Source organism: Mauremys reevesii, linkage group 12 (genome assembly GCF_016161935.1).
Source record: "Mauremys reevesii isolate NIE-2019 linkage group 12, ASM1616193v1, whole genome shotgun sequence".
Taxonomy (NCBI): domain Eukaryota; kingdom Metazoa; phylum Chordata; order Testudines; family Geoemydidae; genus Mauremys; species Mauremys reevesii.
In genome coordinates, this window is record NC_052634.1 from 17,563,646 (window position 1) to 18,717,078 (window position 1,153,433).

Consider the following 1,153,433-nt stretch of genomic DNA (forward strand, 5'->3'; position numbering starts at 1 on the left):
CACGGCGGAGGAGAGGAGGGAGCAGAGGAGGATAGAGGCAGGAGGGGAGGGGCAGGGGGCGCACGGCGCAGGAGAGGGGAAGGAAGGGGCGGGAGGGGAGGGGCAGGGGGCGCACGGGGAGGAGAGGAGGGAGCACGGAGGGAGCACGGAGGGGGATAGCGGCGGGAGGGGAGGGGCAGCGGGCGGGCGCACGGCGGATGGGGGCGGGGAGGAGCGCGGAGCCCCGGCCCCCGCACAGCGCCAGGCGGGCGCAGGATGGGAGTCGGGACGCAGGAGGCGGGTCCGATCCAGCCCCGGCGCGGCCGCAGCATGTGACCGGCGGGGCGGGGAACGGGGCTGACCCAGCGGCATGTGCCCGGCTGCCGGGCTCCAGCGGGGCATTTAAATGGCAGCGCCCGCCGGGGCTGCAGCAGAGCTCGCTCCTCTCCGCGCCCGGCAGTATGAGATCCTCGCTGGCTCCCGGGATCCGCCTCATCCGGGCTCTGCCCCGGGACAGCTGGTAAGCTCGGGGACCGGCCCGCTGCAGGGGCACCAGCGGCGCTGCGATGCCGACAGGCCCGTGGGGGCTCCGCCGGGCGAGCGAGGCTGGTCCTTCCGCCGAGGCCTCGTAGCTAGGAGCCCGGAGCCACGGGGATGGACCGCTTCATCCCTGCCCCCAAACCCCAAGTGGTGGCACTGGCTGTTCCAGGAAGACTGGACTGGGGTGGACTAGCGGGGCGCCACGGAGGGGGCACTGCAGAGCCGGGGGGAGCCCCAGGCTGGACTGGGCGTGGGGGGGGCACTGCAGAGCCGGGGGGAGCCCCGGGCTGGAACGGGCGCGGGGTGGCACTGCAGAGCTGGGGGGAGCCCCAGGCTGGACTGGGCGTGGGGGGGGCACTGCAGAGCCGGGGGGAGCCCCGGGCTGGAACGGGCGCGGGGTGGCACTGCAGAGCTGGGGGGAGCCCCGGGCTGGAACGGGCGCGGGGTGGCACTGCAGAGCTGGGGGGAGCCCCGGGCTGGATCGGGCGCGGGGTGGCACTGCAGAGCTGGGGGGAGCCCCGGGCTGGATCGGGCGCGGGGTGGCACTGCAGAGCTGGGGGGAGCCCCGGGCTGGATCGGGCGCGGGGTGGCACTGCAGAGCCGGGGGGAGCACCGGCTGGAACGGGCGCGGGTGGCACTGCAGAGCTGGGAGCCCCGGCTGGATCGGGCGCGGGTGGCACTGCAGAGCTGGGAGCCCCGGCTGGATCGGGCGCGGGTGGCACTGCAGAGCTGGGGAGCCCGGCTGGATCGGGCGCGGGGTGGCACTGCAGAGCTGGGGGGAGCCCCGGGCTGGAACGGGCGCGGGGTGGCACTGCAGAGCTGGGGGGAGCCCCGGGCTGGAACGGGCGCGGGGTGGCACTGCAGAGCTGGGGGGAGCTCAGGGCTGGAATGGGCGTGGGGTAACACTGCAGAGCTGGGGGGAGCCTAGGGCTGGAATGGGTGCGGGGTAACACTGCAGAGCTGGGGGGAGCCTAGGGCTGGAATGGGTGCAGGGTGGCACTACAGAGCTGAGAGGACCCCAGGGCTGGAATGGGTGCAGGGTGGCACTGGAGAGTTGGGGGTGCGGGGCTGAGCTGGTAGTCATGGTTGGTTTGTTTGGTTTGGTTTTTTTGCGGGCAGATGTGCGGGTGAAGGAGCGCTCCCGGCTCTTGAGTTTATTGCATCTGTCACAAACTCCAGGCCCTGTCCCATGCACCAGCTTTCTGGCATCTGATACTTTGTCACTGAAACAAGGAGCTCACCCAGATCAATCTGTAGCTAGAAAGTGCCTAGGGTGGTTATTTTGTCATTTGTGGACTTTCTCCTCCTACTCAGTTGGCACCTGCTCTATTTCATGCTGAGCAATGCATTTCCCCAACTCTATGCCAGTTCCTGCTGCAAGTTGCTGTGCAACTTGCTGGTGCATCTCTGTGGACCAACAGTAAGTTTATTTAGGGCATGTCTACATTCAGGAGAGTTAATCCAAATTAACATAGGCCCGGTGTACACTAAAAAGTTAGGTCAACCCACGTATGTCGCTTAGGGGTGTGAAAAATGCACCCCCCTCAGAGATGTAGCTATACTCAATGGAAGAATTCGTCCATCAACCTAGCTGTTACCTCTCGTGGAGGTGGATTATCTACACTGATGGGAGAAGCTCTCCCGTTGACATAGGTGGTGTCTATACTGAAGTGCTACAGAAGTGCAGCTGCACTGCTGTAGTGTTTTAAGTGTAGACATATCCTAAAACTGCATTTGAAGTGGTTTAGTTAAACTGCATTAAACTCCTGAGGACACTCATTCAGAATTGATTGACCTGGTCACAGTTTTAATTAATTTGGATTAACTTTTCTGAGGTTGGCTCTACGCTACAAACCTATACTGGTATAACTATGTCCTTCAGGGGTGTGAAAAATCCCACCAATTTAGGCTGCATCTACACTGCCACTTTCAGCATTAAAACTTTTGTCGTTCAGGGGTGTGAACACCCGCCCGAGCGATACAAGTTTAAGGGCTGCAAAGCACCAGTATAGACAACTCTTTATCACCGGACTCCCGGCGATAAAGCTACCATCACTTGGTAGGGGTGGGTTGTGGGTTTTTTTTTTTTTTTTTTTAAATCTCTGGGAGAGCTCTCCCCCCGGCGATAAAGCATGTCTACACTACCCATAGCTACTGCCTCTCAAGGAGGTGGATTAACTATGCCAATGGGAGAGCCAGCTCCTGTCGGCATAGAGCATCTTCGTTAAAGTGCTACAGTGGCGCAGCTGCAGCATTTCAAGTGTAGACTTGCACTGGGTGTCACTGTGTCGATAGGAAACCCCAACATAATGCTCGTGGCCAGCAATGAAACAAACATTTTTAAGATTATTTTTGTGGCTCTTTAAAATCTGCAAATCCAGTAAAAATAAATGTGAAATAACACTTTTCATAAAATGTTTGCTTTGTTCAACTTCAGGGGTTTATATATCAGCAGAACCTTAGAACAGAGTGTAGTATGCATGGGCTCTTACTACTTCACGCTTCCTATTTAATCCAAGGATCACAATTTATTGCATAATTAATAAATCTTGCAGCATCCCTGTGAAATACTCATTTTACAAATGGGGAAACTGAGGCACAACTAGTGAGGGACTTGACAATGTCACAAATGTGACAGAGCTGATCTTAGAAACTGTCAGCGCCAGTTTTCTCTCATTTGCTTTAGCTGGACCATATGTCCTTTGCATGCAATAATTTTCACCGCTTGCTGTCCATCTTAATGTATCTATCGTCCAGATGTTACCCTGTTAAGATAAAACAGTCAACTTTGCGGACTTCTGTTGGGGTGGTTTGCTGCAGATATCCTATTCTACTTTAAAAGTATTTCACTTACTCCATACGTTTGGCTTTTAAGTGATATTACTATCCATGGTCATATTGTGACATTTCCTATAATGCTATATTGTATCACTGCAATTCATGGCAGTGCTTTGTAAAAGCCTGTCACTTGATATACCCTTATAAAGTGCCAGGATTATAGGAGATAAAGTGAACGTGTTTTACCTGTATCAGCTAAACCATGAGAGTGAAGCTTATCTGGCTTTTCCAGGTCACTGAAAGGAAAATACAACTTATCTGTAGCTGTTCCCCTCATAGCTGATTCTCCGCTGCCCAGGCCACTCGTCTTCGGCTACAAGAAAGGTTCTTCCCCTGTGTTGTATGGGAAGATGCAGCCCATGTGTCAGGGGGGCTGCCTTGTTAATCTGCTGAGTTGCATTCCAATCCCTGAAGAATTCTCAGGGCTTTGTTGGCCTAAGCTTCAGGCTCTGTAGGGGGCCTCAGTCTGCCCTGCTGTGAACATGAGAAGATTAGTGGGGCTACAGAGATAGAAATGGATGTCTGCAACGTTCATTTCCCTTCATAACTGGGCAGGGCTGGGAGTGGGAAAAGCTCTTGAGCCAGACAGGCGAAGATCTCCTGGAGGGAGACTTGCTCCCCACAAACAGAATGTTTACAGGGCTTCTGGCTTCTCTTTTTACATTCCGTTTGTGATCATCCATCTACATTTCAAAAAAAGAGAGAGAGGGGCCCCATAGAAGCCTTGTAATTTTTGATGAACTCTCAAAGCAGCACATGGAGTGGCAGTGCAGTTCCCATGAGGTTTAGTGTAGTTATATAACCCTCTCCTTACACCCCGTTTTTCAAACCTGACTGTCTTAGAATCTGTGTGACTTTTTCTACGTAATGAGGGCTCGAAACCTTTCAGTTCCTGTTATGACTATGAGTATAAATACTGAGTCATCACTTCCAGGGGGGCTAGTGGCTTGTGCCTCTTCGACATGTAATCTGGCATTGTCACATGATAGACACGAGATCGCTGAAGAATCGTGGAAAGTATTGCTTTCTTCTAGCACGGCGCAAGGCGCCCTTCTGCAATAAAGAGAAGCACTCTTCCTAAAGCAACTTTGTCTTGCGCTGCTTTAGTTTAAAGCTTCTACTGACAGCTCACTCATCTCACCTGACCTAGCCTGACTTCTTGCTGCAATTTCAAAGAAACAGGAGACCTTCTCATTGTGCCCATCACCATGGTATCTGGATGGTCGTGAAATCTGGTGTATGGTAATGTACTGAAAGCAAGGATAGAGGCACACATCCATTCTAGTGGTTAGAATCTATCAAATACATACGTATTGTACGTAATTACATGGTGTGTTAACGGTTCAGTGTGTAGGTAGGAAGCTATGGAGCCTTTCATGCTTGCATCACCATACCAAACGTGTGGTCTGTGGCGGCTGGCTGGTTGCCTGTACAGAACGAGTTGGTTGTCTTGGTTCAACTCCTGATGAACTGGGACCCAGTAGTGACTACTCTCAATCCTCCCCTGGGCAAAATCTTTTGGCAAATAGTAAATTAGCAGGAAAAAAATCACTTTTTCAGGGCAACCCAACTATTTGTGTATTTGGGTTGAATTCGACTAGCAGTTTTGGGGAAAAAACCCAGAAATGTCAAAATAAAGCATTTTGACATTTTTGAAAGAAATTGTTTCACTATTCCATTTCAAAATGTTGTTGTTTGGTTTTGGTTGCCAAAATCAAAAACCAAAACCAAACGACGAGTATCAATTATTCATTCAACTCTACTGGGCCCTCTGCTGCTAGTGAGTGACTGGGCCATGGAGACAGCGCACTCCTCTCGGCTATAGAGGTGATTTCCTCCGCCCCGTCCCCAGCTCAGAGCCAAGGCACACTGGCAGTCTGGAAGGCTGCATTATTGTCACATTAATAAATATGAGGAGCTCTGACACTATGGGGATGAGCACCATAGAAATACCTAGAAATAAATGCATCTAATGAGTGTAACTGATCTTGGTTACTCTCTGATTGCTAGTAAGGCCTATGGGACATGGGTGTGCCACAGGCTTTCATAACAAAGCAGCACAAATGTTAATAACTTACTCAGCTCTGTTGCCAAGGAGTATCCTCCACAACAGTCACTCAAATACTGTGTGTGGGTGGGCCTTCAAGAGCTCACTAACCATAATGCAGTCTGGATGATGCAAGTATTACCTGGGGAGTAGCGACAAGCTTTTGGGCAACTTAATTCTTGCTTTTCAAAAAATTCGTGTTGGCCTTTAAACGGCAGAGGTGTAAGAAGAAAGGACACACCTCTGGATTTGCCATTGGTGTGACCATTACTGGAAAACTATGTCCAGATCCAGTGTCAACAGTTCAAGAAGGATGTTGATAAATTGGAGAGGGTTCAGAGAAGAGCCAGGAGAATAATTAAAGGATTAGAAAACCTGCCTTAGAGTGATAACCTAAATAGACTGAAGGAGCTCACTCTAACAAAGAGAAAGTTAATGGGTGACTTGATCAGTCTGTAAGTATGGATATGAGGAATAAATATTTTTCATAATGGGCTCCTCAGTCTAGCAGAGAAGTCGAATTTAGGGGTCGGCAACCTTTCAGAAGTGCTGTGCCAAGTCTTCGTTTATTCACTCTAATTTAAGGTTTCATGTGCCAGTCATACATTTTAACGTTTTTAGAAGGTCACTTTCGATAAGACTATAATATATAACTAAACTATTGTATGTAAAGTAAATAAAGTTTTTAAAATGTTTAAGAAGCTTCATTTAACATTAAATTTAAAATGCAGAGTCCCCCAGATTGGTGGCCAGGGCAGCATGAGTGCCACTGAAAATCAGCTCGTGTGCCACCTTTGGCACGCATGCCATAGTTCCCTACCCCGGTCTAATGTGATTTAGTGGCTGGAAGTTGAAGCTAGACAAATTCCGACTGGAAATAAGGTGCAGATTTTTAACGTTATGGGTAATTAAGTTGTTCCAGTGGTTTCTAGGAGTTGGGGTGGACACTGGCAATTTATAAATCAAGTCTGGATGCATTTTTAAGATCTGCCCTAATTCAAAAGGAATTATTGTTCTATGGCCTGTGTTAAACAGCTCACACGGGATGATCACAGTGGTCCCTTCTGGCCTCACAGTCTGTGAATCTCCTCACATGTGTTGGGCTTTTGTACTGGGTTTCAATCCAGTGTTCAATTGATTTTTATGCATTAAGCATAATAAACTCTTGGAAATGGGTCAGCACTGCAGCTAGATCGAGTGTGATATGTGCCATACAGTTCAGCTTGTATTGGGCGGGGGGGGCCGGAAGAACGGCAGAGGAAGCTTAGAGCACATACCTCATTTAGTGAAACCGGCTTTTGTACATCATGGGATTAGGGTTTGTTCTTCACCTGGCTGCAGATTTGACATTTCTGCACCACAGAGTCATGTGTGTGGGGCAGGTGAACCAGACTGAAATGAAGAAAATAATAGTGGTCACTCTGAATGCATCTCTGGTGCTTCCTGTGTACCTGGTACATTCCCTTGAAGGGTCAATGGGTGTGGGAAGTAACCCAGAAGGGGCAGCCTAGCTGGATGGATCCCAACAAGACACTTACAATATTGCAATTATTTGTCCAAATGATGCCAGTTTACAAGGATTGTGTGTTTGGATGAGCAAACAATGGGAGCGAGGGTGGGGCGAGGTGTTTAACTAGGACCCTCAGAAGTGATCAGGAGTGACCCTGCCCCTACTGCCCCAGGGCTACTATTGCCAGCCCTTGTGTTCCATTGCTCAGCCGGGGAGTCACAGTGCTTGGTGTTTAGTGCCGCCTATCAGCCTCTCCCACCCCCATGCCTCGAAACGAGAGAGCGAGCGAGGGTTCAGCTGCCAGGGGACTCCGTTTCTCTGGTTCTAGAGGCCTCCTGTACACTGGCATTTTTCTTAGCCTCTCCCACTGTTGCTGTAGCCCTGGTGCAGCCCCGCCGGTGATGGCATATGGTAGGTAGCTGCCGTGTTTGTGTCTCATCCTGTTGCAGAAGGCACCAGCCAGGAGGCAGCACACAGGAGAAAGCTGAAGCCCTCCTTCTCTTGCATCCACATTAGGGGGCAAATGAAAGAATGGGGGTGGAGCTAGCATAGAGGAACACTGGGTCTAGAAAGGTGCGGTTATGTATGTAGAAAGGGGTATGCAGGTTAGAGGGAGGGGAATGAAAATCATCTGTCCAGAAGAAAAAGTGAACCCACCTGCTAGGGGCAGGTGAGCAGGACAGTTGCTCTGCGTGCCAGCTTCCAAGGGGAACTGTATTGCTACCCCACTTGAATTTTTGTTCCACTCTGATTGACCAGCTGGTTTTGTACTGCTGACTGACTGGCTTTTTCCCCCTTCAGCTGCGTGTGCTGGATGCCCACACATGTCCCCAGGCGCGATGGCTAGCTCGAGTCCCCACTCGTGTCGCTGCAGCCACGTTGCTATTTTTAGCATGCTGGCTTGAGCAGAGTTGAGTGCATCTGTCTACCCGGGCTGGGAAGCACCCTCCCAGCTGCAGTGTGGACGTGCCCTTTGGGAATGCTAGAGGCATGAAAAAACTACTCGGAGCAAGGGTGCCTAAATCTGGCCTTAAATGATTCTGAGTGTTTGTGGTGGACACTCCACAGCTTTGTGAGTCTAGAGCACTGTTTCTCAAATGTGGCCACCGGGGGGTTTCCCTGCGGCCATGGCAGTTTCCTGTGTAGCATGTTCTTTGAAGATTTTTTTTTTTTTTGCTTTCCTCTCTACAGCACGGGATGTGGTTTGCCTGCTGGGAGCATTTGGGCTTATCTCACCTAATCAAGTCCTTGCCCTGCAGGGGTCTCTGGCATTATAAGTACCTTGATTTTTCTGTTCTGTCCCTGTAGCACATGGTTTAAACTAAAGCGTTTCAGTCCTCGGAAGACTAAAATCTCTGGGCTTAACATAAGGGTATCTAGGTGGAAATTAATGGCCTGTGAAATATAGAACAGGCTAGATGATCCAATGGTCCCGTCTGTCCTTAAATTCTAAAACTATGAATTTTAAAGTGGCTGCCATTCCTGACTCGGGAGCCCACTAATATTCTAGATGTTTAAAAATGTAAATTGAAAAAATAAATCCCATCATGACTTATGTGGTTGGTGTATCAGCAGGGTTGGAACCTTTAGCTCCATCAAACAGACCTCTGCCCCTTAAACTAGTGGAGTAATTGAAAGCAATATTAAATTCTCTATGTGGATTAACACTGGTGGCGGGATGAGACACACACTTTGTGGAAGGGTTTCACAGATATTTGCTGACTGCAGAGGAGTGGTGACTCAAGAATCTTGGATTCCATTCCTGGCTCTGGAGGGGGAGTGTGCTTTGTGGTCATAGACTCTTCTGTCCTATCCACTCCAACTTGTCCTTATCCCAATCCCGTGTCTTCCCCACCACTGGCTTCTCATCCAGGTTCCATTCTCCTTGCCTATCCTGTCCCACTCCTCAGGCTTCTCATCCAAGTCCTAGTGTCGTTGACTGGCCAGCCAGCCCTAGTCTCCCTCTCTGGGATCCCCATCGGAGTCCCAATCTCCCCCCACTCCCAGTATCCTTGTTCAGTTAGTCCCAGTTGCCCCGGGAAAGGCACTGGGAGTTGAAGCAACTTTGCTTGGAGATGACAAATGCATGGAACTCTTTGTCCAGGTTCACAAGACATTTTTGGAAACTAATGCTACCTGGTCACTTAACATTAGTGAGGATTCAAACAGGACCCCAAGACTTCCCGCCACTTTGAGAAATGGGAGCTGTGCGCTTTCTATGGAAGATAGCAACGACATTTTGGCTAGCTTTTCAAAGTGTTTCCTCTTTCCAGTCAGCATTGCTTCAGTTTTGTCTCGGTTCAACATGGGCCAGCTGCTCTTCATAGGAGAGCTAATTTCCTGTTGGAATTCTGACACTTGAGTGTTGGTGGTGGTTCCGTCAGTTGAGGTAGGTAGTAGAGTGTCATTGGCATTCTGGGGCATCTGAGCCCATGGCGTCTCTCTGTGCTCTCGTGTAGCTATTGAAGGGGAGTGGGATAGTATGGATCCTTGTGGAATCCCACCTTTGGGGAGGAGGAGCAGTTACCCATCACCATTCTCTGAGTTCTGGTGGAGAGAAATGGTTGGAACCAATTAATTGTAATTGAAGGGTGTCCCATAATGCAGACATAAAGGGGGACCAAATTAAGATTGCATCAGGAACCTTAATTCTGACATTTCCTAACTTTTGAGTGCTTGATTTAGCAACCTTAATGTCCTTTGAATGGTGTGTATGTGTGTGCGCGCATCCGTGCGAATAAATATTCTGGAAATGGGGGGGATGAGGAAGCAAAGTTTGCAGATAGCACAAGATTATCAATTCCAAAGAGAACTGGGGGGGAATATAGGGGAACTTAACTAGCCATGATGTCCATTCCCTTGATAAATGCAAAGTAATGCATGCTGGAAGGAAAACAAAATATTTGTACACCTTATTTTACGTAGCTGTATTGACTCAGAAAAAGGATGTGGGTGTCATTTAGGACAGCTTAATGGAGACTTCTGCTCAGTGAGAAGCTGCAATCAATAAAGCAAACAAGATGTTAGGATGCATAAGAAATAGGCTGGAGAATAATAGCAAAACTATTGCAATGCCCATCTGTAAATCAGTGATGCAGCACCATCTGGGTATTTTTCTCAAAATGGATATTGCAGAATTAGAGGGGGTTTAGAGAAGGCAACAAAAATGATCAAGGGCCAGGAAAAACTCTAATAGGAAGAGAGATTGAAATGACTGTGACTGTTACCTTTTACAAAGGAGGCAAGAGAGGACAAGATAAAAGTCAATAAAATAAGCAGTGACCTAGAGAAGGTAGACTGGGAGTCTTTGTTCACCCTGTCTTGTAACACAAGAACAAGGAGACGTTCAATGAAATTAATAGATAGCAAATTCAAAACTGATAAAAGGAAATACACTGTCACACAATGCACAACTAAACAGTGGGACTCCATTGCCAGCTGCTCTTCATAGGAGAGCTAATTTCCTGTTGGAATTCTGACACTTGAGTGTTGGTGATGATTCCGTCAGTTGAGGTAGGTAGTAGAGCCATAGGCTATCACTGAGGCCAGAAACTCAGTGAGATTCGAAAAGATCCCAAAGAGATCTCTTCAAACAAAATACTAAACTCATGAGGTGCTACTTTTTTGATCTTGTTAAAACTGTTGGAAGAGTGTAGGCTGGTCAGCTAAAATAGCAGGTTTAGTTATGCTGAGTGACTTGTGCATCTAAGTTGAACTTGTTAGCATTAGGAGTTATGTAAGACAGGAAAACATTGCAAAGCCTCCTATGCACTGGGAACCTTAGGCTGCTAATACTTGTCTTTTGGAGTCTCACTCCTTCTCCAACTCCAACCGCACACTTTAATGCAGTAGAACAGTAGAACCTCAGAGTTGTGAACACCAGAGTTACGAACTGACCAGTCAACCACATATCTCATTTGGACTCGGAAGTAAACAATCAGGCAGCAGAGACAACCTCTCTCCTCCCCCCCCCCCCAAAAAAAACCCCAAACCCAGTACAGCACTGTGTTTAAATGTAAACTGCTTTTTAAAAAAAAAAAAATCAGCATTTTTCTTCTGCATAGTAAAGTTTCAAAGCTGTATTAAGTCATCTGGTTTCTGTGCTGAGGAAAGAAATTAGGGATTTCCAACTCTGGAGATGAGCCGTTGTCTAGCTCTCCTCTGTGGAGTCTGCACTGCATGCTTACAATGCACTTGTAATGATTGATAAAATCGGTTGGGCTCACTGCTGTGGAGGCCTGATCCAAAGCCAAATGGAATAAGTGCTAAGTTTTCTATTGGGCTTTGGATCAGCTCCTACCCAAACCACAGCGTGGCTTCTTCTGATGACTCCCTGCCACTGGAAGTCTTTGCGGCAATCTGTACTTGACTCCAGAGTGACTTGGATGCAGTGTGGTGGGGGAGTAGGGGTTTTTTTGTGTGGCACATACTAATTTGTTTGCACACAGGCTTTATAGAGCTCCAGCATCGCCTTAATTTGTGGATCTGGCTCCTCATCCAGTCAGAAATGGGGGTTGGTGTTAGTCCCAAAGCCTGCTGGTTCCAGTTCCCTCTTCCCAGCAAATACAGGACCTGCATATGCTTTGCCTTGGTCAGGTTTTTCTTGGTCTCTCTTGTATTGGGAGATCCTTGATTGACAGGCCTGAGAGATCGTAACTCCTGTTGCTCACCACATCGTGGGCCAGCAGTTTCCTCTCAGAACTTTTCAGTCCTCTCTGCTGTCCACTCTTTCCTCTAAAATAGCTGAATTCTAGATTGAGCAGGGGCAGCAGGTTCCAGGAAAGGGCACTGTGCATCCTCCATTAGGAGCTGCCTTGGCCCCCTCCCCCAAAGGGTCTTTACTTTCTCTTTGCAGGATTTTCTTGAACTGTTTTATGTCTAAGTCAGTTCTCTCTTAAGCAGAAGTGAAACCAGTTTGGGGGCAAGAACAGAAGCTGCTCAGTTCAGAAGATTAATTCTCTGGGGGAAGGAAACCAAAGGCTACAATGGCATATAAGTAGTTCCTTGGCTAGGCTGAGCTCTGAGGCACTCGTGTACGAGTCACTAGTGACACATCTGTAGCTGATCTTACACAGTCCTGTGTTGTATGTTCTTAATCGTTCATATAGACTCGTCAGTTCCATGTACTGTAGCACTGATCCTCCTCAGTGTCTGATCAGCGCTAAGAAGCACAGCTGTGTGGCATTGCTTTGGCAGCTCTAACGCTTATTCCTGACTTCTTGCTCCCTTTCCTCTCCCTGGCTCCTCTTAAACAGAAATGAGAGGAGGACATGGCTTTTAACTGTCTCATGCTGCCTAAAAAGGTCCCCATGAGATGAAATTTCCCTGTTCAGTACAGAGCACAAGATCCTTGGCACGCTCTGGCCCAGCACAGCCCCTGAAAGGTATGAGGATGTGATGCTGTTTGTTCAGAACTCACCTGCCTAGGGAGTCCCTTATCCATTACTAATAGCCCACTGAGTTGAGCTACTCCGTGTGCCTTGTGAAATCTGCTAGATGGGTTTACACGACTAGTCATCTTGACACTTTGGGACCAAAGGGAGCTGCAGACTAAACAGCTGTCAGCTTGTGTCTTGAAGAGCAGATGTCCCTGGATGTGTCCATTTTCCCCCTCTCTCAACACACCTGTGGTGCTGCCCTTGGTTTGGGATAAAAGTACCTGGGGCTTGTAAATTGCTGAACAGGCTCCTGCTGTGTTGGGGCTGAAGCTCCCCCCCCCCCCCAAGTCAGTGTGATTGTTTTCACTGAGATCTCTATGCTCATGAGGGAATAGATAATCCCTGCCTGAGACACTGACCCTTGAGGAGCCGCTTGGACCCAGCATCTTCTCTCCCTTCTCCCCGCAATACAATCGTCTTCAAGCCAATTTTGTCTCGAGCCGTTCTGTGCGGGGCAGCTCTTCCAGAGGCAGCGCTGTGGGACATAAATGCTGAATCAGATGCTGAGAGGATGTTGGGGGCGGGGAGCTAGGGTGACAGTCCTCAGCTGTTTAAAGCTGAAGTCGTGTCTGTGAGTGGCTAGAGCAGGCCCTTAGTTTCCTATCTCTTTCCACCTCCATTGTCCCCACATAAAGGCCTTATCTTCATCTATGCTAAGCACCCACAAATCCCACCAAAGTCAATGGGAGCTGCTGGTGCTCAGGACCTCTGAAAACTGAGTCATCAGTACTCACCTGCCTGCACCACAGAGCAGTATCTGAGATGCTCAGCCTCTGCATAAGTGGGGTATCAAGGGGAATATACTGAGAACTGTGGGCAAATGTTCACTTTTTTTATGGGGACTGCTACCCTTACCAGACTCTCAGGTGGGCCAAGACTCCATTAAGTAAGGATCTTACACCAGCATCACCCCTAAAAGGCAGCCGAAGACCCGCTTGTCTTCTAGCATGTCTGATCTTTTTCACTCTCCCAGTGCCTTCAGGGTTGTGAAAAAACAGACTTTTCCTAGGAGACAAAATGCCAGCGTGGTGGGTTTTGCTTGTTTTGTCAGATCTTTGTTTTATTTTTTCACTTTTGGAATTTCTTGTGTCACTTTGAATGATTTTATAGGCATATAACATACCTGAAAGTGTCTTTGGATGCTAGAAACACTCTCGCTTCAATGTGTGAATGTAAACTTTGTTTGGAAGTTACAAGGGAAGTGATGAGACTAGCTAGGCTCTTATGCCCATCAGGAATGTGTAAAGCTGGCTAAGTCATTGCATTTTTTTTTTTGTCTTCAGATTGTTTAATGCACTAATGGTGGCTTCTCCTTCCTGTAGTAAATGTGAAAGCTCTGGTCCGTACTGGTCACCAGTAATCACAGATATCTCAGTCTGAATTGCTGACTCTTGAGGCCTGAAGTGGAAGACACAGCGACCAGCATTTGAATAGACCAAAGTAACCAAACCAAAGAATTCTTTTGAATGAAGATAAAGCTCTTCTCAAGGTTGAGTGGGTGGATGGGAAGGACTCGTGCCCATCTCAGAGCAGAGATGACATGTAATTGAATGAAATCTTGTCTAGTGAAGTGGAAAAGCAGAAAATGGAATTCGGCGATTCTGCAGATGAAGTATTTTCCATGCCATTGTTTTGGGGATGAAGCTACAATGACCACGTATGTCATTGATCTAGACCTCCCTGCACTCTCCCCTCCCACCCCCATTTTTTCGTTCAGGTTAAGGAAATTCCCTTATTCTGTGTGCAGAATTGTGGTCTGGGCATGGGCTGGCCTGCCTGAGTGTGATCCCTATGGACTAGGGTGCTGATTCTTGATCATCCTTCCTGCATCATGCTTAAATGCTTGGTCCTGGGAGAGAGAAATAGTCTCTGAATCTTTCCTTCCCTGTTCTGCCTGTTTCTCTGCATACAGTGCACACAGCAGGGCTTGAGTGGAACTTGGTCACAGGGAGGCAGTAATTCCACTGCTTCTCCCTTGTGACACTGGAAACATATTAGTCATTCTGTGGTTCAGTTGCTTGTCTGAGGGAAATATTGAAATGGAAATATTCTCATTTCAATGGAATCTGCTCCAGATAAACAGCTGACACATGAACCACCATCAAAGCCTAGGATTCTGTTGCAGATTTCTGCTGCCTTTACACATATGTCAGTAGCTCCCTAAATTTCTAAACTGTGCTTCCTGATAGTTCATAGATTTAAGGCCAGAAGTGATCAGTGTTGAGCATCTAGTCTGACCTTCATAACACAGGCCACCAAACTTCCCTGAATTAATTCCTGTTAGGAGTCCAATAGCTGTGGCTGAACAAAGCACATCTTTTAGAAAAATGTTCCTACTTGATTTTTTTTTTTTTTTTTTTAACTGCTAGTGGTGGAGAATCCACCACAGCCCTTGGTTGGTTGTTCCAGCCATTAATTACTCTCCCTGTTTAAAAAAATAAATACAAACTTTAACAATTGCTTCTTATTCCTATGGTCTGCATTTGCCCAGCTTCCACTTCCAGACATTAGATTATGTTAAGTTTTATACCATCCTCTGCTAGACTGAAGAGCCCTCTATCTAATCTGTAACATATTCTAAAAAGATGAATTAGCTGCTTGGCCCTCTCCACAGAAATCTTGAGCTGCTTTATTTAGGCATTTATTGGAACCATTAAAAGCTTATAGAAAAGGCTGAGAGTACCTCTTAAAAACGACCTTTTTAAGCTAATTTTTCTTATGAACTGAGAACATAGGAGGAATTTTCCTGTTGATCAGTGTTGTGGCTATTCATTGAAAGCTTCTTTTAATGTACAATGTAATATATTGTCAAAATGCGGTAGGGAGTGATCCTGCACGTGTGGGAGCTGGACAGGTTGAGCTAATTGTGCTTTTCCATCTCTGATTTCTGTGACTGCCCTTCAATGATCAGTCCAGAGTAATGGAATGACTAGGAACTGCTCTGTTCTCTCGAATTTTAAACAAACGTTTCCCATGCCGTGAGGTTCTCTGTTCCATCCAATCTTTGGATATATATAAATAATCTTTTGGTAAAGAAGGAAGATCCTGCCAAAATAACTTGTTTCCTAAACGTCTGCTCTTAATCTTGGTCATAGAGGCCATACAGGTCATCAGATGACCTGAATTACATGAGTCTTAGTGTGCGAGGGAACTAACTAATGAACTCACTGAATCAGTGATAATTATAGCTTGTAAAAAATCACATGGGAAAACTAGGGAGGTATTAGAAGTGTGGAGGACAGCAAACTCTGTACCGCCTTTCCAGTAAGGAAAGAGCTGCCAGGATCACGTAATGTTCTGTATCCCCGAAGTCCTAACCCCTGTCCACAGTAGTGCATTTTTTCTTAAAGAGGCTAATGGTGCCATGAACGATAGGCATCGGGAATTTGGAAAGTACAACTCTTTCTGGACACACTTGATTGCTTTTTTTTGTTTGCTAGGACTTGATGAATGAGAATCCAGTAGGTGAACTGCCTCTTCATCATTCACTATGAAGCCTAAAGATGGGTTTTAAAGTCAGCTTTTGACTACGTAATGATTGATGATTTTTAGAAAGGAATCCATACCTGCTCTGGGGTTATGAATGGCATTGGAGTAGAACTTGTCCACTTCCCTGCATTCTAACCCTGGGGGGAGTTCTGTAGTGTGGTAAATGTGGTGTGTATCAGGAAAATCTCCCTGACTGCCAGATGTATTGTGCTGTAGAATAGTCTCCTCAGGAAGTGGTGAACATCTTCTTGCTTGGGACTTCTAAAACTAGACTGAGGACCGTGCGAGTACACATGCCATAGGGAATATTTCTGCGCTGGGAGAGGGACTAGATGATCCAGCAGGTCTTCATCCCTAACTCTTGAGTGTCTGAATCATCTAATAAACAGCTGCTGGAGGAACCAGAATTCCAGCTGCTGTACTAGAATTTCCAAACTGGGCCAGGTGCAGAGAAGGGCTGCTAGGATGCTCATGGGGAATGGTGAGGCTATATTACAAGAGAAGACTGAAAGAGCTTGGTTTGTTTAACCTAGCAAACCACAGGCTGAGAAGGGCCATGGTTGTGCTTGATAAATACATCAGGGGCTACACTAAGAAGAGTTATTGAAGTTGAAGGACAATTTGGTACAAGAACAAATGGGGAATAAACTGGCCAGAAATAAATTGAAGCTGGAAATGAGAAGCAGGTTTCTAGCCAGTTCTGGAACAGCATCCCACTAGAAGCAGTGGGGACAAGAAACCTAATTTGATTTTAAGATGGAGCTTGATCAGTTTATGAACAAGATTTACATGTCAGGTTTGCCTGCCATAACAGGGACTGGACCTGGTGGCCCAGGAAATCCTTTTAGTCCCACATCATGTTCTAAAAATAACATTGCACTAAGCCATCAGCCACTGAACCTGATCATGTTGGCTTTAAATGGCACCAGCTGGCCTGTCGCTCATGTGTGATAAATCCAGCCCGTGTTCCCTCTGGTCTTCTAGTCTCTACCCTAGACCCGAAGAAGAGCTCTGTCTAAGCTCAAAAGCTTGTCTCTTGCCAACAGAAGTTGGTCCAATAAAAGATATTGCCCTCACCCACCTTGTCTCTTTAATATCCTGGGACCAATATGGCTACAAGACCACAGCAAAAAATCTCCACCCAAAACAGGGCAAGAGATGGCATTTTCTTGAAAATGCCAAGATCATAGAAGACTAGGGTTGGAAGAGACCTCAGGAGGTCATCTAGTCCAATCCCCTGCTCAAAGCAGGACCAACACCAACTAAATCATCCCAGCCAGGGCTTTGTTAAGCCAGGCCTTAATCTCTAAGGATGGAGATTCCACCACCACCACCTTAGATAACGCATTCCAGTGCTTCACCACCCTTCTAGTGAAATAGTGTTTCCTAATATCCAACCTAAACCTCCCACACTGCAACTTGAGACCATTGCTTCTTGTTCTATCATCTGCCACCACTGAGAACAGCCTAGCTCCATCCTCTTTGGAACCCCGCTTCAGGTAGTTGAAGGCTGCTATCAAATCCCCCCTCACTCTCTTCTCTTCTGCAGACTAAATAACCCCAGTTCCCTCAGCCTCTCCTCATAAGTCATGTGCCCCAGCCCCCTTATCATTTTTGTTGCCCTCCACTAGACTCTCTCCAATTTGTCCACGTCCCTTCTGTAGTGGGGGGGACCAAAACTGGATGCAGTACTCCAGGTGTGGCCTCACCAGTGCCAGACAGAGGGGAATAATCACGTCCCTCAATCTGCTGGCAATGCTCCTACTAATAGAGCCCAATATGCCATTGGCCTTCTTGGCAACAAGGGCATACTGCTGACTCATATCCAGCTTCCCATCCACTGTAATCCCCAGGTCCTTTTCTGCAGAACTGCTGCTTAGCCAGTCAGTCTCCAGCCTGTAGCGGTGCATGGGATTCTTCCATCCTAAGGGCAGGACTCTGTACTTGTCCTTGTTGAACTTCATCAGATTTCTTTTGGCCCAATCCTCCAATTTGTCTAGGTCACTCTGGACCCTATCCCTACCCTCCAATGTATCTACCTCTCCCCCCAGCTTAGTGTTGTAAGAACGACTGTACTGGATCAGACCAAAAGTCCATCAAGCCCAGTATCCTGTCCTCTGACAGTGGCCAATGGCAGATGCATCAAGGAGATTGAACAGACAGGTTATCATCAAGTGATCCATGCCCTGTCACCTAATCCCAGGTTCTGACAAACAGAGACTAGGGACACCATTCCTGCCCATCCTGGCTAATAGGTCCATCAATGGACCTATCTTCCATGAATCTATCTAGCTCCCTTTTGAACCCCGTTATAGTATTGACCTTCACAACACCCTCTGGCAAGGAGTTCCAGCGGTTGACAGTGTATTACGTGAAAAAATACTTTGTGTTTGTTTTAAACCTGCTACCTATTAATTTCATTTGGTGGCCCCTTGTTCTTGTATTATGAGAGGAAATAAGGAAGTGTTATTTTACTCCTTTTCTCTATACCACTCATGATTTTATAGACCTCTATCATATCCCCCCTTAGTTGCCTCTTTTCCAAGCTAAAAAGTCTTCTCATATGGAAGCCGTTCTATACCCTTAATTATTTTTGTTGCCTTTTTCTGAAAGTTTTCCAATTCATCTTTTTTGAGATGGGGCGACCACATCTGCATGCAGTATTCAAGGTGTGGGTGTACCATGGATTTATATAGAGGCAATATGATATTTTCTGTCCTATTATCTATCCCTTTCTTGATTCCCAACATTCAGGTCACTTTTTTTGACTGCCGCTGCACATTGAGTGGATGATTGCAGGGAACTATCCACAATGACTCCAAGATCTTTCTTGAGTGGTAACAGCTAATTTAGACTCCATCGTTGTATGTCTAGTTAGGATTATGTTTCCCAGTGTGCATTACTTTCCTAGAATACCAGGGTTGGAAGGGACCTCAGGAGGTCATCTAGTCCAACCCCCTGCTCAAAGCAGGACCAGTCCCCGGACAGGTTTTTGCCCTAGATCCCTAAATGGCCCCCTTAAGGATTGAACTCACAACCCTGGGTTTAGCAGACCAATGCACAAACCACTGAGCTATCCCTCCCCCACTCTGTGCAATAAATTACTTTGCAGTTATCAACATTAAATTTCATCTGCCATTTTGTTTCCCAGTCACCCAGTTTTGTGAGATCCTTTTGTAGCTCTTTGCAGTCTGCCTGGGACTTAAGTATCTTGAGTAGTTTAGTATCATCTGCAAATTTTGCCACCTCACTGTTTATCCCTTTTTCCAGAACATTTATGAATATGTTGAATAGGACATGGCCCAGTACAGATCTCTGGGGGACACCACTATTTACCTCTCTCCGTTCTGAAAACTGACCATTTATTCCTACCCTTTGTTTCCTATCTTTTAACCAGTTACCAATCCATGAGAGAACCTTCCCTCTTATCCTATGACTGCTTATTTTGCTTAAGAGCCTTTGGTGAGGGACCTCATCAAAGGCTTTCTGAAAATTTAAATACACCTATGTCCACTGGATCTCCTTTGTCCACATGCTTGTTGACCCCTTCAAAGAATTCTAGTAGACTGGTGAGGCATAATTTGTTGGGAAATAGTCAACACGGTTTTTGTAAAGGGAAATTATGTTCATCTATGAGTTTGACAATTTTGTTCTTTACGATAGTTTTAACCAATTTGCCTGGTACTGAAGTGAGGCTTACTGGCCTGTAGTTGCCAGGGTAACCTCTGGAGCCCTTTTTAAAAAATTGGCGTCACAGTAGCTATCCTCCAGTCATTTGGTACAGAAGCTGATTTAAATGATAGGTTACAGATGACAGTTAGTAGTCCTGCAATTTCACATTTTGAGTTCCTTCAGAACTCTTGGGTGAATACCATCAGGTCCTGGAGACTTATTACTATTTAGTTTATCAATTTGTTCCAAAACTTCCTCTGACACCTTAATTTGGGACAATTTCTCAGATCTGTCACCCAAAAAGAATGGCTCAGGTTTGGGAATCTCCCTCACATCCTCAACAGTGAAGACCAATGCAAAGAATTCATTTAGTTTCTCCGCAATGGCCTTATCGTCTTTGAGTGCTCCTTTAGCACCTCGATCGTCCAGTGGCCCGACTGGTTGTTTAAATACATCAGAAGTGGAAAGGCTGCTAATTTTTTTGCACGTCCTGTGAACTTGCTGAGGGTGCAATTCATCCCATCATCTAGATCATTAATAAAGATGTTGAACAAAACCGACCTCTGGGGCACTCTGCTTGATACCGGCTGCCAACTAGACATCGAGCCATTGATCGCTACCCGTTGAGCCTGACAGCTTTCTATCCACCTTGTAGTCCATTCATCCAATCCATAATTCTTTAACTTGCTGGCAAGAATACTGTGGGAGACCATATCCAAAGTCGTCCTCTTCCCAAGTGGTTGGGCCTCTGTGCACGTAGGAAGTGGGTGCTTCTGTAGCATGTCCCCCTGCCCATTAACTGCCCTGGTGGAACCAATATTCCACCTGTCACACCATGTCTTAGTAAGTGTGTCATCCGGTGATCACATCTTTGCCTATCAGGTTCCGTGCTAAATGCATTCAATCTACAAATTCAAAGCAGGCTCTTCTAACTGCCAGCTCTGCAAATTCAACCTGGCATCCAGGAGTCAAAGTGGGTACTGATTGCTTTGTGCATTAGCTGCAATAAAGGTTCCATAGGCTGAGTTCTGCACTCAGAGACTCCTGGGCAACCTTCCGGGGCTTGCGTAGGTGTGACGCTGGAATTCCACAAACAATCGCATGGATGCACAAGAGGAAATAGATTTTCCCCCCTCTCTCCTCTATTGCTCTGTTGGCTTTGTGGAGCAATAGGAAGTAAAAAGCAATAAATAATTGTATTTTGTCACTCAGAATGGATTTGATTCTGTTGCACACAGGGAGCAGATATGAGGATAGAGGGTGCCGTTTTACATTAGGCCTTTGTGAACTGCATCCACACCTGGGAAAACATGCTTTGCGGTCAGGGCAAAGCTCAGGCTTGAGGTGCCAAACTTCTGTTAGTACAGACAGTCTGATTCCATTCCACTGGCTCCCCAGATTCCCTTGTGTTAAGGAAACTCTCTGCTTCTTATCTGGTAAGTATTGCAGGATGCTTGGGTACTTGGACCAGAGCCAGACCCTCACATCCTCAGCCGTGAAGACAGATGCAAATAATTCGTTTAGTTTCTCCACAATGGCCTTATTGTCCTTGAGTGCTCTTTTAGCAACTTGATCGTCCAGTGGCCCCATTAGTTGTTTAGCAGGCTTCTGACGTACTTAAAATTTTTTTTTTGCTATTACTTTTTGAGTCTTTGGCAAGCTGTTTTTCAAATTCTTTTTTGGCCTAATTATATTTTTACATTTCGTTGGCCAGAGTTTATGCGCCTTTCTATTTTTCTCACTAGGATTTAACTTCTACTTTTTAAAGGATGCCTTTTTGCCTCTCACTGTTTTTGTTTTGTTTTTTTACTTCATTGTTTAGCCACGGTGGCATTTTTGGTTCTCATACTGTGTCTTTTAATTTAGGGTATACATTTAAGTTGAGCCTCTATTATGGTGTCTTTCAAAAGTTACCATGCAGCTTGCAGGGATTTCACTTTTGGTGCTGTATCTTTTAATTTCTGTTTTAACTAACCTCCTCATGTTTGTGTTGATTTTTAAATCTGCCTCTCTGCTGCTGCGCTTTCTCCCTCTATCCAGTCCAGTATCTCATAGCTTGTTCACACTTGCAGTGCTGTAGCACTTAGTGAAAACACTACCTACACTGATGGAAGAGCTTCTCCTGTCAGCGTAGGTAACTGCACCTCCCCACGAAGCTTATCTTTGAAAACTCATGGTGATCGGGGAAGGTCCTGGATGATTGGAAAAAGGCTAATGTAGTGCCCATTTTTAAAAAGGGAAGGAGGATGATCCAGGGAACTACAGGCCAGTCAGTCTCACCTCAGTCCCTGGAAAAATCATGGCACAGGTCCTCAAGGAATCAATTCTGAAGCACTTAGAGGAGAGGAAAGTGATTGAGGACTGGAGCACATGACTTATGAGGAGATGCTGAGGGAACTGGGATTGTTTAGTCTGCAGAAGAGAAGCATGAGGTGGGATTTGATAGCTGCTTTGAACTACCTGAAAGGGGGTTCCAAAGAGGGTGGAGCTAAACTGTTCTCAGTGGTAGCAGATGACATAACAAGGAGTAATGGTCTCAAGTTGTATTGCGGATTGGGGGTTAGCCTGGATATTAGGAAAAACTTTTTTCACTAGGAGGGTGGTGAAGCACTGGAATGGGTTCCCTAGGGAGGTGGTGGAATCTCCATCCTTAGAGGTTTTTATGGTCAGGCTTGACAAAGCCCTGAATGGGATGATTTAGTTGGGGATTGGTCCTGCTTTGAGCAGGGGATTGGACTAGATGACCTCCTGAGGTCCCTTCCAACCCTGATATACTATGAAGCTCTCCTGTCAATACAGAGCTGTCTGCACCAGAGGCTAGGGCAGTAGAATGACGTTCTACTGAGGACGTTTGTAGTGTGGGCCAAGCCTCAGCTGGCCTTCCTGATGCCTCTTTGGGTGCCCAGTCATCACCTTTTAGACTCCATCTCCTCCTCCTCCTCCTCCTTTCTCAGCACTATGGGCAAACTACTGTCCTCTCAGTGGTGCACTTCCTTATACAACATCTCTGAAATCCAGCCTTTCCTCTCTGCCCACCCACCTAGCCAGATGCCTGTTGAGGCCTCAGTGTGTCCCACTATGGCTGCTCCACTCCTGCTCCCCTTATGTCTGTATGTGCTGTTGGTGCTGAAATCACCACCTTGGCTTGTTGCTTGGACCCTGTCAGCCTCCTCTGCATCCCTCCGCTGCCACCCATTTACCTACACAAGCTCCTTGCCTTCACCTTTCTTAAGGCCCTTCATCACTTAACCCCATCCTGCTTAGCTGGTCTAATAACTTAACACATCATGGATCCCCACCTTCCTTCTGCCAGTGTTCCCAGGCTTCATTGCCCACCAGTCAGCTTCTCTCTTACCCACCTCTGGGCTGTTTCCCGTTGGAAGGGTGGGGGGGAATCTCCCAGGTAAAATCTAAGCAGCCTCTATCAAAACCTTCTCAGATTGCTTCAGACTAACCCTTGCCCTGATGGTAATCAAAGCTAGGCAGGTGACAAGCTGCAACTATTTCTCTCCCCTTTCTTCCTGTACTCCCTTCCTCCCTAGCTTTATCCTCCCCTGAAATACCACCCATCTGATGGGATGGCTTGTTCACCAGGTTCTTTTGCTTGCTTGCCTCCTCAATTCTGCCCCCTCCCCATCCTGTCACTTCTCTTGTTGTGGCTTTATGTTGTGAACCTTCAGGGCCGAGATTGTCTGTCTGTCTGTCTGTCTGTCTGTCTGTCTGTCTGTCTGTCTGTCTGTCTTTGGACAGCACAATGGGGCCCCGATCCTGATCGCCTTTGTGTGCTACTGAAATAGAGAGATTTATTTTTACAGGCAAAAGCCAAAGACAAACAGACAAAACCTGTTCAAAGCTATTTAGGTTACTACATCAAGCACTCAAAAGTTAGGAAACGCCTGATTTACAGTTGTCCACATAACTTTAATTTCATTCTCTTGTGCATATATCACAATGAGGCAAGGTCCTGTGGGGGGAAAAAATAGCGTGTAATCATGGAACTAAAGACTGTATCATAGTGCCTATGCGCAAGGGCACCGAACAAAGGTTGCTTGGGCAGCAGTAAATCTTGCATTTCCTAATTTTTGGGCGCCTTTACTCTGTAACAGAAATGTTCTTTAAATGCAGGTTTTTTTATTTAACATGTATGCGCACACGCATGTGTGGTTTTTTTGTTTTAAAGTTGGAGAGGGAAAAAATAGAAGCATATTTATATAGATATGACTATAACAGTCTCTCATGATTCATCATGAGTGGGCTTTGAACCTTGGGCCTTCTGCAGTCCAGACTTCTATCACCTGAATTACTGGACTAGCTTTATTAGCTGGCAGCAGGAGAAGGCTGTTTTCTCTCAGAAGGGTGGACTGCTGGCTCTGGGGAGGTGCAGGAGAATGGGGTACTCCTCTCTCTCCCCACCCTTGGAAGTTGGGGGGCGCACCAGCTGTATGTAGTGTCCCCAAGGGAGGGAGAAATGGGTCACTGGGGCCATATGCTGAATCCAGGCAGCTCTGCTCTCTTTTCCCTCCCTTCCACATGTGTGTTCCCCACCCCCACATCACCAACTGTCAATTTTACAGCTGCTCTTGCAGCTCCAGGCCCTCTCAGCATGTTTGCTGCCACCCTGGCATTGTGAGTCGGGTGTTGTCATCAGTTATCATCTAGGAAGGCTGCCAACACTTCCCTGAGGAGTGCGGGAAGGGGAATGGAGAATGAATGGTTTATAGCTCATGAAATGCTGAATTTAAATTTATGGGAGAAGGAAAAAAGCATTTGTGTCGTGGAAGGAATTTCTACTGCTAAAATATCAAAGGCTTTCTGCAAACAGGTGTGAGAACATCTCAAACAGAGTCAGAAGAATCCCTTAGAATGGGACCAGTTAGGGAATTTAAATATAGAGATTGCTGGAACTAACTCGTTCCACCTAGCATCATAGGTGGGTGGATTGACTAGAAACCCATCTGTGTCTTTTCACCTGTGTAACTTCTGTGGCCCAATCCCACCAATATCCTGCCTCTGTAGCCCCAGGGGTATGATGAAAGAAGTGGTGCACCAGTCAGCTGAGGGTTTCTGGAATGGGGTGGAAGCTTGTTTCAGACCCACTTAAGGTGGAGCCAGTGCCATGTCCAGGTTACGGGAAGTGGAGTTCTTCCAGCTTGTGGATCAGGGTTGTGGGTAGGATCCTGCCCATGTGTCCATAGAGTCTCCTTGCTCTAGGATGGTGGGGAAAGGGGTCAGGCTTGTCCCCAGCTCTTATGTGGCAGAGCAGTGACTAGCACAGACTGTGACTGTGCTATCCCTGACCCTGGTGCTAATGAGGGGGGAGGGATAGCTCAGTGGTTTGAGCATTGGCCTGCTAAACCCAGGGTTATGAGTTCAAGCCTTGAGGGGGCAATTTAGGGAACTGGGGTAAAAATCTGTCTGGGGATTGGTCCTGCTTTGAGCAGGGGGTTGGACTAGATGATCTCCTGAGGTCCCTTCCAACCTTGATATTCTATGAATCTATATGGCTCCTGCAGCAGGAGCCAAAGAGGGCATTTCCTCTCCATTTTAATGCCTTGTCTCTCTCACCTGTGCTGTTTCTTGTTCTTCCCCCACTCAGGTATCGGGGGCTAACGCTTGTGCTGACATTCCTGTTTTATGTCAGTTTCCATCTCTCTCGCAAACCCATTAGCATTGTGAAGGTAAGTGCTGTACCTGGAGCGTAACACGTAGTGTAGCCCTATGCTCATGAGATGAGATTTCTGCTTCTGGAGTCTTGTTCTGGCCAGCTCCCCAACCCACTGCTAGTGCATGAGTCTGATGGTATTGCAGCCCCGCCCGCCGTGCCAGTACCTGCACCCTGCCCATGGCCTGGTCTCACCATCACCTCCACAACCAGCAGTGAGCTGCTTGCAGCCATTGGCCTGGCGCACTAGTGTCTCATCCTAGTGCGCTTTATTAAGCGATGTTTGGGCGAGGGTCAGGAGGAAGAGTTCTCCGGATTCTCTCTTCGGGCGGCTTCTCAGATCCTCAGTTCTGGCAAGACTTTTCCCTTGAGGAGGATCTGTGTCATGTAGGTTCAAACCTTCATGCAGGGGTGTTAAATACCATTCCTGGTGTCTGAAACATGGCCAAGCAGCATCAGGGAGACTTCAGTCAAGACATCCTAGGTACCAAGGGCGCTTAAAAGGCACTAGCTGGTGGGGACAAGGTAGGCAGAGAGCACATGGGGGTGGGGTGGGGGGATGTCTGGGAGGTGCTGGGTTGGGGACAAGCTGTGTGTGTGTGTGTGTGTGTGTGTGTGTGTGTGTGTGTGTGTGTGTGCAGGAGGGAAACAAGAAGCGGGAGCTGCCTCATGTTCTTGTGTGAAGATGCCTTTTGAAGGAGACCTGGACTCTTCAGCCTTTTCTTTCCTTGTTCGGTCCACAGAGTGAGCTGCACACCAACTGCTCTTCTCGGATTTCCCCCAATGGCACCAACAGCACCACGTGGTGTGACTGGGCTCCCTTTGGTAAGAGCTTCCTGACTGAGTGCCGTGGGCCTCCCACCCAGCTCCTCTGGATGGCTGCGCACTGAGCCGCAAAGAGTGTAGGAGAGTGCAGCTCCCTTCCCTCAGGAGAGCTTCACCTCTGAGCTCAGTGACCAGAACTAGCTGCAAGTCACTTGGTCCAAGGTCTCCAGGGAGGTGTTTGGGTGGGAGGCTCTAATGGCTGGGCAGAAATTAGACTGCTCAGGCTGCCTGGGTTGGGAGCCCTCATTATCTCCCCCTAGCCTGTCCACGTCCCTCTGTCACACTCCCCATGCTGCTGCTATGACCCTGGCTTTGCTGCTTGGGTAGCCCTTGGGGCCAGCAATTTCCAGTGCCTCTGCATTGCCTGTTGGGGCCCCAGCCCCTTCTCCAAGAGCAAGCCATGACTGAGCCTGTGTGCCTCCGCCCTAGACTGTGACCCCAGGAAGTCCAATCAAATATTAAGAATTGGCAGTGCTCTGGCAAATAGACTCGTAACGTGATTAATGACCTTACTCAGGAGCCTTAATGTGTTTACAACGTACTTATGAGTCTCATTAGTGCATTAGCCGAGGGCCAGGTTCCCAGAACACCTGGGTTTGGCAGTTGCTAATCAGAGCCAATTGGAGGCCATTAACCAGCTGAGCAGTGCCCTGGGTGCTTTTGCCTCAGGGCCCACGTACAAAGGGCAGATGCCTACTGGAAAACAGGCATGTAACAGAAGCCACCAGAGCTGGCCTCATAGTGGGATGTACTGGCATTCGGCAAAGGCATCGTTTCTGAAAGCAGTGCGGCTTAGCATGGCCTAGAACCATGCTCCTCGACCTTTTCAGGCTGGCACCCCTTACTCAAAGTAACGTTTTTGAAACTCTTACATGTACTGTAAAAGAGTGTAAAAAGCATTGCCATGCATACAGTGCCAAGCCAATGGAATGGAGCGGTCAGTGCATGCTGAGCGGTTGACAGAGAACATTTCCCATCGAAGGGTCAGGAGGTGTGGGAGTGAGAGCCTCTGTGCTTTAGACTGTAAGAACATAGTCAATGCCTCATTCCTTTCATGTCGCATTGGTTGAGAATCACCGGCCTGGAGGAATGAGCTCAGGAGGCAAAGTCCTGAGTTTGAATCCCAGTTCTGCTGCATTGTTCCATCCCCTTTTTCGTACCTTCAGCCCCCTTTGGTAGATGGGGATAATTATACTTTGTTTTCGGGGGTGTGGGGTGAAGAGCAGTGAGTTAATGTTTAAATACACAAGGTTCTGCTCTACTCTTAAAAAATCTGATCCCCGAAGCAGTGAGTGAGGCACTCAGCAATTCAGCTCTGAGGGTCTCTGGGCCTTGCTGGGAGCACAGAGCGGTAACCTGCATTGTGGAGGGAGTGGGAGAGAGCAATATCCCCCGTGGATGTGAATGAGATGCAGGGCTTCTCTAAAATATAGGCTTAAACCCAGAAAATATCGCTAGCAGCAAGCCCACCTTCCAGGTCTTGAAGCATCCCTGCGGTGCTGGGGTGGGGAGAGTGGGCAGACACTGCAGTTGGGAGTCCTGCTATTCCAGCCTGTTGCTCTTTATAACATGCTGGCTTCTGCCTGCATTGTCACCTGTCTTCCAGATCAGGATAACTACAATGAGCTTTTTGGAGCCCTGGACAACGCCTTCTTGGTTGCCTATGCCATTGGAATGTTTATCAGGTATGGACTTCCGAGCACCACCAGCATGTAGGGAGGAGACGGTTACATCTCAAATCCTCCCCCAGGTGCCTCACTGCTTCCCGTCGGGATCACCTCCATTCCACAGACCCCATGAGCGCTTTCCGACTGCATAGCTGCCAACAGGTGTACTGGCTCTTGCGTCAGGGTGGTATCTTTGCCTGGCTCAATGACACGTGGTGTCGTTGGACAAAAGCTGGGCCAGACAGTCTGATTCTGGCTTCCTACATGCCCCTGGTAGCCTCAAAAGCACAGGACATGTAGTATAGCCAAAGGCTGCTACCTTGCACCCCAGAAGTGGCTGCATTTCAGTGGTGCATGAAGCTGTTGTAAGCCATTCTGGAACGTGTTGGGTGAATGGTGCTGTATAATGCCAATGACTGGCTAAGAAGTGGAACACCCCTTAGGGAGCTAGACCCTGGCAGAAAGCTGCAGCACCAGTGCTCTTTGGTCACATCTCTTGTCAAGCAAGATGAAGGGAAGACAAACTTTGAACTGGCCTCCCGGCACTGAGAATAAATTGATCCCCCTTTCTCTTGCCTGCTTCAGCCCAGTGATTCCAAGCGCCCTAGCTGACTGGTCTGTACAGACCTTTCCCTTAAACTCTGGCTATCGCTGCCAGTGGAATCGGCGTAGCCTCAGCTTGGAATTTCAGCCACCTTGTTCTGTTCCTAGAATGCAGACTTCCCTCTATTGGAGCTTGGGTTGTTATGATGATTTTGGGTGGCGTTTGCCCTTCCCCTATCCTGGAAAATAACCCCGTGGGGATAAGAAATGACTTGCACTCCAGCTTGGTAAATAACATCCATCATGCATGCTACCGGCTGTGGACACTTTAGTAGGTTTCTTATCAGTTTGCTGTTCGTGACGGCAGCTTCAGGGGTTTGTATCTGAAATGTGTCGGGCCTGTTTGAGAGGTCAGGTTGGTTTCTGTGTTGATCTGGGCTGAGTGGGATGGCGGGGTGGTCTCCGGTCTGGGTGCAGCTGGGAGGAGACCCCATACTAGGTCTGTCCTGGGGATGCTGCATTGGGTTGGTGACTTATGGCACCTGGCCTCAGCCAGCACGGCACATAAATGATAATGCCCAGTGCCTGTGAGATATGACTTCAGCACTCCACACCGATACAACCAGAGCCATTGAGAGGGGAGGGGGACTCAAAGAGTTGAACATTAGGAAGGTGCCATCTAAGGCTCATTCTGCTCGGGGGGTGAGAGGATCAGGATGGCATTTGGGGTTTGGTTCTGGGTTTTGTTCCTGTTTGGGAGGAAAGTAGCTCTGTCTGTCTCTCTGGAGTTCAGACCGCCCCCTCAGCCTCGCTGCATGCAGGGATAGGCCTCGCATTTCACAGAGCTGGGAAGGCTGTAGCTTTCCATAAGCATGTCCCAGCCCCTGGTTCCCAGAGGTAAGACCCCAGCCCTTGTGTAAAGTATTGCTGAGCTGGCAGAGTGCATGTGGGTGGCTGTTAATGCTCTTTCCCCTCCTCTGTGCAGCGGCATCTTTGGTGAGCGCCTCCCACTGCGCTATTACCTGTCGGGAGGGATGGTGCTGAGCGGAATGTTCACTGCCCTGTTTGGCCTGGCCTACTTCTGGGAAATCCACGTTCTCTGGTACTACATCATCATCCAGGTAAGGAGTCCCTGGCCTTCACCTACTGTCTGTTCTGAAATGCTTAACTGACCACAACGTTGTGGTCAATCTGTTGGCTGGATTTTCACTCTGTGGAAATCCCTTGTGCAGAGCAGGGAGTTCAGGACCTCTGAAGACTCTGCGTGCAATCAACAGGCCAAGAGTTTCTTTGGAACACCTCTCTGCAGGTACATGGTGCTTCTCCACCACTTGGAATCTTTAAACCATATCGGACTTCCTGCTAAAAGCTATGCGCTAGCTCAGCCACAAGGGATGGGGCTCAGTGCAGGAGTTACTGGAGGGAAGCTCTGGCCTGCCTTGTGTAAGAGGGCGGAATAGTTTATCATAATGTTCTTAAATCTGTGCATTGGCAAAGCTGTAATTTAATGTACTGGTTTGATGGGAGCAGCCTAATGTGTGATCATTTAAAAAAGACTGAGTTTCCCGAGGGGAATCCTCAGCATCCTTTGGAGTAAAGGCTGTCATGTGAGTTTCCCAGTAACTTCGGGAGTTTCTTTGTCCTGCCTGATGGTTTTTGTTTTTTTTCAGTACTTGCTTCTGCAGCCTTTGATGTGATCATAGGACTGGTAGGAACCTTGAGAGGTCATCTAGTCTAGTCCCCTGCACTCATGGCAGGACTAAGTATAATCTAAACCATTCCTTAAAGTAATAATTGGAGATATACCACTCTCCTAGAACTGGAAGGGACCTCGAAAGGTCATAGAGTCCAGCCCCCTGCCTTCACTAGCAGGACCAATTTTTGCCCCAGATCCCTAAGTGGCCTCCTCAAGGATTGAACTCACAACCCTGGGTTTAGCAGGCCAATGCTCAAACCACTGAGCTATCCCTCCCCTTCCTGACAGGTGTTTGTCTAACCTGCTCTTAAACCAGCTTGGGGTTCAGTTCCTCTGGCCAGCCCAGAGAGCCAGGAATGCAAAGCCAAACCACAAACCTGTTCTGATTCTCTTCCTCCACTCCCCATGAAAGAGCAAGCAAGGTAATAGATACACTTGGCATGGCCAGGCATCCGCCTAAGTGTGCAGAAATTTTCCATGGTGTCCTGAGTCGGTGTGAGGTTTGCAGTGGATTCTCCAGGAGCTCTCTCAAATGTGGTTGTTCCAAAGTGCTAGCAAGAACAGGGCACTTCCATTTCTTAAAATGTCCTAGGGAGGCTTGAAATGCTCCCAAACTTACAGCAGCCAGGCTGGCGCAGAATGACCAGTATGGAAAAACTAGCAAGTGACTAGAACGGGCAGACTGTGTTACCTGAGGGAGACCCAGGCTACAGAGCAGTGCCAAGGCTGCTTCTCCTTCAGGATCAGAGAGATGTTCATCTCCTCCACTCTGATTTCATCCAGAGTAGGCCGCGCAGATATTCTCTGCAAGCTGATAGGACCTGGAGTTAAAAATAGTCGTCCCTATTCTTGAGATTCCCTCCTCACACCGTCTTGCTATGAACCACTGGAAGAAACCAAAAGCTAAATAATTCTGTTCAGAAGAACGTTGCTATCTCAGGCATTTCATCTGGGGTCCAGATGGTGCACCCCAGACCCCGCTGTGCCAAGTACTCTCATTCCTGCTCAGGTATGAACAGGAAACGGAGGGGCCTATTAACAGAAAACAACCTGTAAAAGTTCCCTAGATGTGCTACGTTACAGGAGTGTCGGGAAATCTGACTGGCCCTGTCTATTGCCAATGGAGAGCAAGTAGCAGGAACTGTGGATATTTCTGAACATTGATGTCCCAGATGCAGCACGGCAAATCTCTGCTTCACCAGACACCCTGTACCAGAGGCAAATTGGCACAAGTGCTGATGAAATGTAACCTACTGGCAATAGCCACGTTTCCTGAACCAGTTTCCTGTTCCAGTTTCTCTGATAAGAAATATGCCGTCAAACCTGCCACGTTGACGTGGGGTGCAGCAAAACTTGACTCCCAAAAATATCCCAGCTGCAGACTGAGGCGCCATCCCTCACAATGGAAAAACCTTGACTTCCAGGGCTGCGGTGAAGCTGCTCAGGTTTCTGCAAAGCTGCTGCTGGCAGGGATTCTGTTCTCTCAAGCAATGCCAGGGAAGCGTTTCACAATGAGCTGGCTATTGGTGGGGCCCTGGGTGGGGCCCTGGCTGTTCCTTCCTATTAAAGGATGAACTCCCAACCAGCAGTGCAGACCTTAATTGCAGCTTTGGAATCCAGAGGACAGCTGCCTGGGTTAAAGGCCTCAATTGTGTACTGCTCCCATTTTGTGTTTTGACATGCCAGTGCTTCCTAAGTGGATGTTTGGGCTGGGTCATGGGTCAGGATTTTGCGCTTCAAACATAGGCCTCCTTCTAAGTGCAGAGACACCTCCCTCCTCCCCCCCAACCATCTCCTACTCCCAGTGCTTTCAGACACCTATTTTCATATCTTAGGGTGGTTCTGGCTTTATTTACAGGAGTGACTGAGATGCTGAGCATGACTTGATGCACCTTCTACACTTTAACGAGTTTAGCCTCACAGCCTCCCTGTGAAGTGGGTCAGGTCAGGTTAACCCCATTTTACAAATGGAAAACTAGGGAGCAGAGAGAAGTGATTTGTCCAAGGTTACACAGCGAGTTAGTGGCAGACTGAGAATCTTCTCAATAATATTGTGCCTTAGATCCAAGGCTCTCCTCACTCCCTAGGTGGTGGGGGCAGTTGGAAAATGCTGTGGTTTTGAAAGTTCCTGGAATGACTTTCAGACAGAAATATCACCGAACGCCCAAGGAAAGCATTGCTAAGCACTGCAGGGATTCCCAGCCTCCAGGTGGGGGACAGCAATAGTTTCCGTTCCTGATGCATGTAAAATGGTCCAGCAGGGAAAACTTACTGGCTACTCGCTGAAAAGGGTGGGTGCTTTCAGCATCCCAGACATACTGGAGCAGTCAGCCCTGGGCACAAGGGAGGCGATATTGGGCTGATCTTGGAGCCAGGGATTAGGAGTTCTAATCCCAGCTCTCTCTTGACTCGCTGCATGACCTTGGGCAAGTGACAAGCTCCCTGCTTCTGCACGCCTCCAGCCTACTGCATGGGGTGAGGGGTTCTGAGGATTAAGGCCACAATTTTCAAAAGCAGGAACCTAAAGTTAATCTGCCAAATCTGACAAGCCAGGACATTTATTCCAGAACCTAAATACAGAAGTGCTGAATTACCAGGGGGCTGTTGGGTGCTCAGCATGTTTGAAAATCAGCCACTTTGTTTAGGAGTCAAAATATGTACTTGGGATCTGAACTTTAGGCTTCTGGTTTTGGCCTGTCTGTTTTGGCGTCAGGGACTGGTGTTTTCCAAAGAGCACTGCAGTTTTTCCCGTTAGTGAAAAAAACAGCCTCTTCCACTACAAGCAGAGATCTGTGGAGACAACAGGAGCTAGTGGATGTCATGTCCCTTGCAGTGCATGCCTGCAGCTCCATCCAGATGGAGGCCTACTTCCTATGGCAGCTCTACGAATGTCCTTGTAGCGCTTCTGAAACCTGCCCTGCATAGTTCCCTTTACTGGATGGGTTAAAGTGTACCTGCACTACTCATTGGCCTTCCCTGCCACTGCATGGAGAGGGTGGGACTGGCATGTCTTTAACTTGGGCACCAGCCCTTCAGAACGACTGCATACTTGACTCCCCGAGCGGCCAGGGTTTTGGAGGAATTAGACTATTGGGCCATGGAAAATGCACTGCCTTTCCCCAGGAAGTGTAAGGATACTTTGGCAGTGTGGCACCAATAACCCCATAGGATGTAGGCACTGTCTTGGATGGGTGACTGTCTACTAGACAGCATCTGCACTGATGAGTCTCACCTCTGGCTCACCTCTGGCTCCTTTGCAGGGAGAGGGATTTCTTTCTTTCCTATGTTTCACCAGAATTGCCTGCTACTGAGGTATGATTTCAAACTGTTCAGTTTGCCTCCCTGCTCCTCTACTGAGTTAGGTCTGCATTTACCTCAGTAGCCAGTGGCACCCCTGAAATCCAGAAGAAATGGCCAGATAGCAATATCTTGAGATGCCTCAGACAGAGTTTCTCCTTCTCCTTTGGTGGGGAAGCTGGCTGGAGTGAATGGCCTGAGGTGTAAGGCACTACTTTCTTTCTGATTCAGGTGGCGGATATGTGTGGTGGGCTAATGAGAACACTTCTGTCCTAGAGGAGGACTGAATTTTCCAGGGACGGGGACAGGGGATAGCACAGTCTGACATTGTGACTCTATTGCATGGCTTCTTGACACACCTGCTCTCTCCCCACTAGATCTGCAATGGTTTGGTGCAGACGACTGGCTGGCCATCCGTGGTGACGTGCGTTGGGAACTGGTTTGGAAAGGGGAAGTGAGTCTGTTTCTTCATCTCTTAAGATTTTTGTTGTGGCTTCTCTCAAGTGTTTTGTTGCTTAATCCCCGCCCTGAGGAAGTGCCTGATTCACACCCTGGTAGTGGCAGGAAACGACACCCGACACAGAAACCTGTAGACTAACTTTGGTTTATGGTCATGGTGGCACTGTCGAGGCCTGGCCTGAAACTCACACAAGGTCCTACAATACAGCTCTTTTGCGTGGCAGGGGAGACCCTAAAATGCTGAGGCTTCCCAGCGAGGATAGTAGCACCATTAAAGAGGCAGCTATGCTGAGCCATTTGCCAATGTAAGCTCTGTGCACACTGCATGTCTCCCTATGTTCCTTCCACTCCACATAGCTGCCCGTCAGTGCTTTGAGGCAGAGATTCCTGAGGTGTTCCAGCACTCAGGGCCTGTCTTGGTAAGTCATCAGCTCTGAGAAGAATGCTTGTTTACCCAGCAATGGCTCGATAAGCCATGGCCACCTTGTTTTATATGTCAGCAACTAGTGATCATGTGTTGCACCTGCTGGGCCCTCTGTCATGATCAAATAGGGTGATGAGCACCCGCCTCGCAAACTGGTCAGGCAGGAGCCCATCTCTGCCTTTGCTCCCCATGGTGCCAGCCCCCCACTTGTCCTCACTGGCCATAACTTTGGATTTGGAGAATTTTCTTCCTTCCCTGTTTCTGTGGCTGTAAATCTGCATATCCTCCCGCCCTGCTTGTGTTCGCTGCTGCCAGGAGCCCCTCTGCTGCAGTCCTCATCCAGGCCTTCACTTTCTCTCCCTTGACTGCTGCAGCTCCCTTCCTTAACATGCCAGTTTCCAGCCGCGGCGGAATACAACATCCCCTTCTGCGCATACGGAGCAGGAGCCCATCCTTAAACACTTACTCATTTGTGTGGGAGCCAGTTCTGTGGTATCCCTCCATGGACTCAAAGCAGCCCAGCTCTCCTCTGATCATGGGCCTCTTATGTTGCTTCAGTCACACCACATTGTTCATGCTTCTCCTTTGCTGATACTGCCACCTGTAGCAGCCTTCCTGGCTCTTTGCCTCGCCCTGATTTTACAGCTGAAAGACTGTAGCTGTGACCATCTCTTCTGGCTTGCGCGTGTCCCCTAGTTTTGGCTTTTCCTGGATTACCGCTTTACCTGTATCTCTATTGCTAAGCTCTGATGTGGTTTGGGCCCTCGCGGTATATAGGAATGGTGCTACCCAGAGTGAAATTGCTGGTTATGAACTATTGGCCCATTATTGTCCATTTCAAGCAATAGTGGGGGCTGCACACAGTCACCTCCCTAGTGCATGCCCTTACCTTTGAAAAACATGAGCAATGCTCAGTTCCCAAATGTGTGGGCCCTTCCTCCTAGGGAGGAGGATATACAGCAACGGCGTTCTCATGTTCCCTCTTGGGTTAGGTTGGCCCAGTCTTTGGTGCAGGGTGCTTCTTACTGGAGTCTGCCATGTTCACGCCCACTGGCCAAATCCCCTCTGCTTCTCCCCCACAGCCCAAATTGTCATTGCTGTTTGGAACAGGAGAGAATGTGCCCTGGTCCCTCCATGCCCATGTGCCCACATCAGCTGAGCTGGGAATCCTGTTGAGCCTTTCTTAGCTGCTGGGGTATAGGGCCTGGGTGTGGAGGAAATGGCAGGACATTGAGGGCCTGCAGGGAAGACTCTCAGACTCGTCTAGTGGATATATCTCAATAAATTGTCATAACTGGCAAGCACTGTAGAAATGCTGTACTAATTGTTTCTCTCGTATCCTTCATCAGGAGAGGTCTGATCATGGGCATCTGGAATTCCCATACCTCTGTAGGAAACATCCTGGGGTCCCTGATCGCTGGAGTGTGGGTTTCGTCAGCCTGGGGCCTGTCTTTCATCGTGCCTGGGATCATCATTGCAATCATGGGAATCGTCTGCTTCTTGTTCCTCGTTGAATGTGAGTGTGAGCTGGGCCTAGATGCTTCATCACAACCTCCTGCTGGAAGACTAGCTGTGCTGCAGCATTCTGCTGGCCTGGGGATGGGGAAGGTGGATACAGACTGTGGCAGAGAGGGAGGCAGCTTCTCAGGGCTGGTCTACACTGGGGGTGGGAATCGATCTAAGATACGCAACTTCAGCTACGTGAATAGTGTAGCTGAAGTCGAAGTATCTTAGATCGAGTTACCTACCATCCTCACGGTGCGGGATCAATGTCTGCGGCTCCCCCTGTTGACTCTACTACCGCCGTTCGGGTTGGCGGAGTTCCGGAGTCGACAGGAGTGCGTTCGGGGATTGATATATCGCGTCTAGATGAGATGCGATATATCGATCCCCGAGAAATCGATTGCTACCCGCCAATACGGCCGGTAGTGAAGACGTACCCCCAGTAGCCTCTGCCGGGAGAACAGTACCTGGTGCAGCATCGCTGACACCATGCCAGCCCTCCATAGTGATGAGGAGAGAACTGGCTGTATTCAATATTTAGGTTTGGCATCTAAAGCCTTTCAGCTCTAGGACCCTGGCGTAGCTGGTGAATGGTGCTGAAACCTCTCTTCAGTATTGGCTTAACCTCTGGCAGGGCGCTGTCCCCTTTGTGCTGGTGTCTGAGAACCCTCCAGCAAGCAGGTTCCCTGGCAAGAGCATTGGTGGAAGTGGCAGATGGAACCAGTCGGTGCTGGTGCATATCCATGGGCTGTGGATTCAGGCTGTCAGAGTACTCTTCCCCAGGAAGAGGGGGGTTTTACGAAGAGGGTTTTCTCATCGGTGTTTGAGATCAGTGTTAATCAGAGCTAGCTGGCAGAGCTCTAACTGTGAAGAGCAGACTCTTGATGGACCAAAAACTGATTATTCTGCAATATCTCGTTGAGCTGATGAATTCTGAGTGAGGATAACCTGGGCACAGGCAATCTATGGAAAGAGTCAAGACTGGAACCAGGGTCTTTAGCTCAGTAACAAAAGTCCTTATCTGATGGCCTGTGTGGAAACAGTAGGTGGTGTCAGAGCGGTTCTCATGCACAGAAGTCAGTGTTCTCCTCTCTTTAGAGCTTGAAAGGCTTGTCTACCTTTGGGGTCCATATGGAACTGTCCTCTGTAGTACCGTGCTGCGTGGCCATGTGGAGACTTTCTGGGGGAAACACTAGAAAATGATGGGCCGGCCGATAACAAGAATGAAAACCTTGGAAAGGGGTTTGGCTCTCCAGGGAACATGAAGTCCTAGAAGAGCGATGCCCGAGGGGAGTGACTGCAAAAATCTCTTATCCCTCTCAGCATGTGCACCTTGGGCCCTGGCAGCCTCTCTCTGTGGTGGCACACACTGAGGTGCTGAGCGTCTTTCCGACTGCCACGCAGAGCAGTAAATCGGCAGCATGGGAGCTAGCCATGGGGAAAGCTGCACTAAGCTGGGGCCCACTTCCAAGCTCAGTATGTCGCAGCTGCAGCTGCTGTGGGGGGGCTTTTGCAGCCACATGACGCCAGGAAGCTGTCTGCTGCAGGGCTGAACTCTTACAATGGAAGGCGTGCAGAGGGGCATCTTGACATCCAGAGAAGTGAAGCAGGGACAGCAGTGAAGAGAGGGCCGGTCCTGGGAGTTCATATGCCCCCTTGCCTCCAGCAGAGATCTTTGTGGCTGCATGGTACCGTACAGTGTGGACAGCTTTCAAAGCTCTTTGGGGTACATGGCTCACCTAAGGGGAAAAGCCTCCCGGTCAGATGCCATGAGAATCCTCACGTGGTGCGCTGCTGTGCTTGCTAGCCACTGACGTCTGGGGACCCCAAAGCTAAAGGGAACGTTGGGCCAGACCCTGACTTACAAAGGGATTGAGGCACCTGAAGATGCAGAGAGGTGCCTAGTGGGATGTACAAAAGTGTCCAAGTTAGGCCCCGGGAAACTCCTTGTCAGGGGATGTTGTGAAGGCCAAAAGTATCACTGGGTTCAAAGAAGAATTAACTAAGTTCATGGAGGATAGGTCCATCAACAGCTGTTAGCCAAGATAGGCAGGGAGGCAACCCCATGCTCTGGGAGTCCCTCGCCTGTGACTGCCAGAAGCTGGGACTGTACAACAGGGGATGGGTCACTCGATAAATTGCCCTGTTCTGTTCACTCCCTCTGAAGCACCTGGCACTAGTCACTGTTGGAAGACAGGATACTGGGCTAGATGGACCTTTCGTCTGACCCAGTCTGGCCATTCTTATGTTCTTAGGTACCTCTCTGCATCTTTAGATGCTTGATTCCTTTGTGTCTCTTGCCCCACGGGACTCAGCTCAGAGCACCTTTTAAACTTCAGACTAGGAGCACTTTGAATGGAAACAACAAATAGCTATTGCCATCTAGTGGCAAGTGATGATACAACTGCTTCCCTATCCTGGCCATGCTATTGCTCTGCATGGCTGCCCTGAATTGTCCACTCAGCTCTTACCGCCAGTGCTCTGGTCTCTGAGCTCCCCTAGAGGTGTGTAGATCTGCTGCCTGCCAGGCATGCTCCCTATAAAAGCCAAGGCCCTCTCCCACTCATCTCTGCAGCTGGAAAATGGAGGGGAAATGAGCCCCTTGGGAACACTTGGGGTCTTCCAGTTCACTTCACTTCAGGAAATAGTCACTGGTCTCTAAAGTCGTCACCTTTACTGTGAGCTGCAGCCGAGCCTTGGCTTTGCCGTCGCTGATGAATCTTGGACCTGCTTTTCAGATTGCCATAACTGGGGCCTTTTATTCTTCAGGCCTTGTAGTATGAAATGTTGTTTACACGCTCCTTTTCCTAGTTGTGGGGCTCCTGAGTTAGTGCACCAGAAAGCTCTCGCCCTGTGGGGCGGGCTGCACACATGCTACAGACTAGGGACTGCTAGATTAGTTTCCCACACTGGCTGTTGTACGTGTGCTGAGGTAACGGGAGGATGCAATGAGGTTGTTGTGTGTGGCAGTCGCATGGAATCTCTCTCTCTCTCTCTCTTTCAGATCCTGAAGACGTTGATTGTAGCCCACCTCTACACCATGTAAGTTAACTTCCTTTCCAAGCTCTCCGAGGAATCCGGGGCTAGGCAGAGTTTCCTCTTCCCCTCTCAGCAAGGGCAGTGCCATTTCCGGGGATCACAGTTCCAAACCCCAGCTTCCAGAAGGTTTCCCATTTCCCTGGTGTGGGGCTAGCAAGGGATATCCCAGCAATTCACTCTGCTGTGGTGCAGCAAAAGCTCTGATGTGCAGCCATAGCCGCGGGAATGGCACAACTTAACCAGAGGTGCAGAATCGCTCAAGGAGGGTGTTCCTGATGCTTTGGCTGTTGAAATCTGGCTTGTGTGCTGTTGGGCAGTTCACTGGCTGAAATCTATAAATAACCTGTAACAACATAATTCCCCCCGGACACCTGTGTGGAGATGCAGTCTAATGTTCTTGGCCTGTCCCCTGTGCAGATGCCTCGATGGAGGCACATTGATCCCATGACACATATGGGGCTCTGAGCTTTCCTACTTTAATTAGCCATGTGGCCTCCCTCGCTAAGAGCACTTTGCAGGCTAGAGACACATCACGTAGCTGCTGTGTGTGAGTGCACTGACCAGGCAGCTCTTCGGCAGAACCTAAGAATGGCTGCCGACAGCTGCTTGACATTATTATTATTTATTATTTAATGAACTTTTTTCTAAAATGAAACTTCATGGGGGAAAAGTGTTTTTTTTAAATCCACCTTCTCCCTCCTCCCAGCCTCATACAGCCTTGATAGAAACTGAATCTTTCAGGTTTCCCCCTTTTCTCTCCCGCCGCCCCTGGAACAAATAGAAAAGCTGGGGAGGGAAGGAGAGGAAAAATGGAGTTTGTACTGTTGGCAAGTTTTTTCCCTTGAAACTCGGACACTAGATATGTGTCCAGCACTCAGGCAGCGGGATTAGCAGCACCGGCCGTAGGCAGGTGTAACTGTCAATGCACAAGCTCATTCCTGACCTGAATACCCCCACGTTTGCAGTGGTGGACTCCAGTGCACCTTGGTACATGTTTTAGCCATGGCCTGTCACACTCCTGCTCTATTAGGGCTGGTCTACCCAGAGAAATGTACTGGTATAATGATACTGCTGTATTCAGTATAACTTCCTGTGTGGACATTCTTATTCCACTACGGCAATAGAATTATACCAGTATACTTCTGCTGGTAAACGTCCCCAGGTAGACAAGCCCTTAGTCCTGTCAATCTCTTAAACCCAGAGCCAGGTTACATCATAACAGCCACACTGGGTCAGACCAAAGGTCCATCCAGCCCAGTATCCTGTCTACCGACAGTGGCCAATGCCAGGTGTCTCAGAGGGAGTGAACCTAACAGGTAATGATCAAGTGATCTCTCTCCTGCCATCCATCTCCACCCTCTGACAAACAGAGGCTAGGGACACCATTGCTTACCCATCCTGCCTAATAGACATTAATTGACTTAACCTCCATGAATTTAAGGCAGCTTGGAGTCCTTGGCACAGCCTCAGCCTGGCATTGGGACCTTGCCCTGCCTGGGGCAGTGTTGGCAGGGGCTGCCCATGTGAGCTGGTTGGAGTCAGGCAGGCCTAACACCCTCCTTTCTGGGAAAACTGAAAATCACTGTTCCATCTTCCGGGGACCTGGGGCTGCCCGAGCAGCGAGGACTCTGCTTCTACGACCCTGACAGAGAACTTCAGGGAATGGGCTCTTCTGACATCACCCCACAAGAACTGATGATGGGGTGGCAGCAGTGAGGGCCCCTGTTCTGGTGGTGATGGCAGGGCCCCTCCCCCCAGCCCCCAGCAGTGGCTTCCACTGTTAACGAATCCATGGAGATGCATGGCATAGCTCATTTGTCAGCTATTGTTTCAGGCTGTCTGCAACCTCAGGCAGGTGTCACTGCCTTGGTTCAGCTTGGAAACATGACCCAAGTGTTTGCAGCCATAAGGGCTAGAAGCAGCTTTTGGTGTGTGTTTGTGGTTTTTTTGTTTCTTTTTAAATGACAACTGAGATTTGTGACCCCAGGAGTGAGGGCCCTACACATGGGCCTATAATGCCTGGCCTTGAAACAGCAGGCTTGTTGTGCAGTTGTGTGACACTGCAATACTTCATCCCATTATACTGATGGGCCTGAGCATGAGAATAAGCTGTACCTGCAACCCAGGGGAGGGCTGGGCTCGGCAGGTGTGCCAGGCCAGGGTATGGGGACACTCTGCTCCAGCTGCCTGAGTGTAAACTGCTGGGCTAATCTGGTTTCAGACGGAATCAGAGGAATCAGAGGAGAAAGACCCTGAAGTGACGCTCTCCACTGATGATGGGAGCTGTAGCCGAGAGAACACTATCGATTCTTCAGAGTATCCCAAAGAACCAGCTGAGCAGCCAGAAGCCATCAGCTTCTTAGGAGCCCTCAGGATACCTGTGAGTAGAAGAACCAGGCTGCTAGTGGGTCCAGAGTATTCTGAACAGGGGGCTAATGTCCTGTGGGATTTGGGGTGCCACTTGCTATACACCAGCACAGACATAGGTGAAGTCCAAGGTGTGTAGCTGAACATGAGAATGGCCATATTGGGTCAGACCAAGGGCCATCTAGCCCGGTATCCAGACTTCCCACAGTGGCAAGTGTCAGCGAGGAATGAACAGAACAGGGCAATTTTATCTAGTAATCCATCCCCTGTCATTCAGTCCCAGCTTTTAGCAGTCAGAGGTTTAGGACATCCAGAGCATGGCTAATGGCCATTAATGAACCTGTCCTCCATGAACTTATCTACTTCTGTTTTGAACCCCATTATAGTTTTGGCCTTCACAACATCCCCTGGCAACAAGTTCCACAGAGTGACTTTGCGTTGTGTGAAGAAATACTTCCTTTTGCTTGCTTTAAACCTGCTGCCTATTAATTTCATTGGGTGACCCTGGTTCTAGTGTTTATGTGAAGGGGTAAATAACACTTTTTTTCTCCATACCAGTCAAGAATTTGTAGACCTGTTTCATATCTCCCCTTAGTTGTCTCTTTTCCAAGCTGAACAGTCCCAGTCTTTTTAATCTCTCCCCATATGGAAGCTGTTCCATACCCCCAATCATTTTTTGTTGCCCTGCTCTGTACCTTTTTCCAATTCTTGAGATATCCTTTTTGAGATGGGATGACCAGAACTGCACACAGTATTCAAGGTATGGACATACTGTAGATTTATATAGTGGCATTATATTTTTTTGTTTTATTATCTATCCCTGTCCTAATGGTTCCTAACATTAGCTTTTTTGACTGTCGCTGCACATTGAGCAGATGTTTTCAGAGAACATCCACAACTTCAAGATCTCTTTCTTGAGCGGTTACAGCTAATTTAGACCCCATCATTTTGTATGGATAGTTGGGATTATGTCTTCCATTGTGTGTTACTCTGCATTTATCAACACAGAATTTCATCTGCCATTTTCTTGCCTAGTCACCCAGTTTTGTGAGCTGCCTTTGTAGCTCTTCCCAGTATGATTTGGACTTAACTATCTTAAGTCATTTTGTATCATCTGCAAACTTTGCTACCTCACTCTTTTTCCAAATCATTTATGAATATGTTGAACAGCACTGGTCCCAATACAGATCCTTGCCTCTCTCCACTGTGAAAACTGACCGTTTATCCCTACCCTTTCTTTCCTGTCTTTCTAACAGTTACTGATCCAAGAGAGGGACCTTCCCTCTTAACCCATGACAGCTTACTTTGCTTATGAGCCTCTGGTGAGGGACCTTGTCGAAGGCTTTCTGAACATCCAAGTATACTATATACACTGGATCACTCTTGTCCATACGTGCGTTTGACCCCCTCAAAGAATTCTAATAGATTGGTGAGGCATGAATTCACTTTACAAAAGCCATGTTGACTCTTTCCCAACAAACCGTGTTCATCTGTGTCTCTGATCATTCTGTTCTTTAGTGTAGTTTAAACCAATTTGCCTGGTGCTGAATAGGCTTACTGGCCTGTAATTGCCAGGATCACCTCTAGATCCTTTTAAAAAAAATTGATGTCACATTAGCTGTCATCTGGTGCAGAGGCTGATTTTAAGCAATAGGTTACATATCACAGTTAGTAGTTCTGCAGTTTCATATACGAGTTCCCTTAGAACTCTGGGGTGGATCCCATCTGGTCCTGGTGACTATTACTGTTTAATTTAACAATTTGTTCCAAAACCTCCTCCCCTGACCCTTCAGTCAGAGACAGCTCCTCAGATTTGTCACCTTAAGGGAATGGCTCAGGTCTGGGAATCACCCTCATCATCTGCAGTGACGACCAGTGCAAAGAATTCATTTAGCCTCTTTCCAACAGACATGCTGTGCTAAGCTTAGCATCTCGATCATCCAGTGACCCCACTGATTGTTTGTTTGGCAGGCTTCCTGCTTCTAATGTTGTTGTTGTTGTTGGATTTTCTGTTAGGTTTTGTCTTTTGCTAGTTGCTCTTCAGATTCTTCTGTGGCCCGCCTACTTGTACTTCTATCTTTGATTTGCCTGAGGGCAATTCTACACTGCAAAATTAAGTCAGCCTAAGGTATGTCATTGTACAGCCACCCAAGTAACTAAATTGCTTTTGCACGTCCATGCTACTCTTCTTGTGTTGGCGGTGTGTGCTCTCACCAGGAGTATTCGCACCAATTTAACTGTTAGTGTGGGCATTGTGGGATGGCTTCTGAAAGGCCGCACCAGTCAATGTAAACAACACCGTGTCTATACTGGCACTGCGTCAACCTAACTACATTGACCTCAGCACTACGCCTCTCACCAAGGTGGAGTTATTAAATTGGTGTAGTGGATGAGTTAAACTGGTGGGAGCTACATTTTAGTGTAGACGCTTAGAGTTAGATCAATGTAAGCTGCCTTACGTAGAATTCTGTAGTGTAGACAAGGCCTGAGTTTATGCTCCTTTCTATTTTCCTGAGTAGGGTTTGACTTCCAATTTTTAAAGGGTGTCTTTTTGCCTCCAGCCACCTCCTTTTTTTAAATTTTGGGGTATGAATTTAATTTGTGCCTCTATTATGGTGTTTATAAAAGTTTCCATGTAGCTTGCAGATATTTCACTCTTGTCACTGTTCCTTTTAATTTCTGGTTAATTAGCTTCCTCGTTTTTCTGTCGTTCCCCTTTTTGAAGCTAAGTGCTACTGCGGTGGGCTTGTTTGGTACGACTCCCCTCACTTCCCCAATGATGTTAAATTGAATTACGTTATGGTCGCTTTTACGAAGTGGTTCAGCTATATTCAAGTCTTGGGCCATCCTGCACTCCCCTGAGGACTAAATCAAGAATTGCCTCTCCCCTTGTGGGTTCCAGGATTAGCTGCTTCAAGAAGCAGTCATTTAAAGTCTCTAGAAATTTCATCTCTGCATCCCATCCTGAGGTAACATTTACCCAGTCGATATCGGCATAGTTGAAATCCACCATTATTACTGTTTTCTATTTTTGTAGCCTCTCTAATCTCCCTGAGCATTTCATAGTAACTCTCACCATCTTGGTTAGGTGGTTGATATATACTCTATACTCTTCTTATTATTCAAGATTCTATGGTACAGTTTGATTCGTTTAATATTTTTACTATATTTGACTTGGTGCTTTTTTCCCCATGTATAGTGCCACTTCCCCACCAGCAAGACCTACTCTGCCATTCCTGTATATTTTGTACCATGGTATTACTGTGTCCCATTGATTGATTGTCATCTTTCAACCAACTTTATGTGATACCTATTATATCAGTTTCCTAATTTAATACCAGGCACTCAAGTTCTTATTATTTAGACTTCTAGCATTTGTATGTAAGCACTTATAAAATGTGTCAGTATTTAGTTGTCTGCCTTCATGTGATTGTATGTATTAAGTGGGACTCTTCTTCATATGACTGTTTCTCTCCGCTTCCTACCTGTATTTTATCTATTCCTATCATCTCTCCTTTACTAGGCTATAGGGAATCCCCATTAATAGATCCTCCACTATAGGATGTCTGTTCAAACCATGTGGTCCTCTGAACCTGTCAGCTTTGGCCCAGCTCTTAATTTAAAAAAATCCTCTACAAACTCTTTAATGTTGCATGCCAGCAATCTGGTTCTGATTTGGTTTAGATGGAGCTCATTCTTCCTGTATAGGCTCCTCCTTTCCTACAAGCTTCCCCAGCTCCTAATAAACCTAAATCCCTCCTCTGAACACCATCATCTCATCCATACTCTGAGACTCTGCAGTTCTGCCTGTCTGTCTGGCCCTGTGTGTGGAACTATCCTACCATGGAGGTCCTGGACTTTAATCTCTTATCTAGTTTGATTTCCAGGACCTCTCTCCTACCTTTCCCTATGTCACTGGTACCCACATGTACCACAACCACCATCTCCTTCCCAGCCCCGCCCATAAGTCTGTCTAGATGCCTCAAGAGGCCCACAACCTTCACACCCGGCAGGCAATTCACCATGTGGTTCTCCTGGTCATCACAAACCCAGCTAGCAATATTTCTAATGATCGAATCTCGGAGGGGCCTTGGTGCCTTCCCTGACCCATCTGTGTTCCATGTGGCCTCCATTACTGCAGTAACTGAGCACCTCACAATCTCCAGTGTATCTTCTCAACCGCCTGTGAGGCCACTGTCCCCATTGTACAGAAGGGAAAGGGAGGCATGGAGACACCCCTAGGGTTGCTACCTTTAGTTGGATGTATTCCTGGAGGTTTGATCACATAACATAATCTTTATTTAATGATTAATCTTTGGTCCCTGGAGACTCCAGGACAATCCTGGAGGTTGGCAACTGTAGACATAGCAGAGCAACAGATTAAAAATCAACTATCGTGCTTAAAAAAATGTATTTCAATACATTTATATTTTTTTAAAATAAACCTATTGAAAATTAAATTTTGAAATTGACACCCTATACCAAGGCCTAAAAATGGTACAAGCTGTTAAAATTTCAATTTAAATAAAATTCAAGCAGGCCATGTTCATTGCTGAACTTCTAAAGGAAGTCAAAGCACTGACTTGGGGGAAGTCACTGGCGAAGCACCTGGAAGCAGAGTTTGTTGAAGTGCTAAACCAACTTTTGACAGCAGTAGCCTCTTCTGCACATGCAGAGAGAATTCTTTACTTTCTTCACTTCAGTTTATTCAACAAGTTCAGTTCCATGACTTTTTTTTTCCTTCAAAGTTGAGAAACCAATGTGGGACTTGAAAAAGTAGGAAAACTTGTTTTTCCTCCTCCAGTCTATGAATAAAAGTGAGGTGTGAGTGGATGAGGCCTCCTGTTCGAAAATTCAGAAGGACAATGCTCAGCTGCTCTTCCTGATCTTTATTTTAAGAAAGGTGGCTAGTGTGCAGTGGGCATGCCTGGGGCGTCAGAGAAATCCAAATGGATGCTGTTTCCCTGGGAGCTTGTAACTCCTTGTCTGATTGTGCTTCGGATAACATTCCCTCAGTGTCGGCAGCGTTCCCTATTGGCCTATGCTTCCCGAACACCTAGAACTCTGCAGATACTGTGGTGAAGCTGTTTAATTGTCCAAGGTAATGAATGAGTTTTAAGATGATCATTAGCACCACTGATGCACCCGACATAGGGGATTGGGTTGAAAGCAAATGGGGAGAGAGAAGAGGATGGAAGAGGGAGGATAGGGGTCCCCTCTGTGCCTTGGGGTTTTCAGACACTAACCCTTCTCCCCTCCATCTCCTCCCCAGGGTGTGGTGGAGTTCTCCTTATGCCTGCTGTTTGCAAAGCTGGTCAGTTACACTTTCCTCTACTGGCTGCCTCTCTACATTGTGAATGTTGGTGAGTCACAGGAAGCTACTAATGCCCATTTAACTACTTCACCGGGTGTGCTCTGGATGGAGGGTTCTCATTTGCCTGCCTCCTGGCAGGAGTGCACAGGCTTCCCGCAGAGAATCTTGCTAATTTGCCCTTAGGAGCAAGAAAGTGTTCTCTGCTTCCTCATAAGTGTTCAGTCTCCTGGGAAAACCTGGCAGTGGTTCAGGAGTGTGGGGACCTCAGCTGAGGGACACAGACGTCCACCACAATGGCAGCTCAGCTGTTGTGGCCACCTGTTCTCAGCGATGCCCATCATGGTGCTGGGCAGGTCCATGGGGTTTAGATGCTCCAAACTGAGCAAATGACAGTGCATCCTGTGCCTGCAGTCTAGGGTGCAAGTCCTGCCAATGGGCTCCTAGTGAACAAGGTGTCTTCCTGGGCATCCACCAGAGCTGCTTCTGGCTCCCAGGAGATCCATACCCAGCACCAGTGGATGCCTGTCTCTCGGCCCCAAGAGCTCTGGCTCCTGATGCCAGGAGAATAACCACACAGCCGGAGCTCAGGCTTGCTCTGAACTTCTGACAAGTGAATGTCTCTGATGTATCTCATTTCATTGCAGCTCACTTCGGCGCTAAGGAGGCTGGGGACCTGTCCACGCTCTTTGATGTTGGCGGCATCCTAGGTCTGGCATTCTTCATTCTTGCTTGCTGTGTTGCCGTCGTGGACAGGGAGGGATGATGGCTTGTGGCTAAAGCACAGGCCTGGGAGACAGAGAGGAGTTGTATCCCTGGCTCTGATCGGGGTTCCTGGGGGGACCTTGGCCAATTCAGTTATACCTACACTGTCAAATGTGTGTCCTGATTTGGGTGCCTACCTTGAGATGAGGCGTGACTCCCAGAGGTGTTCAGTACCCACCACTCCCATTGCTAGCTGGAATCGTGGGTGCTCAGTGCCTCTGACCACAAGTGTCCCAAATTGGCTGTATGCAATGCGTAGGGCTCCCTGTTCTCTGCCTGGGCTTTATCTGAAAAATGGGAGTAACGCTTGCCCTTCTCACTGGGGCAGGGGATGTAAGGATTGACTCCTGTTTGTAAAGCATGTTAAGAGCTGCTAATAGAAGTACCAATTATTATCACACATTTTTTTTTTATTCTGCTCACCGATTGGCTTGTAGTGACAGCTCTTTAGAATCCAGGCCCTCACTGCATATGTCTGTTTTCCAGCTCACTGAGTGAGTCTCCTGGAATTCTCTCCTCTGCCTGGGTCTAACCGGTCACAAGACAGTAACATCTGTCTGCAGGCCACAAGCACCTTTCTGAAATCATGTGGGAAGGCAGCAATGGGACAAACCCCTGCTCTGGCAGAATACAAAGGAACTGGGGTAAAAATCTCTCTGGGGATTGGTCCTGCTTTGAGCACGGGGTGGGACTAGATGACCTCCTAAGGTCCCTTCCAACCCCGAGATTCTATGTGACTTTCTCATGCAGGAGGCATTCTGGCTGGTATCATATCGGACTACACTGGCGGCAGTGCCACCACATGCTGTGTGATGCTGATAGTGGCGGCTCCTATGGTGCGTATTGTGATGGAAAATGTTCACTTGTCCTTGGTCATGAGGGCTTGACGTGAGCCTCTGCAATGAGTGGCCAGATGGAACCTTGTGCAGGGAAGTCTGGAACCTGGGGCGGGATCGGCATGAGTCACAGTTTTCATGTCTAGCTCTTGTTCCTGGACGAGGCTGTTCACTCTGGAGCTCTGTAATGCTCTCCAGTAAGAGACGGGTGCTGTAGAGCAATTCTCTCAGGACGGCTGGTCCTCTGCCTAGTCAATGTGGGTCTGAAACAGAACAGCTGTACTCCACTATTAATGTTCAAAACTCCTAATGCGTCGTTCCAAGTAAGGCTGGAATCAATCACTGAATAGGGACCCATCTACTCCCTTTAGCTGGGATAGAAAGGCACCTTCAGGGTCTTGGTTTCTCCAAGAGGAATGGAGGTTGGGAGCAAAAATGAACGAATCAGGGAATAGCCATCCCTTTTGTCCTAAGGCTCTGGAGTTCTCTGCAGCACAGAGGAGCTCTTGGTGCAGCTGTGAATCAGTGAGGTGCGGATGGCAGTCCTGCTGCTATGCAAATCTGGCAGGAGGCTGGCATCGGACTGCTCCCTGCTGGAGCTTCTCCTCTGTTCGAATGCATGGTGGCTCAGGCAGGGAAAATGGGGAGCCTTCCTGTCTACTTTGCGCGGCACCCAGTAACAGCCAAGAGGCTGTTCTTAAACTCTGGCTGCTCATCCAGGCATCCAGGACTGTCAGACCCTGCTGCACAGTGCTGGGAAGATGGGCCTGTTGGCAGGTATTGTCTGGGCTGGTGGCAGGTTATGGTACCTCACCAGATCAAAGGAGCCAACGCTGATAGTTGCTGAAAATAATCCAACTCCCCCATCACAATGGATAGAGCCCTGCAAATCTGCGGATATCCACGAGCTATGTTTGCAGATCGGATGCAGATACTAATTATGTATCTGCGCAGTGCTCTAATAATGGGACTCCTTCTGCCAGCCCAGAAGTGTCCTGTGGGTTCTGGAGTAAAGGAGGAGTTAAAGTTAAAATGTTTGTGGTTTTTCCCCCTATGGGTAGTATACCCCCCATGTCTGTGCTGAACTCCACTTCGGTTTGACTTCACTGTTCACCCCTAAAAGCAGCTAATTGGACCAAGTTGCAATGTGAACGCACTCTGACTCTTAGCTGCAATTCTCTTCCCAGCCCAAATGCCTCTGATGCTGCAGTCTATATCATTAGTGCGAAGCTGTGACAGTGAGACTATGTCTAGGAGGTCAGAATGCAGGCTCTTGGTCCTTATGCCATGCTAGAGCAGTGATAGCACTACAGAGACAAATTATTTTGTATTGCTGGATTTCACCTTCTTCCAGACTCAGCATTCACATAGCCCACCAAATGAAACTGAATCTCAAAGACAGCTATGTTTGGCTAGCTGTCCAGTTACCAGCTGCTGCTATTTTATCTGGCAGTCAAACTACAGAGCTGAAGGCCAAATGAGAGATTCTGGCTCTGTTATTCCCCTTCAGTCCTGCCCTCCCACAAATAGTTGCCAACATCTGCTCTGGCTGACTTACTCAAGTCACACTTTCTAGAAAGACTAAACATTTTTCTAACCAAGAAATAATTGAGTGCAAGCAGTAAAACTTAACCTCCTGTTAAAAGCACATCGCTGAGTGACCAGCAGGTGTCTCTAGAACGCTTCCCATAACCCTTGGCTTCAGATGTGATTGGCTGGGATGAACACTGGCAGGATTGACACTGACTCATGTTCTTCTGCCATGTGGCCATGACCCCCCCTTCCCTCAGCAAGCAAGGATGGAAATAACTCTCTCCTTAACATGCCACAGTGGGCCTCTTTTCCCACACTCAACTCCACAACTCCTAAAAAGATCTCCATTCAGGATAATGGCTCTTAACCAATCTAATGCTGCCTTGGAATGAACAGTGCCCTCTGATCGCTGAATGACCCCCCACCCAGCTCATATGTCTAATTGGCTCTCCTCACCCTCTCTGTTCTACTCTTGTCTGGGAGAAGCGACAAGAGACCGGTACAGAATCAATACTGCTGCGTCCTCCACCCTGACGCATCTGGTTCCAGGAGTTTAGCATGGAAAGCATGAGAACTTAAGTGCTGGAGTGCAGGTTAGGTTTGCCCAAGAGCCTTCTTGAGCCGAGGCCAAATTCTGTGAGCATTTCCTTTTGTGCTGAGAGGGAGCTGGGCACATGTACTGCCCTCAAAATGCCTCAGCCACAAACTAGATCTAAAATAAGGACCTCTGTGTATTTAGGCAGCTAAGTAAGTGGGCTAACATTCAAAGGGAATGAGCACCCCAACTGCTGGCTTCAGTGAGAGCTGCAAGTACGTACTTGGACTCTCAGAGAATGGATTTAGCACCTGACATTAGGCCCCCAAGATAGACAGTGGTGGTCCCTCCTTTGTCTGAACGGATCCAGATGTGGACTCAGGGGTCTTGCATACCACTGCAAGCTAAAATGCTCTTCGCTGGGAAAGGGGACAGAACCAGAATCCAGGCAGGACTAGCTCACTGCACCTTGCAACTCATCTGGGACCCAGGGATGCTCTGCTTGATCTCGAGAGGAAGGCGAGTTCCTTCTTGACTAGGGGGTGGGGGAGGAACTTGTGACAAATCGCTGTCTGTGGTCCAGGATTGTCCATGGGGGGGTTTCCATGGAAATAACCCTGATACTTGTGCCCACTTGTTATAGCTGCAGCTAGGCCATGACATTCCACCCAGCTGAGGTCTATGGAGGAGAGCAGAAATTAGCTAAGGGGCTTGGTAATTCTAACCTGCTGACATAATCAGTTTCTCCGCTTTGCTTCCAGCTATTCCTGTACAATCACATTGGCCAGAATGGAATAGCCAGTTCAACAGGTAAGTAGAACTTCAGACCCTTGGGAACAAACCAGTGAGTGATTTCACAAGTTTCTGAGTTTCTAGATGTGCCTCTCTAGAGGCAAATAAACCCTCTAGACTCGTTCTCCCGTCTCCTCCAGAATTATCTGCCCTAGGGAAAATCTTAACTAGTAGACCATGGACTGTAGTTATGTACACTGGGAGAAGATGTCTGATGCTAGAGGGCTCTTTAATCTAGCATCCAAAGGCAGAAGTAGCTTCTAGTACCTTAAGTTGGTGAAGCTCAAACTGGAATAAGATGGCTTTTTTAACAGGGAGATTGGTTGACCATTGGAAGAATTCATCTAGGGATGTGGTGAAATCTCCATCATCTGGACATCTTCTTATAAATCAAATCATGGCCCCAACAGTTATTGGGCTCATGCAGGAATTGCTGGATGAAATTCAGTGGCCTGCAGGAAATCAGACTCAGTGATCACAGTGCGCCCCTCTGGCCTTAAAATCACAACTAGTCACTGGTGCCACACAGTTGCTATTGCTGTTATTTTAAAAATCCTCCCTCTCCACCCCCCGGCAACACCCCATTTCTGCCTTCAAAACCTGTTTGTATCAAGGTCCCCAGCAAACCTTCCTTTGATCCAGGCAGTTCTGGGCTGAGCCTCACTCACTCACTGTCACCCTTGTCAAAGCACCCAACTATGGCTGAGAGCTTCAGAATAAAGTGATGCGGTCACCGCCCAGAATGTTCTCTTCCCATCAGCACTCAGCCTTCCCCAAGCCTCAGCTTATTCTTTTGTCACCACTGTAGTCACCTTCTAGGCCTTAGAATAGCAAGGGGGAGTGCAGATGCAGTGGGCCCCAACTAGTCTTATTTCATCTCCTGGCCCTCTCCCCAAGACTCAGGCTCCAATCACTTATCAGCTAGGTGACTGAAATGAAGGTCACAGCATCATTGAAGTCATGTTGTAAGAGTTTGTTCCTGCCTGCAGGCACTAGGGGAGCAGAGGAGGGAAGACGTGACCTTCTGAAAAGGAAGAGTAAATGTGTGACATAGAACTTGTCCTGCAGTGACCTCCAGAATAGTGTGTTGGAGATGAAGAGTCCCCTCTTCACCTAACAGGGCCTTCCTGGGCTGCCAGTAACTCCAAATGGCTCTTGCGTCCAATTCCCTTGCTCCCATGGTGACCCCGTTGTCCCACTATGAACTCAGTGGCAGAACTGAGAGTTCATAGAAGTTAGAAGCACCCGGTAGATCCTACCAGTACAGGGTTGTTCCCTACAGTAGAGTGTAGCAAATACACAAATCTCTGACTGGATCGCTGTAGGATCTTGGCATACAGCAGGGCCAGCTGTGCTGTAGTATTGATACTCTTTCTCTTTTTGCAGCTATGCTAATTGTATGTGGTGCCCTGGTGAATGGGCCTTATTCTCTCATTACGACAGCCGTTTCAGCTGACTTGGTAAGAATTACACTGTTTGTTTTGTTTGTTTTGTTTGTTCTTGGGGCAGGTCTATACTTAAAACACTGCCGCACTTTAGTGACGACACTACCTATGCTGATGGGAGAACCCCTCCCGTTGGTGTGCGTACTCCACCCCCACCCCACCGACAGGCGGTAGCTGTGTCGGCGGGAGCAGCCCTCCCGTCGGTGTGGGTACTCCACCCCACTGACAAGCGGTAGCTGTGTTGGTGGGAGCAGCCCTCCCATTGGTGTGAGTACTCCACCTCCCTGACAGGTGGGAGTTATGTCGGCGGGAGCAGCCCTCCCGTCAACATAGCACTGTCTACACCAGGGGTTAGGTTGCTTTAACTGCATTGCACAGGGGTGTGGATTTCTCACACCCCTACATGATGTAGTTATGTGTACCTTATTTCCTAGTGTAGACCTGGCCCCTCTCGTCTCACTTGAGCCTTTTTTCTTATTTTTTGCCTGGCTCAAAGTTTGAGGCCTTCCATTCCAACTGCAGCTTTTTGTGCACCGCCTTCCACACAAAGGCTGTTCTGTCCCTTCTGAGCTTTGCCATAGAGGGTTGTTACTGTGGATCACGTGCAAATACCCCATCTTGGGCCTCTCATTAGTGCAAATCCCTCCTCCCCTCCCTGGGCTAGGATTGCACACAGCACAAGTGCAGGAAAGTCTTCTCATCACTGACACCTGGGTTGAGCACTCCTGGTGGCAGGGGGACAAGGGCTGGGATGCTGCATTAGAAACCTGGAGGGATTTAAGTGATGTGGTACGGAGTGCTCGGACATCACCGAGGCAGTTCAGAAGGATTTGTGGTTTTATGCAATCCGCTGGCTGTAAGAGTCCCTGAGGTAAATTCCGCAGAGCAGCCAAGCATAATAAGATATTTGCTAGCATCTGTTTCAAAAGATTTAGTCCAGTCCAGTCAGTTGTGCAAGGATATTTTCTGTTGCTGCTGCTTTTAAGACTAGAACCTCTTCTTCCCAGTTCTGGCACATGCTTGGACTGACACTCTTCAGATCAAATGTAAGGCTAGTTGGTAAACAGCTCTATGGTCTGACAGCACAGAGTCCCATCCCTTGCCATGGCCCCACTGTCAGCAACTGCCCAAAAGTTCCTCTAACGAACTGGAAGGCCTTCTGAGGGACAAGGGAGCTGTCCACACGCTGCTCGCTTTCTCCTCTAAATAACCTTCTCCTTAGGAGCTTCCTATTGAGACTCTATTAGAGGGGGGAGGGATAGCTCAGTGGTTTGAGCATTGGCCTGCTAAACCCAGGGTTGTGAGTTCAATCCTTGAAGAGGCTACTTAGAGATCTGGGGCAAAAATTGATCCTGCTAGTGAAGGCAGGGGGCTGGACTCAATGACCTTTCAAGGTCCCTTCCAGTTCTAGGAGATTGGTATATCTCCAATTATTACCTTACCACTATACTTAGTGTTTTTACAGCCTGCAGTTGGGCTTGCATCAAGCTAACTTCTATGCACAATACACTTTTGAAAATTCCATCCTTCATTCCCTATGAATTAACTTTTGGGTTGGTTTTTTAAAGATGACACTTTCAGCTTGTTCAAATTTGAAGACATTTCTACCCGCTTTCGTAACTGGCTTCAAGTTAGGATTTTGGGGGTGGAGGGGAAGGGAAAGAAGGGACTTAAAATCTAACTCCAGTTGAATTTCAGTGATATTTGGGCACCTGGCTCTGAAACCTCTTTGAAATCCCTGGCCTTAAAAACTTTACAAGCAGAGTTAATAAAATCAGATGGGATTAAAATCATTGGATTTTTAGCTCTCGCAGGAAAGGTCTGTTTTATGTTTGTGCCGTGCCTAGTACAATGGAACCTTGCACCTGATTGGGGTCATTGGGCACTACAGCAATGGAAGTCCTCAGTAACAATCCTATTATCCATTCATCAATCTTACTATCAACTCAGGCAAACTACGGAGGTGCCACCCCCACCCCTCCTCCTCCAAAGATTCAGTACAAATGTAGCTGAAACACTGTAAGAAACAGCAGAGAACCTGACCCAGTTTTGGGCAGCCAGATGCAGTAAATCTGCGAAGAGGCCAGCAAAAAATCAATTTGCCCCCAACCTTCAGTCTTCAAAAATCCCTCCATTCCAACCAGCACAAGCCAGGACTCCCGAGAGGCCAAAGCAGTTTCTCCTTCAGGCAGAGCAAAGGACTTCAGCCATTGTGAGCTCTCGTGCTCCTCGCCTGCCTTTGGAAGGTGGCTGTAGGAGGCACATGAAATGTGCAGAAAATCAGACTATTGGAATGCTGCCCCTGCTTGGTACATGGAAGGGAGCAAGCTCCCAAAGATGTCGCTTACTGGTCTAAGAATCTCCCTCCCCAGGGCAAGTATTCAGGAAAAGGATTTCCCCTCTTCAAAGAACTGTCTCTCTAGAGGGTGTGTTCCTAAATCTGCCTGTCACAGAAGAAACCTCTCTGGCATTTTGATACCAGCATTCCTTGCTGGAAGCTGGAGACAGGTCCTGGACTAACCCAGTAACCAGAATGAGTCAGGGTTAGGGTGACCAGACAGCAAATGTGAAAAATCAGGACAAGGGCGGGGGGGTAATAGGAGCCTGTATAAGAAAAAGACCCAAAAATCGGGACTGTCCCGATAAAATCGGGACATCTGGTCACCCTAGTCAGGGTTCAGGATGCACTGAATGGATCACAAATTTGTACCCCTCATTTTTACTCCAGTATTTTGATTTTATTTATTTATTTATTACTTCCCGCTCCTGCACAGGGAACTCACGAGTGTCTCAAGGGAAATGCAAAAGCCCTGTCCACTGTTACAGCCATAATTGATGGGACTGGATCTATAGGTGAGTAGGGTTGGCTGTACTAACCAAGGAGGGAAAACTGTTCCCAGAACTCCATACAACAGCAGGAGAACCTAATTCAACCCCCCAGCTCTCCTGCCCCCAGTAGGGTCTATGTTCCTCTTGCCCCCTGGGTCCAGCACCCTTTGCCCTAAGGGAACACAGGCTGCAGGTGAGCTGGGAATGGTCCGGGGCCAGCCTGCTTTACTCAAGAGAATGGAAAGGGAGAGAGACTCTACTTCCCTCTGCAGGGATGGTGATTGGGTCCCGTAAGCTTACAGGACCCATTCTCGGGCAGGCAGAGAGACGGGAAGGGAGGGGATAAGACCCAGGGGAACGGTTGGGTTCCCGCGGCCCTGGGGGTCGGAGCTAATGGTGCAGGTGCTGCAAGGAGCTTTTCAAACTACCAAGTAGACTCAAACTCCACTGCCCAGAGGGCCCTGGCGATTAAACAGTCCCCAGTGCCCAATAAATAACCCTGTTGTGCGACTGAGCTGTGCAGTGAGGCACCCCCAGGCTGGGGCAGGAGGAAAGCTACTGCCGGCTGCTCCAGCTCTGCCTGTGGCAGGAGCCAGGGGGGTTCAGGCACACTGGCTTCCGGAGCAGGGCTGTGGGGCTAGTGCTAGCCATGTGTGGAGACTGCTCAGAGGGGAGACCTGGAGCAAGCTCTTCCGCTCTCTTCTGGCCCTCGGGAAGCGGGAGCTGGATCTGCAGGCCCAGCTGCGGCATCCGGCGAGTCTGGCCAGTGCCTGATAGCAGGGGCAGTGGGAGAACCCAAGGGGGCATTGCTGAGCAGCAGCGGCTGCCAAGGTGGGAGTGGGAGCAAGGGGGGAGATGACCGAGAGAGCAGGCGGAGGAGCTGGAGCCTGCGGCTCTGAGCGTGCGACCTTCAAGCACTCACTCCAGCATGTGTGCCAGAACTGGCGTGGGGGCTGGGTATGGGTTTTCTGCCCTGCATATGCCAGTGCCCAAAGGCTGGCTGCCCGGGATGGTTCATTGCTGCTAGTGATATGCTGTGTTTGACCTTTGCAGGTGCTGCTCTGGGCCCCCTGCTGGCAGGGCTGATCTCTCCCACTGGCTGGAACAATGTCTTCTACATGCTAATAACAGCGGATATCTTGGCTTGCCTGGTGGGTTTCTCTTGAGCCTGCTGTGGCTTCTTGATTCAGATTAGGGGATTGGTGTGCAGCTGGGCCAGGGGTTGTGTCTCATTTCACAAGCTAAGTGTCTGGCCTGGCCTGCATTTGGATGGGTAGCTGCTAAGGAAAGGCCAGGAGCTGTCACATGTAGTGCTGGTGCCTGAGTATTTGGTGCTCTTCTCTCTGAGGCAGCATTGAATTTCGGGTCCCAGCATCCTGAGGGATTAACATCATGTTTGACGGACAGCACTCAAAGCCCTTGGCATGCTTGTCAAGGCTAGAGGGAGGAACCAAATGCCAGTGGGGTTAATTGCATATGTCTCCCAGTGTTACTCCTGGAGTATCAGCTGGATACAGGATTCTTCATTTTCTGCCCTAAACTCTCTCGTGTAGTGCTGCCGTGCACATGTCAAAACAGCAACTGGTTCCGCTGTCAAGGAGGCTCCATTTCAGTGCGGGGAGCATTTCCATAGCTTAGAACAGGCTCTGGGAGCCTTCAAGATAAAAGGCAAAAGGGCTGCGTAAATAAGACTGTCGCATGCATGGTGAAAGCGGTGGGCTCTGCATAAAGCCAGGCACAATGAACAGCCTCTTCCATCTGTAGTGCTGCTTTCATGCACCGCGGGTTCTCTTAGCCATTGTGAAGTGGTTCCTAGATTTGTGTAACAGCCTCGGCTCACAACCGCTTTGCTCTTCCTAATTCCTTTGTGCTGCGCTGGGGCATCGAAAGAGAATCTGCACTCTTTTCTCCCCCTTCTTCTCTGACAGCCAGTGCTGCTGTTAACTGCCCAGGGGTCGCTGAAAGGGACAAAGGGATCGGTGGGCAAGGCGTTGGACTGGAAGTGGGGCTACCTCGGTTCTATTCCTGGCTCTGTCGCTGACCTGTGCACAGCACCTAGCACCACCGTAGGGCCCCAGTCTGGGTTGGGATCTGTGCTCTTGCAGTATTCCTCCTCCCCACCCCCAACGACATCACTGTGCTGCCTTTTTGCTGGCTTTCCACTTCCATAAGGAGGTAACTCTGCTGGAAGGGAGCCAGGCTCACTGTGACTTGCATCCTGCCCCTTTCCATGTCATTGCTGGACATCCTGCTCTACATCAGGAGCTTTTCCACTCCTCTTTTGTCGGATTTTTGATTGCAGGGGTGCGTGTTTTTTGCTTTGCATGAACACGCTAGAAAACAAGACTTTGCAGGAATAGTCATGGAGATGGCAAATGATGTAAATGTTTCAGAGCATTTGCAGAAAGCAAAGCCTGTATTTAACCAAGTGTTGTCCTTGGAAACCTGATGTTAGGAATATGCTCATCCAATCAGGGGTTAGATATAGACCCTGTGATTCCTTTGTCCTATCAGAATTTTGACTCTTGAATACTCACAATGAAAATGCTCTCAATTGACAAACAAGTATTCCCTGGAACTGTGGTGAATAAATAATACATTTATAGACAATACATGGCCTGACAAACTAAATTCAGACTAAAACATTCATCCAGTTGTTTGCATCCTTCTCATTCACTCCAGGGACAGGGAAGGTGGTGGTGGGGACTGTATCTTCAATACTTTCCCAGAGGCTAGAATCATAAGTCAGAGATTCATCTTGAGTGTCTTTTTCCCTTCCAGTTCCTTTCCCGGGTGGTGTATAAAGAGATTAAAGGATGGTGTGGCTGCTACACAAGAAAAAGAGGGTACGTGCTTCTAAAATCCCAAGTTTGTCGTGTATTTCTATGACTGTTCTCAGATCTCCTGTAACACTGGCAGAGAAGCCTTCATTTCCAGCAAAATATGCAGGTATGGCACATGCTGAGTGCACATAGGAGTTTTAGATCTAAAGTAGGTGCCATTGAAAAGGGAAAAATACTGTACTTGGGTAATTTACCTCTACTGCTGCATTCCCTGCATTTAGAATGGGAAGCACCCCAAATGCTGCTATAAATGTTTTGTCTTTGTCCAGTCTTTGATGGAACCCCCTGTACAATGAATGCCTCCCCACCCCCTCTCCTATCCCCCACGCATGCCCAAAGGGACACCTAGCGCCTGGGCCACAGAAGAACCCAGGGAGAGTTATGACTGTTCTAATGACCCAAGAGTTCTACCTCCAGCCCTGCAAAACCCTATTAATGTGTTCTAAATGAATTGTCCTTGTGTGTCTTCTTAGCTCTTCTGTGGCACTAACACATGCAGTAGTGTTGGATGGGAAATAGTTTGTATTGTGAGTATCTTTGCTATTTTGCTGCTGCAGCTAATTCCATCTGCGATTTATCCTGATTTTTCTTTCTTGGCATTTGTGGGGTAAACTTGAAGGTGTCTGTTCCGTGGCTAACTAAAGAAGAGCAGAGACCCAAGGCACAGTAGTCATACAACAGACTTCTAAGGGAACAGCTTCCAAAGAAAGAATCCAATATGTCCATCTCCAGTGCCTGACTGTGACAGCGGCACATGCTGTGCTCTGGGTCATATTGCAGAGTAGTGGGGCTAACTGACCAGAATACTGTCTTGAAATGTCCAAACACACACTGATCTGGACACCAAATTTTTAGTCCTAAGGCCAGAAAGGACCATCAGATCATCTTGTCTGACCACCAACTAGTGTGTGAAACTAACAATTACAAGCGGCAAAGTACATAGCCCCACTGCTCCTCTAATCTTGCCAGTGAATCTAATGATAAAAATAGAAATGTAATGATGGACCAATCAAAGTAATTTCCAAGCCTGTGTAAAATGAAGGTAATAATCATGTGTCTTGTCCTGGAGTCAAAATAAATTAATGAGATTGTAGACCACATTTCTCAGAGGCCATCTTTGCTCTTTAACTGACAATCCCAGGGCAGCTCGTGGTGGTATAGGGCTGCGCTTTGCCAAGCTGTGTTCCCGCCATGCTCTCAGGAGCCTGGTACGCTATATCTTGGTTACGTTTACAGGTAAACAGCTTTTTTGGTAGCCATGTTCTGGGCCCCTGTGTTGTTACGGTAAGTCTGGCCCAAGTCTCCTCCTCAGCCCTGGTGCAGGGTAATAAGACTCCTGCTTTCATGTCTCGGCTACCTTGTCACAAAGGGCCCGGTTCTAGCTTCTCCAACCTGAAGGAGCTCCCTTTGGAGTGATGGGAGTGACGTGTGCCCATCTGCTGGCAGAAATGGGCCCCAGGGAGAATGTGCTGTGAGCAGCTCTGGCTTTGGGAATGTGCCACTCTGCGCTTGCTGGGTCCACCAAAGGGTGGCAAACCTGCTTCCTTTATGTGGGTCAGTCAGGGTGATGCGTCAGGCTCTGTTTAGAGCCCTTTGGTGTCCGAGGCTCCAGTCTGATCCCTTGGGAAGGGAATATGGTAGGCTCAGCCAGCTAATGGCAGCTGGACCTCAATTTATATCTGGCTGGTTCTGCCTTCTTGAGAGTCACCTCAATAGCAGCCTGGAAAAGTAGGGCTATAGCCAGGGTGCCTCTTGTTGCATTTTATGAGACAAGGTTCCCTTTTTGGGGGGCTTGTGAGCCTGGCACAGCTGGGAGAACTGGGCCAGAAAGCTGTGGGTTTGAGTCTCTGCAGTGTGATTCTGGCTCATCCTCAGCGATAGCTGTGCAGAAGCAAGGAGAGGGAGGAATGCTGCAGTGCAAGAGCTGCAACCTTCAACTAAGACAAAGGCCCAGATCCCCACAGGGACGTGGGCATTGCAACACCTAACCATTAGGCACCTAGAAATCCCTCGAACAAAAACAGGATCCACAAAGCCTGAGTTAGGTGCTAGTTTCCCTATGCAATGAATGGGGTGTGGGGAAGGCGCTTAAGAATGGGACCAACAAAAGCCAGCCTCTCCTCCTGTGGATCTGGCCCGACAGTAATATCCTGTCTGCTAGCCTTTGGGGTCTGGGCTAAGAAGTTGGAACAGTCAGCTCGGTCTCCAAATTCCCTCTCAGCAGAAGGTTCTGATGTCTAAAGCTGAGGCCCATGTGCTCACTGAGGTCTGCCTCACTGTCTGCATAGTCACTACAGTGCTGGTGTCTCCTTATGTTGGGACTCGCAGCCTCTGGAAGGTGCTGCAGCCACCTCAGCCCCTGGGTGGTCCTTGCATGTCCCTCTTGGGTGGTTTCTCAGACTCTCACCATTTAGTTCCCCACTGGAATCAAATTAACAGCTGTGAGCTGCTTTCTCCTCTCTGGGACACCCACTAGGCTCTTGCGTTAGCAGGAACCAAAATGGGGGTGGAATCTCTGCTGCCTTCTCTCCCTGCTTGCTCCTGTTTCTCCTTCGGCTCTTTCCCTTGCACAAGGACTCCGTGGCACTAAAACTCGGCAGGTGAGGTGAGCTGGGTGAGGGCCATGCAAAGGGACAGGATGTAAGTACTAGTGACTTGGCTTTGGATTCTCGCACACTGCAGTTCTTGAACAATCTCCATAGGAGCAAAGTTCCATCTATCCCTGACTGTATCTGAGCACCTGGGAAGCGGTGGCTATTAAGGCTTAAAAGTGCTACGGAAGCATATTGAATGTAATTTAAACTCCTGAAAATAAACTGTTCCTTGGCAGGCACCTGCCTGGCCACACTCCGTGGGCTGTGCTTCTAATCGCGGTTCTTGTTCTCGCAGATTTAAAGAATTTTGACCTGACTCCCTGTGACCAGAAGCAGCGGAGTGCAGCAGTGACGGGCTTTGCTGGCAGAACCCACCTTTGATGCTCTCAGTTTAAAGTGAGAGGAATTATGGAGGCAAAATGAACTGGGAAGATGAGTAGTGCTCTAAAACCCAACCACCACGGACTCTAATCATTGGCAGCAGCTTTATCCAGGGCGAGGGTGCAGAGAAGATGGTATATTCTGGCCCATGACTGTTTTTTGTGAGGTATAATTGGGGCCTCTGTCTCTTATCCACTGCCTCTGCTCCTCTTCCATTATTCCTTTTATTATTAAAATGGTGCTAAACCTGTGTTGTAGTGGAGCTCCTCTTTGTCCCGGGAGTGGAGGGAAATGTTCCCAAGGCCGCTGGGCCCCAGGAGCTGCAAGGCTGGCTTCCTTCTGTGCGATGTGCTACAGCTGGCCCTTGCTCTGTCAAGATCAGCAGTTCTGTCTGAGCACCAGCTGGTTCTCAAACGACAATCCTCAGATTTGAGCCCCACTTCTGGCTTTTCAGATGCCTCTGTCGTCATTTGTTTGCAACATTGATTAATGTGCTCAGCAACTGAGACGAAAACTTACCAGTTTCTGTGGCTGGATTCTTTCTCATTCTGGACAGATTAACACAGTAGGTACTAATAAATGGATAGTGTCTAGCTATCAACCAGGTATTGCGAGCAAGAAATTTGTTTTTGGGAACAAGACAAAGAGTTGTGTCAATGCTCTTGGCTCTCCAAGGTCATAGTACAGAGTAGTGCTAGACAGTAGAACGCTGCCACTTGGACTGAAAAAAAGACTCATTAGTTTAGTCCAGGAATCCCACTTCTAGCTTTGCTGATAAGCACAAACTCAGGTTTATTATGTGCTTTTTCTGTTTCCAGAACCACTCTTTACACTGGAAGGAAGCAGCATCTTTCATAATGGTACTGGCTTGTAATTTTAAAACACGGTATGATGGTTTGTAGCTCAGAAACTTTGAGTGAGATTATAATCTCATCCGGCCTCTGTGCAAAGTGAACTAGATTCCTGTCATTTGAAATGTCTTAATCTGCATCTGCAGGCCACTGACTGTTTTAAGAGTAACTTGGATCATGCTTGTAAGGACACTCTGGGTTCTCACACCATGCTTATCACTGTTCTAGTCAACTGCCAAACACCCCTGTGAGCTAAACTGTGAGGAGGACTGTTTGTCCAGATGCAACTGACTAATGTATTCCTCCTCTTTCTTAGTGTCTTTAGGAGCATAGGTGGAGATTGACTTTTATATATCTGGGGGGTCAATTCCAGCCAGGCCAATGGGGCCAGTCATGGGGGGGTAAATTCCGCACCTGCCCCAAGCTTGCAGTTTGGGGTGCAACACTCCCATGTCCCCCCAAACTATGCCCATGTCTAGAGGACATTGTGCTAGAAAGAGAGATGCAAGGGGAAGAGGAGAATGGTGGTAGGGGAGGGAAGAGCCCCGTTTAAATCCAATATGCCAGTCTGTGCGGCTAAGTACTTAAGAACAGGGCTTCTGTATCTTAACAATTTAACACCCATCTCATTCTCAGCCTTCCAAAAAAGAATGAAAAGCTGGTAAATTGTCTTCATGACCAATAATAGGCCTATCAAATCGTCTTTTATCAATCCCCCCACCATCTCCAGTAGTGCTGGGTGCATCACTCGCTCTGAAGAGACAGATCCTTGCTGCCAATGTCTTAGTCTAACCAGCTGGGCGTAACATTCGTTCTTAATGAGTAAGGCAGAGCAAGACAAGCTCCTTGTTGGTTCTGATTCTCTTCCCCCCCCCCCCGCACCTCACCCTAGTAGTTTCATAAGAGCAAAGCAATAGCTCCTTATCCCTTTTCTTTACGCAATCAAGGAACAAAGTCCTCTCCAGAAGCCCTCAGTGCTGCTCCAGGAGAATTAGTCTCTCAAGAAGCCACCCACTTGCAGCTCCATCCCTACTCCTGTGCTGGGAAAGCAAGAGAGGCTCCTGTTAGGTACATCTACACTGTAAAGAACGATCCGCGGCATAGAGTGGCAGGGCCTGGGTCAACTGACTTGGGTTTGTAGGGTTAAAAATAACAGTGCAGCCATTCCCACTCTGGCTCTGAAACGTGGCAAGGGAAGGTGGTCTCGTAGCCCAGGCTCCAATTCAACTGGCACCCACTTACACTGCTGTTTTAGCCCCACATTCCGAGCACCGCGAACCCAATTCAATTGACCCAGGCTCTGGGACTCTGAGCGGGGGTGTTTCTTTGCAGTGTAGATGTACACTTAGCATAGCAAAAGGGTGACACATGGAAGTGCAGGCAGAAATCCAGTCATTCAGGAACCAAACATAAATCACAGTGCAAACATGGACCTGCCTTCAGCAGAAGAACTAGCTGAGCATGCTGGAAAGAGAGGGAAGTTTATCATCTGGCAGTTGCCTCCCATGTGTCAGGGTTAGATCCACAGAGGGACTTTGCTGCTTAATGAGGTAGCAGGGCACCCTGGCACTGACCTAACCTCTGCTCAGCTGCTGCCAGCCCCTGTAGGCACTTATGTTTCTGCTGGGGGAGCTTGCACAAAACTGCTCAAATTTTGATGCCACTGAGCTACTTAGGTCCTAGTTCAGGCCTAAGCCGTGGTGGGATTCTCAGACTAGGCATTCCCCTGCCTATCCCAGCTGTAGGGTCCAATCCATGAAGCATTGTCAGCACACCTAACCTGCACAACAGGCACTTTGGGGCTCTGTGACCGTCTGTCCAATCATACCCACTAACCCTATGGTCAGGGCACTCATCTGGACTGTGGGAGAACCAAATCCCTGCTCTATCTGATAGGGATCAGGGACTGGAACGCAGGTCTCCCATATTGCAGAAGTGCTCCAACCACTGGCCTACAGGATATTCTGCGCTGGGGGGTCTCAACTCCGCAAATGATCCTCACATTCAGCAATCGACCTGGACTCCTCAGCACTGCTCAGGGGCTGACAATCCCTGCTGGCAGGCATCCTTTTCCTGCAGGAGTCAGGCTACTTCTGATGCCAGGATCTCCCCGTTCCACAAAGGGGTGCAGGGCTCAGGTGCAGATTATAACAACTCTACTAAAAACCCAACTCCTGATCTCCTGCCACAGCGCTCAGCCACACTCCCAGCAGGCGGGCAGCCCTGAGTGAGCAGTAAAGCAGCACTGGCCACGTGGAACTGTAGGGCTCACGCCGCCCGCCTGGGGAGGGAATTTTCCCACAAAACCCTGTACACTGGGCGCTCTCCTGAGGAGTGAAAGCACCAAGCTGAGGGATGTTGCTGCCAGGCACCTGGAGGCCAGTTCTCAGGAGGACCCTGCATGCAGGCCTGGGACTCACCAGCTCCCCCACACCAGTCCTGTCCCTTCAGTGGCTGGCTCCAGCTCCTCCAAAATGGCGTCTCCCCTCTCCCAGCGCTCCTGGGGGTGGCATCTCACATCCTGCTGGTCACTCTAGCTCTTCTTCCTGGGCTTTGACTTGTCAATCATATGACTGTACCCCCCACCACCCCAGACATGGCCCCTTCACTGAAAAGGCAGCTAGTGGCTGTCCAGACACGCTGCCATATCCTCGAGCTCGAGGGGTCTTCGCTCGAAATTGTGACTCTCCTCGCTCCCTCGGGTCTGCCCTTGCCCTCCTTCTTCCCAGGGACAGTGTGCGTCTCCCGTGCAACCAGTGCACAGAGCCAGGGACCAAGCTGAGCTCCCCTGGGGGTACGGATATATAATTGATATCAATTGGACCAGGGACTCCCTGCATCCCAGGCAAGTGCCCTTCTCGGTCTGGCCACATTGGTATTGTATTATACGCGGGGGGACAGTGTCAAGCCTCTCAAATCTACTGGAAACCAGATGGGTTTCCGAGGGAAAGCAGAGTGGGGAGCTGCCTAAACTAGCCAACAGGAAATGCCAAGATGAGGGGTGATTTAGGCACCCCGCCCTGCCTGGGATTCACAGCTGGGAACCCTGCTGCTCCTTCAGAGAGGAGCCTCAGCCAGGTCAGAAAACTAGAGCATGCCCCCTGTCCCACGTTCCACCCGTAGCCTGGTGGTCAGGACACTCACCTGGGCTGATGTGGAGCAGGGCCTTGGGTCTCCCATATCCCCGCAGAGCGCCCTGCTCAGCAGGCAATCCTCCCCTTCCCTAGCACACTGAGTGGAACCACTTCAACAAGAGCCCTCCCCCCGTGACAGCCTGGGGAGCAGGGCCCTCAGCTGGGATACAGGGGACCCAGGCTCCTGTCCCTGCTCCACATCAAGCAGAGCAGGGATTCAAACCTGGGTTTCCTGCCCCACCCTGACTCTGGGATGTTAGGCCCTGGAGACCTACATTCCCGACTGTCTTTTGTGCAGTGCCAATGCAGTAAACGTGCTCTGAACATACCTACCAGCCCAGGCCCTGTAGGAGAGCGAGGCTGGGGAAGGCCTGGTTTGAAAGCCCACTGGTGGTGAACTGGGGTTCTGAGCAGCTTGGTGGCTCTGCATATGCCCATGATGAAAATGTGGGCACCTCATACCCCTTGTCAGCTTAAATGGGGGCACCCCCAGGCTAGGCAGCAGCTGTGCAAGGATTCGGAGGTTCTCAGTGGTGTCTAAATCTCCAGTTTAGGCGCCGAGAGTGGCAGTTAGACATCTGAGGGCATGCGTGGCGCTAGCCCTAAGACTTTCACAAGCAATCCTTCAGAAAGGTCTGGTGCTCAGAGGTGGGTGCTGGACCCTTTCTGGCCACTGGGCCCTCTAAGTTGGGGCCTGCACAGGGATGGTAAAAGGCACCTCTCTCCCCCGGACCTACCTCCTTGCCAAATTCCAGGGTCCTGCTGGAAAAAGAAAAAGGAAAAAAAAGCTGGAAAAATGTGTCAATAGGAAATGTTAGGCAACCTTAATATAGAGGCCACTGCTGCTTCTTCCTTTGTGCAGAATCTTAGACTCATAGGACTGGAAGGGCCCTCGAGAGGTCATCTAGCCCAGTCCCCTGCTCTCATGGCAGGAGTAAGTAGTATCTAGACCATCCCTGGCAGGTATTGGTCTAACCCGCTCTTAAATATCTCCAGGATGGAGATTCCACAATCTCCTTAGGCCAGCGGTTCTCAAACTGTGGGTCAGGACCCCAAAGTGGGTCATAGCCCCATTTTACTGGAGTTACTAGGGCTGGCGTTAGACTTGCTGTGGCTCGGAGCCGAAGCCCGAGCCCCACCACCCAGTGCCAAAGCCCAAGGGTTTCAGCCCTTGGTGGCGGAGCTTAGCTTTGGCATCAGCTCTGTGTGGCGGGGCTCAGGTTACAGGCCCCCTGCTCAGGGCTGAAGCCCTTGGGCTTCGGCTTTGGCACAGAGCCCCCTGCCCGGCACAGCAGGGCTCAGGTGGCCTCAGGCTTCAGTCCCCACTCCTGGGGTCATATAGCAATTTTTGTTGTCAGAAGGGGGGTTGCAGTGCAATGAAGTTTGAAAATCCCTGTTCTAGGCAGTTTATTCCAGTGCTTAACCACCTTGACAGTTAGGAAGTTTTTCCTAATGTCCAACCTAAACTGTACATTGCTTCTTGTTCTATCCTCAGAGGTTAAGGAGAGCAATTTTTTGCCGTCCTTCTTGTAAAAATATTTTATGTACTTGAAAACTGTTATTATGTCCCCTCTGTCATCTCTTCTCCAGACTAAACAACCAAGTCTTTCAGACTTCCCTCATATGTCATGTTTTCTACATCATTTTTGTTGCTCTTCTCTGAACTTTTCCCAATTTGTCCACATCTTTCCTGAATTGTGGCACCCCAGAACTAGACACAATACTCCAGCTGAGGCCTAATCAGCCAGGAGTAGAGCAGAAGAATTACTTCTTGTGTCTTGCTAATTCCCCACTCTGGCACTTCAAGTGCAGAAGGTGGGGGCCTGCAAGGATTTTAAAAATTTAATACTGGCCACTGCAGGCTTGTAATTAAACTCCCAAGGTACAGCTTCTCTCTGACCTTGGATGGGTAGATGCTGCCACCACCCAAATGCAAACCCCTTGAAACCCAGGAAGGTGCACTTGAGAATTCCTTTCTTTGGGGTTCCCTCAAGCCCTTTCACCCTGTTACACTGTTCGCTCATATTAAGTTTGTGATCCACTGTGACCCCCAGATCCCTTTCCACAGGACTCCTTCCTAGGCAGTCATTTCCCATTTTGTACGTGTACAACTGATTGTTCCTTCCTAAGTGGAGAATTTTGCATTTCTTCTTGTTGAGTTTCATCCTATTTACTTCAGAGCATGTCTCCAGTTTGTCCAGATCATTTTGAATTTTAATCTTATCCTCCAAAATACTTGCAACCCCTCCCTGCTTGGTATCATCCGCAGACTTTACAAGCGTACTCTCTATGACATCATCTAAATCATTGATGAAGCTTCTGAACAGAACCAGACCCATAACTGACCCCCGCAAGACCCGTTCATTCTGCCCTTCCAGCTTGACTGTGAACCACTGATAATTACTCTCTGGGAATGGTTTTCCAACCAGTTATGCATCCAATTTATTTCCCTAGTTTATAAGAAGGTCATGCAAGACAGTATCAAGAGCCTTACTAAAGTCAAGATCTACCACATCTACCACTGTGAGTATTCATGGGGAGTGCCCATAGGCGCCGACTCCGTGGGTGCTCCAGTGCTGGAATTAGTGGGTGCTTAGCACCTGCTGGCAGCTGCCCTCCCCCAGTGCCTCCTGCCTGCCATGATAAGCTGTTCCAAGGCACGCAGGAGGCATGGGGAGGAGCAGGGACAGGGCACACTCGGGAGAGGGAGCAAAACTGGGGGGAAGAAGTAGGGCGGAGCTGGGGTGGGAAGAGATGGGGGCTTGGGTAAGGGGGTTGGTGGGGCTGGGGGAGGAGCGGGAGGTTGAGCACCCTCGGGGCTCAGAAGAAGTTTCCCAGACACATGGGGCAGCCAGGGAGAAAGCACAAAGGTGAGCAATGGAGGCTGCGCTGAGGGTCGATTGGAGAGGAGCATTGACAGCTCGATAGGGAATGAAAGATGATAGGTGAGTAGGGACTGACTGTGAAGGGCTTCGAAAGTGAATAGAGGAAGCTCATGTTTGGTGTGGGAGAAGGCGGGAGCCAGTAGGGGGTTGCAAAGAGAAGCGTGACAAAGCAATGGGCTGGGAGAAGGATCTTTGCCGCAGCATTCTGGATGGAGATGAGTGGGTCAAGATTCAGGGCTAACCTGAGAGCTGGCTGATCAGCGTCCACACTTGGGGCACCACATAACTTGGCTGGTCTGGCCTGCCAGTGTTTTTGTTTGGTTTGCTCTGCTGGCCTGATCAGGGAAAGGCACCGAAAATATATTCTGCCCTGGGTTGCAAAATACCTAGGCCTGGCCCTGATTGCATTGGTTAAGGCCAGAGAGCAGGATGTTGCAGTAATTGAGGTGCAAGCTGATGAGAGCCTGGAGGAGAGTTTTAGCTGGTGGATGGATAGGAATGTCCGTATCTTTGGACACATTTGTTGTCCACAGTGACTGAGACAGGAGGTAACCGGGAGGGCTTGGGGGAAGATTAAGAGCTCTCTTTTAGCCATCTTGAGCTTGGGGTGATGGCTAGACATTCCCAAGGCAACAGCAGAGAGACAGGCAGAGATTTTCATTTGGACAGAAGAATCCAGGTCTGGAGCAGAGACAGATCTGTGAGCTGTCCACATAATGATGGGAGTTGAATTGTTTGCAGATGAGATTACCCAGCAATCAGGTCAGTCTGGCCACAGACTTTCCTGCACTTGAGCTCAGAGCCTCCACTCAGACAGCTGCAGCGTCAGCCCTAGGCTAAGGAGTTCTAGTCAAAGCTCTCCGGACTGCTTTAGCTCCCCACCTGTAGAACACCCACGTTGGTCCGTAGGTCCTGGAGCCTAGAGCCGGTGCTCTCCTGTCCATGGCACAGCTGCCCTGGGGCAGAAAGGGCACAGGTTTGGATCTCACCGCAGCCAAACTAAGACAGTTAATGAGCGTGTACATTGTGTCCAGACGTGAAACAGCAACCAGTTGCACAGATGTGAAATGTCTGAGTAGCAGCTTTAATGTGCTGAAAACAAAACTGCAGCTTGGAGCAAAAAATTCTGATGTGTTCTGTCTGCTGAGCCACGAGTGTCCCGGCCTGTTCTCCATCCAGCAAGCACATCAATGAGACGGTCAGGCTAATTATCCAGGGGATTGTTCCATTGGTATTAAGGCTGCCCGTGCCATGCACTGTGTTTATGTACAGTATAAATCTGAACTCCAATTGACTTCACCTCCTTGGAACGTAAGGCAAGAAGTAACATCTGTGCCTGATGTTATTTTATGAAGTGCTGATTCCATCAGTTAAGAAACAAAATACATGTAGTAAAAGCAAATCCCTGTAAATCCCAGCAGGGCTGCGTTCAGGCCCCACTGAATGGAGCACTGGCAGAGGAGGCAATCAAGCGCTGACTTCAGGAACTAGCCTGGTGACTACGTGGCTTCTTGCATGAAGTTGAGATGTCCAAATGAAGAGAATCTCTGTGAGGTTAACATGATTTGAGCCTTAACCAAAGAAAGCTCTGAAGGAAGCCTCTCTTGCCATAGAATGTGATTGACTGGAAGAGAGAGCTAGAGTCCCCTTCATCCCCAGCCCCCACAACCAAGTCCAGGCAGGGAGTGGGCCACTGCTGCCTCCCAGCCAGGCTCTCTCAGGCAGTTGCGGATCTGTCCTGCTCCCTGCCCAGCTGCCAGGGAGAGCAGCCAATTTAGCCAAAAAGGTACCCGGGGTGAGGAGTGGGGGTGCAGGGAGAGAAAGTATAGCCCCTCTCCCTCCCTGCCACCCGCAGGCCAATCGGGTGGGGGGGCACTTGACTCCCTATGCCCCCCACGCATTGCCTCTGCGTGGGTCCTAGAGAAACACAGCTGTCAGCTGAAAAAGCCTTGGCAGCACATGCCTCCATGAACTGGGAAAAGCCTGATGGAACCAGAAGCAGTACAGAGGTTTAGGTCCTTTTCGGAGGGGAGGTCCCAGCTGCCAGGTGGGGCTTCAAGGGGAACTGTTGACAATGCCATTGGAGGAAGACAAACCACCGTCTCCCTCCTTGCCCAATAGACTGATTTGGGAAGAGCTCCCTGAGGCAATCCTCCCTGGGCCTTCCTCACCCCTGACCACCTTGGGCTGGCACTTCTACAGCAGGGAGCGGTGAAGGGCAAGGAAGAGGTCCCTAACCATTTATGATAGGACATGTCCAGCTGCTTGTTACTGTATGTAGCGGGGTGGTTATCCACTCTGGCCCTGACAGGGTTAAGGCCAGCCCTGGGAGCAAAAGCCCGAGCTGCTTAGGAAAGCAGGTACAGCTGGGGCCACACCCCAAACAGAGCACAGCAGGTCCTTATAAAAGGGCTGCTATCTTGGAGCTAGACAGTCTTTCTCTCCAGTCTTGGAGGGAGCAGGGCCTGGCTGTCTATAGAAAGGATACTGGGAGTGAAGCAGGGCTGGGGAAGGGGCAGGGGAGCTCCAGGCTGGTGGTAGGACCTGCTGTCTTCCTCTACCACCCAGTACCTCAGGGGTGGGCCTAGGACCAGGCCCTGCAGCCTGGACTCCCCAGGCTGCAGGGCCTGGTCCTAGGCCCACCCCTGAGGTACTGGGTGGTAGAGGAAGACAGCAGGTCCTACCCCCTTGCCTGTGATGACTGGCATATACTACAGTCTGACCCAGGGAGCGGAGGGCTAGTTAGTGACTGGCAGTAGCCTATGACTGAGGTCAGGATAGTGGGTGGGGGTTCCCCAGGAAGGGAGACCCTGAGACTGAGGGGTGTACGGCCAGGGAGCAGCACCCCAGATAACGGGGCACCAGGGTCTGGGAGGGACACGGGGACCCAGCGGCAGGAAGACGTCAGCCTGCAGAGGGCGCTCCAAGGCTTGGAAAAAGAGTTAATTCCCAGGATGCCAGCAAGAGGCGCCGCAGGGCTGAGTCTTGCACCATTACACTGTGTTACTTACTAATGACTCCAAGGTGTTAAATGAGGCCTGGGTTAGGTGGCACAAGCGGAGACACACTTCTGATACCTCTCCATTTACCAGTGATTAAAGGACAACACGGGGAACCCTCACCCCCGGTGGCCTACATTAACCGGTTTGGGTTGGTTCAAAAGTCAGGGAGATAAAGAACTTTGAGGTGGATAAAAGAGAACTTGTGAGGAACAGGGGATGAGAGCCACAGGGCTGCAGGCTGCCCCCTCAGGGCCAGCGGGTGGGTGCCTGGGATAAGCAGAGACTGTCTAAGCTCTGGGTGAGACAGAGCTGCCGATAGACTTTTTGTTGTGTTAAAAGCTCTTTGCGTATTATGCTGCGTTCACACTGCTAAGACTGAACAATACTTTGGTTTGAAAAGGCTGCCGGTGGCACTGAATTCATTACTAGTCCCAGCTCCCAGAGGGAAGAGCTGCAGGGACTGAATCCACTTGGATCTGCTGAGCAATTCTGGCTGGTACATGGGGGCTGCAGCCCAGCACCCTGTCTGGAGAAGTGCAGGTTTCTTCCTGTGGGAAGTAAAGGCTTGAGGCCTAAACCCTGAAGAGGGGGAGCTCTGAGAGAGGACTGGCAGAGGGGCTGGAGGCGCAGCAAGCTCTGAAGTGGGATCAGATTCTCAGCTGTAGTGCATGTAGAGCAGTTCTCAACCTATTTACCATTGTGGGCCGCATCCAGTACTATTAGTATGGCCCTGAGGATGTCACATGGGCCTCAGCTCTGTGCTGATTGGTCCACAAGTGGCCCACAGGCCACAGGTTGAGAACCACTGAGTAGCCTTAGCATAGTTTCCTGTTACTGCCAATGTGTAAAATTAAAAAGAGTGTGTGAGAGCGAGAGCTGGTGCCCTATAGACTGTGGTGGTCATGCCAGACTGGTGTACATTTGTTAGCATTACACGGTTCGCTTTCTCCAGGGGGAGGTGTAATGACAAGCAGAACACAAAGCAGCATCCTCTCAGAAGCCATGCCAAAGCTCCCCTAGGGGTGGCACTGTTACCTCACTTGTGGATTCACGTGCTGGCTATGAAAAGAGGACCCAAATCTGGCAGCCTCACCAACACAACCAGGCCATTGAGCATTCACTGGACAGGGTGTTCCAGTCCAAGTCCCACAGCATCCCCTCTTGTACGAAGTCTCTACAATAGCATCTGAGGCCTGAAGTTGCTTCCAACCCAGCATTTCTTTTATAGAGGATACACTGTAGTCCTGTGCAATAACTGCCCAGAAATCAAGGAGGGTGCGAAAAAAGAAAAAAAATGTTAAATTCTTTGGTCGCTAGATGGTGCTGCTGCTGTGTGACATGGAGCTTCAGAAAGGTCCCAGTGTGGCTCACTGGGAAGGGCACCATTTGTTTATGGCTTTTGCACTGACATTTTAATTGCAGGACTGGGAAAGCTTGTCTGTAAAAAAGCTCAGTGCTTTTCTGTTTTCTGTTTTGATTCATTCCTCTCCAGTGCCAGATCTTCAAAACACCATGTATCTCTCACAGTCACACACACACTCACACAGCCTCATGGCAATAGTCAGCATTGCAAAACCTCCCTATAAATGTCTAATCATGATGGGGGGCTGCTAAGGAGCAGTGAGAGTCTTAATGCTCCAGATCTGAAAAGGCTTGAGGTGTGTATTTACTGATAAAGAGAACTGCCTGCCTTTTGAGTCAAATCACCCTCCAGCTCACGTTCACATTTAACATTAATTTTATTATTTATACCAACTGAATACTCTGCATTGAGGCAGAAGGAAAAGATGCAAACATTAGACATCAATCAGGCATATCTGAAATATTATCCATATGTCCAAGAAAGAATTCCTGAATAGATCGGCCTTGCCAGCAATGACAAACCCTCTCTTGCAGGCTCTGACAGATGTATTATGGCTCAGCAGCATGTTTTCAGGCTCAGATAATGTCCCTCACAGAACTATTGGCAAATGCTGCTGCTGGAAAATACAGCAGTGAATTGTAACCATGAGTTGTACACTAAGGCCTGGTCTACTCTAAGGTGGGGGGTCGAACTAACGTACGCGACTTCAGCTACGCGAATAGCGTAGCTGAAGTCGAAGTACCTTAGTTCAGGGTACTCACCCATCCAGACGCCGCGGGATCGAAGTCCACGGCTCCAAGGTCGACTCCGCCACCGCCGTTTGCGGTGGTGGAGTTCCGGAGTCGACGGGAACGCATTCGGAGTTCGAACTATTGCGTCTAGATTAGACACGATAGTTCGAACTCCGAGAAGTTGAAAACTCTGCGTTGACCCGCACGGTAAGTATAGACCTACCCTGAGTGATAATGATGCCATGTGCCAGATTTCACTGGGGTTACACTGGTGTAAATGAGAACAGAATTGGCCCAATGTCTCCTAATCAGCTCATAGCATAACTTCATAGCAATGGCTTTGGGGCCATCATGACCCAAGAACTCCTCAATGCCAACTGACAAGAGGGTTAAAGGAATTTCCTGATTCTGGTCCGTACAGTGTAGTTCAGCAAAGAATGTCCTGTGAGGGGTTAACTGGAAGCCAGGGTCACTCAGGCCATTGTTACTATTGAGCAAGGGATGTACAGATACTGTGCAGGGAGCTGCGTGCACACGGGAAATGTATCCTTGGAGTCTGTATCACAGCAGAAGTGAAGAAACAGGTTTCCTGTCACACAAAAGGTGTTTATTCACCTGTCTCTCTGTTGAGATGTAAATTAAGTGTCTCATTCACAATGGGTCTCCCATCACCCATCCAAACTGAATGCAGAGGAAGGATTGTAAGAATTTCAGCAAGGTATTAACAGGTATAGAGACACAGTGGGGGAAGAGAACATTATCTTGAGATGCACATCAAAGGTTTGCTAGACTATATTTGGGGAACAAAGAAGACACCCTGCACCTAGGAAGTAAGCAGGCAGTGTGTTTACATTAATGAAAACAGGATCACAACCAGCCTTGGCTGAAAACACTGCAAAAGGCTTTGCACGAGATAACCTTCATTAGACAGGAGGTTAACCTAATAGTTAAGTTTAGGTATGTCTTCACTACCAACGTGGCTGTGTAGTCGGAGCAGCAGCTGTAAAAAACCCATCCGCTCGAGGGGAGTAGCTACCAGCACTGGGAGCACGGCTCCCAGCACTGGTGAACTGTCTACACTGCCACTTTACAGCGCTGAATCTTGCATCGCTCAGGGGTGTGTTTTTTCACACCCCCGAGTGAGAAAGTTTCAGCGCTGTAAAGTGGCAGTGTAGACAAGGCCTTAGTCTCTAGAAAGCATGTTATGTAACCCTTAGGTTTCCATGATCCTTACTTACTATCTCTTGAATTGTGACTCTTTGATAATAAATGTATTGTTGTTTTTACTATAACTATATCTCAGTGCTGTGACATTAAGCAATGTGCTGATCCTGAATTGAATCAGGCAAGCTGGTCAGGGGCGCAATTTCAGATTTTGGTGAAAGGGGGCATCTTTAACCGTGAAAACACCTTAGGCACCTGAAAACGCTATTTGGAACACTTCAGCAGTGTCCTTTTGATATGTGAGAACATACACTAGTTTTTGCAAGTTTTCCATATTAAAGGAAAACAAGACAGAAAATATGGTTGAAGACTTGATTGAATAGCTGTATGTCTAACTAGGCCTATTTATCCACATCTTCAGCCAGACTGTTTGTTTTAAAATACATACCAGATAATCAGTAAACAAGCCCAGTGATAAAGCATACCCATTTAAGCCCACTCCTCCAGACTGATGGATGCAGGCAAGTCTCTACACATGTGTAGTGCACCCCATCCACCTGTAGTAGCTTGTATCATTAGGGCCTTATAGCCGTGCTTGAATTAGCATCTGTTGTGCCACTGGCACTGAGGAGAGTATGGTCGAGTGTTGGAACACTTGGCTGGGAACTCTTGGGTCCATTTCTGGCTCCATAACTCACTCACTAAGTGAACCTGGGGAACTAATTTAGCCTTCTATATTTTGATGTCCCCCTCTGCAAAATGGGAATAAACAATAAATCCCTCTCTCTCAGATTAATAAAGACTAAATTAGGACAATGAAACTTCATTAATTATTGTGCTTTGAGCTCTTCTTATGATGCTATGGAAGTGCCTCATATCTAGAACTGGCCGGGCATTTTTCAACGAAACACTGTTGTCAGAACATGCCGATGGCTGAAGCCAAAACTTTTCACAGGAACTTGCCAGTTTCAACAAACGTTCATCAGCAAGGGTTCCTCAGGCCCAGGATGGAATTTCTGGGCAAGAAGAGAGACCCAGCCCATCAATAGGCTGGAGACTAGAGTAGTGATTCAGCCTAGGGGCTTGAGCCTGAGTCTCCCACAAGTGCTCTAACCATGGGACTATTAGCTATTCTGGGGTGGGTGCCTCCCTCCCCCAACCCCACTTGGGTTTTGCAAATGCCTGTTGGTCCCAAGAGGAAATGCTCTGAAATCTTGACGTTTTGCAAGATGGGAAAACCACTTCCCACCCAGCCCTACCTATAACTTCCAGAGTAATTCCTGTCTGTGGTGCATACATGAAGCTTTACTCAAGCAGAGTGGGTTCACTGAATAATGCGCTAGCCCCAAAGCCCCCCTCCCAGGGGGTTGTTGGCAGGGCTTACACCACACCGGGGTAGAACACACCAAGAAAACCAAACCCAGCCAGTATTTGAACACAGCCCCTGCCATTCAAGCGTGCAGCAAACCCCAGTGTCCTGTAGATGACAGACGCAGGGAGGGAACACTCCAGAGCTGGTTATTTCTGGAGTGGAGAAGGCACAGAGCTCTTCCAAGAAAGGCTTGTCTCTAGGAGCAGCACACCTGCACTGGTGACTCATGGGAGAGTCCCACCCCCCTTCATCAGCCTCCTACCCACTGTCCTGGGCACAAGCAACAGTCAAACTGACCCCCTTCTGCATGGGGAGAGGAAAGGGGTAGTTATTCGGAACTCCCCTCCCCAGGCAGCTACCCCAGGAAGTGGGACTGAGGCCACTAATCTCCCTTAGCTGTCAGCATGGTGTGGGTGGGTAGGGAGAATCTGCTGGAAGGTCAGGGCATGGTGAACGGGTCACTCACCCAACAAGCAGCGGCAGCAAAGAGACAGTGGTCAGAGAAAGAGCAGTAGAGGGGAGCCAGTTGCAGAGGCAGCAGCGGAGGTGTTGCTTGGTACCCTGCCCCCCCTTGGTGAGAGGTGAATCCCGTGAATGCCCCTCTGAACGCTGACCAAGGACAGCCAATTGTGAGTGGGTGCAGCTGGGAGAGCAGGAGTGATGTGTTAAAGGGACATTCACTCATTGGACTTTCCCACTGCCAGGTGGGAAACTGAGGCAAAGGACACTGTGGAGTCTACTTTGCTTATGGTAACATGCTTTTGAATGTGGTTGTGGTGTTTTCCCAAATTAATGCTGGGTTCTCTCTCCCTTCTAATAAAAGTTTTCTATTGCTATACACAGACTTTGTGCTTGTGGTTCTGACGGGTGCTCAGGAGCAGTGTTACTTTTTCCCAGGTTACTGGGTGGGGGCTCAAGTCGGTTCTGTGTTGTATTGTTAAGAGGAACTGCTGGATATTGAACCTGGCCCTTGTTGCTGCCAACTCTACCTGCCAGAAGGGTTATACTTATAACCAGCCAATAGCATTCTCCTATAGTATTATTACAAAATCATGACTGGGTCATAGGCCCACACAGTGCACTGCCTGAGTAGCCATCTTTCTCCAGTAGCTGGGGCATGAAGAGTGATGGTGCCTTAAAACAAGGGGCTTATTCTGGAGGCTAACCGAGGGCTCGTTTGGCCTGTGGAGTCTCCGCTACTGGTGATAATGTGACAGAAGGGACCAGCTCCGCTTGGCTGTCAGACTCAGGCTGACAGTTATAACAGCAAATGGATCCCGTTCCAGGGAATGCACAGTCCAGGGCTTGGTTTCACCCATTCTCTAGCAACAAAAGCCAGGCCAGTCGGCTCAGGCCGGGTCATAGCTCTGAATATGGCAGGAGAGCGTTCAAGCACCAGGGCAGTAGACAGGAAGTCTGGGAAGGCGGAGAGGCTGGGGGAATTCGGAGGGGTTTGGTGGCAGGTGTGGAGACTGTGTGCAGCAAGAACAGGAATCCCAAGCTAGTTCTTCCCTGCGTTGCCTGCCTTTCTGCTCGGAGCCCTAGAGCACCTCTCACAGGCCACTGGGGGAAGGCCAAGCCAAGGTGGGACTCAAGGCAGGGATTCTCCAGTGCAGTTCCTGATCACGGCTCTCAGCTCTATGGAGGATGAGGAGTCTGTTGGCAATGACCATTGCACTTGGTCCCTAATGGGTTTTGCTGTTTAATCACCAACTACTTTCCCTAGGCCATGGCTGGAACCAGTATTGTTATGTTGCCCACATGCTTTTCAACAACTTTTAATTTAGTTGAGTAAACACGGCAGCCCTGTAAGCTGCATGGGGCCAGGCCTTGTCTCTATTGCACTGTTTTCAAACAGATGTTTAGAAATAGCCAAACATCTGGCTTTGGTTTCAGTCCCAATTCAGTAGTGTTTGAGCCATACCTGTGCCCTTGGCCAAGTGTCCCACTGCCAAGGTGAGCGAAAGCCCCCCCCTGCCCCTCCCCCCGGCGATAATTATTCACTGGAGCACATACATTATGAGATCATGTATCAGACATTCTCATCAAATGGGAACAAATCCATGCAATTCCCATGAAACTTCTCTCTATTTGAATATGTAATAAAGTGCTGGGAGATTAACCTAAAAGCAGATTAACAGACAACTCACCTAATCTGGGATGAAATGAGTGCAAATAATACCCCTTCTCTGTGTTTGTGCAACTGGAATTTTTCATATGATCCTGCTTGTGTTTTCAATACCTTACTGCATGGAATTCTTGTGCCATGACCCTGGGCCAAGGGCAGGAACTGAACACGAGCCTCTTCACTCCCAGACACTGACTAAGGATTACAATGTGTAGGGAGAGCAGAAGCCTTGGGGCCAGGGCAGAAACTGCAGCACTATAGTGTCTAAAGTGGAGCTGCCTGGAGAGGGAAGGGACGGGCAAGCGTAAAGATCCTGCACCTAGGCTATCACCTTCAGTTATGGGCCCTTCCATACACAAATGGTGCAATCTCAGGGGAACTCAAAGGTGGGAAACAAAAATGATTAATAATTCCAAGAGACTGATTGATGAGGAGAGATTAAACATCCACAGCAGCTCTGCTAATGCCTTTATTTCCTGACCCCCTGCTGCTCCATCCAGCCCTCCCCACCCAACTCCTCCCTTTCTCCACTCCTCCAGGACACTCCTTGTCCTGCTTTGAGCAGGGAGTTGGACTAGATGACCTCCTGAGGTCCCTTCCAACCTGATATTCTCTGATTCTCTGACTGGAGCATGGAGCTGGTCTGTGGAATTTTGTAGTAAGGGTCTATTTTGGCTGGAAAGACTTCTATGGCAGCATTTAAAAATATTATCTGATATAATTAATCTAGGAATGCAATACCAAGGATGTTACTGGGCTGCCCGGGGCCCTGATTCCTGGACCTTCAGAGCCCAGGGCCAAATGGGCAGCTGTTCCATGGACCCTCAAAGCCATGTGGGGTGCTGGTCTCTTGAACCTCAGAGCTCAGAGTTGTGTGGGGTGATTCCAGAGGGCCACAGAGTCTAGGGCTGTATGGGGTGCTTCTCAGACCACCAGAGCCCAGGGCTGCACGGAATCCTCCCAGGCCCTCAGAATCTGATTTTGTGATATGCTGCGGAGTAGAAACGGGGAGTGAATGGCAGGTGAGAAAACGAGGGGGTGAGCTCCCCCTGAGGTTCCAGGTCATTGCAACCCTGAGGAATAAAATGAGTGATCTGGGGTTTCCATGTGAAAACACAGAGCCCAGACTCTCTCACTCACTCTCCCCACTCATTACACACACATACACACACACACTCACATGCCAATGTCACTCATTTTACACACACACACACGCGCGGCCAGGCAGCTGCACACATATCACAATTCTCTTTGGAAGCTACGAACAAGAGCCTGTGATTGTAGCTTAGTCATCGCTATGCAGCATAGAAACCATCCACCCGCCATCCCCTCCCCCCCAACCCCCCGCCATTCCTGACCCCCCCCCCTCCAAGCGCCGCGTGCAGTACTACAGTAGAACCTCAGAGTTACATACACCTTGGGAATGGAGCGTGCTCATAATTCTGAAATATTCGTTACTCTGAACAAAACGTTATGGTTGTTCTTTCCTAAGTTTACAAGTGAACATTGACTTAATACAGCTTTGAGACTTTAACTATGCAGAATTAAAAAGCTGCTTTTAACCATCTTAATTTAAATGAAACAACCACAGAAACCATTTCCTTACCTTGTCAAATCTGTTTTTAAACTTTCCCCCTTTTTTTTTTAGCAGTTTACGTTTAACACAATACTGTACTGTATTTGCTTTTGTTTGTCTCTGCTGCCTGGTTGTGTACTTCCGGTTCCAAATGAGGGGTGTGGTTGACCGGTCAGTGCGTAACTCTGGGGTTCATAACGCTGAGGCTCTACTGCACATCTCACTGTGCGTGGTTCCCAGCCATAGGGTCCGTAGCAGGGCCCATGGTTTTTCATGGGCAGTTGACAATCCCTCCTGCACAGCGCTCTCTGTAGGGAGCGTAGTCACTCAGTAAACGCTAGGCTCTGTGAGCACGTTGGAGTCAGAAGCAGTGTGTCTACATCAGAATCAAAGACCCGCAGCATGGCTGCGGCTGGTCTGGGTCAGCTGACTCAGGTGCAGGGGGCTCGGCTGGTGGGGCTACAACTTGCTGTGTAGACATTCAGCCTCGGGCTGGAGCCCAGGCCCTGGGACCCTTCCCCGTCCCGGGGTCCCAGAACTCGGGCGCCAGCCTGAGCCTGAACATCAGCAGTTTACTGACCCACAGCCCGAGCCCTGCGAGCCTGGATCAGCTGACCCAGGCCAGCCATGGGTGTTTGCTTGCTGTGTAGATGTCCTCTAAGAGACCCTAACTGGGCTGGAGCTTGGGCTCGGAACCCTGGACTTGGGCTCGGAACCTCTGAAGCCAGAGCTCCGCCCGAGCCACACCGTCATAGCACTGTCTACACAGCTGTTTTGAGAGCACTGGCGTAAGCCCGAGTCAGCTGACCGGGGCTGGGAGGGTTGGTGCCATGGGCTGTGTAGACATGCATCCCTTAGCCATCAGCCCATACTCCCACCAGACACGTTCTGGAGGGTCACTTGGTTTCACTTTTTGGTGTTTGTGCTGCTGCTGTATTTCCAGGTGCCATGGGGAGCAGAGTGGAATTGCAGGGATACAGGAGAGTGGCTATTGCTTGAGGCATTTCTGGCTGGACCAAAGAAGGAAATACCAGGAGTCTCCCAAGACAGCCTCCAGTCATGAGATTTCCAGCCCCTGAGCCCCATGCTGGAGAGACAAAAGGTGCAGAGACACTTCTGGGGGCTTATCCAACCCAACTCTGAGAGATTCACCCCTACTGATAAAGAACCCACAGCTCCCAATTCCGCCCCCCCCCCGGTGGGGTTCTCTCACGAGTGGCAACACCTTCTGTTGTTCTGGGTGCTGATGCAGTCGGTTCATTCAGCTTGCTCACAGCGGAGGCATCTGCCGCTCTGGAGCCAGCCCTTGCTGTGGAAACTGTGAAATTAATTCAGTAGCTGCATGCACATCTGGCAGAGGGGGCTGGGGCAGCGTGGCTGTGGGGTGCCAGTGGGGCACTATATCAGCCCCTAGGACAGGATGGATCATCTGGTGGCTGTAAATCTGCTTGAAAAGGCCTGTGGAGCTGTACGCACTGATATATGTTAGGCTGCACAGCTCTGGTATGCTATAGCAGAGGCCCCCTCTCCCACCTCCCCTCTGCTCCCCACTCCTCACCGACCAGCTCCTCATAGCCTTGCTCCTTAATTGAAACCGCACTTTAATTCTGCGCCTATAAATATTAATGGGGTTCTTTAGAGCCCCCAAGCTGGGATCACGTGGTGTGTGGTACCCAGCGCAATCACGTTTTATTGGTCTTTCCATATGGACCAGGAAACGTGCACAAAGGGGGAAACTCCACGGATGGGAGGAAATTTACTCTAGACTCAAGTCTGCAGAAGAATGACTGGGAACTTGCAGCCTGAACTGCCAGCCGCAGGGGTGACATTCTTGACCCTCCGGCACTCACACAGCACTTATTTTTCAAGTGCAAATTGTGGCAGTTGCTGGTGCTGCTTTTCTTACTCCTATGCCAGAGAAGCATCTACCGTTATCTGCAGAGACGTCCACTTTTTACAGAGGCCTTACAACAGCTAAGGCAGTTGCCTTCATATTTCCTCATTCTTCCCATCCCTGGGGGATTAATACACAGACAGCAGAGACAGTTCAAAAAACTCTCTACACAGCTTCACTGAACTGTCACTCACTGAAACAGAAGGTTGGACCGAGACTCATGAGATGGCCAGCACACTTTGGCCAGCACAGCAGCAGAGATCTGTCCTAAATTCTTCCCCCCTTTTTCAGTGACTCATAATTTTCCCCAGATAAATTTCTTTGGGGCTGAAATGATTCACACTTGGCTTAAGCCCAAGAGGAACTGTTTCTAGAAAATCTGTGTAGAATCAGTTGAATAGTTTTGTCCTTTCTTTTTCAACAGGGGGAAAAAAGCACTACATTTCCCTCTCGGTTCTGGTCAGACTTGTTCTCACAAACCGAGTTCACAAAAATGACTCAAGCAGCCCTAGAAACAAATCTGGCTCTCACTGACACTTAAAAGGTGAGTGGCAAAGGAGTGGGGGATTAGTTCACACCCTTTCCCCCCTTTTGCTTCTCTAGGACAGAGAAGGGCAGGAAGGTTTGTCTTTAACAAAACCCAGAGAGAAGGAAAGAGGGGCAGGGAAGAGGTTCTGCTCTTTTCTACAATAGAAATTCAGGTCTCATCCACTTTGGAGCACTCGGTGGATTATGGCATTGCAAGAGCCAAAAGGCTGTAACAAAACTCTCTTTTGTTGTCTTTGTTAACACCAATCTAACCAAAGAACGGTTTGGAGAAAGGATGTCTTTGTTAAAGAGTCAAACACACATCCATGCAGTGTGAGGTGGGGCTCCCAATACACGTTCCGCAACCTCCCCTAGGGCCGCCAAAAACTCCAAGATCCAGCAAGGCTCACATTCAGAGGTAAATAGGCAGCAGGTTTAAAACAAACGAAAGGAAGTATTTCTTCACACAAGTCAACCTGTGGAACTCTTTGCCAGAGGATGTTGTGAAGGCCAAGACTATAACAGGGTTAAAAACAAAAAACTAGATAAGTTCATGGAGGATACGTCCATCAGTGGCTATTAGCCAATAGCCAGGATGGGCAGGGATGGTGTCTCTAGCCTCTGTATGCCTGAAGCTGGGAATGGGCGACAGGGGATGGATCACTTGATGATTACACCTTCTATTCATTCCCACTGTTGGAAGACAGGATACTGGGCTAGATGGACCTTTGATCTGACCCAGTCTGGCCGTTCTTATGTTCTTATAAAACCAGGGGAACCCACCTGGACAAAGCCCACATTTCAGGCTTTCTTTAGCCTTCATAAAGTAACAGAAACAGAAAAAAGGGCCTCGTCTCAGGTCACCTTTAAATGAGCTAGGTGGGAAGCCAGCTATTTCAGGGGTTGCTCGTTCTGTGAGCTAGGGGCAGCAGTTTGTCACATACACAGTATGACTTTGCCACTTGATTAACTCAGTCATTTGTCTTAATGTCTTGTCACGGAGTGTGGGGGAGTCCGGGCCCTGCACCCCCCACTTCCTGCGATTCACATGACTCTCAGCCAGCCAGTAAAACAGAAGGTTTATTAGATGACAGGAACACAGTCCCAAGCAGGGCTTGTAGGTACAACCTGGACCCCTCAGCCAGGTCCCTCTGGGGGGCAAGGATCTTAGACCCCAGACTTGGGATTCCCTGCCTCTTCCCAGCCTGCCCAAAACTGAAACTAAAAACCACTCCACACTTCTCTTCCCCTCTCCCTTTGTCCAGTTTCCCGGGTCCCACCCCACTTCCTGGCTCAGGTACCGTCCCTCACCTAAAGTCATCCCCTGCTCTCCCATCCCCCATGCAGACCGTCCCAGTAAAACTAAACGACATTCCCAGGTCAATCCACTCCACTCCCTACTGCGTCACATGGCTCTATTCCAAAATTAACATGGAAAATAAAGGTGAAAATAAAGGCAAAATGCAATATTATGTTTGAAATTTGGAGCAGGCAAAAGGCAGGACATTTTACAGCAAAATCCAGTTACTCTGACACAAGCCCTGGGGAGGGGGCAGCGTGGGGGGGATTGTGGGGCCATGATCCTGACTATTGATTTTGCCCAGCAAATTACATGGAGCAAGTAAGTGCTACTGAATGCTGACCCTGTGCAACCAAACAAGGTGCGCTGGCAACCTATGAACTCCCACGCCTGAATGGCTGCCACACATAGGCAGTACAAAGTCTACCCTCAGTGCATTCTTGTTTAATCTCCCTCACAGCAGAGTGCAAAGCTTTAATTACAACTTCAGCAAATATTTGTTGCAAGAGAGTTCTACCAAGAGCTATCTGTATCCATGTAGACCATTGAGCTAAAAGCTGGGGCTTCTCCAAGTGGCAGGAAATGTAATGATCTGCAAAGTGTATGCCTCTAATAAAGGGAGAAACAAACAATCAAGATGGAGATTTATTTGTAAAGGCCTCAGATGCCTTCTGGAGAACATCACACGGAAATCAACCCTGAGGTGAAACAACTACAACAAGCCGCACAGAGCAGCTGCTCCTTTGAAGAAGGAGCTTATACAGATTGACAAACATGTGGAGATGGGAATCTTAACGAAAGTTACATGACTGACCAACTTTCAGCACTATGGTAGCTATAAAAATCCAGGCAAACTGCTCACACCTCACTAAAGCTCTAAAATGATTCTGTTATCCTTTACTTATAACTGAGGAGATCCAACCCAAACTCCTGAAGGCACAGGTTGCAATCCATCTTCAAAAACCCATTGTTATCAGCTCATGAACATCTTCAAAGAGTGTTGATGACAATTCACAGTTATCGCTGGGACATTCAATATCGAGAGGGCCTCTGATATTCATTGCAGAATTTTAGTCCAGAGCAGCAGTGCCACAAAAGACTGTGAATACTGGGACCCTTGAAATCTTCAGCGTACACCCAAGATGGAATGAAGCTAGACAAACTCAGACTGGAAATAAGGCATACATTTTTAACTGTGCAAGTCATCAACCATTAGAACAATTTACCAACTGTCATGGTGGATTCTTCATCATGACAATGTTTAAATCAAGATGGGATGTTTTTCTAAAAGATCTACTCAAGGAATTATTTTGGAGCAGGTCTCTGCCCTGTGTTATCCAGAAGCCAGACGAAAGGATCACAATGGTCTCTTCTGGCCTTGGAATCTATGAACCAGGAACTTGAACACATCAATCAGACAGAATTCTTTCAGGTGATTTAGAGAAATGGCTTCTGCAAATAGACTTGCCCAAACAGACACTTCACCTCAGGTACTCAGAGCAGTCATTATACTGGGAATGCACATGCAGGAGGTAAAGAGAGCCACTTAGCATCCATAGTGCCTACAGACACACATCCCAAAATGCTAATCCACATACTGGGGCTGAAGTGAGTCTATGTGAGGCCTGAGATGTCCTGAATTGGCCTTACATGAGCAGTGAGGTCAGAGATTCCATAAGCCAGTGCAATATCTGCAGTGAAATCCTCTTACGAGTTAGGCATGCATCAGTCTTCCCTCCCTAGCATAACAAATATGTTAACTGAGAAATTGCATAAGGTTGCCTCTGGCAGACCTAAGAATAGAAATTAGGTCTCTAATATGGCTGAGCCAATATAGCCACTGGTCTTGGAGTTCAACCATATGTATGGACGTGTGTGTCCCACATTAAGAGGGAATGAGTCCTTGTCCCCTCTAGTGGCTGGTCCACAAGGTATATTTGAGTCTGGTTCTGTTTCCAGCTGGAGGATTGATTCATTTAATTCAGATTGTAGAAATCTGAGCCAGGACTCTGAAGGTCCAGTGGCAAGTCCTGTTAATGAACCATGTGGGTCTTATAGTTGCACATGAGAGAATTTCTGTATTTCCACCTTTCTTTTGGGGGGAAAAACTGGTTTATTTAATTCACACAGTAAGAAAACATCCTTTCAAAGCGGTTTATGTTGAGGAACCATTAGAATCCGTCAGTTATGGTGTGATGTGTAACAACCCAGCTGTTCCACTCTGTGGTCATTTGTCACTAATATCAGTTACTTGACCCACACATTGGGAAGCATAAAGGTTTGAGAGGAATGATGGCAAAGACTTTAGTGAAATGGCAGCCATCTTCCCAGGGGATAGCTTGTGGCACCCGCTCCCCTGAAAACAGCAGCCATCTTTGCTAGGAGCAGCCTCATTTCATATGGCAAAACTTTAGTGAAATGGTGGCCAGCTTCCCTGAGGGTAATCTGTGGCTTTGCAGACAGTGGCCATCTTAACTAGTGGCATCACTGCCCCCCACTAGCAAGACTCTGGCCATCTTTCCTGAGCGCATGAGTAGCTTCAGTTCCACTACGGAACTTCACTTCCATTGTAAGTTAGGGGAAATAGTGGCTGTTTAGACTAAGGGAACATTGGGAAATATAGGAACATGAACTTTGCTTGATTCCAACCTAATTTCTTTAAACAAGTATACATCCATAAGGTAATAAAAAGGTAATAATTGGAGATATACCAATCTCCTAGAACTGGAAGGGACCTTGAAAAGTCATTGAGTCCAGCCCCCTGCCTTCACTAGCAGGACCAATTTTTGCCCCAGATCCCTAAGTAGCCTCCTCAAGGATTGAACTCACAACCGTGGGCTTAGCAGGCCAATGCTCAAACCACTGAGCTATCCCTTCCTCCTGAAAGCCATCATCTCCTTGCAATGAGAGTTAAGTATGGAAAGTGTGAATGAAAACAAACCGTCTATGTGTGAGCAAAAGGCATCCAAAAAAAGGGATCAACAGATAAAAAAAGTCCTTTTTATTACAAATGAATGCAAGCTGGGATCTTTAACCCACACTAAAGAAAAGAAATGCATTTCCTTCAAAGTCCCTAGAAAACTCAATCCTCATCACAGACTATGTGCTGCTCATTTGGGAATTCCACATTTCAGGGGAGAGAATGCAAAATCTCTCTGTCACCTGCATGTAATATAGCCTAGTCAAACTCATGCTGATAAAGCCTTTATACTACTCCACAACAACATGAATTCCCTCTATATAATCTTAGAGTATAAACCCCTAGTCCAGGAATGTGCCTGCAGGTACAGAACCCAGTACCCCATTGGCGCTGCCGAAATGCTAGACAGTATGAATTATAAGATGACAGACACAGAGGTTAGATCATATATCTAGCGCTGCCAAACCCTGGACCCCACTCAGAAGTTTCTTGGGCTGTTGAATCATTTTAGCTACCTCTGATTTACATGGTTTCCTGGTAAGTCTTCACGCTCTGCACCAATTGGAATGCTTTCATCCTCAGCGGGGTTGGATTTTTCTGACTAACAGAAATGTGAGTGTCTGGTTAAAACATTGAAATCCCCTCTGTGCTTCCCTTTTACGGGCAATTTTATAGCTTCTGTATAATCCATTAGGTTACGAGTGGCCCTTTGATCCATGTTTGCCCCTCACCTTCTGTTTCTGGTTGATTTTGTCCCTTGCCGGCCACCTCATCTCTATGCCGCTCACACCATTCACCTCACTTAGAGATGTTTCCTTTGGGCTCCCTGGACTGGATCTTCAGCACTGCTAACAGCTACTTCCATCACTCCAGCTAATGCCATTGCTGTGCCAGGGGCCTATGATGCCATGTGCCCCATTAAACACACTCCCCCATCCAGGAGCCCGCAGAGCTGGCTGGGAGGGAATCCCATGCGACCAGCCTAGCCTGGAACATCCTCAGAGCCTGGGTGGATGGAAAGAAACCACTTGGAATGTGGGGTGCAGCCTCCCTCCTGCAGCTGCAGGTGGATCTATGGAGACACCAGCTGGCGGATGCCCGGATAAGACTCAGTTGTGATAGGCCTCCTGGTGCCCAGGCACACTGGCAGAAGAAGGCAGTGCTGGAAACTATCCACCTCAACATCCTTGAGCAAGAGCCAGCCATGTGCTGGTGTGGGGGGTGCGGGAAGGGTGAGGGTGATGACACTGAGATGGCTGCACTAATGGGAGCAGCATCTGTATCTACTGCACAGGACTAGCAGGGGAAGGAGTGCTTCCCAGCAGCCAGGAGGCATTATGAAACTTCCCAATTCCGAAAACGATTCCCAATGCCTCACGTTCGATTTGAGCATAGTTAGTTTATGCTTTGCTTAAAGTGCGTGAAGCAAAAGCAATAAGTCTCTCTTCTCCCAAAGGCATAATGTGTGACACGACTGCTCCCACTCCATAAGGGGAGGCATCGCAGGCTAACTGTAGGGGTAAGGATGGATCAAAGTGCGTCAGAACTTCAGAATTTAACAATGCATTCTTAGCTTTGTTAAATGCAACATCACAGGCTTCAGTCCACCTCCAGGCCTTGTTCTGCCCAAGAAGTTTGTGAAGTGGTTTTAGCAATGTGGCTAATTATGAGATGAACTTTCCATAATAGTTCAATAGTCCTAGAAACAAGCAAAGCTGGCTAACATTTTGAGGAGTGGGAGCCTCCATAATAGCCTTAACTTTTGCAGGGGCCTTACGAAGCCCTGTAGCATCAATGATGCATCCCAAATATTCAACAGAGGGCTGGAAGAATTCACACTTGTCTTTGCGGACTCCTAGGCCATACTCTTCCGGTCTTTGTAGGGTAGCCTCTAATTTCTTTATGTAATCCTCCTCATTCCTTCCAGTGACCAGGATGTCATCCATGTAGCACTGGACCCTGGCAAGCCACACACGATCTGGTCCATAGCCCTCTAGAACAGGACGGGAGGAGATGTTATTCCGAAGGGTAGGCGACAGTATCGATAAAGCCCCTTATGTGTCACAATAGTCAACAGCTCTTGGGACTTTTCATCGACGTGCATCTGTAAATACGCTTGACTCAGATCAATCTTACTGAACTTTTGGCCCCCAGCCAGGCCTGCGAAGCGGTCATCGATGCGGGGAAGCGGGTATTACTCTGCACACAGCACTGGGTTGACAGTGACTTTAAAATCACCGCAAATCCGGAGAGAGCCATCTTTCTTCAACTATTGGAACAATAGGAGTTGCCCATGGGCTATGGGTAACTGGTATTAAGACTCCATTTGTGACCAGGCGCTCCAGGTCCGCTTCAACCTTTGGCCTGATGGCATATGGCACAGTTCTGGCTCTCAGATATTTTGGTTGACTGTCAGGTTTAATGTTCAATGTCACAGTGATTCCCTTCATACTTCCCACATCCTCTCCAAAAACAGCAGCATGTTTCCTTAGTATAGCGGGCAGACTAGTTTCTTTTTTAGTCATTCGGCGCACTTCTGCCCAGTTCAGCTGAATCTTCCTAAGCCAAGACCTACACATTAAGGCTGGGTATTTACCTCTCACCACAAACAGTGGCAATTTAGCCACCTGTCCATTGAGCTCCACCTTAACATCAATAGTGCCCAGCATGGGCACAGCTTCTCCCGTATATGTCTTCAGAACTGTTTTTGTTGCTTTAAGCGGAAGATGCTGTAGCTTTTCTTTATATACAGTCTCAGAGATCAGCGAGACGGCTGCACCGGTGTCCAGTTCCATGCATATAGGTTTGCCGTCCAACAACGGGGTTACCCAGTATTCATGTGAGCCCGCTGCCAAAGACAAAACGTGGAGTGGCACTTCCTCTTGCGATGAGGTGTCACCTTGATCATCCTGGGTCTGCTCTAGGGTATGCAGATTTCCCTTTTTGGTCGGCCTGACCACAGGCCTCTTTTCCTTTTGTTTACAGACACACTCAGTGTGTCCCTTTTTGCCAGAGTGTCGACACACCAGGTCCTTACATCAGCATTCTGACGCCTGGTGACCCAACTTACCACAGTGGTAACATTCCTGACTCCCCACAGTTTTGTAGGTAGGTTCTTGTGACACCTTATGCACCCTAGGGGATGCACCAATGGATTGCACCTCCTTTGTAGCCAGTTCCATGGAGATCACAATATCAACAGCCTTCTGTAAGGTAAGCTGAGCCTCTGTCAATAGGCGCTTCCGTATAGCTTCACTGTGCAGGACACACACTAACCTGTCACGTAGGGTGTCATTTAACATCTCCTTAAATTCACAGTGTTCTGCAAGCTTTCTCAAAGTTGCTACAAATTGTACAACTGTTTTGTCTTCTTTCTGGTCTCTTTTGTGGAACCTGTCAGGGCCGCCCAGAGGATTCCGGGGGCCCGGGGTCTTGGGCGGCGGGGGACCCCCGCTTTGGCAGTAAGTCAGCGGTGGGGGGGTCCTTCCGTTCCGGGACCCGCCGCCAAAGTGCCCCAAAGACCCACGGCGGGGACCCCCCACCGCCGAATTACCGCCGAAGCGGGACCCGCCGCCGAAGTGCAGCCCCCACCGCGGGCACTTCGGGGCACTTCGGCGGTGGGTCCCAAAACAGAAGGACACATCCCCCCCACCGCCGAATTACCGCCGAAGACCCGGCTGCACTCCGGCGGCGGGTCCCGCTTCGGCGGTAATTCAGCGGCGGGGGGTCCTTCTGTCCCGGAGAGGAAGGACCTCCGGCCAGCGAAGACCGGGAGCGAAGAAGCTCCGGGGGCCCGGGCCCTGCAAGAGTTTTCCAGGGCCCCCGGAGCGAGTGAAGGACCCTGCTCCAGGGGCCCCGAAAAACTCTCGTGGGGGCCCCTGCTGGGCCCGGGGCCTGGGGCAAATTGCCCCACTTGCCCCCCCCCTCTGGGCGGCCCTGGAACCTGTATCTTTTAGCAATTAGACAGTGGTTTTGGAGAAAAATGAGACCCCAGGATTTCCACAATGTCACTGTAAGATTTGGTCTCTGGCTTAACAGGGTGTAGTAAGCTGCGTAGCAGGGAGTAGATCTTAGCCCCTACAACACTGAAGAATATTGGCAACTTCTTCTCTTCTGTAATGTCATTTGCAATGACAAAAAGCTCAAAATGCTCAGTATATATGTGCCATTGCACTATAGTCTCCTCAAAGGTTCCAGTGGCCCTGTAAGTGTAGCCATGGTTTTAGTTTCAGTTTGCAAAGTCAGTGCCAACAAGCCAGTTCTCACCCCATTCCAGCAGCAAAAAGGGTTTGTTTGTTTTTTGGTACCTTAACTTCTGTTTCCTTCTGTTGCTGGGGCAGCACAGAGATCCCATCCTCGTCGCCACGTTGTGATATCCTTGGAGGCAACAGTTTTAGGAAGAAATCACTGGAGACCCAGAGAGCTGTAAAACTTGAAAGCAGCCATCTATTGACACTCACTGAACTAACCAAAAACCAGCCCAAACTGGCTGGGCTATCCCCTAATAATCTAACTCAGTTGCCATAGCAATGCAAGTTTCTATTACCACAACAAACCAAATACACATCATAATGGCCTGTCCTGGCCTTGATCTATAAAACCCCCACTATTCTTGCACCTGCCTTCAGACAGAGGGAAGATGGGAACGGTCCCACAATGTCCCTGGTGAAACCCACTCCACTCCCTTGGCAGGTGTTCTATGGAGAAGGCGGCCCAATGGTTCAGGCCATAGTGCCCTATGCTGTTATTTCACGGGGTCCTCAGGGATCCCACTGGCACTGGAGAGCCTGTCAATTTCCCATCGTCTCCCACTGCTCTGGCTCTTTACACACCCAGAGATTACAAATTCCCTGATCTCACATGACCCTCCCTCCTCTCATCCCAAGGGAGCAGCATGAAACTCTGGGACTGTCTCAGCAGAGCTGTGGCTGGGCTGCCTGGGAATTCCTGACAAGAATTAAATAAAGCAAAGCTAATCCCCAGTGGCCTGTGAGGGGTTTTGGCTGAAGAGCCACCACTAAGCATCTGACACTCAGGGGTCTGATCCAAGAATGGTACAGCCAATGGAAGGACACCTATTCACTGCAATGGGCTTTGGATCAGGTCCTAAGTCCTCATCCCTCCTGGCATTCCAGTGCCGGAGCACAGCAGGGACCTGGTTGAACCATAGTCTGAGTTAGAGGAAGGCAATGCTGGCTGACGAGGGGAGCTGTGCCCAGCTCTTGGGGTGAAAGTGGTGTGCAGTGTATTCATCTCTGCCCCTGCACCCTCAGAAACTGAATCCATCCCCTGGGACATGCAACTCACTCTCTCTGGGACTGAGCATGGCCACACAGCAACCCCAGCCAGGGTCGGCTCCAGGCACCAGTGCAGCAAGCAGGTGCTTGGGGCGGCCAACAGAAAGGGGCGGCATGTCGGGCTCTTCAGCGGCAATTCGGTGGCGAGTCCCTCAGTCCCTCTCGGAGGAAAGGACCTCCCACCGAATTGCTGCCAAAGAATGAAGCGGCGTGATAGAGCTGCCGCCAAAGTGCCGCCGATCGCAGCTTTTTTTTTTTTTCTCGCCACTTGGGGTGGCGGATACGCTGGAGCCAGGCCTGACCCCAGCCAATTCAGAACCTTTCAGACAGAGCAGGCAGGTATGCACTCCTCATGCAAGCGTGCTACCTTTGGCTCTGGTAACCAGACCAACCTCAGATGCTATTCAAGGTCCTAAGGCCCCGAATGGACCTAGCTATCAGTGACCACCTCGCACCACACATGCCACTGTAACGCTTAAGTGTGGCAGATTCACTTCAGCAGATGGTCCATCGGGTCAAAGTCGTGGGGCTCAGGCAGCTCTTTTCAGGTGAAGGCACATGGCTGTGGACTTCATTCCCCCTCCCTCCCACCCCCAAAATCTGGCCTTGTCACCATCGGGGCACTAGGCAAGAGCCAGCTCTTTGTGTGGGGCTTTGCCTAGCAGAGCTTCGCAGGCTCCCCATCAATATCCTCAGGATGGCCATTGTTTGGCTGCTCCCTGTCTAAGTGATGAAGATGGAGCTGCAGGAGAAGAGCAGAGAACAAGGCTCTGGCTACAGGGGTTTGGTGTAAGGTGTGCAGGTACCAACAATGCTTTAACTATAATAATAAAAGCAGTCACAGCCAGCGACTGCGGGGTCAGGACTTATGGATTCAATGCCTACCTCTGTAAAGCACTTAAAGTTCCTCAGCTGAAAGTCATCCATTAGTATCAGATCTATGGAAATACCAGCAGTGACATTTGAAATTCTGGAGAGCTGAGGCTGTTACATTTTCATGAAAGTGGGTCGATTTAGTGACAAGCGTGAAAAAGTTGTGACCAAAAAAATCACACCTCACATTCATTATTGTTACATGGGTGTGATGCATAAACCTCATCCAGTCATGCTCAGTCACAAACATGGGCATAGGATTAATAAATTAAATAGGGACAAATATTTAAAAAAACCCTAAAAACTGCACGTGCGCGCGCGCGCACACACACACACACACACACACACACGAAAGCCTCAATATCAGGTATATCCATCAGGGGCCTGTGGAAATCAGTCATGTGCACAGGGGGCATATATACATGGAAACATGTCTTTCAGGTCTGCAAGTCATCTGCCAGGTTTTTATTGTTTGGCAGCAAGTTGTCTGTGATCCCAGTGGAGACACTGTAGAGATACATCAGGAGCAGAGCATATATCAGTGGAGACTAGATACCCCAGAAACTTTCCTAGTCCTTTTCCTTACAGATTGGTGACATCTACAATGTAAGTCAGAAAATCAGACAGCCCCTTCTAAGACAGACACTCAGATAAGTTTGGTATTTTGGGAGATACTGATGGGTCGCTGAATTGAAGAAAAATCAAACTGCCTTGTGACCTACACAGACCACTTCTCCTTGGCACCATTGTTTTAGCTGTTAAGAACATAAGAATGGCCATACTAGGTCAGTATCCTGTCTTCCGACACTGGCCAGTGCCAGATGCTTCAGAGGGAATAAACAGAACAGGGAAATTTATTGAATGACCCATTCCCTTTTGTCTAGTCCCAGTTTCTGGCAGCCAGAGGTTTAGGGAGATCCAGTGCATGGTTTTTGATCCTGACCATCTTGGCTAATAGTCATTGGTAGACATATCCTCCATGAACTTAGCTAACTCTTTTTTGAACCCAGTTATACTTTTGGCTTTCACAACATTCTCTGGCAACGAGTTCCACAGGTTGACTGGGTGTTGTGTGAAGAATTACTTCCGTATGTTTGTTTTAAATCTGCTGTCTATTATTTTCATCGGGTGGCCCCTGGTTCATGTGTTATCTGCAGGGGAAAACAACACTGAATTACTCACTTTTGCCACACCATGTGTGATTTTATAGACCTCTATCATATTCCCCCTTGGTCATCTCTTTTCCAAGCTGAACAGTCCCAATCTTTTAAATCTCTCATCATATGGAAGCTGTTCCATACCCCAATCATTTTTGTTGCCCTTCGCTGTACATTTTCCCAGTTCTAAAATATCTTTTTTGAGATGGGGCAACCACATCTGCACACAGTATTCAAGATGTGGGCATACCATGGATTTATATAGTGGAATTATGATATTTTCTGTCTCCTTATCTATCCCTATCCTAATGGTTCCTAACACTGTTCGCTTTTTTGACTGCTGCTGCACACTGAGCAGATATTTTCAGAGAACTATCCATGATGATATCACAATTTCTTTTCTGAGTGGTAACAGCTAATTCAGACCTCATCATTTTGTATGCATAGTAGGGATTATGTTTTCCAAAGTGCATCACTTTGCAGATTTTTCATACTGGATGTCAGAAGGGCATCCCTGTGTTCAGGCAGTTCTTGAAATCCAAGGGATCTAGATAGCCCCACCCATCAAGAACTGACCTTAGCACGATCAACAACAGATTTTGTCAACCAGTTTTTGAAGTAAGGAGCCCATATTAGGTGGAAGGGCTGCAGAGTCAAGGACTTGCAGGCTTTACAGCTTGTGACGATGTCTTCACTACAAGCTAATCTTCATAAGGGAGTTTCTTTCTCTTTGAGAGTTGACAGTGGAGTGGTTTCTACTTTGAAATAAAGAGTAAAATCTTCCATAGTCTTTTTTCCAGATGCCCTGCTTTCCTTTCTTCTCCAGGAGAATTACGGTAGCAATCCTTTCCACAGTTCCCAGCACGATTTCCATGTCACCTAGATGATGTATGGGATGATGATTCAGCTCTGCAGTCTGCGAGTACCATACCCCAGAGACCTTACCTTCCTTTGCTCTGATCCTTAATGCTCTGCACACCAAGCCTGGTTTCCTAAGCAGGATTTAGTGCTGCTTTCTGTGGTAACAAGCCGCGCACGGTTCACATTACTGGGCCTGCTGACAAGGAAAAGTTCTTACCCCAGCACAGCTGGGTGCCTCTACTGCAAAGCACTCAAACAACCAGGGGTGGTCGGGGCTCTTGCTGCTGCCGAAGCGGGAGCCATACAAGATGGAGCTAAGATTCTCACCCACCTTCTCATGAGCTATGTTTACAAACTAAGGTTGAGATGTGCAAAGCATTCTAGGGAATTTAGGGCCAACTTTTCAGACTGGCTCAGGGTCAAACTTTCCAGATCTCAGCACCACACCCAGGGCCAGATAGTCAAAAGAATTCAGCACCCAACGTGCAGAGCTCCTTGAAAATCTAGTCTTAGTGCCTAAATCCCCTAGACCTCTGTGAAAAACCCAAACTGACCTCTGAAACTTGATAAAGGGACAGTTGCTTTGCTAAATCTGAGGCCTGATCTACATTAGAAAGTTGACTCACCTATTTAGGCACAGCCTGACATGCATCCATATGTAATTTTGTCTCCTACCAATAAAACTCTCTGATTTTTCCAGCATAGTTATTCCCCTTTTTTATGTACCCATGCTGATATAAGCAAACCTCCAGCTGCAATCCCACAATGCAACATTCCCTTCCCAAACAATCCGTCTGGAAGCCCTTTTGAACTTCACTTCCCAGGCGTCACCGTGACCGGAAGTCCACCTTGCTTTTAAATGCCTAGCTTGGTATTCACAGCCACGTCCATTCCAAATACCTGCTACCTTTTTGTTGAAAGAGAGACTCCTAGCTCCTGGCTTGTGCTGTGGCTTGGTCCCGATGGTTGGTGCTCATTGCCCTTACACTGCAGGAAGAGGGATGTGTGCAGGCCCAACAACTGCTCTCCTGCAGGACCAAGGCTCTCTGCAGTGACTTGGTGAGGCTAGGGCGCGCAGAGAGACGTCCCCGTGCCATGCAAGGGAAAGGAGCTGAGGAAGAGACACCAGAAGGTGAAGCAGAACAATATGCATGCTAGGGTTCCCCTGGGTCAGTGCGCCGGCAGCCAGCCCAGGGGTTCCCCTGGGTCAGCGCACCGCCGCGGGCTGGCAGCCAACCCAGAGGTTCGGGCTGCCGGCGGCGTGCTGACCCAGGGGAACCCCTGAGCTGCCTGCTGGCGGGGCGCAAGGTGGCAGTTTCGCCTAGGGCGTGAAACTTCCTTGCACCGGCCCTGGATACATAAGCCCCTGGGCTCTGGAATGCTATAACTCCAGCGCAGTCTTTCCCCTTCACAAAACTCAAGCTGGCTGGAGCCATAGGCTCTCTCCTGCATTAACAGCCCCTTTGTGTTGCTCTGGTGGCACAAAGGAGCTGGAAGCTCGCTGGATGTGGCCAGCTGAGAATTCCTGCAGCATGTACCCAGCCCCTGCATGACTCCCCCATGGCATAGGGGGCAGGGAGGGAGTGGGGAGGAGCAGGGAGCAGGTATGGCCAGAGGATGGTATTCTTCAGCGAACCTCAGGTGGCCTGCAGTCCCTTGCTGGTAGGGTCGCCAACAGTCCTGTATTACAAGGGACATCCCTTATTTTTCATCTCAGTATAACAAAATCAGGAGTTGCTGAGTGCTGCAAAAACGAGCAAGAAATACCCTGGAAAATGTCAGTGAGTACTGTATCATTATTGTTATTATTAATAATAATGATGATAATTTTGAGAGGAGGGGTTGGGTGAGGGGCTAAGAAAACAACCCCGTATTTTTGAAATACAGTCTTGGAAGCCCTAGGTGCTGGCAAAGGTTTTAGGATGCCACTTTTGGGGAAAAGACTGAGGACACTTGCTGTTGCATAAACATTTATGCAAATTAGTTCATTTGTATATTTGCAAATCATTTGGTGAGCTTGTCTGGCTTCGGACTCACAATCTATAGGAGACAGGCTTAGTAGCCCATTAGCAATGCCCTGACACCACTAAGATCCAGTGAGTTATAACCAGGGATCCTAGAAATCTGTTTGCCATGGAAAAATACAGAAAAACATAGAATTGGCGTTTTTACAGAGAATTTTTAGTTTTTGCATTTTGTGAAAAAATAAAAACATATATTAACTATTAAATACATGTTACTGAAAGTACCAGTGTCACGTATTCAATGCACACAACCTTCCCATCTTGGCGCTGATTTTTGAATGCACTTTAAATTTACAGTGGAACCCCGTTTATCTGATCTTATCCAGATCAGATAATCAAAAATTGGGATAATCAGGAGAATTGGCAAAGAGCTTTCTATCCCTTATTTTAAGATGTGGGGGGGCCTCCAGCTGCCAGCCCCAGGCAGCCGGTCGTTTGGTTAATACAGACAGCCAGATAATGGAGGTGCGGATAATTGGGGTTCTACTGTCTATCAATAAAACGTGTTTGACTGACACCTATATATATTGTGGCAAGGAAAACGAAAGTTCAGCATTTCATTTTCATCAAGGAAAAACATAGATTTTTATGTTTTTCTCTAGGAGCATTTTGGTTATTTTTAATCACGGAAAACTAGGATCCCTGGTGATAACTTAAGATGGAGTCTCCAAGACAGACAGATATTACATACACCTCCCCTCACAAACGCTGAAAAAAAAGTGTTCCAAAAATATTAAGGTTGCAAAGTCAAGTGCTCAAAAGTTAGGAAATGCCAGAATGAAGGTTGCCCATGTAACCTCCGTTCAGTCCCTCTGGGCATAGGCATTATGATGCACTCTTTTATGATACCATCACATACTATTTTTTGTCCTACAGGGTGTGGACTTAGGATCTTAACATCCATACCACCACCTTCAACTCCTCCAACAAAAGGAGAAACTGGGAGATGAGCTAGGCTGTCATCATCGGTGTGAACTAATCCTTAGTGGGGATCCAACATACAATTCCTCAGCTGGTTATACACCTGCTTGTGAGATGCGGTGGAATATTGGCTATCAGCATTCCGGGGTTCTTGCCCTGTTTTTGGCAGTGGGCTGTGGTCAAGTGGTAGGAACAAAGAAATTAAGAGCTAAGCAATAGTCACTGTGGCATAGAGGTTAGAATTCAATGCTCCTGAAAAATTATTGTAATGAGTCCCACAATGGGGGTCGTTTTTTATCAGCCAGAACAGAATAAACATGAGCCCAGTGCTGATGTGACAAATGTGACATCTGGAGGAGTTTGGAACAAACACAGAAACCTTAAATAAGCTTTCCAATTGAGTGCATTATGAGGACATTTGTTAAACACTGAGCCGCCCCTTTTTACTATGTCAAAGAGCTCTTAGAATATTCACACTGCAAACCCATACTTTACAGAGCAAGGGCTCCATTTCACATGCTAATTGCTGGTTCACATTAGCCAATTGTTTCTAAGATAACATTTATGGGACATGCACAGCGTGTTTGGAATATTTATCATGCCTCATAATATTCCTCCCTCCTGAGTTCCTATTTTAGTGGAGTTTAATATATATTTTCTATGTGTAATACAAAACACTGGCCTTGACAACCAGCCTTTTTATAACTTGTATGTCTTCCCAATAGTCCTATTTGCCTGGTGGAGACAAGGGAGAAAGTGTCACACATTTTTGCAGGCGTCCTAGTGCAAGAAAGGGTATCAATATAATTTCAGCAAATTGTTCCTGGAGTCCTTGAAAGGCTTCACATTCTGCAGCATCTCTATCGCCTAAGGCCCTGCTCCTGCAAAGGGGCATGCCCCCACGGAGTCCTGGGGAGTTCGGTGAGGCTCCTCAGGGGCATGAGGATCAGTGCTGGCAGATCTCTGCAGGCCTGCTGCCTAACCCTGGATCTGCTACTTGAGTTTGAGTGGCAATCTCCAACTGCCTGCTGCCTCGGCACCCACAAGAGAAAGCAACTCCATGAACAGAAGAACTCAAGGCCAGTCCTGGGCTGTGTCTGAGTGGTGTTCTGTGAAGCTTTGTGGTGGAGAAGGGCAACAGCAGCCTCAAGAATCTTTTGTGCCCCCCCAGTCCCGGTGCAGATGGGCTGCAGGGCTGGCCCCCTGGCATAGGCTGCTAACAGCCCTGAAGGGATGTTATGGCATCTGGGATTGTTAGAGCACAAGGATGCCATGACCTCACATCCTTCCCCATTCCCGTGCCCCCCATGCTAGGGGCAGGGAAGAAGCAGGCCTAAGCCACTGGAGGATTTCTCCTACCCAGGATGGGGAACTCCGGTAGGCCTAGGTTGCCAAAGAAATGGCTTTTGGTTCAGCCCTTTACTTGTCCTCGGGGCTGTGGTGTTCTTTGTTTGAGGAAATGAATGGAGGGAAAATTTCTCATCCAAACCTATATTGTTTGCGCATGTGCCCTCAGGACCATTTGTTACCTGAGAGTCACAGCGTGGTTGGAACAAGCCAGAGAAACATCTCAGAAGCCCGTACACTATGGGAGTCTTGGATCACAGGACTATCCTTGCACAGCTGTAATGTTTTAGTCCCTGGTCCTGCACTGAGAACTGTGAATGAACCTTTTGGCTACAACAGATCTCTGTGCAGTTCTGCTGCCCTCGGGGTTCTCAGGGCAGAATCGAGGCCCCATCCATTTCTTCGTTAGCTGAATTTCTAACATAAGGACAAGCAGGGGAAGCCCTGTTTCTGTTGGGAGAAGAGGGAGGTCTTCGCACCTTCCAGGCATTCTTTATAGTGTATAAAGAAACAAAGAAGAACAAAACCCCAGTGTTTCCCCCGTGCAGGTCACGGTCCGCACACTCTGTGTGAAGGCTTTCCCTTGGAATGGATACCAAGTCCCAGGTTACTTCAAAGAGCTGAGTGCTTATTGCTTAAAGGCCCAGCTGTCCTCCATAGCACCCCTGCAGATAGCATCTTTATTTCTCCCAGTATGGACACAATTTCAATTACAATGCAGCATCCTTTTAGCCTGGTTTTCCTGTGTGTGCTGAATTGTTGATTTTTGGTGTTGTGATCCTTTCCCCTACTTGCTTTACCTGTAAAAAGTTTTAAAGTCCCCCAGGTAAAGGGGAAAAAAAGTGGGCACCTGACCAAAAGAACCAATGGGAAGGCTAGAACTTTTTTAAATGGGAAAAGAAACTTTCCCTTTGTCTGTGGCTCTTGGGAGAGAGGGGAACAGAGGGCAGCAGGAATGCTGTGTAAAGCTAAAGCCAGATATGATCGTAAATCATCAGATCATGCCTAGAACTACTTATCTGAACTTCAAATGTGTAAGTAGGTCAAAATGTGTAGCTGGACGTGATCAGTTTTATTTCTTATTTTGGCTTGGATCTCCTCTGTGCTAGCCCCAGATGCTTTCGTTGCTTGTAACCTTTAAGCTGAACCACCAAGAAAGCTGTTTTGGGTGCTTAATTTTTGTAATTGTTTCTTTTAAGATCTAGCAAAAAGCCTAAGTTCCAGATGTATTTTTTCCTTTTTGTTTTTAATAAAATTTACCTTTTTAAATAACAGGATTGGATTTTTGATGTCCTAAGAGGTTTGTGCATGTTGGTTGATTAGCTGATTTCCTTTGTTTTCTTTCTCAGCTCTTCCCTGGAGGGGGGTGGGGGTGAAAGGGCTTGAGGGTACCCCACAGGGAGGAATTCCCAAGTGCTCCATCCTGGATTCAAAGAGTTTGGGTTTTTTTTTGCATTTGGGTGGTGGCAGCATTTACCAAGCCAAGATCAGAGAGACGCTGTAACCTTGGGGGCTCAATACAAGCCTGGAGTGGCCAGTATTAATTTTTAAAATCCTTGCGGGTTCCTACTTCCTGCACTCGGAGTGACAGAGTAGGGATTCAGCCTTGACATATACAGTGTGATAGACCCAGGCCAGCTGGGAACAGCAGAGTAGTCCTGTTAGTATCCAGGTATTATAACTGCTAAAGGACCTCCCCCCGGCCTAAGGGGAGGATCCACAGGTCTGGGATACTAACTAATTACGTGGGACAACCAATGAAAAAAACCAGGATTGGGAGTGAGGTCATAGGGCTAAACGAAGGGAACCTGATGGGGGACACCGAGCAGAGAACCCCAGACAACGCCCACTGCTCCTCGAAGGCGTCAAGGGAGCCAGTGGACGCCGCCCAGAGGAACTCTGCCCGGATGCGTGAACGGACGGAGAAGCGGAAATAGGCCCCACAGTCGCAGGAAATCCCGTTGGCCAACCTCCTCTCCCTGGTTTTATAGATGGCTAGTTTGGCCAGGGCCAAGAGGAGGTTGATAAGGAGATCCCGCGACTTTGTGGGGCCATGGATGGGGAGTGCATAGATAAATAGGTGAGGAGAAAAGTGCAACCAAAAACGCAATAGGAGATCCAAGAGGAGCCATTTATGAGAACCCACCAGGTCTAAGGACCTAGCAGGTGAGGCCCCAGCTGCCCTTACCTCTGGAGCGGGCGTTACACCACCATTTCTATGGTTTACATCCTGATTACAGCAGCTTGTCTGAGACCCTACAGCTTGCTCCTGGCTTTAGCCACTAGATGGTGCCAGAGTCAGGATTTTCACTAAAGGGCTAAAGCTCCCATTTGTCCCTCTGGTGCTCGTGTGCCCAGTGCATTGGACTCAGGCCTCTCCAAGAGGAGCCGGAACAGGGGCTGCAACCTGGTGCACTCTAAATAAACGTGCGCCAGGGTCTCCTTCACGCCGCAAAAGGGGCAGGTGTTGGGGACAGGGGTAAACCGCGCCAAGTACACGCCCGTGCTCACGGCCCCGTGAAGGAGCCGCCAACTGACATCCCCGGCGGGCCTCGGGACCAGGGCAGAATACAAGCTGGCCCACCGGGGCTCCTCACCCTCGAGAGGTGGCAGGAGGTCCCGCTATTTGGTATCGGGGCGGAACGCGAGGGTGAGGTAGTGAAGAGTGTGGAGCACAAGCGTGTACAGATGTTTTCTTGGCACGGTCTGGAACAGAACCGGCTGCAGATTGGGCAGCCGGCTCGCAGCGAAAGGGCGAGGGGGCCGATTGGGTCCACGGGGCAGGGGCCCGATAAAAAGGTCCATGGGGCCCGGGGTGGAAGGATTGCTGTACCTAACTGTACAGAGGACTAGTGTTTGCTTACTAATTCCTAATTGTTCCTGATCATGTGTTAGCTTTATTATTTTAAATACACATTGTCTGACGTGGTGCAGTGATAGCAATACACTTTCCTGTAGACATACAAATCTTTATTTACATACGTGTTATAAAAGTACAACAGTTGCCCATTCTGAGGTGGTGAGCCACCATTACCACACCAAAATGCCAGTAACAACAGAACCTTACAGGGGAAAAAACACAAAAACCACTGGAAGAACAAGTGTGAACAGTGGAACCAAGTACAAGACAGAACCCCCTGCCGTGGCATGTCCCCTGGGCCCCCATTCTCCTTTCCCTTTGTTCTCCATTTGCTGAGCACTTGATGCCAGGGCAGGGGCTGGAGGCATCAACAGGGGAGGAGGTCAAGACAAAGGGCTGCATGGGGCTAAGTTGCCCTGCCCAGCTGCTCATGGGGCCTGACTGCATGGGCCACCCAGGCCTGGAGTTTCTGGACTGCATCCCAGGGTACCGTGCAGGTATCTCAGGCCGTGGAGTGGATAATGGAGCAACAGCTGGTACTCTTGTAGCTATTACTGACAACAGCTGCTCAGCTCTGTTGGTGGCTCTCTGCAGAACTTCAACCATCAGTTCATCAAAGAAACATTTCCGCTTAGAATGGTCCATGTTGGTACATTGGGCCAGCCTTGTACTGCACTGTGGGCGAACTGTGGAGGTTCTGCAGCCAATAGAGGGTGAGGGGCCTAGAACAGGACAGGACACAGAGGGGTATTGTCTCAAAGACCCCCATGCAGGAGCACAGAAAAATCCTTGTGGAATTTCAAGGACATAAAATGCTACTTTTCGAAACTGAACGTCAATATATTGCAAGAAGGATGCACAGAAGCCCCTTGACACAGCCTGGTTAATCACAGCGAAAGAAGTGCAGAGACAATGATAGGCTATTTTTTTTGTCTCTAAAAAATTGCAGAATTACTTGGGTTGGCTGGGGGAGGGTGTGGGGGTGGGCAGCGTGCCATCAGTGGCAACGCTACAAAAGCTTTTTCTATCATTTCAGGCCTTCCATATTTTGGAGGGCAGAACAGTTCTTGTGCTGCTCGGCTGGCAGAGGGAGTTGTTATTCCAAGCTGCTGGTGGGAAACCCGCAGTGAGTGCAGGTGAAGTATTCGAACGTATAGAGACTGACCAGGACATTAATTAGTGGAGTGGGCTGGTCAGCTACCAAGCTGGCCCTGGGAAATACACCCTCCCCTGCAATGTGACTGCCTAGCTGGGGTTCCTGCTCCAGGAAAAGTTTCGATCAGCACCTGGGATTGGTTCAAAATTCATGAGGGAATCAACAGGCTGCTCCATTAGCTTCCACATGGCTTAGCCTGTTATGGCTGCATGCAAACACACACAACTCCACAGTCATCTCTCTGATACCCCATCCTCCAGGGCACCTTTCAGGATACCTTTTCAAACCCCGGTCAAATTAGGGATAACTGCTTTTGTCAACTGCATGGACTATCTTTACCTGAAATGGACTAGATTTGTGGCTGGAACTCATTTCCACCTCTCCCCTCTCCGACAGTTCATTTTCCAGTGGCTCTTTATGCCACTGAGTGGTTACAGAACGGCGTACTAACAGGCATGGCAATGTAAAGTTATTATTTTTAGGGAACAGGAATGGCCGGACCAAAAATCTGTGCCTTTCCAGTAAAGGCATTTTTACTATTTGCATTTCAAGGTCACCATTTGAACTCCATGTGATTGGGAAGCCGCGGCACTGGGATACAATCCGCCATTGGTGGATATATGCTGCTAGCTGGGGTGTCTCATAACTTTTGCATTGGTTAATAGAGCAGAAATCTCTGCCATGCCTATATTAATAATAATAAACATTAAAACAGGGTCAGAAGCCTACCAGGCTCAGGGGCAGCTTCTGTCCTGTCTGTATCTGCTGCAGTCTCCACAGCAAGCTGTTCCTCACAGGGGAGGATGGGACATTAAAGAGCTCTTTCAAGTGTAGCCCCAGGATGTGCTGCTGCTGTGTGGGATCGGTTTCAGTAACAGTTTCTTCACTGCCCTCACTCGGCACCTGCTCCTGGCTCCCATCAGTCCCCGTGCTGGATTCTGGGGCCAGCAGGGCACCATCCTGGCTAACCAGGTAGTCATGCACCATCGCTGGCTCTGTGTTCAGTGCAATACCCAGCACCCAGTCAAACTCCTCAGAAAACAGGCACAATGTCGGTGAGTAGCCCAAGGTGGGGTTCTGGTCTCTGGTTTTCCAGTACTCACTCTTGAGATGCTTAATCCAGTCCCTGCACTGCAGTCAGGTCAGACCCTAGAGGCTGTTTTATTGACACACCTCTCATGTTATTGACAAGCCTCCATTCATAAATGCAACACGCAATTCTAAGCTACATTACTACCACCCAATGAACCTTTCTGCCCAGGGGAGGAGGTGACAATTCAGGAGGAGTTGGCGGCTGAGGAATTTAGCACATAGATTCACATAATCAGCCTTTTGTATTTCAAGGCCAGCTTGCAATGTGTGTGGTAACAATATATTTCATTCAATTAATTAGCTTGGAACCCATTCAGGAATCCAGCTCTTTGCATGCAGGCAATAATGTGAGCTAATAGAGATGAGTCCAGCAAACACATCAGTATCATATTCTGAAAAGAGACTACTGTACACGCGGGCTGTTTCTCAGCTCTGTCAGATGTTTTGCTCCCTCCATTGTCCTCTAGCTCCCAAGGGAGCCCAAAGTTTGACTCTTGCTGTCAGCCGGAGCACACACAGAAACAGGAGCTGCTCTTGCATCAGCGACGGTCGCTGTGAAACCTCCCCTACAGGGCCAGTGAGCCCCAGCTGGAGACCAAGATCCTAGGTGAGATAGCAGTCATCTCATTAGACTGGGGTGATTCCTGTAACATGGCTGCTGGCTCCTTTCCTCCGTGCAGCTCTCACCACAATACTGATGTAGGCCCCGGTCCTGTAAACATGTATGAAATCAACAGGCCTGCTCACATGGTTGAAATTAAACATCTGAGGAAGAGTTTGCAGAAGCAGGGCCTGGCTGATCGTGGCTAACTGAGCAGGAGCGTCATAGCTCTGCACATAGTGCCCAGAGCACATGATGCTCTTATTACAGGAGCTGGTTTGGGTTTGGTGGGGGGGAGGGGAGAGGGAAGGTACAGCATATTTAGGGTGCTCTACACCAGGGTTCCTTCCAAAGAGGCTGGAGTAGGCTGGCACAGGCACCTCTCTCTTTTTGCAGCCCTTCCGTTTCTGTCTCTGCTGATCATCCTTGGTACAAAGTTCAGCTTCTCAGCAGAAGCCTAAAAACAAAGTATAGGCAGGAGTGCCAGGGGACCAAATCAAGATGAATTTAATCCTTCCTCCATGGCAGAGTAATGCTTCCCCTGGCCTCCCCACCCCCTGGGGGATTTACTTCCATCCCACTAAAAGACAATGAAGAATTCATCAACTTCTAACTGAATAAATAACCATCATTTAAACTACAGGAGGACGTGCCACTTGCCAGCAACATCACCTGGGGCAAGGAAGAATTGGTACCAGAGATCCAGGCAAAGTGGGGTAAGGAAAACCCAGCAACTGTTGTTCGTACCCAGCCTGCTGGTAAATTATGAGATGGGCATGGAAAAGGGTCCTCGTTCCAGCAGAAGGTTTCTAGCAGAAGACTAGCAATCCAGTGATCCATCCCTGCCTTTGTCTGTAGTATTATAATTCCCTTTCCCAGTGAATTTGGATTTTTCTAGCACTGAACAGGTAAAAACCTCTCTCTTAATCCAGTGCACAGGTCTGCGGGGCCTTGGCTATGGACACCCCTCCTCTTTTAGGGCCTGAATCTCCACCCGTTGGAAAGATGACTTCTCTTACTGAGCGCAGCATGAGTTAGATCAGGCTCTTGGAGCACAATGGAGACAGCTCTTTAGAGGTGTCCCCCAATCTCGATAGCCACTGAATGGCCAGTGAGTTTTCACCCTCAAAATACCTACCTGGGACCTCAATCCCTCATGGAAGAGGGAACATGAAAATGCTCCATTCGCAGACAGTGATTTGTTTTTCATGTTTGTTCCTTTACTAAGGTGATGGGTGCAAATGATAGATGATATGTGTATCTTTTGATACAAGCAGAAGGAAATATAGCAGCTGAAAAAAAAAGAGTCACTTTAATTAGGACAATCAACACAGTGTAAATAATAAAATAAACGGACTAGTTAATACTGATCCACCACTTCACATCTTCAAAATACAATAATTCAATAATTGTGACACTGCTACATTAGCTAGTATTACCAGAGCATCGGGGCCAGGGCCCTTCCACACTGGCCCTATGGCAGGTGCCCTTGCCTCATTCACTGTGCAATAGGTGGTGTGGTAAGTGAGGCAAGAGCCCACCAGACATTGACAGTGGCTCTCCCAAGATCTCTTCAGCAAACACGAAGATGTCACACATCTGCATCTTGGGCGGTAGGACTAACAGGCCATAGAACGTTATACGGGATTACTTGACAAAGTCTGTGATGATGGATCCCAATGGGGCCAGAGAGAAGACTGTGAGGACGGCTTTATCACTGACTCAGCATAGCAGGTTCTGCTTCACTTGAGCCATCCCCCTGGCCAGGTTTGTGTGCACCCTATCAAACTGCCTCCTCGGTGCACACAAACTGCTACGTGGGGTGTGACATTACACCCCATATTCTTTCTGGAAATATGCTTATAATATGGATATGGCATAACTGAGATATAGTTTATGCAAGATGGGTCTTATCATCGGAAAGGTTATAATTTACTGAATGTGATCACCCAATTTGTATGCATGTATCATTTCTGTATCTAAAGTTAGGCATATTGACTATGTAACAATTACAACTGTGTGTGTATTTGGCAGACACCCACCAGACAACAGGCCACCAGCCTTGATGGGCCATTAGGAAGAAGCAATAAGACTCTGAAGATACTAATCTCTCTTCTTCCTGAGAGGTGTCCTGGGACATAGCTGTGACACTATTAGGTCAGGTGTCCTGTCACCTGGTAATAAACACCATCTTGGACTTCTAGTAATTTTCCACTAAAAGGAGGGGGAGGTCAAGACTGGGAAACAAAAGATTCCCACCTTATTTAAGGCTGGGAGTAAGGCAAACAGGACTCTTCTTTGCCTTTCTGCCCAAGAAGAAAGACTGCTGAAAGTATTTGAAGAGACAAAGGAACGGCGCGGTGGGAAAGGCAAGGGCTGAGTCCAGACTAAGACAGGAGTCTAGTCTGTAAAGAGAAATAACTGGAACTCTAAGCTACAGAAACTCTGCAAATTGCCTAAAATAACATTTAGGGTGAGAAATTACTTCATGAAACCAGTCTCTTTAAGATCTTAGCTTAGTATGCGTGTTTGGTTTTATTTGTTTGGTAGTCCGCTTTGTTCTGTTTCCTGTCCCTTATAATCACTTAAAATCTGCCTTGTATAGTTAATAAACTTGTTTTTGTTTATTATTAAACCAAATTTGTGCAATATCTAACTGGGGGAGGCAAGAAGTTGTGCATATCTTCCTCCGCATTGAGGGAGGGGGCAAATTTATGAGCGTAGGTTGTATAGATTTCTCTACAGTGCAAGACAATATTATTTTGGGTGTACTTTCCAGAGGGGAGCTGCACGTGAGTGCTGGGCAATTTCCTAGCTGAGTCTTCTCATAGAGAGCTGTTTGCAGACTCTGTGTGATTCTACAGCTGGTGCGTCCCTATCTGTGTGTGTGTGCTGCCAGAGGCCGGAGAGCCTGTCATAAACAGATAGTTAAGGGTTAAGGTCTCTTTTACCTGTAAAGGGTTAACAAGCAGTAACCTGATGAACACCTGACCAGAGGACCAATTAAGGGACAAGATAATTTCAAATCTCTGTGGAGGGAAGTCTTTGTCTGTGTCCTTTGTTTGGGTTGCCGTTCTCTTTTTGGATCTAAGAGAGGCCAGACATATTTCCAGACCCTCCAGGTTTCCTGAAGTATTTTCTTCTATTCAGTATAGTAAGTATTAGAAAGGCGGACTAGTCTTATAATTAATTTTCTGCATTTGCAATTGTGTGTTTGCTGAAAAAATATCTTTATTTCTGTTTGCTATTACTTTGATTATTCTGAGAAAGGAGGGGGGGAAGTCTCTCCAGTTTTATAAGTTAGACCCTGTAAATTTTTCCATCCTGGTGTTACAGAGATAGAGTACTTTCTTTCTTTCTTTTAATAAAATCTTTTCTTTTTAGAACTTGATTGATTTCTTCCCTTGTTTGGATTTTCAGGGGAAGGGGAGGGGGGAAAAGTGAATCCCTCTTTGTTTGATTCAATAAGCTTGAATCAAGGTATCTCTCCCAAGGACGAGGGGAGGGGAGGGGAAGGGAAGGGGGATAGGGAATCCCTCTTTGTGTTAAGATTCAAGGAGTTTGAATCTGTGTTCCCCAGGGAAAGTTTGGGGGAACAGGGAGTGTGCCAGACACTAAAAACTTGGCTGGTGGCAGCTTTACCAGATCTAAACTAGGATTTTAGTTTAGAGGAGTCCATGCAGGTCCCCATCTTGTGGACGCTAAAGTTCAAAGTGGGGAATAAACCTATGACAGAGCCTAATTCAGCAAAACAGGCTAGTGGGACGGGCAGGCTCAGTGAAATCCCAGTACATCAGGTAACATCCCGGATGTGGGGGTCCAACCCATCACACAGGGGTTTCCCTCCCTGCTGCCTCCTGGCTTGCTGCTCCTTCTGCTATTTTAAAAGCAACAATTCCCCCTCAGAGCAGTCATATAATGGTTTATGTAACTGTCTGCACGATCCATGATCTGTACTGGGAAGCTGCTGGTCAAAGTCTTTGGCATCACCATCCAAAAACACTGTGCTGCTTTCGCATCAGACCACTCGTTCACTGAGATCAACAGCTCAAAGGCTCTTTAAGTAGTTAGATTCCAGTCCAATTTGCATGACCAGCACATCTCTTCTCGGGCAAAAGTACTTTTGCCATCTTGAAGCCACTGCTACCAGTTTTATTACTTGCCATAGAAATCCAAGGATTTATTGAATCCTGCAAGTAACAACTCCAGCACACACTGGCAGGATTTGACTTCCTACTACACCCTCCAAGTCAGATACCACACAACATACAAGACAGCAGCTTAACCCTAACTACTGGCAGAGGTGCTGTATACACTCATCATTACACATCTCCTGACCTGAGTCCTTAAAGGGACACTAGTGTCACAAGTGATGCCTACAATCCCTGAAAGAGTTTAGAGGAAGAAAATCACTCTCTCTGTTTTTTCAGTGTGTTTTCATTGTGCATCTTACAGTACTGAGTGTCTGAGCAGAGTCCCGGTTCACTGGTCTGGGCAGTGAGGCCTGGAATCTGCAGCCATTTACACAATGGGCATTGAAACCAGTTGAAGCCTTTCCCTTGATTGCAGTAGGCTCTGGATCAGACTCTGAGTAACTTGCCACTGCCATAATAGGCAAAGCACTTTCTGCTCCAAAGATGGACGACTCCTGGGCCATGTGAGCTGCAGTGCTTCTTTTCAGGCACAATGAAATGGTTTGTTTTTGAGGAACTTATTCACAGAATGAAAGATCATTTAAACATTGTCTGATTAATGAGGAAAAAAATCAACTGGATCATGTGGAAATGAAAAGTTCCTAAAGAAATAGCAAAACCTTGGCTTTAAATTTTTCAGGCACACTTTACCAGCTGCTGCCCAGTTTGCCACAATCAGACCTTGACTGAGCCACTCCTCCCATTTGAATGGACATGCTCCAACCCACCTGGGAACTTGGGAAGCTCCCAACCTCAGCCTCACCTTTGTGAGGAGTCACCCAAACACATTGGCAGGTGATACAGGACTAGTCCGGGCACTCCTGGTTGGGAACCATGGCACTAAACTCTGGAGAGTTTCTGTGTAAATGTACATCCCAAACCAGACCTTCCTTAGAACATAAGAACATAAGAACATAAGAAAGGCCGTACCGGGTCAGACCAAAGGTCCATCTAGCCCAGTATCTGTCTACCGACAGTGGCCAATGCCAGGTGCCCCTGAGGGAGTGAACCTAACAGGCAATGATCAAGTGATCTCTCTCCTGCCATCCATCTCCATCCTCTGACGAACAGAGGCTAGGGACACCATTCTTACCCATCCTGGCTAATAGCCATTTATGGACTTAGCCACCATGAATTTATCCAGTCCCCTTTTAAACATTGTTATAGTCCTAGCCTTCACAACCTCCTCAGGTAAGGAGTTCCACAAGTTGACTGTGCACTGCGTGAAGAAGAACTTCCTTTTATTTGTTTTAAACCTGCTGCCTATTAATTTCATTTGGTGACCCCTAGTTCTTGTATTATGGGAATAAGTAAATAACTTTTCCTTATCCACTTTCTCAACATCACTCATGATTTTATATACCTCCATCATGTCCCCCCTTAGTCTTCTCTTTTCCAAGCTGAAGAGTCCTAGCCTCTTTAATCTTTCCTCGTATGGGACCCTCTCTAAACCCCTAATCATTTTAGTTGCTCTTTTCTGAACCTTTTCTAGTGCTAGAATATCTTTTTTGAGGTGAGGAGACCACATCTGTACACAGTATTCGAGATGTGGGCGTACCATGGATTTATATAAGGGCAATAATATATTCTCAGTCTTAATCTCTATCCCCTTTTTAATGATTCCTAACATCCTGTTTGCTTTTTTGACCGCCTCTGCACACTGCGTGGACATCTTCAGAGAACTATCCACGATAACTCCAAGATCTTTTTCCTGACTCGTTGTACCTAAATTAGCCCCCATCATGTTGTATGTATAGTTGGGGTTATTTTTTCCAAAGTGCATTACTTTACATTTATCCACATTAAATTTTATTTGCCATTTTGTTGCCCAATCACTTAGTTTTGTGAGATCTTTTTGAAGTTCTTCACAATCTGCTTTGGTCTTAACTATCTTGAGTAGTTTAGTATCATCTGCAAACTTTGCCACCTCACTGTTTACCTCTTTCTCCAGATCATTTATGAATAAATTGAATAGGATTGGTCCTAGGACTGACCCTTGGGGAACACCGCTAGTTACCCCTCTCCATTCTGAGAATTTACCATTAATTCCTACCCTTTGTTCCCTGTCCTTTAACCAGTTCTCAATCCATGAAAGGACCTTTCCTTTTATCCCATGACAGCTTAATTTACGTAAGAGCCTTTGGTGAGGGACCTTGTCAAAGGCTTTCTGGAAATCTAAGTACACTATGTCCACCGGATCCCCCTTGTCCACATGTTTGTTGACCTCCTCAAAGAACTCTAATAGATTAGTAAGACACGATTTCCCTTTACAGAAACCATGTTGACTATTGCTCCAGAGTTTATGTTTTTCTATGTGTCTGACAATTTTATTCTTTACTATTGTTTCAACTAATTTGCCCGGTACTTGTTGGCTGTGAGACATGTACACATGCATAAATATTATTAAGAGGATAATCTAAATATGAATTTTGTTTCAGGAATCAATTCAAAGTCACCACGACATTCAAGGGACTCATGTTGCATAAATGATCAGCATGTTCCTTAACATCACTGATGCCACTGAAATCCCTTTGATCCCAGCTTTAGGGTATGCACAGGATTAGTATTTATGTAGTTGGAGTAGTTTCGATTCTCCTTTTAGCATCTACAAGGAATCCATGCAACTGGAGTTTTATCTAGACAGCGTTAAGATTCCTACATCCTTTTGCGCTTCCGCGGCGCTCTGGCTGCCTTTTTTTTGTTGTTTTTTTTGGCGCTTCGGCGGCGCTCTGGCCATTTTTTTCTTTTTTTTTCTTTTTTGCGCTTCCGTGGCGCTCCAGCTGCTTTTTTTTTTTTGTGCTTCCACGGCGCTCTGGCCGCTTTTTTTTTTTGCTTGCTTGGGGTAGCCGGAGCCACCTTATGATCGCCTTATATCCGAATTCACGTTATTGCGGGGCGCGTTATAGCGGGGTTTTCCTGTATTGTTACGGACTGAGCCATCTACACCATCAAAAGCCTGCCTGTTATGAACCAACTCGACAATGAACCAACTGTCGAGGAGCTTACCCTTGCCATAGATTACCTCCCCAATGGAAAAGCCCCCAGAAAAGACTGCATACTGACAGAGGTCATAAAATGCGGAAAACCTAATCTATTGCAACACCTTCATGAGTTGCTCTGCCTGTTCCGGAAAGAAGGCGCAGTACCACAAGAAATGAGAGATGCAAACATCATCACTCTTTATAAAAACAAGGCTGACAGGAGCAACTGTAACAACTATCGTGGCATTTCCCTTCTTAGTATCATGGGGGAAAAAACTTTGCCTGAGTCAACCAGAACAGACATCAGACAGCTGAGACAACTACAAGAGAAATGGAGAGAACAAAAAAAGCCCCTTTACATAGCCTTCATCAATCTCACAAAGACTTTTGACCTTGTCAGTAGAAGTGGACTACTTGCACTTCTAGAAAAGATTGGATGTCCCCCCAGGCTCTTAAGCATGATTCAGTCCTTCCATTAAAACACGTACAGCACAGTCCAATTCGATGGCTGTCTCTGAGGGGCTTTCCAGATTCATAGCGGGATCAAGCAGGGCTGTGTACTTGCATCAAATCTGGGATCTTCTTTTCCTTGCTACTGAAACAAGGTTTTGGTTCCTCAACTGAGGGAATCTACTTGCACACAAGATCTGATGGGGAGCTGTTCTATCTTGCAAGACTCAGATTTAAAACCAAGACTCGAGAAGCCCTCATGCAACACCTTCTCTTTGCTGATGATGCAGCAGTGTCAACCCACACAGAAGCCCATCTCCAAAACCTCATGGACAGTTTTTCCAATGCCTGCCAAGACTTTGGGCTTACTATAAGCCTAAAAAGGACTGGCATAATGTGCCAAGGAGTTGAGGAAGCACCCTCCATCAAGATCTGCAACTATGAACTTGAAGTGGTGAACGAGTTCACATACCTCGCGTCCACTATCACAGTCAACCTCTCACTTGAAACGGAACTCAACATCTGCATTGAAAAAGCCGTCACAACAATATCAAGACTGAGCAAGAGGGTATGGCCAAACAACAAACTGACAGAACACACAAAGATCTGTGTGTATCGTGCATATGTTATCAGCACACTTTTGTATGGGAGCAAGACATGGACTTTATACTCTCATCAGGAAGAGAGGCTCAACAGCTTTCATATACGTTACCTCGTCAAATCTTTGGAATCTCCTGGAGGGGACAGTCACCAACACTGAGGTGATCAAGTGGGCCAGTATACTCAGTATGCAAACAGTCCTCAAACAGAGACAACTCCACTGGCTTGGGCATGTGTGTGCCGAATGAATGATGGGTGCATCCCAAAGGACATCGTCTATGGTAAATTGGCATCTGGAAAAAGCCCCAAAGGATGCCCCAAATTCTATTTCAAGGATGTGGGCAAGCAAGACTGCAAAGAAATGGATATAGATGTGGACAACTGGGCAGATCACACTCAGGACCACAGCCTTTGGAAACAAGAGCTTAACAAAGAGGAAGGCATCCATTTTAGAGGAGAAAGGAGCTAGCAGATGGCAGAGCCAAAGGGTCGAAACATCACCTTTAAATGTGACCTATGCAACAGATTGTCTCTCTCGAATGGGTCTCTTCATCCACAGCCACAGCTGCACTAAAACCAACTGAGTAAATTCTTTACCTCTCAGGAGTGCATACCTATGGTCCCTCAAGACTGAAGGATGCCTACTACTATATTTAACATTCAGCATGGATCAGTCTGTTAAGTGTCTCTGAATCATACTGGTTTTCTAACTACACTACCCGAACATGCAACCACTTGGTCATCTGGCTGTCCATTAGTTCCAGTGACTGTCTGTGGTCAGTTTGGAATCTTTGAGTCTTCTTATTCTGCATCCACTATCTGTAGAGTTTGCTTTATTGATTGTTCTTTCTGAGGAAAGAAACGGAAGTTGTCAACTGTTTCTGCTAAACTCTCCACTCAATCATAAGAAAGGCCATACTGGGTCAGACCAAAGGTCCATCTAACTCAGTATTCTGTCTTCTGACAGTGGCCAATGCCCGGTGCCCCAGAGGGAATGAACAGAACAGGTAATCATCAAGTGATCCAACCGCTGTTGCCCATTCCCAGCTTCTGTCAAACAGAGGCTAGGGATACCATCCCTGCCCATCCTGGCTAATAGCCATTGATGGACGGACCTCTCTTCTATTTCTTTTTTGAGCCTTCAAACATCCTCTGGCATAGAGTTCCACAGGTCGACTGTGTTGTGTGAAGAAATATTTCCTTTTGTTTATTTTTAACTTGCTGCCTATTAATTTCATTGGGTGACCCCTAGTTCTTATGTTATGAGAAGAAGTAAATAACACTTCCTTATTTACTTTCTCCACACCAGTCATGATTGTATAGACCTCCTTCCCCTTAGTCATCTCTTTTCCAAGCTGAAAAGTCACAGTCTTATTGTGGAAACTGTTCCATACCCCTAATCATATTTGTTGCCCTTTGCTGTACAATTTCCAAGGGGCGACCACATCTGCCCACAGTATTCAAGATGTGGGCGTACCATGGATTTATAAAGAGGCAATATATTTTCTGTGTTATTATCTGTCCCTTCTTAATGATTCTTAACATTGTTTGCTTTTTTCACTGCTGCTGCACATTGAATGGATGTTTTCAGAGAACTATCCACTACGACACCAAGATCTCTTTCTTGCATGGTAACAGCTAATTTAGATCCCATCATTTTATATATATAGTTGGGATTATGTTTTCCAATGTGCATTGTGACATTCTGTATCTTGGGGGAGCACCCTGTAAACCCCCTCCCCCATTCCTCATCTGTATATAATTATTATATATAAAACATGCCTTGTAAGATAGCGAGGGAAAGGTTATGATCTGCTGAAAGTAATTTCTCTATCCATATATGTATCTATATGATATTCCAATCCTCTTGTGCTGACGAGGAATCCAACTTTGTCACCAGCAAATTCCATTAACACACTCTTGCTTTTTGTGCCTCCATCATGTACTCTCCCTGCACCTCAAGAGTGAACTTAAACTCAGATTCAGACTGACTTCTGTGACAGACCCAGATCAGTGGGGTATAGGAGTCTGCTAGAAGGCAAATATACCGGCGACTGGATGAACAATTTTCTGTTCCCTGAGTGACCAGAGCAGGGGCTGCTCTAGACCAATCAGGAACCTGCTGGAACCAATTAAGACAGGCAAGCGAATCAAGACATCTGGAGCCAATTAAGAACTTTCTAGAATCAATTATGGCAGGCAGGCTAATCAGGACACCTGGTTTTAAAAGGACCTCCCATCAGTTAGTAGGGGTGTGTGCAAGGAGTGACAAGGGGTGCTGCTGGAGGTGTGAAGAGTTCAAGCGTGATCAGGCTTCAGGAGGAAGATCCTGCAGTGAGAATAAAGAAGGTGCTGGGGAAGGCCATGGGGAAGTAGCCCAGGGAGTTGTAGCTGTCATACAGCTGATACAAGGAACATTGTAGACAGCTGCTATCCACAGGGCCCTGGGCTGGAACCTGGTGTAGAGGGTGGGCCTGGGTCTCCCTATTCCCCCAACTCCTGATCGGACACAGGAGGAGTTGACCTGGTCTGTGAGAAACACCAGAAGGGGAGGTCTTAATTTGAAAGGGAACTGACCTGTCCCTGACCCACTAGGTGGGACACAAAGACTCTGGGGATTGTTCTCCGTTTCCCACATGCTGGCCAGTGATGAGGTTAGCTGAGTGGATGGCAGGTTTGAGCCACCAGCAAAAGTGGCCAAACTGAGGGCTGCCGTGAATTTCTGAGGCAAGCAAATCTGCCTATAACTGCAGGACCCACCAAGGCAGAGGAGGAACTTTGTCACACTTCCCACCACCTCTATCTATTGTTGTTAAACAACAGTCCTTGGGTCAGTTTTCAATCCACATGGTGAAGCTGAGATTGAAGCCCATCTGAGGTGAGATTCCATGAGACAAATGCTTTACTACAGTCCAGCTAGATCAGTGGTCTCCAACCTTTTTATGCACAAGATCACTTTTTGAATTAAGATCAACCCAGGATCTACTCAGCCTCTTCCCTGAGGCCCCACCCTGCCCACTCCATTCCACTCTCCCTCCGTCACTTGCTCTCCCCTACCCTCACTCACTTTCACTGGGCTGGGGCAGGTGGTTGGAGTGCTGAAGGGGGTGCAGGCTCTAGGCTGGGGCTGAGAGGTTCAGTGTGGGAGGGGGCTCCGGGCTGAGCCTGGGGTGCAGGAGTAAGGGGTGCAAGCTCTGGGAGGGAGTTTGGGTGCAGGAGGGGGCTCCAGGCTGGTGCAGGGGATTGGAGTGTGGGAGGGAGCTGCAAGCTCTGGCTGGGAGGTGCTTACCACAGGCAGCTCCCGGCCGGCAGTGCAAGGGAGCTCAGGCAGGCTGCCTGCCTGCCGTGGCCCCATGCCGCTCATGGAAGCAGCTGGCTGCTGGCATATCTCTGTGGCCCCTCCAGGGAAGGGAGCAGCAGGTCTCCATGCCCTACCCGTGCCTACAAGCTCTGCCCCTGCAGCTCCCATTGGCCAGTTGCTGGCCAATGGTAGCTGCGGGGACAGTGCTGGGGGTTGGGGAAGTGTGTGGAGACCCATTGCCTCCCTCCCCCCACAGGCCACAGAGATGTGCCAGCAGCCAGCCATTTCTGGGAGCGGCGTGGGGCCACGGCAGGGAGGCAGCCTGCCTGAGCTCCTGTGTGCCACTAGATGTTTAGCAGCCTGGAGATTGCAACTGACTTGCAAAGGCTCCAGGATTGACCAGTCAATCACGATCGATGGGTTGGTGACCACTGAGTTAGACTGAAGCTGTAGCATTCCTTTCATTATCATTTAAGCACCAACAATATAGAATACAGACAGCCCTGCTCCCAAGAGCTTGCAGGCTGAGCTATGCAGACAAAGACTCAGAGCAGTGAATGAGCTTGCCACTGACTGACTTTTTGGCTTCATCTGTTACACCCTTGCTAACACTTTTTCAGCTGCGTGTGGTAGCTGTGTGTGTTCAATGCCATACTGCAGAGGAGCTGCTGGATGCCATTAGTATTTTCAGCATTCTGACATCTTTTCCAACTTCTCCTGCTGACAGTAGGTCCAACCAGCATCTGGTTAAAATGCTGACAGCAGACAACAACCCATCTGCACTAGGGTTCTCAATGCTGCTACCCCCAATGAGACTGAACGGAGATAATAAAGTTTTGCAAAATGTCCTTAGTGTACACAGACCCTTGTGGGCATCACAGAAGTGAAGAGAACAGACGGAGGGTGGTGGCTTGTTAGACTTCACAAAGCTATGTTGCCTAGTGGGGATTGTTCCACACACCCCCATTGCTTACAGACTTTGGTCGTATTGACTTACTCTAGGCTGAAGCTAGGCTTACCAGATGGTAACTGCCAGGAACACTTTTTTCCCCTTTTCTCCCCTTTGTACTTTCCAATCTGCTGCTACAGCCCCAGCTTTCCATGGTGTCAGCCAATGAATTTAAAATATTGAAGTACTATCAGGATTTTTTCCAGGCTATTTGCAAGGCTTTTAGTACTTCAGGATTGTTCACACCCTTTCCCCCATATTCTTCTTGTTAGAGATGAAGTTGCAGCTTAGCATCACTTTGATTTTTGTCCCCTCCTCATTCAATGCTGGGCCAAGTACTTTTCAATGAAGTTATACAAGCTAGTTAGACATTTATTCGCCAGAGCCCCCTCCATCTGATTTTGTGCTTTCATCAGAAGAAAAGGATTGCTTCCCCACTTCAGTTTTCTGACCAAACAAATTACAAGCTTTCTGCAGCCAATGCCAGCAAAAGGAGATCTTTCCATCCACAGGAACTAGGAATAGTTCAGGCAGGATAGACTGTGAAAATTGCAAGAAGTGATGGAGGAACTATGGTGCAAGTAAAACCAGCAAGGCTATTTCATGGCCTGAAAGTAGTAGTTAGGTACAGTCAGTGGAAAGGGGTGGCATTTAGTATTGTATTAGTAAGAACAGGCAGATATGATGCAAGTATATAACTAAACAATAAGCAACAGAGCGTACACTGCTTGGGTGGTGGCACACCATACCTTAGAGCAGGGGTCGGCAACCTCTGGCATGCAGCTCGCTAGGGAGCCAGGCCAGTTTGTTTACCTGCCGCGTCCGCAGGTTCGGCCGATCGCGGCTCCCACTGGCCGCGGTTTGCCACTCCAGGCCAATGATAGTACTTACGCCCTGATAGTACTGTCAGAGGTTGCCGACCCCTGCCTTAGAAGCAACACAAAGACTAGTCTCACCTACCTGTGTGGTGCCCCTATAGCTGAACATAGGACATATGCAAAACATTTGCATTAGAAGTTTGCCCTTCGTGAGTGTGTTGTGCTTCTGAGAACATAAAATGTTCCCTGGGCCATTCTGCTGTGGTTTGATCTGGGCATCCCAGAAAGCTGAGTGGAACTGGCTGACTTTCCATACATGGCTGGAGTCAGAGGCTTCAGGTGTTTGTTTATATAAACAATGTATTTTTTTCTCATGATCTATCCTACCCCATCTCCTCCCCACAAAGGAGAAGATAAAACCAACTCCTACCCTATTGGCTATGCTGCCTGAATTATGAGCAGGTATCTCACTGGAAAGGCCCGCTTTGTACTTCTGAGTCAGTGTTCGAAAGACACACACATCTACATTGCCCCCAAAATGCCGCAAGAGCAATATGCCCTAACTTACATGACAAAATTCTTACTTTCACTCATTTCTAATTTTGTAAAGAACGGTTTGTTACTTTCCCTTCTGGAACAATGGGGATGGCAAGAAGTTCCCCAAAGCACCACAGAGGGAGTTTATCCTACTGGAACTTTTCAGTCACATCCCCTTTCAATACTGAGCAGTCAAGTGTGTCCCAATAAGAGCATGTACGTGGCTACGACATCACTGGAAAGGCCCCCGTGGCCAATACCAAGATGCCTTTGGAGAGTCCAGGCCTAAAGTTGCACACCAATCACCAGCTGGTGCACAAACAGGAGAATTTCCAAAAGAGCATGAGTGGCACCAGAACTCCAGCCTTCAGCTTGGCTCATAAGTGAAGGCCCCTCTGCAGTTATAGGGACCGGCACAGTCATCAAATTGCTAAAAAAACCCACAAACTTTATTTTGTCTTTAGGAACTAGTCAGCCAGTGGCTTCTCAGAGGGACTCATTAGTTTCCCACTTGCATGAAGAAGGAAGGGAGGGCAACAAATAATCCCTTGGGGATCCATTAAATACAATTCACTAAATAAAACATAGTGCAAAGCAATACCTGGAGGAAAAGAAAAGAGCTGATGACAAAGCCAAGCCCTGGAATGAACGTGTGATTTCTTTATTAAAATGCTCTAGCTACACAACCGCTGTTTTTGCCAAGTGCCATGGGTGTTAGGGAAGTGTCTAAAGTGACACATACATTATACAGGGCTTTGAATGCATCTGAGAAAAAATACCATCTGGGCTACAATTTCTCAGGCCCAATTCCCAGCCCAAAGATGGTTTTTATTGCAGTAAAAGTTTGGTGCCAGGTAGCCTAGTCATGCATGGAAAGTGGCGTGCCCTACAGTTTCCTCCACTGCCTCCTCCTGCAGCATTTTTCAAATGTTATGTTTTTATGCAAGCTGCTTTTCAAAACTTCACTCTTGCACTGGGCTCAGGGCCAGATCGCCTCAGCCCCCAGAAGAGCATGTGGGAGAGGTTCCCCCCATCTGTTCCAACCATTCTGTCCCTAGGTGCCATCTCCATCCTCCCTTCAAATCCCTTCAGTGGCTCCACCTTCTGCATCAGGTTTCCCCCCCTGAAATGCTGGTGGGAATATCTAGTGACATGTACATTCAGCTCCCTACACAGTGGAGCTCACAATCCCCTCCAAGGGAACAAGGAGGAGGCAAAGTAAACCCTGGTTCACAGCGAGCTCAAGAATGGCAACATGGATGCATTTGCTTGTGCCAGAGTGTCGCTGAAAGAGCCCCTGGATTCAGAGCTGGGCATAAGCAACATATTTGAATTGCCACGTCAGTGCTTTCTAAGCCAGAGAAACTGAGAAACATTATTTGGTTGTTCCTGTTCCTGCTTCTTTATTGCCATAAAAATAGGATCTCACTTTCCCATGAGTTTACCCTCTACAGTTGCTTCCGCCTCTGAAATCACTTCTCAGGTGTTTCAAGAATGATTACAATGACAAAAACGGCAGGGACAGGTAAACCAACACAAAGTAAACCAACCCAAACTTCTGACACCCACAGTTCAAACTGAACTGGGCTAAAGCCTCCAAGTTCAGTTCCTCTTTTTATTTATGTATTTGCATACATCCCACTTTCAGCCAAAAGCACCAGCACTGGCCTCCATCATGGCATTCTGCACCACCTCCTATGTTGGGAAAATGTCCAGCCTGACTTTTAGACACCAGTGGTTCGGGTAAGGATCAGATCTTTTAGGAAGTTTCAGACAGAACTGTAACTGTAGATGAGGCATAGGAGAAGCAAGAGCAGCTGAATTTCCATAGAACAGAGATCATAGATATACCCCTGGAAACAAATACTGGAGACACATGATGAAGTCTGTAAGCATGCCTGTCTCTGCCAGGAAAGAGTTCTCAGCTTCAAAAAACACAGAAGCAGCTCTTGGTAATTATCCAGTCCAAAGCATACACATTCTACAACTTCATTCTGGAGATGCCAGGGCCTCAGAAAGCAGATGCTGATTCTGGAAGTCAGTGTAGGTATCATAACATCACTTGAAGAAAGGCTTCTGGAGAGATTTGGAGAGCATATTTTCTTTACCCAACTGGTGACTTGTCTGCTTTGGAGCATGGGGAATTCCCTTCTTCATAATAGCTAATTAACTCGGAGTGGTTTAGCATACACTGGCTCCAAGACATGGTGAACCAGAACCAGGAACAGGCTTCCTAGAAATGTCACACTGAGAAGAGAGACCAGGACGTAGCGACCAATAAAGAAGGTGTCCACGATCTGAGGAGAGTGGAAAGGTCACAAATTACACAACAGCATTTCCTTCTTTATCACTGTTAACAAAAGCCCTACTGCAGGTACCATGGCAATTTGACCACAGTTTGCTGTAGAAGATGGTGTGCCAGGCAGTAGAAAATAGAACAGAACTTTTGACCTTCTGAAAAGGAAAAGCCAGCCAAGATAAAGGTGGCAGCTCCATGCAGGCAGGCAGGGGTGGAGCTACACCCCTTCCCTAATGTGCCACGTCTCAGCAGGATTTCTCCGATAAACACAGGCTGCTCTGCCTAACCCGCTGCCAGAGGTCACTGCTGAGTAACAAAGGGGATGTCTTCTCCCTCTGGGGCTGTGTGCGCCAATTCCAAAGCAGCCTCAGACAGAATAAAATTCTAACCCTGTTCTGCTAAATACCAACTCACAGTTCTAGCATTTGACCCACAGAGCTGCCATCCTCTTATTTTAAATTTAACAGGTTCACATGAAACACATTCATGGTAGTACTCACACTGAATTTCTCTGTTGGTTCTGATTATTGGGTAGTGGTTCTAATGCTATCACTTGCGAGTGGGTTTATATAATAGGTTCCTGTTCCCTTCCTGTCTCAAACTTAGTTCTAAGGGGAGAGTTAAGCTGAGCCATGAAGCAGCAGGTACCCACTATTTAGATGAATGAGATAAAGTTTTTAATCACTGAATGGAGCCCAATTCTGCATTCCTTGGACACAAACTTCCATAGAATTCAGTGGGACTCTTAGGTGAATGAGGAGTGCAGAATTTGACCCATGAGGTTCAAAATAGCCCTAAGCCAACCATGCTCAGCTCACTAGAATCACATGTGGCCACAGATCACGACAGTGAGACAAGAGCTGAAATCTGGTCCAGCAATTATTTCCCTGAAGTCAACCAGTTGTTTTATGAACTCCAAGTCTCACAGCTGCGTCTCCCAGAATATTAGTCACTGATCTTTATATTTATGGGCATTGATATCAGGCACCACTGTACTTACAGAGGATATGTGGCAGGAAAAGAATATCTCATTATTTAGCGAAGATGCAGACACAGACGGTAGACAAAGTGATAGTGAGAAACACCAAACAGAAAGCCCAGGATTATGAAATCATCCTCCGAGCTTCTGGGATTGCTTATAACAAAGGTGAATATTATGAAACAGTGTTAACACAAGCTTGACCTTGGCTCTGCTACAGAACAAGTCTCTTGAGAGTGACATGTTTGCTCGTTCAACACTTTCACTTTTTAATTAGCCAATTAGCAGGCTTTGAGCATAGAAAGCCCAGGTCATGTATTATTGATATCGTATCGAGCCAGGCTGCTTCAGGGGCTAGTCCTGGAGATCTTGTAAATGAGCATTTTGATTCTGCTAGCTTGTCTGACATGTACACTACGTCCTATTTTGACCATGGCCCTTGATCTCAGCTCCAAGATTTACTTGGAGCAAAGCAATTTACATGCAGGACAGAGGGAAAAAAAAAAAAGAACCTCTCATACCACACTGACACTCTATACCTTGAGGAAACACCCTGCACCCCCATGTTCATCCTTATAATATGACTGTGTGGTATCCAATGCAAAGTTTGTCATGTCGAGTGTCTGGAAGGCTCATGATGCACTAAGCATTGTTGTTTAGTAATATTATAGGTTATAATTTCATGTATATAGTTGAGGCTGAAAATGTGTCCTCATGGCTTCAAATAAACCCATGCAAAAACAAAAGTTACTAGATCACAGGTCCTGGTTCTCGTGGGAGACTTCAATCACCTGGATATCTGCTGGGAGACCAATACAGAGGTGCACAGACAATCCAGGAAGTTTTTGGAAAGTATAGGGGACAATTTCCTGGTGCAAGTGCTGGAGGAACCAACTAGGGGCAGAGCTCTTCTTGACCTGCTGCTCACAAACAAGGAAGAATTAGTAGGGGAAGCAAAAGTGGATGGGAACCTGCAAGACAGTGACCATGAGATGGTCGAGTTCAGGATCCTGACACAAGGAAGAAAGGAAAGCAGCAGAATACGAACCCTGGACTTCAGAAAAGCAGACTGACTCCCTCAGGGAACTGATGGGCAGGATCCCCTGGGAGAACAACATGAGGGGGAAAGAAGTCCAGGAGAGCTGGCTGTATTTTAAAGAAGCCTTATTGTGGTTGCAGGAACAAACCATCCCAATGTGTAGAAAGAATAGTAAATACGGCAGGCGATCAGCTTGGCTTAACAGTGAAATTTTGCTGATCTTAAAACACAAAAAAGAAGCTTACAAGAAGTGGAAGATTGGACAAATGACCAGGGAGGAGTATAAAAATATTGCTCAGGCATGCAGGAGTGAAATGAGGAAGGTCAAATCACACTTGGAGTGCAGCTAGCAAGAAATGTTAAGAGTAACAAGAAAGGTTTCTTCAGGTATGGTAGCAACAAGAAGAAAGTCAAGGAAAGTACAGGCCCCTTACTGAATGAGGGAGGCAACCTAGGACAGAGGATGTGGAAAAAGCTAATGTAATCAATACTTTTTTTCCCCTCTGTCTTTACAAACAAGGTCAGCTCCCAGACTACTGCACTGGGTGGCACAGCATGGGAAAGAGGGGACCAGCTCTATGTGGAGAAAGAAGTGGTTCAGGACTATTTAGAAAAGCTGGATGAGCACAATTCCATGGGATTGGATGCACTGCATCAGAGGGTGCTAAAGGAGTTGGCGGATGTGATTGCAGAGCCATTGGCCATTATCTCTGAAAACTCATGACAATCGGGGGAGGTCCCAGATGACTGGAAAAAGGCTAATGTAGTGCCCATCTTTAAAAAAAAGGAAGGAGGAAGATCCAGGGAACTACAGGCCAGTCAGCCTCACCTCAGTCCCTGGAAAAATTGTGGAGCAGGTCCTCAAGGAATCAATTCTGAAGCACTTAGAGGAGCGGAAAGCGATCAGGAACAGTCAGTCCTGCTAGTGAAGGCAGGGGGCTGGACTCGATGACCTTTCAAGGTCCCTTCCAGTTCTAGGAGATTGGTATATCTCCAATTATTACCTTTAAGTCATGCCTGACTAACCTAATTGCCTTCTATGAGGAGATAACTGGCTCTGTGGATGAGGGGAAAGCAGTGGACGTGTTATTCCTTGACTTTAGCAAAGCTTTTGATATGGTCTCCCACAGTATTCTTGCTGGCAAGTTAAAGAAGTATGGGCTGGATGAATGGACAGTAAGGTGGACAGAAAGCTGGCTAGATCGTCGGATTCAATGGGTAGTGATCAATGGCTCCATGTCCAGTTGGCAGCGGGTATCAAGCGGAGTGCCCCAAGGGTCGGTCCTGTGGCCGGTTTTGTTCAATATCTTCATTAATGATCTGGAGCACATGATTTATGAGGAGAGGCTGAGGGAACTGGGATTATTTAATCTGCAGAAGAGAAGAATCAGGGGGGATTTGATAGCTGCTTTCAACTACCTGAAAGGGGGTTCCAAAGAGGATTGATTTAGACTGTTCTCAGTGATAGCAGATGACAGAACAGGGAATAATGGTCTCAAGTTGCAGTGGGGGAGGTTTAGGTTGGATATTAGGAAAAACTTTTTCACTAGGAGGGTGGTGGAGCACTGGAATGGGTTACCGAGGGAGGTGGTGGAATCTCCTTCCCACTTGCATCTGAAGAAGTGGGTATTCACCCACGAAAGCTCATGCTGCAGAACGTCTGTTAGTCTATAAGGTGCCACAGGATTCTTTTACAGATTCCAGACTCTACCCTACTGATACCTCCTCTCTCCTTCCTTAGAGGTTTTTAAGGTCAGGCTTGACAAAGCCCTGGCTGGGATGATTTAGTTGGGGATTAGAATCATAGACTTTAAGGTCAGAAGGGACCATCATGATCATCTAGTCTGATCTCCTGCACAATGCAGGACACAGAATCTCACCCACCCACTCCTGTATCAAACCTGTGTCTGAGCCACTGAAGTCCTTAAATCGTGGTTTAAAGACTTTAAAGTGCAGAGAACCTTCCAGCAAATGACCCGTGCCCCACGCTACAGAGAAAGGAGAAAACACCCCAGGTTTTAGGATTAGTCCTGCTTTGAGGAGGGGGTTGGACTAGATGACCTCCTGGAGGTCCCTTCCAACCCTGATATTCTATGATTCTATAATTCTCCAGGAGCAGAGGGGCAGTTCACACCTCATCAGGGCATGTATGCGACAAACCCAGCCCAGCCTCACAGGAAAAAAGGACACTGGCCTAGGCAGCAACAAAGGATCTGTTGGACTCTCAAGTGAGTCACCCCCCTTCCCTTGGTCAGTTTGGGACGACAATGACTTACTCCTCACCTGACTCTGAAGGTGGGGGGCAAAGCCAAGAGGGAAGAAAGGACACGATAAAAGGGAGAGACGTTTGCCATGCTGGCTCTCTCTTCCAACTCCATCTACAGACATCACCACCAAGTGACTGAAGCGCTGATCAAAGGGGAGAGCCTGGCTGAAGAGCAACCAGCCTGTGATGAGAATCATCTAAGTCTCCCCTTAAATTAGGGCTCTGAAAAAGTGTTAAGATCAGCTTAGAATGCATTTTGCTTTTATTTCATTTGACCAAATCTAACTTCTTGTGCTTTGACTTATAATCACTTAAAATCTATCTTTTGTAGTTAATAAATTTGTTTGTTCTACCTGAAGCTGTGTGTTTGGTTTGAAGCATGTCAGAACCCTCCCCGGGATAACAAGCCTGGTACATATCAATTTCTTTGTTAAATTGACTAACTTTTATAAGCTTGCAGCATCCACCAGACATAACTGGACACGGCAAGACGGAGATTCCTAGGGTTGTGTCTGGGACCAGAGATATTGGTGAGTGTCATTCGGTTGCACAATCCAAGCAGCAGCTGGCCAAAAGTGCTCACTCACGTAGCTGGGAGCCAATTACATGCTAGAGGCTGTATGTGAGCAGCCCGGGAGTGGGGGTTTTCACAGTGGAGCAGAGTAAGGCTGCCTCCCAAAGTCGAAGATTGGCGTGACCCAGCAGATCACCGGTCCAGAGAACACCAGGGGAACACCACACAACTCAGTATTTAGAAAGCGAGTAATGTTCCTCTGCATGCAAATAATGGAATACGGGAAAGAGCACTTTGGGTATTCAAAACCCCAAACACCTACTGAAGGGCTGGGAGATGTAGAGCAGGAATAAGAAACACAGAAAGCAGCATGGTGTGAGCAGGAGTCAAGAGAATCCAACATCTAAACTATGGCCAACAGAGACTAAGCTCTCAAGGAAGGTGAAAGGACAGCAATCTGGCTCTGAGCCAGAAGGCAAGTGGAATTAAGGGTAAATGATTGAGAAGGGCAGTGGAGGGTTAGGCAGGGTGCTGAATGCAGGACTACTTGCCAAGTGATTATTACTCTATAATGCTCACAAGCATGCTGGGTGCTGCAAGGAAGGCAAAGAAAGGTATGGGCTCTGAACCAAAGCATTTGTAGTCTCATTTAGAAATGTGAGCAAGAAGTGATGAAGGCAGCTTGAGCTCCCAGAAACCAAGCAAAATGATTTGTGGGCAGGCAAGCTGCACTGTGCAACAAGCAAGAGACAGAGGGGTTTTGAGACAAGCCACCTTGGAGTGCAGCACAGCAGGCTCACCACAGAACTGCCTGCCTGCATCCTCCAGTCAAACAGCCAGTGTTCTGCCAGAGGAAAACCAAGGATGAACAGGAAATTTCCCTTCGAAGGTACCTATCTTCCAACTGCAGAAGAACAGGGTGAACATTCCTCAAGCTCTGAGAGTTCCTCAAGGACACAGGGAATCAGAGTGCTAAAAAAAGGGCTTTTTATCACTGGGACACAATCAGCTGTGTGATGACAAAGGAATCATAGGATCATTTGCCTACTAAAAGTCCAGCCCACAAGCCTTTCGGTGAAAACTAGGCCTGGTCTACACTACACGTTTATACCAAATTTAGCAGCGTTAAACCAATTTTACGCTGCACCCGTCCACACAACGAAGCCCTTTATAGCGATATAAAGGGCTCTTAATACCAATATTTGTACTCCTCCCCGACGAGGGGAGTAGCACTCAAATAGGTATTGCCATGTCGGTTTAGGGTTAGTGTGGCCGCAATTCGACAGTATTGGCCACTGGGAGCTATCCCACAGTGCACCATTGTGACCGCTCTGGAAAGCCATCTGAACTCGGATGCACTGGCCAGTTAGACAGGAAAAGCCCCGCAAACTTTTTAATTTCATTTCCTGTTTGGCCAGCGTGGAGAGCTCACCAGCACAGGTGACCACGCAGAGCTCATCAGTGCAGGTAACAATGCAGTCTCCTGAGAATCGAAAAAGAGCTCCACCCATAGAGAAGCCCTTGGCATCATGGAACAGACCACCCCACTCTACTTGTGCCTCTTGCTCTGGCTCCAAAGGACTTAAAATATGTGCAGCCAGCCAAGTATCTGGGGCAGGGCAGCAGAGGGGAGAGCTGGCAGTGAGTCACCAGTGGTCAAAGAAGAGAGGAAAGAGAAAGCAGCAAGTTGCTGCCGAGGCTGGGCTGAGCTTCCATCCCCCGTATCTGAATGCAAGGGACTCCCTGCACACTCTCTCCATTCTATCCTGCCCTGTCCTGGACACCTGGTCAGCCACAGCCCCACATCCCCTGACAACCTCATTTTACTCCCACCCCATTTGAAAGCCAATGGCCTAGATTAAACAAGGTGCAACAGCCAGGACAGAGAGACTGAAATGGGGAAAATAAATCATGAGTTTACCTTCATTTCTGTAGCTGGTGCTGGGAACTCACTGGCACGAGGGAAAAGTAACAGAACCAACATAATGATCACAGCAGAAAAGAAAACCATAATGACAGAGAATCTGGGGAAGAATCAGACAGGAAGAATCCCACTGTTAAGTCTCCCAGCCACACAGCTCCTTTTATAAATGAGACATTAACACTGCTCACATTTTGTCCATACCACATTAAACAAACCAATATCCCCATATCCCACTTCTCAGCCTAACCCCAGCCCAGGTATTTAGTGCAGTCACAGGTCTCCAAAAAAAGCAGCCATCACAAATTCAAAGGAATTCTACTCTTCTTTTGTCTTTCCCATTAAGATATAAAGGAAAGTGCCAACATCCTGAAATGAAAGACAGTCATTCCCCATAAATCAGAGACAGTGGTAGTGAAGCAGTACACAGAAAATCTGATTTTCAAAACCGCTAAGCGCAACAGGTCACACAATTTCCACTTTATCCCCTAGGTAGCATTGAAAATCTCAGCTTGCAGAGTAAGGTCTGAATTGGATGTTTTGCTGGAGCCTGATATTGGATAGTCTGTGTACTGCCTACCCATAAGAGCACAGGGCAATAGTTACATTTGCTTGAATCAATAATTTTAATTATTTACTCAACTTTCATTGGGTGAACCTTGGCTCAGTGAGCAAAGACTTAAAAAACAGATGAGTCTCTTAGTCAATCAGCATCCTGTCCCAGAACCACACAAGAGCTTTTAGAGTGACAATCTCCTGAAGTGATTTAATCTTTACTGCTGCAGCAAAAAGACATGTGGGAAAGGCCAAGTCCTGGAAAAGTGCCTTTAGGAATGAAATACGACAGTTCACACCCCAAATCCGCCAATAATCCTTCCCACCCTACTTGGTATGTACAGGTACTCTACACACTGTAGCATTCTACAGAGAGAGGACAGACTGCAAATGAGCTGGCTAGTGTTTATGGACTCATTCTAACCCCCACTGAAGTTAATGAGAGTCTGCTATTAACAGGAGATTAAAATGGATCCTAGTCAAACTGTGAGGAATTAAAGAAACAGTGCCCTAAAATCCAGATGTATGAGGACAGTCAGGCATTTCACCCCTAATAACTTTAGCTTTCTTTATCCAGAAGTCTACATCTCCTTACCTTGCAAGACCCGAGGTCCTGGATAACAGCATGCAGAGCAGCAACATCAAGACACAGAGCAGCGCTAAGATAAATACTCCTGGCCCCACCCCAAGCACAGTGCCAGCCATTCTGGAGAAGAGAGAAAGCATCAGCAAACCTGCTTCAGCTGGCCTCCTCTATCACAGAGGATAGATTTTCTCTGCAGGTTCCATTTTTCCTTCCTTTAAAACAGGTAATTATTCAAAAATAAAAACAAATACTTTAACATTAACAATCTAAGTGCAAAGAACAACCTGGAAAACTAACACCATCTCCTCTAGCAAGTAATTTCATCTGGCAATTATTCTTCAGGTAATGCTATGTCATGACACTGGAAGTGTAAGAACAAGGAGATTTTTGTTTTAGGACTAGTTGTTAACTATATTCTATTTACCCAAATTCCAGATTCATACGGACTTTTTAAAAAATAAAATTCCTATTCTAAACTGTTACGTAGTGTTGTGTGTACTATTAAATGCATTCCACCCAAGAGGAGTGTATCTTAATGAAATGATCCTAGTGTATAGCTTGTGTACCATTTGCTAAATATGTAGAACACTTTTGGAGCCAGCTAGATGAAAGGTGCTACATAAATAAAGGTTATTATTACAAAAGAATCAATGCTCATTACATCAGCCAAATACACTAAAAGAATTTAGCATACTGTGTATCTTATGACAGATTTCAGAATGGTAGCCGTGTTAATCTGTATCAGCAAAAATAACATTTTGGGTTTTAGCCCACGAAAGCTTATGCCCAAATAAATGTGTTAGTCTCTAAGGTGCCATTAGGACTCCTCTTTTTGTGTATTTTATGTATGCTTTCAAATGTATGTGAATTTCCTTTCACTGATGACATCTGGCATTTGGAATGAATGTTTAAATACCTATTAACCTCTTCTACTACAAGCTGGGACAATATATTTTTCACTCACCAATGAAAGCTACTAATGGGCTACATTCACCCACAGTCCATCTGCATGGTAGGAAAACAGTTCTGGTCATTTCCCCCTGCACGGAAATAATCTGGAGTTTCCAGGCAATTCATCACCTAGAAGTGGTCCAGCTGGCACCCCCACAGGCCAGATCTAGGCCTTGGGGCAGCATTTTGCTCTACACAATGGGGTCCTCCACATGGGTGTGACTTTGCAGGTACTGCAAGGTCCCACCACCTGGCCAACACCATTTTGTTTCTGTGTTGCCTAACGCAGTGCCACACAACTAGGTGTGAGGCCCAGGTCCCTGAGGGATAGGAGCACCCCACTGTCTGCTGTTGTGCCACTGGAACCCATCTGAGAGGGGGGATGGCCATGCTGGGAGGCTCTAGCTGACCCATAGGAACCAGACCGGCAGATTTCCTGGGTAGGAGCACAGGCCCAGACAGGGCCCAGGAACAGTCTTTACAGTGCGGGAGCTGAGAGCCGTGGCACCAAACTGTAACCCCTGGATACGCTGGAAACCACTTCAAGCCGGGGGCGGGGCTGCAGCACCCCTAGTTCCAGCACCTACGGGCCCCGATCCCCACAGGTGTTGAGGCTCCCAACTTCCGCTGACCTCCACGCTCGGGGGAGGGGCGCGCCCCACAGCGGCCAGGCGCAGCCTCAGCCGCCCTGGGGGCCGTTATGCGCTGACCGCGCCAGGGACCCAGGGCGAGCCTGCCGAGCTCGGGAAGCGACAGCCACCCGCGGCCGGCCCTGCCGCAGCCAGCGCCTCAGAGCCGGCCGCGCGCGGGGACCCGGGCCGGCGGGAGGCCCCGGCCTGGCCCGGGGGTCGGTCTCGCGGATAGGGCGGCACCAGCCGGACCCGGGCCAAAGGCGTCAGCTCCTACCTGCGCCCGGGCCGAGCCCCGACACGCGCGGGCTTCGCTGAGCGCTTTCCTCCGGCGGCTCGAGCTCAAGCGACGGGGCGCCGAAGAGAGCCAATCGCAGCTAAGCTTCTATTCCGGGCTGTGGATATGCACCAGTCAGCATTCCCCTCTCATCAGCACCTCTTTCTCCTCTCGTCGACGCTCTGCGGCCGGTTTCCCCGGGCAACCAGCAGGCCCGCGCGTGTTGAAATTTGCCATCCGATTGGTTAGGGCGCACCGTTGAACGCCAATCAATGAGGCCCGCACCGCTATTGGTTAAAGCTCCCCGCCACGTGACAGGCGGGCTGCGACTGAGGGAGGAAAACAGCCGCTTGGCTCGCGGCGATCCCGGCCGCGCCTCCTCGCTCCGGGAGGGAGACCCCAGCGCGGCCCCGCCCCCAGGCGCGGCGGCGCAGGGCCTCACCGCGCAGCGATTGGCCCCCTTGCGGGCGAGGCTGGTGTAACAGCCCATCGGCCGCCCAGGCGGAGCAGCCCGCGCCGCCAGGAATCCCCTGGTGCTGGGGCCGTGTTCTGCGAAGCTTCCCTCTGCCTCAGGCTGCAGTGACTCTCCTGGGGAGCCCTGCAGGGTCTGGGGCTGGAGGGGCACGTGGGCAACGTGTCTCGCCCTGCCCCCCTCCTGTGCATGGATCCCCTCTCCTCTGAGATCTGGCCCTTTGCCTGAGTCTCATGCTAACCCCAACGCTAGTTCAGCCGGGTCCCTTTGCTTTCACGGATAATAAACTCCCTAGGTCCCAGCCAATTCACTTACTGCCCCTGGACTCCTGCACCACAGGTCTCTGTTGTGTTTGGGTTTAGCCAGATCTCATATCAAACAGGCAGAGGGATCAGCTTGTCCTCTGTGCCTCGGTGAGGCTGAAGAAGCCCCACCAGTCCCTGTGTTGTCCTCAGACAGCTCCACAAAATGTGGGTGACCACCCCACTAGAGACAACCCTTCACATGTCTGACTCTCCTTCATGTTTGTGACCCCCCCCCCCGACTGAAGGAACACCCTCCAACCGCTAGCCCCCTCCATGTGTGTGAATCCCCCAAATGAGGGAGCCCCCTTGCTTGTCTGATACCATATAGACTGAGGAATCTTCTCCCCCTGACCCCTATACCAGCAGCCTGTTTGGAAAACTCTCCTGAGCAACAATTTTGATGTTAAATCCCCATCCCAATCCCACTCACCTCTCCTCCTCCTCCATTAGGCTCCACCTCTACATGCTCCCAAATTCTTCTTTTTGTAGAATATCAGGGTGGGAAGGGACCTCAGGAGGTCATCTAGTCCAACCCCTTGCTCAAGGCAGGACCACTTCCCCAGACAGATTTTTTACTCCAGTTCCCTAAATGGCCCCCTCAAGGATTGAAAACTCAACCTGGGTTTAGCAAGACAATGCTCAAGCCACTGAGCTATCTCCCCACCCCTTGTTCTTAAAGAGCTACTCCTACTAACCAAATTACAAACACTAAAAATATAATAAAATAGTTACAAACACATCAAAACTCATTTATAAATGTTTTACAATAAAGATATTTGAACAATTCCTTTTTAATCTTTATATTTAGTGTTCTACAACTATTTTCGTAGAGATTATTATCAGGGGCTGAACTTGAATTGTCAAAGCTATAATAGTGGGCTCAACCACCACAGCCATAGGAACAACCAGTAAAGAGAAGGTATTGTGTAGTCTGCTTGGTGGAGGCCCTGGGGTGGTGACTGGAGATGTCTGCGGGGTTGAGAATTTGTTGAAGTTGTTGGATCTCCACTGATTGGGGGGGGGGGGGAATCTTGAACATGTCTCTTCCTTGACATCAACTCTGTCACTTTCATAAGGTAAAGGAAAGTTTAATCAGTATAAATATTAACTGGAGGCAAAAAGGTGATCAAAGGACGTTCTGATTAATAGAAACTGGATTTGACAAAAATAGCAAATTGCATTGTTTCTGTCTGTTGGGCAAGCAGATTTTGAAGCCAAACAGGAAGATACAAACAATTCTACTGTGTGATATTGGAGGCTCCATTCTTGTTCCTTGTCATTTAATAAATGTCTTTCCATAGTAAATTATTAAGTCAGGATTTTCTCTGGTCTGGGTCTGACGAAGTGAGATGAGAGGACAGGAAATCAAACAAACAAGCCTTCCATTGGCATCACTGTCTCATTGTGTTTAATGAAAGGTGCCACTCTTCACAATTTTTTTTAAAGTGGGGTCTCTTTGATAGCTGTGCTCAGCAACTCTCAAACAAGGGCTCTCTGCTGTTATTCACAGACATGATTAATTTGCTGTTTCCATCAATCAGAAGATCCATGCACTGACAGAATGCAACTGGGTATTTGAATAGATTCCTGCCTTAGGTTTTCTATGGTCAGATTAAGGATGGGCCTGAACCAGCCCAGCCCATTCAACTTTAGGGAAATTTGGATCACACTCTGAACTCTGTGGCTCAGGCCTCTCCCTGGTTACATTCAGGGATAAAACTTGGTTCTTTTAGTATCTGTAACATTTTCTGAAAAGGCAATAGAGAAATTTGCTCTGAAAAATCACTCTGTACAAATGGTTGCATGCAGCCCCATGTTTAGGATCGCTCAAATAGGGAAAACATGTTCAGTTTAAGTAACAGATGTTTTTGGAACTGCCAGCCTCGCAGATTCCACCTGGGATCTGAGAACCAGGCTGGGCTCTTCACCATTACTCATTAATAAAGATCCTGCAGAACCAGATTATGCCCAGAGTGATACCTGTGAAATCCCCATTGCCTACAAAGAATCTGCACAGGTGTAACTGACTGAAACTGGTTAAACAATTCTGTTGCTCATGCACAAGGAGTAGACTTCTGCTCCTTCATCTATAGCTGTGTTGGCTCTAATAGGAGGAAAGAGCAAAAAAATGTATCCCTGTCACTAAAGTTAGCAAGCAGGTCTGTGTCTGCATATACACAGGAAGTAGGTTTAATAAGTAAGATGTTATTTTCACTTGGTCACTTTTTAGAGCAGAACTGCAATTTAAGCTTCCAAATCCTCCAACACCTTCTCTGTGCATGCTCTGCTCAGGTCACACCTGGGTAACAGCCTGTGTAATGGGGCCTACAAAACCCATACTGAGCTTAAACAGAGGAGGGAAGAAAACCTCTCTTATTTATAAGCAAGCAACTTGGTTACACCCCCGTGCAGCTGTCAGAGCTACCAATCATGGAGACAGGTATCCACAGCTGCAACCAATGGGGAATCAAGGCCTTCTACAAAGGAGGGAGTGTAGAGATGGAAGGCGAAGTGGTGTAGGACAACAAAGGGATGACAGCCATGCACCAGGAGGGAAAGACTTGGAGATTTCTGAGCAAGGAAACTGCCTGCTGTTTGTTTCCACTGTGTTCAGGAAAACTACGTTGTGGGGAGAGGTAGATACACTGGAGGGTAGGGATAGGGCCCAGAGTGACCTAGAAAAATTGGAGGATTGGGCTAAAAGAAATCTGATGAGGTTCAACAAGGACAAGTGCAGAGTCCTGCACTTAGGATGGAAGAATCCCAGGCACTGCTACGAGCTGGGGACTGACTGGCTAAGCAGCAGTTCTGCAGAAAAGGACCTGGGGATTACAGTGAACAAGAACCTGGATATGAACCAACAGTGTTGCCAAGAAGGCTAACGGCATATTGGGCTGCATTAGTAAGAGCATTGCCAGCAGACTGAGGGAAGTGATTATTCCCCTCTATTCGGCACTGCTGAGGCCACATCTGGAGTATTGCATCCAGTTTTGTGCCCCTCCCACTACAGAAAGGATGTGGACAAATTGGAGAGAGTCCAGTAGAGGGCAATGAAAATTATTAGGGGGCTGGAGTACATGACTTATGAGGAGCGGCTGAGGGAACTGGTTTTATTTAGTCTGCAGAAGAGAAGAGTGAGGGGGGATTTGATAGCAGTCTTCAACTACCTGAAGAGGGCTTCCAGAGAAGACGGAGTTCGGCTGTTCTCAGTGGTGGCAGATGATAGAACAAGGAGCAATGGTCTCAAGTTGCAGTGGGGGAGGTCTAGGTTGGATATTAGGAAAAACTTTTTCACTAGGAGGGTGGTGAAGCACTGGAATGGGTTACCTAGGGAAGTGGTGGAATCTCCTTCCTTAGAGGTTTTTAAGGCCCGGCTTGACAAAGCCCTGGCTGGGATGATTTACTTGGGGTTGGTCCTGCTTTGAGCAGGGGGTTGGACGAATTGATCTCCTTATGTTCTTATGTTCTCCTGAGAACTCTTCCAACCCTAATTTTCTCTGATCTGAGGCCCTCCAAAGGGGAGAGAAGCAGCATCCAGGAGGACTTTGGAACAAACCTTGCCAAAGCTTTCCACGGCGGGCTGGGTTTGGCAATTTTGTATTTAAAGGTGCAGTGCTTGGGTGGGAAATTTGTTCTCTCCTATTAATTAATATTTATTTGTATTACAGTAGTACCTAGGAGTCCCCATTATGGACCTCATTGTGCTAGGTGCTGTACAAACACAGAACAAAAAGACAGCCTCTGTATCAAAGAGTTTACCCTGCTCTTAAAACAATGTTCTCTCTTAGCAGTATTAACTATTGTGTTAATCAGATACCCTCCATGCAGCTGTTGTTTTTGACCGATGAAAGCTCTGGGCTGGCAGTTGCTTTCTCCATCTTCACTCATTTCTTTTTGCTGTACCCACTGGAAGCCAAGTCTCAGTCCTTCACTGAATGTACGGTAGTTTAATATCAGCTGACATTTCTTTGACGATGATAATCTAAAGATGTGTATGCTATTAAAGTTTGCCAATTGTCTGTGCCAGCCATCTGATTCCACTTATGTTCATAGATTCCAAGGACAGAAGAGACCACAGTGATCATCTAGTCTGCCCTCCTGTGTAACACAAACCATCCTACAGAACTTGCCCAACCCTTCTGCAGAGGCTCGCCCTTCCTGAGAAATTTCTTCAGTACCTAATAAGCATAAACCCCTCCTCTTTACATCATCTTCTCATCCACATGTGGAGATCCTGAAGTTCCCCCTGTCCACCTGATCCTGTATCCCCTGTATTAGGAGCAAAGGCATCTTTAGGCCTGACAGAAGCCTGCTGTGGATGTTAAGAGTCTGTTCTGATAATGTTTAACAGCAGAAGTAGAACTGTGTATGTGTAACAAATTGCAGAGTAATCATATTTAATGTTGCACATGTGTAAGAAACTGTAATCGGGTTGTGTTGCTCATGTGAAAGAAATTGCAGAGCACTCATGTTTGTGAGAAGATGATGAAGTAGCTAAAATGCTAGAAAGGACCATTTTGAACTAACACTAAATCTATACTGATGGAGGAGGAAAGTGAACATGGAAATGAGAGACAAATATACATGTATAGGAGAAGATAACAGTTATAAATAAGTCTGTGTAACAACAGGAGGTTGAAGCTGTATAGTCTAATACTGGACACGGCTGTGATGAGATGGTCCTGATTGGCTTCCCACTTGTGAGTAATTGATCACTACTCGCTGAGTGTTTTGCCTTAGTTGGATTAAGGTTCATTTACTCAGCAAATATATCTAACACCCCTGTGGACTAGAAGATTTCAAAGAAAACTGAGATCCTGGACCTAAGCTTACTTTCTAGCAATCTAAATTCTGATTCCAGGATGGCTCTCTTATGCCATTGGAACCAATATGTCCCTTGACCGCAGTCTCCCTCCGGTACTCACTGTCCTGATGCTGCTAGACAAGTCACTGCCCAGTTTCCATGGTCAGTGCAAGCCCAGCTATCCATACTTCTAATGATCAAACACCACACTAGATCAAAAATATAGAAAACAGAGAAAGAATCAATGGTAATGAGAGAATCATCAACCTTTCTAGCACATTCTAAGGTCACCGTAAATCTCGCTGTGGGAGGGTGTGGAAAGTTCTTTAGCATTACGGGTGAATTTTAAATGGAAACATAATCCTTTTCCTTGTTTGACCCCCTAGCCTAACTTTCCCAATTCACTTAAGCCTTATCTACACGGGAAAGTTTTTTTTGGTATATGTTTTTTCAGTATAACTTTACAACTTAAGCTCCTTCCCTTGTAAGTCATGCTGTGTCCACACAGCTCTGTGCTTTTCTGAAATAACTGCACAGCATTGTGGACAGATATCCCATGGTGCAATGCACTATCACTTGGTTCTATGCATTTGGGGATTTTTCTCGTGGCACATTGCTGGATACTTGATGGACCCTACTGGAACTCTGAGACTTGGGGTCAAACTAAAACTCCCATGATTCCTTTCATGGTATCCCAGGTTTCAGCTGGTTTTAGCAATCTAGTGCCATTTTCAAACTGCTGTCAGGGAGCAGGAGGAAACACTGCTGAGTGCTGCAATCCTGACAGGCATGGATATGAACAGCTGCACTAGATGTACTGGCAGCCAGGCTGCCGGATGGTTTGGATGAGTTGGTGGAGCCACCAGTATAGCCACTGTGCTGCTGTGCGGATCCTGCTAGAGGAAGATGAAATTGAGCAAGTACTTCTGCAGGGAATTCTCCTGGATTAGCTTCATTCAGCAGAAAGTCGCTTCTGGACTTGGCCACCCAGCAGTGCCCAGCTAACAGAACAATGCTGCAGAACTGGGATGCTGAGCAGTGGAGGCAGAACTTCAGGATGTGCAAGGCTGCTTCCCTGGAAATCTGTGCAAAGCCCATCCTGGAGCTGCAGCAGGAGAACAGGAAAGTTCCATCAGGAGAGTTCCCCTTAGCATGGAGAAGCATGTGGCTATCGCCATCTGGCAGCTCATTGGCCCCGTTTGTTACTGGTCAGCATGTAATCCCCCTTTCTTCTTCTTATTTCCTGGTGTTTAGCCAAACACACTGACTGCTGAGATTCTAGCTGCTGTTTCTACTTGTTCTGAGTTGATATGGAAACATTGCCAGACAAGGGGGCAGTGACTACAAAGAAGTAGTAGCTGTTTCTGCACACTGGAGGGAGAGCAGAACGTTGTTAACCATGCTCAGTAGCTGTTTTTAAGCTGGTGTAGAAGGCTTTGTTAAGGGCAGTCATTGCTGCATGTACACACATAGCCCCTTAGTGAGAGGCTGGAAGCACCTGGCCAATCAGCAGTGAGTGCTATCAGGGGTACAAAACTGGCAACCAAATAGAGCCCCAGTCAGATCCAGCCCTGCCCTGCAGGAGGGAGATAGAGCTGCCAGCGATAACCTAGGCTGAGCACTGAGGTAGATCTCAATGCAGTTTCCCAGTGGGATTGAGACTGGGAAAAAGCATAGAGAAGGAATCGCAGGTAGGAGGCCAAATGTCTCCGGGAGATGCACTGTATCATGGAAACAGACACTGTGTGAGCCTCACAGCTACAGTCATTGCCAAGTTGTTTTCTTTCTTATTTGAAGTTGTGTATGTGCTCAATAGTGTGGATGCTGAAACACCCAGTTATGTAAGACAGCTAAATGTTTTATTTCACTGTTAGTGCATTACCAAGGGTGAGCTTACATGAAAGCAGAAGATCTCTGATTGTCAGAAGTCCCAAGCCCTGTATTGATTTTGCAAGGCATGATATATATATTGGGTCTAGGCCCTGTGTTATATTCTTCATTTTAAAGGCATGATGAGGTGTCCATCCACACAAGGCATGATGGGGGTCCAGGTGGCCAAGTGGGCCTATTAACTGCCTGGCTGCATCTGAAGGAGAAGCAAGGGAGTATGGATTAGAGTTGAGGCTCGAGGCTTAGCTGGACAGGAACAGGAGAGGCCTAGAGGCCAGGAGCTGCAAGCAGCAAGGGACTCTGCAGGAAGGAGTCTGCAGTCACTCCCTGGGAGAAGGGAGGCATTTTGGGGGCTATAGAAGCAAGTAACCTACAATTACTCCCTGGGAGCAGGGAGCTGTGGGGCTGGCAAACCCAGAGAAGGGGGCAGAGCCGGAAGGTAAGGAAAGGGCTCAGGGAAAGGCAGCAAGGTCCAGGAGGGAACAGACCTTGGTTGCTGACTAGAGGGTCCCTGAGATGAAACTCTGAGTAGAGGGCCATTCTGGGTTCCCCTGCCAGTCACTGGGGAAGTTGTGCAGAGCCGGCAGTGGAAAGCGGACTGCCTGGAACAGTTTGCCCCCAAAGACTTTGATACCCCGGAAGGGGAGGGCTACAATGACTTCTCTGGAGAGCCAAGTCAAAGAGGAAGCTGCAGTGTGAAAGAGCATGATGGTTGGAGAGGCCACCAGAAGAAGGTGCAGCACTTGGAAGGAGCAAATCCCCACAGCAAGCAGGAAGAGGCACCCTAGCAATGAGTGGACCCCATGACAAAAAGGGAAATAAATCTCTAGTTAGAAATGTCAGTCTAGCTACACTGCATTGCAACTGCTTGGCTGTAACAGGTGGGAATTTTTATTAGAGTATTATTCATAAAAAGGAATTTGACATTATTAACTGGGTGTGTGCAGAACTGTCTTATGGTGAAGACTGGTACTGGATTCCTGAGGAGAGAAAGAAAGTGAATCCTATTATTTCCACTTTTAATATTTAGAGGGTTCCTATAGAAAATCCAGCTGTAGTCCCTTGCAAGAACAAGGATTCATGGTCTTTGCAAATACTTTGTCAGAGGAATTCTGTAGCACAGAATTGGTAAGTGAATTGACTTACCTCCCCTCTACATAGGTTACAAGCAGCTAACCACTTTGGATCAACTGTCAGGGCTGCTGTCATGGAGGTTAGAGCTGCTAGTGAAACAGTGTTGCCCTCACCTCCCATTTAGCCACCAGACCCACTGGGGCTTCACTCTTCATAATTCCCTGGAGCAAACACATCAATCTTCTCTGCTAGTGTCTGCCCATAGATTTTTAATTGCCAAGAGACCTGTTTGCCAGGAGGTGTCAGTGGCTTGTGCTGTGACAGGAGCCTGAGTCTCTCTTGCCACATGTAAGAGAAGATACTGCATGTGACCTGCTCCCTACAGCTTCATGCTCGGTGGATGCACCCCTGCCTGATTGTAGGCACACTCCATAATCTCTGCTGTCCAATATTCTCTGGTGATTTTTGCTCCCTTGAAAGCATCTGTCCAGTGGGTTGGGAATCTGCATAGATAACCCAGGCAACTCTGAGAAAGAATGTTCTGAAGCTTCCCTAACATACAGTGATGTTTGAAAGAAAGAAGACATAAATCAGATAAGGCATGTGGCACCTGAAACTCCTGCACAGCAATGCGGCAACCGTAAGTACTGAAAAACCTCATGAGAAAGTGCAGCACTTACCACCCAGAAGGCATGCTGTGGCTGCTTTCTTAGTCACTTTTTTTTTTTGGTGGGGGGGGGCAGGAAGGGTAGAAAACAGGAGCATTAACTAAGTGCTCAACAAGCTAGGATCCAAAAAACTTATAAAGCACAAGTGAGAAAGCAATTAAAGTGTACATCCCCTAATGAAGGCATCCTAAAGACAAGCCCATCATCACCCTGCCTCTTCTGAAGCACCAAACCCAGCCTCCACATGTCCTCAGTTTCAGCCTGTTTGCTGGAAAAGCTTACTGAGGAGCACCTAGCAGGCATTACTTGAACTCTCCTGTGTCCAATAGTGCAGATCTCTAGGATTCCTTTCACAAATCCTGGCCTGTGTTATAACTTGCCACATGGAGCGGATGCAATTTAAGTTTCTGTCTCTTTAAACCTCATTATCACTAGTGCTGTACATTATAAAATATCACCCAGGTTCTCAGCTGCTGTTGACTTTGTGGAGTTAGCTAGTGTAAATCAGCGTAAGGAGCTGGTCCTGTATACCTGTCCCAGATGCATATTAAACAACATCACTGAGTAGTGCCCTGCCCAATTTCCTGTTTTAAATCTAAACAGTGACAGGAAAGTAAACATTCATTAAGAAGCACTCTTTCTCTTCTGACACAACTGTGCTTCCGAAACAGCCACACAAGGCTTTGTAAAAACAAAACTATTTACACTTGGGGTGAGACATTACAAACTGAGCTTCACATTTGACCTGAAAACAGCATTCCCAGTAATTTCAAACAAACCAACCCCTGCAGACCTCCTTAATTAAAAGGATTGTAAGACAATGGGCACCGCTAGGTGTACACACAGTCAGTGTAGATTAATGTATCGCAGGCCCTGGTCAGTGTGTTTATTATTTGTAGAATACCAGGGTTGGAAGGGACCTCAGTAGGTCATCTAGTCCAACCTTGTGCTCAAAGCAGGGCTAGTCCCCAGACAGATTTTTGCCCTAGATGGACCTCTCAAAGATTGAGTTTATAACCCTGGGTTTAGGGGGCCAGTGCTCAAACCACTGAGCTATCCCCCTTCCCACTTTGTATTGCATCCCCTGTATTCTACCCACTAACTCATCTCCTAGGAACTTCCAGAATGGCTCAGACCCATGGCCTACCTAGCCCAGGATCCAGTCTCTGACAGTGGCCAGTACCAGATGTTTCAGAGGGAGGAGCAAGAAGCCCTGCAAAAGGCAGTTATGGGACAACTTTCCCCCAGGGAAGTTTCCTCCTAACCCCATCCCACTAAACCTTGGATCTCGGGTACTGCGAAGGGGCACATTCTCACTCTCATGGAGAGGAGACTTAGGAGCTCTTCTGGGCTCCTTCAGCACAAATGAGGAGCACCTGGAAGGCTTGTGCTGCCTGGGGAGAGAGGAAGCTTATAAGGGAAAATTCCCCCAGGAAGGGGTGGTGAACAGGAAGAAGAATACTACACCACAGAGACTGCTGACTACAAAGACTGATCAGCCAAGAGAGACACAGTTGCAGGCCTTGCTGTCCCTGAAACTGTGTGGACCAACTGCCAACAGGGTCAGTGCCAGGTTACAGTGGCTCCATGGAGCTGGGCCTATGCTCAGAAGGAGCCCCGGCCTGCTCCACTTGCACTGTGCCCTGAGACCCTGCTGGCTCCACCCACCACCACTTTACTCCTCTCGGCCTGCCTGCTGGCTGGCCGAGGGCTCCTCTCAGCCCCCTGGCAGGACCCCAGTGCACCTCCAGCTCTGGGCAGTCTCTGCTTCCCACCACCTGTGGGGCCCTGCCTGTTTCCCTGGAGCTGAGCCACCTGAGACTAGTGCAGAAGCCTAGTCAGTCTCAGCCTGGTGTGTGGGGGGGAAACCAGTGTGGATGGCTTGGCTGGGCCCCTCCAGGCAAATGCGTCTTGAGGGACCCCAGCTGGGGCAGGTCCTGGCCTGGCTGATCATGCCACTCCCAAGGGGCCAGAGTGATTCCCGGCCCCTGGACCAGCCCTGGCTGTGCTGCCAGCTCAGCCTGGCAGACACAGTCGCCTCCCAGAAAGGCCGGTGAGTGCAGCCGGGAGACAGGGCTTGGGAGAGTGGGTCTGTGGGGAGCCTGGGGGGGTGCTGGACTGTGAAGATCTCTGTGTGTGTGTGTGTGTGTGTGTGTGTGTGTGTGTGTGTTGGAGCACTAGGGAGTGGGGGTTCTCTGTGCACTTGTGAGTGGGAGCTGGGAATAGTGGGTCTGGGGGGGCCTCTGGCCATAGGCAGCTGGGGGTGTTGGGTGGGGGGGGCGGTGTGGCATGGCATGGGCCCACCCCCGAGGGAAGGGGCATGCTGGCAGCACAGGGCCGGGCAGGCCACTGTGCATCTGGCAACTGCCGATTTGTAAATAGTACCCTCGCATTGGGCAGAGCGGGCTTCCCCTGCCATGCCATGCCCCATTGTCTCTGGCTGGCCCGTCGGTCTGGGGACTGACCTTAGGGTGACCAGATGTCCTGATTTTATAGGGACAGTCCCAATTTTGCAGGCTTTTTCTTATATAGGCACCTATTACCCCACCCTCACCCCTATCATGATTTTTCACACTTGCCCTCTGGTCACCCTAACTGACCACCCTGCAGCATGCTCCATTGCCTCCACAGGGGCCCACAAATATTGGTGCCAGGCCCACAAAAGGTTAATCTGGCCCTGAACAGGGTGCCCCAAGAGCAGGGGCTGGAGGTGGACCCTAAGTAAAGGCAGTAGGGGCCAGCTGATAAACCAAGCCCCAGAGGGGCATCAGAGGTGCTTGGACAGGTTTATTGTTGACAAAACATGGATAGAAAGCTGGCTAGTTCATTGGACTCAACAGGTAGTGATCAATGGCTCCATGTCTAGTTGGCAGCCAGTATCAAGTGGAGTGCCCCAAGGGTCAGTCCTGGGGCTGGTTTTGTTCAATAGCTTCATTAATGATCTGGAGAATGGCATGGACTGCACCCTCAGCAAGTTTGTAGATGACACTAAACTGGGAGGAGTGGTAGATACACTGGAGGGTAGGGATAGGATACAGAGGGACCTAGACTAATTAGAGGACTGGGCCAAAAGAAACCTGATGAGGTTCAACAAGGACAAGTACAGAGTCCTGCACTTAGGACGGAAGAATCCCATGCACTGTTACAGACTAGGGACAGAGTGGCTAGGCAGCAGTTCTGCAGAAAAGGACCTAGGAGTTACAGTGGACGAGAAGCTGGATATGAGTCAACAGTGTGCCCTTGTTGCCAAGAAAGCTAACAGCATTTTGGGCTGTATAAGTAGGGGCATTGCCAGTAGATCAAGGGATATGATCATTCCCCTCTATTCGGCATTAGTGAGGCCTCATCTGGAGTACTGTGTCCAGTTTTGGGCCCCACACTACAAGAAGAACGTGGAAAAATTAGAAAGAGTCCAGCAGAGGGCAACAAAAATGATTAGGGGCATATGATTTATGAGGAGAGTCTGAGGGAACTGGGATTATTTAGTCTGCAGAAGAGAAGAGTGAGGGGGGATTTGAAAGCTGCTTTCAACTACCTGAAAGGGGGTTCCAAAGAGGATGGATCTAGACCGTTTTCAGTGGTACCAGATGACAGAACAAGATGTAATCGTCTCAAGTCGCAGTGGGGGAGGTTTAGGTTGGATATTAGGAAAAACTTTTTCACTAGGAGGGTGGTGAAGCACTGGAATGGGTTACCTAGGGAGGTGGTGGAATCTCCTTCCTTAGAGGTTTTTAAGATCAGGCTTGACAAAGCCCTGGCTGGGATGATTTAGTTGGGTTGGTCCTGCTTTGAGCAGGGGATTAGACTAGATCACCTCATGAGGTCCCTTCCAACCCTGATATTCTGTGATTCACAACTGGCTTAGGATGCAAATAGGCCTAAAGTATGAATGGCCAGACAGGGAGATAAGTGTTTGTCACCTTGTGCCTGAAAGGAACGTTTCTGAAATGTCACTTTCTGGGGGCCTGTCTGAACTCTGAGATCTTCAGAGCCGAACTTTCAGTAGAGATACAGAACTCCTCAGATATGACCCAGACATACATTTTGCAGTGGTTACAACAACCAATAGTTTATTGCCTTTTGGTAGAAACCTCATATGCTACCCTCTGATGAACTCTTATGCATATATCCTGGGCTGGGGATCTCTGTAAAACCCTATGTATCCCTGTGACCTCTGCCTGTGGGCACCAAAGGGTCCCTAGGTCATACACATCCAACAAGACAGCTTCAAGATTACCTTTCACCTGTCATTTTGAGGCATCTTCTCTCCCATAAACATGGCCGAAGGTAGAGATAAGATTCAGACTCAGCATTCTCATACAAGAGGGGAATAAAGAAAGAGAAGAAAAATGCTGCCAGAAAAAAGAGCAGAGCAACTTCGAGCTGCTGTGGCCAGTTGGAGACCCAGTGAGGGAGCTGCCAGGAATGCCATGAGCTCCTCTGATCCTATCACCTCCTCCCAAAAACAGCTGCCCAATCTTCCACAGGTCTAGGTTCAAGCCGAAATGGGTTAATAATACAGGAGCTTAAATATAATGCTCCTTAGCCACCCGGCTCTGAGGTGATTTGCTGACATTTATGAATATTATAAATAGGCTACAATATCTGGATCTGAAATGCATCGCCAGGATCTGCTGTGGAGTCAGAAGGACTTGGGGATCAATTCAAAACTCTTTGCACAGTCATAAAAACTTGCTGAGCTAAAGCTGTAAAAATTCTAGCTTGATTATCAAGTATTAAAATTGGAAGAAACAAGCATTGATGCAAGTAAAAATATTCTGCTACTGATTTAAAGACTAGTGAATTGCTAAATATTTTTATTAGCAGCAAATTTGCTGCTTGCTGGAACTAATTTCACGCCCTGTAGATATGGTGCTTAAGCTGGAAATAGCGTTAAATTACTCTCTTGTAAAGGCAGTTAAGCCTTCTGATAAAAACACCACTAGGTGGCATAAAACTGTCTGACATACACAGCAGGTATGAAGAGCTGAAAGCCAAGGGAGGAGCATGGCAAAGGATGGAGTAAGCACAATTCTCGTTCTACTACAGCTTCTCCATATGCTGACATGAAACAGTTCCAGAATTTTCAGCCTTACCAGCACGCCTGTTTCTCGCCTCTATCCTGGTTGCCTCCTTTCACAGACCTCACAGCTGGCAACACTGCTGAACATTTTGGAATGGAGTTGACAAACAAGCTTATATCAGGAAAGTAGCTGAGGGAGCTCCAGAAAGAGAGAAGCAAAATCTGCATTAGTCCCGTGAGAGGATTGGAAATGTGCTGCTAACCTCTAACCAGAGACTGTTTGCCTCACCGTGTCAGGTGCAATGTGCCAATAACACCCAGCACATCATCCGATCAGGTCCTTTATTCCCAGAGGCCTTGTTCTGGTTGTTTAGATGGAGACTGGTAGGCAAGGAGAGAGAGGGAACCCACAGAGTCAGTTACTTAACCACAAGTTTTGGAGCAGGGGAAGTGAGTCTCATTTCTTACAGGCCTGGTTGTCTGTGGCCCGGAACCTTGAGTCATTACTTACACCAGTTCACATGAGTGTAAAATGCTATCAGATCACAATGGCAGCGTGTTCACCCCTTGGGTGCTTTGTCTGAAGTGGAACATCAGGCCCAGGGTCTGTAACCCACCAGTGACTGGGGCTCGGAGGCTTTGGGGCCGAGTCCAGGTGCTATACCCCACCCCAGTGATTAACAGCAGCTGAAGGTTAGATTAACAATTCTGGTACTCCCAGTGGGAGAGTGGGGGATGGGGAGCACCTGAGGGGAGTAGTGGATGTGCCATGCTGGCCGGTGGAGCAGTACTGCCAACCTCACGAGTTCCAAGCTCTTGGAAAGGCCCGTAAATGATGGGAACTGCCCCACCCATCTCATTGCAGCTTGGGCATGATCTTTGAGCTTGGAGGGGGAAAATTGCCCCTTTGTGTGTGAGGGATTCAGGAAACACCCAAAAACAATACAACACACCCACCATGGAACCAGATCCTATGGCACACACACAATGCACCTGCAATGGGGAGGCCTCCCCACTTGCACTGTGGATTAAAGGTGGGACTCCTCCCCAACTCCACTCTCCCCAGGCACCAATATCCACCCCCCCCAACACACACCACCCCTCTGCTTCCCTCTGGCCACTCCTGGATCCAGTTCCCTGTCCTGCTCCCTCCCTGCCCAGCACAATGCAGCATGCATACTCTGGGATCTGCTTTGAACCCTGTTGCTGGGTGGAGCTGCCCTGAGTAGGGTGACCAGATAGTAAGTGTGAAAAATCAGGACACTTTTTTCCAGGGGGAGTGGTGGCTGTATAGTTGCCTATATAAGACAAAGCCCCTAATATCGGGATGTCTTCTCACTCTAGCTCTGATGCTGGACACAGGTGGCACAAGGTGGGAAAACCATGAGTCACTTGCTTTTCAGGATGCAGCAAGCAGAGCAGCAGCCTTTTCTGGTGGCAGCTGGATCTACAGTATCAACATAGCTCAGGCCAAAACCCTGGGCTGCCAGGATTCTCTCACCAGCTCAGCACTGCTCCCACACCAGGCCCCTCCCGCATGCATCCCCCCACAGCCAATTTCTTTGTCCTTCCCATACCAGGCCCCTCAGCACTGCTCCCAGCCTCCCACACCCAGTGACAATCCACACTCCTCTCTCACCAGCACCCTAGATTCCCGTCCCCATCCCACACCCAGCCCCTGAGCGCTGATCCTCACACACCAGTCCCCATAGTGCTAATCTTCATGCCCCTCCCACACTGGTCCCCCCAGTGCTGATGCCAACATCCCTCCAATACCAGGACCCTCCAGGCTGCTCCTCACACCTTGCCTCAGGCTCACAACCCCACATCCACCAGCACATAGATGTGGCATCAAGTATTTTCCTGAAGGTTCGATATCCAATTTTTAAACATGCAATACTTGGAAATCCATCCATCCAGAAAATCTTATGACACAGCTGAGGTTGCCTTCCCCACATTTCTCTCCCCAACAGACCTGACACAGAAATGACATGTTAACCCACTTACCAGCATGTCACCTCCACATTTCCACCCAGACACACGCTCTGCTAGTGCTAGAGCTCCTGTACCACACCCCTAACTTGGCTCTAAAACCCCCAAATTATGCAGTAAGTCTAGCATACAGAGACCCCTGTCTGTCAGCGCAGGGTGAAGTGAAGTCTGAAAGTGGCCCAGCATCTCAGCACCTGTGTGCGTAAGGGTTCATTTTAATCCACCTAACACCTAAACTGGTACTAGAATCTGCTGGAAATATACTCAATGCGAGTCACCCGCCCAGCCCCCTGAACAAGGAGCTGATGGAACCAATAGGGAGAATGTGAGTGCTACCAAGAGGGATGACAATGGCAGGGGTGTTCATCAGAATTATTGTTACAGACAAATATTGTCCAGTATACATATGACAGGAGAGCACTGGAGGCTGGTTTTGCGCAAGCAGAGTTAATATTGCGATGTATGGTCAGCGGTGCACTCTAGCTGTTATAGGCTGTGGGTCCAGGGATGAGGGGAGGGGGAGCCACCCAGGCCATGGCCTGACCATTTTTTGGCTACCTGGCTGGGCCAAACCTGAGTGGTGCTGCAACCCCATGTGCCAGGTTATAGACCATAGATTCCAAGACCAGAAGGAACCATTGTCAGTGGTAGATTAATACACAGGCCCATAGGGCCCATGCCCAGGGGCCCTGGCCAATTTGGAGGCCTCGCAGGAGCACCAGAAGCTGTGTAGAAGCCTCCTGCCCCTACTCTTCCCCTCAAGGCTCCACCCCCGGCCAGGCTGGAAGATCGAGCCGGGCCATAGTAAGAGCTGCCCAGGGAGCCCTGGCCACTGTGGGGAGCTCCAGACCCTCCACCTGCCCTGGATGGCATACTCTGGTGGCGAGTCACAGGCCGGGGGCTACTCTGAGGTACTCGAGCCCCCTGCCTCCACTGCTCCACGCCTGCCCCAGGCTACTACACCCATGGTTAAAAGTGGGTAGGCATGGCCCCCCTGACCCTGATTCCGGTGCCTCTGGAGTGTGGGGGGCCCCAAACGTCCTTTGTGCCCAGGGCCCCAATAAATCTTAATCTACCTCTGACCACTGTGATCACTAGCTTGACCTTCTTTATAGCACAGGCAATAGAACTTCCCTAAAATAATTTCTAGAGAGATTTTAGAAAAAATCCCATCTTGATTTAAAAATTGCAGTGCAGTGCTGGAGAATTCACCACAACCCTTAGTAATTAACCATTGGAACAATTTACCTTCACTGTTAAAAATGTAAATGTTAGTTCCAGTCTGAATTTGTCCCGCTTCAATTGCCAGCCATTGGATAGCGTTATCTTTCTTTGCTACATTCAAGAACCCGTTGTTAAATATTTTTTCCCCATGCAGGTACATATAGACCCTAATCAAGTCACCCCTTAACCTCTTTGTTAAGCTAAATATTTTGAGCTCCTTGGCTCTATCACTATAAGGCAGGTTTTTCTAATCCTTTAATCATTCTCGTGGCTTTTTCTGACCCCTTTCCAATTTATAAACATCCTTCTTGAACTGTGGACACCAGAACTGGACACAGTATTCCAGCAGCAGTCGCACAAACGCCAAATACAAAGACAAAATAACCTCTCTACTCCTACTCAGGATTCCCTTGTTTATGCATCCAATGATCCTCTTACCCCTTTTGGCCACAGCATCGCATTGGTAGCTCATGTTCAGCTGATTATCCACCACGACCCCCTGAGTCACTGCTTCCCTGGATAAAGTCTTTCTTTGTGCCTAGATGTATACATTTAGCCACACTAAAATGAATATTGTTTGTGATCTAGATTGCTCTATATCAGTGACCTGTTCTCTTCATTTTTTACCACTTCCCCAATTTCTGGGTCATTAACATAAAATCACCACTGAAAGTTAGTCTTCTTCCAGAGCATTAATAAAAATGTTAAATATTGTAGGGCCACAAATGATCCCTGTGGGATCCCACTAGAAACACCCATTCAATAATTCTTTTTTACAATTACATTTTGAGATCTACTAGTTAGCCAGTTTTAATCCATTTAATGTGTTATGTTAATTTGATATCTTGCTACTTTTTTTAATCAAAATGTCGTTCAGTACCAAGTAAAAAGCCTTATGGAAGTCCAAATATATTATATTAACACTATTACCTTTTATTAACCAAACTTATAATATCATAACAAAAAATCTCAACTTAGTTTGACAGGATCTATTTTCCCCATGTTGATTTGCACTAATTACATCAACTCTCTTTAATACTTTATTAATCGAGTCTCATATCAGCCTCTTCATTATCTTACCCAGGACTGACAGACCTATAATTACTCAGGTCACCCTCTTTACCGTTTAAATACTGGCATAACATTAGCTTCCTTCCAGTCTTCTGGAACATAACAGCTGTTCCCAGACTTACTGAATGTCTACATTAACAGTCCAGGGAGCTCCTCATCCAACTCTTTTAAAGCTCTTTGGTGCAAATTATCTGGAACTGCTGATTCAAAGATGTCTAACTTTGGTAGCTGCTGTTTAACATCCTCCTGAGACGGCGGAATGGAAAGAATGTTATGATATGACTACATCATCTGGTTTTTCTCAAATACAGAACAGATTTGCCTTTTCTGCATTGTTATTAATTCTACCATTTCCATCTAACAATAGACCAAGAGGTCAGGCAGCTAGTTGGCAGGGGGGAGCCTGAGAAAAGAAGAATAAGGTGATGTGGGGGGGCAGGAAATCTATATCCCCCCACAGTTTAAATGGCACTCCGAAGCCCCTGGCTGTGGAATTGGTGAGGCGAGTGATTAGGAGTATTTCTCCGCAGTCAATTCAAGTATGTTTGTAGTGTGTGCAGGCAGACCTGCATTAGCTTTAATCTAGCTAGTGCTGGTAACAATATTAGAGAAGACACGGCAGCATGGGATTCAGTGCACACTAGCTGCCCCAGTCTAAGCAAGCCCCCGGTAAACCTGGGTATGTACTTGGGTTGCTGGCCTACACTGAAGTCTGTGACACCATGTCTTCACTACTATTGTTACCCGTGCTAGCTAAATTGAGGCCAGCCTGGGTATGCCTGTCTGCGCTACAATCACACTTTCATAGATGTGCCCTATGAGTGGAAGCAAAGAGGGGATGTGTGGTTAGATGGCTTCACTTTTCATTTGCTCACTTTTATGGCTTGCTGTCAGGAATGTTAGATGTGTGGAACTTGGTTTCACAACAAAGGACTTGTTTTTTTAACATGGAAAGAGATCCTGATTGACAAAACAGAGGCCAAGAGTTCCCCAAACCTCTCAAATAAGCCCTGACACAGAGTCAGTTAAATATCTGTGTCAACATGCAGTTACTTTGTGTGAATAGTATGGAACAAATTTACATTTTAACTCAGCACTCAGCCAATTAATCTTATAGTTGCCAAGTGATATGTTGCAAATGTTTTAATAAAAAGCTCATGGAAAAACTATTCTTTTAGCCTGGTGAAAAACCCCTGTCCAGGAGTGATGGAGATGGTAGAAATAGGATGGTAGGAGGCAACCGAGATGCTGGCAGAAAGGAAGGGCAAGGATTGCGGTAGCTGTTTAGCATTGCTCCCAAGCCTCTCATTCTAATCATAAGGCAGTAAGTAAGTGAAGAAAAGTTCCACCAGGTGAAAATGTTTATCCTTTGGATTCTTGAAAATTATACTGAGTCCATTGGTGATATCACCTGGTTACATTTTGTGAGATGTGCCAGAGGACCTTGCAGGAGGGTTGGGTGGGAAGAGGAAGAGTTGTTGAAAATATGACAGTTGGTGTAATCTGACATGTCCCAAAAACAAACAACTCCTCTCCTGCAAGGGTGACTTAGCAGTGTCCAGAGAGGGGTGACTCCATCGGAGGCTAAGAGGTCATAGGCCTTTCAGAGTGGTGGTAGTATTTTAACAAGGGACAGCCAGGAGATCTGTACCTGGTATTTTCAGAAATAACGTCTCAGGCAAGCCTTGTGCAGCCTAGAATGGAGACGGTCTACCATGCTCTAATCTTCCCTAGCCTTGCTGATCGGCTCCCTCCCCCTGAGGGGTTCAAAGCACCAAGGGAAAATTAGAAATTACATGTATCCAATCAGGAAATAAAAACAGTATCATGTGATCAGCTGGCCAACACATGATCTTAAGCAAACAAAAGAGGACCGAACTCTGAAGGACAAAGGTCATGCCATATTTCTACAATGGAAACATAATCGGTTAAATGGACCTCAACAACGTCCTTGGATAACATGTCCTGTAATTGACCAAATGATAAGTTGCTCTTTTCCAAAGAGAATCACTAATAAAAGAAAGTTAAAATAATATAAGAGAGTTTGTAATGGCTCCTCTGGGGATAAGTCTCTCTCTCACAGGAACCCATTTTGTATTATCTTTCTCTTGCTCATGGCGGAAATCAATTTTAATAGTACTGACAGGAAATGAGGATGTAAGACTTCAAATAGCACAAATCCTGCAAACTTCACAAATCATAAAGTGGGATATGAAGTCATTTTAAAAATAAAAGTCTGTTACCAGCAAGTGAAAACCTTTATATTGAGGACCCAAACATTTCTGGCTTATGTGACAGTGATTAGGCAAAGTATTTCCAACAATTAAACACAAATTAGATGAACAGTGTACCATTCGCACATGGAGATGTGCACTTCAGGCTATTAACATAGACATAAGAGGCACCTTTGTAATCATGGATTATGATTTTATAGGCACCAGAGTTGAAGGAATTTGTTTTTTTTTTCCTGTGTCTGTAAATAGAACTATAACTCAGGGCAGTAAACTGCCTTTTCAAACTTACTTTACCACAAAAAAACATTTCATGGCATCCCAGTCTCAGAGGCTAATCAAGCTGTCATCAATGTAGCACAAGTAGAGGAGGGTCGCTAGGGGACGAGAGCTGAGGAAGCATTGTTCTAAGTCAACCATAAAAATGTTGGCATACTGTGGGGCCATGTGGGTACCCAGAGCAGTGCCGCTGACTTGAAGGTATAAGTTGTCTCTAAATCTGAAATGGTTGTGGGTGAGGACAAACTCACAAAGCTCAGCCACCAGGCATGCTGTGGCCTACAATGCATTGGTGATCCTCCTGAAAAAAACATCCTGGCCACCATGGATATAGAAGCGCTTTACACCAATATTCCACATGAAGCTGTCAGGAATAGTATCCCTGATGAGGCCACGGCATGCCTGGGACACCGGCCTGGAGTGGGTGCTCTGGCAGTTGGAAGAGCTAATTCCCAGAGATGACCAGCAGGAGGCACTGCAGGGGTGAGTCCCACACATTTACAAGTGGTGGAGAATACAGGCATAGACAGTGTGCCCCTGATACAAGGGGCCCGGGCCTGGACTGTTGGATGATTGCCCAGATTCAAGACTGAAGATATGCGGTACTATTATTGGAACTGCTTCAGCTGCTGTGGGGGAGGGCACATGGACCTCAACGGGGGCCAGGCACCAAGGGCTGGAGGCTGGTGCCAAGGCCTAAAACCTGTTTCGCTTGTGGGTGAGTGGGACACTTGAGAAGGGAGTACCCTTACCAGACTGGAGCAGGGAGGCTTCACCTGGGACACTATGGAACTGTGAGAGAACCCCCTGTGAAGTTAACAGGGGGGCTCCAAACTTTTTGGGCCTGTGGGGAGCCTGGGCACAGGAAGAGGGAGTGCCCTTATAGGACTCGCAGGACCCAGGCTAGCCCTGAGGTGATCAAGGGTGTGCACGTTTACAAGGCCCTTGAAGAATTCCACCAGAATTTCAACAATTTGCACCCCACCATCAACCTCAGCCTGGACTAGTCCACACAAGGGATCCATTTCCTGGAGACTACAGTGCAAATAAGTGATGGTCACATAAACACCACCCTATACTGGAAACCTACTGATCACTATACTTACCTACATGCTTCCAGCTTCCATCCAGGACACATCACATGATCCATTGTCTACAGCCAAGCCCTAAGATACAACCTAATTTGCTCCAATCCCTCAGAGACAAACACCTACAAGATCTTTATCAAGCATTCTTAAAACTACAATACCCACCTGGGGAAGTGAGGACAGAGCAAGATGGGTACCCAGAAATCACCTACTACAGGACAGGCCCAGCAAAGAAAATAACAGAACACCACCAGCCATCACGTACAGTCCCCAGCTAAAACCTCTCCAGCGCATTATCAACGATCTACAACCTATCCTGGAAAATGATCCCTCACTCTCACAGACCTTGGGAGGCAGGCCAGTCCTCGCTTACAGACAACCCCCCAACCTGAAGCAAATACTCACCAGCAACTACACACCACACCACAGAAACACCAACCCTGGAACCAATCCCTGTAGCAAACCTCATTGCCTACTCTGTCCCCATATCTACTCTAGCGACACCATCAGAGGACCCAGCCACATCAGCCATACCATCAAGGGCTCATTCACCTGCATGTCTACTAATAAAAAGTGACAAAGAGTCCTGTGGCACCTTATAGACTCAGGGTATGGCTACACTTATGAGTTGCAGCGCTGGTAGTTTGCAGCGCTGGTCATCCAGCTGTGTAGGAACAGCGCTGGTGTGTGGCCACACTCACAGCTACCAGCGCTGGTGTGTGGCCACATTTGCAGCATTTGCAGCGCTGTTGGGAGTGATGCATTATGGGCAGCTATACCAGCATTCAAGTGGCAGCAACGTGCTTTTCAAAAGAGGGGGGGTGGGGCATAAGCTTTTGTGGGTGAATACCCACTTCGTCAGACCCCGAAAGCTTATGCTGCAATACGTCCGTTAGTCTATAAGGCGCCACAGGACTCTTTGTCACTTTTTACAGATCCAGACTAACACGGCTACCCCTCTGATACATCTACTAATGTTATATATGCCATAATGTGCCAGCAATGCCTCTCTGCCATGTACATTGGCCAAACCGGACAGTCCCTACGTAAAAGAATAAATGGACACAAATCGGACATCAGGAATAGTAACATACAAAAGCCAATAGGTGAACACTTCAACCTCCCTGGACATTCTATAACAGATTTAAAAGTAACTATTCTTGAACAAAAAAACTTCAGAAACAGACTTCAAAAGAGAAACAGCAGAACTAAAATTAATTTGCAAATTTAACACCATTAATTTGGGCTTGAATAGGGACTGGGAGTGGGTGGCTCATTACAAAAGCAGCTTTGCCTCCCCTGGAATTGACAGCTCCTTATCTATTATTGGGAGTGGACTACATTTACCCTGATTGAATTGACCCTGTCAACACTGGTTCTCCACTTGTGAGGTAGCTCCCTTCTCTTCATGTGTCATTATATAATGCCTGCATCTGTAACTTCCACTCCATGCATCTGAAGAAGTGAGGTTTTTTACCCATGAAAGCTTATGCCCAAATAAATCTGTTAGTCTTTAAGGTGCCACCAGACTCCTTGTTGTTTTTGTCACTACTTAATATGCAGAATTGGGCCTTTTACATCATAGAATCAAGAATATTAGGGTTGGAAGAGACCTCAGGAGGTCATCTAGTCCAGGACCAACACCAACAAAATACGCTGTTTTTCTTCACCAGAGCCCATTGGCTTCCTCATGTCAAGAGTTCTGAGCTGCACGTCTCGGCTCAGAGTATAGGCAAGGATTCCCCTGGTGGAAGGAAAGAGTTCCCATGCCCTTGCTGTATCATTCAGGGGTATGGGGTCGCTCTAAATGCTTCCTTCCAGTGGCACAATGTGATATGGGCTTTCAACCTAGTGGCTGCAAACAGGTGTCAGGGGTCACAGCCATCCTGCCCATCCCATATTGCTAACTGGGACCAGGTTCCTGGATATGGGGGTGGGAGGGAGACAGGGGAAGAGACAGTCCTAGGGCACTGCCAATCTGGAAAAGGTTGAGAACCAGTGCCCTAAGCAACTTCTCAGCAGGGACAGATGAAGGGAGTTTGGAGCCCTAGAAAACACTTACATGGGGTGATATGGATAGAGTGGGATGGATTTCTCATCTCAAGTGGTGCTGACGTGTGTTTGTGGATAGACAAGAGGGAGGTGATGTTGAAAGTGTGAGGTCAGGTGGCTACGTGGCAATGAATTAATTCATATCACAGGGATGGGGCGAGTTGGGTATGTGGCAATAGAGGAGGGATTCCTAATGCCGAATGTTGAAGGGTGTAGTAGGGACTAAGCCTTTAAATGCACTGAAGTACTATAAATAATCATTCTTCTGGAGTAAAATGTCAAGAGTTATTAAGTAGCCAGGGAGAAAGGATTTTTGCCTCTCTCCAAGAGGGCAGGAAATCTTTTCTTCTGATTCTCCAAGATCAGATGTGCCATTGAATGAAGCTTTGTCTATTGAGGTGGAAGAGCAGAACACTAATGAGACTGATGATCCTACAATACAGACATTTCTAAACCCATCATCAGCAATGAGAATTTAAATGCCTGTTCCAGGCCTTCCTGCAGCTCCTCACATCGCCTACAGTCAGGAGAAATCTCTGTTCATCTTTGACAGTCAAAAAAATGGCAATGCTCAATCTGTGATTATGTCACAGGAGCAGTAGAAAGGCAAAGATAAGATTTGAATTTGATAAGAAAACTGCAACTTTCTTTTATGCTAGCAGCATCGCCTTAAATGTAGGACAAAACGAGTAATTTAAAGAAATGACTGAAGTGCTCTCCCTGGATCTACTCCTCTACTAGATGCTCCAAGTGAAAGAAACAGAGGAAAAATTATAGGAATCAACATTGACATTAATGCAAGGAAGTTGAACATGAGTAATGACCTGGTAATAGCTATGAGTGTTCGTATAACAAAAGATGCATCCCTACTTAATGCTGCTGATTCTACTTGAAAGGAAACCATATGCTACAGATTATGTGTCCAAGTTGCAGAAGACGCCATTCAAGAATTCAGGGAGATGATGATGATGGAAAAGAGAGACCTTCTCAAGTGTGTTGTCTTTAGCTTCTGAGGCATTGGTGTTCAGCATGCTAATTAAACTTCATTGAGAAAGAAGTAACAGTAAACACAGTCCTGGAAGTTCTTTGTACACAGATTTCTAGTCTCACAAATTACTAGACTGTGGTGTTCTTATATTTGCCTTACAGAACTGGAAGCAGTCAATTTGGACAATATGTGGCTATGGTGTTTGAGGATTTAATGTGGTTATGAAGTGAATCACATGATGTATGTCTTGTGTTTCATTTCATAAATACTTTCTGTGGTCCCCTCCTCCCCCCGTTTCTTTTTTTCTCCAAAAAGGAAATAATGGACATTTTGAGATTGAGGAAAATTACAACCAGCAATTAAGTGACAATCATAATAAAGTGACATTTCCAAAGTAGCTAAAACATTATGAGACATTTTCTGAGCAGTGCTGTTGCTTATTCGTAGTATTATTCCTAGTATTATTTTCTCTTTAAAAGGGCAAAATTATATATTCTATCACCTTCCATTTTAGCATCCTGGTGGAACTGGTCATCTTCAGCAGCTTGTTTCCCAATCCTTTCTCTCTCCTTCTTCATGTGCTCTGACAAAGTATTTTCCAGTTATCATCAAACTTCAGCGCAGACATTGATAATGAAACTCTTAACACTTAACTGTAAGTGGCTAATCGTAATTAGTTCCTTTGGTACTCCTCATAATGACATTAATCATAAACTATTCATTAGACTTTAATATGCCTGTAATATTTTAATCCATATTAATTCAATTGTAATTTAGCATTAAATAATGTCCACTTATTGGAAAGTGTTAGTGATGTAACTTAAATCCATTTTGTAATAAAGCTGATGAACAGACCTGGGTAGAGAGTGAAGTCAGGGCATAGGAGAAGTGTTAGTCTTTTGCAAAACTCATGTCATTGATGTATTATGCAATAGCAGAGATGAATCATAGAATCATAGAATTCAAGATCAGAAGGGACCATTATGATCATCTAGTCTGACCTCCTGCAAGATGCAGGCCACATAAGCCGATCCACCCACTCCTGAAGTAATTCTCTCCCTTGACTCTGCTGTTGAATGCTCCAAATCATGATTTAAAGACTTCAAGTAGCAGATAATCCACCAGCAAGCGACCCCTGCCCCATGCTTCGGAGGAAGGCGAAAAACCTCCAGGGCCACTGCCAATCTACCCTGGAGGAAAATTCTTTCCCAACCCCAAATATGGCGATCAGCTGAACCCCGAGCATGTGGGCAAGACTCTCCAGCCAGACCCTCTGGAAAAGGCTAACAATATCCCAACATTGACCCTTTGTACTAATTACCAGTGTGGCACGTTATTGACCTATTGACTAAATCCGTTATCCTATACCATCCCCTCCATAAACTTATCCAGCTTAATCTTAAAGTCATGGAGGTCCTTTGCCCCCACTGTTTCCCTCGGTAGGCTGTTCCAGAATTGCACTCCTCTGATGGTTAGAAACCTTCGTCTAATTTCAAGCCTAAATTTCCTGACTGACAATTTATATCCATTTGTCCTCGTGTCCACATTAGCACTGAGCTGAAATAATTCCTCTCCTTCCCTGCTATTTATCCCTCTGATATATTTAAAGAGTGCAATCATATCTCCTCTTATCCTTCTTTTGGTTAAGGAAAACAAACCGAGCTCCTCAAGTCTCCTTTCATACGACAGGCTTTCCATTCCTCGGATCATTCTAGTGGCCCTTCTTTGTACACAAATGCAGACACATGTACAATCAGCTGTCTGCTGGCCTCCAGGCTTCTCAGCAGCACCATGGGGGATGCAGAAATCATGTCTGGCTTCCCAGGGACAATGGACCTTGGAAAGCTGCAGGTCTGTGTAGCACTTGGCACCTGTCACAAATGGAAAAGATGTATTTTGCTTTCTGGGCGTGTTTGAAAGTATAAGGAGTCATAAAATCCCCGAATGGCACTCCAGGGACGCTGAAATAACTGCTGGCAGTGACTGGAGAGAACCTGACCTTCCTAAGCATCAGACTAGCATGGTCAGCCTCTATTTTTAGCTGTTTATGGATCCTATTCAGCTTTGATGGTTTGCTATCACCACTGAATGTTCCATTCTTCTACCACTTTCAAAGAGACACCGACTACATAGTCTCACTGTGTCATTGTTCTTCTCATCATGTATTTCTGTACATTTTCACTAGCTCAAAGGCTCAGGGGCTAGTGCACTATAGTACACCTGCACCATTAGCTGTGAAGAAAAGAAATGTCTTTAATACATGTCTGACAAATTGTCATGACCGGCCACTGAGGTTGCCTGCCATCCCACAGCCAGAGTGTAACCTTGCCATGGGAAAGGAGCATTTAAAAGATTAGATTTCTGCAGTAAAGAGTTGGGAAAGACTGGATGGGAATTTGTGAGAATCTTCTTACCTCCAAACAGCCTTGCCACTGCTCTTCCTCCTTGGTGCTTCTGCATCTCTATGCTACACATTAGATGTATTTACTTCTTTAAAAAGAAAGGAATGTAGAACCCAATGTACAAAGCCCAAGAGACATAAAGAAATGGATACACTCTGGAGAATGTCATTTTGGTGCACAAAAAGCTTGGAACACTTCTGCTCAGTGACCATGGTGGGTCCGGAAGCCCATCTTGAGCAAGAGTCATGGGAGGGAAGCACTAAGGATTGTACCACAGATCAAAGGCAGGGGTTCATCTGTGACTCTCCATATGCACACAATACACAATGCACACTTTTGAGAAGCAGAAGGAAGAGCAGCTACAGTGCGCATTCTTGGCTCCTGGTGTGAATTCATGTATCTTCTGGAAACGTGCCACCAGCCAGAAAGGTAAATTAGATACTAATATTGGTCCTGATCCAAAGTCCACTGAAGGAAATGGAAAGGCTCAGGGACTTTGGATCAGGCCCCTTGTTCCCTAATCCAGATAGCTGCAGCACTGCTGATGGCTGTAAAGCAGAGAGTTCTTCATATTTAGGGGATTTCATGTAAATGCATGGGGCTGGTTTTGATCTTGAACATCCAGTCTGGGTTAGGCCCTGGCTAACTTTACATTTTCCTTACAGCTGAGGTGCTCTCACTGACAGTTCCTAACTCTGGAAGTGTACCTCTGCTGTCCCCCATGCAGCCTTGTGTCCCTACGTATTTTATAACACCCCACCCCCCACCCCCTGTGGTACTACCATATCTGAACTCCCCCACAAGTATTTATGGATTTTTCCGTACAACACCCCTCTGAGGCAGGAAAGTAGCATTAACCCTATTTTACAGATGAGGAAACTGAGGGACACAAGTAATTGGGGTCATATTTTGGAAAGATCTCAGTTCCCATTTAGCACCTAAATAAAGTGGCCAGATTTCCAGATATGTCTTGTCCCTGGCATCTTTGGCCAGGCCATTTAGTTCCCTAAACGGGTGCTGACATTTTTTTTTTAAATAAGTGACTCATCCAAGGTCTCACAGAGATTCTGTGGCAGAGCCAGAAACTGAGCCCAGATTCCCTGGGCAGCAGTCAAGTGTAGCAGCCACAAGACCATCGTTCTCCCCTCACAGTTGCTTGCTATGGGCCTGATCCAATTCCCATTGCTGTCAATGGGGGGTCTGTGATGGGGGTACATAGACCCCACATAGACAAGGGAGGTGCCAGAGAGGCCCAGGCAGTAGAGCTAGCCCTGCCCCTCTGACCCTGTCAATCTTGTATGAGAGGGAGGAGGCCTTTAAAAGGGGGGAAGCTGCAGTAAGTGGGTGGGGAAAAGTAGGGTTGCCCTAAGCAGCAGACTGCAGGGGTGACTCCTGAAGCTGCAGAGGGAACCCCTAGCCAGAAGACCTTCACCCTGCCCCTGAGAGGAGTACAGTGGACTACTAGGGTAAGATGCACACACTGAGCCTGACTCAAAGGCCCAGCCAGAGTGATCTCCTCACCCATCCCTACATTGGTGCTGGATTGTTGGCAGCACTGTAGACCAATCAACCCCTCTTCTGGGGTCTCAGGGAGGGAGTATTCCTGAATACACTGGGGTTTGTGATGTTCATTTTGATTCCCACAATCAGAAACTTAAGAAGGCCCACAAAGGGGAACCCCCCACACCACACAAATAGTAAGGAAGTGGGGTCTGTGCTGGGAGCAGCCAATGTAGATAATGGGGTGTGATCAGGTCCTCCCAGCCACTGAGGGAGGAAAGGCTGAAGACTCTATTACAGGGTCCTTCAGGCCTTAACATAGTAGAGAAGACTGCTGGCAGGAGCAGGTTCCAGACTACCCAAACACTAGCCTCAACGCGTCTCTTTATTCCCCCACTGCTGTGTGGTTGTGACCCTAAGAACACCCAGTGCCAGCTGGCACACTGTCGTTATGATATTTACCAAAGGGTAACATGTAATGTATAATTGGAAAACTCATAACTCACTGCCCATTAATACTATTGTGTGGTGCATGTACGGGTAACATATGCAAAGTTACAAATGTGCTGAAATTATGGTTTAGGACCAGGCAAGATGTAAGGTACCTCACTCTAAGCAAAGGAATGTGGTTCTGCCAGATTGAATGTTTTCTTGAGAGACATTGGAAATGCATTTACATAAACGATAAACAAAGGCATCAAGCTAGAAAGCGGAGAAGACAACTACTCAACAGCTGGGGGGGAACCAACCAGAAGTCTTCACCAGACTACATGGTGTCTCTTCCCAGCAGGAGAAAAACTGTTCTCTGAGAATACATTTCAGAGTTTACTAGTCTATAGAGAGGTATCCTTTTATCTGATGAGACAAAGAAACTGACCATTTTGGACTCTGTAAAGGATCTGGGTCCAAAAGGTTGGTCACGCACTGCTGGAAAAGAGACTTGGCAAGAAACACTCCTCTTTTGAACAAGAGACTCCAGTTTGTTAAATCAGGCAAAATCTTAGGAACATATTTTTGCTTTTATTTGCTTGTAACCCTTTCTATCTATAGGACAGGGTCAAAGGTCACTATTTTCAGGTTGGGAAACAAGCATGTCAGAGTAACCACTGGAGCTAAGAATCCTGTGGCACCTTATAGACTAACAGACGTTTTGGAGCATGAGCTTTCGTGGGTGAATACCCACTTTGTCGGATGCATGTAGTGGAAATTTCCAGGGGCAGGTATATATATGCAAGCAAGAAGCAAGCTAGAGATAACGAGGTTAGTTCAATCAGGAAGGATGAGGCCCTGTTCTAGCAGTTGAGATGTGAAAACAAAGGGAGGAGAAACTGGTTTTGTAGTTGGCAAGCCATTCACAGTCTTTGTTTAATCCTGAGCTGATGGTGTCAAATTTGCAGATGAACTGAAGCTCAGCAGTTTCTCTCTGAAGTCTGGTCCTGAAGTTTTTTTGCTGCAGGATGGCCACCTTAAGATCTGCTATTGTTTGGCTAGGGAGGTTGAAGTGTTCTCCTACAGGTTTTTGTATATTGCCATTCCTAATATCTGATTTGTGTCCATTTATCCTTTTCCGTAGAGACTGTCCAGTTTGGCCGATGTACATAGCAGAGGGGCATTGCTGGCATATGATGGCGTATATTACATTGGTGGACCTGTACTGTCTTCAAGCAGCTGGCTGGGTGGAGCACTTATTTGTGACAAATTAGGGTTGAGCTTGATTAGACATGTTAACATGCCCATGAATCTCAGCAAGGCTTCCTTGTTTTGAGGTCTTTGGGCTTATATAATTAGCTTCCCTTTGCTTGGGTTCAGCTACGCTCCTTTGTCACTGAGCATGTGTCCCACAGAACTCGTCTTATTCAGCTGGACCTGGCATTTGGTCTTGCTCAGTTTGTGTTTTTTTTCCTTCGGTGACAAGTGGGATGTTATGCCATCTCTCAGTGTTGCTCATTTCCACCCCAAAATAGCAGGCCATCAACAGCTATTTCCACTTTACCCACATCTGCAAACATGCAGGACATGATGCTTTGGTTACCTCAGGAGCTGAGGCAATCCTGAAAAATGAGTCATTTAAACATACATCTGCCAAACAGGGAGTTGAAGGGGCAGAGTTTTTGTTATAGTCACGTTACACACACACAAGTTAGATAAAAGAAGATCAAATATTCTTGCCGGATGGTTGCAGTGTAACACTACTTTATTTCTTAGAATCCAGAACTTTAACACAAGAACCAAAAAGAGAGAAAGAAAGCAGAGTGCTCGCTTCCACACCCACCTTGCAGTAGACTGACTCTTTGCAGACTCACTGCTGCTAGACACAGATCACAGGCTACTCCTCACAGCCCCCTGACTTGCAAGCAAGACTAGGAAAACCTCTGAGGATTTAAAGTGACAACTTATCATTTTAATACAGTTTTCAATACGCCACAGTTTTATACTTTCTCTATTGAGTCAGACCTGCCAAACCCCTTGACTTGCATAAAGAACTGAAAATATCTTTGCACTTTGAAGTATGGACATGACCTCCTCATTGTGGCCTTGGACCTTTACTTCTCTAGGGTTTCCTACTGGTATAATTATTAATTTGTGGCTATAAGTTCTTAAAAAAACGACTTCAAGTTTTTGGAATAAAGATAAAGAGAGGAAGTTTCACTTTCCCACTGGCCTCTGACCTGAAATTAATCTATTTGTTGCTGTTGGGAGAACAGAATTTCTGACAGTCAGAAAATTAAAAATTGCTCCAGCTGCACCCCCAAAGACTTTTCTCCTATTCTTTCCTAGAATTCTGATGCGTGTGCTGTGTTTATAGTGTTAATTACGGTTTTATTCTCCACTGTTTGCAACACCCTGATTTCATCCTTTTTCATTTGGCAAACATTGATTTCCCCCCCGGAGGCAACCTGAAATTGATGCGGCTGTTGTTGTTGTTTAATTTAATTTCCTTTGTTGTGTGTGCATAACATCATCTAAATAAGTGATAGAAAAGACCAGTTAGACTTCCGATAATGTGGACTGGGAGCACCCTCCAACTCCATGGAACTTCCTCTGAGTGCCACAAAGTGCCCATGTGCTCTACACAATATTGGGATTATTCGCATTTGACAGACAATCTGTGACTTTTCTTTCGAAAGAATTAAATAAATACTTTGTACTACTCTGAACAACCCTTGCCCTCCTTGGTATATAAGCCCATTCAGTATCCAGCCTCAGGCAGAGCTCAGTTGGGCTGTAAGTATTTTGTTCTTTTCCCCAACTTAGTCCTTTCAGCTTTTTCATGCTTTCTGTCACACTTTAGAAACCACCCTTCAATTTGTCAATGTCTTTCTAGTATCGAGGCTCCCAGACCTATGCACAGCATTCCACATGCAGCCTCACCAATGTCATATCAATAGTAACCGTCACCTCCTTTGTCTGTCATGTGATGGCTCTACATACACACCCCAGAGCCACATTTCCTTCTTTACTGCTGTATCAATCTCATCTAGCAGAGACATTTCCAATCCTTTTGTTATCATGGCATCAAAGCTCAGAATACACAAACGAAAGTAACTCTGTCCATTGGAATCACAACTATCTGCCCTTCCAAGATTTACCAGCTTTTGCATGAGATTCCTCTTTCTTCACTTTACTGCCTGTGCCTCTTACACCTCCTTTATCAATAACTTGCATCTGACAGTTAACTTATGCAGAATTTGTCCCTCTGTCACCGAAGTCTCAGTAGATGCTATTCCGAGGCCCAGCTTAGTTCTGCCCTCATGTACACCTGTGTGATCCCACTGATTTCAGTGAGGCTGAGCCCAGCCATCTGAGGGCAGCATCTGCCTCTAATGATTGCAGCGGATTAGTTTAGTCTTCAGAGTCTAAGAGAGGCTCTAAATCTTCTATTTGTTTCCTTCCAGCACCTGTAAGAAAATCAAGCTTGCCCACAAAGAGTTCTCCAACTGCCCAAAAGAGACAGACAATCCTTGTTGGGAATTCAATACTCAAAAGAAGAGTCTGTCAGGGACAGGTGATCAACCGGATGGTGGGCTGCCCTCGCAGAGGCAAGGCATGAGATGGGATAGCTCAGTGGTTTGAGCATTGGCCTACTAAACCCAGGTGTAGAAGAGCGAACTCACCCCTGCGGCGCCTCCTGCTGGTCTGTTCCGGGAATTAGCTCGATTCAGCTCTGGAGGCCGATGATCCACCTTACCGCTGGCCTCCACATCTCTCCCAGATCCTGTGCCCTATTATCTGGGGCCCTGCCCCCTGGCAGTAACCCCTCAGTCTTAGGATCTCCCCTCCCCAGGGAATCCCCACCCACTATCCCCACCTCACCTCAGTATCAGGCTACTGCCAGTCATTGTCTAGCCCCACACCCTGGGGCAGACTGCAGTATCAGCCTACTCATCACAAGGGTGGTTGGGACCCCTGCCTGCCTGCTTACCCCTCTCTGCCTTTCCCCAGCCCTGTTTCACTCAGGGTACCTTATGTGCAGCTCCCTGCAGCCAGGCCCTTCTCCCTCTACAAACAGAGACAGACTTCTGAGCTTCTGGCTCCCAGCCTCTTTAAACAGGCCAGCTGTGGCCTGACTGGGGCGTGGCCCAGCTGCAGCCACTTCCCAATCAGCCCAGCTTAGCCGCCCCAGCGCTGCTACACCAGGGTTGTGAGTTCAATCTTGAGGGGGCCATTTAGGGATTGGGGCAAAAATCTCTCCGGGGATTGGTCCTGCTTTGAGCAGGGGGTTGAACTAGATGACCTCCTGATTGGATAGACTTCCAATGTCAATAAGAAAGGATCCATCAGTGATGGTTCATAGTGGCACTAATGACACTGTATTGCTGGATATCTCACAGATAATAGATGGCTTCAAGGAACTCAGAAGTGTGTTGAAGAAGAATGTCCAAGCAGAGAGAACACATAACTGTTAATCAGAGGTGAGGGGAGCACATATTTTGAACCCATGCCCCCCACACAGGGTGACTGCCTCCTTTCACATCTATTGATAATGTGCAGGCAGAAAAGCACTATGTGATCATGGGAGTCTACAACCTGAGTGACCTATGCTGGAGATCTCATGCTGCCAGGACTAAAACATCCTGGGAATTTCTAAATATTATAGATGACCATTTCCTAACCCAAAAAGTGTTGCCTCCAACACTACAGTGGACTTTGTCTTGACAAATAAAGAAGAACTGATCACAGAACTAAAAGTCAATGGTAACTTAGGCTTTGTCTACACTGGCACTTTTGTCGCTAAAGCTTTTGTCACTCAGGGGTGTGAAAAAACACACCCCTGAGCGACAAGTTTTAGCGAGGAAAAGCACCAGTGTGGACAGTGCTATGTCAGCAGGAGATGCTCTCCCGTCAATGAAGATACAGACTCTCATTGGGGGTGGTTTTATTTTGTTGCTGGGAGAGCTCTCTCCCAGCAACAAAGAGCGGCCGCACACAGCACACCTTACAACAGTGCAGCTGCAGCAGCACAGCCACGCCGTTGTAAGGTGCACTGTGTAGACATAGCCTTAGAGTAGGCACCCTTTACTAGAGGGGCCTCTGAACTTAATTGGGACCACTCGGGAAGATCCTGAATGCTGCAATCCAGCCTGGGAGACTATAACTCCCATGATGCCTTGAGGTAGGGAAAGACTACCACTTCGAGAGGAGGCAGGGAGAGCATGTGGTGGGCTCCATCTTGGCAGGGAGCTGAGCTCCTGGTCAGGGAAGCTGAGGTTGCTTAGTGGAGCTCTGTCCGAGCCAGGAGCTGCCGCTAAGCTCCTGATAGAGAGCCAGAAGCTGCTAGTGAGAAACCGCTGGGGCTTTGACTAAGCAGGATGCCATGGGGTCTATTGCTAGGCTTCCTTGGAGCCAGGGCAGAGATTGTTGCTGTGCCCAGAGCTGACTGAGGTTGGTCTGCAGTCCAGGCAGCGTGCATCAGCACCCCCTTTGTTGTTTGGAAAAGTGCTACAAAGGACAGGGGACAGCAAAGAAACTCTAAGGGGTTGCCTGAGTCTGAGATGAGACAATGGTCTTATTGTCTAACCAGAATCCAGGGTTACTAACCTCTAGTTATAACAACTCCCATCTTCAGAGGGGCTCTGCAGCTTGGAATGATCCCAAGTAGAATTACACACACCCACGCAAGCATCTAGATCTCTGACATTCAGAGGAGTGCCCGTGCAGGGGTGGTTCAATGGTGACGGTGGAAATGTAAATTGATTACATTTCATTTACTACTGGAAACTGCATTTAATTGATTTATTGGAGTACCTCCTGGTTTTTTTAATTGGTTGTGACATTTTAATTATCTCAATCTGTTATATCATGTTTTTCAAAATTGTTAGATTAGAGTTAAGACACCTTTACTTAAGATTATACTGTTTATAATTGGTACTTTTGAGTTAGACCCATTACACAGATTAGCTCAGATTTATTCCTGGAAATTCCCAAGGCATTTCAGTGAGTATGCGTTGAGCCCAGCCAAGTGGAGGCACAGTCAGCACTAATTTCCTTTATAGGTAAAAGGACTGCAGCAGATGCGGGGACAGAAGATTCGCACCTATCCAGCATCACCACTGGGATTTTTAGGGTTGCCGTTATTGTTAATAACATCAGGCTGTGGTGGAGCGTACAGGCCCCATACTGGTGAGGCAAGAGTTAAGGAGTTGCTCTGGACACAGGAGACCCTCCTCTGCTGCCCCTGCTGGGCATGCTGACAGTGGAGGCAGAGGTCAAGAGGGAGCAGCTCAGGGGGAAGGCCACTGAAGCGCCACAGACAGAGGGAGACCCTCTAGAGAGTGGCCAGAGATCTCCAAGGGGGATTCCAAGACAGACCAGTGGCACCAGCAGAGGATCCGAAACTGGGGTAGGAAGTGGCCCAGGGAGCAGCCATAGAGGTGCCCGTCCCCTAGGCCACACATTTTGAATGATTGTTTCTTTGGGCCCTGGTTTGGAACCTGGTGGAGCAGCCGGGAGGGCCTGGGTTCCCCTACCCGGGCCACTAACTCTCACCATTGGGCAACACAGCTGCTGAATCCAGCATCTAGGCCACCGCTGGGCAACATGGCCACTGACTCCAGCCACTGGGTGACACGGCCGCTGACTACCGCTGCTGGGCAATGTGGCCACCGACACCTGCCACCGGGTGACGCAGCTGCTGACACCTGCCTCTGGGCAACATAGCCGCTAATGCCCACTGCTGGAAGTCACAATGAGCTCGGTGAACTATTGGTCTGAGCTAGTATGGCCATTCTTATGTTTTTATGTTCTTATGTCATTCTAATGTAAAGGCGTATAGTCACACTGGAGACTATAAAAAAAGAAAAAACCAAAAAACCAAATTCAGTCATTGTAAACTTTCATAGATAATTTAAGTAAAGATAAAAAAATTACACTAACCTAGTAACTAAAGCTACTAAAAATTCAAAGTTTATAGTCCATCTGTCTCTTTGCTTCAGGGAGCCCGTATTAAATTTATTGCTAAATAAAACAAATAAGCCTAGCAAAAGTCAGTGCCGAAATCTGCATACTCATAAGAGAATTAACAGAACTCTCTTGTTATGATGGCTGATTCTCAATTTGCATCTTTAAAGAGTTGTGACCATTTCTTCGTTTGTTCCTTCCTAGTTACACCAGTGGTAGGGCCAGTTTTATGCTTTGTGGAGTGCTGCAAGGTAAGTTTTTAAAGAAGTGCTGTGTATGATGGCAATTTTGCACCCTGGGCTGAACTGAAGCAAAGTAGGGGACATAAAAAATAACCAGAGACTGAATATTGTCTCAGGGGGCTGTTGACTGAAAGTTAAAGGCAGCTCCAAGGGTGATTCACCTTTGGAATTCATCAGGTCTCTGTTGCCTACATTTTAGTTTTTCTGTGTGTTTGGATTTCTGAATATCTTACATACAATTATTCCAGTGGAAGCCATGAAAAACAGATTTCCTATGGGAAACTAATGAGATATATGATTTGACGTCACAGCAGGGGGTCATGAATTAATCCCAAGATACTTTAAGGTCTTTGCTGTTATAGGAAGCTCAGGATGTCAATTAATGATTTTTATTAGGGTTTTATTTAGCTTCTCTTTTGCTTTGTTAAAATACTAATAGCTACTTGAAAGTATAAATATATTTTTAAAGGCCCCATATCTCTTTCCAATGAGGCCAATATTGTCTCAGCAAAACAGATTCTTCTGTCTAAGGATGTGAGCATATCACTGCTATGTGCTTGCCTGCGTAGTGCCTGCACTGCTATTGTTTGATGCTGGATTTAGTCAAGTGGTGGAGACCTTGCATATGAAAGTCCCTGCATACGTGCAGGGTTTTTCAGTTCTATAAGCTGTGTAGGAAGGATCAGTAAAGACAAGAGCGAGAGCAGCTTTGCATTTAAAGGAAGGTTTGGAAGTGCAGTAACTCAGATTCAGGCCCTGAAGGAGAAGCGAGAGCAAGCAACAGACTTATTATGGCTTGAAATTAAACATTAAAAGGAAGTAAACTGACAGTAGGGATTTTCTAATAAAAATGATATAACCTTCAATTTATAGAGCCCTGTCATCCTGAAGGATCCCGCCGTGCTTTGCAGACTCCATGACATACCATTAACCCAAGTGTAGCCATCTCAGAAATGGAGCATGGCAGCTGTTTAACAACACAGCGCTGCACTGTGCTCTGCTCAGGGGGGCAAGATTACAGTGAAAATGTGTGCAACCATAGCTCTTTCCTAACTTTGGGGTGCTCAGATATGCACCATTCATGTTTCTCTAACAAATGTTGGGATGGAATGTTATCCTGGCAGATGCTGCACAAACCAATGGCCCTCTGCCCCCCAATCGAGCCCCACCCCCCACAGGAGGGCTGTGTAGGGCCCCAGAATAGATAGGGATGACCCTGTAGGTAGCCAGTGTATACTGCTCTTGTGCACATATTTTTAGATAGGGTGGCTATCTGTCAGCCTACAGCACTTGTGTGCCAGCACTGTGCCCTCAGGTTCATTGTTTGCCTGCTTGAGCTTTGAGTCTGTTGTTTTCCCAACAGGCAGATCAATGGACTCATCTGGCTAATGCCAGTGTCATCCCCACTGACAACCCTGATGGTAGCACTACAAGCACAGGCACCGACTTTCCAAAGTGCCAGGGGAGGGCATTGTTTGACCCCTGGCTCCTGCCCCAGGCCCTGCCCCTACTCCAAGCTTCCCCCCAAACCCTGCACCTGTCCAACCTCTTCCTGCCCCTGCTCCACCCCACCCCACCTCTTGCTGCCCAGTTCCGCCCTCTCCCTTGAGCATGCCGCATCCTCACTCCTCCCCCACAGCCTCCTGCACACCACAAAACACCTCATTGTGGTGGGTGGGAGGTGCAGGGAGGGAGCAGGAGGCACTGATCTGTGGGGCCCACTGGTGGGCAGGAAGCGCTGGGGGGAGGGGGGGCTGATGGGGGAGCTACCCACCATTTTTCCCCCGTGGGTGCTCCAGCCCCGGAGCATCCACGGAGTCGGCGCCTATGACTACAAGGACTCAGTGTCACACAGAGCTCTCATGCTCTGTGGCCACTTTGCCAGGTCCAGGTTCAGGCAGCTGCTTTCTGGCAGTGTGAGGCCAAGTGCACCAAGAAATTCCGGAGGGCTATGGCATCTCATAAAGCCAGTCGATCATGCTACTCTAATGTGTTTGCACCACAGTATCTGAGCACCTGGATGACTCCTCAGGAGTTGCTCATCATCTTTTGTTCAACATCTTTATTAATGATCTGGATGATGGGATGGATTGCACCCTCAGCAAGTTCACAGATGACACTAAGCTGGGGGGAGAGGTACATACGATGAAGCATAGGGATAGGGTCCAGAGTGACTTAGACAAACTGGAGGATTGGGCCAAAAGAAATCTGATGAGGTTCAACAAGGACAAGAGCAGAGTCCTGCACTTAGGACGGAAGAATCCCATGCACTGCTACAGGCTGGGGACCAACTGGCTAAGCAGCAGTTCTGCAGAAAAGGACCTGGGGATTACAGCGGATGAGAAGATGGATATGAGTCAGCAATATGTGCTTGTTGCCAAGAAGGCTAATGGCATATTGGGCTGCATTAGTAGGAGCATTGCCAGCAGATCAAGGGAAGTGATTATTCCCCTCCATTAGGTACTGGTGAGGCCACGCCCGGAGTATTGCGTCCAGTTTTGGGCCCCCCACTACAGAAAGGATGTGGACAAATTGGAAAGAGTCCAGCGAAGGGCAACAAAAATGATCAGGGAGCTCGGGCACATGTCTTACATGGAGAGGCTGAGGGAACTGGTCTTGTTTAGTCTGCAGAAAAGAAGAGTGAGGGGGGATTTGATAGCAGCCTTCAACTACTCGATGCGGGGTTCCAAAGAGGCTGGAGCTAGGCTGTTCTCAGTGGTGGCAGATGACAGAACAAGGAGCATTGGTCTCAAGTTGCAATGGGGGAGATTTAGGTTGGATATTAGGAAAAACTTTTTCACTAGTAGGGTGGTGAAGCATTGGAATGGTTTACCTAGGGAGGTGGTGGAATCTCCATCCTTAGAGGTTTTTAAGGTCAGGCTTGACAAAGACCTGGCTGGGATGATTTAGTTGGGGATTGATCCTGCTTTGAGCAGGGGGTTGGGCTAGAGGACCTCCTGAGGTCTCTTCCAACCCTGAGATTCTATGATTTGGATTCTATGACACTACTTACCATGAATACAGCATGGGGACTGACTTCGTCCACAGTCCGTAGCACACTGGCTGGTACAGAGATCTGACTGGTTACAGCCAGGATTTCAGATGCAATAAGAACATTGTTTATCACAGGGACTATGGTGAGTGCTGATGAACCACAGAAACCTGAAGACCAGGAAATTCAGTAAATACCCATAGCACGAAATACTGTGGTATATAAACGGAGGCAAGGTGCTCATTGCCAGAAGGGGATAGTGCTCCGCTAGCCCCAAGCCAGCTCTGTGGATGACTGAGTAGTGTTCACCAAGTAATTCTTGGCAATAGTTTTCTGACAGTTGTCAGATAAGTTATCTATAAAGAATTTGATTCATAATTCAGCCACCTCTGCTCTTACTGAAGTTCTGGACGTCCTTGTCCCATGATTAAATGTGCTCACGCTCAGTATGTTGGGAACGTAAGGGCCAGGGGCACTGCTCAGAGTGTAAGTTCTTCTGGGCAGGGCCCATACTTTTGTTATGTGTTTGTACAGCACTTAGTACAGTGGGGGCCTGATCCCTGCTTAGGGCCCCAAGTCACTGCCAAAATGAATACAAAATAATAATAATCACTAATTATATAGGTTAGAAGCTGAGCACTATAAAGATGCCGTGAGCCCGAGGAGTTATCACTGTGTCTGATCCTGAAATATTTATAGATTAATAGATTTTAAATTCAGAAGGGAGCATAATGATCATCTAGCCTGTCTGACCTTCTATATAAACCAAGACATAAATTTCACCTAGCGATTCCTGCATCCTAGGGTAGAACTAGAGCAGCTCTTTTGGAATGACATCCGATCTTGATTTAGAGACACCATGTGCTGGAGGCACCAGGCACCCTTTGGTAAACTGTGACACTCATTAATTGCTCTTATTGTTAAGAATCTTATTACCAGTTTGAATTTTGCAGACTCCAACTTCTAACTATTAGATTTGGTTACACCCGTCTCTCCTGAATTAAAGAGCCCTCTATTATCAGGTAACTTCTCCCTCTGGAGGTATTTATGGATAGTGACCAAGTCACATTTTAACCTTCTCTTTGATAAGCTAGAATAGAATCATAGAATATCAGGGTTGGAAGGGGTCTCAGGAGGTCATCTAGTCCAACCCCCTGCTCAAAGCAGGACCAATCCCCAACTAAATCATCCCAGCCAGGGCTTTGTCAAGCCTGACCTTAAAAACCCCTAAGGAAGGAAATTCCACCACCTCCCTAGGTAATCCATTCCAATGCTTCACCGCCCTCCTAGTGAAAAAGTTTTTCCTAATATCCAACCTAAATCTCCCCCATTGCAACTTGAGACCATTACTCCTTGTTCTGTCATCTGGTACCACTGAGAACAGTCTAGATCCATCCTCTTTGGAACCTCCTTTTAGGTAGTTGAAAGCAGCTATCAAATCCCCCCTCATTCTTCTCTTCTGCAGACTAAACAATCCCAGTTCCCTCAGCCTCTCCTCATAAGTCATGTGCTCCAGCCCCTAATCATTTTTGTTGCCCTCTGCTGGACTCTTTCCAATTTTTCCACATCCTTCTTGTAGTCTTCTTGGCAACAAGGACACACTGTTGACTCATATCCAGCTTCTCATCCACTGGAACCCCTAGGCCCTTTTCTGCAGAACTGCTGCCTAGCCAGTCAGGCCCCAGCCTGTAGCAGTACATGGGATTCTTCCGTCCTAAGTGCAGGACTCTGCACTTGTCCTTGTTGAACCTCATCAGATTTCTTTTGGCGCAATCCTCTAATTTGTCTAGGTCCCTCTGTATCCTAACCCTACCCTCCAGCATATCTACCATTCCTCCCAGTTTAGTGTCATCTGCAAACTTGCTGAGGGTGCAGTCCATGCCATTCTCCAGATCATTAATGAAGATATTGAACAAAATTGGTCCCAGGACCGACCCTTGGGGCACTCCGCTTGATACTGGCTGCCAACTAGACATGGAGCCATTGATCGCTACCCGTTGAGCCTGACGATCTAGCCAGCTTTCTATCCACCTTATAGTCCATTCATCCAGCCCATACTTCTTTAACTTGCTGGCAAGAATACTGTGGGAGACCGTGTCAAAAGCTTTGCTAAAGTCAAGGAATACAACGTCCATGGCTTTCCACTCATCCACAGACCCAGTTATCTCCATAGAAGGCAATTTGGTTAGTCAGGCATGACTTGCCCTTGGTGATAAATAGACTGAGCTCCTTGAGTCTCTAACTGTAAGGCAGGTTTTCCAGACCTCAAATCATTCTTGTAGCTCTTCTCTAACCTCTCTCTTATTTTTCAACATCTTTTTTTTTAATAGTGCAGACACCAGAATTGGACATCAGTTCCATATGATGAGGTTGCTACTGCTTTGAGAATTTTCTCTTTTTAGGAAACAGTTTTAAAGGCATGTTTCCATTTATTAATCATTATTCACTGACACCATGAAGCTGTTTGGTTTCAGCTGAGGAACAACTGTTTTGACTCTTCCCGAACCACAGATCATTTCAGAAACATTTACCAAGAATTGCCCACTTTCAAAATAGCTGCCATCTCCCATTGCTCTCAATAGGACTGAGGCTACAGATTACACGTAGCAACTGGCCACTTCCTCAGTGGTTCCCATTGTTCTCAATAGGACTGAGCCAAGCTGCTCTCATGGAAGATAGAGACAGAAAGGAGAGCTGAGACACAGGTCAATGGAGGCAGTGGCCATCTCTGCTGAGCACAGCCTATGCCTGTCCTCCCATAGAGAACACTAGAAGATGGAAGCCATTTAAAATAGGTCAATTCTTTGTGAATTTCTCTGAAGAACAGCGTTATTCTTCAGCCTCTGCTGACAGAGAAACTTTCAGTTATAAAGAACAATAGAGAGAGATACAAGTAAACTTTAAAAAACTATTTAAAAAATTACCCATTGCATCAGATCTACTCAAGGCTCATCTCAGCCAGTGTTTATGTAAACACAATGTCTGAACTGAGACCACCTGGGACAAAACTGGCTCTAGCACGGGGGGCACAGTTTCTTAAAGGATCCATTTTAAAATTAATTTGAACTCATATATTAAATACTGGATTTACTTGAAAACTCCCAGGAAATTAATTCAGTATGCAGCAAATAAGTGTTGCAGTTTTGGGGAGGATGCAGTGTGTGTCAGGGACCCACAGCTGAACCCAGACCCAGCTCATTGCCCTCGGCTGATTCAACTAATGAACCTGACCTCCTGATTGATTGAAGACTCCAGTGGGCACATTCTTAAACTCTGGAGCAGGCCTGGGTCCCTGGCTGCTCAATAGTTTCCTTGCCTACAGCTGTCCTGCTTCCTGTTCCTGCTCTCAGCTCCATCCTTGCTTCTGACCCTCACTCCTAACCCCTGCTTCTGCCTCCTGGTCCTTGTTCTTGGCTGCCACCACTGGTTCCCTCCCCGTGGCCCCCAGTTCCTGGTTTCCGCTCATGCTCTGCTTCACCTGATGCTTCTGGCTCTGACCCTTGGCTCCTGATTCCTGGTTCTCAGCTCTGGCTCGCTCCTTGGACTTGGTAACTTGGCTCCTGATTTGGGCTGTGGCCATTAGGCCTGGTCACCTCTGCTCCAGCCACTAGGCCAGCCGCCCTCCCTGACCATTAGGAAACACTTCCCCATGGCCTGATCTTTAACAGCATTCTTCATATATAGCAAAGAGCTTGAATCCCAGCTTGAAGTGCAAAACTTAACTTAACCTCAGCTATGGAGCCATGACTGCTTCTCCATGATACATTTTTGTGTTGTTTTTAACATATATTGTTTAATTATTTATTCAGCTTCCTATCTTATGTATACTTAACAAGATTTCTTTTTGCATACACATAAAGCTGGAAACATTAATTTCTCATTGTATCCTGTCAGTTTTCTTAGAGAAAGTCTATACTAGCGATAATGTAATGTTGTAAAGAGAATTGAATTATTCATGGCGATGGAGTGAAATGACTTACAGTAAAACTTTATATTTTATGTAATTTGTTTTTCCCTAAGCCTGTTGTGTAAACATAACAAATTATGCATGTCACTTCCTTTGCTAAGTGTTTAATATTTTAGCAAACTTGCTCTGTGTATTTTTGTCACTTAATAAAAAGAACCAGTAGATTTCTTTAATAAGCAGTGATTAGTGCACGGTACCTATACGTCCAAGCAAATCAAACAGTTGGGGTTTATCTATGTGGGGAAATAGGCCAGAATAGCTATTCCATAATAGCTCCCTGGATGGACACTCTTATTCTATACTAGTCTACTTTTGGATTAAGTTAAACTATACAAAGACACTCTAGTGTGGAATAAGAGTGTACACATGAGGAGCTAGTGCAGAATAGCTTATTTTGCAATAGCTTTCCTGTGCAGACAAATCCTTCTACAGCTGCTAACCGAGCCATTACGTTCATGGAGTCTAAATCCAGAAGAGAAAACTCTGATCATCTAGTGGGAGCTCCTGCATATCGCAGGCCATAGAGTTTACCTGAAATAATTCCAATTTGAACTACAGCAGATCTTTTAGAAAAACATCCCCTCTTGTCTTAAACATTGCCCATGATGGAGAATCCACCGCAGCCCTGGGCACATTGTCCCAATGGTTCTGTGCTAATAATAGGCTAAGCTATGGCACTGCAATAAAATACCTGCAGGTGGCCTGTGTCAGCTGACTTGGGCTCTGGGGGGCTCAGGTGCGGGGCTATAAAACTGCAGTGTAGACATTCAGGCTGAAGGGGGGAGGATCCCAAAATAGGACCCCAACCAGAGCCCAAACGTCTACACTGCAATTTTATAACCCCACAAGCACAAGTCAGGGGATGTGGGCCAGCCATGGGTGTTTTATTGTAGTCACGGCGGGTGCAAGGATGTTTCACGCTCTAGGCAAAACTTCCACCTTGCGCTCCCCCGCCGCTGAGCCCTGTGGCAGCCCTCTGCCCTAAGGCGCCCCCGCAGGGGCAGCTCCCTCCCTCCGCCGTAAGATGCCCCTCTGCGGATGCTCCCCTCCCCCCCTCCACCCTGAGGCGCTCCCCCCCGCAGCAGCTCCCCCTCTTTGCCCTGAGGTGCCCACCCCATGGCAGCTCCCCCTCTTTGCCCTGAGGTTCCCCCCCATGGCAGCTCCCCCGAGCCTGGGGAGCCGTGTGGCAGCTCCCCGCCCCAGCTCACCTCTGCTCTGCCTCCTCCCCGAGCATGCCATCGCCGCTCCACTTCTCCCGCTGTTTGGCGCCGCAAGCCTGGGAGGGAGAGAAGCAGAGCGGGGCAGCGTGCTCAGGGGAGGAGGCAGAGCAGAGGTGAGCTGGGGCGGGGAGCAGTTCCCCTGCATGCTGTGCCCCCCCTTACTTGCTGCAGGCGGCCCTCCCCGTGCCCCCCTTCCCCAGCTCCCTCCGCCTAAATGCCGCTGCGGCCGAAGACCTGGCTGCCGGGGTCGCCGCTGAAGGACCCGAAATGCCTCCCCCCAAATGCTAGCGCCCTAGGAGACCGCCTAGGTCACCTAATAGGTTGCACCGGCCCTGATTGTAGTGTAGACATACCCATCGTCACAGAGACATTTGAAGATGCATCCCTGAAGAGGAGACAGAGAGAACTGCTGAGGCGCTGGTAGGCTCAGCTCTTCTTGTGTTTTTCTGGTCTAGAGTGAAATGTGCAAAGCAGGGTCTGTGAGGAAGCAGAGGACAGTGGTTAGGAAGCTTTGGCTCCAAGGCACTTGTTAGCATTAAGGCATGAGAGGGAGACAGGAAGGGCATGGACCAGGCGAGGAGACTGATGTATTGCTAAGACCGGAAGGAGAATGCTCTCTTGGGAGCTCAGGCTGAGAAGGGAAATATTTGCAAGGAGGTTCCATTCCTCTTTCCCGCATCAGAGCCCAGGGTCCTGGAGGTGAAAGCAGTAGTTAAAGGTACACTGGTGTCGGGTTGGTGCCAGCTCAGAAAAGAAGATGGCCAAACCTTTGCCCATTCTCACTTATCTAAACATACTCCACCTTCTACAGACCTGATTTCACCTGACCTCACCCCTGCACCTGACTCATAGAACTTATAGCCAGTAAGGACCATCATGACCATCTAGTCTGCACATCACAGGCCACAGAACCTCACTCATCCACTCCTGTAACAGACCCCGAACCTCTGGCTGAGTTACTGAAGTCCTCAAATCATGGTTTAAATTCTTCAAATTACAGAGAATCCATCATTTACTGTAGTTCAAGCCAGAAAGTGACCCGTGCCCCATGCTGCAGAGCAGGGTTCGGCAACCTTTCAGAAGTGGTGTGCCGAGTCTTCATTTATTCACGCTAATTTAAGGTTTCGCGTGCCAGTCATACATTTTAATATTTTTAGAAGGTCTCTTTCTATAAGTCTATAATATATAACTAAACTATTGTTGTATGTAAAGTAAATAAAGTTGTTAAAATGTTTAAGAAGCTTCATTTAAAATTAAATTAAAATGCAGAGCCCCCCAGACTGGTGGCCAGGACCCGAGTGCTGCTGAAAATCAGCTCGTGTGCCGCCTTCGGCACGTGTGCCATAGGTTGCCCACCCCTGCTGCAGAGGAAGGCAAAAAAACTCCCAAGGTCTCTGCCAATCTAGCCTGAGGAAAATTCCTTTTCAACCCCAAATATGGTGATCATTTAGACCTTGAGCATGTAGGCAAAACCTGCCAGGCAGATACCTCAGAAAGAATTCTCTGTAATAACTAAGAACCCTCCCCAATTAGTGTCCCATTTCTGGCTGTTGGATATATTTGCTGTTAGTAGTTGCAGATTGGCTACATGCCGTTGTAGGCAGTCCCAGTATACCATCCCCTCCATAAACCTATCAAGCTCAGTCTTGAAGCCAGTAGATTTTTTGCCTCCACTGCTCCCCTTGGAAGACTGCTCCAGAACTTCACTCCTCTGATGGTTAGAAACCTTTGTCTAATTTCAAGCCTAATCTTGTTGATGGTCAGTTTATAGCTATTTGGTCTTGTGTCCACATTGGCACTTTACTTAAATAACTCCTCTCCCTCCCTGGTATTTTATTCTTCTGATGTATTTATAGAAAGTGATCATAGCACCCTTCAGCCTTCTTTTGATTAGGCTAAGCAAGCCAAGTTCCTTAAGGGTATGTTTACGCTGCAGTGTAAGCCCAGAGTTAGTGGAACTAGGGTCAGCTGATCCTGAGTTAGAGAACCCAGGGCACAAGTGGCTACACTGATTGTTAAACCTACGTTAAGGTTTTTCTAACCTGGGGCTCTGGCATCCACACGGCAGCACGAAGACCTGAGTCAAACCAACAATATCCCAGACTCCATGGTGCCCTCCCAAAATGTAGCCACTCCAGCCCTTTGACCCTGGTGCACTGTGGGGAAACTTGGATGTCCACCCTGCACATTGCAGGAAGTTTGAATAGCCCGTCAATGCAGCCTGCCGAGGAGTGATTTTGGTCTGTGTGCTTCCAGCTACCAGAGCCAGCAACATGGAGGAGGAGGCGGCGCCTTTTGGAGAACTTCTCTTGCTTGCGCCTTCACTCCTGTGTCAGGAAACAGGCAGAGCTTCTGTGAGATGCTGGTGGATGTTTTGGAGATGTTTTCTGACCTGACAGAGTTTAAGATGGAGCAGGAGGAGAAGTACATAGAAAAACTAGATGAGCACAAGTCCATGGGGCCAGATGCGCTGCATCCGACGGTGCTAAAGGATTTGGCGGATGTGATTGCAGAGCCATTGGCCATTATCTTTGAAAACTCATGGTGATCGGGGGAGGTCCTGGATGAATGGAAAAAGGCTAATGGGGGGCTCAACCAGTAGTGATCAATGGCTCCATGTCTAGTTGGCAGCCGGTTTCAAGCGGAGTGCCCCTAGGGCTGGTCCTGGGGACGGTTTTATTCAATATCTTTATTAATGATCTGGAGGATGGCGTGGACTGCACTCTCAGCAAGTCTGCAGATGACACTAAACTAGGATGAGTGGTAGATACGCTGGAGGGTAGGGATAGGATACAGAGGGACCTAGACAAATTAGAAGATTGGGCCAAAAGAAACCTGATGAGGTTCAACAAGGACAGGTGCAGAGCCCTGCACTTAGGACGGATAATCCCATTCACTTTTACAGACGAGGGACTGAGTGGCTAGGAAGCAGTTCTGCAGAAAAGGACCTAGGGGTTCCAGTGGACGAGAAGCTGGATATGAGTCAACAGTGTGCTCTTGTTGCCAAAAAGGCTAACTGCATTTTGGAGTGTATAAGTAGGGGCATTGCCAGCAGATCGAGGGACGTGATCATTCCCCTCTATTCGGCATTGGTGAGGCCTCATCTGGAGTACTGTGTCCAGTTTTGGGCCCCACACTACGAGGAGGATGTGGAAAAATTGGAAAGAGTCCAGCGGAGGGCAACAAAAATGATTAGGGGGCTGAAGCACATGACTTATGAGGAGAGGCTGAGGGAACTGGGATTGTTTAGTCTGCAGAAGAGAAGAATGAGGGGGGATTTGATAGCTGCTTTCAACTACCTGAAAGGGGTTCCAAAGAGGATGGATCTAGACTGTTCTCAGATGACAGAACAAGGAGTAATGGTCTCAAGTTGCAGTGGGGGAGGTTTAGGTTGGATATTAGGAAAAACTTTTTCACTAGGAGGGTGGTGATGAAGCACTGGAATGGGTTACCTAGGGAGGTGGTGGAATCTCCTTCCTTAGAGGTTTTTAAGGTCAGGCTTGACAAAGCTGGGATGATTTAGTTGGGGATTGGCCCTGCTTTGAGCGGGGGATTGGACTAGATGACTTCCTGAGGTCCCTTCCAGCCCTGATGTTCGATGATTCATGTGCTGAACCCTGTCTTCAAGCTGTGCAGCCAGCATCAGCCTTTCCTCTGGCCTCCCACCAGGCCTTTCCTCTAGCTGCAAGTCTCTCTGTTTGTGGTACTGGACCTGCTTGTTGGCCCTGTCCACAACTTCAACCATCGGTTCATCATGGAAACGCTTCCTTTTGAAACAGTCTGTGAAGGTACAGTGGGCCAGCCTTGCACTGCCCTTTGGGCAAGCTGTGGAGGTTCTGCAGCCAGTAGAGGATGAGGGGCCTGGAACAGGACAAGACACAGAGGGTTATTGTCGCAAATACCCAGAGAGCCACGCTGAAGTTACTCAATTAGGGTGAACTGGAAAGAATGGAGCAGACAATCCCCAAAGTTGGTAGATATTCCAATACTTATATTTACCAAACCAGTGCAAAACAGCTTCTATAATACCTCACTAGTTACCCAGAAGCCAACATCACAGTTCCCTTAAAGCAACCCAGCCTCAGGTCTCTACCCAGAAACCCAAGTTAAATATGATGAGGATTACTAAAAATCTTATTCATCATAGAAAAAAGTTCTACCAATTCCAAAGGACACATTACCTCCCAGGTTAATGAATATTCCAGATCTTACTCAATACAGGCTTACAGCCAATTCTTATTAACTAAACTACAATTTATTAAAAAAGAAAAGAGAGTATTGGTTAAAATATCAGACACAAGTACAGTTCTGAGATCAGATTCATAGTAGAGATGGTAACCTTTGTAGTTCCAAAGAGTTCTTTCAGAATTAGTCCATAGGTTATAATCCAATGTCCATATTCAGAGAGAGCTCAGTTTTATGACTTAAGCTTCCTCTGCATGAAGCATCAAACAGATCTGAGATAAAAAGGATCAGGACCCAAGACATCTTTATGCAGTTCCAGGCCTTCTTTGACAGCTCGGAGTCCTTAGGCGAACAATAGGCAATCATCGAGACTTTGAAGTAGACCTATTTCCTAAGCATCACCGGTAATTAGCTACATGGATTAACATAAGGCAATTGCTTGTTTTCCACTATTCGTGAATGATTTGCTATACATTTCAAAGAGATGAATACAGTGATATCCTATATTTACTTTTTATCTCTGAATTAACAGAATACAGCATAGACAGGGACTGTTTGATTACACTGTTCACCTCAAACAATATATATGTAAACAGACAAAAACACAAACATTATATACTAAAATGTCTCTAAGGGTAGAATTTGGGTCATCTATCCTGCAGGATGCTTAAACCTTTCTGGCCATGTGTCACACCCCCGTGCAGGAGAACAGAAAAAATCCTTGTGGAATTTCAAGGACATAAAATGTCACTTTTCCAAACTGAACTCCAGTATATTGTGAGAGGGTTACACAGAAGTTCCTTGCACAGCCTGGTTAATCACAGCAAAAGGAGTGCAGAGACAATGATAAGTTACAAATGCGAAGCTGCTTTTTTATTTTAGAAAATTGCAGAATTACTTGGGTTGGCTGGGGGAGGGTGTGGGGTTGGGCAGGGTGCCATCAGTGGCAATGCTACAAGAGCTTTTTCTATCATTTCAGGCCTTCCATATTTTGGAGGGCAGAACAGTTCTTGTGCTGCTCGGCTGGCAGAGGGAGTTGTTATTCCAAGCTGCTGGTGGAAAACCCGCAGTGCATGCAGGTGAAGTATTTGAACGTATAGAGACCGACCAGGACATTGATTAGTGGAGTGGGCTGGTCAGCTACCTGGGAAATACACCCTCCCCTGCAATGTGACTGCCTAGCTGGGGTTCCTGCTTCAGGAAAAGTTTCTATCAGCACCTGGGATTGGTTCAAAATTCATGAGGGAATCAACAGGATGCGCCATTAGCTTCCACATGGCTTAGCCTGTTATGGCTGCATGCAAACACACACAACTCCACAATCTTCCTCCACCCTGCCCCAACTGTAATTGGGACAAATGATTTTGTCACCTGTGGACAGCATGGATGTGAATGGAACACATTTCCACCTCCCCCATTTCACTATTTCCAGGGAGCTCAACAGACCATTGAGTGGTTACAGAGCAGCATACTTACAGGCATGGCAATGTAAGGTCATTGTTTTTAAGACACAATAATTGCTTTAGCACAAATTTGTGCCTTTCCTGTAAGAATACACTTTCAAGGTGTTCTTTACTGTTTGCATTTCCCAGTTGCCATTTTTAACTCCACTTGCTGGGTGGGAGATGAAAGGGGGACACCAAGGTTCTGGCATACAATCCGCCATTAGCAGATACATGCTGCTAGCCGGGGCATCCTGTAACTTTTGCATTGGTTCATAAAATGGAAATCCCTCCCATTACTGTATTAATAAACATTACAATGGAGCCAGAAACTTACTGGGTTCAGGAGCAGCTTCTGTCCCGTCTGTGTCTGCTGCAGACTCCACAGTGGGCTGTTCCTCAGGGAGGTACAGGGACTCATAGTGTGCTGCTCCTCTCCAAAGCCTATTCTGGGATCGGTTCAGCAATTGAGTGACTTCATTGTCCTCCCTCGGCGCCTGCTGCTAGCTCCCATCAGTCCCCATGCTGGATTCCGGGGCCAGCAGGATATCATCCCTGTGGACCAAGTCATCATGCACCAGTACTGGCTTCATGCTGGGAACAGTGCCAAGCACCCAGTCAAACTCCTTATAAAACGGGCATGAGGTTGGCAAGTTGCCCAAGGTGTGGGTCTAGAACATACGAACAGCCGTACTGGGTCAGACCAAAGGTCCATTAGCCCAGGATCCTGTCTTCCAGCTGTGGCCAATGCCAGGTGCCCCCGAGGGAATGAACAGAACAGGTAATCATGAAGTGATCCACCCCCTGTCACCCATTCCCAGCTTCTGGTCCCTGTTTTTCTGGTACTCAGTCTTGAGCCACTTAATCTGCTCCCTGGACTGGTCTCCAATCTGATATATTTGCAAAATGCTGGTAGCTTCTTCACTATTTGCTGGTATGCCTGATCATTCCAGGTACTCTTACGGAAGTCCACTGTTTTGCTGGCCTCACACTACAGATTCACCAAAATCTGGCTGTGCTCCCATGAACATGAAGCAGCGCACTTGCAAAAGGCTTCTTCTGGTCAATCTGCATTGCAAACGCAAAAGGCTCTCTGATGGTGTGTTTGTAGCTTAGTGGTCAGAAGACAATGGAAGGGTTAACGCTGACTCACTGAGCTGCTGCAGTACACCAAGGAGGCTGCTTCTGTTTTCAGTGGATTGGAGATTCTTAGGATAGAGAAGACAAAGGACATTGCCCCATGGGATTGTGGGATACTTTTGGTCAAGGGGGTGCTATGTCTACACTGCAAAGCAACAAGGCTTGAACCTCGGGTCACTACTTGACTTGGGCTCAGACCCCGTAGAGTCCTAGGACCCTAGGTCTGATCCCAAGTCTGAGAGAACTGTGTTTAGACAAAAGGGAGGTCTGGGCTCAAGCCTGAGTCTGAGCCCAGGCTTACAGGGCAGTGTAGACAAACCCTAAGTTTCCTCTTTTCAGGTAGGTTCTTTATTCCTCAGATCATCCTAGTCGCCCTTCTCTGCACCTGTTCCAATTTGAATTCAAATGTCTTAAACATGGGAGACCAGAACGGTACACACTATGCCAGATGAGGGCTCACAAGTGCCTTGTATAATGTAAGAACACCTTCCTATCTCTACTGGAAGTACCTCACCTGATGACTCCTCGGCTTGCATTAGCCTTTTTTCACAGCTGCATCACATTGGCAGCTCATTGTCATCCTATGACCGACTAGTACACCTAGATCTTTCTCCTCCTCTGTTGCTTCCAACAGACATGTCCCCAGGTCATAGCAAAAATTCTTGTTGTTAGTCCCTAGGTGTGGGACCTTGCACTCTGCACTATTAAATTTAATCCTATTTCTACTACTACAGTTTTCAAGGTGCCCCAGATCTTCTTATATGATACTCCAGTCCTCCTCTGTATTGACAATACTTCCTGTGGTGGATAGGGGTCCTCTTGAGTCCCCACCAGACCACAATTTGGGCTACTTACAGAGTCCTTCCCCTGGTTGTGGCAAACAAGGGCTTCTCCAAACAACCAAAGGTTCTTTTCCCTCTCCCTCCCCTGGGAGAGGGAGAATCAGAGTAAAAGAAAAAGACAAAGGTGGTCAGCCTCTTAGACAATCTTTTGGGTCACCCTTTTGGGGTTCCTGTTACCTACAGGTTCTAATATCCTTGCTCAGGATTAAGGTCTGCCCCCAGCCCATCTTTGTGATAACCCCCAGTTTGCACCAGGTCCATATGGTCTCAGGGGTGGCAAAGTCTGCAACTGTCTTCCTGTTTGCTGATCTGTCACTGTAGCCAGCAGTCTGTGAGGCACAACTGTCTTCTCCTAGTCACTGCCCCTCCCTGTGGGGAATTTTCCCGTTTTAAGCTTCCTCTCGCCGGGCAGAACAAGCCTTACAGGTATGTCTGGTTAGTGTTGGCTGAGCCCAGAAGAGCTCGTTAGCATCCTCTCTACTGGAGTGAGGGTGTGCCCCTCTCATCTCCCAATTTTGTGTCGTCCACAGATGGTGTTAGCACACTCCCACTTTTGATGCCAAGGTCATTAATGAAAATGCTAAATAAGATTGGCTCCAACTTCTCCAAATCTTCCTTGGCTGAAACAGAATTATCCAACAGAACCTCAGTTTTCAACCAGCCCCTCCCTAGTCCCCAGATCCTTGCTCTGTAGCACTGTATGCTGAGGAACCTGTATCAGAAGTAGAGAGAATCTTCTGTCTTCGGAAATTAGCCTAGGATAGGATAGAAATATAATCAGAAAAGGTGAGAACTTAATCTTCTATGAAGTGGTGGTTCTAGTGAGCACAAGTTGTGTCCCCCAGAATATTCTCACCATTTGCCAGAACTACCACATCGGGTGATGAAGATCATCAGTGTCAACTAGCTCCACCAATGGTAGGTCCCGGATATGTACGTATCCCTGTCTAGCCTATATCTTCAGCAGCATATTGAGACTTTCCCATCCCAAATGGCCTCCTTTGAAAGTGGTTCCACTTTTAAGCCCATAACTCTGAAAGTCCATCCACTTACTGTTTCTGATTGTTGGGTGCCAGGAGTAACTTTCGGGGGACAGGTGATGTTCTGTGAAATGTGCCGCCATTAAAGTCATGCACACAAGCTGTAAGAGAGCACATTGTTTTATCTAACCAGTCTCTGGACACACAGAGGAGGGGTTTGCCCTATCAGCCTGGCAGTATCCTTGCCTCTTGTGTCAGCCTACAGATATAAAACAGCAAGTAAGAACCTTGGCCAACCTAGTGGCATTCAGCTGAAGCGGTGGTTTTATTTAATTTCAGGATTGCATGTTACCATAGCCAACACCCAAAGGCTAGAGTGATGATGATGCCATGGGACTGGTAAAGTGAAAAAGGCAAATGCTGGTGCTAAATTATAAAATACAGTATTCGCTGCATGAACCAACGGACTGGTTCTTTGAGATGAGCAGAGTTGTTCTTTTCTGTGCACTTGGTAAGCTGGATGTGTGAATGACTTTTCTTTCTTCTAGTCCCAACTGTAGTTGGAAGAGAGCCTAAGACATAAGCCCTTTTATCAGAGGCCTGCTATAAGGCAGAACCTGTTCACAGAGTAACACTTTGAGGGTACTAAATTTTTATGCCACTGTTGTGTTTGGGAGCCAAAAGTGGAAACCTGCTGAAAAAGTGGAAACCTGTTGAAATTGTTTAGTTAGCTTTATGCATAAATTATTATTTTAAAACATTTGTGCTATGACATTTTTATAACTATATTTAAAAGTGCAAGGAAGTAAAAACCCAAACAAGAAATTGACATTTTGTTAATATTACATTGTATGTATAATATATTGTATTTGGGCTGTACCTGAACCCCTAGCTACGCCACGGTGTTGGGAGCAGCTGATGCAGGAGCCAGCTCACCAGCTCTGTGCTAGCAAGCTTTCCCCTCTGCCAGGAGACTTCTCCATCAGCAAGTTATAGCCAGAATCCAGCCTGTTAAATGTAAAAGTGAATTGACTTTGGCTTGCTTATACTGCTTTGGTGATGGCTTCCTACAAACATCCAGGAAATAAGGTTTTAGTCACAAAGTGAATTTTAAACTAGCTCAATTGTGTATTAACACTGGAAGCCGTTAGAAAAGTTACATTCTTCCAATAAGAGGAAAGAAAGAATACCATGTGGCCAGTCACAACTCACAGCTCATATTTTACATACTGAGCAGATTGTTCATATAGAAACATATTTCACAAAAATCATTTGGTAATTTAAAAACACAAATAAATCTGAGGAAAGCATGACATCCCACAAGCAGAAAGAGGCTGCAGCTGTTAATGAAGTTATTCTCTATAAATTATTTGCTCAGCTGTTTGCTCCCCCAGGTATTAATCACTTACTCTGGGTTTACTAATAAACAAAAGTGATTTTATTAAGGATAAAACATAGGATTTAACTGGTTTCAAGTAATAACAGACAGAACAAAGTAAGTTACCAAGCAAAATGAAACAAAACACGCAAGTCTAAGCCTAATACATTAAGAACTGAATACAGGTAAATCTCACCCTCAGAGATGTTCCAATAAGCTTCTTTCACAGACTAGACTCCTTCTTTGTCTGGCCCCAATCCTTTCCCTTGTACAATTCTTGTTAGTTCCAGCTCAGGTGGTAACTTGGGGATTTCTCATGACTGGCAATCCCCTTTGTTCTGTTCCACTCCCTTTTATAGCTTTGGCCTAAGGCAGGAATCTTTTGTCTCTCTGGGTCCACACCCCTCCTTCTAAATGGAAAAGCACCAGGTTTAAGATGGATTCCAGTATCATGTGTCATGGTCACATGTCATGTAAGACCTCATTTTTCATTACCCAGGTCACAGGTACACTGGAAGGCTTGCAGGTAAATAAACCCATTCACAACCAGTTGTCCTAGTTAATGGAAGCCATCAAGATCCTAAGCCACCATTAATGGCCCACACTTTGCATAATTACATCAGTTATTATAGGACCTCAGAGTAATACTTCATATTTCTAGTTTCAGATACAAGAATGATACATACATACAAATAGGATGACCACCCTCAGTAGATTATAAGTTTTGAAATGATACCTCACAAGAGACCTTTTGCATAAGCATATTCCAGTTACATCATATTTACACTCATAAAACATATGGAGTGCAAGTCACAAAGTGAATAATACTTTGGAGATGAAATGCAAAGATGGGATGCAGTTGTCCTGTCCACAGTGGCACTTGCTCAGAAGACCAGATCTAGGGGTCATCTTTGCAAAAAAAACGCCTTTGGCATTTTTATCAATTTTTACCAAAAGTGGTACCTTCAACAGCACAGTGCCCCTTAGTGCCATGCTTGGTCATTGGTTCCATACTTAAACTCCCCGGATTTGCTTTGCAAATCTCCTATCCAAGTTCTGAGCAGGACTAACCTATTGTGAGATTTGATACTGACACTATATACTGCTGCCTAAACCAGTACTGGATTTACCATGGCGCCAGGCCCACGCTCCAAAGGGGCCCCAGCTCGGCCCGCTCTTCTCCACCCCCAATCCACCGCTCTCTCCTGAGGGGGCAGCTGGCAGAAGCTTGGTCCTGCTACCTCCTGCTGCAGCAGGGCAGGGTCCCCCGGCAGCCAAGCTCCCCCTCCCCTGCCTCTTCCACCAAGTGTGCTGCGTTCCTGCCCCTCCACCTCCCAACACTTCCCCTGCTGCTGAACAGCTGTTTGCCCATGCGAGGGAGCGGAGTAGTGGAGCTGCAGCACACTCGCCGCTCGGGGGAGGAGGTGGAGAAGAGGTGGGGGTGGGGCCTTGGGGAAGGGGATGGAATCAGGGCATACCCCCTCCAGTCCCCTGCCATGAGCCACTCAGGGCAAGGAGCACCCCCATGACCCCAGCCCACACCCCCAGCCCTCTGCCCTGACTCCTGCACTGCCCTCTTACACTCCAACCCCTTCCCCTGACTCCTTCACCCCCCCACACACCCTCCCTCACCCTGAGCACCAAATGGGAGCTCTTGCACCCCCTCCCCCACATTCCCACCTGCACCCCTTGCACCAATTGGGAGCTGCCCCAGGGAAGAGCTCCACACCCCAACCTCCTGTCCCAACCCTGAGCCCCCTCCCTCACCCTAACTCCTGGCCAGACCCTGAACCCCAATCCCCAGCCTCCTCCTGCACCCTAACTCCCTCCCAGACCCTTCACCCCCAGCCCTGTGCTCAGTGCACCCCCACCCTCAGCTCAGTGCAGAGAGAGACAAAGAGAATGGGCTAGAACCAGGGAGAAAGTAGGTACCTGCTCTATGTGGGCAGGGGCAGGGCTGATCCCGTTTACCCCTTCCCAGCCCTGCTGCACTTGCAGTTTACCCCCAGCCCCTCCCTTGCTCCAGGGACAACCCTAGCTCCCGCCCCACTGTGCTTTTTTCCCAGGCCCCTGCCTTGCTCCAGTCAGCAGGGACTAATCCTCCCACCATGCCCCATTGTGCTCATCTTGCCCCTGGCCCCTGCCTCGCTCCAGCTGGGGACCAATCCTTCCCCCCCCACCATACTCACTGTCAGGATGGATAAAAATCAATGACTTTAAAAAAAAATCAGATTTTTTAAATTTAAATAATTTTTTGAGGAAAAATCCTATCTAAACATAGTTTTAATTAAGATACATTATATGTCACCATGGAATAGGGATTATAAATTCTAATTTTACAGTATGAGACAATATATTCATGTAATGTTTAAGAAAAGTTTTGTAAATGAGTTCTAATAGTTCATGGATTAGGGACCCAAATTTATAGGGTTCCACAGGCTTCTGTATAGATTATTTAGGTTAATCTTCCTATCTACCCAATGGGACTCAGTGCTCAGTCTAGAAGATTCCATCAGAGATGCTTAGTTTTGCAGTTCTCAAACTGTGGATTTGTGTCTCAGGAGGCAACGTGCTTGTTAACAGCAAAAATGTTTTAAAATAAATAAATAATATATAGAGGTGAAAAATAACAGACCTGAACCATATTGTCCCTCTGCGAATTTGTGTACACAGAGTCAATCCCTCACCTCTCTCTAAAAGTGCCAAGTTTCAAAAAGTTCAATGACTAGATCGTTGCGGGTGGAATAGATCTGGACAAGGAGAAGTCTGGAGATAAATGTGAGAAGCGAGGGACATATGCTTGTTTTGTTAAAATATTATATGTTTGCTGTTGACGAAAAAAATCCAGAATACATAACGTTGTTGTTTTAGTTAAATAAAACAATTTAAATGTCTGTCTGGTGATGTTCTCCTCCTAATACAGCCTGGCAAGAAAATCCTCCACATATTAATGATTAACCTGTTGAACTGGAGATAGTTCACCTCTCAATGACTTCATAAATATCTGCTTCGATTATCGTGGCAAATGAAATAACCAAACAATCATTCATTTTCTGATACAGCTGTAAAACTCATCTGAAAAGTTTTCAAAATAAATCACTGTTTAAAAATGTATAGTGTGTACCTTCTAAAAATGAAACCTGCATCTATCTCTCAGTTGTGAAGAATATGTATTAAGGTTATAACAACCAACAAAAATGCACTTTTATGTAGAAAACCATGATTAAATCAAGTCTTACTGACTAGTGATATAAATCAAATCTACCCTGCCCGCTGTGCTCTTGCCCCTGGCCCCTTCATTCCCCAGGGGGGCACACAAATTTGTTTGGTGCTGGGCCCACAAAAAATTAATCCAGCCCAGTCCTAAACATGGAGATAGCTGAAATATTTGGTACTCAAACATTTCCATAAATGCCTATTAGAGCTGCCATATTGAGATACCATACTGGGGGATGGGGATGGCACAGATGGATCGGAATGGTAGAACCTGGTAAAGCCATGAAGAAGACAGGACTCATTGAACAAGTGTGTTGTTAGTGGAGTCCCACCAGGATTGCTTCTTGGCCCTACACTATTTAATAGTTTTATTAATGAAAACATAAAATCTTCACTGATAAAGTTTGCAGCTGACACAAAAATTGGGGGAGTGTAAATAATGAAGAGGAAATGTCACCGATAGAGAGTGATTTGGATCACTTGATAAGCTAGACGCAAACAATATGTGTTTTAATATGGCTAAATGTACATGTATACATCTAGGAACAAAGACGGTAGGCCATACTTACAGGATGAGGGACTCTGTCCCGGGAAGCAGTAACTCTGAAAAAGATTTGGGGGTCCTGGTGGATAATCAGCTGAACGTGAGCTCCCAATGTGACACTGGCTAAGAGTGCTAACGAGATCCTGAAATGCATAAAAAGGGAAATCTTGAGTAGAAATAAAGAGAGGGTTTTTTACCTCTGTATTTGGCACTGGTTGGACCACTGATGGAATACTGTGTCCAGTTCTGGTGTCCACTGTTTAAGAAGGACGTTGATAAATTGGAGAGGGATCAGAGAAGAGCCATGAGAATGATTAAAGCATTAGAAAACCTGCCTTACAGTGACAGACTCAAGGGGCTCAATCTATGTAGCTCAGGGGTCGTCAACCTATGGCACGCGAGCTGATTTTCAGTGGCACTGGCCACCAGTCCGGGGGGGCTCTGCATTTTAATTTAATTTTAAATGAAGCTTCTTAAACATTTTGAAAACCTTATTTACTTTACATACAACAATAGTTTTGTTATATATTATAGACTTATGAAAGAGACCTTCTAAAAATGTTAAAATCTGTTACTGGCACACGAAACCTTAAATTAGAGTGAATAAATGAAGACTCAGCACACCACTTCTGAAAGGTTGCCGACCCCAATCTAGCTTAAGAAAGAGAAGCTTCAGGAGTGACTTGATTACTGTATATAAGTATCTACATGGGGTAAAAATATTTAATAATGGGTTCTTCAGTCTAGCAGAGAAAGGTATAATACGATCCAATGGCTGGAAGTTGAAGCTAGAAACATTCAGGCTGAAAATAAGGCATACATTTTTAACAGTGAGAGTAAGTAACAATTTATGAAAGTTTTAGTGGGTTCTCCAGCACTGACAATTTTGAAATCCAGACTGGATATTTTTTCCAAAAGATCTGCTCTGGGAATTATTGTGGGGCAGGTCTCTGCCTTGTGTTACATAGGAGGTCAGACTAAATTATCACAATGATCCCTTCTGGTTTTGTAATCTACAAATCTATGAATTATGTCTGCTTTATGCTGACAATACTATTCAATCTCATCTCAGTGTTTAAAAGGGGCTGCTTAGCTTCTGTCTTTTGCTCACTTTTCTTTTCATTCCATCCATATTTTAGAGGATGAAAGGCCAACTTGGTGCTCTTGTAATTGTAATATCTTTGATATTGAGTTCAATGTGTTACGTCTACCCCTACTTATCTATCCTATTTAAATTATACAGTCTCTGAAGACCTAAATATTTTTCACCTGGCACCAAATCTGGCTGAAACAACTTAGTACTGAAGACACTTTTATGGCTCCTTGTCTTACATTGCTCTTGTAGAATAATAATGAGGGTGTAAAAACCATCCCGTTTTCTGATTTATAAGGCACTCTGAGGTCTCCATTGTATTTTAAGTCCTGAACAGCAAGAAATGATCATAAATCATTGCCCAAAAAAATCTCCAAATACTTATTGACAATGAGGGAGAAAAGGAGCTGCTTCCAGTTACTTCTGGAATGATGTCTGTCATGCTGACGTGCTGTTCTAATAGAAATCCAGCTATGTCTCATGAAGAAATCTCCATCTGTCTCACAGGTTGTGTAATATCCCATTGGTTTACAGTAGACACACATGGTGCAATAGCAAGGAGGCGGTGTCATATTTGCAAACCCAGGACTCAGACCCCAGCAACAATTGCAGTTGGTTAGTTTGCAAGCCTACTTTTCCCCACGGGATCTTTAACATGCTGACTTGGCTCTACAGCATTCAGCAACACTCTTCGAAAATATGTGTTGATATTTGGGGAGAATGTGGCTGGACTCCATGTGAAGTCTCCTTTGTCTCACCATGTGAACTATATGTATACATCTTAATGCACACAGAACATCTGATACGTAGGTACCACTGCCCTCTGCTGGGTGGAATATGCTAGGGCTGCTCACATGCACAAATTTGCCTTCTGGCTGAGCTCACCTACAGCTTAGAAGTGTGTTATCTTTGAGTTGTTAAACTGAAGGCTATGGGTTCTAGTTCTGATGTTACATCCATTTAGCTGGCTGGTAATGCTCTAAGTCAGTAGTGTAGAGGAAATGGCTGCCAGCGTTCAGAGCACTGGGCCGGATTGTTTATTGATGTGTCAGCATTGAAGATACTCAGGAGGGAAAGTTCCACATTGCTACTTCTGGTATTTGTCTAGAGGACACAAAGAACAGCCTTTGCTGGGCACAGGCCTCCCAGAACATCAGTCTAAGAGGATGTATCTTTACATCTTCAGCCATTTACCTTGCAAAGCCTAAGTGTTCTATAGTGATACATTTTACAAAGTTGGAGTCACCAATTTCATGTCCATTCTTTCAGGAGATTGGTCAGACCTGTATCAGCTCAGGGCTAGTTCTGTTAATAGACTGGTGTTAAGGAGAAGAGGAAGTGGGACATGGGGATTTCCCAGTGAATCAGAATGAAACCCTTGCTCCAAAGTGATAGCATTTGCAGTGTGCTGTTTGGTGTGTTTCAAACAGAGAAGAGCCGAACTACGTGCTGCAAATCTAAAGGGGATAATAAAGACAGGACATTTGTTAATCCCTCTCTTTAGTAACTGCGAACAAGAGTGGCCAACAGGGGAGTTTTGTGAGGGAGTTCTCCAGGTGGAGCGATGTGACCCTTGGGGTAAGTTTGTCATCTGTAGTGTGTGTGTTTGTGGTGTGCTTGCTGTTTGACTGAAATAACCGGTGTGGTCTGTTTGTTTGGGGGACCATGTGCTGAGCCTAGTGGTCTGCTAGGCAAGGCTGAGAGCTTCTTAATGAGGTTTTGATCCCCAAGACTTTTAGCACCGATCTACCCATAACCAGGGGGAAAGGGGGGCTACTCAGGAAGACCAGAGCTTTAAAAAGCCCGCTCCTAAGTGACCAGAGGAGCTAGCGAACAGGAGCAGCTAACAGGATAGTTTTGTTAACGAATGTGTGTGTGTGTTTGGGGGGTGGCTAGATACATTTTAACATTCTTTAAAATCAGGACTGGCTCTAGGCACCAGCAAAGCAAGCACGTGCTTGGGGCAGCACAATTCTAGGGGCGGCATTCCGGCCATTCTTTTTTTTTGTTTTTTTGGCTTGGGCAGTTGCGCGGGCCGAGGGATGTGCTGGCTGCCCGTCCTGCAGCCCCCATTGGCCTGGAGCGGCGAACCATGGCCAGTGGGAGCTGTGATTGGCCGAACCTGTGGATATGGCAGGTAAACAAACTAGCCCGGCCCGCCGGGGCTTTCCCTCAACAAGCGGTGGCTCTAGTATGAGAAACACTGATCTAGACCATCCCTCACAGGTGTTTGTCCAAATTGCTCTTAAAAATCCCCACTGATGGAGATTCCACAACCGCCCTAGGCAATTTATTCCAGTGCTTAACCACTCTGACAGTTAGGAAGTTTTTCCTAATGTCCAACCTAAACCTCCCTTGCTGCAATTGAAGCCCATTGCTGCTTGTCCTATCCTCAGAGGTTAAGAACATCATTTTTTCCTCCCTCCTTCTTGAAACAACCTTTTATATATTTGAAAACTGTTATGTCCCCTCACAGTCTTCTCCAGACTAAACAAACCCAATTTTTTCAGTCTTCCCTCATAGGTCATGTTTTCTAGACCTTTAGTCATTTTTGTTGCTCTTCTCTGGACTTTCTCCAATTTGTCCACATCTTTCCTGAAATGTGGCACCCAGAAATGGACACAATACTCCAGTTGAGGCTTAATCAGCGCGGAGTAGACCAGAAGAATGGCTTCTCGTGTCTTGCTTACAATATTCCTGCTTATACATCCCAGAATGATGTTTGTTTTTTTGGCAACAGTATTGCTCTGTTGACTCATATTTTGCTTGTGATCCACTATGACCTCCAGATCCCTTTCTGCAGTACTCCTTCTTAGGCAGTCATTTCCCATTTTGTATGTGTGCAACTGATTGTTCCTTCCTAAGTGGAGTACTTTGCATTTGTCCTTATTGAATTTCATCCTATTTACTTCAGACCATTTCTCCAGTTTGTCCAGATCATTTTGAATTTTAATCCTATCCACCAAAGCACTTGCAACCCCTCCCAGTTTGGTATCATCCACAAACTTTATACGTGTACTCTGCATGCCATTTTCTAAATCATTGATGAAGATATTGAACAGAACCGGACCCAGAACCGATCCCTGCAGGACCCCATTTGTTATGCCCTTCCAGCATGACTGTGAACCACTGAAACTTTCATGAAATAGCATGAAACTTTCAGGATTCCCCAACACATTAATCTGATTGGACAAATACTCACAAACAACAACTACTGTGATGCTGCAAGAAGTGAAGTCAGCTCCTTTGCCCAGGAATATATTCTACAATCTGTTGTTTCATTATTTGGGCAGCTTGAACTGAAATACAGAGAGCTAGCTCCATAAAGGGCACGTAGGCTCAGAGTTACAACTCTATAACTTCAGGTGTCCTGCCACCTAGTGGAATCCTCACCCCTGAGTTAAGTGGCCAGGCTCTATACAATGCATGGGGACAGTTCGGTGCCCAAGAATGAGACTCACACAAACCAGCACACTGCACCACCTAAGCTAGCCAGATGAGATAGATGGGGGCACACCTAGTTTGAGGATCCCACCAGGGCTTAGGTCCCGAGCAGGTTGGCATTGTCGGGACTTACATGACCGTGCTCATGCCCAATGGCAGAAATTTAGGCACCTAGGGGACTTTACCAGCAGAAACTTAGGTGGCTAGAGAATTTAGGCTCCTACAGGATTAGGTGGCAGATGAGTGGGGGTTTTGAGGTCTCACTGTTGGATTTAGGTGCTACATCTCGTTGTGGATCTAGCCTAAACACTTTTTTTCCCCCATGGGCAGTAAGCTCATATGTCCAGAGGCACAGTCACCCAAGTAATATAGATTGGTAGGTATTTTTATAACAGAGACTGTCCAGATAAATGTCATGACAAATTGGAAAGACACATCAGAATGATCATTTATTGAAAGGTTAAATAGGTTGATGTTTGACTCAGTCCTGCAATAGAAAAGCCCCATGGCCCCAATCCAAAGGAACACTTAGGCATGTGCTTATTTTTAAGTATGTGACTGCTCTTATGCTTAAAGTTAAGCCTGTGCTTACAAGCTCTCCTGAACTGGAACCTGGGTGCAGAGGTCTGAGAATGCAGCAGCAGGAAAATGTGACAAGTTGGCTTCAATGGCTGTAAGCCAGGGGTGGGTGCACCTCAGTGGCAGAAAGTCTGACACAAATTGCCTCTGAGCGGCCTGCAGCAAGGTAAAGTTGCCCCAAAAGTGAGTGGCAGAAACCAAGGAGGGAGCATGGCTAGTATGCTCAGGAGATAAGCTAATCAGTGCATTGCATCCACCAGGCAGCCTCTGCTGGAGAATACTCAGAAACCAGCAAGGCAAACACTTCCTGCATTCCCCCTCCTGCTGATTTGGTGCAAACTGCACTTGGGGGGGAATGTCACCTCTAATCTTTCCAACTGCAACCTGCAAACCTGTCAGACACCATACAGCTAGTTGGAGAGCATGCAGTGAGTGGCTTCCCAAATGGCTTGCACTTTCTCCCTCTTGATTTGCCCTTTCCCCTCTTCTTTCCTATCACTTGTGCAGTGGTTGTGTCACCTTGGGCCATATAGTAGGGTTGCCAGCCATCCAGTTTTTGACTGGAATGCCCAGTTGAAAGGGACCCTGGGGCTCTGGTCAGCACTGATGACCAGGCCATTAAAGGTCTGGTTGGCATGGGACTGGCAGGTTCCCTGCCTGGCTCTGCATAACTCCCGGGAAGCTCCCAGCATTTCTCTCCAGCTCCTAGGCGGAGAGGAGGCCACGGGAGCCCTCCACGCTGCCCCTGGACTGAGTGCCAGCTCTGCAGCTCTCATTGGCTGGGAACCATGGTAGGCAGGGGAAGCACGCGGAGTTGTCTGGCTACCAGGGGCGGCTCTAGGCACCAGCAAACCAAGCTGTTGCCTAGGGCGGCCAAATCTAGGGGGCGGCAGGCTGGGCCGGTGGATCTGCCGCAGTCATGCCTGCGGGAGGTCCACCGGAGCCGCGGACGACCGGACCTGCCGCAGGCATGACAGCGGAGGGGGCGCTCGTCCCGCGGCTCGGCGGGACCACCCGCAGGCATGACTGCGCAGCTCAAGCCGAGCCGCTGACCCGCGAACCGCCCGCAGCCGTGCCCGCGGCAGGTCCGCTGTCCCGGGCTCCGGTGGACCTGCCGCGGGAGCTCAACCGGAGCCGCGGTGGACCTGCCGCGGGAGCTCAACCGGAGCCGCGGGAAGAGGGGACCCGCCGCGGGACCGAGGAAGGGCGGCGCAGCGCACCGCGCTGCCTGGGGCAGCCTATTTTCTAGAGCCGCCCCTGCTGGCTACACCTCTGCCTCGAAGCCAGAGGGAGATGTCGCTGCCTCTGGGAGCCACCTGAGGTGAGCACCGCCCGGAGTCCCCACCCTGCACCCCAACCCCCTGACCCGGCCCTGAGTCTCCTCCCATACACAAACTCCCTCTTGGAGCCTGCACCCTGCAACCTCTCCCGCACCCAACCCCCCTGCCCCAGCCCAAAGCTCCCTCCCACACCGTGAACCCCTCATTTCTGGCCCCACTCCAAAGCCCATACCTGCTCCCGCACTCCAACCTCCTGCCCCAGCTCTGAGCCCCCTGCTGCACCTAGGGTTGCCAACTTTCTAATTGCACAAAAATGAACACCCTTACCCCGCCCCTGCCTGGAGGTCTTGCCCTGCCCTGCCCTGCCCCTTCTCTGAGGCCCCACCCCACTCACTCCATCCCCTCTCCCTCCATCGCTCACTATCCCACACCCTCACTCACTTTCGCTGGGCTATGACAGGGGGCTGGGGTGCAGGAGGGGGTGAGGGCTCCGGCTGGGGGTGGAAGCTCTGGTGTGGAACTGGGGATGAGGGGTTTGGAGTGCACAAGGGGGCTAAGGGCTGGATCCATGTGGTTTAAAACAAATAAAAGGAAGTTCTTCACGCAGCGCACAGTCAACTTGTGGAACTCCTTACCTGAGGAGGTTGTGAAGGCTAGGACTATAACAGCGTTTAAAAGGGAACTGGATAAATTCATGGTGGTTAAGTCCATAAATGGCTATTAGCCAGGATGGGTAAGGAATGGTGTCCCTAGCCTCTGTTTGTCAGAGGGTGGAGATGGATGGCAGGAGAGAGATCACTTGATCATTGCCTGTTAGATTCACTCCCTCTGGGGCACCTGGCATTGGCCACTGTCAGTTAGCAGATACTGGGCTAGATGGACCTTTGGTCTGACCCCGTAAGGCCATTCTTATGTTCGGTATGCAGGAATGGGCTCAGGGTGGAGGCAGAGGGTTGGGGTGTGGAAGGTTGTGCAGGCTCTGGCTGGGGGTGTGGTCTCTGGGGTGGGGCAGGGGATGAGGGGTTTGGGGTGCAGGAGGGGGCTCAGGGCTGGGGCAGGGGGTTGGGGTGCAGGAAGGTCTCAGGGCTGGGGTTGGGGTGTGGGGTCCAGGCTTCTGGAAGGAGCTTGGCTGTGGGAGGGGACTCAGGGGCTCCATGTGCTGCCCCCGCCCAAAATGGCCAGGAACCTCGGCCAGTGGGAGATGCGGGGGCAGCACCTGCAGGCGCAGAGCCACCTGGCCACCCCTGTGCCTAGGAGCCAGACCAGACATGCCAGCCACTTTCAGGAGCTGCACAGAATAAGGGCAGGCAGGGAACCCGCCTTAGCTCCACTGTGCCACTGACTGGGAGCCGCATGAGATAAACGCCGCCTGGCTGGAGCTCGCACCCCAAATCCCCTTCTGCACCCCAACCCCTTGCCCCAGCACTGAGCCCCCTCCCACATCCCAGTTCCCTCCTGGGGCCTAGAATCCCTCCCATACCCCAACCCTGAGTCCCTTCCCGCACCCAAACTCCCTCCTAGAGACCGCATCCCCTCCCATACACCAACCCCCTGCCCCACCCTGGAGCCTCCTCCCACACTCCGAATCCCTTGGCCCCAGCCACCGGCCCAGAGTCCACACCCTGCACCCCAAACCCCTCATCTCTGGCCCCACCCCAGAGCCAAACCCCCAGCCGGAGCCCTCACTCCCTTTCGCATCCCAACCACCTGCCCCAGCCCGGTGAAAATGAGGGAGTGAGCAATGGTAGGGGAGAGCAAGCTACAGAGGGAGGGGGGATGGAGTGGGAGAGGCCTCAGAGAGGGGGTAGGGCAGGGGCAGGGACAGGGCCTCAGGGAAGGAACGGTGCACGGGTGGAGCAAGGGTGTTTGGTTTTCTGCAGATAGAAAGTTGGCAATCCTACCGTATGGGTCTGTCGTCGTTTAAGCAGATCTCCCTGTTGAACATGTTGGGCAGTTCTGATTTAAACCACTACATTCTAAGGCCTGTTATTTATTATCATGAATGGACTTTAAGAAAATCAAGACACTTTTGTTTGTAACCAGCCCTCAACTCTGGCCTCCTTCCCCTCCCCACCCCAGTACAGATTTCAGAAGGAGGCTTTAGATTTGGGGATTATTTAACTAGTTTAGGGCCAAAATTGAATTTATGTCAAAAAAATGCTTTTGATCTGAGTTGCAGTATCAGTAAGGTTAAGATTCTGTCATAGGTATTTTTAGTAAAAGTCAGGGACAGGTCACGGGCAATAAAGAAAAATTCATGGAAGCCTGAAACCTGTCCCTGACTTTTGCTAAAAATACCCAGGAGGTGGGGGGGGGGGATAAACAGAGTGCTGTGGGGGCTTGTAGCTGCTTCTGCCAAAAGGGCTGATCGCTGCTGCTCCAGAACCAAAGAGGCCCCAGACAACTTCCTCCACCCTGCTTCTTATCCTTCGCCCCTGCTCCACCCCCGGCCCACCCCCATTCCACCTCTTCCCTCAGTGACCCCGCACTCACCGGCAGTGGCGGGAAGCGGAGCAACCCGGCCCCAGCCCGCTCGACTCCGCCAGATCCCAGCTGTGGCACTCCACTTCCTGCCGCCGGTGTGTGTGGGGAAAGGCTCGCCCCCCACACTCACTGCCAGTGGGAAGCGGAGAGACGTGGCCCCAGCCCGCTCTGCTTCCCTTGCCCTGGCCCCAGCCATGTCGCTCGGGTCGGGGCAAGGAGCTGGTGGGGTAGAGCAGGCTAGGGCCTGGCTGCTCCGCTGTCCCCCACTGCTGGTGAATGGGGGGGGAGGGGATCACTTCCCCCAAACCCCCTCCCCTGAGCGACACAGCTGGGGTGAGGGAAGCAGAGAGAGCTGCTCCTGGCCCCCCGCTAATCCCCCAGGCCTCCCTGGGCCTGTGGGGCCCCCAAAAGTGGCCCCCCACATCTCCTGCCTCCCAGATGCTGATGGGAGGAGGCCTGGGGCCCCACAAAGCCCCCCCCCCATGGGGAGGCTGCGTAGGGCACCCAAATGGCTAGGGACAACCCTATCCGGCAGTCCTGGGGCTGGCCGCCGATCAGCTGCTTCAGCCCTGCCACAGAGCAAGTCATGGAGGTCCCGGAAAGTCCTGGAATCCCTGGGCTCTGTGACCTCCATAACAGAATTGTATCCTTAATGATCAGCATTCCCCAAGCATTGTGCTGTGGTGATGGGGCATGAGAACATGAGTTATACTCACTAGAAACAAGAGGGGAAACATTTTTCATCTTCCATGCTGGGAAAAGTGCAAAAATCTTCCAGTTTGACTAACTTGGGCCCTGATTCAGAGAGGCACTTACGCCCATGTGTAAAGTGGCCTCATATACCAAGGTGCTTAATCTCGACGCACCAAATTCAATTGATTTCAGTGGGACCACTCACATGCTTATAGCTAGGCATATGCTTTGGTGCTTGCTGAATTCAGGCTTTAGGACTAGGGTAGCTGGTCCCAGTGACAGATCTAAGCCCAGAGCAGGTGAGTCCAAGCCAGCCAATTCAAGTAGGCTGGCCTACACCTGGGCCTACGAAGGGCTGCTAGAGGAGATGGACTGAGACAGGTTGTGCCCTGGGAAGGGAAAGCCACACTGGAGTGGTGTGAGTGTCTGTGGTGGTCCCCAGAGCAAGGGGCCAAGGGCTCAGAGAAGCAGCCCTGGGGCTGCCAATCCAGAAAGGCAGCCGTGCTGACAAACGGAGTGGCTGCTAAGCGCAGGAGTGTCAGAGATCCTGGGGAGGGGTGGCCGTGAGGCTAAGGAAGAAGTTAAGAGTGTTTTTCTATTTGTTTGCCAACCTTGGCAAGGTGTAAGAAAAGAAACCTGGGCATGGCAGCACATGGCTTGGGGCTGGGAAAAAGCATGGCCACAGACACCCTAATTCTGCTGGTCAGGGCCATGGAACGGGGCCCTTCCACTGTAAGTCAGGTAAGGATTTTTGTATTACTGCAGCATCCCTCTCACCATCCACCGCAGACAAGAGCTAGAACAATAGGCTCCTTTTGTCAAACGGGGACAGCTGTAAAAGTTAACCCTGAAATCTAGAGTCCGATAAACACCCTAGTGACAAGTAAACTGGGTTTTGTTGTCTGTCTTTTTGTCGTGCTGCTGAAGCAATAATCTCTAATGATGTGAACACTGCCATCTCTCTGCTGCCAACCGCCTCGCAGCAGTGGGATGTTAGCTGACCTGAGGAGAAGCCAAGGGTAGCTAATGGGCCATTAGCAGGCATTATCAAATTAGGATTATAATCCATTTTGACGTAAGAAGTAAAATGTTTCAAATTGTCTGCTTACTTAATTGCATCTTCAGAATTTAGCAGGAAATTAACATGAGCGATAATGTCTTGGAATTGACTGATCACATTGCTGTGCATTTCTGTTTAGTGAGCTATTACAGATCCCTCCCTCAATGGCCCACTCCTGGAGAAGTCCAGGCTCTGTCTGTTTGCCAATGTTTGTAAACTGCATTGAAATCCTGGAGCAAAAGGGGCCTGATCTTGAGATGCCATGTCACCTTATTTCCTGCTGATCTCACTGGGGCCATGTCTACATGGCAACAACACACACTCACAGCTGGCCCAAGCCCCAAAATCTACACTGCTATTTTATAGTCCTGCAGCCTGAGACCCGGGAGCCCACATCAGCTGACCTGGGCCAGCCATGGATGTTTTATTGCAGTGTAGACATACCCCGAATGCTGAGGATGCACAGAACTTGCAGGATCAGACCCTGAGAGAAAAGTGAGAGAGAGATGTCACCTCCTTTATGGATACCTAGGGCTTTTATGACCTCATCACCACAGTGTCTGAGCACCTACCACATATCGAAAAATAGAAACTGCAATTACAATCTCCCTCTTCTTTCCCCGGTTGTTGGAGAAACATGCTGATTCATTTATAGTGTTTTGTTTTTATGGGGTTGCATGGGAATGGATATGGGGAACAGATGCTTAATCTCTGATGGCAGACTAAGTAAAACATACAAATAATAACATAGATGCTGTAGTAGGAAGAGAGCCTGAGACATAAGCCCTTGTATCAGAGGCCTCGCTGGGCTAAAGTAGTGGGCGTAACTTTGCTGATATAAAGCAAAATCAGGCTGGCCCTGCTCAGAGAATCTGGCAAGAACAGAGCTGATATTGCAAAAAACACATTCCTAAGAGGTGCTAGGCACAGAGCACTCACGCAAACACATTCCAGAAGGGTGGTACCAGAACACCTTGATACCAACACATCCCTAAAGAGAAAAGGAACATGCTGACCCATCCCAAAAATAAGGTCAGGAAGACAGTGTGATGGATAAAGATGTACAAGGTGATGGGTGGTAACTGGCTACTTCAGAGGATGTCAACTAATTATGTCAGAGGGGCAGTACGTAACTTGTTTGTATTGTTGTATAAAATGGAGTCTCAGAGTGAGTCTCTCTGTCTGGCTGAGGGGAGAATGGAAAGTCCCACCATTCACCGAGCCAGTCCATTGTTATGGGCATACATGTATTAGTGGTCCAGTAAAGTCTGCGGGATATTAGTACTGTGCTTCGTCAACAATAAACTTGTCTGGGTGCCTTCATCCCTTAACAGATCTTGTGGTCATTGGGCGGTTCACTCAAGGTTTGCTGTGCCAGCTGTCTGTGCAGGGCTGGGACAGCACTCAGGGAGAACACACACATGCAGCCAAACCTCTAACCACACTGGTAACCCACAACCACTGATCTAGTAAGTGATCTGTCCCCTGTAGGAATCACAATCTAATATGACAGAAAACCACCAGCTAAGGAACTCCATTATCCCCTCCCTGCAAATCCTCACATAGTTTGATTAAATTTGGACCCGCTGGATTGCCAGCAAGGGGGGCCTATATGCCTTAAAAAATATAGCGGGGAAGAAACATGGAATGAAATCTGTAAAGCTAGGGCAGAGAGACTTTAGCCTTGAAATGTACAATATTGCAAACTATAACCATAGCTGTTAAATTATTAAGACAATACACCACAAACAGAAACAAAGAAAGTGTTAAAAGAAGCAGGAGAAGCTATGGAGCCTTGGAATGCTCCCATTCTCCTAGCAGGGCAGCAAGCCAGTCCAGAGACAGCAAGCACAAAAACAGAATAAAACATTGGAAACAGCTGTAAAAAAAAAAACTACAAAAAAAAAGTGCTGTCCCCTGTTATAAATACTTGTGGTCAACAGTAGGCTTCAGGTAGCTACCCTGTGCCTGAAAAATGAGGACAGAAATGAAAAAAAGGCGGCCCTAGCAAAATTAAGAGATGAAATGGGGTCCACTGCAGCGCAACCCCCACCTTACTATAAAAGCCAGGTTCCGGTTTGTCAAGGTTCCTCCCCCACTCTGAACTTTAGGGTACAGATGTGGGGACCTACATGGACACTTCTAAGCTTAATTACTAGCTTAGATCTGGTAACACTGCCACCATCCAGAAATTTCAGTGTCTGGATCACTTTCTGTCCCTCCAAAACCTTCCCCTCCCTGGGCAACCTTGAGAGGCTTTTTCACCAAGTTCCTGGTGAACACCGATCCATCCCCTTGGATCTTAACACAAGAATTTAACCATTCCCCCCTCCCTTCCCCCACCAATTCCTGGTGAGTCCAGATCCAATCCCCTTGGGTCTTAACACAAGGAAAAAATCAATCAGGTTCTTAAAAAGAAAGCTTTTAATTAAAGAAAGAAAGGTAAAAATTATCTCTGTAAAATCAGGATGGAAAATCAGGGTAATCAAATTTATATAGCCCAGAGGAACCCCCTCTAACTTTAGGTTCAAAGTTACAGCAAACAGAGGTAAAATCCTCTCAGCAAAAAGGAACATTTACAAGTTGAGAAAACAAAAATAAGACTAACACGCCTTGCCTGGCTATTACTTACAAGTTTGAAACATGAGAGACTGATTCAGAAAGATTTGGAGAGCCTGGATTGATGTCTGGTCCCTCTTAGTCCCAAGAGCGAACAACCCCCAAACAAAGAGCACAAACAAAAGACTTCCCTCCACCAAGATTTGAAAGTATCTTTTCCCCTTATTGGTCCTCTGGTCAGGTGTCAGCCAGGTTTACTGGGCTTCTTAACCCTTTACAGGTAAAAGAGACATTAACCCTTAACGATCTGTTTATGACATGGTTAAACGTAAACCAATACCTAGACAGGTCAGTAGCGTAGCTAGTGGGGTGCAGGGGAAGCAGCTGCTTCCCTTCAGCACATTTTCGAAAAACCTGTGCCTTAGATGGGGTTACCATGGCGCCAGGGGCTGGGCCCATGCTCCGCTCTGAAGCTGGGCCTGCTCGGCTCCCCGCAAGTTTCTGCATACCCCGCCCTGCTGATCAGCTGACTGGTGCCTGTCAAAATAGCAAAAATAAGTACACAGAAGGCAGAAGTAGCAAACAGTACTTTCACTGAATTGATCATTCAGATGAAAGCAAAAATGGAACAGTTCACAGAGTACATTAGGGGACCGGAGCTGTGACTCAGTCACAGAGGAGTGAAATATTCTAAAATATTTTTACATAACAGTTAAGTTTTCCTCTATATCCTTTCTCAGTTTGCTAAATTCACTGCTGCTGCCTGTACCTTAAGATACCTTGATAGAGTTAATCTTTCTTGGCTCAGATCTCCCTACCTTCCTAGGTTGCTCTTCACACACCCCTGTGTCCTCCCCCCGCCCCCAACTCACTTCTGCTCTCTCTTTGTTTTAAAAATTGAAAGTTATAGTTTTTACAGAAACCTCCAAAAGAAAGCAATTGAAAAACAGAACAAAACAACAAACAAGGAGAAAAGATAAAAACTTTACTTTACATAAGCCCACCATATTAATTATTTTAACCCTTCAGAAATGCAACAGCTGAAATTACGCCTAACTTTCTTGAAGATATGGTTGCCAAGCAACAGAAATGCAGACTCTGCTTCTAATCCTAACCACTGAGTAATATTTGAAACATGGGCTTTTCTTATTTCCATATAGCAGAGTTTTAAAATAAAGTTTAATATAAAGTAATGGAAAATGCCTTAAGTTACTACATTGATACAACAAATTTGGAAAATGTTCATATGGATTTTTATCAATTTTTATTAAAAAGTTTTAAATAAAAGGTAATAACTTGCTTTTTAAAATATTTAACCCTTTTTGATTTTATTTATTGCCTTGTTTTATATAGTTATAAATAGAATTCTAGCACCATTTGTTCTTAATTGTAAGTTTGTCCTGTATGTCGTGTATGTTGCCTGTGTTGTATGACATCATTATTTTAATTTTATTGCAACCAAAGCAAATTTCTGTTTTACTTCTCATATACATAGCACGGTGGGACACACTGTAATGTCTATCCCAGTATTTCAGAACACTCAGCCTACCACCAGTAATAATACAGGTTGTAACTGTAATTGCCCTAATAGCAATGTGTTGCTATCTGCAGTACCACAAGTGCCAAACTACAGTACCCAGACTGGAAAAGGATTGTTAAGCTTGGACATAAAGTGCTGTCATATATACACATACATAGTATGTATATATACCCATATGTAACATACAAATATATACACCATATCCATACATATTAATTATGTAGGAGTGCCCCAAAGAATCATAGATTATCAGGGTTGGAAGGGACCTCAGGTGGTCATCTAGTCCAACCCCCTATTCAAAGCAGGGCCAATTCCCAGCTAAATCATCCCAGCCAGGGCTTTGTCAAGCCTGACCTTAAAAACCTCTAAGGAAGGAGATTCCACCACCTCCCTAGGTAACCCATTCCAGTGCTTCACCACCCTGCTAGTGAAAGGGTTTTTCCTAATATCCAACCTAGACCTGCCCCACTGTAACTTGAGACCCTTACTCCTTGTTCTGTCATCTGCCACCACTGAGAACACCATCCTTCCTCCCCAGGGAACCCCCACCCACTATCCCCACCTTGCCTCAGTATATGGTTACTGCCAGTCATCATCTAGCCCCCTGTGCCCTGGGGCAGACTGCAGTATCAGCCAACCCATCACTGGCAAGGTTGGGTTTGGACCTGCTGCCTTGGCCTACCCCTGGCCTGCCCTCTGCAACCCCCAGTACCTTTTAGCCCAATGCTAGGCCACAGCCTGGGTCTTTACAGGCTGGAGCTCCCCAGCACTGCTTCACTCAGGTACCTTGTGTCTAGCTCCCTGCAGCCAGGCCCTTCTCCCTCTACAAACAGAAAGAAACTCCTGAGTGCCTGGCTCCCAGCCTCTTTATACAGGTCAGCTGTGGCCTGATTGGGGCGTGGCCCAGCTGCAGCCACTTCCCAATCAGCCCAGCTTAGCCGCTCCCAGCCACAACCCTCCTCCTGGGCTGTTTTAAGCCCTTTCAAGCTGGAGCAGGTGGTCACCCCGCTATACCACCTAATACGGGGTTCTCTGCTCGGTGTCCCCATCAGGCTCCCTTCTTATGAACCTTTGACCACACTCCTGTCCCTGTTCTTTTATTAGTTGTCCCCCGCAATTAGTGGGTTTCTGAGGCCCTGTGGAACCTCCCCTTAGGCTGGGGGGGTTCCGTTAGCATGGGGTGGGCTTCGCTCGCCCCGTTTCCCGGAAACCCAATAGATATACCACCTAATACGGGGTTATCTGCTCAGTGTCCCCGTCAGGCTCCCTTCTTATGAACCTTTGACCGCACTCCTGTCCCTGTTCTTTTATTAGTTGTCCCCCGCAATTAGTGGGTTTCTGAGGCCCTGTGGTACCTCCCCTTAGGCTGGGTGGGGGGTTCCGTTAGCATGGGGTGGGCTCCGCCTGCCCCGTTTCCCAGAAACCCAATAGATATACCACCTAATACGGGGTCCACTGCTCGGTGTCCCCGTCAGGCTCCCTTTTTATGACCCTTTGACTGCACTCCTGTCCCTGTTCTTTTATTAGTTGTCCCCTGCAATTAGTGGGTTTCTGAGGCCCTGTGGAAGCTCCCCTTAGGCTGGGGTTCGGCGGGCTTTGCCCAGAAACCCAATAGATAGATATACCACCTAATAGTCCATTCATCCAATCCATACTTCTTTAACTTGCTGGCAAGAATACTGTGGGAGATAGTATCAAAAGCATTGCTAAGGTCAAGTTATATCATGTGCACCGCTTTCCCCATATCCACAGAGCCAGTTATCTCATCATAGAAGGCAATCAGGTTGGTCAGGCATGACTTGCCCTTGGTGAATCCATGTTAACTGTCCTGATCACCTTCCTCTTCTCCAAGTGCTTCAAAATGGATTCCTTGAGGACCTGCTCCATGATTGTTCTGGGGACTGAGGTGAGGCTGATCGATCTGTAGTTCCCTGGATTCTCCTTCTTCCCTTTTTTAAAGTTGGGCATTATATTTGCCTTTTTCCAATTGCCCGGGACCTCCCCCGATTGCCACAAGTTTTCAAATATCATGGCCAATGGCTCTGCAATCACATCAGCCAACTCTCTCAGCACCCTCCAATGCATTGCATCCAGCCCCATGGACTTGAGCATGTTCAGCTTTTCTAATTAGTCCTTAACCTGTTCTTTCACCACTGAGGGCTGCTCACCTCCTCCCCATACTGTGCTGCCCAGTACAGCAGTCTGGGAGTTGAACTTGTCTGTGAAGATTGAGGCAAAAAAAGCATTGAGTACTTCAGCTTTTTCCACATCCTCTGTCACTAGGTTGCCTTCCCCAGTCAGTAAGGGGCCCGCACTTTCCCTGACCTTCTTCTTGTTGCTAACATACCTGTAGGAACCCTTCTTATTACCCTTCACATCCCTTGCTAGCTGCAACTCCAATTGTGCTTTGGCCTTCCTGATTACACCCCTGCATGCTCAAGCAATATTTTTATACTCATTCCTAGTCATCTGTCCAAGTTTCCACTTCTTGTAAGCTTCCTTTTTCTGTTTAAGCTCACCGAAGATTTCTCTGTTATGCCAAGCTGGTTGTCTGCCATATCTGCTATTCTTTCCACACATCAGGATGGTTTGTTACTGCGCCCTCAATAAGGCTTTAAAATACAGCCAACTCTCCTGGACTCCTTTCCCCCTCATCTTAGCCTCCCAAGGGATCCTGCCCATCACTTCCTTGAGGGAGTCAAAGTCTGCTTTTCTGAAACCTAGGGTCCACATTCTGCTTCTCTCCTTTCTTCCTTTTGTCAGGATCCTGAACTTGACCATCTCATGGTCACTGCTGCCCAGATTGCCACCCACTTCTACTTCCCCTATCAATTCTTCCCTGTGTGTGAGCAGCAGGTCAAGAGGAGCATGGCCCCTAGTTGGTTCCTCCAGCGCTTGCACCAAGAAGATGTCCCCAACACTCTCCAAAAACTTTCTGGATTGTCTTTGCACTGCTGTATTGTTCTCTCAGCAGATGTCAGGGTGATTGAAATCCCCCATGAAAACCAGGGCCTGTGATCTGGAAACTTCTGTTAGTTGTCCAAAGAAAGCCTTGTCTACCTCATCCTCCTGGTCTGGTGGCCTATAGAAGACATCCACCATGACACCACCCTTGTTGCTCTTGCCTCTAAACTTAACTCAAAGACTCTCAACAGGCTTTTCTCCAATTTCATACTGGAGCTCTGAGCAATCATACTGCTCTTTGAAACAGTGCAACTCCTCCACCTTTTCTCCCCCGCCTGCCCTTCCTGAACACTTTATACCCACCCATGACTGTGCTCTAGTCATGTGAGCTACCTCACCAAGTCTCTGTTATTCCAATCAGATCATAGTTCTTTGACTGTGCCAGGACTTCCAATTCTTCCTGCTTGTTTCCCAGGCTTCTTGCGTCCATATATAGGCACCTAAAATAACTAGCCGATTGCCCTACTTTATCAGAATGAATCAGGAGGTCTCCCCTGTTGCACCCCATTCCTTGTGTTTCCTCCCGGTATCCCACTCACCCCCTTATCTCAGAGCTTAGGTCTCCATCCCCCGGCAAACCTAGTTTAAAGCCCTCCTCACTAGGTTTGCAATCCTGCCTGAAAAGATGCTCTTCCCTCTCTTCATTAGGTGAATCCCATCTCTTCCTAGCAATCCTTCCTGGAACAACATCTCATGGTTGAAGGATCAAAAGCCCTCTCTCTGACACCACCTGCATAACCACACATTTACTTCCACAATTCGATGGTCCCTACCTGGGCCTTTTCCTTCAACAGGGAGGATGGATGAGAACATGACTTGTGCCTCAAACTCCTTTATCCTTCTTCCCAGAGCCACATAGTCTGCAGTGATCCGCTCAAGGTCATTCCTGGCAGTATCATTGGTACCCACATGGAGAAGTAGGAAGGGGTAGCGGTCTAGGGATGGATCAGTCTTGGCAGACACTCTGTCACATCCTGCATTCTAGCTCCAGGCAAGCAGCACACTTCTCAAGTTTCCCGGTCTGGACGGCAGATGGATGACTTCATCCCCATAGGAGGGAGTCCCCGATCATCACCACCCATCTCCTCCTTTTGGGAGTGGTGATCGTGGAACCCCCATCCCTAGGACAATGCATCCCAGTCAATGGGGTCTCCTTCTGATCCCTTCCCTCAGATGACTCTTCCAAACTATTCTCCACCATAGTACCTGTGCAGAGAGCCTGAAAATGGTTTCTTACCTCTAGCTGTATTGGGAATACATGGGTTCTCCTCCTTCTTCTTCTGGAGGTCACATCCTGCCAATTTTCTTCCCTGTTCTGCACTGCCCTCTCGGATTCTTCAGCATGCTGTGCCTGCAGTACCAAAAACACACATAGAATCATAGAATATTAGGGTTGGAAAAGACTTCAGGAGGTCATCTAGTCCAATCCCCTGGTCAAAGCAGGACCAACACCCACTAAATCATCCCAGCCAGGGCTTTGTCAAGCTGGGCCTTAAAAACCTCTAAGGATGGAGATTCCACCACTTCCCTAGGTAACCCATTCCAGCGCTTCACCACCCTCTTAGTGAAATAGTGTTTCCTAATATCCAACCTAGATCTCCCCCACTGCAACTTGAGACCATTGCTCCTTGTTCAGTCATCTGCCCCCACTGAGAGCAGCCTAGCTCCATCCTTTTTGGAACCTCCCTTCAGGTAATTGAAGGCTTCTATTAAATCTCCCCTCACTCTTCTCCTCTGTAGACTAAATAACCCCAGTTCCCTCAGCCTCTCCTTGTAAGTAATGTGCCCCAGCCCCCTAATCATTTTTGTTGCCCTCCGCTGGAGTCTCCAATTTGTACACATCCCTTCTGTAGTGGGCAGGGCCGGCTCCAGACCCCAGCGCGGCAAGCACGCGCGTGGGGCGGCCCTTTCCCGGGAGGGCGGCAGATTGGGCCGGCGGACCTGCCGCAGTCATGCCTGCGGGAGGTCCACCGGAGCCCCGGGAGGACCGGACCTGCTGCAGGCATGACTGCGGACGGTTCGCTGGTCCCGCAGCTCGGCTGGACCTCCCGCAGGCATGACTGCGGCAGCTCAACCGCAGCCGCCGGACCAGCGAACCGTCCGCAGCTGCGGGAGGTCCAGCCGAGCCGCGCGACCAGCGGACCCTCTGCAGTCATGCCCGCGGGAGGTTCGCTGCTCCCGCGGCTCCGGGGCGCCTCCCGCGCATGACTGCTTGGGGCGGCCAAAAAGGTAGAGCCGCCCCTGGTAGTGGGGGGACCAAAACTGGATGCAATACTCCAGATGGGGCCTTACCAGTGCCGAGTAGAAGGGAATAATCACTTCCCTCGATTTGCTGGCAATGCTCCTACTAATGCAGACCAATATGCCATTGGCCTTCTTGGTATCAAGGGCACACTGCTGACTCATATCCAGTTTCTCATCCACTGTAATCCCCAGGTCCTTTTCTGCAGAACTGCTGCTTAGCCAGTCGGTCCCCAGTTTGTAGAGGTGCATGGGATTCTTCCTTCCTAAGTGCAGGACTCTGCATTTGTCCTTGTTGAACGTCATCTGATTTCTTTTGGCTCAATCCTCTAATTTGTCTAGGTCACTCTGGACCCTATCCCTACCCTCCAGCATATCTACCTTTCTCCCCAGTTTAGTGTCATCTGTTAACTTGCTGAGGGTGCAATTAATCCCACCATCCAGATCATTAATAAAGATGTTGAACAAAACCATCCCCAGGACCAATCCCTGGGACACTCCACTTGATACCAGCTGCCAACTAGACATTGAGCCATTGATCATTCCTAAGAGGTGCTAGGCACAGAGCACTCAAGCAAATACATTCAAGAAGGGTGGTACCAGAATACCTCAATACCAACACATTCCCTAAAGAGAACAGGAACACGCTGACCCATCCTAAAGATAAGGTCAGGATGTCAGTGTGATGGATAGAGATGTACAAGGTGATGGGTAGTAACTGGCTACATCAGGGGGTGTCAACTAACTACGTCAGAGGGGCAGTACATAACTTTATACCCCGATATAAATAAGTTATATCTCAGAGGGAGTGTCTTTGTCTAGCCTAGAGAAGAACGGAAAGTCCTGCCATTCACTGAGCTGGTCCACTGTTACGGGCATACATGTATTAGTAGTTTGGTAGAGTCTGTGGGATACTAGTACTGTGCTTCATCAACAATAAACCTGGCTGGGTGCCTTCCTTCCTTAACAGATCCTGTGGTCATTGGGCAGTTCGCTCAAGATCTGCTGTGCCAGCTGTCTGCACAGAGCTGGGACAATACACAGGAAGAACACACACGCAACCAAACATCTTACCACAGATGCTGCTCCTGAATCAATCAGAGGGGTTGCTGTAGAGCCATAAATCAAGCTGCCACTAGAGGGGGCTGGTGTGCACTACTTCCAGCCATACTCCTCTTTTAGGAGAGTTGTCTTGGTGGCTTTGTGGGAGGGACAATTAAGCAAATCTCTCTTCTCGTTCTCTCAGTGTAAATGAGAGGTCCTATAACTGAAGGAAGCAGTGTTTATTTCTCAACATTTGAAGTGTGACAGCTCAGCTACTTGAAATAAAAATACCGACATTTGTTAGGATTAAAGGCAAGTTTTTTGTAACATTGTCCTCATTAATCCTGTCAGCCATGCATTTTCATTCTGCTCTTCAACACTTGCTAAAGATACACCACTTTTTTTGGCTCAGTCAAACTGGCTGTGAAACTTCCCTGCCACTGCCAATAGGCACAAGATAAACACTGGAAAGTCATTCCAATACCCTCATTATTCCCTCTGACCAGGGTGAGCTCTTCTAAAGCAAACCACTCTCCAGCACCTAAGGGATGTCTACACTTAAAACGATACAACAGCAGAGTTGCTCCACTGCAGCTGCACTGCTGTAGCTCTTCAGTGTAGACACTACCAGTGCAGATGGGAGGGATTCTCCCATTGGTGTAGGTCAGCGGTTCTCAAACTGGGGGACGGGACCCCACAGTGGCCAGGGCTGGCTTAGACTTGCTGGGGCCCAAGGCTGAAGCCCAAGCCCCACTGCCTGGGGCCGAAGCCAAAGCCTGAGGGCTTCAGTCCTGGGCAGTGGGGCTTAGGTTACAGGCCCTCTGCCTGGGACTGAATCCCTTAGGCTTCAGCTTTGGCTCTCCCACCCAGAGCAGTGGGACTTGGGCTTCGATCCCCCCTGTCCTGGGGTCATGTCGTAATTTTTGTTGTCAGAAGGGGGTCGCGGTGCAATGAAGTTTGAGAACCCCTGGTGTAGGTAATCCACCTCCCCAAGAGGCGGTAGCTAGGTAAACTTCCCACTGTCTACACTGGGGATTAAATCAGCTTAACTACATCACTGAGGGCTGTGGATTTTTCACACCATGAGCAACATAGTTAAACTGACTTAATTTTCTAGTGCAAGCCAGGCCTTAATGTGGCTAAGATTCAGGCACTGACCAGCAGCAGAACTCCTAGACAAACAGAGTGAAATTCCAGAGTTTCCTGAGCAACTTTCAGACACTTCCTTATTTCCAATAGTAGGAACAACAAAGCGACATTGAGGGTCATGTTGGACTGTATGAACAGGAATCCTGGCTTGGTGTTATGGTGTGACAGAGGAAATAGCCCTTTTTGTGAGGCAGCAGTGTCATACTGTATAATTCCAGTTCCTTTTGTGATCCCTCGGGAGGCAGAATTAAGGCTGGGCCTATATGTCCTCCGTGGAGCAGCACCTTAACTATACATTTGCTGGGTTTGTAAGTTGGGTGGGTTGGTTTGTTTTTTCTTCTCACATGAACATTTCTTCCAGGGAGATGTGGAGAGGTTGTAACTGATCATTTCCTGGATTCCTAATGTTTGAGTTTGGGGGTTTGAAGTCCCATACTAGTCCTGGCCGGGCATAGGGCACTATTGTAAGGCACCAAGCATAGATTCAGCATAATGAAGGCTTTTGTAAATGAATTTCCTTTTTTAAAAACACGTGACTGAACCAGGCTACAGGAGGCTCTGACATCTCTGTCAATGGAATGGTTTAACCTCTGGGATGCCCAGACTTTGCAGACAATACTGGAGGTGTCTTTAAGTCTCAGAAAGTTTAATTCTGGGGTCATCCCTGACAGTGCTCCAGAAGCAGCCCCCGTTGGAGGGAACGGCATACACAACAGCTCCTTAAGAGTCGCCATTTCATCAAAGGAAAGCGACTAATCACACTGACAGGCTAAAATACCCATTACACTGAAACAAAACTAGCCTCACGCTTGTACCAGGCCAGGTTCTCTATACAAACGTTGTAACACCTGACCCAGCCTTGTGCCCTGGCTTCCCAGCCCAATTTTCCATATTCCCTGGGTCTTTCTGATCCTTGCACTCCCTTCAGCCCCTGCCCAGCAGAGATCCAGCCCCCTCCCCTTACACCCCAAGGACAGTGCCAACTTTACTGCCATGCCCAGACCCCTCCTGCAGCTCTAGGTCTCCTGCACTTCTCCTCCACATCCAAGGAAGCTTCAGCCCACTCACTGCTCCCTGGACAGCTCTGGCCTTTTTCATGTCCCAAACCCTTCTGGGTTTATTAACACATCCCCTTGTGAGATGCAGGCATTTGGATATCCCCATTTACTGACAGGAACTGAGGCACAGAGACAGAAGCCACCTCACGACTTGCACCTCCAAGAACTGTGCTTGATACAATTTGCTCCATGTCACTCAGTGTGTGGCAGACCAGCCCTAGAACCCACTTCTTGTGGTCCTAGTGTGTGTCCCTTAACCACAGGTCCATCTTCTCATTCACTACACACCCATTTCAACATGTTCAAGTATTGCTAGGCAAAACTGTCTGTGCTTAACATAGAGCAGCATGGAGGTGGTCATGAAGAACACAGCTAAGCACATAAATTCGGCTTACCCTTTCAGAGAGGCAGGGTGGGTAAGAATTGGTGCTGCTACGTGAGGGTGTGACGTTCCCCTCTGGTGTGATCTGGACCGGTGATCTGCGAGGTCTTGGAGCCAGCCTTACCCTGCTCTGCTGTAAGAACCCCCACTCCTGGGCTGTTCACGCACAGCCTCTAGCATGTAAACTGCTCCTTGGATTGTGCAACTGAATGACACTAGCCAATATCTCCAGTCCCAGACACAACCTTAGGAACCTCTGTCTTGCAGTGTCCAGTCATGCCAGCTGGATGCTGCAAGTTTATATGAGTTCATCAATTTAACAAAGAAATTGATATGTACCAGGCTTGTTATCCTAAGGACATACTTCAAACCAAACGCACTGCTTCAGGCTGCATAGCCATTTAATGACCAAGGATGGTGGGAAATCAGAATTCTTGGGTTCTGTTCCTGGATCTGGATCACATTTCTAGTGATTTCAGCAGCGGCTAGAAAACATATACAGTGAACAACTTTGTGGCAAAAGACTGTGTGTTAGCATTCAAGTGACTTGGGTCTATACTATTGGAGAGTTGAGTTCTAATCCCAGTTCTACCTGACGTGACCTTGTGTAATCTCAGTTATCGTAAATGTAGAACTGGAGAAATGATAATTGTCTGCTCCTAACATAATGAACCTTTGGCAAAATAAGTGTTGTAAAACATGCAGCTATATTAATAGCGGTCAGCAGCAGAAGAGACTTGGGCCATGTGTACACTACAAAATTAGGTAGACCTAAATTATGCTGGCACGAAGCTGCTGCAGTTATTACATTGCTTCTGTGTGTCCACATTATGCTCCTTGTGTCGGCGGTGCGCAATCTCACTAGAAGCGCTTGTATCGATGCAGAAAGCAGTGAACTGTGGGTAGCTGTCCCATTGTGCAACTTGCCACCATGTAGCACAGGGTGTTTGGAAAGTGTAGGCGTGCGGACTCACCCCTGCGGCGCCTCCTGCTGGCGACTTCTAGGAATTAGCACTTTCCAGCTCTGGAGCGCCCTCTGCAGGTCGGTGATCCACCTGTCCTCTGGCCCCCGTGTCCCTCTCTGGACTCCGGTGCCCTGTTAGCGGGGGTGCTGCCCCCTGGCAGTAACCCCTTTCTCTCAGGGTCTCCCCTCCCCAGGAAACCCCCACTCACTAGCCCCACCTCGCCTCAGTATCAGGCTACTGCCAGTCATCATCTAGCCCCCACGCCCTGGGGCAGACTGCAGTATCAGCCTACTCATCACTGGCAAGGTTGGGTTTGGACCTGCTGCCTTGGCCTACCCCTGGCCTGTCCTCTGCAACCCCCAGTACCTGTTGGCCTTGTGCTAGGCCACAGCCTGGGGCTTTCCAGGATGGAGCTCCCCAGCTCCTCTGCCTTTCCACAGCCCTGCTCCACTCAGGTGCCCTGTCTCTAGCTCCCCACAGCCAGGTGCTTCTCCCTCTAGACTACAGGCAGAGGAAGACTGATCCTTCTGGCTTCTTTCGCCTTCTTATACAGCTCTGTTGCTCAGTTTGGGGCATGGCCCCAGCTGCAGCCACTTCCCCCAATCAGCCAGGGTTTTACCTTGCCCAGCCCCAGCCCTCTACAGGGCTTTTCCAACCCCTTCCAGGCTGGAGCGGGTGGTTACCCCGCTACAGGAAGGTTTTGCAATGCTTCATGGGTCTGAAACGAATTGCACAGGGTGTCTGGTAGCATGGGTTCAACTTCCTACAATGCATTGTTCTCTATCTCATAATTTCATCTGCATCCCATGATGAGTGTTGCATGCACGGGCCATCTGATCTTCCAGTATTTGCAGAGCCGCGGGAGGAGCCACGGGGAACGTGATGATTCTCTGGAGGCTAGCTTGCTGTGGGACATAAAAAGAAACAAATCAAAGTTGTTGGTGGCATTCACAGAGCAGCTTCAGACAGTAGAGTGCCAGCTTTGAGCCCAAGAAACAAGCACTGACTGGTAGGATCACATTGTCATGCAGGTTTGTGATGATGAGCAGTGGCTGCAAAACTTTCAGATGAACAAGGCCACATTCCTGGATCTGTGCACCAGACCCGCCCCAGCCCTCCAGCGCAGGGACACCAGACTAAGAGCTGCACTGACAGTGAAGAAACACGTGGTGATCACACAGTGGAAACTTGCAACACCAGATTATTACTGATCTGTTGGGAGTCAATTAGAGTTGGGAAATCCACCGCAGGGGCTGTTGTTATGCAAGTGTGCAGGGCTATTAATCGCCTCCTGCTATGAAGGACTGAAACTCTGGGCAGTGTGCAGGACATAATGGATGGTTTGCAGCAATGAGGTTCCCGAACTGTGGCGGGGCGATAGATGCCATGCACATCCCAATTTTCACACTAGACCATCTTGCCGCTGAGTACATCAACAGAAAGGGCTACTTTTCTATGGTAATGCAAGTGCTGGTGGATTTCCAGGGATGCTTTACTGACATCAATGTAGGCCAGTCAGGGAAGGTGCATGACACACGCATCTTTAAGAACACAGGACCGTTTAGAAAGCTGCAGGCAGGGACTTTCTTTCCCGACTTTCTTTCCCGATATTGAAATGCCAGTAGTTATCGTGGGAGACTCAGCCTACCCCTTGCTCTCATGGCTTATGAAGCCGCACACCAGCCATCTCAACAGCACCAAAATGCACTTCAACTACAGGCTGAGCAGGTGCAGAATGACAGTTGAATGTGCCTTTGGTCATTTGACTGGTCGTGGTGCTTTCTACTCATGAGACTGGACCTCAGTGGAAAAAAAATTCCAATGGCTATAGCTACCTGCTGTGTCCTCCATAATATCTGTGAAGCAAAGCGGGGAAACTTCCACGGTGGAGGTGGAATGGCAGTCTGCTAATTTTGAGCAGTCAGATAAGCAGCACTATAGGAAGAGCTCAGTGGAGAGCTATACAACTCAGCGAGGCTTTGAAAGACCATTTTAATTGTGAGTCAGAGTAGAGTGTATTGCCGTAGTGTATTCAACCTGTCCTTGCTCTTTTGAAGCCCTGTATGAACCCTTCGGTGAGTGCTGTGTGTGGTAATATAACATTACCAATGCACGTATTAAAATTGTCTGTGAATGATGCCAGCACCACCCAGCATATGTTGTGAACTAATAAAGAAGAATTATATTTCTAAAACCAGACTTTTATTGCATAACAATGCAAATAGAAAAACATTTATAACTTAATAAATTAGAGGGGGGAAAAACTTATGAAGGGGAAAGAACAATTATTTCCATTTCAGATACGTATACATGCACCTGTGAAAGACATGTGAAGCTGTGACTGTCTTTAATGTCCCAGAAGTGGAGGGGTAGGGGTAGTTCAGCAACCCCTGATGCCATGGGGAATGTTGCAGGGGTGTTGGGAGGTCCTGATATGCAGGTCTCTATGGGCTGGAGAGAGAGGTTAGCATGGGATTGTTGAACCTGCAGGTCCACCAGAGTCTGCATCACGTCTGTCTGCTGCCTGAGATGAGCAAGCATCTCCTGCTGCACATCCCTCTCCTTTTCCTACGCCTTTCTCCTCTCCGCTCTGTCCCTGTCCATGCTGTCTGCAAGGGTGATCCTCCAAGTCCTGTGCTCATTATCTGAAGCAGTGGAAGCTTGCAGGATTTGTTGGGACATATCATCCCGAGTCCTCTTCCTCCCTCCTTTTCTGGCTCAGCCATTCCACTGGTGTGGATGGAGAGTCCCTCACGGCCACATTTACAGCTGCTGAAGATACAATACACCGAGTTCAGTGTATTCAAGATAAATCTAAACTTAGGATACTGAACTCACTCCCCTTGATCCACACAAGTTGTAAGCACTACAGTCTCATTTCATCTTGGGATCTATACTGCACAGGAGCACTCATAACACCAGCCATGGTGAATACAGCCCTGGGGCGGGGGGTGAATGGGGGAAATGATGGGGGTAGATCATGGGCATGAGTATGAATAGGGCAACTGAACTGAATATTGGCACCATTATCCACAGGCGGTGGTGATTTTAGCTGATACCTTCACAAGTGAGATAACGGCGGCTGAAAGGGAACAGCTCCCGCAGGCGACTGGCTGCCATCCGGGACTGTATGTGACTAGCTTGTGTGCTGCAATGGTTCCCACTGAAGTAATTGCTGAGTGGCATGGAAAATTGTCCCCCCAGCCTCACCCCTTCTGCCTGAGGCCCTCCCTGCGACAGTAGCCCGCCCTCCCAGAGAAGTCCTGAGCCCCCCCTTCAGCTGGAGCCCTGAACTCCCCTCCCCCCCATGGTCAGAGGACCCCGAGGCCAGCTGGAGCCTCGAGCCTCCCCACCCCCTGCAGCCAGAGGAGCCCCGGGCCGGCCAGAGGCCCCCCAGCCATGCCATGCCTCTCCTCCTGTGACCCCAAGCCACCCCACAGGAAAAGCTCATTTCTTCCCAAAGAACCTGAGCTTTTTATATGCCCTGGAGTCCAGGGAGATTACTGATGAACCCAGGAAGCTGAGTAGCTTGTACCACCTCCTTAGCCACCCCAGAACCTGCATGGGACATAATAACAAGAAAAACTTCCCGTGCAAACTCCACAAACAGCATCCGGCGTCTGCAGCTATGCTAGGGGAGGCTTAGCCTGCCCTGGCTGATTATACCCACCGCCTATGCTGCTAGCATAAGTAAAAAAGACTAAATCAACAGAGGTGTCCTGCTACTTTGGGGGTTCCATCCCTGTAATTTCAAAGCAAACAGCATATATACCAGTGGTTCCTTCCCCTGTATAATGCTGGACTGTAGGGACTGGCTGGACTGAGATGGAGTCAAAAACATGTCCTGGCTCACCGCACATCTGGATCCCCTGGATGCCTGTCCCCCATACTCCTCCTCCAGGGGTGCCATTTAGGGAGGTCTGTAGGGGCACCTGCCCCCTGAGTTTCATACCACAAGGACTGGCCCTGCAGGTGGACACTGTGGTCAGGGGGTGTTGTGCGCAGCATGGAGGAGCATGCTGCCACAGGGCAGGGGAGCGCCCAGAGCAGTGAGTGACAGCAGGGAGCATGGCACTCGCTCTGCTCTGCAGAGGCATCCAAAGGGGCGTGTGGGGGGCCAGGAGTGGCCAGAGGGCTGCAGGATGGCTGTGAGCTCCAGCAAGATACAGCTCCCATGTGACAGCATGGAGCCCACCTTCAGCCGCAGGCCAAGTGACATGCATCATGAGCCACAGCAGCAGCAAATGCAGCTGTGGCAGAAGCTGAGGGAGCTGCCGGTGCTTCTGAAGAGCAGGCGCACGCTGTGGAGGAAGAATTCCACCCGCTGACCCTGTCCTGCCCTTATAGCAGATGCCCCTCACCTATCCCCACCATGCTGATACCTAAGGGAGACTAGTGGCCTCAGTCCCACTTCCTGGGGTAGCTCCCTGGGGAGGGGAGTTCCGAATAACTACCCCTTTCATAGAATCATAGTATAGAATCAGAGAATATTAGGTTGGAAGAGACCTCAGGAGGTCATCTAGTCCAACCCCCTGCTCAAAACAGGACCAGCACCAACTAAATCATCCCAACTAAGGCTTTGTCAAACCGGGCTTTAAAAATCTCTAAGGAAGGAGATTCCACCACCTCCCTAGGTAACCCATTCCAGTGCTTCACCACCCTCTTAGTGAAATAGTGTTTCCTAATATCCAACCTAGACCTCCCCCACTGCAACCTGAGAGCATTGCTTCTTGTTCTGTCATCTGCCACCACTGGGAACAGCCTAGCTCCATCCTCTTTGGAACCATCCTTTAGGTAATTGAAGGCTGCTATCAAATCCCGCCTCATTCTTCTCTTCAGCAGACTAAATAACCACAGTTCCCTCAGCCTTTCCTCATAAGTCACATGCCCCAGCCCCCTAATCATTTTCGTTGCCCTCTGCTGGACTCTCTCCAATTTGTCCACATCCTTTCTGTAGTGGGGGGACCAAAACTGGACACAATACTCCTCTTTTCCAAACTGAAAAGTCCTAGCCTCTATAATCTCTCCTCATATGGGACCCGTTCCAAACCCCTAATCATTTTAGTTGCCCTTTTCTAAACTTTTTCTAATGATAGTATATCTTTTTTGAGATGAGGAGACCACATTGGTACGCACTATTCAAGATGTGGGTGTACCATGGATTTATATAAGGGCAATAGGATATTCTCCGTCTTATTCTCTATCCCTTTTTTAATGATTCCTAACATCCTGTTTGTTTTTTTGACTGCCACTGCACACTGCATAGACGTCTTCAGAGAACTATCCACGATGACTCCAAGATCTTTTTCTTGATTAGTTGTAGGTAAATTAGTCCCCATCATATTGTATGTATAGTTGGGGTTATTTTTCCCAATGTGCATTACTTTACATTTATCCACATTAAATTTCATTTGCCATTTTGTTGCCCAATCACTTAGTTTTGTGAGTTCTTCACAGTCTGCTTTGGTCTTAACTGTCTTGAGCAGTTTAGTATGATCTGCAAACTTTGCCATCTCACTGTTTACCCCTTTCTCCAGATCATTTATGAATAAGTTGAATAGGATTGGTCCTAGGACTGACCCTTGGGGAACACCACTAGTTACCCCTCTCCATTCTGAAAATTTACCATTTATTCCTACCCTTTGTTTCCTGTCTTTTAACCAGTTCTCAATCCATGAAAGGATCTTCCTTCTTATCCCATGCCAACTTAATTTACGTAAGAGCCTTTGGTGAGGGACCTTGTCAAAGGCTTTCTGGAAATCTAAGTACACTATGTCCACTGGATCCCCCTTGTCCACATGTTTGTTGACCCCTTCAAAGAACTCTAATAGATTAGTAAGACATGATTTCCCTTTACAGAAACCATGTTGACTTTTGCCCAACAAGTCATGTTTTTCTATGTGTCTGACAATTTTATTCTTTACTATTGTTTCAACTAATTTGCCCGGTACTGACATTAGACTTACCGGTCTGTAATTGCCAGGATCACCTCTAGAGCCCTTTCTAAATACTGACATTACATTAGGTATCTTCCAGTCATTGCGTACAGAAGCTGATTTAAAGGATATGTTACAAACCATAGTTAATAGTTCCACAATTTCACATTTGCTGGCAAGAATACTGTGGGAGACTGTATCAAAAGCTTTGCTAAAGTCATGATATATCACATCCACTGCTTTCCCCATATCCACAGAGCCAGTTATCTCATCATAGAAGGCAATCAGGTTGGTCAGGCATGACTTGCCCTTGGTGAATCCATGTTGACTGTTCCTGATCATCTTCCTCTCCTCCAAGTGCTTCAAAATTGATTCCTTGAGGATCTGTTCCATGATTTTGTCAGGGACTGAAGTGCAGAATGGGGTTGGTTTGACTCCGTCGCTTGTGCCCAGGACAGTGGGTAGGAGGCTGATGAAGGGAGGTGGGGCTCTTTCATAAGTCACCAGTGCAGGTGTACTGCTCCTAGAGACAAGCCTTTCTTGGAAGAGCTCTGTGCCTTCTCCACTCCAGAAATAACCAGCTCTGGAGTGTTCCCTCCCTGCGTCTGTCATCTACAGGACACTGGGGTTTGCTGCGCAGGGGCGGCTCTCGGAATTGCGCCGCCCCAAGCAGGGCGGCACGCCGCGGGGGGCGCTCTGGCGGTTGCCAGTCCCACGGCTCCGGAGGACCTCCCGCAGGCGTGCCTGCGGGAGGTCCACCCGAGCCGCGGGACCAGCGGACCCTCCACAGGCACGCCTGCGGGAGGTCTACCGGAGCCACCTGCCGCCCTCCCGCGGCACGCCGCCCCAAGCACGCGCTTGGCACGCTGGGGTCTGGAGCCGGCCCTGTTGCTGCGTGCTTGAATGGCAGGGGCTGTGTTCAAATGCTGGCTGGGTTTGGTTTTCTTGGTGTGTTCTATTCCGGTGTGGTGTAAGCCCTGCCAACAACCCCCTGGGAGGGGGACTTTGAGGCTAGCGCATAACTCAGTGAACCCACTCTGCTTGAGTAATGTATGCACCACAGACAGGAATTACTCTGGAAGTTATAGGCAAGACTGGGTGGGAAGTGGTTTTCCCATCCTGCAAAACTTCAAGATTGCAGAGCATTTCCTCTTGGGACCAACAGGCATTTTGAAATTTCTTGCAAAACCAAAGTGGGGTTGGGGGAGGGAGGCACCCACCCCAGAATAGCTAATAGTCCCGTGGTTAGAGCACTTGTGGGAGACTCAGGCTCAAGCCCCTGGGCTGAATCACTACTCTAGTCTCCAGCCTATTGATGGGCTGGGTCTCTCTTCTTGCCCAGAAATTCCATCCTGGGCCTGAGGAACCCTTGCTGATGAATGTTTGTTGAAACTGGCAAGTTCCTGTGAAAAGCTTTGGCTTCAACCATCAGCATGTTCTGACAACAGTGTTTCGTTGAAAAATGTCTGGCCAGTTCTAGATATGAGGCACTTCCATAGCAGCATAAGAAGAGCTCAAAGCACAATAATTAATTAATTCTCACTGTCCTAATTTAGTCTTTATTAATCTGAGAGAGAGGGATTTATTGTTTATTCCCATTTTGCAGAGGGGGACATCAGAGCATAGAAAGGCTACATTATTTTCCCAGGTTCACTTAGTGCGTGAGTTATGGAGCCAGAAATAGAACCAAGAATTCCCAGTCAAGTGTTCCAACTCTCGACCATACTCTTCTCAGTGCCAGTGGCACAACAGATGCTAATTCAAGTTTGGTTATAAGGCCCTAATGATACAAGCTAATACAGGTAGATGGGGTGCGCCACACATGTGCATAGGTTTGCCTACATCATCAGTCTGGAGGAGTGGGCTTAAATCGGTATGTTTTATCACTGGGTTTGTTTACTGATTATCTGGTATGTATTTTAAAACAAACAATATGGCTGAAGACGTGGATAAATAGGACTAGTTAGACATACAGCTATTCAGTCAAGTCTTCAACCATATTTTCTGTCTTGTTTTCCTTTAATATGAAAATCTTGCAAAAACCAGTGTATGTTCTCACGTATCAAAAGGATACTGCTGAAGTGTTCCAAATAGCGTTTTCAGGTGCCTAAATAGCCCCTGGAATTACATTAAAGTTGCCACCCCCACCAAAATCAGAAATGGCACTCCTGACCTTGTCTTCCTTGTCTGTGCTCATGGCAGGGACCTCCAAGTGTCCATGGGGCTCTTGGTGGGTGTGTGTGTGTGGGGGGAGTTTGAGGATGGCATGCAGCTCTTTGTAAAAGCAGCAGATCTGTAGCTATGCACCAGAGCAACTGTTAGCCTTCCTTGCCTTCTGGTAAGCCTTAAGCAGCCCCTTGGCTTTCTTACAGCACTGCTGCATCCCTCCTATGGCCCTTGTACTTCTATGCCCCAAGCGATCTGCTTGTAGATGTTGATGTTTCTATGGCTGGATTGGAGCTGTGCCTTGCAGACCCAGAAGATCCACCATGTCCTGTGTACTCCAGGCAGGAGTGCATCTGCAGCGTGTAGCCAGCATGATTAGCTGGGCAGCTGCCAGGCATGCTCTAGAGTTGCTAAGTGTGCTCTCCAAGCTGGGCAACCAGGAAATAGAATTTCAAAAATTTGCAGGGCTTTAAAGGGGAGGGGCAGTTCCCTGGCCACTGGGCAATGGAGTTCACAATGGTGACCAGAGCACTCAGGGTGGGGACACCTCCTGGAGACCACTAACAGTTGATGTAAGTCTACACTGACACTGCATTGACTTAACTATGTTGACCTTGACTCTACACCACTCGGGGATGTATTGTTAACCCCCCCCCACACACACACAACTCTGACCAGGGTCTCTGCACAATGCTGGTGTTCCGTGAAGGGATCACAGTGGTCCAGCACACCAGGAATACAACTTTTCCAGCTGTCAGTGTTGTTCTTTCTCTCTCTCTCCCTCTCTGTATAGTTAGGGCTGTAAATAAATCACAGTTAACACAACCAAATAATGAAAAACAAATTAACTAGATTTTAAAAATAGTTGCGATTAATCGCAGGTTTATGTGTTTATGTGTCCGTGCAGCAGCGATCAGGTGTGCTGTGACTCCAGGATAGCTGTGATGGCTCATGGATGTCCAGTGATCACCGGTCAAAGCAACAGCTAGTGCATTTTTCAGAAGCTCCAACTTTGTAGTCTTCTTGTTGTAATCTAGGTCCTGATGCAATGCTCCTCCAGAGAGCAAAGTATATGACTGATTGGAAGATGCAGTTTGAATAACATCTCTTAGCCCTCTGTCGTTTACAATGTTGAGTGGTCTGCAGTGATAGCTATCCACTTTGCAATGGCATTGGTTAACCTGTTGTACTTTGTTTGATCCATTGGCTTGAAGCGATCCTGAAACTCTGTAAGCGTACTTTGCGCAGCTTGTGGGATTCATTTGCTGCTGGTGGGTTACCTGTAGCACATACACTGGAGGTGAAAGCATGTTTAGTGCATAGGTGGTACTGCAGACATGAACTACATCGATGGTACTGGAGCTCAACCTTGCAATAGCTACCAGGGGTCTGTGCACAATGCTGGTTTTATCTTTTTATCCAGAGAACCATCCATAAGTTTTTTAAAAATAGACTTCCCATTCAAAAGACCTGAACTTTTGCTGCTTTGCTCCATTAACTTTTTCTGATATTTAATCACTCCAGATCATGAGAACACAGTAGAACTGTTCCAATGTCAGCCAAGCGACGAAGTACAGTAAGTTAAGAGGCTCAAAACAGAAGCGTGAAATTAACACTTGTTGAAAAATAATGCATTCATTTGTTTTGCGTCAATCATTTGCATTAACTGCTATTAATTGGCAGCCCCCGCCCCCCAAAAAAATAATTCTACATTTGTAAGTTGTACTTTCACAATAAAGATTGCACTACAGTACTCATATCAGGTGAATTGAAAAATACTATCTTTTCTTTAGCTTTTTTACAGTACAAATATTTGTAATAAAAATAATAATATAAAGTGCGCACTGTACACTTTGTATTCTGTTTGTAATTGAAATCAATATATTTGAAAATGTAGAAAAACATCCAAAAATATTTATAATAAATTTAAATTGGTATTGTATTATTGTTTAATGGTGTGGTTAAAACTGCAATTAATTGCAACAATTTTTTAAATCTTGTGATTAATAATGATTTTTTAAAAACCATTTGACAGCCCTGAGATATAATATGGTGTTTTCAAGCAAATAGGGAATGTTTTATTGAGCCCAAATCATTAATATTGTTACTTGATCCTGGGGCAGGGAGGGCCCCTAGTTTATATAGAAGTATGCACAAAAATCTATGGTAAAAGAATGCTGAGGTTTCCAAAGTCAAACACTCAAAAGTTAGCAAATACCAGAATTCAGTTTGCCTGTGCAACCTTAATTTGGTCCCCCTGTGCATATGCATTATGGTACAGTCTTTCATTATAGAATCACATAATGTTTTTCCTACAGGACGCCTGCCTCATTCAATGCACAGGATGGACAGTGCTCACCAAATGAGTAGTTATTCAGTCATTTTTATCCTCATCTTTCAATCTGTGGCCCCAGGACTTACTTACTGCACACCAATCAAACCCTGCACTGATTGCAAAATTAATATCCTCCTGGGATTTTTATGAGGTTTATCACTGATTTGAGTGCTTCACAAACATTAATAAATTATCTTCTCAACCCCCTTGTGAAGAAAGGTGATAGTACCCCATTTTACAGATGGGTAACTGAGTCACAGAGAGATTGAGACCAAAATTGTGAAAAATATCCAGTAATTTTAGGTGCCCTACTTGAGACTCCTACGACCTGATTCTTCAGAGTACTTAGCACTTTATATGTTCAAAGCCCAGCTCCCATTGACTTCTCTTGTAGCCGGGGTAGGGGCATGGAGGAAGGGGTGGAGTGGGGGCGAGGCCTGGGGTGGAGCGGGGGTGGAGTAGCCCCCGGCCACTTGGTAAGTCAGCACCTTTGGGCAGAGGTCCTATAAACAACAGCCTCCTTGACTATCCAACCCTGATTTGCTCCCAGAGCACTGCCCATCTTGTACACTGACTGAGGTAGGGGTCATTTGGAAAAAATACTCTGAGATCATGTAATTAAAGACTGTATCATAATGCATGTGTGCAAGGGAGCTGAATTAAAGTTGCACAGGCAACTTTAATTTTGCATTTCCTACATTCTGAGTGACTTTGCATCCTTAGTGTCCTTTTAATGTAATTTCCTATGTTTATTTTTTAAAAGGAATTCTCTCATGTGGCATCTAAATGGCTTTAAGACTTTGTAACATGGACAAAACACTGTATTCTTCCCTCACATCATTCCTGCAAACAGTTGAACCATTTTAGCTAAAACTTTTTTCTACATGAGGAATATTGCAGCCTGAATGGTTAAAATTTGGCACAGTTAAAAGCAACTGAAAAAGGTTCTTACAATGGAAGGTGTTAGGCAACCTTAATTTATAGGCAACTTCTAGCTCTGCCTGCAATCTTTCTGAACTATTTGAGAATACAGTAACTACTCGCTTAACATTGTAATTATGTTCCTGAAAAATGCGACTTTAAATGAAACAATGCTAAGTGAATCCAATTTCCCCATAAGAATTAATGTAAATGGTTGGGTTCCAGGGAAATTTTTTTCACCAGACAAAAAATGACAAAGTATAAGTTTTAAACAAACAATTTAATACTGTACACAGCAATGATGATTGTGAAGCTTGGTTGAGGTGGTGAAGTTAGAGGGTGGAAGAGGGTGGGATATTTCCCAGGAATGCCTTACTGCTAAATGATGAACTAGCATTCGGCTGAGCCCTCAAGGGTTAACACATTGTTTTTAATGTAGCCTCACACTCAACAAGGCATCACGAATGGAGGGAGGGGAGACAGCATGGCAGACAGAGACACAGTCTGTGTGTGGGAGAGACGGAGTGATGCGCATTGCCCCTTTAAGTACGTTGACATCATTCTAAGTACATTGTCTTTAAAAAGATCAGGAAGTTGAGACAGCAGCTGCGGCCAGCAAGCTCTCTCGGTCCTGAGCCCTGTTCTGTCCCCACCCTGCTCTATAGGGAGAAGGGATAATCGGGGGGCAGGAGTAAGGGGAAGGGGGACACCCTGACATTAGCCCTCCTCTTTCCCCCTCCCTTGCACAGCAAGCAGGAGGCTCCTGGGAGCAGCTCCAAGGCAGAGATCAGGAGCAGCACATGGCAATGGGGGAGGAACAGCTGAACTGCCGGCAATTGGTAGCCTGCTGGGTGGCTGCTGCACAGGGAACTTAGGGGAGCGGGGAGCTGCCAGTCCACCCTGGTTCCAAGCCCCCACCAGCTAGCTGTAATGGGCTGCAAGCAGTGGACAAAGCAGGCGGCTGACAAACAATGTTATAAGGGAGCATTGCACAACTTTAAACGAGCATGTTCCCTAATTGATCAGCAACGTAACAACAAAACAATGTTAACCAGGATGACTTTAAGTGAGGAGTTACTGTATATAATTCATGTTGTCTGATACTATACACACTGAAAACAAATGAGGAAAAAACAGTTCTGTGATCAAACCTGCTTTTTGACAATTTCCCATACAAATAAATACTTTGTTCATCTGTCATCTCTGACTCACCTTAATTGTGGCTTGATCTTTCATTTCTTGTATCCAAAACTCACATTGATTTTAATGGGAGCTTTTCATGTACAAAATGCTGGAGCCATCACAAAAAGGGGATCATATTCCTAATGTTTCAAGCTGGAGAAGAAAAGTGCACTGAAAGCGTGAGCATCAGAACAAAGCATTTTGTACATGAAAAACTCCCATTAAAATCAATGTGAGTTTTGGGTACAAGAAATGAAAGATCAAACCATAATTAAGGTGAGCCAGACAAAAATACAAAGTGTGGATTTGTGTGAGGAGAAGACGTTGTGAGAGGAAAGGCCTAGAGCTCGCATTCATGCTGTCTACACTGCAATCTTATAACCCCACAGCAGAAGCCTGAGTCAGTTGACAGGCCAGCAAGGGGTGTTTAACTGCAGTGTAGTCGTACCCTGTGTATACCCTGTGTATACTGTACCTTTCTTTGGATGCTGGTTTTATCATTTTCTTCTTTGACTGCTGGTTTAGAAAAAAATAGCACCCAAAATTAATTTAGAACTATATTCCTCAGGTAGACAAAGTAGTTCAGTTTTACATTAATGAAAAGAGGACTCAATGCTTTACTTTTCAGAGGATCTCAAATCTCTGGTTCTATATTGGCATATCACAGAAAATCCTGAGAGAAACATTTACATTTTCTAAGAAGAGCTGGGGGGAAGTGGAATCAAAATAATCTTTTGCAGTCTGTCCAAATTCAAGATATGCTAACAATCCTTCAATGCCACATAAAAATATAGAAAAAGCTACCTAAGCCCTGACTTCTTGCCTGGAATCTTGTGCAGTCACTTGCACCTGTACAAAACAACCAACCAAATCAGAATCTTCCGCAGACACTTGTTGGTGGCAGAAGAAGCATAAATGACTACCCCAAGTGTAAGGCACTCATGCCCTCTGTAGATACAGGGGTCAAATTCTATGGACATGCAATCCACACTGAAGTCTAAGAAGTTCATGCATTTGTAACCAAGAGCAGTATTTCTTCTTTGATATTTACCAGGCCTGGGTAAATAGTGGGAAACAAATATTTGTTAAATAATTTAATTAAAAAGCTGCAAAATCATTCAAATAAATAATGCGATAGATATTATTATTCAGTCAGCACTACTAGTGGGGAGTGAGGGGATTTTGTATTTATTTAAAAACATGCCTATTGCAACCTCCGCATCACTTTACACTGGATTTGTGTCAGTTTTGTTATTGTTTTAAAAATAACTCACAGATGCCTCTCTCTATTTCATAGACTTCACAAACAATCAGGAACACTTCTGAAATTAACACCTTTGACCTGTGAATAAAACTCTCTAGTTTATCTATTTTTGTTGCTTCTTGGAGGAGCAAATCCTGGAATAATTTTGTTTAAAGGAAGGGCAGAAGAGAGAATTTAGCATCTCCCTTCTGTAGTTTTTAAATGGACTGATCTCTCTTTTACAATTCCAATATATGATTTTGCACGCAGCAGAGTGTAAAATAATGCACTTCCTGTCAGTAAAGCGACGGGGGGCGGAGGGTCAAACCTGAAATCTAGGGTGAGGGAGGGGAAGCATTTACAACAACTACGGGTGCAGCTGCACAGCCTTGCTTAAAGTGGTTTCCATCAGGGGCTGTGCCTTGGAACAGTGTATAGTGAGGGTGCTGAGAGCCTTGGAACCAAACTGTAACCCCTGGATATGCTGGAAACCACTTCAAGCCATGGGGTGCTGGACCCATAGTTCCAGCGCCTATGGTTTTCCATTATATCCAGGGTTTACAGTTCGGTTCCCCGGCTCTCAGTACCCCCACTGTACACATGGTTCCCGCTTACCCACATCTAGGGCTCGGGATGAGATTTTAAAAATCCCCTTTGAAAGGCGTTAATAGGAAACCAAACAAAAGGCGTGGGGGGAGCTTGAGCCCCTAGCACCGCACTGCCCTGCTGCTACCGTGTTTTCCAGTCCCACCCCTGGGGGGTCTCCCAACGCGGCCGCTGTTTGGCGGGTACGGGGAGTGCGGGAGCTGAGCCCCGGGCTCAGCCCAGTGTCCCTGCAATGGGCTGGCTGGGGATGGGGCCGACCGGGCGCGGCGGGGGACAGAAGCCGCCGCCGCCGAGCGGCTCAGCGCAAGCCGGTAGCGGCGGCCCAGGCCGGCCCGCTAGAGGGAGCCAGGCGGGAGCCGGCGCGGGGCGGGGGCCGGGCCGGGCGGGGCCGTGACGCGCGGCGGCGGGCGGTGAGTATAGGCTGCGCGGCCCGGCCGGTGTCAGTGTGATGAAGATTGGCGTGCAGGTAAGCTGTCATTCAGCGCGGCCAGCGCGCACCCAGGGGCGGGCGGAGCCGGGCAGGGACCCGGCTGCGGGCAGGGGATGCTGGCGAGGGAGCCGGCCGCGCTGCGAGGCTGGGCAGAGGCGCTGCAGGGCAGGCACGGGCGGGGGGCGCGGGGCAAGGGCAGGCGGCGATGGGTAACCCCGCATGGGGGGCTGGCGGGGGCAGAAGACGGGTGCGGTCGGGGAGGGGGCAGGGAGTGCGAGGTCGGCCCGGGCTCGAGGGGCAGGAGGTGCGGCGGGGTGGGTGAGCGGTGCGGGGTAGGGGGTCCGGGATCGGAGGGGGCTGGAGAGGCAGGGGTTGTGGAGTCGGTGGAGGGCAGGGGTGCGGGGTCGGAGGGGCAGGGGTGCAGGAGGGGCAGGGGTGCAGGGACGGTGAGCGGTGGAGGGCAGGGGGTGCGGGGTCGGAGTGGCAGGGGTGCGGGGTCGGTGGAGGACAGGGGGTGCGGGATCGAAGGGGGCTGGAGTGGCAGGGGGTGCGGGATCGAAGGGGCTGGAGTGGCAGGGGGTGCGGAGGGGCAGGGGGTGCGGGGTCGGTGAGCGGTGGAGGGCAGGGGGTGCGGGGTCGGAGGGGGCTGGAGTGGCTGGGGGTGCGGGGTCGGAGGGGCAGGGGGTGCGGGGCGGGCGAGGCGCGGGGCAGGAGCGGTCGCTGGCTGAGGGGCAGAGGGCAGGACCGGCTGTTTCTGCGCTTGACTCCCTCCCCCTGGCTGCAGGAAGCTCCGGGCCGGGTTTCGCTGCCGGCAGCTGGGCAGGCTGCGGCTTGGGGCCCGGCTCCCTTCGCGGGCCAGGCTGGGGAGTAGCGGCGGGGCAGTGCCTGGCGGAGCGGCGGGCATGGGGGCCGGCTGGGCATGCGGAGAGCAGGCTGCGGGAGGCGCAGCTCCGGACCCTGGCCTGGGAACCGGGCCATGGAGGATGGGCTGCCCGGAGCCGCAGCTCTGAGCCCGGGGTTGCGGAGTTTGTGCGGGATGCGGGAGCGGGCTGAGGGGAGGGTTTCGGGGCAGCCTCGCCGCGCGGCGCTCCCAGTATTACCCCACTGCGATGGGCTGCGGACCCGGAGCTCCTGCGCCGGCGGCCTCCCAGGGTTAGTGCGGTCTGGGAGGGGAGAGCCCGGGGACCGGACAGGAACTGGGCTGAGTCCGCTGTTCTCCCCGGGCTGCTCAGCCGCTGCTCGCTGCGGACTGGGCAGCCCCCAGGCTGGCGCGTCTCGGCTGCCCGCGGCTCCGCTCCCCTGCCCTAGTCACCCGCGCCCCGGGGCCGGCCCCGATGCCTCCAGTAGCCCCGCTCACTCACCGGAGGGAAGGGGACCGGGTGCTGCCCAGAGCTGGGCCGGGAGCCGAGGATAATCGCTGCGGCCGAAGCCCGCTGCTCCTCGGGGACTGGCGGGGCTCAGCAGCGCGGCGGGCAGGCAGATGCGGACTCGCCCGCACGGCGGCTGCTCCGGGCTCGCTGCAAGCCAAAGCCCGCGGCAGCCGGGCTGGTGAGCGCCGCGTGTCCGGGCTGGCCGGGGAGCTCCGGCGCTCCACTGCGATGGTCTCCCTTGGCGAGCCTCCGGCGAGCTGCCTCTGGCACCGCGGGGCCGATCCCGCCGGCGGGCGCTGTGCGGAGCCCCGGGCGGGGGGCTGGCGGTGCTTGGGGCGCCGTGTGAGCGGGGCAGGCGGGGAGCTGGGTGCTCGGCGGCCCAGGCGGGGGGCCCGGGCCGTGCCCTGCGGGCACGCTGGTCTCTGTGCGGGCGAGAGGAGGAAGCTCCGCCAGGCGCGTCTCGCAGTCCGGCCCGTGTCGCTTGGGGCTCTCGGCTCGAGCGGTGCTGAGCTGAGCCAGGCTGGCGCTACGCGCTGCGGACCGGCGGGAGCAGCCCGCTCGGCAGCGGCTGTGGCTGCCCGCGGTGCCCTCCCCGGACCCCGCTGTACCCGCCGCGCCGGCTCGGTGGGGAGGGACTCGGAGCCCTTGGCTTGGAGCTGGTAGCTTTGTCCCGGCCGCTGTCTGGCTTGGCCCGGGGTGCGCGCAGCAAAACCGAAGGGTGAGTGAAATCCTGGGGCAGCAGCCACGTTAGTGCGGGAAGGGCGAGCGCCCTGGGCCCGATCACAGTCTCCCGGGTGAGTGAGGGCAAAGCTCGGCCTAGGGTCCGCGCCCACTCCCGGCTCCCCCAGAATCGCGCCAGTCAGGGGGTTATTCGGAGCCTGCTCTTCGTACCGGAGCGCTCGGCTGCACGGATGGGACCGTCCCCTGGCACGGGAGCGGCTGCTGCCCTGCGCGGGCCTTGCCCGCCTGTCACACCCGCCCCAGCCGGTTACTCGGTGAGTGCGAGGCCTGCCCACGCGGGGTTTGGCTGTAACTGACCCGCCTGCGGCTCCCAGCACATCAGGTGTGAGCCAGTGATGGGATCGGGAGAACCTCTGTCCTGGGAGCAGCAGATCCGACAGGCATGATAACTTCCGCGGCCGTCAGGAGAGGGTGGGACTGTGCCGGCTTTGGCACGGAGTGTGTCCCGTCTGGTGCTGTGCCCGGTCCGGGCCAATACGCGCTGGAGCCTACGCGTTGGGTTTGAAAGTGCTTAGGACCAAAGTGGAGAGAGGGCAGTTCGGTTGTGGTGTGCGACTAGGGAACGCCAAGAGCGAGCAAACAACGTGAATATGGGGGGGAATACATTAAACTTTAATCATGGCTTCGGTTTTACTAGTCTGTATGGGCTGAGAAGAAGAATCTTCCTCAAACGGGCTAAGGCGAGAAGATGAGATCAAGTGTCCTTCTACTAAACACACCTTTGCCTTTTCAAAACAGCTTTCTGCTTCTCAGAAGCTTTGTCTCCCCCATATTTCAGCCTTGCCTGGGTTTTTGAATGACCCTCTCGGGCTGTATCTCAAGTGAAAGGGGCCGAGCAGCAGTGCAGTAGCGGTTTCTTTTCCACGCTGTGATGCACGGGGCTGCTGAGAGATGTTTAAGTGAGCGATGCAGTTGCTGGAGGTTCAGAGCCAGAAGGGATGTGCCTGGGACAGGACGGAAAGTGTGTGGATTAAATTAAATGCAGAGCAGGTTCCAGGAAGAAGGAAGAGGGACTGGAGGAAGACAGGAAAAGGGATATGGAAAGTCCGCAAAATCAAACCCACTGATAGACTTGCCCTTTGCCTGGCTTGCTCAAGCGCTTTTTGGTGGCTTCCTGCAGATTGAACCGTGTGAGGGGCTGCAGTGCTTTGCTGAGAGCAAAGTTGTCAAAATATGTCACCTTGTGTACAGGAGAGAGCGTGAGTGTGAGACAGGGCCAGCGAGGGGATACAGGACAACTCTTTGTTTGAGTGCTGGTGCCCTGTTTCCATTGTTCCGGCAGTGCTGGGGCTAAGGACCTCCGCTCCAGACTCTCTGGATTCCGTTTTGAAATGAACCTTTTAAAATCGATTTGACAATTCTGTGCACACAGGGCCCTTGGCAGGTAATTACGAATGATGGTTGGTTTAGGTGCTAGCCCTGGATTCACAACTGTGTTGATCATGGGGCTTATTCGGTATGTTACGTGCCAGTTGAATTGACCTAGAATATTATAATGATGCAATATTCAAAATCTTGCCCTTTCGCCTGCAAGCCTGTGTTAGCCAGTGTGAATGGGAAGCATTTGTGGAAATCTCTGGAAGAACTGGATTTACTGATCTGGTGCTGTCTCTGAGGTCTCACTTCAGACCTTCTTCAATCTTGAGTTTTCACAAGTGGTGCAGAGGAGCCCCCTGCATTTTGCTTTCTTTATCCCCTTGTGTTCTGTTTCATATGGAGGACTGAGAGTCCTTTCTTACTAAGTGTGTCATTGCATTAGGTTATCTAGCTGAAGGCCTAGAAAACACAGGCTTCAGGTATTAGCACACCAGCCAGAGTCTGGTCCCCTTTCCACCAGGGCAAATCCAAAGTAACTAGAAGGTTTTTTTTTTAAGTATTTTAGATTATACCAGAGAGACTCTGGAGTAGCTGAGATCCAGGTTTGGTGCAGAGTTTAAATTAAACAAAACCCCAGTGGCATTAACACCAACGGTTGTAAAAGTTCAACTTCAGTGCAGTTTGCTTAAAGCTATGTCTCCTGGAGGCTTTTGTTTAGGTTGCAGCAGAGTTGGCCTTCCATGGTTTCTAGTTACATGAAGCTTCTATGAAGGGCCTTTCAGCTAAGATCTATCTCACTAAAAACACATCCCTCCATGTAACAAGAAACCCTAAACCAAGCAGGATATTTTAAAACTGAAGCAATGAAGATTAGATTAAGTCTCCTCCAAACAGCTCTGTTCTGTTATTATTTTTGGCTGGAATGTGGGGGAAGGCAGCTGTCTCTGACAAGTCTTGTGAGAGTCAGAATATATTTTAAATGTGGGGTGGAACAGCTTTGCTGTTGTAAATAATAAAATTGATTTTAAAAGTACTACAATAGCAAGTTCTGAAATGGCTGGTGCCAGTATAAAGCACATTTCAGTAGGACTTTTTGTGATTTTGTTTTTAATTAGAGGGGGTTGTGACCCCAGAACTAGCTTTAACCTATGAATCAGAGACCTTTAAATTGTTTATCTATTTGCACATAGTCACATATTCAGTTTCACTTTCTGGCCTTATTGAACATGCTTTATTCTCTAGTCATTAGTTTGAACTGCCTCCTTACATTTATCTGACCAGTAGGTTTTACTTTTTACTATTTTTACAGTTGACTTTAAAAGGGGATTCCCTGCATTAAATAACACTAGTAAGTGTGTGAGAGTCATTGTGGGGTGACTGCGGGCATTGCACAGTTAAGGTTGCAGTTCAATTTCCATTATGAGCCAGAGTCTGACTCCTTTTTTCCCCCATTCTCTTAAAAATCACAATGTCAAATTGGCCTCAGAATTAGTACGCTGACGCACAAAACAGTTGCGTACATTGAGGTGATTTGGACAAAGGGTTTCTGGATAATGACATGCTAAAGGGAGATTCACCTGGTTTTAAAAAGTCTTATGGTGACTTTTCCTCTTCATAGCATAAAATCAGGAAGAAGGAGTAGGAAATGACCCATTTCACTGAACTCCCAAGGCTGAGATCCAGCGCTCAGGATTAAAGTTTAGTTGATTAAAGTCTCGTTTTAAAAGATATTCATTGTGGAACTGGTAGCATCAGTATGGGCAGCTTTAGCACGCGGTGTCAAGGAGCTCCAGGAGCCCCAGGCCAAGATAGTCCAATAATCAGCAATTCTGGGCCCCTGACTTGGGTTGCGTTAAAGGTGCTGGAGTTTCAGAAAGGGCAGAGTTACCTGCCCTCTGAAAATTGAGCTCTTTAAAGCAGAAGGCTGTCTGGCTTCCATGAGCTGGAAGCCTCTTCATATGAGTTTTTGGTAGCAGGAGGGTGTCATGGGGCAAGTACACCCTGTCCCCGTTTGAGGGAGGAAAAGGGCATTGAAACCCTGTGGCCTGAGTCCACCTGACCACCCTTAGCCTCAGGGCAGTTGTCCTAGTGGCCAGAATCAATACAGTTGCCCTCCCTTACAAGGCTGTGTGGCTCAACGGCCAGAGTCCATATGGCTGCCCTCTCTCATAGGGTGATGCAGCCTGATGGCCAGTGAGGGGATGGGCCACCACCTGGTAGGGAAGGGGGGAGAGTAGCTAGGGTAGGCAGACAGAGGCCCTCGCTACTCCACCAGGTCCCAGCCCAGGGCCCTGTCAGCAGTGAGTGTACTCACTTCTGTGTCAGCAGGGATCCGACCAAAACACACTGACTTAGTTCCCAGTCCTCCAACTGAATCCTTGTCTAGTCTCCCAGGCTACTTCCTACCATGTCTTCCAGTGGCCTGGTCTCCTGGGGCTCTGGCCTGTGAAGCTCCCAGCAGTTCCAATGTCCCCTGGGTGTCCACCAGTAGCCAAATGTCTGTCCAGACCCTGGCAGGCTTGGCCTCCATGGTCTCGGGCTCCAGCAGCTCCCAGATAGGCATCTGCAACGGGCGTCCTCCCACCTCAATGGTCAGCCCAGACTGAGCTGGGCTACTCCCTTTTACAATGCTGCTCAAGTTGGAGCATGCCCGGCAGGAGCGAGGGGGTGTGGCTTCCTCTGCCCAGAGTGTGGGTTTATCCCCTTTGTCTCCAGTGTGGGGCACGTACACCCCCATCACAGAGGGGCAAGGGATGTTTTTCCCTGGCTTCCGCTGCACCCAGATCTTCCACCTGTCTTACCCTTTTCTGCAGTTTTGAGCACAGGTGCTGACTTTCCAAAGTGCTCCCCACAGAGCACACGAGCAGCCTGCAGGGATTGCCCTGGAGTGAGTTTTGGCCCCAGTGGGTGAAATGTGTTGATCACTAAAATGAATTCCCATTGGCATCACTGAGCTGAAAAGTGAGGACTGGGAGCTTGTTAGAACTCACATGATTTTTCACTCAGGTAGCCAAGCAGAAGCTTCTAACTTGCTTTAATATTGATTACACAGTCAGACGCTCTTTTATAAATAGCAGATTTTAGACCCTGTTGTTCTTTTTTATTATCATTTTATTTTATTAGCTGATCCAGGTTAGCGGTTTTCCTTTTTAGTCTCTTGTTGGGCTGCTCTACTGGCCTCTCACTTAGCAATGCGGTCACCAGCAAAAGTCGTGAGAAATTACAGTTGTCATTAACTGACCCCCACATTACAGATTCTTAAACCTTGGTGTCACTTACCTGGTTAAGGGTGTGGCAGCAACATCCACAGCACATTCAGCTCTGCTGGTGCAGTGTGTCCAGGTTTGTGGTGGGAGAGTGCCAAAACAGAGATGGGGATTGATCAGAAGTGGGTGGGACCATAAAATATAACACTGTGAGGCATTATACCATCAGGAAAAGTAGAATCAGAAACTCTGAGCAGAAATTAATGCTAACTTTGGCTGGAGCAGCAGCTGCACACGGGCAGGCAGGAAGAAGCAGTCTGGCTAAATGCACTTCACATTTACCAGCTCATTTAGAAGTCCAACTACAACGTGCAGCTCTCAAGAGCATCCTGCAGGTTTGTGACCCTCTCCAGAGTGCTGCACATCCCTACAGCAATGATCAGGGATAAACAGGGCTCAGTGCTGCTTGTGATCCTGTAGCCACTCTGCACAGGGATCTACAGAAAGTTTTTTCCTTGCCCTGCAATGTGATGTCCTCGCTCTGCTGGGCAGATTATAAGAAGCTTGTTGGTCAGTGGTCTGCCTGAGCTCACAGGACCCATTTTCCCTCCCCCCAGCTCTGCCAGAGTGAGCTAAGGCATTAGCAGTGGGTGCAGAGTGCTGACCTCACCATTGCTCCTCATTCAGTCACATTTTGAGACAACTGACCTGTGGGAGGAATTAGGAAGTCACAGCAGAGGATGGGGGAAGCCCTGGGGAGAAAGATCCACAGGGACTCCTACCCTGCCAGAGGGAGAGAATGAGTGGCTAGGAGTCAGCACATCACTACTGTCCTCCATAGCCAGTGGGGAGGAGAGGAAAGGCTCCTTTCTCATTGACAGCCCCTCCCCTATGGACAACAGCCTTGATCATTCAAGGTGCCGAACTCCCTGGTAGGAAGAAAGCTTCCTCCTAGTGGCTACATAAATCCTTCCCTAAGTGCTGCAACCCTGACTTCTGCCACAAACTGAGCTCTCAGTGATGAAATAAAAGAAATGGCTTAGCATTACCAGCTGGCCATGGCACTGAATTAAATAGCAAATAGTACAGCAGACCGCCATGCGTGTTAGACATTGAAGTCTAATTCAGTGGTTTAGAAAGCTTGCCCGCTTTGTGCAGCTGCAGAACTTTCAGTTAGCCGCAGAGTTCAGCACCAGACCCTGCAGGCAGCAGAGTGCAAATCAATACTATTGCTGGCTCTGCGTGGCCTTGTGTGATGGGGTGGACTAGGTCTGGAGGCCCCCTGCTGGGGGCCTTGAGGCCCTGCCACACCCTTCCCCAGAAAAGGGCAGTAGAGAGGTCCTCCAAGCAGCCTAGAGTGGCTGTGTGGGACGCAGCCAATCAGAGCCTAGGAGGCTAATAGAAGAGGAGCTGCAGGGGCCAGACTGTATTCAGTTCCTTGTTAGAGCTGGAGGAGGGTGGATGGTGTCTCTGGCTGGCTGCTGGCACTCCAGCAGGACAGGGCCCAGAGGGAAGGGTGACGAATGTGCTGGAGCCATGGGGAAGTGGCCCAGGGAATTGTAGTAACAATACAGTTTATTTAGAGGGACATGGTGGATGGCTGCTATGTATAGAGTCCCTGGGCTGGGACCTGGAGTAGAGGGAAAGCCACTGGGAAAGTGGCCTAGACTTTGATATACCCCAGAAGAGGAACTGAACTCTTTTAGTGGCCCAGCTGAAGAGCTGGCGCCAGAAAGGCCCAGTGTGGTGAAGAGTCTCCCAGGAGGGAGCTCTGGGGGATGTGAACACACACAAGGGCTGGGCCTGCATAAATAGCAGGGACAACTTGAAAGAGCTCAGAAGAGAGTGAAAGACAGTTTGAACCAGGGTACTGTGATAGGCCCTGCTGGACTGACTGAGGAGAAAGCCCACAGATAGGGCTGCAGATCAATGGACCTTACTAAAGGTGCTGAGAGAGGCCACCTGTTGGACGTATATCCTGGAAGGGGTTTGATTTTATCACACATACAGACTGAGTGACTCGGCTAGAGGCCTGAGTCACCGAAGATCCACCAGAAACAGAGAGTACAGGTACAAGCACTCGGCCAGGGGGTGCTTGTGAGAGGTGAATGCACCCCATTATACCTTGACTATAGTACTTTCATTTGTAACATGCAGGCAGAATCTTCCTTCGCTATTGCTCATGTACAGGAAAATTGTATCCAGTTATGTCAGCTCAGCCCTATGAAATTTCCAGAGAAACAAAGCATGAATAGACTGAGAAATACGCAGTCATCTCTCAAGCCTTCACCCCCGTTGGATAAACAAACTGATTCCAGTTTTCTTTTAACTCTCTAAAACTGGTATGCAAGTGAGCTGCAGGAGGGAAACTGCCTGTCCAAAACTCGGGGTAGGGTTGCAGTACTGTGTGGCATGTGTCATCCTTTTTCATAGAATCATAGAACTGGAAGGGACCTTGAGAGGTCATCTAGTCCAGTCCCCTGCACTCATGGCAGGACTAAGTGCCTCAGAGGGAATGAACAGAACAGGTAATCATTCAAGTGATCCATCCCCTGTCGCCCATTCCCAGCTGCTGGTAAACAGGCTAGGGACACCCAGGGGCGGCTCTAGAAATTACGCCACCCCAAGCAGGGCGGCGCGCTCGCCGCCCTTCCCCGGTCCCGCGGCCGGGGCAGAAGTGTCTGCGGCGGGTGCGCTGGTTCTGCGGCTCCGGTGGAGCATCCGCAGGCGTGCCTGCGGGAGCTCCGTCCGAGCTGCGGGACCAGCACACCCGCCGCAGTCATGCCTGCGGGAGCTCAAGCGGAGCCGCGGGAAGAGGGGACCCTCCGCAGTCATGCCTGCGGCAGGTCCGCTCATCCCGGGGCTCCGGTGGACCTCCCGCAGGCATGACTGCGGAAGGTCCGCCGGAGCCAAATGCCGCCCTGCCGGGACAATGCTGCCCCACGCGCCTGCTTGGCGCGCTGGGGTCTGGAGCCGGCCCTGGGGACACCCTCCCTGCCCATCCTGGTGAATAGTCATTGGCGGACCTATCCTCCATGAACTTATCTAGTTCATTTTTGAACCCTGTTATAGTCTTGGCCTTCACAACATCCTCTGGCAAGGAGTTTCACAGGTTGACTGTGCGTTATATGGGAAAAAAACTTCCTTTTGTTTGTTTTAAACCTGCTGCCTATTCATATCATTTAGTGACTCCTAGTTTTGGATTGTTATGACACTTACCTTGTTTCATGCCATACACTGGGGTGTGACCTCTTATGTGAGTGAACATAGATAGCAAGTTTGAGATGCTTCTCACTCTGACATCCCTCATATGTGCCACCAACTCCTACCACTCTTACTGCATAATGGTGCAATATAGAAGTCTAAAATTCCATATTTGGAAGAAATTAAATTCCTGATTGCTTGGAAGCAATAATTCTAATTATTGAATTTAAAAACGTTTATGGGGCAGTACACTGCTTAAGTGTCTCTCTGTGCAAGATCTGCCAATCCTAGGTATACAAACCGCTGCCCCCATTACATACACCGGTATAGGTCACCATATCAGTGAACAGTATTGGCCAGTAGTGGACATTTTTTGCAAAGAATTTCAGGGATAATCCATTATGGGATGGTCTATAAGGTTATCTAGACACAGCAGTCTCTGAGCACAAACATAAATATGCTTCAGATAATGCATTTCCTTATTAAGTAACAATCTCTGTAAGGAAGTCTCAGAGATAAGAAAATCATTTTTGTAGGCCAGTGTGTGTTCTGAGAGCAGAGAAAAGTACCCTGAATTAACAAAAGCCACTTAAATTTAGTTCCAAATGTAGGGCTGGCTTTTGGCTGAACAATGACCTTGTAATTCTGGAGTGCGGCTCTACTGGGTGAGATTGGCCTTTGTGAAAGGCTGTCATCTGGAAGGAGTTTAGCAGCCCTTAGGGCAAGCAGAGGCATGACATGGCCCTTTATTATCAAGCACATTCCACAGATCTGCAATACTAAGCAAGGTTGAGTCTGATTTGTACTTGGATGGGAAATTGAGGGACAGCTAGTGATTCAGTATATAAGAATGGCCATACTGAGTCAGACAAAGGTCCATCTAGCCCAGTATCCTGTCTTCCGACAGTGGCCAATGCCAGGTGCCCAGAGGGAATGAACAGAGCAGGTAATCATCAAGTGATCCATCCTCGGTCACCCATTCCCAGCTTCTGGTAAACAGAGGCTAGGGACACCATCCCTGACCATCCTGGTGAATAGTCATTGGTGGACCTATCCTCCATGAACTTATCTAGTTCTTTTTTGAACCCTGTTATAGTCTTGGCCTTCACAACATCCTCTGGCAAGGAGTTCCAAAGGTTGACTGTGCATTGTGTAGAAAAAAAACCCTTCCTTTTGTTTGTTTTAAACCTGCTGCCTATTAATTTCATTTGGTGACCCCTAGTTCTTGTGTTATGAGAATGAGTAAATAACACTTCCTTATTTACTTTCTCCCACCAGTCATGATTTTATAGACCTCTCTCATAGCCCACCTTAGTCATCTCTTTTCCAAGCTAAAAAGTCCCAGTCTTATCAATTGCTCCCATCTCCCCTAATCATTTTTTGTTGCCCTTTTCTGAACCTTTTCTAATTCCAATATATCTTTTTTGATATGGGGCGACCACATCTGCATGCAGTATTCAAGATGTGGGCGAACCATGGATTTATATAGAGGCAATATGATATTTTCTGTCTTATTATTTATCCCTTTCTTAATGATTCCCTACATTATTTACTGTTTTGACTGCTGCTGCACACTGAGTGGATATTTTTGGAGAACTGTCTACAATGACTCCAAGATCTCTTTCTTAAGTGGTAACAGCCAATTTAGACCCCATCATTTTATATGTATAGTTGGGATTATGTTTTCCAGTGTGCATTACTTTTCATTTATTAACATTGAATTTCATCTGATTGGCACCGCAAGCCTGGGAGGCGGGAGAAGCGAAGCAGTGACTGCGCGGTGGAACCCCTGAGCTGCCGGCGGCGCGCTGACCCAGGGCAGCTCAGACTCCCTCTCCCTTCCAGTGCAGCGGCCGCTGAAACGGCTTTAAAAAATTGGGGGGGGGGCGCTTTTTGGCACCCCAAAATCTTGGCGCCCTAGGCAACCACCTAGTTGGCCTAAATGGTAGCACCGGCCCTGTCTGTTTGGTTCAGTTTGTGTTAGGAGAAGTTCACTCACCATTAATAGCTCTGAGTGAGTTACAAGCCCAAACACCCAAGTGTATTGGCACCTCCACACTCCTGTGCTTTCCTTGCCTTTCCAGTGAACTTTCTGATTGCTCAGTGGTTTCTAGGTGCAATGGTGGGATGACTGGCAGCAAGAGAGCTGTATTTTGCCCTTTCCATCCTGTGCAGATTTGGAGGAACTTTCTTTAAATAGGAGTTCATATAAGTCTCTGAAATGGAGCCGTTTCTTTTTGTCTGATGGGGCAGAGGAGTTCTCTTTTTCTCTTGGAATGTCACGAAACATGAAGTGAAATTGTGGTGATATCCCACCAGTTACCATTCCATGGGAAATACAAGCTGTTGTGTGTGGCTCTCTTAGATTTACCTACGGCTGATAATTGGGGATACAACTTGATTGCTTTATTTCAATGCACTCTGCTCCATGGCAAAACTCAAGCTGAAGGCACCTGTAGGAAAACAGGCAGTGATGACCAGGTAATTTGATTGAGTTAGTTGTTAGCTTTGTTCTTACTTCTGTCCTAAACCCTTGGTGGCAATTGGTGGCAATTGTGCACTGCAATATAAGTTGTCAGGTGCTAAACCTTTATTCCAACTTGGTGGCATCTGGTTCTCCTGTTCCCAGTGTTCCATGTGCCCTCTCACCAGTTTCTAATGTTGTTACAGTTTTACTGAACAATAGAGTAGGCTGGATACAATTATGAAGGACCTGATTACACCCTTCCTCTGTTATAGGCCCATTGCAATCGAGCGGAGTACTTGGGGCTGAAGATACAATGCTGCTCCATGTGAGTAAGGATGGCAGGAATGGACTCTAAAGAATTGTTACACACGGTGATTTTTGTCCTAAAAAGATAACAGCAGCATTTTAGATTTTAGAGAGTAGGGGCCTAGCAGCCTTTTATTTGAACTTTGGGTAGTGGAGCACTAACACCTATCCAAAGGGGACTGGCTTCAGGGCTGGCTCTGTACCTGGGAAGTCAGTGAAAATATTGCCATGGACCCTTGTGGGAGAAGGAGCAGTGCCATAAGGTACAGACTGAGTCTCTGGTGATTTTTTCCTTGCGTGATTGCATTTACCATTGGTCTTTTCTGGATGTTTGCTGCTCCTAATAGTTAATGTATTATTTTCATGTAGACAGAGTTCAGGGTGTATGTGGTAAGTTTCAGAATGGTGTGAACTAGTGCCTATGCAGTTGGGACTGCTTTTCAGCTGAACAAAGATTGGGTTTTATTTTTACATTGATGCACAATACCGATAATGGTCTAATTCTACATTGCCCCAGCTGGTCATAAAACCAGACTGTGACACTTACCCCTGCCATGCTGTAATATCTAGAAAAATATACAACAACAACAACAACAATACACTTAGACCAGGAAGGTCGGCAGTGCCGAAAGTCCATGACCACATTGCATGGCTTTATTCCAGGCATCTAAAAGAGCCGTAGGATTATTGCTGTTCTGATGCAGTGTGGTTAATTGCAGATGCCCACATGGCCGCTGCCAGTCGATGGGCAGACAATGTCCATTTCTGACCCCAACTGTGGTCCTCAGGACTCAGTGTGCCAGGCTATATTGCTGAAGTGGGCTATCTGACCAACGGTGCTAGTTGATTTTATCCCTATGACTGATAAAATCAAACGATCTTATGCCCAACGATCGCTTCTGGCAATGCACATGAAATGCCTCCAGCCTCCTGATGTCTTGTTTAAACAACTTTCATGTTTCAGATTTGTAAGAGGATGGGAAATGCACAGGTTAGATAAAGCCGTACTTTTGTGTGTAATTTCACCACCTTTTGACTCCAAACTCTGTCCTGAGCCTTTATGGCTGAGGCTGCTAAACCCATTCTCCTTAGGGTGTCTGGCAGGCTGTGCCCATGTGATGGCAATTTCCTGCCTAGACAGGTGAATTGATAATACAGTATCTAACAACTTTGGAATTGCTTTCTTTTTTCATAGAAGGAGCAAAAGTTCAGATGAACAGAAATACCCTGAAAGGTTGCTCTTGGGAGTAAGAACATCTAGGAGCACAAAGAAATAAGCTGGGACTCTAATTTTTTCCTGAGTCTTTTCTTGTCTTTTATACAATGCCAGACTCCAATAGCTCCTTCCACTTACAGTAAATAAATAAAATATAAAACGAGTGCATCGTTACTATGGTGACAGCATTTCCTGGTCAGAGTTGATGGGGAGGCGACAAAAGTTCTATAAGCCAGTTAGGAGCCTAGAACGAGCATATTGGGATCCTAACTCTATCCACAAAGACTCAGCTGAAATTAAAATAAATAAAATTCAATGATTAATTGAAAAATAAAATAATTGAAAAATAAATAAATCCCTTCTTTTTCTTTCTGCTGAATTGCCTTCCCCATTTTTCCTGCCACCAGGAAAGAGACTATTTTTTTTCTCTTTTTTCATATGCACAAGGGTAAAGTGAAAATCAGCAAACCCATTTCCTTGTGCATTTGATTGAGATATGGGTGTCAAACTGTCTTGGAGAGGCTCATGAACGTGGATGCCAACCTCAGGGAAGACTATCACAAAGTAGGGCACAAATCCCAAAAGGTTGTATGTTCTGTAATTAGATTTCAGCAACCACGTGACTAGAGTGAACTTCCAAAGCATGATACAGCCTTAGCCTGGAGTCAGACAGTCCCATTGGGCACTCCGATCTATTTTGCCACCCGAGCAAGCCTGTCTTGATGATAGATGGACCCTTAAACCAAAAATCACAATACCCAAGTTAATCCCAGTCCCAAAGGATCAGTCACTTACCCCAGGTCAGATCTCAAACCCAAGACAACTCTTGTAGCCAATCCTATACTACTAGCTCAAGATTTATTGACTGAAGCCAGTCTACACTACAGACTTATATTGGGATAACTATGTCACTCAGGTATGAAAAATTCACACCTTTGAGCGACGTAATTATACCCACCTAACCCCCCAGTGTAGACAGCGCTATGTCTGTTGAAGATCTTTTCCCATCAACATAGCTACTGCTTCTCGTGGAGGTGGATTAACTATGCCAACAGAAGAATCTCTCCCATCATCTTAGGAGCACCTTCACTTAACTCTAATTTATATTTTATCAATACTAACAGACGTGTGAGTAGGATTGGTTTCCAGCTACGCACTTTTCAGTGTTCAGTGATGCCTACTGACCTTGGCATAAGCTGGCACCTGGTCTGAGAGCCTCACAGTGAGTAATAAACAAGGGGCCTTGAAGCCCTAACTCATCTGCCAAAAGCCAGGGGAGATTAAAGTTCATCTCACAAATAAAACTCAAGAGAACTTAATTGTTTATCAAGAGCAGCAGGATGTCGATAAATGGTCTGAGACCATCCTCTGTGGTGTTTTGATGTTGCTGGTAACTAGAACTTGAAAAATGGTCTGGTTTTTCCCAACTGCATTTGAAATTAGATCCAGTCCTAATAGGGCTTTGGGACTGGGATCCTGACATACAACAAGTAAAGGGGCTCTTGTACCATCTGGTCGCAGGATGACTGTTCAGACTGAACTATACTGTCTGCTTATTTTGCTCCAGGACATGAAAGGCTGTGATTGCAACTGGATGTGGATTATATATAGTGTAGGATGCTGACTGCTCAATGATCCTCATTCTTTCTATTTGTGTAGTCACTAAGAAGATGATCCTTGTTGACACTTTTGACAGCCACAGCCTGCTATCATAGAGCAGCAGGGTTTGTTTAATCTGTGGCTCTCTGCTTTGGATGGACATCCCTAGGAAGCTAATAGTGCTGCTGCAGGTTTGCCACCATATATTTTTCAACCAAAATGAAACCGGCAAGAATTGCTTGTAAATTGAGGTAACAATGACCCTCATGTGAGCTTTCTAAATAGTGAGACTGAACAGCATTCTCCAGATTAATCTCCAGGGGGGAGTCTTTGTGTTGAGGTTCTGGAGACCAAAGATCATTAGATCATTAGATCTGTGATAAATCATATACCTAAATGGCCTAAATGGCCACTGAAGATGTTCCAGAGTATGCTGGTCCTTGGCTCTCTGCCCTGCTGGTGGCTTATGCTTTATGGCCCACTGGTGACACTAGCAGGGCAGGAGCTGGAGTGTCAAAGCACATGCTACACTTGTGCATGCTTGAAAATAGAAGAGAGGAATGACTTCTTCTGGAGCCGTAGGCTGAGTGGGACAAAATAGCTGATTGGGCCAGATCACGTCCATCTGCAGAACAAAGTCTAAAAGCACTCGGAAGTCTCTCTGGACATGGGTGCAGAGTTCCTTTGGGGTGACTGGGGTACCATGATCTTCCTCGGCTGATGTCTCAAGATCAACAGAGATTGCACAGATCTTGGAGATCTGCAGAGGCCTGGAGTTTTTGGTGGGGCTGGCTCCTCTGCACTGTTTCTTAAACCCCCTGCCATTGGTATCCTTCTGCCAGTGGCTTCCCCGCCCAAACCTCTGTGGTCCCGTGTGGATTGCAGAAAGATTTACATTAGCAAAAGTGCATCTGCAGGACTGGGCAAGGGACAGTGGAGCAGGAGGGGGGCGAAGGGGCTACTGCTTAGGCTTGGTTCCTTGGCATCCAACAGTTTTTTGAGCTACTGAAATGGGTTTTCTATTTCTTTCATCTGTCAGAGGGAGAAGTCAGAGGGGTGATATGGTCCATTATCTGAAAACATCTTGTATGGTGTTGGGATCTAAGCAACCAGCACAGAGGCATTTCTGGCCTTCATACTACCCCCCAGTAGGTTTATGTGAGCATAAGTCAGGAGCATCTTTAATTGTTTGGGGCTAGGCTCTCTAGGTTCAAGCTAATTTCACATGTGTGATTGAATAATTCAATTCTCAAGTAATTTAGCAACCACCCTCCACCAAACTGAGGGTCGTAATGATCATTAGACTGATCCTGGAGAGCTTTTACGGAGCTGTAGAAGAGACTAAATATGTGATTAGTATACACAGAGCAGATTTCCCCCTAATGAGAATTGGAATTGGAATCCCGTTAAGAACAAATGCCCTCTAATTAGAAAAAAATTATTTCATGGCATCATTAGTCAGACTGTTAAGATTCCAACTCAAAATAACAGTAAGAAGGAGAGAAAGTAATTGTGGTCCCTGAGAATAACTGACAGCTTTTTCCCTGAAGAAGAGCTCTGGGTAGAGCAAAAGCTTGTCTTTCACCAACAGAAGTTGGTCTAATAAAAGATATTGCCTCACCCACCTCCTCTCGCTAATATCCTGGGACCAGCACGGCTACAACAACCCTGCAAACAGCTTTTCCCCCTAGTCAGAGGAGGAATTAATGTGTCCCTGTCACAGCTCAGATGATGTTTAAAGCCACTTTTTGTCACTAAGGGCTGCACTGTAGTTTTTCTTTGTGGTAATTGCAAGGAACTGACAGATTTTCACACCAACATTTGGAGATGGGGCAGCACCAGAAAAGCAGGTAGTTTGATGAGGTCTCCATTGAGCTGTTTCTCAAGTCAATCCCCAGCAGAAATCGCTGGTAGGAAACAGCTGCTGTTGGTCAGAGCATACACGTGTCTGCCTCTGAACAGCCCTGTCAGAACCTCACCTTTCTTGCAGCAAAACACGCAGCCTGGTAGAAAATGGCACGTGCTGAACTCATTACAGTACTATAAAACTGGAGAAACGCCAGTGACTCCAATGGAGTTACTCTGGATTTACAGCCATGTAAATGGTATCAGAATGTTTTCTTGGCTCCCTCGCTGATTTCATTGGTTTGTGCTTTGGAACTCTTCATGCTCCCATGTCTCCCAGACAGAGCTGACACTGTACAAAGTAAAGTTGGTGAATTAAATTAAGCATTTGTCAGCTATCTTGTCAGGATCTAACATTTGTGAATGTTTGAATTAGCACTTGTTAAATATTTGCAGGCATGTAGATGTACAGCCCTTGGAAAGAACTGTGCAATTATTTTTTTTAAAAAGGCTTGCCAGGGTGATAGTGTCTTTTGGTCAGAGTTGCTCTTCCGTAATGCCCTTTCTGATTGACAAGATACTTAAGCTCTATTCTAAGAATTCTTTCCCTCTGATTGGAGGGAGTCTAATGTTTGGTATGCAGAACTAACGCTGATGGACTGGAGTCCTTTCTTAACAACATTAGGAGTAATGAGATGAAATTAAGAAGGCAAAAGTCAGGCTGAACACACTATTGTCAACCCCAAGTGTTCAAAAATCATGAGTCAGCCCCCTCCCCCCAAATCATGAGATTGGCTTAAAAATCAGGAGATTTTTAAAAAAAAAATAAAGCTTGGGTTTTTGTTTTCTTTACTTTCTGATGTCTGAGCCATTATGGGTCACATTTTCAAGCTTTTGTTTCTGTACACTCACAAGGGCTTCTCATGTGGTCACCTGGCTCTGGGATCTGGGGCTTTAAGAAAAACACCACCAAGAGTGCTGGCAACACTGTGAATGTCAAGAAGTACTTTCTGACAGTGAGGTGGGTCAGGCTGGGGCTTCATCTCCTAGAGGAAATGGCAAAAATCTCCTTGCTTGGGATCTGTAGAACTACAATGGAGGGTGCATTAGAGACAGGTCATAGAATCTCAGGGTTGGAAGGGACCTCAGGAGGTCATCTAGTCCAACCCCCTGCTCAAAGCAGGACCAAACCCAACTAAATCATCCCAGCCAGGGCTTTGTCAAGCCTGACCTTAAAAACCTCTAAGGAAGGAGATTCCACCACCTCCCTAGGTAACCCATTCCAGTTCTTCACCACCCTACTAGTGAAAAAGTTTTTCCTAATATCCAACCTAAACCTCCCCCTCTGCAACTTGAGACCATTACTCCTTGTTCTGTCATCTTCTACCACTGAGAACAGTCTAGATCCATCCTCTTTGGAACCCCCTTTCAGGTAGTTGAAAGCAGCTATCAAATCCCCCCAATAAAAATAATAATTGGAGATATACCAATCTCCTAGAACTGGAAGGGACCTTGGAAGGTCATTGAGTCCAGCCCCCTGCCTTCACTAGCAGGACCAATTTTTGCCCCAGATCCCTAAGTGGCCTCCTCAAGGATTGAACTCACAACCCTGGGTTTAACAGGACAATGCTCAAACCGTGGTTTGAGCATGACCCCATGGGATGGGATGGATGCACGCGTGTCTTTCACCTCAAACTTCTGTGACTCTAGTTCCTTGTAGTCTGAGCACCCTGTTGCCCAGATGCTCTAGTCTAGACTGTGTTGTTCTTACCCGACTCTGATGACTGGCCATCATTCATGCTGCTGCTTCACACAAATCAAGACTTTGAAAGTCTGCAGATGGAAGAAATTCTGGGAAATGCAAGAAGAGTCACCATCAAAATTCTCTCTCTCTCCACCCCATGGCAGTCTCCAAGCAACTGTTGTGACTTTAAAAACAATTTTTTTTTTGCTGTTGTCTGATGCAGGGTGTCTCTCCTCACATAACTATAGGTATCTGCATTGGTGCCCCCTCCACTTCTAAAAGAGGATTCTAGTTAAGTGTGTTAAAGATGATGGACCAAATCCAAACTCTGTATAAGTGCAGCTCTAAAGCCAGTGATGTTTCACCCATGTAATTGCATCAGATCTGAATCTGGCTCTGCGACAACCGTATTAATGTTCTTCCCTTTGTCATGGATTATGGTTCTGGCACAATTTCTACAAGTATTCTTTGACTGGGATGTCAGTGACTAAAAGAAGAGATGCTCTTGGTATGGCCACCAGGCTTATTAGATCTTTGTGTAAATGCCAGAGCTGTGCTGCTGAAAGGAAATCTGTCCTTCATTCCTACACATGTTAACTAACAGCCTCTTTGGTGAAAGCTGCATTTTGTTGCAATTTACTATCCAAGGCTGGTTAAAATGTCCAGAATATGTGCGGTCTAGAGGTGAATAAATGTTCTTTAAATTACAGGCATTTCACAGCCCAGAGCAGAGAAGAGGGCATGGTGAAAATGCATGATCATATGCACTGGTTTGCATTACTATGTCTGTGAGGCGCTGTAGTGAAATACAACTGCAGTGGATTAGAAAGGTGCCATCATATGTAGCTTTCAACTGTAATAAGGTGTTGCAAGAACTATGAAAATACGTATAATTAAAACCACATTTTTCTGCAAGCACAGGCTGTGCTCCTACTTTCCACTGCTACAATGGTGCTGCTTTGTACTATCAATAAAATAATTAAATCTAATTGCTCAGTTACCAGTTTTCAATCTATTGCTTTGGTTTTTCACCTGTGAAATATTGAGATCTGAAAATCCCAGCTTTACTTTAAACATGTCTATAAAATGATGTGTTATTTCACGACAACTCTAAACTTGTAAAGAGTGTGTCTCAAAACAGGATTTTGGCCATTAAAGTCACATCACCCAAAGTCAGGAAACTGATCTATAATTGCTTCCTGTAGTAGCAGTGTCAGAATTAACATAAGCGATGCTGCTGCACCATTAGAATTAATGGTTTAAAATTGTTTGAGTTTAAACTTCCTTGAATTTTACCTGGTATCAGAAAAGCTGGGTTTTCGTGAGATGACCAAGAGGGGGATATGACAGAGGTTTATAAAATCATGAATGGTGTGGAGAAAGTGAATAAAGAAGTATTATTTACTCCTTCTCATAACAGAAGAACCAGGGGTCATAACATAAGAACGGCTGTACTGGGTCAGACCAAAGGTCCGTCTAGCCCAGTATCCTGTCTACCGACAGTGGCCAATGCCAGGTGCCCCAGAGGGAATGAACCTAACAGGCAATGATCAAGTGATCTCTCTCCTGCCATCCATCTCCATCCTCTGACGAACAGAGGCTAGGGACACCATTCTTTACCCATCCTGGCTAATAGCCATTTATGGACTTAACCACCATGAATTTATCCAGTTCTCTTTTAAACACTGTTATAGTCCTATCCTTCACAACCTCCTCAGGCAAGGAGTTCCACAAGTTGACTGCGCTGCATGAAGAAGAACTTCCTTTTATTTGTTTTAAACCTGCTGCCTATTAAATTTCACCCAATGAAATTAATAGGCAGCAGGTTTAAAACAAACACAAGGAAGTACTTCTTCACACAGTGCTCAGTGAACCTCTGTAACTCATTGCTAGAAGATGTTGTGAAGGCCAAAACTATAACCGGGTTCAAAAAAGAATTAGATATGTTCATGGAGGATAGGTCCATCAATGGCTCTTAGCCAGGATGGGCAGAGATGCAACCCCATGCGCTGAGTGTCCCTAGTCTGTTTGCCAGAAACTGGGAATGGATGACAGAGGGTGGATCACTCAGTGATTGCCTGTTCTGTTCCTTCCCTCTGAAGCACCTGTTGCTGGCTGCTGTTGGAAGAAAGAATGCTGGGCTAGATGGACCATTTGTCTGACCCAGTCTGGCCGGTTTTATCACTCGCCTTGGATTTCATTCAAGCGCCACAAGTAGGGTTGTCAAGCAATTAAAATAATGTATTGTGATTAATTACGCTGTTAAACAATAATAAAATACCATCTATTTGAATATTTTTGGATGTTTTCTATATTTTTAAACATATTGATTTCAATTACAACACAGAATACAAAGTGTACAGTGCTCACTTTATATTTATTTTTGATGAGCATTTGTGCTGTAAAAAAACAAAAGAAATAGTATTTTTCATGCTGCAAAACGTCTGTTAGTCTATAAGGTGCCACAGGATTCTTTGCTGCTTTTACAGATCCAGACTAACACGGCTACCCCTCTGATACTTGACAGTATTTTTCAATTCACTTCATACAAGTACTGTAGTGCAATCTCTTTATCATGAAAGTTGAACTTACAAATGTAGAATTATGTACAAAAAAACCTGCATTCAAAAATAAAACTGTGTAAAACTTTAGAGCCTACAAGTCCTCTCAGTCCTACTTCTTTTTCAGCTGTCACTCAGACAAACAAGTTTGTTTACATTTGAAGGTGATAATGCTGCCTGCTTCTTGTTTACAATGTCACCTGAAAGTGAGAACAGGCATTCGCATGGCACGGTTGTATCCGGCATTGCAAGATATTTATGTGCCAGATGCGCTAAAGATTCATATGTCCCTTCATGCTTCAACCACCATTCCAGGGGACATGCGTCCAAGCTGATGATGGGTTCTGCTCGATAACAATCCAAAGCAGTGCAGACCGACACGTGTTCACTTTCATCATCTGAGTCAGATGCCACCAGCAGAAGGTTAATTTTCTTTTCTGGTGGTTTGGGTTCTGTAGTTTCTGCATCAGAGTGTTGCTCTTTTAAGACTTCTGAAAGCATGCGCCACATCTCATCCTCTCAGATTTTGGAAGGCACTTCAGATTCTTAAACCTTGGGTTGAGTGCTGTAGCTATCTTTAGAAATCTCACATTGGTACCTTCTTTGCGTTTTGTCAAATCTGCAGTGAAAATGTTCCTAAAACGAACAACGTGTGCTATGTCATCGTCAGAGACTGCTATAATATGAAATACTTGGCAGAATGCAGGTAAAACGGAGAAGGAGACATATTATTCTCCCCCAAGGAGTTCAGTCACAAATTTAATCAATGTTTTTTGTTTTTGTTTTTTTAAACGAGCATCATATCTGCCATGTAAATACCTTGTAATGCCGGCTACAAAAGTGCCCTGTGAATGCCTGTTCTTAATTTCAGGTGACATTGTAAATAAGAAGCCAGTAGCGTTATCTCCCGTAAATGTAAATTAACTTGTTTGTCTTAGCGATTGGCTGAACAAGAAGTAGGACCAAGGTACTAAAGTTTTACATTGTTTTGTATTTGAATGCAGTTCTGTAACAAAAAAATCTACATTTGTAAGTTGCACTTTTACAATAAAGAGATTGCATTATGATACTTGTATGAGGTGAATTGAAAAATGCTATTTCTTTTATCATTTTTACAGTGCAAATATTTTTAATAAAAATAATAATATAAAGTAAGCATTGTACACTGTGTATTCTGTGTTGTAATTGAAGTCAATATATTTGAAAATGTAGAAAAACATTCAAAATATTAAATAATTTCAGTTGGTATTCTATTGTTTAACTGTGCGATTAAAACTGATTAATTTTTTTGAGTTAGCACAAGAGTTAACTGCACTTAATCGACAGCCCTAGCCACAAGCAATTAAAAACGGTGGCAATGGGAAGAATGAGCTAGCACTGCGTCTCCCCGCCCCCTTAGGGACCAGAATTCTCAACCTGCCGAGGCCCAGACCTGAGGGGAAGGACACAAGAGTATCATTAGAACTAGTGAGAAGGAACGTCTGTGTATATAGCAGTATCTTTAAGATGGATTCCAAAGGCTTTATGGACTTTACTGCCTGAATGATCAAACTCTAGGGTTGAATCTGGAGACCTTACCTCCAGAACATTCCCAAGTGGCTTCAAATTATGGATGGTTGGGAGCTACAGACAAACACAGGCATCGCTTCTATATACTTCTGTTTAAAAATCTGCCCCCGCAAACGCTTCCTACCTAATGTGGGTCTGAGGGGATTGTCTACACTGGAGATGGAGCTCTGACCCTCGCAATGCAGCCAAGGCTGCCCCAAGTACATTGCTGTCTGAAACCCTACCTGTGCCCTTGGGGGCTAGCTTGTCACATCGCCCAACCAGCCACAGCTGTGCTGCTATTTTTAAGTGCACTGGCTTGATCAGAGCTACTGCAGGGATGTTTATCCGAACTGGGAATTACACCTCCAGCTCCAGTTTGTTAAGTGCTAGTGCTTGGAGGATCCAGCCCTGGAAATGCACAGCAACACAGCACAACAGTTCAGGATGGTCAGTAGAGAACACCGTGCCCAACTTGCAGCGTTAACTGTGGCCAGACAGAATGTGAATGGGAATTTGGCCAGGTTTCCAGGGTGCAATATAATTCTGTAGCATAAAAACCATTTTCTTGTACCCCAGTTTCATGATTCCAGATTTCTGATGTAAACAGAGTAACATACAACAATAAAATAAACAAAAGCAAGGTCTGTGTGGTCCGGAGGGGACTTTGGGCGTGAGACTCTGTGGAGAGCATGTTCCTGAAATGAAGTTTGTGGCTCCTTGCAGGCACCTGATTGTGGAAGTCATTCTCATTGTTACAATTGTGCTGCTTGACAAAATAGCACCAGGAATCAAGCAGCAAGTCAAAACTCTTCAAAATAATTCCCTTAATCCCTTCAAAAATATGTTTCATTTCAACAGCATTATCTACAAGAACCTTGCATTATCTGATCAGCAGTGTATTGCTGCATGGCTGCTATCTGTTGGAAGCAAGACTAGTCTTTTTAGATATATCATTTTTAGGTTTGTTGGAAGGCATTTTATAGCTTTATAAAACCCTTAAAATGTTTTTTAAACACTCCTCCAAGCTTATGCAGCTAGTTTTAGAATAGCAATTACAAGCTCCCTTATCCCCCAGCAAATTCCCACCATGATGGGGTGTGTAAATGGTTTTAGACATTTTTAAAGCTCCTTAGCAATAAATCAGAAAGGGAACGCAAGCCCCTCAGCCTGTACAAGTGGAAGAGAGTGTTCTAATTAATGTGGCATATAAGACTGTGAAGTCATTTTGCGTCTTTCTGTAGCAATGTTTATTTTTGTACTGTTCCAAGGTGTAGATTTTTTCCATCTGAATGTTGCCGTACAGTGACCGCGCAAGGATTGTTAGAGGGGCATGTGTGTATCTGTCTGCTTTCGGTGTGCTGGCGATGTTTGAGGTGCGCTCAGATGACAGGGGTTTGCCATGTTCAGGTTGTTAGTGCCAGTCTCTGATCTTTCCTTTTAGAGCCGACGTTGGCTTTTGGCTCCCAGAGGGTGGCACAATGAGTGTTTTAGCCAAAGGGCAGCCTGGGATGGGTTTGGGGGGGGGGGGATGGGATGAACAGCCCCCTGCTGCTATAGGCTAGTGGAAGTGGCTGTCCTGGTCTCATGTCTTGTTCTTTCATTAGAATTTTCTCTCTCCTCCTCTCAGCTCAGTTTTCACCCTGCTTTCTGTCTGCCCCTTCTCTGTTGTTGCCCAAAGTCTCTCCTGAGTGAAATGCAAAGGCAGCACCACTCACATTGGAGTTGAATCTTGGAACCCACCGTGTCTGAGAGGCTTTAAAATCAGGTCCAGCTGCTGAGTTCCTGGGTAGGTCCATACCATAGTTCTTCCAAGTCTCACTCAGCACTAGCCCCTAGGTCAGCCTGTAACAGAAAATGGCCCAGATCATTTCTGGAGATGCCTGCATGGAAGGCCCTCTGTCTATAGGTCTCTCCCCTTCCCATGTGGAAGAGCATTCATTTGCCTTTACAGCACTGTACCTTGTCTCTTCTAGATCGTTCTTCACGGATCCAGGGTCCCCATGCCCTGGGCATAGAGATTGGGCAGACGAGGGTGAGGAGAGTGCAGAGGGACCAGGGCTGGCATTACAGGAGGGCTCATTTGGAGCAGCTTGCACAGTTCTGATCACCCATGTTCAAGAAGGTGAATTCAAACTGCAACAAGTGCAGAGAAGAGCTACTGGGATGATGCGGGGAATGGAGGACCTGTTTTATGAGAGGAGACTACAAGAGCTTGGCTTCTTGCAAAAAGCTGAGAGGGTATATGATTGCTCTCTGTAAATACATTGGGGGGTTGATACCAGAGACGGTGAAGAGCTAGTTAAGTTAAAGAACAATGTTGACACAGGAACAAATGGATATAAACTGGCCATGGTTGTGGAATCTCCATCTCTGGAGATATTTAAGAGTAGGTTAGATAAATGTCTATCAGGGATGGTCTAGACAGTATTTGGTCCTGCCATGAGGGCAGGGGACTGGACTCGATGACCTCTCGAGGTCCCTTCCAGTCCTAGAGTCTATGAATCTATGAGTCTATGAACAAATTCAGGCTGGAAACTAGATGATTTCTAATCATTAGAGGGGGTGAGGTTCTTGGACAGCCTCTGTATAGGACTTGTGGGGACAAACAACTTAAAACTTAAAACTAATTAAGAGAAGACTGGACAAATTTATGAGTGTGATAGTATGACAGGGTTGCTTATGATTGTAGGGGTCAACACTCAGCAGCCATAGGGCTCACTTCCAGTATATGTCTTAAGATACTACAAGCTCATGCTTCAGGGTTTCAGCTGGCCATCTGCAGGGGTCAGGAGGGGACTCCCCCTCTCCCCCTGTGTGTGTATGCATGTGTGTGTGTATTTTAATCTGCCTCTGAAGCACCAGCTCATTGCTGGAGATGAGACATTGGGTGGGGTGGGCCAGGGCTCCGAGGTGGGACTGTGGATTCTCTCTTGGGTGCTTGGCTGGCTGGTTCTTGCTCACATGCTCAGAGTCTAACTGATCACCACATGTGGGGTCGGGAAGGAATCTTCCCCCAGGCCAGTGACCTTGGGGTTTTGACCTTCCTCTGCAGTGACTGGGTGCAGGATACTGACCAGGGTTGTCTGGGTGTATCTCACTTTATCATTTCCCTGCCATTGTAGGGCCTCAGGCACTGATGCCCCTCGGTCCCTTCAGTTCTCTGCCTGTGGCACAGAACAGTCCACTCTCCTGTGGGATGTGATACTTCAGTCTCACGTTGGTTGTTGAGTTTTCTATGTGGGGGCTGAGTGGTGCTGGTGGCTGGTGATAGCTCAGGAGGTCAGACTGGATGATCTGGTGGTCCCTTCCGGCCATAGGTGGTGGGTATAATAAACCAAGGGAGGCTAAGCCTCCCTGGCGCAGCTGCCGCCGACCCGTTGCTGGACGCCTGGGCTGTGGTGGCCCTGCTCTGCCCTTTCCCCAAGGCCCCCACTGCCTACCGCTGCCTGGCGAGTCCCTCCTCTTCTCCACTCCACCTCCCCTCTCCAGACGTCCCCGCTGCTCGCTGCACCCCTTCTCTCTTCCACCCTCCTCCCCTGCAAGGACCCCCCTGCTCGCCGTGTCCCTGCGGGCGGTGGGGGCCTCACGGGAGAAGGGGGAGGAGAGGAGGGATGCAGCGAGCAGTGGGGAGGGATGCAGCAGGTGGGAGGGGGCTCATGGTGATTGGGTGGAGCCTGGGACAGAGCAGGGATGGAATGTGGGCGGGGCCATGGATGGCAGAGGCGGGGCCGTGGGCGGAAGAGGTGGGACAGGGAGCTAGTCACCCCTAGAGGAAGCTTCACCTGCTGCCCATGCTTCTGGTCTTGAACTGTGTGACTCCGTGTACAAGAGGGATCAGATGGTTACCTACAGATTACCATCAGTAGGTAATAGATCAGGTGCCAGTAGATCATACTCAAGAACACACAGCAGAGTTCTCAGGATTTGTAGGACCAGTAAATCCTGTGACTGTTTTGCAATGCCGATGGCTTCCATTGGCTGCTCTCTACCTGCACGGAGCCATAAGCATGGGTAGGTGGCTGGCAGTTTACAGCCACCCTGACCCTGCTCCTCTGTGTCGAGTGAAAGACCCTGGCACACCAACTGGCAGCACGCCAGGTTGCCGCCCCTTTTCTGGCTCCTCCAGATCCTCCTGCTGAGGTTCTGTCTGCACTTCTCCTCCCATCCTCCATCTCACGAGCTCGCTGTCCGTGACTCCCCCAAATCACAGGTTTTGCTCACCAACCTCTTCCTGGTGCTGGCCACGATGGCTGTCCCGCAGTATGGGAGGAGTTGGAGCTCTGAAGCTACGGGACCCACTTCCATTCCCTCATTGTCTCACGCCTCTGGCAGAGCTCTCTGGGCAGCGTCCAGTTAAGCCTCGGACTCCTTTGTGGAGTGGTGGGCGGGCACTGCCCTGGGCATTATTCTGTATCCCCTCCTGCTCGCTCATTTTAAACATTTCCCTGCCCCATATTCCTGGGCCTTTATGTTTTGTCCCATGGGACTTGTGGTTTTCTGGGTCTCTATCTTTCCTTCAGTTGTGGGGTCTGATGTAACACCTAACTGTCCTGGCTGGAGTAATCATCATTATTACTTTTATTACCATATTGTGCTTTGTCATTCATTACTGAGAGTGGTACCATCCAATAATAGCATCCTTCTAGAATGTAAATTTAGCTTGTACTCACCTTAGCAGTGCCAGTTTCAAAAAACAAACATTAGCTAAACACAGAGCTTTAGACACTGGGCAGACAAAGGTCGCTTATTTTCAAACTGTATTTTTAGCTAGATCTGTAAAATAACATAAAATTCGCATGAAAATAAATGTGGTTCCAAGTCTGATACTAATAGTAATGATGGAGACAAGTGTTAGTGAGTCATGTTTATGATTGTGATCGGTAAACATAAATGCCCAAATAATTAGAAAAATAAATTCCCTTTCTTAATAAAAGAAAAAAAAAACGTAATCACGTATGTTAAAATTAAATAAATATGTTTTTAGTGGAGTGAAAAACAACTGACTAAGATAGAGTAGATAATGGCAGTAACACGGAGTGTGTCTGTTGGAGAAAATAAGCAGATTCTAAGCACATTTTATTTATTTTTATTTATCTCTACTAAAAATAGTGTGAAAAGTATCAAACTTGTGTTTCTGATATCCGTGTTAAGGCTCCAGAATTGATACCTCAAGGCTTGGGATTATCTTGCTGTATTATCTCCCGATTGTTCTAAATTTACATATAAACTTAAAATATGGCTTTAATTGGTGTTTGCATGTTTTTTTTTCTTTATAGAGGAATAAGATACAGTGCTCCTGACAGCTACTTTCTAAATTATTATCTGCAAAAAAAACCTAGAGTTTTCAGGTGCCTAAGTAGCCCCTGGAATCACAGTTAAAGTTCGCCCCCCCACCAGCCCCTCAAAAAATCTGAAATGGCACCCTGAGTGGGTCATGGCAAACAGAAGGCTGGTAGTTTTTACTGTTTCTGATTTAGCATGGGTCAGTGTTTGCCTTTCTGGTTTATTTATTATTTACTTACTGATCCCATCTGTGAGAGAGCCAGTTGCAGATCCAGGGCTGTGTAGCCCTTCTGGCCTCGTCTAGACTAGAATTGAAGGGTTTAATGTTAGCACATTAGCTGGGGGCAGGCTAGAGTTTAACTTGGCCAGTTTAGGATGCACTACAGGCAGGATGGCTGGTCCAGAGTAGACTTTTAGCATCTTGGTTAGCTAACACCTGCTAACATCACATCTTAAAACCCAGTCTAGACAAGGTCTCTCTGCTTTTTGGAGAGCACTGAAGGGAGATTTCTGTAGGTGTTTTTCTCTTTGTTCCCATTGAGTCACCTGCTTCAGACAAAGAAAAATCAGGTCTGGATTTTAAATACATTAACTTTCTTTTTCTTTAAAATATATTACTCTCAGTCCCAGCGAGCTCCCATTTGTGCAGAGTGCCCAGAAATGCATTTGTGCAGCAATTGGTTTCCTTATATTTTAGTCACAGATCCAACATATCTAACTACAGCAATTAATTTAGCAACATAAAAAATTAAGTGGAACATTTTATCAGCTGAGCAGTTTGCGGGCCCTGTTTATGCATGGCACGGAAGCATTCTGTTGGTTTGGGAGTGCATTTAAACATTAAAAATAGCATTCAAAACCCATTTGAAGTTGTGCACTAGATGAAAATGGTACTTCTGGCAAATATTTAGCACAGAATATGAATTCAGAAGCTTATTTGGCCCTAAAAAAATGTGCTGTACATTGGAGTGCTTTGTCAGATTCACAGCAAAGAGCAAACTTAATGAACAGTAGTGGTGGGTTATTTTCCTGTAAGAATATGAGCTGTCATTACATAACAGGAAGGGTAAAATAACCAGAAATGGGAGACAAATTGGCAGGTGTAATCTTAATTGAATTAATCTGTCAAAAATTTACTCCAGAAATTGTGCATTTATTTAGCGTCACTCTGCGTCAAACTTAAATGATGGCATTAGATCTCTGCTCCTGAGAAGGCCCTAATGCTGTAATTTTTCCTAGTATTTGAATAGCTCGATTGACTTTTAAATATGCTGGATAATAACAGGACTAGGAGCCTGTGGAGGGTGACATACCATCAAACATCTTTATTTATACTGTTAAGTAAATAACATTAAGGAAAGGGACAGGAGTTCTTTATCCTTTTTCCAGGAGAGGAAAGGATTCCCCCTACTAGCATTACCTTCACCCTGTGCTCCCTTTTGATGGTGACTGGGAGGGTGAATAACTTCCCACTTGTGGCTATTATTATAATTAGTTAGTGTTTGACTGGGGGAGGAAATAGCTAATCTTTCTGTCCTCAGCTGGGCCAGTCAAATCTTTCATTCCACTGTGGTGACAAAGACTGAAGTGCTTCTGATGCTGTGAGAACACCAGGCAAGGTGTACATTGGAGATTTAAATGGTCTTCCTTTCATTCTGAAAAAGAACAGGAGTACTTGTGGCACCTTAGAGACTAACAAATTTCATTCTGCGTTTCCCTCTCCGGCTAAGGCGTGAGAATTCCTGCTTGCTTGCTACCAGCAGTTACTTTTGATTCTTACCTTCTGGGAAGGACTGAGGAGCAGTTCTCAAATCTGTCAGTGAATAAAGGTTAACCTCATATCTGTAATTATCTTATTTACCCAATAAAATATCTATTAGTGATTATTGTCTAATCCAAGTGTGGGCCTCCCCATACTACCTACTGGGCCCCACTCATTCCAGGTTGGAGCTGTGTCACTCCAGTGGAGTTGTTCTTGCTTTACACCAATGTGATTAAGACCAGAATTGAGTCCCCAGTGGAATACTTCTGCTTACATTCCTTTAGTTTTCTGGCAGATTTCAGGAAGAGTGTGGAATATTAACTAAGTCATAGAAGCCTCCATAGTAGCCATGAAAAGTCCGATTACCATCCCCTGAGAGGACCAGGGCAAGTCTGGGTGCAAAGACCATGCCTAATCTTTCCTTGCCATGTATGTTCTAATCTGGTTTTCAATTTCTTAAGTAGTGGGGCTTCTCTCACTTCTCTTTGGAGTTAATTCCCCAGTCTAATAGATCTAACCATTAGGAAATATTTCCTTGTATTTAACATATTTTCTGTTCTTAGTGCCATCCTGTTGCCCTGAGCAATCTCCCTTTGTGCCATGGTAAATCATTCCTCTCCATTCACATATTTCTGGACAGGAAGCATTCAAGGCACAGATTTCCCTTCCTTTGGTTTTAGAAGTCTAATATCCCAGTGCTTGGATGGAGAACCCTGTGGGAATGCGTATGCTAAAAGCACCAAGTAAAGCTATTTCACTAGGGGGTAGTCAAATGAACAATCTGGTTTAGTAGCCTAGCTGTTAGAACACCTGGAAGGTAGCCAAGGTCATCTCAAGGTAGGTCATCTTATTGTTTCCCTGTAACAATTTATGTTTGGATTTTGTTATACAGTGACAGAATTTTCAGACTGATATTACTGGGGAAATCTGCTGTTATCTCTGTGTGAATTACAGAAGTTTTTTCTCTCAGAATTAATTGTACCCTTAGAGGGGTTTAGTGCATAATCTCTGGTCTACAATCTCTTTCACTTGTCAAGTGGAGGTCCCTTTGTGGAATGAGTTTGGAAGGCTCAGCTCAAGGGGGAGTTTCTGTTGCAAAGTCAGTTGTATTGTTACAAAATTTGGCACACGCCATATCTCTTTAGAGGGCAAGTCTATTACTGAAATGGATTGGAGATTAATACTCTCCACATGCTGCCTCCTGCAGCTGGGGGCCTTTCATTTTAAGATTAAATCCATTGCCAGGATTTGGTGTATCTCTTTGGGGTCAGGAGTGCAGAGATGCTCGCTGGTGTGAGTTTGTGAGAAGAAAGAGACGCCCAGCTTTTCAAAGCTGTCAGCCCTTGATTTTCAGAGGTGAAAATAAAATTCACTCAGAGTGTTGCTGAGAAGTGGCACCTGCAGTGTGGGATGCTCAGTTGTCTTGTTTTCATAATTTTTTCTCCTTTTTCCTTTTGCTACAAACGCCTTAGCAACACAGGAATTCGTTGCACAAGCAGTGGCTGACAAGATTCTAGGAAAGCATTAGAAGAACTGCTAGGTTGCTGTTTCCCCTCCTATCCGCATACAACAGCAACTTTGCACATACTGATAATTCTTTGCTTGAGAGTATTTTCCAGTTTATTGTGTTGGAGATTGATGTATCACTGGCTGCTGGTGCTGTGGCTGCTGCCACAGTGGCTTGATAATGCGGTCTCTCAGTTTTACCCCCTTCTGTGCTAGGCTCCAGCCAAGCCCTCATGCAGCTAGCTGGGTTATTCCTCTGTTCTTGTTATTTAGCAGGGAATTTTCAGTCCTCATTCATGCTAGCAACTGCTTTTAGGAGAGAGGAAAACATTTTGGTATGTAGGATTCCCAAATGCCCTGGGAGTTCATTCCCCATTGATTTTGTTCCTCTCCACCTTCCCTACAGTTTGCATCAATGAACATATTCCTAAAAGCAGAGGAGGAAGTGGGAGAGTAAGGATGAGTTTTCGCAAGTTGTGCCTCAAACTGCTAAAATAAATTTGCAAACTCTTGTTTAAATTGTTAATCATTTTTTAAAAGGACACTGGTCGAATTTGCCCCCAAATTTAGGATCCACTCCTGCAGCTTTTACTCATTTGAGAAGCCCCCTGGAAGTCCATAGGATTACTCATGTGAGTAAATGCTGTGGCAACAGTTAGATTCTGGATATATATATATATATATATATATATATATATACACACACACCTCTACCTTGATATAACGCTGTCCTCGGGAGCCAAAAAATCTTACCGCGTTATAGGTGAAACCATGTTATATCGAACTTGCTTTGATCCACCGGAGTGCGCAGCCCTGCCCCCCGGAGCGCTGCTTTACCGCGTTATATCCGAATTCGTGTTATATCGGGTTCCGTTATATCGAGGTAGAGGTGTATAAATATATGTATATTTGGGAAGAAATTTTCTTAAGTGCCAAAGGGATGAGGGAGCATAAATCTCACTGACAATCATTGGGATAGAGCACAAGGCCCATTGAAAATCACTGGGAAAGTCCCAGAGGCCCTTTGAAAACTCTCTCCCAATGGTTGTATTTATTGTATTAATGTACATTTCCCCAGCCTTTCTAAGGCAGTCTCACCATAGGAGGTGAGAGCCCACTTCTGACTAAACCAACAGAGCAGCAGAAACGTCCCTTGATTTTTAATTCCAAAGGAAACATTTCTTAAAATGAATCAGCGTCCCCCGTAGGATTTGCACCTTGTTGCAGCTAATTCCTGAGAACCTAGACCTGCACCAGAAGAGAAACTGACATCTGTTTTCACTTTCTAAGCTGAGAGAAATACAGGACCTGATCCGCAGCCCATTGAAATCAGTTGCAGTCTTGTCTCTGGGCATTGGATCAAGGCCCCGGTGTGTAAATAGCGAAAAACAAATGAGATTTGAACATTCCAGCTGACTAATCTAAGGGTATTTGTAACCTGGAAGGGGATTTGCATGCTTCATTTTGTAAAATGTGGCTCTAAAGGCAAGACTTTGGGTGACCATGTGAGCAGCAGAGCGTTCTGATCTTGCTTTGTGTTTTCTCTCCACGCACCAGTTAATAGGGCTGGATTTTCATTCTCCCCATCCCCAAGGGTCTGTTTGTTTGTTTGTGTTTGAAAGGCATCTGATATCCTCTCCTTGGCTCTGCCAGTTCCCTGCTGTGCTGGGATGCTGAGCTGCTTCACATACTGCCTGCTCTTGCTGATGGTATGTGTGCATGACCCCCGTGTGGGGGAGAGGGCGTGCCAGCCCAAGGAGCTGGCCACGCTCCAGCGCCTGGCCATGACATACAGGACCCTTCATGAAACCAGACAGAATTAAACCCTTTGTTTCCTGTTTGCCGGGCAGGCTTAGAAAAAAGTCAGTGAGGATGAAGCGCCCAACAAGACAGTCTTTGTATTAATTTAATTAATCGGTTTAGCTGAGGGGCAGTGAGGATGGGAGGTCATACTATAAATACCTGCATTTCTTGGAGTTTTGAGATGGTTCTGGTGCAGGGGCCTTATAACCCACCTGGGCTTCCCTGTTGCCAGTGGGCACAGTGTGTCTTGCGATCAGGCTCAAAAGGAATTCCCATGAGGAGCTTCCTTCCCTGTCCACTGTACTGCTGCCAACCTGCAGCTGTTGATGTCCTTTGGAATTTTTTTTCTACCCACACCGGTTCTTGTTGCAGCATTTCTCTCCCCAGTGATTCAGAACTGAGGAGATAGTTGCTAAACACCTGTGACCAAGACACTTAGCTCAGTCTGCCTGGTCTAGGAAGGTCATGCATTCATGTCTGGGGATGGAGATAGCACTTACGTTACAAACCACACTTCCATGTCATTAGAATGGGTCCATCAGCATTTGTTGGGGATGAATCTTGGCACAGAGGCTCAGCCTAGGAGGAGGCGATTTTTTTAAACAGAAATAATCGGTGTGGTTGTTTTTAAACAGTGACAATATGTGTGAAATATCACAGATTTGGGGTTAATTTTCATCAGTTTAAAATGAAACCAGCTCAGTTAAATAGCACTCTCTGCCTTGGCTTTGAAGGCATGGCTGCCACACAGGGACGTTAGCAGTATGGCAGGGAAGTTTTGGCAAAATCTAAATTAAAGAGCCCCTTATGGCTGATGGTATTCTCTGGTTACAAACTCCATGGCCTCTTGAGTCATGGATCTAGTACAGGAAGGAGGGAGGGAGAGTGACCTGGGTGGTCAGGAGCGGTGTGTTGCGTTGTCACAGTCCTTGTGTCCAAGACATTTCATCATGGTAGCCTTGTTTCACAATGGCTGGTTGCAATAGCTATTCTTCCCAGTGGCCCGCATAGTGCTTGGAGTTAGAAATCATCCCCTTATCAGTGTACAGGCTGCTGGGAATAAAGTGAGCAAGCAACCCCAGAACCATTCGAACAATTTACCCAGGGTCATGGTGGATTCTCCATCACTGACAGTGTTTAAATCAAGACTGGGTGTTTTTCTAAAAGCTCTGCTCTAGGAATCATTGTGGGGCAAATCTCTGGCCTGTGCTGTACAGGAGGCCAGGCGAGATGATCAGAATGGTCCCTTCTGGCCTTGGAATCTATGAATGTTTCTTGCCCTTCTGTCATTGTTCTATGTCGAGCAGTGATCCTAGCACATAGTCCAGACCTCCTCCTCTCACAGCCCAGTGTGATACCTGGGACAGGAAAACTGTGTGGTGCTGCCTGGAAGATGAGGGCAGGATACTCTTAGTAGAAGGAATTTTCAGCACAGGTGTTTTCTGCCCTCCCGGACTGAGATGAGCATTCATCAGAGAGTCTGTTCCTGAGCAAAGCTTGGTTGCAAACTTTGGCGTATAGCAAGACAAGTACATCTCAGATCACTACAGATTAATTACATCTTAGAGTGCTTTCAGGATGGCCTGATGGGTTCCAAACTGCCTCCAGTGCATGTGATGGCTTTACCCAGGCCTTACCCACTGTACTAGATGTTGGTAAACAAGGATTCGTTTCATATCATCTCCGCAGGGAGCAGTTACTGAACTTGCCACAAGTTTCTGAGCTGGAAGCTAGATTTAGGACTGCAGGCTGTGTGATTGGTTGGGAAGTGTGATGAGGTGTATCAGCCCCACACTGGTACAGCAGGGGTTAACCCTTCTCTCTTAGCTGAGGAGGCCACACTCCCCTCTCCCCCCAGCTCTGCTTGGCATGCTCCAGTTGGAGCTAGGATATAAAAGGCAGCAGAGCAGCTCCATCTGGGCTGACTGCCAGTGGAGAAGGAGGTGTGTCGCTAGCTCCTGAGGGAGGACTGTCTGCACTCCAAGATGTGGAGGCAAGCCAGTTGGAGATGGACCCTGATGCACTGGCTCGGGATGTCACAGAGAGTGGAGAATCCCAGAGATGGAGAACCCCAGAGACTTGGGTAGGAAGTAACCCAGGGAAGCGTTGCGGGGAAACGGTTACAGAACTGGACCAAGGTTCAGCATGGTTTGGTAGGAGCCCCACTGAGCTGTTGGTGGGCAACCCCACCACCAATAGGGCCCTGGGTTGGGGCCCGGTGGAGAAGCTGGCCCAGTTCCGCCGTTCCTGGCCACTACCCACCCTGGGATGGTAGCCCCGCTCACCAGTATTATGGACTTTGGCTGCTAGGCTGCACTGCCCTGAGAACAAGGGTCATATTAAGGGCTAAGACCTCAAAGCCACGCAGCCCCAAGACATGGGGCAGCCCTTCAGACTCGATCATGGGGCTGTGACGCACCTTTCCCCTGCCTTCACAGGGTGACAGGGTGTATCAGCCCCGTGACAACTGGTGGAGAATGGGGGCATCAGTCGGGACCTGCTAGATGGAGACAGAAAAGCTTATGAAATGGCTGCTAGAGAGCCAGCAGCAACAGGCTGCACAGCAGCAGCAAGTGCAGCTGCTCCAGCAGCTCGCCTCACAGCAACAGCTTCAGTGGCACAGCAGCAACTTTGGGAGTTGGCCACCCAGCAACAGGTGCAGCAGGAACGACTAGCCCAACGGATGGCATCATTGTTGTGACCCCCTAAAAACCCTTCCCCTACTCTGGCCGGGTCCGAGGCTGGGGATGGCCTGACGGGTATTCTGGTACGCCAGACAAAGATGGGACCCAGTGACAACCTGGAGGCGTTCCTTGTGACATTTGAGCTGGTCGCCACTGCCGCCCTGTGGCCACCCGAATAATGGGCCACACTCCTAGCCCCTTACTTAACTGACCTGGCACAGATGGCATACCGGAACCTCGACCCTCACAAGGCGCGAGAATATTCTAAGGTAAAGGCAGCCATCCTGGACCAAAGGGGCATCAACCCCGAAACATACCGACAGCGACGCTGCTGTGAGTGGTACCTGCCAGGGCCAGACCCAGAGCTGTGGCACAGCGAATCCAGGATTAGTGTTGGTGGTGGCTGGAACCAGAACATCGGACCGGGGTTCAAGTGGCTGAAGCTGTGTCCATGGAACAATTCACTCAGATCCTGCCTGCTGGGGGGGAAGGAGTGGGTGCAATGGCATCGCTCAGCAACCCTTGCCGAAGTGGTCTCCCTGACAGAGGACTACATGGCTGCTGAGGGAGCGGAGTGATCGGGACATAAATCGGGGGCCCTGGGAGATGGAGACTGACGGCCAGGTCAGTGGCCTTGCAAGACCGAAGGGGGGAGTCCCCACCTCTGTGCCAGGCTGCCAGCACCCACAACAGGGCCCAGTGCAAGCGACCCAATCGAGGCAACGTCTACCCAGGGCAAAGATGACTCATGGGGTGGATGGAGCACACCCCAGGCCACTCCTCTCACAAGGGGAAATTGTGACCGATGTTATGAGAGTGGACAGGAAGGGCACTTCCAGAGAGAATGCCCTTACATGCACTGCAGTTACAGGCAGGTTTGGTTGGCCGGTCACCACGCCTGGAAGAGGGAGCGAGGTAAGATCTTGGTTCCTGTTCGGGTGGATGGGATGCCAACAACGGGTCTGGTAGACTCAGGATGCAGCCAAACAATCATCTGTGCTCGCCTGGTCGAGACCACCGGCCTGGCCGGGGCATCCATAGATCTGCAATGCATTCATGGGGATGTGAAACTGTACCCAACCATCTGGGTGCAACTCGAGACTGCCCATCAGGAAGGACTGTGTCTAGTTTGGGTGGCCCAAAGCTAGCCTACCTGGTGATCTTGGGGCGCAACTGGCAGGGTTTCGCTGGTCTCCTTCAGGAGTGGCGCGCACACCCCTCGGGAGCTAAGGAGACCCCCCCCCCCGAGGAGAGGGTTGCTGGCCTTCCAAGGCCAAACAACCCCATAGAAGGACCCTCTGGAAATCCTGGGACACCAGCGGCAGGCCATCCCCCAGTTGAAGCCTTGACAAGGAAAATGCAAGGATGGCTGGACATTGACGGGAACTTCCTAGAAGAGCAAAGGGGAGACCCAATCATCAGCCGGGCCTGGCAGCAGGTGGCGGGTCCTACCTGGAACGAGGATCAACCTCTGCACCTTCTCCAAGGACCTCAGATTGAGCTCTGCAATGATCTTCTCTACTGGTTAGTCCAGGACCTGCAGACAAATGAAGACCTGCACTAACTGCTGGTCCCACGGTGGTTCTGGCAAGGCTTGCTCTGCCTGGCCCTCTCGGTACCCTAGGCTGGGCCTCCCAGGTGGGAGGGAGAAAATGCTGCAGTGGGTGGCCTAAAGATTCTTTTGGCCTGGTATACACCAAGAAGTGCGAGACTACTGCACCTCTTGCCCTGAGTGTTCGGAGGCCAGCCCGAAGGGGGTACCAAGGGCCCCTCTTGTGCCCTTACCCATGGTTGGGATCCCCTTCGAGCATATTGGCCTGGACTTTGTGGGGCTCCTGGAGAAGAGCAGCATGGGCCACAAGTATATCCTCATCGTGGACGACTACGTGACATGATACCCTGAGGCTGTACCTTTGTGGGCCACCACTGACCCCGTTATCGCTAACAAACTTCTGCAGATCTTCACTAGAGTTGGACTACCGCATGAGATACTAACAGACCAGGGAACTAATGTAACATCCAGGCTGATGGTGGAGCTATGCTGCATGCTAAATATCCACACCCTCAAAACCTCCATCTACCACCCCCAGACGGATGGGTTAGTGGAGCAATTTAATGGGACCCTGAAGCTGATGCTGAGGAAGTTCATGGAGGATAATCCCTGGCACTGGGATAAGTTGCTGCCCATACTACTCTTCTCCATATGAGAGGTTCCACAGGCATCCACTGGGTTCTCCCCATTTGAATTCCTCTATGGGAGGCAGCCCCGGGAAATCCTGGACCTCCTGAGAGAGACTTGGGAAGAACAGGAGACCCGGATCAGGGGTTCTGTCCAGTACATGCTGTGGGAAGGGTACCAGGAGCTGTGTACCATGGCGCGGGAGAACCTGTTGTGGGCCCAAAGTGCTCAAGAGAACCAGTACAACAGGGGGACAAAGATGAGGACCTTCAAGCCCAGAGACCAGGTCCTGTTGTTACTACCCTCCTCGGAGTCTAAGCTACTGACCAAGTGGCAGGGCTCCTTTGAGGTAACCAGATGGGTAGGCCCTGTCGACTACGAAATACGGCTACTGGGGTGTCGGAGAGATGCACAGATTTATCACGTGACCCTCCTCAAGGTCTGGAAGGAATGGGAGGGCTGATGATCGTCCCGTACCACCCGGAGCCCGAGTTGGGGCCTCTGGTGGACAAACCCGCTGAGCCAGGGCTGGTGGCAATTGGCCAGGAGCTCGATACTGAACAGCAGGAGCAGGTATGACAACTAGTATCTTCCTTCTCCACCGTCTTGTCTGCCCAGCCAGGGAAAACGAATGTGACAAGCCATCGCATTGACAACATCCCCAGCCAGAAAGTGAGAGAGAACCACCACCCGCTCCCCAAGAAGATGGGGGAGGGGGGGAGTGTGCAGAAAGAACTAGAGATGATGCTGGTCCTGGGAGTGGTTGAGGAGCCCATAGTACTGGTCCCTAAGGCCGATGGAGCGGTCAGGTTCTGCATTGACTTCAGGAAGGTGAATGGTATCTCGGTTCGACGCCTACCCCGTGCCCCAGGTGGACAAACTGCTTGAGCAGCTGGGCGATGCATAATTTATCTCCACCTTAGGTCTGACTAAGGGATATTGGCAGATCCCTCTGACGCCAGCCTCCAGAGAGAAGACGGCCTTTTCTACACAATTTGGCCTCTACCAGTTCACCAGGATGCCTTTTGGTTTGCATGGGGCCGCCGCCACTTTCCAGCAGCTCATGAACCAAATATCGAGTCTCCACAATTCATACGCTGCCACGTACATCAACGATATTGTCATCTATAGCGCCGGCTGGGAGGAACATCTCCAGCACCTTGCGAGCGTGCTGCGAGCCCTGGGAGATGCAGGCCTCACCATGAGCTTGGCCAAGTGTCACATGGGACAGCGGGAGGTGATGTATGTGGACCACACCATGGGTAGGGGAAAGCTACGCCCCTTAATAGACAAGGTGCAGGCCTTGTGGGACTACCACTCCCCCACGACAAAGAAGCAAGTACAGCAATTCTTAGGACTGGCGGGGTGTTGCTGCCAGTTTGTACCCAACTTCGCCATGCTTCCCACCCCACTGACGGACTTGATGAAGAACTCCCAGCCACAGAAGGTTCAGTGGTCAAAAGACTGTGAGGCTGCCTTCCTGGTGCCGCTGCTGTCCCAGCCCGACTTCACAAAGCCTTTCACCCTCCAGACGGACGCTTCGGAGATAAGGGTGGGAGCAGTGCTGGCGCAAGAGCTAGAGGGGGAGGAGCACCCCATCCTGTATCTCAGCCCCAGGCTGTTCCCCCGGGAGATCCGCTATTCACAATAGAGCGGGAGGCCTTCGCTGTTAAGTGGGCGGTCGACGCCTTAAGATATTACCTTTCAGGGAACCCTTTTTCCTTGGTAACTCCTTCCGTGTGCTGCCGGGGAAGGCCCATGTGAACACAGACTTCTTCTCCTGGGCGGGGGGAGGAAAGGGGAAGGGAGCGGGGAAACCATGTCATCCTTCATCTCCCAACAGCACTCGGAGGAGGTGTTTAAAGCACTGGATGGTGAAGATGCTTTGCAAACCTAGAGAGATGGAGTGGCTCAAACAGGAATTGCAGGGAGCATTTAAAATGTACTTATAGGGCACAATAAAGCTACAGAAAGTCAAGGCCCCTTTTTGAACCCTACTGCCAAAGCATTGGAGGGAAGGCAGCTCCTAATCTTCATTGTGCAGGTGGATAAAACATACAGTTCAGAAGCTCAAAAGGCAAGACCCTGGTATCAATCGATTAATAGCAATATCATGGATGGAAAGACTGCATGCTCCTTCTCCATCCTGATTATTAGGGTAGTGCCTAAGTACCAGCCAAGAAGGGGGCTCCCTTGTGCTGGTCAGTGCATAAACAGAGCTGTAGAGGGTGTCTGCCCTCAAGAGCTGACAATCTAATTAGACCAGACAAACGCAGGGTGGGGGGACGGGGGTGGGGGGGAACACCCCAGCCGATTGAACAACGGGATGGCAGCAAGTTAGTGCCATGAGCTTGTTTGGTTTTAGGTGAGTTTAGTTAGGAGGGGATCAGCTAAGTGGGGAGAAGAGTGAAGAGATGGGGGAGGGGAAAAGAGAGCAAAGGGGGAGTGGATGTGGGGTGAAGCTGAAGTGAAGAGACTGTGAAGAGGGAGGTCTCTGCTTTTGGCTGCTTCTGCTGACCAGAATGGATCTTCTCTGCGGACTTTTCCTAAGGCCACATGGCAGGGGGAGGGGAGGCTCCACCTGGTTCCAGTGTCCCCAGAGCGCTGCGGGGGCGGGGTGTCTCCCCTGCACATTTCTAGCTTGGTAGGGAGGGGTGACCCTTCTGGACTCTATTTTATCCCCTCCCCCTGGTGCTGCAGTGTCTGCTTTGGCTGCTTCTGCAGCGGCTGCTACTGGATCAAGATCACCAAGGTGATGACCTGGTCCAGCCACGACAAGATAGATGCCCTTTTCTCTGCAGATGCAGCAGCTGGGAGATAGGGACAGCAGTCAGGAATCTAATCATCTCTCCACTTACTTTTGTTTCTGAAACACACATAAATGTTTGCCCTACCTGGATAGTGCTGTTACACGGACCTCCCAGCAGGACTGTCAGACATAGGAAAGCAGGAGAAAGAAGAAGGTTGTCTTGCCAATTCATTTTTATTTTTACTGGTATTTGTGTCTGGCAGTTCATCCAATGGAGCTGAGAGTAGATGTACACGCTGTAAAATCTCTATTGTGAGTATGTGCGCACGAGCACAAACACACCTGCTTTGGCGCTCTTGTTTTCTGCAAGTGTCCAAGTGCTTGAGCTTTGCTAGTGTGCAGGCTCAAGAAAAGCAAATGTTTAGTTTGAATGCTCAAATATTTGCCAAAAGCAAATTCTGAATTGTATATTCAATTATAAAATTATTTGGTGCAGTGTTTGGATAGTTACATAAATCATGTGATATATTATTTCTGTTCCCTGATTGGATGAGTTGTGTAATTTACCAACCCAGTGCAAATTTTGAACTACAGATATCACAATTGTGTATGCTATTAGAAATTTGCACTGTGTTAAGTTAGTTACAGTGTGAATTTCAAATTACGTGTATGTTCCGATTGCAAATAATGCAATCAATCTGAAGACCAAGAATTATTTGCTGAAAAAATTGCAAGTAACTGTGAAATTCTTAAATCACTTATTATTCCAAATCTGTCCCTGGACAATTCCTACCTGACAAAAAGGTGAAATGTATCGAATAAATTACAAGTTATAAATGACTTGTTCAGCTGTACTATACAGATAAATAGTTTAAATCAAAAATCCCTTATGACATATTGTAGTGAAACTGATTCAATATTTAACAATCTAATTAGTATTGTTACAGCTTTGGGAGTGTCCATAAGGCAGCGCCAGTGGGTGGGGGAAAGAGACTGACTGCTGAGCCCTGGAGCAATTCGGCTGTCTATCCCTGCTCTGTAGACAACAAAAATCCTCCATAGAATTGTCAGTTATGGAAATTGGGGGAAAATAATGTGACAAATCAAATTTATTTAAATAAACTTTTCACTGTTAATGGATGAGAGCCTGCACTATTGAGAATTGTATGTACATGGTGCACAATATCTTTGTGCTATGTTAAACAACCCTGGCTGTATTCTAGTTGGTTTGGTTAGGCCTAGCCAGATTGTGTAGGCAAATAGTGAAGGTACCTTAAACACCCAAGCCCCCTGCCACTCTCCCCTCCTCCCAAAATCCCACAACACTGTAGAATTCTACACGGGAAGCAGTATTTTGAGAACATTAAGGTTGCAAAGTAAATCACTCCGAAGTCACAAAAGCCAAAGTTACAGTAGCCTTCAGCTATGTGGTAACATGTACTGTTATTTCTGCAGGACCTAGCCTCATTCTCCAGACTGTCTCCTGCTGTTCTCCAGATATTACACTGGCCTAAGGCTCAGGATCGGCAGCTTTCACTGCTCAACCAGTAACAAGGTTAAGGGCCAGGATCTCATGGGGAACGAATATTTGATAAAGGGGCTCTTCAGTGTAGCAGACAAAGATATAACCACCTTGCAGCCATTGGATTTTGAAGATAGACAAATTCAGACTGGCTGTAATGTGCAAATTTTAAACAGTGAGGGTAATTAGTCACTGGATCAGTTTACCAGAGACTGTGGTGGAATCTCCATCACTGACCATTTTTAGGTCAAAATTGGATGTTTTTCTAAAATGTATGCTTGTCATATGTGAGACTGCCCTGTAGCACCACCTGCTTAGTTAGTGTGGCATTGCAGGTACTCACTGCCTCAGTTTCCCTTTTGAGAAAACCAGTAACTCCACTCTAGGCCCTCTTGACACATGACTGAATGATACCATTCTGGGGGCTGGTTTATTATAAAACTTCCTACCGAACAGTCTGTAACAAAAAGTCCCAAATGAACAGAAGGCGGTTTGTTCCCAGTGCCCTCAGGGTTATCTCTGTCTCTCTGGGTGCGCCTGCACTGCAGTTAGACACCTGCAGCTGGCCCGTGCCAGGGGCTTTCATTGCAATGCAGATGTTTGGGCTTGGGGCGCAGCCACAGCTCAGGGACCCTCCCACCTTGCCGGGTCCCAGAGCTCAGGCTGCAGCTGAAGCCTGAACATTTACACTGCAAAATGAAACAGCTCTGAACCCTGAGCCCCACGAGCCTGAGTCAGCCAGCACAGGCCAGTTGTGGGACTCTAATTGCAGTGTAGGCATACCCTATGTCTCTCCTTTTGGCAGGAGCCCCCGCCCTCCTCCAGGAGCTGGATAGTTCAAATAGTCATTGTCCCTCTCCTTACCAGAAGTCCCCAGCTCTTCTCTTGGAGCTGGGTTGCAATTCAGCTCACTGCAGGACCTTAGCTAGCTTCTCCTTGAGCTGGCCCCACTTAGGCCTCAGGTCAAAGGGTCTGGCAGCAGCAGAGCCACCTCCTCCTGGTGTGAGGAGAGAGGCAGCATTTATGCTAGTTCCCTTTTCTTAGCTCAGCCCCAGTTGGCTGAGGACAGGGGGAGCTTGCCCCACCCTCCCTGCAAGGCTCTGGATCCTTACAGAATCAGTATCAGGATTTCCTCCTGAACACTCCTTACTCCCAGGACCACATCCCCTCTCCCAGGATCTCTCAGGTCCTTGTATCTATGATAGGACCTTTCAACTCTTAAAGAGCCATGCCAGCTTGTAAGGTGGGCTGACCATTAGGTAGTACTATCCTTAAGGGGCAGAGTATGCATCACAATTCTATACTTCAAACAGGAATTCTTTCAGGGACATTCTCTGGCCTGTGCTATAAGAAGGTCAGACTAGCTGATCATAGTGGTCCCTTCTGGCCTTGCGGTCTAGGAATTATCCAGGAAGGCAAGAAATGGGAGCGTCATAGCATTGGAAGGGGGTATTCCCCAGCTCTCCAAAGGGGAAATCACTTGCTTCTAGCTCCATTAAAGACCCTACAACAGTGATGTTAATATGTACAGAAAAGCTAGTGTACCTTATTTGTAGAGGTTCCTAAAGTCAGTTATTGATAGAAGGGCCCATCGTGATTGGAGATCAGACTAAACAGAACATCCCCAAAATAATTCCTAGAGCAGATCTGTTGAAAAAAAATCTATTCTTGATTTAAAAATTGCCACTGATGGAGAATCCACCACAACTTTTCCTCTAAGTCCTGTGAAGCTTCCCAGGACCCGGCAGGCATTAGCCCCAGTCTGTGGTAGGAACTGCAGACACTCAGCATCACACATTATCTGAGGAAGTCAGTGGCAGCACAGAAAGGGAGAGGGCTGGATACCATACATGTGATGAAATGTTTTGCATACAGCAATCTACACATAAGTCTCTGTGCTGAAAGCTTTTCACTGTATAATATGTTAAGTGTAGACAACTGCATCTGCTCTCAAGTTACATTTAGTGCATAAATACTTGTGAATAGCACTGCGGTGCAATGAGAAGTGCTTAATGACATGCACACCCAAATGTTCATGAGCTTGAAGGATTTCTGCTGCTCCCACTAAGCCACCCCAACCAAAAGTCAGCCCAAGAGGCTGGGACCACATGCCCTCTAACCTGCTATACAGGATGCAGTGCCTCCAAGGCAGAGGTGGGCCAACTACGGCCCACAGGCCACATCTGGCCCACAGGACCATCCTGCCTGGCCCCTCAGCTGCTGGCCGGGGAAGCTAGCCCCCAGCCCCTCCCCCGCTGTCCCCCCTCTCCTGCAGCCACCCTGCTGAATTGGCAGCGCTCTGAGCGGCGGGGTTGCGCGCTCCTGCAGGGCAGTGCGGCAGCATGTCTGGCTGTGGCCGGGCGACGCAGCTGCCAGACATGCTGCTCTGAGTGGCATGGTAAGGGGTCTGGGGGTTGGATAAGGGGCAGGGAGTTCCGGGGAGCCGTCAGGGGACAGGGAACGGGGTGGTTGGATGGGGTGGAGGTTCTGGGGGGGGACAGGGGATGGGGCATGGGGGGGTTGGATAAGCATGGGAGTCCCGGGGGCCTGTCAGGGGGTGGGGCAGTCAGGGAGCGGGGGGGGGTTGGATAGGGGGTGGTTAGGGGTCAGGGGGTCCTGGGAGGGGGCGGTCAGGGGACAAGAAGCAGAGGTGTTAGATGGGTTGGTGCTTCCAAGGGGACAGTCAGGGGGTGGGAAGTGGGAGGGGTGGATAGGGGGTAGTGGCCAGGCTGTTTGGGGAGGCACAGCCTTCCCTACCCAGCCCTCCATACAGTTTTGCAACCCCGATGTGGCCCTCGGGCCAAAACGTTTGCCCATCCCTGCTCCAAGGTTAGCATGGGCCAACGCTGGCCTTAGAATTGCTGCCATATGCAGGGTTCTCTGAACTTCTTCGATTGGAATTACCCTGGAGAGTCTGAGAAGTGCGTTGTGGATGGAATCAGTGCGTAGGGAATAGCTGGGACCCGGTGGGCAGAGTGGAGTACCTCTTGTCTCTGTTCAGGACAACTACACCTGCATTTCCCCTCTGTGATCCCTCGAGGGCACCCACTCTAGGCACCAGACTCCTGAGTTGTCCTATGGGGAGACCTATGTCTCTCACGCTGCTGACCAGAGTTTTTCCAGATGCACAGTTTCTTGCATACACCTAGATATCCCCAGCAAGCCAGACAGCCTTAACAGGCCAGCATTTGCACTTGGCTTTCCCTTCAAAGGCTATGAACAATGTGATTGCCTGCAGTTATAAGGGCTGTTCAGCCCTTTCTAAGCAAGCACATTTATTCTTAAGGTGAAGGCATGACACAGAAAACACATTAAAAACAACAAAAGCACCTACACGCATGCTAATAAGTTACCAGAGATCACCTTCCAACTCCAGCAAGGGCTCTGGTAGGGGTCAGTCCTTCAAAAACCCACCCAGGGGTTTTTCTGTAGTTATAAGTTCATAACTATCTCAGCTCAGAACTCTCACATCCCCATGAGTTATTCAGTCTCTCCTTTCAACAGCTTTCGCTTTTGCTTTCCAGTCTCAAGGAACAGGCAATCAGCAGACAAAGACCCTCTCCACAGCATGTAGCTGCAAAAGGCTTGGGTTTTGCGTAACTGGAGGTGGGGAATTTGCATTCATCTCCCCCTAGAGATTCCCAGGACAAACCATTTGACACAGTTTGTTCCGAAAGTCCATCCTTGTCTAGCACATTGTTCAATACAGTCCTTTGAAGTTCCTAACACTTCCCTGGGTTTGCATCACATCTCCCCCTAGCGAGGTTACATGCAATCCTGGCCACAATAATGCACAGCCTTTGCATTGAATACAATTGACTCCGAAGACACTTCAACATAATTCAGTTTGTTTTTTCAAGATTGTTTCAAGAGATTGCCACCTCTGTCACACTTCTCTTGGGTGCCTTCTTCTGCGCGTCAGCATTTTCAGCAGTCAGCTCAGCTAGAATGTTTTCCATGCTTATACCCAATGGCCTGTCCAGAGGCCATGAGCAGAAAGTGTTCCCATCAAAAGGGCTCACGGGTGAAGCTTTCTGTGTTGGCTTTTGATCATGAAAATTTGCACTGTCAGCATTCCCCACCCCACCCCCGCCCCCACACTAGCTGTAGTAGCCACTCTTGCACTAGAGAGGAATAGTGCTTACTAAAGCTGGGCGATTAATGGATTTTTTTGATTCATTAGAAGGTTTGAAAAATTGAAAAAATCATTTTGGGTCAAACTAAAAACAACTTTTTTGAGGTTTTTTGGTGAATTTGAAAAATGTTTTGAATTGAAATTGTCTGGGAATGTCAATGAAATATTTCCCTTTGACCCACCATGTTTCAGTTCAACTTTCAGCCATTTTGACAAAAGCAAGCAAAGGATCCCCAAAACTGTCCGCAGGAGGAGGAGGGACAGAAAGTGGTGGTGCCACTGTTTTAAGCTTTAAGTCAGTGGTTAGGGCCCTCACCTGGGATGTGGGAGACCCCTGTTCAGTTCAATGGCTGCTCATTGTCATTACAAGTGACCTGCCATGGATCAGCCAGCCAGGGATTTTCTGCCACTTGAGGGGGAAAGCCTGCTTTCAGGAAACCCAGGGTCTATTCCGTTCATTTAAGGAGAAATTGATAAAAAGATACTGGTGCCTGAGGCATCTCTTGGGCTCAGCTGTGGAAAATATAAGGCCTGCAGATCTTCATCCCTTTATCTTAGTAGGTATTGGCTATCTCCTCGCAATCCATCGAAAAAACATTTCCCACTCTCCTCCACTAACTGCAGGGCTGTGACATGGCTGCCACAGTGCACTCAGCTGATGAGGTGAGGTATTTAGCCACATGTTTCCAGTACAAGAGGTAAATCTGAGTGCAGCTGTTTTTATCAGCTGTTTTTCTGTGCTGCTGACCCTCCTTAGTGGATAGAATGTGACACCAGTGAATTGGACTGGGGTAGAATTACAGATTAAAGAGTTAGAGATGAGGTGAGGCCCTTCTCCAGAGGCAGTTGGAATCAGTGTGCAGTGTACCCAGAGTTCCATTTTTTACATGGCTGACTTTTTTAATGCTTTTCTTAAGATAAAAGAGGCCCTTATTTGGAATGTGTGCTAAAAGATTTATGAGTGTTACACATCTTGAATAATTCTACCTGTAGAAGCCCCTTCATTGTACTTTCCTTTCATGTTATAGAGAACATTTGAGGACTACAAGGTTGACAAAAGGAAAGTCTCTGAAGTGATGTTTGAAATCATTTCACAAGAACTAATTGACAAGCTTCCCAGGCTGGGGTTATGGAGAGGGTTGAGGGATTATAATGGGGAAATAGGTTGTTTTGTAAGTAGGAAGCATTGCTTGTGTGGGGGTGGGGGTGGGGGTGGGGGAAGGGAAAGTGGGAAATTAATTTGATTTTTTGAAAGTGATTCAGAAGCAGTACTTCAAAAAGCCGGTTTGAAGACTCTGATTTCAGGATTCGTTGTGCTGTGCTTGTGGCCACCACTAAATATGTCACAATCCTGAGATCATTGCTGTGTTACAGTAAAACCAAGTATGAAGCTTTTGCAGATACTTGAGTATATGGCATCTTTTAAGGGCCATTTGGCTAGGAAAAGGCATCTGTCAGTTGGAAACATCCATGGGGCTGCTTGAACAGAAGCAGACGGTGGGGTCGGAACGGAATGTCTGCAAATTTGGGACTAGCAGTTACACAAATACTATTCTGAAGTCAGGAAATGGTATTTAACAAATAAAAATGTAGGTAAAACCAAATGTTTCTTAACTAGGAATGGCTCTTAGTATTGCCCTGGCTACATGGTAATTTAGGAAAGCAGTGGATAGAGGAGGTCTCCCTAATGGAGTTGACATTCAATATAGAATGGATGGACGAACAGCTCTTTAATCTTCAACATCTCTGCTCAAAGTCTAAAATGTTCAGGGCGTCCACTACTGATCTTCAGTATGCTGATGATTGTGTCGTCCTTGTGCACACTGAGAATGACCTTCAGTCCATCCTGGATTTTTTTGCACAAGCTTACCAAAGCTTAGGTCTCTCATTCAATATTGAGAAGACTAAAGTGCTTTATCAACCTGCTTCAGGCCTTGCACATGACCCACCACAAATCACCATCGAGGGTCAGACTTTGGAGACAGTTGAGCAATTTTGCTACCTCAGTAGCCAACTTTCTCAGAATGCAAAAATCGAGAGTGAGATCCAGCACCGGATCCAGTGTGCAAGTGTTTCCTTTGAGAAATTGCTCCAACACGTTTTCACAGACCGTGACCTATGGCAGGACACCAAGATCCAGGTCTACAAGACAATTGTTGTTCCTACACTCCTCTATGGATGTGAAACCTGGGTGACCTATTGACAGCACCTCAAGAGTCTGGAGAGGTATCATGAACAATGCCTCCGGAAAATCCTTCACATCAAGTGGCAAGATCGCAGCACTAATGCCAGCATCCTCGCTGAAGCCAATGTCACCAGCATTGAAGCAATGATCCTCATGCACCAACTTCACTGGGCTGGACACTGTGTGCAGATGCCAGACTCTCGCCTCTCAAAACAAGCCCTCTACTTTCAGCTCACCCATAGTCAGAGATCCCGTGGTGATCAGAGGACACACTGAAAGCGTATTTTAAGAAAATTGATGTGGACATCGCAAGCTGGGAGGAGCAAGCCACCAACCGACCCCAATGGCGCCATATCCTCCATCAGGCAGTGGCTCGCCTCGAGGAGAAGCGCTTTGCCCTCAAAGCTGAAAAGAGAAAGAAAAGGAAGGAAAAAGAATGCACTTTCTCCCAGCAGGCCGCTGGGCTGCCATGAAATGTCTGTACCTACTGCAGGCGGATTTGTGGTTCCAGGGTCTGACTCATGAGTCATCTCTGGACCCATATGTAAATCCATGGTAGAATTTGTCTTCAAATTGAGGGATCGCCAATCAATCAATCAATCAATCAATCAATCAATCAGTCAGCTAAAGGAGAGTGGTGGTTGTAGTCTAGCCCACCGACTTGTCACTGCCACATCATATGCAAACTCGGGGCTAATTTGCTTTCCACTTGCATTCCTAAGCTTCCATAGGCCATTTTCCTTTCAGGCAAAACAGGGTCTCTTGCCTCCCAAGTGCAAGTGGGTATTCTCTAGTGGGACTCTGTGGTCAGTTTAAAAATTCCTAGCCAGCTCTAAACCTCACGCCTTTCCATCCTCCCACCCAGACTCCTCAGCCAAGCTCCATTCTTTTCTCATTTCCCCAGGCAGACGTCTACCAGCCAGATCTAAGCTTATTTTACTAGGAGTCTATGAATACTTAAGGCAAGCCTACCAAGGCCTAAAATGTGTACAAAGAGGAGACATGTACATGTGGTCCTTCAGCCGTCAGCTTTTTAAGACATGAACCAGTGAAGTTTGGGAGACTCTAGGTTTGAGCATCCCCTTCCATGGAGGAGGGGGAGAAAGCTGGGCTTAGGGAATTTGGTCAAGTCTCTGGAAAGGAGAGAGTATGTGGGGAAAAGCCAGTGACTCAGTTCTGTTTATGTGTGCACTGTCTGCTCTGCCTCTCTTTCTCTCTTGCTATTTTAAGATTTTATACTGCTGCCCATCACCATAGTGTCTGTAAAATCAATAGCACTAAGAAAGTCCCTAGTGGACTCCTGCAGTCTTTGGAACATCTCCCTTTACTGGGCCAGAGCTCTGCTTTGGATAGGTTTTTATTAGGGCCGTCAATTAATTGCAGTTAATTCATGCAATTAACTTAAAAAATTAATCACGATTAACAAAAATAATTGTGATTAATCGCACTTATAACAATAGAATCCCAATTGAAATTTATTAAATATTTTTGGAATTTTTTTTTACATTTTCAGTATTGATTTCAATTACAACACAGAATACAAAGTGCACAGTGCTCACTTTATATTATTCTTTTTGATTACAAATATATGCACTGTAAAAATTATTTTAAAAAATAGAATTTTTCAATTCACCTCATACAAGTATTGAAGTGCAATCTCTTTATCATGAAAGTGAAACTTACAAATGCAGATTTTTTTTTGGTTACATACCTGAACTCAAAACCAAAACAGTATAAAACTTCCAAGCCTACAAGTCCACCCAGTCCTACTTCTTATTCTGCCAATTGCTAAGACAAACACGTTTGTTTATATTGAGGGGAGACAGGCATTCACATGGCATCTTTGTAGCTGGCATTGCAAGGTATTTACATGATATGCTATACATTTGTATGCCCCTTAATGTTTTGGCCACCATTCCAGAGGACATACGTCCATGCTGATGATGCTTGTTAAAAAAATAACGTGTCAACTAAATTTGTGACTGTACTCCTTGGGGGGGAGAAATATATGTCTCCTGCTCTGTTTTACCCACATTCTGCTTATATTTCATGTTATAGCAGTCTCAGATAATGACCCAACATGTGTTCATTTTAAGAACACTTTCACAGCAGATTTAACAAAACACAAAGAAGATACCAATGTGCGATTTCTGAAAATAGCTAGAGCACTCGACCCAAGATTTAAGAATATGAATTGCCGTCCAAAATCTGAGAGATATGAGGTGTGGAGCATGCTTTTAGGAGTCTTAAAAGAGCAACACTCTGATGCAGAAACTACAGAACCCAAACTACCAAAAAAGAAAATCAACCTTCTGCTGGTGGCATCTGACTCAGATGATGAAAGTGAACATGTGTCTGTCCGCACTGCTTTGGATTGTTATCAAACAGAACCCATCATCAGCCTGAAAACATGTCCTCTGGAATGGTGGTTGAAGCATGAAGGAACGTATGAATCTTTAGTGCATCTGGCCAGTAAATATCTTGTGATGCTGGCTACAACAGTGCCATGTGAGTGCCTGTTCTCACTTTCAGGTGACATTGTAAACAAGAAACAGACAGCATTATCTCCTGCAAATTGTAACCAACCTTGTTTGTTTGAGTGATTGGCTGACCAAAAAGTAGGAATGAGTGGACTTGTAGGCTCTAAAGTTTTACATAGTTTTATTTTTGAATGCAGTTTTTTTGGTACATAATTCTACATTTGTAAATTCAACTTTCATGATAAAGTGATTGCACTACAGTACTTGTATGAGGTGAATTGAAAAATAATTTTTTTTCCAGTGCAAATATTTGTAATAAAAATGAATATAAAGTGAGAACTGTACACTTTGTATTCTGTGTTGTAACTTAAACTAATCTATTTGAAAATGTAGTAAACATCCAAAAATATTTTAAATAAATGGTAGTCTGTTGTTGGTTAACAGTGCGATTAATCGTGATTAATTTTTTAATCGCTTGACAGCCCTAGTTTTTATTGCTTTTTTTTCTTTGGGGGTGGTGGCTGTAGTGGGTTGGGTCTAGAAGGGGTTTCTGAATTGTGAATGTCACTGATAGGAGCCTGTTTTCCCCTCTCCTTTTCCCCTCTCTTTCGTTGTCAGCAAGAGGCATTTCTCATTCCTGTGATTCCTTTCTCCTAGGAGCTGTTAAACACAAGCCAGGGGTAAAACTCTCCCTTTTCGTTTTGCCTGTTGAACACACTGAGGGGGTGGGGGGGATGAAGTCCCAGCAGGGCACCTGGGGCAGCCATTGCCATATACCATGGAGTGCTCCTGTAGCTCCCGTAGCTATGCCCTGACAGAGCCAGGAATGCTGTGTACTCCTGTCAGAGAGACGCCTACAGCATGTCTTGGTTTTGGCATTGTGTGTCAGGGAATTCCACAGGGCTCCTGGAGGGCTGGGAAAACTTGCTAAGACACTTTTTGTCTTTCAGCTACTTAGCTGGGTCGTTTTGTGCTGCACTCCAGTCTTCAATTTCACTCTGCCCAGAAGGTGGAAGAACCAAAGCCTTATTCCAAGTCTGTTTGCAAAACCCTCCGTCAGCTCAAACGTCCACATTTCTGAAACTTGGTACAGAAACCCCAAGGCTGCCACAATGGGTGATGCTAACTTGAGGAGAGACTGCGGGTGAGAATAAAGCAGTGCATGATAGGCACAGGCCCCACACTAGCTCTTTGGTTCCACTCCAGAAGTGGGACAGGATCTGTATTGTATCTGTACACCCCAAAGCCCCACATCTTGCTTGGGCTGGGGTGGAGATGCCGGCACATCTCATGGAGTAAGGGGCTGAAATAGCAGCAGGCAGTGGCTCAGGAGAGAGCAGCAGCCTCCTGTTGCCTGGAAGACTGGGAGTGGCCCTGAGGCACCAGCTGCTCAGTGAGAGACACTGACCAAGCTCGCTGCTGTGTGACCTGGAGCCATTGTCCTGCAGGCGATCCAAGGGGACAGAAGCAGGCGGTGTGGGCCTTTGCTCTGTAGCGGGCTTCTCCCCCAGCCCATCACTGGCACCAAGGCCTTAAACTGGCATCAGAAGCTTTAGGAAATGCTGCAAAACCTTCCACTTTGAGAAAGCCTTTCGTCCATAGGTGACTAGTCCTGCCACGGCAGATCTCCATCTTCCCCTCTCAGTGGGTTTGCAGCATGCTCCCAAGGCGGAGCTAGAGAGTTTATGCTGGAATCCTGGGGACCTGCAGTGAGGAAAATGAGGTGGAGGTTCAGGGCATTATGGTTAGTGTTGCTTGGCATTCTGGTGAGGCTGTGCCACCAATCAGCCAATCTGTTTGCTACCAGGACCCCACCATGTTCCTAGACCACTGCCAGTCCTTATCTGCTGTACACTCTATGCCAAATTCAGCCCTGCCATAGTCAGATACAGCTCCCATTGACTTAAAAGGCAGCTCTACACATGTACATGTAAATTTGGTTTATTATCTACAAGAAGAATAAAATGGAGACAGACAAGTCCTGCTCCCCAATTACAGCAGCTGCAAGGTTGCCAACTCTTGCAATACTTGGTGTTTTTCTTAAAGCCCTGGTTCCTGGAGTCTTCTGCTTTATATCATGATCCTAGCAATGTAGGGCTGGCAGGGACCTCGAGAAGTCATCAAATCCAGCCCCCTGCGCTGTGGCAGGACCAAGTAAACCTAGACCATCCCTGACAGTTGGTTTGTCCAACTTGTTTTCAAAAGCTTCAGATGATGGGGACTCCACAACCTCCCTTGGAAGCCTGCTCCGTAGCTCAGCTACCCTTAGAGTTAGAAAGTTTTTCCTCAAAAAGAACAGGAGTACTTGTGGCACCTTAGAGACTAACAAATTTATTGTAGCATAAGCTTTCATGGGCTACAGCTCACTTCATCGGATGCATGTAGTGGAAAATACAGAAGGAAGATATATATATATACACAGGGAACATGAAACAATGGGTGTTACCATACACATTATAAGGAGAGTTAAGGTGAGCTGTTGTCAGCAGGAGAGAAAAATAACTGTTTGTAGTGGTGATGAAAATGGCCCATTTCCAGCACTTGACAAGGAGATATAAAGAACCGGGGGGGAGGAGATAAGCATGGGGAAATAGTTTTACTTTGTGTAATGGCCCATCCACTCCCAGTCTTTATTCAAACCTAATTTAATGGTGTCCAATTTGCAAATTAATTCCAATTCAGCAGTATCTCATTGGAGTCTGTTTTTGAAGTTCTTTTGTTGTAATATTGCGACTTTTAGGTCTGTAATCAAGTGGCCAGGGAGGTTGAAGTGTTCTCCAACTGGGTTTTGAATGTTATAATTCTTGACGTCTGATTTGTGTCCATTTATTCTTTTACGTAGCGACTGTCCGGTTTGGCCAATGTGCATGGCAGAGGGGCATTGCTGGCACATGATGGCATATATCACATTGGTAGATATGCAGGTGAACAAGCCTCTGATAGTGTGGGTGATGTGATTAGGTCCTATGATGGTATCCTCTGAATAGATATGTGGACAGAGTTGGCATCGAGCTTTGTTGCAAGGATAGGTTCCTGGGTTAGTGTTTTTGTTGTGTGGTGTGTGGTTGCTGGTGAGTATTTGCTTCAGGTTTGGGGGCTGTCTGTAAGCAAGGACTTGCCTGTCTCCCCTGATATCTAACCTAGATCTGCCTTGCTGTGGATTATGCCCATTACCTATTGTCCTGCCTTCAGTGGACCGGGAGAACAGTTGATCACCGTGCTCTTGGTAACAGCTCTTGTTATCAGGTCATCCCCAGTCTTCTTTTCTCAAGACAAAACTTAGGGTTTTTAAACCTTTCCTCCTAGGTCAGGTTTTCAAAACCTTTTATTATTTTTGTTGCTCTCCTCTGGACTCTCTCCAATTTGTCCACATCTTTCCTAAAGTGTGGCACCCAGAACTGGACACAGTACTGCAGCTAGAGGCCTCATCAGTGCCAAATAGAGTGGGACAGGTACCTCCTGTGTCTTACTTACAACATGCCTGTTAATACTCCAGAGTCATATTAGCCTTTTTTGCAGCTGCATCACATTGGTGACTCATGGTTAGGAAGAAAAGCTTGAAAATGTGACCCCTAAAGGCTCAGATGCCAGCAGAAAAATACTCACCCCCAAGTTGTTACTTTTTAAAAATCTCATGAGTTTTGGGCCCGGCTCCTGGCTTTTGGACACAGAGGCTGGTGGAGACAGAAGCAGATGACACTGTTGCAACCAAGAGATGTTTTTCTGACTGGCTCAGACAGCAGATAAAGTGCAGTCGCTCACTCACATGGCAATGTAGAAATCAGAACCCAATTATCTCATGTGACTTTTCTGACCAATCACAGCCAATCAACCCAGACTGACATTCAGAAAAGTAACACAAAAATCTTCTAACGATTTTCAATCAATCTAAAACAAGAAAAGCTACCTTTGGTTGAAACTTTGTAAACTGCAAATATTTAGTGACCCTAAAAGCAGGAAAATGTGAGCAACAAAAAATTGTGACAAATATTTCTCTCCGCGAGCTGCCTGCTCAATATTTTCAGCTGTTTTCCAAATGAGGCCTCTTGCCATGCTGGGTACTATCACCATGACTGCATCCCAGGCTCTGGAGCCATCCACTGCCCCAGAGTTTATCATTGGATGAGGCAATCCTGCAATAGCTGCAGTAAGAACAGGATTTAAAAATATCAAAATAAAATCCACCCTTCTCAGGGAAGTGGTGAGCCTGGCTGATGGTTCGTAGATCTTAAGGCCAGAAGAGGCCATTCTGATCATCTAGTCTGACCTGCACAAGGCAGGCCAACAGTTTCACCCAGAAGAACAGGCATAGAGATGAATGATTTGCCTGAGGCTACACATCAGAACACAGAATCCTGGCTCCCAGTCCAGCATGCTGACCACTAAACCGCACTGCCTCCCTAGTTTGGCCCCTGCTCAGCCTAACAATCATAAGAGAGACCTGACTCTACAAAGCAATCATAAACTTACCACCCAATTCTGTCAGCCTTACCTACAGCAAGTAGAACCTTGGACCTGTCATTTCAGTGGGACTACTCACAGAGTAATGTGTAGTAAGGCTCAACATTAATGTGAACTAAACATAGCAGCAGTGTTCTCAATCTAAGCATCCCCAAATCACAAGATTGGCTTAAAATCATGAGATTTCAAAATGATGATAAATGTTGGGTTCTCTTTATTTCCTGTCTGTTGTTTTGAACCTTTAGGTCACACATGTGCCATGTTTTGACTCTGTTATCCACAACCAGGAGGGCCAGAAACTTACTCTTTAAAAAAAAGGAAGCTGAGATTCTCACCAAATTACCGGTCTCCAGGGTTGGGGCTTTAATATCACAAGAGCCAGCGACACTGTAGAGAGTCCCAAGCTGGCTTCCCTGCTACAAGTTTTAGCGAGAGTGGCTCTACTGGTAATGTGCCGTCACGAGATCTGAGCCACTCCCGCAACTGCTGAATTCATTTTCAGTCACTGGCATTTAATTTAATTACCTGCATTTGTAAAACACTTAGAAGTAAAATGCCCTGTATGTACTGGGTGCTGTATTATTATTTCTTTAAATACATAACTGACACTAAGATAAATAGATAAAATGGTAATAGAAATTCCTCCGTTATCTGAATTATGCATATCATGTGCATTATGTTTCGACTGTGTTAAAACAGGAGAGTTTTTATTTATTTATATGATGGGTAAATTTAAATAGAGATCTGGGTGATGTCATCTGAAACCAGGAGGAATAGTTTGTGAAACAATATCCCATACAAACCTTAGCTGGCTGTCTTAAAATAGCTATTTTATAGCGTGGAAATGTAATATCTCTTTGAAAATGAGCACCTGGCTGGATCCTGTAAAATTAACTTCAACTGCAGCATGTCTTGGTGAATCATTCCATATGAGTTAGGCCTCACCCTCCTCTTGGTTATAGCTTATATTAATTTTGCAGTAACTGCCTGTCTCTAGCCATTTGCAAGTCATTTCTGTGGAGCTGCAGGCCAGAATTAAAATTGACCGAATCATTAACGGCAGCCACGCTGGTTGGTATTGGAGAAGTTATGATACAGCAGATGAAATATGTCTGCACTCTTGGTTCCAGTATAGCTGGGAAGGATTAGAAGACAATTAATAAATCATTTAGTGCTGTGAGTTTAAGTAACTTCTTATTATAGGTTGCAGAGATTTATTGTGCACTGGCACATTTCTTCCATGTTGCATCCAGTTTGTTTCAGTGATTTTTAATAAATATATAAAAAATATGAAGAGTGTGTGTGTGTGTATAAATGATTAATTTGTAGTCTGTGTGCCAAATGAATCACAGGATTCTTTCCTAAGATGATAAAGGCGTCTGTACAAAAGACAGTGTAGATTATTAGCATGTAGCTGACTGAGGGTGTTGGGTCATATTCTGAGGAAGAGAGGAAAGAGAGTCACTGTTAATGTGCCTCGGCACCCACAGCCATAACTGCAAAAGATTGTAATGTTCCACTAATCTTAAAATGTGTCTTGTAATTAAGCTCCGATAGAAATATGTGCCTCACGGCTCAAGTGAGGTAGCCTCAGAATATGTTTGGGTGGTTGTTGTCTACATCAGTGGTTTTCAAACTGTGGGTCATGACCCAGTACTGGGTCGTGGAACGTAAGGCGCTGGGTCATGGCGGCTCTGTCAGCACTGCTGACCGGGCTGTTAAAAGTCCTGTCAGCGGTGCTGCCCAGCTAAGGCAGGCTAGCTCCTACCTCATCTGACACCGCACTGCACCATGGAAGCGGCCAGAAGGAGGCCTGGCTTCTAGGCGGGGGGCCATGGGGCTCCTTGCGCTGCTCCCGCCCCGAGCACCAGTTCTCAGCCAATGGGAGCTGGGGGGCGGGGGCGTTGCCTGCAGGTTGCCTGCACCCCAAGCCCCACATTCCCGGACCCACCCCACAGCCTGCACCCCCATCCCAGAGCCCTGACCCCCTCGTGCACCCCAAACCCCTGCCTGAGCCCTGAGCCCCCCCAAACCTGGAACCCCCTCTTTCACCCTAAACCCTCATCCCCAGCCCCACCCCACAGCCTGCACCTCCAGCCCAGAGCTCTGACCCCCTCTCGTACCCCAAACCCCTTATTTCCAGCCCCACCCTGCAGCTCTCACCCCAACCCTCTGCCCCAGTCATGATCCCCTCACACACCCCACGCCCCAAACCCCTCATCCCCAGCTCTGTTGGGTCGTGGGCATCAACAATTTTCTTCATCTGGGTCGCCAGAAAAAAAGTTTGAAAACCACTGGCCTATGGCATGCCCTCAGGGCTTTGGTCTGGATGCTCCTGGTGCTAGTGATTGTCACTAGATGGAGGGTGCAGCCCGTGAGTTACCTCTAGTTATGGAGCAGTGACAGCCTCCATAGCTAACGTTGCAACTTGTTTTCCATCATGATCCCAGTCTTGCACCCAGCCCCCCGCAAATTCCTCTCTAAAGGTAAATTTCATTTTACGTTTGGCAGGTGTGCCCAGTGGTTAGGGGACAACATTTTGCTCAAATTTGAAGTGATTTACCTTGGGATAAAAATAGGAGAAATCACCATGCATTATCCTTCCTAGCTGCCCTTGCCAGCTGTGCTCGGAGCTGGCACCCCAAGTTCCAACAGTCAGAATTTCTGACTCCATTACCTGCTCCTGGCATCTTCTCCTTCCTCCATCTTTGCCCTGCCAAATGAGATCTTCCCTGCTCATTCCCTTTCCCCAACTTTCTGCTCATCATTCTGGTGGCTGTGTCTATGGCTCAGTGGGGAGCAAGGGAGGGAAAATACCTGAGCTTTGCCATAAAAGAGGAGCTCCTGTAAAATAACTCATTCTTCTTTCTAGAGCCAGGGCCTGGCAGTCCAATACTGGCACCTCTTTCCTGCCATGCTCTCCAGAATCTATGCTTTTATTTGGTTACAGTCAGTCTCTAGCTGCTCTGGTTGCTGAGAGACCCTGAAAACACCTGTGACTGATACAGTGATGTCTGCCTGTACAATTAGCAGAAGCTGAACCATAGCTCAGAGTCATTGGTGAGCCAGGCTCATGCCATGCCAGTAACGATACTCTAAATATCAGCATTGTTAACTAGTTCACACATTGTCTAAGTGTGTCAGAAAGGCAGGGGAAAGTCCTGTTACCAACGCTGCACAATCGACTTTGACAGGTTTCAGAGTAGCAGCCGTGTTAGTCTGTATCTGCAAAAAGAACAGGAGTACTTGTGGCATATGGGCTGTAGCCCATGAAAGCTTATACTCAGATAAATTTGTTAGTCTCTAAGGTGCCACAAGTACTCCTGTTCTTTGAATCTACTTTGAATGGCAGCTCTGGGCGGAGCTTATCTTGTGGGCAGGGCTTGGGAGAGTACCACTGCCTTATTTTTCCACTGACTCCTGGCTGCAGCAGTTTAATAACTTCTGACTGATGTAAAAGAGAGCATGTATGCAGATCTACCCCTGTACTATATAACGGGGCACACTGTGATAGAACCTTGGGTTGCCAAATACTGAGAAGAAGATCTTCCCCAGCTAGGGCAGGGGAAAAAAATATATTGACAAAGTGGGTGGGGCAAGATGATAGCAAGTGCAGGGCCTGGATTTCAGTATTCGTTAATTTTTTCTGTGTCCTGCAGCCTGCTTTGATAAATGTCTGGCGTAGTGTCATGTCCTCTGTATGTGAATGCCTGATTCCAGAATATATGTGGCTTCTCAACACAGGTAACTGAGTTTTGCTGCATGGGAAGTGGGAGGCTTCTGTTCCTTTCTCCACAAAATTCTTTTTCAGACGAGCAAAGTCACTTCTCTTTGCCTCGGTGGCTGGGCTGAAATCTGGGGAAAATGGCAGCTGGACTCCTTTAAATTGTATTTCTTGTACAAATGTGCAGTGAACAATGTTCAGTCTTGATTCCTCTGATTAGCTGGTATGTGTTTACACCAGAGGATTTAGTACTTGATTACAGCAGCAGCAGGTGAGAGTGCCGCAGAACCAATGCTGCTCGTTGGCTTAGGTATTCCCAGTGCCATGTCATAAAAACTCACTCAGAGCAAGTAAAGGTGTCTGAGCCCTATATGCATTTGTGCTTACACAGTTACTCTGGTTCAGCTGCACTCTTTCTGGTGGTGATAGCTGTAATACAAGACTCCTTTTTCCAGTGTAGACAAGGCAATAGGTTTCAGAGCATGACGCTCCTTCTATGGGGACTTCGAAGGGCTTTCCTCACAGCAAGGTGGGATGCTTTTTCCAAGGATAGGATCTTTCAGAAGCCTTGACACAAGATTTTCTATAAAAGCAAGTCAGTGTGGCTGGCTTTCTCTGCAGAGCCCCCCCTAGCTCGTATTCTGCTTTGGCTCTTTGATTTTTTTCTATGCATTCTATTCTGGCTTTGAAATATCCCCTGCCAATCAATCAGGGTTTTCGATTAATTTATCTTGCTGTCTAAGTCCTGCACCTTTTGTATCTCTTTTCCCCAACCTGGCTTCTAGCTCACTAAATTTAGCAGAAATCTTCCCAATGCCATTTTCCAGAGGCGATAGCAGTACAGAGAATATCTTGCTGATCTACTTGAGCATTCAGATGGCACTGAAAAGTCCCGCTGCTGAGAGTCAGTGGATGCAGCAGCTATCCAGGCCCTACGTTTAAAGGAACCCTGATGATCATTTGTGCTTGTATAGGTAGCTCATGAGTCAGCCTCCTTTGAGGATTTTTATGATGTGTTCGCTTTGGATAATGTAATAAAAAAACCTGAAGGAATGTCTGGCAGTGACCTGAGTAAGCTCAGGCTCAGGCAAATTCAGTGCCTAGTGAAAGAAATGTTTGACCTTTCATGACAAGCATTAGGGGATAGATTATATGGGGACAATATTAGATAAATATCTCTGTAACAAAGGCCTAGCAAAGCCAGCAGCATTAAACATGTCACTCTGGGAATGCATGGCCACAGCAGCATTTCTTGGAGAAACACTCTGAGACTGGTAAGTCATTATTTTTCAGAGGTGTGTCCAGATCCCCTTCACTAGCTGGTTAAATGTGAAGTTAGGTGCCTAACTTTACGCAGCGTTGTTGTAGGTGTGTTGGTCCCAGAGCAACAAGGTGGGTGAGGGAATATCTTTTATTGGATCAACTTCTGTTGGGGAGGGAGACAAGCTTTCGAGCCACACAGAGCTCTGCTGGTCCGACCAGCCCTGAAGAAGAGCTCTGCCTAGCTTGAAAGTTGTCTCTCACCAACAAAGCTAGTCCAATAAAAGGTATTCCCTCCCCCATCTTGTGCCTAACTTTAGGCACACAAGTGTGAACATCTTGTTCTAGGAGTTTTTAACATAAGCTTTGCTTTCCTTACAGTTATACTGAGCTATTGGAAAAACAAACTATGTAAATAGGCAAGAATGCCATAATAAGGGACATTTTCTTACGGTTTGACTGTGTATCCATATGCTGCATTCACACTTACTTGCATTCACAAGCCTTGCTGCTGCAGTCACAGGTTCATTTACTGCAATTCCACAGTTTCTTTTGAAGAGAAAAGAGGGAGTAAGTGAACAAGGAGCTTTACTCTCTGGAGTTCCATGAACTTATGAAGGGAGGCCCAGAGCTTTTGTGAGAGTCCATCCTACACAGCTTGCGAGTGAGCATGGGGGATTGAATCCCCATGCTACAGAGCTCTTAACTAGCCATCCTGTAGCTGCAGACGGTCTCTAAATATATAGCTACAGAACATTTAAATGCACCTCATCTACCTCCTGCCTTTGCTACCCACAGAAAACCCAAACAATGGACTCAGCACTCTGTTTCCAAATGCAGCTACCATTCTAATGCCATAAACAATATCCTTCCACTGAAGCGTATGGACTGCTGCTTAGTGAGGGCTGTCTCCAGTGAGGGCTGGAGGGCTGCTTAGTGAGGGCTGTCTCCAACTTCCAAAGCTTAGTCATTTCACATGGAGTCTTATGGGGGCTGTCTGTTAAAGAGCAACACTTTTGTGGGGGTATTTTTTCTGTGAAGGAATTTGGCTTGAGTCTCTCAACAAAATACACATTTGGCTGCAGACTAGGCTTGGAGAATATCAGTCCCAAAGGGAAGGACAGGAGTACTTGTGGCACCTTAGAGACTAACAAATTTATTTGAGCATAAGCTTTCATGGGCTAAAACCCACTTCATCGGATGCACGCAGTGGAAAATACAGTAGGAAGATATATTATATACACAGAGAACACGAAACAATGGGTGTTACCATACACACTATAACGAGAGTGATCAGTTAAGGTGAGCTATTACCAGCAGGAGAGGAAAAAAAACTTTTTGTAGTGGTAATCAAAATGGTCCATTTGCAGCAGTTGACAAGAAGGTGTGAGGAACTGTAGGGGGGGAAATAAACATGGGGAAATAGTTTTACTTTGTGTAATGACCCATCCACTCCCAGTCTTTATTCAAGCCTAATTTAATGGTGTCCAATTTGCAGATTAGTTCCAATTCAGCAGTCTCTCGTTGGAGTCTGTTTTTGAAGTTTTTTTGTTGTAATACTGTGACTTTTAGGTCTGTAATCGAGTGACCAGGGAGATTTAAGTGTTCTCCGACTGGGGATAACTTATCAGAAACTGATAAACATCTGAAAATAGGGATTCCCAATGGAAAATGTTCAGCAGCCTTCCTGCTAGCAGCAGGTACTGCAGTAATTATCCTTTGGTTTCTTGGGCTGTATGCAGCAGTGCCATTGTGCTTCAGCTAGTGCTATGTCCAGTGGTTCTGCTGAACAAGGCGGATGCTGTGATAGATGGTAGGCAATGATCCTGGATCAATATATGAAGAGAAGAGCAATGTGCACTATGCATGGAAAACGTAATAGGGGAGAAATGTATAGGTGCAAATGATTGGGAACATAGATCAGATTTGGCCCAAGTGCACAACCTATGGAGGGAAGAAGCCCTCGCTATCTATAGCCACGGCAGTAGAGAGTGAATCGAATGGTCACTATATAGTATAAATCCCAGGGCTTTTTTTTATTTGGCTTGTATAAATTCCCCTTCAAACATCAGGATTTAGTCCATAGTGATTTTCCTGGACCTGATTGCTTTGGGAAGGCTCCCTGGTTCAGGACAACTGGAAAGCTCCCCCTAGATCCACTGAGACTAATGATCCAGCTACTAACACCCCTTCCCCACAATTAGGTGGTGCGTTGTGAGGAGTGACCTTACAGTCCCTTACTGGTCTCCACCTTCATCAGCCCGCATTGTGCATCTGCGTAATGGGTCAGACAGAAGTCGTCTGTTTTACCCACAGCAAAGGTATCTCCTGAGCGGGAGTGGTGCAGACATTCACCCCCCTTCTCCTATAAATATTTCTGAAGGACCGGAAGAGAAGGTAACTCAGTCCTTGGCCTTTGGCTGTTCTGCCGAGACCCAGAGTAAACGTGTAGGCTAATGTTAAGGACAAGCTCACATGCAGGATACTGCCAAATACGAATGACAGTGACAAATATGGCTGGATGGTGGCTGGTTGAGTCAAGCTTCTGCTCTCTGCTGCATTCTGCTTATCTCCATTCTCTGAAACTTGGCATCCCGAGTCCCTGGGTGATTCGGATACTGAGTTTGATTTTAGTTTCTGTCAGCAGAGGAGAAGTAGGAAAACCCCACAGGCCTGCAGTGAAGAACTGTCTGAATAGTGGGTGCTGGTGAAGCTGCCGCTGTTCAGGAGAGGATTCTGGGTATTGTTGTCACCACCACTCAGGTTCAGGTCAAACTGCTGCAGGTATGAAACAGAGGCTCCCAGGAATAGTTGCCTTAGACGGTCTCCTCATCTCGCCAGCCAAATACTTGGTGTTCAACAGTTCCTGGGGCAAGAAAATGTCATTTTCTTAATGTGTCAGGTTGTTTCGTTTCCTTTCTTTGATTTCTTCTGTCTCCTTCATACATCACCACCAACAGTGCGGAGTCCGTTTCCCGCTGTGGCTGGTTACTGACAGGGTGCTCTGCTTAGCCAGGGCAGAGGTGGTAAAAGCTCAATCTCGAATGGAGGCAGCTCAGGTTTGGGGCTAAGGAGCTGGGGTGTGCAGGGGATTTGGGCAGCACCCAGAGCTCTGGCACTGGTGGCAGTCGGGAGGGCAATGGGGCATGCTGAGGAAATGGTGCAGTCCGGGCAGCTGCTGAGGCATGGTGTCTCCACTCTGGGGACCCAGTGCAGCTGCCTGCCTGGCTCCCTGGTCCCCACCTCGCATGCTGCTTTTACACAACTGGCAGCGGCTCCTGCCCTGGAGGTGAAACAGTTCTGCCCCCACCTCTGAAATGATGCATCTCCACCCTGTCCCTGCCCTGCCTGGCCTCACCTCTGACTCCAGGCGTCCCCTCTCCCCAGTGCCACGCCCAAGAGGGCTGCGCTGAAGGAGGAATGGGGGAGGGCTGCCCCTCTCACACCCTCCCTGGGTACAAAGGAAATATTTGGGGCTGTAAGCATAGATCAGCCCCCACAATATTTCCACTGGGGAGCGCTAGCCCCCACTGGTGTCCCCCCCTCCCCTCCCCCATTCTGCTGCCCTGAGCCAGGTGACCCTGCGAGGTGAAGTGCTAGAGAGAAGGGAAACGGGGGTGACCCTGAAGCAGTGGGAGTGTGTTAGGTGCGTAAGGAGGAGGCAGGGCTGGCTGGTGTGCTAGCTTTGCAGGACACATGCGCACACACACACACAATTTGTATTTGGGGAAATGCTTTCAGCTGGAAAGAAGGGAAACTTGGCTCACATGGCTGACCTGTGAAGGAGCTGTCTGGGCTGCACCCTTTTAGCCCTTCAGATTTTGTCATTCTTTTGTGTAAAGCATATTAACACAGTCTGGCTTTTTGTCCCCCTCTAGTGGCTAGACCATGTCTGAAGTTTATGAGTCTGCTATTCTCACTGAGCTAGGGATTTGGGCCCCTCCTTCCCTTCAGGACCTGTGAAAATCCAGTCTGATGTTCATAGACATGGCGGGTGCTATCAAAGAGGAGCATCTGAGGTGGAAGGAATATTTGTGGGGTTTTTGATTGTTTTGGTTGACTTTGTTCCAGGGTATTTTTAAGGGGGGTCAGCTGGGATTTTTTTGCATGGAAAAAGGTGTCATTGTTGTGAGTGTCGTTCTTATGTTGGAGAGGTCTTTTCAAAAAGGAATGCTTTGCAGCGTCTCCTAGAGATGGTCAGACTCTGGAGTCACCTAATCTCCTCTTGCAAATTTGTTCCATAAGCAGATACCCTGGACCATGCATGCTTTTATTCCCTGCTTTTATGTGCTTCATCTTGGCCTCTGTGAGCTGCAGTGTCCCAGGGGAGCGAGCGGTTCATAGATTAAAATTCAGTCTGCAATATAGTTTTGTCTTGATTCATTAATTGCTTTGAGGATTAGGACGAAAGTATTAAACTGGCATCAGAAACTGATGGAGAGCCAATGGAGGGACTTGAGAACAGGCCATGATCTGTTCATGGCAACCTAAACCTAGGAGGAGGCCAGTGGTGGTGGGAAGTAAAGGAATCTATTCACTCTCATTGAGTAGAACTTTGTTTTGAGTCTGGCGTGGAACCCAGTTGGTGGAGAGGTGCCCGTAACAGAAGCCTTTCCGCATTACAGTCTTGGGAGTGTTGCCATTAAATAGTGAGGAGCTATTTCCCAACTCTAGTAAAGAGCTTTTTATAGCTGTTACAGCGTGCAACTATGTGATGGGCATTGTAAATAAGCAGATAGGGAGGAGGATCCATCCTTTGTTCATGCGATGTTAGTCGAGATATTAGAATTCATTGTTACAAAGTATAAAAGGAGAGAATTATTTGAACCATGCTAGTCCCTCCCCAAAGCTAGAGCTAACCTGCTTGCATAAAATTAGCATTTAATAACAGCTTTGCGTATGTTTGAACAGAATGGTTCTCCATCTTCCAGAGTGTATTCCAATTAAAATTCATTCTATCCCAGGCAGTAGTGGGAGGAAATACTTTGAACTGATTGAGCCTGCAGCTGATTTGGGATCCTCCAGAGTTCACCTGTTCTAACAGCATTTTGTAGATAAAGTTTGTAATCTGAGGCGAGCTGTCATGTAGCAACAGGAGATGGGGATCGTAGCTTGGGGGGTGCACCAGTGATTGGTGAGAAACGATGTCATCTGAGATGAGATACTCACAAATAATTTGTTTGCTCTGCCACTACCATGACTTCTTAATATATCACATTTCTTTAAATGCTCCAACTATCAAGGCAGGAGCGTGGTGGACTGCCATGGTCATGGATGGAGATTGTACTAGCATTTTATATAACAGATGCTTCATATTTGTGCATTGATCTTGTGGAAATTAACTCCAATAATGGGTGCTGTGGCCTGGCTCCCATGATTCAGGTCAGAGGGGGAGGCAGAAATGTCCCTAGTTAATTATACTGTCTTATTTCAACCTCATCTCCTGCATAAATTGGCAGATGGTCATACTAATTCCCTGGTTGGGAACGTCAGGAATTGGTCTTGGGACCAGTCTTATTTAACATTTTCATTAATGACTTTGGCACAAAAAGTGGGAGCGTGCAAATAAAATTTGCGGATGACACAAAGTTGGGGGGTATTGCCAATACAGATGAGGAATGGAATATTATACAATATTTGTATGACCTTGAAAGCTGGAGTAATAGAAATGGGATGAAATTTAATTGCGCAAAGTGCAAGGTCCTGCACCGAGAGACTAACAATGCACATTTTTCTATAAGTTGGGGACATATCAGTTGGAAGTGACAGAGGAGGAGAAAGACCTGGGTGTATTGGTCAATCAAAGATAATTATGAGCTACTGGTGTGATACGGCCATGAAAAAAACTAGTGCAGTCCTACCATGCATCAGCTGAAGTATTTCCAGTAGAGACAGGGAAGTGTTAGTACCGTTATACAAGGCACTGGTGAGACCTCATCTGGCATAACATGTACAGTTCTGGTCTCCCATGTTTAAGAAAGATGAATTGAGACTGGAACAGGCACAGAGAAGGGCAACTGGAATGATCAGAGGAAAGAAGAACCTGCCTTATGGGAAGCAACTTAAGGAACTTGTCTTGTTTAGCCTAACAAAAAAAGGCTGAGGGGAGCTCTGATTGCTCGCTATAAATTCATTGCAGGGGTAAATACCAGGGAGGGAGAGGAGTTATTTAAGTTAAGGGCCAATGCTGGCACAAAACCAAATGGATATAAACTGGCCGTCAACAAGTTTAGGCTTGAAATTAGACGAAGGTTTCTAACCATCAGAGGAGCGAAGTTCTGGAAGAGCTTTCCAAGGGGAGCAGTAGAGGCAAAAAATCTAACTGTCTTCAAGACTGAGCTTGATAAGTTTATGGTGGATTCTCTGTAACTTGAAGTCTTTAGTTTATGATTTGAGGATGTCAGTAACTCAGCCAGAGGTCAGGGGTCTATTACAGGAGGTTCTGTGGCCTGCGGTGTGCAGACAATCAGATTAAATGGTCATGATGGTCCCTTCTGCCCTTACAGTCTGAGTCTTAGGGGGACCAGGCAGCAAGTGTGAAGAATCAGGATTGGGAGCAGGAGGGGGTAATAGTTATCTATAAGACAAAGCCCCTAATATTGGGATGGTTCCAATAATATTGAGATGTTTGGTCACCCTAGTGAGTCCAAGTCACAGAGTAAGTTTAACCCTTTGTTTGTGTCGGACACAAATACCTCCTGGCCGTATTTTATCTACAGCTGGTGGAGGAAGGGCAGGGTCTGGGGAAGTGTCTGTCTGAGCAGTAGTTGAGAAGAGCAGATGCAGGCACAAGGGGTACGGGACTGAGTGTTAAAATATAGCTGAACAGTTTCATGGGGGGCCTCTGAAAACTGACCTCTCTGGATCTATACTTTGGGAATGTTTGTTACAACCGTAGAGCTATGATATTACAGGAGAGGACTGGGCTCTAGAAATCAAAAGGGCAGGCCCAATAGGTGGTTCTGCATAAATAGGACACGTAACAGACCTGTAGTGGGAAGAAAAATCATCAGAACTAAATTAAGCAGAGATGACCACATTCTCAGCTGGTGTAATCAGGCAAAACGTCCTCAATATCTGCTGTTTACACCAGCAGTAAATTTAGCCCATAGGGCCTGACAGTGCAGTTCCTGTGTATGGGAAAGTGCCTTTGAAACAACAGGAGCTCCCAGGTGGGGTGGATCCAGTGCTGAGCCCAGTGCAGGGAAATGTCATGTTTTAGCAGCCTGCACCTGTAAATACCTGCCTCTCTCTTGTGTGTGTCTCTCTGTACTTTCCTGACCTTGGTCTGTCATGAAAAGAAGAGTTCTGTGCACTTCATAATTTCCATGAACATAACTGGGTGGAACATAACGGGGGAACTGAAATCTGTAAAGCTGCCACATAGAGCTCCAGTCCAGTCTTGCTTAGTGTGACCAAAAGCAAGTGTGAAAAATCAGGACACGTGGTGCGGGGTAATAGGAGCCTATATAAGAAAAAGCCCAAATATCAGGACTGTCCCTATAAAATTGGGACACCTTGTCACCCTAGTCTTGCTGCACCTCTCAGTAGAAGAGCCAAGTCTAAAGCTTCTTTTAGGAGAGCAGCTTTTAGAAAGACATTCCTCAGCCTCCACTCAGGAGAGTTATTACAGCCAATTAATAGCCCAAAAGAGGAGCTCTGCAGAGCCAGTTCTTTAAGGAGTCAGGCAGTTTATTCACCTGTAAGTGGAGTTCTCTGAGATAGATTGTCTCTTCAGCACCTCACTCACCTACCCTACATCTTCAGGACGTCCCTTCTATGCCCTCACACTGGATGTCTGGATCTGGAGCGGGGGTGTATGTAGGGCTGCACTAAGTACTGCTTTGTAGGCTCTGAGTGCATGATGCCAAGGCCACAGTCACTGAGGTGTGAACCTTCAGGGACAGTATATAGATGAAAAGATCTTTCTCTCCGAGGTCCGAGAGAAGGGTGCAAAAATACTAGGGGGAAAGGGGTCATTGCTTGCACTACTTGAGGTATTAATTATGCCATTAATTGAAGCAATTAAAACTCGAAGCCCAGAATTCCAGTCTTGGTTGGTGAGGAGGGACTAATATTCAAATATATTGTTTTGAAAGTATTATAGGTTCCTGGGCAAATGCTGACTGCTAATGGGAATCCTTATGTAGTGTATTTGGACATATTTAAGTGTACACATAGTAGGCTGTTACCAAGCTGGAATTTTAGATGTTTTCTGATTTACATAATTTCATGTGAACATCTCACTTCTCCTTTACCTGAATTTCCTGAAATTTAGAAAACTTGAGTTTGTTTTATGGTTATTTGAGTGAATGATCTTTTTATTTTTTAAATTAAACTTTCTTTAAAGAGATAGCCGGAAGTAAAACAGTAGGAACCAATGAGTTGTAAAATTCTTGGTTGGTTAGTACCACAGGTCCATCCAATCTGCTTCAGAGTTCTTTTGGTTCATTGTCCTTTTCCTGATGAATTATTACCCATGATGTAATGTGCATATGACACACTCATTCTTACTGCTCGATACCTGCCCTCATCATGGGTCATGAGTGAGGCGTGAACCTAGGACGTTCTGCACCAAAAAGCCAGCTTTCTTCCACTTGCGCTAAAGGAGGATTTCAGTTAGATAATCCAATAGTAGTAGTAGTCTCCATTCTTTTCTGTGGCTCAGTCGCTAGAGGAGGCTATGACGATAACTTAATATGTTACACGTCTGTAAGGCCAAATATGCTGTTAACAGTTGTTTACTTTTAATAACTGTTAACCTGCTTATCTGTACCGTCTGGTTTTGGGTTAACACATTTAAGTGGGAATTCTATTTCTCACCCAGAAGCAATAATTTTTTGGGGGGGTATCATATCTTTATGTGATCTCTGCTCAAATATGCAAAGGATGTTAATAGATCTGATTGCATGGGGGAATTTCCAATATGTTGACATCTTGTTTTGGTTCCAAATGAGGAAAAAAGCTGAAATAGCATATTTTTTGGAGGGATGAAATTTCCCCCAAAACTTTGGATTTGAAAACATCAGAACATTTTGATTAGATACTTTTAGCTGAAATGAAACATTTCTGCATTCCTGAATAGAAATGTTTCACTTCAGGTCAGCTCGACAATAAGCTGTGTTTGTCTGAGCTGCTGTGGTGCCTCATAGGAGTTGCAGTTTGAGCGCCTCATGCCCCCAATGTCCGATGTGGGACAGGCTCCTTGGCCAGACTGCATCTCCTATGATGCACCATGGTGTCTCCCTCTGGCTGAGGAAAACAGGAAAAATAAATGAGCAGGTTTTTTTCTGTGGAAAATATCGATTTTGCAGAAACCACATTTTCCATAAAAGCAACACTTTGATGGAAGTGCAATTAAAGAGCAGCTCTGCGTGTGTTTGTGCATTCTCAGTAGAATTGCATTTTAATATTGCTTTCCTCACAGACGGGCAAAGGAATTAGTCCTCTCCAGGGTCTAATGTTTCCCCCTTAAACAGTCTTTCTTCCAACTTAAAATAATGAGTTAATATTAAAGTGAGGGCTGAGTCCAGTGAGATCCTGGGCACTTTCCACTTCCACTGTGCTCAATGGCTAGCACTTTGCAGTGCCAGGCTTCCTGTTTGGAAACCTGGTCTTAGTCTGAGCCCTTGCAAGATGCCTCCAGGTAGTACTGCCAGTAAGGTCGCTAGGTGTCAGGTTTTTGACCGGAACGCCCGGTCGAAAAGGGAACCTGGCGGCTCCAGTCAGCACTGCTGACTGGGCTGTTAAAAGTCTGGCCGGCGGTGCAGGGGAGCTAAGCCAGGCTCCCTGCCTACCGTGGCTCCACGTGGCTCTGTGCGGCTCCCCGAAGCAGCGGCATGGTCTCCCTCTGGCTCCTACACATAGGGGCAGCCCGGGGGCTTCCACATGCTGCCCCCACCACAACCGCTGGCTCTGCAACTCCCAATTGGCCAGGAGCCGCAGCCAATGGGAGCTGCAGGAGTGGTGCCTGCAGACAGGGCAGCATGCAGAGCTGCCTGTCCATGCCTCTGCATAGGAGCCGGAGAGAGGACATGCTGCTGCTTCTGGGAGCTGCTTGAGGTAAGCACCACCCAGAGCCTGCAACCCTGACCCCCTCCCATATTCCAAACTCCTGCCTCAGCCTGGAGCCCCCTTCCATACTCCAAACCCCTCAGCTCCACTGTCCAGCTCCCTCTTATACCCCAAACCCCTCATCCCTGGTCCCACCCCAGGGCTTGCACCCCCAGCCGGAGCCTTTGGGGGTGGGGCCTTGGAGAAGGGGTGGGGCTGGGGCAGGGCCATGGGTGAGGGGCGGGGTGGGGGTGGGGCAAAGGTGTTTGGTTTTGTGCGAGTAGAAAGTTGACAACCTTAACTGCTAGTGGGAGTTGCACAGTCCTTGGCCTCCAGCACATCTACAGCTCAGGTGCTGCAGGAAAGAGCAGCTGAAAATCAGCCTCTACCAACCTGAGGTTTCACTGCATACAGACAGACTGTTCCTGCCCTCCTGTCTGCCACAGCAGGTGCTCACTGCCCGGTTGTGGTTCTGACCCATGGACTTGCTGCTTGCTTGCCCTGCTGTAAAGGGCTGGAGTTGCATTCCTCAGACATTGCAGCCTGCACCAGGTGCTCGCTCCTGTATTCCTCTGGGCTGGATCCTGTGGGTGCTGCTGCAGTTGTGCATGTTGGTAATGATCCTTTCACTAAATGTTTCTGGTCCCTGGAGGGTCATGTGAGCTGAGGGAGAACGTGGCCTGCTTTGTGAGTGATTAACATGGTGTAAGCAATCTGCATACAGAGAAAAGCCCTGCTGGTATTACATTATTCTGTTACAGTTTCAAAGCTGGTGTTAAGTGGACATGATTTCTTCCTATGGACCATTAATTCTGTTTTATTGCTGGCCTGATGGCCATTACCCTTTTTTGCCAATGCATTCCTCCATTAGGTTTGTACAATTAATAAATATGAGCAGTGGAGGTGATGTTAGTGTCAATGTGATGGCAAGGAATAGGGATTTAGCCAGTGCTGCCTGTGTGTGTGCCGGCGGACAGCTTTTCTCACAGTGTCCGTGTGTGTGAAGGCTGGGAGTAAGGCAGCTAACTCTCTGTGGCTGCTGTTCTCTGCAGGCTCCTGGATGCTGCAAAAGCCTCCCTTGTGCTGTGGGGAGCGGTGACCTTTGAGGAACAAAGGTCCTTCCCGCCCTAAATACACCTTTGAGGGGCAGCACTCCGCGCTGTCCAGGCTACTGACTCGGGGCAGCTTTGCTCTGTCTCACCCTTGATCCTGGCATCACATTCCAGTGAATTAATTAGAACCTCCCTTCTGCTCAGTCATCTAATATGCTGAAGGCCATAGCCTGCTCCCCACTAGGGTTGCCAGGCATCTGGTTTTCAACCAGAACGCCTGGTCAAAAAGGGACTTCAGCTGTTAAAAATCCAGTCAGCACTGCGGGGCTAAGCCAGGCTCTCTGCCCAGCCCTGCGCAGACCCTTGGCGCAGGGGCGGCCAGGGGGGCTCCGCACACTGCCCCCGCCCCAAGTGCCAGCCTCACATCTCCCATTGGCCAGGAACCATGGCCAGTGGGAGCTGCAGAGGTGGCACCCACGGACGGGGGCAGCACGTGGAGCTGCCCGGCGGCCCCTGCACCTAACGGCTGCAGGGACATGCCAGCCGCTTCTGGGAGCTGCCTGAGGTGAGCACCGCCCAGAGCCCACTCCACCTCCCACACCCCAACCCCCTGCCCCAGGCCTGACCCCCCTCCTGCACCCAAACTATCTCCCAGAGCCAGCACCCCCAAAACCCTTCCAACCCCCTGCCCCAGCCCGGAACCCCCTCCCGCACCCTGAACCCCTCATTTTTGGCCACAACTCAGAGCCTGCACCCCCGCTCGCATCCCCTCCTGCACCCAAACCTCCTGCCTCAGCCCAGAGCCCCCTCCTGCACCCCAAAGTTCTCATCCCTGGCCCCACCCCACCCCGCTGCCCCAGCCCTGAGCCCCCTCCCACACCCAAACTCCCTCTCTGAGCCTGCACCCACACCCCAACCCCCTGCCCCAGCCTGGAGCCGCTCCTGCACCCCAAACCCCTCGTCCCCAGCCCCATCCCAGAGCCTACATCCCCAGCCGGAGTCCTCACCCCTGCCCGCACCTCCAACCCCCTGCCCTGGCTTGGTGAAAATGAGTTAGTGATCGAAGATGGGGAAGAGCGAGTGATGGAGAGAGGAGGGATGTAGCGAGCAGGGGCTGGGCCTTGGAGAAGGGGTGGGGGTTCTTGGACGGGACGGGAAGGGGGTAGGGCAAATGTGTTCGGTTTTCGACAATTAGAAATTTGGCAACCCTACACCCCACAGCCCCTCCCGGTGATTTGTGCATCTGTGCTGTGCTTTGGAAAGTCAGTTCGCCCCTGAGCTGCCAGTGGGGTGTGAGAAGCAGCACAGAGGGCCCAGTCCTATGGTAGGGGTGGACAACACTCTGTGCCTTGCATCCTCGTGACAAGTGAGCCTCGTGTTCATTAGAGCTGGGCAAAACTTTTCAGAGGCAAAGGTTATTTGCCAAAAAATTGCAGTTTTGAGCTGAATAAAACTTTGCACATTTGGGTTACAATTCCCTCCTCAGAAACTAGCAATGGTTGCAGACCTGGCCAGTCCTTTGCAAGGCAAGGAGCAGTCCTTGGTCAGCCTTTCCAAATCACAACACAAGGAATTTGTTAGTCTTTAAGGTGCCACAAGTACTCCTGTTTTTTTTGCGGATACAGACTAACACGGCTACTACTCTGAAACCAACACAAGGACAGTCACTTTCCCTCCTGAAACAGCAAACAAACAAACATGCATATCTTTTCCAGGGGGAGGAAACCCCAAGCGACAGACTTTCTTCTTGTTTAATTTCCTAACTCTGAAGATTGCTCAGCGTGATGGGTGCATAGTTGAACCTAAATAGAGTAGAATAGACTAGCAAACTGCGTACTGTGGCTATAACTAGTCTGGAAGCCAAGGGACTCCAGTTTTATAATTGAGTGGCTAGTTTTCTCTGCTTCTTTTCTTGCAACAGTCCCGTGATGTGTAATGTTCAGAGATTAGGATGATGCTTTATATTTTCACATAAATCAGTTGCAAGTGGGCTTGCTTGCAGCTATTTTTCGTACCTAGAGTGCTGTTCCACCTGTTGATCAGTGCTGAACTCCGTTCACATTTGACACATACTCTCTTGGTTCCAGTTGCGTCAGGCAGCCTAAGATATTTCATATACTAAATGCTGCCTATTGGCAGCTGTTCCAAGCAGCAACTGTAGCTGCAACTGGAACTTTAAGTATAGTGATGACTTGGGGGGTACAGAAGTCTGCTGTGCCCTTCCCAAATGGTTGAACATGTTTCCTCTCCACTTGTCAGCCTGGCTCATGAGGGCCTAGGTTAGCCCTGAACACAGGTTTTCCATATTGCATCCGGTTGCAATGAAAAGGCTTCAGCACTTGTGCATCAAAAAAATCAGTGGACTGAATGGTGCTGAATCCGCCCTCTGAGTTAGCTAGGCCTCCTCATCCACCTGAGGTCCTGATTCCACCACTCCCAGCTGCTCTAGTCCATGCAGTGCTTTAAAGCTGGGGTGGGCCAATATTGACCTTAGAAGCACTGCAACAGGCTGGGCCCAATGAGCCTCTAAGTTCCATAACTGTCCTTGAGGATTTGCAAAGTGTCATGGGGATCTGTTCAGCTGGGATGCCCAGCACCATGGATCTGCTTTTTTCCAGGGAAAAGACTGGCAGCCTGGAGTAAAGGGAGGATGGTGGCTCTGCAGCATGTGCATTGCCCTGCGGTGAAATCATTTTGTAGGAGTTAATTTATGTACAAGTTGAATGTGGGGAGGGAAAGTTTAATGCTGAGAACATGGAAGTTGAAAGACTCCCCTGTAGTAGGGACATTCTGGCCCTGGAAACATTCAGCACCAGTTTCTGTGACCCAGAGAGACAGGGGCGGCTCTAGACATTTCGCCGCCCCAAGCATGGCGGCATGCCACGGGGGGCGCTCTGCCGGTCGCTGGTCCCGCGGTTTCAGTGGACCTCCCGCAGGCGTGCCTGCGGACGGTCCGCTGGTCCCGCGGCTCCACCGAAGCTGCGGGACCAGCGGACCCTCCACAGGCACGCCTGCAGGAGGTCCACCGGAGCTGCGGGACCAGCTGACCCTCCGCCGGCATGCCGCCGAAGGCTGCCTGCCTGCCGCTCTCCCAGCGACTGGCAGAGCGCCCCCCGTGGCATGCCGCCCCAAGCATGCGCTTGGCGTGCTGGGGCCTGGAGCCACCCCTGCAGAGAGAGACACAAGGACTTTTGAATAGATTCCTTTTTATTTAATTTTAGCATGTGTTTTAAATTTCCCTTTGCACAAGTGATTCTCTGCAGTCGCACATGTGTGCGCGCGCACACACACAAACACACGTTTTAATGATATAAACCTTCCCATCCTGAAGTTTGAGAAAATAGATAATTATTTCAAATAAATTACTGTATTTAATGAGTTTTACCTTCAAAAACATTTGATTAGATTACTTAAAATTTAAGGAAAAAATCTCCTCTTTGCTAAGAGTAATCACAAACTTTGGAGGTGCAATTTTTTTTCCTGTGAGATAGACTGAGGGTGCAAATTGGCTTATAGCGGGACCCTCTTTGCAACCTTAATTTTGGAATTAAAGTAATGGAAACCAAGCAGGAAAATGGAGTTGCTCCCACCGCCCGTGCAGAATTTTATGTACAAAAGAACAGCCAAGTTCAGCGAGGGATGTGGTGAGGGGCTCTGCTGTGTTCCACATTCAGCTTCTGAGATAAGATATTCCACACAGGGTTCTTCGGCATGTCCAGTGCCTACTGAATGTTGGGAGATTGTTGCTAATATCCAACATGTGACATTTTTAATGACAATGTGTGCAGAACATGGTGTGTGTGTGTGTGTGTGTGTGTGTGTGTGTGTGTGTGTGTGTTAAACCTTTATAACTCAGCCAAACCAAAACAGGTCTTCATTGTTCAGTTTCAGATTTCTACCCCAAACTATTGACAATGTAGTAGCTGTGTGCAAATTGGTTTTTGGTGAATTTATTAATAATTTTACTCTCTTGAGACTCAAAAACTGGGGAGCCATTTTTGCTCAAACTTTCAAGAAAAATTGCAAGAGAAAATTTTGGAAGCTTCAGAAAGCCTGAAAGGTGAAATTTTGATTAATGTTATAAGCAAGTGCAACAGGATTCTTTAGAATAGAAACACTTAGACAACTGTAACAATATTGCATACAAAAGAACTACATTCAAAGAATGGAAAGTCAAGCTCTCAAAAATGAAGAAATGGCAGAATTAAGGTGACCTTTGCAACCTTAACTCTGTCCCCTTGTTCATATGCATGACAAGACAGCTTTCAGTTACCAGGTCACGTCATATTTTTTCCACAGGCCCCAAGCCTCATTCAGTACACAGCAGTGACAGTGCTTGTGGAATGAGGCAGCTGTTCGCTATTTCTTTTCATCCCTACCATTCTGTGTGCAGCTCCTGCCTTTACTCCCACCACCTGAACAATGCACCAAATACAGACTTTCCTCCTGGGTTTTTCTGTGGTGCTTATCACTGTAGTAACTTAGCCTCACAAGCATTAATAAATGCTAAAGAAGAACAACTTTAACTTTGTAATCAATGAACATAGATTATCTCTGGATAATCTTTTTTTGGGGTTGAATCTCTTTTCCCCCTTACCTGTACTTATAGCTGCTGTTTTGCTCATCATCCAATCTTCAGGTAAAAAAGGAGTATGCAACTGAGCATTTTTATGTGTTCTAGTAATCTGCAAGCCCATCATTGGCTCCAGCTATACTGAGAAATGAGCCTCTAACTAAAAACCAGGTGAAAATACGACTCCCAGCTCCTGCTCATCTTGTCCCACAGGGGCTTGGCTGCCCATTGTCTGCACCCTGATTAAGTGCTGGGAAGTGATTTGAGCCCCCCTGGAATCTAAGGGTTTGCAAACTTCAGAGGCTATTTTTGGATCCACTATGCTGCCCCATATATTTTGCCGCCCTAGGCACCTGCTTGTTTAGCTGGTGCCTAGAGCCACCCCTGGTTCTAGGAGCTGTACAAACACATAAGAAAGATGGTCCCTACTCCAAACACTTATAGTCTAAGTGCTGCTGCTCTTGCTGTAATTGTTGTTCTGTAATATGGGGGCCTTTGTCTGTTAGCACCCCCTTGTGGCAAGACTGGAAGCTACACCAACCTGGCTCCATCCCCCTTATGTCGCCATGCACAGTTCGGCATATGTCGTCCTTGTTGAGCTGAGCCCTCCTGGCTGGGTCCTCAATAGTCTCTGCCTCCTTCAGGATGATGTGGAGTCTACAGTTCCAGGGTCCTGGTGGGGTGCTACTCAGCCCTTGGTCTCCTGGGTTAAAGTCCTTCTCCAAAGGCCCCTAGCTGGAGGAGATTGGGGAACCCAGGCCAGCTCGACTGACTGGGTTGCAGCTCAGGACCCTTGTTTGGAACAGCCAGAGCCAGTCCTTCTCAGTCCCTGGCTGCTCCCTGAGTAACTTCTTACCTCGCCTCTTCTGTAGGCTTCTCCACCCTCTTGGCCTGCTTTTCACTCTTTGGCAGGCTGGTGTCTGACAGCTGCTCCCCAGTCTACTGGAGGGAGGGCTATCATATTTCACGTTCCCCAAAAGAGAACACTGCCAGGGAGGAGAGGGCTATGGAAGGGGGGGAGGCGGAGCGGGGGGGCGGTAACTGCAGTGGGGATACTTACTGGAGGTGGGGGCAGCGTCGCTCCCTGTTACAGTGGCAGGGCAGCTGGCACAAGCCCAAAACACAGTGACAGCCCATCAGTCAGTGCGTCCTTGTGGGACCCCCCTCCCCAGGGCTGGGAGCCGGGTTCTGAAGGGACCAATCAGCTGTCGATGCAGGGGAGGGACCAATCAGGAAGTGGACCAATCGGGGCTCTTTCTGAGCTGCAATATCTTCTCTGCAAAAATCACAGACATTGCCTGTTATTTGAAACATCTGCCCGGACAGAGGGCGGAGCCTCAAAAAAGAAGTGATGTCCTGGAAATCCTGCATCCCTGGCAGCCACCCCGCCCTCCTGCTTTGCAACCCTTCTACTCACAGCTGCTGTTGGGCTTTCACTGAGCAGGCAGGCGGGTGATTTGTTAACACTTTGGCTGCTGAACCAGCATGGGGTGTATACACATCAAGGCATGTTCATGTTAAGTGACATTGATATGGATTAACTGTTGGATCCACGTTCAAGGTGTCACCTTCATGCTCCATCCCTTGTATTCTAAATGAATCTATAAATCTCATAGGTTTTAACACTGCAAACATCAGTGATTTTAACATCAGAAGGGATCCTTAGATAATCTGTCTGACGTCCTGTATAACACAGGGCAGAGAATTCCCTCCAGTTTTCCCACTATTGAGCCCAATAGCTTGTGTTAGGCTAAAGCATATCTTACAGAAGGCATCCAGTCTTGAAACCTTCATCTCCTGAAAACCCAGCCCAAGTTAAGTTGATAGAAAGGAATCTGAATTATGGTGGGTAAAATGTAAGAAGAAAGTAAGCAGGATAAAGACAGAATCTAAATAGCAAAGAGACAAATAAGACAAGTTTCAGAGTAGCAGCCATGTTAGTCTGTATCCGCAAAAAGAACACGAGTACTTGTGGCACCTTAGAGACTAACAAATTTATTTCAGCATGAGCTTTCGTGAGCATCCGAAGAAGTGAGCTGTAGCTCACGAAAGCTCATCTTTTAAATAAGACAAGCTATTCTGTATGTACATCAGAAGCAGAGCACCTGCGGGAGGAAATGTAGGGTTCCTGGACTGCCTGGAGTTTAAAGAAGCAACCAAGCAGATAGTGATATTGCTGAGATGCTAAATGATTTCTTTGCATCGGTCTTCACCAGACCTGCCCTTTTGTGGTGATGAAGATGAGGCACTGTCAGAGACTGAGGTGTCACAAGAATAGGTGCTAGATGAAAATGATAAATTTAAGAGCAGCAAGTCCTCAGGACCAGATGGGACAGTGAAGAGGTCTGTGGGAATTCCAGGCTGAAGGTTCTCAGCTGCCAACAAAATATGCAAGGTTGAATTTTCAAAAGTATCTAGTGTGGTAGAAGCACAAATCCCATTGAAAGTCAATGGGACATGTGCTCCTAAATCACTTAGGAGCTTTCGAAAATTCCACTTGCATTCACGTATTAACATCCCCTATTATACTGGAGTACAGGAGAATGGAAAGTGTAGTACAGAAAAGACACTTGGGGAAGTCCGGAGGATTACAAAGTAGTGCAACTTATTTCAGACTCAAGAAAATGGGCTGAAATGATCATTCATAATAGAATTATAAAACATCTAGGTATACAGGATATGATAATGATAAAGCACCATGGCTTTGTAAAGGAAAATTATGCTTTAATCTAGTTGAATTATTGAGCATGTCAACAAAATAATGGCTAAAGGAGAACCATTTAATGTCATTTATGTCTGCTTTCAATGGCCCCTCCAAGAAGCTACTAAAATTAGGTAACTAATCATGGGATGAGAGCTAAAGTACAACCATGGATTAGAAACTGGATCTGAGAAAGAAAAAGAGTAGGACTAAATGGACAATTTCCAACGTAATACAAAGTTAAAGATGGGTGCCCTAAGATGCTGGTATCACATCAGTTTGATTTAATATTTTTATGATGGTCTGAAAAAAACTGAACAAGTGAGATGGCAAAATCTGTAGATGACACAAAATTATTTAGATTAGTCAAGAATGGAGAAGCTGGACCTGACCAAGGCCCTACTCCAGCAAAGCACTTAAGCATATGTGTGACTTTATGCACGTGAGTAATTCCACTGAGGTCGATGTAACTCCAGAGGGGCTGAAAGTTATGCATGTGCCTTTCTGCGTAAAGGCCCAAGTTAGATGCATGGGCAGCCAGAAGACAGAGGAAATGAGTTGTTGGCAAAAGCAAAGCAATGCACATGGGAAGAAATAATCCAAACCGCTCATACAAGTTGCTGGGTTCTAAATTAAGCATTACTACACAGACCTGAGTGTCGCTGTTAGCAGCTCAGTGAAGACTTCTGCTCAATGTGGTGATCACACTGTTACTGTGCATACAGCATGAGAAAGGACACTCAGTATCTCATGACAGTGACCTACTGCCCTAAAAGTACGGAACAGTGTGTTGGAGCTGGAGTTGGGGGATCCTTGCCTTTTACAGGGGTCTTGGGGAGCAGCTAAACTTCTGGTACCTTTGCAGAGCTTGTGGTCCTTTTCAGGTAGTGCTGCTTCCTTGTCATTTTGCATCCCTCTATGGGACAAAGTGCCATGAATAAATGCACCAATTAGAAAATAATGGAGTGCTTTCCAGTAACTGGTCATTTCACTAACGGCTTATTAACTTGGAGACAAAGAGTAAAGTTTGGCCACATTCCCTCTCTCCATAGATCTCTATTTCTGAGACCTCATTCAGCTTCTTTGTCTAGAGCTGATGTGAACAGCCTCACACTGGCCAATTCGCCTATGTTATGGGACTCTGAAATAGCACCTTGCACCTTGCGTATTATTTACCTTTGTCTGAAAGCCTCTCAATTTGCAGTTAGAACGTAGAGTTGATTCAAATGTTATAATTTTGCACAACCTGCAAAGAGATGGAAAGATGTGATTATATGCTCCTTCATGCGTCTTTTTCCTAGCCGCAGAGAGGGTAAATAAGGAATCTGCAGGGCCCTTTGTTACACTAAATTCCATGCTTGAAGAGCTATTCTATTCCTGTTGTGTTCTGGCATTTGAAACTGAGCCTGAATCTCCTATCACAGATGCTGGAGCAAATCAGGAGTCCTGCCATTCAGCCAATGAAACTGCATTAAGGGAAAACTAGCAAAGTTCTCTGTGTTTCCAAAGGGAAACACCGGGAATAAAAGGTGGGCTCTCGCCAAAGGGGAATGCGAGTCAGCTCCCTGTCTCTATTCTGGAACATTGCTAGGCTCAGTAAGAGCATATTTTTATTTATTATTTTTTGCAAAGCTGAGTACGAAGAAAGGCCCCTTCTGGGTTCCCTTTGCACAAAGCTCTGCTGTCTGACTCTGGAAGCAGCTGCCCTCTGGAGACCTCAGCTGCTGCTACTCAGGTAACAGTAGCAGCTGGCGGAGGTGGTAGTGGGCTCTGTCCTGTTCGTGAAATAGCCAGCGATGTGTTCCTACAAAGGAGAATGTGACACAGGCTGCTGTGTCAGTCCTGGGGAATTGCACAGCTCCACAGGCCTGTGCTCCTGTAAAGAGAAAAGGGCAAAGACCTTCATTGACTTGTTCTTCCTGACCCAAGGACATTCTTCCCTCACGTGGTTCTGAAGCTCCCTGAATTTTTGCAATGTGATTTAGCAGCAATGTTAAGAGCTGTCATCTCGCATGTGCAGCACAAACAGCAAAGAGGAGGCTCCACTTAGCATTTGGGAGGTTGACATAGTTGCAGCCAGTTGGGACAGAGGCTGGTCTACACTACCATGATAAGTCGACCTAAGTTACGCTGCTCCAGTTACGTGGATAACGTTGACGTAGCTTAGGTCGACTTATCACACTGGGTCGACGGGAGATGCTCTCTCGCTGACTTCCCTTACTCTTCTCGGGGAGGTGGAGTACTGGAGTCGCCAGGAGAGCACTCTGCGATCAATTTAGTGGCCCCCTAAATGGACACGGCTGCATCAATCGCAGCAGTGCCGATCTACTGTAAGTGTAGCTTCCAAAGGGAGTTTGGGACAACAGGAAGAAATAAACTACAAAAGGATATTGTTCCCTCATTTCTTCCTGTTTAATCATTCCAATGCTCAGAGGTTAAAGGGAGAGGAGCCATGTGTCTCTTCTGTTTGGTGTCTCTTGTGCCATGTGTAGAGAGTTGCCAGGCATCCGGTTTTTGACCAGCTGCTCCCCAGAAATGGCTGGCATGTCTGTCCCTTAGGCGCAAGAGCAATCAGGGAAGCTCTGCACTGCTGCCCCCAGCACTGGCTTCGCAGCTTCCATTGTCTGGGAACCCAGCCAATGGGATCTGTGGGGGCGGCGCCTGCGAACATGGGCAGCGTGCACTGAGCAGAGCCACCTGGCCGTGTCTCCGCCTAGGGGCCGGACATGCCAGCTGCTTCCGAGAGCTGCACAGCACCAGGGCAGGCAGAGAGGCTGCCTTAGTCCCGCTGCACCACCAACCAGGAGCCGCCTGATCTAAACGCCTGATGTAAATGCCGCCCGGCTGAAGCCCACACCCCAAACCTCCTGCCCCAGGTCAGAACCCCCTCCCGCACCCTAACTCCCTCCCAGACCCCCACCCACACCCCAACCTCCTGCCACAGATGGGAGCCCCCTCCCGCACCTAACTCCCTCCAAGACCCCGCACCCCCACCCATACCCCAACCTCCTGCCCAAGGTCGGAACCCCCTCCCGCACCCAAACTCCCTCACAGCACCCCCTTTCGCACCCCAACCCTGTACCCCAGCCCTGAGCCCTCTCCCTTTCCACACCCCAACCCCCTGCCCCAGCCCAGTCAAAATGAGTGAGGGTGGGGGAGAGTGAATGCCAGAGGGAGGGGGGCTGGAGTGAGTGGAAGCAGGGCCTCAGAAAAGGGGCGTGACCTCAAGGAAGAGGTGGGGCAGAGGCAGGGCAAGGGTGTTTAGTTTTGTGCAATTAGAAAGTCCCTGGCAACCCTACATGTGTACAGGCTTCCTCCATCATGAAGATACTTACATTTCAGTGGCTAATTTCTGAGGATGATTAGCTGATGAACTACCTCTGTGCTTCAGAGCCTCCCTTCATCTTGAATTGTGCATCAAGGTGCCTATGAGGCAGATAAATTCAGTTGAATAGTGTTTCCTTTTATTCTGTTTGCAAAGCATCACAAGGAAACCTTTGTCCCTCCCAGCCCCAGCAGAATTCTTTGCAGAGCACACCTTGCATTACCAACAGCTACTCTGGAAGGGTTTGAAGAGTTTTAAAAGAATGTTGTTGGGAATGGCTTCCCTGTGTGTAAAGAGAGCGAGCCTTATACTCCAGGATTCCCACCAGCTGGCCTTGGAGGAAGAGCGAAACATGCTGGTGACACTCAGCACTATGTCTCTTTTCTCTGACCTAACCAGGTGGTTGAGCATCTGGGGGTTGTAGGAGGGCTAGATGGCTGAGGTTTGAGCCAGTGAAGACCAAGAGAATGTGTGATGATTGGGGGAAGAAAGTGTAAGAAATGGTGGAGATTAGGGGAGTCTCCTCAACTGAGGTGTTGCCCATCACTTGTTATAGGGGGTTGCAATTGCAGGAGCAATATTTGGTCCTCAGTTGTTCCTAGTTGCTCAGGTGGCAGTGGTGACCAGCAGTGTCTTTCATTTGCCCTTGTCAGGAAAGGTGTGAGGGTCTTGCTCCAATGATCCAGGCCTTTGGCATCTCCAGATTAGACCCAGCAATGTGCTCTTTATGGAGTTGCACAAATTAAGGAGCAGGTGATGTCTGGGGTTCTCTGCTTAGTCCTGTTTTGAGCAGGGGGTTGGACTAGATGACCTCCTGAGGTCCCTTCCAACCCTGTGATTCTATGATTCTATGATCCTTCTGGAATCCTGATTGTAAACCTATGACCTCACTCCTGTTCTGTTCTTTCATTTGTTGTCCTCTGGAATCTGGAAGAGGGGGAGACCCTTCTAGTTTACTAGATGGATCTCTTTCAAGGATCCATCATGTACATGGGGACCAAATAGGCCTGTGACAGTCCTGTGGAAGAACTAGTATGTGATCATGTAACTAACATAATTAATGCATATACATGAGGGGGGCAAATTAGCATTTTCTGGGCAACCTTAGTTCTTGCATTTCCTAACTTTTGAGTTTTTGATTTTGCAACTTGAATAATATTCTTTTACCACAGGGTGTTTTTAGCCTCCAAAATGTACAGAAATTATCAGGACTGCAACATTGCCCTAATTTAATTAAGCAATTCTTACTTTCACCCATTTCTACTTTAAGGACACAATTATAGTGCTACCCAGAAGAGTGTGTTGGGGGCGCAGCTTGCTCCCTACAGGAGGTGTGGTTGGGATGTATGTGGCAGTTTGCTCCCTGTAGCCTTTGCGTCCTGGTCAGCTGATTTACAGCACAACAGGTGCATACTTTGAGCCTAGGAACTGAGCTCCATGTTGAGCTTATCTCACCTGACAGATCCATCCCAGGGTGTTAATTTTTGCTCTGACATCTGCTCTCATTCTAGTAATTTCTTCTCTAATAAAAACCCTTTTTAAAATATCAGCAGGTACCGTCTGGGGTTGGATCCTGAGGCTCCTCTGTTCTTCACGCTGATCCACTGAAAGAGTCCCTGAACTGTAAGTAACTTTGATTGGCATTTTCTCCTGTCTTTCGTTGAGGTTATGGGTTAAAGATCAGGCCAGAAATTTGATATTTGGCTGCACTGCACTGTGTAATGAAACATCTAACAATGAACTAGTCAGGATTTAAAATACAGTGAAATTCTAATTAGATTAGTCTGCATGTGACAAAGGAGCCCTGTAATATGACATTCTATTGAATTAGTCTTTATTGATTGTGCTTTAAGGTAGACTTCATATACTATGTGTGTAATTAGCTCTACTGCAGTACATGGTTGGCACAAGTTTGACTAGTCTGAACCTGACACATGTAGCAGAAAGATTTCCTCTCTGTGTGGAGGTGAAGGGCCAAGCTCTGCCATTTTCACTGAACAGAGGTTCTGGCCTGCCCTGTTCCGACATTTGTGTGTATGTGAAGGGACTAGGCCGCATCCTGTGGATAATTTACTTGGCTGCTTGTTGCGCGATTTATATACAATTGCCCGTGTGGTTACAGAAAAAGTTACATCTCCTGGCCACACCTGCTCGCAGGCAAACACCCCTGGCAGCCACAGGTCAGAATCATAAGAAATAGTCTTATAAAAGCCCACCCATCTGTGTGGCATTCTTTGGCATGGGGACCTCACCCTGGCAGGGGCTGCTCCCAGCGTGGCTTGGTGCAGTAGAGATGGGTGACTGATGGAGAGGAGAAGAGGTTGGTAAAACAGCAAAGAGGCAGATCTCCTGTAGCCCTTGTCTCTCCTGCTGCGAGGGGCTAGTTGAGCACTCGTTCTCTCCCATGATGAGTGTAGATGGCTGAGTTTGTTCAGTGGGTGTCAGCCAAGACTGACTTCCTTATGTGGAGTTTTAAGCCCTCCCAAGGTATATTCGAAACTCAGTTTTTGGCAATTTACAGCATCTCTGAAGGCACCTGGTAGAATTCCCTTTAATAGTAAGTACATTGGCATCTAACTAGTCCATGGAATTATAAATGATTAACCGTTATCAGCGAATATCGTCACCTCTGTCTAAAAATAGATTGACTGTAATGAGCATTTGAATAAATCATAAGAATGGCTAGCCTGATATATAACATCATGCAGATGGCTGAGCAAGAAGCATACTGAGCCCTGCTGCCTTATGGCTTGATGATTTCAGTGCTGACGGAGTTAGTGATTGAAGGTTTTAACTTGCAGGGCACCTCATTTTGGCAGTCACATCTGTCTGTCCATTTGTCCATGTGGTACATATGCATGATTTCTTGAGTATCCAGCTCAACAGAAAAATAAGAAACTGAAACTTCTGCACATCTACCTAAAATCAGTCGTAATGCCAATGGTGTGATATGCACAAACGCCCTGGAAAAGGTCAGGATTGTGTGAAGGACTCAGAGATGAGCTGCTACTATGTTATTCGTTGGTAGTTCTAGAACAGCAGGCAATGGAAGGATTACGTTTTTCAAATGTTCCTCCATCCCATGTACATTCCTATGTTCTTAGACCTTTGTGTCCTACTCTGTAGCTGGCCATCTTGATGTGCAACTCTTCTTTGCTGAAGTGTTAAAATATCCTGGTGGTGACTTCTAGGGTATTATGTGGATTGGTACAGGGAATTGCTTGATTCTTCATTTCTGCTCCCATCTCTTGGGCTGTCATAATTCACCTCTAGGTCTTTGATAAAATCTCAGTGCTTCATTCGAGGCCTCTCTATTCTCTGACGCTGGCGGCTGGTAATGGCAATGTCTGGCGCAGTATTAAGATTGGCTGGACTTGTAAGCTTAAAACAGAATTCCTTGGGGCCTGAATCTTTGGAATCATTTATAGGGTTTTCCCCATCCCAGGTCCTTTGTGTATGTGCTTGGCTCATGTCAATTAGCGATGGTAATCCTGTGTGTTGCTTTGCTCACTCACTTATCAGCGTGGGAGAGAACACCAGGCGCTGGGAATGTGTAACTAAGATTAGGAGTTGTGGCTTATCCTCTACGCTACAGAGCTCGCTCCTGGACTTAGTCTTCCAGACCGTGAACTTGTTCTTGTCCTGAATGAACAGCTGTATACAAGGCCAAGCAGGTGGCTGCCTTTGTCCTGTAGACCATTGCATGATCTAAGCAAAAAACACCCATTGCTGTTTATGGCAGCATCTCTGCAGTAAAGTACCTCAGTTATTTGGGGGCCTCTGAAGGAGCAGACTAGCCATAATAGCCAAGAACTTTTAGGGATACTTCTTGATATTAGATATTGGTTCAGGAACAAGCCCCAGGTTGCCTAGAGATGTTTGCTGGTGCTTGCTCTAGTTTGGGTTCCCTGGGGGTTAGCTTGAGGCCAGGCCCAGCCATTTAGAGACCCCATGTTTCCAGGCTAGGTCCATGTCTAACTCTGTCTTCTCTGCTCTGCATTGATGGGGTTTCCAGAGCCAGATGCTACCCTGGGAATCCAGTTAAGTGTGGAGAGTGGCCTGAGGCTGTTATCTTTCTGGGAGAGTCTCTGCAGGGCTAGTGGAGGAAGGATCTCTGTGGATCATTGAAGCCACAGGAGTCTTCTGCAAGGTTTTAGAGAAGGGGAAGAGAGTAAGGGGGGTTGTTCCTCTGATTTTGAGAAATAAGGGAATTGTGGAGATTATGTTCAAACTGGGCATTGGCTGCTAATCTCTCTCCCCATTCAGGGGCGGCTCTAGCCATTTCGCCGCCCCAAGCACGGCGGCACGCCTGCAGGAGGTCCACCGGAGCCGCCTGCCGCCCTCCCGGCGACCGGCAGAGCGCCCCCCGTGGCATGCCGCCCCAAGCACGCGCTTGGTGTGCTGGGGCCTGGAGCCACCCCTGTCCCCATTATATGTGGATGGGGGAGGGAGGTCTTGCACAAACAGTGCCTTCAGCTCATGAATGCCGGAGGATGATGCAGCAGAGTACTTATAGTGCAGCCCAGTTATGGTGAACACTCATGCGTTAGTTCTGGTCATGAAGAAAGCCCGGCCTTCCAGGGATCCCGCTCATGCTGTGTGTTTGTTCTATAATACCGGGTGTTGATGTGATGATCACTTCGGCTTCAGGAGCTTTCTGCATCTTTCCCCCGGGGAGGCTGGGAATTACTATGGATGTTCTCCAAGAGGCTCTGTAGATATTGGGGTGACCTGAGACCATAGCTGGGTGCCAGCATCGCATCCTACACATTCATCTTCATTAGCCCCTCAGAGAGAAGAGGAAGGAGTCGCTTGGTTATAAAATGTTTCTCCATTATAAAGTGTCTCTACATCACCCAAGAGTTTATGTCCTCTAGGCTTAGTTTATTGCTGAGCAGTGACCTCTCTCTTTCTTAGAGACTGGGAATATATTGCTTAGCCACAACTGATCTGATGGGGCACTTGTTTTATGTGTCTTTCTTCATCACTGATTTATGTCTCCTTTCTGAGGGAGGTTGTTTGTCTGATTTTGAAAAACAAGTGACTTGTGGGGATTATGTTCACCTGGAGTGTTAGCAAATTCTCTGTAATTTACACCACTAGGATTGAATGTTAAATTTGCCACAAGCCCCAAGGCGGGGCAGCGTGTTGTCACAGCACCCCAGGAGCACAGCTTGGAGAGTCACAGTCTGCTGCCTGGGTCCCCTTGCTCCAGGGAAGGTGGTTTGTGAAGGCCCTGGGTCTGGGGAAGCTGGTTTGCTCATGGCACAGGGACGCAGGGAGAGACAGGGAATAGTGCCACTGTGGAGGCTGTTCTCCTCCCCCACGATGCGGGTAGCTGGTGCTGCAGAGTAAAGGGTTGCCTTGCCCTCCCTTACTCTCCTGCACAGGAGCAGCAGGTGTGCCACAACCTGGCCACGATTTATTTCGACTACAATGTAGAGGAAGCCCAGCACCAAAGCTCTGAGCACCCTGGAGGGACACTTGAAAACACAGTAATAGGAGCTACAAATATGCATTGTCTAAAGCTGTAGCATACCTGCCTGCCCTCCAACATCTCAGCCATCCCCAGTCATATGCCCACGCCCCCCCATTGCAACTTTCCCCTAAGAAAAATCCCTCCCTCCGCTGCCTTTGCACTCCCCCAATGGCCACTCAGTCCCATGGGTGTAGTGACGCACGCAGAAGGTCAGCTAGCTCTGGGTATGGGAGAAGCATTCCACAGGAAAGCAGCCCCCCCTCTTCTGACCTGAGGGGCATCTGATTGCAGCCATGGCCATGTGGCACAGGGACAGGTGGTCTTTCAAGAAGGCAGGTACCAAGCTGATTAGGGCTTTGTAGGTCAAAGACAACACCTGGAGCTCCACCCAGAAAGCCTCAGGCAGACTGCTCATGCGTCGTGCTGCCATCATGAGGCACCCTGTTACAAGCAGCCTGCACATTGAGTTTCAGCTAGGCTTAAGGTGTAGCACCATCAAGAACACATTGCAGGGCCCAGCCTCGAGGTGACAAAGGCAAATCAACTAACAAAGTCCCTGCGTTTGAAAGACACATTCACAATCTTCTGGCCAGGTGCAGCTGGAAAACAAGCCTGCCTGGTCACGGCTGCCAGGAGCCCTGTGGAGAGGGCGGGGGCAAGGCTCTCCTCTCACCCAGCCAGGCACTGTAGGGCATAGGTGCCGACTCCATAGGTTCTTTGGGGCTGGAGCACCCACAGGAAAAAAATGGTCAGTGCTGAGCACCCACCAACATCCCCGCCAATCAGCACCTCCCCCTCCCAGTTCCTCCCATCTGCTGCAATCAGCTGTTCTGCAGCATCTAGGTAGCACTGGGGGAGGAGCAAGGGCGGGGCACGCTCAGGGAAGGGGGCAGAAGGAGATGGGAAGAGGCGGGGCAGGGGTGGAGTGGGGGCGGGGTGGAGGTGGGAAGAGGCAGGGTGGGGCCTTGGGGTCTGGAGTGGAGTGGGGGTGGGGTCTGGGACAGAGCCAGGGGTTGAGCACCACCCCAGCACATTAGAAAGTTGGCGCCTCTGCTGCAGGGAGTGAGGAAGCTCCTGCAGGGTCCTGAGTTAACGGACAAAATGTGACCCTTTCCTCTGCACTGTTCAGAAACAAGGTGATTGCACTGGTGAGCCTTCCACCCACTTCTCATTCTTCTCACACCAGTGGCCATGTGTGCCTGAGTCTGGAGCCCCAGATCACCATGCACCTGGAAGGGAATGGCCAGTCAGGCAGCTCACCTTCTGGTGCCGGGGCAGGTCTGTGTGACAGCCATGCCTGCCTACAATGGCAGGTAGTAAGGCTTTTCTCCAATCTATTTGGCTGTGAAGAATGGGCCCCCCTGGGGCCCATGGGTGAGGTATCCTTGAAGTTTCTGAGATTTTGGAGTCAGTCCTGAAAGCTTCAAAAATCCCCTAAAGCCAAAAATTGAGCTCAAAAGTTGAAATGAAGCAGTATAGTGAGAGCGTGACCACTGGTCATCAGGAGGTTACACTCTAACTTGGCTTCTTCTGTCTCTTTGAACAGGTGCTCAGAGGAGGGAATGAGGGATGGGGGACTGCAGGAAACACCAGTGACAGAAGGGGACCAGTGTTTGGTGCGGTAACCTCCACACTCCCAGTCACTGCAGGGCTGAGGTGACAGCCCAGTCCGGGGTTTAGGTTTTAGAGCAGTTTCAATGGTATGCTGGGTGGAGACATTGTTCTGGGAGGACTTTGAGGACTAAATCCTGAAGGAGCCACGTGGCCTGTGCGGCTGGTATTTATCGCTGATCCACCTGCTGAATCTTGCTGCTGAATTTGTCTGGCAGCTTACCTAAGATGCAGGAGCTCACCTGCCGTGGTACTGTCCCTACATGCTTTGATACAAGGATGGGGCTGAATGATGGAGGATCAGCAGACTGTCGTGTTACAGAGTGAAGCTATTTGTCATCATTGCAAACGTGTATAATAAATAGGCTGTTTCCTTAGCCCCTCTACTGAGATTCAAGTGAGAAAATCAAAGCACACACCTTGAGTAACCACAGGGAGCGGGGTAAGAATGTGGGTACTGACAACATTCCTCTTATCTGGAACAGGCCACCATCTCCTGTGATTTGAGTTGGGATGCTCCCATGCTGCAGGCAGCTGTCCTGACAGGCTACCCTAGATAGAGCATCCAGGATTCCAGATGGGTCTGAGGAAAGTTTTGTTCAGCCACACAGCATTGTGCTGGAGTTTGGGGGGGACTGTACTGCACTGATGGCACCTGAATGCCCTCCCTGACTGCGTTGCTGGAGCACCCACAGGAAAAAATTGCTTAGCACCAATTGGCAGCCCCCTATCAGAACCTCCCCTTCCCCGCAGCGCCTCCTCCCCGCTGGCGGGCCCCACCGATCAGTGCCTCCCCCTCCCTCCCAGTGCCTACTGCCTGCCACGGATCAGCTGTTTCGCAGTGTCAGGAGGCACTGGTGGGGAGGAGCGAGGGTGTAGCGCTCTTGGGGCAGGGGGCAGAACTGGGCAGGGAAGAGGCGATGCAGGGATGGGAGGAGGAGGAGAAGGGGCGGGGCAGGTATGGGAACAAGCAGGGCATGGGTGGGGTATTGGGGGGAGGGGTGGAGTGGGGGCCGGGCCCGGGTGAAGCCAGGGGGGAGCACCCCCCCGCCCCCGGCAGATTAGTAACTCGGCGCCTATGGTTCCTACCACTTGGCTCCTGATGTAATGTCTCCCCTGTGTTTTCCATCTAGAGCAGCGGTTGTCAACCCGCAGGCTGCATGTGGGCCAGCTTAGCTGTGTGCTAAAGGCCAGCTCGCGAGACAGGTCCGGGTTCCCATCTGCCCAGCGTGGTGGGGTTTGGGCTGCCCCGCCACCCAGCCCGGCGGGGTTGGGGTCCGGGCTGCCAGCCTACACCGTGTGGTGGGGGTCCTGGTTGAGGCTGCTGGCCAGCCCCACGGAATCCAGGGTAGCCGTGCGGTCGGAGGCCTGAGCTCCTGGCCAGCCACGCGTGGTCTGGGGCCCGGGGCAGGCAGCCGGCCAGCCCCTTGAGCTCCAGGGGTCCAGGGCTGGGGTCAGGACTGCCGCTGCCCTGCCACCCGGCCCCTGCGGTCCAGGTAACACGTGGGCCACATATGTGGCCCACAATGATAAATAAGTTGAGAACCACTGATCTAGAGTAAACCTTGCTCTTCCCTGTACATAATGACCCAGAATTGCTGTCATCCCACTGCCTGCACCAGTATGGCCATCTGAACCATGGTAGGAGCTGTAAAAGACCAGGGCCTGATGAGTAAACCAGCTATTACATCAAGGTGGATAGAGAGTATACACCAAAGATACCAAATTGCAGTTGAATGGAAGGAGCCTTCCCACCTATATCCACAGGAGGAGAGACTGCTGGCTGGGACCAACAAGCACGCCAGTAGCCAGGAGGCGGAGGAAAGTGGGCCTACCTGGGCAGCATGGGGAACTGCTCTTGGCCCCAGGCGTCTCCCAATTTGGGGAGGTGTCATTGCCAGGGGCCACCTACCACCAGAGTGTCTCAGAGTGGGATAAGCTCCCTGCCTTCTGTCGTCCTGATCCACAGGCGAGCGTCTGAAACAGCTGAGTAACGGGGAACATTCCGTCAGTATCTCGTTTTGGTTATATCTGAATTACTCAGTAAATGAAGATTAGCTCTATTCTAATGATCCCAGATACAAAGTGTAACTTTATGGATAACAGCAACCCATTCACGACGCTGTGGAGCAAAAGTCTCCTAAGCTGAGTCCCATGTCTACATGACTTCTCCAAAGCTCCCTTTGACTGTGTGTCTGAGGAAAGGTTTGGATGTGGAAAAACTCAGTCAAGAACTTCCTCACTTTGATGTATGTAGCTCTGTAACTGAGACATCTCATCATTCTGTGCTCTGTGTTCTGCATCTTTCAAATGTGCTTTGTGTACTGCACCTGCCTGTTTCAGAGACAATTCTAAGGCAACAATGATTCTGTGTTTCAGTTCAGCTACAGAATGAGAACCCCTTGCTTCTGGAGACTTTACATTGATTCTTTCTTTGTTGTTTCCTTAGTCTGAAATAAGTCACTGTTTTGCAAACTCTTTGATTTAGGGACTGTATCTCTTTTTGTCTTCTGTGAAGTACCTTGCCCACTGTAAAATAACACTCTACTTTCAAGGGTCTTGAAGGGCCTGATCTTGCCTTATTGACTTCAGCTGAAGCAGGATCAGTCCCCAAACTCAGCCATCCCTGCCCAGTGTTGGTTAAATGATGCCTCATTTTGTGGCTATTAGGTCAGACATAGAAGAGCTGTGTGGCTTCTGAGTGCAGGATTTGTTAATCCTGCAGCACTCCAGTCCCACATGTGGATTTCTGCACCCCTAACCATTCCCTAGTGGAGTATGATTAGGCTCCCTCTCATTAATGTTAATGCTCCCCACTAAGCTGTGCTGTTGTTTCCATCTGGAGAGGCAGAGAGCTGAACCTGGGAAATGGGGATATTTACATCTCCCTTTTATAACTCAGCTGTGCTACTTCCCACCTCTTCTTCATCTGTCCTGCTCTCCAGTGCATGCAGACTGATTCAGGCTCTTTGTTGCCCTAGTCCAGCCAGTTTAGATGCAGCTCATAAAGCAAATAGAACAATCATCCCATGAGGCTTTGGCAGAGGAGTTCCAGAAACTATTTGCTCCAACTGCAAGCCAGTGCTCCAGCAGAGTCCTCTTTATGGGAGTTCATGAAGACTTAATTGGGATTGATTTTTTTAATTACCTGCTGCCTGTGCATTTTTCCCATCTTTTACATCAGGTGGGTCATTCTTCTACTCTAACACTAAACTTGCTTACAATGAGGACAGAGACTGGTGGGCACAAGTGGATATTATGTACAGGAGCTTATTTCAAGTTTATAAGTGAGAACTGTGCTGTGTTTCTTCCCCACAAAGCTCTCCTTCTCCTTGTACCTGCCTGATCCTGAACCATCGCTATAGTCAGGGCCGGCTCCAGGCACCAGCCAACCAAGCACGTGCTTGGGGTGGCACCTTATAAGGGGCGGCCAATCTTGGTTCGGCAGGGCGGTGCTTGGGGGTTTTTTTTGTTTGTTTTTGGTTCGGCGGGGTGGCGCTCCAGGGGGTGGGGGTTTATTTTCTTTTTGGTTCGGCAGGGTGGCGCTCGGGGGGGTGTTTGTGGTTCAGCGGGGCGGTGCTTGGGGGGGTTGCTTTTGGTTCGGCGGGGCAGCGCTCGGGTTTTTTGTTGTTGTTGTTTTTGGTTTGGCGGGGCGGTGCTCCGGGGGGCCGGTGATTTTCTTTTTGGTTCAGCAGGGTGGCTGTTTTTGGTTCGGCAGGGCAGCCCTGGCTATAGTCTTTCAAACAGATGGCAATTAGAGTGTTTAAAAGAAGAGCAGGCCCCTTTGGCTTGGCTGGAGGTGACGGTGTTTATCAGGCTAGCATGAAGTGAGGACAATGCAGGAGCCATTGATGATAGCGGCTTGGAGTGGAGCATAGGGGCCGCTCTTATGGAAGACCAAGCTCATTCCACAGACAGGATGGGCCAGCTGATGGACACTTTGTCCATTGCTGAATATTGTGGGAAATGTGTCGAGGAGGTGAGAGGGTTGGGGCGATGTTAAATGGCAGAGAACAATGACAGCTCAGACCCACAAGACACATGAAAACCGTCCTGTGGATGGCCAGTTTACCTGCTTCCTGCTCTGCCCTTTGAGGTGTATGTGGGGGGTTGACAGTCTGAGTTAGAGGCTACTAGAGTGGCTCCCAAAACCAGCATCCCCCCACCCCCAGACATTTCAAACACAAATGTTAATTTGAACGTATTTGGGTCCAAAAAGAGTTTGTTTTTTTCCACAGGAAGTTTCCTAATGAAGAGTTTTGTTGAGAATTGACATTTTGACATAAAATGCCATCTTGTTTTAGAGTTGTCTTTTTTTAAACAAGCAGCTGAAATGATACGACTGAGTCTAAACGAAAACTTACATTTTGGTATTTCCTGTGGAGAAAATGGAAATTTTTCATTGGAACTGACGTTCTCCTGTAAAAAAATGTCTGTTTTGATGCAAGCATATTTTTCAGTGGGAAAACTTTTCACATGAAAACTTTCAGCCTGCTTGCTGGCCTCAGAGAAGCCTGGCTGACAGACCAAATTGATACCTCATTTTGTATGGCTAAAGTACAACATTTCAAAGGTTTGAACTTGATGTCTATTAAACTCTCTGCTGCTGGGGGGAGTGTTGGCGTAAAGAGAACATCCGCTCATCCACTGGCTGCTGTAACCAGCCACATACGTACTGAGCCTCCAAGAGGCTCGCAGCATTGGGCATGGAGTTCAGGACCTCATGGGGTGTCCAGTGTGTCACAAGCCCTTGTAGGACACAGTACCAAGTAACACAGTAGGGGCATACGACTGAGGCCAGCACTGTGGGCTCTCCAAGAAAGACTATTGGTGCGACCCAATATCCACTCTCCAACTGCCTCTGGTGCTCAAGTTCTCATCAGAGCCTCAGACCAATGATGTCCCCCAATTGCTTGCAAATGTGGCAGGTGATCCATCACCCTCCTCTGTAAGAGGAAAAGAGCAGCCGCAGATCTGCTTCCTGCCCTCCTGTCACTGCTCAGTGGAGTCGTACGTTACACGGGTAACTCAAGTGAATGATACAGTAGGTTGAAAGTGTGGACAGCTGCTCCCAGAAGAGAGCTCGAGCATGAAGGTGGTGCTCAGTGACTCTTGGGAGGCAGGTTGAGTGAAAGCTAAATCACCCCCCAACTGGTCAGGCAAGGTGGATGGATGAGCCACGCAGGGTAAGTCAGGATGCTAGAAAAGGAGAGGCTGGGGGTGAAGGGAGGCAAGAAACATGAACTGGGAGCTCAGAAGCAGGAACTCAGGCTGTGAGCTCCTGCTACTTCAGCACAAAAGAGATTTTGTCTCTTCCCTGCAACCTCTGTGGTTCTCTTATTCAGTGGTATGAAGCTTTGCCTTTGACTGTCATTTTTGTAGATTTTCTCTGTTTTTCCCTGTTTAAATGAACTTTGCTTTATTTACTCTGAACTGGCATTCTGGGCTGTTTCTGTTTCTGGGAGCCAAGCGAGTAACAATCCTTCTCAGCGGAGGTTGAAGTTTGTCTAAGCCAAAACCTCCAAAAGGTTTATCTTGACATGGTCAAAAAATGGAATTTCCATCCCATGGGAAATGCCAAGTTTTTAAATTGTGGTTTTGTCCCAAATTGGGACGAAAAGTCAAAATCTTGATTTTTGTGTGAAATGAAATATTTCATTTTTGATAAGGGTTTTTCACAGCTTTGTCCATTATAAAACCAGAAGGGATCATTGTGGTCAGCTGATCCTATTTCCTATACATCACAAGCCAGAGAACTTCCCTGAATTCCCCCGGTTTGAACTAGAGCATCCCTTTTAGAAAAACACCCAGGGTTAAAGTGTTTCATTTTATTTCAACATTATTGTTTTGACTTTTGTTATAACATAAAAGTTGAAACAAAACATTTTGACCTCATTGGAAAAAAAAAAGGTTTTGATAATTTCTTATTGAAAACTTCAGCAAAATCATTCCCATGAAATGTTTTGATTTTGCCAAATCAGTATTTTCCAATTGAAAACTGTTCTGTTGGAAAATTTTTGACCAGGTCTCCTCCTATCCCAGAAAGTGCTGTCAGCATGCTGCTATGGTCTGGGGTGAAGGTCACAGGTGCAGGTAAAGCCCCTAGTGCAATGCCTTCAAATATTTTAAAGAAAGTTATTGTAACTGAGAGGAAAATGCGTTGACATCATGCCTTGGAGGCTATTGCCTCAGGCTGCAAAATGCATTGATATTTTGTGCTGTAGAATAAATTTGAAACCAACACATATTAAAAATCCAAGTTGAGTTCAGTGCTTCAAACTGCTAGGCCTCCTTTGAATGTTTTGCTAACACCTGTGAGTGAACAGTAAGACCACACTTCAGGGTAATGTGGGAGCAGCAGTGGCACATAAGGGAATCTAAACAACTAGGACAGACAGATTTCCTGGGAGACAGTTAGAGATGGTTCCAAAGTGTGTCTATGGTTTTCTTTTTCTCAGTTAGAAAAATTGGAAAATTTTAGATGGAAAATTTACTTCCTTTTCCTTCAAAAATTCCTTTAAAAGCCAAATGAAATAAATAAAGCATTAAAGCCAGGTTAAACCTGCGAGATGAAGCACTCAGCAGTCAGGAAATTCCAAAGAGATAAGATTACTGGGGCGCATTAACTTGATCATGTTGCACATGTGTTCTGTTTTCTAGTTCTCAAACTGTACAGCTTTCTGAATTACCCTTGGTTACTAATATCACCAGTAAACAATTTTTATTAACATTGCTGGAACAACCTCAACTTTGGGATTTCTTGCTACTGAATGCTTGATCTCACAACCTTACTGTTGCTTTAGTGCTAGTTTCTTACAATTAATAGTATATACATTTTAGCTAGCCTACTAATATTTGAATCATACTTATTGGCATATTGTCTTTTGACAAATTACTATTGGATGATTATAATAAAATGACAAGAAATCGCCAAGTACGAGGCTATGTAGTACTCTAAATGAGTGGTTCTCAAACTAGGGCCACCACTTGTTCAGGGAAAGACCCTGGTGGGCCAGGCCGGTTTATTTACCTGCCGCGTCCACAGATTCAGCGGATCGCAGCTCCCACTGACTGCGTTTCAATGCTCCAGGCCAACGGGGGCTGCAGGAAGCGGCGCGTGCCGAGGGACTTGCTGGCCACCCTTCCTGCAGCCCCCATTGGCCTGGAGCGTCGAACCGCAGCCAGTGGGAGCTGCGATCCGCTGAATCTGTGGACGTGGCAGGTAAATAAACCGGCCCGGACAACCAGGGGCTTTCCCTGAACAAGCGGCAGCCCTAGTTTGAGAACCGCTGCTCTAAATATATGTTCAGAGAGGAAATAAGACTTGTTAGAAAATTATTATTATTATTACATACTGGAATACTCCTTGGAAAAGGGAATGCTATTCCCTGGCATGAGCTCATCTATTTTTATAGATCAGCTCATAATATACTAATAAGGCAAAACAGTAATGGAACAGTTACATTTCACTCTTCTGTTCTAATCAGTTGTTATAAAACCAGATTTTTAACTAATGGGAAATGACTAGGTACAGCAGATCCGACTCTCAGCTAGCTTAGGTTTCCCTGTATCACCATGTATCTAAGTGCTGCTAAACTGTATTATTCTTATGATTCATAATAAACATTTCTGTTCTAGTAGCACTCAGCAGCCCCATTGAGGAACTGAGACCCATTGTGCTAGGCACTCTGCAAACACCTGAGGTGGCCCTGAAGAGCTCATTCGCAGATTGTGGCAGTATTTTGAATAAGTTCTTTAAGCAAGGGATATAGATATCCAAATATGTTTGTGTTTAAAGAGTCCCATTGGATGGAAGTAGCCATCAAGATAGCTCTGGCAGAAGCCACAATGTATCTGTGACTCCAGCCATGGGTCCTCACCAGCCCACTGATCTGTCTTGAACTTCTGACTCTTGCATGGGCAATGTGTAACAAAATGAAGCGCTCTCTTGGTCTAGTTTAATCAGCCTGATCTAATGCAGTATGCTGTAGTCACATTTATAAGGCTTTTTCAGCTGCAAATCTGCCTCCTAAATGTAGAATTTTTGTGGAGTGGTAAAAAAATAATGGCTGTTCTGTGTCTCCCATCTCTTGTGCCAGTAGATTGCAATTTACATTATGCAAATAGACATTATGCAATCAAACCACTTTTAGCTGAAATCTGGCAGGGAGAGTCTGCTGATGAGATGCAAAGGTCTGAAGCCCTAAATCGTGCATTTTTGAAAGGTTTGAGGGATCTTTCCATTAAACCACACACACACACACACACACAAAAAGTCCACTCAACTCAAACCTGAAGAGGTAAAATGGAGCCAGTGCAAAGATGAATGAATTCAGTGAGCTGCTGAAGCTACTTTCTCAATTAATGGCTTTGTTTAATCATACCCCCTGTCCAGAGGAGTATTGTCTTAGGGATAATTTCGTTTGCCTAACGAGATTTTATTAATTAAATCTCCTTTCTGTAGGTGTGACTGTCCCTGCAGGCTAGAGGAATGTTTGTGAATCCTTCTCTGCTACTGGCTAAATAACCCTTTCCACTCCAGTGCAAAGAAAAGACAGGAATTTCTGTGTACAAACACTGGGTTTGAAATAAATTAGTTTTTGAAACCTTGACAAGCTGCTTTCTGGTATGTATGTGACTGTGTGTTTGGCTTTCTAACAACATCCCCTGCCTTTCAGGATACTTTAAAGCCAGAAAGCTCCTGAGCTCATTCCTGCTGCTTCTTCATGTTTGCTTCTAAATCAGGCAGTGGCAGCTCAGCTGTTGCTGCAAATGTTGTCTGGGTAGGAGAGTGGGGGTGCTGTCTGTAATAGCTCATGCCCTGTACAGCTGCAAGCCATATTCTCAGTCCATTGGCTGGTTATTAGTAATCAGTATGACATCATAAACCCTGAAATGATACTCAAAATTGGTCAGTGCACTGGATGGCTTTTATGCGGCTGGAACTAGAGCTGGTCAAATTATTTGTTGTTAATTTTGCCGTTTTTTCCATTGAATAATTATTTATTTGCAGATAAATGTTTCCTTTATTCCTAGATGGAATGTAAGTACCCTCTCCCCCCACACACACTACACTTATTCAGTGGTGCTTAATGATAATTGGCTCCTCATGTCAGTCCCAGCTGCAGGGCTCAGCCAAGCAGTGGGATGGTACACACTCATTGCTCTCTAGCTAACCATACGGTCTAATCAACTATGTTGCACTAAGCAATCCAGCTCAGTTTGTGCAACCAATGGGCCAGCCCAGTCTGCCCCGGGTTTAGTTCACCTGTCCCCCAAGGGATAGAGCCACAAAGGGATTTGTGTAAATAAATATTAATTGGAGCAAGTGCCCTAACCACTGAGTTATAGAGCTCTTCTCAAGCTCTCTGGTCTAATGAATAATTAATTATACAAAGTGGAACAGCTTCAACTGGCATTACCCTGCAATGCCATATAGCCCAGGGGGTAGGCTTGGGTATTTGAAGACCTGGGTTCAAATCTCTGCTCTATATTAGGCAGAGGGGATTTGAACCTGTAACTCACATACTATGAGTGAGTGCACTAGTCACTGGGCTATTAGGTATAAGTGAGTGGTATTAACACAACCACCCTCTTGAGTTTTTTCCATGAAGGTACTTAGGCACCTAACTCCAAGAGAGGGTTCACAACTGTGAATCCCAGCAGAGGGAGGTACCTAAGGTCTTTAGGGCAATGGTTCTCAAAGCTGGTCCACCTCTTGTTCAGGGAACGCCCCTGGCGGGCGGGGCCAGTTTGTTTACCTGCCGCGTCTGCAGGTTCGGCCAATCACAGCTCCTACTGGCTGCAGTTCACCGCTCCAGACCAATGGGGGCGGCGGGAAGGGCGGCCAGCACATCCCTCAGCCCATGTCACTTCCCGACGCCCCCATTGGCCTAGAGCAGTGAACCGTGGCCAGTGGGAGCCACGATCGGCCGAACCTGTGGATGCGGCAGGTAAACAAACCGGCCTGGCCCACCAGGGGCTTTTCCTGAGCAAGCGGCGACTGGCTTAGAGAACCACTGTTTTAGGGTATGTTCCCACAGGAACTAGACACCTGCAGGCTGGCCCCTGCCAGCTGACTTGGGCTTGCGAGGCTCAGGCTCCGGGGCTGTCTTACTGTAGTGTAGACATCCAGGCTCGGACTGGAGTCCAGGCTCTAGCATCCTGCGAGGTGGGAGGGTCCCAGAGCTCAGGCTGCAGCCCAAGCCGAGAAGTTGGACTAGATGAGCTCCTGAGGTCCCTTCCAACCCTGAGATTCTGAGATTCTAAGTCTACACTGCAATGAAACAGCCCGGCAGCCTAAGCCCCCGGAGCCTGAGTAGACATACCCTTTGAGGGTGGACCTTAGGTCCCACTGCTCTCCTCAGCATTTCCTGTTGGCTTGCTTAGACAGCTACCTCGGTATAACTTCGTCAAAAATCCACACCCCAGAGTGACGTCGTTACACCGACCTAACGCCAGTGTAGGCAGCGCTGTATTGACAGCATTGCTTCTCCCACTGACATAGCTGTGGCCTATTGGGGAGGTGGAGCACCTACACCGGTGAGAGAAGTTCTCCTATCAACCTAGGTAGCATCCTCACTAAGTGCTACAGCTGCACTGCTGCAGTGCTGTAAGCATAGACAAGCCCTCAAGTGCCTATCTGTCCATATGTATTGTATGGGGAGCTGGACGCCTACCAGCTTACCAAAGAGAAGGTCAGTGTGTGACTTGATCACAGACTATGAATATCGACACGGGGAATACAGATTTAATTATGGGCTCTTCCATCTAGCAGAGAAAGGTTTAACATGATCCAATAGCTGGAAGTTGAAGCTAGACAATTTCAGGCTGGAAATAAGGCGTACATTTTTAACGGTGAGAGTAATTAGCCATTTGAACAAGTCACTAGGGGTTGTGGTGGATTCTCTGCACACAAAGATGCAGTGTACCCCAGTTTTTCCCTGAACCACTGCTCTAGTAAACAACACAGCACTTATGATAAAACAAAAGTGGGTTTCTTTAAGAAAGACTAAGGATTTAACTAGAAACAAGAGCGTAGTGAAAACAAGTGGTTGCAATACAATACAAACTCATAAAATGCATCTACACTTATCAATAATCATCTTTCCTATCTAACAGGAAAAATGTGGGCTTAGTTGAACTACCATTAAGTGGGTACATAATTGGGTAAACAACTGCAAACAAAGAATAACTATTAATGGAATGATGTTAGATTGGAGAGAGGTCTCAAGTAGGGTTTCACAAGGATCTGTTCTGGGCCTGGTGTTGTTTAACATCTTTATTAATGACTTGGATGTAGGAATAGAGAGCACACTGACCAAATTTGCAGATGACACAAATGGGGGTGGGGGGATTGCCAACAGTTTGGAAGACAGAGGTAAGATTCAGAAGGATCTTGATAAATTGGAGAACTATAGACAATAAAATGAAATTCAACAAAGGCAAATGTAAGATGCTACACTTAGGGAAGAAAAAACAAATGTACAAATGGGGCATAACTGGCTTGGCAGCAGCACTGCTGAGAAGGATCTGGGAGTTGTGGCGGATCACAACCTCAACATGAGTCAGCAATGCGATGCTGTTGCAAAGCATGAAAATGCAATTTTAGGTTACATTAACAGAGGTATAGAGCATGCAAGTAACGATAGGTGATAATACCGCTTTACGTGGTGCTGGTTAGGTCTCAGCTGGAGGACTGCATCCAATTTTGGTCACTGTTGTATAAAAAGGATGTGGAGAAAGTGGAAAGGATCCAGAGGTGAGCAACAAATATGATCAAAGGGATGGAATCCAAGCCACATGAGTTTGGAAAACAGGTGATTAAGCAGGGGTATGATAGCCGTCTTCAAATACTTGAAAGGCTGCCATAAGAAAGATGGAGAAAAGTTGTTTTCTCTTGCCACAGAGGGCAGGACAAGAGGCAATGGGTTCAAACTACAGCACAGCAGATTTAGATTAAATCTCAGGAAAAACTCCCTAACTGTAAGAACAGTAGGACAATGGAACAGACACCTAGGGAGGTCGTGGAAGCTCCTTCACTAGAGGTTGTCAAAAGGAGGCTGGATGGCCATCTGCCTTGGATGGGTTAGATACAACAAATCCTGCAGCTTGGCAGGGGATTAGGCTAGATGACCCTTGCGGTCCCTTCTAACCCTATCACTCTAGGATTCTATAAAGTAGATTCTTCTCCTCCCCAACCAAGTTCAGTCTGTTGCAGAACTGGCTGGTTTCTGAGTAACTAGGATCCAAACCATTCATGAAAGCACTCCCCTCTGCCAGGGGAGTTCCTCAGTGAATGGAGACAGAGCATCTTCCCTACACTCTGTTATACCGAAAACAGTCTTTTGTTCCCAGCCTATTCACAGCCAGCGGGAAGCTCTATCTGGTGTAACGTTCCTTTCACCTTTGAGTGGTTTCAGTTGGCCAGTGGTGCCTCTGATGGTTTTTCATTGATAGTTTTGGGAGGGAGCAAGCCTGCTCAATTGAGCCTTGCATTACCCCGCTGGTTGATTAGGGAGGACAATTACTCCCTCTTGCCTGGATGGGCCATCCCCAAGGCCCATTACCTCTTGGTGATTAATTTCTTCTCCAAGTCCATAAAGCCAACTTTCAATATAAATACATTGTTCCTTCAATACTCCCCGTACACACAGCTCACAATGATTATGAATCTTGACAAGTCACTAGCTGTCTGTAGACATCCTGTAAGATGGGTGCTTGGTATAAGGAGTTTGTCAGGTCCGAGGTCAGAGCTGTTTACAAAGAACAGGGGACCCATTGCCAAGGATTCTCTGTGTCACAGACACATACCCATGTCTACCAATATATTACCTGCTTTGTGCATACCCACCGATGGAAACGTAGGCACCTTGAGGTCCTTGCCAGCAGAAACGTTGGCACCTCCAGGGTTAGGTGGCAGCTGAGAAGGGGTTTGGAGGATCTCAGTGACCCCTAAATGTTGAACTTGGATGTCTAAAGGCACCTCAGTCCCCTTGTGTGTAGGCCCTTGCACTGTTTCTGCTGAGCAGTCAGCCAGCTCCTCTGTTTGTGTGGGTCTTTCAAGCAGCAGGAGGGGAGAGAAAACATTTTAAAAATAGGACAATGTGACTGGTCAGCACACCCATCAGCAGGGGGCTCAGGCCGGGGCAGCACTGGCTACTGCTTTAACTCCTTTTTCCAACTGACCAGATTTCCAGCTGCTGGTGCCCCTTTAGCAAAGCGGGAGGCACTGGGCTGGGCTTCAGGAGCTTGGGCTCACACCTGGCTTTGCTGCAGACCTACTGTGACGTCCAAGGAAAACATGGCCTTTCCGTGCTCAGATGGGCCTTGCCATGTTCAAAGCTCTGTACAAACCTTATCTCAATAGAAAGCATTGCTCATGCTCCACTTACGGAAAAGCCCTGCGCAAGTTAATAGGGATGAAACTATTAGGATTCTAGACCAATTAAATTGGTTTCTAGTCATTGTTCTGCCATTAACTTATTGGGCAACCTCAGGCAAGTCACTTCACTCCTATGTGCCTCAGTTTCCCCTCTGTGAATGGGGATAATGCTCAAGACCCATTTTGTAAAGTGCTGTGAAATCTATGAAGAGCTCTGCAGAAGGGCTAAGTAACATTATTATTAGTTACTCTAAAAACATACAGTACGTAAGAAATATCAGTCTCCAGTTTCTATAGAACTATGACACCATGCCATGGAAGTTAGAGAATGATATCCCCACCACAGAATGCCATAGGCTATTTCCCTTCTCTGTAATATTCTGTAAGATTTCTCCATAGGGGGATGGAAGTTGGGAGTGTAAAGTGGATGTATTTAGTATTCAATATGCCATATCTCAGCGTATTGGACAACTCTACTTTTATGCTGAATTCTTTATGTGAGACTCAGTAACTTTTGTGGCACAGTAAATCCCAAGTAACGGGTTAATGGGCTGTAGCTAACCTTCTATACGATCTGCTCTGTCTCAGAACTCCCCGCTCCAGAAGAAGGAAAAGGCCTTTGATGTCTCAAAGCTTGTGTGCCCCAAATTATCTCCCTCAGTCCAACCACATTACCTGGTCCAGCACTAGCAGCACTGGCAGGGATCCCGACTGCCCCTAGCAAACCCTGCCATGGCTGGAACTTGCCTGCTTACACTGGCAAGCCTTGCATCTTGTCCCTTGTAGGGTGGGGTTGATAGATAAGGTCACCGGTTCTCCCAAACCCCCAATCTTCTTGGTGGAAGGAAGCCTGAGCGCTTCCATACATGCCAGTGCAGGAGGGAGCCATTCTTTTGTTCCCAGAAGCCCTGTGCTAAGCTTTGGCATGAAGGCAGAATTGTCACCTATCCCCAGAACCATAGTATAGTCCGAGCACTCTGTAGCCTATGGGAAGACACAGTAGGCTGGAGCCCACAAGAGAATATCTCTCCTGGAGCCCACAGGAGAATATCTCCACTTACCACTGTTAATATTTCTGTGCAATTCTCTCATTTTACATTAGAATACAGGACTGTTGCAGGCAACCCCGCCATGCAATCCCCTTTTTACAATTAAATTAACAGAAGTTTCACATGTTCCCTTCAGGCAGGGCTTGGCATAGTATCCAGGGCTCTAATATGGCAATCCCAAATTTTACCCACTCAGCCTTCCAAAATGAATGTGCCACAGCTATGTGCTTGGCTATCCTTTTTCCGTTGACTTCAACTGGCTTTGGATCAAGATCTCAGAGGAGAGGACCAACGAGGAGGCCGTGTCATCTGTATGAGTTTGCATGCAAACACCACATGAAAAAAATGTTAGGTTTCCAAAGTGAAACCATCAAAGAACAAGCTAAGCAAGCACAATTACTTTACACTCCTGAAACAGACCCTGAGTGTTACCCAACACAGTTATAAACTGGTCTGAAAACAATGTATGGATTATTCCAGCAAAATGTTAAGTACATTGGAGTTCTACGGGTTTGTGTATCGTCTTAAATAAAAGAACTGAAAAGTAGGTCAGTGCCCATGGTTGCAGCGAGAGAGATTGTTTAAAGGGGAATGGAAGTAGGACAGACCTGTCTAAGCAGAGCTTGACTAGAATTCATCTCTAAGGCTGAACACAGTAGAGTGAGTGTCATGGCAGGCTGTGTGTAACTTAGTCCCATGTTACCCTGTTTGCTGTCTGTTTAAAGATCCAGGCTCTTGAAGGATGTGTAGCGTTTGGGAAAATTTAAGATACATTCTTCTTCTGGAGAGGGAAAGGCAGAGAAAGAGAATATGTAGAATGCACAGAAATGCCCCCAGACCCCTCTATTTTTCAAAGGATGAGTCTTTAAATGAGAGTTGGCCATTTCTGCTCTGCTCTCTCTGCTACACCTGGCCCTGCCATTGGCTAGTTCTGCTTCCTGTGCCACGTGTGGCTCCCATGGCTTGTCCTTGCCCACAGCTCCGTTCCCTTCTGGCCCCTGAAGCTTCCTGTGCTTCCACCACCCCCTCTGCCAGGCTCCTCTCTCTCTGCCCCATGACAGCTTTCCCTTGCTTTCCCTGTCTCTTCTGTCCCATTCCCCTCACTCGTCATGACTTCCCCCTTTCCCCGCCAGTGGCGGATTAATACACATCCCACAGGGCCCATGCCCAGGAGCCCCAGCCAATTTGGGGGCCCCACAGAGGCGCTGGAACCTGGGTAGAAGTGGGGGGTCCATCTGCGACCGAGCTGTGCCCTGACCCCTGCTCCTCCTCTTTCCCCCCAGGGACCTGCCCCCTGGTTGGGTCAGAAGCCATAGCCTGGCAGTGGTCAGAGCCACCCAGGGAGTCCTGGACCCTCAGCCTGCCTTGGGCAGAGACCAGGGTGACCAAGAGAAGCCGCTGGCCCATGTCCCCGCTCCTGGGCACGCCGCTGTTGGTGGAATCCAGGGGCGGGGGCTCCAGTCCGGTCTCCTGCCCTGTCCCTGGGGCCAGCAGACTCACTCTGTGGGGAAAGGAGACGCTGCCCCCGCTGGGAGGTGGTGGGGGGCCCAGGAAGGTCACAGGCAGCGAGGAGCCGGGCAGGGAGGGCGCCTCCGGTGCAGGTCCTGCTGTTACTGGCCCGGCCTCAGCGGCTGCCACACTCCACATGGGCTCGCTGAGTGCCTGCGCCCAGCTCCTACTGCCAGGCTGCCCCCGCTGGGTCCCACAGCTGCTACACTGCTGGGCCCAGTCCCACTGCTGCCAGGCTGCCCCCGCTGGATCCCGCTGCTGCCAGGCTGCCCCCACTGGGTCCCGCTGCTGCCAGGCTGCCCCCACTGGGTCCCGCTGCTGCCAGGCTGCCCCCACTGGATCCCGCTGCTGCCAGGCTGCCCCCTCGATGTCCCGCTGCTGCCAGGCTGCCCCCGCTGGGTCCCACAGCTGCTACACTGCTGGGCCCAGTCCCACTGCTGCCAGGCTGCCCCCACTGGGTCCCGCTGCTGCCAGGCTGCCCCCACTGGATCCCGCTGCTGCCAGGCTGCCCCCTCGATGTCCCGCTGCTGCCAGGTTGCCCCCGCTGGGTCCCGCTGCTGCCAGGTTGCCCCCGCTGGGTCCCGCTGCTGCCAGGCTGCCCCCTCGATGTCCCACTGCTGCCAGGCTGCCCCCGCTGGGTCCCGCTGGGTCCCGCTGCTGCCAGGCTGCCCCCGCCAGGTTCCTCCTGCTCCTGGTCATAGGCTGACCCTACTGCCACCTGGGCTTTTTGCCCGAGGCAGCAACCACGTGCGTACTGCTCCTCCTGTCACCTCTGGCCTGAGGCTGGCAGTTTGGGAGGCAATGGCCCTCATCCCCCCACAGACTGCACCTCTGCCACCACCACTCTACACTCGCCATTTCAAAGGGAACAAAGCTGGTTGCCTGAGGCTACTATGGCCATGTTAAAAAGTGGGCAGGCGTGACCCTCCTGACAGCTCTGGGCCCCAGGGTGTGGGGGCCCAAATGTTCTTTGTGCCCAGGGCCCCAATAAATCTTAATCTGCCTTTGCCTGTGCATGGCTGCTTCTGGCCCTTCTTCCTCTCTTTTCCCCACATATGGGCTCTTCTCCCTTTCTTCTCCTTCCAAAAGCTGATGTCCTCACCCCCTGCCCTGAGACTGACTTGGGGGTCCCATGCAGACTTCTCTCCTGGCAGACCAGTAGTCCCTCCCAGCCTCTCTGCTGGCTGCCTCTCTCTCTCCTCAGCAGCAGCCAGCTCTGGGTGTCCCCAGAGAAATCCCCCAAAATAATTCCTAGAGCAGATTCTTTAGAAAAACATCCCCTTTTGATTAAAAATTATCATCAGTGATGGATAATCACCACAACCCTTGGCAAGTTCCACTGGTTCATTACTCTCACCCTTAAAAATGTACACCTTATTTCCAGTCTGAATTTGGCTAGCTTCAACTTCCAGCTGCTGGACTATGTTATATACCTTGTTCTGCTAGACTGAAGAGCCCATTATCAAATATTTGTTCTTATGTAGGTACTATAGACTGTAGTTAAGTAACCCCTTAACCTTCCCTTCATTAAACTACATAGATAGATTCAGGGAGCTCAATCGCTATAAGGCAGGTTTTCTAATCCTTTAATCATTCTCGTGGCTCTTCTCTGAGCTCTCTCCAATTCGTCAACAACCTTCTGGAGCTGGGGCCATCAGAACTGGACACAGGATTGCTACTTGATATTCCCCTGTTTATGCATTAGCTCTTTTGGCCACAGCCTCACACTGGGAGCTCATGTTCCAGCTGATTATCCACCATGACCCCCATATCTTTTTCAGAGGCACAGCTACTTTGTGCCAGGAGAGCATTTCTCTGGGACAGGTTCTGAAAAATCCAGACTGCCCTGACCTAATTGGGCTGTTGGCAGCTGAGCTAGTGAACAATTTTATTAAGTAACAATATCAGTCGACTGTAGCACTGCTCAGTAACCCACAATAAATACTGAGTAACTGAACTTAGCCTTCGGTTTACTAGGTAATTGATTTCCATAGTTATTTCTAAATAATTCAGTTACTGTTAGATTATTGCTACAAATTACTTATATGACGGATAATTCGTTTGACCACTCCAAGGAAATCAAATGGCTAATACTGAGCAATTATAAATAATTCAGTTCTCTGGGTAAGGAACAGGTTTCCACCCTGTGAAACTAAGACCTTGTCTACACTTGCAGCAGCGTGTGGGGTATGTGTTGGCAGCTACACATTGCAGTGAAAGGCTGGCTGTGTCCATGTCCACTTCGATGTGTGACAGTGAAAGGCGCTGGCACGTGGGAGGCAGTGGGACACTACAGTTCTAAGAATAGCCGTGTAGCTGTGAGAGGCCCTGCGGGGGTGTGTAGAGAGCTGTGTAGGGGCTCAGGAGTGTAGGGCACTTTGCTCTATTCTACTCACCTAAGCCGTGCTTCCCTGTCTACACTGCTATTCATACCCCTGCTAGCTGGGCATGCAGTGTCTGTACTCGTCACACCACTTCAAGAATGGATCTACTGTAAAAAAAACACCTAAAGAAGCTATCTGTACTGCACTGATGCTTTCTGAATCAATAACTAGAACACGTACACCTCTCAATCCTGAATACACAAGAGTCAAAAGAAACTTAAATTTAACCTGGGTGCTGTGTGCGCTGTTGTCCCTCAACTTGTTTCTTTTACTGGTTATAGTCACAGAATTAACTTTTTGGTTCTTTCTGTAAATCATTTATTAACCCAAATGTTTAAGAATGTAACTCTGGTAACATTTTATAATCGATGCATTATTTATAGAACAGGGGGGAGGGATAGCTCAGTGGTTTGAGCATTGGCCTGCTAAACCCAGAGTTGTGAGTTCAATCCTTGAGGAGGCCACTTAGGGATCTGGGGCAAAAATCAGTACTTGGTCCTGCTAGTGAAGGCAGGGGGCTGGACTTGATGACCTTTCAAGGTCCCTTCCAGTTCTAGGAGATTGGTATATCTCCAATTATTACCTTTACCTAGTCTATAACTGTGCACAAGATAATTCTCAGCATGCCTGGCTTAGTGTGAAATTTGCATATTTGTTTTTTCTAGGTTCAGTTCCAGTAGTGCGAATTGTGGGGGAGCTTATTCAATGACTTTGACTGTAAATTTGTTGTTTCGTATGTGGATGGCTTTGGCAATCCTCAGGGGAGTTATAAGACCAGGCTGTAGTTTCTGAAGAAGGCAACAACCTTCTAATTGCTCAGCCAAATACAGGGCAGGTTTGTGTCCATGGGCATTGCACAAGCAAGGCCTTTTCTCTCATTGTGTAACAGGTCTAATTCCAGCCGCGTGTAAGTGGGTGCAATTTCATTGACTTCAGTGGGGTTGTGCCCACTTACACCAGGTTTGAATTTGGCCTATTAAATTGAATCAGATTTAACTAGGGTGTTGCACACTTTGTAGCTTCTATAACCTGAGCTCATTCCACCATCCCCACCCCCGAAACTCCCTGTGTGCCACCCTCCCGTCCCCAGCTATAGCAGGGACTCCCTGCAACTATTGACTCCCTCCTTCATACTAAGAGGTCTGTGTGCCCTTCCCCCCCCCCCCCCGCCTGCTCATTCCAGGGGCTCTGTGTGTCCTTTCCATTCCCTCTTCTCCTCCATACCATGATCTCTGTGTGGCCTCCCATTCCCACCTCTCTCTATACTGGGTCCCCCATAACCCTCGTGTCAGGGCCTCTACCTGCGCCCTCTTCCCCATCGTGCCCCCCATTTCCTATATCTCCCACCCCCTAGTATTATTTCTTTTCTTTTTGTCTGGGAGATAAGTCATTCCGGGCCTCAACACCATGTCTGACCTATAGAGAAAATTACAGAGCTTGCTGAAGTGTCTGAGCCTGCTAACCAGATGTCAAGGTCTCAGTGGGTCCCCCATTTCCACCCTTCCAGTTTTCTGATTTTTATCCGAATCAATAGGGGTTCCCCCACTGATGCCTAGAACATCCCTTGGTATTTTGGAATTGATTATATGTAGAGTTCCAAAGTTATTGCATTACATTCAAGCAGACAGACAGGCAAACAGAGAAATGCCCCAAGGAACCACGGCCAAATGCTTAAAGAATCAACACAGAGCTAAATGCTGGCACAGGACAACGTAGCCATCACGGTGAGTGTGCTCTGACAGGGCACCGCTAATGTGGGCCTGTGTCCTGCTCTCCTGTGGTCCCTTTCAGTGGATATCTAACTGCACAAAGAGACTCTCCTGGGTACTGAGAATTATGACAATAAAGCCCCTTGTTGAGAACAGAATTCACCTTGAAAAAACTCTCAGGACCAGTTTCTGGCCAGTGCTGAGCACCTCCAAAGCCCATAGAATATAAAGGAAGTTGCAGGTTTAGGTGCCATTAAGATCTTCAGACAGTTTTCTCAGCTGCCCGCTAACCCCGGAGGTGCCTAATTTCTTAGGAGCCTACATTTCCACCATGGTATCTACATTTCTGCCAGCGCCCAAACAGGAGTGGCGCCAGGGTTTCTGGCGCCCTAGGCAGAATTCGGGGGGCAGCATTTTGTGCACTCCCCACGGGGCACGCGGGAGCTTCCGGTTCTGCTCCTATCGCGCCGCCGAAGAAGGACCCTCCGCCGAAATGCCGCAGGCGACAGTGGCAGTCATTGAGCTGCTCAATTGCCTGCCACTGTTTTCCACGGCACGTCGGCAGAAGATCCTTCTTTGGCGCGCGATGGAAGTGGAACCGGAAGCTCCTGTGCACCCCGTGGGGGAGCGCACAAAATGCCGCCCCCTGAATCCTGGCGCCCTAGGCAACTGCCTAGGGTCACCTAATGGAAGTGCCGGCCCTGCGCCCAAAGTCCTGATGCTGCTGAGCAGCTTGGCATCTAGCTCACCCCTAAGCCCTGGCAGGATTCTTGAATTAGGCATTGCCCTGCCTAGCTTCCTGGGCCCAGCTCAGTAAGCATGCTCAGACCATGCCTAATCCTCCCAAGAGAAAGTCAGGCAAGGGGTAGGTCCTCTTTATACCCAATGGGCCAGTGGTTGGTACACTCAGCTGGGATGTAGAAGACCCTGGTTCAAATCCCATCTTTGTCTGATTCAGCACAAGGACTTTAATGCTGCTATCCCACCTCAGCTCTCTGCCGTGAAGCTGTTGCACTTTCTGTGAAATACTAAAATATTCATTGGCACAGGGCCTGGAAGATAGATCAGGGCCCAGGCTATGTCTACTCTAGCACTTTTGTCAGTCAGGGGTGTGAGCTCTCCCTCCCCCCGACTGAGAAAAGTTTCACCAACAAAAGCACCAGTGTGGACAGTGCTATGTTGGCGGGAGAGTGTCTCCTGCCAACATAGCTAGCACCATTCGTTGGGGTGGTTTAATTATGTCGGCGGGAGAGCTCTATCCTGCCAGCATAGAACAGCAACACAGGAGACCTTACAGCACCACAGCAAGGTCCCCCATAGTGTAGACATAGCCTCACTCTCTCACGCCCAATGAATACGTAATTATTTATCCAAACTGGAATAGCCTCAACAGGAGAGATTGACAGAGACACCCACCCACTCACATCTAGAATACCTAGGGGTTGGAGCACAACACTGGGGAGACCAGGGTTCATGGCCCTGCTCCCACACAGGCAGACGAGGGATTTGAACCTGCATATCCCAGCGAGCAGTCTAACCACTGGGCAACTGGTGACAGCAGACACCAGCTCCTGACTATCTTTTCCCTGACCTCCTTGACTTCTCCTCCCCCCTTTTTAGTCTCTCCAGCATGGTGCAGCTAAAATAACCTTTTCCTGCCACTGAGACTATATCTCCCCCAACCCTTGTGAAAGGAGCTGTGCAGCTGTATCGCTGGCCTTGCTGCTCCCTTTCTCCTATCTCCCACCTTCACTCTTTCCAACTCTTCTCACCTTTTTGGTCCCTTCATGCCTCTCCTTCATTGTCCTTCCTTCCCGAACCATCTGCTTCTTTAAATCAGGATTTGGGGACTTCAACATCTGAGTCAAGGGAGAGAATTATTTCAGGAGTGGGTGGGTCAGCTTATGTGGCCTGCATCTTGCGGGAGGTCAGACTAGATGATCATAATGGTCCCTTCTGATCTTAAGTTCTATGATTCTATGATCAATTAAAAACTCAACATTTGTAAGCCTCACGTGCAAGATGCGCATGCTCTTGGTTTGTTCTAACCCTTGTGGATCCTATCCCTTCCCTGTGCAGGGCCTGCAGCACCCATGGCAGCCAGTGATTGCACTTTGCTAACTCCAGGACGCTGTGTTTTACAGAATCCCTGTTTGAAAAGCCAGACTGTTTCTGTCACTGTAACCCCTCCGAGGAGCGGTGTTTGTCAGTGAGAGAATCAGACATTTCCCTGCTCCAACGCATGAAATATGTGTCCAGAAACTGGTATTTCCCAAGTCAGGGGCCTGGCCCAGCTTATTCCATGTGAGTTGCTGTGCCTCAGTGGTGCTATGAACAGTCCTATAGTTCAAGTGCTTTCCCAGGAGACAATGAGATGTATCAGCCGTAGACTCAGCCTCTTGCTTCGAGGCAGTTGCCTGGTGTCCTGTTGTCCAGCATGCATCCCTGATGAAAGCTGAAGATATTCTTCAATTACTACAGCTGATGGGGACTGACTTTAGTTCCTCCCAGAGGCTGGTGAAGTCAGTGGAGGCTCTGCCAGATTTACATGAGTTTGAGATCTGGCCCATTGCGTTCCTATTTGAAGGGTGTTGCCTGGTTCTAAACTGTGGATGGTTATTTAGGGATGATTTTCCCTTTCACTCAACCCTGTATTTCCCACCATCTCACATCAATGCTTTGTTGTGAGCCTGGTGACAATGAGCTGCCAAGACAATTCCCCAAAGACACCCCAATTATACAAGCCTTCCAGCCTCGTTTCCTGTAGCGTGAGGGTCACAAATGCATTGCTTTAGGCCAGCACAGGAAGTGAGCGCCTCATCTCCCTGATTGGTTGCCTTGTTTGTTTTTCTGTGTCATGAGACCTGAAGCTGTGCCCTACCCCACCCCCACGGTCCCAGGCGGCATTCTGGGCTCCCAGCCAGATGTTTCTCACTAACAGATTCAGTAAGGCAGGGCCCGCTAAGTGTAGGGTTTCTGGCCACCTGTTGGGAGAGCTTAAGTTGTGTTTTTCAAAGGCATTTTGTGCAGCCTGGACACAGCAGAGCTGATTTTCTCAGGCGAGCGGCATAGTTAGCGATGTGGTGTTTAGGGTAAAAAAGAAGCCCACACTGACATGTGGGGCTAAAACTCTGCAATCCCGGTGACAAAGCCAGGCATTCATGCCACTATTCACCCAGCCTCATCCCAGGTGAGCTAGGTTGGCTCGAATCACTTCTACTTTTACCCTCCCATTGGTGGTTTTCAGGAGTTTCCCCACATCAGACTAATCCAGAGGTTTGGGTTTTCATTCATCACCAGAACAAGAAGTTCAGGGAATAGTTACCAGCGCCAGCCCCATGTTCAGATACACCGGGAGTTCTGGATGAAGGAATGAGTCAGCCGGTGCGGGCCAGCCGTGAGTTTGTAACTGCAGTGTAGCCATACCCAGAAAGTAAAGCGGGAGCCTATTATTTTATTTCTTCACTTTGTGACAAGTGAGTCAAATTCACACATGGACCAGAACTGTCGTACATATCCCCATCCTCTAACTTCCCCTGGCTGAAGGGCCCTGCTTGTTTATTGGATTGGCCATAGTACCTCTCCCCACAGTATGTGAGTAGCTTTACAACAGTCCTGTGAAATACGAAAGAACGATTAGCCTCATTCTACAGCTGAGGAAGAGAAGCCCATGGAGATGACATGACTTGGTCCATGTCACACAGCATGTCTCTGGCAGAAGCAATAACAAAACCTGGATCTCCTGAGTCCCAAGCCGCAACCTCAGCTACCAGACCACCCTTCTCCAGAGCCCCCACAATGCACAATACAGTGTCTACTCCTGTTCTGGAAGAAAGTGCATCACAGCCGCCTTGAGAATTAGGAGATGGAGTACTAGATGAAACCTTACAGGAGAGAGATGGATAAGAAAGCATCACAACAGACTGTCATCACTATATACTGGATCAAATACTGCGACGTCTGCATTTGTTTAATGACAAATGTACATTACTATTGGCTTCAGAGGGGTGCACATATATAACTGTATATGGGGTGCATATTTATATTTCAGGGACAGATTCTGATCTGAGTTATACCCTCCAGGAAAAAAGGTGCAGTGGTTAGAGCACTAGCCAGGGGCATGGGAGATCTGGGCTCATTTCCCTGCTCCTCCTCCACAGTCTTCTTGTGAGAGCTGGGGTGAGTCACATAGGTTTGGAGTCTGTGAGGTATTTAGGCTCCTAACTTCCATTGAAATCATTCAGTGGCATGAATTTCTGTTACATTCCCTTGATTTCAATGGAAATTAGGAGTCTACATACCTGTGAGGATCTGGGTCTTAGTCTGTCTGTGCCTCAGTTCCACAGCTGTACAATGATGATGGCAGTGCTCCCTGCTGCACAGGGCATCGTGTGGAGAGACATGTTAAGACTGAGAGATGCTCAGGCACTATGGTACTGTGGGCCACATAAATGCCATTGGTAGATGACACACATCCTCAGCTGTTGTAAACCAAGGTAGCTCCATTGTCTTTCGTGTAGTCATGCTGCTTGACCCTGGTTGCGAAGCTGTCCCTCTCACGTAAATCTGGGGTAAGGCATCTGACTTCAAACCTGGGTTTTACACCAGTGTAACTGTAATGGGTGGTCTGGAGGGCTGGATGTCCTAGTGGTTACAGCACATGGCTCCTGACCCCCTGCTTGAATGTGGGGCCTCAGTCTCTAAGGTCACGGTTAGGGTTGGGGGGTAGGGCAACCCAGGCCTTCCCTCTCCACTGGGTCCCAGCCCAGAGCCCTGTGTTTGTCAGTGCCTGAACAGAGGCAGCCCTCCTGGCATGGAGTCTAAATTTGCTGCCTTTGGCTACTTCCTGTCAAGGTCAGTTCAGTCTGGGGCATGGCCCCTCTAGTCCACTTAGTTGGCAGCCTGCTTCCCATAGGGTTTTGCGTGGCACCTCATCACGGTCCCAAGCTCCTTTGGGCGGGCGGCTGCAAGTTGGAGAGGTCAAGCTTCACAATGTCCCTGGGCTTTGCTCACTCAGTGCTGCTGGAGCTGGAGGCTCCTAGGTCTCCTCCAGAGTCTGGGGCACAGGGCTTCCTCTCAGGTGGCTGCCCGGATGGGTAGGTTAGTGACCCTTCCCCTCACTTAGAGAGGCGGCTAGCTCCTGTCTCTTCACCAGTGAGCCCCAAACTGAGCCAGGTTCTCTCCTTTTCTCCCCCTGGCCAGGCCTGGCATTGGCTGCAGGTATAGCGTGGTGGGCTAGCTGGACCCAAAGGCTCTTTGTAACCCCTGCTGTGCTGGCTGGCAGTTTCTCTGCTTCCTCACAGTAACTAAGATCAAGATCTGCCTTAACTCTTCAGATGCACACACTGTGTCATGTCTCCAAACAATCGTCAGTGATATAGGAGAGTAAAACTGAAAACGTTACAAGGAAACATACTGTCAGTTGTGATATCTCCTTGGAGATACTAAATAGAAATACAGAAAATGATTTTTTAAATGAAACATTAACTCCCAACCCCAGTTGACTTCCAGGAGAGCACAGGGTATGCAGCACTCTTTGAAAGTCAGGTCCTAAATAAAACAACTAAAAGCAAAGAGAAATATCTTGACTCCAGTCTCTTTCCATGACAGTGATCTTAGGTGATTCTTGTAACAATAGTAGGTAAAAAATTCAGCATGATTTTTAAATATTCCTTGTTTTAGAAAAAATTGTGTTTGGGGGAGGAAAGGAATGAAAAGGCCCAAATGAACATCCTGTGCTATTGTGCATAGCTGGGAGGCCTGGTGACAGAATTTTTAAAAGTTGCCACAAATTCTGAGTGCATTGCTTTCTGGTTGCCCTCCAGGAGGCATCTTGGATCTGATTATCAGAGATGCTGAGGACCCACAATTCCTATTGGGATTGTTTACCTTGGGGATTCTTATTGTATTTAAACATTGTACACAAAAAAGAAGTTAGCTTGCACAATGCGGACAGTGTCTTTGTAGTCAATATAGACCAAGCGAGCTTGTGTTTGGCATCATAGGTTTTAACCATGACTAGACAGGGTTGTCAGTTGTATTCTTTCCGTGTGCTTTCCCAGCTCTGCGCAAATGGCTGGTTCAGCAGACCTCAATAGTACTACCCAATGTGGTTAAGTGTTGGCAACTGGAAAGTCGTTGCCTTGGTAGTGCTGTTTTGGCTGCTCAGTGGTTCCGTCCTTAGAGCTTCAATGTTACTAGTAGATAGGGCAGCATGTTAATGCAGCAGACTCCGCTGTTACTCATAAAGAAAGACCACAGGCATGGTTCGGTGACAAAGGCACTTGGCCAGGTTTATTGCCCCTTAGACACAGGCTCAGCACCCTGGCTCCCTGGTTACAGGTACACTGACACATGAGTGCCTAGTAGCAAGGAATGGCTCAGTCGGCAGTGGGGGTTTCTGACGTCCCCTAGGCCATGCAAAGAATTATAGCGAAGTACCCTGACATTTATAGACTAAAACAAACTAACATACACAACTTACACACCACCTTACGTATTTGATGACATCTGTTTGTTACCTCCCCTTGTTCCTGGTATCTTGGACAAAACATTCCTATTCATTGTTTTGTCAAACCATCTTATCATGTACTAGATTGGGGTGTATCTGTACTAGCTGGAATATAGTTACGTAACTATCTAGTGCAAGGGTGGCCAACCTGTGGCTCTGGAGCCACATGCGGCTCTTCAGAAGTAATATACGGCTCTTTGTATAGACACCAATTGTATAGGCTGGAGCTAGGTGCCAACTTTCCAATGTGCCGGGGGGTGCTCACTGCTCAACCCCTGGCTCTGCCCCTCCACCCCATCACGCCCCCTCCCCTGATGCTGCCATGCCCTCACTCCTCCCCCTTCCCCTCCCCCCGAGCCTCCTGCATGCCATGAAACAGCTGATCGAGAGGTGTGGGAAGGGAGAGGGAGGTGCTGTGATCTACAGGGCTGCCTGTGGGCAGGAGGCACTGGGAGCGAGGGGGCTGATGGCATATTACTCTGGCTCTTTGGCGATGCACATTGGTAAATTCTGGCTCAGGTTGGCCACCCCTGATCTAGTGCCTAGTACACTAGCCACAACTCTGCCAAGTTCATGTACTGGACAGCGAACTTGTAAGCATCTGCTTCAATGCATGGCCTGAGTTTGGTTCACAGCCTCTGACTCACAGGTGAGCACCCCAACCATTGGGCTAATAAGGTGGGCTCCTCCACCTTCTGTTGCTCTTTTGTGAATCTAACTGGCTTGGTTTTTTCCTGGACAAAACTATTTGGTGAATTTGTGTTAATTTGCAAATAGGTTCAGGCCAACCATAACTGCATTGTCTGGCAAATCAACGATGAATCTAAAAATGTTTGCCCAGTTCTACCCAGGACCTCTCTTCACCAGGTGGCCAAAGGCAAGGCGAGAAAAACACAGAGTAATGATCTGGGGAGAGGAAAGGGGTTCTAGATGGCTGGATGGGGTACAGGTGAGAAGGCAGCAGTCAGACAAGGGGATTAAGGTGCCTTATCCCAAGCCTGATCTTCAGATACCCAAAGGACAGTAGGGAGTTCATACTGAGCTGCAAATGTTAAAAACTTCTTTCAGGAGAGTCCCCCTAAATCTCCCGGGGTGAATCTGTTCTGTGCCCTCTGGCTGGCAAACATAAGGGTTATGCATGGACTCACTCACCAAGCCTGTTTTTAAAATATATATTTAGCATTGCAGTGGTCTCTCCCTAAGCAACCCCCCACACAGCAGATGTCCCAGAAGCTAAACATAACTCCTGCTGCCCTCTCATCATCAGCCAAGACTCTCCATGTTCAAGGAGTTGGTGATAGGGCAGTTTTCATGCCTCCCACCGTCCCATCAGTTAGCCTAAATCTCACTGCCCTAGGGAAGCTCCTAATCCTTGGAAACTGATTTGTGTGCCAGGTGTAATTGAGACCCTACGATGTGTCATGCCCCAAATCCCACAAATGGCAGAGGTTGGTGAGGACAGCACATGGCTGGTCAGTACCTTGAAGCTGTGGGGATAGCATACCTGCAGGTCCTGAAACCAATACTGAGCAAAAATGTCTGTCTATGGTGAGCGAAGGAGTTTCTCTGTCCCTCATAATAGGTGCTAGAGTCCAGAGGCTTTTAAGCAGCTCAGAATAGGCAGGGGACTGCAGGAAGAGAAAGGCGTGTCCTTAGCACAATTAACGCTAAGCAGGATAAATGTATTCTATCCCTGTCTCTGCCACAGAGCCACTCTGTGATGCTGGGCAAGTCACATAACCCAAAACTTTCCCAGGTGGCCACTAACTGTGTGTTCCTCATCTCCTGGGTGCCCAGTCTGAGAGAAGCAAGGCTCAGGAACTGACAGTTGCAAGTGAAGTTGTTGGGAGCTGCTGCTTTGGTACCACTGTTGGGACTGAGGCAGCGTGATGTGCAGGGTTAGCAGACAGCCAGGCCAGGACTCTAACGCTGCCGCCGCTGCTGACTCCCTGTGTGGCCAAGTCCCTTTGTCTCTCTGTCGCAGGTTCCCAAGCTGTAACGTGAGGCTTTGAATATATAAAGCACTGTGAAGCACACGGAGGTGTCTCCAATTGGATTTTGGTTGTAATCTCTCTGGGTCTCAGTTCCCTGTTTACAAAATCCCTCCATGCTTCCTAAGAGGGTTGTGAAGAGAGGCCCTCAGAGAGTGTGAGGAGAAAAATCATTCTGCACTGAGGGCAGGGTTTGCATGTTGTGCAGGAAGTAAAGTTTGGGGCTCACATTCAGGCCTGGCTTAAGGTTCTGAGGGGCCTATGGCTAATGGGAGGGAAGGGCCTAAGTATGAATGACATATTGCAAAAAAATTATGAAGTCATCAAATATTTCTCTACATACATATTTACATATTATTTATTTATGTAAAATGAACAAGTTTATTCTACTCTCACGACACTCAGTTCTCCAAACAGGTACTTCTGAGTATGAGGTGGCGCGAGGGATGCTACGCTGTCCTTCTCTTAGGCCTCCTTCCTCCTAGGTAGTGGAGAGCTCATCTGTATGAGGGTGAACAGTGCAACATTCCCCATCCTGCTCACCTCTTTCAACCGGGTGCTTCTACCCTCAGCTCTCCACCTGGCACAGTGCAAAGCCGAGCCCTGCAGGTGTTTCCCCCAAGCTACGGCCTCTACAGCCTCTCTCACTCTGACTGCAGTCTGGGAGGCAGCCAGCTTTTATTATATAAAAGAAAACCACTCAGGTGTAAAATCCACTAAAGTAGGGGAAGTAATAGTGGGAAAATTACATTGGATGGCATTGTATTTTTGTATTGTCTTGCTCTGAAAGCTGCCCCCCCGTGTTGCACTGGCTGAGGACAGTGAATAACTGTTTTCACATTGAACCCAAATATTATTTGTGGGATGATATCCAGTTTGTGTAGTTAATCTCCAGTGATTCACCACATCAGGCCATTCTGTCACCAAGCTCTTCCACAGTTAGAATAATAGAATAGAATCATAGGAGTAGAAGGGACCCCGAGAGGTCATTTCTAGTCCGGTCTCTTGCACTCATGGCAAGACTAAGTATTATCTATTCTAGAATATGTGATCATAGAATCATAGAATATCAGGGTGGGAAGGGACCTCAGGAGGTCATCTAGTCCAACCCCCTGCTCAAAGCAGAACCAATCCCCAGACAAGATCAGCAGCTCTGACATGAGGTTTTTTAAGCATGAGTTCTGTGTGCACCAGGCCACCACAGTTTGCATTTGTATGTTTTAAGCTTTCTGTAAGAAAAAGATAACAGCTAGAAGTGACACAGATCTTTAGATGGTTGCCCAGTCATAATATTTAGCACTTTTGTACTACCTGAGCTCTTCAAAATCACTGTACAAACATTAAATAAACTTAATCTAAAGCCTTTCAGCTTTTGAGTGACCAGGAGTTGACAAAACAGCTATTCCCTGTTGTGTTCTCTGCCCCCCTGAACAAAAAGACTTCACTGAAAATCGGCATCTTAAAAGACCCATTAAGGATCTTTCAAAAGAACAGTCCAACCAAGGCTGCTGTAGTGACACCCTGGTTACATCAGGTCTGGTGTTTGTTTAAGGCTGGTGTGGAATGAAAGGAATCCTGTTTCGTTTGCATGTGTAAATCAAGCAAACCTTGCTTATTTTTTTTCCCTTAAAGTGCTCAGTGTTTAGGGGATGAAAGTGAATGAGATTCTGCTTATACCAGGTGTGAAAAAGCAGAAGGGGCCAAAATCTATTCTTGTGCAAAAATCTGTTCTCCTTGAATCAGTAAAGCTACACAGGTGTAACTGTCAGCAGGAATTGGCCTGTGTTCTCATTCCCTTCTCAAATCACATTCCACGCTTACCCAACATTTTCCACTTGGGAGAGAAGTTAGTTTGAGTTGGGGCAGAAAAATGAGGACTAACTTCAGGTTTATTTAGCTTTAAGTTTTTGGAATGAAACTCAAAAGAAATCAAATGTGAGGTACATTTATGATGGATTGAATGGACAGAAGCTGCTTTTAGACTATTCAGCCAGTCTTTCTATCATAGCCTGCTAAGAAGTGGATTTAAAATCCTTGAGGGAGCGGGGAGGGAGAAACCTACAACATTGTGTGTTGAGCTTCCTCCAGTGCTTTTGCAACCCCTTAAAAGTACAAAGATGTGTTGGCCTGTGGAACTAGGCTGAGCATAAGGAAAGAACTTGGTTGCCTGTGCATCCCAGTACAGAAAAATACATCTGAGAAAAAAATTGGCTTTCTTTGATTTTTAGTACAGTTCAATACAGTATTGAACACAGTGCATCATACATCTGAAGCCCCTTAATGGAAGGTTCTGTAAAAGTTAAAGTACTGGTATCCAGAATGGGATGTTTTGTTTTGTTTTTCTTAGAAATGTGTGGGAATATGTGGGAACATCATCAGATTTCTTTTGGCCCAATCCTCCAATTTATCTAGGTCCCTCTATATACTGTCCCTACCCTCCAGCGTATCTACCACTTCTCCCAGTTGAGTGTCATCTGCAGCCTTGCTCAGGGTGCAGTCCACACCATGTTCCAGATCATTAATGAAGATATTGAACAAAACCGGCCCCAGGATCGACCCTTGGGGCACTCCACTTGATACCGGCTGCCAGCTAAACATGGAGCCATTGATCACTACCCTCTGAGCCCGACAATCTAGCCAGCTTTCTATCCACCTTATAGTCCATTCATCCAGCCCATACTACTTTAACTTGCTGGCAAGAATACTGTGGGAGACCATATCAAAAGCTTTGCTAAAGTCAAGGAATAACACATACACCGCTTTCCCCTCATCCATAGAGCCAGTTATCTCCTCATAGAAGGCAATTAGCTTAGTCAGGCATGACTTGCCCTTGGTGAATCCATGCTGACTGTTCCTGATCACTTTCCTCTCCTCTAAGTGCTTCAGAATTGATTCCTTGAGGACCTGCTCCGTGATTTTTACAGGGACTGAGGTGAGGCTGACTAGCCTGTAGTTCCCCGGATCCTCCTCCTTCCCCTTTTTAAAGATGGGCACTACATTAGCCTTTTTCCGGTCATCCGGGACCTCCCCCAATTGCCATGTTTTCAAAGATAATGACCAATGGCTCTGCAATCACATCCGCCACCTCCTTTAGCACCCTTGGATGCAGCGCATCCAGCCCCATGGAATTGTGTGCGTCCAGCTTTTCTAAATAGTCCTGAACCACTTCTTTCTCCACAGAGGGCAGGTCACCTCCTCCCCATGCTGTGGCGCCCAGTGCAGTAGTCTGGGAGCTGACCTTGTTGGTGAAGACAGAGGCAAAAAAAGCATTGAGTACATTAGCTTTTTCCACATCCTGTGTCACTAGGTTGCCTCCCTCATTCAGTAAGGGGTCCACGCTTTCCTTGACTTTCTTCTTGTTGCTAACATACTGCTAACTTAAAGCAGTTTCAGGATGGCCCCAGAAGGTGGGCAATTGTGGGCTAACCTGCTCCCAGGGAAAGTTTCTTCTTAACCCCATGAGTTAGAGGCCAGTTCACGCTGTGGACTGGGAGGATTATATAGTGTTGGTTTGGAAATAATCTTAACTCTGATGTGATTGTGGATGTTTTCATTAGTCATAGAAATGTCCAAGCCTTTTTAGCTTCCTGCTAAGCTCTTGTACCAAATGGTTTCCTTTATTAGCTTTGTGTTTGCTACAGGCTCTGGAAGTCATGTGGGGTATAAACGAATAACTCTGCAGCTTGCTTTGCTCTAATCCTGCTCCTGCAGCCCCGGGCCCGCGGGAGTCAGTTCCCTGCTGGCAGCTGTTGGTTCAGGCAGCCATGCCAAGCCTGCATTGTCTGCCATTGCTTCATGTTTTCTGCCATTGTGTTGCTTTGACATCAATCAGTGCGGCTTTTGTCCTGTTACCCTTTGCTGCCTCTGTGCCAAATGCTGGCTCTATTGGCATGTGAGTGGTGGAGAGGACGGAGGCAGGACATGTTTGGGGGAGGATGTAAGTGGGGGGAGAGGACGGGGCAGGGAGTGTTTGGGGGAGGGGAGAGAAGGCTGGGAATATATGAGAGTGTGTGAGTGGGGGGAGGGGGGAAGCATGTATCTGTGGGAGGTATGTGAGTGGAGGAGAGGATGGGACAGGACATGTTTGGGGGAGGATGTAAGTGGGGGGAGAGGACGGGGCAGGGAGTGTTTGGGGGAGGGGAGAGAAGGCTGGGAATATATGAGAGTGTGTAAGTGGGGGGAGGGGGGAAGCATGTATCTGTGGAGGAGTGGAGGAGAGGATGGGACAGGGCATGTTTGGGGGAGGATGTAAGTGGTGGGAGGAGACAGGGGCAGGGACTGTTTGGGGGAGGATGTGAGTGGGGGACGGGAAGGTGGGTGTGTTGGGGGGAGGATGTGTGTGGGGGCACGAGAGGCATGTTTTTTCTGGGGGGCATTGGGAGGGGGCAGGGTGGGTGCTGTGAGTGTAGTATGAGTGATGGGAAGGGGAGAGGAGACTGGATGTGTGTGTGTTTGGGGGTGGGTGTGGGGAAGGGCGATATGATTTGGGGTTGTGTATGTTTGGGAAAGCAGAGAAGGAGTAGCCTGTGTATGGGTTTGCTGGGGCCATCAGTGTCGAGACCATCAGTCTGGAGCTCGGAAACTTACAAAGAAAATGCTGTGATGGAACTTTCCTTTTTGTTTGGGGGTTCTGTAAAGCTGAAGAAATGGCCAGGCTGGGAGACAATGCCCCTTTGAGAATATTTTGCTGGATTTGAAATCTTCATATAAACACTGCTAATAGTTTGAGAGTTTAACCCATTTATTGATTCATTTAAATGCTTTTCAGCTTGCTGTGAAGTTAAATGCAAATTTTCCCTGTTTCTCCTGCTGGTCAGCAGTTGGTGGGGATGGCGCGTAGCCCAAATCTGCAGGAAATCTCCAGCAAGACGTGGAAAAGTTTGTTGTTGTCAGAAGCTTTCAGAGCAATGTTGCGATTGGCCATGGGCCGTGTCTGAGCCAGAACCCTTTTGTTTCATGGCTCTGGACCTGGCCCATATTACAAATAAGCAATGTTTGGTTTTGCGTTGAGTCTGTTTTTTTTGTTTTTTTTCTTTAACTTTTTGGCTGAGGTTTGGCAGCCATCCCTGCAGACAGAGGCAGATTCCCACTGCTGGCAGGAGATGCAGAGAGAGGCAGGGCTGTTCTCTTTGCCTGCTGGGTGCAAGGCAGGGTCCATTTTGGGGGGGTTATTTTTAGTAGAGCTTGTTTCGGAAGTATCGTGGCCCCTAAATTTCATTTCCATTTTTATCCTAGTTTCCATTGTTTTATCCTCGTCTTACCGTAGATTGTTGAACATCATTGCCCTGTAGCAGCATCTGCTGTGAGAGGTGGGAGTGGAACAACTGCACATTCTGCGCCAGCTGTTCCCTGCTGAAGCTGGCTACCAAAGCAGCATTGTATAAAACAGCCTTGCTGTGCCCCTCCATCATGCCCTTCCTCTCCTTTTCCCTTAGGTGCTAATAGAGCTCTTATTCTATAGGGGAACAGCTCATAGAAACAGCATGATACTAAATATCCCCCGGAGAACCTATGCACCATTATCCATTCGGCATGCTTTTTTATAGAGAGATAAAAATAGACATAAATCTGAAGCCATAGAAACATATACCCTCCCTGCCTAAACCCCAGAGATCTTGCTACAGGTAACAATTATTATGCATTTATAGTATGTGTAATTTAAAATATATAGACTTCAAAAAATGCTACTGCTGGGAAGCTGTCAAGCCAATGACTGTTACACTACTCTAGTCCTTGGCTGGTGCAGTTAAATAGGATGGCTGAATAGCTAATTCATGGTGACTGTCCTTACAGAGATGGAGGCACTTACACTACGTAAAACTAAAAGGCATTTTCAGGTGTATCCCCAAGTCCAGGTGTAAACTGGATTTCAGGGGAGCATCTTTATCACTAAAAGCCATTGGAAGAGCTGCCAGATCTCAGGGAGTTAGGGTCACCTCCCTCCATTTCTGTATATGAAGCTAAACATTCATGTATCTAATAATTCAAAACAAGATTGTGGTCAAACAGAATTAGCTAAATCTTTACGTCACTTTGTTATGGTTGGGAATCACTTTCACCAACAAAAGGAACTTTGAATCAACTCTGTAGCATCCTCCCTGCCCTCCAAAACTGAAACATACTCCAGTGACAGAAATAATATTTCCTTAGGGTAGCCTTCCTGGCAAAGCATTTTCTTCCTCGTTTATTAGAACATAATTAAAAGGACACTGTAATCTGTAAAAGGTAGGTTTTTGTGAAACAAACAAACAAACAAAAAAGGACCATCATTAACTCCTTTATCTTGAATTCAGTATGAGAATATATGGTTGAGGAATAGGAATTATTGGTCCTACTTTGGGTATCCAAGATGGGTTGTATTTTGTACATTATTCATTGGTACCCAACAGTGTGCTTTCCTCATGTTCCTCACTGAAAAGACACAGCAGAGCTTTTCACCTGAAAATGAATATTCCTTCCTCACCTTAGTATATGAGTGTGTGTGTGTGTGTGTGTGAGAGAGAGAGAGAGAGAATGGGGTGGACTGAGAGAGAGATCTGATTCATCTTAAAATCACAATGTAGTTCATATTTTAAACAATGAATACAACAGCGTGTAAGGCTTGTCATAGCAGTACTTTTAAAGAGAGGTTTTTGTAACTCTTTCTGGCACATTGGATCTGTTTCTGTTCATAAAGTGCCTCTCTCCTTTCCATTGGAAACAGAGGTCAGTTCAGTGCTCAGAGCTGAAGATCAAGTAAATAGTCGGGTTCGTTCACTTTTTCCTCTTCCTGTACATGTTGAGCACTTGCCACCCTGCTGTCTGTTTTTCCTTGCCAAGGTTCAGTTCTAATTATGTTGATTTTCTTCAGCCCACCCCCTCCTGGAAGCTTATTAGGGTGAATATTTTTATTTATTATCATTTCGCCCAGCTCCTGCCAGCATTTCCAATTACTCTCGCCGCTTCCTTGTAATTGTCTTTCTGTAATGGCTCTGAAACAATTGCGCTAAATGAGGTGTCTCCGGCAAGATGAGAGTTTCACTTCATTAAAGGCTAATGTATTCTCAGCTCCAGCTCTGTGGGGCTGGCTTGGAAAAGAGACATTTAAACTGCTTCTTTTATTTTATAGAGACCAACTTTCAGTGGTAGAAGATTCTTGTGTGTGTGTGTATGCGCGCGCGAACACCCTGGTTATAATTTAAGGAAAGTTTATGAAAGACCAGCCACTTCTTGGTGGTTATCATGAGGGCTTTATCTTCTGTTTGGAATGGTTTATATAAAGAAAAAGGCATTTGCCCTAATGAGGAGGAGGCTGATAATTTGACATGCTCCTTCAGTTTCTTTGGTGACTGCTTGGCTGGCAGGTATAGAATATACCACGGGCCCAATGGGCCTAATTTAGTCAGTATTTGTGCAGTAGCCTGACAGTCCTTGAATTTACACAGTGAAATAGGCTAATTCATAAAAAGAGTTTTTAGGTTGTTTTCCATCACACATCTACTTTGTGGAATGGAACTTTTCAGAGTGGTGAAAGCTGATTGGCTGGAGCTGGTGTGAAGGGAGGGAGTTATAATTCATTCCAGTATTGTTCACCTCAAAACTCATGAGTTATGGCCCCCAAAATCATGAGATTGGGTTTAAAATCATGAGATATAAAAAATCCCAACAAATGTTGAGGTCTTTTCATTTGCCTTCTGCTTTTGGGGGTGCGCTCAGACCGCACTTTTGGAAGAGATGCTTTAGCCAAGAACAAGTTGTTGGGCTCAGTACTGGAGAAAAATGGGTGAAATTTAATGGTCTGTGATATACAGGAGATCAGACTAGATGATCTAGTCTCCCTTCTGGCCTTTAACTGTATGAACTCTTAAACCCTATGAAACCTATGTTTTCAGGCTTTTCTCCAAACCATGAGGGCTAGAAGTTTTTAAAAAAAGAAAAGAAATGAAAGCTGAGATTTTCACCTAATCACTTGGCTCCAGGAGCTGAGGCTTTGGGTAAAATGCCAAATATTAGGAAACTCACCATAAAATCATAAAGAGTTGGCAACCAAAATCCACAAACAATTTTGCAACTTGGCTTTCTCTTCTGCATGGAAGCACTGTCTGTTTTGCTCCAGTTGAAGTATAACCAACTGAGCATGTGCACGCTACTCCCCCAGCATAGGTGTCAGGTGTGCCCTTGCATCCGCAATAGGGCTGCTTTCCATCAATTCAGGCAGGGTGACTGTCATCTCTGACAGCTGTCAGAGGGATTTTCTACACATCGAGGTTCCACCGGTTTAACTTAACTCCGTTTTTTATGCAGTTTCATTAAATTAGTGCAAGAGATTGTTATTTCAGTTTAAGACTGGTTTATTTCTGGCTCTTTTAAGACAGTAAGGGATTGTTTTAATCCAAGTCAGTATGAGCCACTCTTAAACTAAGATGTCTACACCCAAATTTGCACTGGTTTAACTCAATCTGGTTACAGTACCTTTAGTTAAACCAATACAAGTCTGGATGCAGATAAGAGCTCCCTTAGCTAGCAAACTTCCTTAATTCCCCAGCTGAAAGTCCTCCCTCTGTCACTCCCATCCAGTAAATCCCTCCCCACGAGAAATGCTCCTACAGCTTTTCCCCCATCTGCTACAAGCCCCAAAATAAACTCAGCTCCACTGGCGCTCAGCTGCTGAGCCATCTGTGGGTCTTCATTTTCTACCCCGTCATGCTGCTCCCACAGTATCCTCCTTTCCCCTGGCTATGCGCCCCCACATAAGCTGCCCTTCACAGTATGTAGACTTCAAGCGATGCCCCTTGGCTCTGGCTCTGCAGCTCTGAAGCTGATGATCCATCTGTGAGAGATCAGCAGCAGATTCTGCTCTGATGAACCTCCTGCAGTTCTCCAGAGCACGTGGCTCATCAGGTGGCTGTGGGTGCAGCCCAAGAAACCAGCTGGGAGCTGCACCCTTCACAGTGCCTCCCGCTCTCTCTGGTTCCACCTGCTGCAGGATGTGGGTCACAGGATCTTGTGCTGTAATGCTGGCGCTGGAAGCATCACTTGAGATGGAGGGAAGCATATGTGGAGGAGCAGGGCTAGGGAGGGGTGTCATGGGATGCTTGGCTAGGGGTGTGGGACGTCTGTAGGAGAGGCAGGCTGAGCAGGTTGCCAGCTGAAGACTTGCAGCACTGTGGGGTGTGCAGGCATTTCCAGGGGAAAGTAATGTGTCAAAGGTGACAGATATCATCTGATAGGGCATTAACTGTGCCAGTGTGTTGTACACCACTGATGGAGCTGTCACTGATCCGGGCTACTGCAGTTCTTCCTCTTATTACATTTTGGGGTAAGTTACATCGATTTCTGCTTCCCCAACAATCAGTGAAGCACTTTTGTGTGTGGACAAAAAGGACCTTTCACTACACCAATGTACCCTGAGAGTGTAAGTGTAAGTGAGAGAAGAATCAGGCCAAAGTGCTGTTCAATCAACTGAGTGTAAAAAGTCAGTGCAATTTATCCAGTGTAGCCACGGTCTTAGGAAGTGCACCTCAGTTTGACATGCCCATCACATTGCAATCTCTTATTACAAAGGGACACAGGAGTTACATTTTGTTTATATGAATGTACGTGGAAAACAATTTTCAGGCTCAAAGACAATATTAATTTAGTGATTAAGCTACATTCCTTCCATGTGGCAACAGAAGTAGTGCAGCGACCAACTCAGTTGTTTGTTTTGGGATTTGTGAAGGAGGAGTAGATGCGAGGCAGAGTGGGAGAGAATGGAGAAGGAAAGACGGGGACCTGGAGGGGAAGTGGGCCAGCTGTAGTTGGAAGGAAGATAGGCCTGGGAGTAGGACTCACTCTGTACGTCTCTAGGCCCCCAGCACGGAAGCTCTGTGCTCACTTGCAGCTCACCACAGGCATGAGATGCAGGCCTTGAATGGAAAGCTGGACTCCTTGCTAGCAGGGGACAGGGTATCTGGCCCAGAGAACAGCAGCCACTAAGGAGCAATGACAGCAGGGAGAACATCAAATATGGCCCCACTGACAGGCTCCTGTATCTGTGGAATGGGTCAGCTGCTTTCCTTCCTCACAGACCTTTAAGATTATCCATCCTTTCACAGCCTGGCTGCAAGGGAGGCCGTTGAGTCCAAAGGAACAGAGGGAACTCACTGGAAGGTTTATGGGCTTTATCTGGATGTCAGAATGAAAGCGGTCCCCTCCCAAGTTGTCGGTATACCTCTTTCCCCCCTGGCGTATGTTACCCATCCTTTCTCTTATCCTCCCCAGGAGTGAGCCCCGTCCCTGCTCAGCATCCAAGGAGGCAGGCCTAGGCCTGGAGGGGTTTTGGTTCTCAGTTCACTGTTTTGCTTTTTCTAATCTATTTTTTTAAATCTACATATAGAACACCACATGTGATAAAATTAGAATGCTGTGCGATCAATACATTTACCTATAGCCACAACTCCTTCCCACTAAATCTGTCTCTATGAGGCCTTTTTAACATTCCAAAAAAATAACCCTCAAAAAACCCTCAGCAATTTCAAATAGCTGCCATTTTTTAAGTCAAGCTGCCAGAAAAATGTTTCCTCTTTCTCCCTACGGAGGTAGAGTTTTCCTCCCCAAATTATCCCTGCCAGAGGCCTAGGATGTGTAAGATTCAGACCTTGGTGAATAAAAGCTTTTCTGCTTATAACAATACTGTGGTTTTAACGTCTGATGTCTTCCAGCTTTGGAGGGCTAGAAATGCGAGATTAGTGATATAAGGGATGGGATATTGTTATTAATAACACAACACTGCACCACAGAGAAATCCGCAGATCCCTGGCATCACCAAAATTTAAAGAGACACACACACCCTTCATAGCAACAACCATGCAATCCCCCAGCCAGAGCCACATAAACCACATTAGGATCTGGCTGCAACCTTTACTGTTGGAACTGTGCGCATGTAACCCACACTGGCAGAGTCTGGCTATTTGTCCCGATATAGTGGCTGGACCACATAAGGGGATAAGAATCTACTGAACTGCCAGCTAATGGAATTACTCTAGTTCAAGCAGTAGAGGCTCATACTTTTACATTGTTGGTCTGAGATTCAAATTCCATTATCGGCCTAAGTGGCATCATTATACACAGATGCGCTCTTCACGTACAATTACTTTGCGTGCATGTGATGGGAAAACTAATTCTAAAGCTGGCCTCAGCCTATGATATTACTACCTCATTTCCTAACTGTCATGCTATTGGCCAAAGCCTAACCAAGAGGGCCCGGAAAGAAAAGGGTTAAGATGTTCTAAAAACTCCCTGGTCCTGCCAGCCTGTCTGCACCTAAATCCACATGCTCCTTCTGCCCACTGCATGGGAGAATCAAAGGCGTGTATTTAAGATGATGGTAACTAAATAATCTGGGTAGAGGATTGGAGGTCGATTGTGCTAGCAGTTGTACAAACAGATAGAAAGACACTCCCTGCCCAAAAGAGTTTACAAACTAATTTTAAGAAAACTGAGCAAGTAGTGAATGAAGCACTTTACCCGTTAGTACTATTTTGCAGGTTCAGCTTAGTTAAAAGAGGTTGGATTGTCGTTCTGAGGCCAGCTGCCTATGTGTGAACCCTGCCTTTTCTTCTATATGGAATTACTGCATTTCTTTGTCTAAAATAATTATAATGGCTATTATAAAAAAGCCTTTTGTGTTAATAAACGTTTTATTTGCCTCTCAGCCAAGGGTAGCTTTTTTAGCTGAAACTTCAAGGGTCCTTGGATATTATTTTTGTTTCCGAATCAGATGTTATTTCAGCATAGATCTTGTTTTAAAAAATGATTTTCATCCTGTGATTTTTCCCCCCAACCATCCCATGTTTCCCTCCTTTTCACTCTTCACTTGCCCAATTGGGATTTTAATGCAGAATTCTTAAGCTTAAGGAGACTTAAGTACAGGCTTAAAGTTAAGCACATGCTTAAGTATTTTCTGAATAGAGATGGTCTTAAGCACATACTTAAAGTGAAGCATGTGCTCAATTGCTTTGCTGAGCAGGGGCCATAGGGCCCAACCGGACAACCTTTATTTGTGTTTAGTAGTACTTACTCCTGCAAGTAATCCTATTGAATTCAATGGATCTATTAAAATGAGTAACTGCTACTCAGTCTGAGTAAGAGTTGCAGAACTGTGCCCTTAGATACTGATAGTGATATTCAGCACCTCTAAGTTTACATGAAAACCATTAAAAAGAAATTAAGTGTAAAAAGAAAAATATCTACTAATATTGGTCCAAATATTGGGGTATTGTGGGCCCAGGGAGCTGGTTGCACATACAAGCTCCTTTTCCCTTTCCTTCCAGAGGAAGCCCCACCAAGTCTCTCTGCTTGTTCTTCCATAGCAGCAGCTTGATCTACACTTACACCGGGAGTCAACATGTATAATGTAAGGAAAGTGTGTTCTTTTGTGTGTTCCCGGCCTCCTCCCCTTCCCTCCCACTGACTACACAGATGCACCCCAGTACACCCTAGTGTCACATATCTTTGTTGCCATTAAAAAGGAAACTTTAAATTCCTTTACAATGGTATTAGCATTTCCCTTCTCCACTAGCTGAGTTGCATGCGGGTGAGGCTGGAGGAATGGGAAGTGAAAGCTCTGGTGAGTGATGCTGCCTGTCGCCCCCTCTAGAAGAGGCAAACACTGCTGGGCGAGGGCTTGGACTGGGCTATATGGAAGTTTATTGGCTGTTTTAGACAATATGGGCTGCCTCATTCATTCCAATATGCCTGATGCTACACTACATTTCTAGATAACTGAGCCCAAAATAAATTATTCCTTTATAATGGCAAATACAACACAGAAAAATCAAATAACTGGCTCCTACTTTTGCATAATTTAAAAATAATGAAAAGAATTAACTTAATATACTGTCTGTGTTTTGTTCTCACTTCACTCCCTAATTCTCTTTCTTTTCTCAGTTTTTCCCGATCTTTGTCAGCCTTTTCTTTCATATGTTTATAAGTATCTGTTCTCTGTCAGTCTCATTTTTCTATTACAAACAAACAAAATATTTTGGTAAAGCAATGTTAATGTTGCAAAATAAGGTGCTCGGAAGATAGGAACAGCCAGATATAAAATTGCCCGTGCAAGCTTCATTCTTCCCCCACCTGTGTATGCATTATGATACAGACTTTAGATAGACGATCCACAAGACCTCTGCCTCATACAGCACACAGGATGGACAGTGCTTAGTGTATGCGGCAGCTGTTCAACAGATCTCTTCTTCTGTGCAGGAAGGTCCATCTTCCCTCACAATGGATCTTCAGCCTATTTGCAGCTAGAGGACAGAACTAGATGTGTCTGTCCTGGGAAGAGGGGAGTAGCCTCACCCTGGAAGAGCTTAGCATTTTAGTTCTGCCTCCTCAGCAACAGGCAGGCAGGGTCAGACCTTCATGCTAGGGGTAGAAAGGCTATTGTTTAGAATTATCTAATTGTTCAAGGGCAAATTGCTAGTATCCCTGATATCTGAAAATCCACAAAAGAGAGCAGATAGCAAGTACCTATCCAATCTCTCCTGTGGACAGGATGCAATAGAGCAAATTCCTCAACCAGAAAAGGGTCAGGAAATGTGTTCGGTGCAGGAGGACTTTTCTCCTCGATAGATTGAAAGGAAGCTTACCTACACATTCCAGTTCATCCAGCACATCACAGATTTCTCCACTTCCACTGGCTCCAAGGAGCATAGATGTAATTTGACTTCTATATTTGGGCGGCAGCTCCAGTCAGGCCAACAGGGCCGTGTGGGTGGGGATGAGGAGGACAAATTCTGTGCTTGCCCACAGGGGCACCATTTCAGATTTGGGGCTGGGACGCAACTTTAACCATGATTCCAGGGGCTACTTAGGCAACTGATTTTTTGCAGATAATAACTTAGAAATATCTGACAGGAACACTGTATCTAATTCCTATATCAAGAAAGAAAATTAAATAAATATTAGACCCACTCAGCTCTAATACTAATATGTTCTGACATCTTGTGGCAAGTCACTTATGGGACATTGGTTACGTTTAAAATTGTAATGTATATTTTTACTCAGATACTCTTACTGAAGTCAGAGGGGACCATTGTGATCATCTAATTTGAACTCCTGCACATTGCAGGCCACTGAACCTGACTCACCTACTCCTGTAATAGACCCATAACCTCTGGGGTCCTCAAACTGAAGTCCTCAAACCATGGTTTAAAGACTTCAAGTTCCAGAGAATCCACCACTGACACTAGTTTAAACCTGCAAATGACCCGTTCCCCATGCTACAGAAGAAGGTGAAAACTGCACAGGGTCTCTGCCAGTCTGACCTGGGGAAAAATTCCTTCCTGACCCCAAATATGATGATTAGTTAGACCCTGAGCATGTGGGCAAGACCCACCAGACAGGTACCTGGGAAATAATTATCTGTAGTAACTCGGAGCCCTCCCCGTCTAGTGCCCTGTCTTCAGCCACTGGGGAACTTTCCTGTCATACCATCCCCTCCATAAACTTATCAAGCTCAGCCTTGAAGCCAGATAGGTTTTTTGCTTCCAGTGCTCCCCTTGGGAGGCTGCTCCAGAACTTCACTCCTCTGATGGTTAGAAACCTTTGCCTAATTTCAAGCCTAAACTTGTCAATGGCCAGTTTATATGTACCGGTATTTGTTCTGGGGTCCACACTGATGCTTAACTTAAATAATTCCTCTCCCTCCCTTGTATGTATCCCTCTGATATATGTATAGAGAGCAATCATATCTCCCCTCAGCCTTCTATTGGTTGGGCTAAACAAGCCAAGCTCTTTGAGTCTCTTCTCATAAGGTAGGTTTTCCATTCCTCAGATCATCCTAGTAGCCCTTCTCTGCACCTGGTCCAGTTTGAATTCACCTTGCTTAAACATGGGAGACCAGAATTGCACACAATACTCCAGATAAGGTCTCACCGGTGCCTTGTGAGGCAGATATACAGTGTGCTATGAGTCCTAAAATCTCATGGGTTAATTGTCAGCTGGGATAAGACCCAGCAAGCTCCCGTGCTGTCCATTGTACCCTCTGGGAACTCAAACACTCTTCAGCATGGAATGCTTCCCTTGAGGGTGATAGTCCAAACTGAGGGAAACAGTCCAATCAGCTGCCAGCACTCAGAAGATGGTGGTATGGGTTTCCTAGATACTCTGCCCTCTTGCAGAGATGCTCTGTGGTGATCCAAATATGAGACCTCAACAGCCTTTCCACATCAGTTCCATCTATTCTTTTCATTGATAGAGAAAACTTTGAAGATCCATAGATTCCAAGGCTGGAAGGGACCGTTTTGATCATCTAGTCTGACTTCCTGTATAGCACAAGCCACAGACTTGCCTCCACAAAATTCCTAGAGCAGATCTTTCAAAAAACAGGACAATCTTGGCTTAAAAATTGTCAGTGATGGAGAATCCACCATGACCCTTGGTTAATTGTTCCAGTGGTTATTGACTCCCACTGTTAATATTTTATGTCTTATTTCCAGTCTGAATTTGTCTTGCTTCAGTGTCTCGCTATTGGATTATGCCAGATCTCTACTAGGTTGAAGAGGCCATTGTTAAATATTTATTACCTGTGTAGGTACTTATAGACAGTAATCAAGTCACTCCTTAATCTTCTCTTTGTTAAGATACCCCAGTTTGAGCTCCTTTAGTCTATCACTATAAGGCCTGTTTTTTAATGTTCCTGTGGCTCTTCCATGACCCATCTCCAATTCTGTCAACATCCTTCTTGAACTGTGGACACCAGAACTGAGCACAGGATTCCAGCAACAGTGGCACCAGTGCCAAATACAGAGGTATAATAACCTCTGTACACCTACTAGAGCAGTGGTTCTCAGACTTCTGTAGTGATGATCCCTTTCACACAGCAAACCTCTGAGTGCGACCCCCCACTTATAAATTAAAAAAACTATTTTTAAATATTTAACACTCTTATAAATGCTGGAGGTGAAGCGGGGTTCCTTCCCTTGGCTGCAAAGTGGGGATGGACCGTGACTTTCCTCCCTTTCCCCATCTCCCATAAAATGATGTTTGTGTTAATAGAGACCCACTGCCTGCTGTTCAGATGCTGGCATGGCTAATGCCAGTCTGAGGTTCTCTTGAGAAACTCCCAGCCCACGGGCCATCTGAGGCCTGAGAACCTCCCCAATGTGGCCCATGGGACTCCAGCAATTTTGGGGCCGGGTCTCTCCCTTGGCCCTGCCTGCCACCCCCAGGCGCCCCCCCACATGTCCCCCAGGCAATTTACAATGACCTGGGGCCCTGCCCACCACCAGCAGCACAGCGGAGCTGAGCGGCGTCTGCCTGCTCGCTCCATGTGTCTGCCGGCCCCTCCCTGTGGCCCTAGGGCGGGGCGGGGCTGTGCCTCCGCACACGGCCCCCGCCCTGAGTGCCCCTGCGGCCAATGGAAAGCTGTGAGGGCAGTGCCTGGGGGCAGCAGTGAGGAGGCCCCCTGGCCAGCCAAGCCTTGGAGCCACAGGTAAGCGCCCTACCCCTCCGACCCCCCTCCCAGAGACTGCACCCCCACCCCCTTCCCCACCCCCCCCTCCTGCCCCCAAACTTCCTCCTAGAGCCTGCACCCCCTCACCCTCCCCCTTCCCCCACACACCCCCAGCCCTCAACCTCCCTCACAGAGCCTGTACCCCCCTTTCCCACACTCCTCCTCCTGCCCCCAACTCCCTTCCAGAGCCTGCACCCCCTCCCCATACACGCCCAGTCCCCAAACTCCCTCCCAGAGCCTGCATCTCAATCCCCTACCCCAGACCTCCTCCCCCACACAAACTCTCTCCCAGAGCCTTAGGCATGTGGGGGGCGGAGTTTGGGGGGGCAGGTTCTGGGCGGCATGAGTGACATTATTGGCCCGCTGGGAGGATTTGAGGACTGGCACTGGCCCTAAGGTAAATTGAGTTTGAGACCCCTGTCCTAGAGGGAGGGAAGTGGAGGAGGGGGAATAGGGAAGGGGCACTGCTTATAGTCCAGCCTGGGGAGTTCTAGAAGCGGCTACTCCGGCTAATGGGAACAGACACAACTTGGGTTTCAAATACACAGACCATGGGCAAACAACCCCAAAATGAATCCAGGCAAGAAACATGAGAAACCTCCTCCATGCTGCTGCCTGGCTGTACTCTGCTGCCCTACTCCAGCTGCCCCATGCACAGAAGAGGGGTTGTGAAGAGCAGCCTCAGCAGGACAGGAGGGTCCATAAAGGGACAGTAGGCAGAGTGGGACATGGATTCTCCACTCCACTCTGTGACATCATTTAAACCAGTGGTTTAAAATGCTGACTTTTTTTTTTTTATTTTTTTTACAGTTTTACACTTGCTTTGAAGTGGGGTTAGCTGGGGAAAGATTGATTGCCAGGTAAATACATTAAGCAAACTCTAACGTAAATCACTTGGGTCTTGTCTGCACACAAAACTTAACTAAAGTGTTAAATAACAGCGGTAAACTAAACCGATAGAAGCCAGCTTTAAATTGATTTAAGTGTCCACAAACAAAGTTGCACTGATTTAAATAAATCGCTGCAACATCACATATCTCTAGTTAAGCTGGAACAACTCTGGGCTTAGACCAGGCCAGACACAACAGTCAACAGAAATGTCTAAGATTGTAAAGCAGATTACATTTGATTGGTTCCTATAGTCCAAAGATGTAGATTTTTCCCATTAAAATGGAGGACAAAATTGTCCTCTGCCCTGAAGGCGGAGGCTGAGAAGCATTTCAGACCTTTCATAGTCTCAACAGAAACATTTTTCTCAGGCCAAAAGCAATGACTGGCCTAGTTAAAAATGGTCTGAAGTCTATTTATCTGACAATACTGTTGCTTCTCAGTGTTAAAGTTAGGGGCTCTGGCATTCATTAAGTCCCCCTCCTAATGATTTGTGATTTCCGTGAAACGCTCAGTCTCGTTAACTTACCTCATCTTTCCAGAAAATGGTTACACCAGATTCAAGGAAATAATCTTAGCCTCAAGAATAAAAATGTCATGTTTGGAAGATGATTATCTTTTTCACTTTAGATGGGCATGTGTCCATCAGGTAACTCCTTATGCCGCACTTGGCACATCATCTTATTTTGTAAAACAGATACCAAACACTTTATAATCTGATAGTGTAACAAAAGAAGAGAATGAACCAGGACTTCAGAGACTGTTGCTGAAACACATAATTAGAGATCTAGAATAAGCCCTTCCACACACAATTATACATATTGCTGCCATCCTGATGCTAACATACATGCATTAATATCCAAAAATGATGACAGCCTAAATTCTACAGGATCCAATTAGTACTCACGGAAGTTATACAGTTTCTGTTTGACACCTTGAGAATCAAGTGAGTAACGATTAAGTGCTTTACAGTAAAAGTCACCCAATCTAAAATTAAATGTAAATGTGCAGTGTAGCACTGGATCCAGCTGTGAACAAAATAAAGCCAATCCAGCACAATTCCATGAGATTAACAGAAAAGAAAATAATAACACAAGACAAGACCAGATCCTCCTGTCAACTGATGATTCTCTTCCTCCTCCAACACATGCTCCTTTGTTCTTTGCCTCTAAAGCTGAGAAATAATATTTGAAATATTATCCCTGTGGAAATATTGATCCTCTGCTCTGGACTAACATACTGCCATCTACTCTTGTATGGAATCATTGATGAGAGAAGTGGAAACTGCCTAGTAGATCATCCTGTCCATCTCTGCCAAGGCAGGATTGTTCAATATTGGACATTTTCTACATTTCGTCCAGTCTAGTTTTAAAAGTTGCAAGCAGTGGGGTTTCTGCCACTTTTTTGGGCCCATTGCAAGGAGTGAACTTCATCCAGTCTTCTCATCTTCCTCATGATCCATTCTTGGCCCTACTCACTGATAAGTTTTTGGCCCTACACTATTTAACATTTTTATCAATGACCTAGAAGAAAACAGTGATCACTGATAACATCTGTAGAATACAGAAACATTTGGGAAGTGGTAAATAATGAAGAAGATAAATCACTGATAGAGAGCGAACTGGAACACTTGGTAAGTTGGGTGCAAGCAAACAATAGGCATTTTAATACTGCTAAATGTAAATGTGTACAGCTAGGAACAAAGTATGTCAGCCATACTTATAGGATGGGGGACTCTAATCTGGGAAGCAGTGACTCTGAAAAAGGATTGGTGGTTGTGGTGGATAATCAGATGAACATGAGCTCCCAGTGTGACACGGTGACCAAAATGCTAATGAGATCCTTGGATACATAAATAGGTGTGACCGCTGCTGGAATCCTGTGTACAGTTCTGGTGTCCATCGTTCAAGGAGGATGGTGATAAATTGGAGAGGGGTCAAAGAAGAGCTACTAGAATGATTAAAGGGTTAGAAAGAGAAGATTAAGGGGTAACTTTATTACTGTCTATAAGTACCTACATGGGGATCAAATATTTGATAATGGTCTCTTCAATCTGGCAGAGAAAAGTACACGATTAGTGACTGAAAGTTGAAGTTAGACAAATTCTGACTGGAAATAAGGCATACTTTTTTAACTGTGAGGGTAATAACTGTTGGAACAATGTTCCAAGTGTTGTGGTGGATTCTCCATCACTGGCAATTTTTAAATCAAGATTGGATTCCCCCACCCGAAAAAAAAAAAAAAAGATCTGCTCTTCTATAGCCTGTGTTATAGAAGAGGTCAGACTAGAAGATTACAGTTGTACCTTCTGGCCTTGGAATCTCTGAATCTCTCTGGGTGACTAGGTGAAAAGGCCCCATAGACGTTTGATCACTTAATTTCTTGTTACTCCTTCTAATGGCCACATTCCTCTATCCACTTTGCTCTTTCATTCGGTCAACTTGCTTAACCGTGGATAGATGCAGACACATCAGCAGGTCCAAATTATATTATAAAAGTGCACAAATGAATAAACTACCACCACATTTTTGATGACTTAAAACTTTATTATAGTTTGTTTAAATATATAAAAATAGAACTGAAATTTGCTATGTGTAAAAATTGCTATTTAATTATTTTCTACAAAGTAGAATAACTTCAACAGAAAATATTGCAACAGACCCATTCCAGAATTCTGCAGTTGCTGGGGGACCCACCAGAGAGGTGGGGAATGTGGGGTCAAGTCCCTGGGATAAACAAAGCAGAGTGGGAAGTTGAATATGGCTCACTCACATTCCAGGTGAGGGCTCTAATCTCTGGGCTATGGGCTACACAGTTTAAACGTAACCTACATGCTTTTGAAAATCCCACTGGGTGCCTGTCTTCAACTTTAGGCACCAAATACTTTTGAAAATCTGGTCCTAAGTGACTTTTGAAAATGGGACTTAGGCTTCTAAGCCACTGAAGCTTCTGAAAATTTTACCCTCTCTCTGTTTCAGAATGTTTCTTTCCTGTAGCTATTGGAGAAATTCAATGAGTGCTCTGCCTAGGGACCCTATGATGATCAGGGACCCTATGATGATATGTTACTCATTCTCTGCTGATCCATTCTGTTCTGTTGGGTTCTACTAGTCGTTTAGAGATTGCTCCTTGGGCTTTGGTCTCATGTCTGTAGGAACAGGAATCCATGTCAACCCGCTAATGCATCAAAAAGTAAGGGGGTAAGCACAGGCATGCAGCAGATGTGGGGAAGAGTGTAGATGAAGAAAGCCTACTGATGCCTAGATGAACAGAAATTGCCTGGATGCACCATTATCTCATTGTGATGCTGATTGCATTCCTCCTGCTTTGACCATCCACCAATCAGCTTCGCCAACAAGCACCTTCATGTTTTCTCCCACGCTACCCCTTATGCATGGGGAAGACTCTCTGCCAAAACATTTGCAGCCACTCCTGATTCTCCTTCAAATCCTTCCTTAAAATGCACCTCTGCTATGTTGTCTCCCTTCTAAGAACAGCTAAGCTAGTGGTGAGCCTTATTACAGCTACCGATCAGCTTACTACCACCTACAAACTGTGCACATGGCTAGTCTGTGTAAAATCCAGCTCTGACAACTGGGATCTCATCCTCGCGTCTCCCACCCTATTCATTTGTTTCCCCCACCTGCTGTTACATCTATGAGACTGTATGCTCTTTGGGGCTAGGACGATCAATAACATATGCTGAACATAATGGGGCCCTGATCTAGGCTGAGGTCTCAGTGCACTACTGTAAATAATAATCTGTATTTCAAGTGAACAGATTTTCATTAAATGGGGAAGCAGGGGAAGGGGAGATGACTATTAGTAGGTGTAAGGAAGCAGAGTGCAGGGTATTGGACTGCGAGCCTACAAGAATACATCCTGAAATAAGCCATCTGCTTAGTACTCTCCTCTGTGTTTGCGCCATCATTCTGAATGTGCTGAAATGTTCAGTTTGCTCTTAACACTATAGGACTTCTTGGTCGGAGCAATGGTATAAATGTAACCCTCTGATGAGTGTGCGTTACAGGTCCCTCTCTGTGCTGATCCACAGAAGATACAAGTTATTACAGTTGCTACACAGCCTTGGCTCTTTAGCTGTAGCAGCTCATGCTTTTAGCTCTGGATGTACCAAGTTCAACCCCAGTATGTCATCAAAGAGGGGGCTGTCCATACAAATAGGGATACCATATAATACCACTTATATACTGCTTTTCATCTGTGGAGCTTAAAAGGCTTTTCAAAGATGGGTAGATATCCTCCCCATTATGCAGATTAGTGACCTGAGCTACAGAGTCATAGAACTAAAGGCCAGAAGAGATCACCAGATCATGTAGTATGACCTCCTGTCATCACAGGCCACCAACAGCACTCAGCTCCCTCACAATGAACCCAACAGCCGGAATGAGACCAAAGTATTACAGCCCTCAGAGGGTAAGTGTCTTGAGCAATGCCTTACAGGGATTCTGTGGCAGAGTTAAAAACTGAACCCACATCGTCCTGTCTGCTACCCCCACTTAAACCACTGCCTCCCATGTGAGCACTTCATCTTAATGTACAGCAAATACAGTGAGCTCTGTAGCAGTGATCGAGCACAGACAGTACAAAGAAGAAGAGAGAAGGCATCAAGGAGTGAAGCCACCAGGTTGTTTTTGCATAAAATGTTCTTGTATTTAATCAGAAAGCCCTTATGAATCATTTTACCACCTTAATATTAGCTGCCTCCATGCAAAAATATGGGTGGCATTCAAAGTGGGGAAAGCTTTGTAACTGGTATATTCATATTCAGCCATGTGCAGAGGGACAACACCTGGCCCTAGGCATCACTTAAGTCCTGTCCTAAGGGTTTAAGTGGGGCTTAAGTGTCACTAGACTCTTGGAGGAGTTGTCTGTTCTGGAGTAAATCTCAACCCATCTGCTCACAGAGCAGCTCCATGGATGTTACTATGGGCGACGCAGCAATCGTGGTGGTAATGAACCTGTGTGGCAAACGAATCTGTTTGCTCCCATAGGGGGCCTTTGCACTCACACTGTGCTCCAGTATTTCCCTTGTGTGGGAATGGTGAGGAGGCCACAACCAGGGCAGAGTAACTGTGTAGCAAGTACTACTAGTCAGCTCACTCGACATTGCAAAGGGCAATTCATACACTGATAGGACCCAATGATACATGAATTGCTGACCTGTGCTAGGGGGTTAAACCATCTTGGGTGGTTTGAGCTGATGTGGGTGAACTGTCCTTTATCCAATGTCTTTCCATGCTTGTAAACACAGTAGAAATGCCCTCTCCAGTTTGAGAAAGCAGTGCAGATTGTTACTGCCAGGGGCGGCTCTAGCTTTTTTGCCACCCCAAGCACGGCAGGCAGGCTGCCTTCGGAGGCATGCCTGCGGGAAGTCCCCGGTCCCACGGATTCGGCATACCTGCCACTGAATTGCCGCCGAATCCGCGGGACCGGCAGACCTCCCGCAGGCAAGCCACCGAAGGCTGCCTGACTGCCACCCTCGCAGGAACCGGCTTGGAGTGTTGGTGTCTGGAGCCGCCGCTGGTTACTGCACTGTGACGTGCGGCATTGCTATTAACATCTGTTCAGTATCCTCAGCATTGATTACACAGCAAAGGGCACAGGCCAGTCATGCACTGTACAACTCAGTTCACAAGTGGCTGTGCTAAACTTATTCATGCCTCTGCTACAGATTTCCCAGATCACAGGAACAAGGCTCACTTTTATCCTAGCTTGACTAAAGGGAATGCACCTGTACTCTGGATCATTAGAAACTTGCTTAACCTGGACAAAACATAGCTTTTCTCTACGTCCCACTTCCCCTCACCAGTTGAGCTTTCAGTCAATCCAGAGATCCTCCGTGACCATTTTCTGATATGTCCTTTTATGCTTTTATTCCACAAGGAACACAAAATGGCAAAAATGGTCGGACTGCAGGGATGGATTCAGTTAAAAGGCTGATATAAGAGGTGCACCTTATATTCTCTCTTGACACTTGCCCAAATCAGGGGCTGTGCTGGCCACAGGGGAGAGAGGGCCCACAGCAAGGAGTGTCCTGCCATTGCTTCCAGACAGTACGCTCCCTGTCCCAGCAGCAGAAGCCAGCTTAGCTGGTGTGAAGCCAGGAAATCTTTTGGATAGCTGAGTCTCAGACCATTCAGGGATTTAAAGATCATCATTAATATTCTGAATTGCACCTGGGCGCTTGACAGAATTTATACTGCTTATGAGACCTATTTATATGACAAGTCTTAAGTTGCTAAGTTCCACTATATTTGCATTATCACCACAGAAAAATGGCGGTATGATTTCTTTTACAATGGAAACATACATTTGCTTTATCTGCCCCGAACTCCCATAATGGCTGAAAAGACTTTGCTCAAGTGCCAAAACAACAACCACCACCTTTCAGGCAGCCCAAGCAGGAAAAATCCCTGCCCCAAAGGGGAAAGGGTTAGCACGTGTATGAACCTATAATATGGGCTTCGAATGGCAACTCTTCTAAAACCCTGACTGTAGTAGTTTTGACTGGACTCTCCCCTATAGGCTGAAATTCATCCCAGCTCACAAGGTCATATGCACAACTTTCACTTTTAAGGGCAAAAGGCCTGGGCACCCCTTAAATAGCATTTTAACCCTATTTTTAGCAGGGCCTAGGTCTCATGCCAGTCCTCTCCAAGCTGTTGTGGGGAGGGGGAGGCCTCGTACTGAGGCCTGTCCAGGAGTGAGAGGGGCTAGGCCTTGTGCTGCTCCCCATTGTGGGTGAATTTCACCCTTAGTGCTTAAGGGGCTCCCAGAGCACAGTCCCAGAGAGATCATGCAGACCGGTGTGGGTCTCTCAGCACTGATAGTCCATTGGATAGTCCACTGGATGAAGAAATGTAAAGGATCCAGTCTCTTCCGCGATCTCCTGAGTCACAAGGAAGGGAGGGTTCTCTGGCAATGAACAGAGTATATCTAGCATGACTAGAAAGAAACACACTTGCCTGCCAACACGAAGGTGCAGGAAATGCAAACGGAACTCCCCTTTGCCCTTAGGGCACTGTACTGGGGGATCATCCAGTCCTGAGGGAAGGCAGGCAGTGATGGGCTGCAGCTTTCAGTTCTGCCCTGTCTCCATAAGAACCTCACTGGCAGATGCTCGCAGTTTGGAGGGAGGTTACCGCCCAACCTCTCTTGTGAAGCTGGAAGCTCACAGCTCAGTCACACCAGTGGAACTCGATGGGGTGAATCTGGCCCAGTCACTGCAGCATATGCCTGTGAGGCAGCTGCTTTGTTGTTGCAGACTCGTTCTTGTCTTGATGATCTGATCCAGACGTCTGGACAGGATCATTTGTCTCTCCTTGTCCTGGATTTGAGCAGGTTAATAAAGCTACCTTGATCAGGTCTTTGGAGAGTGGAATCTCCCAGTGACCCCCTCACCACCACCAGTCTGCTTGGCCAGCACTTTCTCAGCCTTGTCACCTCCTGACTTACCCCTTAAATTCTGGATCACGTCTCAGCCTCGGGGTGGTGCCAACAGAGTCAGGGGAACTCACCTGCCCTCCTGATAGGCACTGCCATGGGGTCTGGCATTTAACACATCTTTCACTTCCTGTGGGTAAGAATTAGAATGCCTGAGAATAACGCCTCGTGCATGGGAAGTGTCTTTCCTTTCCCAGCCCCTGTGCTCCACATCCGCTGGTTCCCTCACCGGCTCACTGGCACATGTTCTCTGCTGGTCGTTCTAAGAGTCACCGTGCATTGAAGCTCCTGGTTTGGGGGAGGTGTTGGTGAGTGGACACATGTACTCGCACACACGTGCACACATACACACACAGGGTGCAGAATTACATGAACAAACCGTCAGGTCAGACAGCACCCTTGTGATTTAGACAGCTTCCCTTGGTTCACAAGCAAAACTCCAAATGAAGCAAAATGGTAGCTTACTACAGTGAGGTGAGTGAGAGATGGGCAGGGCAGGAAGGAAGAGCTGTAGGAGGACGGGGCTGGGTGGGTTCTCCAGAGGCGGTGGGATCTGAGGAGTGAGTCTGGGCAAGTGCTGTGCTTGCTGTCAGTGCTATAAAGATGGTATCAAGCTGGGGACATTTAAAGGGATGCAGGCACTTTGCCTCTGCTTTTCAAGCCACCTGACTGGAACGAGCCCTGTGTGCTGTGGCAGGGCTGATCAGACGAGATGCAAGGCAGGGGCTGGTATTTCGGCTAGTCAGTGGCCTTGTCTTGCACTTCCAAAGCCTCTTTCAGCATTGGAGTTCAGGGTATGAAAATGGTTCTCTTCTCCTTGCTGTTAGACTAGTCTGTGATTGCCAATGCTGGTGCTGCTGTCACTGATATCTGCAACGGCAGAGCTTGAGTAACTGTCAGCAATGGAATTGCAACCGCCCTACAGTTAGTTATGTTTGTGCCTTGATGGCTCAGACAATTCCTCTGATTTTTGTGCTGCCCTTTCATGCAGGCTGGGCTTCCAGCCTCTCCACAACTGCCACAGTAACAAAATCGAGGCTTCTCCTAGAGCCGTACTGAGTGTGAGATGAGGCCAGCTGTTCACTAACTTCTCACACGGGGTTCTTGTACCTCATTCTGAAACCAGATCCATATTCCCATTTGCACACCGTGCACACCATGCGCGGCATCCCTCTGAATGGCAAGAAGGGTTGCACCCATAGGACTCATTACTGTCCTTAGTCCGAGACAGTAACATTGCTGGGAAACGGCTTCATCCATCTTTGGCGAGCCCACAGACTGCACCCATTGTAGAGCAGGCCATGCTCGCCCACCTCCCTAGGTAATTATGGCAATGCGCTTGACCTGGGTCTGACTGTGAAGGCCACACAGAAGATTCAAATAATTCTGCATGCAGGAGCCCACCTCCCAGACAATAAGAGTGCCTCATGCTGGATGCCCATTCAATGACAGACCCATTGCAGGATCATATCCTGATCTAAAAATCCTTTAACAGGTTAGGGCAAAGCAGAGGCACTGCATTGCAAGGTACCTTGGCGCCAAAAGCTGGCTGCACAGGAGAAAAAGCTCAGTTTCTGCAGAGGAACCCAGCTTGTGTATCACTGTGAAGCTCCTTGTTTCTCTTAACCACCAATATCCATCTAAATTAAATGTTTAGGCAGGGTGCTAGCTCGGCTGGGACACTGGCATGTGATCAAAAGCTGTTCTTGGCAGGGTGGAGTTGCCCCTGTGATCATGTTTCAATGTGGAATAAAGCCAAGCCTCCCAGCACGGAGGCTGCCTGGCTGCATGACACAACATAGGCCTCACTCACTGTTCTTACTCCATTACATTCCAAGTGCTTTGGAAAAAGGAGCCCTTTGGCTCTGGGGGAAGCACTTCAATCATTTAGTCCACTTTGACCTCAAGCACTTCAGGTAGCTGTTTATTCAAAGACAGAAATATTTGTTAAGCTGGAATTAAGGTTGAGGTTCATTTCGGTAACTTTTTTAGTCTCCAAAGAATAGGGTAGTTGTCAAAAAGAAGCATCAGAAACCCAGAAAATTTAGGGCCAGATCCTCAGCTGATGTAAATCTTCATTGAATTTAATGATTTACACCAATTAAGATTCTGAATCTTGGGGTATGTCTACACTACCCGCCGGATCGGTGGGTAGTGATCAATCTATCGGGGATCGATGTATCATGTCTCATCTAGACACGATACATCGATCCCTGAACACGCTCCCCATCAACTCCGGAACTCCACCAGGGTGAGAGGCAGAAGCGGAGTCGACGGGGGAGCCACGGCTGTCGATCCCGCGCTGCGAGGACGCGAAGTAAGTCAATCTAAGTCGATCTAAGATATGTCGACTTCAGCTACACTATTCTCATAGCTGAAGTTGCGTATCTTAGATTCCCCTCCCCCTCCAGTGTGGACCAGGCCTTGGAGTTAGCTGCAACTTAAAAGAAATCTTAATAATTGAAAGTATGGAAATGTACAGTCAAGGCCTCCAAACAACCTTAACTGTGCCCCCGCTGCAATGCTTGGGAAAAAACAAACTCAGAAACTCTCTGACAACCTTATCCTTAAAATCTATTCCATTTCATCATTAACCAGAAACACTAAGATGTTCGAATCCTGCTCATACAGTGGTTGTGTCAACTCCAGCCACTTTAGAACCATGCACAGTACACAGAAAAGGATGTACTTTGCAAATAGCATTCTGAAGAGGCAATCATTTCCCAGTCTTCATTAGGATTCCATGTGTCACCAATTATACAAATGTCATTAAACACAGAGTTAGTGTATATAGATATACAAACCTCCTAGGCACAGATCATGAAATTATTGCACTTACATGAAAGAAGAATGGTTACGAAGCATCACGCTTAGTATTGGAGACATGTCTTTGTGAAACAAATTATAAAACCAGTGCTCTGTGGTGCATATTTGTTATGTCACCCACAAACTGTACAAGTATAGTGCTTTTTCCACACTGTGGCTACAAACAGCTCAAAGCCAGGACAAGAAAATGGTCACAACATGGTCACATTCATTTAAAAATTCCACCAAGGAAAGACTATTTTCTGTAGTATGTGCTTAGCGCTCTTAGGAAATCAAATATGAACATAGCTGGGAAGAACAGCACATGGGGAACATTTTTGTTGTGTTTTTTACGTTCACCCTAGAAATCCTCCCTCTTTATAGCCAAAGCTGTCTTCATAGGAAGAGAGGCATTGGTTTGAAGCTAAGGATCTGCCATTTAAATGTTTTTCAAAGCCCAGTGAACCATTCTGATTGATGTTCTCATTTCACCAGGGACTAGCCACCCAGATATGTCTTTCCTCATCTCTGAGTTAATCCTGGGCACTAGAGTTTTGCCAAGTTTTGTCAAGGGGGTATTATAAATCAGCTTGATCTGAAGTTTCTAGGAAAAGGCTTTTTAAAATAAGATGAGGCAAAAAAAGCATTTGAAGGCGTTGCAAAACATGAGTATGACTGATTTTTTCCAAGTCCCATAAATCTCAAAAATAGCTGGGCTGAATTACCTCATTTTGGGGGGGAAAAACCAACCAGTGAACAAACAAAAACCCTGATGATTGTAGACTACAGTGCAAAGTATGAAGTGAGAAGTGCTTTTCTGAGGCTTTGGAGCCAGGAAAAAATTGGGTTTATAGTGGAAAGCAAATTTGAACCTTACTACTATGGCGAGAACACCCCGTTTTCCCAGTCTATCTCCCTGCCCCTGCAGGTACTTCAGTGGTTCTCACCACCCTAGAACCTGGCGTCTCCCACAGATCAATGAAATAACCCCCATAACATGCCAGAGCGGCAGGAAGGTTTATTGCTCCCAAGTAACAGTTGGGGAACAGAGGCACAGAGTGGGTAAAGAAGGGCACTTAAAGTTGCAGATAGGCATCCAGTGGGATTTTTCAAAAGCACCTAAGTGAGTTGGGTGCCAGACTCCCATTACCTCTCAATGAGAGTTAGGCACCAGACCTGCATCTTTAGGCACCTCAACGCCTTGGGAAATCTGGCCCTGCGTGACTGGCCTGAGGTCACACAGGGAGCTTGTTTGATGTGTCTCTGTCTAGTGTTTCACCCACAAGATCCTTCCCCCTCCTGGTATGAGTTTGCCTGCAATCCAGTGTTCCCATCACCCTAGTGTCCAGAGGTAAAATCCTGGCCCAGAGAAGCAAATGGCAAAAATTCCACTGACTTCAGTGGTATGTCTACACTGCACCCTAGTGGTATGTCTACACTGCACTGTAAACCCAGAGCTAGTAGATCTCAAGTTAGTGACCCTGGGTTTGTTAACCTAGGACTTGAGTGTCTACACTCAGTTGTAATCCCAGGTTAGGAATGATTGAACCCTGGGTCCCAGCCTGGGGCTCCAGAGTCTACACTGCATATGTGGTCCCAAGTCCCACCACCCTTATCCCAGACTTCCTAGCCCCTCCCAAAATGTGGCTATTCTTAGCCCCTTGTGTGTGGTGCAGTGTGGGAAAACATGACTGTTCACCAAATGTGACTATCCAGTGGACAAAAAAAAGTCAGCCCATGGGATTCTGGGATACTTTGGCAGACTCCCAGATCATGACTCCGGTGGGGCTGCGTCTACACTGCAAAGCAATAGGGCTTGAGCTCTGGGTCCCATCTTGACTCAGGCTTGGACCTTCCACTCCCATGGGGTCCCGGGATGCTAGGTCCGTGACCTGGGTTAGTGAATTTTGTGTGTAGATGGAACAGGGGGTTAGGTTTGAGCCTGAGTTTGGTCCCTGGATTCCATTGCAGTGTAGACGTACCCTTGGTGTCTTGTACAAATGAAAAGGGTCAAAATGTGCTGGGTGTGTCATAGTTATGTGATGGAGGGTGCAAGCAGCCACATCCCCTTTCCATCCCTGTGCAGCAGTTGGGCACAATTGCAATCCCCATGCTCACCACAGTGCAGGGACTGCTCCCTTTCTCTGACACCTGGGGCTGAAGAAACCCCAGGAATGAGGTTTGGTCAGGCCCTGTGCCCCCTGCCCTGGCCATACACATAAGGGGCAATATTCTGCACTCCCTGGCAGGGTGGATAGCATTGGACACACTCATTCTGCACATCGGGAATGCTTGGAGACATTCTCTGTCTGCCTCCTGCAGCTTCCACTAGGATAGTGCAGCTCAAAGGTCTGGTTCAATATCTTCAGTAATGATTTGGGAAAGGAAGTGACCAGAGAGTGGCAAACTTTGGAGCTAACACAAAAGTATTTAGATTAGTCAAATCCAGAGAGGATTGTGAGTTACTACAGGGGACCTAACCAAGCTAGTTAAATGGGCAACAAGATGGCAGATGAAATTCAGTGTCAATAAATGTAAAGTAATTCATGTTGGATGGGAACGTATGAACTACTCATACCCCTTGCTGGGTTCTAAATTAACTGAATCAAGTCAGGAAATGGACCTGGGCATAATTGTAGAGAACTCAATGAAAACATCCGCTCCGTGTGCAGCTTTGCCTAAACAAAATGTTAAGATGTAAAAGGAACAGGATGGGCAATAATACAGAAAATACTATAACACCATTATACACCTCAATGCTACAGCATCAACTAGAATGGACAATGCAGTACTGGACGTCCCATCTCCAAAAGAATATTACCAGATGGGGTTCAGAAAGGGGCAATGAGAATGATTAAGGGCCTGGGAAAACTCTCCTATGAAGAAAGACTGAAAAGACTGGGATTGTTTATCTTTGAAAGGGAACCAGTTGTGATAAATGTGTCCAAAATAATGCATGATATTGAGATGGTGGATAGGAAACTTCTAGTCTTCCCGTTATTCAATGAAAGTGAAAGGCAGCAAAATGAAAACCGATTAAAGGAAATATTTTTTCGCACACTGGGTAATAGACGGAGGAACTCATTGCCACAGTATGTTGTTAAAGTCAAAAAGTTTGCAAGATCCAGAGAGAAATTGGACATTTATCTAGAAAACAAAAATACCCAGTTATAATAGTACATATTCTAAAAAAGACAAGAGCTTTGGTATGGATATAAATCATCCTCCTTCAAGCCATAGACCTACCTCTAAATCCTAAGGGTTGTGAGAAAACATCTCCTGGGGCGAGGGTATCCCATAACTGCCCCCCCCCCCCCGGATTTTTGCTCTGAAGCATCTGCTGTTGGCCATTGTCAGAGACAGGACACTGGGTCTGATCCAATATGAGAATTCTTAGATTTCTGTGCAAGACAGCAGGACTCCTATATGAATGAAGATCAAAGGGCATTTGGAAAGCGCAGGGGCAAGTATTTGGCTCATGGTCTCTGCTGGGATCTTGGTTCTAAGGGCTAGCCTCACAATTGCTGGTCTAGGAAGCCCCATGGCAGCAATTCTTTTTCTCAGCCCCCTTTCCATTTCAGGGAGGGGCGTGTGAGAGGTGCTTACTCCACCAGGAGGACACTAGATTTCTTGGAGGATATGGTGTGTTCTTCTCTATCCCCCGCCCCCACCCCAAACAGTAGCAATGTGTCTTGCAGGGAGAGGTACTTTTGGGAAAGCCACCACCTTGGCCAACACAAGGGATTGAACCAGGATTTCCAGAGGTACAAAGCAGGAGCTGCTATAGCTTGAGCTGCAGCTGGCTGGCAGAGGGCTGTAACAGACTCACATCCTCTGTGGATTGGGGGCAGAAGTGGACATGGGACATACATGGGTTATACTTTCATATAGTCATAGATTTTAAGTCAAATGAAACTGTTGTGATCATCTAGTCTGACCTGCATATCGCAAGTGATAGACCCTCACCCCGTGATGCCTGCAACAAACCCAGTAGCTTCTTTTCCTGTTATTCTTTATGTATCATACTCAAAGTTTATGATCTAAGGCATTTGAGTGTTTGTGGACTCAGATTACAATAAACTGCTTTTTAAAAACACATTAGATTTTTTCATCTTTTCCTCTCAGTGTCACTACAGGGCAGAGTTAAGGTTTTTGCTCAAAGATTATGAAGAACAAAAGGGAAGAAAAGGACAATTAATCCTAAAAAATATATATATTCAAATGTAGCCTATGCACAAGATTTCAGGAAGTTTTAATGATACGGGGAGTTGTCTATGACAGGGCAGAGTTAAGGTTCTTTAGGTGCCCTAACAGTGCGTTTCCAGATATTAACACATTGGATTTCTTTTCAATTTAACCTTATTTGTAAATTTCCTGGGTTCATAAGACTTGGTTTTAGACAATTACCACATTCCTGTAATGTAGTGTACCCTAAACTACTGACATGTACTGTCAACCTTAACTCCATTTTAATGTGCTTTTTGTTATGGAATATTTGCTGATAAAGTTTGCAGATGACACAGACATTGGTGGAGTGATAGATAACAGTGAGAAAAGGTCAGTTATACAGGACAATCCAGATCGCTTGGTAAATTGGACATGAATAAACAACATGAATTTTAATGCAACTAAATGCAAGGTTATAAATCTAGGAACAAAGAATATAGGTCACACTTACAAGATGAGAGACTGTATCCTGGAAAGCAGGGTACAGACTCTGTAAATGACTTAGGTGTCATAATTACCTACATGGGGAGAAGATACTTGATACCATAGGAGTTTTTAATATAGCAGATAAATGCATAACAAGATCTAATAGTAGGAGCTGAAGCTGGAAAAATTCAACCTGGAAATAAGATGCAAATTTTTACCAGTGAGAATAATTAATCATTGGAACAGATTCCCAAGGGATGCACTATATTCTCTATTACCTGCAGTCTTTAAATCAAGACTGGACGTATTTCTAAAACAAATATTATGGTTTAACAACAAGTCACTGTACTTGAGGCAGGAATTGCTAGTGAAATTACTGTGTTTTGCAGGATGTCAGACATGATGATCATAATCTTCTGACCTTAATATCTGTGAATCTATGCATCACAGTTGACAATAAGCATGCCTTTTGAGATCTAATTGTCCGTACATTCATAGAATATCATAGAATATCAGGGTTGGAAGGGACCTCAGGAGGTCATCTAGTCCAACCCCCTGCTCAAAGCAGGACCAATTCCCAATTAAATCAGCCCAGCCAGGGCTTTGTCAAGCCTGACCTTAAAAACCTCAAAGGAGGGAGATTCCATCACCTCCCTAGGTAACCCATTCCAGTGCTTCACCACCCTCCTAGTGAAAAAGTTTTTCCTAATATCCAACCTAAACCTCCCCCACTGCAACTTGAGACCATTACTCCTCTTTCTGTCATCTGGTACCACTGAGAACAGTCTAGATCCAACCTCTTTGGAACCCCCTTTCAGGTAGTTGAAAGCAGCTATCAAATCCCCCCTCATTCTTCTCTTCTGCAGACTAAATAATCCCAGTTCCCTCAGCCTCTCCTCATAAGTCATGTGCTCCAGCCCCCTAATTATTTTTGTTGCCCTCTGCTGGACTCTTTCCAGTTTTTCCACATCCTTCTTGTAGTGTGGGGCTCAAAACTGGACACAGTACTCCAGATGAGGCCTCACCAATGTCGAATAGAGGGGAATGATCACATCCCTTGATCTGCTGGCAATGCTCCTACTTATACATTCAGCTAATCAGGAGTCGCAAGATCATTTACAGTAACAAATCTGGTGACTGCAGATAATGTTAGATACTTTAGGTTCATTGGGAGTTGGTCTGATACCATAGACAGAAACTCAGAGCCAATCAGGGCCCCTTGTGGGCTGCCAAAAGCCTAGAATAATAATAACAACAATAATTCTAACAGTTTCACCAAGATTAGCAATTTTTTGGTCATGAACAAAATGGAGAGTCATTGACCAATGATTCAGTCAGGATTTATAGGGTGATTTTCAAGTAGTTTTCAGGCCAGAAACTGAGGTACTTAGTAGAACTAAAATTATTTTTCTATGTATTAAGGGTGCTGTTTTTCAACCTAAAATTACTGGGCCAACATCTGACCGACAATTTACACAGAAATCAGGAACAAACATTTGTTCTCACAACTGTCCTGTAATCAATGCATCTGGCTTTCAGGTGTGAAGCTTTTGACTATATAGCCTATAAGATTTGTACAAAAATCATTATTTCTCATTTTAGTCCATACAATGAACTCATAAACTCACAGGGCAATGGGTTGGCAGCATTTTTACATGTACTTGGACTGTGAGCTATACATTGAATGTAGGGGCTCTCTCCATTGCCCTCTTAAATAGTTATATGTTAGTGGATCAGACATAGATACGAGATTTTTATAATGGCTGATTTAGGATTGGTTTTACATTGTTTAGTTTAGTATAGGTTTAATTTTTCAATTAATTTTGTCCCAACCCAGCAAAGAATTTAAGCACCAGCTCAAGAGTAAGCATGTGATTAGCCCTTGAGATCAGGGCCCCCTTGTTCCAGGCCCGGCACAAAAACATATAGAGAGACAGTTGCTGCCCCAAGGAGCTCCCAGCATAAAGAGACAACACAGACAGTAGGTGGGAGGGAAACAGATGCATGGACAGGGAAATGACTTGCCCACAGAAGATCAGTGTCAGAGCCAAGATGAGGAGCCAGGTCTCTTGATCCCCAGGCCAATGCACTAGACCATACTAGATGATGATGATGATGATGGCCTCAGTCAGGGTGGGAGACAGTTCTACCCCTACATGTCTACAGATTAATGCAGTGCTGCCTACTCTGACTGACCTTTTTAACTTTGTTCCACTTTAATACAAAGGATGCTTAAAAAACATGAAAACGTTCTGGATATGTTTCCTGTCAAGTGTCTCCATCCAAAACTTGATTCCTTGGAGCTGAGAGGAGAGCATTACAGATGGAGCAGAGCTTGGTTTAGTTCTTTAAACTCATTGACTCATAGCACAGCTTGTACCCTACCTGTAGCTGGAAGATTCCCTTACCCCCTGAAATTGATGGCCGCGCTATCTACCACACAATTGCTGACTATTGAAAATGTAATCCTGGAGGTGTTTGCAAACTGCATCTGCCGTTGCTGGGTTTTGTGGCTAAAGCCTGGTCTACACTAGGCGTTTAAACCGTTTTAGGGAGTAAAAAATTTTATAACGCAAACCACCCACACCACAGGGGGAGGCACCTTATATTTTTTTTGGCTCTTTAAACCTTCTTCTGTACTCCTCCTAAGGAGTAAGTATCTAGTATCGTATTTAACATATCGATTAGGTTAGTGTGGACACTGATCGACGGCATTGCTTCGAGGAGCTCCGTGCACCAGTGAGTGTGACCGCTCTGGACCGCACTGAACAGGATGCAGTGGTCAGGAAGTGGAAAAAAGCCCAGGAAAATTTTTTTTTTTCCTGTTTGCCCAGCCAGCGTGGGCTCAGGATCAGATGGCGAGGCGAAGAATCAAAAAAAAAAAAAAAAAAGCACGGCCATGCGATGTGGATGATGTGATGTGGGGGGGCGAGGCAATCCGCCCGATCCAGAAGATTAAAGAAAGAAAAATTTTAAAAATCTCCAGACAGAAGCCATAGCAGACACACATAGCACTGCAGCAGCGCGCAGCGCGGAAAAGAAAGGAAAGCCAAGAAGCCAAAGATGGAATGGACTGGACTGGACTGGCATGCCCACTGTTCCTGCAGCCCTTTGCCGAAAAGTATTTGCTTTCTTGGCTGAGCTCCAAATGCTTCTAGGATCTCTACAGTGGGTCACTCAAACACAGGGCATAACCCCCAATCTACTCACCCCACCCCCCCCTGAAAAGCACAAGTTTAACTTTCTCTGCCTGACTCTTTTACTGATGCGCAGATATAGCAGCGCAGATACAACCACCAACACCAACATGCTCACTCCAACATCAATGGTGCTGATGGGTAAAAAAAACCATTCCGTTATCAGCCTCAGCAGTTCACAGCCTATTGTAACCATATGCAGTAACATCTAGGAGGGCAGGTCAATCAAGTTCAGCCTGGCTTTGGGTGGGTGGTGGTGGTGGGTGGTGGGCATCTGGTGGTGGCTGGTGCAGTATGGGCAGCAACCATCGTCCATCATCAGCCCCAGCCCCCCCACCCTTCAGCCCCCTTCAGAAGATTCAGAGGATGGACTAGCTGGCTGGATGCTGGGCTTGTCTCTCTGTCACACTGGGCACTGTCTGCTGTGCTGCTTGACTATCATCAGCTGCAAACTACCACCATGTCTTCCACTCATATTCTTACATCACTTTACACACAGTGGGGGAATTCTGGGTTGGTAGTATGGGGGGGGGGGTAGGTAAAGGTAACAGGGGTGGTTGTTTGAAGGAGGAACCCTGTGAATACAGTACAGATCATACACACCTGTCAGCATGCATACAGAGACAGCTGGCAGTCTGATCTCTATGATACAGTGCTGCTCTCTCACACTTGCCTATATTATATTATAGACTGGTACTATTTTTAGATACTAGGGGGGGGAATTGACTTTTAGTCATTTCCAATTTGTGCTGTTGCCCCTCAGGCAATTTAGCCAAGCTTTGCCTTTACAAAAGGTGGCAAGCCATGAAGCAGCCAGCAATCCATGATGAAATGGTAAAATGGTTTGGGTGGGATGGATCATAGTGTCTGCAATTGCAAAAGCAAAGGCTGCTGTGCTCATGTGCATGCTGTCTGTCTGTGTATGCAAATTGCATCTAGTACACATGTCTTGTATACGCAAAGATCAACAAGCTCAATGCAAATGCAATGGCATCATCATGGCAAGCCAAAGCAATCATCAAAAAGGGCAATGCTCCAAATGAAGCGGTGTTTGCCAGGGCAAGGGGAAAAACAGGGAAACCCCATGATTTTTGCCTTTCCAGATTCAGGAAGACCCATCAGATCCAGCATCAACAACCCGGATCTCAACCGGGGGGGCGGGGGGGCTAGGGAAAGGGAGAAGGGCGGGGAAGGAATAGGAATAGCTGGTCGGAGTATCTACAGCGCAGAATAGCTATAGCAGCGGACGACACCACCACATTATTTAATGGCATCTGCCCAATGCAAAATAATAATAATAAATACATAAATCAGTGTTTATGCAAATCAAATCTCGATTTAATAATATCTGTAGATGTCTGCACATCCTTTGAGAAGGTGGCACTGTCTATTGTCTTTCCCTTTGGAGTGTTTTTGTGCGCTTCGTGGGAGTATTTTGCTCTCTAACTCTTTCCAAACAAACGTGCAAATCCCAGCTCCCGTTAGTCATTTCAATTTTCTTAATCCTTTAAAAGGGCCTTCACAGTGCAACAAAGTTGTTTTGGTGTCACTGGGAAAGCAAACCACTCTTGAATCCTCTTACAACCCCATGAGGGATATTTTTCTCCTCAATATTTTCTTAGGTTTAACCATTTATTTCTGAGTGAGTGATAGTAGCTTTTAGAATAAGCCACACACCGATTATATTGTTATTACTATTTTGATGATTGTAGCTACTGAAGATATCCTGACTGAGGACCTTTATGTACAAACCTTCTACTCTGGAATTGTGAAATACGCCAGCCCCTTTTCTAATCTCTCTCTGCCTCCACTTCCTTAGATGGATTGTCTGTGCATCTCATTGCATATTTTGAATCAAAAGATAATTGTTACATTTCTGTGCATTGTTTACTGTTGCTCTGAACCAGTCACTGTTCCACTGAGGTTAATCTTGGGTTTTTGCAAGCCTGTTTGTAATACCTTCTTCTCAGTTACAATTTTCATTTTACTATTATTAAATATTCCCAGACATTACATTATGATGTGCCTCTGAGCTTAAATTCCTGAATTAGGGACTGCTCACATCTGGGCTTGTTCTGCAAATGTTCTCCTTTACAAAGGAATAGATATTAAAGCTGAATGTAGAAATGATTTCCCATAACTCTTTGGGATGGGTCTGCACAGGTACATGCTGTAACACAATCTGTTTGGAATGGCCTTGGCAGAAAAAGAAATAGCAGAATCTATTTAATCCTATTCAGCAAGTAGCAAAAATATCTAACCCTCTGTTCACCCGTTCGAGTTACACAACAAAGAACTAGAGAGGGATTGGAGAGGTGACTGTGGACCTTGGCTTTGAAAAAGAAAATGCTGCCAGACTCGGGTTATGTTGCACACTTTATGACTGTTCACTGCATAGATCATGGCATTCTAAATGTTTTCTTGTTTTGCTTTGTCTCAAGCTAATTCTGCCTCAGGGGTTCCCAGCCTATGGCCTCAAGTGTCATTATGAAGCTGTTGAAGTGCTGCAGGAAGTATTTTGCATATTTTTGCAATGATAGTCAAACACTGGAAATGAGTTTACCTGAAAGTCAGAGTCTCGAGTTTGTATCTTGTACCAGGTTCAGGATCAATTGGCAGCTTGTGTTCTGGGTGCTGATGTTATGATGAATTGACATGGATCACAGAAAACAACATACAGATGTTTCCCTGGTTCCAAATATTCCAATGCTGATCAGAACTCATATTTGGTACCACCTGACATTTGAAATTGCTTTTGTTTTTTCCGACTTGTTTTAACTTCTTATGACAGCATCACTCTGTTTCACAAACACACACGCACACAAATATACAGTCAGAGACAGATGCGCCCCCTGCCTCTGTCATACACATACACATACACACACTTATAGACACACTGACATGCACAGATTCAGACACAGATATACACACAGGCAGATGCACAAATGCAGGCACATAGAGACGGCGGCACACACAAATGTCCACACACACATATACGCAGACATAGATTCACTCTCACATGCACTGATTTGCACAAAGATACACACAGAGTGAAGCCATAACTTTTTTTTGTTCCCATTATCTCTAACCCATATACTCCAGGAAGTTTAATTTGTTCTCGATGGTAATCACCATTAAATAGAAATTGTCTTTTTCTGTGTAAACACGTCATTAGTGAAGCTGGTTTCTGCAGGGTCCAGATTTCATTTTTATTAAAATGAAACACTTTTAGACTCCTCACTGTGTCCAAGGATGAACGGTATAATTTTAACCCATTGGGTTGGCCACAGATAATTGCGCTAGCATTTGATTGGATGATTAGGGAAATATCCTCTTCTCATGCAGTATAATTTGCATTTTCCTCTACTTCTATGGAGCTCAGTCATGCTTTTGTACACAGGCAGTTTTAATGAGCATTATAAATCCTAATGAATATATTTCCATGTTCATTTTATTGGCTTGTTTTTATTACTGAATGTCTAAAACACAGGTCCAGTTAAAAACCTGCAGATGAAATGAATGCACAGTGTGGTCTGGTAAGAGGCATTATATTTCTATTTCTCTCTCTCTCTCTCTTTAATAAGAATCATTGTGAATAAGGAAGTCTCCTGTTTATGGAATTAGAACTGGGAACACAGTGGGGAAGCTGTTTGAATTCTTGAGCCCAGACATTAGAATATAAGGCATTCTCCTCTTACGGGTGGCACCACATCTTTCAGAAACAGTGAATCCTGGAGGGAAGCGTCTTTTCTCTTGTTGCCTTTAGAGGGGAGCGACTTGGAAGCCAGGACACTTGATGACTCAGGACTGGGACTGACCTTCAGGTCAGCTATTGAAATCTGTTCTGGTCAGTGTTGACTGAGAGCCATTATCCGCGGGCAGCTGTTCCCAGCTCTCTGTGCAATACATTTAGGGGCTTGGGCCAGTTGCTGATGTGTAGGTGTCCCCATCACTAAACTCACCATCACAATTGGTCCCCATGTTAGCAGACTCAGAGAACAGGGCCAGGCGGGAATGGGCCTGGAGAATGAAGGCTCATCTCCTTGGAGTCTCTCCAGAACATGACTGATGCCCATTGGTGGGGCAGTGCAGGGAAGTTTGCACTCCTGCTTCCCAGGCTGTGCATGCTCTGTGGAGAAATTAAGGGTGTCAGTCTGCAGGGCTATTTATCCAGAACCTCATCAGTACTAGAGTCACTGACATTTACTGTAAATGTTCCTGTTGCTCAATGATTATTCTCTAACACCTACTGTGACTTCATCTGCAGTCTTGTTGGAATACCCATTCTCTTCTCTTCCCTTCTCTTTGCTTCTCTTCCTCAGGTATAATTGAGACACCCTCTTGAAGTGTTTTCAATGCCTTGATAGATTCGAGATGTCCTTGTTGTCAGTCTTTAAGAGAAATCTCCAGTGAAATATTAAATACCAAAATATTATTTAATTCCAAGGCGAGATATGCAATAAATGAAATCCCCACTTGTGATATTAGTTGTGTGCCCAACAGCCCCCGGCAGTGGGGAGCTGCGCAGATGCAGGCCCTGATCCATTGCCTTCCTCCATTGCATTTTCTCTAGATCCCACTGTGTTAACTCCCTGGCTACTAGCTCTTTTCTGGGATCTCTGCAATCTGACTTCTGCCAAGGCTGCGTTCCCGTTCTGGTCAAGGCCAATGGTACAGCTGGGCACCCTTTTTTGATTTTCACAATATTTCACAATTAAAACTAAGAAAAGTAAAAGTGTTGACAAATGTGACCAGCTATATACAAGGGCCTCCTCTGTATCCCATTCTCCTTGATTTCTCTGCCACGCACACAAGCCCGACACACCATCCACCATAATACCCTCAGCTCCCTAGGCTTTCACAGCTCTGTGCTTGAGTGGTTCCTCTCCTAGCTCTCCAAATATTCCATCAGTTTCTCTCTTGAATCATACACTTCCTCCTCCTTCCCTCTCCCACTCTCAGCTTGAGCCTACCAGGTTCTTGTCTGGTCCCCTCCTTTTCTTAGGCTCCACTTTATTCCATTAGGTCAGAAAGTGATGCAGCAAATATGACTGTATAGCCTGTATGGAGGGAGACCTGAGTTCCTAATCTCTGCTCCATAGTGGGGATTCAAACATGGGATTCTGAATGCCCTAACCAGTGGGCTCTTGGGTGTAATGACACCTAAGTTCCCCCATGAGTCTAGCCTGAAAAATGTATTCATTTTGTTTCAGAAATGTCTAAATGAACTGGTTTGACATTTCTGATTTTTTTTTACCAGAACAAATTGCCGAAATGTATATGAATTCACAAAACATTTCAGTTGCCCTGAATCTGCTTTTTTTTTTTTTTTGTGAAAAAATATTTCAGTGGAAAACTGTGCCCAGCTTTACTCATGATCTCTTGCCTAACTCCATACCTGTCAGATTATGGCTTATCTAGATTGAACACTTGTTGATCTTATTAATACAATTAATTCATATTAATAAATAATACACTTCAATCAATAAGGAACATCCCATTTCCATAGCACTTGGATTACAGTGTTGTTAATCAGGAGTCAAACAGCCTGAATGCCACTCTCTCAGCATCCCCAGATCTGAATGTTGTTAAACTTTCATATAGTACCATACCCTACATGACTGCACAGATTGATAAAGGTATAGGAACTGTCATGCGGGATCAGATCAGGATCCAGCTAGTCCAGTATCCTCTCTCTGATAGAGGCTCACAACAGATGCGTCAGAGGAAGAAGCCCTGCAGTTGGCAATTATCAGATAACTGCCTCATGGGAAGATTTCTTCCATTTCCCATGGGCTAGTGGCCAGTATCCTTTCAAAGTTTTTGTTAATTTTTTTAATATTCACTCAACTATCTCTGGATGCTTCTGTGATCGATGTAGATGTCCAGTCCTCTTTGGATTCTGCTAAGTTCTTGACCTTAATGATTTCATGTGGCAATGAGTTGCATATATCAATTGTACATTGTATGAAAAAGCATTTCCATTGATCGGATTTACTATTGCTCATTGTCCTTGCTCCAGAGTAAATCTAAACTAGAAACAAGCTCATAACCCAGTGAGAATCATAGTCCTGTGAAGCATTTAAATCTCTGCAGTGATGCTGAAGTAAATGTTTAAGTCCATTTCAGGAAGAGACAGAAGAGGGTGGGAGCGAGAAAAGAAAAGAAAGTTAAAGGAGGAGCACGAAGGTAGGAAGGGTGAGACACAGAGAGCACAATGCCCAGGATGGCGTGGTCAGCTGTTAAAGTCAGTCTTGGTATTTAGATATGAATATTGGGCCCAAACTTGGAATCTGACAAGGATCCCTTGTGCACTGTGCTGCTCGCTGTAATGCAGAATCAGTGGAACTGATGCGATTTCCCATTGAAGAAGCTTGATTACATTTCTTTCACTTTAGTCTTGCAATGAGAAAAGAGGAGGAAGGAGATGTGGCAAGCGCTCAGTCTAGGTTAACAGGCCGGCAGAGAGAGTGGCAACCTCCAGACCCCTTCTGGCTGGTGGAGAGTATAACCTATTAAGTGGTCTCTGCTTAATGGCTTTGGTTATCTACTGAATATAAAAAGTTTCATGTAGAGAAATTTACCTGTCTGATGATTTGGGCTGACACTTCTAGCATCCATTACATTAGAATGGGGAAAAGTGCTCTGAAAACATATCCTGAGTGTTCATCCACACAACATGCATTTGGGAATCAGTTTCTCCTGCAGTTTTTCCTTACAATTGCAACTCGTGGTGCAACTGGCTGGAGAGTGGTTGTTGCTTTCTCTGTTGATCTGTGACCCAAGCTGCCGCAGGTTGGATTTGGATCACAGTATGAAGCTTGCTGATCCCCCAAACTGTCTCAGTTTCACTTGACCTGCTAAACAAGGAGACTCTGTGGCTTTATTTTTTTCATTTTATTGCCCTGTTGCCTTAGAATCAGGGAAAGACCCTTCTTCTGAAGGAAAGTTCAGCAGCTTTTCAGTTCAGAAGCCACAAGAGTGCAGGACAAAGCATAAGGTACTCCACATTCCTGTAGCCAGTGATGTCAAGAGCAAAGCCAGCTTCCTCTACCCATCGTAGCTCATATTGGTCTGTGGTGCTTGGCTTCTCCTTTCATATAGCAAAGGAAGACAGAGGCAGAAGATGCAAGAAGTGAACTAAGGAAGTGGGGAAGGGTAGGATTTTGTGGAACATTGGTTCACCTTCTGTGGGAAGAAGGAACTGTATGGTTTGGATGGTCTCCACCTCATTATGAGGGGAACCAATCTCCTCAGGAACAGGGTGGCTAGAGAAGTCAGGAACTAATAATATAAGGGTGACAAGCCAAAGTTTAATCTACTCTGAATATTTATTGTTGGTCAAAATGTCCCTTGTTACTGAAAGCATGCTCAGCCTTTGAAACAATCCCAGCTGGGCAAGGGGGCTGCAATCACTGAGCAAGAGAGGGCACGCAGGGCTTGCTGCAAAATCAGTGATGCGTGAATTGAGTGTGCACATTCGGTGCTGCCTGCTTTTCTTCTCTGGACAGAACAGGACTGGTGTCAGGCCCAAGGACAGCAGGAGAACAAACCACATTTGAATTTGCTTTTTACAACTGGAAGTTGGTCTGGCACTGACACAGCCACTTTTCCATCCCATGGGTTGTGTTTTTACCTGTTCATACATGGCTAACCAGAGGGAGAATTCCAGTTGAGAGAAAGTTCAGCCTGGATGGGATTCTGTGGGAGTTTGCTTCCTAAAGGATTTCTTATCCCATCTCAGGCTCACTGAGTGCTGCTTGCATCAGGCAGTGGTGCAAGTAGAAATAATTTCTTGACAGTACGCTGGACTCATGGGAGGGACATAAAGGAGGGGCACGTGACCTCCCCACGGTACAGCACGGTACGTGCCGGCAGGCTCTCAGGGCTCTCCGGAACCACAGTGGCCAAAGGAGGAGAAAAATGTGGGGCCGCCGGGCAGCCCCACGCCAGCAGCTCCTCTGCTGTGGTTCCTGGAAGAGTCCTGAAGGAGCAGAACCCCTAGGCCCGCTCCCAGCCCTGTCCTCCGGCGGGGCTGCTGTACAGACGGAGGAGACACAGCTCTGTGGAAGGGCAGGGGGTGGGGCTGGGGGTTCTGCTCCTTCAGGACTCTCCCAGGAACCACAGCAGGGAAAGGAGCAGAACATGGGGCCACCATGGCACGCTGGCAGCTCCTCTGGCATGGCTGCTGTATTGCCCCCAGCCATGCCCCCCCACCTTTGTCCTCCGGCAGGGCTGTTGTACAGACCCTAGGCAGGAGGACTCAGGAGACGTGGCTGGGGGCGGGGCTGGAGGTGGGCTCCTCCTCTGTCTTTCTGGTATGCTGTTCCAGCTACAAATATCTTACTGGTCTCACAGACTGGACCCGACCGCCATACTTGCACCACTGACATCAGGCTTCCTTCAGACAGTTTGATTGTAACAGGAAAGAGATAATTCAGCCCTGTCCAAAGTAATCACTGATTTTAGGTGCCTCTGTTTTGGGATGCCCAAGTCAAGACACCTAGAGATGTTGAGCCATAAATAAGTTGTGGGTATTCAGCACCTCTGAAAATCAGGCTCAAGGTCTCTCAGCTTGGGAACCCCCCCAAACTGAGAAAGCCCAAATCAGTGACCGCTGTTCAAAATTTTGGGAATACTCTGTCTGATATGGTTAAGTTGCTTCCTATCTTGTTTGGGTATCTTATAGTGGGTGGGGGTGGGGTCCAAAGTTGTTACTAGGTTTACTTTATTTTCTATTCCAAGGCTAAGTGCCAGGAAATAGCCAGCAATTTGTTCAGAGGGGATATGGAGGAGTGGGTCACTCTAATCTTGTCCTTGTAGAGCTGCAGGTACAGTATAAATAACTCACTTGAAGCACAGCATTTTTATTAAAAAGGTGATAAGTGCAAAAGCAATCTGCTAAGTCCATAGCTGAGTCAGGTCTTCAGTTCTTGAACGTATCGATTATTGGTGCATACTGAAGAGACTCTTTTAGTCAGTACCTGTGTTTTATTGGGTTGAGGTGTAACGTGTGAGAAGTTGTTGCTTTTCAAATGGAAACAGAGACGGTCTCCATTGGAAATTGCAGGACATCCTGTCTGCTGGCAAGAGGCTGGGAAGCTTTACATGAATGCACATGAGCACTGACAGCTGAAGGAACCTGGCAGTGCAGGCTTGCAAACTTCATTTGTGCCTTTTTAAAATTAATGTTTAAAGAGGAACTGTCAGCTCTCTGAGCAGCAGCAGGGGCGGAAGGGACATGGGGCAGGCAAAGAAATGTGGTGGAATGAATAGTGTTCTGTACTCCAGGAAGTTGCTGATTGATGACACTGATACTAGGCTCCTGTGCGAAAGCTATCTCACCTCTCCTTGCATTTAGTGTATTTATTTAAAATCCCAGCACAGATTAGCCTGACCAGAGCCCTGCTGCTCTCCATTTATAGGCAGCCTGCTTGGCGCTGTTTGCATAAGACCACTTGGGGAGAGCAAGGGATTATGGACACTACAGAAAATGCCTAGTTGAAACAAACTTTAATCTTTTTTCTCTAAACTGCTCCAAGTATCCAGCACAGAACAATTTACTCCTTAAACTGAGTGTTTGTTCTGTCTCTGACATCAAGATTGTTAAAATAAAGATCTGGATGAATTAAGTATAGTATCTGGATCACCTGGGTACTGGCTGCCAGCTCAGGGGCATTAGGATTTATCGGTGGAGCTGATGCCTTGCAGAAAGAATGCAAAAAACTCATGGAAATGGCAGGGTTGGAGAAGCCCCTGCACAGAGCATTATAACAGCGAGGGGCACCTTTTGTCTGAGTTCTGCAAGGAGCTTTGCATTAAAGACACTTGCTGCTGCCTGTGGGTATGATGCCCTTTTCTGTTTGCAAGCTTTCGTCTGTGCACAAGGCATGGCTCATTGCAACTCTTCGTCAAACCGCACTCCTTCTACGAAGGCCAGGAGAGACAAGCATGTTCTTATTAGCGTGGAGTGAAGTAAACAAAGCTTTAAGTCACTCTCTGCCCCACATTCTCCACTGTGTCCCGCTGTCTCGGAGGTTGTGGGGCAGGGACTGTCGTCAGGTTTATGTGTTGTTCAGCGCAGAGCATATTGCTGCCTTGAAACAAATATTCAGTCAATAGCAATAACAGGGTGGCAACTCTGTTTGGCCATGGTCATTCTGTGCTCAGTCGGGCAGGGATTTCTGCCTTCCACTCAGGCCCCTCTACCTCTGTAACAGCTGCAGTCCAGCTGCTGGCAACCCTGCTGAGGAGAGCGCTAAACCTCTCTGGGGTCAGAGCTGTGGTATGTCGGTTTCCATAGCAACCAGCCAAAGGTCCACTTTCTCAGAATAGTTCCCCTCCTCAAGCGAGTTGTGGAGTTAGCTCAGCTGAAGAGTATGTGGCTGCAGAGCACTGGGTTAGTGCACTCCCATCTCCCCTTAACCTGCAGACCTTTCTGTAGTTTATAACAACCTTGCAGAATTGGGTGAGGCGATTTAGGCATGAAAAGCTCCATTTTATTAGCCTGAAGGTCCCTAGAAATCTCTTCGCTGTCTCCTTGTGACAGCCTCCTCCCCGGCAGCGTTTCAGATGGATTAGCGACTAGAATAGCAGTAACATGAGTGATAACAGCTTGCAGTTCAAGAGCAGAAGGGGCCGTGAGCGAGCATCCCAGACAACCCCTCACCTCTGAAGGGCCAGGCTGCCCATGTTTCCTCATGCTGTGCTTTTCCTTCCTTGCCTAGTGCTAGAGCTCACCTTCAGCGCAGGAATGAGGGGCCTTGTTGTCTGTTCAGTTCTGCTTGGCTTTCCAGTGCCCTTTTAGTGGCTCTCTTTGCGCTGAGGGGCAGATGAATAGCAGAGGGTTCCTTTTAGTTGCTAATTAACAACATGTTCTTCTTTTAAAACACACAACTTACACCCAACAACAGCGACAATCACCCATACTGCCCTTACAGTCACACTAACACATGTAACAGCAACAGACATGCATGTGGCAAGCCCTACACAACATACCCAGCTAAAATCATAAACACATACACAAAAATAACCACTTGAATACCCCAGCCTCTCTTAATAAAATACATCTGTTATGTCTGAACCTTGTTTATAATAAATGCCAGAATATCCATTCACTTTAATGTCTATCAATATCTGTAAGAAAGCTACATACAAAATCAATGCTTTTGAATAATCAGATCATTACAAGTTCATCTACACCAGTAGGGCCATATCTGATTTTACTGTCTGTGATTCTGTAACCAAGTTGCAAGAGCTGTGAAGATGATCATGGGAATAGATCTAGAAATGTTCAGAACTGGTTGCCCTAGAAAGATAATAATGCTCTTAATCCTGGGCTACCTAGGGCCTGAGTCTATTCTTATCTATGCTGCTGTAAATCAGGAGCCAGTCCACTGAATTCAGCAGAATCGTACTGGGGTAAAACCAATGTACATGAGATCAGACTTCAGCTCCTACTGTCCATGAGGACTGATCCTGCCTGCTACTGAGTACTCGCACTTCCAATGATTAACTCAGTACCTCTCAAGCGGCTCTCAGTACATGGCAGGACCAGGCCCCAGCTGAGGTTCAGGAGGTAATTCTGTGACTCTGCTTCTCTCTATCTACTGACAGATCGCAAAATGTGATCACTGATGGCGAGTCATTGTCGAGTGAGGTGTTCTTAGGCATATGTTCTCTGCCCACTGCTAATGAATGGTTTTATCGAAATATGAAAGTAAATATAAAATCATTGTTTATAAAGCTTGCAGCTGACACAAATTGGTGTAGAGGTAAATAACGAGAACAAGTCAGTTCTGGAAAGTGACATGGATAGTTCAGTAAGTGATCACAAATGACATGTATTTTAATACAATCAAATACAAGGTCATAAATCTAAGAACAAAGACTGTAGGTCACACTTACAGGATGGGGTTCTGTGTTCTGGAGAGCAGTGACTCCAAAAAGGATTTAGCTGATATGATGAATAACCAACTCAACATGAGTTCTCAGTGTGACACTATGGCCAAAAGGGCAAATAGCAATGCTTATATCTATACATGGGGGATATTGAGTTGGATATGGTACTGGTGAGACCACTACAGGAATAGTGTGTCTGGTTTTGGTCTGCACACTTTAAAAAGGATGTTGGAAAATTGAAGGAGGTTCATAGAAGAGTCACAAAAACAATTCAAGCTTACGGTACTTTACAGTGAAAAACTTTGGAAGTTCAATCGATTTAGCTTAGTAGAGAGAAGGTTAAGGGATGACTTGATCCTGGTCTATAAATACTTGCATGGGGAGAAGCCATCTGATAATAGATGACTCTTTACTCTATCCAATAAAATCAGAACAAAATCTAATTGCTGAAGGTTGAAGCTAGACCAATTCAATTTGGAAACAGAAAACACATTTTTAACAATGAAGCTAATTATTTAGCCATTGAAACAACCTACAGAGGGATGAGGTGGATTCTCCAGCACTTGAAATTTTAATATCAAGATTGCCTGTCTTTCAGAAAGATCTCATCTAGTTCAGCCCAAAGTTATGGGTCAAACTAATTGATCAGAAGAGTCCCTTTCTGATACTGAAATCTATGGAGCTATGAACTGGTGCACCACAGCTGCTGTTCCAGGTGCCATGAGTTTGATGGTCTCAGCAGTGTTTGTGATGAGTGAGCAGGCAAGTGTGGGGCTGAATAAGGAGCTGGGAAGTTCAGTGACCCACAGCGGATAAAACAGGACTTCGTTTTTTCTCTTTCCCCTTTTCACCAACACCTTTTATTTTCCTTTCACATTTTTATAGGCAGGTTCATTGGCTCAAGATATAGACAGTATTTCAGGTCCCAGGGTACTATATTGTGGCAAATATTAGAGTTAGTTTTAGTGATGACTTTCTCTTTGTTTGTCAGAAGAGGCAGATGAAGAAAGAGAATTCATGTCCTGGTGTTCGAGAGCTCAGCTTTTATAAACACAAATATTTACTGCATTCTTTACAGTGTCAGGTGACATCTGCCGCTTTCATTCATGCTTTTGATCACTGCACAGATTGCATCATTTGAACCAATAGCCTTAGACTGGAACTAGTGACCTGCCATCTAAAATCTGCCTCTTTATTGGAAGAGCTGGGATTTGATTTTTGTTTGAATTTTGTTGTGTTTCCCTGTTTAGGGGAATCTGTCAAGTATTCCTCACTTCAGATAAACGCTGGAGCCCAGATACACAAAGAGATGTGCCCAGCCACCCAGTGGAATTCATAGTTCTGAGCTCTGTGTGGCTCGTCAGCGTGTCTCTCTCACCAATGGAAGTTGGTCCAGTCAAAGATTTTACCTCACCCATCTTGTCTCTCTAATGTCCTGGGACCAACATGGCTACAAGAACACCGCATAGTCCTGAGTTAAGCACCCACGCTCCCTGTACAATGCATGGGGAGAGCTAGGCACCTAGCAAGGGGATGCACCACAGTCAGCAAGCTGAGTGAGGTGCTGTCCAAGATAGACAATAGGAAAATCTGAGGAGAGGGATGTGGTCAAAGCCCCACCACACAAAGGGAGTTAGGTGTCTAAGGCCTCGCTGGAGGTATGCAGCCATATCTGCTTGGGATTCAGAGCCAGTACCGCTTTTCTGGAGTCAGGTGCCTAAACTGTTCTTGTCAAGAAATGGAGGAGGACGAGTTGCCCTGCACTCCCCTTATAACTTTTAGTCCAGGGTTTGGATGCTTACCTGCAATGTGGGAAACCCAGGTTCATTTTCCCCTCTCTGCCTGGTCGGGGAGGGGATTTGAACTTGTGTCTCCTTCTCTCATGAGTGTTCCCTAGCCAGTGGTCTCTGGGTTACTCTCAGGCTCTCCTGTTGAAGTTGTTCCATTGGGTATAAATCATTCAATAATGATTGGGGCAGGGAGACTGGACCTGGGTCTCCCCCTGCCCACTAGGATATACAGTCATTTTGATTCTCATTTTGGTCCAATGACTATTTAATTGGAGAAACTGAGAGAGCCCCGCCCCAGAGTACCCTTATCCCAGGCCCTCTACAGAGAGAGTGGAGACTCAAGTTCAAATCCTTTTTTCCATATCAGGCAAAAAGGGAATTGAACCTGGTTCTCCTACATCCTGGGTGAGTGCACTAACCAATGTACTAAAAGTTATAAAGGAGTGGGACCCACCACAACCTCCTTGGCTGATTGTTTTGTGGAGGGTTAGACATGCTCTGAGAATGTTCACTGTCTCGAGCCCAGCAGGCTAGGCAGGTGCGGGAATACTTGCTGGGACTTTGGTGTGAGCTAGGCATTCGGATGTTTTATCGGGAAGTGGCTGAGCATGTGGTCACTGGCAGAAGCTTGGGGATTTCAGGAACTTTAATAGTGGAAATGTAGGTGCTGAGGGACTTCAGGCACCTACAGAGTTATATAGCAGCTGAGTGGGATTTTTGAGGATCTCAGTGATGCCTAAATGTACTTGTACTTAGGCTGCTACAGTGGCAGTTAGTCACCAAAGTCCTTCGTGGATCTAGACAAATTCCAAGTGTCTCTTTTGTGTTAATTTAAACCACAGACTGACCCGGTTTGCAAATGGCTGTCGTTTTGCATGAACAGATCATTTTCAAGGATAACAACTTGATGCCCCAGATGGATCAGTTCAAACAGCCCTATTTTTTATACAGAGTAACATAGGCTATTCTGTACTTTTCCTTCTATTCATTGGTATTAATTCAGCATAAATCTGTTTTACTGATGCCAAGAAATAGGGGACCTTCCAGAAAAGAATGTGCCATTTAAAGGATCTCCCTGAATCCTTTCTGAACATAAGCCAGAGATACATACTGTCCGGCACCCTTCCAGCAAATATCTAGTCATAAAAATATCTCTGAGCCAGTCAATGGTTTCAAGCAGCAAGGGCTATGCATTATATATATATATATATATATATATATATATATATATATATATATATATATATATATATATATATATATATATATATATATAGCTGATTTGCTGGCATTTCTGGATAAGCAGAGTTGCGGGCATGGGGGTGGAGGGAATTGTATCTGAATTGGGCCCTGATTAGAGCTAATCAGTTCGACGTTGATGATGAAGGTAGTTTGTAACAGAATCTGTAAGAAATGGCAGAACCTAATGCATTTCACAGAAACTTCCACAATTAAAACAGCACATATAGAAGATGGTTTGTTTGGTTGCTGCGCACACTGGGGGCCTGCGGTTCACCTCTGATTAGTCACACACTAAGCCCAAACTTATTCCAATAAAAGCTCTATGGAATGACACACCATCATTATGAGATGTGTGTTTTCTTTTTGAGGTCTCTGTTCAGATAACAGTACACTGGAAGACTACACTCACATCCAGAGGTTTAAATGACCATGAAAGTGAATCTGAGTCCTTTGTGAAATCACCAAAATCTTGAGACATAGGTGGATGTTTATTCCCATTTCTCTCTCTCTCTCTCCTCTCTCTCGCTCTGTGTTTTTTTTCCCCGCACACACTTAAAGGCTCTCTCAAGATTTTGAACCGGGATTTAAAATCATCCACCAAATGTCCCTCCTTGCATGTTGGGTTTTAGCATTATTACTACTTGGATTGGTTCATAGTATTTCAGTTCCATGTAGGAAAGACTGACCCATCCATTTTCATGAATCAGTATTAGATGGTTCACTAACAAAGCACTTTGGAAAATTCCCTGCATATTGTTCTTAACTATGTAAAAAATTCCAGAGGTGTTTTTGTACTTTACAGTTTTATTTAGAGATAGCTCTGCTTATTATGGGATAACACTATTAGAGAAAACCCAAACAATTCACATACAATTGCCTTTCCTGAAATTCTGCTAGTTAAAAGGCGTTAACATTTTTTTACTTAAAATTAATATTAATTAAAATAATAATTAATAATTATTGATTAATATGATGAATAATGACTCATATCAATATCCATATCAATATCATTTCATATTGATGACTATGAATCATACTTATAATTCATAACTATTGATCTCACAGATGTCACAGCTATGAAATATGGATCATTGTTACCTGGCAGTGAGATTACTTAGATATTATTTATTGTGATGTGATACTTTTTAAATACTGCCACTATGCTTGGTGCAAACCCAGTGAAGACTGTTCCTGCAGTGACGTGCTTACATATCAAAAAGATGTGAGCAATCTATTATTTTACTCTTACTTCTCATATATTTGGTTATGGACACTAGTGATATGGGAAAATTCACCTTACGCATTCCTCTGACAATCCTAACTGACCCACAGAACACACTTACATAGAGTCATTGAGTCAATGATCACTGTGATCCCCTGCAAAACACAGACTATAGAACCTCACCCAGTGATTCATGCTGTGAGCCCGAAGCTTGTGGTTGAACTAGAGTCGGTCTTTTAGAAAGACACATAGTCTAGAAGACTGTAAGTGATTAAGAACCCAATGGACACCCTCCCTTGGTAATCTGTGCAAATGGCTGATACCTATGCCAGCTGGCTTTGGGACCATACATCACCTGAGCAATGGGCTCTGTCCCGTCCCCTAATATGCCAGGTGGAGATGGGGGCATTCGGTGTAAGAGTTGGCAATGCTGGTTTTACCACAGCTGAGAGCTCCCCTGGCCAGAAGAATTCTCAGCTGGACAGTTAAGGCTAGATTCTGTCCCCTGCATATCAGGCCAGGACTGGGGCCGGAAATGTGGCCTTATATCTCCATTTGTACAATGACTAGTTCAAATACAGAGTGTGTGACCCCATACTCTCCACTTTACAAAATATATAATATAGAGCAGTGGTTTTCAACCTTTTCTCATTTGAGCACCTCTAAAAAAAATTGAATGGTGGTGCAGACCCCTTTGGAAATCTTACACATAGTCTGCAGATCTCCACGGGTCCACAGGCCACAGTTGAAAACCACTGATATAGAGAGTATGTAACATAACACCCTGTACATGGTCTGTTCATCAGCCTTATACAACTACCACCATTTGCCAGAGCACTAGTAACTGTTTAACAGCTATCTATTGTAGTAGAATAGATAACAAAGGGTGAAAGCTGCAATGCAATAGAGACAGATGGTTCAGTGATTAGGGTCTGCTCTTTCACAGACTCCCAGTGTGACCTGGGCCAAGTTGCTTAGGTCCAGATCCTCACAGGTATTTAGGATCCTAGGCACCATTCATTTCCCTTTGAGGATCTGTGCCTTAGTCAGTCTGTGCCTCAGTTTCTGACCTATACAATGGGAACAATAGTATCTCCCTACATGACAGGGGTGTTGTGAGGATAAATTAAGGGTTATGCGGTGCTCAGAAACTCTGATAATGGGGGCCAGACCTTAGATAGAGAGAGATAAAATTAACAATTAAAGGTGGGTTTTTTTGTGTGTTTGGTATAAAAGGGCTAGTTTCTCTAAACAAAAGGAGGAAGACATTGGATTTCTGCTTGTTTTGACATTAGAAATTCAGGTCTTCTCTCAACAGAGACCTAAGCCTTGGAGATGAGCGGCAGAGAAGGGAAGAGAGTTTTAGACCGACTGCTTAGAACTCTGAGTTTTTCTTGTTTGTATAAGACCCGTGTAAATGCCAATGCCTAGTGAACACCTGGGAGAAAGTCAGTTTTGGTTGAAGCCTGCCCCCTCTTTAATGCAGGGGTTGGAGTTCACAATAAGCATCTGTATTACCCACAAGAGGTTCTCCTGCAAACCAAGCAGAGAGGCCTGAACATTCCTGAGATTTCTGCAAAGAAAAAACCCTTTAAAAACAAACCAACAAACCTTCCAGGCCTCTGCTACATCCCAAAGAAGTTACAAAGAGGGGGAAAGTGTGAATGCAATTTTTAAACGACCCTTTGCAGTTCACATTTAGCTGGAGGTTTAAGTATCAATGGTCTCGTAGTTATTGCTCTGGCCTAGCACTCAGGAGAGCTGTGTTCAGTTCTTGTGCCATGAACTCCTTGTGTGACCCGTTATGATTGCTGCAGTGGCTGGTAAAGTCATTTGGAGTCTTTCTATTTACTTCAATGCCTGTTGCATCATGACATTACTCTGTCTGGGCCTGAGCTCCATCTGTAACATAAGGTTAATAATCCTGCCTTTCCCCTGCCTACTCTGGGTCTTGACTATTTAGACTGGAAACTCTTTGGGCAGAGACTGTCTCTTTCTCTCTGTAGAGCTGTCTCTGGCATGTCTGACTACTAGGCACTACTGTCAATTCAGAATAAGCAAAGTTGGTTTTGCTGAAATTTTGTTACAAAGAAAGAACTATAGGCAGCCCAGAAAATGAAAAGGCAACTTCTGGTGTAGAAACTGTTCTGAGATGTGTAGGTTAGGAAGGAAAATGGTGTCCAGAGCCCCACAAACAACTGCCAGCAGAGGATCATAGAATCATAGAATATCAGGGTTGGCAGGGACCTCAGGAGGTCATCTAGTCCAACCCCCTGCTCATATACTAGATAACTTCCTTCAGGGACCTTGTGATATTTAACTCTGCCCTCCCCATGGCATCATCCATAGGAGAGGCATCTCACCCTAATGAGACACAATGCAGGGAGGGGGAGGGAAGTGTAGAACAATTGCTGCCTTGTGCTTGCTGTTTGCTTTGCTACATACTACCTGGGGAATCTTTTCAAAGTAGGTGTTTTTAGAAATTCATCTCAGTGTTGCCAATCCTATGGATTTAAAATAATTAATCAGGACTCAAAAATCATGGGGTTGATTTAAAAATCAGGAGCTTTAAAATAAATGTTGGGCCTTATTATTTGCCTTCCTGGTTTATGAGCCTTTAGGTTACCCTCACGGTACACTGTGGTTTCCTTTCTTTTTCTTATTTTTTAATGGACGCTGAGATCCTCACCTAATCCCAGGAGCCGGGACTTAAAGAAAAACACCAAATATTGCAAGTCTCGCAATAAACTCTCAAGAGCTGGCAACACCCTGTGGTTTGTGAATTAAAAGTGTGGGTTTCGTGGATAAATGATGAGAGAGGCTTGTTTGGCATGAGGTCAGGAGAAGATCACCCAGCAGTAGAGCAGAACGAGGGAGCCAGAGTGCAGCAGAACACAGAAGGGAGGAGGATGGTAGTGGAATTGGGGAAAGGGAATAGAAGAAGCCAGGGAGGGGGGGAAGTGGCACCTGCAGGTCACCTGATGAGCAATGCCAGCAGCAGAGTCAGAATATCCAGGCAAGGCAGGGAGACCAGTTAGGAGGGAGTTAGCTGATGGGGTGGAGGGGCAGCTGTGAGAGATGAGGCAGTGGTGACTGAGAAGCTGGAGGCTGGGAAGGTGGTTCCTATGTCCCTAGTGCCCTGCCAGCTGGGGCTGTTAGCGTTGGGAGCTTTCACAGCCTGTCCAGGTAGTGGGCCATGATGGGGTCCTGCATCTAATGGGACTAAAAATTGACTAAGGAGGTGGCAGGATAAGAGCCTTCAAATAGCCGAAGAGGGGGTAAACACCATGGATCAGCACCTGACCCCAGCCCCATCCCTCCAGCTCAAAGGAGATGGAGAGCTGCTCTAGGAGGACGCTGACGGTTTCCCTGGTGTAAGGGAACCTCTGGATGGCATGGGGGAGTTCTTGGACAGGCTGCAGGAGGTCATTGGTGGGGTGTGCTCTGGCTATCCAGCAGAGCAGTCCCTAGAGGACCACCAAAGCCAGTGTAATTTAGAGCTGCCCTTAGGTTGCCCTGATGTATTCTGGGGGCTGTTTCTAACCCTGGCTGGCTCCAGGGTTGGGGAAGTGCAGAGTTTGTTTAGAATCACATTCCTTGCCCCCAAGTTCCGTGCCCCACACAACTCAACCAGACTTGGACACCTGCACCTGCAGCTGCAGAGGAACTATGTAACTGTGAATACAGGACTGACATGGCAACTGAGTGTCAGGAAAGAGGCCAGTCAGGGAGAAGGCTCAAGCTGCAGAACCATCCCCTGGAGAGGCCCTGGGAGATGGTTACTAATTGGGCCTGAAGCCACCTGGCCTGGTCCCCAGGGGGGATACGCTGTATCTTCATCATCTTTGTGAAAACATGCCAGTCATGGAAACAACAGATCTCGCTTCACAGCAGAGTGATTTGTGCAGGGGCAGCCAAGAAGATCCCTCTCAAACTCCTCCCTTAATAAAACAGAAAATACATGTAATTTAAGAAACCAAATTAGTGCAAGGTTAATTTTGATATTTTAAAACTCAGGAAATGGAGATTAAGTTCCCATGGCAACAGTATCTTTATCCTCTTATATTTGTGCATTCTGGGACTCATCCACCGGAAAATATTGGCTGCCTTCATGATCATAGGAGTCCAGAAAGGCTCTGAGTCTTGGTCTCATTGTAAGCAGATTCATCAAGGGCCCAGTCTGTACTTGGATGGAAGAACTCAAAGAAAAAATACATGCACCTTCTATGCACCTACCTCTGTGTATCTCAGAATCTTGTCTTGACAATTGACCCCTCATCTTTTCCTGTCCCTCCATATTTGAGATAGTTTTGCACTGCCAGAGAATGGGATAGGAAGGGAATTGAGCTTGGTATTTGTCCCTTGGGGAAGTCAGCAAGACTGTTTATGCAGCTGACAGCTCTGTGTTTGGGTGTGTCAAGGCAGGGTCAGGGAGGGTATGTGTTAGAAGTGTCTGGCATAGTGGCGATTGTTACTTTTCTTAAACAAACAAAGAAATTCCGACCGAAAAATTCCATTAATACAAAGTTAAGGTTGAGAATTTAACACCTAGATTCAGGAAGTTCCCGTGGTGATATCCCCACCATCCTTAACACTCTGCAGTGCGGATAGGTCTTACAGTTAGGAATGGGCAAGCCAATCTGGACAAATTGCAACTGTTTCCAATCTTTGCCCATCCTACACACCAAACCCAAACTTAATCCCATCAGAGCTATGGGACAAGTTCAATACACGTTCTCTACCATCCAGAGGTGGGATCTGAGCTCTCTTCTACTGCTGCTTATCTCTGGAGCGTTGCTTGTAGTGACACCACAGAGCTAAGAACTCCAAATATAGGGTCCTATGTTCCCATAACTTGCATGCCAAAAAGTGTATCAAGTTACAAGACAATCTACCTCCAAATTCTCAGCACAGCTGTACGCCTGTTGGTTGGCATGCTGCCACTCCCAGCAACAGCACAGAAATAGTACTGCTGAGCCAGAGAGAGGTGGGAGGAACCTCGATCTGAGGGGTCAGCACAAAACCTGGGGTCCCTGGGAAAACAAAAGCAGACACTACAGAAACCACAGCGGATTTAGCATATGATAGGTAAGAATCCCCCGAGTGGCCTGCCAACATACAACTGTTTCTGGGGATGTCAGTGCACACAGAATGCATCTGCAACTGATGGCATGGGATGGATCAGGCTCTGCATCCACTTACTACACGTTATCATTGAACAGCCTCAGAGGTGGTCATGGAGCCTTACACAGTGTTACAGAGATGGTTTTAGTTTGAAGAATTTTCAGTCTAAAGGCATTATCGAGCAAGTGAGACCAGACCAGACCATGGCATGGGGGAGGAAGGGTGATGGAAGCTGCTCAGATAACTGTGAATCCAGCTCAGATGATTTGGCCTGTGAAGCTGCCAGTGCATCAGGTTTGTAGGTTTTATTGTCACTTTCCTCAAATAAATATTTCATTTATTTTCAGTTCCTTCCCCCTTTTCCCCATGGGGAGATGGGCAGGACTCTGGGAGGAGGGGGGAGTTGGAGGAGATCAGGGTGTTGGGCAGTGTTTTGACATTTGAGGAGAAGTAGGGTGACCGTATTTCCCAAAGGGAAAATGGGACCCCATATGGGGCTCGCCCAAGCATCCCCCCACCATCCCCTGTGCATGGAGCTGGCCTGAGCTGCTCACCCGCACATGAAGTTGGCTGGAGCCACCTGGCATCACTGCTCACCCGAGCCCCACTGCAGGGGGCTAGCACTGCCACTTGGTCCTCCCCCAAATGTTTCTGTGTACCCCACTAGAGGACACACCCCACTTTTTGGCAAAACTGGGCATTTGTCCCATTTGCTCTTGCCAACTAATGATCAGTCGGCAAGAGCAAATGGGACAAATCCAATTTTGCCACACACACACACAAAAAAATAATCGAGACACCCATGACAGGGCTGAAAAACGGGCCAAAACGGGATGTATGGTTACCCTAAGGAGAAGGGTCAGGCTATTTGATGTGTGCCAGGAAAGCTGATCCAGTGTAGGAGCATCATGGAATCAAGTGATGAAGTCTGGAGTGGGAGAATAAGACGGAGCCATGGGGGCTAGGACCAGTAGCACTGGAAAGCATTGGGGCTGATACAGAATCTCATCATACCTCCCTTAAGCCTCATTGAAGTGGCATGTCTGTGGTGCATAGGCCTTGAACTGGCCCTCTGCATGGGGTGAATCACATCCCACTTGCAAGGGGATCTAATTTGCTGTGAGCCCCTTAATACTGACTCCGCTGGCATTTCTGGGTTGAAATTTCCGTCTCAGCAGTGCATTAAAGTAGCTGTTTATTAAGTGGTCTCTATCACGACCCAGGTTCACCATATCGCTGTGTTCCAAGGCTGACAGTTTTTCATTAATTTGCAGTATATTCTTCTGTTAATTGATTGATAGAGGAGGAAGTGATAGGGCAGTTAATGCCCTGAAAGAATCTTTATTTTGCAGCTAGCAATTTTCTCCTTGTTTGTTTGCAGCGAGAGGAAGATTTGCCTGTAATTTGAATTGGATTTCTTTTAACCAAATGAAAAGCAGCCCCCACCCCTCAAAATTCCGGTGTGTTTGTGCTGCACCCTGCCACAATGCTTTCCAAAATGGGGAAGACAAAGAAATGAGGAGCATTTTAAATGTCTCCATGACACTACACTTTACTGATGTGGGTAACAATGATAATGGTGCAAAGCTGCCGTTGCACCAAAAACGAGATAGAAAACTGTTTTCTGCTGAGTCCACCTGGACTTTGGCACATCCATGGAGGAGATCAATTTAACCATGCTAACAGGGAACACAAAGATCATGGGCATGGGGAAGTACAAGTGTGTAATACATCAGACATAGGGCTGTGAGTTCAGTCCTGCAAACACTTATGTAGGTGAGTAGCTTGTATCAGGTGAGTAAAAGTTATTCACGTGAATAAGTATTGTGACAAAGTTCCTCCTCTGCCTTGGTGGGTCCTGCGCCTATTGGCAGATTTGCTCACCTCAGTGATCTTCCCCACAGTCTGGGTCAACTCCTCCTGTGTCTGATCAGGAGTTGGGAGGTTTGGGGGGAACCCGGGCCCGCCCTCTACTCCGGGTTCCAGCCCAAGGCCCTGTGGATTGCAGCTGTCTAGAGTGCCTCTTGTAACCGCTGCATGACAGCTACAACTCCCTGGGCTACTTCCCCATGGCCTCCTCCAAAAACCTTCTTTATCCTCACCACAGGACCTTCCTCCTGGTGTCTGATAAAGCTTGTACTCCTTAGTCCTCCAGCAGCTACACCCTCTCACTCTCAACTCCTCATGCCTCTTGCTCCCAGCTCCTCACACGCATTTCCTCTCCTCTAGCTCCTCCTCGCCTGACTGGAGTGAGCTCCTTTTTAAACCCAGGTGCCCTGATTACCCTGCCTTGATTGGCTGCAGGTGATCTAATCAGCCTGGCTGCCTTAATTGGTTCTAGCAGGTTCCTGATTACTCTAGTGCAGCCCCTGCTCTGATCACTCAGGAAACAGAAAACTACTCATCCAGTGACCAGTATATTTGCCCTCTACCAGACTACTGTACGCCCACTTCCTGGATACTAATAGGACCAGACTACTGTACCCCACTACCAGGGCCGGCTCTACATATTCGGCCGCCCCAAGCAGTCATGCGCGGGAGACGCCCCGGAGCCCCGGGAGCAGCGGACCTCCCGCTGGCTTGACTGGTGAGGGTCCGCTAGTCGCGCGGCTCGGCTGGACCTCCCGCAGCTGCGGACGGTTGGCTGGTCCGGTGGCTCCGGTTGAGCTGCCACAGTCATGCCTGCGGGAGGTCCAGCCGAGCCGCGTGACCAGCGAACCGTCCGCAGTCATGCCTGCGGCAGGTCCGGTCGTCCCGGGGCTCCAGTGGACCTCCCGCAGGCATGACTGCGGCAGGTCCGCCGGCCCAATCTGCCGCCCCTGACGACAACTGCCGCCCCATGCGCGTGCTTGTCGCGCTGGGGTCTGGAGCCGGCCCTGCCCACTGGTCTGGGTCTGTCACAGTATGCGCAGTACCAGGTCCTATGGGATTTCAATGGACTCAGCCCATCTTCTCTGCTTTCACACTCTTTTTAAAATCTTTTGAATTCATACATATTACAGGCATGTGTGTGCAGCCATTTGTGTGTGAACAGTCGTGTGCGTGTGTCTGTGTGTATATTAATTAACATAAAGAATGCTTGTTCCTCTGAGAGAATGGTTTTTCCCTATGGGAAGTCTGATTCTCCCTCACTGCAATATAGTTAATTGTAAAAAAACGTGTTAATGCAGTGCTAAGTTGCGTGGTTAAGAACTCAGTGATCAGGTGATGGGATGCCCTTGGCCCTGCCCTGTTGTGTGTATGCATTTCACTGCACATTGTCATTACGTGATCACATGGTATTTGTTGAATAATTAGGTTAAGGCACATTTTGACAGCCTTATATACACAGGTGTGTAGCACAGCACTGGGAGAGTGCAGGGAAGCCATGTCTATGAAAAGTGCACAGGAAGATGTGCACATTAGCTTGCTCCCTGCAGGAAGGGCAGGGGGAGCCTGCTGGGGGCAGCTTGCTCTTTGCAGTGAGGGTAGGGAGTGTGTTGGGGTGAGGAGCTTGCTCCCTGCAGGGAGCAGCGGATATGGTGTGATGGGGCACTTGCTACCTGCAGAGAGGACATGAGGTGTGGTCGCGGGAGCAGCTGCTGCTGTTGCTGTTCCAGTGATGGCCAGGCATACTTTATTCCTCTCTCTTCTCACTCAAAAACAGCTCAAGGGATTTTGCTCCCATTTTTAATAATAAAATGGAATTAAATAACCCTCCTCCCCAGTGGACACTGAGTGCTGAGCAGCAGGGAAATGTGTCCTTTCCCTTTACACTGTCCTGGCAATGTACATAGTCGGCAAAAGGGGATGAAACAACCCCTTCTCAACACCCCTGCCTTAAAGGGGTTCCCTGGCCAGTGTGTATCCATTGCTCAGCTCCCAGCCTAGAGGGCATCATACGGGCAAGAGGGACAGATGGGAAGGGGTCTGGGCAGAGCACACTGCCCTGTTCTGTGGTGGAAAAATTGTGACAGTCTGTACCCATATATTCCCCCCCTTTTGTAGGATTATGATAAATCTTGTACAAAGCATACCGTGTGAGGTATCATTTGAAAACTCATAATTTGCTGATTGCTATTGTCTTGGTAAAATATGTGTGGCAACTTTGTGTGTAAAGTTATAAAATGCTACTGTATGACATTACTGAGACATGCTCCAAAGTTAGAAAAGCAGCCACAAACCAGTTCCTTAGAAACAAAAGGCAAATTGATGCCTCAGCCAGGTGTCAATGAAATCAAATGGACCATCACCTGGTTAAGTGGCCATTTTTGGCAGGAAAAGGGGAATAAGTGAGAACTTTATATCTTGGCAAAGAAGCAGCTGGCGTTTCCTATCCCCACAAACTTTCTGTCTCTTGAACCCCAGCTGGAGAAGTTTCTCAAAGAAGAAGAAAAGTATAAGAATGGGGAAGAGACGCCCCACGATATCTCTTCTGTCATTTCTACTCATGGCATCGACAACTCTTGAAGGACAAAGGAAGCATCATTGAACTGGGGAGGGATCCTGACTGAAAGGAATTCAGCCAGTAAAACTGCTGTAATATGTGGTGAGAGAGACCTTTTGCTTTGAATTCACCCTAGCTTGTTAAGTTAGGCGTTAGTTGTTATTTACTTTATTTTCTTGTAACTAATTCTGACTTTTATGTCTCATTACTTGTGGTCATTTAAAATCTATCTTTTATAGTTAATAAACTTGTTTTATTGCTTTATTTAAATCAGTGTGCTTTGACTGAAGTGTTTGGGAAACTTCACCTGAGGGAGCAGGAATTGTGCATACCATTTCCTATTAATAAAATTACAGGCTTTCTCTGAGTTTGTGCTGTCCAGGAGAGGGCTGGGCAGTACACACACATTTCTGGGGGAAAGTCTGGGACTGGGAATTTGCTGGTGTTGCTCTGCAGTGTAATTCAAGAGTGGTTGGCCATAGCACTCATATAGTACAGCTAGGTATGAGCAGACCAGGAGTGGTTGCTTTCACAGCCAAGCAGGGTAAAAGACACCGCAGTTGGAGAACTGAGGGGACACAGCTTGTCCAGATTGGTCCAGATTACACCCTAGGTCATAATGACCCATGGAGGAGGCTGCTCTAAACTGCCCTGGGCACGGCCCAGAATTAGGGAGACCCAAAGGTCATTAGAGCTTCTTTTGCCTTCCAGCCCTCCCTGTGTCAATGCGGGTTCAGGGGACAATCTGGCCTAGGGGTTAGTGCAGAACCAGCTTTGAGACTTTGGCTCTCATGGTTGCAGACTGTCAGGACCTCACTTGGACTCCCCTCTGCACTCTCCTACTGCAGGGTACTGAGGTACTGACACAGGAAACGAGCTATGCCCTAGTGTCTCTACCTGCAGGAGGATGGGATTTCTAACCAGTTATAGAGAAGCTGCTTATAAATGACAGCCCATCTCCAGCCCAGAGCAAAGAAATAATTTATAGGAAATGTATTGGCAAGACAGCACTAAGATATGAAGGGTTTTCCATTTGGTTGCCAGGGCTTGGCCAAAGCTGCCAAGGTAGGAATGGATGAAGCTATTCTGCTTTCAGTTTAGATTAGTAATCTACCGTTTTAATTTCTAATGAGAAAAAGGCTGGTTTAAATCAAACCTAGAAATATCCTACCATTCCCAACATAGACAGTGACAATTCCATAGCAGAGTACAAATACGGGAGCATCACTGAACTACTAGCTTTGCCTGTTTGAAAGGAGCATATGTTTAGATTAGCAACTGGCGTACGATTGATCTGTAAGTAACTTTTGGGAGTTGAATGGAAGTTTCTGGGATTTGGCTTTGGCTCTGAGCCCACTGGTTTGTGATCTGAGTTTTGCAGCCAGTTCACTGGAAAAGCCCATTCCCTTTTTCCTAATATGTTCATGGTGTATGGTTATCATAGAAATGTAAGCGATGCCCTCTCAGTGTGATGATCTATCCCAACTAACTGTGGTATGTAACCTATCACTTAAATCAGCCTCTGTACCAGATGATTGGAGGATAGCACAATACCATTTTTTAAAAAAGGCTCAAGAGGCAATCCTAGCAATTACAGGCCGGTAAGCCTAACTTCAGTACCAGACAAATTGGTTGAAATTACAGAACAGAATTATCAGAGACACAGATGAACACTATTTGTTGGGGAAGAGGCAACTTTTGTAAAGGGAAATCATGTCTCACCAATCTGTTAGAATTCTTTGAGGGGGTCAACAAACATGTGGACACGGGTGATCCAGTGAACTTTCAGAAAGCCTTTGACAAGGTCCCTCACCAAAGGCTCTTAAGTAAAGTAAGCTGTCATGGGAATCAGAGGAAAGGTCCTCTCATGGATAAGCAACTGGTTAAAAGAGAGGAAACAAAGGATAGGAATAAATAGTCAGTGTTCAAAATGGAGAGAGGTAAATAGTGGTGTCTCCCAGGGATCTGTACTGGGATGAGTGTTGTTCAATGTATTCATAAACGATCTGGGGGGAAAGGGTAAACAAGAAGGTGGCAAAATGTTCAGACAACACAAAATTACTCCGGATAGTAAAGTCCAAAGCAGATTGCTAGGAGTGACAGAAGGGATCTCACAAAACTGGGTGATTGGACAACAAAATGGGAGATGAAATTCAGTGTTGATAAATGCAAAGTAATGCACATTGGAAAACATAATCACAACTATACATACAAAATGATGGGGTCTAAATTAGCTACCACCACTCCAGAAAGAGATCTTGGAGTCTATCTTGTGGATAGGTCTCTGAAAACATCTGCTCAAAGTGCAGCGGCAGTCAAAAAGGCTAAGGGGATGTTAGGAACCATTAGGAAAGGGATAGATAATAAGCAGTAAGTAACACAATGCCACTATATAAAACCATGGTATGCCCACACACTGAATACTGCATGCAGTTCTGGTTGTCCCATCTCAAAAGAGATATATTAGAATTGGAAAAGGTGCAGAGAAGGAGAAATTAATAACACTGGAACTTTTCAGTTTGTAAAAGAGACGACTAAGGGTGGGATATGATAGAGGATTATGAAATCATGAACAGTGCGGAGACAGTGAATAAGAAAGTGTTACTTATGCCTTCGCATAACAGAAGATCCAGGGGTCACCCATGAAATTAATAGGCAACAAATTTAAAACAAACAAAAAGAAGTACTTCTTCATACAACACACAGTCAAGCTATGGAACTCGTTGCCAGGGGATGTTGTGAAGGCCAAAACTATAATTGGGTTCTGTGATGGGCTATGCCCCTTAGGAAACCACCTGATGTGCTGAGATACCACTGAGTCTACCTGTTCTGCCAGCCTGGGCCCCCTTTCACCAGTCTTGCTGAGCCAGGCTATTAAAGCCTCCTCTAACACACACAGACACAGGCAGGGCCACACCCAGCTGCAGATCAGCTCTGGGAAGACTCAGCTTAAGGGACTTGCTCCAACACTCTAGTGCTCACTCCTTTTAAGGGGTACAAACCCAAAGGTTTTATGAAATTTGTTCCCTCACTCAATGTGGAGAGAGGTGTGCACGCTTCTTGCCCCCCCAGTTAGAAATGACAGAAACTGGGTTTAATTATAAAACAAATTTTATTAACTATAAAAGGCAGATTTTAAGTGGTAAAAGGGGTAACAAACAGAACAAAGCAGATTACTAAGCAAATGAAATCAAACACTCAAACTAAGCTCGTTTCACTAAAGAAATTGGTTACAAACAGTATTTCTCACCCTATATATTGTTGCAGGCAGGTTGCAAAGTTTCTGTGGTTCAGAGTTCCAGTTACATTCCTTTTCAGACTGGAACCATGTCTCAGTCTGGACTCCCCCCTGCCTTCCCTTCAGGTGGCTTTTGCAGTCTTTCTTCTTGGGCAGACAGCCCAGGATAGGAGGAGCCCCATTTGCCTTCCTCTCCACCCTTAAATAGGATTTACATAAGGCAGGAATCCTTTGTTTCCCAAACTTGACCCACCCTGCCTCAAGAGGTAATGTTTTAGTATCAGGTGACAAGACCTCCTGACTCTGTAGGATCAAAGCATCCATGAGTCAGTGGCAGTGTGGAGCGTTCACAGGAAGACCAAGCTTTTCACAGTCCATTGTCCTCGCTGATGGGCCATAAGTGCCTTCTGGCTTTTCCATTGTTGTACCTGAAGTGTTAGCAGTGAGCGTCACCCAAAGTAGCATAGTTGAAATACAGATACATAGTTAATATTCCTAACTTCAGATACAGAAACGATACAGGCATACAGATTGGATAATCACATTCAGTAAATCATAACCTTTCTAATGATATCTCACATGAGCCATCTTGAATAAAGTACATCTCAGTTATGTCATACGCATACCATAAGCATATTTTCATAAAGAATATGGACTGAAACATCAGAGGTTCAAAAAAGAATTAGATAATTTCATGGATGATCAGTCCATCAATGACTATTACCCAAAATGGTCAGGGACGCAACCCCATTCGCTGGGTGTCCCTAAGCCTTTGATTGCCAGAAGCTGCGAGTGGATGGTAGGGGCTGGATGAATCTAGTTGACACTAGTGTCAGGCAGGGAGACTTTAAACCTCTCTCACTTTGCTTATCATGGTTTCATTGCCCTGTTCTCTTCATTCCCTCTGAAGCACCTGGCATTGGCCATTGTCAGAAGACAGGGTACTGGGCTAGATGGACCATTAGTCTGACCCAATATGGCTGTTCTTTTATTCTTAGGTCCCCACTCTGGTGGTGGCTGGGCTACCCAGAGCTTGATGAATCTGATACAGCCTTGGTAGTAGAGGCTTACACATTAAAATATAATGGTCCCGGGTTTGATTTCTGCTGCTGCTGAACCACTGACAGGTGTCAGCATTACAGAAGTAATCAACAGCATCAGTGAACATTGAGTATCAAGAACCTGTAAACTGGTTCAGAACTCTGCATAGTTCTTGTAGAAGGGAAATCTATTTCTCACACCTTCAATTTAGCAAAACAAAAACGGTTCCAAACATTCTTCTTGGTCCATACGGTTTCTGAGGGAAATGTACCACGTTCAGCTTCTTTACTTTGCACTGTAGAGGTAAATCTTCTGTGTTTGCTTTCAAAGCTTTTAGCAGAGAATCTTGCTTGTACATTATTTTTCACAATTTCTCCAATCCTTGCAGAATTTGGAGTCAAGGATTTAATTTAATTTTTGTCCTTCTGGAGAAAGACAAATATAATTTATTTTCTGAAATAGCTTTTAATGGGGTGCCAGAATGTGTAAATCCAAAGGTCTTTGCCTATTTCTTTAACATAAATACTTTTAAAGATGAAACAAGTATTAGGGTCTGATGGATTTTTTTTTAATTTCATACAAAAATGTTCACCAATTAGTTTCACACTTTTTTTAGTTCTTCACTGCAAAATTTTGTGTGTCAATAATTCCCTAAGTATTGTCATAGGTGGGTGTGGAAATCCATTTTGAGTGTGAAATTTTGGATTCCCATAACTTTGTGGATTCAAAATTTTGCATGACAATTACCATGGGACTCAACATTTGCAATTTGGTATTGAAGAGCAAAACCAGGGATGGATGTAGATTCATAGAGTTTAAGGCCCCCCAGAAGGGACTGTTACGATCATCAAGTCTGATCCCCTGCATAACACTGGCCAGAGAACCTCCTGCTGAGATTCCTGCAGTAAAGAGATTTATTCTTCCCTTCTACACACTTCCAAACCACCAACCATAGTGATGAAGAACTGGTATGCTGCCCTGCCTTGCCCTCCAAAGGTGGAGAAGGAGAATCCATGTAACCCTAGCCGCCACTACCGGGAGGAAACACAGGGTAGTGGTAGTTGGCAATTCTCTTTCGAGGGGGACAGAGGCACCCATGTGTCTGCTTGACATGGCATCCCGGGTGGTATGCTGCCTGCCAGGGTCCTGTATCCGAGATGTTATGGAGGGATTGTTGAGGATCATTCAGCCCTTTGACTACTATCCCATGCTACTCATCCATGCGATTATTAATGACACTGCGAGGTCTGACCCTGAGCAGATCAGAAGTGACTACAGGGCACTGGGAGTAAGTGTGAAGGAGCTTGGGGTGCAGGTGGTGTTCTGTTTAATCCTTCTGGTCAAGGGTATGGGCCTAGGCAGAGAAAGATGCATCCTGGAAGTGAATGCCTGGCTGCAAGGATGGTGTCACCAGGAGGGTTTCAGATTCCTTGACCATGGGATACTGTTCCAGGAAGAAGGACTGCAGAGTGGAGATAGGGTTCACCTATCGAGGAACGGAAAGAGTGTGACGGGGTCTCTGTGGTGCAACCTGGATTGTGGGACCACTGAGCCCTCTGACCCACCAACCTGGGGTATCCCTTTCATACTGTGATGCTGTGTCAAGCCATAAACCTCTGGCAGGTTCTACACTAACACAGCCATCCAGAGGCAGGGACACACCCTACTGAGTTACATAAATGCTCTTCCAGCCACTCATGAACCATGAATAGGGAGGATCCAACCAATTTCCCCCAGGCCTGAGCTCCCCAGTCTTGCACCCCAGAATGCTTGTCTTGCCCTGGTCAGAAGCCTGGCCAGTGTAAGTTCATTACCCAGTCCGCCCCTCTGTCAATGTGGAGAGGAGACTCACCAGCCTTTGTAAACTGAGCTGAGATTTTCCAAGCACTTCAACCAAAGCACACCGTTTTTAGGTAAAATATAAAACAGATATGTTAACTATTGAAAGATAGATTTTAAGTAGTTTTAAGTAGCAAGCATAGAGATCTAAATTGGTTACTTAATAAATACAAATAAATTAGCAGTCTAAGTTCTATAAACTAAAACAGGATTTCAATCACTCAGTGCCTCACTCTTATGGATGGTACAAACAGGTCACAGATCTCAATATACAGATTGGAACTTTCCTCCAGCTTGGGGCCACCCTCTCTAGGTCAAAGTCTTTGTTCTCCAGACGTGTTTCCAGGTGTTGTGTTGTGGGAGGAGTGAGTCCAAGTGATGATGTTACTTCCCCTCTTTTATACTTTCTTCCAGTTTGCTGGAAAGGTCTTTGCTGTGAGGTGGGTTAGTCTATTCCCCTCTCCTCTGAGAAAGCTCTAGGACAGTGGATTCTTTCCTTGATGGGTGTTGGCTGCTGTCTGGCTACTCCATTGTTGCGCTAAAGGCCGGTTCTGGTTGTTCCCAACCTCACAACATATTTCAGTAACTTATACATAGCAAAATGTCATAACTTTACATACAATGATAGCGCATACAATCCAACAGGATATTAATATTTAATAGATTAAGACTTTTAAAATTATACTTCAGAAGGCATACTTTATACAAAACATATCTTAATTATATGACAGTGGTGAATATGGGGGTTCTGGGGTGCTACTTTGGGATTCAGAATGTCAAAAAAAGTACACCTCTACCCCAATATAACGTGACCCAATATAACATGAATTTGGATATAACGCGGTAAAGCAGCGCTCTGGGGGGCGGGGCTGCGCGCTCCAGTGGATCAAAGCAAGTTCAATATAACGCGGTTTCACCTATAACGCGGTAAGATTCTTTGGCTCCCAAGGACAGCGTTATATCAGGATAGAGGTGTATCTTTGAATACTGACTAGCTAACCTAGTTATGAAGGATTTAAATTATGTTTGATGGGGGCAGGAGACGAAAGCCCACTGGTAAATCAGAAACTTGGAGACCTGGGAGAAGGGTCGGAATCTGGGAGCAGCATGGGCCATTACAGAAGTGGGACAAGGCAGAGACACGAGAGCAGCCAGAGGGAAAATCAAATCAGTATCTTAGCTGTCTGTATACTAATGCGAGAAGTATGGGGAATAAGCAGGAAGAACTAGAAATGCCAGTGAATAAACACAACTATGACATAGCTGGCATCACAGAGACTTGGTGGGATAATGCACATGACTGGAATACTGGGTTAGAAGGGTACAGCTTACTCAGGAAAGATAGATAGTGAGTGCCAGTGAAAATGAGGCAGGATCTGAGGCTAAAATAGGGAAAGAACAAGTTAAAAATTACTTAGACAAGTTAGATGTCTTCAAGTCACCAGGGCCTGAGGAAATACATCCTAGAATACTCAGGGAGCTGACTGAGGAGATATCTGAGCCATTAGCGATTATCTTCGAAAACTTGTGGAAGATGGGAGAGATTCCAGAGGCCTGGAAAAGCAAATATAGTGCCAATCTATAAAAGAGGACTAAGGACAAACCCAAGGAATTACAGCCAGTCAGCTTAACTTCGGTACCTGGCAAGATAATGCAGTAAATAATCAAGCAATCAATTTGCAAACACTTAGAAGATAATAGAGTGATAAGTAAGAGTCAGCATGGATTTATCCAGAGCAAATCATGTCAAACCAACCTAACAGCTTTCGTTGACAGGGTAACAAGCCTAGTGGATAGGGAGGAAGCGGTAGATGTGGTATATCTTGCCTTTAGTGAAGCTTTCAGTACTGTCTCTCTCATAAACAAGCTAAGGAAGTATAGCGTAGATAGAGTTACTAAATGGTGGATACATAACTGATTGGAAAACCATTCCCAGAGAGTAGTTATCAGTGGTTCACAGTGAATCTGGAAGAGCATATCAAGTGGGGTACTGCAGGGATCAGACCGGAGTCCAGTTCTGTTCAATGTTAGTGGTTTAGATAATGGCATAGAGAATACACTTATAAAGTTTGCGGATGATACCAAGCTGGGAGGGGGTGCAAGTGCTTTGGAGGATAAGGCTAAAATTCAAAATGATCTGGACAAATTGGAAAAATAGTCTGAAGTAAATTGGATGAAAAGCAATAAGGACAAATGCAAAGTACTCCACTTAGGAAGGAACAATCAGTTGTACACGTACAAAATGGGAAATGACTGCCTAGGAAGGATTACTGTGGAAAGGGATCTGGGGGGTATAATGCAGTAGTTCTCAACCTTTCCATACTACTGTACCCCTTTCAGGAGTCTGATTTGTCTTGGTTCACCTCACTTGAAAACTACTTGTTTACAAAATCACAGATAAAAATACAAAAGTGTCACTGCACAGCATTACTGAAAAATTGCTTAGTTTCTCATTTTTACCATATAATTGTAAAATAAATTGATAGGAATATAAATATTGTGCTTACATGTCAGTGTATAGTATATAGAGCAGTATAAACAAATCATTGTCTGTATGAAATGTTTAGTTTGTACTGACTTCACTAGTGTTTTTTATGTAGCCTGTTGCAAAACAATGCAATATCTAGATGAGTTGATGTACTCCTTGGAAGAGCTCTCTGTACCCCCCAGGGGTACATGTACCCCTGGTTGAGAACTACTTGTATAGTGGATCACAAGCTAAATATGAGTCAACAGTGTAACACTGTTGCAAAAAAAGTAAACATCATTGTGGGATGCATTAGTAGGGGTGTTGTAAGCAAGAAGTAATTCTTCCGCTGTACTGGGCACCAAGTTTCAGGAAAGATGTGGACAAATTGGGGAAAGTCCAGAGCAGAGTAACAAAAATATTAAAGGTCTAGAAAACATTACCTATGAGGGAAGACTGAAAGGGCTGAGTTTGTTTAGTCTGGAGAAGAGAAGATTGAGGAGGGACATGACAGATTTCAAGTACATAAATGTTTGTTACAAGTAGGAGGGCAAAAAAAATTTCTCATTAACCTTTGAGGCTGGGACTGAAACCAATGGGCTTAGATTCCAGCTAGGGTGGTTTAGGTTGGACATTAGGAAAACCTTCCTAACTGTCAGAGTTGTTAAGCACTGGAATAAATTGCTTAGGGAAATTGTGGAATCTCCATCATTGGAGATTTTTAAGAAGAAGTTAAACACCTGTCAGGGATGGTCTAGATCAGGGGTCGGCAACCTTTCAGAAGTGGTGTGCCAAGTCTTCATTTATTCACTCTAATTTAAGGTTTCCCGTGCCAGTAATACATTTTAATGTTTTTAGAATGTCTCTTTCTATAAGTTTATAATATATTAACTAAACTATTGTTGTATGTAAAGTAAATAAGGTTTTTAAAATGTTTAAGAAGCTTCATTTAAAATTAAATTAAAATGCAGAGCCCCCCGGACGAGAGGCGAGGACCCAGGCAGTGTGAATGCTACTGAAAATCAGCTTGCGTGACGCCTTCGGCACATGTGCCATAGGTTGCCTACCCCGGTCTAGATAATACATAGTCCTGGTTTGAGTGCAGGGGACTAGACTGAATGACCTCTAAAGGTTCCTTCCAGTCCTACACTTCTATGATGACACTGTTGAGCCCTGTAACTTGTAATTGAGCTTGAACAGATGCAGTCTGGATTTAAAGATTCCATAGATTCATAGACTATCAGGGTTGGAAGGGACCTCAGGAGGTCATCTAGTGCAACCCCCTGCTCAAAATAGGACCAATCCCCAGACAGATGTTTGCCCCAGAACCCTAAATGGTCCCCTCAAGGATTGAACTCACAACCGTGTGTTTAGCAGGCCAATGCTCAAACCACTGAGCTATCCCCCCACAATATGATAAGGTGTGGAGATGTGGCACGCTTGGGAGAGGAGATAGTAAAGAGGTGGGGCAAGGGTGGGGACTTGGGGGTGGAATTGGGGCAGGGTGAAGGTGGGGGGGCACCCCTGGGGCAGAAGGGAAGTTGGCACCTATGTCTGGGTGTGTCCCGTTTTCTCTTCGGGAAATATGGTCACCCTGCAGCTCCCAACCACTGTGGGTGGAGGGCCCCACTGCAGCTTCCAGCTGCCATGGGCAGATGGGGAACCCCACAGCTCCCATCCACTATGGTGGCAGGGGAAAACCATGCAGCCGCAGCAGCAAAAGTCACAGACAGGTCACAGCTTCCATGAATTTTTGTTTGTTGCCCGTGACCTGTCCGTGACTTTTACTAAAAATATCCATGACAAAATCTTAGCCTTACAGAAGGCTCGTGCTACAGAAAAGCCAGTGCTTCCCCGCAGTCTCCCATGGTGCACACACAGCTTATGCTTAGCATACTTTTCCTGCACCCTCTTCTTCCTCAAGGCCTATCCCTTGGGAAGGCACCCCGTGATACCAGCTAATGTGATACTATCCCATGCTCAGATTTCTACTGCCGGGTCTGGAGAAGAGAGAGTGGGATGCTTTCTGCCACCCCTTCTGTAGGCCAGGTTGGGAATTGGTGATGTGTGGGGAGGGGAGAAATTGGTCTCTGGCGAGTATGCGTGGTGTCAGCGGCCCTCTACACCCTGTTTACCACACCAGATAGGTTGAAACTTTTCCACATTTTTGGAATGTTGGAGCTAGACAAGTTCAGACTGGAAATAAGTCAGAAATGTTTAACAAGAAGAATAATTAACCATTGGAACAACATAGCTAAGGATGCAGTGGTTCTCTGTTGCTTGGAGTCTTTAAATTGAGACTGGATGTTTTTGGAAGACTGGCCTGTGGAGGTCAGTCTAAAAGATCAGAATGGTCCCTTCTGGCCTCAAAATCTATGGTTCTTTGTTATGGTGGAGATTTTCTAGTGTGTTCATTGCTTTCCCATTGGATCTGGCTTTGACTGGTACTGGGGAGCTGGCCTAGCAGCTGAGCCCTGCTACACCATCAGCATGTCAGTGGTAAATATGACATCAAGTTAAGCAAAAATAAATACGTTTTCATGCAGGATTTTTCTCTTGACTGAATCAAACAATGCCGTTGCCATAGGAACAGCTTTTTGTGAAAAGGTCACATGCTAGAAACTGTGTTTTAAGTGCAACTCAAGGAGATTATGGGGGATTAGCTAATTTATATATATACACACACACACACACACACACACACACATATATATATATATATATATATATATATATATTCTTTAAAGGAAATGTTGTAAAGGAATAATATCCAACTGAGCTGGAAAGTTCTCTCAGTAAATTAAAAAGTTTAAAAGTCTGTGATAAAGGTTTTCTTTTTTAGCAGCATGCAGTGGGGTGATATCTGAAATAGTGATTCTCCTCTGTGTTTTTACTTGGCTTTAATTAAACCTCAGTCAGGGCTGAGAAATGTGGTGAGACGAGATAATTGCACTATTCCCAATACATTTTTTAAACTCTGGCTTTGATATGCACCTCCTGACAGAAGGAACCCACACCCAGGTGCTTTGTACGGCTCAGGGCTGAGTTTGTATCATAGTCTCATAACTTGCAGTTGCTCAAAGAGCAGAGCACGAGAAGGGGATGTCAAGTGAGCGATTGCCAAGGAGAAATTTGGGGAGACATAATCTAGGGGAGAAATAGTCAAGGTTAATGAGTGTGTCAGCAACTCTCTGTACTGAGACTCTTATAACAGAAAATGGACTCACTACATTGACCAATCTCCTATTTAAAAAAAAATTACTTTGTAAAAACTGAAAGACAAAAATATTCTTTTGTCATTTTGCAGTAAGTGACACAGCTTCCAAGACTGGCAGCTTCATAGCAAGAGACTGTATATATGGGCACGTACACCCCTGCCAGTAACAGGGCACCAGGCACTGGTAGCATAGGGACAGAGCTCCTCTGTGATCATCATAGTTTGTGCTGTACTCCTGGTGCCACTCATGCTAGCTCAGATAGAGGAGCAGCACTGAGCTATGGCCCAGTCGGGCTCAATGGGTAGTGATCAATGGCTTGATGTCTAGTTGACAGCCAGTATCAAGCGGAGTGCCCCAGAGATCAGTCCTGGCGCCGGTTTTGTTCAACATCATCATTAACGATCTGGATGATGGGATGGATTGTACCCTCAGCAAGTTTGCGGATGACACTAAGCTGGGGGAGTGGTAGATACGCTGGAGAGAAGGGATAGGGTTCAGAGTGAGCTAGACAAATTGGAGGGTTGGGCCAAATAAATCTGACGAGGTTCAATGAGGACAAGTGCAGAGTCCTGCACTTAGGATGGAAGAATTCCATGCACTGCTACAGGCTGGGGACCGAGTGGCTAAGCAGCAGTTCTGCAGAAAAGGACCTGGGGATTACAGTGGACGAGAAGCTGCATGTGAGTCAACAGTGTGCGCTTGTTGCCAAGAAGGCTAACGGCATATTGGGCTGCATTAGTTGGAGCATTGCCAGCAGATCGAGGGAAGTGATTATTCCCTTCTATTCAGCACTGGTGAGGCCACATCTGGAGTATTGCATCCAGTTTGGGGTCCTCCCACTACAGAAGGGATATGGACAAATTGGAGAGAGTCCAGCAGAGGGCAACAAAAATGATTAGGGGGCTAGGACTCATGACTTATGAAGAGAGGCTGAGGAAACTGGTCTTATTTAGTCTGCAGAAGAGAAGAGTGAGGGGGGATTTGATAGCAGCCTTCAACTACCTGAAGGGAGGATGGAGCTCAGCTGTTCTCCTTGGTGGCAGATGACAGAACAAGGAGCAATGGTCTCAAGTTGCAGTGTGGGAGGTCTAGGTTGGATATTAGAAAAACTATTTCCCTAGGAGGGTGGTGAAGCACTGGAATGGGTTACCTAGGGAGGTGGTGGAATCTCCATCCTTAGAGGTTTTTAAGGCCCAGCTTGACAAAGCCCTGGCTGGGATGATTTAGTTGGGGTTGGTTCTGCTCTGAGCCAGGAGTTGGACTAGATGACCTCCTCAGGTCTCTTCCAACCCTAATATTCTATGATTCTATGGCCCGGTTTGGTGACCACATCCCCGAAGGGGCCTGGAGCTGTTCCACTGCAGTCAGTGGATATGGTGCTGTTGAATACAGGAGTTGCTGGGGAAGTGGGTGTGGAGGGATCAATTTCCACTTTAGAGACACTTTAAAAAGAGCTGTTTTTCCAGGGGGACTCTCCTGACATTAATGGTTTGTCTCCTGCTGGCTTCCCCTGTGGAATTGCCCCAGGCCTGCTCTCTCCCTGGAGCTTCGGTCATGGGGGTAGCACAGCTGAGTGAGGAGATGGCCTTTGTATCTGAAGTGAACAGGAGTATTCCTAGCGTAGGGCTCTGTGGAGAACCTGGAGAGATGCACTGTGGAACTGCTTCATTCCACAGTCAAGCGATATTGCAGCTTGTATACGATCTGTGGTATCCAGAGCTCCTGTTGTTCCTTTCATCCTGGTCAGAGGGTTTCAATCTGTGGAGACTGCTACCCTACCAGAATAGTGGGTAAGGAAATGGGGATGGGGCTAAGTCAACAGTCCTGGCTCCATACCCCCTGGGAATCCCATGTGGAGCTGTGTTCTGTGGGGCAGGAGCAGGGGGCAGAAAAGTCAAGTGCATAAAGTCGAGTGCATGCGGCCACACTAAGTACATTAATTCAGTGATGTGCGTCCATGTACCGAGGCTAGCGTCAATTTCTGGAGCGTTGCACTGTGGGTAGCTATCCCATAGCTCCCGCAGCCTCCCCCACCCATTGGAATTCTAGGTTGAGATCCCAGTGCCTGATGGGGCAAAAAACATTGTTGCTGGTGATTCTGGGTATAGCCTCACCCCTCCCTCCGTGAAAGCAGCGGCAGACAACCGTTTCACGCCTTTTTTCCTGGGTGAACTGTGCAGACGCCATACCATGGCAAGCATGGACCCTGCTCAGCTCAAGACAGCAATCATGGACGTTTTAAACACCTCGTGCATTCTCGTGCAGTCTATGCTGAACCAGGACCTGCAAAACCAGGCGAGGAGGAGGCGGCTATGGCAGAGCGGCGACGAGAGTGATGAGGACATGGACGCAGAATTCTCTCAAACTGCGGGCCCCGGCGCTTTGGAGATCCTGCTGGTAATGGGGCAGGTTCTAGCCATTGAACGTCGATTTTGGGCCCGGGAAACAAGCACAGACTGGTGGGACTGCATAGTGTTGCAGGTGTGGGACGATTCCCAGTGGCTGCGAAACTTTTGCATGCGTAAGGGCGCTTTCATGGAACTTTGTGACTTGCTTTCCCCTGCTCTGAAACGCCAGAATACCAAGATGAGAGCAGCCCTCACAGTTGAGAAGCGAGTGGCAATAGCCCTCTGGAAGCTTGCAACGCCAAACAGCTACCGGTCAGTCGGGAATCAATTTGGAGTGGGCAAATCTACGGTGGGGGCTGCTGTGATGCAAGTAGCCAAAGCGATCACTAAGCTGCTGCTACGAAAAGTTGTAACTCTGGGAAATGTGCAGGTCATAGTGGATGACCACAGCAAAGCATACAGATGACTACAACTGAAATTCCTGAAGAGAACCTGCCTGAACTGCTGTCTTGTGGCACACGACCAGCCCCCAGGCAGGCAGTTATTTTAACAGTGAGGTCACTGGGGCATTTAATTTAACTTCTGTACTTATTTCAGTTTTTTTTAAATTCCCATCAGTCTCTCTGTGCACATGCTCACTAAAGCCCTGAGCAATCCATAGCAAATAACAACGTGGTGAATCCTCCCCATGCATCCTGCCATTGTGAGCCCATCTTATAGCCCCAAGAGCCTCAGGAAGTGGAGAAGCCTTGCTGTGGGCCTGGGAGATTTGCTGAGTTGGGCTGTCAGAGCAAAGGGCAGTGCAGAATTCCAAAATCAAGGGCCCTTCATTGGTGATAAAGAAACTGTCTTCCGACTAGGGCTGTGGGCCAGGTAATATGTTTGATGGATTACCCAGAAACTCCCTGTCCTTTTCTCAAATATTTTAGTTATTTACAGCTGTTCAACACAACTTGGTATGAATTCCATGTAATCAGAGCTTGGTCTAACTTCAAGTGTGAGGCTTAGGTGGAAGGGCTCCCATGTGCCACACTGTGCTGTTTCTGTTCCTTGTCTGGTTGAACATAACTATCAGGCACTTGGTGTGAGCACTTGCAGAAAGCCTGGCCCAGATACTCCTATCCCATCAGTATATGAGCATGTGTCAGGGACCGGGGCAGGGGCATTTGTGTTTAGTGGTTGGAGCCAGAGACAGTAGCCAGGAATCAGAGCCAAAGATCAGAAAAAGAGTCAGAAGCCAGGTGCCAGAGCCAAAGGTCAGAGCCAAAGTTACCTGTCAGGAATTGGAGCCAAGGGTCAGACCCAGTTTAGCTGGAGTAAAGCAAGGCTGGGGCCGGGGCAGGAGTAGGGCTGAGTCCGAGGCAGCAGCACAGATGGAACAAGGCGGTGCATGGCAGAGAAAAGTGGGCGCAAGAGCTATCACAGCCATGAGCAAATGCTTTGAACAGCTGCTGAACTGCTGCTGCTGCTGGGCTTAAGAGCAAGCTTGCTAGCTCCCTCAGCCAACCAGACAGAGCATTCCAAGAAGTAGTTGAGCTGATGCAGCCCAGCTCTGTTTGTTAGGCTGCCAGGAGACTGAGCTGGCACAGCTGCAGGGCTTTATTCCTGACAGTACCCCTTTCAAGGGTGCCCCCAGACCCAACATCTCAGGATAGACTCTGTGAGAAGCATGCAGCAGATCTGGGGCATGGATGTGCTCTGCTGGTTCCCAGGACCATTCATCCTGGCCATAAGCCTCCCAGGCCACCAAGTATGGCAGTTGTCCCAAATACATTGGGAGTCAAGGATTTGTTGCACAATGTACTCATCTTGCCCATGGACCACTGCAGGCAGAGGGCCTGTTATGGTACGGGAAGGGGTTCTCAGCATGCGGCTTCAGAAGGGAGACATAAAACATGGAGTTAATCTTCAGAGACCTGGGTAAATTGCAGTTTGAATGTACCAAAGGGTACCGATATTTGTGGTCCAGTTTGGCAAAGAGTGAAGCAATTTAAGATTGCGTATGGACAGCAAGATTTCGTCTCCTATGGCAAGATTGCAGGTGGCCTGGCAGCCCTGGTCAGCATGATGCTTATATGTTTCCTTAGAGGTTTGTAGTTGCTCCTTGTAGTCCCCCATTTACCTCGGGGCTTTGGTCTCCTTCCCCTGGTGAACCTAGTTTAAAGCCCTCCTCACTAGGTTAGCCAGCCTGCTTGCAAAGATGCTCTTCCCTCTCTTCGTGAGGTGGAGCCCATCTCTGCCTAGCAATCCTTCTTCTTGCAAGACCATCCCATTGTCAAAGAATCCAAACCCTTCTCTCCGACACCATCTGCGTAGCCATTCGTTGATTTCCACGATTCGACGGTCTCTACCCTGGCCTTTTCCTGCCACAGGGAGGATAGACGAGAACACCACTTGCACCTCAAACTCCTTTATCCTTCTTCCCAGAGCCACGTAGTCTGCAGTGATACGCTCAAGGTCATTCTTGGCAGTATCATTGGTGCCCACATGGAGAAGCAGGAAGGGGTAGCGATCCAAGGGCTTGATGAGTCTCGGCAGTCTCTCCGTCACATCGTGAATCCTAGCCCCTGGCAAGCAGCACGCCTCTCGGTTTTCCCGGTCAGGGCGGCAGATAGATGACTCAGTCCCCCTGAGGAGAGAGTCCCCGACCACTACCACCCTCGTCCTCCTCCTCTTGGGAGTGGTGGTTGTGGAACCCCAATCCCTAGGACAGTGCATCTCATGCCTTCCAATCAGTGGAGTCTCCTTCTGCTCTGTTCCCTCAGATGTATCATCCACTCCACTCTCTGCACTAGTGCCTGCGGAGAGAACATGAAAACAGTTGCTCACCTGTATCTGTGTTACTGGTACATGGACATTTCTGGTACTCTTTCCTCTTCTGGAAGTCACATGCCGCCAATTATCCTCGCTGGCCTTCTGTCCCTGCTGCGTAGCCTGCTCTGAATCTTCAGAACATTGTGCCCGCTGAAGCTGATCCTGACGTCTATCCAGGAAATCCTCATTTTCTTTTATGGAACGCAGGGTTGATATCTGTTTCTCCAGACCTTGAATCTTCTCTTCCAATATGGAGATCAGCTTGCACTTTGTACAGACAAAGACACTTCTATCCTGTGGAAGGAATACAAACATGGCACATCCTGTGCAGGTCACAACAGCGGATCGCTCAGCATCCATAGTCTCTTCCTTCTAAGAGCTTCATTACCTGTGGCAGAAGCTACTCAGGGACACCTGCGAGAGGGGGGCCTCGGTAGGCTCTCTCCAGGCGAACTCCCAGGCAAACTCCTTCTGTTTGCCTCTCTGCTGTTCGCTGCTCAGCTGGTTCGCAGCTGACTGCCTTTTTATAACAGTCAGGCCCAGCTGGAACAAAGCACTCCCAAATAAAACTAGTGACCAAAACGTATACTCTTTATTAATCTCACCTATAGTCAGGTCTCAGAGATTGCAGCCCCCTTGGTTGAAAGATCCAACTTTCTCAGATTACAAGAGCTCTGGCCCCTTATTACCATCCAGTGACCAATAACAAAATCATAGAATCATAGAATCTCAGGGTTGGAAGGGACCTCAGGAGGTCATCTAGTCCAACCCCCTGCTCAAAGCAGGACCAATTCCCAACTAAATCATCCCAGCCAGGGCTTTGTCAAGCCTGACCTTAAAAATGGCATTTTGGCTCTGCTTTTATCTTCCCAAATGTCATCGACCCTGTATCAAGAGGCAGGAAGGCTTCCAGGGGTGCAGTCTCCATCGCCTGTCCAGACTGTTAAGTGATCATCTTCCCCCACTAGCTCACCTGATGGCTTTGTTTATCTTTTATGGGATAGCTCAGTGGTTTGAGCATTGGCCTGCTAAACCTAGGGTTGTGAGTTCAATCCTTGAGGGGGCCATTTAGGGAACTGAGGTAAAAATCTGGGGATTGGTCCTGCTTTGAGCAGGGGGTTGGACTAGATGACCTCCTGAGATCCCTTCCAACCCTGATATTCTATGATTTTCCTTGTCCTGTGAGGTGTTACCTGATCAATTTACACTGGACACACAGGAAAACAAGTGAAACAACATTACTTTGTCTAGTGCAGCCTGGACTTATGCACTGCTTGCAAAACACCTTTTTAAGAACACATGATTCTTTATACACCACACAATAATTCATCACACAATAATATTAATGAGCAACCTGTTACCAGTTTACATATGATACCTCACATGACAACTTTTAGATGCAGATTATAACAACCATTTGTTGGGGCAATGAGTGTGTTAGGACTGATGAGAATTATGGTATGGGGTGCCTCTTGCTAGTTGCCATTGGGGGGGCTTCTGGGTCACACTGGTAGAGACTCACATCTTGGAACCTGAACTCAGTGGCTGGCAAAGTGCTGGCATTATTCAGGGTCTGGTGCAGGGGTGGGCAAACTTTTTTTGGCCCAAGGGCTACATTAGGGTTGCGCAACTGTATGGAGGGCCTGATAGGGAAGGTTGTGCCTCCTCAAACTGCCTGGCCCCCGCCCTCTATCCGCCCCCTCCCACTTCCTGCCCCCTAACTGCCCTCATCATAACCCCTAACCCATCCAACCCCCCCTTCTCCTTGTCCCCTGAATACCCCCTCCCAGGACCATTGCCCCATCCAACCCCCCTGCTCCCTGACTGCCCTGACTCCTATCCACACCCCCGCCCTCTGACAGCCTCCCCAGGATTCCCACCCCATATCCAACTGCAGTCTGCTCCTCGTCCCCTGACCACCACCACCCAGGAGCCCCGGCCCCGAACTGCCCCCATGATACCCCCCCCATATCCAACCCCCCCTTCTCCCTGTCCCCGGACTGCCCTCCTGATCCTATCCACATCCCCGCCCCTTGACAGCCCTCCCGGGACTCCGACTCCCAACCCTCCCTGTTCCCCATCCCCTGACCACCACCCCAGAATCTCCACCCCATCCAACCACCCCCTCCTTCCTGATTGCCCTCCAGGACCCCCCAGCAGCAGGAGCTCGCAGCCGCAACACCCGGCCAGAGACAGCTCCACTCCTCACGTTGCCCAGCTGAAGCAGCGGGCCAGAGCGCAGCCTATGCAGCGGCGTGGCTGTGGGGGAGGGGGAACAGCGGGAGAGGGGCCAACGACTAGGCTCCCCGGCTGGGAGCTTAGGGACTAGGCAGGACGGTCCCGCAGGCCGGACGTGGCCTGAGGGCCGTAGTTTTCCCACGTCTAGTTTGGTAGATCTGAACAGCAAAAGTGATTATTGGATAACAAGGAACAAATTGACACCATCAGGCAGTTGTCTACTGTACCATTAATAAAATTGGATGCTTTGAGAATCTTGGAAGGAGTTATCACACCAGGTCCCAGATTCTTGTCCTTATGGAACAGGGTATAGGTAACTACAAAGTCAAACCAGGCAAAGAAGAGGGGCCAGCAGCTCTGGTGTTGGTTAAGGGGCATGGCCGTTTGGAGATACTCCAGGTTTTTATTATCTTTGAAAACCTGGATGGGGAACCTGGCTTCCTCCAGTAGATGACACCATTCCTCAAATACAGTCTTGATGGCAAATTGTTCCTTATCCTAGATATCATAATTCTTTTCTGCTGGGGCTAGCTTATGAGAGTGAAAGGCACAGGGGTGAAGTTGACCATGAGGATCTGCTAGCTGGGACATTGCTGGCTGCCCCCACAGCAAAATTGGACATGTCAGCTTCCATTGTAAACAGTTTTGTGGCGTCTGGGTGGATAAGGATGGGTGCAGTGGTGAACTTCTGTTAGTCGATCAAACATAGCTTGGGCTTCTGAGGACCAGGTGAACCAGATTCCCTTTCATAACAATGCAGTCAGAGGAACAAGTAGAGTGGAAAACCCTCAATGTACAGCAGTGAAGCCTAGGATGAATCTCTTGATGAACAGCTAGCAAAGCCTATGAATTGTTGTACCCCATGGATGCCCTTTAGTGTGGCCCAGTTGGATACGCCTTGCATGGGTCCATGGTTAGCCCCTTGAGAGAGATAATGTAGCCAATGAATTCTATCGTATCCTGGTCAAACTCTCATTTTTGGGGGGTTTGCATATAGATAGTGTTGGTGAAGTATTTCTGCATACGTGATGATTGTGGAAAGCATGAATGCCAGAAAAGATTAGGATGTCATCAAGATAAATGACTAAATAGCAATCTTGCATATCCCTGAAGGTATTGTTCAGGAAGTGCTGAAAAGTCTCTGTGGGATTGCACAGGCTGAACGACATGACCAAATATTCAAAGTATCCCTACCACTCATCTTCCTTTCTAATCTGGACAAGGTTATATGCCCCACAAAGGTCCATTTTAGTAAAAACCTTGGTGGAATGAGGTCTTTTGAAAAGCTTTTAAAGAGAGGGAGTTATCAATTTTTAGTCAATACAAAGCCTTAGCGAGCCATCCTTTTTCTTAACAAAGAAAATTGGAGCCCCATCTGGAGAAGTGGAAGGATGGATAAACCCCTTTTGTAGGTTTTCCTGGAGGTAGTCATGGAAAGCCAGCAGTTCAAACTCCAAATAGGAATAGATGTGGTCAAAAGAAATTTCAGCTTCGGGCTGGAGGTCAATGGGACAGTCATAGCTGTGATGGGGCAGCAAGGTGTCCAAGTTCTTTTTGTTGAACATCTCGGCAAGGGGCTTTTATTTAAGAGGTATCACAAAGGCAATGGAAGTGGCCACAGGGGGTACTGAGACTCCTTGTGGATTAACCTGCTCAAACTCAGAATCTCAGGGAAGGCAAACAAAGCAGTTAAGGGCTTCCAGCCAATGGTCCCCACAGTCGGAGACAAAAATGTTGGCAATGCAGCAAGCAGAACTGTACCGTGCCTACACGCCAACAAACACATGGGTCATGAGTGGCAAGCCAGGCCATGCTGAGGACAACTGCAAAGTGTGGTGCTTGAATAAGGCCAAACTGGAAGGTCTTTCAGTGACCCTGAAGGGTAACCATTTCCAAGGGGACAGTCTGGTGGGTAATGGGGCCTGACAACAAGAGCAAGCCATCGATAGACTTCACCAAGTCTGGAGAGTTCTTGCATTGGATCTTATGTACCCACACAAAATCCAAGTCCATGAAGTTGCTGGAGGCACTCGAGTCCACCAGTGCCTCCTGATTGACCTTGGACATGGTAGGATGTTGGATCTCAAGGGGAGTTGAAGATGTGTTGTATCCCACTTAGTTGTTGCCAAGGTACCACCAGAAAGATACTGATGCTGGATGCCAAAGAGAGGGGGAGAGCACCCCTCAGCCCTGGCACCTCTATTGGGGCTGGGACCTGGCATTCCCTGATTGGAATGCCGATTGTGTCTTGGCAGGGCAGCTTCACACAAAGTGTCCCAGTTCCCTCCAATATAGGCATAGATCTCATCTCTGGCATCAAGATTTCTCTACATTGGAGACACGGGGATGAGCCTGACTGATTTGTGTGGGCAGCAGAGAAAGTGTTGATGATTGCAGGGCTGGAGCCAACTCACCTTTGATATCATCATTTAGGCTGAGGCAAAAGAATAGCGCTGCATGGCCTCGTTCCACTTGATGTCTGCTACCAAGAGGCAGAACTCTGTGTTATGCTTAGCAACTGGCACCACGGTGCCTCTGCTGCAACACCTGAAGGAAGAGTCATGTGAATAAAAAGCAAATATGCAGATCAACTGATTGGCATCCTCTCTAGGGAGGCGTTAAAAGACCTTTACTACATAATGCCCCATCTAGAGAGGGAAGTCACTCAAAAATGGGACGTGAGCACGTGAGGGGGTGCATCTGGAAGCCATGTTGGAAAGCAGGAAACAGTGAAAGAAGGGTTCTTTGGGCAGAGATGAATTGAGCAACATTCAGTGTTAAGAAAAATGAGACGTAGCGGGGTCTGGGGCATGGGGCTGATCCCACTCCGCCCGCCCAGCATTCCAGCCAGGGAGAGAGCAAGCCCCTGACTCCACTCTCCAGCAGGAGCGCCAGGCGGGTGGAGGGGGACAAGCACCCACGCCCCAACCCTGCTCCCTGGCTGGAACACCAGGCAGGCGGAGCAGGGCGAGCCAAACAGCCTTATAACAGAACATTGCACAACTTTAAACAAGTATGTTCTCTAATAGATCAGCAACCTAATAACGAAACAACGTTAACCGGTATGACTTTAAGTCAGGAGTTCTGTACTAGCTTATCAAGCCACTGACCCTGTCTTGGCTGTTCCCAGAATGGCAGCCTTGATCACCTGTCCGTACACTTCTTTCTCGGACCTCTCCATTCTGACCCCATGCTGCCCACTAGACATGGGAAGAACTTATCAGCCATCAATCTGCTCTTGTTTGCCTTTAAACCCCTCCTCAGCACACCTCTGCCACATGCCCACCCCCCTCCAAGTTGGCACTGTGCTGGCAAGTGAGAAGCCTTCCAACTAAACTCTGCATCTCATCCTCCCCTCCCCCTTGTCTCTTTGACCTGTCTGTGGAGTCCTGTCTATCCCACTGAGCTCTCGTGGCAGACAATGTCTTCTTTGTTATTTGTTCATACAGCAGGAAGCACAAGGGGCCTGATCTTTGACTGGCACTCCTACGCCCCCCATAAAATTACTAGTACTAATACTAACAAGTGAAACTTGAAGTCATGTGTGACCTGTATTTGCGGGTTTGTTACAACCTGGACACATGGGTCAAGTTCACAGAAAGACTTGCTGAGTCTCTGAGATTTTTGGTCAGGAATGGGCACTGTTTTGAATGGGCTGGAAATCCTGTGAAATCTGTAGTTTTGTATGGCTTTGGTACTAAAGTGGGTGAATCACCCATTTGAACTAAGCTTTGATGGTATGTTTCAATCCATATCTCAAAGCACATCTTGGGGGCAGTTAACCTACATGAATCAACACTGAGGCAGATGTTACCATGAAGCTTCAGATAGCTCAAATATTGAGTGAGACATTGCCCCATATGCACAGCCACAGGAGCCATACCCTCACTCATCAATGCTGCAAAAACAGTGGAGCGTGAGTCCTCCAATCAGCCAGCTCAGACCAGGAAATATGTGCATAGCAGCTGCCATCCAGGACTCCAGAGCCACCAAGAAAACAGAAAATCTACTGAAGTAGTTTCTGTGCAATTTGAAAGGCTGGCTTGGAGGTTAACAATGAAAAGCAGAAAAACAGATTACAATTCAACACTGAAAAAATCAAAGCAGCACAAAACCTAATATGATGTGCAGTATGATTGATATATATAGATATATATATATGAAATAGTGACAAAATATTAAGTTCAAATCACATATTTAGGGCCTTCCCAAATTCATGGCCATGAAAAACACATCATGGACTGTGAAATCTGATCCCCCATCATGAAATCTGGTCTTTTGTGTGCTTTTACCTATACTATGCAGCTTTCACGAGGGAGACCTGCGTTTCTCAAATTGGGGGTCCTGCCCAAAAGGGAGTTGCAGAGGGGTCATAAGGTTATTTTACGGGGGTTGCGGTATTGCCACCCTTACTTCTGTGCTGCCTTCAGAGCTCAGCGGACAGAGAGCGATAACTGTTGGCCAGGCACCCAGCTCTGAAGGGAGCGCCCCGCCAGCAGCAGCGCAGAAGTATGAGTGGCAATACCATACCATACCACGCCATCCTTACTTCTATGCTGCTGCTGGCGGTGGCTCTGCCTTCAGAGCTGGGCTCCTAGCCATCAGCTGCTGCTCTCCAGGTGCTCAGCTCTGAAGGCAGTGCTGACGCCAGCAGGAGCACAGAAGTAAGGGTAGCAGTACCACAACCCCCCTACAATAATCTTGCGACTTCCCCACAACTCCTTTTTGGGTCAAGACCCCTATAATTACAGCACCATGAAATTTCATATTTAAATAGCTGAAATAATGAAATTTACTATTTTAAAAATCCCATGGCCATGAAATTGACCAAAATGGACTGTGAATTTAGTAGGGCCCTACACATATTGTACAAATGTATCACTCAGTGTAGCAAGTACATGTATAGTTCACATTTACCAATCAGTGTAATGGTAAATCATGCTCTGATCTTTAGGGAACACTTTTGTTAAATATTTGAGTTTGTAGTCTTTGGTCCACAGTCCTAGTTTCATCCATGTTTACCTGGCTAGATTGTCCTGAGATATATTTCCCAGCAACTCAGTTTCATCTAGTTGTGGAAGAAGAGGAGCAAAAAACAGTTCCGAGCTCTGAAAAGAACTAGCAAAGAAAGGATTCATAGGAATTTGAGAAAGAGATAGCATTGTCTTTCTTTGCCACTATGTTCATCTTATGTTGTGTTTATGTAGCATATGATGGTAGCCTGACATTTAAATAAAAAATGTTGATTCAAGCCAAATGTTTAATTTCAAACTGACATTTTGAAACTAAACATTTTGCTCCATTTCAAAACGTTGTTATGAAAAATAATTTTTTTTGGTCAAACGTGACATTTCCCTGTAAAAAACATTTATTTTGATGAAACCACATTATCTGACAAAAGGTTTTTTTTGTTGGAAAATTTTTGAGCAGCACTGGCATTGAGTAATTTTGGCTCCAATGTTTTCCGCCCAGGATAAAGAAATGACCATGAAATTGACCTTCCTCAATTATAGTTGAGCAGAGTAATAAATAGAACTGCAGTATCTTCATATTCATTTGTATTTGTCAGTGAATTTGATTCTTTTCGGTTTACTTTCCATGTCCATGAGAGGGACCACGTCCTACTGACATGACTGGAAACTGAATTCCAAAGTCTCATGATGAAAACCAAATTTTAAATCATTTACACTCATCCTTCCAGGTAACAGAAGACAATGTTGTGTTATTTATGTAAGCAATCACACTTAAATGGCACAGATAGAATTTATAGCATTGATACAGTTCATGATCAGGCTGCAGACTAAAAATGTTGGCTTTTTCTTCTGTCAAATTCAAATATTTGAATACATTTTAGGGAATCACAATATGCTCACAGATATCCTGTTAGCAGAAAAAGGAGCTCAATAGATGCATTATCAATAGCTATATTATTTTCTGTAAATTATTTGATCAGTTGTAATGATGAGTCACTACAATGAATCCCTCTTGCTGATGCAGCCTACAGGGCTGGCATGAGGATCGATGTTGTTGTAGGTTTCGGTACTGGGAAGGGGTAATGCATGCAAGTGGAAATGCAATCGAGTGGAAGATAAGAAAAATAAGATTAAATAATTTTACCCCTCTGGGATTCATGCTTTGCTTTCGTTGTTGCTGATAGAGACTTCTGTATTATAGAAATAGGAAAATAGTTTAAATCACCTCTTATTTCATACACACATTGTTTTCTGAAAAATGTTCCACTGTGTAGAAATTTTCTGTTCCTGCATAATGCAAGCTGAGCAGTGCCCCTCTGTCCCTCTCCAGTGGTGGACCATGTAAACATTTATGAGTCATACTGACTGTAAGCTAAGGTGAATGATGTCCTAGCCTAGTAAGTGGAGGCTCTTGCTGTTAGATCCAGAAGTCCCAGGTTCAAACTTTGCGGCTGCTGATTCAGGGGCATCGGTAAAACGTGATATGGGGATATGTGCAGCACTGAACTCAGGACAAGTATCAGGGAGTAGCTGTGTTAGTCTGTATCCACAAAAACAACGAGGAGTCTGGTGGCACCTTAAAGACTAACAGATTTATTTGGGCATAAGCTTTCATGGGTAAAAAACCCACTTCTTCAGATGCATGGAGTGAAAATTACAGATACAGGCATAGCTATACTGGCACATGAAGAGGAGGGAGTTACCTTACAAGTGGAGAACCAGTGTTAACAAGGCCAATTCAGTCAGGGTGAATATGGTCCACTCCCAATAATTAATGAGGAGGTGTCAATATCAAGAGAGGGAAAATTGCTTTTCTAGTGAGCCAGCCACTCCCCGTCCCTATTCAAGCCCAAATTAATGGTGTTAAATTTGCAAATGAATTGTAGCTCTGCAGAACTCAGGACAAGTGTTGCTGTTGACTGAATCAGTTGTATTTAGCTGTTTGTTATTTATATAAAAGGGGAGAAAACACACAGTTTCCTAATCTGTCCAGCCGTGTGGGTATTTGTCCATATAGATAACTCTAAACCAGCAAGCTTTGAAAGGTCAGATGTAGGGTGGAATTATTCCTCACTCAGCTGGATTGCGTTTCCTAGGTTTAAAAAGTAAAGTACTGCATTCAGGAGAAAGCCATGTTGGGTCCTTCTTTACTATACAATATTTGAGTTACACAACGAGACAAATAACACTGCCACCACTAGAGGGTGCTCTTGTGCCAACATAATACAAAGTTGCTTTATGCCACTCACTCTTACATGAAGTTTGGACCATTTTGAAAACATTGACCCCAGGGCCACCAAGGCAAGAATAACCCACACGGGGGAGTGCAAACTCTGAGCTGATTCTGCCACCCCTGCTCACACAGAGTTGTGCCTTACTCTGTGAGCAATCCTGTGGGTTTCTGTGGTGGTACTCAATGTACCGATGGCAGGATTCAGCCCTTTGTATGTTTGAACTCATGTCATTTCTCCTAATTCAACCCCTGGAGGGTGGGCCCCAAACCCATGGACCCTCAAGATCGACACGGTTCTCAGAGGCTCTGTTGGAGGCAAGGGATACATTGTCAGAAGACTCTTGTCTTCGCACTGGGTTAATGGGCCCCTTAAGGCCACTCAAGTATGGTCCAAGCTTTGGCCCTCTCTTGTTAAATCCATTCCATGGAATATAGAGATGTGCTGCAAGGCTCCAAGTTAAAGCTGTAGCAGAAACCATAACTTTTAGAGTTGTCTGCCTTCTCGGGGCTTAACCCTCCAGTGGCTCTCCAAACAGCATTTGCTGGGTTTAGCTGCCATGGCAAATGAAACATGAATGTGTTCTCATTTGGCCTGTACAGCCGAGAATTCAATTCCCAATTGTTCCTGTCAGTACTTGCACTGGTTTAAAGTTTGTTTGGGAATTTAGTTTACCTAAAAGAGTAGGAATGCAGCTTTGCCTTGGAGGAGGGGATCTTTCTGAAGTGCGTGTGATTGTGAGCTGTATCTCCGTGCTTTGCTTCAGGCAGAGAGAATGGTAGGATGAAAAATGAGGAATCAGACATAACTTAGAGATACTCAAACCTTCCTGAGCCAGGCACCTTCCCCATGCTGTGACTTCCCCTACAAAGAGGATGGGGACAGCAGCATGAATTGCCCTTTGTATAAACCAATGCAGAATTTCTTTCGACACAAGCCTTTAGTATTGCTCAGTTAGGATGCAGTCTGCTCTAATCTGCTTAACTCCCCCCCCCCCCCCGCATATCTGGTTTAGCTCTCAAAGAGTAATTAGATGACAACATTCATTCAGTTTAAATGGGAATGGAACAGGCTATGCAAGCAGCATTTGCCAAAGCCCAGCATGCTTTTTGCCCTGTAAATTTGGAGAATTTCCTATTCACTGTGATTGTTTGTATCAATTGCTAAGGAGTCTGACTGTTCCTGAACAGAGAAAAAAAGGCATAGTAATATGCAGATAGAAATCACAAGCCTCCTATTGCAAGCAGAAGAAATGTGATCCTCAAGAAATAAGGAATAACTGCAATTTGTATTAGCAGAGGACCAAGAACAAACTTTGAGAACATACAAACCCTGAAACAACTCAGAGGTGGAAAGGGAAAATCACTTGAGACTCCATCATGACACAATGAGGACAAAAAGCAAAAACCAACTACTTTAAAAATCAGTTTACTCTAATCTGAGAACCCAACCTGTAGTATGCATTAATGGCAATTTTATGGTTATTGCATTGTGTCACCCTAGAGTTAAGATTGTTTGATTCTTAGATTCCAAGGCCAGAAGGGACGATTGTGATCATCTAGTCTGGCCTCCTGTATTACACAGGCCAGAGAATTGCCCCAAAATAATTCCTAAAGCAGGTCTTTTAGAAAAACAGCCAATCTAGATTTAAAAATTGACAGGGATAGAGAATCCACCATGGCCCTTGGTTAATTGTTCCAATAGTTAATTATTCTCACCATTAAATATTTATGCCTTATTTCCAGTCTGAATGTGTCTAGCTTCCACTTTCACCCATTGGATCATGTTCTACCTTTCTCTTTTAGATTGAAGAGAGTACCATGTAGGTACTTATTGTCTTGTACTTGAGGTTTGTGGCTTGTGTACTTCACTGTCATCAAGTCACCTCTTAACCGTTCCTTTGTTAAGCTAAATGGATTGAGCTCCTGCCTATTACTATAAGACAGATTTTCAAATCTTTTGACTGCAGCATCACACTGGGAGTTCATGTTCAGGCAGCTGATTATCCACCATGACCCCAAATCTTTTTCAGAGTCACTGCTTCCCAGGATAGAGTCCCCCATCCTGTAAGTATGGCCTACAGTCTTTGTTCTTAGATGTATACATTTACATTTAGCCGTATTAAAACAAATATTGTTTGTGTGAGCCAATTCACCAAGTGATCCAGATAGCTCTGAATCAGTGACCTGTCCTCTTCCTTGATACAAAAGTTAAATAGTGTAGGGCCAAGAACTGATCCTTGCAAGATCCCACTGGAACCACAACTGCTCAATGCCAATTCCCCATTTACAGTTCCATTTTTGAGACCTATCACTTAGCCAGTTTTTAATCCATTTAATGTGTGCATGTTAATTTTATATCATTCTAGATTTTAATGAAAATGTCATATGGTACCAAGTCAAATGCCTTTCAGAAGTGTAAGTATATTATGTCAATACTATTATCTTTATCAACCAAACTTGTAATCTCATCAATAAAAGATATCAAGTTAGTTTGACAGGATCTATTTTCCATAAACCCATGTGGATTTGCATTAATTACATTACTGTAGATTAATTCTTTATCAATTATGTCCCATACCAGCCACTCCATTATTTTGCCCAGGATCAATGTCAGGCAGACGAGTCTATAATTACCCAGGTTATCTTGTTTACCCTTTTTAAAAATTGGTACAACATTAGGTTTCTTCCAGTCTTCTGGAACTTTCCCAGTATTCCAAGACTTATTGAAAATCAACATTAATGATCCAGTGAGCTCCTCAGCTGGCTCTTTAAAAACTTACAAGATACAAGTTATCTGGACCTCCTGATTTTAAAATGTCTAACTCTAGTAGCTTCTGTTTAACATCCTTCAGAGATACTAGTGGAATGGAAACAGTATTGTCATCGTCATATAATGACACTATATCAACTGTTTTTTCCCCAAATACAGAAGAGAAATATTTATTGAACACTTATGCCTTTTCTGAATTATTATAGATAATTGTACCATTTCCATCTAGTAATGGACCAGTACTATTGTTGGATTCCTTTTGTTCCTAATATATTTTTAAAAACTCCTTTTTAATGTCCTTAACTCTGCTGTCCATAGATTTCTCTTTCTATCTCTTTGCTTCCCTTATACATGTTCTACAATTTCTAACTTCTGATTTATATTCATTACTATCAACTTCCTCTTTCTTCCATTTGTTATATTTTTTATAGCTGCTGTCACTTCCCCTCTAAACCAGGTTGTTTTTTTAAATCATTATGGCCTTCCTCATCAAATATGGGATTGTGGCTTTTTGGGCCTCTAGTAAAGTGTTCTTAAACAATTCCCAATTAGCATTCACATTTTTCTTATTAAATTCTTCATCCCAACTGATTCGGCTCATAATTATTTTCAGCTTTGTGCAAATGGCCCTATTAAAGCACCAATTATTTTATTATTGGTTTACATTACAAACTGGAATGAAAAACCAAAATTAAAAAAATTCCCACAAAATGGAAATTCCACTTTTTAAAAATGTGGGACAATTGAAACATTTTCATTTCAGCAATATAAAAACATTTCATTTTGACTTTATCATTTTGATTTATTTCATTTTGACTTTATATATATACTTATAACATTAAATAGAATATGTAGCTAAACATAACATCTGATAATTAATATATTAATATACTATAAAAGTAATAACAACAGCAATCAAAACGACCAAGTCAAAACAAAATGTTTTTACATTGTTGAAACAAGACTTCTGACTTTTTCCCCATCAAAAATGTTGTTGAAATTGACATGTTCTCACAAAACGTTTTGATTTTGATGAAACTGCATTTTTCAAGGGAAAGCTCTACTTATAACTCAATAACACCTTGTAGTGATGTGCTGATATCTATAGTGTACTCGTTACGTTCTATTAATAATTCATTAACCCTTTATAAACTATGTATGAGTGCAACCTTACAAAATAAGATTGAACAGAAATGACTTAAAAAGAGATTTCAGGTAGAATTAAACAGTAGAGCCAGGACATGCTTGCAACATACTGTGACTGTCTCCCAGGACTCAGTGGATTGACATGCACTTGGCAGAAGGCAGTCACAGAACCTGGCATTGACTTCAGTGAGGCCCAAATTTCATCCATAGGTTTCAGGCCAGAAGGGACCATTCTGATCATCTAGTCTGACCTCCTGCACCGCACAGATCAGAGAAATTCACCCAGTGATCTCTCTTGTAGAGGGAACTATTCTAAAATTCGTTTGGCAGTGTCACCAAACTGCTGCTCTCTCTGCATATTCATTAGAGCTGAGCAAATAGTGGAGCAACATTTCTGCAAATATTCATTTGAAATTGAAAATAAATGGCAATTTGACCCTTTGGAATTCACTTTCCATTAACATTCCAACTTTACTGCCAGGAACAGTCACCAGAAGCAAATCTGAAGCTCAGATGCTAGAATGCTTAGCGCATGCCAGTTTGAAATTGTACATTGAATTGTTATATTCAAAACTCAGATGCTGGGCTGTGATGGAGTCAGGGAACAGAAACAGTTGCCACATGGCTTGTGTGACAGGCCAAAACAGCATGAATTTGAAAGTTCCAATATTGAATATTTGCAGTAAATGGTTTCTGAGCTATTCATATGAGGGGGAGAAATCATGCTGAAATTCACAAATAATTTTGAATCAAGACTAAATAATAAATAATTGGATAATAAATGGAAACCAATCATGAACAGTGTAAAGACAAAATTTGATGACTAGATTATGGACTGTGAATTATTTCCTCTGCTCGATTATTTATCTGTATTTAATGGATCTAGGAGCCTTTTGCCCTGGTTTGTAATTCTAATATCTGGGTTAATTCCTTACACCAGTGGATAGAAATCCAGTTATTCAGTACCTGGTACTTCTGATGCCCTTTGCTCTCCCTTTTCTTTTTCTTTTTTTAAGAAATCTTCTGAATTTGGAAATATTTTTTCCTCTTCTTTTTGCCTTTTCTTTGTCTCTAGAAGACTCAGGGTACTAACAGGAGAGCAGCAGCATTAATATTGATGTGGACCTCGGTTCTTAGGAGCTGTGTTTCTGAGAATGCCAGCAGCATATAAATACTGTTATTGGCTAATTAATGAGTATCAAGCTGAGTCCTGATTTATCGGGGGGTTGCCTCTTACTTTTTCCCCTTCTAACTAGTACTGATGGCCATGTTGGAACGGATGCTAACAGTAAGCTTCTTCCAAGGCTTTCTGGACTGTTCAGGCGAAATGCCGGAAATCCTTGCTAATGGAGTGGTCCATGGTCACTATGTAGGGAGACATTAGCCAGCTGAGACATTAGCAATGTTGACCCAGCACAATGCCAGCCAGCGGTCCCCACCCTTTTATTTGAAGGGGAGTCATGGTACAGTAACGGTTTGCTCCAGTGTTTCAGATCACTTGTAAGTATTTGCTGTGTAAGACAGAAGCAGGGTGTGAGTCCTTCTGCCCTGGCCTGCCCCAAATAGGAGTTCAACCCCTGTCAGCTCTTTTTCATTGTGATTTGTAAAATACATCACTTTTAGAACTGATTGAAATGTTCCAACTAGACAATTTTTTTCTGTCAAAAATCAAAATGTTACACAAAACCAATTCTTTTCTGATGAATTTTTTCAATTTTTAAGCAAACAAGCTTGAAATGAAACAGAATGAACTTTATGGTTTGGTCTGATTTCAAATTGCATTTTTTATCTCCTTTTAGTTTTACAATTTTGAGTTTTCAGCATCTTATTTTCCTTATTTTCAGAGTCTTATTTCTCCTAGGAAGGGGAAAAACAGAATAAAATTTTCTTCCTCATTTCTTCTGCCTTTATTTTTTTTAAAAGTTGCATGTTTGAAATGTAAAATTCAAAGTGGAGTTGTTTTTTTCTCCATTCTCACTTTTTCTTTCTTTTCCCCTGTTTTCCTTATTGCCCCTGAATACAACTGAAGGAATTATGGCCAAAGGTTCTTTGTTTTTTTTTTTTCTTTCCTTTTTTTCTTTTTCTTTTTTTAAAAACATTTTCCTTTTGCTGCACTAACAATTCAAAACTTTCTCAGCTTTGGAAAAATTAGAGCAGGTGAAAGAAAAATTCATCTCCCTCACTCTACCCTTAGGTGACTTTAAGGTGGAGAAATTTTGGAAAGTTACAAAGTGGAAAAGTGGAAAAAGAGAAAAAAATGAAAACTGAAACCCCTGGACATCATTCAGTTTACTTCGCAGGGCCATAAATAAATAAATTAAAAAAAAACAATTAAAAAAAACAACAGAGAGACAGATGAAAGGGAAAAAACAAAATTCCAAAATTTTGAATTTTTTTTTTTAAACAGTAAAATTTTAAAACAAAAATGGTTCAGATCCAAACCCTGAAAAACAGAGACAATTTAGGAGTGATGGAGTTTTCCACACAATTGTTTTTCCATTTTTTGCCCATCTCTATCTGCTTTGGCTGGTGTTGTTAGGGATCCATGTGTAAAGCTCCTGAGACACACCCTGAACCCTGGACCTTAGCTCCTAGTGTACACTATTTTGAGCACTACATAGCCCACAATGATAAAGACAGCCCCTGCCTCGAAGATCTTACAGTGTAAATGAGAGGCCCAGAAATGGGCCATTCTAGGTGTAACACAGTGTTGGTGTGTTTAAATAATAGCCTTGCTCTCGTTTCCCATTTGTGCTGGAGACAGCAGCTGCAGGGAGGAGGGATGTAAGCTGCAGCTGCTTCTTCTAAATGACTTTCCCAGCATCAGTCGGATGCCAGGTGACAGATTTGTGTGGTTTGTATTGGGTAAGGCTGTGTGAGAGAGACATCCTCAAATAAGCCACAGGGATGAGGAAGGGGGAAATGTGGCCATACTGTCCTCTAGTGGTGAGGAATCTGGGCCATGTTGTAAATACTACAGCTCTCTAATGCTGGACTGAGTGTGCAATGGGGAGCTCCTCCACGATTTTACACCCTCTCTCTCTCAGAGTCTCACAGACTTTAAGGCCAAAAGGGACAATCATGACCATCCATTCTGACCTCCTGCACATCGCAGGCCACAGAACCTCACTCACCCACTCCTGTAACAGACCCCTAACCTCTGGCTGAGTTTCACACACCCTCAAATCATGATTTAAAGACTTCAAGTTACAGAGAATCCACCATTTACACTAGTTCAAACCAGCAAGTGACCTGTGCCCCATGCTGTAGAGGAAGATGAAACCCCCTTGATCTCTGCCAGTCTGACCTGGGGAAAATTCCTTCTCAACCCCAAATAGAGCGATCAGTTAGACCCTGAGCATATGGGCAAGACACACCAGCCAGACACCTCTGTAGTAACGTAGAGTCTTTCCCACTTAGTGCCCCATCTCCAGCCATTGGAGATATTTAGTGCTATCAGTCACAGATTGGCTACATGCCAGTGTAGTCAGTCTCACCATACCACCCCCTTCATAAACTTATCAAGCTCAGTCTTGAAGAACTTCACTCCTGTGATGGCTAGAAACCTTCGTCTAATTTCAAGCCTAAATTTGTTGATGGCCAATTTATATCCATTTGTTCTTGTGTCCACATTGGCACTTAACTTAAATAACTCCTCTCCCTCCCTGGCATTTTATTCCTCTGATGTATTTATAGAGAGCAGTCATAGCTTCCCTCAGCCTTCATTTGGTTAGGCTAAATAAGCCAAGCTTCTTCTGTCTCCTCTCATAAAGTAGGTCTTCCATTCCTCGGATCATCTTAGTAGCCCTTCTCTGCACCTGTTCCAGTTTCAATTCATCTTTCTTAAACATGGAAGAACAGAGTTCCACACAATACTCCAGATGAGGTCTCACCAACGCCTGGTATAATGGTGCTAGCACGTCCCTGTTTCTATTGGAAATACCTCATCTGCTGCATCCTAGGACTGCTTCAGCCTTTTTCATGGCCGCATTGGTGGCTCATAGTCATTCTGTGATCAACCAATACACCCAGGTCTTTCTCCTCATCTGTCACTTCCAACTGATATGTCCCCAGTTTATAGCAAAAATTCTTGTTGTTAGTCTCTTTCTCCCTTTTTCTCTGTTGGCCCTTCCAGCATGTTTCCTGTACCAGCAAATACAAAATGATTTTCCATCCAAAAAAGAGGAAAGAAAAAGACAGTATAGAGGGCATGGTTCTGTAATATATGTCCATCTCTCTCTCTCATATTCCTTTTGTGGTAACAGGCTGTTATATTTAATACCATATGGAAAGTTAGAAATATTTTCTCTCTTTTAGACCTCTGAACTCAGACTAGAAGGAGTTTTGGAAAAGTGCAGCCTACAAAAGAGTGTGAATGTCATTTGAAGGCCTAAAGAACTGAATCTTACCTGAGCCAAAGGGGCTTCACTTGGGGCTAGGAGCTTAGACAGGTATTGCCAGGATGGGTGGGCGGTGACAGGTGAACACTTTTAAATACATAAGAACGGCCATACTGAGTTTAACCAAAGGTCCATCTAGCCCAATATCCCGTCTTCTGACAGTGGCCAATGCCAGGTGCCCCAGAAGGAATGAACAGAGCAGATAATCGTCAAGTGATCCATCCCCTGTCGCCCATTCCCAACTTCTGGCAAACAGAGGCTAGGGACACCACCATCCTGCCCATCCTGGCTAATAGCCATTGATAGACCTATCCTCCATGAACTTCTCTAGTTCTTTTTTGAACTCTGTTATCATCTTGGCTTTCACAACATCCTCTGGCAAGGAGTTCCACAGGTTGACTGTGTCATGTGAAAAATATACTTCCTTTTGTTTGTTTTAAACCTGCTGCCTATTAATTTCTTTTGGTGACCTCTACTTCTTGTGTTATGAGAAGAAGCAAATAACTCTTCCTTATTTACTTTCTCCACACTAGTCATGATTTTATAGACATCTATCATATCCCCCCTTAGTCGTCTCTTTTCCAAGCTGAAAAGTCCAAGTCTTATTAATCTCTCCTCATATGGAAGCCATTCCCTATCCCTAATCATTTTTGTTGCCCTTTTCTGAACCTTTTCCAATTCCAATATATCTTTTTTGAGACGGGGCAACCACAGCTGCACGTAGTATTCAAGATGTGGTCATACCATGGATTAATGTAGAGGCAATATGATATTTTCTGTCTTTCTTAACGATTCCCAATATTCTGTTTTTATACATAGAGCTCTTATAAATATTTTAACCCTTTCTTAACAGGCGAGTGAAAGACTTTATAGTGTGAACACCTTGTAAAGGAGGTCGGTGGGATGTGGGGTTCCCAGATTAGAGTATAAAACACCACAAATTGTTGCCACAGTTCCAAATTCTCATGAATTTGAGGGTCCTGCAAAGATCACCTGGCCCAGGAAACGTACCTAGCTCACTCTTTCCCATCTTTCTGCACAGGCCAGAACACACCTGCTCCCAGGACAGAGATGCAGCTGGCATCTGTTCCATTGTTCATTTACAAGCTTCTATTAGGGGGGACAAACAGGAGAGGCTTTCACTCCCAGGGGAAATTTAGGGGCTCTAGTGCAGGAGTTCTGAGGTTCCTGGTATTGATTTGCAGCTACATCTCAGCACATCCTGGGATTTGAGGACAACAGTTTTCCAGACCGCGAATCATTCTTTTGGCTCGTTTCTGAACTGTCTCCACTTTTTCAACAGCCTTTTTGAAGTGTAGACACCAGAACTGGGCAAAGTATCCAGCAATGGTTCTTCTGAAGCTGTGAGCACCGCAGCATCTGAGGAGAATGTTTTTACTGCAAATTTTCTTTTAAGATGTTTAAGCATTTGAAATTAGTTAGTGGTAGCTCAAGGGGATGTGGATCTGGCCCTACATCTGGCTGGTGTTCTGTGTTTGGGCGGTAGGGTGACCAGATATCCCAATTTTATAGGGACTGTCCCGATTTTTGGGTCTTTTTCTTATATAGGTTCCTATTACACCCCCACCCCCTGTCCTGATTTTTCACACTTGCTGTCTGGTCACCCTATTGGGCTGGAAGCTGAATCAGGATTTGGGTATGGATTCTCTTGGAGATGGAGATTTTCATGGAGTCATAGACTCATAGTCTTTAAGGTCAGAAGGGACCATTATGATCATCTAGTCTGACCTCCTGCACAATGCAGGCCATACAATCTCACCCATCCACTTCTATAACAAACCTCTAACCTATGTCTGAGTAATTGAAGTCCTCAAATTTCAGCCCCTACTGGTGGATATTTCATGGCCTGTTAGAGCAGATTCTCATTAGATTTTGACAGCATCTGAACAACACTTGGAAAATAGGATCCCCCCTGTTTTGACTCTGACCTGGGGCTAATAAGGAAATTCTTGATTTGAACTAGATCCCTCCTCATCAACATGCATAGTTCAGGTTTTGGTCCATCTCTTCTTTTGCTATAACTGAGAATGGAATTCTGCAACTGGACACTGTGGTAGTAACTCCAGGAAGGGTGGGTGTGGGTGTGTGTCAGAGAGAGAGAGTGCATCTGTGTTTGTGAGTGCATGTGTGAGTATGGGCATCTGAGTGCATGTCCGCATGTCTGTGTGAGTGTATGCGCATGTGTGTCTGTGTATGTGTGCCTCTGTGTTTGTGAATGTGGGTGTGCATGTGTGTGTGAGTGCATGAGTGTGTGTGTGTGTGTGTGTCTGCCTCTTGTTGTGTGTCTGTGTTTGTGAATGTATGTGTGAGTGAGTCTGTGTCTGTGAGTGCCAATGTGTGTTTGTGTCTGTGACTGTGTGTGTGTGCAGAGTAATTAGAAATACAATTTCCCCATCCCACCCCTTTGCATTTTTAAACTTGACTCGCTCTGGCTTTCCAGCCTCCCCATGTAAAGTCTGCAGTTGTGCTGAGTGGCAAGGACTTGCAGCACAGGGCCATGCAGGCGGCACCATGTGGGCTCTGGCAGGGCTTCTACTACAAGCTGCTGGAAAGATTTTAAATTCCTGACTAATTTCTTTTTCATGAAACAAATGAATCTTCAGAAGGCTCCTTCCTAGCAGCTGCTAAGTCATTTAATTTACCCGAGTCATTTACAATTTGTGATAGGACTGCTAATGGCTTGATGTGGGGCTCAACATCACTTAAAGACTTTCATGTTTTGTTTGTAATTTGTTTTCGGATTCCCCCCAGAGGCAGAAAGCTGTGTTTGGAATATGTCAGTTCCCTGTCCCCAGCCCCTTTGTCATGTCAATGCAGCTTTGGTTGAAAGAATAAACTGCAGCCCACCCAGAGGGACCTGCAGTCCTGCTACCAGCTACCAGTTCAAAGGACCTGCCTGTGATCTGAAACATGCCATAAAATGAATGTGTTCCAGATGTAGCCAGGAATTCTCATCAACCCTTCCATCCACCTGACTGGTATTGCCTGGGAATGCTTCCTTCACGCTGCTGCCGTGCTCAGCCAGCACCAGCCACTGGGATGGGTTTTGTCAGCAGTACACCTTCTGGCTGTCGCTGGGGGTCGATCGCACTTGCCTTCCGCCCGCAGTGCGAGAAAGAAAGGAACAGTTCCCAGTACGGGTCTGGGGAGGTCGTGGCCAGGATGTGTGTCTGACAAGGGTTGAGTGTTGCTGCTGAGGTCACCATGTTGAGTTTTCACCCCGGATGTGCCATCGCTAGCTGGGAGAAGACTCTTGTCATGTAGGCCTTTCGTTACATGTCGGAGAGAGGCTGAAAACTCCAGCTTTGCTCAGTCAGTGAGTGTTTGTGAGAGTAAACCAGGGCCCAGTATTGAACCATGTCCCAGACAGTCACCAAGAGGATTAAGCGCATGAGCCAAGGAGACGGAAACCAGTGATCGTTACCCCTCCAAGCACCCTCCAGCTTTGGGTTTGGCCTTAGCCCCAGAACTGGGCTGGGGATAGAGCCCCACTCCTTGACAGAATAATTTCAAATGCTTTTCCTCTCTCTCCTCTGCGGCTGGGAGCTGCGAGGGGGGCTCCTGCATATGGCCTAGTGGCTCTTCTCATGCTCTGCGGGAGGGGCTGGGGGATATGCAATGTTATTGAACCCCAATAGTAGTATCAAGACTGGGGCACCACTCTGTTGGGCAATGTCTAGGAACGTGTTATCCGCCTCGAGGCTCCTACAACCAATATCTCCCAGGCTGCTCCAACAGGGCTCGGTAGGGTGACCAGACGTTTATCAGGACTGTCCCGATATCAAGCAGTTTGTCCCACATCCCGACCGAAGTACGGCCGGGACGCCATTTGTCCCGATATTTTGTTTCGGGCGCCTTTTTCTTTTTTTTTCTTTTTTCTTTTCCCCTTGTTGCTTAGGCGGCGGTGACCGGCAGGGGGAGTGCCTTTTCAATTGTTACACTCACCCGGCACGTCTGGGACTTCAGTGGCACTTCGGCAGCGGGTCCCTAAGTCGCCAACGGTCTTCGAACGGGTGAGTGTAACAATTGAAAAGGTGCTCCTGGTCACCCTAGGGCTGGGTCACTAGCAGAGAGGCAAACACTGAGTTCTCTCCTTGAAAGTGGGTGAAGCGCCTTTGTCACCCCTTGCAGAGATCTGCTTTGCTGACTCAGCTTTGCATTTTCAGTGAGTTTAGTATTGACGCAGGGTGCCGTACTCGGAGCCCAGTGGTACAAGGCCTCTTGGTACTCATCAGGCAGGTGCAGCCTGTACAGCCAGCTTTTCAAAGGAGCTCAGCATACTGGGCACATGCTGGGTCTGGAGAATCTGACCCAAACAGCCCAGACCCACTGCCTTCTGAGCCGGAAAGGGGAGTTCATTGTGCCCAGGCTTTGTCTTCTATGCTGAGAGTGTCAAAAGTGGTGGCAGTTAGTGCTGAGTTTGGATAATGGTTTTCTAATGAGGACAGCTGCCTGCTTGGCCCCCCATTTCATTTCCCATTGAACTGTGCTGCACACTGGCCATGCAAATTACAGAAGTTTCCACCCCAGTACAAAACCCACCCAAGTGACGGATACCCATGCAAAACAAATGTCTCCGTTGGGGGGGAGGGGTGTACAAGACAGAGGGAAATAAAAGTAAGCTGCTACATAGACTTTCTTCATTTCAGGACTTGCATAAGCTATTTTACAGCCATGTAAATGCACCTTCTCCCATGACCTTAAAATGAACATCAAGGAAGAGAAACAAAAAGAGGTGTGTCTCTGTGTGTGAGATTATTGCTATTATTTCACATATTATTATAGCACCCCAGGGCTCCACTCAGGATCAGGGCCCCATTGTGCTACACCAGGGATTGACAACCTTTGGCACGTGTATCACCAGGGTAAGCACCCTGGCAGGCTGGGCTGGTTTGTTTACCTGCCGCGTAGGCAGGTTCGGCCGATCACAGCTCCCACTGGCCGTGGTTCGCCGCTCCAGGCCAATGGCGGCTGCGGGAAGCTGCGCAGACCGAGGGATGGGCTGGCTGCCATACCCTGGCGAGCTGTGTGCCAAAGGTTGCCGATCCCTGTGCTACACACTGTACAAACACAGAGGTAGACATGGCCCTGCCCCTAAGAGTTTATAATCTACAAAACTGGAGTTAATCCCAAATGGGCATGTGCTATCACTGTGATGAGGGAATTCACTGGTATGGGCCAATGCAAATCAGGTGGCTCCACTGACATTAGCAGGAGGACACTGATTTACAGAATGCACAGCATGCGAGGAGGGGGAGCTGGTACAAGTGAGGATCCAGCTGATCAAGAAGTCAGGGGCCAAGGCCTTCTGTAGAGCGAAAGCATCTGGCAGCACCTCACAGGAGCTGGCCTCTCTCTGATAGCAGGATTTTCTTCAGTGAAGGATTCCAGCTCCCATTGCCAATTCCCTGGCCCCTTCAGTACTTGCATGCAGGCTGAGTCACTAAATAACGTCTTCCACTCACCGGCCAGGTCTCAAGTGCCGCATTGCTAGCAGGGAGGAGATGCTTGTAAAGGCAGCCGAGAGCCTGGCAGGAGAGGGGCACCTTTACCTTGTTTACTAAAAAACAAAAGTGCTTCTCTAGTGCAAGAGCAGCGTCTCAGAACCGAGTGCCATCTTCTCCCCCTCCCCTCCCAGCCTCCCACCACTGCCCATAACCCAAACACTAGCCTGACCCAGAAATTCCCTCTCCTCCCAGGCCTGCAAATCTGCCTGTTTCCCCATTCGCACCATCCCTTTGTTCACGGCTTTCTTGATTCCATATGGGCTGAAATCCACACTCAGGCCTTCTTCCCTTCCTCTCTCTTTGACTAGTGCAGCAGACTTTGTGCTGCTTTCCCAGTTTCTGCTGAAATGCTTTGGGCTTCAGCATGAGCGGGATGAGCTCGCCAGAAACAGCTTCAGGAGTTCCCCAGACACCGCAGAGCACAGGTCCTGCTAGCTGTAGCTTTGAACATTCCCTCCATGTGCTGCAGCTGCACTCCTGCACCTTGCTTCTTTGCTCTCCACACTTCATCCTCTCCTGTCGCACTGGATCCACGCCCCTCACACTGCCTCCACAGCTGCTGGCTAGAATGGCCTTGCTTTGTCTCCCAAGCACACAAGGCTCCAGCACAGTTCATCTCAAGCAGAATGTTCCTTCCCTCCTGCCTCTGACCCTCCTCCTGTCTCTTTCCTGCTGGCTCTGTTAATGAGAGCTCTGTAACTATCGGTGAGCCAGTCTGTAGTTGGGCTGTGGGTGATGTGCCAGGGGCTGGGAGGGCCCCAGGAGCTCGCCAATGCCCTGCTTGCATGGACTCTGCCCTCAGGGGGATGCAGGGACTGCTCCCTCCCACACAGAACTCTAAAGGGGCTGAGGAAGGGCCGTAACTCCATCATCCCCTCCACACCAAGGCTGAGCCCTGCTGTACCAGTGCAGCTCTGCGCTGCCCCCACCTGGGCAAGTGGTGAATTGCCATGACCTGCTCCGGCACACTTTGTCTCCTGTGCTGCTGTATCACTGTACTGGAAAAAGCGTGTGTTCTCATTCTCAGACACTGCTGCTGGAACTAGGAGTGCGGGGGGTGCTTCTGCACTGCCCGTCTTCGAGTAGTAACAACAAACACCAAATAAACGGTCCATATGGTTTCCATCATCTGCACACACACACCCCCAAAAATGTCCCAGCACCTCTGTTCTCATCTCAGACAAGGCACATGGATTCTTAGGGATTCACTTGTGACAAATACTGTGCAAGATTTTACAGCTGAACAGTCTTCAATTCCAGTGCCAGTGACTTCTAGTAAGTGCAACAGAGTCTGTGACTGGGAAGCATTAAAAATGAATTGGTTGATTAGGACTTGATACCAACAGAGCCTAATTTACTAGCTAAAAAAATGTGTGGCAAGTGTGTTGCTGTAAAGTTTCTGGGTCTCCTCCCAGCTCCTTGCTTGAGGTTCCAGGGCGGTTTGAATGCAGCACAGTTAATGTTGCAGTTAAGAGAGAAAATGAGGGCAAGTGGCTTTCAGGAGCTGGGCTACTCAGAGTACAGTTCTGGAGTATAATAATGAGGGAGGGAGGTAAGGATGGCAAGCTAGTCACCTAGAAAAGCATACATTGCAGCTAGCTTGTCGGGCACACTCGCTTGCTTCTGTGGCTGGGAGTTAGACCAGCAAACATGAGTGGTCCTCAGTTGCTCTGAGAGCTGAGCTTTGATTTCTTTAGAAACTCTAAGTGGTAACTGAACACTACCGGGCTGGTGAAGCATTTTGAAACTGAAAATACAAGGGGAGCAGTTCTGTATCTAAAGCTTCCCCATTAAGGATATTCTCAGCCAAGGATGGAGAGCAATCTCCAAGGCTCCAGAGGTGCCCAGGGTTGGGAATTGCTGGGGAGGTGATAGATCAGCTTCAATAGCTGCAGTAGATGAGGGGGTGAAGTAGATGTAAAAATAAAATTGTTATTCATTGCTAATATGTTGTGTGGTGCTAATTAATTTTTAAACAGACTCACTAGGGACCTCATTGCTAAAACATGATATTTTATCCTCCAGCACAATAACTGTTAAACCAAAACAAAACAGAAAAAACGCTGTGAAGATTGAGTCTCACTTGGCAGACACAATCTGTTCGATTTTCTTATCAAAGTATGAATGGGACTTCAAATAATCTTAACAATTACAGGACAGCAGCCACCAAAACACGGGGATGGGCACATGATGTGTCTCTGGTGGGAGAGATGAGAGACGTCCCCTGGTCTGGGAAGAGGGGAAGGAAACCACACCAGCCAGTCTGTGTCCTCTGAGTTGTGTGCCCACGGAGAGCAGTCTTGGGCCCAAGCATTCGAAGAGGTTGGGCAGTCTAGATTGGTTGGCTCGCTTTCAGAGGCCACTCCAGTCAATCTGCTGTTCTAGGCAAAACTTCAGTGTGCTGCCTCCCTCAATCAGTGGGACTTTCTTAGGGGGCCTGGCGGGCATCCTGATGGTGCAGTGGTTATGGTAGAAGTGGGGGGGGCCAAGTGCCAGATTGCAGCATCATTCACTCGGGTTTGGCCCAGCCTCACATCTGTTACGATGGGAAGCACGAGGGCTTGCAGCACTGCTCAGGTTTGGCATGGCTGCCCCCTGCCACTCTAGGAAGAATCTACTGCTTTAGGCAGCTGCCTCGTTTGTCTGAAGCTAGAGTGGCCCCTGCTCGCTTCCTGGTGCAGCTAAGCCAAGGCCTTTCCCTTCTGTCACTCTCCTCTTGTTGATGCTGAGGTTTGCACTCTGGGGAAGCCACCTCTGCTCTCCCAAGCACTCGGTTAATAGATCCAGAGAGACCACCATTTTGGACTCAGGAGCCCCCAGGGAGAAGCTGCCCTGTGCACGTCAGCAGAGGGTTGGGCCATCCAAATGTGCTGAGCACATATGAGACATTAAGGTTCCTGTGATTTTTTTCACATAATGAAAGCTGCCGAATTGGAAGTCCCAGGAGTGAGGCCTGGAGGTGATTAATAAAGATCCATCTGTTTGAAGCACCTGGACATTGGATTCCTTTCAGGCAGTTTTATTTCTTGATGATACATTTCCTGTGCCGTTTCTCCCCACCTCGAGATTTTACATAGACCCAGCATTGATCCTTCAGTGCACAAAAAGGTGCATCATTCATTCCCTACATAGCGCTCTGCCTGGCAGCGCATCAACCTGCAGTAGCAAAATGCTCTTGATGAAATATAAATGTGAGTTTACTCCAAGAAGTAGACTCCTGCTTTTCTCTGGTTTCCAGCCCTGCATTGGGGCTTGCTGTAAAACAATCACATTTATGTTTTAACTGCAGCACTCTCAGACACCAGCATGATATAAAGCAGCAGCCAGCCATTTAGAGAGGGTATTTGCTCACACAAAATCCTGCTGTCCATTGCAACAGCAGAGTTGAATTGACCAATAAATATATGTAATGGCTGTCTGGATCCCACTCTGTTAGTCTTCCAGGTCCCAGTTGGCTTCTCCCCTGTGCTCGTGTCATCATCACTTTATATTGGCCTGGTGTGCCTCATTCTTATTTGTATTTTCTGCATCTGCTCCCACAGAAATCTATTATTGGTCTCTGGGGTTAATGTCACTGAGCTGGATTATTTATGCAAGTAAATCAGAGGGCCAGGGAGTGAAGTTATAATGACAATCTCCTCGGGCAAGACGCAGGTGATTACTGCTTGGTGGGATTCTTTCTTCCTTCTGTCAGAGCCAGCGTACCAACAGTGATGATTTACTGGTGGTGCAGTGGGGAGTGCCGGGCTGTAAATCTCAATGCTGGATGTAGCCAATGACTTGTTTCCTAGAGAATTTTTCTGGTAGTGCATCAAACCCAGGTTCTGGGAAGTGAGAAAATATAGTCTGAGCTGAAAATGCTCACAAAAGGGAGACACACTTGCAGCTTTGCCTTCTCATCTGTCCTTGCTCTTGCCTTCTCCCAGCGTTGGGGTTCTCATCTCGCTGAGCACCTTTGTGGCTGGTTTCTGAGTCCCTGCAGTAGGGTGCAGAGGTGTGCCACCTTGTATTTAGCTGTGACACTCGGAGTATGTTTCCCAGCCCTGAAGACTAGCTCTGTGTGGCTCGAAAGCTTGTCTCTCTCACCAAAAGAAGTTGGTCTGATAAAACAGTGGCTCTCAACCTTTCCAGACTACTGTACCCCTTTCAGGATTTGTCTTGCATATGCCTAAGTTTCACTTCACTTGAAAAGTACTTGCTTACCAAATCAGACACCAAAATACAAAGTGTCACAGGACACTATTACTGACAAATTGCTTAGTTTCTCATTTTTACCATATAATTATCAAATAAATCAATTGGAATATAAATACTGTACTTACATGTCAGTGCATAGTATAGAGAGCAGTATAAACAAGTCATTGTATGAAATTTTAATTTGTACTGACTGCGCTAGTGCTTTTTATGAAGCCTGTTGTAAAAAAAGGGAAATATCTAGATGAGTTGCTGTACCCCTGGAAGGCCTCTGTGTACACGTACCCCGGTTGAAAACCATTGCAATAAGATATATTACCTCACCCATTGTCTCTAAGAATTGAAACACATTCATCTTTTCTTCCCTTTGCATTGATCTATTATTTATATCAGGCCAAACTTATTTTTTTTTTGCGATTACCTGAGTAGCCTGTCTCAGTTGCTGCTAATTTTTGCTTTTTAAGCTTCATCAGCATATGTGTATCAGTTATTTCCATTTATCACCCTACAAAGGCTTGCTTAACACCAATTTAAACTGTATTCCCAATGAGTCAGAAGTGTGGAGAAGGCTTCCCATCTCCCAGGTGCTGCCAGTGGAGTCCTGCTATGAGGAGTGAGGTATGGTCAGCTGTTTTATGATCAGGTGAACGAGTTGTAACCGTTGCCAGATAGAGCAAATGGAGCCCTGTAATCATATTGCTCAGAGGGATGTAGAATGCAGGGCCCCACAAGCTGTTCTAGACTCGAAGTGCTCCTGGACGAAGGGGTAGGAGCCCCATTGCTTGGGACTTTTAAAACTAGACGAGACAAAACAGCAGATGCTGTTCTGCAAGAAGCCACCCTGCCTTGGCCCTGGCTGATCTCACTGCTGTGACTGCAGCCATTACAGTGCCCTGCCCTCACCCTGATCCCTACATCCCCACGCAAAGGCTGACAGCAGTCACTGTCCTTTTGCTCACCTGAGCACAAGCGTATGCAAGGTTAATGGTGGGAGGATGCAGGACCATGTCCTCCTCAGGCCTCTACGTGTACCAGCCAGCAGTATGGCCCAGCCATAGAAGGAGCGACTGCTCCACCCTCAGAAAGGTGACTCCCCCGGGCACCAAGCAGCTGCAGGAGGCATTGGGTGACACTCTGCACTAGCCCCTCAGCTAGGTCCTGTGAGTCTAGGTCACCAGCCCAACTATACCCTGCCAGGAGTGGCCCAAGATAGTGTCAGCCTCACAAAACAGTAACCACATCAGCACTGGGGAATGGCCGCTTTGCTGGAACTCTGAGCAACAGCCACAGGCTGAAGGTGCTGGAGACTGCCCTAACTGCTGGTCCCTCCAGGGGCCTGATCCTGCCTCATTGCCCGCAATGTAATTACTCCTGTAAGTGAGGGCAGAATTTGTCTCAGTGAGACTTTGCCAGTGACTTTAATGGGGCAGGACTGGGCCCCCAGTTAGGACATAGACAGGTTGGCCTGGTAGGCTATGTACATAGTTTTTAGCACTACCTTGGGTGGGTACTAATATGGCCGTGGCAGAGCTGGGGTGGGAATCCAAGAGTGTCTGTCTTCCAGTCCCGTGGTCTAGCACTGCCTCTGGTTTGTTCTTTTCACGTTGTAATAAAATGTCTGGCTGCTTTAGTACTGATAGTTGTATAAGAACATAAGAACGGCCAGACTGGGTCAGACCAAAGGTCCATCTAGCCCAATATCCTGTCTTTCAACAGTGACCAATGCCAGGTGCCCCAGAGGGGATGAACAGATCAGGCAATCATCCAGTGATCCATCCTTGTCACCCGTTCTCAGCTTTTGGCAAACAGAGGCTAGGGAAACCATCCTTGCCCATCCTGGCTAATAGCCATTGATGGACCTATCCTCCATCAATTTATGTAGTTCTTTTTTGAACCCTGTGATAGTCTTATAAATCACTCAAATAGACTAAATAATGAATGATTGTTCTTGACCCTACGTGGATATGCATTATAAATATTCCTGTTAGAAGACAGCCCTGGCTGCTAGAAACCACCTTAGAGCAATCTTCACTTTTATGCTACCTTGATAATCTAGATTTATAGTTTTCACCCTTAAACACTCAGTATTTGCCAGCTGCTACTACACACAGCAGTAGCTGAGACCCCACCAATTTCCTTATCCTCTGAAAAGGAAATAACTGTGTAGTAACGGTTGGCAAATGCTGACTGTTTAGTTGTGACCACAGATTTTGTTCTTTGCTCATGATGTCTCTGTGTGGCGTGGTCTTGTTTGGCATTTGCTGCCTCCCTTGCTTCCTGTGTACATAAAGGGCTATTAGAGAAAACCTGATACCTTCCCAGCAATCCTCTTTCTTGCTGACCGGAAATTGATGGAGAGATGCAGGTGACACTACGGAAATCTATCAGGCTGCTTGCATTTCAGTATTGCTTTTCTGCAAGGTTTTGGTTTTGAGGATGGAGAGAGTGATTGTCAGCCTTTTTGTTTTAAACATTTTCTCTAGGACTGAAAATCATTCTTAAGAATTGTTGTTGGTACATTAATATGAGGCAAAAACTTCAAAAATAGCATCCAGAGAATGATGAATGAACATACACTTCAACCCTCCACTTGGCAGCCTGCTGACAACTGCCGACCGAGGGCCCATAAAGCCCAGCTCCAGTTTGAGGGTCCACCCCAACATCCTATTGGTGGAATCTCAGAGCTGCTGGCTGGCCCAGTGGCCCTACTTACACCAGTAATAGGCACAGTAACAGGCACTGAACTGGGATCCACCGTGCTCTGGACTGTGTGCCTTGTGCCTTCACCTCCCGCTCCCCTGGCATCCTGACCTGGCTTGGCTCCCGACCGCTGATGTGTTGTTCTGGTCTCTGGTTTGCTTCCTGCCTCTGACCTGCAAGTATCCTCACATGGCCTGACTCTGATTGCCTGTGTGTGGTTCTGATCTCCAGTTTGTCTCTTGCTTCTATCTCCTGGTATCCTGACCCAGCTGATGCTCGAGACCTTACTGTGGACTCCAACTCTGGCCAGTAGGTCAGGCTGCCTGTGACCCAGCCTTGACACATTGCCCTGTGCTCCATCGCCCCCACCCCATTGCTCCAGGCTCCATTGCACATCCCAATGCTCCATGCTCAAGCATGCCACCACTATCCTATTGATCTACCATGCAATTCTCTCTGCTTGCTATGTGCTCCATCTCAGGCCCCCATTGCCATATGCTCCTTCACGCTGCTGTGGCTTGCATTTTGGCTATTATCTCTGGGTTTCTCTCCATCATAGACTAATCCTTCGAGACCTTCCAGTAGGAAGAGGACCTTCACCAGAGGTCTCTGGTTTGGTGTAAAGGGCATAGCAACAGCTATTCTGTAGCATGGCACAGCACAAAGTGCCTAGGAAGTCATGCTCTTTTGTGACACATTAGCACATAAATGCTCATTTGAACATACACCTTCATGTCTGCAGTAAAGTTCTTGTGTTGGCCATCATGCTTCCTAAAGTGTCACAATCTAGACATCACCACAGCAGCCTCTGAGTCTGAACAATTTTTCCATATGCAAAAGGAATATGGCATCTGGTTTCACTTCCAGCAGCTGGCAGCTTGAAGTCTATATTTTGCGTGGTGCAGAGTAAAGAGAAAATAAAATGTTGAATTGTTTGGCATTATCAAGGATTTCTGCTCCCCAGGAATTCTGCATAAAGAGATGGAAATTTTAACTGCTGGAGCCAAGAAACACACAGAAGCATATGAATTTATTACATTTTATCTCATTCTCCTGCAAACAGCACTGAAAATGTCAAAAGATCATCTATTGTTTCATCATTTATAAAGAATTTTTGTTTTTCAGTTGTAATTTCTTTGATGCATGGCTATGGGGAAGGGAAAGAAATTGGAGCAGGAGACAGAAGGGCTTTAGCAGGTTGAACATGCAGTTTGTCTGGCCTCAGAACCACATGCATTTACATTTCTCGCATTCCAGTTTTTAATTTAACAAATGTAATTAAGGCTGGGGTAGGTACTCGGATTATTCATTTACTCCAGCTGGAAAAATTAAATTGAATGCAAATTCTGTAATCAGACATGAAGTTCAGAATGTCGGACGTGACGGGGAAGGAGCAGCACATTAATAGGGCCACTTTCCCTAAACAGCACCCAAGTGTAGAGTCAGGGATTATTTGAATAATTGAGGTGGCATTTGATAAGATATCTGATTGCTGAAACCTCCTTAAGACGAAGCCCTAATTGTAATTCTCCATCAAGAAGGATTAATCTGTGTAACAGGGCACGCTGGGAATAGGGACAGGCTGCACTTTCAAGCTGTCTCACTCTTGAATTTTGCCTTTTATTGAGGTCTGTTGTTCCAACAGGGTCCCCCAGGCTGCACAGAAATGACATATGGGTTTCTCTTTTATTTTGTGCTGCCCAGCAGGCCCCTCCAGAGGCACTGGCACTGCGGAAAGTTGGAGCCACATACTCACTGTTGGATTCTGAATAACTTGCAAGTCCTAGATGCACAGAGACATTGTCCAGAGTCCTTGGACTTTTCCTGCCTCTTTTTACAGATGCTACCGTGAGGGGGCAGAGAGCTGCTGAAAGAAAGAATATTTAGTTCAAAAGCGCATTTTGATGCAGTATCAGTTTTTAAAACAAGACCTTCATTCACCCTGTTCTAATTCTGCAGAAGGTCATTTATACACTGGCTCTTGTAAACTGCATCAGGGCCTATAAATCATAATGTACACGAGAAAACTTTGTCTTGATAGAACATGAGCTTTAAGTTAAACTGGATTGTACTTCACTCTCTTCTTAAAAATTGCAGCCAAAAAGGAACTGTTTCCCATAATAAAGCGCTGCAAGTCAGGTCCCATCCTTGACTTGGTCTGTTTGAATTGCCCAACCTTTGCCTGACGATTTCCAAATGTTCTCTTCAAGAATTCAGTGCTGGAGAGAAGCACTGGGCTGGAAGCAATGGAGAGTGAAGCTCTCTTTTTCCAAAACCAGGGACATATGGCATGGTTCCTCCCACTGGCCTGTCAGTGTGTCACCTGAACTGAAAAGAGTCCCTTCAGAGGGTGAGAGGGAGAGCTCAGTTTCCAGGGTCCTTTCAATCCTTGGCCTTGTTGTAGAGATTTTCCATAGGGGAGTAATTGTAACATTCTTATTATTTGCTTAGAAGGAGCTTGGCTTATTTTGAAAGTTCCAGTTACATTTTTTAAGCCCAGTAGTACAGAGAGGTTCATCCGTGGTGTGAAAGCTGGTTAGAAGTACCAGTCCTATTTGTATTCTACAAACTAGAAAGGAGAGATTCCGAGTGAAACTTAACTCACTTAAGATCAACAGATGTTTGACAGATCAACAGAGCCAGACGTGTACCCAGAAGCCTCCTACTGCAAGACAAACCCAAGAAAAAAACCAACAGGACTCCACTGGCCATCACATACAGTCCCCAGCTAAAACCCCTCCAGCGCATCATCAGGGATCTACAACCCATCCTGGAGAATGATCCCACACTTTCACAGGCCTTGGGTGGCAGGCCAGTCCTCGCCCACAGACAACCTGCCAACCTGAAGCATATTCTCACCAGTAACTGCACACCGCACCATAGTAACTCTAGCTCAGGAACCAACCCATGCAACAAACCTCGATGCCAACTCTGCCCACATATCTACACCAGCAACACCATCACAGGACCTAACCAGATCAGCCACACCATCACCGGTTCATTCACCTGCACGTCCACCAATGTAATATATGCCATCATATGCCAGCAATGCCCCTCTGCTATGTACATCGGCCAAACTGGACAGTCTCTAAGGAAAAGGATAAATGGACACAAATCAGATATTAGGAATGGCAATATACAAAAATCTGTAGGAGAACACTTCAACCTCCCTGGCCACACAATAGCAGATCTTAAGGTGGCCATCCTGCAGCAAAAAAACTTCAGGACCAGACTTCAAAGAGAAACTGCTGAGCTCCAGTTCATCTGCAAATTTGGCACCATCAGCTCAGGATTAAACAAAGACTGTGAATGGCTTGCCAATTACAGAACCAGTTTCTCCTCCCTTGGTTTTCACACCTCAACTGCTAGAACAGGGCCTCATCCTCCCTGATTGAACTAACCTTGTTATCTCTAGCTTGCTTCTTGCTTGCATATATAAACCTGCCCCTGGAAATTTCCACCACTTGCATCCGAAGAAGTGGGTATTCACCCACGAAAGCTCATGCTGCAAAACGTCTGTTAGTCTATAAGGTGCCACAGGATTCTTTGTTGCTTTTACAGATCCAGACTAACACGGCTACCCCTCTGATACTTAACTCACTTAAGATAAGTTGGGTGTTATCTTAAGGTTTACAAATTGCTTGTTTGCTTTTCCAGCTGGAGCTGTTAATTCTGAACAATTACTGTGCAGTTTAAAACTGAAATGAAGCATATGGAATGGTCCCAAAGAAAAAAGTCTGTTACAGCCTCTCTTTAGTATCCAATAGGGAGTCTGAAAAACAGGCTGTTTACAGCAGGAGGGAGGAGGACTAGGACAGGACCTGAGCTACTTAGGAGCAGGTGCACCAGCTTTCATTTACTTTAGGGAACTTAACAAATGCCTAGCATACACACTCCAGCAATTCATCTTCATTTTAAGATCTTGGTTGATTCTAGTTCACCAATTCAAGACTCTCTGCAATGGTAAGTTCACAGAGACACAACCTCTGCATATATTCTGGCTACCATCTGCACTGGTCTAGCAGGTTTACGGTCAGTCAGTGCAGTCAGACTTCTTGGGTTTATCCCTCTTTCTTCTGGATTCTTCCATTACAATCAGAAATCATCTTCCCATGCAGGTTTTTATAGAGTAGGATTTTATAGAGTAAGACTCTTAACCTGCTCTTTGATAAGCTAAATAGATTGAGCTCCTTAAATCTCTCTTTTTACAGCAAGAGACTCAAGAAGCTCAATCTGTTTTGTTTATCCAAGAGAAAGCTAAGAGGGCCCTTGACCACATGTAATAGAACCTACACTGGGAGAAGATTTTTTGATAGTAGATGGTTCTTTATTTTAGCAGATAAAGGCAAAATGAGGTCCAGTGGCTGGAAACTGAAGTGTGATCAATTCAGACTAGAAATATGGTGCAAGTTTTTAACAGTGAGGTTAACTCAACATTTATAAACTTACTGTGGGATACGGTGGATTCTCCATCCCTTGAAGTTTTTTAAGTCAAGATTGGATATCTTTCTAAAGGATATGCTCTAGCTCAGAAGTCATGGAGTCTCTGAATGAAATGCTGGTGCCTGTGTTATGCCGGAGGTCAGACTAGATTATTATTAGCAAATGCACAAGTCGTACAATAAAGATGGGAAAAAGTTCAAAATGCAAAATATAAAAGAGAGAGATGAAACAGACATGTGTATGTCCAAAAATGTCCAAAGGGCGTAGGCAGACATCACAGGCATTTACCCATTCAGTAACTGTGGGATCAGCAGTATGGAATCTGGACAACCCTCCTGACAGACCTGCCTGAGATGAGCAGTGATTCAGCAAGTGTGCAGAGTCCTCACCCAACCACAGCTACCCTAAGGGCTGGTCTTGAGTCCTCACCACACACCTCAGTGTTGTGTTAACTGAGCCTACAGCTTTACCCTAATTGGAAGATCAGCTGTGAAAAGTGAGTCAGAGTTCATAAAGTGTCACAACAACCTATAATATTGATGGGAAATGGTGCAAAAAAGAGGCAGACAGATCGAATGAGTCCAAACGAAAAAGGCTACTGATATCATTCCAGGACTGGGTTAAGATCATGCCTGGTAAACAAGAAAAGTATGTGATTATAAATCAGTGAATCAAAATTGGTGTGTGGCAAATTAGGCCAAACTGCTGGTGGACAGAACAATGAGGAGATGCCCATCGCTTCCATTTGGTTTCCTAGAAAAGAACCTTTGGAAAGGCAAAGGAAGGTGTGGCACTGGCTGCCTTGAAAGACAAGAGAAAGGGAAGGAGCAGGCTTAATCATCAAGGCACCCACCCCACTGTCTCCTGGGATCCCAGACTTTCATCATCCCAATGCTGAGAGCTGTCCTGAGAAGACTGGCCCAGAGGGAGAGGGAGACAGATGACATTGCCACCTCCACCAGCTCCAGCTGATGTGAGACTGTGTCATTCTCCCCTCCCTTTGTGTCCTTTGTCTTGCGCACTTTATTTCTTCTCTTTTCTCTTTCCTTCCTTTTGCGTTCTGTTTAATAAGAACCTGGCTTAGCTGCCCAAGACTGTATATTTTGCAACAGCGCTATAAGCCTGTGACCAGAAAGAAGCAGCTAAAAGCAATGCCCTGAATAGCCCAATGCTGGTACAAGTTAGCAAGGTTTCAGAGTGGCTGATAAGAGCATGTGCTGGGCCTGTCTTTTTCCAGCAATGAAGTTGCAAGTGTGAGTCAACACCAGACACAGAAGCTGCATTTTCTATTTTTGCTGTTCTTTTTCTCTTCCCTCTTGCATGCATTTGGCTTCTTCAAACTTTAACAACAACAGCAGCTTCATCCCATCCAACTAACTTCTCTTTTCCCCAAAAGGATGTTTTTTACCATCTTAATACCATCGGAGAGTCTGTCAAATAAGGAGTTTTTTTCTTCTAAAAATGCTCTCAAGCTAAAGGGAGAGAGAACAAAAGATGCTATTAAAATGAAAGTCTTATTTAATACTTTACATTTCAAAGGCTTTAACTGTTTTTTCCTTCTTTTCTGATCTTTAATACAAGGTTAAAAGGACGTTTAATGGTGTGTTTGTGGTGGTACTAAATTGGCTGAGGTCTCTGCATATCAAACCCCAAACCTTGTTTAAAACTATTCCACATTGGACAGTTTCAGGGTCTTGTTAGCACTTTGGACTCTTTGGATCCCTTTATTCCATCTAAAATAACACAACATTGCCCCTCGCATCTGTAATGGTTATGCCAAGTGAGGCAACCTCTCATCAGACTGTGTGATGATAAAAAAGTTTCATACAGAGGGCGTAACTCATTCCCTTTCTGCTCACCACAATGTGACAGTATATGCTGGAGAAATTCATAGATTCCAAGGCCAGAAGGGACCGTTGTGATCATCTAGTCTGGCCTGCTGAGCAACACAGGCCTGACACCTGCCCCAAAATAATTCCTAGAGCAGATTCTTGGAAAAACATCCAGTCCCTCAGTAAATTGTTCCAATGGTTAATTACTCTCACTGTCAAAAGTTCATACCTTATTTCCAGTCTGAATGTGTCTAGCTTCAACCGTTAGACCTTTCTCTGCTATAATTAAGAGCCCATTATCAAATATTTGTTCCCTATGTAGGTACTTAAAGACTGGGATCAAGTCACACCTTCCCCTTCCCCTTTTCAGTTAAATAGATTGCGCCCCTTGAATCTATCACTATAAGGCAGGTTTTCTAACCCTTTAGTCTAAGGGTACGTCTTCACTACTGGCCGTATCGGCAGGTAGCAATCGATTTCTCGGGGATCGATATATCACGTTTCATCTAGACGCGATATATCGATCCCCGAACGCGCTCCTGTCGACTCCGGAACTCCACCAATGCAAACGGCGGTAGCGGAGTCGACGGGGGAGCCGTGGACGTCAATCCCGCGCCGTGAGGAGGGTAGGTAACTCGATCTAAGATACTTCGAATTCAGCTATGCTATTCACGTAGCTGAAGTTGCGTATCTTAGATTGATTCCGCCCCCCAGTGTAGATGAGCCCTTACAGAGGCAACTCTACCCCCCCTTTTGGTGGGGGTCCTGATTTTTCACACTTGCTATTTGGGCACTCTATCCCTGAACCATCCAATTTATCAACCTCCTTCTTGAATTGTGGGCACCAGAACGGGACACACGATTCCAGAAGTAGTCACACCCATGCCAAATACAGAGGTAAACTCACTTTTCTGTTCCTGCTTGAGAGTCCCTTGGTTATGCCTCCCAGGATTGCATTAGCTCTTTCGGCCACAGCACCACACTGGGAGCTCATGACGAGTTGATTATCCCCCACGACCCCCCCAATCTTTTTCACAGTCACTGCTTCCCTGGATAGAGTCCCCCCATCGTGTAAGTAGGGCCTATATTCTTAGTTCCCAGATGCGCACATTTACATTTAGCTGCATTAAAATGCATATTGTTTGCTTGTGCCCAGTTTACCAAGGGATCCAGATCACTCTGAATCCATGATCTGTCCTTTTCTTTATTTACCACTCCCTCAATGTTTGTATCGGTCCTTATCAGTGGGGTTCTCGCTCACTGCAGGTGGCGCCTACTCCTAGCCATTCTGGGGATTAGCTCTCTTCCAGGTCCGACATCGCCCCTTCTGGTCTCTCCACCCATTGTTCTCTCTCTCACACTGGGCCCTTCTCTTGCTCCAGGAGCTTCAGCTGCCTTTTTGTGACTCTGCCTCCGGCTGGGTCACTATGCAGTTTCCCCTTCCAGGGTATAGAGTCTCACTGGACCTGACGTCCAGGCAATGCCACTCCATCAGTGTCTGCTAGGGGAACTCAGGCCCACCCACCACTCCAGGTTCCAGCCCAGGAACCCTACAAAATTCAGTCAAGATTTACTCAATCCCCGACCTTGCTGTTTTCTCCCTTGCTACTTCCTACTCGCCTCCCACAGGCTTTCTTCTCCGCCCTTTTCTCTTTGGGGTATGTCCTTCCCTCAGGGCCAAGCTCCCAGAGTCCTATTCTTTTCCTGGGTTCCCTCCTTCCTTCTCTAATGCACAGAGGGTGGCTGCAGACTTCCTCATTGCAGCCCTTTCTGTTGCCAGCTGCCAGTCTTTATACTAGTCCAGCCCACACCTGCTTAGGTGAGTTTCATTCTCCAATTAGGGGTTGGTCCTCCAGACTAATGCCCTCATGTGGGGCCTATCACACTAATTGGCATTTTCTGAGCCTCCTTAACCCTGTCAGGGTTGATGTGGGGCGAACACTCCATCGCACAGTGATAAATATATGTTTTCTTCTAGGTCGCTGATAAAAGCATTAAATAGTGTAGGGCCAAGAACCGATCCCTGTGGGACCCCACTGGAAACATACCCATTTGATGATGATTCCCTGTTTACAGTTACATTTTGAGACCTATCATTTAGCCAGTTTTAATCCATTTAATGTGTGCCATGTTGATTTTATATTGTTCTAGTTTTTTTAATGAAAATGTTGTGCAATAGCATGTCAGACATCTTACAAAAGTCTGAGTATGTTACATACAGTGTTGTTGTAGCTGTGTTGGTCCCAAATAAGTATATTACATCAACACTATTACCTTTATCCACCAAACTTGTAATCTCAGCAAAAAAAGATATCAAGTTAGTTTGACAGGATCTATTTTCCATAAACCCGTGTTGATTTGCATTCATTACATTACCCTCCTTTAATTCTTTATTAATCAAGTCCTGTACCAGCTGCTCCCTTATATTGCTTGGGATTGATGTCAATCTAGCAGGTATATAATTACCCAGATCGTCCCATATACTTTTTTTTAAAAATTGGCACAACATTAGTTTTCTTCCAGTCCTCTGGAACTTTCCTGGTGCTCCAAGATTTATTGAAAATTAACATTAATGGTTCAGTAAGCTCTTTTAAAACTCTTAGCTGCAACAAGTTATCTGGACCTGCTGATTTAAAAATGCTTAACTTTAGGAACTTCTGTTTAACATCCTCCAGAGATACGAGTGGAATGGGTGGAATACCATATGATGAGACTGTATCATCTGTTTTTCCACCAGCTACCACAGTGCCATGAGAATACCTGTTCTCACTTTCAGGTGACACTGTAAACAAGAAGTGGGCAGCATTATCTCCTGCAAATGTAAACAAAACTTGTTTGTCTGTGCGATTGGCTGAACAAGAAGTAGGACTAAGTGGACTTGGAAGCTTTAAAATTTTACATTTTTATTTTTGAATGTAGAATTTGTGTACATAATTCTATATTTGTAAGTTCAACTTTCATGATAAAGAGATTTCATTGCAGTACTTGTATAAGGTGAACTGAAAAATACTTTTTTTTTGTTTTTTTACAGTGCAAACACTTGTCATCAGAAATAAATATAAAGTGAGCACTGTACACTTTGTATTCTGTGTTGTAATTGAAATCAATATTTTTTGAAAATGTAGAAAACATCCAAAATTATTTAAATAAATGGTATTCTATTATTGTTTAACAGTGCAATTAATGGCGCAGTTAATCATGATTAATTTTTTTAATCGCTTTACAGCCCTAATTATAATCCTATCCTAAAAAGCACTTGTAACCCCTCCCAGCTTGGTATCGTCCACAAACTTTATAAGTGTACTCTCTATGCCATTATCTAAATCATTGATGAAGATATTGAACAGAACTGGATCCAGAACTGATCCCTGCAGGACCCCACTCGGTATGCCCTTCCAGTATGACTGTTAACCACTGATAACTACTCTCTGGGAATGATTTTCCAACCAGTTATGCACTCACCTTATAGTAGCTCCATCTAGGTTGTATATCCCTAGTTTGTTTATGAGAAGGTCAGGCGAGACAGTATCAAAAGCCTTACGAAAGTCAAGATATACCACATCTACCGCTTCCCCTCATTCACATGGCTTGTTACCCTGTCAAAGAAAGCTATCAAGTTGGTTTGGCATGATTTGTTCTTGACAAATCCATGCTGACTCTTACTTATCACCTTATTATCTTCTGGGTGTTTGCAAATTGATTGCTTAAATTATTTGCTCCATTATCTTTCCGGGTACAGAAGTTAAGCTGACTGGTCTGTAATTCCCCAGTTTGTCCTTATTTCCCTTTTTATAGAATGGCACTATATTTGCCCTTTTCCAGTCTTCTGGAATCTCTCCCATCTTCCATGACTTTTCAAAGATAATCACTAATGGCTCACATATCTTGTCAGTCAGCTCCTTGAGTATTCTAGGATGCATTTCATGAGGCCCTTGTGACTTGAAGACATCTAACTTGTCTAAGTAATTTTTAACTTGTTCTTTCCCTATTTTAGCCTCCGATCCTACCTCATTTTTACTGGCATTCACCATGTTAGACATCCAATTGCCACCAACCTTCTTGGTGAAAACCGACAAAAAGAAGTCATTAAGCACCTCTGCCATTTCCACATTTTCTGCTATTGTTTTTTCCCCCATGATTGAGTAACAGGTCTAATGATTCTTTCTGACCCTAACATTTATGAGTATATTGCATGAGCCCAGTTTACTGAGCAATCCAGATCAGATCATGTAAGTGACCTGTCTTAATCAGTGTTTACCACTCCATCCATCTTTCGGTCATCTGCAATGACTTTATATTTTCTGTCAGATAGCTGAGTAAAATAATGAATCACACTGGTCAAAAATGGATCTCTGTGATACCTCACTGGAAAGCGTCTCCTTTAATCAATAATTCTCCATTATTAATTACACTTTGAGAACTATCCTTTTTCCAGTTTTTAATCCATTTAATATATGTTATATTTGTTCTGCATAGTGCTTATTTTTTAATCAAAATGTTGTGAGGTACTCTTATTTACTTAGCCTTACAGAGTCATTATATATTACACAGTTTTCTTTATCAGTCATACTTGTAAACTCAGCATATAAAAATAGTAAGTTTGTTTGACAAAACCTATTTTCAGTAAAACCATGTTAAATGTCATTATATTTCCATTCTTTAATTCTTTATCGTTAAGGTCAGTATCAGCCAGTCCATTACTTGGCCTATGATCACTGTCACACTAACAAGCCTATAATTACCCAGGTCATCCTGCTTACTCTTTTGGAAATACTGGCATGCCATTGACTTTCTTCCAAACCTCTTGAACTTACCCAGTTTTCCATGACTTATTAAAAATTAACATCAATATGACAGACAGCCCCTCATCCAACTCTAAAATCATCAAAATCTTCAGTTTTTCCTATTGCCATCTTACATGGCCCCTTATAGATGCTTTAACACAGGTAGCATCTCTGATTAAATCCAGTGGTGGCTTTCTTGTGGAAAACTTCACTCTCCTGAGCATCAAGTGTTCAGACTCTGGGACTCAGAAGCCAGAATAGGCTGATTCAGAAGATTGTATTTGTGTGTAAAAAGAACAAGTGTCTGGCATACGGTAGTTTATTCAATACATGCTGTGTCTCGTTGATAACGAAGTTAGCTTTAGAACTGTGACATCAGGGCTGGCTACCCTTGGAAAACGACATCTCCAGAGTTTGTTGTTTCTATCATTTGTTTTCACACCTGTTCAGGGCTCTTGCAGTGATGTTTGACAGGAATGTTTCCAGTAGAATAGTCTAATGCTGCCATGAATATTCCTAGGGTGACATCGCTCTTCAGGAGAGAGCCACCAGGTCACTTATGCAGGCTTTCCCCTCCTCCTCCGGGTCTGTTGCTTTGACACTGTCAACCTAACTGCTGTAAACTGCTGTTAGGCATCCAGCCATTACTAGCAATGTCAGGGGTTAAACAGCGCTCTGTCTAGAAGAATAATGAAATGATGTAACCCCTGAATGCAGGTGCAACAAAAAGGACCCAGTCTGCCTATAATGTAGTAGTTATGAGACTTAAATTGAAGCTGAGGGCAGGTAAAGCACAAAGCTATAAAGTCAGTCTTTTTAACAGTATTCCAGAGGTGGGAGACCTAAACCTATTTAAAATATTTCTGCACTGAGGAGCAAAGAGCCAAGATCATTATTTTTGTGCGAGGATATAAAATGCTAAACACCGGCTTTATTAGACCTTTATGAAAGGCTGTGTGAAATACTGCCACTTTGAAAGTATTTTTGTGCGACGGAAATGAGAATCACTTTAAATAATTACCCGCATTCCTCTGAAGAGAGACCCCAAAGTTCAGCTGAAGACACTGTCAATTTCAGAGATATTTTAACAGCTCAGGCTGTCACTTCCTGGCAGCCCCCTTTGCTGCTCACAAGATGAGGTTGCTGCAGCAACACTATGTATGATGTAATAGCTCCTTCGTAAGCACATATTAAGTTTGAGCTCAGCCAACTGCAGACCTGGGAGTTAGCAGAAAAGTTTAATTGACCTGTGGTAGAGTCCCAATTACAAATGGTAATCCCAAAGAGGTTCCATCATTTGGACAAGGTTACTGGTGCTTCTGCCCCATGGCACCCTGCAAAATTTATGCTGAGGCTAAGGAAGCCATTGCAAATGCTCTGATGGCAGTAGGTTTTTTCTTTTTTTTTCTGTAGGAAAAGCTTTGAGAGAAAAAGTTCATAAAAATATGTCCACCATAAAAACTCCTGTGGCATTAGCCCTGATCGAGGCAGTAACATTTCCCAGCCAGTTACTGTGAGATAATGCTCCTGGCTATAATTCAACTCGAACATTCCTTCAAGCAAATGTTAGGGAGGAATAAATGATGTCTTGATTACACCAACGGAGCAAGCTTGGGAAAGGAAGTTCTTGGGCTGTGAAGTTCACGTCAAGAATTGGCTGTGGGCCAACGGAGCGGGAAAGGGGGGCGTAAGCAGAGATTTCTGCGACTCCTTTTCTAACGCTCCAGAAGCTTATGCTGAGGTGCCTTCTCCAGGAGCTGGAAACGTGGCTTCCCTCCATGACCAGTCTGCTGGAATGGAAGCGCCTTTATGCTCAGTGATTTCCCACTTGTTGCTCCTGTTTCACTGGCTGCTTTTAACACACATCAGACAGAAATAGGTACAGGGCCTAGGTAGGAACCTGGCATGAGTGACTTTTTCTTACAGACTCTTCCAAGTTGAGGCCACTGGTCTCCATTGTGTAAAGAGCCCTGGATATGGCTATATTTGGGGCAGGGACTGACTTTTTGTTCTGTGTTTGCACAGTGCCTAGTCAGTGCAACGGGGTCCCGGTTCATACACTAATAGATAACTGTTCTCATTCTCATGTCAGATGCAACTCACCCAGCTCCTGATAAAAATGATCCAATAGACACAGAGGTGTGCCTGGGATTCTAGCCCTCTGTAATGGGAAAAGAGATGCTGCACAGCTCCCCTGCCTCCCGTCTATGGGTTCAATCCTCCTCAGCCCACACAGCTGCTCCGCACAAAGTCTGCTGGCCCAGGCTTTGTGCAGGGGTGTGTGTTACCATCACCCTTATGCACAACAAGGCAGGTATATAATTCCAACAGAGCAGTGTGTTAGTGTATATGGTGGCAGCATTTAGCACATGCTGCTGTCTGGGGAGCAGGGTCCACAACAGGCCACAGAGAGGTTAGTTGAAATGGCCATGGTGAGAGGAGGGATGAGGATTTAGCACAGGGGGTGGGAAAGCAGATGGGGATGTACAACATAGGTACATAGGAACTACAGATTGGCTCAGATGCGAGGTCTGTCTCGTCCAGTGTCCTGTCTCTGAGGGTGGCAGCACTAGGGGCTTCAGAAGAAAGGATAAGCACGCAGCAGATGGATGATAATCTGCCCCATGCGCTAGCTCTCATCCTGGTCTCTAATAGTCAGAGACTGGCTTAAGCCCAGTAGCAGAAGGTTTAACAACCCTTCCAAAATTTTGTGTTTGATATTCTTGGGGTCCCTATAAACATCATGGGAATGTTGCAGCAATAGTGACCTGTCAGTTTGTAGGCTGGGTTATGTGAGAGGAGAAGGAAAGTCCCCAGTCAAGGTAAAGACAATGGAGGAAAATGGGAGGCTTCAATTAAGATGGAAAATTGAGGTGTTGGAGCAGAAAATGAGGATGCTCTTCCTGGCCTGCTTGCATTCTCCTCCCCTCCCCTAACCCTAGTGCTGTGGGATCACTCTGCCCTGAACGGAGTCTCTCTATTACCCGGCACATCCATTGTTGGTCCAGCTATACCTGGCAGCTCTCTATTTCAAAGGCACCTGTCCTGATGGTATCTACAAGCACTGGAGGGCACTGCCTCCCCTTTGGATGGGAATGTGCTCCTCATCACTGTTGGGGACAGTGCCTTTTCCTGGCACTGGAGGGCAGTGCTTGGGTGGCTGACACCTGCTTTTGAAACCCACAGCACAGCAATGCCAGTTAGAGACTCTGGGAGAAGAGGGCTTTAAACTAGGTTCACCGGGGGAAGGAGACCAAAGCCCCGAGGTAAGTGGGGAAGTGGGATATCGGGAGAAAGCACAAGTAGGTGAGTGGTGAAAGGAGGGGGAGACACCAGGACGAGTGAGTAGTTATTATACATGCCATACACAAATGCAAAGCCTGGGGGAAAGCAGGAGAACTAGAGAAGTCCTGTCACAGTCAAGGAATTATGATGTAATTGGGAAATGAGAATAACTAACTCAGGGATATTGGAGTACTGATGGATATGGATATAACAGGGAGGACAGGACAGGCAGGGGCAGAAAGGTGGGGGGGAATGTAAGTAAGAGAGAGAGAGAAGATGACTGCTCCAGCTCAGAGCATGAAACTGCAGAAAAACCTGAGAGTCTCTGATTTAAATTTAGAAACAAGAACAAACAGTCGTGATGTCGTGAGTCTGCTGCAGACCACCACCACCACCAGGACCAGGGGATGAGGCTTCCAGCAACTAACAGAAGTTGCTAGGAGAGGCTAGATCACTCAGGTGGTGGTTCATGACATCCTCATGATACCTGTGATATCTGCTGGGAGCACAGCAGTGCAAGCACAGTTGTGGAAAGTTCTGAAAGTGTAGGGGGAGCAAGTGCTGCTGCTGCTGGACTGGAGAAAAGCTCTTCTTGACCTGCTGCTCACAAACAACAGAAAAGGAAGAAATGGAAAATGGGAGTGGATGGGAGAGAGGAGGCACCCATGAGATGATGACGATGAGAGGATGATGATACAAGGAAGAAGAAGAGGGAGAAGAGAGAAGAGAGAAGAAGGAAGAAAATTCAGACTTCACTCCCTCAGAAACTGAAGGGGAAGGTCCTGGGAGAAATACATGGCACAGGAAAGGAGAGAAGGAAGGCTGGCTGCTTTTTAAAGAATCCTATTGAGGTTTGTAGAACCAAACCATCCAACCAGAAGAAAAAAAAATAAAAGCAAAAACAGGCTTGCTGGCTTAAAGAAAAAAATTGCTGCCTTTTAAAAACAAAAAACAAAACAAGAAGAGGAAGATTGGACAAATGACCAGGGAGGGGAATAAAAGTATGCTCATTGCAGCAGGAGTGCAGGCATGAAGGAAATCACACTGGTTAGTGTAATAAGAAGGGTTTGTTAGGGAGTAATAAGAGAAGAAAGGTAAGGCAAGTGCAAGAAGAAGAGAAAAAAGGAGGGGAAATGTGGAGAAAGGGAGAAAGAGGGAGGAAGAGGATGTGGAGAAGAAAGAGAGTGAGTCTGCTTTTTTTTTTGCTCTTCACAGACAAGATGCTGCAAGGTCTCAGACAGACTGCAGCTGCAAGGTGGAGCAAAAGACAGCAAGTGATAGAGAAGCACTAGGAAGAACTATAGAGAAAGCTAAAGACCTTTATGGATGACTGGCCGGCATCCGGCGGTGCTAAGGGAGCGGCTGCAGATGGATGAGCTAAATGAGATTGCGAAGCCATTGGCATAAATCATTGAAATGGCGGGGGGAAAGGGGGGATGATGAAAAAAGGGAAAAAAAAAAAAAAAAAAAAGGAAAAAAGAAGATCCAAGGGAAGAAGGAAGAAGACAGGCAAAGTCAGAGTCTCTGGAAAGTCAGATCAGTCACTGAAAGGAATCAAAGGAGGAAATCAAACAAGGAGGATTCTGAACCACAAGGGAAGGGGGATCAGAAGTCAGCAAGGATTCATGGGAGGCTAACATGCCCTCTTCCATGATGAGATAATAATGAGATGCCTGAGGCTCTTCTGATGATGAGGAGCAGAGGAGAGGCTAGTTTTTTTTCATATTTTTTTTTTGCAGTCCAGTTGGATACAGTCCTTCTTAGTGAAGAGAAGAAGGAGGCTGTGGATGGGGGTATGGACGGGTAGAAAAACTGGCTAGATGGTGGTTGATGGCTAGGTGGTCGGGTGTGGGTGTGTGGTCGTTGGTGGTTGGCAAGTGGGTGCCCCAGAGGAAGGTGCTGCTTGTGGTGCTGGGGGTGATATTGTTCAATAATAAGGATGAGTTCTGGTGGGACTGCACTGGGGGGAGGGTTTGGGGCAGATGGAGGAGGACTGGGAGGGAGTGATGGGGAGGAGAGGGGGGAGAGGGAGGGGTTACAGAGGACAAGGACAGAGATAGAGTGAGAAAAAGGAAGAGTCATGATGAGTTTCAAGAAGAATCCAGAGTTTTGGACAAGAGGATCCAATTCAATGCTATAGACTAAAGGTAATAATTGGATATAATAATCAAAGAGAGAACTGGAACTGCCCCTGGAAACCTTGAGAAGCCCCTGTTGCCCCCCCCCCTGCCCCACCCCCCCCCCCCTTGAACTTTCCCTCCCCAAGCTGAACCCTCAATCGTGGGTGTACTCAGGAGGTGTGAGCTGCTTCAAGCTTCTACACTGGAACTATCCTGGACCTGGGAAGACTGGCAGGGGGGCAGCAGTTATGCAGAGTTGCAAAGAAAGGCTGGTGACGAAGTGCTTGAAACAATGTGGCAGTGTGCCCTTGTTGTGTAGAAGCATTTGCCATTTTAAGGGCATTCATTTTTGGCATTTCCAGCAGATCATTTGATCATGATCATTTCATTTCTCATTCACTGAGGTCTAAGTACTGTGTCCAGTCCAGAGGAGGGTTTGGGTCCAGCAATGGGTTGGAGGGACAAGAGGGAGAGGGAGGAATTGAGAGGGAGGAGGGGAGAGGGGGCAAGAGAAGGGAGAGGGCTGAGAAGAGGAGGGGGAGGGGATGAGATAGCCTGAGGAAGAGAAGAAGAGAGGAAGATGAGAAGAATGCTAGAGAGAAGAGGGGTTCCAAAGGAGGTCTGAAGGATAAAGAGGAGAGATCTAGACTGTTCTCAGAGGAGGAAGAGAGGGTGGTGGAGAGGAAGGGAGTTAGAGGAGAGTTTAGGTGGAACAGGGAGAAAAAGGAGGAGGTTAAGAAGGGAGGTGGTGGAGGTGGGGGGAGGTGGAATCTGGTGGTGGATTGGGAGTTTAGGGTCAGGGTTTTTCCCTTTAGGGTATGAAAATCCCTGGCTGGGATGATTTAGTTTGGTTTGATCCTGCTTTGAGCAGGGGTTGGTCTAGATGACCATGATTTCAGAGATTGGGGCAGCCTCCTAGCTCCTTTCTCAAATGCAGATGTAGTAGTAATGGAATGAAGCAGGGGGATGTGGGCAGAGGTTGAGGGCTACCCAGCCTCTCTCTCCTGCACCTCATCCCAACATGGAAATCTTATACCTTTTTAAAAGCCTTTCACCCTGGGTGTCTTTCCCATAAGATCTGAACTGAAGGGAGGCATCAGAGTGGCTTTGGGGTCTCCCTTTTTTCTATCAGATGTCTCAGCTTTTTCTGCCTTTATAGCTCATTTCAAAGAGCATCTTCTCACTGGGTCACAGACGAAAAGAAACATTCCTCCTGGCAACCACCAAGTTCTGGTCAAAAAGGAAAACTCTTGGTTTGTCAGCGTGTCACAAAGCCAGTCCTGCCTGCTCAGACTCCATAGCACTGAGCACAGCAGAGTCCTGCCCTCCCTCCTCTCCATCACACGTTCACTCTTACTGAGCCTACAGCCCAGTGCCCACAACTGTACGAATGAGACCTGCTCACAGCAGACTGGGCTGGTGCCTTTGTCAAACTTTCCAGTTGTGCGGGTTCTACTGGAAATAAAGGAAACTAGAGACCGGCAGTCAGGTGTTCAGTTGCCAGGGAGGGAATAACCTCGCGTCCCTGCTCCAGAGACCCCCTGTGCGGCAGAGAGAGGAAACACACATTAACTCTGAGGTGTGTGCATTAGGTGGAGGCTCTAGGGGTGCTGAACTGGGTTGCTAAGTGGGTCTGTGACCAAGAAGAAAAGGGCTGGTCAGGACTTCTAGGCCCGGGGAGTCCCATCCGGTCCCCTCTCCCTGTCAGGAACCTTCCCTCCTCCCCACCTGCTGTCTCATGGAACTGACTGAAATTGGGCAAAGCCGGCACAGAGCCCAATGAAGCTCCATGTGAGAGGCTTAGTGAAAGCAGGGGATGAGATGGACAGGAAGGAGAGGGACTGAGGGTTCAGCTAGAGGGAGGGAGAGATGCATGCAAGAGCAGCGCTCAGTTCCTGCCCCTCTGCTTAGAACCCCCGAGTGAATGTCTCAGCCTTAAAGGGCCACAACGTGATGCCAGGTTAGAATGTCCCTTGGCACAAGGGGGGCACTCGAACATCAGTGATCTATCTGTCTGTCTATACCCAGCAGTTAGTTTCTGCAAACCGCGCATTATTTAAAAATATATTGCTGAAATTGTTGAGCAGCATCAAATCAGCAGCCTACTGTTCCCCTGTAAACTGTGCACCACCCTTCACAATCACCCTCTTCAGGCAGGACTGTGACCCAACAGAGGGTCTTGTACTCTGGGCTCAGCACACTCGCACTGTGCCAGTACAGTGGAGGAAGTGAATTCCAGAGCCAAGAGCCTCAGCTGACCTCAGTCACTGTGGAGACACACAGGGGAGAGGCAGTGTCTCAGAGAGCCAGGATCCAGGCCATATAGGCCCTTATAGATCCATGTGAGTTTATTCAACTGTACAAAGAAGCAAATGGGACCCCAAAGCAGTCTTCAAAGAACTGATCTCATAGCTTCCTGCAGCTCACTCTTGGTGGTTGGCCACATTCTTCACAGGCTGCAACGCTCCATGCAGAAGGCAGCCTGGATGTCACAAGGGCACAGATAGCTGTGGAAAGGTACATTTCAGAGAGGAAAGGTCACAGCTAGCTCCCTGTGCTATTCTTGGCATTAAAGCACTGAAAGCATGTAGATGATGTAACTCTAAAACAGCAGAGCCTGCAGCTCACTCGCTCTGTCCCTGAAAGGCAAGCCCCTGCCTTTCAATATGGAGGGTGACCCTTTTGACTTCTGCTACCCCAGCCTACAGCCTTGCACAACAATAGCTGCTCCACACCTTTCCTGGGTGAGGCAAAAGGTAATAATTGGAGATATACCAATCTCCTAGAACTGGAAGGGACCTTGAAAGGTCATTGAGTCCAGCCCCCTGCCTTTACTAGCAGGACTAAGTACTGATTTTGCCCCAGATGGCCCCCCACAAGGATTGAACTCATAACCCTGGGTTTAGCAGGCCAATGCTCAAACCACTGAGCTATCCCTCCCCCCCAAAATTTTTTTACCAGCACCACCTGAGAATACAGGCCACTGTGGGTCCCTAAAGCCCCATCCATCCCAACTGCTATCTGCTGTCCACATGGGCGGTGAACCCACTGAAGAGGAAGCCACTCACATATCTACATTTTCCTCACTTACCATTATAACTTCCAGCGTGGCTAGATTGTGACTCAGCCAGCTTGTTCTCATAGAATCTCATCCTTAGGCCCTGGAAGGAAAGGACACCTAACCATGACAGAGTCAGAGAGCAGCCTCTCAGACCAGAGTGGTCTTAAGGTCAGAAGGGCCCATTGTAGGGTTGCCAACTGTCTTATCCCACAAACCCAAACACCCTTGCCCCCTGCCCCGCCCCTTCTCTGAGGCCCCGCCCCTCCTCACTCCATCCCCCCTCCCTCCATCACTCACTCTTCCCCACCCTCACTCACCCTCACCAGGCTGGGGCAGGGGGTTGGGGTATGGCAGGGAGTGGGGGCTCTGGGCTGAGGGGTGGGGCAGAGGAGTTCCGAGTGTGGGAGGGGGCTCTGGGCTGAGCCTGAGGCAGGGGGCTGGGGTGCAGAAGGGGTGAGGGCTCCAGCCAGCCTGCGCTTACTTTGGGCAGATCACGGGAATCAATTGGCATGTCCAGTTCCTAGGCTCAGGGGCAGCCAGGCGGCTCTGCGCACTGCCCCTGCCTGCAGGCGCCACCCCTGAAGCTGCCATTGGCCGTGATTCCCAGCCAATAGGAGCTACAGAGCTGGCGCTCAGGGTGGGGGCTGCGCACAGAGACCCCCTGGCAGTCCCTGCACCTAGGAGCTAGAGGGACTTACCAGCTGCTTCCGGGAGCCGCGCAGAGCCAGGTAGGGAGACTACCTTAGCCCTGCTGCACCACCGGACTTTTAACAGCCTAGAATCTCCCATATTGGCTTCAATAACCTCTGGGAGATCAAGCGCAATTCTGGGAGACTCCAGGTCAATCTGTGAGGGTTGACAACCCTAGCCTATTGTGATTTTCTAGTCTGACCTCCGGCATAACACAGGCCAGAGATCCTCACTCAGAGACTGCTGCATGAAGCCCAAGAGTATGTTATTGGCACACTGCTGACAGATGAGCTGCTGCTTCCTCTCGTTCTCCCCCAGTGCCCGTCTGCCAGAATGGAGCCGGTGGGACCAGGAACCCCACATCAGTTCCTTCAGGGCCCGATGGACAATTGCCCCAAACCACCCCCTGGCATCTTTCTAGGAAGAAAGTGCAGAACTGCCCCACACAGAGCCTCTCTAAACCTCCTGGTGAAAAGTGTCAAAGGCTGCTGACAAGTGTAAAATAATCATCAGGGAATCCTGATCTGGGTCCATACTGAGCCATGGGTTATCACCAGCAGGGCCTAGTCAGTCAGCTGACACCAATTGCATGACAAATGGCCTCATTGCTCTTTTACGTGTGTGATCTGCGGGTGGATGAAGTCCAAATGTCTCCTGTGTGTAATACCTGCCATGCCTGTTGCATGGGGAATGGCTTCTATCTTGGTCAGAAGTAACTGCCTGACTGTGCCTCGCTGACATGACTGTCATGGTCCAAGTTCCAATAGCTGCCACCTAGAATATACTTTTATAAGGATAGCCTCATGCAAACCACAAGACTGGATTCTTCTTTGAGGAGAGGCACTGACTTCAATTTATTCCTGCTCTTCAGGCTGATAACATTTCATGCAGCCTCTATAGTTAGCGTGGTGCTGGTCATGAATTGCTCTGCGGAGGCTACACGTAGTTTTCAGTCTAACTGTTTGTTTTTAGGCACTCCTGCCTTTCCCACACTTTTGCCATTTGTCAGTAAATTTTCCATACTTGGCCTCTACTTAAAGTTGTTTTATTTTTCCAAGTTTGAGGAGAATGAAAAAAATACACGTTTGCTATCATGAAGACAATCAGATTGATTTTCTCCCAGCATCCCTTGCAGCTGACTCAGCTTGAGGGGAAAAAAGGGGATTGCACTGGGAGATATAGTTCCAGAGCCACTGGTGCATCCTCCCCCTACTCCCTGAGGCAATGAAATAGATGCTGATGCCTTGATTCTTTGGTGACACAATTTATTATAACTCACAGCAACTCACCATCTCTAGCCATTGGCTACCTGCTCCTGGCCTCTGCCTGCCTGCTCCTGGCCACCAGCATATTCACACACATGCACACACGTGCGTGCACACAGATAGGTGCACACACACACACGTGCTTACACACACATGCGCACACACACATACATATTTTTGCACAAACCATACACTCTCATGAAAAATAAGTATTGGCTGAATATTCACTCCTCACATCCTCCCCTTGGATCCCTGGTCTCTCAGTCAGTGGCTCCCCCAGTTGTTCCACTGGGTGAAATGGTCAGCTCCAGAGCCAGAACTGCATCTTCCTGCTACTCCCTGAGGAAACAGAGTTGATGCTGATGCTTAGACTCTTTGGTCACACAATCTATGTCCTCCTCCTGCTACTGCAAACTGGGAGGTGTGAGTAGAAGCAGAGATTTCAGCTGCTGTTGGTAACTTCATTTCCATCCCTGCAACCCTGTATTCTCCTCCCCACCCCACCACCCATGTGTTTTCTCATCCTTCATATGGGGGTGACGCTTTGATTCTGATGGGCTCAATGAAAACACAAATCAGTGATTTCCCAGAGCCCCAGGAATGCAAGACAAGTTGGGATCCAGAATGTGCATCAGGGCAGGAAGGAGTGGGGCAGCTGCTGGCATCTGGCCTAGGTGGAGTTCAGCAAAAGCAGATCTTGTTCTCTGCCTACCCCATGCCTGTCACTGCCATGACTAAGCACTAGGTGGCTTCCATCTTCTGTTAGGGAAGATGCCATGTGAACTAAAAGGGAGGCTCATTGGGACCCAGATCTGCAGAACTAGAACTGAAATCTGTGTAACCTGCCTTTTTTTGAAGTAGTGAGGGAATGGGGGTGTGGAATGGAGAGAGCTACACAGTGTAAAGGGAAGGCTGTTGGGCTCAATGCTTATTACAAAACAAAGATGATCATAATGGTCCCTTCTGACCTTAAAGTCTATGAGTCTATAATACAAAGAGTGCATATCTATATCCAGGCTGCCCATTGCTCATTACCCACTAAATGCTCAACAATATTGGCTCTTAGTATTTGATCTATTAGTTTCCTGGGAGTAGAAGTTAGATTTACTGGACAGTAATTGCCAGGATCACTAATCTTTTCTTTTTGAGAATCAGTACCGCAGTGGCTTTCCACCTGTCTTATGGTTCCTCACCATAAATTGTCAGTGCTTCAGCTAGTTCATTACCCGAAAGCCTTTAAATGCATTTAATCTGGACTACCCTATTTGCATATGTTCCTTTTCCCCAGAATTCATTTACCAGTTCTTGATCAAAAAATATTTTTACAGGATCTCCCTTCCGTACTAATATGTTCAATTTTATTTTCTATGCTTATCTTTCTTAAGACGGATTTTAAAAGCAGCTTGTTATGTTAGCATCATTGTTAATCTCATCCCCTTCCTCCTGTACTAATTAATAGGCCTGGTTCCATCCGTATTTCTGTCTTCCCTGATATGTTTGTAAAAGTCCCCTTTTATTTTCCTTAACCCCTTTGGCATCATTAACTTGTTTGGCTTCCCTTTCCATTATCTTTATTATCCCTGCTTGGTTGCTTCCCTCTTTTCCATTTGCAGAACAGGTTTCTCTTTTATCCTCAGATTTCTGAGCAGCCCTTGTGAAGCCAACCCATGTAAAGAGGCCTTTGACTTCAGTCTTTTTAGATGAGCTGTTTGAGGGTTAAACTTCATGTACTGGACAGCAAGCAGATTCTGCATACTCTGGGATGTTCTGCAGAAAGTCCAGTGCACATCAAACTGGAATAGGTTTGGGTTCAAGCCAGATTGAACCACATTTTTATTCTCTCTCTAATTGTCAGCCCCCATGGAGGGGAAAAAAGTGGATGCTGTGTGGAATAAGAGAGGTGGGATTAATTTACTGGGGTGCTATGGACACATTGTGCTCCCTTGTAAGCTGAACCACTGGGGTGCTCTGAATTTTAGGGGCTCCTGTTAGGTGTAGTTCTCCTACAGATGAAATCAGAGTAATATATCTTTAAGAGCTTCTTTGCAAATCCTTCTTTCCTTTCATCCCGGAGCACTAGGATGGATTGAGGCAGTGTAAGAAAACCTGAATAACTAATCAGAGTCCTCATTAACCCCCTACTGAGATGCTCAAACATTCACTTTGCTGTTTGTGAAGCAGAAAAAAAAAATCGGCATTAAAATTGATGTGTTATTAATCCCACTGTTCTAGACCTCCGGGGCACCAAGTTTCCTCTGTTTTGCCTGAGGCCAAACAGTATGGTGCCTGCTTCGACAGGGTACTTTGACTTTTTATTATTTATTGGCCCAGTGCAGTGAGGCAACTTTGCACAGTGAGTGACTGCTGTGCACTCATGCACACACACTCCCACATATACAGGCACTCACACTCCATACTCATGTGTTCACATGCAGGTATTCACATTCATGCACATGCATATACTCAAGTACACATATGCAGACACAATCACACACGTACACATCTTTTCACACACATACACCGTGTATTCATGCATGCACACAAATACACATACATGCATGTACATGCCCCCTGCATATATGCCCACACACTCATGTGCATCAGCTACTCTCCTGTTTCTCACATGTCACTTAGATGAGATGCACATAGGCATCCCTGTGACTTTCAGAAGTTGTTTTGCTATAATTTATAGGCAACAGTAGGATTTCTGCACTCTGTCTCCGCGTAGCCCAGTGAGAGGAAGAGAAATCTAAACACGGGGGTTGTTGTACCAACAGCATTTAACTATCAGGTCTTCTAAAGCTAGGTGAAGGTTAGCAGGAACACCCCTTTTTACTGGGATTCTCTCAAGCTAATCAATACTACCACTACCGGTAAGCAAGCTCACTAAAACCTGTCATATAATTCATGTACAAAAACATTCCTTTGGGGCTGTTCCTCACATGGCACAAACCCACAAAAGCAAGGAAATGAATGGTGGAGTCACCTAACAGCAGATCCCCTCCAGGCCTCCAGCTGTAGCCACCCACCTTACCATTAGCACACCTGAATCTTTGATCCTTCTGCACACATCCCTTTACAAGGGGGATGATGATGGCAATTATTAACATTTGTATTACCATTTCAAACTCTGGCAGTTCTGACTGTTTGGTGTGAAGCTGGTTGTGTCAGTTTGGTGAGGCAGCTGGTTGTGCAGATGTGTAGCTGGTAGTGTAGTTGTGGAAGTTTGGTGCGTAGCTGAGTATGTGGTTGTAGCCAGATTCCAAGACCAGAAGGGACCATTGTGATAATCTAGTCTGACTGCCTATATAGCACAGACCATAAATCTGCCTCACAATAATTCCTATAGCAGGTCTTCTAGAAAAACTTCCAAATTTGATTTGAAAGTGTCAGTGATGGCGAATCTTTTCTTTGTTATGTTAAAAAAATGGGGCTCCTTGAGTCTATAACTACAAGGGCTTGTCTTCATGTACAGCACTTAAGCTGTAGCGCGTTAGTGAAGATGCTACTACACCAACAAGAAAACATCTCCCATTGGTGTAGGTGCTCCACCTCCCAGAGGCGGTAGCTCTGTTGGCGGGAGAAGCTCTACTTGCCAACATAGCACTGTCTACATGGGGTGTTAGGTCATTATAACTATGTCGCTCAGGGGTGCAGATTTTTTATACCCCTGAGCGATATAGTTGTACAAATGTAGGTCTGTAGAGTAGACCTGGCCTAAGGCATGTTTTCTAATCCTTTAATCATTCTTGGGGCTCTTCTCTGAACCTTCTCCAATTTATCACCATCCTTCTTGAATTGTGGACTACAGAACTGGATAGAGGATTCCAGCAGCAGTTGCACCAGTGCCAAATACAGAGGTAAAATAACTCTCTACACATACTTGAGATTCCCCTGCTAATGTATCCGAGGATTGCATTAGCTCTTTTGGGCACAATCATAGAGTCATAGAAGATTAGGGTTGGAAGGGACCTCAGGGAGTCATCTAGTCCAATCCCCTGCTCAAAGCAGGACTAACACCAACTAAATCATTCCAACCAAGGCTCTGTCAAGCCGGGCCTTAAAAACCTCTAAGGATGGAGATTCCAACACCTCCCTAGGTAAACCATTCCAGCACTTCACCACCCTCCTAGTGAAATAGTGTTTCCTAATATCCAACCTAAACCTGCCCCACTGCAACTTGAGACCATTGCTTCTTGTTCTGTCATCTGCCACCACTGAGAGCAACCTAGCTCCATCCTCTATGGAATCCCCCTTCAGGTAGTTGAAGGCTGCTATCAAATCCTCCCTCACTCTTCTCTTCTGCAGACTAAATAACCCCAGCTCCCTCAGCCTCTCCTCATAAGTAATGTGCCCCAGCCCCCTAATCATTTTCATTGCCCTCTGCTGGACTCTCTCCAAATTGTCCACATCCCTTCTGTAGTGAGAGGGACCAAAACTGGACACAATACTCCAGGTGTGGCCTCACCAGTGTCGAATAGAGGGAAATAATCACTTTCGTCGATCTGCTGGCAATGCTCCTACTAATACAGCCCAATATGCTGCTGGCCTTCCTGGCAACGAGGGCACACTGCTGACTCATATCCAGCTTCTCATCCACTGTAATCCCCAGGCCCTCTTCTGCAGAACTGCTGCGTAGCCAGTCAGTCCCCAGCCTGTAGCGGTACATGGGATTCTTCCTTCTTAAGTGTAGGACTCTGCACTTGTTCTTGTTGAACCTCTTCAGATTTCTTTTGGCCCAATCCTCCAATTTGTCTAGGTCACTCTGGACCCTATCCCTACCCTCCAGCTTATCCACCTCTCCCCCCCATTTTAGTGTCATCTGTGAACTTGCTGAGGGTGCAATTAATCCCATCATTCCAGATAATTCATAAAGATGTTGAACAAAATCGGCCCCAGGACCAACCCCTGGGACACTCCGCTTGATACCAGCTGCCAACTAGACATCGAGCCGTTGATCACTACCCGTTGAGCCCGACGATCTAGCCAGCTTTCTGTCCACCTTATAGTCCATTCATCCAATCCATACTTTTTTAACTTGCTGGCAAGAATACTGTGGGAGACCGTATCAAAAGCTTTGCTAAAGTCAAGATATATCACATCCACCACTTTCCCCATATCCACAGAGCCAGTTATCTCATCATAGAAGGCAATCAGGTTGGTCAGGCATGACTTGCCCTTGGTGAATCCATGTTGACTGTTCCTCATCACCTTCCTCTCCTCCAAGTGCTTCAAAATGGATTCCTTGAGTACCTGCTCCATGATTTTGCTGGGGACTGAAGTGAAGCTGACTGATCTGTAGTTCCCCGGGTTCTCTTTCTTCCCTTTTTAAAATATGGGCACTATATTTGCCTTTTTCCAATGGTCTGGGACCTCCCCCGATGGCCAGGAGTTTTCAAAGATAATGGCCAATGGCTCTGCAATTGTGGCTTTTTGGTATCTACCTGGTTGCATTGGGAGAGGATCAATTGGTAAGGGGGTCTCTGGGGTGATGGGAGGATGTGACATTTCCCAGGGTACAATCTGGACTGTTAAACAGCTGTGTTGCCTCAATTCTCCAACTTGGGGTGCCCTTTACACTGCTTTGCTGTGAGAGCAACCACTCCTGGTCTGCTCACACCCAGCCTCCACCATGTAAATATCTCCCAGTTATAGCGTATGAGTGCTCTAGCCATCCACTCATGAATTACACTGCAGGGCAACACCAGCAAACTCCCAGTCCCAGACTTTTCCCCAGAAATGTGCATCTTGTACTGCCCAGAACCCTCCTGGATAAGATCATATAAAGTCCATCATATAAAGTCTGGTAACAGAAGATGATAGGAAGGCAATACTGCTCAATGCCTACTTTGCTTCAGTCTTCTCATAAAAAATAACATGACCGGAGGACTAGCAGAGTTACCATAGACAAAAAAAGGGAAAGAAATGCAGATCAGGATAAGTAAAGAACACGTCAGAGATCTTCTGACCAATTTGAATGAATTCAAATCAGCAGAGCCTAATGCTTTTCACCCGAAGGTACTGATGGAATTAGCTGAAGAAATCTCGGAACCACTGGCAATAATATTTACAAACTCCTGGATGACAAGAGAAGTCCTGGAAGACTGGAGAAGGGCTAACATAGTGCCCCTCTTTAAATAACTGAAAGGGAGAAGCCGGGGAACTATAGACCAGTCAGCTTGACCTTGATACCTGGGAAGCTACTAGAGCAATGTATAAAACATTCAGTTTGTGAATATCTGGAGGATGAAGGGGTGATCAGTAGCAGCCAGCATGGATTTACTAAGAACAAATCCTGCCAAACCAATTTGATTTCCTTCTTTGACAGGGTAACTGGTTTGGTGAATGGGAGAATGGGATGGACATAATATACCTGGCCTTCAGCAAGGCTTTTGACACAGTCCCACATGACATTCTGATAAATTGGAGAAATGTGGGCTTGACAGAACTATCATTAAGAGGGTATATAATTGGTTGAAAAAACACAAACAAAGAGTAACTATTAATAGAATGATGTCAGATTGGAGGGAGGTCTCAAGTGGGGTTCCGTAGGCATCTTTCTGGGTCTGGTGTTGTTTAACAACTTTATTAATGACCTGAATCTAAATATAGAGAGTATACTGATCAAATTTGCAGATGACACAATGCTAGGAGAGAAGTGTTGCCAATACTTTGGAGAATAGAGCTAAAATTAAGAGGGATCTTGATAAATTAGACAAAAAAAATAAAATTCAACACAGACAAATGAAAGATGCTACACTCAGGGAAAAGAAACCAAATGCACAAATACAGAATGGGGAATAACTGGCTTGGCAGCAGCACTGCTGAGAAGGATCTGGGAGCTGTGGTGGATCACAATCTCAACATGAGTCAGCAATGCAACGCTGCTGCAAGAAAAGCAAATGTAATTTTAGGTTTCATTAACAGAGATACAGCATGCATGTCATGGGAGGTGATAGTACCGCTCTTCTTGGTGCTGGTTAGGCCTCAGATGGAGTACTGTGCCTAATTTTGGTTACTGATGAATAGAAAGGATGTAGAGAAACTGGAAAGGATCCAGAGCCAAACAACGAAGATGATCAAAGGAATGGAATGTAAGTCACATGAGCAAAGGCTAAAGGAACTGGGTATGGTTAGTTTGGAAAAGAGGAGATTAACAGGGGACATGATAGCCGTGTTCAAATACTTGGAAGGCTGAAAAAGATGGAGAAAAGTTGTTCTATTTTGCAGCAGCGGGCAGGTACAAGAGACAATGGGTTCAAACTACATCAAAGCAGGTTTAGATTAAATCTCAGGAAAAACTTCCAAACTATCAGAAGAGGACAATGGAACAGACTGCCTAGGGAGGTAGTGGAATCTCCTTCACTGGAGATTTTCAAAAGGAGGCTGGATAGCCATCTGCAGCTTGGCAGGGGGGTTAGACTACATGGCCCTTGTGATCCCTTCTAACCCTATGGTTCTATGGCTTATTAACAGAAAATTATGTGCACAAATTTTGTTATTCCAAATGGAGTTTCCCAAACACTTCAGTCCAAACACGCAGGACAAAAAGAACAAGTATAGAGTCCTACATTTAGGACAGAAGAATCCCATGCACCGCTACAGGTTGGGGAGCGATGGGCTCAGCAGCAGTTCTGCAGAGAAGACCCTGGGGATTACAGTGTACGAGAAACTGGATATGAGTCAACAGTGTGCCCTTGTTGCCAAGAAGGCTAATGGCATATTGGGCTGCAATAGTAGGAGCATTGCCAGCAGATCGAGGAAAGTGATTATTCCACTCTATTCGACATTGGTGTGGCCACATCTGGAGTGCTGCATCCACTTTTGGGTCCCCCACTACAGAAAGGATGTGAACAAATTGGAGAGAGTCCAACGGAGGGCAACAAAAATGATTAGAGGGATGGGGCACATGAGTTATGAGGAGAGGCTGAGGCAACTGGGATTTGTTTAGTCTGCAGAAGAGAAGAATGAGGGGGGATTTGATAGCAGCCTTCAACTACCCAAAAGGGGGTTCCAAAGAGGATGGAGCTAGGCTGTTCTCAGTGGTGGCAGATGACAGAACAAGGAGCAATGGGGGAGGTCTAGGTTGGATATTAGGAAACACTATTTCACTAGGAGGGTGGTGAAGCACTGGAATGGGTTACCTAGGGAGGTGATGGAATCTCCATCCTTAGAGGTTTTTAAGGCCCGGCTTGACAAAGCCCTGGCTGGGATGATTTAGTTGGGGTTGGTCCTGCTTTGAGCAGGGGGTTGGACTAGATGACCTCCTGAGGTCTCTTCCAACCCTAATCTTCTATGATTCTATTTGCTAGACATACCAGAATGTTCTGACTTTTATATAAGTTTCTTTCTCTTAGGGGCATATTGTCTGTTGATGTTCACGGGTGAGGCTCTATTGATTTCAACAGAGCTGCACCAATTTTCACCAGTCAAAAATTTGAAACTCTGGCTTCATCACATTTGTAACCTTGTTTACACATAAAGGCCCCTGAAAACAAAGTGGTGATTAGTAATTGGACCTTGAAGCCTGGAGTGGCAGGAATCCAGCCCAGGGCTGTGGTCACCCAGAAGAAACTTGGGATTTGTCTTTCTGGGAGCTGCCCTTTGCTGCCTTTCCTTTTTAAATGGAAGTCATGTCCTCGCACCATCCCCATGCACCCACCTCTTAGATCCATTCCATTTCGTGCCTATCTGACTTGCTACCTTGTTCTTTTTCACACAGGTGGGAAGTCACTACATTGGTGTGAGTTTTGTGATTCTTAACTGTGCCCGCTCTCAAGCATTCGTGTGTAATGCAGAGCAGGCCTGGGGATGATCTGAGCTGAAGCTCATTTATTAATGGATTCATTTTCCCTCTCTTCCCACCTTGTCCATCCCCCCCAGTTTGCAGAATCTTCCCACCCATGGAGCACTAGTACAGTCAGCCTTGCTGTTAATGAGGTGTTTGGGGAGTGCAGCATGATATCAGCTCCACTGACCATTCTGTAGCCTCTGGGTCAGTTGGCTGTAGGTGGAGCTGGCTGATCTTAATCTCTGCAGATGATAAGATTTTACATTTGATTAAAGGTGGTAGATAATGTTCCATCTGTGACACAGCTCTAAAGATGCAAAGCTCTTCTGGGGCCAAATTAAACATTGGTGTAAGAGAGCACAAGACCTGCTAAATCCATGGGAGTGGTGCCTGCTTATTGCAAGGTGGATTTGTTGGAGCTGTTGCTTGCTTTGCTGTATTGTGGCAGCAATGATGGCTAATAGCACTGTGCTGTATGTTATGGTGGTTTGATATTGGCCACAGTTTCCTCATTTTCCGTCTCCTTTTAGTTTTGCTTCCTCTCTTTCTGTCATATCAATTGTTATGCTTGTGCTCAGAGGAATAGCTATTGGGGATAGAAGATGAGCCGAGAGGCTGTATTTCACCCTGGAAGCTTTCTTCAGACTGTCAGGAAAATAATAAGAACAAGGTAAATTGTTAATTATGGGGGCAAATCTAATTCTTTCCACAGCCTGAAGAAAACAATGACTGCAGTGTCATCTGTGAACCTCTTTTCTGTTTCTAGTATGTGTTTTATTAATCCTCAATTGTTTAGATTACAGAAAGAATTTAAGTTCCAAATGCTAGTACAATGCACTGCAGCACAATGCAACATCTTTAATGGATGGTATCACAAAATCCTTTCCTGCAATAGACAATCACATGCTAACAAAAAAAGGAATGCATTTTCAGGAGAGGAAGTGACTCAGGAGGTGAGGAAGAGGGGAACATCCCATGTAGATGAGGTATCACAAACAAAAGGATGGCCTCTGGGAAGCCATTGGGAAGAGTCTAAGGGCATGTCTACACTTACCTCGGGACTGATCGATCCAGCGGGGGTTGATTTATCGTGTCTAGTTTATCTTCACTAGACGCGATAAATTGACTGCTGAGCGCTCTCCTGTTGACTCCGGTACTCCGCCGGAGCGAGAAGCGCAGGCGGAGTCGACGGGGGAGCGTCACCAGTCGACCTGCTGCAATGAAGACACCGCGGTAAGTAGATCTAAGTACGTCATCTTCAGCTACATTATTCACGTAGCTGAAGTTGCATAACTTAGATCGATTCCCCCCCACCCCCCCGTAAACCAGGCCTAAAATGAAGATTGGAGGGGTAGAGTGCACAGTAGGACATAGGGCCCAAAGAGTTAAAGGTGTTAACATGATCCTGAAACTGTCCAACATCAACCCGTTTAAAACCATGTTAATTAAAAATCCTTTTGACCCTTCCTCCCCTCCCCCCTGTATCTTTTGACTTGGTCTACACTACACAGTTAGGTTGATGTCAGGCAGCTTTCGTTGACCTAATTATGTCAGTGTCCACACTACAGCCTTACTCCCACCAATGTAAGTACCATACTACAGCAGGAGGCATAGGACTTATGTTGGTGTAGTTAGGGACACTGCATTACTTTCATAGGCTTTTGAATGTCTTTCTTGTCCATGCTGAAGGCCTGAAATTGACAGGAAAGTCGAGCTGTCATGTGGTGGGTGGGGGCTCTCTCCCTGCTCCCAGTCAGGCTGCACCCACCCTGGCTCCCTGCTCCTGGCTTCCAGCCCAGATGCTGCCCAGCTCCCTGCTGCCATCCGCATTGCTGCCCATAGGCTTCCCACAGAGAGCCCTGGTACTGCACAGAGGCTCCCCATTCTGCTCCCTGCCATTGGGAGCCCATCTGCCTCCCCAGGCTCTCGGCTTCCCACTCCCTGCTGCAGCCAGGCTCCCTGCGCGAAGTGGGGAGCCTAGGGTGCAGCCTGGCTGGCAGCAGAGAGCCAGGCAGTCACATCATGATGGCTGCCTGGAGGCTCCTGTGAGCTGCCTGGATTCCCAGTGTGGAGCTCACAGCCGGGAGCCTGGGTGCGGCAGGGAGCTGGAAGCCGAGAGCCCAATGGTGCAGCTGGGGTTCTGGCAAGGAGCTGCATGTGGAGCTGAGTGCGCAGGCTCTCAGCCCCCCATGCTGCCCTTCTAAGGTGGTGGAAGGGCTCCAGGTAAGAACGTGCACCACCAATAGAAGGAGGGTAATGTGGACATGAACCACTGCTGTAATTATTGTTGTGGTTGTAAATCGACTTAACCTAGATTGACTTATGTTTCTAGTGTAGATATGCCCCAAGTAAAAGAGTTAAAACATTTCAAATTTAAAATATTTAGAGATTCCGAGGCCAGAATCATAGAATCATAGAATCATAGAATTCAAGATCAGAAGGGACCATTATGATCATCCAGTCTGACCTCCTGCAAGATGCAGGCCACATAAGCCGATCCACCCACTCCTTAGCAAGCGACCCTGCCCCCCCCCCCAGGAAGGAAAAAACCTCAAACCATTGCCAATCTTTTCTGGAGAAAATCCCTTCCCCCTTCCCCAACATGGCGGGGCGCTGAACTGACGAGCATGCATGCGGGCTCCACTCCCAGCCAAATCAAAAGTTATATAATTACCAGGCACATAATTACCTATTGACTTGAGCCGTTATCCTCTCATCCCATCCCCTCATCCCTTAACTCTTACTTAATTAATCTAAAAGTCATGGCCATCCCCTCCCCCTGTTTCCTGTTCCAGTATGTTCCCTGATTATTTGCACTCCCTGATGGTTCTTCTTCAGAATTTCTTCCTGCCCTGACCTTCCTGACGTCGTCTCGTGTCCACGTCCACACTGAGCTGAAATAATTCTTCTCTTCTTCTTCCTTATCCCCTCCTGATATATATCCTGTTATATATTTAAAATCTCTATCTTATCTCCTCTTATCTATCTTTCAAACAAACAAGCTTCCTCTCCTCCTTTTCAGGCCTTCCCTTCCTCTCCATCTCTTTATTCTAGTGGCCCTCTTTGTACTCCCCTTGTTGAATTCATCCTTCTTTAGTTTGAACCAAAACTTCAAACAATACTCCAAAACCAAACAAAACTCCACCAAATGATCTCACTGACTAGCACTCCTTATCTCTAAGCCTAATACCTACCTACTAGAAACACTCCCAATGCACAATTTTTTTTTTGCATTAGCTTTTATACATCAATCACATCATCCATCTCATCAACAGGGGTCCTTCTCCCTCCTCCCTCCTTCTCCCCCTCCCCCTCCTTCCAACTCAACACTACCCAGCTTATAACTAAAGTTCTTGTTTGACAGACATCCACTTCATACTATTCTCTTCTCACTTCACTATTGAATAATATCCTGTTACTTCCACTCTCAATACTAAATCATCTAATATCCCTGGAGAATAATTGAACCATTGTTATCCTCTAGTCTGATTTCCTGTATAATACAGACTAGAGAATTTCCCTGGAATAATTCCCAGAGCAGATCTCTTAGAAAAACATCAAATCTTGATTTAAAAATTGCCAGTAATGGAGAATTCACCATCACCTGGGGTAAGTTGCTCCAGTGGTTAATAAATCGTATCAGGTTTTTATAATTCTGCTCTGAATTAAATCTGTTCCTTCAATGGTTTGGATAGGCCAGACTCAAACAATTAGAGAAGCTACTTTTTTACCCTCAGATCTGCCAGGAATTGACCACAACTCAGTGTCACAGCACATGGGTAGCTATAAGGAAGAAGGAAAACACTCACTTTTATCAACAGATGCTTCCATGTAGTATTCTTCATTTATCACAATGCCATAGGTTGGAGGGGGTGGATGGGAACTAGGTCCAGGAGATAAAGCATAGGACTTGAAGTCAAGTGATGTTGGTCCTCTTTTTGTGGAACCTTGAGCAAATCACTTCTCCTCTGTGCGTCAGTTTCCATACCTGGAAAGTGGGAACAATAATAGCTACTGCGCTGGCTTGCTGAAGGCTTAATGGATGGATGATGGTGATTGCCATAGAAATGACCATACACAATAAAGTGCAGTAGCTGAACCAGTTGAGACCCCTTGCAGCCCAAATTATGGTGTATTGAAGGTGTCAGTAGGAATGGCCTGATAGGGCCCATCATTCTAGCCTCATTGGTCTTCATTCATCACGGAGTGACAGCATATGCTATGCATGGCAGAAAAGAGTACCGTTCCAGTGAGCTCTAACACATGGTCACTCTTGATGAATGGAAATGATAAATGCACTAAACAGGAACATTTTATACCATTCTAGTGCTTCTTTCGACCAGCACTAAGCAATTTTTATTCTGATTCACCTATAAAACAGAGCTGAGTCCTTCAGATAGTCAGAGAACAACACATCCCTAAAAGTAATGATGCGCCTGACAGGAATAATCTGGTTCTCCTGATCCATAAATAGCATAGATGATTACACACAAACATACTCAAACCATACGGCGTTACCGTACACCTGGGTTTTCCCAGGCATTGCCTTTTTTTTTGATCCTCTGTCTGGGCAGATATTTCTAATAAGAGGCAACGTCCAGGATTTTTGCAGAGCAGACGTTGCAGCTCAGAGAGATTTGTCTCCATGCTCCGATTGGTCCCTCCTCTGTGTCCATAGCTGATTGATCCCTTCCCTGCAGCCCCAGCAGCTGGGATCCCACCCACCCAGGCCCCGACTCCCAGCCCTGGGGAGAGGGAGAGGCCTGCAGGGAGGTACTGACTGACAGCCTGACCAGGAGCAGCAGAAGCTTCCTAAAAGTGGAGGAGGGGCCACCAGTGCTCCGCGTCCCCTGTACCGCCTCTGCTCCCTGAGCCCCCGCCCTCGCACCACCTCTTCCCCTGTGGCCACACCCCTGCACTGCCTCTTCTACCCTCACCCTTTTTATAGGGACAGTCCCGATTTTTCACCCTTGCAGTCTGGTCACCCTACTGCTTCCTGAGCCCTCACCCTCATGCCACTCCTTCCCCAAGGCCCCTCCCCAGCACCCACTCTTCCCCCCAGCCCCCCTGCGCTTGCTCCCCCCCATTGCTTGCCCTTACAGATGGTAAAAAGGGGTGTGGTGGCCTCCTGGCCCGCCCCCGCCATTCCAGTGCCCCCGGGGCTGGCACTGCATCCTGGGCCTGCATCAGCCACCCTGCCAGAGAGTGACACTGCCACCCACCTTGAGAGTGAGGCTGCAGGAACCCCATCCAGTACCTCCCAGGTACCCCTCCGAGTGAGCACACACCCCTCCAACAACTCCCCAAATGCCCCCACCCCCACCCCATCCTCTGGCTGTGGCCTCTTTTTGAGAACCTGAAATATGGTACCCCTACTCAAACACTCTTCCTATGTACATCCTAATGCACCACCTCACCTTTCTCCACATCACCCATGCACCCATTCCCATGCCCACACCCCTTTTCCCATTCCAACACACATCACCCTGCACTCACACATATATCCAGACCCCCCTTCATTCACTCAGACGCCCACATCCCCATACACAGCACTCATGCACCCCCCACATACCCACCCACTTTCACAGATGCACCCCCCCATACACACCTTCACCCAGCCACACAGACTCCCCACCCCAACACACTCTCTTTAGTGTCTGTTAATTGCCTGTTCTGCCCAAGCTGTTCATTTGTTTTGAAGGCCTAAATCATTCAGGGTATGGCAACACTTGCAGCCGTACAGCGCTGCCGCGGGAGCGCTCCCACGGCAGCGCTTTGAAGTGCGAGTGTGGTCGCGGTGCCAGCGCTGGGAGAGAGCTGGGTGGAGCTGCAGGTACTCCACCTCCCCGTGGAGATTAGCTGGGGCACTGTTTACACTGGTGCTTTGCAGCGCTGTAACTTGCTGCGCTCAGGGGGGTGTTTTTTCACCCCCCTGAGCGAGAAAGTTGCAGCGCTGTAAAGCGCCAGTGTAGCCAAGGCCTCAGCTGCAGGGAGATCAGAGTATTGCTCATCCTCATGCCTTCAACATTAACAGCCATGCAGCAGCTCCCTGATGCTGGCTTTCCAGCTGTGCCACTCCGGCCCACATCTTCAGCAAGGCTTCACCTGGGACTCCCACTGTATAGGCCCAGTGCCTGGCAGTGCAGGACTGAGGAGAAGAGCAATGGCAGCTTTCAAACTCCCTTGAACCCCACCCAAGGGTAGGCGATGGAGCTGAGGATGCCAACAGCTCTTCTTGGGAGGAGCTATTGCCATCCCCTGCTTGCCCTGAAACGAACCCAGGCCGTGGAACGTGACAGGGCAGGGGGGCCAGACCCAGGGTGGCTGACTGCCACAAGATTTCACAAGGTCCTGAAATTCACAATTCTAATAGCTACTTGGGATCTCGCCAGATGCTGCTGACAGAAGGGGGAAGGGTGAGTAGGCGAGACTGAGAGGCAATGTCATGGAGGGAAAGAGCTGGCTGGGGCAGAACAGGGAGCTGGGTATATTTGAGGAAGGGAGAGAACTGGATACAGGCCACTCCCCAGGGCAGGAAGGGAGGGGCCAAGAAAGACAGCCAGGGACAATGCCCCGGGGGAGAGCAATGGTGAAGGACGAGCTGGGGCCAGGTCCAAGGGTGGGGGAGCTGGGGTCAGGTCCAGGAGTCGGGGACAGTGCCCAGAGGTAGAGCAGGTGTGAGGGGAGCTGTGGACAGTGTCCAGGGTTGAGGGGTGCTGGGGCAGGTCCAAGGGTGGGGGAGCTGGAGACCATGTCCAGTGTAGGAGAGCTGGGGCCAGGTCCAGGTGTGGGGGAACTGGGGACAGTGTCCATGAGGAAGAAGTGGAGTGTGTCGGAGCAAATGCTTGGCATGGCCTGGGGCAGTCTGGGCAAGCGTCACCAGTCACATGGAGAGGGGGGTGTTCCACAGTGTGTGCACATTTTGGTTGACTTTCCTGACGGATGAAGCCCACACACATATCTGTATGCCTGCAAGCACGTGCACACACACGCACACTCAAAGCAGTGACTCGCCCTGTGATTTTTTTTTTTTTAAATAGCTCATGATATTTACGTCAGACTCATTATTTGTGGGGAGAAGGGTCAGTCTCATGGTTCTTGGACTGGCAGGGCTGGGAATATAGGGTATAAGTAAACTGCTCTTTGATGTGAACAGCCGCTTCCTAGTTAACACCATATCAGTCTGAGTCTCAAAACACATTCACACCTAAATAAAGATTGTAATTAACTAGCACAGTGACAAAACGAGGTGCTAAACCGAAGCCCAGCAAGCAGAGATGTGAGAAGGGAGTTCATGGCTACATCAGCCCTCTCTTTTTTTTGTCATTTTCAGAACTGGAATATAATGAATCCCCAACCCCAGCAGTGTGCTGGATTTCAGCCCAACTTATCAAATACAAACACTTGAAAACAAATGTAGGGCAATGTTCATTCTAGCTGGACAGAAAAGAAAGGACTGCGAAGCAAGGAGGCTCTTAATGAATCCCTCCATGCAGCTCCCCAGGTCTGTGCTGGAGCAGAGCTGGAGGAGGCACTTGCAGCAGTTTAGCAGAGTTGCTCTTTATAAGGTGTCAGCTGACAGGAGAAGCAGCCTGAGCTTCCATTGGGCGTGAGCGTAATGCTCACTAACTAGCGCGAGGAGCTGACAGCACTGGCTAGACAGCTCCTGGGACAGTGCAGACGGGTGCTGGGCAAACTTCTTTCTAGCGCTGCCAAAACACCTCAAGGCTGATTTGGCTGAAACACTCCTAGCTGCCCCAGGACTCATGAAATGATTCCACTGGGCATGAGCAAAGTACCACGGTCTCTCCCTTTCTCTCTACACTACACTGCAGCTTGTGTAGACACACCCGCACTAGCTTCAGTCCAGCTAGTTCACTAAAACCAGCAGTGAAATGCAGCAGCACAGGCTGCATAATGGTCTTGCACTCAGGTGGTTAGCCTGTGCCACCACCACCACCGCTATTTTTAATGGGCTATCTCGAGCTAGCTCAGGTATGCTTACACATGTTGCAGTCACACTTCAGATTGCAGTGTAGAAACATCCTCAACCTCCCTATTCAGGTTTTTACACTCTACCCAGCACTGCACTGTCCAAGCGTGTCGAGACCAATCCCTCCACTTGTGCCCAGTAGAGACACAACTCAAAGCATAGGCCTGGCCCAGTCCTCTGGAGCAAAAGAAACGCTCCTCCATGCAATAGAAATAGGCCACCCACACTAGGGAGACATATGCCCTACATTTCCTCAGGCCTCGTACTCCAGCCAGTAGAGGACAATGATTTTATGCACACATTCACCAGCATGGAGTTAAAACCATAAAGTTCTTGATCCTCCAGTGCCTGCACAGGCCCAAGAAGGACTGAATAATGTGGACTTTAATAAAGGCAGGGAGAAATTCCGAGGCAGGGATGCTCTGCTAAAAGCCTGGAGTCCGTGGGCAGATCTACGATGAAAAAGCTGAGGCAGCTCAGCTGCAGCACTTTAGCGAAGATGGTACTACGCTGATGGGAGAGCTTCGCCCGTTGGCCTAGTAATCCACCTCTGCGAGAGGCGGTAGCTATGTTGACGGGAGAAGCTCCCCCATCGATCTAGCACTGTCTATGCCAGGGCTGGGAATGGTTGGTAGGCTAGGTTGGTATAACTGCATCGCTCAGGGGTGTGGATTTCTCACACTCCTGAGCCACGTGCTTACCAATGTACGTTTATAGTGTAGATTTGGCTGTATCAGATTGTTCCCTGCATTCACAGCAGTCACACCCTGCAGTGCTGACCTGCAGGGCCTTTGCATTTCCTCTCCTGAACAAACCTTGGTGTGTGTGTGTTTGTGTGGGTGGCTGGGTGGGTGAGTGAGTCTAGAGGAGATCTAAAGTGACTATTAGACTTATTTTCCCTGGTGAGCTATCCAGGGATAGAATCCAGATCACCAAATAAAATAAATTAAAATAATAAACATGAGAACAGAATAAATGTATTGTAAAGGTTATTACAGCACAGGTTGTATACAGACATATTTATTAAAGGGATAACAAATATTCACAATCAAAGCAAAAATTTTTGAAAATGGGCCCATTTTACCTAAATGCTTGTTAGGTTTTGTGATTTTTTTGTAGAGAAAATGTGCCCCAGTCTGGCTAAGTGTGACATCCCCTGGGGTGCAATCTGGACCGTGGAACCGCTGTGCCACCTTTAACTCTCCAGCCAGGCTGTCTGCTACGCTGCTATGCTCGTGAACAACAACCCCACCCCGCCCCGCCCCGCAGCAAACTCTCATAACCTCGTGTACAATGCTGACATGTACTTTTCAATAGGACAATGATGGTCAACAGATTATGACTTTTCCAATGATACTTTACATAAGTTTTATCATAATTTAGTAAAGTGGTGACCAGAACAGTGTAAATTATAGCAGTGAGAGTGAGCACATTTTGAAATCTGAATGAAGAAAACTGGAATTGTACATGTTTTTGATGTGAAAAGAGCCATTTTATTGAATGTCACAGACACATGAAAGTTTAGGAACTTGAAAAATATTCTTATGTGAAATTTTGTGGAAATATTTTTCATCTGCTTCCCCCGCTGTAGTTACTACGCAGTGTGGAAGTCTCTTTCTAAAAGACCTGCTCTTCTTCAGCAACAAGTGTTGGTCTCAACAGTATCTTTTCAGGGCAGTGAGGAATAATTCGCTCCACTGCAGGAATCACTGAATGCAGGTCTCTGACCTGTGTTAAGCAGTAGGTCAGACGAGATAGTCACAGTGGTCCCTCCTGCAAACAACTGTTTTTGCCTTTTCACCAATGGGTGAAGCTTCCTGAAGCAGCTGAAAATGTGCAATACAGCAGAGCAGAAATTAGAACGGAAATTGCTTATATCTGCCAAGCATGAAAGTGAGGAGCGAAAAGACTTGTCTGCTACAGAGTCAGTACCACTGCACCTCTCCACTTCTCCCCTTGCGACTAGTTCTTCCCCTTTTGGCAGCAGTGTCTGTGGAACTCACAGCTGTAATGAGGGTAGGGTTGTTTAGGGCTGAGACATTTCCCCACTTTCCCCCTCTAATTATAGATTCTTTTGTGCAGTTTTTCTTCATCCATGGCCTGGAGCCATTAGCTCTCCATTTGCATAGGTTGCCATAGAAATGTCAGGCATCGAAACAATACAGATGAGCTGAGGATGCTTAGAGCATTGCATGACCAACCTGCTTTGTTGCCCCCTGTGGCCCAGGATTTCACTAGAACCCATTTTGTAATACACCCGGTGGCCTGGAGTCCTAATAATCGGGGGCAAAATGGCCAAATAGTGGGAGGATATGGGTGGTATTGGCAGTGTCAGTGGCCACAGCAGTATATTTACTTCAGGGTGCATCCTCACCCATCACTTCTTGGTCCTGCTCCAACCATCCATGGATGTGGCTGCTGTGTTCTGAGGGAAGCTTGCAAGAGACTGGCTGCTGTGCTAAAAAGCCAACGTGCCATAGAGATTTACAGAGTGTAGAGCCAAAAGGGAGCATTAGATATGCTAGTCTGACCTTCTGTATATCACGGGCCATTAACTTTCACCCTGTACTGAGCCCAATGTCTTGTGTCTGGCTAAAGCATCTCTTCCAGAAAGTGCTCCAGGGCTAGATTCACAAAGGAATTAGGCACTTGTGACATACCAGGGTGAAATCCAGACCAATGAACTGTGTCACCCCTGCCCTGGGATGCTATTTACAATGCCTTGCTGCTGTATCCTCCAACCTGGACTGCTCACAAACAGCCTCCAGCGTGTAAGTCATCTCAGCCACGTCTGTGTGCTGCAGCCAGCCAGTCAGCCACACATTAGTTCTCGCCAGCTTTAAAGAGTCCAACACACTCCCAGTCTCAAACTTTCCCCCAGAAATGATGGCCTGTACTGCTCAGCCCTCTCCTGGATTATACAAATATATTGAGTCTATTGTTCCTTTAAGGGAATAATATGCACACAACTTGTTACCCCAAATGGAGTTATCCAGCCACTTCAACTTGAACACACTGAATTAGATCAAACAGTAAAACAAGTTTATTAACAACAAAGGTTTTAAGTGAGTCCAAGTAACGAGGCATAAAAGTCAGAAACGGTTACAAGAAAAATAAAGATAAACCACTTACTGGTACCTAATTTTAACAAACTACATTAGATTCAAAGCAAAGTTTTCTCATCACATCCTTTCAGCACTGAGACTGAACTCTCCCAGAGTCCAATGGCTGCTTCCTTTAGCTCTACAGGTGCAGTGAATGCAATGGGAAGGGGGAGAGGGATTTCTTGGAGTGCTTGTCCCTCATTTTTATAGTTTTACGAACACAGTGACTGGTAAACCACACACCTCATTTGGAACCAGAAGTACATAACCAGGCAGCAGCAGAGATAAACAAAAGGAAATACAGCACAGTGCTGTGTTAAATGAAAAATGCTAAAAATAAAGGGAAAGATTAAAAAACAGATTTGACAAGGTAAGAAAACTGTTTCTATGCTTGTTTCATTTAAATTAAGATGGTTAAAAATAGCCTTTTTCTTCTGCATAGTAAAGTCTCAAAGCTGTATTAAGTCAATGTTCAGTTGTAAACTTTTGAAAGTTAAAGTATAGATTGGATGAATGGACTATAAGGTGGATTGAAAGCTGGCTAGATCATCAGGGTCAACGGGTAGTTATCAATGGTTCCATGTCTAGTTGGCAGCTGGTATCAAGCAGGGTGCCCCAAGGGTCGGTCCTGGGGCCAGTTTTGTTCAATATCTTCATTAATGATCTGGAGGATGGCATGGATTGCACCCTCAGCAAGTTTGCAGATAGCACTAAACTGGGAGGAGTGGTAGATACACTGGAGGGTAGGGATAGGATACAGAGGGACCTAGACAAATTAGAGGATTGGGCCAAAAGGAATCTGATGAAGTTCAACAAGGACAAGTTCAGAGTCCTGCTCTTAGGATGGAAGAATCCCATGCACTGATACAGACTAGGGACTGAGTGGCTAGGCAGCAGTTCTGCAGAAAAGGACCTAGGGGTTACAGTGGACAAGAAGCTGGATATGAGTCAACAGTGTGCCAAGAAGGCAACAGTGTTGCCAAGAAGGCTAATGGCATTTTGGGCTGTATTAGTAGGAGCATTGCCAGCAGATCGAGGGACATGATCATTCCCCTCTATTCAGCATTGGTGAGGCCTTATCTGGAGTACCGTGTCCAGTTTTGGGCCCCACACTACAAGAAGGATGTGGAAAAATTGGAAAGAGTCCAGCAGAGGGCAACAAAATGCTTAGGGGGCTGGAACACATGACTTATGAGGAGAGGCTGAGGGAACTGGGATTATTTAGTCTGCAGAAGAGAAGAATGAGGGGGGATTTGATAGCAGCTTTCAGCTACCTGAAGTGGGGTTCCAAAGAGGACGGAGCTCGGCTGTTCTCAGTGGTAGCAGATGACAAAACAGGGAGTAATGGTCTCAAGTTGGTCCTGCTCCTACATGACCTCCTGAGGTCCCTTCCAACCCTTATTTTTTATGATTCTATGAAAGGACAACCATAATGTTTTGTTCAGATTTACCAACATTTCAGAGTTACAAACATCCTCCATTTCCAAGGTGTTCATAACTCTGAGGTTCTACTGTAACTTCACATACAATATTGCTGCACATATTTTAATCAGGACAATACGAACCAGAAAATTATGAGTTTTCAAATGATACCATACAAAAACATTATTACAATGGTGTGTAGGGTGTGAACACATCAGTAGATTTTGTCACAGTGCCTATCTGCTACTTTAGGTACCACTAGTATTCACTAAAGCCCTGCTCAGCTGCTGCCTTGTCCTGGACTCTTACATCATAACTATTAGGTGGTCGTGCTATTCAGGCAGGATGTGGGCAACTGCCAGTTCAAGCCACCTGCTGATGAGCAAGGGTTTGACTGAGGATCTACCACCTGTCAGGTGAATCCTCTTACCACTGGGCAATGGAATATTCTGAAGTGGGAGGCCTCCCTCAGCTTCTCCTGTTGAAGCTGTTCCACTTTGGCTAAGTAAGGAGCCATTAGAGCAGAGGGACTGGAGCCTGGCTCTCCTACCTCCTAGGTGAGTGCCCTCCTGTCAGGGGTTGGCTGGGTGCCACAAGCCAGCAATATCACCTAATGGTGATACTCCAGGGGTGTAATACCTACTGGTGAGAGTTCAAATGCATCACCTACTGGCTAGGTGGCAGATCTGCAGAAAAGGACCTGGGGATTACAGTGGACGAGAAGCTGGATATGAGTCAGCAGTGTGCCCTGACCCTGCCAGCAGGTAGGGGATCCTGGGGGACAACTACTGCACAGGTGGGGTGCAAAATAAGCTTTATTAAGAAAAATGCAAAAACAGGGAAAATTCAATAGTGAGGGGTATGGGGTTTGTTAAGGTAGACAATTGGGGAGGGGTTTCTTTTAGTAAATAGTATAGGGGGTTTTAATAGTGGGGTACAATACAGTGGGGTACAATACAGTTGGTAACCAATTAACACTGAAGTATAAATGTAACAGGTAGCTAACAATTTCTGTGTAAAGGGTGTGTCACAGAAGCATATAACCAACTAACAGTTAAGGGTAAAATGTGTTAAATAACCAACAACTCTAGGTAAAAATGCATTACAGTGGTGTAAATGTAAAATGTGAGGTGTGTCAGAAAGAAAAAGGGTAACCAATGGGGTTTTATGCTAGATTTTAGTAATACAATTGAGGTTTGGCAGCAGTAGGAGCAGGGTGAACCCGTGGGGAAAGGGATTAAAAAAGAGAGAGAGAGAGAGATAGGGGAAGAGAAGCACGTGGTGAAGCGGAGACCAAAGGCAGAGGCACTGCGGAGGGAGATTTAAACTCAGGGAGCTGCAGAGAGCAGACAGGCTGCAAGTTTAAGCAGCAAGTGACTGGGGAAGCCCGGGGGGGGGGCACAGGGAGAACGGGGGAAACACAATTATACAGAACACAGCAAGGTCTTTATCTATGATCTAACTTAACCAAGACTACACAAATTAGCAAGTAACAAAACACAATACAACAATTCTCTAAGCCTAACTTACAGAGTACAATGCAAACAATTTTCTAAACCTAACTTAACCATAGCTATGCAAAATGAAATTACAATTTATCTAGACTAAAGGCTAAACCTAACCTAATGGGTGCACCTTATACTAGGGGTAGTTCCAGAGGGCAGAGTGGTGTGTGCCCAGGATACAGCTCCAAGGTGGGGGGGCGAGTTTAAGGTGGTGGCTGCAGCAGTGGGACGACTGCAATTAGGCTTCCCAGGATAGAATCCAGGGAGGCACAGCTTAGCAGTGGCACAGGTTTATTTCTAGCAGCAAAGGCGCTGCGGAGCTAGAAGCAGATCAGTTACAGAACACAGACCATGGAGTTAACTTGGGTCTGTCTGCTGGGGAAACAAGGCTAGCAGCTAGGACAGGGGGAGTTTGCAAGAGGGAGTTACCACCAATCCCCAGGACAGCAGCAAGCACAGAGGCAGGAACAGCAGTAGCATCAGAGGATGGAAAGAGGACTCGATTCGCTTACAATAATCAGGAGATCTCCAGGCAAAATTCATTGTTAGTGGGAGGGGAGTTTAAAAACGGGGGTATGCTCAAAAACAAACGAGAGCGGGAAGAGGGGCCCCCAAAGACCCCTAGCTGATCAGACCAGGTGGCAATGCAGGAACCTCTTCGGGGGTCTGATCAGAAAATGTCTGGTTTTAAAGGCAAACTCAGGCAGTTTCCCGCCAGTAACTTTGATTGGTTCCCCTTGTTACAGGGGAGGAGAGAAGGCTGCAGGTGAGCACAGAACATGCCTGGGCAAGTTTTTGAGCCACAGGTATGACTCATACACTCAGCTATTTGGCCACATTAGGTCTTGCATTCCTGGGCAGAGCACCCTACACCGAGCCGGGTCTGAACAAAGAAGCTAGACAAAGGAGCAAGAAGCATCCCTTCCTGAGCAGAGCAATGGCTCCAGTCAGTCTGCACAAGCCATCCCCATGAGCAGGGCCAGGCTGTGACTTTGGTCAGTTCAAGGGCCGGGGGAGGGGGGCAGCCACTTAGCACAAACAGAAAGGAGGGGTGGGGGGAAAGGAATCCAGCAGGGGGACAGCTGTAACAGACATGCCCGTGTTGCCAAGAAGACCAACGGCATATTGGGATGCATTAGTAGGAGCATTGCCAGCAGATCGAGGGAAGTGATTATTTCCCTCTATTCAGCACTGGTGAGACCACATCTCGAGTATTGCATCCAGTTGTGGGCCCCCCACTACAGAAAGGATGTGGACAAATTGGAGAGAGTCCAGTGGAAGGTAATGAAAAGGATTAGGAGGCTGGGCACATGCTTTATGAGGAGAGGCTGAGGGAACTGGTCTTATTTAGTCTGCAGAAGAGAAGAGTGAGGGGGGATTTGATAGCAGCCTTCAAGTACCTGAAAATCTGTCCCCACGCATCTATAACCCAAGGGGGAGAGAGTGAAGAGAAGGGTGGTCCTGGGGATATTGCTGAAGGCATTCTCCCAGCTAGTCCCCCTGGAAAAATTCACTCAGCTGATTTTAAAGAAGTGAAGTTGGAGGCTTTTATTTATCTTTAGGTATGTTTAGCGATTGGGCTAATAACATCACAGAATAATACAACAAAGAATTTTTTAAATCTCATTTAGGAGTTACTCTTCGTGCTGTGTATTATTTTCCATATTTCTCTTGGCTTGGGCCATGAAACATGATGAGCAGTTTCATTTTTGTTCCTAGTAATTGGCCGGTTTCACGAAGGGTATTTCATGCTCTACCACAGCACTCCAACATTTGTGTTCCAAACACTGCAGGGAACTATTTATGGTTTTGTTTGTTTGGGAGGGGGGTGTTAAACTGTTTCCACTAGAATTTTTAAAAAATATTCCTAAATTCGAGGCCAGATTTGGTCTGACATTGTCCCTTTATTTGACTGCTTTTTTATAGACTGGAAACATACCATGGCAGAGAGCAATATTTTCCTGGTTTTCCAAATGTTTTCTGTTCCTGCTGTTAGTCTGGATCATAAAAGATCTCAATGATGCTTATGAAGAGTAGATCTGTTGGCGGGAGCTGCAGATTTGTTTTTGTCCCTGCTGCTTTCACTTGTATAGAAATGAATTTCTGATGGGGGAAATGCTCTTTCTCCAGTTGATAGTTTATCTTTCCCTTTTCAGGTGCTTTGGCTCTGACTGAAAGAAGGAGGTTTTGTTTTACTGGCAGAGGAAGAGCAAAGGGGAGAGGTTCAAAGGACTGGCAGCTCCAAGAGCGCACTCCAAACAGTAAGACCCATCATACTCCTATAGCTTCAAGCAAATGAACAAAACAAATCAGAATCATTTCAATAAGTGGCACAAATAAATTAACAAAGCAGGTGCTTTACACATGGAATAGACCAGGAGTGATCTTACTGAAGTTTTAATAGGGACACTGGCAATATAGTTATCATATTTTTTAATATCATTGTAATAAAATAACCCCGGCAGCCAGATATTGACTTAGCAAAATAGTGTTAATCCATCATATTATAACAGGGTTTCTCATGAGTGCTTGGTTCCTGGTGTTTGTTTAAAACAAGTACACTAAGTGTGTGTTTTGGGAAAAAATCCAAACTTTTGTCTCAGCTTCTAATGGCTGGAGCCTGAAAGGATGCCATAAGCACAACTATTACTGCTACCTATGGAAAATATGCCAGTTTTTTAAAATTTTTGTTTATAAGCTTTTAAATCAGACCTTTCTCCAAAAGGTCAACTGTATTTTAAAAACTAAAAAAGATTAAAAAGAAAATGACCCAAAGAATACCCTTTATTACTGCCAAATTTACAAGAGCAATAGGGTGTGATCTGAGTCAAAAATTGCCAGTTGTTAAAAAACACAAACCCTAAGAATACAGAAAACAATCAAATGAAATGTGTCTGAAATCAGTGCTATCAGAATTCTCTGTGCAGTCTAAGGCCCTGGACTCGTAACCACTCCAAAGGGACTTCCCCCATGCAGAAAGTTGCCCATGTGAGTGTTTGCAGGAACAGGGTTCAAACTGGTGTCCAACTCAGGATGCTCTGGAGGCACTGAAGAAACCACAAAGTTATCTGAAAGTTACTTGCTTCATCCTGAGTGCGACCTGTGATGGCTTCCCCCTGGGGTGCACCTGGGACTGGGGTACCACTGAGCCCTCTAACCCACCAGTCTGGGCTCCCTCTCACACTGTGCTGCTGTGACAAGCTGCAGACCCGCTCCTGGTCCTACACTTCCTCCAGCATTCACACAGGCAAGGGCACACTCAGCTGCAGTTACATGCTGTCTGACCAGCCAATGCATAAACCAACAATAGGCTACAGCCAAAATAACCACCCGCTTCCCAGCTAGGACCCCACGGCTGTACTGTCCTGCTCTGATCCAAACCTCAACCAGTGTGAATGTATTATCCAGTTCGCCTCCCCCTCAATGTGGAGAGGAAATGCAACAAGCCTGTGTTAAACCAAGCTGAGATTTTTCCCCCGACACTTCACTTAAAGGCACACTGAGTTTTAATTAAAACATAAAACAAGTTTATTAACAACAAAAGATAGATTTCAGTGATTATAAGGGATAGCAAACAGATCAAAGCAGATACCTAGCAAATAAAGAAAAACGCAAACTAAGCTTAACATACTAGATTGAATATGCATTACATAAGAACATAAGAACATAAGAAAGGCCGTACCGGGTCAGACCAAAGGTCCATCTAGCCCAGTATCTGTCTACCCTTTTAAACATTGTTATAGTCCTAGCCTTCACAACCTCCTCAGGTAAGGAGTTCCACAAGTTGACTGTGCGCTGCGTGAAGAAGAACTTCCTTTTATTTGTTTTAAACCTGCTGCCTATTAGTAGTTTTTCACCTGAGTGATGGTACAAGCAGGCTGCAGATTCATAAGGTGGAAACTGCACTTGCTTTGCAGTTCAGAATCCCAAAGTTTTTCATACACAGGCTAGAAATCCCTTTAGCCTGGGTCCAGCACTGCCCCCGGTTCAGTCTGTTGTTCCTTAAGTGTTTCCAGGAGTTTTCTTGTGTGGGGAGTGAAGAACAACAGATGATGACACTCCTGGCCTTATATAGCTTTAGCATATGGTGGGAACCCTTTGTTTCAAAACTTGGTTCCCAGACTAGTTTGTGAAAAATACAGACATCCCAAAAAAGGAGTCCAGAGTCATGTGGCCTGGTCATATGCCCTTGCATACCTTGCTGAGTCAGGCTGTCTGGAACGTTCACAGGAAGGTTAAGTTCTTCCAGGGTTCATTGTCTTTGCTGATGGGCTATCAGCACTGTCTGGCTTCTTCATTGTTGTACTTGAAAGGCTAGAGTCAAAATGATACATGCATACAAATAGGATCATCATATTCAGCAAATCATAACTTTTCCAATGACACTTTACATGACTTGTCTAGTACAAAATGCATCATAATTATGCCATAATCATATCATAATAATATCACTGTGAAGAATATGGGGTGCAGTGTCATACTACCCAGGGCCATCCCTACCCATACGCAAAGTACACAGGGCAGGGGAGCAGAGCAGAGCGGGCTGGGGCTGGGTCGCTCCACTTCCCGCTGCCCCATGAGTGTGGAGTCAGGCCTGCCCTGGACTCACCGGGCAGCAGGAAGTGGAGTGACCTGGCCCCAACCCGCTCCGCCTGCTCATGCTGAGGGGCGGTTCCCCCTGTCCTCCAAGCCAGTCCCCCCCACACACGGAGGCCTGGGGCTCCACATAGCCCCCCGCAGGGGGGGCTGCATAGGGCACCAAAATAGCTAGGGATGGGCCTGATACTACCTATAAAACCTTTGTCTTAATATAACCCCACAGTTAGACAGAAGAAACAAAACTGCTGTAGCTCCAAACTGTGCATATTTTTTTTTCTTAAAACATGAACCTCTGCCATCTCTCTGGCCTTTCTCTTGTTAACTAGGAAATATTAGGGTCTGAGCATCTTGGGAGAAAAACCTTTTCTGTTCTTTTAATCAAATATAGAACTTACCTTGATCCAGAGCAAAGTCCAAAGGCTTCTGTATCCCTCTTTTTTAACAGAACCTCCTTGCCTCAGTAATGTTTTAAAAATTTCTTCTAATAAACCACATAAAGTTATGAGAGGATTATATTCTGCAGGCCCCTCTCTATGAGACCTAATCAGAGGTTAGGCCTTCCAGATGTGCTGTTGGAATTATTTTTGGGGCAGTTCTCTGGCCTGTTTTGTGCAGGAGGTCAGACTAGAAGATCACAATGGTCCCTTGTGGCCTTGGTAGCTATGAATCATAGCCTCCACCAAACGATGTCAGGACTAAGGGCAATGACATTTTGTGTACCGTGCTATGCCAGGTTTCACAATGGTGTAGGTCAATTGTAATCAAATCTGGCTCTTTGGTAAGATGTAAGTGACAGTTTCTATTTTTATCTACAAATTCATGATTTTAACCTAAGGAAAGGTGACATCATGTGTATTGTACTTTGTGTTTATAAAATTATGTCAGGTAGTCAATTAACCCCTTCTTTGTTAGAACTAAATGACTCAGGAGACAGGGCTAATCCCCAGAGAGGAACCCCCCATACTTGAAGATTCTTTTCCAGTTCCATTCATAGGAGATTGGCTACAATGTTCCGGTTGACCCTGCTGGCTAGATTTCTCGGGATGATGTCTTTCTTCCTTAGTCCCATCTGGCCCAAGGATTTGATTGTTCCTTTGGACAGTGCCCTGAATAATGGGGGCAGAGATTGTATGCTGCACTGCCCTAGAGTAGCCCCTGGAAGTCCTGTACCCTAGAGAGGCTCTGAGGCACAATTCCCTCCCCACTTGGGTGGTAGCAATGACCTAGATCTGCAGCCAATTATGAGCCCTCCTGCACCAGCTCCATGGTATTGGCCAGCACACTGTAAGGGATGGAGCCAAGACTCCACCCATTCCCCATCACTCCCCACCCACCTGCTCTGGAGTGGGGGCCAGCAGGTGCACAACTTGTGACTCTTGCATGCCCTGTTCCCCTCTGTGGGTGTTCACAATCTAGCCCTAGGGAATTACCTAAGACTCACCAAGAGAGAAACCAGGACCCTGAGACAGCAGGGGATCAGGGCATGTGGCTAACTTTAAGCACTTGCCTGAAGTCATTGGGGCTGCCTCATATGCTTAAAGTTTGGCACATGCCTAAGAACTTTGTTGAATAAGGCCTTCTGATGAGAACTCCTAGCAGAAACTGGAGAAAAAATTACAATGATTTAAAATGCAAATATGATTAGCCCAATAGCCACCATCAGATACTTCCCTCCTCAGTGGCAGTGAGTGATGGCTCCAGCACAGCACGCTTAGCAACAGCCAGACATTTTCCTTTTGTTCCAGTGATGGAGCTGCTAGATCAGAAGGTTCTCAGCAAAGAAAGAATCTTCACAATGTCACTGAAAACTGCAGATTAGTTAGAAACATTTCAGCTCATTTTAGAAACCCAGAGGCTTGAACATTTGTGTGTTTAATCCAGTGCTGTGTTTAGAAAACACGGGGTGAGAGTGAGGAGAAGATACACTTTTTAGAGCAGAGGTGAACTAGGAAATTATGTTTTCTTGAACTCCAGAAAACTAGTGAAATGAAATTGGGACCCTGCCTGAAACCAAACAGCCAAGCAATTCAGGGTTTAGGCTGAATGTCCGAGTTGATGTTCCACCACTAATTGTGTCATTGTGCTCGCCGTCGGGAGAGCTGCATGGCTTGTGCACAATTTCATGCACCTTTCTCAGGACCTGGCAATTCACAAATTCTTTGCTTGGAATTCCCTTGCTATTGTGAGTATAGGTCAAATCTGTATCCCCTACACACACATTTTATGGTTTATTTTTTGGAGAAAATGAAAAAGAAAATATAGTGAACATAAAATATAATTACAGGCTTTCCAAATTATTTGTGACTCCCTGATTAGTTGAAGGTTTGTATAGTAGTGATATAATTTGGCTCTTAAAATTGGTAGGTTTTTTTCTGATAGGATGTAAAAAGCTGTAAATATGGCTGCTGATTCAGACTTCTAACTTCCCTGTAAACATGCAAATAGAGGGGGTTTGAAATGGGAGCAGTTGACTAAACAGCTTCTGTTACAATTTATTGTGTGAATGTTAATTTAATAGCAAATCAGTGATGCTGTAATCAGCTAGTTCAGTGCCTAGGTCCTGTAGGCACAGAGGCCTAGATCCTCAAAGGTATTTAAGCACCTAATTCTCATGGGAGTTAGGTACCTAAATATCTTTAATTATCTGGACCAGGCAGCCCATGTGCTAAAGATGTGCATGACATTTTTGGAAGTCTCACTGCATCTTCCATTTTTAAAAACACCTTTTGTTTGGGATTTTTGCATTTTACAAGGAAAATCAAGCTGTTTTAAATGAAGCAACTAAAACCAAGAAGTAGTGCAGGGCACAGAGCTCTCAGAAGTGCTCAAAGAGGGAGTAAATCAAAAACTTTGCTGACAGGAGTGCCTGGTGTAACCTCTATAGTGGCCGGGGGAAGTGCTTGGAAATGGAGAAAGAACCAACTCCAAAGGAGATTTGTTTGCCTCCTACTAGGTTCTGTATTACAACAGATGCATCTTTAAAGGAGTAGCCTTAATCTTCAAACATGTCAGCAGAATATTGCAAAGCTCTATTACTGCTCACTTGCTAGTTACCAATTCTAAGCAGATGATTAGTGTTTAATATATTAAACAAACTGGTAACATGCAGGTCTTCTAGACCTTATTCCTGCACACACACCCCCCAAGCAAACATATGCTGAAGAAGGCATATGCAAAGTACAAAGTATGCTGTTCTCAATTAACCCCATGAGGAACTAGTGCTACTGGTGTAGGAAGTGAAACCGGATATTATAGGGATAACAGAAACATGGTGGAATAGTAGTCATGACTGGAGTACAGGTATTGAAGGCTATGTGCTGTTTAGGAAAGACAGAAATAAAGGCAAAGGTGGTGGAGTAGCATTGTATATCAGTGATGAGGTTAACTGTAAAGAAATAAGAAGTGATGGAATGGGTAAGACAGAGTCTGTCTGGCCACAAATCACACTGGGAAAGAAAGCTACTAGAGCCTCTCCTGAGATAGTGCTTGGGGTAGCACTACAGACCACTGGGATCTGATTTGGATATGGATAGAGACCTCTTTAATGTTTTTAATGAAATAAACACTAATGGGAATTGTGTGATCATGGGAGACTTTAACTTCCCAGATATAAACTGGAGGACAAGTGCTAGTATCATAGAATCATAGAATCTCAGGGTTGGAAGGGACCTCAGGAGGTCATCTAGTAATAATAATAGGGCTCAGATTTTCCTGGATGCGATAGCTGATGGATTTCTTCACCAAGTAGTTGAAGAACCAACAAAAGGGGATGCCATTTTAGATTTGGTTTTGGTGAGTAGTGAGGACCTCATAGTAGGGAACAACCTTGGTTTGAGTGCTCATGAGCTAATTCAGTTCAAACTAGATGGAAGGATAAACAAAAATAGATCTGGGACTAGGGTTTTTTATTTCAAAAAGGCTAAATTTAAAGAATTAAGGAAATTAGTTAGGGAAGTGGATTGGACTGAAGAACTTGTGGATCTAAAGGCGGAGGAGGCCTCGAATTACTTCAAGTCAAAGTTGCAGAAACTATCAGAAGCCTGCATCCCAAGAAAGGGGGAAAAAATCATAGGCAGGAGTTGTAGACCAAGCTGGATGAGCAAGCATCTTAGAGAGGTGATTAAGAAAAAGCAGAAAGCCTACAAGGAGTGGAAGATGGGAGGGATTAGCAAGGAAAGCTACCTTATTGAGGTCAGAACATGTAGGGATAAAGTGAGAAAGGCCAAAAGCCATGTAGAGTTGGACCTTGCAAAGGGAATTAAAACCAATAGTAAAAGGTTCTATAGCCATATAAATAAGAAGAAAACAAAGAAAGAAGAAGTGGGACCACTAAACACTGAGGATGGAATGGAGGTTAAGGATAATGTAGGCATGGCCCAATATCTAAACAAATACTTTGCCTCAGTCTTTAATGAGGCTAATGAGGAGCTTAGGGATAATGGATGGATGACAAATGCGAATGAGGATATGGAGGTAGATATTATCACATCCGAGGTAGAAGCCAAACTCAAACAGCTTAATGGGACGAAATCAGAGGGCCCAGATAATCTTCATCCAAGAATATTAAAGGAACTGGCACATGAAATTGCAAGCCCATTAGCAAGAATTTTTAATGAATCAGTAAATTCAGGGGTTGTACCGTACAATTGGAGAATTGCTAACATAGTTCCTATTTTTAAGAAAGGGAAAAAAGGTAATCTGAGTAACTTTAGGCCTGTTAGTTTGACATCTGTAGCATGTAAGGAAAAAATTTTGAAGGAGAAAGTAGTTAAGGACATTGAGGTCAATGGTAATTGGGACAAAATACAACATGGTTTAACAGAAGGTAGATCGTGCCAAACCAACCTGATCTCCTTCTTTGAGAAGGTAACAGATTTGTTAGACAAAGGAAAGGCAGTAGATCTAATTTACCTCGATTTCAGTAAGGCATTTGACACGATTCCACATGGGGAATTATTAGTTAAATTGGAAAAGATGGGGATCAATATGATAATTGAAAGGTGGATAAGGAACTGGTTAAAGGGGAGACTACAACGGGTCGTATTGAAAAGTGAACTGTCAGGCTGGAATGAGGTTACTAGTGGAGTTCCTCAGGGATCGGTTTTAGGACCAATCTTATTTAATCTTTTTATTACTGACCTTGGCACAAAAAGTGGGAATGTGCTAATAAAGTTTCCGGATGACACAAAGCTGGGAGGTATTGCTAACACAGAGAAGGACCGGGATATCATACAGGAAGATCTGGATGACCTTGTAAACTGGAGTAATAGTAATAGGATGAAATTTAATAGTGAAAAGTGCAGAGTCATGCATTTAGGGAGTAATAACAAGAATTTTAGTTCTAAATTGGGGACACATCAGTTGGAAGTAACAGAGGAGGAGAAGGACCTCGGAGTATTGGTTGATCACAGGATGACTATGAGCCGCCAATGTGATATGGCCGTTAAAAAAGCTAATGCGGTTTTAGGATGCATCAGGCGAGGTATTTCCAGCAAAGATAAGGAGGTGTTAGTACCGTTATACAAGGCACTGGTGAGACCTCATCTGGAATACTCTGTGCAGTTCTGGTCTCACATGTTTAAGAAGGATGAATTCAAACTGGAACAGGTACAGAGAAGGGCTACTAAGATGATCCGAGGAATGGAAAAGCTGTCTTATGAAAGGAGACTCAAAGAGCTTGGCTTGTTTAGCCTAACCAAAAGAAGGTTGAGGGGGGATATGATTGCTCTTTATAAATATATCAGAGGGATAAATATTAGGGAGGGAGAGGAATTATTTAAGCTTAGTACCAATGTGGACACAAGAACAAATGGATATAAACTGGACACTAGGGCCTGGTCTACACTACAGGGGGTGGGGGGATCGAACTAAGGTACGCGACTTCAGCTACGTGAATAGCGTAGCTGAAGTTGAACTACCTTAGTTCGACTGACTTACCCGTCCTGACGCCACGGGATTGAAGTCCGCGGCTCCAAGGTTGACTCCGCCACCACCGTTCGCGGTGGTGGAGTTCCGGAGTCGACCGGAGCGCGTGGGGAGTTCGAATGATCACATCTTGATTAGACGCGATAGTTCGAACTCCGAGAAGTCGAACTCTCCGCGTCGACCCGCGCGGTAAGTATGGACCTACCCTAGGAAGTTTAGACTTGAAATTAGACGAAGGTTTCTAACCATTAGAAGAGTGAAGTTCTGGAACAGCCTTCCAAGGGGAGTAGTGGGGGCAAAAGACATATCTGGCTTTAAGACTAAGCTTGATAAGTTTATGGAGGGGATGGTATGATGGGATAGCCTAATTTTGGCAATTAATTTGGCATCTGATCTTTGATTATCAGCAGGTAAGTATGCCCAGAGGTCTGTGATGGGATGTTAGATGGGATGGGATCTGAGTTACTACAGAGAATTCTCTCCTGGGTGCTGGCTGGTGAGTCTTGCCCACATGCTCAGGGTTTAACTGATTTCCATATTTAGGGTCGGGAAGGAATTTTCCTCCAGGGCAGATTGGCAAAGGCCCTGGAGGTTTTTCACCTTCCTCTGCAGCATGGGGCACAGGTCACTTGCTGGAGGATTCTCTGCAGCTTGAGGTCTTCAAACCACAATTTGAGGACTTCAATAACTCAGACATAGGTTAGGGGTTTGTTACAGGAGTGGGTGGGTGAGATTCTGTGGCCTGCATTGTGCAGGAGGTCAGACTAGATGATCATAATGGTCCCTTCTGACCTTAAAGTCTATGAGTTTATAATCCAATTGAAGTCTGAGGTTGCATTTGTGTTACTGAACGCAGAATATGGCCCATTGGTGTTAACTCACACAGACACTGGGAGAAATGTACAGAAGCAAAAAAGAAGTCAATCAGAAACTGGGGCTGTCAGGTGATTAAAAAAAGCAATCGCGATTAATAGCGCAATTAAAAAAATTGCAATTAATAGCGTGATTATTCATGCTGTTAAACAACAATAGAATACCATTGATTTTAAATATTTTGGGATGTTTACTACATTGTGAAATATATTAATTTTAATTACAGCACAGAATACAAAGTGTACAGTGCTCACTTTATATTTATTTTTATTACAAATATTTGTTCTGTAAAAAACAAAAAAATCTTATTTTTCAGTTCATCTCATACAAGTACTGTAGTGCAATCTCTTTATCATGAAAGTTGAACTTACAAATGTAGATTTATATACAAAAAAACCCGCATTCAAAAATAAAACAATATAAAACTTTAGAGTCTACAAGTCCACTCAGTCCTACTTCTTGGTCAGCCAATCACTCAGACAAACAAGGTTGGTTACAATTTGCAGGAGATAATTCTGCCTGCTTCCTGTTTACAATGTCACCTGAAAGTGAGAACAGGCATTCACATGGCACTGTTGCAGCTGACGTTGCAAGATATTTACGTGCTAGATGCGCTAAAGATTCATATGTCCCTTCATGCTTCAACCACCATTCCAGAGGCCATGCTTCCATGTGGATGATGGGTTCTGCTTGATAACAATCCAAAGCAGTGCAGACTGATGCATGTTCATTTTCATCATCTGAGGGCATGTCTTCACTGGCAATGTTAAAGTGCTGCCATGGCAACGCTTTAATGTGGCTTGTATAGTCGCAGCATAGCTCTGGGAGAGAGCTCTCCCAGCACTCTAAAAAACCCACCTCCGGCGTGGCTCCCAGCGCTGGTGCACTGGCTACACTGGCACTTTACAGTGCTGAAATTTGCAGTGCTCAGGGGGGTATTTTTTCACACTCCTGAGCAAGACAATTTTTTTCAGTTAATCATGTGAGTTAACTGCAATTAATTGACAGCCCTATCAGAAAGTTTAATCCTAGACTAACTATATCAGTCAGGCCTTGTCTCTGTTTCCTGATTGGATTGCTAGAACTGTAATAAAGCAAGGAAGGTTCTGTCAATTATTAGGTCTTTGACTCCGTTAGGGAGCAGGTGGGAACATTTTTTTGAGTTAAGCGGAATAGGGTTGGCAGGATCAGAGAATTTTAGGACATTTTAATCCCCCCCCATTTTGGGGCGGGGCTGGGGCACTCCAGTGAGGTGTTTCCTAAAATGTAACTGGTAGACATCATAGTCTATTGTAATCCTATAGGCTAGGGTCACATTTAAAATGACTTCTTTGTCACCACATTCACACAGAGTAATTGCATGTAACATGTGCACATATGGTCCTAGCTGGCTGGGATGTGCCCAGATCTTGTATGGTCTATTTAATTTAATCTGCACCTGGGCTCTGGACAGGAGCTTTACATAGTCCTAGCTGTTACGGGATTTCATCAAATTATTCTCTGTGACACTTTTGCATGCCTATACACTTGAGTGGTTTGCACAGTTGTAATTGATCAACATTGTATTGAAACTTGGTAGAAATGTTTACATATTGATACGCAATAACAAATAGAATCCAGCTCATTTCCTCTTTGTTGTGTTCGCTAAACTGGAGTGAGAAGCAATAGCAATTAATATTATCCCTGCAGATCAGTAGATCTGATGCTGTATCCATACCAGGAGCACATCTGTAAAGTGAGACGTTGCCATTCTCAGAGAGTCACTTTTCAAAGTCGAACCTCTCTCTCATTTCTGGCCCTTTGTTTCTGTGGTCACCCTGCTATGTCTGTTTGAAACAGGTGTCAATTACTGGGCCAGTATTTGTTTTTCTCAGCACTTTTATCTGAATAAAAAAACCACTTGGAGGGTTGTTTGCAAGAGGCCAATTTAAACAGGTTGGAACATGGCCAATTAGATTTACTGAGATGTTTGAATAATTTTCCCCCTGTGCACTGAGCTCTCAAGGTGAATCTGCCACTCAAGGCCTGTCTGTACCACTCGGAGAACTGGCTGCAATGTGCTCCTCAGCCCTTCACGAGGAATTAGATCTGTCTCATTGCTTAGTTATCAGTAGCTGCTTCCTTTCATCAGAGGCCAACTTTGCTGTCTCCACAGACTCTAAACCATGGCCAGCTTGTCTCCACAGCACTCTAAACCATGGCCACTCTAAACCATGGCCAGATCCAGAGCTTTGGCCCCAACTGCAAATCCCTGAAGTGTGCAGCAATGCACTGTGCTGTCGATAAATGTCCAGCTCATCCATTCCCCATTGTTTAAAAAGGGCTCCAATTCAGTCTAAAACACTGACAAGCTCCAGCCCAATACAAATCCTTAGAACATAAGTCATAAATGCCTGAAACTGAGGTGTTGTAGGGCATGGCTACCTTCTAACACTCCCTGCCTCAGTTTCCCTCCCCGAGGTGGATCTCCTTGGCTCAACACACACACCAGTCAGTTCTAGAGAGATGTATTAATCCCTGGCTAAGTTCCAAAACAAGAAGTCCAAATTAAAAAGCCCAACATCCAAAAAAGGTTCTTCTGCTCTTTGGGGCTTCTCTTCAACCTATTCTATGGGCCCTATTTCCAGCCCCTTTCTAGGCTCCCTTTGAGAGTATATTTCTCCATTCTGGGGTAGAGTGCTAGCCCTAGGCTGGTTCCCCTGAAGTACCAGTTCCCCTGTAGACCCAGACTCAGGGGACCTTCCACAGGATCCTGCCCATTCCCTCAACCCTCTTATAAGGCCCAGGTGTCCAATCCCTTGCCTCTGTAGGCTGGGAAGCAGCTGACTAATTTTGGCACAGGTGTGGTAGGACCCATTCCCCCTCAAAAGAGCCAGTTACCCTGTGACATGAGGCTTAGTAGTAGAATCACTATGTATTATCAACTACTACATATTGTTTGAATAGCTGGTGTTACAACTAGCAAAGTTTGTCTGTAAGCATATTGTTACTCAGAGAGGGAAAGTGAACCCAGCTATTTTAGGAGATTAATAAAGTGAGCTGTAATTCATTGTTTTGTATATTCAGATCTTCAGCCATGTGGCATATATACTGGCCCATTATTTTGCATCACTGATTTTCCTTGGGCACTGAAGAAGCTATATTGTTTTGTTGTGATGATATTAGCCATTAACCCACTGCAAACAGGGATGAAGCGAGTGGTAATTGTGCATCTCATGATATTGTGAGAGTGGGCAGCTCAGCTTCTTAACCTGAAGTTTTATAGTCCACAGGACACCCAACTTTTGCTGTAAAAAGAAATCTAGCAAATTACCTGAAATATCTTATTGATTAAATAAGTTGGCTAGCCCACATTAGTGATGAATTCCTAAAAGTTGTCTGTCAGTGGAGGCAAAAATAGACTTACAGGAACTTCCTTTTTCAAAGTTGTCAACTTTGTTAAGTACAGTTGGTTGGGGCAATGCTGTTAAACGTATGTTGATCAGAAAGGCAAAACAGTTATATGAGTTAAATTCTCAGATTTCTACAAACATTTGTCTTATATACTTCATCGTCTTTTCATCCTCCCATCCTCACTTTGTGACACATGCAGAGAAGAAAATGCAGGTTACAAAGGTCAGCAATTACACATTCTGTTGTAAGTATTTGTATTTCACAATTAAAATATAAAGATAAACCTTGCTAATTATTTTACTAAGTGGAAGCACCAAAATGTGCCATCAATCTGCTCCTTCACTTTCACCCAAGAAAGGAGAAGGCTTTTCCCAGATATCTTTCATTTTAATATATAATTTTTGTCTTTCTTGTGGAGCTTTCGCAAGAAGGTAACATTTGCAATTTATAGCAAATATCAATGAGTGGAAAATTTATATGGAGTTGAAAAGATTTGGCACAGCAAAAATAGTAATGACATAAATCATGACATTGTATGGCATTCAAGCCATGAATATACAGTATCATAGAAACTAGAGATTAAAAAGATTCATTAGCTTATCTAGCTGCATGGCTGATTCCCTACAGAGTAATATCTAATGCTTGTGTAGTCATTTACTGCTTTGCGGTTTGCCTTTGATATGGGCGAACTGGGTGAAAGCCCGGGGTGCTGTTAGAAGCGGGGTGCCTCTAGATCAGGAATGCCCCTCCCCCCGCTGCTCTGTTGCCATCTGCAGCCCCACTGCTCCTGCCCCCTTCCTTGGAGCCCCATTGGCCAGCTGTTCCCAGGAGCCTCCTGTTTGCTGTGCAGGGGGGGGGGGAGAAGTAGGGGCTGGTGAGGGCTGCTCTGCGTAAAGGGGCAGTGCTCTGTCTCCCGTACACTCCCCCAGCACACACACTCTGTCTCTGCCTCTCTCTCACACAGGCACACACACACTGTCTCTCTCGCATATACGTGCACACACACTCTCTCTCTCTCACACACACACACACACACACACACTGTCTCTTTCACACTCACCACATACTTGCATTATTGTTGTTGTTACTTCTTGGTACTTCCTGCAATCAGGGCTGGCTCCAGGGTTTTGCCACCTCAAGCAGCTAAAAAAAAATCCACGATCGCAATCGCGATTTGCGGCAATTCAGAAGGAGGTCCTTCGCTCCGAGCGGGAGTGAGGGACCCTCTGCCGAATTGCCGCCGAATACCTGAACACGCCGCCCCGCTCTGGAGTGGCCGCCCCAAGCACCTGCTTGCTAAGCTGATGCCTGGAGCCGGCCCTGCCTGCAATGCATATATATTCTCTGGTTTCAGAGTAGTATCTGTGTTAGTCTGTATCCGCAAAAAGAGTAGGAATACTTGTGGCACCTTAGAGACTAACAAATTTATTGTAGCATAAGCTTTCGTGGGCTACAGCTCACTTCACGATGAAGCCCAGGAAAGCTTATGCTACAATAAATTTGTTAGTCTCTAAGGTGCCACAAGTACTCCTGTTCTTTTTGCATATATTCTCTGTAATTTTATTATTTCAAAGTGCTGTTATTTTATTTTTTGACTGATCTATGCATTTCATAATTTTATTTCTCTCTTATGCTTAAATTTAATTCTTTGAGTAGTGAGTTCTAAAATGCCTAATCTGTCCCGGCTGGAGTAATTATCATTATTACTTTTATTATCATATTGTGCTTTGTCATTCATTATTTAAAGTGTTACAATCAAATATTAGAATCCTTCTAGAATGTAACTTTAGTTTGTACTAACCTTAGCAGTGCCAGCTGAAAAAACATTAGCTAAAAACATAATTTTAGACACTGGGCAGATGAAGGTTGCTTATTTCCAAATTGTATTTTTAGTTATATCTGTAAAGTAACTTAAAATTTGCATAAAAATAGATGCAGTTCCAACGATGATACCAATAGCAATGATGGAGTCAAATGTTAGTGAGTCACGTACATGATTGTGATCGGTAAACATAAGTGCCAAAATAATTAGAAAAATAAATTCCCTTTCTTAATAAAAGAGAAAAGAACCATAATCACCCATGTTAAAATTAAGTGTGTTTTTTTGAGGAGTCAAAAACAATTAACTAAAATAGAGTAGATAATGGCAGTAACACAGAGTGTGTCTGTGGAGAAAGTAAACAGATTTTAAGCAGATTTTATTTATTTTTATTTATCTCTACTAAAGATAGTATGCAAAATATCAAATGTGTGTTTCTGATATCTCTGTTAAAGTTCCAGAACTGATACCTCAAGTCTTGGGATTGGGACTATCTTGCCATATTATCTCCTGATTGTTCTAAATTTACATATAAACTTTAAACATGGTTTTAATTGGAGTTTGTATATATTTTTCTTTCTTTATATAATGATTAGATACAGTGCTCCTGCAGGCTAATTCCTAAGTTATTATCTGCAAAAAAACCCTAGCATTTTCAGGGGCCTAAGTAGGCCTTGGAATCACAAAGTTTCCTCCCATCCCCCAAAATCTGAAATGGTGCCCCAGTGAGCCAGAAGTGGCCAAGATGCAGCCCCTGTGTTACAGCGCATACCCCGCCTTGAGCCACATGCCATGCACCAGGCACCACAAGCCACAACAGCAGTGCAGAAGTAAGGGTGGCAATACACCATATACCATGCCACTCTTCTGCGCTGCTGCTGGCAGTGGCGTTGCCTTCAGAGCTGGGTGCCCAGCCAGCACCCGCCAGTATCAGGCTGCCTTGCCAGGGCTTAATTTGTGGAAGGGCTGAGCTCTGGCATCTCTGTCAATGCAAATTAAACACTGGGGGAGGCAGTGGGTCCAGAGGTGATGGGGGGTTAGCCCAGGGAGCCCATGGGGGCCAGGGTGATGTGGGGGGGAAAATACAAGTTTGCCCAGAGTGTCATTTTCCCTAAGGCCGGCCCTGCTACTTTGTATAGATTAGTGTTAATGAGCTAAGCAATGGGACTTTTCCTCCAGTGCCCTTGGGTCACCTTTTCATGGCTTAATTGTTCTCGCTATTAGGAATGTTTACATTTCTTGTGGCTCACTTCATCCCATTGATCCTACTTCCACTCTTTGTACCTCTCTCAGCTATCCTCCTGCCTGATCCATTTACACAAAAGAAATGCCCAATACTTGTCAATGCCATCCAGGGAGACAAGTCACAAGGTCTAAACCAATTCTGCACTATTGCCTGTTGAGCCGGTCAATCACTTTGGGAGCCAAAATCTCATTTGTCTTCTAGACATCTGAGGGTACATCTACATGGCAAAAAATAAAAAAAGGTGTAGTTGTAGCATGGGTAGACCAAGCCCATGCAACAATAGTAATGTAGACAGGGTGACACAGGCCTCCTTGTGGGCTAGCTGCCCCAAGAAGACCTTGGATACATACTCTAGTGACCAGCCTATGCTGAATCCATCCTGCCATGCCTACTTGGTTCTTTTTGAAGTGCTTGCTCATGTCAATTTCAAGTAGATGTGCACGTGCCGCGAGCACAGTTGTCAGAAGGTTTTTCCGCTAGTGGTACCCATTGGGTCGGCTGTGGAATCCCCTGGAGTGGCACCTTCATGGCAGTGTCTATAGGTCCCTGCCGACCCACTGCCCAGGGTGGGTGCAAGGATGTTTCGCGCCCTAGGCGAAACTTCCACCTTGTGCCCCCCCACAAGCCCTGTGGCAGCTCTCCACCCCCCCCCACCCTGAGGAGCCACCCCCCTCCCCCCCCGCAGCAGCTCCCCCTCTCCGCCCTGAGGTGCCCCCCGGCGGCAGCTCCCCCCGGCCCAGGGAGCCGTGTGGCAGCTCCCCGCCCCAGCTCACCTCTGCTCCACCTCCTCCCTGAGCACACCGTCGGCGCTCCACTTCTTCCGCCTCCCAGGCTCGTGGCACCAATCAGCTGTTTGGCGCGGCAAGCCTGGGAGGGAGAGAAGCAGAGCGGGGCGGTGTGCTCAGGGGAGGAGGCAGAGCAGAGGTGAGCTGGGGTGGGGAGTTCCCCTGCGTGCTGCCCCCTCCCCCCTCCCTTACTTGCTGCAGGCGGCCCTCCCCGTGCCCCAGCTCCCTCCGCCTAAATGCCGACGATGACCAGGGCGGTCGAAGATCCGGTCGCTGTGGTCACCGCCGAAGGACCCAAAATGCCGCCCCCAAAATGCTAGTGCTAGGCGACCGCCTAGGTCGCCTAATGGGTTGCACCGGCCCTGCCACTGCCTCTTCAGTTCCTTCTTACCGCCAGTAACAGTCATTGGAGCTACGTTCTTTCTCTTGCCTCAGCAAGCATTCTTCATTCAAGTGGACTCTCTTGTTCAATTTCTATAAATAGATTAGAGTTAGTGTTTGTGTAGTACTTTAGATTAGTTATTAAGTTTTTGTTGGGGTTCCCCCCCCCTCCAAATCTCTTTCCCGGGACTGGGACATGCCACGGGCCCAGGGTTTCAAGCTGTGTGGGTCCTGCCACAAACCCATGCCAAAAGGTGATCAACATGACTCCTGTTTAAAGTTCCTGGGTGAAACCCATCAGCCCGATCCCTGCAGGATATGCAAAGGTTTTCGCCGTAGGGCCAAAAAGGAGAGGGACTTTAGACTGAAGCAACTGCTTATGGAAGCAGCTCTTCATCCCCAACCGGCCCCAGGCCAGTCAGATCCAGCACCCAGCACTTCAGTGTGGAGTGTGCTGGCCTCACTTAGAGAGGCTATGGTGCCAAGGAAGGACTGGGTACCAAGCACCCCTCTGCACCATCATTCTCTGGCACTGAAGCCCATTCGGCTAGCCCAGCACTGCTCCCACTTGCTGGTGCCTCACAAGAGGCACAAGAAAATGGAGAAGGGGCGCTTGCCCACAGCAAGACGGTCCGGGCATGAAAACTCTAGTGAAGTGCATCCCACGCGGGACACTCAGCGCCTGCTCCACTGTTGACTTTGGTCCTGCAGAGGGGTCTGTTGTGTCCAATGCCAGGTGGAGGAGCTGGACCTTCCCTCCACTCTGGACACCTTTGAGGCAGCCAGGGACCTGATAGCCATGACGGCATCACAGTCCCTTGCCAGAAGAGAGTGAGCACTGGCACCGCAGTGCAGAGCCATCTAGAGGCAAACCAGCCATGTTGCGGCACTCGTGCAGAGCTCGGCAAGGCAGTCCTCTGGCTCCAAGTATGCCTTTTGAAGGTGTTTCTGGGGGTGATGCATCGGCCCAGAGCCTGGATCCTTCTCCCTGCTTCCTGAACCCTCTGTCCCACTTCTGTCATGCATGGGCCCAGATAACCTCAGACTGCTGAGTGCTGCACATGGTAGAAGTGAGAAATTCTCTCCAATTGTGTTCCTCCCCTTCTTCCCACCCCCACCCGCCGTCCATCTTCAGGGACCCCTCACACAAGCAGCTTCCTGTACAGGAGGTGCAATCGCTCCTATGCATAGCAGTAGTAGAGGAGGTTCCTCAGGAGCAAGGGGAAAGGGAGTCTATTCCTAATACTTGCTAATCCCAAAAGCCAAAGGGGGCTCAGACCCATTCTCGACCTGCAAAATCATGAAGAAGCTGAAGTTTCACACGTATCTTTGGCCATTGTCATTCCCTCCCTGGATCCAGGGGACTGGTATGCTGCCCTCAAATTGAACGACACATACTTTCATATATTGATAGTCCCGACCCACAGAAGATTCCTCAGATTTGTGGTTAACCACACTCATTATCAGTTTACAGCCCTTCCCTTCGGCCTGTTGGCAGCCAATTGTGTATTTACCAAGTGCATGGCAGTTGTTAATGCATTCCTGAGGAGACAGCACGTGCAGATGTTCCTATATCTCGACATCTGGCTGGTCAAGGGCCATTCCAGGGTGTAGGTAGAAGTGCATGTACACCTGACATGGATGACTTTTATCAGACTGGGTCTATTGTGAACATGCCCAAGTCGACTCTATCCCCTACCCAAAAGATAGGGTTTACAGGAGCAGTGCTAGGCTCCACTCAAGCCAGGGCATTCCTACCAGAGTCTCGCTTCCAAGCCATTTCCTCCATAATAGACAGCTTCAAAGGTTTTCCAGCCACAATGACACGGAACTCCTTGAAGTTGCGCGGTCACATGGTCGCATGCACATACGTGGTGCAACATGCATGACTGTGACTCAGACCTTTGCAGGCATGGCTGGCATTAGTATGCAGACCAAACAGAGACAACTTGAACAAGATAGTTTTGCTTCCTTCCCTGTTTATCGAGTCCCTCCTGTGGTGGCTAAATCCTCAAACGGTGGGGAGTCCCTGTCTCCAGGCCCCAGCCCTCGCTGTCTCTAGTCACGGATCCATTGGTGTTGGGGGAGAACATCTAGAGGATCTCAGAACTCAAGGCTTCTGGTCCCAGGCAGAGCTCTCACTTCACATCAACGTGAGGGAGCTGAGAGCGGTTCACCTAGCCTGCCAACCTTCTAATCCCATCTGGAAGGCAGGTGTATGTCAGTCATGATGGACAATACAACAGCAATATTTTATATAAACAGACAGGGTGGAGTACGCTCCTCCCCCCTGTGTCAGGAAGCCCTCAAGCTGTGGGAATTCTGCATAGGCCACTCAATACACCTAGCGGCTCCTTACCTCCCGGGGCCCCAGAATGAGCTGGTGGACCATCTGAGAAGATCTTTCCATAGTCATGAGTGGTTCATTTGCCTGGACATCATCAACCGCATCTTCCGGTGGTGGGAAATTCCCCAGATTGACCTATTCGTGATGACTCAACAGGAAGTGTCAGCAGTTTTGTTCCTTCCAAAATCACAGCCCAGGCTCAATCACGGGTGTGTTTCTCCTCCCCTGGAGGAACCATCTGTTTTATGCATTCCTGCCCTTCCTGCTCAGCCACAAGGTCCTGCTCAAGGTCAGAAGGGACAGAACATCAGTCATTCTGATAATGCCAGCTTGGGCCCACCAACATTGGTATACAATGCTCCTGGAACTGTCAGTAGCCACTCCAATTGCCCTGCCATTGGTGCCGGACCGAATCACTCAGGATCACGGCTGCCTCCAGTATCCCAACCTCGAACCTCTCCACCTCATAGCATGGAAGCTTCATGACTAAAGCCCATGGAGTTGGCATGCTCGAAGCCTGTCAGAGAGGCCCTCCTTGGCAGCTGGAAGCCATTCACTAGAGCTACTTACTTAGCCAAATGGAAGAGATTTTCGATTTGGGCAGTACAGAAGGGCATGTCTCCAATGCAGGCATCAATACCCTTCATTCTGGACTACCTGTTGCACTTGAAGTGGTTAGCTCTGGCGGTGTCGTCCGTAAAGGTTCACCTGGCAGAGATCTCAGCATTCCATTCTGGGGCTGACAGCTGATCAGTCTTTGCTAGCCTGATGGAGGGCTGCTTTCTCAAGAGACTAGACAAGTTATACCCTCAATTTCACCACCCAGTACTGACATGAGATCTCAACCTGGTACCCTTCAGGCTTATGGGGCCCACCTTTGAGCCCTTAGCAACTTGCTCGCTCCTCTACCTCTAATGGAAGGTGGCATTCCTGGTTGCTATAATATCAGCCAGGAGAGTGTCTGAGCTCAAGGCCTTGACATCCGAACCCCCATACACAGTATTCTATAAGGACAAAGTTCAGTAATGGCCTCATCCAGCCTTCCTTCCAAAAGTGGTATCCCATTTTCACACAAGCTAGGACATTTTCCTTCCGGTGTTCTACCCTAAGCCACATGCCAATAGTGGGGAGCAATGTCTCCACTCCCTAGACATAAGGCGGGCATTGGCTTTTTATATTGGAAGGACAAAACCATTTTGCAAATCAAATCAGTTCTTTATTGCCTTATAAAAAAGCAGCCAGTTCCGAACCAAGTGAACGGCAAACAGAGGAGAGGCCAAGAGAGGAAGTTTGCCTAGGAGGAGTTCCTACAGAGTTATTTGCCTTTCAGTCTTCTGTGAGCAGTAAATACAACTTCTGAAGAGACTCTTAGAAGGAAGACAATATGGATAGTGAGTGATCAGCTGTTGTGACCTGCACAGGATGTGCCATGTTTGTCTTTCTCCCAGAGGATAGAAGTGACTTCGTCTGTATGAAGTGCAACCTGGTCTCCATATTTGAAGAGAAGGTTAAAGGACTAGAGACCCAAGTATCAACCCTGTGTTGCATCAGAGAAAATGAAGACTTTCTGGATAGAAGTCAGCATTTGGTACTCCCGGCACAGCATGCTGAAGAATCAGAGAGGGCAGTGCAGAACGGGGAAGAAAATTGGCAGCATATGACCGCCAGAAGAAGAATGAGGAGAACCCATGTACCCCCACTGCAGATAGAGGTAAGAAACCATTTTCAGGCTCTCTGCACAGGTACTATGGTGGAGAATGGTTTGGAAGAGTCATCTGAGGGAAGGGATCAGAAGGAGACTCCATCGACCAGAAGGCATGGGATGCATTGTCCTAGGGATGGGGGTTCCACGACCACCACTCCCAAGAGGAGGAGATGGGTGGTGGTGGTCGGGGACTCCCTCCTAAGGGGGACGGAATCATCCATCTGCCGTCCACACCAGGAAAGTCGAGAAGTGTGCTGCTTGCCTGGAGCTAGAATTCAGGATGTGACGGAGTGTCTGCCGAGATTGATCAAGCCCCCCTTCCTACTTCTCCATGTGGGCACCAATGATACTGCCAAGAATGACCCTGAGTGGGTCACTGCAGACTATGTGGCTCTGGGAAGAAGGATAAAAGAGTTTGAGGAGTAGGGCAATCAGATAGTTATCTTACATGCCTGTGCATGAACTCAAGATGCCTAGGAAACAAGCAGGAAGAATTGGAAGTCCTGGCACAGTCAAGGAACTATGATGTGACTGGAATAACAGAGACTTGGTGGGGTAACTCACATGACTGGAGCACTGTCATGGATGGGTATAAACTGTTCGGGAAGGACAGGCAGGGGAGAAAAGGTGTATGTAAGAGAGCAGTATGATTGCTCAGAGCTCCAGTATGAAACTGGAGAATAGCCTGTTGAGAGTCTTTGGGTTAAGTTTAGAGGCAAGAGCAACAAGGGTGATGTAGTTGTGGGCATCTGCTATAGACCACCAGACCAGGAGGATGAGGCAGTTGAGGCTTTCTTTGGACAACTAACAGAAGTTTCAAAATCACAGGCCCTGGTTCTCATGGGGGACATCAATCACCCTGACATCTGCTGGGAGAGCAATACAGCAGCACACAGACAATCCAGGAAGTTTTTGGAGAGTGTTGGGGGCAACTTCCTGGTGCAAGTGCTCTAGGGATCAACTAGGGGCTGTGCTCCTCTTTACCTACTGCTCACAAACAGGGAAGAATTGGTAGGAGAAGTAGAAGCGGGTGGCAACCTGGGCAGCAGTAACCATGAGATGGTCGAGTTCAAGATCCTGACAAAAAGAAGAAAGGAGGCCTGCAGAATATGGATCCTGGACTTCAGAAAAGCAGACTTTGATTCCCTCAAGTAACTGATGGGCAGGATCCCCAGGGAGGCTAATATGCGGGGGGAAAGAAGTCCAGGAGAGCAGGCTGTATTTTAAAGAAGCCTTATTGAGGGTGCAGGAAGAAACCATCCCAATGTGCAGACAGAATAGCAAGTATGGCAGGCGACCAGCTTGGCTTAACAGAGAAATCTTCAGTTTACTTAAACACAAAAAGGAAGCTTACAAGAAGTGGAAACAAGAAAGGAGGAGTACAAAAATATTGCTTGAGCATGCAGGGGAGTAATCAGAAAGGCCAAAGCACAATTGGAGTTGCAGCTAGCAAGGCATATGAAGGGTAACAAGAATAGTTTCTACAGGTATGTTAGCAACAAGAAGGTGGTCAAGGAAAGTATAGGCCCCTTACTGACTGGGGGAGGCAACCTAGTGGCAGCCGATGTGGAAAAAGCTGAAGTACTCAATGTTTTTTTTTGCCTCAGTCTTCACAGACAAGGTCATGTTCTTCATGTTACTGTTTCTCTCCAGTTCCTAGCTGTACTTTATCAACTTCTATCATCTCCCCTTTACTAGGATATAGAGAATCCCCATTAATAGATCCTCCCCTACAGAAGGTGACTTCCTTTGCTTGGCAAATTCTAATTGCCTTGTGAAATGTTAATTCTGGGTCTCCCAGGAGTCTCTCTTGGAGTTTTGTGTCCCAGATCCCATTAACAATGTGGAATGTTATCAGGGATTCCGTTAGTTCCCTAAACTTGCAAGATGGGCTCTCCAGCCTCAGATCAGTCACAAACTCTTCTATGGTTTCACTTTTAGTTTTTGTACTGTTTGTTATAAACCATCTCTCTCCTGTGTTTCCTGGAGTGCAGTACTCTTCAGACTTCTGTAATACCATTTCATAGTTACCCTCCTCTGCCTGAGTTAGCTGTCAAATGCATCAAGGACTTCAGAATCAGCTGTTCTCAAAAATAAAGCTACCTGCTGACTGTCCTCCTTTTTGGGCTACCCACTGCTTGTGTAATACCGACAGACCCCGTTTGTCAGTAAATCTCTGGAGCTTAGTGCATGAGCCTCGACTGCATGAGCTAAGAGCCATATGGCTGTTAGCTAAGGCTGTAGAACAGACTCATTAATCTATCTCTCTGTAAGTGGTCTCGGTGCCACTAGATGGGACAGAGTACCACACCCCAGAGGTGTGTGGGTTACACTTGCAGATACAGAGTATAGTGCTGTTGAACCCTTCTCCAGTGGTCTTCCACATTTCCAACAGGTTTCAGCTGGGAGGGGGAGGGGGGGACTTTTCACAGCTCCATTCTTCCACTCAGAATGTTTTCTTAGTTCATTTTACTCCTGGTACCATGTGGTGTTCAGTGATCACTCAGAGCCAAGCAATCTGACAGAGCCCTGCTTCATTCAGTGTCTGAGTTCCAAATGATCAGTGTAGCATAACATGAGCCTCTATAACATAAAACAACCAGTTCAGACTAGCTCTTACCAGTGATTCTTAAAGGAACAGTTTCCCCAAACCCTGGGAAGACTGGGAGAACTGGTGTTCTTTGGCAGAGCAGACAATTGGCTCCAGTAATTACTGTGTGTGAGGCAGTGAGTACTAATGGCCCCTCTCCCATGTCTGTCTCCAAATATATATTTGGTCTCTAAAATTGCCCGGTGCGTTGTCTCAAATATTCCTATGCATGGAAAAATTCAGGAATTATGCAGGATGAGGCTGCTTAAATTTTGATGAGGCTAGAATGGTTTGGTCATGTGTTTTTCTTTTTTTGCTTCCTTAAACCAGTGGTTCTCAAACTTTTGTACTGGTGACCTCTTTCATATAGCAAGCCTCTGAGTGTGACCCCCTTATAAATTAAAAATTTATATATATATTTTAAATATATTTAACACCATTATAAATGCTGAGGTAAAGCAGGTTTTGGGGTGGAGGCTGACAGCACACAACCCCCCATGTAATAACTTTGCAACCCCCTGAGGGGTCCCGACCCCCAGTTTGAGAACCCCTGCCTTAAATTATACTCTTGTCTGACAGGAATCCCTGCAACACTTCTGAGTGTGAAAAAAGGCACATTTGAAGGTGTGAGTCATACTTCTGCTTTCAAGAACACTAATGGCTTTGCTGATGCTTGTAGTGACTGGGGAAAGTGAGTGTCCCATGGGAAGTATAAGTGTTGAAAGTTGGATGTTTCAGTCATACTGTGCAGTAAAGGTAACAGAATCTGCATGCACCAACTGCATCAAATTATCAGTGCCCAAAAGCACTGTAAGAATCAGTCAGGACCTGGCATATACAACCTCCAGGCCACATGCTCTGGTACTAGAACCCACTGGTCAGTGTATTTTGTGTCCCCCTTTCTGTGCCTGATCCATAGTAGGCAGGGCTCTCTAACAGCTCTCACCTGTTTAGCTCAAGCTGGAGCTTGCTGGTGCAATTTCTAACAGTGGCTGCCACATACGTGGAAGAACTGACCAGTGTGTGAGCAGCTTAGGATGAGTTTCTTCTTGCAGGGTGAAGTACATAACCCACTGGTCTCTGTGTGTAAGGTGTCTCCCTCTATGCCTGATCCACAGGGAATGTGGGTCTGTTACAGCTCACAGCTGTGGAAATTCATGCTTTCAGCTCTAGAGGTTGCTGATACCAGCCTAGATAGAGGGCATCAGAGTGTCAGTTGTTATTGTTAGCTGGTGAGACAAAGCAATACTGTGATCTTGCACAATGACTGTTAAACTTGTAAGGTCTAGAATTCAATACAAAAACCAAGCACCAAACATTTCAGTATGAGTAGCCCAGGAGAGCGTTCAGATCCTATTGTCTCTTTCCCACAGAGTTGTGCTGATGTTTGGTTAGTTGTTGTTGGGTTTTTTTTGGATGGCCATGAGGGGAGAGGGAAGAGGCAGGCTGTGAGAATTTAAGATTCTAATCCTGTAACAGTTATTCAAATGCATAACTTTACTAATGTTAACTAATGGAACTACTCACATGATAAAATGATGGGTGTACATAAGTGTTTTCAAGGACCTGGGCCTACATTTGTTTCTTGTCTTAAAAACTCATAATTCCAGTGTTTGACAGCAGACGTGGTTGTTGTTGAATGTGATTTCTGAGAGAGAATTCCATGTATAATAGAACAGCAATAACCCTTATGTTAAGATCGCTTGACACTTTCCATTATAAAAAAAGTCTTCTGAACATTATTCTGAAGATTCATAGAGTCATAGATCATAGAATTTAAGGCCAGAAGGGACCATTAGATCATCTAGTCTGGCCTCCTGTATCACTGGCCATTATATTGCATGCAATTACCCCTGCATTGAGTCCAGTAACTTGTGTTTGACTAAAACATATCTTCCAGAAAGGCTCCAGTCTTGTACTGAAGCGATCTAGAGATGGGTGGGAGAATCCACCACTGCCCTTGGTAGTTTGGTTAATCACTCTCACTGTTAAAAATTTGTGCCTAATTTCTAATTTGAATTTGTCTGGGTTCTTGGTCTGCCTCTCGCTACTAGATTAAGAAGTCCTTTAATACTGGGTATTTTCCCCGTAAAGGTACTTATACATTGTACTCAAGTCACCTCTCAACCTTCTTTTTGATTAGCTAAATATATTGAGCTCTTTCAATTTCTCATTGTAAGGCATTGTCTCCAGCCCTTGAACCATTTTTGTGTCTCTTTTCAGCATTCTCTCTAATTTTTCACTATCCTTTTTAAAATGTGGACACCAGAACTGGATGCAGTATTCCAATGCTGTACACAAAGGTACAATCACCTTGCTACAGCTACTCACTGTGCCCCTGTTTATACAGATTAGCCCTTTTAGCCACAGCATCACACTGGGAGCTCACGTTCAGTTGCTTGTCTACTCTGTCCCCTACATCCTTATCAGAGTCAGTGGGAGGTGGGCTCTTTTTGAAAATCCCACTGGACATCTATCTGCATCTTTAGGCACTGTAGACATGCAGACTCACCCCTGCGGCGCCTCCTGCTGGTCTCTCAGGGAATTAGCTCATTCCAGCTCTGGAGTGCCCTCTGCAGGCCAGTGATTTGCCTGTCCTCTGGCCCCCATGTCCCTCCCAGGACCCCGGTGCCCTTTTAACTGGGGTGCTGCTCCCTGGAAGTACCCCACCAGTCTGGGTATCCCCTCCCTGGGGAACCCCCAACTCACTATCCCCACTTTGCCTCAGTTTGGCTACTGCCCAGTCTCCTCTAGCCCCCGTTCACTGGGGCAGACTGCAGTATCAGCCACTCATCACTGGAAAGGTTGGGTTTGGACCTGCTGCCTTTCCCTACCCCTTGGGCTGCCCCCTGCAACTCCCAGTACCTCTTGGTCTTATGCTAGGCCACAGCCTGGGGCTTTCCAAGCAGGAGCTCCCCAGCTCCTCTGCCTTTCTCCAGCCCTGCTTCACTCAGGTACCCTGTGTCTAGCTCCCTGCAGCCAGGCCCTTCTCCCTCTACAGGCAAAGGGAGACCTCTTGGGCATCTGGCTCGCAGCTTCTTATAGGGACCAGCTGGGCCTGATTGGGGCATGGCCCCAGGTGAGCCTACTTTCCCCCCAATCAGCCCAGGCTTTTAGAGCTGCAGCCCTCTGCAGGGCTGCTTTTAAACCCCTCAGGGCAGGAGCAGGGGGGTCTACCCCGCTACAGGTACTTAAATAGCTTTGGAAAATCTGGTCCTCTGTGCCTCAGCTCCTCATCTGCAAAATGGGGTCAGTAAGACCTCCCTACCCTACAAGGGAGTTGTGAAAATATGTCATTAATGAAAAGCGACAAACACTCCTGTGGCAACTTATAGACCAAGAGACATATTGGAGCATGAGCTTTCGTGGGTGAATACCCACTTCATCAGATGCATGTAGTGGAAATTTCCAGAAGCAGGTATAAATATGCAGGCAAGAATCAGTCTAGAGATAACGAGGTTAGTTCAATCAGGGAGGATGAGGCCCTCTTCTAGCAGTTGAGGTGTGAACACCAAGGGAGGAGAAACTGCTTTTGTAGTTGGCTAGCCATTCACAGTCTTTGTTTAATCCTGAGCGGATGATGTCAAATTTGCAAATTAACTGAAGCTCAGCAGTTTCTCTTTGAAGTCTGGTCATGAAGTTTTTTTGCTGCAGGATGGCTACCTTTAAATTTGCTATTGTGTGTCCAGGGAGACTGAAGTGTTCTCCTACAGGTTTTTTGTATTCCTAATATCTGACTTGTGTCCATTTATCCTTTTATGTAGGGACTGTCCAGTTTGGCCGATGTACATAGCAGAGGGGCATTGCTGGCACATGATGGCATATATTACATTGGTGGATGTGCAGGTGAATGAACCGGTGATGTTGTGGCTGATCTGGTTAGGTCCTGTGATGGTGTAGATATGAGGGCAGAGTTGGCATCGAGGTTTGTTGCATGGATTGGTTCCCGAGTTAGAGTTACTATGGTGCGGTGTGTGGTTGCTGGTGAGAATATGCTTAAGGTTGGCGGGTTGTCTGTGGGCGAGGACTGGCCTGCCTGACCAAGGCCTGTGAAAGCAAGGGATCGTTGTCCAGGATGGGTTGTAGATCACTGATGATGTGTTGGAGAGGTTTTAGCTGAGGACTGTAGGTGATGGCCAGTGGAGTTCTGTTGCTTTCTTTCTTGGGCTTGTCTTGCAGCAGGAGGCTTCTGGGTACACTTCTGGCTCTGTTGATTTGTTTCCTTATTTTCTCGTGCGGGAATCGTAGTTTTGAGAATGCTTGGTGAAGAATGTTTGTGAAGTGTCTGATACTACAGTGAGGATCACACTAGAAAAGCCCATGGAAAAATGAATAATTCTATATTCAGTGCATGGTTTGGATAGTGGCAGTAAATAAGGCAGGACAGGGGATTTCAACTATCCCCATATTGTCTGGGAACATGTTGCCTCAGGACGGGATGCAGAGATAAAATTTCCAGACACCATTAATGACTGCTTCTTGGAGCAGCTACTCCTGAAACCCAAAAGGGAGAGGCAATTCCTGATTTAGTCCTAACTGGTACATAGGATCTTCTCCAAGAGATGAAAATAACTGACTCACTCACTAGTAGTGACTGTAATGTAATTAAATTTAACATCCTTGTAGGGGGGAATACCAAAGAAACCCACTAAAGTAGCATTTAACTTCAAAAAGGGGAGCTACACAAAAGGGTGATCCAGTGGATATAATGTACTTGGACTTTTAGAAAACCTGACAAGGTCCCTCACCAAAAGCCCTTAAGCAAAGTAAGCAGTCATGGGATAAGAGGGATGGTCCTCTTGTGGATTAGTAACTAGTTAAAAGATATGAAACAAAGGGTAGGAATAAATGGTCAATTTTCACAGTGGAGAGAGGTAAATAGCATGGTCCCCAAAGGGTCAGTCCTGGGACCAGTTCTGTTCAACATATTCATGAATGATCTGGGAAAGGGGATAAACAGTGAGGTGGCAAAATTTGCAGACGAGTCAAAATTACTCAAGATAGTTAAGTCCAAAGCAGACTGTGAAGAGCTACAAAAGGATCTCTCAAAACTGGGTGACTGGGCAACAAAATGGCAGATGAAATTCATTGTTGATAAATGCAGAGTAATGCACATTGGAAAACATAATCCCAACTATACATATAAAATGACAGGGTCCAAGCTAAGTGTTACCACTCAAGAAAGAGATCTTGGAGTCATCATAGATAATTCTCTGAAGACATCTGCTCAATGTAGTAGCAGTCAAAGTTAACAATGTTAGGAATCATTAGGAAAGGGGTAGTTAATGAGATAGAAAATATCATAATGCACTATATAAATCCATGGTATGCCCACACCCTGAATTCTTCATGCAGGGCTCATCGCCCCATCTCAAATAGTTGTTTACTATTGTTAAAACTATAGTAAAGAATAGAGTTATCAGACACATAGATGAACATGATATGTTGGGAAAGAGTCAACAGGGATTTTGGAAAGGGAAATCATGCCTCATCAAACTATTATAATTCTTTGAGGATGTCAAAAAAATTAGTATAATTGGAAAAAGTACAGAGAAGGGCAACAAAAATGACTAAGGATATAGAACAGCTTCCATATGAGGAGAGATTAAAAGATTGGGACTGTTCATCTTAGAAAAGAGACAGCTAAAGAGAAATATGTTAGAGGTCTATAAAATCATAAATCATGTGGAAAAAGTGAATAAGGAATTGTTAATTACCTCTTTACATAACGCAAGAACCAGGGATCACCCAATGAAATTAAGAGGCAGGAGGTTTAAAACAAACAAAAAAAGTACTTCTTCACACAATGGATCTGTGGGGATCATTGCCAGGGGATGTTTTGAAGGCCAAAAGTATAAGTCAGTTCAAGAAAGAATTAGATAAGTTCATGGAGGATAGTTCCATCAGTGGCTATCCGCGACAGAGGTCAGGGATGGAACCCCATGCCCGATGTTCCTAAACCTCTGACTGCCAGAAACTGGGAGTTGATGACAGTAGATGGATCACTTGACAAATTGCCCTGTTTTGTTCATTCCCTCTGAAGCATCTGGCACAGACCACTGTGGGAAGTCAGGATACTTGGCTAAACGGACCACTGGTCTGACCCAATATGCTGTTCTTATGTTATGTTCTTAGCATGCTTCCTTCACTGAGCAGTGAGCACCTTCTACCCTGTCCACAGACTTAGGCAAAAATTCATTTACCATATAATTATTGACTGCATTATAAGGCATATGCAGAAAATAGTAAAATAAAATCAGCCTGGGTAATCTGATTGATGGGATTTCTAACATTGAGAGGTTGACTTTGCAATCTTAATGCAGAAGGTTTATTTGTTTTGTTTTTATATTTATTGATTTAGGAAACATAAGCAAATTGTTATCATACAAATGCCAAAAATGCAAAATGAACAAATACAAAAAGGGATTTATAACTTTTTATTCAAGGGAGACATTAGGTACTGACATTTGTCTATTGAACAGGACATTAAGCACTGAGGCCTTATAGGCATCAGGCACGTGTTTGGGATTGTTACTTTATTCAAGAGCGATGGAACCATGAGTAAGACCTCTTTAATCTGGAGGTCTTTCCATTCTGTAATTGCTTCTTGGGTTCAGTCACACTCTGTTGTGGCTGAGTATGTGTCCTACATTCTCTCTTTCACACACACGTTTCCCCCTCACTCCAGCCCCCATGTTCTCCTGCTCTCATACGCCTCTTGAGCTTCCCCCTCCTGTCCTCTCAATAGATTGGGGCAATGAGTAGTTTTTGAGGGTTTTTTAGGACTTATTGTCATTTTTTGCTGTTATTCTTCATAACTGCAAGTTTGCCTGTCAGTGGAGGCTGGTGAATAATGTTCCATTACAGAGAATTCCACAAAGAACTGCCCTCTTTCAAAATGGTTATCATTTCCTTTTTGTTCTCAATAAGAGAGAGGCTGCAGTGGCTATCAGTTCAGCTGCCTTTTTTCAGAATGGCTATTGCCTCCCATTGGGAATAATTAGAGTGAAGCCAAGTGGCTCGAAGAGAAGATGTTAGTCCCTTTGAGTCCTTCTTAACTTTGTAATTTACTTCTTCCCTTCTTAACTTTAAACACGTACTTTGGTGCTTTGCTCAGTCATAGACTCATAGACTTTAAGGTCAGAAGGGACCATTATGATCATCTAGTCTGACCTCCTGCACAATCAGGCCACAGAATCTCACCTATCCACTTCAATAACAAACCCCTAACCTATGTCTGAGTTATTGAAGTCCTCAATTTGTGGTTTGAAGACCTCAAGCTGCAGAGAATCCTCCAGCAAGTGACCCGTGCCATGGTCAAGGCACTAGATAATGTAATAAATGTGTTGCGAAGTCCAGCTTTCACTGCAGAATTGTGCTGTAGAATCAAAACTTTCAGTTTAAAAAAAAGAGATTTCCAGCCCAGTGAAGTAAATGATCCAAAAATGAACCTACTGAAATCAACCAATACAAGTGCTTTCCTCTTGAGTTTAAACATAGCCTGAAAAAATGGGCCAGATTCTCAAAAGATTAATGAATATTTAATCAATTCATTTTCAGACTAGTCAAGCCTCTTTGTGTTCACCTCCTCGAAGTAAGCATGCATAGAAACTTCTCATTAGGAATGTTCATGGAAAGAGTAAGGTGCAAGCAAATATACAAAACTATTTGTGTAAATCAGATTTTGAATTCATAACACTAAGGGAAATTTTGAATGAGTTACAGCTGAAGAATGAATCAACAAATGATTTCAAATAACACATACTTTCAAAGCAGCAAAGAGTCCTGTGGCACCTTATAGACTAACAGAAGTTTTGGAGCATGAGCTTTCGTGGGTGAATACCCACTTCGTCGGATGCCACAGGACTCTTTGCTGCTTTTACAGATCCAGACTAACATGGCTACCCCTTTGATACTTGACATACTTTCAAGAAAACCAGAAGCTTCTCATGGACCATTCATGATCAGAAAGGAAATTTGTCAAAAAATTATTTGTCCAGTTTTACTAAAGTGAAGCTGTATTTTTATTTCAAGCCCTTTCAATTTGCCCTGTGGATGAGAGTCAAGAATGTTCTATCAGCATTACAGAAACTTTTGCTGGACCAAGAGGCACCAAAACTCTTGCACACAAAAAAACCCAACCCCCAAACCATAGTATTTTTACTTTACTTTGAAGGTGTGTCTTTGATGAGGATTTCCTTTGCCAGATTGTTTTGGAAGGTATCTTAATGCTCTCTTTCTATAAATATAACACTTTAAAATGTCTGTAGGTACCTCAGGCCTCCACTTAAAAGAACAAAGTTGTTTAATGTGGCTTTTCAAGGTTCATTAACTTTGGCTACTAAAGTTCTGATTGGCTGTTGCAGTTTTTATTCTAGTGTTTATGTTATTGAGATATCCCTGGAGCATTTTAGTCTTGAGATGCGTTAGGTTGAGTGTCATCAGAAAAGAGAGAATGACTTAGCTGTAATTGCTGTTCTCGTCAGATATGCATCATAACCGCTCCCCTTCACACACCTTTCTCCTCAAAATGCTGAGGGGGCTGTAATTTAAAATCTTGTAATGATACTCCTCTTTATACCTATCAGAGGGATTTCACCTCCCCCGGTGAAAGCACCCGGTGTGACTGCATTGTATGGCAAGGTATGGCAGAAGACACCTCCTGTTGGAACATCTTGGGCTAGACTGTGACAAACAGGCACAGCATGGATTAGAGGGTGGTTGAAAGGAGTTTGGGGAAGGTTCCTCAAGGCTCCTGGTACATAGTGTGGCTGTACAGGCTACTCCACACCAATTCCCAGGATGGTGCGGTCTGCTCCTCTCAGTGCTCATGGCCTGGCTTACTGTAAGGGCTTGTGCAGAAAGGGGCAGGGCCATGGCCCTCAGTCTCCTCCTGTTTCCTTTTTGGCAGTGTGCTCGCCTGGGTCACATGATCAGAGCAGTTCCGCCCAGGCAAAAGCTGTGAATGTTTCAGCCCTTAGATTGTGGAAGATATAGAGAGCTGATCTGTTGTGATGTTTATCTTCAGAGAACAGTGACAAATGAGCCATATAGTGTTGAAGCATGCTAAGATACATAGATTCCAAGGCCAGAAGGGACCATTGTGACAATCCAGTCTAGCCTTGGGGATAGCACAGGCCAGAGACCTGCCCCACAATAATTCTTAGAGCAGATATTGTAGAAAAAACAGCCAGTCTGGATTTAAATATTTTCAATGATGGAGAATCCACCTCAACCATTAGTAAACTTTTCCAGTTGTTCATTACTCTCACTATTAAAAATCTGCACCTTATTTCCCATCTGAATGTGTCCAGCTTCTACTTCCAGCCACTGGGTCATGTTCTGCCTTTCCCTGCTAGTCTGAAGAGCCCATTATCAAATATTTGTTCGCCACCTAGGTACTCAGAGACGGTAATCAAGTCATCCCTTAACTTTCCCTTTGTTAAGCTAAATGGATCGAGCTCCTTGAGTCGATCACTATAAGGCAGATGTTCTAACCCTTTATTCATTCTTGTGGCACTTCTCTGAAGCCTCTCCAACTTATAAATTTCCTTCTTGAATTGTGGACACCAGAACTAGACACAATATTCCAGCAGTGGTTGCTCCAGTGCTAAATATTGAGGTAAATATCCTCTCTACTCCTGTTCAAGATTCCTCTGTTTATGTATCCCAGGATGGCTTTTTCAGAGTCACTGAATTTTTTTTTCAGAGTCACTGTTTCCCAGGATCGAGTCCCCAATCCTGTAAGCCTGGCCAACATTCTTTGTTCCTAGATGTATACATTTACATTTACCTGTATTAAAACATATATTATTTGCTTGCACCCAGTTTACCAAGCAATCCAGATCACTCTGTATCAGTGACCTGTCCTCTTCATTATTTACCATTCCCCTAGTTTTTGTGTCATCTGCAAACTTTGTCAGTGGTGATTTTCTTTTCTTCCAGGTCATAGATAAAAATGTTAAACTGAGTAAGGCCAAGAACTGATCCCTGTGGGGACCCCACTAGAAACACATCTTCTTGATGATGATTTCCTGTTTACAATTAGATTTTGAGACATATCAGCCAGCTTTTAAATTTTAATCCATTTAGAGCGTACAATTAAACGTGTGTGTGTGTGAAAGAGAGAGAGAGAGAGAAGTAGGCTATCTAGATGGGAGACATGGCTGATTTTAACATAGCACTATAGATTGGCTGCTGAAAACATCTGAAGGAATCTCTCTCTCTCTCTCTCACACACACACGCACACACACACACACACACCCTCCCTACACCTGCCTTTTAATTGGATAGAAATTCTTTAGACTTTTCAGAGGGAAAAGGGAAAAAAGAAGTAAAAGGACTTTTTCTAATCCAGCATCTACTCTGCAGACATCCCACAGTGGCTGGACGTACTGTATATGCCACACTGTAGACCATGTATTACATAGGACAGCAGTGCAAAGAACTGCACTTCCTCTTCACAATTCTATAGAAACACCCCAAAAGTTGTGCAATTTAGGAAATTGCCAACTCTCCGACTAGTATAAACACTTTTTCCCTCATTGCCAAACCACTGAGGCCCCAGTTACTACAGTAAACATGGATTAATTTTCTTTTGTTTGAAAATAGCTCATCAGGGTAGGGTGACCAGATTTGCAGTTTTCGACCGGAACACCCGGTTGAAAAGGGATCCTGGTGGCTCTGGTCAGCACCGCCGACCAGGCCGTTAAAAGTCTGGTTGGTGGTTGTGCGGCGCTAAGGCAGGCTAGTCCCTACCTGTCCTGGCTGGCACCGTGCTGCATCCTGGAAGTGGCCAGCAGGTCCGGCTCCTAGGTGGGGTTGGGCATGGGGCTCTGCGTGCTGCCCAAGCACCAGCTCTGCACTCCCATGGGCCAATGGGAGCTGGGGGGAAGGGGTGGTACCTGCAGGCGAGAGTGGCGTGTGGTGCCTCCTGCCCCCCGCCCCCTCCCCCGCCTAGGATCTGGACCTGCTGGCTGCTTCTGGTTCATGCGCAGCGCGGTGCCAGGACAGGCAGGCAGCCTGCCTTAGCTTCCCCACTGTGCCGCTGCCCGGGAGCCGCCCCAGGTAAGCCCACGCCCCAACCCTGAGCCCCTGCCCCAGCCCTGAGCCCCCCACCCCGCAAACCTGGAGCATGCTCCTCCACCCCCAAACCCCTCATCCCTGGCCCCACCCCAGATTCCTCATCCCCTCCTGCACCCCAACCCCTGCCTCAACCCACAGCCCCCTCCCGCACTCCAAATCCCTTGGCCCCACCTCCCAGCCTGGATCTCCCTCCTGCACCCCAAACCTCTCATCCTCAGCCCTATCCCAGAGCCAGCACCCCCAGCCCAGAGCCCTCACCCCCTCCCACACCCCAACCCTGTGCCTCAATCAACAGCCCCCTCCTGCACTCCAAATCCCTTAGCCCTACCCCCATCCTGGAGCCCCCTCCTGCACACCAAACCCCTCATCCCCAGCCCCACCCCAGAGCCAGCACCCCCAGCTGGAACCCTTACCCCCTACCACACCCCAACTCCCTGCCCCAGCCCAGATCCCCCTCCCACGCCCTGGACCCCTCATTTCTGGCCCCACCCCAGTTAGAGCCCTCACCCCCTCCCGCACCCCAACTCCCTGCCCCAGCTCAGTGAAAGTGAGTGAGGGTGGGGGGAAGCAAGCCATCAAGGGAGGGAGAATGTAGTGAGTGGGGTTTGGGGCCTGGGGAAGGGATGGGGCAGCGGTGGAGCCTCGGGGCAGCAGTGGGGCTAGGGTGTTCGGTTTTGTGTGACTAGAAAATTGGCAACTCTACATCAGGGGTATATCTGCTGGCACTGTCATTGCTCTGGTGTTAATGGTGAAGTTTTACCCCTGCTGCCTAGGTTACTACTAGCAGCTGTGGGCAATGCCCAGCTCCCAATCCATGTTCATAATGACAATTCATAGTCATTCATCATGACCGTGAATAGTCCTTTGGCCAGGGAGAAAGAAAGAATGATTCTGTAACCAAGTGGTTAAGGCCATCTCCCAAGACCTGGGAGACCCACGTGCAAGTCCCTGCTCCAATGACTATTCAACAAGCTATATACAGTAAAATGGCTTCAACAGGAGAGATCGAGAAAGCTCAATATCAGAATATTACATAGCCCATTGATTATGGCACTTTCTTGCAATATGGCAGAACCAAGTTCCCATCCCTTCTCCATATCAGGGAGGAATTGAACCTCAGTGTGCTACATTCCAGGGGAGCCCCTAAGAACCAGGCTCGAGGTTACAAGGAAGCCACTATCTCTCACCAGCATTTTGTGAATCTAGCTCTCCATTGCTTGGGTCAAAATGCATGAAATCAAAACAAACAAATTCAGATCAGTTCAAAATAGCAAGGAAGAAAGAATGTAGCCCATACTTACAGGATGAGGGACTCTGTCCTGGGAAGCAGTGACTCTGAAAAAGGTTTGGAGGTTGTGGTGGATAATACACTGAACATGAGCTCCCAATGTGGCACTATGGCCAAAAGAGCTAATCTGATCCTGGAATGCATAAACAGGGGAATCGTGAGTAGAAGTAGACAGGTTATTTTAGCTCTGTATTTGGCCCTGGTGCGACCATTGCTGGAGTGGGATCAGAAAAGAGCCATGAGAATGATTAAAGGATTGGAAAAGATGCCTTATAGTGATGGACTCAAGCAGCTCAATTTATTTAGTTTAACAAAGAGAAGGTTAAGGGGTGACTTGATCAGTTTATAAGTATCTATGGGGAATAAGTATTTGATGATGGGCTCGTCAATTTAGCAGGAGTTTTCTCTCGGCCTCTATCCTGTTGCACAGGTTGGAGTGGCATAAGCTGAGTGCTACAGTGCTGTTATCTACAGAAATATACTCACATTTTCTTCTCAAGCACATTGTTAATTTCAGGGCTGAAGGTAGCTGATGTTAGGTGAATTTCTCATTTACAGCACTTTGAAGATGTGAGCCTAGGTTCAGCACCTGAGTTCCACTGGGTCGTGCAGATGGCACTAAGGCTGCAGGCTGCATGTGAAGGAAAGTCCATCTGAAGAGGGAACACAGTGATGCAAGCAGCCCAAGACATCTGCTACAATGAAGGGCTCAGAACTGGCCAGCGAGGCCCTGACTTGGGAAGGGGTAAAGCCAGAAGATATGCTGATTCAGCCTAACTGGTGTGCCACTCTTGCCCATTGTGGCATGTTGTGTGCTGTATAAGTGCTGCTAACTATTATTCTTGTCCTTATATGTCCTTATATATCTTGACTTTAGCAAAGCTTTTCATACGGTCTCCCACAGTATTCTTGACAGCAAGATAAAAAAGTATGGATTGGATGAATGAACTATAAGGTGGGTAGAAAGCTGGCTAGATTGTCTGGCTCAACAGATAGTGAGCAATGACTCCATGTCTAGTTTGCAGCAGGTATCAAGAGGAGTACCCCAGGGGTCGGTTCTGGGGCCGGTTTTGTTTAATATCTTTATTAATGATCTGGATGATGGGATGGATTGCACCCTCAGCAAGTTTGCAGATAACACTAAGCTGGTGGGAGAGGTAGTTACACTGGAGGGTAGGGATAGGATCTAGAGTGACCTAGACAAATTGGAGGATTGGACCAAAAGAAATCTGATGAGGTTAGGGTGACCAGACAGCAAGTGTGGAAAATCGGGACAGCAGGTGGGGGGGTAATAGGAACCTATATAAGAAAAAGACACAAAAATTGGGACTGTCCCTATAAAACCGGGACATCTGGTCACCCTAGATGAGGTTCAACAAGGACAAGTGCAGAGTCCTGCACTTAGGAAGGTAGAATCCCATGCACTGCTACAGGCTCAGGACCGAATGGCTAAGTGGCAGTTCTGCAGAAAAGGACCTTGGGATTATAGTGGATGAAAAGCTGGATATGAATCAGCAGTGTGCCCTGCTGCCAAGAAGGCTAACGGCATATTGGGCTGCATTAGTAGGAGCATTGTCAGCAGATTGAGGGAAGTGATTATTCCCCTCTATTTGGCACTGGTGAGGCCACATCTGGAGTATTGCATCCAGTTTGGGTTCCCCACTACAGAAAGGATATGGACAAATTGGAAAGAGTCCAGTGGAGGGCAACAAAAATGATCAGGTGGCTAGGGCAGATGACTTACGAGGAGAGGCTGAGGGAACTGGGCTTGTTTAGTCTGCAGAAGAGAAGAGTGAGAGGGGATTTGATAGCAGCCTTCAACTACCTGAAGGGGGGTTCCAAAGAGGATGGAGCTCGGCTGTTCCCAGTGGTGGCAGATGACAGAACAAGGAGTAATGGTCTCAAGTTGCAGTGGGGGAGGTTTAGGTTGGATATTAGGAAACACTATTTCACTAGGAGGGTGGTGAAGCACTGGAATGGGTTACCTCGGGAGGTGGTGGAATCTCCATCCTTAGAGGTTTTTAAGGCCTGGCTTGACAAAGCCCTGGCTGGGATGATTTATTTGGGGTTGGTCCTGCTTTGAGTAGGGGGTTGGACTAGATGACCTCCTGAGGTCTTGTCCAATCCTAATCTTCTACGATTCCATGATTCTATGATATGTCCATAGCCCTTTGTACCCTAAAGATCTTTACATGAGACATAAAATTGCAGGGAAGTGGAAATAATAATCGAGGATTTTCTAAATCCTCCTGCTGTGGCTGGAGCCCCCTTAGCAGCAGTGGGAGGCCTTGTGTAGGCTGGTGTTTATACCACAGCATTTTCTTGTTGATGTGAAGAATTATTGACACTCACTCAAAGAGATGAATGGAGACCTTTTCTCTTGCAGAGGACCCAGAGGGTAATTTGGGGTATCCCTTCATCTGAGCCCAAGGTGCTTCTCATGTGGGGGTTTACACAATTATGTCTGATGTGTCTATGAGGCGAAAAGGGTAGAAGTGAGGTGGTTCCTTCCATACGTAGATAATACACAGTTCTGTCTCTGTTTATTCAGTCCTTGATGGCGCAGTTGATAGATTTCCAATGTCTCTCCAAGCTAAAGGTTGGACATGGGGCAGAGGGTCAGTGCGGATAAGACACAGGTAATTTTGGTGGCCTGAGACAAATAACTAGAGCAAATAGTGGAGATGATATCTGATCAAGTTTTGTCTGCCATTTGTTATTCAGCTGCCTGATTTGGATTTCTTCCATCTCCAGCTACTTCATGATCAGATAGCAGCAGTAGCCCAGACTGTCTTTCCAACTGCACATTGCGAGAAGGTTGGGACTTTTGCTTTTAGATGTGCAGTTCAGCACTGCAGTGTCCACGCCATTGCTATTGCCACACTGGAGTAGCAGAATGTGCCCTACTTTGGGCTACAGTTGAAGACCACTCAGGATTTTCAGTTGATGCAGAACGTGGCTATTCACTTACCTGGGGCATACCTACTGTGAGCAGGTTCAACATGTGTGTGCTCTGCACTGGCTTCTGATTAGTGTCCAAGTGCTATTCTGGCACCCCTTCCTGCGAGGTCTCTGTCATCATTTTATCATCTGGCAGTTGAGATCAGATGAGAGGCTCAACCATACACTCCCTGAATGTGCTCCACCTGGGACAGTTCAGAGAGTTCTTACTGGAGGCTTTTGGCCTGAGTTTGCTGGCCTCAGGGGCATGCTGCTTGGCATGTGGGTGCGGAAGGTATTGAGGAGATAGTGCTTGGTCTTTAGTTTTGTGGTCTTTGAGTCTTTTACTGTTTGATGTTGTGTTGATTTGAATATTCCTGCCTTTATTCTTAAACTATGGATTTTATTTGTACCTTCAACATGGGATGGGTTCATTATATCAATCTATCTGACTAAGGAAACAGGCTTTCTCTGACACACTGAGGTGAGAAAACAGAAGGCAGTGCCATTCAGTAGAGGGGCTGACTGATGACTGCCACGAGTCAGACTGAGCTGCAAAATGCTGTGCTAGTCAACTCAGCTATTTATAGCCCTTCATGGATTTTGCAGAGCAGATCGTGTGTGTTTTTCTTCAGATAAATCCATGGAGTCACATGAAATTTGTGACAGGTTTACACCGTTATTTCAAGATTCATAGCTGTAGGTTCCCATTGAGAGGGAACTGTCCATATCTTTCCAGCAAACTAAACACTCTTCCTGGAATATTTATGGTGGCTGAATAAGTTTATTTCTCAAAGATAAATATAACACTATCAGCAACAGCTGTCTCTCATTTTTATTTGTTTTATGTTTGACTATAAGTCCAATGATCTAAATACGTCAAAAGCAGACAACTGACTACATGTTTTAGTAAACAGGTTATTTTATTTAACAGTTAAATAATGCTCCACACTGCCACCTTCTGCAAATATGCAGAAAGGAAGCCAGCAGCATGTAAAGTAGCAAGTTGTACGTAGATGATCATTTACAATAAAATAAATCGCTGGCGTGTGCTAGGGGTATACTCATTCTTCCAATGTGAACAGTGGACTCCAGCTGAGCAACTGTTCTGCAGAGATTCCTCTCTCCTTGCAAAATGAATTCTCTGTGGCGGGGTTTCACCATATCTAGAGAGTTAAAGCCGTGAACTGTTCACCTTTCTCTAGCAGGGATGGCTGTTACAAAGCATTGCAGCAGGACTGTTAATGTTCTGGCTCCAGTCAGAAGGTTTAATCCAGGAGGGAATCAGTGGAGTTAGCACATCTCTTGAGAAATCTGACATTATCCACTTAATGGCAGGGTGCCTTTCTTTTTAAGTATTTTAAAGTGATGCATCCTTAATAATGATTCACAAGGGTTCCTTTCACCTCTGAAAGCAACCAGTGCAATTTGAAGCTAAGGAATCTCTATTATTAATTCTCCCAAATCTCTTTCTTTCTCGCTTTTAGTAATGGAAATATTTCATTTGCCAGCACAAGCTTTCTTTACATGCTGCCATGCAACATCACTATTCCTTCTATTTATATTTGCTATCCACAGAGCTGGTGACAGCATTATTGGTATTCAGAATCAATATTAATGCCAATGGCATCAAATATCATTATAAATCCTTGGAGATATGAATATTGATGTTTATTCAGCTGAAATCTAAGTTTTAATGTAGAATTCTTAAGATTTAGAGCAACAGGTTCTCTATGAAAGTAACTAAGTTTTTCTCATCTATTTCATAGTAGAGCAAAAGGGAAAATAATTACTATAAACCTGATGCTTTTGGAGCTCACTGGGTGTTTTCCATAACCTCAATATAAGATCTGTAATTTTTCTTCCACATGATGCATATAACCTTCCTTCCCCTTTTTTGGTTTGAGAAAGGACACTTTCCCACATTCCGGTGGGACATTGGGTAATAAGGCAGAATAGTTTAAGAAGTAATTGTGCCTAGAGTTTTACCTTTCTTGCCCAAAATAATCAAGGACTGTCTGTCATGCTTCTTTCATGGCCAATAATACTTTAGCATTATGTAGAATCACTGTATTTTGTGTGTTTACAGACTCTATGTGGAACCAGCTGTATGTAGTAGCAGCTTTATAGCAGAGACTTAAGCCTGGTCTACACTTAAAATGTAGATTGACAGAGCTATGGCACTTGGATGTGAAAAAATCCATATTCCTGCATGCCATAGCTATGCCAACTTAATCCCTAGTGTAGATACAGGTTGGTTAAAGAGGAATGCTTCCATCAACCAAACTACCATCTCCTGGGGAGGTGGAGTTCCTTTCTATCTCTGTGGTCTGCATCTCACTCCAGGGTTACAGCAGCACAGTGATGGCACCATAGCTATATCACCTGAAGCATAGATACGGCCTCAAATACAACATAGAATATCAGGGTTGGAAGGGATCTCAGGAGGTCATCTAGTCCAACCCCCTGCTCAAAGCAGGACCAATCCCCAAATAGATTTTTGCCCTAAATCCATAAATGGCCCCCTCAAGGATTGAACTCATAACTCAGGGTTTAGCAGGCCAATGCTCAAATCACTGAGCTATCTCTCCTCCCCCTGTGATTCCTTATGGGCTGCTGAAGACATTTGAAATCTCTGCCTAGAGATTACGAGCCATTTATCATAACACAGTTCTTAATCTGCATTTTCATGACAGTCACTAGACGTTGCACAGAACAGAAGCTCATTACCCGTAGGACATATTGCAGGTATCTTAGGTTAGAATCTTGACCTCAGGGTGTCATTTGTTTCAGAGCAAACAGTTATATTAACATGGCTGTTATTATTGTTTTAGGTGTTTGTAATGTCGTAGATTGGGGTCTGTCTTCCTGTTAATTGAAGCTTTCTACACTCAAATTACACTTCTCAAGTTATTCTAGCCGAAGTGAGAGTGGGCATACTGCACAGTAACACTGAAGTTGCTGTGTCCACACTGGCATTGCAGTTACTCATGTGGCACTAAGACTTCTGGAGGCATATCCCAGTGTTCTTAGCACAGCAGTAAACTTGGCTGTTCCATTAATTCTTTCCCAGTGAATTGTAGGAGAACTTGTCTGTCCTTTCTGGGCACACAAGGGAAATTGTGGGAAGGTACTGGAGGAGCAGTGGCACTTGATTGCCGGAAGCCTGCATCCACACTGCAGAGTGGTCATGTTGGCAGTTAACTTTTGCTCACCCAAGTTTTAGCCTCCTCTTGGTCCAGCCAGCTAGAGTGAAGGGTTTTTGTGGGTGAATGGGACTTGAGTTAGGGGCAACATGTGAGTTTTAACTCAAGTTAAAGTTAATCTAAATCTGCTGTGCTGTAGTTTGAACCCATTGCCTCTTGTCCTGCCTTCTGTGGCAAGAGAGAACACTTTTCTCCATCTTTCTTATGGCAGCCTTTCAAGAATTTGAAGACAGCTGTCATATCCCCCCTTAATCTCCTCTTTTCCAAACTAAATATACCCAGTTCCTTCAGTCTCTGCTCGTATGGTTTGCATTCCATCCCTTTGATCATCCTTATTGCTCACCTCTGGATACTTTCCAGTTTCTCCACCTCCTTTCTATACAGTGGTGACCAAAATTGGACACAGTACTCCAGCTGAAGCCTAACTAGCACCGAGTAGAGCAGGACTATCACCTCTCAGGACTTGCATGCTATACCTCTGTTAATTAAACCTAAAATTGCATTTGCTTTTTTTGCAACAGCTGTTGACTCATGTTTTAATACACCACAACTCCCAGATCCTTCTCAGCAGTGCTGCTGCCCAGCCAGTTATCTGCCATTCTGTATTTGTGCATTTGTTTTTTCTTCCCTAAATGTAGCACCTTACATTCATTTTGCTGAATTTCATTTAGTTGTCTATAACCCAGTTCTCTAATTTATCAAGATCCCTTTGAATTTTAGCTCTATCCTCCAATGTGTTGGCAACTTTGTGTCCTCTGCAAATTTGGTCAGTGTGATCTCTGTTCCTACATCCAGGTCAGTAATAAAAATGTTACACAACAGCAGACCCAGAAAAGATCGATGTGAAACCCCACTTGAGATCTCCCTCCAATCTGACATTCCATTAACAGTTACGCTTTGTTTGCAAAAAGAACAGGAGTACTTGTGGCACCTTAAAGACTAACAAATTTATTTTAGCATGAGCTTTCGTGAGCTACAGCTCACTTCTTCGGATGCAGTTGTTTAATCAATTATGTATCCACTTAATGGTAGTTCCACCGAGCCCACATTTCTTCAGCTTACTTATCAGAATGTCATGTGGGACTGTGTCAAAAGCCATGCTGAAGTCCAGACATTCCTCCTAACCACCAAACCAGTTACCCTGTCAAAGAAGGAAATCAAGCTGATTTGGCATGATTTGTTCTTGGTAAATCCATGATGGCTGCTAGTGATTACCCCTTCATCTTCCAGGTACTTGCAAATTGAATGTTTTATACATTGTTCTAGTAGCTTCCCAGGTATCAAGGTGTGGCTGACTGGTCTATAGTTCCCCAGCTCCTCCCTTTTCACTTATTTAAAGAGGGGCACTACGTTAAAGATGAGCACTATGTTAGCCCTTTTCCCAGTCTTCACCCCTCTGTTCCATGAGTTTGCAAATATTATTGCCAGTGGCTCTGAGATTTCTTCAGTACCCTTCAGCTAATTCCTTCAGTACCCTGGGGTGAATAGCATGAGGCCCTGATGCTTTGAATTATTTCAAATTGGTCAGAAGATTTTTGCATGCCTTCCCCTTTGCTAGTTGTCTGGTCAAATGTTACTTTTTGTAAGAAGACTGAAGCAAAGTAGGCATTGAGCAGCTCTGCCTTTCTATCATCTTCCATTCCCAGCTCACCTTCTCCATTGAGTTAGTGGACCAACACTGTCCTTGACCTTTCTTTTTTGTCTGACATATTTGCACAACCCCTTCTTGTTGTCTCTCACATGTCTTGTCAGCTGTAACACATTCCTTGCCTTGGCTTTCCTGATTTTCTCCCTGCATGCTCGTGCCATTCACATGTATACTTCCTTGGTGACATGCCCATCCCTCCTTTTCCTGTATGTATGGTTTTTAGATCACTAAAAAGCTCCTTGTGCAGCCACATTGACTCCCTGTGGCTCTTCTTATCTTTCTTGTATGTCGGAATAGCTTTACGTGGAGTCCCTAGTATTACATCTTTTAGGAACTGCCAGCCCCCTTCGACTCATTTTCTTTCTAATTGGTCTTTCCCTGGGGCCTTGCCTGCTATTTCTGAGTTGGTTGAAATTGACCTTTCTGAAGTCCAGTGTCCTTGTTTTGCTGTCCTCATGTCTTCCTTCCCTTTGGATCTTGAATTCTGTCAGATCATGATCACTTCCTCCCAAGTTCCGGACCCCCTTCACATTCACAATTAATTCATCCCTGCTGGTCAAAACCAGATGCAAAATGAATCACTCTGAAGTTGTTTCCTCAACAATCTGAATCAGAAAGTTGTCCCCTACACACGCTAAGAATTTACAGGACATATTATGTTTTGCAGTAGTAGTCTTCCAACTGATATCAGGGAAGCTTTTTTTGCCTCAGTCTTCACAGACAAGGTCAGCTCCCAGACTGCTGCACTGAGCACCATAGTATGGGGAGGACGTGAGCAGCCCTCAGTGGTGAAAGAACAAGTTAAGAACTATTTAGAAAAGCTGGACATGCACAAGTCTGGATACAATGCATCCAAGGGTGCTGAGGGATTTGGCTGATGTGATTGCAGAGCCATTGGCCGTTATCTTTGAAAACTCATGGCGATTGTGGGAGGTCCTGGACAATTGGAAAAAGACAAATATAGTGCCCATCTTTAAAAAAGGGAAGAAGGAGAATCTGGCGAACTACAGACCTCACCTCTGTCCTCGGAAAAATCATGGAGCAGGTCCTCAAGGAATCCAATTTTGAAGCACTTGGAGGAGAGGAAGGTGATCAGGAACAGTCAACATGGATTCACCAAGAGCAAGTCATGCCTGACCAAGCTGATTGCATTTTATGATGAGATAAGTGGCTCTGTGGATATTGGGGAAGCAATGGACGTGATACACCTTGACTTTAGCAAAGCTTTTGATATGGTCTCCCCCAGTATTCTTGCCAGCACATTAAAAAAGTATGGCTTGGATGAATGAACTATAAGGTGGCTAGAAATCTGGCTAAATCATCAGGTTCAACGGGTAGTGATCAACAGCTCAATGTGTAGTTGTCAGCTGGTATCAAGCGGAGTGCCCCAGGACTGACCCCTGGGGCTGGTTTTGTTCAACATCTTCATTAATGATCTGGATGATGGGATAGATTGCATCCTCAGCAAGTTCAAGGATGACAGTAAGCTGGTGGGAGAAGTAGATACACTGGAGGGTAGGGAGAGGGTCCAGGGTCTAGACAAATTGGAGAATTGGGCCAAAAGAAATCTGATGAGGTTCAGCAAGGACAAGGGCAGAGTCCTGCACTTAGAACAGAAGAATCCCATGCACTGCTACAGGCTGGGGACTGACTGGCTAAGGCGGCAGTTCTGCAGAAAAGGACCTGGGGCTTACAGTGGACGAGAAGCTAGATATGAGTCAATGGTGTGCCCTTATTGCCAAGAAGACTAACCACATATTGGGCTGCATTAGTAGTAGCATTGCCAGCAGCTCAAGGGAAGTGATTATTCCCCTCTATTCGGCACTGATGAGGCCACATCTGGAGTATTACATCCAGTTTTGGGCCCCCCACTACAGAAAGGATGTGGATAAATTGGAGAGAGTCCAGCAGAGGGCAATGAAAATTATTAGGAGGCTGGAGTACATGACTTACGAGGAGAGGCTGAGGGAACTGGTCTTATTTAATCTGCAGAAGAGTGAGGGAGGTTCCAAAAAGGATGGAGCTAGTCTGTTCCCAGTGGTGGCAGATGACAGAACAAGGAGCAATGATCTCAAGTTGTGGTGGGGGAGGTCTAGGTTGGATATTAGGAAACACTGTTTCACTAGGAGGGTGGTGAAGCACTGGAATGGGTTACCTAGGGAGGTGGTGGAATCTCCTTCCTTAGAGGTTTAGTAGGACCCATAAACTTGTGATCCTCAAACAGCTTCCCTTGTGCAGCTCTTTACACTGAGTTTCCAGAAGATAGTCACAGTTCTCATCATTGCTGGTGATATTTGACGCTTTCACAAAGTCAGAAAATCAGGAAGCCCCCTTGAAGAAAATGTTTAGTTCATGATTAATCTGGGTTTGAAAGAATCTTTGTAATTTAAAAAAAAAACGTTTTGCACCAACAACTCCTGGTCTCCTTCTCCTCCGCCTTCCTCCAGGGCTGCAGCCAGCAGCAGAGAATGGGAGAGTTCTTTCTGCCACTCAGCAGTGACTTCTCTGGGATAGGGTGCGAAAAAAATCTTCTCTAGTCCTCTTGTCTATGAGGTGGGTAGGAGGGAGATCCGAAGTACAGTCTCAATTGTGTGTGTGTGCACAAGTACATATGAATGTGAGTGTGTGCATGTAGGGACGTAACCCTTCTGCCAGGGGCGTCAGCAGCAGCAAGGACTGGATCAGTATCTAGGGGCTCCTCTTGACATTAAAAAACAATCAGCTCAAGCCCCATCCTGAAATCTGGGAAAACTAACCACTACCCTGGGGTGCCTCTAAGAGGCAATACGTGCCCACTCACAAGCACCGAGTCTGTGTGGAACAAAATAAATCTATTATTAAGAGGGAAAGGGAACTCCACAGTGATTCAAAAGTGTGCAAATCATAAGTAAACACCTGCCCCACAATAGTTTGGGCAGTGTCCCGAGATAACCCATTCCATTGTTTCACCACCCTCCTAGTGAAACAGTGTTTCCTAATATCCAACCTAGACCTCCCCCACTACAACTTGAGACCATTACTCCTTGTTCTGTCATCTACTACCATTGAGAACAATCTAGATCCATCCTCTTTGGAACCCCCTTTCAGGTAGTTGAAAGCAGCTCAAATCCCCCCTCATGCTTCTCTTCTGTAGACTAAACAATCCCAGTTCCCTCAGCCTCTCCCCATAAGTCATGTGCTCCAGCTCCCTAATCATTTTTTTTTTTTTGCCCTCCACTGGACTCTTTCTAGTTTTTCCACATCCTTCTTGTAGTGTGGGGCCCAAAACTGGACACAGCACTCCAGATGAGGCCTCACCAATGTCGAATAGAGGGGAATGATCAAGTCCTTTGATCTGCTGGCAATGCCCCTACTTATACAGCCCAAAATGCCATTAGCCTTCTTGGCAACAAGGGCACACTGTCGATTCATATCCAGTTTCTCATCCACTGTAACCCCTAGGCCCTTTTCTGCAGAACTGCTGCCTAGCCATTCGGTCTCTAGTCTGTATCAGTGCATGGGATTCTTCCATCCTAAGTGCAGGACTCTGCACTTGTCCTTGTTGAACCTCATCAGATTTCTTTTGGCCCAATCCTCTAGTTTGTCTAGGTCCCTCTGTATCCTGTCCCTACCCTCCAGTGTATCTATCAATCCTCCCAATTTAGTGTCATCTGCAAACTTGCTGAGGGTACAGTGCACGCTATCCTCCAGATCATTAATGAAGATATTGAATAAAACAAGCCCCAGGACCCACCCTTGGGGCATTCCGCTTGATACAAGCTGCCAACTAGACATGGAGCCATTGATCACTACCCGTTAAGCCTGATGATCTAGTCATCTTTCTATCCACCTTATAGTCCATTCGTCCAGCCCATACTTCTTTAACTTGCCAGCAAGAATACTGTATCAAAAGCTTTGCTAAAGTCAACAAATAACATGTCCCCTGCTTTCCCCTGATCCACAGAGCCACTTATCTCGTCATAGAAGGCAATTAGGTTAGTCAGCCATGACTTGCCCTTGGTGAATCCATGCTGATTGGTCCTGATCACTTTCCTCTCCTCTAAGTGCTTTGATTCCTTGAGGAATTGATTCCTTGAGGACCTGCTCCATCATTTTTCCAGGGACTGAGGTGAGGCTGACTGGCCTGTAGTTCCTCGGATCCTCCTTCTTCCCTTTTTTAAAGATGGGCACTACATTAGCCTTTTTCCAGTCATCTGGGACCTCCCACAATCACCACGAGTTTCCAAAGATAATGGCCAATGGCTCTGCAATCACATCTGCCAACTCCTTTAGCACCCTCGGATGCAGCACAACCGGCCCCAGGGACTTTTACTTGTCCAGCTCTTCTAAATAGTCCTGAACCACTTCTTTCTCCACAGAGGGCTGGTCACCTCCTCCCCATGCTGTGCTGCCCAGTGCAGCAGTCTGGGAGCTGACCTTATTCATGAAGACAGAGGCAAAAAAATCATTGAGTACATTCGCTTTTTCCACATCCTCTGTCACTAGGTTGCCTCCTTCATTCAGTAAGGGGCCCACACTTTCCTTGACCTTCTTCTTATTGCTAACATATCTGAAGAAACCCTTCTTGTTACTCTTAACATTTCTTGCTAGCTGCAACTCCAAGTGTGATTTGGCCTTCCTGATTTCAGTAGTGCATGCCTGAGCAATATTTTATACTCCTCCCTGGTCATTTGTCCAATCTTCCACTTCTTGTAAGCTTCTTTTTTGTGTTTAAGCGCACCAAAGATTTCTCTGTTAACCCAAGCTGGTCGCCTGCCATATTTACTATTTGTTCTACACATCTGGATGGTTTTTATGAAGTCCAGGGTCCGTATTCTGCTGCTCTCCTTTCTTCCTTGTGTCAGGATCCTGAACTCGACCATCTCATGGTCACTGCCTCCCAGGTTCCCATCCACTTTTGCTTCCCCTACTAATTCTTCCCTGTTTGTGAGCAGCAGGTCTAGAAGAGCTCTGCCCCTAGTTGGTTCCTCCAGCACTTGCACCAAGAAATTGTCCCCTGCACTTTCCAAAAACTTCCAGGATTGTCTGTGCACTGTATTGCTCTCCCAGCATATTAAATCCCACGGTGATTAAAGTCTCCCATGAGAACCAGGGCTTGCGATCTAGTAACTTCTGCTAGTTGCCGGAAGAAAGCCTCGTCCACCTCATCCCCCTGGTCTGGTGGTCTATAGCAGACTCCCACCACGACACCACTCTTGTTGCTCACACTTCTAAACTTAATCCAGAGACTCTCAGGTTTTTCTGCAGTTTCATACTGGAGCTCTGAGCAGTCATACTGCTCTCTTACATACAATGCAACTCCCCCACCTTTTTCTGCCCTGCCTGTCCTTCCTGAACTGTTTATTTCCATCCATGACAGTGCTCCAGTCATGTGAGTTATCCCACCAAGTCTCTGTTATTCCAATCACATCATAGTTCCTTGACTGTGCCGGGACTTCCAGTTCTCCCTGATTGTTTCCCAGGCTTCTTGTATTTGTGTATAGGCACTTAAGATAACTCGCTGATTGTCCCACTTTCTCAGTCTGAGACAGGAGTCCTCTCCTCTTGCTCTCTCCTGCTCGTGCTTCCTCCCAGTATCCCATTTCCTCAGGGCTTTGGTCTCCTTCCCCCGGTGAACCTAGTTTAAAGCCCTCCTCACTAGGTTAGCCAGCCTGCTTGTGAAGATGCTCTTCCCTCTCTTCGTTACGTGGAGCCCATCTCTGCCTAGCACTCCTCCTTCTTGGAACACCATCCCATGGTCGAAGAATCCAAAGCCTTCTCTCCGACACCACCCGCGTAGCCATTCATTGACTTCCACAATTCGATGATCTCTACCCAGGCTTTTTCCCTGCACAGGGAGGATGGACGAGAACACCACTTGTACCTCAAACTCCTTTATCCTTCTTCCCAAAGCCACATAGTCTGCAGTGATCCACTCAAGGTCATTCTTGGCAGTATCATTGGTGCCCACGTGGAGAAGCAGGAAGGGGTAGCGATCTGAGGGCTTGATGAGTCTCGGCAGTCTCTCCGTCACACCGTGAATCCTAGCTCCTGGCAAGCAGCAGACCTCTCGGTTTTCTCAGTTGGGGCAGCATATAGATGAATCAGTCCCCCTGAGGAGGGAGTCCCCAACCACCACCACCCTCCTCCTTCTCTTGGGAGCAGTGGTCATGGAACCCCCATCCCTAGGACAGTGCATCTCATGCCTTCCAATCGGTGAAGTCTCCTTCTGCTCCCTTTCCCTCAGATGTATCATCTAGTCCACTCTCCGCATTAGTACCTGTGGAGAGAACATGAAAACGGTTGCTCATCTGTATCTCCATTGCTGGCACATGGACGCTCCTCTTTCTTCTTCTGGAGGTCATATGCTGCCAAATTTCTTCACCGTCCCTCAGTCCCCTCTGCACAGCCTGCTCCGATTCTTCAGGACGTTGTGCCCGTAGAAGCATATCCTGACGTCTGTCCAGGAAATCTTCGTTTTCTCGTATGCAACGCAGAGTCAATACTTATTTCTCCAGCCCTCAAACCTTGTCTTCCGATATGGAGACCAGCTTGCTCTTTGTACAGACAAAATAGCTTCTGTCCTGTGCCACAACCTGTGCAGGTTACAACAGCTGAACACTCACCTTCCATAATTTCTTCCTTCTAAGAGCTTCCTCAGCTGTTGCAGCAACTCTCAGAAGCCCGTGAGATGAAAGCCTCAGTGGGCTTTCCCCAGGCAAACTCCCTCTTTTAGCTTCCGCTGTTCGCCACTCAGCTGGTTCACTGCAGACTGCCTTTTTATAACAGTCAGGCCCACTCAAGGCCCACCTGGAACAAAGCTTTCCCAATTCACACTTTTCAAACAAACAATCAAGCACACGGTCAAACTGACAAGCTGACCCCTGCAACAGACACTCAGATACTCACCAACACAGCCCCCCTAATGCAGCATTTAGCGTACCTCCTCTTGGACAGATCCCAGGCAAACTCCCTCTGTTAGCCTCCGCTGTTCGCCGCTCCACTGAATTGCTTTTGGAGCCTACAGGAACCAATCTGTGCCTCACTGGTATTTCTGACTCCAAGGTATGCCCTCTTCTTTCTTTGGAACCTGCCAAGATCTGGGTATTTTGCTGTTGCTCTTTTTTTTCTTAGGAATTTAGTTCTTTGCTGTCTTCCTCTTCACTATTTCTGAACATCCCTAATAGAGCACTGGCTGTGTGCATTGCCTCTGCCCTTTGCCTATTAGATCTACAAGACACCGAACACTGTTATTTTTTCAATTGATCTGACTCATTCTGGAAACCCTGCATAGGACCCTACAGAAGGGAGTATTGTACCCCTCCATATGCAGATAGTCACTTTGGGTCAGGCAAATAATAGTCATAAGAACAGCCATATTGGGTCAGACCAATGGTCCAGCTAGCCCAGGATCCTGTCTTCCAACAGTGGCCAAAGTCAGATGCTTCAGAGAGAATGAACAGAACAGGGCAATTATTGAGTGATCCATCCCCTGTTGTCTACTCCCAGCTTCTGGCAAACAGAGGCTAGGGACACAGAGCATAGTGTTGCATCCCTGCCCCTCCTGGCTAACAGCCATTGATGGACCTATCTAGCTCTTGAACTTATCTAGCTCTTTTATGAACCCTGTGATAGTTTTGGCCTTCACAACATCCCCTGGCAATGAGTTCCACAGATTGACTGCATTGTGTGAAGAAGCACTTCCTATTGTTTGTTTTAAACCTGCTGCCTATTAATTTCATTGGGTGACACCTAGTTCTTGTGTTATGTGAAGGAGTAACTAATACTTCCTTATTTACCTTCTGCACATGATCTTATAGAACTCTGTCATATTCCCCCCTTAGTCGTCTCTTTTCCAAGCTTAAAAGTCCCAGTCTTTTTAATCTCTCCTCATATGGAAGCTGTTCCATACCCCTAATCATTTTATTGCCATTCTCTGTACCTTTTTCCACTTCCAGTATATCTTTTGAGATGGGGCAACCACATCTGAACACAGAATTCAAGATGTGGGTGTACTATGGATTTATATAGAGAACATAAGTATGGCCATATTGGGTCAGACCAATGGTTCATCTAGCCCAGTATCCTGTCTTCTGATAGTGGCCAGTGCCAGGTGCTTCAGAGGGAATGAACAGAACAGGCAATCATCAAGTGATTCATGCCCCTAGAGGCATTATGATATTTTCTGTCTTATTATCTATCCCTTTCTTAATGGTTCCTAACATTCTATTAGCTTTTTTGATTGCTGCTGCACATTGAGTGGATGTTTTCAGAAAATTATTCACGACTCCAAGATCTCTTTCCTGAGTGGTATTAGTTAATTTAGACCCCATCTTTTTGTATGTATAGTTGAGATTATGTTTTCCAATATTCATTACTTTGAATTTGGCAGATGAAATTCAATTTGATACTTTGTTGCCAAATCACCCAGTTCTGTGAGATCTTCAGTCTGCTCTGGACTTAATTATCTGGAGTAATTTTGTATTGTCTGCAAATTTTGCCACATCACTATTTACTCCTTTTTCCAGATCATCTATTTATTGTCCACAAGCTTGGAGGCTTTCCCTCCATGGTTTTTCATAGAATATCAGGGTTGGAAGGGACCTCAGGAGGTCATCTAGTCCAACCCCCTGCTCAAAGCAGGACCAAACCCGACTAGATCATCCCAGCCAGGGCTTTGTCAAGCCTGACCTTAAAAACCTCTAAGGAGGAGATTCCACCACCTCCCTAGGTAACCCATTTCAGTGCTTCTCCACTCTCTGAGTGAAAAAGTTTTTCTTAATATCCAACCTAAACCTCCCCCACTGCAACTTGAGACCATTACTCCTTGTTCTGTCACCAGGTACCACTGAACAGTCTAGATCCATCCTCTTTGGAACCCGCTTTCGGGTAGTTGAAAGCAGCTATCAAATCCCCCCCCTCATTCTTCTCTTCTGCAGACTAAACAATCCCAGTTCCCTCAGCCTCTCCTCATAAGTCATGTGCTCCAGCCCCCTAATCATTTTTGTTGCCCTCCGCTGGACTCTTTCCAATTTTTCCACAAATTTTTTTGTTCAGTATCAAAAAATAACTAAGTGTCTGCTCTCTGCCAACCCAATTTCCCTTCCTTGAAGATTATTTATTCACGTCATAATGCTGAATTAGTGACATCACAGTCAGTGCATGGCAACAGACTGTGATACTGCAGTGGCATCAGCACAAGGGGCCACAACTGGCTCCACCCCAGTGCTGTTCTTGTTAACAGGACCACTTCCTGTCAATATTTCCCTCACTTGCAGTTAGGCTCATAGTTATTTGCATCCCACAAAGGGCTGGCTCCAGGCATCAGCGAAGGAAGCAGGTGCCTGGGGCGGCCAATGGAAAGGGGGGGCACGCCATCGGTTATTGAGGCGGCATGTCCAGGTCTTCGGCGGCAATTCAGCAGCGGGTCTTTCAGTCTCTCTCTTCATCTTCGGCGGCACTTCAGTGGCAGCTCAATCATTTTGTTTGTTTTTTCCTTTGCTGCTTGGGGTGGCAAAAAAGCTGGAGCTGTCCCTGATCCCACAGGCAGAATGGTTACCTGGGAAGCAAAGAATGTCGTCTCTATATGTCTATCACATCATGATATGTAAAAAGGTAGAGAGATTTTTCAGTTTGCCTAAAGCAGTAAATCTCCTAGATTTAGCATTGTTTAGGGTTATTTTTTAATACTATAAATGGATATGTTTGGAAAGGTTTTGAATCAGAAGACAGCAGATGGGAATGAAACTGACTTAGTCATTCAATGTTTGACTAATTGGTGACCCCGTACTCTTCTGTCCTCCTGACAGATTTTCAAATATACTGTTGCAAGATGTACTGTGAGTAATGTTAGTCCCAGGCTGATATGCCACAAGATAAATGGGGCCTACCTGTGGGGAGAATGTGCATGAAGCTATAGAAATATTTTTAAAAGTACAGTAGAGTTGGTTGATGCAATGGCTCCATATTTGTTTACTCACACAATACAGCAAGAGTTTGTACTGAGCACACTGGCAATTGGCAATGAACAATAACAATGTTTGTACGCCTACTTTTGACTAATATTTCAGGCCTGAGCTGATCACAAGCTTGAAATATTTCAGAACAGTTCCCCTCTCACCGAGTTTCCTTTGGCAACATGACCACCCCCTGAATAGTGAGTGTTTTCATAGTGTGTCTTGGAGTCAGGACTTTGGATTTGTGCAATTAGCACAACTATGCCACTTCAAACAACAACAAAACGCAGCCATCTTAGAGTGTCAGTACTGAACTGTTTTGAGTCTGAGTAATTCTAACGGCAGAAGCTCATTTGTAGGGGCCACATAGGAAAATGACTCAGTAGACTGAGCTCATTGGCAGGACCAGTGCAGGAATGATAGACTGATGGAGGGGTGCTGCTTCATGCCCTGAAGGCAGCGTTCACTCGGGAGCAGGCAGTGTCTCATCTTTTGACTGACTTGTCCTTTTTTTTTTTTTTTTTTTGGTTAATCAAGCTGAACTTTCTCCCATCAACAGGTTCTAGATGTGAATCAATCCCATGATGCAACATGTCTCCCCAGCACCAGCTCTGACAATGATGGCCACACAGAGTGTGCCCCCTCCCCCTTACCAAGACAGCCAGCAGGTGAGTGTGCTGCAGAGCTCACATCCAACACCACCCTTCAAACATGCAGCAGCAGTGAGACTTGGCCAGGGGCTTTCCATGGATTTCCACTTACAGCCTTTGTAGAAGAGTTTGGAGTGTTACAGAAAAACAGCAGGGGACTTAGCATCAAAGAAAAAATTCCTTATGAATTGGTATTGCTGCCAAGTGCAAAGGAAAATTGATTGTGGCAAGAAATGGAAGGATCTCACATTGTTATCTAGAACCAAATGCAGATGAAGTTGCAATGCATTACTGGATTTTGTTCTGTGCCATACTCTAACCAAATATATCCCCAAATGCCAAATCTCCTAGGCTGCATATTATCAAAGGTATTTAGGTGCCCAAAAATACACGTTGGCACGTTCTGGAAGGTTCAGACACACCTGAATAAGTTTGTAGCTTGACTCCCATTGACTCTAATGGGAGCTATGGGACTAACCTATTCATGTGACTTTGTAAACCCCACTAGACAACTAGCTTCATCTTGAGGCACCTTTGGAAATCTGGCCTGGCCTAACTTTAGACTCCCCAGTTTGAATATGCCACCCTGGAATCTTTTGTGCCAGAGTCCAGAACACAGGTTTGGGAGACAGTCAAAGGTATTTAGACTCCTCAGTTCCTAAATCCCTTTTGAAAGTGCCATTTAAGCTCCTAAATCAGTTAGATGTTGGGATGACACTGAGCACAGGAACACCTAAATCACTTTACAAATCTGAGCCTTACACACTTTCAAAAGTTTTGCCAGTCGCATCATCTGATATTTTTCCCAAGAGGTAAGAGGTGTAAAGAGGGTATACAGAGAATGGCTGGTTTCACAATGTGCTTGATCTGAAAGAACTCACTCCAAGATAGCGTGAAACTTCACCCCTACACTGGGTGGAAGTGCTGTGACTTTGTGACTTTTGGTCCTATCTCTTGGTGCCTTTTTAAAATTGTTACTTTTGCATCTAATCTGTTTGAGAAAGGAAGGGTGAGTAGTGAATAGTCATCATATGACCTTTTTAATTCGGCCTGGATTCCAAAGTGGAGTTTCTTTACCAGACACTAGGATAAGCAGGAAAAGTGCTCAGCTCTCTGTAGCTGGCATATACAGTACTTGGGAGAAAAGGGCTGGGGGAGAGGAGCTGGAGGCCTGCCAGCTGAAAGGAGACACTGCTGCGTTGCTGAGTTAATTCTCTCCTTGAAGAACTATAAAAGATACAAGCTTAGGCCTGGTCTACACTGGGGGGGGGATCGATCTAAGTTATGCACTTCAACTACGTGAATAACGTAGCTGAAGTTGACGTACTTAGATCTATTCACCACGGTGTCTTCACTGCGGTGAGTCAACTGCTGATGCTCCCCCGTCGACTCTGCCTGCGCCTCTCCCGGTGGTGAAGTACAGGAGTTGATGAGAGAGCACTCAGGGTCGATTTATCGCGTCTAGACTAGACATGATAAATTGACCCCCACTGGATCGATCGCTGCCCATCGATCCAGTGGGTAGTATAGACATACCCTATGAAAAGACAGCTGTGGTGTCTCAGCAACTCCGACACATACCTGCATCACACCATGTCAATCCCATCGAAGTCCTCAGACAGCTAAAACAAGTGCTTTTCTGTAGATAGGTCTAATGCAAAGCTGGCTAAGGGATCAGCCTGTATTTCAGAAGGCAGGACCAGTATGGCAAATGTACTGGAGTTGGGTGAATACTACAAAACATGTGCTGGCATTTGCACTCTGATTTCAAGGTGAATTTTCTTTGGCGCTGCTCAAGCCTCTTCTATATTCTCTTTCCAGGGACTTTTGAGCAATGTCATATTCACTGGCAGAAAGCTAAAGTAAAGCTGAAAGCTCAACTGCTCACACCAGACTGGAGTATTTTTATTAATATGCAATGGGGCAGCAGAGATGTAGAGTTCCCAAAGCCCCTCCCCAGTTAAACTAGCCAAACAAGGACCTGAACAAACCCTTAACCCCTGGGCAGCACATTCACAGGCAGTTACTTTGTGCCAGCATGACAACAGAAAAATGAATGGGCCACTCTGCGCTCATCTAGTAAACATTACAATAGCCTGATGTTCCTAGGAACCACATCTCAAGGGAGGCACACAAAAGGAAGAGTTTGATTTTTGCAACCCCCCTAATCCTGTTTATCTGCTCTTTCCCCCCGAAGTGCTACTTCAAGCCCTGCTGTTGATTCCATCAGTTACACTCACCTCAAAAGGCACAGGAGACAAAAGCATGTGGCTTATGGGCCCAATATCAAACAACCAACACAATTCAGATTTTGCATCAAATGCTGGCAGCAAATTCTTCATTATAAAGCCACAAAGTTCACTTTAAAAAAAACAACCCTACAACATGAATTGAATAAATGTGGAGAATGACTAAGTGTGAGGAAACTGTGATCCACTCAGAGGGAAAATAATTAATTTGCTGTGAGTTATTTGCTCAGCCCCACTGTTAATGAACTTAGACTGTCTAGTTCAAGCCAGGAACAGAACACCAAAATTGCATATTGATATTTACCAATCAGGAGCTAGATTAAGTAGACCACACAATGCTAAAACGTTAGTATTTGACTGTGAGACCCATTGGACCAAGAGCTTGCTAGGAGGAAATGTATATGTAAGGAAATCTCAAGGCTTCTTTATTTTGATGGACCCTGGGTGCAGCAGGTGGCAAACAAGTCTAGGGGTACTATGACAAGATGGAAGTGGGTCCAGAAATTCTTCTTTTGTAACGTGGGGTCATAGTATGGAAAAAGTTGAGAATGGCTAGATTCAATGCACTGAAGCCACTAAAAGGTGGATCTGAGTGAAATATTCATATCAAAACTAAAAATGAGTTTGTGGCATTTCTATGAAAATAGAACTTGGCAGTGGAAGATGAACACACTGGGCATGCAGTGAAGTGAGTGTGGCAGTCGGCATGAAGTGAGAAATAAGCACAGTATTGTCACCACTCTTTGGATGCCCATACAAATGCTAGGCTGGTTTCACAGTGTGTTTTCTAGTTGCAAACTGGATTGGTTGGGACAAGTCATATAGTTTGTCATATTGTATTATTTCTGTTTCCCTGATTTAGCTGCTTTCCAGAGGCCTTGCTGACTGTTTCTCAGAGGGCGGAGTAAAGTTGTACTTAGGAAGATGGCCAGGAAGATGGTTCTTTTACTGTCACACTAATAATTAGACAGCTTGGAGTCAGAGCTGGTGGAGGTGGAAGGGTTCAAATCTGGACCCCTGGCAAGGTTCCTCCTGAGGTTCACCTTCAGAGTTAAGGCTGGGCAACAGTTGGGTTCAAGTTTGATGGTACTGGGTTCATGCCATCCCTGACATCCAGGGACTTATCTGAACTGGCTCTGGAAAACTGGCCTGGATTTTATGCACCAAACCAAAAAACAACTCCTTTTCCTCTCTGCCCCAAGACCCCAATATTTTGCAGAAAAGCAACTTTTCAAGAAGGTGAAAATACACGGAATGAAATGGTAAAGGCTTTTCCATTCAGTTCTGCATTCTTCTGCCCTCACCCCACATCATGTGCATAGCACAACTTGTAGGTTAACAAGCTAGAAATATGAACCCTTTAACTAAATAGAAGCTAGGGGAAGAAACCATAAGAAAATGTAAACAATGTTTTGATTTATTTAAATTTTTTTGGCAACCTATCTCAGGGAAAAAATACTTCCTGTATAATGTGGCTCTAAGGGTTAGAACAAATCTCTGTCCAAATGCAAATAAGGATTTAGTTGTTATAAAGAATGTCTGCCAAAGCACTCAAAAGTCTTGGACATGGAGTTTTGTGACATTATTGAGATTCAATTGCTGTGAAATACCAGGGGTGCTTCACAATATGGGCTGGGCTCTTTGGGCCAACACACCTAACTTTTCTAAAAGCAGCTGCATTCGTGGCTCCATTATTACAGTGACTAAAAAGGCAGCATTTCCATCCATGGTGAAGCTAGGTTTGTGTTCAAAGCTGAATCAGGAGATTCAAATCTGATACTGCAGCAATCTCAACAGCTGTTCTAGCAGGTTTTAGCCCAGTTTTGACAGGTGCCTCATGACATCAGCTTTCCTGAGATACTGTCTGCTTGCAACTGGATGCAGAGAACAGGCCCCTTTGTGCACTGGAGCTAACCTGGAACCAGCCTGCACAGAGAAGGTTCTGATGAAGAGCCTTGAATTGGAAGGCTCCTCCCTAAAAATTACAGGGGTTTGGAGGTGAGGGTTGGGTTCTGACCCATCAGTATTTATATGTTTTACTCTTTAACTTGTCTAATCCACTCTCTGATGTGGCTGGGAAAAAGTCATATAAAAAATACTGTGACCGTCTAAACAGATGAGAACCATAGAGGCAGTTCAGTTCCTGGAAAACTGGTAGGTTTCTTTTTGTTTATCAACAAAGGTGTCATTCTTGTTGTCTCAGGGTTGATTGCAAGGCACGACAGTGAGTGCACACAAGAGGGGTGTGTATTCCAACCACCAGCGTGTTGCGTACTACTCTTAGTGCTACCTTAACATGCACTAGCGAACTTTTAGTGCATGCCAGCTAGGTCTACATGGCCAGCTAACATGCAACACAGTGTGGTTTAGAATTCACACTCTCTAGTCCATATCAACACTCTTGTAGACAAGCCCGCTATCTCTCTCATCAGTTGCAGTGTGAGTGGAGCTCATCCAGATAATGTATTCAGTGAATTTAGAGCTAGTTTTCAAACAATTCCAGAATACTTGTCTCTCTCACCATCAGAAGTTGGTCCTATAAAAGACAGGACCTCACCCACCTTATCGCTCTCTCATTCCATTTTCAGTTATTTGCCCATTTTTATTCTCTGAAGTTTGTTCGTAGTCACCTTAGTTTTTTCTCATGTAAGTTAATTCCGTCTCTCACAGGCTCTGGTCACTCTGGGGAAGCTGAACACCTTTACTGCATTTAATGCAATAAGTGTTTTGTCCTTTTTGGAAAAGAAAGTAATCACTTGGCTTGCTGTGCTCTTTATTTCATCTCCCACTTTGATCTGTTCTGTTTCCCTCTCCCATCTTGCTCCCTTGCATGTTCCCTGCTCCCTGCACTTGTACATACGTCTCTGACATCTAGCTCCCCTGGTTTCCAGGACTCTCGCTGTGGCAGTTCCCATTATTCTTCCCAAGTGATGGCTCCTCGTCGTGGTAGTTCCGGTCCTTGGCGATGCTTTATGTTTCTCCTCCCATTCTTGTGTAGCGATGGCCTCTAGGCGAGGCAACTTGGCTTGTTCCTGCTCCTTGTTTCCTAGCTGCTTCTTCAGGCTTCCAGGCTTTTACAATTCATTGGAAACAAAGAGGATCCTGCACTATGTGACCTCCCAGCGTTTTGCAGGTCACCAACAGTGATACACGGAACACAGTTTGGGAACTAGTTCTGCTTGGCCAGCACAGCGGAATGTGTGGGGCTGAGTGGGCAGCAATCCGCTGCAGGTATAGGCAAATAGAAAATCATTGTCCTCCTGGAGCAAGAGAGGAGCACAAAGCGTCCAGGACTACGCCTGGGGTGGTGCAGTTTATGCCCCAGTCCTTGCTCAGGCCTTTGGGAGTTCACAGCAGGAGCTGAGCTTCTTTGAGAATCTGGCCCTTAGTGGTTAGTGTGGGGCTGAAAATAAGGAGTTCTGGGTTCTGTGCCTAGCCCTGCTAGTGACCAACCCTGTGACCTTAGGCGCATCCCTGTGAAGCTGTTTCCCCTCCTGCAAACTGGGAGGCGGAGATCCCTCATTTGTGGCTAGAGGACGGGCGACTGTCTGCCTGCCCATACTGATCAGTACAGAGGGATGGGGCAGCAGATAGTCCCACAGGGGATGAAGACAGCAGAGAGCTGCTGCATTTTGCTGCCCGGCTTCTGGCTGCCTCTTCCAACCAAGCCCATCCGTCAGTGACCTTCCATGAACTCTTTTGCACAGACAAATACAACATATAAAGTAAGCAAAGGCATGAGCTCTCAGGCTCTGCGGTATGCTTAGGACATAAACAGAATGCTTCCCTTTCCATTAGTTAAGGGTTACAGTTTTAAACTGGAGGGGCCCATTTCCTCAGAGTCTAACAGCTTATGATTAAATGTTCACTGGGTCTGAGTTGCTGGAATTCCTCCATAATGGCTGTAGTCAGCAGCTGGGAGATGTTTAGGGCTGAAGAGATTAGTAGGTAGCTGCATCAGACACCCAAACATTGCAAAAGAATGTAGATTGGAGGTGGGGTGTGGGGGTTAGTTAAGTGTGAAGAGCCTTATTTAATTCACATTATACTGTGGATTAACAGATCACAGCTGCTGAAAGGGACTTTCATGGCTAGTCCGGATGCCAAACGCTCTTGTGTCCCAGGAGAAATCAAGCGCTGCTTCAAACATGCATTTCTCTGTTGGCCCATGTGTGCCAAGCTGTACTGCACCATTTCAGCCACCGAGCTGGAGGCTCCAACCGCACATTTATGGTAATATCTGCGTTCAGTGGGGAGCACTTCAAGTTGTTCCGAAATGTGATGCCCAGTAAGAACTTGATTTGCCTTGGTCTGAAAACATCTGAGTTTCTACCGTAAATGACCTGCTTAGTTGGTACAAGAATAGGAATGTCCCTTTTGCCTCTTTGCTAAGAACCAGTTTGTTCATTTCAAGCATGCTTTGAGAGTTTGGTTCATTCCTCGGATGGCTCCCGCTACAGCTAGAGCAGCTGATATAAATGAATAGGTATCCTTGGGATACTTGGAGACAACTCATGAGTTTTACAGATGAGAAACACCTGCACTGTATACTGTGACCCAGAGAACACTTACGTCTGTGTGGGGGGATGCACATGTGTGTGCATTAACATATCCGTTTGTGCACACGCATGATACAGATACGAGTGTGTGCATACATGTTTGTGTGTGTGTATGTGCATGTGTGTGTGAGAATTGTCCTAGGTGTCATCAGTGTTGTCAGATGTTTGGCTGCGTGTGTGTTCTCCCGTGTGTTCTACCATGTGCTGTCCCAGCTCTGCGCAGACAGCTGGCACAGCAGACCTCAAGCAAACCACCCAATACATTTACAGACTTGGCTCATAGAAAAGGCACTGGGTCAGGTTTATTGCTGATGAAGCACAGTGCTAATGCCCCGGCTCAATGGTTACAGGTACACTAACACATGTATGCTTGTGACAATGGACCGGCTCAGATAGTGGTGAGATTTTTCACTATCAAACAAAGACACTCCCTCTGAGATACACCTTTATACACCAATACACCAATACAAACAAGTTACATATTACCCTTGAAATATCAACCCTCTGACATATTAGGGTGCCATGGTCCACCCATTGCCTTGTACCTGTAGGTTTGATCAAAACATCTCTATTCATCATGCTGTTATCCTGACCTTATCCTTAAGAAGGGTCAGAATGTTCCTGTTATCTTTGGGGAATATGTTTATAGGGGTGTTCTGGTACCACCCTTCTGGAATGTGTTTACATGAGTGTTTTGTGCCTAGCACCTCTTAGGAGTATGTGTTTTTGCAATATCAGCCCTATGCTGGCCAAATTCTGTGAGCAGGGCCTGCCTCTTGCGTACAACTTAACTTTGCTTTATATTATCAAGTTTTGACCATTACTTTAGTTCAAGCCTCAGGCCTCATACCAGGCCTCTGCTACAAGGGCGTAGACTTTCTTCCCACTACTCTCATCTCATCTCATTTCAGAATTATTATGTATTGTAATCCAGCAGCCAAATGCAGCCTAGCTGCCCAACAGCCCCTTCCCTGAAGAGTTTACAGTTACAGAACTCACATAGTAACAGATAGAGGAAGGGAATGGACCGTCCTACAGTAAAGGTGAAGAACTAGGCCAAGGCCAACCAACATGGGTAACAGATATTGGGATACATATTGGAACATTAAATTCACATAAAAAGAATAGTGGGACATTCTTCCAGAGAGGGTGGATGTGGGTGCATGGGGCTGAGGGGGATGCACACAGGTGCATGCACTCCTGGAACTTTATGTGTATCCATGGTGGCAAGACTGTCCTGTGAAGCAAGCTCAGGAGCCAACTGGACCTCTAGAGAAGATTTTTACTGGCTACAAGATGGACAGGAGGGAATCTTAAAGGTGCATTACAGAGCTGAAACAGATCTCAGTTAAAGCTAGAAGTATGAACCCCATTATCTAGGCTCTGGTGACATCCAACGGTGAAATCATTTAAACTTACCTCTCCAGTGATTACTCCCTTCTGTGAGTCCCTCTGGGAATTCCTGCTTCCCCAAAGACCTCCCAGTATACAAAATTCTCCTATGTCATTGATACCATTATTAATCCCATGAACTGCAGTGATATCGTTCGACCCGCGGCATGGCATTCCAGACATGGGACTAATTGTGTCCATGGTGTCACAGAGTGCTGTGCTCTGGAGTATCACTGGAAAACTAGGACATGACAATGGTTTTGACAGAGAAAGACAGAGACTGTTTTAAAATATGTAAATTGAAGGGTCCCTCATTAGCTAATGGGGATTTAGAACAGATTACCTGTTGGACATGCCATCCTTCACTTCCTGTCCTAATTTGTTTTGTGGTGGGACTGTGCACTGTTACACCAGTGGCATTTCACTAGCAAAGTGACTCTGTTCAGTACCAGATGAAGAGATGCCTGCCTAAAGTTCATAATGTATATCAGGTTAAGTTTAGAAATCATTTTGGAATGGAAGGTGCTGGAGAAAAGTCAGATCACTTGCTATCACATTTCTGGGCTTTTAGCTCAATGTTTACATTAGCCTTACAGCTCATAGACTCATAGACTTTAAGGTCAGAAGGGACCATTATGATCATCTAGTCTGACCTTCTGCACAATGCAGGCCACAGAATCTCACCCACCCACTCCTGTAACAAACCCCTAACCTATGTCTGAGTTACTGAAGTCCTCAGATTGTGGTTTGAAGACCCCATGCTGCAGAGGAAGGTGAAAAAACTCCAGGGCCTCTGCCAATCTGCTCTGGAGGAAAATTCCTTCCCGACCCCAAATATGGTGATCAGTTAAACCCTGAGCATGTGGGCAAGACTCACCAGCCAGCACCCAGGAAAGAATTCTCTGTAGTAACCCAGATCCCACCCCATCTAACATCCCATCACAGACCACTGGGTGTACTTACCTGCTGATAATCAAAGATCAATTGCAAAATTAATTTCCAAATGCCATATGTGCATTTGGATTGAAGATCATTGTGTGAATGGGGAATGTCTTTGGCAGGTGCTGTGATTGGAGGGGAAGGGCCCTTTGGACCACAGAGGAAGTGTAGCTAGCATGTCTTTGGCTAACACATATGTGGAGAACGGTACAGTTAGGGACTATACTTAAAAGCTATTTGTTTTTGCACATCCAAGGCACCTGCTGTGTGACAGAGGTAGCCCTCACCTTCATGCTGTTTTCTTGTCATTTCCACAAGCTCTGATGCTGAGCTCCAGAGAGAGAGAATGTTTTTATAGAATCTTTTAAAAATAAAACTTTTCCATAGTGAAAAATTCTGACTCAAAAGCCAAACAGTGCTAAGCAGTGCTGCATTTCATGACAGTTGCATATTTAAACATTAATCATCTCTCCTTGGGATAATTAATGGTTAATTGCTTTGGGTGATGTATCTGCAGTGCACAGGCATGGAGGGATGACTGTAGCCCAGGGGCGGGCAAACTTTTTGGCCAGAGGGCCACATCGGGTTTCCAAAATTGTATGGAGGGCCAGTTAGGGGAGGCTGTGCCTCCCAAACAGCCAGGCGTGGCCCGGCCCCTGACCCCTATCTGACCCCGCTTCGCTCCCAACAGCCCCCGGACTCCTACCCCATCCAACCCCCCCGTTCCCTGTCTCCTGATGGGCCCCCCCGGGACTCCTGCCCCATCAACCACCCCCTGCTCCCTGTCCCCTGACCGCCCCCAGCTCCCTCGCCCGACTGCCCCCTGCCACTCCATCCAACCCCCTCTCCTTCCTGATGGCCCCCTCAGGACTCCTGCCTCCATTCAACCCCCCTGTTCCTCACCCTCTGACCGCCTTGACCCCTATCCACACCCACACCCCCTGACCACCACCCCAAACTCCCCTTCCCTCTATCCAACCCTCCCTGCTCCATGCCTCCTTACCGCGCTGCCTGGAGCACCGGTGGCTGACGGCGCTACAGCCACACCGCCCAGAGCACCGTGTCAAGCCGCGGGCTCTGCAGCTGCGCTGCCCGGCCGCCCAGAGCATTGCACCAGCGGCTCAGTGAGCTGAGGCTGCGGGGGAGGGGGAACAGCAGGGGAGGGACTCGGAGCTAGCCTCTCGGGCCAGGAGCTCAGGGGCCAGGTGGGAGGGTCCCGCAGGCCGGATGTGGCCCGTGAGCCGTAGTTTGCCCACCTCTGCTGTAGCCCCAAAAATACTGTTATGTATGGCACTAGTAGTCACTTTCTGGAGGCTTTGCAGCTCTTTCTATTGTTAGTCTAGCAGAATAATTGTCGCATTCATCTGTCCTCCCCACAGAAGGAATTATTTTATTTAGAACAAGCAGCAAAACTGATTAGTGTGGTTGTTTTGAATTCAGAGCTGGACAGGAAATCTGTGAGTTATAAACAGTAGCCAACGTGGCTGTCTCCTCACATCAGGCATCCCCCTTTTCATCTTCCTGCCTTCGGGGTTCATAATGGTTTCTGTTTGTTGGTTGAGATATTATTGAGAGTCCCCCTTGCAGCCATATTTATTGGGACCGCATAGGTGAGAAAGCGTGAGATGACAATCATATCTGACAATCATGCTGCAGTCTCCACTGTACGGCTGGTCTATCAGCACACTCTCTGCTGTCCAGCATGCTTTCTCTGGAGCTGCATGGTCTCAGGTTGATCTAGATACTAATTGTTTGAGTCACTTGATGAGCCCTCATGAAAACTTTTAACTGATTGGTTCACTGCTTCTGGGTCCTCATTTATGCCTTGAGTGATTCCTTGAAAATCCTTTAAATAAGTCTAAGTTAAAGCCAAACTCACACTCGCAGCAACATTCCTTTCCTAATGCACATTATGTCAGGTCAGCCTCTTCCAAATGTTGCAGTATAGTTGCAGTGACTCTCCCTCACCTCACTATAGCCTCTATGGCCGCTGGAAACAAAGCCTCAGTGTAAGTTTCAGACAGTGACACTTTACTGAAGAGGGTTTCAGTGCCCTTTGAATGGCTCCAAATGAAGTTAAGAGGTTTTTTTTTAGATTCTGAAATAGAAACTTTCACATCAAATTTATTTTTAGGGCTTTAAAAGGAAATGTTCTGCTCACATTGCATTTCCTGTGCTAGCCACACTTCAGCCAGCCAGCCTGCAGCATAAATGGCAATACTGTACAGCGTGGGGTTTGGGAACAGCCACGGGCGAGGCTGGAGCGACCTGGCAGTGGGATCAGCAGCATCTGTGTGGTGACTTCAGCAGTTTCTGCAAAGTGTAAGCTTCCTCTTAAAGCATGTTTCTAGCCCTTATGGTTGCAAAGGTGTCATAGGTCTCACCCCCACTTAGAGCTGTTGGGTTCCAATATGGGGACCTGCATGGACTCCCCAAAATCCTTGGGGATCCCAAGAGCCCCAAATCCATGGAGTTCTTACACCTAGGAGAAATAAACCATTCACCCCTGCTTCCTCCCCCCTCCCTTTTCCTAGGAGAGATACCGGGATCCAACTACAGAGGGATGCCTCCCTCCTCCCCTTTCCCTGAGAATTCACCCAAGGAAAGATCAACCAAGTCCTTAACAGAAAAGATTTATTAAAGAATAAAAAGAAAGTAACTGTCTCTTTAATACTAAGATGGAACAATACACAGGGTCTAAACTTATCAATCTCTGGAGAGAATCCCCCCTCCTTTCTTTCTCAATAAAAGCAATAACAGTACAGAATTAAAGAAATTCTATAGCAAAACACAGAATTGCAAATACAGAAATAAAAGTATAAGAATACTAGTTCCTTGCTAATACTCGCTAGCTTGAATAGAAGAATTTATTGCAGAAACCTGGGAGGACTTGATTAAGATGTCTGGACTCCCTTAACTCCCAAGAGAGACTCTCTAATACAAAGGATACAGGAAAAAAAAACTTCCCTCCACAGGGATTTTAAATGATCTTGTCCCTGATTGGTCCTCTGGTCAGGTGTTCACAGGTACTGCTTGTTAACCCTTTACAGGTAAAACACAAACCTTAACCCTTAACTAACTGTTTATGACAAAAGGTAATTCTGTCAATGTGAATGAGTCTGTAGACAGCCAAAACTGAGAGCTGTGAACTGCCTTGTTCATCTCCAGACCCTTTTAGCTCTGAAGCCTGTGATGACAGTTTAAGTGCCAACACTGATAGGTATTTACTGCTGATCATGGGTCAGATTGTGTGCCGATAGTACTTTACTGCGTGAGTAGCCCCATTGAGATCAGAATCCAGGGTAGGAGGGAGGGGATCACAGACAGGGACATGAAGGATAGATATTGTACTCCCCCACCATGCACCACAAAGAACTGTTAATGTAGGTGATGCTTCATTAGATCCTCTAGAGCTTTGCATTCCCGTGCTGTGAAATCCTTCATGGGGAGCTCCCGGGGCTGGCTAAGGAAGCCCTGAAGCCTGCTGCTTGAGGGCTAGAAAAGGGGGGATGTGGCCCCCATAATGAATTGGAAGGCACAGGACCGCACATGAACAAATGTCCTGTACATGACCTGGTATCACAAGATTTGGGGGCAGAACCCCCTGCCAAAGCCTCTCCTACGCCTACACATTTTGGGGAACTCCTTGGGAAGAAGAGTGCCATTTTCCTCTCCTGTGTCCTGTAGGTTTGCCTGGCCTGAGGTCAGAGTTGGACTGAAATCCCCTCGCCTGGAGTCAGTTCCACCTGATGTGTTGGTCTGAGTGTGAGGGGAAAGGGGCAGGCAAGTTAATTTTTCGCAATGAAGATATGATTAAGTGAAAGATATGATTGTCATCTCACGCTTTCTCACCTATGGGACTAAGAGCTGTACTCTGCAATGCTGAGACCTGCTTGCCACCTTTGGGAGGCTTTTATGATGGCGTGAAATCTGCACATTATAAGCCTGTGTGAGAGTCACATGGTCCTTTATGCTCATCTCCTTAACATGTCCCTATGGTGAGAAAGGTCACTTTGCACAAACGACACCTTGGTGCGAGCTTTATGACATGTTGAAATTAGGTGTAATCATTTGCTTGTTTCACTGCTCCTCCTGGTTTCCTTTTGTGAGCACTCGGAGTTGAACATGGTATTTTGGCTGATCTCCACTGCACCTTGTTTTCTGCTGGTGTGGTAGAAGCAGAAGGGAAATGCAGGGATATTTTATTCCTGTTTGCAGTTGAAAGAACTGTTAAAATAGGAGGGCTTCTCCATAGCCAGTTCTTTCTGAAGCTTCCAGTGCAACTTCCATTCCCTCTGCTTCACTGATATGCTGAGGCCCTGTAGCCCTGCAGAGCATCTAGGGTAGAGAGACACTGGAGCCCAGATTTCTGTGATCAAGGAGGCCAGGAGGTAGAACTGTCACTGGGAAGATATAAAATTCTTCTACCTCTGGCTGTGGTATGTTTGTAGTGGAAAGGCTTAGGTGGAACCTTAAAAATTGGAGTGCTGGATGGAATTCCAATAGCAACTCTTGTGGGAAATGATATTTAGTCTGTGGCTAAAGCAGTTAATATAGTAACTCACAGCCAGAAGAAATATCGTTGTGTAATCTCAGAATTGTTCAGACACACAGGCAGCTGTGTGGGAAGGGAGTGGCCCCAGCCCCAACCCCTGTTCAGCGGGAGAAGGAAGCACTGTGCTTTGAGGTGTGGGTGGGGCCAAGGCCAGCTCCTCCATTGCTCCTCCATCTAGCCCACTATCCTGTTTTCCAACAATGGCAAATACCAGATGCTTCCAAGGGAATGAACAGAACAGGGCAGCGACTGTGGAAGTCAAAGGCTTAGGGACACCCAGACCCTGAGTTTGCATCCCTGACTGTCTTGACTAACAGTGATTGATGGACCTATCCTCCATGAAATTATCTAATTTTTTTTTTAATCCAGTTATATTTTTGACCTTCGACATCCCCTGGCAATGAGTTCCACAGGTTGACTGTATATTGTGTGAAGAAATACTTCTTTTGTTTGTTTAAAACTCGCTGCCTGTTATTTCATTGGGTGATCCCTGGTTCTTGTGCTACATGAAGGGGTATATAGCACTTATTCACTTTTTCCACTTCACTCATTATTTTAAAGACCTCTATCATATAGCCCAGAGGGGCCAAATTTACCGACCCTCCAAGCCGCATATGACAGTCTTCAGAAGTTCAAGAGCTGCCAGGGCTCGGGACTTCATCCCTGTGGGAGGCACCTGACAGGGTTTCGGGCTTTAGCACTGCTCCAGCTGAAGCCCCAACTTGCAGCACGCATGCCATGCGGGGCTGAAGCCCTGAGACTCCTGCTCCCTGCTGCAAGGCAGAGGTCTTGAGCTCCCCTTCCCAGTCTGGTAGGTGGAGAATGGGGATGGAGTGTTTGTGTGTGGGGGTGGTCCTTCGCGAGCTTCACTTTAATGATAAAAGAGCCTCATGCAGCTCACGAGCCACAGTTCGGCCACCCCTGATATAGCCATTTAGTCGTCTCTTTCCCAAGCTGAACAGTTCCAGGCTTTGTATTCTCTGGTCATATGGAAGCTGTTCCATACCCCTAATAATTTTTGTTGTCCTTCTCTGTACCTTTTCCAATTCTAATCTATCTTTTTTTAGATGGGGCAACCAGAACACCATATAGTGGCATCGTGATATTTTCTGTCTTATCATCTATCCCTTTCCTAATGGTTCCTAACATTCTGTTAGCTTTTTTGACAGCCATTGCATATTAAGCAGATGTTTTCAGAGAACTATCTACAATGACTCCAAGATCTCTTTCTTGAGTGGTAACAGCTAATTTAGACCGCATCATTGTATATGTATAGTTGGGATTATGTTTTCCAATGTGATTTACTTTGCATTTATCAACATTGAATTACATCTGCCATTTTGTTGCCCAATCACCCATTTCTGTGAGATCCCTTTTGCAGTCAGCTTTGGACTTAACTATCTTGAATAATTTTGTATCATCTGCAAATTTTGCCATCTCACCGTTTACTCCTTTTCCCGGATCATTTATGCATATGTTGAACAACATTGTCTCAGGACAGATTCATGGGAGACACTACTATTTACCTCTCTCCATTCTGAAAACTGATCATTTATTCCTGTGCTTTGTTTCCTGTCTTTTAAAGGTTAGTAGTTCTGCAATTTCATATTTGAGTTCCTTCAGGACTCAGGTGAATTCTATTTGGCCCTGGGGACTTATTACTGTTTAATTATAAATTTGTTCCAAAACCTCCTCTATCGACACCTCAGTGTGGGATAATTCATCAGATTTGTCACGTAAAAAGAATGACTCAGGCATGGGCATCTCCTTCACATCCTCTGCAGTGGAGATAAATGCAAAAATTTCATTTCACTTCTCTGCAATGGCCTTGTCTTCCCTGAATGCTCCTTTAGCACCTTGATTGTCCAGTGGTCCCACTGTTTGTCAGGCTTCCTGCTTCTGATGTATTAAAAAAAACGGTTTTGTTAGTTTTTGAGTCTTTTGCTAGTTGCACTTCAAATTCCTTTTTGGCCTGCCTAATTATGCTTTTACACTTGACTGGCCTGAGTTTATGCTCCTTTCTAGTGTCCTCAGTAGGATTTGACTTCCAATTTTTAAAGGATCCGTTTTTGTCTTTGGTCACCTCTTTTACTCTGTTTAGCCATTGCTGACTTTTTTGGTCCTTTACTATTCTTTTTAATTTGGAGTATACATTTAATTTGAGCCTCTATTATGGTGTTTTTATAAAGTGTCCATGCACCTTGCTGGATTGCACTCTTGTTACTGTTCCTTTTGATTTCCATTTAATTAGCTTCTTCATTTTTGTGTAGTTCCCCTTTCTGAAGTGAAATGCTACTGTTGTGGGCTTCTTTGTTAATACATACACACACACACACACACACACACACGTTAAACTTAATCATATTATGGTCTCTTATTACCAAGCGGTCCAGCTGTATTCACTCCTTGGGTCAAATCCTGAACTCAGCTCAAGACTAAATCAAGAATTGCCTCTCTCTTTGTGGGTTCCAGGACTAGTTGCTCCAAGAAGCAGTCATTAATAGTGTCTAAAAACTTTATCTCTGCATTCCATCCTGAGGTGACATACCCAGTCAATATAGGGATAGTTGAAATCCCCCATTATTATTGAGTTTTCTATTTTTTGGCTTCTCTAATCTCTTGTATCAGAGGGGTAGCCGTGTTAGTCTGGTTCTGTAGAAGCAGCAATCCGAGTGTGTGTGTCACACCAGCTCATGCTACAAACAAAAACATCTTAGTCTCTATATACCCAGATTCCTTGCTGCTTCTAATCTCTTGGAGCATTTCACAATAACCATCACTATCCTAGTTAGGTGGTCAGTGGTATATTCCTGCTGCTATACTTATTATTCAAGCATGGAATTTCTACCTATAGAGATTCTATGGTACAATTTGATATATTTAAAATTGTTGGTATATTTGACTAGTCTATGCTTTCTTTCACATATGGTGCCACTCCCCTACCAGGTAGATGTTTGGCAGGCACTGCTTGTGTCAAAGTCAGATTCAGGACTCACAGTTTATCAGACCACTCTGCTAATACACCCAGATAATGTGAGCACCATGCAAGACTCAAACTATCTTATTTATACAGATAAAAGGGCATGAACTTAACAAGATAACAAAGGAAGCAGAATCTGATAAAAGCAGCAAAGAGTCCTGTGGCACCTTATAAACTAACAGACGTATTGGAGCATGAGCTTTCGTGGGTGAATACCCACTTCGTCAGATGCAAGAATCTGATAAGTTTACCTGGGCTAGACATGCATATCTTATTTCCTTACTAACTATTACCGATCTCCTGTCAATGTCCCACCATTAGCTTAAGTGGACCCATTGTTTCGTACCTTAATGTTTCTCTTCCTGACAACTATATTTCAACGTTCCTTATTTCTGCTTAAAGGAACATACAGCATTTCTTTAATCCATTCTATTTTTACAATATAATTCATTCTTCTTTCACAGTCCCTCGTTTTGGTCAAGCTATGCAATGACCAACAATTACTGGGTTCCACATATCAATCATTCTTTATCTCTTTGTTCATCAGTGATATTTAAAATCATCATATTAGCACTCTGGTTTGGGACAGCTATCTGTGTAGTATGTCTTACGCAATTTTGGATGCAACAGGAGATTAACTGAAAACATACAAAAATCATTAGGATTCCAAACAAGATAGTCAGGGCTCCCTGAAATAACCAGTTTCCTATGCCAGAGAAATTGAACAGGTTACTTAGCTACTTCCATAAAGAACTCAGCTCTTCATCGGGAAGATATGTGATTTTTTCTAAGTGGCTAGCGCGATCTATTACCTCATTGGTGTTATCAGGTATATACACACAACATTCTTTTCCAATGAGAGCACAGGTCCCTCCTTTGGCTGCCAGCACTATGTCCAACGCCTGACAGTTTTGGAGGGCCATCTGTCAGATCGCCCCTGTTTCTTTGGCCAGGGCTCTTAAACTTTCTCCGGTTTCATTTGCCATTATTTCAACTACTGCTTGTAACCTCAGGAGCCTTTTTGCATGGTGTGTTACTCCCCCAAGTGGGATTAAGGAACCGCCAATGGCCTCTTCCCAGGTTAAGGGGCTTATGTTATTTACATACCATTGGGCATCTGATAAGTCCCTTCTTCTTCACCTGAAATTATGGAGGCGTTCTCGTGGGAAGGACCCTAGCACTCGGAATTGTGGGAAGAGTCAGCGGGATAACAGATACCTGACCAGTTAGCTGGTAGCGCGGTATAAGCAGTGGTGAGCTGGAGCCGGTTCCCACCGGTTCGTGGGAACCGGTTGTTAAATTTAGAAACCCTTTTAGAACCGGTTGTAAAGGGCTTTTAAATTTAACAAAAGCTCCAGCAGCTCCCTGCCCTGCCCCCGGCCCCAGCTCACCTGGCTCCAGCTCTGCCTCTGCCTCCTCCCCTGAAGGCTCCCCCTCCGGGCTTCCCGCCAATCAGCTGTTAGCGCAGGAAGCCTGGGAGGGCTGAGAAGGAAGCAGCAGCTTCCTGCAGGTGAGCTGGGGCGGGGGGCACGAGGAGGGCTCTACGCGTCTCCGGGCCAGCCCCCGGCCCCGACTCCGGCCGGCCGGGCAGCGCAGCTCTGGGCCAGCCCCCGGCCCCGACTCTGACTCCGGCCGGGCAGCGCGGCTCCTGGCCGGCCCCCAGCCCTGGGCCAGCCCCCGGTCCCTGACTCCGGACCGGCCCCTGACTCTGGGCCAGCCAGCGGCTCTGGCCCCCAGCTCTGGGCTGGCCCCCAGTCCCGACTGCGGGCCAGCCCCCCGATTTTGGGCTGGCCAGCGGCTCTGGCCTGGCCCCCAGCCCCAACTCTGGGTGGCGCGGCCCCCATCTCCAGGCAGTGCAGTAAGGGGGTGTTGGATAGAGGGTGGGGGGTGGATTAGGGTCGGGACTTGGGGTGGTCAGAGGGCAGGGAACAGGGGAATTGAATGGGGGCAAGGGTCCTGGGGGGGCAGTCAGGAAGGACCAGGGGTTGGATGGGGTGGTGGGAGGCAGTCAGGGGCAGGGGTTCCAGGGGCAGTTGGGACAGAGAGAAGGGGTGGTTGGATGGGGCAGGGATCCCAGGGGGCCATCAGGAATAAGAGGAGGGGTTGGATGGGGCGGCAGGGGGCAGTTAGGGGACAGGGAAGGGGCTTGGATGGGGCAGGGGTCCTGGGGGTGGGGTGTCAAGGAACGTGGGGGGGTTGGATGGGGCAGGAGTCCCCGGGGGCGGGGGGAGGACGACTCCCTCGTGGGGTGAGGAGGAGGGAACCGGTTGTTAATATTTTGGCAGCTCATCACTGGGTATAAGCCTTGGTCCCACAAACCCAATGATGGCCTATTAAGGCTGGAAAGGGTCAGTCGCACCCATTTGTCATATAGGTGTGTTGCAAATGAGGAGTAATATCCCCCAAAGGGCACACGGTAATTCTCCTTACAAGGAGTGGTGTTATTTGCATGGCATTGAAAGATTGTACTGTTTTCACTAAGGTTACTGTAGGGGGAACATGAGATAGATTTCTCTGTTTGATACCAGGTTGAGAAAAAATTCATATCCCCAAACCTGACCCACCACTTTTTAGTTTTGCTTGAATAATCCCATACACCACTGGCCACAGTATGCTGAAGGCAACAGCTTTTCCCCAGATCCAGCCCTGTCCCATTACACACCCAACACCAATGACCTTTTCCCTCCAGCACACTTATCCATTTAGATACATTTATTCCCACCGCTTCCCAAGTGTCATTGCTGTTCCATTTTTTGTTAAACAGATGAGGTCCTCCAGTGAGGTCTGGGGAATTGAGTGGGATTGCCAGGACAGGAACACCAGCTTGAGAGTGGACTGGAATATGGCTGCAGACCCAGAATTTAGAAATATTAAGGGTCTAAGCTAACCACACTTGCTGCTGGATAAAAGAATTGTCATCGTGGACTCCCCAGACCTTAAGACACCAGCAGCCGAGGAACAGGCGCCATCAGAGGCGCATGTTGGAGGCAAGGCCCCTGGTTCTGACAACCTCAACTGAGGGAACTGCAGTCACGGTTTTACATCCACCAGGCAGCAGGCACTAGGCTCACTACTGCTTATTGTTGGGCCTTGCTTTAGGTCATCGTCTGCTTCTGGCAACCCTTATGAGAGCATAGATTGTAAGGTATTGCAGGCTGTTCTTCTACGGCTTCTTCTGGAGTCAAAATTGACTCTGCATGGTCCTGAGGTGGTGATTGGTTTGCTGGGAGTGGTGCCTTTTACACCGCAAAACATGTATACACGCTGCAATGCCAGACAGTTTAACAGCCATCTGGGTAGTAAGCAATAGCTGATGAGGACCCTTCCACTGGGCATGTTTTCGATGATGGTGCCGTACGTAGACCCAATCACCTGGCTCAAGGTTGTGGCAAGCGGCAGAGGTGGGTTCCGCCAGCCAGGCGGCTCGAACCTGTGAATGGAAGTGATTTACGGCTTGCCAAAATCCCTTGCAATATTGAAGGAGCGTACGGTGAGTCAAGTTCAAGTCTGAGACTGGAGTAATGGTAGCCACAGCTCGCATAGGGCATCCCATAACAATTTCAAAGGGACTCAATTTATGCCTTTCGGATGGAGTGGATCGCATTTCCATAAGGGCTAGTGGTAAAGCTGCTGGGCAGCTTAATCCTGTAGAGTCACAAACGTTAGCAAGCTTATTCTTAAGTACATCATTTCGCCTTTCCACAGCACCTGCACTTTGTGAGTGGTAGATATGTGTGTGTGATATGTAATATATGATCCAGGTGTTGAACAAGTTGACTGGTAAAATGTGTACCCTGATCACTGGACAGAGTGGCAGGAATTCCCTTGGCAGGCATAATATGATTTAACAAACATTTGGCAACAGACAGTGAGTCAGCCTTGTAACAGGGAAAGGCTTCAATCCAACCAGAAAATAAACATACCATAACCAAAATAAATTCATATTGTTGACACTTAGGCATTTGTACAAAATCAAGTTGCCAGTGCAAGAATGGTGCTTGGGGCAGGCCCCGGAACCCCTGAGCCACTTTTAGAGGTTTACCAATATTGTGGCTTTGGCAAGTGGTACAGGCGGCACAGTGGTGGGCTGTAAAAGAGCTGAAATGGGGGGCCCACCATCCTGCCTTAGTTACAGCAGAGACCATCCCCTCCTTTCCAACATGCAAAACACCATGTAGCAGGGCGGCCAGAGATGGGTAGAGTGAAAAGGGGGCCACAAAGGCGCCAGTAGGCGAATGCCAAAGGGAATCAGGATGTAGACAGCAACTTTGGGCAACCCAGGAGTCTTTTTTGGTTTCTGGGACAGAGTCTTGGAGCAGGGTGTGGTCAGTGAGGGACGGCGGTGGTATAGAAACAGAAAGGGAACCTAGAAATGCATCTGGGGAAGGTTCTATGGCAGCAGCATGTTTAGCAGAGGCGTCAGCAAATGCGTTACCCTTAGCAACATCGGTATCCGCCGTTGAGTGGCCAGGGCACTTAACAATAGCTGGGGTAGACGAAAGTAAAATTGCATTGTCCTGGTCTGAACCCTCACTTGAAACTGGGGGGTTTCAAAGTGAGGACCAGCATGTCTTCCCCCACCCCAAAATCCTAGGGTAGGTCTCCTGGGGTCTCACCCCCACTTTGAGCTTTTGGGTTCAAAGATGGGGACCCGCATGTATTCCTCCCCCACCCTAACCCTTAGGGTAGGATTCCTTCTCGCTGCCACCACCCGATTATTCGGTGAATCGGGACACCCCTCTGTTCCCCCCTGTCTCCCTTCAAAGACACTCCCTGGGAACACAGATCCACTCACAGAGGAGGAACCTTCCCCCTCCCTCTCCCCTAGCCACTCTGGGGAGATTTCTGATTCAAACTGCCTGAATCAAACCCAGGAGGAACTGTCTCTTCCCCCCTCCCCTTCCCCTGAATTTCCACAGAAGAAGGAATTAACCAAGTCCAAAGAAAAGAAAAGAATTTATTAAGAGAACAAAAAGAAAATACAGAATCTCTATGAGCCCAAGCTGGACACTCATAGGGTATAACCTTATCAATCTCTGGAAAGAATCCCCTCTCCCCCTTTCTTTCTCAGTGAAAGCAAAATCAGCAAACAGGAATAAAGCATTTCCTTTAGCAAACACACAATTGCAAATATAGAAATCAAATCATAAGACTAATTCGCCTTCCTAATTAATACTCACTATTAATTAGTAGAAACTACTCCAGGAGAACTTGGAGACATGACTGTCCTCTCTTAGATTCAAAAAGAGTTCTAACAAAGAACACAGACAAAGGCTTCCCTCCACAGAGATTTGAAATTATCTCGTCTCTGATTGGTCCTTTGGTCAGGTGGTCACCAGGTACTGCATGTTAACCCTTTACAGGTAAAACAGACTTTAACCCTTAACTATCTGTTTATGACATGCATACAGGAGAGCAGCGATGTAGGGGCCATTTTTGATAGGGGTACCGGCTGAGGTAAGGAAACCCCAAGCTTGCCAGAGGGTGCCAAAGTCATGTACAACCTCAAAAGCATAGCGGGAGTCAGTGTAAATGATGGCGGAGCGTCCCTCCACCAAAAAGCAGGCACGGGTGAGGGCAACTAATTCAGCGACTGGTGCTGAGGTTACAGAAGGTAAAGGCGCAGCTTCTGGCGTTTCAGAGAGTGACACTACAGCGTATCCTGCAAGGAGACGACCTTGGTTGTCTCGAAAACAGGAACCATCAGTAAACAAAACGAGGTCCGAGTTAGGGAGAGGGACATCAGAAAGGTCTGAGAGCGGGACGGTGACAGCAGAGACAGTTGCAAGGCAGTCGTGGGGATCACCGTCATCAGACAAAGGAAGGAGAGTGGCAGGGTTTAACTGAGAACAACGCTTTACGGTGCTATACAAAGCCGACAGCAGTAAAAGTTCGTACCTGGTAAGGCAGGCGGAGGAGAGGTGGCCTGTGTTACATTGTAGCAGGAGAGTTTCCACAGAGTGAGGGACCATGAGGGTAAGAGAAGAGCGGAGGACAAGGGATTGAGACATTTCAACTAGGCGCGTTGCGGCAGCCACAGCACACAGGCAGGGGAGTAAGCGTTGGGCAACAGGGTCCAGAGTGGCAGAGAAATAAGCCACTGGGCAGTTTTTGGTGTCCGTGCATCTGAGTGAGAACTCCAAGTGCACACCCAGATTGTTCGTGGCAGAAATGGGTAAAAGGCTTAGAATAGTCAGGCAGCCCTAAAGCGGGGGCAGAAGTCAAACCTTGTTTGAGGGAAACAAAGGCAGAGTCAGGGGGCCATGGCATGGGGTCAGGCGCAGAGAATCGAGAGGTTTTGCAAGGGAGGCATATTGGGGAATCCATTGCCTGCAGAATCCATCCATGCCCCAAAATTTTCGGACAGTCTGGCATGGGGAGCAGGGTTGGGGAAAGCTAAGGATAGCTTGGATGCGGGCAGGAGAAAGTGTATGGGAACCCTGGGAGAGAAGAAAGCCAAGGTATGTGACAGAGTCTTGACAGAGCTGTAGCTTAGAGTGAGAAGCATTGTGACCCTTGTTTGCTAGAGCAGTAAGGAGCACTAAAGAATCAGTTTCTGAGGCAGACAACGAAGGGGAACAGAGGAGTAGATCATCTACATATTGGACTAGTGTGGACCTGGACGGGAAAACAAGGTCAGCAAGGTCTCGGGCTAATGCTTGGGAAAAGTAAGATGGGCTTTCAGTATACCCCTGGGGGAGCGTGGTCCATGTGTACTGTTGGCCCTTGTAAGAAAAGGCAAAAAGATACTGGGAGTCAGGGTGAACTGGGACAGAAAAGACAGCAGAGCACAAATCAACAACGGTAAAACGAGGAGTTGCACCTAGTGGGATAGAAGCCAGAATCGTTGCTGGGTTAGGGACTACAGGAAAGGCGGGTATGACAATGCGGTTAATGGCTCGAAGATCCTGAACAAACCGCCACGATTTACCATCAGCTTTTCGAACTGGGAGGAAAGGGGTGTTACAGGGGCTGGAGCAGGGGTCAATAATGCCTTGTTCCCGCAGGGCGGTCATGACCGGAGCAAAGCCAGCCTCTGCTTCAGGGTTTAAAGGATATTGAGACAAGTGAGGCAGGGGTTTGGAGGAGTCAATAGTAATGCAGACGGGGTCAGTATTTAAGCGGCCCACTTCATATGGATGGGTTGGCCACAGAGAGGATGGGACCTGCGAAATTAGGTGTTCAAGGGACAGGATTAATGGGTAACAGGGGACTGGAGTGGAAAGGGGAGTTTCAGACAGCAGGGAGGCCACAGAATCACTCAGAGAGGACTGGGGAATTTGTAAGTAGACACCATCCGGGGAACAGTAGATGGTACAGCCAAGTTTACATAACAGATCCCAACCCAAAAGGTTTACCAGAGTGGAATCAGAGAGAAGGAATCAGAGAGAGAAGGAATCAGAGAGAATATGATCCATGGAAAGGGGACCAACCTGGACCAGTAGAGGTTTTGAAAGGGGATAAGGGGTTGGGACTCCCGTAATGCCCACAGCGGACACGGTTTTTCCGGAGCGGGGAACCGCAGGCAGGTCAGTAGTACGAACTGCAGAGAGCGAAGCTCCCGTATCAACAAGGACAGGGAGAGAAAGATCATTGATAGTCAAAACACATTCACTCATGGGAGTGAGAGGTAGTAAAGGAGCTAAAATTTCCTGAGGTTCCCCAGCGTCCCATCATTGCTGTGGAACAAAGTAAGGCTGGGGACTGTCGGGCTGTGCCGACAGGGGGTCTAGCTGGTTGTTTACAAAGCTATTAGGCCAGCGCGGACACTCGTTCTTCCAATGTCCAGGCTGCTTACAATAATTACAAACATCCCCAAACCCCCAAAATCCAGTTCCATGGCCCCTCCCGCTGCTCCCATCCCCAGTACTGTTTGCCCTGCCCTGAATAATGCTGTATTTTCAGGGCCATTAACTTTTGGGAGAACTGTTCCTCCTTTCCTTTTAGAGTGGGGTGGCAGTTCTCTGCCACTGCTTGCAATTTGTCCATGGTTTCGGTCTCCCACCCAACACTTATTCGCTTTAGCACACTGCCAATAGAAGGTAGGAGGCCATTAACAAATGCATGAGCCAGGGCTCCTTTTCCATTTTCACCCGGTTTCTGTATACCAGAATGTTGCAGAAAAACATCAGTCAGCCGGGTGCGATAGTCGCCCGGGCTTTCTCCCTGTCGCTGTTTACAGCAATGTATGGCTGTCCAGTTGATTTTAGGAGTCCATACTCGAGGGATGGCTTCAAGCAGATTTTTAGCTCGGTCTTTACACTTTTTTCGGTATTCAGCATCAGGACTGGTGTCTGGCAAAGTAGAATGTCGCTCACTGACAGGCCAATTGGCTGCTGTGAGCCATTTTTCATGCTCGCTAGGGGTTACAAGTAGCTTGAACAGCTGCAGGAAGTCTGCCTCAGAGGGTTCATAGGTGTCGCACACTAACAAAAATTCCTCTGCAAATTTAGTAGGATTTTCCAGGGGCTTCAGAAAGCCAATTGAATGGAGCTCTGTACGAGTCCAGGGTTTATAGCTCCAAGTAGGACCCTCTTGTTGGCCCTCAGTATGCAGGATTCGGAGGTGAGCCTGGATAGTTTTAGAGCCAGAGCGCAAGCGTTGGGCCCAATCAATATCCAGGCTATCTTCGTATGTATGGGGGAAAGCAGAGGAGTCAGGCAGATTGGAGGGTTCAGGGGAACGGGTTTTTTTTCTTTATGGGTCTGAGCAGTACCAGAGGAATGGGTCTGGGCAGTATTGGATGATCTGGACTGGTCTGAACTGGAGACCCCTGGGAGTTGTTCCTGAACCGGGGAGATTGGTGACCGTCTATTGATCCAACGCAAGGCTGCCAAGCCAATTAATGCGTCTTCCTCATCGTCGTCCCCAGAATTTAACAAGGGGCTTTCTTCGTCCTCTTTCACGATGAGATGAGAGTATGAAGGGGGTTGGGATTGATCCGAGTCTTCTTGGAGAACAGGGTAAAGTCTGGTGGTGGGAGAGGAGGCTTCCAATAAAGCTTTTAACTTATCATTTGAATCTTTGAGAGAGGCAAGTTTTGATTCTGTCCACCTACGATTTGCCTCTTCCCACCACTGCATGAAACAATCAACCTCTCCTTTGGCCAATTTAGTTTTAGGTTGGCCGAGTTTGTCTTTTAAGACGTCCACTCGGTCTTTGTCCCAAGATCCTAACAGTGGCCACAGAGTTTTGGGATTTCCCTGAGTTAGCCTAGACCATTTTTCCAGAAATTTACAGGAGTCTGGACCCTTCCTAAAATGCATAAAATGAGCCGGCATTCCTTTAGGGAACTGTCCTGACTTAGAAGTCTGGTTACCCATGCAGGAGGACTTCACACACCAATCGTACAAGAAGGAAATTCGGGTTCATCAGAGCGATGCCTGGTGCAACACACAAAAGGAGCCCACAGGCTACTGCCTCAATCGCCCTTGCTTTCATACCAAGGGTTTTACCCAAGGTGCGCTGCAGCTGCAATTGTGCAGATTTCACTCACTCAGGCCACAGAGACAGGAACCCTTTGGTCGGCCGATCCCCGGATGGAGACGGTGCCCAGATTCAAACACTCCACATGGAGAATGGATAGACACAGAGACAGGACGGTCCTCAGTCCAGACAAAACACAGAAATAATTACCTGACCAGATTCCTGATGTCAGATCCCGGGATCCCTACCAGAACAGAGTGGGAACCAACAGGTTCGACGGCGTAGACTTCACTATGGTCGTGCACCCTTCCGTTCCGGTGGAGGAGCGCTCGGGCCAAATGCCCAGGTGCCGGCTACCATGGTCGTCCTACAAAAATGGTCAGGAATCACACGGCCCCAGTGAAGATGGTTGCCATCTCGGTGGGACCTCCAAATTATCAAAGTCAGATTCAGGACTCACAATTTATCAGACCACTCTGTTTATTAGCAAAGCACTCTGCTAGTACACCCAGATAATGTGAGCACCATGCAAGACTCAAACTATCTTATTTATACAGATAAAGGGCACGAACTTAACAAGATAACAAAAGGAAGCAGAATCTGATAAGTTTACCTGGGCTAGACATGCATATCTTATTTCCTTACTATCTATTACCGATCTCCTGTCAATGTCCCACCATCAGCTTAAGTGGACCCATTGTTTCGTACCTTAATGTTTCTCTTCCTGACAACTATATTTCAACATTCCTTATTTCTGCATAAAGGAACATACAGCATTTCTTTAATCCATTCTATTTTTACAATATAATTCATTCTACTTTCACACTTGTATCTCGAGGGTTAATATTAACTTTTGTTGCTTTCTTGCTTTTTTGTTTGTTTAAAAACGAAGGCTGTAGTTTACAATCCTCTTTCCAGACAGGAATTCTGAGTAGAGACTTGAAGTTGGAGCTGAGGCAGATGAGGATGGGATGGGATTCTTCATAAAAGCTAGATGGGTTTTAGGAGCCTGGCAGAAAGAGAGCAGTCAGACAAGCAGCTAACTAGGTGAATAGGGCGAGGAGAGATGGGAAGTGACATAGGGAGGGTTTTGAAGAAAGGCTGGGCCTGTTCACAACATTGGGAAAGGCAGATGATTTTGGTGGGGGAAGGTGAATGTGGAGGAAGCCAGAGAGATTGCAGAAGCTGAGATGTGAGATGATTGAGGGTTTTCTCAGGCCTTGCCTACACTACAGAGTTTTGTTGATGCAAGTTACGCCAACGTACAGCCACTGCTATAATTAAACCACCGTTGTATGTCCACACTATGCTCCTTGTGTCAGCAGAGTGCATCCACAATATGAGCTCTTGCATCGACTCAGAGAGCAGAGCACTGTGGGTAGCTATTCCTCTGTGCAACTGGCCGTAGGATGAATTGGGAAGGGTTTGCCTCATGGGGCAGGTACAGCTTCACACAATGAAGGCTTCTCAATCCCATTGTTCCATGGACATCCTACTAGATTGCCAACCACTTTTCAACTGTCCTGGCAATCTGCAACCCAGCCATCTCTGTAAGAAAGCACAGGACATGCACTGCTTTTCAGCATCGTTCTGTGTGTTATGAACAAAAGGCTATAAGCAGGGGCGGCTCCAGGCACCAGCGCAGCAAGCACGTGCCTGGTGTGGCAAGCCGGGGCGGGGGGGTGGTGTGCTGGTCGTCATGAGGGCGGCAGTCAGAGAGCCTTCAGTGGCGTTTCTGCGGAAGGTCTGCTGGTCCCGTGGCTTCGGCAGCAATTCGGTGGCAGGCACGCCGAAGGCGCGGGACCGGCAGATCACCAGCAGAAACACTGCCGAATCCGCTTGACCAGCGGACCTCCTGCAGAAACACTGCTGAAGGCTCCCTGACTGCCGTGCTTAGGGCAGCAAAAAACATAGAACCACCCCTGGCTATAAGAGGAGTCCAATAGGGGGCAATTCAGCTGGGGGATGCCTTGAAGGAGCATATTAACACTGAGCCACAGTAATGTGTGTTGCTGTAGTGTGCTGAGCCTGGCATTGTTTGTTTGCACCATGCTAGGAACCTTGTAATGAGTGCTGTGTGTGCCTGAAAAGTAATACATTGTGCATCACTTTTTAATGTAGCACTCGGTAATATTACCAGACTGACATTGCTGAACACTAACACAAGAAACTCACAGAAGTGTGGGAGGAATGGGGAGGAGTATGTGTGAGAGAGTGAGACAGTGTGTGTGTTGGGGAAGTATATGTGTTGGGGGAGAGTGAGTGTGTCGGCACCCTGTCTCTTTAAGTATAGCACTCACCAGCCTGATCACTTGTTCAGACAGCAGCTGGAAGCAACCAATCCTGAGATAAAAATAACAAAGTGTCCGGTGGCACCTTAAAGACTAACAGATTTATTTGGGCATAAGCTTTCTGTTAGTCTTTAAGGTGCCACCGGACTCCTTGTTGTTTTTGTGGGTAGACTAACACGGCTACCCCCTGATACTTGAATCCTGAGATAGACAGCTGGTGTCCCCCTGCCCCCTCACCCCTGCTCAGTGGGAGAGGGGGACACCCCAACATCAGCCCCACCTCACTCCTTGGCTTTGCACAGCACAGCATGAGTCTCTTTCCTTCCTCCCTCAGCAGCAGCTCACCCTGCCTGCCGGTTGCTGCGGTCCTAGTGCTAGGGAGAGCAGGATTCCACATTAATGTTTTGATTCCGTGATTGCCTCCAAGTTTTCTCACAGCCTCCTCTTCCCACAAACCAAGGAGATCCACCCTCTCCCCTGTAGTCCAGGCAGGAGTGCATTTGCTGTCAGGAGTGGCATGCTCAGCTGGGCAGTGGCTATATGAGCTCTCTACACTCAGCAGTGGCGGATTAATGATTTTGCCGCCCCTAGGCCCTGAAATAATTGCCGCCCCCCGGCCCCATATGAACTTGTTTTAGTTTTTTTACAAATTCGTTTGAACTAAAATGAATCTAAATATCATTCAAATAATTGAACATTTACAAGTACAACGGACCCTCGCTTGAACACACGTCTGTATAGTGTGATTTTGCTTATAGCGCAGGACTGCGCGTGGATCCAAAACCCTGAGTTCAATACACGCTATGATTGGTAGAATTGCAGCGTCACTGATGCTGTGATTACAAAAATGCTGCTATTATAAATTTGCCACCCCTAGGCGATAATACACCGCTGACGCTGAGCAATTTCAAAACTTCCTGGGGCTTTGAAAGGGAAGGGGCGCATGTCTGTGTAGCTGGATGCAGGGCAGTGGAGTTCAAAACAGTGAGCAGAGCGGTCATGGGGGGTATTGTGGGATACCTCCTGGAGACCAGTTATGGCAACATAGCGAATACAGTGTCTTACACTGACACTTTGTTGCTCTAACTTTGCTGCAAAAAGCTCCTTGTCTCTCATCGAGGTGGTTTTATTTTGTCAGCAAAGCAGGAGAGTTTTGATGGCGGGAAGAGCATTGTAGTGTGTACAAGGCCACTGTTTTGTCTACAAAAGCTGCCTTTTGGCTCAGTGGAGATGGAGAGGAACATGCCGACAAGTAACACTACAGTTCTTCATTTTCCTTTTATGTAATAAACCAATGTGCGACCCTAGCCTTCAGCACACTCCCTACCCACTCCTGTGAAATGTATGTGTGACAAACCCCTGTTCCCCAAAGCAGCTTATACAGGGAGGCGAAAGAGCAAGGAGATAAGGAACACTAAAGAAAGATCAGATCGCTTCTTTGGTAGCTTAGCATTAATATCTTTTCTGCTCGCTGTGATGCTGCTTGACACATCTTTTCAAAGGCAACACAGTTGACTGTCAAAAAGACTGAATTTCCTAAAATACAGAGGAAGCAAAGGGAAAAACTTCCTTTGAGAATAGAGCAACTGCTTTAATAATCTTCTGGTTTGGCTAAAGGCTAGTAATATTGAGCATAATCTATTCAAATGCACAGGAGACTCTGTCTTTTGAAATTAGGAATCTGCATAAAAATTCCAGGATCCCATATGTTCTCCATAAAATTTTTTTAAAAATTTAAGTAAAGTTATTTCACTGCAACTTTATTTTTAAAGTTTGGGGAATAAAGTTATGAAAAATAGAAGCTTCTTCTTAAAAAATATGCTGTTGTTTATCTTCTGAGGACGAAGCACAATTGGCAAAATTCTGCTCTCCATCACTGGTGTAAACCCAGATGATTTTTTCTCAGTGGAATTACTAAGAGCACGATTTTACCTCATCCTGTATCTCTCCATTTTCTGTTAATTTCCACCTCAGCACAGTCAAGAAAGAAGAAACTCCACTTTACTTGAAAGTAGTTTTATCTGGAAAGACAAATTTCAGTTTTTGGAAAATTTCATCCTCGGTCAGGATGAAAAGCCAAAAACTCAAATTTTTGCAGAACTGAAATCTTGCAATATTTCATGGTGTTTCTAAAACAAAAAATAAATTGGTGCAGAGCTGCTGACTAAACCTGATATTATTCTTGTTAGTTTCACTGCTGCCCACCACTGCAGCAGCAGTGAAACTTGGCAAACACTTTTTGTCAAATTATCCAGACTCAGGTGAAAATCACTCTAGCTAGTTAGTGGTGGGCAGCAGTGAAACTGACAAGAATTACATAAATTTAGGTCTGCAGTTGTCAGGTCTCTAGGGTCCCTGGCAGGCTGATAGGGAGTGAGGAGCCAGGAGCCTGGAAGCTCTCTGAGCACTGGCTCCCAAGCTCCAAGGCTCCTGGCTCACCCAGGGCTGACAGTTCTTCCTAGGCTCCCAGATCCGCTGCTGCAGGTAAGCTGAGGGGAACTGGAAGCCTTGGGAGCCCAGCTCTACTGGGGCCCACTTGGTGAACTGTGGAGGAGTCAGGAGCCTGGGAGCTTGGGAACTAGGATTGCAAAGGCTTCCCAAATACCAGGCCAGCTGGCTGCCCAGGCTGGCAGACTCCTGGGGCAGCAGGCTCCCCAGCCTGTCCAACTCCTGGGAATCGGGCAGCTTGGGGAGGCACCTGGCCTGGGAATTTGGAAGCCCTGAGTTCCCCAACTCTGAAGAAGTCTGCCTGGTGGTAGGCTGCTCTGCCTGGTGGGCTGCAGAGGAATGGGCTGCGGGAGCTGGAAAGAAAACAGGCAGGCTTCTGTGAGAAGTTTGCTGGAACTGAACCATTTCTGGAAACATTTTGATTTTGATGACTTGGCGAATTCTGATGAAAGTATATTTTGTTGGGATTTTTCTGCCCAGCTCTACTGAGAGGTCTATAATGCCAGAGCCAGCTGCACTATAGCCAGTGATGAGAAGAACTTTGCCAGCATATTAAAGATCTCTTATCACTTACAACTTTGAATTTGCTATCTACTAGATCTAGGAGTTTTTTCTGAGCTTGGAACTTTCATTTGCTAGGAAGATATTGTCAGTCACAGCCACTGCAGCTTCTCAAGTTTGGGTGGAATAAAACTTAACAAAAAAGTCAGAAATATATCTGTGACATATGGACGTATGACAGTGTAAACACGATTGGCCAGTCATTTTTTTAGAAATGAAGACTTTTCAGGATGCCAACCATTGTTCAGCAAAGAGCACTCCAGACTGTCTGATCCAGAGAATAATGTGGTCAGGGCTTGCCTTGAGTGCAGTGTGTATCCTCAGTGCACAAGATAGTATTTGGCACTACAACTATTCACTCCTAGTCCTGGGAAAGTTCTCTTTCTTCCTCCAGCAGGTTGCCACTATAGCTGCTCAGACATGTGCAGCAAGTAGCTTTAGTTCCCAGGTGGACCAGAATCATTTGCACTGGCTGTCGTGATGCTGACAAGGATTGCAGTTGATAACTGACACCTAGATAAGCCAAAGCTCTACAGCCGCAGATTATCAATACAGGGTCTGGTCTCTGTGAGTGCCCACAGCAGGTCCTATTGCTGGAACCTCTTTAGATGTGGTACCCTTGGAAGCTACCTACCCAGCCTTTGCCTAAGGCTGACACCTACATGTTAAAGGACAGTAAGTTTCTTCATATACACAGGATAGAACAGACTTTTTTTTAAATGGCATTTAATGATTTTGTATTAAACTACAGTGGGTTCAGCTGCTGTTACAGTTTCAAGCTTGACAGAGTGAAAATCACCTTTGGTGCTTTTCTCAAATTTGGAGACTCCAGGAACACACACAGACCAAGGATAGTGACCACAGACCCAATCACAAGTACAAAGTCTTAACTGTACTACAAGTTTTGTTAAAGCAATAAGTAGTTACAATTACCCATGAATATAGAAATGCTTCAAAAACCTATGGAATGACTAATACTGTATTCCTACTTACATCCCCAAAGAAGCTCCAGGATCTGATGGAGATCTCAACAGATGACCATTGATAGAGAGGTGGTTCCTGCTGGGATTTCCCATGGGTCTTCCCTTGGGGGTCTAAACCACCTTTACCCAGCCAGGAAACCTCCTTTATATTGTTGTTCTGACCACACCTAACAACTAGACAAATTAGAGGATTGGGCCAAAAGAAACCTGATGAGCTTCAACAAGGACAAGTGCAGAGTCCTGCACTTAGGACGGAAGAATCCTATTCACTGTTACAAACTAGGGACCGAATGGCTAGGAAGCAGTTCTTCAGAAAAGGACCTACAGGTTACAGTGGACGATAAGCTGGATATCAGTCAACAGTGTGCCCTTATTGCCAAGAAGGCTAACGGCATTTTGGGCTGTATAAGTAGGGGCATTGCCAGCAGATCGAGGGACGTGATCATTCCCTTCTATTCAACATTGGTGAGGCCTCATCTGGAGTACTGTGTCCAGTTTTGAGCCCCACACTACAAGAAGGTTGTGGAAAAATTGGAAAGAGTCCAGCGGAGGGCAACAAAAATGATTAGAGGGCACATGACTTATGAGGAGAGGCTGAGGGACCAGGTATTATTTAGTCTGCAGAAGAGAAGAATGAGGGGGGATTTGATAGCTGCTTTCAACTACCTGAAAGGGAGTTCCAAAGAGGATGGATCTAGACTGTTCTCAGTGGTACTTGATGACAGAACAAGGATTAATGGTGTCAAGTTGCAGTGGGCGAGGTTTAGGTTGGATATTAGAAAAAAAAATTTCACTAGGAGGGTGGTGAAGCACTGGAATGGGTTACCTAGGGAGGTGGTGGAATCTCCTTCCTTAGAGGTTTTTAAGGTCAGGCTTGACAAAGCCCTGGCTGGGATGATTTAGTTAGTTGGGAATTGGTCCTGCTTTGAGCAGGGGGTTGGACTAGATGACCTCCTGAGGTCCCTTCCAACCCTGATATTCTATGAATGAGAATTTCAACGAATATTGGTGTGTACCATTTTTCATAGGTTGTTGTCTTAGTGCCCCTTATTCTCAATAGTATCTACGCACATCATGTGTCCATGGTAACCCGCCGTCAGAACCGAACTTTTCATGCTGTTGTTTTGTCATCTGATACAGTTTGTTTTTCTGTAACATCGCCTTTTGGCACTTTCTTTCCAGTAATCTTGTAACCTTACATAGGGTTATGCCTAGGTTACCCACTTACGTCAAGCATTCTTAAGCCTGTGGCCTACTATGGCTAAGCTAAAATCTTACAGGCTTCAGACTATAGGCCGTGCATTACAGTCACACTTTACTTACATACCTAAATACTTGTCAATCTTACATGTCTATAATCCTACAATTTACATCTATTTAGCATACATTGATTATATATGAAATAGCATAAGAGTTGAACAAACCCTCAATAACACAATGATGAATGGATGATAAAATGACCTAACTGGCTACACTAGATAACATAGTCTGTATCATCCCTTTCACTGCAGCACAGGTAGAGTTCCCCTTGGGAGATCGAAGACGAGGTGTACCACCTTTCTGGTTCTGGCCACCTGTCTCTGAAACTCGGCAGAAGCCTGGCTGTTTGGGAAGAACTGGGGGCAGGAGTAGGCATGGCAGGAGGCTAGTGTAGTAAGGTGCAGAGGCAGCCAAACCTTCAGGGTGGATCTTTTCTGGCGATTTCCTTCCCTGTGGATCCCCTAGATTCATGGTGTGGAGGCCCCATCCCTCGCCCACCCTGAGTTTCTCCCAACTGAGGGGACACATCCCAAGGAAGCTTTTGAAGAATTCTGGCCCCTCCATGGGTTTTCCCACAGGAAGAGGTGTGGCCTAGTGGTATCCTCAAAATAAAGCAAGAAGAAAAGAAATTTCCTGTCTTCAGTCAGTGGCAGTGACCCCTGCAGAGATGGGACTGGAGCAGAAAGCACTGTGGAGTCTCTTGGGTGTGGTGCCACAACTGATGTGCCTTGAGGACAGTTTTTAAGATATTTTTATTTGTATTTAAAAATCTAAAATACCAGGTATTTACAAACTGCTACACATCTCAGACCAAAGCAAGGCTCTGAACCCCACTATTGTAGTTGTACATATTCCAAATCCAGTGGCACCTGTCCAACTCTGCAGTGAAGATGGTGGACAGCCAGACCTAAGTCTGGGGTTGGCTGCAGAGAGGGAAGTTAACAGACCTTGAAAACTTTTTCATAAGCCCTAACTTTGGACTTATGTTCAATAACTTGAAAGAAGCAAGGAGAAATATGGCTGACTAGATAAGCCAAGGAAGGAAGTAGGAGGGTAGTGAACAATGCTAGGCTTATAGTTTAGGGGATAGGAACTAGCCAGAATTGTCACTGTAGTATAAAATCACAGTGTGTCCAGAAGGGAGGTCCCATCTGTGACATTCTCCTGCAAAGCGCATGCTAATTGTAATCTAGGAACAACCCAGTCATACCCCTGCCTCGAGGGCACTGCAGTGACTGCACTGATAGCACTAATGGCTCAAACCATGGAACTTTCTTTTCTTGAACAATCGTTTTTGCACTGAGACTCATTTGTCCCGTTAAACATTTGTAAAGAGTGCTTTAAAAGGCACTTGGTTGTTTAGATCCAGGCATCACGGCTGAAGTGGAATGTTTATGTAGAACTACAAAAGCATATGCCAGACTGGCTTAATTCATTGGGATATTCTTTATTTTCTTCTTTATCATCATTTTATAACAATGTGGCCTCCAGGTGCCTGTAAAATAAAGATCTATAAAATCATATATGTACATCACTTGACCCATTATCAGTGATGGTAATAAACACCACACCTGGGTGCTAAAACCTCTGAGTCCCCTGCCTTCCCATTTAAGCCACCCTCTGCAAAAAATCTCCATCAATCTATAGACTTTACTGTGGGTCCCTGAAGGCCCATAAACCTGGAGTCTATCAGACTAGGGGAAAGCAAATTCTGTCACCCATACCTGATCCAGCTCATTGCTACTAGATTATAGGGAGGGATAGCTCAGTGGTTTGAGCATTGGCCTGCTAAAGCCAGAGTTGTGAGTTCAATCCTTGAGGGGGCCACTTAGGTATTAGGGGCAAAAATTGGTCCTGCTAGTGAAGGCAGGGAGCTGGACTCAATGGCATTTCAAGGTCCCTTCCAGTTCTAGGAGATTGGTATAATCCAGACCAGTGAGGGGCTGTGTTACCCCTGCCCTGAAACTAGGGGTGCCTCATAATGCTTCATTGTTGTCGCTTCCAACTTGGGCTGCTCACAATCAGTTTGCCAGCATGCAGGTCCCACCCTGAGTGTCTGTGTACAGCTACAGTCTTGGTCCAGAAGCAAACACCAGCTACACTCTGGCTTCCAGCAGCCTTGGATACTACCTGCAGGATGACCCCAACACATTCCTGGTCCTGGATTTTCTGCCAAAGCATGTGTTCTACACTGTCCAGCCCTCTCCTGGACAGTCCAGATATAAGGGGATCAATATATAACAGTTTATTACTTTAAAGGGACTTACTCACTGTCAGGGTTCCCTCCCCACTACTAAACTCTAGGGTACAGATGTGGGGACCCATATGAAAGACCCCCTAAGCTTATTTCTACCATCTTTGGTTAAATACTTCCCCAAGGCACAAATTCCTTCCTTGCCCTTAGTATCGCTGCCACCACCAAATGATTTAAACTAGGGGTAGGCAACCTATGGCACGGGTGCCGAAGGCAGCACGCGAGCTGATTTTCAGTGGCACACTAGTCCGGGGGGCTCTGCATTGTAATTTAATTTTAAATGAAGCTTCTTAAACATTTAAAAAACCTTATTTACTTTGCATACAACAATAGTTTTGTTATATATTATAGAGACCTTCTAAAAACGTTAAAATGTATTACTGGCACGCGAAACCTTAAATTAGAGTGAATAAATGAAGACTCGGCACACCACTTCTGAAAGGTTGCCGACCCCTGATTTAAAGAAACATTCAGGGAGGGCCACTTGGAGCCCTACCTCCCCTAAAATATCCCCCTAAGCCCCTACACCCCCTTTCTTGGAGAGGCTTGAGAATAATATCCTAACCAATTGGTTACAAAGTGAGCACAGATCAAACCCCTTGGGTATTTAGGACACTGAAAAACAATCAGGTTCTTAAAAGACGTTCATTTAAAAAAAGATAAAAGAATCTCCTCTGTAAAATCAGTATGGAAGATAACTTTACAGGGTAACAAAAAGATTCCAAACACAGAGGATTTCCCCTCCATGCAAAACTTTAACATTACAAAAACAGGAATAAACCTCCCTCTTAGCACAGGGAAAATTCACAAGCTAAAACAAAAGATAATCTAACACATTTCCTTGCTATTACTTACTATTTCTGTAATATTAGATGCTTAGTTCAGATATGGCTTAGGGAGATGTATTTTCCCTGCCCTGGCTCCTCGCTGACCGGGAGAGAACAAAGGAACACAAAAACCTTCCCCCACAGATTTGAAAGTATCTTCTCCCCTTATTGGTCCTTTTGGTCAGGTGCCAGCCAGGTTATCTGAGCTTCTTAACCCTTTACAGGTAAAGGAGGGATTAACCCTTTACAGGGTAAGGAGGGATTTTATGCTACCCTTAGCTGTATGTTTATGACACCCACACATTTCATTTAAAGACAACACTAGATTAATTTTGATTAAAGAATACAAGAAGTTTATTTAACTACAAAGAGATTTTTTAAATGAGTACAAATATCAGGCATTAAAGTCAGAAATGGTTACAAGAGAAATAAGGTTAAAACACTTCCTAATATAATTTAGGGCTTGGCTACACTTGCAAGTTAGAGCGCATTAAATCAGTCCTGGGCACCCTAACTCCTGAGGTGTCCACACTGGCAAGGTATTTAGAGTGCCTGGACTCTGCAGCTGGACGTAATCCTGGTAAGCCACCTCCACAAGAAGCATAAAGCTTGCTGTGCCCTGGCTGAAACACCTGGGTGTCAGTGTGGACAATGTGTTGCATTACTGTGCTGTGATTGGCCTCCGGAAATGTCCCATAATCCCCTGAAGTTAAGTGGCCACTCTTGTCATTTTTTTGAACTCAGCTACAGGCATGCAGATATCCCCTTTCAAAGCTTCGTTTCTGACAGCCGGCATGCTTATCTGCTCCGGGACAAAGAAAACCATTACTGTGAAATCCTGCTGCTGCCAAGGCATGTGTGTGTGTGAGAGAGAGAGAGAGACAGGGGGATGGGGGATCCACTGCTGTCTGAACTTACAAGACAGCATGCTGACAAACTTTCTGCCCCCCCAAAACACACTGTCTCTCCCCCCACATACACAAAACACACTCCCTGTCACACTCCACTCCCTATTTGAAAAGCACACTGCAGCCCCTTGAACACTGAGATAGCTACCACAATGCACTGCTTTCTGTGCCATTGCAAGAGCTGCCAATGTGGCCACACCACTGCACTTGCAGCTGACAGTGTAAACACATGGCAGCATTTTCCGAATGCTTGTTTAACTTCCAGCGTTCTGCATCTGCAAATGTAGCCAAGCCCTTAATAAACTATATTTGATTCAAGGTGAAGTCCCTTACCACATATTTCCAGTAACATTGCTGACCAAATTCTCAGGCCAGGATCTGCTCCAAAGTCTAACAGCTGTTTCTTTTGTCTTCTTAGGTGAAAAGGAGAGAGACGGATAGGGAAAGATAACTTGGTGGTGGGGGTTTGCCCCTTACTTTTATAGTTCAGTCACCTTTGAAATGCATTTTTCCGAGGGTTACCGAGGGTTTCTGTTGTTTGCTAAACTGCAGATCTGTTTGTTCCTGCTTCCCTTCCTTACCAAAGAATGACCACTTGATAAGTGAATGCCCATCAGCTTTGATGACACCTGGCTAGATGTGTCAACTTGTTCTTTGTTTTTAAGAAACAGACTTGCCTGGTAAACACACTTCAGTAATGATTTCCGCTTATGTTCATAGCTTTATATACAATGTTGCTACATACATTTCATCTTGATATTAGTAACCAGTGAATTATTAGCTTTCAAATGATATCTCACAAGGCATATTTTGTACAAAGATTATTACAGTAGTGTGTAGGGTGTGAATACAGGAATACATTCCATCACATAGGTCATTTGGTTTCTGTCCTTGTATGCACACAGAGAACCTGTTCTAAACTCCTGGGAGAGTTTACCTCTACTGAGGCTCTTTGGCCTAGTCTAGGAATGGAGATTTTAGGATCCAGACACCCAGTTTCCCTTCACTACCTCTCAGTAGGTAGGTGGATGGACTTAGTTCTCCTTCAGACTGTACTCTCCTTCATGCTGTAGTGTTATGTGACTGTATGAAACACTCACATAACAGTAGCTTCTGAAAAGCAGGAGTTATTAAAAGCAGACAAAGAATCAGATTAAAATGTAATAAATAGTTTCTATAACAGTCCTTCTGTGAATCTAGAGAACTAGGCCTCCTTAGCTAGAGAATGACTATTAAGTGTTAAAGAGGGTAGAATGGACACAGCTATCAATCTGTGTCATTTTTCCAGGTGGTCTCTTCCTGGGTGAGAAAATCCTGCAATTTCACATTGAAAAGAGACAGGAGAAGTCTGAACACTCCCTTCTTTCATTGCTACCTGCTGAGTTGTTTGCCGCAAGTCCTTGGCTGGGTCACACTCACAAAAAGCAGTAACTTCTTTAAGGGAGAGCTATAAAATGTACTTCAGACATTGACTTATACAAAACATCTGGTTGTTACCAGGGCACCAACGACATAGGCTTACTCATCACCTTTGATGATCTCCTTAAGGATGATCTCCTCTCATTGTCTGTCCCCTCTTTTTTCAGTGAATTTGGCCTGTTCCATTTTTCCAAAGTGGAATAAAACAATGCTGTGTCTTCCCAACAGAAATGGTCCTGATTCATAAGCAATACATGGGGAGCTGAATGATCCCAGCAGCATCTCCAAATGTAGCCCTCTCAGGCCCTGAAAGGTGGTGGAGTCCTCCCTCCGCAGTGACTAAAGCTGGGTAATGTTTTCTTCAGCTAAAGCATTTTTTGCCAAAAAATGCAGATTCAGTATGACCAAAAGATTTAGTGGATTTGTGTGCACAGCTATTTTTAGAGCACAACCACAAGTCTTGGTAACCCAAATCTATTGACCTGGGCTGGGCAGCTCACTTCCAAAAGCAGTGTAGATGTACTCTAATCCTCCTGCATGGAGCCAGATGGGGCAGACTAAAAGTTCTCTACTGCATGTTAACATAGTACTGTTTGAAACAGGATTACATTAACTCCCACTAGGGAACTTTTAGTCTGGGCCAGCAGGGTCCACACAGACCAGTTAGTGCATAACACACTAGTGTGGACTAAAATTTACCCCCCTTCTAGTGCAGACTAAAGCCTTGTGTAGATAAACTCTTAACCACCATATCACAATTGAAGCTCAGTTGTTTAGACTTAGAATATCAGGGTTGGAAGGGACCTCAGAAGGTCATCTAGTCCAACCCCCTGCTCAAATCAGGATCAATCCCCAGACTGATTTTTGCCCCAGGTCTCTAAGTGGCCCCATCAAGGATTGAACTCACAACACTGGGTTTAGCAAGCCAATGCTCAAACCACTGAACTCTCTCTTCCCACTATGCTCCCCCCAGCTTCTTTTCTTAGTTACTTTTTTCCAGGCTACAATTCCCCCGTCCAATAAATGTAACCTGCATTCTGTGTGTTCAAATATGTGGCCTTGCATTTGGCTGTATTAACACACATTATTCAAATGTGCTAGCTTCACACATGATCCAAATTGCTCTGTATGACAGATCTGTCCTTAACGTGGTTTTAACATGGCCTGGTCCCAACAACACATGCCTCCAAAAAGATGTTAGAAAATGATTTACAGTACTTAGAACCAATAAGGGCAGGTTTAATGCATAGCAAATTGCAGCATCGTTCATGATGAAAGTGCTGTACAGCACTGTTAAGACCTGCTGGATCATAGTCCCTGTTGTTGCTGTTCATAGTGAAGGATTTTATTTTTTTTTAGGACAATTTTGTGGTGAAAGTGTTTTGCAGTGTAGGAGGTAGAGAGAGCCATTTTCTGTAGAACATATTTCCAATTTGAAATGTTCAAAAATCAAGACTTGAGCGCCACAAATCCTGAGACTGGCTTGACTATTGTGATATTCTAAAACATAGTAACTTTGGGATTTTTTTCGCTTTGTCTTCTGGTGGTGTAATCTGTAGGGTTCATGTTTTCAAGCTTTTCTCTGCAACCATTAGGGCTAGAAACTTACAATCTTTTTTCCATGAAAGCTGAGATTGTAGCATAGTCACATAAATCTAGGGGCTGGGGCTTTATGAAAAGCACCAAATGTTGTGAGACAAACGATAAAATCATTAGAGTTGGCAACACTGATATGTGCATTGTATAGGCTTTACTTTTATTGATTCAGATGAAAATAATTGCCTTTGTTTTGCACAGACCTTTCAGCAAACTCTTGCCTCCAGCTTCACCATAGCATATACCAAAGAGCAGCTTTTCAACCCATTCCAGTTTCTCCTCTCTCTAGTGATATTACACAGGAATAAATCCATTCAGACAATCCTCAAAAAGCATCAGCAGCTTCTCTGCTTTAAAATTTTCCTCCCAATCATAAGCAGCATGAGCAAAATTGGAAGTTGTAGGACCAGACAAAATCCCTGTTACACTCTCTCTCTCTCCATGTTGTGTTTGGATGTGAAAGCCGAAATTCAAAATTAGAGAAATCATTACATAAAACGGGGAAAAGATAGGTGGGAGGCAAATTTACAAATGTACACAATTGATAAGGAAATGTAGGACAATGGAACAGACTGCCTAGAGACGTTGTGGAAGCTCCTTCACTGAAGGCTTTCAGAAGGAGGCTGGATGGCCATCTGCCTTGGATGGGTTAGACACAACAAAACCTGCAGCTTGGCAGGGGGTTAGACAAGATGACCCTTGTGGGCCCCACTAACTCTATGGTTCTAGGATTTTATTAAATGTGGAACTTAGGAGTGGAAGGGACCTCCTGGGTCAGAGTCCAGGCTCTGCTATTGCAAGTAGTCCCATCACATAATCCTCTTAATAAGTTTATCTAGCTTTTCCTTAAAATTAGTTAGCTTGTTTGCCCCCATTGCTTCTGTTGGGAGGCTGTTCCAGGACCTCACTCTGATGTCTGGAATTTACAAAAGGGTTTCTAACCTACATTTACTTATGACCAGTTTATACTCATTTGTCCTTCTGCCAACATGATCCTTTAGTTTAAATAGCTCTTCTTCCCCCCGGTGTTCACTCCTTGATATATTTATAGAGCGCAATCATATCCCCTCTCAGCCTTTGTTTTGCTACGCTCTCAGGGCTTGTCCCCACAGGGCACAACACTAGAGGGGTGTGATTTCTAAAGTTCACCATCATGTTGCACACTAACTGGTCCATGTAGACCCTGCTGGACCAAGCTAAACATTCCCTAGTGAGCATTAAAATAGTGCTGTTGCACCAGCAGGGTATGCATGGGCCAGTTAGGGCACAAGATGTTTTCTGCCTTGTGTAGACAAGCCCTCAGTCTCTTTTGTAAGTTAGGCTCTCTGTTTCTCAAACAATCCTAGCAACCCTTAGAATCACAGAATCATAGACTTTAAGTTCGGAAGGGACCATTATGATCATCTAGTCTGACCTCCTGCACAATGCTGGCCACAGAATCTCACCCATCCACTCCTGTATCAAACCCCTAACCTATGTCTGTGCTATTGAAATCCTCAAGTCATGGTTTAAAGACTTCTGGGTGCAGAGAATCCACCAGCAAGTGACCAGTGCTCCACGCTGCAGAGGAAGGCGAAAACCCCCCATGGTCTCTGCCAATCTGCCCTGGAGAAAAATTCCTTCCCGACCCGAAATATGGCAATCAGCTAAACCCTGAGCATGTGGGAAAGACTCACCAACCAGACACCTGGGAAAGAATTCTCTGTAGTAACTCAGATCCCACCCCATCTAACATCCCATCATAGGCCCTTGGACATATTTACTGCTAATAGTGAAAGACTAAGTAATTGCCAAAATTAGACTATCCCATTATACCATCCCCTCCATAAACTTATCAAGCTTAGTCTTGAAGCCAGATATGTCTTTTTCCCCCACTGCTCCCCTTGGAAGGCTGTTCCAGAACTTCACTCCTCTGATGGTTAGAAATCTTTGTCTAATTTCAAGTCTAAACTTCCTGATGGCCAGTTTATATCCATTTGTTCTTGTGTCCACATTGGTACTGAGCTTAAATAATTCCTCTCCCTCCCTGGTATTTATCCCTCTGATATATTTATAGAGAGCAATCATATCTCCCCTCAGCCTTAGGCTAAACAAGCCAAGCTCTTTGAGTCTCCTTTCATAAGACAGGTTTTCCATTCCTCGGATCATCCTAGTAGCCCTTCTCTGTACCTGTTCCAATTTGAATTCATCCTTCTTAAACATGGGAGACCAGAACTGCACACAGTATTCCAGATGAGGTCTCACCAGTGCCGTGTATAACAGTCCTAACACCTCCTTATATCTACTGGAAATACCTCGCCTGATGGATCCCAAGACCACATTAGCTTTTTCCACGGCCATATCACATTGGTGGCTCATAGTCATCCTGTCAGAAAGATAAGCTATTTGGCACTTTGTGTTCTGTGTTTGCACTGTGTGTATCACCATCGCGTCCTGGTCCATGACTACACCCTAGGTGCTAGAACAATAATAATAATCATACAGTTTAGCCCATCCATGAGTTACTGGGTTTGATGCAAGAATCAAACTGGAGATGGTCCCTGGCTTGTGTTCAGAGATGATCCCTGCCTGCAGATAGTGGGGGTCATAGTGAGGGCACATGACTACACATGCCCCCACACGTTGCCTCTGCCTGTGTTCTGCAAGTGGTTACACTAGAAAATCATAGTGAATCTATGTCTAGTGGAGTGTAAACACAATAGTGTCTAAGCAAAAGAGCAGACTGATGTGAGGATCATGCAAATACGCAGCTTGTTAGAGAGTGGGGGGGTTGGAACCAACTCCATGAAAAAGGAGGCTGTTAAACAATCTTTACATTTTCTGCTACCGACATGAATTAGGCAAACTTTCTCTGACAGTGAAGCTGTGAGCTAGCAAGCAGGAAGAAGGTGCCCAAAGAGCAGTTTGTTAAGTCAGTGGACAAGCTTTGATCAGTCATTAGCATCAACATGCTGGTTTAATTAACTCTAAGGCTACGTCTACACTACCCGCCGTATCGGCAGGTAGCGATCGATTTTTCAGGGATCGATATATCGCGTCTCATCTAGATGCGATATATCGATCCCGACCTTCTATCTCGATTCGTAACTCCCGGCGGCGGCCGTGGGCGCGTCGGCGAGGAGGCGGGACATCGATCCGCGAGCGGCGGGGGAGGGAAAGAGAGATCGATATAAGATACTCATTTCAGCGTCGTTGAGCTGAGTGCTCTTATATCGATTATCTTATTGATTTTCAGTGTACCCAGATGGAAAGGGGGAAGTAGGTGAATAGATTCATGACAGAGCTGTGTAACTGTGACAACAGCTGTGTGTTAAAATGCCTTTAACACCTACTTTCCATTCCTCTCTCTTTTTAAAAGCTGCATTACAGAGACCTCTGGTCAGCTGTCTTTGAAATACATTCTGTCTGCAGCAATTGAGTTAATACAACTGCTTTAAATCCTGTTTAGAATTTCCCAAAGCATTTTCTGCTGTCTTGTAACCCACAGTGATTCATTAGCCTGGTCCACCGCAGGAACAATACATTCTATCCAGCATTTCTGTAATTAACTTCCCATTTTTTGAGATGGACTTTCTCTGGTGGGTTTTTTTTTCCCCCCAGCATGTGGCCATGATGATTTCTTCTGGGTTGTTTTTTTCTCCTTTAGAAGCAGCAAAGAATCCTGTGGCACCTTATAGACTAACAGACGTTTTGCAGCATGAGCTTTCGTGGGTGAATACCCACTTCTTCGGATGCAAGCAGTGGAAATTTCCAGGGGCAGGTGTATATATATGCAAGCAAGAAGTGGGTATTCACCCACGAAAGCTCATGCTGCAAAACGTCTGTTAGTCTATAAGGTGCCACAGGATTCTTTGCTGCTTCTACAGAACCAGACTGACATGGCTACCCCTCTGATCCTTTTGTTCTAGTTACAGGACTAACTGAATTTCTGTCCCATTTCTGGTCTGTGTGTATCGCTCAGGTCTTCGGCTTGTGCCCTTACCTGTCTCAAGATAGAACCATGAGATTCTTCCACTCTTAGGGCTAGTTTACACTTACCAGCTGGGTCGCGGGTGTGAGTTCGATTTTCTTCGTTCAACTATCCGCGTCGCTCCTGAACACAATAGTTCGAAACTCGGAGCGCGCACTCGTCGACTCGGTCACCACCCCAAACGGCGCGGGGCGAGAGACGACAGCGGACGGACTTTCACGATTCGCGGCGTGGCGCGGGTGGTAGTTCGAACTACTGGTTACAGCTACGCTATTCTCACGTAGCTGAACTTATGCGCTTGCTAGTTCACGCCCGCCCCTTAGTACCTGCGCCTTAGAAGTGAAGCTGGGGTACAGTGCCCTGTGTGTCAACTGCTTATTAACCCACAGGTCTGAGTTTTTCCCTTCAGGAGTCTGTGACCAGAGGTAGATAGTGACCAAACAGCGTTCTTAAACAACAGTATTGCTTATTTAACAGTAGGAACAAAGTATTAGCGAGTGAGAGGAAAAACTAAATCAAACAGTCTACACATCTGTCTATCTTACCTGGGGTTGCCAACCCTCCTGGATTGGCCAGGAGTCTCCTGGAATCAGAATCGATCTCCCGGTGGCTACTGAAACCAATCCAGGAGATTTTAATAGGCTGCTAAAAGTCCAGTAGGTGGCACAGTGGGGCTAAAGCAGGCTCCATGCCTGCCCTGGCTCCACGCGGCTCCCAGAAGTGACCAGCATTTCCATCAGGCTCCTAGGTGCAGGGGTGGCCAGGGGGTCTCTGCGGACTGCCCCCGCCCCGCGAGCACCAACTCCGCAGCTTCCATTGCCTAGGAATTGTGGCCAATGTGCGCTGCAGGGTGGAGCCTGCAGGCAGGGGCAGCGTGCAGAGCCCCCTGGCCCCTTCACCTAGGATCCAGATGGACGTGTCGGTCACTTCTGGGAGCCATGTAGAGCCAGGGCAGGCATGGAGTCTGCCTTAGCCCCACTGCACCACCGACTGGGAGCTGCCTGAGGTAAGTGCCATCCAGCTGGAGCCCACACCTCTCACCTCCTCCCACACCCTATCTCCCTGTCCCAGCCCTGAGCCCCCTCCCTCACCAAAACTCCCTCCCAGAGCCCGCACCCCCTCCTACACCCCAACCCCCTGCTCCAGGCTCAGCCCAGAGCCCCCTCCCACACTCTGAACCCCTCGGCCCCAGCCCTGAGCCTGCACCCCAACCCCTGCCCCAGCCCGGTGAAAGTGAGTGAGGGTGGGAGAGAGTGAGCGACGGAGGGAGGGGGGATGGAGTGAGTGGGGTCCAGGGCCTCAGGGAAGGGGCAGGGCAAGGGTGTTTGGGTTTGTGCAATTAGACAGTTGGCAACACTAATTTACCTAGAGTCCTGCCATCCTCCATTGATGACCTAAGAAAGCCTAGCTTTTCCAGACCCCCCCACCCAGCAGGTTCCTGGGTTTGAGTTTGGTTTGGTTGGTTCACCCGACAGAGTCCTTTCTAAATCCCAGCCCAAGTTCTTTCTCTCCTGTGTTTTACTTTGCCTTGGTTGTTCACAGGCAAAATCATCAAAGCTAAAGTTTTAGCACTGTCCCTTAACAACGCTGCAATGTTTGACAGGTGACTATCTGGTGCCACTCTTCTCCTTCTTGCCTCTACTTCAGACAGACCCTCGTTGGGTCAACCCGTCTAATCAAACACGAAACACCATTCCAATAGTCAGAGCAACATACAATATTCCCTGACTTACAGGGCAACTCCATGTCTGTTCCACTTGTATTCAATAGCCTTAGGCTTTTTCCATATCTCCTGCCCTTCCAGACCAGGATCTGAATCAAACCACTTTACTTAATTCAGGGAGTTTCCTGATAGAAATGTGGGGAAGATGTATACATTTACATAAGTGTGTTTGAGTCTGTCAGTGTGCGTATCGCCTTTCCCTCTTGTTAGTTTCTTTGCTTGTGTGGATGTTTAAATTTCTTACTTATACTTTCTTGGATTTTCTTATGTCCATACACTTGGGCTTTTTTCCCCTCAAAAATTTTTGCTTTTGGGACAGACTGAGTCAAAGGGAAACCCCTATACTTCTAATTTACTTTCTCTCCTTTTTCTTTGATTTAACTCAGCAGGGTAAGCATGGTAGATGATTTGCTCAGCCTAGAACCCATCTGACCTCCACCTGCTTGCTGCAGATACATGAAGTGCACTTAAACATCATAACCTACTCCTGAGCCATGGAATTCTTACTCCCTGCCAAGAAACCTTATACACACATATTAGCTGCATTAAATATTTGCAGTGAAAACAGGATCTCTATTATTTAAAGGACCTTGGCACTCCATGGCATTAGCAATAGGTTGCATTAGACCTGGGGATTGTCTTTATTTCAAGGTGAGGTAATGGCTTAGAAACAACTACCAAAGGAGACTTTCTGTTATCTTGCTTAGCAGTTTCAGACTCTGCTCCTGCACCTCTGACTGGAGACAAGGACACAAAATAGATATTGAAGTGTACAGTTATTATTTAATAGATTCCATAATGTAAGGGCGCAATTGCTATTAGAGAATAAGGACTGGTTGCTGAGCACCTGCAATTCACATTTAAATTCTGCATGTAAAAACCCTGGCCCAAATTCTGTGCTCTGTATTCATAGATTCCAAGACTAGAAGGGACCATTGTGATCATCTAGTCCAGGGGTCTCAAACTCAAATGACCATGAGGGCCGCATGAGGACTAGTGCATTGGCCCAAGGGCCACATCACTGACAACCACCCCTTGCTGCCCCTGGCCTTGCCCCCACTCCACCCCTTCCATGAGGCCCTGCCCCTCCCTGTCTCTTCCCTGCCCCCATTCCAACCCCTTCCCCAAAGTCCTCACCTCAACTCTGCCCCCTCCCTTCCCCCAGGGATGCAGGAGGGGTGTGGGGTGTGGCAGGGGCTCAGGGCAGGGAGTTGAGGTGCAGGACGTGTGCAGGGCATGGCAGGGGGCTCAGGGCAGGGAGTTGAGGTATGGGGTGCTGGAGGGGTGAGGGGTGCGGTTGGGGTGCAGGGTGTGGCAGGGGGTTCAGCGCAGGGAGTGCAGGAGGTGTGCAGGATATGGCAGGGGGCCCAGGGCAGGGAGTTGGGGTGTGGGGTGCTGGAGGGGTGAGGGGTGCAGCAGGGGGTTGGGGTGCAAGGGTGTGGCAGGGGGCTCAGGGCAGGGGTTTGGGGTGCAGGAGGGTGTGTGGGATGTGGCAGGGGGCTCCAGACAGGGGGTTGGGGTGCAGGAGGGGTGCGGGCTCCAGCCCAGCGCCGCTTACATAGAGCGGGTCCGGGGTGGCAGCGCTGCACATCATGGCCAGGGCAGGCTCCCTGCCTGCCTGCCCTGGCCCCTGGCCCCGCTCCGCTCCACTCTGCTCTGCTCCAGGAAGTAGCCGGAGTCCCGGGGGTGGGGGAAAACGGCACCATGTGCTGCTCTTGCTGCTCCTCCAGTTACATCCCGCAAAAGCTCTCATTGGCCGCGTTTCCCCATTCTTGGCCAATGGGAGCTGCGGGGGGTGGTGCCTGGAAGTAAGAGCACAGAGCCCTCTACTCCGCCCACCCCCGCCCTGCCCAGGGCTGCAGGGCCATAGTTCCAGCCGCTGCACGGGGCTCGCAGTGCCACGGGGTAGGCAGAGGGACAGGGGCCCACAGGCCACGTGCTTGAGACCCCGATCTAATTTAACCTGTATAGCACAGGGCAGAGAACTGCCCCAAAATAATTCCTAGAGCAGATCTTTTAGAAAAAAACATCCAAATTTGATTTAAAAATTGTCAGTGATGGAGAATCCACAATGGCCCTTGGTAACTTGTTCCAATGGTTAATTACCCTCTCTGTCAAAAAGGTATGCCTTATTTCCAGTCTGAATGTGTCTAGCTTCAGCTTTAAGCCATTGGATTGTTATACTTTTTTCTGCTCCATTGAAGAGCCCATTATTAAATATCTGTTCCTTCATAGATACTTAAAGACTGTCATGCCTTAAGCTTCTCTTAGTCTCAAAGAGCTCAATCTATTTAGTTTAACTATCACTATTAGGCATGCTTTCTAATTCTTTAATCATTCTCATGCCTCTTCTCTGAACCATCTCCAATTTATCAACATCCTTCTTAAATAGTGGGCAGCAGAACTGGACACAGGATTCCAGCAGTGGTCACACCAGTGCCAAATACAGACATAAAATAACCTCTCTACTCCCTCTCAAGATTCCCCTGTTTATGCATTCAAGGACTGCATTAGCATCACGTTGGGAGCTCATGTTCACCCGTTATGACCCCCAATCTTTTTCAGAGTCACTGCTTCCCGGAATAGAGTCCCTCATCTTGGAAGTATGGCCTGCAGTCTTTGTTCCTAGATGCATACATTAACGTTTAGTCATGTTGAAATGCATATTGTTTGCTTGTGCTCAGTTTACCAAGCAATCCAGATCATTCTGAATCAGTGACCTGTCCTCTTTAATATTTCCTGCTACTCCAATTTTTGTTATCTGCAAACTTTCAGTGGTGGTTTTATTTTCTTCCAGGTCATTGATAAAAATGTTAAATAGCAAAGAACTGATCCCTGAAGACCCCACTAGAAACACATCTGCTTAATGATGATTCCCCATTTACAATTACATTTTGAGACCTATCATTTATCCAGTTTTTAATCCATTAATTTGTGCCATGGGAATTTTATATTCTAGTTTTCTAATCAAAATTGAACATATTACAGAAGTCTATTACAGCAATACTATTATCTTTATCAACCACACCTGTAATCTGATCAGAAAAATATCAAGTTAGTTTGACAGAATCTATTTTCCATAAACCCATGTTGATTTGCATTAATTACATTACCCTCCTTTAATTCTTTATTAATTGAGTCCTGTATCAGCTGCTCCATTATCTTCCCTGGGATCAATATTAAGCTGACAGGCCTATATTACCCAGGCAATTTCATTTACCCTTTTTGAAAATTGGCACAACAGTAGCTTTTTTCCAGTCTTCTGGAACTTGTCTCTTGCTCCAAGACTTAATGAAAATCAATATTAATGGTCTAGCAAGCCCGTCACCCAGCTCTTTTAAAACTCTTGGATAGATGGTCTCTGGAGCTGCTAATTTAAAAATGTTGGACTTTAGTAGCTTCTGTTTAATGTCCCCCCAAAGATATAGTGGAATGGAAAGAGTTTTATCATCTTTTTCCCCAAATACAGAACAGAAATATTTATTGAACACTTCCGCCTTTTCTGCCTTATTATTGTTAATTCTACCATTTCTGCCTAGTAATGGCTCAATACCATTTACAGGATTCTTTTTGTTCCTAATATATTTTTTAAAACTCCTTCTTATTGTCTTTAACTCTTCTGTCCATAGATTTCTTGTGTCCCTTTGCTTCACTTATCAGTTTTCCACAATTTCTAACTCCTGTCTTATATTCATTACTACCAACTTCCCCTTTCTTCCATTTGTTATAGATATTTTTATAACTGCTGTCCCTTCCCCTATAAGCCTGGTTAGTTTTTTTTCACCAGCACCACTTTCTTCCTCCATTGTGGGATATTCCCCTGACAGCTTTTGGAAGTCAATGGGATTGCAGAGTTCGAGTTGAGTCCCTCTACTATTTAAAACAAAGGTTCATAATTACTCATTTAATGAGAAAATGGCTCAGGAGTGCAAAGGAGTAGGGTGGTGCTGGTTGGTTTTATTATTGTTTGTATCATCGTAGCACCCAAAGGCCACAATCAGCACAGGGCCCTGGTGCTGGGCTCTGTACAAACATGCCAGAAAAGACACATGGCTTACAATCTAAAATAGGGCTGAGCTGTGCCACGTGATGCAGGACAGAATGGAGTGGAAAGGGAAGAGGAGTAGTGGGGACAGGAAGCTGTATATATTAGCTGTGTTTACAGTTTGGAGGTTTCATAGGCTGGTTGGTTTGTTATGCAGTGAGTCACAGAAGTCACTAAATGCCAAAGTTAAGGTTGCCTGCACAAGCTTAACCTGGCCTCGTATTGTGTACATGTTGCAATATAGTCTAAGGGCTAGTCTACACTTACCAGCTGGGTCGACGTGGTGAGTTCGACTTTCTCGCAGTTTCACACTCACACTGGACGCTGACGGCCTAGTTCCGAACGAACGCGCGCGCTGCGATCCGCCCTCCACCACTGCAAAAGGCGGTGGCGGGCCCGGGAGGACCGCGAGCCGCGACCCGATTCGCCGCTGATATCTGGGTGGTAGTTTCTAGGGTAGGCCATCTTTTTATTCGCTATTCACGTCTGAGCTGAACTTGCTCTAGTAGTTTCCCCCCTTACCCCCCCTGAGATTATGTGAAAACATAATATTTCATACTGAATGCAAGTGTCATACAATTTTCTCTACCACCTTTGATACACATGTATCATTTGTGACACTGCATGCTTACACGAATTTCATTGTCATAACGATTCTGTAGCTTTCTCTTGACTTGGAGTTTTTGTATAACTTCCCTGGCCTCTATGGCATTTCAATACTACATGTACTGCATAGTCTTTCTTAATTGCAGTCCTGGCATGAAATATTTAACTATAAAGTTAACTTAGGCTACTATAGAAAGTTTGTAGGCTTCTATACCGATTGTTAGTCTGTAGCAAGTTGTGTAAGTATATTTAACTCTGTGCTTTTCATAAAATACAGTTCACTTTCATGGATTCTGTTTGTCCTGTATATACAGGGTCGTATACAGTATTACAGGATATGACACACATGTAGCAAAGGTTGTATAAAAATTTATGCTGTCATGTATTTGAGACTTAGCATGAAAGTATGAAATTTAAGACAGTATCATGATGCATATGCACATGTAACTGTAACTTTTGCATTTCCTGATTTCTAAGCACATAATTGTGCAATATTAACATTTTTTGTGTTTGTTTTCATGGAATTTCTTGGGAGTCTTTTTAAAAGAAAATGGCCGAGGACACACAAAAGGAAACATATTACAAGGAGATCAACGCTTTAGGATTTTGAAGGTTTGCTCACAAATTGGTGTAGTGCAGGGGTCGGCAACTTTTCAGAAGTGGTGTGCCGAGCCTTCATTTATTCACTCTAATTTAAGGTTTCGCATGCCAGTAAAAATTTTAACGTTTTTAGAAGGTCTCTTTCTATAAGTCTATAATATATAATGAAACTGTTGTTGTATGTAAAGTAAATAAGGCTTTTAAAATGTTTAAGAAGCTTCATTTAAAATTAAATTAAAATGCAGAGCCCTCCGGACTGGTGGCCAGGACCTGGGCAGTGTGAGTGCCACTGAAAATCAGCTTGCATGCCGCCTTCAGCACGCGTGCCATAGGTTGCCTACCCCTGGTGTAGTGTGTGCCACGGTTCAAATCATGTCAGTTCTGGCATCTTTTTTGCTGTATTCTGGTATTTTTAATATTGAGTACCAGCACTATGAGTACACTTATAGGTGACAGTACTGGCAGTGCATTCCAGCCTTATTTATTTTATTTTTTGTTAAGGACTAACTCCCTGGTGTTTGCAGAGCCTATCTATTTATCTACACTACACATAATTAGCCTCTTCAATGCACCTTAAAGGGACACACTAGATGGAGCCTTGCTTCTGTGCAACACAGGAAATCTGCAAGAGGGAAGACATCTCTTTTGTGAACTGTAGGAGCTGCACATTTCCCATAGCATCCTGCCTGTGCACCATAAGATGTGTGTAAGAATTCTCTTTCAACTCTTTTGCACTTGACTAGGAACAAGAGGAGTTAGGCACATATCTGTGCTTCCTCACAGCTGCACTTTCTAAGCCTCCCAAAAAAGTGTACTGCAGTAGTGTGAGGTTTTCTGATAGTGATAAGAACTTTTCACCAGACGCTCTTCTCAGTTAGGGCTCTTCTCCACATTTTGTATTTGCCATAGGCTCTTCTCTTCAGTAAGGGATATTTCCTGGCTAATTTTCTACTTCATCCCCAGACACTTTTGGCTGCAGAGCTGTTCAAGAAAAGTCATAAGGACTTTTTTTAAAAAAAATAGGAACATTATATTTTTTTATTCTTCTCATTCATAAAATAGCAGAACTAATTTAGCTCAAATTTTTATTTGTATAAAAACCTCACTTTCAGGCAAAGAGCAAGCCTGGACAAGTTGAGCCCAAAAGGTTTGGAAAGGTATGAGCAAATAGAAGGTGTGGCAAAGTACCTGCTTCTCCCCAGCTGGCTCAGTCCCTTTTTGCCTTGGGGACACAGGCTTGGGCAAAGTGGTCTGGCTGATCCTCTCAGTCAGCCCCTTGCTGTTTTTCTCCCCTTCTGGGGACAGAGTGCAGTCTTCCTTGCAGGAAGAGGGCAGAGCCTTGCTGCACCTATTTGCTGGCTGCTTCTCTGCTTCTCCCACTCTCCTGTTTGTCACCAGCAATTGGGGCCAGCTGAACCACATTAGTTCCCTGGTAACCCTTGTTCCAGCTGAACCTAATTTCTCACAGCTGCCTCTCCTCAATGGATAAGGAGAAGCCTTTTAACCCCTGGGACTAATTGCTACCCTTTGTAGCCATTTGGCCTGGGTTTCCCCTGCTCAACACTGAAAGCAGTGCACCTTGACAGGCCATCTGCATTGCCATGTTGGGTCAGAAACCATCTTGTTATTTTGTCCTTGTTTTGGTGCATCCACTGCAAAGGGGCATGGTCCGTCACCACCAAGTAGATAGTAGCGGAGGCTTTCTATGGCCCACTTTACTGCCAGGCATTCCTTCTCCACTGGTAGGAGCTTCCTACTGAGGAAGAGGATGGGGTGTTCGTCATCTCCAACCATTTGTCCAGCCCTACTTCCGAGGCATCCGGGATAAACTCCTTCCCAGTCCGGAGCTATTAGTACGGGTCTGTGCAAAGGGCCGTCCTCAGATCGGCAAAGCGGCTTCTGCTGCAGCAGACCATTTACTATGTCTGGGCCCCGAGCTTTGGTTAGGTCTGTTAACGGGCATGCCCTGGTGGCGAAGTGGGAATGAACCGGTCCCAGGAACGCTCTGACCTGTTTTTTCCGGAGTGGTCGGGCCACTTCTGTATAGCTTCCAACTTGTTGAGTTGGGGCTTCACCACGCCTCCCACTATATACCCAAGGTACTTAGCCTCCGCTAACCCGATAGAACATTTGGACGGATTTGCAGTCAGTCCTGCCTTCCTCAGGGTGTCCAGGACTGCTTCCACCTTCTCCATGTCGAGATAGGCTGCACAGTTTGTCCATTAGCCGTTGGAAGGTGGAGAACAGTGTACTGATATAGTCCTTCTGGAGTTGCAAAGGCCGTCTTCTCCTTGTCGGCCTTGGCCAGGGATCTGCCAATAGCCCTTGGTAACATAAACCGTGCCTTCCCCAACCGGTCAATCAGCTCATCTATCCTGGGTATAGGGTATGCGCACCTCATTCAGCTTGCGGAAGTCATTGCAGAATCTCAGGCACTAAAACCACGGGACTGGACCATTGACTATGAGATTCTTCGATGACTCCTAAGGCCAGCATCTTCCTGACCTCTCCTAATCTCTTCTCTCTTGGCCTCCGGGATCCGGTATGGCTTGATGTTCACCGCTCTGTGAAGATGTGATGGTGAACCTCAGTCGCCCTGCCTGGTTTTTCCGAGAACACATCCTGGTTGCGTTCTATCAGGCTGATCACTTCTGACCGTTGGTCCGGAGTCAACTCCGAGGATATTCCCACCGGGTCGGGCTGGTTGTTTGTTGGGGATGGTGCCCCCATCGCAACCACCCGAGTTTCTCTATCCTGCCACGGTTTCAACAGATTTATATGGTAGATCTGCTCCAGCTTCGCGACCTGGCTGTCGGACCTTATAGTCGACTTCTCCTATAGCCTCTATTACCTCATCTGGCCCCTGCCACCTGGCCAGGAGCTTGCTCTCCGCTGTGGGTATGAGCACCATCACCCTGTCCCCTACCTGGAACTTCCGGGTCCTCGCGTGACGATTGTAGTGGGCCTTCTCCATGTGTTCGCGCACAAGGAGCGACTGGCTATTCTGTCTTTCATCTCCAGCACATGTTCCACAACGCTTCTCCCCAGGTTCGGCTGTTCTTCCCAGTCTTCTTTAGCCAGATCCAGTATGCCCTGGGGTGGCGACCATATAACAGCGGAGAATCCAGTGGAAGCCTGAGGAACCTCCCGTACAGCAAACAGGACATAAGGCAGGAGGGCATCCCAGTCTTTCCCGTCACGACTAATCACTTTCCGTAACATGTTTTTCAATGTCCTATTAAAACGTTCAACAAGGCCGTCGGTCTGGGGATGGTAGACCCTAAGGGTCCGTATATGGAGCATGGTACATAGGTCCTTCATCAGTTTAGACACAAAGGGGGTCCCTTGGTCTGTCAGGATCTCCTTAGGTATTCCTACTCTGGAAAAAATTTGGACCAATTCTTTGGCTATAGTCTTGGACATGGTATTCCGTGCCTCGGGTACCGGGTGGCATAATCTAGCACTACCAGAATGTACTGATGGGGCTGACTTCTCCAATGGCCCTACAATGTCCATAGCTATTCGCTCAAATGGAACCTCGATAATTGGCAGAGGTACCAAAGGGGCCCTTAAGTATGGTCGGGCCCATGTATTTGGCATTCGGACAGGAGGTACAATATCGCCGGACGGCCGCATAAATGCCAGGCCAAAAAAACCTCTGTAGGATCCGATCAAGGGTCTTATCTACCCCTAGATGGGCCCCGAACAGATGACTGTGGGCCAGATCCATTACCGCCCTCTGATGCTTTCGGGGGACCAAGAGTTGTTCTATAACTTGGTCTTGGACCCGGACTACTCTATATAGCAGATCTCCCTTAATCATGTAATATGGCCCTGGACCCTTAACTCTCCCCTCCACTGGGACCCCATTTACCTCGACTACCTCCTTGTGAATATTGTGGTATATGGGATCATTGGCCTGATCCTGACCAAAATTCCCCCATTTGACCAAATTCTGGGGGGTCTACCTCCGTCTCCTCGGGGACAGCCCCTGGGGAACCAGGCCCAACGATAGGGTTGTGGATGGCCGACCCAGTCCCGCTGTCAGCCGAGCCCCTTCTTTCCCCTGCCAGCGTAGACTTCTGGCACTGGGTCAGGATCCTCGTCCCCCTCCTTTTATCCGCCCTCCGCCTCCGAGTCTTCCTGGGCTTCCCAGGCGGGAGAACAAATCCTGGCTAAACTCATGGAAGGCTGGGGAAGGGTCCCCTATCTGGACCATGCCTTGGGTCCCAGGGTCATTATTTTCTTCTACCCCGGGAGTAGGCCATCAAACCCGGGAAATCTCGTCCGATAAGGACAGAGTTTCGGAACTACTCCCACTGTCAACTTAGTGGGGTTTCCGAGAACTTCTATGCTTACGGGATGGTTGGATAATAGTTGACATCCCCATGCACACAGGATATTCGGGATAGTTGGTCCTGCCTGACCAGCTTCCCGAGACTAATGTGACTGCACTTCCCGAGTCAATTAATGCCGTGGTCTCTATACCGTTCATCTTAACAGGCCTAGTGTATCTATGCGGACCATCCAACCAGACTTATTAGATCACATAGTCCCCTATATCTCCCAGTTCACACTGCATAGGCTCTCCTAGATTTGGGCATTGGGCAGCAATATGCCCCAATCGCCACAGGCATAGCATCGGCAGCCCCTATTTTTCGGGCTGCTGGGATTTATCCCCAGTCTTTCTCCCCAGTCCTCCAGCCTCTCCGGGACTGCCGGCTGCTCTCCCGCCTCCTTCCTCCTCCATTGTCCGGCCTGGCGTTAGGGCAAACCGCCTCGGCGCAGAGACTGGTCTCCGATTCTGGCGCCTCCCTTCCTCGGTGGTCCGAGAAAGTTCTTGGCTGCCAAGTGTTTCTCTACGAGCAACTAGTTCATCACAAGAGGAGGGATCATTTTGGCAGACCCACCCTCGTATGTCTGGCGGCAACCCCCTCATGTACCTGTCCAATACCAGGATTTCCACTACCTTCTCTGGCCCATGGGTCTCAGGGCGGAGCCACTTCCGGGCGAGGTGTATCAGGTCAAATAGCTGGGACCTTGGTGCTTTGTCATCCCGGTATTTCCACTCATGGAAGCGCTGGGCCCTCATGGCTGGCGTCACGCCTGTCCTTGCCAGGATTTCCGCCTTCAGCTGGGGGTAATCCATAGCTGCATCTGCGGTCAAGTCAAAGTAGGCCTTCTGGGCCTCCCCACACAGGAATGGGGCCAGGAGGCCTGCCCACTGGTCTTGGGGCCAGGCCTCCCGCAGTGCCGTCCTCTCGAATGCGAGGAGATATGCCTCTATATCGTCATCTGTAGTCATCTTCTGTAAATAGTTGCGCAGCCGGGTCCCCTGGGCCCCATGCGTCAGCGTGGCCAGGGCTTTCAGCTGGTTCACCACTTCATTCAGGGTGGCTCGATCTTGGGCCGCCTGGTTCATCAGCAGCTGGTTGGTCTCCTGTTGGACACGCACTGCCTCTTGCTGGGCCGCCGCCTGTACCCTGGTAGCCTCTTGCTGGGCTGCAGTGGCCTGTAACAGCGCCTTCACAACATCCTCCATTTTTTAAAATAACTTAATTTTTTTTTTTTTTTTTGTGATTTACCTTGCCCTGAGGTGGCTTGCCACAGAGCCACACTCACTATCACATCCCACTCCTGACACCACGTGTGGCAAAGTACCTGCTTCTCCCCAGCTGGCTCAGTCCCTTTTTGCCTTGGGGACACAGGCTTGGGCAAAGTAAAAGCCTTCCCAGTCGCGCAGGGTCTGGCTGATCCTCCTCTCAGTCAGCCCCTTGCTGTTTTTCTCCCCTTCTGGGGACAGAGTGCAGTCTTCCTTGCAGGAAGAGGGCAGAGCCTTGCTGCACCTATTTGCTGGCTGCTTCTCTGCTTCTCCCACTCCCCTCCTGTTTCCCTGCCAGGGAGGGTTTAAAAAGGTCACCAGCAATTGGGGCCAGCTGAACCACATTAGTTCCCTGGTAACCCTTGTTCCAGCTGAACCTAATTTCTCACAGCTGCCTCTCCTCAATGGATAAGGAGAAGCCTTTTAACCCCCCTGGGACTAATTGCTACCCCCCCCTTTGTAGCCATTTGGCCTGGGTTTGCCACAAAGGTTAGAGTGAAAATTGTTGTTCAACTTTACCTGTAAAAGGAATCATCGCCACTCCCGCTTTACTTTTACTTCAGTTACTTTAAAAGAAGGGAGTGAAAGTTATTCAGTTAGGGAACATTGGTCTGAAGCTAAAAAAAAAAAAAAAGGTTTCTTCAGGAAAGTTTTTTTTAACAGTAAGAGAAAGTGGCAGTGAAACAGACTCCTAAAGGAGGTGATTGAGGTATTATCACTTCAGAGATTCAGGAGCAGGTTAAATGCAGCTTCAGTGGAGACAGTGTGGCGAGCCATCTTGAAGAGTGCTGGGGGTCCAACCGATGGTCCCTATGGTTATTCCTATAATCTATGATTACATTAATTCTTTCCAGACAGCTAATGGAATGTTTCTGCAATGACTTTTAGCATTAGATAATACTGCTGAGGAAAGAATTCTGATTGGTAATGAGGTTTCTACCATGAGAGAGCTAATTTTGATTGAATATTATGATTAATGCACTTCACAAGATTTATTTATTTAGAGCACTCACCACTACCCCAAAGGGAAAAGTCTCTACCATTATCCTTATTTTCCAATGCATTGAGGTTAATTGCCCAAGCTCCATTGGAATTTTGTGCCAGTCTCAGGAAAAGAGCCCTGATCCCTAAGATAATAGACTCATGTGTCAACCATTACATCACAGTGTCTCTCATGCAAATTCCTCAATTATCTATACTTAGGCCTACTGTAAAATGGTTGTAATTTAGGCTCTGACTGTGGAACTGAGTCCTTAGCCCTACCTAGAGTCTGAATTTCTGTACTGTGTATGGATCTTTGCAGCACATTTCCCAACACTGGAGTGAAGGTGCCCATGCTGTCCATACATGCATAGCTAAATTAGCTGCATAGACATAGTTGCCAAGTTTTGTGTAACTCCATGTGACATTTTATGCAAATTATTGAATTGTCTGATTTGCCTATTTCTGACTGATTTGCATATAGCCATAAACTTTGACTTAAAAAAACATTCTGTGGATGTGCTCATGCAGCACTTGTGAATGAATCCCTCTGCTTATCTACAATGCAGCATCAGAGCAAGCTTCACCCACGTACTAGCCTGCCAGCTTGCCAAGCTCTGATCTGGGGGGAATCTCTAGGGATCACAGAGGAAGTTCAGTCCCCATGTCCCAGGTCATTTTTGGTCTCTCTGCTTAGTCTGCCAAATAGTGTTGGTGAGTTTATGCTGTGGGAATTTTAGCTAAGGGACAATGCACATTAGCATGGAGATGATAGCAGGCTCATAAACCTCAATGTGTGTCTAGACCAGGGGTCTCAAACTCAAATGACCATGAGGGCCACATGAGGACTAGTGCATTGACCCGAGGGGCGCATCACTGACACACACCCCTCGCTGCCTCTGGCCCTCCCCGACTCCACCCCTTCCATTAGGCCCACCCCTTCCCTGCCCCATTCCAACCCCTTCCCCGAAGTCCCCACCCCAACGCTGCCCCAGGAGGTGCACAAAGGGTGCAGGGTGTGGCAGGGGCTCAGGGCAGGGAGTTGAGGTGCAGGAGGTGTGCAGGGTGCGGCAGGGGGCTCAGGGCAGGGAATTGGGGTGCAGGAGGGGTGCAGAATGCGGCAGGGGGCTCAGGGAAGGGAGTTGGTGTGTGGGGTGCAAGAGGGTGAGGGGTGCAGCATGGGGTCGGGGTGCAGAACTAGGATTATTAGGCACATGGTCTGAAGTGCTTCGCTGACACACAGAAAGTAGCATATTGGCTGGAGCCTGTATAATTTCCTGAGGGGAGTGAATACCTTTCTACATCCACTGACAAAAAAACCCAAACACACACACTAGTATATTACACATTTGCATACTCTTTCATATATTTGCAAGAACTCAGACACAAACCATCAAAACCATGAGATTTCCCATTTTCAAGTTATGCTGCAATAAACACCCGCAGAGAACTGTAAAGGTGCACACTTAGGCTGTACCTACATTTGATAAGTGCCATATACTATATATAGAATCGTAGAAGATTAGGGTTGGAAGAGACCTCAGGAGGTCATCTAGTCCAACTCCCTGCTCAAAAAAAAAAAAAAGAATTGGAGACATACCTAGCTCTTATAACTGGAAGGGACCTTGAAAGGTCATTGAGTCCAGCCCTCTGTCTTCAGGAGGCAGGACCAAGTACTGATTTTTGCTTCAGATCCCTAAGTGGACCCCTCAAGGCTTGAACTCATAACCTTACGTTGAGCAAACCAATGCTCAAACCACTGAGCTACCCCTTCCCACGAGGACCAATCCTAAAGCAGGACCAATCCTAACTAAATCATCCCAGCCAGGGCTTTGTCTGTGAAGACTGAGGCAAAAAAAGCATTGAGTACTTCAGCTTTTTCCACATCATCTGTTACTAGGTTGCCTCCCCCAGTCAGTAAAGGGTCCTACACTTTCCCTGACCTTCATCTTGTTGCTAACATACCTGTAGAAACTCTTCTTGGTACCCTTCACATCCCTTGCTAGCTGCAACTCCAACTGTGCTTTGGCCTTCCTGATTACTCCCCGCATGCTCGAGCAATATTTTTATACTCCTCCCTAGTCATCTGTCCAAGTTCCCACTTGTTATAAGCTTCCTTTTTGTGTTGAAGCTCACTGAAGATTTCTCTGTTAACCCAAGCTGGTCACCTGCCATATTTGCTATTCTTTCTGCACATTGGGATGGTTTGTTCCTGCACCCTCAATAAGCCAGCTCTCCTGGACTCCTTTCCCCCTCATATTAGCCTCCCAGGGGTTCCTGCCTATCAGTTCCCTACAGGAGTCAAAGTCTGCTTTTCTGAAGTCCAGGGTCCGTATTCTGCTGCTCTCCTTTCTTCCTTGTGCCAGGATCCTGAACTCTACTATCTCATGGTCACTGCTGCCCAGGCTGCCACCCACTTCTACTTCCCCTACCAAGTCTTCCCTGTTTGTGAGAAGCAGGTAAAGAGGAGCACAACCCCTAGTTGATTCCTCCAGCACTTACATCACAAAGTTGTCCCCAACACTCTCCAAAAATGTCCTTGATTGTCTGTGCACTGCTGTATTCTTCTCCCAGCAGATGTCAGGGTGGTTGAAGTCCCCCATGAGAAACAGGGCCTGTGATCTGGAAAATTCTGTTAGTTGTCCAAAGAAAGCCTCATCTACCTCATCCTCCTGGTCTAGTGGTCTATAGCAGATGCCCACCATGACATCTCCCTTGTTGCTCTTGCCTCTAAACTTAACCCAAAGACTCTCAACAGGCTTTTCTCCAGTTTCATACTGGAGCTCTGAGCAATTATACTGTTCTCTTACATACAGTGCAACTCCTTCACCTTTTCTCCCCTGCCTGTCCTTCCTGAACAGTTTATACCATCCATGACAGTGCTCCAGTCATGTGAGTTACCCCACCAAGTCTCTGTTATTCCAATCACATCCTTGACTGTGCCAGGACTTCCAATTCCTCCTGCTTGTTTCCCAGGCTTCTTGCATTCATGCACAGGCACATAAGATAACTATCTTATCTATCTGATTGGCCTACTTTCTCAGTATGAATCAGGAGGCCTCTCATGTTGCACCCTCCTCCTTGTGTTTCCTCCCAGTATCCCACTTTCCCACTTACCTCAGGGCTTAGGTCTCCATCCCCTGGCAAACCTAGTTTAAAGCCCTCCTCACTAGGTTAGCAAGCCTGCCTGCAAAGCTGCTCTTCCCCCTCTTCGTTAGGTGGATGCCATCTCTTCCTAGCAATCCTTCTTCCTGGAATAACATCCCATGGTCAAAGAATCCAAAGCCCTCTCTCTGACACCACCTGCACAACCACACATTTACCTCCACAGTTCGATGGTCCCTACCTGGGCCTTTTCCTTCAACAGGGAGGATGAATGAGAACATGACCTGTGCCTCAAACTCCTTTATCCTTCTTCCCAGAGCCACGTAGTCTGCAGTGACCTGCTCAATGTCATTCTTAGCAGTATCGTTGGTGACCACGTAGAGAAGTAGGAAAGGGGGCTTGTTCAGTCTCGGCGGACACTCCGTCACATCCTGAATTCTAGCTCCAGGCAAGCAGCACACTTCTCGACTTTCCCAGTCTGTACAGCAGATGGCTGAATCCGTCCCCCTTAGGAGGGAGTCCCCGACCACCACCACCCATCTCCTCTTCGGAGTGGTGGTCATGGAACCCCCATCTCTAAGACCATGAATCCCATGCCTTCTGGTCAATGGGGTCTCCTTCTGATCCCTTCCCTCAGATGACTCTTCCAAACCATTCTCCACCATAGTACCTGTGCAGAGAGCCTGAAAATGGTTTTTTACCTCTATCTGCATTGAGGGTACATGTGTTCTCCTCTTTCTTCTTCTGGAGGTCACATGCTGGCAATTTTCTTCCCCGTTCTCATCTGCCCTCTGATTCTTCAGCATGCTGTGCCTACAGTACCAAATGCTGACTTCTATCCAGAAAGTCTTCATTTTTTCTGATGCAACGCAGGGTTGATACTTGGGTCTCTAGTCATTTAACCTTCCCAGGGTATGACCTTAAAATGCCATATATATAAAGTCCTTAAGGAATCCATTTTGAAGCACTTGGAGGAGAGCAAGGTGACCAGGAACAGTCAACATGGATTCACCAAGGGCAAGTCATGCCTGACCAACTTGATTGCCTTCTGTGATGAGATAACTAGCTCTGTCAATATGGCGAAAGCAGTGGATGTGATTTATCTTGACTTTAGCAAAGCTTTAGATATGGTATCCCGCTGTATTCTTGCCAGCAAGTTAACGAAGTATGGATTGGATGAATGGACTATAAGGTGGATAGAAAGCTGGCTAAATAGTTGGGCTCAATGGGTAGAGATCAATGGCTCAGTGTCTAATTGGCAGCCGGTATCAAGCAGAGTGCCCCAGGGGTCGGTCTTGGGGCCAGTTTTGTTCAACATCTTCATTAATGATCTGGATGATGAAATGGATTGCACCCTCAGCAAGTCCGTGCATGACACTAAGCTCGGGGGAAGGTAGATATGGTGGAGGGTAGGGATAGGGTCCACAGTGACCTAGACAAGTTGGAGGACTGGGCCAAAGAGGATGGAGCTCAGCTGTTCTCAGAGGTGGCAGATGACAGAACAAAGAGTAATGGTCTCAAGTTGAAGGGGGGAGATCTAGGTTGGATATTAGGAAAAACTACTTCACTAGGAAAGTGGTGAAGCACTGGAATGGGTTACCTAGGAAGGTGGTGGAATCTCCATTATTAGAGGTTTTTAAGGCCCAGCTTGACAGAACCCTGGCTGGGATGATTTGGTTGGGGTTGGTCCTGCTTTGAGCAAGAGGTTGGAATAGATGACCTCCTGAGGTCTCTTCCAACCCTAATCTTCTATGATTCTATCAAATCAAGGATCCAAAATATACATTTCAACTTCTTTTTCTGCTAAAAAGTATGTTGTCTGTCCTTAGGGAGGAACTAGAAAAATCCCAAGGCAGATCAAGAAAATTTTGAAAAAGTGTGGACATTGAAGAGAAGGGAGACATATTTTTGCAATCTGGGGTATGTGGGTTTGGATGATCTGCACTAAAGGAGAAGTCAGAGCAATAGAAGATTACCTTGTTATGTTGCAGTGCCAGGCTTATATGAACACTTACCCATTGCTTTCTGATTCCATGCACCCCCACACTCTCTATTGGATCTCATTCTGCTGGATATAAATGAATTGATCACTGAACTAAAAATTAGTGGTTGCCTAGCTGCAAGCAGAACACAGACACACTCAGTACTAAATACTTGGTGATTGAAAAGAGCTAGTTTCCAAAAGCTAAAGGTATGTGTGAGCAAAATTGACAAGGCGAAAAAAAAGTAAATAGAAACAAATGGCACTAGAATTGGGAATTGTTTAAGAACACTTGACTAGGTTATTTTTGAAAAGCTACAGTTTCAAAACTGAAGGAGGCTGCATGAGTCTTAAAAAATAAAAATCAAAGTCCTAGTTTAGAAGGGAAATGAAGCAGCAATAACAAAGTAAAATTCATTCTATGACAAATGGAAAAAATATGAAGATGACAACACAGTATATATTGGTAGTTAAGAAATGCCAACAATTGATAAGAGAAATTAAAGGTACCAATGAAAAATCCATAGGTAGTAGAATTATGGAAAATAAGAGTTTTATAAAAATATTGCAGGAAAGAAAACTGAAACAGCATCTATAAAAGTTAAACATGTGGACCAAAGAGCTTTGTGGGAGCTAGCTGAGGAGTTCTAAAATTTTAATAAATTTTAGAATGCTGGGGAAATTCCAGGAGAGAGGAAGAAAATTAACGTATCAGTATTTAAAAACAATAAAGGGGTAATGATAGACTAGTTCACCTGACGTGGATTCTGGGCCATATAATGCCATGACTGAGATGGGACTCAATCAATAAGGAACTAATAGATGAAAAAATAATTAATGCCAATCAATATGTTTTCATGGCAAATAAGACTTGTCAAGCAAACCTGAAATTCTTTAATGAGATCACAAGTCTGGTTGATAGAGGTAACTTGTGTTGACTTAATACACCTGGACTTCTGTTAAACACTTGCCTTATTACCACCTGACATTCTTATTAAAAATTATATAACAAAATTAATATAGCACATAGTAGATGGATTAAAAACTAGTTAACTGGTAGATTGCAAAGTAATTGTCCAATGAGAGTTTCTAGTGGGATCCCACAAAGATACATTATCAGCCACTGATATTAAAATGTTAGCAATGATATAAAGAAAAAATAAACGCATTGCTAATAAAGTTTGTAGCTGACTCAAAGAGCAATGAATAATGTTTAGGACAGGTCCATTCCTCAGTGATCTTGATCACTTGGTAGGATGGGCTCATTTGAACAACATACATTTTAATACAGCTACATGCTAGATTGTATATCTAAGAAACAAAGATGTGAAACACACTTACAGGCTGGGGAAACTGTATTCTGGAAAGCAGTGACTCTGAAAAGGACACAGAAGTCAAGATGAATAACCAAGTGACAAGAGTTCCCAGTGTGAAGTGGTAGACAAAAGAGCCCAGCAATCCTTGTGTGTGTATATAAGCATTGAGTAGGAGTAATAAGGTACATGCCATTGGTGCATATGATACTGGCCCAAGTATGCTGGAACATTATGTCCTGTATGGCCTGCAATGTGCGGGAGGTCAGACTAGATGATCATGATGGTCCCTTCTAACCTTAAAGTCTGTGAGGTCCTATGTCCACATTTCAAAAAGAATGTTGACAAAATTGAAAAGGATTCAGAAAAGAATGACAGGATTGAATCAAGGTCTGGAAAACGTGCATCACAGTGAGAGGTTGAAGAAGCTCAATCTATTTAGTTTTATTCAAGAGAAGATTTAGAGCTTGTTTACACAGTGGTTTAGTGGATACTGGAGGGCTGTAAAATCTGCCATCCCTCAATGTCATGCACTAACAGGCCTATGCGGACTCTGCTGACATGCACTAAAAGTTCTTCTTTGAGTGCTTGATCGTGTCGATTCCATTCTAGGTGTGCATGCACCCATGTGCGCGGTTGTCAGTGACTTTTGCCTCAGCGGTATCTGTATGGCCAGCTGTGGCACCCTCTGGAGTGCCGTGCTCATGCTGCACCCTCTCAATTCCTTCTTACTGCCCGTGGTGATTAGTCAGAGTGCCTCTTTCCCTTGTTTCACAAGTGGTTAGCGGTTTTTCTTGCCTTAAGAGCCATTCAGCCTTAGGGCTTTATAAATAGTTGTAATTGTGCTTAATAGTTAGTTATAGTTGCAGACAATTAGTAATTAGAGTCCTAGAGGGAATTTGCACCTGGTGGGGCATGGCCCGGTTCCCCGGGTTCAAGCCCTGCACGGACTGTATCAGGCCTATGCCTGTTAGCGATCTCCACAGCAGTTGTCTCAAGTGTTTGGGTGAATCTCACATCAAGTTAAACTTAAAGAAGCATGGGATGGATGAATGGTCTATAAGGTGGATAGAAAGCTGGCTAGATCATCAGGCTCAACGGGTAATGATCAATGGCTCCATCTCTAGTTGGCAGCGGAGTGCCCCAAGGGTCGGTCCTGGTGCTGGTTTTGTTCAATATCTTCATTAATGATCTGGAGGATGGCGTGGATTGCACCCTAAGCAAGTTTGCAGATGACACTAAACTGGGAGGAGTGGTAGATACTCTGGAGGGTAGGGATAGGATACAGAGGGATCTAGACAAATTAGAGGATTGGGTCAAAAGAAATCTGATGAGGTTCAACAAGGACAAGTGCATAGTCCTGCACTTAGGATGGAATAATCCCATGTACTGCTACAGGCTGCTAGTACTGCTACTAGCTTGGCAGCATTTCTGCAGAAAAGAACCTGGGGATTACAGTGGACGAGAAGCTGGATATGAGTCAACAGTGTGCCCTTGTTGCCAAAATGGCTAACAGCATTTTGGGCTGTATAAGTAGGAGCATTGCCAGCAGATTGAGGGATGTGATCATTCCCCTCTATTCAGCGTTGATGAGGCCTCATCTGGAGTAGTGTATCCAGTTTTGGGCCCCGCACTACAAGAAGGATGTGGAAAAATTGGAAAGAGTCCAGCGGAGGGCAACAACAATAATTAGGAGACTGGAGCATATGACTTGTGAGGAGAGGCTGAGGGAACTGGGATTATTTAGTCTGCAGAAGAGAAGAATGAGGGGGGATTTGATAGCTGCTTGGGGGATTCCAAAGACTGAAAGGGGATTCCAAATACTGTTCTCAGTGGTAGCAGATGACAGAACAAGGAGTAATGGTCTCAAGTTTCAGTGGGGAAGGTTTAGGTTGGATATTAGGAAAATCTTTTTCACTAGGAGAGTGGTGAAGCACTGGAATGGGTTACCTAGGGAAGTGGTGGAATCTCCTTCCTTAGCAGTTTTTAAGGTCAGGCTTGACAAAGCCCTGGTTGGGATGATTTAGTTGGGGACTGGTCCTGCTTTGAGCAGGGGGTTGGACTAGATGACCTCCTGAGGTCCCTTCCAACTCTGTGATTCTATGATCAAGGAGAAGTGCTGCATTTGTAAGAACTTTTGGCCATGAACTCAGAAGGAGCGGGATATCTGTCTCAGAGCTCTCCTAATGGAGTCAGCCCTTCGCCCAGCATCCGAGCCCTCCCACCAAGAATCAGCAAGTACCTCGGCATCAGTGTGTACTGCACCCCCGGCACTGGGCTCAATCCGCCACTGATCAACATCTCTGGTGCCTAAAAACAATGTGCGGAAGGACAGCTCCCTGGCAGCAGCCAAAAAGGCCCAAAGGTCTTTGGGCAAGGGACCTAGTTTGGCCCACCCAGCCACTCTGGAGTCACAAATGTGCGCCTCTCCAGTTGGGGCTCTGAGCCCCTTGAAAGGGCCATCACCGACTCAGGCAGAGTCAGCGAGTTATATGGGCCCGTGGTGCCTGGGCTCCAGCAATATTCAGTGCCCGGAGGCCCGGCTCCACCATTTTCTGGGGCCACGTCTCTCCCCCGGCCCCACCTGCTGCCCCTGCGCGCCTCTCCCAAATGTCCCCCGGCCCCCACTTGCTGCCCCTCATGCCTCCCCCGGTCCCCAGAGCGTCCCTACCTCAAGCCAGTGGCTCCCCCCTACAGCTCTGTGCTGCGCGCGCTCTGCTCTGCTGGCTCCCGGCATAAACTGCTGCCGCAGGGTCCTAGTGCCCCCATCCAATAGTGCCAGGGTAGGCTGCCCCCCCCCATACACTAGTGCCAGGGTAGGCTGACCCTGACCCTGCCCTTCCACCTCAGACCCTTCCCTTTTTGGGTGGGCCCCTCCAACTGCACAGGGGGCCCCCCCACCCGCAGTTACTGCTCCTGCCCCATGCTGGGCAAGGGGCAGCCCCACCCCCAGTGAGGCTACAGTGAGGGGCAGCAGCAGGGGACGAGGCGCACATGTGATGGCTCCCACCGCAGGGGACTTCCTGGACCTCAGAGGGAATCATGGAGCATGTGCAGTGATAGTATGCTGCTGGGAGGGACGGGGAGCCCTTTTCCTGGAGCAGGGAGAGGGCTGGTGGGAGTCATCCTCTCTGGCTCCAGCCCAGGGCAGCCTTCCTGCATCCCAAACTCCTCATCCTCAGCCCTACCCCACCCGAGAGCCCGCACCACCAGCCAGAGCCCTCACCACCCCACACCCCAACCCTCTGCCCTAGCCCTGAGCCCCTCCCACACTCCAAACCCCTCATAACCAGCTCCACTCCAGAGCACTCACATTTTAAAATTATTTTTAAAAATATATATCCGCTTACAAGGAAGGTGTGGGGGGGGGTGGGACTTGGACCTGTTCTGGGCACCACCAAAAATTATACAAACCTACCGCCCCTGGACTTAGGGGAGTGGTATGTGATCCAAGCCCTTGCTGGCACTGGCACCTGTCCTGGCCTCCCTGGCACAGAGAGAGCAAAGGCCTCCACCAGTGCTGTTGACACAGCAGGGGCAGCAGGATGCAGCAAAGGCTCCCCAAGATGGCAAGCCAGCTGCCATGATTCCTCGGGGTTAATGGAGCATCGACAATCCTCTGAGATGAGACAGCGCTCCCCACCACAGCACCACAAATCCCTGGAGTCGCAGCCCAGATGCTCTGGGGCTCACCTCCAGTCACTGGCACTGCAATCATGGTCACTGCCACCCAGGCGCAATTTGCCTAAAGATTGATGTCAGTCTCCATATTACTGGCACCACTCACCCTCCTACCGGTTGGCCTCTTATCGAAGATCCCCATCACCTGCCACATGGGAACGCTCTCCATCCAGGCTCCGGTCTCCCAGGCAATGCTACCAATTGCCCCAGTACCAATACCGCTCATCCCACTCGGGCACTGGTCTCTGATGGCAGCCATTAGCAAGCACATTCAGGCATCAACAGTTCTTCCATGGTCTCACCGGCATGATAGGGGCTCTGCGACCACGTCAACTTTGGGCAACATCCACTCTGACTAAACTGGCCTTCAACACTGGTTCTCCACTTGTAAGGTGAACTCCCTTCTCCTCACGTGCCAATATATATTTATGCCTGTATCTGTAATTTTCACTCCATGCATCTGAAGAAGTGAGTTTTTTACCTACGAGAGCTTATGCCCAAATAAATCTGTTAGTCTTTAAGGTGCCACTGGACTCCTCGTTGTTTTTGTGGCTACAGACTTTGATACTTGTATAATTACAGTTACCATCAACAGCCCATTAGCTGGTTGATCCTAAGTCTGCCATTGTAAGACAAAATTACAAAATCTTCATGCTCTCAAATGTTTAGTAGCAAAAAGACAGCCAGATTTCCACAATGAGCAAACCTTCAAAAAAGTGAACCACCAGGTCAGAGAGACTCCCATTCCATGTGTGAAATGTAATAGACTAGCCAGAGCCTGTTGAGGGAAGATGGGGAAGCAACTCCTAGCTTTAACTTCAGGAAAGGTGAAAGGGGCTTAATTACACAACTTCACACTCTCTGAAGTGGCAAAGCAGGGAAGCCTGTGAAGTTCCCAGTCAAGCTGTGCTTGCTTTGTCTGGTGCTCAGTGTTCTTTGAGATAGTTGATGTCCTGGTTAGAGCACAGCACTGGACAAAGGAACTGGTTTCTATTCAGTTCCTACTACAACAGGCACTCTGTGGCAAGGGGTTTTCAGTGGTGCAATAAAGGTGAATAATCTCTGTACTTTGGATAACAAATTAGTTGGAAGAGTTTCAGGGATTTTTTTTAAGCAACAAACCTTCTATGTAGCTAGACCAGGGGTCAGCAACCTTTCAGAAGTGCTGTGCTGAGTCTTCATTTATTCACTCTAATTTAAGGTTTCGTGTGCCGGTAATACATTCAAGTTTTTAGAAGGTCTCTTTCTATAAGTCTATAATATATAACTAAACTATTGTTGTATGTAAAGTAAATAAGGTTTTTAAAATGTTTAAGAAGCTTCATTTAAAATTAAATTAAAATGCAGAGCCTCCCGGACTGGTGGCCAGGACTCACAGGCACTGTGAGTGCCACTGAAAATCAGCTCGCGTGCCGCCTTTGGCACGCATGCCATAGGTTGCCTACCCCTGAGCCAGACAATAAAATCTGCTTTATTTTAACATTGCTTTGCAAATCAAGAGTAAATGTTGTGACTCTTGTTTCTCCAGCATTGTTACTCTTTGTGTTACTCCCAACAGAAAACAAACAGGATATTCATCTGTTCAGTTAATGAATGATTGTGTGTTTCCTTTGCCCTGGCTGTACACTCAGAGTGGATTAAGGCAGCTGGCATGCATTCCTTTCCCCTCCCCTAAACATTGGTTTGTGATTACTACTCTATTTTTAATCTGCAAATACTCATCCTATCACAGCTGCTTATGTCTTATGTTTCCCTGATATGTCTCGGTGCTCAGCTCTGGGACATTTGGCCAAAGTAGCCAAACACAGAGAAGATTTCAGTTTGTAGCCTAATCTCTGTCACTGCTGATTTATCCCTTGTTTTCATGTCATTGTGTGGGAGGCTGTTTTGGCAGTGTTGAAATGATTGGTTGTGCAGGCAGGTATTGTACACAAATCTTACCCAAGCTGCAGAAGGTATTATTATCTAATGTGACAGACCCAGAGCAGTGGGGTACAGGAGTCTGGTAGAGGGCAAATATACTGGTCACTGGATGAGTAGTTTTCTGTTCCCTGAGTGACCAGAGCAGGGGCTGCACTAGAGTAATCAGGAACCTGCTAGAACCAATTAAGGCAGACAGGCTGATTAGATCACCTGCAGCCAATCAAGGCAGGCTAATCAAGGCCCCTGGGTTTAAAAAGGAGCTCACTCCAGTCAGGTGAGAGGGAGCCAAAGGAGAGGAAGTGCGTGTGAGGAGCTGGGAGCAAGAGGAGCTGAGAGTGAGAGGGTGTAGCTGCTGGAGGACTGAGGAGTACAAGCGTTATCAGACACCAGGAGGAAGGTCCTGTGGTGAGGATACAGAAGGTGTTTGGAGGAGGCCATGGGGAAGTAGCCCAGAGAGTTGTAGCTGTCATGCAGCTGTTACAGGAGGCACTATAGACAGCTGCGATCCACAGGGCCGTGGGCTGGAACCCGGAGTAGAGGATGGGCCTGGGTTCCCCCAAACCTCCCAACTCCTGATCAGACACAGGAGGCGTTGACCCAGACTGTGGGGAAGATCACTGAGGTGAGCAAATCTGCCAATAAACGCAGGACCCACCAAGTTAGAGGAGGAACTTTGTCACACTAACTAACCTTCAGGAGGAAACGGGAAGAATGACATCTAAATCCCCTGATTTCCAAATTCATTCCAAGTTTGGGTTATTGCAAACACCCTCAGGGCTTGGCTGTACTTGTGAGTTAGAGTGCATTAAAGCAGCCCCCCCCATGCCCTAGCTCACTACCCGTCCACACTGGCAAGGCACGTAGAGTACTCTGACTCCAGGGCTAGAGTGCTCCTGGTACTCCACCTCAGCAAGAAGATTAACGCTTGGTGCGCATTGGCTGAAATGCCCGGGCATCAGTGTGAACGAGGTGTTGCATTACTGCACTCTGATCAGCCTCCGGAAACATCCCATAATCCCCTGAAGTCAAGTGACCACTCTTGTCATTGTTTTGTAATCGCTGCAGGAATGCAAATATGCCCTTTTAAAGCTCTGTTTCTGATAGCTGGCATGCTTATCTGCTCTGAGACAAAGCAACCATTACTGTGGAATGCTGTGTGTGTGAGAGAGAGGCAGGGGGGAGGGTCTGCTGCTGTCTGAACTTACAAGATAGCATGCTGACATGCTCTCAGCCCCCCAAAAACCCACTCTCTCTCCCTCCACATACACACAACACACTCCCTGTCACATTCCACTCCACCCCATTTGAAAAGCACGTTGCAGCCACTTGCATGCTGGGATAGCTACCACAATGCACTGCTCTCTGTGGCTGTTGCAAGAGCCGCTAATGTGGCCACGCCAGTGCGCTTGCAGCTGTCAGTGTGGACAGATTGCAGCACTTTCCCTACTGCGCTCTACAAAGGCTGGTTTAACTCAAAGCGCTCGAAGACTATGGCTACACTGGCACTTTACAGCACTGTAACTTTCTCGCTCAGGGGTGTGAAAAAACACCTCCCTGAGTGCAGCAAGTTACAGCGCTACAAAGCGCCAGCAGCTCCCAACACTGTAAGCTAATCCCCTTGGGGAGGTGGAGTACCTGCAGCGCTGGAAGAGCTCTCCCAGCGCTGGCGCCGCGACCACACTCGCACTTCAAAGCGCTGCCGCGGGAGCGCTCCCGCAGCAGCGCTGTGGAGTTTTGAGTGTAGCCAAGCCCTACATCTGGAAGTGTAGCCATGCCCTCGGTTTTCACATTTCCACCACCCTTGGAATACACTATTCAGCTCTTCCTTCGGAGATGCTAAGCCCAGGAAAAATGAAGCAAGTACCACTTGCAGCAGACTTTATCAATCCTGAGGTGTTAACAGGCCACTTCACCTTGAATGGTCTCTTAGAATATGTGTTAACTATGTATGCTAAACAATTTGATCCACCTTTTATTCAGCAGGGCTTGGCTACACTTGAGAGTTGCAGCACTGGGAGTTACAGCGCTGGTCGTACAGCTGTGTAGGGAAAGCGCTGGTGTGTGGCCACACTCACAGCTACCAGCGCTGCAGTGTGGCCACATTTGCAGCATTTGCAGCGCTGTTGGGAGTGATGCATTATGGGCAGCTATCCCAGTGTTCAAGTGGCAGCAACGTGCTTTTCAAAAGAGGGGGGTGGGGTATAGTGTGACAGGGAGCGGTGGGGAGAGAGAGAGAGGATTTTTGGAGCCGACACTGTGTATTAGCTCCCTGCCTTGCAAAATCAGAACATTTTCCCGACCCCTTTCGCTTAACTGCAAACAGCCTGCAGACCAGATAAGCAGCTGCTCCAAGGGATTCCCTTTCTCTGTCCCACCCCCGCTTTTTCTCTCATCAAGCAAACACTCACTCATCCCCCTGCCTGCCTCATTCACGGGGTTTATCTCATTTGATTGTTCACTGAGGGCTTGGCTACACTTGAGAGTTGCAGCGCTGGGAGTTTACAGCGCTGGTCATCCAGCTGTGTAGGAACAGCGCTGGTGTGTGGCCACACTCACAGCTACCAGCGCTGGTGTGTGGCCACATTTTCAGCATTTGCAGCGCTGTTGGGAGTGATGCATTATGGGCAGCTATCCCAGCATTCAGGTGGCAGCAACGTGCTTTTCAAAAGAGGAGGGTGGGGTGGGGTGTAGTGTGACAGGGAGCGGGGGAGAGAGAGAGAGTGGATTTTTGGAGCCAACACTGTGTGTTAGCTTCCTGCCTTGCAAAATCAGAAAATGTTCCCGACCCCTTACTCTTAACTCTTAACTGCAAACAGTCTGCATCCAACGGACTCCTTTTCTCCCCTCTGCCCCTGCTGTTTCTCTGTCAAGCAAACACTCACTCCCTGCCTGCCTCATTCACAGGGGTTATCTCATTTGATTGTTCACAGTCAGGTACAGATTGATCACAGCAAACAGGAGCTGTGTTTGTTTTTTAGATAACCAGCTCCCGGAGCACCGGAGCTCCGAGTTCACAACAAAACAAAGAGAGGTTGCATAACAAAACAAAGAGAGTAATTTAGTTAAAAGCATTCTGGGATATTGTCAGCAGTGCACAGACAATCCAGGAAGTTTCTGGAAAGTGTAGGGGACAATTTCCTGGTACAACTGCTGGAGGAACCAACTAGGGGAAAAGCTCTTCTTGACCTGCTGCTCACAAACAGGGAAGAAATAGTAGAGGAAGCAATAGTGGATGGGAACCTGGGAGGCAGTGACCATGAGATGGTCGAGTTCAGGATCCTGACACAAGGAAAAAAGGAAAGCAGTAGAACAGAGACCCTGGACTTCAGAAAAGCAGACTTTGACTCCCTCAGGGAACTGATGGGCAAGGTCCCCTGGGAGAATAACATGACGGGGAAAGGAGTCGAGGAAAGCTGGCTGTATTTTAAAGAAACCTTATTGAGGTTGCAGGAACAAACCATCCTGATGTGTAGGAAGAAAAGTAAATATGGCAGGCGACCAGCTTGGCTTAACAGTGAAATCCTTGCTCGTCTTAAACACAAAAAAACAGCTTACAAGAAGTGGAAGATTGGACAAATAACCAGGGAGGAGTATAAAAGTATTGCTCAGGCATGCAGGTGTGAAATTAGGAAGGCCAAATCACACTTGGAGTTGCAGCTAGCCGGAGATGTTAGGAGTAACAAGAAGGGTTTCTTTAGGTATGTTAGCAACAGGAAGAAAGTCAAGGAAAGTGTGGGCCCCTTGCTGAATGAGGGAGGGAACCTAGTGACAGAGGATGTGGAGAAAGCTAGTGTACTAAATGCTTTTTTTGCCTCTGTCTTCACAGACAAGGTCAGCTCCCAGACAGCTGCACTCTGCAGCATGGTATGGGGAGGAGGTGACCAGCTCTCTGTGGAGAAAGAAGTAGTTCGGGACTATTTAGGAAAGCTGGACGAGCACAAGTCCATGGGGCTGGATGCGCTGCATCCGAGGGTGCTAAAGGAGTTGGCCGATGAGATTGCAGAGCCATTGGCCATTATCTTTGAAAAATCATGGTGATCGGGGGAGGTCCCGGATGACTGGAAAAAAGCTAATGTAGTGCCCATCTTTAAAAAAAGGGAAGAAGGAAGATCCAGGGAACTACAGGCCAGTCAGTCTCACCTCAGTCCCTGGAAAAATCATGGAACAGGTCCTCAAGGAATCAATCCTGAACCACTTAAAGGAGGGGAAAGTGATCAGGAACAGTCAGCATGGATTCACCAAGGGCAAGTCATGCCTGACTAACCTAATTGCCTTCTATGATGAGATAACCGGCTCTGTGGATGAGGGGAAAGCAGTGGATGTGCTATTTCTGGACTTTAGCAAAGCTTTTGATACAGTCTCCCACAGTATTCTTGCCAGCAAGTTAAAGAAGTATGGGCTGGATGAATGGACGGTAAGGTGGATAGAAAACTGGCTAGATGGTCGGGCTAAACAGGTAGTGATCAATGGTTCCATGTCTAGTTGGCAGCCGGTATCAAGTGGAGTGCCCCAAGGGTCGGTGCTGGGGCCAGTTTTATTCAATATCTTCATTAACGATCTGGAGGATAGTGTGGACTGCACCCTTAGCAAGTTTGCAGATGACACTAAACTGGGAGGAGTGGTTGATACGCTGGAGGGTAGGGATAGGATACAGAGGGACCTAGACAAATTAGAGGATTGGGCCAAAAGAAATATGATGAGGTTCAACAAGGACAAGTGCAGAGTCCTGCACTTAGGACGGAAGAATCCCATGCACTGTTACAGACTAGGGACCGAATGGCTGGGCAGCAGTTCTGCAGAAAAGGACCTAGGGGTTACGGTGGACGAAAAGCTGAATATGAGTCAACAGTGTGCCCTTGTTGCCAAGAAGGCTAATGGCATTTTGGGTTGTATAAGTAGGGGCATTTCCAGCAGATCAAGGGATGTGATCATTCCCCTCTACTCAGCACTGGTGAGACCTCATTTGGAGTATTGTGTCCAGTTTTGGGCCCCACACTACAAGAAGGTTGTGGATAAACTGGAGAGAGTCCAGCGGAGGGCAACAAAAATGATTAGGGGGCTGGAGCACATGACTTATGAGGAGAGGCTGAGGGAACTGGGATTGTTTAGTCTGCCGAAGAGAAGAATGAGGGGGGATTTGATAACTGCTTTCAACTACCTGAAAGGGGGTTCCAAAGAGGATGGATCTAGACTGTTCTCAGTGGTAGAAGATGACAGAACAAGGAGTAATGGTCTGAAGTTGCAGAGGGGGAGGTTTAGGTTGGACATTAGGAAAAACTTTTTCGCTAGTAGGGTGGTGAAGAACTGGAATGGGTTACCTAGGGAGGTAGTGGAATCTCCATCCTTAGAGGTTTTTAAGGTCAGGCTTGACAAAGCCCTGTCTGGGATGATTTAGTTGGGTTTGGTCCTGCTTTGAGCAGGGGGTTGGACTAGATGACCTCCTGAGGTCCCTTCCAACCCTGAGATTCTATGATTCTGGGATATCTCCTAATACCCTGGAGGCCAATAACAGTGCTGGTGTGTGGCCACACCCGACGAGCAGCGCTGCATCACCAGCGCTGCACTCGTTACACCCCAAGCAGACCAGGTGTTCAGCCAGTGCTGCAGCCAGGGAGTTGCAGCGCTGGATGTGCCTTGCAGGTGTGGACAGTTACTAAGTTGCAGCGCTGGAAAGCCTCCACCAGCGCTGCAACTCTCAAGTGTAGCCAAGCCCTGAGTACCTTTCATGGACCTCAAGGAGAGCTCTGTGTAGCTTGAAAGCTTGTCTCTTTCCCCAACACAGGTTGGCCCAATAAAAGATATTATCTCACCCACCATGTTTCTTTAATCAGTCATTTCAATCTCTTCAGTACCTGGCTCTAAAGAGGGACACAGCAGCAAAGTTGAACTGTCCTAACCAAACCACTGTATTCCATCAGTCCTGCTTAGGTTATCAGAACCCCTCCTAAGTTGCTAGTGTATGGAAAGTCCTGTGTTTGTGGGTCAATTTTTCCCTTGACAGCTAGTTTCTGGGAAACCAGGCTTTATATTTATGAAAAGGACTTTCTTTAGCATGTGCTTACACACAGTGCTGCTTACGATTAAATGCAGTGTGCTGAATTTGCTCCCAAGAGCTTTGTAGGTCTGTAACTTCACTGTCCAGTCATCTTATCTTTCCCTGGAGTGAAATGCAGCAAATGTCTTTTATTAGAGGTATGGAACAGCTTGCATATGAGGAGAGCTTAATAAGACTGGGACTTTTCAGCTTGGAAATGAGATGACTAAGGGGCGATATGAGAGATGTCTATAAAATCATGACTGGTGTGGAGAAAGTAAATAAGGAAGTGTTATTTATTCCTCATAACACAAGAACTAGGGGTCACAAAATGAAATTAATAGGCAGTAGGTTTAAACAAACAAAAGGAAGTATTTTTTCACACAACGCACAGTCAACCTTGGAACTCTTTGCCAGAGGATGTTGTGAAGGCCAAGACTATAACAGGGTTCAAAAAAGAACTAGATAAATTCATGTAGAGGATCGGTCCATCAATGGCTATTAGCCAGGACAGGCAGGGATGGTATCCCTAGCCTGTTTGCCAGAAGCTGGGAATAGGTGACAACGGATGGATGTCTTGATGATGACCTGTTCTGTTCATTCCCTCTGGGGCACCTGGCATTGGCCACTGTCGGAAGACAGGATACAGGGCTAGATGGATCTTTGGTCTGACCCAGTATGGTGGTTCTTATGTTCTTATGTCCCTCTCGGCTGATGTCTCTTTGAAAACTGTGAAATGACCGTCTTTATGTATTCAGAATTACGTAGCTCTTGCTACCCTCTCCACATGCACCCTGGATAGAAATGTGGTGAAGCAGAGAGAAGTATCTCCTCTCATGCTGACCCTTGGATGATATTAACAGTCAGTATAGGGGACCATTTGCTGCAGAAACACAGATTGTTGTCAAATTGCACTGGATCTGGAGCATTGCAAAATTTTGTGGTCTGCCATAATTTCTCAGGAATTCACCTCCATTTGTATAAAGAAATTGAAGTGCAATGAGTAAAAGGAAGAGCCATTCAACAGAGTGAGGAAAATCAAATGAAGACAAAGGTCCCCCTCCCCAAACATGTTCAGGAAGAGAGAGGGATTGGAGCAGTTGATTGGGAAAGGGTAAAGAATTCACACTGCTCTGGAATATTTGTATGGATGTTAAAGTATATTTCTCTGATTCAGTTGGTGACAGCTGCTGAATTGGACCATTGTTAATTTTGTGTGACCTTTGGATAAGATTTGAGAGCTGCAGCCTTTCCTCTCCTTCAGCAGGTCTACGGGTTACTGGTGGGTAGCTAGGTGATGACAACAGGAATTGGTGGGAATAATATTTGGAAAAATAAAAAATAAAAAGTTAGAAATTCTAATAAGAAATGGCTTGTTCCGCATTTCAATCCAGACGCTATTTCCTAGGGGTTTGTACTGTTAAATGTACTGACGTTTCAGCTACTTGTTCCCAAAATACTAGTCTGGAAATTCAGTGGTTTGTCTGAATCCTGGCTTCTGGTGGAGAGAGAGGCAAATGGGTGGTACAGTGGGGAGGCACCAGATCTGTACACTTTTGCTAGTGAAAATAATGTCTGTGTTTTACTACAGGGTAAAGACTATCAGGAAATTCCCTTCCTGGTACCAGAGACCTTGTTGCCAGCCCTACTGTATTTGAGGGTACGTCTACACTATGGGATTATTCATTTTTATAATAAAACCGGTAAAAAAAAAGATGTAAAAAAAAAAGCACACACACACCACACTACACATTAAATCGGTGGTGTGCATCGGTCCCCGAGCCGTCGCGATTTCTTGACTTGAGCATTGCACTGTGGGTAGCTATTCCCTATCCCCCCATAGTTCCCCCCCGCCCCGCCCCTTGGAATTCTTGAGATCCCAGTGCCTGATGGGGGAAAAAAAAAAAAATTGTGGTGGGTGGTACTGGCTAAATGTCATCATCTCATCCTTCCCCCAAAGCAACAAGAGACAATCATTTCACGCTTTTTTTTCCTGCCCCCTGGACAGACGCATCATCATGGGGCACATGGGGAGTTTTTGCCTCTTCACTGTCATGTCACCGTGTGTAGATGATGCCACTGACAGAGGCGATTCAGCAGCTAGCAGCAGCAGCATTCATTTTTTGCCTGATAGCTGAGAGATGGTTATCAGTTCAGCTGTACCATACACCATGCCATTGTAAATTGTAAATTACGACAGTTTACCAGTCAGTCCTGCTGCATGCTCTGCTGTGCTGTCATAGGTGCCTGTGGCTGAGATCGAGGGCGCAAAAAAAAAAAAAATGGACTCTCCCAGTCAATCCCCTCCCTTCCTAAAATAAAAAAGAAAAAGAGTCCTGCCTAGAATGAGGGGCAGAAGCAAAGAAAAACAGTGTAGAGAGGAGAGAGAGAGAGCAGAGCCGCCTGTGTCAGATCCCAGAGATGAATGAGATGCTGTGTGCCATTCAGGGGGGGTGCCCTGCAACAACCCCACCTGTTGATTCCCTCTCCCCCCCTGGGCTGGGCTTGCAGTGTCCCCCCCCCCTGTTGTGTGAATAAAAGAAAGAAAGAAAGCAATACAGTGATGTGAGATAAAAAGAGAAATGAGGAGAAGGCAGGCAGCTGCTATGATACAGGACATTAGGCAGTGGAGACAGGAGAGAGGCAGAGAGGGCATCTATCTGCCGCCTGCTCAGCAGAGAGAGAGAATTTTTCTTTTAAAGGGGGGGGCGGGGCGATGGGGCTGAGCCCCCCTGTTGCCTGTGATGAGATAGTTCTGTACCATCTACTGGGAATGATCAGGAGTTTTTTTCCAGCGCCCCAGCCAACCTCACCGGAGAGGCCAGGAGAGCACTCACGGCTGATGATGAGAGGAGATACCAGTCACACTGCCTGCTGCACCACTGTCACAAGGCTGATGATGGATAGATATCAGCCAGCCCATATTGTACCATCAGCCATTGAGTCTGTGATTTGTTTTTGGAGCTTTAATGACAAAGGGTGAACTGTGGCTTTGCCATGAGCTGTGAGCAAGGGGCAGTGTGTGGTCATGCTGCCCCTGGAGCAAATCAAGGGGCAGATTGTGGCTCAGAGGCACAGTCTCCTCTCTGGATGGGTCCCCACTTACTCTGAAGGGGAAATACCCCCATTCCAGATCCATACCTAGCACGTCAGCATAGCCAGTGCATTGGGGTGGAGCCAAGGCTTTGACACTCCCCACATGGCCTCATCCACTCTTCTCCACTTGTGTAAGGGAGTGCTGTCCTTCTCATGCTGCTACCTGCAATCCAGCATTAAGGTTATGCACTCTTACTTCCTTGTGCAGGTGCCACATCTACCCGAGATCGACCATCATTCCTGAAATGTGACATTGCTTTGTGGTAATAAGTGTTTCAAGCTGTTTTGTGCTAGTACAGGGTGGGCATGAGGGGACTGACCTTTGCAGATCAGAGATCTTTGCCAGTAAGGGCAGAGTTTATACGTCAGTTGCTATAGCTCGAGGGTGGGAAGAAATGTGAGCAGATAGGCTCATGCAGCTTGAAAGATCTGATGTGGTCTTTTGCAAAACGTGTGCATCTGCAAATAAAAATAGCCTTTTTATGTTTGCTTTTTATTGTTCCCGTTTTTTATTTGCTCCCCTTTCTCCATGCTTGTCATTTCCCCTTCCCCAAACACCAGTCCCTGTCTTTTTGTTTTCTTTTTTTCCCTTTTGGCATGGGATGGGATGCAATGGAAGAAATGATTTTTCACCCCAATTTTGGCCAGCTCTGGGCTCCAGCAATGGCAGCAGCACTCACTTACCAGAGCTGGGCTTTCAAAAGAGCTATGCAGCTCTGACTTACTCAGAAAGCTAGGTAGCTGGGCCACACACATTGCCTAAATGCTGACTCATGGGGAGGCCTTTGCATTGGCCTCCTCTGTCCTAAGAGACATGCAGCCTGGTGTTTGGTGCAGTTCAGCCAAGGCATTAAAGTCAGCATATGGTTCCATCCTCACTCCGACTGGTAGGTCCAATCCACTGCTGGCCTGCACCTGGTGTCATTATTTACACTGGTGCAAAGTGGTCAGAAATAGCCCAGCTTTGATGACCTGCTAGTCACATTGTAAAATTCACCTGATAAGGGTTTTTGAAGAGGGGGCTGAGGGTGTCCTGCCTAGAACAATGCAGGGTGGAATAGAGCTTTTGTTGCAGGTAGCTGACTGGCAGAGCTCCTGTGTAAATGATTCATTCCATGCTCTTGGGCTTGCTGTAATGCTAATGATGTGTTAGGGTGTCTAAACTCTTGGAGAAGTGTTGCTTTTTATTTACATCAAAATAAATGAGAACCAATAGGTACTCAGAATAGTAGAGATTAACACAGACTTTGCATGGCTGTAAATGATGATACAAGATGCAGGGCAATGGTGGAACAGATCTGTTGTTCCTGAATTTCCTGAATTTTTCATGTCAGACCCTTCCTGTCCTAAAAAGACTTAGTCTGGAATCTCAATAAATTCTCGTTATGGGGAACAGGACTAAAGAATTGTGGGTCTGTCTTTTCTAATGGTTCTGGCATCCTCCAATTATGTGCTACCCCGTGGAATAGCTTCCAAGAAACATATTGACACAGACACACACAAAACACCATAAGGCAATCAAGCACACTGGCACAACCCTCCAAAAAGTCACACAGACACCAATGAGATCAGCAAAATCACAGACAAAAAACATATGGTACATGATAACTAGGGCCCTACCTAATTCATGGCCATGAAAAACGCATCATGGACTGTGAAATCTGGCCTCCCCCAATTAAATCTGGTGTTTTGTGTGCTTTTACTCTATACTATGCAGATTTCACAGGAGTAGCCAGCATTTCTCAAATTGTGGTCCTGGCCAAAAGGGAATTGCAGGGGATCACAAGGTTATTTTAGGGGGGTTGTAGTATTTCCACTTCTGCTTTTGCACTGCCTTCAGAGCTGGGCGGCCATAGAGCAGTGGCTGTTGGATGGGCGCTCAGCTCTGAAGGCAGCGCCCTGCCAGCAGCAGCACAGAAGAAAGGGTGGCAACACCAGAGCATGCCACCCTTACTTCTGCGCTGCTGCCTTCGGAGCTGGGTGGCCGGAGAGTTGCAGCTGCTGACTGGGTGCCCGGCTCTGCAGGCTGCAGCGCAGAAGGGTGGCAATACCATACCATGCCATCCTTACTTCTGTGCTGCTGCTGGCGGTGGCTCTGCCTTCAGAGCGGGCCTCCGTCCAACAGCTGCTGCTCTCTGGCTGCCCAGCTCTGAAGACAGCGCTGGCACCAGCAGCAGCACAGAAGTAAGGCTAGCAGTACCGCAACTCCCCTACAATAACCTTGCAACCCCCCACACCTCTTTTTTGGGGTCAAGACCTCTACAATTACAACACTATGAAATTTCAGATTGAAATAGCTGAAATAATGAAATTTATTATTTTTAAAATCCTATGACCATGAAATTGACCAAAATGGATCGCGAATTTGGTAGGGCCCTAATGATAACTCTGTAGAGAAAGGAGACAGACATACCCATACAGTCAGATACACTCACACACATGCAAACATGGACTCACTTGCACAGAGAGATGCACATACACAGAGGCAGTAACACACAATTCACACACATGTAAATGCACAGACACACACACACACACAGGAACACAGACAAAAAGTGAGACAGAGACACACCCAGAGACTCAGTGGCACATAAACACAGAGCTACAACCACACACATACAAGCACCCAGAGGGTCACATGCATATGCTGCAATATTGATATTGTACACATGCATAGTCACAGAGAAGTACCTCCACCGCCTTTCACTTACACATAGATCTGGTTTGTTTTAAACCCCAGTGCTTTCTTGTCTTGTTTTAACAGATGACTGCCACAGCGCAACAGCCGGCTAAGGCACAGCCAGTGCACATCACAACACCCTCGGCAGCAGCCAACACCCCACTCCCCAGCACTCCTATTGACCCTCAGGCGCAGCTGGAGGCTGACAAGCGAGCTGTCTACAGGTACAGAGAAACTATTGCCAGGCTGCTCTTTAAAGTTCCTTCCCACTAGAGTGGCATGTTGAGCTATTAGTGCAATCTGGCCCGGGGCTAACATGTCAGCAGAAGTCTACAGAGAGGCATTTGCTTAGGCGTCTTTGTCAATAGAATTTTCAGGAGGCAGCTTTCAATTCACCTTAAACTAGGTGAGACCCCTGTTCCAGAAGAAAGAGTTCTGTTCTTTTTGTTAGAGAAATTAAAGGTACCTACACACCATTGTGCCAAACAATATGCAGGAGAAAGTGACCCCGGTGCACCTGGGATGCTAGAGATCAGGAACAATTAATATGTGATGGAAGATATTAGGATGAAATGCTCAGTGGATACTGGGGAATTCTGAATTCCTTCTATTACTTTTCCTTCCTAATTTGTTTGGCTTCTCACCTGGTTATTCCTCGTACCCCACTGGTCTAAAATGACCATGGGATTCACTTATCATTGCTTTTTTAAAGGAATACTGGGATACTATCTGATGCCTGTTTGGTTGCCTCTGTAACATAAGTAGTCAGCCAGACCTGCCCTCACAGTGGGCTCACCCTGCTGTCCAAGCCCCACCTGGGCAGCAGGCTCACACTAGCAGTAATCACCATGTCTCAGGGCAGAGAGTTAGCCCACATGATAAACCATGTAATCATCCACAGCAGTGGGCTCATCCTCTCCTTAACCCCTCAGCCATCACAACAGGGTGACCTTTGCATTGACCTTTGTGGGTAATATCCCATCCCTGGCCTCATGTGTAGACACAAGAGGATGAGGAGAACATTTGCTCTTTAAAACTAAAAATTGTCTGTATTGTTAACTGCTAAACACAGATGAGAAAGCAGCAGTGCCGCTGAGCAGTGATCCCTGCATTGGTTCTGTAGGCTCAAGGGGACCTGGGGATTCCTGGTTCTTCATCTGGCACCTTTACACCTGGCTTTATTTCCTCTTTGATCCAAGGAAAAGATTCTGCCAGTTCAGCTTTCAGTGCATCTGGCCCCCTACTCAACTGGCTGGCATACTGGACAACAGGGTGAGCTCCTTGGTGAAGAGATTGAGAGCTGGATTCTGCCCTGCTCTGTCCCTGTGCAAAATAGGTGACTATCAGACCAGAATGGCAGCATTCTGTCCCCGCTTTGCTCAGGTATATGGAAGGGCAGCCCAGGCCTGGAAACTGAGGAACATTTCTGGTAAAGTGTCTGTAGCTGCATAAAAGCTAAAGTGATGTCAGTAATTGGGTTAGCTGGTGTTACTCCAGCAGATATTTATGAGAAAAGAAAATATCTGGAATAAAAAAAATGCAACAGAAAGCCTCCCTCTGCAAAATGTCCATGACAGCTGATAGGAGTGGCCTCCTCCTCTCCTACATATTATTATACACCTCTACCTCGATATAACGCTGTCCTCGGGAGCCAAAAAATCTTACCGCATTATAGGTGAAACCGCGTTATATCAAACTTGCTTTGATCCACCAGAGTGCGCAGCCCGCCCCTTCCCCCCCCGGAGCACTGCTTTACCACGTTATATCCGAATTCGTATTATATCGGGTCGCATTATATCAAGGTAGAGGTGTAGTTATAAAAATGTTGATCACAAGCTCTAAGCATTCAATAATATAATACAGGTATCTAGGTTCTGCTCACTGAATGTACCATCCAACCTCAAGAGTAGAGAATGCCATGGGGCAGGGCAGGATATTTGGTCAGTCTTTAACTGCTCATCCAAGCACTGTAACAAAGGGAGGCTGGTGGTCTTAGGGGTGCAGCTGCAGCTGTCTTTTCCATTGTAAGACAATGTTTTCAGCTATTACAAATTTTGCAGACCTTAACCACGCGGGTTGAAATTTTTCATTCTTGTTCTTGGCTTGAGATGTTTTTGTTGTTTTGTTTCTTTTGAAATTTGAGTGAGAACTGTTCAGTCGTTTTTCAGTGAGGTCAGTGACAGGTAGCTTTGCCATTTTTTTAAACAGTTTAATGCTTCTATGATTTGGAGAAGGAACTTGAAAGCCAGAGAGATCCTTTCCACTGTCCCTGTGAAAATTCATCCACATTTTGTCAAGTTATAGGATACAGAAAGTCCTCATTTGTGCATGCACTTTAGAACTTGTTCAACGCTGGTCCCTTAGGGTATATCTACATAGCAAAAAACCCTGCGACATCACATCTCAGAGTCTGGCTCCACTGTAGAGGTTCCTGCTTGGGCTGGAGCCCAGGCACTGAAACCCAACGAGCGGGGAGGGCCTCAGAGCCCAGATGCCAGCCCAAACAGGAACCTCTACATGGCTGTTTTTAGCCCCACAGTGCGAGCCTGAGTCAGTCTATGCTATTTTTAGCCTGTGATGCATGAGCCTCACAAGCCTGAATCAGTTGACCCAGGCACTGAGAGTCACTGATGTGAGGGTTTTTTTGCAGTGTAGATGTGCCCTTAGTTTTATGAATATTTCAGCCAAACTGTGTGTGCTTCAAGGACCTGCAGAATTTCCTGCATCACATGAGCTAGTGAGCCACATTAAACACAGCAAAATAGATCTTTCTGCTTCTGTTAATAATCCTTTGTACTTAACAAACCTTATTATTGAGCAAGACCTCATATGTCCCTATCCTGGAAAGCAAGCCTCCTCCTTTTACTGACAAGATTGCACAAAATCACAAAGAACCAGGTATCAAATATGGGAGACCCAAGTCTCTTCCATTTAGTCACACCGCCTCTCAGAATGCATATACCAAATCTGTGCAATTGGTTAGGATATTTGTAAGATATCCTACCTACCCACTTTTGAGATGCACACATCAATGAGCACTATGTAAATCCAAAACACCACTGACATCTAAGAGTCTAAACTCTCAGGCCTTGTCTACTCTTAAAATGTTACAGCGGCACAGATGTGCTTCTGTAGCACTTCAGTGTAGACACCATCTGTGCCGACAGGAGGGATTTTCCTGTTGGTGTAGGTAATCCACCTCACTGAGAAGCGGGATTTGGGTTGAGGGAAGAATTCTTCTGTCAACCTAGCGCTATCTACATAGAGATTTAGGTCAGCTTAACAACCCTGCTCAGGTGGTGTGAATTTTTCACACCCCTAACCATAGGCACCAACTTCTGCTCCTGCCAGTGGGTGGTTGACCCCCCCGGCCCCACCCCCACCCCCACTCCATCCCTTCCCCCAAGCCCCCACCCCCACCCTGCCTCTTCCCACCCCTGTTCTGCTTCCACCCCCTTCCCCAAGTCTCCACCCCCACCCCGCCTCTTCCCTGCCTCCTCCCTTGAGCATGCTGTGTCCCCACTCCTCCTCCTGGAGTGCCAAACAGCTGTTTGGCAATGGGCAGAAGTTCTGGGAGGGAGGTGGAGGAGCAGGAACGCAGCACTCTCAAGGGAGGAGGCGGGGAAGAGGCAGGGGGAGCTTGGCTGCCAGTGGGTGCGGAGCACCTGCTGATTTTTTTCCCGTGGGTGCTCCACGCAGTTGGTGCCTATGCCTCTGACCAATGTAGTTAATGTGTCATCTCACCCTCTAGTGACTGGTGTGTTAGGGGGCTTATTCCTTCACTCTCTCACTTCCCTGGTCCTTCTCTCATGAACAGAGAGAAACAATCCCTGAAGTCCAAAGGCACAAACAGTTTCCTTCCTTAGTGTCCCCCTTCCCAGCTCTGACACCACAGAGCCTTGCCTGTGTCCCTGTTCCTGTTCCCATCCGCTGTTCCCATTCCCCCTTTAGCAAAACATGATCCCAATTCCCTCATCCCCAGTCCCTGTTCCCATTCCCCCACCACCACTTCCTGATTGACTGCAGACTATATAGTAAAACTTGAATTCTGCTTAGCTATACCTTAACCAAGCATTTTACTGAAATTTAACTAACCAGTCCTAACATACTGTAATGTGGTTATTTAACCAATTATACCCCACCACCTTAATTGGTTTATACCCAACAAAATTAATTATACAGTAGACAGAAACAATTACAGAACCAGACAGAGACCATGCAAATAAACATACAAAACAATACAGAAGTGAGGATTTCATAACTACATCTATACAGACATAAGGGTTTTCCAGCGGTGTCTATTGATAAGTGAGTTCTTGCCAGACAGGATGCTATTAAACTAAGTTTCCTTTTACATCTTCTAGGCTCTTCCCTTTCTCTGGAGGTGATAGGAATATCAGGGCAGGATTGTATTCCTAATAGCCCAATAGCACCTTATTTCAATGTGACTAGTTTGGAATGTGTGGATGTGACCATACACTTCCCAGCTTACGGCTGCCTTTGCTGCTTAGCCGAAGAACCAGTAAGAGAAGGCCATTACACAGACAGTGATTTTGATTCTTTCTTTTATACCTCTATAACTAGCTAAGTGATAAGAATACACCTAAATTCTTAAAGTATAGGCCTTTGCAGACAGGGCTGAATATCTATATCCTAACATGGTGTGCCTAGAGAACAATAGCCTACTACTGCTACCAGCTAATGACATTAGTTCTTCAGTTCACGTGGTTGAAATCAGTAGTGTGGCTCAGAACATTCTAGGTTCAAGCCCATGCCGGGAGTCTATGGTTTCACATGATGGAGTTCCTTTCTTTTACTAGTTTTTTCCCCTTGTATTCCCTTGTGTGTACACATTATGATGCTAACTTCAGTTACATGATGCTCCGCCACTGTATGCTATGTTAACAGATGATGAAGTATTTGGCCCTTGGGTGTGGAACTTCCTCCCTGTGAAATCTCCCTTACTTCCTCTGGCCCTGAATTTTAAAAAGCACCGAGTCAGTTTTTCCCCAAAGGTGTTAGAGGTTGTCCTGTATTAGGTTTCCTTTCATTACTGCATTGCCATCCTTTGTATTAGAACCTTGTCCTAGGCAATCCCACCTGGAGTGCCCTCCTGCAGCAGGTCACAGCATGCCAGGTGCACCCGCCTCACTTTTGCCTTTCAAAAATCCCACAGACTCCACCACAGGCTCCCTTGCCTCAGTAGTACCACTCTTTGGGCCTGGTTTATTACAAAAAACATCATGCAAATACTCTAACACCAAGAGTCCCAAACATAGTCCTAAAACCCTGCTCTATGTAGCAGAAACACCACCAGTCTCTCTTCTGGGCACATCCCTGCATCAGACTCCGGTGACCTCACCAGACTCTCTGCTGGGCACACCCCCTCACCAAACTCCAGTGTCATCCACCACACCTGTGCTCTCAGGCCCCCCCACCAAGGGCAGATGGAGGGTCTGCCAGGGCTCCCCACAGCAGCCTGGATGGCTGTTACTCTGGCCAACTCTGGCTTGCAGTCTGGCCAGGCGGGCAGGGCCTTGAAGCGAAGAGGAGGGGCAGGCCCACAGAGTGGGCAGGGCCTCATGGCCCTCCTACTTTCATGAGGATCCAGCACCCCTGGAACACTTCTGCTTCTCTGCCTGTCCCGCTGATCTCTGGCAGCTCTCCATTGCCCTTCCTGACTGATCCACACAGCTCTCCACTGCCCGTCCTGACTGATCCACACAGCTCTCCACTGCCCGTCCTGACTGATCCACACAGCTCTGACTCAGCAGGTCTCCCCTGTGATGCCTGGGCTCCAGGAATATTCAGGGCTGGGGGCCCTGCTCCACCAATGTTTGGAGCTAGGTCTCTCCCCCGGCCCCGTCTGGAGCAGCCTCCGGCCCCCACCTGCCACCTCCCTCCCCTCCCCCGCAAGCTCCGGAGCGTCCCCCTGAATGGAAGTGGCGTGCGGCTCTCCCTTGCCTGCCTGTGCTGCCAGTGGCCACTGCTGCTGCTGCCTATGGCTATAGTACAAGAGCAGCGCCAGCAGGCTCATGCAGCTGGTGGCTGCTTGGCAGCCCTCCCTTGGTACCCACTGGGAGAAGACGCCAAGGGGGCTTCCGGACAGGAGACATCTGGAGTGGACCTCACTCACCTGAGCAGCTACTGGGGCTGTGGTGAGCGTTTGACCCTGTGATCCACCCCTCCCCCACCCACAGCCCCCACTCCTGCCCCACACTGGGCAAGGGGCAGCCCATCCCCCACCCCCAGTGAGGCTATAGTGAGGGGCAGCAGCTGGGGAGGCCACACGTGATGGCAACTCCCCTCCCCTGATATCCACCATAGGGGAGACAAGGGGGCTTCCTGGACCTGAGAAGGGCCCTAGGGGCATGTGCAGTGACAGTGGTGCAGAGTGAGTGTACTGTGGGGAGGGAGAGAGAAGAGGCGTCCCTGCCCCAGAGCTTGCTGATGCCAACGGGGAGAGGGTTGCGGGGGGGGAGAGTCCTCTCTGGCCCTAGCCCTGGGGCAGCCTGTCTGCACCCCAAGCTCCTCATCCCCGGCCCTGCAACACCCCAGAGCCTGTGCCCCCAGCACCCCAACCCTGAGCCCCAGCCCTGAACTCCCTCCTGCATTGTGAACCCCTCATTCCCAGCCCCACCCCAGAGCCCTCACCTGAGGGGAAAAACATGCAACTTCAATTTGGTGGTCAGTTTGGGGTATGATCTTGTTTAGCACAATACTTGATTATTTTACACCCTTTAAAGTAAATAATTGGTTGTATACAGTTGTTACAAAGTGGGAATGTTCTTAATGTTTTCTCTGAATACCTTGTGGGTACCTCGGTTTCCCCTATGCATTTCTTAAGGATCTAGGTGGTCGGATAAGGGTGTGTGATTGTTGCAGAGCCCTAGGGGGCCAGTGTGATGCCGTCTGCACAGAGAATGGCCGCAACCCTGTCTCCTGGCAACTGATGTCCTGGGCCCCTCCCCTGCAAGGTGCCAGCTGAAGGTGTTGGAGAACAAAGAATTCAGGTGGCCTCTTTGCCTGGAAAAGAGACAAAGGCCAGAGGAGGGGCTGGAGGGAGTGTTAGTACCTGTGCAGATTCGCTGCGGGAAGCGCACGGTGTGGAAGGGGATGCTGGGATGCTCTGGAACTACTCCATATGAAGCCAGTCAGGACTCTGGGGGAGCTTCCTCTCTCTGAGCATACTGTCTCCAGGGCAAGAAGCTTACACCTTCCTGGGTCTGACCTCGGAGCATTCAGCAACCCCTTCCACACCGTGCGCTTCCCTCAGCGAGTCCGCACAGGTGGGGCTCCTGGGAAAGCCAGAGGGCCCTGCACCCCAACTCTGCAGTCAGATGTGACTCTTACCCAGCCAGTAAAACAGAAGGTTTATTAGGTGAGAGGAACACAGTCTAAAACAGAGCTTGTGGGTACAAAGAACAGGACCCCTCAGTCAGGTCCATCTTCAGGGATGGGGAGCCAGACCCAAGTTCTGGGCCTCTCCCTGTCTCCCCAGCCAGCTCCAAACTGACAGTCCCTCCAGCCCCTTCTCTGGCCTTTGTCTCTTTTCCTGGCAAGGAGGCCACCTGATCTCTTTGTTCTCCAACACCTTCAGTTGGCACCTTGCAGGGGAAACTGAGGCACGCACACAGTATTCAGAGAAAACATTAAGAAAATTCCCACTTCACCACAACAGGTACAACAAAATATAACATATTGAAGCAGGTGAGTGCTGCTTCTGACTTTCCACTTTTAATTGGCCCTTGTAATCTTGTGGCGCTGGCACACTATGGCTTCATTTTATCCCAGCAACAAATTCTTGATCTTCGCAAAAGTACATCACAAAAGAAGGGGCTATATTTGTTTTAATTTTAGAAAGTATTTGCTTTTGAGGGTTATTGATCAAAGAGTGCTTGGTTGTTTATGTATTCAAAAGAGTATTAATAACGTTGATATTCTTAGTTGAATATTTTTTTCTTACAATAGTGATATTGTGCAATAAAGGGAAACTGTTAAATGCTTACGGCTGCCAGTCCATTTTTACATTATTTAATAAAATATATATCGGCTTACAAGGCAGGCCAGGGGGGAGGGAAGAGACTTAGACACATTCTGTACACCACCAAAAATTATACAAACCTGCCGCCCCTGCCCTGGGACAAACCCCTTGGGAGTTTTGCTTTGTGAGTTTCCAGATATTGTTAATTACATTTGCATGGCATTTTTATTTATGTATATTATGTAGTTCAGCCCCCTGAGCTCCTCAGTGGCAGTGGAGGGTACTTCAAAATAAAAGTTGTTGTTGTTATTCCCCATCCTTCATTTATGTGATGGGTATCTTTGATCTTCACCGGTCATGACCCTGTCTTGTTTAATTTATGCTGGCCTTTTTCTCCTGCCATGTGCAGCTTGAGAAGAGTATAGATGTACTGGACAAAAGAAGAAGAAATGGTCTATGGCAGTTAAAAAAAAACACCCGAAAACAACAACTCCTGAGCAATTTTCCCCTCAGGCTTTTCAGAAGCAGCAGGACAAGAGAGATGGCAGTTCTCTCCCCTTGCTGGAAACCCTAGTACAGAGAGGGAGATTCAGCTGGTGTCAGTAAGCACATCCTGCTGCACAGGCACAAGCCTACATGCATTTGTTTGAAGGCCACAGTCAGCCTGGGGCTCTTAGACTTTGGGGACTTGGTTTGATGTTTCCAGATTGCTGGCAGCCTGTTGCAGGCACCACTTCTCTCTTTCACTCTCATCTGAGATCAATCTCTTTATTATTTCACCTTTGGGGTTTGTAACTTACTGCTTAATGTTTTTTAACAACATTGTAAGCAGGATTAATAATTTTAATCAGTGTTAGCAAGCTGCTAACAGCAGCATTTCTCTCAAATACATTGGAGATGTACTTGGGGGGGTTACAGATTAGGGATTTACCAATGTGTTTCCAAGGAAATGTTGAATGCTAAGAACAGGCACTTTTCTATATATTTTATATCAATTGTCAATTCTTTTTTTTTTTCCCCCACATGTTCCAATATTGGCTGGACATGATGGCAGTGCAAAGTGGATTTCACTGCACGCGTCCTATTAAAACCAGTGGGAGTAGGTACAAAGGACATAGGGAAAGGTAGGAGTGAGGTCCTGGAGGCCAAACTTAAACTGCTAAGTAAGAGATTAAAGTTCAGGACCTCCATGGTTGAATTCTCTGAATGCTTCCAATTCCATGCGCAGGGCCAGTTAGACAGGCAGAAATGCAGGGTCTCAATGTGTGAATGAGATAGCGATATTGGGAGAGGGGATTTAGGTTTATTAGGAACTGGGGAACCTTTTGGGAAAGGTTTCAGAGTAGTATCCATGTTAGTCTGTATCAGCAAAAAGAACAGGAGTACTTGTGGCACCTTAGACTAACAAATTTATTTGAGCATAAGCTTTCATGGGCTACAGCCAACTTCATCGGATTGAACAGAGACTGGGAATGGCTCGGTCATTACACTAATTGAATCTATTTCCCCATGTTAAAGTATCCTCACACCTTCATGTCAACTGTCCAAAATGGGCCATCTTGATTATTATTTCAAAAGTTTTTCTCCCCTGCTGATAATAGCTTCTCTTAATTAATTAGCCTCTTACAGTTGGTATGGGTACTTCTACCTTTCCATGTTCTCTGTATGTATAAATATCTTCTTACTGTATGTTCCATTCTATGCATCTGATGAAGTGGGCTGTAAAATTGGGGGGAAAAAACTTTCCCTTTGTCTGTCTATCTGTTGTTCTCCAGAGAGAGGAGACACAGAGCAGGAACAGGGCTGAACTATGCTGTAAGAAGCTTTAAGCCAGGTATGAAAAACCATTAGATCATACCTAGAAACTACTTATTTGAAACCCCCAGATATGTAAGTAGATCAGAAAATGTCTAGGAAGACGCGGTTAGGTTTATCTCTTTTATTTCTTTGGCTTGTGGACTCCTTTGTGCTAACCTCAGGTGCATTTGTTTTGCTTGTAACCTTTAAGCTGGACCTCAAGAAAACCATTCTTGATGCTTAATTATTATATTTACTCTTTTTAAATCTAGCAATAGCTTAAGTTCCAGATGTATTTTCTTTCTTTTTGTTTTTAATAAAATTTACCTTTTTTAAGAACAGGATTGGGTTTTTTTGTTTCCTAAGAGGTTTGTGCACATGTTGTTTAATTAGTTGGTGGCAACAGCTGATTTCCTTTGTTTTCTTTCTCAGCTCCTCCCCGGAGGGGGGGGAAAGAGCTTGAGGGTACCCCACAGGGAGGAATTCCCAAGTGCGCCTTCCTGGGTCCAAAGGGGTTTTTTGCACTTGGGTGGTGGCAACATCTACCCATCCAAGGTCAGAGAAAAGCTGTAACCTTGGGAGTTTAATACCAGCCTGGAGTGACCAGTATTAATTTTTAGAATCCTTGCGGGCCCACACCTTCTGCATTCAAAGTGCCAGAGTGGGGAATCAGCCTTGACAACATCCTTAGAGGTTTTTAATGCCCAGCTTGACAAAACCCTGGCTGGGATGATTTAGTTGGGGTTGGTCCTGCTTTGAGCAGGGGGTTGGATCAGATGACCTCCTGAGGTCTCTTCCAACCCTAATCTTCTGTGATTCTATGATTCTCAGAAATTAAGCCTTGTGAGGCTCAGCACTGTCTCCTCTCCTTTTTGGCACACATGTAAACCCTCCACAACGACTTGTGGGATAATGCAGACTCCAGCACAGCCAATGTACAGATATGGTTGTGTCACTGGCTGACCAGGTGATACTGGAGTGTATTCAGATCAATTCCCTTGTGTAGATCAAAGTAATGGTTGGCTGTATAAGTGTGGATTCAGTTGTTTAAACTTCATGAAAACTTGTGGAATGTTACTGGTATTGTTTTCACTTATTTATTCCTGCCATAATGTAATAGCAAACATTTACATGGTAAACACCCTTGTAACTAAATTACCGATCATTTGATACACTGACCACTTTTTTTTCTGTGAAAAATATTCTACACATGATAAACATATATCTTCAACAAAACAGTAATAATGATCATGATAACAATTTTAACCAAATACTTCATTTTGGAATCATTATAAATGTTTACTAGTGTGTTTTTTCTCATTCAAACTGCAGTTAAGTGCCCTAAACTGAGTAATACAGGTTGCTCTTTGTCATTGCCGTTTCTATCTGCAAATCCTGAAGCTGATTTTGTCAGGTCAGTGCATCACCCCACACTGCCTTGGTCTGCCCAGAATATGGGGCATGGCAGTTTGGCACTGTTACAGACACATCTCATAGCTGTACAAGGTGCATCACTCTCACAAGAGCCTGGTGTTTAACTGGACCAACAATGTCCTGTGGTGGCTAGGCATGGTGCTTGAGGTCACCAACCACAGCATTAGAGGAGGCTAAGTCTTGAGCAACTCTTGTTTCAGGATGATCCCAGTCAGGGCCAGTGCAACCATTTAGGCGATATAGGCTTAGGGCACAAGGATTTGGGGGGCGGTATTTTCTTTGGCAGCAACCGCGGCAGCCGGATCTTCGGCCGCCCCGGTCACCGCCGGCATTTAGGTGGAGGGAGCTGGGGCAGGGGAGGGCGGGAAGGCGCAAGGTGGAAGTTTCGCCTAGGGCGCGAAACATCCTTGCACCGTCCCTGATCCCAGTTATGCCACCATGGCTCAGTCCATACCTCATGAAGGTGGCTTCAATGCACATCACTCCAGAAGCATAAAAGAAAACAAAAGATGAATGAAGAAAACGGTTGGCCGTGGTTTTGGTTTATAATCTGCTAATGTCTATAATTGTCCAATATCTGAAAAGTAATTCTCATGAATGAATATGTAAGAATTTGTTAAGTGAGCCTGTTGTGAGAGCCTGCTGTGAGAGTGCTGTCTCTCATTTTGGAGGGAGGATGGGGATGGCAGAATATACTGCTAATACAGACATGTGTACCCCCTGCTTAATTATGTTTGTTAACAAAATAATTGTCTGAAGTTTTCATTAAAAATAATTGAATTCAATGAACGTGGTTTCACTTTCATCTGGCTTGTGAATCACGAGAGGAGTGGTAATAAGTGTTCAGGTTTCAGAATGTTTACCAGTGACAAGGGTGCTCAGGCAGTTTCTTTTAATTTAAGGTTTTAATATTCAGAATTTATAAAAAAAGAACAACTGTATGGACACTAAGACAAGGTACTGCCACAACTTGCTTTTGGCTACCAGAAGGTCCTGTTTAATGTCCCATTGGTTGGAGGTGGTATTGTTTGTTGATGGGCCTGTGGTTGGAAAAGTTAATAGACTCTGACTGGATCTCTGCTCTGAAACATACTCACTTGTCTTGGTTTACATCCTATCTTTTTAAAAATTCATCATATAATTCATATTTTGGTTACATATCCAGATAATATTTAATGAGTCCCTCTGTTCATCACACTGCATTGAAACAAATTGATTTTTCTATCTCACCTTCCGCACTCAGGGGAGCTCCCACGTAGACTTACACACTTGCACCCATTTATTGCGACAAGGAATGTGGGCCAGACTACCAGGGCCAGCCTCTCCTGGCTGGGCATTTCACCATGCTCACACATTGTAGCTAGGCACTGCAGGGCTGGTAAGGATTGCTCCTATCATGTGTGGTTTTGATTACATGTCCTGCCTCCTCACCACAGAACATGTTGGCCTAATCATGCACCATGCCTAGGAATCTCAGGTCATGTGGGGAGTTGGTTCAGCTTAGGCATCATTGCAGAGGATGTGGGTAGTGAATCTGATCACAACTTGTGTCTGGCCTCTGTAGTGCCTCTTTGGGAGCAAGTCCAACTGTGTGCCAAAACCAGGTCAAATTGCACCCTGTGGTGAATTCTGGCATCTTCTGCTTTTGTTGATTTCAGTCCCTTAATATTGTTGTAATAGGCGGTATATTCCTATTTTATAAAAGGAAGTTGAGGGGGAATCAATTGCTGTCATTCAGGATAGAAAAGAGAACTGGAGCCAGGATGAAGAGTGGAAGAGTTGAATGGTTCACTGGAAACCTTGCATGTCACACTGAATGCCTGGAGGTTAAGGGGGGGAGGGATTAAATTAAAATTTCGTTCCTCTGGAGAGCATGACAGTTCAAAACCACATTGGGGGGTTTTCATTTCATATCAATAAATTTAACAAGGCCCCATTCAATTCAAATTAATACCTGAGCTCCTAGCTTTTATGCTCTGCTCTTAAAGAACAGATAAAGGAAAAATATTTGGTGAGCTTAATTTATTCTCTCTCTCTCCCTCACTCTCTCTCACACACACACTCAGAAACCCCAGCAGAATCATTCTGAAAGAGGTATTTTTGTTCAGCAAAAGATAGAAGAAGGGATGCTGAACGAGGCACATGATATGCTGCTAGCTTGTGTGTGTATAGAGCAATGTGTTAATAAAATGTATCGCTTCCCTCTGATCTGAAATATGGGAAAGAAGTCTGATTTTAATTGGATCATATGGGAGCTTCTCTTTAGTTAATCAGCAAGGCAGCAGCACTAAAGAGCCTCTTTGGCTGAGATTAATGATTGCAAAATAATCTTAGAAGATTTGAGGATCAGATGCACATCTGTGCTAATTGTATTTATTTTTGTAGCGCTCAAAATGAGGTGCCCTGAAGTTTTCACGGCCATAAGCTTGGGATACCAACATTGCTCACATGTGGCAAAACCATTCAGGAAACTTCGTAGCAGTCCTTATATCATCACATATTTTGCTCACGCTACTTACTGTGTTGGGCTCTTCAGTCTCCCCCCACTTTTCCCCTCTGAAATACACTAGTTACTATGGAAACAGTAATATCATCAGTATGGGAGGAACTTAAAATGTTTTCAGATGTAATGTAAAGCCAGTTAATAACTGATACCTGGGTTTGGGAAATTCTCAGGGTTACTTTACCTGTGACAGCACTAGCAGGGAGAGTGCTCACATGGGATGAACACTCACAGGTGGAGTTCATACTTTGATTACTCCCAAAATGGGATTTCTATTCAAACCTCTATTGCAGTCACACGTACTGTAAGGTAGGTGTTACAAATATATCAATTAGACAAACCTTGCCTCCTGTGAGAAGCCTGGGGGATGGGCAGGGGAGCTCTAGAGCTGCAACAGCATTTCTTCCCCCTCCCCCCCCCCCAAGAAAGCGTTTTGGCCAATGGACCCACATACAAGACACATAGTAAAAGATTTATTAGTCGCACACTTTCAGAAAAGGGGACTGTAAAAGTTGAGGCTCCTGCCCTAAAGTCTAAAGTGAGGGAATTAAAATTCTTGGAGGCTACTCCAGGAACAGTAGTAATGTCCCAAAGACACACACCCCTTATCGTAAAAAGGGATCAGGAAGGCAAGAAATAAACTAGTCTGATTTAATGGGAAAGTTCAAGAGGTTAATTGAATCAAATATGTAGCACTCAAGAAATAGAAATCCAACCCTGGGGAAGTCCATGGAAAGAAACATAAACCACAGAAGATAAAAATTAGAGAATTTGAAGGCTAAGGGAATTTGAAGAGCAGTTAACCAAAGATATAAAAACAAATTATAAAAAAACTTTCAGTATCTCTGAAGCAGAAAGTCTGTGAGGAAATCTTTGAGTCTGCTGGGCTACCGGTGAGTAAAGGGAACAATTAAGGATGATAAGGATATCCCCAGAGGATACCTGCCCTGGATAGTTATGGTGATAAAGATGAGGTTTTGCTAGGGACTAAGATGTCAGCAGAATGGCTGCTGGAAGAATCCAATCAATTAAAAAGCAACAAGTTACCAGGCCCAGCTGGTACCTCCAAGTGCTCTGCAGAAATTAATGTGTCAGGTATACATGTGACTGAGTGGCTTACACTGCTCATTAAAATCAGCTACTAGATTGGAGGATTGGGTACTAACAAATACACCTATCTGTGATGAGTTCCCCCTGGGGTGCCACCTGGAACTGGGGTACCACTGAGCCCTCTGACCCTCCAGCCTGGGCTCCCTCTCACACTGTGCTGCTGTGAGAAGTTGAAAAGCCCTCAAGCCTGCACTTTCACCAGCATTCACACAGGTAGGGACACACCCAGCTGCAGTTACACCCAGGCTCTCTAACCACCAGCTTCCCAGTCTAGGACCTCAGAGCAGTACCATCCTGCCCACGATCTGTCTCTCCCTCAATGTGAAGAGAACAATGCACACTTGTGGTAACCAATCAGAAATTTTCTTCAAGCACTCCAGTCATAGCTTACTGGTTTGGATTAAAACATAAATAAGTACACCTCTACCCCGATATAATGCCACCCGATATAACACAAATTTGGATATAATGCGGTAAAGCAGCGCTCCGGGTGGGGGGCAGGGCTGCGTGCTCCAGCGGATCAAATTAAGTGCGATATAACACGGTTTCAGCTATAACGTGGTAAGATTTTTTGGCTCCCAAGGACAGCGTTATATTGAGGTAAAGGTGTATATTAACTACAAAAGATAGATTTTAAGTAGGGCTGTCAATTAATTGCAGTTAACTCCCATGATTAAGTCAAAAAAATATTCACTATTAAAAAAATTAATCATGATTAATCACACTTGTAACAGTAGAATGCCAATTGAAATTTATTAAATATTTTTGGCTGTTTTTCTACATTTTCAATATTGATTTCAATTACAACACAATACAAAGTGCACAGTGTTCACTTTATATTATTATTTTTAATTACAAATATATGCACTGTAAAAATTATAAACAAAAGAAATAGTATTTTTCAACTGACCTCATACAAGTACTGAAGTGAAGTCTCTTTATTGTGAAAGTGTAACTTACAAATTCAGATTTTTTTTTGGTTACATAACTGCACTCAAAAACAAAACAGTGTAAAACTTTAGAGCCTACAAGTCCACTCAGTCGTTCTTCTTATTCTGCCAATCGCTAAGACAAATAAGTTTGTTTACATTGACGGGAGATACTGCTGCCTGCTTCCTATTTACGTCACCTGAAAGTGAGAACAGACGTTCGCATGGCACTTTTGTAGCCGGCGTTGCAAGGTATTTACATGCCAGATATGCTAAACATTTGTATGCCCCTTCATGCTTTGGCCACCATTCCAGAGGACAAGTTTCCATGCTGATGATGCTTGTTAAAAAAATGTGTCAATTAAATTTGTGACTGTACTCCTTGTGGGGAGAATTGTATGCCTCCTGCTCTGTTTTACCCGCATTCTGCAAATATTTCATGTTATAGCAGTCTCGGATGATGACCCAGCACATGTTCGTTTTAAGAAGACTCTCACAGCAGATTTGACAAAACGCAAAGAAGGTACCTGTGTGAGATTTCTAAAAATAGCTATAGCACTCGACCCAAGGTTTAAGAATCTGAAGTGCCATCCAAAATCTGAGAGGGATGAGGTGTGTAAGTTCAACTTTCATGATAAAGAGATTGCACTACAGTACTTATATGAGGTGAATTGAAAAATACAATTTTTTTGTTTTTTTACAGTGCAAACATTTGTAATCACTGTACACTTTGTATTCTGTGTTGTAATTGAAATTAATATATTTGAAAATGTAGTAAACATCCAAAATATTTAAAATAAATGGTATTTTATTGTTGTTTAACAGCATTCATTTTTTAATTGCTTGACAGCCCTAATTTTAAGTGATAGCAAACAGATCAAAGCAGATAAACAAGTAAATAAACAAAATGCAACTAAGTCTAAAATACTAAAAATATAGGAGATGAACTAGCAAATTCTGATCTTGGCTGATGAGACAGGCACACTGCAGATTCTTATGGGACAAACTGCACTTGCTTTACAGCTTGGAATCCCCAGGTCTTTCATAAACAGGCTAGAAATCCCTTTAGCCTGGGTCCAGCACTTCCCCCAGTTCAGTCTTTGTTCCTCAGATGTGTCCAGGTGTCTTCTTGTGTGGGGAGTGAAGAACCATGGATGATGTCAGTCCCTGACTTATACCGCTTTAGCATATGGCAGGAATCCTTTGTTTCAAAACTTGGTTCCCAGACCGGTTTGTGGAAGAATACTGACATCATCCAGTGAAGAACTGGAATGGGTTACCTAGGGAGGTGGTGGAATCTCCTTCCTTAGAGGTTTTTAAGGTCAGGCTTGACAAAGCCCTGGCTGGGATGATTTAGTTGGGTTTGGTCCTGCTTTGAGCAGGGGGTTGGACTAGATGACCTCCTGAGGTCCCTTCCAACCCTGATATTCTATGATTCTATGATCACAAGATGGAGTCCAGAGACATGTGGTCTGGTCACATTGCTGTTACAGCAGCCATTTCTTACAGGCTGGGCAAAATGCCCACAAGAAGGCTAAGCTATTCCACAGTCCATTGTCTTTGCTGATGGGCTGTGACGTTATTGATATAAATTGGGACCATGTAGAACATGGGTTGCAACCAAGGTCCCGTAGTGGCACCAAATCTTAGGTAAAGGGGGTCATATAAGGTGTCTAAGACCAGGTTCTGGGTTGCTGGTTATGATTATGCTGTCTGTATGTCTGTGTATCATTTTGTAGTTGAAGTTATAAGTATTGGCTCTGTACTGTCTGTATTTTGTATTTGTGCTCTGCTTCTGGGTGACACCGCAGACAAGTTGGTGTTAGCCCTGCCTAGCCTGCTTGATGGCCCATTAAGGACCATCAGCTACACAATTGACCCATGGAGAGAAGGCAGACACGCCTTGTGATGCAACAAAGTATGCAGGGACTTGTCCATGTGACTACAGACTCCATTTTGCTGTAATTTTCCACAGTAAGGACAAAGAGGTTCTTGCACCTGGAAAAGCCTATATAAGGCTAATGCCTCATCTCCATCTTGTCTCCAATCCTGCTTCTTACCTCTGGAGGGACTTTGCTACAAACTGAAGCTCTGAACAAAGGACTGAATGACCCATCCCAGCGGGGGATGTACTCCAGAGACTTGATTTAAACCTGCAGTTTACTCCATCACTGCTGCAAGCCTGAACTAAGAACTTTTGCCATTACTGTATGTAATTGATTCCATTTAACCAATTCTACCTCTCATCTCCACCTTTTTCCCTTTGTAAATAAACCTTTAGATTTTAGATTCTAAAGGATTGGCAACAGCGTGATTTGTGGGTAAGATCTGATGTGTATATTGACCTGGGTCTGGGGCTTGGTCCTTTGGGATCGAGAGAACCTTTTTCTTTTATTGGGGTGTTGGTTTTCATAACCATTCATCCCCAGGACGAGTGCACTGGTGGTGATGCTGGGAGACTGGAGTGTCTAAGGAAATTGCTTGTGTGACTTGTGGTTAGCCAGTGGGGTAAGACCGAAGTCCTTTTTGTCTGGCTGGTTTGGTTTGCCTTAGAGGTGGAAAAACCCCAGCCTAGGGCTGTGACTGCCCTGTTTGAGCAATTGGTCCTGATTTGGCACTCTCAGTTGGGTCCCGCCAGAACCGCACTGTCACATGGGCCATTAGCCCCATCTGGCTTCTTCCTTGTTGTACCTGAACGGCTAGCTGTGGGTGTTTTCCAGAGTAAGCCCTTTTGAAATACAGATCCATAGTCAATATTCATAACTTCAGATACAAAAATGATATATGCATACAAATAGGATAATTATATTCAGCAAATCATAACTTTTCCAATGGCACCACACATGACTTATCTTGCATAAAATACATCATAATTATGCTATATTCATGTCATAATAATATCACTATGAAGAATATGGGGTGCCCTGTCACATTATGTGAAGAAAGAATAGTAAATATGGCAAGCGACCAGCTTGGCTTAACAGTGAAATCCTTGCTGAACTTAAATGCAAAAAAGAAGCTTACAAGAAGTGGAAGATTGGACAAATGACCAGGGAGGAGTATAAAAATATTGCTCAGGCATGCAGGAGTGAAATCAGGAAGACCAAATCACACTTGGAGTTGCAGCTAGCAAGAGATGTTAAGAGTAACAATAAGGGTTTCTTCAGGTATGTTAGCAACAAGAAGAAAGTCAAGGAAAGTGTGGGCTCCTTACTGAATGAGGAAGGCAACCTAGTGACAGAGGATGTGGAAAAAGCTAATGTATTCAATGATTTTTTTGCCTCTGTCTTCACAAACAAGGTCAGCTCCCAGACTGCTGCACTGGGCAGCACAGTATGGGGAGGAGGTGACCAGCCCTCCGTGGAGAAAGAAGTGGTTCGGGACTATTTAGAAAAACTGGATGAGCACAAGTCCATTGGGCCGGATGCGCTGCATCTAAGGGTAATAAAGGAATTGGTGGATGTGATTGCAGAGCCATTGGCTATTATCTTTGAAAAATCATGGCGATCAGGGGAGGTCCCGGATGACTGGGAAAAGGCTAATGTAGTGCCCATCTTTTAAAAAGGGAAGAAGAAGGATCCGGGGAACTACAGGCCAGTCAGCAGGAGTGGTGCCAGAGTTTCTGGTGCCCTAAGCAGAATTCGGGGGGTGGCATTTTGTGCGCTCCCCACGGGGCGCGTGGGAATTTCCGGTTCCACTCCCGTCGCACCGCCAAAGAAGGACCCTCCGCCGAAATGCCGCAGGCGACAGCGGCAGTCATTGAGCTGCTCAATTGCCTGCCGCTGTTTTCTGCGGCACATCAGCAGAAGGTCCTTCTTTAGCGGCGCGATGGGAGCAGAACCAGAAGCTCCCGTGCACCCCGTGGGGAGCGCACAAAATGCCGCCCCCTGAATCCTGGCACCCTAGGCGACCGCCTAGGGTCACCTAATGGAAGCGCCAGCCCTGCCAGTCAGCCTCACCTCAGTCCCTGGAAAAATCATGGAGCAGGTCCTTAAGGAATCAATTCTGAAGCACTTAGAGGAGAGGAAAGTGATCAGGAACAGTCAGCATAGATTCACCAAGGGCAAGTCTTGCCTGACTAACCTAATTGCCTTCTATGAGGAGATAACTGGCTCTGTGGATGAGGGGAAAGCAGTGGATGTGTTATTCCTTGACTTTAGTAAAGCTTTTGATACGGTTTCCCACAGTATTCTTGCCAGCAAGTTAAATAAGTATGGGCTGGATGAATGGACTATAAGGCGGATGGAGAGCTGGCTAGATTGTCCAGCGTAATGGGTAGTGATCAACAGCTCCATATCTAGTTGGTAGCCGGTTTCAAGCGGAGCGCCCCAAGGGTCGGTCCTGGGGCCGGTTTTCTTCAATATCTTCATTAATGATCTGGAGGATGGCATGGACTGCATTCTCAGCAACTTTGCAGATGACACTAAACTGGGAGGAGTGGTAGATACGTTGGAGGGTAGGGATAGGATACAGAGGGACCTAGACAAATTAGAGGATTGGGCCAAAAGAAACCTGATGAGGTTCAACAAGGACAAGTGCAGAGTCCTGCACTTAGGACAGAAGAATCCCATTCACTGTTACAGACTAGGGACCGAATGGCTAGGAAGCAGTTCTGCAGAAAAGGACCTACGGGTTACAGTGGACGAGAAGCTGGATATGAGTCAACAGTGTGCCCTTGTTGCCAAGAAGGCTAATGGCATTTTGGGCTGTATAAGTAGGGGCATTGCCAGCAGATCATTCCCCTCTATTCAACATTGGTGAGGCCTCATCTGGAGTACTGTGTCCAGTTTTGAGCCCCACACTACAAGAAGGATGTGGAAAAATTGGAAAGAGTCCAGCAGAGGGCAACAAAAATGATTAGGGGGCTAGAGCTCATGACTTATGAGGAGGGGCTGAGGGAACTGGGATTGTTTACTCTGCAGAAGAGAAGAATGAGGGAGGATTTGATAGCTGCTTTCAACTACCTGAAAGGGGGTTCCAAGGAGGATGGATCTAGACTGTTCTCAGTGGTACCTGATGTCAGAACAAGGAGTAATGGTCTGAAGTTGCAGTTGGGGAGGTTTAGGTTGGATATTAGGAAAAACTTTTTCACTAGGAGGGTGGTGAAGCACTGGAATGGGTCACCTAGGGAGGTGGTGGCATCTTCTTCCTTAGAGGTTTTTAAGGTCAGGCTTGACAAAGCCCTGACTGGGATATTTAGTTGGGAATTGGACCTGCTTTGAGCAGGGGGTTGGACTAGGTGACCTCCTGAAGTCCCTTCCAACCCTGATTCTATGATTATTATTATTATAAGAGACCCTTGGAGTTATACTGTGAATTGCAGACCCGTGAATTCTACCAGGAAAATTGGTTGGAATGAAAATTAATAGAATTATTATAAAACATATAAGTGAACAGTGTATGATAAGAATAAAGCAGCATGGAAAGGATAATCATATGTCTCTAATCAATTATCTGACTATGTAAAAAAAAAACCTACAGCTACCCATTGAACCTTTATTTTAACTTTAAAAAAGCTTTTGATAAAGTCCTTCACAATCAGCTGAAGGGTAAGAAAAGTACTGTCAGGATCCAAAGCTTACTAAGAGAGAAAACAAAGAGGAGGAATAAATGCTTAATCGTCAGCATAATAAAAGATTAATGGTGGGGATGGCACCGCCATGTCAGCATCTTTAACTGGTATTGTCTAATATATTTATTCAGGATCTAGAAATGGGGGTGAGCACGGGGGTGGCAAAATTGGCAGAAGATACAAAATTATGTAGGTTCATCAGACCCAGGAAAAAGTGAGTAATGTCAGAAGGCCTAAACCAAGCTAGATGAATGGGCAACACAATGGCAGGTGAAATTCAACTTTGTTAAAAAAGAAAGCAATGTATATTGGAAGAAATTATCAGGAAAATGACCTGGAGATCATTGTGGCAGGTTAGAATCATAGATTAGGTTTAGAAGAGACCTCGGGAGGTAATCTAGTCCAACCCCCTGCTAAAAGCAGGACCAACCCCAACTAAATCATCCCAACCAGGGCTTTGTCAAATCAGGCCTTAAAAACTTGTAAGGATGGAGATTCCACCACCTCCCAAGGTAACCCATTCCAGTGCTTCACCATCATCCTAGTGAAAAAGAATTTACTAATATTCAACCTAAACCTCCCCCATTGCAACTTGAGACAATTGTTCCTTGTCCTGTCATCTGTCACCACTGAAAACAACCTAGCTCCATCTTCTTTGGAACCCTGCTTAAGGTAGTTGAAGGCTGCTATCAAATCCCCTCTCACTCTGGTCTTCTGCAGACTAAATAAGCCCAGTTCCCTCAGCCTCTCCTCATAAGTCACGTGCCCCAGCCCCCTAATCATTTTTGTTGCCCTCCACAAAGAATTGGACTCTCCAATTTGTCCACATCTTTTCTATATTGGGAGGTTCAAAACTGGATGCAGTACTCCAGATGTGGCCTCACCAGTGCTGAATAGAGGGGAATAATCACTTCCCTCGATCTGCTGGCAACGCTTCTACTAATAATCCACTGTAATCCCCAGGTACCTTTCTGCAGAACTGCCACTCAGCCAGTTGGTCCGCAGGCTGTAGCAGTGCCTGGGCTTCTCCCATCCTTGTTGAACCTCATCAGATTTCTTTTGGCTCAATCTGCCAATGTGTCTAGGTCACTCTGGACTCTATCCCTACCCTCCACCATATCTACCTCTCCCCACAGTTTAGTCCGCAAACTTCCTGAGGGTGCAATCCATCCCATCATCCAGATCATTGATGAAGATGTTGAACAAAACTGACCCCAGCACCAGCCCCTGGGGCACTCCACTTAATACCAGCTGCCAACTAGACATTGATCACTACCCATTAAGCCCAATGATCTAGCCAGCTTTCTATCCACCTTATAGTCCATTCATCCAATTCATACTTCTTTAACTTGCTGGCAGGAATACTGTGGGAGACCGTTTCAAAAGCTTTGGTAAAGTCAAGGTATATCACGTCCACTGCTTCCCCCATATCCACAGAGCCAGTTATCTCATCATAGGTACCAATCAGGTTGGTCAGGCATGACTTGCCCTTGGTGAATCCATGCTGACTATTCCTCATCACTGTCCTCTCCTCCAAGTGCTTCAAAATGGATTCCTTGAGGACCTGCTCCATGATTTTTCCAGGGACTGAGGTGAGGCTGCAGTTCCCTGGATTCTCCTTCTTTCCTTTTTTAAAGATGGATAGTATATTTGCCTTTTTCCAATCATCTGGTACCTCCCCCAATCACCATGAGTTTTCAAAGATAATGATCAATGGCTCTGCAATCGCATCAGCCAACTCCCTCAGCACCTTCGGATGTATTGCATCCGGCCCCATGGACTTGTGCATGTCCAGATTTTCTATATAGTCCTTAACCTGGTCTTTCACCACTGAGGGCTGCTGACCTCCTCCCCTTTCTGTGCTGTCCAGTGCAGCAGTCTTGGAGCTGACCTTGTCTGTGAAGACCAAGGCAAAAAAGCATTGAGTACTTCAGCTTTTTCCACATCATCTGTCACTAGGTTGCCTCCCAAATTCAGTAAGAGTCCCACACTTTCCCTGTCGTTCTTGTTGCTAACCTACCTGTAGAAACCCTTTCTTGGTACCCTTCACATCCCTTGCTAGCTGCAACTCCAATTGCGCTTTGGCCTTCCTGATTACACCCCTGCATGCTCAAGCAATATTTTTACACCCCTCCTTAGTCATCTGTCCAAGTTCCCACTTCTTGTGAGCTTCCTTTTTGAAGCTCACTGAAGATTTCTCTGTTAAGCCAAGCTGGTCGCCTGCCATATTTGATATTCTTTCTGCACATCAGTTCATTGAGAACTTCTGACTAATGTGCAATGGCAACGGGAAACACAAACAAAATATTACACTATAAAAATAATAGGATAGAAAACAGTACCAAAAATATTAAAATGCCATCATATTAATCTGTGGTGCATCTTCACCTGGAATACTTATGCTCAATTCTAGTCATTCAAGATTAAAAAAAAAAAAAGCATAGCAGAAATAGAAGGAGGTTATAGAGAGGTGATAGGAATGAGTAGAGGCACAACAGACTTCCACATGAAGAAAGACTGGGGGAAATGGAACTGTGTAGTTTAGAGGGGATACAGCTGTATAATAAGATTCTAGGATTGTAAGTAACTCTTTGTGTTATGCTGTAGGCAAAAATGTCTGTTGAGTTAGTGTGAAGCGATGGAAACAGCTACAGGCATGGATGAGAATGCGACAGGCATGGACGAGAATTTGTTCAGAATGTGACCAGGTTAAATCCTCACTGGCTTCCACAGTCTGTTACCATTCAGTTCTTAACTTCTCAGCCATTTTGACATTAAAAATTACACCCATGTGGTGTACAACTACTATAAGGCATGTATCTATGCCATGCCAAGAATCCAAGAGCACTATGATATCAGAGGTAACTCAACCAATCAACATTAGGTTACAGTTAACTTGCATGCTACAGTTTCATTGGTTGTATGAGGACAGCTGCACAGATGATGGATTACTTGGCCCAACTAGCACACCCAGGCACGCAACTAACACCCATACAAATCAACACAAATCTCCAAGGACAACCCCACTCTAGATCCAATCACCCTCACCACAACACAACCAGCACACATAATAACCCCAAACACACCACGCCCCTCACCACAGCACACTCTCTCTTTCTCCACTTGTACAAATTCACACAACTCTCCCAGCACAACAAAACCCACACACAGAGCAGCACAACCACCTGCACAACAACACAACCAGCACAAACAATAACCCCAAACATCACTCTGAAGCCTAGAATGTCTGTTGAGTCAGCATGTTGTGATTGAAACAGCTACAAGCGTGGTTGAGAGATTTTTTGGTTCAGAATATCACCAGGTTCAGTTGTCACTAGGATTCACAGTCTGTTACTGTCCCATTTTGAAGTTCTTAGCCATTTTTGGCTGTTTTACACGTATGACTTTACAAAATTACAGTACAGCACATGACTTTACAGCAATTACATGACTTTACAACAACAGTCAGTACTGGCTGTCAGCTGCTAGTGATAAAATAGCTTCAAGGGCTTCTGAACAAGAACAAGAGACATTTAGTGAAACTGAAAGCAACACATTTAAATGGATAAATAGAAGTGCTTGTTCACAATGTATAATTAGGTTGTGGAACTTCCAGCCACAAGATTCATTGGGATAAAGCGTTCAGTCCCTCCTGCAGAAAGCTTACAGTCTTAGTAGACAGGACAAAGAGTGGGAGGAGAAACAGAGACTTCTCCAGTGTGACATAGCTGATCGTTGATAGGGCCAGGACTAGAACTCATGTCTTCTGCATCCCACTACAGTGTAAAATGTCACACTTCAGGGTAACTGCGGCTGAATTTTCCCCTTGTGGCCCAGTAAGCCCCCCCCCCACCCTAGGTTCTTGGCACTGTTATGACTTTTAGGTAGAGGCCTGCATCTCTTTTCCTCCTGACCAGGGTTTTTCCAGGCTGCACAGTTCCATGCATACATCGTGAATTCCTCAGCAAGCCAGACTGCCTAAATGGCCAGCATCTGCACTTCGTTTTCTTTCTATAAACTATAAATTATAAACAGCATAATTGCCTACAGTCCCTGCCACACAGCCCATTTTAAGCAAGAGCATTTGTTCTTAAGGTGAAAGCATTACAGAAAAACATATTAAAACAATAAAAGAACCTACACATGTGCTTACCAGAGTTCACCCCCTCACTCCAGCTCAGCAGATGGTCAGTCCTTCAAACCCTAGCAAGGGCTTTTTTGAGTTATAAGTTCATAATAGCATTTTGCTGAGAAAAGGAACCAAAATGCATAAGTTAGTCTTTTCTTTATACAGCTTGGATCTTTGGAGGTATAAATAGGTAATCAGTCAGGCAATGGGTTCTCTCCTCAGAGCATAACTTCAAAAGGTTAGGTCTGGAGGTAGGAAGTTGCATTCCCCTCCCCTCAGGTGTTTTCTAGGAAACCCATTTAGCTTTGTCCCAAAAGTTCCTTCTTGTGTGGCACATTGCTTAAAATAGCCCTTTGAAGCTCATAACACTTCCCAGGGTTTACATTGGCCACATCTCCTCCTAAAGAAGTTACATATAATCCCACAATAATATATACATTTTGCATTTATAATACAATGGACTCTACAGTGATTTAAACTTAATTCAATAAGCTCTCCCAAAGATATTGCAGGATATTGCCATTTCTGTCACAGAAGACATATTGCCCATTGTCCACTGATATAGATGGCAATATGCAACATTAGCATTACTGGAAATAAAACAACTAGAACAGATCTGGCGGGAAGAAGTGCTAGGAGACTGGTGTAACAGCAAAGTGAACTAAGCAGCAAAAGCCTTGTGAAGGACAAAAAGGAAGAAATAATTTTTCTGAGTTTAAAGAGTTGGTTAAAAATAAACATGTTTCTTTTCAGCTGCTAAACCTAGTTCGTCTTAATGGAAAGAAGTATTTTTGTTACATGTAGGGAAGTGGCTCATATTTAATGCTGATCTGCACTTATTTCACCATTTAGTTATATAGCCATTTGTGCTAAGAAGTTTTCTTCTGCCAGTGAGTGGTTAGTGCTTTCACTTGAACATCCAAAGTAATGTGTTTTCTGACAGATTGATGGCCACTGCTGATAATTTACACTTTTCTTGGCCACAATGTTTTGGGTTTTTTTTAAAGCAATGTTCATCTCTAATCAAACCAGCCCCTTGCATGGACACATTGGGCTACAAATGTTTCCACTGGGAGATTTTGATGTGAAGTTGTTTGCTTCCAAGGGTTCCTGGAGAAATGCTAGATGTGATCTTCAAACTACACTTTGAATATTTTAAATAATTGTAAAGTTTATCTTATAATATGGTAGTAAAACTTGGAGTTTTTTAAGACCTTACTGTCTAACCTCAACGTTTTCATAAACAACTGTCTTAGACAAATCCTCAATATCGGATAGACAGAAAAAAATCACAAGCCAAGAATTGTGGAAGAGGATGAAATAGAAACCAATAAGATAGGAAATTATGGAATGAAAAGGGAGATGGCTAGGTCATATATGTAGAAAAGACCTGAATAACATAACAAGACAGGCTCTGGACTAGGACCTCCAGAGCAAGGGGAGACCAAGGATAAGATTTAAATACACAATAGAAGCAGAATTGAAAGAGAATGAGAGAGAGATCTTATAACAAAACCTGAAAAGCCTTCTGAAATTTTATGTAATTAATTTGGTTATCAGCATGGAGCACAACAAATGTCTTCTGAGCAGCTAGCATGGCTGTCCTCCCTTTCAGCTGAGACATGAGTCAACTACACTGGTTTCCCTAGAGTTTCATGAATCTGATGAGCCTCCAGACTGACATGGGAGGCAAAGCTGTCCAGTTGTGGGGACAATATGCTGATGATCTGGTGCAGAAATGCAACCAGTTGGTGGTTTCAACTGTCAACACCATGATTAACCCCAAAACATCTCTCCCTTTATATGGATCCTGTAAATCACCTTTGACAACTGATGAACAACATCACATCTAACATAAAGGCAGAAGATTGAATGTCAGTGGCAGAACCACCTTAAACACCCAAGACACTATTCAAGGATTCTCAAGAGAAAAAAAAGTACCTAAATGACAGCAGCAATCAGTGGAACTTGAGTGCTTTTGAAAATCCCATCTCTAGGTAACTGAATATCAATTTAGGATCTTAGGTCTAGGGCATAGGTGCCTATATTTTGAAAAGTGTTGCTAACATACTCACAAACTTCTGCATAGTTTCCAGCCATGCCCCCTCATTTTCCTAGGTAAATAATGAGAGGGGATGACATCCAGCTTTGGACCGCTCTCAGTCAAACTTCAGACCAGGGTGAGGCGCAGAGAGCTTTGATGAATGACCTCCTCATGGCTACTGACAAACTCAGACACCCCTATGGCTCCTTAGTCAACCATAAGGTGCTGCTGTCCTGTGCACAGGACCTAGCAGGAACGGATGGTGCAGCACTAAACTAGCTTCAATCATTCTTCTCAAATAAACCCTAGAAAGTTAGGTTACAGGCTAACTGGCAGGCTACAGGCTAGAGGTCCCTTCGGCTCCTGGAGCCTAGCCTGGATTGTCTTTGCGCTGCTGTATTGCTCTCCAAGTAGATATCACAGTGATTGAAATCCCCCATGAGAACCAGGGCCTGTGATCTAGTAACTTCTGTTAGCTGCCTGAAGAAAGCCTCGTCCACCTCATCCCCCTGGTTTGGTGGTCTATAGCAGACTCCCACCACAACATCACCCTTGTTGCTCAACTCCCCCACCTTTTCTGCCTTGCCTGTCCTTCCTGAACAGTTTATATCTATCCATGACAGTACTCCAGTCATGTGAGTTATCCCACCAAGGCTCTGTTATTCCCATCACATCATAATTCCTTGGCTATGCCAGGGCTTCCAGTTCCGTCTGCTTGTTTCCTAGGCTTCTTGCATTTGTGTATAGGCACTTAAGAGAACTCGCTGATCGTCCTGCTTTCTCAGTATGAGGCAGGAGTCCTCCCCTCTTGAGCTCTCCTGCTCGTGCTTCATCCTGGTATCCCACTTCCCCACTTACCTTAGGGCTTTGGTCTCCTTCCCCCAGTGAACCTAGTTTAAAGCCCTCCTCACTACATTAGCCAGCCTGCTTGTGAATATGCTCTTCCCTCTCTTTGTTAGGTGGAGCCCGTCTCTGCCTAGCAATCCTTCTTCTTGGAAGCACATCCCATGGTCAAAGAATCCAAAGCCTTCTCTCCGACACCACCTGCATAGTTATTTGTTGACTTCCACAATTAAACAGTATCTATCTGGGCCTTTTCCTATTTATATAGAGACAATATGATATTTTCTGTCTTATTATCTATCCCTTTCTTAATGATTCCCACCATTCTGTTTGCTTTTTTGACTGCCGCTGCACATTGAGTGGATGTTTTCAGAGAACTATCCACGACGCCAAGATCTCTCTCTTGAGCGGTAACAGCTAATGTAGACCCCATTATTTGATATGTATAGTTGAGGATATCTTTTCCAGTGTGCATTACTTTGCATTTATCAACCCTGAATTTCATCTGCCATTTTGTTCCCCAGTCATACAGCTTTGTGAGATCCCTTTGTAGCTCTTCACAGTTTGCTTTGGATTTAACTATCTTGAGTACTTGTGTATCATCCGCAAATTTTGCCACCTCACTGTTTACATGTTTTCCCAGATCATTTATGAATATGTTGAATAGGACTGGTCCCAGTACAGTCCCCTGGGGGACACTGCTATTTACCTCTTTCCATTCTGAAAACTGACCAATTTAATTATTCTTTCTTTCCTATCTTTTAACCAGTTACCGATCCATGAATAATTGGAACAAAATACAACATGGTTTTACAAAAGGTAGATCATGCCAAACCAACCTAATCTCCTTCTTTGAGAAGGTAACAGATTTCTTAGACAAAGGAAACACAGTGGCTCTAATTTACCTCAATTTCAGTAAGGCATTTGATACAATTCCACATGGGGAATTATTAGCTAAATTGGAAAAGATGGGGATCAATATGAAAACTGAAAGATGGATAAGGAACTGTTTAAAGGGTAGACTACAAGTGTTCATACTGAAAGGTGAACTGTCAGGCTGGAGGAAGGTTACTAGTGGAGTTCTTCAGAGATCGGTTTTGGGACCAATCTTATTAAATCTTTTTATTACTGACCTTGGCAGTGGGAATGTGCTAATACAGTTTGCAGATGACACAAAGCTGGGAGGTATTGCTGATACAGAGAAGGACCAGGATATCATACAAGAAGATCTGGATGACCTTGTAAACTGGACTAATAGTAATAGGATGAAATTTAATAGTGAAAAGTGCAAGGTCATGCATTTAGGGATTAATAACAAGAATTTTTGTTATAAACTGGGGACGCATCAGTTGGAAGTAACAGAGGAGGAGAAGGACTTCAGAGTATTGGTTGATCACAGGATGGCTATGAGCTGCCAGTGTGATATGGCCGTGAAAAAAGCTAATGCGGTCTTGGGATGCATCGGGCGAGGTATTTCCAGTAGAGATAATGAGGTGTTAGTACCGTTATACAAGGCACTGGTGAGACCTCATCTGGAAAATTGTGTGCAGTTCTGGTCTCCCATGTTTAAGAAGGATGAATTCAAACTGGAACAGGTACAGAGAAGGGCTACTAGGATGATCCGAGGAATGGAAAAGCTGTCTTATGAAAGGAGACTCAAAGAGCTTGTCTTGTTTAGACTAACCCAAAGAAGGCTGAGGGGAGATATGATTGCTCTCTAAAAATATATCAGAGGGATAAATACCAGGGAGGGAGAGGAATTATTTAAGCTCAGTACCAATGTGGACACAAGAACAAATGGATATAAACTGGCTGTCAGGAAGTTTAGACTTGAAATTAGACAAAGGTTTCTAACCATCAGAGGAGTGACGTTCTGGAACAGCCTTCCAAGGGGAGCAGTAGGGGCAAAAGACATATCTGGCTTCAAGACTAAGCTTGATAAGTTTATGGAGGGGATGGTATGATGGGATAGCCTAATTTTGGCAATTAATTGGTCTTTGACTATTAGCAGTAAACATGCCCAATGGCCTGTGATGGGATGTTAGATCGGGTGGGATCTGAGTTACTACAGAGAATTCTTTCCTGGGTGTCTGGTTGGTGAGTCTTGCCCACATGCCCAGGGTTGAGCTGATCACCATATTTGGGGTCGGGAAGGAATTTTCCTCCAGGGCAAATTGGCAGGAGCCCTGGAGGGTTTTCACCTTCCTTTTCAGCGTGGGGCACGGGTCACTTTCTGGAGGATTCTCTGCACCTTGAAGTCTTTAAACCACAATTTGAGGACTTCAGTAGCTCAGACATAGGTTAGGGGTTTGATACAGGAGAGGGTGGGTGAGATTCTGTGGCCTGCGTTGTGCAGGAGGTCAGACTAGACAATCATAATGGTCCCTTCCGACCTTAGAGTCTATGATTTATGAGAGGACCTTCCCGCTTATCCCATGACAGCTTACTTTGCTTAAGAGTCTTTGGTGAAGGACCTTGTCACTAAGCTCTCCTGCTCTCTACACCGGTACAATATCACTCGGGGTGGTGGCTTATTCACACCCCTGACCGATGTAAGTTATACTGAAGTAACCTGTAGTGTAGCCAAGGTCCTAGGCTAGACACTACCTTTAAATATTAGGAGATGCTCAACAGTATCCTGTTAGCAATGAAATAGACTCACTTCCCACATGAGACATGGGAAAAGGACAGCTCTTTTCTGGCTCTTTGGCACATCCAAGTGCAGTACTGGGGAGATAAGTATGTTATTAATAATCAAACTGACACTGAGGGGACAAGGTGAGGGGCCCTTTCCGGACATCTGCAGTAGATAAATAACTGCACCTATAGGATTAAGTAAAGAGAATTCCTTAAGCCTCTCTGAAGCCTGGCAGGTGAGTGAAGTGCCCTAATGCTAAAGTAGGGCTGGCTGGAAAACAACATTTCCATTTTATGAAAAAACTGTGAGGTGTCAGAATGTATCCTCCTTACACTGCAGAATGGAAATGAGGCCTTGTGAAACTGTGTACAGACAAGCACAAGAGAACAAGATCAAATGCACCCTGCCTTGTGGCAGAAAAGCAACCCAGGGATTCCACTTCTCTCAGGCTACTGTCACATTTCTCACTCCATCAAAGTCTGTTTTCATGACAGCAGCATTTTAATTAATAGTTTTCATATATGTCATCTGTTGTCCACCTCTTCTATGTTCCACCAGGTGGAATCCGGGAATATGGCTAGGAATATGCTTTTTTACCTCTGTACATGTCCAGACCATGTTAACCTTCTTTCTTGAATAATTTTTTCTACAGAAAGAATAAGCCCTACCCCCGAATGCTCACTAGCATGGTGATTAGAGGACTTACCTGGGCCTGTGGGAGACCCAAGTTCAAGTCCTCGCTCTGTCTGATCCAGACTAGGATCTTGAACCAGGTTTCCCATGTCCTACCCAAGTGCCTTAACCATGGAGTTATTGGCCATGCCTGGGTACATCTTTCTATATCTCTAGTTTGACCAGAAATTCCATCCTGGACCTGAAGAACCTTCTTGACAAAAGTTATGTTGAAACTGATACACATTCACAAAAAAATTCAGTTTCAACAGAAAAAAAGTGTATTTGAATTTTTTTTTATCTGCTCAACTGAAAAGTAACTGCACAGATTACACCTTGGTGTCTATTCTATCCCAAGTGGCCCTCAGCCCTAACCTGAGACCAGTGTGGTCCCAGCTATGTTAATATTTCTCTGTTTACCAGCTCAATTTATTGTCCCCCTCCTTCCTTCATTTTTACGGACTGTAAAATGTCTTCTGTTAAATGTTAAAGCATGGAATTCTCTATTTCTCCTTCTCTCCTTCCCTCCATCCCCACAATTTTGGGAATAATTAATTCCTCTCTTTTCTTGGTCTGATGACTATTGATCTGGAGGTTAATTAAATAGAAATTAAAAGCTACAGAACCAAAAGTAAAATCCCTGTAAGCTGCATGGAAACTTTTTAAAGACACCATAATAGAGGCTCAACTTAAATGTATACCCCAAATAAAAAAACCTAGTAAGAGAACCAAAAAAGACCCACCATGGCTAAACAACAAAGTAAGAGAAGCAGCGAGAGGCAAAAAATCATCCTTTAAAAAGTTGAAGTTAAATCCTAGTGAGGAAAATAGAAAGAAGCATAAACTCTGGCAAATGAAGTATAAAAATATAATTAAGAAGGCCAAAAAAGAATTTGAAGACCAGTTAGCCAAAGACTCAAAAAGTAAAGGCAAATTTTTTTTAAGTACATCAGAAGCAGGAAGTCTGCTAAACAACCAACGAGGCCACTGGACAATCAAGATGCTAAAGGAGCACTTAAGGACGATAAGGCCATTGCGGAGAAACTAAGGACATGGCTACACTTGCGAGCCAGAGCTCATTAAAGCAGCTCAGTGCGCTCTAACTCACGACATGTCCACATTGGCAAGGCACGTAGAGCGTCCTGACTCCACGGCTAGAGCGCTCCTGGTACTCCACCTCGGCGAGTGGAATAACGTTTGATGCGCCCCCACTGGAGTGCTGCGACGCCAGTGTGGATGCTCTGGTCTGTTAATGCGATCTGATTGGCCTCCAGAAGTGTCCCACAATGCCTGTTCTAGCCACTCTGATCATCAATTTGAACTCTACTGCCTTGCCCTCAGGTGACCAACCATCAGACCCGCCCTTTAAATTCTCTGGGAATTTTGAAAATCCCCTTCTTGTTTGCTCAGCCAGGCATGGAGTGTGATCAGCGAATCTTTCCAGGTGACCACGTGCCTGGTGATCCCCAGTATGGAGCAATGGCGAGGTGCTGGACCTCATCAGTGTTTGGGGGGAGGAAGCTGTCCAGTCCCAGGTGCGCTCCAGTCATAGGAATTACGATACCTTCGGGCAGATATCAAGGGACATGATAGAAAGGAGCCAGGACCGGGACGCACTGCAGTGCAGGGTTAAAGTGAAGGAGCTGCGGAATGCCTACCACAAAGCTCATGAGGCAAACCGCCACTCCGGTGCTGCTCCTGCGACCTGCCATTTCTACAAAGAGCTGGACGTGATACTTGGGGGGCGACCCCACCTCCACTCCGAGTACCAACATGGACATTTCAGAGCCCAGTTCAACAAGGCAGGAGGAGGAGGAGGAGGAGCAAAGCGAAAGCGAGGGTGCTGAGGTGTAAGAAGACGCCCTGGAATCCCTAGATACATGCAGCCAGGAGCTGCTCTCAAGCCAGGAGAAAGGTAGCCAGTTACAGCGGCCAGTGCTTGGGGAAGGGCAAACACCAGAGGAGGTGCCCGGTAAGTGGCTTTTATTTTGGGAGGGAAGTTATTCAGTGGGGGCTCTTGGGACGAGGAGGGTTAGGGCTGCATGCATACCTAGATACAGAATAGGGCATTGATGTGCTCTCTCACATCGCGGTAATCAGCCTCAATGATCTCTTCAAAGGTCTCAGCCTGAACTTGGGCAATGCACTTGCACAGGTTTCTTGGGAGAGCCACTGTGGTCCTTGTCCCAGTCAGGCTAACGTGTCTGCGCCACTGTGCCATGAGGGGTGTGGGGACCATTGCTGCGCACAGGCAAGCTGCATATGGGCCAGGGTGGAAGCCGCATTGTAGTAGAAGACTCTCCCTTGCTTCCCAGGTCACCCTCAGCAGCGAGATATCTTCCAGGACAAACTCCTGTAGAAAATGTTGGGACAGTGTTCAGTATAGGGGCCCCCTGCAGCTGTTGGCTCTCCCCAAGGCACAGAAACCCAGAGGACAGTACTGCCATGAAACAATCATTCCCCCGGACCCTGTGGTTACTCATCATTTTGGGGCTCCCATGGGTTATGTACACTCGCTTTGGGATGGGCAAATTATGCTATTGCATAGACTGTCCTTGCCCTCCTTAAGTCCGGGGGAATCATTGCTCTGTTTGGTGTGAACAATGCTGCCTCTGTTAAGCGTTGCATTTTGCCTTTACAGATGCAATCTTGACATATCAGCCGTCTGTTTTATCACCGGCCGAGAGACTGCAAAGACTCAGGAAGAGGACACGTAGAAGCAAAGAAGACATGCTGCATGAACTAATGCCGCAGTCACTTAACAAGAATCTAAAAGTGCAGGAGTGGAGGGAAAGTGAAAGGAGGATCCACCAGCAGAATGCGGATTGCTGGCACAAAAGCGTGGAGCTCCGACAGCAAAGCACGGATCAGGGTTGGAAGGGACCTCAGGAGGTCATCTAGTCCAACCCCCTGCTCAAAGCAGGACCGATCCCCAACTAAACCAATAAGCATCATGGAGCACCAAGCGGATTCAATCCAGATACTTGTAGCCATGCAGGCAGAGCACTACCACGCCCGCCCCCTCCCCCTGCAGCCCTGTCCCAAAACTCTTTCCCTTGTGCCCCCATGTCACCTCCAACCCACTTTCCCCAACATCTGGGTTCTTATCGCCACTAGCTGCCTCCAACACCTGTAGCTTCACCACCCAGCCCTGAAAACCACGACCCTTACTGTCTGCACTCAACCACCATCACCATGCAGTATAGCCATCCTGACGTGCAGAACTCATTGCACAGCACTCCAGACAGGAAGACTGAGTGTGATAACAGGACATACGCAAATCTGTGATTGTACCATTCCCCACCCCACCCCCTTGCCCTTTCTGTTTCCCAAGCAGTTGTGTTTTTTTTCAATACATGAATTTTCTTTTCAATAAATGGATTTTTTGGCTTTGAAAACATTATTTATTATTGCGTAAAGTAAAAGATACCTTAGCCCAGGAAAGCAACAGGTACTGCAAGTCAGCGTAGCAAACACAGATTCCTACTAACATTGGAACCACTGCACTTCACTCCCATGCAGGGCACCAGACATTACTGGTGGGTTTCAGCCTCAAATTGCTCCCTCAAGGCATCCCTAATCCTTGCAGCCCCACGCTGGGTCCCTCTAATAGCCCTGCTCTCTGGCTGTTCAAATTCAGCCTCCAGGTGTTGAACCTCCAAGGTCCATGCCTGAGTAAAGCTTTCACCCTTCCCTTCACAAATGTTATGGAGGGTACAGCACGCAGATATAACTGCGGGGATGTTGTCATCGGCCAGGTCCAGCTTCCCATACAGAGAGCACCAGCGGCCCTTTAAACAGCCAAAAGCACACTCCACAATCATTTTGCACCGGCTCAGCCTGTTGAACCGCTCCTTGCTGCTGTCAAGGCTCCCTATATAGGGTTTCATGAGCCACGACATTAAAGGGTAAGCAGGGTCTCCAAGGATCACAATGGGCATTTCAACTTCACCTACGGTGATCTTCTGGTATGGGAAAAAAGTACCAGCTTGCAGCTTCCTGAACAGGCCAATGTTCCAAAAGATGCGTGCATCATTAACATTCTGGGCCAGCCTGCATTAATGTCAGTGAAATTCTCATGGTGTTCAATAAGCGCCTGGAGAACCATAGAGAAATATCCCTTCCAATTAACATACTCGGAGGCTAGGGGGGCTGGTGCCAGAATTGGAATATGCATCCCGTCTATCGCCCCTCCACAGTTAGGGAAACCCATTTGTGCAAAGCCAGCCACAATGTCATGCACATTACCCAGAATCACAGTTCTTCTGAGCAGGATGTGATTAATGGCTCTGCAAACTTGCATCAACATGATTCCAATGGTAGACTTTCCCACTCCAGACTGGTTAGCGACCAATCAGTAGCTGTCTGGAGTTACCAGCTTCCAGACTGCAATAGCCACCCGCTTCTCCACCGTCAGGGCAGCTCTCAATCCCGTGTCCTTCCGCCACAGGATGGGGGCAAGCTCATCACATAGTCCCATGAAAGTGGCTTTTCTCATCCCAGACTTGCATGATGATGTGATCCCACCACTCAGTGCTTGTTTCCCAAGCCCAAAAGTGGCATTCCATGGTGGTGAGCATGTCCATGAATGCCACAAGCAATCTCGTGTCGTATGCGTTACTCGAGTCAATATCACCGTTGGAGTCCTCACTGTCAGTTTGGATCTTAAGGAGTAACTCGACTGCCAAATGCGACGTGCTGGCAAGACTCATCTGCATATTCCTCAGCAGTTCGGGCTCCATTCCATAGACCAAAAGGGAAGACAGAGCGCGCAGCACAAAAAACATTGAAAGATGGTGCCAAATGTGGATGGAAGCAGAGGGATTGCTGGGATGTGAACCGATGCATCATGGGGCGTTGGGACAGGATCCAGAATGCCCTGCCCCCACACCCCTTCCCACAAGCCACAGCACCAGAATGGGAAGAGGTGCTCTGTGGGATAGCTGCCCATAATGCACCGCTCCCAATGCCGCTGCATGTGCCACAAATGTGGCCACACCAGTGCAACTGCAGCTGTCAGTGTTGATAGACTGCAGCGCTTTCCCTACTGCACTCTCCAAAGGCTGGTTTATCTCACAGCGCTCTACATCTGCAAGTGTAGCCATGCCCTAAATGAATTATTTGCATCAGTCTTCACGGTTGAGGATGTGAGGGAGATTCCCAAGCCTGAGCCATTCTTTTTAGGTGAGAAATCTGAGGAACTGTCCCAGATTGGGGTGTAATTAGAGGAGGTTTTGGAACAAATTGATAAACTAAACAATAATAAGTCACCAGGACCAGATGGTATTCAACCAAGAATTCTAAAGGAACTCAAATGTGAAAATGCGGGACTACTAACTGTCATCTATAACCTATCATTTAAATCAGCTTCTGTACCAAATGACTGGAGGATAGATAATGTGACACCAATTTTTAAAAAGGGCACCAGATGTGATCCCAGCAATTACAGGCCTGACTTCAGTACCGGGCAAACTAATTGAAACTATAGTCAAGAACAAAATTGTCAGACACATAGATGAACATAATTTGTTGAGGGAGTCAACATGGTTTTTTAAAAGGGAAATCATGCCTCACCAATCTACTAGAATTCTTTGAGGGGGTCAACAAGCATGGGGACAATGGAGATCCAGTGGGTATAGTGTATTTAGATTTTCAGAAAGCCTTTGACAAAGTCCCTCACCAAAGGCTCTTAAGCAAATTAAGCAGTCATGGGATAGGAGTCCTCTCATAGATTGGTAACTGGTGAAAAGATAAGAAATAAAGGGTAGGAATAAATGGTCAGTTTTCAGAATGGAGATAGGTAAATAGTGGTTTCCCCCAGGGGTCTGTACTGGGACCAGTGAGGTGGCAAAATTTGAAGATGATACATAACTACTCAAGGTAGTTACGTTCCAGGCAGACTGCGAAGAGCTACAAAATGATCTCTCAGAACTGGGTGACTGGGCAACAAAATGACAGATGAAATTCAAAGTTGATAAATGCAAAGTAATGCACATTGGAAAACATAATCCCAACCAAACATATACAATGGTGGGGTCTAAATTAGCTACCACCATTCTAGAAAGAGATCTTGCCGTCATTGTGGATAGTTCTCCGAAAACATCCACTCAATGTGCAGCGGGCATCAAAAAGGCGAACAGAATGTTGGGAATCATTAAGAAAGGGATAGATAATAAGACAGAAAATACCATATTACCTCTATATAAATCCATGGTACACCCACACCTTGAATAATACATGTAGATGTGATCTCCCCATCTCAAAAAAGATATATTGGAATTGGAAAAGGTTCAGAAAAGGGCAACAAAAATGATTAGGGGTATGGAACAGCTTCTGTATGAGGAGAGATTAATAAGACTGGAACTTTTCAGCTTGGAAAAAAGATGACTAAGTGGGGGGATATGATAGGGGTTTATAAAATCATGACTGGTGTGGAGAAAGTAAATAAGGAAGTGTTATTTTCTCCTTCTCCTAACACAAGAACTAGGGGTCACCAAATGAAATTAATAGGCGGCATGTTTAAAACAAACAAAAGGAAGTATTTCTTCACACAATGCACAATCAGCCTGTGAACTCCTTGCCAGAGGATGTTGTGAAGGTCAAGACTTATAACAGGGTTCAAAAAAGAACTAGATAAGTTCATGGAGGATAGGTCCATCAATCGCTATTTGCCAGGGTGGGCAGTGATGATGTCCCTAGCCTCTATTTTCCAGAAGCCGGGAATGGGCGATGAGGAATGGATCACTCGATGATTGCCTGTTTTGTTCGTTCCCTGTGGGGCACATTGCATTGGCCACTGTCGGAGGACAGAACACTGGACTGGATGGACCATTGGTCTGACACAGTATGGCCGTTCTTATGTTCTATTCAAATATAATATATCTCCATCTTCTGATACCAGTGAACTCCATCAGCTGAGCAGTGGCAATTGTCTGAGACCTTTCAGGTCAGCTTCACAGTGGAGGAGAAATCAGTGATCCAGAATCGTCATATACCCTAAATTAGGGCTTGTCTACACATAGGCTATGGCTACACTTAGCGCTGCACAGCGCTGCCGCGGGAGCGCTCCCGCGGGAGCGCTTTGAAGCGCGAGTGTGGTCGGAGCGCCAGCGCTGGGAGAGAGCTCTCCCAGCGCTGTCCGTACTCCACCTCCCTATGGGGATTAACGTACAGTGCTGGGAGTCGTGCTCCCAGCGCTGGGGCTCTGATCACACTGGCGCTTTGCAGCGCTGCAACTTGCAGCCCTGGAGGGGGTGTTTTTTCACACCCTGCTGCAGCGCTGCAAATCTGCAAGTGTAGCCATGGCCACAGAGTTATTCTGGAATAGATTCCAGGAACAGGCCAGTGGGTAAGCTAAACAGGAAGAAGGTACTCTTATTCTGGTATAAGAGTGCTCACACATGTTATTCGGGCATTGCTACTTCACTTTCTAAATTCACACTCTACCTTAATCTGAAACAACTGTCAAGTATAGACAAACCCTAAGTGTAATTTGTGTTAATTAAACATATACACCAGTCCTGGAACTGAGGCAAACAGAATGCAAGGCAATCCCTTCTTTGAGGATTCTCAGCCCAATATGAATGCCTGGTTCCCAGAGAGCAACTCTGCCTCAAAAATTGAGTTTAATCAGAGACTACAACAGAAAGAAAACTATCCTGATGCTGACCCAGGGCTTGGCTACACTTGCAGCTGTGCAGCGCTGGGAGTTAAAGCTGTCTTCGTACAGCTGTGTAGGGAAAGCGCTGGAGTGTGGCCACACTGACAGCTACCTGCGCTGCAGTGTGGCCACATTTGCAACATTTGCAGCGGTGTTGGGAGTGGTGCATTATGGGCAGCTATCCCAGCGTTCAAGTGGCTGCAACGTGCTTTTCAAAAGAGGGGGGTGGGGTGGAGTGTGACAGGGAGCGTGGGGGAGAGAGAGAGAGTGGATTTTTGGAGCCGACACTATCAGCTCCCTGCCTTGCAAATTCCGACCACTTCCCCGACACCTCATTCACTCTTAAATGCAAATAGCCTTCAGACCAGATAAGCAGCTGCTCCGATGAACTCCCTTCCCCACCCCCCATGCTGTTTCTCTCCTCAAGCAAACACTAGCTGTGGACATTCATCCCCCTGCCTGCCTCATTCACAGCAAACAGTAGCTGTGTTTGTTTTTTAGATAAGCAGCTCCGGGAGCCCCGAGTTCACAACAAAACAAAGAGAGGCATCATAACAAAACAAAGAGAGTTCTTTAGTTAAAAGCATTATGGGAAAATTCCAGAGGTCAGTTACAGCGTAGTAAGATTAATCACTGTTTACACTGGCACTCCAGCGCTGCAGCACCAGCGCTGCAGTCGTTATTCCCCAGGCAGAGGTGGAGTACAGCCAGCACTGTAGCCAGGGAGATACAGCGCTGTATGTGCCTTGCAAGTGGGGGTGGTGAGTGAGTTGCAGTGCTGTAAAGCCACCACCAGCGCTGCAACTCTCCAGTGTAGCCAAGCCCCCAGCTTCCCATCCAAGGACCACTGCCTCTACACAGAGCCTTGCATCTCCAAAACTACCAACAACACAGCATGTCTTCACCAAACTAAATGTTAGCTTAAAAGCTAAGAAAAAGAATGTGGGGAGACTATGTGTAATAAAACACCTGCCATAATAATATAAATAAAAATTACAACCATCAAACATAAAAGAAAAGGCACAAAAATAAAATCTGTGCCTTGAAGCCAAAGAATGTCTGTCTGTGTCTTTCCCTGGTAACACCAACAAATGCATAGAGAATCAACATATGGTAGGTTTCAGATCAGCACCAAGGCTCAATATACAAATTCATGATGTAAGAAGATACGTGTGGAGTCTGTCTTACTTTGAAATAAAAGTAAGTGCAGATCAAATTTAACAGCGATATACAAACAGCCTGTGAAAATGTCCTGCATGGTTCATCGTATAATAAAGAAAAAGATTGAAATAAAACTCTGAATATAAAATTAAATCTACTCCCTTTTATCTAATCTTTCTCCACTGCCTCAGCCTTCACAATGACCTGCCACAGCTCCCTCTCACCAGCTTTGTGCTGCTGGACTTTGTCCCTCCTATTTCCTCATTCTTTTTGTTCTTCATGACATGTCAAAAATAGCATTTCTTACTCAGCCATCTTTGCTCTGTAAGGACCCGATTGTCCACTGGATTGAACCATATATAATAACTTGCACCTGCACCATTCTGACTGGATAGGACCTTACAGCCAATTTGCACTCACTTTGCACTGATGTAAACGATGACATCAGACAATTAGTTGGTTTTTTGTTTGTTTGTTTGTTTGTTTTTTGGCCTTTTAACACTACCTAGTTAAGAACAGGGTAAATTAAACCCTGAAAAATGTTAAAGCCCTGATAATGGTCTGAGCTAAGCAAGAGCCATCAAATTTAGAGCTAAATGGGAAACCACCATTCCCAGGCAGAGCTGAACAAGTTAAGACCACAGGACTCTGAAGAGCACTTAATTTCCTGTATCTACTCTATGAGCAGCAGTACAGTGCTTGTTCACTCTACATCATCACCAACTGCATGTTCCACAGTCCAAAGATAGAGTTTTTTAGTCATTTAGTCAGCAAGAGGAAATTAGACTGAAATTTCATAACCATGGTTGGACCTGCAGGGAGATTAGCAGCAGCTTACACTGCCCAGGGTTCTGTGCAAAATGAAACCAAAGATATAAAATGAATCTTACAGCACTGAAGTGAAGACACTACCTATGCTAATGGGAGAAGCTCTCCCAACAATGTAGGTGCTCCATCTCCCTGAGAAGCAGTAGCTATGTTGATGGGAGAAGTTCTCCTGTTGACATAGCATTGTCTACACCAGGAGTCAGGTCGGTATAACTGCATTGCTCAGGGGTATGGATTTTCCCCAAGCGATGTAGTTATACTGACGTAAGTTTGTAGTGTAAACCAGGGCTAAGATCTGGTCTACAGTTTTGTTGGCTAGGAGTGTGAAAAAATCAGCTCCCCAGCCAAAACAGCTATGCCGGCAAAACACCCAGTGTAGACTCAAGAGAGCTTCTGTCACTTTAGTTAATGTCTTTTGAGAACTAGCTCTTTCTGCTGACTTCCACTGCATCTCCACTAGTGGGCTTTATCAGCCTAACTGTCCTGGCCAAGGTTCTGTGGTATAGACAAGCCCTGAGCCATTCTCAAGGATTTATGCATTATCCTTGTGAAGCCCCTTTGAGATAGGGAAGTATTATTGCCTCTGTTTTACAGAAGGGGAACTGAGGCACAGAGAGATCAAGTGACTTGTTCAAGATCACACAGGGCGTCTGTACCAGAGCCAGGAACTGAACCTTGAGCTTCTGAGTTCAAGGTTAGTGCCTCGACCAGAAGTCCCGCCCCCCATTTCGGGAAGTTTTATGTTACTTTTCAAACTACCCACTTATTTAACTGCTCTTTTGCCGATATTGCTGTAGCAGGAGATTGAGTGATGACCATTCTAGCTAAGGCTGCATAGTAGTTTCCATTCTAACTCACTGCTTTTGTGACTTTCTGAAGGTTCACCCTAAACTCAGTCTCTGCTTGAGGCGATTTGGTAGTTGCTATTTGAGTGCACAGGCAGCTTTCCCTGGGCATGTGGGGTGGAGAGGGGTGGGGGGGCAAGGGCAAAACTGCAATGGTGCTTATGGGAGAAGTGGACAAGCAGGTGATCAAGGTTGGTTCTCTGGGGGTGCAAAGGTTGGAATCGAGCTTGCAATGAGATAACAGGATGAACAGATGGGGCAGGGCTACACTGTAGTGGGCACACAACTGTTTCCCACTGTCTTATCCACACTTCCACCCAGTGCCTCCCCAGCCTGAGTGCCTGGCCCATTCCTGCCAGCACCCTCTATCAATGCCAAATTAGCAAGATTCCAAATGAAGGCTTCTTCTAATGGGCTTGGCTCCGTAGTCGAGGATGATAGTAGGATTGGAGAGGCTATTTTACACTTTGGAGTGTTTGGTAGGTGAAAGGCAGTGTTTGGCTTCTGAGCTACAATTCTAAAGTTAATGCCTTGCTAAATGATTATTTCCAAGGGCTACACTGGGAACCTATATCAGCATAGCTATGTCACTCGGGGGGGGGGGGGGGCCGTAGCTATGTCCCTGAGAGATGTAGCTAGGCTGACCTAACCTAGAGTGACCAGACATCCCGATAAAATTGAGACTGTCCCAATATTTAGCTGTTTGTCCCACGTCCCGACTGATCTTCGGTCAGGACACAATTTGTCCCGATATTGCGTTCTGCCAGCACGTTTTCCCCTCGCTGCTCTGCCAGCAGCACTCGGACTTTTTTTTTTTTGCTCCCCCCAACCAACTTGTCCCGATATTTTCTCCTTCTCATCTGGTCACCCTAACCTAACCACCGGTGTAGACAGACAGTGCTAGGGCAATGGAAGAATACTTCCATTAAGCTAGCTCTCATCTGTTGGGAAGATGGATTACCTACTTCGATGGGAGAACCCTTCACGTCAGTGTAGATAGTGTCTACGCTGAAGCACTGTAGCATTTTCACTGTAGACATACCTTAAGTGTTAGTGTGGGCTGTAAAAGCTTAACTGCTGAACATCACTGGAGTCCGTGCAGTCAACAGAGGTTTCCAAGGTCACTCACGGGGGAAGGAAAGCCGTGCCCAGCAGCTAGATTGCCGCACAGTTGGTCAGATTGGTAATTGAAGCTTAGCTTCCTTGCCAAGGTCACTCTGAAAAAAATGGTTGAGTGACTGTGAAGTTACTGCTCGGTTTTATATCAGGAGTTTTATCACCCATAAAAAGAACTTTACAAAATAGTTTCTCCTTCTTACTCTCACTCTACAAAGTATGTTCTCAGGGCTCTGTTATTCAGTGAGGCTATGTCTCTCTTGGGCACTCTGTGAAGCCCAGGCACAGCAGGTCTCCCTTAGACAGTCTGCACTTGGCATTTGGGAGCCTGTCTGGGGCAAGAGCAGTAGGGATGCATCAAGAGTCCCAGTGAATTAGATTTTATTTTTAACTCCCTATAGCAGACAGAGCCCTATTCTGTTCCAGTCCAAGTGGTAAGGTGCCTATCCTTGGGTTCTGGTACTGATTCTCCAGGCCTTCCTCAGTGTTTCACAATGACTGAATGCTCTTCACAGTTAACAGGACTCTTTGCCTTTGGTGTAAACAGTGTCTCTTCCTTGGCTTAGCTAAAGAGAATGTTAATGGAACTTTTTATTCCTCTGCCTTTGAACTCCTGGCCCATCTCTAGAATCACTCAGCCATTTGAAGCATAAAAGCAGAATCTTGAGGAAACACTTTCCATTCATGGTATATGTCATTGTTGCTCCCAGAATTGGGAGTCCTTTTCTTTGGCAGCAGTGTAGTCTCTGTTCAGCAAGTTCGCCAGGCTCTGCTGACCTCTAATAGCTAGCACTCCCACTTGCTCTTAGATATGGGAATATGTGGAATCTTTGTAGATGCCAGAACTAAGGCAGGAGTAATTTAACTAAATAAAGGCTTACGCCCCCTAAGAAATAAACACATCCGTTTTAATCACCTACATCAGTGACACAAGGCTGTAATTTTCATGTTGCGAAGGGCCTTTTATTTCTTTGTCTCTTTAACAAGGAGAACCAAATAGTCCCAGCCCTGTTTTTGTTCTGCTGCTCTTTACTAGAGTTAAAAGAGGATATGGAATTTGAAATTCTCTTTCCCTCCCTCCATTTCTTGCTCTTCCCTCCCATCCCCAGCCTCACTCTCTCTTTGCTGTTCCCCTCCTGGCTTGCAGGCAGAACACTGCTGAATGTGCTAAATTAGGCCATTAGAGGAATTCATTTCTCTTTATTAGCCTGTGTCAAATCCTTTTTATTAGTGGCTGAAAACGACCTCTCTTCTGCAGTAAAATGTCAGGCCAGTTCAGCCCTTTTATTTGTTCTGCACTGACGAGGATCAAACTCTCCCTGAATTAGTGTAGAGATTTATTTCCTCCAAATTTTGAATAGCTTAAAGGGGTGGTGGGGGGAAGCGAGCAAGTGAAATCCCTGCTCAGTTCCAGTGTAGGTCATATGTGTCTGCTTTGGACCTTGGAAGGACTGGCTGCTTTGACTGAGTGAACAGGGAGCCCCACTTCTACCCATGAGGAGAAGGTGAAGGTGACCACTAACCCTCTGTCATTGCACAAGCCTGAGCTTTTCATTCCCATGATTGGAGAAAATGGTCTGGTTTGCTTTGATTCTCCAGTGCCATGGCAGCCTCCTCTAGAATATAAACAGAGGTAGAAATAATTTTGTTGGTAACCATATCCTTGGTGTCATGTCAGCAGCCATGCACAGTGTGGTCCTGGATGATTTGTCTGCCTGCGGGCATATAAGCAGCAGTGCCAAGTGCATTGCATACCCTGGTTGGGGAGCTGGCCACAGCCTTGCATACATTGCAGGGGGAAGAAAAGCTTCCTGACATTCCGTCTAGACTCTCCTTTCGTTCTTTCATCCTGTCGCTCAGTGCTCAGACACAGGGTGGGAGGCACTCTAGGAGTGCCAGTAGGCACATGCCAGGATATACTGTTACTTCATAATTCCTCTCTCCTTGGTGTTTGTACACACCTGTACACCCCACACTCTCAGCAGGAGCTCAGTCATGCTCGGCAAAGTTAGCTCTTTTAATAGTTTTTATATGTCAGTTCTCCCCTCCCCCGGACCATTTTTGTTGCTCTGCTCTGCACTTATTATAATTTGCTCATCTCTTTCTGGACATGAGGTGCCAAGAACTAAGTCCAAAATTCCAAATGAACCTGTGTCCTGGGGAAAGGACAGGGCTCCTCTCTCCCGTGGCCTGAGGGGGGAGAAATGAATCTGACCAGCCTTGTCTCCTTCCAATGGTCCTCAGCCTGAGATCCCTCCTATAGCCTGTCTGGGAAGGGCTGGTGAAGATCCCGACACACACCCAGTCCCTGGAACTCCCTCCATTCAGAAGCCTCTAGCACGTTACTGTTGATATTTTCTGGGACAGTGAAAATCCCCTTTGTCATCTCACGAGAGCTGCCTGTTCTTATTTATTATTATTAAACCAAACCTTTTACAGGTAGTCACTGGTTGTGTGATCCTCACTGTCTGTGTGCCTGACTTGAGATTTGCAGAAATGCTGAGTATACACAGTTGCACCTGAAGTCACTGAGAGCTGGGCTTTCGTAGATTCGTAGATCCCAAGGCCAGAAGGGATTACAGTGATCATCTAGTCTGACCTCCTTGTATAGGGTTGCCAACTTTCTAATCTCCCAAAGCCGAACACCCTAGCCCCACCCCTTCCCTGAGGCCCTGTCCCCTGCTCACTACATTCCCCCTCCCTCGATGGCTCGCCCACCCTTACTCACTTTCACTGGGCTTGGGGTCAGGGACCAGGAACCACGGCCAATGGGAGTGCGGAGCCGGTCCTCGGGATGGGGAGAGTGCATGGAGCCCATGGCCCCCATACCTGGCCGCTTCCGACATGCAGCACAGATCCAGGACAGGTAAGGACTAGCCTGCCTTAGCACCACAGCACAGCACAGACTTTTAATGGCCCGGTCGGCAGTGCTGACCAGAGCCACGAGGGTCTCTTTTCAACCAGGTGTGCTGGTCGTAAACCGGATGCCTCGCAACCCTATTCATATATCACACAGGCTAGAGACCTGCCCCAAATAATTCACTGGGAGTGAACTATACAGTGCTTTGAAGTACTAAGTACTCTGAAAAATCAGGCCATAGGTGTTTCAAGTTAAGCACCGAAATTTAGTGAACTCTGTTGACAATTTTGGCCTCTTTGTGCTTCAGTCCCTGAGGTATACAATTGGGATAATACCAGCTCATCTCACAAGGGTGTGGTGAAAATAAATTCATTAATGTTTGAGAAGCACTCAGATAATCTGGTGGCAAGCACCATAGAAATGCCCCTGAATAAATTAATGATATTGTATTCAGTGCAAGGTTAGGCTGGTGTGTGTTGTAGAAGGGCTAGGGCCATAATGTGACTGTGGTGGATAAAAAGAAAGATTGAATAACTACCTAATCACTGAGCACTGTCCAGCTTCACTGTATGAAGGAGGGGCCTCTGAAAAAAAAATCATGGATCCTTTAAGTAAAGACTGTAACATAATGCATGCCCATGGGTGTGGGGCAGAGGAGAGGAATTAAAGGTGCACTGATAAAATTATTTAATGGGGGATTTTCCTAACTTTTGAGTGCTTGACTTTGCAATGTGGGGTTTGTTTGTTATTTGGTCTTCAGTAACACTCACTTCAGTAAAGTGAAGTTTGTAGCCTCATCTCATGCCACAATCCTGCCTCCCACTTGGAGGTGTGGTTGTAGGGTGCCCTCTCTTCTTCTGTACAGACAGGGCAAGGGCATGGAGAACCCTTCGTTTTCAAGGAGTAGCTTCAGGGGGAGAGAATTAAAGTACACACACTGTGTGGAGAAAGGACCATTTTGTAAACCCCTGGCAAATGCTCAGCAAGCAATCTCTCTGACATGCCTACAGCTCAGGCACTTTCCTTCAAAGAGTCCTAGAAGTTGGAGATAGAAAGTGACAATTACACCATCTAGCCCATCTCCCTGGAGCCAAGCAAGGCAAGATTTTTCCATACAGGTTATATTAATTATTATTATTATTATTATTATTATTATTATTATGTAGTGCCTAAAATAAAATTTGTATAGAATCACGAGGACTTTGACAGGAGGGTTCAGCAATAGGTCAACAGCGGTTAGAGGAAAGGATGGGAGAATATTGATAGAAGAGAAAGAACAAATTAATCGATGGGCAGAGCATTTTAGAGAGACTCTAAATAGACCAAATCCTGAAGAGGTAGTTGAAATAGAGGAAACGAGTTTTCAGATGGAGGTAGAACAAGGGCCTATCACAGAGCGAGAGATAGAAGAGGCCATTAGACAGACAAAAGAAAATAGGGCACCAGGCGAAGATAGAATAACCGCAGAAATGCTAAAAGCCGACCTGAATATGAGTGCCGGGATTCTATGGATTCCCTCCAAAAGTTATTAACATCCTCAAAGATATGTATGCCGATAATAAGTGTTGTGTTCGCCATGAAGGACAGCGGAGCGAGTGGTTCCATGTGAGAACGGGAGTTAGACAAGGATGTGTTATTTCGCCCATCCTATTTCTTGTGGTTATAGACTGGGTGATGCGGAAAGCCACCGAAGATAGGCCAAGAGGGATCGCATGGGGACCCTCTGGTCATATTGAAGATTGTGACTTTGCGGATGACATCGCCCTGATTTCAAGCTCTCAGATGGACCTCCAAGAGAAGACTGATAGAGTAGGTAGAGCAGCAAGGTGCGTGGGACTTAATATCCACGCCGGTAAGAGCAAAACAATGAAAGTAAAAACAGCCAGCTCGACGACGACAGTAGTATGTGACGTAGAATTGGAGGAGGTGAACGATTTTAAATATCTTGGTAGTTACATATCGGCTGATGGTAATATTCAGAAGGAGATATCTACCAGAATTGGTCTTGCAGCAACTGCATTCTATAGACTTCAGAACATTTGGAGGTCAGCCATCTTGCAAATGAAAACCAAGGTAGAGATCTACAGGTCCTCCATCCAGTTTCCTAGTTTGCACTGTCTCTCTGACAGATGTATAGCCTTAAACTCAAAATGAACATGGCCAAAACAGCTCCTGCTCTTTCACCTGAAGCTCTCTCATCTGTCACCATGGACACCATCTTCACAGTCACTCAAGCTTATTACCTGGGCATCATTTTCCACTGAGCCCTTTGTCTAGACCCACACAGCCAGCCCCTATCTAAACCTTGCCACTTCTTTCTAAATAAAACTTCAAAGAAGTGGCCTTTCTTCCCTGTCTACCACAACAACTGTTATGTTGCACCCCGTGATGCTTTATGGAAATATGCTTATGAATGTATATATGACATAACTGGAACATGTTTTATCCTACATATGCCATGTAACATATCTCTGCAAAAGTTATGATTTACTGACTCTATTCCTCCTATTTGTATGCACGTACCATTTTTGTATTCAAAGTTATGAATATTGGCTGTGTACTTGTTTGATTTTAAGTAGCCTTAGTAAAGCATTTGGGTAGCTTCTTTAGAAAGGAATTTGCAAGTTAAGTGCCCAGTCAAGAAACACTTAACAGACAAAAAAAACAGGAGTATTTGTGGCACCTTAAAGACTAACAAATTTATTGTAGCATGAGCTTTCGTGAGCTAAAGCTCACTTCTTCGGATGCATAGAATGGAACACACAGACAGGAGATATTTATACATACAGAGAACATGAAAAGGTGGAAGTATGCATACCAACAGGCAGAGTCTAATCAATTGAGATGAGCTATCGTTAGCAGGAGGAAAAAAAACTTTTTGAAGTGATAATTAAGATGGCCCATAGAAGGTGTGAGGAGAACTTAACATAGGGAAATAGATTCAATTGGTGTAATGAATTAATATGCAAACTAGATACAATTAACTGTGGTTTAAACAAAGACTGGGAATGGTTGGGTCATTACACCAACCATTGGGTCATTACACCATGCTGGAATACCTTCAATTCTTCCAGGCTCCTTCAAAACCCTATATTTCAAATCCCATTATTACCATGATGCCTACCAAACATTCACAGCACTAGACCAGGGCTCATGTGACCTCGGTTCCATTCCTGACTCTGCCACTGGCCAGCTGACATTGGACAAGTCACTGCACTGCTGTGTGACTCAGTTCCCCATCTGTAAAATGGGAATAATGATAATGACCTTCTTTGTGAACAGTTTGAGCTCTACTGATGAAAAGAGCTAGCTGGTGTTATTTTTATTAAGCGGTGAGCTGAAGGTAGTGCAACTGATCTGCTTCTTTGTCTGTAGTTAACAAAACAAAACACAGCTATCAAAAATCTCTGCCTACAAATTGTGCATGCAGGCTGCTAGTCAGTGCAAACCCAAGTTTACATTACTGCCCCACCTCTTCCACCCTTTGCTCATTTTACCCACCTGCTTGCCTAAACTTTAGGGGGCAGCTCCTAGCACAACAGAGCTCCAATCTGGTTGTGATTTCTAGGCACTACATAATAACAATAATAATAATTAATACAACTTGTATGGGAAAATCTTGCCTTGCTTGGCCCCAGGGAGATGGGCTACATAGTGTAATTGTCACTTTCTATCTCCAACTTCTAGGACTCTTTGAAGGAAAGTGCCTGAGCTGTAGGCATGTCAGAGAGATTGCTTGCTGAGCATTTGCCAGGGGTTTACAAATTGGTCCTTTCTCCACCCAGTGTGTGCACTTTAATTCTCTCCATAAAATTGAAAAAGGAATTTGTGCAGTGTGCAGAGGTTGGGGGGTGTGCTGCTCAACTCCTACCACCTGGCATTACTGCTTGGATTATTAGTTCCTGGTAATTTAGTGCCCTTGCACAGGGTCGATTTGTGCCTTTCATTTCTAATTGATCTAGTGGCTGTTTAAATGGCAGCAGGCATCTGTTGAGAGTTGGAAGGTTCATAAGGCGCAATAATTCATAACACCGTCTGGAATTTGCCTTTCATATTGCTCAGCTAAACCTCTGCAGGGCTGCCTAAATTATGACAGCTGAGGCTTTTTTTCGTATTCTATTCAGGTCTTGGAGAATCTTGCATTAAACTGGGATCAGTCTAGATTAGACTATAATATGCTGCAGTATTAGTGGCTGCAAATGAAGACTTATACCAGAGTTTAACCCCTTCACCTGACTTTCTCTTTGTCTTGGTCCTGGAAGGCTCGGCTAATCCGTTGCTTCCTCTGATTTGTTGATGTGTTTAATAGATCTTTCAGCTTGGTGGACTCCTGGGAGCATGAAGTGTCTAAGACTTTTAAAAAATTAAAGCACACTTGCTTTGATTAAATAAGGTGCCTTTCAGATCTTAGTGAAACAGACACGTGTTTTTTTTCAATTCCTCACAAATATATAGGGAGGAAGAGACAGCCTACCTGGTGTCATGTTAGGAATGTGTTACAAATTTAAGCAGCTCTATTGCCAACCTGTTGTATGGATTTGGAGAGTAGTTAACTTATTTGTAACACGGTTCTTGTCCTTCCCATTTCCTCAGGATTGGATAAGGGTGAGCAGCCAAAGAAAGTTTTACCATCCCGTGTTTAAATGCAGCTTCAACGTGGAATCCCTTGCTTTACACAACATGAGTATATGGATTTAGCTGGTTTTTTAAAAACTGAAATACCAACTCTTCTTTCAGGAGACAGAGTGTTTATTACTTTTTCACTGACAGAGATTTGACTGCCCTTATTCGCAGGAGAAACACGGCGACTCACCAATCTGGGATTAACCAGAAAAATGAAAAGCCAGCTGCAAGCAGCTTTACAGAGTGTGCAGGTCTCTGGGCAGAGTCATCCCTACTCAGGGATAATGGGGAGGGGAATGAGGCTCATACCTCTGAAGTGCAGCTTCACAAATTATGTATGTCACACTGTCCCCCACATTCTGATTGGCAACCCTCCAATCCAGCTTGTTTTAATGACTGCTCTAATTTCCTCTCATTCAGGGAAGAGACCAGGCGAGTTTGTGTAGGGGCGTGGAGTTGTTTTTATTTGCTGAGCGTTCCCTGGAAGACTAGTTGTTGCTTTGGTGGTGGTGATACACTGCCACATGGAGGGCTGAACTCACCTCACCTAGGTTTGAACTCAAATGTTATTGATTTTGCATTCTGCTTAGGAGACTTGAGCAAAAGGAGTGGAAAGGCAAAATAGCCAATGAAAAATGGGATGAACAATGCAGCAGAGATGGGGCAGAGTAAAGAATCCAATGTGGAAAAGTAGCAGGCAGAGGAGAAAGAGAAATTTTAAGACAAAAAAGATGAATGTAGCATGTGGACTCAGTGAATGAGTTGCACCAGTGTAGCAGATCCAGGTTGCTTCCCACAGAGCTGTGCAGTCTGTGTAAGAGCACACTAACCACATAGTGGTCCCATTGAACCCCTACAGGGGCAAGGGGAGTGCTTTAAAGTGTCTGGCCCTAGTCCCAGGGACACATGACATGGCAGAGAGTTCTGCTGTGCACTGATTGTCCTGTGAGCTCTGTGGGGGAAATTACCCACGTTTTACAGTTCTTTCCTAGGAGTTATTACATTTAAAAAAAAATTATACACATGTAAATAGTTATTTTCATTTATGAGTTTTGTTCATTTGTTTCACTGTACTGGGTATTATATGTATTTCTTTTATATTATAGTAATGCATTTTGTATTGTGCATAAAGCAAAATGTTAGACAATGTCAGGTGATTCATTTATTATAATCTACAGAGATATGTGGGGCCAGATTCTTCCTGGTGTTTTAGGAAGTCATTTGCACGTATGCAAAGTGGGTGCAAAATGTTGCCTAAGCAGAATAATAACAAGAAGAACCACAATGTAGAATCAGCCCAAAATGTATAATACATACAGAACTAATAATAGACTGTCATTAGTTGGGCTCAGCCATTCCCTCCCCATCCTGTTAAATAGCAACCCAAGTTAGACTGCTAGGAACTGATCCAAAGCCCATTGAAATCAATGGGAGTATTTCCCTTGATTACAGTGGGCTTTGGATCTGGCCCAAATGTCCAGGGTCCCTTTCTTCTAGCAGATGTGAGAACTTCCTATATTCATCAGGCAGCTTGCCGCTCTGTTGCTGAGTTGAAGAACCTTAGAGCACAGCCCTGTAGACCAGTGGTTTTCAACCTATGGCCCACGGACCCAAAGGGGTCTGTACCATGAGTATGTTGATCTAATTTTTAAGTGTAGACCAGAGCTTAGCCTGCCACACTGTCTCTCTAGAGGAGAAGAGGTGGTTTTAAATAACATTTCAAAGGTCAGTAAAAGAAGCATGTTCTAGCAGTCAATTAGCCGTATGGCTGCTCTTGGGCCTGATTATAATAGATTCATAGATTCCAAGGCCAGAAGGGATCATTGTGATCATGTAATCTGACCTCCTGTATCACACAGGCCAGAGAACTGCCCCACAATAATTCCCAGAGCAGAGCTTTTAGAAAATCATCCAAGCTCAATTTAAAAATGGTCAGAGATGGAGAATCCATCATGACCCTTCTTAAATTGTTCCAGTGGTTAATAACTTTCAGCGTTAAAAACGTATACCTTATTTCCCAATTTGAATTGGTGTAGCTTCAACTTCCAGAGACTGTTCTACCTTTTTCTGCTAGATTGAAGACCCCATTGATAAATATTTGTTCCCTATGGGTATGTCTACACAGCAAAGAAAATCCATGACCGGCCCTTGCCAGCCAACTTGGGCTCACAGGGCTCAGGCTGTGGGGCTATTTCATTGCTCTGTAGACTTTCAAGCTGGAGCCTGGGCTCTAGGACCCAGCAAGGTGGGAGAGTCACAGAGCTCACACTCCAGCCTCGCCTGGAGATCTACACAGCCATGAAACAGCCCGGAGGCCTGAGCCCTGCGTGTCCGAGTCAGCTGGCATGGGCCAGCTACGAGTTTTTCTTTGCTGTGTAGACATACCCTATAGAGATACTTACAGACTGTAATAATGAACCTTCCCTTTATTAAGCTAAATAGATTGAGCTCTTTGAGTCTATCACTATCAGGCATGTTTTCTAATCCTTTAATGATTCTCATGGCTCTTCTCTGAACCCTCTCCAATTTATCAACCACCTTGAATTGTGGATCTCAGATCTGGATATGGTATTCCAGCAGTGGTCACAACAGTGCCAAATATAGAGGAATAACCTCTCTATTCCTAATTCCTGTTTATACATCCCATGATCACATTCACTCTTTTGGCCACAACATTGCATTGTAGTTCATTGTAGCTCATGATTATCCATCTTGATCCCCAAATCTTTTTCAGAGTCACTGCTATTCTGAATAGAGTTCCCTGTCTTGACAGTATGGCCTATATTCTTTGTTCCTAGAGCTATACATTTGCGTTTAGCCATATTAAAGCACATATTATTTGTCTGCACCCAGTTTACCAAGCAATCCAGATCGCTCTAAATCAGTGACCTGTCCTCTTCATTATTAACCACTCCTCCATTTTTTGAATCATCTGCAAACTTTATCAGTAACAATTTAATGTTTTCTTCCAAGTCACTGATAAAAATGTGAAATAGTGAAAGGTCAAAAACTGATCCCTACAGGACCTCACTGGAAACACACCTCTTTGATGGTGATTCCCCAGTTACAGTTTGAGACCTATCTGTTAGCCAGTTTTGAATCAGTTTAATATCAGCCATGTTAATTTTATATTGTTCTATTTTTTTAATCAAAATGTCATACAATAATAAGTGAAACGCCTTACAGAAGACTAAGTATATTACACCAAGTATATTATCTATATAATCTATTATCTCTATAATCTATTATCTACCCGAGTGCTCCAACACTTATTGAAATCAACATTAACGGTCCAATAAGCTCCTCAGCCATATCTTTTAAAACTCTTGGGTGCAAGTTATCTGGATCTGCTGATTTTAAAATGTTTGACTTTAGTAGCTTCTGTTTAAGATCCTCCAAAGATACTAGTGGAATGGAAAGGATGTTATCATCACCATATGATGAAATTGTATCATCTGTTTTCCTCCAAATGCAGAGTAGAAATATTTATTGAACACTTCTGCCTTTTCTGCATTATTATTGATACTTCTGCCATTTCCATCTAGTAATGGACTAATGCCATTGTCAGGATTCTTTTTGTTCCTAAAATATTTTATTGTCTTTGACTCTGCTGGCTATAGATTTCTCCTTGTGTCCCTTTGCTTTTCTTGTAAATAGTTGTCTTTGCTTCTCCTCTAAACCAGGTCAGTTTTTTAACCAGTACGGTCTTCCTTGATTGTGGGATTGTGGCCTTTTGGGCATCTAGTGCAGTGTTCTTAAATTGTTCCCAAGTAGCATTCACATTTTTCTGATTAAATTCTTCCTCCCAGCTGATCTGGCTCGTAACCCTTTTCAGCGTTATAAAACTGGCCCCATTAAAGCACCAAGTATTTTACTGGCCTGCAACATGTTCTGGTTGCACATTGTAAATATGATGAAGTCATGATCACTAGTACCTAAGCTACTATTAATTTTGAGTTCTGTGATCAGTTCCTCTTTATCTGTTAAGACAAAGTCTAACATGTTGGTTGCAATGCTTTTTGAGTTAGGAAATTGTCACCTACAGTGTTTAGAGATTCTAAGGATGTTTTAGTCCTGGCAGCATCAGACCTCCAGCACAGGTCACTCAAATTGAACTCCCCCATGATAACACAGCCTTTTTTTCCCCTGCACATTATAGACAGGTTATAGGTCCCACATTATAGACAGGTGCCTAAGAAGGCGGTCATCCTAATCCTTAGTGTGATTTAGTGGTCTGTAGCGGACACCAACTAGTACCCCATCTTGTGCTTTATCTCTTAGGATGTTGATCCATAAGCATTTAAGATCATTTCTTCCGCGTATCAGTGACTCAGAAATAGGTAAAGCACTCACCCTCCCTTTTTGGCCACTCAGCCCTTTCTAAATACCACCTAGATCAAACCTATGCTCATAAATGATCAATTCCAATTCCTCGTGTTTATTACCCAGGCTCCTAGTACTGGTGTATAGGAAATTAAAGACTTTCTTCTTTTCATGTCCTTTGTTTCCTTGGTTAATTTTGTTCTTCTTCAAGTTCTATTCCTACGGCTTCTCCACTCTAGGTGCGCTTGTGCCCCATGTTCCTCAGATTGGAGATTTTAGGTAGCAGTGTCCATTCGGCCTGTGCATGTCCCTCCTTGTCTCATGTGCTGCACCAGGCTATAAAGCACTGCATGAGCAAACTGCTCTCAGATCCCCCTCAACTGCGTAGGCCTAAGACAGCATCCCAGCTGAGATTATTTCAACCGTTTTTTTCCTCTCATTCATAATAGTGTTAGTTCCTAGAGTTTCTTTTAGTTAGTGGTAGCAATCCTTTTCCTTTTCTTTTTTTAGTTTACCCTCCAAAAAATTTAAAAAATGTATTGTTATTAGGTTCACAGCTGTTGCCCATCTGACTATTTTTCTTTATTTCTTCCCCTCAGGGGAATTGAAATCCAGAAAGTTTATGCCCAGTTCTCATGGGTTTTAACATTGCCTTTCATGCTGAGAGGCTATCCCAGTCAGTGATGGACATTCCCATTGTATGCACTGTCTCGGGGAGTCACACGTTCCTCAAAAATGTAATTTCTGCATCAAGTTAAAGTCAGGGGGCAGAAAAAAACAGGAACTAAAAGTACGTCTCCTTATGATGAAGAGTTTGCTCTGACCAGCTTCTGACTTCAGCCCTAGGAACCCCCATACAATGGTCCCAACCAGGCCAACTGCATCAGCTTCTTCCATGAGACACTCCTCTAGAGATTTAGAGGAAATCGCTGGAATCCTGTCAAAAAGTATCTAGGAAGTGGGCTTCAAGTCCCCTGGGTAAAGAATCTACTGCAAAGAGACAGTCCCTGACCATGTTGACCACCTCGGCATCCACTGATCTCCGACTCAGTACCCACAAGGCAGCAGGCTCCCTAGGTACTATCACCACCAGCAAAGACTTTAAAAGTTCAGGCTCCAGAAGATCAGTACCATCAGATGAACAGAGCAGCAGAGAGATCAGCTCTTCTAAACTGGTACTGACAGAATCCCCTAGAGCCTTGGTACCAAGCACTTTGGTCTTATGCACCACCTCAGTGGCCCTATTGGGATTCTTGGCGGCTTACCCTAGTGCTTCTTGCTGGGAAAAGAGAAGGCACTTCCCACCAGCTTTTCTCTCTAGGGCTCCTGATCCACAAGATGAGACCTTTGAGGAACAGGAAGTGAGATTGGACAAAGAGATTACTTCTACATCCAACATCTCTTCATCCATCCCTGACGAAACTGTTATGCCGCCTTGGCAGATGATTTTAAACAATTTCATGACCTTATTAAAAGGATAGCAGACTCCTTGCAAACTCTACTAGAGGAAGTTAAGGAGTCACAACATAAGTTACTTGGTACCTCCTCGTCTGCCCGCATCACATTACCCATTAATGAGGCCTTGTTGGATCCAGCAAAAATAATATGGCATACTCTGGCCACAATACCACTCACCTGTAAGAAAGTGGGCAAAAGATACTATGTTTCCTCCAACAACTCAGACTTTTTATTTTCACATCCATCCCAAAACTCCCTCGTGGTTGATGCTGTGAATTAATGTGGCAGACAGCACCATGCTAAATTGATGTCATACTACAAAGATTTTAAGTGTCGTGATTTATTTGGCTGTAAATCATACTTGTCAGCTACCTTACAATTTAAGATTGTCAGTTACCAAGCCCTTATGGCAAAACATAGCCATACTAATTACTCAAAACTGAATGCCTTTATTGAGCACCTTCCAGTGGTAGATGGACCAGAGGGAGCAATTTCAGGTGATCATTGCAGAGGGCCAACTGCTTGCAAGGACATCTCTGCAGGCCTCTTTGAATGCTGCTGAGGCATTCAAAGGAGAGGCTGAGGGAACTGGGGTTATTTAGTCTGCAGACGAGAACAGTGAGTGGGGAGGTTGATAACAGCCTTCAACTACCTGAAAGGGGGTTCCAAACAGGATGGAGCTAGGCTTTTCTCAGTGGTGGCAGATGACAGAACAAGAAGCAATGGTCTCAAGTTGCAGTGGGGAAGGTCTAGGTTGGATATTAGGAAATACTATTTTTCTAGGAGGGTGGTGAAGCACTGGAATGAGTTACCTAGGGAGGTGGTGGAATCCCCATCCTTAGAGGTTTTTAAGGCCTGGCTTGACAAAGCCCTGGCTGGGATGATTTAGTTGGTATTGGTCCTGCTTTGAGCAGGGTATGGGACTAGATGACCTCCTGAGGTCTCTTCCAACCCTAATATTCTATGATTCTATGACACAGCTGTTTTTGTCTTCTTCATGGTGGTGGTCATGAGGAGGGCTCCCTGGCTTTAGTTCTCAGGTTTTCTGAGGGACGTGCAAACTACAGTCAAGGACCTTCCCTTTGAGGGATCAAAGTTGTTTGCCAAGAAAATTGATGAATCCTTGCACACCTTGAAAGACTCTAGAGCCACCTTGCACACTCTTGGAATTTATACCTCTGCACAAAAAAGAAGATTCAGTAAGTCCCAGATTGCACAGAGATCTCGGCCTACTCAGTTTCCTGCCTCCCAGAGGCATTATGAACCCCAGCACAAGAGACAACAATTTCAGAGTAAGAGACCAGCTGCTAAGCAGGCATAGACTTCACAACTAACTAGCTTGAAAAATCAATTTTAACAGGTTGGTCAATGTCCTGATACTCGTGGGGGAATTCTATATAAAAAAAAATAAATTTTATGCACAATATTTTAAAATTCTGCATATTTTATTTGTCAAAATAACACATGCCAGTTTCAATTATTCTGGTAATTTTTTTTTCAAAATACCTGTCAACAAGTATGTCTGTAATAATACAGACAACAAAAAAGATTCAGGAAATGTTTTTTGACAAATGGATTCTTTATTGGCTATATTAATACAGACCTTTGAGTAATAATTCATTTAAACTACAATATAGAAATCCATTTCTCACACCCCTCAGAAGAAGTGTGAAGGCTTGGTGGAGTCAGGGGTGAAGGAGGAGCCAAAGGAGATGGAATTAATTGGTTGGAAGGAACCAGGGTGTGAACTTGGAGAGTTGTTGGGTGTGGGTGGGAGAACAAATTTTTTCTGGGCCAGGGGGCAAGGGATTGCTATGGAGACATCCCCATGCAGACCCTGGATGACCCCTAGTCTCTCTCATTCAGTCAGGCACATCTGCCCCTGTCCCCATGTGTCCCTGTATCCCCTGTCCCCATGTCTCCTTGTATCCCCACTTAGCCACTCCACCTCCCCTATCCCCATGTGTCCTTGTACCCCCATCCCCATGAGTCTCTGCATCCCCACTCAGCCACCCTCCTCCCCATGTGTCCCTGCATCCCCACTCCCATTCAGCCTCCGCCCCAGTCTGTCCCCTCCCACTAGCCCTTCTGTACCCCAGTCTATGACCCCCAAGCAGCTCCATATGCCCCACACTATCTGTCCCCTCCAAATCTGATGCCTCCTAACCTTGCCTCACAGGCAGGGTGCTGTGAGGAAGAAGCCTCTTCTTTTCCCTATCCACAGCTAGAGCTGCTCCTGACTGGGAGTGGCTTCTCTGTGTTCTGGGACCACAGCAGCTCCGTGGGCAAAAGGCATAACTACAGCTTCAATGACCACCTTTTTCATTTTTGTCAGAACTAAGAACATATCACTATGGTCAAGTGGGTGTAGGATATTATTTCAATAGGATATTCTATCAATTTTATCTTCCTCCACCCACCCTCCCCGTTCCTCTTCAGGGACCCCTCTCAACAGCACCTTTTGCGACAGGAAATCGATTCTTTCCTGAATCTGGGTGCTACAGAATCAGTTCCTATCCAACACAGAGGGAAGGGATTTTATTCCAGGTAGTTCCTGGTACCAAAAGAGAATGGCTGTTGGAGAACCGTTTAGATCTAAGATCACACAACAGATTTGTAAATGTTTAGTGGTTCAAAATGGTAACCCTTGCAGCACTGATTCCATCACTGGATGAAGGGGACTGGTTCTCAGCCATCAACCTCCAGGACACTTACTTCCATTTAGTGATCCACCCCCCCACAGAAGGTTTCTATGATTCACCCTGGGTCAAGAGCACTTTCAACACACAGTGCTCCTGTTCAGTCTCTCCTCTGCACACAGAGTGTTCTCAAAAGTCCTTTCTGTGGTAGTGACACATCTCCACAAACAAAGAATCCTGATCTTACCATACTTAGATGATTGCCTGCTCAAAGCGCAGTCCTTCAACAAAGGTTTGATGGCCACACAGAAGGTCTGGGACCTTTTCCTCTGACTAAGACCACAATTAAACATCCAAAAGTCCACCTTCACTCTGGTATAACATCTGGTGTTCATAGGAGTCTACCTCAATGCAGTAACAGCCAAAGGTGGCTCAGAATTATTTACTCACCAAGTAAACACATCTTAAACAAATTACTCTCTATGCCTTCAGTAGTTAAAAAGTCCGTCAAATGGTGGAAGAACCCTCACAATGTTTGTGCTGGGGTCTTCTTCATTCAGCCACTCCCAACATCATCAATAACAATGAATGCATCCCTATTGGGATGGGGAGCCCACCGGAACACCATACTATTCAAGACAGGTGGTCTCCTGTTGTGTCCACAGTACACATCGACTTGCTGGAACTCATAGCAGTCAGAAATTCCTGTATTCATTTCCTGCCACTGATTAGGGGCAAACATATAAAGATCATGATGGACAGCATGTCATGTATATTTTACATAAACTGCCCTCTGTGCTGAAGCAGTGAGACTCTGGATTTGGTGCACATTGCACCAGATCAACATCTCAGCTGCTTACCTTCTGGCATACAAAACACCCCAGCAAATGCTTGCAGCAGATGCCTCTTGCAAGATCACGAATTGGAGAGAGATCCCACTATAGTCCACTGCATATTTCTACATTGGGATGTCCCACAGATAGACCTGTTTGCCAAAGCCAAGAACAAGAAATGCTCCCATTTCTGCTCCAGAGCCAGTCTGGATCACCACTCCCTAGGAGACACCTTTCTCCTGCATTGGAACTGAGGACTCTTGTATGCATTTCTACCGATTCCCTTAATATCCAAGGTGCTGCTCAAGATAAAAAAAGAAAAAGACAAGGTTATTCTCGTGGTGCTCACGTGACCAAGACAATATGGTTTCCTTATGTCAACTCGCTGTTTGTCAGCCAATCGTTCTCCAGCCTGTTCCCCATCTCCTCTCCCAGCATGCTGGTCAAATTCATCTCCACAGTCTCCAGGTTCAGGGCATGGCTGATAGATGGTTTGCGGGGTTAGAAACAATCTGTTCTGAGGACATGGACAGTGCTGTTGCACAGCAGGAAACAAACCACTCGTGACACATATGTCCAAAAGTGGAAGAGATTCAAACACTGGTGTGACTCAAAGCCCATTTCACCTACATCCTCTCCACTATCATTTGTACTCTAGCTAAAAAGGTCTGGGTTATCTCTAAGCACTGTAAAGGTGCACCTCGCAGCTGTCATGGCCTTCCATCACATGATAGAAGAGTTTTCTGTTTTTGCTCATCCAACAACAATAAGGTTCCTCAAGGGACTGGGTAAGCTCTTTCCACAAATCAGATGACCCACACCAGCATGGGACCTCAACTTTGTACTCAGATGTCTTATGAGACACACACACACACCCCAGGAAGCCATGGCCACTTGTTCCCTTTTACATCTGTCTATGAAAACCACATTTCTAGTGGCCATTACTACTGATCAAAGAGTAGGGGAGCTAGTGATCTAATGGAATACTCCCCTTTACTTTTCTTTAAAGACAAGGTCACACTAAATCCACATCCCAAGTTCCTGCTGAAAATATCTTTGGACTTCCATATAAACCAACTTATTCACCTTCCAGTTCTCTTTCCTAAACCACACCAGGTCAAAAGCTATGTGTCATTACACACACATGATGTCAGGAGGGCATTAGCCTTTTATTTAGATAGGACTAAGCCCTTCAGGAAATCTCCCAGACTTTCTCTCAATTGTGGACAGAACTAATCCCCAATTTCCAAGCAAAGACTCTCCAGATGGTTATCAGGTTGTATTATTTACTGCTGCCAGTCTCATGATCTTCAACCTCCTTCTAGAATACAAACTCACTCCACGAGATCTCTCTCCACTTCCATAGCCTTCCTCAAGAATGTTCTGGTTGCAGATATATATAGTGGACATCCATTCATACGTTCGCTGAACTTTGCACAGTCACTCACGCCTCAGCATCGAATGCCATATTTGGCTCCACTATTCTATCCTCAATTCTAGACTCGATACCAAAGTGCTATTGTCATGGGATAGGTACACTCTATCCCAAGTGCCAGGTCACGAATGGACAGAAGAAATTAAAAAACTCTATAGCAGCCAGTTAGGTCCTGTGTTCGTGAATCTGTCTTAAAACATGGTAGTATGGCCTAGTGAAGTTAATAAAGCGGCCCTTCCACTCAGAGCAGCATGGCCTAAGGGCTGGAGTCAATAAAACGGCCCTTCCACTCAGGGCAGCATGGCCTAAGGGCTGGAGTCAATAAAATGGCCCTTCCACTCAGGGCAGCATGGCCTAAGGGCTTGAGTCAATAAAACGGCGCTTCCACTCAGCAGCATGGCCTAAGGGCTGGAGTCCATAAAGCGGCCCTTCCACTCAGGGTAATGTGGCGCAATTGCCGGAGTCAATAAAATAACCCACTTCTGTGGGATTGCGTGGCTGATTGGCTCATTGGGGAAGTGGGATGCCACTTAGCGGTGTGTGGCACCCAGGGTTGGGGAACTCGGGCCCTCCCTGCTCCTTGGAGTCCCAGCCCAGGGCCCTGGCAGTGGTGGGGTGCTCACCACTGAGTCGGGGGATCCTCACAAAACACGCTGACTGGTTCCCCAGTTCACTCACTGGAAAAAAGTTTAAGTCCCCTGGGTTCCTTCCAACCCTTTCTCCCTCTGCAATGCTCCATGGTTCCCCTGGGTCTCTGGGATTCTCAAATGGGCTAGCTCCTGTCAGCGCAGTCTCTTCTCCAGGCTCATCAGGCAGCCTGGAGTCCATCTGGAGCTCTATATGCTGTGGCTTTGTAGTCAGGGCCTGTAGCAGCTCCCTGGAGAGAGCCTGCAGTCTGCGTCCTCTCCCTTCAGCAGCCTGCCCAGACTGAGTTGGGCTGCTTCCTTTCATACTCTGCCTCCAGGCTGAGCAGGTGCAGCAGAGTCAGAAGGGCAGATCTTCCTCAGCCTGCAAAGCACAGTTAACCCTTTCGGGCTGGTGTGGGGTAGGTACACCTTGTCACACCCATCCATCTGTTAGGGGTACTGCTGTGGAGTCACCTAGAGGGGAGCACCCATAGGGACACTATTCAAAGAATTAGCAAAGGTACTCACTTTGTGCAGTAACTGTGGTTCTTTGAAATGTGCCCCCCTATAGGTGTTCCACTACCTATTCTCCTCCCCTCTGCCTTGGAGTTATTTTCAGTGAGCTTCATGGTAGAGAAGGAACTGAGGGCAGTTCGCCCACACAGCACTATATAGCCCTGGTGCAGGGCATGAGATGGGGAGGGCGATGTGTGGGCAGAACGGACTCTGCCACCTAAAATCTCTAATCTGAGGCACATGGGATGCAAGCACATCTAGAGTGGAGCACCCAGAGGGACACACATCTTGAAGAACCACAGTTACTGCACAAGGTGAGTTACCTTCTCTTCTCAACATCTTGATTTTGTGCTGAGTGCTCATATCTTTCCCTCTTTTACCCTTCCCTTTTGCTATTAGTTTAACACCCTCCTGACTACTCTAGATGGCCTGTCCCCAAAGAGATTGGGTTTCCTATTGAGACAGAGGCCAGCCTAACTGTACAGCCCCCTCTTCACAGCAGGTGGGCCATTGTTCCAGAAATCCATAACCCGCTGCTGCTTACCTAACCAGCGGTTCACTTCCAGAATCTTCTGCCTTCTGTCTTCCTTTGCTCATGTGACAGGAAAGATCTCTGAGAAGATCACTTGAACACTTTGAGTTCACTGAAGTCACTGTTATTTGCGAGATACAGGAAGGATAGAGGTGGTGGGAATCCTTCCAGGGTAGAGGCTGCTAAATACTGAGAGGCAAGAGGCAAGGGAATTAAGATTAGGCTGGGGAGATAGAGGGACTCAGATGAATGGGTTCTTGTGGATCATCACCTGCACCAGACGAGTCTATATAATAAATAACTTGATAGCAGAGGTGGTCCAAAGTGTGATGAGTTTGGCAGGTTTTTTACTTGAGTATTTTGCTCCTTGTTATTGTTTGCTGGTATTATTAATTTATTATTATTATTATTTTATTTTATTATTTTCAAAGGTTCAAATACCCTTAAAAGATCAAGAAAAGAGAACATTCCAAAATGTTACAATGAGCCCATGACTGAGGTATCCACTCCCTTGTGGGAAAGATACTGTAAGGTTCAGAGTGTATCGAGGTGACCTCTCACCCTCCCCTGCTTTTGCTAAGGGGTAATCTTGACCACAGCTAAGGGGTTCAGGGTAAGAAAACGATTGAGTGGTTTGAAAAGGTGCTTTTGTTCTCTGTTGTATTTAAAAAGGGCTGACCTATCCAGTTGTGGTGTGGATTGGGGGGTGATGTGGTGTGTTTTGGAAGACTATCTCTTATTTCATAGCTAGACACATTCAGAAGAATACAATGTAGGTTTATAGGTATTCAGTTATTAAAACAGGAAGCACATTCCAGTCAGTTGGGCTGAAATTACCTATAAACAGCCCCGATTTAGGGCATTGCAGTGTTTTGGATGTCTCATACTGGGCGCCAACAATGTGAAGCACCCAAAGTCCAAGGCTACTTTTGACAATTTTGTCTTTGGTGCCCAGGCACTTTCAGCTCAAAATGGACAAGCTGTTGGCGCCATCTGCAACCTGTTGAGTGACCATCTATGAAGACATTGTCAGCCATCCAAAGAGCAAGGGTAGCAAACTGCAGAAACCACAAAGCAGGATGTTGAATGCCCACAGGGCAGCAGGTCGTGGAATAGTATTGGAGTGGTACATTTGTTACTACAAACCATTGATGGAGGGTTGTAAATTACACGGCACTTTCCAAACACAAGAGACACGTTCTGTGCCCTGGAGAACTGAGAGTCGAACTAAGACAAAACAAACACACACAAGACAACACAGAATCAGGGCTTGGGAGACTGAGGAACACAGGGGTGGAGAAACATCATTGTGGGAGGTGGCAATGCAGTGCCTAACCATGCTGGGCTGGTACATTATGAGGCAACTCATGGAAAGGAGGTTCAGGCAACTGAGGCTGAGGCTTTGACCCTTCGGGTAAGGTCTGTTCGCCACGGAGGATCTTTCGCAGCCTCACTGGCCGAGCTGAGGGAAATGGTCCAAATTCAATGTTTGGATCATTTTATTTTAGTTGAAATTTTGAATTATGTCCAAATAAAGTCCAGCACATATGGATTCAATTTTCATGGGTCCCAAGACTTTTTTTTCAGTTTTTGACCAACCTCAGACTCACTGAGGCACAGACCTGAAAGAAAGTTTTCCCCCATGGCCATCACACAAGCAATGATTTAAAGAGTCCAACCCAGAGGACCAAGGCTCCCTCTGACCCCATCAAGGTGAGTACAGCCATTGGGATCCTTCTCACTGGATCCTTTCATAGGTATGCAACTGATATGACCCTATGTGCTGCCTCTTTGTGCCCTGCTGGCTCCCTATATGCCGTGATCCACAGGACTGCTGTGCATTATTACTATTATTAGTGCTACTGTGGGCAGAACCAACATCAAATCATGTGCGAGTTCTAGGCCACGAAGAACTTCCTATGTGAACGAAGCATTGTAGATGGTGTTCACCCCCCTCTAAAGGGCCCAAGGGGAGATAGCACAGCCTATAGGAACAGGAAATATAACTGCCACTGCTCTGAAAGTTTACCCTGTTTCTATAGCATCCAAATCCAGCTGCTCAAAACCTCTTCAAAACAACTATAAGTTATGGCACCATCTGACCAACTTCAGTCCAATCAGAACTGGACCCTAACCCCTGTAGTAATGTTGGTAACTGACCCTGTGACATTACAGCCAGTGGAATTTGCTTTATAGAACTGATCAGAATAGGGTGCCTACAGATACGTTTGGGAGATTTACCTGTTTGTCTGGCTGCCATTTTGACATTTTAGCAACATAAGAAATCCCCTACCTCCCAGAGGCAAGTGTAAATTAAAGGTTAGAAAACCAGATGAGAATGAGACTGGAAAAGAGAATGCCTTTATTTAGCTGGTGAGTGAATGTAATACTCGCCCACACTCTGGTGCAGAAAGCTGAAATCAGTTAAATACATAGGAAGATGGCTTTACAGAAAGAATGTTGTGATTTCCTGTCTCTCCAGGCATCCTCTTTTCCCACTCCTGACGCTGCTGTTTGAGAAGTGTGAGCAGGCAACACAGGGCTCCGAGTGCATCACCTCTGCCAGCTTTGACGTGGACATTGAGAACTTTGTACACCAGCAGGAGCAGGAACACAAACCATTCTTCAGTGATGACCCCGAACTGGACAACCTGGTAAAGCCCTGGTTCAGACCAGTCCCAGCCCCATTGCTTTGTTTAGCATTTAAGATAACAGGGACATCTCACTGCTTTGCTCTTACACTGTAGGCTTCTGAACCCAAAGCCCGAAGGGCAGCAGATTAGAGAAGTCTCAGGTTGGATGTGTTTTAAGGAGCATATGTTAGATAGTGGTTTTCAAATGGGGTACACATAATCCTAGGGGTACACGAGCTCTCATCAGGGGGGTACATGAGAAAAATCTTGTAATGGTGGACAACACATTTTATTTCATAGCAAGATTTTCAAACTGTGGGGCGCACTTCCCAGGGATGTTGGAGGAATGTTCAGTGGGGTGAGCAGCGATGTGAGGCGGCTCAGTTTTTGAGCTGAGTCTCCTTTCAGTTACAATTTTTGGTTGCACCCTCCCTCCACCCATTCCAGACAGGCTGGGTGCCCCACTGAGGTGAGTCAGGGGTTAAGGTGGCACTCCCTCCCTGATCCCTGTGGCATCCCTGCTCACCCCCCTGAACGTTCCTCTGGGTCCCCACACCCCACAATTTGAAAACCTCTTGAAGCTGTTGCTAAATGGAAGGCAGAAATCTGGGGTGGCACGTCACCTCTGCCTATCTCAGATGGGGTATGAGGTATACTACATTATTTGTAAGGAAGTACCCAGTCTAAAAAGTTTGAAAACCATTGTGTTAGAGCAATGAGGAGTCTAGATGAGCTTGGCAATTGAGATTTTTCAAAAAGAATAATTATAAAGCTTTGTCTAAAATTTATAGAAATAGTTTAAGAACATAAAATGGCCATACTGGGTCAGACCAATGGTTAAGGCTGCGAGTCTGTCATGGAGGTCACGGAAGTCATGGATTCTGCAGCAACCGGTGCAGCTGGCCCGGGGGCAGCCTGAGCAGCTCGGGCAGCCCCTGGGCCAGCCGCTTCAGGAGCAGTCTCCGGCCACTGCCCCCAACCCCCCAGCAGCAGCAGGAGTTTGGGTGTAGGAGAGGGCTCAGGGGTGAGTTGGGGTGCAGATGGGGGTGAGGGCTCTGGGCAGTGCTTACCTTCGGGGGGGACGGGGGAAAGGCTCCCCGGAAGCAGCAATATACCTCTCGTCTGCTAGGCATAGGCACGGCCAGGCAGCTCTGCACACTGCCTCTGCCCGCAGGCACCACCCCCACAGCTCCATTGGCCATGGTTCCCAGCTGAAGAGCTGGCGCTTGGGGTGGGGGCAGCATGTGGAACCCCCTGGCCGCACCTCTGCCTAGGAGATGAGGGACATCATGTCGCCGCTTCTGGGGAGCCGTGCAGAGCCTGGTAGGGAGCATGTCATCCCCGCCTACTCCCCCCGAGCAGCACCAGGGTTGCTGGGCTGCATGCCACTGCACACCCTCCTGAGCACTCACAGTATCCCCAGCCCCCTCCCTCAGAGCACCCGCAGCGCCCCTGGCTCCGTCCCCCAGAGCACCTTTAGTGACCCTGGGCTGCCCCCTGCCCCAGACCACTCAAGTTTTAGTTGGGGTATATAGTACAAGTCATGGACAGGTCACAGGTCGTAAATTTTTGTGTCCTGCCTGTGCCCTGTTCATGATTTTTACTAAAAATACCCATGACTAAAACATATCCTTACCAATGGTCCATCTAGTACAGGATCCTGTCTTCTGACAGTGGCCAATTCCAGATGCATCAGAAAGAATGAACAGGGCAATAATCATTTGATCCATCCCTGTCATCCCCTCCCAACTTCTGGTAGTGAGAGGCTAGGGACACCAGAACATAGGGTTGCATCCCTGGCCATCTTGTCTAATAGCCACTGATGGACCCATCCTCCATGAATTTATCTAATTTTTTTTTGAACCTGGTTATAGTTTTGCCCTTCACAACATCCCAATGAATTCCACAGGATGACTGTGCACTGTATGAAGAAGTACTTCCCTTTGTTTTTTTTAAACCTGCTGCCTATTAACTTCACTGGGTGACCCCTGGTTCTTGTGTTGTGTGAAGGAGTAAATAACACTTCCTTATTCATTTTCTCCACACCAGTCATGATTTTATAGACCTTTATCAGATCCCCCCTTAGTTTTTTAATCTCTGCTCATATGGAAGTTGTTCCATGCCCTTAATCATTTTTGTTGCCCTTCTCTGTACCTTTTATACTTTTAATATATCCTTTTTTGAGATGGGGCAACCAGAACTGCACACAGTATTCAAGACGTGGGTTTATAAAGTAGCATTAAGATATTACTGTCTTATTATCTATCCCTTTCCTAACATTCTGTTAGATTTTTTGACTGCCACTGCATACTGAGTGGATGTTTTCAGAGAACTATCCACAATGACTCAAAGATCTTTTTCCTGAATAGTAACAACTAATTTAGATCATTTTGTATATTTAGTTGAGATTATATTTTCCAATGCACATTCATTTGCATTTATCAACATTGAATTTCATCTGCCATTTTGTTGCCCAGTCACCCGGCTTTGTGATTGTAACTCTTCTCAGTCTGCTTTGGACTGACTTACCTTGGGTAATTTTGTGTTATCTACAAATTTTGCCACTTCAGTATTTACCCCTCTTTCCAGATCATTTCTGAATACATTTAAATAGCACTGGTATCAGTACAGATCCATGGGGGAACCACTATTTACCTCTCTCCATTCTGAGAACTGACCATTTATTCATATCCTTTGTTTCCTGTTTTTTAACCAGTTACTGATCCATGAGAGGACCTTCCTTCTTATCCTAAGACTGCTTACTTTGCTTAAGAGTCTTGGTGAGGGACATTGTCAAATGTTTTCTGAAAGTCCAGGCACACTATATCTGCTGCATCACTCTTTTCCCCATATTTGTTGACCACTTCAAAGAATTCTAATAGATTGATGAGGCATGATTTACCTTTACAAAAGCCATGTTGACTCTTCCTCAACAAATCGTGTTCATCTTTGTGTCAGATAATTCTGTTCTTTACTATAATTTCAACCACTTTGCCTGGTACTGAAGTTAAGTAAACCACTGGTCTGTAATTGCCAGGATCACCTCTGGAGCCTTTTTTAAAAAATGGTGTCACATTAGCTATCTTCCAGTCATCTGGTACAGAAGCTGTTTTAAGTGATAGATTACATACCAGTTAGAAATTGTGCAGTTTCATATTTGAATTCCTTCAGAAATCTTGCATGAATACCAAGCAGTCCTGGTGATTTATTGCTGTTTAACTGATCGGTTTGTTACAACATCTCAGTCTGGGACCGTTCCTCATATTTGTCTCCCAGAAAGAGTGGCTCAGGTGTGGGAATCTCCCTCACATCATCTGCAGTGAAGACTTATGTAAAGAATTAATTTAACTTTATCTTCCTTGAGTGCTCATTTAGCACCTCGATCGTCCAGTGGATGTACTGATTGTTTGGCAGACCTACCGCTTCTGACATAACAAAAAACTTTTTTTTTAGTTGTTAGTTTCCAAGTCTTTTGCTAGGTGCTCAGATTCTTTTTTGTCCTGCCTAATAATGCTTCTATGCTTGATTTGTTAGAGTTTATGCTTCTTTCTAATTTCATCAATAGGATTTTACTTCCAATTTTTAAAGGATGCCTTTTTGCCTCTGACCACTTCCTTTACTTTATTGTATAGCTATGGTTGCATTTTTTTTAGTCTCTTACTATGTTTTTTTTTAATTTGAGGTATTATGGTGGTTTTAAAAAGTTTCCATGCAGCTTTCAGGCATTTCACTTTTGTAACTGTACCTTTTAATTTCCATTAAATAACTAGCTTCCTCATTTTTTTGTAGTTCCCCTTTCTGAAGTTAAATGCTATAGTGGTATTCCCCAGTCCACACAAGGATGTTAAATTTAATTACATTATGGTCGCTATTACCACTATGAAAAGCCACAAACTGCATTGACCTGCACACACATGAGGCAAATGACTGACTGTACCCAAGGCAAGAGGACTCCACTTTAGTCATTCAAGTGGCTCTACCAATAGTCCCTGGTTTATCTAGCAAGTGCAAATGTGTGGTTTAAATATAAGTGCCCTTGACAGTCAGTAACTTGCTTCTGATTTATTAAATTAGTTTTTATGTCTGATTGTTGGCAAACTGTAATTTTTGGTTTGTAAAACATTCCAGATAAGAAACTGCAATGACATGATCTCCCTGCCTGGGCAAAATGGATTTACTGCCAGTACCTTATATACTGTTAATCAGTGATTACCTTAAGAAATGTGATCAATTCCTCAACAAAGTTAACGTTTCATTGTATACCAGTCCCTAGATCCCTGCATTTCACAGCTTTCTACCTGCATTTTCCTGGTGGAAATTGCAGTCACAGTTGGGCATATATTACTTGCCAATGATTTGTGTATATATATATATATATATATATATATATATATATATATATATATATATATATATATATATATAAAAAGAACAAGAACAAGAAATGCTTTCTTACTGAAGAGTTTTATAACAACTTTGCTATTCTTACTCCTGAGTTTGTTCATAGAATCATAGAATCTCAGGGTTGGAAGGGACCTCAGGAGGTCATCTAGTCCAACCCCCTGCTCAAAGCAGGACCAAACCCAACTAAATCATCCCAGCCAGGGCTTTGTCAAGCCTGACCTTAAAAACCTCTAAGGAAGGAGATTCCACTACCTCCCTAGGTAACCCATTCCAGTTCTTCACCACCCTACTAGTGAAAAAGTTTTTCCTAATATCCAACCTAAACCTCCCCCTCTGCAACTTGAGACCATTACTATCAGCTGAAAAGAAAGGCAAACTAGCTCTCTTCTTCAAGTGATGGTTCCTATTGTGTTCCATTGGGATTATGCATGTGCACCATGTGCTCGGAGTCAGAGAGTTTTGAAAGTAGTGTCCATTGCTTCACATATGTGCCCTGGCTCACCTCGTGCTTCCGACCAAGGCAATAAAGGGTGGGTTGGACCAACTGCCTCTTCAGTTCCTTCTCATTGCTGCATTGGAAACTTCAGTGTCCTCATCTCTGACGTCGTTCTAAATAAACAGTTGTAAATAGTTTTATTAATTCTTAAATAATGTGTAGATTAGTAGTTTTACCTGTTTGAATAGTTTTAGTAGTTGTAGAGTAGATTACAGGGGTCTCCCCCATGCTTCCGCATTTGGATATCAGACTATGCCCAGAACTATGGGCTTCAAACTCTGTGCCCCCTGCCCACTGTCTTCTCCGTCAGCGATGACCATCAACACTGCCTCTACTGCCTGGGAGAAGCTCACATTGCCACTCAGTGCAGTATCTATCAGTCCTTCCCTAGCCGTACCCGAGAAGGGTGGGCACTTTGTCTCCACAGATGTCTCATGGGATGGCCATGAGACCCCAGTCGGACCCATGCTTGGGAACCCCCCACCTCCTGCACATTGACCTGAATCAGCAAGGAGTGAGTCTTTTGCTATGAAGACGAACTCTGGTGCCAGAGAATCCACCCCCACAGACCCATGGCAGGGTCTCGTTGGGAAGAAATATTCTCATAAGCATGGGTCTAAAGTCTTCCTCAGAGTCCACTTCAAAAAGATCAGATGTTCCGTCCACCAGCTCTGCCCATGAGGATTTATTATGTCCTAAGTCCCTTAGGCATGAGACGAAAGCCCAGACACATTGTGTTCCACTGACTCCAGACTGTGGTTCAGAGCCTCCATCCCTCCCCCCACTCCCATACACAAAGTACACCTCTCAGATGGCACTGATGGTTCTGCCACTGTAGCCTTTTCTTCCTTGGGGGATTCGGAACCATCGGAAGAATTGCCTCTCCCATACCACTCTTATCCATTTCCCAGGAGACCTGCATGACCCTGGGAGCAGCCATCGCCTCACCTGACCCTGAGCCATTGGTATCCCATGCCATGGAGGCCTTAATGACCATCCGTCGATCCCTCCTGTTGGGCATATTTGGGACTTAGGGAACACTGCCCCCCTTCAGAGACCATCCACTCCATCAGGGAGTTGCCACCTGCTTCCTCTCCTGGAGAGCCATCGAACTTGCCCCATAAATAATAGAATCATAGAATTAGAAGGGACCACAAGAGTCATTTAGTCTAATCTTCTCCCAAGATGCAGGATTTGTTGTGTTTAACCCATTCAAGGCAGACAGCTATCCAGCCTCCTTTTAAAAACTTCCAGCGAAGGAGCTTCCACAACCTCCTTAGGCAGTCTGTTCCATTATCCTTCTGTTCATATTGGGCTTTCTGAAAATCTAAATACACTATATCCACTGGATCTCCTTTGTCCACATGCTTGTTGACCCCCTCAAAGAATTCTAATAGATTGGTGAGGCATGATTTCCCTTTACAAAAACCATGTTGACTGTTTCCCAACAAATTATGTTCCTCTATGCATCTGACAATTTTGTTCTTTACAATAGTTTCAACCAATTTGCCTAGTACTGAAGTGAGGCTTACTGGCCTGTAGTTGCCAGGATCACCTCTGGAGCCCTTTTTAAAAATTAGTGTCACGTTAGCTATCCTCCTGTCATCTGGTACAGAAGCTGGTTTAAATGATAGGTTACAGACAACAGTTAGTAGTTCTGCAATTTCACATTAGAGTTCCTTCAGAACTCTTGGGTGAATACCATCAGGTCCTGGAGACTTATTACTATTTAGTTTATCAATTTGTTCCAAAACCTCCTCTAATGACACCTCAATTTGGGACAGTTCCTCAGATCTGTCATCCAAAAAGAATGGCTCAGGTTTGGGAATCTCCCTCACATCCTCAACAGTGAAGACCAATGCAAAGAATTAATTTACTTTCTCCCCAATGGCCTTATCATCTTTGAATGCTCCTTTAGCATCTTGATCATCCAGTGGCCCCACTGGTTGTTTAGCAGGCTTTCTGCTTCTGATGTATTTAAAAAAATTGTTGCTATTACTTTTGGAGTCTTTTGCTAGCTAGTCTTCAAATTCTTTTTTGGTCTTTCTAATTATATTATGTGACAAAGTTCCTCCTCTACCTTGGTGGGTCTGCGCTTATTGGCAGATTTGCTCACCTCAGTGATCTTCCCCACAGTCTGGGTCAACTTCTCCTGTGTCTGATCAGGAGTTGGGAGTTTGGAACCCGGGCCCACCCTCTACTCCGGGTTCCAGCCCAGGGCCCTGTGGATTGCAGCTGTTTATAGTGCCTCCTGTAACAGCTGCATGACAACTACAACTCCCTGGGCTACTTCCCCATGGCCTCCTCCAAACACCTTTATCCTCACCACAGGACCTTCCTCCTGGTGTCTGGTAACACTTGGGCTATGGCTACACTTACAAATCTGCAGCGCTGGTAGTTGCAGCGCTGGTCGTCCAGCTGTGCAGGGGGGCAGCTGGGGTGTGTGTCACCACCACAGCTAGCTGCAGTGTGGCACATTTGTATTTGCAGCAGCATTTGGGAGATGAGATTGAATTATGGGCCCAGGGCTTGTACTTCTTAGTCCTCCAGCAGCACACCCTCACCCTCTCACTCTCAGCTCCTCACACCTCTTGCTCCCAGCTCCTCACACGCACTTCCTCTCCTCTGGCTCCCCCTCACCTGACTGGAGTGAGCTCCTTTTTAAACCCAGGTGCCCTGATTAGCCTGCCTTGATTGGCTGCAGGTGATCTAATCAGCCTGTCTGCCTTAATTGGTTCTAGCAGGTTCCTGATTACTCTAGTGCAGCCCCTGCTCTGGTCACTCCAGGAACAGAAAACTGTTCATCCAATGACCAGTATATTTGCCCTCTACCAGACTCCTGTACCCCACTGGTTTGGGTCTGTCACAATTATTATATTTCATTTGCCAGAGTTTATGCTCTTTTCTATTTTCCTCATTAGGATTTATCTTCCACTTTTTAAAGGATGCCTTTTTGCCTCTCACTGCGTCTTTTACTTTGTTGTTTAGCCACAGTGGCTCTTCTTTGGTTCTCTATGTTTTTTTAAATCGGGGTATACATTTAAGTTGAGCCTCTATTATGGTGTTTTTAAAAAGTTTCCATGCAGCTTGCAGAGATTTTACTTTTGGTGTACCTTTTAATTTCTGTTTCACTAACCTCCTCATTTTTGTGTAGTTCCCCTTTCTGAAATGAAATGCTACAGTGCTGGGGCGCTGTAGAGTTTTCCCCACCACAGGGATAGCTCAGTGGCCTGCTAAATGTAGGGTTGTGAGTTCAATCCTTAAGGGGGCCATTTGGGGAACTGGGGTAAAAATCTGGGGATTGGTCCTGCTTTGAGCAGGGGGTTGGACTAGATGACCTCCTGAGGTCCCTTCCAACCCTATGATCTATATTATGGTCACTATTACCACACAGTCCAGCTATAGTCACCTCTTGGACCTGATCCTGTGCTCCACTTAGCTGCATCCCTAATAAGCTGGGGCACTCATATGTACAACCACGCAACACAAGAGACGTGGATATCCTGTGAGTCCGGAAGGCACATCAATGTCCTGGAATTTCTGGCAGTAAGAAAGGCATGCAAGTTCTTTCTTCCATTCATCTGCTCTCACCATGTCCTCATAATGTCAGACATTAGAACCTCATTCTACATCAGCAAACAAGGGAGAGCAAAGTCTGCCTTTCTGTGCACAGAAGCAGGCAATCTCTGGAACTGGTGCATCAGCAATCAAATCACTCTATTGGCAGCCTACCTTCCTAGGAAACAGAATGTGCTCACAGACTCTCTCAGCAGACACTTTGCGATTGACCATGAGTGGGAACTCCATGGCAGGTGCTACATGATATTTTCGCACAATGGGGAACCCCAACCACATCCTTCTTATAGTGTGGGGCCCAAAACTGGACACAGTACTCCAGATGAGGCCTCACCAATGTCGAATAGAGGGGAATGATCACGTCCCTCGATCTGCTGGCAATGCTCCAACTTATACAGTCCAAGGTGCTGTTAGCCTTCTTGGCAACAAGGGCACATTGTTGACTCATATCCAGCTTCTCATCCACTGTAACCCCTAGGTCCTTTTCTGCAGAACTGCTGCTTAGCCACTTGGTCCCTAGTCTGTAGCAGTGCATGGGATTCTTCTGTCCTAAGTGCAGGACTCTGCACTTGACCTTGTTGTTCCTCATCAGATTTCTTTTGGCCCAGTCCTCTAATAATCTGTCTAGTGCTTGCAAAAACATTGATTTTAACTAACTGTGTCAACTTCTACTCAGCTACTCACCTCCTATTCTTGAGAAAGGTGACTGTGAAGATGTGTAGGATCCATCTTTAACACCTGACCTTCACAGTAAGAGACAGCACTTGCCATGTTAGTAGAAAGAAGCAAAGAGACATGCTCTGACCGTTGGATCTTTCTGCAGCATTTGAGGTGCTGCTGACTCACCTTAGGGACCTGGTGAGGGTGGTCAGAAGCACAATGAGCTGGTCAGATCCTTCCACTTCAACTGATCCAAGAAGGAAGTTATTGGCAGCTGCACCTCTGCCTCTAACCCACACAAAAAAGGTCTAAAAATCCTTCCTGACCCCTGCAGGTGATGAGTTGAAACTCTGAAGTCTGAGGTTTGGTTGTAGTCACTGTATTAATCCAGAGCTGCAAGCATTATGAGCATGTTGAAGGCAGTGAAGGCCAGAAAGGACCACCACAACTATCTGACCTGATTCCCTCTACAGGCTGCAGAAATTGTCTTACAAGCATATATTTTAGAGATTCTATCACCTCCCCGGTAAACTGTTCCAATATTTAACTATTGTCACTGCAGGTAAATTGAACCTTTGACAGCAAGGCTGTCAAATCTCTTTTCCATGTGTAAATTTCTATACACAATGACCACTTCACCTCTGGAACTCCTCTTAGATAAGCTAAATAGGTTGAGTTCCTTAAGCCTCACATCTCAAGGTTTCTTTTCCAGTCCCTGGATCATTTGTTGGCTGCTCCTTAGAACTCTCTCCAGTATTTCCACATCCTTCTTGAAGCATGGACACCAGAACTGGACACGGTATTTTAGTACAGTAGAACCTCAGAGTTATGGGCACCTCGGGAATGGAGGTTGTTCGTAACTCTGCAATGTTCGTAACTCTGAACAAATGGTCATGATTGTTCTTCAAAAGTTTGCAGCTGAACATTGACTTATTACAGCTTTGAAACTTTACAATGCAGAACAAAAATGCTGCTTTTAGCCATCTTAATTTAAATGAAACAAGAACAGAAACAGTTTCCTTACCTTGTCAAATCTATCATTAAACTTTTCCTTTATTTATTTAGTAGTTTACATTTAACACAGTACTGAGCTGTATTTGCTTTTTTTTTGGTCTCTGCTGTTGGCTGATTGTGTTCTGGTTCCAAACAAAGTGGGTGGTTGACTGGTCAGTTCGAACTCTGGTGTTCGTAACTCTGAGGTTCTACTGTAGTGGTCTTACCCATGCAGGAGTAAGATCGCTGCCCTACTTTAACTTGATATTCCCATTTTTATACATCCAAGGATCACATGAGCCCTTTTTTACCTTTTATCTTGGAAGACTGGGGAAACTCCAACAGACTGGAGGACTGCCAATTTAGCTCCAATATTTAACATTGCACTGGGAGCGCATGCTGAGGGATTATCTACGATGACTCCTAAAATCCTCCTATCAGCACTGTTGGCTTTATCAACCAGATCTGTAATCCTTAGCAAGACCTACCTTCCAGAAACTGTGTCAATTGGCAGTAATGATAGTTTTAGCTATGTTGGTAAAGTCCCAAATTAACCATTCCATTATTTTACTCGGGATCAATATAAGGCTAACTGGTCATCTCTTGGGTCATCTCTTTTACCCTTTTACAATACTGGAGCTACATTAGCAGTGCTCCACTCTTTTGGAATTTCCCCAGTTTGTAGTTTAGAAAACTCCTCAGTTAGTTCTTTTAAGACTCCTGGGTGTAAGTTATATCGGCCTGTTGATTTCAGAATGTTTAATTTTAGCAGATGCTGCCTCACATCCTGCTTCATTACAGATGATAAATTTTTTGTTCCATCCACGTCATACGGGATAGATATACCCCACCTCTCTTTTGTTCCAAATACAGAAAAGGAATATCTATTGAACATTTCTGCCTTTTATGCATCATTATTACAATTTTACCATCTGTTTCTGGCAATAAACCTATACCTGACATAGAGCTCTTTTGTTTGTTTGTAATATGTTTTTAAAATGTCTTCTTATCTTTAATCCTATTAGCCACTGATAGTACATTGATTCCTGTGCATTCCTTTATCAGTCATCTACATTTTTTAATCTACTTATAGTCATTGCCATTTACTTTCCCTTTTTCCCATTCTTTATATATTGATTATTTTTATGCTTTATCACTGCTTCCTCATATTCTTTTAACTGGGATGGCTTCATGTCCAACATAACTTTTTTTAGTTTTTTAGCCATCCATTAAGATGTCCTTGCACAATCCCCAGTTTTTGTTAACACTTCTCACCTTAAATTTGTGTTCCAGTAAATTATGCTGACAACTGCTTTAAGCTTTGGAAGAATGGTGCCATATTTTGTTGCACAAAGTAAATGTAACCAGATCATAGCCACTGATACATAGGCAATCCCTAATGTTTAGATCAGTGATTAACTCTTCCTTGTCCAGTAGATTGAGGTCCAGTATTGAGTTACTCCATGTTGAGTGCAGGACTTTGTGTTAAGAAATGATTATCTATTATTTTCAGAAACTCTTCAAGGAAGTTTTGTTACTGGCTGCATGGGATGTCCAGCAAATGTCCCCCAGGTTGAAGTCACCCATGATAATACAGTTTTTATTCTGATACATTATGGACAGATGTCTACAGAGCAGTTCATCCTGTCCCCTAGTGATAGCTGGTTGTCTGTAACAAATGTCCACTGTTACCTACTAGTTTGAACTTTAATCTATAAGTGTTTGAGGTCCTGTGATTCTGAATTGTCTGTGCCTCTGTAACAGGTAAAAGTGTCTTTGATGTAGAGTGGCACCAGCTCCCTTTTCCCCATTATGTCCTAATGGAACAAGTTCTAGGTGCTCAGATAGCAGGTTTGTGAGAGTGGGGTAACAAAACTGGGGTCATTTGAAGGAATTTCACCTTGGACTCCACTAATCATGGACTAAGCAGCATTTACTTACCTGATAACCTCAGTGGGTTCCTCACATGAGTAAAGGTTCAGGATCAGGACTTATCTGAGTAATTCTGTAAAAAAACCCACAACTGATTAGAACGTCACAAAATGCATGCTTGCTTTTCATTCTGCTTTTTTGCATCATAAAAGGGGCACCTCAGGCCTATTGATGACTGAGCAGTCCAAGGTGAACACATAGTTTCTTTACTGAGGTAGCAGAAAGAGCTACTTCGCTTTATCTGAAATAATTTAGACAGCCCACTGCTTAAGCAAACCCCAGCCTGAACAGTTGTGCCAGGAATGGAAGGTAGATGTCAAACCTTTACAGTATGACAAGCACACGAGAGACTAGTCCACCCAGACCTAAGAGTGAGTCTGTATCACAGCAGGCAGCAAGCATATACTGGAACTGTCTCAGCCAATCAGAGAGCAAGTCCACTGTGCAGTTACTGATTATTACAGCGCAATTTTTTCCCAAGTTATGCTGTCCCCTGCATTGTGCTTCCCAGTTCTAAAAGCCTCAGTTGCATCCGAAGAGCCAAAGCCCAAATCAACTTACTGTATCTTCCTGGGTGCAAAGTACTCCAGTCTTTCCCTATCCAGGTGTTAGAACCTCTAGCTTCACCCCATCCCCCACTTTCCAGGACATCTAAATGCACCTCTGCAATTTGGGATTTTGAATACAAAAGTATGTGGTGCACTGAAAACTGAAAATGTGGAGGCATCATACAATATGCAAATGAGGAAACAACAAATAACACAAGGGCTGCTGTACTGATTGTATAGTACTGGGAGGTGTGGGGAATGGGGGGAAGTATCACAATATTAGAATCCATGCACAGAATTTAGCCTTAATGTGCCACACAAAACATGGAGACTTTGCTATTTTTGTGTTTAATTATTGGTTTACATTTGGAGACAATAAGATTATATTATGCTTATATTATGATTAGGATCTTGTATATTTCACCGTGGAACCCATCATTTTAATGCAGAATTAATCTTAGTCTAGTTCAGCCGATTTTGAGTGGCACGCTGCTGCCTGCCACGGTCCTGGCCCCCAGCCCCATTCAGCTCCCCCGCCCACCACTCTCCCATCCGGGGTAGGAGGCAGAAGCTTGGTCCTGCGGCAGCCAAGCTTCCCCCCTCCCCCACTTCTTCCCCCAGCATGCTGCTTTCCTGCCCTTCCTCCTCTCCTTCCCTGCACCGATCAGCTGATGGCCATTGTGAGGGGGAGGGGAAAGAGTGGCAGCGTGCTTGCTGCTCCATAGAGAAGAGGAAGAGACAGGGCCTTGGGGAAGGGGGTGGAACAGGGCATAATCCTTCCAGCCCCCTGCCATGAGCCGCTCAAGCATTCCCATGAGTTCAAGCACCCCAGCCCTCTGCCCTGACCCTTGAACCTCCCCACACACCCAGGCTTCTGCCCTGCACCCCCACACACCCCAGCCCTCTGCCTTGAACCCTGAACCCCCCCCACAGCCTTCTGCCCTGCACCCCCCACAGCCCCAGCCCTCTGTCCTGACCCCTGAACCACCCCCACATGCACAGCCTTCTGCCCTGTCCTCCCACACACACACTCAGCCCTCTGCCCTGACCCCTGAACTCCCCACCCCAGGTCTGGGGTCCCGGCTGCCGGCCCCTTGCAAGCCAGCGTCCCAGCCGCAGGCCCGATTCAGCCCACTGCCGGCCTAGGTGAACAAAACCCCAGGCTGGCAGTGAGCTGAACAGGCTGGCAGCGTAAGGTCAGCATTTTAATTTAATTTTAAATGAAGCTTCTTAAACATTTTGAAAACCTTGTTTTCTTTACATATAACAATAGTTTAGTTATATAATATAGACTTATAGAAAGAGACCTTCTAAAAACATTAAAATGTATTACTGGCATGCAAAACCTTAAATTAGAGTGAATAAATGAAGACTCGGCACACCACTTCTGAAAGGTTGCTGACCCCTGGTCTAGTCTAATTCCTTCATGTATTCATGGATGCTTGTCCCTGACTTCCTCCTGGCCATGGGGAGTGAATTTTTGTGATTCTCACAGATACACACAAACACACATGAACAAAAGCAACACATGAAGCACATGAAGATGATATTTGAAGGTTGAGGTCCATTTTTCAATTGAAGTAGGGATTTGATTTGTCTGGAGAATACAATATATCTTTCCAAACTTGCAGCACAAAATATGTGAGCAAAGATCAAATTTTATAGGGATTTTCAGCTACCTTTTTCTTAGCTAATGAGTTAGATTAGTTTTAAAATGAGATATTTAGGAAATTTCCAGTGTCTGACTTTTATTTTTTTGTAACCCGTAACTAACTAATAACTGGGTTCTTATCCATCATATTTTCCATATAGTTAAAATTCACTGACAGCCCTCTTCAAATGTACACCTGAAGAAATTAGGTTGCAAAGATGAGTTATTAATGATTCCCTCTGCCATCTTTCCCACTATAATCTCAATGTTCCCTTTCTCAAAATGGCCACCATTTCCCATAACTGACAACGGGACTAAATCAACATGACAGGATGTAAGCTGTGTGGGCCAGAGATCACCTTTTGTTCTGTGTTTGTAAAGTGCCTAGCATAATGTGGTTCTGCGCCACGGCTGGGGCTCTGGAGTGCTACCTTAATATACCTATGAAATAGCAATAGTTATGTACAGCACCTAGCAAAACGGATAATGGTCTATGAGTGGGGCTCCTAGGCACTACGATAACACCACCACCAATAACAATGTAAGCCCTCATTAAAGATCATCACTATGTCTAGTAAAGATATCTGCCTTTCATAATTTTTTCCTAAGATATTGAAGCCACAGTTTGCCATGTGCAACCATAAGAGACCCACCCAGGCAATGTTTGAACCCGGCATCTTGTCATCCTCACTATGGAGCAGCCACTAAAGGGAGAACATGACACACATTTCTTTCCACAGCATAGCTCAACTATTTGCTAGATAGAAGACTACTGAGAATCAGGATTCCTGACTTTCAGGGGAGGGGATTGCTCTGGTGTTTAGAGCAGCGTTACAGAGAGCCAGGACAGCTAAGTTCAAGTCCTGGCTTAGAATACAGCATATGTTAGTTGCTAGACCAGTGGTTACAGACATCATAGTCAAGCATATAGGTATGGCAGTTTCCTTTTGAGTAAATGAGGCTGAGGTTTTCCACGTCAAAGATGTAAGTTCTAGTCCCAGCTCATCTCAAAATGATGATGTGCACCTCTTGGTTACTTCATTTGTAAAATGCTGTTGTTTATATTTGAGTGCCTCCTAGGGTACGGAGTTATGCTGGAGTTTGGAAGGGCACTTCCCAATCATCTCTCCTTCCCCCAGTGCAAACATCACTGCTCCCTGTATGTCCTCACATGTCAGAGGGGAAGTTATGGAGAAACATCATATTAACCCTCAATATTTGTTCGGGTTGCAATTGCACCAGGGCTGCTGTAGTGCCAGAAGAAAGATCAGCTGGCTCGCAGCCAGGTGCAGAGAAGGAGGGGGCAGTTTGGCCTTGACCCCACCACTTCTACATAGATTCTGGCACCCTTGATTGCAATTTTGCATTATAGTGTGGGAGATCAGTGTGTTGTGTGTAGTGCAGTGATTCTCAAACTCTTTTCTTCATGAACCACTTGAAAATTGCCCAGGGTCTCGGTGGACCACTTAATGGTCTTTCCAAATGTTTGTACCATTAGCTATTATAAAGCGCTTTGGATAAAAGCACTATATAAAAAAATGTAATAATAATTAATGTTTCTTTGTTCTACAAATAAAAGCACACAACACACTTTAATATCAGTAGTCTTACCTTTCTAATGTGATGGATGTGCCCTCTCTCTCCTGCTGCAGCAGCCCCCAAGCTGGGGCTGGGAAGGGGGGGGCCATCTCTTGCTGGCAGCTTACTCCCACCTCCCTCCTATTCCCCCCAAGGCCACCACCTCACCTTATATGTGCATCTTCTCCAGGGTCCAGGCACCTAATTAGTGGAGCCACGCCTGCATGGCTCCACTAATTAGGTGGATGGGTCTTCATTCTCTCATGTGTGGCTGCTCAGGCATGCACCTTAGAGGGAACTATCTGTGGATCACCTGAATGGAGTAATCCACGGACCACAGTTTGAGAACCTCTGGTATAGTGTGTTTCCTTGTCGTTTTGAAGCAGAAAGAGGTTCCTTGTGGTTTCCGTGGATTCTGTGTACTTAGGGCTATGTCCTCCCCTCAGTGAGAGCACTTATTCCAGGGATTCCTATCATAATGGCCCCACTGCCAGTGCAGAAGAACCAAAGAAAGAGTTGTGCTTGGATTTTCCCTAGGAGAAATTATCACTGCTTAGGGAACATCAAATATTCCTAAACCCCACTACCTTGCTCACTCCTACTCCTCCTGTCTCCTCTCCAGGGCTGTACATAAAACTGCCTATTTAAAAAATATGGAGCCTCTTTGTAGGCTTCCTGTGTCCTCAGATATGGAACAGGGTGTCGAGAACACTGATGAGCACCCACCTGGGGATGCTGCTCACCACACTCACTCCCTTCTCTGTTTCCCCTTTAGGATGAGAGAACAGTGTGTATGTGACAGCTCCTTGTGACTGACTACAGACATCTCAGACATTTTGATATCATCAGTTATTAGCTCTCCTTCTCGGCTAAATAGAGGACCTACAATTTCTTTCTCTTGCTTTTAATGTAGACCCTCTTCTTATTGCCTTTTATGTCCCTTGCTAGGTGTAATTCATTTTGTGCTGTAGCCTTTCTGATTTTGTCTCTACCTGCTTGTGCTATTCTTTTGTACACATCCTTAGCTGCTTGTCCATGTTTCCACTTTTCGTAGGATTCTTTTTTGATTTTCAGGTCATTAAAGAGCCCCCAATAGAGCCATATTGGCCTCTTACTGTTCTTGCTATCTTTCCTTCTCATTGTGACTATTTGCTGTTATGCCTCTAATATTGTCTCTTTCAGTAACTGCCCGCTCTCCTGAACTTCTTTTTCCTTTAGATTTTCTTCCTGTGGAACCTTACCTACGAGTTCTCCGAGTTTGTTAAAGTCTGTTATTTTAAGTGCATCATCATTATTCTCCTGCTCTCACTCCTTCCTTTCCTTAGAACCATGAAATTCATCATTTCATGATGACTTTCACCCAAATTGTCATCAAATTTCAGATTCACAATCAATTCTTCCCCATTAGTCAGAATCAAGTCTAAACGATCTGACCCCCTAGTTACTTCCTGCACTTTCCGAATCATAAAGCTGTCCCTAATACAGTCCAGGAACTTATTGTTTGCTAGTGGTGATGTGGCTGTGTTGATCCCAGGATATGAGTGAAACAAGATAGCTTATTAAGGTGAACTTATTGGACATTTCATGTTTTGCCATATTACTTTTCCAACAGATGTATGGCTAGCTAAAGTCCCCCATTACTACCAGGTCTAGTGATATCTATCTATCGATCGATCGATCGATCGATAGATAGATAGACTCACACGTAAGAAGGAAAGAAAGAAAGAAAGAAAGAAAGAAAGAAAGAAAGAAAGAAAGAAAGAAAGAAAGACCGCGTCCGCCTCCCCCTACTTATTTAGTGGTCTATACTAGACCCCAGTCATGACATTGCCTCCATTTATCTTCATCCAGAATCTTTCAACTAGTCTGCTTCTGACCTCCTTCTATACCGCAGAACAAATGTATATATTCTTAATTCATAATGCAACATCTCCTCCATCCGGACCCTGCCACCGCCTATCCTTCCTGAACAAGCTATACCCTTCTATACCAAAATTCCAGTCAAGCAGGATTGGTCCTGCTTTGAGCAGGGGGTTGGACTAGATGACCTCCTGAGGTCCCTTCCAACCCTGATATTCTATGATTCTATGATTTATACCACCAAGGCTCTGTGATGCCGGTTAAGTCATAATTTAGCTTATGGACTCATAGTTCCAGTTCATCCTGTTTATTCCCCATACTTCTTGCATTTCATAGAATCATAGAATATCAGGTTTGGAAGGGACCTCAGGAGATCATCTAGTCCAACCCCCTGCTCAAAGCAGGACCAATCCCCAACTAAATCATCCCAGCCAGGGCTTTGTCAAGCCTGGCCTTAAAAACCTCTAAGGAAGGAGATTCCACCACCTCCCTAGGTAACCCATTCCAGTTCTTCACCACCCTCCTAGTGAAAAAGTTTTTCCTAATATCCATCCTAAACCTCCCTTGCTTATAGACATCTAAGATGTTGAACAGATTCTCCCATTGTTTTCCCTTTCTTGCTCCTATTACCCTACTGTAGTTTTCCATTTCACCCCAACATTTAGCCCTTTGTTAAGGTCATCTTTTTTATACCTACTTGTGGGCTTTTGTCACCTGCTTCCTTTGAACCTAGTTTGCAGCCCTCCTCACTAGATTAGCAAGTCAGTGAGTGATGGTGTTCTTCCCCTCCTTGGTCAGATGTGCTCCATCTCTCCTCCTTGCTGGAGCAGCATCCCAAAGCTGAGGACGCCAAAGCCTTCCTGTCAATACCATCTGTGCAGTCACATATTCATCTCCAGGATGTGCATGCTCCTGCATGGGCCTTTAACCTCAATTGGAAGGATGGATGAGAACACAACCTGTGCCTCTGACTCCTTCACCTTCTCTCCCAGAGCCCAGTAATCACTGCTGATATGCTGAGGGTCATACCTGGCAGTATTATTAGTGCTCACATGAATAAGCAGCATGGAGTAGTAGTCAGAGGGCCAGATGAGCCTTGGCAACCTCTCTGTAACATCTCAGATGGGGACTCCAGGCAGGTAGCACACCTCCCAGGACATTAGGTCAAGTCAACAGATGGATGCCTCCATCCCCTTTAGAGAGAGTCCCTGACTGCTAGCACCCTACGTCCCCTCCTCAGGGGTGCAGTGGTCAAAGGCAACATGTGGGGGAGTTTGCGGGGCCATGTGCCCCCCCCCCCCAAGATTTGTTGCTTGGCTTGTACTGAGCATGCTCACACAGACTGAGCATGCTCAGTAACACTGCTGAAGCTGGCTGCCTTCATTCTGCCCCCTCACTATTGGCAGGCACTGTTCATCTCTGGAAGTAGCCATGAGCTTTCCAGCTTGCTGGCAGGCTGTTTCTCCTCTTCAGCTACTGGGGTCTGCTTCTCTCCTTCTATTGCCAGTACAGCTTAACCTCAATGGATGGGAGACCTGGGCGAGGAACACTGTCTACTGCGTGAGGTGGCCCGCAGCCAGTCTGTTCCCTATAGAGCAGCTGGTTATCTTTCCTCCTCTGATGCTGCTGTAGTTATCTGTTGTCTGACGTCTCCATGTGCATCATGCTGATGATGTCTTTGTGCTCCCAAATGCTATGCAGATGAGCCACTTCCTGAATCCTCTGAATCCCGTATTTTTTCCAGATCAGCACCACCGAGGTCCAGAGAACCTTTGGCTCTGCAACAATCCTCCATTTTGGCTCCAGCTCCAGTGCTGGCTGAAGAGTGCATGCCACTGTCCCTGGGAGGCTTGTGTCAGCCCCTGAGCCCAATGAGCTGTTTGTTCTAGATGAGAAGAGGTCTCCTCATGTTCTGATGCTGTCACCTCCATGGACATGCATTTTCCTGTGATGGACTTGCCTCCTTTGGGACATGTCCCCACCTTTATTGCAGAGTCATCCACGATTCCTTCAATTCCAATGGCACAGCCATTTGAACCAGCCTCCAATGTTTTGGATTTGGACTATTCAGACAGAGACGGAGGCCCACCCGTCCCATACCACCAGTGTGAGTACTTAAAGGTGCCATCGGCTCCATGGCACTACCTATCATATTTACCCAGTATCAGGGTCCTTGCCCTGCCCCTTGGTACGCTGCCCTGTGGAGTCCCCATCACCATATGACAAACCCATCAGGATGGCCGTACCGGGGTTCATGGCCACAATTCCCACCACTGGAAACTTCTTGCTCTGTCTCCTCCCTCCAGCTGCCATCCAGCAGGTGCTAGGAACCACCATTGGATGAAGCACTGCTGAGTCCGACTCCAACAGCACCACTAGAACCAGAATGCTTCCCCGTTCTTCTTCCCTGGATGCTGTAGTGTCTTTGACTTCTCCTTCAGCTCCAGATGACTTCTGGATGTTCCAGGAGTTGCTATGTAGGGTAGCTGGGGTAGCTACGTTCCGCTGTAGGAAGTGCAAGATAAAGAGCACCAAATGCTTGATATCTTATACGCCACAGTACCTGCCAGTGTGGCCCTCCCAATCAATGAGGCCAAACTTCACCCGGCTCAGACTGTTTGGCACATTCCGGACACCTGCACACCTATTCCAAGGTGCTGGAGAAGAGATACTATGAGCTTCCATAGGGATCTGAGTTCATCTTCTCCCACTGCCCACTCAATTTTCTCATTATTTAAGCAGCTACTGAATGTGCACACCAACAGCACCTGCGCTCCACCACAATAGATAAGGAGGGCAGGTGCCTGGACCTTCTGGGCTGCAAGGTCTTTTCCTCTGCCAATATGCAATTTTGTATCTCAAACTATTTAGCTCTGTTCACAAAATAGACTTCCATACCTACACTAAACTCATGGATTTCACTGACAAGCTGGCCCAACAAGATCAAGCCCATTTCCAGGCAATCCTAGAGGAAGGGAAACTGGTGGTGAGGTTGGCCCTGCCAGCCGCAATTGAGACAGCAGATACCTCTTCAAATATGATGGGTACAGAGATCATCATGCACAGGGAGTCCTGGTTGCATTCATTCCACTTCCCAAAGATAGTCCAGACCACCATAGAAGACCTCCCTTTTGATGAGTTTCATCTCTTCAATCAGAAGACTGATGACTCTGTTCAGTCCCTCAAGGACTCTAGAGCCACTCTCCAGTCACTGGGCATCCACACAATGGCTGACCCAGTAGTTTAAAGCTCCTCAATGCTTCCAACAATGGTCCAAGGAGCCTCCTTGTAGCTGGCAGAGGACACAGCCACCCCATCCCTCCGGTTCTTTATTGGTACAAGCTTCCGCATCTCATGCCCTATCATCTCAGAAGCTTTATTTCTGAGTATGCTCAGGGAGACATCAACCAATATGCTTCACACCATGCCCCCAGACCACCCCCTTTTAGTGGACATCTAGCACTAATCTTGCCAGCTTGGAGTGCAATAATAGTGGACAAATGGGTCCTGTATGTCATTCAACATGGTTATATGATCAAGTTCAGAAGGCTACCTCATCCACATCTCCCACCCTGACCCCACTCGAGGGATTGCTCTCATGACAGTATCACCACACTAGAGGTGGATTCTCTAATGCAGAGGGGGGCAATAAAACCTGTTCCCGAGGCCCATTAGGGAACAGGGTTCTATTCCACTTATTTCCTAGTCCCCAAAAAGAAGGGCAGATGGCGTCCAATCCTAGACCTCCGTCATCTCAACCATTTCATATGAAAGCCAAGGTTTCGTGTGGTCACTCTGGTAGCCATCATCTCTTCCCTAGAAAGAGGCATGTGATTTATAGCTCTCAACATGCACTGTGCTTACTATCATAGAATCATAGAATATCAGGGTTGGAAGGGACCTCAGGAGGTCATCTAGTCCAACCCCCTGCTCAAAGCAGGACCAATCCCCAACTAAATCATCCCAGCCAGGGCTTTGTCAAGCCTAACCTTAAAAACCTCTAAGGAAGGAGATTCCACCACCTCCCTAGGTAACCCATTCCAGTGCTTCACCACCCTCCTAGTGAAAAAGATTTTCCTAATATCCAACCTAAACCTCCCCCACTGCAACTTGAGACCATTACTCCTCGTTCTGTCATCTGGTACCACTGAGAACAGTCTCTATCCATCCCCTTTGGAACCCCCTTTCAGGTAGTTGAAAGCAGCTATCAAATCCCCTCTCATGCTTATATTCTGCAGTTTACATAATGTGCTCCAGCCCCCTAATCATTTTTGTTGTTCTCTGATGGACTCTTCCTAATTTTTCCACATCCTTCTTGTAGTGTGGGGCCCAAAACTGGACACACTACTCCATATGAGGCCTCACCAATGCTGAATAGAGGGGAATGATCACGTCCCTCAATCTGCTGGCAATGCTCCTACTTATACAGCCCAATATGCCGTTAGCCTTCTTGGCAACAAGGGCACACTGTTGACTCATATCCAGCTTCTCATCCACTGTAAGCCATAGGTCCTTTTCTGCAGAACTGCTGCCTAACCACTCAGTCCCTAGTCTGTAGCCAATATCCTATCCACAGATATTTCCTGAGATTCACCGCGGGGCATCATCACTTTCAGTACAGGGTTCTCACGTTTGGGCTCACCACCACTCCTCGCACAGTTTTCTCCGTTGTGGCAGCCCACCTTATATTCCCTTACTCTCACTCTCAGAAGAAATGCTGCTGCCACTGTTGCAGGGGTGTTTTATTAACCACTTTTATTATCCATGTAGGCCTCTGCCTTATTCTTCGTGTTGCTCAATCTTTAATGAGACCCAGGGGTCTGATGTTCACAGGGTTTGGCCATAGCAAAACACATTTGTGTCTCCCCAGCATCATCAGCAGTGGGGGACCTGTGACAGTGCCCTTGTTTATCCAGGGAAAGTGAAGGAAGTGGCTCTAATGAATTTGCAACTGAGTGACAGAAATGAAATTTTCTTCTCACTCATGTATAATCTGGAGCTGTTCCAGATTCCTTGGCAGATACAGCGCCTTTTGTGTGGGGTGCAGCATTTCTGCCTCTCACTCCTCTGTTTGTGTCTCTCCACTTCACACTACACTCCTGAGTGGGATTTGCTAGGCAATCATTGTGTCTGGAACAAGCGAGGGCAAACAAATCTTCTGCTGGAGTTTGTTTGTGTTGTCTGGAGGATTTCTTAACACTACTAATTCCCTACAAATTGTCCACCACCGCTGATGGCAAAAAGGAGATGAAAAGGCCAGCAACATTAGCCATCATTAGAATAAGAATCATGTATTCCTCCCAGCTGAGATGCATATAATTAGAAATTAGAAAAAGGTCAGATCTTGCCATTATCAACTCAATCAGCTGCTGAGTGCCGCACAGTCAATTAATTCAGCATCTGTATTTTTTACAACCCCGCGCACGTATTCCATTGGACTGTAACTCTTTTTCTGGACAGATATACTACGCAGTGAAGCAGGAACATAAAATGAGAGACCCTAAGCAAATGAGCTGAGATAATTGAGAGATTTATTTTTTATATATATGAGTGTGTCAGGTCTTCTTGCCTTTGCCCTTGAATATTGACTTTCATAAATGTGATTGTTGGATGGATACACCAGTCTGAGAGATCCTTCTTTGGAGCTACACTTTTCTCGTGTCCATTTACTGAATAGCTCTGCAGAACTTAATTTCCCAATTTGTGTGCTGGTCAGGGTTTTTTTGTTTATTTTGTTTTGTTTGACCTTGTACGTTATTCCCATTTCTGCAAGAGAAAACAAGTAGGATGTGGAGCATGGGAGTGCAAGGGTTCGGTAGCATATCGACGTGAACCAGTATTACTGGGGCTGAAGCAGGAGCTGAAAGGCTTTCAACCTCTTCCTCTCAAAATTCCCTGGAGTAGATGGGGACTAAAAGGAGTTTGTCTCCTGTTTGCCCTGGCTAACCATGCTTCTGATTAATCTCTTCTTGTTCTATTTGTAAATTGTACCTCATCGGCGCCTGTTATTCTGTCTCCCTGCTGGCTTTGTGACTCAGCTGAGAAAGCCTTCACAGTGCATTAGGACAGAGAAATGTGGCTATCTCCTGAGGTCCTCTCCTTCCTCCTACCCCTTTTTAATGCCACTTTTATAAATCTCTGAGCTAGTAGCGAGCAAGGCCTCATTATAGCAACAGAGTTCCAAAGGCCCTCCTCCTACTATTGCCACTGCAGGCTCATCAGGGCAATTGATGGCAAGGCTATTGAAATGTGTGTAGCCATTCAACCCAGGAGCAGTCTATGACTAACAGTTTGTAAAGATGATCACTACAATTTGCAAGTTAAAAAAATCCTTTGACATGTAAAGACTTTTTGTTATATAAAACTGGCTTTATCACCCCACAGTGAATAGCTGGAATTTTATATATTATGCAAGATTTCAAACTGAAGCTGTAAAACTTAAAGTTTCAGTTCCATGAGAGGAATGTTTTATGTGTACATTTTTTAACATTTATGGGATACATTTTAATGAGGCCCAAGTTTTGCTCTAGGGAAAGCTCACAGCCACATTGCTGCTCTGAAATCTTGTTAGAGAGAGTGGCCAGTAGAGAATAATCAAACACATTTTTACATCCAATGCTTAGTCTCCAAATTTTCTTTGGGCATTTATTTTAGTTGGGATGGTAATTACAGTGAATTTCTGCATCTCCAAATAGTGGAGATTGGTGAATTCCATGGCAACAAAAATATTATTTTCTTTTACCACTAGTGAAAAAGCTGCACTGTTTGAAAAGGCTGCTTTTCTGCACCAGCACCAACAGATCTGAACTGCAGGCCTAAAAAGGATTATGTGGCAAATTGTACACTAGGTTATTTAATCAGATTGTCTTCATTAGCAATTCCTAGGTAATCTTGCAGATACTCATCCTTAGCAGTTCCTTGGGTTGCCCAATGATTCTAGTAGTTACTAGAAAGCCAGTGGATATGCATTGACCTCCTCTCTTTGTTTATCCTTCTCAGATGGTGAAAGCAATTCAGGTCTTGAGAATTCATCTGCTGGAGCTGGAGAAGGTGAATGAATTGTGCAAGGACTTTTGTAACCGTTATATCACCTGCCTCAAAACAAAGATGCACAGCGATAACCTACTCAGGAATGATCTTGGGGGGCCCTACTCCCCAAACCAGCCCTCCATAAACCTACACCCACAGGTAATGGCTGAAAATGTCCACCACACATGCTTTCTTAAAATCTCCCCTTGTGCCTTATTGTTCTACAAACAGTTTCACTCCATTTTATAAAGTTCCTCCTCATTTTGATCCAGTTGCCAGGAGGCACATTTTCCTAACGGGCTGTGTGAGCATGGCAGAGGAATCCTGGAGATTTAAGACATTTTGGGTCTGATTTTCAGAGGCACTCAGTATCTGCAGCTCCCATTGGCTTCCCATTGTACTTGCTCAGCAGCTCTGGAAATCAATCAAAAAGTGTTTCCAGGTGGGCTCTAAAAATGGAAGCACCTGAAAATTTGGGGCATTATTGAAAATGTAAGTCTTAATTTGTGTGTGTGTATGTGAATATATGTGTTTGAAAGCAAATGACCCATAATTAATAAGCACAAAGCCACAGGAGGAAATGATGCAGTGATTGAGTGTTTTTCACTGGGTTGCTCTGAATGCCATCCTGCAGCAGAGCACTCTTTCATAGAAAAGTGACTCTAGTGGGTGACTGCCACTGACTGGTAGAGTTTTAACCATGGAAGTTTATGGATGATGAAACTGAGATGTCAGATAAAGTATTGCATATGGCCGTATGTCAGTATGCAGTGATAATTACAGAGGGGGCACAAACTAATTAGAACCATGGGAAATTCTTAGTGCTTGTCTATATGGTGAATTAGTGCACAGCAAGCTGAGGTGTAAATCTGAAGTGTTCTAGCATGCTGCACACTAACTCTCTGTGCGCTGTGATGTACTGGTGTTTGAAACCCTGCACACTAACTGCATATAGACAAATCCTTATCCTCACTTTGAAAAAAATGTAAATTAAAAAACAGATTTTGGGTTACATTTTAAAGTTTATGGAGATGTAAACTGTTGAATTTGTCAATTACCATAGAAAAAGGGACAAGATTTTATAGCAACAAAACCCTGGCACAAAAATTTCATGAAGCCTAATCTCTAGTAACATTTTTTTAAGCAACCTCTTGTCAGAGTTTGTCCATTTGAATTGCTTTGCTGGATTTTTTCTAGAAAATCTTCTAGAAATCCAGCAGATGTTGTGCCCTTGACAGAATAGTAATGCAGTGAACTTCCTTTCACAAATCTCACTAGTACTGTCTTTTACCTCTTGCTTCAGAGGCATCACAGACAGCTGCTGGGACAGGCATCAGAGTGCATTGTTTCTATACTATTCCATCCTGCCCGCTGACCACTAGCTTAGTGTCTCAGTGCATCCTAAGGCTTTTTTTAGGGTTCTTTGCTTGAAATTTCTGTGTAGGCGCTGGAAGGAAAGGGAAGCAGGAAGTCAAGTGGTAAATGGAAATCCAACCCTAGTGAAGCCCAGGAAATGGAAGATCAACTACATCAGGCAACATGTAAGAAGAAAATTAAGGGGTTAAAATAGAATTTGAACCGTAAACAATTCAAGGTATTTAAAAATAACAAGAAATTACATCAGAAGCAAGATGCTGCAAGAGGATCAGTAGGTCCATTACACCACCAGGGAGAAATTCAGGAAATTAAGGAAATTGCTGGAAAGTTAAGCAATTTTTCCCTCAGGTCTGGTCTATACTTAAAACTTATACTGGCATAGCTATGTCAGTCAGGGTGTGAAAAACTACACCCGGTAGCAACATAGCTATGCTGACAAACCCCCCGCATAGATGCAACTATACTAACAGAAGAGAGCTTCTGTCAACATAGCTAACATTGCTTGGGGAAGTGGTGTTACTATACCAACAGCCCCCTTCTGTCAGCATTCGCTGTGTCTCCACTAGGGGGCTATGCCAGCATAGGCTCATAGACTCATAGACTTTAAGGTCAGAAGGGACCATTATGATCATCTAGTCTGACCTCCTTCACAATGCAGGCCACAGAATCTCACCCACCCACTCCTGTAACAAACCCCTAACCTATGTCTGAGTTATTGAAGTCCTCAAATTGTGGTTTGAAGACCTCAAGCTGCAGAGAATCTTCCAGCAAGTGACCAGTGCCCCATGCTGCAGAGGAAGGTGAAAAACCTCCAGGGCCTCTGCTAATCTGCCATGGAGGAAAATTCCTTCCCGACCCCAAATATGGTGATCAGTTAAACCCTGAGCATGTGGGCAAGACTCACCAGCCAGCACCCAGGAAAGAATTCTCTGTAGTAACTCAGATACCAGCCCATCTAACATCCCATCACAGACCACTGGGCATACTTACCTGCTGATAATCAAAGATTAATTGCCAAATTAATAGCCAAAATTAGGCTATCCCATCATACCATCTCCTCCATAAACTTATCAAGCTTAGTCTTGAAGCCAGGTATGTCTTTAGCCCCCACTACTTCCCTTGGAAGGCTGTTCCAGAACTTCACTCCTCTAATGGTTAGAAACCTTCATCTAATTTCAAGTCTAAACTTCCTAGTGTCCAGTTTATATCCATTTGTTCTTGTGTCCACATTGGTACTAAGCTTAAATAATTTCTCTCCCTCCCTAATATTTATCTCTCTGATATATTTATAATGAGCAATCATATCCCCCCTCAATCTTCTTTTGGTTAGGCTAAACAAGCCAAGTTCTTGCAGTCTCCTTTCATAAGATATGTTTTCCATTCCTCAGATCATCCTAGTAGCCCTTCTCTGTACCTGTTCCAGTTTGAATTCATCCTTCTTAAACATGGGAGACTAGAACTGCACACAGCATTCCAGAGGAGGTCTCACCAGTGCCTTGTATAACGGTACTAACACCTCCTTATCTTTGCTGGAAATACCTCGCCTGATGCATCCTAAAACCGCATTAGCTTTTTTAACAACACAACCATCCCACACACAGATGGAATACAAGCTGTCAGGAACAGTATCCCTGATGATGCCACAGCACAACTGGTTGCTGAGCTCTGTGCCTTTATCCTCACACACAACTATTTCAAATTTGATGACAATATATACCTCCAGATCAGTGGCACCGCTATGGGCACCCACATGGCCCCACAATATGCCAACATTTTTATGGCTGACCTGGAACAATGCTTCCTCAGCTCTTGTCCACTCACGCCCCTTCTCTACCTACGCTACATTGATGACATCTTCATCATCTGGACCCATGGGAAGGAGACTCTGGAAAAATTCCACCACGATTTCAACAGCTTCCACCCCACCATCAATCTCAGCCTGGACCAATTTACACGGGAGGCCCACTTCCTAGACACCATGGTGCAAATAAGTGATGGTCACATTAACACCATCCTATACCGAAAACCTACTGACTGCTATGCCTACCTTCATACCTCCAGCTTCCATTCCGGGCACACCACACGATCCATTGTCTACAGCCAAGCACTGAGGTACAACCACATCTGCTCTAACCCCTCGGACAGAGACCAACACCTACAAAATCTCCACCAAACATTCTCAAAACTACAATACCCGCACGAGGAAATAAGGAAACAGATCAACAGAGCCAGACGTGTACCCAGAAGCCTCCTACTGCAAGACAAATCCAAGAAAGAAACCAACAGGACTCCACTGGCCATCACAAAGAGTCCCCAGCTAAAACCCCTCCAATGCATCATCAGGGATCTACAACCCATCCTGGACAATGATCCCACACTTTCACAGGCCTTGGGTGGCAGGCCAGTCCTCGCCCACAGACAACCTGCCAACCTGAAGCATATTCTCACCAGTAACTGCACACCGCACCATAGTAACTCTAACTCAGGAACCAATCCATGCAACAAACCTCGATGCCAACTCTGCCCACATATCTACACCAGCGATACCATCACAGGACCTAACCAGATCAGCCACACCATCACCGGTTCATTCACCTGCACGTCCACCAATGTAATATACGCCATCATATGCCAGCAATGCCCCTCTGCTATGTACATCGGCCAAACTGGACAGTCTCTACAGAAAAGGATAAATGGACACAAATCAGATATTAGGAATGGCAATATACAAAAACCTGTAGGAGAACACTTCAACCTCCCTGGCCACACAATAGCAGATCTTAAGGTGGCCATCCTGCAGCAAAAAAACTTCAGGACCAGACTTCAAAGAGAAACTGCTGAGCTTCAGTTCATCTGCAAATTTGACAACATCAGCTCAGAACATAAGAACATAAGAACATGAGAAAGGCCGTACCGGGTCAGACCAAAAGTCCATCTAGCCCAGTATCTGTCTACCGACAGTGGCCAATGCCAGGTGCCCCAGAGAGAGTGAACCTAACAGGCAATGATCAAGTGATCTCTCTCCTGCCATCCATCTCCATCCTCTGACGAACAGAGGCTAGGGACACCATTCTTACCCATCCTGGCTAATAGCCATTTATGGACTTAGCCACCATGAATTTATCCAGTCCCCTTTTAAACATTGTTATAGTCCTAGCCTTCACAACCTCCTCAGGTAAGGAGTTCCACAAGTTGACTGTGCGCTGCGTGAAGAAGAACTTCCTTTTATTTGTTTTAAACCTGCTGCCCATTAATTTCATTTGGTGACCCCTAGTTCTTGTATTATGGGAATAAGTAAATAACTTTTCCTTATCCACTTTCTCAACATCACTCATGATTTTATATACCTCTATCATGTCCCCCCTTAGTCTTCTCTTTTCCAAGCTGAAGAGTCCTAGCCTCTTTAATCTTTCCTCATATGGGACCCTCTCTAAACCCTTAATCATTTTAGTTGCCCTTTTCTGAACCTTTTCTAGTGCTAGAATATCTTTTTTGAGGTGAGGAGACCACATCTGTACACAGTATTCGAGATGTGGGCGTACCATGGATTTATATAAGGGCAATAATATATTCTCAGTCCTATTCTCTATCCCCTTTTTAACGATTCCTAACATCCTGTTTGCTTTTTTGACCGCCTCTGTACACTGCGTGGACATCTTCAGAGAACTATCCACGATGATGCCAAGATCTTTTTCCTGACTCGTTGTAGCTAAATTAGCCGCCATCATGTTGTATGTATAGTTGGGGTTATTTTTTCCAATGTGCATTACTTTACATTTATCCACATTAAATTTCATTTGCCATTTTGTTGCCCAATCACTTAGTTTTGTGAGATCTTTTTGAAGTTCTTCACAATCTGCTTTGGTCTTAACTATCTTGAGTAGTTTAGTATCATCTGCAAACTTTGCCACCTCACTGTTTACCGCTTTCTCCAGATCATTTATGAATAAATTGAATAGGATTGGTCCGAGGACTGACCCTTGGGGAACACCACTAGTTACCCCTCTCCATTCTGAGAATTTACCATTAATTCCTACCCTTTGTTCCCTGTCCTTTAACCAGTTCTCAATCCATGAAAGGACAAAACAAAGACTTTGAATGGCTTGCCAACTACAAAACCAGTTTCTCCTCCCTTGATTTTCACACCTCAGCTGCTAGAAGAGGGCCTCATCCTCCCTGATTGAACTAACCTCGTTATCTCTAGCCTGCTTCTTGCTTGCATATATATACCTGCCCCTGGAAATTTCCACTACATGCATCCGACGAAGTGGGTATTCACCCATGAAAGCTCTTGCTCCAAAATGTCTGTTAGTCTATAAGGTGCCATAGGACTCTTTGCTGCTTTTACATTAGCTTTTTTAACAGCCATATCACATTGGTGGCTCATAGTCATCCTGTGATCAACCAATACTCCAAGGTCCTTCTCCTCCTCTGTTACTTCCAACTGATGTGTCCCCAATTTATAACTAAAATTCTTATTATTAATCCCTAAATGCATGACCTTGCACTTTTCACTATTAAATTTCATCCTATTACTATTACTCCAGTGTACAAGGTCATCCAGATCTTCCTGTATGATATCCCGGTCCTTCTCTGTATTGTCAATACCTCCCAGCTTTGTGTCATTCGCAAACTTTATTAGCACATTCACACTTTTTGTGCCAAGGTCAGTAATAAAAAGATTAAATAAGATTGGTCCTAAAACCAATCCCTGAGGAACTCCACTAGTAACCTCCTTCCAGCCTGACAGTTCACCTTTCAGTACGACCCGTTGTAGTCTCCCCTTTAACCAGTTCCTTATCCACCTTTCAATTTTCACATTAATCCCCATCTTTTCCAATTTAACTAATAATTACCCATGTGGAACTGTATCAAATGCCTTACTGAAATCGAGGTAAATTAGATCCACTGTGTTTCCTCTGTCTAAAAAATCTGTTACCTTCTCCAAGATGGAGATCAGGTTGGTTTGGCATGATCTACCTTTTGTAAAAACATGTTGTATTTTGTCCCAATTACCATTGACCTCAATGTCCTTAACTACTTTCTCCTTCAAATTTTTTTCCAAGACCTTACATACTACAGATGTCAAACTAACAGGCCTATAGTTACTCAGATCACTCTTTTTCCCTTTCTTAAAAATAAGAACTATGTTAGCAATTCTCCAGTCGTGCGGCACAACCCCTGAGTTTACTGATTCATTAAAAATTCTTGCTAATGGGCTTGCAATTTCATGTGCCAGTTCCTTTAATATTCTTGGATGAAGATTATCTGGGCCCTCCGATTTTGTCCCATTAAGCTGTTCAAGTTTGGCTTCTACCTCGGATGTGGTAATATCTACCTCCATATCCTCATTCCCATTTGTCATCCTACCATTATTCCTAAGATCCTCATTAGCCTCATTAAAGACTGAGGCAAACTATTTGTTTAGATATTGGGCCATGCCTAGATTATCCTTAACCTCCATTCCATCCTCAGTGTTTAGGGGTCCCACTTCTTTTTTCTTCTTATTTATATGGCTATAGAACCTTTTACTATTGGTTTTAATTCCCTTTGCAAGGTCCAACTCTACATGGCTTTTGGCCTTTCTCACTTTATCCCTACATGATCTGACCTCAATAAGGTAGCTTTCCTTGCTAATCCCTCCCATCTTCCACTCCTTGTAGGGTTTCTGCTTTTTCTTAATCACCTCTCTGAGATGCTTGCTCATCCAACTTGGTCTACAACTCCTGCCTATGATTTTTTTCCCCTTTCTTGGGATGCAGGCTTCTGATAGTTTCTGCAACTTTGACTTGAAGTAATTCCAGGCCCTGTAGTGTAGGCACAGACTTAGTCTTCACCACAGAGGATGTTGGGGACAATCTTACTCTGGACCTACTCTTTTCAAGTAACAGCAATGAGTCACTGTCAAAGACTGAGGGGATCTGAAGAAGAGGTGCTGGTACAAATTATTAACCTGGTTCAAATAGTTACAAACATTCTGAAGGAGGTTCAGCGTGAAGTGACTCTGCTGATAGCAAAAATATGCAAACTCTCATTGTCATCGGCTGCCACACAAGAGAGTTACAGGTTCGCAAATGTTGTATCTCTATTTTTGCAATGTGCTTGGAGTGATCTGGGGAATCACTGACCAGTGAGCTGAATGTCTGTACATTGTAAATTGTAACAGTTATGAAAAATGGAATTATATTAGGGGGTCGCTCACATCATTGATTGTGCAGGCTGAGTGAATTGCACCCACAAGGAACTCTTTGCATGCCTTCTCCTCCCTCCCGGATCCCTGGGTGCTATCCTCCCACCCCTTATTGCAGGGACTCCCTGCAACTCCCTCATCTGTCCCCTGCAAGGGGCTCTGTGTGCCTGGCATTCCCCGTCCTCCTACCAGCAGCTCTGAGTGCACTCCCATTTCCACTTTCCCCCATGCCTTCTGTTCCTGCTTTCTCCTCTGGAAGGGGGATTGTGGGCACCCGACCCCATAGCAGGTTTCCCTAATATCACCCCCAACCAGGGGTTCTGTGTGCCTCCCATTCCACCTGTGTCCCCATTCCAAGGTCCCCCTCTCACCCCCATAACAGGGACTTTGCATGGGCCCTCCTACCTCCCTTCCCCCGATGCATCGGTTCCTCTCTCCCTGATTTTCTCCAAATCAATATGGTTCTGGCCATTGATGCCTAGGACACTCCCTGAAATTTTGGAATGGATCACATGCAGGACTGAAAAGTCATCATTTTACAGAGAGGTCCCTTCTGGTCTTAAACATCTGTGAAAATTTCAGCTGAAATGGCCCAAACCAAGGTCCATCCAGGTGTCTCTTGGGATGTAAGTTCAGTGAATTTGTATTCCATGTTTGTGTCAGGTGAAGGGGAAGAGTGTAATCTCACTAGTGCCACACACAGGTCCAGTCCTCTCCTCCTACCACAGACATTGTCTTCTGCTGGGGTGGGGCTGGCAGGGCCCCCAAGATGTAGGTCTTGGAGTTAACACTGTATTGAGATGAGTCGGGCATCTGTCACCTTCTTATAGCTGTTGTTGCAAACTGAGGCAGATCTCTCTGCTTTTAGTGACACTCATTTCAAGCCTTTTTCTGCCATCATGATCACTAGAAACTATGATTCTGCACGAGTGCCCATGTCTTAATGTGACCCTGCATAAACCATACCTTCCCAAAGAACCTCTGCAAAATGACCCAGTCTTCAAGACTGCTATGCTTCCAATAGGAGTTCAAATATTTTTATAGTAGCTCTTGGAATAATGCAAAGTAAAGCACTTTCCTCAAATAATGGCTCCCCAATGTACACTGCACTAAGCCATGTTTAGTGCATAAACATGACAGTGTGAGCACACCTTAATGTGAAATGGACAAATGATTTTGGTCTTAAATCTGATATTGAAGGTTGCATTATCAGATTATTTGGTTACACAACATGGCATTCTCCTGCTTTCTTTTGATAAGAGGTTTTTTTTTTCAGTTTGTGTTTCAATCCCACTGTGTTTATGACTGTTTCTTGGCAGCTTTCTGCAAATTTTTGAGTGTTTACTAGAACAAATATTTGTGAAAAGCAAATCTAAAATCCAAAGGTTTGACTATCCACCAAAAGCAAATTTCAGATTGGATATCCAGACATCTAAAAGTACTTCAGTGTAGTGCGTAAGTCATCCAATCAAAGAAAAAAAAATACATGATTTGAAGTCAGATAGTTGAGCTACTAAGGACTTGTCTGCATGGCATGGCAAAGGCCTGTAGCGGGGTGTAATTTCTATAGTGCTCTAACATGAAAATGCACCTACTTCAGGTTAACATAGTCTACATTAGGGTGCAACATGCCAGAGTGCTTTACAAATCACCCCTCTCTAGAGCACTTTGCTGTTCCATGTACACAAGCCCTAAGTAATAGTGACCATAATACAATTGTGTTCAACATTCCCGGGGGAGGAATAGAACCAAAACCTAGCACTGTGACACTCAGTTGTAGAAAGAAAGATTTTCAAACAAATGAGAAATCTTATCAAAAAAGCCATAAAAATCAAAAGGAAATTGAAATCCTTTGATTCAGCATGGAGGCTATTTAAACATTTCTTAATAGAGTCATTGAATGCCCCCTAAGCAAAAAAATTAAATAAATAAAACAAAATAAAAACAAAGCATAGAAAGGCAAAACTGGTCTGGTAACACTATTTGAGAAAACAGGTATCCTTCAGAAAATGGAAATCCAAACCTTAGGGAAGCCAATAGAAATGAATAAACCAGAGTGGGTGACGTGCAAGAAGGAATTGAAGAACAAAGAGGAGATTTGAAGTGCAGTTAGCCCAAGGTTTAAAAACCTACCAAGAGATTCTTTCCATAGAACAGAAGCAGGAAGCCTGCAAAAGGGCTGCTGGGCCACTGGACTATCAGGGAGTGAAGGACCAAACTGTGGCCCAGGCTTTTGCAAGGAATTATGGAGAATAAGACATCTTCTTGCTCTGGATGCAGATGGAGAGCAAATTCGGTGAGGCTGCTGTCTGTCCCAGTTTTGATTGCACCCCCTGGAATGTTAGCCAGTCCAGCCAGCATAGGGGACAGGATAGTAATCTGCTTCTGGTGAAGCTGCTGTAGAGTACTACCACCCAGGAGAAAGTGGGAGCAGGGAAGGAATTCACACAGGGCTGAGCTTAAAGGCACACAACTAGCTCTAAAGGAGCAACTAAGGAAGATCATGACATTGCTGAGATGCTAAATGATTCCTTTGTCTCGTTATTCACCAAAGGATGCCGAGCCATGCCCACCAATTTCAGAAGGGTTTGTACTTGAGCCATGTCTCTGCTGCTGCTATCAGGGCTACACGGCTGTTTATTTATACATGGCTGTTTATACTAGCAGAAGTAATGCCCACAGGTTTGGGAATCACAGCCCTAGCTCGTAGTATAGACAGAGTGTAAAAGAGCTGAGCTGATCACAAAAATATGCAATTCCTCAATAAACTCAACAGTTATACTGGAGAACAGGAGGGCAGCAACTGTTGAATCCACCTGTAAAAAATGTATAGGATGCATCTGGGTGTACAGGTGAGTCTCACCTTATGCTGGGGTTACATTCTGCTGTCAGCGCATAAAGCAAAAATCGCGTATAGTCAAAATTACATTGAGTGTAATGGCGGGCGGAATTTCCCGCACTACAGGTACAGTATTTAAATTGTTATTTTTTCTCTTTTGTTTTTGTTTTTGCTGACCATCCAAAGCTGAATTCGCGCATGTTAAATGCGCGTAAGATGAGATTCACCTGTATAGGCTGTGATAATGATAAAGCCTGAGGGCTTCTGATCTAGTCAAATGCTTGACCATGTCAACTAAAGGAGAGCCAGAGTAACAATAAATGATCAGGTCAGGCTTGACAAAGCCCTGACTGGGATGATTTAGTTGGGTTTGGTCCTGCTTTGAGCAGGAGGTGGGACTAGATGATCTCCTGAGGTCCCTTCCAACCCTGATATTCTATGATTCTATGATCATTTTCCAAAATAGTACAAGGTTACAGATGGGTGTACTGTGTTAATTTGATGGACTATACAGACCCAAAGCATCAAACGTGTTGACATGAGCTCATCACTGTCCAGCATTGGACAGATTTGGTTTAACCTCAGCCTACTTAGTACCATGTCAAATACACCTTTAAAAATCCTTGTAACCTTTTATTAAAGATAGGGAAAACAGTTAAAGCCTTTGAAATGCAAAGTATTAAAGGGGACTTTCATCTTAACAACATCTCTTATTCCTTTCCCTGAGCAGAGTTTTTAGAAAGAGCACCCCTTTCCCCCATCTGAGAGTCTCTGATAGTATTAAGGATGCTACTAATGGTCTTTCTAGGGAAAAGAAAAGTTAGTTGAGCTGAGCTGGAGCTGTTATTGTCACTGTTGTTGTTAAAGTCTGATCCCATTTCCTAAAAAACAAATCATGACAAATACACACAAGAGGGAGCAGGAAAAGAACAGCAAAGATAGAAAAGGTAGGTTCTGTGTCTGGTGTTGGCCCTCACTTGCAGGCAAACTGCTGGACAAAGATAGGCCATGCCTATGGTCTTATCGGCCACTCCAAGACCTGCAAACAGCATCAGGCTGTTTAGGGCTCAGCTTTTGGCTACTTTTCTTGTCACAGGCTCACAACAGTGTTGTGAAATACAGTCTTTGCTGTCTAAGCCAGATTCTTATGAGAAGAGTGATAGGAAAAAGAAGAAATAAGGTGGGGAAGGAAAAGAACAAATGGGGAGGGGGACAATGTGTATGACAAAATCTCACTTTCCAGGTGGTATTCAGGTTTTAACTGGAGCCAGTGGAGGTGCCATGTCATCTGGCTCCCTCTCTCTGGCCTGGTTCAGTCAGGACATCTCTGAGAATTATGACATAGATAGTCCAACCGTGTCACTGTAGATTCCAGGAGATAGTGACAGTAGCTGCCATTATGGTGAATCTCACTCTTTCCTATAATATGGAGATATACCTAGCTCATAGAGCTGGAAGGGACCCTGAAAAGTCATCAACTCCAGCCCCCTGCCTTCACTAGAAGGACCAAGTACTGATTTTGCCACAGATCACAATGCTAGGTGATTAGCTCAAACCACCGAGCTATCCCTCCCCTTCCTGTTCTTTTGTCTTCCAGTCAGCCATTGTCCACATCCCTTCTAGTTTCCTGTGTACATTTAAAGGAATAACTGTAACTAATCAAGAAAAGGATCAGGGAGTCTTTCTGCACAGCTCAATGGAAACCTCTGCTCAATGAGGAGCAACAGTAAAAAAAAAGTTAAGAAACTATTAATAGGTATTAAAGTAAAAAAAGACATTATGGTCATCTAGTCTGTCCTCCTGCACTACATAAGTCAGAGAATTCCTTCCAGTGATTCCTGTATCAAGCTTGAACTAGAGCCTATATTTTAGAAAAACATCTACTATGGACTTTATGTGGTAGCGAATCTATCACATCCCATGATACGTTGTTTCAATTGTTAACTACCCTCTGTTAAAAATGGACACATTATTTCCAGTCTGAATTTCTCCAGTTTAACTTCTAGCCATTGGATATTGTATCATTGTCCACTAGATCAAAGAGACCTCTTCTATCGGAATCTTTCTCTGTATGCTGATTTTTATAGCCCACAATAAAGTCATCTATTAATGTTCTCCTTGACAAACTAGATCACCCCCACAATGCTGTCTCCCCTTCTCTGCACCACTGTGCCCCTTTCACATCCCCACACACCATGGGGAACTTGGGGCATCCATGTCCCATGCTACCCTATAGCACTTTTATACATGTATGCAAAACCCATGATGATTGAAATCCACTTTGAGTGGTGATGATAGCAGAAAGGGAAGGTAGGAGGCTGTTTCCATCACCTAGATTCCAGTGGAATTGTACCAGTGTCAGTCACTTTCTGGCAATATTTGTTATCAGCAATATTTATGATAGTGGTGTCCATTTGTTTTCCCATGTAAACTAAAATACTTCGTCAAACGCAGCACAACTGGGGAAACAAACTTATATCAAGTCCATTTGCTTGATATTTTTATACTTTGTTCCTGAAAATCTCCTGAGTGTATTGATGCTGCAGCTGATGGCAACTGAAATGTATGTGTGTAAAGTCCACAGGTCTCCTACCCTGAACATTTTTTTAAAATATCTCTTTGGTGCAATCTGGTGCATTCCAAAAGTAAAAAATGGGCTTTACTGCAGTTTTTTCCTGAGTCCCAGAAATGAAAATCATCCTTGGTGGGGGCAGTTTACCAGAGGGGAGTGACTCTTTTAGAGGAAAGGAAACCACAAACTTCCCTTCAGTCTGCCATGGTATATTAACCAGGGCCTTACATGCCCTCTCCTGCTCATCGCTGAAATAAGAGTCAGGCAAAGGGATACATTTGCTGAGAAGGAAGTAAACTCTTTTTCAAACACAGAGGAAAATGCCAATGGACTCAGGCAGCCCTAGAAAATGTTGCTCAGCTGGATATAATGTCATTTAAAAAAATGTTCTAGTGTGAAAGCCCACCTTACAGTTGTCATTTGAAACTCTGGAGCAGGCATTCATGTAGCTGAAGTCATAAATGATCCAGGTGTAACCCTTCTGCCAGGTGGAGCCGGCAGTAGCCAGGGCCAGGTTCAATAGCTAGGTGTTCCTTTTCAACAATACAACACAGTACCGACTCAAGCCCCCACCAAATAACCTGGGAAAATTACACACTACCCCTAGGTGCCTCTGAGAGGCAATACTTCCTCACTCACAAGCACAGAGTCTGAGTGTAGAAAAAAAAACTTTTAATGAAAGGAGGGAAGTCACCCAACACTAATTAGGGAAATGCCACAAGTGGGATTCATAATCATAAAACTGTGAGCAGGAAACCCGCCCCAGAGTGTGTGGCGCAGTGCCGTCTGCCTCATGTTCTTGAATTCTACAACCAAAAGTTCCTTTTTTGTGCCCCTCTCTGCTCCCTCACTGTCAAGGTTCCTCCCTCACTCTGAACTTTAGGGTAAAGATGCGGGGACCTGCATGGACACTTCTAAGCTTAATTACTAGCTTAGATCTGGTAACACTGCCACCATCCAGAAATTTCAGTGTCTGGATCACTTTCTGTCCCCCCAAAACCTTCACCTCCCTGGGCAGCCTTGAGAGGCTTTTTCACCAAGTTCCTGGTGAACACCGATCCAACCCCTTGGATCTTAACACAAGGAGAATTTAACCATCCCCCCTCCCTTCCCCCACCAGTTCCTGGTGAGTCCAGATCCAATCCCCTTGGATCTTAACACAAGGAAAAAATTAATCAGGTTCTTAAAAAGAAAGCTTTTAATTAAAGAAAGAAAGGTAAAAATTATCTCTGTAAAATCAGGATGGAAAATACTTTACAGGGTAATCAAATTTATATAGCCGAGAGGAACCCTCTCTAGCCTTAGGTTCAAAGTTACAGCAAACAGAGGTAAAATCCTCTCAGCAAAAAGGAACATTTACAAGTTGAGAAAACAAAATTAAGACTAACACGCCTTGCCTGGCTATTACTTACAAGTTTGAAACATGAGAGACTGATTCAGAAAGATTTGGAGAGCCTGGATTGATGTCTGGTCCCTCTTAGTCCCAAGAGTGAACAACCCCCAAAACAAAGAGCACAAACAAAGACTTCCCCCCACCAAGATTTGAAAGTATCTTGTCCCCTTATTGGTTCTCTGGTCAGGTGTCAGCCAGGTTTACTGAGCTTCTTAACCCTTTACAGGTAAAAGAGATATTAACCCTTAACTATCTGTTTATGACACTCACCATATCCCACTCACAGTAGTTGTCCTTGGTCAGTGAGGACCCAGGGTGCATCTGTATGAGTTCACCTCCCACCCAGGGAGGAAGGCACCTTCCTTGCTCCGCCATCTGAGGGCTTGCTCCACCATCTGAGCACTTGCTGTGGTTGGCTGCCCAGCCAGCCGCTCATTCCACTTCCACTGGCTGACCGCTCACCGCTCTTGCTGGTTGCTTGTTTGCCGCTCCTGCCAGCCGACTGCTCACCGCTCCCACCAGCTGACTGTCAGTTACCTTCCACTGCCACCTGCCTCTCCACTGTGACCGCTGCAGTCAGTCTCAAAGGGCTGGTCTACACTGGGTGGGGGGCGGGGATCGATCTAAGATACGCAACTTCAGCTACGCTATTTGCGCAGCTGAAGTCAAAGTATCTTAGTTCGACTTACCTGGCCATCCTCACGACCGCCGCAGCTCCCCTGTTAACTCCACTTACTCCTCCTGCTGAGATGGAGTACGGGCGTCAATTCAGGGATTGATTTATCGCATCTAGATGAGACACGATAAATTGATCCCCAATAGATTGATTACTACCTGCCGATGTGGCCTTAGTGATTGTCAGCTTCTGGTGATTTTCAGCTTTTAGCAGGCTGGGCAGAAATGCTGTGCCATCATAACTGATTTCAGCTCTCATTTAAGCACTTAAAATAACAAAGGCTCCTAATGGAGCCTATTTAGCTCTATCTTTGAACGGTTGGGGGGGGGCGGAGAACAGGTTAAACCAGACTGGGAACTCTGAGGGCCAGTTCACACCTCCTGGCTGAAATACCTGTCCCCTCCCCTCTTAATTTCAGGGCTCTGGCATTGGAGCTCCTGGTCCTTAATGAGGTCCTTTCAGATGAGGGTGATCCCCTCATTTGGACAGTTTAAGTACAGCTCTGCTTCCCTTTATTCATACAATAAAGACAACAACATTGATAACAGTATTTCACTACCCCTGCATTCAGTACTAAAGTGATTTGTAACCCAACACCAACCAAAGTTGATCACTTTGAGCAACACTGCTCAAACACTGCTGGATATCTAGGCAGAGTAGGTGTGTTCATGTTAATGGAGTTTACTCCTGAAGTCTCTCCTCATCCCAGATAGCTGTCAGGAGAGAGTTCATTCAGACCGAGCTTACACAGGTCAGTCATTTCAAGTGCAGAGTTCTGTTCTATTTGACATGGAGTAGTTATTTAAATTAGAGTGAACACTGGGGGCAAAATATTCCTCCGGCCTGCAGGAATTAATAAATTTGGTTAGCCCATTTGAAAGTTTACAGGACTCAGATGGCATTTTGAGTCATTAAATATTTTTTGTTCAACTGACCTCTACCCTTGTCCAATGTCATAAATCATTTGCTGGGAGCATGTGGAAATCATTGTTAAGCATGTGTAAAGCTTTAGGGTGAAAAAAATCCTATTAGCTTAGGTGCCCTGGCCATCTAATTGTATTACTGTGCATATTAATATAGCATTAGAATGGTTTAAAGTGTTAATCATGGTTTGGATTTTTTTTTGACAACTGAGAAAATGTGCCATATCCTTAGAGGGTCTGATAGAATATGTGACGAGCTTCAAATTCACCAAGCACAATTACTGAGCATGTTCCTATCATCCTTATGTTTATGTCTGATACTTGATTGGAGCCATTTCTAAAGAACATCAGAAAATTTCTGTCAAAATGAAATTCGAAAGAAAATGAAGAAAAAGTTTCACCAAAATGGTCTTCCATTTTGAGAGCTGCTGTAGTCATTTCACTCACTCCATGGGAGTCCTCCAGGCATGAGGAATTCTAGCCTATCAGAAGAGGACAGCTTCCCAATACTATTGAGTCCCATTGGTGGGATGAAGGCGGCTCTGTGACTGAAGAAATGAGATGGGTGAAGCCAGTACTTCATCTTATTTCACTGCTGCTGAATCTTGCCTCTGAGATGGGAGGTGGGCAACTCACAGTGTGGTAGCAGCCAGAATTGGCACAGAACCACCATGGAGCTCAGCAATCAAGAGAGGGAAGCCAATGTAGAGAGAAGAGGACAAGTATGATGTACTCATTGTAGCCCATGTTGCTGAGGAGATGTGCCAAAGCATTCTACACTACTTGGAATGCTCTAAAGGCTGAAGTTTTGAAGGTAGAATGTGTTGCTGTCAGTCAGACAAGGGGTGACAAAAGGTGTATAACGAAGGCCAGGTCATTATCTGCCAGGATGGGATGGAGTCTCCTATCCAACCAGTGATGGTAGAATGCATTACTCACGGATGCTGCTTTGTCATATCTTAGCATCAACAAGAAATCAGGGAGCATCCTAAATTATGGACTGGATTGACCAGTTGTGGGTATGAGCTTGCAACCAAATTAGACTGCACCATGCTTGCAGAATCTTCAAAGAACTTTCCTTGTCTCATCAGCATCACTTCTGTCTTGTTTGTGTTCAGCATCAACCAGCTCTTCTTTATCCATGAGCTGATCTTGTCCAAGCACTGCACCATCTTGGTGGTAGTGGTATGGTAGTATGGGGTGTGGGATAGATAGAGCTCTCACCCTGGAGCTTGTAAGAGTTATGAAGCTTTTACATATTTATTTCAGTCATAGCAATATCAGTCAGTTTCATTAAAATTCACACTTAGATGTAAATTGAAATGAGCAACAACTTTGGAAAAGAATCATTTGGAGTACAAGAAAGAGGGTGTCACAGTTTCAATGGAGCTGCACCTGTATTCTCCTCTCTGTGGTCCACTCCAGGAGCATCTAGTCAGGACTTAGCTCTCCAGCTGTCACCTGTGTCTAGGCAGAGACCCTTATGCCATTCACTTCTGACCAAGGGGAGTTTTAAGACTGCACAGCTCACTGCCTAACATGATGATATTCCCAGCAAATCAGTCTACCTAATAGCCAGAGCCTGTGCATTGTTTTCTCTCTGAGGGCTATGCACAGTGTATTGCCAGCAGCTACAAGTTACCACACAGCTCTTCCTAAGCAATCTAATTTATTCTTAAGGTAAAGGCATGACGCAGAAAACATAATAAAAACAATAACCAGATTTAAACATACCAGGAGTCACCTATCTATCATATGGAACCCTAGTAGGCCAAAGTCTTTTCAACCCCTCCTTGAACAGGAGGTCCTATCTGTTTGCTGGATAGTAAAAAGGCCCTGAGTCAGTTTAAACTTAACCTTTTAAAATCAAAAGCCCTTTCTTTGTCTATTGGTCTCTGGAAAATACAGTTTGAGGCAGGATATGCAAGCCTCCCCAGGGGTGGTGCCTTCCTGGAGGTGTTTACAACCTAAGTGATTCACCTTAATCACACCCACTGTTTCTGTTTCCTGGCAGAGCTGCGGCAACCTTCCCCCCTGGAGTTGCATACAGGCTTTGGCCTACCGTGATATATAAACCATTCAGTATGGTTCCCAAAGATCTTGCATGGGGCTGCAATAACTGTCACAGAGCATATCTGAGATTCTTCCAAGAGGACCAAGTGAAAAAGGTAGAAAAGCATTAACCATTAACCACCTGGCCATGTACTATTATTATTTATTTGTATTGTCTTTGCGCCTAGGAGCCCCAGCCATGGACCAGGACCTTATTGTGCTAGGCACTGTATAAACACAGAACAAAAAGATGGTTCTCACCAGCAAGACCTTACAGTATATAAGACAAGACAACGGGTGGATACAGAAAGTCCGAAGGTGGTGCACAAGGAAACAATAAAACAATGCTTGTCAGCATCATAGGCAGTGCTCTCAACAGATGCCTAACAATTGCAAAGTGTTGTGTAGGCATCACAGCAAAGGAGAGTTTTAAGAAGGGATTGAAGGAGGACCATGAGATGGTTCTGATGAAATTTACAGGAAGCACCTCTCAATAAGGAGCGGCAGCATGAGTGCAGGTTTGCAAATTTCACACGAGTGGAAGTCAGCATCTCAACAGTGTATGAAAAATGGTAGGTAGGATGGAGATAGGCTAGGAAGAGTCTTGAAGGTGAATACAAGCAGCTTATGTTTGATGTGATAGAGAAAGGGGAGCCAATGGAGGAATAAAGAGAGGGGTGACGTGGTCAAAGTGACAGGCTAGGGAAATTATCTTTGTGGCTGCATTTTGAATACACATGAGTGGGATGTTGCAGTTATCAACACAAGCTGCTGAAAGCTGGGATAAGTGATTTAGTTGTGTAGCTGGATAGGAAAGGCCATATCCTAGAGATGTTATGCAGAAAGAATCTGGAGGATTTAGAACCAGTCTGAATGTGATGTTCTAGAGCAGTGGTCGCACCCTCCTAGGACACATACCTCCTATGGATGTGCAGAGAAACATTTGGGGGGGTGCAGTGGGGCCCAGCCCAGCCCCCATGGGGGTATGTGAGGGAGTGTTACCCAGCCTGGCTCTGCCCCCAGATCTGCTCTAACCCCGGTTCCCAGCCACACCTCTGCTCCCAGCCTGCCCCCAGATGTGGCCCTGGCCTTGGTCCCTGGCTCCCAGGCCTGGCTGCAGCTCTGCACCCAGCTGTGGCCCCAGTCCTGCCCCCAGCCTCAGGCCCCAACTGCAGCCTGGATGTGGCTCCACTCTCAATCCCGGCTGTGGCCCCAGCCCTGCCCCAGGCCTCGATTCCTGGCCAGCTCCACTCCCAGCCCCAGCCCTTCTCCCGGCAAGTGGGGCCAAGGGTGGGCGTGAAAGGTTGTTAAAGTTGGCTGGGCTTCTGGGTGTGGAAGTCAATCAGGGTGCAGAAGTAGAGGGGCTTGTCTAAGAAGATGGCAGAACTGAAGGAGCAGAGAACAAATTTGTAGTGCAGGAAGGCAGCATTGTCACGGATACCCACTAGAGATGCTTTTCTGTGCAGGAGCAAGAAGCGAATGTTGGGGTGAGCTAGGGCTGGTCGTGTATTCCTTAGGGCAAGTCAGACAGTAGGCAGAGGCTAGCTGGGAATCGTGGAATGACTATCTACTGTCAAAACTCCTGTGTGGAACCCTCCTCTCCATTCTGCCAGTCTCCCCCTATCTCCTGCATTGCCTGGCACATATCCAGCTCCCCCTCAGCCTTTTGTGTTGTCAGCACAGTGGGACTTCAAAGTGAATCTTACTAGGAGGTAGTTAAGTTTCACTTTGACTATGGACCAACAGAGATCTTCTCCCAGTGTGGGCCAGGGGCTCACTGAACATCTAAGATGAATTAGGGGACAAGCAATAAAGCAGTAGGTTGAGAAAAAGAGGTGACCTAGGATGGGGGAAAGCAAAGGAGGAAGAAGAGGAAACACAAAGGAGGCTGTAAAGGGTAGAGGCAAGAAGAAACAGTGGTGGGTGAACAGTGATGAGAGAAGAAGGTGTAGAGGGGGGGAAACAAGAGACAAAGTCCTTATTATGATTGTTGTAGTTCCTGAAATCCCCATTGTGCTGGGCGCTGCACACACACATTGCAAGAGAGAATATCTGCCCTTAAAATCTTAGTCTAATTAAACAAAAGAGACAAAAGTTGGGAGGGTAAACTGAGGCACAAAGACGCATACTGGCTTGCCTGAGGTCACAGCAGGTCAGTAGCAGAGCTGAGAATAAAACCAAGGTTGCCTGAGTCCCAGTCCAGTGCACCATCCAGCTCTCCAAAAGCTAATCTCTAGGAAAAGACTAATCCAGGACCAGGAGTGGTTTAAGCATTGGCCTGCTAAATCCAGGGTTGTGAGTTCAATCCTTGAGGGGGGCATTTTGGGAACTGGGGTAAAAATCTGTCTGGGGATTGGTCCTGCTTTGAGCAGGGGGTTGGACTAGATGACCTCCTGAGGTCCCTTCCAACCCTGATAGTCTATGATTCTAACTCTTCTTCAGTCTTTTTGAAACCTGGTAACTCTGCTAACTAGCAGTGTCACTCTGTATGCTCTCTTTAAATCTTGGCCTGGTTTAAGAAGGCATGGAATGGGCTGCTAACTGCCCTGCACCAGGCCATCGGGCAGAGCCAGCATCTGGTGTGATACGTGGCCATTATTTCAGCACACCAGAGTGGTGGGCGGGGTATGTGTGTGTGATCAGGGGAGGGACAATGATCGGGTCAGTACTAGTTGCAACTTGCAGAAGCATGGATTCCTCTGTACCCCATCTGACTCTGAATCTCCAACAGTGGGGTCTCCAAAGGGACTTTCTCAATTGTCCCACTTGACTTGCATACTGTCCCCCAGTAGAGGTGCATACTGCCCCATCATGTAGAGGTGTGTGGAGCACTAGTGCTAGGTAGTAGGCAGTTGGTGGCTGTATTCATACGGCCCTTAAACCAATACATTGCACTAGGGATGGGCTGCTTGGAAACCTGCTGTTCTTTCTCCTTGCTCCAGGAAAGATACATGTGACAGCGTGGGTTGGTGAGCAAGAGGGCTGGTCTTGCTTCCTCTTTTGTTAGGGGGTTTGAAGCAGTGGAATAAGAAAACATGTCTCCTGTATAGAGGGAGTTTGAAAGCAATCTCAGTAGTGTAATGTGTTCCTGCTCTAGCAGCCATGTTACAGATGTTATCAAGACCCTTTTGCTATGACCATCCTTCCAGGAACAGGGATAGGATTCTGTCCACAAAGAGTCACTTTGGAGAGTCCAGGCAGCTTGTTTGACTTTGAGTCACATAGAGTTCAAGGCACTTGATGTGGCATTGCACCAGCAGGGAGAGGTCCAGAGAAAAATAATGCCATAAAAAGTTCATTTCTTATTTAGATTTACTGAAATAGCCAAATCACTTAATCATGGATCTAAAGATCTGGCCTTTTTCTATTTTCTAATATTCTCTAGAAATGGACTTATTATTCCTTTGATGCTTTATTTTAGTTCCCCTTATGATCAAAATTAGCAAGAAACTTGCATAAAAGAGAACAATAATTGCTCAACGAGCATCTCGTTTGTAATTTATTAGTTTCTATTATTGTGAGTCACTATAGCAACGGCTCGCATCCAGGGTGATGAGAGAGATGTTAGATATGAGCCGACGAGGCTCTAAGTCCCAGCAAATGGAGATGCACATTTTTATCAGTAATTTTCATGAAAATAATAAGTGAGGAGTTAATGAGATGGAAAGCTGTCCTGTGGCTATTGTGAATTTTTTTTTAAGTGTTGATCTAATTAGAATGCATCGGTCAGGAAAAGTAATGAGGGCTTTAGCGCCTCACAAAGATGCGAGGATCATATCAGAAAATTAGCACAAGTCTTTGGAAATAATCAGGCCCTTGGAGAGGCACTAAACCTCTTCTCTTGGCTCCCTCTGATTTTACAGGTTGCTCTGCAATCATGGAGCTGTCCTGATTTTATTTTCTCAGAGACAGAGAGGTTCAGCTACAGTGATGGCACTTTGTTGTGTCTGCCAAAAAGGAGTTCACACTTGCAGTTAAAATTACTTAAATAGCATCTTCTGTGAAACTTATGATCCTCTCAGACACTGACTAATGGGCCTGGGGAATCTGTTCCCCACCCAAGGTCAAATACACACATGAGCCACTCCAAACCATCAAGGCAAGAGCTACTCACAGAGTCCCATAGTCACCCAAGATCACTTGCCCAGCCTCTGAGCAGGGCCGGCTCCAGGCACCAGCACGCCAAGCGCGTGCTTGGGGCGGCATGCCGCGGGGGGTGCTCTGCCGGTTGCCAGGAGGGCGGCAGGTGGACCCTCCGCAGGGCTCTGATGACCCAGTATCTGGGCATCCGGAGTGTCTAGTTCCAGATCTACCACCAATACACACAGGGCCATGCCCCCAGGCCCTGAGAGCCCAATTTCTAAACACACACTGGGACAGCCAGTTCCCCCCATGCCAGAGGGTAGGACAAAGCCCCAAAAAAAAGTCTCTCCCCAGGTATATATATATATATATATAACACATTATATATATATATATATTTTTACATTTTATCTATTTTTATATTATATATTATTATAAAAAGCACAGTAGGGTCTAACTATAACCTTTAGCTCAGAGCACAGGAAGTGGACGCTTGCTTCTGAGCTGCAGAGTTTTTTTTTTTTTTTTTTTTTTTTTTTTTACCTTCTGTTGCTCACGCCATTTGCTCCTTCATAGCAGATATGGCAGTGCAATCTGTATACTTTTCATTGTAGCCTCATGCTTGGACCATGTAAGGCCTGGCAGCTCATTCTTCCTGATGTCAATGATAGAAGTATATATAAAGTATATATATATAATGCCAAGGACCTTTCAAAAAGAGTGGTTTCAGGAAAATTAAAAATCTTGCAATTGTTGCTTGTCAGCCATTGACTGCTTTCCTCTTTTGCCACCACCAGTGCGATTTAAAACTTTCAGATTGTTTAAATTTTGCTAATTCTAATGAATAAATTATATTAAATTATAATTAGAAGATGCTGTGGCATCAGGATCAAATGTGATGCAAAAAGGAGAGAGCAAACTTTCAGTCTCCCTGGAGAGAGTCTGTAACTATGTCCTTTGTTAACTTGTAACTATTTTTCTTTTTAACTTTTTTCTTTTCTTTTCTTCTCTGTAACCAAAAAAAAAAGAAAAAAAAAGAAGAAAATTAGTTAAAAAAGGAGGGTTAAGTTAAGGCGCAGCATAATAAATATAAATATAGAAAAAAAAAAAATAAACAGAAAAAGGACAGGAAACAAAAAAAAATAAAATGGTAAAAATAAAAAAAAAAAAAATAAAAAAAAGAAAAGTACAAAAAAATAATAAAACAATATTAAGTCTATGAATAAAGGTAAAAAAAAAAATATATAAAAAAATAAAAAATATATAACAACAAAATGGTATGTAGAAATACAGATTAAAACAAATAATACAAATAATAAAAATAATAAAGATAGAAGTGATAAAAAATTCTTCTGTTCTGTAATAGCTGGATGATGTATCAGTATCATGTAATGAGGATGGGATTATGGATACTTTTTTTTTTTTAATTTAACTAAGATAGTGTTAAAGATAAACTAAAACAAAAAAAAAATTAAAAAGATCTGGATAATTTAGCCAAAAGAAATTTAGAAGAGTTGAGTTTATTTTAGAGTATTTTTTATTTTATTGTTGTTTTGTTAAGTTAATGTTTAATGTAGAGGAAAAGAGGAAAAGGAATAGAGCTAGAATAGAAAGCTAAATTAATAATGAAATGGAATAGACATTGAACCTAGGTAAAATAATTATTAAAATAAAATAAAAATAAAAATTAAATAATGCAATTAAATATAATAATATAATTAATATGCAAATATAATTAATAGATTATATATCATCAGATCATTCATCATCTCATCAATCATCATCACATCATCATCATCATCATCAAATATTAATTCAAGATATTATAAAGTAAGATGTTGATGTTAAACTGATGTTTATAGTTGAATTACTGAATATTTAAAATTTCTTTAAAAAAATAAAACACATACAAAAACAAAAAACACCATGAAAGAAAAAAAAACTAAATACAAGAAATATAAAAATATTATTATTGGGGGGTTATCAACTAGAAGGGGTATCTCTGGCAGGGTCTCTCTAGTATCACTAGAAGGATTGATTCTTTTCCCAACCCTATTCAGTATTTTTATCTGTGATTTGGAGAAGGCTATAAAGTAATTGCTGATAAACTTTGCAAATGACAGAAAGATTGGTAAGATGGACAATGACAATAAGGACAGGTCATTGATTTGGAGGGTTCTGGATTGCATGGTCAGCTGGGTGCAATCAAACAACATGCATTTTAATATAAGGTCATCTCAGAACAAATAATGTAGGCCAAGTTGACAGGATGGGGAACACTATCCTGGGAAGCAGTGACTCTGAATAACCATAGTAAATTATCATAGTGAATAATCAACTGAACATGAGCTCCCAGTGTGATATTGGGTAGGGAGGGGGAAGCCACTATCCTTTGATGTATAAAAACAGGCATATCACATAGGAGTAGGGAGATGGTATTTCCTTTGTATACAGCATTGGTAAGATCAATACTGGAATACTGCATCCTAATTGGGTGTGTGCACTTTAAGAAGGATGTTGAAATATTGGAGAGGGTTCAAAGAAGAACTAAAAAATGATTGTGAGAAATGTGGAGTTGCTCTTTAATCATTATTATTTTATATGGATCTATCGCTAGCATAGTGTTTCTGTATCATACAGTGGAACAGACTTTCACACTAGGGGTCTGAGCCTATGCAACTAGAGGAAGAGGGAAAAGGCTCTTTCTAGCAGTCTCCTAACAGCTTATACTTAAGAGTCATTAAGAGACAATGACAGAGCAAGTAGCTTTAATGACTTTAGCTTGCTTCCCTCAGGGAGCACCAAAATCAAACTGAGGCCTGGTCTACACTATAGAGTTAGGTCCACATAAGGTAGCTTACGTCAACTGAACTCTGTAAGCGTCTACACCAAAATGTCCCTCCTGCCAGTGTAAGTCACCCACTACACCGACTTAATAACTCCACCTCTAGAGAGGAATAATGCATAAGACAATTTATTTAGGTCGATGCAGTGTCTGTGTAGACACTTCATTGCTTACATCACCTGTTGCTGTCAGGGGCTGAAATCTGGAGCCATGCTGGGCTGACAGCAGAAGCCCCACTGCCAGGGCTGACAGCTAGAGTCCAGTCTCCTGGGGCTGATAGCTAGAGCCCTACCTCCCGGGACTCAGAGCTGGAGCCCCACTGTGTGGGGCTGACAGTCAGAGCCTTACCTCCAGCTCTTATCCCAGGAAAGGTTCCGACTGTCAGCCCTGGGTGGTGGGGCTCCAGCTGTCAGCACCAGGACAATGGGGTTCCAGCTGTCAGTGCCCCACAATGCCACACTACAGTCGGTGCAGGCTCTTGTGAAGATGCACACCACCGGCAGAAGGAGCGTGGTATAGATATGAAGAGCTCATTTAATTACTGCTGTAGCTGTAGGTCAACTTAACTTAAGTTGACTTAATTTTGTAGTGCAGACATGGCCTGAGTGATTCAGATTGAGAGACATGTAGGCAGTGTTGCTGTAGCCGTGTTGGTCCCAGGCTATTAGAGGGACACGGTGGGTGAGGTAACAGCTTTAACTGAAACAACTTCTGTTGGTGAGAGAGAGACAAGCTTTTGTGCCTCACAGAGCTCTTCATCTAGTCTTGGACTGAGAAGCATATAGACACAAGGGGTTTTTTAAGAGACTGTAACTTGGTTTTCTTCCGTTCCTGTCACTGAAGAGAAAAGCCTGTCTAACTTAGCTTACAGTGAAGGGTAAGACATCACATATCCATATGGGTTGTTTGTTATTTTAAAACCCTTTTTGCTAGTGCTTTGTTCCAACTGCTAACTAATAGTACTGGTTGTCTGAAGCCAGATGCCACAGCAGCCTCTAGTGACTGTCAAGGAGGAACTACAGCTCCTGCCTGCAGCTCTAGATGTGAGAGATTCCCACTTAGCAGTGGGAACATGTGATAGGGCCACCAAATGCACAACTGTCAGGTCAGATGCCTGACAGCAGCCCTGTGGGAATTGTGGGCAGCTAGGGAGTGAAGCTTGGGACATGCAATGGGGTAGGCTGGTGAAAGGGGACTAGAGAGCATCGTAACATGCTGTGGGGTAAGCTGGAGAGCGCAGATGTCCATGTCATTACATCAGAGATAGTTGTTTTGTTAGAGATATCCCAGACAGTGCTGCTTCTGGGTCTTGTGAGATTAATAGTCACCTTTCCAGCACACCAGTTGCAGTCATCCCAGACACATTAGGTCTTCAAGATAAAGCACGGGTCAGCACGGCCTCACTTCTGGAATTAGCTCCCAGTGGACATATATCAGAGCCTGGCAACTTATGTTGCAAGATGCCCCTTGCTTTCTACTAACTGGGGCTCTGGAATGCCTGGCGTGTAGCTTACTGCCCAGATCTTCCTCTGTCTCTGCTCTTTAAAGTCTCAGTGCTGGGGGTAGAGTGAGGAGATTCACAATGCGTTTGCTCAAATTTAGGAAGCAGGTGTGGGTGCTTGGCAGAGGCCCCAATTTGGTCAATTTACTGTACTCTACATACATGCACATCATACACCGTTGCAAAGCTTATTATGTCTGCTTTAAGATGAGCTCTGATGTGGAGCTGTCAAGTGGTGCTGCTACCATTGAAACAGGGCTAAATAATATCATCAACATGTTAAAATGACCATTTTGAAATATTTGCATTCATTTCTGTTAGTTTCATGACTGTACGTATTATTTCAAAACAGAACATTTGATTTTTTTTAACCTCAAACCATCACAACAACAAACAAAAGGGCAAAACAAAATATAGTAATAAATTTGTACAGACATAGTTGAAATGTAATAGTGCTGGTGACATTTCTAATCAATATTATCATCATCTTGTGGGTTACCACAATCTTCATTGCTCTCACATGTGTAGGGAAAATTGTTCTCACTGCACACACAGTTGGTTGTGTAGCAACACCTATTGGTATGGGCACAAATAAGATCTTGTAGAAGCGCAGATACCATTCAGTCCTTGAAGAATGCAGGAAGTAGTTCATCAGCCACATTTTTCCATCCATGTTGCAATGGTTTACCTATGTGCAAAGACATCCACATTTTTGTTTGCCAAGATGCTCTTTTGAAATACTCAAAATTGTTCTCGTGTGGTAGGAATTTGCTGAGCGACTTCTCCTCTTTGCTGGCTAGACTGAGGTGCAAGCAATTCAGGTCTCTGTAGGTCTCCTTTTCTTTCTCGCTCTCATCATATAGCACTGCTACCATAGAATCATAGAATCATAGAATCTCAGGGTTGGAAGGGACCTCAGGAGGTCATCTAGTCCAACCCCCTGCTCAAAGCAGGACCAAACCCAACTAAATCATCCCAGACAGGGCTTTGTCAAGCCTGACCTTAAAAACCTCTAAGGAAGGAGATTCCACCACCTCCCTAGGTAACCCATTCCAGTTCTTCACCACCCTACTAGTGAAAAAGTTTTTCCTAATATCCAACCTAAACCTCCCCCTCTGCAACTTGAGACCATTACTCCTTGTTCTGTCATCTTCTACCACTGAGAACAGTCTAGATCCATCCTCTTTGGAACCCCCTTTCAGGTAGTTGAAAGCAGCTATCAAATCCCCCCTCATTCTTCTCTTCTGCAGGCTAAACAATCCCAGTTCCCTCAGCCTCTCCTCATAAGTCATGTGTTCCAGCCCCCTAATCATTTTTGTTGCCCTCCGCTGGACTCTCTCCAATTTATCCACATCCTTCTTGTAGTGTGGGGCCCAAAACTGGACACAGTACTCCAGATGAGGCCTCACCAGTGCTGAATAGAGGTGAATGGTCACTTCCCTCAATCTGCTGGAAATGCCCCTACTTATACAACCCAAAATGCCATTAGCCTTCTTGGCAACAAGGGCACACTGTTGACTCATATTCAGCTTTTATACCAACTTCCTTGCTGCAGAAATTGTGGCTTGTCTGTCACTTTCTCCCAGTTTGGCAAGATCTTTGAAGTAGTAAGCTCCCTTTGCTTTGACATTAAATGAATATTTTTTCCCAATATCAAGTAGGGATGACACAGAGCCACATCCTGGTAATGCATTGTTGCACTTTGTACCTCAAAACAGCTCCCTGGAGCCCCCATACACACCCCATCATATAATTCTGATATATTTCATCCAAAGCATGTCATGTAAGATATCATATGAAAGGTCATGATCTGCTGAAACCTATTATTCTGTCCAAATATGTATAACATTAGTGTGTATGAAGTTATGAGATTTTGCTGCATGGTTGTTACTGAAATATGTTGTACATTTGAAAGTCTCGACTGCTAGGTGGTGATACACTCCCGGGCGGGTGTTAAGCAACCGTTAATCAGTAGGGGAGTTATAAACAAGAGATTTACAATACTGTAAGAGTGCTGCACAAGCATCACACAGTAGGGGAGTGCTCAACTCTGTGACTCAGCAAAGCCCACCAGAACATTTCTGGGCTAGTGTTTTCTAGGCACATGGACTGAGGATATAAAATAGGGGATAATGGCATCATACTTTTGCCTTTCTCCTCCTCCACCTACACTGGAAGCAACAAGAATGCTTGGAAGACAAAGAACTGAGGAGACTGGTGTGACGAAGTGGGAATGTTCTTGATGTGTTATGTGAATGTTGAGTGGGGAGTATTGATCTGGGAAGGTTGCAGGGGAGTCTTGCTGGGACGGCCTGCACTGGGGAAGGGAGCATACCTGAGCATGTAACCTGAGAACCCAGGACCGGGGTTGGAGGCCAGATAACACCTCTGTCTGGGAAACTGGAAAAAGGACAAAGGATGGAGGAGGAGCCAGGGGGAGGCTGAGTGAGAGGCTGGAGGGAGTTTCAGTTTGGAGCTGGCTGGGAAATGGAGAGGGACGCCCCGACGGGGCTTGGGCTTCCCAACGGGACTGTGGCCTCCCTGGGAGCCCCAGATGGACCTAACTAAAGGGGGTCCTGTTGTCTGTACTGGCAAGATCTGTTTTGGACTGTGTTCCTGGCATCTAAATAAACCTTCTGTTTTACTGGCTGGCTGAGAGTCATGGTGACTCGCAAGAAGCTGGGGGTGCCGGGCCTAGTCTCCCACCACACTCCGTGACAAGTGGTCCCAGGCTTAAAAGGAAAGCCTGCATTTTAAGAACTGGGGTGAGAAAACTGCTTGATCCAAATACTGCCTAGTCTAATAAGGTTTAAGATTTAGACTGTATGCTTACCTTTTATTTTCTTTGGTAACTGTCTCTGACCTTTTGTGCCTACCACTTATAATCACTTAAAATCTATTTTTCTATAGTTAATAAATCTGTTTTGTATTTTACCCAAAACAGTGTGTTTTGGTTGAAGTGCTTGGGAATTCTCAGCTCAGTTTACAAAGGTGTGTGTGTGTGTTCTCTCCACATAAAAGAAGGGGTGGACTGGGTAATGAATTTACACTGGTCAGGCTTCTGACCAGGGCAAGCCAGTGTATTCCAGGGGTGCAAGGCTGGGAGCTTGGGAGATTTGCTTGTGCCTTTCTCTGTGTGATTCCTGAGTGGCTCAGGGACCATTCATACACTTTAGCTGGGTGTGGGGCTCCACATGCTGTTGTGCTAAGTGATAACAGCACCTTGAGGGGTTGGCTGCTTGTCACTAGCAAAGCATTGTGAGAGACATCCCAGGCTGGAGAGTTAAGGGGGCACAGCAGTATCCCAGTTCTGGGTTGTACCCTTGGGGATCCCATCACATCCATATACAGCGGAAAGTATGATGCAGAAATCAGGAGTGAGTGGGTCACAAATTGCATGCACAGCTATAGAGTGACACTTGTTGATTATGCTGGTAATGATGCCTGTTTCAATGCAGATGTTATCTGTGTATTGCATTTTTGGAAAGTAGTGAACAGCAAGGACCAAAACATCTGTATCAGGTGATCTAATGATTATGGGTCTTTTGACACCAAAAGACCCATACTGGGTGAATCATAGAATATCAGGGTTGGAAGGGACCTCATGAGGTCATTTAGTCCAACCCTGTGCTTACGGCAGGGCCAATCCCCAGACAGCTTTTTACCCCCATTCCTAAATGCCCCCCTTAAGGACTGAACTCACAACATTGGGTTTAGTAGGCCAATGCTCAAACCACTGAGCTATCCCTTACCCTAAAAAAGTATCCTTGTGTCTGCTTAGTCGAGAGTACTGTCAGTCTTGGACTTCTTCAGGACCTATTCTGCTGATGAACTTTGCTACTTCACCATTGGAAAAGCCTCCACGAGTGTTTGTGTTGGGTGTGCTCCTACCTTCTTGGGTACATTTTGAACCCTATATACACAGACAAATTTTACAAATGACTGCTGGTCAGATATCAGCTTTAGAAACATTTTCCATGGAGGCACATGGCATCCACCAATCACCTGGGGTTTCTTGCATCCAGCCTTAGATCCTGTCCAGTGCTGTCTTTCTGCCCTTTTCACAGTGTTACTGCTATCATATCTGTCAAAGACTTTAATTACAGAATTAGCTTTGATAAATCCTTCTTGGATCTGCTTAGGTACTCAGCAGCCAATTCATCAATGTATGGGATTTGTCTCCAGCCATCCTTTGTATGACAGCCATGGCACCTCTGACGTACACTGTGGTTTCTATGTTACATTGTCCTAGCGTCCAAATTCTTTCAGCTTGAACCTCTGACTAGGGTCCTATAAAGGTAGCTAGCCAACCAGGCAGTGGCATAGACAGCTGCAGTCGCACAGGAGCCAGGAAACAGAGCTGTAAACAGGGGAGTTTGAGTGGGAGTTTTCAAGTGGAGTTTGTGGGGAAGACTAAGAGAGCCAGGCTAGTGAAGGGAGTGTGTGGTGGTCTGGCAGTGTTTTGGTGCTCGTTGGGGGTTTGTGTTGCTGTGGGTGGTGGTGTTTTGGTTTGGTTTCTGTTTCCCAGACTAACAGGACTTAGGTGAGAAGGCTATGACAGATGCAGAGGCAGCAGTGGTAGTGACCCAAGCAGTGGAAGACACAATGAAGATGACTGGATGTGGAAGCTGCAGCATGTACATGATCCTGGAGGGGGTACCTAAAAAGAGTTTCGTCTGCATGAAGTGCTGCCTGATAAAGCTGATGGAACAAAAGATCTGAAGATTGGAGATGCAGATGAAAACTCTGGTTGAGTTTAGAAGGGGGTTTGAGCAGATGATGGAGCAAAGACATGAGGAGGCTGAAGGGAAAAGCTCAGACTTGCAGATGGAATCAGGACCAAAGAACTCTGAGGGGAGACTGCTGGGTGAAGAAAGTGGACAGTGGAAGCATGTGACTAAGAGAACCAGGCAGAGGAAAAGACGGGCTAGTGAAGGAGAAAAAGAGCTCAGGAACAAGTTTGCGGAGATGGAAAATGAAGAAAGGGCACAGCAGGTGGTCACTGAAGGTGAGAGGGCAAAGAAGAAGAGAAGAGCAGCTAGTCCTATAGGAAGAGGGGAAGAGTCAATTGAGATAACACCAAATATGAGCCCCAGGAGGATACAGGATGGGTTATGGACGATTACAAGGGAGAATAGGAATTGAGAGGACTTGCAGCCAGAGGGAACAGGGGATAGACCAGAGAATCGCACCATCACCAGGAAAAGGCAGGTCTAAGTGATTGGGAACTCCTTAGTGAGAAGAATAGGCAGGCCTGTAACTAGAGCTGATCCAGAGAACAGAAGAGTGTGCTGTCTGCCAGGTGCTAAGATACGGGATGTGGACCTGATGCTGAAGAGGATCCTAACGGGAGTGGGAAAGAATCCACTGATTGTCCTTCATGTGGGAACAAATAATACAGCTAGATTCTCACTGGAACATATCAAGGGAGACTATGCTAGATTGGGGAAGACGCTTAAGGAAATCGAGGTTCAGGTGATCTTCAGTGGGATTCTGCCTGTTCCTAGAGAAGGGCAATAAAGGTGTGACAAGATTATGATGATCAACAGATGGCTCAGGCAGTGGTGCTATAAGGAGGGCTTTGGGATGTATGGCCACTGGGAAGCATTCATGGTCAGAGGACTGTTCTCTCGGGGTGGACTTCACCTGAGTAGGGAGGGAAATAGACTTCTAGGATGGAGGCTGGCACAACTGATTAAGAGAGATTTAAACTAGGAATTTGGGAGAGATGGTTGGGAGATGTCCAGGTAATCTCCATGCCAGATTTTAAAATTGAGAGGGAAGAAAATGAAGTAAGAAAGGATACAGCCATGGGTAGGAGAATGGACATAAGAAGGAAGGTTAGTGTAGATACCAGTCTAATAGGTGATACTGGCAGTAGAATGTCTGTGCCTAATTGGGTAAAGAATGTGAGAGAAGCTAAACAGCAAAAATTAAGATGTTTGTACACTAATGTGAGGAGCCTAGGTAACAAAATGGAGGAACTAGAACTATTGGTGCAGGAAGTGAAACCAGATATTATAGGGATAACAGAAACATGGTGGAATAGTAGTCACGACTGGAGTACAGGTATTGAAGGCTACGTGCTGTTTAGGAAAGACAGAAATAAAAGCAAAGGTGGTGGAGTAGCATTGTATATCAATGATAAGGTAGACTATAAAGGAATAAGAAGCGATGGAATGGATAAGACAGAGTCTGTCTGGGCAAAAATCACATTGGGGAAGAAAGCTACTAGAGCCTCCCCTGGGATAGTGCTTGGGGTGTGCTATATACCGCTAGGATCTGATTGGGATATGGATAGAGTAAATACTAATGGGAATTGTGTGATCATGGGAGACTTTAACTTCCCAGATATAGACTGGAGGACAAGTGCTAGTAGTAATAATAGGGCTCAGATTTTCCTGGATGCAATAGCTGATGGATTCCGTCACCAATTAGTTGCTGTACCAACAAGAGGGGATACCATTTTAGATTTGGATTTGGTGAGTAGTGAGGACCTCATAGAAGAAATGATTGTTCATAGAAGCACATATATGCCTGCTTCTTGCTTGCATATATATACCTGACCCTGGAAATTCCACTACATGCATCCGACAAAGTGGGTATTCATCCACGAAAGCTCATGCGCCAATACGTCTGTTAGTCTATAAGGTGCCACAGGACTCTTTGCTGCTTTTACAGATCCAGACTAACATGGCTACCCCTCTGATATCAGTCTTTAATTAGGTTAATGAGGAGCTTAGGGATAATGGTAGGATGACAAATAGGAATGAGGATATGGAGGTAGATATTACCACATCCGAGGTGGAAGCCAAACTCGAACAGCTTAATTGTACTAAATCGGGGTGCCCAGATAATCTTCATCCAAGAATATTAAAGGAACTGGCACATGTAATTGCAATCCCATTAACAAGAATTTTTAATCAATCTGTAAACTCAGGGGTTGTACGGTATGACTGGAGAATTGCTAACATAGTTCCTATTTTTAAGAAAGGTGGGAAAAAGTGATCCAGGTAACTATAGGCCTGTTAGTTTGACATCTGTAGTATGTAAGGTCTTGGAAAAAAATTTGAAGGAGAAAGTAGTTAAGGATATTGAGGTCAGTGATAATTGGGACAAAATACGACATGGTTTTACAAAAGGCAGATCATGCCAAACCAACCTGGCCTCCTTCTTTGAGAAAGTAACAGATTTTTTAGACAAAGGAAATGCAGTGGATCTAATTTACCTCGGTTTCAGTAAGGCATTTGATACGGTTCCGCATGGGGAATTATTAGCTAAATTGGAAAAGATGGGGATCAATATGAAAATTGAAAGGTGGATAAAGAACTGGTTAAACGGGAGACTACAATGGGTCGTGCTGAAAGATGAACTATCAGGCTGGAATGAGGTTACTAGTGGAGTTCCTCAGGGATCGGTTTTAGGACCAATCTTATTTAATCTTTTTATTACTGAACTTGTCACAAAAAGTGGGAATGTGCTAATAAAATTTGCAGATGACATGAAGCTGGGAGGTATTGACAATACAGAGAGAGACCGGGATATCATACAGGAAGATCTGGATGACCTTGTAAACTGAAGTAATAGTAATAGGATGAAATTTAATAGTGAAAAGTGCAAAGTCATGAATTTAGGGATTAATAACAAGAATTTTTGTTATAAACTGGGGACGCATCACTTGGAAGTAACAGAGGAGGGGAAGGACCTTGGAGCATTGGTTGATCACAGGATGACTATGAGCCACCAATGTGATATGGCTGTGAAAAAAGCTAATGTGGTCTTGGGATGAATCAGGCGAGGTATTTCCAGTAGAGATAAGGAGGTATTAGTACTGTTATACAAGGTACTGGTGAGACCTCATTTGGAATATAGTGTGCAGTTCTGGTCTCCCATGTTTAGGAAGGATGAATTCAAACTGGAACAGGTACAGAGAAGGGCTACTAGGATGATCCAAGGAATGGAAAACCGGTCTTATGAAAGGAGACTCAAAGAGCTTGGCTTGTTTAGCCTAAGGCTGAGGGGAGATATGATTGCTCTCTATAAATATATCAGAGGGATAAATACCAGGGAGGGAGAGGAATTATTTAAGCTCAGTACCAATGTGGACACAAGAACAAATGGATATAAACTGGCCATCAGGAAGTTTAGACTTGAAATTAGACAAAGATTTCTAACCATCAGAGGAGTGAAGTTCTGGAACAGCCTTCCAAGGGGAGCAGTGGGGACAAAAGACATATCTGGCTTCAAGACTAAGCTTGATAGGTTTATGGAAGGGATGGCATGATGGGATAGCCTAATTCTGGCAATTAATTGATCTTTGACTATTAGCGGTAAATATGCCCAATGGCCTGTGATGGGACACTAGATAGGGTGAGATCTGAGTTATTACAGAGAATTCTTTCCTGGGTGTCTGGCTGGTGAGTCTTGTCCACATTCTCAGAGTTTAGCTGATCGCCATATCAGGGAAGGAATTTTCCTCCAGGGCAGATTGGCAGAAGCCCTGGCGGGGGGGTTGCCTTCCTCTGCAGTGTGGGGCACGGGTCACTTGCTGGAGGATTCTCTGCACCTTGAAGTCCTTAAACCGTGATTTGAGGACTTCAGTAGCTTAGACATAGGTCAGAGGTTTGTTACAGGAATGGATGGGTGAGATTCTGTGGCCTGCTTTGTGCAGGAGGTCAGACTAGAAGATCATAATGGTCCCTTCTGACTTGAAGTCTATGAGTCTATTTTGAACTTCCAGCTGATGCCCTAATTCAGTTTTGTCTGTTCTTCTCATTGATCCATCAGTATCAAAGAGGGACATAGACACAGGTCCAGTTGGGTGACGAGGAACAGTTGTCATAGAAAAATCATCACTGAGCCTTGCTAAGGACGGGGCTGTGCAGAAAACAGTTTCTGGACTGATAGCTGCTGTGATTGTCCGTCACTTGCCAGATTTAAATATGGTTTTCTTGGCCATGTCAGCAAATGTTTTGATGCCAGATTTTTTGACTGGGCTGAAAAAGCTACATGTCCCATCAGAAACAAGTGCACCTCTCACAAATCTCTCCATTTGTTCTTCACCAACACCTGCTATTTTCAGCAGAGACTTGTACAGCTTATGTTACATGCACTGTGGTAGATATGTTGATAAGCACCTCTGGATGTGATTCAAGGTCAAATGGATTTGTCATATTGTTGATGGCATGGTTCGCAGGAGCTGTAACATGCTCTTCATCCCTCTTCAGTGCAGAGGCAAGGACCTATTTTTTTGTCTTCACCACTTCTTGTAAGCCCATTTCTTTCTCTCATAGCTTTTGCATATTCATAATATGAAGCTACGCAGCAGGGCTGCCCAGAGGATTCAGGGGACCTGGGGCAAAGCAATTTCAGGGGCCCCTTCCATAAAAAAAAAGTTGCAATACTATAGAATACTATATTCTCGTGGAGACCCCTGCAGGGCCTGAGGAAAATTGCCCCACTTCCCCCCCCACCCCCTCCCGGGGCCACCCTGGGGAAAAAAAACATTTAAAACCTTCCGCATCTCAGCACAAACCCAGTTTTGAGAAAACTTCTTTTCAAGTCAACTTTACAAGGTATCACTGGTTCTCAGCATCAGCTAGTGCTAAAAGGCACTAAAGCTCATTAAAAGGGTTGGACAAATATTTTCCATCAAAACTTTTTTTGGATTGAAAACTAGGGGTTTTTAAAAAGCACAAAAAATCACGGACAATGTCTGCTTTCCTTCAAAATTTGTTGTGGCTTTTTAATTGAAAAGCTGAAATTAGTCTGCCAAAACCTGAACATGGTTTGGGGTTTCAGAAGTGTGTGGGCAAATATTTGCTGCTTGCTGTGTTTGATTGTTTAAAGAAACAATAAAAAAATTCTGCATAAAAAAATCCAAAACTTTTGAACCACCTCAGCTTGTGACCAAACGCCTGAGCCCATCCAGTCAGAGATTTTCCCAGGTTTCTGATACTCTGCTGGCTTCCTTGACTCATATCTTCTCCATAACTTTGGGTTCATTTAGGTTAGAACATAAGAATGGCCACACTGGTCAGACCAAAGTTCCATCCAGCCCAGTATCCTGTCTACTGACAACGACTAATGCCAGGTGTCTCAGAGGGTGTGACCCTAACAGGCAATGATCAAGTGATCTCTCTCCTGCCATCAATCTCCACCCTCTGACAAACAGAGGGACACCATTCCTTACCTATCCTGGCTAATAGCCATTAATGGACTTAACCTCCATGAATTTATCTGTTTCCTAGAGACTGGCTCCATGAAGTCCCTCACAAACTGGAGATGGTTACTGTGGGTTTGTCTTTAGTATAGTTTATGTACATACTCCACAAACTGAGCATTTGAGCTTGTTCCAGAATCTGGGATGAGCCTATGTTGTGAAAACTGAAATGCTCAAAATAGCACATGCATGTGAATGGACACAGGGTGTTAAAATTAAATTAACCCAGGGGGTCTCAAACTGGGGGTCGGGACCCCTCAGGGGGTCACAAGGTTATTACTGGGGGTCACGAGCTGTCAGCCTCCACCTCAAACCCTGCTTTGCCTCCAGCATTTAAAATAGTGTTAAATATATAAAAATGTGTTTTTAATTTATAAGGGGGGGTTGCACTCAGAGGTTTGCTATGTGAAAGGGGTCACCAGTACAAAAGTTTGAGAACCACTGAATTATCCCCTCTGGAACCTCGGGGAATGCAGGGGAGCGGATGTCTCCCTTGGTAGGGTTGGGAAGGAGGTAGGTGGCGTAGGATATTGCTCTTCTCATGTGATTCTCTTCCCCCTGGCTCTCTTGGCTCTATCACTGTTAATCTAAAGTGGCTAATTTTAAAGGAAGCTACCTTCCCCTGACATGAATCTCCCTATGGCACTGAAATTAAATGTAGACTATAATTTGGCATTTGAGAAGTGAAAGGGATGGTAGCCCTAAGGGAAAAAATAACAGCTTGGCTCTTTGTGTTAAATAGCTGTCTGCAAGCCTCAAACTGCTGAATGAGCTTTAGGGTAGGGAAGGCTGTGCCTCCCCAAACAGCCTGGCCCTGCCCCATATCCGACCCCCACCCACTTCCTGCCCCCTGACTGCCCCCCGTCAGAATCCCCAACCCATCCTGCTTCTTGTCCCCTGACCGCCCCCCTGAGACCTCCCAACCCCTCCCCCAGGACTCCACCCCCATGACCCCCCTGCTCCCTGTCCCCTGACTGCCCCAACCCCTATCCACCATCACCCCCCGCTGAGTCCTGAAGATCCCCGAATGCCCATGATCCAACCCCACGTTCCCCGTCCCCTGACCGCCCCCCCGAACCTCTGCCCACTCCCTGTCCCTTGACTGTCCCTGGGACTCCCTGCCATTATCCAACCCCCCCCCCAGCCCCCTTATCAAGACACTTACCCCCGCCACCCCCCTCTCCTGGAGCCTCAGTGCACCACATCCAAGAGCAGCCCTGGACAGCGCTGTAGCGGCCTGGCTCCAGCGGGACCTGAGCTTGCAGCTCCGCCCCCTTACCACACGGTTCTGAGCGGGAGGAGCTCAGGCCCTGCCTGTGCCACACCGCTTTAGCTCTGTCCAGGGCTGCTCCTGGATGCGGCGTGCTGAGGCGCCGGGGGATGGGGGAAGGCGGAGGCGGGGGGAGCCTCTGACATTCTCGTGGGGGCTCCTGCGGGGCCTGGGGCAAATTGCCCCAGTTGCCCTCCCCCCCCGGGTGTCCCTGCTATGCAGTCCAAACTATGGGCATGCAATCTACTGCTATTGGAGCACAATCTTCAGTGTGAGAATGAGCTGGTCTCCAGTTTGAATTGAAAATATAGAAAACTATTATAATTACTTGTGAGGTACTTTGACAATTAAGAATATGCAATGTGAAAACATTTCATGTTAGTATATTGCTAAATGCTGACATTCACCATTTTGGCCACATGCTGAACAGCTTAAACATTTCTAATAAAATGTTGTTTGGTAGCTTTGACCAATAAACACCATATTAATTTGTTAAAATTAACTTAAACAGTAAAAACTGTAGTCACAGTCATGTTGCAGTGTTTCTGGAACTGTCAAAAAATGATACTTTTTCATTTTGGGTGTCATTGTTTTACCTCGCCTACAGGATTACAATACGACATGACATCTCCACATCATACCTCATTTAAATGTACATAAAATAAGCTTTCAAATGATATGTGCTATGGATGTGTGTAGGGTGGGGTACATGGCCCATTTTGGAGAATTGCTGGATGACTTCCCTAGTCTGAAAATGTTGATGTGGCCCCAGATAACCCCAGTGCCAAGTACATATTTGAAATAATAGAGACAGCTTTGCTGTCCACGGCTGTGAGGTTGGCACTTTTCACCTGTCCAAAATTCACTATGCATCTGAAGAAGTGAGCTGTAGCTCACAGCTTCATGCTTAAAAAAAATTTTGTTTTCTTTTAAGCCACAAGTACTCCTTTTTTTTTTTGATACAGACTAACATACACTACTCTGAAACCTTTAAAAACCTTAAAGACATATGCAAATCCCCTGGATCCAGGAGACACCAAGCAATGGGGCAGTGAGCTTAAAATAAGTGACAGTAGAAAAAGTGTCATGTGAGCTCTGGTTTATGAATGGGGGTCTGGTATACAGTACTGAGGTTTAAAGTAAGTAAGAGTTGAGAGGTATGAACAAGTTTTTATAGCACTGGCTCTGTATCCTCTGACAAAAGCAAAAACTTTCTCCTAGAGCTGTTTTCATGCATAGAAGAGTTTGAATTTGATGAGGTTGTTAGCAAATATCACCACAGCAGGAGAATAAAGCCTATCTCAGTTTCTTAATGGACTGTCCTTTATATTAGCTCATCTTGTGTCTCTACTGTCTGCATCATGGGGGACACAGGGAAGCATTCAATGGCACCAGACAGGCTCTCCATGCATCTTCAGCATGTGCCGTTTGGAAAGCTATGAGCCTTCACTTCAGGCTCTCACAGCTCTAATTTTCCATTCTGAGCAAACGGGAAGGTTGGAGTCAGCTGCTTTTGGATACATTGCATGAAATCTGCAAAGTGCGGGTTATTCATAATTTGAGGTTAATGGATTTTTCAGTAAAACCGATGTGGGCAAATTTGGCTTATCTGAGACATAAACACACAACTGCGCAAAGGGATCTAAGGTGGGACTGGCTCTCAGAGAAGGGTGAAGAGGCATTGGAAAACGCGAAGATTGGAAGGTTAGCATTAAGTGCACAATTTTTAAAGGAGAGAGAGAGAATTTGTCATGGTTCAGGTTTAATCCCTGAAGCTTGAAATAGAAGAGTCATCGTCTGTGCGTATGTTAAGGTTGCTTCCTACTGGAAAATGATACAGCAGGATAAAACTTCCACTCTGCTGCCAGATTTGTTGAAGGCAGCTCGTTAATGTTTTTCTCAAGTTGTTAATTACTTTGACTTGTTTTAGAGGAAAGAGAAGCAAATATACTTGGAAAATGCATGTCAAGCCCAAAGCCCCACCTTGGGCCCACACTGATGGGATTTTTGCTGCCTTTTATTCTGTTGCATGTCAGATGTCAGGCCAGGAGAAATCTAGCTGCTTGGGAGTTTGGAAGGAAGCATTCAGGCTATGTTTGTACTGCCAGCTGGTGGGAGGCACTGGGGTCTTGTTGCTGTGACTTGTTACATATAATCCTATCACATTCTGTTACCTCTCCTTCAGCACCATATTTAGCCTGAGGTGTTTTACAAGATCCTGCCATTTGCAGGGAGGCATGTGGCAGCACTGTGAAGGAGAAGAGAGATTTTTAGCTACTGGGGGAAGGTGCCAGATAGGAACTCACAGGCAGACATAGTCCTGGTTGGCTCTGGCTCTGCCTGGTTAGGAATGACCCCCTCCTTCACCAACTTGCAAGTGTGCATGGCCCTGCCTTCACATGCTGCTGATTTCAGGATGTAAGTAGAGGGGAAGGGATTTAAAAGAGGCCTCCCTCCCCATAGAGTTGTAAGGACTCAAATATAATATTGATAAGGCTGTAAGGGCTCAAATATACCCTTGATAAGGATTCTGATTACTGTTCTAAACATTCCTGTGCCCAGTGGGAGCTGTAATGGTGCAGTGCCAGGGGCCAAATCGATGGATTGACAATAGGTTGGAGAGAGTTAAAAGCTAATTACCTCATTTAACTCAGAAGGTCCAGAGGCAGAGGAGGATAGTGCAAAAGTGAGAAATCTGGTAGAGCCAGGGACATAGGAGGAGTCTCCCCTGTTGGGCTCAGGAGCCGTAGTGTCCTAGGATGCTGTTAAAGCTGCTGCACCATCTGCAAAGGTGGTAGGAATGAACGTTGCAAAAAATCACTGGGTGTTTCACCTGAAGAAGGGTTCTGAATAGTTTGTCTGGAAAGAGGCAGGACAGAAACATACTCTGTCACAATGATGAACCTACATGAGATGACCAAACAATTTCAAAGCTCTATAGGGTATATCTACACAGGGATAAAAAATAGCTGACTTGGGCTCACAAGACTCAGGCTCTAGGACTGAAAAACTGCTGTGGAGGGTTCAGGCTTGGGCTGGAGTCCAAGCTCCAGGACCCTGTGATTTTTCACCCTGCAGCCCAAACCCTGCAAGCCCAAGTCTGCTGACCCAGGGCAGCTGCGGCCATGCTGCAGGACTTTTATCTCTGTGTAGATATACCCATAGTGTGTTACAACTCATAGTGCATCTAGATTGGAGATGGGGCTTTGGAGAAAAGAATAAAATTTCATAAAAATCAGTGTACAATTTCAGATTCCCTAAAGAAGGGGTAGTCAATAGGCAGACTGCGGGCCAAATTCAGACCGCCAGACACTTTTGAACAGTCTCCAAAATCTTTTTATTTACTTATTATTATCATTATTGTTTTTTATTATTATTGTTTTCTCTGGAGTCTGGACCTTGACCAAGAAATTTAGACCTTGACAAAAAATAATTGATTACACCTGCCTTAAAGCACCCTTCAAACTGAAAACCCTGTTATTCCCTTAGCTTTGTTGGGCCTTTCATTCCCCCCAAGTCAGTGGGCCAAATGTCAAACCCCGAGTCTCTCTCTGCAGGGAATGTCAGCTGGCAGGAGATGTTAGATGGGAGTAGAGCCTGGGCTTCTCCAGCTGAAAATCTCCAAGGCTGCCTGCTGCTAGTCTCAGTGGCCCATAACTTCCTTTTCCAACATGTTTTAGAAACACATGAGGATTAGCATGGGTGGTGGGTGGTGGGTGGAGCCCCCCCTTTGGGGAGGCTAGCCCCCGGCTTCACCCCTTCCACCCACATATACCCCCACAGCCAGAGCTCCAAGACCCCCTGCCCCCCACCCATGGCAGTAGCCCCGAGACCCTCTGCCCCCTCCTGTGGCCACAGCCCTGAGCCCCCACCCCCCACCCAGAGGAGCCCCGAGTCTCCAGGGACTCCAGGGAGATTACTGACAAACCCAGGAAGCTGAGTAGCACATACCATCTCCTCAGCTGTCCCGGAATCTACCTGGGGCATAAAAATAAGCAAAATTTTCCCACGCCAAACCCACAACCAGCATCTGGCGGCAGCAGCTGCGCCAGGACAGGCTGAGAATCCCCTGGACTAGTATACCCACCGCCTATGAGGATAAGAGTCTTTATTTTTTGATCCAACAGCATTTAGTTTTGTTTTTTTTTTAAATAAAGCTTCCCTGTTTTACAAGTGAGAACCACCTTTCTGAGATCTGCTTTCATTGCTGATGGAGGGCTAGACTGCAAAATGTGTACCGAGCACAAGTCAGTTTTGGTAGTACAGATCAATTCAGTCACTTAAAGCATCAGTCAAGTAAAAGAGTGCAGCATCAGTGCAGACCACATTTTAGGGGTAACATCCAGAGATGGGAAAACCTCAGTGATGTTGAGATTTTGTAACATTCACAGATTAAATTTCAGAATTTTTAAAACTAGTTTGAGTCTTTCTTTTCCTGTAAACTTAAACCCAAGTTTTTTTTCCAAAGGTGATTTATATTAATTATATTATATTATATTATATTATATTATATTCAGCCAAAGAGGAACCTCTTTTAGGGAGAGAGATGCTCCCTGAAAGCTGCACTGGTTTAAGCAGGAGGACTTTATGATAGGCAGAGCTGGTAGCAATGCCTAGATTTGAGGTTACCCAACACTTTCCGTTATAAAACAATGTTTTCAGTTGCTTATAACTTTTCCAGACTTCAACTGTTCAGACTGAAATTTCCTATGCTGGGTGCGTGCCTCACCACTGAATTTTATCACAGGTTTCAGATAAAAATGGTTTAGCTATTTCTCAAAATAAGATTGGGGGGAACTATATTATTTTTCCCACGTTAAAACAGTTTTTACTACTATTTCACTGAGAAATTCTAGCAGCTCTACACTTTGGTGCAGGCACTTGAAATTTGGTGTCAGGAGATGTCTTTACTTGGAAAAGAGGAGACTAAGGGCGGCTATGATAGAGGTATATAAAATCGTGAGTGGTGTGGAGAAAGTGAATAAGGAAAAGTTATTACTTGTTCCCATAATATTAGAACTAGGGGCCACCAAATGAAATTAATGGGCAGCAGGTTTAAAACAAATAAAAGGAAGTTCTTCACACAGTGCACAGTCAACCTGTGGAACTCCTTGCCTGAGGAGGTTGTGAAGGCTAGAGCTATAACGGTTTAAAAGAGAACTGGATACATTCATGGAGGTTATGTCCGTTAATGGCTATTAGCCAGGATGGGTAAGGAATGGTGTCCCTAGCCTCTGTTTATCAGAGGGTGGAGATGGATGGCAGGAGAGAGATCACTTGACCATTACCCATTGGATTAACTCTCTCTGGGGCACCTGGCATTGGTCACTGTTGGTAGACAGGATACTGGGCTGGATGGACCTTTGGTCTGACCCGGTATGGCCGTTCTTATGTTACTATGTACTGTCCCCATGAAAATGTGCTCAAATTTAGCCAAGTTATAAGCCTCTAAAAATTGTCAATTTGCATATGCTAAGTAGAGCCTTGCTTGATTTTGTTATCTAAATTGTCCCAATGTACTGGCCAAGATCATAGATTCATGAGTTTAAGGCCAGAAGGCACCACTTGATCATCTTCTCTGACTTCCTGTGCATCAGGCCGTGACTTAAGTCCAGTAACTTGTGTTTGGCTAAAGCATCTCTTCTAGAAAGAAAGCCAGTCTTGATGTGAGGAAAGTGATGGAGAATTTCCCCCTTGCTTTGGCAGTTAGTTCCAATGGTTAATCACCCACACTGGTAAAAATGTGTACCTTATTTCTAATTTGAATTTGCCTGACTTCAGCTTGGAGCCATTGATTCTTATGTCTTTCGGTGCTAGCTTAAAGAGCCCTTTATTTTCTCTGTGAAGATACTTAGCACTGCAATCAAGTCACCTCTCAATCTTCTTTTTTGGTAGCGTGAATTAGCTCTTTAAGTCTCTCACAGTACAGCACTTTTCTCAAATCATTTTTGTGTCTCTTTCCTGCTCCCTCTCCAATTTTTCAACATCCTTTCTAAGATGTGGACACCAGAACTGGATGCAGTATTCCACTATGGGTCTCACCAATGATGTATACAGAGGTAAAATCATCTCCCAGCTCCTGCTTACTACACCACATGCCTTCAGCACCCTACTCTAGCATCCTGCCCCATCTGCTCCCTTGTTTCCTATCCCTCATCACATCCGCCCCCTTATCTGCTCCCTGTCCCTTGTGTTCCTGGCACTCCATCTATCCACCCCCATTTCCTCATTCCCTTCACCTGAGTCCCCCACTGCATCCTGAAGCCCACCCCTCTGTCCCCTGTGTCCTAGTCTTCCCCATCCCTACCCCATGTCCAGAGTCCAGTCCCCCTGTATTATCCCCCTTATTTTTCCACCTATGTATTGCATGCCTTCCTTCAGCCTCATGTCAGGGACCCATTCCCCCAGGCCTAGAACAGCTTCCCCAGCACCCTAGGGTGCCCTTCAGATTGACACCCAGGGGGGTTTGCTTGAGATTTGGGGGGCAGAGCCCTACTGGGGGGGCAGATGGAGCCCCATGCTGTGAATCTCAGCCCATGGTTATAATTAAAGGATTAGGAAACATGCCTTATAGTGATAGACTCAAGGAGCTCAATCCATTTAGTTTATCAAAGAGAAGGTTAAGGGGTGACTTGTTTATAGTCTATAAGAACGTATATTAAGACCAAATAATTAATAATGGGCTTTTCAATCTAGCAAAGAAGGTGCAACATGATCCAATGGCTCAAAATTGAAGCTAGACAAATGCAGACTGAAAATAAGGTGTACATTTTAACTGTAAGAATAATTAACCATTGGAACAATTTACAAAGGATTGTGGTGGATTCCCCAGCACTGGCCATTTTTAAATCCAGATGGATGTTTTTCTAACAGATCTGCTATAGGAATTATTTTAGGGACTTTCTATGGCCCGTGTTATACTGGAAGTCAGACTACATAGTCACAATGGGCCCTTCTGGTCTTGGACTCTATGAATCTACGATGCTTTTCAGAATAGATCCCTAGTACAAGGCTGGGCAAGGCTGCAATGGGGTCCTTCCAGGGAAGTCTGAGTATGGAGGAGCATCGATTCATAGAATCATAGAACTGGAAGGAACCTCGAGAGGTCATCTAGTCCAGTCCCCTTATCTAGGCAACAACCTTCCTAGGCAATTTATTCCAGTGCTTAACCACTCTGACAGAAAGTTTTTCCTAAGTTTTTCCCAACCTAAACTGCCCTGGCTGCAATTGAAGCCCATTGCTTCTTGTCCTATCCTCAGAGGTTAAGAAGAACAATTCTTCTCCCTCCTCCTTGTAACAACCTTTTATGTACTTAAAAACTGTTATCATGTCCACACTCAGTCTTCTCTTCTCCAGATTAAACAAACCTAATTTTTTCAATGTTCCATCATAGGTCATTTTTTCTAAACCTTTAATCATTTTTGTTGCTCTTCTCTGGACTCTCTCCAGTTTGTCCACATCTTTCCTGAAATGTGGTGCCCAGAACTGGACACAGTACTCCAGTTGAGGCCTAATCAGCGTGGAGTAGAGCGGAAGAATTACTTCTTGTGCCTTGCTAATACTCCTGCCAATACATCCCAAAATGATGTTTGGGTTTTTTTGCAACAACGTTACACTGTTGACTCATATTTAGCTTATGATCCACTATGACCCCCAGATCCCTTTCCACAGTACCCCTTCCTAGGCAGTCATTTCCCATTTTGTATGTGTGCAACTGATTGTTCCTTCCTAAGTGGAGTACTGTGCTTTTGTCCTTATTGAATTTCATCCTATTTACTTTAGACCATTTCTCCAGTTTGTCCACATCATTTTGAATTTTAATCCTATCCTCCAAAGCACTTGCAACCCTTCCCAGCTTGGTATCATCCGCAAATTTTATAAGTGTATTCTCTATGCCATTATCCAGATCATTGATGAAAATATTGAACAGAACCAGACCCAGAACCAATCCCTACAGGACCCCACTTATTATCCCTTCCAGCATGACTGTGAACCACTGATAACTATGCTCTAGGAATGATTTTCCAACTAATTATAGTAACTCCATCTAGGTTGTATTTCCCTAGATCATACGAGACATTATCAAAAGCTTTACTAAAGTCAAGATACACCACATCTACTGCTTCCCCTCTATCCACAAGGCTTGTTACCCTGTCAAAGAAAGCTATCAGGTTGGTTTGACACAATTTGTTTTTGACAAATCCATGTTGACTGTTATTTATCACCTTATTATTTTCTAGGTGTTTGCAAATTGATTGCTTAATTATTTGCTCCATTATCTTTCCAGGTATAGAAGTTAAGCTGACTGGTTCTGTAATTCCCTGGATTGTCCTTATTTCCCTTTTTTTGGGCACTATATTTGCCCTTTTCCAGTCTTCTGGAATCTCTCCCATCTTCAATGACTTTTCAAAAAGAATTGCTAATGGCTCAGATATCTCCTCAGTCAGTTCCTTGAGTATTCTAGGATGCATTTCATCAGGCCCTGGTGATTTGAAGACATCTAACATGTCTAAGTAATTTTTGACTTGTCACCACCAACCTTCTTGGTGAAACCGAAACAAAGAAGTCATTAAACACCTCTGCCATTTCCACATTTTCTGTTATTGTCTTTCCCCCCTCATTGAGTAACAGGCCTACTCTGTCCTTGGTCTTCCTTTTGCGTCTAATGTATTTGTAGAATGTTTTCTTGTTTCCTTTTATGTCCCTAGCTATTTTGATCTAGTTTTTTGCCTTGGCTTTTCTAATTGTGTCCCTACATATTTGTGTTACTTCTTTATATTCATCCTTTGTAATTTCAGCCAGTGTCCACCTTTTGTAGGACTCTTTTTTGAGTTTTAGATCATTGAAGATCTCCTGGTTAAGCCAGGGTGGTCTCTTGCCATACTTCCTATCTTTCCTACGCAGTGGGATAGTTTGCTCTTCTGTCTTTAATAATGTCTCTTTGAAAAACTGCCAACTGTCTTCAATTGATTTTCCCCTTAGACTTGTTTCCCATGGGATCTTACCTACCAACTCCCTGAGTTTTCTAAAGTCTGCCTTCTTGAAATCCATTGTCTTTATTTTCCTGTTCTCCCTCCTACCATTCCTTAGAATCATGAACTCTACCATTTCATGATCACTTTCACCCAAGTTGCCTTCCACTACCAAATTCTCAACCAGTTCCTCCCTCTTTATCAAAATCAAATCTAGAACAGCCTCCCCCCAGTAGCTTTCTTCACCTTCTGAAATAAAAAATTGTCTCCAATACATGCTAATAACTTGTTAGATAATCTGTGCACTGCTGTGTTATTTTCCCAGCAGATGTCTGGGTTGTTGACGTCCCTCATCACCACCAATTCCTGTGCTTTGGATGATTTTGTTAGTTGTTTAAAAGCCTCATCCACCTCTTCTTCCTGGTTTGGTGGTCTGTAGTAGACCCCCTACCATGACAACACCTTGTTTTTTACTCCTTTTATCTTTACCCAGAGACTTTCAACAAGTCTGTCTCTTATTTCTGTCTCAGCCTCAGTCCAAGTGTGTACATTTTTAATATATAAGGGAACACCTCTTCCATTTTTTCCCTGCCTGTTCTTCCTGAGCAAGCTGTATCCTTCTATGTCAATATTAAAGTCATGCGTATTATCCCACCAAGTCTCCGTGATGCCAACTATGTCATAGTTGTGTTTATTTACTAGCATTTCGAGTAATAGCATTCCTGCTTATTTCTCATACTTCTTGCGTTAGTATACAATATCTAAGATACTGATTTGATTTCCCCCCCAGTTCTGTCTCGTCTCTCCCTTATTTCTGCTATAACAGCCCATGCTCCCTCCAGAGTCCAGCCCTTCTCCCAGGTCTCCATGTTTTTGACTTACCGGTGGGCTTTGGTCACCTACCCCTATTGAACCTCGTTTAAAGCTTTTCTCACTAGGTTAGCCAGTCTGTAGCCAAATATGCTCTTCCCCTTCCTCGATAGGTTGACCCCATCTCTGCTTAGCAGTCCTTCTTCCTGGAACAGCATCCTGTGGTCAAGGAAGCCGAAGCCCTCCTGGCGACACCATCCTTGAAGCCAGGCATTCACCTCCAGGATGCATCTGTCTCTACCTGGGCCCCTACCTTTGACTGGAAGGACTGAAGAGAACCCCATCTGCGCTCCCAACTCCCTCACCCTTTTTCCCAGAGCCCTGTAATCACTTCTGATCTGCTGAGGGCCATACCTCGCAGTATCATTAGTGCCAACATGGATGAGTAGCATGGGGTAGTAGTCAGAGGGCCTGATGTTTCTCGACAATCCCTCTGTAACATCTCGGATACGGGTCCCTGGCAGGCAGCATACTGCCCGGGATGCCATGTCAGGGCGACAGATGGGTGCCTCCATCCCCCTCAGAAGAGAGTCTCCAACCACCACTAGCCTATGTTTCCTCCTGGGAGTGATGGCTATGATCCTCCCAGCCTTGGGGGTACATGGCTTCTCCTCTTCAACCTTTGGGGGTGATTCCTCATCACTTGTTGCCAGGGTAGCATAACGGTTCTCCATTACCATGGTGGGTGGGTTGGGAGTAGGGGTGGAGCACTGCCTGCTGCCCGAAGTAACCAGCAGCAAGTCTCCTCCCTGTACCAGAGCCTTATCCTCCTCCCTCGGTGGTGTGACAGCAGTCCTCTCTAGCTGGATAGCATCCTCAGCCTTGAAAGTCTCCATATGAATACTGTCAATGAATTCCTCATGTGCCCAAATGCTCCTCAACCTAGCCACCTCCTCCTGCTAACTGCTGCTATATTTGACGCTCTGTCACCCTGAAAGGGGAATTGATCTGGGGTGAGGGGGTTCATGAAGCTGCAGGGAGTACAGGGGCATGCACTGGAATAAAAATTGGGTTGTTTTTGGAGGTGCACTTTCTGTGCCTCCCGCGGTGGAGGAGCTGGATCTCCCACCTTCCCCAGTCCCCTCCACAGCCCCGGGGCTGGTGGAGCTGGCTCTCCTGTCCCATCCCCTGTAGCCAGCGGACCTGGTTCCCCCTCCCCACATGGCCCAGTGGAGCTGGCTTTCCCCCAGCAGCCAGAGGAGCTGGATCTCCTCTCATGGCCCCAGGGCTGGAGAAGCTATCATCTCCCACCCCAGCCCAGGGCCGGAGGAGCTTGCTTTCCCCTCCCCGGCCCCAGAGGAGTTCTGTGCCCCCTCTGATTGGGGGGGGCATCTGCATTCTTGTCCCACCCCACTTGTGCACGCCCCGAGGGGGTCACTCCTGTCTGCATGAGACATTCCCTTTGAAATGTGGGTGCTGTTTTAAAGACACTACCAATGACCCGTCACCCTTCCTGGTTGCAACACCTGGCTCCACCAACTGCCTGTGCACGTACCATCGTCACAGAGTGACTGAATATGCCAAGCAGGACTTCCGTTGCAATTGCATCTGCCTGCTGCTGGGGGCCGATGTGGTGCAGGACATAGGTCTGAGGGTAGAGAAACTCTCTCTCCTGTGCTCTGAGTGCTCTCCCTGCTGGTGCCCAGGCATCCAGGAGGGGAAGGAGGGTTCTGAGTGATTTGCATACAGGGGAGTAAAAAACATAGTGGACAGGGGCAGAGATGAAGGGTAGGGACAGGAGCTTGACAGTGGCAGAGGAGATAGGAGCCTGGGGCAGGAGCCAGGATGAGGGGACCAGGGTAGGAGAAAAGGGGGTAAAAGACAAGAGGTTATTGGAACAAGGGGTGGAGAAAGGCAGAGGAAGAGGGAGGATAGAAGCAGAGGGGTTGACGTTAGAAGCAAAGAGAGGGGGAACATGGGAGCAGAGAGAGGAGCTGGGGCAGTAGCTGAGGGAGATAGCAGTAGCAGCAGAGACAAAGGTGGACCTAGGAAGGAGAAAAAGGGACAGAGAAAGGCTGAAGGGACAGGGGCATAGGTATGTATCAATTGAGTACAATGTCCTATAGAACCAGGAATGGAACCAAGGAATACTGAGTTTCTATATTCTGTTGCTGTCTCAAAATAACTGTGAAACCCACTGGCAAAGTGTATGTCTCCAGTCCCCTACAGTGGCAGGTTCATATTGAAGATAACTATCTTCTACTTCCACCAGTTAGTCAGTTAGCTCAAGAAGTAGACGACTGTGCTGTAAATCTAAAGATCGAAACCCCACAGATCACCCCATGATGGGGTTTTATATGGCTCCATGTGATTTTTTTTCAGTGTTTAAGTTCTTAAAAAACAGAAAATTACATTAAATTATGTTAAAATAACATATTTGGCACGGGTGTGACCACTACTGGAGTTTATGTCCAGTTCTGGTGTCCACAATTCAAGAATAGTATCAGAGGGGTAGCCATGTTAGTCTGGATCTGTAAAAGCAGCAAAGAGTCCTGTGGCACCTTATAGACTAACAGATGTATTGGAGCATGAGCTTTCGTGGGTGAATACCCACTTCGTGAATACCCACATCCGACGAAGTGGGTATTCACTCATGAAAGCTCATGCTCCAATATGTCTGTTAGTCTATAAGGTGCCACAGGACTCTTTGCAATTCAAGAATAGAATCAGAGAAATGTAAGACTGGAAGGGCCCTCAAAGGTAATCTAGTCCATTCCCCTCAACTGACACAGGATTAAGTATATGTAGACCATCTCTGACAGCGGTTGGTCTAACCCAGCGGTTCTCAAACTGGGGGTGAGACCCCGGAGGGGCGCGGAATGTATTCAAGGGGGACGTGAGAAGCTTTAGGGAAAAAAAGCCTACTGCACATATTTTACCAACAGCAATGAATAGCTAGCAAAGCTGATTCCTCCAAACATATCAGGTCCTCAGATGGGGCTGTGCATTTGACTCTAGGTCGGGGTGGGCAAAATTTTTGACTCAAAGGCCACATCTGGGTATGGAAATTGTATGACAGGCCGTGAATACTCACAAAATTGGAGGGTGAGGTGTGAGAGGGGGCTGGGGTGCAGGCTCTGTGGTGGGACCAGAAATGAGGAGTTCAGTGTGCAGGAGGGGGATCTGGCTTGGGGCAGGTGGTTAGAGAGTGGGGGGGTGAGGGCTGTGACTGGGGGTGTGGGCTCTGGGGTGGGGCTGGGGATGAGGGTTTGGGGTGCAGAAGGGGTCTCGGGGCTGGGACCAAGGGGTTCGGAGGGCAGGAGGGGGATCAGGGCTGGGGTAGGGGGTTGGGACTTGGGAGGGGGCCTGGGGTGCAGTCTCCGGGTGGTGCTTACATTAAGCAGCTGCCAGAAGCAGCAGCATGTCCCCCTTCTGGCTCCTACGCGGAGGCGCAGCCAGGCAATTCTGCAGGCACCGCCCCTGCAGCTCCCATTGGCCGTGGCATAAGAGCTGGAGGTGGGACATGCCACTGCTTCCAGGAGCCGCACGGAGCCACGATACGTCCCCACTGTTTGAATCAATGCCTTACTGTTTTTAATATTTAGTGAGTTGCATGTTGTTGTTTTTTATCAGTATATGTACAAAAAATGGGAACACAATCAAGTAATTTTGAGAACCACTGTCCTAATCTGTTCTTTAAAACCACCAGACAGGGATTCCATAACTTCCCTCGTTAAGCTTTTCCAGTACTTAATTATCCTTATAGTTAGAAAGATGTTCCTAATATCTAACGTGAATTTTCCTTGCTGCAGAATAAGCCCATTACTTCTTGTCCTACTATCACATGCTGCTGGGGGATATCCAAAGTTGTGAGCCACCGTGTTACCTCTTTACCTCAGCAAAAGTGAGTTTTGCTGGCGACTAGATTGTGTGTCAGCTCCCTGCCTCACCAGTCTATCTTCCTCACCAGCAAACTCTCCAGTCCCAGATCTTGCCTAGCAGCTAACAATCAGTGAACTCCAGCCCCCGAGCTTGTCAGAGCTGTTTCTCTGAAATGCATCGGCTCTATCACTGTGCATTCACAGAAGAGAGTAAGTTTGCTGCTCTGTTAAAGAGTCAGTACATCACAGCTTATTAACTTAACTGGAGTACATACACCCTCCCTGCTGGAACGTGTTTACATATTCATTGTGTTTTAGCAATGCTAGCAATACCAGTGACAAGTTCATGTACCAGACACTGAACTTGCAGGCAAGCATCTGTTTTTGACAGGGCCTGACTTTTGCTCAAAACATAACTTTTGCTGACTTTGGTTCAGGCATCAGGTCTTGTACCAGGGACATGCTCCAGACTCTCTCTTCCTACTACATCCCCCACTTAACCCTAAGCAACACAGCTCAAATTTTGGATTTCTAGGCATGATTTCCCTTTACAAATGCTGTGTTGACACTTCCCCAACATACTGTTTTCATCTGTGTCTCTGTCAGTTCTGTTCTTTACTATAGTTTCAACCAATTTGCTTGGTATTGAAGTTAGGCTTACTGGCCTGTAATTGCCAGAATTGCCCCTGGAGCCTTTTTTAAAAATTGGAGTCACATTAGCTATCCTCCAGTCACCTAGTACAAAGGCTGACTGAAGTGATAGGTTACATTCCAGAAAGTTCTTGACAGGATACAGTCCCCCATGCCAGTGGTATGACCTGCACTGTTTTTCCTAGAGGTGTGACCTTTCATTTAGCTTACCTAAACACGTTAGAATCATAGAATTATAGAAGATTAAGGTTGGAAGAGACCTCAGGAGGTCATCTAGTCCAACCCCCTGCTCAAAGCAGGACCAACCCCAACTAAATCATCCCAGCCAGGGCTTTGTCAAGCCGGGCCTTAAAAACCTTTAAGGATGGAGATGCCACCACCTCCTTAGGTAACCCATTCCAGTGCTTCACCACCCATCTAGTGAAATAGTTTTTCCTAATATCCAATCTAGACCTCCCCCACTGCAACTTGGGACCATTGCTCCTTGTTCTGTCAATGTTGTTTAAGAGAGTCTAGTTTACCACACAATCCAGATTGCTCTGTAGAACTGACCTGTCCTTATAATTATTCACAGTTCTACCAACCTTTTTGTCATCTACCAGATTTAACAGCAGCAGTTTTATATTTTCTTCCAGATCATTGATAAAGATATTCAATAGCATTGCGCACAAAATAGATGCCTCTCATAACTGACTAAGAACATATCCTTTTGGATGATGATTCCCCATGTACAATTACTTTATTAGATCTATGAGTTAACCAGTTTTTAAAACAGTTAATATATGCTATTATTGTTTTTTATAGAGCTGATATTTTTAATCAGAATGTCATATATTACTAAGTCAAACCCCTTTCAAAAGTCTAAGTATAGTATGTCAATGCACTTACCTTTGTCAACTAGTCCTGTAATCGCATCAAAAAAAGGCTATCAAGTATTTTTTTTAGAAGACCTGTGTTCCATAAAGTTATGTTGAGTGGCATTAATTGTGCTATCATCCTTTTGTCTTTTACTTATTGCCTCCCATGTCAACCTATCCCATGATTTTGCCTGGTTAACCAGCCTATAGCTACTACCCCTTTTAAATATTGGCACAACATTAGATTTTGTCTGTCCTCTGGAACTTTCCCAGGATGCTAAGATTTATTTAGTATCAACATCAATGCTTCAGAAAGTTCCTCGGCCAATTTTGTTAAAGTATGTAAATAAACCATTCTTGCAGATTTTAAAATGTTTAACTTTGCTCAGTTTTATATATTTGCTGTTCAATATCCTGTGTGGTTACTGTTAGAACAGAACATGTTTCATTATAATTATTTTATGTGACTACATCATCTGACTTCTTTCCAAATACAGAACAGAAATATTCATTGAATGCTTCTGCATTTTCTGCATCATTATTGATAATTTTACCATCCTTAACTAGTAACAGACATAACAAATTGCTTGGATTTCTTTTGTCCTACTTACAGCCTTCTCCACTGTGACAAATCTGTTAATTTACTGTAAATAGACATCAGATCTCCTAAAGAACTGGTTTAAAGGTAACATCTCAAGCCAGAGACACTAAACATTGAGAGGCAGGTTAATTAGTTTCCCAAAAGGGATTGTTTCAAACAGCACAGAGTCACCCTGGGGGCAAAGGATGTGAATGTAGGACTGAGAGACAGCTACTGTGTGGATGCAATGCCCAAAGGATTTTTCAGGAAAGCAGTTGTTCAAGCTATTTCTGAAAAGCACTGAATACAGTGCTAAGTGGAGCTGTGAAATAGAAATGGGCACTGCAGGAGCAACAAGCAGCTAGATCCCCTAAGATGGGACATCTGTGTTGTTCTATTTATGAGTGAGTGTCAGAGCCAGGCAGACCAAAGTAACTTGGGAAGTAAAACTGAAGAGGATTATGAGAAACACTACAGTCCAAGGGAAAGGACAGCTGACAGAGTTGTGTCTTTAGCTTTGTCTTCACTGGAAAATTGTTGCTAAAATTTCTCACTGCTGAATTCCCTAGATTCAGCTCCCATACCGATATCAACATCAGGAGCACTAGTATAGAAAAGATTTGGTGGCTACCATGTTAAGCACCATGTCATGCCATCCTTCTCTAAGAAGAGTTAGGGATCCTAAAATGGTATCCAGTACCATGAGAGAAAGAAAGCATGAAATGCAGAGCTCTGTGTAGTTTGAAACCTTGTCTCTGTCTCCTCCACCAACAGAAGTTGGTCCAATAAAATAAGTTCTCACCCACCTTTTCTCTCTAATATCCTGGGACCAACACAGCAACACTACAAACATGAAACATAGAACATCCAAATGCACCCCCCTTCCTGCGGTTTGCTTTTATGGGTAAATAATATGTGTTTAAATACAGCCAGAATGTAGGTCACACATACAGCATACACTTCCCATGTCCTGGAAAGCAGTGACGTTGAAAAGGACTCATGGATAACAGTGGATAACTAACTGAACATGAGCTATGCTATGTTGTGTATCAGAAAGGATAAGTTGTTTAGTTTCTTGATTACTGCATAAGGATTCCCTCCAAAAATTTCTGCTGCCTGCTTTTTCCAGTTGTGTAGCCACAGTCTCTCATTTCTGGATGGGCACATCATTTTTTTCCCCTACAATCCTGTGTCTGGTATGCATACTTCCTGCTCATCTGTTCCTCCAACTTCTGGAATGCAGCCCTCAGGTCACTAATATAAGAGACCTGTGTAGATGCCAGTTCTTGCTGCCTGGACATCAAGTCACAGGGACAGAGTCCAAAAATTATCTCATAAGGAGACAGATGAATAGTTGAGTGCTGGCTGTTGTTATATGCAAAGACAACAAATGATGTCTTTGTTTCTCAATTTTCACTGACTCAGACTCTAAGCATGGAACCAATGGTGCGGTTTGCTCTCTCCATTCCCCCATTACTTGTAGGATGAGCAACACTGGTTCTCACATTGGTTATCTGGAGTTGTTGCCAAACCTTCTATAATAACCACAATTCAAATTCCTTCCCCTGATCACTGCAGATACAGCATGGTGGGCCAGTTGTAACACTGTATGTTTCAGCAATGCGTTTATAACGGACTCAGTCCTTTTATGCCACCACATATTTTGAGAAGGCATCATATGCAAATATTGATTTCTAGCTGGTGTTCCTGGAAGTGGGCCTTTCAAGTCAATCTGTATGAACTCCCAGGGTTTACTAGATTGGAGTGTTTCCCCTAAAGTAATTCTACCTCTCCTCACTGGTGATTTCCTTTCTTGACACATAAGACAGGAAGGAATCCAGTCCTTCATGTCTGCAGCCATGTCCATCCAAAAAAATCTGTCAGATACCAGGTTCAGTCTCTTTTCATACCCCAGATGGCCTGCTGCTTTGCTGTCATGAAGACAGTCTAATATTGTTTTCTGTAAGCTTGCTGGCAAGCTGTTACCTTCATACACCAGCAAGTTGGTAGCCGAATCAATGAATAATCATTCCTGAGCTGCATTGAACTTCACCACTCTCTCCCCCTTTCGGTAGATCTGTTGACACCACACATAATTCAGGGTCCTTAGGCTGTTCTTGCAAGATATGCTCAGAGGCCCAAGCAGAGTCTAGTCTCACTGCCCTCACCTGTCTGAAATAATCCACGACCACATTTTGCTTTGTTTATGGTGAATTGTAAATATATACTTGGGCCGTTTGTGAATCCATCTCCACAAGTATCAGAGGGGTAGCCGTGTTAGTCTGGGTCTGTAAAAGCAGCAAAGAGTCCTGTAGCACCTTATAGACTAACAGACGTATTGGAGCATGAGCTTTTGTGGGTGCATCCGACGAAGTGGGTATTCATGAACGAAAGCTCATGCTCCAATACATCTGTTAATCTATAAGGTGCCACAGGACTCTTTGCTGCTTTTATATCTCCACAAGCATCCTTCTGGATTGTGTTTCATAACAAGTCACCTTGAGGCAATGTGGTCAGAGCAGTATGTGAATTCTGTATCTAGAAAATATGGATGATAGACCTTAAGGACCCGCAAAAAGAGCCAGACCCTCTTATTCTGTAGTCAAATAGTTGGTTTCCCTCTCATTTAATTTGCGACCTCAAAGAGCCATCAGTCTGTGCCTGCAGAGCTCATCAATTTGTTCAAGTGCAAATCCGGCACTTTGAGGCATTACAAATTATGATTAATGGATGAGAAGAGTCCAGGAATTAAAGCACAGCAAGGTTTAGAAATCCGTCTTTCAGTAACTCAAAAGTTTTTGCTATTCTTCGATCCAGATTTGTAGAGCCCTGCAAATCTGCAGATATCCGCATTTATATGTGCAAATGGGATGCAGATACAAATTTTGTATCCCCGCAGGGCTTTATAGACTTGCTCTTAGTTACTAATATAATGGTGTGAATTTCCTCCAGGTTTGTAGGAACCGTCCAGTCCTTTATAACATTCAGGTTCTGGGCTTGGGGTTCCAAACCATCCTTACTGACTATATGTCCCAGGAAGGTGATATGCCCCCTCGAAAACTGACATGTTTTCGGCAAGTTTACACCCTGACTCCTTATAAAGCTTTAGAATCCTTTCTATTTCCACCAGATGTTCCTCGTGTGTTTTATGAAAACAAGTATATGAGGGTGTCTGAAAGACAAAAATGATAAAACAAAGAAATCTGATGAGGTTCAACAAGGACAAGTGCAAAGTCCTGCACTTAGGACGGAAGAATCCCAGGCACTGCCACAGGCTGGGGACCGACTGGCTAAGCAGCAGTTCTGCAGAAAAAGACCTGGAGATTACAGTGGACAAGTAGCTGGATATGAGTCAGCAGTGTGCCCTTGTTGCCAAGAAGGCTAACGGCATATTGGGCTGTATAAGTAGGAGCATTGCCAGCAGATTGAGGGAAGTGATTATTCCCCTCTATTCGACACTGGTGAGGCCACACCTGGAGTATAGCATCCAGTTTTGGTCCCCCCACTATAGAAAGGATGTGGACAAATTGTAGAGAGTACAGCGGAGAGCAACAAAAATAACTAGGGTGCTGGGGCACATGATTTACAAAGGGAGGCTGAGGGAACTGAGGTTATTTAGTCTGCAGAAAAGAAGAGTGAGGGGGGATTTGATAGCAGCCTTCAACTACCTGAAGGGGGGTTCCAAAGAGGATGGAGCTCGGCTGTTCTCAGTGGTGGCAGATGACAGAACAAGGAGCAATGGTGTCAAGTTGCAGTGCGGGAGGTCTAGGTTGGATATTAGGAAACACTATTTCACTAGGAGGGTGGTGAGGCACTGGAATGGGTTACCTAAGGAGATGGTGGAATCTCCATCCTTAGAGGTTTTTAAGGCCCAGCTTGACAAAGCCCTGGCTGGGATGATTTAGTTGGTGTTGGTCCTGCTTTGAGCAGGGGGTTGGATTAGATGACTTCCTGGGGTCTCTTCCAACCCTAATCTTCTATTATTCTAACCCATATGGCGTCAGATAGGCAATTCTTCCTTGAGTCTCAGGTGACTCTTTTATGTGATATTTTCCAAATACCCATCTGGCCATCCTATAGCACATAATTTAGCTTCTCTTTCAATGCAACTAGATACAACAGGGGACTCTAACATGGGGAATGCCTCACAGGAATTCTCTCTGTCTTAAGCACAATCCAATGTTGCACATGATCATATCTCCGAAGTTCTTCATTATTCTTGGAGACCACACTAGTATACAGTAAGAGTAGCTGTTCTAATTGCTTCTTGTCATTGCCTTGTATGGATGCTTCTGTTACGTTAACCCCTATCTCTTTTTTCTGATTGGGTTGCATCATAGCTCTTGACCACTGCGCATGTGAGAGTCTTTGAGATACTAGCTACATTGGACACTGTCCCCAAGATCTGAATTTTCACTACCTGCATCTCCTGGTCACTCACATTTATTTCTCTTACCCAAAACTCCCCTTTTGGTCCAACTTGAAACAGAGCTCTGCTAACACAATTCTGACTGGATATCCATAGCTTCAAACACTCCCATAGGTTCAGTGATGCAGTCCTTTATTCTAGGGTATTATTGTGTGATGATCTGGTTTTGCCACAACTTTATTCTGAAGCACCACAGGTTCATGACATTCATCGCTCTTGTCCTGTGGTCATGGTAGGCTCCAAGATTTGTTCCTCCCCGCAGACTCCATGCTTCTTCCTACCTACATCTAGCAGGGGTATCTGAATATTTTCCAGGATCAAGTTTGTTCTGTTAATACCCCAGGAGTTCTTGTGATGCCTTCAGATAAAATCCACTCCTAATAACAGCACTAGAAATATTGGAATACTAAATAGACTTTTACTGTAGTGACCAAGTTCAGTGGAAGCTGAATTTCTCCTGTTGTCTGTGTTGTTAAGTGCTGTGTAATGTCGTTGCTGTGACAACACTGTTAAGGTTCCTAAGCTGTAACAGCTGCTCAGTGCTTCTGTTCTTGGAGCTCCAGTGTTAGCTACACGAGCAGAGAGCACAGCCTGCAAATTCAGCAGACACTGATGTTACTCAAAGAAAGATCACAGGCTCGGCTTGCTGGCAAAGATGTTCTGCCAGGCTTATTGTCAATGACTCATGGCACTAGTGCCCTGGCTCCATGGTTACAGGGACACTAACACACAGATGCCTGTGATGGGGGGAGGGATAGCTCAGTGGTTTGAGCATTGGCTTGCCTAAACCCAGTATTATGAGTTCAATCCTTGAGGGGGCCATTTAGGGATCTGGGGCAAAAATCTGTCTGGGATTGGTCCTGCTTTGAGCAGGGGGTAGGACTAAATGACCTCCTAAGGTCCCTTTCAACCCTGATATTCTATGACAATGGAACCAGGACAATGCCCTAGGCTGGACAAAGATGCCCCTCCTATGATTTCTCCTTGTATACACTGATACAAACATATTACACTCCAAATGTTCGTTACTAACCCTACACCTTGTACCTGCTAGTTTGAACAAAACATCTTTATCCAATATCCTGTCATCCCATCATTATCTTACAAGGGATCAGTGTGTTCTTTTACCTTCTTTAAGAATGTGTTTATGTAGTTACTTGAGAATTCTGGGTGCTCTTCTACCAACCTCTCCAGTCAGGACTGTACTTAATGGCTAGTAAATACCTAGTGTGTTGTTAGTTTGCCAAGGCCAGGCCTACTCTGATTCACAGCCCTTGGTTCACATTGTTCATTATGCCTGGGGCTCCAGCAAGGCCTACATTCCCCTCCTTTTTCTCTTTTTAGGGGGAGGATGTTTACCCATCATACCAGAAAATCATAATATATTAACTGAAAATGACCCAGTGGGCTAAGCACTGTTCCTTGGCCAGTTCGCTTTACTCATCCATACATTCATGCCCCTTGTGTCAAATGGTCTGCACATTCCCTCATACGACCAGTGGACAGTTTTCTTTTTCCAATTGTTCTTAGTCCCATATAGTGGGCCTGAGAATATTAGGTCCAGGACTTTAGTTGAGAGGTGTAGTCTTCGATTCATTTTGAACAACTGGGATAGGCACTATTACAGTGTGTCCCACAGTGCTTTGTCTATAAGGAGTAAAACAGGAATTTGGAATGGTGACATCACAAATGAAGCCTTCATATTAAAACTTCTTGTAATTAGTTACTACACTGTTGGAGCCTATCAGTGCTTTCCTTGAAGAAAAGGAAAAGTCTTATCCACCACTGAAAGATGAGCAATGGATGCACTGATATTGTGCATCATCTGCAACCTCTCAATTTGGCACTCCAAGGGAAGGATAAGATTTTTTCTGACCTTTCCCAGACAGTCTTCAGCTTCCAGAACAAGTTAAAGCTTCTGGAAACAGATATAGTGTCAAAAGACTTCAACCACATTCCCTGTCTCAAGAGTAGGGTAAACACATTCCTTGAAATCAAAATAGAAAATCACAAACTTGAGGAATACAGAGGTAAATCAAGGACTGATGACTTTCAGGCCAGGTTTGAAGACTTGCAGAAGCTGAAATCCTGTTTTACCTTTCTTGTAAGCCCATTCATGGTTGATCAGGCGCTAAAGATGAAGCATATATCACAGTCTACAATCAAGTTCTGGAAGCAAGTGCCAGGAACAAAGTAGCCTCAACTCAAGAAGACTAGTGTGTGACTCATTTCAATTTTTGGCACAACATACTGCTGTGAATCTCTGTACTCCGCAATGAAGTTCGTAAAATTGAAACCTCCTTCAGTCCTTACAAATCAACATCCGCCTTGATAACATCTGAACCAGATTTCCAAAGACTTACAACCAGGATGGAGACCCACAAGACCTCTAGCTCTAGCAGTAATTAGCCAAGATACAGTAATTAGGATGTTAATATTTTTTAAAATGTATGTGTAAAGGTTGTGCTTGCCACGCGGCTCCTGAACAGAGGGTCAGTAAATTTGGCCACCCCGGTATATATTATCTTTTTAAAGATTTTTGCTATAACATTCCTATAACTATATTTTAATATTTAATAAAGGTGCAAACAAGTTTATAAAAACCCAAACCAAAAATTGTCATTTCATTAATACTACTTTTGCACTAATTGTATAAAAAAACCTGTGACTGATAAAAGAGAATTGTTTTCATTTGCAATTGCATTATTTGTTGAGGCAAAAATGTACATATATTTATAACTGAGGCCTTTTTGAGCTTTGCAACAAAAATTGGTTATTAATAATATTATGATGGCTATACCCCAGCCATAGTATTAACATGTTGTGGTAACACTTATAATTAAAAAAATATAAAATTGACTTTTGTTGCAACAGAGTGAAAACAAAAGAAGTATTTACGTGACAGACACAACATACAATGACACAGCATAGAATCATAGAATATCAGGGTTGGAAGGGACCTCAGGAGGCCATCTAGACCAACCCCCTGCTCAAAGCAGGACCAATTCCCAACTAAATCATCCCAGCCAGGGCTTTGTCAAGCCTGACCTTAAAAACCTCTAAGGAAGGAGATTCCACCACCTCCCTAGGTTACCCATTCCAGTGCTTCACCACTCTCTGAGTGAAAAAGTTTTTCCTAGTATCCAACTTAAACCTCCCCCGCTGCAACTTGAGACCATTACTCCTTGTTCTGTCATCAGGTACCACTGAGAACAATCTAGATCCATCCTCTTTGGAACCCCCTTTCAGGTAGTTGAAAGCAGTTATCAAATCCCGCTCATTCTTCTCTTCTGCAGACTAAACAATCTCAGTTCACTCAGCCTCTCCTCATAAGTCATGTGCTCCAGCCCCCTAATCATTTTTGTTGCCCTCCGCTGGAATCTTTCCAATTTTTCCACATCCATCTTGTAGTGTGGGGCCCAAAACTGGACACAGTACTCCAGATGAGGCCTCACCAATGCCGAATAGAGGGGAATGATCAGATCCCTCGATCTGCTGGCAACGCCCCTACTTATACAGCCCAAAATGCTGTTAGCCTTCTTGGCAACAAGGGCACACTGTTGATTCATATCCAGCTTCTCGTCCACTGTAACCCCTAGGTCTTTTTCTGCAGAACTGCTTCCTAGCCCTTTCGGTCCCTAGTCTGTAACAGTGAACGGGATTCTTCCATCCTAAGTGCAGGACTCTGTACTTGTCCTTGTTTAACCTCATCAGGTTTCTTTTGGCTCAGTCCTCTAATTTGTCTAGGTCCCTCTGTATCCTATCCCTACCCTCCAGTGTATCTACCACTCCTCCAAGTTTAGTGTCATCTTCAAACTTGCTGAGAGTGCAGTCCGTGCCCAGGGGCGGCTCCAGGCACCAGCACACCAAGCACGTGCCTGGGGAGGCAAGCCACGGGGGGTGCTCTGCCAGTCACCATGAGGGCGGCAGGCAGGTTGCCTTCAGCGGCATGCCTGCGGAGGGTCTGCTGGTCCCGCGGCTTCAACGGACCTCCCGCAGGCATGCCGCTGAACCCGCGGGACCGGGGACCTCCTGCAGGCAAGCCGCCAAAGGTGGCCTGCCTGCTGTGCTTACGGCGGCAAAATACCTAGAGCCGCCCCTGTCCACGCCATCCTCCAGATCATTAATGAAGATATTGAACAAAACCGGCCACAGGACCGACCCTTGGGGCACTCCACTTGAAACCAGCTGCCAACTAGACATGGAGCCGTTGATCACTACCCGCTGAGCCCAACGATCTAGCCAGCTTTCTATCCACCTTATAGTCCAATCATCCAGCCCATACTTCTTTAACTTGCTGGCAAGAATACTGTGGGAAACCGTATCAAAAGCTTTGCTAAAGTCAAGGAATAACACACCCACTGCTTTCCCCTCATCCACAGACCCAGTTATCTCCTCATAGAAGGCAATTAGGTTAGTCAGGCATGACTTGCCCTTGGTGAATCCATGCTGATTGTTCCTGATCACTTTCCTCTCCACTAAGTGCTTCAGAATTGATTCCTTGAGTACCTGCTCCATGATTTTTCCAGGGACTGAGGTGAGGCTGACTGGCCTGTAGTTCCCCGGATCCTCCTTCATCCCTTTTTTAAAGATGGGCACTACATTAGCCTTTTTCCAGTCATCTGGGACCTCCCACAATCGCCACGAGTTTCCAAAGATAATGGCCAATGGCCCTGAAATCACATCCACCAACTCCTTTAGCACCCTCAGATGCAGCGCATCCAGCCCCATGGACTTGTTCTCATCCAGTTTTTCTAAATAGTCCTGAACCACTCCTTTCTTCACAGATTGCTAGTCACCTCCTCCCCATACTGTGCTGCCCAGTGCAGTAGTCTGGGAGCTGACCTTGTTTATGAAGACAGAGGCAAAAAAATCATTGAGTACATTAGCTTTTCCACATCCTCTGTCACTAGATTGCCTCCCCCATTCAGTAAGGGGCCCACACTTTCCTTGACTTTCTTCTTGTTGCTAACATACCTGAAGAAACCCTTCTTGTTACTCTTAATATCTCTTGCTAGCTGCAACTCCAAGTGTGATTTGGCCTTCCTGATTTCACTCCTGCATGCCTGAGCAATATTTTTATACTCCTCGCTGGTCATTTGTCCAATCTTCCACTTCTTGTAAGCTTCTTCTTTGCGTTTAAGATCAGCGAGGATTTCACTGTTAAGCCAAGCTGGTCGCCTGCCATATTTACTATTCTTCCTACACATCGGGATGGTTTTTTCCTGCAACCTCAATAAGGATTCTTTAAAATACAGCCAGCAATCCTGGACTCCTTTCCCCCTCATGTTATTTTCCCAGGGGATCCTGCCCATCAGCTCCCCGAGGGAGTCAAAGTCTGCTTTTCTGAAGTCCAGTGTCTGTATTCTGCTGCTCTCCTTTCTTCCTTGTGTCAGGATCCTGAACTCGACCATCTCATGGTCACTGCCTCCCAGGTTCCCATCCACTTTTGCTTCCCCTACTAACTCTTCTCTGTTTGTGAGCACAACATATATGACATACAGGACAAATTTACAATTGAAGACGAATGGCACTAGAATTGTATTTATAACTATATAAAATAAGACTTTAAGAGCTTAAAGTTAAAACAGACAGGTGAGCAAAAGAGTTAAATATTTAAATAAGCAAATTATTACCTTTTTATTTAAAACTTTTAATAAGAATTGATAAAAATCCACAGTAGTTGCCCACTTTGTTGTATTAATTTAGTTAACTTAAAGCAATTTCCATTACTTTATATTCCTTTTATTTTAAAAATGCTGCTATATGGAAATAAGGAAAACTCATGTTTCATATAGTAATTAATGGCTAGGATTAGAAGAAGAGCTAACGTTTCTGTTGCTTGGCAACCATATCTTCTAGAAAGTTAGGAATAGTTCCAGCTGTTGCATTCCTGAAAGGTTAAAATGATTAATTTACTGGGCTCATTTAAAGTAACGTTTTTACATTAGGTTTTTTCTTTCCCCGCGTCCCCAGTTCCTTCATCTTTTTCCTGTGATGCAGGTGTCTGTAATAACCAGGGCCGCCCAGAGAATTCCGGGGGCCCGGGGTCTTCGGCGGCGGGGGGCCCCCGCTCAGGCGCGTAGGGCGGCCCTTTCCATGGGGGGCGGCATTTGGCTCCGGTTGAGCTCCCGCAGGCATGCCTGCGGCAGGTCGACCGGAGCCCAGGACGAGTGCCTGCGGCGGGTGCCGTGGTCCCGCGGCTCCGCTTGACCTGCCGCAGTCGCCTGCGGGAGGTCCAGCCCAGCCGCGGGACGAGCGCCCCCTCCGCAGTCATGCCTGCGGCAGGTCCACTCGTCCCGGGCTCCGGTGGACCTGCCGCAGTCATGCCTGCGGGAGCTCAACCGGAGCCGCAGGGGCCCCGGAAAACACTCGTGGGGGCCCCTGCGGGACGCGGGGCCTGGGGCAACTTGCCCCTCTTGCCCCCCCCTCTGGGCGGCCCTGGTAATAACTACAACTTTTAACTTTTAAAACAGAGAGCAGAAATGAGGAGAGGTTGGGGGAGGAGGGGGAGAGAGGAGAAGAGCAATCTAGGAAGGGAGGGAGACCTGAGCCAAGAGATTAATTAACTCTGTGAAGTACCGGCAGCAGCAGTGAGTTTTGCAAACTGAGAGAAGATATAAAGGAAAATGTAACTGATATATAAAACTGTTTGAGAAAGAAGGTTATATTATTAGCTCTGAATGAGGAGTGGGGCTCCATAGGTAAAAGCAGAGGGTTGGGAACCCATAACCCTAGTTTTTATCCTGGCCCTTTGAGGAGAGTGGGGGTTGTTATTTACCTCTTTTTGGAAAACCCAAATTTGTTCCCCCAGTTGCTTTTCTCTGCATGCCAAATGGATTGCAGGATTGCCCTTCCCTGCTGCAGTTAACCATTTCTGTGCAGCTCCATGCATTAATGTATCAATTCTAGGTGTTAACCTGATCGCTCTTGGTTTTTCAGTTTGAAATTCTTTTTTAATCCACTCCCCAGCAATCAAGTCATAGCTCCCATCTCCTAATATGCTCTGTGAACAGGGCTGGATTTCCAATTAGGCACAGTAGGCATGTGCCCAGAGGCGCTGGCATTCTAGGGGCACCTTACCTCTCTAAAGAAGTTGCTGTGCCTCAGGGCACCTAAGGTGTAAACCCAGCCCTGTCTGTGAACGGTTCCATTTTCTCCTTCATCTGATTTACCAATCTAGTGAAAGTATTGTTTGCTGCTTTTCCCTCCTGTGCACTTACTCTTCCCATTCCAGCAGGCACCAGTCTAGGTCTCAATTTAGGTTTTACCAGAATGTAGCTCTTATCATACGGTGGTGGTTGCAATGCACAGAGACGGCTTGGTCACTCTTGGTCTGGGTCATTCTCAATGCCCCCATTCCAACACCCATTCCAATCATCTCATGTTCCATCTCTTAATTTTGCTAGGGCTACCTTTTTCTATTTCTGTCCCCATTCTTCAGGCGCTATATAAATACCCAAAGCCTGTTGTTGCCCAACAAGATTTATAACAGGGGCTGGCACTTTTTTTCTGCAGATTCACTACAGCTATTTCCAATTTTCTATTCTGTTCTTGTGCTTGCTGTAATGTATCATGTCTCTGGACTGCTTGCTGCCCTGCCAGGAGAGTTGAAGCCTTCCATGGCTTGGCTGCTTCTCTTAACTCTTCTTTTGTTTTTGTTATTTGCCCAGCCAGTTTTGTGGTGTGTTGTCTTAACCGTCTAACAGTCATGGCCATAGTTTGCAATATTGTACATTTATTATTCTTATTATTTTTCAAGGCTACACTCTCTGCCCTAGCCTTACAGATTCCAGTCCATGTTTCCCCACACTCTTTTTTAAACTTGTATGGACCACTTTTTTCATTACCCAGCACATCCAAACCTTATCAAAGTTTCTGGAGATCTGTGGAGGAGAGGGGGTGCCCCAGTTCATAGTTTTCTGCCACCTGAGGTCATGACCCCTAGAGCAGGCAGCTTGCCACTTACCTTATCAGCAGTCAGAGTCATCAGTGTTGTTAAGTGCTGTGGAATGTCATTGCTGCAGCAACGTTATCAAGGCTTCTACACTGTCACAGCTGCTCAGTGGACCCATTCTTGGTGTTCTGGTGTTAGCTGCACGAGAAGAGAACGTAGCCTGGTGGTTCAACAGACCTCAATGTTACTCATGTAGAAAGACCACAGACTCAGCTTGGTGGCAAAGGCACTCAACCAGGTTTATTATTGACAAAGAACAATACTACAGTGCTGCTTCTGTGGTTACAGGTACACTAACACATGTATGTCCATGACAATTGTACCAGCTCAGTCAGAGCACCAGGAGAGTGCCCCCTAGACTAGGCAAAGATGTCATAGAATCATAGAATATCAGGATTGGAAGGGACCTCAGGAGGTCATCTAGTCCAGTGCTTCTCAAAATTGGGCCTCCCTTGTTCATGGAAAGCCCCTGGAGGTCCGGGCCAGTTTGTTTACCTGCCGCGTCCACAGGTTCGGCCGATCGCGGCTCCCACTGGCCAATGGGGGCTGCGGGAAGTGGCGCAGGCCGAGGGATGTTCTGGCCACCCTGACCAATCCTTGGGGCACTCTGCTTGATACTGGCTACCAACTAGACATGGAGCCATTGATCACTACCCATTGAGCCTGACGATCTAGCCAGCTTTCTATCCACCTTATAGTCCATTCATCCAACCCATGTCCCTCCTATGACTTCTCCTTTTATACATTGATACAAATATGTTACATATTACACTCCAGACATTGTTCGTTACCAACCCTACACCTTGTATCTGCTAGTTCGAACAAAACATCCTTATCCGTTATCCTGTCATCCCATCCTTATCTTATGAGGGGGTCAGTGTGTTCTTGTACCATTTCTTAAGAATATGTTTAGGTAATTACTTGAGAACTCCGGGTGTTCTTGTACCAACCTGTCTGATCAAGAATGTGCTTACTTGGCTAGCCAAAACCTAGTTTTTCCAAGACCGGGTCTCCTCTGGTTCACAGTCTTTGGTTCACACTTTTAGTTATGCCTAAGGCTCCAGCAAGGCCTACAGTGTGACATTTCTGAAGATTAATAGTCATCTATTTAACTCTTGCATAGTCACCAATTTAACTCTTGCATGGCAAATTTTCTTCCCTTTTAGCACTGTTCACACTTGTTTCAGATTCTGACTCCAATGGCAGGTTTTTCTGCAGTTTCATACCAGAGCTCTGAGCAGTCATACTGCTCTCTTACATACAATGCAACTCCCCCACCTATTCTGCTCTGTCTGTCCTTCCTGAATCATTTATGTCCATCCATGACAGTACTCCAGTCATGTGAGTTATCCCACCAAGTCTCTGTTATTCCCATCACATCATAATTCTTTGGCTGTGCCAGGACTTCCAGTTCTCCCTGCTTGTTTCCCAGGCTTCTTGCATTTGTGTATAGGCACTTAAGATAACTCGCTGGTCGTCCTGCTTTCTCAGTATGAGGCAGGAGTCCTCTCCTCTTGTGCTCTCCTGCTCATGCTTTCTCCTGGTATCCCACTTCCCCACTTACCTCAGGGCTTTGGTCTCCTTCCCCCGGTGAACCTAGTTTAAAGCCCTCCTCACTACATTAGCCAGCTTGCTTGCGAAGATGCTCTCCTCTCTCTTCGTTACGTGGAGCCCATCTCTGCCTAGCACTCCTCCTTCTTGGAACATCATTCCATGGTCAAAGAATCCAAAGCCTTCTCTCAGACACCACCTGCATAGCCATTCATTGACTTCCACGATTCGACAGTCTCTACCCGGGCCTTTTCCTTACACAGGGAGGATGGACGAGAATGACATTTGTGCCTCAAATTCCTTTATCAATCTTCTCAGAGCCACGTAGTCTGCAGTGATCTGCTCAAGGTCATTCTGGGCAGTATCATTGGTGCCCATGTGGAGAAGCAGGAACGGGTAGCGATCCAAGGGCTTGATGAGTCTCAGCAGTCTCTCCGTCACATCATGATTCCTGGCCAGGTATCAGACATTACTTATCAGGGCTGTAAGTCTGGGCATCTGGAGATTTTATGTAAATGTTATAGTGTCTTAATTTCTATATTAGATGAATATGCATTACAGTATTTGCATGAATCTCCCGTCATAAATCCATCAATCCCCCCACCACCACCACAACATCAAGCCTATTAATTCCCCCCTTATTTTTCTCCCTTCCTTTTCCCTTCAAGTTTCCCCATCTCCTCTCTGGCTTTTTTGTTATGCCCTCAAATCCCCTCCTCCTCTTTGCTCACTCCTTCCCTGAAATTTCTCTCCTCTCCTTTCTTCCTCTCACTCCTGCTCGCATCCCCTTTGAGCTTTTCTGTCTTCCTGGGGCATCAATATCTTGGCTGCTATAGTGTGCTCTAGGCTGCAGTCTGCTGCTCCCCCTGCAGACCTGTGCCTGCAGAGCTCACTCTCTATATTGTTGGGCTGGCTGGATAGATACTAGACAGCTCTGCAGGGGGAGGAGAAAGAGGAATAAAATAACTGTTGGAGTCAGAGAGGTATCTATAGTAGGGCTACATGGTACAGCTGTGGAGAGGGCATCTGAAGAGAACCAGGATGTGGAGCAGAGGGGTTCTGCAGCAAAAATCCTAAGGACAGCCATGCTAGGGAAGAAAGCTTCACTGAAGTTTAGTTTTTGTTACTTACATGGCATAGATTAATAGAGTCATTGATTTTAAGGCCAGCATTTTGACGATTGAGTCTGATCTTGTGCATTAGTAGGCCATAGAATTTCACCCAGTGATTCCAGCATTGAGATCATTAATTTCTGGTTGAGCTAGAATGTATCTTTTAGAAGGACACTCATTCTTAATGTAAAGAGTTCTAAGGATGGAACTCCTTGGAAAGCTGCTCTTAGGTATAGCTACCCACACTGTGGCTGGGGAATGCAGAGGCATAGAGCAGGGACCTTGGTGTAGAGTGGTTGATTGAATCTACTTCTCTCTATGTCAAAAGTCTAAATCCCTCTTCTTATTCCATCATATCCACCCCATGTGTCATCACCGAAAAGATCAGTACCTTTAAGGGACCGTCAGCCAAATACTGTGAGCAATACATTTCAATAAAAATTTCTCTGTAATAGCCACAAACACCTTAAAATTAAGGCAATGAAGTAGGAGGGAGAGGATTCTAGGCCCAGATGAGGAAGCAAATTCTGTTCAGAGCTACCCATGTGGAATCAGGTATGAATCTATTACATTAATTGCATCATTGGGCAGCAAAGACCTTCTAGTATTCAGCGCTATCATTACCTGCCTGCTGCAATTTCACTCCTCCACCCCCCATGACAGCAGCAGTTTCAATGTGAGCACTCTGCTGAGGAGCTGCTTTCTCACTTCACTCTGAACATGAGTCCCACAGGGGGCCTTGCTTTGTCTTTTGCTTTCTGAGGCTGCCAGGGTTACACAATGCCAAGAAGGACAACCAGATACACTAAAAATCAGGGATTTTAAATGGGCACATTGATTCCCCCATGCTGTGGACTCTTGATGCTGACAGACCATTGCCTATAATCATAAAATTCCTTAGCTTGCAGGACAGAGAATTGATCTTGTGTGGACCCTGTAAGGGCAGCAAGGGAGATGATATCTTCTTTTACCCCAATTCCTGCCTAGAAACACAAAAGGGAACAGCATTTATTCCCAGCAGATATAATCTCTGAAATAAAAACATTAAATCTGACCTCTGCAGAACATGTACATCTCAGTTTCACTAGGAGACTCTCAGGCCTGGTCCATACCTAAAACTATATCATTCTACTCTACAATGAGAGCAGCACAGGGAACCAGGGATCGGCAAAGAGGCTCTTCAACTGCTTTATATATATATACACACACAGTATTGTCACCGTGCCTCAGTGGGTTACAGCTGAGAATACCAGTTTCAGGACAAACTGCTGAGAAATAGGGAAGACTTACCCCCAAATTGGTGGTTATTCTACCATTAGATATACCAAGCCAGTAACAAAAATAAACTTTTGACTCACCACAAGAAGTCAAAAATGCACTCTCTTTAGGAATTCCAGCATTTATTTCACCACCCAGACACTAGCTTATGATGAGCATTTATTGAAAACCAATTTCATCAAACAAAGGATTCTTCTGATCTCAAGAGACCAGTGACATAACTAGGTTAATATATAACTCAGATCTTACCCAATAATCACGCTGTTGCCAATCCTTTAATAGCTAAAATCTAAAGGTTTATTTTTAAAAGAAAAGAAATAGAGCGTTAAAATGGTTAAGGAAATCATATACATACAATCATTGCAAAGTACTTGTATCATGTTTGAAGCCGTGATGGAATAAACTGCTAGTTTGCAAGTCTCTCCAGAAATTACCCAATCAGCTTGGTGGTCATCAGTCATTGTTTAGAGCTTCCTTATTAGAAATCCAACCCAGAGAAATGAAGCAGGAAATGAAGACAAAATGGAGATGTTTCTAGGGTCTTTTATACCCTCTCCCATGTGGATGGAATTTTACTGTCCCAAACAAAGCTTCCAGTCTCAGTTTGTGGAAAATTACAGGCACAAGATGGAGTCCAGGGTCACATGAGCAAGTCACATGCCCTTGCATGACTTGCTGACTCACATGAGCAAGCCATTGGCCACATGGAGGCTAAGGCGTCTACAGGAAGAGCCAACTGGGTGGAATGAGTTTCTTTTATGGCCCACTGTGAGAGTTAATTGCCCTTGATGGGCCATCAACACAAAGCTGTCTGGCCTGAATGTAGTTTTTATGTGCTGGGTGCTACCCCAGGATCAAATACATTTGAAATACTGGCACATAGACAATGTTCATAACTTTAGATACAAAGATGATACATGCATACAAACAGAATAATCATATTTGACAGATTCTAACTTTTTCATTGATTCCTTACATGACATACTTTGTATAAGATTTGTTGCAATAACAGTGGTAGCAACATTGATATACAAGGTCATATTTCAATCATACCGAATCACAACCATGATGGGGGAGAGGAGCCCTTACATGCCAGGTGACAGCTTTATTACTATATAACCATATGTACATATTTAGCTCCCAAAGGCCCCACTAAAGACTGGGGCCCCATTGGTGGATGCTCTACAAACACAGATAAGACACAGGAATACAGGAACTACCAGTGTGGATCAAAATCATGAACCATTTAGTCCAGTACCCTGTCTCCAACACTGGTATGCATCAGATGCTTTTGAAGAAGGTGCAAGGACCCTCCTTAGTAATTAGAGATTGTCTTAAATAATGCACCATAAGATTTACTTATTTTTCCAAGACAATCGCTGCCATGGAGGGTTTGCAGTTTACGAAACAATAAACAGATAAAGGGTTGGAAATTGGAAACAACATATCAGCAAAAGGACAGGTCGATTCATGTGAGGACCCTGGAGTAAATGTCATAGTTGAAGTTATATTGTAACACCTTGTATTTGCCAGCCAATTGGGATGTTGTTTGAATATTGGTTTAATTAACATTTTGTTAAAATTGCTGTGTTGTATTACATAAGCATAGTGGGGCAGTTGGTTGCAGTATGTGCTTTCAGGAGGCTCAGGTAGCTGTGAGTGTGGCCACACACCAGCGCTGCTCTTACACAGCTGGATGACCAGCGCTGCAAACTACCAGTGCTGCAAACCGTAAGTGTAGCCAAGCCCTCAGAGCAGCGTGTGTGGGAGATTACTGCCTCCACTTCTAGATTAGGGAAGACCGAGCTTGTTTAAACTTCAAGGAAGCAAAACTTTATTCTTGGAAGTGTGGCACTGGCATGGCTTGGTTTGTTACATGTTTCTGGTTGGCTGGCTTTTTAACTGAGAGTACAGGGAAAGTGAAGGGGAGGGGGACAGGCATGGGGAAGTGAGTATGAGTAGGGAAGCAGGAAAGAGAAGGAAGAGGAAAGGAACAGTCTCAACTCATCTTATCTGTGTAGCCATAATCAATAGTTTGAGGTTCTGTCTCAACTAGCATAAAAGGTAGGTTTTTTAAACATTAGCTACCACATTTTAAAATGCTAGTGTAGACAAGGCAAATTATATTTTAACATGGGTTAATTCAAAGTCAAGGTGAGCCCTGGGAAGGGTTTTTAGAGTTAGGTTTGGTCTACACTTAAAAGTTAGCTTGACATAGCTACATCAGTCAGGGGGATGAAAAAACATACCCCTGACCAACTTAGTTATGTCTACATAACTTTTAGGTGAAGATGCAGGTATGTCAGTGGAAGAATTATTCTGTCGACATTGCTAGCATCATTTGGGTGGTGTTCCTACACTGACAGAAAAAGGCCTTCTGGTGGTGTAGGCTGTGTCTACACTACAGAATTATGCTGGTATAGATATGCCAACACATCTATGCCAGTATAATCTCTGTAGCGTAGAAACAGCCTCAAGCAGCAGAGAAGGTGAAAGCCAATCAATCCTCATTGTTAGGAGAAACATCATCCATCTCAGTCACTTTGAGAGAGCTGTTCAAAAAGTGGCAATTCTTTTCTATGTATTCTATGTATTTTTATTTTCCATGCAAAAGAAATAGATTAGATTTCAAACGAAAAATTTTGATTATGTGTAATTTGAGTCAAATCAAAATAAAATGGTTTAATTTTTGGAGGCTATTCCCCTTTCTTTTCCTCCCCTCTTCTTCCCCCCGGAAAGGAAGAGAAAGAGTGAGAAACAAGAACAATGACAACAACTAAGAATACATGAGTATTTTCATTTCAAACCTAATTGAAAATTTTTGTTTGGATGAAAAATTGACAAATCAGGGAACATTTCCTAACAAAAAGAGAATTGTTTGATTTCCTTCTAAAGTTTTCAAATTGAACTGAACCAAAAAAAGTTTTTAATGAAAAATCTGAAGATAGTGAAGATTATAAAACAGTTTTGTCAAAAAATCTTTTTTAATGAAAAATGTTTTTTAAAAGGGAACTTGAAGTGGGAGGATCTGAGTTCTCCTGGCTTTGTTGTGTGCCATTTGGCAAGTCACTTAGTCTGTCTCTGCCTTAGCTTCCCTATCTATAAAATGCCCTTTGTCACTGGGCATTGAGGCTTCATTCACTAATAGATCTGGTCAACGTTTTTTAGATCAAAAAAATTTCCCACTGAAAATTTGGGTTTCTGTGTCACCCCTCAGGAAAAAGGTAGTTTTGACTAAATTTGCAGGGTTTTTTTAAAGGAAGTTTCTAAACATGGCAATTTTTTAAATTTCAATTGAAATTTGTTTAGTTTTGTTTTCCGAAAACCAAATATTTTTTGAAAATTCAATTTTTTCCCCCCTTTCTCCTCCTTTGTCACCTTTTTTGCCATTGTGCACAATTTACTAAATAATGTCCAAGCTGTTGTAGGGCTTTTTTTGCTTTATTTTTTTCCCTTTTCTACTCAGCAGTGTTTCAAAACTTCATCCTATTGAGGAAATTTTGAAAAGTCACAGAGGGGAAGAGTTAACAAAGTTCATTTTTCTAACTTAGTAACTTTTCCAAAGTTGGAAACATTTTTAAAAGTTAAAGTAGAAAAAGGGAAATGTTAAAAAGAGAGGAAAGAATAAAAAATCCAATAACTAGACATTCTGTTCCATTCAGGAGCAAAAAAGGGAGAAAAGAAAAATCCAAAATTTCAAAAGGTTGTTTTAATTTCTGAAGGTTGAATTGAAATGTGAATGTCAATTAAAATAAAAAATGAAATGAAATTTCAGATAGAACTAAAGCATTTTACAAAATTTGAATCTAAATGAAAAAAATACTGTTTTATTTCATTTTGAAGTTTTTCCATAGAAAAAAATATCAAAATATTTACAACAGAAATTCATTGTTGGAAAAAAGTATGTTTTATTCTTTGTTTATTAATATTTCTAAAATGTGTTGAGATCCCTAAAAATCTGGGTCTGCAGAAGAGCACAGGGTTAGTATTGAATTAATCCTTTGATCAAAGGCTAATTCCCAAAAAGGCTTGTTTCTACTGATTGTGTCTGAAATCTTTGTATAAGCTGAGGTTTGTGTTGGTCTTTCTAGGATTTGCTGCAGAATTCTCCGAACTCAATGACTGCAGTGGCCAACAACCCCCAGGGAATTGTGGTCCCAGCATCAGCGCTGCAGCCGGGGAATATCTCCATGACAACGGTCAATTCACAAGTTGTGTCAGGTGGGAGGCGTGCAATGTACATCAGTGACCATGTTAGTCACATCTTTTGCATGCTTAGATTCTTTCTTTAGATGACAAGAAAAAAAACTGAAGTAAGAACAGGCAGAGCAAATGTCTGTGAAATGAAAGGTATGGCATGGAACTGGACAGCACTTGGCACGTCCAAGTGTCTTCTGACTCAAATGTTGTGAAATGGGAACACTTGTCTTTCTGTTAAAGCTGAGATCATTAACTGCACAGAAGGAGAGCTCTGATGGCTCTGACTTCTTCTTGGATCAGGGCTCACGATACTGCATGCTGGCCCATTGGTAGCCAGTAGGTTCATTTTCTCAGAACCATTCTTTGTGAGCTGGGCACTGTCTGTTATTTCAGCAACTCTAGTTCTGCTTTGGGTATCGATCTGTGATCCAGTGCAGAATGGATGTGTTTTAAAACAGAGCTGTAGTGTTGATGCATCAGCCTTCTGTCATCTCTGCTTTGCAGAACGTCAAACCAGGGGCGGCTCTATGTTTTTTGCTGCCCCAAGCACAGCAGTCAGGCAGCCTTCGGCGGCACGCCTGTGGGCGGTCTGCTGGTCACGCGGATTCGGCGGCGTTTCTGTGGGTGATCTGCCAGTCCCGCACCTTCGGCATTCCCGCCACCAAAGCTGCGGGACTGGCGGAGCTGCTGCAGGCATGCCGCTGAAGGCTGCCTGACTGCCGCCCTCACAGCAACCGGCAGGCCGCCCCCCGCAGCTTGCCGTCCCAGGCATGCGCTTGCTGCGCTGGTGCCTGGAGCCACACCTGTGTCAAATTCTGTAGCTCCAGGGGTGGTATTATCCCCAGAATAGGATGGGAGAGTTCTATCCCCTCACAGCCACTCCAGGCTGTGGCTGCCCCAGGACCCCAGAACCTGAGAGCTCTTGGCTTTGGAAGGAAATGACATTATTTTGTCATACTTTTACTGTGATCCTTTGCTTGAACTACAGGAATGGATCTAGACCCATTTTTGTCCGGCTGATCCAATCCTTGTGCTGGACAGTGTGCCGCTCAGCTATAAGTGTTAATATGCTGCTTTCAAAACTGACTTCTCACTACAACCCTGGGCTGCAGCTGGGACCAGTGAAACCACTGGCCTTGTGCATGTGCCTCCCCTTGGCCAGCCTGGAGTGATAAATACCAGCTGTTTCCCTAAAATTCTGCTTTGAACCATATCTTTGTCAGGTGGAGCCCTTTACCAGCCTGTAACTATGGTAACATCTCAGGGCCAGGTGGTAACCCAAGCAATCCCACAAGGAGCCATACAGATCCAGAACACACAGGTAAGATGAGTGGGACCAACAGGCCTGAAAGGGCTAAGCCAGAGCACTGGCTTCCTTCAAGTTTTAAAAGGGGAACAACTACAGGGAAAGAGCTTGATCATTTTTCATTCATCCACTGCTCTCCATCTGCCCCCACAATCTCCTTTCATGCCCTGTTTCAGCTCCTGCTCTCTCTGGTCACATGCTTGCTCTCACACTCTCTTTTTGCACATGATCTCACGTTCCCTTCTCTCACACTCTCCCCTCCATGCTATCTTGTGCTCTCTCTCCCCTCTCACACTCACTCCTGCTCTCTCACCTAAATTGTACAGGCAGACTCACTTACAAACAACAGCTGCCATTGCTTTTAGCAGATTTTAGGTCCAGCAGTTCCTGACAATATGCTTAGCAATGAGGAGCCAAATATTCTGTCAGAGTGCAGACAGCTCTCATTAAAATCAGTGGGGGTTATGTACTCACACATGATCAGGCCTGGGACATCCAGCCAGACCTATGCATAATGCAAGTGTGATGGGCTGTCAAAGGGAGATCTGAGTTTTGATCCTGTACTAACACTCTGGCTTCTTAGTAAGTAACTGACCCATGACATGTGACTGTCGATGAGGAGATGCAGACCCATGACCAGCCTGTGTGAAATAAATCAAAGAAAGGCTCTGATTTACTTGGGGTTGGTCCTGCTTTGAGCAGGGGGTTGGACTAGATGACCTCCTGAGGTTTTCTTCCTAATCTTCTATGATTCTATGCTAATCCACTTCTGAGGGGCAGGGTGATTCAGTAAAAGTTATTCTCTGACCTTATTGCAATAGGTTTGACAAACTGATAGAGTCCTGTGCTTGCCCTCTATGAATACATATTTCAGTAAAAGCAGCAAAGAATCCTGTGGCACCTTATAGACTAACAGACGTTTTGCAGTATTCACCCACGAAAGCTCATGCTGCAAAACGTCTGTTAGTCTATAAGGTGCCACAGGATTCTTTGCTGCTTTTACAGAACCAGACTAACACGGCTACCCCTCTGATATTTCAGTAAGACTTTTTAGGATCTGAATCCCAAATATTTATGTGCTTCTGCTGTGGTTAGCTACATTAGCTTAGCAGTGGGCTGCCTCATCCACTGAAGAGTCCTGAACTAGCTAAGGCCTAATGTTTCAGAGAGTTCAGGGTCTGGTAATAAGAACTGCCCTCTGCTAAAATAAAGCTCTATTCCTCCAGAGCTCTTTGGCAGTTCAGTGTTGCAGAGCTTTGAAGCTTGGGAGAACAAAGCTCCTTGTTTAGTTTTCTCTTTACAAAATAAAACTATACACACAGAATGCAAAAAATACTACATAAAGCTAATGATAAAATTACAGTTAATCACGCAAAAATCAAGAGAGGTTAAACTAAAGGTTGCTCACACAACTGTACCTCTGCCTCTTTGTTTGAATGCATTATAAATACAGGGACAGATTCACCCAAACGTTCCTGCTGTGTTGCATGCCTCTTATGATGCGAAGCAGCTATAAATCCATTTAAGCAGCAACTTAAGCTAGGTTTACAGTTGCTTTGCACCACAGTAGTGCAAAGCAGCTGGAGTGTACCTGTGAATCTGGCTCAGTCTTTAATTTCATGATCACACACTATTTCTCAAGATAATACAAAAACATATCATCCAGGTCTTTTCTACAACCTCAGACAGACACATATAACATCTTGTAGTGCTATGCAGTCCACAGAAGTTGTTTATATGAAATGTATGTGGAAAACACACTTAGACAACGTGCCATGAACAACAAAGAGTCATAACAACAAAGAATCATAATGAAAATGCATTGGCTTTCACAGGGGTTTAAAATCAAATGCTAAACTCTTCCATCAGGAATACATGTATATTTGATGTCATTTTATAGAAAAAAAATCAGTTTTCTATGTACTTGAACTGGTCTAGCTAGAAATGTATTGATAACTTTCAAGCCGAGTGTAAATTCTGTACTCGATTTACCATGCACTGAAGAGACAATATTTAAAAGAACAAACATTTAAAAGCAATTATGGCCTAGTTGGCAGATGCGACTGAGGTAATAGAAGCTGTGGATGCCCAGCACTTCTGAAAGTCATGTCCTTAACAAAGAAACATGAATGCATTGAATCTCAGAGTGTTCAGAAATGCAGTGAAAAAATACACAGTAATTAACCTTTTATTTTAAGGAATTCCATACAGGCATTTCTCTGAGATATCCCTCAGTTTGGTTCATTCCAGAGCTACAGCTAAGGTATTTATCAGACATTTTAATGTGAATTAGGCTGAACTTGAGCAATTTACTGTAGAGTTATAGACGGACTTTAAGGTCAGAAGGGACCATCATGATCATCTAGTCTGACCTCCTGATGGTTTAAAGACTTCAAGTTACAGAGAACCCAACACTGACACTAGTTTAACCTGAAAATGACCCATGCCCTGCTTGACGCAACAGAACATTTTTGAATGATCTGCACTGTATAGAACAAAAAATGATACAACAGTGCACAGGATAATACATCTCTCCTGTCAACAAAAGATATCGCCATAATCACTCATCCTCAGCTCCCACGCACATGAATTATGGAGCTCAGTAAAAAGGTTCATTTGTTTTATTGTTCACCACTAGTTTGTTTCCTTTGTATTCCCCCTCCCTTTTCATAAATTATAGGCATTTGCAGAAACTGATTCAGAATACTGAGATTTGTATTCACTGTGCTAAAGAACTTTCCCAGCCTTCCATTGGAAGTCCACAGAGACAGAGTCAAACCTAGCTGACAGATGTTTGTGCTTGTTTCATACAAAAAACTATATCCGAAGATAAGAGTTGCAGATTTAAGCACTCAAAATGCCAGAAGTAAGGTTGCCTGTGCAGCCTAACTATATGCCTCTTTCGTAACAGAGGCAGGGATCCCTCTGTTTCTATACTCATGTAATTAAAGACTGTTATAATACACACACAGAAGCAGAATTAAGGTTGCATGGGTGTTTCCTAACCAGTTAGTGTTTGATTTTGCCATTTTAACTTTCTTTTAATAAAGGTCATGTGTATGAAGATTTAGGTTTTTTAAAAAACAAGTTATAAAAACTGAAATTCTGTCACACAGAGCCATAATGGAAATTTTTAAGAGCAGGTTAGACAAATACCTGTCCAGGATGGTCTAGATAATATTTAGTCCTGCCATGAGTGCAGGGGACTGGACTACATGTCCTCTCAAGGTCTCTTCCAATCCTATGATTCTACAATGACTCCTCCCTCTGTGGTTTGAACCCAGTAGGGGAGCAGCAGACACCACTAATTTGGTTGACTTAATTTATCCTCTCTACACACACATCATACAAAACTCATCATGTCTACTTTGAGATGAGATATGATGCAGAGTGGTCAAGTTATTCCATTTCTATAGTAATGGCACAAACAATGACACCCACATGTTAAAATGACAACTTTGAAATATTTGCATTTGGCTGTTAAATAATACACAGTCATTAAACTAAGACAAAATTGGATTTCTTTGTGATCTCAAAGCATCACAACAATAACCTAAGGGTTAAACAAAATCTAATAATAAATATGTACAGGTATCATTATCATCATGTTGTTCACCATTGTGGTCTCTATTGAGACTTTGGGCATGACATTTGGGGTACAATCCAGACCAGTGACTTGCCCTGAAACCTGGGGTTCCTCCCAATGCTTTGCTGATGTAGCTCCCAACCTGGGTTTCTCACAAACAGCCAAACAGCATGTAGGTCACCTCCTGAGTGTCTGTGTATAGCTTCAGCCCTCGTCCAGCAGCTCTGAACCCAGCAACCTGTCAGCAAACACCAGCAACACTCTGGCTTCAAACAGCTTTGGTGACTACCTGCAGAGTGGCCCAAACACACTCCCAAACACGTATGTTCTGCACAGTCCAGCCCTCTCCTGGACATTCCAGGTGTGCTAGACCCATTGCCCCTTTAAGGGGATCAATATACAACACTCTCGCTACTTTTAAATCTAGTTAAGAACATAAGAATGACCACACCGGGTCAGACCAAAGGTCCACCCAGCCCAGTATCCTGTCTGCCGACAGTGGCCAATGCCAAGTGCCCCAGAGGGAGTCAACCTAACAGGCAATGATCAAGTGATCTCTCTCCTGCCATCCATCTCCACCCTCTGACAAACAGAGGCTAGGGACACCATTCCTTACCCATCCTGGCTAATAGCCATCAATGGACATAACCTCCATGAATTTATCCAGTTCTCTTTTAAACCCTGTTATAGTCCTAGCCTTCACAACCTCCTCAGGCAAGGAGTTCCACAGGTTGACTGTGCACTGTGTGAAGAAGAACTTCCTTTTATTTGTTTTAAACCTGCTGCCCATTAATTTCATTTGGTGGCCCCTAATTCTTATATTATGGGAACAAGTAAATAACGTTTCCTTATTCACTTTCTCCACACCACTCATGATTTTGTATGCCTCTATCATATCCCCCTTAGTCTCCTCTTTTCCAAGCTGAAAAGTCCTAGCCTCTTTAATTGCTCCTCATATGGGACCCATTCCAAACCCCTAATCATTTTAGTTGCCCTTCTCTGAACCTTTCCTAATGCCAGTATATCTGTTTTGAGATGAGGAGACAATATCTGTACACAGTATTCAAGATGTGGGCGTACCATGATTTATATAAGGGCAGTAAGCTATTCTCCATCTTATTCTCTATCCCTTTTTTAATGATTCCTAACATCCTGTGTGCTTTTTTGACTGCTGCTGCACACTACGTGGACGTCTTCAGAGAACTATCCATGATGACTCCAAGATCTCTTTCCCGATTAGTTGTAGCTAAATTAGCCCTCATCATATTGTATGTATAGTTAGGGTTATTTTTTCCAATGTGCATTACTTTACATTTATCAATATTATATTTCATTTGCCATTTTGTTGCCCAATCACTTAGTTTTGTGAGATCTTTTTTAAGTTCTTCACAGTCTGCTTTGATCTTAGCTGTCTTGAGCAGTTTAGTATCATCTGCAAACTTTGCTACTTCACTGTTTACCCCTTTTTCCAGATCATTTATAAATAAGTTGAATAGTATTGGTCCTCGGACTGACCCTTGGGGAACACCGCTAGTTACCCCTCTCCATTCTGAAAATTTACCATTTATTCCTATCCTTTGTTCCGTGTCTTTTAACCAGATCTCAATCCATGACAGGATCTTGCCTCTTATCCCATGACAACTTAATTTACGTTTAATTTGAGGTACCCAAGCAAGTAACAGCACTGGATTCGTTTTGACTAAAGAATAAAACAAGTTTATCTAACTACAAAGAAATAGATTTTAAGTGAGTACAGGTATTAAAGTCAGAAGTGTTTACAAGAGAAATAAAGATAAAACATTTTCTAAACTTAAACTAGTCTTGGCTCGAGGTGAGGTTTTTACCACAGGTTCCCAGTAACAATGCTAATCAAATTCTCAGGCCAGGATCCGCTCCCAAAGTCCAAATGTTGTTTCTTTTGTCTTCTTAGATGAAAGAGAGTGAGAGAGATAATGTGTTTCTACCCCTCACTTTCATAGTTCAGTCACCCATTGATGACAGAGACAAGGAGTCTCACTGCAAAAGAGGTTTCAGGTTGTCGTTGGGGGTCCCAAAGAGGATGGATATAGACTGTTCTCAGTGATACCGGATGACAGAACAAGGAGTAATGGTCTCAAGTTGCAGTGGGGGAGGTTTAGGTTGGATATTAGGAAAAAAAAATCACTAGGATGGTGGTGAAGCACTGGAATGGATTACCTAGGGAGGTGGTGGCATCTCCTTCCTTAGAGGTTTTTAAGGTCAGGCTTGACAAAGCCCTGGCTGGGATGATTTAGTTGGGGATTGGTCCTGCTTTGAGCAGGGGGTTGGACTAGATGACCTCCTGAGGTCCCCTCCAACCCTGATATTCTGTGATTCTAAGTAGTTTGTCATCCACATTTTTCTATCCAAGTGATGAAGGCAAACCAGATATTGGATCACCAATGCACAAAGACATCCTAATCTTTCTTTGCTAAGATGCACTTCTGACATGCTCTTCAATGTTGATAAATCCAAAGTGATGCATATTGGATAACAAATCCCAACTATACATACAAAATGAGGAGTCTAAATTAGCTGTTACCACCCAAGAAAGATTTTGGAGACATTATGTATATTTGAAAACAACAACTTAATGAGCTGCAGCAGTCAAAAAAGCTAACAGAATGTTAGGAACCATGAGGAAAGGGATAAATAAGACAGAAAATATCATAATGCCACTATATAAATCCATGGTACACCCACACCTTCAATACTGCATGTAGTTCTGGTCATCTCCCATCTCAAAAAAGATTAGAAGTGGAAAAGATACAGAGAAAGGCAACAAAAATTATTAAGGGTATGGAAGAACTTCTATATGAGGAGAGATTAAAAAAGACCAGGACTTTTCAGCTTGGAAAAGAGACAACTGAGGGGGCTATGAAAGAGATCTATAAAATCTTGAATGGTGTAGAGATAGAGAATTAGGACATGTTATTTACCCCATCACATAACACAAGAACCAAAGGTAGCCCAAGGAAATTAATAGGCAGCATGTTTAAAACAAACATAGTGAAGTATTTCTTCCCATAATACACAGTCAACCTGTAGAATTCATTGCCAGGGCCATCTGAAGGCCAAAAGTATAAATCTTCCAATTTGGCAAGATCTCTGAAGTGGTAAACACCCTTTCTTTGAAAACTAAACACAGATTTTTCCCCAATGCCAAAAAGGGATGACAGAGCCACATCCTGTTAATAAATATACAGCGGGAAGTATGATGCAGAAATCAGGAGTGAGTGGGTCACAAATTGCATGCACAACTATGGAATAATGCTTCTCAGTTGTGCTGGCAATGGTGCTTGTTTCAATACACGTTATCTGTGTGTTCCATTTTTGGAAAGTAGCAAATACAGGTCTGTCGCATCTTACGCGCATTTAACATGCGTGATTTCAGCTTTACGCAGCTGGCAAAAACAAAACAAAAAAAGTGAAAAATAACAATTTAAATACTGTTTCTGTAGTGCAGGCGATTCTGCCCGCCATTCAACTCAATTTAATGTTGACTATACGCGGTTTTCGCTTTACGCACTAACTGTGGAACAGAACCCCCACGTAAGATGAGACAGACCTGTAGAAAGGACCACAACATCTTCTATCGGGTGACCTAATGACTATGATTCCTTGGACACCAAGAGACCCAAAAGCCATATTGGCACATACTGGGTGAAGAAGGATCCTTGTGTCTGCTTACTCTTGAGTACTGTCAAGTCTTGGACTTCTTCAGGACCTATTCTGCTGATGAACTTTGCTACTTAGCCATTGGAAAAGCCTCCACGAGAAGTGTTTGTGTTGGGTGCATTTTGAACCCTATATGCACAGACAAATTTTACAAGTGACTGCTGGTCAGATATCAACTTTAGAAACATTTTCCATGGAGGCACATGGCATCCACCAATCACCTGGGGTTTCTTGCATCCAGCCTTAGATCCTGTCCAGTGCTGTCTTTCTGCCCTTTTCACACTGTTACTGCTATCATATCTGTCAAAGACTAATTACAGAATTAGCTTTGTTAAATTCCTCTAGGATCTGCTTTAGGTACTCAGCAGTGAATTCATCAATATGTGGGATTTGTCTCCAGCCATCATTTGTATGACAGCCATGGCACCTCTGACGTATACTATGGTTTCTATGTTACATTGTCAGCTTCCGGATTCTTTCAGCTTGAGCTTCCAGCTGATTCTCTAAGTCAGCTTTGTCTGTTCTTCTCACTGTTCCATCAGTATCCAAGAGGGACATAGACACAGGTCCTTTTGGGTGACAAAGAACAGTTACCATAGAAAAATCATCACTGCACCTTGCTAAGGATGTGGCTGTGCGGAAAACAGTTTCTGGACCGATAGCTGCTCTGACTGTCCTTCGCTTGCCAGACTTAGATATGGTTTTCCTGGCCATGTCAGCAAATGTTTTGATGCCAGATTTCTTGACTGGACTGAAAAAGCTACATGTTCCATCAGAATCAAATGCACCTCTCACAAATTTCTCCATTTGTTCTTCACCAACACCTGCTATTTTCAGCAGACCCTTGTACATCTGATATTACATGCACTGCAGTAGATATGCTGATAAGCACCTCGGGATGTGATTCAGAGTCAGATGGGTTTCTCATATTGTTGATGACATGGGTTGTAGGAATAATAACATGCTCTTCATCCCTCTTCAGTGCAGAGACAAGGACTTATTTGTGGACTTAGTCTTCATTACTTCTTGTTAGGCATTTCTTTCTCTCGTAACTTTTTCATATTCATAATATAGAATATCAGGGTTGGAAGGGACCTCAGGAGACCATCTAGTCCAATCCCCTACTCAAAGCAGGACTAATCCCCAGACAGATTTTTGCCCCAGATCCCTAAATGGCCCCCTCAAGGATTGAACTCCCAATCCTGGGTTTAGCAGGCCAATGCTGGGATGACTGAGCTATCCCTCCCCCCTGGAAGCTATGCAGTCCAAACTATGGGCATGCAATCATAGAATATCAGGGTTGGAAGGGACCTCTGGAAGTCATCTCATAGAATCATAGACTTTAAGGGACCATTATGATCATCTAGTCTGACCTCCTGCACAATGCAGGCCACAGAATCTCACCCACCCACTCCTGTATCAAACCTGTGTCTGAGTCATTGAAGTCCTCAAATCATGGTTTAAAGACTTCAAGGTGCAGAGAACCTTCCAGCAAGTGACCTGTGCCCCATGCTGCAGAAGGCGAAACCCCCCCAGGGCTTCTGCCAATTTGCCCTGGAGGAAAATTCCTTCCCGACCCCAAATATGGCGATCAGCTAAACCCTGAGCATGTGGGCAAGACTCACCAGCTAGACACCCAGGAAAGAATTATCTGTAGTAACTCAGATCCCACCCCATCTAACATCCCATCACAAGCCATTGGGCATATTTACCGCCAGTAGTCAAAGATGAATTATTTGCCAGAATTAGGCTATCCCATTATACCATCCCCTCCATAAACATATCAAGCTTAGTCTTGAAGCCAGATATGTCTTTTGCCCCCTCTACTCCCCTTGGAAGGCTGTTCCAGAACTTCACTCCTCTGATGGTTAGAACCCTTCATCTAATTTCAAGTCTAAACTTCCTGATAGCCAGTTTATATCCATTTGTTCTTGTGTCCACATTGGTACTAAGCTTAAATAATTCCTCTCCCTCCCTGGTATTTATACCTCTGATATATTTATAGAGAGCAATCGTATCTCCCCTCAGCCTTCTTTTGGTTAGGCTAAACAAGCCAGGCTCTTTGAGTGTCCTTTCATATGACAGGTTATCCATTCCTTGGATCATTCTAGTAGCCCTTCTCTGTACCTGTTCCAGTTTGAATTCATCCTTCTTAAACATGGGAGACCAGCAGTACACACTGTATTCCAGATGAGGTCTCACCAGTGCCTTGTATAACGGTACTAACACCTCCTTATCTCTACTGGAAGTACCTCGCCTGATGCATCCCAAAAGCGCATTAGCTTTTTTCACGGCCATATTGCATTGGTGACTCATAGTCATCCTGTGATCAACCAATACTCAGAGGTCCTTCTCCTCCTCTGTTACTTCCAACTGATGCGTCCCCAATTTATAACTAAAATTCTTATTATTAATCCCTAAATGCATGACCTTGCACTTTTCACTATTAAATTTCATCCTATTACTATTACTCCAGTTTACAAGGTCATCCAGATCTCCTGTATGATATCCCAGTCCTTTTCCGTATTGGCAATACCTCCCAGCTTTGTGTCATTTTCAAACTTTATTAGCACATTCCCACTTTTTGTGCCAAGGTCAGTAGTAAAAAGATTAAATAAGATTGGTCCCAAAACTGATCCCTGAGGAACTCCACTAGTAACCTCCCTCCAACCTGACAATTCACTTTTCGGTACGACCCGTTGTAGTCTCCCCATTAACCAGTTCCTCATCCACCTTTCAATTTTCATATTGATCCCATCTTTTCTAGTTTAGCTAATAATTCCCCATGTGGAACCATATCTAATGCCTTACTGAAATTGAGGTAAATTAGATTCATTGCATTTTCTTTGTCTAAAAAAATCTGTTACCTTCTCAAAGGAGGAGATCAGGTTGGTTTGGCATGATCTACCGTTTGCAAAACCATGCTGTATTTTGTCCCAATTACCATTGACCTCAATGTCCTGAACTACTTTTTCCTTCAAATTTTTTTCCAAAACCTTGCATACTACAGATGTCAAACTGACAGGCCTGTAGTTGCCCAGATCACTATTCTTCCCTTTCTTAAAGATAGGAACTATGTTAGCAATTCTCCAGTCATACGGTACAACCCCTGAGTTTACAGATTCATTAAAAATGCTTGCTAATGGGCTTGCAATTTCATGTGCCTGTTCCTTTAATATTCTTGGATGAAGATTATCTGGGCCCCCCGATTTAGTACCATTAAGCTGTTCGAGTTTGGTTTCTACCTCGGATGTGGTAATATCTACCTCCATATCCTCATTCCTATTTGTTATTCTACCATTATCCCTAAGCTCCTCATTAACCTTATTAAAGACTGAGGCAAAGTGTTTGTTCAGATATTGGGCCATGCCTAGATTATTCTTAACCTCCACTCCATCCTCAGTGTTTAGCACTCTCACTTCTTCTTTCTTTGTTTTCTTCTTATTTAAATGGCTATACAACCTTCACTATCGGTTTTAATTCCCTTTGCAAGGTCCAACTCTACATAGCTTTTGGCCTCTCTCACTTTATCCCTACATGTTCTGACCTCAATAAGGTAGCTTTCCTTGCTGATTACTCCCATCTTCCATTCCTTGTAGGCTTTCTGCTTTTTCTTAATCACCTCTTTGAGATGCTTGCTCATCCAGCTTGGTCTACAATTCCTGCCTGTGAATTTTTTCCCCTTTCTTGGGATGCAGGCTTCTGATAGTTTCTGCAACTTTGAATTGAAGTAATTCCAGACTTCCTCCACCTTTAGATCCCAAAGTTCTTCAGTTCAATTCACTTCCCTAACTAATTTCCTTAATTCTTTAAATTTAGCCTTTTTGAAATTAAAAAACCCAGTCACAGATCTATTTTTGTTTATCCTTCCATTTAGTTTAAACTGAATTAGCTCATGATCACTCGAACCAAGGTTGTCCCCTACAACCATTTCTTCTATGAGGTCCTCACTACTCACCAAAACCAAATCTAAAATGGCATCCCCTCTTGTTGGTTCAGCAACTATTTGGTGAAGGAATCCATCAGCTATCGCATCTAGGAAAATCTGAACCCTATTATTACTACTACTAGCACTTGTCCTCCTGGGAAATTAAAGTCTCCCATAATCACACAATTCCCATTAGTATTTACTTCATTAAAAACATCTCTCCATATCCAAATCAGATCCTGGTGGTCTATCGCACACCCCAAGCAGGGGAGACTCTAGTAGCTTTCTTCCCCAATGTGATTTTTGCCCAGACAGACTCTGTCTTATCTGTTCCATCCTTTCTTATTTCTTTACAGTCTACCTCATCATTGATATACAATGCTACTCCACCACCTTTCCCTTTATTTCTGTCTTTCCTAAACAGCACATAACCTTCAATTCCTGTACTCCAGTCATGACTACTATTCCACCATGTTTCTGTTATCCCTGTAATATCTAGTCCAACCCCCTGCTCAAAGCAGGACCAATCTCCATTTTTGCCCTAAATGGCCCTCTCAAGGACTGAACTCACAACCCTGGGTTTAAGCAGGCCAATGCTCAAACCACTATTGGAGCACAGCCTTCAGTGTGAGACAGCTGGTCAGCAAATTTGAACTGAAATTATAGAAAGCTATTATAATCACAGTTTGGCAATTAAGAAGATGAAAACATTTCATGTTCGTATATTGCAAAATGTTGACATCTGCCAAATACTAAACAGCTTAATGATTTCTAAACAAATGCCCATGCAAAACCAATAAATTTTCAATACATTGTTGACTGGTAGCTTTGACCAACAAATACCACATTAATGTGCTGAAATTAACTTCTACAGTAAAAACTGTAGTTATGTGGCAGTGTTTCTGGAACTGGGGGCGGGGGGAACCAAAGACTCATTTGAGTACATTCAACCTTGCCTACAGGTTTATGGCACCACTTGACAACTCCATATCATATCTCATTGAAATGTACATAAAATAAACTTTCAAATGATATGATGTGTGTGCGTGTATGGATAGGTACATTAAACTCCAAACGAATGGCCCTTTTGGGAGACTTGCCACACATTTACAAGACCTTCAGATCCACAGCACAGACATCTACTATTTGAGTTAAAGAGTTAAAGTGGTGGCAATAGATGATTATCTTCAGCGTGGATCAGCCACTACAGTGGAACATGGCACACGCTATGCTAGTGGTTACATAACCAAGAAAACCTACCATTTTCTGCATTATGTTGTGCTCTCCTGATCCATATACTGTCACTGACCCACAGGGTTAGATCTAGCTCTGTTGATCCAGGGATGAGGAATCAGGGATCCCTATTTTCTGGTCTGTGTTATGCAGGAGGGCCATGTACATGATCACAATGGCCCCTCTTGGCTCTCAAAACTAAGGGGGTGCTATTCATTATTTACATAAGAACATAAGAAAGGCCGTACCGGGTCAGACCAAAGGTCCATCTAGCCCAGTATCTGTCTACCGACAGTGGCCAATGCCAGGTGCCCCTGAGGGAGTGAACCTAACAGGCAATGATCAAGTGATCTCTCTCCTGCCATCCATCTCCATCCTCTGACGAACAGACGCTAGGGACACCATTCTTACCCATCCTGGCTAATAGCCATTTATGGACTTAGCCACCATGAATTTATCCAGTCCCCTTTTAAACATTGTTATAGTCCTAGCCTTCACAACCTCCTCAGGTAAGGAGTTCCACAAGTTGACTGTGCACTGCGTGAAGAAGAACTTCCTTTTATTTGTTTTAAACCTGCTGCCTATTAATTTCATTTGGTGACCCCTAGTTCTTGTATTATGGGAATAAGTAAATAACTTTTCCTTATCCACTTTCTCAAAATCACTCATGATTTTATATACCTCTATCATGTCCCCACTTAGTCTCCTCTTTTCCAAACTGAAGAGTCCTAGCCTCTTTAATCTTTCCTCATATGGGACCCTCTCTAAACCCCTAATCATTTTAGTTGCTCTTTTCTGAACCTTTTCTAGTGCTAGAATATCTTTTTTGAGGTGAGGAGACCACATCTGTACACAGTATTCAAGATGTGGGCGTACCATGGATTTATATAAAGGCCTTATCACAGTGCCTATGAGCCATCATCATGGACCAGGAACCCACTCAGATTAATATATTATGATGCCAGAAGGAAGCATTGTGGTTATCTAGTCTGACCTCCTGTATAACGCAGGCCAGATAACTTCTCTGTATTAATAATTCCTGTTTGAACTAGAGCAGATCTTTTAGAAAAACATCTGAACATTCCCAGAGATGGAGATTCCACCACAAACCTTGGTAAATCATTCCAATAGTTAATTACACTCGTCAAAACTTTGCACCTTATTTGTAATCTGAATTTGTCTAGCTTCAACGTCCAGACATTGGATCATGTTCTACCTTTTTCTGTTAGACTGACGAGCCTTCTATGAAATTTCTGTTCTCCATGTAGGTACTTCTAGACTGTGATCCAGGCACCCCTTAACCTCCTCTTTGATAAGCCAAATAAATGGAGCTCCTTGAGTCTTTCACTATAAGGCATGTTTTCTAATCCTTCAATCATTTTTGTGGTTATTTTCTGAACTCTTGCCAATTTTTCAACATTCTTCAAGTGTGGACACCAGAACTGGACATGGGATTCCAGTGGTTGCAACAGTGCCAAATACAGAGGTAAAATAACCTCTTGACTCCTACTCAGGATTCTCCGGTTTATACATTCAAGTGTCGCATTAGCCCTTTATGCCCTTTAGCCCCCCACACTGGGAGCTCATGTTCTGCTGATTATCCACTCTGACCCCCAAGTATTTTTCAGAGTCACTGCTTCCCAAGATAGAGTCCCCCATCATGTAAGTATGGTCTACATTCTTTGTTGCTAAATGTATGACTTTACATTTGGCTGAATTGAAATACATATTGTCTGCTTGTCTCAGTTTACCAAGCAGTCCAGATTGCTCTGCATTAGGGACCTAGCCTCTTCATTATTTACCATTCCCCTCAATCTTTATGTCATCAGCTGATATTTTTTCCTTCCAGATCATTGCTAAAAATGTTAAATAGCATAAGGTCGGGAACTGATGCCTGTGGGACACCACTTAGAAATACAAGTGCTCAGTGATGATTCTCTGATTACAATTACATTTTGAGACCTATCAGTTAGCAGTGTTTTTTAATCCATTTAATGTGTGCCAAGTTGATTTTGTATCATTCTAGTTTCTTAATCAAAATATGATGCCATATCAGTTTTCAATCCACCACAATATTATTATGAGGGACAGAGCCATAGATTTTCTGTAGCGCTCAGCAAAAAAAGTTATATAAATCTGAAAATGTTCAAAGCTCTCATTTTTTGGAGAGAGCCTATATTTTCGGAACCCCTTGACCAAATAATCCTAAATTTATAGCACAATGTATATCCTGATCCCTCTTGTAGCATAACACATTTTATGACAAACCTCTAGAGAAGTGGATTTTTCAGCACTTTGAAAGTCAGCTCTTAAACAGAAAGTTATTCTCAACCTTAACTATGGAAATGGCAGCCTTCCATAATACTGCCTGCTCCCAAGGCTAAAACTTCCAAAGGTACGGAGATGCCATCCATTATTTATACATTTTAATTCTTTTTGGTTGGGGGAGACCTGCTCATTTGAGACATAAACGTTTTGGAGAATTCAGTGTAAGGCTCATCATTCATGAGTAATCATCACTCATGTGTAAGGCTATGTTTTAGTCATGGGTATTTTTAGTAAAAGTCATGGATGGGTCACGGGCAATAAACAACAATTCACGGCCTGTGACCTGTCCATGACTTTTACTATATACCCTTAACTAAAACTTGAGTTAAGGGGACCATGGGTGCTCTGAGAAGGCAGGCAGTGGCGCACAGCTGGCGCTGGAATGGGGGGCCAGGTGGCGGCGTGTGGCCCGGGACCCCTGCTGGTCCTGGAGGGGGGAAGGGTTGACGGGGCTGGAGGGCTCCCTATCTGGCTCTGACCAGCATCTCTCTGCAGCTCATAGGGGGAGGGGCAGCCAAGGGGGCTCCAACTCACTGCTCCCATCACAATGCCACCTCCACAGCTCTCATTGGCTGGGAACAAAAGCCAATGGGAGCTGCGGGGGCAGCACCTGTGGCATGGGTAGCGTGCAGAGCTCCTCTGGCTGCTCTGCCTAGGAGCTGCAAGGACATGTCAGTGGGAGCCGGGAGCACCTCCCCCCCCCAGGTAAGCACCGCCACGCACCCCAATCCTCTGCCCCAGCCCTCAAGCCCCTCCCACACACCCAAACTGCTGCTGCTGGCCACTGCAGAAGTCACAAAGGTCATGGAAAGTCACCAAATCCGTGACTTCCATTACCTCTGTGACAGACACGCAGCCTTACTCATATGTTCTCCAGAAAAGCTACCTGATGGATGGGAGACTGTGAAAGATCTGGTGAGATTGACTTTCTTTATGTCTCTAACAACATGGGCTGGGACTTGAAACTATTCAAATACAAAGTGTAAGACCCAGGATCAAACTTCCTGAAGAGTCGCGGGTTCCCAGGAGTAATAATGCAGCCTCTGCATTTACAGGGTAACATAGAGGGCACAAACTACCCTCTTGCTTTGTTTGATATAGAAAAGCACCCAGGGAATGAATAAGAGCTCAAAGGAGCCCTCCCCTTTTCTCTCCCCATCCGATCCCAGTGCAGACTCTGTTACTCCCAGACAGCGAGCTCTCTCCCCTTTTGACCCTAACTTTTTAGAGCAGAGTAGCTAATTTTGTTCACCTGCCACAGTCCCAGATAAATTCCATGTAGGTATTTCTTGCTGTTGCAAATGAATTCCAGTTAATCTCTTCCCCTGGCATGCTCTGACCTGGGGAAAATCATATACCTTCTAGTGTTACACAGGTGAAACCCTGCATTTCAGTTTCAACATTTCACACTGTGCCAGTTGAAACCAGATAGCACCTGATCAGCCTTTGAGCCCTTTGAACTTGCACTCACCCTCTTTTCACATTAATGCATTTATTTCTTATTTTACAAAGCTTACTAAAACGCTCGGAAGTGCATTTTCACTACTGCAGTCTCCCTGGTCCTTACCTTGTCCTCAGCTCTTTGAGCCTGGATGAGGAAGAAAAAATAAAATCCAAATCTAGGTTCTTTTAAATGTATAAAGGGAATTGATGGCTCAGATCATACAGTGAAACTGCTCAGATGTATGAAATACAAGTATGCTGGGAATATTGTGGCAGTGACAGAGCCCTGGACAAGCACCTCCTGATGCTATTCCTGTACTGCCTGGGTAATTTATTCTGCCTAGGCCCTGCAATACATCACAATCTTTGCCTGAGGGAATCATTTATACCTGACACAGGGCTGCCATAGTGATGTTTAATTCATACAGGAGAAGTGTTTTGATGAAGAACCTAAAAAAAAAAAAAAGAAAAGAAAAGAAAAGGCTTTAAATTGATGTTGAGATTACAGCTAGTTTCCTGCAACCTCATTAAAACTCTTCTTCCCAAGAATATATATATATAGTGCCCCCTATCCACCTGGTTACCTCCATTAGCGCCAAGCTCCTTATGGGTTTTGATGGACAGGCCTGGGTTCTTCTGGATCCTGCCATCTACTCAACAGAATGTAATTTCTTTTTCTTCCCATATGAATGTATTTCGCAGTGCCTCCACCTGCCTTGCTCCTTCCTGGCAGGGTGACCAGGGCAGCTTGGGAGGAAAATTCTAATCACAGGGTAACCCTCACTTACTTGCAGATAGTTGCAGACTACCAAGCGATAATACAAACACATTACAATATATTTAACAGTAATTCTATTAAACAGAAGGTAAATATAACATGACAGGGTAAAACATATTCTCAGGGTCACCAGTGTCCATGCTGATAATACCTGTGAATTTCCCCAGTCATGTGACCTGATATAGAAAATGTACAAGTAGCATCCCATTGGTAGGTGTACTTCATAGGAGCCCTTGATGACTGTGGCCATGAGATCTTTGGTGCAGCAGTTAGCAATGTTGCTGACTGGGCTCAGTACAGTCCAAAGGACTCTCACATGGTAGGGTAGTAACTCCCTCTGCAGATTTAATAGGCAGCAGGTGATACAATCCCCAAACCTTTCCCCCCGGGCTTGAGGACACTCCCTGACTAGCTAACTGAAGGATGGTGCACTCACAACTTCACGATGGATCTGCAGGTTCAGAGATGGCTCTGGACTCCTCAGCACTACAGAGGGGCTGATAGCGCTGCTGGCAGGCGTCCTCTCTATGCAGGAGTCAGGCTGCTCCTGGTGCCAGGATTTCCCCTCCCCACTACGGGGTGCCAGGCTCATGGTGCAGGTTACAATAACTCTACTAAACTCCAAACTGTAGTCTCCTGCCCCAGTGTTCAGACACACTCCCAGCAGGGAGCAGCCCTGAACAAGCACCTGGAGCAGAGCTGGCCATGTGGTGACTGATCTCACCTAAGGGGCTGGGGGGCTAACTCAACCAGGCTGGGGGAAGTTTTCCCAATAAAACTCTAGAAACTGGGTGTTGCCTTGGAGCGGGAAAGGCTCAAGTTGAGGGATCTTGCTTTCAGGTCCCCAGAGGCCAGTTCTCAGGGGGAACCCTGCATGCAAGACTGGGACTCACCAGTCTCCCCACCCCTGACAGGCCATCCTGCCCTTACCCTAGCTGGCTGCAGACTACTCCCCAAAATGGCTTCTCCCCCATTCAGGGCTCCCTGGGAAGGGCATCTCACTCCCTATTGGTCAGGCTAGCTCTTCTTCCTTTGCTTTCCCTTGTCAATCATTTGCTCTGAGCAGGCTCCTGCAATCCTTCCCCAAACCAACAGAGCCCCTGTTGTTCTACATAGTGGCTCTCCTCTCTCCCTCTGGGTTGCTGAGTGGTCTCCGAGTCTGTCCTTGGCCCCCTTCCTTCCCTACCAGGGACAATGTGCCTCTCGCTGAACTACCATCACACAGATCCCCAGGAATCTACTTGGGGGGTTACATATTTATATACACACACACACCTTTCTATTTAAAAACATGTTTCTTTGCTGGTCTAGGAATAATCTGATTGAGACTCACATGTTTATAATTCATTATAAATGTATGAATGATGAGGGATAGCTCAGTGGTTTGAGCATTGGCCTACTAAATCCAGGGTTGTGAGTTCTGCCCTTCAGGGGGCCACTTAGGGATCTGGGGCAAAAATCAGTACTTGGTCCTGCTAGTGAATGCAGGGGGCTGGACTTGATGACCTTGCAAGGTCCCTTCCAATTCTAGGAGATAGGTATATCTCCTATTATTAATAGATTAAGGGTTTTCATCTCAAGCAACAAACAGTTGTTCAGAGAAAAAGTAGTTACTGCTACTACTGCCTAAGACTAACTGTATTCTGTGTCTGATGTGGGCAATGCAGACAGCATTTGGGCCTGTAGGTAACATATTTGAATGATACTTTGCCACAACCGGCTCCAAGTTTTTTGCTGCCCCAAGCAAAAAAAAATTTCCGTGCCCCCCCAGCCCCGCCCCAACTCCACCCCTTCCCTGCCCCATTCCAACCCCTTCCCCAAATCCCCAGCCCTGCCTCCTCCCCCGGGCATGATGCATTTCCCCTCCTACCCCTCCTTCCCTCCCAGCAGAGGTGAGCCGGGGGGGAGCGATTCCTCTGGCCCCTCCCTGCAGGGTTACTTCCTGTGGCCCTCCCCACGCCCCCCCCCACCTCCTCGTTGCAGCTCACCTCCACTCAGGGCTGGCTCCCGGCTTTTTGTGCCCCAAGCGAAAGAAAAAAAAAGGAGCCAGAGTACCTTGGAAAGTGCCACCCCAAGCACATGCTTGGAGCGCTGGTGCCTAGAGCTGACCCTGTACTTTGTATTGGCACTTAGGGTCAGTTGTGCCAAATTGTAATATTTTTTCAGTAGGAAAGTTTGATCAAGGTTGCCTGCCAGATTCATTGTAGTTGCAGTTCAGCAAGACCAGAGCCGCCTGTAATGAGCTGCCAGAGGAATCCATTTGCAGTACCTAATACCCTAAAACTCTGCTACATATTCTTAACTTGCCATGTACTGGCACCTTACCTGTTACTATTTACATATATACAGACATAGCACATTCCATATTCTAATTAGACCTTGAACAAGCCCAGTTCAGCAGCCAGTAGAACCGTATCGCTGCTGACCATCCAGGGTAGACAAAGGCAAGCTGCAGTTTGCATTGATTGAGCTAATCAAGATTGAAAACTGGGGCAAATAGGGATTAACAATGGTATAGCTGCACCAAACACTGCCCCGCCCCGCCCCAGTTGCTGAATTGAGATTATCCCCGAGTGCAGACAAGGACTCTGATGCAGCTCAGTCACTTTGATGTGAACTTAATGAAAACAACAGGTGCAAGCAAGAGTGATGAAGTAGTTACTATTTACCACATCACCTCCAGTAAAGAAACACTAAAATCTCTCTTTTTCCATTTGCCAATCCTACATCTTCATTGAGAAATGGAATATTTTACACCAGGTTACAGAAGAAAGGCTTTAATAAAATTCATCTTAAGCCATTTTGCTTTTACCTCTGTGAATGGCAGAAAGCTCTGTAGCCCAGCAAAGTCACCATGAAATCAAGCAGCCATTGTGTGTTTTGTCACCATGGCAACACAATTTTACCTGAACTGTTATTTAAGCTTTTCTTTCTCCTTTCCTGCCCTGTAGGTTAACCTGGATCTGACCTCCCTCCTTGACAGTGAAGATAAAAAGTCAAAGAACAAACGGGGAGTCCTACCGAAGCACGCTACCAATATAATGCGTTCCTGGCTCTTCCAGCATCTTATGGTGAGAGAAGTCAACAAGCGTGTAAGAGATTTTTAAGCAGGGACAGGTTTTAAGGGTACTCATCTTACACTGCCTCTTCATGAGAGAATAGTTAATATGTGCTAATGCTTTGATAAAATGTCGTACAAAAATCTTCAGGAGGGTCAGTCAGAAGATACTGATAAAAACGTTATTGTCTTTAACAAAGAGGAAGAATGGTGTTAAGTATGAATTTAAACCTTAAGGATGTAAATGAAGTAATTTTTAAGAAATCTAATTAATGTTACACTGCTTATGCCATTTGTTTATATTTTGCATTTGTCTCATCCTGGAGCATGAAATAGACTAATTGGCTTCATTTCCGTTTCTGACCAGTTATATCTTCATTCATTTGCACAACCTTTCAGTATTTGGGATGGAAATGCTACACAGGCTCATTTATTTCTTTAAAAACAAACCTTGAAACTTTTCTGTTGGGCTTACGTTTTGCAAAGCTTGCTTCCACAAAACCTAAATTTTGGGTCAGTTTGACCTGTCATGTGCTCCTTTAAAAGGTCTTGCATGACAAAGATAAATATTTATTATCAAGGAAAATAAAGTGCAAAAGACAGCACCAATGCACCATTATGGCTACACAGCAAAAATTACAAAATCAGGAAATGCACAGGCTAAGGAGTGTGCAGCAATGTTAATTCAGGGCTTGTCTACATGGTATGACAGTGCACACTAGAGGGGTGTGATTTCTCAAGTGCATCAGAGTGTTATGCACTAACTGGCCTGTGTTGACCCTGCTTGTGCAAACTAAAAGTTCCTTGGTGGACGTTAACACATTAAAGTAGTATGCTAAAGTAGTATACAGGGGGTTGGACTAGATGACCTCCTGAGGTCCCTTCCAACCCTGAGATTCTATGATTCTATGATTCTATGAATAGAGAAATTTTAGTTCACGCAACCAAGCTTCTGCATGGGCTAGTTAGTGCTCAACAGCTTGATTCGCTTTGGATATCATAACCCTCTAGTGTGCATTGCTGCACTGTGTAGACAAGCCCCTAGTGCTGTTGTACATCCTGTGGATTTTAGGTGTTCATTTTATAACATAAGGAAAACTATATTAAGATATACAATTAACAAAACAAATAGAGAAAACCACACAACTGTGCTTAACACAGGGCCTGATTATCCCTACAGGGGAAGATATAGAATAAGGAGCTAAGAGGGGAGAAAACTCCATGTAGCTACCCTCTTAGCAAACTGGCTGCATAGTGTTCACTAAATCTTGTGGATTCCTTGGGGCCCACCTGAACCATGGCTGATTAACTGGAGGACAGGGTCATTAGTGTGGAGATCTTGTAGCTCCACAAAGGCTGTGGCTCTCCAGTGAAGCCACACTTCCCCCTGCTTTTATACCCTGGAAAGACGTATCCTCCACCATGGAGCGGACCCACAGAAAGACTCCCAGTGATGATAGTAGGCTTTGGATCAGTTCCTGCATGCCTGACAAGTTTCCAGCTCCAGCATATCTTTGTGCTAAAAGGTGTGGTTGAGTGTTTTGAAAACAAGTAAGACCATTTTCTTACATATTAAGAGACAGATAGGCAGCCAGTGAAGGTCCCAGAGGAGGGGGTAATGGGTCGTGCAGCTTGTCCTTACCTCTCAGACCTCTTAGTAAAAAGCTAAGTTGCTCTGAAACTCAAAATAATAAACCGTACCTTATTTTCCTATCAAATCTTTGTGCATTTGCTGTGTCAGCAACCTGGGGTATGGTTTCAGTGTGGAAGTTTGTTTACCTAAATGCTGTAAAATTACCTTCATTTATGATTCCTGATGTCCCAGCAGGTTGCCTGTAACCATGGCAATCAGCTGAGATGTGAAAGTTCTCCGTTATGCAGAGCACAGAAGGAGTGGCAGCTGATGATATCAGTGTACACATAGTGGGAATGCAGTCCCAAATCCCAGAAGACATAGTTACCCATAACTATCAAAGTAAATCAGAAGTATATGGGAATAAAAACATAGCTGACATGGATGAGAACGTTTACAAACAGCTCTATGTATCATAATACAGTATCACTTTTAGCATTCTCCTGCCTGTCTGCAGCTCGGTTGATGACAGTGGTGCACCTGTTGTTGCAGGCAGAACTAGGCTGGGCAAATATCAGGAAAAAATTATTCCTGAATAGTTGCTTGATTCTAGCATTTGCCAAGCATTACAGTGACTTACTTGACCATCTGCATACACCACAATCTGCCCCATGCCTTAATAATGATGAGATCACAGGGTAGCATCTCTTAGGGTAATTTACACATTTCTGAAGACATCTAGATATTGTTTGCACCCTTTTTGTTAAGAATGCTCTGTGCACCTGCTAGTTAGAGCAAGTAGGGAATCTAGCTGCTTCAGATATAGAGATATCTGCCCCAAGGGTCAGTGCTGGGGCCGGTTTTGTTCAATATCTTCATTAACGATCTGGAGGATGGTGTGGACTGCACCCTTAGCAAGTTTGTAGATGACACTAAACTGGGAGGAGTGGTTGATACGCTGGAGGGTAGGGATAGGATACAGAGGGACCTAGACAAATTAGAGGATTTGGCCAAAAGAAACATGATGAGGTTCAACAAGGACAAGTGCAGAGTCCTGCACTTAGGATGGAAGAATCCCATGCACTGCTACAGACTAGGGACCGAATGGCTGGGCAGCAGTTCTGCAGAAAAGGACCTAGGGGTTACAGTGGACGAAAAGCTGAATATGAGTCAACAGTGTGCCCTTGTTGCCAAGAAGGCTAATGGCATTTTGGGTTGTATAAGTAGGGGCATTTCCAGCAGATTGAGGGATGTGATCATTCCCCTCTATTCAGCACTGGTGAGGCCTCATTTGGAGTACTGTGTCCAGTTTTGGGCCCCACACTACAAGAAGGATGTGGAGAAATTGGAGAGAGTCCAGCAGAGGGCAACAAAAATGATTAGGGGGATGGAGCACATGACTTATGAGGAGAAGCTGAGGTAACTGAGATTGTTTAGCCTGCAGAAGAGAAGAATGAGGGGGGATTTGATAGCTGCTTTCAACTACCTGAAAGGGGGTTCCAAAGAGGATGGATCTAGACTGTTCTCAGTGTTACCTGATGACAGAACAAGGAGTAATGGTCTCAAGTTGCAGCGGGGGAGGTTTAGGTTGGATACTAGGAAAAACTTTTTCACTCAGAGAGTGGTGAAGCACTGGAATGGGTTACCTAGGGAGGTAGTGGAATCTCCTTCCTTAGAGGTTTTTAAGGTCAGGCTTGACAAAGCCCTGTCTGGGATGATTTAGTTGGGTTTGGTCCTGCTTTGAGCAGGGGGTTGGACTAGATGACCTCCTGAGGTCCCTTCCAACCCTGAGATTCTATGATTCTATGATATCAGAAAACTAAGCACCTATGTACAGTGGTGGTGGGAACATTGGAAACCCAATGCTGGGATGAAGTATTGGTAGGTAATGGAAACCCAAATAGGGGTCTGTTCCACACATACACCATCTCTATATATGTATTATCTTCTATCTGCTTATCACCATGGTAACTTTTCAGAGCTCTTAGTGGCAGATTTTCAAAGGGATTTAGGCACATAAAGATGCAAATAGGTGCCTACTGGGATTTTCAAACAGATAGGTGCCTATGAAAATCCCACTAGGTGCCCATCTGCATCTTTGGATGCCTAAATACCTCTGGAAATCTGACCCTTGGTTCATAATTTGACCAGAATGTATGACCACTTCACATTCTTGCCCTGGCAGAGAACAGCTAATTTTTCTTGTACACTGTTTTCACTAGATTAAGAATGTTTTATTTCTGTTGCCTCTGCCATGCAGGCATTACAAAGGGCTGCACATCATGGATCATAAAATACCATATGCAAGGTAACATTAGAGGCAACAGAAAAGAGTGGGACCTTTAACAAAGTCATACATTTCTTTGTTAATTAAACTGTTCAAAAGAGATTGAGAGATGCTGAAGTGTTGGGCAGAAACCTGGACACGCATACCTCCAGTAATTGCTGGTGGGTAGGCAGCACAAGGGCCTGCATAATTGCTTTATGTGACATGGAGGTCCCAGGACTTTGTGTCCCCAGGAGAAAACCCCATAGAAGTTCTCCAGATCAAAATCCAGAACCACCAGAAGATTATGCAGTTTGATATGGGTATTTTGCAGCACTTTTGGGCTCTCCATCCAAAACTCAAGCATTTCCTGGTGTACAAAGGTTCCCCGGGGCTCGACCCCCTCCAGGGCGGTAGGGAGCCACACTGGCTCACTAGCTGCAGTTGACGCTTGGGGAATTAGTCTGTTCGTGGGGTCTTCCTCGGTAGCCCTTGTGGTACAGGAACAAACACCATAAGCCCAGGCCCTGGATCAGGGCGGGGCAGTGCAGAGTCAGGAGCTCAGGCCCTCAGGCCGGGCTGAGCAACAATAGTACAATTAGTAACAAGCCCAGGCCCTAGGTCAGGGCGGGGCAGCCAGAGTCAGAACTCAGGCCCTCAGGCAGGGCTGAGCAACGATAATAGGCCCCAAGCCTCAAAAGGCCTGGGAGAGGGGGAGACTGCCACTCACGAGTTGGGTGGCAGGCAGGGCCGGCTCCAGACCCCAGTGCGCCAAGCACGCGCTTGGGGCGGCATTTTGCCAGGAGGGCGGCAGGTGGCTCTGGCGGACCTCCCGCAGGCATGACTGCGGAGGGGCCGCTGGTCCCGCAGCTCCAGTGGACCTCCCGCAGAAATGCCTGCGGAGGGTCCGCTGGTCCCACGGCTTCGGTGGAGCATCCGCAGGCATGTCTGCGGGAGGTCCACCAGAGCCGTGGGACCAGCAGACCCTCCACAGGCACGTCTGCAAGAGGTGCCCCAGAGCCGTGGGACCGGCGACCACCAGAGCACCCTGCGCGGCGCGCTGCCCTGCTTGGGGCGGCGGAAATCCTAGAGCCGCCCCTGGTGGCAGGGGGGACGCAAGCCCTCCCACTCCACTGCATCCCAGCCCGGGTCCCTAGCAGTGGCAGAAGACCCGCTGCTGTGTCAGTGCGGATCCTGGCTGCAACACACTGACATGGGCTTTGACCGTACTGCAGCCAGACTAGGGTCGGCTGCCCCCAGGCTATTTCCAGACTCCCCCTCGGTTAGTACCTGGATCAGGGTGGTGTCCTCTGGGGGGGTCCAGCACCATCGGTTCCTCGGGGTAGTGGGCGAGCGGCAGGTCCGGCAACTCCTCCGGGTAGCGAGCGCAGGGCAAGTCAGGCCAGTCCTGGCCTGCAGCTTGGGCCGCGGGGGTTTCCCAGTCGCAGGCTAGACTTGAGACATCTGGTCTCTCCAGCAGCTGGGGCCTTACTGAGCTCTGAGGGCAAGCCTTTATACTTCCGGGTCGCCACCTGACCCGCTGAGGGGCGGGGTCAGAGCTCCCTAGCCCTGCCCACTCAGGCCTCCGGATGGGCTCGGCACCCTCCGGGGCGGCGGGGAGCCACACCGCCTCACTACACCTGGGCAGAGCAGTAGGTATAGTTCAACTCCAAGTTTTGCTGGCTGTGATGTCTAGGAAGATCTAGGGGGTGGGGAGATGGAACTGGCCCTTGGCAAAGCCCTCTTCCTGCGTGGTAGTACATGAACTTTGGAAATACTAGTTCCTTAATGACCTTGCGGATATGGTCGATAAAGAGAACACCGATGTCCCATCCTCAAATCGACTCTGTGATTGCCCTGTAGACCTCCAGCCAGAGGAAAAGATCCCCTTTGGGCATATTTACCCTTTATTGGAACCCAAGCTCAAGAGCCTTTAAGATTACTTGGATGAGAATCTGGCTAAAAACTTTGTCCAACCGTCCAAATCCCGTGCAAGAGCCCCTATCCTGTTCATTGAAAAGGAGGACAAAACACTGCATATCTGTGTTGATTATCAGGCCTTGGAACACTACTACCATCAAGCACCAATATCCTCTCCTACTGATCAGTGAGCTTCTAGAATGGGTTAGTACTGCAAAGTTCTTCACCAAGCTCAACCTGCATTCATGAGGGTGACAATGGGTTGGGGGGTAGGAGGAACAATAACAGAAAATGTGGAAATAGCAGAGGTGCTTAATGACTTCTTTGTTTCAGTTTTCACCAAGAGGGTTGGTAGTGATTGGACACCTAACATAGTGAATGCCAGTGCAAATGAGGTAGGATCAGAGGCTAAAATAGGGAAATAACAAGTTAAAAATTATTTAGAAAATATAGATGTCTTCAAGTCACCAGGGCCTGATGAAATGCATCCTAGAATACTCAGGGAGCTGAGTGAGGAAATATCTGAGCCATGAGCGATTATCTTTGAAAAGTCATGGAAGACGGGAGAGATTCCAGAACTCTGGAAAAGGGCAAATAGTGCCAATCTATAAAAAGGAAAATAAGGACAACCCAGTCAGCTTAACTTCTGTACCTAGAAAGATAATGGAGCAAACAATTAAGCAATCAGTTTGCAAACATCTAGAGGATAATAAGGTGGTAAGTAACAGTCAGCATGGGTTTGTCAAAAACAAATCTTTAAAAAAGGGAAGAAGGAGAATCTGGAGAACTACATGCCAGTTAGCCTCACCTCAGTCCCTGGAAAAATCATGGATCAGGTCTTCAAATACTCCATTTTGAAGCACTTGGAGAAGAGGAAGGTGACAAGGAACAGTCGGCATGGATTCACCAAGGGCAAGTCATGTCCGACCAACCTGATTGCCTTCTATGATGAGATAACTGGCTCTGTGGATATAGGAAAAGCAGTAGATGTGATATACCTTGACTTTAGCAAACCTTTTGATATGGTCTCCCACAGTATTCTTGCCAACAAGTTAAAGAAGTATGGATTGGATGAATGCACTATAAGGTGGATAGAAAGCTGGCTAGATCATTAGGTTCAACGGGTAGTGATCAATGGCTCGATGTCTAGTTGGCATCAGAATGCCTCAGTGGTCGGTCCTGGGGCCGGTTTTGTTCAACACCTTCATTAATGATCTGGATGATGGGATGGATTGCACCCTCAGCAAGTTCACAGATGACACTAAGCTGGGGGGAGAGTTAGATATGCTGGAGGGTAGGGATAGGATCTAGAGTGACCTAGACAAATTGGAGGATTGGGCCAAAAGAAATCTGATGATGGACAAGTTCAGAGTCCTGCACTTAGGATGGAAGAATGTCATGCACTGCTACAGGCTGGCAACCAACTGGCTAAGTGGCAGTTCTGCAGAAAAGAACCTGGGGATTACAGTAGACGAGAAGCTGGATATGAGTCAACAGTGTGCCCTTGTTGCCAAGAAGGCTAACAGCATTTTGGGCTGCATTAGTAGGAGCATTGCCAGCAGATCAAAGGAAGTGATTATTCCCGTCTATTCAGCACTGGTGAGGCCACATCTGGAGTACTGCATCCAGTTTGGGCCCCCCACTACAGAAAGGATGTGAAAAAATTGGAGAGAGTCCAGCGGAGGGCAACAAAAATTATTAGGGGGCTGGGGCACATAACTTATGAGGAGAAGCTGAGGGAACTGGTCTTATTTAGTCTGCAGAAGAGAAGAGTGTGGGGGGGGGGGATTTGATAGCAGCCTTCAACTACCTGAAGGGAGGTTCCAAAGAGGATGGAGCTAGGCTGCTCTCAGTGGTGGCAATTGACAACAAGAAGCAATGGTCTCAAGTTGCAGTGGGGGTGGTCTACGTTGGTTATTAGGAAAAACTATTTCAGTAGGAAGATGGTGAAGCACTGGAATGGGTTACCTCAGGAGGTGGTGGCATCTCCATCCTTAGAGGTTTTTAAGGCCTGGCTTGACAGAGCCCTAGCTGGGATGATTTAGTTGGTGTTGGTCCTGCTTTGAGCAGGGGGTTGGACTAGATGACCTCCTGTGGTCTCTTACAAATATAATCTTCTATGATTCTATATATGTCTACGCTTGGAGCTAGAGGTGTGACCAATGTGGTAAAAACAGTAGTGTAGTCAGTGCAGTGACATTGGCTAGCCATGCTGAGTATATACTCATGGGGTTCAGGCAGGTTTGTACTCAGGGTGGGTAGATCGTGCTGCCACTGCCCATGCTTCCTCAGTGACGCTACTGTTTTTAGCACACTAGCTTGATGAGTGCAAGCATGAATGGGTCTACGTGAACTGGGACTGAGCCCCGCAGCTCTAAGTATAGCCATACCTATAGAATACCCTTATGGAAGGTGTGAAAGTCCCATGATTTGGGACTTCTGAAACTACGCCAGACTAGAAAATGTTCTACAGGGAGAAATCCTGCATTGGTAGAGCTATGGACTGGATGGTCTAATAGGATTATTCTGACTTGAATTTATCATTCCATGATCCTATGCGGGATCTTATGTACACTGGATATTTTCTTGAAGCTAGGATTTTTGGGTTATCCATTCCCTGCAGTTGGCTTCTGGTGCAAAAAAATTAAAAAGCACTTGGCAGATTTTCTGGTGCACCATGTTGCACACCAATTAATACAGATTTAGGCAGTTAGCACTATTAGAAAGGGACTCTAGGGCATTCCATGCAGCTTGTCCTAATTATCCCTGAAGCTGTGAGTTTCTAAATTATGTATTTTCTAATCTTATAGTTTTTGGTGCTCAAATATTTCCTTTTTTTCTTAGTTTAGAAGTTAATCTGGTAGCCATCGTCAGGATACCGTGGTCATCATAACTCATTTCAGTACCTCAGCCCACTGGACAGATGGTACAAAGTGCCAATTTAGGAAAATGTTTCAAAAGAAATGTGGATGCAGATATAAAAATCTCCTGGAGACAGAGTGTTATCTGAAAATTATGTACTATATTTATGCTAGTGTTAATGCAATTTAGGGACTGGGAAATGAAGTACTCCGAAGTAGGAACTCATTATTTAAATATGACATTTCAAAGATTGAAATGCTCCTAGAGATTAAGGCAATGCCAGATATTAGGGATGGGTCTGTATTCTAAACCATAGAAGACTTGAATTAATTTAAAAAATGGAACAAAAATGTTTCAATTTACCAATTTAAAACATTAATGACATTAAAACTACAGAACTGATTTTCTTCAAACTTGGATTGTTTTTTAAATCTCATTGAGACTTAAAAATGCAGTCAAATATCAATGTATGGTAATATAATTTACTATATGTCATAGTTTATAACAAAGTCCATTTTGTATTATATTATAAATTGTGTTTACTGACAAATTGTAATGAGCTAAAGACAGAATATACTTTAAAGAATTAAATGTGTAGAGCTAAAATTGAGCTTTCAATTTTAACTCTATTGAATACAGAAGAACTCTTAACTTAATTTCTCAGCCTTCACAGCATTTACAGTTAATTTGTATGCAGTTTCTTTGGTGTTTTCATTTAAAAGAAAGAAAAAGAAAAGGAAGAATTATTATTTGGCTTGGTGCCTCATAAATCCATCTGCATTTGACTAAATCTCTCAGTGCCTAGGAAAATATACTTCATTTGTCCATTTGTTTTAAAAGGAGCAGAGCTTAGAATTTTAAACCAATTTGTTACTTGGTTAAACAGGAGTTACGTAAGACTTGGGCCTGAAAGGGACCTCCTGGCCATCTGCTTCACTATCATAGGCAACCTTTTTTTATAACCCTGTCCATAGACTTATTCAGCTCCATTTTAAAGCCTCTTATTTTTCTCGCCCCGGTGGGGCACTGTCCCAAAACCGCACTCCTCTGATAGTTAGAAACCTCCTTCTAATTTTTAGCCTACCTTCTTGGCACTAACTCAAAGCACACATATGAAGGAGGAATTTATATCAATACTGTCCCTATTAATCATCAGTCATCGTGAAAACAAAAGAATGGCCATCCTGGTTTAGACCAGTGGTCCATCTAGCCCAGTATCCTGTCTTCCGACAGTGGCTGATGCCAGATGCTTCAGAGGGAGTGAACAGAACAGGGTAATATATTCAGTGATCCATCCCCTGTTCTCTAGTTATGGTTTCTAGCAGTCAGAGGCTTAGGGACACCCAGAACATGGGATTGTGTCCTGACTATCTTGGCTAATAGCCATTGATGGACCTGTCCTCCATGAACTTATGTAACTCTTTTTTGAACCCAGTTATACTTTTGGTCTTCATAACATCCCCTGGCAATGAGTTGCACAGGTTGACTGTGCATTGCATGAAGAAATACTTCTTTATGTTTGTTTTAAACATGCTGCCTATTAATTTCCTTTGGTGATACTTGTTTGTGTCACATAACCCCTTGTGTTATGTGAATGACTAAATTATACTTCCTTATTCACTTTCTCCACACCAGTCATACTTTTATAGACCCCTGTCATTTCCCCCCTCACTCATTTTAATAATATACCATCCTAGAGCTGTAACAGAACTCTGCAGAAAACCTTCCCGAGCACTGATAACAAGTTTATACCTCTCCAATTACCACACAAAGACAAATCACCCTTCTTTGGTAATTTCACAATGATACCTTTCTTCCATGCTTCAGGTACCTTCTCTTCTTCCCACACCTTGTTGAATAGCTCCTTTAGAATCCCGGCACTCATATTCAGGTCGGCTTTTAGCATTTCTGCGGTTATTTTATCTTCACCTGGTGCCCTGTTTGCTTTTGTCTGTCTAATAGCCTCTTCTATCTCTCGCTCTATGATAGGCCCACATTCTACCTCCATCTGAAAACTCGTTTCCTCTATTTCAACTACCTCTTCTGGATTTGATCTATTTAAAGTCTCTCTAAAATGCTCTGCCCATCGATTGATTTGTTCTTTCTCTTCTATCAATATTTTCCCATTCTTTCCTCTAACCACTTTTGACCTATTGCTGAACCCTCCTGTCAAAGTCCTCGTGATTCTATACACAGTTCTTGTGTCGCCCCGCGCGGCTGCTGACTGTGCCTCTCTTGACAGACTGGTAATATAATCCCTTTTGTCTTTTCGGGCACTTCTCTTCACAGCCTTGTTTTTCTCCCTATATTCTTTGTTCGCAGCTTTCTGTTGTTCATCCCTTACAGTTAGCATGCGTAGTTCGCCATGAAGGACAGCAGAGTGAGTGGTTCCATGTGAGAACGGGAGTTAGACAAGGGTATGTTATTTCGCCCATTCTATTTCTTGTGGTCACAGATTGGGTGATGCGGAAAGCCACTGAAGATAGGCCAAGAGGGATCACATGGGGACCCTCTGGTCATATTGAAGACTGTGACTTTGCGGATGACATCGCCCTGATTTCAAGCTCTCAGACGGACCTCCAAGAGAAGACTGATAGAGTAGGTAGAGTAGCAAGGTGCGTAGGACTTAATATCCATGCCGGTAAGAGCAAAATAATGAAAGTAAAAACAGCCAGCTCGACGAAGACAGTGTTATGTGACGTAGAATTGGAGGAGGTGAACGACTTCAAATATCTTGGTAGTTACATATCGGCTGATGGCAATATTCAGAAGGAGATATCTACCAGAATCGGTCTTGCAGCAAATGCATTCTATAGACTTCAGAATATTTGGAGGTCAACCATCTTGCAAATGAAAACCAAGGTAGAGATCTACAGGTCGAATGTCCACTCTGTGTTGCTCTATGCGGCGGAAACATAGAGGACCAACAAGAAGATAGAAAGTCGGCTTCGGGGCTTTGAAGGAAGGTGTCTTAGGTGAATTCTTAACATACATTGGCTGCAGCGTATCACCAATGTTGAAGTGAGCCGATTAACGGGCATCAACAATATAGTGGATGAAGCCAAACAACGAAGATGGAGGTGGCTGGGGCATGTGTTGAGAATGGATGCTGACAGACACCCTCGTATTGCCCTACAATGGACACCACAAGGAAGAAGGAGGAGAGGTAGATCATTGGGGACGTGGCGAAGGACCATTGAAGAGGAAATGAAAGGTATAGGAATGAAGTCGGATGAAATTTGCTGTCTCGCTCAAGAACAAAATGAATGGAGGAGAGTGGTTGGTGCCTTATGCTCCACAGGGAGTGAATAAGAAGAAGAAGAAGAAGAAGAAGAATCCTAGAGCTGGGTGTGATCCATATGTGACTGTCCACACCTAAACTTCAGAGTTAAATGGCTAAGTCCCCAGGCATTTACAAGGTGGGGTCTCGAACCACTGGACTACAGAGTAATTCACTCTCTTTCTTGCATTCTCTTTGGGTACGTCTACACTACGGGATTATTCCGATTTTACATAAACCGGTTTAGTAAAACAGATTGTATAAAATCGAGTGCACGCGGCCACACTAAGCACATTAAATCGGTGGTGTGCGTCCACGGTCTGAGGTTAGCATCCATTTCTGGAGCATTGCACTGTGGGTAGCTATTCCGTAGCTATCCAATAGTTCCCGCAGTCTCCCCCGTCCCTTGGAATTCTGGGTTGAGATCCCAGTGCCTGATGGGGCAAAAATCATTGTCACGGGTGGTTCTGGGTAAATATCGTCATTCCTTCCTTCCTCCGGGAAAGCAATGGCAGACAATCATTTCACGTCCTTTTTCCCTAGATTGCCCTGGCAGACGCCATAGCATGGCAACCATGGAGCCTGTTTTGCCTCTTGTCACTGTCACCGTATGTGTACTAGATGCCGCTGACAGAGGCGATTCAGCAGCGCTACACAGCAGCATTCATTTGCTTTTGCATGATAGAGATGGTTATCAGCTGTTCTGTACCATCTACCATGCCATTGTAAATTGGCAATGAGATGATGGTTACCAGTTCTTTTGTGCTGTACCATCTGCTGCTGTCATAGGTGCCCCTGGCTGAGATCGGCTGGGGGCGCAAAAGACAAAAATGGGAATGACTCCCCGAGTCAATCCCTCCTTTATGGTATCTAAAAATAGAATCAGTCCTGCCTAGAATATGGGGCAAGTGTACTAGAGAACCAGCGTATCAGAGAACCAAAGAGCACAGCGGCTCTGTGTCAGATCCCGCAGAAATTATGAGCTGTATGCCATTCACAGGGGTTGCCCCTGCAACAACCCCACCTGTTGATTCCCTCCTCCCACAGCCTTCCTGGGCTACCATTGCAGTGTCCCCCATTTGTGTGATGAAGTAATAAAGAATGCAGGAATAAGAAACAGTGACTTGTTAGTGAGATAAAATGAGGGGAAGGCAGCCTCCAGCTGCTATGATAGTCCAGACAGGACATTAAGCAGTGTGGGGGAGAGGAGCCCAGCATCCCGCTGCTATGGTAGTCCAGGCAGAACAGAATATTTTCTTTACACATGAAGGGTGGGGGCTGATGGAGCTCAGCCACCTGTTGCTATGATGAAGATGGTTACCAGCCGTTCTGTACCATCTACTGGGAATGATCAGGAGTTTTTTACCCAGGCGCCCTCAGCCGACCTCACCGGAGGCCAGCCAGGAGCACTCACAGGCTGATGATGAGGACGGATAACAGTCCTACTGCACTGCACCATCTGCCACAAGGCTGATGATGATGATGGATATCAGCCATATTGTACCATCAGCCATCAAGGAGGGGGGGCAAGGATGCTGCAGTTCACTACTGCAGCATCGCGTCTATCAGCAGCATTCAGTAGACAGAGGGTGACATTTAAAAGAGTCAAGAGAGGATTTTTTTCCCTTTTACTTCTGGGGGTGGGGGTGGGGGTAAATTGGCGAGCTATGCCCTGAACCACCGCAGACAATGTGTTTGACACTAAAGGCATTGGGAGCTCAGCCAAGAATGCAAATGCTTTTCGGAGACTGCAGAAACTGTGGGATAGCTTGAGTCCTCAGTCCCCGCTCCCTCCATGAGCGTCCATTTGATTCTTTGGCTTTCCGTTACGCTTGTCACGCAGCAGTGCGCTGAGTCCCTGCTATGGCGTCTGTCTGGAGATTTTTTAAAAATGCTTTGGAATTTCGTCTTCTGTAACGGAGCTCTGATAGAACAGATTTGCCTGCCCATACAGCGATCACATCCATACGGTCCATGCTGGAGCTCTTTTTGGATTTTGATTTCGGACTGCATCGCCACCCGTGCTGATCGGAGCTCCACGCTGGGCAAACAGGAAATGATATTCAAAAGTTTGCGGGGCTTTTCCTGTCTACCTGGCCACTGCATCCGAGTTCAGATTGCTGTCCAGAGCAGTGGGATACCGCCTGGAGGCCAATACCGTCGATTTGCGGCCACACTAACCCTAATCCGATATGGTAATACCGATATTAGCGCTACTCCTCTCGTTAGGGAGGAGTACAGAAACCAGTTTAAAGAGCCCTTTATATCGATATAAAGGGCTTCTTAGTGTGGATGGGTGTGGCGTTAAATCGGTTTAACGCTCCTAAAACCGGTTTAAACGCGTAGTGTAGACCAGGCCTCTCTCTCTCTGTCCCAACGATTGTTCTACTGTGGATAATTACCCAAAGAATCACTGGGCCTGAGAGAGAAAGAGAGAAAACAAGAGCAAGAGTGACTCTGTAGTCCATGGTTAGGGCACCCTCCCTAGGTGCTGGGTAATCCTGGGTGCAGCCCCCTGCTCCAATTGCTCTTTCATTACTTGTACTCCAGCTTCAACAGGAGATATTAAGGAAGCTCATCTCAGAGTGTCCCACAGCTCAGTGGTTAGCAAACCCTCCTCTGGTATGGGATACCTCTATTCATATCTTTTCTCCCCATGTAGCAGAAAAATGGAAATGTTAGGTCAACTTACTGCAGTAATAATTACTGTGATGGCTCATGGCAACACTATTCTCCTTCTGTCAGTGGTGCATGTCCTCACCAGCGGCTCTTCCACCAACTGAAGAGGGGTAGTGTGGGGGCGTTCAGCTCTGTGCAGCTCCCCATTGGGAACCCAGCTGTCCCTTGGGGGACAGCCATCCGGACTTAGTTCCCTGAGTAGAGCATGGCAGCCCGACTGAGAGCAGGAAGTGGGAAGCCATAGCAGTGGGCAGCAGCCCGGCTTGGAGCAGGGAGCCCACATGCACAGCCCGGCTCAGAGTGGGGAGCCTCCAGGCAGCAGCTGGACTGAGAGAGGGGAGCTGGAACTCAGGGGGCAGCCGGCCTTCGAGCGGGTAGTGGGGTGGGTGCCTGGGGGCAGCCAGGCTCTAGATGCCCGGCTTTCTTGTCAATTTCATGGCTCCAGCATGGACACTGCATTGCCCTAACTACATCGACATAAGCCCTATGTCTCTTGTGGAGGTGGAGTTATTATGTCAGTGTAGTAGGGCACTTCCTGCTGGGTCAAGGCTGTAGTGTGACACTGACATAATTAGGTCAACATAAGCTGCCTTGGTAGGGTTGCCAACTCTCCAGGATTGGCCTGGAGTCTCCAGGAATTAAAGATGCACCCTTAATGAAAGATTGTCATGTGATTAAATCTCCAGGAATACGTCCAACCAAAATTGGCCTTTTACGTCAACCTAACTGTGTAGTATAGAACAGACCAGAGTCTCCCACATCCTGGCAAATGCCATAATCACTGGGCTAAAAGTTAGGTGTGACTTTCTAGGCTCCTAAAAGTTGTATGTTGTGGTTGCATCACAACACTTAAGTCCCTTTGCAAATCTAGTCTTAGCTTGAGAATCTTTGACTGCTGTCAAATATTCCAGTAGTCAGCTAATGCATATGCTGGAGTAGCTCATTGCTATCAGAGGATGGCTCGATCCTTTCTTTCTTTTTTTTCACTGCAGTTTTGGGGGATTCCTAAGAGAAAGTTTATAAACACCTCTTACTGTTTTGACTATTTCCACCAATAAACTCTGTAGGTGCAGATGAAAGTGACATTTTAAATGTGTTACAGGCTTCATCTACAAAGGCAACCAGAGCCTGTAGACTTCCCTATTCCTATTCCTGCCTCCTTATCCATCCCTCCCCCTTCTTACCTCTCTTCCTTTCTTTCCTGCCAAATCTCTCAAGTTTTAAAAAGCTGAACTGGGAGCCTTAACAACCCCCTGCCCAAACTTTAACTGAAATCAACAGCCAGGCTGCTGCTAGAGTTCTGTGGCTTGTGATGCTGCCACAGAAATGCATCCTTCCCTCAGCCCAGCTGGAGAAGTGGCTTGGTGCCATTTAAGCTAAAGTTTACGCTAGAGACCTAAAATGGGCATTGATTTAAGGCTCCCAGGTTGGTTTCTTAAGAAATGGAGAGAGCAGAGGGGTTGACCAAAAAGGTTTTAATTGGCTTGCACAAATAACTGGACAAACATTTACAAATAACAAATAGATTTAAAAAAACCCTCCATGTTCACAGAAACAAAGATCTAAATATATAGGTTCAAAGAGGGATGTGATCCCTTTGATTCAGTTCATTTTCATGTCTTTTTAAATATTCTCAGACCAGGCTCCCCTTGCTAAATATCAAGGAGGTAATTTTGTATTATTATTCGTGTGTGGATGGCTTATTTTTGTTCCAAAACCCGACATCTGAACACTCTGAACCAGATTTTGAATTTTGCAGCTCTATCTCGTTGTTTAATCAAAGGTTTGTTCCCTCCTACCACATCAACTTGTCTTACTTGATTCATAAGGCTGAAATTGGAACAACATAATCCTTTCAAAGTTGTTAGTTCAAAAGTTAAGGCTTCATGGTGATAGTAAATGCTCTTATTGAGGCAGAGAGATCATCTGGAATAAGATCGGGGAAAAGCAGAAAGTGTCTACTGATAATGCTGGAATTAATCGTGTCTTCCTTTGAAGTTTGCCTCATTGGGAAAAATCCCTTTTTAAAGGTGACCTACAAGTTTTTAAAAATGAACTAATTGTAAGGCTATGATGCACTGAATACCCCAAATAGGAGCAGCTTGGTACAGCAGTCAGTACATAGACTCAGGCAATCTTTCCCAATGTGGGGAGCGCTAGGCTACTTCTAGAGGCACTAAGCATAGGAGAGGAGCAATGAGAGTAGGGAAAATTGCTTGACATTAGATCCAACCTGCCTCCCCCCTCACATCTAAAAATACAGACTTGAAAAACCACCTTGATGCAGCCAGCTTCACAAAAGCACAGCGGACTCAGGCATCAGCTTATTGATTCAAAATTCTCTGCCCTGTGGCATGCATCCCAGCTGAAAGAGCACCACAAAACCAGCAACCACACCTCACTGTCACCCCACGCACGTGAATAGGATTAGAACGAAAGAACAAAAATGAGTGAGAAAAAATTGACAGAAAAAAGTCATGGTGGCTGCTGTACGAGGTCACTATGCAACAGAGCTGCCCTGGGGCGGGGAGGAGACCAAGTGGGGCAATTTGCCCCAGGCCCCCACGAGAGTTTTCGGCGGGTCTTTGGTGGCAGGTCCTTCAGTGCTGCCAAACACACCTGGGGCGAGGCCATGAAAACTTCACATGATTTCACATCAGTCTCCTGTTGGGTATAAAATAATGTGAAGTTTTCACGGCAATGCTATGTAGTGAAAAAACCTCCTTACCTGACCCCTAATAACATGTGATAGTAACAGGAAGCTGGAATGTAGCAGGACCTGCTAGTCTGTGATGGCAATGGGGAAACTGGCATGAAGTCCCTGAGCATGTGTGCTAAGTGGCCTTCTTACTTGCTGCTCAGCTGGGCAATTAGGATATTACGTTACAATTAGTTTTTTAACTTTTTATTGGGAAGGTCACTGTTAGATTTAAATTTTATGCTTACAGCCTATTCAGTCCCATTAGCTTCAGGACATTTTTTCCTCATATTCAGCCTAACTTTTCACTTTCTTAATTTCATTTGGTTATTGTTAAGGCTACGTTTTAGTCACGATTATTTTTAGTAAAAGTCATGGACAGGTCACGGGGAGTAAACAACAATTCATGGTCCGTGACCTGTCCATGACTTTTACTATATACCCCTAACTAAAACTTGGGCTGGGGGATCATGGGTGCTCTGGAAGGGTGGGCTGGGGGTGCAATGGGTACTGTGGGGGGGAACCCAGAACCCCCGTTGGTGCTGGGGAGGAGGCAGGCAGCAGCGTGTGGCTCAGGACCCCAGTTGGTGCTGGTGGGAGGCCTGGGGGTGCAGCGCACGGTGCTGGGAGGGAGGGAAGGTTAGCTGGACTGGTAGGCTCCCTACCCAGCTCTGATTGGCATGTCCCTGCAGCTCCTAGGGGGAAGGGTGGCCAGGGGGGCTCTGCACGCTGTTCCCGCCACAATGCCAGCTCCGCAGCTCCCATTGGCCAGGAACTGCAGCCAATGGGAGCTGCGGTGGCAGCGCCTGCAGCACAGGCAGTGGATGGAGCCCCCCTGGCCACTCTACCTAGGAGCTTCAGGGACATGCCGGTGGGAGCCAGGGAGCCCCCTCCAGGTAAGCGCCGCCACGCACCCCAACGCCCTGCCCCAGCCCTGAGTCCCTCCCACACACCCAAACTGCTGCTGCTGGCCCAGGGCAGCCTCTCTGCCAGCACCAGCCACTGCGGAAGTCACGGAGGTCATGGAAAGTCATGGAATCCATGACTTCCATGATCTCTGTGACAGACACGCAGCCTTAGTTATTGTCAATTATACACCATTGTTTCAACCCTAAATAATTCATTGAGTATGTTTTGCTTACTCCTACTTTACCATATATTGCCTGCAATCTGCTCACAAGCGCAGAACTCTCATGCAATTTTACGGCCCTCATTCAGCAAGGCACTTGAGTGAGTTCCAAAATTTAAGGGTATGTCTACACTACGGGATTATTCCGATTTTACAGAAACCGATTTTTGGAAACAGATTGTATAAAGTCAACGGCATGCGGTCACACTAAGCACATTAATTCGGTGGTGTGCGTCCATGTACCGAGACTAGCATCGACTTCTGGAGTGTTGCACTGTGGGTAGCAATCCCATAGCTATCCCATAGTTCCCGCAGTCTCCCCCGCCCATTGGAATTCTGGGTTGAGATCCCAATGCCTGATGGGGCAAAAAACATTGTCACTGGTGGTTCTGGGTACAGCCTCACCACTTCCTCCATGAAAGCAACAGCAGACAACTGTTTCACGCCTTTTTTCCTGGGTGAACTGTGCAGATGCCATACCACAGCAAGCATGGAGCCCACTCAGCTCAAGACAGCAGTCATGAACATTGTAAACACCTCACGCATTATCGTGCAGTTTATGCTGAACCAGGACCTGAAAAACCAGGCGAGGAGGAGGCAGCTATGGCAACACGGCGACGAGAGCGATGAGGACATGGGCACAGAATTCTCTCAAACTGCGGGCCCCGGCGCTTTGGAGATCATGCTGTTAATGGGGCAAGTTCTAGCCGTGGAACGCCGATTTTGGGCCCGGGAAACAAGCACAGACTGGTGGGACCGCATAGTGTTGCAGGTGTGGGATGATTCCCAGTGGCTGCGAAACTTTCGCATGCGTAAGGGCACTTTCATGGAATGTTGTGACTTGCTTTCCCCTGGCCTGAAGCACCAGAATACCAAGATGAGAGCAGCCCTCACAGTTGAGAAGCGAGTGGCAATAGCCCTGTGGAAGCTTGCAATGCCAGACAGCTACCGGTCAGTCGGGAATCAATTTGGACTGGGAAAATCTACTGTGGGAGCTGCTGTGATGCAAGTAGCCAAAGCAATCACTGAGCTGCTGCTACCAAAGGTAGTGACTCTGGGAAATGTGCAGGTCATAGTGGATGGCTTTGCTGCAATGGGATTCCCTAACTGTGGTGGGGTGATAGATGGAACCCATATCCCTATCTTGGCACCGGAGCACCAGGGCAGCCAGTACATAAGCCGCAAGGGGTACTTTTCAATGGTGCTGTAAGCACTGGCAGATCACAAGGGACATTTAACCAACATCAACGTGGGATAGCCAGGAAGGGTTTATGACGCTCGCGTCTTCAGGAACACGAATCTGTTTAAATGGCTGCAGCAAGAGATTTACTTCCCAGACCAGAAAATAACAGTTGGAGATATTGAAATGCCTATAGTTATCCCAGCCCACCCCTTAATTCCATGGCTCATGAAGCCATACACAGGCAGCCTGGACAGTAGTCAGGAGCTGTTCAACTACAGGCCGAGCAAGTGCAGAATGGTGGTAGAATGTGCATTTGGATGTTTAAAGGGATGCTGGCGCACGTTACTGACTCGCTCAGACCTCAGCCAAACCAATATTGCTATTGTTATTGCTGCTTGCTGTGTGCTTCACAATCTCTGTGAGAGTAAGGGGGAGCCTTTATGGTGGGGTGGAAGGCTGAGGCAAATCGCTTGTCCGCTGATTACGCACAGCCAGACACCAAGGCAATTAGAAGAGCACACCAGGAAGCGCTGCGCATCGGAAAAGCTTTGAAAACCAGTTTCATGACTGGCCAGGCTACAGTGTGAAAGTTCTGTTTGTTTCTCCTTGATGAAAACCCACCCTCTTGATTGACTCATTCCCCGTCCGCAGAATCCTCAGAGAGTACCCCCTCCTTGGAATCCACGGTGGGGTAGTGGTGACGGCTCCCCCTAGAATTGTATGCAGATCAGTGTAGAAGCAGCATGTCTGCAGCTCTGCCCCAGACCTTCCGTTTGCTTCTTTGGTTTTCTGGTAGGCTTGTCTGAGCTCCTTAACTTTCACGCGGCACTGTACTGAGTCCCTATTGTGACCTCTCTCCATCATGCCCTTTGAGATTTTTTCAAATGTTTTGGCATTTCGTCTTTTGGAACGTAGTTCTGCTAACACAGAATCCTCTCCCCATATAGCAATCAGATCCAGTACCTCCCCTACGGTCCATGCTGGAGCTCTTTCTCAGTTCTCAGACTGCATGGTTACCTGTGCTGATGAGCTCTGTATGGTCACCTGTGCTGATCAGCTCTCCACGCTGGGCAAACAGGAAATGAAATTCAAAAGTTCGTGAGGCTTTTCCTGTCTACCTGGCCAATGCATCCGAGTTCAGATTGCTGTCCAGATTGCTGTCACAATGGTGCACTGTGGGATAGCTCCCAGAGGCCAATACCATTGAATTGCGGCCACACTAACCCTAATCCGACATGGCAATACCGATTTCAGCACTACTCCCTTCGTCGGGGAGGAATACAGATATCAATATTAATATTGAAGTAAAGGGCTTCGTTGTGTGGACGGGTGCAGGGTCAATTCGGTTTGACGCTGCTAAATTCAAGATAAACTCGTAGTGTAGACCAGGCCTAAGTATGTGAATAGCCCAACTAACTTGCAGAATTGGGGCTAATGATAATAAATAAATAAACAATATGTTTATATAGCATGTTTTATTCAAAGATCCCAAAATGCTCAACAGTCACTATTATGTTATACATTATATAAACCACACATTATATAAACCAAATCTTAAGCGCTTCACCCACACTACAACATTCTGCATAAATCACCTCACAAAAAGGCAGCTGCCTCTGATGAGAGCAGACGCCTAAACATGTAAAAGAAAAGTATACAGAAGAGAATGACATTACATGACTCCCTATGCTACACTCCTTCTCTACAATATTTTTGTAATAAGTTTAGTCTTGTGTGAGCTCTGTATTTCCATTGTGTCAATGGTGTCTGTCAGTCAGAGCTTTTGGTTCTTGCTCTTCTTCCAGTCTCTCTTTAGCATTTTGAGATTCACATTCTATAGGACCATATTCAGTTATATCACCTTCAGGCCAATCAAAAGACAATCGTTTTCCTTCCCAGTAATTACATGGTCACCGTGTTCAATTTCAGGTCCTTTTCCCTTCGCAAACTTTTATCTTCCAATGGCAGGTCAATATTCTCCTTCATTACCTCTCTGTTTCTTCTACCCTAGCCATATCAAGTATGTCAATATATCATACAAATAGACAGCATCATTTAATCCATGGAACAGCTGAGCCATTATTCTCTGAATCACTGCAAGATACAGTGGTTATGACATACAGGGACAGATTTTCAAGTGTTCAGCACACATAATTGGGGCCAGATTTTCAAGATGGTTTAGCTCTCATTTAGGCACCATTTATCAATATTATTTACCACTCCACCAATCTTTGTGTCATCTGCAAACTTTTTCAGCAATCATTTTATAATTTCATCCAGACCATTGATATTGAATAGCAGTGGTCTCAGAACCAATCCCTGCAGGACCCCACAAGCAGAGCTGGGCAAAATTTTCTGTACAAAACTTTTTTGCTGAAAAATGCAGATTTGATAACACTGAAACCTTTTCAATTAGTGTCCATTTCACCAAATTGTTTTGATTAAAATAAAAAGAAACTAAAAAAAAATCTGAAAAATTCAAAACATTTTATCTGATGTTTTCAAAATGAAATGTTTCAATTTTTGGTTCAAAGCAATTTTTTTTGTTTCAAAATGTTCTTTAATTTTATTTAAAAATCAATTAAAACATTCAAAAATGCTCAAAACTGAACCATAATGTATCTTTTGAATTTGAATTAAATGTTTCATTTGACCCCAAACTGTTTTTTCCCAATTTTTTTTTTAGAATTGCCAGAGAACTGAAAAGTCTGTTATTCGCATAAACTTTGGCCGCTTAAACACATTACTTTGATGATGATACTTGATTAATGATTACATTGACAGAACTATCTGTTAGCCAGTTTTAATCCATTGAATTTATGCTATATGGAGTTCACATAGTGTTAATACTTTAACCAAATGTCATGTTACACTAAGTCAAAAGGTTTCCTGATGTCTATGTCTATTACACCATCACAGTTGTTGTTATCAGCCAAATGTATAAGCTCATCAGAGATTCACAGATTCATATATTCATAGGTTTTAAAGCCAGAAAAGACCATTGCAACCAACTAGTCCAATCTCCTGAGTTATACCGGCCAGAGAATTTCACCCCCTAATTCCTTTGTCAATCCCATAACTACTGCTAGGGATAGAGCATATTTTTTAGAAACATGTTAAGTCTTGATTTAAAGACCTCAAGTGGCAAAGATTCTACCACATCCCTTGCTCAGCTGGTCCAGTGGTTAATTACCCCCATCTGGTAGTGCACCTTATTGTTAGAATTGTTTACCTTGCCTTTCCAGCCATTGGAGCTCATAATGCCTTTGTCTGATATATTAGAGTCCTCAACAATTACAAATCTTGTCCCTGTGGAGGTGTGTATATACCATATAGACTGATAAGCTAAATCTTACACTGTAAGACAGGCAAGGTCTCAGACGGATGGCTCCAAACCTTGTATCAAAACCTGCAGCAAATCAGGATAACTCAGTCTCTTTTCAGGGGGTAAATTTTGAAGGACCATCAGAAATGGGCCTCTTGGGTTAGCAGCTGGGAGGTCCCTATCCTGCAGCCCCCCACTCCTTTGTTCATCTCCACATGGGATATAATGTTAAACTGAGGTAAATTAACCACCCAGGAAGTTTCTCCCACAAAGACAGAGCTTTTATATTACTCAACCCAGTAGTAGCTGAGCTTCTGTGGGGTGCAGATGCAGGGGGGGGGGAGGGGAAGGAGGAGTGTCCAGTCTCACCCCCAACACCTGAGCTTCTGTGGAGAGCACATGGGGGCGAGGGAAGTGTCCAGTCTCACCCACATTCTCTGGCTTGCTTGAGTCCTTCTCCAAACAGCTAACTCCTACAGGTATTTGCAACCCCTGACGTTTCTCCTGTAAGTGATCTTCCAGCTCCTTCAGTCTGTCTGCAACTCATCTCTGGACTTGTCTACACAGCCCCATGATGTAGATTACAGAGGTGTGAGTTGCAGCATACACTAAAGAGTTACATTTGTTACTACCCCCTTTATATCCTGCTAGTGAGAACTAAGAAGTACCCAATACTGTAATCTTTCAAACAGGACTCTGTTAAAGCAAACTAGGTATCTTTTAGTTCCTGCTAGCAGGGTCTACTTGGGGCAGTTACAGCCAGGGCTGAAAGTAAATTAAAGGACTTACTGGTACTCCAGAGTCCTGAGTGAGGGCGTGGCCTCAACCAGAAGAGGTGTGGCCTCAACCGGACAAAGCGGGACCTTTAAATCAAGAGGCAGCTGGGAGCCCCGGGGCTAAGGGGCGATTTAAAGGACCTGGGGCTCTGGCCGCCGCTATCACAGCAGAGCTCCGGGGCCTTTAAATCGCCAATGGAGCCCTGCTGCTGCTACCCCAGGGCTCTGGCAGCCAGGCTCAGGTGGCACTTTAAAGGGCTGGGCCTCCCCACAGCGGCAGGAGCCCCGGGCTCTTTAAAGCACCACCCAAGCCCGGCTGCCAGAGCCCTGGGGCTTGGGTGGCAATTTAAAGGGCCTGGAGTTCCAGCTGCTGCAGGGAGCCCCAGGCCCTTTAAAGTGTCAGCCTGGGGAAGCCGGTCTGGTCCAGCACGGCGTACTGGCTCTTGCTGGTACGCCGGATCGGACCGGACCGCTTACTTTCACCTCTGGTTACAGCACAATGCTTTGGTGAATTCTGCAATTCACCACCACCACCCCTTTGCTCCACACTGCAGGGCCATGTAGCAAGTTTCAAGTTGGCAAAAGCTTTCTGGGTGTTTTCTATTTCCTAGAAATCTTTTCTATGCATGTTACTCAAGTTGCTGCTCTTCTCTTTAATCTGCTTTGCTAGTCTGTGCTGGGTAATTTGTAGCTGGGTTTAAAATCAGTCTGGATACATTGTAGCTTCGATTTAATAAAGTTTTCTTTCTACCTAATTGCCTTCAGTTCCTTCTGAGAAGCTCCTGCCCCTGTTTTAGTTCCTTCTGCAAAGCCTCTAGGTCTTTCATTCAGGGAAACTTTTAGTTCCTGTTTTAGGTCTTGTTTTAATACCTTCTGGCAGCTTTTATTGTCTCTTGGACAGCTTTGATTTCTGCAAGCACCTTCACTATATGCTCAATCTTGGGTCAAGAGGAACAATTTTTCTCCTTGTAATATATATTCCAGTCTCACATCAGTGTCACCCCTCTACCAAGAGGTGTCAGATTTCAGTGTCTTGCAGGTTGATTTCCCATTGAAGGAGAAATCAATGACATCAAGTCCATGTAATTCCTTAGTGTAACTTGTTTATTTATGCTATATACACCAGTCTTTGAATATAGGTGACTACACAACATCAGGCAACCTCTTCCTAAACACCGGTACCTGGTTCCTAGAAAGCAACTTTGTACCAAAAATTATCCCTAGGCAGAGATTAAGGCAGCAAGCAAAAGCTACTTGTAGCAGCTCCCCTAAAGAACTCTACATCGCAAAATAAATAAGAATACAGCATTTCTTGAAAGACTGAACAGTGCTCCTATACTAAGAAAAGGAGAGTTACAACTATGTATAAGAGCGCCATCTGGTGACATATTCAATATATATCCATAGACTATAAGGCCATAAGGGATCATTATTATGGTCATCTTGTTTGATCTACTGCATAACACAGACATAAGACTATCCTGAATTAATTCCTGCTTGAACTAGACCAGATCTTTTAGAAAAACATCCAATCTTGATTTAAATATTTTCAGTGATGGTGAACCCATTACATTTCATGTTAAATTGTTCCAATGGTTAATTACCCTCACTGTTAAAACTTCGCACCTTATTTGAAGTCTGAATTTGTCTAATGTCAGCCCTTGGATCTTATTGTACTTTTTCTACTAGATTCAAAAGCCCTTTATTATCAAATTTCTATTTTCCATGAAGCTACTTGTAGACTGTGATCAAGTCACACCTTAATCTTCTTTTTATTAAGATAAACAGATTGAGCTCCTGGAGTCTATCACTATAAGACATCTTTTCCAGTCCTTCAACCATTTTCACAGCTCTTCTCTGAATCCTCTCAAGTTTATCATTCTCCTTGAATTCTGGATACCAGAACTGGACACTGTATTCTAGTAGCAATCTCACCAGTAGCAAATACAGAGGGAATGTATCCTTCCTCCTCCTATTCAAGATTCCCCTGTTAATTCAGCCAAGGATTTCATTAACCCTCTCTGAACCACTGATGCCGATTTTTAGCAAATCTTGGAATTTTGGGATGATTCCAAAGGAATGGAAAAAACCTAATGTTGTGCCAATATTTTAAAATTGCAGTCTAATTAGCCTGATATAATCCTGGGAAAAATCATGGAAAGGCTGATATGGCATGCCTGAGTACAAAATAAAAGATGGTAGCCTAATTAATGCCAACCATCACAGTCTTATGGAAAGTAAAGCTTGTCAGCACACTTGATATTTTCTGATGGCATTATAAGTTTGGTTAATAAAGGTAACTACCTTGATATAATATAATTGGACTCTAAAAACATTTCATGTAGTACCACACAACATTCTGATTAAAAATTAGCTCTGTAACAAAGGATTATACAGCATCACAGTAAAAGACACAAAAAGAGCTTTCTACTCCTCTGTAATAATGGCAGCAGAAACATGGCTGGCTGAGCTGTATATCTAACCAACTATTCAGCCTAGACTGCACAGCACAGGCATCGGACCCAAGCATCAACTGTTATGAAGGCTTTCAGTTTTGCTGTTAAGTTCAACCAAATATGTATGCAAAATATAGAATAATAAAATTCCACCCCCAAAAGATTATATTAATCACCCTGCCACCCTTGACTGAGTTTGGCCCTCCTACATTGGCTGACGTATGAGAACCCCTGAAAATTATTAAATTCCCTATCTGTGAAATGGATCCATGCTCCTCCTGGCTGGTAAAAGCCAGTGAAGAGCAACTATGCCCATTACTATGAAAATAGTCTCCTTCAGCAAAGCATAACTACCAAACTCCTTGAAAAACACAGTTCACCCAGTAGTGTAGTTGAGGATAAATTCAGGTAAATTATACCTACTTCTCATTCAGGGAATATGGAGTTTGGTTTAGATTAGTTTAGCCACCTCTTTTTTTTTAACCACTGCACTACTGAGTTCACCCAATTGTCAAGAAGCCAACACTTGACCCTGAAGAAATCTCTAACTACTGTGCCATCTCCACCCTCCCGTTCCTTGGCAAAATAATGACGAAAGTATTAATCATCACCAAGATCACCAAGGCAAGCTCTCCATGCTCATACTGCTGGGCCTTTCTGCAGCCTTTGATACAATGGATCACCAGGTACTGCTAACCCACCTACACAGCATAGCAGGAGTAGGTGATCCAGTACCACACTAGCTCTAACCATTCCTCTTCAGCAGAACTCAGAGCGTGCTCCTGCTCTCTGAAGGCCCTCACCTGCAGGGTCCCACAGGGATCATACCATCCCCACTTCTCTTCAGTCAGACCAATATGAGATCACTGGGACAAAAAGTCAGACACCATAGGCTAGATGGTAGGTGGATGACACTCCACTATATATCTTATTCTCAGCTGATGCACCCACTCCACTAGGAAGATGTCAAAATGCCTACAAGAGATGAAAGATGCTTCTTGGATTATGATCAGCTGACTAAAGTGGAACCCAGGCAAGACTGAAGTGGTGATTGAAAGGCAGAAGTGCTTTGAAGAACTAGCCAAGACACTGACCATCCATTTACTTTCCTTTTCTTTCAAGTTTATTGTTGAAATGGATCTTTAATGGCCACAGCTGGGCAGATTGTTACCAGTACCAGTGAAAATTCTGATTCAATTTGCTCAATGCACAGAGTTTATTTGAGAAAAAGTCACAGAAGCAGTAAAAGGTTATATAAAATGTCTCCCTAATAAGTCTCAATTTCCCAAGCATAAACCCTCCGTAACTATGTTGGCCTTACACAGTATCCTGATTGGAAAACAGAGCAGGTATAGCTACCAGTCTTAGATGGAGACTTCTTTTCTTCTCCTCTTCTCCCCTCTCAAGTACTTGGGCTGTCAAATGTTCCCCGAAGAAGGATCTTGGTTACCCCAAGGCCCTCTGGTTCAAAAGTCCTACAAAAGTCCCTCATGCAGGGTCTTGGCTACCCTGAGACCCTCTGTTTTTCAGCATCACAGACCTCCTCAGATATTAATTGGGGAACTAACTAACTAATTTACTCTACTTAGCATTTATACCTCTTCTTCTCAGAGGAGTCATATGTCCCAAAAATATGCCCTGTGGTCATTTCATTACTGGTTTTTCTCCAATTAATATTTTAGAAGGGGCTGCAAAACAGACACAGACCAAAGATCAGTTGACGTTTACCCTCTCATCAATCATTCACTTGAACTCCTAGTGCAGTGTCATCCAAAAGGAGTTATTTTGACCTGGGCCAACCTGTGTCAAGCCCACCGATTGCATGTTTTTGCGTTTTCTTTATTTTGTGAGCTGGTCATTGGCTGACATGTTTCAAAGTCTCATGTTGAAACAAACGCACAGATAGAACCTCAATTAAACATTCAAGTGCAATTTCAACACTCTCAGTAAATTTCCACACCAACTGATGCTAAAAGAATCCTGCTCCCAGAATCCTTTAGCCAATTAAGACATCCCAAGCCATACCAAATTCATGCGTACCACATTCATTCATATCAGTCACAGTAATTCATAATAATTCAGCATTATCCCAACATTTATGAGTCTCTCTTTTTTTATTCATAGGAGCACTGGGATTTGGGGAAGTGAATGTAGTAGCTTTATATGTGTGTGTGTATGTTTTCTCTTCTCAGTCTCCTGTTTCTGATTAGAGGGAAATCCCTTTTGAGATGAGATGGAGAAGTAGAACATAGCCCCCTGAAGGCGCTGTTTCACTTGCGTGCAAGCTGGGAGGTTGTAAGGATACCCTGAGGTGATACATGGAATTCTGAGATTCTCTATAGGGCCTCTGCCATAGGGAAGCATAGGCAGGAGGTATACCCAGGCAGATATATAGATACCTCAGGGCCTCTTGGGGCACCCCTGCTTAGCTGGTCTCTGTGGGAGAGGAACCTGCGAAAGTTGCCATGATTAGAGAGGAGCCTGGAAAGATGCTTGTGGTAGGGCTGGAGCCTTTGCACTTTGACATGTTTCTGGGGTATCCTAAAAAATAGACATAGACTTAAGGTCAGAAGGGACCATTATGATCATCTAGTCTGACCTGCACAACGCAGGCCACAGAGATCTCACCCCATCCACTGTAACAAAAAACTAACCTATGTCTGAGTTTATTGAGTCCTCAAATTGTGGGTTAAAAAACTCAAGCAGGGCAAGAATCCTCCAGCAAGTGTGACCCCCCCCCCCCCCTGCAGAGGAAAAAAAAAAAAACAGGCAGGCCTCTGCCTGCCTGCCTGGAAAATTCCTTCCCCCCCGACCCCAAATATGGCGACCAGTTAAAGCATGTGGGCAAGACTCACCAGCCAGCCAGCAGAAAAGAATTCTCTGTTCTCTGTAGTAATCCACCCCCCACCCCATCTCACATCCCATCACTTTAATTTATTTTAATTTACCTGCAAAAAAAAAAAATTTATTTAATTTAAAAATTAGGCTATCCATAATATCCATCCCCTTATAAACTTTAGTCTTGAAGAAGCCAGATGTCTTTGCCCCTTTGCCCCTTGTTCCAGAAAGGTTCCTCTTCCTCCTCTGATGGTTGATGGTTTTTGTCTTTGTCTAAGTTCTAGTCTTCACTTTGTGTTGTTTGTGTCACATTGTTCTTGTGTCCACATTGGTACTAATTTTAAATAAGCATCCTATTCATTTATCATATATATTATTTATATATTATATTCATATCTATCCATCATATGGGATGCATGTCCATGCCCATGCCATGTCCATCAGCTGGGAGCAGAATCAGTCTCTTCCTGGCCCTTCTCCACTGTCCTGCTGGGGGCCTGGCAGAACACAGAGACAGTCCCCTCCTTGTCATGGTGCAATGCTGTGCACAGCACATATATTTATTCAGCACATCTTTTCTTTTTTTGCATGCATGGAAAAGGCAAAGGGGGGCAGCGGGCTGGCTGCCTCACCTGAAAAAATCACCTGAAAAAAAGTTTTCTCAGCAAAAAGGAGAATGAGACAGATTAGATTCAGAGATGAAAAAATTAAAAAAAAAAAAAAATTTTTTAAAAATTTAAAAAATTATTATAGGGAAAAATGATATGTATTTAAGTATCTACATGAGGAGGAGAAAGTAGAAGAGACAAAGTTTCACAACAACAGACAGAGGCATAATGACATCCAATGACTGGAAGCTGGAGTTAGATAAATTCAGATGTGCAGTAAGGTGGAAGAGTTGAACAATGACAGAATCCACATTTGGAACAGCTTACATGGGGAGGTAGAACCAGATTGTTAAAGGTATTTCAGTGCCTGAAGTTGCAGAGAGGAACCCACTGGGATTATCATAGGCACCTAGGTGCCTAACTCCTACAGTGAAAGCGAGGCACCCAAGCGCTTTTGAAAATCCCACTAAGCATCTCTTTGTATCTTTAGGTGTCTTTAGAAATCTGGTGTGGGGCATATTCTCCGTCACTTGAAGTTTATACATGAAGATTGGGTGACTAAGGTGGCCACTCAAGCATTCCCAGATTACCAGTGTGACTGTGTGCCTGGATGGGCCACATGGAGAATGCTATACTCAGGGCACACTACAAAGAATAGGGCAGACAATCCCCCCAAACTGGTGTTTTTTTCTATAATTAGATTAGCCAAACCAGTGACAAAACATCTTCTATAATACCACTGTGGTTACGAAGAAGCCAAACACAGTCCCCAAGTCTAATATAGTGAAAGGTTATTGAAAACCTGATTCACCATATGTGATGTCCACCAATCCCAAAGGACCAGACACTTATCACCAGCTCAATATGAGTCTCAGATTTTAACCAATAATCATGCAGATTCCAGTCCTTTAGTAACTAAAAGACTAAAGGTTTAATAATAAAAGGAAAAAGAAAGAAAAGAGTTGCTGTGGTTAAAAGATCGATATACATACAGATATGTGTAAAATCCTTAGGTCAATTTCATAGCAGAGATGTTGAGGCTGCTAATTTGTAAAAATCTTTCTGGAATCAATTTAAAAAGTCCAGTAGGCAGTCCAGGTGTAGTGTTTGCCCAAATTCTTCCATGAGAATTCCAGGCTAATCCAGAGTAAACCCGCAGACCTCAGTCTTATGGCATAGACCTTCCCTGTTAAAGTTTAAGCAGACCAGAGATGCATGATCAGGCCTGGGGCTTTCCTTTATAGTCGTCTAGCAAACTAATAAGCCTCTTGACACAGGGACCTTCCCCGAGGAAGAATAGGCAGTGCAGATTGTTGCTTTGAAGCTAATCTTCTATTTTCTGTGCATACACAGGTAAACTAGTTGCATTCATTCACTTAAGGCAATTAGCCATTCAAACTATCAAAACAGTTCACAGGTAGTTTACTATGTGGAATTACAAGTTTCAAGGAGAGATTAGGACAATAATATTACTACACCACAAGTCCCATCTAATTGATAACATCTCCTTTTGATCGCCAAGTCAATAGAGCATAGTAAGGAAGCATTATAAGACAGGAACAGAATTTAGCATATACAAGCTAATTAGATCATATTGTTAAACTTCTAACAAAATACAGGTAAATACAGACAAATACACTTAACATCTACTCTGGATTTCTATTACTACAAGTAAATGGGTTAATGATTGCTAGTCTAGTATATCTCTTTGAAATTCATATACAAGTAGATTGTCTTGATTACATTTCAGTGCCTCTTGTTAAATTGTTATAGGTTATAACGGTTAAGTTCACTGGCCTGTCAGTGTCACAACCAGACATTTCAGCACTCCTGTGAATGGAGCGGGCCTGGCCCTGCTGGATGGCCCAACACTTGCTGGTGTGACCTTGCACTCACAATGCATATGGTGTCGCACTGCACGGAGAATGCCCCACTCCATCACCACTTCTGGTGACCTCATGTGTGCAAGGTCACACATCAAACACGGTCTTCAAAATAGCATCCCCTGTCTGGTACGAGACAAAATCACATCTGGTTTTGTCTTAAAACCATGCGGGGGGAAAAAACTACTGAAAGGACTGTCCAGTTTAAAATAGGACAAATGGCCTCCCTAGAGGTGACTTTCTAAATAACAGAACTCAACCACACAATATGGGTTCAATGCAAGAATCACTGGGTGAAATTCTCTGGCCTTTGTTACACAGGAGGTCGGACTAGGTGATTCATATTGTCTTCTCTGGCATTAAAGTCTAGGCACTATAAAATTGAGTGACACGCCTCCTGTCTGATTAAAGACAGGCCCAAGCTGCTAATGCCAGATGTAGCTCCATACATAGCCAAAATTCAAGGGAGTTTAGATGCAGGATTTTGGATGCAGCCCAGCTCTGTAAACTAGCACATTTCTGTTGCACCAACACAAGCAGTGCAGGATTGGGAGGTGAGTGGTTACATTTTTGGGGGGTGGCGCATTTACACATCCACCCCAGCAGGCAGACTAATGTGTCTCCACTATGCCCTGCCCCTCCAATCAGGGAACAATAGGATGTCACATGCTCACTCTGCAGCCAATCAGAGGTCAGCACTGTAGGGGCCCTAATTCAAATTCTTCTCTGCTTTCTGTGGAGATGGTGGGGCCAGCTGGGCCATGGAGCTGCAGCTCGTGAGCCTCACCAGGCAACCCAGCTCATAAGTGCCTGATGGGGTCCTGCAGCATCCGTTTGTGCCGGGGCACTGAGTGCAGCACCCCCCCCCCCGAGCCCCTCCCTGGCCTCGTGACCCCCCATCCCCAAGTGGTCCCCAGAGTCCCACCACCGGCCTTGTGTCCTCCCCACCCTCTGTCCTTTGGGGCGGGTCTGCAGAGCCCTCTCCAGCTCCCCCCACACCCCCAACTGGCCTCTTTCCCGCCCCAGTCTACCTCCAGTCACCAGCTTCTGCCACATCCTGCCTCTCCCATCTCCCCAGCACTACTATCTAGAGTTTCCTTGGTCCCTCCCACTATCCGTAGCCTCCTTCCTGACTCTCTGCTATCCCAGCCCCCAAAGGGGTATCGCACTGCTTGCTGGATCATAGTCCAACAGCTTCACCTCCTGGTTCTGAGCTCAGAAGTACTCACACACACTTGCACGCTCACACCCTGCTTTGCTGCCCAGATCCCACCCCCAGCTCTGCTATTTGGCTCAACTGGGAGCATGGATGAATGTTTGGGGGAGGGTGAGTGGCAACACCGGGTGGCTTGGGCCAGCCCCGTGCATCCTACTTTCCAGGCAGGGAGCTGGCGGGTGATCAGGGAGCTTGGGGGGACAATTGGCAGAGTTGGGGAGGGGAGCTGGGTGGAGGTCTGGACCTTGACTATACCTTCACCAAGAAATTTGGACCTTGACAAAAAATAATTGACTACCCCTGCCCTAAGCCAATGGTCCCACACCTGATTAGCACTTTATCTCTTTTAAGAACCAGATAACCTAGCAAAAAGCCTCTGGTGTGAAGGAAAGTCAATCTAGTATTTACTGTGTAGTTTAGGTTAGAAGCTTTGACTTCTCTAATATTTAGTTGGTTCCATTGGAGGCTGTAAATCAAGATCAGCTTTTACTAAATGGGATTCGCCTGAGGCTTGCATGGTAAAGGTTGATCACTGAGTGATGGTGAGTTCCAAACAGAGACATACAATGTCTGTCAACCCTTCTTTAGCCCTTCCCTGCTCTTGTCTCTCCAGCATACAACACTCTCAGTCCTGTGGCGTGATGTCCAAAAAGGAACTGGAAAGTAGCATTCCATGAGGTTCCTGAAGGAGCAGTTCTCTAGCAATGAGACTAGCAGTCTCCCATCAGTACACCAAATGAATTACTCTGGTTTTAATCTGACTGTCCCAACAATACATGTGCTTTACAGGACACACAGAAGAGCTCCTGTGGATTAAATGTGGCACATCTCATATAGATTTCCTATTAATCTTATTTCAAAGTAATGTAGGTTGGACCTGGGCAACAGACGAAGAACATGGATGAATATCCCAATTCTGAAGTTGGGAGACTGGGGGGGGAAACAAGCTGTCTAGAGCTTCTGTTTTGAGAGAAATGTGGACCATCTGGGCTGCTAGGCCTGCCATGACCATTGGCTATTCTGTCTAGTTGCTAGGAGCTGTTATAATTTTAAACAGATGAATCATCGTATGTGGTTCAGAAGTTTGTATGCTGGCAATCCTTAAATCAATATTTACTTAAACTTGTCATTTAATGAATAATTTTGCTAACTCAGTCCTCTGACCTTTCACCAGCACAGAGCTGGGTAACTACTGCCCTCAGCTGGCTCATTTTCAGAATAACAGGTTTCAGGGAAAATAATTGTTACACAAAAATAAGTTATTTCATCACGTTTGTTTTGTATTGAAGTCTCCAATTTTGTACCATGTGGTGTTTATTTTATTTTAGCAAGTATGTCCCATTATCTGACATTCATTTGAATCGCTCCAGTTAGTGGCAAAATTTCACAAAGTTTGGCAGTTTCTCCTGTTGAGCCCATCCCTAACTCATCCATCTCCATTCCTCTCTTGCAACCCAATCCAGCCCCGTCTTCCTCCTTGCTCTCACTTTCTCCCATATGATCATATTCTGCCAGGCACTAAGCACATGCACACTGGCACTCACTCGCTTACACACTGATGTAAATTGCTCACCGGAATACCACCAGTTTAGGAATACAGGGCTAGATTCACAAAAGGATGTAGGCTACCTACTGTCCGTTTAAGAACATAAATCCCAGAATCAGGCACCACTGGGATTCACAGAGCCCCCATCCAGCTTCTGCCAAACCCTTTAAGTACTAAACTCACTTGGCACCTAGATTTTTTTGCAATAAAATTCCCTATGGGCTTATGTTTCTGCTTCTGCGCATGTGCACTGCTGGACACCTAAGCCCCATAATGATGGATTAACTGGCAGAAGATAGGTGTTCCTCCATCTAACTCACCTGCAGTGCCTGATCTAGTAAGTGGGCTCAGAGGCTGCCTACAAGATTGGGACCCGATAGGCATTCTTCCACAAAACAGCTGGGGGACAAGGACTTCCCTTATGACTTTTAGTCCAGAGGAATGGGGAGAGTCCTCCCTCTGCCTGATGGACAGAAGGGATTTTCTACCTCTGAGGTGCATGTCCTAACCACTGGGCTATAGGTCATTTGGGGAAGGGGCAGAAATGAGGCTTAGTCTCAGTCTCTCCTGTTGAAACTGTACGATCGTGGAGATGGAATTGTTGGGCTGGAGAGAAAACATGCCCAAGCACAAGAACAATTCTGGAGCCTGGTAGTTAGAGCACTCCCCTGGGAGACAGGGGATCCAGTCCCCCTGTTCCAATGATTTTTTACATTAGCTTCAATAGGAGGGACTGATGGAGGCCCACATCAGAAAATCCTATTGCCTAGTGGTTAGGACACCCACCCAAGAGGGAGTAAAGCCCTGTTCAAATCCTTTCTTCTCCATCTGGCAAAGGGAGGACTTAAACCAAGGCTCTCCCACTTCCCACGAGTACTCTAACCTCTGGACTGGACGCTAACCCTCACCCCTGGCTTGTTGCAAAAGTGGTGTAGGTGTGTAACACCAAGTGAGGGTTTGCAGCTGAGAATCCCAAGCAGCCTGGACTGAGGCATTGAACTCTTTGAGAGGGGTGGAGTTTAAGATATACCCCTCCCCTTACCATCTCCCATTGGCTAGTTTAGGTGGCACCTGCTCAGCATGCTGGCTTTTGTGAATCCCATTCTGAGGTACCTCCCCATTCATTGTATGGAGAGTCTAGATACCTAGCTCAGGCTTTGTGAATCCTAGTGGGTTTCTTGGCCCCTAAAGTTAAGCATGGCTATGCTCAGCATCACCATGCCTAAGTACCATTGTGAATCTAGCTCATAAGAATTACCAAACTTGATCAAACTGACAGCCATCTACCCTCCTTGCAGTCTCTAATGGCAGCCCTCACAGTACAGTGAGGGATAGCTCAGTGGTTTGAGCATTGGTTTGCTAAACCCAGGGTTATGAGTTCAATCCTTGAGGGGGCCTCTTAGGGGTCTGGGGCAAAAATCACTGCTTAGTCCTGCTAGTGAAGGCAGGGGGCTGGGCTCAATGACCTTTTAAGGTCCCGTTCAGTAGGAGGTAGGTATTTCTCCAAGAATTGATTATAGAAAATCTTGTAATAGACAATTATGGAATAACCTGTCCTTGGGGAACATCTCTTCATAGCCCAGGCACTTAAAAGTTGGTTTATGAAGCAGGATGAAGACTTATATCTCTTATACAATTTTATTCCAGCTAGACCCACTAAAGATGTGCTCCTTATCCCTGTACAAGGGACATGTGCAGACTGGAATGTAGCAGGTGCACCTTGCATTTTTCAGGGTGCTGTCCTAAACAAGCTGAGCATGTGAGCTAACACATTTTATAAAGCTTCAGCAAGATTTGCCATGGCTCAATAAACAGAGAATCAGTTATTAATAAGGAAGTAACTTAAGCTCTTGGGCTAACTGGCAGAAAAATGTAATTCAAATAAATGTCCTGAAATTTTTCTTTTTTATTATTTCAGTTTTAAAAGACCCAGCAATCCAACCAACTATTTTTTAATATTTTGTTTGAAAAGGAATGGATTATTCTTAATCTAGGAGTTGGTGACTCCCATACTGTGGTCTTGACTAGTGGTTCTGAGGCTCCAATAAACAAGGTACATAGTGGCACATTTTTCTGGAATGCACACAGAAATGGTAACCATGTAACAAACCTTTGGATTTGGACAAATCCAATAAGTGTGCCTGTGGCTGTTGTCCCAGTGCAGACTGTGTTATATTTTTAAGAAGATCTGAAAAGCTTCAGGGAAGAGAGTGATTCCGTTAATGTATTTTCCCAGTAGAGCAGAAACACAGTCTTGTTAACGGCCCAATGTAAAGTAGCATTACTCAGAGGTTCACTCACATTTTGCTATTGCTGAGCTCATTGGGTCATGTAATATTTTATTCAAGAGTTACAAGATGAGATGTGCTGGACATGAAGTTTGCATAAGCAATTGCATCAAGAGGGGAATTCTGAGTAAGATTAGAGAGGTTATTTTACCTCTGTATTTGGAATCCCATGTCCAGTTCTAATGTCCATTGTTTAAGAAGAATGTTGATAAATTGGAGAGGGTTCAAAGAATAGCCACAAGAATGATTAAAGGATTAAAAAACACGCCTTATAGTTATAGATTCAAAGTAGTCAATTTATATAGTTTAACAAGAGCAGGTTAAGGGGTGACTTGATTACACACACAATGAGTACCTACATGGAGAACAAATATTTACTATGGGCTCTTCAGTCTAGCAGGGAAAGATAGAACATGATCCAATAGCTGGAAATTGAAGTTAAACAAATTCAGACTGGAAATAAGGTGTATAATTTTAACAGTTAGGGTACTTAACCATTGGAACAATTAACCAGGAGTTGTGGTGGATTCTAGATTTTGCTCCCGTTCAAACCAATGGAAAGACTTTCATTGACATAAATGTGCTTGGTCCTGCACCAAATGAGGTAACTGAATATTTAATCATCCAGTTTGTGGATGCCTGTCAAGGCTGATTCCCCACTCTGCCACTTCAAGTGCAGAAGGGCCCTCAAGGATTCTAAAAATTGATACTGGCCACTCCAAGTTTGTATTAAACTCCCAAGGTTACAGTTTCCTCTCTGACCTTGGATGGGTAGATGCTGCCACCACCCAAGTGCAAAAAAGCCCCTTGTGAATTCCTCCCTGTGAGGTACCCTCTAATTAGCCACCAGCTAATTAAACAACATATGTACAAATCTCTTAGAACACTCACAAAAAACAATCCTGTTCTCAAAAAAGGTAAATTTTATTAAAAACAAAAAGAAAGAAAATACATCAGGAACTTAGGCTATTGCTATATTTAAAAAGAGAAAAATATAATAATTAAGCATCAAGAATGGTTTTCTTGAGGTCCAGCTTAATGATTACCAGCAAAACAAAAGCATTTGGGGATTAGCACAGAGGAGTCCACAAACCTTACAGAAATAAAAGTGATAAACCTAATTGCATCTTTCTAGACATTTCCTGATCTACTTACAGAACTGTGGTTTCAAATTGAGTAGTTCTAGGTATGATCTGGTGATTTCCTTACCTGGGGGGAGGGATACCTCAGAGGTTTGAGCATTGGCCTGTTAAATCCAGGATTGTGAGTTCAATCATTGAGGGGGCCACTTAGGGATCTGGGGCAAAAAAATCTATCCAGGGATTGGTCCTGCTTCAAGCAGCAGGTTGGACTAGATGACCTCCTGAGGTCCCTTCCAACCCTGATACTCTATGATTTCTTACAGCATAGCCTCTGCTCTGTCCCCTCTCTCCAGAGAACAACAGAAAGGGAAAGCTTTTTCCCAATTTTAAAAAGTTCTAGCCCTCCCATTGGCAATTTTGGTCAGGTTCCCACTCCCTTCTTTTTACCTGTGTGCTTTTTTTTAACCTTTTACAGGTAAAGCAAGTAGAGAACAGTTACTAACAGGGATTTTATAGCTAACTAGCTGGCTGGGTGTCCATAAAAAGGAGTCCCCCCCCACACACACTTTAATTTCTCACAATGCCACTGTCCATTTTATGCATTGTGCAAAATTGGCATGTACAGGTTTAGAAGCTTAAAGTGACTGAACTCAAGTAGCACACACAGGAAGTTTCCTATCATTCATACTGCATACACACATAGAAGTTAAGGCTTCTATAGTTCATTTCAGTCTTATTGCCATAAGACATGAGTTCTTGAAGCTCAATCTTGAGTTTTCCAGTTAATTTGCCTCCTTTCTTCAGGAGTAAGTAATGCAGCCTCTTCCCCAGAGCTCCTATAAGTTACCATAATAATTATGTTGGGTTCGTCATTTTATACTGATTGCAAGTGCCACAGTCCTTACGTACCATTTAGGTCATATCTGTGAATAAAATGCCCCAGCAATCACACACACTCATTATCATAAAATGAGTGAAGACCAGATGAGATAAACCAAGAGCACTTTCTGTTCTTTAAATAATAATCAAACCAAGATAAAGTTCCCAAAAGTTTGTTCTAAAAGTCCCCAGCACACTAGAATGTGAGTGGTGCTTCTATGGATTGGTCATAGAGGGTGGATGCAGATGGCTGTTTTTGCAGCTGCGATACAAATAGTTTTAATATTAATATAAATGACAGCTTCCAGACTGGCAAGGTTTCAGCTATGTTCCTTGCTCTGGCTTTTCTCTTTTGCCACTGAATGTGTCTAGTGTCTATCACAAGAGGCCCTGCATACTACTGAGAAATGGGTTAGAATTTGGGCTTTCAACTCCTGTGGGAGCTGACTGTTTAACTGTATGGAAAGGAGCACTTCAAAACTTGGTAATGCGGAGCTACCCAGAACGGAGGTGGGGCACCCTTTAATAGAGCCCATCCTCGTAAAACTCAGATCACTACAGCTGACCCTGACCCTCTGCTCCTCAATGCCTTCCTCTAGGTAATGCACTGTAATTATGCCATTTGTCTCTTTTCAGCACCCTTACCCAACAGAGGATGAGAAAAGGCAGATAGCAGCACAGACAAACCTGACACTTTTGCAAGTCAATAACTGGTGAGTGAACCTTAGTGTGGGGGTTGTGGAATTTTCCTGCTTTCATAGTTATTAAACTGCTGGAGTCACCTCACTACTCTTGGTGTCCCTGCCTAGCCTGCGACTTTCGTCATATGGATAGCAGGATGCTGATTAAGTTACTCGGGCCACTCCCCTTATTGGACATTTCTCCAAATAAAATTGGCATCAGAGCCCAAGGAAGAGGTGTTTTTCTATGGTTTTGAGGTTTTTGTGTCTAAACAATAGAGTAAGGTGGAAATAGCTCCTAGGGAAAAAGACAAGATTCAAACCTGAGCACCTTATGGACTCGGATTGGTTCATTTTAGTCTGAAGACAAAGGAGTGAATTTGAATCCACGGGTGCTTAAAAAGAAAGTAGACATAAAAAGAAACATCTCTATATAACTTGTTTACAAAACATTTAAAACCGTGCTCCAGGTAATGCAATATGATGTTGCAACTCTTCTCTGGAAATCCTACTGGATTCAGCCGAGGTGTGAATGGAGTTCACCCATCTCATAAACCCACCCCATATTTGCCATTCTCTGTTCAGGCGTATCATTGCTGGAGGTGAGGTGAGAAGGTATCTTACTGGTAGAACTGTATGGCAACAGACTGGAATAACAGAGAACGCTGGAGGTCAGGACTGAGTTGCATTGGTACAGCTGTAAGTGTAATATGAGAGGCATTGACAAAGGTTTCATTTTCATTCTTATTGAATATTAATGTTTACCTGATATTTGGGTCACTCTTTTCCATTTGTCTTTGCTAATCAGCTAATAGTATCACTGAGACCATGTCTGTGAGATGGGTGTGATTGCTCTGTTCACACACACATGCTCGTGCTAGCTCACCTAGGCTATGGCTACATTACAAGCCAGGGCTGTGATTCCCTGCTTACGTACACATACTGTGCTATTCTCATCAAACTAGCATGATTATCAAGATAATTATAAATAGCAGTGTAGCCACGGTGGCATAGGTAGTGGCAGAGGAGGCACCGCTGAGCCGTGCTAAGTGCCCACACCCCTGGAGTCAGGCGGGTAGGTACTTGGCACAGCTTAGCCATGCCTCCGCTGCCTCTACTTGTGCCACTGTGGCTACACTGCTATTTATAATCATGCTAGTTCAGTGCGAGTTAGTGTGCGTATGCGTACATTAGCAGAAGAATCTTACCCCAGGCCTGTAGCGTAGACATAGCCTCAGTCTCATTCCGTAATACTGTCAACAAACATGACAACAATGAAATAAAAATAACACATTGGATGTCGTAGTGTAGCCAGAAGATATAATAGTTTTAGAAATTCTCCTGGGCCAAAGTCTGGCCCCACTGAAGTCTGAGGCAGAACTTCCATTGACTTCACTAGGGCCAGGATTTGACTCCCTAAGATGCCATTTATTAATAAAACACCAGGAGAGAGCAGAGCCAAACTCAGAAACACTGGAGAACTAGAAAACACTTTTGGTCCAGTTCAGGCAAATGCAGTCTGGACATGGTGGTGTCTCTGGGCTGCATTTAATGGTAACAAAAATGGTAGTATAAACACATCAGACCTCTACCAGAATCAGGCTTCTGTTTACTGTTTACTGTTCATAAAGTAGCATAACTTTCCCAGCTCCTCCATTAAGTATGTATGCAAAGTGAGCAAATTACATGCTGAAGGCTGAAGGCAGTGTAACAGGGAAAGCAGCAAAAAGGAGAGTGTAGCCAAACACACACTTTAACTAACACAATACTTTCAGGACCAGCTCCTGTTGACTTCACTAGAGATTGCACCCATTCATACTAGGGGCTGAATTTAGTTCCAGCAAATTACCACATCGGTGCAAGTTGCACTGCTATGACACTGACACATTCTGAGATCAGTTTTTACCATACAGTTTGTTCAGCCACAGCAATGACACCAGTTGTGCTGCCGTTAATCCAATTTTACACTAGTGTAAAAGCAGAATTTAACTCATACTCTTTGTAAAACTAACTTAAACAGAAGCTGGTCCAATAAAAGATACTCCCTTGCCAACCTTGTCTCTCTTAAACCTTCAGTGTCACTTACCTCATTTCCACTTCTTGGGCCACATTTGCCGCTGGTGTAAGTTTGTGCTGTCCATGAAGTTATATCAGGGATGAATTGAGCCCTGAGTGAAACTTTTAATTCCTGGAAAAGGCTTTTTGAAAGTGCCCATGTGACTTAGGAGCCTGACACACTTAGTGGGATTTTCAACAGCAACCAATTAATCAAAAGAAATCAGTGGGAGCTTTTGATTTTCAAAACATGTACACACCTAACCCCAAGCTCCCATGGGGCCCTGCTCTGTAGAAATGTAGAAATGGAACCAGACAGTATCTGTGCCCGAGAAGCCAGAGCCAGAAACTCTGCCTGGAGCTGCCCAGACTGAGGGGAGCTTGGAGCTGAGTTCGTAGGCATTTTTGAAAATCCCACTAGGTTTGTATCTGCATCATTAGACACCTAAATACCTTTAAAAATCTGGCCCTTGGGCTATTGTGCCTAAATGTCATAGTGGCAGGCAAACTAGAAAGATATAGACAAATCAATAGCTGTAGAATTATTTAGGACTATGGGATTGTTTATCCAGAGAGTGTTGCACTGTTTGAAGAGTTGATTGTAGTATGTATGGCCTAAGGAGCAGGGTAATCGTATGGAACATTGCCTGGGGAGTACGTTACTGTTTATCATAGAATCATAGAATATCAGGGTTGGAAGGGACCTCAGGAGGTCATCTAGTCCAACCCCCTGCTCAAAGGGGGGGCCAACCCCAACTAAATCATCCCAAGCCGGGCCTTAAAAACCTCTAAGGATGGAGATTCCACCACCTCCCTAGATAACCCATTCCAGTGCTTCACCACCCACCTAGTGAAATAGTTTTTCCTAATATCCAACCTAGACCTTCCACACTGCAACTTCAGACCATTGCTCCTTGTTCTGTCATCTGCCACCACTGAGAACAGCCAAGCTCCATCCTTTTTGGAACCCCCCTTCAGGTAGTTGAAAGCTACTATCATTACGTGAGGTCATCATCAACCAGGACTATGTTTTATTGTTACTTCTGTCATTTCATTCTGCTACTGTTTCATTAGCTGGACACAATAATGCCAGACTAAACTGAGCAGTAGAATGATTAAATATGAAATTATAACATTTACTTATAGTAATGATTAAGTCTACCAAGGGCCTGTACTGACTGATGCCTGGTAACATCATGTAAACTCTAGCAACAGTAGCTGGTATACATTTGCAATCACCCAGTGCCCCCTGCTGGTGAAAATATACATAATGGAATAATTAGTGTTTTATTTTTCTACAGAGGATAATAGTTAGCATATTGCTAGTAGTTGTAACCAAGTACTTACTTGTGAAATAGGGTAACATTTTGAAAAGCATCTAAGAGCTAGTCTACATAGGCAAATAGTTCAGAATAGCTATTATGGAGTAGCAAATGCCAAACAACTATTCTGCATTAACTCCCATTGTAGACACTCTTATTCTGCATTGCCTTTGTCTGGTTTAGCTTTCACTACTTTGGAAGTGGACTAAGCAGAAAAAGGTACTCTTGGTCTGGAATAAGAGTGTCCACATGGGAAATTAATGCAGAACAGCTATTGCGCTTTAAAATCACATCCTAGCTTACTTCATAGTAACTTCTCTATGTAGATAAGCCCTAAGCAGGTTAGGGGCCAAGTTTCCTTTTCAAAAGTGACTTGGGCACTTAGAGCCAGTTTTTTTTAAGGGATTTAGGTGCCTGAACAATGTGAAAGGTATTGCTTATGACCAGGAGACAGAGGGCTTGTCTACATTGCTGCAGGGTGGACTACAGGGGTGTGAATTGCAGTGTGCACCAAAGTGTGTCTGTCTAACAGCTAATGAAAAGATACCTAGTTCACATTAACATAGTTCTATTTGAAAGAGGACTACATTAACACAAAGTAACTTTTAGTTTGCACTAGCAGTGTCCACACAGGGTCCACATTTCGGTGTGCTCTGCAATTCACACACCCTTAGTCCACACAATGGGGCAGTGAAGACATAGCCAGAGAGTGCACAGGCTACCTAATCAGGTGACCTGTCTTAGGGGGGGTCTAACTCCAAGAGGGTTTGCAGCTGAGAATCCCAAGCAGAGGGTGATATCTATCTCTGGACCATCAGCCAGGTGCACTAGGTCAGCTGCTTATGCACCTACAGCTCTCTGCTCTCCCGACCCTTCTCCTGGGCATTTTACTCCTGGCTAATGTAGGGCACTTCCCACTCAGCGGGCCAGTGTCTGAAAATCTCTCTCTTCGACACTTAACTATCCCCAGGCACACCATATGGAGCCTGGGTGAAACTGAGCTGCTTAACTTAGGGGTACACATTCCACTAGGCGGGGGCCACATGGGACTGAGCAATGCCTAGATCTTTTTAAAACTCTGGTCCTTAGGAACCTAAGTCTCATTGAAAGTCAATGGAACTTAGTCTCCTAAGTCACTCAGATGCGTTTGAAAATGTTATCCATAGTCAATAAGTGGAAGAAAATAAATATTCTAAAACCTTGTAATAATTCTGAACCTTCAACAATGCAAGTAACTCCCTGTTTTTCCCCGTGGGAAGGTTTATCAATGCCCGACGGCGCATTCTGCAGCCCATGCTTGATGCAAGCAATCCAGATCCAGCCCCCAAAGCCAAGAAGATCAAATCCCAGCACCGTCCTACTCAAAGATTCTGGCCCAACTCTATTGCAGCTGGAGTGCTGCAGCAACAAGGAGTCAATCCTACTACCAATCCTGATGGTAAGAATGGGTCAGGGATATGGCATGGGATTGGCTAGGGAAGTCTGTAGAGCACATCTGCATTGGTTATTGTACTTAATGTCAGTAATTAAGAATGTTTGTTAACAAGCATGTGGTACATTCACACACTTTGCTTTCAGTTTCTATGGGGTAATGCTAGTTCTTGAGAGAAGTGCAAGATCTTCTTTCTTGAATTTTATCCAGTTTCTCTCACTGTACTTCTGCATATACTGAGGAGACTCCAGGTCACCACATACTAGTTAGTCATGCCCCTCCTGGCTGGAAAACGTTACTGGAGAAACAGTGAGGTTAGAAACAGAGAGACTAGTATAATCAATAAAAATATGTTGCACTCCATACAGCCAGTTATCTCCTTTAACATCAATCTCCTTACAGGTTTTAATGGACAGGGCTGGGTTCATCTAGATCCTGCATCCAGCTCAGAAGGATGTAACTCTCTTATTTTCTTCCCCTGGCTTAAGGACACAGTTCAGGAAGTAAGGGTCTTCCAAACAATTTGCCTGGGTATCCAATTAAAAGATGGTGCACTCTCAAATCCATGTATGATTCTCAGATTTAGAGCTCAACCTAAACTCTTCAGCACTGCTCAGGGGCTGACAATCCCTACTGGCAGGCATCCTTTTCCTGCAGGAGTCAGGCTACTTCTGGAGCCAGGATCTCCCCACTCCACAAAGGGGTGCAGGGCTCAGGTGCAGATTATAACAACTCTACTAAAAACCCAACTCCTGATCTCCCGCCGCAGTGCTCAGCCACACTCCCAGCAGGTGGGCAGCCCCGAGTGAGCAGTTAAGCAGCACTGGCCAGGTGGAGCTGTAGGGCTCACGCCGCCCGGCTGGGGAGGGAATTTTCCCACAAAACCCTGTACGCTGGGCACTCTCCTGAGGAGTGAAAGCATCAAGCTGAGGAATGTTGTTGCCAGGCACCTGGAGGCCAGTTCTCAGGGGGACCCTGCATGCAGGCCTGGGACTCACCAGCTCCCCCACACCAGTCCTGTCCCTTCAGTGGCTGGCTCCAGCTCCTCCAAAATGGCGTCTCCCCTCTCCCAGCACTCCCGGGGGTGGCATCTCACATCCTGCTGGTCACCCTAGCTATTCTTCCAGGGCTTTGACTTGTCAGTCATGTGACTGTACCCCCCACCACCCCAGACATGGCCCCTCCTCTGAGCAGGCAGTTGGTGGCCATCCAGGGATACTGCCATCCTCCTCAAAGCTTGAGGGGCCGTCACTTGAAATCGTGACTCTGCTCACTCCCTCGGGGCTGCTCACAGCCTCTGAATCTGCTCCTGGCCACCTTCCTCCCAGGGACAGCGTGCGTCTTCCTGCACTAGCAGAACACAGAGCCAGGGGCCAAGCAGAGCCTCCCAAGGGTTAAAATATATCATTAATGTCTCCCTTTGGGAGGATGGGTTGCCAGCTTTTCTTAGGAAGCTGTTTATTGTAAGGCACTTGTTCAAGAAACCTTTCTAGACATTTGTAATGTTGATAACTAGAGGAAGTTGGTGAGAATGGGATGTCAAAGCAGTTCCATAAATATTCAAAGCACTCTGATTTCTTCAGATTAGCTTGGCTGTGGTCTGTCACAACGTAGGTTAGGTACTTAATGGAGACTCTGCTTCTTTCATCGTTCAACGATCTTCTGCTGAAAGTGAATGAGAACCAAGTACCCATGCAAATTCTGCTAGGTCTATCAGCCGACTTGATATTGTTGACTCTGAGATGTAGCTGACATGGTTCCAGACAGTGAATCTTGAGTGCCCCAAAGATACTGCAGACATCTCTTGTCACTCTTCCTGTTTTACCCATAGTGAGGCCATTGGTTCCTGTATTGTAGAAGATTTTAAAATTGCAAGAGATTTTGCATAGTGTAATGTATGATATATCATTTATTTGCCTTTCTCCCAAGAAGGGAGAGAACTGCGAGTTGCCTTCCCCTCTTGGAAGGAAGGAGAAACTGGCTGGAGGATGATTTTTGTGTAGTAGAGAAAAGGTGAGTTGGTGACACCCAACTGAGATGTCTCCTTTTCTCCCCTCAGTTGTTGCTCTTGTTGTCAGTTGCTGGCTATGTGTGTGTTCTCACTGTGTGCTGTGCCAGCTCTGCGCAGGTAGCTGACAGCAGACCTGGATTGAACTGCCTAAGAAGACCACAGACTTGGTTCAGTGGAAAGACAGTCAGCCAGGTTTATTATTGATGAAGCACAGTCCTAGTATCACATAGACAATACAGGACCACCAACACATGTATGCCCATTACAGTGGACCAGTTCAGTGAACTGCAGGACTTTCCATTCCCCCCTCGGCCAGCCAGCCCTCTGCAACCCCTCTTTTATACACTGATACAAATGTTACATACCGCTCCTCTGACGTGGGTAATTACCACCCTTTACTTTCTACCTGTTGATTTGATCAAAACATCTCTATCCATTAGCCCGTCATTCTGATCTTATCTTTCAGAGGGGTCAGCATGTCCTTGCATCATCTTCAGGAAGTGTGTTTACACCATCACTTTGTATCAGGGTGTTCTGACACACACCTTCTGGAATGTGTTTATGCAAGAGTCCAGTGCCTAGCACTTCTTAGCCCGGTTCTTGCCAGGTTCTGTGAACTTGAAAGCAGACATGTTTTGTAACAGGGCCTGAGTTTTGTTCAGAGCCTAACTTTGCTCTTATCAGCAGGACCTGACTTTAGTACAGGTCTTGGGTCTTACTAGGCACCTTATACCTGGCCTCATGTCTCAGGCTCTTTCTACTACAGCTCTGCGTGTTTCAAGGAATGTTGGGAGTCCCAGGAAGTCTCCCAACCATGCACCAATATCTCCTGCTGCTCCCTGAAGCTCCCCTGGTTAGGAGTCATCACTTTGCTAGCCAAGGAGAATGGGAAGGTCTTAGGAGCATAACTCCAGTCAGTGGAGAGGGGGATGACTGGGAGCAACCTGTTCCCTTTTATTTAACCTCTGGCTCTGGCTATATCAGTATGTCACGATGAGCCTTGTATATTTCAGTATTATTGGCCATTCCTGTAGAATGCTGGGACATTTTTAATATGGGCATTTCACTAAATTGTTTTAGTATTTCTCCAACATCAGACCCGTAGGATGGTAGGGTAAGATTTTTCAAATAATTTAAAATTAAAAGTGTAATTATCCTCAGTTTGTTAATTTGCCTATTGTTGTAGGCATTAGCTCTGAGACCACTTCCTTATTATAATTTTTTTAGTAAAGTCTGCCTGACACCAGCATTAAGTTGCAACAAATATTAGCTATTGTTTCTATTAAAGTAGCACCAAGAGTTCTCAGGTTAGATTGGGCCCCATTGTGCTAGGTGCTAGCAAAGATACCATGAGAGATGCTCTCTGCTCCAAAGAGCTTGCAATCTAAACAGACAAGAGTGGGAGGGGAAAGAGAATGGAAGCAGATTGCCCAGGATTATACAAAGGGAGCCAGGAATAGCATCCACAACTTCTTACTCCAAATCTAGTACCCCATCCAATAGATCTAGTTCATAGAATCATAGAATCATAGAATTCAAGATCAGAAGGGACCATTATGATCATCTAGTCTGACCTCCTGCAAGATGCAGGCCACATAAGCCGATCCACCCACTCCTGAACTAATTCTCTCCCTTGACTCTGCTGTTGAATGCTCCAAATCATGATTTAAAGACTTCAAGTAGCAGATAATCCACCAGCAAGCGACCCCTGCCCCATGCTTCGGAGGAAGGCGAAAAACCTCCAGGGCCACTGCCAATCTACCCTGGAGGAAAATTCCTTCCCGACCCCAAATATGGCGATCAGCTGAACCCCGAGCATGCGGGCAAGACTCTCCAGCCAGACCCTCTCAGTTGCCTCAGTACTCTAGCTCCCCTAAGTAGCAAACAGGTTACTAGTTTTTAAAATGCACCAGAGACAAATATTAAGGTGATAAAATAGTGGTTTAAGTTACATATTGGTCAACATAAGTGAGGGTGAGCATAAGATGGATAAATTCACACAGGATAGAGCTGGGATGCTGGGGATGTAACAGGAAAACAACCAACAGGATAGTGTAATATAAAGTAAGCCCTGAACTGGAAGTGTCAGCACTGAGGTTGCCAGTGCATATGTAATATGATAGTCTTTAATTACATTATCACATACTCTTTTTCCACAGGACCCTGCCTCATTCAGTATAGAGAAAGGACCGTGCTCAGGGAATGAACCAGCTATTCAGTATTTCCTTTCATTCTCACCATTCCATGTGTGGCCCCTGCCTTATCTAGTGCCACCATCCAAACCCTGCACTAAATATTAAATTATTAATTTCCTGTTGGGCTTTTCTATGGTGCTCATAATTGTGATATCTGACACTCTCAACCAGTATTGAATGTATCTTCACAACTCCATTGAAGTTATGAGTGTATTATTTGCCCCATTTTACAGATGGGAAAACTGAGATGAAGTCATTTATCAAAGACAGATTTCAGGACTTCCTGACTTCCAGCCCTGTGTTCATTCCTCCAGCCCACAATCTATTACTGCTAGCAGGACTGAGCAGGACTAAAGCAGTGACTTTAGTTGCAGTTATGAGCACTCAGCACTTCTAGTCCCAGTTCCAGATGTCTTCTTGTTGCACCCAAGTGAATAAGGAACACAGAATTAGTGGCCATCTAGAGAAATGTGGATTAACATAGCTTGTCCTGCATCACACAGGATGATTACAGTCTGTAAGTACCTATATGAGGGACACATATTTAATAATGGGTGCTTCAGTCTAGCAGAAAAAGGTACAACATCATCCAATGACTGGAACTTGAAGCCAAACAAATTTAACTTGTAAATAAGGTGTAAAATTTTTAACGGTGAGAGTAATGAACTGGCGGAGCAATTTAAGATGTGTTGTAGCATCACTGACCATTTTAAAATCCAGATTGGATGTTTTTCTAAAAGCTCTGCCCTAGGAATTATTGTCAGGCAGGTTTTTGGCCTGTGCTATACAAAGGGTCAGACTAGATGCTCCCAAAGATCCCTTCTGGCTTGGAATAAAACATCTGCTTTGGCTAAACAACCATTTGTAATATTGTTAGAAGACCTCAAACCAATCATTCATTCTGTTTTTAAAGACTCAGGGGAGAATTGTTGGGTTTTTTTGCCATATGGGATCAGCCTAAGGTCAACTTGCTCATCACACTTGAAACACTACCTGCTGGAAGGAAATATGGTCTAGAGAAAAGGACCCTGGATGGGGATTGAAGGGACCTCTCTATGGAATTTAGATAGCCCCATTGAGCACCTCTCAATATTTAATGTTTATCCTCACAACGACCCTGTGAGAGAAATATTTTTATTCCCATTTTTACTGATGGGGAGCTGAGTCACAGGGAAATTAAGGGCTGGATTCACAAGTGAATTTAGGTGTTGCATCATCTTATTCCTAGGTATCCTGCCACCCAATCAAATTCACAGCCCCTGTCACTGGCTATTCACAGAAATCCCAGATCCTCTCCCCTGAAAGGAGGTTTACCAGTTTTACTGTAAACCACTGCTCCTGTAAACCACATAGCACTTGTAATGAACCAAAAGATGGGTTATTTAAGGAAGAACAGAGATTCTACTAGAAACAAAAGAGAGTGAGGGAAACAAATAGCCTTTAAGGCCAGAGTTCAGGGAATCCTCATTGCCAGATGGAACACATGAACAGGGGAAGCTTTAATCTTAGGAACAGGCAAACACCAGGCAAGAATAGCTTGCTATCACTGTTCTTTGTGGGCAAAACAAAATCATAAAATGAAAACCTGTGTCTCATAGACTAGGTTTTCCTCCCAAAGTTCAGACTACTGTACCCAAGAACCAGGATCCAAACTCCATGAAAACACTACTGCTTCACAAGATTTCCTCAGTGAGTGGATACAGAGTGCTTCTCTTCCCCTGTGCTATACTGAAAACAGCCTTTTGTGTCTGTTCCCAGAAACCCTGTCTTGTTGTGAAGTTCCTTTCTTACCCTCACATGGTTTCAGTTGTTTGCAATTGCCTCTGATGGTTTTCCACTGAAAGTTTTAGCATTGCAAAATGCAAATGGGCCATCACCAAGACACATTATCCACTGGTGACTAATTTCTGCTCCAAGTCCATAAACCATCACTAGGATCATGAAATTCCATTTGAGTCAGAGAGACACTGAGAATTCATACAGGGACATAAGCTGCATAAAATCATTGACTTTTCAACTGGATAAAGACAAGAAAATTTAACAAAATAACCTCTTAAAATTTCTTGTCATTATTAGACTAAAAACTCTTTCTTCACTCTAAACTTCACTTATATTACATATATTCAGATTGCTCTTGGAAGCTGCTGCTATAAATAATTCAAGCCGATGTTGTTGTGACAGGATCCCCGGGGTGTAGCATGGGACTGTGGGACCACTGTGCGCCCTTAACTCTCCAGCCTGGGCTGTCTCTCACAATGCTTTGCTAGTGACAAGCAGCAAACCCCTCCAGGTGCTGTTATCACTCAGTACAACCGCATGTGGAGCCCCACACCCAGCTAGATTGCATGAATGCTCCCAGAGCCACTCATAAATCACACAGAAAAAGGCACCAGCCAAATCCCCCCCAGCTCCCAGCCTTGCACCTCAGGAATATACCATCATACATTGCTCAAGACAAGCAGTTCAAATTTATTAATTGGTTCACCACTTCATCAATGGAAAGTGGATATATGCCAGACTTTGTAAATTTGAGCAGGTTTTCCAAAGACTCCAAGAAAACTCACTGGTAAAGCTCAACAGCTAAACAAATTTATTGACTACAAAAGATAGATTTTTAAGTGATAGGCAAAATATAAGAACGCAGTCTAATCTCAGAACTCTATTAGACTGGGCAACATCTAGATTAACCTGGATATTGCAGTTCATAGTACACGGGTTTCACCTTTGAGACCTGAGCCAGTCTCCTCTGTTGGGGTCTTCAGTCTTCTGAGTGTCCTTGTTGCTTGCAGCATAGGTGGGGGAAGGAGAAAGGCCAAGCATGGGACCCCTGTGTTCTGTCCCATGTGCTTGGAGAACACAAGTCCAGGCATGTCTGGTGGGCATTGCTGAGTCCCCAGACAAGCAAAGTTGAGCAATTCCCCTGGTGTGGCCTCATGAAGGTGTGGTCATTGAATTGTAGCTCCCCTGCTGGACAATGGCTGGTGATGTCTGTTCAGCACCCACCTGGGTGTTGGTTACCTCCCTTGTCATTGTCTCTGGAGAGCTAGTATCTGGGCGTCTCCAAAACCCACAGCATATTTTAGTGATAACCATACAACACCATTCTCATAACTTCATATGCATTAATTATATATATATATACACATATATATATATATATATATATATATATATATATATATATATATATATATATATATATATTTAGATAGAACAGTGACTTTCAGTAGATCATAACCTTTCTCCTGATACCTCACATGCCCTGCTTTATATGCAATATCACAATTATATATAAATGAGGAATAAGGGGGCTACAGGATGCTCCCCCAGCTGTGTTAACTGCTTTTCTTGAATAGTTTCACTTTCCCAGTATTATATGTTGTAAAGTTCTGAAAACAGATTAAACAATGAATAAATCAAACAGCCAGAGATTTACAACCTGATTTGCAAGACTTTTCTGTGTGTGTGTTAATGAGATTTTTTTTGGTGGGGTTGTTTCTTTACTCATTACTGCTTTTGACCTTAAGTTAAGTGAAGAGCGGCAAACACGGAGGTCAACTGCCCATGTATTAAAAGTCATACGTCTCCAGATGAGAAGGAGCAGGTGGGAAAAGGGGAGAATGAGATGCAGAGACATTTACAAAATAGGGAGCAAAATAAGCACAAGTGCAATAATGTGAAAAATGAACGTGAGAAACAGAGAGAAGACGAAGGAAAAGCAGTGAGGCATAACATTCAGTGTTGCCAGGTCTTGAAGCGCTCGTGATTTTATCGTGAGTCTCACAGTATTAGGTGTTTTTCTTAAAGCCGCAGCTCATGGAGATGAGAATCTCAGCCTTCTCCCCACACCTTTTATTTTTAAGTAAATTGTGGTTCTGGAGAAAAGCTTGAAAACATGAAAGCTTGAAAAACTCCTGATTTTTAAACCACTCTTATGGATTTTTGAGGGGCTTTACTAATGAGTTTTGAAGGCTTAGAGATGGAAGTACTGTAGAGGTTTGCCTCCCTTTTCCCAAAACCTAGGGATGCTGCCATACTTCATTTGCCTTCTGGACCCCTTTTTGCAAACCTGCCCTGGTCTAGGCCCCAGTTATCTCAGAGACTACTCCCCTGATGTCCCACCATGACAACTGTGCTCAGAAGATACATTTTGGCTAGCAGAACCAAAGGTGATGCTCACAGGAGCAGGAAACAGGGCCTCTTAAGTCTGAAATCCAGCCCCTCTGGCTGTAGGTCCCCACTTTTAGAGCAGCCTGTAGGTTCACCACTTTCTGTTTAGGCTCCCCACTGACTGCAGGCTGCATTGCAATCATATAGCCATACAAATTAGAGGTGGAAAGGACATGTTAGGTCATCCAAGGATGGGGTGCAATACAGAGTTGTTCCTTACAGGCTATTTCCCTGTATTCCATCCAGTCTTATTTTAAAGACTGGATGGAAGCCAATGGAGCCAGCTCCATTTGCGTTCAGAGACTGTTCCATACCGAATCCATCTCACTGAAAAGGATTGTCTGATGTTGAACCTAAATTTTCCCTGTCTTAATTTCATCCAGTTTATACTAGTTAAATCTCTTGAATAGCACCAAGTAATTTCTCTGCCTCCTCAGTGTTAATACCTTGTAGATATTTCCAATCTGTTAGCCTGTCTCTTAGGCCTGGTCTACACTAGGCGTTTAAACCGGTTTTAGGAGCGTAAAACCGATTTAACGCCACACCCGTCCACACTGAGAGGCCCTTTATATCGGTATAAAGGGCTCTTTAAACCGGTTTCTGTACTCCTCCCTAACGAGAGGAGTAGTGCTAGTATCGGAATTACCATATCGGATTAGGGTTAGTGTGGCCGCAGATCGATGTTATTGGCCTCCGGGCGGTATCCCACAGTGCACCACTGACCGCTCTGGACAGCAATCTGAACTCGGATGCAGTGGCCAGGTAGACAGGAAAAGCCCCGTGAACTTTTGAATATTTCCTGTTTGCCTAGCATGGAGCTCAGATCAGCACGTGTGGCGATGCAGTTAAAAATCAAAATAAAGAAAGAGCTCCCGCATGGACCATGCGGATGTGATCGCTGTAAGGGCAGGCAAATCTGTTCTATCAGCGCGCCGTTACAAAAGACGAAATTCAAAATCATTTTTAAAAAATCTCCAGACAGACGCCATAGCAGGGGCTCAGCGCACTGCTGCGTGACAAACGTAACGGAAAGCCAAAGAATCAAATGGACGCTCATGGACTGGAGGACTCAAGCTATCCCACAGTTCCTGCATTCTCCGAAAAGTATTTGCATTCTTGGCTGAGCTCCAAATGCTTCTAGGGTCAAACACAGTGTCCGCGGTGGGTCAGGGCATAGCTCGGCAATTTACGCACCCCCTCCCCACCCCCAGAAGTGCTTTCCCAGAGGAAGGAGTGACTGATGACATTTACCCAGAACCACCCGTGACAATGATTTTTGCCCCATCAGGCACTGGGATCTCAACCCGGAAATTCCAAGGGGCGGGGGAGGCTGCGGGAACTATGGGATAGCTACGGAATAGCTACCCACAGTGCAACGCTCCAGAAGTCGATGCTAGCCTCGGACCGTGGACGCACACCACCGATTTAATGTGTTTAGTGTGGCCGCGCGCACTCGATTTTATACAATGTGTTTTACAAAACCGGTTTATGCAAATTCGGAATAGTCCCGTAGTGTAGACGTACCCTTAGAAATTGCAGCTTATTCGTGCTATTCCTGCAAGTCATTCTCTAGACCCTTAATGTCCATCCATCTGTACAGTGAGTTTCCCCTTCTCTCTTAGAAACTTGGAAGCAGATCAGTTTTGACCCTGGGCTGGACTTCAGGGAACCCGTTCCAGAATTGTCTCCATTCAAGTGGAGCAAATGGCAAAATTCAGGCCTCCATTTTCAGCATAACTATTTACTAATGCAACTTACTGGCAGTAGCCTGTCTTGGTCTCTGTGTTTCTGGTTACTTTCCCCAGGTGTATTGGATGCATTTTTCCAATTATTTTTAATTATTAATTAATTATTTTCAGCCCACCTTTTTTTATCACTTTTTGATTCTTTTATCCTCACAGGTGTTTGCAACTCCTCCCAATATTGTACCAGGTGTAAATGTACTTAGTGCACTGTTCTGCTCTAGTAACACAGATTGCTATTTATGCATTCCTAGTCTTGGAGATGTTTAGTCAGTGTTTTCCCAGTGTTTTGGGGATGATATTGAGCCAGATCCTTAGCTGGTGTAAATTGGTGCAGGTTTGTTGACTTTGGTGGAGCTCTACTGATTTACACCAGCTGAGGCTCTGGCTCCTTTTGGTTGGTGGTAACCAAGGGAAACTGTGTTCCAGATATTGAAGTGGTGGGCAGTTATAAATACGTATAATAATAATAACCGTAAAGTGTTGCTTAAAAGAGAAACATTAGCAAAGTGTAAAGAAGTAGCAGGTTGGTGACGTGAGTGCATAGCTTCTCTGTGAATAGACTCTGAAATGCCTGACATATTCAAGCAACCATACACACGTCCCTGAGTGCTTCTGGTCAACTACCGCTCCACAGCATCACAGTCAGTGGGAGCTCTGACCCCAGAAAACCTTGACTTGTCTCTTGGGCTGGAGGTGCCCAATGCCGTATCATCAACCTAAGCATTCAAAAATCACAAATGAGCCCCCCGCCCCCCAAATCATGAGATTGACTAAAAATCATGACATTTGAAACCAACAAATAAAAAGTCAGGGTCTTTTTATTTGCCTCCTGGTTCCTAAGCCTTTTGAGTGCTCTTGGGTCACATTGTCAGGTTTTTCTCCACAATCATGAAGGTTAGAATCTTTTTATTTGAATGAAAACTGATTCTCACATATTGCTATGACTCCAGCAGAAGGGGCTTCAAGAATAACATCAAATATTGAAAGACTGATGCTAAATGTGTGAGATTTGGCAGCACTGTCAGATGCCAGGTGCACACAGATCTGTTAAGATGCTAGATTTAGCAAGAAGGCTCCTGTTTACAGCTGCCTTCTGAGGTGCTCCTTTGGAGGAGCTTAAATCTCCTTGAGAACTGCAGCGATGCTCTCAGCTTCATCTCTGTGGGAAGAGTATCAGAGGGGTAGCCGTGTTAGTCTGGTTCTGTAGAAGCAGCAAAAAATCCTGTGGCACCTTATAGACTAACAGAAGTTTTGCAGCATGAGCTTTCGTGGGTGAATACCCACTTCTTCGGATGCATCCGAAGAAGAGTGGCTCTAGGGGGGAATCGCCATGTTTAGACTTGGAGGTATGGCTAGAGTGACACTAGAGTCATTTCTCCCTGGCCAGAGGCATCTTTGAACTGGAACCAGGGATTGGCAGTAAGAGCAGCATGTCCCAATCAGGCAATGAGCAGCCAGTTAGATATTTGACAGCCTAGCCAAAGCATCTCCCAGCTGATGGCAGGAAGCAGCCTTATCCCCCTCCCAGACCAGGGAAGCAGTAGCCACCTTCAAGGGCTAGTATCAGAAACCCAATCACAGCCCTTCTGTCCAGACCTTGGACAAGGAGCAGCAAGGGCCAGAGCCTCAAGAAACAGTCAGAGTCACCTATCCACCAGAAGTTCCTATGTTCCCAAAGTTCCTTCCAGGCTTCAGTTTTACCAGGCTCATGTTCTGGTCATTAGGACATTTTATATCATTTATGTAAATATGATGATGCATAGTAATAAAATATGCAAATTAATCCACTAAGCATAAAATCTCCAGAATTGTGACACTTCAGCTTCAACATGTATGCACTCATTTTTTTAAAGTTCTGTTAGATCCTCAGATAAAACTTCCATGCATTGATAGTAGTATTGTCCACACTTAATATGTCAAATTCAAACTTATTACTGAAAATTCAGATGCTGTGTTGTTTTACGGGAAATACTGATGTGTAATTCTGTGATTCTGACTGAAAATGTATTAGCTCAAAGAGAAAGTTTGATTTTCACATCTCGTATTGAATGGGAGGTACGGCAAATGCCAACCAATGTGGATCTCGCCATAGCAAGTCAGCAGTCGTGGTAAAGCAACATGATGTCAGATGGTATTGTTGCCTCAGTAAAGTAAACTTGCAAATGTAATTATTTATCTCAGGTGTTGTTTTTATTTTAGGCTCCTTAATTATGGACAATCTGCAGTCCCTGTCTTCCGATAATGCTACCATTGCTATGCAGCAGGCCATGATGGCAGCTCATGACGACTCACTTGATGGAACAGAAGATGAGGAGGAGGATGAAATGGAGGAAGAAGAAGAAGAAGAACTGGAGGAAGATAACGATGAGCTCCAGACAACGAATGTCAGTGACCTTGGCTTGGAGCACAGTGACTCACTGGAGTAACAAAGAATTGAAGGTTCCCTGATTTACAGTAGGGCAGATGCCTCCCGGAAAGATGTTTCCCTACCTAAATCAGCAGCCTGAGGAATTTTTAGAGGAACCCTGATCTTTGACATACAAGCCCCTCACATCGCTTTAAAAATTATGTATGACAAAATCAAGTAGTGATACCTTACAAAGTGTCCTGCTTGCCTGCAATACACTGCAGCTGTGGACAGGAGTGCACATTTAAGAGACCAGTAGAATGTGCAGGGTTATTATTTAAGTGAAGGACACATGTTTACAAGGCACATATTGTGGCCAGTTTTTTTTTGTTTGTTGTTTTTTTTTGGTGCTGTTGTTGTTGTTTTTGATAAGAACAAAAGTGTTTTTAGGGCAAGCTGTTTTCTGTATGACTGAGTCATTGATGGATGTTATCATGAAATGCCTTTTTTTGACATGCAGGTGAGAGGCAGGTCTGTTTTCATTTTCACTGCATTTATGAAAGATTTATAGGTACAAAAGGATTGATGCTTTTTTTAAGTAAAAGATTGTAATGATTATAAATATCTAAATGTAGGGAAATCAGAGTTTGCAAATTGTCAGAATTTAAAACTGAACATTGAAAGACTTTAGTGCTGGATCCATTTAGATTCCTGATTAGTGCTGATTAAATGAATGTCAGTTCTTCAGACTTCCATCTCTTCCTATACAGAGTGACAAACCCCAGGAAGTACAGAGGGGACACACACATGTTGATGTAAAATGGTCTGATGATTGGGCACCAGACTGTGAGCTGTGCAGCCTTTGTAGGAGAACCGAAAACTTAGAAACTTTTAACTTAATGTTCTGCTTGTGATACAGGTAGTGAAATTTCTTAGGCTATAGGTGCAATGTCAAATGACGAAGAATGTTTAGAAGATCGCAAATATTCAGAAACTGATCAAGAAATGATTGGGCATTCTTATGTTTTAATGAAATATAAACAAAAAATGCTAAATTTGCTTTGTTCATCTGAAACGTAGTCAGATTTCAGAATGCTGAAAGCAAGCTCATATTCTGCTATGCTATCTCCTGGTTTTGAGAATTCATGGATTGCTGAACTAAGAAAAGGTTTTTTGAGATAGCTGAACATGCTATCCAGCTGGTAAAATATAAAAATGCTCCTTTTGTTACTTCCACCTCTCATCTGGAATCCCCACCAACTATCCCTCTCATGTAAAGCATTCTGCCGAGAGATTGATGAAAAGCCGGCTTGAAATAAGATGCTCATTTAGGCGATGTCTACACTGCAGCAGGGAGTGTCCATCCCAGTGTGGCTAGACAACCACTTGTTAGCTCTGCTCAAGTTACTGTGCTAAAAATAGCAGTGTAGCTGTGGTAGCAGGGATGACACAGTCTAGGCACCTGAGTACACACTCACCCAAACCCGCTTGGCACACACTCAGGTGTCTAGCCCAAGCTGCCACCTGTGCTGCCTCAGGTACAAGTGTCTGTCTAGCCACACTGGGAAGCACGGTGCAGTGTGGACATAGCCTTAGGCGTGTTTAATAGCAGTAGGATGGGACAGAGCCATACAAATTTTCTTCACTGACTGAGGAAGAAAACATTTCATGACGCATTGGCAAAACTAATCACAGCCAAGACTTTCCTGAGATCAGAAACATTTGCTGAGCTGACTAGCATATATACAAATGTAGTAAACAAATAAGAATCAGATTATGGATATAATCACAGAAATGGCAACAAAGGCCCTCTAGTATTCACACAGTAGGAAGGAAATAAACTCCCCTTGATAGAAAGGATTTCACCCCAAAACATCACTCGCACATCTCTCGCCACACACTGAATGGTAGAACTGAATATGGTTGTGTTGTCCATAAAATTTAATTGAATGAACTTTCAGTCCATTTGTAGGAGAACAATTTCAGTAACAACCCTTGGATGGCACTATCGTGAAGGCTGAGAATGACTTTTAGCAAAACAACTGGGGACCTCTATATTCCACCTTTGAGGAGCAGTCAGTAACTGAGACTGAGGAAGGACTTCCTGAAATGAATGTGTTCCTCCCTACAATGAGCAAAACTGAACGGTTTAATAGAAATTTGAGAAAGAAACAAGCTTATTTATAATCAGTGGTATAGAGCAATATGTTTTGCTTCCTTTCCATGCCATAATTAGATCACATTTCCCCTTTGAAAATGCAGTGGAATTAGGGCAGCCAGAAAATAAGAATTCCATTCCACACTCAATTGACATATAAGAACACAAGCAAACTGAAATTTGCACACTTGAGAGCAACCGCTCAAAAGCCAGTAGCCTGATGCTTAGGATACTAAGCTGTGGGATAGAAGATGCAGATTCCAGGCCCTGCTCTAATTCAAAGCAGGGATTGGACCTGTGTTGCTACATCCTAGGTAAATACCCTCACCAACAGGCAAAAGAGCCAGGTCTTATCTACACTTCAAATTTAGGACAACATAGCTATGGTGTTCATGGGTTTGAAAAATTCACACACACCCCAGAACGATGTAGGTATGCTGAGCTAACTCCTGGGATAGATGCAGTTAGGTCGATGAAAGATTTCTTTAATTGTCCTAGCCTACTGCCACTCAGAGAGGTGGATTGCTTACAGTGATGGAAGAACCTCTTACTTACTTAGTAGGAAGTGTCACTGTCAGTATTATAGCTATACTGCCATAGCACCTGTAGTGTAGACATGGCTGCAGTCTCTCTCAACTGTTGGAGCTGTGCCACTTGGTATACAAAATTAAATGTTAATTGGACCAGAGAGAGACTGTCTCTGTTGCCTGGCTTTCTCTCTCTCTCTCTCCTTCTCTCTCTTCTGAGAAATCCCATGCTGGACCTGAGAAACCGTCCCGTTAAGACTGATACAGTTCGGTGAAAAATTTTGGTTTTGAACATTCTGCCTTTTTAAATGAAAAAAATGGTTTGGCAGAAAATTTCCAACCAGCTGACAGCTAGGATGGAAGCTTTTCTTTTCTGGTTCATAGTCTTACTTAAATATGCACAGACCCAACACCAGCCCAGGACTAAGGCCTGTGTACCCAACTTATTCTTGATGGCGCTAACTAACCCGCGCTGAGTTTTGAGACAGTTTCAGTGAGTTTAATGTTTTATGACAGAGCTTGATCCCATTTTTAAGTATTATTTTTCTGTAACAATTATTTTTTGATGGCACCTGAACTACAGTTTCCTCTTTGCTCCTTCTTTTGCCTCTTGAGCAGTTGAGACGTTTGATTATCAACAATAAGGGTTGACTCCATGATAATTCCTTGGGAATTTATTGGGCTGGCAATGGGCATAAGGGCCTGTTTTCAGTACTGATATGGCGTGAATGTAATATGTAATTTCATAGAAATTTCATTGTAATCTAGTATTAATTCATATCCATTTATTATAAAGTGCTATCAGATGAGATTTTGCAGCTGTATCTTATTGTGAGTTTATTTATATGTTCTTGATTAAGGTTTAGGAATAAAAGATAAGAGAAATCTAGGTCAATGAAGGGGACCCAGTGTTACCCAAGACATGAGTTCTCTGAACGTGATTTTCCTTGGCAGGCTTCAAAATTGAAAGTAGCTGTAATTCTCAAAGGTTATGTCTTAAATTTTAGCCATTCATCATAGCTACCACCTTAACTACCTGGTGAGAATGACTGGAAGACAAGTGCTCTCTGCCTCAGAGACTGTACCAATTCACTGCTCAATGAAGCTGAAAATATTCTCAAAATCCAGAAGTGTGGTATATGTCTGGACAACAGGAATAGATATGCGGGTCTGAAGGGTCATTTCAGACATTTCATAGCCAAGAGAGCGTTACAGATCACATTGCTCGCACTGGGCATGCCATACCTTGGACTGTGAGGCCAATGGATTTTTAAATAAAGTAAAATAAAATAAAAACATTTTGGGATTGCTTAGTACATCACCTCAGGCTAATTCATTGCGCTTTTCCTCCTTTAACCTTTTACTGTTGTCTTCTTTTCTTGAGGCTTCCATTAGTACAGAATGAATTAGCAGCTCCATTGGTCCTCCAAGACATGTAGGCAGTTCCTTTGAGAGAAGAAGTTGATGGCAGCAGAATATTCACAGTAACTCCAGTCCTCCCTGCAATTCAGCAGAATCTATCCTTCTGCATTGACAGGGTATGGCAGCCCCTCAAGGGACTTGAGAGTAGGAAGGTTTCACTTGAATTATAAAGCAGAGCTTTTCCAGGCAAAGGTTAAGATGTTCTGTCCCTCCTGCCACTGGTTTCTTCCCTGTGAGTCAGATCTGGGACTCGTGCAACTCTTCCTCTACCTGGAGAATCGCTACCAACAGGATCTGTGCTGGGGCCTGGGTCACCACACCTGCACTGAGACCAGCCATTGTGTGATACAGCTCTTTCCTACCAAAACTGATGGTTCTGTTGAGCTGAAACCACGTTTCTCCTCCCACCAAACTCCATGTTAGAGGAAACTGCAGGAGAAGCAGCTCTGCAGCATCCATCGAATTCCATGCCAGACCCAATTTTCCAGTGGCTAGTTTAGTTCTTCTTGGTACCTTTGTCCTCCTCCTGCAGGGGCTTGGGAGAAAAACCTCACAGCCTTAAAGTCCTTTTAGCATTGCAGTCAGGAGTGAATGAAGGAGGCCTTCAGGTTTCTCCTTACCAAGTGAAAGTTCCATGAGGGTGAGAAGCCATAAGGAAAACCTGCTCTTCTTTCTCTCACTACCTGAGGGAACCTTCAGCCAGACCTTTTAGAAAACTCCCTTTCTCTCCCACCCTACCCTCCCCCTGAGTGTGCAGACAGCTGTGGCCATATTATGTGCATGCCAAACACACTGAACATTCTGGACAAAATCTTGCCAATTTGCCACAGAGGAAGGATTTCCAGTACCTGACTGATGAAGTTCTTGACTGGACATCTCATACCAATATGCGGGTACTCAGAGACCTATGGAAGACTGCTGATCTTAAGGGATTTAAGTCAGAGGTACCCTGTTTTAATTAGGACAGGCAATGTAGCTATCATAACGTGCATCAGCAAACAGGCAAGGACACAGAGCAAGAATCTGAAGAAAAGAGTCAATCTGACGTTGTGGGGAGAATCCAATCTGGGAAGTATCAGTTGCACAGAACAGAGGTGGAGAAAGACCTGGGTGTAATAGTCTATCACATTATAACTATGCCCTACCAATGTGATGATGCAATGAAAAAGGCTAATGCAGTCCTAGGATGCATTTGGCAAGGTATTTTCAAGAGAGATAGGGAAGAGATATTACAGTTTTGCAAGGTACTAGTGAGACCTCATCTGGAATACTGTGTACAGTTGTGACTGCCTATGTTTAAGAAAGATGACTTCAAGGCGAGAAGGGCTATTAACATGATCAGAGGACCCCTACCTTATGAAAGGAGAGTTAAAGAACTTGGCCTGTTTAGCTTACCAAAAGGAAGGATGAGATGAGATGATTGCACTCTATAAATATATCAGAGAGATAAACGCTAGGGAGGGAGAGGAGTTGTTTAGGTTATGGGCCATTGTTGGCACAAGAACAAATGGCTATAAACTGACCATCAATAAGTTTAGGATTGAAATTAGATGAAGGTTTCTATCAGAGGAGTAAAGCTCTGGAACAGCCTTCCAAGGGGAGCAGTGTGGGGGCAAAAAAAACCCTATGTGGCTTCAAGACTGAGCATGATAACTTTATGGAGGGGATGGTATGATGAGCCTGCCTACAGTGGCATGTAGCTGATCTGTGACTGCGAGCAGCAAATATCCCCAACAGCTGAGAGAAGGCGGAGTGGGAGGGTGCTGAGTTAATACAGAGAATTCTTTCCCAGGTGTCTGACTGCCCACATGCTCAGGGTCTAACATTACCATAGTGGGGGTCGGGAAGGAATTTTCTCCCAGGTCAGATTGGCAGACTCTTGGGGGTTTTACCTTCCTCTGCAGTGTGGGGCACAGATCACTTGTTTGTTTAAACTGGAGTAAATGGTGGATTTGCTATAACATGAAGTCTTTAAATCAAGATGTGAGAACTTCAGTAATTTAGCCAGATGTTATGGGCCTACTACAGGAGTGGGTAGTGAAGTTCTGTGGCCTGCAATGTGCAGGAGCTGAGACTGGCTGATCATGATGGTCCCTTCTGGCCTTAAAGTTTATGAGTCTATGAGCTCCCCCTGGCAGAAACCACGAAGCAATCACAGGCATCACCCCAGAATATAGCACCACAGCCAATGGACAGTCCAACAGATCTGTCAATATTGGAGCTCATAGAAATGGGTCTACTTGCCATGAAAATCTACTTCTCTCCTGGACCAAGTCTGCAGTAGGACTGTGGCTTGTGGATATCTTCCATCCTTTTACAATAATTTAATTCAGGGTGTAGAAAAATACTTTTAAAAATAATAATTGATTATTTTATTTAAATCAGTTTTAATTCAAATCAGACTTTAATGTTACATATTTCCATATTGCCTTTCTTCCCATTTTGTAGTCTTAAATTGCTAAAATGGATGCGTTGTTCTTGTTTCTTTAATACTTTCCTAATTACTAGTAGACTCAGATTTTACATAGATTTTTCTGTACCAAGAAATTTCTCATATAAAATGCTCAGCTGTGCTGAAAAAGATAAGTCTAGGGCCTCATTAACAGCCTCACCATGGAGCCAACACACACACAAAAGTGATAAGCAAATACTTCGTGCACTGGCTTAAATGCTTTGACTAGGCTGTACGCCTCCAACAGGGATTTGCAGCTTGATGGCAGTTTGTGCACCTTAATCACTTAAGTGCTTTGAAAAAGCCCTCCCTAAATATCTGCTTAGGAGCTTAATTTAAGGCTCCTATTGTTAAGGATTTTGCCTGTGTGTGTAAAAATGGTTGCAGCAACATTGTTAATGTATCAAAAGTCTAAATTCCCTTTTATTGTTAACACTGAAGCAATTTTTTTAATTGAAGTGATCTTTATGCCATTTCAGTCTGTTGTGCTGCAAATGCTTATGCACATGCTTGACCCAAAGACCTGAACTGGATGGTTCATACAAGGAAATCAATCCTATAGCTACTGCTTCCTAGTTTTCTATCCAGACAAGGGTAACCTGAGAATGGTTCCTAATAGCATCACCTCAGTAGACCTTCACATTCCCAGTTAATTCAATTTGCCCTGTTTTTACTTTCCTCCATCCCCCTAATCCTCCCAGAAATTCAGTCTTGTGATGTAGTTAGGCCACTAAAATACCATTATCATAGGACTCTGGTCAGAATCCTTTTGTGTGTGTTCTTTAAAGGTTGCCAGAGACATCAGACAATGTCTAGATGCTGTCTGACTAAGTGGATATATGATTGCATGAGAGGCACATATGAGTGGAAGTCACTTAGGAAACAGGGTTCATTCAGTAAGAGCTAGGGCAGCTTTGCAGACTAACGCTGCATCAATGATGGATATTGGCCCAGCAGTCATCTATCATTCAGCCAATACATTTACAGACACTACATCACGGTAACCATTGCTTCCTCGGATGTGGCATTTCAGCAAAAGACTCAGGATTGTCAAAACTAAGTGAGCCAGCTGATCCTTCCTGAAGCTAAAGATTTCACTCTTACATGTTGTTCCAGACCAAGGAACTCTTGAGTATAAAGAGAACATTGCTCCTTAGCTGTTTATTACATTACTCTGAATGATTCCCACACAGTGCTGCAGTGAGGCGTTCTAGCTGGTCAGTTTCGTCTTATTGTAGACCTGGCGTCTCAACAGTAAAAGATTTTCATGCAGCAAATAGATTCTTTGTGATCTACGTACAGCTGATATTAAATTAAATAACTGAAAACTAAAAAAATGACTTCAATGCTAGATATATTATGATCCATGTTGCAGCACCTGCTCACTCTTTCATCAGTCAAATTTCCCACTGATATCAAAGGAAATTTTGCCCTGAGTGACGGTTTCAATACTGGGACTTATGTGTATAATTAACATATGGGAGGAAGTGATCCGTAGTATTTCCTGTTATTAATCTATTGCATGTTGCTTATTTACTCTTTGATATACTTGTAAATAATACATGTGAAATTTAATTGTTACTATAAATGGATCAGAATTACAACACTGTAGCCAAACACCTTGCCAATGTAGGGAATTGAGCTCTGGGTCTGATTCTGATGCTCTTCATAATTCCAGCCAGTCTCTAAGGAAAGTATAATAGCTCTCTGCCAGGCAATTCATTCATGGGGCTAATTCCCTCACTTTCTGTCAGCTATGAGAAGCTGTGCTTGGGGGAGGCAAGTTCTGCAACAGGCAGTATAGTAGCAGAGCCACTCTGTAGTCGCAACTACAACACTGAGGTTGCAGTATGACTGATTGCTCTGAACCAAAGCAGACTGTGAAGAACTTCAAAAAGAGCTCACAAAACTAAGTGATTGGGCAACAAATGGCAAATGAAATGTAATATTGATAAATGTAAAGTAATGCACATTGAAAAAAAAATAACCCCAACTATACATACAATATGATGCGGGCTAATTTAGCTACAACTAATCAGGATCGAGATCTTGGAGTCATCATGGATAGTGCTCTGAAGATGTCCACGCAGTGTGCAGAGGCGGTCAAAAAAGCAAACAGGATGTTAGGAATCATGAAATAGGGGATAGAGAATAGGATGCAGAATAGCTTACTGCCCATAAATCCATGGTGCACCCACATCTTGAATATTGTGTACAGATGTGGTCTCCTCAGCTAAAAAAAAGATATACTGGTATTAGAAAAAGTTCAGAGAAGGGCAACTAAAATGATTAGGGATTTGGAACGGGTCCCATATGAGGAGCGATTAAAGAGGCTAGGACTTTTCAGCTTGGAAAAGAGGAGTCTAGGGGTGTATAAAATCATGAGTGATGTGGAGAAAGTAGATACGGAACATTTATTTACGTATTTCCATAAGAATTAGGGGCCACCAAATTAAATGAATGGGAGGCAGGTTTTAAAAAAATAATGAAGTTCTTCTTCACGCAGCGCAGTCAACTTGTGGAATGCTTTGCCTGAGGAGGTTTTGAAGACTAAAACTATAACAGGGTTTAAAAGAGAACTGGATAAATTCATGGAGGTTATGTCCATTAATGGCTGAGCCAGGATGGGTAAGGAATGGTGTCCCTAGCCTCTGTTTGTCAGAAGGTGGTGATGGACGGCAGGAGAGAGATCACTTGATCATTACTTGTTAGGTTCAGTCCTCTGGGGCACGTGGCATTGGCCACTGTCGGTAGACAGGATACTGGGCTAGATGGACCTTTGGTCTTACCCGGTACAGCCGTTCTTATGTTCTTATGCTCCTGTGTGTCTTGTTCTGCAGGGAATAATGGCCAATGCATCTAAGTAGTGTGATTCAAATGACTTAGTCTGCCCAGACCATCCCCCAAACTGGCTTGCAAGGGAAGATGCAGGGAGCACTCAGGGAGGTGAGATACATAGCTTATACCTTGGGTGACCACACATCCTGTTTTTAATGGGACAATCTCATATTTAAACCCTCTACCAGGAGCCCCGATGTTTTGTTAAATACGGGCAAACTGTCCAGTATTTTCTGCCTCTCCCCTGATTTCAGTACGATCGCGTCCTGCTGCTGGCCGGAACCCTGCTAGCCAGCTGCCTCCCCATCAGTAAGTAGGTAAGCACTGCCTGGAACCTATCCCCCCCACCCGGACGGTCCCTCTGGCACCTTCCTGGCCAATGGGAGCTGCATTCATGTCCGGCTCAACATGCAGAGATTCCTCCCCACCCCCAACCCCAACCCCAGCCATCCCTGACCCTAGGAGCCAGAGGAACATGCCCTGGCCCCGTGCTGGAGGGCGAGAGGACTTGCGGGATATATATATATGGGATGCAGACTGCTGCTCAGGATCCTCCAAAATCTTCCCCCATTTCCTGCAACCTTCCCTGGAGGAGAAGACATGCTTATACTTTTGAATTGTATGAAGTCAATATTGTATAACTGTTATCCACATTACACTGTATTAGGAGAGACAAAGTGGGTAAGGTAATATCTTGTATTCCATTCAATAACAAGAAATGCAAAGCACTCCACTTAGGAAGGAGCAATCAGTTGCACACATACAAAATGGGAAATGACTGCCTAGGAAGGAGAACTGTGGACAATTCTGGATGGGGGTCACAGTGGATCACAAACTAAATATGTCAATAATGTAACGCTGCTGCAAAAAAAGCTAACATTCTGGGGTGTATTAGCAGGAGTATTGTAAGCAAGACACGAAAAGTAATTGTTCCGCTCTACTCCGTGCTTATTAGGCCTCAACTGGAATATTGTGTCCAGTTTTGGGCACGACAATTCAGGAAAGATATGGACAAATTGAAGAAAGTCCATAGAAGAGCAAAAATGATTAAAGATCTAGAAAACAAGGCTTATAAGAGATGAATGAAAAAAATTGGATTTGTTTAATCTAGAGAAGAGAAGACTGAGCGGGGACTTGATAACAGTTGTTACAAGGAGGAGGGAGAAAAATTGTTCTTAATCTCTGAGCCTAGGACAAGAAACAATGGGCTTTAATTGCAGAAAGGGAAGTTTAGGTTGGACAATAGGAAGAATGCCTTAACTGTCAGGGTGGTTAAGCAGTGGCATAAGTTGCCCAGGGAGGTTGTGGATACATTACATCTTTCCAGAGTAGATTTTGTAGGTCATGTTGCATCTCCAATGAGTGCTGGAAGTCAGAAGCCAGAGTCCCTTTCATTTTGTTCTCTGTCAGGAGAGATACAGTGGCACATCCTTCAACTCATTCCAGTTCTGGATCTGGATTTTTTGCCAATGAGTATTCTTTCTTCCTAGACCAGTTGCCCCAGTGCAGAGGGGTTTATGATCATTTATCATACATTGTCAAAAAAAGCATTAGACTCCTTGTTCTGAAACCTGTTTTCTAAGCAGCCAGCTTCTGGTCCAATTGAAATCAATGGAAGTTTTGCCATTCTGCCCATATGTAATAAGGATAAGAATGACCCCCTCTGCAGAGAGAAAGCCTAAAACAGATATTGAATTCATGTGCAAGATGAGTAACATATAAGGTAGGAATCATGGTCTAGTGGCTAGTGCACTGAGTCGGGATTCAAGCTGTCCTGCTTCAAACATGGGCTTCTTCTCTGACCTCAGCAACTCATTAAATCTTCTTATGGGAGAAGAGAAGGTTTCTCTACTTTCTTGACATGTTTGGGCAAAAATCCATGATTTTTATACTATGATAAGCCTAGATAATAATCATAGTTCTTCTGTGGGTCATTTGTGTAGGGATGATTTTCACCCTAAAAATATGCATATTATCCATTGCATTAAGAACACTGATTTGTCAACAGTTTGAACACAGATTCTGTCAAAAAAAGACAAGAGCCGTTCCTAAATAAGTGAGAAAAAAATCAGGCCTTTGTTTTTATTTCTGCTGTTAGTATATTTTATTTTAGATTAGAGTCATAATGATTAAGTCTTGTACAAACAATTTGTTTTACTTATCCTAATGAGAGTTGAGTTGCTTGATTTTACGTTAGCAGGCAAAAAGTGAAAAAGAGGTTTCAAAGCTAGTGATAAAAGTGATGAATATGCACAATGTGACCAAGTCCTTGGATGCCTTTGCACTATTGAACAGCGGGTTATACTAGATGACTTCATGATGTTACTTCCAACCCTAATCTTCTACAACTTTACGATTCTATTCGAAAAGTCAGAAGAAAAATAATCAAAAATATCTCAATATCTGACCAGCTGCTTAGTGAAACTGCAGAAGATGGCAATTAGTGCAGCTTGTTAGCAGCAGCTCCATGTACAGAGCTTAATTGTATGGTTATGTAAATTTGCCACCTTTGCATGTAAAAACATTTTGGAATGGTTTGTGTGCATGCTCCTTTTGGGATTTTTCAGCTAGCGCCTTTGCTGACAATTTGCATATTCTCTGCTGTCCTCTTTGAAGCCAGTATGAATATGCATGAGAGCGGCTGTAGGAATACTAAGATCTTCAGTATGTGTTGTAGCATCCATGACTTCTTTATATTTAAATAGACTTTAATAAAAATAACTAATCTTTTAATACTAAATCTAAGGGTTTTTTTATATTACACATTAAGTAGAAGAAAAGAGATTACATTTAGAAACAATCTGGGAATCAAAAAGAAAATCTAATGAGCATCGTCTCTCCACCTTGGAGAGGTAAACAATCAGAATCGATCAAAAATGTGAAGTCTTTCTCCAAGAGCAGCATTTAATTACTATCTTATCTACCCTATGAATGATCAGACTCTTCAAATTCTTAAAAGGGGAACAGTTTAAATGTGTTTTATGATGTTTTGCGCATTTAAAGCTTCTTCTATACATCTTTACTTTGTCACGTAGTAGAAGGCTATTCACTGAGGAAATTGCAAGATCCTTGATACTTGCGCGGTCAATTTCTATTTAACCCAATTGGGAAAAGATTGACGACGAAACAATAAAGTCAGCTCAGTTACCTACTTTCTAGCTGCTTCTAAGACTTGGAACTATGAACAGTTTTTTAACTTACTAGACAGGGATGGTATTTTTTTCAGACTTTACTTCTAAAAAAAAGTAGTTTTTTTGTACAAATAGTGACGTGAATTGTTCCACTTATACCATAGGGATAAGGGTTATATTTGTGAGCTCAATACTTTGTTCTTCTGGAGTTTCAACTTTGTCTCCATTTGGTCACTGTAAAAATGGAGAGATTAATTCTGAAAAAAAATTACTCTCTTTTCAATTTATTCATGCAAATTAACTATTGGGTTTTTTTAAAACTGAAGCTATAATATATATTGAATATATCCAAATAACATTAAAAGTGGAAAAGCTAAAAAGACTCTCTAGGATCCAAGGGATTCACCGAGCCGAGAGACTGTTTCTATTTCTTAGTAGCCACTAAGGACCTCATCCGCCAAGAACTGATGCACATCCTTGAAATCAACTAACAGTTGAGAAGTGTTTGTGGACTGCTTAGGTGTTTGCAGACTGAGGTCTTAAATGTCTCACGCATATACCGGTCTCAATGGACTGGGGGCCAAAAGGAAAGCAGCTAATCTCACGCATATCCTTTACAAAAACATGTACTCAAAGATAATGGAAAGTTGTGTAGATGGCATCATTATGTAGGGATTTTTGTCATAAAAATTTTTAAGACCCTGTTTCAGTTCCTTCTGAGCAATGCTTGGCAGAGAAACTGTGAACCAGCGAGCAAAACTGAAGGAATCTGTGACAGGTTGCTGCCTCTCCCCCCCCCTCCCCAATCCCACCTGATGTTATAGTGTACCACTGAGCCTGTCAGTTCCATCAGCCTGAGCGCCTTTACACTATCTTGCTGAGCCAGGCACTCAAGCCTCCTCCAGCATACCCACAGGATAACCCCATCTGCAGAAAGACACAGATAGTGCAATCTGCTCTGCATGTGTACGGAATTGCCCAGCATTCAAGTACACACCTCCTCTGGAGTGTAAATTCAAAATTGTAGCATCTTGCACTTCCAGCCCCATGAGTTATGAACTCCACAAACTGGTTTTAGAGAACACAGAAACAAGTTTATTTGTTACAATATATAGTGATATGGCGTCTGCCAGGGCAATCCAGGAAAAAGGATGCGAAATGATTGTCTGCCGTTGCTTTCACGGAGGGAGGATTGACTGACAACATTTACCCAGAATCACCCGCCACACTGGTTTTGCGCCATCATGCATTGGGATGTCAACCAATGGGTGGGGGAGACTGCGGGAACTATGATATAACTATGGCATAGCTACCCACAGTGCAATGCTCCAGAAATCGACGCTAGTCTCGGTACATGGACGCACACCGCCGAATTAATGTGCTTAATGTGGCCGCGTGCACTCGACTTCATACAGTCTGTTTCCAAATACTAGTTTCTCTAAAAGCGTAATAATCCCGTAGTGTAGACAGACTCATTTGGGCATTAACCCCGTCTTCTCCCCCAACGTTTTTCCCCCCGGGAGGGGGCTTTTTAACTTTTAATTATGCTTGGAGCATCAAGTTCATCAGACCTAATTTGCTAAAGTGTTGCTGGGATAGACCCTTGAGCATTTTTAATATTCCAGTGAGTACATATTTCACTGAGGAGTGAGAAGTTTTCAGTAGCATAGGCTACTAGTGCCAAAGTACCTTTTCACAGGGGTGTGAATCCTTGCTCTACCTCTCTTAACGTTTTGGAGGCATAAGCCACTGGCAGAGCCCTGTTCCATGGTTCTGAATCAATAAAGTTCTCATCTCCCTTTCAGTAGTTGCGCACTTCAGTACAATTGGCTGTTTCAATTCATGCAGTGGGGGGGCTGCCGTCTCTGAAAATCCCTCAATACTATTTCAAGAGAAATTAATCAGTCCCAGAATAGTTGTATTTGTGGGAGCTGAACGGTAAAGAATTCGTTCTACTTTCAGTTGATACTGCACCTGTCCCAATGTCACCCCAAGATACTTTACTTGTTGATATCACAACTGTGCTTTCTTTGGGCTTACTATAAACCCAGTTTCCTGTATTTTTAACACCATATCCAATATTTCAAATTCACTTCCCTGGTCTGAGTGCAAACAAAGATGTCATGAAACCATACTGTCCTTTTCGGCAGCCCATCCCACACTTTGACTACATGGGCACTTTTACAGCCCAGGGGACACTGGCAAAACACAACTCCTTCCCCAGAAAGGTAAAACTAAATTTGTAATTGCTGTCATGAAGTAAAAAAGATAGCAAAGAAAATATTAGCCAACTCAAAAATTGAAAACAACCGGGCCCCACCTGGCTTCTCTACAGGAAGGAGACGGGAAGTATACTTGGGAGTGTTCCCTTCATTCAGATATCTGTTGGGGGGAAAAAACAAAACATGGCACAGATTATCTACGTTTTTCGAATGTATTGGAGAATTTTTTATGTGAGATGGTGGACCTACCAGGCTGTTCTAGGTTTGCTTTTGGCTAATTGGGAGAAACCGGTTGAGACTTTGAAACTAGAAGGCAGCGTGAGTGAAAATGATCATGAAATTATAGACTTCATTATTCTAAGAAATGGTAGGATGGAGAAAAGCAAAATAAAGCTAGTAGATTTCAAGAAGGCACACTTTACAAATTGAGGAAGTTAGTAAGTTAAAACCCATGGGAAGGTTGAAAAAATTGAAGATGGCAATTTTTCAGCCACATTCTAACGGAGTAAAGTATCCCACTGCTTAGGAAAAATAGAACTTATCAGAAGAAACCACACTAGTTTAACAGACGCTCTTCAATGAGCTAGAAAACTACAAAACTACAAAAAGTGAAAACTAGATGAAATTATAAAGACGGAATATAAATAAATCACACAAGTATTTAGCGACAAAGTTAGAAGCCAAAAACCATGATGAAACAAGCTAGAGACAAAGGGTAACAGAAAAACATTCGATAACTATATTGGAAGCAAGAAGACCAAGGACAGGATACACGCATTACTCAAGGGGGAATAATAGCTTAATGGCGCTCTATGTTTTAGTTTTCTCCAAATAGGTTGGTGGCGAATGGATGTCAATCGCAGTGACATCAGGCAAATCAGAGGTTAAAATAGGAAAAGAACAAGTTTAAACTTGTTGGAGGGGGGTTACCAGTGGAGTTCCTCAAGGTTCGGTTTTGGGTCCGATTTTATTCAATCTATTTATCGCTGACCTCGGAACCAAAAGTAGGAGTGGGCTGATAAAGTTTGCGGATGACACAAAGTTGGGAGGTATTGCCAATTCGGAAAATGATAGGGATATCCTCCAGGGAGATTTGGATGACCTTGTAAACTGGAGTATTAGTAACAGGATGAAATACAATAGTGAGAAGTATAAGGTTATGCATTTAGGGATGACTAACAAGAATTTTAGTTATAAGCTGGGGACGCACCAGTTGGAAGTAACGGAGGAGGAGAAGGACCTAGGAGTCCTGGTTGATTGTAGGATGACTATGAGTAGGCAATGTGATTTGGCTACTAAAAAAGCTAATGCGGTCTTGGGATGCATTAGGCGAGGTATTTCTAGTAGAGATAAGGAGGTGCTAGTCCCGTTATATAAGGCATTGGTGAGACCTCATTTGGAGTATTGTGTGCAGTTTTGGTCTCCCATGTTTAAGAAGGATGAATTCAAACTGGAACAAAGAAGGGCCACTAGAATGATCTGAGGAATGGAAAGCCTGTCGTATGAAAGGAGACTTGAGGAGCTCGGTTTGTTTTCCCTAACTAAAAGAAGGATAAGAGGAGATATGATTGCACTCTTTACATATATCAGAGGGATAAATACCAGGGAAGGAGAGGAATTATTTCAGCTCAGTGCTAATGTGGACACGAGGACAAACGGATATAAATTGTCAGTCAGGAAATTTAGGCTTGAAATTAGACGAAGGTTTCTAACCATCAGAGGAGTGCAATTCTGGAACAGCCTACCGAGGGAAACAGTGGGGGCGAAGGACCTCCATGACTTTAAGATTAAGCTGGATAAGTTTATGGAGGGGATGGTATGATAGGATAACGGGTTCAGTCAATAGGTCAATAACGTGCCACAATGGTAATTAGTACAAAGGGTCAATGATAGGATATTGTTAGCCTTTTTCCAGAGGGTCTGGCTGGAGAGTCTTGCCCGCATGCTCGGGGTTCAGCTGATCGCCATATTTGGGGTCGGGAAGGAATTTTCCTCCAGGGTAGATTGGCAGTGGCCCTGGAGGTTTTTCGCCTTCCTCCGAAGCATGGGGCAGGGGTCGCTTGTTGGTGGATTATCTGCTACTAGAAGTCTTTAAATCATGATTTGGAGCATTCAACAGCAGAGTCAAGGGAGAGAATTATTTCAGGAGTGGGTGGATCGGCTTATGTGGCCTGCATCTTGCAGGAGGTCAGACTAGATGATCATAATGGTCCCTTCTGATCTTGAATTCTATGATTCTATAAACTTACGTAGACAAAGTAGATGTTTTCGTCACCAGAGCCTGATGAAATACATCCTAGAGGACTGAGGACATCTGAGCCATTAGTGATTATCTTCAAAAAGTAATAGAAGATGGAAGAGATTCCAGAAGACTGGAAAAGGGCAAATATAGTGCCTCTCTATAAAACCAAAGTAAGGACAACCGAGGGATTTATAGAACCAGTCATCTTAACTTCTGTACCTGGAAAGATAAGGGAGCAAATAATTAAGCAATTGACTTGAAAATAGCTCAAACGTAATAAAGTGATAAGTATCAATCAACATGGATTTGTCAAGAACAAATCATAGCAAACCAACCTGACTTTCTTTGACAGCGTAACAAGCCCTGCAGATGGTGGAAGTGGCAGGCGTTGTATAGCAAGGCAGAGGTCTCACCAGTGCCCAGTACAGATATAAAATAACCTTTATACTCATATTCAAATATTGCCTGTTTCGGCATCCAGAAGTGCTTTAGTCCCATTGATCACAGCATTGCACTGGGAATTTGTGTTCAGATAATTAGCCACTACAAAGTAGAAACCTTTTCATATTCACTGTGTATGTCCTGACTAAATTCTTTTCCCTATATGTAAAAGCAGCAAAGAATCCTGTGGCACCTTATAGACTAACAGACGTTTTGCAGCATGAGCGTTCATGGGTGAATACCCACTTCACCCACGAAAGCTCATGCTACAAAACGTCTGTTAGTCTTTAAGGTGCCACAGGACCGACGAAGTGGGTATTCACCCACGAAAGCTCATGTTGCAAAACGTCTGTTAGTCTATAAGGTGCCATAGGATTATTTGCTGCTTTTATAGATCCAGACTAACACGGCTACCCCTCTGATACTTTTCCCTATATATGTATATTAAACTTAAGCATATAAAAACCCGTATTCTCTGTTTCCACCCGGTTTACCATTTCACTCTGAAACCTGGACCTGCCCTCTTCATTATTTACCGCACTCCAATTTTTTTTTAAAATTGGAATTGGGATGGGGATGGGGATGTGGAGGCCCTGCTGAGCAAGAGCTGAGATGCAGTTGAGGCTGCATTGACAGATCAGTAGGGGAGCGGCCAGCTCCGCATTGTGCATTAGCACCTGCCTTGCAACCCACCCCCAGTATAAGTGTGTGCACAGCTGGCTAGCAGAGAGCCAGCCAGGAGAGGGCGTTAACCCGCCGGTATTGATGGGGGGTGAGACGCGGGACAATACACCTGATTTTAATGTGAAAGGGTTATTTTCTTCCTCTTTTAATGTTTCAGCTTATTATAGTTACATGACAGAGCTGTAACACTAGAAGGGGGGCATTTGGCAACTGTGAGTTTCTTATTTGTTCTTTATTCAGTTCCTAATAATGGCGTATATCTTACAGATTCTGATAGTAAAAGCTCAGCTCTATAGTTCATGTTCATTCAATTGAAATTTAAGGCCCTAGGTCGGGGTGGGCAAACTTTTTGACTCGAGGTTTGGAAATTGTATGATGGATATGGAAATTGAATGATGGGCCAGAAATGCTCAGAGTTCCCAGCTCCCGATGCGACATGCAGCTTAAGCGCTTGGCTGCCCCTATGCAAAGACGCTGTCGGGGGACATGCTGCTGCTTCCAGGATATGCAGAGCAGGGAGCGCCACAGATCCCGTTCCACGTTGGGCCCTCGAGGGCCAGATTAATATCTTTGAAGGACCGGCTGCGCCCCTCCCACCCCGGGCCATGGTTTACCCATCCCAGTTTAAACAAAAATGTACAATGGAATCAGAACTCTCCACACTAGAAAATGTTGTAAGAACAATCAATATTTTAAAACTGAGAGTATTTTTAGAGTGCCGTGGCCGTTTTCATGGCCACATCACATTGGTGGCTCATAGTCACCCGGTGATCGCCCAATACACCCAGATCTTTCTCCTCTTCTGAAATGCACCAACCCATAGCAAAAAAATACCTGTTGTTCGTCTCTGCGTGCATGACTTTGTCCCATTTCTAGTATGCCAGTTCTCCATGTTGGCCAAACCTTCTTGTATGATATTCTGGTTCTCCTCTGTATTGGCAATACTTCCCAACTTTGTGTCATCTGCAAATTTTTAATTTTGTGCCAAAGAAAATGTTAAGTAAGACTAAGCCCAAGCTCAATCACTGGGGAAGTCCACTAGTAACCTTCCTCCCCTTAGACAGTTCACTGTCCAGTATGACCCGTTGTAGTCACCCCAATCCCCATCTGCACCAAGTTAACTAATAATGTGCCACGTGGAACCATACAAAATGCCTTACTGACACCTGGGTAGAGTAGATCTACTGCATTTCCATTGCCTAAAAAACAATCAGTTCTCTTCTCAATGAAGTCCCATTAAGCTAAATCAGTTTGACTTCCACCTCAGATGTATTAAGTTCTGCTTCTACATGCTCATTTCCATTAGCTACCCTGCCACTACCCCAAGCTCATTGCTCCTTTTTTACCAGTTTTTCCCCCCCAGCCCCCTCCTCCTGGAAACACAAGTTCAGACAAAGTCTTGAGCTGCAGAGGTATGTTGTTTATTTGCTGCTTCTGTCCACCGAAACAGGGTACAGAATAGGGTTAAATGCAAACCACCACTCACCTTAGGGTGCTCACCTTAATTTCATTCTTACCAAATTATTCATTATATAAACAAATTTTCTGCATAGCACTAAAATTAGTTTGCTAACTCAATTGCCAACCACATTGTGGATCTGATTAGGTTGCTGGCTCAGCTTTTTACCTGGCTATTCTCCGCCCTTGCCAGATAAGTAGGCATCATTTCACATGTCCCAGCACTTAAACTAGACAGTCAATAGATTACATCGTACCCACTTATTAAAAACCAAGGCAAAACATTTGTTCTGGTGATGGGTCAGACCTAAATTATATTATATCCACCTCATGCTCAGCGTTAAGCGGTCCCACTTCTTTTCTTGTTTCTTTGTAGTTCTAATGACTCATGTACTATTGGTTTTATTTTCTTTCGGAAGGTCCAACTCTGCTTAGCTTTTTGCAGTTCCCACTTTCCCCCTCAGGGCTGGCTCTAGGTGTTTAGCTGCCCAAGGCGGGAGGGGGGGAATTCGGAATGCCTCCCCTGGAATTGTGTCACGTGCTTGGTTTGCTGGTGACTACGGCCGGACCTGTTCGCCATACAGTTTCTGCAGGTCTGGTCTTAGGGAATGAATACTAGGAAGGGAGCAGACTTATTTAAGTTAAGGACCAAAGTTGACACAAGAACAAATGCATAAGTGAAGAGCTGGAACAGCCTCCCGCGGGAAGCACTAGGGGTGTGGGGGAAACCTAACTGGCCACAAGACTGAGGTTGATAAGTTTATGGAGAATATTGTATTGTTAAATGACATAAAAAGAATGCAACTATTGAGACATAGGCAGAAAGAATTTGGGATCACATAGTCTCTTCATTGTCTCTACATGAGGTGACTTGATTCCAAGTGGGTGTGAGGAATGCCATCTCTGTTATTTTATGCAGAAGCCCCTCAGAAAGGTAGAAGATGTTAGGGGTGTAGAAGCCAGGTATGAATTCGTACCTAGATTTTTTTTCAACTGCATTGACTGTTGCAAAAGTCCCTTTACACTCCTTTTGGACGGTTTGTAACTTTCTGCCAGTCTTTGTCTCGCATGCCTATCTGGATCCCGATTCAGCACAGCACTTCTGTGCTCCAGTCCTATTAATGTCCGTGAGATGTGAGTACATGCTTTAAGTTCTCTGTAAAGGCTGCTTGTCTGAATTGGAGTTTACTATGTGTTTGAACAGTGCCTAGCCAAAAGGGACGTAATGGTTGGGCTCTATACGCATTTATAAAACGAAACCGTAACAGATGGTTGGTTTATGGGGGGGCAAAGATTGGGCACCAAACGAAGCGTCTCCTCAGGATTGCCTGCAAGGTTGCTCCAGGAATGACTGAGTGAAAAGCTCTGACCTGTGTTATGCTGGAGGGCAGAGTAGATGATCAGCGTTGTCCTTTCTGTCCGTAAAATCGAGAGAGCTATGAGGCATGTCTACCTACTAGTGCTTCAGGGAGCGGGGGCGGTTCGCTATGAGAACTCCTCTCCACGTTTTTGTTTAACCTGTATAGATCCTTATCGGAAGTTCCACTCCTCTCTCAGCATTTAGCCAGTCTATAGTTATTTTACTCAATCTTCCAAAAACAATCCATCTGACTCTTAGTGCAGGGTGTCCGTTCTCGAAATCCCGCTGTTTTCTGAAATGTGCTGCCCGAAATTAATACAATAGTCCAAATGCAGTTACTCTCAAGCCGTATCAAGATCGACTGTTGCCTTTGCTGCTTCTTGAAGCCTTGGAAAAAATACCCCCAAATGTGCTGAACTTTTAGCATCCATTTCACACTTTAACTGTACCTCTCATATGTCGTCCACTCTCACCGCTCAGGCTCTTGCACTGTTCCTACTTGTGACAGTATCCTCCCCATTAAGTGTGTGTGTTTCCAGTTTCGTGTTCCCAGATGTGTTAGGCACATTTTCCAAGCTGATGCTCACGCTTTTGTTTTCAGTCCCTGTTTCTACTAATTTTCTTAGTCTTTCTTTCTACTGACTCCTCCAACTATACTATCCGTTCTACAAATTTCATTAACGCCAGCTTTCATTAGACAACTCTTAACCACGAGTGGGCAGGATCTGTGAGTCCGTGTCACAGCCACACTCACTACTCTGGTTCACTATTAAAATGGGCTTTCAAAGCTTCACTGAGCCATATAGCTCTGTGTTGAGCTCTTCCAATAACCCTTCTAGCTGGCTGTTCAAATCCAGCCTGGCAGAAACGTTCCCCCCTTTGCGTCACAGCTCTTATGCAGGACACAGCGGACAGCTATAGGCATTGGGATCTTTTTTATCACAGAGGGCCAAGGTTGTGAGTGAATGCTACCGTCCCTTCATATAACCAAAGTCACATTCCACTGTCATGCTGTGCCAGTAGTTGAAGTCTTCCTTTATGCTGGTGGCTGGTTTACAGCTTCACGAGCCAAGGAATAGGCTGGATTACCCAAGATCACTACTGGCATTTCAACATCACCAATGGTAAGTCAACAGCTTGGGGGGGGGGAAGCTTCCTCCTTGCACTTTCTGAACAGTCAGGCACCTTCCCTGACCAGCCCACGTTGATCTTGGTGATCCACAAGCCTTTGCTTAAGCATGGAAAAGCAGCCCTTTCTGTTGATGTACTTTGTCGCAAGTTGGTCTGGTGTCAAAATAGGGATATGTGCACTATCATCCACCTGCAGGTCGGGAACCCGATTGCTGAAAAATCTATTGACTATGTGCTGCACACTGCTTAGGGTCACATTCCTATGTAGCAGGAGGAGATTAATGGCCCTGCAAACTTGCATGACAACCGACCCTGCAGTGGTTTTTCCAACTGCAGATTGATTCCTCACTGCCTCATTTAAACACCTGACTCCAGGAGAGGAACCATTAGCATTAGCATTAGGCATCTCTCTTCCTCCTGGAGTTACCTCTTGGAAGGGACAGGACTTAGATTTGCCTATTAGCTAGCTTTGGCAGCTCCCGCTTCAGAGTGCTGGCTTTTGTGGTCCTTGTCTTTCCCCATGCATTGTATCTGGAACCCTGGTTACCTAAGTCTGAGCTGTGGGTTCCACTGGTGACAAGGTTCTTAAAAGTGAGGCATTGTAATGCGTAAGCCCCTTTGTGGATCTAGCCCTTAGTTTTTAAAGAGGCTTTCTAAACTGCTGTGAAATTTGAATCTGGTTTCTGTGTAAATTCCCACGTCTGTGTGTACTCAGTAAGGGCAGGTCTACACTAAGAGCGGGGGTCGAACTAGGGTACGCAAGTTCAGCTACGTGAATAGCGTAGCTGCTGGCTAGTAGTTGTTAGTACAAACTACTCACCCCAGCAGAATCGGCGTCGCGCTGCTCCGTCGCTCGACTCACGACTTTGCCTTGTGGGTTTTGTGGTGGAGAGTCGACCGCTTCTGGAGCGCTTCTGGTTGAACTATGGCCGTCCTGATTTTCGACGAATAGAAACCGAACCAGCTCGAACTCTGGTAAATGTAGACTAGCCCTAAGTAACTGGGCAAATAAATGTTCACTTGCATATGTAAATATGGGATTTTGTGTATGTGCCTGCAACACAACTCACAATTCTAGGGTGCCTCCTCTCAGCAGTTTAGGGGATTAACTCCTTCCAGGTCTGATGCCTTTTCTTTGCACAGGGCCCCCACTCCCTTTCTCTGTCTGGGACTCAGAGTACTCCTTCATAACTCAGGCCTGTTGCAAGATCCCCTTCTGTGGTATCAAAGTCTCATTGGACAACTGTCCCAGGCAGTCTTTGGCTGGCTGGTATGGGAACCCAGGCCTACCCACTATTCCAGGATCCAGTCCAGGGACCCTATTTCCAGTAACTATGGTCTCCTTGCATCCAGACCCTGTTAAGGTTTCCCCTGGACTCTTTCCTATGTCTCTATTCCTATCTTCTGGCCTCCCCCTCTTTCCACTTTTATGAGCCCAATTTCCTTCTGTCCAGCAGGTGACTAACTCAGTAGCCCCAAACAAACCTCTCTTTTCCCAGGGAGAAACTACAGACTACTTTCCTTAAAGCCCCTTTACTGCCAACTGTTTGGCTTTATAAGAGCCCCACCTATTCCCTCTCTGCTGGGCTGGATCTTCATTTAGCCTTTCAATCCCTGGCTCTTCATCCAAAACAAGTTAATTGACAACATTTAATCTGCTCTGTGTTGTTTGAGGGGGACACCCTGTCACAGTGCAGACTATTAGCCAAGTATTAGGTACAATTATGAGGGACCTTTGAAAATTTACTACACCTGCTACACAATTACTTTGTGTAGCAGATACAATGGACTCTGATACAGATGAGTTAATCAAGATACTGTCACTTCAGACTCAGTAACAAGTGATGGATTTGGCTTAAGAGTTTAGAGCATAGATACATGGAGATGGAGATGTGAATATTCCTGATTCATGCTAAGGCTCAGACTGGCATTTCAGCTCAGCTATTTATGACTCTATGGACAGTTTCACCTTCCACTGAGACTCCTACTATAGAATCATAGAAGATTAGGGTTGGAAGAGACCTCAGGAGGTCCATCTATGCTGTCTTAGCAGTTGGTAAAACAAATCCATGGCGCCAAAGAACTAAAAGAGGTAAAGAGCATAAAGCAGTTTCTTTTCCAAAGTTTAGATTTGATTGTTTGAGGGGGTAAGGACCCCAGCCATAAGAATCTGAATTCAAAGCTGGTGTAAGGCAGCTGCTTCTCCAAGAAGTGCGACAACTTTTAATTAAATGAAAGTTTATTTCAGTATTTCAAAATTAGTCCCATAGTGTGATATGTTTTGGGAAGCTGGACCAAAAATACATAGGGTGTGGTGAAGGACTGTCTTCATTATGTCAGGTGGCAAAGAGAGAAAATAGCAGCACCTGCCTTCACTTTTGCATTCAATGATTACTAGGACTAGAAGCCAACAGCAAAGGAATAGTTTTTGCTTATGTTTAATCCAGGTTAATGCTATACATTTTTAAATACATGTTTTGAAGTTTATCATGCAGTCCCTGTGATGGAATGACTCTGGCCTTGTTGTCTTGTGTTCCACTGCGGGTCCAAAGGCAGATTAGGTAGGGCAGAGCACTGGAAGAGAGAAAAATGCGATAGTTCAGGACCTGGTTGCTCTAGTATGAGGCACGAAAATATTTCACCTCTTAGAGATGTAGTGACTGAGAACACTGGCAGACAAGCGCACTGTTTCTAACACAAACATTGCAGATGGTTATCACTAGCCTGGACTGTCCCTGCAATGGTTCAATATCTCCACACTACAATTCTGGGCTTTGTACAATTATGGCACTGGATCCCCACACAGCTGAAAAAAGAAACTATATGCTTCGCCCAGTCATCTCTGCTTGTGCTGTCTTGATGTAGCAAATAAGGAAAGAAAGGGAAGGGGTATAACCAGAGAGCAGCCCACAGCTGGTACTGGTCCGATAGGTACTATTACCAGCTGGTGGGGTTTAGAGTAGCCCCTAGAGTAGCCACATGGTGAGGCTCTGACTGGTGGTCAGAGAATCAGGGAGCCATAATCAGCTTCACAACATTGCCCCCATTTCTTCTGTGCCCAGCTGAAACTGGGCACAGAAGAGATGCTAGTCTCTAGTATTAGACTATACTAGTGCATTACATGCAAAACAATACATGAAAAGAACATTAAGGTTGCAAAGTCAGTCAGAAGATAGGCCATGCCAGAATTAAAGTGGTGGGTAGAAGTCCTGTGGAAAAAATGCATGTGATTACGAAAGTAAAGACTGTGTCATAATGCATATAGGCTGTGCAGGCAATCTTAATTCTTGCATTTCTTACCTTTTGAGTGCTTGACTTTCCAAACTAATAATGTTATTTTAATTTTTGGTGTAATTATCTAGTTTTTAAAAAAGGCAAACTGAAAAACCAGAAATTCTATCATGTAGCATCATATGGACATTAACATGGGTCATTAGCAGGACTGGAACCTTTAAATCCACTGCACAGAGCTCTGATGAGCTAATGGAGTAACTAACAGAATTACTAGTCTGTAATCCTCTGCATGGACCAGCTCTTGAGGGGGATGTGGGACACTTTGCCAGTGGGTTTCACTGATATTTGCTGAGAGCAGAGAAATGGAGAGACTCAGGAAGCTTGGATTCCATTCCAGGCTCTGAAGGGGAATGTTCTCTAATGGGCAGACTGTTCTGTCCATTTTCCCCAAGCTTAAGGACTTCTGCCTCTTCGCCTCCAACTCACCCCATCCAAATCCCATCTCTTTCCCACTCCTGGCTCTTTGTCCCAGTCCTATTCCCGTCACCTAGTCAGTCTCAGTCTCCACTCCTCCGGATTCTCATCCCAGCTTCACTCTTCTTGCCTGGCCAGTCCTAGTCTCCTGCTTTGGACTCCCTGTCCCAATCTTCTCCTCTCCATTCCAGTGTTCACCCCATTCTTCCAGTTCCAATCTCTTTGCCCAGCCAGTCCAAGTTCCCCTCCCAGCTCCTCCTCTGAAGCATTTCTCTCCCTGCCCCACCTCCAGTCACCCCCACATTCACATTCCCCAGCCCCACTGGCTCCCGGTCTCAGTCTCCCTCCCAATGTTCTTTTTCCGTTGTTTGTGTCCCTTCCTATCTCTTTGCTGAGCAAATCCCAATTCTCCCCCCACAACCTGGCTCCTTGTCAGATCCGCCTCCTCCTCTGTTCCACAGGTTCCCAGTCCCAGTCTCCTTTTTACAGTCCTCCCTTCCCCTTCCTATTTTCTCATCCTATTTCAGTTTCCCAACAACCCACTGGTTCCTAGGCCTTGCCCAATTTCTCTCTCTGGCTCCCAGTCTCCCTTTCCAATCATTCCCAATGTCCTCTGTGTCTCTGATCTTAGTCCCAGTCTTCTTGCCCAGCTAGTCTCAGTTTCCCCATAACTCCCAGTCCCAGCTTCTCTTTGGCTCCCTTCCAATCTCTAGTTCCAGTCTCCTTTCACTCCACCCCAGCTCCTTGTTCCACTCTACACCCCCACACCCACCAGGTCTGGCTCCTGTCCTTGCTGCTTTTGATTCAGGCAGCTTCCACATTGCCTCGGCATCAGCAGGCAGGGCATTGACAGCATACGAGAGACAGTCTGCATACATAAGAGCATAAGAATGGCCATACTGGGTCATACCAATGGTCCATCTACCCCAGTACCCTGTGTTCTGACAGTGGCCAATACCAGATGCTTCAGAGCAGGGCAATTATTAAGTGATCCATCCCCTGTCATCCATTCACAGCATCTAGCAGCCAGAGGCATGGGGTTGCATCCCTGACCATCTTGGATAATAGTCATTGATGGACTTATCTTCCCTGAACTTATCTAATTCTTTTTTGAACTCACTTATACTTTTGAACTTCACAACATCCCCTGGCAATGAGTTCCACAGGTTGACCATGTGTTATGTGATAGTGCTTCCTTTGGTTTGTTTTAAACCTACAGCCTATTCATTTCATTTGGTGGCCTGTCATTTGGATGTTATGTGAAGGGATAAATAAACACTTCCTTATTCACTTTCTCCAGACCATTCATTATTTGATAGACCTCTATCATATTACCCCTCATGCTGAAAAGTCCCAGTCTTTTTAATCTCTCCTCATATGGAAGCAATTTCATACCACTAATAATTTTTATTGCCCTTCTCTGTACCTTTTCCAATTCTAAATGATCTTTTTTGAAGTGCGGGGGACAGACCAGAACTGCACAAGGGGTGGGTGTACAATGGCTTAATATAGTGGCATTATATTTTCAGTCTTATTATCTATCTCTATTCTCGTGGAGCCTAACATTCTGTTAGCTTTATTGACTGCTGCTGCACTTTTAGCAGATGTTTTCGGAGAATTATTGATGCTTTTTTTCTTGATCTGGTAACAGCTAATTCAAACCTCATCATTTTATATGTATAATTGGGATTATGTTTTGCAATGTGCATTACTTTGCATTTATCAACATTGAATTTTATCTGCTATTTTGTTGCCCAGTCATTTTGTTGTGAGATCCCTTTGTAACTCTTCACAGTCTGCTTTGGACTTAACTATCTTACCTAATTTTGTATCACCTGCAAACTTTGCCACCTCACTGTTTTCCCTTTTTTTCCAGATCATTTATGAATATGTTGAACAGCACTGGTCCCAGTACAGATCCCTAAGGGACCCCATTATTTACCTCTCGCCCCTGTAGAAACTGGCCATTTATTCCTAGCCCTTGTTTCCTGTCTTTTAACCAGTTACTGATCCATGAGTAGACCTTCCCTTTTATCTCATTACTGTTTGCTTCGCTTAAGAGCCTTAGGAGAAACTTGCAAACCACTAAAGGCACAGAAGAGAGACACTGCCTCAGAGAGTGAGGAGTTTGAGGCTAGAATCAGGGGTACTTAGCTGATTTAGAATGAGAATGACAAAATCAAAGCTCTTTTAAGACAGAATCTCCTGATGCAGTAGTAAAAATTCCAAGGTAAATAATCACAAAGAATGTGAGAGGTGATTAGTTATTTGAAACAGCAAATAACAGCTCAGAAGGGTTATATCAGCTTTCTCAGGAATAGGGGAGGAAAAATTCAAAGGCTGAGACTTTTATTGGAAGAAAGACAGAGTGCACTTCCATGGATTCAAGAAGCACCATTAATCTAAAACTGGGGTAAGTGTAGTGAAGGAAAAACCTAAATGGAAAAAAAAAATCTGGAAAAACTATCAGCCTCATCTTGATGGTAAATCTAGACAAAAGACTTAATAGGAAAAGCAGCATGATTTTAACACTTTTTAAAAATTAAATAAATAAAAAGGAGATATAGTTATCTATTGGCTAAAAGGCAGGTAAAAATGCCTGCTATTTTACTAAATAATTTGACAATTTAAATATGTTATAAAATGTTTTTGTAAATTGGTGTATTGGCATGATCCATGAACAGCAACCCCACTGTATGTGTGTGTGTCTCCATGGAACCACATGAGCCTAAATTTAAAAAAGGGCTCTATTAATTAATCCAAATTTTAAGTAAAAAAATTTAAAAGAAAGTGCAATACATTTATGGAATTAAATGCAGTTAAAAGCTTAAACAAATATTTTTCTAAAACCCTTAGGTAAAGTAATAAGTACACATATAAAATGTTTTATTGCTTCTTTATTAAGAATGTGGGTTACTAGTTAAATGTTACTGGGTTAATATGTTAATAAATATAGAATCACAGAAATGTAGGACTGGAAGGGACTTCGACAGATCATCTAGTCCAGTCCCCTGCACTGAGGCAGGAGTAAGTTGGGGTTGTCTTAACCATTTGTTTAATTGTTTTGTTTCAGTCATTCAAGAAAAACATCTTTGGCTTCTGGCTGAATTTCAGTTAAAGTGCAATTATTGACTTCAGGTTTTTTAGGCATCAACTGTTCACTGCAGTCAGCTTGTATGTCTTTCTCCTCACTTACTCACCCTGATAACCTTTTCTATATTGTTGGTTTTTATACGTTGTGTACATTCTGTGTCCTATGACCATTTTTATTTTGAGTTTTAGTTTTGTTGCAACAAAAACAAACTAATTTTGCACATAATTATATAAAAACTTGTGTTTTTCTTTGATATCAACTTTTTAAAATATTGAAGCTAAAAAGACCTGTTAATTTTTTAAAGGTTTTAATAAGTTTATAAGATACAACATTATTTTGTTATATTTTATTTTATACATTGAAAGCATCTTTGATTTTAAGCAATCAAATCTTTTCTTTTAATAATTGGTGTTTATAGATGCAAAAGTGTATAATGTCAATTCCTCTGGCAAAAGGGATGATGCTGGCTGTGGTAATGGCTAAATCTTCCTTGGATGTGGAGTGGAACAAAAAACAGGCTGACCTATGAGCCAAAAATGCAGCTCAGGCCCTGTCAGTGCTGTTAAAACACAGGGGAAGGATTTTGAGTTGGCAGGCCTGCAGAAATGAGACACCACCATACAAAAACTTGTTGGAAGTGCAGAACCCTCACAACATCAGGGGACCCCACTGAGGATAATGCAGTTCCCCTGGGGAGAAAATGTATGAATGGCTCAAGCCTCAGATGCATTGGTGTGGACTATCCCTAAAGACCTGAAATCTGCATTTATATACATATATCATAAACTGCCTACTGGAGGGCATCAGGGAACTGAAAACACAGTGTTTCATATTCAGCAAATAGGTTGGTTGCTACAGATGAGGCAAGTCATTAAACATTATATTGAGAACTTTTTGGTATGTGCCCAAACTTAATCCAGGGTCTACAAAAAACAAGGCCAAATTAGGATATCAACAAACAGAAGGACCTTGGGTTAGGTTGCAAATTGACTATCTTGGACTATTACCTAAAACTAGTATGATTATGTTAGGACAAGTCTTTACAAGATGGGGGCTCCCCCGGGTAATAGATTTGCAACCCAGTTAGGAAGGTCCTTATAGTATTGTGGGGGGAAAAAAACAGTCTGACGGTGTACATGGTGTGCATTGATAAAGGAAAGCAGATGTGGGATAAATGGCTACACATTAATCAGGTGAAAATATTTAAAGGGGAAGCAAGATACTGCTATTATTGATATTTTACAGAATGGCTTTGTTACTAGAATACTTTTTGTCTGTGGGACTATGGATTTGGATCATGCAAACGGAACCAAATGAAACAAACAATTTGGAACTCCCAGCCACCAGACGCTGCAAACTCATCACAGACTACAACTACAAGTGGGCAACCGGATGAAACCCAAGACAACAGGAATTCCAATGCCTGCTATGTATGAACTTGGTATTAAGGAGACTCAATGTGGTCAAAGGGCTAGACAGATGCATTTGGCTACAATTACACTAGAGACACTGGTAAAATGGACTTGAAAGGACCATACGCCTACTCTGAAGGAGGAGTTACAATAATAAATATGAATAATATTTCTAAGGCACTAAATCAGTGGTTTTCAAACTGGGTCATGGAATGTAAGGCATTGGGTCACAGCAGCTCTGGTCAGAACTGCTGACAGGACCATTAAAAGTCCCATAGGCGGTGCTAGTTGCCAACCCAGAAGAATAGGGCTTCGCGTGCTGCTCCCGCCCCGAGCACTGGCTCTGCATTTAGCTGGGGGCAGGGAGGGGCATCAAAAATTTTCTTCAACTGAGTTGCCAGAAAAAAGTTTGAAAACCACTGCACTAAATGAAACCCTGGAAAAGGTTAATCAGTTAATTGGGCATAATAATGATGAGGCTGAAAACCATACTTTGGCTAAGGAGGGAATGTGTGGGGCAAGGGTATGTGTGACGGTGTACCCCATAAGGCTTCATGGGAATATGCTTATGAATGTATATATTATATAACTGGAATATGTTTTATGCTGCATATGCCATGTAACATATCTATGTAAAGGTTATGATCTAGAGAATACATTCCTCCTATTTGTATGCATGTACCATTTTTGTACTTGAAATTAGGAATACTGGCTGTATACTTGCTTGATAGCCTTAGTAAAGCATTTGGTCAGCTTCTTGAGAAAGGAATGTGTAAATTAAGTGCCCAATCAAGAACCACTTAAGCCAACAGTGAACTCGAAGATGCCAACCCACATCAGAGCTTTCCCAGGAATGTGGCTTGGCTGGTAAGAAACTCGGTCATGCATGGACATGTGACTTGCCCATGTGACTCCAAAACTCCAACTTGGAGCTGGACTTTGCATAGGAGAGAGGAAGGGGTCCCCCACCCACAAGAAAAAGTCTATTTAAGCCTGTAAGAGACCCCTCCATTTTGTCTTCAGCTGGCCTCTCCACCCCCAAGGATGCCTGAAAGAGACAAAGGACAGTAACTACAGGTGGAGAGTGATTGCTGGACCCAGACTAGAAGGAGACTAGTCTTACAGAAGCTTACTGGAACTGGTGAGGTTTTATCTGTATACAGTTTTCTTAGACATAGACTTGTGTGTTCTATTTTATTTTACTTGGTAATTCACTTTGTTCTGTCTGTCACTACTTGGAACCACTTAAATCCTACTTTCTATATTTAATAAAATCACTTTTTACTTATTAATTAACCCAGAGTATGTATTAATACCTGGGGGGGGCAAACAGCTGTGCATATCTCTCTATCAGTGTTATAGAGGGCGAACAATTTATGAGTTTACCCTGTATAAGCTTTATACAGGATAAAACAGATCTATTTGGGTTTTAGACCCATTAGGAGTTGGGCATCTGAGTGTTAAAGACAGGAACACTTCTGTAAGTTGCTTTCAGTTAAGTCTGCAGCTTTGGGGCATGTGGTTCAGACCCTGGGTCTGTGCTGGAGCAGACTGGCATGTCTGGCTCAACAAGACAGGGTGCTGGAGTCCCAGGCTGGCAGGGAAAGCAGGGGCAGAAGTAGTCTTGGCACATCAGTTGGCAGTTCCCAAGGGGGTTTCTGTGATACAACCCGTCACAGTATGTACATTATAATGAGACTTAAACTTCAAGACCTGGAGGCAGGGAAAGTGCCAGATCTTGTCCCTGACAAGCAAATATTAAATTGATATAAGGACGAGACACAAGTGTTAAAGGAAGCTTATGTCTTCCTTGAGTTGGCTGTGGTAGTTATACTAACTTCTGACTGCAGCCCTCTTAGAAGGGCCATGAAAGTTTATATCTCTCTACCACTAACTAAAAAGAGAAATAGCTACAAAACCTGAATGTGTTTCCCCTTGGTGTGAGTTCTAGAGGACTCTGTCTTTAGGGAAGGACCAAGACGCCTCAGGTACTGGTAACACACTTTCATGACTGGTGGTAGGTAGCTACTGTCTATTGCTGCATGGAAATGTACATTAGATTGGTTTACCAGTGTGATGCCATCGCGGCCATGCAACCAAGCTGGGGCTTAGTAATGATGAGATGGAACCCTCAGAGAGGGCTCATCTTGTGTGCCCGGTATGGCTGAGTTCCTTGAATAGACTAGCACCACATATGTGGGAAATGGAGGTTACACAGCAAACAAAATACAATTATGGAGGGAACCTGTGTCCAATTGACTAATGGAATTGATGTTTTACCCCTGAATTGAAACCATGATTGGACAAGTCAGAGAGATCCCTGTACCTAAATTTGTAAACTTAAATTTTTAATTAACATTTTGGGTTGTAGAATGAAGTTGTATCACCTTTGGCAGAAGGAGTATAAAGTAGCTCAGTGAGAAAGACAGGCTCCTCAAGGGGGAAACTGATAAAATTGATCCTTTAGCTGCATCTGTTTTTACATATCATTTATATTATGTGATTCACATTTAACCTTTGTTGTTGCTCATTTTGTTGCTCTACTTATTACTGAATTATTCAAAATTATACTAACCAGTAAATTATACTATGGTTTCTGGTAAAGCAAACTGGTCTACAAATATGATACAGTTCTTGTCCTTAGTGAAGTAATGTATAGTCTGTAAGTAATTTGCACTAAATACTAAATAAGTGCTTTTAACTAAGTGATTACTCATTACTTTTAATTATTAAATATTATTGTGAATGATGTCTATTACTATTTACAGAACAGAAGAAATACTGTTCTTGAGTAATTAAATGATGAATGTTAAGCAACTGTAATTAATTTTTTTCTTCGTGTGCTGCTTTGCACCACATCATGACCTGCAGTATGAAGGCTGTATGATTTAATCCAAAACCCATTGAGCATAACAGCACTATGCTCCCTGGTGGACACAATGCAAGGTCTTCAAACAAACTTTTCCATGAAGCTGTTCAATGATGACTTATGCAAGATTTTTGCACCCACTTGAGTTTCTACCATTACCTGAACAGTTTTGTTTGAGTCAAGATGAAAGCTTTTTGGGCCTGGACCAGTGTAGTCATAGATCCCAAGGCCAGAAGGGACCATTATGATCCTCTAGTCTGACCACCTGTATAGCACAGGGCACAGAACCTCCCCCAAAACATCTTGATTTTAAATGTGCCAGTGATGCAGAATCCACCATGACCCTTGGTTAATTTTAACAATGAGAATAATTAACTACTGGAACAAACGTATGGCTTATTTCCAGCCTGAAATGGTCTCTGGATATGTTTGTAAAAGGCCAAGCTCACTGTTGGTCTTCAGAAAATAATAATTGTTGAGTTGGCAAAAATTGTCCTGGTGTCTAGAGCTGTCTTGATTGTTTGGAGTTTGTAAATTTTACCTTTTAAAATGTAGTCCGTTAGCAATGTAGGGACCTTCTCGTTATCCTCCTTCATTGCAAAAAGAACTGGAAAAAGAGGAAACAATCATGAGAATGACCCTTGAAAGGCAGAAGATAATTATGGCTTCAGCCACACACCAATGCCTGGCTTTCAGCCAGGGCCTAGAAATTGTTCAGTGAAACCAGGGGCCTTATACCCCCACCACAGGACACAAGGAATTGCCAGTTCAATTAATGGGAGTTTCTCATATCTATCAGGTATGTGGGTGTGGGTGTGGAAGAGGGCTATGTGTAAGCATGTATGTGCGCACATGTACGAACATGGACCCTATTGTGCTGTGAAATTGTACAAACAGTTGATACTGTGAAAATATACAGAATAAAAATTACTTAAGTTTAAGTTTCTGAGTAATAAGACAGGATGGTAATGCTGATCCTGGGGGAACAATAAGGAATAATTTGCAATGTTTTGCAGACATGATACCTTGGTCTGTGATCTCATTAGATTTTTCAATACAAGCCCTGTTGGGCTAGATTTCCAGGGCACCCTAGGGTGCTGCTGGAAGTAATGTTGAGGTAGCAAGTAGCAAGCGCCTCTCTTGGAGCCAGGTTCTGAACTCAGGTACAGTCGTATAAATCAGAGCAATTCCATGGAGATCAGTGGGATTATTCCAGATTTACACTGGTGTAATTGAGACTGTAATCCAGGGATCAGCAACCTTTGGCATGTGGCTCGCCAGGGTAAGCACTCTTGTGGGCCGGGCCAGTTTGTTTACCTGCAGCGTCCGAAGGGCAGCTCCCACTGGCCACAGTTTGCCGTTCCAGGCCAATGGGGGATGTGGGAAGTGGCACAGGATGAGGGATGTGCTGGCTGCCGCTTCCAGCATCCCCCATTGGCCTGGAGTGGCGAACCGTGGCCAGTGGGAGATGCGATCCGCCGAACCTGTGGACGCTGCAGGTAAACAAACTGGCCCGGCCCGCCAGAGCGCTTACCCTGGTGAGCCATGTGCCAAAGGTTGCCGATCCCTGCTGTAATCTGAGAACTACTATTAAAATCAGTATCCTGTAATGGTGTTAGGATCACTGGGCTGTGTAGAAGCTGACTGCTTTAAAGGAACAGTTAATAGCAAGTTCTTGACTCATTAAAGTTCAAAAGTCAAAAGAGTATAGCTGTAAACCTAGCAAATCCCACTCAATTCTAACACTTGGCTACAATAAACTCTTTTGTAGTTTAAAGTAGACATGAGATTCCTCTTCACTTTCTGTATTGCTGCTAGTCATTGTTAAATAGCTTCCACCATAGGTGCTAGAATTAAGGGTGTTGGGGTGCGGCCACACCTCTTGTCTTGAAGCGGTTTCCATCATATCCAGGGTTTACAGTTTGGTTCAATGGCTCTCAGCATCTCCACTATACAAATTGTTCCAGCCCTCCTGGCATCCACATTCTACACCAGTAGGGAATGATTCCTCTATTGTAGTAGACGTGCCAGTGCATGCTATTGTTGAGGTTGTAATGCTCCTTTCATAGCAAACATTCTTTTTAGGCTGAAGTTTTTCATGCTTGCTCTCAGCACAAAGGTGTGTGTGTGTGTGTGTGTGTGTGTGTGTGTGTGTGAGAGAGAGAGAGAGAGAGAGAGAGAAATCTGAACTGGCTCTGCTACTGATTGTTTTCCTACACCTGTGCATTGTGCACCCAGTAAATCATAGAATCATAGAATCATAGAACTTAAGATCAGAAGGGACCATTATGATCATCTAGTCTGACATCCCGCAAGATGCAGGCCACAAAAGCTGACCCACCCACTCCTGAAATAATTCTCTCCCTTGACTCAGCTGTTGAAGTCCCCAAATCCTGATTTAAAGACTTCAAGTAGCAGATAATCCTCCAGCAAGCGACCCCTGCCCCATGCTGTGGAGGAAGGCGAAAAACCTCCAGGGCCACTGCCAATCTACCCTGGAGGAAAATTCCTTCCCGATCCCAAATATGGCGATCAGCTGAACCCCGAGCATGCGGGCAAGACTCTCCAGCCAGACACTCAGGAAAAAGACTTTCAATGTCCCAACATTGACCCTCAGTACTAATTACCAGTGGTCGCACGTTATTGACCTATTGACTAAATCACGTTATCCTATCAAACCATTCCCTCCATAAACTTATCAAGCTTAATCTTAAAGCCACAGAGATCCTTCGCCCCCACTGTTTCCCTCGGTAGGCTGTTCCAGAATTTCACTCCCCTGATGGTTAGAAACCTTTGTCTAATTTCAAGCCTAAACTTCCCTACTGCCAATTTATATCCATTTGTTCTCGTGTCCACATTAGTACTGAGCTGAAATAATTCCTCTCCCTCCCTGGTATTTATCCCTCTGATATATTTAAAGAGAGCAATCATATCTCCTCTCAACCTTCTTTTGGTTAAGGAAAACAAACCGAGTTCCTCAAGTCTCCTTTCATACGACAGGCTTTCCATTCCTCGGATCATTCTAGTGGCCCTTCTTTGTACCCGTTCCAGTTTGAATTCATCCTTCTTAAACATGGGAGACCAAAACTGCACACAGTACTCCAAATGAGGTCTCTCCAACGCCTTGTATAACGGGACTAGCACCTCCTTATCTCTACTAGAAATACCTTGCCTAATGCATCCCAAGACCGCATTAGCTTTTTTAACGGCCACATCACATTGCCGACTCATAGTCATCCTGCGATCAACCAGGACTCCGAGGTCCTTCTACTCTTCCTTTACTTCCAACTGGTGCGTCCCCAGCTTATAACTAAAATTCCTGTTAGTCATCCCTAAATGCATAAACTTACACTTCTCACTACTGAATTTCATCCTATTACTAATACTCCAGTTTACAAGGTCATCCAAATCTCCCTGGAGGATATCCCGATCCTTCTCCGAATTGGCAATACCTCCCAACTTCGTGTCATCCGCAAACTTTATCAGCCCACTCCTACTTTTGGTTCCAAGGTCAGTGATAAATAGATTAAATAAGATTGGACCCAAAACCGAACCTTGAGGAACTCCACTGGTAACCTCCCTCCAACCCGACAGATCACCTTTCAATACGACCCGCTGCAGTCTCCCCTTTAACCAGTTCCTTATCCACCTCTGGATTTTCATTTCGATCCCCATCTTTTCCAATTTAACCAGTAATTCTTCATGCGGTATCGTATCAAATGCCTTACTGAAATCAAGATATATTAGATCCACCGCATTTCCCTTGTCTAAAAAATCTGTCACCTTCTCAAAGAAGGAGATCAGGTTGGTTTGGCACGATCTACCTTTCGTAAAACCATGTTGTAATTTGTCCCAATTGCCATTGACCTCAAGGTCCGTAACTACTCTCTCCTTTAATATTTTTTCCATGACTTTACATACTACAGATGTTAAACTAACAGGCCTGTAGTTACCCGGGTCACTTTTTTTCCCCTTCTTGAAAATAGGAACTATATTAGCTAATCTCCAGTCAAACGGTACAACCCCCGAGTTTAGAGATTCGTTAAAAATTATCGCTAACGGGCTTGCAATTTCACTCGCCAATTCCTTTAATATTCTAGGATGAAGATTATCCGGGCCGCCTGATTTACTACCATTAAGCTGTTCAAGTCTGGCTTCTACCTCGGATACTGTAATTTCCAACCCCGCACCTTCATTCCCATCAGTCACTCTGCCACTATTCCTAAGCCCTTCATTAGCCTCATTAAAGACCGAGGCAAAATATTAGTTTAGATATTGTGCCATGCCTAGCTTATCCTTAATCTCCACTCCATTTACAGTTTTAAGCGGTCCCACTTCTTCTTTCTTGGTTTTCTTCCTATTTATATGGCTAAAAAACCTTTTACTATTGGTTTTAATTCCCTTCGCAAGGTCCATCTCCACCCGGCTTTTGGCCTTTCTCACTGCATCCCTACACCCTCTGACCTCAATAAGGTAGGTTTCTGTGCTGATCCCTGTGTGAAAAGATTCTATTATATTGTTATTTCATCCTCTCTTGTCCTGCCCATGTGTCTGCTTCATCTATCCATTACATCTTGTCTAGAGCTGGGTTAATAACTTTTTTTTTGGCTTACTGGCAGTTCCAAATTTAAAAAAATAAAGGTTTGGTCCAAACCAAATAGTCACTGGTTAGGGAGCCCCAGAAATAGGTGGCATTTTTGGAGAGTACCACCATTTATTCTTTTATTCAGCTGGGAAGGACTCAAGCCTGAGGTGCCTAACAAAACCCAGCAGGGCAACTGATCTCCAAAGGAATCCAGACATAAGGAGCCAGGTGAGGCTCCCAAGTGTGAGAAGCCCAGAGGAGTCCATTGGCAAATCTGAATGCCAATGAGGGGAGCTGAGCCCAAGGAATCCATCGGCTCCATTCATAGGGAGTCTGAGGAGGCCAGAGAGGAGACCTGATCATATTTTTAACATCTATACAGCCAGGGGTGGCTCTAGGCACCAGCTAAACAAGCAGGTGCCTAGGGCGGCAAAATGTAGGGGGCGGCGTAAGGCTGGGGCCCCAGCTCATCTGCGAGCCGAGGAGCGGCCCGACCTCTGCAGCTGGGGCAGGGCTGCGCTACCGGCTCTCGCTTAGGAGGGTGGAGGGGTGGCCGCTGACCACTGACTGCGGGAGAGCAGCGTGAACAAGCCGAGCAGGAGCAGCCCGTCCTCTGCAGCTGGGGCAGGGCCACGCTACCGGCTCCGCTTGGGGGAGAGGGATGGCCCCTGACCGCGGAAGAGCGGCGGGACCCGGTAGCGTGGCCCTGCCTGGCTGCAGAAGATGGGCCGCTCCTCCTCCGCTTGTTCGTGCCAGGGCCGCCATCCCCCCGGCGCCTCAGCATGTCCTAAACAGCGCTGCAGCCACATGGCTCCGGGGGGGCTGAACTCCGCCCCGCTCAGAGCCATGTGTAAGGGAGCGGGGCTGCGAGCTCCGGGCCGAGCAGCCCCTCCCCTTACCACGCGGATCTGAGCGGGGAAGAGCTTGGGCCCCTCCGGAGCCATGCGGCTGCAGTGCTATTCAGGGCCGCTTCTCGATGCGTGCGGTGAGCCGGGGGTAAGCGGCCGGGGCCGGGGGGTTGGCTAAGGGGCAGGGAGACCTGGGGACAGTCAGGGGACAGGGAAGGGGTGGTTGGATTGGTGTGGGTCTTGGGGAGGTGGTTGTCAGGGCACAAAGAGCAGGATGGGGCAGAGATTCTAAAAAGTCTCATCTCATTTCATTTGAAATGTTTAGCATGGTTTTTATTTGTTTTTTTGTTTCTCTGCTTAGTGAAACAAGAACCAAAAAAGCCTCCAAGGTTTTCAATTTGTTGTTACCCCTCTACCCCGCCTTCTTTTTCTCCCTCTTTAACTTTTTCTCTCCCCGCCCCGAGAGGGAAAAGGAGGCGAGGAGAAGGAAAGGCCAAGAGAGGAAAAGCTCAATGAAAACCATTTTTAAAGACTTTAATTTAAGTGGAAAACAAAAGTTGAATGAAACGACATTTTTCTGCACATTTTTTCTTAAATGTTGTTTTGATTGAACAAAAAAAAATCACCCAGCTTTAGTTGTAACCACACAGGCTTCTGTATGCTCCGTATGCCTAGCCTGAATGGCCCACTGGCCTGAGTTCAGTCTCATAGGGGGCACCTGCTAAACATGGCTTGCTTACCTTAACCCTCAGCTTCTCACCCAGCCTCTGTCCCAGTGCCTAGATATCTGGCTGAAACTATTACTTTTGCTGGATGGGATGAGCACATTCCTCCTCCTGACCTATAACTGAGTCACTCCTTTGGCAAAGAAGAAAAATAGTGTATTTCTGCTCTTCAGATTAACCACAAGATATTTCTACATTATTTTAGCCAAGTATGTGCTTGGCCTGCCTTCTATGGCTCAGTCATGTGCAGGTAGGGAAATAGTGGGTGAAAAACTGGTTGAAGGACAGTAATCAAGGAATGGTTATCAATGATACACTTTCAAACTGGGGAAATGTGTCCAGCAGTCCCACAGGGGTCCAGCACTATTCAATATTTTCATAAATCAATTGGATAATGGAGTCAAAAGGTCACTTAGGCAATTTGCAGATGACACCAGGCTGGGAGGGGTTGAAAGCACTTTAGAGGACAGGATTAGAATTTGAAATGCCCTTGATAAATTGGAGGATTGGTCTGAAATCAGCAGATGAAATTCAATAAAAACAAGTGCAAAGTACTACACTTAGGAATGAAAAAGCAAATGCATAACTACAAAATAGGGAATAACTAGCTAGGCAGTAGTACCGCTGGAAAGGATCTGGGGATTATAGTGAATCACAAAGTGAATGTGTCAACAATACGATGCAGCTACAAAAGAAACTAATATCGTACTAGGTTGTTATGACATATGATGCAACCTCGTGCAGTATCTCTGGGGATACATACTGTATTAAGATTATGAATGGTGTATGTATCACTGTGGGCCAGGGACTCTATGCAACTTGGGGCAGTGGAGGAGAGTGAGGGGGAATGATACCACAGCTCCTTCAGGAACTAAAAGCAGTGGATGGTGATTTAAGGTGAATCACTCAGGTTGTAAAGACCTCCAGAGAGGTACCATGCCTGGGGACGCTTGCATAAACCGGTTCAAACTAGGTTTTCCAGAGACCAACTGACTAAGAAAGGATGTTTGGCATAAAAAGTCCACATTTAAACTGACTCGGCCTTCTTTTGATTCAGCAGGCAGACAAGTCCTTCTGACCAAAGACGCAACCCTTCCAGAAGGGCTGGAAGAACTTTGGCTTACTAGGGCCCCCGTCAGATTGAGCAGTGACATCTGATAAGCTTTTAGAGTGTGTCATAAACATACAGTTAAGGGTGAATTCCTCTTTTGCCTGTAAAGGGTTAAGAAGATCACATAACCTAGCTGACACCTGACCAACAGGACGAATAAGGAGACAAGATACTTTCAAATCTGGGAGGGAGGAAAGTCTTTGTCTGTCTGTTGTGTGTGCTTCTGCCAGAGAAGATCAAGCAGGCAAGCCATCTAACTCCATTAAAATTAAAAAGTTTTGGATTTTTTTTAAGCAGAATTTTTTTATTGTTGCTTTAAACAATCAAACACAGCAAGCAGCAAATATTTGGCCACACACTTCTGAAACCCCAAATCATGTTCAGGTTTTGGCAGACTTATTTCAGCTTTTTCAATTAGAAAAACCACAACACATTTTGAAAGAAAGCAGACATTGTCTGTGATTTTTTTCTGCTTTTTAACCCCCCCCCCCCTAGTTTTCGATCCAAAAAAAGTTTTGACGGAAAATATTTGTACAACCTTTTTAATGAGCTTTAGTGCCTTTTAGCACTAGCTGATGCTGAGAACCAGTGATACCTTGTAAAGGTGACTTGAAAAGAAATTCTCAAAACTGGGTTTGTGCTGAGATGCAGAAGGTTTTTAAATGTTTATTTTTCCCAGGGCCACCGACTCCTGCCTAGGGAGTGGGGGTGGCCGCTGACCGCGGGAGAGTGGCGCAAACAAGCTGAGGAGCGGCCCATCCTCTGCAGCCGGGGCAGGGCCGCGCTACTGGCTCCGCCTTGGGGGTGGTGGCCGCTGATGGCAGAAGAGCGGCGGGAGCCAGTAGCGCGGCCCTTCCCCGGCTGCAGAGGATGGGCCGCTCCTCCTCGGCTTGTCCCCGCCGCTCTCCTACAGGCAGAGGCCACCCACCCCCCCACCCCCCCGCGGGAGCTGGTAGCGCGTCTCTGCTCCGGCTGCAGAAGACGGGCGGGACATGATGCCTGGGCGGGCCACTCCTCCTTGGCTTGCCCCTGCCTCCTCCTCCCCTCTGTGCTGCCTCCTGCCAGAGGACGGGAGAGGGGAGCAGAGCGGCAGCCCGGGCTGAGCCCAGCTCGTGCCAGGGCCAAGGCGAAGACCAAGGATGAGCGGGGCTGGGATCCAGCAGCAGCCCCAACCCCTGGCCCTGGGAGCAGTGGTGACTGGAGTTGAATCTGCTTCGGGCCAGATCTGCAGCAAGGTAAGAGTTGAGCCAGGCAGGAGGGTTTTGTTAAAATTAAATGTTAAAATTACATTAGTAGGAAATGGTTTTGTTTCACTAACTACAAATTCTCTGTTTTCATTTTTTTTAATTTTAAACAATCAAATCAAAACTACAAAGTGCAAACATGTAAAAGCAAAAAAAATTCGGGGGGGGGAGCCAAAAATTTTTTTGCTTGGGGCAGCAAAAAACCTAGAGCCGGCCCTGTATACAGCTGCCATGAGTGGCATCCAACTTAAGTTGTGTGAATCTTCATTTGTGGGCAGAGTCTGGATGAGTTCCACAACTTCCATGTTTAATTCAGCTCTTCAGTGTGATCACCTGAGTTCCACAACTTCCATGTTTAATTCAGCTCTTCAGTGCAATCACCTGATGAATTGGTTAAATGTACACCTCAGGTTAATGGTGAGCATCTGGGGAGTGGTTTGCTGTGTGCACTGAGGAAGGAATAGTTTAGGGGGATGCCTGGGGAGCTGTTTAATGTGAACATTCAGCAAAGAGCAGTTTAGGGGAGCACTCATGGAAAGATTTTAGGTGAATGCTTGGAGAGAGCACCTGGTAGAATCGTCACCCATCCGCATATTCATCGGACAGGCCGCTAAATGTGAAGCATAGCCCTGGCTTCCTCAGCATTGTTAAAGTATTGATTTTTATGAGTGTCAGGGAGAATGTATGTGAAAGACATACAAAAGTCTGGGGGCTATGAAAACAGGAGTTCAAATCTCACCACTACCACATATTATATTTCTGTGAACTTCCTGACGCTTTGAAACAAGGCTTCACACACCTCACTTAGTAGGGAGACAGGTATAATTCCCCCCATTTTACAGATTCAGTAAGGTAATTATACAAGATTACCTCTCACAGAACTGGAAGTAGAACTCAAGTCTCTTTAAGATGGCCAGTGCAAGTCTCATTCACTTAGCCATACTGCATTTCAGAATGATTGTGCCAAATCTATGTACAGTATTTGGTTATTTTGTCTGGAAGTTACATTTGAACCATTAAACCACATTCCACTCTGAGAGTCAAAAATAAAGCACAGGTATGCTGATTCTCACTCTACTGTTGTCTAGCAATTAGCATGCAACATCCTCCCTCTAGTGGTTGATTCACATAGAAGATTTAAAAAAGTGACATCTGCTACCACTTATTCCTTTACCTCAAGTAATAAAGATCCCTAATCTGAATATGAAGGTACTGAATAGAGCTGGTTAGAAGGAGGAATTTCCATCTTTGGTGAAATTCCAAAGTATTGAAATCTATTTTTGTTCTGAATCAGAACAAAAAGTCAAGTTTCAAACTCACGTAATAGACATTAAAGAAATCAATTCACAAACATTGAAATGTTTAACTTTTCTTAAATATATAATATTAGAATATTATAATGTAATATCATATATAAAGGTAAAAATCTACCATCCAGACTGGGAAATTTGAGAAGTGTGCCTGGAGCTAGAATTCAGGATGTGACGGAGTGTCTGCCGAGACTGATCAAGCCCTCGGACCTCTATTTCTTTCTACTTTGCCATGTGGGCAACAATGATACTGCCGAGAATGAGCTTGAGTGGGTCAATGCAGACTATGTGGCTCTGCGAAGGATAAAGGAGATTGAGGTGCAAGTCGTGTTCTCGTCCATCCTCCCTGTTGAAGGAAGAGGCCCAGGTAGGGACCATCAAATTGTGGAAGTAAATGCATGGTTAGACACGTGGTGTTGGAGAGAGGGCTTTGGATTCTTCAATCATGGGATGTTGTTCCAGGAAGAAGGATTGCTAGGAAGAGATGGGATCCACCTAACAAATACAGGGAAGAGCATCTTTGCAGGCAAGCTTGCTAACCTAGTGAGGAGGGCTTTAAACTAGGTACACCGATGGAGACCTAAGTCCTGAGGTAAGTGGGGAAGTGGGATACAGGAAGGAAACACAAGGAGGAGGGTGCAACAGGGGAGGCCTCCTGATTCATACTGAGAAAGCAGGGCAATCGGCTAGTTATCTTAGGTGTCTGTACATGAATGCAAGAAGCCTGGGAAACAAGCAGCAAGAATTGGAAGTCCTGGCACAGTCAAGGAACTGTGATGTGATTGGAATAACAGAGACTTGGTGGGGTAACTCACATGACTGGAGCACTGGCATGGATGGGTATAAACTGTTCAGGAAGGACAGGCAGGGGAGAAAAGGTGGAGGAGTTGCACTGTATGTAAGAGAGCAGTATAATTGCTCAGAGCTCCAGTATGAAACTGGAGAAAAGCCTGCTGAGACTCTTTGGGTTAAGTTTAGAGGCGAGAGCAACAAGGGTGGTGTGGTGGTGGGCATGTGCTTTAGACCACCAGACCAGGAGGTGGAAGTAGACGAGGCTTTCTTTGGACAACGAACAGAAGTTTCCAGATCACAGGCCCTGGTTCTCTTGGGAGACTTCAATCTCCCTGACATCTCCTGGGAGAGCAATACAGCGGTGCACAGGCAATCCAGGAAAGTTTTGGAGAGTGTTGGGAACAACTTCTGAGTGCAAGTGCTGGAGGAACCAACTAGGGCTGTGCTCTTCTTTACCTGCTGCTCACAAACAGGGAAGAATTGGTAGGGAAAGTAGAAGTGGATGGAAACCTGGGAGGCAGGGACCGTGAGTTGGTAGAATTCAAGATCCTGACACAAGGAAGAAAGAGCAGCAGAATATGGACCCTGGACTTCAGAAAAGCATAATTTGACTCCCTCAGGGAACTGATCGGCAGGATCCTCTAGGAGGCTAAGATGATGGGGAAAGGAGTCCAGTAGAGCTGACTGTATTTTTAAAAGCCTTATTGAGGATGCAGGATGGTCAGATAGATGCTTTTTGCTAACCCGGTGAAAAATCCACACAGATTTGGCCAAATTAAAAACCCAGAATGTCATCATTTGCATATGCTCAGTAGCACTTGTACAGACTTGAAGCTAAAAACTTGAAAAATTCATCTACTCTGAGCATGGTGCCCAGCTTCATAGAGCCTGCCTACCACAAAGATTCCATCTGCATTTCAGCTTGGTTCTCCAGTGTCACTCTGAAGCAGATAGGACACATAAAAATGTTCCTCTACTCTCCATTGCCCCAGGTTTTGTTCTGAAGGTTTAGAGTTCAAACCCTGCTGATGACATGTGCAATGGCTGTTACTGTTGCATATGACTGAATGTTTTAAAAAAAAATGTTATTTAGGTTGTGAAGTCAAGCACTTAAACTTTAGAAAATGCTATATCTAAGAGTATCCATGCAACTTTAATTTGCCTCCCACATGCATATGCATTATGCTACAGTCATTGATTACAAAGTCACATGTTACTTTTTCCACAGGATCCCTACCTCATTAATTTCAGAAGATGGACTGCAGGGCTGGCTCCAGGCACCAGTGGAGGAAGCATGTGTTTGGGGCGGCATATGCTAAGGGGTGGCATTCCATCCATTCTTGGGGTGGCACAGTCTGAGCGGCTTTTTTTTTGCGCTTGGGGCGGCAAAAATGCTAGAGCCGGCCCTTATGGACTGTACTCAGAAAATAAACCTGGATTATGTAAGAAGGCTCCTATCTGTAGCAGGAATCCTGTCTTATCACTCTCTGTATCAGTTCCCACCCATAAAATGGGGATAGCAATAGTGCCCTATCTTGCAGTGGTGGTGTGAAGATACATTCATCATGTTTGTGAAGCTCTGAGATACTGTTATAATGAGAACTACAGAGAAGCCCATGAAGAAATAATGGTTTTATAAGAATAATTCAAACACCATCCACTGAAAGTTACAGGGTTCCGTGGAACTAATAGATTGTGATCATGTAATTACAGGCTTTATCATTACACGTATGCTCAAGGGGCTGAATTAAGGTTGCACAAGCCTTAATTCTGGCATTTCATAACTTCAGAGAGCTTGATTTTTAAACCTGATTTCTAGGGATCCCTTGCTCTTAAATAAATACTTCTCTCTGTGGCTCTGGGCATTGCCAATGGGCTACAGAGCCTCCCACCTGTTAATCACCACTTTGATCTAGACAAGCTCGGCAAGGACTAAATGTTGTTGCTACCTAATGGATGCTTGATGGACCTATGGGAGGGGAGTCTGATGGGTCTCAACTCCAGTTCCTTCATCACAAACTCGCTACCACCTTGTACTAATTGACAGACTCAGCAGAGGCTGAGTTGCATGAGCCAGTGAGAGAGAGAGAGAGAGAGAGAGAGACACCTACAGTACTCTTATTTTGAAAAGAAAGCACCTCACTATTGATCAGGAGTGCTTTATCATAGCCAGTCAGGGAGGGATTCCCTAGGTAGCTGCTAGACCAGAAGAGCAGTTTAGGATGAGCACCTGTTATGTGGTTTAGGGTGAAAGCAGGGCAGATTATGGTACAACAAGCTGATATCATACCATGCCTAGAAGCCAGGTAACAGAATCTAAACTTTCATTTTTTAAAAAAATTATGTTTCTAATTTTCATGGTTGTACAGGAGGGGCGTAGGAGGGCCACACAGGATGTGCCTTGGGTACACACTGGCTACCTGGCCCAGAGGTTGAGTTCCTGTGCATGTTTTCTATAAAGATGTGTACATCCTTAGTGTTTCAGTTAACTGCTTTTAATTTAAATTAACATTAATAAATATGTAAAGTAATACAACAAATTTTAAAAAAATCCCCAATACAATTTCCCTATCTGGTTTAATCAGAATATAAAGTTACTTGTTAGCAACTAGATTTCTATGAATAGATTGCCCTTGCTGACCCACAGTGTAGGAATCATGTACTGTGCTTGCCAGCCACAATGCAAATGGAAAGCTATAAAGCACACTAACATTCTCTAACACTTGGAACTGACCTCTGACCTCAGTTCTGCTTTGTCGCAACATAAGCTAATTTAAATATTCTGAAGAAGAGGGGAGAATGAAAAGGGCAGTGTGGAAATGCAGCGCCAATGACAGACTATGCCCCTGAGTTCACATTCTATACTCTATTATAATAATTTTTGTACAAGGTATGTCTTGTGAGGTATCATTTAAAACTCATAATTTGCTAATCAATAATATCAGGGCAAAATGCACACAGCACTGTTATTTGTGAAGTTATAAACATAAAATGAGATCATGACTAAAGTATGTTTTCCAGAGAAGCTGGGGAGTGGCCAAACCAGTTCATCAGAGATAAAGTGCAAGTTGATCTCTCAGCCAGATGTAAACAAGGCTGAGTGGCCATTCTGTGTCAGGAAAGGGGGCAGGACAAAAATCTACATTTAGCAAAGAAACAATGGAGTTTCATTCCACACAGACTGCCTGTTGCCTTGCTTCCAGCTGGAAATGCTTCTCAAACTGGGGAGAAGACTGTAAAAAGAAGAGTCACTCCTCTCCTTGCCTATCTCATTCACTACACCTGAAGAGACAAAGGAATCAGATGTTGGCCTCTTGGGGAAGGGTCCTGACCTAAAGAGTTTGGTCCATAAGACTGCTGAAAGCATGTGGTGAGAAAACTGCTTTGAATCTAATATAGTTTGTTAAGTTAGGCACTAGTAAGCATTTTATTTTTCTTGTTACCACTTCAGACTTTAAACCTCATTACTTGTATTCACTTTAAATCTCTTTTCATTGTTAATAAATTTGTTTTACTATTTTATCTAATCTGATGTGTTCAAGTTGAAGCGTTAGGATAACTCCACTTGGTAACAAGTTGTGTGCATATTATTCCCTTAAAGGAATAAGAAACTCAATATATTTATATAGTCCAGGAGAGGGCTGGGCAGTGCCGATTGTCATTTCTGGGGGGGGAATTTGGGACTGGGAGTGTGGGGCTAGCTGGCTGCAGCACACAGACATGGCTTGGATGACTTACATGCTGGAGGCAGTTTCTGAGCAGTCTACGCTGGAGGCTACAGCAGCAAGGCAGTGTAAAGGGCACCCCAGGTTACAGGGCAGGGCTGACACAGCTACTCATTGGTCTGGCTTGCATCCTGGTATGTCACAAATGTATACAGAGAAATCCAGTCACTTCTAAGTAAACTTCCTTTCTCCTCTGTGACGTTTACTCTGCAGGTCACGCTGCAGGGACTAGCAAGCAATGGCAAACCTCGCAGGAGGACTGGAAAGATCTAATTGAACAAAGATTGAAACACTATTTCCCCCAAATTGAGCATGTGGTTAGACTTCTGATTTGGAGTAATAAAATGTGAATATATCTCTGAAGAGAATGCTGATGTTCTCCAATCATACCTTCCTAAGCAAAAATCAAGAACATAGTGACAACCAAGCTGCAAGAACATGTACCATTGACATTAGGTTTCAGAGTAGCATCCGTGTTAGTCTGTATCTGCAAAAAGAACAGGAGTACTTGTGGCACCTTAGACTAAAATTTATTAGCAGAATTAAAAGCTGACTGCAGCACAGACAGAGTATGGATGCTACTGACAAACTACCTCTTACGACCATGGACAGAAACCAAATCTCAGTAGTAACATTGCACAACCTCTCTGCCACCTTTCACAGGATTGGGCACACTGCGCTGGCAACCTGCATACAAGAGCTGGCTGGAGTGGACAGTGCAGCACTACGATGGTTTTATTAATTCCAGGATTCAGGAAGGGTCAGGGGCCAGCTGCTTCTTAGGCCTCAAAGCCCTCCTATAGAGAAAAATTATGCCTCCTCCCCAATCTTCCTTAGTATTTATGGCAGATCATCAGAAGAGACTCTCCCCCTTTGTCAGCAATACAGGTTTCATAGCCAGTATGTGTTCTGGTGCCTACAATAGCCTGGCAACTCAGAATCACAACTTCTTCTGAACCCAGCAGTGATTAAATAATGTTGATGGGATGTAAGTAATGTACTGAGAACCTAGCCAAGACATGGATTACACCATCCATCAAAGGCAGCTATTCTCAGTTTGTCAAGATAGTACAAAGTCTTGGAGTTCATTCAATACGCTTAGATAGAAACAGTGACAAGAAATACATTCTTCTATTTCTAGCATGTCAGGACATTATTCTGCTTATCTCAGAGAAAGTACTCTTCCCAGTGATCCATGAGTTTCTCACCTACAGGCTGGAGTATTGTAACTCACATTATCTGGGGCAGAAGGTGGAGACAACACACAAAAGTTCAGATTGTGCAGAGTGCAGCAGCTGCCTCATTAGCAGGAAAACCCACCAAGGACACGCCACACTGTGTTTTCTAAGTCCCAATTCAAGGAACTGGTTTTAATCTTAAGATACTCAAAGCATTGAGGGCTGGCTATAACATCCACTCCATTGAGATAGTTATGCACCTTAGAGATAATGCAGCTAACTGCATCAGGATGAAGCTCATGAGAACTGGAGATCAGATATTCATGAATGTAGAGCAACCAGCTAAAAGAGTTAAGAACTGAGCTGAAACCCAACAATTTCAGAGCATGTTGCAAGACTCTCCTCCATGCAATAACCACATATGAGGAATTAAAATAAAAAAAGATTCAGAGAGAGACAGACAGACAGAGAGAGGAGATGACAGATGTAGGAGAGTTGAAGAGAAGAGTCCACTATAGGCAACTCTATGTTAGGGGTGCGCTAATGAAATGTGCTGATGATACAAAGCTGGGAGCATCATCAATACTGAGGAGGACTGGAACATTATACAGAAAGGTTTGGATGATCTTGAAGATGGGAGTGACAGAAATGGGATGAAAGTCAGTTGTTCAAATTGCAAGGCCAGGCACTTAGGGTCTAATAATAAGAATTTTTGATACAAGCTGGATGCTCATCAGTTAGAAATGACGGAGGAGGAAAGATACCTGGGTGTGTTGGTCAGTCACAAGATAATGTGCCCACCAGTTTGATGCACCTGTGATCCTAGAATGTATCAGGTGAGGCATTTCCAGTTGAGATAAAGATATACTAACACCATTGTGCAAGGCACTGCTAAAACTTCATTTGGGCATAGTGTGTGTAATTCTGGTCACCTATCTTCAAGAAAGATTAATTCAAACAGGAATAAGAACAGAGCAGAACTACTGGGATTATCAGGGAAGGCCTAGCTTATGAGAGGAGACTGAAAGAGCTAGCAAAAGGAAGGTTGAGAGGGGATATGATTGCTGTCTATAAAAGGGGTAAATATCAGGGAGGGTGAAGAGCTATTTAAGCTAAAGGACAATGCTGGCACAAGAATAAATGGGTATAAACTGGCCACAACCAAATTTAGACTGGAAATTAGATAAAGGTTTCTAACCATCTGAGAGGTGAGGTTCTGTAACAACCTCCCAACAGGAGCTGAGGGGGGCAAAAAATTAATTTTAATAAAGAAAACTGGACAAATTTATGAATGTGATTGTATGATGGGGTTGCTTGTGATGGTAGGGGGCATGGCCTCACCTCTGCATTATGTCTTACGTTCCTAAAGATCATGCTTCAGGGTTTCATCTGCTCACCAGGAGGAGTCAGGAAAGGATCCCCCCACCCAATGTATTCTGGGACAGTTTTTTGTCTCCTTCCTCTGAAGCATCAGGAATGGCCAGGGTTAGAGATGGCATATTGGGCAGCATAGGGCAGGATTCTGAGGTGGCCCTGAACATTACCTCTCTCAAGTGCTTGGCTGGTTGGCTCTTGCTCAGAGTCCAACTGACTGCCATATGTAAGTTGGGAATAAATCTCCCCCCAGGACAGATTGGCAGTGACCATGGGGCTTTTTCACTCTCCTCAGCAGTGTGTGGAAATGGGTCGCTTGCCAGGATTCAAAGAATCATAGAAGATTAGTGTTGGAAGAGACTGCAGGAGGTCATCTAGTCCAACCCCCTGCTCAAAGCAGGACCAACCCCAACTAAATCATCCCACCCAGGGCTTTGTCAAGCCAGGACTTAAAAACCTCTAAAGATGGAGATTCCATCACCTCCCTAGATAACCCATTCCAATGCTTTACCACCCTCCTAGTAAAATAGGTTTTCCAAATATCCAACCTAGACCTCCCCCACTGTAACTTGAGACTATTGTTCCTTGTTCTGTCATTTGCCATCACTGAGAACAGCCTAGCTCCATCCCCTTTGGAACCCCCATTCAGGTAGTTGAAGGCGGCTATCAAATCCCCTCCTCTCTCTTCTCTTCTGCAGACTAAATAAGCCCAGTTCCCTCAACCTCTCCTCATAAGTCATGTGACTGAGCCCCCTAATCATTTTCATTGCCCTCCGCTGGACTATCTCCAATTTGTCCATATCCTTTTTGTAGTGGGGGACCCCAAAACTGGACTCAATACTCCAGATGTGGCCTCACCAGTGCCAAATAGAGGGGAATAATCACTTCCCTTGATCTGTTGACAACGCCCCTACTAATGCAGCTCAATATGCCATTAGCCTTCTTGGCAACAAGGGCACACTGACACATATCCAGCTTCTCATCCACTGTAATCCCCAGGTCCTTTTCTGCAGAACTGCTGCTTAGCCAGTCAGTCCCCAGCCTGTAGCAGTGAATGGGATTCTTCCATCCTAAGTACAGGACTCTGCATTTGTCCTTGCTGAACCTCAGATTTCTTTTGGCCGAAACCTCCAATTTGTCCAGGTCACTCTGGACCCTATCCCTACCCTCCAGCATATCTACCTCTCCCTGCAGTTTAGTGTCATCTGCAAATTTGCTGAGAGTGCAATCCATCCCATCATCCAGATCATGAATGAATATGCTGAACAAATCTGGTCCCAGGACCGACCCCTGAGGCACTCCGCTTGATACCAGCTGCCAATTAGACATCAAGCCATTGATCACTACCTGTTGAGCCCAACAATCTAGCTAGCTTCTATCCATCTTATAGTCCATTCATCCAATCCATACGCCTTTAAGTTGCTGGTGAGAATACTGTGGGAGACCATATCAAAAGCTTTGCCAAAGTCAAGATATATCACATCCACTACTTTCCCCATAGCCACAGAGCCAGTTATCTCATCATAGAAGGCAATCAGGTTAGTCAGGCATGACTTGCCCTGAGTGAATCCATGTTGGCTGCTCCTTATCTGGGTGCACCTCCTTTACTCATTTTGCCACCATTGCAGGGGCCTCAAGCATTGGTGCACCTCAATCCCTCCTATTATCTGTCTGCGACACAGTGGTCTAAGCTTTTGTGGGCTGTGACACTTTGAACTCATTTTGCTTGCAAATACCATACCTGCCACTAGGTCACAAGTGAAAGCCAATGCCATCACTACTAAACTTTTGTGGACATCAAAACAGTCAGTGGACAAACAGTGGCAACACATATCTGTGGCTAGCAGAGGCACAAATGAAAGGTTCTGTGGGTCACGTGCTCCTCAGATTTCTCAGGACGCCTCTGGCACAGATGCCCAGCATCTCAGGCAGCTCTGCCCCTGGCAGTGGCACTCTCAATGTGTCTGTGCAGTGCTGGGAGGGAGGACACAGCAGGGCTGTTGACTGCCAGCTGAGCTTCTCCCCCACCACATGGGGCTACTTCGCCTTCCCTGCTGCTGGAGTCCCACACATTGCCTCTGCCTTCACCCCCGACTCACCTCAGTGGAGGATCTGCAAAGCAGGCAGCAATGCTGGGACTCCAGCTGCAGGGATGGCAAGGCAGACCCCTGTGGTGGGGAAGGAACTCATCCGGCAGCCAGCCACCCTGTTGCTTCCCCCCTCCCCAGGCTGCAGGGACACAAGGAGAGTGCCACTGCCAGGGAGAATGCTGCCTCCTTGCTGCTGGGTGTCTGTGCCAGAGGTGTGCTCCCACAGATTTCTCGGGACATGACCCCGCATGCCCCCCATGTTACCTCTGCATACAGTATTACAGACAAGTCCGCCATCAACTTCAGCAGGTGATGTCCACATGTGCTCCAGCATCCCAATGTTTTAGACCATTCACAAATAAAAAGATTGATACAGCCATTGCAGCCACAAAATTGGGGGAAAAAGTAGCATGAAAAGATGGCATCTATCCTGAGTTCCTATATAACCTGGGTCCACTGGCATCGAAATGGATGATGCAGATTTTCACCAATATCATGGAGACTGGTGCAATTCCCCATGTGTGGAGAGAAACCAGACTCATTCCATTCCTAAAGCCTGGGAAACCTGCAGATCAGCCTTCTAGTTATAGCCCAATCTCCCATTTGAGCACCGCCTACAAGGTGATGGCACGTATGATTCTGAACTGAATTGGGCCCACTGTGAGTGTTAGCCTACCCAAGGAGCAATCTGGTTTTTAACCACACAGAAGTTGCTGCAACCAGGTCCTGGCTCTCACTAAAAACACTGACCAATGAAAACTCAAGACACCAGTTCTGCTTTCATCAATCTGTCAACGGCATATGACAGTCTGGAACAATGGTCTGCTACTGAAACTGGCCAAACTGACTCCGTGTGTGTAGATTCTCAGGCTGCTGAACACCATGCTTAGCAGCCGAAGAATGTGCATATATCTTGGAGGTCAAACCAGCAAACCATACACAATTAATGGGCTACCACAAGGCTCTCTATGTCGTCTGACATGCTTCAATGTATACATGAGAAGTATGCAGATACCCCAACACCACCTGAAATCACAAAAACCACTATGGGCTACATGTCTCTGGATCCGGTTGGAGAATGGCAAAGTGTCTGGACCTCATCTACCATCCCAAACAAACACACTGTTACTGACCCAACAAGCTGCCCTCATGGTTTTGACCTTCCATGCAGACTGTGGATCATCAAACTGCATCCAAACAAACCACGGAAGATGCCTCTACTTGATGCACAAGTGAAAAATCAAAGACTCCCTTTTGAGTGACGGTGGTGAGAACATCCAAACCATCGAACACAGCATAATGCAGTGCCCCAAATACGTGAATTGGATGATCTCCACAATGTCACAGAGGAGGCCTTGAAATGGCTTATGGACCTACAATTGCATCTGTAGAATGTTACTCTACAGATGCCATATGCACAAGAGAGATTTTGGTTGTTGGGTTTAGTGTGCAGGTGTTGGGTGCTGTTGGTGGTCTGTGATATACCAGAGGTCAAACTACATGATCTGGTCATCCTATCAGGCCTTAAACTCTATGACTTTTATTTAGAAATTTTGGTGCTCAGAGATTATGCTGATTATGCCCTAGAAAATGTAATTTAGAAAGATTATAGAAGAATTGAATTTGCTTTGATGCCTTTGACATGAAATTTACCTTTTTCCTCTAAATAGCCTTGCTCTACAAGCAACCCTGAGGCTCTATGAATTTGCTTGGTGCCATCCAGTAATATATAATTACTCCTTTTTTAACATCCAGACTGTGCCCTTCCCTGGCAGATCATGGGAAGATGGGGAGAAAAATTGGACTATAATGAATTGTTTAAATGGACACCTTCTGGCAAACATTTTTGGATGTGGCTGTCACAATACCTTGTCCTTGTGAGAGACCATATAAAGAGGGTCAGCCAGGAAGGCTTCAATCTCATATACTGTCCTAGCTGAGGTTCTGGCTTCTAGGAAGAAAATATGCTTCAGGGAATGGCAATAGAAAGGGAATCACCCAGTGATTTGGACTGAGCCTCCATTAGCTTAGTTAGGACAAGTTTAAATTGGTATTGTAGTCACCAAATTGACTGTCCTGATTATTTCACAATGCCCATGCAGATAATAAGCTCATAGATGCCATAACAAATACATAGCTCCTGAGAGCTGGTCACCCTGTGGATCTGGACTTTGTGTTAGAATTGCAGGTGAAGGCTGATCTCTTGCCAGGGACTGACCACTCCTCCATGTTTTAAAATTTTATTTTTATTGCTACACAGTTTCATTGGTGAAACTGAGAAAATACAGAAGTCCCCTCCCCCGCCCCCAAGATAGTCAGATACAACAGGAAGACAATATTTAAGCAGGTGGGAAGAAAACAAAAGAGAGAAGATGGGGTGGGGAAGGGAAAGAACCTAAATAAATGAATAAACTTTGCCAACTTCCCATTAATTTTCTGTTAAGTGATTTTCAACCTGAGGCACACGAGCTCTTGTCAGGGGGTTATGCGAGAAAAACCCTGTAATGGAGGACAATGCATTTTATTTAATAAGATTTAACAATGTAATCATAGCTATATTATGACCCTATCTCAGATTGGGTAGGTGGTTGACTATATTATTATTAAGAAAGGGGTTCACAGCCTAAAAAGTTTGAAAACCACAGCTCGAGGCGCTTACAAACGGATTGTTTAATACTTTGTCCCAGTATCTTTTTGAAATTAGGCTGACCCATCTATAATTTCCTTAGTCCTCTTTGTTCCCGTTGTTAGTCCTCCAGTCCTCTGGGCCCTCACCCACCCTCCATGAATTCTTGAAGATAATCACTAATTGTTCCGATATTGCTTCAGCGAGTCTCTTAAATATTCTAGGATTAATTTAATCAGGCCCTGTTGACTTGAATACATCTAACTTATCTAAATAGTCTTTAACCTGTTCTTTCCCTATTCTGGCATGTGTTCCTTCCCTCTTGATGTTAATATTAATTGTGTCAAGTATCTGGTCACAATTAATCTTTTTGTCCATGTTTCCACTTTTTCTAGGATTCCTTTTTAATTTTCAGGTTATTTTTGAGCTCCTGATGGAGCCATATTGCTTCTTACTGTTCTTTCCCTCTGTCCTTCACATTGGGACAATTTACTGTTGTGCCTTTAATATTCCCACATCAAAGGTGAATACTCTAACCACTGGGTATGATGAGAGAGCTGTCTCTGTCTGTCTCTCTCTCTCTTACACACACACACGCTCTCTCTCTCTCTCTGTCTCAGATACACATACACACTCTCTGTGGATCACACACACACATACCTACACACACACACACTGTGTCACAAACACACACACTGTCTTGTCTTTCATGCACACACACAAATATACACTCTGTGTCTCACACATACACATACTGTCTCTCTCACATACATACACTGTCTCTGTCTCTCTCACACACACACTGCCTTTGTCTCATGCACACTGTCTCTGTATGTCACATACATACACATACACTCTGTCTCTCACACACACAGTCTCTCTCTCTCTCTCTCTCTCTCTCTCACACACACACACACACACAAACACACACTGTGTCTCACACACACTGTTTCTCTGTTTCTCTCTCACACACACTCTGTCTCTGTGTCTCAGACACACATACACATACACTATCTCACACACACATTCAATCTCTCTCTCTCTCTCTCTCTCTCACACACACACACACACACACACAGTCTCTGTATCTCTTATTCACACACATATACACACTGTTTCTGTCTCCCCCACACATACATATTCTGTCTCTCACACAAAATATACACACTCTCTGTGTCTGTCTCATACATACACACTGTCTCTGTCTCACACATGCACACACACTATCTGAGTCTCAAATATACACACACTGTCTCTCTCTCACACAGTCTCTGTGTGCCTCTCACACACACATACACACACTGTCTCTGTCTCTCTGTCTCTCTCTCACACACAGAGTCTCTGTGTTTCTCTCTCTCACTCTCACACACACCGTCTCTGTGTGTCTGTCTCACTCTCTCACACACTGTCTCTATGCCTTACACACACTGTCTATGTCTCACACATACACACAGTCTCTGTGTCTCTCTCATGCACACATACAGTCTCTCTCTCTCTCTCTCTCTCTCACACTCACACTCACACATACATCTCTGTGTCTCTCTCACACATACACACACACATACACACAGAACCTGTATGTGTGCATGAAAGACTGTGTGTATCTCTATCTCTCTCACACACACCCTGTCTCTGTCTCTCACACACACAGTCTCACTAGGGTGACCGGATTTCCCGATTTTATAGGGACAGTCCCGATTTTGGGGACTTTTTCTTATATAGGCACCTATTACCCCTCATCCCTGTCCCGATTTTTTACACTTCCTATCTGGTCACCCTAAGTCTCACACATACACACACAGTCTCACTCTCTCATGCACACACACACACACTGTCTCTGTCTCACACACACTGTTTCTGTCTGCCTCTCATTTACACACTTAGGGTGACCAGATAGGAAGTGTAAAAAATCGGGACAGGGATGAGGGGTAATAGGTGCCTATATAAGAAAAAGTCCCCAAAATCGGGACTGTCCCTATAAAATCGGGAAATCCGGTCACCCTAGTGAGACTGTGTGTGTGAGAGACAGGTGTGTGTGAGAGATAGAGATACACACAGTCTTTCATGCACACATACAGGTTCTCTACACTCTATTCGAATTTGCATAAACAGATTTTATAAAATAACACATTAAATCGGTGTGGTCCGAGGCTAGCGTCGATTTCTGGTAGCTATCCGAGATCCCAGTGCTTCCTCTGGGAAAGCCCTGGCAGATGCCATAGCATGGCAATCATGGAGCCTGTTTTGCCTTTTGTGACTGTCACCGTACTAGATGCCGCTGACAGAGGCGATTCAGCAGCATGCTTTTGCATGACAGCAGAGATGGTTATCAGCCATACTGCACCATCTACCAATCCATAAATTGGTAATAAGATGATCATGGCTACCAGTTTTGCACTGTTCTGAGTCAATCCCTCCTTTTATCTAAAAATAGAATCAGTCCTGCCTAGAATATGGGCAAGTGTACTAGAGAACCACTGTATCAGAGAACCAGAGAGCACAGCTGCTCTGTGTCAGATCCTGCAGAAATTATGAGCTGTATGCTATTCAGGGTGCTTCTGCAACAACCCCACCTGTTCATTTCATTCTTCCCCAGCCTTCATGGGCTGTGATGAAGAATGCAGGAATAAGACACAGTGACTTGTTAGTGAAGGCAGCCTCCAGCTGCTATGATAGTCCAGACAGTGCTAGTTCAGGGCATTTCTTTACACATGAAGGATGAGGGCTGATGGAGCTCAGCCCCGATGGATATCAGCCATACTGCACCATCTACCAGGAAAAGACCTTGACCTGTCCCAAGCAAGTGATGAGGAGTAGCAGTCCTATTGTACTGTTGAGTGCTGCACCATCCCGTCTATCTGCAGCATTCAGTAAAGATAGGGTGACATGTAAAAGAGTCAAGACAGGATTGTTTCACTTCTTTGCCTAGCTATGCCCTGACCCACACTGCCTAGAAGCATTTGGAGCTCAGCCAAGAATGCAAATGCTTTTCAGAGACTGCAGGAACTGTGGGATAGCTTGAGTCCTCCAGTCCATGAGTCCATTTGATTCTTTGGCTTTCCGTTAGCAGCAGTGTTGTCTGGAGATATTTAAAAATGATTTTGTCTGTAGTGCTGATAGAACAGTTTGGCCTGCCTGCTGGAGCTCTTTCTTTATTTTGATTTTTAACTGCATCACCACCGGAGCCACGCTGGGCAAACAGGAAATATTCTCCTGTCTACCTGGCAGATTGCTGTCCAGGTGGTGCACCATCGATCAGCGGCCACACTAACCTAATCCGATATGGTAATCTCGTTAGGGAGGTTAAAGAGCCATTAAAATCGATATAAGGTGCCTCAGGCCTCTGTGTCTCAGACACACATACAGTCTCTGCGTCTCTCTCTCTCTCTCTCTCTCTCTCACACACACACACACACACACACAGAGTCTCTGTGTCTCTCACACACATACAGTCTCTATCTCTCATGCACACACATACATACACTGTCTGTCTCACACACATACACACACATACATAGTCTGTGGGTATGTCTACACTACCAAATTAGGTAGAATTTATAGAAGTTGTTTTTTTAGAAATCATTTTTATACTGTTGATTCTGCGTGTCCCCACACAAAGTGCTCTAAGTGCATTAAGTCGGCGGACTGTGTCCACAGTACTGAGGCTAGCATCGACTTCCAGAGCGTTGCACTGTTGGTAGCTGTGGGTAACTATCCCACAGTTCCCACAGTCTCCGCTGCCCACTGGAATTCTGGGTTGAGATCCCAGTGCCTGATGGGGCAAAAACAGTGTCGCAGGTGGTTCTGGGTAGATGTCGTCAGCCCCCCCCCCCCGTGAAAGCAACGGCAGATAATCGTTTTGCACCTTTTTTCCTGGGTTACCTGAGCAGATGCCATAGCATGGCAAGCATGGAGCCCGCTCAGCTCAGCTCATCGTCACCGTACGTCTCCTGGGTGGTGGCAGACATGGGACTGCATTGCTACACAGCAGCAGATCATTGCCGTTTGGCAGCAGATGGTGCATTACGATTGGTAGCCATCATCATCATACTCCTAGGTGCTCTTTTAGCCGAGGTCAGTCAGGGGCGCCTGGGCAGACATGGGAGTGACTCAGCCAGGTCATTCCCATCTTCTGCCGAGCACTTAGGAGATGACGATGGCTAGCAGTCGTACTGCACCGTCTTCTGGCAAGCAGCCAGGAGATGATGATGGCTGGCAATTGTAATGCAGCATCTTCTGCCGAGCACACAGGATATGACAATGGCTAGCAGTCGTACTGCACTGTCTGCTGCCAGCCTGAGATGTAAAAGATAGATGGAATGGATCAAAACAAGAAATTGACCCAATTTGTTTTGTGAAATCAATGGCCTGCTAAACCCAGGGTTTTGAGTTCAATCCTTGAGGGGGCCATTCTGTGTGACACTTGTTTGTATTTCTCCTTGATGCAAAGCCACCCCTTTTGTTGATTTTATTTCCCTGTAAGCCATGCCGTCAGTCACCCCTCCCTCCGTCAGCGCAACAGCAGACAATTGTTTTGTCCTTTTTTTCAGCGCAGATGCCATAGCACTGGGATCATGGAGCCCGCTCAGATCACTGCTGCAATTATGAGCACTGTAAACACCGCACACATTATCCTGGAGTATACACAGAACCAGAAGCTGCAAAAGCAAAACCAGGTCAGGAGGCGATGGTAGTGTGATGATGAGAGTGATGAGGACATAGACTTCTCAAAAAGTACGGGCCAGACAATGTGCCCCGGCAATGTGCACATCATGCTGATGAGCTCTGCATGGTTACCTGTGCTGATCAGCTTGCCATGCTGGCCAAACAGGAAATGAAATTCAAAAGTTCGCAGGCCTTTTCCTTTCTACCTGGCCAGTGCATCTGAGTTGAGAGCGCTGTCCAGAGCAGTCACAATGGAGCACTCTGGGATAGCTCCCAGAGGCCAATACTGTCGAATTGAGTCCACACGACCCCAAATTCGACCTGGCAAGTCCGAGTTCTGCGCTAATCCCTTCAGCCTGGTCTACACTACGAGTTTATGTCGAATTTAGCAGCGTTAACCCTGCACCTGTCCACACAATGAAGCCCTTTACTTTGATATAAAGGGCTCTTAAATTGATTTCTGTACTCCTCCCCGAAGAGGGGAGTAGTGCTGAAATCGACATTGCCATTTCGAATGAGGGCTAATGTGGCCACAATTCGATGGCCAGGGAGCTATCCCACAGTGCACCATTGTGACCACTCTGGACAGCAGTCTGAACTTGGATGCACTGGCTAGGTAGACAGGAAAAGTCCTGCAAACTTTTGAATTTTATTTCCTGTTTGCCCAGCGTGGAGCGCTGACCAGCACAGGTGACCATGCAGTCCCAGAATCAAAAAAGAGCTCCCGCATGGACCATACGGGAGATACTGAATCTGATGTCTGTATGGAGAGATGAATCTGTTCTATCAGAACTCCATTCCAAAAGACAAAATGCCAAAGCATTTGAAAAAATCTCCAAGGCTATGATAGACAGAGGGCACAGTCAATTTCCAAAGCAGCAGACAGTACAATAGGACTGGTAACCATCATCGCCAATTTCCAAAGCAGCAGACGGTACAATAGGACTGGTAACCATCATCGCCAATTTGGACGGGTGCAGGGTTAATGCGGTTTAACGCTGCTAAATTCGACATAAACTCGTAGTGTAGACCAGACCAGAGCCAATCAGTAAAGAAAGAACATGGGTAATGTAGAAAGCATATTCTCATGACATCATCAATGTCCCATGGTGCCTCCTGCTGAAACTGATTTTGTAGCTGCTCCAGCTGGCTTGAGTCACTGTGCCCTGGAGTTTCTCTTTTCCCTGAGCTTACATAGGTAGGGGCTGGATAGGGCCTAGTGTCCCTAGAAGGGGGTTTCCCTTGCACAGTTCTCAGTTCCGCCTCGTCACCTTGCCACATCCACACACTTTGATGCTGCTGAAAATGCTACTGGTAGCTTAGCAGTTTACTCTCTTGAATCATTGAGAACTGTCTGGCATTGTTGCTGAAGAGAGGATGGTTCTCAGACTGCCACTCTTATCAACGCCTATGAGAACTGTTTTCTAAATGGATACTCACAAAAAGGAAGAAAGGGATGAAGTGCAGAGAACCAGAGTTCACTTATTTGATCCTGCTTTCTTTCTATACCCTTTCTCTTTTTCTGATTTTTTCCCATTCTGGAGATCTACCTGGCAGCAGCATCCATAACATCCAAGGATGCTTGAAGAGTGGTTCTGGCCAATAATTGGCCCACTGAGATGATGGACTGCAATTGCTCCCTAAGTAATGTATGCATATATAATTTATATTTGGCCAGGACGGCCTGATAGTTCATGATCCTGAATTGCAGGGTTGCTGAAGAGTAGAACTTCCATCCAAAGTGATCCCGTCTCTTTTGATCTCTGTCATATGGGGTAAAGGTGGAAAAGTGTAGTCTACCCTGCTCATTTACTGCATCCACCACCAGGGAGTTAGGAGGAGGGTGTGAGAACAAAGAATCAGAATCCTTAGGGGGAATCCTCTTTATCTGCCCTGGCCTCCTGCTCCTCAAATGTTTTCCTCAATGGGAAGGCTTTTTGTGGAGGAGAGGACCATATGACTCTGGCCTCCCTATGTAATGGTATCAGTGGTCTGATGAATTGCTGCTGGTCGTAATAGACTGGGGCATAGGTGGTCTGGCCTACTGGTCATGACTGGGCTGAAGTCTGCTCATCAGGGGGTGGTTGTCACTGTGCAGGAGCTGGAGGGATCACAAGATCCAGGTTCTGTAAGCATGAGTCAGGGTCGGGCTGGGGTCGAAGACCAGAGATCAAAGGCAGTACCAGGTTAGAACTAAGTCAGGAATCAGGGTCAGAGTCAGGCTGAAGTTGAAGATTGGAGATCAGGAAATCACGCAGAATCTGGCATTGCAGCAGGCCGAAGTCTGTGTGATTGCCCAGATGACTTCCTGGGACAACCCCTGGGGTTAAATAGAGAGATTGGAAATCAGAGGGCTGCAGGGCACCATCGTTCTGGGTCTCTTGGGCAGCATTTCCTGCCACACCTACCATAGTGCTCCCTGTCTGTGCCTCTGCATGGCCTTCTGGTGGCAGTGTGGGACTACCAGTCATCCCAGGCGCCGCAGATCTTGGTTCTAGTCCTGGGGTTCTTACACTGGTCCCAGTATGTCCATGGCAAGGGACCCACATACGAGGGGGAGTGGCAGGCAGGGTTGGTCCCTTCACCCTTGATGACAAGTGTGATCTTCCCTGTGACTGAACAGATATGTTGGAAAACTCTGAACAGAAAAATAAAAGACCAACTAGCAGTCTTCTTCATCCTCCTCAATATCATCCAATGGAAAAGGATGGAGAGTCCTGTTCTACCTGACAATGGGGACCCATGATACTGACAGACACATGGTACCCACAAGAAGTGAGGATTCCAATTTTGTCCATTACAGACAGGTCCATAGATTATTAGAACTATTGGACCAGAAGTGGAGCACCCATAGGGCAGTACGCAAAGAAGAACACATATTTCTGTTTTGAGTCTCTTTTTACAAGTAAAGGAATGAAGGAGAGCAGCTTGAAAAAAATCATATGAAAAATTTTACTTTTCAGAGAAAAATTGAAGCAAAACATTTTTGTTTGAAAACTTGTAGTTTGAAACTGAAAATTTAAATTTGGAAATGCCATCATGGTGCCTCTTGGAGTCTTAATTTTGGGTCTCTCATTCTCTTCTATGGGCCAGGCTCCATGGCTGGTCTACAGCTCCCATGATTCACCATAATTTCCCTAGAATTAAGTTTCTAATCTCAAAATATGCTGTGTTCTAAGTGTACTAGAAATAACATATGGGCAATCTACAAAATGGTTGCCATGGGCAATATATATCACATAGAGTTTGATGCCAAATTGTTTACAAATGACGGGTTGCTTTTGAGTGTCTGAACTTGGGCAACCAAATTTAGGATACCCCAAATCAGCGGCTGCTTTGACAAATTGGGCCTGAATGATTTGTGGGTTCTCAAATTGACGTACTGTGTGATCTTGGACAAGTCATGTCATGTCCCTGTGACCATCTGTAAAACATGGGTGGTAATACTTCCCAATCCGTAGGTGCTGGAACTTAGGGTGCTGTTAGAGGTGCTGGCTATAAGTGGTTTCCATTATATACAGGCTTTACAGTTTGGTTCAATGGCTCTCAACACTCTCACTATACACATTGTTCCAGCACCTCTGTTGCAAGCCAGAGGTTTCAATTAGTAATGTTTGTAAAGCCCTTGGAATTCCTTTGATGGGAAGACAAAGGATGGTATACTGCATTATAGAGTGGTCAGATTCAGTTTTGTTTTCTGTAACTTTCATTTCCTGTTTTCACTTCATGTGTTAAAGTTTAATCTTTCAGTGATTCTTCTTAATCTTTCTGTCCACTTGGCATCCAATGGGGGAGGGAGGACACACGTGACAGATATTAATCATGTTGCTAATGCGCTGCTGGAAAGCGCTCTGGGACCATGGTGATGTGGGCAGGACAAGAATCTATAGTGAACAGAATAGAAAGCCCTTAATTCAGGGGACTGTGAATGTAGGGTTGGTTATTCTTCAAGGAACACTGAGAGATATGTCTTCTATCTCAATAAAAATAATTTCTTAAATATAACATATGTTTGCAGCGCAACCTGATGCAATTTTACACACTAATTAATTATGCAAAAAAAGATTTTATCCTTGGTAACCTTTCTGGAAATGTTTTTTGTTACTAGAGACAAGCAGTTTTTGACACTGCTCACAAAATGTCACTTATACAGAAACTGTATAAAACAGCCATTCATAGCACTTCATTCCTTTCAAAAGAACAGGAGCCAGTGTTTTCTTCATTTAATACAATACACAGTTGCCATGGAGACACAGAAGGAACCAAAGTAGTTTCCCAGACTAAACCAGGCTTGTCACAACATATCAGTCTTTTATTTTCTGTTCTAAGTTAGAGTTAGGGGCTAAATTCATTAGCTAATAGATGTTGGATGTTTATGAAATACTTTTTCACCTACAAAATATTCTTGCACATGCTGATTTTCCAGTATAGAAAGCTGGAAGTTAATTGCCAGCAAAAAAAAAAAGTGAAATAGTTTGAAATCAGATAAATAAGGAAGAAGAATGTTATTTGTTTGTAGGAATTTGAAAAACACCCTCTCCCTGTGCTATCCTGAAAGAACACAGCCTTTCTTGCCTTTTCTTATTTTGGCTAATGTCTCATTCCGCTCCGCTCTGAACATATAAGCCTGCAAATGAAACCCAGTGCACATGATTGTCATGAAATGTATACATTTCTTCAAAGAGAACTTCAGTCCCACATTTCCTGGGATTTGGGATTTCTAGGTCAGAACCAAGCTCAGTAGAGTCAAAATGATAGAGGGTCTAATATCCTGCTGAATTTCACAAGTCCTTCTACACCCAAATGGCCCTATCACTGACGGATCCTAAAATGATACTCTAAAATGGCATTCTGATATAATATGTATGGCAAACCCAGGAACTTACTGTTTGTCAGCATCTGCAGATCTTCCACAGAGGGAGGCGACCCTTTCTTCTCATATGGAATAACCGTGTTCAAATACTAGAAAGGAATGATGTACCATTATTCTCTCGCTATTGCAGGGCAAGCTAATGTGACGGAAGCATGAAACCAAATTGCTTACAGAATTGTGTGAGATATGAAAGAAAAGAAATCAAACAAAAAAAACTCTACTAAGTAAAGAGGCTAGTGCTCTAGAAAATAATCTTCAATTCAATAATATTATATATTGGTATGACAAGCTATGCAATTGGTGCCAAAGAATGACAAGTACAGAACTCCTCAGGATATGCCAGAGGCAGGCAAGGGCTAGATTCTGCCCACCATTTTGGAGGAAACACAAGGCCTCTGGGGAGCCCTCCAGAAAAGTTCTGACTCCACCCAGCCCCTTACTTCAGCTGGATGAAATATCCTGGCCCAAGTTTTTGGTTTTGGTTGTTTTTTCCCCCTGAAAAAATGCAGATTTGGATTGATTGAAACATTTTGAAAATTCATGTTTGTCAAACTGTTTCTGTCAAACCCCCCCCACTCGCCTGAAAATGTCAAAATATTTCATTTAGACATTTTTTGACACAAGACATTACAATTTTTCAGTTCAAAACTTTTCATTTCAAAATGACTTGCAATTTCATTTAAAAACAATAAAAATGTTTTAAACTAGTCAAAATCAACTCAAAAATGTTTTATTGCAGAGCAAACAAAACTTACAAAATGATTTGCTGAAAATTCAGAAAAATTGCATGTTTTGGTCAACCTGAAAATTTTTTCTTATTATTATTATTTCGGCACTGCCGAGTTCCATCCTCTTTGGAACCCCGCTTCAGGTAGTTGAAGGCTGCTATCAAATCCCCCCTCACTCTTCTTTTCTGCAGACAAAATAAGCCCAGTTTCCAAAGCCTTTCCTCGTAAATCATGTGCCCCAGCCCCCTAATCATTTTCATTGTCCTCCACTGGACTCTCTCCAATTTGTCCACATCCTTTCTGTAGTGGTGGGCCCCAAATTGGATGCAATACTCCAGTTGTGGCCTCACCAGTGCCAAACAGAGGAAAATAATCACTTCCCATGATCTGCTGGCAATGCTCCTACTAATGCAGCCCAATATGCCGTTGGCCTTCTTGGCAGCAAGGGCACACTGCTGACTCATATCCATCTTCTCATCCACTGTAATCCCTAGGCTCTTTTCTGCAGAATTGCTGCTTAGTCTGTCGGTCCCCAGCCTGTAGCAGTGCATGGGATTCTTCCATCCTAAGTGCTGGACTCTGCACGTGTCCTTGTTGAACCTCCTCAGATTTCTTTTGGCCCAATCCTCCAATTTGTCTAGGTCACTCTGGACCCTATCCCTACCCTTCAGCATATCTACCCCACCCCATTTTAGTGTCATCTGCGAACTTGCTGAGGGTGTAATCCATCCCATCATCCAGAGCATTAATGAATATGTTAAACAAAACATTTTGGGTTGCATCACCTTCAGCACAAGAACTGTAAAGTAGCTCAGCAGCCATAACAACAGCGAGCCAAGCTAATCAACAACTATGGTAAATTCACAATCTAACTCTTATTTTGTTGATTTACAGCAAGAGAGGACTGGTCCAGCTACTCAGGCTTTACACTGTCTGAGTTAATTTCATCCTACATAGCAGGCCCCTTGTGTTTAACAAATAGTTCCACATTATGGAATTTATTTTTAAGTAATTTTTCTTTTAACCATCTAGGGAATTATTTTAGAAAAACAATGGTAAAAACCCAGTCATTGTTACTGAGTGAAGTACTCACAAGTTAGGAGGGGCCATAATCTTAACCCTGCCCCCTAGTGTGCATGCATCTTTAGGACACAGTCATTAATCAATTAAGTACTATTATTTCTGCCTCACTCCTGCCTCTTTCTATATGCAGGGTGAATGGTGCACAGTGAATGAGCAGGACTCATTTTGGGTCAAACTCTGGGAAAAATTGTCTCCTCTAACATGAAAAGTGACAGGAGGGAATGTTTTATGAAGAAACCTCCACAAGGATTCTTATTCAGAAAGTACCCCTTAGCATGCCATTGGAGGGAATGGGATCTGGCACTCCAGGGTAGATGCCAATAAGTACATCCTGAAATGTGATGGATACATTGGCTATCATATGGACCACCAGTTTAGCCAGGGCCATCTGCATGGAGGTCTTGTGTCCTTTCACTGGATCTAACCCTTGTGAAATCCCTCCCAGGCAGCACAGATCCATCCAACATATGCTACCAGAGATCTTCAACCCCTAACACCAGCCTGGAGGCTCCTGGGGCCCCACAAGAGAGCCACAGAAGACTTACACCAGCCTAAAGGTGTACTCATTTTCTGGATAACTTTTCTGGAGTCTGGAAGGAGACATATTGTAATGCCATAGCACAAGGAGCTCTTGAAGAGATCACAGAGGATTTAGGAAATAAGAACACTATAGTTTTTGATGGTTTAGATTATTTCAGAACTAAAATGTGCTCATAATGGAGGACATAGTCTGAGTCAGTTCACTAAGCACTGGAGAGAGACAGGAAAGCAATGCAAATCTTCTAATGTTGAAATGAAGGGCTGAGACAAGGAGCACAGCAAACAGGAGTGAGACTTGAGATGAACAGTGTGTAGTTTCTTTATTCCAAATGTCTTTTCCTCACACTCTTATTTATTTCAGAATTCCAGACAGAGCAGTTTGAATTACCTCATACAGATAATATTGGCCATGATGTAGCTCAATTTTTGGTTACTGAATCCTTCTTTAAACAGGTCATTATTCATATGCATCCCAAATGAATACTCTGGATGAATTATTTTCAGACTATTGACTAATTGCAAACTGTTCATTTCAACTATTTGCCCTTTGTTTTATGTGGTTGGTCATCTAAATCACACAGTATTGTTTCTGCTTCCTGTTTGGATGAGTGAAACTTTCTAAAAAGAAGAATGACTAGCGTCTAGTGAATAATGAATAATACATTTTCTGACATGACTTTTCAGATGAGCAGTCCTTCATACTAAATTGTGTGAAAAATTTAGGATTTGCACACAATTTCTAAAATACCCAGCAGTGCCTGAATACTCATGAAAAATGGAAACTATGGGCCCAAATGTCATCACAAACCAAACTCAGCACTTTTATTTGCAAAAATATTTGTAAATTAATTGGTTTAATATCAGCTGACTCTGTTCAAAACCTAGCTTTCTTCTTCAAATGAAATAGTAGAAATGTTTTTGTTTATCAGAAGAAATGACATGCATCCACTCCTGTGAGTACCTGATTTATGCAGAGGACTTTATACACACCTGTTTATCAGTTGCTGAGTTTCCAAATGTCTGCCGAATACCAGTCTGCAAGATATTAGAGATTCCTTCCATACTGAATCGCTGCATAGAAGAGAAAAGCATCTGATTTACGCAGTGCTAGAAGAGCAGGCAGAGGCACTGCCTAGTGTGGCATGCAGTGTTTAAAATATTTTAACATTTTATCATTTCTAATGAATGCCCTCACTAAAAGATCCATTTTTTAGTTCTCAGTAACAGAATGCTGTTCTCTGCAGCATAGTCTGAGAAGTGGCTAGGTTAGAACATTGTGGCTTTAGCACCATTCACCAACTCCTTGTGTCTCTCATCATCCAACTAATGAGTCATTTTACCTTCCCTTCTTTTTATGTTTATCAGTTTTTCTATATCCTTCCTAAGAAGATGTGATCCCCTGGGCCAGAGAGAGAAAGGGACAGAGGGTGAGAACAACTTTGTAGACACACACAGGCAATTGAAGCTGCATCTCCCACATCCCAGCTGAGTGCTCCAGTCCCTGGGATCTAAATTATAAAGTGGGCAGCACCACCTCCTCTTCCACTTGCTAAAATGGGATAGCCATCTAACTCCAGCTGGTTTCATAGCTGAGAATCACGAGCACAGACAGACACCTAGATTAGCCTCAATTTAGGTGCTTATCTCCATGAGCACACACTCCTCTGATCAGGATCTCCCATTTGCTATCTTAGGTGGGAAGCCAGCTAGGATGCTGATCTTTGTGAATTACTGCATAATCTCTTCCAATTCATTGTATGGGAGCCTAGGCTGCCAACTCAGTGAATCACAGTGATTTTGGAGTCATCTAAAAGTTAGGTGCTGTGATGCTCAGCATCACAATGCCTAACTTCTGTGATTCCAGCCCTGTTTGCCTTAGAGAACAGATGAGTAAGAGGGGATACAATAAAGCTTTACAAATCTATGAATGGTCCAAGGAAGGCAGATTGGGCACTTCTGTTTCCCATGATGCAAAAATAATGGGACACAAGAATGAAACTTAAAGGTGACAAATTTAGAACTTGTAAAAGGAAACACAATCCAAAGGATGGAAGTTGAAGCTAGACAAATTCAAACTAGAAATAATGTGTACATATTCAACAGTGAGGATAATTAACCACTGGAACAATTTACCAATGGGCATACTAGATTCTCCACTACTAACAACTTTTAAATCATATTTGGATGTTTTTCTAAAAGCTGCTCTAGGAATTATTTTGGGGAAGTTTGGGTTAGACTAGGCAATCACAATGGTCCCTTCTGGCTTTGGAATCTATGAAATATATTTTTAAACAATGCACAGTTAACCTGTGGAATACATTGCCACAAGATATCACTGACATCAAAAGACTAACAGAGTTCAAAAAAGGACTGGGCATTCATATACATAGCAAGAACAATCAGAGTTGCAATAGATAAGGTTAAAAATGAGAAAGTTTATAAAGCCTCATATTTCAGGGTATAAGTTGACATCTAACTGAGTGGTCAGGAATGAACTTACCCCTTTGTGCAGGTTACTCCATAAGTACCTATTTTGGGGTGTATTGCATCTCTTTCGAAAGAAGCTGGTACTAGCTACTGTTAGAGGGAGGATATAGAACTACTTTGACTCTTGGTCTGATGCAGTTTGGCAATGCTTTTGTTTCTATAGTCTGCAGTCTAAGGCCATGTCTACATGACAAACTTTGGCTGATGCAAGTTATGCCAGTGTACAGCTGCCACAGTTAGCATATTGCTTGTGCTTGTACATACATGGCTGCCTGCACTGGCACATCGCATGATCTCTAGGAGTATTTATATCCATGCAAAGGGCAATGCACCATGAGTAGGTACCCAGTATGCCAGTGTGACCCTAACAGCATCCCAGTGCAAGAGGGCCAGAGGTCACTGGTATCTGTTAGTGAGTTTCAGATCATCTGACCTATTCCCAATTCACTAATGCCATAATCTGTCAAAAGGCAGCATGTAAAATATCAATATAAAGCAACAACACACTGATTATTAATATTCTTGCATGGTGTATGTATGGTAAATGCCCAAATGGACCATACCAATATGAAGGAATGTGGAACTAAACTGTGTTTACCAGACGAGTCTGAGGAATTGGATAAACAAGTTTCTCTCAGAAAAAGGACAGACCAACTCCTCCATCCAGGTGTCACAGAATCAATTGGCAATTACATGTCAAGTGGACATTCATTTGCACTTTAGCAAACACCGGCGGGGGAAGAAGCCAGCATGGAATCTCCTTCATCAGCAGACTCCATGCCACCTTCTGCACAGCTTGAATCAACTTTACTTTGGGGTAACCTTTAGAAGAATCCATTTCAAAGGTTCACTGGATTATAAAAGACAGGTACAAAGAACCCCAAGTTATCATTCTTCTAAGAAGACAAAGGGACAGAGAACTTCGGACTTTTATAGAAAATCTTGACAAAGGGGGAGGAATAGGACAAAGGGGGACTTCCACCTTGCTGGGAAGTGGTTTGGGAAGAATCTTACCTTGAACCAGGACTGTATCATTCTTAAATCTTAATATCTAGAAAGCATTTTTCACTTTGATTTGCTTGCACCATTTATAAGTCTATTCTTTATACTTGATCGCATGTGAAATCCTATTTCCTTTTGTTTTACTTTTAATCTAAATCAATCCAGTGCCGTTTGAACTGAAGTGATTATTAACTCCAGTTAAAGTGGTAAGCTATGCAGTTTGTCTCTTTAGAGGAGCATACGAACCATATTATCCCTCTGAATGGTCCAGCAAAGGGCTGGACATTGCAGATCACATGGTTTGGGGAAAAATCCAGAGTGAGTGATGTTGGGGGTCATCTTGCCAGGTGAAACCAAGGCTGGTGGAGGCCAGAGTGTTGCTGTGGTGCAAGAAGCAGGCTGTCGGAGTCGAAGCAGGCTGTCCCCTGACTGCCCTGACCCCTATCCACCCCCCCACCCCCACCCCCTGACAACTCCCGCCCGGGACTCCCATGCCTATCCAACCGCCTTTTCCCCATCCCCTGACCACCACCCCATAACCTCTGCCCCCTGTTCCCGGTCCCCTGACTGCCCCGGCACCCTCTGCCCTTTATCCAACCCCCCTGCTCCCCACTTCCTTACCATGCTGCTCAGAGCAGGAGGAGCTCCCAGCTCCACCGCCCAGCTGGAGCCAGCCACACCGCCATGCAGAGCGCTGGTGGCACGGCAAGCTGAGGCTGCGGGGGAGAGGGGGCATCAGGGCAGGGGCTGGGGGCTAGCCTACCCGGCTAGGAGCTCAAGGCTTGGACAGGATGGTCCCATGGGCCGGATGTGGCCCACAGGCTGTAGTTTGCCCGCCTCTGCTCTAGAAGCTTGCAGTGCTGGATTGCTACCTGTCAGAAGGAAATCATTCTGGAGCTGGAAAATCCACAGTTTGGGGAGCTGTCATGAAGTTGTGCAGGGCCATCAATCATGTCCTGCTATGTAGGACTGCAACTCTCAGGCTATGCCTACACTGTCAGTTGAATGACAAAACTTGTGTCTTTTAGAGGTGTTAAACCCCCTGTCCCAAAAGACAAAAGTTTTGCTGCGGCAAGTGCCAGTGTGAACAGAGCATTGTCGGCAGGAGCACTCACCTGCCGCCAATGCGAATGCCACTCACTGGGAGGTAGAAGTTTTTTGTCAGTAGGAGAGCCGACAAACAGCAGCTACACTGCATGACTTTTAGCGGCAGAACTTTGGTGACATAGACATGTTGCTAAAAGCTGTGTAGTGTAGACATAGCCTCAGCAATGTGCAGAACATAGTGGACTGATTTGCAACAGTGCGGTTCCTGAACTGTGGTGGAGCAGTAGACAGCACTCATATCCCTGTTTTGGCACCAGACCACCTTCCTATAGCATACATCAACAGAAAGGGCTACTTTTGTATGGTTATGCAAGATCTCCAGGGATGCTTCACCAATATTAGTGTGAGCTGGTCAGAGAAGGTGCATGACGCTGTCATCTTTAAGAACACAGGACTGTTCAGAAAGCTGCAAAAAGGGACACTCTTTCCCAACCAGCAGATTACCATTGGTAATGCTGAAATGCCAATAGTGATCCTGGGGGACCAAGCCTACACCTTGCTCCCCAGCTCATGAAGGCCACCTTGAGAGCAACAAAAGATTCAACTACCCACTCAGCAGGTGCAGAATAAAATCTGAATGTGCTTTTGGTAGATTGAAGGGATGTTGGCATTGTTTACTCACAAGACTGAATCTCAATGAGAAAAATATCCCAATGATTATAGCAGCCTGTTGTCTCCTGCATAATATCTGTAAAGCAAAGGGATAAAAGTTGCCACTAGGGTGGAGCACAGAGGTAGAATAGCCAGACACAAGGGCCATTACAAGAGCCCAACATGGAGCTATGCAGTTGCAGGAGGCTTTGAAAGAGCATTTTAAAGGTCAGTCACACTAATATGCTGTGCTGTACTTTTCTCTGGCCCCAAAGGTTTGTGGGCTGGTAGGAATTGTGCAGTATGTGGTGTACGTTTATGTGTATAACACTGTCTTATAACAAACCTATGAATTCTTGTGTTTTGCTGTACATTTATAACATGACACTCTCACTGAAATGACGAATTAAGCAGTGCTTGCTGTACATTTACACATATTATTGGGCATTTTCTTGAACCTATGAGTTGTCTGGTGCCATACACTTATAAATACTGGATGCTTTGAGTACTTCTATACAGTCTGCAATATGTGTGATGAACTAGTAAAGATGAATTTGTTTTCAAAAATAGAATTTTATTGACTGGTGAAAGCAGTGAAAAAATGTGCAGCTAAAAAAGGACAACACAATACACATTTCGAACATAAATTAACTGAACAGAACTTTAAATTTACAAAGGCAGCAAAGATTTAAGAAAGGCAGTTGCTAGGTGTCATTTCAGTGCACAAATGCAGTCTATTTTAGCTACACATACAGCAGCCGTGCCTCTTGTAGATCAATGCTGTATGTGAAGTTGCAGTTGTCCTTCCTGTCTGCTAGCGTGGAGTGGTGGGGTATGTACGTGACCCATGGTGCCAAGTGGATTGTTGCGGGGTGTAGGAAGATGCAGGTCTCCAGGGACTATGGAGGTCTCCAGGGACTGCAAAGGGTGGCAAATCCAGGATTGTTGGACCTCTAGGTCAATTGGAGTTTGCAGCATGTGTGTTTGCTACCTGAGAAGCCACATTATGCCCTGGTGCATCTCCCTCTCCTTTTCCTGATGAGTTTCTTGGGTCTTTCTCCATTTTCCCGTGTTCTTTCTATCTCTCTCCATGCCTTCTTCCATTGGCCAGCCAGGCCCTTTGTCTGGGTTCCAATTCAGCACTGGCTTGTAGGATCTCCTTTTCTTTCTCCTTCACATCAGAATCAGGTGTTCCATGGGTATGAAGAGGGTACCCCTCAAGACCTCAACAGCAGCAGCTATAGATAAAACAGACATGTATCATTGTATTTACAGTCACAACAAGTGAAATATAAGGTTCAAAATTGCCTTCCCTCGTTCCCGTAAAAAAACGTTAATAAGACATGCTTCTTGACACTTCAGCTGTGGAGTGCCTCTGCATAGCACAGCTCTCCATCCCCAGTATCATCTATGAGTGGTCACATGGGGCGGGGAGGAGGGCATTAACATTTTCAGTTGCTGAGACAATTTGGTCCCTATTTTTATGGGTATAAGGATAGGGCATTGGCACTGGAAGTTGGCAGTTTTCCACAGGCTGGGGTGATTTTTGCTGACATTACAATCCTGAGGGTAACAAAGGCACAGAGAACACAGCTTCTGTTGGCATCCTGAAGCCACCTGGGCCCATATGCCACTAGTTTACTGCAGTGGTGTCAAGTGAACTTACTGCAGAGTAGTGTGGAAAAATGTCCTACCATGAAGAAAGAAAGAAGGCAGCCTTCCTTAGAAACCTGTGGGAGAGGACTGCAGAGTCCATGAAAGTGTCATTGAAATCTCTCAGGAGGACAGAAGGGACATTCCTATGTGCATCAACAAATTGCTTTGCATACCCCACACTGGGAATGAGCAGATACCAACTCTACCTGTACTGCTGCTACTTCTCATATGCATAAGGCAATGAAAAGTTGATACATATGTCTTTGGTAACTTAGGATGGCCCAGGCCCATCTTTATGTTTAAACAGTGTAAGGGAAAATGCATGCACACACTTACCCAAGTTTCCTTCCCCTGGATCAGGCTCATCTGTGCTTGGCTGGTGAGACCAGCTAGACTGCGGTGGAGTCTTGAACAGGTTCTGGACTGCAGCATAGCGGGACCCTCCCATCAGTTGTCCTTTCTACTCCTCGTTGCAGGGTTCTGTGTGTTGGGCTCCACCAAGGTATCTGCAGTGGGCTGCTGGGTGCTGGTGGGGTCTCTGGCAAGTATGGCATGCAGCTTGTCATAAAAGTGGCAGGTCTGTGGCTCAGCACCAAATTGAGTGTTGTGGTATGGCCCCCTCAATTCCTTCATTTCCACATGGCACAGCTGCTGATCTCTGCTACACCCCTTTTGCCTGCATCCCCTGTGCAAATTGTTCATAGATGTCTATGTTTCTATGACTACTCCCTAGCTGTGCCTCTTCTCCCCACAGGTCCAGTTGATTCAATACCTCCTGTCTACTTTTTTTTTTTTTTTAAATAGGAGATATACCAATCTCCTAGAACTGGAAGGGACTTTGAAAGGTTGTTGAGTCCAGTCCCCTGCCTTCACTAGCTGGACCAATTTTTGCCCCAGATCCCTAAGTGGCCCCCTCAAGGATTGAGCTCACAACCCTGGGTTTAGCAGGCCAATGCTCAAACCACTGAGCTATCCCTCCCCCGCTGCCTCTGCAAGCAGGAGTACGTCTGGAGCATGTAGCCGGCATGGTTGGTTGGGCAGCTGCACACAACAACGGAGAGCTGCTAGGTGTGCTTGCCAAGCTGGGCAATCAGTCTTTCATAAATACACAGGGTGTTTTTAAGGGCGGGAGGGGGCTTCCAGTCTCTGTGACCCCGCCAAGGAGTTTACAATTGTGACCAGTGTGGTTAGTGTTGGGCATTGTGGGACAGCTGCTGGAGGTCTGTTACAGCTGACATAGGTCACATACTGTCTACACTCACACTGCATTGATCACAGTCTGTCAACAATGACTCATTTCTGTTTGGGGAGGTGGTTTTGCTGGGTACTTATGTCGGCGGGACACAAATTTGAGTGTAGACACATGCACAAACAAATCAATGAAAGGTGACTTATGTCAACTTAACTTTGTAGTGTAGACCAGGCCTGAGAAGCAGTGGTATTAATGCAAGTTTTTAGACATTTGGAGAACACTGGGTGTGAATTCTCATGATTTCTTTGAGATTAGCATATTTTTTAGCCGCAGTTATTCTGACTAAGTAGCTTTGGTTACCTGTAAATATAAACCAGTAGAGTCTCTGTGAAAGTGTGAAAAGTTCTCATGCATGGAAACCAGCAGTGTGGAAATGATTTTAATAGGGACTATTAAGGCTGAGTTGCTTGCTGTTACAGCCTCCATTCTTCTGGGGGGAAGGCTGCTTTTACTTTAAATCGATACATTTATCTAAATTAAATAATCTGAAGATTGCTTCCGATTATTATAAGCACCCATTTCATACCTATCTCTTTAAAGAGATAGCTTCCCCTGCTCTCCAGAATGGCTATGATCACCCCTATCCACTCTTTGCAATGTCTCACTGCATGTGGGGATTTCTCACATACCTTGAGAGGCATTTGGGTGCCCCTTTCTATTCGGCTGCTCTGAAGACTCAGGCCTTTCTCTTTCCTCCTCCTTTTCATCAGCTCTCTGTGCTCTTTTTGCTTGTTCTGGACCTCGATCAGCACTGTGATGAAGGAGTTCTTCACCTCTTTCTCGAACTCCAGCTCATCTCGACGAGCCAGCTGCTGCACCAGCTCTTCTGAGTAGTCACGGATGGCACCCTCCACGTGATCCAGCAGCTCGGCCAACTCAGACACTGACATCTGTTCCAAACCTTCACAATCGGAAGAGGTACACATTCACTTAAAAATACTGGATGCAAATGAGTAATATCGGGCAGAGATTTTGTCTCTTGTGAGCGGAATGTCAGAAAAGCTCAACCAGTGCCACAGACACATGGCACTTTTAAGCCTGGCTGCTTAAATTATGATTCATGTTCATTGGTACAAAACTGCTAAATTAAGTACATCACTGTATACGACTATAAAACCTGCCAGTTTCCAGAAGTATGACTTCAGCCAAATTTCATTAGGCTGAAGTAGCACCAAACTAAGCAGGGTTGGTCCTGCTCAGACCTTCAATGAAAAGCCAGGGTACTGCAGGAAATGGAGTTGGTGGTGAAGTAGGAAACATTTTGGGCAAGGTGCTTATTTGCCACATAAGTCCAACATTTAGGTGCCAGTCAGATCCTCAAACCCCCACTCAGCTGCCTCCTAACTCTGTAGGCACCTAAAATCTGTAGGTCCATAAAACCCTACCAGGAAGCATGCACAGTCTAGGCACCTTCATACTTATCTCGTGCCTAAGCCCCAGTGTTCCTGCACCTATCTAGGTGTTCCTGCATCTTTCCTGAGGGGCTTAATTTGGTCGGAGTTCTCAGAGCCCACTTAATCACATAAAATGGCCACCAGAGGAGGAGGTGGTGCCATCCTTATGACCTTTAGATCAGTGACTACTGCATTCACCCAGGCTGTGGGAGACTCATATTTAATTCCCCCTCTCTGCCACATGGGGGGGGGAGGTATTAGCACTTGGGTATCCCCCATTCTTGGGAAAGTGCCCTAACTACTGGGCTACATGGAATTCTACAGAGGGGCGCTCTCAGTCTCTCTTGAGGAAGCTGTTCTACTGGGTAGAAAAAATTATACTTTGGACACATTTTTTGCTGCCCCAAGCGAAAAAAAAAAGCCGCTTGGACTGCCACCCTAACTGCTGGAGCAAAAAAAAAAAAAAAAAAAAGCTTCCCGGACTGTGTTGCCCCAAGAATGGACAGAATGCCACCCCTTAGCAGGTGCTGCCCCAGGCATGTGCTTCCTCTGCTGGTGCCTGGAGCCGGCCCTGATTGGACAAGATCAGGAGGTGTAACCCAGAGACCCAGTCAGAGAGTGGCTGGATTGCAAGATTCCACTCCAGAGAGAAACAGAGGCCAGAACCTGCCACTTCAAAGGAGAGTCCTTGGGAAGTGGAAGAGAGTCCAGAAAGGGCAGCCTATACTCCGGTCTCCCACATCTGGCTCAGTGCTCTGTCACTGGGCTAAAGTTATAAGACAGGGACCACTTTCTCTTCCTTGTGAGAAAGGGGTTAGATACCTAACTCCAGGAGAGGATTCACAAATGTGAATCCTGAATGGAGAGATTGCCCCCTCTAACCTGGATTTAGGTGCCTAACTCCTTTGGGGTGGAGGGGCTTAGGCCAAACCCCTCTCCTCAGCATTTCCTATTGGCTAGTTTAGGGAGCTCCTGGCTCAGATCCCATTCTTAGACACCTATCTCTCCACATGCATTGTACAGGGAGCCTGGGCACCCAACTTGGGGCTGTGGACTCCATTGGGTGGCAAGGCATCTAAAAGTTAGGCACTGCAGTGATGAGTGTTGTGACACCAACAGCCTTTTGCCCCAGCAGTCAGTATGGAAGCAATATTCCCCCAAGGCAGTAGGGGGCTTTAGGCACTGGAGGAGCCAGCTTTCAGATAAGATGTAAAAGCTGCTGTGCTGATCACTTGCAGTTATTAAAAATCCCATGACACTTTTGCAAAGAATAGATGTTAAAACTGATGTCTTGGCCAAAACAATGCCTAAATACTATAGTTAATACCTGAGAATGGCTAGATAGAAATGCCAATTTGGGTAATTAAATTGGTTCTTTGACATCCCCCCTGTAATTTCCACTTGATATAAATTAATTCTAATTCCTGCTGAAAAATGTTGTGCAAAGTTGCTGCATGCTGTTAAAAAGATGTTTTTTCTGCATTTCAGAGACAACTGCATTTCAGTAGTGATGAAATAACATACATACGTATATATATATATATATATATATATATATATATATATATATGTAAAAGTTACATATATATATGTAAAAGTGCTTTGGTATCCTTCTGAATCAAAAGAAGTGAGTAAACTTTTCAAAAGCACTTAGGGGCTAGATCTTGAAAAGGAGTTACATGTTGCAAACACCTAACTCCTATGCAGGCCCCCCATATAATGCCTGGGAAGAGTTTGGCACCTAAGAGTGAGATCCTCAGCCACCAGGAAGCTGAGCATACAGCCAGCTAAACTAGCCCGCAGCAAAATGTGGAGCAAAGGGGAGGGGTTTAGAGCCCAGATTCACAGATTTATTTAGGCACCTATCTCTGCTGAGGAGTCTCAGCTATAAACACTCTTCAATAGCGTGACCAACCCCCACTTACAATTGTATATGCTGGGCTGAGTTTCTCACAATCTCTCCTGTTGAAGCAATAATTACATATTCATTGGGAGAGAGAAAGAAAGAGAGAGATTAACTCGATATTCTGGTGGCTAGGCACTCATGGGAGATGTGGGAGAATCAGGTTCATGTCCCTGGTCTACTAAATGTTCAATTATTTACACAAAGTGAAACAGCTCCAGCAGGAGAGATTGAGACTACTGTAGCATATGCAGTAGCCTAGTGATTAGGGTCCTTTACTAGTGAAAGGGATCTAGGTTCAGTTTCTTGCTTTAGAACAGGGGGTTTGAATCTGACTCCTGCATAAGTACCCTACTTGTTGGGTATCACACACACAGGGCCCCAGGTAATCCTGACCAGTTTACCTCAATCTCAGAGGTACCTAGAAAAGTAACTGGAATTTACCTCACCATTCTGAGGAAAGATTTGTTTAATACAGAGCATGTATATGGATGAGGTTCAAGTCACCTGAGTATATTTCAATACATTTTTATTTTCAGTCAGTTTTTAATGGCCTGTAAGAATATCGCTTAAATATAGAATCTCAGGGTTGGAAGGGACCTCAGGAGGTCATCTAGTCCAACCCCCTGCTCAAGGCAGGACCAAACCCAACTAAATCATCCCAGCCAGGGCTTTGTCAAGCCTGACCTTAAAAACCTCTAAGGAAGGAGATTCCACCACCTCCCTAGGTAACCCATTCCAGTGCTTCACCACCATACTAGTGAAAAAGTTTTTCCTAATGTCCAACCTAAACCTCCCCCTCTGCAACTTGAGACCATTACTCCTTGTTCTGTCATCTTCTACCACTGAGAACAGTCTAGATCCATTCTCTTTGGAACCCCCTTTCAGGTAGTTGAAAGCAGCTATCAAATCCCCCCTCAATCTTCTCTTCTGCAGGCTAAACAATCTCAGTTCCCTCAGCCTCTCCTCGTAATTCATGTGCTCCAGCCCCCTAATCATTTTTGTTGCCCTCCACTGGACTCTCTCCAATTTATCCACATCCTTCTTGTAGTGTGGGGCCCAAAACTGGACACAGTACTCCAAATGAGGCCTCACCAGTGCTGAATAGAGGGGAATGATCACATCCCTCGATCTGCTGGAAATGCCCCTACTTATACAACCCAAAATGCCATTAGCCTTCTTGGCAACAAGGGCACACTGTTGACTCATATTCAGCTTTTCGTCCACCATAACCCCTAGGTCTCTTTCTGCAGAACTGCTGCCCAGACATTCGGTCCCTAGTCTATAGCAGTGCATGGGATTCTTCCGTCCTAAATGCAGGACTCTGCACTTGTCCTTGTTGAACCTCATCATATTTCTTTTTGCCCAATCCTCTAATTTGTCTAGGTCCCTCTGTATCCTATCCCTACCCTCCAGCGTATCAACCACTCCTCCCAGTTTAGTGTCATCTGCAAACTTGCTAAGGGTGCAGTCCACACCATCCTCCAGATCGTTAATGAAGATATTGAACAAAACCGACCCTATGATAACATGCTATATAGGACAGGATGTAATATGCAGCAACACATAGCAGGAACACATCACACTGCTGTGTGCATGGGTGTCATCTCAAACACCATGTCCAATTAAAGTTCTCAGGCCTGATTTTCAAAGCCCTGAATGGAATTGGCCCTACTTATCTGAAAGACATCCTCTTCTCCCTGCACGATTGTAACCTTCCCTAACAGCTACACTGCAGTGCAATAATAAAACTGTGATCACTTGTGGAGGCTTGTGGCTGTGGCAGACAGAATTTTCACCACAGCTGGACTAAGGAACTCACTGCCAGCTAAAATAACAATGAACATGGACATTGATGACATAAGAGCTAATTGCATACCTCCCTCTTTGCCTAAGCTTTCTCACTCATCCCCTTCTATATTTAAAATGCAACCCCCCTCCCCCCCACACCTAACTCTTGGTCTCTCATCAGCCAGGAAGAAGGGCAATATCATGGTTGTAGTTTTCTACTCTTGGGAAGTGCTTAGTTACTATAGTGACTGTACTGAAAAACTGCCTAGACAGATGGTTTACATTTGACATAAAGGATGTAGCCCTGGCTGTGGCAAATACATTTTTCTAATGGCCAAAGTGTACTTTTTTTAACTTTCCTCTTTCTCAAGAATTGATGAACTGGTGTTTACTCAACTTTATACAATAAATAAACAAATCACCCACCCTCATGCAGAGACAGGACATGAGCAATTGTATGGCGTCCAGCTTTATGGCTAGAAATCAGGAGGTTAGAGGGGTGACACATGAAAAAACCCAGTTTCTGACCACTTTTACTGGTTAGCTAATGTCTCAGGTTTTGGAGTCAATAACACAGTAAAGATGCATGTTGTCAGTTGACAGATCAGTCTGCTTGTTTTTGGTTATCCTATGACAGGAGTGGTTGTACAGGTGGGTGTGCAGGAAGGTTGCCTGAGTGCCTTTTTCCAGGCTGAGCCACTCAGCTGTTTTTTCTTCCTCCACTCTGATTGGCCAACCGTTTTTACTTTGCTGGTTGGTGAGCCACCTTCTCTTTCTTCTTTTTTTTAAAAACTCCACTGATTGGCTGACTGTAGGGTTTTGTTGTTGTTTTTGCTCTTAGGGCTGTAGGGGGAACTAAACCCATTTTCTGCCCTGGCCAGCAAAATGATGCAGGCTTCTCCTGTCCTATGAACAATGCTTTATTGTCTACTTTTTTAATAAAAATATAACCCTGACTCTGACTTCCAGGCTTTCTAACATTTGTGTTGACTTTCTAATTTATTACTTCAAAATGAAATATCAAAAATGGAGACAAAATATGACAACAGGCATAAAGAAATCCATCATCCTATATCAATGTCTTTTCAGAAAAAAAGTTTTATAAAACATCTTAAAGTAGTTTCACTTTCCAACCAAACTCTTTCTCTTTCTGTTCATATACCGACTGATAGACATAACTATCGATAAAAAGGTGTTGCCACCACCCTACACCTATTTAGCATTCCAACATTAGCCCTCTTAACACACCTTTCCACTGGAAGTTCATGGTAGCTTGTGTAGCGATGTGAGACTCATCCCTGTGGCACTTCCTGCTGGTCTCTCAGGGAATTAGCTTCCAGCCTCCAGAGCACCTTCTGTCAGCCAGTGTCTCGCTACCGCTGGGCCCCTGTGTCCCTCCCAGACTCTGGTGCCCCTTTCCACTGGATGCTGCCACCTGGCAGTAACCCCTCAGTCTCTGAGTCTCCCCCCTTCCAGGGGAACCCCCACCCCATATCCCCACCTCACCTCAGTATATGGCTACTGCCTAGTCCCTATCTAGCCCCCATTCACTGGGGCAGACTGCAGTATCTAAGCCACTCATCACAGGCAAGGGAGGTTTGGACCTGCTGCCTCTGCCTACCCTTGGGCTGCCCCCTGCAACCCCAGTACCTATTCGGCCTTATACTAGCCCTGCAGCCTGGGGGTTTCCAGGCTGGAGCTCCCCAGCTTCTCTGGCCTTCTCCCAGCCTTGCTCCACCTCAGGTACTCAGGTATGCTCCCCAGCAGCCAGGCCCCTCCCTCACAAAGGCAAGAGAGAGTGTCTGTCTTCTCCTAGCCCACTGCCTTCTTATAAGGGCCAGCTGGCCCTTGATTGGGGCATGGCCACAGCTGAGGCTGCTTCCCCAAGCAGTCTGGGCTGCTTACCTCCAGCCACAGCCCTCTCCTGGGCTATTCTAAGCCCTTTATAACAGGAGCGGGTGACCCCCCGCTACAGCTTGTTATTCAGCATCATTCTGTAGTCCTTGTCAGATTCATGGGTTTCTAAGATACAGTTCACATTCTATAAATTTGACTTAGATTCATTATTCCTACATGTATGACATTGCATTTTGTAATACCGAATGAGGAATCATGGCTTTAATACGTGTTTTCAATTGTCACCATTTGGATTGTTAAGTAGTTGCTGAGTGAATGTAAATCCCTAATAACGCTGGTGTTTCACTTCTGGAACATTTTAACTAATAGTTTTACAACATAGGCAGTTTTTCTAGATTACCTACTATATTGAGCATTCATTTTGTTAGTTTATTTGGTTATTTTTTGTATTTGAGGACTTAAAGGAGTGTTACAATCATCAATGAACTCTTACAGTTCCCCTATGAGAAAGTAATTATTATCTCTTTTTAGGGATGAGTAAAATGAGGCCCCAAAAAGCAACTTCTTTCTCCCTTTCTTTTTTTTAAATGAGAGTTCAGAAAGGACTTTTGTTGATGCTCTTTTATTTTCTTTTTACTATAGTGATCTATCACCTCTAGTAGAATCATAGAATACCATGGTTGGAAGGGACCCCAGGAAGTCATCTAGTCCAAACTCCTGATCAAAGCAGGATCAATCCCCAACTAAATCATCCCAGCAAGGGCTTTGTCAAGCCTGACCTTAAAAATCTCTAAGGAAGGAGATTCCACCACCTCCCTAGGTAATCCAGTTCAGTGCTTCATCACCTTCCTAGTGAAAATGTTTTTCCTAATATCCAACCTAAACCTCCCCCACTGCAACTTGAGACCATTACTCCTTGTTTTGTCATCTGCTACTACTGAGAACAGTCTAGATCCATCCTCTTTGGAACCCCCTTTCAAGTAGCTGAAAGCAGCTTCAAATCCCCCCTCATTCTTCTCATCTGCAGACTAAATAATCCCAGTTCCCTCAGCCTCTCCTCATAAGTCATGTGCTCCAGGCCCCCAATCATTTTTTTTTTGCCCTCCGCTGGACTCTTTCCAATTTTTCCACATCTCTTCTGTAGTGGAGCGTCCAAAACTGGATGCAATACTCCAGATGTGACCTCACCAGTGCCGAACAGAGGGGAATAATCACTTCCCTTGATCTGCTGGCAATGCTGCTATGTATACAGCCCAAAATGCCGTTAGCCTTCTGGGCAACAAGGGCACACTGTTGACTCATATCCATCTTCTTGTCCACTGTAACCCCTAGGTACTTTTCTGCAGAACTGCTGCCTAGCCATTCGGTCCCTAGTCTGTAGCAGTGCATGGGATTCTTCCGTCCTAAGTGCAGGACTCTGCACTTGTCCTTGTTGAATCTCATCAGATTACTTTTGGCCCAATCCTCCAGGGCCGCCCAGAGGATTCAGGGGGCCTGGGGCAAAGCAATTTTGGGGGCCCCTTCCATAAAAAAATTGCAATACTATATTCTCGTGGGGGTCTCTCCGGGGACCCGGGCAAACTGCCCCACTTGCTCCCCCCACACGAGCAGCCCTGGGAAAAATAAACCTTCCGCATCTTGGCACAAACCCAGTTTTGAGAAAACTTCTTTACAAGGTTCTCAGAATCAGCTAGTGCTAAAAGATACTAAAGCTCATTAAAAGGGTTGGACAAATATTTTCTGTCAAAACTTTTTTTTGATCAAAAACTAGGGGTTTTTAAAAAGCAGAAAAAAATCACGGACAATGTCTGCTTTCCTTCAAAATTTGTTGTGGTTTTTTTAATTGAAAAGCTGAAATTAGTCTGCCAAAACCTGAATATGGTTTGGGGTTTCAGAAGTGTGTGGCCAAATATTTGCTGCTTGCTGTGTTTGATGGTTTAAAGAAACAATAAAAAATTCTACTTAAAAAAAATCCAAAACTTTAGAACCACCTCAGCTTGTGACCAAACGCCTGAGCCCATCCAGTCAGAGATTTTCCCAGGTTTCTGATACTCTGCTGGCTTCCTTGACTCATATCTGTCTCTATAACTTTGGGTTCATTTAGGTTAGAACATAAGAACTGGGTCAAACCAAAGGTCCATCCAGCCCAGTATCCAGTCTACTGACAATGGCCAATGCCAAGTGCCCCAGAGGGAGTGAACCTAACAGGTTGATCAAGTGATCTCTCCCCTGCCATCCATCTCCACCCTCTGACAAACAGAGGCTAGGGACACCATTCGTTACCCATCCTGGCTAACAGCCATTAATGGACTTAACCTCCATGCATGTATCTGTTTCCTAGAGACTGGCTCCATGGGGTCCCTCACAAACTGGAGACGGTTACTGTGGGTTTGTCTTTAGTATAGACTATGTACATACTCCACAAACTGAACATTTGAGCTTGTTCCAGAATCTGGGATGAGCCTATGTTGTGAAAACTGACATGCTCAAAATAGCACATGCATGTGAATGGATATAGGGTGTTAACATTAAATTAACCCAGGGGAGGGGGTCGCACTCAGAGGTTTGCTATGTGAAAGGAGTCACCAGGACAAAAGTTTGAGAACCACTGAATTAACCCCTCTGAAGCCTCAGGGAATGCAGGCGGGAGGTCTCCCTTGGTAGGGTCGGGAAGGAGGTAGGTGGTGTAGGATATTGCTCTTCTCATGTGGATCCCTCCCCCAATGGCTAATTTTAAATGAAGCTACCCTCCCCTGACATGAATCTCCCTATGGCGCTGAAATTAAATGTAGACTATAATTTGCCATTTGAGAAGTGAAAGGGATGGTAGCCCTAATGGAAAAGTTAACAGCTTGGCTCTTCTGCAAGCCTCAAACTGCTGAACGAGCTTTAGGGTAGGGAAGGCTGTGCCTCCCAAACAGCCTGGCCCTGCCTCCTATCTGACCCCCCCCACTTCCTGCCCCCAACTGCCCACCCCCCTCAGAATCCCCAACCCATCCTGCTCCTTGTCCCCTCACCGTCCCCAGAGACCCCACCCCACCCCGGACCCCATCCCTGCTCCCAGTCCCCTGAATGTCCTGACCCCTATCCACCCCCTGTTGAGTCCTGACAGACCCCTGGAAGGCCCACAAGCCAACCCCACATACCCTGTCCCCTGACTGCCCCCAACCTCTGCCCGCCCTGTCCCCTGACTGTCTCTGGGACTCCCTGCCCCTTATCCAACCCCCCCGGCCCCAGCCCCTTACCCCCGCCTCCGCCCTCACCCGAAGCCTCAGCGCGTCGTATCCAGAAGCTTCCCTCGACAGCTGCAGCGTGGCTCAGGCGGGGCTCCTGAGGTCCTCCCCGCTCAGAGCCACGTGGTAACGGGGGTGGGGCTGCGAGCTCCAGCGGGGCCTGAGTTCCCTCCGCTTGGCCTGGAGCTCGCAGCCCCGCCCCCTTACCATGCAGCTCTGAGCGGGGCGGAGCTCAGGGTCCCCGCCGGAGCCACGCTGTGCCGCTGTTCAGGGATGCTGCTGGATGTGCTGAGGCTCCAGGAGAGGGGCGAAGATGGGGGTCGGGCTGGGGCTGGGGCAGGAGCCTCACCCATTCTCTTGGGAGCCCCTGCGGAGCCCGGGGCCTGGGGCAAATTGCCCCACTTGCCCCCCCTTCTGGGTAGCCCTGCAATCCTCTCATTTGTCTAGGTCCCTCTATATACTATCCTTACCCTCCAGCGTATCTACCACTCCTCCCAGTTTAGCGTCATCTGCAAACTTGCTGAGGGTGCAGTTGACATCATCCTCCAGATCATTAATGAAGATATTGAACAAAACTGGCCTCAGGACCAACCCTTGGGGCACTCCACTTGATACTGGCTGCCAACTAGACATGGAGCCATTGATCACTAACCTTTGAGCCTGAGGATCTAGCCAGCTTTTTATCCATCTTATAGACCATTCATCCAGCCCATACTTCTTTAACTTGCTGCAAAGAATATTGTGGGAGACTGTATCAAAAGCTTTGCTAAAGTCAAGGAATAACACATCCACTGCTTTCCCCTCATCCACAGAGCCAGTTATCTCATCATAGAAGGCAATTAGGTTAGTCAGGCATGACTTGCCCTTGGTGAATCCATGCTGACTGTTCCTGATCACTTTCCTCCCCTCAAAGTGCTTCAAAATTGATTCCTTGAGGACCTGCGCCATGATTTTTCCAGGGACTGTGGTGAGGCTGATTGACCTGTAGTTCCCGGTATCCTACTTCTTCCTTTTTTTAAAGATGGGCACTACATTACCCTTTTCCAGTCATCCAGGACCTCCCCCAATTGCCATGAGTTTTCAAAGATAATGGCCAATGACTCTTCAATCACATCCACTAACTCCTTTACCACCCTCGGATGCAGCGCATCCAGCCCCATGGACTTGTGCTCATCCAGCTTTTCTAAATAGTCCTGAATCACTTCTTTCTCCACAGATGGCTGGTCACCTCCTCCCCATACAGTGCAGTAGTCTGGGAGGTGACCTTGTTTGTGCAGACAGAGGCAAAAAAAGCATTGAGTACATTAGCTTTTTCCACATCGTCTGTCACTAGGTTGCCTCCCCCATTCAGTAAGGGGCCCACACTTTCCCTGACCTTCTTCTTGTTGCTAACATACCTGTAGAAACCCTTACTGTTACTCTTAACAGCCCCTGCTAGCTGCAACTCCAATTGTGATTTGGCCTTCCTGATTTCACTCCTGCATGCCTGAGCAATATTTTTATACTCTTCCTTGGTCATTTGTCCAAGCTTTCACTTTTTCTAAGCTTCTTTTTTGTGTTTAAGATCAGCAAGGATTTCACTGTTAAGCCAAGCTGATCGCCTGCCGTATTCACTATTCTTTCTACACATTGAGATGGTTTGTTCCTGAAAGCTCAATAAAGATTCTTTAAAATACATCCAGCTCTCCTGGACTCCTTTCCCCCTCCCAGGGGATCCTGCCCATCAGTTTCCTGAGGGAGTCAAATCTGCTCTTCTGAAGTCCAAGGTCCATAGTCTGCTGCTCTCCTTTCTTCCTTGCGTCAGGATCCTGAACTAGACCATCTCATGATCACTGCTTCCCAGGTTCCCATCTACTTTTGCTTCCCCTACTAATTCTTCCCTGTTTGTGAGCAGCAGGTCAAGAAGAGCTCTGCTCCTAGTCAGTTCCTCCAGCACTTGCACCTGGAAATTGTCCCCTACGCTTTCCAAAAACTTCCTAGATTGTCTGTGCACTGCTGTATTGCTCTCCCAGCACACGTCTGGGTGATTGAAGTCCCCCATGAGAACCAGGGCCTGTGATCTAGTAACTTCTGTTGGTTGCCTGAAGAAAGCCTCAGCCACCTCATCCCCCTGGTCAGGTGGTCAACAGCAGACTCCCACCATGACATCACCCTTGTTGCTCACACTTCTAAATTTAATCCAGAGACTCTCAGGTTTTTCTGCAGTTTCATACTGGAACTTTGAGCAATCATACTGCTCTCTTACATACAGTGCAACTCCCCCACCTTTTCTGCCTTGCCTGTCCTTCCTGAACAGTTTATATCCATCCAGGACAGTGCTCCAGTCATGTGAGTTACCCCACCAAGTCTCTGTTAATCCAATCACATCATAATTCTTTGACTGTACCAGGACTTCCAGTTCTCCCTGCTTGTTTCCCAGGCTTCTTCCATTTGTGTATAGGCACTTTAGATAACTCGTTGATCATCCTGCTTTCTCAGTATGAGGCAGGAGTCGTTCCCTCTTGTGCTCTCCTGCTCATGCTTCCTCCTGGTATCCCAGTAACCAAACTCTATCTTAGCAGATCTAACTAGCACACTCGACAATAGAATTATAGGGAGAGGTCCATGCAATATGGATGAAAGAGACATTTATTCAAACAAGACTTAAAATACCTTGTATTATAACAACACCAACTGCGAGAACTGAATAGTATCCTAGTGAAAACATGAACAGCCTCAACTTTCCTAAGCCCCAAACTGAAGTCTCCCTCTGCCCTTCCCACATGTCCTCACCTTCATAGGACCAATTGTTGTTAAAGGTTTGTGTCAAAATCTGCATCTCCTGCAACAGGACTGAATCAGCCTGAGAAGAAGTTTCTCCTCCATCATCTTCCTCCAAGATCTCCTCTTCCTCTTCAGGATCTGGGGAATTCTGCATCATCTCCTCAATTTCTTCAATTACCTGATAAGATAATATGAATGTCAGCCACTGAATTGTATTCTAATGACCAATAGCTGGATTCAGCACTAACAAATCATTGCTGACACTATGTAAATACCATGCTTTCAGAACAATAGCTGGAGAACTTCTGCATATAGTACTATAAAGGGTATTAACTGCATTTTAAACTTCAGATAATACTGTGTAAGCAATTATCAGCAATATTTGTGAACATATACGTATGGTATGCAAGCAGACCAGGGTATCCTTCAGAATATGGAAATGCAGCCCAAGAGAAGCCAATCATAAGAAACATAAACCAAAACTGTCAAATTTTCAGAAGTGCTCAGCACCCAGCAGTCCCATGGGAATCACTGGAATTAGGAGAGCTCCCCTCCTCCCATTCAGATTTGCAGAAACTGCAAGCCTGGGCTAGTATTTTAGCTTGTCTCCAAAAGCCCTGCTTGTCCAAATTATCCCTTAACTATGTGGTGTTTTATTTTATTAATTAATGCATGACTGAATGCACGCAACATGGCTGCAATTAGCTCAGTTAAATTTTGGGGTAACACTCTCCTCAATTCCAGGGTAACAGGGAGAGGAAGGGAAACTTCTTCCCACAGTCTCTGATGGGTTGTGAAAATGTAAAAGACCCTGAGCCAGGTTGGAGAGGGAATTCTGCTCACCTTGGCTCAGTGTGTGAGGAACAAAAGGCCACCCCAGTGGGGTAGGGGATCGATACTCCTCCACCTCACCCCAGAGAAGCTGAGGTTAAACCACTGGAGTCCACAAGCCCCAAGCTCTGAGGACGCGGAGCAGAAAATGGAATTTGACTATGGGGTTTAAGGAATTTCTCCTGCTGTGAACCCTCTGCTGTTAAAACAGGGCATGGCTGAGAACCACTTCAGAGGAAGGCAAGGTGCTCTACATGATTTCTCTCTTTGGTCCAAAGAATTGATCGTGTATTATTTCCAGGGAGGCTGGGGAACCCTGGAGGGACAAAGGAACATCATACACATGCCCTAGAAACCAGGTGGGAGGTAAATCAGGTCTCAAGTTCACACCCAAGTGATTTTGGGTAATAAGGGTAAGCAGCGGCATGTGACAGCTCAGCCTGATAGATTCTAAAGAGAAATATGATACTGGATAGCTGTCAAATGAGATGATGTACGCTGGCTTGCTAGCAGAATGTTTATTACCTGAATAGTTGAAATGTGAAAGTATGAAAGGTCCTGGCAGAAATGCCATCCAGGAAATAAACTAATGGGTTCCTCTAGGCTTCTGGTCAAGAGCCCTAGTTACACTCACTTCTTTACATGGAGATGTGACAGATATAGCAATTTCCTTCCTATCCTTGAGAGACCCGATTGAATTAAGTTTAAGTATCTTCGAGCTCCATTGTTTTAAATTAATAGTTTATGTATAGGGCTCCATGTCTGTCACGGAGGTCACAGAAGTCACGGATTCCGTGACTTTCTGCAACCTCTGTGACTTCTGCAGGGCCCAGTGTGCCCAGGGACACCCAAGCAGCTGGCTCTGGGACCAGCTGCTCAGGTGGCCCTCAGAACAGCCACACCAGCTGCTGCTGGAGTGGCCCCAGGGACAACCACACCAGCTGCTGCTCTGGCGACCCAGGCAGCGGTCCCCGGGGGGCTGGCCAGAACAGCCATGACCTTGGGCATCTGGCCCTGGGTGGCCACCAGAGGCAGCCGAGGTCCATGGCCCTGGGCAGCAGTCACCAGGTGCATGCCATGGTCCCTAGCTGTCGGGAGCAACTGCGGTCCATGGCCCTGGGCAGTGGTCCCCGTCCAGACAGCTGGATAAGCTGTGGTCTGCAGCCCCGGGCAGCAGACCCTGGCCAACTGGCTGGATCAGCCACGGTCCCTCCCAGCACCCCTGCAAGATTTAATCACAGGTATTTTTAGTATAAGTCATGGACAGGCCACAGGCAGTGAATTTTTATTGTCCATGACCTGTTCATGACTTTTACTAAAAATACCTGTGACTAAATCCTAGCCTTATTTATCTATAATCATAGTGTTCTACTCCATGGGGGAGAGCTACCAGACCTCCTCCAGGAACTACCAACAGTGGGTGGTAATTAAGGCAAATCAGCCAGTTTGTAAACACCCCCTCCCCCCGTGAGGTACCTCATCATGGGGAGGGTCACATTTACAAACTGGACTCTGCAGAGATGAACAGAGAAAGACAGGACTTTTGGATAAATAGCCTGAGTTTAAACTGTCTCTGGGCTTCCTTCTGAGCCAGAAAATGGATTGGACCATTCGTCCAAGAGGGGACTCCAATCCCTGCAGAAGGGTTGGAAGGATTTGGCCTACGAAGGCCCCATAAGAATGATGGGTGACTTCTGGTAAGCTGTTAGCATGCATTTAGAAACTTTCATTATTTTCATTATGTTTTCTCTGTAATCCTTTCACCTTAAGAATAAATGTGCTTGCTTACCAAGAGCTGTGTGGTAATTTATAACTGTGGGCCATTATACTGTTCATAGCCTATTTAGGCAGTCTGACTTGCTGGGAATATCACAGTGTAGGCAGGTAACTGTGCAGCCTGGAAAACTCCTGGGCATGACCAAGCGCAACATGGGTCTCTGCCCAAGAGAGGTGACAGCTGCAGAATGAGGAACCTAGAGCAGGTACCCTCGAGGGACCATAGAGGGAAATATAGATGCAGTAACTCTGAACTGTGACACCAAAGTCTCTAATGACGTCTTTCTAGTCGAAGCCCAGAATCAGTTCTCCATCCTTATCCTCCTTGACCTGTCAGCCATCTGCAACACAGTTGAACATACTCTTTTTCTTGAAATCTTGTCCTCCATTAGCTTCCATGACTGTTCTCTCCTGGTTCTCCTCCTACCTCTATAATTGCTCCTTCCATGGGGAGTCCTTTGGAGATTCCTCCTCATCTGCCCTCCAACTTTTTGAGGGAGTTGCAAATGGCTGTGTCCTTGGTCACCTTTTCTTCTCCCTCTACACCTTATCTCTGGGTAATCCACAAATACAAATTCAACTATCACCTCTATGCTGACAACTCACAGATCTACCTCTCTACTCCACATCTGTCTCCTTCTAGCCAAGTTAAAATCTCAGTGTGTCTCTGTGATATCTCCTTATGGATGTCTATACACCATGTCTAAACATGGATAAAACAGAACTCTTACTCTCCCCCACCCCAGCCCCAACCTCCTACCTCCTTTCTCATTCACTGTGAATAACACCACCATCCTGTCTTCACTCAGCCCTATAACCTGTGTGCCACCTTCCACTCGGACCTCACATTCAGGTAATGTCTAAGTCTTGCTGATTCTTTCTAGAAAACATCGCTAAAGTACGGCCTTTCTTATCCATTCACACAACTAAAACTTTCATCCAGGTTCTCAACATCTTGAGTCTCAGTTAGTGCAACATCTTTCTCTCTGGCCTTGACAAATGTTTTGTCTCCAAGGGCGGCAATCATTTTTGGTTCTTTCCCCTGAGGAGACTGGTAGAGCAAAAAGCAAACAAACCAGTGGACCAGACCTGCTGAGCTATGTGGTGCCCCCCAACCCAGGTGCTGATTTGGTGTCTCTGCAAGTTGGTGCCCAAGGCAGCTGTCCTGATTACCAGCCCCAAGGCCAGCCATTTAACAGCGAGAGTAATTAACCATTGGAACAACTTAGTGTCATGCTGGATTTTCTATCACTGGCAATTTTATGTTCTGGGAATTATTTTGGGCAACTTTCCTGGCCTGTGTTATCCAGGAGGTCTGACAAGATGATCACAATGATCCCTTCTGGCCTTGGAATCTGTGAGTGCAATCTTTTCCCACTCACCTCCATCAAGAATGCTGCAGCAAAAATCATTTTCCTAGCCTGTTGCTTTGACAATGTTAACCCTATCTTTGAATCCCTCCACTGGCTCCCCCTTCTGTCTCCTTTGCATCAAACATGAGCAGCTTCTTTTCACTTTCAAGGCCCTTTCTGGCCCATCCTCACCCACGTATAATCTCATTAACTATCAAGCTGTCAATGCTCCCCTTTGATCAGCCCACAGTGCAACCTCCAGCCTCCATTGCTCACTTGTTACCTTGTAAAACAAATACTTCTGTGCTTCCCCCCTACCGCCCCATGTGCCTGGGAGGCACTCCCCATAAATAACCCCAGTTACCTCATTTTCCTCCCTCAAAACCCTCCTCAAAACTCGTAAGAACATAAGAATGGCCATACCGGGTCAGACCAAAGGTCCATCTAGCCCAGTATCTGTCTATGACAGTGGCCAATGCCAGGTGCCCCAGAGGGAGTGAACCTAACAGGCAATGATCAAGTGATCTCTCTCCTGCCATCCATCTCCATCCTCTGACAAACAGAGGCTAGGGACACCATTCTTACCCATCCTGGCTAATAGTCATTTATGGACTTAGCCACCATGAATGTATCCAGTTCCCTTTTAAACATTGTTATAGTCCTAGCCTTCACAACCTCCTCAGGTAAGGAGTTCCACAAGTTGACTGTGCGCTGCGTGAAGAAGAACTTCCTTTTATTTGTTTTAAACCTGCTGCTTATTAATTTCATTTGGTGACCCCTAGTTCTTGTATTAAGGGAATAAGTAAATAACTTTTTCTTATCCACTTTCTCAACATCACTCATGATTTTATATACCTCTATCATATCCCCCCTTAGTCTTCTAACTCTCCTTTGCCATGATGCCAACAAAAACTCGACAACAGTTAGGCTGCAGGTGTGCTGAGATCACTGCCCATCATGCTGACTAATGCTGTTCCCTTGTACCCCCTCATTAGTCTGTATCCATCTGTTGTCTCTTGTCTTATACTCAGATTGTAAGCCCTTATTTAAGTGGAACTGTTACTGGGAAAGAAAGAGAATGAATGGGACTGACCCTATAGTCCAGTGGTTAGGGCCTACACCTGCAAGGTGGGAGCCCCCAGGTCCTGTCCTCCTGCTCTAGTCACTCCTTCATTATTCATCCACAATGGAACAGCTTCGACAAGAGAGACTGAGGGAGCCCCACATCAGAATATCCCATATCTCAGTGGTTAGAGCACTCTTCTGAAGATGGATAACCCTTGTTCAAATGCCTTCTTCTTCTCCAAGAGAGGGGGGAATTGAACTTGGGTCTCTCACGTCCCATGTGAGTGCTCTAGTAAGTGGGTTAAAAGTTATAAAGTGGGAAACACCACCTGCTCTGGCTGGATTTGGAATGTGACCTGATCTGGTAGGCACACCTCTGAGCATACCTACTGGATCGGGCTTCCCAGACTTAGGCATCCCATAGCCTCTTCCCTCTGGTTGGTGAATTGCTCTGAGGCTTAGGTGGGAGACAGGCATCTAGACATCTAGAGGGAAACAGTGTGCATGCCCAGAGGCAGAAATATAGGCACTTAGGGTACTCTTGTTCTGAAAAACTAGGCACCAAATGAGTTAGGTGCCTATAGGGTTCAGCAGAAGTTCTGTGGATTACAGAGAAGCCAACACTGGGTCTTAGGCACCTAAGTCTGGGGTTTAGGTACCTAAGTACTATTGTGGATTCCACCTTGATTCTTATAACATTTTTTGTGCATAACTGGAGCTCAGACTGTCACTTGAATGCCTCCCAAACTGAAATCTTCTGCTCAGGATTTATCTCGGCTAGTGCATGACATCCATTACTCCTTTGGGGAAGCAATATTTCAAAATGTATCAATGGGTAAGTCTGGAACTCCAACTTGTCTTTAGCTAAACTGATGCTCCAAAACCAGCAAAATGCTCATGAGCAACAGGACTAAGGCTGTATTGCAGGCCAGAGGTTTTGTAGGCCACTGGTTGTCACAGTAACAGCAAAGCTCAAGGTCAAATGCTTTGGCCACTGAACCTGACCTACACCCATGCACTGTGAATCTGAGCCCAACCCATCAGCCAGGGCCGCCCAGAGGGGGGGCAAGTGGGGCAATTTGCCCCGGGCTCCACAGGGGCCCCCAAGAGAACAGCTGAGGCTCCCACCTCCGCTCCTCTCCTGGAGCCTTAGCGCGTCAAGTGGCATCCTCAGACAGTGCCGCAGCGTGTCTCCGGCGGGGCCCCTGAGCTCCGCCCCACTCAGAGCCGCGTGGTGAGGGGGCGGGGCTGCGAGCTCCAGCGGGACCTGAGCTCAGCTCCCTCCGCTCGGCGTGGAGCTCGCAGCCCCGCCCCCTCACCACGCGGCTCGGAGCGGGACGGAGCTCAGGCCCCGACGGAGACACTCTGCAGCTGTTCAGTGACGCGCTGAGGCTCCAGGTGAGGGGGGAGCCGGGGGTAAGAGGTTGGGGCCAGGGGGCTTGGCTAAGGGGCAGGGAGTCTGGGGACAGTCAGGGCACAGGGAGGGGGCAGAGGTTGGGGGAGCGGTTAGGGGGCATTGAATGGGTGGGGTTGGATTTTGGGCATTCGGGGGGGGGGTCTGTCAGGACTCAGCGGGGGTGGTGGATAGGGGTTGGGGCAGACAGGGAGCAGGGGTGGGGCCCCATGGTGGTGGGGGGGGTCTCTGGGGGACGGTGAGGGGGCAAGGAGCAGGATGGGTCGGGGATTCTGAGGGGGGGGCAGGAAGTTGGTGGGGGTCGGATAGGGGGCAGGGCCAGGCTGTTTGGGAGGCACGTCCTTCCCTATCCTAAAGCTCATTCAGCAGTTTGAGCCTTGCAGAAGAGCCAAGCTATTAGCTTTTCCATTAGGGCACCGTCCTTTTCACTTCTCAAATGCCAAGTTATAGTCTATATTTAATTTCAGTGCCATAGGGAGATTCATGTCAGGGGAGGGTAGCTTCATTTAAAATTAGCCACTGGGGGGAGGGATCACATGAGAAGAGCAATATCCTTCCCAACCCTACAAAGGGAGACCCCCCCTCCCCTACATTCCCTGAGGCTCCAGAGGGGTTAATTCAGTGGTTCTCAAACTTTTGTCCTGGTGACCCTTTCACATAGCAAACCTCTGAGTGCGACACCCTCCTTATAAATTGAAAACACTTTTTTATATATTTAACACTATTATAAATGCTGGAGGCAAAGCAGGGTTTGAGGTGGAGGCTGACAGCTCACGACCCCCAGTAATAACCTTGTGACCCCCTGAGAGGTCCTGACCCCCAGTTTGAGAACCCCTGGGTTAATTTAATTTTAGCACCCTGTGTCCATTCACATGCATGTGCTATTTTGAGCATTTCAGTTTTGACAACATAGGCTCATCCCAGATTCTGGAACAAGCTCAAATGCTCAGTTCGTGGAGTATGTACATAAGCTATACTAAAGACAAACCCACAATAACCGTCTCCAGTTTGTGAGGGACCACATGAAGCCAATCTCTAGGAAACAGGTAAATGAACATAATAAGAACATAAGAACATAAGAACATAAGAAAGGCCGTACCGGGTCAGACCAAAGGTCCATCTAGCCCAGTATCTGTCTACCGACAGTGGCCAATGCCAGGTGCCCCTGAGGGAGTGAACCTAACAGGCAATGATCAAGTGATCTCTCTCCTGCCATCCATCTCCATCCTCTGACCAACAGAGGCTAGGGACACCATTCTTACCCATCCTGGCTAATAGCCATTTGTGGACTTAGCCACCATGAATTTATCCAGTCCCCTTCTAAACATTGTTATAGTCCTAGCCTTCACAACCTCCTCAGGTAAGGAGTTCCACAAGTTGACTGTGCGCTGCGTGAAGAAGAACTTCCTTTTATTTGTTTTAAACCTGCTGCCTATTAATTTCATTTGGTGACCCCTAGTTCTTGTATTATGGGAATAAGTATATAACTTTTCCTTATCCACTTTCTCAACATCACTCATGATTTTATATACCTCTATCATGTCCCCCCTTAGTCTCCTCTTTTCCAAACTGAAGAGTCCTAGCCTCTTTAATCTTTCCTCATATGGGTCCCTCTCTAAACCCCTAATCATTTTAGTTGCTCTTTTCTGAACCTTTTCTAGTGCTAGAATATCTTTTTTGAGGTGAGGAAACCACATCTGTACACAGTATTCGAGATGTGGGCGTACCATGGATTTATATAAGGGCAATAATATATTCTCAGTCTTATTCTCTATCCCCTTTTTAATGATTCCTAACATCCTGTTTGCTTTTTTGACCGCCTCTGCACACTGCGTGGACATCTTCAGAGAACTATCCACGATAACTCCAAGATCTTTTTCCTGACTCGTTGTAGCTAAATTAGCCCCCATCATGTTGTATGTATAGTTGGGGTTATTTTTTCCAATGTGCATTACTTTACATTTATACACATTAAATTTCATTTGCCATTTTGTTGCCCAATCACTTAGTTTTGTGAGATCTTTTTGAAGTTCTTCACAATCTGCTTTGGTCTTAACTATCTTGAATAGTTTAGTGTCATCTGCAAACTTTGCCACCTCACTGTTTACCCCTTTCTCCAGATCATTTATGAATAAATTGAATATGAATAATAATAAATAAATAATGAATAAAATGCATGGAGATTAAGTCCATTAATGGCTATTAGCCAGGATGGGTAAGGAATGGTGTCCCTAGCCTCTTTTTCTCAGAGAGTGGAGATGGATGGCAGGAGCGAGATCACTTGATCATTACCTGATAGGTTCACTCCCTCTGGGGCACTTGGCATTGGCCATTGTCAGTAGACAGGATACTGGGCTGGATGGACCTTTGGTTTGACCCAGTATGGCTGTTCTTACGTTCTAACCTAAATGAACCCAAAGTTATGGAGACAGATATGAGTCAAGGAAGCCAGCAGAGTATCAGAAACCTGGAAAAATCTCTGCCTGGATGGGCTCAGGTGTTTGGGTACAAGCTGAGGTGGTTCAAAAGTTTTGGATTTTTTTTAAGCAGAATTTTTTTATTGTTTCTTTAAACAATCAAACACAGCAAGCAGCAAATATTTGGTCACACACTTCTGAAACCTCAAACCATATTCAGGTTTTGGCAGATTAATTTCAGCTTTTCAATTAAAAAAACAACAAATTTTGAAGGAAAGCAGACATTGTCCGTGATTTTTTTCTGCTTTTTAAAAACCCCTAGTTTTCGATCCAGAAAAATTTTTGATGGAAAATATTTGTCCAACCCTTTTAATGAGCTTTAGTGCCTTCTAGCACTAGCTGATAATGAGAACCAGTGATACCTTGTAAAGAAGTTTTCTCAAAACTGGGTTTGTGCCAAAATGCGGAAGGTTTATTTTTCCCAGGGGCGCCAGTGGGGGGGAGCGAGTGGGGCAATTTGCCGTGGGCCCCGCAAGGGCCCCCAGGAGAATATAATATTGCAATTATTTTATAGAAGGGGCCCCCAAAATTTCTTTGCCCCAGGCCCCCTGAATTCTCTGGGCGGCCCTGCCATCAGCTTTGAGAAAATGTGTGTTGTGCAAGTCCTTGTTCTTTGTCTATATTCTGCCAGGGCATCTTTTGGAAATGTTGCCCTGAGACCAACATTTTTTATTTAAAAGTAGTATTTTGAAGTGCTCTAAAATCCACATGGCAGATTCAGATTCTACGTTAGAAGTATTGTCAAGGAAACTAGCAATAATTAAACAGATGTAAGAAGAAAGACTCTAATAAGCAGTTAGGGTAATGTCATCATGAGTTTTATACACTTCTTTACTGAACAATGGGACCGAGTGTGATCAAGGGAAAGAAAGTCTCTGGTCATTTAGTGAAAAGACTCTTGATACACAGCACTCTGTAACATGAGCTGCTCACAACATTTTAAGATTCTTATTACTTTTTTGGTGCAAAGCTAGGAAATATAGGGGGGTCAGAACAGTGGGGCAGAATATGTGTGTTGGGGGTGGAGCAGAAAAGGGTATGTGTGGGATGGGGGTTCTGACCCTTTGCCCCTTAGAACTGTGCTCTGGTACACATACTGAGGGGCCAGTACATCCCTAGACAACAACTTTTACTAGTGTAAGGAATCATCCAAACACTGTTTTAGAAAATCCAGTCTGATGGCTAGAGATTTGATGATGAACTGAGATTCCAAAAATGTAGTTTTTCTATGAACCCTTGACAAAAAAGAGACTGTCATCAAAGGGACCTTTTCTCTCTGGGAGCTCAGAAGCACTGACAGAGCAGAACCACAATGGGCAAAAGTTGAGCACCTTCCCCTCCAGTGACATACTTGGAATGGAAGGGAAGTGGTGCCATCTGTGCCCTGTCATATTCCTCCCTCCCTCCCTATAATACTCCCCATCCCTCAACAATTCTTCATCATGGCCAAGGGCGGGGGATCAGGGGATCATTGTTCCATAATCATGAGAAGAAATGCAGAACTGCCCACCCTCTCCATGCTGTCTCTGCCAATGGGGAAGGGACACCTGGCTCACTGCACAGTTGCTGCTTCACCCCCACAGTGCAACATTAATTGTGCCTGTAGTGAGGTGGCCTGGCTCCCAGCTGCCCCAGAGAGGGATGAGCCCCTCCGGATGCCAAAGTGGGCGGAGCCACTAGAGCCTGCGCCTGCCCCTCAGAGGTCCAGGCGCAGGACCGGAAGTATAAAAGCCCAACCCCAGGGCTCAGAAGCTGCCTGGCCACCGGAGAGGCTGGACGCTGGTGCCCTAGCTCCCGCTGGGGAGACTCCTGCGGCCTGTGACCGGCCCGAGGACTGGCCATACCAGTCAAGGCCAGATACCGACCAGGCCCCAGAGAAACCAGTAAGCCTACCGGTGAGAAGGGACCCAGAGGAGCTGCCCAGCTTACCGCTCGCGGAGTACCCCGAGGAGCCCATGGTGCTCGATGCCGTAGAGGATGCCAACCAGATGCAGGTACTGCTAGAGGGGGAGGTCAGAAGTAGCCCGGGGGCAGCCGACTCTAGTCTGGCTGGGGAACACCCAGAGCTGATGTCAGTGTGTTGCGGCCAGGATCCCCACTGACACAGCAGCAGGTCGCCTGCCGCTGTCAGGGCCCGGGCTGGGACGCAGTGGAGTGGGCGGGCCTGCGTCCCTCCTGCCACCCAGCTCGCGGGTGGCAGTCTCCCCCTCTCCCCGGCCGCTCAGAGCCAGGAGCCTGGGCTTTGCTCTTGAACTGTTTGTTTGCTGCCCCGCCCTGACCTAAGGCCCAGGCTTATTACTGAACTCTGTGCTCAGCCCCTGCCTGAGGGTCTGAGCCCTGAACTGTTTGTTTGCTGCCCGCCCTGACTGAGGGCCTGGGCGTATTACTGAACTCTGTGCTCAGTCCCTGCCTGAGGGCCTGAGCCCTTGACTGTTTCCTGCCCCACCAGGCTAACTCCCCGACTCACCGGACTTGTGTAGTGAGGCGGCCTGGCTCCCAGCCGCCCCAGAGAGGGGCGACCCCAACAACACACGCCTACAGTGCCCTTTTAGGTATGTTCCAACATACCAATAGCACATGTACAAGCACTCTACCCTTACAGATGCTACATAACACTCTAGGAACACAGCACATAGGACTAATTCTAACACCTTCTCTTTGTGAAGGCAAAACTCCGGTTTAAGACATTCAAGTGTGGTGCAAAGGATCTACCTACACCTGGCCTATACCGAGACACTGAGCGTACTCCACTCAAACTACTACAGAATTGCAAAATGTTACAGCCACTCTTTTCCTGAGGATTCCTTCTGAGACATTGTCTTTACTTACCCCTCACTAAGCTCCAGAGACCAATGTCATGTATACCACCAGACTATTGATAAGCCCCATGATAAGAAAACACCTGTTCACCACTATTGACACAATTTACAGAACTGGAAGGGCATGAGACATCACTGGGTAACCTTAACTCCGAGCAACCTTAATTAAGTTTTTGGGCAGTTACTACCAGACTAGAAGAATCTCTGGCCTGACCCAGAATGACACTTTCTATGTTCCCAAGTATCAGTCAAGGAATCACTTGTTAACAGAATACAGAACATATACACTATCCTATGCAATTAACAAATGAAACATTTCTATCTAGTCATTTACAACTATCATTTTTTAAAGACACCTATCACCTTGCTATTTATCACTGGCAAAGGAGCTGTGATCTTCTGTCTTATATAGAGAAAGCAGTTTACATTTTAATTAAAAAAGAAAAAGTTTGATATAATAATGGAGAATGAAAATATTAAGACAATCACCAAAAAAACCCAATTAAACAGGCTATTTCTCCAAACTACTTGAATCCAATCAAGATTACCCTGCAAATATTATTGGAGAAAAAGAGGGGAATATTTATTTATGTTATGTATTTTCTTTTCCCACTCTCAGATGTGGTGATTATTGTTAGACTCTCAGCACCTGGATGGGAAAGCCATTTCACAAAGAAGGAATCATTTGCCTTTCTTCACCTGGACGTTATGAGTCTCCTTCTGGTTGCCATTTAATTCACTGAACCATATTTTCTCTTGTATTCTACCTCCTTTGCATCATTCTGGCTGTGCAAAGGGGCCAAAAACTTCCCACATCTCCCCAGAGACTGGGTTCAGTAAGTTATTTTAGTGACACTGAAGAGCTGATGGGGTACCTGTACTCAGATCAGGATGTATTGATAGTAATACATTTCTTTCCAGTAATGCTTAATTTTATAATGCACTACACCATTTGATTTTGAGATGGACTGTCCCTACAACTCCACTGTAGAATGTGTCTAGGGGGATCAGGAAATCTGGGAGGGTAGGATTTAGGAAAAAACCTACATCCACAAAACCTGTTTTCCAACCTTTCATCCAGTGATGAACCCATTTAGTTGCAGATTCCTTTCTCTTAAGAAGCTGTGACTAATCCTCAGCTCTGACTGGTTGGTGTGTGTGTGTGTGTGAAAGAGAGAGAGAGAGACTCCCAGACAATTTGCATGTGAAATTGGCAGTGTAAAGCCTGGGGTGTGATAGGCAGAAAGTAACATGGCAACTACAATCAAAGGGTTTGCGATTAGAGCTGGGTAAATAATGGATTTTTTGGTTCCTGGGTAATTTTGAAAAATCAAAAAAAGTTGTGTTTCAGGTTCAATCAAGAACAATATATCTCAAAATGTTTCAGAATCAAAAAGTGTAAAGATTGAGTCAAAATGAAACATTTGTTTCAGGAAAGGAAATGAGGACGAGAGTCACGAAACTGTAGAGGAGGAGCTGGTAGCAGTATTGCCTTTGTTATAAGCTTTAGCCCAGAGGTTAGGGATGTGGGTGAGGCAGCCTCAATTGCCCTCTATCTAATGACTGTGGATGATGATGAATATGAAAATGACTCTGCAGCCTGGTACTTAGGCAACTGACGTGGGAGACTCTCCACTAACTATTTAATTATATATAAGCAGCGGCAAGTCTACCCTCCGGCTACTACGGGGAGGCACGGCCAGGCAGCTCTGCAAATTGTCCCATCTGCAGGCACTGCCCCTGCAGCTCCTATTGGCTGCTGTGGCCAGCCAATGGGAGCTGCAGATGCAGTGCTTGGGGCAGGGACAGCGTGCAGAGCCCCCCGGGCTGTCCCTACGCGTAAGAGCTGGAGCGGGGACATGCTGCTGCTTCTGGGAGCTGCGCGGAACCATGGCACACATGGAGCAGGGCAAACCCCAGACCCCACTCCCTGGCAGGAGCTCGAGGGCCGGATTAAAACATCTGAAAGGCTGGATGTGGCCTCCTGGCTGTAGTTTGCCCACCCTGGCTTAGCTAGTCATTCCCCAGCCTGTAGCAGTGCATGGAATTCTTCCATCCTAAGTGCAGGACTCTGCACTTGTCCTTGTTGAACCTCATCAGATCTCTTTTGGCCTAACCCTCCAATTTATCTAGGTCACTCTGGATCCTATCCAGGGGCGGCTCTAGGCACCAGCAAACCAAGCTGTTGCCTGGGGCGGCCAAATGTAGGGGGCGGCAGGCTGGGCCGGTGGACCTGCCGCAGTCATGCCTGCGGGAGGTCCACCGGAGCTGCGGACGACCGGACCTGCCGCAGGCATGACTGCGGAGGCGGCGCTCGTCCCGCGGCTCGGCTGGAGCTCCCGCAGTCATGCCTGCGGCAGGTCCGCTCGTCCCGGGGCTCCGGTGGACCTGCCGCGGGAGCTCAACCGGAGCCGCGGGAAGAGGGGACCCGCCGCGGGACCGAGGAAGGGCGGCGCAGCACACCGCGCTGCCTGGGGCAGCCTATTTTCTAGAGCCGCCCCTGATCCTATCCTTACTCTCCAGCGTATCTACCTCTCCCCCCCAGCTTAGTGTCATCTGCGAACTTGCTGAGGGTGCAATCCATCCCATCATCCAGATAATTAATGAATATGGTGAACAAATCCGGCCCCAGGACCGACCCCTGGGGCACTCCACTTGATACCAGCTAGATATGGAGCCGTTGATCACTACCCTTTGAGCCTGACGATCTAACCATCTTTCTATCCACCTTATAGTGCATTCATCCAATCCATACTTCTTTAACTTGTTGGCAAGAATACTGTGGGAGGCAGTATCAAAAGCTTTGCTAAAGTCAAGTATATCATGTCCACTGCTTTCCTCACATCCACAGAGCCAGTTATCTCATCATAGAAGGCAATCAGGTTGGTCAGGCATGACTTGCCCTTGGTGACGCCAAGTTGACTGTTCCTGATCACCTTCCTCTCCTCCAAGTGCTTCAAAATGGATTTCTTGAGGACCTGCTCCATGATTTTTCCAGGGACTGAGGTGAGGCTGACTGGTCTGTAGTTCCCCGGATTCTCCGTCTTCCCTTTTTTAAAGGTGGGCACTATATTTGGCTTTTTCCAATCATCTGGAACCTCCCCTTATTGCCATGAGTTTTCAAAGATAATGGCCAATGGCTCTGTAATCACATCAGCCAACTCCCTCAGCATCCTTGGATGCATTGCATCTGGCCCAATGGACTTGTGCATGTCCAGCTTTTCTAAATAGTCCTTAACCTGTTCTTTCACCACTGAGGGCTGCTCACCTCCTCCCCATACTGTGTTGTGCAGTGCAGCAGTCTGGGAGCTGACCTTGTCTGTGAAGACCGAAGCAATGCAAACATTGAGTACTTCAGCTTTTTCCCCGTATTCTGTCACTAGGTTGCCTCCCCCATTCAGCAAGGGTCCCACACTTTCCCTGACCTTCTTCTGTTGCTAACATACCTGTAGAAACCCTTCTTGTTACCCTTCACATCCCTTGCTAGCTGCAACTCCAATTGTGCCTTGGCCTTCCTGATTACACCCCTGCATACTCGAGCACTATTTTTATACTCCTCCCATGTCATCTGTTTGAGTTTCCACTTCTTTTAAGCTTCTTTTTGTGTTTAAGCTCACCAAAGACTTCTCTGTTAAGCCAAGATGGTTGCCTGCTATATTTGCTATTCTTTGTGCTCATTGGGATGGTTTGTTCCTGCGCCTTCAATAAGTCTTCTTTAAAATACAGCCAGCTCTCCTGGACTCCTTTCCCCCTCATATTAGCCTCCCAGGGAATCAGAGAGTCAAAGTTTGCTTTTCTGAAGTCCAGGGTCTGTATTCTGCTGCTCTCTTTTCTTCCTTTTGTCAGGATTCTGAACTCAACCATCTCATGGTCACTGCTGCCCAGGTTGCCACCCACTGCTACTTTCCCTACCAATTCTTCCCTGTTTGTGAGCAGCAGGTCAAGAGGAGTACAGTCTCTAGTTGGTTCCTCCAGCAACCAGGAAGTTGTCCCCAGCACTCAACTTAAATAAATGTTTGGGGTCAAAATGATCCATTTCCTTTTGACATTACTGAGACATTTCAACTTTTTCAATTTGGTTGAAACAATTTTTCGAATTTGACATAAATTTGCAGATAGTTTCAGTTAATCCCAAACCGTGTTTTTCACGGTGCATAACCTATTTGTCCAAAAAATTTCACCCAGCTCTAGTCACGACACTGGACCAGGTCTATCTTATGTCCATAAGAACATAAGACTCAGCAGATTTTATCAGAGCAAGGGGTCAATCCAATCCAATATCCTGTCTCTGATGGTGTGACTCATACCAGATGTCTCAAAGGAAGGGTGAAGAAACCCCACAGTTAACAATTTTAGAATAACTTGTCCCTTGGGAAGTTTAATTTAATGCCCCCTTATTCTGCATTATGCATCTTCTTTATCATTCCTTCTTTGTGTACCTTTATCATGTCCCTTGTTATTCTTGTCACTGATTCGCTAAATACAAACCATCTGCTTGACAAGTTTCAGAGTGGTAGCCATGTAAGTGGGTTCTAGCCCACAAAAGCTTACGCCCAAATAAATTTGTTAGTCTCTATGGTGCCACAAGGACTCCTTGTTGTATCTGCTTGACAGTTAGCCCAGCAAACAGGTTGTTTGCAAAGAACTGAAAATGGTCTTTTTCCCACTGGGAAATCAACTTCAAAGGGGGAAGGAAGGGCACAGTCTGGATATTTGTGTAATGCAAGGCTTTTTCAACATATGACACCTAGTTGAGGGCAGGGGATGAAGCACTTCAACTAATATATAAAATAAAAATGCTGCTATAGAGACAGCAGTGTAATGCCTCTGCTGGCATTATAAGACACAAAGCCTGCCTCTCTAAACAAACCTATAGCAAATGAGTAGACAGGCAGAAGAATAATAGAATATCAGGGTTGGAAGGGACCTCAGGAGGTCATCTAGTCCAACCCCCTGCTCAAAGCAGGACCAATCCCCAGACAGATTTTTGCCCCAGATCCCTACATGGCCCCCTCAAGGATTGAACTCACAACCCTGGGTTTAGCAGGCCAATGCTCAAACCACTGAGCTATCGAAACCAAAACTTCCGCAAAGCCAAATTTCTACAGTTCAGTCAATTTTAGCTGAGTGTGAACAAGGTAGAAGGGTCTGTCTATTCCAATGTCCCCCCATACTCCTTTATGTGCATGCATAACTTGTGGCACCAGGAATTACACCGAGATATTGATGAGGGACTGGGCCTATCCTTGTGTAATGGGACTGTTATTCAATTACATGGTAGCATTTACAGTGGGAACTTTTGCCCTTCCCTGATGTGAAGGAGAGCACAAGTACAGTCAAGAGACAGTCACCCTACCCTCATCCCTTTACCAAGACTACTGTACTTTCTGATCTTCTGAATATAATAATTGCAGAAAAGGCCATTTTGATTACTGTGTGAGCAGCATCATCATGATCCAGCTATTGTTGCTTTATAATGTATCATTAATATAAATTCACGAGTGCAACAAAGAGACACTCTACTTGGGTTAAGCTTTGCCATATTGTTGACAGACTCAACTTCATTGCCATCTATGCAGGTAAAAATGTAGCTGTACACTGTATTAAGGGCTCCATCCTGGAGACCCTACTCAGGCAAAACTTCTAGTTAAGTCCTATTTGAAGTTAATGGGAGCTTTGCTCAAGTTAGGACTTCGGGTCTAACTTCATAGTAAAGAATAGTGCTGATTACACTGCCCCTCCCTCCTTTGAACATAAATAGTTCTTGATGTTTATTTACAAATAATTGCATTTTCCTATAAAGCCAAAGGTTAAGTGGTGGTTTATATGAGGACAGTCTCCCCTTTCACTCTGAAGAGAAGGGCCTTAGTGATTCTTAGGTTTCTTAGTATGCTGACTCCTGGGCTTCCCACTATTGCTATGGGCAGTTCTTTGTGGCTAACTTGCTTAGTGAGGGAAGGGGCTGTTGTGCTTAGTATAAGGGAGGATCTGTGTCTCTTACCATAGCAAAGGTGACCTTGATAGGGATGAGATTTGGTGCAAGGAAAATATCTTGTCAGAATTTCCCTCCTTTCAGAGAGAGGAAAGGTCAGGGCAAAAACTCAGGAAGGTTCATGTACCTGATCTGCTGTGAGTAGAGGCTCCTCATTAATACCAGAGTCATTTTCACTCTTCTCATTGAGCTCTTCCTCCTCCTTCTCGTGGATCTGAAGAAAAAACCCAAACCAAATTCTGATTGGTCAGCAGCAGGTATAATCCCACTTGGGTCTTCAGTCTAGCATTGATTTTACTGCATGAATTACTGCTCTCCCTCTAAATATCTGAGAAACATCTGAAAATGAGGTTCACTGCTTCTTCAAAATCCAAGCATACTCCACCACTGAGATACAATAGAAGGCCATTATGCAGCATGCTTTGATATGTCAGACCATCTCTTACCTAGGAATGTGGGAAAAGAATGTTGTAGAAGAGGGAATAACAGAACAAGCCAACAGAAAAAATCTAAGGTGTGTCTGTGAATCAGGGGCACCCTCCCGGCAACCGGCAGAGTGCCCCCCGTGGCTTGCCACCTCAAGCACGTGCTTGGCGTGCTGGTGCCTGGAGCTGCCCCTGTGTGTAATCCACAATCAGCTTTAGTGCTGGTGATGTTCTAGATCTGTTAGATTCCTATTAGATTCTTCTCACATATTGAGTTTTAAAATCATTCTACCACTTTGTCATTTCAAACACCCTTACCAACATTTTCTAAGAAATTGATCTCAAAGACCACAAAATGTCCCTATCTGGTAAATGGCAAAATTTATCACTTATTGATTGCATGTTTAGGCACAGAAAGGATTTTTGCTACCTGATTTATAAGCTCAGTCCTGCAAGCTGCTGAGCATTCTGGCCCTAATCCAGCAAAGCACTTAAGCACATGCTCAGTTTTGAGCACACAAGTAGCCCTACTGAAGTCCTTCTATCCTGAAACAAGCCTTTTTCAGCCTGTAGCAGATTGGACCCTGCTTGCCAGAAGAGGATGGAATTAGGGCCAGAGATCCTTCTTGATACATTGATAGAAAGGAAACAGTCACCACTATTCTCTTCATGCTAAAAGAAAGTGTATTAATTTTACTAAAATTAATTGTACTATTTTAGTATTGTAGCACTCAGAGGGTACGTCTAAACTGCAAAAAGCCCTGTGGCAGCAAGCCTCAGAGCCCAGGTCAACTGACTCAGGTTCCAGAAGCTTGTGCTATAGGGCTGAAATAGCATTTCCTACTCAGGCAGAGTCCTGGCTCTGAGACCCAGTGATGATACTGCTGGCCAGGTAAATGCAAGAAGTTTCTTACAAAATAATAAAAGTTCTGGAAGTCTTGGATCTCTCAATGCATCCAGTCCAAATACATTTGTAAGTAAATGCTTTAATTGGAGACATTTCCATGCTCCAGAGCAGGGCAAGCCAAACTGTTGCTGAAGATCCACAAATGGTTTAAATATATCATTCTCAATTACGTGCAACACACTGATAATTCCTCTCACTATCCAATCCCTCCACATCAAGGTTTTATCACCAATTTTAAGGATGGGATTGCTCATAGGATCATTCACCTCTACAAGGAAGCAGAGCTTTCTAGCCAGGTTTGACCTAGCTTGCTCGCAGCCATGATTATGATAGCTCTGGAGCCAAAAAATCTATAATAATTCAGTTCTACAGTGCCTGAAAGGGAGAGTGAGTATACCAATTCTTGTTCAATCTGACCCCAAGGTGGAGGTCTAACAGTCATAAATATGGATGGCAGGTGGAGCCCCCCTTAGGGGAAGCTAGTCCCCAGCTCAACCCCTTCTGCCCACCCCAGCCCCACAGCCAGAGCCCTGAAACCCCCTGCTGCTCTGCCGTGGCCACAAGTCTCCCCCCCGCCCCCCCTCAGCCAGAGGCCAATCTTGACAAAGCCCTGGCTGGGATGACTTAGTTGGGGATTGGTCCTGCTTTGAGCAGGGGGTTGGACTAGATGACCTCCTGAGGTCCTTTCCAACCCTGATATTCTATGATGCCAGATGATGTTGTGTTATCTGGGGGAGGGAACTGCAGTTATTAGAAAGAGAAAGGTATTAGTAGTGGGTGATAGCTGGATTTGCAATGACCGGGAGAACCACATGGTGACTTGCCTGCCTGGTGTGAAGGTTGCGGATCTACATGTGGAGACATCTAGATAGATTTATGTGTAGTCTTGGGGAGGAGCCAGTGGTCACGGTACATGTAGGTACCAATGACATAGGGAAGGATAGGAGAGAGGTCCTGGAGGCCAAATATAGACTGCCAGGCAAGAGATGGAAGTCCAGGACTTCCATGGTAGCATTCTCTGGTAGCATCCATGTGCAGGGCCAGTTAGACAGGCAGAACTGCAGGGTCTCAATGCACGGATGAGACAATGGTGTAGGCAGGAGGGGTTTAGATTTATTAGGAACTGGGGAAGCTTTTGGGAAAGGGGGAGCCTATACAGGTTCCATCTAAACCAAAATGGAACTAGATTGCTAGCACTTAAAATTAAAAAGGCCATTGAACAGTTTTTAAACTAAGGGCTGGGGAAAGCCAACAGGTGCAGAGGAGCACATGGTTCAGACAGAGACATCCCTTAGGGGAGGATCTATTAATGGAGACTCTCTATGTCTTAGTAAGGAGGAGAGGATGCAAGATAATAAATTATGGATAGGATCTGATGAGAAACAGTCAAATGAAAAAGAATCCCATTCAATTACATCATGTAATGGCAGACAGCTAAAAAGTGACAAGTTCTTAAAGTGCTTATATACAAATGCTAGAAGTCTAAATAATAAGATGGGTGAACCAGAGTGCCTCGTATTAAATCAGGATATTGATATCATAAGGCAACACAGAAACTTAGGCCTGGTCTACACTATGATTTTAGGTCGAATTTAGCAGTGTTACCTTGATTTAACCCTGCACCCATCCATACGAGCCCTTTTTTTCAACTTAAAGGGCTCTTAAAATCGATTTATTTACTCTACCTCCGACGAGGGGTTTAGCACTGAAATTGGCCTTGCCGGGTCGAATTTGGGGTAGTGTGGACTGTTTGTGTGATGAATTAATAAAGATTGCATGAATGTGAAGCAACAATGCTTTATTGCCTCTGCCAGCAGTGATTGAAGAGGAGAGGGGACAGTAGTTAGCTTACAGGGAAGTTGAGTGAACCAAGGGGGGGAGGGTTTCATCAAGGAGAAATAAACAGACCTTTCACACCATAGCCTGGCCAGTCATGAAACTGGTTTTCAAAGCTTCTCTGATGCGCACCGCGCCCGCCTGCACTCTTCTAACCGCCCTGGTGTCTGGCTGTGCGTAATCAGCAGCCAGGCGATTTGCCTTAACCTCCCACCCCACCATAAACATCTTCCCCTTACTCTCACAGATATTGTGGAGTGCATAGCAAGCAGTAATAACAATGGGAATATTGGTTTTGCTGAGGTCTATCCGAGTCAGTAAACTGCACCAGCGTACTCTTCTGGTCTGGGAAGAAAGATCCTTCCTGCAGCTTTTGAAACAGACCAGAGTTCCTGAAGATGCGAGCGTCGTGTACCTTTCCCGGCCATCCCATGTTGATGTTGGTGAAACGTCCCTTGTAATCCACCAGTGCTTGCAGCACCATTGAAAAGTACCCCTTTCGGTTTATGTACTCGCTGGCTTGATGCTCCAGTGCCAAGATAGGGATATGGGTTACGTCTGTCGCCCCACCACAGTTAGGGAATCCCACTGCAGCAAAGCTATCCACTATGGCCTGCACATTTCCCAGAGTAACTACTCTTGATATCAACAGCTCTTTGATTGCGCTGGCTATTTGGATCACAGCAGCCACCACAGTAGATTTGCCCACTCCAAATTGATGCCCAACTGACCGGTAGCTGTCTGGCGTTTCAAGCTTCCATAGGGCTATCGCTTCTCAGCTGTGAGGGCTGCTCTCATCTTGGTATTCTGGCACTTCAGGGCAGGGGAAAGCAAGTCACAAAGTTCCATGAAAGTGCCCTTACACATGCGAAAGTTTCGCAGCCACTGGAGATCGTCCCAGACCTGCAACACTATGCGGTCCCAGCAGTCTGTGCTTGTTTCCCGGGCCCAGAATCAGCGTTCCACGGCATGAACCTGCCCCATTAACACCATGATGTGCACATTGCTGGGGCCTGTACTTTGTGAGAAGTCTATGTCCATGTCTATGTCCTCATCACTCTTGTCACCACACCACCATTGCCTCCTTGCCTGGTTTCGCTTTTGCAGCTTCTGGTTTTGCATATACTGCAGGATAATGCGCATGATGTTTACAGTGCTCATAATTGCCGTGGTGATCTGAGCAGGCTCCATGTTCCCAGTGTTATGGCGTCTGCGCTGAAAAAAGGCACGAAACAATTGTCTGCCGTTACTCTGATGGAGGGAGGGGTGACTGATGACATGGCTTAGAGGGAATTAAAATCAACCACCGGGCTTTGCATCAAAGAGAAACACAAACAACTGTCACACAGAATGGCCCCCTCAAGGATTGAACTCAAAACCCTGGGTTTAGCAGGCCATTGATTTCACGGGGGGAGGTGGGAGCAAATTAATACAAAACAAATCTGGTCTATTTCTTGTTTTGATCCACTCCATCTATCTTATACATCTTAGGCTGGCAGCAGACGGTGCAGTACGACTGCTAGCCATCGTCATCTCCTGGGTGTTCGGCAGAAGCTGCTGCAGTACGACTGCTAGCCATCGTCATCTCCTGGGTGCTTGCTAGAAGACGGTGCAGTACGACTGGGGAATGACCTGGCTGAGTCACTCCCATGTCTGCCCAGGCGCCCCTGACCGACCTCACTGAGGTCAGCTAAAAGAGCACCCAGGAGTATGACGATGACGGCTATCAGTCATAATGCACCGTGGCCTCCTCCCAATACCTTCTTTGCCCTCACCACAGGACCTTCCTCCTGATGTCTGATAACGCTTGTACTTCTCAGTCCTCCAGCAGTACGTCTACTCACTCTCAGCTTCTTGTGCGCCACTTGCTCCCAGTTCCTCTAACGCACCTCACTAACTGAAGTGAGGTCCTTTTAAAACCAGGTGCCCTGATTAGCCTGATTCTAGTAGCTTCTTAATTGGCTCCAGGTGTCCTAATTAGCCTGCCTTAATTGGTTCCAGCAACTTCCTGATTGTTCTGGAACAGCCTATTATCTTATTCAGGGAAAAGGGAGCTGCTTAATCTGGGGCTAATATATCTACCTTATATTACTCTCCTGTAGCCATCTGGCCTGACCCTGTCACAGGATATACTACTGACCACTTGACCAAGATGGAGCTAGTGACTGAGAAATGCTCAGGGACATTAGAGAGGCTATAAAATTAAAAAACTCAATAATAATGGGGGATTTCAACTATCCCTATATTGACTGGGTACATGTTACCTCAGGACGGGATGCAGAGATAAAGTTTCTTAATTGGAAAAAGGCAAATATAGTGATCATATTTGAAAAAGGGAAGAAGGAGAATCCGGGGAATTACAGAGCAGTCAGCCTCACCTCAGTCCCCAGAAAAATCATGGAGCAGGTCCTCAAGGAATCCATTTTGAAGCACTTGGAGGAGAGGAAGGTGATCAGGAACAGTCAACATGGATTCACAAAGGGCAAGTCATGCCTGACCAACCTGACTGCCTTCTATGATGAGATAACTGGTTCTGTGGATATGGGGAAAGCGGTGGATGTGATATATCTTGACTTTAGCAGAGCTTTTAATATTGTCTCCCACAGTATTCTTGCCAACAAGTTAAAGAAGTATGGATTGGATAAATGGACTGTAAGATAGATAGAAAGCTGGCTAGATTGTCAGGCTGAATGGATAGCGATCAATCGCTTGATGTCTGGTTGGCAGCCGGTATCAAGTGAAGTGCCCCAGGGGTCAGTCCTGGGACTTGTTTTGTTCAACATCTTCATTAATGATCTAGATGATAGGATGGTGTGATGGGTTAAATTACAGAACCCCCTTGGGAGCTGCCAAGTGATGTGCCAAGACTACTTTTGCCCCTGCTTTCCCTGCCAGCTCAGGACGCCAGAACCCTGCCTTGCTGAGCCAGACACGCCTGTCTGCTCCAACACAGATCCAGAGTCTGAATTACTTGCCCCACAGCTGCAGACTTAACTGAAAGCAGTTTACAGAAGTGTTCTTGTTTTTAACACTTAGATGCCCAGCTCCCAATGGGATCTAAACCCAAATAAATCCATTTTACCCTGTAGAAACTCAAATTGTTCGCCCTCTATAACAGATAGAGAGGTATGCACAGCTCTTTGCCCCCCCCCCCAGGTATTAATACTTAGTCTGTGTTAATAAGTAAAAAGTAATTTTATTAAATACAAAAAGTAGGATTTAAGTGGTTTCAAGTAGTAACAGACAGAATAAAGTGAATTACCAAGTAAAAGAAAATAAAACATGCAAATCTAAGCCTAATACAGTAATACAATTAAGTACAGATAAAATCTCACCCTGAGAGATGTTTTAATAAGTTTCTTTCACAGACTGGATGCCTTCCTAGTCTGGGCACAGTCCTTTCCCCTGGTACAGCCCTTGTTCCAGCTCAGGTGGCAGCTAGGGGATTCCTCATGATGGCTGCCCCCTTTTGTTCTGTTCCATCCATTTATATATATTTTGCATAGGCAGGAATCCTTTGTCCCTCTCTGGGTTCCCATCCCTTCCTTCTCAATGGAAAGACACCAGGTTAAAGATGGATTGCAGTTCAGGTGACATGATCACATGTCACTGTAAGACATCATTACCCACTTGCGAGCACACATATATACAGGAAGACTTACAGGTAAAACAGAGCCATCTGCAGTCAATTGTCCTGGTTAATGGGAGTCATCAAGATTCCAAACCATCATTAATGGCCCACACTTTGCTTAATTACAATAAGCCCTCAGAGTTATATTTTATATTTCTAGTTTCAGATACAAGAGTGGTACATTTATACAAATAGGATGATTACACTCAGTAGATTATAAGCTTTGTAATGATACCTTACAAGAGACCTTATGCATGAAGCATATTCCAGTTACATTAGCATATTTTCATAAAATCATATAGAGTGCAACATCACAGATGGATTGCACCCTCAGCAGGTTCCCGGATGACACTAAGCTGGAGGGAGAGGTAAATACACTGGAGGGTAGGGATAGGGTACAGAGTGACCTAGACAAATTGGAGGATTGGGCCAAAAGAAATCTGAGGAGGTTCAACAAGGACAAGTGCAGAGTCCTGTACTTAGGACAGAAGAATCCCATGCACTTCTACCGGCTGGGGACTGACTGGCTAAGCGGCAGTTCTGCAGAAAAGGCCCTGGGGAATACACTGGACAAGAAGTTGGATATGAGTCAACAGTGTGTCCTTGTTGACAAGAAGGCTAATGGCATGTAGGGCTGCATTAGTAGGAGCATCGCCAGAAGGTAGAGGGAAGTGATTATTCCCCTCTATTTGACACTGGTGAGGCCACATCTGGAGTATTGCATGCAGTTTTGGGCCTCCCCCTACAGAAAGAAAGTGGACAAATTGGAGAGAGTCCAGTGGAGGGCAACGAAAATGATTAGGGATCTGGGGCACATGCCTCCTGAGAAGAGACTAAGGGAACTGGGGTTATTTAGTCTGCAGAAGAGAAGAGTGAGGGGGATTTGATAGCAGCCTTCAACTACCTGAAGGGCAGAGGGGTCCAAAGAGGATGGAGCTTGGCTGTTCTCAGTGGTGGCAGATGACAGAACAAGGACCAATGGTCTCAAGTTGCAGTGGAGGAGGTCTTGGGTGGATATTAGGAAAAACGATTTCACTAGGAGGGTGGTGAAGCACTGGACTGGGTTACCTAGGGAGATGGTGGAATCTCCATCCTTAGAGGTTTTTAAGATCCAGCTTGACTAAGCCCTGGCTGGGATGATTTAGTTGGGGTTGGTCCTGCTTTCAGAAGGGGATTGGACTAGATGACCTCCTGAGGTCTCTTCCAACTCTTATCTTCTATGATTTTATGATCGACACCTTAAATGACTTCTTCAAGAAGCTAATCCACAAGAGGAGAGGCAATTCTTGATATAATCTTAAGTAGAGAACAGAATTTGGTCCAAGAGGTGAATATAATAGTGACCATAATATAATTAAATTTAACATCCCTGTGATGGGGAAAACACCACAGCAGCCCAACATGATAGCATTTAATTTCAGAAAGGGGAACTACACAAAAATGAGGAAATTACTTAAACAGAAATTAAAAGGTACAGTGCCAAAAGTGAAATCCCTGCAAGCTGCATGGAAACTTTTTAAACACACCATAATAAAGGCTCAACTTAAATGTATACCCCAAATTAAAGAACATAGTAAGAAAACCAGAAAAGTGCTACCATGGCTAAACAACAAAGTAAAAAAAAGTGAGAGGCAAAAAGGCATCCTTTAAAAAGTGGAAGTTAAATCCTAGTGAGGAAAATAGAAAGGAGCATAAACTCTGGCAAATGAAGTGTAAAAATATAATTAGGAAGGCCAAAAAAGAATTTGAAAAATAGCTAGCTAAAGACTCAAAAATTAATAGCAAGAAATTTTTAAGTACATCAGAAGCAGGAAGCCTGCTAAACAACCAGTGGGGCCACTGGACGATCCAAATGCTAAAGGAGCACTCAAGGACAATAAGGGTGTGGAGAAACTAAATGAATTCTTAGCTTCGGTCTTCATGGCTAAGGATGTGAGAGAGATTCCCAAACCCAAGCCATTCTTTTTAGGTGACAAATCTGAGGAACTGTCCCAGATTGAGATTTCATTAGAGGAGGTTTTGGAACAAATTGATAAATTAAACACCAGGACCAGACGGTATTCACCCAAGAGTTCTGAAGGAACTCAAATGTGAAATTGCAGAACTACGAATTGTGGTATGTAACCTCTCATTTAAATCAGCTTCTGTACTAAATGACTAGAGGATAGCTAATGTGACACCAATTTTTAAAAAGGGTTCCAGAGGTGATCCCGGCAATTACGAGCCCGTAAACCTGACTTCAGTACTGGGCAAACTGGTTAAAACTATAGTAAAGAACAAAATTCTCAGACATATAGATGAACATAATTTGTTGGGGAAGAGTCAACATAGTTTTTGTAAAGGGAAGTCATGCCTCACCAATCTACTAGAATTCTTTGAGGGCATCAATAAGCAAGTGGATATCCAGTGGATATAGTGTACTTAGATTTTCAGAAAACCTTTGACAAGGTCCCTCACCAAAGGTTCTTAAGTAAAGTAAGTTGTCATGGGATAAGAGGGAAGGTCCTCTCATGGATTGGCAACTGAATAAAAAATAGGAAACAAAGGGTAGGAATAAATGGTCAGTTATCAGAATGGAGAGAGGTAAATAGTTGTGTCCCCCAGGGGTCTGTACTGGGACCAGTACTATTCAACATATTCATAAATGATCTGGAAAAAGGGGTAAGCAGTGAGGTGGCAACATTTTCAGATGATACAAAACTACTCAAGATAGTTAAGTCCCAAGCAGACTACAAAGAGCTACAAAGGGATCTCACAAAAGTGGGTGACTGAGCAACAAACTGGCAGATGAAATTGACTGTTGATAAATGCAAAGTAATGCACATTGGAAAACATAATCCCAACTATACATATAAAATGATGGGGTTTAAATTAGCTGTTACCACTCAAGAGAGATCTTGGAGCCATTGTGGAAGAGAACATAGCCCGGCTATTTTTAATCACCCTAGCTTGTGGGGTTTGATCATATGTTTAATATGTTGTATAATTAATGTAATAGTCAGGGAGAGTACAGGAAGCTATGTTAAAAATGTCATAGACCCTTAGTGCTTGTCAAGGGATAATTACTCAAGTGGGAAATGAGGAGCAATGAGACTGTCTAAGTGCAATGGTAAATATAAGTCCAACTTCCACCAAAGAAGTGTGTTAAAAATACAGGAGACTAAATTAAATAGTAATATAAAGGAATAGTTGAATAAAAAGTATCAAAGGAACAAGGGGAAAAACCCTTCACTTACCAGAAAATGCTGAAAGCTTCCTTTTCTCCACAGGTCTTAGAGACTGTAATCATGCATTTTGGAGTTTATATCCTGTAATCTGCCAGGCCAACAATCTCTGTGCTTTTAATTTGTAATTTCTAAGATAACATGTTGCTGAAAAACCGAAGGGGAAGTGCTTTTAGCTCTGTGTCTGGGAGAACAGGGGAAGTAGGCCAAACAAACGCTTCTAACCTGCATCTCGCAGAATTATATTAAAGGAAGGGATCCGTAAGACATCTAATTACATATATATGCAAAAATATTTAAGTTAAGAGATAAGGTTCAGCATCCTTTTAGACAAGGCTATGTATAATGTACATGTACAAAGTAAAGCAAACCCTGCTTCCTACCCCTCTAATCTGTAAGTGGTGGGAGAGGCAGTAGGAAAAAGGAGCAAGGGTAACACCCTTAGTTGAAATTTGAGCATTGAGTATTTGTATTGTCTGATTATTTGCCTGTTTATATTAGCCAAACTGTAAACACAAACTTATTTCAGTTTGAATCACATCTTCAGTTGTTAATGAACATATTCCTGATTTAACTTCTCAGTGGTTGTGCATCATTATTCCAAAAATAGGTATCAAATTATTTGTAATTCTGAACTTGCCTATCACAGAAAAGGAAGCCAGCAACGTATAATCTTTCTGCTTTACACAGAAAGCAACAAAGCTTTAATAAGCAAAATATAGCAGTCTTTGCTACCCACAACATGAATCATGGTTATTGTTATCGGTCTTAATTCATCAAAATAAAATGCTCCACTTATCTCTTGTAATTTTCCCTTACGTTTCTTAAATATATAAAGCATATGTTAATCTTTTCTTTTTAACCCATTTGTGCTTTAATCTAGGGTGTAAAAATTCAAGGAAAACACTTTTGGCTGCCGACTAAATTATGTAACTTATTTTATATGCAACCCAGGATGTAAACCAGGACAATTAATGATTTCAACCCTTAGTTTTCCTGGACCTGCTCTAAACAGCAATGCTTAATCCATTGGTGGTATGGTTTGTTGGTATGTTGGAATTACTTGTTTGTTTGTTAGTTATATGTTTTATCTCAAATAACTAGATTATGATTTTTTTATACTTTGGGGGAGTTTTTGTGGCAATAACAATAGTTTTGTGTGCAAAGATTTGAATAAAAATATTAATAGTAAAACATTTTTCTTTGTGGTACCACACTATTTCAATATTCTAATTAGGGTTTAGCCACCATGGGTGTGCTCCTATAAAACAATGGTGGTTCAATCTCTGCAAAAGTCAGTCATAAATACAGGTGTGTGTGTGTTATATATATATACATATAAAGTTTGTCAGGCAGCATGGCCAGTTGTTTGGCAGAACCCAGATAGAAATTAAGAAATTAATTGAGCAAACAATCGTAATATTAATGTAGAATTAATAGCTATATTATAGCTTCTCTGTTTTATTATATGACAATACATAGGTTACCTGTAGGGCCCTACCAAATTCACAGGCCATAATGGTCAATTTCACAGAATCATAGAAGATTAGGGTTGGAAGAGACCTCAGGAGGTCATCTAGACCAACCCCCTGCTCAAGGCAGGACCAACCCCAACTAAATCATCCCACCCAGGGCTTTTTTAAGCTGGGCCTTAAAAACCTCTAAGGATGGAGATTCCACCACCTCCTGAGGTAACCCATTCCAGTGCTTCACCACCCTCCTAGTGAAATAGTTTTTCCTAATATCCAACCTAGACCTCCCTCACTACAACTTGAGACCATTGCTCCTTGTTCTGTCATCTGCCACCACTGAGAACAGCCGAGCTCCATCCTCTTTGGAACCCTCTTTCAGGAAGTTGAAGGCTGCTATCAAATCCCCCCTCACGCTTCTCTTCTGCAGACTAAATAACCCCAGTTCCCTCAGCCTCTCCTCATAAGTCATGTGCCCCAGCCACCTAGTAATTTTCGTTGCCCTCTGCTGGACTCTCTCCAATTGGTCCACATCCCTTCAGTGGAGGGGGGGACCAAAACTGAATGCAATACCCCAGGTGTGACCTCACCAGTGCCGAATAGAGGGGAATAATCATTTCCCTCGATCTGCTGGCAAGGCTCCTACGTATACAGCCCAATATGCCGTTGGCCTTCTTGGCAACAAGGGCACACGGCTGACTCATATGCAGCTTCTCGTCCGCTGTAATTCCCAGGTCGTTTTCTGCAGAACTGCCGCTTAGCCAGTCAGTCCCCAGCCTGTAGCGGTGCATGGGATTCTTCCTTCCTCAGTGCAGGACTCTGCACTTGTCCTTGTTGAACCTCATCAGATTTCTTTTGGCCCAATCCTCCAATTTGTCTGGGTCACTCTAGACCCTATCCCTACCCTCCAGTATACCGACCTCTCCCCCCAGTTTAGTGTCATCTGCAAAATTGCTGAGGGTGCAATTAATCCCATCATCCAGATAATTAATAAAGATGTTGAACAAAACCGGCCCCAGGACTAACCTCTGGGACACTCCTCTTGATACCAGCTGCCAACTAGACATTGAGCTGTTGATCTCTATCCATGGAGCCAGACAATCTAGCCATCTTTCTATCCACCTTATAGTCCATTCATCCAATCCATACTTCTTTAACTTTCTGGCAAGAATACTGTGGGAGACCTTATCAAAAGCTCTGCTAAAGTCAAGATATATCACATCCACCACTTTCCCCATATCCAGAGCCAGTTATCTCATCATAGAAGGCAGTCAGGTTGGTTAGGCATGATTTGCCCTTGGTGAATCCATGTTGACTGTTCCTGATCATCTTCCTCTCCTCCAAATACTTCAAAATGGATTTCTTGAGAACCTGCTCCATGATTTTTCTGTGAAGCGAGGCTGACCAGTGTGTAGTTCCCCGGGTTCTCTTTCTTCACTTTTTAAAATATGAGCACTATATTTTCCTTTTTCCAATCATCCTGGACCTCCCCCTATTGCCATGAATTTTCAAAGATTATGGCCAATGGCTCTGCAATCACATCAGCCAATTCCCTCAGCACCCTTGAATGCATTAGATCTGGACCCATGGACTTGTGCATGTCCAGCTTTTCTAAATAGTCCTTCACCTGATCTTTCACCACTGAGGGCTGCTCACCTCCTCCCCATAATGCACTGCCCAGTGCAGCAATCTAGGAGCCGACCTTGTCTGTGAAGACAGAGGCAAATAAAGCATTGAGTATTTCAGCTTTTTCCACATCATCTGTCACTAGGTTGCCTCCCCTGTTCAATAAGGCCCCATACTTTCCCTGACCTTCTTCTTGTTGCTAACATACCTATAGAAACCCTTCCTGTTACCCTTCACATCCCTTGCTAGCTGCAACTCCAATTGTGCCTTGGCCTTCCTGATTACTCCCCTGCATGCTCAAGCAATATTTTTATACTCCTCCCTAGTCATCTGTCCAATTTTCCACTTCTTGTAAGCTTCCTTTTTGAGTTTAAGCTCACCGAAGATTTCGCTGTTATGCCAAGCTGGTCGCCTGCCATATTTGCTATTCTTTCTGCACATCAGGATGGTTTGTTCCTATACCTTCTTTAAAATACATCCAGCTCTAGTTGAAGGCTGCTATCAACTCCCCCTGACTCTTCCGCAGACTAAATAAGCCCAGTTCCCTCAGCCTCTCCTTGTAAGTCATGTGCCCCAGCCCCCTAATCATTTTTGTTGCCCTCCGCTGGACTCTCTCCAATTTGTCTCCAATTTCACAGCCATAGGATTTGAAAATTTCACAATTTCAGATTTTTAAATCTGAAATTTCATGGAGTTGTAACTGTAGGGGTCCTGACCCAAAAGAGGATGTGGGGGTGCAAACTTGTTGTAGGGGGGTCATTGAATTGCCCTCTTCACTTCTGTGCTGCCTTCAGGGGTGGACAGAGTGGGGACTTGGAGATGCGGTGCTATCTGCAGCTGGGAGAGATACCGAAGAGCAACCCTGCAGGGAAAGAGCAAGTCCTGTCCTGCCCCAGTGCTGCCCGGAGTAGCACCTAGGAGCCCCCTTTGCTGGGGCACTCCTAGAAGCACTGGGAAGATCTGATCCAACTCCAGAAGCCTCCTGCAGCTGCAGGTTCTCTGGGGCTGCTGCATAGTCCCAGAGTGTCCTGCAGCAGGAGGAGGCACCCGCAGGTGGGTCTGGTCTCTCCCCACCCAGAGTGGCTGTGCAGGGGATGGACAAGTCCTGTCCCTCCCTAGCCCAGCCAGAGCTAGAAGCCCCCTTTGCTGTGGTGCTCTTAGGAACAAGAGGACATCGGATTTCATGGGGAAGCACTTATTTTATGGTTGATGTTGTGTTTTTCACGGCTGTGAAATTGGTAGGGCCCTAGTTATCTGTGTTATGAATTGTTTGGTTATAATAAAAATAAATGGAAATATACAAAAAAAATCAGGTTCCAGCTAAAGTAACATGGTGTTGGGGTAATCATCAAGAGTATCACCCCAACAAAGGGGTGTATATATTTCTTCGGCTCATTATGCTGGGATGAAATCTTGTTAACTATTTTATTTTGTATTTCACTATTTTGTTTTTAAGGGTTCACGGCTCAGATTGTCTGCCCCTCAAGTGTGTAAAAGCATTTCGTGGTTTTATTACAAGGAAATAGGTCACTGTAAAGGTACAATGAACCCTTTAAATTATTTGCCAAATGAAATCTAAGGAGCATGATGGAAACAGGCTCACATAGACACCTCCGGTTTTCAGGGATAGTGAAAGTAATTGAGTCATCAAATTAAAAGCTGGCAAATGTCCATAACATGAAGTCCCACAATGTTGTACCAGGAAAGGGACATGTTTTTACAAGTATTCAGCAATGATACAAGATCCTCAGAGGCGACCCAAGCCAGAACTGGCCAGAACTGGCTCACAGCCCAATGTAGCTGACAGCATGGTTTCTCCTCTGCAATAGCCTGACAGTTGGTTCAGTGAGACACCTGGCTGACTAAAGGCAGACTCATGAGCTCCAGTTTTTGATTACCATGTAAAGGAAGATGAAGAAAACAAACTGTTGTGTAAAACCTCCAAAATGGTGAACTCTACTTTTGCAGTAACTGTGGCAATGGCAGCAGCCCACTGTAAGAACACCCTTTGGTGCACTGGTGTCATCATTGGAGCAGTAGGGAGTTGTCCCCCGATGACAGTCTTTGGGGAAGACTAATAATTGATATATAATCTATAGATCGGGCTACAGGGCTTAGATACAAATACCAAATCATCATCCACATAGAGCATAATGTTGTGCTGTATGGCTCACTCTAATACCATGAGTACACTGATTTGCTTAGATGGCAATGGCTAAAGGTTCTAGAGCTGACTCAAACAGAAGAGGAGAAAGGGGGCAGCCCTGCCTCATAACATGCTGTAATGGAAATGGGGCAGAGATACTACCATTGGTAACTACCCTGGAAGTTGAGGTAGAGTATAAAAGCTTAATCCAGGCAATAATTGGCTAACAAATCCAAATTTTGCTAATACATGAAAAATATAGTCCCTGGCTATGCAGTCAAAGGCCTTTTTGCCATCTAAAGAAATGACAGCTAAGGATTCTTTAGAAGCTCTCAAAGCAGCAATAGTATCAGTTGACACAAATTATCTAAGGTATGTCTGTTAAGAAGGAAGCCTACCTGATTTATGTGTATAATGTGGGAGAGAACTTTGTCCAATTGCATAACAAGAGCTTTAGCCAAAATCTTAGCATGACATTGATTAAAGAAATTGGCCTATAATTACTATATAGTCCACAGTCTTTCCCAGGTTTAGGAATAACTGAAATTACAGATTATATTAGAGTTGGTGGGAGAGTTTGCTCATTTTTGGCCTCATTGAACATATTCAATAATCTAAGTGTTAAAGTTTTTGAAAACTTTTTGTAAAACTCAATAGGGAATCCATCTGCACCAGGAGTCTTTCCAACCTTCATTTCTTTTACAGCCTAAGTCAGTTTCATGGTTTCCAGAAGGCCATCTACCCAGGGCCGGCTCCAGACCCCAGCGCGCCAAGCGCGCACGTGGGGCGGCATTTTAACGGGAGGGCGGCAGGCGGGTCCGGCGGACCTTCCGCAGTCATGCCTGCGGGAGGTCCAACGGAGCCATGGGACGACCGGACCTCCCACAGGCATGACTGCGGCAGGTGCGCTGGTCCCGTGGCTCCTGTGGACCTCCCGCAGGCATGCCTGCGGAAGCTCCACCATAGGCAGGGGGCCAGCGGCACGTCTGCGGGAGGTCCCGCGGAGGCACGGGACCTGCGCCCGGCAGTGCGAGCAGCGCAGCGCGCCACCCTGCTTGGGGCGGCGGAATTTGTAGAGCCGCCCCTGCATCTACCCAACAGAAATTGGTCTAATAAAAGATATTACCTCATCCACCTTGCCTCTTTCGGACCAACAGAGCTACAACACTGCATACAACATCAAGAACAATTGATCACCATCTTCTTTAAAACAACCATTTACATATTAAGACCGCTATCACTCAATCTTCTCTTGTCTAGTCTAAACATACACAATTCTTCCAACCCTCCCTCATAGGACGTTTCCTGCTGAGTCAGAGATCTATGGCAGAGACAATCCACTAAAAAAGTTATCTCCAGCATCTTTAGTGATTCCTTCTTCAGTTAAATATAGTTTTGAATTTTAAGAAGTTTAATTTTTTATTAGTATTTGACTGTGTTGTATAGAATTTATTGCTACTATCTTGAATAGCAGCAATCTTATTTCTCTTAGCCTTTTGCCTTTTTGCCTATATGTATATATGCCAGCAGCTTGCTAGCTTTCTTGACAGATTCCCTATAATTTTGGTTCAAACAGAATAAAGCAAACTCAGCCTTTTGGGACAGAAGGTTGTTGATTTCATATCTTAGATTGAGGAGGGCTCTGAGTTTCTCTGGGGAGGGGGCAGAAGCCTAATCTAAATCCAAGATCTTAATTTCCTTTGCAAGGGTATCAATTCTATGTTCTCTCAATTTCTCTTGCAAGGTAGCATAAGAGATTATATGGCCTCTGATGAAGGCTTTAAAGTCTTCCCAAAGAGTGGTAGCTGATGAAGCAGTGTGGGCATTTGTTTTTTTTGTTTAGTTCTAACTCCTGCCGGACAGAGTTAACAAATGCTGTATCAAACAGCAAAGAGGCATTTAATCTGCACATCTTAGTTGGGGGTGCATACCATGAAGGCCAAAAAGATGTATGTAGAGGAGCATGGTAAGATGCAACAATAGAAACAATGCCATAGTCAGAGATATAACTAGTCAAGTCTTGTGACATTATGAAATAGTCCAATCTTGAATAAGGTAAATGAGATGAGGGGGGGAAACAAACAAACAAACAAACAAAAAAACCCACCTAGTCTCTGGTTTAGGATTTACCAAGCTCCACACATGTTGTAAGTTTAAATCAGTACCTGAAGTACCTGATGAGTATTGGTGTTTCAATGCAGAGATGGAGAAGCTTTTTCAAGGATTGGGTCTAGAATTTCATAAAATCTCCCAATATAATAGTAGAATGATGGCCCATGTCATTTATACTCATAAAAATATAAAAATTTGGGATCATTCTGATTTTAGATTGGCAAAGATGGTTACAGAATTGCCAATTTCAGCCTTGAGGACAGCAAATCTGCCCTCATTGTCATACCTTGTGGTCAAAATATTAATATGCAACTTTTTATGTATTAGTATAGCAACATCCCTCACTTTAGAATTAAAACTACTAGAAACTGAGAGGCCTGCCCAATCTCTATTCAGTTTGTAAACTTCAGGTTCTATCAGATGTGTCCCCTGGGTTATAGCAATATCAGCACTGTCTTTCTTGAGCATTGAATATATATATTTTTTCTTTTAACAGGGTTAATAAAACCCTTTATATTCCAGGATGCACATTTAATTATTGGTGCCATCATTCTTAATATATACTGGATAAAATATAAAGTCATTTTGTGAATAAATGAGAAAATGGAAATTTTCCTGAGCAGCATAGTTGTTGCACATCTAAGCAGCAACAGTCATATAATCCTGGTACATATTCTACAGGAGTGGGAAGGAAATTTGAAGTATGGGAGGGTAACAGGAGTGGGGCAGAAAAAGGAATTAAACAAGTGAAAAAATAAAACAGAAACGACAGTGGAGAGAGAAAATATACATTAATACTATACAATCAAAAAGAAGAATCTGTTTAAACACTCCAACACCCCCAAACTTGACACTCAAGAGGTGTCCTGATCAGGCGAAACACAGCCGCTGGAGCCCCCAACATACAGCTATAATAATGATCTATTTACCAATAGAACCGTGTCACATTTGTTCACAAGGAGTCCCTTCAACGCACCGATGTGTGTCTCCTGTCCAGAAGTGTGTGAGCCACTTAAACACACTAGTGCAACCAGCGACAGCAGCAGGTGAGCCTGGTGCCTGCCTCAGTGGACAGAGCTGGGGGCAATACGGCCACGCTGGAGAAGCTGCCCTGGCTGGGCACTGCCTCCTGTGAGTGGTTGCCAGACATGCTGCTGCTTTTGCCACTGCGGTTCCTGGTAGAGCTCTGCAGCTCCCTGGATATCCACTTTAGATCCATGGATAGCCGCATCCTCAGATACAAATTTTGTATCCACACAGGACTCTATTGATAATAACCCTTTAACCCTTCAATCACAATGAGAGAGAAACAGAAAAAGAAAAGGAACCCATCAACTTGTTTTGGGAAGCCATATCAGATCTCTTACTCTTCTTTATTTTAGGATTGTGGAACGAGACCAGTCCCCTCTTTTAAAAGTTTCCCCATATGACCTTACATCATAGCCTATTACAGCATGTGCACTAAGTACCTCAATAACAACTATGTGGGCAAAACCAGACAATCACTACACTCTCAAATGAACTCACACAGGAAAATGATAAAAGACAAAAACACCATATCACCTGTGGGTGAAAACTTTTCACAAAGGGATCACTTTATAGCTGACCTATCAGACCTCATCCTCAAAGGAAACCTGCACAATACCTTCAAAAGATGAGCCTGGGAGCTTAAATTCATTACTCTGCTAGACACTAAAAACCATATACTGAACAGAGACATTGGATTTATGGCTTATTACAACAATCTGTAACCCAATTATGCCACACCAATTTTTTGTCCTATGACTGCAGAGGTGTTAATGGGCCACTCTACCTTGAATGGTCCCTTAGGACATGTGCTAACTACCTATGCTAAACAATCTGTTCCACCTTGTATTTAGCTATTATGCTCACAGTACCTTTTCCAGACCTGACGAAGAGTTCTGAGTAGCTCAAAAGCTTGTCTCTCTTCCCAACAGAAGTTGGTCTAATAAAATATATTACCTCACCCACCTTGCCTTTTTTGGACCAACACAGCTACAAAAACACTGCATACAACATGGAGAACAATTGATCCCCATCTTCTATATAACAACCGTTTACATATTAAGACTGCTATCATATCCTCCCTCAGTCTTCTCTTCTTTAGTCTAAACATACACAGTTCTTCCAATCCTCCCTCATAGGACATGTTTTCTAAACCTGTTATCCTTTTTGTTGCTCTCTTCTGGACTTTCTCCAATTTGTCCATATCTTTCTTGAAGTGTGTGTGAAGATTCTGTCTCTTTAAGAGCTAGTCTGTGACTCACCTCTCTCTCTCTCTCAGTCCTGTCCTCCAAAGTGCTTGCAGTCCCTCCCAGACTTCTGTCATCCTCAAATTTTATAAGCATACTCTCCGCTTCATCATCTGAGTTGTTAATTAAAATACTGAATAGTACCATACCCAGTACAAACTCCTGTGGGAGCCCGCATGACATGTCCTACAAATTTAACAGCGAACCTGTGATAACTACTCTTTGAGTATGGGTTTTCCAGCATTTGTGCATCTACCTTGTAGTAATTTCATCTAGACCACATTTCCCCAGTTTGCTTATGAGACTGTCATGCGGGACTGTGTCAAAAGCCTTACTAAAGTCAAGTATATCACATTCTACTGCTTCCCCCCATCCTTAGGTCAGTAACCCTGTCAAAGAAGGAAATTAAATTGGTTTGGCATGATTTGTTCTTGACAGACCCATGCTGGCTATTACTTACCATCTTATTATCCTCTAAGTGCTTACGAACAGATTGTTTAATAATTTGTTCCAGAATCTTTTCAGGTACTGGAATTACACTGACTCACCTATGCCATACTCTGGGATTGTTCCTACAATTCCTGAAGACAGAAGATTTAACAAAATGCTCATCTCCAAGTGAAATTTGGAGGGTCCCTTTTTGACCAGGCATTCTGGTCGAAAACTGGACACCTGGCAACCCTAAGCAAGACACCGGGGAAAGATGTGCTCCCTCATAGCCTAGTGATTGGGATACTCACGTGGGATGAGAGAGAGACTTGTTCCTCCATCTGAAGAGACTTGCCACCTTTCAAAGGCCTGGTCTACACTACGAGTTTATACCGAATTTAGCAGCGTTAAACCGAATTAACCCTGCACCCGTCCACACAACGAAGCCCTTTATATCGAGGGGAGTAGCGCTGAAATTGGTATTGCCGTGTCAGATTAGAGTTAGTGTGGCTGCAATTCGACGGTATTGGCCTCCGGGCGCTATCCCACAGTGCACCATTGTGACCGCTCTGGACAGCAATCTGAACTCGGATGCACTGGCCAGGTAGACAGGAAAAGCCCTGCGAACTTTTGAATTTCATATCCTGTTTGCCCAGCGTGGAGACTGATCAGCGCAGGTGACCATGCAGAGCTCATCAGCACAGGTAAGCATGCAGTCAGAGAATCGAAAAAGAGCTCCAGCATGGACTGTATGGGAGGTCCAGGATCTGATCGCTATATGGGGAGATGAATGCATGAGAACAGAACTCCATTCCAAAAGACGAAATGAAAAAATATTTGAAAAAATCTCCAAGGCCATGATGGAGAGAGGCCACACCAGAGACTCAGTACAGTGCCGTGTGAAAGTTAAGGAGCTCAGACAAGCTACCAGAAAACCAAAGAAGCAAACAGAAGGTCTGGGGCAGGGCCGCAAACATACCGCTTCTACACTGAGCTGCATGCAATTCTTGGGGGGTCTGCCACCACTACCCCACACCTGACCGTGGATTCCGAGGCGGTCAGGTGGATGCCTGAGGATTCTGCGGACGGTGAAGATGAGGAGGAGGAAGAGGAGGACGAGCTTGCAGAGAGCACACAGCACACCATTCTCCCCAACAGCCAGGACCTTTTCCTCAGCCTGACAGAATTACCCTCCCAGCCCTCTCAAGGCAGTATCCCAGACAATGAAGCCATGGAAAGGACCTCTGGTGATTGTACCTTTGTAAATATAAAACATGGTTTAAAAGCAAGCGTTTTTAAATTATTAATTTGTCCTGAGGACTTGGGATGCATTCGCGGCCAGTACAGCTACTGGAAAAGTCTGTTAACATGTCTGGGGATGGAGCGGAAATCCTCCAGGGACATCTCCATGAAGCTCTCCTGGAGGTATTCCAAAAGCCTTTGCAGAAGGTTTCTGGGCAGCACAGCCTTATTCCGTCCTCCATGGTAGGACACTTGACCACGCCATGCATGTAGCAAGTAATCTGGTATCATTGCATGACAAAGCCTGGCAGCGTATGGTCCTGGTGTTTGCTGGCATTCAAGCAACATCCATTCTTTATCTTGCTGTGTTATCCTCAGGAGAGTGATATTGTCATGGTAACCTGGTTGAAATATGGGAATTTAATTAAGGGGACAGAGGTGGCCATTCCTACTGGGCTGTTTGCCTGTGGATGAAAAAAAATCCTTCCCTGCAGTTAGCCAAGCGGGGGCGGGGGGGGTGGTGATTGGCGCTGAGCTTTTTCGCATTTGGCTTGCAGGGATATTCCCTGATATCAGCCACACGGGTGGAGGGGGGTGTGGCTAGCAGGGATTTTCCATGATACCCAGCCACGCGGTGGAGGGAGGGGTAAAGCAATTGTCCCAGAGAATTGGATGGTGGGGGAGGGGGGAGTTTGGTTTCTGCTGCTGCACGTTAACAGGAAAGACGCAGCACTCAATGGGCTTTGCTTGGTATGTGGGAAAGGAGGGCGCTGGATATATGAAGGCTGCAGAAGCCGAAAGACAATGGCTTATCATGGCTGCATGCAAGCCGAATTCTGTTGCCCGGACCTGCATCTGTGATCTCTAACACCAAAGCCGCAGGCACTCAATATTAAGATGCAAAATGCGACCTTGTACTGAAATCACATGTGCTATGTAATGTGAATAGTGTTGTTCACCGTGAAAGAGTATAACCATTGTTCTGTAAAATGTATCTTTTTAAATACTTCTCTCCCTTTTTTCCCTCCCTCCTGCAGCTGCAAATTTTTCAAGCCTCCCTACTCCATCCCGAAGGCTACCTCAGATAAGGCAGCAAAAAAAAAAAAAGGACGCAAGACGAAATGTTCTCGGAAATCATGGAAGTGACCCGCAATGAAAGAGCTCATCTGAATGAGTGGAAGGACGTGGTATCAAAGTACAGGAAAGATGCCAGTGACCATGAGGACGGGAGGGACGAACATGAGGACAGGAGAGACAAACGTGAGGACAGGAGATGCTCGAGATGAGAGGTGGTGGCAGGAAGATGAGAGGAGGCATGATGCAATGCTGGGGCTGCTGCGTGATCAAACTGACATGCTCCGGCATCTGGTGGAGCTTCAGGAATGGCAGCAGGATCACAGAGTGCTGCTGCAGACCCTGTAAAACTGCCCTCCCCCATCCCCAAGTTCCATAGCCTCCTCACCCATATGTGTAAGAACGCATGGCGGGAGGCTCCATGCACCCACCCACTCCACCCCAGTGGACAGCCCAACCAAAAGGCTGTCACTATTTTGAACTTTTTTAGTGGCCTTTCCTTCCCTCCTATCCTCCTCCCAAACCCCACCCGGGCTACCTTGTCAGTTCTCTCCCTCTTTTTATAATCAATTAATAAAGAATACATGATTTTTAAATGATAATGACTTTATTTCCTTAGAAAGCAAGCTGTGATCAAAGGGGGAGGGTGAGTTGCTTACAGGGAATGAGTCAATCAAGGGGGTGGGTTTTCATCAAGGAGAAACAAACACAACAGTCACACCGTACCCTGGCCAGTGATGAAACTGGTTTTCAAAGCTTCTCTGATGCGCAGCGCTTCCTGGTGTGCTCTTCTAATCATCCTGGTGTCTGGCTGTGCATAATCAGCGGCCCCGTGATTTGCCTCAGCCTCCCACCCCGCCATAAAGGTCTCCACCTTACTCTCACGGAGATTGTGGAGCACACAGCAAGCAGCAATAACAATGGGGATCTTGGTTTGGCTGAGGTCTGAGCGAGTCAGTAATGTGCGCCAGCGTCCCTTTAAACGTCCAAATGCACATTCTACCACCATTCTGCACTTGCTCAGCCTGTAGTTGAACAGCTCCTGACTACTGTCCAGGCTGCCTGTGTATGGCTTCATGAGCCATGGCATCAAGGGGTAGGCTGGGTCCCCCAGGATAACTACAGGCATTTCAACATCCCCAACTGTTATTTTCTGGTCTGGGAAGTAATTCCCTTGCTGCAGTCGTTTAAACAGAGTAGTGTTCCTGAAGACGCGAGCGTCATGAACCCTTCCTGGCCATCCCACGTTGATGTTGGTGAAACGTCCCTTGTGATCCACCGGTGCTTGCAGCACCATTGAAAAGTACCCCTTTCGGTTTATGTACTCGCTGGCTTGATGCTCCGGTGCCAAGATAGGGATATGGGTTCCATCTATCGCCCCACCACAGTCAGGGAATCCCATTGCAGCAAAGCCATCCACTATGACCTGCACATTTCCCATAGAATCATAGAATCTCAGGGTTGGAAGGGACCTCAGGAGGTCATCTAGTCCAACCGCCTGCTCAAAGCAGGACCAAACCCAACTAAATCATCCCAGCCAGGGCTTTGTCAAGCCTGACCTTAAAATCACCTCCCTAGGTAACCCATTCCAGTTCTTCACCACCCTACTAGTGAAAAAGTTTTTCCTAATGTCCAACCTCAACCTCCCCCTCTGCAACTTGAGACCATTACTCCTTGTTCTGTCATCTTCTACCACTGAGAACAGTCTAGATCCATCCTCTTTGGAACCCCCTTTCAGGTAGTTGAAAGCAGCTATCAAATCCCCCCTCATTCTTCTCTTCTGCAGGCTAAACAATCTCAGTTCCCTCAGCCTCTCCTCATAAGTCATGTGCTCCAGCCCCCTAATCATTTTTGTTGCCCTCTGCTGGACTCTCTCCAATTTATCCACATCCTTCTTGTAGTGTGGGCCCCAAAACTGGACACAGTACTCCAAATGAGGCCTCACCAGTGCTGAATAGAGGGGAATGATCACATCCCTCGATCTGCTGGAAATGCCCCTACTTATACAACACAAATGCCATTAACCTTCTTGGCAACAAGGGCACACTGTTGACTCATATTCAGCTTTTCGTCTACCGTAACCCCTAGGTCCTTTTCTGCAGAACTGCTGCCCAGCCATTCGGTCCCTAGTCTGTAGCAGTGCATGGGATTCTTCCGTCCTAAGTGCAGGACTCTGCACTTGTCCTTGTTGAACCTCATCATATTTCTTTTGGCCCAATCCTCTAATTTGTCTAGGTCCCTCTGTATCCTATCCCTACCCTCCAGCGTATCAACCACTCCTCCCAGTTTAGTGTCATCTGCAAACTTGCTAAGGGTGCAGTCCACACCATCCTCCAGATTGTTAATGAAGATATTGAACAAAACCGGTCCCAGCACCGACCCTTGGGGCACTCCACTTGATACCGGCTGCCAACTAGACATGGATCCATTGATCACTACCCGTTGAGCCCGACCATCTAGCCAGTTTTCTATCCACCTTACCGTCCATTCATCCAGCTCATACTTCTTTAACTTGCTGGCAAGAATACTGTGGGAGACTGTATCAAAAGCTTTGCTAAAGTCCAGAAATAGCACATCCACTGCTTTCGCCTCATTCACAGAGCCGGTTGTCTCATCATAGAAGGCAATTAGGTTAGTCAGGCATGACTTGCCCTTGGTGAATCCATGCTGACTGTTCCTGATCACTTTCGCCTCCTTTAAGTGGTTCAGAATTGATTCCTTGAGGACCTGTTCCATGATTTTTCCAGGGACTGAGGTGAGACTGACTGGCCTGTAGTTCCCTGGATCTTCCTTCTTCCCTTTTTTAAAGATGGGCACTACATTAGCTTTATACACTCGACTTTATACAGTCTGTTTCAAAAAAACCGGTTTCTGTAAAATCACAGAATAATCCCGAAGTGTAGACATACCCAAAGTGCCTTAACCACTAGGCTATGGGATAGTTTGAGGTGGGCTCCCTCACTGTTTCCTCTTGAAGCCATTGGAGCAGGGAGACTGGATCCTGGCTTCCCCACCTCCTAGGGGTGGGCTCTAGCTACCAGGCTACAGAGTCTTTGGGCCAAAGAGGGAGCAAGCACGGGTAAGACTCTGTAGCACGGTGGTTAGAGCCCTCCCCTGGGTAGGGGGAAACTGAGCAGCCAGTCCCCCTGCTCCAATGACATTTTAAAAATTGTTTCTTCATGGTGCAGCAGCTTCAACAGGAGAGACAGAGGAAGCTCCAGATCAGAATGTTTTGCAGCCCAGGTTAGGGCACACAACTAAGAAGTAGCAGAGCCCCTTTCAAACTCCTCAGATAAAGGGGGGACTTGAACCTAGTGTCTCCTTCATTCCAGGTAAGTACACTAAGAACTGGGTTGAAAGTTATGAGGGAAGTCCTCTTTTCCCACACTGTTTTGTGTGAGATCACCCATGGGGCCCGGATCCAGTAGGCAAGTTCTGAGAACACCTGCCAGATTGAGCCCTGCAGGCGAGTTAGGCAGCCAAACACTTAGCTTCCTCTGGTTCATTCACTGATCTATAAAGCTTAGGTGTCCAGACTCCTGGTGCAGGGCACCAGTGTGCATGCACAGAAGCAGGAACATAGGCACCTAGTCAATTTCACTGCAAAAATTTAGGCACAGAGAGAGTTCAAGCACCTAGAGGGTTAGATGGCAAATGAGTGGGGCCTTTGTGAATCCCAGTGGGGCCTGATTCTGGGATTTAGGCCCCTAAAGTGTCAGTTCGGAGCCCATGTCCTTTTATGAATCCAACCCTTAGTGTGGAACCCAACTGATCATGAACTCCCAGAATAATACAATGATTAACAGGGTTAAAGTGGGAATATTGAGTAGGACTACAGTTGATACTGGTGATCAGCTCACCACTGCAAAAGTGTAACCCCTGCTGGCACCACTCCATGCCTACCCAAGGCTTGCAGTTTGCAAGAGGCAACATCATTCCTTGCCCCCCAAACTACACCCATGTAAAAAGGGCATACTGGCCCACGGCCTCCCCCCATTCCAGCGCTGGTACCCACCCCCCTTCTGCAAAGGTTCCAGTGCCCTTGGTTCTAGTTTCCATACTTCAAAAAAAGTTGAAAAATTGAAGAGGGTTCAGAAAAGAGCCACACAAGAGATTTGAGGTCTGGAAAACCTGTCTAACAGTGAAAGATTTAAGAAGCTCAATCTATTTTATCAAAGAGAAGATTAAGAGTGGATTTAACACAAGCCTTAGGTAATTACATGGGGAGAAGATTTCTGATAGTAAATGGCACTTTAACTTTGTGAACAAATATCAGTCTGGATCTATAAAAGTGGCAAAGAGTTCTGTGGCACCTTAGAGACTAACAAACATGTTGGAGCATGAACTTTTGTATGCTCCAATATGTTTGCTAGTCTATAAGGTGCCAAGGAACTCTTTGCTGGTTTTGTGAACAAATATATTTCTGAAGATTTCTAAAACAGAGTGGCTGGAAGTTGAAACTAGACAAATTAAGACTGGGGGGAATAAGTTGCAAAACTGTAACAGTGATTGGAATTAGTGCAAGGGCCAGGCCTGCCCTAGAGGGCTGTGTGTTAGGATACAGATATTCAGGCCTGTCCGCAAAGGCCTATACTTTAAGAATTTAGGTGTATTCTTATTACTTATCTAGTTATAGAGGTATAAAAGAAAGAATAAAAATCATCTTGGTGCCGTGACTCGGATGCATCGCATTGGATAGGTGAGTGGCAGCCTGTAAGTCCCCCTCTCCAACAGTCCGCACAGCTGCTTGAAGGGGGTATAGTGAACTCTCGTGATGGTAGTTGTGGGTTCTGGCAAGCCAGGGTAAAGGATTTTTTGGATAAATGGATAAGGAAGAGCCAGAGCCCATACCAGGTGCAGGGGTCAGCCTGGGATGAGATTAAAAAGGAAATGGAGGAAGTGTTAGGGGACCCAGAGGGGTGGGGGGTGGCTGAGGAGCCCACCCTCCTTTAGTATATGGGTAGTGGAAGAAGGTCCCTGCCCATGGGGACTGAATGCCTTCCAGGGAAAGGAGGCACTTCAGTCCACTTGTGATAGGTTTGAAGTAAGGGCAGCATTATGGGAAGCTTCCAGTAATCTTTCAAGTTTGGTGCTGTTTCAGCAGGGGCTGCTGAAGTGCTGTAAATTAGGGTGGTTAAAGATGATTTGGCACAACAGGGTTTAAAGTCAAAAGCAGAGTTAACAGACCACCTTTAGAGATAGGAGCTGGGACTTGGTCCTGGGGGAGTGGAGGGGAAAAAAAAGAAAAGGTTTCAATGTGGAAAATGGCAGGGTTTGCAAAAGAAGGTAACAACCCCCACTCTTCTCCCAGAGCCAAGATGAGAACCTGGGGGTAAGGATTCCCAGCTGTTTCAAGCTGGGGAGCCTACTCTTGGTTCAGAGCTAACTATATCATTTCCTCCTTCTTTTCCTCAGTTTACTTAATTTGCTGCTGGTAGCCTGTACTTTAAACTGACCTAACAGGCTTAATTGGTTTCTTTCCACCTCTTCCCCGTCCTCTCCCCCTGCCTTTTCACACCTTTGTTTTTCTGAAGTTTTAATGGAGGATACTTTGGATACTTATGCAACATGTTTTTGGTTTTGTTTGGGACAAAGGATGATGGTCTGCTGTATTCCACTGGAATGTTTGAAGTAAAAGATCCATGGGCAACCATGGAAACAAATGTTTTACTGCCTTTTAAACAGTCTCAAGGTAAAGACAGCACAGGTTAAGGCAGCTGTGTGGCAATAATTGTACTTGGTGGCTGAATTGTTACAGACAAAGTGCACTACCTTAAAGAACTAAATGTAGGAGTAAGTAATTTAAAAAAGTAAGTTAAAAGTTAAAAATACCTTTTGCAAAAAATTGATAATACAGGGCTTGGAGGAAAGTAAATATTTGGGAGTTGTAAAATGGTACAGGTAACAGTTGTAGTGTTACAAGAAGAAAGTTTTTGGATTAATAATAAAACCCAGTTATATAAATGTAACTGTACATGCAACTCTGTGCAATCACATTGGATGAAAGCTTGGTAATTAAATTATACCAGGGGGTCAGGTAGAGTGGCTACTACCACCACTATGCTTCTGTCCCCAGAAGCCTTTACAGCTATTCTGAGGGAAAATGGGCCCTTTTCCCACAGAAATGGTCTATAAGGGACAGCTGCAAGTGGAGGATTAATCTGATCAAAATTATTTGACTATTGGGTAATGTAATCAAAATCACTAAAGGAATGTCAGGGGTTTCTATTGAAACTTAACTTGACTGCCCCTGGCTGTCTCTGGTTGTACAAGATGGGAGTGTAATTGGAGTACAGTTGTGTAAAAAGAGTAATCACAGTGCAAGGGATGTTAGACAAAATAGAATTGTGTGTGCATAGAAAAAGGAAAAGAGGAGCAATAATGGGAACACTGAGCCTTGGGGTGGCTCTGGAGGATCAGACTGTTACTTTGGGGGTGCCTGAAAACTCTGTGGGCATGGGGAAGGCAGTCACACCTTGTGTAAAATTAATATGGCTAATATAATGGAGGTTAAACTATTTCCCAGGACATGTGCAGTGTATATTGGAAAAGGGGTAAAAGAAACGCAAACAAAACATGGTACTTAATTAAAATCCTGTTAGGGCTCCAAAAGGATCCACAATAGATTGTGCTTTCTTTTTCAGATCTGTGTGTGCTTTGGAGCAGGAGATGAAAGTGAAAAGTAATCAGAACTCTGGTAGAAGTGGAATGTGTCCCTTTTAAGACAGTCTCTAAGCTCCTAATAGCTTTGGATCCAGAGGCAAGCCAAAAAAAGCCTTTGTGTAAATGCAAATTACCTAGCTGATGGGGGAAGGAGAAAACTGCCCTTTGCAGCACAAAGAAGCTAAGAATAATGAATACATCTGGTCAGCTAACAGGCTACTATAAGACTCAAATTATGGCCCTCCAGAAAAGGGAGGTGAAAAAAAAAGTCAAGCCTGAAAAATAAGGGGGACAGGTTAACCCTAAGGAGTGTGAGTGTGTGTGTGTGTGTACAGAGCAAAAATCTGAAGCTGTGGGAAACTGAGGCACGCCACCTCATCAATTTCATAAATGATCAGTGAGTGGGGTAATTCACTAGCCTGACTATAGAACAAAATAAGGACAGCCTGGAGGTAATTCTTCTGTTTTTCCTGCAATTAGCAAGGAAATTTGTAAAAGGAATTGGTATTATTATTAAGAAATAATCTGTCCCCACCAGGGGGGTGGAAATTGTTTCTTTTGTTTTTCAGACACTCTACAAGCATGCTGGTGCCAGCGGAAGAATAACCCAGAATACAATGGATCTATGTTTTGTGTTGTTTGTCTGTGGTGTTTGTCTTGTTGCTAGCATGATGTGGGTGGGGGATGGCTTCAAAAGGCTCACCTTGGGGGAGAGGAAGATGTGTATGGGAATGCAAAATGCTCAACTGGGAGGCCAGCACCTGTGTAATGGCTACTATGGTGCCTGGAAATAGAACAGCAACTAAGGTGGGCCCTACAAGCCCTATGGGAATAATGAGAAGGGGAGGAGCTCACTGGGAATCAATGGAGGGGTGTGAAAATGGTGTACATCAAAGAAAATGTTCGGTTGTGCCCCTCTCCTATGACTATGCAGGAGCAGGATCAATGGCCTATGGCAAGGGGCGGACAATTGGGTGTACTGTGTATGAGGTGTTTTGCTGAAAATGTACATATTCCTGGGGGCACAATTACACCAGCCCCCAACCAAACTACACACATCTATATGCTGCTGTCTGAACTTTGGTGCACAAATGGATCTGTAAATCTTATTGCTGTGAATAATCAAACCAGGGCATACTGCCTGATTCCATACCAAGTGGTTAAGTTGGTTTGGACAATAACCCATTTCTCTGTGGACATTCAATGGACTTATAATATGGACAAAAGCATGTAAAACTTGCAGGGGCAGCTTGTTGCAGCTGCCAGCAACTGGACACATTAAAATCTTGACCCTGACAAAGGAGGAGAGGCAGTGTTTTGGTCGTGTCTCAGATGTTGGACCATACTGCAGTGGTCAGGACTCAGTGTTGCTGTGCATTGTATATTGTTAACTGTACTTGTGTTATGCTGCATATGGAGATAACCTATAAGTAATGTAGTAAGCCCGCCCCACCCTGCAGTGTGCAGGACAACCCGGACCCAACCTTCTCAGGCCTAATATAATGGGAAGTCTGGAACACTAATTGGAATAGGTGTGGTATGCCCGTATGAGAGAAGGTGCAGGGCACTGTACTACACAAGGGGCAGTGGGACAAATGAAATATCGACACCTTGATGCCTGGCCCTATCTAAAAATGTGTCGCCATATGTTCTATGCTTTTCCAGGGATACCTGGGCAGGAGGATCCCAAAAGAAAAAGGAAAAAAAAGGGGTGGAGTGTTAGGATATAGATATTCAGGCCTGTCTGCAAAGGCCTATACTTTAAGAATTTAGGTGTATTCTTATCACTTAGCTAGTTATAGAGGTATAAAAGAAGAATCAAAATCACTGTCTGTGGAATGGCCTTCTCTTACTGTGACAGGCTAAGGCCTTCAGCTAAGATGTAGTTAGGCAGCCATGAGCTGGGAAGTGTCTGGTCACATCCTCACATTCCAAACTAGTCACATTGAAATAAGGTGCTATTGGGCTGTTAGGAATATCAGGACAGGATTGTATTTCTATCCCCTCCAGACAAAGGGTAGAGCCTAGAAAATGTAAAAGGAAACTTAGTTTAATAGCATCCTGTCTGGCAAGAACTCACTTATCAATAGACACCGCTGGAAAACCCTTATGTCTGTATAGATGTAGTTGTGAAATCCTCACTTCTGTATTGTTTTATATGTTTATTTGCATGGTCTCTGTCTGATTCTGTAATTGTTTCTGTATAATTAATTTTGCTGGGTGTAAACCAATTAAGGTGGTGGAGTATAATTGGTTAAATAACCATGTTACAATATGTTAGGATTGGTTAGTTAAATTTCAGTAAAATGATTGGTTAAGGTATAGCTAAGCAGAATTCAAGTTTTACTATATAGTCTGCAGTCAATCAGGAAGGAAGGCGGGGAGGGAAATGGGAACAGGGACTGGGGGAATTAAAATCATGTCTTGTTAAAGGGGAAAATGGGAACAGGAACAGGGACACAGGCAAGGCTCTGTGGTGTCAGAGCTGGGAAGGGGGACACTAAGGAAGGAAACTGGAATCATGCTTGCTGGAAGTTCACCCCAATAAACACTGAATTGTTTGCACCTTCGAACTTCGGGTATTGTTGCTCTCTGTTCATGCAAGAAGGACCAGGGAAGGGTAAAAGTGAAGGAATAAGCTCTCTAACACTGTGTCCCAGGGCTGGGGGGAGGCCTGAAGGGTGATCTCCCACCTCCATGCAGCCAGTGGTCTGTGCTCCTCACTGCCATGCTGGAGCCTCTGTATTTATTTATTGACAAATAACATTTGCAGAATTTTAAAATATTGTGCACAGAATTTTTAATTTTTTGGTGCAGAATTCCCTCAGTAGTAGCAGATGAAGCAACTCACCAGGATTAGCAGCCCCGCACCAGACACATCAGGTGTGGGCAGGCAGACTCATCCTGGCAGGGTCCAAGTATGAGGAGCTTAATGTGGGAGGATCCAGGTGTGAGGTTCTGTGTAGGGCAATCTGGGTGTGGGTGGCTCTGTGGGGGGTCTGGGTCTGTGTAGGGGAATCTGGGTCAATGGGGGCTCATTGAGGGGGGTTCCGAGTGCATGGGCAATGGGACTCTGCAGGGGGGTCCAGGGAGGGGGCGGTTAGGGGGCAAGGAGCAGGGGTATTGGATGGGTCGGAGATTCTGAGGGGGGCAGTCAGGAGGCGCGAAAGTGGGAGGGGGCGGATACGGGGCGGGGGCCAGGCTGTTTGGGGAGGCACAACCTTCACTACCTGGCCCTCCATACAGTTTTGCAACCCCAATGCGGCCCTCAGGCCAAAAAGTTTGCCCACCCCAATCTAGTCTGACCTCCTGCACATTGCAGGCCACAGAACTTCACCCATCGACTCCTGTAATAGACTCATAACTTCTGGCTGAGTTACTGAAGTCCTCAAGTCATGGTTTAAACACTTTAAGTTACAGAGAATCCACCATTTACACTAGTTTAAATCTCCAAATTACCTGTGCCCCAAGCTGCAGAAAGCAAAAAAAGCCCAGGGTCTCTGCCAATCTGACCATGGGAAAATTCCTTCCTGACTCCAGAGCTGGACTCTAAAGGCAGCACCCTTCCAGCTTCCTGCAGTTAGAGGAGGTTCCCAGAGGTGGAGGTAGGTAGGATCTCCCCCATGCTTCTGGCTCCTAGCTGCTAATCCGCTCCAGGAACAGATAAAGACAGGGGCCCCCAGGAAAAATTGGTGCCCCAGTCCCGGAAGAAGCCCCAGGGCAGAAGCCCCTACCAGGTCACCCAAGTCCCAGCAGCAGCTGCAGGGGAAGAAGCCTCAAGCCCTGGCTGCAGCCGCAGAGCAGAATCCCCCAGCCCGGGCTGCCCCGAGCCCCAGTTGGAGCAGCAGGAGGCAGAAGAACAGAACCCAGGCTGCCTCAGCTGCAGTCTATGGGAGTGAAAGCCTCCAGCCTGGCAGGAGCCGCTGTGGGAGGAAGCCCCGATCTTGGCACCTGGAGCTGCAGCAGGAGCTGCGGGCAGGGGGGAAGGGAAGCCCAGAGCCCATCTCCTGGGCTGCTGCAGCACAGAAGTGAGCAGGGCCAGCTTTAGGAAGTGCAGGGCCCTATTCGAATAGTTTCGACAGGGTCCTGGCAGGGTTGACTCACCTGACGGCGCTCCAGGTCTTCACTCCAGGTCTTCTGCGGCACTGAAGGACCCGCTGCTGAAGTGCCGCCAAAGACCCAGAGCGAGTAAAGGACCCACCACCGAAGTGCCGCCGAAGTCCCGGAGCACCGCCGGGTGAGTAAAAATTAAAAACGTGCCTAAATTAGGCACTCAGGTGCGGGCGCAGGGCCCTCCTAGGCACAGGGCCCGATTTGGGGGAATTGGGGGAATTGGCCTAAAGCTGGCCCTGGAAGTGAGAGCGTACCACCCTCATTTCTGCATTGCCTCTGGGGAGTGTGGGTGTGATCTCCCCACCAAGAACAGCTGTGCAAAGGAAGGACAATTCCTGTCCCTCCCCAGTGCAGCCGGACTAGCAGCAGCAGAGGAAATCAGACTTCATGGGGGAGGGCTGATTTCATGGTCCATGACACATTTTTCATGGCTATGAAATTGGTAGGGCCCTACTCATAATTCTCCTCTAATCGACCAATATAACCAGGTCTTTCTCCTCATCTGTCACTTCCAACTGATAAATTGCCAGCTTATAGCAAAAATTCTTGTTAGTCTCTCAGTGCAGGACCTTGCACTTTTACCTATTAAATTTCATCCCATTTCTATTATTCCACTTTTCAAAGTCACCCAGATCTTCTATGATATTCTGATCCTCCTCCATATTGCCAATGTCTCCCAACTTTGTGTCATCCACAAATTTTATTAGCACACTCCCACTTTTTAGTTGGGAATTAGTCCTGCTTTGAGCAGGGGGTTGGACTAGATGACCTTCTGAGGTCCCTTCCAACCCTGATATTCTATGATTCTATGATTTTTGTGCCAAGGTCATTAATTAAAAAAAAAAAAATTGGTCCCAAAATTGATCCCTTAAGAACTCTTTCAGATCACCTTTCTGTATGATCTGTTGTAGTTGCCTTTAACCAGTTCCTTAGCCACCTTTCAATTCTCATATTAATCCTCATCTTCTCCAATTTAACTAATAATTTCCCATGTGGAATTGAATCAAACGCCCTACTGAAAATCAAGATAGATCTACTGAATTTCCTTTGTCTAAAAAATCAGTTAGCTTCTCATAGAAGGAGATCAGGTTGGTCTGTCATGATCTACCTTTGTTAAACCATGTTGTATTTTATCCCAATTACCGTTCACTTCTATGTCCTTAACTACTTTCTCTTTCAAAATTTGATCTAATACCTTGCATACAACTGAGGTCAAATTAATAGACCTGTAGTTTCCAGAATCACTTTTTTCCCCTTTCTTAAAAATCCTTGCTTTTGGGCTAGAAATTGCATGTGCCAGTTCCTTTAATATTCTGGGATCAAGATTATCTGGGACCCCCAATTTAATCCCATTAAATTGTTTGAGTGTGACTTCCACCTCGTATGTGGTAATTTTTACTTCCATATCCTCATTCTTATTAGCCACCCTGTAGTCTCCCCTCGGAGTTTGTATCTGTGAGTCTTGAGTTCTCCCTTCAGCCTCCTCTCGCCTTCCTTGCATCATTTGCTCAAATCCTCTTCGAAACTCAGCCATAGTTTCCACCTGCATCTCCAAACCTCAGATCTCCTCTTCCATCAGCTCTATCAGGCAGCACTCATACAAACAAAGCTGTTTTCAGGTATCTGCTCTAGGATCATGTACTTCCCACAGCTTCCACATCTGGTCATCTTCGTTGACTCTTCCATTGCTTGGGTCACTACCACTGCTACCTCTGTATCTGTCATTGCCCTCCCACCTAAGCTCCTGTCACAGAAAACAAAAACCAAAGCAAAACCAACCAAACAAACGAAAAACAGAACACATCACAATCCCTCTCCCAAACTCCCTTTGCAGACTGCCACTTACGGTACGTCTACACTACGGGACTATTCCGAATGTGCATAAACCGGTTTTGTAAAACAGATTTTATAAAATTGAGTGTGTGCGGCCACACTAAACACATTAAATCGGTGGTGTGTGTCCACGGTCCCGGCTAGCGTCGTCGATTTCAGCATTGCACTGGGTAGCCCAGCTCCCCGCTCCATAGTTCCCCAGCCCCCCCCCCCCCCCTTTTGATTTCCCCCCATGAGAGTGCCTGAAAAAAAAAAAAAAAAAATCGTTCTGGGTAGTGGTGGTAATGTAATGTAAGCAGTCCCTCCTTCCGCTGGGAAGCATTTTGCAGACAAGCATTTTGCCTTTTTTGCTGGATTGCCTGGAAGAGCATGGCAATCATGGAGCCATGGAGCCTGTTTTTGTTTTAGCCCACATGTGTGTCAGATGCCACTGCAGATGCGACTCAGCAGCAGCGATTCAGCAGCATGCATGTTATCAGCCATATTGTACCATCTACCATACCATAAATTGGTAATAAGATGATCGTGTCTACTAGTCCTTTTTGCACTGTTCCATTTTGCTGTCATAAAGTGCCCCTGCTGGTGATGATGAATAATAAAATAATGATAAGACAAGACACAGTGATTTGTTAGTGATGGAAGGGAAGGCATCCCTCTGCTGCTACCAGACAGGACAGACAGGACAGGGAGTGTGAGGAGGAGCCCAGCATCCCTCTGCTGCTCTAGCACTTAACTTTTCACTTTCTTTTTGGGGGGGATGGAGCTCAGGGGCTGTTGCTATGATGATGAGACGGCTCAGGCATTATCAGCCATATGCACCCAAATCAGGACCATTGAGGACCAGGCGCGACCTCGATGATGCAGGTCATGGTGGGTCATGGTTACCTTGCCTTTGCCCCTGCCCCATGATGCCATGAGGCGAGATGGCTGACATACCAGACAGACAGATACCAGCATAGTGGGGGAGGTCAGGGGGAGCAAGGATGTTGGTGGTTGAGGCTGCCATCATGCTGCATGCTGCATAATCCCTCCGCCTAAAAAGAAGATAAAAGAGAAAGTGAGAGAGGATGTTTTCCTGTTGGGCTGGGGGTGGGTGGGGGTGGGTGGGGGTGCCCACCGCCAGTGACGGACACCGTGGTGACCCCATGACACTATTTTGATTCTAGAAAAGATTGGCATGAGCACTGACAGAATGCAAAGGAACTGAGGGATGCAGGACTGTCCATGAGCCAGCCATCCATTTGATTCTTTGGCCATTTGATTTTTTTCTTTTCTTTTGTGCTTGTCACACAGCAGTGGGCTGTCGCTGGGAGATGTTAAAAATTTTTGTCTCATCATCTTTAAAAATGATTTTTGAATGTCATCTTCTGTGCCGCCATTATGATCATCACCACCCTGCATCACATCACCTGCTGATCAGAGATCACCGCCCGCTTCAAAAGGACAATCTCAAAAGTTGTCTACGGAAATATTCTCAAGAGCTTCTGCATCCGATCCGAGAAGCCACCACATCCGCATTGTGAAGTTCAGAATACTGTCCACTGGGAGACTGGGGCCACTATGGATACCGCCAGCGGCCAATCTTAACCCTAATCCGCCAGTGGTAATATGGACTAACGTTACTCCTCGTCGCGAGGTTCCTTAAGTCTACTGGAATCAGCCATAAAGAGTAATTAAAGGTGCCTCAAGTGGAAAATTGGCGTTAAACCTTAAACTCCCCTGTTTTCAGCACTGTTTGCTGGCTCCTGTGCCACTGGCTGACTGCTTGGCTGCCTTTATAGGCCTCCTAATCAGGGAAGCCTAATCCCCAAATGAGGGCTCTGCCTCTCTCACAGCACACTGTCCCCTACCAGCCTTTGCGAAATGGAGGTGGGAAACACAAAACACACAAAAACTCACTCACTGACCCTGCTTGCCTCCTCCTTTCTCCAACAGAACTCCCACTCATACTCCCCTGTTTTTTGCTCTGTTTGCTGGCTTGTGTTCCACTGGCTGGCTGCTTGGCTTCTGTATAGTCTCTGTGCCTAGTCTCACATTGTTAATCTTTATTTAAATAATTCCACTTGAGCCTGTTATTTGACAGTCTCATGCAACAACCTAATCAATATGTGTTTATGGAAAATAGATCTTCTCAAATTAACTCAATATAATTCTTTGATGAGATCATAAATTTGATTGATAAAGATAATTGTGTTGATGTTACATACTTTGACTTCTGGAAGGCATTGGATTTAGGACTGATCAATACTTTCATTAAGAACACAGAGTGGTACAAAATCAACATGGCACACATTAAATAGGTTAAACACTGATTAATTGAAAGGTCTCAAATATACTTGTAAAAAAGTAATCATCATCAGGTGCAGTGGTTTTTGAACTGCGGGTTGTGACCCAGTACTGGGTCGCAGAATATATGACACTGGGTCGCGGCAGCTCTGGTTAGCACTGCCAACCAGGCCATTAAAAGTCCCATCAGCAGTGTTGCCCGACTAAGACAGGCTAGTTCCTACCTGTTCTGGCACCGTGCTGCGCCCTGGAAGCAGCCAGAAACAGGTCCGACTCCTATGCGGGGGTGGGGTGGGGTGGGGGGCAAAAGGGCTCCATGCTCTGCCTCTGCCCCGAGCACCAGCTCTGCACTCCCATTGGATGGTTCCCAGCCAATGGGAGCTGGGGGGTGTGGTGCCTGCAGGTGAGAGCCATGCAGAGTCGCTTGTATGCCTCCACCTAGGAGTGGGACTGGCTGCTGGCTACGGCCAGGGCGCAACATGGTCTGCAGTGCCAGGACAGGCAGGAAGCCTGCCTTAGCACCCCTGCTGCGCTGCTGACCAGAAACCACCCAAGGTAAGCCCACACCCCAATCCCCTGCCCCAGCCCAGCGCCCCTCCCACACCCTGAACCTCTCATTCCCACCTCCCCTGCAGCCCTCACCCCTGCACCCCAACCCTCTGCCTAGCCCTGATCTCCTCCCACACCCCAAACCCCTCATCCCCATCTCCATTGGGTCATGGGTATCAACAATTTTCTTCAACTGGGTTGCCAGAAAAAAAGTTTGAAAACCACTGGTCATGTGGGTATGTTTCTAGTGGAGTCCGACAGGGATCAGTTCTTGGCCCTATACTATTTAGTATTTTTATCAATGACCTGGAAAAAACCATAAAATCATCATTAATAAAGTTTGCAGGTGATAGAAAGGTTGGGGATAAATAATGAAGAGGACAAATCACTGTTATGTAGCCATTGTAGCTGGGAGCAGTCAAACAATATGTATTTCAATATGGCCAAATGAAAGATCATACCTCTAGGTACAAAAAATACAGGACATAGTTACAGGATGGGGGACCCAATCCTGGGAAACAGTGGGAGTCATGATGGACAGTCAGATGAACATGAACTCCCAGTGCAATACTGTGAGTAAAAGGGCTAAGGCTGTCCATGGATTTATAAATGGGAGAATCGAGGAGGAGTAACAGGGTAATATTTGGCACTGGTACAACTGCTATGGAAATACTATGTACAGTTCTGGTGTCCACACTTCAAAACGGATGTTGAAACATTGGAGAGGGTTCAGACAAGAGCCACAAGTATGATTAAAGGATTGGAAAGCATGTTTTACAGTGAGAGACTCAATGAGCTCAATCTATTTAGCTTATCAAAGGGAAGGTTAAGAGATGACATGATCATATAAGCATGATGCTGTAACCCCAATATTCACCATTTATACTTACTATTGATCAGTGTTTATTGGCTGAAGTTTTTGGGGAATCTACTCATCACAAAGGCTGGTGCATATTCATTTCTCTTTGATGGAGTGGTGAACTAATTTATGAGCTTGCAATGTCGAGTGACTGGAGAATGCAAGATGGCACATTTCTGGGGTGCAAAACTGGGACTAGGGATATGTGGGTATTGCCCTATCTGTAATTCAAGCGTGGCTGGGAATAGCACTCTGATATATGTTTGGGAGTGACTTGCATGCTGGAGGCTGGGGTGGGTGGCAGTGTCACCTCCCACAGCACTGCAGGGCATAGTTCCAGATTGGAGAATTAAGGCTGGAATTTTAGAAATTCAGACTGGAAATAAGGTGTCATTTTTTAACACTGAGCATAATTACTCCCTGGGGGAAAAAACGTGCAGAAGGTTTTGTGAATTCTCCATCACCGGCAATTTTTAAGTCAAGATTGGATGTTTTTCTAAAAGATCTGCTGCTAGTTCAACCACAGCTATTGGTCTTGAAGCAAGAATTAATTCAGGGAAGTACTGAGGCCTGTGTTATGCAAGAGATCAGACTAGATTATCACAATGGTGTTGTCAGTTGTTGGCTTGCGTGTGTGTGTTCTTTCAGTGTGCTGTCCAGCTCTGCGCAAATGGCTGGTTTAGCAAATCTCAATAGTACTACCCAGTGCTGTTGAATGTTGAAGACTGGAATTCTGTTGCCTTGGTAACGCTGTTTAGGCTGCTCATTGCTTCTGTCCTTGAAGATAGTGCAGTGTGTTAGTTCAGCAGACCTCGGTGTTACTCATAAAGGAGGACCACAGGCACTGTTCGGTGGCAAAGATGCTCGGCCAGGTTTATTGTCAATGAAGAACGGTACTAGCTCCCTGGATCAGTGTCTACAGTGACACTAACACATGTATGCTCATTACAATAGACTCATCTTAGTGAATGGAGAGACTCTCCGCTGCCCCCTAGGCTGGACAAAGGGTTAAGGCACAGTACCCTGACATTTAGAGGCTGAGGCAAACAACTGTAATACACAATTTATGCACCAATTTATATTTTATGACATCTATTTGCTACCTCCTCTTGTTCCTGATATCTTGAATAAAACATCCCTATTCATTGTACTAGATTGGGATGTATCTGTACTAGCTGGAATAAAGTTATGTAAATATCTAGTGCCTAGTACACTAGCCACAACTTTTGTCAGAAGTCTGACAAAAAAATTCAGCTGCCAATAAAGATCTTAATTAAAACATAAGTATTTGTGTTTCTATCTTTTAACAAAGTTTATAAATCAACATTATTACCTATGTTTGTGGCAATCTTTAATGGGAGAGGTGATAGCGACAATCTCTGGCAAACTTTATGAAGAGTGGTTTGTAGGAGATCAGGGCAACGTGCATGCACTGGTGAAGATGCTCGTCCATCAGGTGATTGTGGTGTTGGTTTTTTATACTGTTCATGGTAGAAAATCCAGATTTGCAGAGTTATGTTGATCTGAACATTGTTAAAAGATAGTTGGCTAGATTCTGGCTATTCTGAAACTGGTCAGCATATTGAGTTGAGAAATCCCGAAGTCCCACTTCTCTGAATTTGCCTTCAAGACATCTGAGCCCTGGAGCTTTACAATTTCTAATTGAAAGGAACCTTCATCAGTTGAATCAAGACTGTTCTTTGCTTCAGAAGGGCAAGGTCCATCGGCGGAGACAACAAATGGATCACAAACAAATAAAAGCAAATTCTTTGGAATTTTAAAATTCTTAAATTACATTTTAAAAATTTTCATCAGAATGTTTAGGAATTCTTGCATTGTTTTCATCAAAGTTTCATTTGTAGCAACAACATGCAATATGGGAAAACGCATGTTAAGTGTGTCTGAAAGTTTTCAAGATTCCTCTAAAAGGCACATACTTTTTCAAACAGATCCCCCACTCTGCTTGAACAGCCATGGAGCTGCAAGTTGAGGGAATTCAAGTGACCAGTAATATCACACAGAAAAGCTACGTGTGAGATAGAGGGGATATTATTCATAATTTCTAGAAACTTGAAAGCTTTGTTGGTCTTGTGATTTAAAAGAAATTCATTTATTTCTTTTTGAAGCACACCAGTGCTTCACCACCCTCCTAATGAAATAGTTTTTCCTAATATCCAACCTAGATATTGGATATTTTGGCTGATGTTGGCTCCCCAGTCTCCTTGTTATTGGGACAGTGTTATAAAGGGTTGTTATCCTTGTTGTGTGAATCAATGGTAGCAGAACTGTGCTTGGCGTACCCTGATTGAGGGACTCACCCTCAACTAAACAGCACTCACTAGGCAGGGAACATGGGTTCCAAAGCCCAGTGAGTTCAGAGAGGGTGGGGGACTGCTATTTGTGCTTGGTGGTATGGGCCCTGCCTAAGGGCCCAGACACGATTTGATTCTTCCCCTCATGACTTTGTAATAAATCTAAAGGGAAAGGTAACAAACTTTATGTATGCAGTAACACAAAATCCCGCCTGGCCAGGGGTACAGAATCCCTTTACCTGTAAGGGGTTAAGAAGCTCAAATAACCTGGTACCTGGTTGACACCTGACTAAAAGGAGCAATAAGAGGGCAACAAAAATGATTAGGGGGCTGGAGCAATAAGGAAAGAAGATACTTTCAAATCTGGGTGGAGGGGTATGACGCAGTAGGGAGTGACCTGAGAATGTCGTCTAGTTTTACTGGGACTGTCTGCATGGGGGAGGAGGAGTGAGATGGCTGCAGTAGAGTTTTCAGTTTTGGGCTGGCTGGGGAATTGGAGGGAACTCCAAGGCTGGGGTCTAAGATCCCTCCCCTCCAGAAGGACCTGACTAAGGGGTCCTGTTTATGCCTACAAGCTCTGGTTTGGACTGTGTTCCTGTTGTCTAATAAACCTTCTGTTCTACTGTCTTGCTGAGAGTCATGGTGAATTGCAGGAAGGTGGGAGTGCAGGGCCTTGTCTCCCCCAAACTCCGTGATGGGGCGGGAGAGGATTTGTTTGCGCTCTCTTTGTTTATTCCCTCGCTGGACAGAGAGAGGGACCAGACAGGAAAAAAACATCTCCTAAAAACATACCTGAAATGAGCATCTAAAATTACAGAAATTGTAAGGTAAGGCAAGAAAATGCATTATCTTTTGTTTTATCTCTTGAATTTTCCCTATGCTAAGAGTGAGTTTTATTCCTGTTTTTTGTAACTTTGAAGCTAAGCCTAGAGGGGAATCCTCTGTGTTTTAAATCTTTTTATTTACCCTGTAAAGTTACCTTCCATCCTAATTTTGCAGGTGTGATTCTTTTACCTTTTTTTAAATAAAATTCTTCTTTTAAGAACCTCATTGATTTTCAGTGTCCTAAAAACCCAGGGGTTTGGTCTGTGCTCATTTTGTAACCAATTGGTTAGTATATTATTCTCAAGCCTCCCCAGGAAAGGGGGTGAAGGGGCTTAGGGGAATATTTTTGGGAAACAGGGACTCCAAGTGGCCCTTTTTCCTGGATTTTTGTCAAAATCACTTGGTGGTGGCAGCTATACCATCCAAGGACAAGGAAAGGATTTGTGCCTTGGGGAAGTTTTAACCTAAGCTGGTAGAAATAAGCTTAGGGGGTCTTTCATGCGGGTCCTCACATCTGTATCCCAGAATTCAGAGTGGGGAGGGAACCCTGACACCCTTTCTTTGAGTTCAGCCCCAAGCGGTGGGGCTTGGGCCGGCAGCACCAAGCAGCAGGCATAGGTGTAGTTTGACTTCTATATTTGGAAGTACAGGTCCAGTGGGGCTCAGGCCAGCCCAGCATAGCAGGGCCCAGGGATGGAGCACCACCTTCACCCCCAACTCACCTCAGCAGGCCACCCAGCCTATTTGGGTTGGGAGGGCGCAACCAAAAATTGTAACTCAAAAAGTCTGAAAATCACTCAGTGTGCAGGGAGCAGTTATCTAGGGACTGTGTGCAGGCAAGGTTGTAGCTCAGGATGCCAGCAGGGGGTAGTTAGGGGCTGTTTGCCAGGAGGGGTGTAGCTAAGGGTGCAGGCAGCGGGTAGCTAGGGGCTGTGTGCTAGGAGGGGTGTAGCTCAGGGTGCAGGGAGGGGCATGGTTCAGGGAGGGGCTGTGTTTGAGGGGGTGCTGCTGCTGCGGGGTCCAGCTGTGCCCTTGGTCCTTAGTTGGCACAGTGCGGGCAGCTCTGCTCCTTGTGGCTGTGTGCATGCTGGCCAGGCTGGCCATTACCCAGCTCACATGGGGAAAGAGACCTGGTTGCACAGAGCGCTTGGCGTCACTGTTTGTGCCCCCCCACCCCGAATATTCCTCAGTGTCCCCCTAGGGTCGCGGGCCAGCCCCACGTCCCACTAGGGGGCACAGAAGAACATTTGTAGGGGGGCAAGTGGTGATGCAAGGTGCTCTGTGCATCCAGGTCAGTTTCCCCATGTGTGCTGTGCTGTGAGCCATCTCAAGCTGCCTTATTTTTTAAAGATGAGCTAGAGGGCCACACAGGAAGTCTTGGAGGGCCACATTTGGCCTGCGGGGCACCTACTGAGTATCACTGCAATAGAAGGCTTGATGTAGCCAGGAAAAATTTTTGACTCTGGAACTCCCTGAACCCAAGAGTGATGCAGTCTGAACAGATATTTGGAAGATCATTAAGATTATTAAATAGCAAAGGAAAAAACACCCCTTCTGCTGAAAATATAGAAAACCAGTCTCAAACAAATATGTCCTGTCAACAGAGAACATCCACACCTCAGTATGCAGATTTCTGTTCTGCCCATTCTTGTGAATCTAAACTCTGGAATTTTTCTTTCTGTGAACATTTTTTATATTTTAGCTTTTTGTTCTAATTCCGAACAGAAACAAATTCACCATGGAATAAAAATTGCATTTTTGACCAGCTCTAGAAACAAGAGCACTACTGTGATGTGCTGTATACATTAGCAATCACTAGCTGCATTGTTCAGTAGACTAGCAAGTCTGTGCTCTACATTGTTCTAACTGTGTCATGGTGGAAGGTGGTACAAACATCCTCAATGTCACTCTCAAGCAAACAACAGCGTAGCTGACAAAACCCCCATTACATACATATGAGGCTGTTACATTTATAGTTCCACATTATACATGCTTTTCAATGATCAAGGGATGGTGACCTAAATTCATGCAGTTTGTGAGAGATCTGTTCCAATCTCTGACAGGCACTCCATTCTCACATTCTATTATTCCTATTTCTCAGAATGGCTACTGAACATCATATCACTTTATGCATTTACATTCTTCCTTTATCAAACTGAAAATGGTGTCCCAGAACCTGTTAGGGTTATTTTTTTTTTTACAAGTAATGCAAAAAATAGAGTCTGGGAAGTACCTCTGAGTCAGAAATATTGCCATTCAACACCTCGATATCAGGGTCCCTCCAATCCTCAGTGATTGATGAGATGTAATTGTCCGTTAAAGCATCCCAAACCCTGAAAGTAGAAAAACATGTTAATAGCTGCCAGGTGGGGCCAACCCTGCCTAAAGGAAAGAAGGACTCACCTCAAGAAATAATTGTCTCAGCATGCTCTTTTCAAAACAGCCCTGAAACAACATTCATAGATTCATAGATTTTAAAGCCAGAAAGGACAATTATGATCATTTAGTCTGACCGCCTGCATAACACAGGCCAGAGAACCTCAGCCAATAAATTCTGCATCAAACCCATAACTTCTGTTTGAGCTATAGCATATTTTTAGAAAGATATCCATTCTTGATTTGAAAACTTCACAGATTGAGAAACCACTTGTTGATTATCTTCGCTGTTAAAAAAAAGTGTCTTATTTCTAGTCTAAATTTGTCTAGCTTCCACTTCCAACCATTGGACTTTTGTCTGCTAGTTTAAGGAGCCTTCTGCTCTCAGAAATCTCTTTCTCCTGTAGGTACTTGTAGACTGTGATCAAGTTACCTCTTAACCTTCTCTTGTATAGACTAAATAGATTAATGTTCTTTAGTCTCCTATTACAACACAGGGATTCCAGACCTCAGATTATTCTTATAGCTCTTTTCTGAACCCTTTCCAATTTTTCAATATTAAAGAGACAAGATCACCAAGGAAATGGAAATACCAGTGCACCATCTACTACATTCTGTGTGGCTGAATGACCAAAGCAGCAGCAAAATCAGCTCCTTCAGAACAAGGATTTAACAGCCAGCTCAACATGATAAGTTGCAGCAATTAATGCAATCTCTGACACCACTCCCTCTAGATCCAGCCAAAAATCAGCTATTAACAGGAGGATTTTTAAGTATTAAGAGTTTTGCAGCACAGGTGAAACTATTATAGAGAGCTCTTTTTAGTCAAACGGACCGGTAGTTACAGTCTGCTCAAAAAGGAATGAGGGAAAAAAATAGCACTTTAGCCCAAACAAAATGGCTGCATCCAGATACCAGGTCCAAGGCACTGAAGCAACAGAATCTACAACTACCACTACCACCATGATGGCCATAGGGATAGTAGAAGTAATTGATGAAAATATGATGATTGTGATAGGGGAAAAAATGGGAAAGAGGCAGTCTGTTTCTCACTGCAAGGTATTCTGGATGGCCGGCAACAATGACACATGGACTGAACTTTAAGGGGAGCTGAGATAGGGAATGACTGTGGCTCACCCCAACCCCCAGACAGTTCTTTGAATTCTGGCTTTCCTCCTTGCTGTCTACTTTTGCAAACAAATGTAAATTGAAAACACAGTAGGCCACCCGCCTCCAGCAGATAATGATTGACCATGCTCTATTGTAATTAGACTGCATAACTATAAGAATAGACAAGCAATTTCAACAAGTAATTTACGAAGAAAGAGGACTGTCTCTTTTCCCTGTGTCTTGTCCGGAGATCTAGCTATATGTGTGCTGTATGCATAAAACACAGGAGGCTCACTGAAACATGAGAACATGCACAGCATAGTTAGAACATTCAGAAAATTAATGGGGAAGTGTTTAACAAGCACTACTGGGCATGTATAAATGGTGATTTTCTGAGATTTATAACTCAGACAAATCTGGACAGATTTTCAAGAACGCAACACCTTTGACCTATGAACTGACCCTTGCCAAATTTCAAACATCTGTTAAAAACAATCGAGACAAGAGAGCTGTTCACAGAAATGGTTGGGAAAATATTTAACATTGCCAAATCAACTTATTCTTCTATAATCTTGTTTTCAGAAACAACTGAATCATTTTTTGCTGAAACTTTTTAAAAAAAATCAATCTTGGCACAGATCCAGAGTAGAAATTTTCAGCCTGAATCATTAAAGTTTGACAAAGTTATAAGTAAATGAAAACAGAGGTTTCAACAAAAAGTGCTAAACAACTTTATCTACTGCTATTGCTACTGTTCTACCAATAATAATACCAAGAGGTAAATAGTGGTGTGCTGTGACCAGTGTTCACTATATTTATAAATGATCTGGAAAAGGGGGTAAACAGTGAGGTGGCAAAGTTTGCAGACAATACAAAATTACTCAAGATAGTTAAATCCAAAACAGACCGTGAAGAGTTACAAAGGGATCTCACAAAACTGAATGATTGGGCAACAAAATGGCAGATGAAATTCAATGTTGATAAATGCAAAGTAATGCACATTGGAAAACATAATCCCAACTATATATACAAAATTAATGGATCTAAATTAGCTATTACCACTCCAGAAAAGATCTTGGAGTCATTGTGGATAGTTTTTTGAAAACATCTGCTCACTGTGCAGCGGTAGTCAAAAAAGCTAACAGAATGTTATGACCTGTTAGGAAATGGATAGATAAGTCAGAAAATATCATAATGTCACTATATATGTTCATGGTACATCCACACCTTGAATACTGTAGGCAGTTCCGGTTGCCCCATCTCAAAAAAGATATATTAGAATTGGAAAAGGTACAGAGAAGGACAACAAAAATGATTAAGGACATGGAACAACTTCCATATGAAGAAAGATTAAAAAGACCAGGACTTTTCATCTTGAAAAAGAGATGACTAAGGAGGTATATGATAGAGGTCTATAAAATCATGAATGGTGTGGAGAAAGTGAATAAGGAAGTGGTATTTACTCCTTCACATAACACAAGAATGATGGGTCACCCAATGAAATTAACAGGTAGAGATTTAAAAGAAGCAAAAGGAAGTACTTCTTCACACAATACATAGTCAACCTGTGGAACTCATTGCCAGGAGATGTTGTGAAGGTCAAAATTATAATAGAGTTCAAAAAAGAATTACAGAAGTTCATTGAGGACAGGTCCATCAATGGCTATTAGCCAAGATGGTCAGGAACACAACCCCATGCTCTGGGTGTCCCTAGCCAGGGCCGCCCAGAGGATTCAGGGAGCCTGGGGAAAAGCAATTTCGGGGGCCCCTTCCATTAAAAAAAGTTGCAATACCATAGAATACTATATTCTTGTGGGGGCCCCTCCGGGGCCCGGGGCCAGGGGCAAATTGCCCCACTTGCCTTCCCCCCCCTCTGGGCAGCCCTGTCCCTAGCCTCTGACTGCCAGAAACAGGAGTGGACGACAGGGTATGGATCACTTGATGATCTGGAGGATGGCATGGATTGCACCCTCAGCAAGTTTGCAGATGATACTAAACTGGGAGGAGTGGTAGATACACTGGAGGGTAGGGATAGGATACAGAGGGACCTAGAGAAATTAGAGGATTGGGTCAAAAGAAATCTGATGAGGTTCAACAGGGACAAGTGCAGAGTCCTGCACTTAGGACGGAAGAATCCCATGCACTGCTACAGACTAGGGACCGAGTGGCTAGGCAGCAGTTCTGCAGAGAAGGACCTAGGGGTTACAGTGGATGGGAAGCTGGATATGAGTCAAGAGTATGCCCTTGTTGTCAAGAAGGCTAACAGCATTTTGGCCTGTATAAGTAGGAGCATTGCCAGCAGATTGAGGGATGTGATCATTCCCCTCTATTCGGTATTGGTGAGGCCTCATCTGGAGTACTGTGTCCAGTTTTGGGCCCCACACTATAAGAAGGTTGTGGAAAAATTGGAAAGAGTCCAGTGGAGGGCAACAAAAATGATTGGGGGCTGGAGCACATGACTTATGAGGAGAGGCTGAAGGAACTGGGATTATTTAGTCTGCAGAAGAGATGAATGAGGGGAGATTTGATAGCTGCTTTTGACTACCTGAAAGGGGGCTCCAAAGAGGATGGATCTAGGCCAGGGGTCGGCAACCGGTGGCTCGCGGCTCGCCAGGGTAAGCACCCTGGCGGGCCGGCCCAGTTTGTTTATCTGCCGCGTCGGCAAGTTCGGCCGATCGCGGCTCCCACTGGCCGCAGTTCGCGGTCCCAGGCCAATGTGGGAGGCAGGAAGCGGCGCGAGCCGAGGGATGTTCTGGCTGCGGCTTCCTGCCTCCCGCATTGGCCTGGGACCGCGAACTGCGGCCAGTGGGAGCCGCGATCGGCCGAACTTGCCGACGCGGCAGATAAACAAACCGGGCCGGCCCGCCAGGGTGCTTACCCTGGCGAGCCGCGAGCCACCGGTTGCCGACCCCTGATCTAGGCTGTTCTCGGTGGTAGCAGATGACAGAACAAGGAGTAATGGTCTCAAGTTGCTTTGGGGGAGGTATTGGTTGGATATTAGGAAAACTTTTTTACTAGGGTGGTAAAGCACTGGACTAGGTTACCTAGGGAGGTTGTGGAATCTCCTTCCTTAGAGGTTTTTAAGGTCAGGCTTGACAAAGCCCTAGCTGGGATGATTTAGTTGGGGTTGGTCCTGCTTTGAGCAGGGGGTTGGACTAGATGACCTCCTGAGGTGACTTCCAACCCTGATATTCTATGATTCTATGATGACTGCCTGTTCTGTTCATTCCCTTGAAGCACCTGGCATTGGCCACTGTCAGAATACAGGATAATAGGCTAGATGGACCACTGGTCTGATGTTCCTATATAAGAGAACTGAAACAAATAAGAAGGGAATATGTCTCTTAATTTCTAGCCAGTCTAAACCCTCTTCCTGTATTCTCTGTTATCATGTTCAAAGAGCACTTAGAAATCATTTTGGTTAAGCTGCCCTACATGGAGAGGCTACTAAGCACTGTTCAGGTGAAGGACGTGAACCTGGGAAGAGCCCTGGACCCAGCATTAGACTTGGATAGGGAGTTAGGCTCTCAATGTCAAAGCACTGATCTTCCTTGAGTGCTGGCCACCCAGCTGCTCAGGACACTCCCGCTGAATTGCAGCCTTAGGGCTGCTCAACATTAGAAGTTCGGTTGATCCAGCTACGTCATTCAGGTTTATGAAAAATTCACACCCGTGAGTGATGTAGTGAAGCTAACATAAGCCCCAGTGTAGACAGCACTAGGCTGATGGAAGCATTCTTCTGTCGACCTAGCTTCTGCCTCTCAGGGAGGTGTAATGGAAGAACCCTTTCTGTCACTGTGGTAAGTGTCTACACTGAAGCACAATAGCTGTACAATGGCAATGTTGCAGCTGTGCAGTGGAAGCATTTCTAGTGGAGACAAGTGCTGAGTCAGTCGAAGAATTCACCACAATCTGACAGAGCAGTTTGCTAATTTGCAACATGTGAGCAGAAGGACTCAGTCCATGATACAGATGACAGCAGGGTTCACTAAAACCCAGAGAACATCAGCAAAACAGAGGGGGTCATGTTTCTCTTGTTTGGGGATGTTGCATTGATTGAAACCATGTTTCTTCAATAAGCTGCACTGTAGTACCTATGGTAAGTGGAACCATGACACCTTGGCTGATCATTCTCCACAGCAGTGTAGCGGAGGAAACCACAAAGGGATGTCACTAAGTCCTACTAATACAAGTATGAGCCACAGGACTAGTTATTCAACTATGCAAGAACTAGGGCTGCAGCCAGGCTTTACAGAGCCCTTTAGTGACGTTTCCTCTTACCACAGGGCTTCCTCTGACAGACCCACACTCCAGTGGTGACATCAGCACTGCATTTTCACTCTTCTACCATTTTTCTTCTTATCCCCATGGCCTCAGGATGGCTTCCCCTCATCTATTCACATTTTCCTTCCATCTCCTTTGTGTCACTCATTTTTGCCCCTTCTGTTTTTACCATAGCACCCCACCCCATGCCCCCCAAGAGGAAGCTGCAGTCTAAGGTCCTCTCATGCAGTTCAAGAAGTTCCAATGGAGTTGTCACAGTCTATGCACATTATTGGATCCCATCACACCTGCCCTTTTAGGGAGGAAGTCCACAGAACCAGTGTCAAAACGGCAACTGAATTTTTTTTAAAATAGGAGCCTATGGTCAGGTGCCTGAATCTGCTTTTTAAGGTATTGCCTCTCACATAGACTCATAGACTTAAGGTCAGAAAGAAGTTGCCTCCTTTCATAGATCTATATGGAGTGGGAATAAACAGGACACAAATGCTCCAGTAATAATACTACTAACTCTTATACAGCACTTTTCATCAGTAAATCTCAAATTGCTTTACAAGGAGGTCAGTGTTATTATCACTCTGTTACAAATAGGGAAACTGAGGCACAGTGAAGTGACTTGCCCAAAGTCACCCAACAGTACAGTCAAGAATTTAACTTAGGATTCCTGAGTCCCAGTCCAGTGCCCTATCCACTAGGCAACACTGTCTCTCCCAGTACCGCTGCTCAACATTTTTTTTTTTGCTAAAATATGGAATTTTAAGAATTTTTGGGACCCATAAAGCCAGCACGAACCCATGTATCTGGTCACCATGCCACCAGGTATATTTCCTAAATGGGAAGATATGATGAAGTTTCTAAAATTTGAGAGCTGGGTGAAATGTTTTCAGCAAGTACTTTATTCACTGAAAAATACAGTTTTGGATGTCCCAAAACTGTTCACAAATTTGTGTCGAGTTCATAGAATAGTTTTAACTGAACCAAAAAAATTCAATTGTTTTGGTAATGTCAAAACAAAATGTTCTGGTTTGATCTGTGCCCCCTTATCTCTCCAGCCTGGGCTTTCTCTCCCAATGTTATGCTGGTGACAAGCCACAAATCCCTCCAGGTGCTTGCTCTCACACAGCCTCTACCATATAGAAACAAACCCAGTGAAGTTGCATGAATGCTTTCCAAGCCACTCATGAACTGTACACAGGGAGATGTCAGCATATTTTCCCCAGACTCAGTCTTGTACCCCAGAAATGTCCTATCTTATACTGCTCAAGACCTCATGAACAGTACAAGCTCACTAATTAGTTTGCCACTTCGCCAAAAGATAGTGGACATGTACCAGCTTTTGTAATCTGACCAGATTCCCCAAGCACCTTAGACAAAACTCACTGGTTAAAATAAAACATTAAAATAAGATTATTAACAAAAGAAAAATAGATTTTAAATGATTATAAGTGTTAGTCATAGAGGTCAGAGATCAATATGTGAGAAATAATAAATAAAATTGCAGTCTAAATCCTGAACTTTATCAGTCTAAGCAAGATTTGCATCAAACAGTTTTTCTCACCCTACGGATGCTACAAGCATCTCACAGTTCTTAATATATAGGCTGAATTTCCCTCTCAGCCTGGGACCAGTCTCCTCAGTCCAAAGTCTTTGTCTTCCCAGTGTTCTTGTTGCCTTCAGAGTAGGTGGGGGAGGAGAGATGTGATCTCATGATGCCACTGTCCCTTATTTTATATTCTCAGTTCATGTCCTAGGAAAGATACTGGCCCAGACATGTCCTGGTGGAACTTGCTGAGTCACAGAGTTGAGCAATCCCCAGGGTGTGGTGTTTGCATAGCTGTCTCCTACTGAATTATAAATCTCTTATTTACAATTCCCCAGCTGGCCAGTGGTCCTTTATCACCTGCCTGGGTGTGGGTCACAATCCTTGTTGCCACGAGAGAGCCAGCAGTGGGCATCTCCAGACTCATAACATATTTCAATAACAACCATACAGCAAAATCTCATAACTTCATGCACAATAATGATATACATATTTTGACAGAATAATGAATGTCAGCAGGTCATGATCATTCATATAATACCTTACATGGCATACTTTGTATGACATATCACAACTATATACAAATGATGATTATGGGGGTTACAAGGTGCTATTTTGAGGTACAGTGCATCACAGTGTGCATGTACCTTTGCATCATCTTAACAACATTTTCAGTGTGGAAAATTCCTTAATTTTTTAAAGATCCTAATATACAACTGGGCAGTGCAAGGGGTTTGTGGAGCATTCTTCAGTGCATTTCAGTGCATAAGAGTCACAGGAGGAGAGCCTCTTGCACTTCCACCACATCCATCAAGATCTATTCAGGTCTTGGAGACTGACCCACTGACCAAACTGGGGATGAGGGACAATAAAATGATCCCAGGAAAACTCTGCACAAGAACCTCACATTTTCCTCTCTCCTCTTCTGTGGATTTTAACATGGGAGGGCAAGATCTGCACATTAACTTTTTCTTTAACAGGAGCTCATTTCTGAAGCTTTTGCCACATTAGTGGGGTTTTGTTTGTTTTTATATATTGTTTGTAATTGTTTTGATAACACACAGAAATTGTGAGCTGTTTTTCCTGTTGAACCCAGATGGAGCAAATAATAGATGTGCTTGCAGAAATCAAAGCTGCCCAAGAAGCACTGAAAGCTGCCAAAAGTAATTAAAACAAGACCTAAAACAAGAGCTAGAGACTTTGAAACATCTAGAGGTTGCCCAGAAAGGACTGAGGAGATGACCTGTGGTCAGAAATAAAAACAGTTTGGGGCAGCAGCTACAAAGTGTCCAGGCATATTTGGAAGCCCAGCTACAAGATTCCCAGTCTGGACAGGCAAGATAGATTGATGAGATGACCATCAACCTCATTAGTAAGGACCAAAAGGTTTTCCAGGAAATATAGTGATGAACAAGAAAACTTTGGCCAATTCAGAACTTGCTAAGAGAGATGGGCACAATACAACTATGAACTTGCTCAGAACTTGCTAAGAGAGATGGGCTTAAGGAACTTAAAATTCACCTTGAGAAGGAACTCCCAGGGTCACCAACCACTATGGAAGTCAGCCATCCGGTTGAGAAATTGGGCCAGATAGAGAACTTAAGTAAGACAGGACAACACTTTTCTACCTCATTTGTAGCAGTCACAGAAGCCCAGAGGATAGAGGGGAAATTTTCTAAACTTGAGTAATACAACACAATACAAAACAATAAGAATATTATACAAAACAATAACAATAAATAATACAAAAGTCCCACTTTCTTTGAGGGAAAAACTCCCTGGAAGGTTTAACATCACTCTGGAATTTGAACAAGAAGTCTGCATAGCAGGGATAGTTGGTGAGCTAATAATTGGTTTGATGCAAAGATTTAAAACCAGATGGGACATTATATAGTCCAACTTCCTGTGTAGCACAAGCCATAGAATTTTGTGTAGTTACTCCTGTATTGGGTCTAATAACTTGTGTTTGTCTAAAGTATATCTTCCAGAGAAGCATCCTGTCTTGATCTGAAGATTTAAAGAGATGAAGAATAACAAACATGTCCTTAATAAAGACACTGGATTTCTGGCTTATTACAACAATCTGTAACTCACTAATTCTCCCCTCCTGCAGATGAGTTAACTCACCACTTCATGGTCTCTTACAATGTGTGTTAACTACTTGTGCTAAACAACCTATTCCACCTTGTATTTAGCAGTAATGCCTTTTCCAGACCTGAAGAAGAGCTCTGCAAGCACGGAAGCTTCTCTCTTTCACCAACAGAGGTTGGTCCAATAAAATATATTACCTCACTCACCTTATCTCACTAATGTGGAACTGCAAAGGTATATCATGTTTTCTGCTTTCCCCCATCCACTTGTCTGTAACCCTGTCAAAGAACAACTGTGTGATTGAAATGAGAAAATCACTACACTCTCAAATGAACTCACACAGAAAAAATGAAAAAAGACAAAAACACCATATTGCCCTTGGGTGAATGCTTTTCACAAACTCTCATTGTTAACATTTTGTATTTCTAATTTGAATTTGTCTCATTTTGGCCATGATTTTCTGAGGCCTGAGTCATGAACATAGAGGACTCAGGGAATTATAGACCAGTTAGCCTAACTTGGATACCTGGAAAGATATTGGAACAAATTATTTGAACAACCAATTTGTAAGCCCCTAGAGGATAACCTGGTGATAAGTAATAGCCAAAATGGGATTTGTTAAGAACAAATAATGCCAAACCAACCCTCTATAACACTGATAGAGAGATATGCACAACTGTTTGCCCTCCTGCCCCCAGTATTAATACATACTCTGGGTTAATTAATAAGTAAAAAGTGATTTCATTAAATACAGAAAGTAGGATTTAAGTGATTTCAAGTAGTAACAGACAGAACAAAGTGAATTACCAAGTAAAATAAAATTAAACATGCAAGTCTATGTCTAAGAAACTGAATACAAATAACACTTCAGCAGTTCCAGTAAGCTCCTTTTACAAACTAGTCTCCTGCCAGTCTGGGTTCAGCAATCACTCACACTCCCTGTAGGGACTGTCCTTTGTTCCAGTTTCTTTCAGGTATCCTTGGGGGTGGGGAGGCTCTCTCTTTAGCCAGCTGAAGACCAAATGGAGGGGTCTCCCAGGGGTTTAAATAGACTTTCTCTCATGGGTGGAGACTCCCTCCTCTCTCTTATGCAAAGTTCAGCTCCAAGATGGAGTTCTGGAGTCACCTGGGCAAGTCACATGTCCATGCATGACTCACAGTTTTTACAGGCAGAAGCCATTGCCCACATGGTATCTTGTATGTTTCTGGGAAGACTTCTTATGTGGATTGGAGCATTCCAAGATGCATTGTTCCTTAAGTGCTTCTTGATTGGGCACTTAACATTGCAAATTCCTTTCTAAAGAAGCTGACCAAATGCCTTACAAAGCTTACTTAGAAATCAAGCAAGTATACAGCCAATATTCATAACTTCAAGTACAAAAATGATATATGTGTAGAAATAGGATGAACAGATTCAGTAAACCATAACCTTTACAGAGATATATTACATGGCACATGTAGCATAAAACATACTCCAGTTATGTCATATTCCCATAAAGCATTATGGGATACATCATCACAAGACCATACTCCAAGAGTAGTTTTCAATGGTTCACTGTCAAACCGGGAGGATATATCTAGTGGGGCCACACAGGGGTCTGCCCTGGTTCCAGTACTAGTCACTATTTTCATTAATCACTGGATAATGGGGTAGAGAATATGCTTATAAAATTTGTGCATAACACCATGCTTGGAAGAGTGGCAAGAATTAGACAGAATTAGAATTCAAAATGACCTTCATACATTGGAGAATTAGTCTGAAATCTACAAGATGCAATTCAATAAAGACAAGTGCAAAGTACTACACTTAGCAGTAAAAATCAAATGCATATATACAAAATGGTGAATGACTGGCTATGTAGTATTATTAGTTAATTATTAGATACATTAGAAAACATGGAGTTTAGTACAAGTATTGTAAGATGGATGTTGTCAGTTGTTGGCTGCATGTGTGCTCTTGCTATGTGCTACACCAGCTCTGCGCAGGTAACTAACACCACAGACCTTGATCGAACTGCCCAAGAAGCCCCAAGACTTGGTTCAGTGGTGAAGGTGCTTTGACAGGCTAATTGCTGATGAAGCACGGTCCTTGGGGGTGGGGTGTTCTATCCCAGCTGATAGCACCAAGACCACTTAGAAAGAGAGGAAATAAAATGAGTCTGCTTTACAGCCAGTTGGCTTTTAGCTCATGCGGTAGAGGCTTATACACTAAGCTCCAGAGGTCCCAGGTTCGATCCTGACAAGCGGGGTCTGTCGGCATTACAAGTGGGGGCTCGTCCGGGATTTCAACTGGGAAAACTCTGAAGCTCAGTATGTGCTTCCTCAGCTAGGGGAGGTATGTAACTCACGCACTAGAAGCTCATGCAATAAGCTCCAGAGGTCCCCAGTTCAATCCTGCCTGCCAACAACCAGGGTCTGCCAGCATTACACTAGCTCCCCAGATCAATGTTTACATTAAGACTAGCACATGTATGCCCATGACAATGGACTAGGTTCAATGAGTGGTGGAACTTTCCATTCCCCCCTAGGCTGGAAAAAGTTACCCCCTCTGTGATCTTTTTTTAATACACTGATACAAACAAATACAAATATTGCCCCTCTGAAGAGGTTATTTAGCACCATTACCTTGTACACGTTGGTTCAATGAAGACATTTTTATCCATCACCTTGTCATTCTGACTTTATCTTTAAAAGGCGTTAGTGTGTCCCTGTATCATCTTTGGGGTGTGTATTTATACCATAACTTTGTATCAGGGTGTTCTACTACTACCCTTCTGGAATCTGTTTATGCAAGTGTCCAGTGCCTAGTGCTTCTATGGAGTGTTTGTGTTTTTGAAAAACTAGCTGTATTCTTGCCAAGTTCATGTTCTGGACACCGAACCTGTAGGTAGGCATGTTTTGTAACAGGGCCTAATACTTGCCCAGAGCCTAACTTTTGCTAACTTTGCTTTATAGCAGCAGGGCCTGACTTTACTTAAGGCCTTAGGCCTCATACCTTATGTCTCAGGCTCTCTCTTTCTACTACAATAGATGATAAGCTGGCTAAAGGGGAGAATGCAATGGGTTGTTCTGAAAGGTGAACTATTGGGCTGGAAGGAGATTACTAGTGGAGTTCCTCAAGGATCAGTCTTGGGACCAATGTTATTAAAAAAAATTATGAATGACCATGGCACAAAAAGTAGGAGTCTGTGAGTGAAATTTGCTGATGATATAAGGATGGGAGGCATCATTAATACAGAGGAGGACTGGAATGTTATACAGGAAAATCAGGATGATCTTGAAAAGTGGACTAACAGAAATGGGATGAAATTCAATATTACAAAATGCAAGGTCATGCACTAATAATAATAATTTCTGCTACCAGCTGGGGGCTCATCAGTTGGAAATGACTGAAGAGGAAAGATACCTGGGTGTGTTGGTTAATCACAGGATGATGATGCACCACCAGTGCCATGCAACTGCAAAAAAGGCAATTGGAGAAGGGGCCTTTAGATATGGGCTGGCTTGCGCCCACCCACCCCTCACCTCCAAAACTTAATAGGTGCCAAAAAGGTAAATGTGATCCTGGTATGTATCAAGTGAGGCATTTTCAGCACAGATAGAGAAGTATTAATAGCACTGTACAAGGCAATGGTCTCATTTGGAATACTGTGTACAATTCTAGTGACCCATGTTCAAGAAAGATTAATTCAAAGTGGAAAAGCTGGAGAGAATACCTACTGGGATGAACAGGAGAATGGAGGTTCTATCTTATGACAAAGACAGGAACAGTGCGGCTTGTTTAGTATAGCAAAACCAAGACTGAGAGAGGATATGAATGCGTTCTATAAATACATCAGAGGTAAATACCAAGGAGGGTGAAGAGCTATTAAAAGGCAAAGGATAATCTTGGAACAAGAATAAATGGGTATAAACTGGCCATGAATAAATTCAGGGTGGAAATTAGAAGACAGTTTCTAGCCATCAGAGGAGTGAGGTTCTGGAACAGCCTCCCAAAAGGAACTGCGGGGGCAAACAACTTAATTAAATTTAAGAGAGAGCTGCACAAATTTATGAATATGATTGTATCATGGGGTTGCTTGTGCTGATGGGGGCAGGGCTTAGGAGCCCTTCAGGTCCCTTCCAGTTTATGCCTTATGTTGCTTCAGGGCTTCAGTCAGGGCTTCAGGGCTTCACCCTGTAGGCATCAGGAAAGGATGTCCTCTCCCCCAAGCATTCTGTTGTTTCATATTTTTTGTCTTTGTGTTAACATATGGCTGTGAGAGCTGGAGATCTACTAAAACATTAGACAAAAAAACTAGACTCCTTCAAAAAATAAGTGCCTACAAAGATTCTGGGCATTGGTTGGAAAGACTTAATCACCAACAAAGAGATTGAAGAAATCATCCACTGTTCATTTCCACCAGAATCAGAAGGAAGCACTGGACATATTTGTGGCATGTACTCTGGATACCAACACACAGACTCCCACATGAAAGTGTCATGTGCAAAGCAACTGGTGTGAGGAAACAAAACACCTTAGGAAGGGCAGAATAATCCATCTCAACACCATACAGCAATTGGAAGAAGCAGCAATTGACAGAGAGGAATGGAAGAAACTGGTTTCCATCCTGTATGGCAACAATGGTGCAGGAAGGATGTTTTTTAAAAAAGCCTTTAAATCTGCACTTGCTAAACTGTTTGAAATGATAATTAAAAACAGAATAATAAAACACCTGGAAGATCATGAGATGATTACGAGAGAACATGATAAAATTATATAATTACATAAAATAATGATGGGTTTAAAGAAGGTAGATTGAGAATTTCTATTCTCTCTCATAAGAACAAGGGGACATTCAATTCAACTGAAAGGTGGGAAATGCAACACTGATAAAAGGAAACACTTTTTCACACAACCCGTGTAATTAGAACTCAGAGGAACTCACAGGAAGTCATTGAGGGCAAGAACTTAGCAAGATTAAAAAAGAGATTGGACATTTATATGGAAAACAAGAATGTCCAGAGTTATAATTAATTATGACAAAACTTTTGGAAGGGATATTAAACCTCCTGCATTAGGACTTCAGCCAGTCAATAATTACTGGAGACTAGGAAGAGACATAATGTGGGGGGCAGATTACCCTCACATCTACCTACTGCTTCTTACACCCTCCTCTGAAGCATCAGAAGTAGGACATTAGGCTAGAGGGATCTCAGGTCTGATCCGGTCTGGCAGTTCCTGTGGAACAGACTGTGTACAATGTACTCTCAAATGGACTACATAAACAAACTGAAAATCAGAGTTCTAGCTTTCATGTTACTTGGAGCAATAGTAAGTCAAAAATCCTTCCAGATGGAAGCAATGTTGTCCTTTTAACAAATAGTTTGTGCAAGTGCTGAAAGAACCTCTTCCTGCTATGCTGCACTTCTAAATGATAAACACAAGAGCATAAACCAGAGAATTTGCCCTTCACAGAATGCTTCTCTGAATGGGATCAGCTAAATAACATAGTTCCTGCATCCGACGAAGTGGGTATTCACCCACGAAAGCTCATGCTGCAAAATGTCTGTTAGTCTATAAGGTGCCACAGGACTCTTTGCTGCTTTTACAGATCCAGACTAACACGGCTCCCCCCTGATAGTTCCTGCAGTGGAGCTTCCTGAGGCCAAGATTTTCAGAACAGGAGCCTAAAGTCAACCACTTTAATACACTTCTAGACATGCAGGCTTGGATTTCAGAGGAGCCTGAGGGAATTAGGAACCCAAATCCTATTTCAATGGGAACTTCACCTAACTCCTCAGGCTCCTTTGACAATTCCAGCCTTAAATACATTGCCTGATTTTCAAAAGTGCTGAGCATCCAAGAGGTTCCAGTAAGCTCAATATCATAGACCAGGGGTTGGCACCCTTTCAGAAGTGGTGTGCAGAGTCTTCATTTATTCACTCTAATTTAAGGTTTCATGTGCCAGGAATACATTTTAATGTTTTGAGAAGGTCTCTTTCTATAAGTCTATAATATATAAGTAAATTATTGTTGCATCTAAAGTAAACAAGGTTTTTAAAATGTTTAAGAAGCTTCATTTAAAATTAAATTAAAATGCAGAGCCCCCCGGACTGGTGGCCAGGACCTGGGCAGTGTGAGTACCACTGAAAATCAGCTTGTGCCATAGGTTGCCTACCCCTGTCATAGACACTAAGGCTTAGTTCCCATAGTTTTTGTACCAATTTAATTCTTGGTCTGTTTTTTTTACTGAAATAGTTAAATCGGTGCAATCTCTGATGTGGATGCAGTTATACCAGTATAAGCCCCTTTATATTGGTACAACTGCAGGGGCGCCATTTATGGAGACAGGAGAGGATATGGGGGATGTTGCCCTCCCTGTGAGACTCTGTACCTCAGAGTAGCACCCAGGAACCCCCACTGTGATATGATTGTGATTTTTTTGTACAAAGTATGCCTTGTGAGGAATTATTTAAGAAGTCTTGATTTGTTGAACATTAATATCCTGTTGAATTGTTTGTACTATACAGCAGCTGTGGTATGTACCTGGTCCTAGCGGGGGACCCAGAACAGTACTATATATGCATGAAGTGTCGCCTAATAGAGCTGCTGGAGGAAAAGATCCAGGGCCTAGAGCTGCAGGTGTGAATGATAAGAGACAGAAAGGGGTTTGAGAGGCTAATGGAGCGCAGGCAAGCAGGAACTGGGGAAGGCAGGGGGGCAGGGGAGCAGGGGCTGAGGCCAAGGAAGGGGACCACCAGGGGGAGAGGAAGATGGGCAAGCGGGACCGGTGAAAGCAGAAGAAGGCCAAGCCAAGGAGGAGGAAGAGAGGGGGAGGAAGCTAAGGAGGGGGTGGGTTTGTTTGAGAATGAGGAGGAAGAGGTACAGTAAGTGGTGAGGACACAGTGAAGAGGAAAAAAAAGAGGAGGCATCCATCCATAGATAAGATAAAGGGGAGGAGTCGATGAGTTTGAGAGGAGGAGGGATGGCTAGGGAGGGAGGGACCACATGATAGGAGAAGGAGAAGGGGGAGCCAGGGACCCAGGGAAGGAGGGAGGGGGTTGGGGGAGGGGGTAGGCCCAGGGAGGCGAGGCTGGCCCCAGGCGTTCATAAGAGGTTCGGATTGGGGGTGGGGCCTGAAGGAGGGAAGGGCCGAAGGAGAAGGGAAGGCGGTCTGACCGTGGGGGTGCTGTGGGAAGTGGAATAAAGGAGTGAACCTGGGAGGGAAGGGAGCGGGGGAAGAAAAGAGATCCTTCATGGCTCATATCATTCATGCTATCTGAATTCTCGCTAGGAGATCAAAGGGAGGGAGGCTCAGGAGGGTCAGGCGCTCAAGACAGGTGAGGCTCAGGTGATCAGGAGTGGGATCAGTGGGATCCTATCTGTAGAGGGGGAAGGGTGATGAAGGGAGGATAGTTGGGGGCTTTGGGAGGAAGAGGGGGGGGGTGGCTTTTGGATGGGGGTTATGGGGGAGGGGAGGGGAGGGGGATGGGGAACAGACAACTGGAGATGGGGGGAGGTAGGGAAGGAAGTAGCCAGGAAGGAGACTTCTAGGAAGGGGACTGGCTGGAGGGAGGAGGGCTCACACTGCACTGGGACAGAAAAAGGGGAGGGGGGAGGTCATGGTGAGAGGAGATGGGTTCACACACAGGGAGGAGGACGAAGGAATAACAGATATAGCCAGAGACAGATAAGGGAAGAGGGAGTAGGGATAAAGGAGATCTGTGGGTCAGGAGAGTGGGGACAGATGTGAGAGGAGGTTGGGTAAAAAAGAAAGAGAGGAGGAGCCCAGGAAAGAAAAAGGAGTATTAGGAAAATGCAGGAAAATTAGGTGGGAAAGGAATTCAACTGAGGAATAACGAAGAACAGAAACCGGGAAAAATGGAATAACGGAGGAAAAGTGACACAAAGGTATGCTGGGTAGGAAAGGTGGTACAGAAATGGAAGGGTATGTGAAAGGTAGAAAGACCAAATGCAAGGTAGGTAATGCTGTAGGTCACTAATGTGATAAAATGAAATAAATGTAATGAGATAAAATGCTGTTTGGGCAATGGTCACATTGGGGAAGAAAATGGTAGAGAAAACTACCAGACCCTCATCAGATTGGGCTAGAGGATAGTGATTGGATACGGGATCTAGATAGGGAGGGGCTAGGAGATAGTTTTTAATTTTAAAGGAGGAAACACTTATAGGAACTGCTTGATCATGGGAATTTTTAACTAGGATATAGATAGGGAAACAAATGCTGAAAATAATATAATAATAGGCTCAGCTTTTTCCTATTGATAGCTAATTTGATTTTTTCATCAAGTGGTTGAACCGACGAGGATGGGATTGTTTTTTTAGATTTGATTTTTTGAGAAGGAATGAGGACCTTGAGACATTGGTGGAGACAAGATCGTGGTGATGAAAGAAGAGGATTGAGAATAAATCCAAATAAAATCTAAATGGGGATGCATCTGAGACTGTATCTGAGATTAAGTCAAATGATTCTAATTTAAATTAACTAATTTATATTACTAGGTGAAGGAAGTGGCAGCTAGCACATTTAGGATCTAGAGGGCAGAGGTTGTGGTTGTTGAAGTTGCAGTTGTTGTCAGAGGCAGGCATGTAGAGAAGGAAGGGAGGCCTGAGAGTCAAGTGAGAGGCTTTAGCTGGATGAGCAAGAGCAGGCGGGGGGAAGGGCAGCAAGGAAGAGCAAAGGAAAGGAGAGAAAACAAGAGGGATCATGAAACAGATCAAATTGAGGTCAGAGGCAGGGAGGAAGCAGGGAAGCAAAAGCAGAAAGGAGAGGGAGATGGAAGAAGAAATGGATTAAACAAGTAAATTTAAAAATAGCAAGGAAAACGAATGGAATAGAAAAAAAAGAAAGAAAAAAAGATGGAAAACTTTGGAGTAAATGGAGGAATGGCACAATATCTGGGAAATATGATATTCTTGAAATATATCTTCTTATGAGGGAATTAAGGGATATGAATGCTAAAATGATTGGATAGGAATGAGGAAGGAGGATAGTGATGAATATAGGATGAACATTACGGTGGGAAAATAAGCATCCTAGAAGGTAAGTAATGAATAGTAAATTTAAATCGGAAAAGAATCGAATATTAATTATTGCTAGCCCGGGATTATTAATTTTAGCCATTATAGCCAAATTAGGATTTTACCCGATTAAATCATTAAATAATCTAGTGATAATCCTGACTTCCTAGAAGTAGTGATAAAGTGTGTAGTAAGTAGTAGAAAAAAAAGTCAAAAAAAATGAAGGAAATGAAAAATCTTAAAAGAGAAAATGGTTAAAAGAATGAAAATGTCTGAATCTGAGGGCGAGCAAAAGATGGGATAGATTCATGCATGGATTTGTGAATGTAGATCTCTTTGGCGGAGGAAACAGATTTTTAGACAAGGAGTAAGTCTTTTTTTTTTACACAGATTTTTCAAGTTATGGATTAAATTGGATTTTTAAGAGATGGAAGATTCTATGAATTAATAAATATTTACTGGTTATATTGTGAAAATGGAGGTGAAGGAAAAGAAGAAAGTGGAAAAGAAGGGAGAGGTAGGGGAAGGAGAAGAGGAGGTGGTTAGGGAAGTCCAACTGGGGGTTGAAGGGGTAGTTTTGGGGGGGGAGGGTTATTGGGTGGAGGGATAAAGTGGGTAGTTTTAACCAGCTTGGGGACATTTATTTTGGATAGGAGTGGGTTGATTGGAATTGAGGGAGGGAGGATAGGATATTCGGAGGGTCAATTATGAGAGGTAATAGTAAGGAAATGTAGGATTAGAAATTGGGAAGAAACTGGAGTATTAGTAACAGGATTTAAAGTAACAGGATAAGTGCATTTAGTTAGAAGTAGGAGGTTAGGCAGAGAAGGGAAGTAACAGAGTGGGCAGACGTTAGATGCCGGGAAAAAAGCTACCAGTTGTAAGTAGGGAGGATGCATGATAAAGATGACTATGGAGATGAGGAATGATGAGGTCCTAATAAGCTAAGTGTGAGATGAGTTTGCATTAGTATAAGGCCCTCAAAGGGAGCATTTAGGTGCTGATGTGGTATGTTGGGTTTAGAGGTGTCTGAGATTTTTAAGAAAGGTTGAGAGTAGTGTTGGAGAGGTGATGAGAAGAAAGGGAGAAGTGATCCGATGTTTAAGACAGAGACAAAAGAGAAGGATGAGAAAAGAGAATCCAAAAGAAGAATGAAGAGAGGATGAGGACACTCTAGGAGAATATATTTAAGAGAAAGGAAGGAGGAAGGAGAGGAGGTGAGAGGATTCATGATAGTGACAGGAAGGGAGGGATCAGATAGGAGAATGATTATCAGAAGGCTAAGCTAGAATTTAAACAAAAGGTCAGAAATATAAACTCAGGTCATGAAAATGAAAGTGTGAAGGAGTGAAGGAAGGAAGAAAGGAGGAGGGGAAATACTGAAGATTAAGGGGGATGGCAGAGGGGGGGGTATGATAGGATAACTTTGTGGAGATTTTAATGGTATGATTGGATGATGAGTTGATAGGAGGATTAGGAGGAAGGTCAATGAGTCATGCCCGGGTGGTTATGATGTAACCTTTATTTTCCTCCAGGGGGGAGTGGGAATCCTTTTGGTTTTGGGCCAGGCGCTTCCCAGGGTGGGGTCTGGGAAGCTTCGGGCAGGAGGGAGGTTCTTCGAGCCCTGGAGGTTTCGGGTTCATCGAAGCATGGGAGGAGGTTCTGCTTCTGGATGTGGGTGGATCGGCTTATGTGGCCTGCATCTTGCAGGTCTGGGATTCTATGATTCTATAAGAAGTTATGAAGTATTGCTAAATGTGTTACTAAAATATGTTGTGAGGTTGGTAACACCCACAACTGGCCTTTCCATAACAACAAAGAAGCAACTATCACTGGCCAGACAGGCACTGATGGCCCATCAAGAAGAATCCACTCTCCCAGAAGCTGCTCAGAGACAGCACATACGCAATGAGGACTGCCTGACCCCACATCACAGCAAGGATCTTTTTAGCAGCTGGAAGAAATTATAAAAGAGGGACAGTGACATCATCACTTGGCTTCTCTCCTCCTCCATCTCAAAACCTGGAAGATCATCTGGAAGACACAGACTTTGAACTTCATAGTTTGATCTCAGGCTGGAAAGGGAATCCAGCCTGTGTATTGAGAACTGTGACCTGCCTGCAACATCTATTAGGGTGAGAGACTGATTCAAATCTTCCTTAGGCTGTAGAATGTAGACAGCAAATTTATCTTTACTTCTTATATAACCAACTTTGGTCTCTATACCTACTACTTATAATCACTTAAAATTAGGGCTGTCAATTAATCACAGTTAACTCACGCGATTAACTCAAAAAAATTAATCACGATTAAAAAAATTAATCGTGATTAATCACACGGTTAAACAATAGAATACCAATTGAAATTTATTAAATATTTTGCATGTTTTTCTACATTTTCAAATATATCTATTTCAGTTACAACACAGAATACAAAGTGTACAGTGCTCACTTTATATTATTTTTATTACAAATATTTGCACTGTAAAAATGATAAAAGAAATAGTATTTTTCAGTCCACCTCATACAAGTACTGTATTGCAATCCCTTTATCATGAAATTGCAACTTACAAATGTAGGGTTTTTTGTTACATAACCGCACTCAAAACCAAAATAATGTAAAACTTTAGAGCCTACAAGTCCACTCAGTCCTACTTCTTGTTCAGCCAATCGCTCAAACAAGTTTGTTTACATTAATGGGAGATAATGCTGTCCACTTCTTATTTACAATGTCACCGGAAAGTGAGAACAGGCATTTGCATGGCACTGTTGTAGCTGGCGTTGCAAGATATTTATAAGCCAGATGCACTAAAGATTCATATTCCTCTTCATGCTTCAGCCATCATTCCAGAGGATATGCTTCCATGCTGATGACACTCGTTAAAAAAATAATGTGTTAATTAAATTTGTGACTGACCTCCTTGGGAGATAACTGTATGTCTCCTTCTCTGTTTTACCTGCATTCTGCCATATATTTCATGTTATAGCAGTCTCGTATGATGACCCAACACATGTTGTTCATTTTAAGAACACTTTCACTGCAAATTTGACAAAATGCAAAGAAGATACCAATGTGAAATTTCTAGAGATAGCTACAGCACTCAACCCAAGCTTTAAGAATCTGAAGTGCCTTCCAAAATCTGAGAGGGATGGGGTGTGACGCATTCTTTCAGAAGTCTTAAAAGAGCTACACTTTGATGTGGAAACTACAGAATCCAAACCACCAAAAAAGAAAATCAACCTTCTGCTGGTGGCATCTGACTCAGAGGATGAAAATGAACATGCATTGGTCCGCACTGCTTTGTATCATTATCAAGCAGAACCCGTCATCAGCATGGATGCGTGTCCTCTGGAATGGTGGTTGAAACATCAAGGGACATATGAATCTTTAGCACATCTGGCATATAAATATCTTGTGACGGCATCTACAACAGTGATGTGCAAACACCTGTTCTCACTTTCAGGTGATATTGTAAACAAGAAGCAGGCAGCACTATTTCCAGCAAATGTAAATAAACTTCTTTGTCTGAGCGATTGGTTGAACAAGAAGTAGGACTGATTGGACTTGTAGGCTGTAAAGTTTTACATCGTTTTCTTTTTGAATACAGGGGTTTTTTTGTACATAATTCTATATTTGTAAGTTCAATTTTCATGATAAAGAGATTGCACTACAGTACTTTTATTAGGTGAACTGAAAAATACTATTTATTTTGTTTTTTACAGTACAAATATTTGTAATAAAAATAAATATGTGAGCACTGAACACTTTGTATTCTGTGTTGTAGTTGAAATCAATATATTTGAAAATGTAGACAACATCCAAAAATATTTAAATAAATGGTATTCTATTATTATTTAATAGCGCAATTAATCACAATTAATTTTTTTAATTGCTTGACACATATTTAAAATCTATCTTTCTGTAGTTAATAAATCTGTTTATCTAAAACAGTGTGTTTTTGGTTGAAGTGCTAAAGTTTTCAGATGCCTAAGTAGCCCCTGTAATCATGGTTAAAGTTCCCCCCTCCTACCAAAATCTGAAATTGTGCCCCTGTATAACCGCATGCACACTAGGGGGGTCTAGCAGTGCAATTTTGTGTTTAGACAAGTCCTTAGGTACTGGAGCTGAAACATCCCCTGGTCATCCAGTTCTTGCAGTCCATTGGTCTCAGTAGCCCATGCTACTCAGTAGCCCAGTAACCCAAGGCAGCTCTTTGTTCTTTTCAAACGTCTTACAAGTCTGTGACAGCCTCTCAACTAATAGATCTGATCCTTTGAGCAGCTTTTAGATACAGAGACAATCCTTCTAGGGGTTGTTGCCACGTACAGTACCCTCTGATGCTCTGATTTAGTGATAGTGCCTCTTTGTCCCTCGTCTTCTTTCTAGTCCCTTCTTCCCTTTTACTTTCCCCTTCTTGCTCTTTTATGCCTTTTATCATATTCTGTTCTATGATCTGAATGTCCTGCTCATGGAAACACAGATCATTCTTTATGCAAGTAAATTTGTTTGGTCTCCATTTCCAAGTCCTAGAAATACTTGCCCCCACACCCACACCCACACATATACACCCAAAAACCTCCTTAGAATTGAAGAGACAAGATTAAATTTGACAAGCACAAATTTTAATTTATTTTTTAAATATCATTTATTTCAGAGCCTTTCAGCCCTCCCACCCTCTCAATTGATCTATTCCATCAAATTAGTGGGAAGCACTCTGTTGGGTGACCCTAAATGAATAAACCCAAAGCACTGTGTTTCTGAAGGACAGAATATGGAAGCCTGTCTGTGTATCTCACATTATAAATCCCTAATAATAAGAATGGAGCAGAGTCATGGTATCATTTGCCCCAACTCTAAACAGAGTTAAGGGTTTGCCTACAACAGAAAATTAGATCGACTTAATCTACGTTGTCCTACAGCCACTGCAGTAATTCAATCAGCTGTTGGTGTCCATGACAAGGCAGTAGTGTGTATATTGACATAGTAGGTCAACATAAGCTCCCTTACGTCGACCTAACTCTGTAGTGTAGACCAAGTCTAAGGCCTTGTCTACATGACACAGTTTTGTTGACAAAAGTCAGCTTTCGTTGACAAAAGGGTGGAGGTACACACACTGAAATGCTTCTCCTGCTGATGTAATTCCCCTGCTACCCGGGCATAATAAAACCACCTTGACGAGTGGCAAAGAACTTTTTGCGACATATTTAGAGTGACACAGCATCAGTGTAGATACTTGTGAAAGTAGAATGAATTATATTGTAAAAATAGAAAGGATTAAAGAAATGTTGTGTGTACCTTTAAGCAAAAGAGCTGAAATGCTGCAATCCAGGTGTCAGGAATGCAGACATAAGGTAAAACAATTGGTCCACTTAAGGGGGATTGGTGAAGTATTAGCCTTAGATCGATAAGAGTTAGTAAGGAAGTAGGATATGCATACTGTGCCTAAGGTAAATTTCACAGTTTTGCTCTCTTTGTCCCTTTGTTTAGTTCCTGCCCTTTTATCTGTATAAACAGGGGCGGCTCCAGACCCCAGCACACCAAGCGCGTGCTTGGGGTGGCAAGCCATGGGGGGCGCTCTGCCGGCGCCGGAAGGGTGGCAGGCAGGCTGCCTTCGGCGGCTTGCCTGCGGAGGGTCCGCTGGTCCCGCGGCTTCGGCGGACCTCCTGCAGGCGTGCCTGCAGAGGGTCCGCTGGTCCGGCGGCTTCAAAGCCACGGGACCAGCAGACCCTCCGCAGGCAAGCCGCCAAAGGCAGCCTGCCTGCCGTGCTTGCAGCAGCAAAATGCCTAGAGCCGCCCCGTGTATAAATAAGATAGTTTGTGTCTTGCATGGGGCTCACATTATCTGGGTATTATTAGCAAAGCGCTGTGCTAATAAAACAGAGTGGTCTGACAAACTGTGAGTGCTGAGTCTAACTTTGACACATTGCTCTTGCTTATGTTGCCCTAATTGGCCTACAGGTGTCCCACAATGCCCATCATGACCACTCTGATCTCAGTTTGAACTCTGCTGCCCTGAAGGGACACAGGTATGTGCCCCTCCTCCTTTTAAAGGTCAGAGAATTTTTGAAATTTCTCTTCCTGTTTGCTCGGCATGGACAATGCACACAGCATCTTCCCAGCTGCGTGGAATACATAGGAGCTGTTGGATCTGCTGGGTCTGTGGGGAGAGGAGGCTGCGCAGTTGCAGCTTCAATTCAGCCATAGGAACTTTGATATCTACGGGCTAATTGCTAGTGGCATGCAGGAGAGGGGTCACAAAAGGGACACACAGCAGTGCCATGCTAAGATCAAGGAGCTGAGGCAGGCATACGAGAAAGCAAGGAAGGCCGACCGTCGCTCTGGTGCAGCGCTGAAGACATGCCATTTCTACAAGGAACTGCATGCCCTCTTGGCTGCAACTCCACCTCCATCGCCTGGAGCCCGGTGGATACTTCGGAGGAGGGGGGGAAACAGAAGGAAGCAGCCAGCAGAGTCAACCCCAAGGACAAAGTGGCAGACAAGGAAGTGGAGTTGGAGGAGGATGTGGAACACAGGAAAATGTCATGCAGTTATGTGGTGAGTTGGGACCTTTTTTTGACTCTGGAAGGATCTAGTCAGTCATAGAATAGAATCTCAGGGTTGGAAGGGACAACTGCCCTGTAGTTTCCTGGATCTTCCTTCTTCCCTTTTTTAAAGATGGGCACTACATTAGCTTTTTTTTCCAGTCATCCGGGACCTCCCCCAATCGCCATGAGTTTTCAAAGATAATGGCCAATGGCTCTGCAATCTCATCAGCCAAACTGATGCAACACTCTGGCTCCAGTGCACATGAAGCAGGGGATGTGAGTGTAGGTAAGCATGCATTTTACTTTGATACTTCATGGTGAGAGGAAGTTGAGCTCTCGTGTACTTTGTTATATGGTAGAGGAAGGATAAGGGAAATAAATTAACAACAGAGCTAATGCAGCTACGTAGTGGAGGAAAAGTTTGTTAATGTACACCGGGATATCCTGGGAATCCTCCAAAGAGATCTCTAGGGAATTTTCCTGCAGATATTCTGCAATCAGCCAACTTGTTTTTCCCCCCACCGTAGGAAATTTTTCTGCACCCAACTGGCAATTATTTCTGCAGGGACCAAAGCAGCACACAGGCGAGTAGTATACAGAGACAGTCTGAAGCCGCACGAATGAAAGAGATGCACCCTTGCACCCTGGTTACCCTCAGGAGTGAGATATCGGGTTTGATTACTCCGCCTATGGATAAGGATACCAATATTCAGAATATTTCCACTAGGAGCTTGAAGGAACCCCATTCTCAGACCACCCAGGTCCCTTGTTCCTTCTTGCCCATTCCCCCCTTTCTAACCACCTCCCCCACTGAACTCACCATATTTCAGACTCACACCAAGCTGTATGCTAGCCAAGGGACAGTGAGATAGATGTGTGTATAAATTTTGTGATTCACGATTGTGAGCACACTCACAACACTGTGTCAGTTCATTGCTTCTTTGGCTTCTGAAGATGTGCCCATTTAAAATCATAGAATCATAGAATATCAGGGTTGGAAGGGACCTCAAGAGTTCATCTAGTCCAACCCTCTGCTCAAAGCAGGGCCAACCTCAACTAAATCATCCCAGCCAGGGCTTTGTCAAGTTGGGCCTTAAAAACCTCTAAGGAAGGAGAATCCACCACCTCCCTAGGTAACCCATTCCAGTGCTTCACCACCCTCCTAGTGAAAAAGTTTTTCCTAATATCCAGCCTAAACCTCCCCCAAAGCAACTTGAGACATTACTCCTTGTTTTGTCATCTGCTACCACTGAGAACAGTCTAGATCCAGCCTCTTTGGAACCCCCTTCAGGTAATTGAAGGCTGCTATCAAATCCCACCCCCCACTCTTCTCTTCTGCAGACCAAATAATCCCAGTTCCCTCAGCCTCTCCTCGTAGGTCATGTGCTTCAGCCCCCTAATCATTTTTGTTGCCCTCCACTGGACTCTTTCCAATTTTTCCACATCCTTTGTGTAGTGTGGGGCCCAAAAATGGACACAGTACCACAACGGCAGAGTACCTGCTTCAGATAAGACAGCAAACCAGGAAGAGTAAGGAGGATATGTTTTGTGAAGTGCTGCAGTCAACAGCTACAGCAGATACTGAAACAAGAACATGGAGGGAGACAATTAATGAAAATATCAGGCTGGATAGCCTGGAAAGGAGAGAGGGACAGGAGTGGATGATTAAGCTACTGGAGGACCAGATAGAGATGCTCAAGTCCCTCATTATGCTTCAGTCAGAGCACATCCATGCATGAGTCCCCCTGCAGCCAGTATAGAATTCCATTCCATGCTCTCACCAAACTCTCTCACCACATTTTGTGCATGTTCCTGGTCCCTCTCAGTTGTACCTTTGCACGCCAGCCAAAGGACCGCTGCGGTGGTGGAGCACCCACCAAAATGCCGCCAAATTTCGGCGGCATTTTGGCGGCAACGCCTCTCGATGACGTCGCTTGCCATCGACAAGCGACGCCATCGACAGGCGTCCCCACCGAAATTCGGGAGTGACGCCTCTCAATGACATCACTTGTCAATGGCAAGCGTCGTCATCGAGAGGCATACCCGCCAAAATTTGGGAGTGACACCTCTCGATGACATCACTAGTCGACGGCAAGCGTCATCATCGAGAGGCGTCCCCGCCAAAATGCCGCTGAGGCATTTCGGTGGGTGCTTTCCCAGGAGCCAGGACGCGGGCGCATTAAGATGCTCCTGTGGGCGCCATGGAGCCCGCAGGCACTGCGTTGGGGACCCCTGCCCTAGGGGCTGTTTTCACAGTGAAAGCTGGAATTACACTCAGCTGTGAGAGCCATAACTGAGAGACTGTTCCTCATTTCCATGTCCCCTATTTGACGAATATTTTGTTTTTTGTCCTTGTTATTAAACTTTATTTTTATACAAATTTACTCTTTATTTGTATCATACACACATTAGTTGATGCTAACAATGAAACACAATGGCTATTGGAAGGAATATTTGCACAGTACAAGTAATGCTCAGGAATCAAGCATTATAGGGTTCATACAGGGCGGCAAGTAAACATTGCCTGGCTGAATACCTCATATAAAGACACATTGCAAGAAATCATTGTCAAAATACTCCTTCAAAGCCTCCCTGATTTGAATAGCATCCTGTTGTGCCCCTCTAATTGACCTGGTATCTGGTTGCTCAAAATCAGCGGCCACCTGATCAACCTCAGCACTCCACCCTGGGGGAAACTTCCCCCCCTTTACTTCACAACTATTATGCATTGTACAGCAAGCTGCAGTGACTGTCAGAATATTTTCCTCGTTGAGATCTAACCTGCCAAAAATTCAACCTTTTAATCTGCCAAAGATACATTCAGTGGTCATTTGGCACCTGCCGAGTCTGTAGTTGAAGCGCTCCTTGCTGTTGTCTAGGTTCCTGGTGTAAGGGTTCATGAGCCATGAGAGCAAAGGTCTCCCAGGATCACTATGGGCATTTCCACATCCCCCACCAGAATCTTCTGGTCCGGAAAGAAAGTCCCAGCATGCAGTTTGCTATACAGTTCCTAAAGATGCTGTGACGGTGCTGCCCGTGGGACTCAGCTGAGGTCACTCAATTAGGGTGAACTGCAAACAAAATGGGGCAGACAAACCCGAGAAGCTGGTGGTTATTCCAATACTTAATATTTACCAAGCCAGCACAGAACAGCTTCTATAGTACCTCTGTCATAAACAGATAGTTAAGGGTTAAAGTCTCTTTTACCTGTAAAGGGTTAACAAGCTCAGTAACCTGAGAAACACCTGACCAGAGGATCAATCAAGGGACAGGATAATTTCAAATCTCTGTGGATGGAAGGCTTTGTCTGTGTTCCTTGTCTGTGTGCTCTCTTTGGATCTAAGAGAGGCCAGACATGTCTCCAAGTTCTCCTGGAGTATTTCCTACTAACCAGTATAGTGAGTATTAGTTAAAAAGGCGAATTAGTCTTATAATTTGATTTCTACATTTGCAATTGTGTGTTTGCTGAAGGAAATTCTTTATTTCTGTTTGCTGTTACTTTGATTATGCTGAGGAGGAGGGAGGGGAAGTCTCTCCAGTTTTTATAAGTTAGACCCTGTATTTTTGCATCCTGGTAATACAGAGAAAGTGTACTTTTTTTTTCTTTCTTTAATAAAATCTTTTCTTTTTAGAACTTGATTGATTTCTTCCCTTGTTTGGATTTTCAGGGGAAGGGGAGGGGGAAAAAGTGAATCCCTCTTTGTTTGATTCAAGGAGTTTGAATCAAGGTATTTTTCCCAAGGACTAGGGGAAAGGGGGGGCATAGGGAATCCCTCTTTGTTTGATCCAAGGAGTTTGAATCAAGGTATCTCTCTCCAGGACTAGGGAAGGGGAGGGGGAGGTGAGTCCCTCTTTGTGTTGAGTCAAGGATTTGACTCGGTGTGTAATCTCTCCGGAGCAGGCTGGAGAGAGGGAAGGAGGGGATGGGGAACTGGCTGTTTCTCTCTCTCTGGTGAGATTCAAGGGGTTTGAATCTGGGTTCCCCCAGGGAAGTTTTTGGGGGAACAGGGAGTGTGTCAGACACTTAAAACTGACTGGTGGCAGCGAGAACCAGATCTAAACTAGGATTTTAGTTTAGAGGAGTCCATGCAGGTCCCCATCTTGGAACCCAACAGCTCCAAGTGGGGGAGAAAACCTATGACAACCTCACTGGTTACTTAGAAGTTCAAACAATGCAGTTCCCTTAAAGTACCCAGCCTCAGGCCTCCGTCCAGACACACACGTCAGATATGATGATGATGATTACGGAAAATCTTGTCTCATCATATCAAGAAAAGGTTCTTCCAATCCCAAAGGATCAGCCCATACCCAGGTCCAATTATAACTTAGATCTTACCCAGAATATACACTATTAACCAATTCTTATTAAGTAAGCTAAAAATTATTTAAAAAGAAAAGAGAGAGAGTGTTGGTTAAAAGATCAATATACATACAGACTTGAATTCAATTCTTGAGGTTCAGATACATAGCAGAGATGAGCTTGTAGTTACCAAAAGTCCTTTTAGAAATAGTCCATAGGTTATAGTCCAATGTCCATATTCAGGGTGACTCCAGTCAGTGACTGGGGATCTCAATCCTTATGGCTTAAGGATTCCCCCTCTTGAAACCCAAAGGAGATCTGAGATGAGGTAGGATCGTGTCCCAGGGTTCTTAGATGTTTCCAGCAGCCTTTTGGCTTGAGAAAACAATTGGCTTAACTTTTCTTCTCCCAAACATCCTGGCAATTAACACAGGGTCATTTATCCATTAAATAGTTCAGATATAGGTTACCACAACCTTCAAAGAGACACATAGACAATAGTACTATTTCACTCAAGTATCTTCCTAAATGTTAATATTCCTTTTTTGATCTTTGAATTAAAGCCATAGCAATAGACAAGACTTATTTGCTTACATCACAAGACCTGAGCAAACATCTCCCTTTCTACCTCTAACAATGCAGACTTGCATTTCAAAGCTTTATTCATTTACAGATCTTCCTAACAAGTCTCTAAAGTTCCCCCATGGGTCAGGTCCCTCTGTGAGTTAATTAACTCTTTCTGGCCCTGTCACCTTTCAATGAGATATTACATTACACTCATAACATCACAGATGCATGCATCTGCACCTTCCCTGACCACCCTACATTGATGTCAGTGAAATGGCCCTGGTGATCCACTAGCGCCTGCAAGACCATGGAGAAGTAGCCCTTTCAGTTGATGTACTCTGTCTCAAGATGGTCTGGGGCCAAAACTGGGATATATGTTCCATCTATTGCTACAGTTAGGGAATCCCATTGCCTTGAAGCCATCAAATATTTCCTGCACATTACCAAGAGTCACAGTCCTTTGTAGCAGGAGGTGATTGATAGCCCTGCAGACTTGCATCACTGCAACCTCAACAGTGAGGGCAGCTCTCATTCTGGTGTCCTTATGCTGCAATGCTGGGACGAGCTCCGCACACAGTTTTGCACATCCAAAAGTTCTACAGCCACTGCTTGTCATCCCATACATGCATCACAATGAGATTCCACCACTCAGTCCTTGTTTCTTGAGCCCAGTACCAATGGTCCACCATGTGCAACTGCTCCATGAATGCCAGCAGCAATCTGGAATTATTTCTTTCCATGGCACACAGGATGGCAGGCACCACTGATTCACTTTCTGTTTCGTAGCTCATGAAATACTGCAGAACCAGCCGCGTTGTGGTCATAATGCTCAGCAGTTCAGGATCCATGCTTTCAGACAGAGATGGTGGGCACATAGTTTACAAGGGCTCTTAAAAATGGCATGAAATGAAGTCAGAAGCCCATGGAATGATGGTATGGAAATAACTGCATCATGGGAGGGTGAGCACACTCCCATGATGCATCACAATCCATTCCCAGATCTCCCGAGATCAGAGGGTGGCAAGTTGCACAGTGGGATAGCTTCCCATAATACAACTCTCTAACTGTCAGTGCAAGAGCACCGACTGTAGACGTGATCTGCCAACGCAAGAAGCATTGTGTGGATGTGCACAACCGACGTAATTAAAGCAGGTGTAACTTAAGTTGACTAAACACGGTAGTGTAAAAATAGCCTTAGTCTCAATGGTGACCTAGAAGCCTTGTCATTATCTCTTTGTGAGTACAGACATTACAATTTTTTTGAAAACAAAACATTAAAATGGCCTTTTTCCAAAGAAAAAATATTTTGCAAAAAACTATTCACTTATTCAAATGTTTTAATTTTTCACAGACATTTTCATGACTTCTTTATCCATTGTTTTTAATAAAAAAAAATCAAAACCACAATCAAAATGGTTATCAGCTGTTTTTGTTTACTGAAAACAAGTGTCAAGAATCATTTCCATAATGTTTTTGACCAAAAAATATTTTAAAATGCAATAAAAATTTTGAAAAACTGAAAAGAGGTCTATTAGAAACTCTGCACAATGGAAAAGTCTTCAAAATTTCATTTTTTTCTTAAAAGCAGCAAAGAGTCCTGTGGCACCTTATAGACTAACAGAAGTTTTGGAGCATGAGCTTTCGTGGGTGAATACCCACTTCGTCGGATGCATGTAGTGGAAATTTCCAGGGGCAGGTATATTTATATGCAAGCAAGAAGCAGGCTGGAGATAACGAGGTCAGTTCAATCAGGGAGGATGAGGACCTCTTCTAGCAGTTGAGGTGTGAAAACCAATGGAGGAGAAACTGGTTTTGTAGTTGGCAAGCCATTCACAGTCTTTGTTTAATCCTGAGCCGTAGAGACTGTCCAGTTTGGCTGATGAACATAGCAGAGGGGCATTCCTGGCATATGATGGCATATATTACAACCGCATCTGCTCTAACCCCTCAGACAGAGACCAACACCTACAAAATGTCCACCAAGCATTCTCAAAACTACATTACCCGCACGAGGAAATAAGGAAACAGATCAACAGAGCCAGACGTGTACCCAGAAGCCTCCTACTGCAAGACAAACCCAAGAAAGAAACCAACAGGACTCCACTGGCCATCACATACAGTCCCCAGCTAAAACCCTTCCAACGCATCATCAGGGATCTACAACCCATCCTGGACAATGATCCCACACTTTCACAGGCCTTGGGTGGCAGGCCAGTCCTCGCCCACAGACAACCTGCCAACCTGAAGCATATTCTCACCAGTAACTGCACACTGCACCATAGTAACTCTAACTCAGGAACCAATCCATGCAACAAACCTCGATGCCAACTCTGCCCACATATCTACACCAGCGACACCATCACAGGACCTAACCAGATCTGCCACATCATCACCGGTTCATTCACCTGCACGTCCACCAATGTAATATACGCCATCATATGCCAGCAATGCCCCTCTGCTATGTACATCGGCCAAACTGGACAGTCTCTACGGAAAAGGATAAATGGACACAAATCAGATATTAGGAATGGCAATATACAAAAACCTGTAGGAGAACACTTCAACCTCCCTGGCCACACAATAGCAGATCTTAAGGTGGCCATCCTGCAGCAAAAAAACTTCAGGACCAGACTTCAAAGAGAAACTGCTGAGCTTCAGTTCATCTGCAAATTTGACACCATCAACTCAGGATTAAACAAAGACTTGAATGGCTTGCCAACTACAAAACCAGTTTCTCCTCCCTTGGTTTTCACACCTCAACTGCTAGAAGAGGTCCTCATCCTCCCTGATTGAACTAACCTCATTATCTCCAGCCTGCTTCTTGCTTGCATATATATATATACCTGCCCCTGGAAATTTCCACTACATGCATCTGACGAAGTGGGTATTCACCCACGAAAGCTCATGCTCCAAAACTTCTGTTAGTCTATAAGGTGCCACAGGACTCTTTGCTGCTTTTACAGATCCAGACTAACACGGCTACCCCTCTGATATTTTTTCTTAGCTTTTATTTTTCCTTTTTTGGCCAGCTTTATGAGGACTCATTGCATTAAAATAAATTAAAGCCTCTTTGGGTTAAATGTATTATTAGAATTTCTAGTCTACTTACTCCTCATCCTGAAGATGCTCTTCCTCCTCTTGTATCTGGAGGTGATTTTTTACAGGAGCCAGGTTCTCAGTTTTGGCATTGTAATTCCGAAAGCAGACATTCAGCTTCTCATCAAATTCATTCACCAAGTCTTCCATGGACTTGAAACTGATAATTTCAGAGGAGAAGTTCTCAAGCTCAGAAAGGGAGGGATCTTCCAGATGCTGAGGGGATGAGCCGTAAAAACAATGTGGTTTTTCTTCTCTGTCATCAATGTAGCAGGGTCTCAGATCCTCAAACTCCTCATCCAGACTCACCAGTGGGGCTTCCATCTTGGACTGGCTAAAGTGAAATCTTCAAGTCAGATTATCTAGAACAAAAAGTACATTCATGAGTCAGTAATGAGGCGTAGTAACATGTATGCTCACATTTTCTGTTTCTGCAGGCTTCAGTTCATTACTATGGGAAGAGTAGCCCTGTCTATATTGACGATAATATCAGAACTTTCATTACAACCTGCAAAGAGTTGCTCATAGCCTTTTGAAAACTGCATTTTTGGCCTGACATTTTCCATGTTTGATTTCACCCAGAGATTAATTATTTTTGGAAAGTCTGAGCAAAATCAGTTTAGACAAGGGTTTTTTTATTATGGAAAGATTTAAAAAAATAATACTTAAGTAAACCTTTAACACACATTACTCACACAACTAAAAAACAATTTAATTTCACAAACTGAAATTTTTCAGGCAGGCTACTCTTCATGAGAAACAGGCCTTTGCATTGTTTGCTAAAAACTAAAACAGTTAAGATATAAATATTTTTAAAAAATTGTCATGAGTGCACATTAGAAATTTTTGCTAACTTTGGCAGACTCAATATTGTAGCTCTAGTTAACATCAAAGGGTGGGATGTTCAACAGGACTTGTGCTCCTAAGTCACTTGGATGCTTTTGAAAATCCCAACCATAGTTAATACTGACATTTCTACAAAATCTGCATTGAAAGAACATTTTAATCAGAAAACTGTAAATAATAATTATGAATGATTTCAGAATACCTTATCAGATGCCCCAAAAGCCACAATCCCAAAAATAAGGAAGAAGGGTATGATAGGTAAAAACTGACCTGGTTTAGAGGAAAAGGGACAGCAGCTATAAAGAATTGGAAAATAATACATAACAAATGGAAGAAAGGGGAAGTTGATAGTAATGAATATAAATCAGAAATTAGGAATTGTAGAAAACGGATAAAGGAAGAAAGGGGACACAATGAAAAATCTATGGCCAGCAGAGCTAAGGACAATAAGAAGGAGCTTTTAAAAAAATATTAGGAACAAAAGGAATCCTGGCAATGGTATTGGTTCACTACTAGGTGGAAATGGTAGAATTATCAATAAGAATACAGATAAGGCAAAAGTGTTCAATAAATATTTCTGTTCTGTATTGGGTGAAAAACATATAGTCTCATCATTTGGTGATGATAACACTCTTTCCTCTCAACTCATATCTCTGGACGATGTTAAAGAGAAGCTACTAAATTTAGTCATTTTAAAATAATCAGATCCAGATAACTTGCATCCAAGATTTTTTAAAGAGTTGTCTGAGGAGCTTGCTGGACCATTAATTTTGATTTTCAATAAGTCTTGCAGTACTGGGGAAGTTCCAAAAGACTGGAAGAAAGCTAAAGTTATGCCAATTTTTTAAAATGGTAAATGAGATGACCTGGGTAATATAGGTCTGTTAACCTGACATCGGTCCCAGGAATGATAATGGAGCAGCTGATATGGGATTCAATTAATAAAGAATTAAAGGAGGATAATATAATTAATGCAAATCAACCTGTATTTATAGAAAATTGATCCTGTCACACTAACCTGATATCTTTTTTATGAGGTTACAAATTTGGTTGATAATGTACTTCTGTAAGGCATTTGACAGGGTACTGCACCTTTTGATTAAAAAACTAGGATGATATCAAATTAACATGGCACACAGTCTGGGACCGTGGAACTGCTGTGCCTCCTTAACTTACTAATCTTGGTTGTCTCTCACAATGCCTTACTGGTGATAAGCAGCAAACCCCTCCAAGTGCTGTTACCACTCAGGACAACCACATGTGGTACCCCACACCCAGCCAGATTGCATGACTGCTGCCAGGGCCACTCACAAATCACACAGAGAAGGCACCAGCCAAATCCCCCAAGCTCCCATCTTATACCACTGGAATATACCCTCTAGCACTGCTCAAGACCCTTTCTTGAGCAATGCAAGTTTATTAATTGGTTCACCACTTCATCAATCATACACTAGCCTTTGTAGCCTGAGCAGATTTACCAAGCACTTCAGTCAAACTCACTGGTAACGATAAACACTAGAATAAGTTTATTGATTACAAAAAGTGGATTTTAAGTGATTATAGGTGATAGGCAAAAAGTCAGAGTAGTTACCAAAAGAAAATAAAAGATAAGCACGCAGTCTAAATTCTTGACCTTATTAAACTGAACTAAGCAGTTTTTCTCACCCCACTCAAAACTGCAGGTTGGTTACAGTCTTTCATATGCATGCTCATCCGAGACTATTATAACATGAAATATATGGAAGAATGAGGGTAAAACAGAGCAGGAGACATACAATTCTCCCCCAAGGAGTTCAATTGCAAATTTAATTAATGCTTTTTTTTTAATGAGCATCATCAACATGGAAGCATGTCCTCTGGAATGGTGTCCGAAGTACGAAGGGGCATATGAATGTTTAACATATCTGGCACGCAAATACCTTGCAATGCCAGCTACAAAAGTCCCATGCTAATGCCTGTTCTCACTTTCAGGTGCAACTGTAAATAAGAAGTGGTTAGCATTATCTCCCTTGTTTGTCTTAGTGATTGGCTGAACAAGAAGTAGGACTGAGTGGACTTGTAGGCACTCAGTCCTGTAGGTAAAGTTTTATATTGTTTTGTTTTTGAGTGCAGTTATGTAAAAAAAATCTACATTTGTAAGTTGCACTTTCACAATAAAGAGATTGCACTTCAGTACTTGTATGAGGTAAATTGATAAATACTATTTATTTTGTTTATCATTTTTACAGTGCAAATATTGGTAACCAAAAATAATAATATAAAGTGAGCAGTGTACACTTTGTATCCTGTGATGTAACTGAAATCAATATATTTGAAAATGTAGAAAAACATCCAATAATATTTAATAAATTTCAATTTCAATATTCTATTGTTTAACAGTGTGATTAAAACTGTGATTAATCACGATTAATTTTTAAATTGTGATTAATGGTTTTGAGTTAATTGCGTGAGTTATCTGCAATTAATCGACAGCCCTACTAATGATATACATATTTATTTGTGGCATCTTAGAGACTAACAAGGTGCCACAAGTATTCCTGTTCTTTTTGCGGATACAGACTAACACGGCTTCTACTCTGATACATATTTAGATAGAACAATGGCTTTCAAGAGATCATAACCTTTCCCATGATACCTCACATGGCATTCTTTACATGAAATACCACAATTATATACAAATGATGAATATGGGGGCTACAGGGCACTCCCTCAAAGTATAGTGTGTCACAAACTGACAGCTCTCAAAATGTTGCTGTAAATGAGGAATCATCATCAAGTGGTGTTTCCAGTGGGGTCCTTCAGTGATTGGTTTGCAGCCTATGCTATTTAACATTTTGATCAATGGCCTGGAAGAAAACATATTTTTTACACTGAATAAGGCAGGGCAACCTTGTATTAGCTATGCATATGCAGTGCAGCCCTCTTTCATTTAGAACTAGAGCTGGGAGAATTTTTTTTTATATGTGGTTCAACTCAGCTGTATTCTCTCCCTTTAGTGTTTGTAAATTCTAAAAGCTTTGAAAGTGGCCTTCAAAGTTTGCTCAGATATGCACTTATGGGATCACGCATGTTTATTTGCAGCATCAGTGTGGAGAGCACAGAGGCCCCTTATGACTCTTTGCAACAGGCTATTCTGATCTTCACTGGCAAGGGTGCTTGGTTGAGAGGAGTTTGGATGCTGGTGCTATGGTAGTATTGCTTCCTGTCTGTGTCTGGAAGCTAATGTGACCACTTCCTTCTGCATCAGTATACAGAATGTCCATCTTGTTCATTGTGCATGTGCTCATGGACCTCACCAGTAATTGCAGCTTACAAATGGCAATAGGCCATTTCTTCATTTCACCTTTGAAAGAAGAGGAGCAGATTTTTGTAGATGGGAGCATACAGGTCTGGAAGCAGGGGGGACCAGGAAAGCCATGGGTTATATATTTAATATTTATATGCATATAAAACATTAAGGCCAGAACTTTCAAATGAGAAGGGAGAGCTACTTGGGCAAGAGTGGTTCACCTGCCCTACGCTGCTCCCCCTGCTGCGGCCTGGGCTCGCCTCACAATCCCTAGAAGCAGGTGAGGGGAATGTTCCTCTACACACACCCAGGGACTATATCACCCTAGAGATGGGAGAAGCAAGAAGGGATGCTTGGCATGTTGGTGGGGATGTCGTGGGCAGCTAATGAGAAGGGTGCCTGCACTTAAGGGGATGCTGCATTGGGGGTAGGTGCCAGGGAAGGTGTGCATGTGCCTGGGTGAGATGGGTGTCTGGTTTGGAGATGGGATCCAGGGGCAACATTAATTGGTTTATTTGATGTTTGGGGGGCTAGATTAAGGCATATATAGGTTCATGATTAGGGCCCCAGGTCCTGGAGTCATGTGATTTCTTCAGATTCTAAACTTTCATTTTAAGAAAAGGGCATTTCCAGCCAATGTAGTTGTAAAGAAATGCATTAAAATGTGGCACAATTATAACTGAACAAGTCAGAGCTGCCTGCCTGAGTATGGAGATAGTCTGAAACACTAGCTCTGAGAGAACTGCCCCCATGCACCACCATGGGAGGTTAGCACCTAGATCCCCTGCTCTGGGTGGGGGGCTTGCCAAGCCCACCCCAGCAAGGAGCTTAGTGGCAGGAGGAGAGAGTGCAGTGGGCCTTGCCCCTGACCCCAGCAGTTATACCCTGGCTGATGGGGTAAGTACGAGGGAGCCCCTGCTGTCACCCCTTCCTCTCTGGAAAAGGAGATGAGACCCCCGTTGCCTCCCCTCTGTGCCAAAGGGGAGGAAGTGACCCTGCTGCCACTCCTGGGGCAGAAGGAGCCCAATGCCACTGCACTGGCTCTGAGAGGAGAGGGGAACCAGTGCTTCCACCCTTCAAGTGAGGAAGGATGCAGAACAGAGCCACATTGTGCCTATGGACCCAGATGACCTTAGCCTGGCCCTGTCTGGCATTAATTGGTGTCAGAGATCAGACAACTGGTGAAAGAGATCTCCAGGCCAGATGGGCTACACTATGTAGGTGGGAGTCATGGCTTGGGGCACCAGAGTACTTTGGTCTCAGGAGTACTTGAGCTAATCAGTACAGGATACATTTTTCAAGCCTTGTGGTCCTTGTCCTTCTGACAAAAGGGGTTGATTTGCTGTCCCTCACCTCCTTCACTTCAGCCTGGGTTCCTTGCCATGAATCTGACACCACCACCCACACATGGCATCCTACTCCATCACCTCCCTCCAACCCTTTTCAAGTTATGGGCCTCTTCCACCCCTTGACTGCAGCAAATGGACTTTTTCTAACTGGTCATCCTGCAGGCCTAAGTTAGTTCCTCTCCATATCCCGTCCTTCTTTAGCGTCTCCAGTCTCCTGACTCCAGGCCACCTTCCCTGGCTGCATTATCCTCCACAGACTCACCCTGGCCCAGGCAGCTGGGAAGCAAGAGATTTGGCAGCTTTCTTTTGTTAGACATGGGGCAAGCAGGTAGGGTGACCAGATGTCCCAATATTTTGCACTCCAGCTTTTTTTTTTTTTTTTTGCTTTGGCAGCCCTCACCCCCCCCCCCCCCCATGTTTCTCGATATTTTGTTCTTGTCATCTGGTCACCCTACAAGCAGGTGGCAGAGGAAGCCCTCTGATGATGGGTCACATGGGCGATACAGTGAGATAAGCAATAGTTAAAGTTCCAGCATTTTTAAAGATGGCAGGATGGACACATATGTAAGCGGACTGTTGTACCCTTACTAAAACTCAGTGGAGGTGTTTTGGTTGGCTAACTCCCAGTACTAAAAGAAAGGGAAAGGGTCAATGGGAAATCAGTCCCCAGGAACAATGGGGAGAGGCCTATGCTCCAGGTCAGCCTGATTGACAGGGCCGGCAGGCTAATCAGGGAGTCAGGAGACTGGGGGGAGGGTCCTGTCCTCGGTATGAGCTGGAATTGCCTGGCTCAATGAGAATGGGGCTGAGCTAGGGAGAAAGCAGGGGCAGGGGCGGCTCTACAAAGTAGGCTGCCCCAAGCAGCGCGGAGCGCTGCGCCGCCCTTCCCCAGTCCCGCGGCGGGTCCCCTCTTCCCGCGGCTCCGGCATCCTGGGGAGGGCGTCATTTGGCTCCGGTGGAGCTCCCGCCGGCATGCCTGCGGCAGGTCCACCGGAGCCCGGGACGAGCGGACCTGCCGCAGTCATGCCTGCGGGAGCTCAGCCGGAGCCGCGGGAAGACGGGACCCGCCGCAGGCATGACTGCGGCAGGTCCGCTCGTCCCGGGCTCCGGTGGACCTGCCGCAGGCATGCCGGCGGGAGCTCTACCGGAGCCAAATGACGCCCTCCCCAGGATGCCGCCCCAAGCGGGCGCTTGGCCCGCTGGTGCCTAGAGCCGCCCCTGAGCAGGGGCCCAAGCTGAGCTGGGGAGAAGAGCTGTGCCAGTCAGAGGGGTCAGAAAGGCAGCCCAGGAAGCAGTTCAGTGCTGGGAGCAGAGTCACAGAAGCAGCCTACTGAGCAGACCTGTGGCAAGGGGCCAGAGAAGCAGGCCAGGGAGTTGGAGGCAGAGCAGCAGCAGTGCTGAGGCAGAGTGGAGCTGGAGCTGGGGCTGGAGCAATCTGGAGCCAGGTGTGGTGAGCAGCTGGGGAGAGCAAGGGGGACCCTGGGCAGCAGGCCTAGCACAGGGAGATGCCCCCCGTCAAGACGCCTTGCAGGCCAGGCTTGGAGGGGGATCGTAACCGCAACAGGGCAGGGGCTGACACTGGGAAGAAAGGCCTGAGGGCGTGTGGCTACTGCCAGAGCAAGTGTCTGACCCACAGCATCTCTGCAGCACAGCCAGGGCCTGAGAAGGAGGCCTGGGGCTTGTGAGGAACAGACTGAATTTCCCTTACATTCCAGAGACACTGGTTGTGATGTCCCTGTGCCACAGACAGCGGCGGCTCCAGGCACCACAGACAACTGCTGTTTGGCCATAGGCAAAGGTGTGTCAGGACAATGGGATTGAGGCTGCAGATGGCACAGGGACACCGCCTTTTACAGGCTTGGCATGTGCAGAGAAATTAAACTTATTTCACTAGCTCTGTTTCTAAATCAATGTAGTCAAATCAGTGCAGCAGCCCCTTTGTGTGAACACTCTTAAATCATTTTAAAAGTGACTAATACTGATGTAGTTTAACTCAATATCAAATGCACATAAAAGAGCTTGGCTAATGCATGAGCTTGGGGCTCAGGGGAGGAACAGGGGATTACCACTGGGTGGTGGAAAATGATGGCAATGTGCATGTCCTTCCTTAAGGCTATCTTACATGGGAGTCTGCCTCTTCACTGAGGTTTCTCTCCTGTGTGTGTCAGAGCTCCAAAGAGGCAAAGATGCTCCTTTAGAGAGGCCAGACCACCCTGTGCACTCCAGACTATGTGTGAATCTGTGTGTCTCATCAGTAATCACTTTCCTAACTGAACCTTTTAAACTGTTGTCTTCTTCCCCATTTTTTTTTTCAAAAAGTGGCTGTTTTGTATTCTCCCTGCACTTTGTGTGGCTGCCAGGAGAAGTGGGGTGTAATGGGGGAGGAAGGCCTGAATTTTTTCCTTCATCATAAGAAGGGTGTCCGCTTGCTTCCCACAAAGTTAGGGTCTTAGCCATGGCTATCTCAGAGGAAACTTACTCTGTGTATGGGAGGTCCTTTGTGCTCTAAAAAATCTAACAACATCACTCGCCATATTAACCAGACCCCCATTGGCTGACTCACCACCTCAATATCCCTTAGCATAGAGAGCCCTTGGGCCCTGTTAGCAATTACTATTATTATTAGTGAATGCAAAAGTGGTACCATAAAGATGTAAAAAGTTCAGAATAAAAAATATAAAGTAGAGAGATAAACTAGAGATGCATAAAACAAAAAAAGAAAAATGTCTACAGTGTCCAAAGGCCTTAGGTGGGCATCACATGCTTTTGTCATTCAGCAGCCTTGGGGTCAGCAGCCGGAGTCTGGAAAGTCCTCCTGATACACCTGCACAGGAGGAGCAGCCATTTCAGCAGGTGTGCAGGTGTGCCTTGTGTGGCCAGAGGAGCCAGCAAACCCTAACTGCCAAGCACAGCTGATCAGGCTATTGACAATTCTTGCTGTAATTCATCACATATTGCTCTATCTAGTTTCTACAGTTCCAGAAGTATTTCATAAACTACTTAGGGTACTACAAGTATTTGATTTGATTAGACATTATCCTACCTAGAGGAATTCTCCCAGTTGCCTATTGTTTGCATCTAGTGCACTCACTGTTTTCTGGGTTGTTTTTTTTAAGGCAGCCAGTTGTTCCTTTTTGTTAATTTGACTCCATTGTCATCATGGTCATTATAAATAGCTCCTAATGACAAGAGAAATTATTGTTTTGCAGGCTCTAAGTGAAGCCTCCTGTTGCACTGATGCTTATTCAAATGGGCAGAGATTTCTGATCATTTCTAATGCAATTCATAGTTCTCTGAATTGGGCAATTCTGATATAATGATTCATTTTAACAATTTTGGGATGAATTTATTCTTCATAAAAGTGAGGGACTAACACAGCTGAATGAGCGCCCGACATTGCTCAGGCAGTCATTCATTACACTAGCTTTTACCACACTGCTCTGCCAATCCTGACCTACCCTGTCCTGCTATTCCAGCCCTACACCCATAGCAATCCAGCCAGTGTACCACACTAATGACCTGCAGAACTAGTACTTTTTACTATTCCAGTCCTTTGCGTCTCTGCCAACAAAACTTTGAGGAATCCATCTTTGTACTGTACAATAACATTCTCAAAAAGATAAAGAGAGCATAACACCACGTCATTGACCTTTCTGCCCCTTGATCCTGAATTTCACCCATATTATCCTAAATCCTGCTTTTAAGAGTCCACTCCAACAGCAAGACTGCCCTCCAAACTAGCATCTAGGCAGGCAGCAGAACAAGGGCATAAATTCTGATGCACTGCTTCATTGCAGATGGAGCATCAAGTTCTCTTTTGCCAAACATGACATGACAGAAGCAACAGAAGATGGAAAACATCTGGTGCTGGTAGGCTCCCTACCCAGCTCTGCACCTCCCCAGAAGCGGCGACCTCCCTCAGCTCTTAGGCGGAGGCATGCTGCATCCTCCGAGTGCCGTCTCCTCAGGTCCCATTGGCCAGGAACCGTGGCCAATGGGAGCTGTGGGGGGAGGTGCCTATAGGCAGAGGCAGAGCCCCTGGGACGCACCTCCCAATAGAAGCCATGGGATATTGCTGCTCCTGATGAACCCCCTGAGGTAAGTGCTGCCCAGAGCCCTCACCCCCTCCCACAGGCCAACCTCCAGCCCTGAGCCCCGCATACAAACCCCTGCTGCTGCTGGGGGAAGGGGGCAGTGACTCAAGACTCCCCCAGCAGCAGGTAATAATTGGAGATATACCAATCTCCTAGAACTGGAAGGGACCTTGAAAGGTCATTGAGTCCAGCCCCCTGCCTTCACTAGCAGGACCAATTTTTGCCCCAGATCCCTAAGTGGCCTCCTTAAGGATTAAACTCACAACCCTGGGTTTAGCAGGCCAATGCTCAAACCACTGAGCTATCCCTCCCCCTGATAGCTCAGATGGTGTGGCGGGCTGCTGCAGAAGTCATGAAGGTCACAGAAAGCCATTAAATCTGTGACTTCCATGTCCTCTGTGACAAACTCACAGCCTTATGTATAAGACACTGTAATTCATAGATTCTGGGGCCAGAAAGAACCACTGTAATCATCCAATCTGCCCTCCTGCATAACACAGGCCACAGAATGTCCCTGAAATAATTGCTCTTTGAACTACAGCAGATCTTTTAGAAAAACATCTAATCTTGATTTTAAAATGGCCAGAGATGGAGAATCCACCACAACTTTTGGTAAACTATCCCTGTGCAATCTGCCTGGGCCTCTCTGTTTGGCCCAAACTTCCCACGCCGGTTGGCTCAGGACACTCTTCTCCTCAGCTTCTCCCCCACCTCTCTGGTTTAACATGATTCCCCCCAACACACAATTTTGCTCAGGACTGACTTTCAAATTAGATTGTATCTCTACTGGATTCAGCCTCACAACATTATCTCCATGTTACCCCTTCCTTACATAGCATGGTACCTGCTGAGTCATTTCCAATGCTGGGATTAAGCAATGGGATCCAGCTGTATCAGCCTCCCTACAGCATCAGATCCTGGAAACTGACAGTTCTCTGCTTGTATGGGGCCCAAACAGGAAGGAGACAGGTGGAAGGAGAGTCCCAGCCACTTTGCTGCAGGGGGTGAGGGCAAGGTGCTCTGAAAGCCAGGATGAAGAGTAACAATTTCTTACTCTCTGCCTCCCCATTCCCCAAGCAGAGAACCCTGCACAATGCTGTTCTATTTGCACTAAGCACTTTAGGGATCACTAGGTAGTGCACTCCCAAGTGGCACTGTCAAAACATTAGTGCATTAGTAATGTTAGGTCACCTTGTTTTAAGAGCCAGGCAGCAATAGTGCATCCCATTAATCAGAGAAGTAGAGATTCCCAACAAAAACACACATATTCCCCATTCCTATGGACCCCCCCAATACATGCACACACAAACACCCTCCACTACACCCAAACAATCCTCAGTCTCTATACATATAAACACCCACCTCCCATATGCTCACACACCATTAATCTTCCCCTCCAACACAAACACTAAAAACCTCCACTCTCACACAACCTTCCCTCCCAGTCCACCTTACCCCATACACACACACAATCTCCTCTCCCCTCCACATACACACACACATTCTTGTCTCCCTGAACAGCCTCTCCCACACACATCCAACACCAATCCATACGCATTCACTTACACATGCCTCTGCCTCACTTCAAACACAGCCCCCTCCATGTACACTTTCCTGCCCCCATAAAGCCTCATTCCTACACAACAAAGTCTCCTGCCCCCCACTCAACACACTGACTTCTGCTTTTCCCCACCACAACCCCATTCTACATACCACTCCCCTCCACATACACCCCCAATTCTGTCATCACCTATATATATATATATATATAATCCCCTTCTCACCACCCACCCCCCCAAATCCCCATCCCTTCACACCCACTTTCCCATCTGCATTCTCACACACAGCCCCTCTCCCCCCACTCTTCACAATCATTCCTCTGCATCAACACATGCAGACAAAAAGAATTTCCTAGCACAAGCCTTTGCCCAGTGCACAGGCACCTTGCCTGCACACCTGCAGAGCCCTCCTCTGTACACACACAAAGATCCCCTTCTGTACATACACACACAGTGCCCCGTACACATACAGAGACACACACAGACACAGAGTCTGTCCTTTGCGCACACACACAAACACACAGTCCCCTGTATACACACAGAAAGCCCCATCTGTATTTCCACACACACAGACACACAGCCCCCTGTACACATACACACACATACTCAGCCCGTCTGCACACACACAGCCCCCGTACACACACACAGAGCCCCCCATACACACACAACCCCCTCTTTATATATACACACACAGCCTTACACAGCCCCCTACGTACACCCACACAGCCACAAACACACAGCGGCCTGTACACACACAGCCCTACCTCCGACACAATGGCTCTGCGCAGGGCGAGGAGGGGGCTGCTTTCAGTACCACGTTTGCGCGTTTGTTTGCCTGCCTGGGAGGTCCCGTTTAGCCCCGTTGACCCGGCAGTCGCTCGCCAGACAATGGGGACGGATCAGAGGCTGCTTCTCGGAAAGCGGAGCCGGGCCCCCAGCCTCCGCACGAACAATTCGGCCCCCGGCGCCTCCGCTCAAAGGACAGAGACAAACACCCACCTGAGTGTGGTCTGGGGCTAGCAAAGAGCAGCTGGGGAAACGCAAGGTCTCTGGCTCAGCTTAGCATCCCTGGGAGCTGAAGAGAATGTAACGGAATCAGCGAGCCGCTGCCTGCGTGGAGATAGGGCTGTTCCCAGCCGTCCGCCTCCCCTCTGCAGAGAGCCGTGTGCGCTCAGCCCTTCCTCATCAATATGCATTAGCTTCAAGACTCTGACAACAGCACAGCGGTCTCTGCTTCAGATAGGAGGCTTGCTCCGAACACACACTGATAAGCCCTACTCGCGAGGGACAAGGCCCACTCCTGTTCTTAGGGGGGACCTCTGAAAGCAGTGAGCCCTCTGGAAAGAGGGAGGATTTTCTCATCTAAATTCAAAGCTGCAGAGATGATGCAGACACGCAGTAGGTCCGGGGCTCATTTGACAAAAGCATTGTCTGGTGGGAGAATCCCATCAAAAATGGAAGATTCTTTCCAAAAGACAGCATAGCAGAAATGAAAGGTAGCATCTCCATGATGCCTTCATCCATTTACCTAGGGAGGTGGTGGAATCTCCTTCCTTAGAGGTTTTTAAGGTCAGGCTTGACAAAGCCCTGGCTGGGATGATATAGTTGGGGATTGGTCCTGCTTTGAGCAGGGGGTTGGACTAGATGACCTCCTGAGGTCCCTTCCACCCCTGATAGTCTATGATTTGGGAACCGAGGGAATGTTTTATTCAGACTCACAGAAGGAAACCTTTCTATACAGGCACCCTCCAGACAAAGATTAGGGGAAAGATATAAAACCCTTCTGCTTTCTGCATGTCCAGACAAACTGTTTTGAGCCAGTCATTTACTCCAGTGAGTCAGCAGAAGAAAGTCCATCCTAACCTGCAAGCTGTTACCCCAAAATCTCTGTTATAGAATAATAAGGAGGTGACATGTAAATAACAGGGTTGACTCCTAAAAGCATCTATCAACTGGGAGAATTAAAAATCTGTGTGCCTCCCACTCATGTCACAGTGAAATAAAGGAAAGAGAGAATATAACCTTAAAACAGAAAGAAGATTTATTAAGGGATAGTTACAACTGGGGGAAGATCTACTAATGGGATCACTACAATACCCAAGAATAGATTCCAGCAAGGGGCATAAAGCCCAGGCCCTTAAACTGTCCCTTGGTTAAACTATTAAGTGCCAGAAAAACAATTACTGTCTCTCTTTCACTGCATATGAAGGTCCCTAGCAACTGATGGATCTCTGGAACATCGGAGGATCTGGTTCTCTATGGCTGAAGCAGAAGATCAACAGATCTGAGCTGATGGCAAAGTCTTCACTGGATCCTTTGGTGGAATACAGGAATCAGATATCAGGTAAGTATCAAAGTACTTTGCAGATGTTAGTGACCGAAGCCTTGATCCAATGTCACGCAAAGAAACTGGACATGGTGACGCTGGTGCTGTCCATCGAGGCAGCCACTTCCTTATATGCTCTCTGTGGCGCGAATTCCTGAGGCACACTCTGGCAGACACTGCCCCCAAGCGGTTCCAGACAGTTCTCAGTCCCTCAAGTTTCTTCAAGTGGCGGGAAACAGAGTTTTGGCAGAAAAATGCCAATGAAGAAAGGATACCAAGATGGAATTCAGTCCTTTCCTACCACATGCGCCATCTTGAATTCTTAGACTCCATTTTGTATTGCAGCAACATTTATTATAACACATAACAAAAGTATAACCATGCACCAATAACACCTTACATATCCCCTCCTTGACAGATGTGACCACCTTTAATAAACATCTGACATTATTGTTACATCCAGACAGAGGCAGCTCTAGCCATTTCAACGCCCCAAGCATGGCGGCATGCCGCAGGGAGCGCTCTGCTGGTCGCCGGTCCCATGGCTCCAGCGGACCTCCCGCAGATGTGCCTGCGGAGGGTGCGCTGGTCCCGCGGCTCCGGTGGACCTCCCGCAGGCGTGCCTGTGGCTGCTCCACCGAAGCCGCAGGACCAGCGGACCCTCCGCAGGCACGTCTGTGGGAGGTCTACCGCAGCCGCCTGCTGCCCTCCCGGTGACTGGCAGAGCGCACCCCGCGGCATGCCGCCCCAAGCACGCGCTTGGCATGCTGGGGCCTGGAGCCGCCCCTGCATCCAGATCATTTAACATCAACCCCATAATGTGGTTATGCATGTTGACACATTCCAAAAGGCATTGCTGTAGAATCTTTAGATTTCTTTTCACACACATACACAGATATAATTATTAGATATTCAATCATAACCAGCTGTATGAGCAGTATTACTACTATTGGATGGAGCATGATTTCCCAAGCCTTTCTATATTCACCCAATCTAGCTTTAAAAAGATCTTCCCACCAATTGGACAATTTGGTTTCATCACCAGTTCTTCTCAACACCTTTTTTTAATTTGCCACACAGAATGATGTATAGTGAGTAAGATGTGAGCTTCTTGAGCTGCTTTAGGTGATAAACCATATCCTTATGGTGCATTAGACACTTTAATGCTTGGAGGTCTGCTCCTATATGAGTAGGTGGAAGATGGTCATAGGTAGAGTAAGATGCTATTATATTCTGCACCTCCATGTCTGACAGGGTAATATTTGTATCACAGCCCATCACAGAAATGACTGCACACAAACATATATCATCTCCTGCATTGTGTTCAATGTGATAAAAATAATTGATTAACAAATTTTTTTACACAAAGTTCTTACACACAGACAGTGACTATCAATAACCATTATAGCCGAATTTTGAAAATACATATGTAACCGTCCGCTGTTGGGGTCGCCCCTCTCTGGGGCGGCTGGGAGCCAGGACACCTCACTACACGAGTCCCGTGCACTGGTGAATTAGCCTGGTGGGTCAGGAAACGGCCAGGAGCTCAGGCCCTCAGGCAGGGGCTGAGCCAATAGTCTCGTCTTGGAGGCCCCGGCCCTAGGTCAGGGCGGGGCAACAAACAGTAGTTCAGGGCTCAGACTCTCAGGCAGGGGCTGAGCAAACAGTTCAGTAGCTTAAGAAGCCCAGGCTTTTACGCCTGAGCGTTGGGGTGAGGGGGACACTGCCATCCGTGAGTGGGGTTGCAGGGAGGACGCAGGCCCGCCCACTCCTCTGCGTCCCAGCCCGGGGCCCTAACAGCAGCAGGCAGTCTACTGTGTCAGTGGGGATCCTGGCCGCAACACACTGACATTGGCTCTGGGTGTGCTGCAGCCAGACTAGGGTCGGCTGCCCCTGGGCTACTTCCGACCTCCCCCTCTACCAGTACCTGTGTCTCAGCAGCATCTTCCACAGCATCCCATACCATGGGCTCCTCGAGATACTGAGCGAGGGGTAAACTGGGCAGCTCCTCAGGGTCCCTTTGTACCGGTCAGCTTAGGGGCTCTTCCAGCATCTGGTCGGTGTCCAGTCTCCGCAGGTATGGCCAGTCCTCGGGTCGGTCGCAAGCGGCAGGAGTCTCCCAGCGGGAGCTAGGGCATCAGCATCTGGCCTTTCCAGGCAGTTTCTGAGCCCTGGGGCTGGGCTTTTATACTTCCTGCCCTGCGCTGTGACCTCTGAGGGGCGGGCGCAGGCTCCAGTGACTCCGCCCACTTTGGCGTCCATAAGGGCTCGTCCCTCTCTGGGGCGGCTGGGAGCCAGGCCGCCTCACTACAACATAGTACGGTAAAGCTGGTAATTACATTTTCCTTCATGGAAATTTAAACATATATGAGTCTCCTCCCATACTCCAGTGGTACAGGTAAAACCCAATTTGTCTTGCTCCACGCAGGCTTGTAAATTTAAAGAATATTGCTCTCCTCTTACGTGCACCCATTTGGTATTTTCCATAGGCATCATTGGGGAATTGTTTACAAACATTCCCAAAGGAATCAGGGGGTGAATCCTTTCCTCTATGGCATCTAGGGCTGTCCATAGCCGTTTTGGTGCCCTACGCAGCCCCCCACCCCAAGGCCTCCGTGGGGGGGGGAGCAGGCTTGGGGGGCAGAAAACTGCCCCCCAGCACAAGCCAGCAGAGCAGAGAAGGTTGGGGCCAGGTTGCTCCACTTCCTGTTGCCCAGTGATTGCAGGGAGGGCCCAATCCCACACTCACGTTGTGGCGGGAAGTGGAGTGACCCAGCCCCAGCCTGCTCCGCTCTGGTCCCCTGGCTCCCAGCCTTGGGACTTGGGGGGCAGGGGGAACCGCCCCCCAGCATGAGCCAGCGACGTGGCTGGGAGCCAGCAGCATGGAGCAGGCTGGGTCTGGGTCGCTCCACTTCCTGCCGCCCAGTGAGTGCAGGGCAGGCCCGACTCCTGCTGCAGTCCTCAGGGGAAGGGGTGGACTGGGGGCAGGGCTGGGACAGAGCAGGGGCAGGAAGAGGCAGGGCGGAGGCAGAGCAGGGGTGGGGGCTGTGGGAAAGGGGTGGGGTGGGGCTAGGGCAGAGCAGGGGTGGGGGCCATGAGGAAGAGGTGGAGCAGGGCGCTGGAGCAGCATGCAGCTACGTAGAGCACCAGGAAATTTGGTGCCCCAAATTTCCTGGTGCCCTACACATCTGCGTACTTTGCGTATGGGTAAGGACAGCCCTGATGGCATCCCTTAAAGTAAGTATGTATGCTATGATAGTCTCATTAGCATGGTCATAGGTGAAATTCACTATTTTCCACCACTGCTGCTTTTCCTTTTAGAACTTGGTGGCATTAGACCAGATAATGTGTTTAATTTCCTGCGGCATTATACCATTATAACCATCTCCGAGTCTAGCCTTTGCAATATTAAGAAGCAACTGTTGCGCTTGCATACATTCAAGTGCCTCTGTTAGATTAGACTGCAGTATCTCTAGTGCTCCTATAATCTGAAGGTGGTCCATGTCTTGCACTTCTAACCATGTTGGTAATGTGTTAACAATATTAAAACCTAATTCACCCAAGTCATTCAACACTGCTGAGAGGGGGTTGGCTTGTGAGGAGATATCACGTCCCACTTCACCTATGTGTGATGCCAGGAATTGCTGATCTATGGTATTCTGCACTCCTAGTCCAATTCCCACCCCTCCTAAGATTTTAACATCTAGATCTCTCTTAACTCGAGGTGGGGGAGTTGTTGCAAGACATTACCTTGTACCCACGCCAACCATCCCATTAACAAATGTGTTACATGTTGGGCACATTCTTTATGCATAGAGATTACAGAAACTTGAACCTTTAAAACCAATTTTTTAAATACAAATACAAACAATTTTTCAAATACAAATTAAACTGCAAGATACATCCTTTTTTACTATGAGTGGTCCCACGAAACTAATGTATGGCACAGGGGCTAAAAAACCCTAAATGTCCTTTTAAATCCTTTTAATTCCCAGTTCCTGGTATCATTTACAGAAACATTCAGTTTTAACCAAACAAAACTTTTGGGGTGTTCCTCTATTTTGCAAAATTTTGATTTTCCAACCTCCTCAGGTGCCGTATTACAATGAGCAATACATTTCTGACATTTTAGTTCAATATGATACATTTGACGACTAAGGAGAAGGACCTTTACATTTATTGAAGATACATTAGTGGGAGTAATATCCATTATGATGGATACATTAAATGGACCTGAAGCCACGCTGCTATTATATTTAACCATGGCATAAATACATTTTGAACCATCCCAATATTGTATACTGCTGGAACAACCCTTAAAACTTTGATCATCCAGCATCCACTTACATTGCCCCATGACCTTCTTAATAAATATTATCTGCATCTGAGGACTGATAATAGGGTCACGCTTCCTCTGGCATCCTGGATAGTGAAAACTATGATAGACTTATTTCCTTCAATTTCCTCAAAGGATAGATAACTATATCCACCCAAAGTATATGCATAAACATTCACTACACCTGACAATACATCCTCGTGACCCAATAATCGGGTTCTAGTGGTAATTTACATGGAACAATACTATCATCTTCCTGGGTTTTTTTTACCAAAACGTTCTCTTCCTACTCCAAATGAACCTGGTCTCCAAGACCTCTTACTTTTATCCACTTGGGAGGAAATTGCTTCATTGTGGTAGTCTGCACATCAGGCATTTGAAACTTCTTTACGCCTATTTCTTCATCAGAATACCATTGTTTTGTTGAGCTTGTAGGCTGGGTATTGGTGGAGTTGTTATTCCTTTTTCTGGCTTCCTGTCTTTTTCCACATTGTTCTCTAGCTCCTCAGTCTCATACTCGTTAAAATCAGGATCAGCTTCTGTCAGGGTTCCCACACACACATTCTGAACTCTGGGGTACAGATGTGGGGACCAGCATGAAAGTCTCCCTATGCTTATATTCTACCAACTTAGGTTAAAAACTTCCCCAAGGCAAAAATTCCTTTCCTTGTCCTTGGATGGTATTGCTGCCACCACCACCAAGTGATTTACACAAAATTTCAGGGAAGGGTCACTTGGAATCTCTACCCCCCCCCAAAAAAAATCCCCCCAAACCCCTTCTCCCCTTTCCTGGGGAGACTTGAGAATAATATACCAACCAATTGGTTAGCAATGTGAGCACAGACCATACCCTTTGTCTTCAGGACACTGAAAATAAATCAGGTTCTTAAAAGAACAACTTTATTTATAAAGAAAAAAAAAGAATCACACCTGCAAAATCAGGACGGAAGGTAACTTTAAAGGGTAAGAAAAAGATTTAAAACACAGAGGAAACACTCTGGCTCAGCTTCACAGTTACAAAAACAGGAATAAAATGACGTTTGTAGCGTAGGAAAATCCACACTCTAAAACAAAAGATAACCTAACACATTTCCTTGCCTTACTTACAATTTCTGTGATTTTAGATGGTATATTCCAGGTATATATTCAGGAGCTGTTGTACCTGCTTGGCTTCTCTCTCCATCCAGAGAGGGAACAACAAAGAGAGAGCATAAACAAAACCTTCCCTCCCAAGATTTGAAAGTATCTTCTTTCCTCATTGGTCTTTCTGGTCAGGTGCCAACTAACTTATTTGACCGACTTAACCCCTTATAGGTAAGGCGATTTGGTACAGCTGCCAAGGAGGGATTTTATGCTACCCTTCTCTATATATTTATGACAGCTCCTGAGAATACAGGTGCTTTCCACTTATGTGCCAACTCATGGTTCACTAGATAATACCAATGTTCGTTTTTGTTAACTAGTAACATAGAAGATACTCTATTGGTATCCAATAAACCTATGTATAAAATTATTACCAAAAAAGGGGTCTTCATGTTTTTCTTCCCTATAGACAACAGAGAAAGAGACACAATTACAGCCTTACTGTGGCTTAGCATCATCTTTTGATTGGTTTTTTTTTACTGCAATTTTCTTACTCCCTTTCCATGACTTTAATTGTGAAGAATAAAAACATTGGGAACTCTTTTTTTCACTGTGGAAATTTCTAATAAGTACACAGTGGGACTAGCCTTTTCCAGTATGACAGCCAGACCTCCCCATCTATGGGACAGTGGATGGTGTTTCTCCAAAAAATATTGGAAGAAGACTTTATCCCCTATATCCCATTCCACAAAAGATAAATTGTTCCTCAGATATTGGTCCATTTTCTTGGTAACACCCATTGACAGAATCCTGCTTCTGCACCAAACTGATGGTGTTCAGTGGTTCTTTGATATAGCAGTCCAGTCTGACCTGTGGCACATAGTTATCTGGAGGCACCCCTCCTTCTAACCACTGGTATTCTGGAGTTCTCATCATTTGTCTAATAAGGGCTTCATGAGGAGAAAACCCGGTCACACTGCAGGTCGAATGAATTGCGATAAGAATTAAAAGCAGCTTGATGTCCCAATTTTTTCCTGAGGCTTCTACTACCTTCCTGAGAGCATTCTTTAATTTGCAGGTGCTTCTTTCAACTTGACCAGATGCTTGGGGGTGTCCCGCAACATGAAATCTTTGCTTAATACCAAGTGCCACACAAAGTTGTCATATTAGCTCGCCTGTAAAATGGGTAGCCTGGTCCAAATCTATAACTTTTGGTAACCCAAACCTGCTAAAAGCTTGCTCTAAAAGTACTCCGGTAATGATGTTTGCTGTGCAGTTCTTCATGGGATAGGTCTCTATACATTTTGTGAATGGCTCTATAAGCACTAAACAATACAGATTACCTCTGCTCATCCTCAGCAAGGACCTATGAAATCTATCTGCACTCTTGTCCAGGGACCATCAATGGGCTGGTGAAGAAATGGTTCCTTTTGGATCCTTGAATCATTGTTACACGTGGCACAGGGAATACAGTTGTGTATTCAGGATTCCACCTCCTTGACCATTGAAGGCCACCATCCTAGGTTGAGTAGGCTTTAAGGTTTTCTCTGTTCCATAATGACCTTGCTCATGGGCTAATTTAAGTAGCTCTTGGCGGAGACAGGATGGGATTACTAACACAGCTTCCCATGCCTTCCTGCTGGTTTTCCTTTCTTGCTAGGACTAATCCTGTCTTGTCTTTGCGAACAGGGGCTGCTAACAGGGAGTTTTGAGAAGGAGTTCTCCAGGTGAAGGAGGAGCAAATACAGGACCCTTGGGGTAAATGGCTGTCTGTAGTGTGTGTTTGTGTTTGGGGGTTACTTGCTGTGCGCTGAGCTTGTGTTTGTTTGTTTGAAGGACTGTGTGCTGTGGCTGGCAGTTGGAAGCTGTGAGCTTCTAAACAAGGTTTGAAATCTAGAAGTCTCTGTTCATTGGCTGAGCCTTAGTCGTGGGACGGGGCTATCAGGAAGGCCAAGGCTTTATAAAGCAGTAAGCAAGTGACCAGGGGCTGCTAACAGGGAGTTTCGAGAGAGAGTTTTGAAGGGGAGTGGGAAGGGGGCAAGGTACATTTACCATTCTTTAAAACTTTTAAACTGTAGTACAATCAAATCTTCCTGATTTAAACAAAAACCCTATCATTAACCTAGGTTACTGTAGGAGAGAATGCAGGCAGAAGCCCAGCAGCAGATTGGGGGCTCTCCAGTTTATTGCGCTGAGTGTAGCATGTATGGCCTTGGAGACCAGGGTGGCAGAACTGGAGGAGCTAAGGGCTGGTCTACACTGGGGAGGAGGTTGATATAAGATATGCAACTTCAGCTATGGGAATAGCGTAGCTGAAGTCGACGTATCTTATTTCAACTTACCTCCTGTCCTCATGATGCAGGATCGATGGCCACGGCTCCCCCCTTCAACTCCGCTATCACCGCTCGCCCTGGTGGAGTTCTGGAGTCTATGGGAGTGCATTTGGAGATCGATACATCATGTCTAGATGAGAAGTGATATATCGATCCCTGATAAATTGATTGCTACCCACCGATCCGCCGGGTAGTCTGGACGTACCCTAAGGGAAGCAAAGAGGTATGTTGATGAGGCTTTCTGGGACACTGTAGATTTGTCCCACCTCTGGTCAGACAGCCTCTGCAATATTAAGAGGATGAAAGGCTCAGGGAAGGAGAGCAGTCAACAGGAGCAAAGGGAAACCTTCCCATAGATGGGACCCTCCTTCCAGATAATGTTGGGGTATCCTCTCACACTGAAGTTACCACTTCCCTCTTGGGGAGGGAACTCCAGTCATTAGGAAAAGGCAGGTGTTAGTAATGGGAGATTCGATCATTAGAAACATAAATAGCTGGGTTTGTGATAACTGGGAGAACCATATGGTGACTTGCCTGCCTGGTGGAAAGTTGCAGATCTCTCGAGGCATCTAGATAGACTTATGTGTAGTGCTGTGGAGAAGCTAGTGGTCATGCTACATGTAGATACCAATGACATAGGGGAGGGTAGGAGAGACATCCTGGAGGCCAAATTTAGGCTGTTAGGAAAGAGACTGAAATCCAGGACCTCTATGGTAGCATTCTCAGAAATGCTTCCAGTTCCACACTCAGGGCCAGGTAGGCAGGCAGAGATTCAGAGTCTCGATGCATGGATGAGATGATGGTGCAAAGAGGAGGGATTTTGATTTTTTAGGAACTGGGGAAACTTTTGGGTTGGGGGAGCCTATACAGGAAGGATGGGCTCCACCTAAACTAAAGTGGATCCAGACAGCTGGCACTTAACATTAAAAAGCTTGCAGAGCAGTTTTTAAACTAAGAGATGGGGGAAAGCCTTAGATTGCTGACCTTCCCTGAATTCGCTTTTCCTGACAATATGTATTGCACACAAGTCTGTGCTTTTTTTAGTATTATAGGAGACATGCCTATAATATAAGCCCAGTGTTGTAAGGCCCATACCAATGTTAAGACTTATTTTTCACAACCAAAAAACCTGGACTCTATTTCTGATTAAGTTCTTGAGCCATAAGCCACCAGTTTTAAAGTGGTGCATTGATGTTGGAGTAACACTGCACTAATGGCTCTCTCGGTGGATCCCAACTGTAAATAATAAGGTTTGTCAGGTTGTGGATATGCCAAGGCAGGTGATTCAGTTAATGCCTGATTCAACTGGTATAACTGCTTCTGCCTCCTTGCCACTTCCATTGCTGATCTTTTCTTATAAAAGAATACAGTGTCTTTGCAATGCTGGCATAGTCTTGTATAAAGTCTCTGGAAAATCCTATGAGACTCAGAAACAACCAAAGCGCACTAACGTCCACAGGCATGGGCAGCTTGCAGATCAGTTTTACCCTTTCTGTATTTGGGCATCTTCCTGCATCCTCTAGTTCTACACCTAGGTATGTGACTCTTCTAGACACTAACTGGGCCTTTGATGGAGTCACCAAAAATCCAGTCTTGTTCAGAACTTCTTAGAGAGCCTTTATATTTCCTTCTCTAGTAGTGGTTGCTATCAGCACATCATCTACATAGCTCATGATGTTGTTTTTATAGCATAGCCCTTACAACATAGCTGCTACTATTTTGTGGCATATTGTTGGCATGTTCTGATATCCCTGAGCTACTCGAGTAAATGTTAATTGTTTGTCTTGATAAGTGAATGCAAATTTGTAGAAATGGTCTGGATGGAGAGGAATTGAGAAAAAGGCATTCAGAATATCAAGAACTGAAAACCAAGTAGCTCCTGCAGTAATTAAAGATATAATTTCTGGATATCTTGCCACCACTGGCATCAGTCTTGGTGTTACCTTATTCAATGCTCGATAATCTATTGTGAGACACCAGATCTTACAGTCAGCTTTTAAAACCGGCCACACTGGTGCACTGCATGGGATTTCGCATTCAACTAGCACACTCTGATCTTGTAATGCCATTATGGTTTCTTTTATACCCTCCTTTGCCTCGGCTGAATAGGAATGCTGTTTCTGAGGCTTAGGGTCAGCTCCTACGACTTTAACTGCTGCTACGACTTTTTCCACAGCTGTGTTTGTTTTTAGCAAAAAATGGATGATAACTCTTTATAGCCATCTCTGTATCACTCTCCCATGTGGGAAGAACAAAGTCTGCAGATGCCTTTAAAACAGATCATCTATGAACTCCAGATATCACTGTACCATGATTTTGTTCCAAGGATTCACTAGGGGATTGATTAGGAATGTCCACAATAATTCTTAGCTGTTTCAGTAAATCAGTTCCTAATATTCCACAGCCCCCTAGGGGGCTTGTAATCTCCAAGAAGCTAATAATTATAAATGTCTTAAAGTACTTTTTATGTCCTTAGAAAAGGGTAAAATACTGGTCTTACAATTGTAACTTTCAAGAGTCTTTACACACTTAATAGGCAGCAATTTAGCTTGTGGTGAACCATCAGTGAACAAGATGCTGGTTGATACCCTTGTATCGACCAACACCTTTTGACAGAATGACCCAAACTTTCCTTCCACCGTGATGTTAACCCAGGGTTCGGCAACCTTTCAGAAGTGGTGTGCCGAGTCTTCATTTATTCACTCTAATTTAAGGTTTTGTGTGCCAGTAATACATTTTAATGTTTTTAGAAGGTCTCTTTTTATAAGTCTATAATATATAACAAAACTGTTGTTGTATGTAAAGTAAATAAGGTTTTTAAAATGTTTAAGAAGCTTCATTTAAAATTAAATTAAAATGCAGAGCCTCCCGGACCAGTGGCCAGGACCTGAGCAGTGTGAGTGCCACTGAAAATCAGCTCGTGTGCTTCCTTTGGCACACATGCCATAGGTTGCCTACCCCTGTGTTAACCGTTGGTCTCCCGCACTCATCATTTATGATGGGAGCCACAAAATCAGGGGGAGTGAAAGCTGGGCCCCTTCACTGAGGCTCCAAGGCAGAGAGAACACAGTTGTGTATTTCTCTCTGCCTGCTGCTTCTCACCCTCATATTTAAGCAGTCTCTTAAAGAGTTCAGTTGTAGGAACTCTATCTAATTGCTCTCTGGTTTCATATTTTCAATGTCTTTTCCACAATATGTTCCTGAAGGCCTTTAGCTCTTCAGTGGTACCTTGCAACCAAGTTGCTGTTTCTTCCTTAAACCAATTGCTCTGCTTATTATTATTGTTGCCAGCAGGGGCGGCTCTACAAATTTGGCCGCCCCAAGCAGTCATGCCCGGGAGGCGCCCCCGAGCCGCGGGAGCAGCGGACCTCCCGCGGGCATGACTGCGGAGGGTCCGCTGGTCGCGCGGCTCAGCTGGACCTCCCGCAGCTGCGGGCGGTTCGCTGGTCCGGCGGCTCCGGTGGACCTGCCGCAGTCATGCCTGCGGGAGGTCCAGCCGAGCCGCGGGACCAGCGAACCGTCCGCAGTCATGCCTGCGTCCGCAGTCATGCCTGCGGCAGGTCCGGTTGTCCCGGGGCTCCGGTGGACCTCCCGCAGGCATGACTGCGGCAGGTCCACCGGCCCAGCCTGCCGCCCCCCTGGGAAACGGCCGCCCCAGGCGGGTGCTTGCCCCGCTGGGCTCTAGAGCCGCCCCTGGTTGCCAGGCTTATTGCCAAATTTCCCATTTTGTGAACTCAGAGACCCTTTTACTGATGATACCTTCTTTTTAGAGATCACACCAGCTAATTTGGTTGCGTCTTTATTTGGCTCGTAAGCCTCTCTCACACTTGATTCCAATTGCGGAAACCCGGTGGTTGCTGGTCCTATAGCTAACCTCAGGGCAAGTGTAAGCCCTTGTATTACCAATTCACAAAATGCTGGCACATTATATTGCACATTACCATTCCGATATATTGGTGCCATACCAGTTAACCAATACAACAACCTTTTTCTTGCTATATAGGTCTCTGTATGCTCTGTGGATTCCCGTTTTTCTGAATACACTTTCCCAATAAGATCATATGGAAAAAACATTTTATACACACCCATGTATATATCTACAATTTCAGTGACACGTCCCATAGGCAATCCATCTGGTAAGGCATTGAGCCCCATATTGCGTAATAGTGATTGGGGCAATCAGTGGATTACTTCATCCTGTCACCCTTGGGCCTTCATCTAAATTAAATGGTGCTGATGGATTAACTTTTTCTGCTGTAGAATAACATGATGGCTCATCCCTATGTTCCTCAGACTCTACGTCTGAACCTTCCCTGGAAGTGAACTCAGCTAGCGGGTTAGTTTTCACCATGCTAATCATAGATCTTTAGCTGCTGCTGCAGCTTCTGAAACTTGTTCAAGCAGGCTGAATGATTTGTTACTTCTGACCCTTGAACCTTCTTGGCCTCCCTCAGGAGCTAGGGCCTCTTCTAATTTTGTGGACAGGATTTGATATTTCCTTTCAACCTGTGCCCTGCATGAATTGGCCTCCTGCAGCTGTTCTTCTAGCTGCATGATTTGCCTAGCTTGTTTTGTTAATTGGACAGTATTCATGTGATGTTGTGCCACTGCCTTCTCGAATTCCAACCCATTTGTTTTCTCCTAATCTTTTGCCTGGTTGGCTAAGGCTTTAAGGTGACTCTTCCTACCATCCAGGTCCCTACACACCGTGGCGAGTCCATAAATCAATGCTCGCTTCTGTAATTTTTTCTTGGGAACTGGCTTGCTTGCCAAATACCATCCCCACAATATTTGTAATTTTTGTAATGCTTCATCTCCCTAGAAAGACCCTTTCTTCCATGGGTTTTGAGATTTCCCCAAAACAGACACTGCATACGCCAAACTATTTTTATTAGACTGCCGGGACCATCCTTCTAGGCTGAAGACCTTCTCCATACTTCACTCACTTACCACGAATAAAATAGACAGTAGTTATGTCAAAGCCAAATAGCCCACCATCCTAAACTTGTGGTGGCTATTCACCTATGGTCAGTAACTCATGAGAACCCACAGCTGCCTCCTTTCAGAATCCAGCAGTGCTCAGTCACGACCACGGACAATTGTCCTAGAGATGGATGGTAAGGGCCTTACCGTCCATCTCTGTCTTAGATTAAATGACTGACCAGGTCCACTTAACCCAGGACTTGGCAGTCTACCTTGCTGCAGGCTGCTTGGATCTGCTCCCCAGGCTACTGACGTAAGCAGAATCCTACACTACAGTGAGTCTCGGCCTGTGGGCCTCTAGGTCACTCTACGTAAACTACAACCAAATGAGGAGACAATATATGTCTGAACAGGCAGTGACCTGGGGAACCCGTCTGACCAACTGGTCAATGCCCTCACTGACACTGTTCCAGACCCTTCCCTCCCCGAGTCTATGGACCATAAGCCGAAATCTATTCAACCTAAGGACTTCAACCAGAGAGCTAAATCTCTGAGGTCATGCTTCAGTCGCCAGTAAATGTTACCCCAAAATCTCTGTTATAGAATAATAAGGAGGTGACATATAAATAACAGGGTTGACTCCTACCAGCATCTATCAACTGGGAGATTTAGAAATCTGTGTGCCTCCCACCCGTGTCACATTGAAATAAAGAATAGAGAGAATATAACCTTAAACAGAAAGAAGATTTAGTAAGGGATAGTTACAACTGGGAGAAGATCCACTAAGGGGATCACTACAATACCCAAGAATATATTCCAGCAAGGGGCATAAAGCCCAGACCCTTAAACCATCCCTTGGTTAAACTGTTGTGCCAGAAAACCAATTACTGTCTCTTTCACTGCAGATGGAGGTCACCGGTAACTGATGGACCCTCTCGGAATCTCTGGAACATTGGAGGATCTGGTTCTCTATGGCCAAAGCAGGAGATCAACAGATCTGAGCTGATGGCAAAGTCTTCACTGGATCCTTTGGTGGAATACAGGAATATCAGGTAAGTATCAAAGTCCTTGGAAGGTGTTAGTGACCAAAGTCTTGATCCGATGCCTGCACAAAGAAACTGGACATGGCTGCCTTAATGGTGGGACAGCACCAGCGACACCGCTGACAGTTCCTTATATGCTCTCCGTGGTGCGAATTCCTGAGGCATGCTCTGGCAGACACTTCCCCCAGCCGGTTCCAGCTAGCTCTCAGTTCATCAAGTTCTGGCGGGAAACAAAGTTTTGGCAGGAAAATGCCATGAAGAAAGGATACCAAGGTGGAGTTTAATCCTTTCCTACCATATGCGCCATCTTGAATTCTTAGACTCCATTTTGAACTGCAGCAACATTTATTGTAACACAGAACAAAAGTATAACCATACCAATAACAGCTTTCTGCTTTGTGGGCACTGCAATTCTTTAGAACAGGCTGTGGGATCACCCACTCAGACCCTTCTCCTCTACCCCTTATTTCTCTTCACAGGTGATAATTCAGACTATCCTGTTAAAAAATTGTTCTTTGTTTCTTCTGCCCAGGAGAGACAATTTCTCCTCCATGTAACAGCTCCTGTAAACAGACTGAAGGTGGGGGAAAGACAGAGGTGTGGTATGATAGAGAATGCAAAACATACCGTTCAGGATTATTTTTGTTCCTGATATATTTTTAAAGCTCCTTTTTATTGTCCTTAATTCTGCTGGCCATGGATTTCTCTTGGTGTCCCTTGGCTTCCCTTACCAATTTTCTACAATTACTAAAAAAAAAAAAGGATTTTCAGTCCAAAAAACCTACTTTTTTCCAGGTTTTCAGACAAAATATTTTCTTAGATTTTAATAAAAAATTGCAAGAGCCCCAGTGCCTCCAAAATTCCAAAAGCCACAGAGTCTTTGAAAATCCCAAAGAAATGGGGCCTTTGAAAATCACCCCCCCCCCTAAAAAAAGCCTCTAAAAAGCCCCAAAGCCCCAGAACTTTCAAAAATCCTGAAACCCATGGGAACTCCAAAAATCACAAAAGTGCTGGGGCCTCCAAAAATAAAAAATATTCCCAAAGTCTTGAGGCCTCAGAAAATCCCAAAAGCCATGGAGCCTTCAAAAAGCCCACAAGCCCAGGACCTCTGAAAATCCCCAAAGCCCCAGGATCTATGAAAATCCCCAAAATTCCAAAAGCATCTGGGCCTGCAAAAATACAAAAAATGCAAAAAGGGCTGCTGAAAATTCCCAAAGCCCTGGGGCCTCTGAAAATCTAAAATACCTGAAGCCTCCTAAAAGCCTCAAAATCCCCAAAGGCCAGATGTCTTGAAAAATCCCTAAAATACCAAAAGCTTGGGGACATCAGATAATCCCCAAAGCTCCAGGACATCTGAAAATCTCCAAAACCCTGGTGGAGGTCAGTGTGTCTGACTGGTAGCAGGAATGGATGGGGCTTCTCTGGTGCCTTTCCCTTCACAGGAAAGGCACTTGGGGAGGAAGAGCAATGTCAGCCCTAAACTATTGGTTAAGAGTATCATACAGCCAGGCTAAAGTAAGGAGGAGCTTCTATTTAAACAGGTCTGATGACTGAAGATGGCTGCACCTAGAAGGCCCTGGCCAACACTGGCCATCAAGCCTCTCATGAAGAGGTGTTATACGGGCGCCGCTACGCTATGGGACCTGAAGAAACAAACATACTGTTTTGGCAAACAGTGTTTGAGACGGGTCATGGGAGTGGGGAAACAGGGATCACTAATGATGGCTGTACCCTCAAGAACAATGTAGTGGAGAAACATGAGGCCAGACCGCTGGGCCAAGATTTGTTTGAGACTCCGGATCCTGGGCAGGAGAACCCAAATGATTCAAATAAAGGGCTGTACGAAGACGAGGCCCCGATACATTGTATGTAAGAATGTTCAAGGATTGGTTTGGCAGAGACCCGGTCACCAGTGCTCGGTTGGCTAGAGCCTTTTGGATCAAGCCTGCAGAGAGAGATTGCATTTATTGTTGTTTTTAAAAGCTGCATGCAGAAGGAGTTGCTTGACACACAGTGTAAAAGGTTTTAAAATCATGTTATGAAAAAGTACAAAGATGCCTTAAACATATTTCTTACTGTACATTTTTCAGCAGTTGAGCAATGGTTCTTCAGAGGACTTGGAGGTTCTGGACACTGACAGCTCCAAAGGGAAAAGCAGATTGGGCCCTATCTGTTTTTGTCCATACCCAAAACCAGATGCTCAACAGAATGCCGAAACAGAGGGGGATGCTTATTCTATAGGCCTATACTATCTAAAGTTGAGGGAGAAATTTGGTATAAAACCTGTGTGAGTTCATAACCATAAAGCGGTGATGCATGCAATTGTGCGAGCGGCTGTGCACGGAATCATCAAGCACTGCCTCAGAGAGAAACAAAATGAGGATTGTCCTGGGTGATGCATGCAATTGTGCGAGCAGCTGTGCACGGAATCATCAAGCACTGCCTCAGAGAGAAACAAAATGAGGATTGTCCTGGGAGCACCATAGATGCCCCCGGTCAGAGGCATCACAAATGCATGTACTGGTCTTTAGATGCTGTGAAGTGTAAAATTAAAGAAATTAGCAGGTAGTTTGTATATGGAGCGTGTGTTAAATAAAATTATCATGTTGGGATACGAACTGCAGTGCCTCCGGAACATTTAGCTCTAGGGGCAGAATTAGTGGACAAATTGACAGAGGGCGAGGACCCAAATAGCGTTTTTGATTAAATCATCAAACCGACAGATAAATGTTTAATGCTAAATGTTGACCCTCTTCTTCGCTCAGCAAATTACAAAATCTTGCCAAGAAAAAACACTAAAAGTTAGAGCATGTTTTGGGAACAAAACACAATGTGTTGTAAAATAAAATAAAAATGCTTGTTTTAAATAAAATGTCAGTTGAAAATAATAGTGTGAAGCATGTTTTTATGGAGTTCAAGAGGTGTGGGGTTTGTCAAAAGGAAAGTAGGTTGCCCCCATAGTATACGTGTAGTTAGGTTTCAGTTTGTCAGCAAGTAGTAGTATATGAGCGGCCTGCTCCTCTAAGGGCTTGTCTACACTACAGGACTATTTCGAATCTACTTAAGTCGAATTTGTGGATTCGACCTTAATAAGTCGAATTTGTGTATCCATACTAAATACACAAATTCGAACTTCTGAGTCCACATTCACGGGGCCAGCTTCGACTTTGGAAGCGGTGCACTGTGGGAAGCTATCCCACAGTTCCCGCACTCCCCGCTGCCCATTGGAATTGTGGGATTTCACCCCAATGCATGCTGGGGGGAAAAATGTGTCGTCATTGAACCGTCAATCCCGCCCTCCCTCTCTTCCTTGAAAGCGCCGGCGGGAAATCTGTTCGCGCCCTTCTCTGGTCGGTTACAGCGCGGACGCCACAGCACTGCGAGCATGGAGCCCGCTGCGATCATCGCTGCACTTATGGCCGTTGTCAACTCCTCGCACGTTATCGTCCACCTCTTCCACAGTCAGATGCTGAGAAACCGGGCGAGGAGGCTCCGGCAGCACGGTGAGGAGAGTGGCGCAGACCTCTCACAAAGCAGGGTACGCCGGGCAGTGGAGATCATGGTGGCAATGGGTCAAGTTCATGGTGTGGAACGGCGATTCTGGGCCCGGGAAACAAGCACAGATAGTGCTGCAGGTCTGGGATGACACAGAGTGGCTGCGAAACTTCAGGATGCGTAAGGACACTTTCCTTGAACTGTGTGACTTGCTGTCCCCTGCCCTGAAGCGCCAGGACACAAGGATGCGAGCAGCCCTGACTGTGCAGAAGCGAGTGGCCATAGCCCTCTGGAAACTTGCCACGCCAGACAGCTACCGGTCAGTAGCGAACCACTTTGGCGTGGGCAAATCTACTGTGGGGATTGCTGTCATTCAAGTAGCCCACGCAATCGTTGAGCAACTGCTCTCAAAGGTAGTGACTGTCGGAAATGTCCAGGCCATCATAGATGGCTTCGCCGCGATGGGATTCCCAAACTGCGGTGGGGCTATAGATGGGACTCACATCCCTATCCTGGCACCAGCCCACCAGGCCAGCGAGTACATTAACCGAAAGGGCTACTTTTCAATGGTGCTGCAAGCTGTGGTGGACCATAGGGGACGTTTTACCAACATCAACGTCGGGTGGGCGGGCAAGGTTCATGACGCGCGTGTGTTCAGGAACTCTGGTCTGTTTAGACGCCTCCAGGCAGGCACTTTCTTCCCGGACCACAAAATAACGGTTGGGGATGTGCAGATGCCTACAGTGATCCTCGGGGACCCGGCCTACCCGCTAATGCCCTGGCTCATGAAGCCCTATACAGGCGCCTTGGACACTGAAAAGGACCTCTTCAACTACCGGCTGAGCAAGTGCAGAATGGTGGTGGAGTGTGCTCGGACGTCTCAAGGAGATGGCGGACCTTACTGACTCGCTCGGACATCAGCGAAAAGAATATCCCCGTAGTTATTGCTGCTTGCTGTGTGCTCCACAATCTCTGTGAGAGCAAGGGCGAGACCTTTTTGGCCGCTTGGGAGGTTGAGGCAAATCGCCTGGCTGCTGTTTACGATCAGCCAGACACCCGTGCTGAGAGAATATCCCAGCGGGAAGCGATATGCATCAGGGAGGCTTTGAAAGCGAGTTTCCTCGCAGAGCAGGGTAACCTGTGACTGTCCACTTGATTTTAAGAGAGCCTGATCATAAACCAAGTTTTCCCCACTTCCCAAGGACGTTTTAAAACTAAGGACATGTTTTAGTAATTAATAATAAATCTTTCGTTGACTTTTCATTTCTGTTTATTCGTTGAAACATGGAAGCATTCTGTGCTGGTTAAGGTGTGCACTGATGGGTGGGTTTGCAGGAAGGGGCGAGGGGTGCCGTCCTTGGATAGGGGTTACCATGACGGCTGTGGGTTTGGGCGTTGGAAGGGGTGAGGGGTGTGGGGGAAGGGTGAGTATCTGCCCCTGGATGAGGTCTATTTTTGGGGCTCGGGGCACCGGGGAGGATCGTGACTACGGTCCAAATGCATGTGAAGGGAAGCCTGCCTTTACATTCGGGGATGTCAGGCACCAGGACCCTGCACAAGCATACACCTCAAGGAAAGACCCGGGGCAGCATACACCACACAGACTGTCCCTGGTGCCTAGTGACTGCAGTCTGTGTGTGCCCTGCAGTTGACCCTGCAGCCAAGTCTGTAGCATGGCACTGTGGGCTATGCAGTGACATTACAATTACCCCCCCCCCCCACAGAACAACAGAAAGTCTTCTGACACCAGAAACGTGACGGAAACAGTCAGTAACACCAAACCGCTTTTAATAATGTAATACACAGTGGGGGGTTTGAACTTGGAGTTGGGACTGGTTGATGCTGTAAAGAAAGAGCTTGTACAAATTTACAGCGCGACAGTTGTCTCTAACATTATCGGTGTGCTGCGGTGCAGGGACAGTTCTCACGGCCCCTACCGCCCCTCCGTCTTGTCACTTTGGGTGAGGGGGGGACAGGACTTCTTGGCGTTGGAGGGCGGTTGCAGATGCACTGCAGGGGGGCTCTCTCCTCCTGACTGCGGTCTTGCAGAACATCTACAAGGCGCCGGAGCGTGTCCGTTTGCTCCCTCATTAGACCAAGCAGCGTTTGAGTCGCCTGCTGGTCTTCCTGCCGCCACCTATCCTCCCGTTCCAGGTGTGTGCGATGCTGCTGACACAGGCTCTCCCTCGACTGTCTCTGCTCTGCCGCCTCCGCTCTGGAGCTGGCCATCAGTTCCTGGAACATGTCGTCCCTTGTCTTTTTCTTTCTGCGTCTAATCCGAGCCAGCCTCTGCGAGGGGGATGGCGGGGCAGTCCGGGAAGGAGCCGAAGCTGTGTGATGTGAAAAAGTAGGTGATTTCCTTGAACACATACATGTTTGCCAACAGTAAACACAGTCTAGTCAGTTTCAGTGAACAAGACCAAAGAGGGAACCAAGTCTCAGGAGATCTCAGAACTAGTCCGAGATTTGAATACGCTCTCATTGGGCGCCATTGCACTGAGAGCGCACAAGCGAGGAGAGACAGCTGCATCCCTCTTGCACAAAGTCCTGGTAAGCCTTACAGTACAGAGTGCTTATCAGTTAGTGCTTAGCTGTGCTCTCCTGCTGGAGGCAATGTGCAAAGCAGAAAAGATGAGCGTTATGCGGCATCTCCCGCCAGTGAACGGAAAGACCCTGTATGCTTTTCCTCTGAGGCCTGCCACAAGTGGCTGTTAAGCGAGGGTCATTCTTATGCAAAGTAAAACTCTGTTAAGCGAGGGTCATTCTTATGCAAAGTAAAACTCTGTTAAGCGAGGGTCATTCTTATGCAAAGTAAAAGTCTACCATGCACAATAGTAACAGTACACTAATTCCACTAATTAGATGCAGCACTTCCACAACGACATCACCCTGAGGCGTGTCAGGCGCACACAGAGAGCGGATGTTAATAGAAGCCCTGCACAGACCAGGACCCTACGCTGCCATGCTCGTAGAGGCGATGGTCCCTCTACCTGAGGATGGCATGGCGCGGAAGAGTGTGCTTCAACGGAGCACCCAATAAAGCACCTCTCCCAAGAAACCTCTTGCTGAGGCTTTTCCAGCTGCTCTCTGAGAGCTTTTTTGAAATATCCCCAGAGGACTATTGCTCCATTGCTGTTTGTGTAGACCTGCTGTTTGTTTAGTTTCATATTTAAAAATGTTTATATAGTATTTCTATTTTTATATAAATCCCTGTTTCTTAAAAAATAAATGTTTCCCTGTTTGTAGCACTTACCGCCTGATCCTTCCCTGATTCCGAGTCCTGGTTAACGGGCGGGACGGTTGGTAGGGGATCTCTGTGAGGGTGATGAAGAGATCCTGGCTGTCAGGGAAAGCGGGAGTGGGTTCGATGTCGCCTGCGCCGTCCTCTAAAGACCCTTCCTCATCTTCCCCATCGGCGAACAGGGAGGGAACTGTCCCGTACACTATTCCGTCCTCGGAGTCCACCGTCACTGGTGGGGCACTGGTGGCAGACCCACCTAGAATGGCATGCAGTGCCTCGTAGAAGCGGCATGTCTGGGGCTGGGCTCCGGGCGTCCGCTTGCCGCTCTGACTTTTTGATACCCTTGTCTTAGGTCCTTCACTTTCACGCGGCACTGCATCGCATCCCGGCTGTATCCTTTGTCTTTCATGGCTTTAGAGACCTTCTCGAAGGTCTTGGCGTTCCGCTTGTTGGAGCGCAGCTCCGAGAGCACAGACTCCTCGCCCCACACAGCGATCAGATCCTGGACTTCCCGGTCAGTCCATGCTGGGGACCTCTTTCTAGTCTGGGATTGCCCGGACTCCTCTGCTGGAGAGCTCTGCATCGTTGCAGGTGCTGCGGAGCTCGCCCCGATGTGCAACCAGAACGTCAGATTCAAACCGCCCAGACAGGAAAATGAATTCAAATTTTCGCGGGTCATTTCCTGTGTGGCTGGCCAGAGAATCCAAGCTCGGACTGCTGTCCAGAGCGTCAACAGAGTGGTGCACTGTGGGATAGCTCCCGGAGCTGCTAAGTTCGATTAGCATCCACACCAAGCCTAATTCGAGCTAGCAAGTGCGAATTTAGCGTTACTCCACCTGCCGGGGTGGAGTACCAAATTCGAACTAAAGAGCCCTCTAGTTCGAATTAAATGGCTTCCTGGTGTGGACGGTTGAGCGGTTAGTTCGAATTAACGCTGATAAATTCGAATTAAAGTCCTAGTGTAGACCAGGCCTAAGAAAGACTCACCCACCCCACCCAACCCTGGCACTTGTGTATGAGGGATATAGGCTGTTGGGGAATCTGGACCATTGCAAAGCAGCCCCAGAACCCCTCTTAAATCATACCATCTTCGGCTTCAGATGTATCTTTTCATTCCCCCACCTCCCCAGGCCCTCTGCATTAGGACTTAATCATGACACCTCTGATTTCAACAATGTCTCAGATTTCTTGTCTACTGGTTCATATTATTTAATGCTGTACAGCCTCTAGGGTTACAGCTTGCAAAAATATGTTTTATAAAAAAAAAAATCTCTAGGGGCTTAGACAAGATAATGATAAACAAAATTGTAATTGTTGCTTTGCTGGCACTGCTAAAAAGTATCTTTAAGTTTGTTTTTGTTAATATTTCTGATAGGCTGTAGGATGGGGGAGATAATACCTCATAAAGTATGAAAGTGTTTCTGAATGACAAACGCTTGCCTGTGCTAAAGCATAACAACTAACACAGAATGGCTGCCTACAAAACTGTTTCACTAAAAGTGTTATCAACATTCCCTCTAAAACTCAGGAGAGCTTTCTTACACCCATGGCCTGATCTCTGTGGCTGTGGCATTTTTTTTAAATTGTTTGTCCTTGGTTCAGGGCCGGTGCAACTCATTACTAGCATTTGGGGGGGCGGCATTTCGGGTCCTTCGGCAGCGACTGCGGCAGCCAGATATTCGGCCACTCCGGTCGTCGTTGGCATTTAGGCGGAGGGACCTGGGGCGGGGGTGTGTGGTGAGGGCTGCTTGCAGCAAGTAAGGGGGGGTGGCGCAGCATGCAGGGGAACCGCTCCCTGCCCAGCTCACCTCTGCTCCGCCTCCTCCCCTGAGCACGCCGCCCCCCTCTGCTTCTCTCCCTCCCAGTCTTGCGGCGCCAAACAGCTGATTGGCGCCGCAAGCCTGGGAGGTGGGAGAAGTGGGCGGGGAGGCGCTGGAGCAGAGGTGAGCTGGGGCAGGGAGCTGCCGCACGGCTCCCCAGGCCGGGGGGAGCTGCTGTGGGGAGCGCCTCAGGGCGGGGGAGGGGGGTGGAGAGCTGCCACAGGGCTTGGGAGGGGGGGTTGTGCAAGGTGGAAGTTTTGCCTAGGGCGCGAAACATCCTTGCATCTGCCCTGCCTTGGTTTAGATTTTAAAAAACATTAGAAAAGAAGAAAGGGGCGGGGGAGGCAGATGCCTTATCTGTGGTAAAAAACAGCTAACGTTTTTACATAAGCTATTTTTTCTTGTGTTTTTTGTATAAATCCAAACTTTAAAAAGCAATCTTGTGCATTTTTTTGTTAATTTTTTTTTAATTAAAACACATATGTAAACTCCCTTCAATTGCCAGTTTTCATATTCTTACCCAGTTGCTGTTTTGGTACATTAAAAGCACTATTTTAAAAAGGATAGGCTAGGATCTTAAGCCTTTTTAGTTCACTAAACTTCTACAAAAAGTCCCTAAGAGGGGTCTTGTTTTATTACAGCTCAGTCAATACTGCTTTTTCATGTTAAACTTAAAAAAAAGCTTCAAATAGGTCTCGCTGCATACAGAATATCCTTTAAAAAGGTCATGCTATGTTACATCTCAGTCAATTCTGTATTTTCATGTTAAATGTTTAAAAAAAAACACTTTAATATAATGAAACATGTTAGCAAGTATTAAAAGTAGGGGGGGGAAATCGAGAGGTGGGAGGAGTTCTTCAAATAGGCTTCATGCAGTCACAAAGAGATGATTTTTGTCTTTTACAATCAGTCAACGGAATAAAATACTTGTTATAACGTTCACAAAGTGTCTTTCAATATAATCTCACCATTTGTTAAAACTTTAACAGCATTTAAAAAGTTAGGAAAGCATTCTGTGTAAAAAAATAAGCAAACTGAAGGGGTGACCCCTAGAGCATTGCTAAGGCAGACTATAGTGCATGGATCACTGGCTAGCTTAATTAGTCATCTGTTTTTAAAACATAGAAAAAGCCACAGCTCCAGCCTGTGATGTATTATTTTAATAAAATCTATGGACCCAAAACAAACACAGGAGCTTGTACCTGTGCCTCATCACACAGGTTGCAACTATTTAAAGACAAAGACATTCTGATAATGCAACAGAAAAATCCATACTTAAAGCTAATAGTCCTAAGAAAATGAAAGCTTAATATAACTTTCACCTCAATTTGTTAAAAAGAAGGGGAAGAAGCAATCTTTTTATCTCTCTCTGATCCAGTGGCTCACAGATGCTGTTTTTGCAGCAGCTTCAAATTGTCCTCACTAAAAGCATAGGGAAAAGCTTTTAAAAACTCTTTGTTAGTAAGAGTTTGTGGGTGTAAAACCCTGGGGTGCTTCTGCATGTTCACTTTTTATTGAAACACACATGTAAAAGTGTTAAATGGAAGGATGTTTCTTCAGATAGGCAGTAGTGAGGGATAGCTCAATGGTTTGAGCATTGACCTGCTAAACTCAGGGTTGTGAACTCAATCCTTGAGGGATTCATTTAGAGATCGGAGCAAAAATCTGTCTGGGGACTGGTCCTGCTTTAAGCAGAGAGTTGGATTACAGGTCCCTTCTAGTTCTAACATTCTATGCCTTTCAAAGTGGTCTTCTTCTCTAATCCACTAATATAGAAAGGCTGCTTCAAATTGCCCTCACTAAAAAATAACCAATAGCAGCAAAACTATAGGGGAAAATTTTTTAAATTACTTTGCTAAACTGGTTGTCTGTAGTTTTAACCCTAGGGTTTTTCTGCATGCTCATTTTTTTTAAAACAGCTATAAATAAAGGGCTGTTTCTTCAAATAGGCTTGTCTTTTCAAGTGATTATAAAATAGAGCTTTATTCCTTTAAAAAACTTAATATAACTTTGTTTCTTTTCAAACTTTTGAAGAAAAGCAAGTAACTTCTTATCTCTACGTTCTGGGCATCTAACAGTCTTCTTTATGTCTAATTCACTGGCTAACAAAGCTACTTTTGCTGCAGCTTCAAATTGTCCTCACCAAAAGCATAGGGCAAAACTTTTTAAAACTGTTTGTTCCTGTGATAAATGAAAGTGGTGGGGGAGTAGCTCCTTTTTATGGACACCCAGCCAGCCAGTTAGCTATAAAAGCCCTCTTAGTACTTGTTCTCTACTTGCTTTACTTGTAAAGGGTTAAAAAGCCTCCCTGCATAGGTAAAAGGAAAGGAGTGGGCACCTGACCAAAAGAGCTGTTGGGAAGGCTAGAACTTTTTAAAATTGGGGGGTGGGGGGAAATCCCTTTGTGTGTCTGTCTGTTGTTCTCAGGGAGAAGCAGAGACAGGCCTGGAAGTATGCAGTAAGAAGCTTGGGGCAAAGTATGAAAAATTATCTGAATCATACCTACAAACTACTCACTTGAAACCCACAGATATTAAGTAGATCAGGAAATGTCTAGGAAGATGCAATTAGGTTTATCGCTCTATTTCTTTTTGGATTGTGAACACCTCTGTAATAATCCCAAATGTTTTTGTTTTGCTTTTAACCTTTAAGCTGGACCTCAAGAAGATTATTCTTGATGCTTAATTATTGTAAGTGGGTTTTTTAAATCTAGCAATAGCATGAGTTTTCAAATGTTTTTTGTTTTTAATAAAATTTACCTTTTTTAAGAACAGGATTGGATTTTGTGTCCTAAGAAGTTTGTGCACATATTGTTTAATTAGCTGGTGGCAACAGCTGATTTCCTTTGTTTTCTTTCTCAGCTCTTCCCCGGAGGGTGGGTGAAAGGGCTTGAGGATACCCCACAGGAAGGAATTCCCAAGTGCGCCTTCCTGAGTTCTCAAAGGGGTTTTTGCACTTGGGTGGTGGCAGCATCTACCCATCCAAGATCAGAGAAAAGCTGTAACCTTGGGAATTTAATATGAGCCTGGAGTGGCCGGTATTAATTCTTAGAATCCTTGCAGGCCCCCAACTTCTGCACTCAGAGTGACTGAGTGGGGAATCAGCCTTGACAGTTACTAATGGCTTATGGTTTTAACCTTTATTAAAGCACCTATGTAGAAGTGCTACATGGCAGAAAAGATGCTTGGGGGTCTGGTTTTTTAGATAAGAATAAGGCAGTTAAGGAGTAGCGGGGTAGTGAGTGCAGGAGAGGGAGATGGCTCTTGTTTAAAAATCTTAGGACTATAGGATTGGTTCAGGAAAATGTATTCTCTGACACAACTGTAGAACAGCAGCTGATTGGTCTGACCCAAAGGCGGAGATAACTAGCCTGAGCGTTGTGAGCCTTGGGCTCTCTCTCTTTTCCCAGGAATAGTTGCAAGGGTAAGATATCTCTCTTGCTTTGACTCAGCCATGTGCTGCCTATCTTTACCCTTTGCAAAGGGCTTTCTTTCCCCTTTTTCTGCCATATTCTCTCTTTTATCCTATCTTTATAATTTTCAATGTATTTAACTCTTTCTAAATGCTCTTTTCTTAACCTACCCTTATATTTAATATTTTAAATGTTTCTTTATTAACCTACCTTTATATTTATTTATATTTATATTTTTACCTTGTGCTTACTTAACAGTCTTCGCTTTATAAAATTCCCTTTTTTCTGCCATGTGCTCTCTTTTAAGCTAACTTTATATTTAATAAACCTTTTTAATTTAATAACATGCCAAACTAGTCATTTAAAATCATCTCTCCTTAATAAACCTTACCAAAAATCTCTTTTCTTTAATAACTCGCCTCTATTGTTTCCAATTAACCCTTTAAACACAAAAATCTTTATTTTTATTTAAGTTCTTTCTTTCTATTCTTTAATAACAGGCTAAAACTAGTCATTTAAAATCATCTCTCCCTACTAAACCTAACCAAACATTCTTTTATTTTTTCCTCTAAACCTAACCAACGCTTTCTTATTTTTAATCTTTAAGCTTTCACTCTATTTTTCAACCTTTTTCTCTAAACAATTAACTAAATGTATCAAAGCACAAGCACACAACATTCCCCCTATTCAAACATCAAAATAAAATTAAAAATCAAAATGGCCGACAGTGCCAAACTTCAACACCAACGAAAATGTGAATGGAGGGCAGGATATAAGCCCTAAACAGGGCATGAAAACCTGTCAAAAATGCATGGTGATTAATGCTATTGAACCGTATACTACCTTCAGCACCTGGCACAATGGGGGCCTGATCTAACGTCTGTTAGTCTATAAGGTGCCACAGGATTCTTTGCTGCTTCTACAGAACCAGACTAACACGGCTACCCCTCTGATACTTGATCTCAGTTGTGATCTGTGCAGCACCCGGCAAAATAGGGCCCTGATCTCATTTGGGGTAGAAAGGGCTGGCAGGGGGAGGCATTTGGGCTCAGGCACTTCCAAGGAGGAGACAGATCCCCACCCTGCGCTGTCTCCCCACATCCCCACTGTAGGTTGATCCAGTGACAGACACAGCCATGGCCCCGAGGGGACCCTGCCCCTGGCTCTTCCTGACCCTTGTCCTGCTGGCTGCTGACCAGGCTCATTTCATACCAGATGACACCTATGGGCAGTTCACGAGAACATGTTGAGTTCCCCAAGACCAGCACCACCAGTGACCATTGCGACTGCAACCTCCTGATCCGGTGCCGGAACCTGACTAGCCCTTTCTGCAAACCCACCCACACCTTCATGCAGACCAGCAAGATCCACATGACCTGATGCCAGGTAAGGCCTGTGCACGTCGGTAGAGCCCCAGCAATGGCCATGAGCTGGGAGCAGGGGATCCCCTGCTCCCTCCTTTCGCTGCTGGGCAGCCCCCTGTCCTGGGGGCTCTCCTGCCCCTCCTGGGCAGCACCCGCTAAGCATCTGCACAGGAACATTCAGTGTCTCCCCTTATCCCACAGGCCAGTAGCTTGGGGCCTGCAGGGGGATTTCCCACTATGGGTGCTCAATTCCCCTCCACATGAGTGAAAATCCAGGTGCCCAGCCCCCTAGCTGGCACTGAGACCTTCAGCCTGATCCCAGCATGCACCTTACTGGGTGCCAATCATACAGTACAGCATCCCCCCACACACATCCATGGGCTATTGGGGACAGGTTGTGGGGGGAAGATTGTTGTGGAGAGGGGGGCACCTGGAAGCTGTCACTGAGTGTTGTTTCCTTGCTACTTCCTGCAATAAAACACTTTTTGGCCAATGCAGAACAAGTTGGTGTGTTTGGTGGGGCTGAGGGCATGTGGGGGGGGGCCTCTTTGCTGTGCTGAGCCTGACGCTGAGCCAGGGGGTGTCAAGTCAAACAGAAAAGCTCCAGGAAGAAACAAAATCCCCAGGAGGTGGGGTGTCCTGTTTGGGTACGGTCAATGGGGCCAGGGGGTGTCATGAGGGGACTGAGACACACCTTGGTCCTTCCCCGAGGAGACAAACCTCAGCTTGGCCTCTCTTTGGAAGGAGGCTCCCAGCCAGCCTGGCTGGACATCGCTGCAAAGGCTGCGGGTGGGAAGAACGTGTCCTCATAGCTCACTCTCAGCTCTACCAGGTGGGCAATTGGCTTCCAGTACTTTTCCTTGGGACTTCCCAAAATGCTGTTAAATAAACTTCCCCTGGATTTCAGTGTAACTCACGCTGGTGCGGAGCGTCCGGGGGTGTGAACGGAGAGGAACCGGGGGAGCTGGGGGCCCCAGCCCCCTGCCAGTAGCAGGTCTGTGAATGCAGTGTGTGCAGTGGAGCAGGGGCTGGGCACCGCAGGGGGATGTTCAGGGCTTGCCATGTGCCTGTTGCTCCAGAATGGCCATCCTGGGTCAGACCCAGGGGCCAGCGGCCTGTCTCTGACAGTGGCCAGTGTCAGATGGCCTAGGGGAATGGACAGACCAGGGCAATTATTGAGTGATCTATCCCCTGCCAACCAGGCCCAGCTTCTGCTCACCCACAAAGGGACAGTGTTGCCTGTGCCTGGCGGAGTCTGAGAGCTGCCCCCGGCTGGCACAGACCCTCCTGCTCCAGCCCTGTTCATGCTCCAGTCTTGTCCCTAGTTCTATTCCAGCCCTGCTCTGGCTCCAACCTAGCTCCCAGCCCTGCTCCTAGCCTGTTCCAATCCTGCTCTTGACGCCTGACTGCCACCACTCTGACCACTAGGCCCCACCACCACTGCTCCAACCACTGGGCCCAACCATCCTTGCTTTGGTTTCAGACAACAGCAATATGTAGGAGTAGCTCACATGTATAACCCTGTATTTGTCAGCACTGACTTTCATCTGCCATTGTGCTGCCCAGTCACATTATTAGATCCCTTTCAATTGCTTCACAGTCTTCTCTAGGCTTGACTAACCTACATAATTTTGTGTCATCTGCAAATATCCACCTCACCGTTCAGCCCCTGTTCCAAAGAGTTGATAAACATCTGTTGTACGTAGCATAACAGAACAAAGAGGTCTTCTGTGTTGGTCCCGGTTCCCTAGTTGAATGCAGAACCCAACACAAGATTTCCAAGCTTCTGCAACCATTTGTAATGTGTACTGAGGATGTGCCATGTGGTCCAGATTTCAAAGGAACTTCCTGAGAAGCTGAAACAAAGTGGAAACAGGATGAAAACCCCCATGGTGCTGATGTAACTGGTGCCTAGGAAACCTCCACTTCAGAATGGCCTTTGCCACATGCTATTATCTACCCAAAATTCCAGGGGCACAACAACTCTACTACTCCTAAAATAGCTCTGGACAGAGAGAAGACCCCATTCTGTGTGTAATGTCCCTCTCCCCCAGCATACACACGTACGTACACACACTAACACACAGGCAGGTGGGGGCAATTGTTCTTGGGATGTAACAGGAAAGTGACAACAGCAGAGGTGTTAAATCATCAAACATTTACACCCAGATCTGCAAAGGGATTTAGGCTTATAATTTCTACTGAAATCCTTTGTGGATCTGTGCCTTCATTTCTTAGGCGGTCACAGGGAAAAGTATTTCCAATGTGCACTCATGTGATTTTCTATTAGCTTATAACCAATCTCTGAGTGAAGGTCCCTGGCCTGCAATCACTCCACTACAGGGAGGGTAGGTGATGAATCTTTTCCTGCAGAGGGTACTATTACTACTACTAATAATAATAATAATAACAACAGCCCTTTTCATTTCTGTCAGGCCTTCCTCCCCACACACCTCTAAGGTTATGTATACACTAGGAGCTAGGGATGGAATTCCCCTGTTCCCATACACATATAGTGGTAGCTCAATGAAGACCATCCTTCTTCCTTAAACACTGTGCTTTGACAGCAAGGGACACACTCAAACCTGTGTTCAGGCCCTGTGCCGCACCCGTACTTCCCACAGAGGCACAAACACACACACACAGGTATTTCCTTACCTTCATACAGGCGGGAGATGCCATCTTCATTCACTGTTTCAGACAAGAAGTCACAGTAATGGCAGATAGTCTTTCCTAGACATACAATTAATACAATGGATCTCATTACTTTTCAGATCCTTTGCTGAAAACTGCTAAAGATTCAGCCATTCCCCCAAGACAGCCCTTGGGAAATTAGACACATTACTTAAATCTGTTCACAGCGCACATTAGATAAAGCATCAGACACCCACAAGTTACTGAGAGGCTGATTTCCAAAGGAGATTGAATTCACATGCTGGTTTCCCCTATGTGCAGCCAAAGAGTTGTGGGCAGGGGAAGTTGGTGGGGTCGAGACAGCTAAGTTGCTCCCTTCAGCTTGGAATACATGTTAATTCTGTCACACAAACACCATTTTAGGATTCTGGTGCTGTCAGAGGAACAGAGCAGAAGTCTAGAAAAGGGCTTTGAAGGAAGCATTTAAAAAAAGATCAAGTAAATTTGCTGTGGCTTTTCCCCAGAGCAGGTTGGCTCAATGCTGCACAGGTGCGGCTGCCCTGAGGTGCCTCTGGGCAGGTGGGGTGGGCACAAAGGGCTTCTTTGGGTGGGGGGGCTTGTGGCCCTGGCTGCAGGGCGGGAGCAGGGAGTGGCAGCTAGCCGCTGCCCAGGGTGCAGGGATGCTCTGGGGGAGGCACGCAGTGGTGGCAGGTGGGGTCAGGGGAGAGGCCTGACCCCAAATATTGGTGGAGCCAGGCACCACAGGCCCATATAACTTGCCACCTATGGAACCTCACTGAAGTTACTATTGTGTTCTCCAAAACCTCAGCTTTAATTTAAAAGACAAAAATTGGAAGGTCTGAGAGTTGTGGAGAAAAATTTCAAAACTGTGAATGGACTATAACTCCTGCAGAGATGAACCGGGAGAGAGCCTGGAATAGAGTCCTGCAACCCGACTGAACTGTCTGGGACCTGACTACAAGGGGTGGGAAAACAACTAGAGAATCTCAGGATTGGGTTGGGCTGGCTGCAGAGGGTGTCCAGGAGTCACAGCGTTTCTAACTCCACAGGACCTGCAGTGCAGCCACGGGCCACAGACGGCAGGAGCCAGGCATGGGTGGCAGGTTTGTAGAAATTTTGGTGGTGCCCAGAACCCTCCTCCGCCCAAACTCTGCCCCTGCAAACTCTGTCCCCAACCTGCCTAAGGCTCTGGGAGGGAGTTTAGGTTGGGGGGAGGAGGTCTGGGGTGCAGGCCCTGGGCTGGGGATTAGGGTGCAGGAGGGGTGCAGGCTCTGGGAGGGAGTTTGGGTGCAGAAGGAATGAGAGGTTAGGCTCTGAGAGGGAGTTTGATTGGAGGAGGTGGTCTGGGATGCAGGCTCTGGGATGGTGTTTGGTGCTGGGTGCAGGCTCCAGGCAGGGGGTGTGGGTGCAGGAGGGAGTGAGGGGTGCAGGCTCTGGGAGGGAGTTTGGGGGCAGGAGAGGGTGTGTGGGAAGGGGGTGGGGTGCAGGCTCTGGAATGGAGTTTGGGTGCAGGCTCTGGGCTGGGGGTGGGGATGTAGGAGGGGGTGAGGAGTGCAGACACTGGGAGGGAGTTGGGGGATGGGAGGGGGTACAAGGCCAGGGCAGAGGGTTGGGGTGTGGGGTGAAGGCGGTAGGGTGAGGCTGGGGATGAGGGGTTCCTGATTTATGAGAGGGCTCAGGGCTAGGGCAGAGGGTTGGGGTGTGTGTGGGGGGGTGAGAAATCTGGCTGGGGGTGCAGGCTCTGGGATGGGGCGGGGCAGGGCTGGGGATGAGTTTGGGGTGCAGACAGGCTGTCCCGGGACTGGGGTCAGAGAGGAGTATTCCTACCAGCCCTCTGCCCCCTGGCAGCAGTGAGCTCTTGGGGAGGCCCCCCCTGTTCCCCCCAGCAGCGCACTCACCCCACATGTGCTCCTAGAGCCCCTCTCAGGTCCAGGAAGCCCCCTCACCTCCCCTGTGCTGGGTGCCAGGGGTGGGGCTGTCATCACACATGTGCCTCCTCCCCTGCTGCTGCCCCTCACTGTAGTCTCACTGGGTGTGGGGGATGGGGCTGCCCCTTCCCCAGCATGGGGCAGGAGCATGAGCGGGGGGATCCCCTGTGCTGGTGGAGGGACCTGCTGGAAAAGGGAAGGGTCTGAGGCAGAAGGGCAGGGGCAGGGCAGCCTGCCCAGCCACTAGTGAATGGTGGGGCACTAGGACCCGGCGGCAGCAGTTGATGCCAGAAGCTGACAGAGCAGAATCAGCGTGGAGCTGCAGGCTCCAGGGCCCTGGGAGGCACGAGGGGCAGCAAGTGGGGGCTGGGGGACACTGGGGGAGGTGCGTGGGGGCAGCAGGTAGGGCCAGGGGAGACCCTCAGCCCCAAACATTGGTGGAGCTGGGCCCCCAGGCCCTGAATATTGCTGGAGCCTATGCACCACGGGCCCATACAACTCGCCGCCCCTGGAGCCAGGAACACAGCCGCTAGGCCAACCCTCCCCAGCCCATGCAGGAGGAGCAGAGTCCCCACAGGCAGGAGGTAGAGGCAGCAATGAGTCAGGTTTGGGGAGGGGAGAAGGGTCAAATTAAAAAACTACTCAAAAAAAAAAAAAAGCCTGAGACCCTCTCGAAGGGACAGCCTCTGACTTCACTGCCTAACAAGAGGAGTGCAGAAAATCAGTATGTGGGGTTTTCATAGATTCATAGCCTTAAGGTCAGAAGGGACCATTGTGGTCATCTAGTCTGACCTCCTGCACAATGCAGGCCACAGAATCTCACCCACCTGTTGGTGTCACCAGGCATGGCCCAGTGTTGACAGAGGGGTGGAAAACAACAGTGCCAACGAAGGCTCCCTGTATCAGGCCTCTGCTTGCCCAAACCGCTTCCATGTTCAGACTTTAATTAACCCCACAGACCAGATGGAAAGAATGGAATGTGTGGCAACTAGTTATCAGTACCAGGAGGCAATTATACAGCCTGCTTGCACCTGGCTGAAGGGAGTGAAACAGAATGACCGGTCAAGAAAAGTTACTAACGAGATAATATGTTTGCTGCCAAGTCTTTATAATGTGCTTGCTGTATGGGAACGCGAGGGGGAGGAGGGGGGGTGAGTAGAGGGAGGGGTAGGTAGTGGGGGGTAATAGAGATGCTTAGCTAAAATCATGTATAAAGAGAGAGAGCTGTTTGTATCGGTGTGCAGGATTTGAGATTGCTATGTCTCCCTTGCACCACCTTATTTGGGCTCAAATAAACCTGGTTTTTGCTTCTCCACCTTGGTGTGTTTATTGGAAGCGAAGCACACCGGGCAACGAACCACTGTTGCTGTCGCCTCGGGCCTCTGTGCCGGCAACACACCCCTTCCTGTAACAAACCCCTAACCTATGTCTGAGTTATTGAATCCTCAAATTGTGGTTTAAAGACCGTAAGGTGCAGAGAATCTTCCAGCAAGTGCCTCGTGCCCCACACTGCAGAGGAAGGCAAAAAACCTCCAGGGCCTCTGCCAATCTTCCCTGGAGGAAAATTCCTTGCCGACCCCAAATATGGTGATCAGTTAAACCCTGAGCATGTGGGCAAGACTCACCAGCCAGCACCCAAGAAAGAATTCTATGTAGTAACTCAGATCACACCCCATCTAACATCCCATCACAGACCGCTGGGGATACTTAACTGCTGATAATCAAAGATCAGTTGCCAAATTAATTTCCAAAATTAGGCTATCCCATTATACCTCCATAAACTTATCATGCTTAGTCTTGAAGCCAGATATGTCTTTTGCCCCCACTACTCCCCTTGGACAAGGAGAAGTCTGGAGATAAATGTGAGAAGGGAGGGATAGGCAGTAGAAACAAAAGTGAAACTGTTTGAGCAGCATATTCCAAAAGTCTGGAGGTCTTTCTGAGTGTAGCCTTCATTGATTTGAGATCTATCATATCATTCTCTCACTAGAAAGGAGAGCCTATAATGGCAGCAGGCCATAAAAGAGTTTGGGATATTTTAATGAAGTTCCTCTACCTGTGGGTAAGACAGGCATGCGTGGAAAATGCAAACTGTGCAACAAAGATATGCAAGGCCTGGTTGCCCAAATGAAACATCACGAGAAGTGTTCCGTCTCAGGAGGAAGCCGCATTGAAGATGATGAAAGGAACATGTCTGAACATGTTAGCAAACTTTTTTATTTCATACTTAAGGACTGCCTGTCTTCTTTCTGGACTATTCTTGAATTCTCATGTTTGAGTAAATAATATATAGCTGTTACTCTATGGTTCTACTATGTTAGATGCAGTTGTGATAAAAAATAAATAGCTGAAATAGGGAGATCGTCCTTTTACAATTTCACCTTTAAAGTAGTACTGAGTGTCAGTGAATGCAATGTGTAATACTCAATGAGAAGTAATAATTAAATAAGTGCATTGACTTATTTTGTTTCGGAGAATCCATCTGCAACATACAGGATTCTGAACACTATCCACCTTCAAGATCATAATTTGCTATAGTTTCAGAGTTATTGGCCAATTATAGTGTTTCAGTTACACCATATATGTCATATAGCCACAATATATCACCGGTGACAAAAAGAAAAAAGGATCTCCATCATCCAGAAACAACCATAGATAAGTTTGTGATAAGAACCAACAAATTACAATTGATGAAAAAATTGCCTGGTTTGTTTATGCAACAAACTCTCCTTTCCATATGATTGAGAACCCACACTTCATTAACATGGTTCAGTCATTAAGACCAGGATACAGTCCACCCAACAGAGCAGATGTGACAGGCAAATTGCTGGATTAAAGTGTATGAAAGAGAAATTGAGCAGTGTGCAAGAGGTCTAAGGGTGAAAGTGTTTACCTGAGTCTTGCTGGGTGGAGCAATGTCCACAATGATCCTGTTGGATATGCTTGTGTGCCAGAAGAAAGGAATGTCTTCCTTACAGAAACAATTGATACATCATGAAATTCACACATACAAGAAATAGCTTTTACTGCTACAACAAACTGAAAAAAATTCAAGTGTCTAGTATGCAGCTTGGTCACAGACAATGCTACAAATGTATCCAAGATGAGAAGAAATTTAGTTGAGAGTCCCAAGCTAACAACATATGGTTGCAGTGCTCATTTGATGCACCTCCTAGCCAAAGACTTCAGTGTTACAGAAATAAAGGCTAATGTTGAAATTGCAAGATACTTCCGTAACGACCACTTTGCAGCAGGTGCTCTGAAAAGAGTGGGAGAAACTAAGCTAACACTCCCACAAGATGTGCGATGGAACTCAATAGCGGACTGTTTTGAGCATTATATCAAGAACTGGCCTAATCTGATAACAATTTGTGAACAAACTCATGAAAAAAATAGATGTCACTGTCACAGCCAAAGTGCTCAACATTGGGCTTAAGAGAAATGTTGAACACATGCTGAGTACCCTGAAGCCTTTTTCTGTAGCCTTGAACAAAATGTAGGGAAATAGCTGTTTTATTGCTGATGCTGTTGAAATTTGGAAGGAACTGAATGAGATCTTAAAAAGAGAAATATGCAATGACAGAGTTAAATTACAAGCATTTAAAAAAAACAAATGAGACAAGCACTATCTCCAGCTCATTTTCTTGTGAATATTCTCAATACTCGGGACCAGGGTCAAACCTTAACTGCTGGAGGAGTTGGCTATGACATGGACATCCAGCAATCACCACACCATAATGCCAACTATAATAAACTTCAAAGCTAAGGGTAAACCATTCAGGAAATATATATGTTTGCTGATGATGTTTTAAAGAAAGTCCCACCAGTGAACTGGTGGAAGTCACTTAAGCACTTGGATTCAGACACTGTTGAAGTGATAATCTCATTTTTAACAGCAGTAGCTTCTGCCAGTGTAGAAAGAATATTTTCTTCCTTTGGACTAATTCATTCCAATTTAAGAAATTGTTTGGGACCTTAAAAAGTGGGAAAGCTTGTTTTTCTTTTCGAGATTATGAGCAAACAGGAAAATGAAGGTGAAGATGACAGAGTTAGATGCAGAAGCCAATATTTTAAGTTTCTCATGTTGACCTGGCTGACGTAGTCGATTTAATTTTTGGTTTTTGTTCTTTTTAATTTGACTATTTTAGTTAACAATTTTAATAAAAACAGACCTGATTTTAAAAAACTTGAATGTTTGACTAAATCAAAAAATGCATGTTCTTGTTTTGTTATATATTATATGTTTACTGTTGAAGAAAAAAAAATCCAGGATCATAGAATATCAGGGTAGGAAGGGACCTCAGAAGATTATCTAGTCCAACCCTCTGCTCAAAACAGGACCAATCCCCTGACAGATTTTTACCCCAGTTCCCTAAATGGGAACCTCAAGGATTGAATTTACAATCCTGGGGTTAGTAGGTCAATGCTCAAACCACTGAGCTATTCCTCCCCAATACAGAATACATAATGTTTTTGTTTTAGTTAACTAAAACAATATAAATGTGTCTGGTGATGTTCTCCTCCTAATATAGCATGGCAGGAAAATCCTCCAAATATTAATGATTAACCTGTTGAATTGGAGATATTTATAAAGTCAGTGGGAGATGAACTAACTGCTTCAATTACCTTTGGAAAATGAAATAAACAATCATTCATTTTCTGATATCGCTGTAAAACTAATCTGAAAAGTTTTCAAAATAAATCACTTAAAAAATTTATAGTGTGTACATTCTAAAAATGAAACATCTCTATCTCTGAGTTGTGAAGAATATATATTAAGGTTATACCAAACAACAAGAATGCACTTTTAAATCATGGATTTCTACATAAATCACTAGTCAGGAAGACTCAATTTAATCAATTTGCTTTAAATCAAATCCACCCTGAGAGTTAGATAAAACAATTTGTGCATTTGCTATTTTTCTGGTTAGTAGAAACAAGTCTATTGCGAGAGACTCATGTCTTACCACAAAGATGAAAAGGTTCATGTCCCCCTTCTTTTATATATTACATATTTTTATTAGATTAGGTTGTCAACATTAAGGTAGCATCTGAGTTATTATTTCTATTCAAATCCCAATGTTATTTATGACATTTCTCTCTTATGTATCATTCCTCAGTATTGTCAGTACTAAAGTTAAGACTGAGAGCTCATTTCTATTTAAACCTCCTTTTTGTAATTGTTTATTGCATTTTCCAAATTATCTTTTGGTGTGAAAATTATCAGTTTTAGTCTTACTGTAGCAGGGTGGACCCCTGCTCCTGCCCTGAAGGGATTAAAAACAGCCCTGGGAAGGGGCTGTGGCTGGGGCAAGAAGCCTGGGCTGTTTGGGGAAAGTAGGCTCAGCTATGGCCATGCCCCAATCAGGCCCAGCTGGCCCCTATAAGAGGCTTGTAGAGGGAGAAGGGCCTGGCTGCAGGGAGAGAGACTGGGTACCTGAGTGAAGCAGGGCTGGGGAAAGGCAGAGGAGCTGGGGCGCTCTAGCCTGGAAAGCCCCAGGCTGTGCTTAGCAGAGGGCTAACAGGTACCAGGGGTTGCAGAGGGCAGCCCAGGGGTAGGCCAAGGCAGCAGGTCTAAACCCTCCTTGCCAGTGATGAATAGGCTGATACTGCAGTCTGCCCCAGGGGGTGGGGCTAGACAATGACTGGCAGTAGCCTTATACTGAGGCAAGGTGGGGCTAGAGGGTGGGGGGTCCCTGGGGAGGGGAGACCCTGAGAGAAAGGGGTTACTGCCAAAAGGGCATCGGGTCCAGGGAGGGACACGGGGGCCAGAGGACAAGCAGATCACTGGCCTTCAGAGGGCGTGCCAGAGCTGGAACCAAGCTAATTCCCCAGAGTCGCCAGCAGGAGGCGCCGCAGGGGTGAGTCTAACCCATTACACTTACTCCCACACTAAAAAATAAAGACATGTGCATGCACACAAACAAACAAACCCCACAAGCCTGATCAAGGTATAGCTGTGTACAAAATTGTAGTTGTGGAAAGAGAAAATGAGACTTCCCAAATGCTTCCCTTTTTAAAGTACAGAAAAATATCAATGATTATACAGAGCTTCCTGCTGCATTGATATACAGTTAAAAGACTTAAATTCACTGTGGTGTGGAGGACTGTGTGTGAATTATATGAAAGTTGGGCAGAAAGATTTGACAATCAATTTTTTGGATCTAATGATGCAAAACAAGCTTAGTTTTAAAGCTTGACAATAGCTCTGAATTTCTTTCCTGTCTGCAAAAACCAAAGCATTTACTTACTGACTTTTTACAGAGGCACCTTTTATAGGGCTCATTCACATAGTGTCAAAGTGCACTGTATCTTAGGTATAGCTTTCTTATTCTTTTATAAGTAACATCTTTTGCATTAAGTTGTCAGTATTAAAGTAAAGGCTGAGAAATTATTTCTGTTCAACCCTGACACACAGAAAACTGCAATACAAAATTCATTTTTGTTCATTAAAACCATTCATATTACATTTTGGTTTGAAAGGCCTCTGGTTTATTCTCTCACTAATTTATTTAAATAGTTACACTAAAAATGAAACAACTCCACAAAAATTAAAGAAACAAATCACCCACACTATGATCCACAACATTATATAAAAATTTTCTTATCAGAGGGAGGAGACTCAGACTTACCAATTTTTGCATTGTGTTTCCAAAGAAAGAAAAAAATTTGTTAGGAGTTTCCTAAGGATGAGAGATTATTTCTATTAAATGTCCTTTTCAGGAGGTCAGATTAGAGGATCAAGTCATCCAGTCGGCTATTAAACTCTGTGACTCAAAAGCATCAATTTTTCAAATTAGCTTTTGGTGTCAAATTAATCCAGTTTAATCTTTCCCCAAATTTGATAAAGTTATACTAAAAAAAAAAAGCCCAACAAAGAATAAAAAAGAATAATTTAAAGTTAAACATCTCTACAACAGTTAAACAAATTCCCACGTGAGGATCCAATTTTGTACAAAATATTTCTTGTCACAGGAAGGTTAATGACACTTATCAGTTTGTATATCTTGTTTGCCTAAAAATAAAACAGAAATAAACATTGTTTGTTAGGCGTTTCCCTTTTCTTATGTTTTATTTCCCTTTATCATCAATACGACAGTTAACGCTGAGGGATAATTATTTCACTTCTTAAGGAGGTCAGACTAGAGCAGGGGTTCTCAGCCTCTCTTTCTGAGCTCCCCTCCCCGCTAGCATGGTATATATATAAAAAAACCTCATGGCCCAACCATTTTAAACCATTAAAAGCCAGGGCTGGCATTAAGGTGTAGCAAGCAGGGCAATTGCCCAGGGCCCCATGCCACAGGGCATCACAAATCTAAGTTGCTCAGGCTTCGGCTTCAGCCCCAGGTTTTGGGGCTTGGAGCCCTGAGCTGCAGTCCTGCGTGATGGGGCTTTGGCTTTCTGCCCTGGGCACTAGCGAGTCTAATGCCAGGCATGCTTGGTGGACCCCTTGAAACTTGCTCGTGGCCCCCCAGGGGGTCTAGGACCCTGGGTTGAGAACCACTGGGCTAGAGGATCTGGTCATCCCTTCTGATGTTCAGCTCTGACACTGATTCTATAACTTGCCAATTTTTCAAGTTAGCGATTGATCTGAAATTCATCCAGTTGAGTTTTCCCTCACATTTTATAAAGTTACATTAAAAAACAAACCAACATGTCCCCCAAAAGAATGATGATAATAATAAAAAGCATGCAAGCAATAAAAAATGAGGTTTAATATTGCAAAAAAAAAAACCTCTAAAAGTTAAATTTAAAAGTGAACTACTCCACAACAATTAAACAAACTCCCATTTGAGGATCAAATATGGTACAAAAAGTTTCTTGTCAGAGGAAGGATAACAACACTTACTTATTTCTTTTTCTTGTTAGTCTAAAAATTAAAGAGAAATAAATATATTTTTGTTAGGCATTTCTCTTTTCTTATGTTTTATTTCTATTTATCATCAATATGATAGTGAAGGCTGAGAGAAATCAAAACCTGGGGGTTCAGCAACCCCCTCACCCTAGCCCAGGCCTATGCTGCCCAGCACCCTCCACAAAGGTGGAGGTCTGGAGTAATTGCTGGAGGCAGTAGTGTCACATCAGTGTGAAACTTGCATAAGTGAGATCAGACTCACAGGCTCATGACAGAGCCTTCCTTCATGCTCTCTTTGTTCTTTGTCACTTGGTGCACATTTCAGGACACTTCTCAGGGTCTGAGCTAGGATTTTAGATCCTGCACTTTCCTTGACAAGGGAAGAAATGGAACTAAAGGAGGTCTTCATTATTCCAGATGGCTAATGGAGTGTAGCACATTTATGTCTCGTGCAAAAGCTAAATAAACAGAACAGAAAGAAAAACACATTGTTGCCAATAACAGTCTAGGCACTGAATTACTTACAAATAAAAATAAATGTTTTAGTCTCACACATTAAAAATTAAATAAAGCTCCGTGTCATGTAAGCACCTTTTGTTTTAATTATTCAAGATTAATACTTATCTAAATGCATCTGTCCCTAACATGCAGCTTCTCTCCAGGATCATAGACCTATTTCAGTTATGAAATCATTGGCTTCTCCACAAGGCTTATTGTTAACTGTATGTATCATACAGTATAAGGGCTATAAACTAAGGTGCAAATTGAGGGTTATGAAGAAAAAGTATAGAAAGGAAACAAATGTTGAACGTCATTTACATTAACTTCGCACAGTTCAAATGGCAATTTGGCTACAACACAGTATGAGTCATGCAGTAAGAAAGGGGAGGAGTCTCCAGTTTCTTTGATTTATTCATCATATGGTCAACTGATGTCAGTATCAGTGGTTTTAAAAAAAAGTTTAAATATCCAAACAAAAGGAAGAAAGTAAGGCGGGAAAAGGTCTAGCTTTTCACAGTCATTTTCTTTACAATGCGGAGCTCAAACCAAGCCAAGGGCTACAGGAAAGCCCAGAGCACCCAGCGAGATGGCCAAGTCAGTCTGTTTGTCCCCAGAGTTCAGAAACCAGCAGTGCTTGGAAATACCTGCCCGCTGGTAGGGGGTGGGGAGGGAATGTGAGAGACCAGGATACAGACTCACAAAGGCAGAGTTAGGCATTCAACAGATTGCTACTCACCACATACCACTTACTCAGCTGCAACTCAGCCAGCAGGAAATCCAGGTGTTAAGAGGATCATTTATCCTGCGGGTCAGTTAGAGCCAGATTTCCAAAACAGCACAACTCTCATTTAGGCAGCCAAGTCAGTGGCCAGGTTTCCTATCCAGCTCCTTGGAAAAAATCTGGTCTTGATTGTAGATGCAGATCAAGTGAAAACATGGACTCTTAATGACAGGGTCTGGTACAATCAGAAAGGCATCTTTTTTTCAATCTCTTGCTCAAAGATTCCTAGCTTCTGGAACAGGAGGGCAGAATGAACGCTGAGAATGTCTCCCTTGAATCAGAGTTGCCTCCTAACCCCCTGGTCCTGACTCTGACTTTGAGCAGGAAGTCTACACCAGCCTCATCAATCTTCCATCACTTGTTGCGTCTTCTCTCCAACTAGACTGCAGGGAAGCACCCTCCCAAATACATGCTCAGCGCCCAGCACAGTGGATGCTGCCTGCTGCCTGTCGTGCCACAGCAGTGCAAATAACCAGTAATTGTGATAATGTGCTAGAGAGGAACGAAAGCCGTGCATTTCATTACACCAGTGAGCAGCTCAGAGTACAGGCTGCTGAGCATCCAAAGAGAAGAAGGCTGCCCAGTTAGCGCTGCTATTGCTCACTCTAACACCACTGGAATGGATAGCCAGCAAGATTGGCTGCAATTATGAGATTTTTTGGTAAATGCAAGTAAATTACCCACAATCCCTGCTGTTGTAGGTCACTGGTGCAGCTCTGAGAACACGTGTGCAGGGCAGCTTCTTAAACTACCTGAAGCTGTAGCTATATGGTACACAACAACAGGTCCCATACTCTACTCACAGACCACGGGCCAGGCTCTGAGGTCGTTGCTCAGTTTTTATTCTGTGCTAGCAAGAATGTGGAAACTGGAATGGCTCAGAAGTAACTTGAGGATGGAGGGGAGTGGTCCAGATAGCTTCCCCTTTCAGTTCCCATGCAGGATCCCCAGAGGAGCAGTGCAATTCCAGGCTGTACAGTATTAGCATCTGTGTAGTTTTCTGCCTATAGATCCTGAGCAGCTGCTGCTAAGTAGCCATGTGACACTAGGCCACTGCACAGACACGGGACCTCATCATGCCTCACAAATGACCTATGGATCCCTCAGATTCGGCATGGCCCCAGTACCCTTTTCTGTGGCAAGGGAAAACTGGTTTGAGGGACCCCTCCCCCTGCAGGCTTGACCACAGGAGCCGATGGCATGGACTTGCATAGGGATCCAGAGGGGTCAGCCCAATGATAGGACATGTGTCACCCGAGGGCCTGGTCTGTATGAACAGAACCTCTCTGTGTGCATATAGGTCACTATATCCAACGAAGTGGGTATTCACCCACAAAAGCTCATGCTCCAATACATCTGTTAGTCTATAAGGTGCCACAGGACTCTTTGCTGCTTTTATAGGTCACTATGTATGCAATAGAAAGAGATATCATCTGATGGACGTACACATGGTTGTATTTACCCTCCCACACATGCTACAATAAACCCACAAAGCCCCTTTCCTTCTCCTTACTTCCATCACAAACATCGCTTTGCCTTGTCTTACTCGCTGAGAGTTTGGCTGCTCCTGCTGCTTCTGATAACTCCGTGCTAGTTTCTTCATTTGAATAAAATAGTAAACACAGGATAATGTCATGGATTTGAATGGAAAGAACTGGTTTAGTTACAAAACTCTGTGCAAATGTCAAACCTATCAATACAGAGTATGTATATTCCTGTACACCCCACCAGGGGCTCAACTGTTGTTCCTGAGTATATAAATTTGGGTTTGCAGCTCCATATTTGTATATACAAACTAGTTCTTCTCTAGTATTGCATGGACCAGTCTACTCTAGGTGCAGATGTCTGGAAATGGGCCTTCCTACACGAACCCAGTCTGTGTAGCACATGCAGAAATATGCACTTGTGAGGAGCCCTGTAAGGGTCCGGTAAGGGGGTTCGTCCTTCTCAGGTGCGGCGGGGAGCAAGGGCGTCTCACTACAGGCAGCAATCTGTCTTGGGCTCAGACCCCTCAGCAGGGGTGGAGCAAACCAATAGTCTCTAAACAAGGCAGAGTCCCGGCCCTTTAGCAGGGCCTAAGTAAACACAGTATCTAAGCCCAGGCCCTGGAGCAGGGCAGGGCAACAAGCAGTTCAGGCTCAGGCCTTTCAGTAGGGCTGAGCAAAACACAGTATCTAAGGCCTCCTCAGGCCAGGGGGAGGGGGAGTCTGCCATCCTTGGAGGGGTGGCAGGGGGAACGCAGGCCCTCCCACTCCACTGCATTCCAGCACGGGGCCCTAGCAGCAGCAAAGATTCGCTGCAGTCAGTGGGGATCCTGGCCGCAACACACTGACATTGGCTCAGGGTCCCCTGGAGCCAGACTGGGGTCGGCTACTCCGGGCTGCTTCCAATCTCCCCCTCCCTAGGTACCTGTCTCTCACTGGCATCATCCGGTGGGTCCCAGACCATGGGTTCCTCTGGATACCGGGCGGAAGGGAGCTCAGGCGGCTCCTCTGGATACCGGGCGGAAGGGAGCTCAGGCGGCTCCTCTGGATACCGGGCACGGGGAAGCTCAGGCCAGCGCTCCTCTGGATACCGGGCATGGGGAAAGCTGGGCCCGGCAGGAGCTCAAGCACCGACATCTGTCCTCTCCGTCAGCCTCCGTCTAACTGAGCGCTGGGGCCTGGTTTTTATACTTCCTGTCCCGTCCCTTGACTTCTGGGGGGCGGGGACAGGCGGCGGTGGCTCCGCCCACTCCGGCGCCTGGTCTGGCTCGTCCCTCTCAGGCGCGGCGGGGAGCCAGGGCGTCTCACTACACCCCCACCCCCCTCAAGGCTGGCTCCCGCACAACAGGGCCAGGCCAGTCCATACCCCCGAGGCGGGAGAGGAAGTCTGCGTTTGCGTGGTCCTTCCCAGCCCTATGGCGAACAGTGAGGGCATAGGGCTGCAGGTCCAAGTACCACCGCTGGAGCCAAATATTGTGGTCCTTCATGCGGGCCAACCACTGAAGGGCCGTGTGGTCAGTGACCAAGGTGAATGGGGCCCCAAGGAGGTAGTATCGCAGGGCATCACACACCCATTTAGCTGCGAGGGCTTCCTTTTCAACTACAGCATAGTTCTTCTCGCGGGGGAATAACTTCCGGCTGATGTAGAGGACCGGATGCTCTTCCGCCTCCACCTCCTGGGAGAGGACAGCCCCGAGCCCCACCTCCGAAGCATCCGTCTGTAGGATGAACGGCCGAGTGAAGTCGGGGCTAAATAAGACAGGTGCACTACAGAGGCTTGCCTTGAGCGACCGGAAAGCCTCGTCACATTCGGCGGTCCAGCGCACCTGTCGCGGGCTGTCCTTGGTGAGGAGCCCCGTCAAGGGGGCAGCCATTGCCACGAATTGGGGGAATGAATCGTCGATAATATCCCGCCAGCCCCAAAAACTGGCGGACTTGGCGTTTCGTGGTCGGTGGAGAACAGGCTGCGATGGCCTGAACCTTGTTCATGAGGGGTTTCATTTGCCCATTTCCAATGGTATACCCCAAATAGGTGGTCTCTTGCCAGCCAATGCGGCACTTCTTAGGGTTGGCCGTTAATCCGGCTGCTCGCAAGGACCTCAGGACGGCGGCGACTCTCTCTAGGTGGGTTTCCCACTGGCGACTGTAGATGACTACGTCATCTAGGTAGGCCGCCGCATAGTCCTGATGTGGTTGGAGGAGGCGGTCCATCAAACGCTGAAACGTCGCGGGTGCCCCGTGAAGGCCGAAAGGCATCCGCGTGAATTGGTATAGGCCCGTAGGAGTGGCGAACGCGGTCTTTTCCCTGGAGGCTGGGTCCAGGGGGATCTGCCAATATCCCTTGCTTAGGTCCAGGGTTGTGATATAGCGGGCCTCTCCTAATCGGGCCAACAGCTCATCTATTCGGGGCATGGGATAGGCGTCGAACTTGGAGACGGCATTAATGCGTCTAAAGTCAATGCAAAAACGTTGGGAGCCATCGGGCTTTGGCACTAGTTCCACTCTGTCCTGGTCTGAACCCTCACTTGAAACTGGGCGGTTTCAAAGTGAGGACCAGCATGTCTTCCCCCCACCCCAAAATCCTAGGGTAGGTCTCCCCTTCGGCTGCCACCACCCGGTCAATTCCGTGGGCCGGGACACCCCTGTTTCCCCCCTTGGGAACACAGATCAATTCACAGAGGAGGAACCTTCCCCCTCCCCCCTCTTCCCTCTCTCCAGCCTGCTCCGGAGACAGAGAAGCCTGGATTCAAACGCCTTGAATCTCTACACACAGGGAAGCAGCCCACTTCCCCCTCCCCTTCCCCTGAATTTCCCCAAGGGAAGGAATTAACCAAGTCCAAAGAAAAGAAAAGAATTTATTAAGAGAACAAAAGAAAATACAGAATCTCTATGAATCCAAGCTGGGCACTCATAGGGTATAACCTTGCTAAGTTCTGAGAGAATCCTCTCTCTTTCTCAGTACAACCAGTACAAGCAGAATTAAGAATAATCAATAACAAACACACAGAATTGCAAACATAGGATTATTAGATAAGGACACAAAGTATCTTTCTAATACTCACTATCTTGACTAGAAGAAATTAGTTCAGAAAGGTGGAACTTGTAGGGACTTGATTAACTCGTCTGGTCTCTTGAACTCCAAACGGCCAAAGACAAAAACCCCCCCAAACAGAGAGAAAAAGTTCCCTCCTAGGAGTTTCAAAATCTCTTCCCTGATTGGTCCTCAGGTCAGGTGCCCACCAGGTACTATGCTTTAACCCTTTACTAACTATTCATGACACGCCCCAAATCGTCACAGTGGGATCCACTGGCGATTTCTTCCTAGAACTGTAAAACAACCAGAGTGATAAAACACATGCACTATTACATCGACTACTAAGCATGAAAACATATTAAGAACAGTGTTTAGCCACTTGATTCTGGGAAACTTTCACGAGAGAGTGCATCAGCAACTTTGTTGGAAGCTCCTGAAATGTGTTGAATGTCAAAGTCAAAGTCTTGGAGAGCTAAGCTCCAGCGGAGAAGTTTCTTGTTGTTTCCCTTGTTGGTGTGAAGCCACTTTAGCGCAGCATGGTCAGTTTGTAGCTGGAACTGCCGGCCCCAAACGTATGGGCGTAGCTTTTCCAGGGCATATACAATGGCGTAACATTCTTTTTCACTGATGGACCAGTGGCTTTCCCTCTCAGACAGTTTCTTGCTGAGAAATACGACAGGATGGAAGTTGTGATCCGGTCCTTCCTGCATTAGTACCGCTCCTACCCCACGTTCAGATGCATCAGTGGTAACTAGGAAGGGTTTGTCAAAGTCTGGGGCCCTTAATACAGGGTCCGACATGAGCATCGCCTTAAGCTGGGTAAAGGCTTCCTGACACTCATCAGTCCACTTAACTGCATTTGGCTGGGTTTTTCTGGTCAGATCAGTTAGTGGAGCAGCGATTTGGCTGTAGTGTGGTACAAATCGCCTGTAATATCCGGCCAACCCTAAGAAGGATTGGACCTGTTTCTTTGATCTTGGGACAGGCCATAGTTGGATAGCCTCCACCTTGGCCTGTAGGGGGTTGATGGTTCCTTGACCCACCTGGTGTCCTAGGTAAGTCACTCTGTTTTGGCCTATTTGACACTTTTTGGCCTTAACAGTTAGTCCTGCCTGCTTGATGCACTCAAAAACCATTTTCAAATGTTCTAGGTGTTCGGGCCATGAATCAGAAAAAATGGCCACATCATCGAGGTATGCAACTGCACAGTCTCCCAATCCCGCTAGTAGACCATCCACCAGCCTTTGGAAGGTGGCAGGTGCATTCCGCAGTCCGAATGGAAGCACATTAAATTCATACACCCCTGCATGGGTGATGAAGGCAGATTTTTCCTTGGCAGGTTCATCCAGTGGTACCTTGGTTAAATCAATGGTAGAAATGAACTGGGCACGTCCCAACTTTTCCAATAGCTCATCAGTGCGTGGCATTGGATAGTTGTCTGGACGAGTTACAGCATTTAGCTTACGGTAGTCCACACAAAAGCGTATTTCCCCATCTGGCTTGGGAACCAGAACCACTGGAGATGCCCATGCACTGGTAGAAGGGCGGATGATACCCATCTCCAACATGTTGTCAATCTCCTTTTTAATAGCAACTTTGGCATGAGGTGACACCCGGTAGGGTGGTGTTCTAATTGGGTGAGCATTACCTGTGTCAATGGAGTGGCAGGTTTGCTCAGTCCGTCCTGGGTTGGCTGAGAACAAGGTGTCGAAGTGAGTGTACAGCTCCTTGATCTGTTGCCGCTGTTGACATTGCAGGGTTGTGGAGAGGGTCACCTCTTCCACACCACCATTTCGTTTACCTTCGTAGTAGACACCTGCAGGCCACTCGGTGTCATCTCCTTCCTGAACTGTAAAGTGACAGACCTGTAATTCTCTGGGATAAAAGGGCTTTAGAGAGTTAACATGAAACACTTTAGGCTTTAAAGAGGAATCCAGGAATGCTATGAGGTAGTTAACAGCTCCCAGGCGCTCCTGGACCACGTATGGTCCTTCCCAGGATGCTTCCATCTTATGGGCCTGTTGCGCCTTCAAGACCATGACCTGGTCTCCAACCTTGAAGGAACGCTCTCTGGTGTGTCTATCATACCAGACCTTTTGCTCTGCTTGAGCATCCTTTAAGCACTCTCGAGCAAGGGCCCAAGAGTCTCGGAGGGTGTTTTGAAGGTTGCTTACAAAGTCCAGAATGTTAGTCCCTGGAGGAGGCGTAAACCCCTCCCATTGCTGTTTCACCAGCTGTAATGGCCCCTTAACCTCATGGCCATACACCAGCTCGAATGGTGAGAAACCTAAACTGGGATGTGGAACAGCCCTGTAGGCAAACAGCAACTGCTGTAACACTAGATCCCAATTATTGGAATGTTCATGTACGAATTTACGGATCATGGCCCCCAAAGTTCCATTGAACCTTTCCACTAGGCCATTAGTTTGGTGATGGTACGGGGTGGCAACCAAGTGATGCACCCCATGAGTTTCCCACAGGTCTTTCATGGTCCCTGATAGGAAATTTGTTCCCGAATCTGTAAGAATTTCAGAGGGCCAACCCACCCTGGTAAAAATGTCAGTTAAGGCCTGGCACACAGTGTTAGCCCTGGTGTTGCCTAGAGCTGCTGCTTCCGGCCATCTGGTAGCAAAGTCCACAAAAGTCAGTATGTACTGCTTTCCTCTGGGGGTCTTCTTTGGGAAAGGACCCATAATATCCACAGCTACTCGCTGAAATGGGACCTCCATTATGGGAAGTGGTTGGAGAGGGGCCTTGACCTGGTCTTGGGGTTTTCCTACCGTTTGGCATACCTTACAAGACCGGACGTAAGTGGCTACCGCCTTGCCCATCCCCTCCCAGTCAAAGGACCTTCCCAACCTGTCTTTGCTTCGCTTCACCCCAGAATGGCCACTAGGGTGATCATGGGCTAAGCTTAAGAGCTTTTCCCGGTACTTGGTTGGAACTAGCAGCCGTTTTTGAGGATGCCAGCCCTCCTGGTGTCCACCAGAAAGAAATTCCTTGTATAACAGTCCTTGCTCCACAACGAACCGGGATCGGTTAGTAGAGCTGAGAGGCGGTGGGTTGCTGCGTGCCGCCGCCCATGCTTTCTTGAGGCTGTCATCGGCTTCCTGCTCTGCTTGGAACTGTTCCCTTGAGGCGGGAGACACCAGTTCCTCTGGGAGCGATGTAGGTGATGAGGTTGTTTCTGTTGACTGTGAACCGCTCTCCGCTGGTGCACAAGGTGTCATTTCAGGCTCCGGCTGAGCCTCTTGGGTAGGGTTGTCTGCTGGTTTTTCCAGTTCAGGCTCATTGTCGCCCTCTGGCGGTGGAGTTGTACTAGCTGGCACCGGTGCTGGCGCTGGGTGCTCTTCCAGTTCCGGTTCTGGGACTGGATGTACTATGGCTGCTGTCGGTGTTGGCCTGGGATCCGTTTCCACCACCTCTGTCTGGGTCTCTGGTAACACAGACGGGGTCCTGGTGGATGGCTCAGGAACAGGGATGGGTGCAGCAGCTCGTCTGGCTTGGCTGCGTGTAACCACTCCCTCTGTTTCTGGCGGCTCAACGTGATGGGCCAAGTGGTTGCCCAGGATCATGGGGACAGAATAATTGTCATAGACAGCAAAAGTCCACGTCCCTGACCAGCCCTTGTACTGGACAGGTAAACACACTGTAGGCAATGTTACAGGTTTTGACATGAAGGGGCGGACTGTCACTTTGGTTTTCTGGTTGATGAATTTGGGGTCCACGAAGGTTCGGTGGATAGCTGACACATGTGCTGCACTGTCTCTCCATGCGATAACTTCCTTTCCGTCCACTCTCAAAGTTTCCCTAAAGCAGACGGGTATTTGAGAGATATCTAATTCCGGGGTTCCTTGGTGTGCAGGTGCAAGGAGTTGGACCCGGTTCAGGTTCTTTGGGCATTTGGCTTTGATGTGCCCCAGTTCATTGCATCCAAAACATCGCCCACTTGACGGGTCACGGGGTTGTGTTGGTTTACTGGAAACTGGTGAGGTAGAAGAAGAGGTAGGGTGTGACTGTGCTTGGGTTGTAGGTGTGGGCTTGATTGGCCCTCGATGGTAAGGTTTAGTCTCGGTGGGTACCTTGTGTGATTCGCTCCCTTTGGCAGTAGCTTTCGTGTTGTCTACCGATGCCATCCATCTGGCTCCAATCTCTCCTGCCTCAGTGAGAGTTTTTGGTTTACCATCTTGGATGTAGCGTCTAATGTTCTCAGGAACACCATCTAGGAACTGTTCCATCAATATCAGGAGGTGTAGGTCGTCTAGCTCCTTAACCATGGATCCTGATATCCAGGAGAAATAGTGTTTTTCCAGGTAAGCGGCGTGCTCTGGAAATGACATCTCTGGTTTCCATTTCTGGACTCTGAAACGCTGACGGGCGTGATCAGGGGTGATGCCCATTCTGAGTCTGGCCTTGGTTAGGAACAGTGGAAAGTCGTCCATCTTGTCTCTAGGCATTTCAGCTGCCACCAGGGATAATTGTCCGCTGAGCTGTGACCTCAGCTCCAGCATGTATTGATCTTCAGGAAGATGGTATCCAATACAGGCCCTCTCAAAGTTTTCTAAGAAGGCCTCAACATCTTCACCTGCCCTGTAGGCGGGAAATTTTCTCCGAGCAGGTTGATCAGTAGGTTGAAGAGGGAGTGGATTGGTTGGGTGATTCTGCTTAAGCCTTTCTAATTCCAGTTCTTTGTCTTTCAATTCCAGTTGTCTTTTGTGCTCAGCCTCTTTGGCTTGTATTATCTCCATTTCTCTCTTGTGATCAGCCTCTTTGGCTTGTATTTTCTCCATGTCTCTCTTGTGCTCAGCCTCTTGTTTCTCCAGCTCCCTCTTGTGGTTAGCTTCTTCCCTGGCCCTTTCTGCAATAATTAGTTCCATCTGTCTTTGATGTTCTTTTTGTTTTTCTTCAGCCTGCAGCCTGGCCAGGTCGAGTTTGCTAATTGTTTCACCAGTACTCATGATTGTGTGCCTTCTGATGCTGGCCACACCCCTCTGCAGTCAGGGTATGTGCTGTTTTGCTTGCTTCAGTTGCTTGGGTTACCGTTTCTACCCCTGCCTATCACTGACTACACAAAGAGAAAACAATCCTTTGTATAGCAAATTGTGGTTTGTGTAATGTTACTGTTTTGTACTGGGAAAGAGGGAAAGAGTAAAAAAAAAAATTCCTCTGTCTCCCTCTGCTCTGAGTTGCTGTACTCAGCAGCCCAGCTGAAAGGCTGCTGCTAACAATACCCCTGAGAAAAATCTGGTCTATTTCCTCTGTTCTCCTGTCTCCTGATCCTTTCAAAAGACACAGGGAGAAAAAAAAACCTGGCTGGAGGGTTATCTCCCCCCCCAAACCTGTTTTTCCTGCTGGATGGGAATGTACTTTGGCGAGCACTTCCCCCCACCTCAGGAATCCTGAGTGGTATCTCCTCTCACAATGGACGAAAACACCGCTCCACAGGGGGGCTTTGTAACAGAAAGCCCTGGAAGAACTGAAATCTTCTAACCCTGAAACTGCTTCAAACTGTCTTTTTTAAGCTGCCTGTCCAAGCAACAAGAAAGAAAAAGAGAATAGCTCCCTTCAGCGTAGCCCAGCTGAAAAAAAAAAACTCCTTGTAACAATGGGTTCGAAACTCCGCTGCCACCATGTCCTGGTCTGAACCCTCACTTGAAACTGGGCGGTTTCAAAGTGAGGACCAGCATGTCTTCCCCCCACCCCAAAATCCCAGGGTAGGTCTCCCCTTCGGCTGCCACCACCCGGTCAATTCCGTGGGCCGGGACACCCCTGTTCCCCCCTTGGGAACACAGATCAATTCACAGAGGAGGAACCTTCCCCCTCCCCCCTCTTCCCTCTCTCCAGCCTGCTCCGGAGACAGAGAAGCCTGGATTCAAACGCCTTGAATCTCTACACACAGGGAAGCAGCCCACTTCCCCCTCCCCTTCCCCTGAATTTCCCCAAGGGAAGGAATTAACCAAGTCCAAAGAAAAGAAAAGAATTTATTAAGAGAACAAAAAGAAAATACAGAATCTCTATGAATCCAAGCTGGGCACTCATAGGGTATAACCTTGCTAAGTTCTGGAGAGAATCCTCTCTCTTTCTCAGTACAACCAGTACAAGCAGAATTAAGAATAATCAATAACAAACACACAGAATTGCAAACATAGGATTATTAGATAAGGACACAAAGTATCTTTCTAATACTCACTATCTTGACTAGAAGAAATTAGTTCAGAAAGGTGGAACTTGTAGGGACTTGATTAACTCGTCTGGTCTCTTGAACTCCAAACGGCCAAAGACAAAAACCCCCCCAAACAGAGAGAAAAAGTTCCCTCCTAGGAGTTTCAAAATCTCTTCCCTGATTGGTCCTCAGGTCAGGTGCCCACCAGGTACTATGCTTTAACCCTTTACTAACTATTCATGACACACTCGCTTTGCGAGGGTTCAATCACGCCCAGGTCTAGCATAGCCCTTACTTCCTCGTCAACAATTCACCTCCGGTGATACGGCAGTGGCCTGGTCGCGCCCCGGATCACCACCCCCGGCTCAGTCTGAATTCAATGATATACCAAGGAGGTATTCCCCAGTTGGGCTGTAAAAGTCCGGGAGAACGCTTGAAGGAGGCACCGGGTTTGTTTGAGCTGTTCCTCCGTCAGTGTCTCCCCAAGCTGGGGTCCCTCGGGGTCTTCGGCAGGGTTCACCTGGGGTCCAAGCTTGGGTTCCGGTGGGTAGGGATTGATCAACAGACCTTCTCGTTCTCGCCAGGGTTTGAGAAGGTTGACGTGATACTGCTGGACCTTTTTCTGCCGGTCAGGCTGATAGATCTCATAAGTAACAGGGCCCACCTTTCGAATGACCTCATATGGCCCTTGCCACCGGGCCAGGATCTTGGACTCACTGGAGCGAAGGAGGAGTAAGACCCGATCTCCGGGTTGAAAGTCGCGGGTTCGTGCGCCCTGGTTGTAAGCCTGGGTCTGCGTTTCTTGGGCGGCTTTCAAGTTTTCTCGCGCCAGGGTCCCAGCCTGTTTAAGACACTCCTGGAGCTGGAGCACATATTTTAGGAGACCCTGGGCGGGTGACTGGGTTTGCTCCCATGTTTCCCTCATCAGGTCCAAGAGGCCCCGGGGTCGGCGGCCGTACAGTAGTTCAAAAGGTGAGAACTTAGTTGACGACTGGGGGACCTCTCTTACCGCCAGGAGCAAGGGCGGGAGTAACTGGTCCCATCGGCGGAGGTCCTCGGGGGGAACTTCCGCAACATGTCCTTCAGGGTTCGATTGAACCTTTCAACCAATCCATCAGTCTGGGGGTGATACACTGATGTTCGCAGCTGCTTAATCCCCAGAAGTCCACACACCTGCTGTAACAGCTGCGAGGTAAAATTGGTCCCCTGGTCTGTGAGGATCTCCCGGGGCAAGCCGACGCGGGCAAAGACCTTTACCAGTTCGCCTGCGATGGTGCGGGCGGTGACGTTACGAAGAGGAATCGCTTCAGGGAACCGGGTGGCATAGTCCAGCATCACTGGGATATACTGGAACCCTGCAATGCTCTTGGGGAGGGGCCCCACCAGATCCATGGCCACGCGCTCGAAGGGGGTCTCGATTAACGGCAGCGGGACCAGCGGCGCTTTAGGGGTTCTTGCTGGGTCAGCCAACTGGCAGTCGGGGCAGGAGCTGCAATAGTCTTTTACCTCCTGGTGTATACCCGGCCAAAAGAAGCATCCCAGTATCCTGGCTAGGGTCTTCTCAGGACCCAGGTGCCCGGCAGCCGGGACATTGTGCGCCAGCTTCATGACCGCCCGTCGGTGACATCGGGGCACTAGGAGTTGAGTCCGGGGCTCCCTGGTGTGCGGGTCTCTCTCAACCCTCTATAGGCGCTCTTGCCACAATTCAAAGTGCGGCCACTGGGCTTCGGGATCGAGGACGGTCCCATCCACTGTGGCCAGCTGCTCATATGCCCGGCTGAGGGTGGGGTCGGACCTTTGATCCCGGCAGAAGTCTGTGGGGGGGGGGATCGAGGGATCTTCCACCCCTCCTGGAGAAACATCCTCCCGCTCCCTTATCTCAACGGTGGGGTTGGAGCCCTCCCACTCGTCCCCCTCAGTTTCTGGGGCTTCCCGCTCATCTTCCTCAGTATCCGGGGTCTCCCCCTCCAAGACTGGTATGGGACCCGGGCCGCCTCCGGCATGTTGGCATAGGATGGCCAGAAACTCGGGCCAGTCCCAGCCCAGGATCACCGAATATGCCAGCCTTGGCGCGAGACCCACTACCATCCATTGGGTAACCCCATCTATCGTCAGTTGGGCCTGGGTGCTGGGGTAAGGCCATATGTCGCCGTGGATGCAGGCGGATTTCACCCAGGCGTGCATCGGCCTGGGGGCCTAAGTGTTCGCGGATCAATGTCTGCCCGCAGCCTGAGTCGAGGAGGGCCACCGTTGGGTACCCCTCAACAACCACAGGCACAGTAATCTTGGCTGTCTGTGGGCGGCGGGCACGAGCCTCCCTGGAGCAGACCTGGCTAAAAGTGCATTCCCATTTGGGGCAGTCCCGCTGGAGATGGCCTTTCTCGATGCAGGAAAAACAGGGTCCCAGGTCGGCTTGTCCCGACTGGGGCCAGGCCCCGGGGTGGTCCCTAGGAGGGCTCTAGGGCATCATCCGCGGTGCTGGAGTTGGGGCTCGAGCCGGTCGCCCGGGTGGTGCTGCGGCCCGGGGGAGGGTCGCCTTCTCTTCGGGGTTTGGGCGTCCTGCCCCTGGTGGGGCCGCTTGACCGGCCGGGCCTGCCGGTGCTTCCGCGGCTAGGAAGTCCTCCATCAAAGTGACAGCGGAGGCCAGAGTTGCAGGCCGATGGCGGAGGACCCAGGCCCTTCCCGGCGATGGGAGGATGTGGGTGAACTGCTCCAGGATCACCTGCTCCGCTAACTCCTCCGACATTCGATGTTCGGGCTGCAGCCACCGCCGGCAGGTCTCCCGGAGCTCTTGGGCCACCATACGAGGCCGGGTCTCTGTGGGGTAGGTCAGGCTTCTGAACCGCTGGCGGAACGTCTCCGGACTCACAACTAGGGCGTCCAGGATAGCGGACTTCACCTGACTATAATCCCGGGCGGCTTCGGCAGACAGGCCCCGATAGACCGCCTGAGCCCTCCCTGTCAGGTATGGGGCCAGTATGGAGGCCCATTGGTCAGGGCTCCACCCCGCGACGACCGCCACCTATTCGAAAGTGACGATGAAGGCCTCGGGATCGTCGCTGGGGCCCATCTTCGTCACCCGGATCGGGGGGCTGGGGTGCGGGCCCCCATCGGAGCCTCCCGCCTGGGCCTCCCCCCGTGGGGCCTGCACCGCCGCGAGCTGCTGGATGCATTGCTGCTGGAACTCTTGATGCTGTTTGACCAGGTCTTGAATCAGCTGATGCTGTTGAGTCCCTAGCTGCTCGATGAGCTGTTCTTGCTGCCGGAGCTGGGCGGCCTGCTGCTCTTGTTGCTGCCACGACTGAGTCGCCTGTTGCCGTTCCTGATTCTCTGTCAGGAGGGCAAAGAGCTGTGACAGATCCATCTCTCGGGAGGTAGGTCTCTCCCCCCCAGCCCCTCTCTCACCGGAGTCAAGAGATCGTGCCCACATCCTGGGTGGAACTCCTCAGAGAAGGCAACACGTGTAAGGGTCCGGTAAGGGGGTTCGTCCTTCTCAGGCACGGCGGGGAGCCAGGGCGTCTCACTACAGGCAGCAATCTGTCTCGGGCTCAGACCCCTCAGCAGGGGCGGAGCAAACCAATAGTCTCTAAACAAGGCAGAGTCCCGGCCCTTTAGCAGGGCCTGAGTAAACACAGTGTCTATAAGCCCGGCCCTGGACCAGGGCGGGGCAACAAGCAGTCCCAGCTCAGGCCTTTCAGCAGGGCTAAGCAAACACAGTATCTAAGCCCAGGCCCTTGGGCAGGGCGGGGCAGTAGCAGTTCAGGCTCAGGCCTTTCAGCAGGGCTGAGAAAACACAGTATCTAAGGCCTCCTCAGGCCAGGGGGAGGGGGAGTCTGCCACCCTTGGAGGAGTGGCAGGGGGAACACAGGTCCTCACACTCCACTGCATTCCATCCCGGGGCCCTAGCAGCGGCAAAGACTCACTGCAGTCAGTGGGGATCCTGGCCGCAACACACTGATATTGGCTCGGGGTCCCCTGGAGCCAGACTGGGGTCAGCTACCCCTGGGCCGCTTCCAATCTCCCCCTCCCTAGGTACCTGTCTCTCGCCGGCGTCATCCGGTGGGTCCCAGACCATGGACTCCTCCTGATACCGGGCGGAGGGGAGCTCAGGCGACTCCTCTGGATAACGGGCGGAGGGGAGCTCAGGCGACTCCTCTGGATACCGGGCACGGGGAAGCTCAGGCCAGCGCTCCTCTGGATACCGGGCACGGGGAAGCTCAGGCCAGCGCTCCTCTGGATACCAGGCACGGGGAAGGCTGGGCCCGGCGGGAGCTCGAGCACCAGCATCTGTCCTCTCCAGCAGCCTCCATCTAACTGAGCGCTGGGGCCTGGTTTTTATACTTCCTGTCCCGCCCCTTGACTTCCGGGGGGCGGGGACAGGCGGTGGTGGCTCCGCCCACTCCGGCGCCTGGTCTGGCTCGTCCCTCTCAGGCGCGGCGGGGAGCCAGGGCGCCTCACTACAAGCCCACATGTCACAAAACAGTTTTATAAAACCTAATTCCTGCCTGGTTATCATGGTGACATAGACTTTTCAGTGGCCTTAACATCAGTGAACTGATGAGAAAAAACTGAGAAGTCCGAATCTCTCTTTTTGCAGGGTGGGCACCATTGCTCTGTGGAGCAGGATGGGGTACAGGATCACTCATTTTATTCCAATTCCAGTACTGTGTCTTTGGTAAAAACTGATCTGTTTTTATGTCTGTGACAGTAACCCACCCAGGAGGGTTGGAATAATTCTCAAGATTTTTTTTTTAATGAAAAGGAAGTAAGTAAATGCTGAGTGTGCCCTGCACAGGCTGCATGAGTTCTTTACAGCTTGTGTGTTTTGTTTGCTTTTCTTTTTTAAAAAAATCTCTTTGGCCCAGGAGGAATTAGGCCTCACTGAATCATGACTCAGCTCGCATTGAAGACAATGGAAAGATTCCCATTTACTACAGCGAGAGCTGGAGATGAGGCCTTATGAATATGCAGGTCTGAGTCGAGGAGCGGGTACTTCTCAGGGGCACTGAACAGTTGTGCTGGTCCATTTTGGTTTGTTTGGTTTTTTTCTCCGATTCTGATTCGCCAGCTTTTTGTTTTCAGCCACCTTGCATGTATATGTGTGTGTGTGTGGGGGGGGGCAGCATAGGATGGATGGAACACATTTTCCGTCCTGGCTGGCAAAATGGTGAAGGTTGCTTTTGGGTCCTATCCTTTCTGTTCTTTCACGGCCTCCCATGCAGCTCAGGGTTTGACTCGGCAGCTCTTGAGATGCTCAGTGGTTCAACCATTCTGGAACTCATCATCTGCTGATTTAAAAACAAAGAGTGTGAGCTACTACTCACCTTGAGCACTGGTCCTGCTGTACAGGACTGACAAAGCTTTTGCACACTGACTTCTAGGATTTTACTTCAGCATCTGAGGGACACTGTCCCCTTATGCAGTAACTCCCTCATTTTCTGTAGTTTTGTCCTCCCCATGTCTGTTGTCCAGTTCTCTTGTTGTTGGTCTCACTTTAGATTGTAAGCTCAAGGGGAAGGCCTTATCTTTTGCTGTAGAATTCCATGAACATCTATGATGCTGTATAAAAAGGAACAATAAATGATGTTAAGCTTGTGAAATGCCATTAAATACTCATTTACCAGTTCTGGTCAGTGGGAGGACAAAGGGCTGAGGAGAGAGGACCCTGGTGACCTGTTTACCTGGGACAGAAGACAAGGGAAAGGGGAGAAGCTGTTGGGGCCGATGATATTGGATGCCCAGCTGGAAAGCTCAGAGTCTCTGAACTGGAGAGAGGGAGCAGGCAGAGCCTATTTGGATGCAGAGGAGACTTAAATGTACTGTGCTGAGGGTTGTTAGGCCTGAGGCCCTGAGAGTTTCCTATGCTGTGTTCAGACACTCAATAAACCCTCTTGTTTTACTCAGGCTGAGAGTCACTCTTGTCTAGAGAACAGGGTTGCATTATTCCCTCTGGGAGTGGAGGCACTGGGGTACCAGAGCGAGTGGACTCCCTGAGGGGGCCCATGGCGAGAGACAGGCGTGTTAAGAGTCAGAAAGGTGCAGTTCCAGGAGGTGGAGGGGATCAACCCCTGAAGGAGAGTGGACCCCCGAGAAAGGGTGTCACACTGAAGGGGGTTCACCTCAGGGACCATACAGGACAAAGAGTGGGCATGACCCATGAATCTGTGACAAATTCTACTCCATGTCTGCAATGCTTGAATATATTCAAGTATGGGAGATTTCTTATAAAAAATCTGTATCTGTTGATTATAAGGTGGCACAAAGTGACAAGGTACCTGGCTTTAGGACCCTGCATATAAATGCAGAGCAGTTCATTTGACTCACTCTGGTAAGCAGACCATATGTGTCCCATTAGCTCTAAACCAGACATAGACAAGATTGAGAATCCCTAGGAAAATTAAGCTCAGGATGAGGATTAAGTTTGTTGTTATTTAATAATAAAGAAAAACACCAGGATGGGAGTATGTTTGGACAATATCTGGCATATATTTGCACCGTTGAGAGTTGGATGGAAATGATATAAACATACAGGCAACTGTGGAGTTTATGCTTTACAATCATCTTTCTAGTTTACCCTGAATGACATCTCAGATATAAGAAGAGAAGGTATGGAAGGTAATAACTTTTATTGTATCAGCTTCTGTTGGTGAAAGCGATAAGCTTTCGACTTTACACAGAGCTATTTTCAGGTCTGGGAAAGGTACACAGAGTGTCACAGCTAAATACAGATCAATAGTCAAGGCAACCTAAAACAAATAAAGCAGCTATTAAGCACTCAACAAAACACTTGTGTGACGATGCTCTTCTGGCGAGACCCAACTGAGAGTGCCAATTCAGGACAAATTGCTTAAACAGGGCAGGACCAGACTTCAAAGAGAAACTGCTGAGCTTCAGTTCATCTGCAAATTTGACACCATCAGCTCAGGATTAAACAAAGACTGTGAATGGCTTGCCAACTACAGAACCAGTTTCTCCTCCCTTGGTTTTCACACCTCAACTGCTAGAAGAGGGCCTCATCCTCCCTGATTGAACTAACCTCGTTATCTCTAGCCTGCTTCTTGTTTACATATATATACCTGCTCCTGGAAATTTCCACTACATGCATCTGACGAAGTGGGTATTCACCCACGAAAGTTCATGCTCCAATACGTCTGTTAGTCTATAAGGTGCCACAGGACTCTTTGCTGCTTCTAATAGATTAGTAAGACATGATTTCCCTTTACAGAAACCATGTTGACTATTGCTCAACAGTTTGTTTTTCTATGTGTTTGACAATTTTATTCTTAACTATTGTTTTGACTAATTTGCCCGGTACCGATGTTAGACTTACCGGTCTGTAATTTCCGGGATCACCTCTAGAGCCCTTTTTAAATATTGGTATTACATTAGCTAACTTCCAGTCATTGGGTACAGAAGCTGATTTAAAGGACAGGTTATAAACCTTAGTTAATAGTTCCCCAACTTCACATTTGAGTTCTTTCAGAACTCTTGGGTGAATGCCATCTGGTCCGGGTGACTTGTTAATGTTGAGTTTATCAATTAATTCCAAAACCTCCTCTAGTGACACTTCAATCTGTGACAGTTCCTCAGATTTGTCACCTACAAAAGCCGGCTCAGGTTTGGGAATCTCCCTAACATCCTCAGCCGTGAAGACTGAAGCAAAGAATCCATTTAGTTTCTCCACAATGACTTTATCGTCTTTAAGCGCTCCTTTTGTATCTCGATCATCAAGAGGCCCCACTGGTTGTTTAGCAGGCTTTCTGCTTCTGATGTACTTAAAAAACATTTTGTTATTACCTTTGGAGTTTTTGGCTAGCCGTTCTTCAAACTCCTCTTTGGCTTTTCTATTACATTCTTGCACTTAATTTGGCAGTTTTTATGCTCCTTTCTATTTGCCTCACTAGGATTTGACTTCCACTTTTTAAAGGAAGTCTTTTTATCTCTCACTGCTTCTTTTACATGGTTGTTAAGCCACGGTGGCTCTTTTTTAGTTCTTTTACTGTGTTTCTTAATTTGGGGTATACATTGAAGTTGGGCCTCTATTATGGTGTCTTTAAAAAGCGCCCATGCAGCTTGCAGGGATTTCACTTTAGTCACTGTACCTTTTAACTTTTGTTTAACTAACCCCCTCATTTTTGCATAGTTCCCCCTTTTGAAATTAAATGCCACAGTGTTGGGCTGTTGAGATGTTCTTCCCACCACAGGGATGTTGAATGCTATTGTATTATGGTCACTATTTCCAAGCGGTCCTGTTATAGTTACGTCTTGGACCAGATGTTGTGCTCCATTCAGGATTAAATCTAGAGTTGCCTCTCCCCTTGTGGGTTCCTGTACCAGCTGCTCCATGAAGCAGTCATTTAAAGTATCGAGAAATTTTATCTCTGCATGTTGTCCTGAAGTGAAATGTTCCCAGTCAACTGTCAATCAGGCTGATCTGGCGCATTGGCCTCTCCCCTTTTAGTGCTGGGAGCTAGCCAACCAAAACACCCCCACTGAATGTTAGTAAGGGGGCAACAGTCCCCTTACATTAGGATAACGCTGGAAACTTGTTTATGCTGCAGACTTTGTGGTCAGTAATTCCCAAAGGCTCGGGGGCAGAACCGGGTCCTTTACATGTCTGGACCCATAGAGTGTATGGCCGGGTGGGTGCAAACCATGGTGCACTCGAGCAGTGCCCCACACAAACGCTGGGTGTCCCTGGCAGGGCGGGGCTGCAGCTGTGGGGGTCAGGGTGCAGCTCTCAGATACACCTGCCCTGGCTGGATGTCGGGCGGAGTCACAGTGGCTCCTTCCTCATCACTCTCATCGCTCTCCCAGCTCCTCTCCCGAGGATACCACCTGCTGAGCCCCAGTGGTGCGGGGTAGGGCCCAGGCGAGCAGTGGGCACTGCCTGACCGGAATGGAAGTTATGTTGTCCCGGTGAGCATTTAGGATTAGGTTTAGGATGAAATCTTTTCATAAAAATTTCAGACAAAACAAAACTCATTACTGTTCATTTGCTGGGGACAAATTTGCATGGAATTTTCATTTTTAAGCAGTTAGGATTCTGTCCTGAGCTTTTGGGTTTGAACCTTTCGTGAAAATAAGAAACAAAGAGAAAGTCATTACTGATCCATACTTGCAGAGTTGGCTTTAGGCTGATTCCCCGGAATTGGACCCCATGCCTTTAAAAATTGTTTTTTACTCACCCGGTGGCTGTCCGGGTCTTCGATGGCACTTCAGCCGCAGGGCATCCTTCACTCACTCTGGGTCTTCAGCATCATTTTGGCAGTGGGGGATCCTTCAGTGCCACAGAAGACCCAGAGCAAGGGAAGGACACAGTGCCGCCGAAGACCCGGACTACTGCCGGGTATTCAAATCGAGCCCCGCAGTTCCCAAAGCTGGCCCTTTGTACTTGAGACAAATTTTCAGTACTATCTTCACCTCAAACCCATTAGGATTGTCTCCTGATCATTTGGAAGAGATGGGTACATGAAAATTAAAAACAAACCAAATCCATTACTGTGTAACCCTTCTGCCACATGGAGCCAGCAGCAAAAAGGGCCAGGTTCAGTATCTAGGGAAGAGATGGGCAAACTACAGCCCGTGGGCAACATCTGGCCTGCGGGACCCTCCTGCCTGGCCCCTGAGCTCCTGGCCTGGGAGGCTGGCCCCTGGCCCCACCCCTGCTGTCCCCCCCAGCCTCAGCTCGCTCACTCTGCCACTGGCGCAATGCTCTGGGCTGCGAGCTCCTAGGGCAGCACAGCTGCAGAACTGCAGCTGGATGCGGTGGCGTGGCTTAGCACCACCAGCCACCGGTGATCCAGGCAGCGCAGTAAGGAGGCAGGGGGGTATTGGATAGAGGGCAGGGGAGTTCAGGTGTGGAGGTGTGCATAGGGGTCGGGGCAGTCAGAGGGTGGGGAACAGGGGGGTTGAATGGGGTCAGGGGCAGTCAGGAAGGAGGGGGGGTTGGATGGGGAAGTCAGGGGCATGGGTTCTGGGATAATCAGGGGACAAGGAGAAGGGAGAGGTGGATATGGCAGAGGTCCCAGGGGGGCTTTCAGGGAACAGGGAGGGGTTGAATGGGGCAGGAGTCCTGGGGGGAGCATCGGGGGTGAGAAGTGGGGGTGGGGTCCAATGGGAGTGGGGGCCAGCCCACGCCTGGCTGTTTGGGAGGCACAGCCTCCCCTAACCAGCCCTTCATACAATTTTGGAAACCTGATGCAGCCCTCAAGCCAAAAAGTTTGCCCACCCCTGATCTAGGGGTTCATTTTCAACAATATATCACAAAACCAGCTAGAGCCCACATCCAGTGATCTGGGACAATTACACACCGCCCCCAGGGCACCTCTAAGAGGCAATACTTCTCCCTCGCAAGCACAGAGTCTGAGTGTACCAAAATCTTTTAATAAAAGGAAGGAATTAACTCCGCATTAATTTGGGAAAACACCGCAACTAGGGTTCATAAACACAAACCATGAGCAAAAGACCCACCCACAAGTAAATTGGGCAGTGTCCTGTTTCCCTTAGGGTCTTAAGTCCAGCAACCAAAAAGTCCCTTAACATGCCTGTCCCGTCCCTTCTCTGTAATCCACTCTCAGTTGCTGTCCTTGGACAATTCAACCCCAGAGTTCAGAGGGTCATCTTCAGAGTTCACCTCCCATCTTGTGTGGAAGGGGGGTGGGGAGCATTACTTGCTCATCGCCCCAATGGCTGATTGCCGTGCCTCTGCTCTGGCCGCTTGGCACGTCTCTCCATGAACTGCCCTGCTGTCCAGACATCAAGATGTCACACACTTAACACAGCTCTCAGTGATTTCAGCTGTTAGTGAGGGGAGCCTCACTGCTGGTGCACACCGTTGCAAAGTAAGTCTAATACTTAGACCTAGACATCAGTGATCTCAGCTCTGTGGCATGTAACAAGATTGTGAATATAGTCTAAATTAGTTCTTTTATTGTAGCATGGAGTAAAAAAGAATCAAATGCTGTCTATGACCAAACATAGCCAGGTACAAGAACCTGTCTCAACTGATTGGCTATAAGGAATTGAAACGTTCTTGATTAAATCACTTCCACACCCTTCAGTTACAGCAAACTGCTTGAGCAGATTACCATGAGAATTCCTTTCCCTAGGAGCAACAATTCATCCCTCACAGAAATTCTGCCCTTAGCCTCTCTCCCTAGCAGACACAAACTTAGGACCATTCCCTTCCTGAGCTTCTTTAGTTAAATTCAGAAACAACTCCGTGATAACCGCACTACCCTCAGCCCTCACAGGCTGAAAGGCACCTCCTGTCTGCTCCACAGACAAAGAAGAGCTGGAGAAACATTTCCCGTTAACAGACACGCAGCTTGGGTTATCATTTCCCTTGTCCTAGCACACAGGGCTGTTCACAGACAACTGCTTGGAGACTGGGGTATCTCCCTCCATAGGAAAATCAATACCCCAACAGACACAGGTACACTCCCTTTACTGTTACAATTCTCCACACAGGTAACAGGTAAGGTATAGGGACACTCATTTTCCACTAGCCTTGTCTTCCCAAACTGCTGATTAGACACAGCTATTCGTTCACAAGGCTGCCTAGGCTCATCCAAGCTTTCTTTGTTCTCCTCTCCTTTTGCTTGATCTTATTCCAGATTTATTTCTGAGACATTAGATAGACATTTAGCAACTTCATTCACAGACAAACAGCTAATCTGCAAAGACAGACTTTTGGAGAAACCCTCCATAGACACAACGTCAGGATTAATCCTACCCTCTGTGCCTGGTTTATTGTAACTTGACTGAACATAACTTTAATATCATTTCCAATCATAAGATCCTTAGGGATTGTGTTTTTCACTCCTTCAGTCATGATGCCATCAAATCCCTTCCATTTAAGGTAGATTATAGGCACCCTGACAAAATACTCAACTAAGGCTACAACAGCTACACTTTTACCTGGCAAATAATCTTCCTTCCTGATGAGACTTGCTTTAACCCAAGTAATATCTGCTGTAGTGTCCCTCCATGCCATACACGTCACAGTCATGCCTGCGGGAGGTCCACCGGAGCCCCAGGACGACCGGACCTGCCGCAGGCATGACTGTGGCAGGTCCGGTTGTCCCGGGGCTCCGGTGGACCTCCCGCAGGCATGACTGCGGCAGCTCAACCGGAGCTGCCGGACCAGCCAACCGTCCGCAGCTGCGGGAGGTCCAGCCGAGCCGCACGACTAGCGGACCCTCACCAGTCAAGCCAGCGGGAGGTCCGCTGCTCCCGGGGCTCCGGGGCGTCTCCCGCGCATGACTGCTTGGGGCGGCCGAATATGTAGAGCCGGCCCTGCCTGTGAGTTTATAATAACAGGATTAGCATTTATTGGGGTTGGGGTTTTATTTTTTACTTTTGGACACACTGGTTTCATGTGCCTAGGAGTATCACACAAATGCTATACCACTTGTTTTCCCTTGGAGTAGGAGTTTTTCTGCTCTGGGCCACCATGAGCTTTTCTCACAGAAGTGGGGCTAGTCCCACTTTTAAATCCTTCTTGCCTCTTAAACTGGGGAGAGTGGTGATTAATTTTCCCCTGGGGTTTACACCCTTCTCAAGGCCTGTTTGGGGTATGGACAGCCGCAATCTCTGTAGCCCATAAGGCTGACTCAGGTTCCCTGTCACACACAGCTGCTCTCAAATGGTCAAGCACAATGTCTAAGAACTGTTCCAAAGTTATTAAAACCAGCAGTTTTTCAAAACTCCCATGTGCCTTTGCTCTCACAACCCACTTTTTAACAAAACCCCATCAGCACATACTACAAAAGTACAATCATTAGACATTTTAAACTTTCTAAACTTAACACTGTAAGACTCAGGAGTGACACTGAGTCATCTTCACACAGAATCTTTAAATAGCACATAATCTAAGGCTTCTTGTTCCCTCAGTTAATTAACTATTTCCCTGACTTTTCCAGTCAATTTGGTGAGCAGGACAGGCATTCACTGCTTATCTGGGATCCCATGCAGAGAACATAGACATTCGAAAGTAAATAAAAACTCCTCTATGTGTTCAGTATCTTTGTAAATGGGACAGATCCTTTCCCAGGTTCTTTTGTTATGGCGGGGAAGCGGAGTATCAGGTGGGAATGACTTTCTCTGCTCTTCCAATACTTGGAACTGAAGTCTGGCCGTCTCCAGTTGCATCTGATGTGTCTCCTGTTGCATTTGGTGAGCTTCACTGAGGCTACTTAGAATCAAAACAAATTAAGATATAAGTACATAGCCAATATTCATAACTTCAACTACAAAAATTATACAGATAGCATAATTGTAACCAGCAAATCTTAACCTTTCCATAGACACACTAAAACCTTTGTACACTATTTGCTGCAAATATGTAACAGTGGTTGCAACAATGATCTATACGGTCACATATTATGTCAATAACATCACAAGGGGGAGCTGTTGATCCTCAGAACAGATAGTAATTTGTCTTCTCCAGCAGCGTCTGGATCCAGGAAAGCATCCATGTCTGAATTAATTTCCTCCTTCTCCCCACTGTGTCTGCTCTATTGTGCTGGCCAACACATGCGTTCCTTGTCTGTCTTTGTACTGTTTCCCTTCACAGGTCATGGGCAGGTATGCATCCCAACAAGCTTAAGAACAAAAGAACGGCCATACTGGGTCAGAAAAAAGGCCATCTAGCCCATAAGAACATAAGAACATAAGAACGGCCGTACCAGGTCAGACCTGTGGAAGCCAGTAAATAATTAACAAGGATTTGAAGAGATCTTAATGAATGTTAGTTAGCAAGAGTCAGGCCATACTGTAACCTTAATGACGTAAGACTTGTAGGAGCAAAGATAGTGCGAGGCGACAGGACAGGAACTGTGTACAAAGTTATTACGACCTTGCAATCACTAAACAAAATGTAGTTGTTGCTTTTTACTGTCTGTATTATTGTTAGAAATTGTCTGTAAAAGGTATAAAGGCTTGCTGTGATTGTTTACCAGTTGAGAGACCTGTCCAGGACCCTGTGTCCTATGGCACTCTCTCCCTCCATTGTAATTACTGGAGAAAATAATAAAGTTTTTGATTTTGCTGCACCCAAACAAAAAAGCGAGAACTGAGTTTTTCTTCGACAATTTGGGGGCTCGTCCGGGATGGCAACGCCCACGGACCCACAGACAACTACTACGGATCATTCCCCTTCGAACCCCATGGCGCCACATGATAGGTATGAGACCTTTTGAAATCTCTATTGGGGTATCGGAGGAGGACTTTCCGTGAGGACGTCTGTCTCTGTTGGGCTCACGCCATCTGAACTTATTGACTGTGCAGCAGGATCAGATGCAAAGTGGTATTGGGGAGAGGCCCCAATAAGGTTAGTTTATAGCAGTACTGGGAACTGCTGAGTTGGCCAAGGAAATGCATAAGGTAATGCATAAGGTAATGCATAGGTAAATGCATTAGAATGCACCGGTGCTGAGGGGTTTTTACCGCCTCAAGAGGGGTTGTCATACCGCCTCATGGTATTGGTCCGGACCAGGTAAAGATGCATCATGGTTAAAATAAAAAAAAAAGAGATAAAAAGGTTAAAAAAGGGTTAAAAAAAAGAAAAAGGAAGAAAAAGAGGCCTTGGTGTGTGTGTGTGTACACCAGTGTGAGTGGCTGTTACCGGGCTAGCCCGGTAACTAGTGGATCTTTAGGAGATCCGACCCACGGTGGGCTGACTCAGCCTGGCATAGTCTGGCGAGGAAGCTGCCTGGGTCTAGGGGTGTGTGAACCCATCTTCCCTCCCCTTTCCCTTCCGTGTGGGCTACTGACAGTCTGATCATCTCCTTGGTTTTTGAGCCGCTAGCACGGACAGGACACCCTCTCTGTGTGTGTAAGTGGAAAATGGGTAAGGGACAGTCTAAATATTCCACCTTACCCCCTAAGGGTGCCCCAGCATATTACATGTACGTACATTATGGTCCTAAAACCTGCAGGTATTTAAATGATTGGAATCTGTACACGCATGAAAATTCATTTAAACAATGCCCATTAGAAGGTACCTTCAATCTAGATAAGATCATATATCTCAGAGGAGCTTTTAATCACAAAGAAAAGCCTCTGACACAGTGTGAGCAATTTGTCTAGGAACGGGTTAATTTGAAACTCGGCTAACCCCAGAGATAAAGAGAGAGCTGCTCTGCGTACAAGGTCAAGAGCCTGCACAAACTATGCTAAGTAAAACTACTTTCAGCCCCAGCTGGTTGTGGAAAATAGAGACAGGGGCAAACCAAAGGTGCAGTACAAGTTACAGAACTGAGATTGCATTTGCAAAGCTTAATTCTCCAGTGAGATCCAACAGTGTGCTTCTGCAACCCTGTAGCTGGTATGGCTCGGTGACACTGGAAAAGCCATAGGGCAGCTGACTTGAACTGGAATCTCTGAAAGAGACGCCGCAGGAGAGTCCAGGGTGTAAAAGAACAGCCATCCCAAGAGTGCAATCATGTTGGAAATTCTGGACAAGCTGTATACAGGATAATCTCCCATCCACCTATTTCCCTTCTCTGAACATTATACACAGACGTGGCCAGTCTGGATATGTGTAAGTATTAAAGTGGCTTAAGGCTTGGGGCATTCATATTTTTCCCGAGTGATGTGGGAGCATTCCCAACACTCTCCATTGTTGTTTTATTATTTTTAATGAAGCTTTAAAATTTGATTATATGCTCTGTCGGTCTGATCACCTGACATGAGGGATAAATTAGTAACAGGAATTTGTCACAGTTTGGTGAGCAATTAAGAATGGGGGGCACTGCAGAATTTACACCATCTATCTGTTTTACCCTTGTTAGTTTATGTTTGCTTTGTTTGGTACTGTTGGTATTATGTGTTAAGAATAGCATGATTATATTGAGCTCTAATAGAATAAGGAAACACTATTTGGTTTTGGTGCACTATTTAGCTTTGGCTTTGTTTTGTTTAACCGGTTACTGATGTTTTTCTGCTCTGTTCATTTGGGCGTTAGGTGTGTGAGCGGAACTGAACTTCTCGTTCGTAATTCCTCAGGGTGGAAGCCATGTGTGCGATGAAGCTCTGAGGTTGTCCTGAGATTTTACAGTCCCGCCCCCCCCCCCTGTAGCGGACAATGTAATAGAAGTAGGAAAAATCTGGCTTAGACTGTAATTTTCTTGGCTCTCTGTGTAATTTTCTTTTCTGTTTAAGTGTCAGCAGACAAATGGGTGGGTCTCTGGGTAGACCCCAAAGGGGTTTGGATTATGTGTTAAGTAAATGGCCTTTACGCAATGGCCATGTATTTTTGCCCAGGTGGCAAGCCTTACAGGGAGGACTCGGGTAGTCTTGTGAGTAGAAATGTTTTGGGGAAAAGACCAGAAGGGTGGGGCTAGTTGAGGAGCTCTCCCTCCTAGCTAAGAACTGGTTGTGGAACAAGCTAGTATCAATGGAAGGGATGGCTCAGCGAGGGAAAAAAGGATCGGGCCCAGGCGGACAGACAACAGACAGAGTGATTGGAAAACAGGTTGGAAACTTTTGAGGGTGTAGTGGAAAGAAGGAGTAAGTGAATATAAGCATGAGGATTTCAAATACTCAAGAGGATATTTGGAATGGTGATTTGAGTTGATAAAAGTGGCTGTTGGAAGGGAAAAGCAAGTGATTTTTAAGAGAACAGTTTTTGGTGTCTATGAAATGTTTGTAAATAAATTCAGGCAAAGAACTTATTAGATTGCAATCATTTGGCTATGAACAATTTTGTTAAATCAGTTGAAGAATGTATACAGTGCTATGTAATGAGAATTTTATTAGGCTCTACAGGCACTATAAGTGGTGATGTTTTCTTTCAGTGTTTAAAAGCAGGAGTTAAAAGAAAAAAGCAAGCCAGAAATAATTTGTTACTGCAAATTAACTAACTGATAAGGTAAAGGCCGCTGAAACCAAGGCTGTCTAAGAAACACATACGAGAAAATATGGGGTAATTCCTCTGTTTTGCCTAGAATCAACAAGAGTATTTGTATATTTTAAGTATTTAACTGCCCAGACGGGGTGGACCTCTGTTTTTGTCTTTCAGATAATCAAAGAAAACTAATGCCAGCTGCACAGCATTCAACGTACCTTGATTTACTGGCACAGAAAAAATTATGTTGTGTGTTCTATGTTCTGTCTTGTTGTGTTTTTTTTCGTGGCCAGAATTGTTGTGTTTAATATTTTCATGAGATGGTCTGATTTGATATCAAGTGGAAATGTTGGATTGAGATGCAGATACTTGTTTTGTTCAACTTAGAATACAAAGTGTTTGGTTACATCAGAAAATGTGATATACTAAAGTCTAATACATTTTCTTAAGTAAGAGAAAGAAACTACATTGGCCAAATCTTTTAATTGAGAATTGTTGTTAAATTTTGCATACTGCCAGTCTTTGGAAGCAAGGACATGAAAAGTTAACCCACTCCCCATATTGTACAAGGGATCCTTCTGGCTACCTCAGACTTTTAGCCAGAGGGCTGGGGATGGTGGAAAGCTATTGGACTAGAGGTTATATTAAGTGAACTTCTCAAAGTGGGTGTGCTTGTCCTGGCTTGTTGTTCCAAAGTTCTGTAATAAGGTTATTTTAGTGAAAGGGTATATGTGGCATACATTGAATGATAATACTTCTGTACTGTATAACAGTACTGTTTATGTGTTCATGGTATGAAAAAGGTGTATAATTGAAGAGTAAAAGTTTCCTTTGTAGGTTAAATGAAAAAAAAAAAAAAAGCCTAGAAGAGAATGGCTAACATGCGCTGGCCCCAGTCAAGGACACCGCTTGGCTGCCTACCAAGGGAAGGGGGGGGGAATGGTTGCTGCAGTTACACGAGATTGGTGTGCAACGGCCAGCCCACTCTCCTCCTTGGGGACCTTTTGTAAATGTTCAGATTGATTTTATTTAAATGTCTAAATGTTGTGGTTATGAATATGTATTAGTTTTAGTTGATGTATTTACCACTTGGGTTGAAGCTTTTCCCTGCAGGACAGTAGATGTCTTTGCTTACAGATTTTGTACCACGTTTTGGCATCCCTGTGACTATCAACAGTGGTCGTGGAACTCACTTTACTGGACAGATTGTAAAGGAGTTATGTGCAACTCACTGCCCTCACCACCCACAGTCTGCTGGGACAGTGGAACGCCGGAACGGGACTTACAAAAAATAAACTGGCCAAGATTTGTGCTGAGACGCACTTAAAGTGGCCAGATGCCCTTCCTTTGGCACTGATGTGTATGAGAGCCATTCCCAATCGAACGACTGGACTCAGCCCTCATGAAATTTGACAGGACACCCAATGCTGACTACCAACTGCACCCCCACTAACCCCAGCCCAGATGGACATTCATTTGCTGGATAACATAATGCTTAAATATTGTCAGGCACTAATGAAATGTGTTAAGTCTTTTTATACACAGGTGATGGAAGCACTACCAAAGGATCCTGTGCAACCTTGCCACTCGTTGGAACCAGGAGCCTGGGTCTACATAAAGATCCATCAGCGAAAGACTGCCTTGGCTCCATGCTGGAAAGGCCCTTTCCAAGTCCTGCTGACTACCGACACCGCTGTGAAGTGCCACAGACTGACTGCTTGGACCCAGGATTCTCACTGCAAAAAGACCCCTCCACATCAGAAGAATTTTCCTATTGATGATTAGCCTATTCTTTCTTCTAGTTCTACTGTGCTTCTGGACAGCAGGGAAAAAGCTCCCTTGTCCACTGACAGACCAACTGTGCCTTTAGACTTTTCTAGAAAAAAGCAAAGCCATTACAGGGTGATATGTGCTGGCAACCTCTCCCCTGTAGGATGCTAAACCTTGATTGTTTTGGGAAAGAAGAAGAAGCACTCACTCCACTGACATTGCCAAAGTCCAGGAATTCCTGACTGAAAAGGACACTGAGAGCTGACCCTGGTGAAGAAACAAAAAATTACATACTGGCAGGAAGGAATTTGTGGGACCCATGCTTGGGACTGTGGTATTAATTGGATTTTGGGGTTTATTCTACAGGCTGCGCCCTGTGTTCTGGATAAATCCTTCAGTATGTATTGCCCTCCCTAATTGGATTTTAACTGACATTGCCCTTATCCAGTTTTCTACATACCCAGATTGCTCACAAGGGGCTACCATTAGATTAGCACAACAAAAAGGCCTGGGTTATTTCCTCTGGACAAAAAGGGAATTGACCAGATCCCTGTGGGCTGGAGCCAATAGTGTAGTAGCCATTTGGACTATTCTTAAAGGCCAAGAACATGATAAGAAATTGGGGCAACTAGAAAAGGCCACTAGTCTTATTTTTGAAGCTCAGCTATCTTAAGTACAGGCTGGAGTTGGTGAGTTACATGTCATTTCCACCCTTAGTTCTATGACCCAGAAGTTACTGACAGAGATGGTATTGAATATCACTGAGGCTGGGAAGGCATTGCAGTGGGATCTGGACCAGACTTGGCCCACTGCCCTTCCAGACACGTCAGGAGTACCATCTGATCTGTGGTCATGAAGACATACTTGGACACTTTCTGGATGGAAGTGTGGACATTCACAGTGCTCCTTCCAAGCATATGGACCGGTTAGGGTGGGTGTGGGCTCCCACATACCGAATCCTGCTGGGTCCATGGGGAGGATGCCTGTGGGACTGTAATTGTTTACTGAGACATCTGGGGAAATTAGACCACCTCGTATCTCCAACTGATTTCTAGACAGTGCCCCTAGAATGACACCTGACATTTTGGATAAGAATAGAGAGTCAATGGACATTTTGGCCGTTAGTACCACCACAGCTCAGTGTATCTATAAACTGAAGCTAGGGGAAGTTGTCACTGTTTATGACAATATTTGTTGAGAGGGTGGAGGTCAAGGAACTACCCTGACGGGACACCCACTTTTTCATGCTAATGATAGCTGTGTGTGCGTTAATGCCACCACTTTACAAGATATACATATTGATCTTACCACTGCTGCAGGCAATTATATCATTTACTGGCCTGCATATAGAATGCAGATAGAATGTTGCAAGTAGCTCTTAGATTTTAGGTATATTTTGACTAGAATAGTGCCTGATCGGTTTCAAAATTTGCTTTCATTGTTACCAAAGGTTCAAAGAATCTCTGAATTGCAAGGGCAAATTCCCATGCTTTAGAATATATATCAAGCTGGAAGAAATGCCTTTCATACAGCTTATAGAGTGTTTACTTTATGTACTAGGTATGATGTTTTGTGCTTTGTGTTCGCAATTGTACAACAGCCCCATTATATTATTCCTATGGGATTGTTATTGTTTGTAGTGTTGTTAGTTAATTTAGGATTATATTATTGTTGTTGTTGTTGTAAATAACGTAAGAATAGCAATACCTTTCATGTTCATGCTAATCATGCATTGTCATTACGTCCCATGACGGATTACATGTTTGCTGTAGAATCTGAAGTCCATGGTTTCATGCGAATTGAGATTTGAAATTGTTTGTTGTACTAGTAGTACAAAAGGGGGGAGTGTGGAAGCCAGTAAATAATTAACAAGGATTTGAAGAGATCTTAATGAATGTTAGTTAGCAAGAGTCAGGCCATACTGTAACCTTAATGACGTAAGACTTGTAGGAGCAAAGATAGTGCGAGGCGACAGGACAGGAACTGTGTACAAAGTTATTACGACCTTGCAATCACTAACCAAAATGCAGGCTTGCTTTTCTTAGGACTGAGACAAATAAGATAAGCCTTTTTGCTATGTATAAACAAAATGTAGTTGTTGCTTTTTACTGTCTGTATTATTGTTAGAAATTGTCTGTAAAAGGTATAAAGGCTTGCTGTGATTGTTTACCAGTTGAGAGACCTGTCCAGGACCCTGTGTCCTATGGCACTCTCTCCCTCCATTGTAATTACTGGAGAAAATAATAAAGTTTTTGATTTTGCTGCACCCAAACAAAAAAGCGAGAACTGAGTTTTTCTTCGACAGACCAAAGGTCCATCTAGCCCAGTATCTGTCTACCGACAGTGGCCAATGCCAGGTGCCCCAGAGGGAGTGAACCTAACAGGCAATGATCAAGTGATCACTCTCCTGCCATCCATCTCCATCCTCTGACAAACAGAGGCTAGGGGCACCATTCCTTACCCATCCTGGCTAATAGCCATTTATGGACTTAACCACCATGAATTTATCCAGTTCCCTTTTAAAGGCTGTTATAGTCCTAGCCTTCACAACCTCCTCAGGTAAGGAGTTCCATAAGTTGACTGTGCGCTGCATGAAGAAGAACTTCCTTTTATTTGTTTTAAACCTGCTGCCTATTAATTTCATTTGGTGAGCCCTAGTTCTTGTATTATGGGAATAAGTAAATAACTTTTCCTTATCCACTTTCTCCACATCACTCATGATTTTATATACCTCTATCATATCACCCCTTAGTCTCCACTTTTCCAAGCTGAAGAGTCCTAGCCTCTTTAATCTTTTCTCATATGGGACTCTCTCCAAGCCCCTAATCATTTTAGTTGCCCTTTTCTGAACCTTTTCTAGTGCCAGTATATCTTTTTTGAGGTGAGGAGACCACATCTGTACACAGTAACCTGTCTTCTGACAGTGGCCAATGCCAGGTGCCCAAGAGTGAATGAACAGAACAGGTAATCATCAAGTGATCCATTCCCTGTTGCTCATTCCCAGCTTCTGGCAAACAGAGGCTACGGACACCATCCCACCCCATCCTGGCTAATAGCCCTTGATGCACCTCTCCTCCATGAATTTATCTAGTTCTTTTTTGAACCGTATTATAGTTTTGGCCTTCACATCATCCGCTTTCAGAGAGGAATCTTTATCACAAATCCCTTAACTTTCCATGCTAATCATTTGGAAGTGATTGGTTCATGAAAATTACAAACAGTGAGAATGTTATTACTGTTAACTGCTAGTGAGTAATTTAGTGGAGACATTTCATTTTAAGGCAGTTGGAAGTCTGTCCTGATCATTTGGAAGATATTTGGCGTGCTAATTTCAAACTAAGAAAATCATTACTTTTCATGTCTTGGGACAAATTCGCATGGAATGTTCATTTTAAGCATTTAGGATTCCTGCCTGAGCATTTGGGGTAGGCAGGTTTTTGAAAGTTACAAATAAAATGAAAGTCATTACCAATAACTCCTGGAGATACATTTACAATGGAATCTTCATCACAATACCATTCGTATTCTGTTTTGACCATTTGGAAGAAATTGGATCTTTAAACTTACAAACAGAGAGAGAGAGTCGTTACCAATAAAGGCTGCTGAGAAATTTACCATGGATTTGTCATCACAAAACCATTAGGACTGCGTTAGGATGACTAGATCACAGAGGTGAAATATTGGGATGGGGGGAGGGGCAGAGAAAAAAATGGCCGCCGGAGCTCCGCTCCACGCCCCGCCCCTCTCTCCCCCCACACCAGCATGCCTCCACTCCGTCTCCACTTCCCGCCTCCCTCCAGCGGAAAAAAAAGGAAAAAAAACAGCCGCCAGAGCTCCACGCTCTGCCCCCCGCACCAGCTTGCCTCCACTCCGTCTCCACTTCACCCCTCCAGCACTTGCACCGCCATACAGCTGATCAGCGCAAGCCTGGGAGGGAGGGAAGGAGGAGGAGGAGGAATATGGCATGCTTGGGGAAGAGGCGGGGCCAGGACAGGGATTTGGGGAGGGATCCAATGGGGGAAGGAGGGGGCGGAGTCGGGGCGGGGGGGGGAGGCGCAAGCCCCCAGCCCCCTCCAGGCTCCACTATGCCTGTGAGTGGAGGCAAAATATCAGGACAATTCGCATCTTGACCGAAGATAGGTCGGGATGCAGGACAAATAAGCAAATATCGGGACAGTCTCGATAAAATCTGGGCGTCTGGTCACCCTAGACTGCGTGCTCATCATTTGGAAGAAATTCGCTTATGAAAATTACAAACAACGAGAAAAACATTTCTGATAAATGCTTGTGACATGGGTCTAATGGATTCTTCATCTAAATGCCATTAGTACGCTGCCCTGTTATTTTGAAATATCTCCGTTCATTAAAAGGGAAACAGAAAGAACAGCCTTACTGATTAAACTTGGTGACAAATTTCTCATGGATTCTTTTTCCTAAACCTAGTAGGCATCTCTCTTGGCTATATGGACATGACAAAGAAAGAGAAAGTCATAAATGATCAGTCCTTGTGAGACATTTACCATGGAGTCTTCATCACAAAGCCATTAAGATTCTGCCCTGATATTTTGGAAGAGATTGGTTCATGAAAATTGCTAACAATGAGAAAGACATTAGTGATCATTGTGTGTGACAAATTTCAAGAGAAGCTTGATTTTCAATTCAGTTCCAATTCTGTTCTCACCATTTGGGGTAGATCAGTTTGTGAAAATAAGTGACAAAGAGTAAGATATTACTGATAATTGCTGGTGAGAAACTTAATAGTGACTATAAATTTTAAAGTACTTGGAATTCTGTCCTCATAATTTGGAAGAGATCGGTTTGTAAAAATTGCACACAAAACCAAAATCCATTACTGACTATTGCAGGTAACATATTTGTTCTAGAGTCTTACTTTTTAAGGCACTCAGGATTGTGCTATGAGCTAGCGGTAAATCGGTTGGTGAAAATTACAACCAAATTAAAGTCAGTACTTATCCGTGCTGATGAGAAATTAGTTCCTGAAAATTACAAACAAGGAGAAATTTCTAACAAGCACTGATCAGTAATATTTTCACACAACGTTCTAATCCATATTCTCAGGACAGAATCCTAACTGCTTAAAATGAAAATTCCATTAGAATTTGTCCCCAGCCATGAAGAGTAATGAGTTTTGCTTTGTTGGGCATTTACATTTCTTCCAAATGTCTTCCTACTGGTCACCAGTTGTATCAGTAATGTCTTTCTGTTTGTAACTATAAGGAAGCAATTGCTTCCAAATGATCAGCACAGAATCCTAATGGCATTGTGATGAAGATTCCATTGTAAATTTGTCACTTGGCGTTATCGGTAATGACTTTCACTTTGTTTCTAATTTCAATGAACCAATCTTGTCCATATGGTCAGAACAGAATCCTAATGACTTTTGGATAAAGAATCCATGATACATTTGTCACGAGCTCTTATCAGTAAGGGCTTCCTCTGGTTTCTAATTTTCATGAATCGATCTTCCCCAAATGCTCAAGACAGAATTCTAACTGTACTATTAAAAAGTAAGATTTGTCAAGAAATGTGTGACTCACAGTGAACAGTTGTGAGCAGAGTCTGAATGAGCCCTCCCCTGACATTTAGTGGTGAGCTGTGGGAAAAGACTACAGAAGCTGATCTCATTTGCATGGACACACCCACCCTGCCAAGGTGCTCAGCATGATGGGATTGCTTTTCCAAATGATCACTTGTCGCTGGTGTTGAATTCCTCCATCTCCTCGTTATTGGGGCAGAATTAATAGGGGATTGTAATCCTAGTTGTGTGAACTAAGGGCAACAGAACTGTACCTGGCATACCCCAGTGGGGGGACTCACCCTCAACTCAATGGCACTTGCTAGGCAGCAGACATGGGTTCCAAAGCCCATTAATTGAGAAAATATGGAGGTACTTTTATTAGGTCTTAGCTCATGCCATGATAGAATAAAAGAATTAATTTAGACTCTATCTAGAGCTGAAATCACTGATATTTATATCTACGTATTAAATTTACTTTGGAATAGTGTTTCTATTGCAAGATAGTCCACAGTGTGCACCAATAGAGAAGCTCCCCTTGCCCCCTAACACCTGAAATCATGGTGAGCTGTGTTAAGTGTGTGCATAGGGGGAACTGATGACATGTGGTGAGTGGCCAGCTGGTGGAGTGGCGCTGCTAACAGGGAGGTTGGTGGAGATGTGCAGTGAGCAGCCTGAGCACATAGCAAGAGGTGTAGCAATCGACCGTTGGGGAGACAAGTGAGTGCCCTAGAAGTGCAGCTCTAAGGTGCCTCCTTGAACTCGGGGGCTGCACTGGCCAAGGAGAGCAACTGTGAGTGGGATACAGAGAAGGGAAGGGCACGTTAAAGGGACTTTTGGGTTGCTGGATCTAAGACCCTGAGGGGGAGGGGAAGAGGACACTGCCCAACTTACTTGGGGAGGGGTTGCTCATGGTTTGTGTTTATGAACCCTAATTGTGGTGTTTTCCCAAATTAATGCTGAGTTAATTCCCTCCTTTTATTAAAAGTTAGGTGCCCAGGGGGATGGTGTGTAATTGTCCCAGGTCACTGGGTGAGGGCTAGAGCCGGTTTTGTGATATATTGTTGAAAATTGCCACTAGATGCTGAAACCGGCCCTTTTTGCTGCTGGCTCCACCTGGCAGAAGGGTTACACAGTAATGGATTTTGGTTTGTGTTTAATTTTCATGAGCCGATCTCTTCCAAATTATCAGGAGACAATCCTAATGGGTTTAAGATGAAGATTGCACTAAAAAATTGTCACAAGAACTAATCAGTAATGACTTTCTCATTTCAGGGTAGCAGCTATGTTAGTCTGTATCTGCAAAAAGAACAAGAGTACTCGTGGCACCTTAAGAGACTAACAAATTTATTAGAGCATAAGCTTTTGTTGGCTACAGCCCACTTCATCGGATGCATGTAGTGGAAAATACAGTAGGAAGATATATATATAGATCTATAGATATACACAGAAAACATGAAACAATGGGTGTTACCATACACACTATAAGGAGAGTGATCAGTTAAGGCAGGGGTCAGCAACCTTTCAGAAGCGATGTGCCGAGTCTTCATTTGTTCACTCTAAGGTTTTGCGTGCCAGTCATACATTTTAACATTTTTAGAAGGTCTCTTTCTATAAGTCTATAATATATAACTAAACTATTGTTGTATGTAAAGTAAATAAGGTTTTTAAAATGTTTAAGAAGCTTCATTTAAAATTAAATTAAAATACAGAGCCCCCCGGACCGGTGGCCAGGCCCAGGCAGTGTGAGTACCACTGAAAATCAGCTCGCGTGCCGCCTTCGGCACAGGTGCCATAGGTTGCCTACCCTTGAGTTAAGGTGACTTTCTCATTGTTTCTTATTGTAATTAAAGTTCAGGACAGAATCCTAACTGTTTAAAAATGAAAATTCCATGAGACTTTGACCCCTGAAAATGAACAATAATGAGTTGTGCTTTGTCTGAAGTTTTCATTAAAAGATCTCATCCTAAACCTAATCCTAAACTGAGCAAAATAACTTCCGGTCATAGTTAGACTCTAAAATGAGAGCTCACCGGAGCAAAATAATTTCCGGTCACTGTTCCCAGGTGGACTCTCAATGAGAGCTCACCGGAACAACATCACTTCCGGTCAATGTTCCCGGTAGGACTCTAAGTAAGCGCTCACAGGAGAAACATATCTTCCGGTCACTGTTCCTGGTGGGACTCTAAGGGAGCAATATACCTTCCTGTCGCTGTTTCCGGTCGGACTCTAGAGGAGCGTTCACCCAGAGAACACAACTTCCGCTCAGGTCGCCGGGTCCCTTCCCCGCCCTGCGGGACTGAGCGGCCGGTGCCGCTGGGATCGGGAGACACCGGCGCTGCCGCGGGCAGGTGCTGCGGTGCCGGGAGAGGGAGGCGCCCCGGTGACCCCGCACGGCCAGGGCAGGTGTAGCCGGGAGCTGTGCCCTGGACCCCGCAGCTGCAGCCCGGCCCCGCCAGGGAGCGACCCCGCGGCCCCTCTGACTGCGCTGCCTCCGCTGCCCGGCGCTGGCGCAGGTCCCGGCCCGGGACACCCAGCGCCTGGGCGGGGTCCTGCTCGAGTGCACCAGGGTTTGCACCCGCCCGGCCAGGCCCTGTCCGAGCCCTTGGGAATCACTGACAACAAAGTCTGCAGCATAGACAAGTTTCCAGAGTTACCCTAAGGGCACCAAGATAAGCAGCCTTCAAAGGTGTGCGGGGGGATTGGGGCCATGGCTGGCTGAGCCCCTCTGCAGGGCTTTTCCTTCACAGGGGCAAAGGCGGGAGTGT

At 45.8% G+C, this 1,153,433-nt stretch overlaps 4 protein-coding genes and 6 long non-coding RNA genes across 32 annotated transcripts; 5 read left to right on the plus strand and 5 right to left on the minus strand.

Annotated features, from left to right (window-relative positions):
* The first annotated feature begins 244 nt into the window (after positions 1-244).
* On the plus strand, positions 245-61,099 carry SLC37A2 (solute carrier family 37 member 2). Of its 2 annotated transcripts, none has more exons than XR_005586791.1 (18): positions 245-499; positions 25,110-25,191; positions 25,919-26,000; positions 27,607-27,685; positions 29,196-29,331; positions 33,581-33,657; positions 35,436-35,602; positions 38,594-38,631; positions 40,850-41,008; positions 46,268-46,358; positions 46,954-47,016; positions 47,822-47,907; positions 50,737-50,785; positions 52,154-52,227; positions 54,987-55,065; positions 56,095-56,192; positions 57,823-57,990; positions 60,774-61,099. XR_005586791.1 is itself a non-coding variant. In XM_039496744.1 (18 exons), the coding sequence occupies exons 1-18, from the start codon at positions 441-443 to the stop codon at positions 60,787-60,789; spliced, it is 1,500 nt and encodes a 499-aa protein (XP_039352678.1). In that variant the 5' UTR covers positions 245-440; the 3' UTR covers positions 60,790-61,099. The 2 variants fall into 2 exon arrangements, 1 of the variants encoding a protein (XP_039352678.1); XM_039496744.1 differs by having other exon boundaries at positions 57,823-57,887.
* On the minus strand, positions 47,562-92,014 carry LOC120375807. The gene is made up of 3 exons (XR_005586792.1): positions 91,890-92,014; positions 51,035-51,219; positions 47,562-47,649 (listed from the first exon to the last, which is right to left on the minus strand). It is a non-coding gene; the product is annotated as an uncharacterized LOC120375807 (long non-coding RNA).
* A 9,126-nt stretch (positions 92,015-101,140) lies between these two features.
* Positions 101,141-105,769, minus strand: LOC120375714. The gene is made up of 2 exons (XR_005586695.1): positions 105,035-105,769; positions 101,141-104,007 (listed from the first exon to the last, which is right to left on the minus strand). It is a non-coding gene; the product is annotated as an uncharacterized LOC120375714 (long non-coding RNA).
* A 12,383-nt stretch (positions 105,770-118,152) lies between these two features.
* Positions 118,153-130,065, minus strand: TMEM218 (transmembrane protein 218). 4 transcript variants are annotated; one of them, XM_039496854.1, is made up of 5 exons: positions 129,742-130,065; positions 128,849-128,924; positions 127,894-128,096; positions 126,744-126,846; positions 118,153-120,022 (listed from the first exon to the last, which is right to left on the minus strand). In XM_039496854.1, the coding sequence occupies exons 3-5, from the start codon at positions 128,022-128,024 to the stop codon at positions 119,888-119,890; spliced, it is 369 nt and encodes a 122-aa protein (XP_039352788.1). In that variant the 5' UTR covers positions 128,025-128,096; positions 128,849-128,924; positions 129,742-130,065; the 3' UTR covers positions 118,153-119,887. The 4 variants fall into 4 exon arrangements, with proteins under 4 accessions (XP_039352788.1, XP_039352790.1, XP_039352787.1 ...); XM_039496856.1 differs by having other exon boundaries at positions 127,894-128,004; positions 129,742-130,062; XM_039496853.1 differs by lacking the exon at positions 128,849-128,924.
* A 2,957-nt stretch (positions 130,066-133,022) lies between these two features.
* LOC120375786 lies at positions 133,023-135,876 on the plus strand. Its single transcript, XR_005586774.1, has 2 exons — positions 133,023-133,154; positions 134,572-135,876. It is a non-coding gene; the product is annotated as an uncharacterized LOC120375786 (long non-coding RNA).
* Positions 135,877-227,672: 91,796 nt separating this feature from the next.
* PKNOX2 (PBX/knotted 1 homeobox 2) lies at positions 227,673-882,895 on the plus strand. 12 transcript variants are annotated; one of them, XM_039496651.1, is made up of 13 exons: positions 227,673-227,740; positions 311,819-311,891; positions 500,683-500,787; positions 554,852-554,960; positions 637,014-637,153; positions 702,522-702,693; positions 727,370-727,558; positions 801,512-801,641; positions 802,844-802,941; positions 822,870-822,989; positions 862,100-862,176; positions 866,780-866,958; positions 879,273-882,895. In XM_039496651.1, exons 4-13 carry the CDS (start codon positions 554,874-554,876, stop codon positions 879,497-879,499), a joined length of 1,419 nt encoding a protein of 472 aa, XP_039352585.1. In that variant the 5' UTR covers positions 227,673-227,740; positions 311,819-311,891; positions 500,683-500,787; positions 554,852-554,873; the 3' UTR covers positions 879,500-882,895. The 12 variants fall into 12 exon arrangements, with proteins under 12 accessions (XP_039352585.1, XP_039352593.1, XP_039352588.1 ...); XM_039496654.1 differs by having other exon boundaries at positions 227,694-227,740; positions 311,822-311,891; XM_039496653.1 differs by lacking the exon at positions 227,673-227,740 and adding an exon at positions 228,828-228,856.
* On the minus strand, positions 308,655-311,063 carry LOC120375750. Its single transcript, XR_005586754.1, has 3 exons — positions 310,482-311,063; positions 310,279-310,369; positions 308,655-308,819 (listed from the first exon to the last, which is right to left on the minus strand). It is a non-coding gene; the product is annotated as an uncharacterized LOC120375750 (long non-coding RNA).
* Positions 882,896-903,603: 20,708 nt separating the features above from the next.
* On the minus strand, positions 903,604-1,073,926 carry FEZ1 (fasciculation and elongation protein zeta 1). 8 transcript variants are annotated; one of them, XM_039496125.1, is made up of 12 exons: positions 1,072,016-1,072,075; positions 1,061,607-1,061,955; positions 1,038,267-1,038,338; positions 1,028,896-1,028,995; positions 984,956-985,042; positions 967,112-967,280; positions 954,791-955,062; positions 947,057-947,137; positions 943,729-943,804; positions 913,111-913,176; positions 905,967-906,062; positions 903,604-904,060 (listed from the first exon to the last, which is right to left on the minus strand). In XM_039496125.1, the coding sequence occupies exons 2-12, from the start codon at positions 1,061,915-1,061,917 to the stop codon at positions 904,044-904,046; spliced, it is 1,347 nt and encodes a 448-aa protein (XP_039352059.1). In that variant the 5' UTR covers positions 1,061,918-1,061,955; positions 1,072,016-1,072,075; the 3' UTR covers positions 903,604-904,043. The 8 variants fall into 8 exon arrangements, with proteins under 8 accessions (XP_039352059.1, XP_039352058.1, XP_039352061.1 ...); XM_039496124.1 differs by lacking the exon at positions 1,072,016-1,072,075 and adding an exon at positions 1,073,495-1,073,717 and having other exon boundaries at positions 903,605-904,060; XM_039496123.1 differs by lacking the exon at positions 1,072,016-1,072,075 and adding an exon at positions 1,073,730-1,073,926 and having other exon boundaries at positions 903,607-904,060.
* On the plus strand, positions 925,371-927,233 carry LOC120375471. Its single transcript, XR_005586565.1, has 4 exons — positions 925,371-925,490; positions 925,953-926,074; positions 926,388-926,554; positions 927,123-927,233. It is a non-coding gene; the product is annotated as an uncharacterized LOC120375471 (long non-coding RNA).
* A 1,029-nt stretch (positions 1,073,927-1,074,955) lies between the features above and the next one.
* Positions 1,074,956-1,091,586, plus strand: LOC120375470. Its single transcript, XR_005586564.1, has 3 exons — positions 1,074,956-1,075,074; positions 1,088,637-1,088,783; positions 1,090,865-1,091,586. It is a non-coding gene; the product is annotated as an uncharacterized LOC120375470 (long non-coding RNA).
* Positions 1,091,587-1,153,433: the final 61,847 nt, after the last annotated feature.

What these genes read in the sequence shown, in the direction of transcription:
- FEZ1 (XM_039496125.1), bottom strand. Translation starts at nt 1,061,917, where the DNA reads ATGGAAGCCCCACTGGTGAGTCTGGATGAGGAGTTTGAGGATCTGAGA. An exon ending in TTCCACATTAGTGAGATAAG is followed by an intron (nt 1,028,996 to 1,038,266) that starts GTGAGTGAGGTA and finishes TTCTACTTTCAG; the next exon opens with GGTTTGGGATGCTTTAACGG. An exon ending in GCAATATTTCTGACTCAGAG is followed by an intron (nt 985,043 to 1,028,895) that starts GTACTTCCCAGA and finishes TTTTTTCTTCAG; the next exon opens with ATCCACGAGAAGGAGGAGGA.
- SLC37A2 (XM_039496744.1), top strand. Translation starts at nt 441, where the DNA reads ATGAGATCCTCGCTGGCTCCCGGGATCCGCCTCATCCGGGCTCTGCCC. An exon ending in TCTCTACATTGTGAATGTTG is followed by an intron (nt 46,359 to 46,953) that starts GTGAGTCACAGG and finishes ATTTCATTGCAG; the next exon opens with CTCACTTCGGCGCTAAGGAG. An exon ending in TGGAATAGCCAGTTCAACAG is followed by an intron (nt 50,786 to 52,153) that starts GTAAGTAGAACT and finishes CTCTTTTTGCAG; the next exon opens with CTATGCTAATTGTATGTGGT.
- PKNOX2 (XM_039496651.1), top strand. Translation starts at nt 554,874, where the DNA reads ATGATGCAACATGTCTCCCCAGCACCAGCTCTGACAATGATGGCCACA. An exon ending in CAATTCACAAGTTGTGTCAG is followed by an intron (nt 801,642 to 802,843) that starts GTGGGAGGCGTG and finishes TATCTTTGTCAG; the next exon opens with GTGGAGCCCTTTACCAGCCT. An exon ending in TCCTACTACCAATCCTGATG is followed by an intron (nt 866,959 to 879,272) that starts GTAAGAATGGGT and finishes TTTTTATTTTAG; the next exon opens with GCTCCTTAATTATGGACAAT.
- TMEM218 (XM_039496853.1), bottom strand. Translation starts at nt 128,024, where the DNA reads ATGCTTTCTCTCTTCTCCAGAATGGCTGGCACTGTGCTTGGGGTGGGG. An exon ending in AGGACCTCGGGTCTTGCAAG is followed by an intron (nt 126,847 to 127,893) that starts GTAAGGAGATGT and finishes ATTCTTCCCCAG; the next exon opens with ATTCTCTGTCATTATGGTTT. An exon ending in CACCAGCTACAGAAATGAAG is followed by an intron (nt 120,023 to 126,743) that starts GTAAACTCATGA and finishes CACTCTCCTCAG; the next exon opens with ATCGTGGACACCTTCTTTAT.